General features: G+C 37.6%; 3 protein-coding genes and 1 non-coding gene across 14 annotated transcripts; 1 reads left to right on the forward strand and 3 right to left on the reverse strand.

Moving 5' to 3' along the window:
* Positions 1 to 39,810: 39,810 nt before the first annotated feature.
* NAV3 (neuron navigator 3) lies at positions 39,811 to 606,311 on the reverse strand. 6 transcript variants are annotated; one of them, XM_087449150.1, is made up of 38 exons: positions 605,916 to 606,311; positions 284,386 to 284,503; positions 283,718 to 283,770; positions 264,462 to 264,534; positions 261,826 to 262,009; positions 232,373 to 232,441; positions 229,032 to 229,171; positions 217,082 to 218,105; positions 203,038 to 203,153; positions 187,419 to 187,527; positions 186,363 to 186,746; positions 175,476 to 175,595; positions 128,466 to 128,598; positions 127,315 to 127,585; positions 125,667 to 126,375; positions 123,186 to 123,674; positions 118,821 to 118,862; positions 117,280 to 117,440; positions 111,626 to 111,814; positions 108,421 to 108,473; positions 103,054 to 103,077; positions 100,509 to 100,586; positions 91,568 to 91,651; positions 82,350 to 82,461; positions 75,842 to 75,963; positions 73,962 to 74,134; positions 72,241 to 72,394; positions 70,883 to 71,057; positions 66,139 to 66,236; positions 63,492 to 63,587; positions 63,066 to 63,234; positions 61,616 to 61,851; positions 54,425 to 54,579; positions 53,001 to 53,072; positions 52,248 to 52,444; positions 51,180 to 51,298; positions 47,236 to 47,439; positions 39,811 to 42,434 (listed from the first exon to the last, which is right to left on the reverse strand). In XM_087449150.1, exons 1-38 carry the CDS (start codon positions 605,985 to 605,987, stop codon positions 42,315 to 42,317), a joined length of 6,897 nt encoding a protein of 2,298 aa, XP_087305276.1. In that variant the 5' UTR covers positions 605,988 to 606,311; the 3' UTR covers positions 39,811 to 42,314. The 6 variants fall into 6 exon arrangements, with proteins under 6 accessions (XP_087305276.1, XP_087305278.1, XP_087305277.1 ...); XM_087449152.1 differs by lacking the exon at positions 232,373 to 232,441; XM_087449151.1 differs by lacking the exon at positions 118,821 to 118,862.
* Positions 606,312 to 669,033: 62,722 nt separating this feature from the next.
* LOC147913780 (uncharacterized) lies at positions 669,034 to 905,268 on the reverse strand. Of its 4 annotated transcripts, none has more exons than XR_015556312.1 (5): positions 905,154 to 905,268; positions 848,181 to 848,407; positions 843,830 to 843,968; positions 842,446 to 842,570; positions 669,034 to 669,200 (listed from the first exon to the last, which is right to left on the reverse strand). XR_015556312.1 is itself a non-coding variant. In XM_087448606.1 (4 exons), exons 1-4 carry the CDS (start codon positions 905,261 to 905,263, stop codon positions 669,194 to 669,196), a joined length of 381 nt encoding a protein of 126 aa, XP_087304732.1. In that variant the 5' UTR covers positions 905,264 to 905,268; the 3' UTR covers positions 669,034 to 669,193. The 4 variants fall into 4 exon arrangements, 2 of the variants coding, with proteins under 2 accessions (XP_087304732.1, XP_087304731.1); XR_015556311.1 differs by lacking the exon at positions 848,181 to 848,407 and adding an exon at positions 888,003 to 888,073; XM_087448606.1 differs by lacking the exon at positions 848,181 to 848,407.
* Positions 905,269 to 977,446: 72,178 nt separating this feature from the next.
* Positions 977,447 to 977,551, reverse strand: LOC147913781 (U6 spliceosomal RNA). The gene has a single exon (XR_015556417.1). It is a non-coding gene; the product is annotated as a U6 spliceosomal RNA (small nuclear RNA).
* A 75,090-nt stretch (positions 977,552 to 1,052,641) lies between these two features.
* On the forward strand, positions 1,052,642 to 1,092,492 carry E2F7 (E2F transcription factor 7). 3 transcript variants are annotated; one of them, XM_087449157.1, is made up of 13 exons: positions 1,052,642 to 1,052,708; positions 1,053,836 to 1,053,928; positions 1,061,130 to 1,061,405; positions 1,065,015 to 1,065,183; positions 1,069,344 to 1,069,634; positions 1,070,872 to 1,071,030; positions 1,072,485 to 1,072,619; positions 1,081,240 to 1,081,425; positions 1,081,894 to 1,081,966; positions 1,084,118 to 1,084,622; positions 1,086,038 to 1,086,293; positions 1,087,855 to 1,088,273; positions 1,089,608 to 1,092,492. In XM_087449157.1, the coding sequence occupies exons 2-13, from the start codon at positions 1,053,836 to 1,053,838 to the stop codon at positions 1,089,776 to 1,089,778; spliced, it is 2,733 nt and encodes a 910-aa protein (XP_087305283.1). In that variant the 5' UTR covers positions 1,052,642 to 1,052,708; the 3' UTR covers positions 1,089,779 to 1,092,492. The 3 variants fall into 3 exon arrangements, with proteins under 3 accessions (XP_087305283.1, XP_087305284.1, XP_004417950.1); XM_004417893.3 differs by lacking the exon at positions 1,052,642 to 1,052,708 and adding an exon at positions 1,052,926 to 1,053,138; XM_087449158.1 differs by lacking the exons at positions 1,052,642 to 1,052,708; positions 1,072,485 to 1,072,619 and adding an exon at positions 1,052,925 to 1,053,138.
* Positions 1,092,493 to 1,153,433: the final 60,941 nt, after the last annotated feature.

Genomic DNA, 1,153,433 nt, shown 5'->3' on the forward strand with positions numbered 1-1,153,433 from the left:
GCCACCTGGAAGGAGGCCCTCACCAGGCTGTGCTGGCACTCTGGTCTCAGGCTTCCCGCTTCCAGAACAGTGAAAAATAAATGTTTGTTGTTTATAAGCCACCTAGTTTATGGTCTATTGTTATAGCAGCCCGAAGAAACTAAGACGTCACTCAATTGCCAAATAGCGCTTCTCCCTTTCTAGTTGCCTTTTTTTCTCCCCAGAAGCTATGCCGTTCAGAGACTCCCCCTTCAAATCCCACATACTTTCAAACTCCTTCCTGCGGTCCATGCTCTGATCTACCAGGCACATGTTTAGTACTTCCAGACCTCCTCGGGTGGCTTGGTCTTTCTGGCAGTAGGTTTGGATCAACTTTAGGCCAATTCTAGCTCCCATCTTCTCTCTCTCATAAAGGTTCCTGGCCTCCTCCGCTCACGGCAAGGCCTCGCTCCAGGAGGTGCTGGATGGTAGTGGGAGAGACACAGCTGGATTTTGCTGCTTCAGTTTTTGTTTCAGAATTTGCATGAAGTGTAGCATTCTCTATCTCAAAATTATGCTGAGGGTGTGGTTTTGGTGTAGTTTTATTTTTTCCTCCGTGTTCATCTGCATTGTTTTTGTAAGAAATATTGGGGAATAGGGACACAGGCAGCCACCATTGTCTTAGACTATCTGGAATTCCTCAGAGACAATTCTGCTACCAGTGTGGAAGATGGACTGGAAGAGAAGCTAAAAAATTGAAAGATTAAATAGGAGGCTATTTTAATAGTGTAAGTAAACTATAATGTGGGCCATAATTGACTTTGTAGATGAAGAGGATGTGGTGGGTTCAGATGATACTAAGAATCTGGGAAGTGTCAAGCAGCAGAGGGAGGGAAGGGTGACCCCTAGATTTCTGGCTTAGCCATTGAATATCACTATGGTAGAACCTTTTTTTTGTTTTTTGGTTTTTTTGCTGGGAAAGATTCACCCTGAGCTAACATCTGGGGCCGATCTTCCTCTCTTTTTTTTTTTTTTTCCTCCTTTTTTTTTCCTTCCCAAAGCCACTGTACATAGTCGTATATTCTAGTTGTAAGTCCTTCTAGTTTTTCCATGTGAGCTGCTGCCACAGCATGGCCACTGATAGACAAATGGTGTGGTCTCACACTTGGGAACCGAGCCCAGGCTGCCAAAGTGGAGTGCACTGAACTTTAACCACTAGGCCATCAGGGTTGTCTCTAGAACCATTTTGAGATGAAGAAAGCAGGATGAAGGCATATGGGCAGTATGCGTAGAAAGAATTTAATGAATTCAATTTCAGAACTGAGAGTTTGGAATGCCTGAGAAATATCCAGGAGGATTTGCTCACTGGGGATTTAGAAATAGAGAGCTCAAAAAAATATTGGAACTAAAGATGGAAATCTGGAAGTTCATAGCACAAAGGTGATAAAAGAAGCTGTGTTCATGTGTGAGATTTTTCAAGGAAAAGGGAGTAGAAAAGAGAATAGAAGAGAAAACGATGTCAGGATAAAACTCTGGGAGGCACTTCCACTGACGATGTAGGCAGAGGAAGAGGAGACAGGGGAGAGACCTGGAAAAAAGAAGTCAGCGAGGCAGAGGGGAAACCAGAAGAGGCCAATCTTGGAAGTTGAGGGTGAAATCAGTTTCTTGATGGAGCTGTTCGTCCATCCTGTAAATACTGAACAGAAAATAAAGGAGGAAGTAAAGATATGATCATCGAGTTGCTTAAAGACTGAAGATCTATTGAATTTTTTAGCCTTAGGAGATCATTGGTGATACTTGCAAAGAACATTTCTTACAGGTTGGTGAGAGTGAATATCAGATTCAGTGAGTTAAGAAATGAGTAAGAGGTAAAGAATTGGAGGCAGGATGTATAGACTTCTTATCTGTGGTGCCTTATCCATTTCACTCTCTGAAGAATGAAATAAGGGCAGTAGTTAAAACAACACACCTAATAATATTCTCATACATTTAATACTCTTGACCTGTGGCACTTTTGACTATGTGTGTATATAGCTTTCCTCCCATTCTAAACTAAAGTTCCTTTACATGAGGCTATGTATCTAAATCATGTTTGTATCATGCAGCAGTGTGCACCTATGATGAATTCAGTAAGAATCTGTTGGCCAAATGAATGAACCAATGAAAAACCCAAATAGCCAAGACTCAACTCTGTTCCAAATCCCAGGCGTAATACTTAGTCCCTGTTTCCAGTTTCCACTGCCTTTAAGAATGTTTAGCCTTTGATTTGAAACAATGAAGAGACGCCAACTCTTAGCTCATTTTATGAGATGTGAATGACAATCCCTGGCAGCCATGGCAGAGGAGCTATTAGGATGCACAGAAGACTCTGACAACCAGCTGAGGTCTGTAAATGGCCACTCTGACAGCTCTCCTCCAAATAATGTGCTTCACCATTTATCTGTCGTTGTACAAGTAAAGAAACATTTTTTCATATGTAACTACCCGCAGGCACTTATTTAATTTTATTACTGCTCTCTGCAGTGCTGCCAGGCAAATATCCTTTGAACCTATTTTGATTAATAACACGGTTTGCATTTATTGTTTGATTTCCAAGCCCCTCTCAAAGTGAAACTCCAATGTGGACCTCCAGATCTTCTCCATGTCAGCTCTGTTTTGAAAGGAAGGCTCTGATTGATATAGGTTTCAGAGAACGCACCACTGAGCATGAATACAAAGGCAACAGCATGTCCACAGAACCACAGAAAGGAAGAGAAAACAACCCAGAACAAATGTGCCAGAGCTTAGCTTCTAAGAGGAAAGAACCAAAGGACAAATGTGGACCAAAATATCCGATACAAGATTTCATAATCCTTTTGACTTTCACCCCAGGTGTAGCTTCCTACATAGGCCAACAATTTTTTTGAAGGCCGAATAAAGAAGTACAACAGGAATGTTTCCTGTTATGCTTGTAATCCAAACATCTGGACATGCTTAATTTCTCCATCTGGCTGTGGTCGCCATATCCTTAATATTTGCATGAAATTAGCTTGAATTCCTCAAATCCCCTATGATTATTTGTGTAGAGATGTGGTGGGCAAGCTTACGTTTTTCGCTTCATTTCAGCTGAATTCTCAATCTCCATTACAAGTTACACCTCTCATGTGTGCAATACTACACCCCACTGCCCCACTGAGTCACCCACAGATACCTTTATTCTCCCAAACTCCTCCAACACAAGGTGACGTGTGTTTCAAATTTTACTTAAGAATTTAGAGACAACAGGGGGAGAGGTAGGTTTACTTAGCTGATCAGTAGGACAAAGAACTTAACATTGACTTTTAGACACCTCTGGCCTTAAACGGCCTTGAACTTATCTAGGGAATTTGTGCTGGCTGTTTTCCCTGCTAGGATTTTAGCCTACTAGAAGTCGCTGCCCCCTTTCTCCTCAAGCCCAGCTCACTCACCCACAGCTCCCACCCAAGGTTTCAGATAATTTTGGCTGCAGAACAGTTTAGCGAGCCCTCTGTTTTATAGCAAACCATCTGCTCATGTCCAAAGGGCCTTACCCTCATATTTATGACCAACCATGATGCGTCTCTCCCCAGAAGGAGTTCTGTGCCAGCCCTTAAAGTAATACAATTTTCCCTCCTCCTGCTACTTCAAAATAAAGCTTGCACGCTTGGGCTCTCCATAATGGAAATTATGTCCTTATGTCAATCACATTCTCATAAAAATAAAAAAGTGGAGATATAAAGATTCATTTTACTTCTTTTGCTTTTGCTCCCAAAGGATTTATCCTAATCCTCCCCATCTTGAGCTAATCTCTCTTTCAGAAGTCCCAACAAAACGATTAAAGAAGAAAAAGTGGAAACCTTTAGTTTTGAGCACCTGCCTCGAGTCCCCAACCCTCATCTTGGTTTCCTACATCCAGAGGGTTTATTATATCCCTGTGACAGTTAACTTTATGTGTCAACTTGCCAAGGCCCTGGGGTACCTAGACATTTGGTCAAACATAATTCTGGGTGTGTCTGTGAGGGTGTTTTTGAATGAGATTAACATTTGAGTCAGTAGACTAACATGGGATGGTTGTATCATGTGAGTCAGAATTATGACCTTGTCATTGTCTTTATCTGGAGGTTAAGTATAGTTTAAGGAGATGTGTATAGGTGCCAATTTGAAAAGAGATGAACCTGTGATGGTTAATTTTGTGTTAACTTTTTTCTTTGAAGGTTTTCACTAACATTTAATTTTATCCATTTTAATGTAAAAAAATTTTTATCAACCCAAACAACAAAAATACTTGGTATATTTTGCATCTGATTTAAAAGATATATACTTCTATTAAATAAAAGGTTTTCTGAAACACATCTTTTCAACTTACCATACCTTACACTCCATATTGAAAGCTGGATTAAGATCTTTAGAATTTCTTAGTACTGGAAAGATTGTGGTCTCAACTCTCCAACCCCACAATATCCAACATTATATATAATTTTAAATTTTCAAAAAAAAAACGAGGTGCCCAGGCATCTGGTCAAACGTTATTTTAGGTGTGTGTGTGAGTGTGCTTTTTAATGAGATTAACATTTGAGTCAGTAGACAGAGTAAAGCAGATTGCCCTCCTGGGTGAGTGGCCCTCATCCAGTCAATTGAAGACCTGAATAGAACAACAACGCTAAGTACAAGAGTACTGTTCTGGCCTGACGGCTTGAGATGGGACGTTGGCTCTCCTGATCCTCTGGCCCTTGGATTTGTACTGGATTTTACACCAGCCATTGGAACAACCTCATGACAGTGTTATAATTCTTTTTCAACTCTTCCCTTTACTCCTACCCAAATCACACACACAGACTCAAAACTTTCCCTATTCTAGATTTTCATAAGTTGAAGAGCCAGCCTCCCCAGAATGTCCGTTTTTGCCTAAAAGTATTAAAAAGCCCTTCAACATAACAGTTGAGGATTTCACCACTGCTCCATCTCCCCCAGGTAATACACCCTGGACTCTGTCCTTACCAAATTATTAACTCTTTGGATTTCATTGCCCACTGCATTCTCTTTTCGAGCATTTGACTTACAAGGATCCTAGGTGATTAAAAAGGGGAGTGGGAGAGGAAAGAAAAGGGGGAGAGGAGGGCTACCTGAGGCCATTCAAATAGGTGTCAGCAAAATCTCTGAGTACAGATGGCATCATCTGGACAAGTTCAGGCAGCTTTTGATGGAAAACTCACCCGGTATTGATGAGAACTGCTAATGAGGCTTCCCAGCACCAGGAACACAATGAGCTTGCTCAAGTGGCAGCAACGGCCCACAAGCCTTGGCTTGTCTCCACGCTGCTCTCCGGCACAGGAGACAGAGGGTATGCAGCAGTCTCCTGGTGCTGGCTATTATTTCTGATGTACACTGCCAACTTGGAAGTCAAAAACTGAACCTTGTCTCTTTCTCTTTGCATTGCTGCCACAACAGTTTAATTCTCCAGGTGGTGTGCATGCTTCTGACTGACTGGGGGAAGGCTCATGTACAAGGAAGTTCATGTTCAATATTTTAATGTAATATCTCACTTCACAAAGCATCTACATTTCCTGTTGTGTACATCCCCCAGGAAGCAGTGGACAAGTAAGTGACCAAACAAGGAGAAGAAGCAAATTGAAAACTGGAGAGTTGCCACACAGGTCTGTATATGTAGGGATGTGTCTTTTGGGGCAGAAGGGCTAGAGCTGAATGGAAGTGAAAAGAACTGGGTGTGGGGAGAGTAGGGAGGCTTGGAAGTGCTTTGCTTGGTTGGTACAGATATCAATCATCACAAGAGCTGCCAGCCTGCAGTCTCCACTTGTTCTTTGGTCCTGAAGATCAGACATGTTGCAGTTTCAATGTCTTCATAACTCATTCATATTAACTCAGCAACATTTTTCAGCACCTACTATAGTGCCAGCCTCTGTTCTAGATACTGGAGCTCACAGTCTAGTGTTTGTGCACACATATACAGCAACTCCATTATGCTGATACTTCTGCTATGAACTAACATGGAGCATGGCATCTTGGTGTGCAAAAAACACTGTTCCCTAGGACTCAACAATCCTGGGATCTACTGCATGAACTTCCCTTTAAGCAGGTCTATAGTCTATTTAGTGCATAAAATCTCAGTTTCCTCATGTGTAAAATGTAGGTATCAGTTCAGCAGCCTAACACATAAGTCCTTGTAACGACTAAACAACAATGCATTAAAATGCTCAAGGGAGAATAGACTCAATGAAAATTTAATAAGGTTCGTTCAAGTAAGACAGGAAAACAACCAAGAGAATGGAAGTGACATAAAGAAAGAAATGAAAAGGATCAGAAGAAAAGCAGTGGAGTGGAAGACAGGCAAAGAAGGAATAACATGCATATTATCAGACTTACTGAAAAAGAAAAAACAAACAATGGAATAGAGTTAATATTTAAAACTATAATCCCTGAAAACTTTCCAGAAATATAAAAAGACCCAGATCCACATATTGAAAGAGCTCAAAAAATTACCTGGAAAAATTAACCCACAGCAGTCAATTCTGAGACATATCCTAGCTAAAACTATTAGATTGAAAAGATGAAGATAAAATCTTCAAGACATGCAGGCAAAACACTCAAATAATTTATAAAAGTATCTGATTTTTAAAAAAATAAAAAGCAAGGCAGCAATGGGACTTCAATTTTTAAAACTTCAACAAAAGAATGTGCGAACTAAGGATTTTGTATCTGGCGAAGTTGTCCTTCAAATAGCAAGGATGTAAAAACAAAGCAAACAGTTTTCAATATATAAGAACTTAGGGAATTCTGTACCCATCAGCCCTTCTTGAGGAACTACCAGAGCACTACGTGGCAAACTATGGCCCAAGGTCCTGTTTGGTAAGGCCCGCAGTCACACTCATTCCTGTACATAGTGCCTGTGGCTACTTTCACACTAAAATGGAGTAGAGCAGTTGTGACAGAAACAATATGTGGCCTCTTGGTCTACAAAGCCCAAAATAATTACTACCTGGACGTTTACAGAACAAATTTGCTGATCTCTGCCACCTAGATGGTGAGCTTAATCCAACCAACCAATGATGAAGAAAACTTCAGCAAAATGACTGAAGGCAAAAACTTTAAAATATAGGAATGTACATATAAGACTAAAATGATGTTGGAGGTAAGACTGGAAGACTAATGTGCAACTGTAACATACCATGATAAAGTAGAAGTACTGCAACTGAAAATGGGAAGAGAAGAAAGGGAAAAACAGGGAAATGTGAAAAGCTCTTTGTTGGGGGCCAGCCTGGTGGCATAGTGATTAAGTTTGTGCCCTCCGCTTTGGTGGCTTGGGGTTCACAGGTTCAGATCCCAGGTGCATACCTACACACTGCTTGTCAGGCCATGCTGTGGCAGGCGTCCCCCATATAAAGTACAGGAAGATGGGCACAGATGTTAGTCCAGGGCCAGTCTTCCTCAGCAAAAAGAGGGGATTGGCAATAGATGTTAGCTCAGGGCTAATCTTCCTCACCAAAAAAAAAAAAGCTCTTTGTTGTATAGGCAATACATGGGTGCTAAAGACTACTTAAAAAAATTGATAAACTAGATGATAAAGGATTAAATAAGGGACATTCAAAAGGGTTAAGTTCACGGTTATCTCTAGACAAAAATACAGATCTTCTTAGATATCCCTCCCAAATTTTAAAATAGAAGGGCAAACTATGTGAAACTCATATAGAAAGAATCTCATAGAGCAACACACATAGTGAGCAAACTATATACATCTCAGAGACTTGAGACCCAACACATCAGTCTCAAAAACAATTGTGAATGGGCTTATTCACTGTATTAGTTTGCTAGGGCTGCCATAACAAAACACCACAGACTAGGTGACTTAAACAACAGAAATTTCCTTTCTCATAGTCCTGCAGGCCAGAAGTCCAAGATCCAGGTGTTAGCAAGTTCAGTTTCTGCTGAGGTCTCTCTGCTTGCCTTGCAGACGGTCACCTGCTTGCTACGTCCTCACTTGGTCTTTCCTCTGGACATGTGCATCCCTGCTGGCTCTCTGTGTGTCTAATCTTCCCTTCTTCTAAGGACACCAGTCAGATCGGATTAGGACCCACCCTTGTAGGCTCATTTTAACTTGATCTTCCCCTTAAAGATCCTATCTTTGATGCAATCACATTCTAAATACTAGAGGTTAGGGCTTCAACATGAATTTTGGGGGAACACAATTTAGCCTGTAACATTCACCTATTAAAAAAAAAAATATTTTCAATTTGGCTCACAAAACAAAACCCCACTATTGATCCCATTCAAGTTTGAAGATTGAAACAGACAAATTTTTCCAAGAAATAGAAAAAGTTCTTTAAAAAAGAACTGACAAAAAAGCACCAGGCCTAGATATTTTCACAGGGGAATTCTACCACACCTACAAAGGCAGGTAGTGCTAATGCTTTATAAGTTATTGCAGAGCAATGAAAAGGAAGAAAAATTTCCTAATTCCCTGTATGAAGCAAGAATAATGCTCTTCTTTAAACCCGGCAGAGAGTACAAAGGAAGAAAGATCAATAGCACTCATAAATACTGATGAAAAACTTTTAAACAAAATATTAGTAAGCAGAATCCACCACCACATTAAGAAAACAATACACCATGACCAAGTGGGATTTATTCTAGGAATATAAGGTTGGTTTAATATTAAGAAATCTATTAACATCATATACTATATCATTAAATCTAAGAGAAAAGTTATGGTTATCTTCATAGGTGCTGAAAATATCTTTGACAAAATTCAACACCCATCCATTATTAAAAAAATAAACTCAAGAAAATAGGAATTGAGACATATATGCTTTCTTAACATGTGTGTGTGTGTGTGTGTGTGTGCGTATGTGTGTACCTTACTCCTTAAGCCATTATCTTATTTAAAGGGGGAAGACAACATGCATTTCCACTATCTCTCTTACTAGTTGATATTGCATTAGAAATATTAGCCAATACAATTAGACAAGAGAAGTCAACAAGAGACTACCAACGAGCAAAGAAGAAGTAATATTATCTCTTTTTGCAGATGATATGATAGCATACCTGAAAATCCCCAGAGAATCAATGATAAAACTAATTCAAACAACAAAATAATTCAGTGAAGTAACAAAATGTAAAATTAACACACAAAAATCAACAGCCCTTATATACACATGTAATAAATAGTTGAAGGACATAAAGGTAGAGGAAAAACCCATTTAAAACAGTGACAAATAGGAGAGAATACTTAGAAATAGATTTAACACCAAATGTATAAAACCTCTATAGGGAAAATTGTAAAACGCTCCCAAAAGTCACAAAAGGCTTGAAAAAAATGAAAAGACATCTCCAGTTCTTGGATAGAATTCCTCAACATAAATATATCAGTTCTCCCTCAGTTAATTTATAAAATTAATGCAATCCCAATAAAAATACAAACAAGGTATTTTTGGAGTTAGACAATTTGCTATTAAAGTTAATATGGAAAAACAAACATGTAAGAATAGCATGGAAAATACATAAAAAAAATTTATGAGATGAGGATGAGCCCTAGTAGATATTAAAACACACTGGTGTAGAGTCTCTATAATTAGGAGAGTCGTGTTGGTGCATTGATAGACGAATGGATCAGTGGATTAGGGCAGAAAGTCCATAATTGGACCCAAATGCACATGGAAACTTAATATATGACAAAGATAGCATTTCAAGTCCCTGGGTAAAGAGGAACGTTTTTAAATAAATGGTAGTGGGTCAACTAAAGAGCCATTTGGAAAAAAAGATAAAATTAGATCCATATCTCACATCATAAAATATAATAAACTCCAAATGGATTAGGAATCTAAATGAAAAAGTAAAACCATACTAATAATAAGAGAAAACACAGCTGAATTCCTCTTTAACCTCATCATAGGGAAAGGCTTTCTAAAATGACGCAAAATTCATAAGCAATAACAAAGAGATAGGTGAATTTGGCAATATAATTTTTTTTAATTCTCTTGAAAAGAACCACCATAAACAAAGTCTAAAGAAAACTGATCAAATTAGGAGAAACTATTCACAACATATACCACAGACAAAGGGCTAATATCCCTAACATTAAAAAAAAAAAAAAAAAAACCTTAAAATTTAGGAGAAAAATACAAAAACTTAATAAAAGTGTCAAAAAGATATGATCAGACAATTCTCAAAAAAGTGATACAAAAAATTCTCCTCAAACATAGGGGGAAAATGTTCAAATTCATTCATAATGAGACAATTACAAATTAAGACAACACTAAGATACCATTTTTCATTTATCAGACTGTAAAAAAGTTAAAAATACAACAGAACATTCTGTCAGTGAGACTGTGGGGAGAAAGACACTCTCGTACATTGCTGGTATGAATGAAAATAGGTACAGCCCATCTAAAAGGAAATTTAGCAATACTTAACAAAAATACATATACACATTTCTTTCAACCCAACAATCACACTTTTAGGAATCTACCCTGAAAATAAGCCTCCAACAGTAAAGAAATATATAAGCGTAAGGTCATTCATTGCAGCATTGTCTGTAATTACTAAATATGGAAACAACCTAAGTCCATACATGGGAAAGTGGTTGAGTAAACTCTAGCGCATCCGTACAATGGAGTCCTATGCAGCTGTAATAAAGGAATTAGGAAGACATCCACAAACTGATATGGAATGATTTCAAGGATATACTGTTAAGTGAAAAAAACAAAGCACAAAAGAGTATGCTACCCTGACTTAAGAAAGAAAGGAATATAAGAAAATACACAGGTATCTGCTCATTTGTGCAAAATAAATACTATACAGATAAACCAGAAACTAAAAAGAATTGAGTATCTATAAAGACTGGTCGAAAGGGGTTGCAAAAAGGAAGGAATGGGAAGAGGGTAGCAGGAACAGGAGTGAGTGACACTTCTCTGAGTATATTTTTTTGCATAGTTCTGACTCATGGACTCATATAGTAATGTTTCACATGCTCAAAAAAGAAAAAAATAAACAAAACCAACCAGGATGGGGAGGAACCCAAAATAGAATACAAACACTAACAAATGAACTCTAAATGTATTATAAATGAATAGTAACCACGTTCATTTGTAATAAGGAAGAGGTGGGGAAAAGAAGAATTAACCAGGTAACTTTGGAAAACTGTCTAAACTGGACACGACAGATCCAAAGAACTGTACATAAATGTTGTTATCTAGTTGATAGAAATATTTCTCACAAGGATATGAGTTAGCAATTCGAAAACTACATATGTATATAATAGATTTAGATAAATAAGTAAACACATGGTAGATAGTAACAGGTTTCTCACTGTTGGAATAAGAAGTTAAAAAGAAACAAAGGAAGGAAGCTAAAAGTGAACCCTTGTTATTGTATTGGAATTCAATATTTCAACGAAAACTTGTGATTTTTAATATACATACAAGTAGATGGATACATAAATATAAATATTTGAGTATGCGTGAATTAGTATGCATGCATATATTCCCTTCCTCTGTCTGAAAATAGGAGGAAAAAACAATGACATCCTAGTAGCAATGAGCTCACATAGTGCCCAGATCTTGGTTTCTAACACTATCCTCCCGTAAAAGGAACCGGGGATCCTTAGAGAAATTGTTGATTCCCAGAGTAAGGCAGTGAAAATGTAAGATGAAACTGAAAATTATGTGGTATCAGGTATTATGAAAGTGTTCAAAAAAACAGATGGAGCCTTGTCAAACACACAGGCACCAATCTGAAAGAGTTTCTAAAGGCCAAAGCTAGAATAATTTGAGTCATCCCATCAAGAAAAAAAAAGAAAAAACCATAAAAAATAAATATTCATGAGTCTACACTGATACAAATAAATAATGAAATAAATACATAAGGAAGAAGAGACAGCTCTTTGATGCAAAATTCCAGTTAATAATACAGAGGGAAGTATAAATTCACCATTGGCAAACACTACAGTAATAATTTTTGCAGACGAGATCAAAAGATAGATTGTAAAATAATTGGTTAAACGTTTGAAGAAAAAATGGATTTGCACAGTTTCAAAGTAGATCCCAAAGATATTGATTAATTACAGTGGGAAAGATAGTAACTTTACAGTGGAGGAATCTGGCAGAAACCACCTGAAGCAAGTGATCAAGGTCAACATCCTCAGTAGTCAAACATATCGACATCATGAACCCCATGATATGATGTACTGAGAAGGACACAATATCAGTTCTGTGGTATTCTTGCCAAAAACACATTATCTCAATTCAATCATGAGAAAACTCCAGACATCCATAAATATAAGAACATTTGACAAAATCACTGATCAATTACCTTCAAAAGTGTCAAAATCATGAAGGACAAGGAAAGACTGTTATGAAAGATAAGAAAAGACTGAGGAACTACTACAAACTGCAGGCGACTAAGGAGAAATAAAATTTAACAGCAAAATGGGATCCTGGTTGGAATTCTGAAACAGAAGACATCAGTGGAAAAACTGGTAAAATTCAAATAAGGTCTTTAGTTCAGTTAATATTATTACACCTATGTTCATTTTCTGGTTTTAATAGTTCCAATATGGTTAAGGGCTGTGAAAAAGAGATGTGTGGAAATTCTGTGCTGTTTTTGCAAATTTTCTGTAAAGCTAAAGTTACTTCAAAGTAAAAAGTTTGAAAAAAACAGTTGGGCTCTGATTTATCCCAACAGCAATATCCAAAATAATCTGTTTCTTCTTGCAGCCCAAAGTGCTGGAACTATCCTATGATTTATCCTTTAAGAGTCCTAGTTGTCAGCTTCTGCCTTGAGTGCACGCACTGCTGCCCCATAGCCACCCAACAAAGTTTTTGTTGTTGCTGTTCCAGACAACCAAAGTCAAGCACTATTTGCTTGTAATCAAAGAAACAGAATGGACACTGCTAGTTTATAGGATAGACTTTTCAATTCTATTTTCAAGGTTTAGTGTTTCCATGTACAAGTGGAAAATTGACTGAGAGAAAAAATTTAAGGTGGGTTCTTTGTAAGCTTTCTTTTTTTCTTTCATTTAATATAAAATGCTTACATCCTATTGTCGTAATTAAAACAAGCTTTGAAATTTAGGGACATTCTTAATTATAAATACAAGGATGTAGATAGAAGAAGTGGTAATAGAAGACAAAGTTGACTTTTGATAACTTTTACTGCTCTCAGTTTAATTTGCCATGCCTCAACTTCCTGTCTGCCTATGCCTGGGAGCCGCTTCTGCACTGTGCTATATAAACCAGGAGTAATGTCAGGCAGAGCGGGAGGTGTTTACTCACTAGCAAATATCCATTTTCTCATTGTGAGTCTTCAACACCAACTTTCTGGCTTATTTCTTTTGTCACTCCTGTTTCTGCATCTCTTGCTATGTATTGTCTCTCCTCAAACCATTCTATCTATCTCCACCAGGATTCAACAGCATTAATTAAAAAAAATAAGAGTTAAAATATCTTCTAACTCTATGAGTTTCTAACAAACATCCCGCGATTCTGATGTGGGTCTATATCAGAATGCAAATATATTTAGTGATAGCTAGAACTAGTTTTAGAACTAGGCAAAATTGTGAAGAAACTTAAATTTATCCACACTTCTTACCGTCCTCCTCATTTTTTTTTCACTCAAACATTCATTTATTTATTCATTTGAAAATTATATATGTATATATATGGATGTATTCCGTGTATATGATGTATTCTCATTTAGACAAATGAGAATACATCCATTAGGATCTCATACTTCTGTAGGAAGACTGATAAACAAGCAGATACAGTATCACATAAGGGCTATAATATTTGTATGAATCTTCTTTGATTTAAAAAACAACAACAATCTGAATAAAGTATGGGCTTTTAATTAAAAAGTATGCTTTGTAGTTTAAAAACAGTAACAACAACGACAAAAGAAATGATGGTATAGATCGTAACTATTAATTGAAACTCTTCATTAATTCAGTTGTAATTTAGTTATTCTCTCCAACAGCACTCATTTTTTACCTTTCTTGTGCTAATCATAGCAGTATGCTTTGTCTAAAAGTTATCTCCAAATAACTATTTTCTCCAATAGTTTTCTTTTGGTATTTTTGAGGGTGAGGGCTATGCTGTAAATATCCTTCCATCTCTAGCACCTAGAGATATGCCATCTACATGAGAATTTTTCAATATCTGCAAATATTTCAAAACAAAAAACAAATCTTATTTGGTAAAATTATTTTGGGTTGGTGAATCTAGTCAAGCAAAAATATTGGGTTGGTTCCTATGTTTAATTTCCTGTTTTCTCTGATAACACACCATTCTGTGGTGAAGGGCAGAGGAACAAGGATTCTTATTTATTTATTTTTACTCAGCATAACTCATATTTCTCTCCACATGCAGTCTAGAGCTGTCTAGAAGTCTAGAGTAACTCCTAACATTCTTTCCTTGGGTTGTAACAGTTCCTTGAAATGTATAATTTTCTAAGTGCTGGTTTTGCATTCCTGTGCACTTGCCCACATTGATGAGTTATCTGTTAGGAGTGGTCATAAGTGATTAACTTTTGGAGTATAAAATTGGTGAGAATCATCCCTAGATTATAATTCAAATAAAGAATTAATTCTCTTCTAATTTTTCTATATATTACTAGTCAGCTAATCTAGTTGATTCCAGTCAGTATATATGCTAGACCCCCCCCATATGTTATAGTCATTAGTGCTATTCACTAAATAAGAGAGAAATAAACTTTTGTTGTGGTAAGCCTCTAACATTTTGAGATATTGATTACTGCAGCAGAATCTAGCCTATCTTGACTGGTACACTGCTGGACTAACATAGTTAAGTACAGTGAACACAACGATTTGCCATCCAGGAGCTAAAGTTCTGGTGGCAGAAAAGAAAAGTAAAGAAACAATTACATCCTGGATGAAATACACATTCAATGACTATTCATTTGACAAATATTTGAATGCCTACTATGTACCACTCAGAGTAATGGAGAGTGAAAAGGAGCTTGCAACTTTGTCTTTATTGAGCCCATATAAAGTGTTATGAAAAAGCCTACAATGGTGCTAAAGTATATAAAAGTTATGGTGCTAAGAAAGTCGCAAAATGGGGAAATTTGAACTGGTTGGGGAACTCAAGAAAGGTTAACTGAAGAATTAGACTCAAGCTGAGATATGAAGAGTGAAAATGAATTAACAAGATAAGGAGTTATGAGAAGTGTTCTTAACACAGGCATCAGCATATGCGAAGGCCTAGTGTGAAGAGAGAGTTGGTGAGTAGGAAGAACTTAAACTAGGTCAATGTGATTGGCTCCCAGTGAAGAAGGAATGGGTTGTTATGAGTTAAGGCTAGAGGTATAAGTAGTCCACGTTAAAGAATTTTGTCTCAATCTTTTTTTTTCTTTTTTAGTGAGGACGATTGGCCCTGAGCTAACATCCACTGCCAATTTTCCTCTTTTTGCTGAGGAAGATTGGCCCTGAGCTAACATCTGTGGCAATCTTCCTCTATTTTGTATGTGGGACTCTGCCACAGCATGGCTTGATGAACAGTGTGTAAGTCTGTGCCCAGGATCCAACTCTGTGCACCCTGGGCCGTGGAAGCAGAGTGCACGAACTTAACCACTATGCCACCGGGCTGGCCTCAGTTTTGCCTTAATCTTAAAAGCACTGCAGAAGCTATTGCAGAGTTATTGAGGCAGTAATGGAGATTAGATTCGTATTTCAAAAAGATCGTGTGGAGAACCAGTGTGAGTGGCTGCTGGCAGAGCAGAGGTCAGTATACAGTAGTCTACGTGGAAACAGAGAGAAGCGCTGGATTCAGGGGAACTCTCAAAGAGGAAATCAGCAGGACTCAGTAATGGCTAAGAATTGGAGAGAGAAAGAAGTAGGAATGAAGAATAATTCCTAGGTTACGGTCTTGAGCAACTACATTGCTTATGGTTCCCTCCACAGAGATATGGGAATAATGAAAAAGCACTTGTAGGAGAGGAAAATCTTCATCCTTCTACCTTCCAAGGTTCAATGGCTGGGGCCCATGAATCAAACTGCTAAGAGATTAACAAGAGGAAAAACAGTTTTAATTATGTAAGCATGCACAAGAGTTCACAAAGAAAACTGTGCTCAGGGAGGCAGACAGACAATTGAAGCTTATGCCTGTTTAGGCTAAACAAAGGAAAAGGAGATTTGGCCTTCTGGGCAGGGAAGGCAAGTCAGGGAAGACAAAGGGAGGACCTGTACGGTAAGTAAGGGCTGTCTTGTGCAGCTAAGAGTCTCCCAGGTGATAAGGGTTGTCTCCAGTAGTAGTTCTCTTACTGGTAAGGAGACTTCTGTACAAATGGAAATTTCCTTTACAAATGGGAAATTTATATTCTATTTTTAGACAGTTAGGGGAAGGTGAAGAGTTTTTCTTGCCTCTGTTCTCAATTGCCTTTAGCTCAAAATAATCCACATGCCAAAGAGGCATATTTTGAGGTGGCATATTCTGCTACTCTTCATGCCAAATTTAGGAGAGCTGAGAATGAATTTGAGTTACCACTGAGACATACAAGAGAAAATGTCTGTAGTATTTAATACCATTAATCATGTTTCCCTTAAAATCCTTTCTTCTCTCGGTGTCTCCCTGGTATTCTTTCTATCTTTCTGAACTCCCTTATTAAGTATATTTGCCTCTCCTGGACTCCTAATGTGGGAGCCCCCAGGGCTTTGTCCTTGGACTGTCTCTTTTCTGTCTTACACTCTACTTGATCTCACCCAGTGGCATGGCTACCCATACCATCTACACTGTGACAGCTCCCCAGCTTGGATCTAAATCTCAAATGCTGTGTTGACTAGAAGCTGGTGTCTACTTCACACAAAAATTTTATAGGTTTTCTTTCCTGCACAAGATCCCCTATCACCCGTTTACCTCCCACACTCAAACACATCAGGAGTTGCTTTGTGATCCACAGAAGGGAAAGGGCCTTGAACTCACAAATAAATCTGAAAAGCCTATTTGAAAGGAAGTAATAGTCTGAAAAGCAGTCAAACATACATTTGAAAATAAGCGGGAAATCACCGTATCTCTTTTCAGAAGATCAAAAGGGAACATGTAATTGGACATTATTTAAAAGTTCAAATGGTCGAGTGAGTAAAACAGAAGATCTTTTGTTATTTGACTTTGTTTTACTGTTGTGAACTGGTTACGTGAAGACCTGTTGATCAGAGGGCCTGATTTCATAACATCCAGATGAGATGACTCCACCACTACAAGTTCCTATAAGCAATCTCTCCCTTGACGTCTCTGCCAGAACGCCAAATAGACACCTCGAAGCTGACCCGTGAAACCTGAGCTGTTGATACTACCCGCCCACCGCCCCCTGCCCTCTCTGCCCTTTCAGTTGACAGCAGCAGCAGCATTTCAGCTTCACGTGGCCAAAACCTATGGAATTGTGTCCGTCCGGAATCTCTGGAGAAGCAGTGCTCCGATAGCACACATAGACAACACATGGAAGGCCACGTAGAGTTCATTTGACAGAAATGCAAAGTTCCAGGTGGGAGCGATAGTGTAGGACGAATTTAGATTAGTTAGTAGGAGTTATAAAATGCTTTAGGGAACTTTATACTGGGTGATGGGAAGACACTGGAAGATTTTAAGAAGCGGAGTGCCAAGGTTTTATTTTCATTCCAAAAAAAAATCATAAACTGCAATTTAGAGAATTTACTAGAGCGGGCCTAGGAAGAGGATAGGTTGTTGCTAAAATGATCTTGGCTACAATAAGAAAACTCTCAGTGTTACTGTGTCTTCTTAGGGAGAGAGACACAAAAGGCCAACAAACACTACGAAAGATGGGAATCCATCCCCGACATTAAATATAAACAAAAATTATTAGGAAAAAAGTGACGTGATTACGGGTTTATAAGTCTGTGTCGCTCTGAAATAAAAAGTCATTTTGAAGTAATAAACAAATATAATTGTAACAGTGATTCGTGCACACGCGGAAGATGAGGAACTAATTCTTTTCACCCTCTAAAGTGCCCACTGCTGTTTATTGAGTTTTTGCGAGATGAATGCTTCAATTCATTACATTTGCATAAATCCCCTGGCAGCACCTTCTTTATCAGTGCACTTACAAAAGGAATGGATTTTCTAACACTTTCTAATTTTTTTTCAACTAGCATACTTACATTTGTGCTTTACTAAATTCAGTTTTTCTTCAGGTGAAGTATCTTATCAACTTATCACCAAAAAAATTGTGGATTCAAGAATCAATCAAAATTTGAAAATTTAATTTCCTTGCTTATGAATAAAGTCCTCCTCTTCTCACCTTCTGCATGATACCCACTGCTTTCATTAAATCAAAACTAGTAACTTCGCCCTGAGTAGGTTTAGCTGCCTTAAAAGAACTGAAAAATTAAATTACAAGTTGGTGCAAAAGCTCAGTACATCGTGAAGAAGGTTGCAGAATAATTTTTTTTCAAAAGAATTAAACTCTCCAGGCATGAATTTTCCTTAATGTGAATTGTTCTCCTCTTCAGAACATAGAAGTTCTGAAGTTACATAACATGGAAGTTAATTAGTAAGTTAATTTGTAATACTACATTACAGCCAAGAAGCAAAATCCCACCCTTTATAATAATACTTACTAAATATATCAGAATAACAACAACCAATATACATTTCCATTCTTATGACCTTCTTTAAATACCTCCCAGAAGAGGATGAAGCAGCATTTGAGAGATGGGAGGAAGAAGCAGAGGATGTAATTATATCTTGAAAGCACATAAAAGAATAGAATAGAGTAGATCCAAGGTGATCTGTTATACGAACAGCTCTTAGGCAACCCCCAAGTATTAGCCTGGACAAAGAATGGCTGCCTCTTCCTCATTCTTTCTCCTTGGGTACAGAGTGACTCAGATTTGATTTATTGATCTACGATTTTTATCCATTTTTGAGTTAGAAAGGGTGCAAAATTGACACCACCCGCCTGAGGTCTGACCCCTCAGCTTAACTAAACTTTAGATGGTTTTATTCCTAACTTCCTGACATTCCTTTTCCCAGAGCATTTAATTTTATTTTTTCTCTGACCCTTTGAGACTAAATCTTCTACAACCCAGGAATGTCTGTCTCAGAGAAAGCCATCCGTTTTTTTTGTTTGTTTGTGAGGAAGATCAGCCCTGAGCTAACATCCATGCTAATCCTCCTCTTTTTGCTGAGGAAGACCGGCTCTGAGCTAACATCTATTGCCAATCCTCCTCCTTTTTTTCCCCCAGAGCCCCAGTAGATAGTTGTGTCATAGCTGTACATCCTTCTAGTTGCTGTATGTGGGACGCTGCCTCAGCACGGCCGGGGAAGCAGCGTGTCGGTGCGCCCCTGGGATCCGAACCTGGGCCACCAGTAGTGGAGCGCGCACACTTAACCACTAAGCCATGGGGCCAGCCCAAAGCCATCCCTTTGAAATAGAATCATCAAGGAAGCAACCTAAGTGCCCATCAAGGGACGAATGGATAAAGAAGATGTGGTATATATACACAATGGAATACTACTCAGCCATAAGAAACGATGAAATCCAGCCATTTGTGACAACATGGATGGACATTGAGGGTATTACGCAAAGTGAAATAAGTCAGAGGGAGAAGGTCAAATACTGTATGATCTCCTTCATTAAGTAGTAGATAATAACAACAATAAACAAACACATAGAGACAGAGATTGGATTGGTGGTTACCAGAGGGGAAGGGGGGAGGGAGGAGGGTGAAAGGGATAATTCAGTACATGTGTGTGGTGATGGGTTGTAATTAGTATTTTGGTGGTGAACATGATGTAATCTATGCAGAAATAGAAGTATAATGATGTACACCTGAAATTTTTACAATGTTATAAACCAATGTTACTGCAATAAACAAAAAATTAAAAAGAAAAAAAGAAAGATAGAACCTCAATCTCCCAGGCTTGGTGGGAAAGTAGGAGCCTAACTTTGTGATCAGCACCAATTAGCAAATCAGATGGCCTAATCACATTGAGCAACCCCACCCACTGCCCCCCAGTACTTTTCCCCTAGCTCACCCCAGCACTTAAAAGCTCGCCCACTTTTTGTTTCAGGTGGGATTTAGTTCAGTCTCTCTCTTCTGTTGCAACAGCTTGACCCCTGCTGTAATTTGTTGTTAGTGATATCTAGTCGATTCCCACTCCTAGAGACCCAGTGTACAGCAGAGGGGAACTCTGCCCTGTCTTTTTGCACCATCTTCTCACCCTTTTGGTGCTGTATCAGATAATGCTCCACTGCCATTCAGAGGGTTTTCACGGCCAACTATTTTGGAAGTGGGTGGCCAGGTCCTTCTTCCTAGTCTGTCTTAGTCTGGAAGCTCCACTGAAACCTGTCCACCATGGGTGACCCTGCTGGTATTTGAAATCCCTGTGGCATAGCTTTCAGCATCACAGCAACATGCGGCCACCACGGTATGATAAGCAACAGGTGGGTAGTGCGGTTCCCTGAAGAGGAAAGGAAGCCCGGCCATGGCAGGGAGAGCACCAAATCTTAACCAGTAGACCACCAGGGCTGGCTGTAGTAGTCTTGAATAAAGTCTTCCTTGCCTCTATAGCTCCATCAGGTACAGTTTTACTTTGACAGGTCGCAGGCTGATGTCTTCCACTGATGGAGACAGTCATAGCCCTGTGTGAGCATAGTTTTAATGGTTAAGCCCAAAGAGTAACAGGAATACACAACTGGAGGTGTGTGTTGGCTGGGTGAGTTAAGGAATGTCTTTCCCTTAGTTTCCTCTTCTCATCTGCAGAAGTTCCATCAGATAATTCCCCTGTCTTGTCCCCTCCCCTCCAGGGGAAGAGGAGTGAATTGTTTACCTGATAACTTTGGGACTATGTGGCCAACTTGGCAGGGCAGCCTGAGAGAGAGTAAGCACTATATAAGTGTTTGTTAAATTAATCAACTGAACAATAAATAAGTTTCAAACTCAGGCAAGGAGAAGGTAGATCATTTTTGACATCTCCAAACGCTAAGAGCTTGTCAGGTGGGTGCTTAAAAAAATTGAAGATGTTAAACTTATAAATTCTGTTTAAAATATTTAAGGGGATTTAATTAACTAAGTTGCTCAAGGAATTGATTGTTTAAGAGAGTTTAAACCATTAGATGTGAGCTAATCAAATATTAAAGAATAAGAAAAAGAGTAAAGGTAACTGTTCTTTCTCAAATAAAATTTATTAGATTTATAAATGACATGATAAAATTTGTGAAAAATAGCTTAAAGACCTAAGGAAAACATGATTTTTCAATTTGTACCTCAAATTGATTATCAATTTAACTGCAAAATGTAAAAGCATGTTCATTACCAAAAAGCATTCTAAAAACTCATATTAACTGTTAAAATACTTTACTGATATATCCAGTCTTTTGGAGATTTTGAAAAGCATGACCACAGATGTGAATGCCACTAAAATGTCAATAAAAGGACTTCGAACATTGACTACGGGGAAATTATCCATACTAACTTCTTCGCATAGTTTTTAAAAATGAAACTAACAATCAAAAATATGTCCCTTTAAAATAAACCTTCTTTATTCTAAAATGTCAAAAACATTATTTGCTATTTTTAATTGATGTTTATTTTAGCAAGCATATTGTTAAAAATAAGACAACAAGCCCAAAATGGAGTTGCTTATACTAAGCCCTATATCACCAAACTGAGACTTAATCACAGTTTCAGCTCTCCCAGAAATGGAATCTAAAACCAGTCAATCAGGAATACTCTGATTAGCAGTAGTTAGGTCATCTGCCTGATAGACCCCTGCCATCCCCTAAAGCAAAGTGACCTTGCAATAACCAATCTGCTTTTTGTCTAGTACAACTTCTTTGTTCCTGCTGCCTTCTGCCTACAAAAGTCTTTCATTTTGTACAGCTCCTCAGAGCTCCTTTCTATCTGCTAGATTGGATGCTGCCTAATTCATGAATCATTGAATAAAGCCAACAAGATCTTTAAAATGTACTCTGTTGAATTTTGTTTTCTAACAGTATGAAATTTCAATAGGTCATTCATCATCCAATGACCCAATTCTATACATGGGTAGAATTCTATTTCTTTTCATTGTAGAACCAAACTAAAATGGAGTCACTTGTGTCAGGGACAAAATAGAATTGGCCAATGCAGGTACATTAAAGAAAATTAAACTTAAATTCACCTAACATAAGTTGCAGGAGTTTATAGCTTTTCTCAAAAATCAGAAGAGGATGCCAGCCAATCCCTAAATGCCAAGTCTGTTCACGCCATCTCTGGACCTCCTTGTTCCTCTGACTCAGCTACCCAGATCCAAATAAGGAAGAAGACCATTAGGCAACCAGTCAGCTGAAAAAGCCAAATGACTTACACACTCACCACACAAAAACTCCTTAGTTTGTGAGCAGCTTGGAACTCATTGCTCCCATAGCCTGGAGTTTCCCAGCTTGCAGGTTGAAATACTTGCAATAAACTAATTTTTCTGCTTTGTTTTACTCTGTGTACAGAGCTTGGTTTTTGACAACGTTTCAAGGAATATGAGACACTTTTGTACTAGAAATAAGCATGATACAACTGTGTTCATTTAGAGCATTTCCACCTAATTTACTATTTTAAATTATTACAGAGGTAGAAGGCATTATGCTAAGTACCTTAACCTAATCCACTGAGTGTTTCTTTTCTAGTTATTGGTGTTGAGACCCACATACAAAATAATATTATTAGAAAAAGAACTTAAATGAGAGAGCTAATATATAAAGCACAATAAGATTTCTTCTTAGTAAGGTTCCCAAAATATCAGGTGTATTTGCTCGAACTCTTATAGAATAGGTAGGAACTTGACAGTGGATGTGATGCAAATGTTTTATACATAACTAAATGTCCATTATCACATATGTGACTTCCCCAGTCATAAAATTGTTCCTATGGGAAATACGATATGTTTCAAGATCTGCTTTATTCTGTGAGCTTCAGGAAATATTTTAGTGAGAAAATGGGGATGACTTCAATTCAAACATATGAAGGCAGGCGCTGTTTCCTCTTTGAATAAATGTATCATAAAGATAACATTACCATTTAAATGGATGCCATCAATTGGAAGTCAGTGGCACTTAATAAAAAAGCTAATTGCAACAGATTCAAGAGGAAAAACCTAGAGAGACTTCTCAGAAGGCTAAGTGAAAAATAGTTGTGGGTTTAAATGTAATTAAAGAAAGAAAGAAACTAAGCAAAGATGAAGAATGCAGGAATGTGGGGAGGTTGGGTAAGACACAGTGGAAGGAGATGACACAAGACTTTTGCAAATGGATTTGAGGGAGAGGAGGCAGAAAAGAGTAAGCAAGAACAGTGAAATTCAGATTGGCAGTTACTAAAGGCAGTTGTTTCGTTGCTCCCATCAATAATGGAGAAGCATTGCTCAAGGCCACTCCATGGCATAGGAAAAGAGGACATCGGAGAAAACAGCATGTCCCAAGGCCAACCTGTTTTACTCAGCAAGGGTTGACCTAACTCTGTGAGCTGTTGTAAAGAATTGGATGTGCATAGCTGAGGGAGAAATTCAGACCTTTCTATTTTTCATCTAGTTCAAATAAAAACCAGGACACAATCAACATAACAAAAGGTGTGCCGATTACTTAATATAATTCAACTGTATTCATCAAAAGCCTTTCTCTCTTTAGAAGCCTGTTCTCCACAAGCAGTTAGGTGTCTCACAGAGCTAATGAAATGCATCATCAAAGAAGCACTTGTATTCACATGCATCAGCAAAAGCGTAGGCAGGGCCACCTACTGGATATGCTGTGAAGTGCAAGGACAGGTTCCCCATTTTGAAACACCTCCCTCATGGGCTTGCTACTGTGCAAAAAAATTCCCCCCAACAGGGTCATTCAGATTTAGGTGTTCTTTTTTTAAAGGCCCAGGTTAAAATGTAAGTCTGTTAACTGAAAAGAAAACTAGACTTGTTTTCTAGGCATGAGCCTCATCTCTAATGGTTAATAACACTGTAGATGGCAACTTTGGGTATCTCCCCAGCTTTTCATCTTTGTAAAAAGTACCCCGATTCATATGAGTTATCCCTAGAGAAATGTTTTACTAGTGTGAACCTGCTATCCTGATCATAGCTCACTGGACAAGTGAGGAAACATGATTCAAGGTGGACCAATCAGGATCTTTTGCTCAAGAATTTAAACTGAGATACACAGAAATTAGGAATTGCAAACTGAGATAAATGGAATAGTGCTAGGATTTTTTTTCTCAAATATAAATTATGTAGGTGTAGGAGAGGAAGAAATTTTCCTCTACTCTTCTAGGTTCTTCTGGCTGGTCCAAGAATTAAATTCACATGAGACAGAATAACAGGAGAAGGGCCGGCCCCGTGGCCTAGCGGTTGGGTGCGTGCGCTCTGCTGCTGGCGGCCCGGGTTCGGATCCCGGGCACGCACCAATGCACTGCTTCTCCGGCCATGCTGAGGCCGCATCCCACATACAGCAACTAGAAGGATGTGCAACTGTGATGTACAACTATCTACTGGGGCTTTGGGGGAAAAAATAAATAAATAAAATTATTAAAAAAAAAAAAAGAATAACAGGAGAAAATCAAAAAAATTTAATAACAAGTATACATGGTAGAAAGCCAGGATAACTGAGTAACTCACCAAAATGGCCAAAGCCACCACCTTAAATACCATCCTCAGTGGTTTGGGACTTCAAAGGGGAGGAAGGCAATTCACATGGAGATGGAAAAGCAAACCATGCTTTGCAGAGACGATGAGACATGGACAGGACTTTGATCAAATGGGCCTTGCTAGGTTCCTCCCTGTCTACCACACCTAGTTCATATTATACTGCAGTTATCCATGGTGCTAGCTCCTTATTGAACAGGCTTCTATCTTAAATTCTTTTAGGCAGTTATGGGAAGGTCAAAGTATCTTCATGAGTCTTTTGTTCTTAAAAATAATCAAGCCAAAGAGACATGTTTTGGGGTAGCAAATTCTGCTCCCTACATAGGCACCACTTTCCAAGGAAGAAAATATCATGGAATCCCAGTATGATCATGCTAATTTTTTACAATGTGACTTAATCATGGATAAACATAATGCTATATTTGCATTTATAAACAATTCTAATTTATAAGATCAAAAAATTACAAATATAAACAAAATTATATAATCAATAATAGCCAAATTTAGAGCATAAATTTCATACAAAGAGAATGCCCTTTCACTGAAAGTAAATTACTGAATCTCAATGTATTATGTGATGAACCAATTTTCCCATGACTGAGCTCAGATAGCATGTTTGACACCACGGGTTGAAATCACAGACATCTTAAGTGCCCATTGTTCATGCATGACTTTGATTCCATTCTTGTCTCAATAGTCCTCAGCATTTAGAGTGGCACTGCCTTTTTGGAACTCCATTATAAACAACCACATTCAGAAATTACAGAAATCAATTAGCAATATTTGGTTTTAAGATGACTGTCCAAATGATTCGGAATGTGTTTATGTTTTAAAAAATAACCGTCATGCTAAACATCTCAAATAGTTCAATCCAAATAAAAATCACAAAATATATCCATGCTTTCTTAAGCCTTTGCAGGTTCCAATTTAAGCTACATTGCTCTAGAGCAACACTGTCTCCTAGAACTTTCTGTGATATCTGCACTACCCAATTTAATAGCCATTAGTCACATGTGGCTATAGAGTTACTTGAAATGTAGCTAATGTGACTGGTAAATTGAATATTAAATTTTATTTAATTTTGACTAATTTAAATTTAAATAGCCACATCTGCCTAGCGACTACCGTAATGGCCAGCCAGCTGTACTTTTTCTGAACCGCTATCGAAAGACAGCTTTCCAAAATATTACTAAAACAACTTTTTGTTTAACAAATTACCCACACAATTTAGGAGCTTCAAACAATAAGCATTTATTAGCTCATACAGTTTCCACAGGTCAGGAATGTGGGAGCAGCTTTTCTGGGTGGTTCTGGCTGAGGGTCTCTCATGAAGCTTCAGTCAAGATGTTTGCTGGGGCTGCAGCCTTCTGAAGGCTTGACTGGGGCTGAAAGATTAACTCTGAAATGGCTCACTCCCAGGGTTCCTGGCAGAAGACTTTGGCTCCTTACCACGTGGCTCTCACCGTTGGGTGGTTTGATATGTTCTCACAACATCGCAGCTGGCTTTCTCTAGAGCACACGATCCAAGAGAGGAAGTTGAAGTGCTTTTTACGACCTACTCTCTAATTTGAACACTATCACTTTATTACTTATTAGAAGCCAGTCACTATGTCCAGTGGACACTCAAGAGGAGGGGAATTAGGCTCCAACTCTTGAAGAGAAGGATATCAAAGAATTTGTGTACATAATTTAAATCATCTCAGACATGTTAACTTACTTAAAGCAACGGAGCTAATAAGTGGAAAAGCCCGCATTTGAACTTGTTTCAGTTTTAGTCTAGAACTAATGTTTTAATCACAGCTCTCCATTGTAAAGCAACCATAGATTTGAACACATGATCTCTTGAGGGCATGTTTAGAAACCAAATGCAATCTAAATGCAAGTATCTAGCTTAATTTTTGTTGATTTCGAAAAGGTATGCATTTAAAAAAATCTGTTAGTTCCCAGATGCTATTTTACATTATAATTTCATGTTTTAAAAAATTTCCTCTTTCCTAAATAATTGGATATATATTATGCTCAGAAAGAAGGTTAAGCATCAGCAAAGCACTTGGAATTCCAGGATCCATTGCTGTACTGGAAAATCCAGTTAAACTGCTACCTTCTAGGAACCCTCAGAATGACAGCCGTGCCAACCTCCTCTTTGACAATCCCTTATACAATCCTGTTCAAGCTGTGTCGCGCATGATTAGGCTCAGGAAAGTTTCACAATCAAACAAGCACAGTTCAAATGGTATTTCCAATCTTTGCCTGATCTCTCGAAGAACAAAAAAGAGGATCCACGTACATAGCCGACAAGAATTCTTACTAAAATCCCCAGTCTTCTGTCCTCTATTATCATGAAAGACTCCAGAGCCTCTCTTTGTTCTGACAGAAGAACTCTTTCCATACACTATGCCATCCATGCCCTGCTTTCTCCCCTTCTCCCACTCCACCTGCAATACGTGCTTTCACAAGAGCCTTTCTTTGGGCCAATGACCCCTGACGATATTTGCTTTTCTTTCCTCACTGATCTTGTTGAAAAGTTTGGCAATGAGGCTGTTGTCCCTTTTGCTTTTTCACTCACAGACTCTTCACCACCACAGCCTGAAGTACAAATGACTTTAAGAACAGAAGAGACAGCGAAAGAATGTACTAATCTACAACCTACCTTTGCAGGCAGGGAGAAGGGGGAAACATACGGATACGAGTATTTTCTCTGCCACCCTGGGCAAAGCTGAGAAATCCACGCTTAACGGTGATTCAGAAAATCACTCACATCCTTTCTTTTAGGAAATTTAAATGTGAAACTTTTATCAAGCAAATAAGTTAGTAGAAAGAGCAGGAGCAAAGAGATGAGGAGCTATAAGGCTGCAAGCCTTGCATAAACAGTATACCTGAGGTTGAAAAAAGGAAAATAGGTTTAAAATAAAGTCTAAATGGGGCTGGCCCCATGGTCTAGGGGTTAAGTTTGGTGTGCTTTGCCTCGGTGGCCCGGGTTTGGTTCCCAGGAGCAGACCTACACCACCCATGGGAGGCCACATTGTGGCAGTGACCCAAATACAAAATAGAGGAAGATTGGCATGGATGTTAGCTCAGGGTGAATCTTCCTCACAAAAAAAGTAAATAAATAAAAAATAAAATAAAAATAAAAATAAAGTCTAATTAACTGAGACAACTCAGGTGTGCCTCTTCTTGTAACCCAGAGAAATCTAACAGGCCTATTTAAAAGGATAAAAATTGTGTTTGTTATCTTCAACAACTCTTATTTGGGGTTTATTATTTACTTTTTTTTTGGAATCAATGTTAGCCTCAATGGATTGTTAGAGTAATAATGATGGCTAACATTTACTAGATTGTTACTATGTATCAGGCACAATTCCAAATGCTGTGACTATATTAACCCGTCTTTATTATTATCTGCATTTTACATGAAGATATTAAGACACAGAGTATCAAAATGACTTGCTCCAAGTCATATAGCTGGTAAGTTGCAGAGGTGGGCTTTGAACCCACAGTCTGGCACCAAAGGCTATGCTTCTGACTGTTGTACTCTTCTGCTGCTCCAAATGAGATTCTCCGTCCACTACAGGATAATTTCCAGACTTCTAACCCCGACATGCCGGGCTTCCACAATCTAGCCCACAACAACCTTTAGTGGAATTACTTCAACTCTTATCCACCCCAGCCTTCCCTCCCACAGCCCAGCAAAGCATGCAGCCTGCGGGATTTGCACTGCTGCTCTCTGCACCTTCATGCCTTCTGAAAAGGGAAAACCTGACTGCATGAGGCTGTGATCACAGAGAAAGAGGCACATGAGAAGCAGCAGGCCTCCCAACTGCCACGGTTTCATACATCTGGATTCTGAGGCTGTAGAATCCAACTTTGACGAACAATGTGATCTCTCAAACTGTTTTATGAGTGTTTATTTAGACTCTCAGCGAAAGAATAAGGAAAAAGAAATTTAGTGCTGAGTTGTGTGAACATGGTCTGACTCCTGGATAATTTATTTTTTATGACAGATTCCATTTTCTGCTGCTGGCGTGATTACACGGGAACACATTTGTCCATTGAGGGTACATTTGTGTCTTTTGCATGGGCTAACTCGGTGGTAGCATTTAATTTGTGCAATATTGTTCACTTATCAGACCAAAAGACAGTACATGCTCAGAATTACTAAGTTTACTGAAATATTATTATAGGAATCAGTTTTGAGAGGCAAAAGGAACATCAATGCGAAGCTTGAGATTGTCTCATTATCTTCAAAGTGCAGATATTGAAATGATTAGTTTCCTGGATAAATTTAGGTTTGAAGAGGTGTGACGATTTACTCTGTCAGAAATGTGTTGCAGTATAGTTTACTGTGTAATGTAGTTGTTGAAAACTGAAATATGTACGGAGTAAAACTGGGTAGATGTACATTAATAGGGAATGGTGAACTCCATGGGGAATGCCCCTCTGAAAGAGAATGTCACTTATTAAGTGTAGCCAATTGTTGTAATGGCAGAATGTGGCCCAATGTCACTGGAAATTCTGATTTTTAAGAAAAACCAGATTTCTGGATATCTATATGAAATACCCTGGTGTTTAAATGGTGGTAAGTATGGTAGGCAGAATTATAAGAATGACTCTCAATGACCCACTTCCATGTATAATCCTTTCTCTTTTAAACGTGAATGGAATCTGTCAATATGGTGAGATATTACTCCCATGACTTATGTTATGTGGCAAAAGGTTAATTACCTTAGTGGACCTAATATAATTACAAAGTATCAGAAGAGGAAAGCATGAGAGGGGTACTACAGGCCTTTGCTGGCTTTAAAGCTATAGAAGGCCACACCCAAGGACTCAGCAGCCTGTAGGAGCTGAGAGTAGTCCCAGGCTGACAGCCAGCAAGAAAATGGGGACTTCAGTTCCACAACCACAGGGAACTGAATTCTGCCAAAACCTGAATGAGCTTGGAAGTGAATTCTTCCCCAGATCCTTCAAGCAAGAGCTCATCCTAGCCAACACTTTTATTTTAGTCTTGTGAGACCCTGAGCAGAGAACCCAATTGAACCCAGCCTGACTTATGACTTACAGACTGTGAGACAATAAATGGGTGTTGTTTTAAGTCACTAACTGTGTGGTTAATTGTTACTCAGCAACAGAAAACTAATCCAATAAGCAATTAAGATTATTTAAAAATCATTGGTAAGTCAATTAATACATATTGGTAAGTCAATTAATACACGTCGATGGGTCATCAGTTTGCAACCTCTGGTACAACTAAGATGAGTTGAGTGAGTTCAGATGGAAGAGAGTCTGAGCGTTTCTCCATCTTCTAATGTAACAGAGGATACGACGTGCTTCTTATGGTCATCACTTAAAAGCATTCCTAAAAGAAATAATCTTTTAATTGAAATACAAGTAAAAATTATCCACGAGATGATAATGGGTGAAAGCATAAGATGATGAAATGCATAAGAGCATTAACAGAAATAAGTTATCAGCTTTGTGGATATCTTCTGCATTTGGTAATTTAAGATCATTGAGGTCAATCAAGAAGAAGGAAATTTTCCTTTACATTTTTTCCCAAAAATGAATTGAGGATAATTGTTTCCTTAAAACTATTATATGCCTCTCCCAATCTGCTTTATTTATTATTGATTGAGGATGTATCTTTAAAAAGGTGGCAAATAGTCGCATCCCCAAAGGTTCCCAAGCTTGACTAGCACGCAGTAAAATGGGCAAGTTCAGAAATTCCATCAGAGGTAGTTTCCTTTTTTTTTTTTTTTTTTGCTGAGGAAGATCAGCCCTGAGCCAACTTCCACGCCCATCCCCCTCCTCCCTGTATATGGGACACCACCACAGCATGGCTTGATGAATGGTGCAAAGGTCCGTGCCCAGGATCCGAACCCGAGAACCCGGGCCGCCAAAGTGGATCCCACGAACCTAACCATTAAGCCACCAGGCTGGCCCCTAGTTTCCCTTTTGCTAACCAAATTTTGGAAGATTATTCCCTGTGGCTCCGGGAATAAATGTATTCTCATTTCATGGCCCCAGTAATAACAATCTTTGGCTAAAGTGGTTCTTAAATATAAAAATGATAAATCAGTAAGTACCTTCTCTTGCAGCCCTACAAGACTCTCTTTATTCAGCATCATTAATTGAACACCTAGTATGTTCAAGGCACCGTGTTATGAATAGGATGCTAAGAACAAACCTGACTAAAAAGACATAGAGTTAGCTTCAAATACCTTATGATCTCCATCTCTTTTTTCATGTTTTTGTTATAGTTAGAAGTGGGATGTACGGGTTCTATTAAAAGATGTGACCAAGATTTCCTAGCTACTCTCCCCTCCACCACACACGGAAACACCAGTTTGAAAACAAAAGGCAGTTAGACCCACTCAGTTGCGGGCGGAGAAGCTGGGACATGGCAGACACTCCAACACCTCCTGCCGCTGCTGGCAGAGCCACCGCCCGGGGATGCTGACTGCGTGCGAATCGGCAAACTGGATCTGAGCACAAGCCGACTACAGAGACCATTCTGCCCTCCTTGGCAGATAAATATGCCCAGCTGCATGTCTTACCATTCCCATAAGTCACTCCTGCTCTGGGCATGTTCAAATAAGGAGTAGGGCTTTCAAGAGCAGGCTAGGCCCTTGGAGAAAATCTAGAAGAATCCTGAGTAATAATCTTTACATGAATTTTTAAAAATGCAACAGGTTGGGGCTCTGGCTCAGCCCCCTCACTAACACCCCTCTTTTCCAGAATACCAGGACGTTAGTTATCTGTACGAGCCCCTCTTCTAGGGGGCAGAGATGGAGAGAGTCCCTTCCTGGCTCTTCCCTGGCGAAATTTCTATTCCCTATGGCCCAAGGCCAAATGTGGGGAGAGGAGAAAACATGTCCCTTTCATTAGCACTTATTATGTCTTTAAAACCAGCCATTTGTTTACCTAATGAGGTCATAAAATAATGGATGTTCAATAAATAAAACAAATATCTTTAAAGGCCACAGATGAGTCTTAATACCTGTTTGGAAGTGCTAAAGCTTAAGTGAAACATAACTATCACACTATCACTGTTGTTTCTGTTGGAATTTTCCAGTTAGTGTCCCATACATATTAAATACGGCATGTGTTGAACAAACTTGCTACCATTTGGTTGAAGAATAGTGCCTACTCTGGCTCTGGCGTCCCATTTTTTCTTCAGTTTAGGCTCCATGTTCTATATGAAGGGTAATATAAAGTTATTTAATAGGTATTTTTGTATACTTTCTAAAAATTGGTTACACTACTTTATATCTCTGTGGTATTGTTAACACATCATGACATGCTAAAAGTTACAATTGTTTGGCCAAAAATGTTGTTTTTATTCTTCAAATTAACACTTGGGTTGATTTCCCAATAAAAGGTTATGATGTAAAATTGCTTGCAGCATTTTCCTATGGTATGTTCAAACTTCCATTCCATTTTTGCCTTACTGATATTGTTGAGATTTGCAACTTGACCTTTCTTTGAAATTAATGGTCAGACAGTAACTGTAGGTCAGATTCTAGCAGTATCAATATTTGCTCGGCTGAAGAAATGTTTTCATCTGTTTGCACATGATCTATTTTCTAGTTCTCTGGAGGTGTTGCATATCCTTTGCAATTCATTCTGTGAAAAGGAAATTTCCAGAGCAGCCTGCAAATCCATGGTGTCTTGCAGGAGTAATGTGGGAATCGCTCTCATGTAGTTACCATACCAGCTGGTCACCCAAAAACTTTCCTTCAATATTGTCTGTGCTAATGGCATATAGAAATTTTATTATTTTCAATTGACAAGATAACATTAGTCCAATTATAATTTTATTTGATGGGATAATTAATTCATTTTACTTAAACCATAACGTGTGTTTGGAGTATTAATAATTTCAAATTTCTGAGTATGCCTCCAGGGTGACAGACATCTTTTTCTCAAACCAGTTAATAAAACTCTTGGTTATGTTGAAAAAAGCAAACAGCTAACGGGCACACTGTAGAAAAGGGGGCTAATTACTGTGTTATACTCGCAGGGGGACTACTTACAGCGTGTTCTCTATAGTCAGCCCTGTGGCTTCTACAGATGAAATAAATTTTTGGTAGCAGATCTTAAAAAACAAATATGTAGTCAAGGAAACCTGGTGTTTCAGATCTTGGAAAGAAATAACCACTGAACTTTAATATATAAGACAAAGAAAGAAAGAAAAATAACATTACATGTGAGAAATACCTTTACAAATCTAGGGGTTTCTAGGAAGCCAGATTAGTAATTAGAATGTTGTTGGGGAACCATGAATGTGCACAAAGGTGGATAGCGCTGAGGGATATTTTACTCAGATCAGGGAATGCACTGCTTTAATTTGTTTCTTTTCTCTCATTTTTCTGTATGTCCATTTTTAGTGTATTTGTAGATACTTCTCTCTTATTCTGCTGTCTCCAATCTCTTAAAACATTATCTCTTTATATTTGTATATGTTAATATGATTGCTAGGTCTGCAGTGAAGTTCTGACCTTGCTCTGGGAGTCATTCTGCTATTTAAAATGTCTTTGGATGTATATATGTATTTAATGAGCTGCTCCAGACAAGCAGTGAACACATTTATTAAGGAGTCCATGGCTTTTCACTCAATGGTTGTTCTTAAGGAAAAATGTTTGAAAAGATAGATCAGGGTGATCTTTACCAAAGCTTGAGAACAAAGAAGGATAAGAGAATGACTGAAATAGTTACAGTGAACTATTGTAATCCAGCACTGCGTGTGAATGGAAAACCCATCTGGGTCGCTGAATCAAGTAAGTTGGAAAAATGCCAAATCAAAGCTCCAGGTTGGTGTTCCACCTGGGAAGAAGATCCACGTGTGATCTGAGCAAGGTGGTTGCCAAAGTGAGGCTAAAGCTGGCCTATCAGTAGCAGCCACTGTCCATCTGTGGCTATTTAGCACTTGATAGCTAAAGCAATTTAGGAACTCAATTTTTAACTTTTTTTTCCTTAGCCCTGAGCTAACTTCTGTACCAATCTTCCTCTATTTTGTATGTAGGTCAATGTCACAGCATGGCTGACAAGTGGTGTAGGTCCATGCCCAAGATATGAATCTGCGAACCCTGGCCGCTGAAGTGGAGCATGCCAAACTTAACCACTACACTGTAGGGCCGGTCCCACAATTCTTAATTTTTTGAATTTAAAATTGAAACCCAATTTATGTTAACTATAGAACAACGTAGCTATGTGAGTCTACTTTTTAACTATAAATTTTTGAATTCTGAATATAGATCAAGTTGTTCTGATGAAAATTAGTGTCTGAATTAAGATGTACTATAGTGTAAAATACAGGCTGGATTTCAAAGACCTAGTACAAAAAGAAAGAAAGAATAATGCACATTATATAAAAAATCTAATTAATCTTACATCTTATTAAAAAGTATTTTAGCTTGATTATATATTGAAATGATAATATTTTTGATATGTTGGGGTAATAAAGTACTTATTATAATTAATATCACCTGTTTCTTTTTACTTTTATTAATAGGCTACTGGAAAATGTACAATTGCACACACGGCTCTCGTCATATTTCTACTGGAAGCGCTGCAATAGTCTAAAGAGTATGAAGCCTCACAAGTGTAGCCCAGGTGAATTTCCCTCCCCTGAGAAACCACTGATATTGGAAAAGCCTCTCCTCTAGTTTCTATGTAGTGGCCAAATTGGGAGATTTATCTCAAACCACCACGCGCCTGACTCTGGCTGTTCATTATGCTCACTTCTGGCCTCAGAAGTTCAACCAATACCAGGTTTCTGGGCGGCACTGCCCCATCATTGTCAGAGTCTACCCAGTCCCGACGCCCTGCACCAACCCAAGGAAGGGCTGGACTAGTGAATGTTAAGTAGCTTACCAGGAAATCTATTTGCCTGGGAACTAGGCAGCCCACCCTCAAAGAGATGCCAATGTCAGGCAAATGATCATTCCACCACACTCAAAGGTCTGCAGGAAATTTGGTCCGGCTCCTACACCTTGAATGTCACCCTCTAAAACCAGCTTATACTCAGCTGCCTCTACTCAGCACACCGAGTTAGGACTGAATACAGTCCTAACTGTATTCAGACTGAATCAGATCTGACTGAATACAACTACTAAAGATGCTCATAAGCATCAAGGGTTCTTGGATGGGTTATGACTAGACTTGTAGTCTGTCTACTATTCCCTAGGAATACGGTTCTATGCGAACTGATAGACACACATTATTTGTATTACAAATAATATTTAGAACCACTCCAGTTACACCGGGTGCATTTTATTATCTGTCACCATCTTTAGGGTATAGACTCGAGATGAACACAGATGATGGATTAGTTGATTCTTCCTGGAGAAATCACAGAACATGACTAGGATACAGATTTTCTGTCTCTGAATTCAATGGTTTTTCCCTTACGTTATACTCCAAATGGGCATAAATATACATATTATGCAAATTGAAAAATAAAAGCCAAATGAACTACAAAGATGTCTACATCTCTCAAGTTCTATTCTCAGTCTTCTCTACTCAGTCAAGATCTTTCTGGTAGGGAAACATCTCAAAGTGAAATTCATATCCTCTCCTCATTTCTCTCCTCATTTCTATGCTAAGGATTCCTATTTTGATCTTTTCAGCCACCACCTGTCTTCTAGGCTATAGCATTATATTTCCAACTGCTTGGTGTATTTTATCTGTTCCCAAAACCCCCCACACATTTAAATTGCACTATATATAACTAAGGCATCTTCAAAGAACTTGAAAAGCAGAAAGAAAAAGAAAACTTGGTAGAAAGTATGTAGTACATTACGTCTAAAGGGAAAAAAAAAATCCTAAATGTGAGGCAGTACTTTGTACTGGATGACACAAGTCCTCAAGTTATCCTTCCCTGGTCACTAACAGCATTCTAATGATTAATCTGGCTTCCTAGGGAGCTCCACACCTGTAAGAGTGATTCTTCTCAAATTGAGTGCTTTGTTTAACATAAGCTAAGGTTCAGTTGCTGTCTCCACATTCAGAAATATTTTTATTCAGTATATATTTATTGAGAATGCACTATATTCTAGGCCCTGAAATTGCAACATGATAAGTGGGACACGTTATATATATATTGCTAGAAAAGCAAATAACTCAGATTTTTGACCTAGTCTGAGAGATCAGAAAGGCTTGTCTTAGGTAATGGCATTTGCGAATGTGTAAGGGCCTTGGGGTAAAAGAATGTAAATTACTGTGAAAGAAATGTTCCAAACCTTGTCTGGGACAAAAGGTCATTGCTTGATATAATTAGTAATCTTCTTCGAATAAACTAGGACTCTGCTAAAATGTTTTGCCATTTTTCATACTTGCTTAATTATTTATGGGATTAATATTTGTCTTGGGGAACTGGTCACTCATACATCCACGTGACAGTCAAGAAGCAATCAAATTCAATATTTTTGAAATATTGAAAAAATGATATTTTCAATATCATTTTTCAGTGAAAATGATTTGCATAAGTAATCATTAGAGGATCTCTTCTCCACACGAAGTATACATTATCTCTTAGTTGCCCAGGAGTTCATCAGTAGGAAAACATATTCATAGACATTAAATATAGACAGCACATTCTGAACTAGAATATTATTAGAGGAAAATGAAAGTACTTAAGTTGTTTGTTTTCCATGAAATCGTAAAATAAATAAATAAATAAACCTTTCCTTTATCACTGGAATTTTTAACACTTCATCTTAATATTCTAGAATAGCATGCTAGAGTTGAACAACTGAATAGTTTTTACATCGATTACATGTTAAAATGAAAATGTTTTTAATATATTGGATTATATTAACCATTGCATTAAAATTAATTCGCCTAATTCTTTTTGCTTTTTTTAACGTGGCTGCTAGAAAATTTACAATTAAATATGTTGCTCATATTTGTGACTCGCTTGATATTTCTATTCCTATTGGATAGCACTGCTATGGAAAGATTGATCTTTATAAAATGTAGATATGATCACTTCCCTCATCTCTTGCATTTCGTTTTTAAGAATAAGATTCAAATATCGAAGGACGTAATTCCTTGCTCAATCTGGATGTTTCTTATCCCTTGGCTTCCTTTTTCACCATGTCCACTGCCCCCATCTTGGTTCTATTCCCTGTGACATTAGCCTAATTGCAGAACCTAGAAGTAATTGTTGAAACAACAACAACATTCCAGACAATTTAGCTATGAGCACGTGTCAAAGTTTTGTTATGATCTTGCTGCATGGGAAAAACCTCTAGTAGGCCAATGTACAGGTTTTTCTCCTAGTAGGGACGTTTATAGAAAATGGAGATTAAACAAAAAGAATATTTCAAGATCCCCAGCTTCTTGACTGTCACGTGGATGTATGAGTGACCAGTTCCCCAAGACAAATATTAATCCCATAAATAATTAAGCAAGTATGAAAAATGGCAAAACATTTTAGCAGAGTCCTAGTTTATTCGAAGATTACTAATTATATCAAGCAATGACCTTTTGTCCCAGACAAGGTTTGGAACATTTCTTTCACAGTAATTTACATTCTTTTACCCCAAGGCCCTTACACATTCGCAAATGCCATTACCTAAGACAAGCCTTTCTGATCTCTCAGACTAGGTCAAAAATCTGAGTTATTTGCTTTTCTAGCAATATATATATAACGTGTCCCACTTATCATGTTGCAATTTCAGGGCCTAGAATATAGTGCATTCTCAATAAATATATACTGAATAAAAATATTTCTGAATGTGGAGACAGCAACTGAACCTTAGCTTATGTTAAACAAAGCACTCAATTTGAGAAGAATCACTCTTACAGGTGTGGAGCTCCCTAGGAAGCCAGATTAATCATTAGAATGCTGTTAGTGACCAGGGAAGGATAACTTGAGGACTTGTGTCATCCAGTACAAAGTACTGCCTCACATTGAATAAATTCAAAAATATCAATATTTTTCACTGAAAAATAAAAAATAATATTGAATTCAGTAATGCAAAATTTTACCTATTAATTGATGCCAAAAAAACCCCACAAATGAAGCTTCTTTTTAAATGTGTTAACTAATCAAGACATAGAACTAGACATTTTATAAAGTGGTATATTTCTTACAAAGACAATTTTTTTTTGTTTTTACTGTGGAAGTCCAAAGCCTGAAATAAAGGTATTTGAGGGGCTGGCCCCATGGCTTAGCAGTTAAGTGCGCACGTTCCGCTACTGGCGGCCCGGGTTCGGATCCCGGGCGTGCACCAACGCACCGCTTCTCTGTCCATGCTGAGGCCAAGTCCCACATACAGCAACTAGAAGGATGTGCGACTATGACATACAACTATCTACTGGGGCTTTGGGGAAAAAAAGGAGGAGGATTGGCAGTAGATGTTAGCTCAGAGCCAGTCTTCCTCAGCAAAAAGAGGAGGATTAGCATGGATGTTAGCTCAGGGCTGATCTTCCTCACCAAAAAAAAAAAGGTAGTTGAATTTCTCCAAATTCAAACTTAATTCACTGGTATTGTTGATTCTATCAGTGTCTGAAAACATATCCTGTAGCTACTAGTCAGTGGACTTCTCATTGGTCACTCTTATGGTAGAGAACTTAGGTGCCCATCAAAATAAGAAACAAAGAGAACAGAGATCTAATTGTACTAACTGTAAGTCCCTTAGGTCCATAGCCTGAATCTCAGTGCCTCTGATGCCTAAGAAAGTTGCTTGGCAAATATTAGGTGTATAATAAACTTTTGCTGAGTAATAGCTAACACTTATATAGCACTTAAGAGGTGACAGACCCTTTTCTGAGTGCTTCACATGTTTTAAAACATTCAGTCTTCAAAGCAATCTTATGAGTAGACATGATAATTATCCCATTTTACAGATGAGGAAACTGGATGAAAGATATAATTTTAATAAGACTCTAATATTATATTGAATATATTTACAAATTGAATCCTGAGAATATTTGTTGTACTACTTATGCTAGTAATTTATTATAATGGCAGTGTTAATACAGCAGTTAACATTTATTCAGTTTTCTGAGTGCTAGATGTTGTTTACAGTGCTTTACAGATTTAAACTCAATCCTCCTAGCAGCCCTATGAGGTAGGTACTATTACTGTCTCCATTTTATAAATGAGGAATTGAGCTAAAAGATGCATTCTTTAAAAAAAAGAAAAAACACTATTTTTAAATAAGTTGAATTGCTTTACACATTGTTCTCAAGAATGTTGGAAAATAGAATAATACATATTTCATAATTATTATTTTATAATAATAATGCTTATTAAGGCAGCTACAATCCATGGAAGGCTCTGTAAGTGTTAGGCACTGATCAAGGCAATTGCACGTAATAACCCATTCGATCAGCACGGTAATCTGTGAGAGGTGGACACTGTTAGTGTCCTCATTTTACAGTCGAGGAAGCAGAGGCACACTGAGAGTGAGTGATCTCGTCAAGGTTACACAGAGAAGAATGACAATGTTGGGATTCACATTTGTGCAGCCTGATATTGGGTGTGTCAGAATTTTATTCAAGTTTTGTATTAATTCAATGTTTATCTGGATAAGATGAATTGTGGAAATTTCCTGTATCACCCAAACTGTAAATGAAGGAACAAATGAGCCAATTTTAATCCATTATGGATGATGACCCATTTTAACTAATGCCTTTATTTTTGCTCTACAACTCTTCTAATTAGAAAGTTTTCCTGTTTTTAGAATTAAAACTTTACTTATATCATCCAAATATACATTCCAATCATTGGTTTGGAGCCCAAGGTGCTTTGAAAAAAATTCTAATTTTAAATAGGGTTCTTTTTCTTTTCATAATCTCTATTTAAAAATAAACCACCACTAAAAGCATTATGCTGCTTTAAAATCACCTTTAGAGCTAAAAGGTCAAAAGAGGATTTAATGGAATAAAAACAAAGAAACATTTAATGAGTTGATTTTACTAAGTGGATATCAACATTTTATTTTATACTAATTCTTATTTTATAATTAGGCATATAGTTAGACTAATCAGAGTTTTCCAAAAATATTCAATGAATAAATAGCTTTCATTTTAAAAGATATATCTAATGCCTTCAATTTATTTATTTACTTAAAAGCTGTGAGGTCCCTTCTATGAGGTCTATAAAATAAAAATTCACACACATCCCTATTGGTGGCATATTAATAGTACAAGCCACATTTTAAAGCTTGACACTTCTTGGTGCATAATTATTCAATTTTTCTCCATATATAGACACCACACCTTGTTGTCAATAAATAATTCCACTTTAATGGCAAAGTAATAATTTAGACAGATACAGGGTGCACATTTGCAAAAAAATATATGCAAGCTGGTTTACAAGCTAGAGGAACAATAAACCAATAGAAAATACATCATCCAGTTAAGTCCATTGACACCAAGTACTTATTGTTGGGGCTTTACAAAGACTACAAAACTTTGCAGATGATTTATTTCACTGTTTCTGTCTATTTACATGATATGTTACATCAAAAATGTACAAAATATAAAATGTATACAGACAAATGTTTCACAAACTAGTTTAAGTTGTAAACTAGGTGGACCTACTGGGATGTATTGCAGGAATTTCTGTTTATGATCATGTTTGGACTGTGTTTCTCAAAATGGCAGGGAAAGATTAGCAATTTTCTTAGATCACATATTATACAAGGGCAACTAGTCACTCATCCAGCTACACGTATCGATGTTTCACAACAGATTTGATCCATGTTTGAGGCTTCAAAGTCAGGGTGACAATTCTATGTGCATATATTCGGTTCAGATTTCCCGGAGGGCGATAGCACCGTGTAGGACCTATAGAGACTTAGTGACACTCTGAAAACTGCACAGATGTTTTGTGCTGTTATTGTTCTATAGCAACTGACCCGTGGGTGGTCACAGAGAGTAGCACCAATTACACGTCCTGAAAGGAACACATTTTCACACGCATAGAACAAGTCTACACCATGGCCTAGCCCTTGGGTTTCATAAACTGAAAACCTGTCCTCTGTGTGTGGTGGTAACTTCTCCAATGACTCCAATCAGTTTGCATGCAATCTCTTTAAAGCCTGCCATGACAGATGTACTTTCAGACAGTTTTACTTTTCCAAAAATGTATTGGCTTCATGGACAGTTCTGAAGCATGCTCACTCTAGCACTGATAGCTCCTGCATAGTCATAGTAACTGTAAATACAGGACAAACACACCAGATAATAACAGCTTTGAGGATTTGCATTCTGTATTTGTTTGCAACGTACAGGAAATCTCAGCAAGTGAAACACCTCTTAACACCAACAGGATAAAATACAATTTTTTTGTGTTTGTTTTGATTTGTGCAAGTTTTTAAAATTATTATTTACAATACCTACCCAGTAGACTGTGCAAATCTAACCTTCTTTTACAGTATAAACGCTTCCCCTTCCACAGTGACTTCACTGCTTCAGTGTTCTTGAATGCTGAATTTCTCATGTATAACAACAGCAATCAAAACAACATGCTCAAAACTAAGAATAATAATTTAAAAAAAGAATAAGGGAGGAAAGCCGAATAGTTGTGCTCATGCTGCATCTAGTGCTTCCAGCTCTCCTGGATAAGAATTCAAAATCTCCCGCCTTCTGAAACTCTCTCCCCTAGGACTGGATGGAATTTAGCGCCACATGTCTTAGCTTTTAAGTGACAGTCAAAGAGGGTTTCTGGGTTACTTGAATATTTTAGAGGATAGGCAAAGCAATCTATTCACAAGGTAAAAATACTGATCTTTCTCCTATCCATTTCTTCAAAAGAAAAATATATATATAGAGATGAGGCTACTGTGTTAACTGGTGTTGCTTCGTTGTAAATGAAAAGACAGTGGAAATTACCAATGGTTTAGGATTTAAACCAACTGTTAAACTGTTGTAGAAATCTGTTTTAAGGCAGTGAGACAGCACCATAGGAAATGTTCCTTCTTTCACTGAAAAGGCTCAAACAAATGAAGCCCTAAAAAAGCCTTTTGTCAGTGTTGACTAATAATTGGTATAAAACTCTTGTTAAAGGAGTGGGCAGGTGGTTTAAAAAGACCACTGTGGTAAAAACAACTTTATAAAACCTGTGACTCATATACTAAAAAGTTGGTGGAGCACATCATGTGGACATGGCCGTTGAGAATTAAATTGGCACTTCTCCAGCTTGCCACAGTAGTGTTTTTCTGGTGGTTGCACAATTCCATTTGTGCTTATGGAGGACTGGCCTCTTGGCTTCGTTTTGGAATGGGGTGAGCACACAACACAAACACTACTGGAGCCCTGTGACCAGCACCATGTGGCACAGAGGAGGTGGGCGGATCAGAGGAACGGACCCTGCTTGAGGATAACAGCCCCTCAGAGGAAAGAAAGGAAGGGACAAAAAAAGGTCTGCATTGTAAACTCTTAAAGAGGAAGAAAATAAAGTCCAGTTTGGCTATCCCATGTGCAATCTATTCGGTTGCCCTGTCATTAGGGTCCTCTCCAGTTGATTAATGGAGCCTTATATCACTCCACAGATATAAAAATGCCTAGACGTAAAATAAAGTCAAGCTTTCATTTCAACTGAGCATCTTGGCGCTTCAGACTTAGTCTTGCTGCCCCCTTGGGGACCACGGCTCTGGGTCAGGGCCCTTGGCAGGGTGCTTCATACTGGCAGTGGTTTCGTGAAAATACCTTACAATTTAAACAGTTTTTAAAAGCAGAGTCTTTTCCCCTAATTTTTTTCCCCCTCTAGAGGGTAGATTCAAGAGATGACTCCAAAATGTCTTCCTGGTGGCTGGTGCTGTCGCTGTCACAGCTTTGTGTGCCCGAGTAATTGGCTGCTTCTTGGAGTTTCATTAGCATGTTCATCTGAAGAAAGAAAAAGAGACATCGATGAGGGCAATGATGCATCGAGTGAGCCAGCCCCATACAATACACTGAGGAACCATCTCGTCCCATCCAAGTGAAACGAGAAAACAATTTTAGATTTTTACTAGCTGCCCCTGGCTCCTACCCTATTTCTCCCAAATACGACTACAACACCAAACCATAAGGACAAAATAGGCCCTCTAGGTAGCTCTTTTATTTGGGGTTGTGAATGAATATGGCTCCAGCAGGGAGATTGGGAAGGAAACTGTATCACAGCTGGACATCTGGGCTCATTGCTGGAGAGCATGCCAAGCTTCCCAGCTTTTTGGCTGGGAGAAGCAGAAAGCACTGAATGGCAACTGAAAGTCGTGAATGTGCACACACACACAGTCCCTTGAGAAAAGAAGGGGATGGAGGGGAATGAAGCCAGCTGTTGCACACAGCACACCATCTGCCGTTTAGGAGCTGACCTCGAGAGGAGGTGACTGAACGAAGCAGACCATGAGTGTTTGATGAGGGAGAAGGAAAGAATCGCTGTCAAGTTTCTGTTGTTGCTGAATTTCTGGCTAAAATATGATTGATAGATCACTGAAAACAAAAACCACCTTCTGGAACAACAGCGGCTGTCTCAAGTTTCCCAGCCTTATAGGACACTGGTAATGTTTGTTCTAGTAAAAGGGACATATGCATGAGAGCACCCAGGGAGAAAGACAGCAAGCATTTCCATGTATTACAAAATAAAAGGCAGCCACCTTGCTTGGATTTTGATAGATCTGCAGATCCACTGTTAGACAAGGATGTAAAGACAATAACAGTGTAAAAGCAAATTGTGGATAAATGGTTCAATGATTTCAGAAAGCACATAAAAATTGGCATGTGTCTTCATGAGGGTATGGACTTGTTTTCTTATCAAGGATTTCTATAAATTGTAATAATCTGTATATTATTTAACGTATGCTAACTTAATTATTTTATAAAGTAATCAAAATTGTTCTTTTTCCCCCGACTTGGAGATAGATATAGGGAATCTGATCCAATAGAAAAGAGAAATCTAAAAAAGGACTCTTTAAGTCATATGTTAGGCTATGCATGCTTGTGTGTTCATTGTAAAATGTGTGTTCAAAAAATGCTTGTGAAATAAATGATAAACTGGTAATCACCAATTTCAGCAAGAATGCCTTTCTGGCAAAGAAGCTACAGTTATAGCATGTTTTAAAGTCATTTAAATATTCTTCAGGACAATATTTCTCAACATAATCTTTGGTCTAACTCTCTAAATTTATTAAATCAGCTACATAAGGGTATGAATGAAAATTGTTGGTGATAACCTCTCAAACCCAGTATGCCAAAAAGGCAAATGTCTCCATCAACACACTTTCTCTCTCTCCCTTTCGCTCTCTCTCTCATACACACATACACACACACACACCTACCTTCATGCACATTCATATTCCCTCCCTCCTTTCTTATGCCAGTTCTTCCCTCATTAGTAGCTGGCTGTATGTTCAAGCATTTGGGTGAAGATGATTTGTAAAACAGAACTGTGTTTTGAGCATCCTCCTGATTTACTACGAGTAGAAATGGTGAAGGGGGTCTGTTTAAAGGGTTATGATTCAATCTCTGTCACAAATGTTCGAAATCACTTGAACGCTGCATGTTATAAAAGGTTTATAGTGTAACAACAGTGTTACTAAAGTCTTAATTTTAGAAAATGGTGCCATATAGTAAATATGTTCCATTAGAAGAAGTTCCAAATCTCAGATTCATAATAAATGCGTACAAAGAATTTTCTTTGCCTTCTCATAGTGTTGCTTTGTGCATTCAAGTCAAAGGAGATTACAAGAGGACGGTAAGGCTGAGGATGATCCCAGAGTCACTGGGATAGACCATTATTCTTTACAAAACTATTTCCCTCCTCTTCTCCCTGCTTCTTCCCCATACCCACAGTCATAAATCTAATGTCTATCATTTGTAACACTTGGTCAGATCCTTACCATCTCTGGTATTTACAAATCTGCTTGTCTCCCAGCCTCCATGTCCTTCAATCTGTCCTCTATTCTGTTACAAAGTGATCTTGATAAACTGCAAATCTAACTAGGTAAGTCCCCTGCTCAAAAGCCTTTGGTGGCTCCCCATTGTCTGTGTGATAAAGTTTTAACTTCCTACTAAGATAAACAAGGCGTGGCATGATCTAGAAATTGTAGACTTTTGTAGCTTTAATTCCTCCCGCCCCTTTTGTCCTAATCCCACCAATTTGTATACAGCTCCCTAAACTCATTGTTTTTATTATACTGTTCCACGTTTCACCTGCTTTTTCCTTAATTTTGGATTTTCTTATCCAATGACATGGACATGATGAACTGCTATTCATCCTTCCAGATCTAGCTCAAGCATCTCCTCTGTGAAGCTTTCTCCTAATCACTTCCTCACAACTTTACCTAGCATGTACCTCTATCATTATTCTACTATAATTATATTGGTAGATGTCTCTTTCCACCACTGGACTGAGAACTTCTTGAGATCAAAAACAATATCTTGTTTATATCCTGAACACCAAATCTTAGCCTTGAATATACTTATTACTTATTAGCATTTGTTGAATGAATGAATGAGTTTGTTGACGATGAATACACATTGTATTTTTAAAATACAGCAAGATGTGCCAAAAACTTGCATCCTTGTTCAGATTCAAAAACATATTTCTGACAATAAATAGTGAGCTTTTTCCTAATATTTCTGATTTATGTTAACTGCAAATATATTTTTACCTTATGTCAGAAATTATAGAAATATAGAGAAATAAAAGCAGACAGAAAATATTTACTTTCCTATCAGAATGTGCCTGATCCAAAGATTTATTTTTAGATGATGTCTTTTGCCATTGAACATGTCAGATATCATAACGTCCTGTTTCTTAGGCTGTTTGGTTGAGCAGCAGATTAGGAATCAGAGATTTTTTTATCCCAATTCTCACTCAGAATGGGAGACTCTGGATCTCTTTTCTGTACTAGAAGACAAGAGCATTCAGAGCTGGAGAAAAGAGTGCTGGATGGGTTTAGCTATGGGAATCAGGAAAGTTGAGGGCAACCCCTAAGGGTCCCAATACGTTACAGAGTAACTCTCAAAACAATCTCCATAAACACATGTCCCTAGCTGAAACGGACACAGTATATCAAAACTGCAGAGATAGAACTAGAATTTATTTAAAAAATCAATGAAATAACCCATACTTGTACCTAAGGCTTATATTTACTCTATTAAATTTTAACCATCCTATCAACAATTATTTAGTGTATACTCACAATTATGCTGGATTCAAACCAATTCCACCACCACTGTTGATTTCTAACTATGTATGAGCTAAAGGGTCAGGTACCTGCTATAAAAATATAAGGCCAGGCCCGTTAGGAGTTTGTAGTTTAGAGCCAAAGGCCTATATAGGAGGTCCATGGACTCTAGGAAGGTCTATGTACATATTTCAGTGACTCTGTGAACCCTTTGAAATGGTATGCAAGATTTTCTGTGTGTGTGCATTTTGTTAGGGAAAGGATCTTGAATATTAATCAGATTGTTCACATGTAACCCTCAAAACGTTAAGAATGATCAGTTGAGATGATGATGATGATGTATCAGTGCTGGGGTTGTGGGAGTAAGGATATTCCATAAAATATCAAGTCATTTTATGTTCTCGGGTATAGTCATAGGTTACGGTTTTTAATCATTTCCTTTTTTGTTTGTTTTAAGTAACAAAATGGTGTTTATTTCAGTATCTCTTCTTTCTGTATTGGCTGTGCAAGTCCAATGATTTCTTTAGTCATAGAATGGTAACCTAATAAACATATTACATTTGATACCAATCTACAGAAAGTCATCCATAAAAATAAAAAATACATTAAAAAAATGTTTTTCCTAATATCATGTACTTAATATTTTCAGAGTGCTCATACTTTAGAGTTTTATCGACTTTCATTAAGCCATACATGATTGCAAATTGAGCAAGGCAGGAAGAATAACTTCCCTTTGATTTCCAAATCAGTTTATTCTTCTCCACTGTAGGCAACAGATTAGTTCTAAATTTAGTCAAACTAGTTGATATGTGTAAAATATTCTTTAACTCTCTAAGTATACATTAGATTAATTCTTTTGGTTTTCATTTAAGAACAAAATTCAGTTTTCTCTTAAATACCTAGTAAATCGAGTTATGCCATGTTTAAAATTTATTTATTTATTTACTCAATTTTATGCATGATAAGGGAAAAATTATGGTCACAGAGTTCAGGCTTGGTTTCAGTTTTTCTTGATTATTATTTATTTATTTATTTATTTGTGAGGAAGATCAGCCCTGTGCTAACATCTGCCAATCCTCCTCTTTTTCTGATGAGGAAGATTGGCCCTGGGCTAACATCCATGCCCATCTTCCTCCACTTTATATGGGATGCTGCCACAGCATGGCTTGCCAAGCAGTGCGTCGGTGCGCGCCCGGGATCTGAACCGGGGCGAACCCCGGGCCACCGCAGTGGAACGCACGCACCTAACTGCTTGTGCCACCAGGCCGGCCCCTCTTGATTATTTTTAAGCATGCAAATTTCATCTTTCATTTTAAGAATTTCACCCAGTGAAAGCAGGCCAAAGGTAAAAGAATTATAACTGAGTATCAATATCAGGACAGCCCCAAATAGTACCTGGGATAACCAATGTCTTAGATACAAATGACTAAATATTAACAGCTACTCCTTAACTACTTGTTAACTACAACTACTCTGTAGTCAAAATTATAAGGAAAAATCTATCAGCTTCTTACCAGGGGATCCCCCTCCGTGTCAGTCTGTGGAATGTGCTTTGAGGTTGTGGCTTCCTTAGTGGATATGCAGCCCTCATATCCAACATCTTCTGGTCGCAGCTGAAGTAACGCTGGGCCCTCCTGAGGCAGAGACGCTGAGCTCCACGGGTATGTATCAAGCACCCACTTTGAGGGATCTTCCCAAGGAGCACGTTTCCCATACATCTAAAAGGTGATCACATATTTAGCACACATAAAATACATTTCTATTCAGTAAAACGGGTGACTACTAATTGAGTGATTTCTTTGCTCATGGAGTTCTTATGAGACTTTCCAGGGAATTAAGTGCCCATATACAATTTTCCAGATTTTAAACATATATCTGTCTATATAGTTCATTTTAACTTGAAGGCTGGACAAAGGGAAGCTGACTCTCTGGGATAGATGATCAGCATTTGGGGGTGAGTATGAAGGACGCTTATTTTAAATACATGTTGAAATGACTGCCTACATTTATCTTTATTAGCAATTTTACAAACCAAAAGAAAACTCAAAGTTGAGAAAGAAAAGCTCCAGCTATGGAGGACTGAAGAAAGCCACGCTTAACACTAAATAGAGTTCTCTACTAAAGTGCATTTTGGAAAGATGATGAATAAAAGAAAAGAGACTTCTTTTTCTCTGTCTAGTTGACTCTACTCAAACTTTCTTCGAGAACAAGAATACTTTCTCTGATAAGCATTTTCCTCAGATTAACTTCCTCTAATGATCTCAATGCTTCCTGTAAAAACTCTTTTTAGATGTTTTATAAGACTACCAGTAAAAGAGGAGAAAAAAAGGGAAATGGAAACATCAACATTGTAAGGACTCAAATGGGGGGAAATCAATAAGAGAGTGATGATAAAGCTGGTTCAAGTACCTGCCCTGGAGGAGAGGAAGATGAATCCAAGAGACGTTACTAGCTAGAAGCAAAGCCAAAACCAAACTGGGAAGGGCTCCCTGGGGAGACAGAGGTGGATGGGACTTTGTAAAAAAGCATAAGGCTACAGGCGGACAGACAGTAAAGTTAAAATTAAAAGAAGAGGGCAGTAACAGGGATACACTAGTTCTTTAATGTGCTTTCCCTTCCCCTTGAGCTGCTCCACTGAGGGCAATCCTGGTTACCAGGTGCATATTTGGTCATAGGTGGCATTCTGTGTGGTGTCCTATGTGGCTTAGTGTGGTTCAGTGAGACGAAAGAAAATGGTGGACACTGACACCATGAAAGGTCCATGGGCTGCCTTGGAATTGCCTTTTGGGTTTTTCCTGGAGAAGTGGTATGAAGTTGTGGCAGCCTTGCCTTAAAAAAAAGGTTCAGGTCCTGCTATCTGTGTATTTCCCTAGGAGATGATGACAAAGGTAGAAATCATTAGATTTTTTTTTTTATTGTTCTGTTGTTTTGGAGCAGAGGTTTTCTCTTAGTTAAAAACCTACTTTAAAGAGGATTTAAAACATAGCTTGCTATACAACTTAAACTAATTGAAGAAAAATGTGTAATTCTTGGAAAGCAAATGTTATACAAAGAATATGAAAGTCTACAATCAACTGATGCCAGTCTTTTAAAGAATCGTCAAGGTCAGTAAAATTGAAGGTGACCAATAAAAAGCTGTTTAGGCCCAATTCTGTATTTCAGAGTAAAACAGATACTATAGAAAAAGAACTGAAAGAAGAGAAATTTCAACATGCAGAATGAGATGAGTTGATTGTCGACATTTTAAGAAAGATAGAATCACCAGAATAAAAATCAAAATCCACTGCATCACTAGTGTTTTTTCCAACTAGAACATCTGGCAGATGAACCAAAGCTTCAGCTTTCATTTGAAAAGAGGTTTTCCTGTTTGTTTCAACTCAGATTTTCATCTTTGCACTCATGCTTTGTTTCTCCACCTCTTGCTCCAATTCATGATTCTTTTTTGCCAGTAGATACAACGGAATGGTTCAAGACATACGTGATTCCTTTCCTTCCTGCCTCTCTAGAAGGCATATATGGACCACCCAGGAATATCACCTGCCAGCAGACTTCTGGCTGGGCAAGTCCTTTAGTAGCAATGAGAATTGTCTATCCACCAAAAGGTTTTCCTTTTCATCTCTCCTGTGTGCTAGATTTTCTCCCCATACTCCCTACATCATGGCTGATTCAGCCTTCACACTAACCTACTACTCAATATCTGGATCCACAGCAAGGCATTTGAGACATTTTTATCCCTCTTCAAAAATAATTTTGAAGTATCTCTCAGTTTTAGTTTGGGAAACTAGTGTTACTTTAGTGATTATACTTTTGCCCGAATGGAAGATTTATAGAATTATAATTCTCAGGAGAGTATTTTATAAGTAATATTAATTTAAATATTAAAAAAAAACTCATGCACTTTAAAAAAATGAGATCTAAGGAAACTAAGCATTTTTAGGTATCACTGTTTTTGAATTTTTAAAAAGCTTCTTTATCTTTCTATGTATTAGCAAACAAATGTGAAATAAGAATTTCATATATCAAGACTTAGATAATAGTTTATTAATATTGGAACTGTATCTAGAGAATAACTAATTTATTTACATATTAATTTTAAAATTATGAATATTATAAATAAAATTTCATAAATTTTTTTGTATAAATGATTGAAATTCAGAGACTCAACCCACATCTTAAGCAGCATAATAGTTTTAGAGGAATCCTGAAAAGTGACATGTTATACTTGAGATATAAAAACCTTTGGTACAGTCTTTTATTTTGTTGGAGCCATTTTCTGGGGCTAGATTGGTTCATACCCTTAAAAAGATGAAAATGGGTTATTTAAATCTGGAGTGGAACCAATCGATGGCATTCTTCAGGATCATTATCTCTGAGTGTTCAGAACATCCTTGTAATATTCATCATGTTCACCAGCACCATCGTGATTATTCTAAATAGCTGTCATGCTACTAGGTGAGGAGAGCGTGATGGTAAAAGAAGGTGAAAGGAAGGAAAATAGATACCCAATTTTTTAAACAGTAGAAGAAAGACTTAACACAGAGTTGCAGATGACAATATGTGAAAAGCATGAACTATATCTTAATTCTAGTAGCAATTGTAATAACCAGAAATAGAGGTGCTTAAGTAAAAACTGCCCAAACTTTGACTGAGATATTGAAAAGGAGACTGGATTCTTCTACAATAACTTGGGTGATTATGCAACACAAATCTTAAAGATTCATCCTTGAATTATATAATTCTACAATTCCATGAACTTTCAACTCCAATTTAAGGAAATAGCAAGACTGATGGAAAAGGGATAATATATTTTGTTGAAGAAACAGGGTTTTCTTATTAAGTGATATATTTTGACTTTTTACTTAAGAGTAAATAGAAGGGCTGGTTACCTCATGATGTAAGGTAGATGAGAGGAATAGCAGAGATGCTGCTAAACCAAACTGTCTTAGATAAAAAAGTCAACTGTGTTAGAATTTAGAGCACTTGCTCCAAAATAATAAAGGATCTTGAAGTTGGTGTTAAAGGGCTTCAACCAACGCAATATACTGAAAGCAGAGAACGCGTAAGCAAATACTACTTATTGCAAATATATGATAAGAGAATAAGTAATCAAGGCCCATGTAAACATGCTTGTATTACAAGATGTAGGGTATAAGATTATAAGATATGCAATTAACTGGATATCTAATAAGAACAGTCTGTAAACACCCATGGCAATAAAATTGGCCTTAAATGTGTAGTTGTTAGAATAACTGTGCTTTCTCTTTCTCCCACATATTTATTCTCAGAACAGAAAAAAGTATTGTATACTAGTTGCTCTTTAAAACTTTACAACAATATTTATATCATTCATGCCTTTAATTTTCTGCATATGCCCAGAGAAATGAATGGTTTTTGTTTTTAAAATGATGATTTTTTTTTGCTTTGTTTTTTATACAGCAAAGAAAATTGAGTACTATACCTGAAGACCTTCTCTCACTGCCTCCAGAACATAAGGTACCAACGAATAGTTCCAGAGATCCATGAACCACACTCTAGAACCTTCTACATCCATGGGGCAAGGAAGGAAAAGTCGGGGACCTAAGAAGAAACAAATAACACAACATTTTTGAGAACCATTATGTTTAGCACTCTAAACACATATTTAGACACCATTTTGGGGAAATTAATATATTTCTTTCAGGATTCTTAGAAAATTATAATCTTAGCCAGTTTGATTACTATTAAAGTAAGTTTTACTGAAGAACCAATCTCCAGGACTCTCTTTTCTTTTTACACTAAAATCTTAATCTAAAAAATAACAGAATGAGAAGAAACCTCAAAAGTCATAATTCAGTCAACCTGCCCCATTTTACAAATGATAACCCTGTGCTGAAATGAACTGCCAAATATAAACTATGTCATTATTTACAGAAATGGGCCTCAGTCTTGGTCTTCTGATCCCAAAGATAGAATTCTTATTTCTAATTTACACTATGTCTTTAGTGAGTATGTCTTTACGATCCACAACAATAGGAAGGGTTCTTTTATACATGCAACTTAAGAACAATTACAAAAATAAACATCTTTATGCCAACTGAAGAGAAATAATTCAAACAATTTTGTCTTCATGAAAAATACAAAACACCTAATTTATCTATAAAACACTTAAATTATCTCTAGCTAAAATATTGTCGCACAACTATATTTGACACGAGCCATTAGCTAAAATTTGTTTTTAGCATAAAAAAGTTATTCTAAACAGATACAATTTATTTCAAATGGTTATCTGATTTTTAGATTTTCGTCTACATTAAACATTTGATATTAGTAATATTTTAGTAAACCATAATTGTCAGACAAAATTAGTCTAACTGGAGATACAAAGCTTAGAAGAAGGCAAATGTTCAGAAAGGAGGAAAGAAAACTTAAATCTTTGGAAGTTTGAAAAACATTAGCGTCACTTGTTATTTTCTATCATCCAATCTGTCCATCTTTACCACAGACTCTTTGTTCCTGGAAAATGGCATATTGCAATTTTGGAACTTACCAATGGTAACATCAGAAGAACTGTGTGTTTCCAAAAAACTGTTGAGATGATGCCATGTCTTAGGAATCCAATCTATAATTTTGACTAGGTCATTATTGCGTATGTTCCTTTCAATTTCTACCTCTATCAGTTTCCTTCGAAGATACCTGCCTAAAAAGCCTTTCACTGGTTCTGTGTGGTTTGCACATAGTACCCACCTACAAAAAGAAAAAAAAAATCAGCAATCTTTATATAAATTAAATTTTAAGTCCACAGTGATTCTCCTTCCAATATAAAACAATAACGTTCCTATTCCAATTGGTGGCCACATTTTAATGATTAAAGGGGTTAGGAGGTCTATTAGCATTAGAGCTATGGTGTGACTAACTTTTCTTTTTGAGCTAAAGAGAAGCTCATGTGCGTCAGAAGGAGTGGGAGTGTGCACGCTGAGCACTCCTCCGCAGGAGAATCACAAGTCCTGAAATAGGAACGCTCTTCATATTCCTCACACTTAGAAGAAAAGTGCTCTACTTTAGCCGGTGACATAGTGAGCAGGAAAAACATTTCTTTTTTTTTTTTTCTTTTTAAAGAAACACTTCTGATTACAGGTTGAGGATCACAAAATGTCCTCTTGAAAAAAGAGTGTCGGAAGAAGTGAGAATTATTTTCACACCACAGGTCACCACTGGCAGGATTTGTCAATGTACAAATGGAAAAACAACAACCAAAAGCAAACAGAAAGAGTCAATACAAAAAAAATTAATTTATCTTTACCTGAAATTGTGATGCAGCTCTAGATTTGGTGATGAAGAAACTCCTTGATTCATTGTCCCAATAATGTATGGACTGGAAAAAAAAAAAAGAATAGAAAATGTAGATATTCTGAAGGTAAAAGAGATTAATACATTAAAATTGTCATAGAAAACAATTTAAATAAATATGGATTATTACATTTTAACATTAGGCTTTAAAAGGGTATTTTGATAATGTTAGGTTGGAAAATGACAAAGATCACTGAACTAGAAATTAAGATTTGGGGTTCCAATTTCAGCTCTGGCATCCCAGACAAGCCATTTTCCCTCTTTGAGACTCAGTTTACTCATCCATAAAATAAAAAGGTTAGATAGAATAATCACAGTGGTCTCATCCCACTCTAACATCTTATGACCCTTATGTTTATAACCAAATTCATTAATTTTTCCACTTTTATTATTTCATGGTTATTTTAAAGGTTCTAAACAACATGAGAGAATTTATATTCTTGTTTCAATGTTTATTTTATGCTGATCTATTTTTAACATTTTTTAAATCTCTAGCAGAGATTAATTGGGATATTGGCACCATTAAAATTAATAATTACATTGTTGCTCTTATGTGTCCTTTCTTTAGTGGCCATGCTAGAGTGAATCTCAAGTGGGTTTTTAGATTTTTTTATACCCTACTTTAACTTTTTATTTCATTGTAAATAGTTAAAAATTAGACGCATTAATGGAGACAGTTATTTCTTTTTTTTTCTTTAAATCAACTTTTCAAGTTTTCTTTTTTAGGAAGATTGGCCCTGCACCAACATCTGTTGCCAATCTTCCTCTTTTTCTTTTTTCTCCCCAAATCCCCAGTACATAGTTGTATATCATAGTTGTAGAGTTGTAGGACTTCTATGTGGGACGCCACCTCAGCAGGGTTTGATGAGTGGTGAGTAGATCTGTGCCCAAGATCCAAATTGGCAAACCCTGGGCGGCCGAAGCAGAACACACAAACTTAACTGCTATGCCACCAGGCCAGCCCTGAGAGTTATTTCTAAATGTATTAAACTTATCTCTACAGGAAGGTTGAATTTCAACTTTGATATGGACTAAGAATGAAACCAGAGCTCTGAAGCCTCATTCTAGCTCTTAATTTCCCTGCTCCAAACATTCCATCACTGAGCTTGGTCTCCCAGACCATCAGCATATCTGTAGAAGCTAACATCATCAAGTAAATCATGTTTCCATAGAAGTGCCTGGGACATAGTTGTTGAATGAATAAATAGAGGTTCTTAGGAATACATAGGGATCTTTGGAAATATGGTATTATATTAATAAAGGCTTCTCAAATTAATGGCATCTGTTATAGGTCTTAAAAGGAATAAAGGAACAAGAAAGCAAATTTAATCACCATTTTTTTCATATTTCATCATTCAAAATATTTCATAAGCATACCATTTGTTGTATTTACAGTTGAGAAAACCATTGAAGATATCGCTCAAGGAGCCCACATGGTGAAGATTATCAAGAATTATGACAACTGGGAGCTCCACACCATTATTATCAGCACTGCACTGTTCAGCCAGGTTGGCTAGATACTGTTGCAATTCCTTTAAAAATATAAAGAAAACAAATACCTCAATAATAAATTTATACCAATGGCAAACAATTCATAGTTTAGGAACAGCACACTTTATCTTCCATCCAGGATCTTTGATTAGAACTCATAGATCATTCCATTGATATAAAAACTTATTCTACAAAGCAAAAAACAGACAATGCTGAGAGGGCACATTTTTTAAAGGAAAGAGACAAGCCATACAGGAACACCAGCAGCAAATACAAAACTGTAAACACAGGCAAATTACATAGTTGTTTTCTCCCCAAAAGAAAAGCAAAAAAAGAGCTCTGCATATGCGCTTTTATGATAAACCACAAATGCTGAGACTTCATTCCTGTATTTGGTATTTCAATGATAAAAGTGGATTTTAGCAAATCTTATAATTTCAAGTGTAGACTAGATCCAAACTGGCACCACTAAGTTTCCACTAATACTTTAAACGTTTTAATTCCAATTAATTTCTATGGGGTGAATCTGAAAGCACAGCCCCAGGACTCGGATAAAAGTGTGGTTGTTTATTTATTTATTTATAATCTGCATGCAACTGCTGTAATTTTAAACAAAGATGAAATTTGTTATATTTCACTGGGTCTCTTGACAGCAGCATTTAGCATTTCTTGAGCTTCTTGGTTCTTTTACAGGTATTATTCCTTTCTAATGGCTTTTAATCTAAATATGATAACCTGTTCGCTGATTGACTGCTCTCACAGATGGGTAGGCCAGGAACATAATTAGGTTTCTTAGAATTATCCTAATCAGTAAGAGCATTTCCATAATATTTGCATATTTACAATGACATTTTCAATTTGTAAAAGTTGCTGAGGGTTAAAAAACAATTCCATGATCCCAATTTCTGGCATCCAGGTAAATATGTGAACGATTTACCGTAGATAAAACCTCCCTCTGTCTATAATGCCACTTTTAGAACTAAGTGTAGAAAGGAATAAACAACAATAGCCAGTGTTTCAAGGTATTTAGTAATATATTCATTTAATTTCAAGTATAAAGTTTATTAAAGAACTAATGCACTATTTATCTTATATTGAGCAAAATCACATAGAATAAATATTGCCTAAATCAGAGAATACAAAAAATATGTTTAAACTAGAGAATAGTCTGGAGTATTTCATTTACCTTAGGAGAAAAAGTGGAGTTTATGTCAATAATCTAGCTATATTAAGTCACTCATTCATTCATTTATAAAATATTCACTGTTTATCTACTATGTCCATGGCCCTAGACCAAATCTTGGGGCATACAAAAATAATGATGCTTTGTTTAACATTTATTAAGAACTGAATCAAATACTTTTCTGGTCATAGGGGTTAAAAAGGACAATCAGACTGTCTTCCCCTGTAGGCTTTAAGAGTTCTCACATTAGGGACTGAAATTTAAATATGATAAATCATTTGAATACGATGTCCTAGTGTATTAAGAGCTCTAAGAGGTCATGGGAGGAGATTTCGCCCAGTTGGTGGGTGTCAAGGAAAGCTTTATGGAGGAGGTAATGCCAGAGCCTGGGAGGGTGGTATGTACACACGCAACTAATGAACTTAAAAAATGCAATGTGAAACATTCCGTGAGAGAGGCTAAAGGAGGTTTGTGGTCTATAGGAGGGAGAAGGATTAATTCCAACTAGGAGATCCTGACAGACTTCACAGGCAGGTGAAATTTGAGAAGGATTTTGAATAATAAGTAGAATTACAAATGATAAGTAAACAGTTATTTATTCTTTCAACACACCTTTAGCAAGCACATGGTAGGTGCTTGGTAGGTGCCACCTACCATGTGGCAGGTACTCTGGCACCAAGGATTCAGACATTATTTCTGTATTCCAGGAATTTAGAGTTGATAAACAGAAAGGCAGGTCAACGAGTAAAATCCCAATAGTGTTGTAAGTGAAATGTACAAAACACTGTAGGGAAACTTCAGAGAGGCATCTAACCCAGTCTTAAGGTTCAGAGAACAACAGGGTACAGAAGGGGAAATTATTGAAGTTTAAATAATAAAGAAAGAGAGCTGGAAGGTATGAATATGTAATGTGTTTGGGGAAATAACAAGTGTCTGTTGTTACAGGAGGAAAAGTACATGGTAAGGTGATCACAATGAAAGACAAAATAGAAAAGACTTTGAATCTATGCAGAGGAATTTGGATTTTACTCTAAAAACAACTGTGAACCATTGTTTATTTTTCAGTACGGGAAAGCAATTTATTTATGAAATGTGAAGGATATGATGATTAATTAGAAATGGAAAAAGCATTCAAGAAGCTTATTGCTCAGAATAGAAAGTTAGGCATGTATATATATAACTATAAACTATAGTATAAAATATAAAATACATTACTTCAAAAAAGTGTACACCAAAGATTTTGTTCAGAACCTGCAGAGATTACTTGTAGCTACTGGGAAAGACATTCCAGTAGCAGTATTATCTTCTAATAACCCTTAATTTTTAAGATTAGGTCATGTTTTGATGCTTAAAAATGGAAGAAGAGCTTTCTAAATAGAGGGAGAAGAACAAAGGCAGAAACATAAAAATATGATATCCATGTAGGAAAGAACTAGTAATACATGTTTTGTGAATATAAATAGTGGTAAATAAATCAGAAAGGAAGGTTTGCAACCTTGAATGATTGGTAAGGTTACTGGACTTTGCCTATTGGCAATGAAGAAACATTGAATATTCAGAGGATATGAGTAATGTAGTCAGAATCGTGATTTCAAAGAGTGGTAAGTATATTGTAAAGAAGGAAGAAAAGCCAGTCAAGAGAATACTGAAATTGTTGAAGCCAGGAGACACTACAGGACTCAAGAGGGATAGCAGAAGTGTGGGAAGATTTTTGATTTAGTGCAAGAAAACAATGGAAAAACACTGCAAGATTTTAATGTGGTCAGATTTTAATTACAAAAAGATACTCTATTCTCCTTGAGGTGAAAGAATAACGACAGGAAGAGAAAGAAGGCAAATTTAACAGAAGTTGTGATCAAGCAGTTAGAAAACAACTGCAGTAGTCCAAGTAACAGAGAGTATTAACTTGGATGGGAGGTGGTGGGAGTAAAGATGGATGGAAACTGGCATTCCTAAACATGTATATTTATGCTAATAGAAACATTTGTAAGCTAATAGAAAGGTCGACTATATGGGAGATTGAGCATGGCTAACAGTGTCCAATTGGAGTCCACACAAGCTGAAACCAGGGGAGTCATCCAGGTGAGAACAGAAATGGGAGAAAACAGAATGTTGGAGAATATTTTCATCTACTGGTAGGTGAAGAAAGAGCAGTGAGTGAAAGAAACTGAGAAGGAGCTTACTAGAGAGTAGGAAAGAAACAAGGAGAGAATGATAATCATGAAAACGAGAAGAATTTCTAGATGGGAGATTAATTATAGCAATTTGCTATACATAAGCAAAAAAGAAAAAAAAGAGAGAGAGAAAAAAGAAGCAAAGGGCATTGAATTTGGTAATTAAAAAATGACTGGGTGATCGTTGGAAAAGTAGGGACATTAGATTTTGTTATGGGTCTTTCATCGTGAGAAGGGTGGTAGATCCTTTTGGAAATCTAATGAAGCTATGGACCAGTCACAAGCAGAAATAGGCACTCACAAATAATTTTGTCATATAACTTAAGAGTTTTTCTCAGACCCCTTTGAAATCACTTGAGGATCCCCATTCTAACTTAATTGTGGTAAAATCTTAGATTGAGGTATTGATGCATTAGCATTAAAAGTTTCATGTCCAAGATCTAATCAGGCAGAAGAAAAGAGGTATATCTACCAGATGGCCATTGATAATGAGATGAATCCCATACCTTTAAAATATACATAGAACACAGCAGTTATGTAAAAACTGTTGATCATTGCTTTCTCTGGTTTTGACTCTAGACACACTAAAAATAAATCTGCCAAGTCCAGTTTTCTGATCTTTTCCCACCTAACATTCCAAGTGGCTTCAGGTGGCCACATATTCTTTACTAAATCCATCTCTAGCCTTCTGGGCCTGCTATATCAAATGTCACAAAATGTAATTGTTTATGTCTACTGCTCTCAATCAAAATATTCCAGCTGGCAGCTTGAGGGAGGGCTTGAAGAGTGGGAAGAGGGACAGAATGTAAAACTCAGAGGTACCAAAAACAGGAAAAGATTTTTTTTTTTCATTTGATGGTTTATTGTTTGATATTTTTGAATCAGTAAGTGCTTTTGGCTCTGTCTCCTCAGTGCTAACTATGGCATTGCATAAAGCACGTCAGCAGTTACACAGCTCCATTTTTCAGGGAAAGGATTTATTATTTCATGCCTCATTCACACTTTACTTTAGTAAATCTACAGTGTTAGCAGCTATCGCTCACACAATCTCAACTTGTCATCCCTATTCCTTTATACCATTCTCACCGCCCCCACCAAAAAAAAAAAACCCCAGTGTGGATTCTCTGTCAATTTGGCAAGAATTGGCCAAATTCTCTGGAACAACTCTGTATCCAACATTACTGACAGCTCATTCATATCCTACAAACATTGAAGAAACAACATTTGTTTGTTGTATTTTTTGTTTTCTTGGTGCCGAATACCACATGATTTGTCCATGGGTTTCTTCCTATTGCTGATTCCCAGCATCATTACTTCTGTTCAAACACTCTTGCTAATGCTTTATTTTTCATTATTTTGTAGTAACAAAAATTAAACTAACCTAATAATGGCACAACTGATTTTATTCTGAAAGTAGAAAATTAGAGTGTTGGAAATACTTGCTCAAAAAATTTTAAAGTATGCTTATATCATAATATTGATTAAAAACATCTTCAAGCACTAAACATTTTTTAACTGAAATAAGAACTTATATATAACAGTGGATTTGGAGGTGAGGCAAATTTTATAATCAATATAAATTAACCTACTTTACTTTAGCATGTCAAACTACATCTTAATGAAGCCCAAATCAGTCTATTTGATTCAAAACTTGATTTTAAGTGATCTCCAATTTTATGAAAATGCCTTGGTTTTCACTAATAAATCTATTCTTCTCCTATTTTCCAACCACTTGTTTTCTCATAAAAGAATTAACTTCTAAAGAGTGCTAACACATCAGTATTGAGGAAAAACCAAAGAGAAAACTGAGGATGATTAAGAGACATCAATCCTGTCATCATTTTGGCTGAAAAGAAAAAGAACTGTGTTAAAAGGATTTAAGTAAAGATATGAGGAGACCCATAATTCACAGGAGACACTAAACATGTGTCTGAAGCAAACCAACAATTGTGCTTTTCCCACTTCTGCTCGGAGAAGAATCAAATATTCTGCCTCAGGTTCCATGTCTCTCTAGTTGAAATGAGAATGGGTGGTTCAACCACAATTTGAATAGTGCTGAGTTCCAAGGAGATATTCAGAATTCATGTGCTATATTTATTTAACTTTAAGAGATCTCATTGTGCTTTATGTACATCTTTGTTCTCTTTTACAACTTCATATAGGCAATTTTGAACAAAGGTCTGTGTGTGTGTGTTTGTAGGGGGCTGTCTGTGTGGGTCTGTGTGTATTTGTGTAGGAAACCTTTTCGGGATCCAAGGGCTATAATTAATAACTGCAGACAACCCTCACACTGTGGTTGTTACTTGTACTGTTTTCTCTCCCTCTCCTTATTCTCCCCCCTTTCTCCTCTCCCTCTATCTCTCTCTCTCTCAGACACACACACACACACACACACACACACGTAGTCCTTGCCACAACCCTAGTATTTTCCCATTTTACAATGGGAAAACTAAGGCACAATGAAATTCAGCAATTGCCTTCAATACCACAGTTGGCCAGTGAGAGGGACTTAATGAACCACTCCATTAAGAAATTTTGGGGGCTGGCCCCGTGGCTTTGCGGTTAAGTACGCGCCCTCCGCTACTGGCGGCCAGGGTTTGGATCCCGGGCGCGCATTGACGCACCGCTTCTCCGGCCATGCTGAGGCCGCGTCCCACATACAGCAACTAGAAGGATGTGTAACTATGACGTACAACTATCTACTGGAGCTTTGGGGGAAAAAAAGGAGGAGGATTGGCAATAGATGTTAGCCCAGAGCCGGTCTTCCTCAGCAAAAAGAGGAGGATTAGCATGGATGTTAGCTCAGGGCTGATCTTCCTCACAAAATAAAGGGGGGTGGGGATTAAAAAAAAAAAAAGAAATTTTTGTTCACTAAACTATATATCTCATTTATTTCAAGAACCTAGCTGGTTTGGGTTGCTTCTGGGAGATGCAGTTTCCTAAGAGAAACTTAGATTGAATTGATTGAGAATGTAATAGGTAATTAGGGGCAAAAATAGTCTAGTGTTATGAATATGTTAGGCATCAACTATTTCCTTTTTAGGATTCTTTATCTTACTCAGAATATATGAAAGTACTAGCTAGGTTTTATGGCCTCTCATGCCTATTTAATAGCACGAGAGAGTTCAGGCTGATTATTATGGTACATTAGAACTTAGCTGATGGTGGAATGATGGAACACTGTTCCCTTTCCTATGGTTCCTAAGCATAAATTCTATAGAAATATGATGTAAGCAAATTGCTGCTCCCAGAATTTCTGCCTGGAATATTCTAATTATGCCCAAATCCCCATTGCTGCAACACCCCAGTTAATTCTTGCTTATTTATTAAGACCGAGTCCAAGTATTGCCTTTTTATAAAGCTCTGATTCCTCCAGGAAGAGTTAGTCTTCCCTCTTGCTTTTACAGCACTTTGCACAGATGTCCTTCTACTCTAACACTTCCTAAATGGATATCTAAGATAAATCAGACAACAGGGATGCTGTTATTTTCTTTTGTACATTCCCAATGCTTGCGGAACACCTGATAACTAAATGTTATTGAATAGCAGTCTTGTTCAAATTCATGAAACAGCCTTGAGTCGTTCACCAGATTCTAGTTTTAGTCAAAGAGATGGAGATGTCTCCATGTGCAAACTGGAAGTTTCACACAATCTTAAGTCTTACTTGCTTAAGACACGTACGGAAAATAGCAGCAGTTCTCTTAGGAGCGTGTGACTCACCTTGCTTGACTTGTGGTCCACATTAAAAGCGGCAATTGCACCCTCTGTGTTCTTCCTCCCAGATTTGGTTATTACATATTCAGCAAGTTTGTTCGCTAAATAGGTCTTTCCCGTACCACTTGGACCCGAAAGTATAATTCTGTGATGCTCCATCAACAAATTAAAGTACCTTTGGGTAATTGGTTTAGGAATCAGCGTATCAAAAACAAAACTGTCCAAACTGTTTTCTTCTACCCCTGAAGGAAGAAACAAAGGGGATAGCACGCCTTATTGTCCTACATAACCTAGAATTTAAAATACAGTGTCACTCGACAACAGAGCTTCGTTATCTATAGGAATGCAGTCCATGCAAAATCCTTTATTTGATATTTCCATCCCACAAACATGTGTTGCCATTTTAAGACAGAAAACATCAGTAATAAGGCAGAGTGAACATCCAAACGAAAGCCATTACTTTTGGAAAAAGCAGCCATTTTCTTTTGCTCTGGCTTTCCTCCACTGTCCACTTCACGTTTCCCACTTATGTTTCCAGAGAGAAATGGAAGCATTACTATAAAGTCTATGATAAAATCTTTCTTACCTTTGAAGGTGGTAATTTTGTTAAGAATAAATGCAAAGCTTAAAATGTAAAATATATATGTTTGTGTGTGTATGTTCTTCCCTTTTTCTTACTCTTTTCTCCTTCACATTATTTTCTCCTCTCTCTCATTACACATCCCAGCTGTACAACCATTTAAGCTTTTGAAGAATACTAATTGTGATATTTGGCAAGGAATTAAGAAGGAGAGCAACAGTATCTCCTTTTACTAACCCAATTACCTTAATCATAAAATCAAATTTTGACAAATTCCTCTATTAGTCCATAGTTTATATAGATGAGTTCTAATTCTTTAACATATATGAGCAAGGAATTATGGAGACAAACACACTTTAGGTATTCTATTTGCCTATAATTAATCACATCATCCAAAGCAAAGAAAACAGAATTTCTCATCCCTGATTCTTAACTTCCATTCTTTATTCCCACTGGGTATTTATTAGGTATGCATATTTTAAAATCAAAGATGGCGTGATGAATATATTACTTTGGAATATACAATAATTTTTTTGAATCCTCCCTAAAAAAAAGATGATAATGGAAAACCTAGAAATTTGAAATTCCCTAAATCCCATTCATTTTTGTGATTCTGGGAGAATCTTCAAAATTACATTCCACTTCACATCCTAAAACTCAAAGAATTTCATTTACTTGGATTTCAGTGTTTTTAGTAGGATTTTAGTGTTTTACATATAAACATGGCTCATTTCATACCATCATACCATTTCAAAACTATCAAAGTGGTTAACGTAGTTTTCAAATACAAAAATTTGAAGGGAAACTGCAAAAGAAAAGAAAAGAAATATTGGTAAAAAAATACAATTGTGCTTTTCTTTTCATTTTTATTTTTACCTTTCAGGTTCACAGTGATGATGTTATTATCTCCAACAAGGTATCCACAAGGCAGCAGTTCAGGCACTTCTAAGCTGTGGGATCTAATTAAATCTCCTATACAGTAGCTAGCGATGCAGTCTGAGCTCAGACCAAGGCTAGTGGATGTATCAATTCGAAACACATATTCCTAAAATGGTATGTGCAAAAAAGGAAAGTCAAAACAGAGGTTCAACTCGTCTACAACAAATACAAAACTCATGGGGATATGAAGTTAGCTGTCAAGAATTTTAGAAATGGGTAATACAAGAACTATTAATATCAAACAGCACAAAGAGAGAAAGCTTTCCTTAATCTTTGAAATGGAGGAGAGGAAAAGCAGGTATGTCTACCCTATTAAAGCTAAGGGAAGCATCTCAAATGAAACACATTTGAAACACAACATACCTTAAAGAGACGTCTAATTACACCATCTAAGACATCCCACTTGGTCTTTCCACTAACACCAATGGAGCCTATCAGATATGCCTGAGACTTCTGATCCTAAATAAGAACAAAGTAAAACAAGATAAAATCCAACAATGTGTCTTGCTTTATGACTACATTTTCTACTAAAACTTGTTAATGTAGTGGTGATTAAGAATAAAATATTTATCAGGCCTATGAGTTTTATAGTAAGAGAAACACATTGGATTATATAAAATAAAACATACCCCTCAAAATTAACCAACCAACCAAAATAGCAATAGCAACAACAACAAGAAAGAAAGAGATTAGATGAAGCGATAATGTCAAGGTAAACTGATTCACGATCTATTCAGCAGATGAGAAAGGGCTAGGAGAGAACAGTCTTCTGTTTTCATGCAGTGGGTGCATTTCTGAAGAGAAGTAGCTTGGTAGGTGGGAAATGGTGATAGAGATGGAATAGAACTTTATCATGTAAGTCCTAGAACTTCATCTTACTATTTTTGTGATCTTATCTTTCTTAAGTCCAAAACTCAGTTTTTCATTTATTAACTTAGTTTATCTCTAAAGTCCAATCCAGCTTTAAAAAAATAAGTTGTCTATGGTAGTATGGCATTCACATATTTACAAAACAGGTTCCATTCTGAATTTATCAGAAAATTCACTATTTAAAAGAACTTGCCAGGAAATTCTACAGAACTCATTTTATCAAGCAAAGACTCTCTTTACAATACAAATAATGGCCCCAAACTTATCCTTTTTGTAGGATGGGATTTTGAGGAATTTCTACATACATTAGAAAAGTAAACAATTCAAGACTTATAGTCTAACTGGAGCCTCTTTTATGACGATTGGAATGGTTACATGAAATAATGATCACGATACCAGTAGATATAATTAGATAGTGGATATATTACAATCCTGGTTTGAGTCACCAACTGCATGGTCCTTAAGAGGTTGGTAGAATAATAACTGAGTCAGGTGTTAGAAGACATGGATTCTACAGCACACAATCTCCACCACCTAATTAAGAAATGTGACCTTAGGTAAGTCAGTTAGCTGTCTGAGAGCCTCAATTTCTTCATCTGTAACATTTAACTCTATAAGGGTAAATGATCATCACAATTATTTAAATATAACCTGAGTTAGAAGCCAATACTTTTTTCAGAAAAAGTTGAGAAATTCACAGCAAAATCATTATGAGTTGTTTTTTTTTTACCACTGTTATGGATTGAATGTTTGCATCCCCCGAAAATCTATACATTAAAGCCATAACCCTCAAGATGATGGTATTTGGAAAGGAGGCCTTTAGAAGGTAATTAGAGTTAGATTAGCTCATTAGGCTGGGAGCTCTCATGAGATGAGTAGCCTTATAAGTAGAAGAGAGAGAGAGGTATTGTACACACACTGAGGAAAGGCCATGTGAGGACACAGCAAGAAGGCGGCCATCTGCAACCCAAGGAGAGAGCCCTCACCAGGAACCAAATAAGCTGGCACCTTGATCTTGGACTTCAGAACTGTGAGGAATAAACTTCTGTTTCTTAAGCCACCCAACCCATGGCACTTTGTTATGGCGGTCCAAGAAGACTAAGACAACCACTTTCAACCTTCAAAGATGTTGTCGTTTAGAATTATTTTGAAAAAGAAAACTTATTTTCCAGTCTTATTGTCACTCAGTCAAAATGGATGCTCATACAATGCTTTGTAAGCAGCTGCCTTTAAATTAGAGATAGTTTAAGCTTCCCTGAGACTATTAGAGTCTCTCACATAAAGACCCACTTGGGAAAATCAGGCACAAATCTGCAGGTCAAGCAGGAAGTTTACAGCACTGCAATTCTTGGTGTATTTGCCCTGTGTAAAAATGCACAAGTGCTATCTCGCTTTTCAAACTTAAATACTTCAATTATTTTAAAATTTTAAGGGATTCTTTGTTTTTCTCTTTAATAGAAAAAAATTTGGATACTTACAAATTTGTATTCTTGGCCACTCATCTACAAATTCAGCTTAAAATAATATTTTTAGTTTTATGAAAGGGCTGGAGTCAGAACATCGCCAATTTGAAGGCAATACTTGATTCCAAAAAAATTAAAATACTTGCCTTATCAGCTAAGACTTTGCTTAAAAATGATGCAGATAAGCAGTACCAATGGAATTTGTCATACTGAACTTAGTATAACATGTCTTTCCAATGTCTAGAATATTCATATAGCTTATAGTCTCCTCTTTATATAAAGACCATGTTGACACCTCTAGCAATATGTTACTACACATCATAAATATCACCTATAATTTTGCAAATGATACTGAAAGAATATGTTAGAGAAGATATTTATGTCAAAAAAAGCAATGATTTTTTTTTAAGTTTTAGAAATGAGTGTGGCTGACAACCAGAATTGTTTTCAGTGAATGAACATGACATCCTGAGACACATTTCTACTTACATGATGATGTCATTTCTTTCGAGTCTCTAACTTTCATGCTTTTATAATATATTAAGCTAATGCCAATGTACATACCACTTGAGTAGTAATAAGTAGTATACTTAGAACAAATATTCAAATATAAAATACATTTGCTTCATGGTCATTCTCATCCTTTAGTAATAAAGAACTTAAGATTAAAGAAATACCTTTGCTCGACCATAGCCCTTGCTTATGGAGACTATAATTTTCACACTGCGGCCGTCTTTATGTCCAGTTGCATCACCAGCATCATCTAGCAAAATATCTACCAAATTTTCAAAGAAACACACACAAACACACACACAATAGAGTCACATTAGCTTGGATTTGTTTGCTGTCATTGTTTTCTCCCTCATAGTTTGATATCTTTCAATGGGAATATTTCGCCCTTCTGCTTCCCATTCTAGCCTAACTGGTTTGAAAAAACTCAGCTTTCAGGAAGATGAATTAGTGTGGTTGGTTAAAGTTTCAATCTAAGAATTTATTTCTGCTTCCAAAGGTCTTCACCCAAGTGTTGGACCATTGTCTTTAGATGAGGAAATAAGGGGTTTCTTTTTCTATTATGCACAGATTGGAGGAACACCTGAGTAATATTCAGTTACTCTGATAACCATGACAAACCCAAGAAGCAATCTGATTTTTCTATCCAACCTAAAATATCCAAGCTCAATACCTATGTAATTTATGGATGCAAAGGTGCTGAGACTGATTGTCAACTGAAATTATTTTCAAGCATTTGCAGATATCCAGCTATATTACTGCTTACCTTACATATAAGTAATTGTTAGGTACTGTTATTGAATTTCAACCATGGCATTTCTACTTCCCTACAGAAGTCTATTAAGTATCACTCTCCTGTACCTTTTATGCTCATGGTTTCAAAGCCAAAATAGTATTTCTAGTAATCAGCTAAGAGTTACAGAGGTACGATAAAGCTAGCTAACTTTTAAAGCACCAGCCTTTAATGTATTTAAAGATTAATTTTCAAAAAATATGAGATTAATATCAAATTTGGAGAATTATTAAGGCAAACGATCCTAAATATATGTTTTCCTTTGACAATGATGTTATTATTGAGCCATGTTCAATATGAATATGGTATTCTGAGGACAAAGGAAACTCAGTTACATGCTGAAGAGCACATTCCTGGTGACAAGGGGACTCAACTGCTCTGACTGTAAATTCATAGAGACAAGAGCTGTGACTGTACCATCAGAGAAAAACAATTTAATCAAATGGCTCCTGAAAATGGAACGGTTCTATTATCTTAATTAAGAATATGAAATTTTGCAAGGAAAGAAGCAAAAAAAGGTCTTAAGGCCATAACAATCAAAACAACATTTAGAATTTGAGGAATATGAAGATTTTCACTAGAAGTTTTTAAATTGTCAAAGACAATCTCCCTTACTGGAATTTAATCATTTTCCCAGATTAACATCCTCATAGTCTCTCACTTTTTTGCCTTTCTCACTGAAAAATTAAACTCTTCCTTAAGTGTCATTTTAATTTTAATTCTCTTGCTCCTTTTCTCAGGAGTTTAGAGCAACTTACTGTTGGCTGTTCACATCTAAATTTCTTGTAGTTCATGACCAAATTACCTCTTTAGTACTTTGCTCAATTATTCATAAATGTTCATAAATATTCAACAAATATTTATTAAGCATAAAAGATATCAGGAACTGTGCTGGGCATTGGGAATGAATACCAAGGTGCAAGGAAAATGAATTCCCTGCTCTTTTGGAGTATACATTCTTAACAAGGTAATTTCAGAATGTGTTAAGTGCAAGAAATAAACAGCACAGAGCAGTGAAATACTGAAAGGAGCCTGCTCTAGACAGAGAGGTCATCCTGGAATGCTTCTTCGAGGAGGTGGTGTTTGGAGATAAGACCCGGAGGCTGAGAAGTGCTATGCAAGTGAAGACCTAAGAAAAGAGGTCCAGTAAAGGAGAACAAATGCAAAGGCCTTGATGAAAGAGCTAGGTGTGTCCAAGGAACAGACAGATGTTCAGGGTGGCAGGAGTGAGAAGACCAAGGGAAGAGTGGGGACTGGTATGAAATGATGTTGAAGTGGGTAAGGGCTGGATCATGTCTGACCTTGTAGTCCGTAGCAAGGAGTTTCATCTGGTTTCTGATCCACTTATCTACTCAAGTTTGCCTCAGAACATGTTACTCATTTCATGTCATGCTTACTCTTAAAAACTATGCTTAAAATATGAATTTTCTCCCTACAGCAGTGAGGTAAATATTTACCAATAAGTGAGTGAATGACTGTCCTTGGCTCTTGCATATGTGGCTCCTTAAAGCAAAATGAATACAGTAGTTAAAAGGCTAGGCACCGGATTCATTGGGACCTGAATTCAAATATTAGTTCTGCTACTTACTGATTGTATATCTTGAGCAAATTATTATAGTCACTTTCCTAAGTCTTGGTTTCCTCATCTGTAAAATCGGGCTCAAACAGCACCTACTTCATAGAGATATTGAGAGTATAAGAGATAATGCTTTTAAAGCACTTCATCCTCAATATTCAGTAGGCTTAGCTGTTCTAACGATTATTCCTTTTCTCTGAGTGTTTATTCGAACTCCTTCTTTTGACAGTGGGAGAAGCACATCATGACTACTCTGGGTCTCCCCCCTGTTCACAGTATATTGATAGGATGATTACCTGAAGAAACAATTCCAAGGAAAAAGGAAAAATAGCAAGTTGAGGTGAGGGTCCTCTGTGGTTTTTTATAGAAAATAAGTTATGGTCCTCCGTCAACATTTTGAAGGAAGAATAAAGAGATTTGACATTCTGGTTACAATCAAGAGAAATTCTGACAAAATTTGAAGGGTTTTCAGACTTCTGTCTTTATTGGATGTATAGGACATGCAGTTATATTTCAGGAACTGGACATTCATCAATTATCCTCTCTTCTGTCTACTTCTTTCCTTTTTTAAAATTAATCATGAACGCTAGAATGATTTTCTGTTAAAAAATTCCAGCATAAATGCATTTTTGAATCCCAATTTTGAACCCGCTAATAGTGAAGGCAATCAAGACAGTATCCCTAGTCATGTGATTCAATTTTTTTGTTAATTCAGATGCAAGTATCGCTACTGAAAAATAATTAAGGAAATAAAATAATATAGGACTAAAAATAAATGATGAAGTGGGTAATTAAAAAGCACATTTTTGAAAAAAAATCTTAAAAATTGCTCCCCCCAAAATTGCCCCAAATTCTCAATCATGGCCATCAGTGTGCACAGTCCGATGAACACAGAAATTGTAAATTTGATTTCTTTGATTTTATATTTATCTTTATGTGTTCTAGTCTTTCCTAGACCTGAATTTTAGTTTCATTTTTATAAGGCTCTTCTTTCTAAACTGCCTTCAGTAATAACCTTGCCTCTTTCTAACTTTATCATATTTATATTTCAAAGGATAAAACACAATCAAGTAACAGGCATGAAATCCTGCCAGTAAGCTGTCCTGTAAGGTACCCGCCCCTGTCTTTCTTAGGAGTTAAGCCCAGGGACACAGACATGCATTGACTGCTGTTAGGTGTGGTTCCTACTTCACTGCTCTGTCAGGGTCATCACTGACAACCCAACATACAGGATATTGCTCAGGCTCTCAGATTCTACACATTTAAAGTTTTTGTTCTTTCTTTTTTAGCATCTTTTGAAGAGACACAACAATTACATACAATTTACACACTCATGTTATAACCATATTTCCATAGTCTTATTTTAGCTAATAATCTGTAAATTCATTTAATTCTGAAATCTCTGTTCTTTCTTGGCTATTAATATTAGTTTTACTTGATGCTTATTCTCTTCTTTTATTCTTTCCCCCAATCCTCACCAAATTTTATAAACATTCTTTTCTTGGATTTCAAGGGAGTTTCCACTTGCCTTTTATAAGAAAAAGGCAAGTATATTTGGGTCATTCATTTTATATTATGAAGGGCAGACATAATAGTAGAATTTTTAAAATTCTGCTTTTTTAGAAGCAACAGATGTGATTTATGGAAAATCTCGTCAATATCAGCACAGTGTCATTTCTCTTCTTCGTTTTTGTATCTGAATTCTTCTATTTTCAATGTAATTTAAGGTAAGCAGTGAAGTTTCTCACGTCTATAATGGAGTCTAAAGTTACCCAGGAGTATGTATATTATTGGTTTCCAAGCGTCACCTGCTGGCTGTGCTTTGAAATTACCACAGATCCTCACGTGAATCTTTCCTAAACTAAATTCTATGTATATAAAACGATTCAATGCCATAGGAGCAGTTATACTTTATAGCTGAACAGCTCATCAGAGATTAAGACAACATCAAATCCTATGATTCTATTTGCAACTGAATCAAAACTGTACCCTTGTCCCATTATCAGTACCACTGAATACAACAACAGCGTGCTCTTTTTGTTTGTTTGTTGAAAATTTAATAGAGCTACAGACTGGGTGATGGAGTAGCATTATGTTCTCTCTGGGCAAGACCGTGTAAGATCATCTAGTCAAATCTGGAATAGGCCCTGATACACTTTAAATAGGCTTTGTACACTTACAACACTATAAAACTGCATGGGGTTATTAGCATCATATTCATGAGTGCTTATGATCATCACTGAGAATGTTATCTCTTCATCCTACTTGTAATGACGGAGGACGGACTTTTCAAGCAGAAGTAATTTTTTAACAAATTGATATGAAAACCACATCTCTTAAGTCTTTCACAGAGAATGTTCTTTTAAAATTACAACTAAATAGAATAAATTTATAAGAGAAAAATAGGACTATTTCTGAGAATTAGAATGTTAACATTTTGAAGAGGGTATTGCTGAGGGGGATTAGTTTCTCCCAATTCCAGGTCCCCCCTCTTTAAGTCATAGGCATGCTTTGACTCAGGTAGGTGCGTGCACAAAATCACCTGAGGTAACAGACTCTGTGATGTTCAAGTTGTTTAGAGAGAGTCCCAATGACTGCCGTGAAGATGAGGAGGACGTGCTACTTGAGGACTCTGACGGGGGCCGAGCAGGCTTAGCCGTGTTACCAGTTTCTGCCTTCAACCGGTCATTTTCAGCCTTCAGTATTTCTATTTCATTCTGTTGTAAAGATGAAAAACATGAAAAAAAACTGAGCTAGTTTTATTGAGAAAACGGTACCAACTCTTCTACCAGAGTTCATTATTTTGTTTATTAAATCATGTGGTGATATGTTAAATAAATATAAATTATCTAAACAGGATTTCCTTCCAAAGAAGGAAAGTTAACCTTTTCTCCATCTCTCACAAACATATATTCATGTATTCACAAATATAGACACACTAACCATTAGAATTTTTTATAATTATTTTTTGAATATATCATATATTTGAGTTTTCCAGGACTTGGGCTCATTTGGATTAAGAATAATATAATTGAAGAGTTCATAACGTTTCTCATTTTAAAAGTATTGTTAAAATCTCATAGGCCAATAGTGCCATCTGCAATACTCTGAATTCATGGAGAGTTGAAAAACAGAGCAAAATAAAAACAATATAAATAAGGTGACTTCAAATTACTTTAGAATCCCAGATAACATCTGAAAGTTTTTATTCCTTCAAAATGGGGCATTAAGCTCCTAAAAACAACAAGAGCCTTTTGATGAATATATACAGTGGCAGATGAATCTGCTCGGCAACGAGCTTTTCTTATTTCAGTCATCTGTGGTTCCAAGTGATTACCGGTTCACAATAATAAAACGAAAACTTAGCCTGAGCACAGACTGGTTCTGAATTTAGCCTTCAGATGCTTCCCCAAAATACAAAAGCTTTACTTTTACAGATGGCATTCTACATCACTTTTACTTTCCCATTTAGAAAGCTTGTGTTACATTTCTGTTGTTTCCTCATTACTTTTGTTTTTCGATAAAAAATAGGTAAAAGTATTTGAAAGTCAGATTTCAAAAGAACAGAAAAAAGCCAACATAAAGGTAAATCGTGGAAAGCGAAGAAGCAAGCATTGTTTCAGTTCCTCTAAAAACTTAGCTCTCAAGGGCATCCAATCACTAGCACAAGTGTCTTGAGTGGTCCTTGAGTACAACTGGCCAGTCGGCACTCCTTCCAACCCTGGATTTGATAAAATTCTCCATTTGCTATTAGGAAATGAGTTGCAAAGACTGAATAAACAGAGTACATTTCCACGGTGGGTTTAAAAGTGTGATTTGTTCTTATGATAACCAAGAGGAGAAAACAAGCAGCATCTTTAATCTCTCCTCTTTGTTCCTTGAAGGCGCTTCGGCGCTGACCTGCATCCGGTTCATGGCTTCCCGGATCTGGTCAAGATGATGAGCAGAGCTGAGGGCCTCCAGCCGAATATCAGTTAATTTTAATTCCTTTTCCCTGAGCTCGCTCTTCAGCTGCAGAATTATCTCTGCCTCAGCCTCTGTGCATTCACAGATCCTGAAGAAGGAAACAAACACAAAATCAGTGGTCAGGGGAAGCCAGGGGATTAGAAAAGCAATGCTTCTTCTCAAGGCTGAACTGTGATATTATCCAGCAGGCATAGAAATTACTGGCTGCTGGCAAAACCTAGAGAAAAGGAGAAAGAGTTTTATAGACAGTAATACATTCACGGGATCCAAACTGAAAATAGTAGCTGTCTTTTTCTTTTAATCTTTTCTTCCTATTTTCTGAAGTTTAAAAACAATCTATTATTTTGGAATACAAAGTGATCCTCAAAATTCCCTTGTTGCTGATATTTTTCAAGGGACTTAAATTTATATTTGCAACATGTGAAATATTTTTTAAAGCAAAGTTATCTCCTTAAAATGCTGATTTCTTTTGTAAAATTGTGCAAAGAATAACCTTATTTGCCACAACACTATCTTCAAGTTACCAGGAAAATCCAATATAAATATTGTAGAAAATAAATCAGAGAGATTAGTTTTGGACATTTAAATAATGGATGAGGTTATATAATCCTCCGGGTATGCTCAGCTGATTTAGGAGATCACAGCTAATAAGGCGAAATCACAGGTTTCAACTCATACAAGCAGGCTAGCTAGGGGCTGCTTCAAGGTCATATCCATTAAATCCTCATAGTTTTGTTGTTGTTTTGTGGACAGCTTTGTAGGAAATATGTCAAAAGAATTTGTTTCTTTTTAACTAATATCTTTTCCATTTAAAAGTGAGGATTAGGTTGCTGGTCACAAAATGATAGTGCTCTGTTCTTCCTTCCTATATGAGTCATGAAATTATATAATAAGATGTACAAGTGTCTTGAATGTTCCTGTTAGTGGTCCTGTTTTACACGATAGTTCTATACTAGTCATTGTCATGAGCATACAAGGAAATCTGATTTAAATAGTATATAAAACAAAGAGAATCATCTCATCAGAACACATGCTCCTACCCTCTAAATATTTTATTCTTTCTTGTACCATCAATATAGTGGGCTATTATAAAAATGCTATGCTAGATTATCTAATAGGATTAAATAAAAATGGATTGCAGTTTGATTTTAGGAAACCAAATTTTACTTCGTAATCAGAAAGAGAAGGTTTTGTTGTTGAAATGCATGCGGGTGATTTTAGAAAAGGCCAAAGCGAACACTGCGTTAGGTTAGAAGCTGGGTCTGGCAGTTTGCATGCGTCACACTCCATTTTACCGGGATCTATGCTTGTAGATCACAGGGCCATTTTGCCGTTTCTTTGGTGGCCAGGCAAAGGGTGACCTGCATTTAATGCACAGTTAGACAGAGACATGGACAAATGCAAGTGAAAAGAAGTGAGAATAATGATTTAGAAAAGTGGAGAACGAGATCAAGAAACACTCAAATTTTAATATATGAAAAACAAAAGAGAAACAAATGCTGTCTGCCATTCTAAGGAAGATCTGAAAATAATTGGTACAGACATGGCACTGCAGTTGTGAAAGTACACCCCAGTGACACTGAGACCACAAATACGGGCTTGGCCTGAAGTTGTTTTTAAAAATTCTTCAACGTTCTGCAGAGGGAGCGACTTACGCTGAGGCAGACTGCGAGGGCTTCATGGACGCTGACCCACAGTCACCAGCACTATGGGGCAACTTGGGGGACGCTGGAAGAGACGAGTCAGTAAGCTCTTCAATGTCCGAATGTGAGGAAGGAGGCTTGGTGGACTTTTTCTTCCCAAAGGCTTGTTTGAAGGAGCTTCTCAGCTGGAAGAAGAACAGAAATTACCTTCCTTGTCTATTTGCACTTGAAGAGCTTTGCTTTGGGGCGTTAGTTGCAGGTGCCATCCTAGCCACTGCCTGGGGTCAGTATGTATAAGCAGAGTATTAACAGTTGCAGCACAGTATCTCTAAAAAAAATGATACCATGTTTTGTGTTTCTGTTTTATTCTTGTATTAATCCAGCGCAGCGCAAACATGGAAGGCTTTTAAATAGTGCAGGGTCAAGGGCATGGCTGTCAGAGCACTCATTTAAAACTAAGTACCTTGAAGGGATCTCCATTCCCAATGCTTCTCTCTTCAAGGCAATTTGTTTTAAATGGCCACTTTAGCGCTACAATCAAGTCATGTCCTGCTGACAGTATAAACTTAAAAAGCAAAATGAAATCAAATTCACTTAGCACTTCATTAATTGTGATTTTCTATTCAAATTTTCAATTCCCAGACTATTCAGAACCAGAATTGGTATCCCCTACAGCTCTATTCAGAAAATGGTTTTACTTCTTCTCTTTAAAATTTGAGATTAAAATGAAAAGACACAAAGAAAAGACATACAAGGTAATCTGTTTTTAAAAGGTATAAAAGCCTACTGCCAAAATGAATAGCATTCATGCCAAGGTAGGGTATTTTTTAGAGATGCATGCCAAATTGCCCACGGTTTATATTCACCTCACTTCCTCTAGAGTTCACCTTGCAGAAACATGAAAGAGTGTGGAATTACAAATCAAGGGAATGAAGGCTGATCAGTATTTTAAAATATTACCTGCATAAACATTTTTTTAAAACAAAAAAGATATTTCTTTCATTATTTATAGAAGGCACTCCAGTGAAGTCCTCTGATACTCATATTTTGGATTTCATCAAGCATTGTACTTATTTAAAATCTACCTTTGTTTCATGATATTAAAGGAAATCTTTTACTTCATTGTTTTTAAGCATTTTTGCAATGATAGCATCTTCCCCTCAATTTTTTAGCAATTACTTAATATTATCATAAATTGTATCTCTAGCAAACTTAAGGCATGCTTCTGTTAAAGTGCATTTCTATATTCCTGCTATATTCTCTTGGTAAAAAATAAATAAAGCAGACACTAATGTAGTCGATTTCTTATGAGGTGAAACTTGATTCACACTATAAGCCCTGTTGATGCGAGGGGTGGGGAGGCATTCAAAGTCTCTTCTTTCCCTTTACCAACTCCACTTCTTCCCTTTCTCCTCTGTCACCATCATCATCACCTCCACCACCACCACCACAACCACCAGCACCGCCATCATCATCATCATCATCTTTTTCTTCTTCTTCATCTCCACCTCCACAGTAAACTCGTGCTCTAAGCCATTTATTTACAGATGTTATCCTATTTTTCTTTACAATAACTCTATAAAGTCAGTATTAATTATCCTATTTTTACAGATGAGAAAATTTAGGCCTTCCAAAAGGTAAAGTAACCTGCCCAAGATCCAAAGAGTAAGTAGCAGAGCTGGGATTCAAACTCAAGTTTAGTCATTCCCAACTCTAACACTTTGCTTTTCAGCACCATGCCACCCTAATCTGGGAGATGAGTGCAGCATTTGAGGAGTCATCCCCCTGAATGAGACTCTTTGTAAACTGATGGGGATCTCTAAAGCCCAAAAGGAAAAAGCCTGACTCGTGCAGTAATAAGCTTCTGAATGAGATAAATGATGATGGCTTACCCAGTTTTTCTTTTTCTTTTTCTTGGAGTCAGCATCATTACCACTGCCAATGCTGGAATGGCTTGTGGCACTGTTGATACTAGAAACGCTTTCAGAGGAATGCTGTCTTCTGATGCGAAGATCTAGCAACAGATAGAGAGTATCACATTTGCTCATAAAGACTTTCAATCTAAACAAGTAAGACTTTCAGGCTTTCTGACAGGAAGTCCTCCAATAAAAGTCAACACGGCTTTGTACAGATCATTTCAATGCAGTTTTGGTTTTATAAGTTCAATAAAGTCCAACCATATTTGCTTTAATTAACTGGGTTATCTGCATTAAGATTCAATGGGAATCTCATATAAAAGTCTGTTGCACTGGTGGTTTAATAAGTTCTGAGTTTTGTCCAAAAATGAAATGCTATGCTACTGATTTCTACTGAATACCTGGATCAAAGAGTGCTTCCAAAATGATTTATTGCAAATGATTAGTTCCATGCAGTAAATGGAAACTCATAATAGCATAAGAATTAATTGTCTTTTTAATATTTGTACTTTGAATAAAGTTACCGAAGCCAAATATATTAACTTTCCATTTCACAGAATTATACCATGTTAGAGCCAAAACAAACCTTGGAAGTCATCTAAGCAATTTATCTCATAGATGAGGAAATTGAAGTGCAAAGAAGTTAAGTAACTTGACCAAGGTCAAAGAGCCCAATGAGGGGAAGATCCTCAAGAGAAAATCTGGGTAGAGGGTATTTGTGAATTAAATAGAAAATATATTTAAGACAGTGCAATTCTTCTATCATACCCCTAATGCTTGTCCATGACTTGGAGTAGTAATAACAGTAACAGTAATAACAATGGCTAACAATAAAGCTACCTTTTATTATGTGCTTACTCTACCCTGGGAGTATCTAACTTTATTCTTCGAGCCAGCCACTAAATGTAATTTTCTCATTGTCAAAGAGCTGAAAAACAGCTGAGCCAACCTGAGACCAAGACTGATTCTAAAGTCTATTGTGCTAACTGCCATGTAATATGGCCTCTCTATACTTCTAAAAAGCATGTAGTACTTCTCTAGCTACATAAGATATTTTGAAGAGGATAGCATTTGATATTTAATCACTTTTTGAAAATATTCACCTACTCTATGCAATCAGCTTATATAATATTTATTTATAGTTAGTAACATTGAAATTGACATTTTATCTACTTACAGTGAACTGATATTAAGTGTTAGTGGAGACACTAAGAATTTATAAAATTACTTTTAAGGTCAAATCTGCTTTTAGGCCATTTCTATTACTATATTTAATTGGCACAAACTCAGATTAGCTAAGCAAAAAATCTCAGTGGAACTTATGTCAGAAATTACCATATAGCTTTCAAAAAGTTTCCATAGAAATAATAGTATAAAATCAAAGCTTTCCAGTTGATTGATTTATTTAACAGTAAACTGACCCATGGCAATGAAACTGTAACTAGTTACTTTCAAAACATATAATAAATGAGTATACATGTGGGTTTGTAATATACATGTACATATCTCCATCCTTACACTCATATACACATACATATCAATAAGTACTTTAATTTTTCCATTAAGATAATAACCATGCTGACAAATTTTATGGGAGAAAAAAATAGAGCTATTTTTCAGAATCCCTGGAGTTTGGTCTCTTACAACTATTTTTAAAAATAATGATGAGAATATTTACTGGTTTTGCATGCCAAAAAACATTACCAATACCAAAACCTAAATCGAGGTATTTATGTGTGCTCTTTTGATCCAACAATAAAGGAGCATAGTATCCCTTCATCAACTAATACGGAAGTTATATGAACAAACAATAGAAGAATATGTGTAGGTATTTATTTGTGTTTTAAATTTCTGCTGCAGTTGGCTATAAGCTTTTCCGAACAAGATGTAGTATTTGCTATTTTTTCCCTAATAACTGACTTTCACAAATAGAGCAGATGTTTGTTAAAGTACTCTAGAGTTTTTATTATATTCAGAATTAATAAATTGTATTTGACTTTGATTAATCTCCAATTTTAAAAAGATAGGTAAATTCTTATAATCATAGGTCAAAAGTAGTCCTTAGAGGTATTAGTTATATTCCACTGTGACTGCATTCCCAATAAACATTAGCAAAGGCATAATTTCAATAATATCACGGAATGAAGGGAATGCATTTTACTTTTCTCTAACAATTCTTTCCTAGTGCTTACAAGTATTTGATTCAGTACATGGGACATCATAGAGCTCAGTAAAGAATGGTTGACCAAGTGAATATCAACAATCTGAATGAATGGAGAAGCTTATTTTAAAAGCACATATTTCAGTTACATGTTTGTTCATCTATTCATTTCCCACGTCCCAACGTTTGCACCCCTACAGCCCTGGTTCAAGCTACCACCACCACTGACCTGCTCTACAGCACGAATTGCTGTCCAACTTACTCACCTTCCAACTATTCTACAAACAGTAGCTAGAGAAATCTTTTTAAAAGAAAAACCTCATCATCACTCCCTTACTTAAGACTTTTCAATAGATTCCCATTTTAATAAGAATAGAAAACATCTCAATTCTTAAATACGCCCTAAAAGCCCCTCAGTAATCTGGTCAGCACCTCTCTCTCCACCCTGGTTCTGTCATTTTATCTTTGCTCATTAGCACCTTTATGGAACTGATACAAGGAAGATAATCTCTTTCCTGCCTCAAGACCCTTCTGGAATGCTCCTCTCTCAATATTTACAATATGATTTGAGAATTATTCCTTGGATCTCCCCTTAAATGTTGCTGTCTTGGAAAGGCCTTTCCTGACTATGGCCCCTCTGTTAGTTTCCCCGGTACCTTTGCTTTCTATGGCGTCTATTCTTCCCCATTTTAGAACTCATAACTATTTTAGTACGCACAGTCAAGTACACCAATGATCACAACAATTGCTTGTTTTCTGCTCTCCCACTAGACTAAAAGTTTGATGGAGACAAAGACTAGTGTATTTTGTTTACCATTATATATCCAGGGCCTTGTACAGAGCATGGCATGTGGTAGGTGACCAATAAGCACTTGTTGAATAAATTTATTCTTATTATTCATTCAACACAACTATGTTTGCCTAACATTCCTAAAAAATACTTACTGTTGACAGCAATTTAACACAAGTTTTGTCAAACTACTTGATACATGTTAAGGAAAAACTATTCCACGCGTATGCACAGAAGTAGTGACAAAAAGCAATAGTACCTTTTGAAAAATAAAAATAAAATTTTCCATTACCTTTACCTTTCAGCTTTATAATAATTATGGTTTATGATGTCACAATTGTTATATATATAATATACATCAATTACTTTTCATTGTAGTGGATTATGAGCCTTTGAGTATAGAGGCCTTTTTTTAATCTTCATATTTCAAGATCTAATAGAGCGCCTACTGCATAGCAGGTGCTCAAATGTTTGTGAATGAATAAATAAATTTATTCTATTGTAGACTGCTATTATTTATTAGGATTTGTAAATAAATGTGATGAACAAATATAAAGAAAATAGAAAGTCATGTTAATAAATTGATATGTGATTTTGCCATAGTTGACCTATCGAAAAAAGTGTTACCTCACTTCAAATATATATCTTAAGATTATATGTTAAAAATTTACCTGACATAAATATTTTAAAGGTCACAAAAACCAAATTTCAATGTGATTTCAGAAAACAAATTTATAGCCTACACAATCACCTTAATAACTATGGAAAGATACATAATAAGTCCACTGACTATTTATTTCCTCCATGTAACGTCAATGGTCAACTGTAATAAGGATCAGTTTGTGTTGACTGAACTTAATATCAGTTTTACTATTACAGAAACACAATCTAAATATGCTATATACATTCAACCTTTATAATTATTTGTTTTTGTTAGTTTTAAATATTGTAAAATTATTTATTAATCTTTCTTGACCAATTTGAATATTAGCTATTACCATTTTGTTCATTATAGGCACCACTCCCACATTTCTGAGCAAAGGAATTCCTATTTTTCAATTCCAGCAGATATATTAAGTTACCTGTTGCCTAAGATAAAAGGAATTCTTCCAGAAAGTTTTACTTTAGTGACTTGTGCTGTGTTAAAGAAAGGATTAAGCCTTTTTAAATCCCTTCTGGACCTATTTACGACTTGAAGATTTAGAACATAAGCTGCTTTATTATAGCTCTAAGATAAGCTTTAAATATGCAGTAATTTTCCATGCAGCATATAAATCAACTCCCTCACATGGAAAGTTGCTAAATTCTTAACAGAAGTAGCCCCTAGAGAACTAGTTTGTCCTTCAATTTAAGTATATCTCACTTTATATAACTGTTTTCCTAAAATTTAAATTCAAGTGTCTTTTTAAACTATATTATTCTTTTCTATAAAGTTTAAACAAGCTGCTTTTATGTACAAGGCATCATCACGGCCACTAGGATTAAAAAAACAAACTACCCTACCATCAATCAGGAAAGGCTGACCTTCCATAAACTAAGGGACCAAAGTATAATTCACATTTTGATAAGGGAAGTATAGTTATTTCCAAAAACATATTACAAGGGGACTTCACCCAATTTAAGGATCAAGGAGGCATACTTAGACTAACTTTTGTAAGGTCTCAAACATTCTGGTGAACAAGTGGGGTAGAAAGTTTCAAGTAGAATAAACAGAATATATAAGGAACTTTTGAAGAATTGGAAGCAGTTCACGGTAGCTGAAATATGAAACACAATGCGGCAAAAGAGCAAGACATAAGGTCTAAATCAATGGCTAGCACATAGCTGGTAATCAATAAATATTTGTTGAACGAATGAAGCTGGTGAAGAAATATTATGCCGTGTTAAGGAGTTTGTATTTCATCCTAAAGGCAATGGGATACCTGTAGATATATGTTGTTAGACAATTGCTCTGGTTTCAGTGTGCAGAAAGATGTAAAGGTGTAAGATGAAGAGCAGAAGGCTTTAGGAGTTTATGGGTATAGTTCAGGGGAGAGATGAGGGATGGTGACAGTAGGATTAGAGAAAAGAGAGCAGATCTAAGAGATATTTCAGGGGTGGAATCAACAGAACTTGGTGATTTATTGAGCGAGGGAAGGAGAACTTATAAATGCCACAGACTTCTGGTGGCATTTACTGAGGCAAGGAATGCTGAAGGCAAAGTGGGTCTGAGGGGGAAGATGACAAATTCAAATTTGGAGACGTTGAGTTCAAGGTGACACTGCACATCCAAAGATAACCAAATGGACTTCTCTCTTTGGCAGCTGGATATACAGATTTGTAACTCAAGAGATGAGCCTGGCTGGGAGAGATATGATTGACAGTTATCAACACATAAATGATACCAGATGAGTTTGTATAGCATTTTAGATAGGATGAAGAGTATATGTACAAAATCATAATGGAAGAGAGCTTAGAACTGGGTTCTAAGAAATATCAACATTTAACAAATGGATACAAATGAGTGAACCTACAAAAGAAACTTTGAAAGAGATTTCAAAGGAGCAGTAAAAAAAAACTAAGAACATGGATGTTATGAACATTAGAATAAATGAATGTTTCAAGTAGGATGGAATGGACATCAGTATCAAATGCTGTTCCCATGTGAAATACAATAAGAATTTTAAATGTTGTACTGGATTTAGTGTCATATAAGTCATTACTAATCCTGGAGAGTTGGTGAAGTGGTGGGAAGAGAAGCCACACTCCAGTGGTCTGAAGTGTGACTGGCTGCTGAAGATGCTGAAAGATTCTATAAAACTTCCCAGAATTCATCTGGAAATGGGAAGAGAAATGACAGGGCATTCAGTTAAGAATGCATTTTTAAGCTAGTAAAAAGTTGAGCATATTGAATGCTATTGAAAAGAGTTAGAACATGAATGAATAGAACCTATGTAAAGAAAAAAACAACATGACATTAATACAGAGCATTTCTTCCGTGGCTAACTAAGGGGGTGGGGGTGGTGGCAGAGAAGATTATTTTATCATCATTTAGAATTGTTGAAGTATAGTAGTAATAAAAAGCAGACCAACTTTTAGTCCATTTTCTTACTGTTTTTAAATTCTCTACAAGAATTTCTCTACCTTTTATTATTCTCACCTAGGAGGAGTCGCTCCCCATACCCACTACTTGGTATTTCACCATACTGATTATTTTATTTTTGTATACAGATCTAGATTTTCATACTTCTTACTGGGTTTGTTTTACTTGAAGTCAGATATGAATGTATTAACCAACCTCCCCATCCTCACCTTCACCAAATCAAGTGGAGAGGAATGTGTGTATGACTATAGAAGCAAATTTCTTAAGGTCAATTTAAATATTATTTAACAATGAAAGCTCTTGTTCTTAAATTCTGGGATTCTGACTGCGTTAATACCAACTTACTCATTATAAAAGGCAGTACTACTGAGTAAAAGCAGCTTTTCTCTAATTAATAAATAAAACAGATGACTATTACATTGGATGAAAATGGCAATATTTCTAAATATACCTTTGGGAGGGTGGTCTGGACCATTCAGCGCTCCCTGAATGGCTGCCTGGGCAGCAGAGTTCTGGGCCTTCAGCATTTCAATGGTTTCTCTTAGTTCTATAAGTTCAGACTCCTGTGAAACAAACAGAATTTAGAAGCTTTAATCCCTAGAGAGAAAAGTACACGTCCTTGTTCATAATTCACTATCAAATGGGTTTGATTTTATGTAGCGCTACTGTCCTGGGAGACTTAGATACTTGGCTGACCTTGTCAAGTTGAATTTAACAACTTCTTACTTAGCTAAATGTAAAGGAGAATTAAAAAAAAAATTGTTTTTTGGTTATTCTCTTATAAATGTGATCTGAATAGTCTTTATTCCTTTCAAAAAGTGGTACCCCAAAATGATCAGTGCACATAAAGCAAGATATCACATTGCTCATTTTATACTAAACTTAATACTACCTATGATTATATTACATAATAGATATCATTATCGCACTGGTACATCATATTGCACTTACTGTCAACTGGAAACCCTGAATTTTGGTCAAATGAGTGATTTCAGATTTTGTCTCAGTTATTTTGCAATTGGAAAATGGATTCTTTATATTCAAGTATGAAACCTGGAACTCATGCCTAAATCACTCCTTTAAATGTAATCTTATTAAATTCTGCTGGCCTATGAAGGTCATCTTAGATTCTGACACTTTTCATCCAATAATATTCCTAGTATGGAGACCCAATTTCACCAAGCCAAAGCAACACAGAAATTTTTTAAAATTGAATAAAAATATATGTAATATACAGTCCTTAAATAATAGTTAAATGACAAAAAAAGCTTACAAATCAAATTTTTATAAAACATCTACTTTCTTATTGAATTAAGATACATCCCAATGAAAATCCTTGTATAAATTTGATCTTTCACAGTTAAGTGAATTATTTTATCAGAAATGACTCACTCTGAGGAAGATAAGATAAAAAAAGAAGGAATTGGAGGACTCTTTCAGCACAGGCAATATTTCCACCAGGAGCTCCTTCTTGGCACTGATAGCAATCCTAAAACTTAGGATCCTCGTCAGCCTCTTAGAGGGAGAATTCCTTGGTAACGTATTTGTCATTGGTGTTTTTTCTAGCACCTTTGGCAGAAAGCCAGACACTCAGGCTTGGGTTCTTTGCTCCATGGTAAATAGTTTATCCCTACTCAATGTCTCCCAGAATACATGATAAAAGGTAGGGTCACTGACAACTGCCTTTGCAGGAGACTACTTCACACATGGGGATGTCTAGGGACTATTCACAACTTAGACATTTTTTTAAAAAAGATAGACAAGGCTAATTGAAACGATATCCAAGTTTGGAATGGATAACTGGCATTACCTATATCTCTTTTCATTGGATACCTGACATATCCTCCATAGAGAACAGTTAGATATTTAAAAAAATAAAACCTCTTATAGACTTCTAATAGCTTATAAGTCAAAAAATATCATAATGAAAAATCAATAGCAACCTCCTGGATTCATAGATGGATCTTCAAATACTTGATTGTAATTTAATTTGCATTTATTTATCATAAAGAAAAAGAATATGTTTGTGGAAAATTTCCAGTGTCATGACACAAAATATAGACCCAATTCGTGATAATTTCTCAGTCTCTGCAAGTTCTGTCCATATTCTGTCCCTTGCCCAACAAGTAATATATATGTTTACCCAAATTTAATATACTTTCCATTTAAATAAGTCTCCCAAGAGGTAAATATTTAATGAAAATTCATTCTGCTTTTACCAGAAATTTGTTCACAGAAGGATATCTATAGTGCATATTTAATGAATCACAAATAGTAATTTTACAACATATATACCAGGATGCATGTTACATTTTAATTATAACCTGATTTTAATTTTTGAATTTAAAATCAATAGTGCTTGTACTGTGGATTAAAATCTGCTAAAGCATTTGGATTTAGGTTTAAAGTGGAAGAATAGAAATGAGAAGATCTCATGCAAATGTCTAAAAAATTTAGCTTAATTTTATGAGTTAGCTGACTTATTCTGATGTCAAAACTAATCTTTTCGAGAGCAATATCTTTTAGAAACTGTTTTTAAAAAAAATTAGAAGTGGAATTTTCAGAGAATATTGTTTTTTCAGAAAACTGTGTTTAATATGAGATAGAAGAATAATTGCTTTCTAAAATAAAGTACTTTTTAAAAACAAGAGATATTAGCAGGTTAGTTGTTACTTAGTGTGGCACAATAAACCCAAAGGAAGAGTAACTAGGTAAGAAATATATTCATATAACTTGGGAAAATCACATCTATGAAAAAATCAGTTTTGTCTAATTCATATTAGTAGTTCTTTAGTAGAACTTTGTAAATGTAAACAAGCACCTATGAAATATTCCATTGTCTTTAACTAAAAAGATAGTTAAATTCTACATTGACATAATCTGTTCAAACCTGAAGTACTTATTTCTCCAAATATGCAGAAATTCCTTCCTTCTTTCTCACATCAGTTAATGAGATCCACCTTCCTCTTGTCACTCAAGCTAGAACCATCTCTTCTTCTGAGTCTTTCCTTATGATTTTTCCCTTTGCTTTAAATATCCTTCCTCACTCTTAAAGGCCACGGTGAAATGTCTCCATACATGTGACATCTCTTAGTTTTCTTCTCAGAAAAAAAGGAAAAAGTCCCCTTTCTGTGCTTCCAGACCATTTAATACATTCAGCTTATTTAATTGTTGAAGAGTTTATCTTTTCACCTGATTTATGATCTCAGTAAATGTTGGGATGATTTTGTTCAAATGTTCTGGTCTATGTTAAACAGGCGTTTCTCTCCTTCAAAGAATAATGTAAAACTTCAACTCTACTACATATTTTAACAACAGGGTGTTTGATCACCTAGGGTGCCATAAAAAAGTCAGTAGTTTTATTATTCATCATAAACAGAAAGTCTCAGCATGGCTAAATCAGTAGAATCATTTCCTTTGGATGAAAATAAAGTCAAGTTTTCCTTTCTCTCTTTTCGAGTAGTATCATAGAGATGAATATAAGGCATTTTAAAATGAACACTTGACTGAGACATAGAAATTGTTTTTTAATAGTTTATTTCTAGTCTTCCTTTCTTCCCCCTTTATAATTATAGTTGGTTTTTTGCATTTATTTTTTAAGCTATATTTTTCTAAGCTTCCTATAATGCATGGAAATTGCAACGTTGCCTCCAAGAACAACTATGAATTCTCTTTTTTGGCCATGGTAGGGATGTGGATCAGGAATATGATTAGAAGCGGGTTCCAGAAATAGCTGACTATAAAATTGTTTGATAATCTGAAATACGTTCATATAGTCTCTTTATTTTGAAGGTGACCTAATAGAAGATACTTAAGTTTTGAGAATCCCTATTAAACCTTCAGAAAAAACCTTGGAAAATGTATACACTATCAAGATATGCATTTAAAGTCTACTCTTCTTATTCAGTAGTTTCCAATTTCCTTTTCACCTCATTAGATACCAAACAGAAGACTGGGGATGAGATAATTCTGCAAAGGATCCTGGCAATAAAATGATCAGATCATATTTTGTTGTTATTTACTGCTTTTCAAAAGTGGCATTTTAAATCCTGAGAACCAAACTAAAATTTCATTTACCTACAGTGAGCCATTCAAGATAAGGATGCCCCAAACATTGCTGACCATGTAAGATTCCAGTTTTCCACGATAGTTTCTTGGGTAAAAGAAGCTGGATGGAGTCAACCTTCTAACCACTTTGTACATGTCTCTGAAGCTAAACAAGCTATCAAGGTCAGACTTGAAATGCTTCAAAATAAAATTATCAACTACGGTGTCATAATACTAGCTTGCTTGGTGTTCTTTCTAACCTAATTTCCTAGCTATATCTGACTTCTTTCCAAACTTCTCCTTGACACAAGCCTTATTGAGAATCCCACAAGCTTGGCAACAAATCTCATCAACCAACTTGATCTTCTAGGCAAGGCTCTTAAAAATTTCCACTAAACCGGTCTTTTGCTTCCTCACATTGACACTCAGTTAATCCCACACTATCTAGCTGTATTTTCTTTGAACACATCCCACTCCCCACCCCTTTGTGTGTATGTCTTGAAATCTTGTGAGTTTTTCTACTGAAAGAACCTGGCTAGCCCTGGTTCTAACTAAATGAACTAAATTCACCAAACCCCAGTGGCCTAAGTAACTCGAATCCATAAGTCAAATTCACCAAATCCCAGTAGCCTAAGTAACGTGAATCCATAAGTCACTTATGAATTCAAATTATCCTATGCCCTAAAAGGCTAATGAATGTATTTTCTGACTCTAGTGATAAATTTTTAAAAATACTTCCAGATGACAAATACTTTTTCCTAAACTGGGAAGAGTTAATGTGAACACCCAATTCAACTAAATTTTTAGTTTCTTCATTATCTATTTTCCGATTTGGCTTCGAATTTTCTCATTTTTAAGGTTTAAGTTTCTATTCATCTAGTCATCCAAAAAAGTAGTTTCACAGAGGTACGAGTGATCAAACCTAGGACTTCATAGTTAGAACAAGGATCAATATCTGAGCTACATCACTCAGACAAAAAGATATTCCTCTGTCATGCTCTGACCTTCTAACAAGGCTAACCTAGTATCCATTAACCTAACCATACTCTAATTGCCCCTGGCATGACAGCTATAGGAAACTGATTTGACAGTCTTCTAATTATCAGTGAGTACAGCCTTAGTAAATTTGCAAGGATTTAGCAGTAGTTCTGCACAAATTTCAGTGATAAAAATATAGATTTGCAGAATTCTTGCCATTTGATGACTTATATTGCAGCCTTTATTATCTGGCAATCTATGAGAAAATAAAGCCCTGAACAATAACTTGAGTGACAATTTTTTCAATTCTGACAAGGATGCTACATAGCTAATACCACTCTAGATGCATAGAACAGAAGTTATTTTATCATATATAATTGATGCCTCAGGGCATTAGGTCTTAATTCTCTCACAGAATCCTAGTGGAGAAGTGCTGGTAATGGGACAAGGACCTGAAATCTGGGTAAAATTCTTGATCAGACTACGTTGCTATCACAATCTGTTGAGACTTAGGTTAGGTAGAGGGCAATACCTAGAGATAATTTCACCCGCCAGCCAGCATTATTGACAATTATCTAATTTTTTTTCCTATTTATAGACTTACCATTCTATAGACTCCCATTCTATTGGGAATGCTCTTAAACTTTTGGGAAATGCTGCTAGATCAATCTTCATTAACTAAATTTTGTCATGTTAGTCTACTGTCAAAAACTTTTGACTAGCTCCTAGTTTTCAAAGACCAGAGTCCTTAGACATCTTTCTAGCCTTAGTTCCCATTTCCCTCCACATTCCTTCTTTTTCTCTTAATGTTTCCCATAATTTCCTCTTTGCTGCTCATGCTCATGCTCATGGTGTTCCGTCCTCCATGACATACAGTCCTCTATTTTCCCTGAATTAATCTTCTTCATCCTCCCAGAGCCTGAGGAGGCTCCTCTGTACCACCTCCACTCTGAAACCAGTGTGAAGACGCAGTGGTCCCCTGTGAGAACACTCAGGACATTGTACTGTTATATTTCTAATTGTACCCAAAGTTTTCTGCCTCTTGAGTTATTCATACATGTTTTTTTATTTCTTGCCAGGCTCTAAGTATATAAAAGTAGTGTTTTGGAACATAAATTTGGCAAGACAATCAGTGTGATTTGGCATCTGGAAACAAAGAAAAATCTTAGGACACTATTCAAGGGAGTGATTTTGGTCTATAAATCAAACTAAAATTTTGATATAGTTTTCAGACTATTAATGTCATATGATTGTTGAAAATCACACTTTGAAGCCAGGAGAAGCCGGAAGAGGTGGATTTGAGTCCTAGTTTAGTTGACCTATTTCTTAAGTATGTAACCAGGAACGTGTAACCACCTTGGCCTTTGTTTCTTCATGTCTTAGCATCCCATCCTGCCTCCCGATATCCTCATGCTCTACTTTAAATTCTTCGGTGGTGCTTATCTGCACCTAAAATCCTATATGTTTTAATTATATTTTTATCACAATCTGTCACCTACTAGAATATAAACTATTTTATATTATAACTGGTTATAAACTAGGATATAAACAATGTGTGTATTTCACTGCTGAATTCTCAGCATCTACAACAGTATCTCATACCCAGCAGAAATTCAATATAACTTTGGTGAATGACTAAATGGACAAATGAACCTTGGAGCTCCAGGAACAGTTTCAAAACCTCTGCTCTATATTCTCTAATCTTTTTCCTAGTATTGTTGGATCACCGGAGAGCAATATACCCTTTTATCTCAGCTCCCTGAAGAAATGACTTTACTGAAATATGATTAAATGTTATGCCCTCAGCTTTTAGAGAAACGTCTATTTGAACAGCGATTTTGTCTTTTATTATTCCATGACCCCAATTTAAGAAACTTTACAATAAATTCGTCCTTGAATTCAGTGCCAAAAAGTTTGTCTCTTCAATCTAAATTACGCTTTTCTGGTCAGAAAATGAGAACTAAACATGCCAAGCCATCTCCTTTTGTGTCTTAGCTTCCCTGACATTCAATTCAGTTCAGTGCTTTGCAACAGTAATTCCACAAGCTCAGGCATCTTGTTACATACATTCCTCTACTGGTTTTCACTAGATTCTGTCATTGAATTCTGCCATATCATATTGCAATTAATTTTATGAGATTCTCAAAACCACTTTGGAAATAGGCAGGTTATGTATCTCAGATTAGCCAGCCCTGGTGGTCTAACGGTTAAGAATCGGTGCTCTAATCACCACGGCCCATGTTTGTTTTCAGGTCAGGGAACCATACTACCCATCTGTCGGTTGTCATACTGTGGTGGTTGTACATTGCTGTGATGCTGAAAGCTATACCACTGCTATTTGAAATGCCAGCAGGGTCACCCAGTGTGGACAGGTTTCAACAGAGTTTCCAGACTAAGACAGACTAGGAAGAAGGATCTAGTCACCCACTTCTAAAAATTGGCCATGAAAACCCTGTGAGTAGCAGCAGAGCACTGTCTAATCTAGCGCCGGAAAGTGACAGGATAGAGCAAAAAGACCAGGCAGGGTTCTGCTCTACTGTAGACAGGGTCACTAGGAGTCAGAATCAGTTTGACAGCACTAACAACAACAAATCTCAGATTAATAAAATAAACTAGTTACTAACGTTGTTGTGTGTGTACAGCTTGCAATCAGAAGAGCAATCGATTAAAAAAAATGGCAAGAGCTATTTCAGACATCATGATATCTGAGAAAATTTCATGACTATGGCAATGTTACTTTAAGAATAATGTACACACAATTATAGAAGTCTCTGCATTATGGAGATATATTTTAAAATATTCAGGCATTATTCATAAGCATTATAAAGTAACAAATGTATATTTTTCCAATTTCTATAATAAATTTTACTTACAAATATAAAAGTTGAGGAAATATGGGAGGGGCAAAAAAATATTAATTTTGACTTTTTAAGATATTAAGACTTAAATACTAACTATGATTTCTAGCAATATGCTCGGCATATGGCCAACAATGAATTTGGTTTATCTTACATTTTTTAAGGAAAAAAAGGAGAGAAATGTAAGGGAAGGTAACATTTGTTGACTATCCACTACATGTGACATTATTATAGTATCTCACTTATTCGTCATAATGATTCTACAAGGCAGTTATCATAATCCCTATTTTGAAAATGATGAATTTGAGGGTCCGAAAAAGGAAGACTCCAGAGCTCTTAAGAGACACCACTGAGATTCACACTCAAGCCTATTGGGCTCCAATGTTTATTATATTCTTTCCCGCTCGGCTGCCCTAAGAGAACTTGTAATCCTATTTGCTGAGTCCTTATGTTACATAGTGAAGTGGTAAACTGTACCCCCCCACCCCCCGTCCCCAAAGATTAAGATAAAATTTATGTGCTCAAAAGGAGTTTGTTCCTTCCCTTCCAGAACAGGTTTGACAGGCAGGGACAGCGTTCTCTATCATGGGCAGGAGAAATCTATATAATAGGAGAATGGAAGATAAGGGCAGAGAGAATACAGTTTGCTAATTATACTAGGCAATTATAGGACTATTTGATTTTCTCTTTTGATTTAATTGGGCTGTTCATTCAGGTTTTTTTAACTCAAAAAAAATGGTGAACCGACAAAACTTAGTAATACATGCTAGTTCTGTAAAGCTAATGACATACTTTATAGAACTAAATACAAAAGTGAAGCCATTCCTATGGATAGAGATGTAGTTAACGATTCTGAAAATATCCAAATCTTTTTAGATGATGGATCTCTTTGAGAATTAGATGAAAACTGTGTCTACTTCCTCTGCTCATATTATGCACATATGCAGTTTTTACAAATACTTCCATATGATATTAGACTTCATCTGTCTCTGACAACCACTCAAGGACTCAGGCTAGGACTAAAAAACTAACGGCAGAGAGTCAGTTACTGGTCATCATATGGGAAGTGGCCAGATTCTTTCTAGGCAGCGTGGACCTTTCTGATACTTCTGCCTTTGCCAACTTAATTAATCCTCTGTTTCTTTCTTTTTAATATTCCTTCTTCCACTCCGTAAAATCCTTCAGGTTTATTTTAAAGCTTTTGATATAACTTAACTTTACTTCACAGACAGCATCCCCAGATGCCAACTAGTCCTTTTTACTCCAAACTTACACAAGATTGTCCTTTTTCCCATAGATGCTGTAACCTCAAGCCCCTTACCTTGTTGAGTCCTAACATCTGTTCCAGGCCTTATTCTGGGTATCTCAGCCTATGGACCTTCCGCACAGCTTATAGACCAGGCATTTGTGAAAACTCTTGTCAGAGGACAATTCTTGTCAACTGCATAACAAATTATTCCTCAAATATTCTAACTCTTCTCCTATACAGCTGTTTCTCTTTCTTAACATTTGGTACTCTGAATAGTTCCAGTCAGAGGTAAAATAATACACTGCCTAGAAAGAACTCTGCCTGTATGTGTGTACGTGTGTGTGTGTTCCAATATGGATTAATCTGGATCATAAGTCTTTAAAATCTGAAAAGGCATTGTCTCGTGACTATTCCAATTTAGCATAGAATGGATCCTCTCTAGTAGTATTTTTAAGGACTTGCATCTCAAGTATCATTTAAATATCCTCTGCAACTTGCCTTCTTAGTTCAAGCCCCAGTGCCAATTCTCGAACATACCTTCTGTTCCGCTGTCATGGTTAGACTTTGTAGTCGGCCAGTCATATTCCCTAAACTCTTTTCAAAAGCAGCTACGAGGTGAGCCTGTGAACAAATGGAAGGATCACATTTTAAATGTCAGAACCTCATGTGGATGGATGAAAACGCTTCATTTTACAAAATGCTTAATTTCAGGTATTCTAACTCTAAATGCTGTGACCATCATGGTTAAATTTCAATGGTGACTCTCCTTTAACACAAATCTTCATTTATCTTTTCTAAACTTCAGTTTAAAATCAGTGTTTTGGTCTCTTGACATTTAATGCAAGTTCAACTTCTGAAAGGGGATGGTATTTTGCAAATAATAACACCTTCTCTAACTTGCACGTCATGGAGGATTTGACACCCAAAATACTAAATAAAGTTCTGAGTTGCCAAGTTTTTAGACTGAAAGCCCAAGAGGAGGTCACTGTGATAGTCAATGGACAGATGTTCCTCCTTTTTATACCTGCATGATGACCTTTGAAGATATTGTTAGCTCCTCCGTTATAATGGCACTCTCCTCCAAGTGCCAGACATCTGCTGACAGCTGTAACATTATCTTTCCTCTCTTTCTACTTACAAAGAACTGAATCGAAAAGAGTTGTCTTCACTTTCCAAACTCTTTTCAATGAAAGGGCACTTATTTCTACTTTATTCCCTTCAACAAAGAAAGTGTAGGTAGGCCAGCTAGAAATAATATTCAGTTATATTTTATTTAACATTAAGTTTTCGTGGCTTTGGGGCTTTATTTTAAATCTCAGAGAATTATACATATTGCAGTACATAATCATAACTCTTATGATTAAGAAGTACTTGACAGTCTTATTACAGCACTAAAACAGGCCAGTTTCTATTAACATGCCGTTATGCAACAGCTTGACCCACAGAACACTGAGCATGAAGAGGTGCTTCAATCTCTCACCGTGGCTTGAGGTAAGACCACAGCTGTGTTATCTCAAACGGATTTAATTTTATTATGCCCTTAAAAAGATATATGGATAGAATATTTTACAACCTACATCTATAATAAACTATGTGTGGGGAAAAATTTGGCAATCTCTGGCAAAAGACTAATATTTTGAGGGAAGGGAGCGAGAGCACTCAATTAAAACATATCATCTTGCAACTCAAGCAGAGCTGAAAGGCTGAGTTACCTATTATCAAATGGTTCACAGGAGTCCTAAGAATTAGGGAACTAGAAGTTTATTCCATTATTGGTAACAGCTAGAATGTACAAGTCCCTTCCATTAGCATCATGATACAAAGGTGTCTTTGTTTCTAGCTCTTAACATATTCTGGGCTGCCTTTTTTTTTCTCCTGACACTGCAATATGGAGAAAGACAATTTGTAGAGAATACTTCTATTATTCTTTAGTCCATCAGTACAAAATCTTCATTCTTTTTCCACTCTCTTCTCTCTCACCCCAAACACACACACACACACACACACACACACACGAACACAACCTTGAGAATTATACTTCAAGTTTTGTTACAGATTTAATTGGATAAATATTACTCTAAAGAAAGGAAATAGTATCTTATAGTTTAAAATACTTTCAATGACAAGGAATGCCATTACATCAGACTTAGTACCCTCACAAACTAACATAAGGTTATGTCCCACTTTCTCTTATACCTTTTTTAATCGTAAAAAAATACACCATATATATAAAAAGGACAAAATGAAAATGTACAGTTCATTGGTTTATCATATAGTGAACATTCATGCACTCACAGGCCAAGTCCAGAAACAGGACATTTCAAGACCCTAGAAGTCCTCCCTTGCCCCTCCCTCATTACTGTCCCCTCTACCTTCCCCAAAGATAACCACTACTGTGACATTTGTGCTAATTATTCTCTTGCTTCTCTTTATAGTTTTTTTTTTTTTTTGTAAGGAAGATCAGCCCTGAGCTAACATCCATTGCCAATCCTCCTCCTTTTTTTCCCTTTTTCTCCCCAAAGCCCCAGTGGATAGTTGTATGTCATAGTTGCACATCCTTCTAGTTGCTGTATGTGGGACGCTGCCTCAGCATGGCCGGAGAAGTGGTGTGTTGGTGTGCACCCGGGATCCGAACCCGGGCCGCCAGTAGTGGAGCGCGTGCACTTAACCGCTAAGCCACGGGGCGGCCCCGTTTTTTTTTCTTTTGTGAGGAAGATCAGCCCTGAGCTAACATCTCATGCCAATCCTCCTCTTTTTTTTTTTTTTTTTTTTGCTGAGGAAGGTTGGCCCTGAGCGAACTTCTGTGCCCAACTTCCTCCACTTTATATGGGACGCCACCACAGCGGTGCATTGGTGTGTGCCCAGGATCCGAACCTGCAAACCCTGGGCCACCTAAGCAGAGGGCGCGCACTTAACCGCTTGAGCCACTGGGCCGGCACCCGCTTCTCTTTATAGTTTTACCACCTAAGTTTGCATCCCTGAACATTATGTTTTAACTTTGCCTATTTTTAAAACTATTTGAGTGGAATCATATGGCATGATTTTTTTTGTGACTGTCACCTTTCACTTAACATTGTGTTTTTGAGATTCACCCATGTGGTGTGTAGCAGGAGTTAGAATTTGCTCTAAAGCGTGGCTCTACGTGATTTATAATATATTTACCCATGATGACCTCTTGGGCTGATTCTAGTTTAGACTATTAGAAATAATCCCGCTGTGACCATACACAGGGTTACTGAATCCTAATACTAAAATTGCTTGTTTTCTTTTAAAATAGTGAAAATTCTGGTGGAAAATTAACATTTACTCAAAGAAATGCAAGATTCTATTCCATATTGCCAAGTTTTAATTCTCCCAAAGAATTGTAAAGTTTAATTGTTGGACTATGAGTCCTTGAATGTATGAACGTGAAGATAATTACTTTACTTCACCTTCTGTGCATATTTTATCAGTTTAATGGGAGTAACAATACGACGAAGACAGCAGGACTGTGAAGAGTGCGTCGTGCAAGCACATTGCTTATAGTTTGTAGCTTTGAGTAAATACAAAACATGCACCATTTGGATTTCAGGATTCAATCTTTGGAAAACTGCTCTTCATTAATTATCCACAAGAAAACCTATCACTAGTTACAAAAGAACGTATTAATTTGAGTCATATTATTTTCAATGAAAAATATGTTAAAGGTATGTTAGTGAAATATTGCTGTGAATTTATGTCACCTTGGTTTCGTTTATCAGATTAACTTTGTTACTTTGAGGTAACAAAAGGTTAAATTTCTCACCAATTGGAATAATGGAAAGGAAGTACAAAAGGCAAATAAGGAAAGCCATTTCCACCAGTGATGATCTTTGTCACCTTAATGGAGAGAAAATGGAAAATAAAACTCATTAAACTATAGGACAATATATCTTGTTGGAAAAACTTTATAAAATGATGATTTTTTTAAAAATTGTGGATTTTTAGGGGAGTTGTTAATCGTAGTTTACTTGGTTCTCACTTTTCTTTTAGCAGTTGCACAATTTTCAAGCCAGAGTAAAATTGTATCAATATGATAATGAGTATTCCCTGACTTGTGCCAGGTGAAGTCTGTCAAGGTAATAAAATAGACAAGACCGAATATTAACTGAGGAAAGGTCTTTTTAATGCATACTGTCTTTGGTTTTAAAATCACATAACATAACCTGAACAGACATGTAAAGAGGATTATTGTGCTGTTAAACAATAAAATGAAATATCATTATGAAAAATGCCTGCATTGCATGTGTTCACTCAGAATTCAGTGACAGCCCATCAACCAAATAAAAAATACTCCATACATAGATTTATATGGGGAGATATATATATAAATATAGGTGACTTATATTTGAAAATCAATAGTTAGATGAACTGAAAATGACTCTGCATCTATCATAAGGTTTCTCATTTCTTTTAAGCTGTATAAAATTGTCCCTTCAGTGTCTGTCACTGTCAATATGTACAAAATAGTTTTCTCTTAAAAGAGATGCAGAAAAGAGTAACTGCCAGATTATATAAAAATATTAAACAGAGCAAAGAAACAGGACACAATCCCAAGCAAAATAATACCCACGAGATTTTTGGCTAAAAGACTAACATGCTGGAAGGCAAAAAAGGTACTTTTTGTTCTGTTACATATTCATTCAGTGATGTCTTTGAAAAATGGTGGTAATAACTAGTCTTCTTGCCTGTTTCCAAATTATCTAAGGGCTGAGATTTGTAAAGAAAATATAATAAAACACAAACGAAGGCCTCCCACCTGACTTGGCTGCACAAAGGTGTGGGCGAGAGACCAGAGGGCACCTGGCTAACTGTATGATGTGACCAGACATCATTTGCCTTTGCCTGTGGGGCTCCTGTTTTCTTCCTGTTCATGGGTGGGGTATTGATTCAGGGAAGGCCAGGCAATAGCACTCGCCCACACGCCATCTCTCCTTTCTAAAAAATCCTAGTAGAAAGAGCTTTACAAAGAGTCTTCCCAGGACCTTACGCAGCTCCGTTCAGAGAACTTCACAACTGGGAAGGCTCAGCGCCCATTCTACTGCCTGGGTTACACTCTGCCAGTCAAATGAGAGGGGAGCTGCCCGGATACCTCTCTGACCCGCCAGTGCCCCTTTCAACAAAGGCGGAAAAAGCATTTGAGCAGAGAGCCAGATAAGTTTCAAATTTAAAAATTAAAACATGGATTATTGTGTGGACTCCATATAAATATAATCATGCCAGGTCCAAATACATGATACACACCCCCAAATACCCCAAATTAAGGAAAATCATTTAAGTCTTGATAAAATTATTCATATATTGAGTAAAACTGAATAGCTGGCTATTTAAAATGATTACTAAATAAAAAAATAACAGTTAATGATATTTTCTACAGAACCAAACTCATTGTAATTTGTCCTTATAAAACATGGCTATTACACTTCTATTCAACAATGCTCATTGTAGTGATTCCATTGAACCAAAAGGTAAAAGGTTTACTTGTGGCCTGAATAAATGAATAAATAAAAGGCTTATCTCCACCTCCAAATAGGAACTGCATAAGATTAAAAAATAACTTTTTTTACTTATTATTGAAGAAATTCTATACATAATTTTATTGTCTTATGTTTAATTTAATTTCTGTATATATCTATGTTAAAAATATATGTATATATTACATACATCAACAGATATTAACTCAGAAACAGTGAAGTGAAACACACTTTGAATGAAATTTAAATGACGTATTTCTTAGAACTGAGGAAAAATCAAGCATTAACTAAATTCTTTGATGACTCGTTACTGTCTATGGAATCAAAAGTGATATTATAAACCAAATGTAAAGAGAGTAAGTTCAAGATGATTTGTAGTTAATAGGTGACTTATGAGAAATTCAAATTTGTCAATATGTAAAGGAGATTATATCCTTAAAAATACAAATGGACAGGGGCCGGCCCAGTGGTGCGTAGTGGTTAAGTTTGCGCACTCCGATTCAGTGGCCCTGGGTTTGCAAGTTCGGTTCCCGGGCTGGGACCAACGCACTGCTTGTCAAGCCACACTGTGGTGGCATCCCATATAAAGTAAAGGAAGATGGGCATGGATGTTAGCCCAGGGCCAATCTTCCTCAGCAAAAAAAGGAGGATTGGCAACGGATGTTAGTTCAGGACTAATCTTCCTCACACACACACACAAAAATACAAATGGACATAAATACACAAGTCTCTATCCCTTGCAATTATAATGATACTATTAAAAATGTTTAAAATAGGATTGATGTTAAAAATATTTTATAAACATTTATACATGCATCCATTTATACAAGTTCTCAGCTATATTTAGCCTTAAAGTGAATTTTAATAAACTACTTTGTAGAAGAGTTGAAGATAATGCGTATCTTCATTACCTGAATCTTTGGACTTTCATCTTTTGACATTTCAGCAACAAACTTATCTGATGGTAAAAAGCTTTAACAAGACATATCACCACCAAATAAAGGAGCACTAAATGGTGAAATAAAGTTGAAATTCCTAAGAAATTAAAAACTAGATATCTCTTTTAAAAATTGTAGTAGATCTGTAGGTGTTTTATTTTATTATTTAATATGAAATAATTATAGATTCATAAGAAGATACAAAGAGAGTATAGAGAGGACCCTTGTACTCCTTCACCCAGTTCCCCCAATTGCTACATCTTACGTAATTATGGTGTAATATCAAAGCCAGGAATTCAAGATTGGCACACAGATGTAGATTCACATATGTAACAACCACCCCAATCAAGATTCAAAACAATTTCATCACCACGAAGCTCTCGCTATTGCTACACCTTTATACTTATACCCACCTCTCAGGAAGATGAGACCCCCACCCCTAACCACTAACTTCTCCATTTATAAATGGAATTACACAGTGAGTGTCCTTTCGAAATTATCTTTTTTCACTTAGTATAACGCACTTGAGATTCATCCAAGTGGTTGTGTGTATCAACAGTTGATTTCTTTTTACTGCTGAGTAGTAGCCCACGGCATGGATGTATCAGACTCTGTTTATCTATTGACCTATTAAGGGACATTTGGTTGTTTCCAGTTTTTTAAGGTTTCTATGTACAGGTTTTGGATCTGAGGTGATTTGAGATTTCTAAAATGCATTATGAAGTTAAAAAAAAAAAAAAAAGAAGAACATGTAAAATAGGATATATATTAGGCTCTCATCCATGTGCAAAAAGTACTATTGATAACATAGAAATAGCTAGGGGAAGCTGCAGATATTTGGGCATTTTGTCTAAGACTAGCACTTTTTAAACAAAATCATCTATTTGGCACTGCTTCCTCTAATTCTGTATTTGTTACTTTCTTTTTCATTATTGTCCCCTAAGGAGACAGTATAGATATTTTTTTCACAATCACTCCCTTCCTCCATGACATTTTAATATCACAGATATATGCTGGACACCTGTTTATGTACTCTATGTATATCTGCGCTTTATGTATAAAAAGAGTAAGTTTTCTTTCATCACAAGAATGAATTTTCACCGTCTAGTGGTAATATCAATGCCCAGCTGAGAATACATGCTCCAAAGTCATGAAAACCCATCAGTGAGTATAGTGTGTCATGCGTGATCGAGGCAAAAGTGGTAGGTAGCCAAGGCCGGCATCATTTTAAAATGTTGGCTCCCTTTCCAAACAATGGCACAGAGTCAACCCCCAGGATGGTCCCCCTATGTTAGAATTTGGTTCCTCCCCTGTGTGTGTGTGTGTGTGTAGGCTTTTGCAAGTGTAGACTGTATATATGTATTCATGGGTATATAAAAGAACAATGTTTAAAGGAAACACAAGAAACCAATAACCATGAACGGGGAAAACAAATATACATTCTCAGAGGGAAAAACAAATATACATTTTTTATTAAACATTTTTTTAGTTTCAGTTTTTCTTTTTAATACAATAAGCATGTATTACTTTTTAAATGGAAATAGTTTAAAAATTACTGTGTAAAAGACCAAATTCCATTATGGATAGCAGCCATTTATGATTCTAACATCTGAATATATAAGTCCACACAAGAGTCATTTACAAAATAAAATAAAACTCTGAGTAGTTGTCCAAGATCAATGTAAGTATCCTGACTGCCCATAGCATAGGGTCTGTCACTGAGACTTCCTTGCTGCAGATAAACACAGCCCAATGTGCTTTGGTATCTGCATTGTAATATGTCCCCTGGGTACAAAGTCAGGAACCTAGACAGGAGTGTTTTGTACTACCATACATCTAGCCGATGGTATAAAATTTACAGTTGTTTCTGAACTATTTCTCTAATAAGAGTTATTCTTAGACATAAAATATAGCTTAAATAATACTATTCTCTTCCTGTATTGCCCAAACAATTCTCTAAAGCCTGCCATTATTTTTAAGAATCCCTTAACAACTATAAAAATAAATATAGCCAATCCAAAATTAATTTGATTCTTGCAAAGTTGAAAAGACAAAATCAATGTAAATACAGTGCTAAAATAAATACGTTGTGAGTGAAATGACTTACTTGTATACTGTGGAAGTTATAATACATAATAATTTTTATTCTTAAAATCTCTCTTATTCAAGTCATACCCACTGGGCCTACACCTGCTCACTCCTGCTATGTCAAGCTTTGTCTAGGAGATAGAAAAACTCAACGGAGTGCAGAGAGCAGTGTGGCAGGGAACAGGCCCAAAGCCTCGCCGTGGAACTGAGCAGATGAATGCTGTGTGAAGGGGGCAGGACATACGGCAAGACAGCGGGAGCTTCCTCACCCCGCCCTGCTGCTTCCCACACTGTTGTTCCTGAGGACCAGGAACAGGGCCACCTGTTCTCTTCCTCCTGCATCTATTCTGAGTGCTCCCCGGCACACTGGAAGATCTTCAATAAATGTTAATATGATTGATGGTCTTCATCATTTTTGCCATTCTCAGCTGCTGAAACTGCTATGAGAAGGCTGCCAAGGGTTTTGCGAGAACTCTATCTCATTTACAATATAGCTAAGATACCCAAATTTAGGCTTAAGTTAATTTTTTAGAATTAACTGGATGCTTAACTAATTGTCCAATAAATTGTGCTGAAGGAGGCAGGGCACATGAATTTTTTATCTTCCAGAGTTAATCACTATCAACTCCTAATTGTACTGGGGCTTGAGAAAGTCTATGCATGGGCAGTGACAAACATAAGAAATAAGAGAAGAAATAACCCCTGTAGCTGTTACCAATGGTTCCAACCTTACAAGAAACACAAAGCTATTTTACCCACATTGTGATTCCTCATCAGTCTGGGTTTACATTTTATAGCCCAGTGTGCAGGAAAGTTTACCTTTATATGCATCACACTATTTAGTGACTTAAGTCTGTATCATTTTGGACATTTAAAGTTTGTAAATCTATTACTAAAATCACCCCATTTACTATATAAAAATCTGTTTTTATATATCAAAAAAAATCAAAAGTGACTTACATTGGCTGAAAGTTGAGATGTGAGGGTAGCAACTTTTTCTTGTGATGCAACCAGCTCTCTCCGCAGTTTATGGATTTGCTGAATGTAATTTAAAAAAATCAATTCAATATGCTAGATTTTTACTTAAAACTAAGAATTCAATCCAAGAAGGCAAATACTACGGTTAGCTCATTCTAACCCCACTGTATCAGCACCAATTCCTGAAAATCAAAGAAATGTGAACACTGGCCACACAGTAAAAATCAAATACCACTTCTAAGAAGAGGGGCACGTGACTGTGTGCAAGGTTGGGATTCAAATCGCAAATTAAAGGATGCTTCCTTGTTCCCTTTGCCACGCCAACCTGACTCAAGAATCAGTTTACTTTCTCTGCTGATTCTTCTACCTCTAGAAGTTTGTGGTAATAAAACTCAGGTAGTAAAATCTTTCCTTTTTAAAAATTAAATTTACATATACATATTTTTTCTGAGTCTTTTTTTTTTGTAAAAAGTACTCCATGTTATTTTTCTATCAGTTTTTTTGTGTGTATTTATTTTAATTTTCCATAAATTTGGCAACTTCTTAGAAGCTGTAGAATGTCCTGCAGTCACTGAACGCTGGCTCTAATGCAGCATTTAATGATTCCATATTTGAAAATAATTTTATTGGCTGGAGTTTTAACGATTAACACTCAGAGAAGCCTTCCCAAATCTTTATTATAATGCCCTTTATCCACTGAGTTACTATTAGGTCAGAACAGAAATGCTTTACAGATTATCCACAGTTTAAAAGTAAGAGGAAAATCAGTAATATTGTGCAAATAACTAGACAAAACAGCAGAATAAATATGCTAAAAAGGTTTTATTTTTAATTAAGTTCCTACTCTAATAAAATTGAACCAGAAAAAGGTGACAGTAGATCAAATCATACTCAAATTTTAATTTAAGCACTTTTCTAAATTTAATCTGCATGTTTCATGTTGCCCTGGAATGTAAACAGTGATAAGTAAGTGAAACACACTTACAACCATCTGAGACAGAGTCTACCAGTCTACTTCTGATTGCAAGAGATTTTAGTTACTTAGATGCCAAACATTTTACTCTAAGTCTTCTCATTTCTTCAAAAACAAGTCTTCCACTGTTGTGGTTGGACTTCTGGAATACCAACTCAGTTTGAAAGAGCATTCTTGACACAGTTCAGTAACTGTCATTAGATTTTTTTTTCCTGCACATTAGATTTTCGTGGAGGAGAAGTAGTGGTCAATATTGAGAGACTCTAAAAAAGAAGTGAACTTGAAGCAGAGATGGTGCATATTTACATAATTTCAGCAAATAGCTAATGTGATTCCATTTCACTCCTGTTTTTTAAAGAGATACACTCAGTCCCAAAGAGCATTTAAGTTACCTTCAAATGATGAGGATCCCAAAGAGTTCCAGAAAGCAGAGCATCTATTTTATTTTTAAACCAATACAAATTCAAAGAGCTTTTCTCAAATTAATAGTCTCTATTACATGATCCTATTTCCTTTAAAATATAATCCAGGAAACCTTAAAGTAATATAAATTATTTTTTAAAAACCATGACCCATTATGTGGCATAAATGATAAAAGAGAAGTCTGATAACTACTAACACAGCAAAGAGATGTGGCATTTCTATACCTCACTAGCTGTATTATGATCAGTTAGAAGCTTTGCCATGTCCATGCGATATAAATAAAATAGTTTAGGTTTTTCAAAACCATATTCACTCTTTGTTCTAGCAATTATAAAGATCAAATTGGTGTAATCTTTTTCAATATTTTTAAACATAGCACAAATTTTACTTTAAAAGTAAATAAATAAAGATAAAATATGAGTTCAAAGGACAGAGTTCCTTTGCAGAGGCTGTTGCCAATGTATTTATTTTCTCTGTGGTCTGACTGCCTCAGTGTAAACCAATCAAACAGTCATTATCACACTTGGAAGAAAGCCCTAATTAAAGTCCTCCTGCTCTCCTTGGCCAGGACAAGTCATATACAAAGGGAAAGAAAAAGAATGTTCGCTCCAGGTTGCAATCGATTTGTATGTGATTGCAACAAAGTGTGTAGTTGTGAAATGTGTGTGATTAGAACAATACACCACACTAAACATAAAGTGATGATTAGAACAGTACAGTCCTGGCACCAAATAGATGGGCTGTGATGCTGGTAGCCTGTATTGTGGAGGTCTATTGCCTAAGATTCAATAGTTTCCTTAACCCAATGAGGTTAGTCTCACAGGCAGTGGGGAAAATGGAATTGATCATTCATCAAAGATTTAACGAATGCTTACTAGAGTCAGGCAATTAGCTGTTGAGCTAAGACTCCAATTTGGAATGTGAGAAGAGAGTTTGCTTCTAAAAACTTCCTTTCATTTTCTTTTAAGAGGAAATATCCAAGATTATTTGTCAACTAGCAGGGTCATTTCTATCAGCAGTGCTGGAGAATTATGCTACTGTATCACACTGCCCTCTAGTGGTAGAAACACTCATTTTATCATAAACGTAAACGAAAAGTCAAATATAAAAATGCTACTTTTTTTTTTTTACCTCTGAATGAGCCTTTTCTTCAGCCTGTAAAAGAGAAAAGGGAAAAGAATTTAACTATAATTAGTGTCAATTCATTCTACAAGTATAAAGAATAAAATAATTATATTGGGTATTTAAAATGTTATTATGGCCTAACATAAGAATATAGAAAAATATATATTATTAAATAAAATAGTAAAAACAGGAACTTTTAGGATTGAAAACAAGTATTTCTTTATACATAAACCATATGGTATTTTAAAAATATAGGCTATTTGATTCATGGATATATAATATACCTTGAGAGCAAAGGACAGAATTAGAAGACAGTGTTACTCTAACATCCAGACCATTAGCAACAAAAACAAAGTAATTATAAAATTATACTCTGAAAAAGATGGGTGCAGGTAAAAATGAAATATTGGATTTTTTAAATACAGATTGTAGAAATTGGATCCCATGAAATGATAGAGATTTTCAGCCAAGACGGGAGTCAGAATGTGATTCTGTGCTTTACAGATCATAAAGAATGCCAAATAAAGCTGGAGGGAAAATACAGACCTCTACTGATAACTACAGAAAATCAGCTTATTAGTTTCTATTTTCTTTTACTTTTCCTAATGATTATTAAGTAAGTTTATTGGGTTGCAAGTCAGCAAAACATTAGGACACCCAGTGTGAGGGCGGTGATAGGGTGGCGGACACACATCATCGGCCGCGCAGGTTAGGGCAGTGACAGCCGTGGGAACCTGAGGGCGTTTGGGCCTTGGTTGCAGAAAACTCCCAGCTCTGCTTTCCTCCTTCATGCTGGGCTGCGAAACGCCAGAAAATGAGTTATGTGCGTCATTACATTTGAGAAGCTCCCTCCCTGGAAAAAGCTGGAGAATGTATAATATTGCTGAACAGTACAAGTCTGCTCATTGCCTTGAGCAGACCCACAGCTGAAAACAAATCTCTTATGTTCTAGCTCCCCTTTGGGGACATTTCCTGATTAACTGATGCAGAAGTACCTCAAGCACTTTTTATCTCTTCTTTTCCTCCAGAAAACATAAAAAAAAGTAAAATAAACATCAAGATATTTTTTATACATAAGCATCTCTTAAGTTTTGTCTTTCATATATTTTCTCTACTCTTAAAAATAATGTATAGTTAATAATATAGTGGTTAAATAATAGAGTGGTTAAGTAGTAGAATCCAAATAGTCTTTATAAGAAAACTTTATTTTCACAATAAACGCTAATACAAAACTTGAATACTTTACATCTCAATTTTAGTTTTTTAAGTGAAGATTTTATTCTTTAATTCTAATAACTTCAAACTTTCATATAGTTTATTTTTGAGTCAGAAGTAGGGAAGGAACTTTAAGATAGAAATTTTATAAAATCAAAAGAAAGCTGGAGGTTGTCTGCCTTAAGACATATGGCACAATTCACTATGACTATTTGTTTTCCCTAGAACTTTGCATACTTATTGCCAGTTTATTCTGCCCAAATCCTGCTTCTAGACCTGCTAGGATTATATAAAACTGACACCCAACAAATAATCTGTGTATTTATAAAAAGCAATGTATTCTAGGTTTTTAAAAAAACAGTCAAGAAGGATATCCACATTTTTTCATTAAAAAAGTCCTGAGTATTGCCGATACTAGTCATAAGCAACACTATTACATAGTAATTCTATATATACTGTATATAATGATTGTTCTCATCGCTGATTTTTCAGAACTATCTTTTTCTTTAATCTCTGCCTTCTTTCATCCTGTGATTCTTAATACTGGGTAGGTGTTAGCATAAAGTTGAAGCAATGAGCCAGAATATTAATATTGTATTTCTTTCAGTGATTAAGTGTGGGATTAATGATATCATGACAGAATGTGATTACTTGCCATTTTTTAAATGATGGTTTTGAACCAGGCCCAATGTCCTGAAGGATGGTAAACAATATAATATACTTTGCCTAAATAAAAATATATCAGATTGTTTTTTATTCTGTAAGCCATTAATTGGCAATTCATTCATCCAAACTTACTAATTAAAAAAATAGTTACTTTAGTATTAGCTATGTGTTAGGAAATGTGCTAAAGGGATCCACAACGAACTAAGCATGGCCCTTGCTCTAATTAAAGCAACACAAATTAGATTCCAAGGACAAAATGGGTTCAATAAGGTTTTTAATATCCAGACATTCAGAAAACATCTATTGCAAGGATCAAAAATGTAAATGCCTAACAGGACCAGGCATACAAAGAATAAAAAGAGCCCTGAGCATTTAAAAAAAGAAAAAATCACACAGCCTTCTAGGCTATCTTTTATTTTCCCACTTTTCATAAAGATATGCATAATGAGAAGTATTTCTTTCCTATGAGGAATGCAACAGCACAATCATAACTAACAACTCAAACTCAGTTCAGTGTCAGGAAGAACAGAAGAGGTGGTGGAGGCTGGGACCTGCCCAAGGGCTCATGCTAACACCCAAAGGGGGCGACGCCAGGTGACCGCAGACCTGGAGGCATCCCATCTCAGTCACTAGATAGCCCATCTACTTTAAAACGGAATTTAGAAAATTGAATTTTTAGGTAAAAGGTCCGGATTTCACAGTGTTGGCTTGGATTTAAAAACAAACATACCAACTCTAAATTTGCCAAAGGTAACAACTTGGCAGATCAGATTGGGCCTCTGATTTCCAACCCATTTGCAGCCTCCCTGAATCTTTCTGCTCAGAAATTCTACAAGGGGACTTACTCAACTTTGTAACAAGATACTTTTGAAAAATTTACCAAATTGTAAGTGGCAGAGGCTTTAAAAGAGCTATATGTGAAGAAAGAATCCTTCCACTGGGATTTGTTAGATTGGTGATTTTACAGGTAAATGTTCTCTGCAACAAATCGTCTTTGTTACTTTGTTTTAATATTTACAATCAAAATATATAATTCCCTAAGTTGCATAAATGAGAATGTTAGAGTAAACATGGTTGAACTCATGGTTCATAAGAGCAGTATTTTGCCTAATAAGAGCAAATAATGCCTAATATTCTGCTAAAAAAAATAATCTTTTTTTTCCTAAACACTTTATTTTATGAAGGAATACCATGCACAGCTGTATTAGTTGTGCACTGCACACTTTCAAAAGGTGCAATTCACATAGACTATGATATAAATGGTGCTCCCTCGAACCACGCAGTTTACAATTTCTGGTAATTTCTGGTGTACCACGTCCCTGATCTTCTCCAGTGACTGCAGAACTCCCCAGGACAGATGGATAGATCTGGCTGTTGTTTTCCAATTTTATTTTATAGGCATAGTCCAAAGAAATTTAGCAACTTGCCTGATGTCACACAATAATTACTGATAGAATCAGGCAAGAATGCAAATCAACTGAATCTTTATCAAGAGTCCTTAAGAAGGCATGAAAAATAATGAAGAATCGCTTTTTCACTTCATGGCTTGAAAAGCACTTTCACAGATATTTTTTCATTGCCCATGAAATCTCACTGCATGATAACAAGGGATGGAGACAGAGTGACTCTTCATCATCTTTGATTTTTTCTCTTTATTAGTCCTCCAAATATGCATTTACTTGAATTGTTTTACTGCAAGTTATTTGTCAATTCAAGTACTGTATAATTTCCATCATTTCTAATACAACTATTTAAATTTCCTAATAATATCACCTTGTCAGGTGGCTTGATCACCTAGTCCTTTTTCACACTTAACAGCAGGGCCTTATCTCATCTCTAAATGTTGGCCTATAAATGTGTGTAGATGGTCTCTTTATTTTAATCTCGCTTCCCATTTCATATTGTACTCAATACAATACTTGTCATCTATGCTTTCTAATTGTATTTATTATTTTGACATCTGCTCCTATATATCTACAAATTTTTAAAGGTACTCCCTTTGTTCCCCATAATATTGCAATATCCAATATAGTAGCCACTATGCACATGTGCCTATTTAAATTTAAATTAATTAAAATGAAAAATTCAGTTCCTCTGTCACACCATACACACTTCAAATACTCAAGGGCCACATGTGGCTAGTGGTTTCTGTATTAGATAGTGCAGATACAGAGCACTTTTATTATCACAGAAAGGTCTATTGGACTCTGGTATATACTAATTAGCCATCTGTTTTTTTTCAACCCTTGATCTTTTCCTTCTTTCAAAGAAGAAAAGCTTCTTTCTCAGGCTTTGTGAAGGTTGTTTTTTATCCAAATACTGTTTTTGTACATATTTAAAATATGATTATAATGATGCTGCATCTTTTGATGTTACAAAGAGACTTCAACTGCAATGGTTTAAGTAGAATACATCTCCCGACAAGCAGCGGCATTGGCCCAAAAGGAGGTACACCACGTCTTAACGTATTTCTTTTATGTGTTTTTTCCAATACATTTTCACATTTCTCACTTCTTTATCCATTTGCCTAAAACAGTAGATTTATCTAAACACTAATAGTGATTTCTTCATTTATAGAATCTATTGGCAATTTTAATCATTAAAAGCAGAAATAAGAAAAATATTGCTTCTGCCAATGACAGCCTGATATTGAGTAACTATCTAAAGCAATAAATATAAAAAGAGGGCCATAACATTTTAACCTAATGAAAATGAGTGAAAAATCAGTCTTGCCCTTAATGCTTAATTACTCAGTGACAGCTGAAGCTGTGAATGTTTCCTGAACCTTTCAACACAGGATTAAGGATTATTCACAGTACACAAGTCTCAGTGAGATTCACAAAGCAAATACACCTCACTCTTACTAGGCACGAAAGAACCCTCTTGTAAAACATAATTTTCTGTAGATTTTTTTTAAAGATGAAATTATATTAAGTGGACAGAAGAGTCATCTTGGCCAATATAAAATATAATTTCACACACCGGGAAAATAAGTTGACATATTGGTATTTCTCTCATAAGAAATAAAGTTTTTAAAATCACACTCTATTTCAGAAGATATATTTTAAAAAATCTCTAGGCCTTTTAAGCCCCTACCCTTCTTGATCTTCTCAAAAAATGAACTTAAAAAATAAAATGGAGAAGATACTATAGAACAATTACCAGTCCTGGCTCAGAGAACCAAACAAGGAAAAGTAGTCAATATTATAAGATTACGGTAGAGCATAGTACCTAGTTTCAGGGATTCCAAGTCATATCCCAACAGGTTTTACGAAATTCAGTTTTCCATCCATTCATTGATTATAATAAGCACACAAAGGTCAAGTGGAAGCACATATAGGCGGGCCAGAGAGGGGCTGGCAGAGCACCGTCCAGCTCACTGGGCAAGCAATGTCCTTATTTCACTGTGCCACTTCTGTGTAAACGTCAATCTGTTTAATCATTTGGGTGCTTGGCAAAGGCAGAAGCTTTTTCTTAACAGCCAATACTTACTGTAGAGTAAAGAGAAGAAGTGCTGGAGACCAGTGATAATGAAGAGCCGTGAACTGGGGAAAGCAAAAAAGAACAAGAGATAAAATAAAGAAGTCTGCTCAGAAACACTAGGCCTTCACTGAAAAGTGAAGAACAGCTGATTAGGGGAATAAAATAATAACATCCAGATACAAGAATCTGAGAACAGTTCTACTGTCATTTTTTGGAAATCAAAATGTTGAGACATGGGAAGGTCCCAGACCTGTCCCTTGAACTACCTCCTTCCTCACGTCACAGAGAGGAGTTGATGAGCCCAAGCCCTCCCAGCATGCTTTGTACATTTTGGAAGTTATAGTAAACTCCTACATAATCAATAATCAGTAAATCACGGAAACCTAAACTCAAGTTGCCATAAACTTTTATACTTAAAGAAAAGTTATTTTATTTATTTAATTTCATTTTTATACAACAAAGATCCATTTTCAATATTTTTCTCCATATATTTTCAGGGAAAGAAGCATTTTATCCAACTTGCTATTTCCACATTATCTGTGATGAGTTGATTATGCTCTTTTAAATGAAGAATTACGTTTCTTTGCAATTTTAGTAATAGAAAAATACTTCTTATTTCAAAGTGGTGTCTCACTGAAATTAGGAATGGAAATTGCATACTGTCTTTTATCTAAGTATATCAAAATGCCATCTTAAACAATTAACAGACTGCTTTATATTTCTGCATATCCAGTGTATTAAGCCCAAAAGGTAGATAAAATTATGCTCGACTATATTTGTAGAAAAGTTCTTCCTCTTTTCATTGTGGAGTAATATAAAGTTATTTCTGCTTATTCATCCATTAAACAAACATTAGTTGAGCACACACAATGTGACAGGCCCTTGCCAGATCCTGGGACTATAAAATTGAATGACACCATCCTAGGAGCTCACAAAGAAGTAGAAAGATATATAATTGAAAAGACAATTACAATAGAGTAATATAAATATTATCAAGGGCAACGTACTGGGAACAACAAGAGCACACGGGAGGTGCTCACAACCTAGTCTGGAGAGGCCTGGGAAAGCTGAGGTTCGTGGCGGTGTGGGTGCAGAGAAAGAGACGAATTTGAGAGACACCAGGAAGAGCCTCTTTAAAAGCGATTGGGTATAAAAACACGGGCCGAAAGAGGAATAAAACATGACTTTCAAATTTCTCACTTGAGCAAATACTACCATTCTGTAAGATGTGCGAAATGTCAGTCCTCCCAAAACAAAACAAAAGCAGCACATTCTTTCAACCTCTAACAACACTGGTGTGAAGTAAGAGTGTTAGCGTGGTGTACCAGAAAGAATGTGGACAACGCGTCAGCAGAGCCCATTTCAGCCTTTTTCCACTACTTAGTATTTACAGGTGGTTGACCTTATAGTTTGCCGCTCAGTCTCCTCATCTTTCACTGTGAGCGTTGGGCAGGACATCAGTAAAGTCCCTTCCATCTCTCTAGTCTAATAATTCCTTGATTCTCAGACCACAACTTAAGAATTATAATAGTTCAGTATTTAATGCACGGACATCAAAAAGCCATCTTGCTCACTGAAGCTGGCTTTCAACAGTTCAAATTATTTAATCCTCATACAGGGAAGGTCACCATTTCTCAGCATATAAACAGCATTCTCTCTGTAAATGAGGCATTCTAGAAAGTCATCAGTATGCTTAGCAAATTATTTTTACTGTATTATAAGAGGCCTGTCTCTGAAGAGAGTTATGGAACCGTTTCAGAAAAGCAATGACTACATTTCCCATTAGTTCTATTTTGTCTGTCTATGCTGCAGCAGTCAGCAGTCTCTCAGGATATAATTCACTGTCTGTCACAGTGAGCTCATACGGTTTGGCTGATATCCCAAAGGTGGTGGCGATTGTGGTCAGCTGATTTAGTGCCAGCATGTTAAATGCACAGTGGTGACCTGAAAACCATGAGCCAATTTTCACAGCTGCCTAAACTTGTAGTCAGAGGAGACTTTCAATAAGAAGGTAGGAAGGGGAAAGAGAAAGGAACAGAACTATTCTTCATTTCATCCTCATGACAAACCTGTGAAATCACAGATGCAGAAATTAGGGTTAAAAAAGTGAGGAAACTTGCCCAAGGTCATACCACAAATACGTGGATACCAGAGGCTTAACCCCTGGTGTGTTTCAGACCTGGAGTCCTTTCTTTCATACATAATTATTAAGGACTAAGACAGCATGGCTGATTTCATGTCTGATTTCATTCCAGTCAGTTTGAACTTCTATGTTTACTTTTTTTTTGGTGAGGAAGATTGATCCCGAGCTAATATCTGTGCCAGTCTTCCTCTATTTTGTATGTGGGATGCCGCCACAGCATGACTTGATGAGTGGTACGTAGGTCCACACCTGGGATTCAAACCTGTGAACCCCGGGCACCAAAGCAGAGTGTATGAACTTAACCACTATGCCACTGGGCCGGCCCCTTCTATGTTTACTTTTATGTTGTCCTTAGCTAATATGCTTTATAATATGTGTGTCACAATTTTCATTTATGGATACTTAGAGAAATCATTCATTTTAAATCAAAGAGGAAACGCTCTCAAATATTATGATCAAATTTGACATTTGAGGTTATATAGTTTACAAAATTATATACATTTGAACATCAATTAAACCTCCTGAGGTTTTCAAATGGATTTACTATAAAGTATTCTCACAGAACTTTATTGCATTGGATGAGGAAATGTAACTTATAAAGCAAAAGTAGATACAATATGAATTCTAAAATAAGATAACAAAAATTAACACCAGAGGGAGTTTCTGAGAATAAAAGTTGGCAGGATGTGGTAGTTTCATAGGACAATTTTTCTGATTTATGTATCTTTATGGTTCTTTAACTGAGGTATTAAACAAAACACTCACTCTGATATTTGACACAGCCAGGCAAATAGTCTCTAAAATTATGAGGATTTCTGTATGAGAACATTGGATTTATTTTGAATTGTTCTCTAGCCAAATATCAATCTAAACAATTTCTGACATATCTCCAAATGCAAAAAGAAATGGAAGGTAATGCAGACTAAAACTTCTTCAAGCTTTGGGGCTCCCCAGGTGAGAGTTACACTTACTCATTTATTTACACTTAGGAATCCTTGTGATGAGAATGATGTGATAGTTTCATCTCTGAGTTAAATAAATAACTGCACCTTTATTTCCCCCCATGCCTACCTTCTTCCATGCTGTCTCTGAATGAGCCTGAATGACTGATGGCACGCGGCCTTTCCTCGAGAGACGTGGCACTCCCACAAAGCTGGGAGTCATCATAGAGATCGAAGGAAGAGTCTTGGGCTGGGATGCTGTTTGAGCGCATCATGCTGGGCCCGGGAAGGTTAAATTGAGACAAATTGGTTGGGCTCACTGAAAAACAAGCACATACAGCCTATTATTCCGGGGCCTGGATGATGAAAACAGTAGGTTGATAGAGGGTGATACGTGATCCCAATTCTTATGGAAACATGAATTTATAGGCTGTCTCTATGTAAGGTAGGCCAAGAGTCTGCCTCTAAAATGTTCAGAGGAGGTACAGCAGAATCCCTCTTTCCTTCTAGCACTGTCATGGCCAACAGTGTGCCCATTTCTAAAGCAACACTGAACAAAACCACCTAGCCACCTCTACTGTTCATGCCAGAAATATAATAACATGGTATTTTCTGCTGGCCATTATGAAGAAAACATTGTCTTCCTAGAGTCTTCAGGCTTCTTTTTAGAGAAGAATACATCACTTTAATGGGAAAAGCAAAACAGAAACAAAAATAAAACAGAAATCTAAGTTTCCTGAGCAGAGACTTTTGAAGCTTCCAAAGCAAAGAGTCATTTTGAGTTCTGAATTTTTTGAGTTCAGTCATTTTGAGTTCTGAATTATGGTAAGTTCATGGTCAGTACCATCATTATTATCAGAACTAGGTTAAACTCAAGGAAAATATAATTCTCCTTTAAATGAAATATAATGTAATGTACAGGGTATCAGTAGCTCATCACAAGGCTCATCACAGAAAACTCTTTTCCACTGTGTCTTAGATCGGTTGCCGCAGCGAGATGGTCAAAGGTCACAAACTTGCTGTATTTCCAAAGCAGTACCTTAAGTCTGTAATTTGAAATAAGACTTTATTTACCTAGTGCCTTTTACCAAATAGTTCTAATGACATCCAACTTTTCAGGCCAACTGATAATCATCAATTTAAAGAAAGATGTGATTAAGTGTACAATTACATTGCAAAACAATACTATTTTAAAATTTGAAATAAAAGCAAAGCGGAAAAATTGAGAAATACCTTTATCATAAATGCTCATATTTAAGAAAAGTAAGTTATTACAGGCATATGAGGAAGCAGGCAGGAACCTCTTAAGATATGAAGGGAACTGCTGAGTACTTTCAAAACCTTGGGGAATTTATGTCATTGGCTTAGAATTAGTCTGATATCATTTAAAAATTTGCTATGTTTTTTTCCCTTTGACGCAGGCACTATACTTCTTCTTAATATAATTACTGGCTCTCAAAACAATGTAAAATAGGAGGGGCACAGACCCCAAGGTAACTGAAGGGGAATATTCTATGTGCCAGGCACTGTGCTGGATACTGTGTAGGTATTAACTGAATCAACACACTGAACAACCCTTTGATAAAGCTAGTGATGGACTGGAGTAAAAGAAGGACAAGAAAAAAGAAAGCAGCACAAGACTAAGAATTGCATCTACGTTTACATATGTGAAAGATAATAAAAAAGAAAACCTATAGATTTGCAAAGTGCACCATCCATTGGAAGGAAGGAAAGAAAGACAACAAAAGGAAAGAGAGAAATCTGTCAGGCACAGTCCTTAAGCCAGTAGTGACCAGTTCAACCCTATTGCTGATAATGGCCAGTAGATACGCTGCAGGACATTCAAGGCCTGAGTGTTTATGTGTAAGTACCTAGATTGGAGTAAATCATCCTATTCTAGGCCCACAGTATGAATTGACTCTTTGCTAAAAAATTAAGCATTCAACACATTTGCAACATATGGTCATTTTAACATACGAATCTAGAGGTTGGAAGAACATTTCATTCACTGTTTGGTTTTGCATAATTCTCACCAAAATAATTGCAGACATATCTGCGTGAAGTGTCCTTCTATAATTTCAAAACATAACGTTTAGCTCATCCAAGAAGAAACATTAGTGAGTATAAGGGTGGATTTTAAAGGGAATATTTTGCATTTACAAACACTTTCGATAGCTTCTCCATTGGAAATATACCCATACTATTTAAGAATGTTCAATTAAGTTAATATCTATGATGGATCTGCTTTTTGGTATTGTGGTTGAATAGAAAGATAAATATAGTATGGTCCCTGATTTCAAGAGTGGCCACTAGGGGAGGTGAATGAAAGGTAGAAACGTTAAGATGTAAAATAGACCAAAAAAAGTTATATAATGGAAGACAAATGTATGACTGACAAAGAGAATTTCTGTAACAGGACACAAATTGGTACAGGGTTTCTAACTGTGGCTTTGCTTTCCATTTGCTTCAGGCAAATATCCTAATCTCTACCCTTCAGTTTCTTCATGAATTAAAAAAAAAAAAAAATTACAGAATAAATGGCCTCTAAGATCCATTTAAAGCCAGGAGACACACCAAAATTTCTAAATAGGAGAGACATAGATGTGGCAATCTTTTAGGGAAAAGAGGCCTACTGACTTTGTCTTAAATTACATTTTCATAGCAAAGCCACTGTTTTTATTAAATTATATGTTTATTTGTGGTGATTTGAAGAGAACAGAGACTGACAGAAATATGGAGTGGGTTTCTAAAAATCCTCCAAGTCATTCCCTGAGTCTGCTACTATATCTAGAGATACGAGCTAGTGAGTTTACAACATTGTTTTAAATAAGAAAAGAGTTGTCATATGGAATCTAATTTTAATTTATTTTGTGGAATCTAGGTATATAACTAGGAACAATAGCTGGAGATTTAGGAAAATTTTATTTGGTCTTTTAAAGGAACAACTTCATAAATGCGATATGTCTAGATTTATGTAGTTTCTACCATTGGTGAGTTTAGAGAAGAAGCTAGAGATGTCATAAGAATTTACATAATAGATGAATGATTTAAGCAAATGTAGGTCTCTTCTGACTCTGAGATTCTATGCTCCCAGGAGTACAGAAGAAAGGGATTAATCCTGAATAATTTGAAGAGGGAGGAATAGAAGGACATTCACAGAAGACAGACCCTTGGAAGTAAAAGCATAGAAACTTCCCCTACAAAGGTGTTCAAACATCCTCTTGTATGTTTGAAAAAGGTCCATCAAATATATAGAACTTGGAAGTGACAGGTTGATAGAAATACTTCTACATGGTAACCCTTGTGGCAAAGTGAAAAATGAATCTGAGCTATTGTTATCATTCACGGGAACATGACAACGAGTCTCACTAGGTTATAAGATGCCTTACAAGTACTGTGACCAATAATAAATGAAATTTCATCTAAAAATGTATCTTTTTTACATGAGTTATGTTCTGATATATTTTCTTGAGTAGGAATGTTTCTATTATAACTGTCATGCCAGGAACTACACACAAACCACAGTTTACTTTGGCAGCAGCTCACAGTAGTCTACTGATAATGACATAATTGTAGTGATCTTAAATTTCTTACGTTTGTTATACATTATTCTTTATAGCAATATTTCAAAAAATTTATATTAGCATATTTTTAACAGGTAGAAAGTAAGGATACATAAAGAAAACATGGATATTGCAACTGTTGAATGTTAATAATAGCTTATCTAACTGATCATTCAGAAAAGATAATGATCAAATTGAAAACAAATGATGACCAAAGTAAAATGTATATTATCTATATTCAAGTTAAATAGTAACATTTGATGTATCTTTCAAATTTTAATAATAAAGTAACTTTTACTTATGATTGAATTTTAATGGTACCCACTTCCTTGCCTAATAAATATAAATTCAGGTGAACTGGAAATACAATCAAATCTCTTTAGAAATAATTTTCATGTTTTCAAAATTAGTCATTTTTTTCTTTTATAAAATAACACAGCATGAAGATCTCAGAACACCTGATCATAAGCCACATATGCTTATAAAATCTGGGTAGGTACATGAGAGTGTGTTGACATGCATGGGAAGGTCTTTCTTCATATGTACCAGGGGGTGAAAATGTTGAGTGATAAGGGAATAGAGGTAGTAAGATCAATTTGAAATCTACTGCAATTGTCTCTGATAGTGTAAGAATGGCTTTCCAATAAAAATGATGATGTAGCAGAGTCTATCTAGTCTTATATTCTCCTGAGTCTTTGTACACATTAGATGAGTCGTTCCTCAAGATATGATCTAGATTTTATGTATCTATTCAACAGAAGAGAAAATTGAGGTTAAATGACTTTGCCAAGGTCAGACATAGCAAGTGGTAAGGTTTTTTTTTTTCTTAAAGAATAACGGAATAGATGAATTTAATCAGAATTATAACAATGGAAAAATAATGGAGTAAGGAATCAACTAATCAAATTAATGTCAATTAGTGAAAAGAGTGACAGGAGACATGAGATACTTAGCAAACTCATAGCATTTTAGGTGATTTGAGTTTGTTTCAGATGTTGCATAAAATTATATTTTGTTTCATATTCCTATGACTCTATAAAAACATTTTCAATTCATTTTCTGAAATTAATGTGTTAAGCTTGGCTATGTTGTGTAACTACAACTCAAAGTAAGTAAAAGCTATACCATCCTTTGGCATTATGAGGCAAAAAAGTCTCATCACTATGTAGGTTTAACAACAAAAACATGGTGTTTGATATGAATTCATCAGCTCATATGGAACCATGCCCCAAATAATTGGTTTTCATTGCTGAAAGCTCTATTCCACATAGTAGGAAGAGTTACAATAGAAAAGAAATAGCCTTGAGTGTCCCAACAGAGCTGAAAGTTGAAAAGTCCAAATTATTGAAGAATTTGGACAATCTGTGGGTCTATTATTAGAAAAAACTGTTTTCTAGTGAAAAGAGAAAAAAATATATAATGAGATTATATGTGACTTTATAGAAGAGAAATATATTTTTAAAAGCATTGGATCTATTAAATGATAACTGGAATGTTTAGATTTCTGTCATTATTTTGTCACTCTTCCCTGTGTTTTCTATGACATTTATACAAACGATTTTATATTTTGTACAAATGATGCTAAGCTCAAAGTAACTCAATGGCTAAACTAGTCTTTTTTTTTTTTCATTGCATTTATCCAAAAATGCTCAGGGTATTATCTTAACAGAGCACTCTCATAAGCTTTTTAAGGAGAGTTTTAACTTTAAAAATGGTAAAAGAAGTGATCTTGGAGTCATAGAATCATGTATGTTTTCTGCCTCCTAATTATTTCAATTTTCTATTTTTCTACAAAAAGATTATTAATTTTGTTATAAGGATTTTAAAAAACATTTTGAATAACAAGGCGATGTTTTACTGTTTTGTAAGAGGACTCTGAGAAGGCCCATAGGCTTGAAGTCAGGTGTTCTGGGGTCAATTACTGCCTCTGCCCCTATAAGTGGTGGGATTTTTTTCAAATCACGTGACCTCAGCGCATCTCTGGAGCCTAGAGTATAAAATAACAAAAGTATTATTTATGTCAAGTAGTTGTCATGAGCAACAAACTGCATAAGTTCGGAAATTATTTTGCGAACAGTAAGCAATCATACAAATAAAAGGTACTGGTGAGGTGTCTTTATCCCTTCTTTAAACGAACAATTTTTGTGAAGAGATACCAGGGCTTCCATGAAGGTGTATGGTGAAAGGAACAAAGTGGAAATGATGTTTTAGAATATTTTACCCAAGTTGGAAAAGTGGTATTTTCCTGTAGCCGAAGATGACATGGCAGAAGGGGAGACCAGAGGCGACTGGTTGCCAGTATCCTGCAGCCCTCCGGTAGAATGGGAACGCAGCCACTCCTTGCCCTCTTCTTGGTTGGCCTGCCGAGATGATGGGGTATATCTGCAAAACAGCACAGCTAAGACACTTAAGCACATCTACAAGGGCAAGGCAATATCAGAACAAGAAAACAAGAGGAGCTTACTATTCAGACTGAACAACGTTCTCAAACAGATTGAATCTAACTATAATTGCTTAGTTCTTCCAGATGATTTGACACCATCTGTTTGAATCTCACAGGAAAAAAAATAAAGGATTTTCAGAAGAAAATTATGCTTCTGTGAGATATGTAGTTGAAAAGCATAAGCAAAGAGCAGGCAACGAAGTGAATTGAGGACTCAAAAGCACAGTGCTTGGAAGGATGTGAAGCGGGTGAAAACACAGACTAAAAATGGTGGACAGTGGTAGGCCAGAAGCCAGTGGAACTGGGCTGATGGTCACAGAAAGTCATAGGAAATGTAGCACAAATTGACAGATTTTTTTTCTTTTAAAAAAGGAAAAAATTTATTTGGTTAACACGCCACTTGACATCATGTCTGGATTTAAAAATAAGAAAAGGAGGGAGAAATGGGCCCATTTTATTAGAAAATAAAATCTTGAAATTGAATGGAATAATTATAAGCTGTTTGCTGCTGCTAAGGAACTGGAGACAAAAGGGATAACAGAAAAAAGACCTATTTGGCCAGTACTCACTTTCACCAGAGTTAAGTAAACTCTTAGTACCAAAGAACAGTCAACTTATGTTCATATCTCTGTTAGTATATCTCTGTTAGTAGTTTATTCTGTATCTTTGCCTCAGATAAAAGTGTGCAATAAAGGATGGCCAAGAATTAAATTTTAATTTAATTTTTTATGATGAACTGAATAATTATTTTATTATCATGTAATATTAGACTAATTCATATTTAAATTGATATGATAACAGAACTCCTGATAAATAGAAATTAAAACTCTTTTGAGTTTTTACCAAAAGGATTCATCAAAAGTTCATACCTTAATTACAGTATTTGTCCTCTGATGATGAAAATATATTCTCTTTGATTCAAATTAGAGCATCCTTCAGCCTTTCAATATTAACCGGCCACATCTGTAGACTAGATGGGTTTTGAGGTTTTGCAAGCATATGCGTCCAACATGCAAAAGTTAGGGAATTTTCAGAAGTGAGTACTGCATTCTACCAAAAGCTGCTATGGCCAAAATAATGGTATTTATATTGGATTTAATTTACTGAGTATATTTAAATTACTGAGCCTCTATGAGCATCTCTACCTGAGGGCTATCTCACCAATTCCTCAGGCCAAAAGAAACATCAGGAATAAAGTGATTTCATCCTCAATGGCAGGTGCTTCATTGCAAACAAACAAAGAAAGAGGAAGAGAGACAGCACACAAAGCTTACGTAACAACAGAGAAAGGCAGCAATTGTGCTGAGAGAAATATATACCTTAGTCCCTTTTTGGGTAGTGTATTTCTGTCAAGCTGCATGCTGTTAAAACAAAGAAAACCCCTAAGGACATAATGTAAACAAAACTTCCAAATTATACTTCCAACAAAAATGGTTGTCTGTTTGAACTACACAAAATAAATTTTTGTAACACATATTTAATGCTTAACTCATTGGAAAAGGCCAAAGGTGACCAGATGTCCATTGTTGTAACACATGTGAGCTCCCTTCTAATCCAGTACCATTCAATGATAATTTAGTGACAGGATTATTAGAAGATAGATTAAATCATATGTTAGCATAATTCCCCTCTAGATTCTATTTACTGAATGACATGGTAGTTTTTTCTTCCCCATGTGACTGACTAGACTTCTGCTATGATTTCACATGCAGGAGAATCTTAGAGGTGAAAATGAGATACATCTGTTCTGCCTATGTTAAAGTGACAAGTTCCAATGGACAGAGAAGATGTGAAACATCGTTTAATACTTGTTTTTTGTCTTCAAATTGTTTTCAATAAAAATAAAGGTAGATTTATTCCCATTCACATATAAGAGAAGTAAAATAATAGATAATAAATATCTGCTTGAAACGTAATGTTTCTGGCACCATTTATTTAAATATTTTAATGAAATTAAACTATGCCATCTTTTGGAAATTAATTAAATTAGGTATTTTAAAGCCTATAAATTTTATCAATCTCTATTTTAAAGAATTCTTAATTGGTTGAAGAAAGGGATGAAAGAATGTGTCTGGAGAAAATGAGAAATGGCCTCTCTAAAAATAGAGGAGGAGCGTGTTAACAACTAAGTGGGACAAGTCTAGGGACTTCTGTTATAATCTCTCGCATGTAAGTAACCAAAGAATAAAATTAATTTGAATTTGCAGAATTCTAGCTCTCTTCCATCAGAACCTCAAATGATCAAAATTAAATACACAGGATATGCATAATGGGGATGATACAACATGAATGCAAACACAATTGACTTGAAATTTAATCACTCAAAGTCAAAGCTAAAATGTTTTCTTCTACGTGTACTCCATCAGTTAGCACTGCAATAGAAGGCATCCAAAGGCATTATACAACTTTATTAACTAGGAATGTCCACATAAGGTAATTACTATATTATGTAGAGGTCAGTTCTAGTATATATCTTAACTACAGAAATTTTTTTTAGTAGTGTGGATAAACAAACAGGAATCATACTGAACAAATATGAGAAACCTCTAAACATGGACTACATTGTGCTAAAGCATTAATATGGTCATAAGCCATTTCAAAGACTCTCTGTCTCATGTGTGCAAGCTTGTTAAAGTCTAACATTGCAGAGGAAATGGAAAATAGTCATCGTTTTGCCAATGTGATCAATTGTATAAAAAATTACATGTTTATATGATACACAGAATTTAATGAAAGAAAAATACATTGAAATTTACCAACATAAGTTAAACTTTAAGTAGAAATATCTGTTTGAATCTGGATAGAAATGATTTTATAATGTAGACACTTTGCACAGACCCTGAAAGGTCGCAAACTCATACACCTACAAGGGCCAGGCAAACAGTGACCACGAGTGAGGTGGGGATTTTAGCCAACCGTCTGAGGACAGTCTGTTTACCCAAAGCCAGAGTTGCTGTGGAGGATTTTGAAGGCAGGGTTGCCAGATCTGCATTTAAAGACAAGCCAGAAATATGTAAAGTTGGTAACTACTTTATTTTTAAAGTTTGTTAGGTCACAAAAAACAAAACAAAGAAAACAAAAGAAACGTGGACTGGTTATAGCCCGTGGGCCACCAATGATCCAGAGCAGCTACAGAGGGAAAATTGGGAAAGAACTTATTTTATTATTTATGTATTTATTTTACTCATTTTAATGAAGAGGAATTTAAACAAAAATTAAAATCTTTATGAGAAACTATTGATTTACTAGTACTAGAATATGCATATCAATAAAGTATTCTGAAATTGTAAACAGGCAAATCATGAACTTATGCAGATCTCTATCAGATTTCTCTAATTAATTTGTCTAAGTATTTACACTTTAACATACTTTCTCTCAGGTATGGCTCCTTGATTAGAATATACTGCTATTGCTTGCAATTTTGTTTCAAAGAAAGAAAAAGTACAACAATTTACTGGGAAGAACTAATTAATATTTTTATAATATACTATACCTATGAAGGTATTTTACTTTTCACATGTTAACATTCATCAATACATTTTACTAAGATCAAGGGCAAAACAGTCATTTATTCAAAATTAATTTATTTAAAGTTTATTTTAGAAAAATTGTTTATCTGGCTATTTTTAATACTAGAACACTCCCACTTGTAAAACTGGTCTGAAATATTTCAAAGACTGAAGAACAACAACAAAAATGATTTGCTTAAAGAGAATAAGTAACCGTATATTTGCAAGTATATTTCTATGGTGAAAATGTATATTGACTTCTGCAAAAATATAGATCAAATAAAATATTAACATTGCATTTATGATATATCTATAAAACTCATCAATCTTGTATCTGGTTTGAGAGTTACTTGGTTACAAATAGTTATTTGAACATCTTTCTGAGTTTTCAATGCCTGAATACCACAGAAATAGGTTGATGACTAAATGGTCAACCTGTTGCAGTCATATTGATGATTAAGAAATAATCATTATTTTTGAGGTTGATTCTGGTCAATAAATAATAGTCTATTTGCAGTGTGCTTGGTTATTTGGATTCCTCACATGTCAGTACACAATTAAGTATACATTTATCATAACTATAGGTTGTTAATACATTTCCAATACAATTTGATTTATTTGTTAGAAGTTTTGAAAAGGACATATGAGGATGCCCATTATACCTTTAAAGTGCAGAAACTCAAGTCTAAGATACTAAGAAGTAGGAAGCCTAACTTAGATCAAATTGAATGAAACAGTACCTACACTAGTGTCATGTGTATGAAGTTGGTCTTGATGTACACTGGCTATAATGACAAAATCAGCAGGGAAATGGAGGCTAATGCCTACATTTTAGTTTCTATCACCCAGCTGTTTGTCTTGTTTCTCTTTGCACCATTTTTTGTTTATAAGGAGAAATGTATTTTGTAATTAGCAGCCCACCATAGGAAGCATCAAGCATCAATGTTTCAGTTAGTTCTAAAATTCTTTTATCAAGGGGAAGTCTCATTTTCTTGGCTGTCCATGTACCATTGTTAGGGGAGTGGGAAGTAAAGGGGGATGGAAGCAATATTTTGTTTTGGGTTTTGCATTTCACAAAGGCAAGAGAAGCAGGGAAGAGCAGAGGGAAATCTTAGATTAAGGGACAACTGGTGCACTGCAGTGAGAGTCTAGGTAAGGGCTTTAGTTGATATTTTAAAAAATGATTCTGGGAGTAAGTCTGGAAGTCTAGAAAAGAGGTGATAGGTGAGCATCCATTGTGGAGTGAACTAAAGTTTAGGGAAAGTTATCAGGCATTCTCAGTGAGCAGTAGTGCTTTTACAAGTAACACAATTAAGGTATGTGGCCAAGACCATTTGTGAAAGCTTTAGGTGTGCGCAGAAACCAACATCATTAAGTTCATCAAAGGAAAAGTGGTAGTTTTAAGATTTTCCTGGGGGAAAGAATCACTACCAAAATATCTGAGAAACGATTTTTTGGGGGAGAGAATCTAGAGCCATTTTGGTCAACGGTGATGCTTTCTGGTAAGTATATTGGGTAAGAAATGCCTTGTTATGTTCTCCATTTTAAGTTAAAAAAACCAATAACTCATTAAACCAATGGGAAACACTTTGCAATGTGATTTATTTCCAAGGGGTCTATTTAAAATGTCACTGCTGTTATAATTTTCTCTAAGAATTCATATCTGACAATTGATTTTTTTCCAATTTAAATAGGATTCCCCAGTGATCCATTTTCTGTTTTTCCATAGAAGTGCTAATAAAGTAAAATTAACATGTTGCTCAGAGCATAATTGTAGAATCCATTTAAATTTGGTCTTTACAAATGCTTAAATTATCACAAGGACATGTGTAGTCCTGAAGCTTAAGCTAAATCATCAAAATGTCTTGAGAAGACATCATTCAGTACATAAATACCTGCTTTTAATTTTATTCAAATTGTCTATTGGGTATACATATATATATGTACACATTCACATTAAGAAGCTTAATTTTCCAATTATTCTATCCTTAATGGTTTTTTCCTCTGCAAACTTGGTAATAAGAGCAAATAAAAGGCCCAACTCATCAATCTTATATCCCTTCAATCTACCTCCCTTTGCAAAGTGGCACTCCCACTGAAGTCAAGGGGGAGGGGATAGGCACAGTGCAGGGAGGAGGGAATGAGGACTTCATCAATGCCTCCAAGAAAGCTCACCTTTCTGAGAGAGTAGATCTCACACTACCCGTTCTCATGAGCAGGCTCTGAACCTCGTGAGTGCCTGTGGTCAATCCAGACAGGGAGCCATGATGGCTGAGGGGGAGGTCAATAGACTCAGAGCTCGTATGGAGGCTAGTCATGGACTGGTAACTCGGAGTGTCCTTGCTGCCAGCAGAGGAACTGCTCAGATTGGCAGCCCACACGTGACCACCTGATGTGAAAGAGTGAACCGATGCTGGGCTGGAAGCCAACGAGTGACTTAAGCTTATAACATCTGTAGTTAAGTCTGAGGGTTTATTGAAGAGAGGGCTGCTGCTGCCACTTAGCCCACCAGCACTGCCCATGCTGCCCGTACCAGACGATGGTGACTCCAGACTGCCTTGCCGCGCTAATGTGGTACTAGGACTGGGCATTACTGAGGAGGATTTCACACCCTCAGTATTAGGTGCAGAGGCAGATTTGCCACCTGCCTTGGCACCAAACAACCTAAAAGAAAAACAAATAACAACTTCAGTTGTTCCAAGAAACTAATATCCACATTTAATATTTAGGGTTACAATGCACAGAGCCAGTGTGCTTCGGTGTACTGAGCACCAAGCACCTCCTGTCTCTATGTTAATGAAATTTATAAGCTTGAACTTCTTAATCTAGTGCCAAAAATCTCTCATATCCCCATAAGGGTACGTCAGTACTGGGCTGCCACCCAGGGGGTGGTGGGAAGTGGGCAAAATAAAAGTACATCAAGCATGAAAATCCCTGGCTTTCACAATTTAAGTGACCATGAGAATCTTTCATGAAAATTTAATAGTTTGACTGTACTTGCTGTTACCTACTTACAGGACCATTATGATGAAACAACTTCTATGCATTCAGTATATAACACAATTTTTTTTTTTCATTTTAACATTTTATTCAAAATCTAAAAGGGGTGCTTAAGGCAAGGTTTAGGAGGCTACATTGCATAGCTGGTGGCCTGAGTGACTGTCAGAGTGTAGTAGATTAGAAACAGTATTGGACACTGTTGGCAACATGTCAGTTTGTATGTATTTTCCCCAAGAAAGAACAAAGGGTTTTTGTCAGTTGCCAGTGATATTCAAATACATATTTATAATAGTGATTTGAAACATAGTTGGTGCTAAGTAAGATATTGGAGTTTGGTTCAGAAAACATTTTAGTTTTGTAAATGAAGCAGATGATATAATCGAATTTATGTAAATATGGAAATAAAGTGGTATGAAGCAATGGCATAATGATTACTAATTAAGTTGCAATGAAATCCATATTTCCTATAGTGAAATATTTTATGATGAATATGAGAAATTGTTTCATAGGTAATGGGCCACTGGAGGGCACTACTGACTTTTACTTAAGCAACAGAACTATGTACTCTCACAACAAGCCATTATCCTTTCCAATGAGAATCAACATTTCAAAAAGCCAGTTCTTCAGGATTAATATTTCTACTGAGGAATATAACCTCTAGGTTTTTCAAATAATCATGTATATGAGATTGCTCGAGATGTAAAGGTAGTTTCAAGACCCTTTATTTCCCAGATATCAAGATTCTTGATTTAGTCAGTATAATAAAAACAAACATTAAAAATACTTAAGATGTAATAGACTATAAATCATATGCTATCATTGCATACATGAGGAAATAGACCCAGAGAGGTTTAACTATTTATCTCAAGTCTTTAACCGTATGTACTTTCCTGACGCAAAACACATTGGTATTTAAAAACAGTGATATCTCCAAGCAGAACTCCATATATTCAGTACCAGAGACAGTCTTGGTGCAGAAACCAAGCCATCATGCTCACCAGAGTCATGTCAGAGAAAGCTGATGAAGACTCAGACAACCTAGCCTATTCCTTAGTTACTACGCTGTACCAAACACCTGAATGTTTTCAAATTCTGTCAATCATATCATACCTTGATTTTCATTAATATGTCAAGATACAGTACTGTATAAATCTGTCCAATGTAATCTGTTACAAGGAACACAACTTCATCTAAATTCATGATCATCAACTCATTAAGAGCCAGCAAGTTAATAAACACTGGAAATGAATACCAATAGCCATAAAGACCTATTTTGTTTTTTAATTGTGGAAAGGGGAGATGGAAATCTCCGGAAATTTTACAAGCTATTACTTTATTTTATCACTATCCCTAGGTATTGCCATCTGCTTTTACGTCTCTTATAAATGCTGTTTGTGTTGCTAATATTACAATGATAGTAAAACTGCAAACTTTGAGCATTTCTCATGCTCCATTTTTTTGCTATTTATATGATCAGCTTCTTAGAACACACTGGACTCAGAAACTGAATAAAAGATTTCAAGCTATATGTATCTTAGAATATATATATATATTTAGGATATATACAATCTCTAAAATATGTTTTTTATTGGATAAGATTTAAGACATAAGACACAGCCTTTTATATTTTCCCAGCATCCTTGTACGCATCCTTACCTTCGAAACGTAGGTGAGGCAATATCAGGATACTTGGATCCTGGCTGCCTGAGCCCTTGTGTCCCACAGGCACTGGCAGAGGTGGGGCTGGATTTGGGGGAACCTGATAAAGAAACACTCTCTGAATCTGAGACTGCTACTTTTTCCTTTTCCTTGTCAGTTTGGTTGACAGTGACGGGACTCGAGCGCCCTGACCCAATCTTAGTGGGTTCTCTCAGTTTTGAGGTGGCAGCACCAGCTGACTTGCTGCTGACATTGGAATCAATACTGCTGGTACTGGATCTGTGGCCACCTCGGCCAGGAATGCCACTGGGGCTGGACTTTGAAGGGCGGGGCAAGCTGCGGTACTGCAGGGAGGTCTTCGAGCTAACATGCAGCCCAACGTCATCCTGATTCTGTGAACCATCCAAGCTGGTTTTTCTCCCTGCATTTGACTTCCCACCAATGGCAGCAGATTTGGGAATTTTACCCAGCGTTGCTGAGCCACTTGTTATGGTCGCGCCACTGCTGGTGATCATGGTAGATGACCCCACTCCACTTGGTTTCTTAAATCCAAAGGAGCTGGTGGCAGTTGATCTTCCAATGCCCGAGGGGGGCTTTTTCCCCTCATCTCCACTGCTCTTTCCTGCATCTGAAGGAGACCTTTGTAGAGACGATCCTTTCAGGGGAGTTTTCCCTTTCTCAGAAGCTTTGGCATCATCAGTTTTCCCTAATTAATGAGAAATACACAAATATATGTGCCTGTACATTTTGATTTGAAAATAATACTTCTTTAAACAATGTATAAAATGTGAATACATCTTTATATTACTTCAGTTTCTAAATCTAAGTTTTAGATCTAAATAGGCATGTACTCTAATATACTGAAAGGACTGAGCACAAAAATATTTTTAGAGGAAATGTGATGAAAGATCAAGGAGATAAAATGAAAACACATATTTTTGCTATTTATTATTGTCTTGTATCTTGCAACTCTCTTCCTTTATAAGGATAGCACTTAATCTTATCAAGCTGAGTGCCTGATAAAGAATTCATCTGAATATCTGTGAGACGCTTACGTTCAAAGTGCCCTGTTACATCAGTACTTCAGGTGGCACTATTTAAAATTAGGCACTATTTAAAAAATAGGGAGAGAGTCTTAAAAAAAAAAAAGGATAGTATAATTCACAGAATTCTTTCACTCTCTTCTTTCATAAAGTCTAATTCACAAATGATGTTTCAAATCTCCAGCATTCCAACCGTTAGATTAGTGTGATTGTTCTTGACTCTCAGAGTTGGTAGTGAAACTTAGTGGCCTATTAACCTAAATATTCCAAACGCTCATAATGAAGTCAGACGAAAGCAGTTTTACTTTTATTAAGTAGTCTTATTTTATTTCCACATGACCAGAAATGACTGTGGCAAAACAAAGACACCCAATAGCCACAAATTATGACAGTGCTCTCTAGAGATGCCTAGATTGTTATATTCATGGGGACTTATAAGATAAACAATGTGAAATTTAGATAGAAGAAAGTATTTAACTCTTCAGAGAAGAATCTGATTTAATAAAAATTTTTAAAAAGCTATTTTTAAAGAGAACAAAGATCAAATGGAAACAAGAAATTACAACACTTTTCCATTAACATCTGCCACATGACAAGCCTACCAGAGGTCTTGAGTGCACTCGTTCCAGCTTTCTGCCTCGATGGTGCTCCTCCTTGGGCAGACATGCCTCTTCTCCAGGAACCTGTCTGTGAAACGGACAGGGAGGCTTTCTGCCCCGCCTTCTCAGGGTCTTCAGGAAGTCCCGAGGAAACGCCCTTCCACTTGCCACCACCATCCCCATGGCTGTCAAAGTCCTCATCTGTTTTTTTCAGCTCCTCAGTACTATCCCACGTCTCATCTGTTGCAGAACGTTTCTCTGAATCTGTCTTCAGCTATGAGGAAAATAAGACAGAAAAACTTTGTGCAGAAAAATCTGTGAAATGTGAATTAGGTGCTGGAATGAAGTTTCAGATAACTGGTTAAAAAAAAGAAGCACTGATTTATATTTCAAAAGAATTCCAAAGACTCTTCTATTTTTATCCATGTCTTCATTTAAGTTTCATTAATTTTGGCCACATAATTCTCACTTGCACATATTAGAGAATGTCAGAATAGATATGTGCAGAAAACCCCAATTAAACACTCCAGAGAGAAATTTTCTATGTCAAATCTAACAAGGAAAAGTAAGACAAGATAAAACTTAATTATCTAATATCCATTCTTGGTTTATCATTCTCAAGAGATCCAGTAATGTGCTTCAAAGATCAACAGAAAATAATCAAGGACTATCCAAAATTAGACTACTAAAATAATTTTTGATTTTTAAACAAATATATCAATATTATAAAAAGAGATATAGCAATATAAGTCTTTCTGGGTTAGACTGTAATCAATAGAATATATATATATATATATACACACACACACAAGCTGCTTCAGTTTACGCAATTATTTCAGATTAAGAAGTTGTGCTAGGGGCCGGCGCCATGGCTTAGCGGTTAAGTGTGCGTGTTCTGCTGCTGGCGGCCCGGGTTCGGATCCCGGGCGTGCACTGACACACCGCTTCTCCGGCCATGCTGAGGCCGAATCTCACATACAGCAACTAGAAGGATGTGCAGCTATGACGTACAACTATCTACTGCGGCTTTGTGGGGGGGGAATAAATAGATAAAATCTTAAAAAAAAGAAGTTGTGCTATATTTTAATCTAATATAAAAGGACTTGAGGGAAAACTGGCAGACACACCAGAAAAAGAGAGAAGGCGCTTCTCACCTGAGCGTTCTTCCTGGAAGGGAGGGTGATGTTGGAGTAAGAGCTGACCGAAGACGTGGTGTTCAAGTCGTCAGTGCTGATGTTATCGAGGGTGTCACTGAGACCACTGCTCACTGAACTGCTGTCATCCCAGCTAAAGGCAAGACAGGTAGCAGCAATGAACGAAACACAGGATGCGCAATGCAAGTCACCTATATTTCCATATAATCTTTACCATGCACTGGGAAGACAATCCTCTTTTTTAACCTTAAGATGAAAAATCATTCACTTTTCATTTTTGGAAAATCATATTACAAGAATTGAGCGCAGACCTGAGAATAACCTCATCTGATATTTGCAAAGAATCCATGTCTAGAGCAGATCCAGGAGAATGTTTATAGAATGAAGGAAAATACTACTACAAATATTGCATGGAATCAGGAAAGAATAACACTACCGATAACTTTTTTTTTTTTTTCCTGAAAAAGCAACCAGGAGTCACATAGTGCGTAAGAATTCACCCTGTGCTCTAACAAAAAAACAACAACTGTGCTTTAGGAACCAGAAAGTCATTCTTCATTCTTCTACCTTAGTAGCAACTTCTAATTATTCACCAAATCTTGAATACTGAGATTCATTCTATCATATCATCCCTCCTCTATACTTCACTATTTCTGGCCTGGACAATACACAATATCCTCTTTGGCCTTCCTGTCTTTGGTATTTCTCAGTACAACTTCATCTGCTAAACTCATGTCAGTGATCAAAAATTCACATCTGGCCATGTCACCCCACTGCTTAACACTCTTCAAAGACTTCTCTTTAGTGAAGTAGTAGATTCCAAAATGGAACTCACCTGCCCTGCAGGATGCACAAGGAAGCCACTGGGGCATAAGAAAAATATCTGAAGTTCTGAATACATTTGTTTCTAATTTAAAGAAGAATAAATAAAATAGGCTATATTAATCTTCATGTGCAGACTAACACGGGGCCCCTCACTTAGTCAATGTGTCAGATAATGCAGAAGTAACATAAGATGAGCAGGGTAACCTGAACGAGGATGTAAGCTCCACGGTGTGAAGGGGCGGACCACGGTTCTCTCATTTACTGGCTGGTTCTCAGTCTATTGTGATGTATTGTTGCTTACCTACATAGTACTAATCGGATTCATGCACACTGCTTATGGATATTAGATACAGACAAAAGCTAAGTCTCATAAAATGGACAAGTAGCTTGAAAAACATCCTGCAAATAATCCACACACTGAAGAGAATTTCCATAATGAAAGCATAAGCAAACTCCAAAGGAATGGTGAAAGGACACTTTTCCTCCTCTGGTATGTATGCTTTATAAGTCACATCACAAATTCAAAATAATTGTGAAGTATTGAGATCACAAAGGAAACCAACTAGAAAAGTAATTATCAAGAAGAAAATCTGAAATTTGAATTTATAAAAAATATTGTTAATGATGATCCCTTTCTAGATGTTTATTTTGCTCGAGATATTAGCTACTTATAGCATAAAGCATGATTACCAAATACATTTATAAATCATATTACTATCAATAATAATTGTATTTTTAATGAGAGCAAAGGGTATTTTGTGCCACTGTAGCAAATATCTGTCATCTGTAGCTGCTCACATCTTTTAAATACCCTCCCTACATCTTATTTTGATAATTTCTCACATTATAAGTCTTACCTTCTCAAGGTAGATGGCAAAAAACTCACATTTCCAGACTCCCTTATAGATAGATATGTCATGTAACACAACACAAGGCCTATCATATGCACCCTAAGTCACCAATGAGAAAAACAATCTTCTGGCAAACGCAGTAGCAGAGTCATTCTATTCTTCTTTATCAGCACTGGAGATACCTGGTCTCCAGTTCCAAGGGTCAGAGGAGCCCAGCAAAGGAAGCAGTGATGCCCTGGGGCTATGACTGGCCAAGAGCCTGCAAAGAGCCTGGTTCTCCAATCATCCCAATTTTTCAGAGAGCCTAATAGCCTTTAACTCCTTAAATTAGTCCAAGTAGATTCTGTAGTTTGCAACTAAGAACTTCTATCAATACATTCATAATTTTTAAAATATTATTTATTTGTTCTTTAGTATACCCTTTACATTTGTTCTTACATATGTTGTATAATATATATCTTCTCACAGAAACACAAACATATAAATTATACAAATATAAACATACACACTTTGGCAACCACTAGTCTAAAGCAAAGTTCAGGCTCCTTAAAAAGACATACAGGGCTTTCCATTTTGTGGCCCTAGCCTATGTCTCCAGCTTAAACTCTTTATATCCCCTGCAACACAATCTGCACTGAGAGCTGCATTCAGTTCCCATCCCATTATGCTGTTTTCAACCTCTGCGTTTGATCAAGCTAGCCCTCTGCCTATCTGACTACCCCACGCTTACTCTATGAGCAGTTCCAGCATCCCATCTTCTAGGAAGAACGTTTCACTCTCTGCTGTCAGGACGGGTTAGGCAGATCCCTTCTGCACCACCATAATGCTACGTACAGACTTACAGGACTGCATGTAGCACAGTGTTTTACAAATCTATAAAAATGTGTCTCAATGAACCATTATCTTGTGAGTTTTCTGAGCACAGAACTACGTGCTATTTTTCTTTGAATTTCTGTTATTTAGGTCAATGACTAACACATAAATGTTGAATAAAAGTCTCACATTTTATTGAGATTAAGAGAAAGGCAATCACAGAGGTAATCTTTCATACTTATACAAAATGAATTTTTAAGGAATACCTAGCACAATATATGCAGTATTCAAGAATAAAATTAAACAAAAAGGTAAAATCTCTAACGCATATTTTTAAAGTGACTATTTCTCTGGCAAGAAAAGATAGAATCAATCTTCCTCATAATAGCTTCTACTAACATCAATCCTAGCATCAGTCACTATAAGTTAAATGCAACTCTTACTGGAAGCATTAAAATCATTTATGTTTTAAAACCATTAAAAGTCTCAAATGAACACAATGATTGTGTGGTTAAAATGATATAAATGAAAGAATCCAAAATAAGATATAAAGTTTCAGTCTCTCAATAGAAAAATAAAAATATATCTAACAAATATAATATCATAGACATGAAGAACAAATTTCCAAATTTAGCTCATTGTAATGGAAAGAACAATGGATTCATAAAATTATGGTCTTTTATTTGAGCCTTTTTTAGAGGTACATGACATGTTCACTTAAACTGCTACTCTGACCTTCCTGTCTCCCAGGGTTGTGTGGGAAGCCCTTATCATTTATACAAATCATTTTATAATACCTTCCATTTTTCCATCTCCTCAAACCACTTTACCTGTAAGATCTCAAATTCTGCAATCTTACTTTTTGACCACAATCTTCCATGCTTTTGGCACTCTAAAATCTACTGATTCCTAATTTTTATATCTAGTTTATAGCTACTTCCTATTATCTATTTTTAACAGCTTTCTTGTGTTTTTTCCTCCAGTGCACTCTTTACCAAATGATGCAGGATCCAAGAAGCTGGAACAAAAGGATCGCTCAAGTGATAGTCTAACCAGCGTACTATCCTAGCTCTTGCCCCCCGAATGGTCGTCCATACCTGTCCTGACTCCACATTAATTAAACATATGTTTTCTCCACTATCATTTTGGAAAATGACAAGAAAGTCAACTAATTAGAATGATTAATATAATAATAATATTATATATTTTATAATATGTAATAACTAATTATAATGAATGAATGCATATAGGTTCAAGTTATCTAAACTCAAGTGACTTCTCAGGGCTACTTAGAAATTCTCTTCTATCCTGAAGTAATTTTCTTCAAATTCCAAAGGCAGTGTTATTTCTCTCTTCTTCCTCTGGATTCCAAGATCTTCCTCCTAATATTTTACTGAAATTGCTTTCACAAAGGTCAATACATCCATGAATTGAGGGCTTACTCTGTGTTCTACTCTTCTAGTTACTTAATATATATTATCTAATCCTCAAACAAATCTATGAGACAGGCATAATAACGATAAAGTGGTTCAGATAGGTTAAATGATGTGTCCAAGATCCCATTACAGAGGTAGGTTTTGAACCCAGGAATTATGTCCCCAAGCTTGGTTAGTACTATGCTCCCCTGCCTCCTATCTTCCCACCCCTTCTCTCTTAAAATACACCAATGACGAGCCTTTACAGGCTCTTTGTAAACCTCACTGGAGTCCTCAGAATCTACTTTTCTCTCTTATTTGGGATTCCTTGAATTCCTCAATATTCAGAACTAATTTTAACTCACCTTACACAGTCTTCCTTGGAAATTTCCTTGTCTTCTACAACTTCAATATCCCTTTATGATTATGACACTCAAATTCACACGTCTAATTCAGATTTCTTTCCTGACTACAAGATCAGAATTTCCAGCCTTCTGCTGGACAGTTTCTCAAGGATCTCAAATTTACTCTCCTAGATTACATCATTTATCTTCAAAAATTCTTCTCTCTTTCAGTTATTGGCATTACTTGTTAATCCGTCTGCCATAAAATATTAGTACTATTGCCTCTCTTCTATCACTTGGCTCCATTTTAGTCAAGTTGTCTCTAATCCTTGAAAATCCTTCTTAGCTATAGATAACATGGCCATCCTTTGTTCCACATCTCCACTGCCCATGTTTGTCCCTCCTTCCATGAAAGCTATTAGTAAGTATCTGCTTTTATTCATTAAGTGATGAATAAATTACACCTCCTCCCCTTGAAGAACTCAGTGTTTACTGTAGAGGAAAAAATTTAAACAAATGATTATAATATAAAACGGTAAGTGTTGTGATAGAGGTGAGCGTTAAATGTGCGGCAGGACAGAGCTACTATCACTTATTTGAAGAGTTGAAGAATTTCTTCATGATAGGGATATTGCAGAGTGATCAGATGAAGTCTGTATTAATCACTGTATTGTAGCATATATTACCTGTTATAACCATTTTTTTGCGCTTTTCTATCTTCTTGGTCATAATCTGAATTATCTGAAGTGAGGGACTGTATTTTACTTGTCTTTATAATCAAAGCATATAACGTGGTGTCTACTGTTGAATAGATGACTGGTAGAAGTTTGTTAAATGAATGAAACAGTTTTACTTTTGAAAATGCTACTTCTATCTAATGTTAAATTGGATTGAATCCAATAATAAATGTAGATTTTGAGAAAAATTGTTCAACATATTTCTTTGTTATGCCATCTTAAAGAAACAAATTTTGATTGATGACAACATTATTTTCCTAATCTTAAAGTTCTATGATTTTGACTTTCATCTTTGATTTTGTAGATACCAGAATTCTCCCTAGCTAGGATGCAATTAATCTTGGTTATTATGGCCTACTTAATTAAATTGAAAAAGGTTCATAGAAAATAGGTTTTTATTACTACAAAAAATTATAATTTACTCACATAATTAGCTCTAAGTAATAGGTCTCAAATCTCATTAATATATTTTCTCCATCCTTTCATTTTTAATTTCATTAAGATATGCTAAGAATTCTTGACTATATTCTTTATAAAAGGGCAACTCTTTTTCTCCTAAGTTACAGTTCTATCACTCTGCTAAATTTTTCTCAACAATCTAGGACACTGCAATAAATTACGAATGTGCATTATCTTGTCCACATGGCTTGCATTTCCATGCTGGGTTGTTTCCAGTTTTGAAATGCTATGAATAAAGCTGTTAAGAACATTCACATACATTCCATTTATGTGACATTTTAGAAAAGGCAAAACCTGAGACATGTAGGACAGATAAGTGATTGCCAGTGGTTAGGAGTGTGGGAAGATTTTCAGTGGCTGTTACATGATGACACATATGTCAAAACACAGAACTATAGAAAAAAATTACTGTATGTATGTAAAGTAAAAAAAAAACATGTAGCCAATTAACCGGTTGGCAAATTACAATTTGGACAATTTGGATACACATTAGATTACTAAATATTCTAAGAAGAAAATATTGTTTTGGCATGCCTTTTACTTTTTAAATATTTAATGCTCAATAAGGCACTGGAGCCAGGGGTCTACTTTATTAATCTCATAGTGCATTTGTAGCTCTGACCCCCATGTTCACCCCTGGATTCACGCTCAGAAGCAGACCTGCTCAAAAACAAATGTGTTATATGTTGAAGGTCTTTTTTTTTCTTTTCTTTCTTTTCTTAATGATAAGGAATTCTGAAATATTAACTAAATAATTGTTAAAATAATTTTGCAGATTTAAAACTAATTCCAGAGGGAAATGGTAGTCCTCTTTGTCCGTGATTTTTCAACACACTCCTATGTTTTGGTATAGCAGCATCTCGTACAGCAGGTGTTCAGCCACATTCTTTGATAGTTCATATTGCCAGATCAACTGTCCTACTCATACATGTACATATAAAACACAGAGATTTGCTTTCAATAAATAACTAATACCTATACTTTATACGTTCAACAGTAACCTCAGTCTCAATTTGCTAGCTCATTAAATATTCCACTAATGGAACACATGAACATGCTTATTACTACTGATTCCTCTGGATGTACTCTGTTCCAACTCTAATTTAACTACAATCATAAGAATGCTGTCTGCTAATGTGACATTATTTCCAATTTCTATAAAAATGCCTTCTTATTCCTAAACTTTTTTTGTGTGTGTGTGAGGAAGATCAGCCCTGAGCTAACATCTGATGCTAATCCCTCCTCTATTTGCTGAGGAAGATTGGCCCTGGGCTAACATCCATGTCCATCTTCCTCTATTTTATCTACGAGAAGCCACCACAGCACGGCTTGACAAGCGGTGTGTCGGTGCACACCCAGGACCCCAACCTGCGAACCCGAGCCACCAAAGCAGAGCGTGCGCACTTAACCGCTGCACCACCGGGCCGGCCCTCCTAAACTTTTCAAAATATACTATTTTTGTCAGCTTGTTTTATTAAACTAAGAAATATCCATATAAACAATGTTTATGTATCTTTTTGAATGCTTTGATTATTTACTGTATGGTTATTTAGAAAACATAACCATGGAGATTATAGTATTTGTCAGTATCTGAGTGTTCTTAGGTTAGTGCTGTTGGAACACTACAGAACAAGTGCCTGAGGTATGCCATAGTGTTCCAACAGCATAATGTTCTTCCTCGGGTACTAGTATGTCTCTCCTTCACTCATTATGCTCCATGTGTCATACCCCTGATTCTGGATGCCGAGAGCAATCACCTAGTTGGACTCCATATCACCAACCATGAGTAGATTATTATACACTGTTTCAGATTCTTGGATGCCACTCCCATTTATGTCTCAGTCCTCTAGACATCACTGATTTCCTGGACAGGTCTTCAACCAAGTCCAAATCCTTCCCCCACTACACCCTCACTCTGAATTCTAAATTTAAGCTCAGATATCCTTGGCTCCATTTTCAAGAACTTCAAGAATACCAAAAGTTGAGAAATGTTAAGCAAATTCAGCTTTTTATATATAACTTAAACACAATTCTGAAGTCAAGTTTGCCATTGGTAAATAATGTAGATAATGGTAGATTATGTAATTCAAGTGTTTATCCCAGTGTTTGAGACCTGTGGACATTCAGCCAGTATACAGGATCATACACTAGATGTATTTAGGTACTGTCAGACACTTAGACAAGTGTGGAGATTTCCATTTATTCCACAAGTGTCTATTATAAACTGGGGATTTTTTTAAAGGTATAAGTGAGGTAGCAGAAACAGGAAAAATCTAGAGGCTGGAAGAAAAGGGGATACAAACTCCTAAAATTTCACTGGCACGTCAGAGGTCCAGTGTCAAAATTCTCATGAGATAGACATACCAAGACAAATAATCTGTTCTCTTCCAACCGAAAAATTGGCAAACATTGTAATAATATATGATAAAGTATAAGTTCTAAGGATTTTACTAAATATTTCTTAAGACAAATAATAATAATTTCATGAACAGAGAAAAAGAAGTAACCTTAGGCATCCATGAGATCATTGTGTAAAAACTTCCGGATATGCTTCTTGTTTCTAAGGGTAAAGTAAATAATATTTGCATAATGAAATGAAGGCACCAGTTAAAAAAAAATCCTATCACATTTCAGGATAGCTTTGCTTTCCATTTCCATTGTTTATGGCAATGTAAATAATACACATAGGGAGATACAGATATCTTTAAAAATACTATTTGGACACAATGACATTTGCAATAATAATAAAAAATACTGAGCATCAACTGTCTAGGCTTTGCATTTTGGTACCAATATGTTAAGTCAATGATCTTCTCAAAACTAAATGAGCACAAAACCACTTAGACTGACACCATACCTTTTTCTCAGCAAACACAATACACTACTTGTCAAGTTTGAGCATTATAGCCATTGAAGTGTAAATTCTGTATTACTTCAGGGTCATTGAAAGAAAGCAATGTAGTGTATTTCAATAAAGATTTATTCAGCATTTCCCTGGAAAAATATTTTATTATCAAGAAAAAAAGAACAAACCATTAAAAGAGACTACTGAATTAGAAAAACCTAAGTATATAACGATATCCATATACTAAAAATGATTTTCTGTTAAAAAATTCCTTTCAATCTATAAAATGTATATGATTTTTATTGTAGTTTTTAAAAATAGTTCCTTCCCCGTTCAAAGGTGTTTCATCCTGCCGCTGCTCATTAGTTTGAGTAACTGGTATAGAACCCAGTTGAAACATTTCCTCTATGAATCCTTCCATGATTTCCAAGGAAACTGGAATTCTTCCCCGTCTGTGCTGACTGCTCGAGCGCTTCCACTGTCCTGTAGTTTCCGGTTTCAGCCACAGGATTGCAGTTCAGGGCAAAGAGTGCCTTCTTTCCCGGAGTCTCAGTGCCCAGGTTGGCATCTGGCCCAAGACAGGTTCTTAACGTTTGTGGAATAAATCAATAAATGACCTAGTCTTACACAGTCACAAACTACAGACTTAATCTGTGATTTATTCACTCATTCTAACCCTTAAATGCGCAAATAATTAAGACTTGTGGTAAAAAATCAATGGGAAGAAGTGAGAGGAAAACCTACTAAGTTTGAGTGAATCAAGAACAGCTTCTTTGAGGAGGTAATTTTAAATAGGCATTAAGTAGACAACCAAAGGGTGAAGAGAAGTCACCTGTGAAGGGGTGGAGGAGAGAGCAGTAAAGGAAGAAGAGACAGCGAGCGTGCGGACCTGGAAGCACTACAAGGTGAAGAGAGCAGGGGCACTAGTGCAGCAGGCAAGGGGAAAAGTGTAAGTTCTGAGACTGGAATGGAAGGCAGGGCCAGCTCTCGAAGGATCTTATAGACAATGTTAAGAAGTTAGAGTTCCTTAGAAGCCCAATAGAAATTCATCAAATAGTTTTAAGCAGTGAAATGATATAAGCAGATACATGTTTTTAAAATACTATTTTAGTATTATGAATATATTAGAGGGAAAGAAGAGTGGAAGTGGCAAGCTCAACGAAGAGACTATTGAGACATTCTTCAGTTTTTGATAAGAAGGACACAGTGAATTAAAAGAAGGCAGTTTCAAGATATATTCAGAGGCAGAAATGATAGGACTTGCTATTGGTTAGTGTGACATAATAAGAAATATGAATTGGGTCTCTGTCCCGGATTTCTGATACAGAGCTCCTACAGCTTTTGCATTTCTAGAGTGACAGGGGAGCTAGGATCATCTTTTGTTCTAACATTTGGTCTTTGACTCCAGTTCCTAACACAGAACTCCTAAGTGCCTTGGAATTTCCTGGGTGATACAAGCAACTTTTGCTCTAACAAGGCAACCTTTGATTGGCTCCTGAATAGCCCATTAATTTTTCACCACATTCATTATTTGCACATTTAAGTGTTAGAATGAGTGAGGTATCACAGATTAAGGCCTTAGTTTGTGACTATATAAGATGACATCATTTATTGATTTTTTCCACAGCCCCATCCTTCAGGAGAGGAGAAGGGTTGAAGATTGAGTTAATAACGTATCATGCCTACATGACGAAGCCTCTGTAACAATTTATAAATTACAGAGTTTGCAGAGCTTCCAGGTTGGTGAAAACATGGAAGTGCTGGGAGGGTGGCATGTTCAGAGAGGGCATGGAAGCTCTGTGCCCCCTCCCTATACCTTGCCCTCTGTACCTCTTCAATTGGCTGTTCATTTGTATCTTTTGTACTATCCTTAATAACGAGCCAGTAAATATAAGTAAACCCTCCCCTGAGTTTTGTGAGGCGTTCTGGCAAATTATCGAACCCAACGAGGGGGTCATGGGAAACCCCAATTTATAACTGGTCAGTCAGAAATACAAGAGGTCTGGACTTGCAACTGGCATCTGAAATGGGGGCAGGCTAACAGAACTGAGCCCTTAACCTGTGGGATCTAATGCTAATTCCAGGTAGAAGTGCCAGAATTGAGTTGAATTGTAGGACATCCATCTGGTGTCAGAGAATTGATCTGTGTGGCAACAAACCCAACATTTGGTGTCAGAAGTATTCAGTGAGTACAGTGTATACAAAACCAGAAGTTTCCTTCCAGGTGGAATGTGGTGAAAGGGAAACAGAGACTGCATCTCTTGCATACTCTCCACTGGCAATAGAAACATGAGCGGATTTTTGGAAAAGTAAAGAAAAGAATCTATCAAGAGGATTCAAACATAATTTTAATTCCACGTTCTGTTTGCAGCTAGTACCATTATTTTCATATATCAAAGGAAGCCTATATGAGTTTACTATATCATAGCTTAAGTATGTAACTTCTGATAATCTGGCAATTCATGTAAACATAAGGTTAAAGTCTTTTCATTTTCATTATTTTTAGTGTGTACAAAATGCTACATATTTATCCATGAAATATTTATAGAGACGAACATTAATACCATGTGGGGTTTGGGTAAGGAGGGCAATCAATAGACTGCGTGCACTCACCTTTTCATTCCCTTTTCTTTCCTCTAGAAAACAAATAATGAACATTTATAGTTATTCTATTGTGGCATCACATGGGGTAATATAAACAAGAAATGAAAAGCTCTTGCTCTTTATTAAAAAAAGCCCTAGGTAGATTTGGTTAAATGTGATGAATGATGTTAGCTTGAAATGAATTTATGCAGTGAGGCAGATTTTTATGTTTTAATGATATCTGAGGCAGATAAGAAACATCTATTTTTGTTTCTATTGTTATATGGGCTGAAATCACAAGAGATAAAATAATCTTATTAAAAATTATTTTGCTGAAACACATCACTGGAACAATGCTTATTATGGTTTTGCTAGTTTATTCTAATGTTCATTTTCGAGATGCTGTTATATGGTTGAATATGGTTTCAGTTTATTTAAAGATTTCTCTTAGTGATAAGCTGAGAATATAACATACGACACATGAAAGTTAACTCAAGGATTCATTAAGGTCCATTTGGTATCTTTTTATATCTTATATTAATTTAAAAACCAATACATGGTCATTGTTGAAAACTAGGCAGTCCAGAAATATATAAAAGAGACAAAATAAATAATCTTTAATCCCACCCAGAAGTAGCCACCATTAAAATTTTGATGATTTCTGTCCAGTCATTTTCAGAATGCATTACACATACATGTGCAAATTTATCTGGTTGAGACCTTGCTGATTATCATATCTGTACCGTATTCATTCACTTTATATTACACTATAATGATTTTTAATATAATTAACATTTCTTCTACATAATTACATCATATGAACTATTATATATTTATCCATTTCTGTTTTAGGATACATGAAGTATTTTACAATTTTCTTACTATTATAAATAATACTGCAACGAATATCTTCACATATAAATATTTAGGTTACATTTATGGTTATTTTCTTAGGATAAATTCTCAGAAAGATAATTAGTGATTCATTGGATATAAACATTTGAAATACTGCAGATGCAGCATAGCAACTGAAGAATACATTATTTTATACTCCTGCCAGCCATCTAAGAATGCCAATTTCACAAAACCCTGGATATTTTTAGTTAATGTGGTTCCCTTCAGTAATTCAAAAATTTTGAAATTTGAAATAGTTGCTTATTGTAGTTTTAAGCTACATTTATCAAATTGTGAGATTGAGTTTTCTTTACGTTTATTAGCTATTTTTATATCCATTAATTATCTACGTCCTTTGTGTATTTTTCCGATGGAGTTTAAATAATCTATTTGTATTAGATTTATACATATTAAAAGTCAATTCAAATATTTTCCCAATCTATTTCTTGGCTTTTATTTTTATTAATCATATTTTTAAGTATAGGGTTCAAAAATGTTTTAGCCAACTCTGTCAATCTTATATCTTTTCTTCTATATCTTCTCTTAAGATATTTTGCATATATAATTTGATTTCTCTTTCTCCTCTGCCTTTTACATTCTATTTTTATGGTAAGGTGAGAAACTTAAAAAAACAAATTGTTACACACAGCTAGTGAATTTCTTTAAGATCCTTTATTGATAACTACTCCTTTCTATTTATTATTATGGATCACTTATCAAGTCCTAATACATGATATATATGAGGGTATCTTTTTAATGATTATCAAGTGTGTTCCACTGACCTATTTGTTGATTTTTGCAGTAATACCATGCTGTTCTAACTATTATAATGATTTTAAAAGGTTTTTTTTAAATGCAGACTGCACTTAAAAATATATATTTACGAAGAAGCCTTTTAAAAGCCTTCTCAAAGTTACAGAAATTAGCTAGTATTCTAAAAAATTATTACTATGCATAGTTTTCTTCATTTATTAGTGCATGAAACATTTACTGAGTGGTATCATTACGGCAGATCCTAAGAATATAGAAATCAATAAGATATTATAGAGACACAACTTTTGCTTTAATGTAGAAAATGTGTAATTCTTACTTTCGAACATTCACAGATTTTTTTATATCTGAACATTTAGTTATAGGCATTTTACTTAACAAATAGTAATCATAGCTATTAATCTTCAGCTAAATTGTCTCCCCTCTCAAAAACTTTCCTTATCTCTGGAAATATATTTGGCATTAGCTATCTCTTTCAGAAGAATATAAGCATCCAAATTACTATAATTTCAAGGATGAGTGAAAAGAGAAATGTTATGTGAAATAAAAGAGCTTAGATAAAGCTTAATGACTTAGCTACAGACCTAACTGTGAACACAGTTGAAAACAGAAATCTGTTGTGTATCTTGCTTGAAATAGCATACGTTAAAGTAACAAGAACACAATAAAACATTTTCATTTTTAAGAGGGAAATATTATTAACAATGAAGAAATATTTTTGCTCTGAGATATATAAAATATGTTATAATAGAAATTCCAAATTCTTCCATTTTAAAACATTTGAAACACTGCCTTGGTAAAGAACATTCTTTAAAAAAGCCACCCCAGCGAGCGACTATCTCTAGAAGGGGGTGAAAGATAGTTCAGAATTAGAGAGACGTTTGCCAGGAAATTCACATCCCAGCACTGTAGAACAACAGATGGCAGCAGTAACAATGAAAACTTACAGCAGATCCTGTCTGGCACACTTTCAAAATGGCCATTTATATTTCCGATCACAAACAGCCAACTCCTGTCTCCTTGCATTGTATGCACGGATATAGAAGAGAAGAAAAAAATGCAAGAATAATATTTGACTTGTCTTAACAGGGAAAGGATTAAACTTGAAAAACACCGGTGAAGCGATGACACAACCCTGGCCAGGTGTCTTAGTTTCCTGAGATTTCCCAGAAAGTCTCACAGCTGATGTTTTCCCTAAACTATCCTCAGGTCTGAAACGTCGCCAGCTGCTCCCAGTCTAGTGTCTCACTTCCAACATCCTGGTCTCTCTCTTTCCGAGCCCTGCTTAGTAACTTCCACTGGATTTCTCTTTCCTTCCAGATGAAGATTTCAGTCCATAGATTTTTGTTGCTAACCCTGGACCATAATATCTGACCCAGATTTACCTTATGTTCCACCCAGTAGGGAGTGAGGATTCAGAAAAGGTGACACTTAAAGACGAAGCAGTGGTTGGTTAAAGGAGCAGCTCTCACCTCAAGCAGGCAAAGTGGAGTCAGGGCACCCCCAAAAAGAAAGAGTCAGGGCAGAACAGAAGCAAGCAAGAGGGAGGCCCCTGTGTCCTAGCACAGTGAGGAGGTAGGAGATTCACAGGAGTTGAAAAGGCTCAGAACATAAACAGGAGAAAAGGTGTTACATCCAGCAACAAAGAAAGACTTTGACAAATAGGGCAGTCTTTTATCTCAAACAGAGAGCATTTATATCACTAGAGCACAATCAATTTCCCAGGGTTTGGTAAGGGCAAAGAAAAGGGCCTGACAGAGAAAACGATGGAAAGACATGGAGAAAAGCAACTTCTTTCCCAGTAGTTTGTGAGGCAGGCTATGAAGTTATTGTCTTCTACTCTCAAGAGAGAATTAGGTTTTATTCTGTAAGTTTGGGAAGAGTCAGATAATAGGTTGGGGCATATCCTATACGGGGCAATCCTATGGGATTGATCTTGAGAATTGTATCTCTCTTTTCCAAATGGTTAATTTAATACCACCCTGTTTTGGTTCAGTAATAAGATATAAGGAATGTTCTTCTTGGGCCAGTATGAGTTAAAATGTTAGGATCAGAAAATGAATTTTATCAGTAGGGTTTATACCAAACCTACTCCATCTCCTATATTCCAAATGGGTTACTTCTAGGGCTGTCAATAGCCTATGTGGTAAGTAACTTTATATAGTTCCATAGGAGCATGGCTTTGAAAATAGAGTGTGGTCTGGATTTCAGCTACACAGTCATTCAGCTGTGCACACTTGGATAGTACACAACCTGTACAACCATATGTGACCATCCTGAGTACTATCATGGAAGCACCTGCCCAAGACAAATACTTAGATTTCTCTCTCTTGTATAACCTCAACCTATATCCAATTAGTCACCAAGCTCAATCTGATCTATATTCCCTCCATTTGCATCTGTCCATCCCCATTGCCACTGTGTTAACTAACAATCTCACCACTTCCCGGTAGATTATTGCTATCTCCTAATTGTTATCTCTGCCTCTGGTCTAGAATTCCAATGCATCTTCCAAAGAGCCAGTATAAATTACCAAAAATTTAGCATGGTCCAAAGTCTGCTCTTTGTGTTTTAGCCTAGTTTCCCACTGCCTCTCTACACAGAGTCATGCTGAGACGCTCTGCACTTCTTCAGGTATTCTCTCAGATTCATGAATTCACACACTCCTTAGTGGATTTCTCTACACATACATTCTTCCCAGACTGTTACATGTCCTCAGTTAAATTGTCTCCCTTCTCAAAAGCCTTCTTCAAACACCCAGGGCTCTTTAATAACCTTCCTCTATATTCCGCGAGTATCCAATTCACATATTTATAATCCTCATTCTAGTACTTCTGTCACCAAATTGATATTGTTTATTTATCTATGTTTTTCATTAGGATGTGATCTGCTTGAAAGCAGTTATGGACAGATTTGTGATTACATATATAATAAATTTTGCAAAGATGTACAAATATCTATAGTTTGACATTATCAACAGATTTATAGAAGATTGAGGGACTTCATTCCTAGAAAGCTACAAAAGCTCCTAATCTCTCCTTGTCTTTTACACAAAACCTCTGAAAAAAATGCAGCAATTTGGTAATTTTTTCCTCTTCAAATGTTAACACATAAAAGACTGGTTTGACTCCAGTAAGAATTCAAATGAGGCAAAAGATGCAGATTTTGGCATTCCTAAGCCAAAGGCTTTCCACTGATCTTCCTTTATCAATACTTACTTCCCTAGGTGACCTCCTTCAGTCTCATTAGAACATAGTGCAGTTTCTTCAGTTCAGCCCTACATGAAGTAGCTAGGCTTTACTGAGGGGCCAAAATACATGAGGGAAACACATCCCCAATACTAGAAGCAATGCTTGTCTCACTCGACAAAGGGCAAGAGGAAACTAAGATTTAGAGAACCACAAATAGAACTCTCCCATTTGTGCTCACTCTGGGGCATGGGTTCTTTGAGCAGAATGGTGAAATGAACCCCAGGAATACTTCATATGAATATGTTTATAAATGTATTCATTCATATTCTTTCTTGCTCTTACCCTTACTCTTCCTTCAAGATTTGAGTTTGAACTGATTGAGGAAATTTATAGAAGTTACTTCTAGTGGTTGGAATATCTCCTCTTTTTTTGTGTGTGTGTGAGGAAGATCAGCCTTGAGCTAATATCCTTGCTAATCCGCCTCTTTTTGCTGAGGAAGACCGGCCCTGAGCTAACATATATTGCCAATCCTCCTCCTTTTTTCTCCCTTTTTCTCCCCAAAGCCCCAGTAGATAGTTGTATGTCATAGTTGCACATCCTTCCAGTTGCTGATGCGGGACGCCACCTCAGCATGGCCAGAGAAGTGGCGCATCAGTGCACGCCTGGGATCTGAACCCGGGCCGCCAGTAGCCGAGTGCGTGCACTTAACCACTAAGCCAGGGGGCCGGCCCATGGAATATCTTCTTATGGTGCCTACATACCTTGCACAGCTCTCTGGAACTGAGGTCTAAGACACTGTATCGAGACACTGACAAAGTAAATGCCTAACAGTAAACACATCAATTGTGCTATCATAACAAGAAATATTTTTTAATACCTTGATGTCAGGGCACTATAACTAGATGTTATATGCTTCTGATTTACAATCTGCTAATGAAAAACATGTTTACTTTTCCTTCAATCTTCATCACATTCTTGAGATTTTGTTGTTGTTGTTTAAAATAACTAAAATAGTACACATTTATAACTGTGCATTTACCAAGTGTTATAATTATGATCTCAAAAGATCAAATGTTTTAGGATGTTCATAATGATACAGCAGGGTTAATGTCATCCTCAAAGTTTAAATATGCAATTTGCAATCATCTCAGTAATTGTTTGTACTTTACCAAGTACAATTTTTTTGGTTTGGGGAATTATTTTCTTCTCATTAAAATGTTATACCATTACATTCATTGAATCATTTCAATTAAAAATAAGCAGCCCATTACTTAGCAACCTGGACATAATGTTAAACCTAAGGAATTTGAAATTAATATTTTCTAGATTGCTTTTAGGATAGAGGACAAGCAGACGTCATAGCTGCATGTTAGAAGGAAATTCCCAACTGGCTCAAGACTTTACAAACAATTATCTCGACAGTGTTTTTAGATAAACTCTTAAATGAAGGGACACAGCATGGATGTCAAATCCTTTGATTGTATTCAAAATTGGTACTTTAGAATTTCTCCATAAAAATAAAATAGGAATAAAATAAAACGATTATTTATTTATTTTTTTCGTGAGGAAGGTTAGCCCTGAGTGAACATCCATTGCCAATCCTCCTCTTTTTGCTGAGGAAGACTGGCCCTGAGCTAACATCTGTGCCCATCTGCCTCTGCTTTATATAGGACGTCACTACAGCATGGCTTGACAAGCGGTGTGGCGGTCTGCGCCCGGGATCTGTACCTCCAAACCCCGGGCTGCCACAGCGGAGCGCACGAACTTAACCAGTATGCCACCAGGCCAGCCCCAAAATGATTATTATTTTTAAGACTCATCTCAGTAAACAACACTTTTTAGAATATGCTCTGGAATTAGTATATCTCCTAAATGTAAAAGTAAAGATGATTTTAGGTAGGAAATGATGCTTATTGAGAAGGAAGCAGCTTGTCTATTTATCGGCCCTGCTGGTTTTTTTGTTTTGTATTTGTTAATCCCTCGAGTCTCTGTGTTTGGTCAGATGGAAGCAGAGTTTATGGCCTCTGCTCCCCACAGCTCTTCCACTGCTCTGCAAGTCTTTGTAGCATAGTGATGTGTGTTTTATTTCCAGAAATAATATTTGCATTTGTTGCATTTCTTCCACCACAATTTCATATACTATGAGAGTTATGGGTACTTTAGATTTTCTAACAAAAGCTTGAAGTACCCCCTATGTTCTTCTATCCCCCACTTGATTTATTGGGCTCCTCCTATGTTCCAGGCTCTGTACTAACTGTTGATTATAAAAGGGTAAATAAAAATAAGATTTTGTCCTCAATCAGCATACAGCATGCAGAAAAATTAGATGGGTAAACATCTGTAACTGAGAACCTGAATTTTAGGCTATTTTCAGTCAAATAACAGAAAAACAAGAATGTGTTATGTAAAACCTATATCAAATTTGCTTGTTCCCACAAAAGGCAGTCACCGGTTTAGGCTTAGAAACTTGAAAATATTATTCAGTGATTCATATTCACTGTATATTGTTAAATAATTTCTCTTTTCATTTATTCATTCATCCTCCAGGGACTTGCTAGGTGCTTACTGGGCCTATGAAGATGAACAAAACAAAATCCACCCTTCTAGGATTTGACCAGATGAAAATCATTGCAGGAAGTAGACATAACTTGGCAAGTTTCTCGGGAGGATTTGACCAACCAACCAGCTAATGCTTAATCAACATACGAAAGCCAAATACATACCTTACTCTGTGCTATGTAACGTGGAGAAACAGAAAGTCTGCGTCTCCTTAAGATGAAATAGCCTTAGAATTTGATTTAAGGCCCAAGTGAATATGGATGAAACAGTTTGGAAAATAACGAATATTTTCAAAGAGTGAAATGAGTTTCTTTCTGGCATTAGAAAAATATTACCATACCAAGCATGAGTATGTTTAAAGAGGCATTTATTTTATACGCTAAAACTCTCCCTCAGTATAAGCCAGCTGTTTCATATGGGCTAACCTTTCTCTGCATACTCGCCTCCAATTTACACAGGTACCGATTTGCAATGTTACTTAAAATAGTCCTGAACTTGAATATGAACTTTCCAGAAACTCAAAAAATTGTGCAAAAATCTAGGCTATATGGAATCTGTGTCCTGCTTTATCTTGTGTATTATTGTATTCTCAGTGCTCAGTGTAGAGTAGGTTTGGATATTTACTGGCAGAATACTGAATAAATACTGTAGGCTGAAAAATATTAGGAAAATTAAATGACCATTTTCTTTTTTACCATTATGATTGCTCTTTAACTTAGAATGAGTGAGTGCTTCTTTTGAGAATGGACTGAGCATGATAGTGATTCTTTATATTCTGTCTAGATTTCAAAATGAAAACACAAAAAAGAAGAAAAGGAGAAACAATAAGAAATACAGCCCAGTGACAGATGAATTACTTGCTAGACTCTGATTAATACATTGTTTTCACTTAACATTTATTTTGAGTTAAGTTTTTGGTCAAGTGAACCCGCCGAGTAATGGGGATTTATCACAGGAGCAGCTCCTGAATTACTAATTTTCAACAATTTTAAAATTGTCAACATTAATCAAAGAATAATGCATTGTAGCAAGAAAGAGCCAATAATGCACCTCCAAAGAACCCATCATAATCTTCTTCTGAAGCCAAATTTAAGTTTACAAAACTAAGGTTATTATTAAATGTTATATCTTCAAATGAGTTTTAAATGTCAAAACATCAGTAAGAATCCGTAGATATTATTTCTATGATCTTTAACACTTCAAGCACATATCTTAAGCAGTCTCCTTAATTAGCTCAGTTAGTAATCAGTTGTATTTCAAAAAGGTATTTTTAAATGCAAACTACACACTTTTCAATTGTGTTATGCCATTTTCCAATATAGTAGTTACTTGAGTAAAAACCTAAATTTGTATCTCTTTGGATATGTTCTCTCACACACACAGACATCCACACAAAGCACAGAAATGGCTCTGACACTTTGCACCATACATCTTTCACTTTTATTGTTAGAGTTTGGAAGTGAAAGGAAGGATCCCATGAAGAGACTTATGGACTGTTCACATCTTTTTAACGTTTATCTCTGAAATCAATGAATTTTAGAAATGTGAAAGCAACTATTATAGAACCTTCTTTATCACTTTAAAGATAGGTCACAAAGATAGTTGTATGATGTGTCAACCACAGCAGCTTTTGTTCTAGAGAAAATTTAAGAACATATGTGGTGGCAATTTTAAGAACCTACAAAAGAAGTGCCTAGGGTTACTCTGTGATAAATTTCACAATACACTGACAACAAAACTCTATTTAATGTCAATGGTACCACGATCATTGGGAAAATATTCCAAAGAGCTCAGTCATCAGATACTTTATATTAATCTAAAAGTTTGAAATCATTTAAGGCAGAATTCCTATGGCAAGACCTAACAGGCGTCTTCAGGCAACGTGGTGAATGTTAGCAGCAGATGCTTTAAATTCAGACGAGATTAAACTAAAATCTTGGACACATTTCTTAACACCTTTGAATTTCCCATTGCCTATTATTATACCACCCACATTCATTTGCAGTACTGGAACCAAAGAAGTATGGCAATAGGGACATTTGCAATTCAAATCAACTCTCAAAATATTTTTTGGAAGGGCTTGTCTACTAAGTACAGTAGCCATCGCTCAGTGCAGGGCATAGTGGAGACATAGGAGGAGAGACCTAGATAATAATTCTAATTTTGCAAAAAGGTAGCTGAAGAAAATTGATAAAATAAGTGAGCAAAATAATATAAAAGTCAAGCAGTCCAGAGCAGAAGAGAGAGAGCTTAAACCAGAGTTTGAGAGATGGGTAATTTTGAATAGATGTAGAAGGGGGAGAAAAGACATAGAGGGATTGAAGATACCAGCCCAGATGGAAATCAAGACCTAAGCTGAAGAAGAATGGAAAATGAGGTTGGATAGATACACTGGAGCATTTGGGATCTGAAATTATTTTCTATTAGGTGAGTTAGACGTGGTGGCTAAGTCACTACATTGTCAGGTATTGTCACAGGTACACTGGGATCACAGGTATCAGTCTACATAAGGTGAGGAGGGAGAAGAGAACCAACTTACCAGAAAACACCTAGTATCTCATCATAACAACAGAGTCCTAATTTCCACTCTTGACTCTGTAACTAACTGGTGCATTCATACTGGATAAAAATTTCAAAAATCATTCATAATGCTAAACCCAAAAACCACTATCCAAGTTAATAAAATAACTGAAATGAAGTTTATTTCATGTTAAAAATAAGGGAAGGAAACTAGAGAAAGGAAACCTTTGGAAAGCCAAACAGTATATCTTTGAAAAGGCTAAGTATTCAGGGGATTTATGGACTAATTTTTGTTTTGGCATTTTTTGGCTTGAAGAAGATTCTCCCTGAGCTAACATCTCTGCCAATCTTCCTCTATCTTGTATGTGGGGCACCTCCACAGCATGGCTGATGAGTGGAGTAGGTCTGCATCCAGGATCTGAACCCACGAACCCTGGCCACCAAAGCAGAGTGCGCCGAACTTGAACCACCTGGCCATGGGGCCGGCCCCTGGACTATTTTTTGAGAAATCAGAAACACCAGTATGGCTGTTTAACCAAGGCAAAGTGCCTTGATTCTTTTAATATGTTAAAATAGAGTTTGTTTAATATGTTAACATGTTCATCTGAATGTTTTATTAATAATTATGGCTTCACCATATGGTTTAGTATTTAGCTTTATCTCTACTTGAATTAAAACCTCAGAGGGAAGGAATCTGAGTTTATAAATGGGTTGAATTCTATGAAGTTTTCTTGTAGGGGGAGGGGGAGTGGGGGGAGACTGATAAGCTGGTTGACTAAATCACAAATATAAATGACTTGACCTACCATATTTGCCAACAGAGTTCAAATGCACAAACATGCCTATTATGTGGATTTCAAAATGTATGGAGAATAGAGTCTGTTCGTAATCCCATATCCCGAGAGATCAATGAGTAGTTACTGACAATGAAATGCATAGTTTCTGATGAAAGGTCAAAAACTGAAACTACTAATCCAAATGCCAATAACAAAGAGATTTGGGGTTTTAATATGCATACAAATTTTCTTGGATCCCACCTTTGCTAGTACAGCATGTCTGTCTTTGGTCCCACTATTCAGGGAGGTGGGACACACGGCCATTCTCCAGCTCACGCTCTCAGATTCTGGGTGAGCTGTCCCACCTTCAAACTCTCTAGGGGTCCCTGTAAAAGCAAGTACCCGCTGCCTAGGAGAAGCAAGATCTAGAGAGTTTGGTGGTCACAAGGGCAGTGGTAGTTACATACATTCTATTGTTTACAATTTCAGTTGCTTCCTGAACTTCTCTCTTGAGAGGAGGACAAAGAGAAAGAAGTGGGATAAAGATCTTTTCATTTTCTCTTCTAATGAGGCCACTATTTTCATCACCTATAAGTTTACATGATATTGCATTTCAACAAAATACTGAAAGTTAAAATTAAAAGGACAAGTTGCAAAACTAGCGTGATCATTGGGTCTTCCCTTTGTCTGCCTAGCTGAGATAATAGTTTGCAGTGACAATCCATTCACATATCACATAATAATAGTTTTTTTTTTTTTTGGAAAGAAAAGACAATGATTGAATAAATTTTATATTTTAACTTGTTATATTTTGTTTATAATATGCTATATATAGATTTATTTTTCTTCACATGTATTTCAGAACAATTGATTTTAATATATTTTATATTACATGAAGTATATAGCTATAACAACAAAGACTACTGCTAACCATCATCATAAAAAGCCTTTTTTGTTAAGTAAATAAGCAGAATATAAAATTTAATGAACCTTATATATTACCATATAGGTGAAAATGAATATGCATATGAAGAAAGACTGAAAAAGAAAAGAAAAATGATAACATCAATTTTGCTTGGATGAGAGGTGGGGATTTTTTTTTATTTAGCAAAAGCTTTCTATGATGTTATATTGCTTTTGTGATAAAAAATAATAGTTTATATTAATCATGTTGATCTACCAGTGAATATTCAAATTAGTCTTCTATTAGGGGTTCATCTGTAAAGCTAGGGCAAATAAATATATCCTTAAATTGAATACAAATGATCTATAAGACTATAAAAAATAGTTAGCTGGCCATTTTAATTCTAAGACATTCTGCATAATGTACAGGGAAAAAATTCAAAAGAGGACAATCCACTTTAGTGGTTGCATTTTATCAGCTATCATTTGTAGAAACAGACAAGAAGGTGAGACCTTCCACTTTATGATAAGCCTTCTTGACCACTGCAAGATTACTTTATTATCCACTAACATTGCTGTCATCAAATTGAAAAAAAAAAGTCAAATAACATAAAACCACATATTACATCCCACCTAAATTTAGGTCACCACCCCACCTCCTTAATACCGATTTCTTGGCTCTGCATTGTAATTTTGGGAGAGATTACATTGTTAATGTATAGATGCTTTGGGATTCCTTCTGAATGTATCAAATAACTTCCAAACTCATCTGTGCAGTACAGGACAGAATACACATGTGGGTAACAACATAATCTTTAATCCTCCCTGAGGCTCCTGATTTTTAGCTAAAAGTTTGATTTCTAGAATTAGATCAGACATGTCAAGGTCTGTTACAAAATCTCTCATGGAAGATTTATGTACCTTGGCAGCTTTGCAAAGAAATCCTCGATTTCAGTGAGATCAACAGAACCATTTTTAGAACACCACTGCTAGGCCTGAAGCTAATTTCCTTTAACTCTACAACATCTGTAAGCCTCATATGGGAGTCTGGGTTTTAATCAGCCCTGCAGTCTCACAAATGGCTGGTGATGCTTAAAGAAAATAAACACCAAAAACCGTTTCACAGGAAAGCCACAAGACAGCATAAAAGAGCAATATAGGCTACAGGCTTCTAGAATACATATTGTTTCATTAACAACTGTTACGAAAAAGCATTAGCGTCATAAAGGGAATCTTCTTCATGGGATTATTTAATTTTTTAATTAAAGATTATTTAATTTTTTTAATAGTATGAAAGATAGCCGGTGAAACCACAATAACTCCAACACACAGATATATCTCAATGAAAATCATATCTCAATGGAAGGAAGTGATGGTAGAGAACGAAATGCAAAGTGAGCCTGGGTCACAAGTGGGCTGCAGAAATACTGACAGTGAAATAGATACATCTTTCCAAGTTTTTAATTCTAGCCAACTTTCAAGAGCTGCCTTCATTTATTTCTTTAAGCTAAATGGAATAATCCCCTAGCGATGTTAAATACTAAACATCTTTCATTAACGTACGGACTTCTCATTAAGCATAAAAGCTTAAGAAGTTGAAGGTAAATAGTATCAACATTGTCCAAACAGCCTTTTATAATTTCACTTTGATAGAAATATTGGTAACAATAAATATGCATGCTGCACAGCCTTACTCTTGCAAGGAACAGGAAGTGAGCATTTGGGTGTAAGCAGTCTACAAATAAATACGTTATTACTCGAAGTGCTGCATATATCTTATGATTGAATTTAATCTTACTTGCATTTTTGACATAATTGGCTAATAATACACATCCCTAGGCATTTTTGTTAAATTGTCAAAAGAATTTTTAACACTAGTAAATAAAGAACATATTTCAAGAAAAGACTTCACAAAAAGCAAAGGTAAACAAAACCAGAGTTAATGTTTTCTTTTTGTAATTCTGTTGACAATACCACTAATACCAATTCAGTACTTAAAACAAGCCAGGAGCAGTCTGAACATTTTACGGGCATAATCTCATTGAAGTCTCTCAACAAACCTATCAAGTAAATGTTATTGTTACTATTTTGCAGAGAAGGAAACAGGCTTAGAAAGTGAAGTAATTTGCTCAATCCCAGAGTTACAAAATGGCTAAGTGGGAAGGTAAACCCATATCTTGGACTCCTGAACTTATGTTTTTAACTTCCGTGTTAAACCGTCTCTCTCATGAATTCACAGAGCTATTTAATAGTGGATCACCAATCCACATTCCTCTCAGGGTGTATTTGACTTTGAGCTTGAACTTTTATAATTTGTAAACTAGCTACTGTGTTTCCTATAGTTGTAGCCTTCATCCTCCTTTGCCAAAATGTAGTGTTCCCAAAAGTTCTGTTCTTGGCTCTATTCAAAATCTCTAGCCCTGACCTTTTTCCTCAGTGCCAGTTTTCCATTTCAAACTGCCTGCCTGACATCTCCTCCTGGATGCTCAGCCCACACACAAGATGTTTCTTACTGAATTCATTTTCTTCCCTCCCAAATCCACCCTTTCTACTAGATTTTCTATTTCTGCCCATCATTTTCACAATCACTCAGGAGGACAGAAACTAGTTTGAATCATCACTATAGTAAACGGTATTATTGTTCAAAAATATTCTATCCCGCTTCCATTTGTGGCTTATACATATCTATCCCATTGATTTGCACCTCGGCCCTGGGATGCACTTTGGCCAAAGGAACGTAAGCAGATATGACATATGCTACATCCTTTCAGGGGCATTGCAAGTTTCTGTCAGCTCTCTTGTTCTTTCTCTCTGTCTCAAGAAAATATATCCCACGCTGGGACTGCTCCTTGAGTCTGGGTCTAGGAATGAGAAAGGAAGTAAAGTCAAGCCACAGCAGCCAACCCACAGCTCTGGCATGTGTTATAAACCAGGAGTAAACGCTTGTTATTGTAAGCCACCGATATTAGGGGGTTATTTCTTGTTACCACAAATATAGATTTTCATTTTACTCTCACCTTGACACCAAATCCACCACAATTTGCATTTGTTCTACATTTGTAATGTATCTTCCATTCTTTTCTTTCTTTATTTTTATACCACCACTACCCTAATTATGTTGATCATTACCCTTTCCTTTGATAACTGCACTTCCTTATGCCTGTCTTTTTCTCTAGTTTCTGGTCTATCAAAATGACTCTTCCTCAAGTGAAATTTGATCATCTTACTCCTCTATTCAAACACTGTAAATGATTCTCCAAGGGGCAGAGGGAGGGAAGATCTCACAGAAGACTGAGTAATCAATTTACTGGACAGTACTGACAGGTCAAGTCAGAAGAGGAATGAGAACTGCCCACCGGATTTAGCATCATGTATTTGACATCAATGAAATTCATTGCTAAACTTAATAAGAAAGTCATTTATTACCTCAATCAGAACAGATGTGGAAGGGGATTCAAGAGACAACAGGAAGAGGGCAAGTAGAGAGAGCAAAAAAATTGGAAACAAACAAACACACCTCTTTTCAAGGGTTTTGGCATAAAGAAGAGCAGAGAAAGCGGGTAGTGGCTCAAGGGCAATGTGGAACTTGGGGACAGGGCTTTTGCTTTATTTTACCTTATTTCGTTTATGGTGAGGGAGAAACTTCAATAGGTTGATGTGCTGATGGGAATAATCTAGTGGAAACAGACAAAAAATGATGATGCAGGACAGGTCAGAAACAATGGAGCTGTAACACTGAACAGAAGAGAACGGGTGGGATCTAGTGCCTAACTGGACTGTTTGGCCTTGTATTGTAGCTAAGACAGTTCCTACAGAGTAACAGGAGGTAAGGTAGGTGAGCTGTAAGTAGGGCGGTAGCTAGGGGGATGAGAATTATTTTGGATGCTTCCGTTTTCTCAGAGAAATGGTAAGCATGTTAATTGAGAGTCAGAATGGGAAGGAGAGATTAGAAGTTGGAGGAGAAAGGACAGGTGGGAATTATTTCTGAAGAGAATGCAAGAGTGAGTGGAACAGGGAAATGCAGGATTTCTGGGCACTCCAAGCATCCACTTGAGATTACTAGTCATGAACTTACTATGAAATCAGTTTCCATGATTTTTGAAATTTTCTCATCACATTCAGATGGGCAGGTGCAAAGGAGATGAAAGGTTGGGTTTAACTAAAAGTTGAGGTTTTGATAGTCAAATAAGCAAAGAGAGAAAGGAGCAGTTGAGTAGAGGGGATATCTAGATCCAATAAAGGGATTCTTTTTATGGACCATGGAATCTAACCCGGACAAAGAAGAATATGAGGTCAATGAAGGTACAGGATTCTGACAAGTTTGGAATCAATGGATTGAAAGTCCTGGTAGAATTATATTATTCTTGAAGCTGGGATAATAAAAGGAGTGAACTGGAAAAGTGGGAGTGGTTGTTAGAGAGCATGAAACTCAAATGGTTTCAACAGAGAGGGGGAAGCTTTTATTAATGACAAGTTCTAGGATGTACTAGAGGGCACATGTGGCTAAGACAGAATGGAAGGCTTGATCATTGGAAGGTAAGGTGTCAAGATCCTGAGAAGGTAGGCTATTGAAAAGTGTATGTAGATACTGATAATCATAATGAATTGCGACATGAGTAACATCAGAGAAAGTGAAAAAAAAAAAAAAAGAGTTAAAATCTTGAATAACTGAGGGAGAGCAGCCTAAGGTTCTTGGAATGACAATGCCAAGGAGGGGTAGCAAGTGGTCTAGAGTGACAGCAGGGGCTTCAAAACTGGATGTTTTTAGGGAGGAGCGGGGAGTGAAAATGGGTAGAGGATGGAAGGCGTTTAGCCTCCACGCAGGCCCGGTAGGAGGAGGAGGGTTGGGGGGAAGGACTGTGGGAGTCAGAGGCCGCAGGGGAGGGGCAGCTCACAGTGGAAAGAAGCTGAAGTGCGGAATTGAGAAGAGACTACTGAGAGAGGCAGTTCCAGCTGACTGTGGGTTTGAATTCCAAGAAGCACAGTGAGAGCGTTTCCGGAATTGGGAAGGTATGGAAAACGGAGTTTAAAAAGGGAAGATTTACAGAACTCTACAGCTGTGGCAGTGTAGGAATGAAGGAGAGCTTCTTTATCATCACACTGAATGTATGTCAAACTTTGGACATACGTAACAACACAATCTATAAATCAAGCACCTTCTGTTAAAAGGTTAACAGTAGGAGAACTATATTATACACCACTTTTGTTTAATAATAGATGAACAGAAATCACACACAGCATGTCTACAACAAAATACCAAAGTATGCAACATATAACTTGATGCTCTCAAATTAAAACTTACCAGAAAAAGAGTTAACTGATCTGAAGGAACATGTTTTTCTTAAAACTTGTGCACAGACATTTTCAAAACAGGTCATTAATTTGACCAAACAATTAAGATAAAATGATTCATCAGTCCATACGTTTATTTTTGAAAATGGGCATATGCCAGGGAATGAGATAAATAGCAGCTAGGGAAATAGCTAATTAATGTTCTTGTCTTTAGGAAGTTTGGCATTTTATAGTGAAAAATTATCTTTGCAGTGTGGTCAGAGGCAGAAATACACAGTGTGGGTGACAGAGGGAAAGGAATGAGTGATGCGGAGGGCTCAGCACTGAGGATGCCTAATCGGGGAGGATAACTGGTTGCCCTACACCCTTCTCCCGGACAGGGAGAAACATGACCATTCCCACACAGGAACAACAGCACAGCACCTCAGACAAGCCTCCTCCCACATCAGGATCTGCCCCTATCAGATTTCTCATGCTTGTGAATAGGTCTAGGCTAGGGTTTTAAAAGAGAAAGCAGCAAGAGACAAGAGGAGTAAATGATGACGGCAAACAAGAGACTGTCGGCAAGACAGACAGCTGACATGGCTGAGAGGAGCGTCAGACAGAGAGCGCTCCCTTGGTCATGTCCTGCCACTCACACACCATGAAACGTTGCAGTCACCACCCAGGGGCCCTCAATCTGTGCTGAGCACCACGATCTGCGCCTGCACCAGGCTGGCCATGAGCCCAGCAGAGCTGGACTAACAGGCTCATTAGTTGTACCTATCCATGGGCAGAAACAAAAAGCATAATCGTGTCTGTTGACTGACCAATAGAGATTCCTTCAAGGAAAGAAGATTCCTGTGAGTCTGAATCAACCTCACTCTCAACATTTTATAATGCTATAGAGTTCATAACATATTAGAGATGTTATAACAATATAAATAACCGAATGATTCATATACACGTTAAACCAAGACTTATATAGCTTGATAGGTTCTCCTCTAAGAAAAAAAATCAAATTCTGACTCCTCTATTTCCTGCCTTATTGCCTTCCCTCCTCATACCTGCTTGCTTGTCACATGGATGCAATCTCTAAAATGCACCAGACTCCATTTACAATGACTAAATTGCCTGTGGTTCACAAGATTTTGAATTAGCCTATTTGTTATTATTGTGTGCATGTACTCAGTGAAAGTCATAAGACAAACAAGTTTGAGGTAATTAGATGGTGCTGATTGTACCTGCAGTATGCACTTGACTTTCATGATTAATTACGGCTTGAAGACTACATATTCTATTGTATTCTGTGAAACAGAGCATCACAGTAGGAGAAAAAACTCCAGGTCTCTAGTGACCACCAGTATCAATTGAACACTATTATCTTACCATGGGTCCAATATCTTGGAAAAACTCCAAGGCAGCAGCCGATCAAGAGTTATGATCTATTTCAGGTAGAAATTAAACTAATGGGAAAAAGTAAAATCTAAAATTAGTAATCAATACTGACACCCACTGTGTTAATGAGTTGCTGTCGTTACAATAACAATGGAATCAGAAGGTTAAGAAAAGTATCTTTTCAAAGTGTGGTGATTAAGCCTTTAATCCAAAGAGAACATTTATGCAGGTGAAAATTCATTTTAAAAGCATGTTTCAAGATAGAAAACATTTAAAAGTTAATTTAAGGCTCACTCTATATATCACACAGACAATTTAATTTTACAAAAGGGTTCCTATTGATCCTTAGAAAATGAGAGCAGGAGGCTGCATGACTGCCTGTCTGCTTGCTAAGGGGACGCCACACTCTCCTTCACTTTCTCCTGGGCTTTTGTCCCTTTACACCTCAACCCACACCATGTGAGAACCTACTATGGGAGAGAGACTTTTACGTTAGAAAAATCTTAGCTATGCTCTATCCCTAACCTATTCTAGTCTGAAATGTCAGTCAAGAAAGCTCATTTGGATACAATTTGAGATTCTATTGTCAACAGAATGGGGAGGAGGGGGCAGGAACACGTTCATAAGGTATTAAAATATAAACAAAACACATTTCGTATGGTTGCCTTATTTACAGCATGCAGAATACAATAATCACTCAGTCTCCACAGGGATTGCTTCCAGGACCCTCGCAGATACCCAAATCTGAAGATGCTCAAGTCCCTCATAGAAAATGGCATAGTATTTGCATATAGCCTGCGCACATCTTTCTGTGCGCTTTAAATCATCTCTAGATTACTTATAATACCTAATACAACGTAAATGCTATGTAAATAGTTGTTATACTATATTGTTTAGGGAATAATGACAAGAAAAAAAAGTCTGTACATATTCAGTACAGAGGCAAGCACTGTAGGACTTTTGATCTGAGGTTGGTTGAATCCACAGATGCAGAACCCGTGGATATGGAGGGCTGACTGCACAGTATCTTTGATTATGAATATAAAACACTTGGCACAGCATCTCTCATACAGTTAAACAAATAAAAGTCTCCTTCCCTTTCTCTACTGTCAGATGTAGAGAAGGGAGTAACCATCACTTATCCTGCATGGAATTGATGGAAAGGCCATTTGGTGGACAGACCTAACCACTTCTCCAGTGTTTTCTTTGAGGATGGTTCCATTCTAGATGTATGATCAGTGCACCAGGGTATCTAGCTATTCTCTAACTAAGTAAACAAGTCTCAAGTTTGTTTTCGTATTTGTAAAGAACTAAGGGTTTTTAAAATTAATTCAACACTGTATTCTGTGAAGAGAAGGCAAAAGGATAATTGTGCTTGGCACTATATGAGATACTATTTGTATGTTATCTTATGTATTTTTTATAATAGTCCTATTAAAGTAGGCTTGGGATGATGAAGCAGATATCAAATACCAAATATCAAACAACAAATACCAAAATATACTGCCTCCTTTTGCTGATAAAAATGTCATCAGTCATGAAAATAACGCATGGATCAACAGCAGGCTAATAAGACTTCAAGGAGATAGGATGCCATGCTTTGTTTTAAAGCATATTTCTTTCAAAATTGATGACTGTGGACTAATTTTTCCAAAGACCGTTTCAGGTACATAAGCTACAAATCTTAGTCTTTATATCTAAGGACCGCACACAGTCTATTCATTTAAAAATAAAAAAGCCTCTTTAGAATTCCTGTGCTAACCCACCCTTGCCCTGGCTGTAAGATTCAATGGCACGTCGGCTCTGCATGCTGTGACAGCTCCAGCTACAAAAGTATGACATTTCCTAATAACAAGGCACATTCACAGCTGGGCATTTCGAATGACGGTTTTATTTTAGAGTCAATTCTATCTGCTGCTTGGACACATGAGGGGGTGATTTGTGTGAATCTTACTCTTGATATATTTAGGGAATCACAGTTAAGACCTTTAACCTGAAAAATATTTGTTAGTATGATCAAAATTAACAATTTTCCATATATTTTGATTTTTCTAAATATTGCTGCCCATTTGCTAAAATGGTTAAATATTCAGATGACTGATACTATTCCACATTTTTTTCTGGGTGTTTTGTAGAGTTAAGGCAGCAAGTCTTATAGGGTCATCTTTTCATTTTCTCGGTTCTGTTCTATTTATTTATTATCTTGCTGCAGGGCTGCTAAGAGAGAAGCTATGGTTTTAAATTTAGAAGGACAAAAAGAGTGAGTTACAGCTATCATACTCTTTACTTTACCTCCTAATAGAAATAGAGTTTGATTTAGTACAAACAGAATGAGATTATTATGGCTGAATTGTGTTCCTCCCACCAAAACTCCTGTGTTGGAGTCCTAACTGCCAACACCTCAGAATGTGAGCTTATTTGGAGATAGGGTCTTTATAGAGGTAAATTAAGTTAAAGTGAGGTCATTAGGCTGTGTGCTAATCTAACATGACTGGTGTCCTTATAAAAAGGGGACATTTGGACACAGACACACACAGAGAAGACAATGTAAAGACATAGAAAAACAGCCATCTACAGATCAAGCAGAGAGGCCTAGAACACATCCTTACCTCACGGTCCTCAGATGGAGTCAAACCTGCCAACACTGGATATCCTACTTCTAGCCTCCAGAACTGTGCAACAATAAATTCCTATTGTTTAACCCACTCAATTTGTTGGTATTTTGTTACTGCAGCACTACCAAACTAATGAAAGAAAAAATGTCAGGCTGAAGAATGGCCTAGAACAGGAGTCAGCAAACTGTGGCTGTGGACTAAATCCAAATTGTAGACCTGTGAGCTGTGCATTTTTAAATAGTTGAAAAAACGTGTGGCAATTTTTTCCTCTCATATCTAAGTATGTCCACAATTTCTTGATTTTGCCTTTTACCCTACAAAGCCTAAAATATTTGCAGTGTGACCCTATCCAGAAAACGTTTGCTGACCCCTGGCCTAGATAAGAATCAAATTGAGTTCAGTTCCAACTTTACCATTTAATTATTGAAAGTTCAGTTAACTTAATTGAGCTTTCATATATTTATATAGGGCTTTTAACAACTTGCTCAATTTCACAGAATTAGTATCAAGAAGTAAACAAAAAATGAAGAATGTGAAAAAACTTAAAAATGTAGAAACGTCTATACACATATAATTGTAGTTTTTTTCAGAAATATTAACATAAATTATATATATACCAAATTTTACAAATCTGTAGCTTTACTCCATAAATTTTCTAAACTCTGAGATGAGTTCTGTGCTGTTTTAGATACAATCAAAATATACTTTAAGCAGAATCTCTGAAGAAAATTGCCATCAGATATCCTAGTATTATACTTTGCTATTTAAATTTCTGGTTTGAGTGCCTTGGTCAAAATATTTTTAAAAGATCACCAGTTAGACAGCCTGGAATTTGGTAAGCAAACAGAAGCCAATAGCATATCAAATTAACACACTGTATGCCTTAAACTTACACAGTGTTATTGTCAATTATATCGCAGTAAAAAAAAGAAGCAAATAGCCATATTCTGGATGGTATGGTTTTGAAAGAAGTTCACACATCATAAATTCTCTTCCATAATGCCTTTAAATGTTAACAACCTTATATACATGCTTCTTTTTCTACCTACAGAAAGCATTATATTTATATGTTCATTCATTTAAATATACATGAATTGAGCATATCAGATTCTGTGCTAGATGCTAAGAATATAAAGTTAGATGATACGGAAAAATACTTTCCAGACAATGTGGACAACATAATACAAAGATGCACAAGATGAAATGGGGTTTCAGGACAACAGATGGATATTTTTGACAAGAACTGCATTTGAAACTGGGGGTACCAGGATGAATAGGACACAGTCCCTATCCTCGGATACTTCATAGGCTTCTGGTAGAGACAAGACACATAGAGTCTTCAAAAAGATAGGGTAAATTATCAGATTGATGTACGCCTAGTGCATAGAGAGGGGACACTGAGCCTACTAAGGTTTTGAGGAAAGTTCACAGAGGAGACTACACCTGAAGTGAGTCTCAGAGAATAGGAATTATGAAGAAAGACAATAGGAATTCCAGGTTGAGTATGGGATTCCAGGTCTAAGCAAAGGCATGAAACATTAGATTAGGGGGAGGGCAATAAATATTTCAATATTTTCAAAGCACTAACTGTGAGGTCAGGCAAGGAAAAGATGAGGTAAAGCTCTCAGTCAGAAGTCGGGATACCCAAGTTTGGAACAGAAGAAGAGAGGGAGTAGAAAAAGGGTGCAATGGTAATTGTATAGATTAAGCATGTTAAAATGTAAGTAAAGACTCAGGCAGTTACGATGTTTTTTTTGCTGTGGTTCCAGAATGTCTATGTGATAACCTGTCCAAACTAGTGACTCTTAGGAACTTTGCAGAAGCTTGCTTCTCCCGCACTGAACTTGAACCTTGGACTGAGAGTGAGTTGCAGTAATGAGAGGAGAATCAAGCCCACTCATGCAAAATACCACAGCCAAGCCAAGAGACAAAGGGAACCGGACACTGTTACGCACAGCCACATCCGAATCCAGAGCTACCTATGGACTTTTCAGTTATGGAAACAATGCATGCCTTTTTTTCTTAAGCCAGTTTTAATTCGGTTTTCTGTCCTCAAAAGAGGCCTAATAGTGTAACTAGTTGTTACTAATAGTTTATTCATTTTTGTAAGTATAAAAATGAGGCTAAGAGTTATATAACTTTCCAGAGTCACACAACCAGCCAGTGCTTAGCCGGGATCAGAAGCCAGGAATCCAAACTCCAAACCCCTTTTAAATAACCAATTATGCTAAATTCTATCTCACAGTACTATATTTTCTCCAAATGTATACTGCTTATGATTTACAGTGATGTATAGACTTGTAATCAGTGAGCACATGGCAGATATATGGGGCAAGTAGGTAGAGGAGAAATGATGGTTCTGATTAGATGGACTCACACCTGGTTGCCAGGGTTAGAGGATCCAAATAGGGGGAAAAGCTGAGAATCTCTGTGTTTAGTACTATGTAACCTTGGCATAATTACCCTCTGGTCAGCCCTCAGCTGTACCGTGTGTCCCATCCAGACTCCATTTCTTTTCCTCTCCTCAGAGAATAATCTCCAGTCTTAGTACTAAGATAGAAAAGGGGTGGTTGCCCAGTTATTCACAGGCTGGGTTGGGCATCTGGGGTTCTGACTGCTTCTTAAAAACCTTTAGATCAATTCCTCCTGTTTTTACTCACATTCATCCCTACATCCTAAGGTAACCAATCTTAAAATTCCCAAGCCTTTGGAGTTCTTGTGGTGTAAATTGCATTGCTTCTTGACTTTACCCATGGGGTGCTCAGTGCTTTCCCGGGGCTGTAAATTATTACCTTCTGTCTTGCGACTCGCACAGCTTTCGTGCTATTGTTGCCTTCTTTACACTCGCACAGCTTTCTTGCTATTGTTGCCTTCTTTACTCTGGCCCTTGTGGCTTTATATATTTAAAAAACTCTTTTCACTAATATATTTGGAGAGTTTCAGTTGCAGTGGAGCTGGTTTATATCTGAATATTAAAATATCTCTGCTATAAAGTCAACTGCACCAACATATTCTAAAAACTTAGTAGTTAATTGGAATTGGAACAGCATTTCTGTGGGTTTTTACTGTGATCAACCTGTTCTAGCCACTAGCCAATCAAACTGGCTTGGAGAAGGAGGTCAGGGAACAACCAAATTACTTAGTCAAAACTGAAGCTGGATAGGATTTCAAAATTTAGAAAAATTTATTAAGTGAATCCACTTACTTGTTTCACTTCACCGGGTTTTAAATCCGACTCGGACATTTACTAATGGTGTGACCTGGAGCAAGTTATTTAGTCCCTTTGTGCGGTGGATGCCTCATTTGCAAAAGGTGATAATTATAATACCAAGTACAGAAGGTGGTTATGAGGATAAAATTAGTTAATACATGTAAAGTACTTAGAAACCATTTCATTGGTTTCTGCTTTTATGTATATTTTCTTCAGGTTTAATTTACTGTTCTTTTCCAAATTGGAGAATTTCTAACTTCTTGGAAGCTTAGCTCATTGATTTTCAGTCTTTCTTGTTTTTTGGGTTTAAAAAAAAATGTGTTTAAGACTATAAATTTCCCTGTAAGCATGATTTTTAGCTGCATCTCACAAATTTTAATATGCAGTATTTTCCTTATCATTCAGTTCAAAATATTTTCTAATTTCCACAGTGATTTCTTCTTTTACCCAAAGTTATTTGGAACTGTATTTCCTAGTTTCCAAACATACAGTGATTGTCTAATTATCTTTTTTGTTAATGATTTCTAGCTTAATTGCACTGTGGTCCAAGAACATACTCCATAGGATTTCAGTTCTGTGAAATTTGTTGGGACTTATTTCATGGCCCAACACATAGTCTTTTTGTAAATATTCAATGTGTACTTGAAAAGAATGTGAATTCTGCCATTCTTGGCTCTGGTGTGCTATATATGTCAATTAGGTCATGCTTCTTATTGTGTGGTTAAAATCTTCTATATCTTTATTGTTTTGTGTGTGTGTGTGTGTGTGTGTGTGTTTGTCTTATAGGCACTCAATAAAGAAACTATTGTTATAATTATTTTTACTTTTAGCTACTAAATATTTGGGCTGTCAAGTGGACGTTGCTTGTACAAACTGTCTGGGATCAGAGTAGAATATATCATTAGAGAAACAAAGGACAGCATTGTCTTCTGTAAGAAACAAGGCACCTCTAGACAGTTAGCTTGAAGAAGAAGCATAGTTTCAGCCGGCATCGTGGCTTAGTGGTAAAGTTCAGCACGCTCTGCTTTGGCAGCCTGGGTTCGTGGGTTTGGATCCCAGGTGCAGACCTACACCACTCATCAAGCTGTGCTGTGGTGGCAACCCACATACAAAATAGAGGAAGTTGGGCACAGACATTAGCTCAGAACCACTCTTCCTCAAGCAAAAAGAGGAAGATTGGCAACAGGTGTTAGCACAGAGCCAATCTTCCTCCTCGCCGCCCCCCCAAAAAAAGTCAATAGAGTTTACATCTATCTTGTCAGCAGGAAAACCTAACTGACAAAACATTTTAAAATTACAACAAACTCATGAATCCTAACAGTTTACAACATGCTAGATACTTAAAATTAAAAAATCTAAAATAAAAATAAATTATAAAAATTAATCTTAAGGAATGAGATTTATATGAAAAAATTAAATTCCAAATGTACATATGTATATAAATACACACACGTATATAAACACACACATGCATATATGTGAAGCATCCTCTTCTAGTAACTTGAAAATTCTATCATTTTGGAAAAAAATACTTGGGTATAGATATACAACCAGATCAGGTAAGATTCTGCTAATGACTTTGCCAATAAAATCAGAAATTTGAAGAATGTCTTAAACTTAATGGTTGATTATACAAACTCCCTAGATATAATTTATTCCAGATGATAGAATAGCATGCAATCATTAAAAGTCATATTTTAAAATAAGTAAAATTGGTGCAGCCATGATGGAAAATAGTATGAAGATTCCTCAAAAAATGAAGACCATATGATCCAGCTTTTTCACTTCCGGGTATTTATCCAAAGCACATGAAAACACAAATTCAAAAAGATATATGCAACCCTACGTTCACTGCAGCATTATTCACAATAGCCAAAATCTGGAAACAACCTAAGTGCCCATCAACGAATGAATGGATAAAGAAGATACGGCGTGTATATATATAATGGAAAACAACTCAGCCATAAAAAATGTGAAATCTTGCCACTTGCAACAACATGAATGGACCTTGAGCGTATTATGCTAAGCGAAATAAGTTAGATGGAGAAAGTCAAAAACTGTATGATTTCACTCATATGGGGAAGATAAACAACAACAACAACAGGGGGCCGGCCCCGTGGTGTAGCAGTTAAGTGCACGCATTCTGCTGCTGGCGGCCCGCGTTCAGATCCTGGGTGCACACCGATCCACCACCTGTCAAGCCATGCTGTGGCGGTGTCCCATATAAAGTGGAGGAAGATGGGCACAGATGTTAGCCCAGGGATAGTGTTCCTCAGCAAAAAGAGGAGGATTGGCATGGATGTTAGCTCAGGGCTGATCTTCCTCAAAAAAAAAAAACAACACAACAACAACAACAAACAAACTCATAGACACAGAGAATAGATCAGTGGTTACCAGAGGGGAAGGGGCATGGGAGGAAGGTTAAAGGGGTAAAATGGCACATGTGTACAGTGACGGAAATATAATGATGTACACCTAAAATTTATATACTGTGATAAACCAATGTTACCTCAATAAAAAATTAAATAAAAAATAATATTTAATACTATGCAGTAGTGTTCACTATGTAAGTTAAGTGACGAAAGCAGCATAATATATTGTACAGATGGAATAATCCAAACTGTGTAAATAGAGAGGGTGAGGAAGCCTGGGAGAAAATACATCAAAGCAACATTCTTGGTTGTTCTGGGGACAGGAGAATTATGGATTATTTTTAGATTCTTCTTTATACTGTTATTTATTCTGTGAATTTTTCTCAATAATCACAGAAAAGGCTTATAATAACAAACTAACTTTAATTCAGAAAATAAGCACTCATTTGTAATGAACACACTTTCATTTGCAACTTATCTGAAAAAACATATGGAAGCTCTGTTAACGCTTAAAACAATCCAGCTCATTGCAAATAACTTTAACAATTTCAAACACCAATTAAGTCAAGCAGGAAAAAAGAACATAAACAGAGCACATATGACTCTGATAAGTAAGTCCATGCCACCCGCTCTATAGAGCTGGAGTCAGGAAGATGCGGAATTGATCACCTGTCCGCCAGAAGCCCTCAACTTAATGATTCCAAGTTCAACGTCTCACTCCATTAGTTAGCCTATTAAAAAAAAATTCCTCTCCAGTTCTTGCAGAGAACAAAACAAGTGTTTCATGTATAGATGCAACTTCTTAAATCAAATTAAACAAATTAGCTGACACAGTCTCTCATGTTTTATTGCTATTTGTGGGAAAAAAAAAAATCATGTAATATAAAAGACCCAAACCGCTTTTCCCTCCCTGTAAGTCCTCTTTTAGTATTTTCTGTATATAAGTTGAACATATTTTTCCTCTTTCCATTCTTCTGTTATTTTCTTTAGTATGTTAGAAATAGATATTTCAACAGACATTAGATTTCAAGACTATGATAGGTTTACATATATAAAAGAACAAAACACTGCTAAATTGCTTTACTGGTACTAACAAACTAGCCACTCTTTAAGAAGCTCTAACACATGTGAAAACATTGTTCTGTTAGTTGTGTTTTTAGATTTATCTACAATCTGCGTAGAACTAGAATATGATTACGTACTCAAGGAACTTACCAACATTTATGAAACTGAATAAAAAGGAAGATCTGTTTATATTTTACAGAACGTTTAGACCAAAAGGGAAAAATGAAATAATTTACAAAATCAGAAAATGTCTTCCAGGCGTGATAAAAACCTTTATCTAAAGTAACAATTTTATGAATAATAGTAAGAGCACAAGGACCGAATTCAAATCCTGCCATTACCATTTATTCACAAAGCGTCTACAGGCAAGCTACCAGACCTAAGAACTCTTGTCTCACTCACAAAGTGGCAGGAATAAGCTCACTTCACAGGGCTGTTGGAAAGATAAAATCATGTATTTAAGTAATATGGCTTGTCAGTTACACATAATAGTTCCTCAATACTGATAGCTACTATGCTATTTTTATTACAACAAACTTGACTCCTCTTCATCATCACCATCTTTGTAAGATTCAGTAGCAAACTGTTTTGGAGGGAGATAAAGTAAAAATACTACATAACTAAAAGCACTGGGGACCCTCCCTTGTATTGGAAGATTAATTCTATGATGGTAAAGTTTAGCTTTGGTCAAGTTTAATGTCAGGAGCAGTCTTATAAAGAGGTGGGAGAGCTTAGAGCCACTTGTACGTACATTCTGAAAGACACTAAAAGGTCTCCCAATCAAAAATATCTACAACTTGGGCTAGTTGCACTGTCCAAGCATCCTTTGAATCTCAACGGCTTTCCAGGCTTTAATCCTCTCTGTTCTAGTGCCCTTCTAACATTAGACCTCTGAGTACAAGGCCCACAGGACCGAGCACAATGCTTGGCAGAGGGTAGGTTCTCAATATACGTGTACAGTGTGAATTAATTCTATGAGGGATATTAGGTAAAAGTATTGGCGGCTCATTATTCACAATGAGGTCAGTTAACTCGGAGAACCCGGACACAGGAGAAAAGTTCAGCACCAGTTCATAAGCCTGCAATGGTGAGCAGGTGCCAAAGGGAAGTTGAGAAGGCAAACAAAACTTTTTCTACTTCCCCAATGTTTTGCATTGGTAACTCTCTACTTAAAGTAAAGAAATGAGGGCAAAAAAGGCAGGCCATTTGATTATGAAATAAAATAATTATATTTACTTATCTATTTGCATCTCAGTCCATTAATATTTTTTTCTGTTGGCTTTTAATTACTACAGAAAGCCAGTAAGCTAATGAAGGAAACACTTAAGAGATGGGAATATACTGATTCTGTGATTATGCTGGAACAAATCAACACAGAATAGAATGAATTATTAGAGTGTACACAGACTAGTGACAAGTATCATGAATCTGACCGCTGGAGATATTAGTCTCTGTTTCCTTGGCTTCTCCTGTTTGGAGAAGTCATAGAAATATCAAAGCCCTCCTACCCTTAGAAATGACCTCTCACTCGATTTTTTGAGAATCTGTCATGACTGCCTTTATAGAGGCAGCATAATTTTCTGTACATTGATAACAACTGTAGGTTTAGGGTGAAGGGATCTAAAATATACCACTGTGAAAAGTTATGCCTTTTTTCCTGAACTCCCCTTATTTGCCTAAAAGCAGAGCATCGCAAAAGAATTCATCTGTCGTAAATCTTCCCCTTGGGAGTTGGCAACCAGAGAAGATTGGCTCCTATCACCAGAGACGAGAAGTAGGGATAAGAAATCTCCTAAACAGACACTCTCACAAAGATATCATATCTCCCATCTCTTCTTCTAAGGGCCATTTATCTTTCCTAAAAGTCATTTGTTTTCCCATGAGTGCCCTTCTCCCACTCCTCTTCCCCATTAAGGTGGGATATGAGCCTCGAATTTTAACCACCTCCTCGAGTCACATTTTCTGTGAACTCCCGCACTCATACATATGTGAATAAAAATTTGTCTTTTCTCTTGAAAATCTGTCTTTGTCAGTGTAATTTGCATGCCCTCAACCACTAAACCTAACAGGGTGGAGGAAAGGTTTTTTTCTCCACAACAAGGGATTCACTATGACTAGATGTTTGGGCCCAGGCTTCCCTTAATATATTAATGAGATGTAATGACTGATAACCTTAGAGGCATGTAAAATCATGACAATCCCTTAATGCCTTTCACAAACTGTTTCCTCAACTGTAATTTCAGCATGTGGATTGCAATATCACAAATCAAATAAATCTGTCAGTTAGTACAATACAAAAATCATAATTTCTATGCTGTATTATGATTTTATATATTCAAAAAGTCATAATTGAACATGCAAAAATCACTTTAAAAATATAAATGGTTAAATTGATTAGTTTATAATTGAAATTAACAATCAGTATATTTAGGAATATATTTTAGATAACATTGTAATAGACAATCCAGAACAAACCTGGAAAAGGTATCTTTGTTACTACACTTTGTGTAATTTTTGTCCACATTCAATAAAGAATTTGGTACCTGGAGCTTTATCTTCCTCTCCTTTGAGGCTCATTTTGTCATCATATTGACTTAATGGTCACCCGGAGAAATCATCTATATAACTGAGTTTTGACTTCTATGACCACTCTACTTTAGTAACTCACGCTATAACTTGTACATTGCATCATCAGCCGGGAGACCTCTACATCTCAAATGGTAAACTACATTATTTTATTTTTTGACATAAACCTTTACTTAACTTCACTTGCCCACGGAATCTGACACTGTTGCCTATTCCTTCTTCTCTCCATTTCAAAAATATCAGTTAACCCTATTTGTTCCTCAACTTCATGTTAGAGCTGATTTCTCTGTCTCTTCGAAGGCTACTCTTCCTTTATTAACTTGCTGAATGTCAAGGGTTCATTCTCAGGGCTTATTTTCTCACCCACATCCCAGATACAAATGGGCTCTTGGCCTGCACAGTGTTGAGTCACACAGTGGTTTAAAGAATATTGATTAGTTACTGACATGATGGACCTCAGGCAGGCCAGAGGCCAGCTCCACTGAGGGATGCTATGGCTGGGAAACCGACCTTAGATTTGTTCTGTCTTGCATTAAAAACTTGGAAATGTGCTCAGATAGTTCTTCCACAGTTATCTGCACCTGGTAGGCCAGCTTCTCACGATGCTGGCGTTCTCATTCTGTACGCAGCTATCAGCACCAGCGTTCCTCTGTGGGAAACTTGAAGGATCGAGGAAGTTTACACGACCATACGTGAGAATGTTCATCTCTTGCTGTATATAAGCTTCTCTGTAATTTCCTAGATTATCTGTCATTGAAGAAGATATATATCTTTAACTACCTATTGATCTTGCAGATCTGTTAAGACAGTTACCAATATTTAAAACTTGGGAGATTTCTCACAAAAGTCTAGACTCTTGACTTCACTTGAAAAATTAATTCCTCGGCCCTCCTTTCCAAGTTTGTGCATTTCCACAGGCAGCAGCCTGTAGAGCTGAGAGGGCTGCCCCCTTTGGACTGGTCAAGTTTACCACATCCCTTCTGCTTCATTCATTTCATGTGATCTTCCTGATCCTTGTAGGATCTGAGCTTATGATGCACATACTACATACACTCACTACTTTAATCCAGTACTTATGCAATGAGTGAACCTCCAACGATAAAACCACCTGAGAGTTACACAGTGTTATGAACTGCTTGTGTCACCCCAGATTCATATGTTGAGTCCCTAACTTCCAATGTGTATTGGAGATAGGGCCTTTACACAGGTAATTAAGGTTAAATGAGGTAATAAATAAAAAGGAGGACCTATTCCAATGCAACTTGTGTCCTTATAAGAAGAGGAATAGATGTGACAGATCTCTCTCTTTCACCCTGAGAGAGTACAGACTGAAGGCCACGTGAGGAGACAGGGAGAAGGCGGCCATCTATAAGCCAGAAAGAGATCCCTCACCAGAAAATGAATTTTCCAGCACTGTAATCATGGATTTGTAGCCTCCAGAATGCTGAGAAAATACATGTCTATTGCTTAAGCCATCCAGTTTGTGGTATTCTGTTATGGCAGCCCGAGCAGAGTAATACACACAGACCAAGCCCAAGTTCCTCTAGAAATGGTGTCCCCACTTCTGCTCTTCAGCTGGGTGCACATCTTCCTTCACCTGGACTTTTACAGTCACTTCCTAAGCAATCTACCTGTCTTTGTGTCATCTCTCTTCAATATTTGCTGTGGGAGAGTTTTTAAAAATACAATGATTATAACATGTGTTCTTGCTTTGAAATTAAAAAACAACTAATTAGTAAAATAGCTCCCAATTACTACAGGTCCAAACACTCTAGAATGGCCCTCCAGATCCTTTGTCTCTTGCCATCCCTGCCCACATTCCCAGTGCACTAGCAAAATCACACTATTAATGGCTCTGACAAAGACTCTCTCCTTGACCAAACTTTGGTCAGGGTCCTTTCATGACTTTTCTCATCTAGGCTTTGACCTTGGCCACTGCTGGGCCTGTGTAGCCCACTTTTAGTAAGAGTCCTGCTAGGTCAGTTCAGAGAGTCCCCTACCTTGATATCTGATCACCTTTGATATCTGGTCTAATTTCCCATCCTCTACCCTCAGTACCTGATCACCTGGCCTGCCTTCAGCAAGAATCCTGTTGAGTGGGTTTAGCAAGAATCTCCCTACCCTGATATCTCCTCTTAGTACTGTTCCATCCACTGACCCCCACATTCTGCTTGTTGACTACAAATCCCCACTTGTCCTTGCTGTATTCAGAATTGAGCCCAGTTCTACACTGAAGTCTCTTTTCCTCTATTGCAATAGTTCTTTATCAAATCTGTTTTTATGGCTTTAACTACCGTCCACCTATTGTTTTCTTTAACATCTCCTTAAACCAAATTCTACGCCTCTATGCTCTCACTCCCACATTCCTTCTGATTTCTCCCAGGTTATACGTCAAAGAGTCTTGTTTTTTCTTTATGGCCCTGTTTAAATCACACTGCTTTTTGAAGTCTTATACTCCCAGGTAGAAATAATTATTTGCTTTTGGTGCTTCTAGGGTACTTTGCATACACATCTATTATGACTTGGTCAATTTTATTATCACTTTATTTTTTGTTTACATTATTCTCTCTGACCATTAAACTCAGGGCCTTTCACCTTTATTATTTTGTTTTATTTCTATCCAAGGTGCTATTATGATGTCAGGCATTTAGGAGTAATTATATATTTATTAATCAGATATCTGTTAATGCTAGCATAGACAGTGTCAGAACAGTAATAGGAGTTAATAAAGGCCAAAACAACAACCATTCCCCAACTTCACCCCAAAATTACCTTTTAAATATAGCACAACCCAACTATATAATAAGTGTGTGTGAATTAGGATTGACATTATTATAACCAGAGCAAAATGGATAAAACCCATTTTTTTATTGATGTCATAATAGTTTATAACATTGTGAACTTGTAGTTGTACATTATCGTTTGTCAGTCACCATGTAAATGCGTCCCTTCACCCCTTGTGCCCACCCCCCACCCCCCCTTCCCCCTGGCAACCGCCAAACTCTTCTCTCTGTCCTTGTGTTAGTTTATCTTCCACATACGAGTGAAATCATGCGGTATTTGTCTTTCTCTGTCTAAGCCCACACATTTTAACTGTCTGTTGTGAATTTATTTGTGAAGTTCCCAGAGAGTCTCCAACGTGTCTACAAGGATTAGTCCCATTTTGTAATCTTTCTTAGGTTAATAAGGAAATGAGGTTGGTGTTGGATTGATATGGAAAGTAAAGGAACTGAAATACCCTTGGGTAATAAAATACTTAAAATACACTACAGTTGGTGTTGAAAGCCCTCCTCCTTTCTTTGGGGCCATTTCAATCTGCTGGGAAGAGGAAATCAGCTGTTCTCTATTGCCCACCACATTTAAACCAGAAGTTGGTCAAAAGGGAACACATAACCTTCACTATAGCAACACCAACAATTCAGGTCCACTGCTATTCCAGCCAGCTGGCTACTTTGCCATTATATAAGTGCATTTTCACTGATATAGTTTTTAGAAAGAATATCTAAGAAATATGAAAAATTAATAAAACACTGTCAATTTTTTTGGTTTTTAAGCTTTCTTATCAGTGAATTATCACAAGCCTTATCATTTACCAATTTACCAAAATGAACCAATCACTAATATGTTTCATTTTATTTAAAAGACCTTGACTAAGGTAGCTGGGAAACTGGAAGTATAGGAGGTAAAAGACCCAAGTCTTTGTACTACTATATCCACCAAATGAGGACAGCAGGCTAAATCAACATTTTAAAAAATATTATAGGGACAAATTACCATTATAGAAAACAAAGTGGAGGAATTCAGTGATGAAAAAAGCTTAAAGAGCACTGAATTAAATAAAGTTAAGAAAGTTTTATTTTGAACTGCGAGACTTCTCAGTACCTTTTTTGAGTACAACCAAACAAAGAGGTATTACCTTATAGCCATTCTTGCCTATCCTATTTGGAATGGATATCAGAATTAAGAAAATTTTATGAAACAACATCTTGTATAAGGAGGTATTTTAAAATAACAGAAGGACTTACACAACTATAATATTTAAGACTATCCATTTTAAGACAATATATACATCCGGAATCACTTCCTGAATATAAAATTTTAAAAGAACTTCAGACTTATCTATAACAAAGGAGTAACTCCTATCTCTGCTGATAGTAGGATTTTTGCTGTGACCTTATTGCTGCTTAATTTATACAAGTGACTAAAGTAGTCTTTTGTCTTCCTCAAATTATAATTCTTTCAAAAACCTTTCATATAATTTAAAGTATTAAGGACTTGGTCATTTTTTATGTTTAAAAGTCATGTTAAGTGTTTATGTTTTTACAGGCCTGGCATCTATTTGTCAGTCTTTAGATAGTGGTTCGTGAACTCCGTGTACATAAGAATCGCCTGCAGGAAGGGTTAAAGCTCAGCTTGCTGGCCCCCGCACCCAGAGTTTCTGGATCAGTAAGTCTTGGATGGAGCTGAGAATTTGCATTTCTAACAAGTTCCCAAGTGATGCTGATGCTGCTGGTCCTGAGACCACACTTTAAGAACCACTGCTTTCACAGGTCCCAATTTATTAGATGCATATCTGGGTCTTTCTGTTGGCCTGAGATTCCTCACCCAGGCCCCAATCTGGAGCCTTAAAGGAACAAAGAGAGCTGCTTATCCCAACTGTCTCCAAACTAAAGTCACCCTTGTGTTGATTCCTAGGTTCTGCCATCATAATCTCATTTCCCAAAGACCAGCAGATTTTCTCTCCTTCAATGTTTTCCACTGTTAGCTAACAATGTATAGGTCATTAGCTTCAAAATGTGGTCCACGCTTTGCATTTCTTCCCGTCTAATCACTGCTGCCTATTTTCCCATATAACTCATTCCCTCTCTTTCATAATATCCTTGCAGTACCTTGGCTCTTTCCTGGACTCATTTGCCTCTCTACCTAATAGGACCCTACTGCTAGCTTATGTGAATATATGAATATAGAGCCTATATTCATTCCTTTTTTCATTCACTCCACAAGCATTTGTTAAAGGCTCAACATACAATGAATATGACAAAAATTCTGCATTCATGGGCTTACATTATAATGGGGGAGATAGAAAGTCACCATGTAAACAAATAAGTAATTATGAAATATTCAAGGAGTTAAGATATCTATAGCATTTGAGTGAGGAGAAACTGAAGACTAATATCAGAATTCACTGTCTAGCCTTTGGAGCTGGTTGTACTAAAATGTACAATGAATGGTACACCATTCTTATTTCAGAATTTAGAAACATGAAGTCTTAACCTTTTGTCCTCTTCATAAATGCTGAATTAAATATCCACTCGAGACATTGATATATAGTAGTTCTGGGAATGGGCAATCCCTTCCTGCTCAAAATTCAGAGTGAAGAGGGGGCAAAATCAGGTCAGAAACATGTCTTACAACATTATTTTACAAAGACAATATCCTCAAACAGTGATGATTCTGACAAAATTGGCAAAACGATTTCTAGCAAAATAACAACTAATATATGGAAAACACACACACACACAGACTTTAAGCAATCTGAGACAATGATGAAAAATTAGCTTAAAGTAAGAGTTGTATGCTTTCAACAACACCCTCAAAAAAAGCATCAAGCTTAATGTATCTGGTAATTTGAAATATGTTTTAATCTTTACATCATTAGCCTCCAGGTAAATCTGATGGTATCTGAATTGAAAGAAATCTATCAGCCAGGGCTCTTTTCAAGTGAAGAATATAAGTCTATGTTTATAATTTTGCTTTTACAGATATTAAAAGTTGCCACCATGTAACCTGAAAATTTTTAAATATTCTCACCAGCAACACAATTTTTTTAGTATACAAAGCTAAAAATGTCTTGCAAGTGAAACCACCTTAATTTTCTAAATGTTCCAAAATAATTATTATTTATCAAAATAAAAAGTCCTTTGGTTTACACTGTAAAACTCCTAGGATCTCATTTATGAAATTGCCTTGTGCACTCCTCACCATCATGTATGCTGACTGCATTACCTGTCTGCATCCACTGTCACATCATGAACTCCTCTCTGGATGACATCCCTGGAAGATGCTGTGTCTGGTATTCGGTTCAGACTTCTTGTATACAGGTTGAGCCCTCCATCTGTCATGTACCTGAAAGTAAATGTCTAATTAATCAATAGAACATTAAAAAACCTCATCTGTATAATTTAACTTAATAAACAAACTGTTCACAATTTTCAATAATTATGCAAATATGCTTTGTTATAGTTTTTCTGTATAAACATTCTACTCACCAGGAAGAATTAGAATGTCTTTTCAACTTTATTAGGAAATCTGTCTTCCCTGCTGCAACAAGTAACTAGCCTATTATAAAACCTTCCTTTTTTCCTCTTTTGTTATCAATATGTTGAATGTAAAGATCTGTACACCGAAAACTATAAAACATTTCTGAAAGAAATTGAAGAAGACACAAAGAAATGGAAAGATATTGTGTGCTCTTGGATTGGAAGAATTAACATAGTTAAGATGTCCATACTTCCTAAAGCCATCTATAGATTCAATGCAATCCCTATCAAAGTTCCAACAACATTTTTCACAGAAATAGAACAAAGAATCCTAAAATTTATATGGAACAGCAGAAGACCCCGAATAGCTAAAGGAATCCTGAGAAAAAAGAACAAAGCTGGAGGTATCACACTCCCTGATTTCAAAATATACTACAAAGCTATAGTAACCAAAACAGCATGGTACTGGCACAAAAACAGACACACAGATCAATGGAATAGAATCGAAAGCCCAGAAATAAACCCACACATCTATGGACAGCTAATCTTTGACAAAGGAGCCAAGAACATAGATTGGGGAAAAGAAAGTCTCTTCAACAAATGGTGTTGGGAAAACTGGATAGCCATATGCAAAAAAATGAAAGTAGACCCTTACCTTACACCATACACAAAAATTAACTCCAAATGGATTAAAGACTTGAATGTAAGACCTGAAACTGTGAAACTTCTAGAAGAAAACATAGGCAGTACGCTCTTCGACATCGGTCTTAGCAACATCTTTTCAAACACCACATCTGAACGGGCAAGAGAAACAATAGAAAAAATAAACAAATGGGACTACATCAAACTAAAAAGCTTCTGCACAGCAAAGGAAACCATCAACAAAACGAAAAGACAACCTAAAAATTGGGAGAAGATATTTGCAAACCATACATCTGATAAGGGCTTAATCTCCAAAATATATAAAGAACTCATGCATCTCAACAACAACAAAACTAACAACCCAATTAAAAAATGGGCAAAAGACCTGAACAGACATTTCTCCAAAGAAGATATACAGATGGCCAACAGACACATGAAAAGATGTTCAAAATCACTAACTATCAGGGAAATGCAAATCAAAACTACAATGAGATATCACCTCACGCCCGTCAGAATGGCTATAATTAACAAGACAGGAAACAACATGTGTTGGAGAGGATGTGGAGAGAAGGGAACTCTCATACACTGCTGGTGGGAGTGCAAACTGGTGCAGCCACTATGGAAAACAGGATGGAGATTCCTCAAAAAATCAACGATAGAACTACCATATGATCCAGCTATTCCACTGCTGGGTATTTATCCAAAGAACTTGAAAACACCAATTTGTAAAGGTACATGCACCCCTGTGTTCATTGCAGCCTTATTCACAATAGCCAAGACTTGGAAGCAACCTAAGTGCCCATCAAGGGACGAATGGATAAAGAAGCTGTGGTATATATACACAATGGAATACTACTCAGCCATAAGAAACGACGAAATCCAGCCATTTGTGACAACATGGATGGACATTGAGGGTATAATGCAAAGTGAAATAAGTCAGAGGGAGAAGGTCAAATACCGTATGATTTCCTTCATTAAGTAGTAGATAATAACAACAATAAACAAACACATAGGGACAGAGATTGGATTGGTGGTTACCAGAGGGGAAGAGGGGAGGGAGGAGGGTGAAAGGGATAATTTGGTACATGTGTGTGGTGATGGGTTGTAATTAGTATTTTGGTGGTGAACATGATGTAGTCCATGCAGAAATAGAAGTACAATGATGTACACCTGAAATTTTTACAATGTTATAAACCAATGTTACCGCAATAAACAAAAAATTAAAAAAAAAAATATGTTGAATGGGCTTGTAGATAATATAACTCTTAGCAAAATAAGAGCAAGATAATTTCATGAGCAAGATACTGAGAAATGACTCTAGAAAGTTGGCTCCAGAAACCATGATCTTACCTACCATGCATTGCTGTCTAAGCTGAAGGACCACACTGCCTGCCCCACTTCCTGTCTCTGAGAACTACCTCTGTGCCATCGCAGGATCACCACCATTCTGCAGGGCTGCTAAACCCTCACAGTCATGTTCCTATTAGGTAATCTTGCTTCCTTGGCTATGGGGGAATAGACTAGGGTAGGTAATCTCCTACCCCCTCCTGGGCTAATCCAATTTTTCTCTCTGGAGAACTAAGATTAAGAGACAGTTAATCAGTCTTTCTATGTGGATAGAGTTGATGACACTGAAGACCCAGGAGCTGTGAGTATCTGTCTTCACCAGATGTCAAGCACCACAGAGAAAGCCGGTCAGCAAAGGAAGAACAATGACATAGATGCAGAAAAAAGAAGCAGAGACACTTGGCTGTGTGGTTTCAGCTTCACAAGTTGCCCTTGGGTTCTAGGAGATATCTCTACTTCTTTATAATCAGGTTTCCAATTTGCTTAAGCAAATTCAAGTTGATTTCAGTTTTTGGAATCAAAAAAATTAATCACAATCATATTTAATTGAAGATTGACCAAATAGTTAAAGCTAAGATTATGAAGTTGGCTAATTACCTACATGATTAGTAAATTCTGTCCTTATGAGTTGAAGGACCTTGAATAAGTTTCTTAAACTGTGCTTCAATTTCTTCCTCTGAAAACAGGAAGAATAAAATCTACTGCAGATGGATTTTATGATAACTAAAGGAGAAATATATAAAGCTCTTAATATGAGAACTCTATAAATAGTAGCTACTTGTTATTCACAATATCTCTCTATTTTTAGTTTTTTGAGGAATCTCATACTGTTTTCCATAGAGGCTGTACCAGTTTGCACTCCCACCAGCAGTGAATGAGGGTTCCCGTTTCTCCACAACCTCTCCAACATTTGTTGGTTTTTGTCTTGGTGTCTACAGCCATTCTGACAGGTGTAAGGTGATATATTAGCGTAGTTTTGATTTGCATTTCCCTGAGGATTAGTGATGTTGAATATCTTTTCATATGTCTATTGGCCATCCATATACCTTTTTTGGAGAAGTGTCTGTTCTTTTCCTCTGCCCTTTTTTTTGATCAGGTTGTTTATATTTTTGTTGTTCAGTTGTGTGAGTTCTTTATATATTATGGAGATTAACCCCTTGTCGGATATACAATTTGCAAATATTTTCTCCCAGCTGGTGGATTGTCTATTCATTTTGTTCCTGATTTCACTTGCCTTGTAGAAGCTCTTTAATCTGATGAAGTCCTACTTGTTTATTTTTTCTTTAGTTTCCCTTGTCCGAGTAGACATGGTATCCGAAAAGATTCCTTTATGAAAAATGTCAAATAGTGTACTGCCTATATTTTCTTCTAGGAGTTTTATAGTTTCAGGTCTCACCTTCAGGTCTTTGATCCATTTTGAGTTAATTTTTGTGAATGGCGAAAGCAGATGGTCCACTTTCATTCTTTTGCTTGTAGCTGTCCTGTTTTCCCAGCAGCATTTATTGAAGAGACTTTCCTTTCTCCACTGTATGCCCTTAGCTCCTTTGTTGAAAATTAGCTGTCCATAGATGTGTGGTTTTATTTCTGGGCTTTCAATTCTGTTCCATTGATCTGTGTGTCTGTTTTTGTACCAGTACCATGCTGTTTTGATTACTACTGCTTTGTAGTATGTTTTGAAGTCAGGGATTGTGATGCCTCCAGCTTTGTTCTTTTTTCTCAAGATTGCTTTAGCTATTCAGGGTCTTTTGTTGCCCCATATGAATTTTAGTATTCTTTGTTCTATTTGCGTGAAGAATGTCACTGGGATTCTGATTGGGATTGCATTGAATCTGTAGATTGCTTTAGGTAATATGGACATTTTAACTATGTTTATTCTTCCATCCATGTGCATGGGATGTCTTTCCATTTCTTTATATCATCATGGATTTCTTTCAACAATGTCTTATAGTTTTCATTGTACAGGACTTTCACTGCCTTGGTTAGATTTATTCCTAAATATTTTATTCTTTTTGTTGTGATTGTAAATGGAATTATCTTTTTGAGTTCTCTTTTGGTTAGTTCGTTATTAGCATACAGAAATGCAACTGATTTTTGTAGATTGATTTTGTACCCTGCAACTTGGCTGTAGTTGTTGATCATTTCTAATAGTTTTCCAATGGATTCTTTAGGGTTTTCTATATATAAAATCATGTCATCTGCAAATAGTGAGAGTTTCACTTCTTCGTTGCCTATTTGGATTCCTTTTATTCCTTTTTCTTGCCTAATTGCTGTGGCCAAAACCTCCACTACTCTGTTGAATAAGAGTGGCGAGAGTGGGCACCCTTGCCTTGTTTCTGTTCTCAGAGGAATGGCTTTCAGACTTTCCCCGTTGAGTATGATGCTGGCTGTGGGTTTGTCATATATGGCCTTTATTATGTTGAGGTACTTTCCTTCTATACCCATTTTGTTGAGAGTGTTTATCATAAATGGATGTTGGATCTTGTCAAATGCCTTCTCTGTATCTATCGAGATGATCATGTGGTTTTTAATCCTCGTTTTATTAATGTGGTGTTTCATGTTGATTGATCAACCCTATTTTCTTAATCAACATAAAGATATACAACTCTACCAGTACAGAAACTCCACGTTTTTTTAAAAAGCTTTATGGTGAAATATATCATGTTTATGCAAGTGTATAAACTGTGAGGTGCATATTAAATAATAATAAAAGTAATATCAACTTTCATGTGTCCATTGCCTGGCTTCAGAAATAGAACATTTCTGGGCTCTTCAGTGTCCCTACAGGCTCCTCCCAATCACATCCCCAACTCTCCTTCCAGAGATATCCACTGTCCTGGGTTTTGTGTTAAGCATTCCTTTACTTTTCTTTATGGTTTTATCACAATATTGTTTGGCATCTCATGATTTGAATTTTATATAAATTTAATCACACTATATGTATTCTTTTGTGGCTTTTTTCCTTCACTTAAAATTACATTTTTGCGAGTCATCTATCTTGATATGTATCATTGTGTTATTCATTTTACAGTTGTATAGCTCCATTTTTCAAATGCACTATAGTCTATTAATCCATTTAACTATTATGGACATTTGAGTTGTTTTTAGTCTTTCTGCTGTAACAATTCTGCATGAACACTTATATACACGTTGCCTTATGCTCACAGACAAGAGTGTGTACCTAAGGTCTATATCTAGGAAGGTCGTAAGAGATACATACACATATTCAACCTTTCTAGTCAATGCCAAATAGTTTTCAAAACAGTTTCAGAATAAACTCCTACTTGACTAGAGATGAAAATTCTCATTTTGGTTTTAATTTACAAGTTGCAGATTACCAAGCAGGTTGGTAATACTTTTACTTTGTTATAGGCCATTTATGTTTTGTCTGTGAAATGTCTGTTTAATGTCTTTTGCTCATTTTTCTATTGGATTTTATGGGTTTTTTTGTTTTGTTTTTTTCTTTCCTCACTGACACTAATCCTTTATTAGTTATACGTGTTGCATATGTTTGTGGCTTATATGGGGTTTTATCCTCATACTTTTCTCTTGCTTATCTTTATGTGAAATTAATTTTTCTGAATAAAAAGAAACTTGATATAGATACCTTTCTAACTTCACACAGTAACTGCTTCTGTCATTTTTATGTAGTGTTTAAAAATGTGGTAATTAGCTTCTTGAGATTTTGAACTCTGTTCCCATCTCCCACTTTTATCTGGAACTTCTCTACCTTCACCTTTATCGCCACATCCTGTTCAATTTGCTTCTACTCCCTGAAGTTTCCCTCACTGTGGGGTCCTTTCCTGGAAGGCAGCTGTTCCTAGACAGTTTAATAAATGCATGGGGACTAGACTGCTCCATTCCCCTCAGTCATGACCTTGGGCCCTTACTCTCCCTGGCTGGTCAAGTGGTCAAAACCCCTCCCAGCTTCAGCTGCTATCTTCAAATGGGTCCTAGTCAGTTTCTCGTGGCTATTTTGGGGCTCTTCTGTTCTCAGTGTTATCAGATGCCCCCCTGCTACCCTCTGTTTCTTCTTACATGGATACCGATCCCATGCTGGTCCTTTGGCTCTTGGTTGCTTGTCCCCAATTGCTCATACTTGGGGTTTGAGATGACACTTTGTCATCATCATTTTTGTGTAAATAATGATCTTTTTTTTTGGCTTTGCTATCTAGTTGCTTTGTCTGCTTTGGTGGGGATTTGGGAAGATCAAAACCTCTGCTTCCACTATATCTTACTAGAATTCTGTTTTTACATTCAATATCTCATACCAGCCACCATATGTTATAATTAGCTATTTTTCAATGACATGAACACACAGGGCATTGAATATGTGTGTGTGTGTGTGTGTGTGTGTGTGTTTTAACTTCAAAGGAACTCCAGTTCAGGACCTTCCTTTAGAGTAGCATAGACAATATTAAGAATTGTCCCCTAGGTCAAAAGTGCTAGCTAAGAAAACTATACTATAAATGAATGATTGCTGTGAACTTCTGTTCTGTTTGTTTGTAAAAAATCAACTCCTAGGAGAAATGTGTACAAGTAGACATGTAGACAATCTCACAGGGTCAGTATGTCATGACGGTTAAGAGAGCAGACTGGAGCCAAACTGCTTAGGTTCAAGTCCAGCGTTGCTACTTACCAGATGTGTGGACTCAGGCAAGTCACTGAAACTAGCTATGCCTCAGTGGCTTCATCTGTAAAATGGAAATAGTGACGAAACACTTGCTTCTTCTAGTTATGGTGAGATATAAATGAGTTAATGTATGTAAGATGCATAGAACATTGTCTAGCACATAGTAAGTGCTATCTAAATGTTGGATAGTGTAACCAGCTGTAACTCTCTTACCTTAAATATGAAACAAGTAGAAGCATTAAGATTAGGAATGTGTCATTTCCCACGTAGATCCTTTTACCTAACTCAGGCAACCCTGCCCTTTCCAATGTTATCATCACAAAGCTTACGAAAGGAGAATTGAAGGAGGAGCGAGGGAGAAGCAGCATTAAAATATCCACCTCCACTTTATAAAATGTCATTCCTCAGAATTCAGTTACCTTGTGCTTGGGTCATGTGACAAAGTAGAATTTTAGGTTATATTCTTGGCCCAACTGTTTACCACTGTGACACCTGCAGAAACTTCGATTTCCACCCAATTGAAATATGTGACTTTCTCCTCAATTTTCCAGCGTGTTCCTTTCTGCTTCATAAATGGAAACTTTTTCAAAGAGACTCATTATAAGTAAGAGGCCTTCCTCCAACTAATTCCTAATTACTGGCAGATTCACATCCCCAAGTGTTTAAACTAATTTTAAAAAGGGCAGAAAGAGATAAGCCTTTGCATGCTTCAAGAAATTTTGAATTCTCAGAATGTCGATTAATTTTCTGAGTTCTACGTAAAGTACATGAAAAAATGAAACTCTATTCCCATTTACTTCATGACCTTCCTTGTGGTTACACGAGAAAAAAATCCTATATTAAACATCTTCATTCACTACTATGTCTTTTGAGCCTTTGTCCCTTTAATCAATAAAACATTTAAAAATTTTTAAACATTGGGAACAGAAAGTTAATCTTGTGATGTAATTTTTTCATGAGTTGTAGCACAGACATTTCTATGCCTTTTATTCTTACTTAAAGAAAACAGCATCAAATTAAAAGTACCCTGGGATGTCTCCAGCCCTCTGGTCTTTCCACTTTTTAATTTTAGGCTGAGACATCAGGCTGTGTCCAGAGATGCCAACAATGACACACTATGTACACTGGTGAGCAATGAAGAAGTACAGCACATCCTGGGTGTCCCCCATCCAATATCTTCCCAATCGCACTTGAGCTGGGACCAGCCACATCGCCTGCTGACATGTCTAGTCACCTTCCACCCGGGGAACAGAACTCTGAGTCATTCTTTAATTTCAGTGTCCTGAACTCTACCATGAGAATGAGAAAATGTATACAGCCAAGCAGGTAAACATCACCAGAGGGAGTTTGCATACAGGATTTGTGTTATTTTCCACTTTGTGGTTTTTTTCCTTCTTCTATTTTAGATACTGAATATGAATGACTTTGTTGGGTAACATAAAACATGTAAACCACTGGTGCATATTTAGTGAACTCATCTGTGGAACTATCCAAGACTTCATTTGAAAGATAGACAGGGAACAAAAATGGAGAACAGAAGTCTGAATTGGGTTTGTACTGAGGCATGAAACAAGTAGGAAGGACAAACGATATAACAATATTTTTTTTTCTCATTAGTGAGTTTAGCAGAGACTAGCCAGCTCTCATTAAACCAGTTTCCTCTTCTTCCTGGGCACACAGCTGAACCATAGTTCCTGCCCTCGCTTATAGTTAGATGTGGCAAAGCAGCTTTTCTGGATAATGGAATGTGGTAGAAGTCATTTACACCACTTCCAGGCCTGGTACATATGAACTGTTCTTACACCTGTGCTATTCCTCTGTTTTGCCATCTGCCTGCTAAATATCAACACCCAGGGTGACACTGGAAGCCTGGTTGCATAATAGCAGAATCACTTACCATCCACCTTAGTTTCTGAAAGACTACATGGTATACATTCCCCAACTGAAGGTCAGAAACACCAGTGAGGGTTTAATGTGAAGGAGGAATGAATTTCTTTGCGTTGAGATACTGGGATTTTGAGATTCCCCTGTTACAGAAGTTAGTGTTAACTAATACAGCTAGAGTTCTGGAAAATACAAAATGTTTACGAGTATAGGTATGCCATATATTATATGCAGAACTCAGTTTTTTAAAAAATATGTTTTTTAAAAAACTACTTATATAAGAACGTATACACACACACACATTTACATACATATGTGTATATATCACTCTTCATTTATTGAATAAATGAGCACCTATGAAAATACAAAAACACTAGAATGTGAGTCACACGTGGGCAGGTGCTGTGTTGATACTGCTCACCGTTGCACACACAGTGCCTAGAGTGTTGTTGACACATCGGATGAAGTACAAATATTGTTTGGATATACCCATACATACATAATTCAGCCCATGATCCCTCTTCTCTCTCTCTTCTTTCCCAAGGAGTCCTCATGCCTCCCACGATTTCTACTATCTCCTATATGAGATCACACCCTATGATTATTAGATTATTAGTCATTAGGTTAATGACTGTTAATGATAACAAATGTAATTGTGATGATGATGATAAATTTACTGAACACATATTGTGGCAGGCCTTGTGCTAAGTACAATTTTGTGGGTTATTTCCTTCATTCCTAACAATTTCGTGAAGATTCTGCAATTTTATCCTTATTACAGATGACAAAATAAAATTTGGGTAAGTTAAGCTCTCAAGGAGGCCACAGACTGCAAATGGTAGCAAGGGACCTAACTCAGGCACTCTGACTCGGGGAACTCCACTGCTTCCTACCCTAGTTAACCACAATCTGTCTCCCTAATTCTAAACCCCTGGCAACTCAGGTAGGGTGGCTAGCAGGAATGGACTGGTGGATATCAGGATACCAGAGCAGAGCTATGAATCTGATCAAAAGCTCTTTTATACTTTTTAAAGTCTTGTCATCATTCCAACAGGCTTTTCATGAATGAAGTCAGGAAAGGCTATTCATATAGAAGAATGATGTCTGACCCTGGTCCTCTCAGAAGCATAAAGACAAAGAATAGGTCAAAACCTAGACTCACGTGGAAAATATAAAGTTAATTGGGAAGCTTTTCCCTGCATTACAGAGCTTGGGTTTTGAAGTCAGACATATCTGAGCTCGAACGCAAGTCTGGCCTTTCATTAGCATTGAACAACTGGGGCCAATTGGGATCAGTCTCCTTACCTGTAAAACAGGTATAATAAGATTCACCTCACAGGGGTTGGTGGTGGGAGGGGGTAAATGAATTAATATCTTTAAAGCACTTAACAAGAGCAAAGTAGGTAATAGGACGTGTTCAAAAGGGCAATTACAATTATTAATCGAAGTAGTTTTAATAGACTATCCTATTTACTCCACTAAGGCTCATCCTCAGATTGTACTAGATATTCCAAATTGCCAAAATACTTTAAGAGTTTTATAATCACAACATTTTTTTGGAATGTAATAGGAAACAGAAGGAAAACAGGGACTACCATTAAAAAAATCTGATACCATCAAAAGAGAGAAAATAGATTGAAACTTTCAACTCTAAAATGATTTTCCCTCAGGTTACATTGGAGGCACGTAATTGAAGAATGCTAGAGAATACTTGTTCCTCAAAGCAGTTAAAGGCAGCTTTGACAAGCCAAAAACAAAAAACAAAAATCCAGCAGCTCAGCAAAACTCCCCTGTCTCCTTCCCACGTCCTTCACTACAAAATCTATTATTTAAGAAGCATGTGAAAATCACTCTAAAAAACACAGGGCATATATGTTTCTCTAAATGTGTAACAATAGAAAATTTTAGTGGCTAGTAGTAAAAAGATTTTATAGAAATTTTGGATATTTTACTTTTTATGAATGAACAGAAGAGAGAGCCTGAAATATCCCCAAATAACTTTAGATTTCTCACATTTTCTAATGACTTTGTGAACTAACTTATATGCCCTTTTTGCTGCTAATGCATCTTACCAGACCACCTCTCCTCTCTCCACAGTTCTGTTAGGGACCTGGGCCCAGGGCCACTTACCCACTGTTGATGTCATCAGTCCTGAGACTTTTCCCAAGAATATCACCATCACTCATATATCCACCAACATCAACTTCAGCAGACATGTCCAGGTCACTGCTTGCTTTTTCACTCATGTCAATTTGTGACATGTTTCCCAGCCGAGAGACAGCAGCTCTACGGAGAGGCGTTGTGTACATGAACCTTGAGGGGTCTGTGTGGATGAATCGACTGGTACTGCTGCGAGGGTAGCCAGCGCCCAGGGAGGGAGCATCTCCAGCCTGAAGTCGAGGACATGCCTGGCCCAACCTCCAGGTCATGGGAGTGGGTCGACTTGTCAAGTTGGGTATGGTCCTTCCATTCACTTCCGTTGTCACAGTGCTGTCAAATGTTGTCTCCAGGGTGCTGTCAAATAAAATGCAGAAATAACTATACTCTGGTTCTCTTGTGGCCATAGACCAAGAATGCATGAAGACAGAAAAGCCTAGAGTTGAGAGTCATTTCTTAGAAGTATGTCATTTTCATGAAAGCCAAATTATACATTCATTTTGAGATTCTAAACACCTCTGCAGATATCAAAATATAGGAGGGGGCATTCTTTTGCAGTTTTTTCCTTTCAAAAGAAAGGCCATCATAGCATTTTAGATAAAACAAAATACTGTTTCACATTTTCAACAAACTCTTAATTTAACACATTGTAGCCTTCCCAGAACTACTCTAGAAGTTAACTACAATTATGTTTGAAAGTCTCTCTACCACCCCTCCCCAGATGCATTTCAACTGTAACTTCCGCCATCATTCGTTCTTTAGGCAGGCACGAAAATCCACTTAGTAGTGATGATGGTGGTTTCAGTAGCTAATTCAGTTTGAATGGGAAACTATGTCAAAGAAGAAATGGATAGGAGAAAAAAGTCCCTGGGTATATGCTGAGAAGTCACCAGTTGATCGTCATGTAAAATTCAAGTGAGAAAATAGGAAGGGAAAACTAAAATTCCTTCTCTATCATTATAAGAGGTTAAGTGCTTCATTTTAATTTTTTTCCTTATTGGCCCAGCAATATGTAGAATTGAGAAAAACCTGTGGCTTATCTGGGTCCCACGAAGACTGGACATAGTCTCTTCTAAATTTTGCCTCAAATCTGCTATGTTTTTAACTGTTCTCATTCTTCTTGTTTCAGGGTCTTCACCTAGAAAAGTAATATAATAATAAATTTATTATTCATGTCATTTACTGTCCTGAGAATAATTATATGCATAATATAGGTAATATACATTATTTTTCCAAAAAGTAAAATGATAGGTAGGAAATTTCAAATGACTATTATTATCTGAAAATTGTCATTCCTCTTTCCACAAATAAAATGTGAAAAGAAAGAAATATAATGTTACAAGTAATAATTTGAAGTGGTGATAACACAATAATACTTTGTTGGTCTATGACCTTAATCATTGCAAACTGGGAGAGTCATTTAAATACACTGTTAAGTACTCCATGTTTCCGATCTTAATTTAAAAATCTGAAATTATTTGGATCCCAATTATTTCTATAATTATCTGTTTCAAAGTGTACTCAGAATAGTTGAGATAAACTTAAGTAGCAAGAATACATTTGGACTCTGGGGAATAAGATAGAGGACTTTTCTTAGAGAAGCAATATCTTTTTAAGTCTTTTATTTTATTAGCCTTATGGATCAAGATTCACAACAATGGATGGCTTCATTTTTAATTATTTCTCCATTTTCTACAGGGAACCAAAATATCCACATGTGACACTAGAGTTCCAGTAAAGTCCTAGGCATCTGAACTCAGAACGTGTCTAATGGGCATGAAAGACACAGCTCTGCCAGTGTGACAAATGCTGGCCTTACATAATCATTTGGGGGCAGAGGTGCCATTACACCATCTTGTTTATGGCCATGTAATACTTCCCAGGCCAGTGGCCATTTGAAGCTGGTGCATCTGGATAACAAGAAGAAAATGGAAAGAGAGTAGAGGAAGCATAGCTTTTATTCTGTTCAATTTAGTCTCAGGAGTATATCCACTGATGAGAAATTTTAATAAGAAAGAAGAAGGAAGAAAAGAAGGAAGGAAGGAAAGAAGGGGAATGGATGGATTAAGAACAGGGAAGGTATGGGAAAGAGAGGGAAGAAAAGGAAAGCAAATGAAGAAGATGGTAGAGAAGGGAAGGGAATGGAAAGGAGATGAAAGGAAAAGAAAAAGAGAAGGAAAAGCGACGGTAGAAAAGTAGCATATATTAAATTCTAGTAGGAAAACTGTCACATAGACAAGTCAAGATGCATGTCGACAATCTGTTTTAAGAATATAGGCAGATATTCAGCTTGTTAATTTTCTTCCATGGCATTCATGCCCGATTTGTAAAAATATACAACAAATGTACCCACTTAACATTTATAATATAATCATAGATTTGGTGGGGATTTCAGAGATTGTCTTGCCTTACCTCTCCCCAATGAGAAAACTCATCTATGTCTCATTTGCTTGTGAAAACATTTCTGAGGATGAGTAACAATTTGCCTCCCTTTAACTTCCACCCAGTGGGCCCAGTGGCTCTGAAACCAACTGGACAACTTTATACTGTCTTTACCGTGGCACCACTCAGACATTGGAAGACACCTGCCAATTCCTCTATCTTCTTCTTCTGTCAGACATTACCACATTGTTCATTATTCCTCATCCTGGATGGTTGCCAAAACAACCATCATTCTGCTGCCAGTCTAAATATCTTTCTTTTAATTTATGAATTATTTTAATGATTAAAATATGCCTAATAACAGCACTGTTATTTAAAACTTAGAAGGTACTGAAAAGCTTCCCTAAAGTAAATACATTTTTAAGAAATAGAGGGGCCGGCCTGGTGGCGCAAGTGGTTAAGTGCGCGCGCTCCGCTGCAGTGGCCCGGGGTTTGTCAGTTCGGATCCCGGGTGCGCACCGACGCACTGCTTGGCAAGCCATGCTGTGGTGGCATCCCATATAAAGCGGAGGAAGATGGGCACAGATGTTAGCCCAGGGCCAGTCTTCCTCAGCAAAAAAAAAAAAAAAAAAAAGAGGAGGATTGGCAGATGTTAGCACAGGGCTGATCTCCTCACACACACAAAAAAGAAATAGAAAAGCGCATGTTGTGTCCTTATGCACATGGCATAAGCTTTTCCTACACTAATTCGTCATGTAATCTCTAAACTTATAGATTAACATGCTTTTAAAATTCAGAACTGTTAATAACCCTTAAGATTTTAATCATATTCTCCCTGGAAATTCTTCCCATCCTTCTCCTCATTAATATAACACAGCATATTTGAGAAAAGGCTAGAAAGAACTCTACCTTTTACTTCCAAATAATCTAGTAGAACCTTGAAGAAAAAGGAGAGTTTTGCAGAAAAAATCTTAAAGGGCAGACAAATAATATCATTACAGTCAAAGGAAAGGTAGAGTTGAAGAGAGATTTTACTCAAGTGGGCAAAAGAAAGAGCCAAGAAGGAGACAAAATTGGAGAAACATTAAAGCCAATATGCAGTATATGAGATTTCATACAGTACAGAAACCTTAGATTCTAAGTGATGGTAAGAGATGAGAAGTCTTAAAGGAGGAAAGTGCTGAAACTACCTTTTTTGGATGGAGGAGGGTATGCAAGTCATTTACCTTACACAAGTTATAGAATACACCATTACATGTCTCCTATGCTTGACCCTCTTCCTTCTGGGGGAGTTTTTACATTGTAATCAAGCTGCAGCTCAACCACTTGCCAATCAGCGTAATATTAGTATCATTGATATTTGAATTATTTTCAATATGTTTTTTATAAAAACTTTAAGAACATTGTATTTTTCAGACATTCCTTTTTACTAAATATTTTTTCACATCTTCTTCAATCTTTAAATTTTCTTCTTTCAATTCAACAGGCATCTTAGATCCTTGGTTTTTCCATTTGAATTCATTGTTTATATAGCTTCCCTCATGTTTCAGAACCATAACCTCCTTCCCTCCTTTGGTTTTTCTCCTTATGATATCCACTCATGACACTGCACCACTCACGACAATCAGACAAATGGACCTTTTCCTCCCAGCACTTATTGAGCAAAACGTAATTGCTGCCTCATCCACGTGATGAAAGATAATAGCCAGATCAAAATTTATTGCAGTAAATGTTCTCAATGACCCACAAAAGGCAAGATAATATTAAATGCACTTACAAAGCCCCTAAAGATTGCACAAGTCTGCAATATCCTGTAAATCTGTATCCAAACGATGTCTAGAGGATTGGGGGCAGGCAGGGAACGGCAATTGAAAAGGCCAAATGTGAAAGCACAAATAAAATGAAACACTTAGTAACAAATAAAAGTTAGTAGAAATATGCACATGAGAAATTTACATGCTCTCTCATTTCCATAATCTCAAAGCCCACTATTATTCCCGAAGGAAGCCTCCTAAGTATCAGAGATGATAGTAAGGCTTACACACGTTTTCCAGAATGGTATATTCTGCAATTTGCTTTGAGTTTTTAACATTGGTGTAAACTGCTTTCTCATTGCTTGTAAGGTCTTCTCTAGGAGTAGGGCACAGAGTAACAGGCTCAATTTGGTGCTTCTGCATTTTTACTTAGTGGTAGACGGACCATTTAATCTTGTGGCCTGCTCTCACTTTTTAGGCTTTAATTACACAGATTGTAATTAACACAGTTGGCACTGTTATCTTTTAATAGGAAATCAAATTACGTATGAATGAACCTGATTCACAGAGAATTACGTCCTCTACAGCACCCACATTATAAACATTATTATTTAGTGTACAGCTGCCTGATTTATTTTGAGAAATAACCCTAATTTTGTGGATGAGCCCAACAGTGATTTGGATGGAAAATTTTCAACTCATCTGGTTAAGCCTGACGCTTTGGGGAAAAATAACAAAATATGGCTAACAGCTTTACAGTTACCTTTTAAATATCCTCCTATATAGTTATAGCACAAACCTAGTCTGTCTGATTTATTAGGATATCCAAGAGTAAAGAGTTGAACTCAAGGAACGCTGCCTAAAAACTCACTTGGAAGAGGCCATTTTGAGTCAGAAGCAGAACCTAGCCAAGCACGTGGCAGAAACCCTGAAATTCCTGTGTGCTCTGGGTGTGGATATAGTCACGAACCTAACAGGCATCATTATTAAGGGAAGTGCATTGAAATGCTTCCTATCCTGATATGATTATTCATATCAGCTATTTGAATAAACTCTTCCCCTTCTTTCTCACTTGCATTTCTGAATACTGGCATAAGCGGAAAAGAAAGCCTTAAAGAGAATAATTCCATAAATACAATAAGCAGATGCTCAGTTGAAAACCCATGGATGACACAGACTTCTATTGAGAGGTAGCCCTCTGACAGTAATGCTCCACGTTATTTATGCAGATCAAGGCACGTGTCACATATACACCCACCCACGGCATGCTATAATTTAACAGAACCACCAACAAATACTGTCAGGGGACTGCATTCTGTTCACATGTTTGCAAAGACTTACATAAGAGGTGCTTAGAACAAGATAAGTGCTACCATTTTAAAGGCAAAGGATGAGTATCATTTGATTCTACAGTTCCAGGGGATCAAAAAAGAAAAAGGTTCGTAAGGATTAAGATTCCCTCTCTTGCCTTTGTACTGTGTACAGGTCTTTTATGAGAAGCAGCTCATCACAGAAATCACACAATGGTGAAGAGGTAAATCCTCAGTGTTTGAGCACCTGGTGTATTCAAATTCAGAAATCACTATTCCCACAACTGTGGAAACCTGACTCTTTTAAAGCCAAACTGACATGAAAAATTGAGCAATATTTGCCTCTGCTGTCTCTGTAAGATTTCTTCTTCTAAAGCTGGTTCACTAAGATTCCAGAAAAACTCATAAAACATCTTGTAACAGGAGGGTCTACATGGAGAGTAAAAACAAACCTATATTTAGCATCAGTTGTATGAATCAAAAACAAAGAGCTCACTGCTCAGGGTTTATTCTTTCAAATTTAAGGAGTTCTGTACGAAATCCTTTGTGGAAAAACAAATGGACAAAAATTATTATGTGGTCAATGGTTTAATAGTGATGGATTTCTGAAAAAGGGACTGTATGATGTAAATATACTTCAACGGAACACTGAATTTAGATATAACAATTAAAACGTATATAGTTCAGCTATTTAGGCAGGCAACAAAGTTGACAGTTAAAGTTTAATCACAAAACTGAACAATTACTTCAGACATTTTCATATCTACTTACAGATTATGTCAGAAGTTACTACTGAGACTCAGTTCATCAAAAAGGCCTAGTTTGTAAAGTATAAAAATAGCCCACAGTCATCTACACAGTAGTTCAAATAGTTATAATGTACACTCTCTGGAGCATTTTTTTTGCCAAACACCAAACAAGACAAAAAAGAAAAAAAGTATGTGAGTCAAGCTGTGAGAAGAGGCCTCTGTATTTCTGAAAGTGTTACAAGAATGCATGGTACTTGTCACTGAGGTGAAAACAAGGGCCATCCATTCGGGTACCACTGAGGCAGCAGAAGAAACCTGACTATACAGAAAATGTACCTGTGAGGCCCTTCATTCTTCATTCAGTATCTGTGGTGAGCTTGAGGGAAGTTGAATAAACAGGCCCCATTAATGACTAAGTAAAATACATATTTGGGGTTTTAAAATGGTAACTCATACTTATGGATGTCTAGAATGTACTGGACACCAGGCCCATAGCGCCCAGGGCAGATTGCTGCTATTTACTTTCTCCACATAGACTTTACAACCGGTTCTCGTAGCCCAGCTTTACAAAGAAAATAATTTCAAAACACAAGAAATTTAAAATTTTTTTCAGTAACTCTAGTTTTAAAAAGTAGTTAGAAGAACGGAAGATATTTGGCTAATGAAAATGTGCAGCTTCTTAAAATTCCATCCTCATTTTAGGAGCAAACTCGACTTACCTAACAAGTCCGAGTACAGCGCCTGTTCCAGGTCGCCCAGCATTGTAAGGATCACATCCTCATCCAGGTGAGCTGTGCCTTCCCGCAGGCAGCTTTCTCCCTCCTCTTCCACCCAGCTCCTGCTGATGCTGCTTGGCCTGGAGGACACGTTTTCATCTTCAGACCTGCTATCTTCATCACTCTCACCTTCCCAGCCTTTTCTGGAAGACCAGTCCTCTAAGCCCTCACTGCCCGAGTGGCCGGCAGGCAGCAGGTTCCAGGCCCCCGAGCCACTGGTGTGGTACAGGGACTGCGCGGAGCGCGAGAGGAATCGGGACAGCGAGCGCCTCTCCGCATAGGCGGACTCTCTCTGGCTGGCCTTGGCTGCATTCCCAAACCAGTTGGAAATGCGCACAGTGGGTCTCCTCTCCCCCTCACTGGTGAGGGAAAGACTGGTCAGGGACTTTTGTTTCTGAAGGCCAGCTCCCTTTCTCCTCACTTCTTTGCTCCGAAACACAGAGAGTTCAACTGGCCGCTGCATGGCTCTTCCAGTGGCTTCTTCTCATCAACAGGACTTCATATTGTCTTTTTACAGAGACAGCAACCAGGCTTTTTGGTTTTAATTAACACATGCACTTCAATAAAAGCCCAGGCAGGCTCAAACATTCACCTAAGATTTTAGGGCTATAGGACAATTAATTAGTTGCCCACCATTTAGCCTGCCACATCATTTCCCTGATCAGCAGTACTTACAAACATTTTCCTTGAATCTATCCAAAGCAGAAAAGAGTTCACCAAAGACACTGCTCCAGCTGAAAAGTAGCAGAGGAAGCCAACTACGTTTCCCCCTCTTCATCCAATCGCATGTCTCAGCAGGGTGATGGGTCCACATTTCTCCCTATGGCTTCTGCGTTGCCAGACGCAAGGTCGTGAAGCCCCAGCGATGTCTCTCCCTTTTTTTGCCTCTCACCAGCCCTTCGCTGATCTAGGTCTGCAGCCCTGGACGCTAGATGAGCTGACACAGTGCAGCATGTGCAGCCTCCGCATCAGAGCCCGTAAGAGCAGAAATTAAGCACTGAGAGCCCAGCCCTGCGTGAGCCTCTGGCGTTTTAGTATTCCACCTGCATTCTCAGATCTATGGCTCTTCCTTGCTGCTGCAGTGAAGGCTGCTGGCTGCCATGGCAGCAAACATCCTGCTAAATTAAAACAGAGGCACGGAAGCGGCTGCCCAGCCTAGAATGCCACAGGTTTCAAAGCCAAGCCTGAATGAGATGCTACGCTATTAACTGTATACACCTTTAAATCACTCACGGCCACTGCACCTCAGATACAGACACACACACACACTCACACACTCACTCACATACACAACACACACTCCTCGACACCCGAGAATGACAGGCTAATTCTCTATAGCTGCAGGCAGCTGAAGCAGGCAGATCTGTCTTCTGAATGTTGGGATTCGTGCTGTAAAAGCACAAATCAAATTCAAGAGTGTAAAGGACCTAGAAAACGGAGGCTGACACTCTCCACCGGCTGACAGATAACGCTTTAAAGGGAAAGACTTCGCCTCACCTTTTAAGGAACAAATTCAAGGGCTTTTTATTCTGAAGCTTTTTAGTAAAATCCTAATAGGACAATAAAAATCAAGATTTCTTCCTGTAAAAAAATAGCAAAAAAATAACTCAGAAGGCTTTTGTCCTTTTGAGAAGGAATATTTTCACTCAAAGCATATAATTGAAAGTTGATGGCCAAGTGTGTAGAACATAATGATGTGACAAAAAACAAAATGCAAATTATGATTTTTGATACCGAGTATTTTTCCTCGTCTATTCCATAAACCTATTGCTGCATAATCAGCTCTTTATTAATATTTTGATAAAAAACAGAAACCCTAAATGTTAAAATTTCTTGTATTTTCTTGTACTGGTTATGTATACCTACACCACCACCCTGAAATTCTGATTTTAGGAAAACTTTTAAAACACCTAGAAGATATAGTAGAGACTATGTATACCATGGAGAGCTAATGAGAAGAGTATCAAGGAAAAACTTTTAAGGTTTTCTGCCCATAAACATTCCTTATTAAAAGGGGGAAGGTGGAGAAATACATAGAAATATTTAAATGTGTCATTCAAATTGATATATAAATCCCTATCACTTTCTGAGCTAATATGATCAAATTAACTCTGATTTTTCACCTCATATTGCTAACCTCAGCTAGGGGAAATGCCCAATCTCTTAACTACATAAAACAGCATTATAATGCACGTTGCCTATCCTTTACATATGATAATAACCTACTGTGCATAGTTAATTATTCCTTATGCCCAGGCTCAAGGCAGAGCACATCTACATCCATTTTACACAGACACATAAAAGAGAATTAGATGGAAAGAACAGCAACTATTTGTGCTAAGAATGTTGCAATTAAACAAACAAATGAACCTGTGAACTGTGAATACTGATTCTCAATTCTTCACTCTTTAAAAATAAATTGTGTTTATATAATATGTGCTTAAATAAAATGAAGGTACAAATATCAAACCATAGAAACTGGCAATTATTTTTCTAAAAACATCATTTTGTAAAGTATTTTTTAAAAGATCAAAATGCCACTCCCCTTTGTATTCCTAAGCAGAACATTTTTTCCCTTCATTTTGAGTTATTGTGACCCAAGGAATCATCATGGTATGAGACCATAGTAAATTTCTTGAAGTTATAAAACTTCAACTTATTTGCCTTGTGTTATACTAGTATATTGTAGTATATTCTAAAATCTTATAGATTCACAAAAAAAGGGAATTCTTACACTTTAGAGGATAAAGAGTTAAACTAATGCAGATTTTAAGTGAAGACAATTATTATGACCTCTCCTTACACAAAAGTGCTTGAGTACTGGTCAGCTTAGATTGGTAGTTTTCAAACTTTAATGTTCAGAACCTCTTGAAGGCTTATTAAAATATAGCTTGCCAGGCCCCAACCCCACCCCTCCTCATTCAGTAGCTCTGGAAGGGGCTTGAGACTTTGCATTTCTAGCATATTCCCTGGTGATGCAGACACTATTGTCTCTGGGACCCCACTTTGAGAGCTACTAGGCTGAGACTAGTGGTTTTCTTTCAATGGGTGGTGATTTTTTTAACTGGATCCCTCTTAGGGGACATTCAGCAATATCCGGAGATATTTTTGGTTGTCACAATGCGGGGTATTTGGTGCTTCTGACATCTAAGGGGTAGAGGCCAATGATGCTGCTAAACATCCTACAATGACAGGACAGCCCCCCCACAACAAAGATTTATGCAGACTAAATGTCAATAGTGCCAAGTTTGAGGAATTTTGGCTTAGACTAAGTTATGTTCATTTACAAACGATTTAGAAATTTCAGTGGATTACAAAAACGAAGAAGCACTTTTGCTCCCATTAATGTCCACTCTATGTTGGCTGCAGCTCTGATCCTTAAACTATACCTTAGTATAAAGGTATCCTTTATACTAAGACCCATGTAGAACGAGCAGCTCCAGTCTGGGACATGTTGATCTCGGGACAGAGGCAAAAGAGATGAGAGAGCCAAGCAACAGCTCTTAGAGCTTCTGCTCAGGAATGGCCCATGTCATTTCTCCACCCACATTTCATTGGTCAAATCAAATCACATGGTCTACCCTGATTCGATGGGGCAGGAAATAAAATCCTCCTGCAGGGGTGAACCCAGGAAGGCTGGGCTAAGTCCAATGGAGCCCGTAAGGAGGTGCTGGTTATTCTAAAGAAATAACCCTAATAGAGAAAACATCAAAAAGGTATTTTTGTTTCTCTATTTAAAGATACTGCTGCCAAATTTTAGTTACAGTAGTTTTTCCCCTGAAACTGCATCAGTCCATAAGTTTACCCTGAAAACAGCAGTGGACCTACTTCCTGCTTTTCTAGAGGCAGCCATCTCTGCTTGCTCTGGGTGTGCATTCATACTTGAGTGTATTTAGACTTACTTGTATTCACACATATAAATGTATGTTACACAAGGTGAAGGAGAAAGCCTCAGTGCATAGGAGAAAAATATGCGCAATCAATACTAAAAATATGAATCACTCTAATTTTGCCAAGATTTAACATAAAGTATAGCTACTACAATGTTCAGAAAAGGAATGCTTTTCAGCCTAGTAAACATAATTATAAAGTGGCTATTTAAGTGAAAGATCCAAACTGATTTCAATTACCCGAGCTTGATCTTTTAAATCTTTATAAACATTCAAGAAAAAGGCAACTTAAGTGATCATTTAAAAAGGTCTTAAATACCAGATATTTCCCATTATTCAATACAAAGTCTGGTAAATCAGAAAAAAAACGACATGTAACCATTAGCTTATCCCTCTGTTTAAACTAAATTCTCACTTCTAAAATGATTTCCCGAATTCATCCAATTATTTTATTACTTTTTTACAAACGACATGCCAGCTTTGCTAATACTGAGTCAGTCTGGCGTCCATCAACATTTTTCAGTTGAATATAAATTTTAGATAAAGGTTAAAAAGTGCATTAAGCAAGTGTTATACATGTTACTAGATAGCCTTTTGCAAAAAGAGGGCAAATGTGAACATACGTAGAAAAAAAAATCTAACAACTTCTTGAATGATTCCAGTGGAATGAAAATAAAGCTCATTTTCTATTTGGCAGGATCTCTTGGCACTTGATGAAAGAGATGGTCTCTGAGGCCAAATTTTTTTTGTCAATGAATGTGAGAATAAAACCTAAGCCAAAGCCAAAGCAGTAAAATCAGAACTGACAATTTAGCCGGACTTGTAATATGGAGGTCATGGCATGAATCTTAAAGGCGAGGCTAGAAGCAAGAAGCTCACTCACTCATAGTCCCAAATTATACAAAACATTTCACCTGTATGTAATAATTAATGAACCATCATCATCAGATAGGTAAATATCACTGGGTTCCTCCTTAAGAACATGACAAACTATAAGAAACTTGAATGATATACATAAAGACTTCTGAGGGATACAAAAATCTCCAAATTGTAAAAGTCTTGAGTTTTCTCCAGTATGCCATTTTATTGAGTGTCTCATCTACAATACTTATCTTCACACCATAATTTAACTACATTTTTAACTTCCACTACCATTTAATCATAAAGACAATGTTTTTATAACTTCACATGAGTTACTGCATAGAAGAAAACTCAAACAGCTAAGCTTCCTAACTAACTCAGTGAATCCCTCTAACAAATCTGCTTTGCAGTGTGAACCATTCAAGTTTGCTCCTTAACAGCATCATAAATCTTTACATGTCATGCATCTTGTAGGTTATGCAATACTGATGCTTTTTACTTTGTTTAAGCACAAAAAGGGATTTTCCCAGGTAACACAACAGAAAAGTGCAGGGAAGGAGAGAAGAATAGTTTCAGACATGGCTTGATCAGAGACTCAGACATTTCCTACAACGACCTTGAGCTCATTGTCTCCTGCTTCAGGTTCTGTTTTCTGTTTATTTCACTTGACGGTGAAGGCGACTGCCAGCAGTTCCAAGTTTTCTTTTGATTAGCTTCAGGTCTAGTGAAACAAGAGTCTCTTTCCTAATGGTCTTAGGAAAAGTTCTAAGATTGATTGTCATTGGTTCTGATTGAACTGAATTAAGTCACATGTACATTCCCAAAAAAGTCAGTGTGGTCAATGGAATGGGTTGTTCTGATTGGATCTGCTTGGGTCAATTTCACTTGAATCACACAAACAGAGATTGATGGGGCTATGGTTCCCCCAAAGAAAATCAAAGTGCTGTTACCAGCAGATGGGACAATGGATGCTGGTCAAGCAGAACCATACCAGGACACCAAAGTATGCTGACCACAAAGCCAGTGGTGCTTAAGATATAGAGCTCCTAACTCGACTGAGCCTCTTCCTAAACACTGTATGTAATTTTGTATTTTTATTTTTATATTATTTTCAGGCTTCCCCAAATTGTATAGGTCTCAAAAATTCACAAAACATGGATCTCATTCCACCAAGACTAATTCCACCAAAGCTCTATCCCATTAAGGTTACTTCACTTGGGGAAGAAGACAGAATTACTCCCCAATGAGGCCCCCACACGAACCATTAGCAATAAGAGTTCAACAATAGCAATAGTATTGAAACTTTGGGTTACAGAAAATTATTGAGCTACCAAGATCCCAATGAATTTAGTAAAATGACCAGTTTTACAACAAGAAACTGACGAAAATAATAAAGTAGAATTTTTTTCAAGTTGTTGTCATAGAAGTTGTTTCTTGCTGGACTTTTGTTCCCTGATTTCTTTGCCCATTAGAATTCTACAATATACATGTGTGATCTTTTCTTAAGCCCTATACAACTCTTTACAGCTAAGTTAGTTCTTCCCATACATCTATTAATTCAATTATTTGTGCTGTTAAAGTTTATATGTCTCTTACTCTTCCATAGGAGATCTCATGTCTTAGTCATGTTTGTTTTCCCAACCCTTGGCATGCCTGGCATGTATATGATACTGGGTGATAGTTTCTGAAAAGATGGATAGAAGAATAAAACCATATCTCACAATAATCAAGTTTATTAAGTATCATATTAAGTGAGTTTATTAAGCATCATAATAGTCACCTCACAAAAACGAGAGCCAAGGAACAATTCAAACAGCTAAACAATGGCAATGCAGAGGCCAGAATTAATTTTCCTACTTCCTAGAACATTTCTCTTCCCACATCTCATACTGTCTTTGAAGGAATATTCTGTGGGCCAGTCTAAGGTAGGGCTTGGCAATAAATTCAAGTACTTATGTGCTTTGTGATTTCTTTGGCAGCCAGGATGTAGTAACAACAACAGAAATCAGAAAGAAAAGCAAAACTACAGAAGGGGCCAAGAAAAGTTGTATTTTAAAAAAAATTAAGATTGGAGAGATGGTAGCGTCCTGTGGACTAAAGAGAATGTTTGCTGGAGAGGGAGATAGTAAAGAGGTAAAAGAGAAAGTAATCCATAGAAAGGCAGAGAAAAGGGGTATAAATGCTGTACATGGGTAGATGTGATAGCAGGGGTTTTTAAAATTCTTTTCTCTTTGCTTTAACTTTTTCAGTGAAGTCAACATCAAGGTCATAAATTAAGAGGAAGGATGGGAGAGGTGGTATTGTAAGTTTGAGAAGAAAAGAAAAGGTATAAAATTGTCATCTAAGAACTCAAGTTCTAAGAGTAAATGGACCAGAGAAAATATAGAATGATTGCCAGGCAGCATTAAATATTCACTTGAGGTTGGTGGTCAGGAATGTAAGGGGAATCATATCAACATGTGATGGGTTTTTCTCCAGGTTCATTCATTGATGGTATGGAATAAGTAGAGAGTTGAATGTAACCAGGTCTGTGACTTCATCAGAGGAGTACAATGAAGTGAGAGAGGGGCAAGGGAGTAAAGGGTGTATACGAAAGTAAAATTATATTCAGTTACCACAGGAATTTAGCTGATTAAGGAGGGAAGAAAGGATACGCAGTTTGCTGAGTGTCAGTAAAAGGTGGTGGGATCAATGAACTGGAAATCCTGGTAGAACCATCGGCAGAGTCAGGGAACAAAACGAAGAGCACTGAGAAAGTAAGAGGTTGTTATCAGCCTGAATGGGGTGCATGAAAGTGAGATTATAGAGAAGTTGCAGATTCTGATGATGCCCAGATCTAGGGTATGACTATGAGAATAAGTAGCTCAGGAGAAATTAGAAGACAGGATCATGGGAGGAAAGGCCAGGGTATGCTAGTCATCCTCTCATCACTGGCCCGTCTCTCTGTGATAGTCGTCTTCTCATCACTGGCCCGCCTCTCTATGGTAGTCAGCCTCTCATCACTGGTCTACCGGTATACTCTCATCCAGATTTCTCCGATTATGGTACTCAATTTAAAGCTTACTAATCATGAATGAATATTTCTCTTCCACAAAATCTCAAGTTTGCATTGAGAGAATTTTCACTACCCCACTATAGGTTAATTTTAAACAGGTGATAGTAGGAATGACACAATCAGATAAGCCTAATTTCAGTATTTATTTGTTATTTTCTTTCTTTTATTAAATTCCTATCTAAATCATAGACTCAAATCTATGACTCTATATAAATAATTATTGTTACAAAATAATATTATACCTTCGAATAAATCCATTAAATATTATATTATGTTAAAGTCTAGTTTATATTTCACTTTCAAGTATTCTGTTAAAAATATCAGAACATTAAATGGAAATATAAACTGAAACTATGAAAAAATGATCAAATGGTAGTAGAATAAGAAACTGGTGAAGAAATCAAATATGGATTATTTATTCAATCAGAGATACTCAGTGATACATTATTTCAGAAAAACAAATTTGCTTGGTGAAATTCACATAAAAATTGGAATTCAGACTGTACAAAACGCATTTTCTCCTACAAATTTGAACTTGAGTATTTCATAGGCATATTGATACTAATGAATAAAGAAATATGTGAAGCGTATGTATCTTCATGCTACAGTAGGTTTAAAAAATATTTATTCTCAATATAGAGGCACATCTTCATTCTGACTATAGGACTACCTGGAGCTGTGGGAAAGCTAACACTTCCCCCAAGTATCTGAAAAATCTACAAATACCATCCCCATACTTATGTCTTCGCATCATCATTTCTACCTCTACCCCGCACTGGGCCACTGTAATCACCACATGAAACTTCTTGATGCCTAGTGATACCATTGATGTTAATTCCAAAAGGAACCCTTGGGATGTTGTGCTGTCATTGTTGTCAATATCCTCTGGTGGATACCGCAGTAATGGCTAATGCTTGCCAAAGTGTTTCAAGAAGTGAGGAAGTTTCTTAACACGTAAACTTGTGATATGGTTACTTTCATGAGCTTCAGAGCAATATGTTGAGTTCTTGGAGTACTATAGTAATTTTTAAAATTAAATACTTCTTTTAGTTTTTTTCTTCAGAATATACAAGGGCTGAACCAGAGAGTTACTGGAATAACAGACATACCTCTACTTCCGTGCATTCTTATACTTAGATAAAATGTTTTTAAACTCTCTTTCCCGCTAGGAACAGTATATTTTGCTAAGAGCCTACTTAGTTCCTCCTAAACACAGACCTCTGCATAATAAAATTACATCAAAGGCCTTCCATACATGACTAGCCATATCTGGATCCTAGGAAAAACACCAGACTAAAGCTGAGAATCCTGTTTTATACACTGAAAAATATGACAAACTGTGTCTAGCGTATGTATATGTCTTTTTTTTCTTACATTATTTATATATAATAAAATATTTCCTGAATTAGATTTGTTTTTCCAGAATACACATTTGGAGCCACCATGTAGAAATGTTCTAAATAGTACAGAATTGAAGACAAAACAGAGTTGGATTGGCCATGGAAAATTTACATTGACATCTGATCCTTACTACTTTTCAAATCTCCGTATATATTCAAGGGCTGCCTTATTAACAATAGAAGATTCTCCAAGTATTCTCTGATTATATTCAACTTGACCGAGGGCAATAATGACTTAAAATCAAAGCCTCTGAAAGCACTACCATTCTTTACAGAATTCTTTACAAAGCAACAAAGAGATTATCCTAAGCAGAATAGCCAAATATCTAAGAATCTCTGCAGCATGAGACGTAGACAGTCCATTTATGCTTAAGGAAAAACAGTATAGCATAAATATGATTTCATAAAAAGACATACGTAGAAATTACAAAAATTCTGAGGTTTGACCTACCCATCAATCAGGTCACTTACCAGATATCTCCTCTAGGCACTGCTTAGCAGTCTTACTATATGATAAATCCATCTTAGTAGGACTGGTACAGGAGTCGGCAGATGGTAAAGAGGTACCTTCATTTTCTGAATGTGCTCTGAAATTAACCAAGAAGATAGAAACAAATAGCAATTGCTATCACCAGTGACTCACCAAAGTTCTCTAGTACAAGAAGAAATCAACATACTAAAAGTTTTCTATCAAGATAAGTAAGCATTTCTTTATGACTGGGACATTCCAAAGCTGTCTATCTATAGGAGAATTTCCTTACTTTCATACACAACCCAAGTGGAAGTGAGATATTAAACCAGATTTCTTAGACTTTCATAAATTTGGAAGCTTGAATTACCAATAGTTGATTGCATTTTTGGGGGCAAAAGACTTGAAAAGATCCAACTTTTTTTGCTGCTTTAGAAAAAAGACTGGTTAAATCGTGTTCTTGTGAGAATGACTAATAAAAGCATTGAAACCACCCCTAAAATTATTTTTTCCATGAAAAGTCTATAAAATATATCCTAAAATACAAAGCATAAATAAAAATAAATATTGAATTTCTCCTGGGCAATAAATGTCACCATGATGTCTTGAGTTCAGAAAAGTTAAAGTCAATCAAAAAAAAATTCTCATTCTTAAAACTCCCTTTCACATTATATTTTATACTTGTGTGTGTACGTGCATGGGTATGTATTTGTGTGTATGGTTAACATGTAAAGAGTAGGTCAAATCAAATGAAAAACACTCAACAGAGGGACTGTATATGTTTTGATATTCCAATCTTACTTCATGCATTGCTGCTGCTTTTTATGCACAGGCAAACATTTCAAGAGGCAATGTCTTTCCTGATGCAGCTTCAAAGTCTACAGATATTTGATCCAAAACACTACATATTAAAAAAATCCACAGCATAAACTATTACGACATAGAAAGAGGCAAGGCAATGTATAGCAGTGTACACTGGACTGTGTTCTTTTTAGAAATCTCATTTGCCTCAGAGTCTCATTTCTAGTATTGGGTCTGAACCATGGAAGTGATCACTAAATATTGCTTACTTTAAAAAGCCTCTGTAGAGAATATTTATATGTGAAGGAAGAATTCAGTAAATTTTTTTCTGAATCAATTTTTAGTTAATATTTTACTTTTCTTCTAAATCCTAGTCAGCCCTGGTGGTCTAGTGGTTAAGATTCGGCACTCTCACCACCGTGGCCCAGGTTTGTGTCCCAGTCAGGGGACCACACACCCGCCTGTCTGTTGTCACACTGTGGCAGCTGCGTGTGGCTGTGATGCTGAAAGCTCTGCCACTGGGATTTCAGACACCAGCAGGGTCACCCATGGAGGACGGGTTTCCATGCACCTTCCAGACTAAGAAAGAGTAGGAAGAAGGACCTGGCCACCTACTTCCCAAAAGATTGGCTACTAAAACCCTACGAACAGCAGTGGAGCACTGTCTGACACAGCGCCGGAAGGTGAGAGGATGGCGCAAAAAGTGCAGGCTGGCTTCCGCTGTGCTATATGCAGGGCCACTAGGAGTGACTTTGGGGCTCTAAATCCTGGTTTTGTTTCAGAGAAAATAAAGTGTAATAATTGATACCAGAAGTATTTTATATTTATCTGACAGATCTAGAAACTCTGAAAGGCTCATTAGAATTTTACAAAATCATGGAAAACTATACACTGTGTATATGGATGTATGTGTAGACATAGGAATTGATAATTTAAAAGAAAGATAGAGCTATGCAAGAATTTATACAAAGCTGTGCCTTGACCTCTAATGATTTTTGGTAAACTGTTCCTATTTTATTCTAACTTAAAACTGAATATAAGAAGCATGGCAAAATTAAAAAGGAGGATATACTATTCAAGTGATAGGATGTACCAGTAAAGGCAGTAAAGACCTCGATGTTGCTAAAATCAACAGACATTTTAGTCTTCACCTTCCTTGATATGCTGGCAGCATTTACAACAGCAGACCACTCCTTACTTCAGGAAAGTCTCCTACTTTGGCTTCTAGAACAAAAATTCTCCAGTTTGTTCCCAATTCTCTCTGCATGCTACCTTTTTCCTCCTTTACCCAATCATTAAATGTTGTGGTTCTGAGTAGTAAAAAAAAGGGATTACAGAGGGCAAAATTTTGGAGTTCCTCAAAGCAATATCCTAAGCTTCTTCAGTTTTCATTGTAGTATCTCTAGATGATCTCAAACATACTCATTGTGTTAATGTTTACCTATCCACACTTGAATTCCAAATTCAAACTATAACCAAGCACTTCCTTCTGAATTTCAGATGTGTATCATAACTGCCTAGTTGACATTTCCTCTTGACTGTCACACAGATGCACAGAACTGAACTCATGATCTTTTCTCAACAAACCTGGTTCTTGTTTAGGGTGCCTCTGGGTGAAACCCTTAGGGAGCCTGTGAGGCTTTGCACATTCTGGTCTCTGTCTGCTTCTCCAGTATCATCTTTCACAGCATTCCCCTTCTCTCTCTGTCCCCTGTGGCTGCAAGAGTCTTCTACCTACATCCCATAGCTCATTGCCTCAACAGGGCCTTTGCACTTGATTAATTTCCTTCCCACTTCATCCAACTAAGTCTCTCCCTTCAAGTCCCAGTTCAAATGATTCCTCCTTTTTTGTGTGTGTGTGTGTGAGGAAGACCAGCCCTGCACTAACATCCGATGCCAATCCTCCTCTTTTTTGCTGAGGAATACTGGCCCGGGGCTAACATCCATGCCCATCTTCCTCTACTTTGTATGGGACGCCGCCACAGCATGGCCTAACAAGCGGTGCATTGGTGCGCGCCTGGGATCCGAACCGGTGAACCCCGAGCCGCCGCAGCAGAGCACGCGCACTTAACCGCTCGGGCCACTGGGCCGGCCCCTAAATGACTCCTCCCTAAAGAACTATCCTTAATGTTCAGGTGAAGCCCCAAATTACAAGCACTTATTGCTCCCTGCACCTATCTTAACAGCACTTTATACTCTTGTAATGTAAAATTTGTGTAACTATTTGATTAATGTTTATCTCCCAAACTAGACTCTATTCTCCATGTTTAAGATCACCCTTATACCCCAATACCCAGCCCCACGTCTAGCATATAGGCTGCACCCAGCAAATATTGGATAAACGAATCAATGAATCTTACCAGTAGTGATCATAAAGTAGGAGCACTGGTGGGTACAGTATATGGAAGGAAGCATGGTACAAGGTGCATGATTGGGTTTGGATGTAAAACTTGGCTCTCTCACTAAAAAGTTATTAACTCATGTGACCTTGCTAAGTTATTTAGCACTCATTTCTAAAGTCCATTACAGACTTTTCTTCCACTTGGGCTCATTTCTTATGGGACACTCTATCTCCCTGACCTGTTCCTTAGTCTGCTGTCTCTGAATGAAGGAAAAAAAAAATCCTCTGAAGTTTTCTAACAATTTTATTTCTTGCTGAAGAAGTTTAAATGGAGAGAATGTAGTGAGATTGGAGACCCTAGGGAAAGCTTACTGGCTGCCTGCCAGGAAGCCTCAGAGAGGCACGGTGCCTCGGTGAACTGGCTGTGAGCCAGGACTGGCCTATAGTCCTACAGGCTCAGTATTCACAGACTGATCTCTCAGAAGCTGAGTCACATTAAGTAGTTCTTGACATGGCTGTCTAAAGCCCAATGCTAACTGGTTCTTATTAGAAAAAGACCAGCAGCTGTCACAGGAGCCAGAATGCTTGAGGTCATGTCAGTTATAAAAACTCACAGTATCTCCCTCTAGGAAAATCTGTATGGAGCAAAAGAAATTCAGAATGTGTTTTAGGAGTAGAGTTTTTGCTTTGCTCCAAACAAACAGATCTTAAAAAGTATTCCTCAGGAGCTGACTGCAGCTATCTTCCTCAATATATGAGAAGTAGTACTCAATTCTATCGGCTAGTTCCCCATTCCTCCTGTCTGAGACACTCTTTTATAAAAAGTATTCATTCACGTTCTGACAGCTTAGTCTTGTCTTGGCTTTGTTTTATTTTTTAATGTGGCAGTGCATATTTCTGGCTGACTCCCCCTTTAATGTATTTTTAGTTCAAGTCACAAGAGACAATCTTATTTACCTTATTTTCAAGTTTTTTGGTGTATTTTCATTCGTATTCCCTATATGAGTTACCTACATTAGCAATGATAGGGAAACAAATTGATCAAGGAAAGGAACACAGAGAAGTTAAACTTCAAATAATTTAAAAAAGGACTTAGAAGTCATCTTTGGTTTGTATGTACATGCAAAAGGGTCTAGATCTCTGCTTTACATATGTTAGAAGTCATCCATTTCTCTAGGATTTCCACCTCATTACTTGTTAAAGTGGAATCAGATTTTAACTCCAGTCCCTAGAGGGACAATCAACGCTAACTGGTAAAGATTTAACTTTTATACAAATGATCAAAGAAGTTCAGTTAAATCTCTGAAGAGTCTCAACATGTCCTCTATTCTTGTGCATGCTTCATTCCAGTAAAATAAAAGGTTTTGGGGTTGATTCATGAAACAATTTATGAAGACTTCACAATCAATAGTGTTCTCCAACCAAAAGGTACATTTTAACAGGTAAAGTGAATATTGCAGTGGCATCATTCACTGTTCCCAGAAAAATTGATATTGCATTTCCTTCATGTTGACTGGAAAAAGAAAAAGATGAGTATCATGCCATTCCTTTAAAGTATTTAGCAGACACAGTCCGTTGCAGACTATCTTACTGTGCATTTACAGCACAGTCAACATGTTACAAGTACCTATCAAACTGTAAGATATAGCACTGCAAAAATGCCGTTTAACTTAGAGTTCTAATAAGCCAGGCCCTCAGTGCTAGTGTCTGTTACCAAGAGCTGTAGTGGTTAAAAGTCCAGACTTCACCAGTGATAAACATAAAAGCTACTTCCTGTTTCTGTGCATGTAACCTGTGCCAAGTTCTGTGCCTAGTGTTTCACCTATGGCACATCACTCAAACTTCACAACAATCCTGTTGCCATGGACTGAATGTTTGTTTCCCTCCAAATTCGTATGTTGAAACCTAATCCCCAATGTCATGGTATTTAGGAGATGGGGCCTTTCGGAGGTGCTTAGCTTATGAGGGTGGAGCCCTCGTGAATGGGATCAGTGCCCTTGTAAAAACCAGCTGCCTTGTCCCTTCCACCATGTGAGGACAGAGTGAGAAGATGGTCATCAATGAACCAGGAAGCAGGCTTTCACCAGATACCTTGATCTTGAACTTCCCGGCCTCCAAAACTGTGAGAAACAGATGTTTATTGTTTAAGCCACTCAGTCCATGGTATTTTTGTCATAGCAGCCCAAATGAACTAAGACACCTGTAATGTAGGTGCTGTAGATAAATTAAGGCTTCTAGAAGTTTAACAACTTGCCCTGTATGACAACTGGTTGAAACTTAACCCATACTTGAATATGGCTGCCTATAAATACTGTTCTATTAACCACTACCCCACAGTTTAACTAAATGCCTCTGGATGCTGAGTATTTCATTGCATTTGAGGCCCCCTTAGCTTACAGATAGCTCAGTCACTAAGTCAATAAAAGACAATATTTGAATGTGACAATATCCACTGGTCTCTGAACTCTTCACTACCTTAAATTTTTCCTCTTGATTCTTGAAAAAAAGAAGCTATTATATGTGCCATTTAAAAGGAACTCAACAATCAATCCTAGACACTATTAATCTTCAAATTTCCAATTTTATAAGTATGGGTGTCTGCATATTGATTCATATTAAAAAATATACCCCCCTGTGGCGTCATCTTGATATGGATATAGTCACAAATGTGGACACAAATAGAACTGGTTTGAGTCGTCAACATTAACTAATGGTGTTGGAGTTCCTGCTTTATAAACCCAACAAGAGGGAAAGAAAAATGAGTATCTTTTCAAAACCAGCAATGGGCTTTCACTCATCTTTCCTTCCTGGTGGGAAGGCAGACAGGTGACAGCCAGGGCCCAGGCCAGGAATCTGTCAGAGTGAAGGGCAGCCCAGTGTGGATGGGAGATTTGTTAGATTCAGGGGGATTGAGCTAATAGGAAAACATACTGAGCATAATGGGAGCCAAGTTTCTCAGCTGACAAAAGGAAAGCGGAAAGCAAGAATAAACTTTGTGTGTTGATTTGGAATTGGAGGTATTGTTAACTCATAGTTATGGTTTTATATATGTCATGTATATCAATCATAGATATCTCATAGATATTGAGATAAATGATATAAATGCATGTGTGTATGTGTTCCTACATATATTTCACCACTTAGGAAACCTAAGAGCAGTGAGATCTTGGTTTCTAAATATCACTCCCCACAAAAAGATATCAGGGCTCTTTAGGCAAAAGCTGAAACCAAGGCAGGGAGATTACAAGATGAGCCTGGAACACCTTGAGCCAAAAAAGAAACAAAGTTCTCAAAGAATAATGAGGCAGAAGTCAGCTTGAAGAGGATCCCAGTAGCCAAATCTGGGAAAATTTAAGCACCAAAATATAGTCATAGTGATAGATTATAGTCTATTGAATACAATACAAATCCATTAGTCCACACAATTTAGAGGGCGGGGAGGGGTTGGGGTGGAGGAGGAGTTGAGGAGAAGGAGAAGGGACAACTTTTTCTTAAAGTAGAATGCCAAAGCATAAATGCAGAAGGAATGATAGAATTTGAAATCATTTGACATCCATTGTAGAAAATTATTAATTCAGGCAAGAAACCTCAACAGATGTTAAAACTTATACAAGTGAAAGTAAATCAAGAAACAGAATTTTTACACAGAGTCTCAAAATATATTTCCACAAAAAACTTACTAAATACAAATGGGGCAAAGTAACTCTAGAGTGGAAAACTGCAGCAGACATTATCTTAATCACGGGAACAAATTTAACACCCCCAAAATGGGAAATATCAATACAGTGATACCTGATAGGATGCAATGGAAAGAACTGAGCATCATTTCTGTGACATTCTAGACAAAAATATATATAATGAGTCTAATCATGAGGAAATATCAGACAAACCCAAATTAAGAAACATTCTACAAAATGCCTGCCTTCGACATATCCATGTCATGAAAGTCAAGGAAAAGCTAAGGAACTCTTTATTGAGGGATTGAGGGATATTAGGAGACATGAAAACATTCATCCTAAAAGTCATCACTAAAAGTGATATCTTTCGGACAATTAGTGAAACTTGAATAAAGTCTCTGGGTGCTCTGAATGAAGTATATATGGTAGCTCTTTGTACCATTCTTGTAAATTTTCTGTAAGGTTAAAATTTTTTCCAAGAGAAAATAAAATGTAGAGAGAAGAAACAGCAGTGGTTTGGTTAGGCAATCTGCTAGTGAATCTCATACGCCAAATACAGAAAGGGTAGTTTATAAAGCTTCTCTGCTGAGAGAATGCCAACTGATAGCAGTAGCCTACACAACAGGCCCTCTTCCAGCAGTGTCTCTGTATTCCATCTTAAAAATACCGCTGTGTGAGGGAGTTTAAATTGCTATCCGATGCACAGACACATATCAAATCTAGCAAAAGGCAAGCTCACAAGGCAAGCATTCGATAAGGTTTAGTTTGTGCTGATGACCAATTATGCTGAGTTCACATAAAACCACAATTGCAGCATAATCTGTAACAGTAGCTGCAGGGTTTGTACAAAAGCTTTATCTGTAAGATGGCGATATGCTCTACATTTCAATCTTCATAAACTCACAGCTCCTCCTACTCAATCTACTGGTTCAACAAATAAGCCAAACTTAAAACCATGTGAGTAAGCATTTTCAAAACTAATGTTTTGCATTCTTTGCCTTTTAGAACATAGTATATTCAAGCGTCAATTTTCCATGTCACTTTCTAGGCAAATTAGAAATCTCTCAGAAACTTGTTACAGCAAAAATCTCTTCTGAGAACCCACGATGTTGTTCTAAAGAAAAGAATGTAGACCTCAAAATAGCAAGTTATGAATCTGGTTAATAGCTATTCTGAAATTTATTGGGAGCTGCTAAAAAGACTGAGGTTTAGGGATAATGTACAAGTCGTTCTTTTCTCCCTAATTAACTAGTTACTTCACTGTTTTACTTCATGTATCTATGCAAGTGTGAGAAATGTAGCTCTAAGTTAATGAATGTAAAAACAGTGGAAGAAAAATGACACACAGGAGGAGGGGAGGCATTTTTTGAAGGTCCAAAGGAGCTAAGGTAACACTTTTTGAACTCTAGGTAAGGAAAAAAGTTTGAAGAATACAGCATAAAGGTAGACACCAAGAAAGAAGAGGAACAATGAAAAGTAGGCTATTTTTTAAAACTATGCTTTTCTCCTTTCCCTTTCTTTTCTTCCTATAATTGAGATCTCTAATTCAAGTCTTAACAAAGCTACCGCCGAAATTCAGTACATTTCTCCTTCATCCAGCCATTGAACATGGTTTATCCTACCCTGATCTGTCCTACTAACAATCCATTTTATGCACTGAAGACATAGTAATTTTCCTGATCATGCTTTACACACACACACACACTCATGTCCTTCTGTGTGTGGGGGTGCACACGTGCGTGCACACACATACACAGAGTCCAAGTTACTGACATTCAAGAATTTCTTCTACAACTAGGATCCAGTCAGTCTTCATTTTCCAGGACAACCGATCTACTTGCTGACCACTCGAGGCATCTCGTGTTCACCCTGGTTATACGGTTCCTTCAGTGTTACATTCCTTGCTCGCCCCCCTCATCTCTGCACGCCCAAATCCCACTTATCTTTCAGAACCCAACTCAAGTGGCACTTTCCCTGATGCCAACCACTGGCAGTAATTTTCCATTTTTTTGAACTCTAAATGTACCAAATCTGGGTCACTGCTGGGGAGCGTTACCCTCCCTGCTTCATTTTGTAGTCATCTTCGAGTAAGTATCTTGCCTAATATATTGTGGATAATGGAAGAAAAATGACATATGGGATGTGTGATGTTTCACTCTATTCTTGACGCCTTGTGATCATAGGTATTTAGTAGGTAGTTGTTGAAAGAAGAAAAAAATAAGTGAATGAATGTCTGAAGAGAAGATATGATTTCATCCTTTAAATATTTTAAAGCTATTTAAATTTCAGTTAAACTCTCCCATTTATAGGAAGTAAGAGACTTCAGAACGTTGCCTATTCCATTGTATATTTTTAGTAGTTTTTCTATTCTTCTATAGCAGATAATTCTAACTCATGAAGATGGTGTTTCATTCAACAATTTTTATTCACTGCCTACTATGGGTAGGCTCTGTCCTGGAAAATTATACTACTAAATAAAAAAGACAGGACTCTTGCTCTCAATGAGCTTATGTTGCAGTCAGAGGTGGTTGAAACCATACTTGTTAATAAGTAAATAAAAAAATAGCAGATGCTGATAAACTCTATGAATAAAGTACAAGAGGATGATGAGGTATAATTCTGGTCAGGGGCATGGTGGATGTTCCTTTGGACTAGATGGTTGGAGATAGCTTCTGTGAAGAAGTAGCATGTAAGCAGAGATCTGATGAGAAGAAAGAGCCTGCTTTGATCTGGAAAGGAGTCTCTAGTATAGGCAGAGAGAACATCTAGACAAAGGTCCCAGAGCAGGATAGGCTAGTTTGTTGAGAAACACAATGAAGGCAGGGGTTCATTGCACTAGGGGGAGAATGGTATGAGTGTGGCTTGAGGGTTAGATAGAGGCCCAGATTATATAGGGACTTGTAGGTCTTGGTGAGGTGTGTGAGTTTATTTTTTTAAGTGTAATAGAAATCCAATAGATGGTCTCATGAATTGGAATAACATATATAATTTATACTTTTCAAAGGTTACAGTCCCTGCTGTGTGAAGGATGTTATTGGAAAGGGCCAAAAGTGGACTGTAGAAGACTCATTGCAAACTAGAGTAGAACTGGCAATGATGTGGCTTAGACTGGGAGAGGGGTGTGGAAAAGGAAAGAAATGCCTGATTGAGGGTATGTTTTGGAGGAAAAGCCAATAGGACTAGCTGAAAATAAGATGTGTGGAGAAGGAGTGATTGAAAGAGAAGAACAAAATATGGATTCTTTCCAAATTTTCTTCCTTAATCTCCCATTCAAGTAATCATGCATCCTAACCTCTAGTCTCTGCAGCAGTTTTAGTTACTAGCATTTGCATAGCATGTTGTAATTTGCCTGTTATTTTTTCCATCATGCTTGGATTGTAGAATTGTAGAATGTCAAATCTGGACGATGTCACAACACTCTCTCTTCCACCTGACAAATTCTGACTCATCCTTTATCTTATGTCTCCTCTCTTATCTTATGATGCATTCATTGAGTCTACCCTCATGTAAGATTTACGAAAACTCTTTCTTCTACATTACTTGTTGCATATACTTCCATAATATTAATAATTTTTTATTATATTCTTATCATTATTCCCAAAGGACTAAGTTCCCAAAGGATAGAGACTTTTTTTTTTAATCTTTCTAATTTTCATTACATAGTATTTGCAGAATGAGTGATGAGTACCTAAATGAAAATGTATTTGGTGATTTCCCTTTACCTAAACTACGGCAACTGGTCATTCTAGCACATCTTGTACACCTTGACACTTACAAAGGCAGCCTACTCCATTCAGACAGCTCTAATCATTGGGAACTTCCTACATTGAGTTTAAATCTTTTTCAAAATTCGCACCTTTCATTTTAGTTATATCTACTTGTTAAATGGATTAAGATATATCAAATTCAAAACTCTTTTATCACATTATAGTGATAAATCACTTACAAAAACTTAATATAGAATGTCCTTGCATTATATAGGAAGTAGGGCCAATATGAAATCCATTAACTTCCAGAACCTGACGTTATATTTATAGGACTCTGAATATTTAATTTGCAAGAAAGAGTATTATGAAGCATATATTAGAGTCCCAGAAGGAATAATTAATAACCTAGCATGACCTAGAAGTGGGCTGAGAAATCAGGAAAAATATCACCATCAGCCACCAATCTTCCCATTTTACAGAGGTTATTTAATTATCTTTAAATACCAAACATATGTATATTTATACATACACACACATATATATTTTAAACTTATACTATTTAAAAGAAATTAAGCATTTCCCAGTATAAATGAGTTTTAATTGAGAATTTTGCAAATCTACTATTGACATTTTCCCAGTCAGAACTTTCCTAGTAACAATACTTCTTATTTCTATACACGCAGAGAACTGATGAGCAAAGGAGGGCATGCTACAGACTCTTACTTGAGTTCAAAGGCAAACTCCTAGGAGCCCTGTGACTTTAGGAGATGATCACTATTCTGACTTGAAATCTCTGCATCTTCATCTCTGTAAAATGGGGATAACATTCCTTTCTCATGGGTTTATGATAAAGCTTAAGTGAGAAAACGAACATAAATCTTGTAACACAGAGACTTGCACTAAGTACTCAACAAATGATAATATCATTATAAAATAGTAAATTATTACTATTATCTTTCAAATGATTAGCAACTCCAGAAAAGTCTGTCAGGGATTTTGCAGGAAGGATTCTTTAAAGGGGTTGGAGCAGTCAGAGTTGAAAGGACATCAGGGGTCCCATAATCCAGATAACATGACTCGGTGATGTAAATCTCTCTCACTGACAGTTAAAAAGCTTGAATATTGACCAGTCTACCTTGAAAGGATTGACAGTATCATTTATATGATTATTCTGAATTGATAAAAGACGTCAGGCCACTATTGCCTCATGTGTAGACTATGATGTGAAATCTTTTTATTAGATGGTTTTATTTATTTTCAACTACCTTATATTATTAGAATAATGCAAATAATTACTGACATTTGTAAGTCATTGACTACAAATCTGGCTCTGTGCTACTAAAGTCTTTACATGGGATTGCCTTATTTAATCTTTAAAACAACGAAATAAGGTAGATATTCTTACCAACCACAATTTGTAGGATTAGAAATTGAAGTTTGGGGAAGGCCATTTACTAAGTGACAGGTACTGATCTAAGCTCTGTATAAATATTAACTCATTTCATCTTCAAAATAACTTTTTGAGGAAGCTTCTATTATTATCATCCCCATTTTACAGATTAGGAAATTGAGGCTCAGAGTCTTTAAATACATTACCCAAAGTCACATGACTAACAAGTGGCATCTTTGAGATTCTAACCCAGGCAAGCTGGCTCTTGGGGCCATCACCTCAACAAAACAAGATGCTGTTTCTGAACAGAGGCAGAGCAAGCAGGCTCTATAGCCAGCATTCTTAGCTATTTGGCTACCCTACCTCATTTTTATAATCTTCATTTTAAAGAGGGCAATCAGAAACTCAAGAGGTTGGAGAATCTGGCAAGGTCACACAGCTGATCCACACTTTAACCTCTAAGCTGTGCCACTTCCTCCTTTTAATAGTGAAAGTTACATTTTCAACTGTAAACCACTAAATTTATATCCACTGGATACTTTATTGCAAACAAATAATGAAAAAGCCTGTTGCTACTTATAGAAAGGAGCCACTAAACTGGCAGATATATTCTTTTCATTTAGATTTACACTTTCCTGTGAAATTCATTTGTGGTGATTTGAAATGACTGATATTTTTACGGAGTATATTTGAGATCCATAAGTGTGCTGAGTACGACATTTAAAACTTTATGATTTTTTCATATATTTTTGAAATGTGGATTATGATTTTGACATCTTAAATTCACCTTTGTCAGAAAGGGACTCTGGAGTTAGAAAGAGCTGCAGACTCCCATCTGATCCAAATATAAAGGTTTAAAATGAATTATTGCTACTAAACTCAGACTAGCAGACTTAAATCAGGTATCCCAAGAGCTAAAATGCAATAATTATAAATTTGTTTTGTTGAGTATATAAAGTCCCAGAGAAAAAGCACTTAGGTTTTTCACTGAGGGAATCAAATCATTATAATTATTTTCTTTACTTCAAAAACCCATATATTTAATAAATTTAATAAATTTTTAAACTATATAATCTTGCCCCTTTTTTAATTATAGCAGGTCCTACTTCCTATTCAGAAAATTTCTCCCCTGTTGTTGAACTGCCAACCTGCCTAAAGAGCAGACATTCTTCCTCCCTCGGCATCTCTCACTGAAAAGACAGTGAATGAAAACGGAGACACAGCAGCAACTGATATATTTCTAATTGATTAAAACAAACCACAGAACAATTAGCAAAATGTGATATTTATATAACTATAGAGTAGGATATGTACTTTAAAATATAGCATATATTGTATATTTTAATACACACAAAATAAAATATAAAACAAATAAAATGCAAAAACAAATTACAGTATACATATAATAATTATATCGATTATTATTTTCATCTAGAAACTTATACCTAGCTATGGGAAATTAATATAAATTCTATGTTGGGAAAGCAATGCCTTATAAACAACATTTAACAAACATTTGCAACGTGCCAGAATATACAGTAAACACTTTATATGCATTATCCTTGTTACTCTTCCCAACTCTACAAGGTAGACACTACTATTCCTATTTGACAGCTGAAGGAAATGAGACTAAGAGACGTTTAACTTGTCCAAAGTTATACAGCTGGTAAATGGCAGAGCTGGGCATTAAATCCATATCTGCCTGATTCCAGAGCCTGCCCCTGTAACCATTACAGTACACCTTCTCCTAAGGGTAAAAACAAAAATATCTGTAAACTCTACAGTCCTGAGAATTATTTTAAAAGACTAATAATAAAAACATCAGTAGTAGTAGTAACAGAAATAGATACAGGAGAAAGTCTTGGCATCTGAGCTCTATCTTGCCTTCAATATCAAGTAGGTTAACTTTTGAAGCCTCCAGGTCCTTGAGGAGAGGGGAGGGGAGGGAGAATAAGCCTAAAACTTATTAGAGGGTTTTTCTTGAAAATTTAAATTCTAGGCCTTTATTTTCAGAATGAACCACTATTCCAAAATGACCATATACAACAGGACTCCAGCAACCTTCATGACGCACGCTGCACAGGGAGACCTGCGAATGTTGACAGCTGTGGAGATCAGAGGCGGCCTTACCTGTAAATGAAGGGAGCCACCGTGGCGGTGTTCGGGTGGCTGTGCTGCTGCTGCGGGAGTTGGACAGCACCGTTTCCCGCGCTCTGCCCGCTGCCTTGCGCCACCAGCGCAGCGCCGGAACCAGCGGGAGAAGCTTGGCTGGCTTCCCTTCCCTCCACAGGAGCAGGGCAGTTGGATGTGCTTGCTTTCTCAGGGGTTACGGGCTTAGGTAAGGAGTGGGAAGGGCTTCCCTTGGTAGTCCTGAATTTTTCAGACTCTTTGCTTGCTGCACTGCCAGGTGAAACGGTTTGCTTTGCTGCTGGCACCTTTGAGCCCGGTTTTGGAATCCCACTGGACGATGGGATTAAGCTTTCCTTCTTGGCTGCTGTCGTCTTGCTGCCCTTTGGGATTAAGCTTGCAATTTTAGAGGTCTTTTTTGGAGCCGTCTCCATCACCTGATCCTTCTCGTCCTTGACTGGTTTTTCAGTACAAACTTTATTTTTGTCCCTGTTCTTTTCCTCTTTTTCCTTTGGCTGTAGCAAAGACTTTTTATTGCTGAGATTTTTGCTTCCAGCTTTTGGAGGGGCTAATTTAGGCGACACTTTGGGGCTGCTATTTGTGGAGCCCCCACTATTCAGACCACTGTTAAAAGCTTCCATTTCAGCAGATTCAGAAAAGGCGTCGTCGTCCTTCCCAGCATCACTGGGTCCTGAACTGGGAGACTGGGGCGGGCGTAAAGCAGTCCGGGCATTGACCAGCTTGAACTTTTCAAGCATGGATTTCTGACCCGAGGGAGCGGTTTTGCCTCCTTCTGAGACAGGCGGCTTCAGTCTGTCTGCAGACGGCGTGGGCGAGGTGGCGGGGCTCGACGGCTTCACGGTCAGCATGGCAGAGGTGGCGCTGTGCTTCACGTTCATGGACTTGCTGCGCCAGGGCTTGCTGGCGCTCGGGAAAGGGATGGCGGAGGCGGGGGGCTGCCCAGCAGCGCCCGGGGGTTGCACGTTACCGTTCACACCTGAAGATGGTTGAGGGCCTTTGGCGGAATCTGGACAGTGTTAAGAAAAAAAATAAAGAAAAGGTTGATTAGTTTTGACCATTTATGTCATACCACTTAGTGCTTCTAACTACACACATGGAAGTGTCTCTCCTGTGAAGTGAAAACAGACATGTTATGCGGCATCAATCACTTTTGTGATGTGGTTGTTTTTGTACCATATACGAAAAATACAGTGTCTGAGAGGCTTTGATTTTTGGGAAAAAAAACTTCCTTTTTTTCCCTGCTAAAATTACTCTTACCCAAATGAACTTTGCTAGTCACAGATAACTAAAGATAAATAAAACACTATCCTTCCCCTAAGCAATTCTTTGTATGTTTTCCAATTACTGCTGTGGCTCATAGCAGTAAATTGATATTCCACATAGTCTTATGTATGTGGTATGTATGTATGTAACCCTACAAGGTATGTATTATCTTCCCCTTTTTATAAATTAAAAAAAAACTGAGGCAAAGAAAAACTACATAACTTGTGCAAGGTCACCCAGCCTGGATTTGAACTGAATTCAGAGCCTGTGCTCTTAACCAGCACACCTACAGCCTCCTGTAGTGATCTGAACAAACTTTAAATTCTAATAGCAAATCAAGTTACTTTTGGGGAGCTACAGGAAAATAAGGCCTTTCTCACAGAAGTACTTTCCGATGCAGAAATCTCATTACGATATGAATTTTTATATGAGTGTTCTAGCACTGATTAATGCCTGATTACAAGTCTTATTTTTAAGCATGAAAAGCTAAATAAAAAAGAGATTTTATAATATTATATAGAATAAAAAAGAACTGAGCTTGGAGTTAAAAGACCTCAGTATAAATGTTAACATTTGACAACTGCATAATTCTGGTCAACTCATTTACCTTAAGTTTCCTCCACCATAAATGCCTCCCTCTTTTATCCTCTTTTTCTTTTTTTTCTTTTTTGGAGATATGTAATGATACAAGATTAAATTAGATGTTTATGTAAAAGAGGCATCATTTGGTTCTGTTAACATACTAGATATTGACAAATAGATGCAAAGGTCTTTTTGATGAAATGCCTAATGGAAATATTTTATAAAGAATTTCATTTTCAGAATATTCAGGAATTGGAGCCTATTAAATTTCATTAAATATTCATAAATATAAAACTACAATGTTTTTACTTTTAAATGTTTTCTTCAAAGATGTTAAAATGCATGATAAACAATATGTAATCAAGCCAATTAGTACAGAATACTAGTCTTACTCATTTTTCAGAAGAGGAAATTGACATATAAAAAAGGAAATAAAGAAGTTGAGAGAAAAAAGAGGTTACATTGTTAGTTGAATATTTGCATGATTAGGTTATTTGTAAAAACAAGTTAGGTTATTTTTAAAAATGTGTGCCTAAAATAATATAATAGATTTATGAAATTTACATTAACAATAATAATAATAATGTAGACAAATGCATTTTATATTAAATTTTCTCACACAAATTGCTATACCAACATTGACTTCAAATCTTACTACCTTTCTACAATTCCATATTTCAACTGGCAAAATAAATGTAAGACTGTATGTATATACTCTAGATTAAAATGTAGTAGTTCACTGAAAAGCCAAAATGCTTACATAGTATATTTAAATTTTAATGCATATGATGATAAATTGATTTTTTTTCAGAATTCATGTAAAGTCTGTAATTGTGTCCATTTCTAGAATATTTGCAGAAATCCATTAGGCTCATACACAAACACCAAGGTGTTCTGAAAAACAGTGGGAGTATTGACTAATTCAAGATAAACATATCCAACAAGCTTCAAAATATCCAATGTATCAAATGCATTCACTCTCTGTGAATGGATTTCAATCTTTTGCTTCTGTTTTAAGTACAGGTAATTCCAAATTTATTTCACTGACAGATCCCTTTCAGAGACTGATACACTTCATCATAGTTTGGATCATTCTCAGTAGCAGATAGAGCACATTGATTACCTCCAGGTAGAAATGCCTACCAAATATTTCTTCAGAATAATTCCTACTTATTGATCAGGTCTCAACTTTGACCTCACTTCCTTTGGGGAAAAAAACAAAAACATTATCGCCACCACCACCTCTGACCATCGCAGCATCAAGTCTGGATTAAGTGGATCCCCTACATTCTCCCACAGCTTATTTCCTCTAGTACAGCCATTGTAACTCCACTGTAACGGTCTGCTTCTTCTTCTACGCTGTACACTTCATGAAAGCTAGCTTTATCCTATGCACTAGCACCTATTATTGGACAGGCACTGAGCTAAGTATTTGACGTATATTAACTCAATCCTCCCAACAACTGCATGACGTTTTCATTATTACTCTCATTTTACACATGAAGAAACAGAAGCACAAAAAGGTTAAATAACTTGGCCAAACTTCTGCAATTTGTAAGTGACAAAACAGAGAACTGAACTTAGCTTGGATACTAAGTTAATTCTATCAACCACTATTTTTCAAATGTATAAGGATAAGTTCAATGGCTCAACTATAATATTCCTTGAATACAGAAACATCGAAAATAGTGATTGTCAAATTAATACCTTTAATAGAATTATATCAAGTGAACTTTATTTCTCAATTACCTAGATTCAATTGGAAACTAAGAATATCCCCAGAGAAAATGAACTTTCTCAAGTTCAGTGAATTGTATACATGCCCATGCATTTCACACAGTGACCTCATTTAGCTAATTTTTGTCCAACATATATGGCTCTATTTTTCTACTATTTCCAGCAATATTCATCAATGCTATTCAGTTCCTACAATCTATAGAATTTGAATCTAGGCAAACCATCTGTTAATAGGCACTGAGTGGCTATTCTATGCAAGACACTCCAAGACACCTTATAATCTAATCGGAGGAAAGAAAACATCTCATAAAAGCTGAATGGCATATATTAAATGTTAAGTGAGTAGGAGGTGATAAAGAAAATGGGAGAGCAGATCAGAGTTGCACAAAGCCTTGTACAATAAGATCAAGACAGATGAGCTAAGAGAGATAACATAGGCATTCAGGGCAGGAGAAACGTTTTTAAATTTTTTTAGGGAACTATGTGAAAATTTATTCTATTTACATTTTAAAAATATATACATATATTGGGACACAGAGTTGGAGAGAAACATAGTGCCCCAAAAATCAAAGTGTAGTCTGCTGTAAATACTGTTAAGAGGAACACAATGGCATCATATTGAATTCATCTTCACTTTCTTATATTGATCTGAAGTTATGTGTGATATTTCTTATTCTATAATGAAAATAATAATAATTATTACAAATATAACAATGCTAACTGGCATTTTATATGAAGATTCTTTACCTGCATTATCTCACATTAGTGCTCACAACAACCCAGTGAGGAGGGAAGAGCTCCTATTTCTCATTCGCATTTGTGGAAACCAAAGCTTTGAGAGACTAAACAACTCATTTAATGGTGCACAGCCACGGGGAGTAGAGCTAGGATTTGATCCCATCTTGTGTGACGCTAGAGACCAGGTTCTATAATTGTCTTAGAGTGCCTGACAGTCTAAGTGTCTCACATAGTGGTTCTCAAACTTGAATGTGTACGTCAGGCACCTGGGAATCTACTGAATGCACACCACACTGTGATTCAGCAGACCTGCAGTGGACCCTGAGATTCTGCTTTTCTAACAAGCTTCCAGATGATGTCAATGCTGCTTGTCACAGACCGTGTTTTGAGTAGCTAAGATTGAACAGACTCAGAAATCATGGAAACTGCTGATATTATCAGCTTTAAAGAGTTGTTTCTTATGACAGTACCCAAATTGGTTAAAGTCATTAAATGTTCCATAGCTGTGCAACACTAACATTCTTCATGCCTCAAACTTTCGGAACCTTGGCCAGTTCTGGTTTCATCTGGATGCTTGGCAATTCGTGGAGAGAGATCACTAAAAACAAAAGAAGCCCATCAGGTTTTCCTAATGTCCTTTATTTCATTATTTTAGCCACATGTTTAATATGTATCTTTTATGTATCCGCAGCTAGGTTAAGAACTCAGGGGACTCCTACTCCTGCGTGCTTGGGAGCTTGGGTGGATATGAGGGGAAAGGAAGGAAAAGAACCAGTCAGGATGCTTTTTAAGTGTGCTGACGTTAGCTAGACAGACTGCTACAGCAGTTCAGGTACAGAGGAGGAATTTCAACACCTCTACACCCAAAAATGAGACAGGAGGGACTCCAAATTATGACATCCACATCCAATCCATGGTCACGGTCACAGCAACAGCTGTAAAATCATTCTCAGATGAGTACACACATATAAGACACTTCTCTAAGCTCAACCCTAAATCTGTCCCCAGCCTGTCTCTTTAGAGCAGCAATGAGGTGCTTCAGGTTTCATTAACAGGGCAAATCATAGGTCATTGTGCATCAGGAAGGCACTGGAATAATAAGAGTCTCTCTGGACTCCTCACAATAAAGGTCGCAACAACAGCAGCTGAAATGGCAGCATCTGTAGCTCTGACAGAGTGGGTGCCGCCACAATCTAGTCTCTGTGCCATTTATATATTGAGTATTAAGTAACCTGGTCTCACTGATACGTTTCTGAATGTTGATAACTCAGCTTCTGACTGTGAATGAGCTGTCACCTGGGTATGGTGAAAAGAACAGATATCTAATGCACATTATTTAAAGGCATTCCTGCAATGGATTTCTATCTTGCATTTGCAGGGCCTATCTCTGCCTACAGCCCTGCTCCTGCTCTGGCCTCCAAAGAGAAATCCACTCCCTCCCCTTTCCTTCCCCTTCTTCTTCCACTTCACGTCCACCATCACCAACTCCACTACAACCAAATAACATTATTTCTCAACGGCTTACTTTTTCCAAGCACTTTGATACCAAGTGTCACATTTAAAACTCTTCATACATGGTATCTCATTTAAACCCAGAATAATCTGCAATATACTATGATTTCTCTTGCTATAAAAATGAGAAAACTGACCTTAGAAATAGAAAGGAACTTGTTCCAAATCACACATACAGTAAAACTTAGAAAAGACAAAATCAAAATTGGAACTCAGGTTTATCTGACTCCAAAATTTGAAGGCTTTTGACTCTCTCTTCTTTCCACAGGTTTGCTGTGTACTCAGAAATTCTGCTCATGTGGCTCCCCAGAAAGCCACACATTTGTCACATTAGTGAAGTTAATTGTGTAACTCCTTAAAACATGGTTTCCTTCTTCCTCAATGAGCAGAATAGAAATGAGAACATCATACAAGATACCCTCTACTCGGTAAATTGCATCCTATCTCCTTGGGCATCCTACTTGCACCATCCTTCTGAGTTGATGTAAGAATAAATGTTAATTCATGCTTAGAAAACATTTAAAGTCACAGAGTTTTTACTTATCTCGTCTTGCAAAAACAAACAAACAAAAAAACATTGATGACCTAGGAAAATACCAATCTAATTCTAAAATTAATGCATGGAGGTAAATTCGGCAGTTACGACAGGCATATGGGAACTTTAGATAGGGACATTTCTCTGTGGAACTTCCCCTAGCTTTAGAGTTTAGTGCCATTTTGCCCATAGTGCTATTGGCCTGAGAAAGGGCACAGGGAACATCCTCAGTGTGCTTATTTTTCTTCCTCACTGAATAGTATGTTGCTTAGATGGAAGCAAACCAGCTTTCAAGTTACAAAGTAACAATATACAAAGTAACACAAAGTAATAACTATTAACAATGACAATAGCACCATTCTTTTCAAAGTATTCACTGTGTAGCAGGAATTGTCCTCAGTGATACATATGGTCCCTGCTAAATATCGGACAACTTGAGCATCACAGATCATTGTGGAAAGAAGGAAATAATTAATCAATGTGGTCACAGCATTTAGCTTAGTAAATAATTAATTAGACTCATTTCACCATAACATATCAAGATACCTTTGAACATTTTAAAAAGTAAAAAAAAGTAGAATTCAAATCCAAATAGGTCTTGTTAGCAGTTGGCCTCTTGTTCACCTAACCACACTGTCTTCCATAAATGATTGCTTGTGAAATGCCTCCATCATCAATTTTAAGGTGACTCAGCAGAAACATGGAATGGTATTACAGGAATCCTAGAGGCACCGTCCATTCTGCACATGCTCATGTTGTACCACTTGCAATGTTAGAGTGCCACTTTGTGGAGTAGTGCAACATTCAGGGAAGCTTCCATTTACCAGCCAGTTTTTTAAAAAGTATGTAATTTATGTGCAGGCATGTATAATATGTGTACACCTCAATATGTGAGCATTTATGCATAAGCAAACAACACACACAGCAAGTCTATTTAATCATATCACCTGACATATGTACCTAATTATGTTACCTCATGAAAATCCCTAAGATTAACCTGAAATTATCATGTTAACATTATATTTTAGGCTTATATAAGTATTAAGGAAATAAAGCAAAAAGTCATGGTGGAACACATAATTAAATCACCAGTAAAGGAAGATAATAAGTAAAACATATTTGCTTTGCCTTGAAAAAAAATAAAACAGTTCAATTCTTTGATCTTATAGTAATTTAAGAGTAACTTAAAAAAATGAAAACAGAGACAACACTTAAAAACAGATATCTCTATGTTTTAGCAGTCCAAAATTCCATGACTAATGTTACATTCATGTTAAATCTTATAGTTTTAAAAAGTCCAATTGCAATGTTGCTAAATTCTCCATATCAATCCTACCAAACCTATGTTGAGTGTAAATGAAAGTCAACACTTCCACACCAGAAGATACTTAATTAGGATCCAGGAGAACAGAAAGGAAATCTCCTCTTTGGTAGATGCACGTGTATGAAGTAAGAATCACATGGGAGAAACAATGAAAAGGTGGTAGCGTGCCCTCTGGTACTGTAGCATGTTTCTTAGCAACATGGAAAAACAACTCTCTGCTAACAAACTCTGTCAAGCAATAAGTGTTTACAGATCATAATTCAGAAACTGAATTCCAAATAAAGCTAGGAATATTTACATTCCTAATAATACGAAACTGTTTAGCCTTCTTCATATTTATTATCCAGATTTTATAAAACAAGAATGATTTCTTAAGAAAGATAATTTGCTTCAGGCATGTAAGGTGTATGTCCAAATGAAACAGGGCATCATTTTCACAAGATCCCTGATTTCCAGTGAACAGGTAGTTGATTTTTCTTTAAACTGTGTTATCTGTCTAGAGCACTCTCGTAGGGTGCATGGGCAAATTGATAAACGCTGGTGCCAGAACATATTATTCATTGTCAGTTTCTTTCTTTTCTTTTTTTTTTTTTTTTGTGAGGAAGATCAGCCCTGAGCTAACATCCACGCTAATCCCCCTTTTTTTTGCTGAGGAAGACCAGCTCTGAGCTAACATCTATTGCCAATACTCCTCTTTTTTTAATTTTTTTCCCCAAAGCCCCAGTAGATAGTTGTATGTCATAGTTGCACATCCTTCTAGTTGCTGTATGTGGGACGCAGCCTCAGCATGGCCGGAGAAGCAGTGCCACGGTGCACACCCAGGATCCAAACCCAGGCCGCCAGTAGTGGGGCCGGCACACTTAACCGCTAAGCCACGGGGCCGGCCCTCATTGTCAGTTTCTGAATGGCAGGTCACCAAGAGAGGGAACCTGGACTCTCAAAAGAAACGCTCTTCTACAAACAATGCTATCCTCATTTCATCATTTGTTCTGAGAAATTTGTTCCCACTTTCCATTTCAACAGAATGGCAGGATGGATTGCTTTCCACTGTAACAACATTTCTATCTCAGCCTCTCTGCAAGCGATAATCTATGGCCATGTTCACTGACATTTTAATTCATTTGGTGAAACGAGAACACTGTTTTTTGAATTGCATGATTACTAAAATGACACTAACATGGATCTTTTGAAGTGCAGTTTGTGATTCTCTACCGATTTCCTTTCATTAGATAAGTCACACAATTTGCAAATAAGGTATTTTTACAATCCCATGCACATGAAAAGCTACTGTGCTTTCAACAGTGTGTTTTTTAGTAGGGAAGTGAAATTGTTTTAATTGTGAGCAAATCTTTACTATCTATTACAAATTCTAGAAATTCTTCAATTGATTCATATAACTCATCACCTAAGACTTGTTAAAGAAAGTAGGAAGTACATTTCCATTTGGAAGCATTCAGAGAGCACATTACAGATAATTTAATTGGTTAATCCTTCAAGTAAAATATCTTAATTTATTAAGTTTAAATGTTACAATTTCTAATAACCAAAAAGGAGTAGCAATTAGAACTAGACTATTCAAGTTAGTACTTTCTGATTTCTGTCATTATAAGACTATAACCTTTGAAAAGTCTTGTTTAATTTTCACCTTATTTGGTCATGCCCAGGATATGTATGCAAACTAGTTTGTGAGACAGATCAACTTGTCAGCAAATGGAATAATTTTTATATTTTTATATGTTATTCCACCATTACAAATCTCCATGTCAAAAAGGTTAAATAAAACAGTCTTATCAAAAAAGATGTATGACTGGAATAGTCTAAAAAAACAAATTATAAAATAGTTTCACATGTGATGTTTATTATTGTTTTGTTTGCTCTTATAATTTAAAACATGTTTCAGAAATATAAACTAGCATGACACAATGATTAATTTAGAAACACTGATATCGGCTGTATTGACATCAAGTTGTAACTCCATGCTAATAGAAAATGTTATGTAGCATATAAAACAAATTCCAGATTGGCTGTATTATATCAAATGATGCAATTTATGTATATTATTGGCAGTTTACAGACGTTTAATACCTACATTTGATGTATTATAAATATTTGTGAATGTGAGATCACACACTTTAAATGTTTTGGAAGTTTTAGTTAGTTGGAATTGAAAGTAATGGCTAATTCACCATGAAAACTCTTGTCTTTTGACTGTAGTTATGGGCCTAAGGAAATTTGCTTTTTATGGTCAAAAACCTCATAATGTATGTCATCTGTCTCCACCTTGTGGTTATGTTAAATATTGCTACATTTTAATTTTGCACTACTTCCTAGACATACATAAGAGGGGTTGAATGGCTATGGAAAAATGTGAATGCTTGTCTGCCTTTGCATTTTTACTTTTAGACACCAGAAATAAAGAAAAGTATTTCAGGGCCGGCCCCGTGGCTTAGCGGTTAAGTGCGCGCGCTCCGCTGCTAGCGGCCCGGGTTCGGATCCTGGGCGCGCACCGATGCACCGCTTCTCTGGCTATGCTGAGGCCGCGTCCCACATACAGCAACTAGAAGCATGTGCAGCTATGACATACAACTATCTACGGGGGCTTTAAGGGGAAAAAAATAAATAAATAAAATCTTTAAAAAAAAAAAAAAAGAAAGAAAAGTATTTCACATGACAGAAAAATTCAGATACATGATGATATCAAGGTGTTAGGTCATCTAAAGCATTTCTGAGTCTCTGCCAATGTTATAGTAATTTCTTGTAAAAATATTATATAACTGTAGTATTACATAGCTAAGGTGGACACTGGAGCAGTCCATTCAACACATCTCTTTGTCTAAACAGGTTCCCTTAGAATTTCATAGGACATACAGGCCCTGTATGACACTTTCTAGGAAAGTCACAAAACGAGGTAGAATGTTTTTCTGATGAGAAAATATTGTCTCCCTTCTCCCAGGAAAAGTATAAGTCTCTAGTAATAGTTCTTAGGTTCTTAAATCACAGGTTTTACTCTTTATTGTAAAGATAAACTCCTAGCTTCCCAATACACACTGTTTTCTTCTGTTTCCATTCAACTCCAGAACTGGGAACGTTACAGGGATCAAGACACGCTGCTCTGCTTCCACGGAGCCACGGTCTGTCCACTTTGTTGTCATGCGTGGGAAATTGTCAATGAGTGTCTAATTCATACATTACCCCTGTCAATTCTTGTTTGAGTGAGACAAAGTTGTCTAATCAGACCATCTATATGAGACAATTTGAAATGATCTAATTGGAGCAAAAAAGTTCCTACGCCGTTGAAGTACTAAACCAAATTGGCCAATTGTTCTACTACTTAGCATATTTGTCACTTTGGAATTTCATGTTTTGTTGCATGGAGAGTTACATACTGTGAACAGAAGTCAAAGTTCTACTGATTTGAAAATACTGCCTCAAAATCTAGCAGGGCGCCCTCATCCCTCACACAGTCACACTGCTTACAACAGTATGGGCTCTTGAGTTTCTCCGGGTGTAGAGGTAATCTACACACTCTCTCACTTGCTCCACAGTGATATGCATCAAGCCAGCACCTCTTTAAATGCACACGTTGCACATCACAGAGAACTGTGTATCATATAATTAATATATAATCTGGCTTTAACACAGACCTCACTAAGTGTCCTTTCTTCTTGATGATTTTGTGATTAGATATTTCTATCATGCACTCTTTCAAGAAAATAAAACAAACATGAATAATGTGTCTCTTTAGGGAAAACTAAGGTCATAATATTTGTGTCCTGCTACTTTCAAAGATTAAATACCCATCATAATGATGCCTCAGTTTTTGATGCTCCAACCTTGACTGCCCTAAACAATTATGGCACTTATGTTAACTAAAGCTAAGGATGCAATAAATTTAATGTAGATTTATGATTTCAGGATAAATGTTCATAAAACATAAGACAAAAGAAAATGCCATTTATAGGCATCAGGGAGGAACTATTTTTGAGAAACAGATTTTATATTGGGTATATAATTAACCACTTTAAAATAAATGAAATTATTTCCTTAAAATGTTGTTCAGATAAGAAAAGCCCTGAACAAAGCTAAAGTTCACGAGGAGGCAGTTAGAAAACATAGGAAACTCCACTGCTAACTTTTCCATTCCCAAAGCTGCAACACTGCACAAATATTAGCTTTAGCATGTAATTCACGAGACTCATATGTTAGACTTGCGCCATAATGATGTGACAGGGAACACTTACCTTTCTCATTGCCATTTGCATAATTTGGAGGCTTGTTTTTGTCAATGCTGTTAAAGCTCTGACTTCTCCTATTTAAATTAGAGGCTCCCTGGACCTTGCTGCTGCTGCCTGCAGCTGGCACCCTAGAGGGACCTGGAAGCCTGAAATAGTATAAGGAAAATTACATCATTATTGTACATTACGAAAAGATAGGGAGCAGGAGGTTCCAAGCAGGGAAGAGTTGATGGGAAAAATCACAGTGTATGATGTTCTAAAATCTATTTAGCAGAAAATGTTGGTTTAAGTGACCAACATTTATAACCAGCTAAACAAAAGGTACAAGAATCTTCAGAAAAATCATTTTCACTTTTCAATAAGTATGCTCAAAAGTATATTAATAATGTAGAAAAATCAGAAATAAAGTAACTTTTAACTAAGAAAGTCACATTTAGCACACCCCTGATGAAAAAAACTTTGACTTGACTTAAAAATACTGTAACAATTACATGAAAAGCAAGGGAAATAATGACTTTTAACTGTCTGATGTTCTCAGGGTATTAATCAGCCACCTGCAGATGTTAAGTTGTTCTTTTCCATGTATGGAACATTGGCTTTATCTTCGGTAGCTGTATCCTAAATCAACTTGTACATTAATAATAATAAGAAGAAAGTTACTGAACAAATTGCCAACAACAAATGCTTGTTGAATCTCTAAGCTAGCTAGCTTCTTGAAGACATGGGGTGGAGACCAAGGTCATGGGTTAATTCATATTTGACTGACCTGCCTGACATAAAAACTTTCATTCTCTTGCCAAAAGTAAGCACCTAGACTTTGGCTCATTATCTCACAAGTGTGGCCCACTGATCACAGAAGTGATATGACAAGAAAGGATGAAGGTCTCAGAGGACGAACATCGCTGCTAGCAGCATGACAATTTAAGATATACCTATAGTGACAGTAGCTTCAGCTACTCTTTGTGTACGAAGGACAGGACATGAGAGATATATACAGACTATCTTAAAATTAGAAGTTTGACAGGAAGTTATGATTTGCAGTTATTTTTATTTGGACTATAATTAAATATCAGTTTGGATTATTTATTTCACTGTTTAAAGTTTCCATATCAAAATGTCAAGTATCAATTATTCCATGAATTGTGCCTAAAATGTGCAATTACTATATTTTATTTTAAACTACTAACATATATTGTATATATATAATAAACTCAATAAACATAAATTAGAAATTAAGAACTAATACTGGCATTCTAAGACATATTTAAAAACATGATAGTAAAGGTTGTCAGCATTTTTGCTAGTATTTGCTGCCCCCATGTGAACATCACTGGGTACTGCTCTGATGATTTCTATTTTAAAAGAAAAACAACAAAAACCATCCAGAACTTATAAACATGTGCTGAATTTTTCACTGTTCTATTTCACAAAGTTTTTTAAATAAAAGAAGTTTATATCTGTTATATTGGTGCCCAATATATCACAATTCCACAATCAGGGGTTACAATATTCAAATTTTAACTCACCTTTATAATACTACTTGATATATTATTTCCATAGATGATTAGGAAATAATGAATTATTAAATACTATAAATACTTTTTTAATAGTAACAGGTATTGCAAAATGGAATGAACGTCAGGAAAATACAAATACCAGCTTAAAAACAGAAGTGTTGATTTCTTGGAATAGTGAATAGTTTCAAAATGTTGACTGTATTTTGGAGTCTAAATACATATGGATAATAGTTTCTTCAGCTATTTTGCTAATTAGAGGTTGTGTAATGCACAAGATTAGAATCTTTTCCAAATGATTCCAGCATTTAACTTGTGCTCAAATAAATCTACAGAGTTTGTAAGTATAGCACAATAACCAGACACTAGGAATTTTGAGTACCAGTGATTGCATTCTACAGAAAGAATTCAACTAATTAATTTGGCCAAATGTTCCAATCATAATAAATCTGAGAACTATTCCTGTAGACTCAGCCATATGCTTAAAAAGTTCATTCCAAACTCACATGTGTAAACAAATTTTGTCACAAAATTTGCCCTGCTTGTAATGAAACTTGACCTGTTTCTAGAAAGCAATTAAAATGCATTTTAATCTTTACTGTGATCCATGAAGCCAAGTGATCTTTAGTTCTCAGAAGAACAAATTAAAACAAATTAAAAAATCCATTTGCTCTTCTCATTACCCTAATCTGACAGGCAGCCAGAGCTCCAGATCATTCATCAAAATAATAAAAAGAGAAATGCGAATGAAGCCAAAAAAAAAGAGAGAGAGAGAGAGAGAGAGAAATTCTATTAAATCAAAGTACTTAAAATATATTTTACATGCTTAAGTCTTAGAAGTGGTAATAAAAAATGCTTACTGTACACGGCAGGTCACTGTTCTTTGCACATCCTAATTTATATCATTTCTTCTAATTTTTAATTAAGTACTCTTTTAATTTGCCTTTCCAAAATCATTTTAATTACCATGGAAATGAACATAGCTTATAACACCAAAGCAAGGAGAAAAGCATGTACCTCAAGTCAAGGCATCCTAAGCAGTTCTTGGCATATAACACATGCATATAAACATTGCATATAACATGATACTTCATGAGAGCAGTGACTAGTCAACCACCACTGAGGTACATATCCACTGAGTGAGATGGCACATATAATCACATAAGAATCAGGGGTGCAAAACACATTTGCTGTGGCTTCATTCAGCTGTACCATCAGGCTTTCAGCAGCTTAACATTTAAAAAAATATCAAACACTTTGCACACATTTTTATATACCAGTATTGTCCAAACAGTGCATAATGCACTGTCATTTATTATAAAAGACTGTCTTTAAAATACATACGTCATAAAGAATCAAAAATTTAAACTATTATAGATAGAAGAACAATCCAGGCTGAACTGGTGCTAACTTCCTCATGAAAATCTGCCTATGTTTCTCAATTCTGCTTCAAAATGTGCAAAATCTAATGCACGCCCATCTCAAAAAGCAATTATAATGTTGTTGTACAACTTTCTGTGACCTGGAAAGAATGAGGCCTTCAAAGTAATTTTTTTCTTGACTTTCTCTAAGCCTAGAACCTAGACTTCAGCCCAATCATAGCACTATGTATAACAAAACTAAAATAGAAGAACCCAAAGCCATTTAATGATCTCACACAAACATGCTCATTCCCGAGAAGGCGTATAGAAATCCACTTGGAAGAATTCGGTAGTCTAAACTTTTCATCCAGAAGTATGCAGTTTTTGAAAAAATTTAGAATGATAGGACAAAATATTACTGGGTATTTACTTATTATCACTAACAAGCAATAAATTAGAGATATTAACTGACCTAGTAGGCTTTTTTTGACTGGTTGCAATTCCACTGTGATTAGACTGAGTTGCATATCTGGCTGCCAGACTGTATGAGGAGAAACAGAGAAATTGAATTAAAGAGATTCTTTGAACATGGAAAGAAAGCACAAACTTACAAGAAAACTATGAGTTTAAATGAAATGCAACTGGAACATGTGTAAAGAATAAATTAATTAGAAAATTATGATATGCAACATATATACCATGGCCTTTGATTATGAACACACTATGAAATAATGCAGTGCACCCCTTGAAATAGTGTGTCACCATTGACTTTAAAATAATGGTTGTGTAGTATTAATAATATTATTTTAAGTAGTAATATTTCATCTTATAAAAAAATTCAACCTTTGTAAATGACCAAGAAAACTTCAGGAAAGCTAATGTTAGACTTACATGATAGAAAGATCTCTATCTCAAAAAGGTTAAAATGAAAAAAAGAGTAGGAAACGAATTATTATTTTTGTTAATAAACTCTTCTAATTTGCTGTTTTAGCCTAAATATTATTTTGAAAACCAAGTTATTAAAATATCTGGTTTCTGTCCAATAATTTATGCTGTTGATCTCTAGTCCTAGAGAGAATGTTCTAAGGAGGAAACAATACAAGATGTTTTTCTAAAGACAGATCTATGCAAAAGCTGAGATTAAAGTGGAGTTAAATTCTTCAAAAATAAACTGAACAGCTACTGATGACAACTTCTGAATATTCTTGAATAAAAACTCTTAATGATTTTAAAATCAAAATTTTTGATCAAAGACACAAGAAAGCATTATTTAAACCAAGTTTTGAAGAGGTGTGAATACTTTAGGGACAAAATGAAAATTTGTACTTTAAGTTAAACTGATTTCTGAATTCCCTAAGGGTTCTGAAATTGGTGTTCTGAAGGACATAGTGAGACCCAGTAGACCTAAACCATGTCCACACGGCCTGGGACGGCCATGGTTGAGGCCTGAGTGGAGTCACTTTTCAGGTGAACTGTGATGGCTCTACATGAACCAGTTGTGCAGGCACAGTTTCCCAGGCCTCCAAGGAAACAGGAACAACATGGGGTGCTGGAATCAGAGCGGAAGGGTCGCTTGGAGCCCTGCTGCACTTGATCCAGTCGCTTTGCTGCCAAGCAGAGGGTATTTCAATCAAGGGAAGGATTTCTGAGGATGACGACATGTTTCCTAAGGTAAGTCATACTCCACCAGGCCTGTCTGTGGTGGGAGCATGCAGGTCGTTAAAACCGCCTGGTTAGACAGGAATAACTGCTAATATCTAGGGAGCTTTTCAGATTCACAGAGCACTTGTTTTTCACATTTGATATGAAATATATTATTATTTGCATACAGTGCATTCTGTATTCTAACTACACTGGGCACTGAGTCAACTGGCCATGACTGACCAAATTACTTCAGTAACAATAATAATAGAGAATAATTTAAAAATGAAAACCGAAGTGTTTCAGTGAAAAGAGATATTAATTTAAAATTAAAATTTAAATATAAAAGCACCCAAAGTGAAAAAAAATCTTTTGTGAACTTCTGAGTCTACTTTGTTAACCCAAGAGTAAGAGAACTTTCTAAAGGTTTACCACTAGGTCTTATCCTATGCTCTTTAAATTGAACACAAATGTTAGCAGGAGAGATGACAATAAAACAATGTACTTTCCTTCAGGGAATGGAACCACCTAATTGGTTTTTCATGATTTTAAAGAAGTACCATAATTTCTAGTATAGAAGTGGAAAACCAACAACAAAATCTAGAGGGGTTAACTGACTTGGCCAAAATCAATTTGGTTTTATGGCCCACGTGTGCTTTCTAATTTATTACAAGAGAATACTGGACTTGTTGCTTGTATTTTTGTACCAAGCCCTCAGACTTCAGTCCCTTGAACCCTGGCTTCTGCTCTGCTTCCCTTGCACTTGTGAAACTGTTTTTTGAAGGACACAAGAGTTTTATTCAATTCTCACCATACTCTAACACCTTTGTATTTGACCATATTGGTCCCTTTCTTTCATGGACTGTCATACCAATAAGCTCATTTGATTTACCCACCATCATTCTTGTCCATTTTCTTTCCATCACTGGGCCCTCTTCCATCACCATCTCTTAAAGGCATGCTTTTTCGTATGTCCTTTGTCCTCAAACACTTGTGTGCATTCTTTCACTTAATAGTTTGTTTCTTATCTAAGATTTCAAGTAAAATCTACTAGAAACTAGAATTAATGTCCGCATCATACTCCCAGCCATCAACACTGAATAAAAGCCTTGTCCATTTCCATGATCTTCAAAATCAATTACCACATTAAACTCACCATTTTCCTTCTTTTATGCCCCAAGTCTAATCAGATCCTTCCTTTAATTTCTTGATTTCTATTCATAGGGTCAACATTTTCTTTAGCCCTGTGGGCTTAAACCTTAATAGTTGACTCTTTCCTTTTTCCTTTTAATAATTGTACATGTGCAATCAATACCCTGTCATGCTGATTCAGCCTCTACAAATCCATTTGCATCTATGTTCTCCTTCAATTTGCACGTTTATCACACTAACTCAAGCCCCAGCTTGCCTCTAGCTTCCTTTTTTTTCCTTAATTTTTTATCTGGTTTTGCCTCCCTATGCAGCAGCAAAGTATTTTTTTCCCACAGTGCTTGTTAATACCCTTTCCCAAGTTTCAGATTTACAAACAGACTAGTGACAAAGCAGGTGAGAGGTACAGCTAATGCAATTTATTAGTAAAACAGACACAGGGGACATGTAGACACAGCTCTGAGGCAAGTGGAGGTAGATAAATAGAGCCAGATCACCAGTCCACTAAGGATTTTCAGACATCTGGATTGAGGACTGCATATTTTTTTCTTGAAATGTTGTAAAATGAGACTCCTTCTAGCTTATGGGTGGCAAAAATATCAGAGACAAAATTTTACTAAAGGAAGTATCTGTTCAACTATCTGATAAAGTGAAATATCAAGAGAATGCTTCTTATTTCCTCTAACATGTAAGGGAAAAGGAGGAGACTAGAGACAGTTAATTAAAAAAAAAAAGATGAAACTCATCTGGTGTTCAATACACAGAAGGATCAAAACTGCCAGAACTTTCTAGTGCAGGTTCAATCCCCATGTGGAAGTATAATATCCATTTATTATAAGGAAAGAAATCTCAAAGTAAACAGATCCTGAATTGTGATTACCCATCTTGATGAACCATCAGATCCTCGCTACGCAGTGTTGATCTACAACTTTGTTGTAGATCAACAAAATTGGCATCACCTGGGACTTGTTAGAAATACTGAATCTTAGATCTCATCCCAGACCTACTGAAAAGAATCTGCATTTTAACAGGATTCTTATGCATAACAAAATTGAAGAAACTGTGCTCTACAGAATATCCACAAATGTCCAACCTTGTAGGAAAAAAAACATGTTAGTATCCAAAGTCAAAGAGCATAATCTAAACATCTCAAGCCATGCCTCTCCTTCTGTCCTGCTGCTGCTTTAAATACTGTTGACACCCTCCTCCTCCTGGAAATCCTCATCTCACTTAGCTTTCTTAACACAACAGCTATCTCTCCAGCTACTCCTCCTACTTCCCAAATATAGGTCTGCTCACTATCCCCACCCCCTGACTTTTGTAGCATGACCATGAAATTTTCCAAAACTATAATCTTAGGCATCAGCTAATCTATTCCTCCATTCTGTTTATATCAAATCTATATTTTATACTCAAACCTCAATCCTAAACTCAGAGTCTCTTTTCTAAATATCTCCTTGATATCTCCTAAATATTCTACCTGGACCTATCACCTAGATTTCTCCCAGATATTCCAAAAATGTTCAAAATTTAACTCATTATCCTTCCTTCAAATCATCCTGTCTCTCTTTAACTTCGTTATCTAAATTTAGCATCACTAACATTTTCTCCATTGAACAGCATGGAATTGTCTTGACCATTACCCACTCCTTTTTCACCCCCATGTCATTTCTCTCAGGGACTCTAATAGTATCTCTTCACCAGTCTCTTTGTTATCAGTCCATTTTTATTTACAGGCAAATCAAATCATTCTTATCACAGTCAGCAGAATTAACTTTCCCAAGAAAGAATGGATGTCAATCTCCTTTGAAATTGCTGTTGACTCCCCATTGCCTGTAGGGTAAAATCCAAGCTCTGTGATTTGGTTTATAGAGTGCTTCAGTATGTCTCCTCAGACTCCTACAGCTTCACCTCCTCTGCACATCCTCCACCCCATGTTCTCCACTGCCACCACCCCTCTGCCCCTTGCCTGTGGCCTCTTCTCCCGTGGGTCCATGGCTTTTCACACGAGCTTTCCTTCATCAAAAACATCATTCCTTCTCTTCCCAACATTATGAAATCTTCTACTTCAAAATCCCGCTCAAATATCACTTTCTCGTGGAAGTATTTCTCAAGTCTCCCAGAGTTAATTTCACCCTCCACTGGTACACAGGTCTTTATTCTTCCCTAATTATTAGGGTGATATGGGAATTTATCAGGGTTAATGTCTGTCTCCTGTTCATCAGGAGAGGAATTATGTTCATTTTTGCACTTTCAGTTCCTATCATGGGGTTAGTACGTGTTCAAGAACTAAATAATTCGTTGATATTTACTGGGTAGTATTATCAAAAAATAGTTGATAATGGTTGATAAAAGATGGTATATCACCATATTTTAAGAAAGAGAAATTGTCTTAAGAATGGGACTATCAGAAATATATTAAAGGAGGGAACATAAAGACACTTCTCTTCATTGTGTCCTTCTTAAGTGACAAGCAGTTTACATTTATTTTCAAATTTATTCCTCACAATAGTCCTGTGAAGGTGATACTCTATTTCTGGCTGAAAAATATGAAACTGAAGCTTTTAAACATTAACTCATTTGTACAAGTTATATATCTTATAAATAACAGTACTGGAATTTGGAATTTGAACTTTGGTCTATTAGATTCTATAATCTGTGCTGTGTTTTATGATACCATATTGTTTTCTTGCAAACTAATTACAAATTGCAATATTTTAGTGCTTCTTTGGCTATTAATTCATTGCCCTGTCGATTTATGAATATCTCCAAAACATTATGATAATAATTTTACACTTCCTACAGAATATAATCTCTTCTAGACTCAAATAAATCTACTTTCAATAGATACTCTTCAGCATTCAGATAAACACTATTAAATAGTTTCATTCAACAGGTCACTTTAAGTACAAATCTGGAATAAGCAATAGAACAATTTTAAAGAGTAAGACATTTTAGTATCTAAGCAGCTCTCCTCAAAAATCTTCCAAGTAAACACCATCTTTTAAAGGTTTAAGCAACATTTTAGTCAGGGCCACTCCCATGCCCATTGTGCACATGACTAATTAATCAATCACACAGCTTTTTTCTGCTGAGCCCTGTGGTAGCCTCAAAATCCTCCACTAGGATGCAAGCAACACTATTAATCAGAAGAATTAGAATGAGAGTAAACTTCATTTGCGTCTCTTCTTTATGTTTTCATCAAAATATTGTTAAGAAGATTTGAGTGGTTCAGTAAAGGATTTTTGTAGACGATTCTATTTCTGTTGTAGTTATTCCAGCGGTGGACTTCCATGCAGAAATAAAAATTATATAATCTTATTACTTAGTTATCATCCTCAAAAATCAAATTGGACCCAGACATACAGACAAATGCATCATTAAAAAATCATCAAAACATAATATCTGAGCCTCACACAATCTATCATTCCTTTTCTCCATTGGTTACTGTCGAGCTTCTTCCAAAAAAATCTCACTTGAGAACGCTGACATTTGAATTGTCTCAATTTGTGTTTAATTATTATGATAATTAAAAAAGTTTTTTTTCGTATTCATTCATTCCATAAATACTCTTTTACCACCTACTGTTTGTCCAGGTAAGGCCCCGGAGAGCCACAGCAACTTGCTGAGGAATTGAGCCTTTGTCCTGACTGCAGTGGGGAATAGTAAAAGGCTTTAATTGCAGAATAAATGATAAATCCTCAAATCAGAGAGATTTTTCTCTTAGATATGTAAAGGAGGAACTAGGGGAGGAAGGATATATTAGCAACCTTGGAACTGGGATACCAAAGAGGAAGTCACTGCTAAAATTTAGGCAAAATTTGATGAGTTCCTGAATGAAGGCAGAGACACAGAAAATAGAAGTAAATGATTAATGAGAGAAATTATAATTATGAACATAGGAATTCAAGAAAAGAGAAGAATCTAAGATGGCTCCTGGAGTATAGTTACATAGAAGCAGAGTGTAGGAAAAGGAGATTGAACATCCCTGGTATAGTGTATGAAGAGAAAAAATAAAGACTCCACTTATAAGTTACGTTGCTAGTCAAAGGGTGAATGAAGTAACAGGAAATACTAGGAAGGGGGATATTCACAGGTGAGTAAACCCACCTTCATGGTCGAGATGAAGATCACTTTATGATCTTATTTAATGGTTCTCTTGTGAGATGCATGAGTACTTTTGGATGTTGAATAAATGAGCAAATAAAAAATTGAGTTCACATTCCTAAGGTTTTGAAAGTGGCAGGTAGACATAAATGTTGATAAATCTGATTTAGTTTTGTGTTCCATTTATTCTAATAAGCATATATTCATTGATGTAATCAGCCAATTAATGAATCATTAAAAAGACTTTTATGGACCGCCTACATGTATTGGCACTTGCTAGAACAATTTAATTTGGGACAATTAGGTTTACACATGAAGGGATTACTGTTTCACTCTGAGAAGTAGAACTCTTAAAACCATGTATACTAACTCAAAACTCTTCCTAAAAAGTATAATTTGATATTTACTGGAAATTGAATTTACTTCAAGCTTGGAAGGGGAAACAAAAATATTAGGGAGGTGTGTGAAAAGTGGTACATTAAAATTTTATTTTCTGTGAAATATGAAATTGAAATGCCAGTAGTAAAGATCTGGCATATTGGTTAACAGCGCAGAATCTAGAGCCAGACTGTTCCGCCTGAATCCCAGCTCTGCCGATCTCTGTGCCTGTGTCCTCATCAATTAAATGAGGATGACAACTTTAGCTACCTCACGGTTTTTATGAAGATTAAATTGTAAATCACTTAGAAGGATGTCTGGTACAGATAAATGCTGTAACAGTTAAAAGAAAATTCAGTGGGATTCAGACGTACATTTCAGAATCCCTGGATGCACTAAGCCTCCACAGGAGGATCTATAAACATTCTGGTGAATTCGGTACAACATAACTTCCTATTTTCCTCAATCCCTACAATTACCCTGCCCTCCTGTGCTTGGTAGTCTTCTGAACACCGCATCCTCTGGTTCTCACCTATCACTTTTCATGTAACCGTGTTTTTACTCTAAACTCATAAATATGGACCTCTCTCTCAGGACGGTGGTTATGCTTTTAAACTCTGGCCCTCAGTCTCCAGGCTTATAACTATGTTGGGACCATGATTTATTGAAATGAAATAAAATTAAGTCCTATTCTCCCTCAAACGTCCCTGGATACTATACACTCTTCTTGTTTCCTGAACTCAAAAATATAAATCCCTGTAGGTCCCAATCCTATAAGGAATTATCAGAAATTGTCCAGTAGGACATCTAAGAACCACCATTCCCAAAGCAACACACACAGGGTAGGCCCTCCAGAACCTATAATTCTCAACAGTGGACATAATCCAAAAAGTGTGTCAAATACAGAATTTAATGAATATTTTGTCTTGTGTGTAGTGATTAGTGGAAAATATAGTTTTGATGTGCTTATCTAATATATTTACTTTAATATTTCAACCAGAGTTTTGTGTTAGATTTGTACTCTAGATTTCACAACTAATTTGAAAGACAAGGATAAAATGCCTCAGAAAATGAGGCATTCCTCAATCAGAAAAAAAACTGGCCTTTAAGAAGGTAGCAAAACAGCTACCATAACTCTGAAAATATTGAAAAACAAACAAAAGGAACATTGCCTTGTTCACTCACTTTACCCATAAATGTTTGTGGTCTCCAGAGTTTTGTTCTGGGCCCTCCCGTGTTCCCCTAGCTTTATACTGTCTTTCTTCCCCAGGAATCTCTTCCATTTCTATTGTTTTAAGCAATAAAACATTGCTAAGCCAATGTTCCCGGGCCCATATCTCTGGCCCTGACTCTTCTCCTGGGCTCCAGAGCCACACACCAGACACCACCATCTAGAAGTCCCACTGAGATAGCATATTCATGAAGTCCAAAGCTGAAATTCCTTTTCTCCATCTCCTTCTTCTCGTCTGTTTCCACTATTGCATTATTATTTTTTTCCTTATTGAAATACATCACTATCCAATGAGTACAAAATAGAAACATTATGATTTTCTTTTGCCCTTACCTCCAAACAGTCCCCCAAATACATTTTCCCAGCCAGACCCTCATGTTTATTAACATTACACTGCTCACTCCTCTGCTACTAGAGCCGTGGTGTCCCTCCCACTTCTCTCCCCAAAGCACATCTTTTCTCTATCCTGTCACTAAAGTCCTGTTTCTAAATTGTAAATACCATCATTTTTTCTCTGCTAAAAAAATTCCCAAAGCAATTTTCGTTTACACTCAAGAAAGCAGTCCCAGCTCCTAGACATGGCATCCAGAGCCTCCATAAACTGACCTCTGTCTACTTCTCTAGTCTTACATCTCATCATACCCTGTGGCGGTTTAAACACAGAGCTATAATAAGTTCTTTGCTGCTCCTGTCATTAAGAGGTGAGATCTTTGTCCCACTCTTCCCCTTGAATCTGGGTGGGCTTGTCACTACTTCAATGGGTCACCACATTAGAAGTACAATGTCCCTGAGACTGCCATGCTGGTGGGGCCAATATGTAGTCACTATTCCAGCTAAGCTGCCAGACCCATGAGTGAAGAATTCACCAGGGAAGCGGATTCTCCAACCACAGATGTTTTGCCTCCCAGCAGTTTGTGATGCCCCAGCCATTCCACTCTTCCCTGTAGAAGTCTCAGACACAGTGGAGTACGGATAAGCCATCTCCGCTGTGCCCTAATTCCTAGGCTCATAAAATTCATGAGTATAATAAAATTGCTATTGATTTGTGCCACCATATTTGCAGTGTTTTTTTTTTTTAAAAGCAATAAATACCCAGAATACACTTCTACTTACACTTTCTCCCTGACCAAATAATTCCTGAATGTGAAATGGCATTTCCTTCAACAGGGCCTTTGTACAGGCTCTTTCCTCTGTGGTCACTGAGCAACTTGTACTCTGTTACATTAGTTAGCACTTACTGAACTATCTGTTTAAATGTCTAGGTCCTCTCCTCTATTAGATGATGGGCAGTTTGAAAGGTAAAACCATCACTATATCTCAGCTGCACATCTAGCATAATTCTTGGCACGTGGTGGGAGCTGAATCTTTATTTGTTAAAAAGTCACATGTGAACTTTCGAATCACTGATGAAAAAGAACACTGGGCTCTGACGTAATACATAAAGGATCACTAGAACAATACTTTCTTTCATTAAGCCATATGGTGTTCATTGACTATGCCCAACTGCACAGTGATTGGGTCATCAAAACATAAAAATAAGGCACAAACAGTAATTTTAAAAATGGATGTACTTAACACAAAATAATTGAATAAATTATGTTTGTCAGAGCAATTTTTCATACTATATAAGTTTTTCCAACTCCTCATTTATATTAAGAGATTTATAGTAAATTATTTTAGAATTACCCTTATTTCCTCCCTTGTCCACTTACCTTCAGTCTTGGAGTCACACAAACATATCGTAAGAGTGAAAATTCCTACACAGAATCCCTATACAGTCAAACATTTAGTATTCTTGATTCCCAAAGAAAGAGAAAAACATGCTTAATCATAACATCACATTTGTTCTGTTAACAGCACTATTCCCAGGGAACCAAGGAAGAATACAAAGGAGCAAGTTATAGAATATGAGGTAAGAAATTTCTTGGTATAAGTTTCAGTGGAAATTTGTTACCTCCCAATTTTACTTTTCTTTTATAAGATGGTACGATGTTAAGAAGGCAGGAATTATTTTCTTTCAAATTTACTAAAAATCACTTGAAAGAAAGTTAGGAATAAATTACCCAAGAGATGTATAATTAAATACATTTGAAGAAAGTCTTAAACTAAGGATTTTTAGCCACAATAACAAACATTGAAGACAGTAAAGCACCTTCACTAAAATTTTTGAGATTGAGATACATTGAAATATATTTCCTTATACATCCTATGATTTCTAAGGGTAGAATGAAGCCATATATTCAGAATTAAGATTTAAAGAATTCTTCAAACCAAATTCTTCCTTTAGTACAAAGAGTTTTCCTTCTGTAGGATCCTGGTGCAATGTTATAAAATGATAACTGACAAGCTAACAGCTCTAAAAAGAGAGAGGTGTTCAGCTACTTCTGCAAAAATATCTTTTGTACCTCAAAACCATATATGTTCCTTCAAAAATACGTCAGACATTTTGCCACAACTATACTCACATCAGAGTATGCGATAAAAATACTTTGTCCCTATACTTAAGTTTTACTGAGACTTCACTGAAAACAGTTATTGCTTAATCCATAAATGAGTCAGAAACTCAGCTTTCATCCACATGTGTTTCTTTTTAGTAGCTGGGTGGCTGAAATATCATCCTGATTGTATGTGAGACAGGTTACTGTGATAAATCATCCCATTAGTGAAATATGGTATGTAAATATATTTTAACCTCTGTCTTATCTTAAATTTCGACAGACAGTTAATAAGGCCACCTGCATGGTCTGCTTTTGTGGGATCTCAAAACAGTAACTAAAGAGGGAGATGCCTGTGTAAGATATTACCACATCAAAGTCTCACACTCTTTGAGGAATGTAGGACTTCAAGATAAAGGAGAACTCAGGAAACCAGGCTCATATTTCCCTCACAATGTTACCATAAATTAGATTTTCCACAATGCTTTTTTACTTACACGTAGCTCCAAAACACTATGCTTTTCCATTTACAATTTTCAGTATGGAGTAAAATTATATCACAATGCATTCAGTGCTCCATTCCAAAAGTTCATTTTAATGCAACCGCCTTAAAAATATTGGACCCTGAATACGAGTAGACAAAGCTATTTTGTTAAGCTGAAAATTTAAACAAAAACTTTGGCAAAGACTATCCTGATTAGTGAACAAAATGGATTATGTAATACTTCTAAAGACTTAAAAAGTATTGTAGGAAGCACAAAATATGTTAAACTATTTCTTAGTACACGTGTTCATGAAAATGACCTCTAAATATTCTACTTATAAAATAATTATATAAATGCATCTCTATAAAGTGTTTGAAGACCTATGAGAAAGTCTATTTTATAGAGTCCTTATAATTGGGCTACTCTCAATTTACTGCAAAGCAAACGCAATCATCAATACAATCAGTCTCATATTACTAAGGGATGTCTGAGTCTCAAAACATCTCTGATGGTGAGCTTTGGTCCAGAGTCCCCCACAGCCTTGCAGAGAGAGAAGGATGATTTTGTTTATACATCTTACAAGACCGAGAGGTCAATCAGAAAGGGAGAGAGAAGAGGGGTGATCAGAAGTGGAAGCATAAGAAATAGAATATGAGGAGGGAAATGTCGACAGTGTGTTTTATAATAAAGAAGGACCCTTGACCAATGGTTAAAGTCTCATTGGCCAGACTATCTCAGTTGCAAAAGTGTGTAAGCTGCTTAAATCCAATTCTATGCTCACCCCATCATCCCCTGATTAGAATTTGGTTTTCCTTTTAGATCTGACTACAGGATAATATTTCAATGGTCATACTGACATGATTATTATAGTTTTTGCGACAGTTGCATTTTCCTTTGTAAGTCAGTAAGTTGAAATTTTGAGGTACAGTCTTTAGCAGAAAACATTAATATGTAATAATTTCATACAGTATAAAATTGCAGGTATAATATTCAAGTCTATATTATCAGTGCTCTATTTGAGAAGAGTGTGCCCCATAAATACTAAAAATCAAATAGAACTAAATAATTTCTAGTGCTTGAGAGACAACGCTCATAAAATGTATAAACAGGATATCAAAATGTCCTGTGATAAAATGTTAAAGAAATAAATCACAAATTAGTCACCTTGAATCACAGCTCTATGATGATATACAAATCACATTTTTAAAAGATTTGGTAGTTATAAGACCAAATTATAAAAAATGGCTCACCATTGTTTTTATCCAGATATTTATGTCTAAATGTACAAGGCTTAAGTTCTCTACATTAAGAGTTAGTCTAATACTTTAAAATATATATTATATTCTCACAATTCCTTTGGAAAGATAGAGTATAATTATGATGTTTTCATTTTCTACCTGGAGAAACAAAGCTCAGTTAATTGATTTTTATTTTGTTAAAGAAAAAAAAAAGTTATCAGAATCAAGAATGATTCTGTCCACGCCTTCTGAGGCTCAGACTCATGTATTATTCCTGTGTCCCTAATGTGATGGCACTAACGTGTTGATAGAGGAATAATAAAAGTTTAAGTTCACAACATCAAGGATAGCAGGATAGAGGACAGGGGTCACCAATGGACGAGACTTCAACAGATCTTGGAGAAGTGAAAAAACACGGAGTAATGTTAATGGAGAACACATAATAAGGGAAGCGCGTCCTAGTACTCACATGGAGGGAGGACTCAGTCTAGAAGATTGAGATGAGAAAATGGACTAGCAAAGTGCAGACAAGATGAAGGGGCTATGAAAAGAGGGAGATTAATCAAATGTTCATGTCAATCACTGTCAATGACCACTGCATGGCCAGACATAAACAAACCAATAATTCACCATCCAAACAAACAAGAAGTAGTTTTAACTCTAAAAACTGAATAATCCCAGAAAAAGATGCTGGCAAGAGGGGTCCCTGAGTTTACTTGACTGATCCCTCTAAAGCATCATTAAATGGGCCCTGGCCCGTTCTTAAAGTTATCTGCCAGTTTACACTAACATTCAAACAAGTATCAACTCTCAGTAGACATTCAAGGAAGGCCCTGAATAGGAAAGAATCAGAATATATGTCTTGATTCTTCAGAACATATTTATAATAGCTATTATATAAATACTTCATTGGTTTCAAAACTTTTGGAATCAATCTATACACTAGGAACTTGGAAGAATAATATGTGTATAGAATAGAATGTAAATCTTGGAGGCGGAGTCAAGATGGTGGCGTAGGCAGACTCTGAACTCACCTCCTCCCGTGGACACAGCCAATTTACAACTACTCGTGGAAAAATTACCCCTGAGACAGAACTGAAAACTGGATAAGAGGAACTCCTGCAACAACGGACAATCCTAACTGGGGTAGAAGAGGCAGAGACTCCCTTCCGGAGAGGAAAAACGCCGCCTTCACAAGCCGCCAGCTTCACGGCCTCCGGGAGCAGCTCACAGGTACGCACCCTCCCTGGAGGCGCGGGGTCCTGAGCCGGGGAGCGCCCCCGCTGTGGGTGTTTTGTGGACCCAGCACAATCGACACCAGCGGCATAATATCTGACTTTGCCTGCTACTAAAGCATTGGGGAGCACCCCCAGAAAACCCGGTTCACAAAGAAACTAAAACTGGCTCTTAAAAGGCCCGCGCGCAAACTCACCCGTTCCAGAAAGCATCCTAAAATCACCAGAAAGAAAGGTGCACAGTGTTGGGGTGAAAAGAGACTCACCTAATAGGCCCTGAGTGCATCTTGGTGAGGGGTGAGACCTCTCCAGGGACTGGGACATTGGCGGCGGCCATCGTTGTGGCCTGGTGTGAGCGTGCTGACACAGACGCCATTGGAGTTCTCCCTGAGGCCTGCTAGCCCAGGGTCTGCTCCACCCGCTAGAGCACCGATTTAATCCAGCTCAGCCAGGGCAGGCAGCCCACCCTAGAGACTGGCCCCACCCAACAACAAGCCCTCAGGCAACATGTGGGCCTGCATAGATTGGTGACTGGATTCTCTGCAGCCTGGCAACTGAGCCGACTTGAGTGGGGCAGGGTGTGCACAAGGAGCAGGTGGAGAGTGTGGGGCGGTGGCGGAGTGTGTGGGGCTCCCGCCGTGGAGAGACTGGGTCCGCTTGGGGGTCAGGGTGCTCACACGGGGCAGGACTGTGTTGACTGTGTGTGTGGACCTGTGGGCAACAGGGCTTGTCAGCTGCAGAAGACTTGTGCTTCTCAAAGACCCACATAGGAGGTTTGCCCCACCTTCCAAAGCCTGAAACAATTGGGTGCTCCTGTGCCTGAGGCCAGCCCCACCCAGCTGCAATCCTCAGAGAGCTGACAAGAGACCTAATAGGCTAGAGGCTTACAGCAATTGTAAGGCCCTGAGCCTAACAACCTGCCACACTGGGGGCCTACTCACTTAAAAGAAATACTGCAACACAAATGTGGTATTAGAACTTACAGCCAACTGTGCTGGGGCTCCCCACACCTGATAAAGAGACTGAAGCGCCCACAACAACTACCAACAGCTGAGCATTACAACACCTGGCCAGGAGCATAACTCAGCCTCCCTGGGCGCCTATAGGGAGAGCTAACAGGCCACAATAGAAGGACACACATAGCCCACATAGGGGTCACCCCTGGAACATTGAGAACTGAGGGAAGCACACTGGAAACCTCCTAAGGCATCACTTCCATAAGGTCACCTATCCAAGAGCAGGAGACATAGCTGACCTACCTAATACGTAGACACAAGCACAGGGAAAGAAGCAAAATGAGGAGGCAAAAGAATACATTCCAAGTAAGGGAACAGGACAAAACCCCAAAAAAGGAACTAAGTGAAACAGAAATGAGAAACCTACCTGACAGAGAGTTCAAACTAAGAGTGTTAAGGATGCTCACTGATCTGGGGAGAAGAATAGATGAACTCAGTGAGAATGTCAACAAAGAAATGGAAGATATAAAAAAGAACCAATCAGAAATGAAGAATACAATACTGGAAATGAAAAATTCATTAGAGGGACTCAAAAGCAGAGTAGAGGATACAGAAGAACGGATCTGTGAGCTGGAAGAAAGACTAGAAGAAATTACCCAAGGTGAACAGGTAAAAGAGAAAAGAATTAAAAAGAGTGAGGACAGTCTAAGGGACCTCTGGGACAACATCAAGCGCACTAACATCCGTGTTATAGGTGTCCCGGAAGGAGAAGAGCGAGACAAGGGGGCAGAGAATCTATTTCAAGAAATAATAGATGAAAACTTCCCTAACCTAAGGAAGGAAACAGACATCCAGGTACAGGAGGCACAGAGAGCCCCAAACAAGATAAACCCAAAGAGGCCCACACCAAGACACATCATAATCAAAATGTCCAGAATTAAAGATAAAGAGAGAATCCTAAAAGCCGCAAGAGAATGTCAAGTTACATACAAAGGAAACCCCATAAGGCTATCAGCTGACTTCTCAGCAGAAACCTTACAGGCTAGAAGAGAATGGCATGATATATTTAAAGTGCTAAAAGAAAAAAACTTACAGCCAAGAATACTCTACCCAGCAAGGTTATCATTCAAAATGGAAGGAGAGATCAAAATTTTCCCAGATAAGCAAAAATTAAAGGAGTTTGTCACCAAGAAACCAGTGCTACAAGAAATGTTAAAGGGACTGATTTAAGGGGAAAAGACAAGACCACAAATAGGAAAAATTATCTATTTCCATGATTAGATCGTAATGGATACAAACGCACAAAAAAGAGGTTAGATATGATATCAAAAACATAAAAGGAGGGAGGAGGGGAGTTAAAGAGTACAGCTTTCAGACAGAGGTCAAACTAAAGTGACCATCAATTCTGTATAGAAGAAGTAAGGAACAGAGAAGGACTACTACAACACTGAGGAAAAAAAAAAAAGTTAAAAAATGGCAGTAAGTACATACCTATCAATAGCTACTTTAAACGTCAATGGACTAAATGCTCCAATTAAAAGGCATAGGGTGGCTGACTGGATTAAAAAACAAGACCCATATATATGCTGCATACAAGAGACACACTTCAGACCTAAAGACACTCACAAACTGAAAGTGAAGGGATGGAAAAAGATACTCCACGCAAATGGCAATGAAAAGAAAGCTGGGGTAGCAGTACTCATATCAGACAAAATAGACTTTAAAACAAAAACTGTAAAAACAGACAAAGAAGGGCATTACATAATGATCAAGGGAACAATCCAACAAGAGGATATAACACTTGTAAATATCTACGCACCCAATGTAGGTGCACTTAAATATATAAAGCAATTATTAACAGACATAAAAACAGAAATAGACAGTAACACAATAATAGTAGGGGACTTTAACACTCCACTTACACCAACGGATAGATCGTCCAAACAGAAGATCAATAAGGAAACATTGGCCTTAAACGACACACTAGAACAGATGGACCTAGTAGATATATACAGAGCATTCCATCCAAAAACTGAAGAATACACGTTCTTTTCAAATGCACATGGAACATTCTCCAGGATTGATCACATATTAGGCCACAAAACAAGTCTCCATAAATTTAAGAAGATTGAAATAATACCAAGCATCTTTTCTGACCACAACGGTATGAAACTAGAAATCAACTATAGGAAGAAAATCAGAAAAGCCACAAATACATGGAGATTAAACAAAATGCTACTGAACAACGACTGGGTTAACGAAGAAATCAAAGAAGAAATCAAAAAATGCCTGGAGACAAACGAAAATGAAAATACGACATGCCAGAATTTATGGGATACAGCAAAAGCGGTTCTAAGAGGGAAGTTTATAGCGATACAGGCCTATCTCAACAAAAAAGAAAAATCTCAAATAAACAATCTAACAATGCACCTAAAGGAACTGGGAAAAGAAGAACAAACAAAGCCCAACATCAGTAGAAGAAGGGAAATAATAAAAATCAGAGCAGAAATTAATGAAATAGAGACCAAAAAAACAATAGAAAGAATTAATAAAACCAAAAGCTGGTTCTTTGAAAAGATCAACAAAATTGACAAACCTTTAGCTAGACTCACCAAGAAAAAAAGAGAGAAGGCACAAATAAGTAAAATCAGAAATGAAAGAGGAGAGGTTACAACAGACACCTCAGAAATACAAAAGATTATAAGACAATACTATGAAAAGCTATATGCCAACCAATTCGACAATCTGGAAGAAATGGATAAATTCTTAGAATCATACAACCTTCCAAAATTGGATCAAGAAGAAGTAGAGAATTTGAATAGACCAATCACCAGTAAGGAGATCGAAACAGTAATCAAAAACCTCCCCAAAAATAAAAGTCCAGGACCAGACGGCTTCCCTGGTGAATTCTACCAAACATTCAAAGAAGACTTAATACCTATCCTTCTCAAACTCTTCCAAAAAATTGAGGAGGGGAGAAGCTCCCTAACTCATTCCATGAAGCTGACATTACCCTGATACCAAAACCAGACAAGGACAACACAAAAAAAGAAAATTACAGGCCCATATCACTGATGAACATCGATGCGAAAATCCTCAACAAAATACTAGCAAATTGCATACAACAATACGTTAGAAAGATTATACACCATGATCAAGTGGGATTTATTCCAGGTATGCAGGGATGGTTCAACATTCGCAAATCAATCAACGTAATACACCACATTACTAAAATGAAGAATAAAAATCACATGATCATCTCAATAGATGCAGAGAAAGCATTTGACAAGATACAGCATCCATTTATGATAAAAACTCTGAATAAAATGGGTATAGAAGGAAAGTACCTCAACATAATAAAGACCATATATGAGAAATCCACAGCTAATATCATCCTCAATGGTGAAAAACTGAAAGCTATCCCTCTAAGAACAGGAACCAGACAAGGATGCCCACTGTCACCACTCCTATTTAACACAGTATTGCAAGTCCTAGCCAGAGCAATCAGGCAAGAGAAAGAAATAAAAGGGATCCAAATTGGAAAGGAAGAAGTGAAACTGTCACTATTTGCAGATGACATGATTTTATATATAGAAAACCCTAAAGAATCCACCAGAAAACTTTTAGAAGTAATAAACGAATATGGTAAAGTTGCAGGATACAAAATCAACATACAAAAATCAGTTGCATTTCTGTACACTAACAACGAAGTAGAAGAAAGAGAAATTAAGAATACCATCCCATTTACAATTGCAACAAAAAGAATAAAATACCTAGGAATAAACTTAACCAAAGAGGTGAAAGAGCTGTACACTGAAAACTATAAAACATTTCTGAAAGAAATGGAAGAAGACACAAAGAAATGGAAAGATATTCCGTGCTCTTGGATTGGAAGAATTAACATAGTTAAGATGTCCATACTTCCTAAAGCCATCTATAGATTCAATGCAATCCCTATCAAAGTTCCAACAACATTTTTCACAGAAATAGAACAAAGAATCCTAAAATTTATATGGAACAACAAAAGACCCCGAATAGCTAAAGGAATCCTGAGAAAAAAGAACCAAACTGGAGGTATCACACTCCCTGATTTCAAAATATACTACAAAGCTATAGTAACCAAAACAGCATGGTACTGGCACAAAAACAGACACACAGATCAGTGGAATAGAATCGAAAGCCCAGAAATAAACCCACACATCTATGGACAGCTAATCTTTGACAAAAGAGCCAAGAACATACAATGGGGAAAAGAAAGTCTCTTCAACAAATGGTGTTGGGAAAACCTGATAGCCACATGCAAAAAAATGAAAGTAGAACCTTACCTTACACCATATACAAAAATTAACTCCAAATGGATTAAAGACTTGAATGTAAGACCTGAAACTATGAAACTTCTAGAAGAAAACATAGGCAGTACACTCTTCGACATCGGTCTTAGCAACATCTTTTCAAACACCACATCTGACCGGGCAAGAGAAACAATAGAAAAAATAAACAAATGGGACTACATCAAACTGTGTTCTGCACAGCAAAGGAAACCATCAACAAAACGAAAAGACAACCTAACAATTGGGAGAATATATTTGCAAACCATACATCTGATAAGGGCTTAATCTCCAAAATATATAAAGAACTCATGCATCTCAACAACAACAAAACTACCAACCCAATTAAAAAATGGGCAAAAGACCTGAACAGACATTTCTCCAAAGAAGATATACAGATGGCCAACAGACACATGAAAAGATGTTCAAAATCACTAACTATCAGGGAAATGCAAATCAAAACTACAATGAGATATCACCTCACGCCCGTCAGAATGGCTATAATTAACAAGACAGGAAACAACATGTGTTGGAGAGGATGTGGAGAGAAGGGAACTCTCATACACTGCTGGTGGGAGTGCAAACTGGTGCAGCCACTATGGAAAACAGTATGGAGATTCCTCAAAAAAGCAAGGATAGAACTACCATATGATCAGCTATTCCACTGTTGGGTATTTATCCAAAGAACTTGAAAACACCAATTTGCAAAGGTACATGCACCCCTGTGTTCATTGCAGCGTTATTCACAATAGCCAAGACTTGGAAGCAACCTAAGTGCCCATCAAGGAAGGAATGGATAAAGAAGATGTGGTATATATACACAATGGAATACTACTCAGCCGTAAGAAACGATGAAATCCAGCCATTTGTGACAACGTGGATGGACATTGAGGGTATAATGCAAAGTGAAATAAGTCAGAGGGAGAAGGTCAAATACCGTATGATTTCCTTCATTAAGTAGTAGATAATAACAACAATAAACAAACACATAGAGACAGAGATTGGATTGGTGGTTACCAGAGGGGAAGGGGGGAGGGAGGAGGGTGAAAGGGATAATTCGGTACATGTGTGTGGTGAGGGGTTGTAATTAGTATTTTGGTGGTGAACATGATGTAATCTATGCAGAAATAGAAGTACAATGATGTACACCTGAAATTTTTACAATGTTATAAACCAATGTTAGTGCAATAAACAAACAAAAAAAAAGAACCACTAAACGTTGAGAACCACTAAAAAAATAAAATAAAATAAAATAAAATAAAAGCTTCATTTAAATAAAAAAGAATGTAAATCTTATGAATCTTGATTAAAAATAAAGTGCAGATGACAGAGGTTGGAAACTGTTACTGGATGGGGGAGAAATGAACAGAAGCGCTAACATCTATGTTTTACAAAATAGAACACCAAGAAATATTCTATAATTGATTGAAAACGAAATAAAAATGTTATTTCATTATATAAAGTTACAAAGTTAACCAATAAACGAACTAAAAAGAGTGAGTTTAACTATGTTAGGAGCACTCCTAGAAAGACCTGTCTATATTTACTATCTTCAATTCCTTCCTCCTATTTTCTGCTGAACAGATTCCAATCAAATTATCACAGCAACCATTCCACTGGAATAGCTCTCGTCAAAGTCTCCAGTGTGAAATCCACGGTCAGCTCTCAGTACTCATCCTACTTATGTGTACCATTTGAGGCAGCTGACGTCCTGCAGGTAGGTTATGGTCAAAAGCACAAACTCGGTAGCCAGATTGCCTGAATTCAATTTACAGATTAGTCACCATGAAACTTTGTTGCCAATATTGGCCTTTCCATTTTCAGTGTCCTTATCTGAAAACTAGGATTAATAATAGTACCTATTTCACAGGGTTGTTGTAAGGATTGAAAGAATGAGCGCGTGTATAAAGTACTCAGAATGGTGACTGAAACACAGTAGGGGCTACATATGAATTATTATCATTGATCTCCCCCTCCCTCCTGGAACACTTCCTTGACTTGCTTTCCAGAAAAACAAGCCCTGGTTTCTGTGTTTTTCCCACGTTACAGGCTGCTTCCTGCTATCTCCCTGATCTCTCAGCATTGGTGGGCTCCTGAGCTTAGTCCTCAGTCCCCTTCTCTTCATTTATACACAGATTTTAGTGATTTTATCATGTCTAATCTCATAGCTTTTTATAATTTCCATATGGTTATATCTCCAGAATTTTTATCTATAGCCTACACCTACTCCTTAAACTCCTGCAATTCCAGTTTCCTCCTTAATATCTCCACTTAGATATGCCTAGTAGACATTTCAAAATTGACATGTTGATATGTGAATATTTGACCTTCTCCCTACCAAACCTGCTCTTCCCACTTTATTTTCCATTTGAGTGAATGGAAACACCATCTTCCAAACAGTGAATACTAACTATGTAGAGTCTGCTTGCGGATTACCGATTCCACCACAAATCTGTCAGCTAATTGTACTGATACTACTTTCCAAATATACTTAGAATTTAACTTCCTCTCTCCACTTTCACCAGAGTCCAAGCGTTTCTCCACGACTCCTTGCTTTCACACTTTCCCCACTACAATCTATTCTCAACAGAGCAGCCAGAGTGACCCCTCGATTTTTATACCTGTTTATGTTCCTCTTTACGGCATATAATAGCTTCCCATCTCTCCTGCAATAAAATCCAGAGTCCTTATAATGACAACAGGGTCACACTCGTGTCTCTCTGCTCTTTCTCTGAATTATATCCTGCTCTTCTTCTTCCTCCTTTCCTCTGATCCAGCCCAACTGGGATATTTCCTCTGCTTGAAATAAACCAGACAGGCTCCGAAGTCAAGGTCTTAGCTCTTGCTCTTCTGTCAGCCTGAAACTCTCTGCTACAAGACAATCCTGCTGCTAGTTCTCTCAACTCCTTTGCTGAATATCATCTGAGTGAGAACTTCTGTCAGAACACTATGTAAATTTGTAGAAATATGGATCCTACACATCTTATTTCCCCCTTTCTGATTTATGTTTCTCCACCATCGGCTGTCCAATTACTGGTACATATTTTAATTAAATTTTTATTGTTTGTCTCCCATCACTAGAGTACAAGCTTCAGGAGGGCAAGAGTTCTTTAACCTATTTTGTGCTCTGCTATATCTCCAGTGGCTAGAAGTGTGCCTGGAACATAAAAAGTGCTTAATAAATATTTGTCACTTACATTAATGGGGGTGGGAGAGACAGGGATTATGAATCGCAAGATAGTGACCAAATTAATGAATAAAAGCTAGTGGTAGAAGTATTTTATTTAGCTATATGGAAGTAACCACTAAAGGAAATACCTAAAATAATTAAAGGGCTTACCTCTGTGTAGCTAGACCGGCCATGGGAAGGTCTGAGCCTTAAGCTGTTACTTTTAAACATGATGATATTATTACCTCGAATTACTTCTATACATTTAATTTTAAAAAGTCTAATGGACAGAATTGATCAGAGAAAGAAAGGAGGGAACAGTGATGAGGTTGACTTGAGGTTTCGAATATGGGTCAATATGTTTTATTATACATGTGATATGATCTTAAAGTGGGAGACGGAAGATGAAAGTAGCTGGTTTGAGTGTCTATTTTATGCTAAGTGTTGTGCTAAGGAGGCAGTTTATACATAAATTATTTCATGTGGTCTTCTTAACACCCTAATGAGGAAGTTATCACCATTCCAATAACAGGGCTCAGAACATTGGTATTTGAGCAGTGCCCAATGCCACACCACTAGGAATTGGTAGGCAGAATTCAAAGCCATGTTTACTTGACTCTAAAGTAACCAAAACTATATAGATGCTGTTTCATCTAAAACAAGAGAAGTATGAGTGGTTGTCAAGCTTTTTAAACAGTGGAATAAAACCACAGAATGTAAGCAAAGTGTGTATGTGTGTGTGTGTGTGTGTATATACACACACACACTCTTTTAATATTACACCCTCTTGGTCTCCTAAATCAGTCAATTAAAAATAATTTCTTTCTCTTCAATTATTTCTCTCTAGGAATGAAAAAAAATCTGCTTTTACAAAAAGATTCATAAATGTCTTTTTGTTTTGTTTCAAGTTTAATTGATTCACTGACTTTTTTGAAGAGCACACAATAGGCCACAACACAGAGCTGAGTTAAGCAACTAATTGAACCCAGGTTCATGAGGGTTTGAATTACCAGGGCCTTCCTGTCATCTTAAATTAAACTTCCTTATATACTTTTCAAGATTTATAACCCCAGGCTGAGAAGCTGTAAACCGTCCCAGTTTCAGAGCGAATCTCCCAGAAGGAAATGATGTTTCCTGGAAAAAACGAAGGCAAATGTCCTCAATGGGAAGAGGGTTCCAAGAGCAACATGTGTGGCAGGGGTCACGGGAACCTTGGGAGGGGGCTGCAAAGAGGACACACAAGCCCATGTGCCCAGGGATTTTGCATTTTGACTTGTGAGTCCTAGAGGAGCAAGTTCATCTAAACAGCAAGTAAACACATTCTTGATTTTCTCCTACAAAATGAAAAGCAGGGGGCAAATGATCATCTGTGGAGATCATAATTTCTCAAATCCCAAAACAGTTCATTCTAGTTCAGAAAGACTTACCATCATCACTGCCTTTAACACTTCCATCACCTATCTATGTAACTTCTTACCTCCCTCCACTTTCACATTCAATTTTTTTCTTTTTTAACATATTTTAATTCTCTAAAATATAAAAATAAAATATCGTTCATGTGATTCAATAATCACTATTTGTGAGTTGGTAAAATTTAACACCTATTTAATAACAGGATGGAAAGTCATTTAATAATCTGGACAAAAATTAACCTGAGAGGATCACATTTTAAGGAAAATTACCTCCCTTTTTTTAACCCTGTAGTAAATAAAAAACATCATCTTTTACAAATACTATCATCCTACTACCCTACTACCTCAGGTATAACCAGACCAGTACATAAGAAAAATAAATTTTCATTTTATAATTTCTTTCACTATAATGCTTTACCAGATATTCTCAAGAAAATTATACATTCATGACATGCATTCTGCTCGTTATTGGCTGGCCTCATGTGTATGGCTTTGGCAAAACTGAAATTTCTGTTACCTTTCATATCAACTAGAACTCTAATTGTCAAAACACAACATATAGAAAAGTACGATTAGCAGAAATATCCTGAATTCCTGAGACATATTTATAGATGGAAATGAATGTTCTGAGTTTGAAAATTATAGGATTCATTTCTACATTGTTTTCTAGAATAAGAAATATTATTTCTCTATCTCCTAGTTAAAACCTATAGAAAATAACTATCATTACAACTCTTATCAAAGGTTTTGTTCACTTTATATTAAAACATTTCTCATATTTACCCAGCTGGTTGGAGACACAGACTTTAATCTACTCTTTTCAGAAAGGAAAAAAGCAACAAAGATAGAAGGAACTGGTTTTATCTTTCATATTAAATAAACACAAATAGGATGCTTAACATTATGTAAAACAGCAAGATGTTTAATCTTGACCCATGCAAAGTCCTTCCAAAGACTGAGAGAAAATTTAATTTTTATATTAAATATCTTCAATTTTTGAGAATTGATGACTTGATTAATAAATCTTTATCACTCCCAATATAACCAAATATTTCCCTGTGAAGGATTTAAGAAATTTAGAACCTGAGTCCCAGCTTTATTTTATTTTTATTTTTTATAGGTTTTTTTTTTTTTTTGGTGAGGAAGATCGGCCCTGAGCTGACATCCATTGCCAATTTTCCTCTTTTTGCTGAGGAAGATTAGCCCTGAGCTAACGTCTATGCCCATCTTCCTCTATTTTGCATATGGGATGCCGCCACAGCATGGCTTGATGAGCGGTGCGTAGGTCCATGCCCGGGATTGGAACCCGTGAACCCAGGCCCCCAAAGCAGAGCGTGTGAACTTAACCACTGCGCCACCGGGCTGGCACCTCAGCTTTATTTTAACACAGATAATGACAAGTAGATAATTCAAGTCACATGATAAAGGAGATGAGTAATCAAGCAACAAGATTGCCCTCACATGTCATCAACTAAAACCACATAAACAAGGCCATTTTGGGATTAATTCAGAAGCACGTGGCTTTCAGTCATATTTTTCCCTTGTAACAGTAAATTATATTGACAAAATAAGGGCAATATTTATGTTACTATTACTTGTTAACAAAATGGATTAATGACCTGGACATCTTAGAGACAATATTTTTGTGTCAGATTAGTTGTGGCCTTAATATTTTTTACCAGTCTGTAATTTAAAAAAATTTTTAAAGGCAGACTATGCTCTATTATCTGCAAATCAGATGCATTGATTCTGAATATTAGATCAGTTATCTTATTTGGCTTGTCTAAGCAAAACAAGACAGAGAAGAAAGGAGTTATAAACATAAATTGCTTTAAGCTATTAGTGACCTTCCATAGCCCAAGCACTTCACACATATTTACTTTTTATGATACCAAAATGTTAATGATCATGGTAATCTGCTTTCTTACCCCCATAGGACTGAAATCACATGTTAGTAAAGCAGTATAGAGCATAAGCACTGCATAGAGGTAGTAACACTGACAGCAGTGAATTAATGAATGACAGCCAGCAAGCAAAGGGAACATAATATCTACAATAAATACATAAAAGACCAAAGAAGGCTATAAGAGGGGATCAATTAGGATAGAGGCAAACAGTTCCATGCAGCTGGGTAATCTCTGATGGTTCCACTATGTTATCATTTTAAAATTAACCGTAATTCAATATCATGACCACCCAAAAACCAAGAACATATTATCTTTATTATACTAATTTTATAAATATGTACAATTTTAATTTAAAATGACTTACAACTGTAACTGTAAATCTTATAAAGTATTCCTACTTCAAATTGGAAGTTGCTATATACAGATTCATTAATACTTACATTAACTTATTTGAGAAATAATTACCGAGAACCTACTCTTACACATAGCTATTAAACATAGCTCTGTATCCCTTGGAACACAACAGTGACTAAAATATAAAAACTGCTGTCCTCACAGTGCTTACATTCTAGAGGGGAGGAAGTGGCAATAATAAACAGTGAATATAATAAGTAAGCAAACTGTAGGTTAGAGGGTGATTAGAGCTATGGAAAAAAAGAAAAGTACAGCAAAATACAATGAGGAGTGGAGGTGGGCAGCCTGCAGTGTTCAAGGGTAGTCAAGGCAGCCATCAGTGAGAAGGCAACACTTGAGCAGTTGACTTCAGGAGGTGAGAGATTCAGCCAAGTGGCTATCAGAGGAAGAACATTCCAGGCAAAGGAATCAGCTGGAGCACATTTCGTAAGGTGGGAGGAGCCTGGGCTATTTGAGCCCATTGCAGGGCCTTGAGCAGGGAAGTGACATGTGCCAGGTAGGTTCAAAGTGTTTTAGATGTACTGACCCAGTGAACTCCCGAAACAGCCTCACGAGATGAGTGCCGTTTTTTATTCCCTTTCAACAAATGAGAACACTGAAGCACAGAGAGATTAGGTAAATTGCCCAAGGTCACACAAATTGGTGGAATTGGGATCCAGTCTGATTCTAGAGGTAAGCTCTTAATAACTAGAGCTTTAATTGCCATTTGTACAGGACACACACACACTTGCACTCACACATGCCCGCATGCTCGCATATATGAACACACACCCACACACCAACAAACATATACACATAAGAGTGGAGAGGGAGCTGTGAGACCAGAAGAAGAGAGTTTGTTACCCACACTCTGCATCTCTTGGTCCACACTTCATTTTGTCTCTTGTATGTATTACTTTGAACCTTTAGATCAAAATGTCTGTCTAAATGAAAGATGTTCAAATTTATTGAAAACATTTGGAGTTATTTTCAAAATAGCAAAACCAAGTTAGAAAATCTTAATGTATAAAACAAATTTGTGGAAATATATACAGTTATTTATTTTAAATAAACAAACAAAAAAACAAAACAAAAACTCTCATTGAACTGAAACAATGTGCCCTAAAATTTTTTATTAGTCTACAGAGAAAAATATAGGAATATTTTCTGGCTAAATATCCAGAATAATATAGCAACCAGTCATTTAAGCTATTTACTTGGAAAGAGCTTTGGAATAAATAGAAAGGCTTTGTAAATCATGATTTATGACTCACATCTCAAGCAAAGAAGAAAAATCTGTCACTGGAATTTTTTATCTGCATTAATTATCTTGGTTCTACCATATAGACAATATATCCTTTTCCTTTGTATATTATCATTATGGGCTTTTGAAAAATACTTACATAAATTGATTGTTGTATGTAAATCCACATAAATTCTAATTCATAGACTATTTCACTATACCAAATCTATACAAAGGAAAATAAATAATAATGTTTGAAATATAATATTCTCCAAAACAAAAAATAAATTTTATTAAAATTAGGACTTTGAGCTCCTCTATATCAGGGTCCTAAGTACTGCATTTAGTACAGTAAGTACTCAACATTAAATTAATTATCCATCCAAAAAGTAATTAACTCCAATTTATCAGAAGAAAAATGAAGAATCTATCTCAGTCCTAAAGGACATTGGGTGGAGGGAATACTTTTCAAACCCTTTCAATGAGAAAAATAAGACAGTTCTCCCCCAAATGATATAAAATTGCAATGCCTATTATATATGGCTGTATATTTTAAAATATAATACAGTTTCATAACAGCCATGCATACTCAGCAAGAATAGAAAAAAAAAATCTCCCTGAAAGAGTTATAACCTCTAAGAAGTTCTGGGCAAGAAATTCCACATCGCAGATACAGAAATAGAGTAGGTAAAACAATGACAAATGATATTCCTTATCACTTCCAGAGTCAACATGCTTTGTACAATACTACTTTACTTCCTATATTTTTTCAGCTACTATTCTTGCTTCTTATCCACTCAAATGACTTAAACCAACCTCTAGGACATATTATTTCTGGCAGTTTACAAAATCTAGATCTCTTTCTACCAACCATCCCCCCCAAAAATAATAATAAAAATAATTTTAAAAATTTCCTTTTTTCTCCCTATTCTTAAGGAAATCCAAAGAACTTACACTGTTGAATTTTTTTTCACTTTGATTCCTGCTCAATTTCACTTGACATCACAAAAAGCTAAGATGAGTTTAAAGAACTGAAGCATGTCTGTGTTACTGAGTAATGAGAAATATCTCATCACTCCATGGACTTTGCAGTCTACTCCATATTTTTTGCTAAAACTATGATTTTTCTTTATTGATTTAATAATTAACTAATGAATAAGATCTGCCAAAGGGGATAGAGTTTACATGGTTATATAGAGAAAGAAATAGCTTAATATGAAGTGAGGGCTTGTTGACAGATGAAAGAGTAGGGGATTTCTGAACCATTGAATATTTGACAATATGTGGAGGGTGGTTTGTGAATGTATTTTGGAATTTTATTTTAACTTTTTGAGTCAAAACTAATTACCAAAAACAAACTCAAGATAAAATGATTATTATTATGTTTCAGTTTTGGCTTCTAAGATGGAAAAAGTTAAATATTTACATATGTTTGATATGTGTTTATACTTTTAAAAATGATGAAGAGTATTTTCATATTGGACATTCTCTCTCGTTAAGAAAAACAACCATAGCTATTTCTGCAATAGAGCTGACTACCTGATACCCCGGTCATTGATCAGGATCAAATGAGCAGTTTGCACGAAGCTTGTTAACTTAATTTCATTCTGTCATCATTTTTGATGTGTCAATTTGGCTAGGCTTATGCAGTCCCACTTATTCAATCAAACACTAATCTAGGTGTTGCTGTGAAAGTACTTTGTGGATGGGGTTCAAGTCCACCAGCAGCTGACTTTAAGTAAGGGAGATTATCCTAGATAATCTGGGGGGGCCTAATTCAGCACTGGAAAGGTTTTAAAAGCTGGACTGAGGCTTCCTTGAGAGAAGGAAATTCCAGCTTCTGCTCCTGCTGAGCGAGTTTCAGCCTGTCCTTCCTGCTGGGCTGCCCTTAGGATTTCAGACCTTCCTAAATGGTCCCCATGATCATGTAAACCAATTCTTCACAATAATTCTCTTAATATGTATCTCTTACTGGTTCTGCTTCTCTGGTTGAACCCGGACGGAAAAATTTCAAATTGGAAAAAAGCAGTAATGGAAAAGGGAAGGAAGGTGCCATGATTTGTCAGCACCTCACCCCAGGCTGTGTCTACATGCGCCATAAACTCAAGTCAGACAAACGTACACAAGTGTGTATATAAATACATGCACACACGGTCTCATATCAAAAAACGTATGTTCCCAAACACTCAAACTCCTATATTCAACAGACTTGAAATTTTTGACAGATTTAATAATTTAATCAATGAAAAGCATCAACAAAAGATAACTACACAACTGGAGACTAGGACACAGTCTAAACGATAAAGTAATTTGCAGAAGGAAGTAACCATGCTACAGGACTTACAAGAAAGACATTTCACACACACTGGTCAAAACCACAAACATTTTTAGAAACCAAACGCAAATATTTCACCTTCACTTCAAAAAATGATAAATGTTGTTCATCCAGCCAAAAGAAAAGTGGTTTTAGCTTCTAACACTTTAGTCAAATCATCCCATCACATTTATACAACTACGTAAATATGTTTTTCAAACTCACAAACAATAACTTGTTAAAAACAAGTGGTACCTAAACAAATTAACTTTAAATACCTCCCCTGCTTCCTTGCCTTCCTTACCTGGACTGCATATCTTGTTGGGTTTTGGCCTGACTAGCTTCCGCCTGAGGGGAGGCGTGGGTCACCCGCTGCTGAAGTTCCACCAAGGACTGGTAGTACTGCTGTTGACGGTGTTGTTGCTGCTTGTAGCGAGACAAACTGAAAAACAGCCCTAGAATGGCTTTTAAGTTTCCATTTCTTATTTCTGTATCAAATGGGAAATACAAAAACAGTATCATATAAAATGATTTTTTAATGAAATTCTAGATGCAATTCTCTTAGTCTAAATCTATGAAGATAGAAACACAACTTGATTTTCTCAGTCACAGATTCAAACAAATCTGATTTGCTGAAACACGCTAACATTTCCAAAATTCAGGGAGAGAGTGAAAGGATGGAGGGTAGAGAGAGCAAAGCTTACTTAAGTGATGCTCTTTGCTGACTCTGAATTACAACTTTTCTAGAGCTAGCTTCTTAGAAATGGATGGGCTCTCTGTCTGGTGCTAATCATTTGACATAGCACTCTGCTTCCCTCACAAATACACACAGCTGTTACCAACACAGTGGTGGCTATGAACTGGAGAAAGCAAGCCACTTAAATGTTGGTTGTCCTGCATTATAAATACTGATGCTGTGGGTGTACCTCATAATAGCAACTCAGCATTCCTTCTAAATCACTCACCAACCAATTTATTAAAAATTATATATATGTATATCTACCCTCCAAAAAGCAGACATCATAGGTATCCATTTTTAATGCTTCAATTCTTTTATTTTTAATTTGTTATATATTAATAAATAATAAAGTTCAGCTTACTCATGACTTCAGATAACATAACTGAATAAATGTAAGTAGAAAGCCAACTTTTAACCCCTGGGGCTCCTGTGTAAGTTTTTCTAATATTGAATAAAAAATTAAATGCACAAAGTAGGCTACAACATGAGCCTGCCTTTTTCTCCTGTAGTTATAATTTAAAAATTAAAAAAAGAGATGGTAGTAAAGCTTGAAATAAAGCTACACAACCTGTAATCATATTTTAAACAAAACTTGCTACAGGCAGTAAAATACATCCTCTTGTGAGGTCAAGGTTTTATGTCTCCTTTTTGGAGTTTAGGAACATTAATACTATTTAGATTTCTTGTCCTCAGATGGTTTATAATGTCACACAAACTATATGGTGGAATTATTCATATAAAATGAGGCTCTGAGATGTTCTTTATTTCCCCCAAACCTTCCTCACAGTTGCCATAATATAGAAGAGTTGGCTTGATCGATATGAAGCTACAGCGAGAAAGAACTAATTTTCTCCTTTAAATGTGAATGGTCTTATTTAAAGAGTTTTTTTTTTAATTTCTTGTTTTATAACTATGCATGTTTAATTAATTTAGAAAATCAATTTTGAGCACTCACATATTTTTAGAAGATAAATAAAAATAAATAGGTTTATGTTAACAAAGGATGTCATCTGAGAAGGAAGAGACAAAATGAACAAATAGTAGCATTTCTAGCCTGCTTTTAACCACATAGAACGTAAAATATTATCCTGGAGAATTTCAACAAATTTTATTCTAAGCAACACAACAACCAGCTAGGTTTGAACCTAAGCTTTTTGGCCATTAAGTGTTTAATTTAATGTTACACATCATAGCATGTAAAGAATAAAAGAAATTTAAGATAAAAGAAAATTTAAATACGGAAGAATAATTGGGAAAAATAAATAATTCTACTAAATGTCCATTATATTTCAGAAGCCGCACAATTCCTCTTTTTCCAATGACAGCAAAACTTTAAAAACTTAGAATTGTCTAATATTTCTAGTATCTACAAGGAAAAAGGCTTTTCGGAGCAAACTGATTGTGGTAGAAACATTAACCAACCTCAATCGTCAAAATGTTTAACAGCATCTAGCAGAATTTTCATAAACATAATTAATTTTCCAATTTAAAATAATTGTAGTTGATGCAGGTCTCCAAGTGCCTCCTGTTCCATAAATTTAGCAAGTGGTTTTTGTTAATAGTACTTGGAAACTTTGGAAAGGTTTTCTAAGAATATATGCGGAAGAAAAAGACATTCAGAAAAAATTGACAGAACTAGTTCAGTCTTTTTCCACTTTTCTGTATTTCAATTTTAGTGATGACCTTTTAAACTTTTAATTATTTTAAGACCTTTACATATAAAGTTACTAATATTGTTAGCGCTAATTATTTAACAACTCATGATAACTTATTTAATCTTACCAAATATTTAGACTGACTACCAATTTGATCATATCATAGAAATGTTAGTTATAAAATAATATTTGAGCATTAATTATACTATTTTTACCTTAATTTATGTCTATCTACTATCCATCTATCCAGCCACCTACTTAACACTAAAAATACTCTACACTGCTACTAAAATAAAGATGCTTTGTTAACCTGCCCCTCCCATACACTCGGTCATGTCAAGAACAGTTCTGGCAAAATATGGCACATATCTAAATAAGTAAAGCTTACATTAATAACCACTGCACTTATGTTTCTATTACTTTGGAAACTTTACTGATCCCCTTTATTGTATTAAGGAGCCAAGTACTCCCACTTCACATTTTTTCTGTTATGAAAAATCTTTTACAACCATGGATGCCATTTGTGACAATCATGCTTTCTCTTACCTTCAGCAGATAAACCTTGAACATTTACTCCTCTGGCTGCTAGAAAACTAAGGCAGACATCAACATTTTCAATCTGCAACATGAAAAGCAGTGAAAAAGCAATTTAGAGCGTTATTTTTAAATAAATAAATGAGCTAGAATGAAACCAGAGAGAAAGATAAAGAAAGAATGAATACTTTACATTCATTTCATACTAGAGCTCTTTACCAGAGTTTAACTAGAATTATGTTGACTAATTGCAAAATGAATATAAAGCTTGCATTGTCCAGTCTGGTTCTTACAAACAATTCATAAAGGCCTGATCAAGAACGGCATTCTTACAGATTAGCAACCCACCTACTTAACATAAAACTGGATTTTGTACTTCACAAATAAGTCTCAAGGAAAGTATCCATACAGGAGGAGACTGTTGCTTGTGTGAGTCTTAGAATGTTAGGATGTGGGGAATTAAGATTCGACCGTAACATTTGGTAAGTATGCCAAAAGATAAATAAGAGTCGATACGAGAGGAGAAAGAGTTGATACAACATGAAAGAAATGAAGCATATTTTCATCCTAAGCCATAGCCAGTCTTTATTTTAAAAATTGTATTTGTATTTCTACAGTTCAGTAATCCTCTGATTTAATATAGGTATTGCCTTTGTAATTTAAAAGAATATGCCATGGCTTTTAAATAGTTTCAATATTATAACCAGCTTGTAACCATTTAGGGTGAGAAGCAAAAATCCAAATGGCTGATTTATGTTAATTCACAGGTTGATCTCAATATTGGTCATGGCATTACATAGCAAAGTTAAACAGCTAACACATTTTTTGAAGAGTGTCGGAAACTAGAAAGTTTCAGCTCTTTGTCAATCATCGCCCTGGGTTTTTTGGGATTCCAGAAACCTTGAAATTCTAAAGTAAATAAAAGATTTAAAGTCTATATTGGCAAGGTATTGTCTTCTGTCTTACTAAATTCTCATCAAAAGCTGTGCACGAGGACACACCAAGTTTGGCCAATGTCATCTCTAGGTTAGCGTCATAGTAAGGCCAAATGTCTCTTAAAGAAAATAAAAAGAAAAATTAGATTCCGGAATCTGTCCTTACAACATGGACAACTATTTACATTTCTTTTTAAATGCAATTTTGTGCAAAATTAAATTTAAGTAATAATACCCAATGAGATGTTCTTTGCTTAAAAATGATGGCAGCCAAGGTATACACATTTGCTTTGAGAAAAAGAATGATTTTTATATTTATGCATTTGAAAGTCACTTTTACTGGAACTATTCTACTGAAAAAATAATAGAATTGAAGATGCTGCATACAAAACCAAATGAATCTTCTTGTTCTGCTCATCAACATCTGAATGTCCAATAAAGCTATGGTGCCGAAATGTACTTCAAATTCTTTCTCTTCTTCATGTTTCACTTTGCTACTAGAAAATAAATTGTATAAGGAAGGAAAGGAGGAGCAAAGAGAAGAAATGGGGCAAATTGGATACTCTACTGTGTCCATCCAAATGGACACAGTTCCATTTAAATTATTTTTTTCAGGTCTGTTAAAAATAATTAAAAGGAAAATGTCAATTATTGTTGCCTAATATTAAGACAGAGAATTGAATTGAATATTTTAAAATGTTTGCTATCATAGTCCTGATGTTATTACTTTTATAGCAATTATATGCCTTTTACAGAAAGTAAGATTTCTGGCCGAAACATATTTAATTTACTTCAAAATGTTAATAGGCTATTATTGCTTTCAGTTACTTTTATTATACATGAACAGATTAGTTCATTGGAAGACCAAGAAAAAGTCAATAAATACAGTCTGTAATTAAGTTTGGAAGACAGCTTTTTTGGCTACCATTTAAACAGCATAAAAAATAAACTGATGTCTAGATTGGGTATTAGAGACAAACAATTCTCTCTCTCAACATGCACCATAAACTAGAAAGGGAAATTAAAAGGGCCCTATTAGTGAAAGAAAAAAAATATTGAAAATACACTCTACATTCCTTTTATATCTATTTATCAGGAGCATCCAAAGTAATATTTCCTTACAGTAATTCACTATGAGTACCAACAATTTGAGATAGTTACTTCAGTTTCCCATTACACTACCATAGTTAAGAAACAGCAGCAGAATAAGGACTTGAATACAAAAGTTCCAATATGACTATTAAAGGCCAGTTTATTAAAATTTATCTATCTATTTAACAATATTTGTTTACTGGCCAAAATTAATTTTCCAACAGTGTAAAAGCATAATACATAACTTAAGAAAATAATATCCTTTCCCCACTTAATTCCAAATTCCATCTATAAATTAAATCATGGTTGTTGGTACTACATTACACTTTTTACACAACGAAAAAGTTATAATATAAGAAAATGGCTTTGAGAAATGTTAACTATGATTAGCTTCCTCATCAGAGGCATACTTTAAAATAATTTGAGAAGATTTTTTAACTATTTAAAAATATATTTTGAATAATCATTATTTTTATTTCAATAAGTTCTAGAGATTAGTGTCTCACAATTTCTGTTTTTTTAAAAAAATAGATTGCCCTTCAATATTTCCCAGTTAAATAGCCTTATAAATACTGTTTTAGTTTCTTTTTTTTTTTTTTTTTTGCCATATTAAACCACAGTTGTTCTTTGAACTAAAACCTCAAAACTCTTTTGGTGATTACAAACAGATAAAAGTGATTTTTGCCATTAAATTGATTCAATTGGTTAAAGTCAGTTTTATTTTTTCTCAATATTATTTAAATCATATACCAAATAAACTATAAACATTCAAATTGTAGTTTAACACCTAATAATTTGGGCCAAATTTTAATTAGAATAATTTCATGTACCTTAATACACTATTTTCCAAAATTTTGACTGTGACTCATAGCCATAGCAAGAAATACATTGAATAGCACAACCCAATGTACACTTGCATAAATATAATGGAAAAAAAAGTTTTGTGGAACAATACTTACACTTACTAAATTGAAGTCACTGTAATGCTTTCTACTACATTATATTGTCTTCTGTTTAATCTATTTAAATATTGGTTAAAACCCACTAGATGGATTTCAGGATCCATTAATGGATATAGCAATCCACAATTTGGAAAACACTTCCCTAAAGAGGACCAGAGCACTGCCATGTCTACAGTGCCTCCTTTTGGAGGGGTAACTATATTCAATGGCTAAGGAGAAAGTGGAAAATTATCCTAAGAAGCAAGTTCTCTGCAAGGATTTAACTAAATCAGTCAAGTAACATCAAAAAAAAAATGTTCAAAATACTATTTTATACATATAAATATATAAAATCACACACTTAATCCTTAGGATATGTTTACAAATTGTGTTCCTATATCTAATATCTGAAAAAGAATTTACCTCTTCTCTTCAGTCCCCTTTAATTTGTGTAGACACAAAATCATTTTGAAAAGGAAAGCAACTCGTTGAAATTTGAGTCAATCCTCTATAAGCAATAAGTTATTTGACCAAATTTAAACAACTATTTCAAAATTACCAGGTTATTTGATAAAGTCAATCTTTTCTTGATCTCTCTCTCCTCGCTCCCTCTATTTGGCTTATGGGCATTTAAAGATGTTTGTTGAGTTGTCATAGTTATATTTATTTATTTATTCAGGTATACTTTTGATTTTATGAAGATATGGGTTTATTGAGACTTTAAGCCCCTGGTAGATAGGAACTGTGTTTCATTGACTCGCGCAGTTTCAGCAACCTAGCACAGTGTTTGGTGTCTGATGGCTTCTCAGTGCATTCTTGAGGAAGAATGGAGGAAACAAGGAGTAGTGGCCAATTGGTCCTTGTGCTCATGGAAGGAACAAGTATAGGAAAATAAAAAAAGATCTTTCGATACAGAAACTACATGTTAGATTCTCTTTGGGATCTCTTAAAATATACTACTTCCCTGTGCCTGACCCCGGACAATAAGAATCAGAATTCTGTGGGTTGGGGTTGGACATCAGTTTGTTTCCAAATTTTAGCTCCTAATCTCAGTCCACCCTCCTCTTTGAGGATTAAGCAACTGATCTCCTGAGAAAGTCTTCCATAAAGATGAGCAAAAGAAGCCAACAGAAGAGTATATACGATGTGGTGCCCAATTTATTTGAAATTCAAGATCACCAAAACTAAACAATGAAAACAGAACTTAGAATAGTGACGAACTTTGGAAGGACATAGTCTGGAAAGGGGCACAAGGGGAACAGGTATGTTGCAAGTGCCCTTTCTTTTGATCTGGGTGGTGATTACATAGGTGTATACATATTAAAAAGTCAATCAGCTATATACTTAAAATTGGAGTACTTTATACAATTTCTATGTTTGTTTTACCTCAATTTCTATTAGAGTACTTTACACTCTTTTATGTATGTTTTACTGCAATTAAAAATAAAAATATAATGAGTGGTCCCTTGTTTTGTTGAGAATAGACTCTAGGCATACAAAGATAGAAACCTATTAGGTGGCTGTTGCAAGTAATTAAAGTGAAAGATGATGGTGTTTCAGACATGGTGGTGGCAGTGAAGGTGATGAGAAATGGTCAGATTCTGCATATATTTTTGAAGAAATCCAATAGGAAGATATGGCATATAAGAGAAAGAGATGAGTCAAGGATGACTCCAAGTTTTCTGGTCTCAGTAACTAAATGGATGAAATCTCCATTCATTAAGATGGAAAAAACCACGGATAGATACAAGGAGTTAAAAAAATTTTTGGACATGTTTTCTAGTCTGTTTGATATCCAAATGGATGAATAGGCATTTGGACACACATTCTGGGGTTCAACTGAGAGGCCGGGAGCAGAGATCTAAATTTGAGGGTCATCCTCATACAGATGGTAATTAAAGCCATGAGGCTAGATTAAATCGCCAAGGGTGTGTGGATATAAAAGAGAAGAGGAACAAACATCAAGGCCGAGGAGACCACCACTGGAAAGAAGAGGAAGAACCAACAGAGCAGACTGAGCAAAAGCAACCAGTGAAGTGTGAGGAAAATCAGGAGAGTGTGGGGTACAGAAAACCACCTGAAGAAAGCATATTAATGCCAAGGGAGAGAGGAGCTCTAGCAGAAGTTGCTGGTAAGTAGAATGAGAACTAAGAATTGACTATTAGATTTTTAGGATTAAATTAATCAATACATTAAAGGTACTCTCTCTCTCTCACTCTCTCTCTCTCTATATATATATGTAGAAAGAATGTATATATATAAAGAAATATATATAGGGCCAGCCCCGGTGGCCTAGTGGTTAAGTTCAGTGTGCTCCGCTTTGGCAGCCCGGGTTCAATTCCTGGGCATGGACCTACACCACTCTGTCAGTAACATACTGTGCTGGTGGCCCACATACTAAAAAATAGAGGAAGACTGGCATGGAGGTTAGCTCAGGGCGAATTTTCCTCAGCAGGAAAAAAAAAAAAAAGAAAAGAAATATATATATACATGCACAAGTATATATAAAAATACACACACACACACACACACACACACACGTATTTGACCAGCAGAATGGAAGCTCCATGAGAATTCTTTTCCACTTAGCCCATTGCTCTCCCCAGTGTCTGGAAGAGTACCTTAGGCAATCTATAAACAAATGCTGAGGGAATGAATGAACTAGGGCAAGGATAATGTTTTTGTGCCTAAAGCATTCAAATGAAAAAACAGAAAAAAATCAAGTGATAATTTAAAATACTATTAATAATCAAATTCCGTATATCTACTAAGTATCTACCTGCCAAGCCAACTTCACTTCTATGGTCATCTCAGCTTCTCCTCTCTGATGCTCATCACTCTTTCCTCGACTGTGGGGAACAGGCACCTCACCTCGCACATTCACCCCTCTATCCCCAGCACTTCATATTATGCCTGGCACAAAGAAGATCCTTAATGCATTTTTGTTGACTAGATGGATGAGTTAATAAAATAACACAGAGAATCAGGAATAAGCTCTATTAGCATTTGCCCCAAAATTCAGTTTCTGGTCTTTTGCTGTTGTGAGGTCAAGGAAAAAACTGTTTTTATTCTAGGAGAGAGAACATAGTGATGACAGTAGAAAACTAAAACCTGCTGATAATAGGCAAACTAGTGAGAAATAGAAATGTCAAACAGTCAAATTCTGAGCGGCTCAGTAAACACGTAGATATAAATATTGAAATTATGTTTTGGGGAACTTGTTCCCATTATATTTTAGGATTGATAGAAATAAATAATTTAAAATAATTTCATGACTGTTGAGCCCATAGAGATCATCTTATCTGATCCTTTAAATTTAAACAATGAGATGAGAACCAGATAATCTATGTCATTACTTAGAGGACTCAGTGAAATTGCAACATGTAAGCACTTAGTACAATGCTCTACACACAGTAACAGCTCAATAAACTCAAGAAACAAAAAAGTGGCCATGATACTAAATAGTCTTTCACATTAAAAGAGGGTGGAAATGGCATAAAATGGCATCACAGCCTCTTTTGCTTTTGGCATTATAAAAACTTTTCTGAGAATTATCCATTTTGCATTAAACCTGCTTCCCAAGCTTTTAATCCAATGATTCATAAACTTTGCTACACATTAGGATCACCTAAGGAACTTTAAATCTATATATGCCCAATTTACATCACCATCAGTTAGATGAGACTGTCTGCGGATAGCAGCCATTTATCAGAACTTTTTAAAAATCCCCAGGTGGGGGCCGCCCCGTGGCTTAGCGGTTAAGTGCGTGCGCTCCGCTACTGGCGGCCCAGGTTCGGATCCCGGGCGCGCACCAACACACCACTTCTCCCGCCATGCTGAGGCCGCGTCCCACATACAGCAACTAGAAGGATGTGCAACTATGACATACAACTATCTACTGGGGATTTGGGGGAAAAAAATAAACAAATAAAATTAAAAATCCCCAGGTGATTCCAATTTGCAGCAAAGCTCAGAAACCAAAGCTTCAACTTAACACTCTTCAAAGAAAGTTACTGCATATAATTTCAACTCACCCCCATGTGGATGCACTGTTCAGAAGACAGCAGTGCATTGTCTTTTCTTAATTTGGACCATGATACTGTATAATTCACATGTTTTACATTTTATTACAGAGGTATTAAAATATATATCTCCTTTATAGGAGTAATATAAGGAAATTCACTCTCAGTTCTGTGGGCACCACATTTCTCATTTGGCTCAGGGAACAGTCACATCTGTAGCTCACGGACAATCACTCCTAGGACTTTTACTCATCTGTTATAATGTCATGCACAATTCCTTGGGTCTTTCTTTTTGTGGCTTACATTTTATTGGCATGGAACACCTATCTTGCCTCTCTTTTTCCTGTTAAATTTAAGCATGGCTAGATAACTGTAAAAATATTGACTATCTAATGAAAATAAAACAAAAAGTTTCCAAGTTCTAGACCCAGTCAATATTTTCAGAAGTTTCAAAATGTATGGGCTCATGGAGCCTTGAGGTTTTTGGGTTCTACAAAAACAATGTTATCACAGTGGCATAAACAAAAACACAGTTTTGCTAGAGTAAATATGAAAATTTTTGCTAGAGTAAATATGAAAACCACTGTGTGTGTTTTCTTTATTGAAGACACTAAACAAATTCAATAGAAGTTGGTTCATATTTTTAAACCTGAATAGTTTCTATTTATATAATTAATATTAGTTTCTTAGAGCACTACCCTTTAATTTTGTTTATGCTCTGTAAAATCAAACCATTCATTTATTCATTCATCAAACATTTATTAAACTTACTTTACACCTGGAATCATGCTAAGTGCTACAGATATAAATTTCAAGATATAGCCACTATCCTCATATTTTCTAAACAGCATTGACTTATTTCCAATATTTTCCACTATTCCTATGAAAAATCGGAGCCATTTTTCAAAACAGAAATTTCTTTGATTGTCTAATTTCATAATTGCACATTTATCTTGACCCTGATGAACTTGCTGAATATGAGCATGGCTAATTGCTAAATCACAAATTGGGTTTTAAATGAGGAAAAGAAGAGCTTTCATTATCTTCATTTATGAAAACTCAAGACAGGCATCAGAGTATTTGTGCCTTCAAAGTTTTTTAAACCTGAGGGTCAATATGTGTTCTCAACATATTAAACATAGTTAGAGGCTATATTAGAAATACTTGTATTTATTCATTTCACTGTTGAATAAACTATTCCAAAAGAAATGTAGTGTTTTTAATTAGCCCAGCTCTTTATTGAACTCATACACTTTAAGTGGCATGTTTTACAACACCCAGCCTTTTAGTGTTTTTACTAGTATAACTTGTCTTGGGAAATGTAACTGGAGGCATCTTCCACAATATTAACAAAATTATACCTTGTCTATTCACAGGTTTCTTTCACTTTTACTTATGGATATTTAATGGAAATTAAATTTAAGGACTAAATATCTGAGTATGATTAATATCAACCTTATAGTTTGTGATTAAATTTAAACCATGGCACCAACACTTCCAATGAGTGATAAATTCATTCAGCAACCATTGACTGTTTATTATGGGCAACGAGCTCAGCTAGATGATGAAGGAATATAAAAATGAATTACAAGGTCTTTGCCTTTGTGAGCTTGTAAAACAGCTGAAGAGACAAGAAACATTCATAAATCACCATAACACAAGGCATAATATGATAAATTCCAAACGAGAATTAGAAATAACACTGTACGACAGTGAGGAGAATGACTTATCAATTTCCACTACAGATCTGGGAGAAGCTTCACAGGAGAAGCATCATTTGGACTCAACAGCTAAGTCCAATTGTGATAAGGTTAGACCAGTGTCAGGGGGAGGAGCGGGATGCCTACAAGAGCAACCAAGATCAAAAGTGCTCACAAGGATGCTTGGGAATAGATCACGCCAGTCTTTACTTTCTGCAATTAAGTTTACAGAGCTAAATTTGGCCTGGAATTGAAAAGGCTCTATTGCCCCTTGGATTCTAAAACCCCTGCAATATAAAAAGTTAAATAACTGTAAACCACGTAGCAGGCAATACTTCAAAGATGGAGTTCTCTCTACAGATGCATGCATCCTGGTTAGGGCATGTCTGAACTGGGCAGGTACTGCTGCAGTGAAGCATACATAGAGAATGTCTAGAAGAATATAAACCAAACTTAACTTTCATTGTCTCTGGATGGTGGATTCTTTTGTGACTTGTGCTATTTTAAATTAATTATACTACCTATTTTTCATGATAAACGTTTACTGCTAGTATCATTATATAAATTACTTAAATAAATGTGATTTCAACAAAAACAAAATAGTTAGGATGGCTCAGTTTGAGAGAACTCCCATCCCACCAGAGAATTCAAATAATTATATGGATTTTAGCTAAAGATTTTAATATAAATCATTTTAATATAAATTTGTCTGGAGAATTAAAGTAAAATGCAGTAGTGTTGTTGCATTGGTTAAAATTTTTAAGATATTTGTCTTCATTCATTCACTTAATAATTATTTGTTCATTGAGACATGTCTGGCCCTTAAAAAATATATAGTTTCATAGGAGAGAGAGAGATAATTCCAATGCAATGTGATGAAGGTTATGATCAGAGAAACACAGACTCCTAGAGAAGGATGTAGAAGAGTCTATTTTGATCAGAAGTCAAGGGACTAGGAAAGGAAAAAATTATTAGCAACTAAACTTATTTAACATAGTTACAAAGATATCTTCCTCTGAAGTTGCCATTACTGTACCATTTTACAATGATAAAGTGTTGATCAGAGAATTAAATTGACATGCTCAGGGTTACAAAGAGAGAATACGTCAAAACCAGAGCCCATGTCACTAATCCCCATATTTTTCTCTTTAAGAGGAAGCCTGAGTTAGTCCCTGAAAGGTCAGGAAGGGTTAACCCAATAACAGGATGTGGTGTGAGGTGAACCCAAGGAAGGAGCAATATGTGAACTGTTCATGGTTGAGAAACATCTTAGGTTAAGGGACTTGCAAGGAATTTAGAATAGCCGGGAATATTGAGTGTTGAACCTCACTTAAATCTTTCTCCACAACTTCTTTATGAATGTGAAAATAGGCCACCCCAAAGGTTGGTAGCCTTCAATAGGTTTCAAGAACCTATATAGGAGGAGAGATCAGGCAGAAGGGACTTCAGGAACAAGAATCCTGAGATCTGGAGAATCCAGTGGCAGGAGACAAGGCCATAGAGATAAACAGGGGCTAGATGAGGAACATCCTCCAAGCCCTGCTAAGGGTCTGGGATTGATCTTAAAGCACAGAGAGATAATGCTGTGTTTTAAGCAAAAGAAAGAAACGGTCAGTGTTGCACTGAAGAAATATATTTTATATGACCACACAGTAGTTACATAGATTTACTGATAGATAGTAATAAAAGTTTCACAAATCAATTTCTACTCATACTATCTGCAATGCACTCTGATTTTTAAAAATTCAATTTTAGTGTATTTATTTAAAAATGTCATTTGTAACATTAACTTCATAACACAGTAGTTGAACAAGCTGTAGTAAAAATCCTATACTGCATATCAAAAATGGAAGCAGGGAAATGGTTTGAAAGCTACTGCTCAATTTTCTCCTCCACCACTCAACAACCTAGCACAGGAAGGGAGTTCACATAGAGTTTTAAGCAGGTATGTTATTTATTCCAAATGCAAAACCCTTTTCATTTTCACCGTAAACTCTGGTAACATTGATATTATTTTTCCTATTGAATAGAGGCTTAGGGAGACAGCATACTTTGTATAAGTTTACACAATTCATAAATTAATAAATGCCACACTGTTTCCTACGACTGTAATTTAGATATTCTGACTGAGCCATTTCCAGCCTCTAACTCAAGCTCTCTACATGATTGACAGGTGACTAGGACAGGGCCTGCCACAAAACAGGTGTTCAATAAGTATTTGGTTGACTATAAGGATGAAATTGCGTAGTGTGCAGGTGAAAACAGAAATACTATGCAAAATCCACTTGTTCCATACATATTCTAAGTTCACAAGGCTTAAATGCTTTCAAATTATTTCGCAAATATCCAATACATTTTTATATCCTGGTAGATTAACACATAGAATGACTGATGTAGCCACAAGCCAAGGAATGCTGGCACTCACTAGAAGCAAGGAATGGATTTCTCCTCCAGCCTCTGGAGGGAGCGCAGGACTGCTGACACCTTGATTTTGATCCCACGTACTGATTTCAGTTCTGGCCTCCAGAACTGTGAGAGATTAAATTTCTGTTTTTTTAAGTCACGAATTTTGTGATAATTTGTTACAGCAGCCACAGGAAACTAATACAACTAACTACTCAGTAAAGCAATAGATATCAACACTTTAGCAGGCCTAAGGGTGAGCTGGGATCCGTGAGCATGCAGAATTCCAGCGCTGCCCTCTGAGTTTCTATTTGTTAAGTCTGGAGGCAGGGGACATGAAAGGTGCAGTTAATTAGGTGCTCCTGTCACTGCACTGCTAAGCCACATGTTTTCCTTTCCCATCTCAAGTTAGTTTTTGTTGTGGGATTGGGAGAGGGGTAAGAGAGAGTAATTTTTCTTTGTATTTCCATTTGTTTTTTTGTTTAGTTGATCTGTGGTTAGATACAAGGAACCAGTTTATTAATTAAATACTATAGTATAATAATTAAAAGTTTTGCAGTGAAAGAAAACTGGGTTTGCATCCAACTATTGCAATTTACACATTGTAAGAAATTGAGAAAATTTTTACTCTCCCAAAGCCTCAGCTTCCTTATCTGTGAAATGGGAGTGAAAAAAGCACATATATATATCTATCCAGGAATGAAAACAGCACATATATATATCTATCCATACTAGGAATGATTTACATAAACACATACATGCTATGGCAGAATCCTGTGTTTGTGGTATATGTTTGAAAAGATAGATGTATATCTATAGGTATAAATATAGATATGGAAAATTCATGACTATTTTATCAGATAATTTCTTTTTCAAAATTTTACTATTCTATTTTAACTGACTTTGTAATTAGAGAATAATGAACATAATTTAATATTTGTTGCCAATTATAGATAATATTTAATCTTCATTATAAGCCATAATTGCTAATATAAAGTGTTATAAATATAAAATTACAAAAAATTGCATCAGTATTCGTTGACCTGAAGATATACTCTGTGGGTTTGTAATAAATTCCTGCTTTTCAGTTTTTTCCGGAGAACAAAACAAAACAAGGGATCTTACTCTTTTATTATGAAGTTTAAAACTGTTCTAAACTTAGATAATACTTATTTATATTTAGGGCTAAAGTTACATATAAGAATTATTTGCCAAATGTATAATTTCACCACAAAATCAATAAATCATTATTTATCTGACATGCTCAGGCCCTCTCCCAACCTACCCAAAGTTTGTATTCTTGCCATAGATGGAAGAAATAAGTGTAGTATTAAAGAAAAATGCTTACTTATAGTGCAAGGCTGGGAGTAGGGGAGGAAAAGTGACCAAAACATTAAAAAAGAAGAAGGAGGAAGAGGATGAGGGGGAGGAGGAGGAGAAGAAGGGAGGGAGGAGAAGGCAGAGTAGGAGAAGGAAGAGAAGACAAGGAAGAAGAGGAGATGAAAATCCAAAGACTTGTATTCCAGGGCTTATTTTGTTAAACATATTTGTTAATAAGTTTAAAAGCAATTTGGCCTAGACTCAAGTAGACATGAGACCAAACACAATTCTTCCACATATTAAATAGGGATACAGGCAGCTTCAACGAGACCCAGTTCCTTTGTAGGTTCGCTGTAACGACTAAATGAAAAACGCAAGCAAAGCACCCAGCACGGCATCGGATATATATAGTTGACATTGAACCAACAGGTGAATCAATAAGTGATGCTGATATTGCTGAATTCTGAGGTCCATCTCTGAACTTCGATGTTTCCATGATATGATTTCACAATACTTTTTCTTATGTTTGATAAATGGCTAATAGAAATCAAGTGGGCAATGGTTTTTCAAAGTGTAACCATGCATGTCATGAATTTTCGTCTGTGTCTATCCACACAAGTCAGTTTAACTGAATTCATATTTAAGTATAATGTCATAAAGCAAACAGCTTGGGCACATCTACTGATTTTTAAATAACTTATCTCATCCAAGATGAACTTTTCAAATGATTATACTGAGATCAAGTGAACAAGATTCCTCCTATTTCATTTTCTTTCTATCTCCTTATAAAAGTAATTTTTTATAAAATTATTTAATCATCATAAGTTTTTTAAAAATTTCCAAATGGTACACCAGAAAACTCCCATAACTCCAAAAGATATAATTTCCATCTTGGTGCTATTTTTCTTTATAAATTAAACTTAATATATTTTAGGAAATATCTTTCTGACCTTACTATGAATGTAGTTTTAAAAAGCTATAAAGATTGAAAATCCAAATATATCTCTAAGATAAAATATGAAACAGAAACCACTGTCTTTGGTATTTTGTTCAATCAATCCAGCAAGTCAGAGTTCCAGTGGGCTTTAGAGTTCATCAGTCTAATTTTCTCATTGCAGAAATGAATGGAGACTCTGAGCATTTACCGAATGCTTCTTCCTGGGGCACACAGTCAGAATTAGAATTCCAGTGACCATTGTCCTTTCAACATGACACACTTTCCCTCAATGCCTCCATGATATGCCAATTACTTCATTTGAACTTTAAATTACTAGTATACAGAGAAACTTCTAGAGACAGACTCAGTTTTAAAAATCATCAGGATATTCTAATAATTTAATATAAATTTCCTAATACTAGTAGTTTATGCTTATTCTTCCAAAGTTTGAAAATAATGAAATCATTAAAGCACTACAAAGTAGAGGTTTTCATTGGGTATTTCTTTAGATATCAGAGCTATATTTGTAGTAAAGCATTTGTCTTCATTAAGCTATCTTTTTCTAGACATTCCAGAAGAAGAACAGTTTCAAAATGGCAGGGGATCATGTGAATGGACTAACTTAGCAATATTCCATTCCTCTGACTCATTGTGCTAGAATCCTGCAGTAAGCCATTTATAAGATTTTATTAAACCTTTAAGAGCATTCCAATATTTATCTCTTCCCTATTTGGTTAGGAACCTCATCTTCTTATCTTATCTAAATAGATCCTTTAAAAGAGCAGCAATTACAAGCAGTGGCTGAAAGAATTAAAACTTTAAAGGACAGAGTACTGATAAAAGCACAGGATACTTTTACCATCATGAATAGTTTCACCATCCAGATAACTGTAAACTATAGAAATGGAATAAAGATGCTCACGAAATCCACAATGGTAATTATTCTGGAAGCCACAACCCTGTGGGGCATGGAATCAGAGAATTAAGGGAAGACTGAAACTTAATTTTCAATTTTCACCTTCTAGGAATTAAAAAGAGTAAGAGGCACAAGCATTCCGAAAATCTTCATATCAGCAAATTTTAAACAACATGACATGATAGAAAATAAGGTTGAAAGTTGTGACTGAAAGACAATTGAGCTACTAGAGTGAGGCAAAGGGAGAGAGCCAGCAAAGAGGAAAGACAAACTGTGAACCACATTTGCCAGATCCTTAGCTATGCCATATAATCTAATTCTTGGTTTGCAACTATTTCACATAATCAAATTTCCTAATCCCTCTACGCATTTGTGAAGATTCTTAATCATGCTCTAACCAACTGAGCTAACTGGCTGAGCACCATAATGTTCTATTTTAAAATTTAAAAAAAATTGTTTTCAAAACAACTTTTCCCCTACATGTCTTACATTTTTGTCTAAGAACCTTGCACTTGTGCCTCCACATTTCAAATAAATGTTGGACATTTTTTCTGCTATTTTTAATCTGCTGGGCATTCTGGACATTCTTGGTATTTATAGTTTACTAATTTATTTCCTCATGTAATCTCACCAAAGTTGTGGCATGCAGCATATATTTTGAATCCTGGTACCACCCACCTAGAAATTACTCAACAGGTGCCATCCACATTAGTCAAAGCATCTTTGGATGAAGTTAAATATAGTGTTGAATAATCCCCTACAAACTAAGTTCTATTTCTCAGGATGAGGTTAGTCTCCAGCTTATTAAGGAAACATAACCATGACTTGGAAACTTAAAATAAACATGAATCAAAATCTCTCAATCAAGCTACTGAATTGCTGAAAGGACAAGTTCATATTTTTCTTAAATATGTGCTCTTTGGTCCATGTTATTTCATAGAATTGTTGTTGATTTTTCTTTATCTATTATAAGATTCCATAATTGAATTTTTATTCATATGATAAAGTAACCATTACAGAATCACATGAAAAAGAACACATTAGGATTCTCTAATATTCTGAAGCTGTCAAATAGATTTGAATTCCTTCCGTTTCCATTTAATCTACTTTCAAATGCCCACATCTTCACGTAATCATATCCCCTGGAGACATGAGACAAAGGAAAATGTATCCCCCTTCTTTTCCAATGTTAAATCTTCCGCACAGACTTCAAATTCCCTCCTCTGCCACTCCCTTTAGGAGGTATCATCACTTGTCTCCCCATTCTCCTGGATCCTCTTCTCTCCCTACTGCTTCCTTCTGCTCAGCCTACTTCCCCACTCGCAAACACTCTCCTCATCCTGACTTTCTCTCAAACTATATATTTTTTTATTCTTCACTTCAACAGGAAACTCTTAGAAATATTTTTCAGGACTCAGTGGATATCTGCACCTCTCAGTTACTCCTTAACACAAACTCTACAAGGAGATGTTTACATAAAAGTCATTAACGACTGTCTCATTACCAGAACTAACTTCCTTGCTCTACTGCACCAGATAGTTGTCTATGTAGTATTTGACAGCGTCTGCCAGATTCTGCTCATCTTACTTTGCCCTATCTCACTGGGTTAGTCCAAGCACTATAGCTTAAGCCATCATAGCTACCCTAAGGATTAAGAACCCACATCTGTTGATCCACTCGCTCAATGATGGCCTCGCTCTCTCATCCTTTTCTGACTCCTACACCTCTGCTCATCACACATGTATTGATATTCCCCAATGTGAGAACCTCAGCTTTCTCCCCTTCTCCTCAGCTTTCTCCCCTTCTGACTTTACACAGACCTCCTGTGAGATCTCATCCTTGTCCATGGCTTTAATTGTTACCTATGCACTAGGCATATTCTAACCAATACCTTACTTCTGACCTTTAGAAACACATGTCTAATTGCCTGAAGTCCCTCCTATTTGATGCTCCAATGGATACTCGTCAAATATGAATCTGTCATCCCCCTCCTCCATCTTTTAGCTTGTTTTCTCCCTCTATAATAATCATCTTATTTAATGGTAACCACTTACTGATACAGGCCAAAAAATTGGGGGCCATTTTATACTCCCTATACTCTTCATCTCCCACATTCAATTGGAGACCAACACTTTCGTATTCTACAATTCCCAGAAAGCATCTAGGGTGATCTTTTTCAATATTTACATCAGATCATGACACAGTCCAGCTTTAAAAGTCTTCCAAAAGCTCCTCAACAGCCTTAGAACAACATTCAAACTCCTTACTTCAGCCCTATGAGATGAGGCTTCCATCATCCCCTCCAAACACCTCTCACTGTGCTCAAACCACAGTGGTCTTCTATCTGTTTCTGGAGCACACTAAGCTTACTCCCTTCAGTCCTTTTGTTCTTGCCTATGCAACACTGTTGCTATTATTTATTTAAATATTTGCTCCTCTGATCCTCAAGTGTCCCTATACCTGGTACCTTAGGTGCTCAGTTAATATTGGCTAAATATGAACTACCTAGCTGTTACAGGAATTCATCAATGTATTATAGATTCATACCAGAAGAGAACTTTTATTTTTAGAGGCTTAAAACAACCCAATAAAGGTTATCAAGTTTGAAATTTAAATAAAGACAATCTGTGACTAGAAATAGTAGCAGGCCTAGTTTTACCTTACCTTTTGTTATTAAACACAAACAGCAACCAATGGCCACAAAAGATCCGATATACAGAAAGATCAAAGTAGTTCTGTGAGTAAGGACAGCATGCACTGTTACTAACGCAGCCCCTTTTGGTTGTTATGCAATAAAGAAACAGGCCCCATCCTGTTTGGAACAGATACAGGAAATTCATAAGCCTAGTCATGCTATCATAATGCTCTCTCCTCTACTCTCTTGTCTCAGATAAAATCTGGAATTTTTATTCATTAATAACATAGTGCCAATGCCAATTCTTAAGAACAGAGACAAAAATAATTGAACCCCAAAAGTTACATTTATGTCTTATGTATACTTCTGACTCAACATATTGAGAGCATGCCAATTTCAGAATCAAAATTCAACCACATCAGAAAAAATTAGGATCCAAGTCATCCTTACTCAACATTCAATGTGATTCCGACTAATACTTTTTGGCTGGAAAAACTACCTTTTTCATAGCATCTGCATTTCTCAGGTTTTGATTTTTCTGTTTTTTTTTTTTAATCAGAAACATCAGAAGCAGAAATATCAACATAACATGCATACTAGATGTTACGTGACTATTTGGGGTTAATAAGGAGTAGGAAGTAATAAAAAATTAACAGAGTTTGATACTCCTGAGAATATTTTTACAGATTTGTAGAATCTTTGGTACAGATGTTTCAGATAAATATCTTAGGACTCCTTGTCTACTCATAGTTATGAGCTTTGGAGTTTTGGGATTATTTTTTCTGTCATGAAGTATTAGCTTGGCTGTTTATTACATTCTCCGTCATCAGAATCAACTTGGAATGACAGCAGAGAAGGTAAGAGTTTTAGTATCCAACACCTCCTTCTGGTTGAAACAATAAAAGCAAAACCAACAGTGCTGGGTTTAGGAAACATAACATGATATTCAAGGACTAGAGAGCTTTTAATACAAAGCCCTAAAAATCTTTTAATGGGTGTTAATTCATGAATGTGCTCTTTATAAAGTCTGTAGCAATACCATTCGGCATTTCCACTTCCAGTTTAGGTAGTAAAGAATGTTCATAATTATATGTCATTATCATATCCTAATTAGGGTTCATGTCACAGATGAGAAAGCTGAGGCTCAGAGAGGTTACATGTCTTTTCCAACATCACACAGCTTTAATTGTAGCAGGATCTGAAGGTATTTTAATTGCTTTCAGTAAAACTTCAGAAACAACCATAATTAATTTCCATAGAGTCATGCTTGTGCTCAGAGTAATGAGATTAGGAAGTTTCCTTAAAACTGAAGTATTTTACAAAGAGTCTTTCTTTATAGTGATTTTTTTTCTCAACAGCTACACAGAGTTCATGACATTGAAATAGGTCCTGAGAGTGCTTATTAAACACACACACAGTGCTAGTTAATCACTCTTTAAAAATAAATTCCTTTTACTAGTTTGGATTTCAGTTTTCTGACATTAAGTAAAGCAGGTCAGCAGGTCAAAAAAGTTCATCATTTTTTTCATTCTTCCAGTCTCTGACCATGAAGAACTCATTAAGTTTATTTAAAATGTCTATTCTGTGCTAAAGCACTTTGGAGGAGCCTCATCTTGTGGATTTTGGCGGTCCTTCCTGACGATATCTGCTGATGCAACTCCAGCTAAGGTATATTCTATGTTCAGGTTGTTCTATAAAATTAAGTTGTGGCTATTTAATGAAGAAAGAGGTGAATTTTTATCTCAGCAGTTTATCAATCTATTATGTTATTATAAAACTTTTAGCTTTCCCAGTTGGGAAAGACAGGAGAGGGCTGGGGGAGAGGCAGACCTCCAGATAGATGGCTTTCTGGAAAAGGCTATGAATCATAGCTCACAGTCAGTCACTGCTCAGCAAACTCCCAGCAGCATGCCTTTCGAGCTATTTCCAAAAGTGTTGAAGAGTCCATGTGTTTACATTGGACTTTGTTATGAACAAAGAAAATACTATTTTTATATTTTTAAAATGCACATGGCAAGTTCTCTTCCTCAAACTAGTTGTTCAGACAAAAAGGCTCCACTTAAAATTGGAAACGGGATTTATTGCCACCAGACCAGTGTTAAACTAAATTACCAGACACCAGAACAAAAAAATGTCAAGGACCTAATAAAATACCTGGAGATATGTTATTTGAGAGTCATATATGTTCAACTGTGTTCATGCTATCACCTGTTCATAAACTGCACCCAAAGAAATACACAGGATGTGATCAAATGGTTTCTTAAACAGGCAGGAAGACATGCAAAATAAATTTCTAGTCCATTTACAAATGCAGTTAAATCTGGATGTGAAGATAAGCATTGTATTTAGAATAAATATGATTCTTACCATCTGAGATTGACTCCTAGGACATCCATTGATATCTTCAACTTTTTCATTTGCTAAAGCCAAGAAATAAAATAAAAGAGAGAAAAAAAGAACGACATGCTTAAGCAATGAAGTGAAACACAAAAAAAAAGGAGACTAAGAGAAAAAAACACCAAGCAAAATGCTGCTGCTACATCCACTCCGTCTCCCAGGCCGTGTACAAGAGGACACACTTGCTAGCAGCCGCCAATTCCATATGCAAGAATCAGGCAAAAAAAAAAAGTGAGTGAGAAGGAAGTTGCTGCTAATTCTTCAGCCTGTGCCAAATGACTGCTGACATGAAACCTTTCACAATTGTCCCTCTGGATCAGGATACAGTTTCAAGGAATCTCAGAGTGTATGAGTTGCTCCAGCTAACGAAATGCACACATGGGAGACATATGGTTTAATGAAGCGTTCATTTCTGACAATTCACTGTATGTAAAGATACAGTTCTAGCCATTTAAAAGTATGGCCAAACTGCCTTTTTCAAACATTCTCACATAAACATTTTTAATTAAATCACGGGAGAGCTACATTAATCTCAGAGACACATGGACCAAGTTCATATGCATTCAACTTAAATTGCATTTTACCAAGAGGGGTGGGGGCAGAGACACTCATAGTTTCTCTCAGAGGGCAGCTCTTACCAATGATCTGGATGATTTCGGCTAGCAGTACTCCATCTGCAATGTCTTGTTGCAAATCCTTGATCAGCCGCTTGTGGCCCGATTTTGCTAGGTAGTGGTTGGCCCAGTCAGTGTAAATCTGTTGAACAGAGGCAGGGAAGAAGTGAGATGGGATGAGGGATGAGGGAAAAGAGAGACAATAAAAATGCTTCAGACAAATGTTGGATTCAAAGGGAAGCTATTCTGGATCACATTCCAGTGTAAGCAGTCACAGCTCAAAGGGAAATAGTTGTAAAATAATTTTTACACAGCTCTTTCTCCCGCTTATCTCTTGTTTCAAAGGGAGTGAGTCACACTCTCTCACAACCAGGCACTAGTCACTTGTGACACAGCAAAACTCCCCTCCGGATGATTACTGAGGACACTCCTGTTCGCAACTCAGTTTGGGTTCTCACTTGCTTTCCCCTGGTTCCATCATGTTGAAAATAATGCTGCCTGTCCTTGTAGAAGGAAACCACCTGGACTGATTTATACAGGAAGCTTACTATAAAAATTTGTGTTTCTCTGAGAAGATTTGGTTAATTTGTCGTGTGAGATACTGTACATGACAATATTTTGGCATCATTTTATGAAATAACTGTAAATGCCTTAGATATTTTATTTGGACTGTCATCTCCTATTTAAGCTCCTTGAAATGTGTTTATACAAGAGAATAGGGGAAGCAAATGCAGTTATTACAGAGAAATTACAATATAGAATTGAGGAGTGGATTATAAGCCACAAGGTTGGCAATTTGACACAAAGTAGAGGTGACTCTTTAATAACAGATTATGATATATAAACAAAAGCTGAAACTGTTCAAAAATTTCACAAAAATAAAATGTCACTAATTTTTCAAATGTTAGGGGGCACCTACTAATGTAACGTAATCTAACTGTAAGGAAATAAATGTGAAGACTTTTCAATTTCATAGGTGGTTCATAGTAAGTTTATTACAAGGCAGATTATGATATGTAATGTAATAGAAGAACGCAAAACTTGAAATGAGAATAGAGGAGGGGATTGGACTAAGATACACATTCACAAAAAGGTGTTACAGAAGCACTGGAATTAGAACTGGGAACGTAATGGCACCTGAATATAAGCAGCGAGGGAAGAGCCTTCCCCACAGAAGGTACGAGATACAGAAAGGCAGAGAGGCAAAGGAATCAAGGACATGTGTTAAATCTGTAATTAAGGCAAGATGCCAGGAATTAGGACAAATTAGACCGGAAAGGTAAGTTGCATCTTATAGTCATGAGCACTGAATGCCAAGCAAATGGTAAAAAACATGTTTTTTTATTTCTAACAAAACCAACACACATATTTTTGCAAAAATAAAATAAATCAGAGGTGTAGAAACTAAGAAGTGAAATTCTCCCCACAACTTGCAACCCCCATTTACTTTTGAATAATTTGGTATGAATAGTTCTAGAGTTCTTTTCTGTGCCCACACACTTCACCACATGACACCACATTACACACATACACATACAATAGGATTTTTAACCAAATCTGGCTTGAATTTTACATCTCATTCTGGATTTTTCAACTTTTAATATAACAATATTTTTATAACCTTCTAAAACCATTTCATATATATTTATCTCACTATTTTTGATGTCATTCTGTATGTAATATCAATCTCCCTGTTGAAGGACTTTTAATTTATTTAAATATGTTTCTACTACCTCTAAAGTTGTAAGAGGCACCCTTATATATGTATCTTGGCACATTCATATGCTAGTATGCTTACAGGACCAAAACCTAAAAGTGGGACTGCTAAGTTTGTTAAAGGATCCTAGGTACAAACATTCCAAAATACAACATACAAGAAAAAGACAATGTTTATTTTAGAAAATACAAAGTGGCATCTTAATGCATAGGTAGTGGTGATTAAGTTTCCTAAAATACACAAATAATTGGAAGCATCCAGTTGCATAAGAAAAATATGTATGACACCAAAATTACATCTCCTTTCTCCATGTCTATGATCTTCTTTATGTTCAAGATATTTAAGTGTGAGAAAAATCACTTGCATAACTGTATTATGAATTAGAAAACAAACACATGATTATCTGGTGATCATTTTCTTCAATTAAGATTTTATTCTACTTATATTATTGTGAAATTTTATTTTTATTAGGATTTATACTGTTTAGAATCTAAAACATTGAGCATGTCCCCCTCATCTATACATCAATCAAATGATAGCATTAATTGTTTGGGCTTCTGGTAGAAATTTTAGGTTGAGCCAGATTTCATTTGAGCTTAACCCCATAGGCAGCAAGTTAGGAGGAACAGTTGATTGACTTTAAAGGCTCCCACAAAGGTGATGAACGTGAGTTCTGGAGTCAGGTAGACCTGGCTTTGAGGCTCAGCAGACCACTTACCACCACTGGGACCTTGAACAAGTTACTTATCCTTTCTAAACCTCAGATTCCTCAACTGCAAAATAAGGATAATAATACTTACGTTATAGGATTATGTCAGGACTAAATAAGATAACACTTGTGAAGTGCCTGTCACAGAGTTAGCCCTGAAGAAATGTCTGCTATTATTATCATCATTGTGGCAGCTAGTTTTATTTGCTGTGATAGCTTTCCAACAAATATTTGTTAAAGTTAACATTTCGCAGAGGTTAAAAAATTTGAGAAGATGGCAGTAGAAGACTGAAGAAATTGTACTCCTCACTTCTGACACTACTCACATCTCTGACTCTCCTGCCTTCTAATTCACTGGGCCCACAGATCTGTCCACCATTCAAACTTACAGGAATGTATCTAATTTTAAGGCCGCCATGTTCTTATTCAGAACTGCAATGTCTCCGTGGTGACACCACCTCCTTCAAACTCCATATTGCATGGATTTTGTTTTATGAAGGCATTAAATTATAGAAAAAATACTTATTTAAATACACATAGAATGGCATGTATTAAAAATGAAGACAAGAATACTTTCATTCTCCAAATGCATGTCAACAGTGCCTTAGCCTCTATCCAAATCCCTCCTGGGAATTAGGTGAGAAAACAGATGGGAAGTCAGCTGGTTGGCTTCAAGACCTTGTTGGGAAAGCCTCTGATTTAGCTCATGAAACATTTTTCACTTGGTCCAGGATTTCTTCCAGAGGAATCCCAGACCTAAGTGCTTTGACTTGTCCAGTATCTCTAACATGTGGAACTTTGTTTGGAGAATAGCTCTGACTTTAGTTGCAACCAGCGAAATCAATTCAGACTACATAAATGAATTTAAAATAAATCTCCATTAAAAAAATAAGTCCTAAACACTTTATTTTACTTCTTCTTTCTAATAAACATGTGTAAAAGATACTTGACATCCTTCAAGTAAATCAGTACCTTTCAAAAGGATGTTTTCAAAAGCAACTTATAAACATATTTTTAAAATATTATACATAAACTTGTACTTTTCTGTCTTTTAAAAAATAAAAAATAAATAAAAAAAGTGGAAATATGAGGTGTGTCTTTAATGAGACAGTCTTTAAGCAAAGGACACATGGTATATAAATGTATTTAGAACTCACCAATAAACTTACTGTGATATTCTGATGAGAGAGGTTACAAACAACCTTGTCAATTGTCATTAGAAGCTGTTGTCCAAATAAATACAACGGAATGGTGAAATCCTGTCCGGATTTTGGATCTGAACTCAAAGTTGACCTTGATTCACTTCCACAAAAAATAATCACGGTATTGAACCTCTTAGACTCAGTTGAATGAGCTGCAAAATGTGTGGTAATGTATTTTGCACGACTATGGTATGAATTAAATACAGGTTTTTTAGTGAGGAAGTTGATATAATTGGGAACAATATCAAATTAAATCATAAATCAATGTTTGGTATTTTCTGTACCAGGGTCATTGAGTCTTTTAGTCATCAAGGTTCTGGCCATTAAATATGATTTACTCTAAACATTTGAAGCCAGTTTTCCTCAATTGTTTTAACTACAATATTATGAATATAAATGTCATCTCATGTAATAATTATATTTCAGTTAATTCAAAAGAATTAATGAAACTACATTTAACAAAGGGCTACCTAGAAATTCCAGCACAACTGTATGCATAATAATTCATTTAAAGTAATTAAAAATAATAGAAATCCAGGGTACCATAGCATATTTTATATGTCATATTTATCAGCATGAATTTTAGGGCCTATTAGACAATAACATGTATTCTTTGAGGAAAATTCTATATCATTTTGGAATTTCTACTCTGCCACTTAATATCCATGTGGACATTAATTGAACATTTATTTTCTCTCAGTGCCAGAATTTTTTTCATCTGTAAAATGGCAATAACTAATGGATTATTATGAGGATAATAATAATGGATTATTATGAATTTATACTTTTGGAATACGGCTTTTCACATCATAAATGTTTGTTAAATGTTAAATACTATTACTAGCTGTTTGTTTTTTTTGTGTGTGTGTGAGGAAGACCAGCCCTAAGCCAATGTCCGATGCCAATCCTCCTCTTTTTTGCTGAGGAAGACTGGCCCTGGGCTAACATCCATGCCCGTCCTCCTCCACTTTATATGGGACGCCGCCACAGCATGGCCTAACAAGCGGTGCGTCGCTGCGTGCCCCGGATCTAAACTGGCGAACCACGGGCCACCGCAGTGGAGTGCCCGCACTTAACTGCTTGCACCACCGGGCCGGCCCCCTAGCTCACTGTTTTAATATGAAATATATTTACATTAATTATAATGGGAAGTTTATTAACATTTTGAAACATTATCATTGTCAAATCCTTAAATCTTAGCTATCCGCCCAATGTAGTGAACCTAACTAATTAAGGAAAACTGTTGCAAGTTGTAATGATCTCTTAGCTTAGTCATTTGCTCTCACATTTTTTTATAGAGTTCATTTTTCATTATAAAATAATAAAGTAAGATAGAAGGCAATATATATGACACCATATTGCTTTTGTCCAGTGAATCTGTCACTGTAAAACAACATCAGAAGATCCACTTTGATTCTCTATGGAAACTAAATTTTTGTTTATGATTTTTTTTTAACTATTGACAACATAACACAGTCTTTGTGTATTACAGCAAGCTGCCCCTGAATTTTTTAACCATTATTTATTTTAGTATTTGATGAATATATTATATTGTAAGTAATTTAACAGCTATATAAAAATGATTATGACATTTTGTTATTGCATACATTACACTGAGCTATAGAAATGTTTCAATGAGATACAATACTTTATTTTTAATGAGTGCTAAATGATCAAAGAAATGTAGAGAAGTAATGAGAGAAAGACAGACTCTTTATTCAAGATAAGAGTCTATTTTAATAGAAAGACACTAACCCATAACCTGGTTAGAAAATATTATAAATATAGTCAGATGATTTTTAAATATTAGGCAAACCGGTTTTAACCCTGCACTTACTTATACACATTAGTTTTTCCCCAACATTCAAGCAGTAGCAATACATTCCCATAAATATCGCTCTCTGGTATGTTCAAATTATTGGCTTGGAGAAGTCAAACATGCTCTTCTAACCCATAGCAGACAGAAAGTGTGTTGAAACCAAGGATTTCATTGGCTGGGTTTCTACATTTTAGAAAGCAACAAAGGATTAAGCACATACAAGTTAAACCATAAATGGTAGATTAGGGAAGGGTTACCAATGACAAAAGCATTTTTCCCACAAAAAGAAGAACTAGTACTGGGAAGAGAATTGGAAGGAAGGGCAGGTCCTGAGAACTGACCTGATAGGCCCCCTCTCTGGGCTGAGTTATAGTAGTATTTGGACCTGAGAAGGGACTCACAAAGCATAACATCTACCACACCAATATATGAGAGCATCCATTTTTTTCCAATTCCCTGAGAACATTATAGAATTGTTTAAGAGAAAGCCAGTAATCCTAGAGAGCACTTGAAATCAGGACAGAAAGGATACACAGACCTGACACAGAAAAAAGTATAAAAAGCAAAAAAGATATGAGGACAGGTTGTGAAAACTCCAGTCTGACAGGCATCATAAACTTCAGCGCTCACCAGAAAGCAGCATTGGCAGGCACCAATGGCCATGAACAAGATGTGTCATGATAATACGTAACCATGCTCATAACCCTCCCCAGCCTATCACTTCAGGGAGACAAGATGCACAAGGGAAGGGGAAAAATCTGGAATTGAGTGGGCCTTTTCCTCAAAGACCGAGCTGTAAACCAGAAGTGACCGAATACTTTGAATTTAGAGAAACAAATTTTCTCCTACTGTACAGAAATAGAGGCTTGAGAGGTAAACACATACATATTCTTTTTAGTTGTAATTTTGTACACATAGGTTTTATGACCCAAAAATCCATGAATGGTAGGCAATGTTGGATAAAGAAGGTTGGAAAAATACAGTGTGGAATTAAGACATGAAACATGCTCTTTTTAGTCAGTTTGACATTCGATCACAAACTGGATCCTCAGTTACTGTCACAGAACTGACATGATCAAGAGATCCATGGAGTCCAATCTCATGACTCTTGCAGACCTACAAATTTCAATACTGAGGGCCCTGTGGTACTTCAGTTATGCACTACATAACGATGTTTTAGTCAACAATGGACCACATATATGATGGTGGTTGCATAAGATTAGTACCATCTGTCCTAGGTGTGTAGTAGGCTATACTATCTAGGTTTGTGTAAGTACTGTAGGGAAGAAATTTTCCTCTACTCTTCTACATTCTTCTGGTGGATCTAAGAATTAAACTGACATGAGACAGATTAACAGAAGAAAAACAAATGCAAGTTTAACAACATGAATACATGGGAGAAACCCAGGAAAATAAAGTAACTGGCCAACATGGCTAAAGCTGTCACCTCAAATACCATCCTTAGCTAAAGACGGAAAAAGATGTTGTGGGTGGGAGAGTCAGGGACTTCAAAGAGAAGGAAGGCAATTCATAGGGAGGTGAAAAGGAGCAAATGTTTGGAAAACAAGTGTTTGGGCACACAGAAATAAAAGAACACAGGCGGAGCCCAACAAATAGGCTTTTCTAGGTTCTTCCTGGTCTACCACCTAGCTCATGTTATGCTAAGGTGAGAGCTCGCTTCCTGAGACAGGTTTTCTTTCTTTTTTTTTTTTTTTGTGCGGAAGATCAGCCCTGAGCTAACATCCACGCCAATCCTCCTCTTTTTGCTGAGGAAGACCGGCTCTGAGCTAACATCTATCCGGCTCTGAGCTAACATCTATTGCCAATCCTCCTCCTTTTTCTCCCCAAAGCCCCAGTAGATAGTTGTGTGTCATAGTTGCACATCTTTCTAGTCGCTGTATGTGGGACGCGGCCTCGGCATGGCCAGACAAGCGGTGCGTCGGTGCGCGCCCGGGATTGAACCCTGGCCACCAGTAGCGGAGCGCGTGCACTCAACCTCTAAGCCACGGGGTGGGGCTCAGGTTTTCTTATCTGAATACTTTTAGGCAATTAAGGAGGAGGTGACACGAAAAATTTTGAGTCTTTTGTTTCTTAAAAATAATCAGCCTAAAATAACCTTCACGTTAAAGAGAGACATTTTAGAGTGGCAAATTTTGTTCCCCTTAGGACACTCTATAATGTTCTCACGACAAAATCTCCTAAGGACACATTTCTCAGAACGTATCCCCGTCGTTAAGCGACATGACTATATTATGAATTGAACCCATCAAAAGCTTTTGGTAATATCGATATCATCACAATATATGTAATAGCTTCACCAACTCAGCTAGTTTATTTCTCAGTTTTTACATCAAGGATAATACTGTTTATGAAGTTTTCTAAAAATTTCAAGTTTGAAGCTTGATTTAAAAGTGAATATTAAGGAGTCAACAACCCCAGAAAATCAGTAGAAAGTCTATGAAGGCAGGTAAATTCTAAAGTAACCATAAGAGGAACTCCAATAATTTCCTTTTTCTTTTTTTCTCCCATCCAGTCTCTGACTCAGTTCTGTTCATTCTGTCTCCTTAATACCTCTTGACCCTTCTGCTCCATTACTGCTATAATTACCCTGCTTCAGCTTTTCATCATCTCTCACCCAAATTGCTTTAACAGTCTTAGAAACAGTCTCTGTAGGCAGGCTAAGCATAAAACTATTTTATACACTATAGCTTGTGATTGCTTTAAAATGCAAACCTGATCAAGTAATTTACCTTCCTACCTATAAATCACATAAAAGCTCCCACTTAACTTCAGAAAAAAGTTTCCTTATGAAGTGAATTTATTCCAGTTTTTAAAAGCGAACTGATTTAAAGGAAAATGGCAAAAAAAAAAAAGAGGAAAAGAAAGCCACAACTTTAAGTATTCTACAAGAATGACTGAAGATTGAGGAATGCTACCCAAAAGGATGAGCATTGACAAGAAGAAAGAAATGGAAAGCATATTCCATGCATAAGATAGAGGGATAATGAAACCTACAAAGGGACAGAGGTATGAAACAGCATGCTGAATTCACTGAATATTGAATAATTCCGTTTGGCCAGAGCATGAGGAAGAGGTACATGGAAAAACTAGAGGGAAGAGGATAGGAATCAGGTAGGGGTCATACGTAAAGTTAAGAGGGCTGTATCAATATTTTTAGGTGAAAGTTTGCTTGTTTTCATGGAGGAGACATAAAAATGACAGCTATCGCTGTATTTCTAAACTCCAGCTCCAGTGCAGCTATGAAGGATAGTTTAGAACAGAAAGAAACTAAATGAAGAGAGACTACTTAAGAGGCTAAGACTTAAGACATAAGATTTCCACCTCCTGGATGGTGAAATACTTTTCTGCCCTGTATTTTCTAGAAAATCTCCCTCAAAACAGCAAGAACAAAAAACCAAAACTCAAACTCTATCTCCCATGACCACAATATACGAATATGGAAAGCAGATGAAAGAATGATAAATGATTTAGCAAAGAGGAGTAAAGGAAGATCAAGCCCACAGGAGCCTGCAGAGGGAGATATCAGAGCAATGTGAACAGATTTTCCCACAGAACCCCGGAGCGTCTCGGGAAGTGTGGGCATCAGACCAAATGGAAGGTGCAGTGAGCCAGAGTCAAGAGCTATATTACTACTTGCCTCCCCCGCATCCCATCAACAGCCAGGAAATACAGACCAGAGAAAATCCAGATTTAGAGTTACCAATCAGACAGGAAAGTAGAGGCAGGGGAATAAGAGCGAGGGATTAAGTGAAATTACGCATCCTGATGTTGAGACCCCTGCAACTGTCTTCCCCTTCTAGGCTCTTTCTCCTTCAAAAATGCAGCATTATATATCCCCTGATCTTCACTTCAGCCAGAATTGGAAAATCCTTCTGACAAAAGTGATCATCCCTAAAACCAACACCCATTGACGTTCAAGGTACCCAGCGAATCAACCAGCTGGCAAGTGAATGGCCTATAACGCATCCTAGAAGACACTAAGAATTGTGTGCGTGTGCGCAGATAGCTTTTTAGTGTCTCACGCTTGATACATACAGAGGTGAAGGTTACCATACATATGATGAAATCCTCTAAAACAAAATACAGATGCCAGATGGACATATAAAAAAGAAGTCAGATTAAAGTAGAGTCAATGTCAGGAGCAGAAGAAAACGTCAGGGAACTTATAATATCGATGTTTCCCCCTTAGTAGATGCTCGAAAGAGCCCCACTTACAGCCTATAGGGCCGTCTATACACAATCCATAGACGTGGTACTCCCAGAGTTGTGCAGTGTGGTGGCTTTCATAGGTGAGTGCAAGAGAACTCTAAAAATGCCTTTACTTATAGGTTTTAAGAAAATATATTTATTTTTTTAAAAGGTTTGATTTTAGTTTCAAAGAAGAAAACTCCTTAATGACAATCAATATGGTAACATTCAGGTCCATGTCACATATATTACTAATAATATATTTCATGTGAAGGGATTACCAGTCTTAGGTAAACATAAATAAACTTCATATACACGTAAAAATATCACTTTCCATTATTACCACATTTAACTTTTCAAGTTCTTTGAGACTTATTTCCTACACCTAGGCTGGCTACTGTACTGATTTTGACCATAAGCCAGATGGAACAATCAACATCAACATTCTCAACTCTCCTGCATGCAACCCTACCCATCCCAGGGACACTTCCTTGGTATGTAGCTGTCAAACACACCCCTTAACTCAAGTTTCAGGTTTTATTGGAAATTATACTGATATTTTCATTTACCACTGCAGTTATCTGTTTAAATTTATAGCCACAAATTATTATCTTGGAATGTAAAAACATCTATCTGTTTTCATACGTGGGATAGGAAATTTTTAGCTGAACAGAAATAGACCTAAATGTAAGCTGACAGGAAAGGAAGGGATAGGGTTTATGGTGCTAACTATAATGTGTTCTGATTTTGTCACCTGCAATTTCTTCCTAGAGAAAATAACTGAGGCCATAATACAAACTGTGGCCTGCATAATCAAATCAAATCAGCCAACAGTGACTGAGTGGTGCTGTGCTGGGCACTCTGGGCAGCACTAAGGATGATAAGGCACAGAGTTTGTCCTTGAGGAGGGAAGGAGGGAGTGGGTAGGGAAAAAGGGAGCCACTTCAGAGAACCTACCAGGTGTTCTCTGCAATGATGACTGCCTACTCTTTCCCCATCTCGCCTATCTGGTGGCATTCTAGCCCCCTAATTCTTTGTCCAAATCATTACTCCCCACACTCTTGTGAAGACTCCTCAGCATTCATTTGAGGCCACATGTGTCACTCTCTAAGCCTTCCAGCCACTCAAAGTGTACTGCATCTTTTGGTTCCTGAGGAATATTTTCTCCTCTAACCTTAAGTGTTACAATCATCCTGGGCAATTTCATCACCAGTGTGGACAGTCCATCAAACACTCTGCCAGAAATTAAATATATAATGAAGAACCATCTACCCCGTCTTAAACACACAGTACCTATTAATGATCTTTTCTTCTACAGAGAACCTGACATTTTGTAAGTTTTTCACAAAGGTGTTGGATATTATAATTAAACAGCACAATTCTGGTACTAATTTAAATTTTATTTCACTTAACTTCAATTGCATTTCCACTGCTCCCAGCAGCATGACAAAAAACGGCTATATAGCATTCTTTCTCCAAGATGTAGAGTCTGCTAGTAATAGTACTAAGAGTAAGGCACTGTTTTAAACACGTTAAATGATTTAACTCATTCAATCCTCAAAGTTCTCTAAGAGGAAAGTACTATTATTCCATTTTAGAGATGAAGATCTTGAAACAGAGAAGTGAAGTGTCTCCCCGAGGTCACAACATGAAGCGCTACATAGAACCCAGATTTTCTGGCTCCGAATCTGTACTCTTAGTCCACACAAAAGGAAATATTTCATCTACAAGCCTTCCCTAATTCCTGCATCCTACAGTGTTTCCATCGCATCTGACATCCTTCTCAGAGTCTGGGGAAAAACCTCCTTTATTTGGCTGCTACAGCATCTGGCATTTATAGAGCGGTCTATGGGGAATCCATCGTAACACCTTGCAAAATTGTAATAATCCAAGTGACAACATGAGCTAAAATCTGCATATTAAACTGCACCAAAGAGTAATTTAGAAAAACAGCTAAGAGAACTTTTAGGTCTCACACTTTTCTGGGGGAACAAAAGGCATGGTACTTAAGATTCTTTAAGCTTCTTTTTAACTCAATCTGATAATTGATGTAAATAGATAGCGTAAATAAATTCAAGGTAAATATTAGCAACCATCCTTCAAAGACCAAATAATGTAGCAGAATATATGTATAAGAAAATAAGGGTAATGAAACACAAAGTTAAGAGAAAATAAACCTTTATAAGTCTTAGTTTAGAGTTTCTAGGCTTCTGACCTGGGTATTTCCATTCCCATACCAAAATTAGCAGTCAGGAATTGACTGATAGAAACATTTATTGCAGACCAGTGGTTCTCAAAATATGGTCTCTGGAGCAACACCATCAGTCATCTAGAAACTTGTTCTAAATGCAAATTATCACTCCTCACCCCGGATCTACTGACTCAGAATCTCTGGAGGTGGGGCAGGTCATTTGAGTTTTAACAAGCCCTCCAGCTGATTCTGATGTACTAATGTTTGAGAACCACTGGCATAGATGAATGCTGCTCACAAATACAAGTGGTTTAATTTCTAGCACTTTAAACTGTACTTCAATGTAAAAAGAATTTCAATGGAAAGGAAAGGTAACAAAAGACTCATAGCGTACCTAGTATTTTCCCTTACCGCCTAAACTCTTGCTACTAAGAAAAACACAATGAACCCACAAATACTCTAAATGATTGTAAATGCTCTCTACAAATCATTCATTCCTGTATTTTAAATCCTTTAAATTATTAATGATAAAGGTAGGCATCTATTTCAAAGTTTTTTCAAAGTAGAAAATCATTTATTTATTTAGATGGAGGTGAACAAGAGGTGGCTTACATGTACTGAGACTAAAACACAGGATTTGAAAGCTGAGAGAGAACACGCTCCCTGCTGTGCTAAAAAGCCACAGTGGAAGTAATGGAAATAAAAATGCAACACCCCAGGGAGCTAATCCATCCATCTAGCCCCTGATCGGCAGCAGGAGTGAAATTTCTGGGGAAAAAAAGAGACTTTTTAAAATATTTGTTTTCTTGCCATCTTTCCTTTTTGTTACATGAACTCTATGCAAACCCAAGACTATTTGGAAGATTTTGCTGATCTCCACTGCAGCACATTCCATTTTCAAAAGTACTTTGAATTTTTGAAACTCTCATAAATTACAATAAAGCGCACACACATATATGTACATGCATGACACATGGTGAGATCTGCCGTCTAGTTTGCTATTTGCTAAAGACATTTTGATGGATCCAATTTATATTCCAATCAGACAATTATTCATCAGCTTCCTGCAGGTGGTTTCTCTCCAGTGCCATGCTGGAGCTCCCAATCTCCACAGGTAGGGGCTAGAGCCACATGACTCCACGACCATCAGCCAGTCGTGGCTGCTACCAAGCAGCTTTGTCAGACTGCAGAGGAAAACGGCTCACAGAATGAGACAACCACATTAGTGGTCCCCTGACTGCTAACAGAGCATCAAGACTTTAGAAGTCATCACATCCAGTCATCTTAAAAATCTCCAAATTTCACCCTGAAATCCTTTCATTTTAAATGTACTCCAATTGCTAGATTGCTAAGAATCCATTTGAATTCCTTACAAATTATTGCACTACATTAAATAAAATGGAAAATAAAAATAAAAATGGAAAAAAAAACCAAAAAGGCAGACTCTCACCATATGATTTCATTGTGAATTTATATACGAATACAGGGGAGCAAATAAAAATCAAAGATTCTAAATTGGCTAATATTTCAAGTTCAAGCTTCTAAACCAAATTTTACAGTCCGTTTCCTTATAAACCTATTTCTATGATTGAAGTTCTTCCTTAAGTGATTTGGGAAACACGGTCTAAAACCTTCACCCAACATGGAAGACTCAGAAAGTAAAACTTCCTTCTGGGCAGGGAGGCTGATCCAAGTTGATACTGTTGTTCTCCAATCCCCAATCCCTCTAAGAAAAAAAATAATAAAGTTAAATTTTTGAAGGGTTTTTAGAAGTGGAGCCTCAAGTCAGAAATTCTGGGCTCCTTTCCCAGTCCCACCACTTACTACTGGATCTTGAGTTTCCCCCTCCTAATGCAGGGATCATATCCATATCTACCCTGCTTATCTCACAGGATTATTGTGAGGATTAACTGTAATAGAAAACATTTGCAAAAGCAAAATACGTTATACAAAATAAGGCATCATTAATATAATCAATGGAACATGCTACCCACCAGTTACATTTTAAAACATATTCTCCCAAAACAAACATACCATAATTTCAAATAACTATTGCATATGCATATGACATCAACTACTTTTTGTTTTTTAATTGCATTAATGAGACACAGAAACTAATTTATTTCCATAAAATATCCTTATCTTGAATTTCTTCTGTCCATATCTGATGTATTACCTACTTTATTCCAAGGCAGGTTATACGTCAGCTATGTATTTTGACAATGGATGATTGTACAACTACTCCTTTTTTCTTTTTTTTTCCTCAGGAAGATTCACCCTGAGCTAACATCTGTACCAATCTTCCTCTATTTTGTAGGTGTGTCACTGCCACAGCATGGTTGCCCACAAGTGGTATAGGTCCATGCCTGGGAACCGAAATCAGGCAGCCAAAGCAGAGCGCGCCGAAATTAACCACTAGGCCCCGGGGCTGGCCCCCCAACTACTCCTTACTTTTTATGAAGATTTGTCCCAACCAGGGATGCACTTCCATCTGCTTCATGACTGGGAGTCTCGCCCCTTACCTTTATCAGAGAACCTATTACATTTTAGCCACTATTCGCCAAAATTGGTGCTTCACCTTCCATAGCATAGAATATCCTCTAGCAAGCAGCTTCTCACACAGGGACTTCGTTTCCAGCTCCCCTTTTCTTGCATTTAGATGGGGAAATATGGACTAGTTCTCACCAATGGAATGTGAGCTGAAGACATCTCTTCCAAGCCTGGCCCATAAAAATATCCCATACACTATTCTCCATCCGTTTTTGCCCTCAGGGCAGCTGGCAGTACATATGTAGGTGGAACATGGAACCCACATAATGAAAATGGCATAGCTTTCATCAATATGAATTCTTGAGTGACTGTCCAAAACAGAGCATCCCAATTCCACATTCAACAACCAGGAAACACCTTGGACTATGTGAGTGAGAAATAAACAGCTACTGTGCCGAGCCACTGTAAAACCATGGCTGGTGTTAATTTAAATTACAGAGACAATCTCCTTGCAGCCAAAGACTCTTCAAAGAACAATTCCCCTACATCCAAGAATTCAATTATGACTCCAACAGAGGGCTAACAACCATTCCCAGTATTCCTATTTCTCTTCCAGAGACCATTGCCCTGTATCCACAATCCTTACTGAAGACTTTCTCTTCCTGATTATCCTGATAATTCCTGACTATCTTTTCATTAATTCATCTAATATGCATCTTTTGAGCACTGATTATGGGCTCTTTATCCCTGGGAACTCCTCTATCCTCCTTCTGAAGCTCTGACCTGGACCCCCAGGAGTTCCCTTCAATTTGTTACCGCTGGTCCTAGGCTGGAGGTAGAGACACAGGTTGGTCAAATTTCCACAGCTGGGATCCTTGGAACTTGGTGTACAGTTTTTGATTTTTTTTTCAATAAACAATGATGAAAACAGGACTCAATATTAAATATATCTAATATCTTAATTTTGCTTTACAATTTACAAATTGATCATCTCTTTTGCTCCTCACAGTAGTCTTTTTAGTTGAATAGAGTAGGTGTTATAATCATAGTCCTACATTATAGACCTACAGAAGAGGGAATGTGGATTAAGGCACACTGTTCAAGAAAACTATCATTTATGAAATTGTTTCCATGGCAATTGTGGTTCCAAATTTCAATAAAATATATTTTTAAAAATTTGGAAGATGATCAATTTCTAAATCCATCAAGTGCCTCTCTTCTATTTTAGTTGTGATATTTGTGTATGTGTGAAATTAAATTCTATGGCTTATAAAGTATATAAAAACATAAGCAATGGTTTTTAAAATTTAGAATTCTTCACTATCATAACCTAGTTGGTAGAATTCTACAGTGATAGAAAATGTATTTTTTTATTTCTCAAATTGGCTTTAGGCTTGCCATACACTCCTGTGACATTCCTTTATTCTCTTTCTTTTTTGTTGTAGGGAAGATTCACTCTGAGCTAACATCTGTTGCCAATCTTCCTATTTTTTTTTTTTTTTGCTTGAGGAAGATTGTCCTTAAGCTAACATCTGTGCCAATTCTTCCTCTATTTTGTATGTGGGATGCTGCCACAGCATGGTTGATGAGTGGTGTATAGGTCTGTGCCCAGGATCCAAACCTGCCAACCCCAGGCTACTGAAGCAGAGTGCACGAACTTAATTACTACGCCACCAGGCCGGCCCCTCTTCCTTTATTTTGTATGTAGGTCGCCACCACAGCATGGCTTGACGAGTGGTGTAGGTCCATGCCTGGGATCTGAACCTGTGAATCCGAGCCACTGAAGTGGAGCATGCCAGACTTAACCACTACACCATGGGGCTGGCCCCCCTTTATTCTCTTTTTTAATGTGCATTTATGCACCAAGAAAATGTCATTTATAATACTAATTATACTATTTAAAAATAAGAACTAAATACACTAAAAAATAAGAACTAAAATAAATGCCAAATAATAGGTAAATTATCATTAAATATGGTTTATTCACCCTATGAATACTAAGTAGCCATGAAAAATAGAAATTATGATAACTGTATAGCAAAAGGAAAACGTATGATGCAAAAAAAAAAAGTAGAATATAAAACAATCTTGAGATGTACACATAAAAAATACTAGACGGGCCACAGTATTTGTAATGAGGGTGATTAGGTTTACAGATTTTTTTTTCTCCATATTTAAAAAAATTCTGTAATACTATGTCTCTTATATAATCAAAATTGATTTCAAAGCATTACCTCACAGGTATTCTGAGAAAATTAGTGAGAACACTTTAAGAGCATTTTTAGGAAATGTCTTCTAGGAACAAAAACACGCAGTGAGACTTTGAATTCAAACCAGTAATATGAGCACTCCTTTTTATTTATCATTGCCACAGACAGAGCCACAGAAGAAGAGTTCTGGACCACACCCAGATTGAGGGACACACCAAGGAGACAAGAGTAAAGCCAGAGCCCGCATGTGTTCTGAAAGGGCCAGGCTCTGGAGGGCCCATGAGGTCCAGAAAGTTCAGACCAACACTGTTTTAGGATAACAACAGAGTGTGGGCTCACAGGAACTGCAAAATCAGAACACACACCGCTGAGGGATTTTCCCAGAAGTGGAGGAGTGAATAACTAAAAGATCAAGAAATAGTTGAGACCCAGAGTGTTCACAGGAGCCAGGTGACCAGAAAAGAAATTAGGAGCTTTAATGAAAAGCCCTGGCCTCCAAAAGGGCAGAAATCTTTAAAAACAAAAACAAAAAAACCCTCTCTGGTTCACAGCTCAGAGAATTTAAAACACAGAGGCAAGGAACTATCCCAGGGTAGCTATTCCAGCATCTTCGGGGAGAGCAGGTAATTGAAATTGATGGCTGAATTAAGGAGTGTCTTCAGGGCTGAGAGAGATGGTAGCTTCCTTTAAAAAGGAAATGACCAGAAGCTCTTGCACTCCAAGTTCACTGACAAAGATTCAGAGACAAAGCTTTGATCTAATGGCCACAGTTCCCACTAAGTCATGACAGATACCCCACCCTACTTTACAGGTATTATTTCATTTATTTATCCTCCAAAGGACCCTATCAGATGGGCCCTGTTATATTTATCTTACATAGGAGACAACTGAGGATCAGATCAGTTTACACATTTGCCCAAAGTCAGTAAACAGTAAGTCACAGAGCCAGGTTTGAAACTGCTCCTCTCTCTCCAATGCCCAGACCTTTTCAATGACACCATACTATCTTCTCTGTTGGCATCAACAATAAAAAGGGTAACATTAAGATTTTTCAAGGTGCTTGTCTTTTTACCGTCTTTATATGCTCATAATAACTACATTCCTTAAGAAAAGGAAACTTTGAACCTATGTTTTCTAGTAAATTTTTCACTTTAACCCTATGTTTTTCAGTAAATCAGAAAGCTCATGCTAACTCCAAGGTAAAGAGATTTAGCTATGAGAAAAAACTTAGTGTTAGACAATCTTTCCCATGGCAGTTCTCTTTCCCAAGGCAGTTCCTAGCTGCAGTTCTTAACAGCATTGTTTTTTGGCTCTAATATATTTGGGTTAATAATAGTCACAATTTGTTGGTTATTCCAGGTTGTCAGTATCTATGACTGGGTAAGTAAGGCTAATTCTGGGGTGCAGGATGATAAAGTACATTGTTGCCACATGGTTACAATTCTCCAACAGTTCTACCGATAATAAAAACGAAATTTTGATCTTCATCTCAATGACTCCATCAACTATTTGCAGTTGGTATTGACTTAGCAGAACATTTATTAGCCTCAAAAATTCCAAATTTAAATTTGAATAAAAATTAACATTTATAGAATTCCATATCTTAAAGATATATATCCTCAGTTACTAGATTTATGATGACAAAAAAACAAAAATACTCACATCTTTTCTCAAACTAGCCTAAATGTAAGGTTCAAAACCTTTGTCAAAGTCTGGTGAGGGGCCGGCCTGGTGGTGTACCAGTTAAGAAGTGTGTACGCTCTGCCTCCATGGCTCGAGGGTTCCCAGGTCCCGATCCCGGGCGCGCACTGATGCATCGCTTGTCATGCCCTGCTGTGGCGGCGTCCCATATAAAGTGGACGAAGATGGGCACAGATGTTAGCCCAGGGCCAATCTTCTTCAGCAAAAAGAGGAGGATTGGCATGGATGTTAGCTCAGGGCTGATCTTCCTCAAAATAAATAAATAAATAAAAATTAAAAAAAAAATCTGTTGAGTATTTCACACGCCTCTAGCCTTAAATTTCAGTTTCTTCACTGGCAGCTATGCCCTTAGAATGGGTGTCTTTCCCATATTCTTATAATGAGATAATTAAGAACGCACTTTTCTAACCAAAATTCTCTACTCAGAAATACCTATAGCCATTCCCTTTTTTGACAAGGATGTGGGCAGATAACCCAAAAGAACCTGAATGGTGACCTGTGAAGGTCTAATACTCTCCATATTCACAAGGCAAAATACTCATTAATGTCACCTATTCTCTGATAATCTTCTCTTTCCCAACACAAGAAGCACCTCAAGTGTAATTTTTCTTTATATAACTTTCTTTTTGTCACAAACATTGCTGGTTAATATTTGGATTTTATCTTTGCAAACCAAGTAGAAAGAGATGGCAAATATTTGGCTACATGAGCTGGAACATGTTTGAGTCCTGATACATAAAAGTAAGTTCAAATATTTGTACTTGTCTTTCGCAGAGTTCTAATTTTCACAATATATATTTCTCTAAAACTTGATTTTAATTTTAATTAACAATACAAGTTAATTGTGTTTCCACAAAAATGTTATGAAGTATCTCTTTATTCTATGAAATTTACAAGTAAAAATGTCACTTAGGACTTAATTCATCTAATAGTTTTTGGGCTTTTTATTATGTTTTTTAAATTTATCTTTGCCATTTTCTTCATGTCCAATAGTAGACCATTCTTAGAACAAAATCCAATTTTTCTCAAACAAAAGAAAACAACTTGAGTTGGATAAAGTAAGAAAATTAAGTACAATATATAGCATGATATTCTTTATTCAAATATTAATTATGAGTTTTAGAGTGCTAATTATATATACTTGAATAATAGTAATAATAACAATAAAATGTATTGAGCTCTTAACACGTGCTAGGCACTGTGCTATGCTCTACACAGGTACAATGAATGCAACTCTCAAAACAACACATTAAAGAATGTTATTATTACTGTTATTTTACAGATAAGGAAACTAAGGTTTAGAGAGATTAAACAATTTGCCAAAGGTCACACAGGTAGTAAGTGGCTGAGCCTGGACTCTTTTTTTGTTTTTGTTTTTCTGTGAGGAAGATCAGCTCTGAGCTAACATCCATGCCAATCCTCCTCTTTTTGCTGAGGAAGACTGGTCCTGAGCTAACATCTATTGCCAATCCTCCTCCTTTTTTTTTTTTCCCCTTTTTCTCTCCAAAGCCCCAGTAGGCAGTTGCATGTCATAGTTGCACATCCTTCTACTTGCTGTATGTGGGACGCTGCCTCAGCATGGCCGGACAAGTGGTGCGTAGGTGCACACCCAGGATCCGAACCCGGGCCGCCAGTAGCAGAGCATGTGCACTTAACCACCAAGCCACAGGGCCGGCCCTGAGCCTGGACTCTTAACCAAGCCTAACAAACTCTGGAGCTAGAGCTCTTAACATTATGCTATATTTTAAGTGCATTTGATAAATAGTGTTTAAAATGTCAGTAAGTTCTAAACCTGCCATATTTACAGTGTCATTTCCAAAACTGAAATATAAATGATTGTTCAGTCCTCTATAGAAATCATGGGTCATTCCCTTCAAATTCCACTCACAACAATCCAGTCAGGACAAAAGGCCACCAGACAATCAAAGCTCAATTAGGTTTTCATAAAGTTGAATCAACAGTGGCCCTTTGAGAACCACAATCTTGTTGATCCGATCGAATATATAGCAAAGCGAGCATAACTGCCACTGAGAATAGTGTACATGCAGATTGTCTCGATGAAAACATGTCTATTCTCATAAGAAAACAGATGTTTGCTAAATTAATATGAATTTTGCCTTGAAAGATACAAAGATGTCCTTTAGTGGTTGCTAGGTAACATATTTTAGTTTAAGAAATAAGCTAAAGTACAGACTTCAGAATTTTTTTTAAATTGTGCATTTAGTAAAACAGTGGGTTAAAAGGGACGAGGCAATGGCTTAATTTGACGTGATTATTCCTTGCTATCCTCATCTCCATTTATGCAAAGTTGCAATAGTGCTGCGTGAGTATTTTCAGAAGTTAAGTTGGACCCCTAGCTGAAGTCTACACCCCAATAGTTGAAGTATCCTCCTCCACCTACATCCCAATAGTTGAAGTCTAAATTAATAACATTCATGTGGGTCTCCTGATAAGGAAGTTCTAAATACAGTAATGCACATATATTTATTTCTTTTGGTGTGACCAATGTTTCAATTCATGTGGACAAAAGAAATCTTTAACCACACTCTGACACTCACCTCATCCTACTCCATGATTAAGAGCCTGCCCTCCATGCATCCATTTCTTTTTGCCCATAGAAAATAAATGTTTGTTCTGTTTATTCTCTATGATATTCACACACGTTCCAAAACTAAGTTCCTCTCCCTAGTTGAATCACTAAAGATTTCAATTCTTCCTCCATCTTGTTGTCTTTGACAATATTCTTTCTCCTATGTTCCCTTCAAACCAGCTCTCTGGTTCATTCTTTCTCCTTCCTTGAATGAATCACTTAGTCAATTGTATATATTTTTGTGGTATAGTGTAATAATAGTCACAGTTGTCTACTCTTCCCATAATGATATGGAGTCTATTTCTCTAAACTTGAATTGGGGCTGGTCATTTGACTGGCTTTGCCCAATGCTACTTTAGCAAGCATGACATAAGCATGCCCTGGAAAAGCACTTATACAAGCAGTCTTGCCTGCTTGCTGCTCTCGTAACTCTGAGCTGCCACATGAACAAGCCAGGACTATTCAGTTGGATGAGGAAAGACCACGTGGAGAGAAGTCCCAGTCACCCCAGTTGTATCAGATAAGGCCATCATAGGCCAGCTTGCCAAGAGCCATACAACCCTCAGATACAGTCACCTACCCGGCCAGCAACTGACCACGAATGAGTGAGCCCATGGAGCGGAGATGAACTGCCCTGATGAGTCCAGGCCAAATTGTCAACCCACAAAGTTGTGAACTAAATAAATGGTTGTTGTCTTAAAATATGGGGATTTGCATTGGTTTTGTAGCAAGAGCTACCTAATACATTTTCCAATAACTCAAAACAGCTAATAGAATCAGTAGCTAACAGCTCTGGACTAGCTGGCATAAAAAAGTCCCCATACTATAGGCTGTAACTATACTCAGCCAAATGCTTTCTATTTATGGAACACTGGCTAACAAAAATCGATGTCCTATGCAAGCTAATACAGTTCCTAAAAGAAAATAACCTTGACCATGAAAACTTGTCCAAAGGGAGGGTCACAAAGTAGTGTTTAATGTATTTCACTTGCGAAGAGCTCTAATAATGAAAGCAAGGGGAATCCCTAGAGTCCAGAGAGAAGAGAGAAATATCACAATTGACCATTCTATACGAAAGGCGAGAATATTGTCCCTTAGGTATAAGTTCAAGTGCTAATGCTTGATTTTGATTAGTTCAATCGGAACTTCATATAGTTTGACTCTCCTGCTAGAAAGCAATGCTGCTGACTACGTGCAGGTGAATGAAAGTTTTTCTAAATGCCAATCCATGCTTTACACCTTTAATAATAGAAACTACCAATTAAAAGGATCCATTTGGTCACTGTCATTGGATGCAAAAAGTCACTGTACAAGTCAGGGTCCAGTCAGGAAAACAGAAACATTCTAGGTATTTTACATAGAATTTAATTTGTGGGCGTTGACTAAAATGATGAAACGGCCAGGAAGACAAATAGGGAAGGTTTAACTCTGATTTTAGCAAGACCAGGAAGCCACTATTAGCTCTATAGCAAGAGGGAAAGGGGTGTGGTACTGCTGAATCCTAGAAGCTAGACTTAAGTGATGGGAGGCAGAACTGGAAGGTTACGAGACCACAGAAGAGGAGACACACCCACTGCATAAAGTGCCAGTCTGCCACCTAAAAGCATTCATAGATTAAACACAACAGGACAAAGATATTAGGTAGTTTTGTACTTTAGACTTTCATTAAGATGTACACTAAAATCTATGGAAAACATGCCTTCTCCCTATTTCAACTAATGCCTAACAGCCTTTACTCTGTGTCTAATATAATCTTTACACCATCTGTCCCTCTCTTGGTAGAATTAATCAATTCTTCCTCTTTGCATCTGTACCTTTTAGCTTAAGGAGCTGGGCTCCCACAAGGTGCAACCAGAAAAGAGCCTTAGTCTTTCCCTGCAAAACAGTCCACTGGATTTATTCTTTCCTCTTCCCTGAATGAAATCTTGGACCAGTTGTACATACGTTTCCAATGATTTTCAATAATAAATAGTACTTTAGTTTCAGCATTAAAAAAAAAATTGGGGGCAATCTACATATCATATAACTCCAGTCCAGCTTCAGGACACTGTATTCACTGTTCCCTTTGCTCACGTGGCTTTTCCATCAATAAATCGTTCACTTAACCTTTCATTCATTCATTTACCATTTCATTCGTGTCTCTGCTCAAATATCACCATCTCAGAGAGCCCTTCCTTAAATTCTTAGATAAAATACTCTCTCCCTATTTCAATTCTATCACTGTCTAAGTCCATATGTTACTTTATTTTCTTCAAGTGCTTATCATCACTTGATACACTATAGATTTGTCTCCCGGTTACCTCCACCCGCTCATTAGAATGTAAGCTTCATGTCATTCAGCACCCTGTCTTGTTAGTTGCCGTATCTCCTGTGGCCTGGACAAGGTCTGGCCCATAGGAAGTGCTCAATAAATATTGATGGGATAAAATGAATGAATGAGGAATGCATGAGGCCACAGGGTACACACAGCAAAGCTCTTAGCAATTTTACAACTTCTTTGTCTTTACACACTACTGGAGAAGACAATATTGTAGGCAATTTAATTATTTCTGAGATAAAGTAATCATCTTCAAAGATCATAGAAAATTTACTCTCCTGATCCTGACAAAATTTTGTGGATAAAAAATAGCAAGAATTACATAAAAAGATGCAAAGAATACACTATTCAGTTAAATTACTTGATTCTGGCTGGAAGACCTTTTCTTTCTTTTAACATGAAGAGATCCAGTGGGAAATCCCTGGCTTGCATATCTGTTTTTGTCAAACATTCAACAGCAACTGATAATCTCTACATCTGTTATTTATTTGACAAATCTCCAGAGGGCCATAAAAGTGGAAATTGCAGAAAAGCCCTAAACAAACTCCGCAGCTCTATGCAATGCCAGGAAGAATTTTTGACCATTGTATAAATGTTAGGTTTAATTTAATCATTCACACAAATGGCCACTTACTGATACACCTTCTGCATAAAGTATGTAAGGTGAAATTCTGTGATGTGTCCACTGTTGTATTTAAAAATAAAAATTAATTATACATTGAAATTAAGCCACTTGACAATGGGAGGAGGTAAAAGTCAAAGAAAATTTGCAGCTGGTCGGGAAGTAAATCCAGGGTGGAGAAATTTTTGCAGAGCTCGGGAAGAGAGAAGGATTGTAAGGCATGAAAGAAGACCTTCAGATTTTGTTATGGTGTTTTCAAGATTTTGACAGCTGGAATCAAAAAGATGCAACATATCTCTTAAACATATATTACACAGCTAAAGTGAATGATTTTCAGAAATTAACGAGTTGCATTTGGCTTGGAGTTTTAAAAGCCATTTAAATGATTTATTTTGTAAACAATATGCATGCTACCAATAGGCATTAGGCATAAAACAGAAAACACCAGATCATAAAACAAAGTCAAAGCACCTATACATTCTCAACCCAGTAACAGGTTTAAGTTTATTGTTTTGAGTTTAAAATGTCTGTTTTCTGAATGAGAACAGATACTTGGAAATTGCTTTTTACAAGCTACTCAACATACACTTTAGTCCACAACAGACTAAGCGAGACCCATATTCACGCAAGGAAAATAAAAGCAAGACATACGGGTTATCGCGCAGGGCACTAGCTAACACTTTGAGGAATTTAATCCATGCCTGTGACCATAATTTATTTTAATGGAATCCCCAAAACAAGAAGTTATCCTTCAAGTACGACTTTTAGATAAAAGCAAAATCATTTATTTTGCGATTTCATGATGTAGAAACATCTGCAGGAAAACACTAGAGAGCACCCCTCACTAAGATATCAAAGTAACTGCTAAACTCAGGCCAGCTGAAGTACAAGGAGTATAAATCATCCATGTACCTCCAAAAACATCTTACACTTTCTCAAATGATTGATTGACTGTTTGATGAGTGAATAAATGATTGAAACTCCTGATAGAGAATCAAAGGCATGATCTCTTTACATGCCAATAAGATCAATAAGTATGGGTCTGCAGAAGAGATTATTAGATGATTCTCCCTTGAAGCAGTTTAAAAAGTTGGCATAGATACAAAATGTAAAAATTATGGGAAGGATTAACCAGTTAAACATCTGCTGAAATTTTCATTCAATTAAAAGAAGAGCATCATAAAACCTTGCCTTCCTTAAAATGTCATGGCTCAGAGGTGAAGAGGGACTTCTGCTCTGCATATGATTAAGACCAAAAAGAATAAAGGAAAAAAAAGTCAACATTCAATGAATCTATATTATACACTAGGCACAGCGCTTTAAAAAGCTGCCTGTGAAATATAAAATCCACATCAGACTGGAAAAGGATACGTACGATAGACAGAAAGAAAAAAGGGCACATAACTAAGGAAACATACTTGAAAAATCCTCTATCAAAAAGTCTGGAGCCAGCTTAAGGTTAAGAATTGTATAAACATTTTAATTAATTATATTCTAAAGATAGAATTCAAGTGAGAGAGAGAAAAACCACTCAAGTCCTATTTTGCTTCCAGCCTCTTAACCGAGAATAGTATAGTAGAGTTATCATTCACACACATATTCCCTGAATTCAGAGTCCAGTCTTCCAATAAACTACAATTTGACTCTAAGTCAAATTATCTTAACTAAAAAAATCAATTAATGAGAGATAATATAGTATGTATAAAACTTTTAGAATAAAGCCTAGTACATGGTTAAATACTAGGTAAGTGTTAGCTATAATCATGGTCTGCATGCTTCTTATTAAAATATATTAATCTTACAGTGGTTTGTTGAATGGAGTAAATGCAGGAACTGTGTGCAGTTTCTACCCATGTGCCAATCACCGCTAGTGACCTGAGAACTATCGGACATATGCACGTGGACTCTCTTTGTGTTCTCTCCTTTAGTCTGGCTCTGTGGCTCTTCTGTGAGTATACAAATTGCTGCGTACATGATATATGAAATAAAAGTATATATATGTGGACATATGACAAATAACCATGTACACCATGTTTGGGGGCCAATTATGCTATTTTAAGGTGTTTTTTTTCCCCCACCATGCACATTTTTCCATATCATACAGGGATTTTGACATTACATTAAACAAAAAAGTGACTCAAATGTAACTGGTAACCTGGAAGTGGAAAACATCATGAAAGATCACTGAAATAACTGAAAACACAGTAAAAAAAAATTATCTAGACACTTTAAACATACTAAAATCTGCAAGTACACAGTACTTATTTCCCAAAGTTTTTAAAAAAAGCATGTTTTAAGAACTACAGAGATGACAATAATAATAATACACTTTTATGAAATAAAGATAGATCCAATTTTCAAAATTGGGGAAAATGTATATTTGCAGATCACTAGCTTGATGCTGAATTATGGAAAAATTGTAGTGTGAATTACTGAGTAATTGATTTGTGAGCATTTACAAATTAAAAGATGTTTCTAGCAATCAGACTGTTTACTAGGAACAAATCAATTCAAATTAACACCATATCATTGTAATAGGGTTATTAGCATTCTTCAGTTTGTAAACATATCACTCTACTCTCTCCCTCTATGATCACATGGTGTTTTCCCTGTGTGTCTGTGTCCAAATTTCCCTCTTCTCATAAGAACACCAGTCATTGGATTAGGGCCCACCCTAATCCAGTGTGATCTCATCTTAACTTGATTACATCAGCAAAGACCATATTTCTGAGCAAGGTCACATTCACAGGTACAATAGGTTAGGACTGCAACATATCTTTTGGCGGGGATACAATTCAATCTCCAATAGTATGGGTACTTTACACTACAGTGCCTCAATTAATGGTTGCCATAAACTCAATGGAGTAGGTATCATTCCCTTTTAACTGATGAAAAACAAAGCTTGCTAAGGTTGAGTCACTTTTTCAGAATGACATAGCAAGAGGCAGAGTCTCAACTTAAACACGGAATCGCCTAATTACAAAGCCTGTGTTTCTGAAACCGGGGAATGAACATCCTGGAGAGACAAAATGTGTGACCAGTGGTATAAGCATCTCTCTGACTAACATGGTCCATCTTCCACGGAAATCAACTTTATCTAATGACAAGTGACTTAAAACATTAATTTTATATTAAAGTCAACACATTTTATAACGGAATGCAAAATTCACATAGGGTATTATAAATAATTTTAGTTTCAAATACATTTCCCAAGTCTGGAGGACTGATTTTTGGCAAACTCTTATGAGTGAATATTCACTCTGTCAGTAGATATTTTTAAGTTAAAAAAACTTAGAGGGCAGGCCCCATGGCTTAGCGGTTAAGTGCTCGCGCTCCGCTGCTGGCGGCCCAGGTTCGGATCCCGGGCGCGCACCAACGCACCGCTTCTCCGGCCATGCTGGGGCCGTGTCCCACATACAGCAACTAGAAGGATGTGCAGCTGTGACATACAACTATCTACTGGGGCTTTGGGGGAAAATATAAATAAATAAAATTATAAAAAAAAAGAATAGCAACTTTAAAAAAGAAAAAAAAAACTTAGAGAAGCATTGACAGAATGATAGGTGTTTTTGTATATAGAATGGATCATCATTCACCAGGATGTTGCAGAAAACAGTCGAGGAGAGGATGAAGTTCTTCTAATCTAAATTGATAACAAACAAAGATATTCTATAATCTGTCCTTATTAGCTGATCTTTTAACAGAAATACAGACACAACATTGAGAGAGAAAAATCTTAAATTAATTCTGTCATGATGGATCAACAGTTTTATAAATTTTTTTCTTGGCAAAGTTTCATGCTCTCACTAGTCAACAAGTTGGATAAATCTTATGGAAATGCCAGATTCTAACCCCTTTTCCTCAAGGAAGTTCTAGAACTTCCAAAGGCTAGGACAGATCATCCTGACCTTCTTTTACCATGAAGTCTTGAGGCACTTGATCACTTTTCTCATCAAGATGGCTCTTTGCTCTCTCCCCAGACACACTGCTATTTAGTTGTTCTACAGCTATGTTTGGTTGTAATGACACAGTACTGCCCTAAGAGTATTCATTCATTCATTCTTTCATTCATTCAGAATCTCTTTATTATGCCCATACTATTTTATAAGCACTGTACTACAGGCTGATAGAAGTATAAAAAGATGGCCATTCACTTCTATCCCAAATACAGAAGTTTTGGGGGTTTTCTCTCTGCTCTTCTGTCGTTTGTGCTGACTAGCATCAGTCGTACCTCAGTATCCAGTTCTCTCACTCACTGCCCATGTTTTACCTTATTGTTTCCCATGTTTTCATGCCTCAGCTTTCAAGCCAAATGGCTTTGGAGGCACATCGCCAGCCTATTGGGGTGCACATTTTCTCTTGAGCTCTAAGGGCACCTCCAAAACATGGATAATAGGGTACAGCCTGTGTGCTTTCAGCTCTATTCTTCCACAGGGGTCATTGTTTGGGAGACCCGGGGCTTTCTACGTCACCAATTTCAGGTGCAGGGTGAGTTATTAAAACTGCAGTTTCTCAGATATGAGGATTTAATGCTTCTTGTGGCTGGATCCTTCAAGTTGCTGAAGTTCAGGGGAAACATAAACTTAGACATAGGCAAGAGAGAGTTTTTAGCTTATGATACCTTTTAAGCAATCTACTAAACAAGAATATTTCAAATTTCCTCTCTAATTGAACTCTGTATGGGGCATAGTTTTAAGAATTCCTTAATAATAAAGAAAAGAACTTTAAGATAAAAACAGTAGGAACGTTGTAAAGAATGTTCTCAAGAATGACAACAGCAAAGACATTTAAAGGATTGCTTAAACAGAATGACGCACCTTAACTCACCACCGGGGGAAATGTATACTAAACACAATTTTAGACATTCAATTTTGTGTTTAAAGGAAATTGTGATACCTTTAAAAATGTATATTGTAACTGTAGAATTTGATGCTAGCCCAGTGATTTCAATAGAATCTGTGATAGTCGTAAAGATTGAACAGATGATTCCACAATATCTAAAGCATTCACGAAAAATTATTCATATAACAAAACTGTAAAATAAATTCTCCATTTCCATTGAATCATATTAGATAATGGGTGATGCATTCAAAAGGCAGCTGAACTTCATGTCTGTAGCTCATTTTAAAAGGCAAAAGTATTTTATATCTGCTTATGTTCCAATAAAGAACTAGTTCTACCTAAAAGAGAACTGACAACCTGGTCTGCCCTTCCTGCCGTGACTACAAGCACCAGCGTGTAGTGCCACCATCTCCTCATAACATTGTTTCTCTTTTTAAAGACTTTGAGTTGGTGTCTCTTGTACTCCTTCTTCCTGTCAGTATTCATGGTGATCAGCCTTGACTAGGGTGGAAGGGAGTCACCATCTGGAGGGAAACAGGCCTCTCATAGTTGAACTGATGTTTTAGCAAGATCAGGGAGGAAAAATGTCCCTGAAAAATTCTCAACTATATATGTTCAGATAAATTTACTGATTTTTATTTCCTGTTTTAAAATTTATGTCATCTTTAATGATCAAATTATTGTAAAATCCTTTACCTACCAATGTAAATCTCACGATAACAGTAGCCACATTTTGAGCACTCGCTACATGCGAGGACCTGTATTAGGAGTTTTATGTCTAATATCTAATTTAATCCTTACAACAAAACTATATGGCAAATATTATTATCCCCATTTTACAGATACAGAAACTGAGGCTGAGAGAAATCAAGGAGCTTGAGCAGGGTCAAACAACAAATGGAAGGGTCGTGATTTGAATCCAGTCTGCCTATTTCCATGTCTATGTTCTTTTCACTGAACTATGGAATTTATGGTTTGTTTTGACTTTCAAATTCTTTAGATACAAACTATTCAATCTATTTTCATAGGCAAGGATAAAGCGCCGTTATCATACAGAAGGAGCAATCTGATCTATAAATTTTGCAAAGGAGAAAAATCTCTTAGAATGGTATGCTAAATGTTTCTCTGAAATATGGTGAATAGTAAAGCAGTGGAAAAATCCGTCCATTAATCAAGGTCTTTTAACTATATCTAAGCCAGTTATCAAAGAAAAGCATGCATTTTTATGATGAATATTATTTTCAGAAAAAATAGTGGAAAAATCAAACATTATTACAAAATGAAATTGATATGATCACCAAAAACTGTTTAAACACCAAAAGCTAGAGAGTAACAGGGATATATTATTCTTAAATTGCATTTTCTCCCTCTTAAAAATATTTGTATCATCGTTTCTTTTTCTTCTAACAAACACATTTATGCACATTTTGGTAAGTGACGTCCATTTGGAACCCATTTTGTATTTATAAAATAAATAAATAAATAAAAGACTTCCAAGATTTTCAGTGAAGCACAATATATTTAGCCCATAGAAGTCATAAACAATATGTCAGCTTCAATACTTTCGGGAGGCATATGTTGTTGGTTTTATATTATATTTACAATATGGTGACTTTAATATTTATGTACATTTTCCAATATGTAATTAGTTGTCTATGTGGAAACAAGCAATTCTGAATATAAGTTGTTTTGGAACATCCTGCTGACAAATACACATATAGCTTATGATTGCTGCTTACATACAAGATCTCGTTATGTTTTAAAATAAGAATAAAATATAAGAAAACATGCTAAAAACCAATATTAACCACAATGCTATAGCTTCTACCTGGGAGTGGTTTATTTCTGGCTTTCCAGAATAGTATGGAAGAAAATTATGTGACAATGACTGTGTTTCATACACAGGCCACTAACTTTGTTCAGCCACTCACACTGAGAAGGAAAAGTTCATATACATCCACAACTACTTACACGTATGTGACACGTATCCGTGTGATGTTATTCAGCCAAGAAATATCGCAGTCAGTTAATGTTTACTGAGCTTGTTCACTTAACCAATATCACCCATGTGTCCAATACATTGGGTATACTAGCTGTCTCGTAGGTGCTTACAGTCTTAGGAGATGGTGCTGGAGCCTTAGCCTTCTTAACTGAAAATCAAGTGTAATAATACATATTATATTGAGTTGTTGTGAGGACTCACATATATGAAACAGATGAACAAAAATAATCGAATACCATATAAAAGTGTACAATAGAGATAACTAGTGACTTATGTTACTAGTTATCACAAAGGAAGAACCAGAAGGTCTGGAGTGTGTGAGAAAACTTTCATAGAAGAGATGGGACTGAGTTAGATCTTGAGAGATGAGAAAGCTACCAACAGCTCTCACCTGGTGGCTACCAGAAACTACTCCAACCAAAGCTCAGCCTGCAGAAAGACAAGGAGAAAAGGCTTTCCACACAGATGAATACAATTCTCAAAGACTCAGAAGGGGAATAAATACAAGTTACCTGAATGAACTCTCACCTCTCCTGACTCTAGGCCTTTGCCCTTGCTGTTCCTTCTGACTTGAATGCCTTTTTCACTTTTGTTCAGCTGGCAAGTTTCAATTCGTTCTTTAAGTCATAGGGAAGATTTTCATATCTTCTGAGTCCACCTTCTCCACCTGCCCCAAATTAGGCATCCTGTTTCTAGAATCCTTTTTATAGCTTGTCTAGACAAATACCAATAAACTGTAGTGTCCATACTTTCTCCATCACTCTAGAACCCCATGATGTAAGAGACTGTCTTTACCTTTGTTTACCTGGTAGCTAGCACAAGCCTGTCACACGGAAAACTCGAAACAAGTTTACAAAGTTAGAGATGGAAGACTTGTGCCCAGGACAGGAAGGAGGACTGCTTCAAGGGGACAGAGGAGAGGGTAGCTGAAAATCAGATTGCAAACGATCCAGAAAACTGGACAGAGAACTTCAGATTTGAATTCAGATTTTAGAATTTTTGGTGGACAATCAAGATAACTTCTTAGAGGGTGGAGAAAATGGAGTCTGGGAAGCCTGCTTAAAGGTGGCTGAAGCCGTATAGATGGGCCAGGATGGTGGTGAAGAAGTGAAGAAAGATGCAACTACTAAGTAATAATAGAAGTGAAATATTTTTTGTCTTTAAAGTTATACATTGTTAGCTATTTTACTCCCAGCTAATGAAAATGTTGTAAAATAATAACACTTCCATAGCTAACACTCACACAGATTTCCTATGTGCCAAGCATTCATCTGAACCCTTATATGAATTAAATCATTAAGTCTTCACAACAACCCTGTGAGGTAGGTACTCTTTTTATCTCGATTTTACTCAGAGAGAGAGGTCAAGAAATTTGTCCAAATCATACAGCTAGTGAGTGGTGCAGCTTGGATCTGAACCCAGGCTGTCTGGCTGAGTCAGAGTTTTAACACTCTGCTACACTGCGTGCAGATTATTTTTTTAATCCCTTAAACCTAGTCCATTCCCTCTAGTAATCTTTCCTTCCTGGCAGTATTAATGATTGTCTCAATGTGTCACTCAAATAAAAAAAAAAAGGCAGTCTTTTTATGTGGATTGCAATAACTGTACACTTATGAAAAGAAGATTTAGCTGAAAAGGGAGTTTACTAGGAAGATTCAGAGGTTTGTCCTAAGGGGAGTCTGCTGGGTCTGGAAAACCCATAAGTAGGTAATTGAAACTAATGGGAAAGCCCTTGGGAATAAAAGCCCGCTTTTGCTTGCTCTTCCCCTCTCCTCTCTCTCTGTCTCTGCCTAATGTCTTTCATGCCTGCTTTTCTCAGCTTCATTCTTCTCTTATGGGGGCTTCCTCTGCTCTGCAGTTCACGACAAATCCAGGTCTGATATTTCTGAATATATCCAGTGCTTACAGCTAACTACTTACACTCATGGTCCACCACTTCTGTGGAGAAGAAACAGAATTGGCATAGCTTGGATCAAAAATCTACCCTTTATTTAATCAGAAGTGACCAGAGAGGGCAAGGCCTCATGGCATGCTGCTTACTCAGTAGATTGTGGGAACAGCACTCAGAGAACTCAAGGGAGCCAGCAGACACTGGTGACATATTTACTCCATATTGAACAGCGATCCAAAATGTTCTAGTTAGCTCAAAATGTTTCCATTGTGATCAGTGCACAACTGTGCTAATATTTTTATGGGTCTGATCAGCCAAAGTTAATATAGCTTCTATTAAACAATAAAATACTATTGTTGTTAAAGACAAATATACTATTTCTAGATTCTGAGTTACATTATGGTTAATTCAAAAAAATTCCAAGAGTGAGAAATGCATTAAATGTGGAGATAAAAACCAGAGGATGTAAATATATAACTGAATATGTAAACTGAAAATATAAACTGAATATATTTGAAAGTAAATGTGAAAGAGGAAAAAAAATACAAGAAGTTATGGCACCAAACTTCCATAACTTGGACAAATCACTCAAGTTTTCTAGGTTCTTGCCATCCTATAATTTGACATGCATTTTGAAAGTCTCTTTACTTTTAAAATTATATGGCACTTTTTTCCCCCTACAAATATAGTATTTGAGGTAATGATCTAAAATCTAAAGAGAATTCCTTTCAAATAAAATGATTCACTGATTATATAAAGAAATGCATGGAAAAGAAAAACCATTTTTCCCACTGTATACTACCAGTAACAAATAGAGATATGTTTTGACTTTCTTTCTCAAAGTAATTTCTATAACTTGTAATACATCTATTCATTTTGAATCTGAATTTTAGACTCTAGTTGACATTTGAAAAGCACCAAGACCTTGAAGACAGAGAGGACATTTTGCTATGCCAAAAGGAGAATTTTTAATGAAATAATTTCAAATATAATTCAAAGGCATTTAAGGACCAGGGGGAGAACATATTGATTTTACTAGCACTGAGCAATAAGTATGAGAATAACTTTTCATTCCTTGATTTGTGCATTGAATACATACTTATTTCAGATCTCATTCTTAGTATTTTTTAAAATAATATTCTTGCTCAAATCAATGCAACCATATGGCATGACCAGCACAGCAGGAAAACAAACACCATCTCTTGTGCAGATAAAGTGTGGAAGGAAAATTAGAGTAGACAGAAGGATAATGAAATAGTCATGAAAAGAACTTTTGGTCCTAAGCCCAAAATAAGTTAGGATAGAATTAAGAGAATCTGGCAGTAATTCTAAAGTAAATTTAAGAAGTACTGCTGTGCCTTTCTATTGCCTGTTGGCTTGGTTTTCATGACCACCTACCTTTTGGGATGATCTTTATTGCATTTTTCATAGGCTCAGTTTCATGGGAGCTGTCTACTCAACATAAAAACAATAGAATGGTTCATTCAATCACATGGCTGATCAGCCAGTTAAACTACTGGTTTGGTTAACTGACCAATTCATCGAGTGAGCACAGTCAGTCTAGAAGCCTATTTCAAGTGTAGCAGCGTCTTAGTTAGAGATGATTAAGTAAGAAAGATAATTCAGAGAAATTCCAGCATCAATAAAATATCTAGTCAAAGTTTCAGGAGATAATTTTGGAAAACAATGTACAACAATTAAAATATAATGCCAGAAATAAAAATTAAGGATATAAATCACTTGTTTCAGAGATAAGAATAAAGGTAAAGACAATTATGATGAAATTACTTACTACAGCCCATCTCTTCTTCCCAAGTACTATATATATATTCATATGGTGGATGACTATTGCTAAATCCAGAGGTGCCATCAGAAAGACATTACTGGAGAATTTCAGAGCTGCATATTCAAGCAAACCCAGGGACTCCAAAGAGAAATTAAAAAAAGAAGAGAAGCTTCCTTTCTGAGAAGCCAGGGTAGCTCAGCTGAGACTGGTAGAAAAGGGCAGAACAGCTCAATCTGAATCTGAAGTAGAGAAGAGGAATACAGCTTAAAAAAATATGGTTGATTCAGAGAACCAGAAGGAAGGATCTATGGCAACGATAGTCCAGGTTTGGGGAGTTATACAGAGCGAGCAATCAACAGGTGAGCTTCATTTTCCACATTAGACTCAGGTGGACTTTTTCACTGCTGCTGTTACTTGTGTTAAATTTCCTTCATGTTCAGAGTTTGTGCCTTCTCTTGCCCTCAGGATGACTAGGAAGTGAGAGTAGAGTTAGGGATGGCATACTGAAGAAGATCAAACAAATCAAGCAATAAAACTGCCAGCTTCTTCCATAAAGAGGCAAAGAGGCAGGTACCAGGTCCAACCTGCATGAAAGCTTTAATGAAATTCTAACTTGGAAGAAATTTGATGAGAACAAAATAGTCTCTTCTACTGAGAAGTCTATGTAGCAGATTTGGAGGTGAAAGGAGCATTCTTTCATCCTGCATGCCCAGAATCTAATCTTCATAAAACTCTTTCCATTGCATTTTATGACTCCATCCTCCATTCTTCCCTATACACTACCTTTGTCAAGGTCAATAATGACTTCCAAGTATTAAATTCACTGGCCAATTTTTAGTTCTTATCCACTTCACTTATCAAGAGCATTTGATGTAGCTGATCATTCTCTCGTCCTTGAACTTCTTCTCCCTTGGCTTCCAGGAAAACACATTCTCTGGGTTTTCCACCTGCCTCCCTGGCTGCTCCTTCTTAGTCTCCACTGATGTTTTCTCCTCATCTCCCTGTCCTCTATATGTTGATGTTCCTCCAGTGTCAGTAGTTAAACCTTTTGTCTTCTCAATTTACATTCTCTCCCTTGGAGATTTTATCAAGTTTAATGGCTTTAAATATGCCCCATACGTTATTACTCTCAAATTATTAACTACAGTTATCACCCTCCTGAATTCCAGATGCATAGTTCTAACTGCTAACACAATATCTCTACTTGGATATCCAAAAAGCATCTTGTAATAGTTAATTTTATGTGTCAACTTGATGGGGCCACAAGATGCCCAGATATCTGATAAAACATTAATTCTGGGTATGTCTGAAAGGGTTTTTCCAAAGAGAATTTTGAATTGATGGCCCTCTCCAATGTAGGTGGGCATCAGCCAATCCTTTGAGGGCCTGAATAGAACAAAAAGGTAGAGGAAAGTTGAATTCATTCTAGGCCTGACTGATTAAGCTGGGACATTGATTTTCTCATGCCCTTGGCACACCTGGTTCTCAGACCTTCAGACTCAAACTGGAATCTATACCACTGGCTCTCTGGTTCTCAGGCCTTCAAATTACACCACCGGCTTTCCTGGGTCTCCAGCCTGCAGATGGCAGATTGTGGGACTTATCAGCTTCCATAATATCATGAACCAAAACCTTATAATAAATCTCTCTATATACACACCCTTTTGGTTCTATTTCTCTGGAGAACCCTGACTAATACACATCTCAAACTTAACCGTTCCAAAATTGAGCTGCTGATCCCTACCTCACCCCAAATGGCTCCTCTTGCATTCTTCCCCTTCTTATTTCACAGCAATTGTATCCTTCCAATTGTTAATCTAAAACCTCAATGTCATCTTTAACTCCCCTCTTACTTTTATATTCTATGTACCATCTGTCAGAAAATTCTGATAATTTTACACTTTAACTTACATTAAAACCTATGTTTTTAACAGAATGAAAACATATTCATTCAATTTGACTAGTTTGATGAGAGCTGAAATGAAATGCAAATATATTATATGATATATTATAATATAATAAAATATAATATATTATATTATCTTTATCATGCTTGGGAGAGAAATAGTGATATAACATAATTCCAAAAAAATACCAAAGTCCAGAAATCTAGTGTTAGTTCAACAAAGTGTGTGTGGTCTTAGTCTACTGCACTAATTTTCATAATCATCATATTCTCTTTTATGAAATAGATTGTTATAAGAAACAAATGGAATATAAATTTCAAAAGTAATGAAATGCCAAATAAAAATAATACTTATAATACAAATTATTGGTGAGGTAAAGCACTCCAGTATTAGACCAGCTGAGATGTGGACCAGAGATATAAAGAAATAAAGGGGTGTGAGAATGGAAGGTGAGCTCAATGAGAGTAGGATCCATAGCAGATACGTATATTTCTTCTCTTGAGACCTCATTAGAATTATACAATTCCCACAATGCTTTGAATAACATGAACACCAATGAACACAGACATATTGTACATACATACACTGCTCCCCACTGACACATGCAATCTGCCAATTAAAAAGAAGAAAAGGACAAAATAGCAGCCCAGGACTGACTGATGGTGACTATAGGTACAGTTCATGGAGAAAGAAAGCAGAAGAAAAGGCCAAAGCAGCAAGATGAGTATAAACCCAGGACAGCCTACAGGCCTGCAATTCAAATTGCTGTGACAAAGGAAATTGAAACTAAGTCAACAAGGTTGAAACTACACCAACAAGGTGTAAACAAGGCCTAGCTAGGAAAAGACCACTTTGCTCCTGAGTAAAAGAAATATGAGAGAGTAGAGTTGAGGCAGAATGACAAGAAAGGGCCGTATAGAATGAGGTCAGAGCTCCAGGATTACAAGGAGAATGCCAGTAAATACTCAAACCTCCTACCAAGTTAAAGGAGTGAGGTGATAGTATGCACTAGTCATTTACTGAAACACCCTGGAATAGTTTCAGAAGATTTACTTCCATGAGAGTTAAGATATGCTTCTCTGGGACAGACCAAGTATCAGTGATAGTGGACAGCGGGCAGGGGAAAAGCACAAGAAGAAAAAGGGAAGGGCCAAGAATTCAGTCACAACTTAGAGAAAAATCAATTTGTTCTTTTTGCTGCCCTCCTAGACCAGAGCTTGTCAAATATTTATAAGCCTACAAGTCACCTGAGGGCTTGTTGAAATACAGATTCTATTTCAGTAGGTCTGGGGCAGAGCCTGAGACTCTGCATTTTTAACAACACCCAGGTGATGCTCCTGCCTCTGGTCCACACCTGGATCAGTGAGGTACTGGTGTGACAGCAACCGGAGAGCCTGAAGTGGCTCTGCATTGGCCTCCTGCAGGCCACGACCTGCAGCGTTACTCTGCTTGGCCCACACAGTTTAAAGTCTACATATTAAAAGCAGGAGATTTCACATCAAGATCAGGCTTCTTGGTTCTCTTAAAATACCAGGACAGCTGGAATCCCTGGGCCTGAAGTTTTACATGTCAACCATCAGCTGGAGCTGAGTGCAAGTTACCGCTTTAGAGGAGGCATCTTCCCTCCAATGCCCCACAGCCCCCTTCACTATCAAGCACACGGCGGATAGAGGCAGAGGCCATTCACTATTCATCATGCAACTGTTATGTTGATTTTGTTTAGTAGAGAAATATTATTCCCCATGTCTCTGTCAAAACTGAGAAAACAAACTTAGACCAAGTTGGATCATGTCGTCTACTTTTTCCATATTAATCACTTATACTATATGCCAATCCCCTTTAATTTTGACTTTGTAATACCTAGTCTTATTCATATATCTATTTCCAGTACCTAAGACAAAACCTGGCAAACTGCACTGTGAATTGAATTTCTAATGGAAAACAGAGACTCAGAATCAAGGGCCTTCTCTTGGAATCCGTTAGCGGTACTGTGTTCTGTTACATTAATATTTCCACCGTGAAACTGCTTTTAACATGCAAGTAGATCCATGAACTACATTTATATCTACCTACAGTGAACCCACAGGTTCATAGTCAATCTTGAAACGAATCTTGTGACCTGACAAACTAGAGGATGGGGCTGTGGTGGTCTCTTGAAAAAGACCTTGGTTACTGGTATCAGAAATGATGATAAAATTCAAATTAAAACAGCAATCTTACTATATATTGCTTAATTTATTAATTTTCTAACATTAGCACTTTCTCAGTTTGGTGACAGATTTCTATTGTTCTCAAAATAACATAAAAGAGTCTTTTCTTTTTTTTTTTTTTTTTACTGGAAATTGAGATCAAAAGGCAAACTAAATGGCCACAAAAGCTCAAAATAAAATTAAAGCCCACTTTCAGTGTTTATAAATCATAATTTATACTTTATATGAATTGTCTGCAAAGGTGGGGGGCACATGACTCCTCTTATCAGATATGTGTATTTTGTTTAAAAAGGAACATTTCAGTAAATGTTTCCAGACACAATTTTTTTTAAGTATATATATATATATGTATGTGGTAGTATAAGGCGGAGTGGCATTAAAGGAAGACAGATTTGAAACAGAATCATGATACTTACTGAAAGTAGACACTTTTAAATACTTAAGAAAATATAAAACTGTTAATATACTTAATACAAAGCTCAAGAGTAAAATTTTGCATTGAAAATAGAACTGCTGGGAACATTAACAACACAACATCAAAGCCAAAATAATAGAAAGGCAGGTTCTAATCGAAATACTTATATTTGGAGAGTATATTCTAAGTTTTATATCCTACAGCACGTCCAAGACTCAAAAATATTCCCTTTATACTATGAAATGATTGACTGACAAGTTTTGAAAATTATACCACCCACAGTCTACTATTCTCTTCCTCCCTCCTTCCCACAAAACACACACATACCACACTTCCCTTCTTTTTAAAATCTACTTTAACATTGGGGCAGCCCCAGACAAACCAGCAAGTCTGTGTTGATATCCCCGTCCCCTTCATTGTACTGTCACTTAGGGTCCTAGCCATGCAAGACCCCCAGGCATGAATCTGTGAAAATACATATTATTAAAGAAATAATGCTCTCCTTTTATTATCTTTCTTCTCTCAGAACTCATCATCTCATATCTCTTTCGAATGTGCCCTAATTTGCTAATATTTTAATGAGTTACTCCTCTGTAGATGGTGCATTTGGCATTAAGAAAATGGGAATATGGGAGAAATACCTGCTAGAGCAGAGCTGGTAAACCAGATTGAGCCCTCCAAAGATGCTTTGCTTGGCAAGCACAGTGTCTTAAAAGACTTTAGCTAGTTTTTAAAACTCGGAATATTTCACATAAAAATCCAGATTTCTGGCTTCTTTTGAGAAATGGGAAGATCTGGCAACACTAGGCCCACATTCTTGCATGTCAGTAGTGAGCTGGAGCCGTCCCTCTAATACGGAGCCTGCACTTTTGAGTTAACCAGTTCTCTCCACTATACCTTGTTGCTTCTTATACTCAGCCCCTTTCACACATTTACTCCTCTTTTCTGGTCCCTGTAGACATTTCTTTGAGTTGACAATTTCTGTGCTAGATATTGGCTAGTTCTTTTTAATTCGGCTAGCTGCAGTTGGTAGCGTTGGTTAAAATAATCAAATCCCAAGAATTTGGTTTTTACTAATAATTAAGCCTGTTTTACTATCAGTAGATTATTGTTTTCCAAACCCAAATTACTGCAATTTTTATATTAAAATGAAATATCACTTAGAGCAAGATTTAAAGATATATAGCAGTCATATATTTCTCTTTTATCTTAGATTATAAACTTTATTTTGAATCTTATTTTAGGGAGAGAAACCTTTCTAGGTTATGTTCATAATTGTCATGCTGGGAGGGTGGTGACAACATCATCGTACTGGTCAATTGGAAAAAATACCTGTGAAAGTGCTGTGCAAAGTTTCAAAGTCAAGAGACCAAAGTCAAGCTGCTGTAGTTTCTGGAAGTCGGGAGGTAATGGGGAAGCTGAGGTTCTGGGATCCAGGAGGTTAAATCAGGTATTTGAGAGGGGAAACCAGGTAAGTATCAAGTAGTGAGTTAGAGGAAGGCAGCAGCAAAAATATGGTGTCCCATATCATCCTTGGTATTTTCTACAGAAAATAGATTGCTCTTGGTATGCAGTTTTTTAAGAATATATTAGTGTAACTATATAGAGGAGAGAAATATTATGACTATAGTTGGAGTTTTCATTTTAATATCAACAATTAAAAGGAAGTTCTTAGATCACCTTGAAGATGCTTCTCCACCTCTCACAAATTCATTCTGCTAAAACACCACTGGAAAAATTCTGATTGAAGTTACTGAAGTCACTATTTAAAAGCCTTATTGGAGCAAGGTATCATTCTTGCCATCTAACTCTATGATCCTGAACTCTCCATTTTCTCTTTGGCAAAACTCATCCTTTCAAAGTTAGATTAAGCTTGCCTACACAATTTCCATTTCCCCACCTTTTTTTATGTTGGTTATCTGATTTTTTTTTTACATTAACAAACTTTAGCAATTCACTTTTAATCACTTGCTTTGTTTATTAATACATGCATATGACAATGTCACTATAAGTACTCCATGCAGTTCAACTCTAATATAAATATAATGGTATTACAGACTGGGTCTTTTCTTTTTTCTTCTTTCTTTAGCAATCTTAATTATTCTCCTGAGTTTTATGCTTGAGGAGAAACTTCATACTGAGCAGCAGAGAAAGTCTGACTTAACAGTAAACTCCTAAGAAAATGTGTAATTTGTAGATTGGAACCTCCATGAACTTTGAGATTAGAAGATTATTGCATGATGCAAATTGTAATTCGTTATTTAAGCTCATTCCTGAGATTCTTAAAGACTCCAACTTTCTTTCCTTAGTCCCTTTTATGTTCTTTTGAATCTTATTTTATAAAAACCCTTTCCACACGCTGCAAGGAAAAATCTTATAGTTAGATATACAGGAAGTTCTTATAACTATGCCATTATTTCCATGCACTGTGCTTCAGAAAACTAACATCCAGTGAGGTATTAAAAAGTGTCACTCAATGGCACTGAATGATTATCACGAAACTCTTCACTTACGACATTGCTACTTTACTTACTTAATAAATATCAAAGTTCATTACCTACCCAATAATCAATACCCCTTTCTCCTTTTCCTTTTTAATAGCTAAGACATATTTATTACTTTTTACCGGATACCTTACTTAGCACTTCATATCTATTTATTATTATGTCCATTTTGAGATAAAGAAAATGAAGCTTAATAGGTTTAAATAATTTTATCAAAATCATACAACTAATAAATGGTAGGGCTGAAATACAGTCCAGAGAGTCTGATTCCAGAGCTTGCCTCGTTGATGAACTTAGATCACCTTTAGTGATCATCGGACGCACAAAGAGATAATTTTCCATCAGGTAGAATATACAGGCAGCATCTATCAACTCACCTTTGCACTGAATGCTTGTCCTCAGTGATTATAGGCTCTGAAATAAGCTTACAAGTTCAATATCTTTATTACATATGAAATATGTCACATTTTGGTGATTTATTAAGCAATTAATTTCTCAGACCATTTTTGCCTTCTATTTTAATGTTAGTTTGGATTACTTCTTCCTATTACCTGTATTTTGTTATTATAGTAATCTGACCAAAAAGTATAATTATAAAAGTGTTCCATGATCAAATAAGTTTGATAAACTTTCGTGTAGGTCAACTCCTTTAAACCTATGAAACGAACAGAGTGGATGACTTGCCTTCTCAGAGGTTCCTGCTAGACTAGTAGATGAGGACTCACACCTGCTGTAAGTCACAGAGCAGTAAAGAGGAGAGAATGAAGGGATCAGTGCCACCCTCAATGTGGAGGACAATAGATGGACAAGGGAACGCCAGCACTTAGGATGAACGGTCTGTCTCTGGAAGGCAAAGTAAGTGCACTAGACTGGAAAGCAGGACTCCAGTGCCTCTTCAGCTGTTGGCTTTGGGATTGTGCACAGATCCTTCAGCTCAACTTGCTTCGCTGAACAAATGTTTGTTAAATTGCTAGTTCTGTTTGTGATTTACACTATACAGTGTTTCATATTAACTCACCTTAACTTAGGTTGTTACTGGTTCAAATAATGTAACAAGCCACAAATAACAGGAGTGGAAATTTTTTAAAGAGTCCTAGAAAAAAGAAATCTATATTTGCGAGTAAGAGTAATGAGATGGCCGGTACCCCAAATGGAAGATATATATTTATCTGCCAAGAATATAAACAAGGAGATGTGAAACAAGGCACTTTATGGAATATTTTGAGTTCAACATAATATGAAAACAATGCTCACCATGGAAATATTTACTGAGTTAGTATCAAAATAAGCTTTGTAGTAAATTCATACTGAATCACAGCATAGATACAGAAGACCATATCTAAATCACCGGGAAATGTATTTAAGATTTTTTGTTATTTCAGTTTGTTTCACGTACCAATTTTTAAGGCAGTAATACCAAGGAAAAGTTCTAATATTTCATCACGAACACTACACTAACAGGGAGTCCTACTCATGAAATGGGATAATCTTGCTTAAGAGAAGAAAGAGCGGAAAATATTTGACTAACCACAGGCTACTTTGGAGAACGTTTTTGTGTCTAAATTATTAAATCATTTATCATATTAGAATATTGGGCACGATTCCTTCACTTTGAACTAGTTTCTGAAACTTTATAGGCATTTCAGATGTTGATGTGACTTCAAGTTACTTCCAGAACTTGCAGTTTTCCTACAGAGTTTATGGGTAGTTCTTTAAGACGCTTGGGATGTATTCAATGAACACTCACTGTGGAGTACCTACTTTGAGCAAGAAGTCACCTACATACTTTAAATTCTAACCTTATAGTTGTTATGTCGAGATTTAGGGACATTTTTCTAAGTCAAAATAGAGCAAGCTATTTACTCTATGGGGTATTGTATAAACATCAAAGCATACAGATGTTCTCTAAATTAAAAAGTAAAGGGAAGAAATAGACATGTTTTTCTAATTCCAACCATGGATAACCAGATATGAAGTAGATATGAACTAGGGCATAAAAATTATATTTATTATATTTCTTTATTTCATCATTTTTTTAAAATTAAAGAAATTAAAATAGGCTGCCTGTTCTCAGCCTTGAGCCTCTCATCCTCAAAAAAATGTAACCAAGAGCTAAGAGTTGATTGGTTTTGAATTGTAATTTGTTTTATAAATCAAAGCCTTATGAAACTAACATAAAATATAATTCAAGGATTCAGTTCCAATTCTTAGATTTTTCTCTTCTTCTCCACCCACTGGGTTTGGTTTAAGTTTGGAATAGCTACCCCAGCCAGGCTTCAGACAGCTATAGGACAAGAGTGGTAACAACTGCATGTATTTGTATCGAGTCCAAATTTATAATTTTGTAATTTCTTTGTAGATCTTGAAGATGATACCAGATACATATGAATGGTATAACTATTGGACATATTTTCTTTTTTTTTTCCTCCATTTATTTATTTATTTATTTATTTTGAGGAAGATCAGCCCTGAGCTAACATCCATGCCAATCCTCCTCTTTTTGCTGAGGAAGACCAGCTCTGAGCTAACATCTATTGCCAATCCTCGTCCTTTTTTTTTTTTTTTTTTTTTTGTTTCCTCAAAGCCCCAGTAGATAGTTGTATGTCATAGTTGCACATCTTTCTAGTTGCTGTAGGACATATTTTCTTAAGTTTATGTGAGGACTAGAATTTTCTTGCACAATAAAGATCTGAATTATACTTAGAGATATTTCTAAATTGAAATAAATTATACCAACTGAAAAAATATGAATAAAGCATGGTCTCTATCCTTGAGGGACTTACAGTCTAATGTGTTCTAAGAGACAGATAATTTGTATTCACTATAATATGTTAAGTCTAAGATAGAGACACATACATTGTGGTGATAGTGGGGGAAGATATGGAAGTTCAAAAGAGCTGGGGAAAAAAAATTGAACCACTAAACAGCAGGTTGCATGAGGAGAAGCCATTCAGGGTTACTAGAGCAGAGAACTGAGGCAGTAAATGAACACAGGGACCAGATCATGGCATTTTTTTATGCCATGTTGTGCAGATGGAACTTCATCCTGCGGCAATAGGGAGCATTCGCACGGATGTGGTGTGGTCATATTTACACTTCTCAGGCAGCAGTTGAAAGATTGGTTGGGAGATAATAACACTGGATTGGGACCATCAATCAGGTGCCTTTAGAGAGTACAGATGAGAGATGACAATGATTGGAACTAGAGCAATGATAATAAATGGGGGAAGGAGGGATTAAAGAAATATTTAAGACATAAAATAAGCAGGACTTGGCGACTCATTTGATGCCAGGAATGAGGAATAGATATTTATCTTAGATACGTAGACAAATGATGTTGCTTTTAACTGGGAGAAGCGATTGCCAAAAAAAATCGTCTTATCTGTTTAAATAAAAACATTCTTAAATGGAAAGATTTAGTTGCTCCCATTGTCAAGAAAGGTGAGAAAGATCACGGAACTAGAGCTATGTCTCACTTTGGATTAAAATTCTTCTTAAGCAACAGGACAGTTAGGGAACAACTCAAATTGCAACTAGGTTATTTTGCTTCAGCAATGTTCTTTTAGGAATGTGGCCACTCCAATGCATTTAAGTGCATGTTAACAGATCAGAAACTACTCAACAGAGAGATTAAGGGAAGGAGATGGGTATAGGGAGAAATTTAGAATGAATACTAGAAGTCACTTCCAATTGAAGATCAGAGCACATTCTTAAAATTTTTGATTCACAAAAATACTCCTCTGGCACACATACAACCAGTAAGAAGCAAGGAACCTCCATATATGCCCAACATAACTTTTACTTCTATGTAGCTGTTTTTTGTACAATAAACTATCATGAATTTATTGAGCACTTAGTCAGCACAAGGTACTGTTGTGAGCAGCTATCATTTTTTTTTCCCTGAAAATAGGAGGCATATATACATACATAGCTACAAAAAACAAGTAGTATTGGAACTTTGGCAAACTACTTAGTTTCCTTAGACTTCAGATTGATCATTTGTATAATTAGATCATTGAATTCTAAGGGCCTTTCCAACTCTATGACATCAATGGGAGAACCCAATCACACTTCACTATAATAAAACACATTAACGCTTAGAAAGCTTACTATTTAAAATTTTTTTCTTAACCTATATAGGGATAATCTCTCATTTTTAGGAACAATGATGAGATAATTAAATGATTGGACTCCTTTACCTTAAAGCAAATGACAAAATTTGACATGATATACTATCCATGGTAGATGTTATGTTCCATGAATATAAACTTTTCCAACAATAACGATGAGATTCCAGAAATGCTCCATCCACCATCATCATCCTTTACACTATACTGACAATAAGACATACATCTTTGTAACCTAACATTTATGAAAATGGGGTGCATCTCAGAATAACTTGATATTTTCAACATTTCTTTTCCTCCTTCTAAAGTTGTACTAAATTGATGGTGAATCTGAGAATTGCATAAATAAAGAAATAATCAGAGCTACCATTTATCAAGACTCAGAGCTGCTTCTAGGCACCATGCTAAATGACACCAAGTTATTAAATGGACTAACTGGCCTTAGAAGCCAGTTCTGCCTCCTTTACTTGAATGAGCCATAAACAAGTATGAAAGCTACAGAGGGTGCTGGGCCTCCTCGAGAGGTTACTTTTGGTTTTATTTTAAATTACTACAAGATCACATGAAAAAATGTTTCAGGTGGCCATATGTAATTTGTTTTGTGTCTCTTTTATAAAACAATGGCAGGAAAGTACAATCAATCTTTTCTAGGAAAGATTTCCAGCTATACCTGTGATTTCCGATCTCCTTGAGGTAAACTTCACGTTAAGAGAAACAGAAAAACCAACTGAGTAACTACAGGTCATAGTAAAACCCCAATGCAGCAGAGACCATCTTTGAGAAAAAGAAAAGAGAAATTAACTCTCTTTAATGTGAAATATACTAGTCGGTGCACATGGTCTCTCTTGCACTTTCTCTGTTAGTAAACATGATAGAAGAAGAAAGATTTTTGGGGGACCGGCCCCATGGTGTAGCCATTAAGTGCTCACGCTCTGCTGCTGGCAGCCCAGGTTCAGACCCCGGGCACGCACCTATGGACTGCTTGTCAGGCCATGCTGTGGCGGCATCCCACATAAAGTGGAGGAAGATGGGCACGGATGTTAGCTCGGGGCCAGTCTTCCTCGGCAAAAAAAAAAAAAAGAAAATAGATTTTTAACCAAATATAATTTCAAATGATTTTGCTGACCAGTGGGAAAGCTGTAAAAGACTGACTGCCATTTTTAATGAATACTGATGGATGATTAAATCTGATCTTCATACACACTTCATGGAAGAGTCCAGCTGAGCTACCATGCATTTGCAAACTCTGTAGTGACTTGAGATTTCCCCTGGGAATACAGTGGAGTCAAACACTGCAGTAGGGCAGGGAGGAAGACCAATCTTAAAGACAACTCCTAAGGTCAAAATCACTATAATAAAAATTTCTTTAAAAAATGTTATACCCATAATAAACTCGTATTTATGCCCACTCAAATTTGAGATCCACTAAGGTAACTTGAAGGAAAGATGAAAGCACAGATATCTAGGTATTCTGCCTTCAAGTTAATTATAAAATATCTGGTCATTAGTTGGCAGGGTAGGCGGAGACAGCATCAATGCATTGCACAACTCCCGAGGGCGCCATTCACATGCTATCTATGTAGACAGTAGCTACTGAAATTGTCCGGTGATTAGTCTGGGCAACACTACACTGAAGCTCTGGATGGAGAAGTTTAAAGGAATACTACTTGCCTGCAGGATTTTATCCCCCTTCTACTTAACATGGAACCTCTATAAAGTAGTTGCATGCTAACAGAATTGTCCATTTTCCTGACAATTAGGGGGAATCACATTTTCCATGATGTGACTCCACTATGAGACATGAGCTATTTGCCAAAGAAAGGTTCCCTCCCTCAGGCTTCCTGCTGATATCTTCCCAGAATGAGAAATACAATAACAGAAACAGAATTATGCCACTTGTTACATCTTTATTACTTGGAAATGGAGGTTCAGATACATTTTTATGACGTGCCCTTTGGAAGTTGGGAAGGCCTGGGGTTCCTATTCACACTTACCTATCGTAGGATCATGAAAGGAAAACTCATATTAATAATAACTACTGCTATTTATTAGGCACTTAAGCTAGGCACATTTTTACAAATATAATCACATTTACAATATCCCTGTAAGGCAGAGATTATCACCAAAATGAGAGCAGAGAATTTAAGTCATTCATCCAAAGTCCTGGCTAGTAAGTAGGAAGACCAGTATTTGAACCCACATCTGTGGGACTTCATTATCACCTTCTTTGTACCACACAATAATGGAAAAGATGACTTTGGCTTAACACAAGAAAGTGCTTCTTAAAACTATAGCTAACCAACAGTGCAACAAACTGGCTTGTGAGGCAGTGAACTCTCATAATTACACATAATAATTCTGTACATCCATATGCAGAGCACTTTATCATAGTGAAATAATTTTCACATACATGATCTCATTCGGCCTATATAGCCCTGTGGGTCAAATATTATTTTAACCCCCATTTAATATGGGTTCTGTAAACATGAATCTTGCATTATGTAGAGAGTTGATTTAGATATTTACAAAAACACCGAGTTGCTGTTTTAAAACCCTATGGTACCCTGAGGGTGTGGAGGAGAAATTTTTGAGCCTGGGGACTTTCCAGGGTTACTTGCTTAATCTGGACTGTATTGTAACTCTCCCTTACTGACTCATAAATAGTTCCTCCAGCATCAGCTGTATTTGGTGGCACAGAGCTATGGACCTCCAAGCACTGCCACTTTCCTCATATCCAGAGCCACATCCCCCTGCACGAGTCAGTAAACACCAGGAGACAGCTGGTGGGACAAGTGCGTGTAGGCACACACACAAATATGCTCAACTGAGAACTGAAAAGATACAAATTGAAGTCTCTCTCCTATAAACATCTTATTGAACTGCATGAGGTTGATATAAAGGTTAGTTTTTCTTAGCCATTCTCAGAAGCAACTCCGATGGCCAAAAGCTGTTTCTAGAGCAAAGAGCAGATACAATGAGAACCCTAAAAATCATTACCCAATTAAAATAAAGCAAATGTAATCAGCATGTCTAGGCTCCACCCACAGAGCCTTCACAATCAGATCACGTTACCTATTTTTAAAAAATTATTTTTTACAACAGTTTTAGATTTACAGAAAATTGAGAAGATAGTACAGAGAGTTCCCATGTACCTAGCACTCAATTTTCTCTATTATTAACATCTTATATTACTATGGTATATTTGTTACAATTAACGAATCCATGTTGATACATTATTATTAACTAAAATCCATATTTCATTCCTATTTCCTCAGTTTTTAACTAATGTCTTTTTTTTCTGTTCTAGGACCTCATTCAGGATACCACAATACATTTAGTTGGCATGTCTGCTTAGGCTCCTCTTGGCTATGCCAGTTTCTCAGATTCCCCTTGATTTTGATGACCTTGACAGTTTTGAGGAGCACTGGGAAGGTATTTTGTAGGATGTTCATCTATTGGAATTTGTCTGATGATTGTACTGGGGCTATGGGCATTTGGGAGGAAGACTATAGAGGCAAAGTACCATGTTCCTCACATCATATCAAAGGTACATACTATCAACATGATTTATCACTGTTGATGTTGACCTTGATCACCTGGCTGAGGTAGTGTTTGTCAGGTTTCTCCACTATAAAGTTTTTCTTTCCCCCTCCCTCCACTTTGCATACTGTACTCTTTGGAAGGTAGTCACTATGTGTAGCCCACACTTAAGGAGTGGGGAGCTATGCTCCCTGCTTTAGGGTGGAGTACCTACATAATTTATTTGGAATTCTTATGCATGGGAGAGTTGTCTATTCTCCCCATTTATTTATTTATCTAAGCTTTTATTTATGTCAGTATAGGCTCATGGATATCTATACTTTGGGCTATAACACAATACCACTTTATTTTCTTGTTCAAATTGTTCCAGCTTTGGCCACTGGGAGCTCTTGCGGTTGACTCCTGTATGTCATTTTGACATACTCCCACCAAAGTGTTTTGTTTTGCTTTTTTGAGAGCTTCCTTATTTTGCAGCACTACAAGATGCTCCAGGATCATCTTGTGCATTTCTTGCCATAGAATCAGCCATTTCTCCAAGGAATTGATTGGAGAATGGTATTAGAAACCAAGATCTGGGTGCCAGGTATGCTCCTTGCTACTGGGATGTCCGTGCTTTTGGTCCCTCTCAACTGACAGAATGAAGAAATGTGTGTGTGTGTATACTACTTCATATATCTATGTGTATCTGTAAATATATCAATATTTAACCATCTATATTTATATTAAACTAAACATGAATTCAAGCGGCTGTCTCTAATTCTAATCCATTACCACATGGATCATTCTAGCCTCCTCTCCTTGCTTATCGATAAATTCACTCCAACAAGATCACATTAACTTTTAATTTCCAAATTTTAGTGGTACTCTCACCACCACCACCACCAACACCACTATCACCCTAACATGATCATAGACGCTTTAAAAGTACATTTAATTCTGGGAGTCTCCAAAGAGTGTCTACGTGGGTGTGTCAGATACAGCCAAAATGTGAATGGAATCTGCTGTTATTTCTTTTCTTTTCCAGGTTCCATTTGCTAGTAGGGCACTTCCATAGTCAGAAAAATCATTCCTTTACCTTGTTATAAGTCTCATAGCACATAAGTTTTGGCAGGTTATTTAGTCTTGCTTTACAGAATTTAGGGTCATAACAACAGTGTCAGGTGTCACAGAGAGGGCTCTGGGACCTATTTTTAATAAATGGAGTATTAGATGGACCTCATTTACATTCAATGGATAGCCACAGCACCTGTAGCAGTACTAGAAGGAGATTTATTTAAAGTAGCAAAAATAACAGCAACAATGGGATATACCCTGGGTTTACAAAATGTACTAGGGAAAACACACAGCTTTGTTGGAGTACTCCTAATATTACCCAAATTAAAATAAACTAGCATATTAAACACTGCATGGAGAGAATGAAAAGAAACATCAATATTATATAAAATACCTTAAACACTTCTGGAGAGAGAAAGTGGATTATCTAAACAGAAGCAAGAAACTGGTTGGTACCAGGTTTCTTATCAGGAAACTAGATACAAGAAAATATTAAGCAATGTCATCAAAGCTCTGAGAAAAAAGTCTATAAATCTACACTTTTGTATGTAGCTAAGCTGTTATTTGCCTATAAAGGCAAAAAAAAATTGTTTTCAGACATGCAAGTCCTCAAAATACACTGCCACAAACCATATTAGAAATAAGTAGAAGATTTATTCTCAGATTTTAAAAATGAATCTATTAAAATAGTTAAAAGAAATACAGGTGAGCAAAGACGACTGAAATTATGAAGTTCAATACATTTATTAATTTAAAAATAATTGACAATAAGTGGAATTAAAATCACAAATGATATCAACATAGAGATGAAATAAGCATCGGAGGGAAGCAATAAAAGAGGAATGTTCTCACTTTCCTTTACATACATTTCTCGAACTTTTTACAGCTTAATTTATTCTGGCATTTCTTGTGAAACTTAAAATATAACAAATCAAGATTTTACAAGAAGTAAATGTAAAACAGTATCTAAAAGTTCTCAGTGAATTTCCTGCATACTTTTGAAGAAGAGATGTAGATGTTCTTGGAACATAATAAATCTATGTGAGATGCTTCTTAAATTTCAAATTAAGACAATTCTTAAACTGTCATTAAGAACACAAGTGTCCATTCTCCTATTTTTCAAAATGCATACTAAGAATTCATGATCATTTTCATGAAGAATTGAGGGAGGAAAAATGACTTTTCACCATAAATACATAAAGCAGAAAAAAATTTAAATAGGCAGCGAAATTTTAATGTTCTGAAAGCTTTGAAAACTGATTAGCCACATTAACTTTTACACTAAACTGAATGAACCAAAAAATGGCTTATAAGTCATCAATATTTCTTATACTTTATCATGGAAAATACATTTAAAACATTTTTTTTAACTATGTTTTTTTTCTATTGTCTTTTTTAGTTTCTTTTAATTGAAAAAACACCTTCCTTTTTATGTTTAAATGATGTTACAAATACATTCACCACCATACTTAGTGACAAAGACCTTCCAACTAAATTAAACCCACATGGGGTGTACGCATTATTGAAAACCAGGAAAAACTCTTATTTCAAATCAGTTTAAGAAACACTAACAAAATATAGAGAGCTCATTCATGAAGAAATAGGCTATTTACTTCATCTCTTTCATGAATGACCTCAAATTATTATCACGTTGATCCCACTTCCCCATTTCTTGCTCTGGGTGTCCTGAGCGCTTTGAGCTCGCTTAAAAGTTAGAGTAACATAGCAACTAGAAGGATATACAGCTATGACATACAACTATCTACTGGGGCTTTGGGGGAAAAATAAATAAATAAAAATTAAAAAAAAAAAAAGTTAGAGTAACATAGATTATTTATTCTGCATTAGCTTTCTCTCATGCCATGAGTGTTGGAGAAGTAGAAGGGCAATGGCAAAATATGGTGGAAATGTCCAACTCCAACTTTGGTGATCTAGTAAAACTTTCATGTCCAAAACTACTGACAGTGACACCATTCATGATGGGATATAATGATACAGCACACAAAACCATGGCTATAAACTAGTGATAGAAACATAAATCTATTACATTTTCATACTTATTTCCATATCTACATTATTTATTTTAGAATTTTGATGGAAATAAGATAGCAACAAATTACTGTGCCATTCTCTCTCTACCCTGTGCCTTGGAGAAAGACTAAGAAACTGAAACGCTAAGTGCTTCTCCAGTAGGCCATATTTTTCTCAGAAGACTACAACGGCAAGGAGGAAATCACTATTAGTCTCTATAAGTATTGCCTATTGATAGAGGAACACACAAATGAAGACATACAAAGAACATTATAGACTACTCATTAATAATGTATTTGGATGGGAACATGAATGGAGACATAAAAGCACATTCCAGACTACTCATTATAATGTGTTTGAAATGTATTATCTAGCATGTCATTTACATACAGCTTAAATACTTCCAGTCAATAAAATGTATAACTCATATGAGCAGGAATATAATCAAAATACTGTCTATTTAGATAGTCAGATGATAACTATTTTCCTCATTGTGATTAGATTCAATTTATTCATTCATTCATATAATAAATATTTACTGTGCATGTTCTGTATGCCCAGCAATGTTCTAAGAACTAAGAACGTAACAGTGACTGAACAAAGTCCTTGTTCTCATAGAGCTAACATTCTAGTTGGAAAATTAACTAATAATTATAATGTATTGATAAGTACTATGAAGAACAACAAAGCAAGATAATGAGATACAGAGTGACACGGTGCTCTCTTGAGAAGTGTCGGCAGAGAAGATCTTTGTGAAGAGGTGCCATCTGAGGAGAAAGCTGTGGAAAATAGAGGAACGAGCCTTGTGAATAGCTAGGGGTAGGACATTTTAGGTAGAGGAACCATAAATACAAAGGTCCTGAGGCAACCATGCATGGAGTGTTCAAAACAGCAATTTAAATGTTTATAGTCTGTTGGCAGTTTGAAAGTAAAGGGGCTTTCCAAAAAATATTTTTGGAGAAAATATATTTTAAAAATATTTTCCTTTATATAAAAACAAACAAATGACCACAAAGACCTCACTTTCACCTCTATTGGTGGCAGTTAAAGTCTTGTCACAAAAAACTTTACTCCTGTCAAATGGCTAGTATTTATAAAGTTAAAATAAATGCATTTTTCCTATAATGAAATATAAATTTGTTAAGCCACTTTGGTTAATTTCCTTTAGCATATACTGTACAAAAATTTTTCATGGAAGCTATTAACTTCAGAGTAACAAAATTTATAGAGAGTAAGGAGGAGGAAATAATCATTTATTGAGCCAGGAGCCCCTGCATGCATAATTCGTTTACTCACCATAATAACATTGTAAGGTAGGTATTATTAACCTCATTTTGGAGATCAGACATCTAAAGCATCACAGGCTTGTGTAACTTGCTCCAGAGGAGCTCCCAAGTGGTAATTATAATACATAAACTGATTCTGAGAGATTCCAAAGCTTATACCTTACACACATGGCAAGCAGTCACTAGGAATTAAAACAATGCAAGTAAATTTAGGTGTTTTTAAAATCTACCCAACTCATTTGCAAAGATTAAAAAAGAATGTTAACACCTAGTATTGACTAGGTTATAGAGAAACACTCTTACACATTGTTATTGAAAGAACAAATTGATACTATATTTAGAGAGAGAAAGTTCATATAATACAATATAACAGGCTATAATATGATACAATATAGTCTATATGTTTTAAAATGTTAACACCATTTGCTCTTCTAGATATTTACCCTAAAGGAAAAAAATAGTCATGGTTCTTTGCTACATATAACAAAAATGCTAAACACTAGGCATGTATCAAAATAAATTTTAACAGATCCATAGAAGGGATACTTGCAGTCATTAAAAATCAAGTTCCTCAAAATATGTATGGACATGGAGAAATACTTAAGAAATAGTAGTTTAAAAGGATAAGAAATGTACAAAATGTTTATCTTCATATATATTAAAATCGGAAGTAAATACACTAATATATTAAAAACTAACATCTTAGAAATGAGCTTAGAGGTTTTTAAAACTTGCTTCTTTATTTTTCAAATTCTCTGAAATAAGTATACATTATATTTACTCAACACAATAGAAAAAGAAAAATGATATAAAAAACAGCTCCACGTTGGTTAAAACCAGGGCTATGATCACATATTTAGAGGGTTTCAAGATTTAAGAAGTCTACAAAGAAGAGAGAAGAAAATCCTGGCAAACAGGATTTAGATGCAGTGGCCAAGGACTCAGCTGGAAGCAAATGAAAAGTTTCAGTTGATTTTTCTCACTACTTGTGCCTCTATTATACATTTTCTTGAGTCTCCAGGATTGTCATGAACTAGTGGTTCTGTCCTAGAACCTGGCCTTGGGTCCTTGAATCTTTGATCAGAGCTTTCTGGAGCCTGAGGTCTCTGTTCCAAGACCATGATCTTTCCCAAAACACCACCATTGCAAGGTTCACTCTCAGCTCTAACATTTACATTTCCACTAACTGTCATACCCATTGGTCTCTTCTTTCTCTGAATGCTTTTCAGAAGTTTAGCACTTACAGTGAAGCTATGGCAAAGGCAAAGTTAACACAAATACCACTCTACTTAGGCAGCATCATGTATGTCATTTTTTTTTTTCAGATTAGCTGGTCTCAAACACAGGCCTACCTTATTTCACGTTTAATAAAAGAAATGGCAATCAGTACCCAAGCTCAAGAAAAAAACTGACCAATAAATTGCAATCTAATCCAGTACATAAAAATATCATGTGTGTGATTCTTCAAATTTAAGAAAATTTCAAAGGCAATTTTAATAAAGTTTATTTTCTACCTATATGCTGATTTATAGAAGTTATTTCTCATATAAGATTCTACCCACTTAGATCTGTACTGAAATGTATTTCATGTACTTAAACTGATTACAAGCTACTAAGGAGTAAAGTTGTGCATATACGTTTTCAACACCCTTGTAAATGCTTAGATTCAAGAGCTAAAACTAACATAAACAGACCTCCTCTCATAGGCCAGTTACTTTCATGTGCTCGATTATTTCATTTTCCCACCTTTGTGTGTGTGTGTGTGTGTATGTGTGCATACACGCACATGTGTGTATTCTTTATCCCTGTTGTCTCCAGGAAACCCTAAGGATAGGACAGAATCCTTTGTGAAGCAATGATGAAAATGAAGCAAAGTTTACATAGGCTTTCATCTTGCTTTCAAGTTACGGATGATGAATATCCTTGAATTTCATGAAAAATGACTGGTGCTTTTCAGATTTCAGTTGAAACTTTCTCCCTCTCTCAGTTTACAAGATCCTCATGGATCAGCTTCTTCTTGCCAGGTCTCCCACTGTCTTTCTTCCTCTTCCCAATTCTCCTTAAACACTGGTCATTTTTTTCCCACTCCGTTCACTTCCTTTCCTCTCCCCAGTGTGTGGCAGACTCCCCGTCCACACATTCTCCAGCATGCGTAACAGGAGCACCATGACGAACTGACTCACCGACTTGTTAAAATTTCATTTTCAGCCCCAGTATTTCTCCCTGATTCTGATTCCTAAACATCTCACTAACAAAAAGACAAATGGTCCAATTTTCTAGGCTTTATTTGATCACCTAAAGTATTTCAATTTGATCCCTATATATTCTTGCCTGAAATTATAGAGATGTGATGATTAGTAGAAATTTTTATATATACTATTTCTATATATTATTCTGCAAACATATTTAGATATTTTCTTGGTAAATTATCATAGACATAAAATTTGAGTGGGGTAACAACAAAAGAGTATATATATATATATACTTATTTCCTATCCAATATAAAAATGATACACAAAACAGAATTGAACACACACATCATACATTAATTTATTCATTCATCACATAGTATGGCTTGTATTTGTTATATGCCATCAAGTCGGCTCTGACTCCTGGCGACCCAATGAATGAATGATGTCCACAATGTCCTGTCCTCCACAGCCGTACTCAGCTGCTGCTGATTCATGCCTATGGTTTCCTTTACGGAGTCAATGCATCTCATATTTGGTCTTCCTCTTTTCCACCTGCCTTCCACTTTTCCCAGCATTATTATCGTTTCCAAAGAATCCTGCCTTCTCATGATGTATTCAAAGTAGGACAGCCTCAGTTTTATCACTTTTGCCTCCAGTGATAGGTCAGGCTTAATTTGCCCTAGGACCCACTTGTTTGTGTTTCTGGCAGTCCAGGGGATCCACAGAGCTCTCCTCCAACACTATATTTCAAGTGAATCAATTTTTTTCCTGTCAGCCTTCTTCACCGTCCAGCTGTCATGCCCATACTTAGTAATTGGCAATAAGATGGTGTCATCTGCATATCTTAGACTGGTGATATTTCTTCCACCAATTTTCACTTCTCCTTCATACTAGTACAACTAGTGTGTGTTAAACACTAGAAACACATTGGTGCGCAAAAAATCACAGGTTTTGCCCCCATAAAGCTTGTGGCCTAGTGGGATAAAAAGACATTCAATAAATAATTATAATAATAAATATATTAAAAATTGTGGGGCTGGCCCCGTGGCCTACTGGTTAACTTCAGTGAGCTCTGCTTTGGTGGCCCGGATTGGGTTCCCAGGTGCAGACCTACACCATTCATCCACGGCCATGCTATGGCAGCAACCCACATACAAAATAGAGGAAGATTGACACAGATGTTAGCTCAGGGCACATCTTTCTCAAGCAAAAAGAAGAAGATTGGCAACAGATGTTAGCTCAGGGTGAGTCTTCCTCAGCAAAACAACAAAAAAAAATTGAGATAAAGTTCTAAATGAAAGGAAAAGAACATGATATCAAAAGAGAGAATAAAGCAAAGGCAACTGATCTAGATTTGGAGGGTGAAGTAGGTGGTCATGGAAGTTGGCCCTGAGGAAGTAAAGATTGAACTAAAATCTGAAAATGAGTAAGAGTTAACCAGGTTAAGAGCAAGGGGAGAAAGCTCCAAATAGAAATGGCACTTCTGAGAATCCTGAGGAGGCAGGGGCATGCCATGCTCAAAATGGCTGGCTGGACCAGGATCACATCTATTAAGACAAATTTTCATTTACTCAATAAATGATCATGGACATAATGGCATTGCATTAGACGATTAGTTTCATAAAAACTATCACTACCATAACATATTTTTCAATACAAAATTGTTTTTACTTGACATTTATTGCCCTAAATAGGGTACTTACTTACTATATGTCAAAACTTTATATCATTATTAAATCAAATCCTATAACAACTGGGGAATTGATACCATTTGCCATAGGTCACAGGGCTCATAAGGGGGCAAACCTAAGAACTGAATCAGCCTGCCCAAAGCCCAACTTCCTTCCATGATCTCATTTCCACATATTAATTAGGACTTGTGTTCTCAGCTAGTAGAGCAGGGCATTCTCACTCCTCTTAAATGATCACTGTAAACGGCTTACACTGATCTGCAAGGGTAGTTTTCACATAGTGATGTTTAAGGCACTCATACAATTATTTAAATTAAGCAGGCTTCATGCAAGCATTGAGATTTTTTTAGGAGGGCCTGTTTTTAGCCCATAGGAACATATCTCCTGGCTCTGCTTCTCTCTACGTTATAACCCAGTGATCTCAGCAACTGTTTATTTTTCTCAAGTTCTTCCTAATTTTAATAGCTCTCTGAGTTAGAGCCATCTGCAGTCTGAAGACTGGAAGAAAATGACAAACTCTGGTTTACAACAGAACCAGCAACTCTATAATGCAGAGCTTGTGCCTGAGATGAAGGACAGTATCTGGTGTGAGCTGACTCCACTCTCCAGTCTTCCCTAGTGCCCTACATGGACACATCCACACTCGAGTGGCCTCAGCACCCTGAAATCTACTAGGTCAGTGCAGTCCAGAACTGCAGGCTGCCTACTTTTAACACAGTTTTAGGCCTGAGGGGTGGGGTCACAACAGCAGCCTAGGGTCTACTCTATTATCACGAAAGGAATTTTTTTGCTATACTACAGTTACTCAAATTGATTACTTCAGTGTTTTAATTTTTATTACACCTTTGGGTCTACTCAAGGGTTTAATATCACAGCTCTAGGGATGGGCCGCCTTTCATGCTTGGAAATATTCACATTTTATTCTCATACTCTAGACTATTCTACATGTCTGATTCTGTTTAAAAGCACATCATCTGTTCCACTCCTTTCCTGACACCCATCTATTCATTATTTTTCATTCAACACTCATCTCCTTGTAACCATCAGGCTCAACTGTATGCTAATTTCACTTATTTTAAACAATAACTCATGATTTTATATAGTAACCTATATTTTAATAACTCCCACATATATATAAAAGATAGTTAAGTCCTAAGCTTAGAAACACCAGATACTCTTTTAGAGAAAAGATTAGCAGAAATCAACACGTAACAAGAAATACAATTGTCAAGAGGAACAAAGAATAATTATGTGTCTTTGACTTCATCTACTTCCACCTTGAATAATTGCATTTTTCATTTCTAAATGCTGGCTACCTTTTAAACTGTTAAATTTACTACTTGTTTTGACTGTCACGTTACTAAGTTTAATTCTCACCAAGTTATTTGCATGTTTTTTAAAGAACAAATATATCTGCTCATAGTTTTATTTGGCTACGTTAAAGAGGAGGCTAAGTATAGGGGAAAGGTTTTCAAAAATTTTTATTTATTGCAGATAAATGTTTCTTGTTATTTGATGAGAGAATTTAGCTATAGACCAAAGCTTTGATTGAATATTAAGAGGACTTCTTTCCATTTAAAACTATTAAATGAGCTATTCAGGAGTTACTCACTGAGTTATTCAAGAAGAATATAGAGCAGTGATATATCTTCCTTGCCTCAAACTTATGATATTTTAATCCTAATCAAACAGCAATATTCTTGTAACTAACCAACAGAGTAAATTTGTCTCAAGTCCCTTCTCAAAATTTTTCTGTGATTATAATTAAACTGTGTAAAATCTTAGCTTTTGCTCTTGATGTGGGATAGAAGAAAACGTTTGGCTCAGCATCCTATGGTTGTTGGATCATCTGGCTTCTCTGATTCAAATCAAAGTGCCTCTGTGCTGCATAGACCAGGAGGCCTGTAGCATGCGCATTAGCCACTAGCCACTTAAGTTAACTCTTTCCCTTAGTACCAAAGTCTTTTTAAAAACACCTGTCTTGTATCCAGTATCATTGTATGAGCCCTCAAAACTATTCTAATTAAACTTTAAGTCTTATGTATTCAATCTCAATTCTTCAATAGAATGTAGAAAGACAATATTCTAACATCCACATATTTTATCTAAGTTGACCAATCATTTAACATTAATATACTGTGGCTGAGAATTATTTTTTCTTGTGTATTTGGAGTTGGCCTTTTATAAAGTTAAAATATTTTCCATTTTCAAACTATATGCTTAGAATTTTATGAATTATTCTTCATCAAATGTATTTGGTAAACAAATAATGGAAAATGTTATCACACATTGTTTTGGTGGCAGGCTGACCAACTCCCATGATGTGAGGTCAATGGGCAACAGTCCTGAGAGCAGCAGGCTGTCTTCTCATGCATTTAAAAGTATTTACATTGATTACCCACTATGCATGAAGTAAGGAATCTCAAAGCTTAGGGAAAAGGAGAAATGTTTCACATTTGCTTACTAGTCACTAAGCAAACAGATTAGAATGACCACAAACATGCATATAGAAGAGAAGCAATCAGTTGTTTTATGTTGTAGAAAGTTACGGAGAAGTGTTGTTCATTCATTTGTTTGTGGCTAAATATATTATCTTACAACTTATAAATATCCCTAAATATCTTAACAACATTGCCTTAAATTATAAAACACAGAAAATTTAAACAGAGCTAATTTTTATCACTATTACCAACAGCAGTAACCAAAGAGATATCAAGGGATCAAACATTAACTAATGAGCGCATTTCCTATATTTCAGAGATGGTCGTAGTTCCAAAGAACCTCAAATTCTCCCTTGGAAAATATATTTGTAGTAATAGATGATTAGACAACAAAAACAAGTTCCATTATATTTGTTGGAAAAGGGCTTGAAATATCCGGTGGCCTTACAGGCATCCTGAGGGTAAAGGGAAACATCTATTCTTTCTTCTTCAATAGAAATGTTTCACATATCAGTTTTTCCTGTCACTTCAAAGTAAAACAAAATAAAAATAAGATAACATACAGATTCACCTACATGAACTACAAAATAGTTTTGAACTGTAGAGTGAATAAATCTTAATCATCTATTTTTGCAGAAGCTAATATAAATAAGTATATCTTAGATTCCTTTGCCCACTATTCACATTACATCTAAATTCATCATTTATTGATAGTACAAATGCCTTTCTCATATGCCTTATAATAATGCGTTTCGTCCATACAGAATTAAAATAAATCATAAAATGTACCTGATGCCAGCAGGCTAATCCTGGAGAACAGTAAATGCTCTGAACTTTTGTGAGTTACTCCTGGGTTAGCTCATTCATTCCTTCATTCATTATTTGAATAGATATTTATTGAGCACGAACTTTGTGCAAGACATTACTCAAGACATAGAAGGGGTGAGAGGTGAAAAAGAATAAGGCAGGAAAGGCTTCTCCCCTCACAGTGCATACATTCTAAAACAAAACAAAACAAAACAAAACGAAAACCAATGAATAAGAGAATTACAGATTGTGATATATAATATGAAGGAAAGAAAAAAGGGCAATATGATACAAAGTGGATGGGCAGAGGGGATTTTAGATAGGAAAGAGGGTGCCTAAGAGGTGAGCAGAGACTTCATTAGAACATGGTTCTGAAGGAAGTCTACATCTATTCAGATTAGCCTCAAGAATTTACATAATCTTTGCTCTCTCAGCCATCTCAGAAATTATAGCTTCCCGCATCAAAGCTCTATAAATGCTTACTAAGCAGAGGGGCATTTGTATAGCAAATTCCCCCATCCTGTTGCACCAGGGAAATTCTTACAGTGGACATATACTAGTGTACATATGATACTTTTAAAAGTAGTTAAAGTAAGAATTATTTGATATGAAAAGCACCTAAAGCCTCCTATTAAGGTATGTTTAAACAAATTTCACTATTATACTACGGAAAGTGATTACAAAATGGAGTCACACATGTCAAGGGCACCTAAATTGGAGTCAGGAGACCATTAGGGAAGTGGGACTTAGGCATGTCTCTACCCAGATGGAATGTAACTTTTGAACTGTGCTTCATTGCTCTCATTTTGACCTTCTTCCAAGAAATATGCTTACTCCCATAGATAAGAACTTTCTGCCTTAGAGATGGCCTTAGCAACCAATCACGTATAGCCAAGAAGTAACAGTTACTGCCAGCACCAATCACAAGTCTTGCATAACAACCTACGTAACTCTGCTGGAATTTGTCTCCTTTTGCCTTTATAAACCCTTACCTCTCTTATTCTCCTTGGAGCCCATTTGAGTTTCCATTCAAATCTGTGTCTCCCGAATTGCAATTTCTAAGACACTAAATAAACATTTTTGATTCTCTTACAGTTTATGCCTCTTATTCATTGACAACACTTAGATTTGCAAATGATCAGGTCCTACTTCTCAGAAGATGAGGGACTGATAAGGTTAAGGGAAGTATAACTTGTCAGAACCCAGTAAAGGTATGAAAATAGAAAGAAAAAGAAGATATAAATAAGGGTACATGAAGAAGCTATAGCATGGGCCGACCCCGTGGCTTAGCGGTTAAGTGCGCGCGCTCTGCCGCTGGCGGCTCCGGCCCATGCACGGCTTCTCTGGCCACGTTGAGGCTGCGTCCCACATACGGCAGCTAGAAGGACATGCAGCTATGACATACAACTATCTACTGGGGCTTTGGGGGGAAAAATAAATAAATAAAATTATTAAAAAAATTAAAAAAAAAAAGCTATAGCATGATTAAAGTACAAACCAAATTAGAGATGCCCTAATCACAGTATTTAAATGAATCTTCATGTTTAGATATTTTCTACCATGTAACAAAGATGTGCATCAGTCCTGCTCCATTTATATAATAATCTCTGCCATAAGAGGCATATTTTTACAGTTACAGAAGAATTAAAATACGTATGTTTGAGAACTTGGAGATCTGTTACCATTAACTTGATTGCCGTGCATGATTCCCTTAAATGATTTTTGTGTCCTGTTCTTCAGATTTAATATCCCTGTTATTTTACAAAAAAAAAAAATAAATAAAACCGATTGTGAGAAAACTGTCTTAAAGTAACTGTTTTAGTCTTAGCTCTAAATGTCCCTACTTTCACAGGTCTGACATATACTCAGTGTAGCCTTAAAACATGACTCTTTGTGGTTATAGGAATTTTTTTCCCTATGTAGTCAATTCAGACTTTTTCATCCAAAAAGATAATTTAAGACTATAGGAGTATTGCTAACTGGATGACTCTTACACACATTTATGCCAATGGGGGATGCCAATGTGAAAATTAATAAAGGAAAACCTCATTTAAAATGGAGCTGGGTGCCAGAAGAGAGAATGCTTATGCATGTGCCACTCAACATATACTACTGACCCCAACAGGAAAAGATGGGTACCTTGCATCTTCACAGGAAGTGATACTAGTACTTCCTACCCCAGCAGAAGGAAGGAAGAACTTCCTCCTTGCCCAGCAACAGCTCAGCCAATGAAAGCCACTACGCTTTGAACTCCCAGTCTCCTCCAATGGACTGTTGGTTTACAACAGCACCTCTCCACCTCAGAAAAGAATGTTTCTCTCTTTTGTGTCTCTCCAGACTTGCACGTGGCTCACCAAACACCGTGTGTCCAGAATTGCAATTCTTTGCTGTTCCCGATAAACCCATTTTGGTGGTAAAATAACTGGCTGTTTCTTTCTTTTAGGTCAACACAAATGATGATAGTAAAAAGAAAATTGCAGAGTTAGACATATCATGACCCAAACCAATAGATTTTAAAAATATCTTGCTAAAATGTTGAGGAGAATAACTATGCTATTATTTATTTTAGAAAAACACAGTTGAAATACTTAATTATGAAGACTTCGAAAAGTTGTCCACCAAATAGTGACTATAAAGAAGGAAATACAAAGTGATAAAAAATACCTGGGTGGGGCCGGCCTGGTGGCATAGTGGTGAAGTTCCCACACTCTGCTTTGGCGGCCTGGAGTTCGGAGTTCGCAGATTTGGATCCCGGGTGTGGACCTACTTACAGCTTATCAAGCCATGCTGTGGCAGGCGTCCCATATAAAGTAGAGCAAGATGGGCAGGGATGTTAGCCTGGGGCCAATCTTCCTCAACATAAAGAGGAGGATTGGCAACAGATGTTAGCTCAGGGCTAATCTTCCTCACAAAAAACAAAAAAACACTTGTATGGTTTATAAAAGTTTAACCAGTAGTCAGGGTGTCTTCCCAACACATCTCCTGACATCTGCTGAAGAGAATTGAGCTTCTATGACTTTAAACATAGATGATTCATTTTAACAATCCTTAGATAAGTTAAAATTAACCTTGTCAAACAAGTATGTATTCTGACCTACCTGTCTATAGCAGAACTGTTATTTGTTTACACTTTACATCTCCTTTCTCTAGTATTTGGACAGTTGGCACTCCCAGCCCTTCCATTTCAAATATAAATCTGTTGTATTTGGTATGAGCAGCTGCAAATAATTTAACAAAGATTTTCAAGATGTCAATTCCTTAAGTAAATGCATACATTTCATCAAGTCACTGGCAAAAAAGTTTTCATTAACAAAGAAGAAAGGGAATTTAGAACGGTCACATGCAGTGTTTAATAGGATAGGAATAAAGAAATGGAATGCTTTAATCCTGTTTTGTTTTTTTTTAAGATGAGAGAAAAGGAAGGCAACGGTTTCATGACCTTCTAAAATCAAGTGTGACAGTCTCCTCCTTCATCCTGTCCTCATTCAAGTTTTAAAATAGTTGCTGCATCCAAGAAACTTCTGCCTGATTAATATGGAAACATTAGATAAGCTATTGTTTAACCAAAACAATGTTTAAAAAAAAAAGGTCACATATCACTACCAATAAAACAATACTTTCCCTTTGGGCTTTCATCTATTTGATGAATTCCAACAAAAAGAGAATAACGATGCTGTCTTTTTTGTAATTTTTTGTTATCATTTGTTTGGTACACTCATTGGACCTTGTGAGGAAGGATTACAGGAAGGATTATTAATTTAATAAATGTCTTCTCTTTTGGTTCCATCTCAAAACAGAACATCAAGCCAAAGTAAACACTCTCAAGTTATTCAACAGACTCTACAGGCTGGCCATCGCGGATTCAGCATCAGTCTTAGATGATCCTCCAACTGTCTCCGCACCTCTCCCCAAACTCCTTTGGCAATACAAAACTCGGAACCAATTCATCTTGCTGACAAGCAGAACTGATTCAAGGAAGGCAAGATACCTCATTATTTTTGTCATTAAACTTTAGATAATTAAAGTGTCACACCAAATTTTCCTTTGGACTAAAGGGTCTTCAGGGACAACTGATGAACTGCTCTTTTCTATCCACTTAACTTAGAAACATTTAAAAAAACATCATTTTAATGATATAAAAAAAGAAAATTAATAGACTGTTACTTTATTCAGCACTCCTCCAAAAACCCATCAACAGAAACGTAATTCATTTTAACGGGTGCCCCACATTTGGAGAAACCTCAGAAGAGCTGTATTTGCCTGTTATTTAAAATAACAATCATCACAATGTTATCCACTGGAAAAATTAGAAAACATGTCAGAAATGACACAGCAGAAAATTATCTTTTTTGAGTGTGGAATTCCTTCTTGACCTATGATTGTATATTTGAAAGGTACTTTAGACAAACATAATTTATATCAATGAAAATGATTGAAATTCTACCTAATGTGTATTCATATTGATATTAGGCTGGGAGGGGAGGGAGTGTTTTTCGAATGGCTCAAAAGAATAAACTTCATTTTTGCAATAATGGAGTTTAAACATAGTATATGACAGAATATAGAATACTAAACAAGCTTCAGGAAGTTTCTTTACAGCCTCCGCCAAGATTTCTGATTTTTTCCATAATCTACCTGCTCCCCAACCCCAACCATTTAAAACCAAATTGGCTTCCATGATATCTGGCCAGAAGGTAACAGCAACCTTAAGTTATGCATCCTATTGCTTATGTAGCAGGTTCCAAATGTCCAGGGGATGCTGCGGGGCATATTTCATTTGTTATTTAACTGTCTGCTTTATGTTTTCATGCTTCAACATGAAATTCTACTTGCAATGCTGAAGCATTTCTTAATGTGCGCTAAAGAGAGACATACAAGCTGGTTTCATTAGAACATCATTCCAGATTTCTTAGCATTTGACCAGAATGTAAATGGCATTAACTTGACCCATTAAACATTGTCCTCTCTAATCATGATTGACACCACGTGATAATTAAAAGACTGGGCAAAAAGTCACAAAACCTCTGGTTGGGCTTGATTAATTAAGAGAGTTTCATGCAGACAGATGCATATAATCATCTGCACAAAACAGAAGGAGAAAAAAGAAGAAAGATGTACAGTTCCTCTTTTTAAGCTGGGAAATATTTAGTCAGTTGTAACCCTGTAAATGCCACAGGGCTATACAGTTTTCCAATCACTTGCTACTTTTATCTCTATCACATAGGAGACGACCATGGTTACAGCGTCAAGCTGAACTTGCAGCTGAAGCACATGAATGCCCAGGACAAATGTCTCCGCAATAAAGAGAGGAATTAACGGGATTTTCCAACGCTATGCTTTTAAATAACTCTTTGTCATTTCTTCACAAACACACATCAAATGAATATTGTGGACTATAACCAAATAATTCAGACTAAAGTGATCAAGTTTATCCACCCTGTGAAGGACAGTTTTGATCCTCAAGCCCTTTATTTCCCTTTTGTAGGCCAGTTAAAACAGCTTGACTAAGAATTACTGAAATGCTGAGTTCACTGCCATTCACACTTGTATGAGACACTGCCAGCAACACTTCCCATTCTGTTTTAAACCCACATGGAGCTCTATGTAAAATTTTAAACCTGACTTTAGGCATTCACATCTGCATCTAATATTTTGACAATAAAAAGTAACTTCATTCTATTTGAATGTCAAATACAGACTAGGGAGTACTGTATTTTATTCAAATAAAATAATGCCAATTTATCCCAACCCCAAAGTAATAATGCTTTACTGAATAATTGCGATTTGTACCCTATGCCCAGAAAACATTTAACAAAAGAGAAATATTTTCTAGCAACTAGAAAAATAAACATAAGTATTTTTTTGTTTGGATACTCAAGATTGTCTGCTTTGGTGTAACACTACTTTGGAAATAAATGGCAATTTTTAATTCAGATATGAAAAAGGATATAACAGTTATTATTTAAACTCAGCAACATTTTAATATTCTTCATTTTTTAAGTAATGTACATAATAAAAAGTTTAAACAATACAAAGTGTTATATATGTGTGAGTATGTTATGTGTATGTTCATATGTATACCTAACTTTTATATATGTATTGTGTATGTTATATATATACTTGTATCTATGTGTTGTGTGTATATATATGTGTATACTTATACATATGTAAATAAAATAAAAGTAAGCCCACTTCTACCCTTGATCTCTAAGCTTCTCAGTTTCCCTTTCCTCCCTGGAGGCAATTGCTGTTACCATTTTCTTATGTATCCTCCCAGAGTTGGTTTAGGCATAAATAAATACATATGTACACATATATACAAATATATTTTGTGTGTGTTTGATTACAAAAATGGAAGCATACTACTCCCTATGTTCTACACTCTACTTTTCCACTTAACACGTCTTGAGTCTAATTCATTATCAGTACATGTAGAATAGTACAGTACACATTCTTTTTAATGAACAGGGAAAGATTTTAAATGTGCTTTACTTATTAGCAGAAGTTGATTCAACTTAGGATGAAACAGAATCAAGCATAAAAAAATAATGAAAATGGTGACAGTGTGAGCAAGAAAAGGAAAAGAGAAATATAAGAATTATGAGGTGTATCAGAGTTCAAATTCAGGGCAAAGTTAGCATTTTGAACATTTTCTAGAAAAGCAGAATATACAGCAAAATGGTTATCAATTTAGTCTTTGCTATCACCCAAAAAACTGTTCTTCCAAGAGAGCCCCATCTGATTTTTCTTAAGCCTGAAAAGTTACTCACTCTGTCATAAAATCTTTGCCCTGGGGGCCACAAGCCATATCTCAAGGGAGTATATATTTCTCTTAAACAAAACTGAATAATTTTAAGACTAGGGTTATATGTTAGATTGTTTCTGAGACACATTTGCAATAATAGTTTCCAGGGCCTTACAATACAGTTCAATATAGTTTCTAAGGTGGCAACTTGGGAACACAACGGAATCTCAAGGACAGTTTATGAGTATAATAAAATATACTAAGAGTTTCATGAATTAAAGAAAATCACAGCTAAACTGAAACGTTATTCTCTCTCTAAAAGGTTGAAGAGAGAGCTCAACCAGTTGTGAAACTGACTTCTACTTCTCATTCTTTGATGGGGTGACTGAAACGATTTTATGGTGAATGACATACCCTCACTCATTTAAAAATAGAGTAAGGGTCTCCACTTTCTATAATTGTAGTGAAATTAAACTAGAAAAAATACCTGCCAACTTGTAATGCCAGTCAATCAACATAAAATATTTGTTATCTTAGATTCGGGTGAAGAACCTTGCATGTCTCTCAGCAGGAAACAGAATTATCCAGGGCAACTTCTCCTCTGCTAAGCATTGCACATGCAGTTGTACAGTTAATGAGATTTTGTAAGATTGTATTTGGATTGGTTTGGGTTTGGGTATAGGAGCTATTGTTATATGGATAAGCACGCTTATGTAGCAGGATTTTCCCTTTAAATATTTTCCTGGGGTTTAACATGAGCAAACTTTTGATTTGTGAGCTTTTGCTTTCCCTGAAGAAAAGTGGTCAGACTGAAATGAAAGTGGAGAGGCTCCCCTAGATCTGGAAGTCGAATTCTCACAGTGAGAAAAACCACAATGAGATAGTGGTAATAAAATATGGCTGTATATTCCCAATCTGTCTTCAACAGAGCTGCTTTCTCACCAATTCTTCTGGTAAATCTCTATTAAAATTCTGTATGTAAATGGCTGGAGTCTCAGATACTAACTTTAACGGGTGGCTAGATGCATTGTACTTCCTGAACACCTGAGGTATTGCTGAACCTTTGGAAATCTCAATTAACAACATAGTCCTCACAAAACATTTCCTGGAACATATGTATTTTGAGTCAAATTCTTCATCCACATGAAACCCAATCCCCCCTAAGCCCCCTGTCTCCCATTTTCATTTTCTTTTCATGTTTTCCACCTCCCGTGAACAGTGAATGTTTCAAGCCGTACTCCAGAGCTTAAAATACTGCAATGTACTTTACAATGTGGATGATGGATAACTTTTTGAAATATTATCAGCTATTGTGTTTTATTTCAGAAGCCACTGCCAAAAGTAAAAATCACAGGCCAGATTCCTAACTCCCTTGGAACTCTCCTATAGAAGTGACCCCTTGAAATTCCTAAGCCCATGAAGCATATATGGATTATATTTTGTCTCAAATGCAAAATGTGTTTTTATTCTTGGCAAATTGAATGGATAGCATTTGGTTCCTAATGTGAATTTTCTTTATACTCATGTAATCTCTGTCCTTACAAAGATACTAAAAACAAATATGCAAACAACAACACAACCATCAACTTTGTGTCATAAAAACGTAACCAGTTCCATGGCATTGTAAATATGAGTGTGTGGGGGGTGGCATTTGCCTCATCCACATATTTTATCTACATCATACAGATTACTAGTATCCCCAGTTTCAAGACAGGGTTTTATAGCTCAATAGTTAATTAAAACTTTTGCAAGAACATTCAAATATGATTAATTCCTTTGAGGAAAAGATTACCCAAGGCAGACTTTGTCCAAAACCTTGTTTTTACTTGTCCTTGAAAAAATCCAAGAAATGTCATCTATAACCAAACATAATGGTTTAAAATTCAGACAAAGGGGACTATTAGGAACCAAAACGATGATCTTTTACCATTCATCATTACACGTATTGCTCGGTACTTGAAAGAAATAGAATTGATTACATTTTTATTTTAGTTGCTAAATTAATGAGATTTTTACTATTTTTGAAACTTTATAGTTTCAAACTCCCTATTCCATGTAACCATTACCACTAAAAATAAAACAAAAAACCTTTCCACAATTACCATACCATTTCAAAGAAAATTGAAACCAAAATCTTGGAGTATATGAAAATAATTATTTATTAAAGACTAACTTTATTGCAAGCACTGTAACAAGATATCTAATCCTTACAAAAACTCTTTGAAGGTCATATTATAACCTCCATTTTAGAGATAAAGGACATAGCGCTCAGAGAGGCTAAATAATATATTCAAGGTTCCTCCCTCAGTAAGTGGCAGAGCTGGCATTTGTATGTAATACCGTCTGGTTCCAACTTTCGTGCTTGAATTCCTGCCCAAATTTATCAGAAACATGGAGGTTTACATTTCCCCTTATTGGTATCTCAGTTTTCAGATTATCAAAATGAATACTTTTGTTTTTAAAAAGTTAAAGACTTTTTCAATGCAAAGCCGGAGAAACAGTCTTAAATATTTGATAATGCTAAATGAAGTCTAAACAATTAGAATCCAGTCATTCGTATCCTATTGTTGTCCAAAGTAAGTTTAAAGTTTAGAACCACTCAAGATCTATAAAACTTATTTTCAGAAAATATCACTTCTTATTGTCATTTTAAGCCATTTGAATTTTAAAGAGCATAATTCCACAATGTCTGGGGGAAAATTTTTAAAAAGCCATTCCCTAATATTTAAATATTTAATGTTATTTAAAACGGGATGTGGATTATTAACTGCATCTTTCCTCTTTTCAACTTAACATTTTAATATTATGTATTCCCAAACATTGTAAAATAATTTAATTGAGAGAATTTTCTCTTTGTTATTTTATTTTTTATTACATCACTTCAAAACTGTATGACATTCTTTCCACTAGAAAATATTCCAAGAGAAATTTTTCATTTATTTTTGGATATTTTCAACTTTAATTGAAATTCTGAGTTAAGCTAAATACAGTTTTAATTCAAATAAATCAACATTTCCAATGTGTATCTTTACATTTTAGAACAAAGGTAACAAATCTTGGATGGAGCTTCTGTATGAGAAAATAGCCCTCGGGCTCAGAGGATGCCAACAGCCAGTATTCAGAATTTATGAGCAATTTGTCAGCACATCCCCCTCATTTTCACCCCGTCATTACCACTTCATAAAGTGGTATTTATACTCAGACTTAAACAGTTACATGTTACAAGAACAAATAAAAATCTAGTAAATAGAAGACCAAGACCTGCAAGCCCTACTGTTTCCTGAAAGAGAACAAACAACATGGACTATAAAGTCCTTAACAGATCCATTGGTAAAAATAATTATATAGTGCTCCTGGTCATGCCATAGCATATGTGCCAGGATAAAATGGATTTCTGAAGAATTATATTGATGTAAAGATAATAATATTCCAAAATTTATAGAAAAAATAAATTTTAATAATAAAACTTACATGCATATAAACTTTATAGCATCATTTTGAAAATCCAGTACATATCTGTATCAGTTACCATTTACTATGTAATACACTACCAAAAATTTAGTGAATTAAAACAACTATTTTTTAGCTCATGATACTGTGGGTTGACGATTTGGGCTAAGCTCAGCTGAAGGGTTCTTCCCCTGATTTTGGCCGGGTTCACTCAGGTTTCCGCAGTGTGCTTGTAATCAATGACTCACTCATATGTCTGGCATTAGCTAGTTGTTGTTTGGGGCTCTGTGCCATTCATTATCCAGTGGGCTAGCCCAGGCTTATTCACATAGTGCTCGTAAGAGTAGAAGTGGGAAAGCTACAGGCATCTTGAAGCCTAGGCTCAGAATTCTCAGTGTCTCTTCAGCTATATTCTACTGCTTGAAATAAATTCCAAGGCCTGACCAGCCCAGATTCAAGATGGGGGTAAAGAGACTCCTGTACCCCACCTTGATGGGAGGAGATGCAAAGTATTATAGAATTTCTACAGTATATCACAATGTCATGAAACAAAGACCTTACGAGAAATTAGAAAAACAATGTAATGCCCTTTAGGGATATCATAGATTCACTAAGAATAGATTCTATCAAACTAACCTTCTTTCATTTTGTGACAGTGTTACTATGTTGGTAGCCAAAGGAATAACAAAGACATAGATATTTTGATTTCAGCAGATTTTTTTGATGATGATTTCACTAATTTTTCTGCAAAAAGTATACTGACACTGAAGCTATAAAATAGAAGAGTTGAATAATTTCACAAATATTTGGACAATTACAATTAAAGAATGATGATTAACAGACCATTGTCTACCTATTTTCAGGGAACATCCAAAGGATGTACTTCTCAGCATTTCTAAGTAAGAGATGCTTATGCTTAAAAGATTTAGATGGCATCCCATCAGTTTAAAGATTAGGAAAGATAGGAATAGCTAGCATGATAGATAAGAAAATGAACTAGAAATTAGTATAGTTGGATTTAAAATCACATGTTATTATCCGAAGATAAATGCTATGAATATTCTGGTGCCTTTACTTCCAATTATTTCAACATATACAATACACACACAGCCACACCCACAATTGGGTTATAGTGATCATACAACTTTATATCTTGCTTTTTTCATTTACCTTTATATCAAAAATAATCCTACATATTAAATATTCTTGGGAACCAGGGTTTCTAATTACAAGCAATTTTTGTGTATTCATAAATTAACTGAAAATGTTGGAGGACACTTGGGTTGACAATAATCATAAAATCTAGGAGATTATTCAAATTCAAGTTTAGTATGTGAAAATAGTATGAAGCACTGCCAAAAATATGATAAAGTTGCTTTAGGTTGAATCAACATAAACAGGCTGCCATCCAGTTGTAGGAACTAACGGAACCATGGTCTCTTGGCTGGTAAAACATCATGTGTGGGACTATTACTTTCTATTAATTTTTAATTTTAAATTTAAAAATGTCAGTAACTAATTAGGCTATATCTAAAGAAAGAATAACCAGGATGATAAAAAGTCTAGAATCCATACCATGTGTGGAATATTTGAAGGCTTCTGCTCAGACAGGAGGACAATAAAGGGACACATTTTCATTTTTGTACCACTTTGTACAGCTAGGATCTCTAAAAAAAGTATACTCTTTAACATGCCTACTTCCCAAAATCAACCCTGAGCTCTTCAAGGCTTTTATTCATCTCTGTATCCCTGAAACCTATAAATTCTGGGATGTGTCAGGACTCATATAATGTCTGTTGAATAAATAAACGAATGAAAAAATATATTAGTGAACTAGAAACCAGTAAATGGAAGTTATAGAGAGGCAATTTTTACCTCAGTATAAGAAAAAATGTCTACCTTGTGAGACACCAACTCTTGGTCATTAGAAGGATTCTGTCAAACTAACCGTTGAAGGATTCTTACATTAAAGTGATAAGCTTCACTGGATTACTTTGTGAATTCAGAAATAATCTGACACAAAATAAAATTGACATTAATTCCTAAAAATATAGATGAGATTATCTCTATTCTATACAGTGAGCAATTCTGCTTGTTTTAGTATATATATATAAAGTAGCTATCGAATATATTACACATATTCAATTTTACACCTCAAATAATGTTTTTTACATAGAATAGCTTTGTGACCTTTGAATAGGTAGAGTCGTACAAAAGACACACAAAAAATGATATATTGGATTACATTAAATTAAGAATTTATGTTCTTCAAAAGAGACCATTCCTAGAGAGTGAAAAGGCAACCTACAGAGTGTGAAAAGATATTGACAAAGTGTGTATCCAACAAAGGACTCATGTCCAGAAAATATAAAGAATTCCTGTAGACCATTAAGGAATGAGACTCACTACTCAGTAGAAAATCAGGCAAGACACATGAACAGACACTTCACAAAACAGGATATCTAAATGTGCAATTAAATATATAAAAAGATGATCAATCCCATTAGTCATCAGGGAAATGTGGATCAAAACTACAATGAAATCCCACTACCCAGAAAATATTAAGAAATTTGTAGCCTCATAGCAATAGGGAAATCTAGTGTGAGCAGCGATATGGAGCAACCAGAGATATATGCAAGGTGGTAGGAAAGCCATTTCGTACAACCACTTTGGAAAACCGTGGCAGTGTCCATTCAAGTTGAGTATATGCATTGTCTACGACCTACAATTTCACTCTACCCAACAGACATTGCATTATGTTCACAAAAAGACATGTACAAGAATGTTCACAGAAGCATTATTCATAAAGCCCCAAAGTGTAAACCCTCTAAATGGCCACATTAATGGTAAAGTGAAAAAATAAATTGTGGGAATAATATGTGTCCATGAGAATAAACAATCCAAATTCACATGCAACAATATGGGTGAATCTTAACACAATGATGGATAACAGAAGCAAACAAAAAGAGTGCATATCTCACAATTCCATTCGTATATAAAGTACAAAACAGGCAAAATTAATCTATGCTGTTAGGAATCAGGATAGTGGTTTCTATCACTAGAACTCAAGGGGTGGGGAGCTTCTGGGATGCTGGCGATGCCTGTTTCCTATCCTGTGCTAGTTGTACAGGTGTGTTCTATTTCTGAAAATTCATGAACTACACATTCGTGATGTGTTTACTTTTTTGGTGTGTGTTTATTATGCTTCAATATAAGTTTAAAAATACAAGTTTAAAAAATGTTTCATAACAAGCTAAATATTTTACTAAGCACTTTTAACAAACCTATAGTGAATGATATTGCTATCAGGCTTCTTAAGTAAATAGAAATTATTAGGATTTAAACTGCTATTTTGAAGATCAGTTAGTCTGTTGCCACACCTGAACTTTGTGATGAGCAGGCCACATCTACCCATATTTTCAAAAATCACTTTATATTTCCTAAGAGTCATCATTTCTTTTATACTCTTGCTCTGATTTCCCAGATGAAGTTGTTGCTCAATTCCAGTTACTGTAGTAATAGTCCTTACTCCTCCATGCTAAATCCACAGGAATTCCATAAGAGGAGGTGGCTGGGTCATCTTACCCACGTCACTTGACTCTTTTATGCCTTGGTTTCCTGGTCTCCTTATCTGTAAAGTGGAGCTAATAGTAATAGACATGAAAACTAAATGAAAATGCATTTAAAATACCTCCAACAGTGTCTGGCAAGTATTACTTAATAAGTGATAGCCATTTTTATTAGTGGTCTTTCATGAGTTATAGACTAGACATTGATGCAAGTATTAGAAAATACTTTCAATATTCTATGGAAAAAAATACATAAGCTGTGAATTTCACCAAATCATGATATGTATGTATTCATTGTATTTACGTAGAAGGGAGTGTATTTTTGAGACATTAAAACAACATAGTTTTGTCCTTATTTATGTTTATTTCTTAGTTGACCTATGGTTCCTCCATCCATTGAAACAATGACATTTATTATTTCAAGAAGAGAGAATTCTGCCTGTAACAAAAAACTCATCACTCAACTTTATATCAAGTATATTTTAAGTACCTAGTGACAAAATAGTCTTGAAGTCAGAATTCGTTGAATGAGCAAGTGTTTTCTAGATTGCAATGCTTCCCTTTACCTCTCAAATGAAAAATCTTAAGAACCAGAGCATAGAATTATACTATAAAACACAACACAGAGGATGCAGGAGACATTTTCAGAGAAGCTAAATGTGATGGTGAGAATCAAAAAAAAAAAGTTCAAATAGCAGGAAGGAAGACAGGAGATTCATAAGGGTTGTGTCTAAGATAAGACACCATTAGAATCCGAGAAGGAATCTGGTACCTCTGTATCACTGGGATTGACTGTTGGATAAGAAAATTCCCACATGGGTTGAGGACCAGGGTGAAAGCTAAGAAAACTTGTGTCTCACTTCCTACTTGGTAGCTGGGAGGGCCACAAAGCAGGGCACCTCCTTGCCAATATTGAGTGTTCACAGTAGAAGGAAAATGGCAACCGGACAAGGTTAGGCAGATAGGGCTTGAGAAAGCATTCCTGATATGCGTGAATCCAGAAGTTTCTATGTATCCCAGTGGGGGTATGCAAAAACGTGAAGAGGACTAGTGTGCCCAAAGAGAGCTGGCATTAGGACAAGGCAGATGCAGAATTTGGGCAATGGTTACCAGCAGTGGTGTCCACACAGTACCCAAAGCCCAAGTCTCAGCAAAGAGCAGCACAGTATGCCCAGTAACCAGGCTGCATGGGACTATCTCAGCACAGGGCAGTAAGGATCCAGATGGTAGCAAGCAAACCAGAGACTCTCTCTCACTCCACCCCCTATTACCCTGAGGACACACAAATGTCCCTAAACACACTGCATCCATCCATCCAGAGACACTATTTTATAAATGAAAAAAAAGGAGAGAAACCTCATGGAGAAAGGAAAACAGCATTAACAAGTTTGACCTTTAAATTACTAAATATTTGCTCTAATGAGGCTTTCTTACACCAAAAAAAAAGGAGTCTAATTTAGATGTCTCCCATCCTCACCAATCTCTTTTTCTACCATCAGCAGAAATGGAGGTTTGAGAGCAAGAAGAGATATGTTATAGAAAATACTGAGTTATATTTTCTTGTACATCTAAGAAGTAGTGTGTCTTAAAGCTCTTTAAGTAAAGCACATAAATTATAATGCACTTGTCTGAACTTACTACACTACAATGGACTTGTGATTACTAAGAGGAAGATCCAGATCATACATCACCCTAGACAAGGAAAATTCTATTAACTTCCATAAACCTATCCTAGCAATAGAGCATGGACATTGTTACTGAATAGAGTGATCTAGTTATGTTCTAACGGCCAAGGAAATCAAAGAATGTCAAGATGCTTTTAGGTGTTGGAGCGTGACTCAAACATATTCCATCTCCTTAGTGATTCTCCAGTGCAAAGCTATGGCTGGCTTTCTATCAGACTATGAGTCCTGGATTTGATGTTAAAGTCATATTCATTTTCCCAAGCAGCTTTGGTAGAGTAACCTAAGTAGTAGTTATCAACAAACGGGACAGTGAGATCATGACTTTTATATTCACTTTTTAAGATGATGCGGCTTTAGGATACTTCATTTCAGTTTGCTGGGTCTTAATTTTACCAACGTACAAAAAAGAGACACTTGTCTTAGGAAGATCTTCCACTATCTCTTCCACTACTAATATTCTACATTTGATGAGACAGGTTTAGAGACATGAGACCACCATTGAATTAGGGTAGATTTTCTCAAGATGGAATAGTATACTATACTAAGGCCAAAATATGAAGATTTTTGACCTTGAATCACTGAAACAGCAAGAATATACCAAAATAGCAGAGACGACATTTATATGCAAACAATCACGAATAGGGTCTAGAATAGCTCTCTGTGAAACACAGGCATGAAGAAAATCATGAGTCAAAGGAGTAAAATTACAAAAATCATTATTAATTTTTTAACTCAACAAATATGTTTAAATTCCTACTGCATGCAAGATGTTGTGTTAGGGATCTCAGGAGATATGAACATGAATCAAATAGGCCTCTCCTTAAAGTAAGAGTTTAATGAGAAAATTCATTTCAATCAGATCAGGGAGAACATTGAATGATTGCCAAGATTACAGCTCTGCTAGGGAAGATTAATTTGTCAATAGTGTCTAGGAAGGACTAGTATCACTCTTATAGCCACAAAAATCAAAGAAAACACTACTATTATGCAATCATCCCTGAGAGATTCAAAACCTATGATCTATAGACCTCAGCTAACTGGCAAACACACTACAATCTCTCCCTTGGAGTATACATCACATTGAATGGAATCATGCTGAGAAGACTGATGTTTTTGGTCTTGATCAAGGAGATTTCTCTCTATTTACCTGGGGCTCTGCCCTCTAAAACAAAGAGCAACCATGAAATTTAAATCTAGTGTTCCAGAACATATGGCAAATGAGCATACGTTTTGTTCAACAGATAATAAGGTAGGTACCTCTTTATCCTTTATGCCACTGCCAGGATAAACTGTTCCAAGTGTTTGGTAAATTATGTGCGGTATTAAAAATGGTATGAGCTCATTATTCATTATTTGTAGTAGAAGACAAAGTTCCTGTGTGACTCCAACTTGACTATTTCCAGCAGAGAAAAGGTTTTGATGTATTTGGACTAAAACACTTGGAGTACAATGGAAGGAGGTTAAGAGCTTCTCACTGATTTTTCCCATTAAGCATTCTTGTACAAACCTGAGGAATCACTCCATAGGATGGATTTATATTCATTCAGTGGCCTAACTTTGCAGCTAGTAGCAAAATTCATCAGCTTAACTCAGAGCAGTCCTGTTATTTTAACATGGCTGTTTCTATTTATAAAGTTACACAATCCAGTTGGTTCCTTCTTCCTCCCTGTCTGAGACACAGTTTACAAAAAGAAAGCCACAGTCATTACATAATTGCATTGCCAGGAAATCCAAGTGTTGTTTTCTGGTGGACAGTAAAAGGCCCGTACCTTGACTTATGCCTTATTCATCCTAAATCACATCCGCTCTTTGGGGTACTTTCTCCTGGCTCTAGAATGTGTTCTGAAGTTTTACTACATTCATTAGAAGGTTGTTTCTGTTCCTCTGACTATTCATATTGTGGTTTTACAGATGTCCTCTAAATGAAAGCCTGCTGCACAACAGGAAGTACCCACTGCCAAGTCCTTTGGAGAACAGCAACACATCCACACGAGGATCCAGGTGGTAAGACATTTGAACAAACAAGTACACAAGTGCATTTGAAAAGAAGAAAGCAAAAGACAAGGCAGACATGGGGACTCACTCTGACTCTCCTTTCAACTTAAGGGCAGCTGCACCAACTGGATATGTTCATACAAGTCAGCACTGTGACAGGGTAGTACAAAACAGGGGAACTTTCCTCTGGAAGGTCAAACAAGCTCCAAATGCAGCAGAATGAACACAGGGATAAGATGTCAAAGATTTTCTTGCAACTCCTTAAAATATTAAATTCAATTAAAATTTAATTACTATTTGATCAAGGCTGGAGAAGGGAAAGGGATATGTCAGTGCTTGTGATATGCATACCCAGTATAGCATCTCTGCTCATATTTCACGCAAAATGAATTGTAGATAAGTCAGCACCTGGCCCACTCTCCGCCTAGAAGGACTTCTTTCCTGCTGAATCCTCTGCAGTGTAATCTTTCAGTTAGATTTTATCTTCTCACTGTTTTCATTCTCTCAGCTTGATTTACACAGACCATACATAAGGGCTAAACAAAATGTGTTTAGTGCTTGAGGGAATTAATTTTCTGCCTGGGATAATGAGACAAAATGTGATGCAATTCCTCCCTGAATTTAAAATGTTTTGTTATCTTGAAGGCAACTTTGCTCATCCAATAAAAACAGAGAAGGAAGATGGGTGACCTTAAAAAACATATTTCTGAAACCTAAGATTTTCACACACACAAATGTCTCCGATAATTTTGGCTGTAGACAGATGCTCTCTTCCTCTTTGTACTTTCCAAACATTCTGTCAATGGTCTATTGTTGAAGTGTGGACTTTCTCCCAGACCACATCCTGTCTGTCTTACAGAGAAGAAGCATCCTGCTGAAGAAAAATTCAAGTCCTTTTCTTTGTGTGGAGTCTCTGAAGCTACAGAGAAGACTAGCTGCGGTACCTCAGGATTTCACTACATTTGGCTCAGGGCCCAGAGGACTCAGGTGGGAAATGACCCGATGAACTCAGGGAACTAAGCTACGTTTGTTTTATTGACAATTCTAAGCCTTTCACACAAAAGGAAAGAGCAGGACATTCATTATTGCCAACACTAGTTAAAATGATACGGATAAGGCAGAAGTAGATGTAAATATTTGAACCTCATAAAAAAATCATTCTTCTTTGACTAACTAAAACCTGCATCAAAATTACTTCTACTTTGAATAATTGCTGTTAAAGAAAGGACGTATTCTGTTAAATCTGAATAGAGAACTGACAGTGTCTGACAATGAATCCTTAACTAAGGCAATATTTTAAAATTGGTCAGTATAAAATATATCTTCAACTACAACAGAATTAAAATTAATAATTAGAGAACTAAAAAAACAGAATAAAATTGAAGACAAAAATATGGAAATTTGATTCAAAAAAATTAGGGTGACTAACCATCCCAGTTTGCCCTGGATTGAGCAAGTCCCAAAACAAAAGACTTTCAGTGCCAAAATCAGGACAGTTCTGGGAAAACCAGTACAGTTGGCCATCCTACGTGGACTTAATTAAAATTTTTATTTTAATGGTTTCCTATAGACAGTAGGCATAAGGGGGAAAAAAACAATAACTAAAATCTAAATAAAAATTTTATTGAGAAAATTGTTGTTTAAAATCATAGTACCAGGGCCGGCCTGGGGGCGTAGTGGTTAAGTTCGCGCGATCTGCTTCGGCGGCCCAGGGTTCACAGATTCGGATCCCAGGCGTAGACCTACACACCACTTGTCAAGCCATGCTGTGGTGGCATCCCATATACAATCTAGAGGAAGATGGGCACGGATGTTGGCTCAGGGCCAATCTTCCTCAGCGAAAAGAGGAGGATTGGCATCAGATGTTAGCTCAGGGCTAATTTTCCTCACAAAAAAAATCATAATACCATCTCTATAAACGCCCCTAGGAAATGTTTCTTGCACACCCAAAAACAAAGGTGTGAATGTCCTGAGCAAACTAGCACATGTTTTGGGCACTTATTGGAACATCACTTGCTCAACCTTTATGTATTGGCAGCTCAAAAGCTCAGATCCAAACGTGTAGATGACCACTAGCAACCACACAAAACGTCACAGCATGCATTTTGTTACCAGCCTTTCCTCTAGCTTAATCCTTTTCTATTGTCCTTTTCTTCTTGCAACCCCATTTTATTTGCACATGTTTTGAAATCTTATATGTTGTATGTTTTTTTAATTCCACTAAATCCTTTTTTCTAACAAGGCAGGATCTAAATCGTGGTTTTAAACTGGGGGCAATTTTCCCCCCCAGGTTATGGGCAATGTCTGGAGACATTTTTGATCATCACAATTGGAGGGGTTAAATCTGTTCTGAATAAAACAAACATATCCCAAATGATTAATAAAAGTTATGATTATTGAAAATCTGAATTATAATCATTTCTGATATTTCTAGGTAATATTAAATGGGAACTCAATGTTGCCAAAAAAGAAGGAATATAAATTCCTAAAAAGAGTCCCAGTTGTTGCAAGTATACTTCCCATAAAGCCTATTACGTTAAAATAAGCAATTTTATATATATAGAAATATATACACACTTTGCCTTGCACCTGGTAACTACAATAAATAGTTGATGATAGACTGACTGACTCAATGAATGATTAACAATGACGAGAAAAGTCAACTCGGATCCATGATGTAGACCTAGAAGTGGCAACTGGAGAGATTTACATTTGTGAAATAGCAGCCTTGTTTGAGAATACAATAGGTCTAGCCTGAATCAGAGGAAAAGAACAGAGAGAACATATTGTGGGAGATGATAAACCCTGTGTTCAATGGAAGAGGGCTACACACAAGTGTGGATATCAAAAAGCCTGCCAAAGGAAGGAAGAAACAGCTATAAAAAGCAGATGGTTTGAAGAGAAAGGAAATGTAAAACAGAATCCAAAAAATATATGGGTCAAAATAATAACATCACAGGTTCTGGCAAAAATATCACTCTGTAGAAATTCAATAAATTGTCAAAAAAAGGCACAGCAAGATTATATTAAAATATAAGCATTCAGGGGCAATAAAGGGAAATACATAATCTGTATATTTTTTAGAGTCTAAAAAGTGAGCAATTTAAATTGAGCCAAGCTAAAGCTAAACAGTAAACACTGTCAAAGAGAAGTAGAAACATGAGTAGAGATAGTCCCAGATGCACAACTAAATCTAAAGACCATTAAGTCATTTAGAAATTTACTTTGCATTTGAAAAGAGGTTGTTTTATGTACTGTTCCTTTATTTGATTACCATGGTCCAAAAGGATTGTAATATGAGTTGATACTTTAAATACTGGTGGTGGGTTTGTCAATGACCCATTCATACATTCCCACTAGGTCCCCTTTGGAACCAGTCTGCAATGCGCTGACAGAAGCTACATGGTGTCTCCAGGCCAAGAGAGCAGATACTCCCTCACACAACTACACAGCCACACATTTGACAACATCTAGGCACCAGCAAATGCCTACTTCCTGCTGTGACACCTGACTCTACCTGATTCTTTAAACTTCACTTCTCGAATTCAGATCTTACACTGCCTTGGCCTTCCTGATTCCCAGCTTGATGGAGAGTTTTCAGGTGTAGCAAGAGAAGAATGCTAAAAGCTGAGTAGTAAAGCAAGTAGAAAGGAGGACAGGACTAAGAGTTGCTTTCAGGATGTTAGTTTGGATCAACAGGTTGGAAAAGGAAAAATTGAAGGTGGTTAACAAAATCATAAGATGGGGAGCAGCTGGAGGAGTTACGCGACCACAGTGAACTTTTTATATGATACTATTGTATTGCTGGGCCTGGTGTATTTTTCAAAAGCTGGGTTAACTGCAAGATATTTTCTTTCTGTACACTTAGTAACTTGAGTGTAATTATGGTCCCCCACTTATTCAATATTTTGCTTTTAAAGACACATCTCTATAACTTAGGACAACTTACTGACAATCTGGAAGACACTTCTAGGCACCTTAGAATATTTTTTAATATGGCGGATTTTTGCTTAATCTTAAACATCTGGCTAATTAGGCAGTCTCTGACTAACTAAATGCTAATAGTTTACCAAACCATTTCCCTTAACTTCTGGGCACACAGCTAGGCTGCATTTCCTAGCCTATCTTCCAATTAGGTATCATCATATAACTGAATTCTGACCAGTAGAACTGAGTGGAAGTGATATATGGAATTTCTAACCCTCTTATGCAATCCTCCATTTTCTCTCTTTCACTGATGGCTGGCCAGATGTGGGAAGAATCTAGTTTCCTGAGTTACCACATGCACGTGTCAACAAACTTTTTCTATTAAGGGCCAGATAGTGAATATTTTAGTCTTTGCAGGCCGTACAGTCTCTATTGTAACTACTCATCTCTGCTGCCATAGCACAAAAGTAGCCATAGACAACACACAAACCAATGTCACAGCTTTTTCAATAAAACTTTACTTAATAAAATTGGGCGCCAGTCCAGATTTGACCTATGGACCATAGTTTGTCAACCCCTGACTATATGGAACAGCTAAAGGAATGAAAAATAAACTTTTGTGTTAAGTCGCTGAGACCTTGAATTTATCTGTTACAGAAGTTAGCATTACCTTAACTAACACTGTGCCATTTTGGTTGTTTACAAAACTTGCTCTTAACACATTTCATCATGGAAAATTGTGAACTGGCTCACCTCAGGTTTTCAGTTTTACAAAAGAGTCCTTTACAATATCAAAATACAGCAAAAAGAGATGGCCTGTTGTTTTTGTTTTTTCTTTCATGGAGACTGCATCATGTTATTTTATTGGGAAAATGGTAAATCTTTGCCACTGCCCTCTCATCTGGCGACTTTATCTCCAGGCAGAATTGCAACACTTTCTAACAAATCATTCCATTTACTGGGAACAGTGGGGAAATCCTGCCACGTATCTAATTAATGAACTCTCCCACAGATATTGAATTTCTCTATTGGCCCCAGTGTCCAAGCAATCCAAAGAAAAGTACTTTTTAAAGCAAAAATGGAGCAACGTTGGGGGTTGGGGGAGGAGGAAGAATTCAAAGTGAAATTTGTCAAAGATTAATTCAGTACTCCTGGCACGAATCCATGGTTTTCTTTGTTTTCCCATTATGTAACTCAGTATTCACAAAGAGAGAAAAGAATAACATTGGTTTTGACTGTGGTTTATAAATTGTTGTGAGAGAGACAGAGGGGGAGACTGAGAGAGTAAGGACATAGCAGTCAAATATACCTAGGTTCAAACTCCTGCTTCACTCTAGCCACCAGTCTGAGCTCAGTTTCTACATGTCTTTGATTAGAATAAGAATAAATTGGGTACAGCATCCAGCATGTGGTAGGTTCTCAAAAAGTGTTAGTAATTATCATTAGTTTTAATTGCTACTTGCTGCCAAGTTCACTAATTTCATTTCCAACTAAACTGTAAGTTTTTGTTTGAAGAAAAATGTATTTATCCTTCAAGACTCAGAATTTTGTGGACTATTGATAAGTGAATCTAAACATCTACTTTCTTTTACTAGACTTGTTTCTCCTCCATTTCTCTTGAGCTTGGTATTTCAGTAAAGATTTTGCTCCATCACACTCTCCTTCACTTCTGTATTTTTGAACTTCTCCCCCTTTACTGGATCTTTCCATGTTTCATTTCATCATCATCTTTCTAAAATATAGACTTAATCACGTCCCTTTGACATCCTCCCCCCATTCTCTACAGAGGAATTCCAAACTCCTTACTGAACATTTAATGCCCATCTTCCCACTGTCTCAGCTCAACTTCACCTCTCTTGCTTGCATCCTACACCCTAGGATTGGTGAATAATCTGTAGTTTTCTAAACACAGCACAGTATTTCACACCTTGGTGAATGCTCTTCTATCTAAGATGTTCTTTTTTCCATAGTTATTTGGCTAAATCAAATTCATTCTTCAAAAGATGATGAAATGTTCCTTTCCTCATACATAGAGAATTAATCACTGCCTCCTCTGTTCTACTACCAATTCTTAATATTACTAATTTTTGTATTAAACTATTAAGTACTTTTATAATTTTATAATAGGTAATAAATGTTGAGTACCAGCTAAGTACTAGGCACTCTCTTGGCATATAGTTTATATGCAATATCTCATTTACTCTTCACAATAATTTTATAAGGTAGTTTATATTATTGTCCTTATTTTATAGATAAAGAAACTGAGACTTAAGCATTAATTGACTTGCTAAGGTCACTTTGCTAGTAAATATTGGAGCATTCCTAAAAGAGAAGTCTGGTCAGCAGATGTCAAATGCTGCAAACCAGAGGTAAAATGTTAACCAAGAAGAAATGTCTTTTCAAAAGCCATTGGTAACCTCTAGGAATACAGAAAAGAAGTCAGAGATCAAGAAAAGTAAAGCAAATACAAAGCTTGGAATAGCGGCAATGAACACCAACTACTCATTCAAGAAATGTATCTGCAAAGTTGGAAGGATGGAATGATCATCTGATGCAAGTGAAGGAAATTATTATCATTATTAAAAATAGTAGAGACCTGAGCATTATTAGAATCTGATTGTAAAACAGTGTTTCTCAACTGGGTTTGCTTTTGCCCTCTCCCTAGATACATTTCACGATGTCTGTAGACATTTTTGGTTGTCACAAGTGGAGGAGGCTACTGGTATATAGTAGGCAATGGAGGGATGTTGCTAAATATCCCATAATACTAAGATTGCCCCCCACAACACAGAATTATCAGGTCCAAAATGTCACAAGTGCCAAGGTTGAAAAATCCTGTTCCTAAGGATCCACTGGAGAGGAAGAGATAGAAAAAATAAGAGAAATGTGATAACTGATAGGACAAAATAGGAAAGAAAGATAAAGTGAGTAGATAATAAAAATGTTACCCTTAGAAAAGCTTTATCAAGAACTATTATCCTCATTTTATTTAATTTTTTACAGATACAAAGGTTGAAGTTCAGAGAGCTTAAATGAATTATCCTTTCAGGATCTACCAGAAGTTTAATTCAAATCTTTGAGCTCCTAATCTGATATTCTTTTAACTATGCCACCTAATATTTTAAGTTCAAGATTGACTGAAGGTAATTGTTGAGATGTGATGGCATAAATACCAACCCTGGAGCAATTATTTTGCTTAAAAATTAATGACATACCCATTGATTTCATGTTTCCGTAAACAATACATTTAGTGCCTTCCTTTTTATGAAAGGAAAGAAAAATTTCTATGATACTGGGAAGGAAGAAACTAAGAAGAATGTGTTTGGCAAACTGGCATCAAATATACATACAATATCGACACCTGCACAAGAACAATAAATCAAGTTGCGTGAGATTTTCAATAACATTTAATCACATATAATTTACCTCAGAATTTTTGTAATTTCATAGTGTAAAGCATGCGATATAATTCTTTAAAGATTTTGTAAAGCACAAACTAAAATAATAGACAATAGTGTTAGATTGCCACTTTTCTACAAATTGTTACTCAAGGGAAATAAATGCACGATACTGAAAAGCTGAGCCTTCTGCCAGTAGAGGAAATGTTAAAATTCAAGGATCATTACAACATTCTTAACACCATTGCTACCACAAAGGCAAAAACAATTAAAACGACCATTAACTTTTTAACCATGAAACTTGGAGCACGAGCTATAACTAGAAAAAGAAATAATCATGTTTCTTTAAATACAAATAACTAAATGTGCAAGCAAAGCAGAAACAGGCAAATAAGGCGAATCGTCCAGGGACCTGAGGGCTGACCTATGCAGCTGGAGGCCTGGCCAGCGCTGGAAGCGCTACCATGTGAGCAAGCCAACAGGAGTGTCGACAGTCCTCAGCAATCAGGCATCTTCTCCAAGAACAGCTGGAGGCCAGAGCCAGTCATCTACTCTATTGACATCTGCTGCTATATTTCTATCGTGAGGTTTCTTTTATTTATTTCTGTTATTAAAACAATTCGGTAGAGACCATCTGTCAACTTAATTGTCTTCTCCTGATAATTCTAGGCACTTGGGCACACCAATGATTTATTTGCAATTCACTAGCAATGCCAATTAAATACTTAAAACTTACTTGTATATATAGAAATCAAATCAATCAATAGTCCTTCGTCTCTCCCTCTGACACCCCCAGAAGTCTTCATTGTTGCAGTGTTGCTTATTGGGTAAGAGTAACGTCTTCTGGAACCACACAGCCTTAGTTTGAATCCATGTTCCACCATACTCTAGCATTGCAATATTGGTAAGTAATTTAACCTCCCTCAGCCTCGGTTTCTCTATCTGTAAAATGGGGATAACAGTGCCTATATCACAAAGCTATTGTGAGGACTGAATGGGATATTCCATGAAGAGCTTGGCCCAGTATCTGGCATATAGCAACCTCTATAAACATTAGTTAATATTAGTCCCTCTGCTATGATTTCTCCTATCACTAACAGTGTAATTTTGTCTCATTCTTACATAAGAGCCTTTCCCACTGTCTTCCTAATGAAGTCTGCCTCCATCTATAAACTGACCCAAAACTGTTCATTTCCATAAATAGTCTGCTCAAATTATAATGGTTTCCTCATTAGCTATTCTTCTATGCAACCCTCTTCTCAAAAGAATGCTTTTTTCTCTCTACATCTGAGTCCTATCTGCCAATTAAATTCCAACTACTGGATGAAGGCTTTTCTGAATGCTCCACCCAAATAGGATTTCTCTCAGACCGAAAGCCCTACAAAGGAATTGCCCTCATTAGCAATATTATTCATACAATATATTTGCTTGTCTATATCACTATTTATGTTTTTAAAAAATATTCAATTTAAAGCTTTTGAGTATCTTCTGTTTTCAAAGCATTAGTGCTAGCACTATGTGAACAAAATAGTAAGAAATAATCTCTACTTGATTGCCCTCACAACTAGTAGAGTAAGAAAATTAAACAAACATCCATACTACCATCTACATAGATGCCACTACTGTTTTAAGAATTTTCTTTAGATCTCACCAACTGAATATAAACTTTCCTTCCTTTTAACACCCACAACCATTTGTTTATGCTTTTCTTTGACTTTTGAACTGTCTTAAACAGTGGGTGAAATTTGAAGAATAGGATATATCTAGAAAAAATATTGCAAGTATATATTATGAAGAGAGAGTGTAATGTAATAGACAAAAAGGCTTTGTAGGGATAAAGCTAGATTCAAATTCTGGATTTTTGTACTAGTTAACTGTCTGACCTTATGAGTGTCTCCCACCCTACTTAAGTTTCCATTTTTTCCTCTGTAAATGTAGATAATAATGCCTTCTTTGAAATGTAAGGAGAATAAAATGAGAAATTTCCTATAAAGTACAAGGTAGGTGCTCAAAAAATTATTTTCTATAATAATGTAAAAAGAATTTTGAGTTTGTATAAGTAATGCAAGAAGGAAAGGATGAGTGAGCCCAAGACTGGAAAGAAGTTAGAAATGAGAGTAGAGGTAAAGTGAGATGGCAGACTAAGTTGGAAGGAGGCTGGGGATTGAAAAGTGAAGGCCAGAGAAGGAGTCTTCAGTGGTAAGTATGGCTCAGGCACTTTCATGAACAGGGATGTCTAATACTTAATTGTATGTTATTTGCTGAGCCGTGACAATACGAAACACTCTTTCTTATCCTTAATCTCCAGATTCTTAAGTAAAGTTTCCAAATCAAAGTCACTCTCTTTCTCATTTGGGTGAACACCCAGGAAGAATGGATAAACAAGTCCATATGAGAAAAAACATTAGAAAATTAAAGTAATAAATCAGAACAAGAGATAGCTAGAGAAAACATAAGTCCTTGAGATATCATGGTGGAGTTTGCAAATATATGTGACATGGAATCTGGAACTAAAGTTATTTGTTAAGAACAGTGAAACTAAGCAGTCTGAAGAACTTGGGACAGCCAGGAAAGAGATATCTGGACTATAGTAGACAGATGGAGCTATGATAGTAGAGGAGGTGACAATAATTGGGAGATTGGGATGGCTGAATGAAAAAACTGTAAGACATGAGAAGTAACTAACGACTTTTCGTTAAGCAGGATGGTGAATGTGTTGGATGCACGTGGTGGAGAGCTGCAGGAGGAGAGGAGGCCAATTTGGAAGTATTGCCATAACTGACAGAAAGCAAGGGTCAAAGCATGAGGATGTGCACTAGAGGACAAATCCAAGCAACAATAGAGAAGCAAAATCGCCAATTTCCAGCAAATTACGGGATGTGAGATATTGATGCATATCACCAGATATTAGAGTAAGAATTTAAGATTACATGACTGGAATGACGGCACTTACACTAACCAAAAACAAGGATAGAAGGGAGCGCTGGATCGAAAACACATTTCTGACATTTTCCTATATAGGTTTGTTCTTTTTAACCAGACTGTGAGGCTGTTTGGTACAAGGATTAGCAGAGTACTCCACACAAATGTTTCTTAATGACAATCACCTACTGTGGGTACTATCCATTGTCTCTTTTTCCTCAGAAATAGAACCCATAATTTTTAGCTAGACACATGGTTTCCTAGAATAAACTCTACATTTTCCAGTCTCCATTGTAGCTAGATAAGGCCTTGGAAGTATAAACAGGCCAATGAGATGTGGAAGAATCCTTAATGAAACAGGATGTGTCTTTTTAATTGCGTGGAACTCAATTATCCACTCAAGACTGAGAGAGAGATGCCACAAACTGATGACGGTGGGCGAAACAGAGAGAGCTTGCCCGGTTCCCAGACAACTCCATGAAGTCACCCTACCAGCCAGGGACTGCTTACTTCCAGACATACTTTACATGGAAAGGAAACTCCTATCTTGTTTATGCTATTGTTATGTTGAATTTTCCACTATTTGCAACCAAATCTAATGATCTCTAATACAACTACCTTGATCATTTTTGCTATTTTCTTCAGTTCTATTTTTTCATAAGTTTATGAAAATCTTTAAATATACTTTTTTAACATTTAGAAATATTCTGAAATGCTGACCAGGCATTCTTTACATTTGTTTGAAAACATTTTTAATCTGATAAGTAGCATGGTAAAAACATCCCTCTAAATACAACATTGCTTACCACAGAGTCTTATTGGAATATCAGATGTGTGATTGATATGTGTGCTAACCAAAGAGATCAACCAAAATTGTGTTGAAAACAGAACTTACAGTGGTTAAGTCTTAGGCCGAGGCCATTTATCAAAGTAGAGGTTTGACAAACCTGCAGAGATGATAGCCATGGTCAGCGGAGAAAGAGTTTATCTATTCTTTCCATCTAATCCAGATAAGTCATTGTGGGTACACAGGACTTTAGAACAGAATTGTATGGTGTTCACTTTTAATTATTTACATAAAGTTAAATATTTTCAGTCTTTTGATGATAATTTACACTTCCCTACTTTAACCCTGAATTGCTTATATTGGACTGAGAACTATAAGCCTACAATTAATTATTTTCTTTTAACTGATTTTTCTTGTGTAGACAATGCTTTCTCAAAACACAAAAGGAATAATATAATTTTAGATCTAGAAGTACTTTCAAAATCATTCATCCAAACCCTATGTTTTACAGATTACATGACCCAAAGACTCTAATGAACTTAACCAAATCTTTCTCAGGATTACTGTTTGTTCATTCATTCTACATATTAATCCATTCAATTAGTATTTAATTCTTATGCATAAAGCATTGGGAAGAGGGAGATGCAGCATAGAATTAGACCCTGCCTTCCATATATTTTCAATTTAGTGGGGATAGAAATAAATTATCCAGATAATTAAAATAAAGTATGAATAAATGAGCTGTAAGTATTATTACAGACGAAGAATCACAGGAGAGGAAGGAGGGAACAGGGTAGCTAGCAAAGACTTGATGAAGAAAGTTGCATTTGGGCTGCACCTTAGAGGACTTGAACAGGTGAAGATAAATGGAATGAACACTTCAGACAAAAGGGGTGGCTTTCTTTTTAACTTGTAGAGCTGATTTCTACATGAAGTTTTTTTCTTAAATTATCTTTAAATTACATTTAGGCAGGAAAGTAAAATCAAATTATTCCCTAAGAAGCCAGAGAATGGTGACTTTGGAAAGCTTGACGCTATAGTGAATGCTGCATTAAACAGTGATGTTTATCAAGGTGCAATGAATCCCCAGGAAGTTCATCACCTGAAGGGCCATGCTCCCCCTCAGCATCTGGAGAAAATGATGGTAGTATGGCTTAAAAACCAAGAGCTATGAGCGACTGCTCACAAAACAGCATAAACCAAATGATTGAAAAAGATGTCAGTAATAACTAAAACAGTAGGGTTTCCATTTACAAGTGAAAACCCAGACAAATGTGCAGTATCAAGGAAAATAATATTTCCTTTTCCTTCATATTGCAATGAATTAAGCAGTCTAGAATACACATATTCAAACAGAAAGTGTTTAAAATACAAATGACATTTAGAGAAAAGTGATTGTGTCTGTATGGAGTTTTACAAATAAATCTCCTTCTTTTATTGTATTATGTATGAAAAATAGGTCTCCTTTTTTCTCATATGTGTGATTGGTTACGGTTATCAGTAATAGAGCAATATCTAGGACTAACTAGGCACTTCATCAATAAGTAGTACTAAGTGATACCAACATATGCATATTCAGAGAATTTTGTTCACTGTTACAACTGTAAACTGTAAATACAGTTTTACATAGGCTAAATATCCAGCTTTTCAACTATACAAACTACTTACTTTCCTGTGCCAGTGTTCCTCTACTAGTTCCCATTTCACACATGCTTTACAGTCTGTCTAAAAGAACATTCGTGTTTATCTGTATAAGTCTGCAGGTAACCTTCAGCCACTAACCTTGCTGTCTTCTGTCTCCCGAGCTTTTCCTTGGAGGGGTTTCTTCTCTCCAAATTCACAGGTTGGTTTTAATGTGAGCTGACAAGAAAGCATTGAGCCCTCTGCTTCAGTAAGTTCCAAAGGTCTTGAAGAACAGTGCTGTGACCCAGGAGCGCCAAGATTTGGTATCGGAAGAGCAGTATGAACAGGCTTTGACCCAACAGCTGGCTGCCTCAGTTTCGAGGCAACCCCAAGTACAGGCATGGCTTCTATAAAAGTATCTTCTTGCTGCCAAAGAAAATGCTTCTAACCTCAGTCTGGTAGACTCCAACTTTAGTATTTCCAGAACAAATACTTTAAACAAAACTAGCAGTCATCATGATTTTTTAAAAAAAACTAATAATATAACTTTCAGGAAAAGGCAAAACTTCTCTTCATCTTTAGTTAAGTATCTTTCTTTCTTGCTGGCTTGACTTCTCATACTCTCACTCTGGCATATCCTCTCTCTCTCTCTCTCTGTGTTCAGTGAGTGCGTGTCTATGTAATATTAAATACTCCTTTAGGGAGTAAACTTTCCTTGAAGGTAACTGCTACAAAGCTCCTTCTCTAGGATTAAAGAGCTCCTCGTTTTACTTTTCTCCTCCCTATAGCAGCCTGAATCTGAGCATTGAGAGTGAAAAAGAAGAGAAAAACAAAAGGAAAAGTCCTTCAGTCCAACTGTCAAGGCAGCCAAAAGACCACAATAGTGGAAGGACAGGCGCTCTTCCTGACTTCAGAAATAACCAGCTTGCATGCTCTTTTTAAAGAAAATCGTATTTCCCCCAGCTTTAAAAAAAAAAAGAATGGACATGATTAACAGCCAAAACAAACAGCTGTTGGAAGAACTTTTAGCCCGGAAACAATCTCAGCAATGAAGCTGTTTGTCTGATTTCCAGCTATTTTTCACTACTGACAGCCATGAACCATGGTGTTCATTCTGTTTCATCCCATGAAATCAGGTTAAATTCATGCAATAGTGCAACTAGCTAAAGCTGCTAAATCACTCAGCAGACCATGCCTGCCCAGGTTATGAAAATATAGTAAACACAGAGAGCAGGGCACTTGATATATAGTAATCCTTGTTTCTAAATTTAATTGCAGTTACTGGGCTAAGCACGTTAGGCATGATCACATTTAACCAATGGAACGACTCAAGAATAAGCACACTTATTTCTCCACTTTATAGAAAGGATAACTAAGACTCAGAGATATTTGAGTAATTTGACCAAAATAATGCAATTAGAAAGTGGAAGAGGGCCGGCCCCGTGGCGTAGTGGTTATGTGCGCGCGCTGGGCTGCTGGCGGCCCAGGATTCCCATCCTGGGCGTGCACCGAGGCACCACTTGTCAGGCCATGCTGTGGCGGCATCCTATATAAAGTGGAGGAAGATGACCACGGATGTTAGCTCAGGGCCAGTCTTCCTCAGCAAAAAACTGGAGGATTGGCAACAGATGTTAGCTCAGGGCTGAACTTCCTCACAAAAAAAAAAAAAAAAGAAAGAAAATGGAACAGCCTGTACTATTTCAAGTAACTTTAAAAATCATCTTAGAAACAATTTAAAATAACATTATTATTCAAGCTCATTAAGTCCAACTTAAAATTCTAAGTTTCCAAAAAGTGTCCAAATCTATACTCAATCACTATGAACAATGCTGTTCTATCCATAAAATTCTTTTATTACAATCAGATCACGTTTCATTTCTGGTAAAAGCATGTCAAGATCTCTAACAAAAGCAAGGGGTAAGTTTTTAAGAAAACATCTAATGTACATGCATTATTGTCTTTAAGGCAGCTGCATTTAGATAATGAGCACAGAGAGAAATCCCCCTATCATTTAGTAAATATCACATTCATATGACAGTGTTGATCTTTCAATAGCAATTTCCTAATAACAGAAATTTATTTGATTTCACGTTCCTCATATTTCTGTCAAAAATTCTATAAGACCCAGACAGATTTACTCCTGTTTGTTTCTTTATTTAGAAAATCTATGTTATATTCATCAAGTTATTTTAAGAATTAGTAATATTGCAAGTGAAGTTTGTAGAAAAATGAGTGGACATTCAATACATGGAAGCAATTATGAGAATCATAGCCATTATTGCAGAAAATACCTCTCTTTAGTAAAGAAATGATTTTCTGGAGCTGGCCCCTGGCGTAGCGGTTAAGTGCGTGTGCTCCGCTGCTGGCGGCCCGGTTCGGATCCCGGGCGCACACGGATGCACCGCTTGTCAGGCCATGCTATGGCGGCATCCAAATAAAGTGGAGGAAGATGAGCACGGATGTTAGCCCAGGGCCAGTCTTCCTCAGCAAAAAGAGGAGGATTGGCATGGATGTTAGCTCAGGGCTGATCTTCCTCACAAAAAAAAAAAAAAGAAAGAAAGAAAGAAATGATTTTCCTTGTCTTCTATTTCCAACTCTATAAATTATTATGCTCTTTTAGGTAAGAAAGAGTAATTTACAAATAAAAGAGCCAATAACTAAAGTCAAAATTACATGTTTTTTTGATACAAGCATAGACAAAATTCATATACAAGTTAGAAAATCTGGCCAACTTTTAAAAGAAGTAACTCAAGTGGGCTTTATACAATGGGATAACAGGAAACAAATACAACACTAGCGGTGATAATGAGATGAAATGATCACTCTGAGGAAGTTACTTTATAATTTACAAACCACTTAACACACTATCCCTTCCAGAGACTATAAGATATTGCAGAGCTGGAGATATTCATGTTCCTAAAATGGGGTTTCAGCTATATGAGAAGATATACGCATCCTGTAATCCTCCCATTGCAAACACAATGGCATACCTGAAATAATAGGACTTGTGGGGAATATAGGTTCTGGGAAGACCATTCAAAACATATGCAACTTTGGGAGCAGATCACCAGCAAAAATAATATTGCTATCTCGGAAGATAACTTGGACCACCCAAGTAAGCAGCTCAGCCCAGAGTTAAAACAGAAACAAAAACAAAAAACAACTGAGTAGAAGTGTTGGCAATACTTTTTAAATTAGAATTGGTGGAACAAATCCAGTTGGAAGGCAAACTCTGAGCCAATAGGCTTGCCACTGAAATGGGCACAAGGGAGAGTGAAATCTGCAAATATTTAAGAGCCACACAAGACAAGGGGTATGCCCCAGATACAGACACTTGTTCTTAAAATTTTCTTAAAACTGAGCCAAAAGGGCTCCTGTTGACTATACAGCATCAAAGCTGAGAGCTTCTCTTCCCACTCAAGGTTACAATTCTATTCTGACGATTCTGCCTCCCTTGGCCTAGAATAAATCACATATAAAGCTGCACAAGTTCTACCTTATACCCACATCATTCTATTTACCAATTGCAAATGAGCTAATTAGTATTTTAGAAACATATGTTGGAGCAGAATACACTGTAATTCCTGAAACAATCAAATTGAAAAAAGTGTTCACATTCAATAAGATGTCTTTTCACTTTGAAATGCCTTTTGCTCATTAGACAATATCATTTCACTACAACTGACGTATAGGGTTCAAAATAGTTGCCACAGTTGACTAATTCTATGACATAACATCTACCACCAAGAGCAACAAAAACAAGTTAACTTACTCTAGAGGATTTACTGTGTGCCAGGAGCTGGCATCTCATTTCATCCTAAGAGAACATCACCTTTGAATAGGAGACAAAGGCCCTGAGAGGTTAAGTAATTAGCATCAAGTCATAGAAAATGGGGTTTCTCAGACTGAGTTCAACAAACCACCACCTGGAGTGCTTGCTAAAAATAAAGATTACTGGATTCATCCCAAACCCACCAAATAAGAATCATGAGGGAATGGGAGAGGTCTGAAAACTGAATTAAATAATTAATTCTCCTATACACAAAGAGTTAAGATCTGTATTTTAGAGGATTTGTAGTTTGACAGTTCAGGGAATGGACTCTAAAGTTGGACTGCCTGCAGTCCAATCTCTGCTCCTCACTTACTAGCAGCATGAATTTGGAAGTTGCTGTGCCTCAGTTTCTTTATCTGTAAAATGGAAAAAAAATAACTGTACTTCCTTCACTAAGTAGCTGTGAGAATTAAAGGAAATAAATGTAAGAAGTCATCAGAACAGAGTCTGCCACATCATAGATGCTCAATAAATGTTACCTATTAATGTTATAAGAACTATCACAGCCTTGAGAATTATGGAGGTAAGGTCAAGAAGCATAATTGAAGAGTTTGGCCAGGATCATAAGGGTTCACAGAAGTGAACTCTGGGGAAAAATCCTGAAAATTAAAATGAGATAAATTACTTATTTTTTCCCATCAAATCCAACAGGAAAAGTGGCAATGACTCCTGAAACACACTGCCTTCTAAAGCCAAGCTAGAGTTTCAGGCAATAAGAGAATTCCAACCTGGCTAAATTTCAATATCGGTGATTTTTAAAATAAATAATAAAACCTCATGAAATGACAATTTGCTAACTATTACTTATTTATGAAAGAGAGAGAAAATAATCAATTTCAAACAACACTAAAAACATACTTGCCAAAAGACAAAATACGATTGCTTAGTCAACTCTGATGTTTGCTAAAAGAAGGATCGGAGAGTCACATTCCTATTTCTAACAGTTCAATTGAAGTAAAATTTACAAATAATAGAATTCAATAATTCTAAGGAAATAATTCAATGTGACCAGCACCATGATCAAGATGTGGACTATTTCCTTCATCCTAAAAACTTCTCTCACATCCCTTTGCAGTCAACATCCCACTTTGAACTCAGGCAACAAATGAAGTGCTTTCTGACCCTAGTTTTGCCTTTTCTCGAATTCCATTTAAATGAAATCATTCAGTATTTTTGTCTCTGGCTTTTTTTATTTAGCATAATTCTTTTGAGCTTTATCCCTGTTATGTGTATCAATAGTTCTTTCTTTTGTATGGCTGAGATGTATTCTCTTGTATGGATATAATACAATTTCTTTACACATTCATCAGTTGAAGGACACTTAAATTGTTTCCAGTTTGGGATATTATAAATAAAACTCTATAAATATTTGCATATGTTTTGTGTTAATATTATTTTATTTTCTCACAGATTAATAACTAGGAGGGGATTGCTGGGTCATTTGATAAGTATATATTCAATTGTATATACATTCAATTACCAAATCATCTTCCAAAACATCAGTCTGAACTCCCACTAGCAATGTAAACATTCCAGTTGCTCCACATATTCATCAATGCTTCACATGTCAGTCTTTAATTTTAACCATTGTAGTGAAGTGTAGTGGAGTATCATTGCAGCTTTAATTTCAATTTTTCTAATAACTTATTGATGTTGAGTATCTTATCGTGTGCTTATTTGCCATGCCATCCATATATTATCTTTGGTAAAATTTCTGTTCAAAACATTTGCCCATTTTTTGTTTGTCTTCTTATCATTGACTTTTAATAGTTCTTTATATATATTGCATACAGGTCCTCTCTTAGATATATATTTTGAAAACATTTTGTCCTGGTGTGCAGATTGCCTTCTGTTAGGATAAAATTCTCCATATATTTCTCACATTTTTGCAGTCTTATGAGCAGAGGCTCTAACTAACTGTCGTTTTATGCTAAATTATCTTTTCAAGGATTTTGAGTAGCAAACAGCCTTGGAAGATAGAAATGGGTGTTTCCCTCTGGAGCAAAGAGTAGGTTTGTTTACTGTCCATTATAATAACGTCTCCCTCCAGAAAAAAAGGTGATGCAGGTTTGCTTTCAACTAATTATAAAAGATTTGTGTTCCCTAGGCTCGAAGTTCCTCTCCTGTAACCCAACCCACTGCATGTGCAGACATCACCTGGTCCTTGTCACACTGTCCTGTAGGAACTGGCGCTTGAGGAACCTGCACAAGAAAATACAATATTCTGGCTATTGCTACTGCTGTAAGATTACTTGTCCCTGGTCTCTAATAGAGGAGTCTAATGTCTTGAGCCAGCAGCCATGAATATATGCCAGGTTAAGTTAGCCTGCAAACAGAATAAAACCTCAGACTACTCAGAGTTCTTGACACACTTCTGTTACCTTAACATTGTCTTTTAACGATATTACTAGTCTTTGCTTTACGTATTTGACAGCTTTATCATTGGCTTCATACACATTTAGGATTATTATTTCCTCTTGATGGATTTGACTCTTTTAACATATATAATAAAAAGTCCTTCTTTATATTTGTTAATATTTCCTATTCCAAAGTCTACTTTGGCAATATTTTGATATTTCTTTTGATTAGCGTTTCGTATAAATTTTCCTTCCTTTTATTATTTATTTATTTATTTTTGTGAGGAAAATTAGCCCTGAGCTAACATCCGTTGCCAATCCTCCTCCTTTTGCTGAGGAAGACTGGCCCTGGGCTAACATCGGTGCCCATCTTCCTCTACTTTATATGGGACACCGCCACTGCATAGCTCGACAAGTGGTATGTTGGTCCGAGTCTAGGCTCCGAACCCTGGCCGCCAAGCAGAGCATGCAAAATTAATCACTACACCACTGGGCCGCCCCCCCTTCCTCTTACTTTTAATCTATGTCTTTATAGTTAAAGTGGATTTCCAGTAGGTGATACATATCTCATTTTGATCTTTTATTCTCTCTGATAATCTGTGCCTTTTAATTGGAGTATTTAGACCATTTCGAATTAACGTACTTATCGATATGACTGGTTTAAGACTACCATCTTACCATTAGTTTTCTATTTGTTCTTTATCCTTTTTCCCGTTTCCTGCCTTCTTTGAATCAATTCAATTTTTTTTGATTTCCTTTTATCTCTACTATCTGTTTAATTACATATAGTGCTGTCAACATTTTTTAATGGTTGTTCTACAATTTGTCATTTAAATCACTAACTTATTATAGTATATCTTCAAATAATATTAAACTACTTTATTTACATTCATGTGCCACATAACGACATTTCAGTCAATGATGGACCACACATATGACTGTGGTTCCATATGATTAGTACCGTATCGCATAGGTTTATAGTAGGCTACAACCATCTAGGTTTGTGTAAGTACACTCTATGATGTTTACACAACAATGACATCTCCTAATGACACATTTCTTAGAAAGTATCCCTGTCATTAAGTGACACATGATTATATAATGTACAAGTCTCATGATATTTTATTTTCATGTTTCTCTCACATTTTTGTGCTATTATTGTCATATATTTTCTTCTACATACATTAAAATAGTGCATTATTATTATTTTGTTGTAAACTGTCAATTACCTTTTAAAGAAAAATAAAAATGAATAAAATGCTATTTATATTTATCCACACAATTTCTGTTTCTGGTGATTTACCTTCATTTATATAGATGGAAATTTCCACTTGAGATCATTTTCCTTCTCCCTGAACAACCTCCTGTAACATTTATTTAAGTGCAGATTTACTGGTGATTAACCAGCTCAGCTTTTGTTTGACTAAAAGAGTTTACTTCACCTCAATTTTTGAAAGGAATTTTTTCTGAGTATAGAATTCTAAGTTAGCAATTTTCCTTCGTCTACTTTCAAGATGCCACTCTATTATTTTTCACTTGCATAGTTTCTATGGAGAAGTCTGTTGTAAATCTGAGCTTTGTTCCTCTCTACGAATCGTAGCTATTTTGTCCAGCTTTTGTTATAATTTTCTCTTTTTACTCATTTTTAGCAATTTGACTTTTGTTATGCTTCTTCTATTTTGTAGTCATTGACCTTTATAGCTTCGTTACATTTGGGAAATTTTTTGCAATTTTTATTTCAAAATATTTGTCTGCCTCCCCTTTCTTTCTGGGGCTCCAATTACACATGAGTTAGACCACTGCTTTTGTACCACAGATTACTAATATTCTGTTTGTTTGTCTTTTTAACTCTCTGTTCTTCATTTTGCATTCAATTAACTTCTACTGCTATCTTTATTTCTACAGTATTTAATCTGTTGTTAATCCTATGTAGTGCATTTTATTTCAGATACTGCATTTTTCCATTTCTAGAAGTTCCATTGGGTGTCTTTTATATCTACCATTTCTCTTCTCATCATATTTATATTCTCTTCTACCTCCTTGAATTTGTGGGGCATATTTATAACAGCTGTTTAATATTCCTGTCCACTAATTTTACCACCTCTGTTATTTGGGGGTATGTTTCTATTAAGGGATTATTTCTCCCCTGGGTATGTGTCATGTTATGCTGCTTTTCTACATGGCTGGTAATTTTCACTGGATGGTAGACATTTTGAATTATACATTGTTGTGTGCTGGATTTCAAATAGTGTATGACTTTGAAATGGCACACAATTAGGTTACTTTTGAGATTTTCTTATAAGCTATGTTAAAGAAGGTACAGAACCGCTTGTTGTCTAGGGCTGATTTAACACCAGTCCTAAACAAATACACTTTTCTGAACTCTAACAAATGCCTCATGTATTAAGTGGTCTCTTCACTCTAGCTGGGGAAAATACCAAGTATTCCCAGACCTGTGTGAATTCTAGGATTATTTATCATACTCGTTTCTGGTGCTGTTTTCCTCGGCCTCTGCTTGTTTCCTCTCATACATGTACAGTTAAGTCCTCTACCAAACACTGGGGAAATAGCTTCATGAGTTCCAGTGTTCATTCTCATTCTCTCATTCTGTCTTCTCTCTCATTCATTTTTTTCTCTCTCTCTCTGTACTCCCTTCCTTTCTGGTCCTCTGTCTGAAAAATTTTAGACCTCTAAGTTTTCCTGGACTTTGATTTCAGTCTCTACAACTCAGCATGACTGCTGGACTCTATTTGGGTTCTCCTCCCTAGTCTGTGATGTGGACACTGCCTCCAGGAAGTAATCCGGCACAGTAATAGGACTCCTCTCTTATTATCCTTCTCTTATGTATCCTAGACCTGTGCTGCCTTTTGTCCAGTTGCTGAATAATGTTGTTTTATATACTTTTGTCCAGTTGCTAGTTGTTTAAGACAGGAGAATAAATCAGATCCCTGCTAATGTATAATGGTCAGAAGCATAAGCAGTCAGATCTTAATTCTTTTATTCTCCAGTCCATTCTGTTATTAGTTTTTCACATTAGACCTTAAGAACTTTGCTGGCTTATTAGTCTCCTTCATCTAGCTGAAAACCTCCCTTAAACCTTAAAAAAGAAATAATATCTACTTACAGCTTGCAAAATGTTTGATTGATTGGTTAGATTGTTTTCCACATCTAATGAGGAAATTTAAATTAAAAAAATATATAAGGTATAGTGAACAAGGAGTTAAAACTAATTTCCAGAGTTAGCTTTAAGCACTTAAAACACTGAGGTCTGTTTTACAATGTTTCTTGCCAGAATCCCCATTGGCATTTTTTTTTTCAGATATCTGGGAAAAATTTGATACAGAGAGAAGTATTAGCCACACAGTCTATTTGAGGGGGCAATAAGCCAAGATATGCCTTTAATGTGGCATTGAGCAGGGGAAAAGAAGGTAAATCAGCTGGTTACAACATAAAGGCAAGTGATAAATACAAAGGAGCCAATAATAAAACAGTTAATGGATATTTGGAAATGCACACAATGCCCACTAAAATGAGGAACAACTCAGGAGAGGTGGAAACAGGATATATTTGCTCTATGGCGTACATTTACCATCTTACAGGCTTCCTTACAATATGCTACTAATACATTTAATTGAGCAAATAAAATTCATCAAATTCAGAAAGCCTCTTAACCATAAAGTATAATGAAAAGCAAATGTAGTGAGCTTTGAAATGGCATTGCGTGTTGATACTCTCCCTTTTAGAATATCAGCTCCCAGAGTCAAAAATATACACATCTGGAGAAAGGATGGCTATTTGATTAATACAAAATCACGTCAATAGTCTTGCCAGATAAATTTCAGTTCTCCAACAAGACTGTATACCTTACAAATCTAAGAAATATTCAAAAAGGACATTAACAACTTTAAAAATAGTTATACTTGAGGGGCTGGCCCAGTGGTGTAGTGGTTAAATTTGCACACTCTGCTTTGGCGGCCTGGGGTTCGTGGGTTCGGATCTTGGGCGCAGACCTACAAACCACTCATCAAGCCATGCTGTGGAGGCATCCCACATATAAAATAGAGGAAGATTGGCACAGATGTTAGCTTAGGGACAATCTTCCTCAAGCAAAAAGAGGAAGATTGGCAATGGATGTTAGCTCAGGGTCAATCTTCCTCACCAAAAAACAAAAAAAAATAGTTATACTTGAAATAACTTTTCCTATTGGCACACATGCACACAAACATGCTGTGTTATAAAGGTAAAGAAAGGCACCTTAACCCAAATCATGACAGTTTGGTCCTGGGAATTGCAGCCAAATAATTTTAGGCATAACAATATATAAAGACACTGTTTTATAAAAGTATCTTTTTTACTACTATTCTCTTGCCGCTTTTATTATTTTCAGCTATTTTTCAATATTATATATAAATAAGAATTGGTTAAAATAAAAAGGGGTGACACATGACAATATAACTGTTTAAAAGGTATCAATAAAAGTGTTGTTTGCAAAAGTGGTACCTTATAGTTGTAAAGAATTTGCAGGAATACCACTTGTAGGAAAATTAACATTCTCATATCCCAAGCATCCTAGGGCATGAAATATAGCCATTGCTCTTACTCTTTCAGAGTAAAAATGTTAACTATCCCCTGTTTTATTTTAGTTATTAAGGGTGAATCAGGTTTCTTTTAGGAGTTTTCAGAAGAAATCTTTTTTAAAGTTCTCTTTTTAACTTTATTTATTTTTATATTTTAACACAGGGCAGCAATATAATCACCTGTGATTTTAACCCAAAAAAGTGAGTTAAATTAATTGCTGCCTGAGATCAGAAGATATTTCCCTTAGTTTCAGCAAAGGGAATTTCAGATATAACTCACTTTCATACTCGTTCTAGGAGACCACCCAGAAAACCCACCCAAATCAATAGCTCCACAAAGGTGGTCTTTATCAGATCATGCAAAATTATACCATGAACTCTGGGGATATTTTAAAACAGTTGTGTGTGTGTGTTTGTGTGTGTGTGAGAGGGAGAGTGAGGGGGGAGAGGGAGATGATGATGGAGGGAGAGGGGGAGAAAGAAGGGGGGGAGAGAGAAAGACAGACAGACAAGAAGAGAAATATTGAGAGATTCAGCAAGATGGCCTATTATTCAACCTATCTGAAGACATGAAATAAGAATGGGGAATTAGGAAGTGTGAGGATGAAAACACAGGGTCTAAGGATTATTCTCCTACTATTCTAAGTATTTTATTCAGATGCTTGGTCAGTAACATAAAATTATATATACATTATGAACGTCTGTTTATTCTACTGAACAAAAGTAGTGATTATATGGGAGCAAAATTTGCCACCCCAAAATGTATCTCTTTGGCATGAGGATTATTTTAGGCTGATTATTTTTAAGAAACAGAAGACTCAAGAAGCTTTCTTTTTATCTCCCCCCTTAACTACCCAGAAGAATTTAGATAGGGAGCCTGCACTAGGAAGGGAGCTATCACCAAATATAACTGTTTTACATAAGAAAGACTTCTCGGCATGGCATGGCAAACATTTGTTTACCAAATATTTGTTCTTTCCATCTTCCTGTGAATTGTCTTCCTCCCCTTTGAAGTCCCAAACCCCTACCCGCTTCTCCTTGGCTCAAAAATGGCATATAAACCACAATTGCCTGATTATTCACGGGCCTCATATTCTTATGGATCCTCCATATGTACAAAATTAAATTTGATTTTCTCCTGTTAATCTATCTCATGTTAATTTAATTCTTAGACCAGCCAGAAGAACCTAGAAGGGTAGAGGAAAATTTTTTCCTCCCCAGCGTGATCCAGGGCCCTCACTGCAGTCGCAGTGCCTTTCACATCTGGAGTGGTGCAGTGCACAATCTTCCCAGCTGTATGCGATGGCCCTATTCTCAACAGCCCAGAAAGAAAATGAGACCAATAGCTGGAAAACCATGTTTCTCTATCAGGGACATCTAATCCATTAGATTGAGAAATATATAGAAAATATACCACAAAAGATGCAAACTTCAAATATGCTCTTAAAAATTCTGAGTGAATACTTCCAAGTTTTCTTTTTCCTTTTTTTTTTTTGGAGAGAAAGATTGGCCCCGAGCTAACACCTGTTGCCAATCTTCCTCTTTTTGCTTCAGGAATATTGCCCCTGAGCTAACATCTGTGCCAATCAAGTACTACTCTATTTTGTATGTGGGACGCCTCCACAGCATGGCTTGATGAGCAGTGTGTAGGTCCGCACTCAGGATCCGAACCTGTGAACCCCGGGCAGGCTGCTGAAGCAGAGTGCGTGAACTTAACCACTACACCACCAGGCCGGCCCCTCTTTTTCCTTTTTATCTGATTTTCACCAGAATAGTTTTCTTTATATATTTCCTTTCCTTTTTTTTTTTTTTTTTTAAATCAGGAAGATCAGCCCTGAGCTAACATCCGACGCCAATCCTCCTCTTTTTGCTGAGGAAGAATGGCCCTAGGCTAACATCCGTGCCCATCTTCCTCTATTTTATAGGGGATGCCACCATAGCATAGCTTGACAAGTGGTGCGTCAGTACGCAGCTGGGATCCGAACCGGCGAACCCCAGGCTGCTGCAGTGGAGCGTGTGAACTTAACTGCTACACCATCAGGCCGACCCCTATATATTTCCTTTTATTGATATTATATTCATCCTGACCTTGCCATCCATTTTCTTTGCCAATCAGTTTTCTTACTAAAATGTTGATATCCAAATAATAATAAAAAATACATGGTTATTGGTTTTATGAACAACACATATGTTGCCCTAAATTATCTTCTGCTACCCTGTTTTAAATCTTGGACTGTGAAAATAGCTGAATAGAAAAGTATAATGTTGACAAAGTATGAAATATTTCTGTAAAGATGACTTAATTCAGGAAATTTATCATTATCAGCGTAAGACATATATGAAGAACTTCTGATTTTTAACAAAGTTGAAAATTTAGACTAAGGCTAAGACGTTTTGTTTTGTTTTCTTCATTTTTCCCCTGTACCTTTATTCTCTCACTAAATATTTTTACAAAAACGTTCTTTTCCTTATCCCCCTACAATGCATCCACAAAATATTTATGAGCTTTAGGGGGTGGACAAAGATGAGAATAGAAAAAAACCTGGATCATCAGGTTTGATTTCTGAAACTTCAGTCTCCATTTTTTTATTCAATAGCTATATTTTCAATGGATTGAAAAGATTCCACAAACTTAGAAAAAATGAGAAGAAAAATTTGCTGAATATTTGCTATTAAGTACCTGATGATAAACTAGTTTTCATCTAATAGAAGAGGAAGTTTGACTCTTAGTAACCTCAGTTTAAAAATCTTCGTTATTAGTCAACTCTTGTACTTTCAGGATGAGTAGCATATTTATACCATAGTTATGTTAGTATTCAGTTCAGACAAAAAGGAAAAAGGGGGTGATGTGAGAGGGAACCACCAAAAATATTTATAAGGTTCCCAGTGGTCTCATAAGAAGTTCCCAGAAATATCTATTGCTGCCACAAGTGCTCTCTTTGCCAAGTTCTATAATAGCAACAAGAAGCTCTGAAATCAATTCCACTATCACTGACAGATATTGCCTTAGTCACTAGAAATGCCTGCAATGGATTTTAAGAATATGAGGGAAATTTGCAGAGCCAAAATAAAATGGAATCAAGTACTACTAGATTTGCTGAAAATGGGATGGGCTGAAACCTATCAACAACTGGTATAACAGATATCACATGTGAACTTGGCATAGAAAAATCAGGGAAATGAGCAATTTGCTAACTTTTAAAATAATATGACTTTTCATTAATTAAACTTGGCTTACTAATAAATACATTTATTTTTGTATTCTTTATCACACATAAAAGAAAATCTCTCACATTATTTCTGGAATTGATAGAACAAAAGTTTCTTCTCTCCAATGCAGGTAGGAAGAAAGATGAAAGGTAACGTGTTATTTGTCCTCCTCTCTACACACTTTCTGACAGAGACCATCAGATACTAACCTGGATTCTCGCAAACGTACTGATTTACTCCAGACTTTCCTAACACCAGTGTTAACTTTTACATGAGGTCATTGAAAACCAAGGGTGTTAGCCTTCACATACTCATAGTCCTGGGGACAACACTGCCAACTTTCCACACTTTCTAACTTTCCACACTTTCTGACAAAAAGCAGGCAAAGAAAACAAAACAAAACACTTTGAACAAACATAACTGGAAAGTTTCATAATTCTAATTGGATGAGATAGACCCTTCTCCCATAAAGCCAATTTCCCTGTTTCTTATTAAACATTAAAATTGCTCATTAGAAATATATCATTTTCATAACACAGTTTTAAAAACCAGGCCTGAAAGCATATGCATTCTAGAAGTTTTATTTCTACAATTCTTTCTGGAATAATGGCATATTTGCATTTTCTACTGTACATATCCCAGATTCTCATGAAACAAGATATTTGGGATTTCTCTAAAAACAACATTAGGAAAAATAAATTCAATGCAATTGGATGGCTTACTAAAAGTTATTTAAATTATTAAATTTCCATTTTCTTTGAAATTGTTTTTGTTTATATTTATCAGGAAGAAATCCTTACATTCTCCCCCACACCACACAAAAAGCCTAGTTTCTACATATGTTTATTTAGCCACACAGCTTCTAATTCATCGGCTTATTGTATCTTCTCTAAAAAGTACTATCTCAATAGCCAAAAGCTATTAAGGTTATTACAGATACAGAACCTTATATCTGTAAGGTTCATGCTAGTGAAGAACTATACAAAAATATTGCCTGATCACTGAAAGATGTTTAGAAACAAATTGACCCAGCTGAATTTACCTTTGACGGTTAAAATGAGATAAATGCGAGACCAGTGGTGACTTTTCCCCACCGGCTTGCATTTCTCCGCTGGATTTTAAGAGCTATCTTACATAACAAGCATATGGAGACCATAACTGCTATAGTGTACACAAACAAGAAAAATAACGAAAATAACATGCCACGAAAACTATAATCAAGGTGAAGAGACTATTTAATTGCACATCTGGCAATGCTAAGAGCTGAAAAGTAGAAAATGCTTTTCTAGAGAAACCTCAGGAGAGGTTAACATTTGCCTCTGCAGTAAAAAAACAGAGTGTGGTCTTGACACAATCACTAGAACTTTGCAAAGCATTTTAATCAACAAGCAATGCCATCAAGGAAACTTTAAAGAAAAAAAAAAACAATTTTTTTTATATTAAGTAAATTCAGCAGCTTTTCCTCTCGAGTTTTTCTCCAGAGGATTTATTTAAATAAAGCATCTCTGGCAAAGAATACCTTATTACTTCTTCAAAGAATATTCAATAAAAGTGTAAAATTACTAATGAATCTTAAACAGGGTACAGCAATTCCAGGCAATCTTAAAATAGTGAGCTCCATTTAGATAAGTTTTAAAGTTCAGTTGCTTGCTTTCCTTCTTTCTCATTTACCTTTTATTGGTATCATTTCTTCTTCAGCATCTGAGCCCCTATAAAGATCCTTCCAAAAACTGATCACCAAGGTATATGTAGTAGATTAGGATTAAGGGTCAATAAATAGCCACCCAGAAGATGGAAAGAGTATAGGAGATTGGAAAGGAGAATGAAAAAATTGAAACTAAAAGGAGCAACTTGAGTTTGATAGTAGCAGGTAAAATACCAGCTCTGCAGACACACCTTTGCCCAGTTTGTCAGTCAGCAAGAATTCATAGAGTTGGTAACACATAGATAGCACTTTACTACTCTCTCTGAACTTTTAGCTTTAAATGTTCAGTGGAAAACAGTGAATACTGTCTCCATAGTTTAGAGATCATAAAGAGTTTAGAACTGAGCTGAAACATAAAACCCTAAACCCATATTATTTGTTCCAAATAACTTTTTACATATTTGCCTTTTTTTTTTTGAGGAAGATTGGCCCTGAGCTAACATCTCTTGCCAATCTTCCTCTTTTTGCTTGAGGAAGATTGCCCATGAGCTAACGCCTGTGCCAATCTTCCTCTATTTTGTATGTGGGTTGCTGCCACAGCATGGCTTAATGAGCAGTAGGTCAGTCCGCGTCCGGGATCTGAACTAGCGAACCCTGGGCTGCCAAAGCAGAGTGCGGGAATTCAACCACTATGCCACTGGGCTGGCCCCCGTATTTGCCTTTTGATATAAAATTTATTCTTCCTTCAATGCTGCTTCGGGAAGGGGGAATAAGGGTGGCAAATAATAAAATTAAGTAAAGCAAAAGCTAAGTGGAACAAGATACTGTGTCTGTGGGAAATGTTCAAAGCCTTACAGGGGCAGAGGGGTGCAGGGAAGGAGACAGCTAAGCACAGCTGGGCACCATGCAAGAGTGATGCAGACAGCAGTGCTTGTCAGATCTACCCACCTTCCATTTTTCTATCATTTGTGCTTGCATTGGATAAAGAACTTATGGGTAGTTCTGAATGATCAACTCATAGGAAAGGGAGCAGAGGGAAATAAATGCCATCATCCTAGAGCCTATCTGAAAATACTGATCCAGCACCAATCCTATCCAGAAAGTGAGAACAGTGGATTTCCTGTGTACTCACTTTTCAGGAGGCTTACAAATTCCTTCTCTCTATAAAAATGCACCTTCTTCTCTGACTGAGCTAAAACACTTATTTACATATTGATCATAGGAGAGGGTTGTCAACAAGTCTGAAAATATAGATGAATACATTAGATGATATACTGATATTACAGTACATCACAAAGTAACAGTCTATGTGTCCAGACTTTCTGCTTCTAGTATTTTTAAGTCTTCATTCTTAATCCCTTCTAATGAATACCACATTCATCTCCCCCTTAACATGCCTTGTAATTATCCACAAATCTCCACCACTTCATTCTTAATTATTCTGCTATCAATTTTCTTCCCATCTTTGAAATTCTATCTTATATTTCCTCAATACTCCTGTTGTTACTCCCTTGTCTTCTAAAATCATTTTATTTATGAGACTAAATTTGTAACCACAGGCCTTCTAGGACCAGTTCAAACTGACTCCACCTTATCCACAGAAAGTTTCTCAGGGGCAAGTCAAAAATTTGCAAGTCATGTAGCCAGAGCATGCACAGAGGAGAAGATCTTGACCTGAAACGACACTGGAACCAAAGATTCTCTCCTGCACGGAACCTAAGGACGGGGACATGAATAGAACTTGAAAGTTGGACTCTTAGAAGCGAGGGTTCTGTTGTCTAGGAAGATCCAGTGTTAGATCCCCTTCCACATTATAACATAAAGGTTTAAAGCCTTACCATAAATGTTTAAATCGCTCCAATTGAAAACTGCCCCACCAGCATTTCTGCGCACCAGCCTATTCTCCCTAACTTGTTAAATTTCACCCCAAACCCTGAATGAGGGAGACAGATTGGAGAGTGTTACCTCCTGTCTCCATGCTGGTCAACCTCACAATAAAGCAAAAGCTGATACTGTAATAATTTTTTTTTAATGCATGTTGGGCAGAGAACCCCCACTTTATGTGGTAACAGCTTGACACAAAATATAGTGCATTTCAATTTCTCTCCTCCCCGGTACATACTCATCTATTAAGAGGTTCCAAAGTACCATAAAATATCAATAGAAAATTATCCAGTTTTCTTTAGACATCAGATTATTATTTTATTGGAATATCTAAAAATTGCTAAGTACCACACCCAAGTTCTAGTTTTGATAGATCACACTTGGCAATCTAAAAATTACAGTGTACAGTTCAGAAAGGATGTGGAGATGAGATATAAGGGAAAAAAGATTTGATGAATTGTGACATCTCAGGAAGCCGTGACCACACGTTACGTGTATTAGAACGAAGATGTTCTAATATAAAGTGATAATTATATGAGCCTACGATGTAATTTTAAAAGCTGCAACTTACTGGAGATGAGATACATGATAATTTGGAAAGCCATTCATCAGGGGATATATCAGGATTTTTTAATGCATTATATTTAACCTATCAAATCATAGTAGAGACCCTTAGCCTACCCAAACATTTAGAAGGAAAGGTCAATATTTACTATGTGCTTCTGAAAATATATATGCTGTAATTCTAGTAATGAGAAAATAGTAGCACAATAACATAGCGGTATCTTCACAGGACAAGATATCCAAGTTTCACCACTTGGATTTTTAAAGTAATTGCATCACTGCCCATTCTAGTATCCTCCCAATCAAGGCAGATCCTCAGTTGCTTCAATATAAACAATATAAGTAACTGTAATGCCATAAATAAAATATTGCACTGAGCTAAATAGTTAAGTTATGACTAAAATTACTGTCTGCAAATTATTTGCTTCTTGTATTATTTATTCAGCCTAAAATTTTACTTTGAAATAATTAAGAATGTCTGACTTATAGTGAATAGAGCCAGGACTAGAATTCAAGAAGTGTGTAACCCTTCCACCATCAGTGCTCACCACCTCATCTATTATCCCACTGTGCTCCGATGTTCATGCCAGTCCCCTTCCCTGACAGCTTTCAAGGACCCCTCCATTAACAGTGCCATCTTAAATGACAGGAAAGTCAGTACATCTTGCTGCATACATCTCAACTCTTTGAGAAAATAAAAAATATCTCCTCTGCTCCCAAAATTGGGGATTCACACTCAAGGAGATCTTGGTTTCCAATCTTACTGATTAACAACAGCAGCAGCATTCTAATCAACATTTTGAAACCACGAACAAGCTTAGCAACAGTCTTAACTTGTTTTAAAGCTTGCACATCCAGTATGTTACTGTTCTGCTGTTGTTGGTTTTTAATCACAGGTGAGTGCCATTAATGGGCAATTCCAGTCTAATTAAGGAGGAAAGTAGGCCTGTGCTATTGAGGACTTGCTCTCTCAGTTTACAAACTGCTTCTCCACAGTTCTTTAGTCCTTTCCATGGCATCCAGTTTTTTCCCTCCCTCTATAACTGCCTCTGCTTACCACTCATCAGTTGTTTTCATTGGCTCTAACCCAGTCATTCCCTTTGATTTCAACCCCCTCTTCCTGCTGTTGTTTTCCTGGTATAACATTTCAAATAAAGATTTCCACTGCTTTGCTGTGGCTTTATTTACTTCTCTTTTCATTTGCATGGTGTAGAGTTTGGTGCAAGTAGAGTTCACTGACAGACCATGGCAGAGAAAGCAGAATGTCTGATTTGGAGACCATGTCTTCCCAAAGGATTTTTAAGAAATTTGTCATAGGGAAGGAAACATTAGGAGATGTTGGGATCTTCTCCCAATATCAGAGTTTTCTCTCAACATATGAAGGGCCATGAGTTGCCTTGGGCATTGACACATTACTTCCTCTGGGACATTACACTTGTGAGTGTCCATCAGCCTCTGGCATGATATTCGGTCAGTGGTTCTTTAATGTTAGTGGGTTTCTGAGTCACCTGGAGGGCTTGCTAAAACACAGATGGCTGGGCCCCACCCCTGGAGTCTCTGAAATGGTAGATTTGGGTGAGGCCGGAGGATTTACTTTTCTAACAAGTTCCTAAATGCTGTTGATCTGGGGACCTTACTATGTGAACCACTGTTCTGTAGTGTGCAATAAAGAGAAGAACAAGAAAGAGGATTAACTTTTGAGAGTAACTTAGAGGTATTTATGTTAGATGCCAGAAAAAAAACACTGAAAGAAATGAGGGCATTGAAGTTTTAGAATTTGCCACTCTCCACTGAAATATTTTGGATTAGTGCCAGACTCTAATCTTTTGAGCGCTTGCTATTAGACGTATGAATCAATGTAGTACTAGCCATGAGGTTGCTGACCAGGCCTATTCTTCACACTTCCTTATGAACCATCTCTTAGATACACATTTATCCTGTTTTCTCTAAGCCCTTTTATTTTGATGGGTTCTTCTTTCTCCCCAGCTATTTTCTGTGGGATAGCTTTAGGATTTGGGATAGCCCCTCCACTTGTAAATATAACCATTGGAAGGAGGATGCAGAATTAGTTGCTAATAGAACTGAAAGAAAAGCTAAATCAATCAGGTCTGATGATCTGAGTGGTAGGAACTAACAGGCACTTTCTTCAGGGCCTCCTAAGATCAATTGCAGATTTGTTTGTTATTCTGCTCAAGGATGACATGCCTGGGAAAGAAATTTGATTCGCAAAACTTGGGTCACATCCCTACCTCTCAACCATGAAACATAGAGTACCTTGACATATTGTCCCACCAAAACAGTATCCAATTGCAATGGCTGGTTTCCCAAAGTAAAATGAGAGTGCTATCAGCAAAAGAATGAGTAATGAATGTTGGGCAGTTGAAAACAAAAGGTGTCCACTGCACTTAGGCTCCTTGCCTTATGTAAACTCTGCCCAGGCACCAATGGCTGAGAGAATCCCATTACCCATGAGTTTGGTGACTTCTTACTTACAAAGAATGTCTCTCTTAACCCCTGAGTTTTGCTCAATGATATAATGTGATTTTTTATTTCATTAGAAGTAAAGTTCCTCCATACTTTTCATTGGCACTAAATCTCTGATCTCTGAAATGATCATGGAAGTCATGGTGGGAAGAAATGAGTGATTTATTAAATAGACTTTCATTATTTACATTATCTTCATGTTTCACTAATTGGTTGGGTTTCCGTCAGAAAAGGATTTCCAGGTATGTCCAGTCCAAGGAGGGTATAAGGTAAGTTGAAGAAACAGAACTGGAGGTTGAAGTTTATTCCAACTGAAGAATTTGAATGACATGGATTTTAGCAACAGTATAGGGGGCTGTTATTTCAGGTTAAGGGCAGTGAGATAACACGATGGAAAATACACATCTCGCTGAATGAAGGAATCCAAGGAGAATGGAATAAAATTTTCTATGCTTATGTTTACCCCTTTGCTGAATATTATGAAGAACTGCCAAGGTTGAGGGTATATAAAAACATGGGGACAATGGAATCAGGGTTCATAATGGAATTAATCAGTATCTCCAAAGTCAAGAATCACTTTAATAGGTGATTAATTTGGGGTATTAAGAAGATAAAAACCTAAGGGCTAAAACAAAGCAAGAAGTAAACTTCTATTTTAAACTCATATACTGTAAAAAATAATCATAATTGGATATGTTTATGAATAAAACAATCATAAGCTTGAAAATAAATTTTCCATGAATGCAAAAGTTTAACAAACTAAATATAGTTTTAATATTCAGAAAATGTTCTCTTCTTGGGATATCAAATAAATATTTGCCCTAAAATCACTATAATACCACAAAAATATGATCCAGCAATTTCACTTTTAGATATATACCCTAAAGAATTAAAAACAGATACTGAAAAATTACACATACATGCACGTTCATAGCAGCATTATTCATAATAGCCCAAAGGTGGAAACAGACCAAAGGTCCATCAATGGATGAATGGATAAACAAACTGTGGTATATACATACAATGAAATATGCAGCCATAAAAAGGAATGAAGTACTAATACATACTACAATATGAATGAACCTTGAAAACATTATGCTAAAGAAGCCAGGCATAAAGGTTATATATCATATGATTCCAATTTCTAGGAAATATCCAGAAGAGGTAAATGGATAGAGACAGATGCAGACTGGTGACTGCCAGGGGCTAGGGGGAGGGGAGGAAACGTGGAGCAAGGGCTTAGTGAGTACAAGGTTTCCTTTTGAAGTGATGAAAGTTTTTGGGAACTAGATTGAGTTGGTGGTTGTACAACATTGTGACTGCTCTAAATGTCCCTGAATTGTTGACTTTAAAATGGTTAACTTTATGTTATCCTATTTTACACCACTCCCAGTGAATGCCTCTCTTTCTTCTTTCCACCTATCCATGTCCTTCTCTTCTAGAGCCAATTCAAATATAATTTACTTAGTAAGACCGTCCTTGACAATTCCAACCCCAAGTTCACTTTCACTTCTCTGAGTGTCTACGTTATATTTCATATTCAGTCATTAAGTAACAAATATTTATTAAGCACCCCCTATGTGTTGGGCACTGAGTTAGGCGCTGAAAAAGCTTTGGTGAGCCCCTTCTGACAACTGCGAAGAATTATATAATTATATAATCAAACCAAAGAAGGCCTAGGATCAAATCAATAAAAGTGCTTTGATAAAAAGAAACATTCCTTGAGAATGTACAACTAATCTGACTGAGACTTGGGGATAGTGGTGGTCAGGAAAGGCTTCTTTTAATACACGTTTTATTATATACTCTCTTAACTATTAATGATTATAATTAGCTTTTCCAGTTAGAGTATAATGTCCTCGAGGACAGGGGCTTTTATATACTAGAAAACATGGCCAGACACTATGCAAATTATGCTGCTCTTAAGTGATACTGAAAGAATGGAAGAAAGGGTGAATGATGAGTAGATATTCATGGACAATATGAATACATGGTCAAGAATTGGATGTAGAGAAATTTGTACTAGTACCTAATAACTACAATACCAATTAATTCTTTTATTCTTAAAGTTTTAAAAATTCATCTACTATGCATTTTACACATCTTTTTTGAGAGAAATCCTTTGAATTGAAAAGGTTAAATGTTTCCATTTAAGAAATCTAATTACCTTGAATATTTGTTACCAGTAATCATATTAGGGGAATCTGATTTTAAAGCTATTGTTTCATTTTTATCCCTCATTGCATGTTTTTAAATGAGCAAGTATTTTTTAATTAAAATAAGACAACAATAACATTGATTTAACATAAAGAAAACTTTTAAGTGGCAATTAGAAAACAACTTAATTTGAATATTGGCCTTTTATTCATAGTAGCTAGGCAGAAAAATTTGTTAAGGAGCAAAAAGAATTAAAACATCTTTAAGAAACACATTTGCGGACAACGTACCTGAAATTTCTTAGTTCTATTTTATTTAACATTTCCAAAATGTATTTAGTCCTGGAAAGGAAAATCTATTCAACACTTGTTGGTCTGCAAGATTGTCCTGTTTCAAAATATTTTCTCCCTCTAACATAGTTATCAGTCTATTCATGAAATCATGTAATATCACTTTAAACCAATCAATTATTCACTAAGTATAAAAGGTCAGATTACTGATTGACATAAAACCATATAATGGATCTTGTCCAAAAAGTGTGTAAAATGACTAAGATGTAGAAAACTGACCAACAGAATTTGAAATTAAACTGAAAAAGAAATCAAAACCTGGATCAATCCTGAGCAAAACAGTCCGAACAGTCAGGCATTTGAGAATCTGGTTTTAATAGATCCTTGACTTAATATTTTTACAACAGCAAAGGTGACAAGCCAATAAAAATATTTGGCAATTCAATTTTTGCTGCACTGGAGCAACCAGGAACCCAACCAAAGACAGATCTGATATACAGATCAAGTACATATCTGCCAAACATTAAAGCCAAAATGATTTGTAATTCACCGTGGAAAAAGCCACACAACAGTGGTTGTGCTATGAAATGGAAATCAGCAATTTAACACAATTTAAAGGACAGAGTTCAAATATAAAGAATAAACAACTCACATCAACAAAGTATTTTTTATTCAGAACTTTTTTCATAACTAAAAAAACAAGAAAGTAACTCATTCCTCAGGTTCTCTGGCTAAAACATAAATACAACAAGAAAGAAAGCTAGACAATGTGATGTTGTTATTAAAATGTCATTGAATATAGGATGTTATATAATAAATGCACCCTTTTAAATTACCCTAAGAAGTTTTCAAAGTACTAGGTACATAAGAAGAATGTACTTTTTAAAGTTGTTTTGGGCTTCATCAATGTAGTTTACTTGAAACACATTTATATTACTCTAGCATCCAATTCTAGAAAATAATTATTTGAATTAGGGAAAAGTTCTGTTTTCCTTTTGAATACCTGGGAATAATAGCAAACACATTTCTTCTTTTTCCATCTTTCCTTTCTAAAAATCACAGATAATCTTGATTGAGCTATAAATGTAAACCACACAATTAATCTAATATGAAATTCATAATACACCTAACTTCTCAATCTCTTATGCTTGGTTTTTCTGGAGTCACTTATTGGTGGGAGAATTAATTGCATTTGCTATTGAAAGTTATTCTTTTTAGCTTATTCCTGCCCAGTGACCCCTGAACATCGAAGTTAAGCTGGGAAAGGAGGGAACAGAAGAAAACAGTGATGTAGGTAGCATCAAAATATACACCAAGCCCTCTGGGCCAGAATCATTTCTCACAGTCTTACTCCTATGCAAACATTTTTAAGGCCAAAGGCTTCCTTTAAAAGATGGATTATTTTAAATAGTGGTTTAGCCCACTTTTGTATCTATATGTACAATTCAAGGATCTTCAAAATGGGGCCTCTGAGAGACTAAATGACTGTTCATTTATCAAATATTTAGTCAGCAGCAACGTGAGCAAAAGTGCTATAAAGATTAGAGAGACGTAAGACACGGCGTCGCTCACTCAGGAGCCTACTAACTGAAAAGGAAGCTGGACGAGGACTTGTCCATTTAGAAATCATTAAAGGGTGAAGATGAATGGCTCTGACACACTAAGGGAGCTACAAGCAAAGGGCTGGGAGTGGGGAAGCCAGGACGTCAAGGGCAGCTCCTGGTTTTTCCAGGCAATAAACTGAAATCTTAGGGAGCGAATTATATCAGGCACTCCAAGTTGTTGTATTAGTGAGAACAAAACCCAAGAAAGAAAAATCTAAATTTCATATACTAAATTTTCCAATTTGGATGGAGCTCACTACTTTTTTAGAGTTTTAGAGAAATAAAATATCCCAAGTTCCACTTCTATTCATCAAAAAAAGAAAGAATGAAAGAAAACATACTAATGCTTTAGATATCTGAAAATCAGTACCATAGGTACACATTGTCAAAACAGAAATTCCGAAATCATGGGAAAAACAAATATCCTCCTCTCCCCCTGGTGTATGTTTGTGTGAGAGAGACACAAATAAATGGTGGAGATATGAATTTTAAAAATTGGAGAGAAAATTAAAATTCATGTAATGATTACTTTTTAAAATCCATTACAGAATGGATAAAGAAGATGTGGTATATATACACAATGGAATACTACTCAGCCATAAGAAACGATGAAATCCAGCCGTTTGTGACAACATGGATGGACATTGAGGGTATTAAGCAAAGTAAAATAAGTCAGAGGGAGAAGGTCAAATACCATATGATTTCCTTCATTAAGCAGTAGATAATAACAACAATAAACAAACACATAGAGACAGAGATTGGATTGGTGGTTACCAGAGGGGAAGGGGGGAGGGAGGAGGGTGAAAGGGATAATTCAGCACAAGTGTGTGGTGATGGGTTGTAATTAGTATTTGGGTGGTGAACATGATGTAATCTATGCAGAAATAGAAGTATAATGATGTACACCTGAAATTTATACAATGTTATAAACCAATGTTATAAACTGCAATAAACAAAATTTAAAATCCATTACATATTTAAAACTACTTTCAGTTAAAGTTTAGTTTTGTTCACGAAGACAGGATATTTAACGTATGCTATGCAATGACATAAATTACATATACAGTACTACATACATATACAGAATGCTATGTAATCATATAAATGGGATAAAGGAACTAAGCCTTAGTGAGTAATGTCTACGTGACAGCCACTCTGCTAGCTTGCTGTCATATATTTAGCTTATTGAATCCTCACCACACTTTGAGGTAGGTTATCATATCAGTTTTTTGTTGTGGGAACTAAGACTCTGTGAGATTAAGTATTGCACCCAATTTCAATCGGGATTAGAATCTGTGTCAAAAAAAAATAATATTTTTCAGACTCTCATGCTCAGGTAGGCAAAGCAAAGAAACAGATATCAGTTTTGGCTAAAAAAGATTGTTGTCATGTTTTTCCCTAATTGCCTCTTTAATAAAACCATAGATGGGGCCGGCCCAGTGGCATAGTGGTTAAGTTCGCATGCTCCGCTTCAGTGGCCTGGGGTTCGCGAGTTTGGCTTCTGGGCACGGACATACACACCACTCATCAAGCCATGCTGTGGTGGCGACCCACATACAAAATAGAGGAAGATTGGCACAAATGTTAGCTCAGGGCCAATCTTCCTCACAAAAAGAAAAGAAAAATCATAGAATCCACTCTGAATAATTGTATGTTTTAAAAAGTGACAAGGAACATACTAGATGTATAAAAGGCCTTGAGAGCAAAGAAAAATCTAATAACTGCTAGCTCCTACCTTCCATCAAAAGCACTAACATAAATTAGGATTTCTATTTATGTGTTTTATCTCACAAATCTGTATTCACTACAAAGCAGATGTTAAAGATATTCTCACAATTAATTCTTCACAACTCATTCTGGTATAAAACTCAGATATATAAGCCAATTCTACAGATGCCAAAGTGTGTTGTTACTTCAAATTTTAAAAGTACAGTTACATAATCATTTCTAAGTAAAATTATAAATTGTTTATAGACCATAGTAGCTCCTACTGTACTTAAAAACCACACACAAAAAAAATGCCTATTTTCTTTTTTAGTAAATATTAGAAAACTAAGGCCAATCAAGCCAATGACTTTTGTGAGGCAAATGCTCTGGTTATTTTATAAACATTTAGTAACCATCAAAATTTTTACATTTCCTCAAGAATAATGTAAGCCTCAAGAACATCAGACCACTGTACAATCACTAGGACCCATTTAATTCATAGGCGAAAACACTTTCCTACAACAACAGCCAAACCGATGTTGGTGTGATTTGTAGATTTCAATACCTCAGGTTATTAGCTTTGGGAGTTGAGTTCCATGTTCCATTTCTGCTTTGGGAACAGTTTCATTTCTAAAGCCCACCCATAAATACAGCCAGTCCCCTCCCGCTCTACCCTTCTCCGTTTTGGCCTTTCCCTACACTTAGTGAGCCAAATTGAATCTTCTCAGTGACTGCCAACTTCAAGGCCTCAAAAGCCACTTCATGATACTACTGTTGAGGTTCCACAAGAGTACAGGTCTATTATCACTAAACTATTATTCATCCATAGTTTGATGTGTTTTAACTAAGTTATACCTCTCAGGAAGCACGTGGATGTTCTGGTGAGAATGATGCCTTTTAGCACATAGATCTTGTGTCATTAATTGTTTTTTGACATTGATTTCCAGTATTGACTGAGATTACTGTTGAGATTCGGGGAGAATCAAATAATACAATAGCACTATAACTAATAAGTACAGATAATATAAAACATTGTAATTACATATATTCATTTAATATTTAAGATACATATATACACATATAAAATTTGTGATACTGTACAGTATAGTAACAAAATGCCTGTGCCCTAACATCAGACCAACAGATGTCAATTATCACCTCCACCCCTTGCTAGAATATCACCCTGTGGTAGTTCATTAGCCTCTTAGTACTTTACTTTCCTGTTGACTTTTAAAAAAGTAAAAAAGGATAGACCATGATTAGGATAAAATAAGAGAGTACATGTAAAGAACTTAACACAGTGAGTGATGCAACTTAAGAGTTCATTTAATGGTAAGTGCTATCACCATCATTAGCATTACCATCATCAGGGGAGGAATAAACCTTCTTAATGTTTATCACCAGTCATAGCCACTAAAGTTTGGCTCAGTCACATTCTGACATAAAAGTTGGAATTAGACAATAATTCTTAATAATGGATCATGTTGATTAAGATCTTTAAAATCAGGTTCAATAGTATACCCACTTTACTTCATAAACAGGAAACTTAATCAAAGCATTTAACATAAATCAAAAATCCAATAAAGCAAGGGAGGCTCAAAAGTTATATTTGTAGTAGACTGTTACAGTAAAGAGCCCCAGTGAATGATATTTCCTGGTATCCAAACCATTGTGTTATCTCCTCTCACACTGACTTCTCCCACACTTGCTTTGGCCAATGGAAAATTAGCAAACACTATACAAACAGAAGCCTTAACGGTCCGTGCACATTGAGTGTGTCTTGTCTCTTATTGCTCAGGCCTAAGCCAGGCTGGTATAGACACGTGGCCCAGCTGAGAGCTCGTATCAACTGCCAGACATGTGAGCAAGGCCATGAGGGACCAGCCAGCTGACTGCAAATGCAGGAATGCAGCCAAACAGACAGAGCAGAGAAAGCCATTCCAGCCGAGCCACAAAACCATCTGCTAATAAATGGTGATTTGGGGGTGTTTTGTTATGTAGCAAAAGCTAACTGATACAATATTTCTCCTGCAATGAAGTAATTTCTAAAGTGTTCCTTTGGATGAAAGAGTACTTCCATTTTATTAATTCATCCATTGATTCATATTTATGGCACATCAACATTGAAAAACAAAATCTAATCCTATATGAATCTCGCCCTCAAGAACCTCCTCATGGCAACACGAGGTCAGAGGGGAAAGGAAGTTCACTCCAACAATAATTGCAGCAATTATCTTATTACATTATCATTAAAAATAATGATAAGATAAAACTAACATTTATATATTTATTCACCAAACATTACTTCATTTAATCCTCACAAAGCCTATAAAAAAGGTTTTATTTTCTATTATTCTCAGATGAGGAAAGTGAGAGTCAAGAGGTTAAATACTTGGTCTAACACCACACAGCTATTAAATAGAATATTTTCCATAATTTCTACACATAGTTTTACAACTATATACTTATATAGAGGTATGCATTTCATGATGTTTATAACTTAAAACAGGATTAAGACTAAATTTATTTACATATCACAATGAGTTTCAAAAGGGAAAGATCAATGGAAATGCTTAATTTCAACTTGCCTTTACTAAAGTAAATTTATTAAATATGCACTGTGTGTTAACTACTCTAAACCTAGTTTCTTCCTCACTCACCAAATGAAAGTATTTGAATAAGTGATCTTTAAACTACTTTCAACTTTTTGAAAATTCTGTTTAAGTCTTAGGTACAGAAAATTAAATCAGCAAACATGTTAGTTACTGATTTACTCAGTTAGTTACTGATTTACTCACCCCAAATATATAATGAAATATAGTCAAATAATACTTTTTGAATCAGTTTAACATATACGTACACGTACATACTGCGAGCCCACAAATATCGCTTTTATCTAAGACCACATGTGAAACATAGATTATAAAAGAACAAAGCGGAGTCCTAACACCTTCCTGAGCACTCTTGTTACTCTGCCACTGCTAGCTGGGAAGCTGAGCTCTCTGCGCTTCAGTTTTCTAATTTGTAAAATGAGGCCAATAATGCATATTCCATGAATATTTTGTTAATGAAATAATAAAAAACAAACAATAAGAGACATTATTTCACATCTAGTTCACTTGTGCTAGGCATTGTACATACATAATCTTCATTCTCACAGATAGCATGAAAAAGGGCTATTATTTTTGTTTTAGAGTAAAAAGAAGTTGAAAACTTATACCAAGGTCACACCTCTTAGATGAAAGCAAACCACTACTCAAATCCGAATGTCTCTGACCTTGCTGCATTGTGCTCTGAAAAAATACACAGGTGGATGTTAAAATAACATGGTTTCAGATAGATAGCTGGCAAGATCAATCTTCTAGATTAGGTGGTAGATTGATCTCAACTTGGGGACTGTTAGAGGTGAAGGGATCCTAAAAACCACCTAGTTTAAGTAACAATAAGAAAATGGAGTCCCTAGGAAGTTCACTTATTTGCCCAAGATTTTACTGATAGTTAGAAAAGAAGGCTTGGCTATGAATAGATTCGTGACCTCAGTTTCAGGGTTTTTCTTTCATATTATAATAAGTTGGAAACTATAGCTTAATTACACCTTAAACAAGATATTAAGAAATAATTATCACTTTTTCGAATCTTAGACAAAATACTACCTTGTCAATGATACCTTCCTAATTGCAATGTAACATTACCCAATTCTTTTTCTTATGCCTCTATTGTTGTTTTTTTCCTTCACAAGATTGATTATTAGCTATAATTATTTTACTTATTCACTCATTTCACTATTGTCTGTATTTCCCCTTAGTGTATAAGCTCACAGAGGGCAGTCTCATTTGGTGTTCGGGTGAGGGCAATTTGGCATTAGCAAGAAAGAAAGGTTTTAGCTTCCTAGGGTAGCTAGGCACATAGGACCATACGTAGCCTCTCAGAAGATTCTGGCACTAGAATCATGGATAAGAGCCAGCTGGTTTGAAGGGCCACAGTAACGTGTCCACTGTGAGACATGCCTCTTGGTAGTAAGTGGCAGGAGGAGATGACTTGATGATCAAGTCCCCCATATATTAGTATGGGCTTCTTCAGAAACAGACCCAAGACAGGATTAAATGTGCAAAGATTTTACCAAGGGAAACACTGTGAGAGAAAATAGGTAGGGAGCCTTCAAAGATTGAGACTGCCTTCAGACTGTGTACTAGTCTGATCCCAATGGAGGAGAGAGGGAAGGAAGGTTGGGAGTGGAAGTGCCTCAGGCTGCTGTGCAATCAGAAGACAGTTCAGTAAGGTTGCTGGGGACTCCTAGAAACAAAGCTATCCATCAAAGGAATCCCATCTCTTCCAGGAACAGGCCTGCCTTAATATCCCTGTCATGCCTAGCAAACGGCTAGGAGCAGCCCCTGGAAAGCTTGTGTAAATGTAGTGATAGATTTCAGAGCAGAGCAGCAGGGACCTTGGGTCCATGGTATTCCCTGTAGCTTGTGGTCTGAGAGGTATATTCTCTTGGCCACCACGATCCACATCCAAAGCCTTAGCCCTACGTGATATTTGGGTATTATGATAGGTGGGTGTATGAGGGGGCCCTAAAAAAGGCTGAAGATTAATTTTTTTCTAGCCTGACAGGAGATTGGTTAAAATGGAAATTAAATTGAATTATGAGACAAAGATTGTCTTATTGCTTGCCATCTGAGTGGGTGAAGTGAGCTTTATACTTGCTGCATGTAGGAGGATAAAGAATTCCAAAGAGAGGGAAAAGCAGATGAGCCAGAGATTAAGAAAAAAAAGAAGACAATTTGGAAGAATTGGAAGAAAAGAAGTCTGGCTGTAGCACACAGAGTGAGAGTGAGAATAATGTTAGATGATGTTGATTGAAAGACTATAAGGTACCTTGTACTTAGGAGGCTATTAGAGTATTACATACAGATGTTAGGTCTGCCATGTGCCTATGGTGAGCCATAGGAGACATACTACTATTTGTGGGCCTCAGTTCCTCTTCTGTAAAATAGGAATAACAATAATAGCACCTATGTCACAGGGGAGTTATGAGAACGGAAAGAGACAATATGTTTAAAGCACCCGTAGTAAGTTTCTAAGAGCTAAGCCTGTTCGCTCTTATCATAGAACCTGTTCCATAATGAAAGGAAAGTACCCTATTCTACCATTAGGGCCTACCCCAAAGGATGAGTCAAGAAGGAAGAAATGAGAAAAATGAAAAGAAAATCTTATTTTCCTATAGGAATAAAGAACACACCAAGTTGAGATCAAGGTTCTTGTCTTTTTCTCTCCCTTCCTTTTCCTCCTCCTTTGAGGGAAGACACTAAAAGGGTATATGTGGAGAAGGGGGTGGTGGGGAGGAATGCCTTCAAAAACATAAGATAAGTTGAGGAAAGCATAAAGATAAGGTGGACCTCAGTTGGCATAATTTGCCCTGAGTGGAGTGGTCAGGTGGAGAGAGGCTCCAGTTTGTGTTCCTGAATGTTCTTACCTTGCCTAGACCCGAACTGAGAGTCACAGCCAGTTGAGGGACCCCTTGATGATGAATCTTGTAGGCTGTAGTAAATGTTCAGGATCTCAGATGCAGAGAGAGGATGTTGCAGAGCCTTAAAGGCCTCTAAAGCAAGAAAGGACTTGTCAACTGGGGGACAAAGGGGGGATCCTGCCCAAGCCACAAAGCCAGATTGCAAATTACACTAGTAGCTGTCCTCACCTGCAAAGACCAGCAACCAGGTGCACAAAGGTAATCATCCCAGGGATCAGAGGAGCCAGAAGCTTCAGTACCTGAGAACTCCAACTCTTTACCCACAGGATTATGCAAGTCACTCACTCCTCAATACCTTATATCCATACCAGTCTAGGAAAGAAGCCTAAAATGGGGGTAGACGACTAAGAAATCCAAGATTGAATGTTTTCTCCTAGAGATGCTGGGCATTACGTAAAGAGCCAGTTTTATATATCTTATCTATTTTTTTCTGGTGAGTCAGAAGATGTGGGCCTTTGTGAAGGACACCAGCTCAGTTTAAGAAAGCATGAGTCCGCTGTGCATCTCAGTTGTAGTATGAGTAAATCTGCTATCATTTCTTTTATGGTATTTCTATTACAAATGACAATAAGGGCACCAAAGAGAGGCTTGTTACTGATAGCGTGAGCTGGCGTGGTAGTAAGAAAAGGTTCACAGAGCTGGAATCTGCAAAACAGAGATTTGCTGAATCTTGAAAGGTTCATGGGTACTCGTGTTGCAGACACAGGACAGATGAGGAAAAGAAAGGGATTCCAGAGAATGGAAACAGGAGGATAAGGCTAGGCAGTAGGTAATAGGAAATAATACTAAGGAAAAGAAAGTAGTTCTGTAATAGCTGGAAGGTAGAGGGTCAGGAAAAGGAGGGGCTTTTGACTAGTAAATCAAGTGATAATGTAAGCAGGAGGCAGCCAATAAAGAGATGGCAAGAAACTGGAAAAATTTATTAGAGGAGAAATATGATAATCAGACATACGTTCCAGGAAATCCCACTCTCGCAGAGAAGTGGAGAATTTATTGGAGGGATTTGAGATCAGAATCAGAAAAAAAGGTTAGGTGGAATAATCCAAGCAAGAAATGATTAGAGCCTGAACTAAGGCAGTGGCAATGGGAATGGAAAGCAGAGGATAAACTATTCAATATGTTAGGTGAGCAGAATAGTCATGACTTGGTTACTGAATTACTGTGGATGGGGCAGGAGGTATGGAAATTAATAAACAGAAACCTCATTAAACTGGACTCAGGAGGACAAAACGGGGAGGTCTCACACCCTATAGCAGAGACCAACAGGAAGAAGAAAGACTTCCTCTTCTTGACGGGCGAGAAGCTCAGCCAATGAGAGACTGTCACAACTCAGCCAATGAAGAGCCACTACACCTCTGATTCTGTGTTTACAATAACTCTCCCATCTTCCTCTTCCTCTCTATAAAAGAGTTTCTCCTCTTTTTGCTGCGGAGGACTTGCACAAGGCTTGTCATGGTTGCAGACCCTGAATTACAATTCTTTGCTGATCCCAAATAAACCCATTTTTGCTGGAGAAATAACTAGCTGTCTATTTGTTTAGGGTCAACAGATGTAAAAGGGACACTTATGATGGCTTTCAGAACTGTGGTTGGGGAAGATGAAGTAGAAAGGGATACCATTCACGAGGTGAGGGAAAGCAGGGGAAGGACTGAGTTTGGGGAGCTAGGGAATGGAGAAGACAATGAGTTCAGTTAGGAGGCAAAACTAAGTTTTGTTTCTTGTTTTTGTTTTGCTCCTATTTTAACCTACTATAAGAATTTATTCTCATGGAATCTCAATTAATGTGCCTTAGAAATGGAAATCCCATTATTTAACTATCCTGAAAGCAGTAGTCACATCTGGAATCTCTACAAATTCTGCATAATAGAAGGAAAGGGGGGGTGGGAAGGAGGAGGAAGAGAAGGAAACACCTGAAAAAGTCTTTGTTTTTAAAAAAAAACGCTAAATGCTTTCAAGAATATTCCATGTGTAAAACTCATTAATTCAAAGTATATTGAAAGATTCACAGACTTTTAGAGCTGAAAGACACCTTAGAGATCATGTAATTCAAGTTAGCACTTTTAAGATGAGGCAACAGGGGTATAGAAGGGTTAAGAAACTTGGCAGAGATCACACAAGGGCACCCATCACAGGTGGTCTTCCCAGCATGCTGTGCTGCTGCCTCTACTGACCACACTCAGTAATGACTTAAGGCAAAGACCAACACAGATCAAGAATTGAATGCAGCACATTTTCATTTGTTGCATTTCTTTCTAACATTCAGGATTTCTAGTTTTACTAGAAACATCTCAACGTCATTATGAATAATCTCTAATAGCAAGAAAGATGCATATATACATGTACTGAACTTCTATAAAATCCACAGTAAAGACATTATTTAGGTGTATTGATATTCCCTATAAGCCCATGAGGATCATGCATATTTTATAGATGAGGACACCAAGGCACAGAGATGGTAGATGCCTTATCCAGGGTCACAGAGCAAATAACTTGTGGAGTCAGGACTCAAACACTGGTAATCTAGCTCCAGAGTCTATATTCTTGAATTGTAATAATATACTGTCTCTCAATCATCTCTTTTTTTGTCTCTAAATAACAAGGCTAATAAAACATTGTAATGATACTGAAAATATTTTCAAACATGTTGCCGTTTAAGTCTAGACCTAAGCATTATCAAGATAAATCCATGAATAATAATTTTAAATGTGTATATTTATAGAACTATGAAACTGCACACTCCATATTATCTTTATGATGATCTAGCTTGGTAAATCACACTTACATAAACTAAAGTTTCCAAAAAATTGCTAAATAACAAAAAACATTATTTTAAAAAGCTACTTAACATAGCTCAAGGAATCACTCCTAAGTGGAGGCTTATGAATTTGGATCCATTAGACAATGAATACATGGTAAAGGAAGCAATGCCAGTAAAATATGTTGATCACATCAGTATTTGTGTCTACATTACCCTCTGGGCACCTAAGCCAGTACTGCTGGTCTTAAAGACCAGGTGGGACAGGTGAGCCACACAGCAGAGAACGAGAACTTCTCTGCTTCTCCTCAGTTGTCAGTGGCCTTCATCAGCTCTTCAACCTCAGGACGTCATTGTTGAAGCAGATGGGAGGACAAAGGGAGTACTTTTTAACTAACTTAAAGTAAAAAATAGTTCTTAAACATCAAAGCTCTCCTTCTTGGATATTTTTAAGTAATGAGGAACAATAGGTGATACCGGCTCAAGACAAGGTTGACATAGGGGAAGCCATATTGTAGAAAAGAAGCCCTACTGTAACTTGGAATGACCTCTGGCAAACTAACCCAGCTGGATCTGCACCCTCCAGGAGATCTAACTGCTCTGTAGATTTTACGACCCCTTCTTGTGCACCTACCTCCCAGCTGTGATAAGATGACAACTTTGTTTTTTTGAGTTCCTTAGGAATGTGATGACCCCCAGAGAGTCTATGCTAATAGCCATCATCAATGAAAACGAAAAGATCTGGTGTGGCCCTCCCAGTCTGTAACACCTGAGCTTCAACATTCCTAACTCCCTCCCCTATAACCCAATGGCCTATATAACTGCTGTAAGATTTCATGCCCCCTGAAGATGGTTCTTTTGGACATGAGTTGGCCATCTTCCCTCTTGCTAGCAAGCTGTAATAAAAAAGTCCATTTTCTCCTACCACCTTGCCTCTTGACTATTGGCATGTCTTGTGGCAAGCAGAAGGCCCCACGTTGAGTGGTAACATAGGTGAAGTCTGAGCAGAGGAATGGCATGACAGAACTGGGGATGTGTGCTGACAGACTGCAGGCCAAGACATCTTTTAGAAGAACAATGTGATACTCTAAGACCTTACTTCCATTGTTGGTAGGATTGGGAAAGAGAGACCCCAAGCAGTCAGAAATGATAAAAGTTCGTGATGTGGGGATGGGAAAGAGGGCAGAGTTAAAGATTTGGGGATTTCTTCCATATGATCCTTTCATCTGTAACCCCAATCCTCAACATCAGTTTTAATACGACCTTTATCAAGGGTGCACCTTGTATGCTGCCTCCATCTGAACTGCTTCAAAACATTAAAAGAAATTATACTTATTGTTTGAACCACACGGCTGTTGACATGCTGCCCAAATGAACAAAAATATTTTATTTGGCCCACTTTACAACAAAATAGAATGATGTTTCAAAAACATTCTCTTTAAATTATCCTCCTATTACAAAGACAAAAAAAGTCACTTCAGTTTTAACATATGATCAACATTAAAATGACATATGAAGAATATGAAACTACATGCATAATAGTCACCATTTGGAAATGATAGCAGCCAAAGGCGTGTATGATGAATATCCAAAAACATAAAGTTTTAACTCAGAAAAAAAGAAACCCAAACAAAATAATATCAGTGTTCTCTTATTTCACTATAATCAGAATTATCTTACTCTCTACCATTCTTCTCGAAAAGAAATAAGTAGTACCACACAGCAGTTAGGAGCATACCAAAATAGATATTTTCAGTTATTTTTGAGAAATGACTTAAATAGGGATTTTTTTTAATAAGAGGCACTGTTTGGCAAAAATTTCTACTGCAATGATTTTTACTGGAAAGACTTCATGGGCTCCCACAGCTTAGGTGAGAGAATTTGGTCCTAAACCCCAAGCCAAAATTCTTATAAATCTACACTCATCAAATAAGATCACTCAGCTCCTGCTAAGTCTTAACTTATTTAAGGTTTAATATGACAAACATCTCCTCATCTCAGTATATATAGGCTCTGTTACTAAGGGATTTGTACCAGAAGGAAAATGGGAGGAGGGATGACCGCAGGTTTCTTGGGTTTCCAAGTATGTCCTTTGCAAAATGCCCCTGATAAAAGGCATCTTGCAGCTACTATAGCAGCCCACCATTATTCGTTTCATCAGAAAGGCTATGGAGTAAGCAGCCCACACATACCCAGCGCTCCAGGAATATTTACCTCCTTATAAACAAGGTAGGAGTTGTCACGAGACTGCGCTTTTACTCATACTCATACTTGTCCTGCTATCTGGAATGTCCTCCTGCTTGTTTCTCCATTGACCCTTCAAGGATTGGTTCAGTGTCTACCTTCTCCTTGAACCAGCAATGTGTTATCAGTAACACAGGATTTGTCTCCCAGAAGCTTACCTTTTTCCTATGTGCCATTACCCTCTTTTGTTCCCTCCTTCTCCTCCCATTTCTTTACTTCAGTGCCTCCTAGGAAGTCATCTAACATACAAACCCTTTTCTAATTAGCATGCCAATCTCTGTTTAGGAGATCTCTCCCCATTGCACATCATCTTGGGAAATAGTGACTACCTCTCACTAAGGAAGCCAAGGGCTAATATCTTCATTACTCTGTTCAGGACAGAGGCCAGATATGGAGCGAGTTCAGGTCAACCTGAGGTTGTCTGAGGTTTTGAAACGTTGAGCAAGTGATAACATGATTAATATGGGGACAACTGGAGGTCAGAGTGGAGGCATGAAGACCAGATGACCTTCACTGTGGCTCCTGTTTATCAGCCCTCTGCTGTGCCTGTGGTTCCTGTCCATATTCCAAGTCTGGACCTCCAGCTTCCCACTAATTCACTGATCCTCCATTATCCTCATTAATTCCCACTTCACTTTTGTGAGTTACCTTATGTGGCTTGATACTAAGATCTTTGACTGATACATCATCCAATGTCAACTGCACTCAGATTGATCCTTCCAATTTATTGCTCCTCTAGCCATACAATAATCATAGAAAACATAAGATACTAATTCAAAGAACTGCTTCAATGACCAAACTGACTGATTCCTGGCATGGGCTGAGTTCTACTGCAGACTCTTGCCTATACCTCTAACCTTGACATGCCCTTAGCAGGTAACTGCTTGCTTTGCATGACAGGATATTAGTTATATTGTCCTTCTGAAGCTCGGTACCTGAGGGTTACTGTTATTCAATAAGAACATGATTGCCTTTCGACCTTGTTCCCAACACAGACATAGATGCATCTTGTCAATTGGCTGTTTTCTTGTTTAACCTGAAGGGTGACTCAAGGGTTCCAAGGGTTTGTGAGCTCATTTTGCAGAAGAAAGAGGATACCTTCAGGGAGGTTGCAATCACCAGATGACCAGCCCTCAGCTGCCATTGACACCCAGAAGTCAGACTGCCCAAGGGCTTCTCTGGAGTAAAACATTACCCCTTTGTTTCTCTGAAACTCCTCCTGCCAAGCCCCTTAGCTCTATAAAACCCCCTGCTTTCTTCTCTTGTTAAGGAGGATTTGAGAGAACCCATCCTCCTGCCTTCTCATTTTTTGCCAATTTGAATAAAACCTTTCTCCATCTCCAAGCACAGACAGCTCAGTGATTGGTTTACTGTGCATTGGGAACATGAACTTGAGATTAAGAGGTCCAGTATGACTTCCTTTAGGCCTATTGTCCTGGTTTTGTGTTCCTTGTGTGATCTAACTTCTGACAGTTGTATCTGCCCAGCTACCAACACTTTCAGATCCTGATTTTAATCACTATGTAGTCTGAGCTTCCATTCATGATGTGTATCTTAATAAGTCTATCAGAGCTCCTCAATCTTCAGTTCCTTCTGTTACTCAGAATGACAATCATTGTTTAATAGAAAGGATAAAGAATCATCATTCCCTTCTGTCCAGACCAGTGAAGTGCCATAATACATTTCTTCCTGATCCGCTCTGGGCTGCAGGCTCCTAAAAAATTTCTCCCAGCTTTATGTCCTCAGGGAATTCATTCTAGGCTCAGTTCCACAGGCTTTCAATCACCTATAGTTTCCCTTTTGCTTTCTGCTGCCTTCTTTCAGGTGTCTCCCTCTCTTCATTGATAATTTCATTGCATGTTCTACATGACTTTGCTTTGAGTTTCTCTCTACAAGATCACTGGACTCCTTGATCAGTTCAGTGTCCTAATCCATTTGGCAATAGGCTGGTCCAGCAGGGTGAGTGTCTTCTTATCTGCGAGAGAGGGAATCCACATCCACAGTTGAAGAGAGTAGTTATGTTGAGGTTAGGGGCATTGCCGTCCTTCTTTTTAGCATGATCGCAGCTACAGCTCACAGAGTGTTGTTAGTGAGTGGCAGGGACTAGCCTAAGCACTTTAGGTACATTGATTCTCAGAATTTCCCTCTTAAATTGGCATTATTGCTCCTTATTTACTGATGAGGAAGCTGAAGGTCACAGGCATTATGAATTATATAAGTTGGTTGATGGCATAGCTGGTTGATGGCAGAGTTAGGATGGAAACCCAAGTTACTGTGATCCCAAAGTCTGTTCTTTTAACCACCCTCCTGTAACTCCAATCTGCCCCCTACACATACACCTGTGAAGAAGTCAACAACTCTTAACCTGGAAATTGAGCCCTCCATCATTTGCCTCTATTTGTCTTTCCAGAGTCATCTCTCCCTTTGTCCCTACCGCTCTCAACCACGTGGAATCTGAACTCCAGGCAAATTAAAATGCATGTATTTACAAATAAGCCATACACTCAGATGGCCATCCTTTTATTAATGTGATTTCCTCTAACATAAAATATTCTCACCCTTATAAACTCTACTTTCAGCACTATTCATTCCAAATGACCTAGATCAAATGCACCCTTTTCCATGAAGCCTGTCCCATTCCTCTACTTGGAAATAACTGGCCCTTATTTTAATTCCTATATCACTTTATTTACTTTCTACATAATCCATACCCCTCCAACCCAACTAGATGCTGAGTTCCCTAGATGCTCACATGGTGGTCTTATCTTCTCCATAAGCCTTCTGTGTACTGTCCTCTTCTATAGTAGCTTCAATTGTTTGATTCACTTACTTCTGAACTTCTGCCTGATCATATTCCCAGCACATCTCAAGGGAAGGGAATGTGGTTGTCAGATGCTGGCAATCAGAGGTCACCAAACGGGCACTTGCTCCTCTGCCTTCACAATCGCAGGCTCCATGTGCTCCATATGGGGATGTTCTCCTACCAGCCTAGAATGGTCATGTGCTTACATTTTACAGCTAAAAAGAAGAGGACTGGCTTCAACAGTTCTAATAAGTAAAACACTGAACAGCAGCTGGAAATCTATAGCCAAAATTGGAGTTAATATGGCACCTTTTAAAATGATATCCTTAATATTACAAACTGAAAAGCAAATAATCATAGATAAGAATCGATGGTACAAATAAATATAAAAAAATATTATAAAACTTGTGATGGGCTGCCCAACAACAGAATGAGAAAAACAATTGCTAAGGAACAGCTTCTTCCCAAGCTCCCTCCCACCTCCACCTCACCTCCACAGAGTCTGTAAGCAAAGCCTGGAACACTGCATCAGCATATGTTCCATTTTCACACTAAGATGGAAAAGATAACTTTACAAATAAAAAGAGGGAAAAAAATTAAAGCATGTTCTTAAATGTGGAAAGCTCAACTAAGTAATAAATATTCTTGAATGATAGCAACATGTGACTTGGTCCCTTTTCCTCTGGATACTACTTTAAGCTCCACTAGGGTTTTCTTAGACTTTCCTATTGCAAGCGAGATGATCCCTTTGGACAAGGTACAGTTATGAAAGACACAAGAATATGTAGAGGATAAAAATTGTGGAAAAGTTTGATTGAATTATTGTCTATGTGTCTCTATGCTAAGTAAGCTACCAGCCTCAAGATAGGGAATCTTGGGCCGGCCCCATGGCTTAGCAGTTAAGTGCGCACGTTCCGCTACTGGTGGCCTGGGTTTGGATCCCAGGCACGCACCGTCTCTCCGCTTGTCCGGCCATGCTGAGGCCACGTCCCACATACAGCAACTAGAAGGATGTGCAACTACGACATACAACTATCTACTGGGGCTTTGGGGGAAAAAGAGGAGGAAGATTGGCAATAGATGTTAGCGCAGAGCCGGTCTTCCTCAGCAAAAAGAGGAGGATTAGCATGGATGTTAGCTCAGGGCTGATCTTCCTCACAAAAAAAAAAAAAAAAGATAGGGAATCTTTACATTCTTTCTGGGACAAGTCATATCATAACTATGACTGGTCAAATTTATGAAGCTAAGCTTTAATTCATAAAGCAAATTTTCATTTTAAATTTTATTTGAATCATAGCTTTTCCAGCTAATGTGATCATAACTATTATCTGGTCTAATGCATTTTTTATTATATTTTTAAGCAAACAGAAGTTAAAGAAAAAAACCACAGGCCCAAAATGGCGTCACTTGTGCTAAAGCCCGTGATACCAAACCTAGATTAATACCTGACCTAACTGCAGTTTTGACCTTCCCCAGACACGTAATCTTACTCAACCAGTCTGGAACTTTCTGGTCGGTACCAATGAGGTAATCTGTCACATGGGCCCTCTCTATTCTTTAGAGGAAGAAGAGGCAATCTGCATTATAAAACCCTTGCCATTCCCTTCCCCCCAAAGAGAAGATGTACCAGCCCCAAATAATCCTCTTTTTTTTTTTTGCTAATAACTTCCTTGCCCCACTGTCCTTCCTATAAAAACCTCTCCTTTTTTATATAACTCCTCAGAGTATCTCTCTACTTGCTAGATGGGATGCTGCCCAATTCATGAATCGTCAAATAAAGCCAATTAGATCTTCAAATTTACTTTGTTGAAATTTTGTTTTTAACACAGAACTTCATTAAAAAGAAAAAAAAAGAAAGGAAAAGACAAATTTCACAAAGAATCTAGAACATGAAGACACCACCTCCATCGCCAAACTGCTCCAGAAAAAACTCGGAGGACCCCTAGGGATCTAAGGACATTATTATTGGTGAAATTGCTTTAATTTTGCAAATGAGGGATGTGGCACATAATTTGTTAGAGTAGCCTTCTGGTGTTCACATGTTTATATAAACGCCTCCTCTTGAGTGTGCATGGAACTTGTGACTTCCTTCCAACCAATAAGCTATAGCAAGGTGAGGAGATGTCACTCTGGTGATTACATTATACTATACAAAACTTTCCTTGCTAGCCTACTTGCCCTAGTCTCTCTCTCTCCCCTTTCTCACTTTGAAGAAGCATAACGCCATGAATCCTACAGCCACAGAGAACTGAATATTGCCAAGAACCATGTAAGGGGAGGAAGCAGATGCTTCCCCAGTTGAACTTCTAGAAGAAAGCACAGCCCTGGTCAACACATTGATTGCAGCAGATCCTAAGCAGACCTCTGACCCACAGAAACTGTGAGATAAATAAATGTGCATTGTTTTAAGCCACTAAGGGTGTGGTAATTGTTACACAGTACAGAAAACTAATAGAGAAGAACCAACACCCAAAATATATACCTAAGCCAGAGTCAAGGATAAAATCTACTTAAGACAAGAATTCTCTACCTCTATGCTGCCTCCAAGGAAAAAGGAATTGCGACCCAGATGGCCTTAAGGATCCTGTCAGCTCGACTAAAGTTTAGACAGACTTCTTCCTGACTATTGGCCTCTGCTCTCTCTTTTCTTAGAGAATTTACTTAAGAAAATTTGCAATTGTAAATTCTTTCTCTGTCCCTCTTGAGATGTAAATCTTTTTCGATCCTCTGGCCCATTCTACTATTCAGGAGTGTCTTTCTCAAGGACCTGGGAGACATCCCTTTGAAATAGAATCATCAGGAAAGACTGAACCTCAATCTCCCAGTCTCTGTGGGCCGGTAGGAGCCTAATTTAGATAAACTGTCACTTAGCAAACACATTGACCACTTCTCCACTAATGTCTTCCAGGACTTTTCCACTAGCTCATCCCAGTGCTTAAAAATTCTACTGCCTTTTGTTTCAGCAGAATTAAAATAATCTCCCTCCTCTATACTTTGGTCTTGAGCCTTATCCCAATAGTCTTGACCCCTATTGCAATAGTCGTGAATAAAGTCTTCCTTGTCTGTTTAACTCCATCTAGTGTTTGCCCCAAATCCAGGAGGTACCCTTCATACTTTACTCACGTTGAACTTCACGGAGTTGTTCAACATGGTGGCCCAGCTGTACATATCAGTTCTTACCAATGAGCAGTTTAGAAGAGTTGAAAGTTCAATTCTGCAGTAGTCTTAGATGATCTGAGTATATACAAAATATATAGAACTCAATTTCAGAATATGGCCATTTTATTGGAATGGTTGGTTTTATACCCCTTGAGATGTTATTTTAGTGTTGGTTTCACCCAACTCAGGGCTAGAAGCCAAAAATTTAATTCATATCCTCTGAGTGAGATTTTTCAGGATTGTGACAAAATTTCAAACCAAAATCACAAATCTCAGTGGTTTCACGACATTTATCCAAAACCGACATTTGTAGCAGCGGAAACAAGTAATGTGACCAAATTGCCACAAAAGTGTCATTATAAAACAAAATTTAAGCATGGACTCCAATAATTTAGTCTCACATATACAGAGTGGCACAAGCTTGTACCTAAGAGACTTCTTTTTTTTAAATTGAGACTTTGAAAGCCAATTAATAAAATGTATTTTTATTAATAATTTGAGAAAATTACAAATTCCAACACACACATTATATATCACAACTTAATTTAGTCATTTGAGACATTCAATTATCACTAAATAAATTGATTCTGTCTCTCTTAGTCCCAAAAAGAATAGTTGATGTTATATAATTACATATACATTTATTGGTGAGGATTGAAAACTTTTGCTAAAAGACAATTTTCTAATTGACTAATACATACAACTTTCCTTCTTCAGCAAACTACTTTCTATAACTTTAAAATAAACTTTTTTCCCATTTTTAATGTAAAATAATACATGTTCATTATAACAATCTGGAAAATAAAGCAGTGTAACAAAAAAAGAAAAAGAAATGGGAGAGGCCCAGTGGCATAGTGGTTAAGTTCTCACACTCCGCTTTGGCGGCCTGGGGTTCCCAGGTTTGGATCCTGGGTGCAAACCCACGCACCGCTCACCAAGCCAGGCTGTGGTGGCATCCCATATACAAAAACAGAGGAAGATGGGCACAGGTGTTAGCTCAGGGCTAATCTTCCTCAGCACAAAGAGGAAGATTGGCAATGGATGTTAGCTCAGGGCCGATCTTCCTCACCAAAAAAAAGAAAAGAAAAGAAAAGAAAAATGATGTATAATTTTACCAATGAAAATCACTAATATTTTTGGTGTAATATCTTCTAGTCTTTTTTTTCTGTGCATAATTTTTTTTTTAAGGAAACAAACATAAGTTGCAATCATAATGATTAAACTCTTATGTAGCCTGCTGTATTACCTTAAGTATAATCAAGCATTTTTTTTTTCTGGGTTATTACTAATTCTTTTCAAACATTTTTTTAAATGACCATGCAATATTTCACTGAATAAATGTTTAATGGCTTACTTAATCATTGCTTTCCTATTAAACATATGTTAAGCATCAGAATATGCTAAGTAGAATCTGAACTACTGGGCTGGACGGATAAAGAAAAGAATCTTCACATTCATTCCTATTAATCACTGTTTGAATAGTATAAAACTCGCTGCTCTTTGTTTAGACTTGTTCAGAAGCCATATTTATTAGTGGTGCATCACAAAGCATGGCTTTAGTGCACTTAGGAACTGGTGATCGTGAGGCATAGGGTCAGAGAGGGGCAGTACCTTCACAAGGAGGTCATCATCAGCCTTTTACTGAACAAATGGTTGAATGAATGAATGAGCTCTCCATAATCAATAATTAGAGTTTGCCTCCATAACTTGCAGAAATTCAATAAAAAATTTATATGTCTATGCCTTTGTTGCCTTTGTATGTTTTCCTATAGAGGGATCATAGCTGTCATAAGATTCTCAAGAGGTCTGTGACCTACTAAAATGTATTTAGCTATTAAATACAGAATGAGTCCAATACATATCCAAAAAAATTAATTCAGATCTTCCTTGCCTTACAATGAGGTAACATCCAATTAACCCATCATAAGTTGAAAATATCCTAAGTCGAAAATGCATTTAATACACCTAACATATTGAACATCACAGCTTAGCCTAACCTACCTTAAATGTGCTTGGAACACTTATATCAGCCTATAGTTGGGCAAAATCATCTAACAGAAACTATTTTATAATAAAGTGTTGAATATCTCATATAATTTATTAATATTGTATTGAAAGTGAAAAACAGAATGGTTGTAAGTATATCAGTTGTTTACCCTCCGTGTGGCTGACTGGGTTCTGCAGCTCGCTGCCGACGCCCAGTATCACAACATGGCATCTTACCAGATATGGCTAGCCCAGGAAAAGATCAAAATTCAAAGTACAGTTTCTACCGAATGAGTATCGCTTTTGCACCATGGTAAATTTGAAAAATCCTTAAGTCAAACCATCGTTAAATTGGGGACTGTCTATAATTTGTTATATGACACATATCCATCCCGTTGTCTTATCTTCCTTTTCTGTGAGATTAGAGCTGCTTATTTTTGTTTACACGTTTATAAAAGGTTGCTCACCCAGAATTTACCCCATCAGCTCTCAACCTTGTTTTCCTTGGTCAGACACATGTGGCAGATGAAATTCACAGGTAGGGCCTCTGTAAATGGTCCAGCAGCATTCCCAACAATTCCTGGCCTGAGAGAGAGAGATGGGGACTACAATCCTCGCCATGCTGTAAGGACAAAAGTAGGAGTCCTGACCCTGGGCTGTATCCTCTGGGAGGACAGCCTTTTTAATTCATGCAAAGGTACCATATGGGCTGGAGCCCATACGTACACATAAAGGACAAACTTTTTTTTATATGCTAATCCTAGCATTAGATGTAAATTTACCTCTTTTATCACACTTAAGAAAGTGAATAATGATCTTATTTAAGCTCTCATTATAAGGACCATATAGTCCTTGCCAATTCATGTCAAAATGTAAACACTTTGCTGTTATTATTTAACTATGTTCAGTAACAGAAATATTGGCATTTGTGACCTACCTCATAATACACTAGTGTGCAATACTATTGTGAAAAGAAAAATTTCAACCAATACAGATTTTGGAAGTTGTTTATTCATTTATTTTGAATCTCACCTGTTCCCAAAATTTCCAAGGTGGTTTATATAGTTATATACAATAAAACAAGATATAAATTTTAAAATAAGTGAATGTGGAAATGGATCAGAGGGAAAATGAGAATAAGAAAGATAAAGTCAGAGTGAAGTTGATAGACAAGTATATATTGCAAGATGAGATCCATTGGCTAGAGCTTGGTCATGAATTTAGATGAATTTTGCAAGAGATGGCTCAAAGAGACAAATACAGAGACCTTTTTAAGTGGAATATCCGTGTCTAAAGCCACCAGCTCTGGGTATAGAATAGAGGTAGTTTACAAATGTACTTATTTTATTCATAAGATAAAATTAGCCATTTGTTCACAGTAGAAGCACAACTAATCCTGGTAAGACCAGACAGAAATTTTTCCCAGGGGACCTCACAGAAGAACACTGTGATATATGAACATAGTAAATAGAACCACATGCTTCATAAATCTTTAACTTCCTCAATGTAGACTATTGGATTCACAATACATTAGATTCAGAAAATTATATTTTAACAGAAATTAGACTAATGCGGTTTGGGTATATAGGCCTTTGTCAGACTATCTTAATCAGAGGGGGATTATAGTCTATATAAATGCAGGGTTTCAAAGTGGTCATTGCTTGCAGGAATCAACCTGCAGATTGTTTTGTAGAGCTGAAGAACAATGTTCCTTAGATAGGCATGTGACCTCCAGCATGCCACAAGTCACATTGCTGCCTTCATTCAGTTTTATTACTTTCTTGGTCTCTCTAGTCCTTCAAGTTTGTAATTCCTGTTCCAGAGGGGTAGATGACCTGGATCTCCTTCAAGGAATCCTCCATAAATACTTTCTAGCTTTTGATAAGCATTTTGAAGCAGTGATATCAAAATAATATCCTCTGAGAAGTGCCTTGAATGCAGCTATTTTATGTTGCTGGTTGGGCAATGATTATACAGAAAAGTAAGCAAGGATATGACCAGCATCAACTTAAGGCTAATAAGGTTCCTATCTCTTCACGGAAGTGGATCAAAGGAGGGCAACAATCGGATAATAGAAGGCACTTCGCATTAGGCTTTTCCCAGTTTGAGAGAGTATAACCATCTGAGTATCTGAGTAGAAGATGACGGGTTTATTCTTTCTAGTCTCTACAGCTGGGCAGGCAACTATGCATGCTGTTCACCTGAGCATGAAAATTACAACTAGATATTGCTATTGAATCCTAATTCATTTCATTCACATTGATCCAGTAATATTAATTTAAAATGTTGTGTAAACCCAAGCATTTTTAACCCACGACCAATTTATGATCATGAAATTAACAGGCAAAGTAAGAACAATAAAAACAGATTTTTTGGCAACAATAGTAAAAAGCATAATAGTGATTCATAGTAGAATAATCATAGTTAATGCTCACCAGCTCCTGATATAGAAGAATAGTTTGTGAATCTAACAAATCTTGCTGCTATTTTATTCATTAAAATGACAGCAGGAGTTGGTTGACATAAATTTAAAAATAGGATATAGTGTAATTACATAATTAAGTACAGTCATGTGCCTAACAATGACATTTCGGTCAATGATGGACCACATATATGACTGTGGTCCCATAAGATTAGTACCATAGAGCCTAGGTGTGTAGTAGGCTATACCATCTAGGTTTCTGTAAGTACACTCTGATGTTCACACAACAACGAAACCACTTAATGAGGCATATCTCAGAACGTATCCCTGTCATTAAGCGACACGTGACTGTAGGTGAATATATCAAAGCTATATATCATGTACATTGGGCAAAACTGCATGTGAAGTTGTCAAAACACATTTTAGCTGAATAGAATTATTCTATTAAAACTGCACCTCCCCCAAGCCCCCAATAGCATTTCTACTTGCCTTTCCTGCCTTATATTTCTCCATAGCTTTTATCACCATCTAACATATCACCTATTTTACTTATTTATCTTACTTATTTTCTGACTCCCCCTTTAAAATAGATTTTAAAGTCCATTAGGACAAGAATTACTTCTCCATTTCACCAAGCCAGGGATTGTACATCTCCAGTGTACATAAATGTTCCTAGCCCTTAGTAAGTACTCGATAAATATCTATGAATGAAGAAATTGAATGATTTGTAGTCAATTTTCTTTAGAGTGTATAAAAGATCTTGCAAAAACTAAAGTCAAATGATAGAGACATTAAACAAAATTTTTCCAATGGAAGGTGTTATTGTCTATATCGCTTTTCTTTTGAAATCTTGCTGGTAACCATCATAGCCTTTTTGCTTCTGTCTATAATAATTTCAATACATTCATACCTCTGAGGATTATCACTAGAGAAAACAACAAAAAACTGACGGTTTTGGCAAAGTGGGTTCTACTAAGATGATACAGTAAATAATCAACACTTTGGGGGGATAAAGAAATCTCCGATTGTTTATTACTGAAGGGCATGTGAACTATATATATATCTATCTATCACATAATGATGTCATATCCATGTCATTGGATGCCTTTGTAGCCAAAAAGAGCACTCATCTGTTCCTGTCATTTAGGATGATCAAAATATTAGGATGATAGCGTCTCAGAGACTAGCCTATTTTTTAGTATTACCATTTCTTCATATAATATATATGCTATTGAAATGTCCAGATTTATCTGTTGTTCATGAAGAGTCACAGTGCAAGCAACAAAAGGAGAAAGGAACAGCTGGTAGCAAAGACTAGCAGTCTGTTTAGTGCACTAAGTCAGGTCTGGGTGCTATCATGTAACATGTGTGTCCCACAAGCACATTTTGGCCATCAACAGTCATCCTAAACCTCAGTAAGAATTCAACACAGATTCCAATTGCTTGAACCATCAAGGATTTTCCTTTTAAAACAGCTCCTTATGTGACTGTGAGTTTATCCATTTAAATAGAACCTCTCAAACCAAGAAGAATTGAAATTTAAGATAAAAGGATAACCAAATGAAAAAGTCAGTTCAGCTTTCAAGTAATATGAAAATCCTTAACTGCTAGCATCTCCTTACTACTTTTGCTCAGTGAAGTCAATGTCAGTGCTAACACTATGTATCACTAGTCTTACCAAGGATTTGGTTCTGAGATTTCCTTACAGAAAGACATATTCATAAAAAGAGTGACAAGTAAAATTGAAGTCAAAGGTTTATGAATAAAAATATTTAGTTTGATGACATCATTACTTTTTCCTAATTAACTAAAAGATTTCACAATTAAGTAATCTCCCCTTGTTTTTCCTTTGAAATCATCTTTATGTTTTATCATCTGTTGCTCAGAGAGGACAAAGCATACAAAGTTTTAGAAAAGCCTTCACAGAATCAGTATAACTTAGAGATCAGAAAGATGCAAGTCTGAATACTGGCTTTGCCCCTCCTTGCACTGTCACCTGGAGCAAGTTACACAACCTCTCCGAGCCCCAGCACTCTCATCTGTAAATGGAGCTAATGATGTCATCAAATTCAAGGTTGATGTAAGGTCTAAATGAGATCATCACACAAAGCCCTTAGCACAGTGTCTGATACATCATAAAAGAATGACATATATTACCTACTATTTATAGATACCAACGTTGAATACACAGTATTAATTTTTCATACCTGGCCATATTCTAGGCTAACCTAAATCCAAATGGTGAAATGTTAAACTTCAGATAAAAGCCAGGAATGAGTGGGTAGGCGCCAGAAACTGTGGTGTGGGTGTGATTGCTAGGCTGTCACTTCCCACTCACGTCTGAAGCTCTGGGCAACTGTTCGGGCAGGCTGCCTCTGAGTTCAATTCCGCTTTCTGGGTCCATTTCTCAAGAGCTCTAGAGTAGTTCAGGCAAAGTCCCTAGTAAATAACACTCTCCTGGCTATTTGGGAGGCCGATTTATTGACTGGCCTGGTTCCCTGACATGCTCAAACCCAGTGAGACCCCTCTCCAAGGCTACTTCAGCAGCACATCTCCGGGAGGTCTCTAACTCAGACTTCTCTTTGTTCAGAAGTGCTCCACCCCACTGCAAACTGACAATTTACTCTCCTCCCACAGGCGTGTTAGCTTCCGCACTCCTATGAACGTTCTCCTTGGTGCACTATTCTTTCTCATAAACTAGAGAACACCTTTCCCCCCAGGCTTTTAATACCTCCAATGATGAAAAAAAAATGTTATATATAGAACCCTAGCCCCAACAACTGTCTTGTGTCTTATGTTTTTATATGCCTACTGGCATCTCAAATACAACATACCCAAATTCAAAGCTATCATTTTCTCTAAAAAGACAATTTCTCCTTCTTATTTATTTTCTTAACCCTGTTTTAAAAAAAGTAACCCAAATATCCTAGCTACTGGTCAAACATTCATTTCACTAGACATACTTACTGATGATAAGATACTATCCCAAAATAGGAACTGACAGTTTTTTTAAATTAATAATATTCACTGCCAAGTTAACTGAAAAAAATCAATATCAGGTATGCTCAATTAATGTCTAATAATAATTAACTGTTTTGAGATCACTTCCTTGTGGAGACAGCTGACTTTCTATAGTAGTAGTTTATTTCAAACATTGGTATCAAGGATACCAATTGTAATTACCAATAGTATTTACCAGTTTACAATAATTACCAATTATAATTACCAATCTCCAATGTAATTAATTTAATTACAAAAGTAAACCATTGTAGTTGAGATTATTACTAAATTATTATAATGATTCAAGTTTTACTTTGCTAATTTATAAGAATGAAATAACCTGTGTTTATTAACCCATGATCAGAATTTCTCTTCAAACATTGCTGTGACTTTTCTTTGATGTAGACTTACAATTTACTCTTTCAGGGCAAGGAAATGTACAGCAAAAGTTTCAGATGTCAAAGTACTTATCTGGCTAACTGTATGAAACAGATCAGCATTCCTCTCTTCACGTACAGTAACCGCTGCACTACCAGGAAGTGCCCCTGACAGACGGTGTGACCACCGGGGAGCTGGGCTCTTCTGTCAGTTATTACTGACAAACTGGGCATTTTGCATATGTATAAAATTATATTAGAAATTTATTTGAAAGCTTTGAAGCCATATATAGCTGAGATCTATATCATATGTAATTTATATCAAATACAGATTTGACTAAAAATTATTTCATAAATATACGGCAACTATATATAGTAGTTAAAAACACAGGCTCTGGAAGTAACATGCCTGGATTTAGATCCGGGCTTAGTTTGTTACTGTGTGAGTTACTTTGAACAAATTACTTAACCTCTCTATGACTGTTTCCTCAACTGCAATAAGGCAATAAAAATAATACCTACTTCAAAGGGGTTTTATGAGATTAAATATATTAATTCGTGTACAAGACTTAAAAAAGTCCCTGGTTCATAGTAAATTTTCATTCAATGTTTGCTATTAGTATCTTTTTTGCAGAAAGGCAATATCAATGAGTAAAGTGAATATAAGGAAGAAGAGAGTCACAAATATTCATTAGGCACCCAACAGGTAGCACACTTCTGCTCGCTATTTTGCACAGATCATCTCATGTGGTTCTCACCACCATCCTGTAGAAAATTATAAACCTACCCATTATAGAGAGGTCAAACTTGTGACTTAGTGAGTTCAAGTAACTTAGGTAAAGGTACAAAAAAAGGCAAGATTAGGGCGAGCCCTGATAGCCTAGTGGTTAAAGTTCAGCGTGCTCTGCTTTGGCGGCCCAGGTTCCAATCCCAGGTGAGGAACCACACCACCCATCTGTCAGTAGTCGTGCTGTGGTGGTGGCTCACGTAGAAGAACTAGAAGGACTTACAACTAGGATATACAACTATGTACTGGGGCTTTGGGGAGGAAAATAAAAGAGAGGAAGATTGGCAACAGATGCTAGCTCTGGGCGACTCTTTAAATTAAAAGAAAAACTGGAAGAAGCCAAGATTGGAACCTACTCCTCTGACTCCCTGACTTTTCACCACACTTGCTATTAGTCATTTCTTCTCTTTTGATAATTCTTAATTCCTATTTTAGAATCCTTGAATTTTTAAGCTGGAATATCTTTTAGATGTAAACTAGTCAAACCATCCTTTTTAACAATAGGAGGAGACACAAACCTTACACCCCTCACAAAAATTAAGTCAAAACGGATCACAGACACAAATGTAAAACACAAAACTATAAAAGTACTAGAAGCTAACACAGGAGAAAACCTAGATGACCTTGGGTATGGTGACAACTTTTAGATACAACACCAAAGACACACTCCATGAAGAAAATCATTGATAAACTGAACTTCATTAAAATTAAAAACTTCTGCTCTGCAAAAGACAGTATCAAGAGAATTAGAAGACAAGCTGCAAACTTGGAGAAAACATTTGAAAAAGATATATCTGATAAAGGACTGTTATCCAAAATATACAAAGAACTTAACACTCAACAATAAGAAAACGAATTATCCAATTAAAAAATGAGCCATGGGGCCAGCCCGGTGGCGTAGCGGTTAAGTGCACGCACTCTGCTGCGGCGGCCTGGGGTTCACAGGTTTGGATCCCAGGCGCACACCTATGCCCCGCTTGTCAAGCCATGCTGTGGTGGTATCCCATATAAAGTGGAGGAAGATGGGCATGGATGTTAGCCCAGGGCCAATCTTTCTCAACAAAAAGAGGAGGATTGGCATTGGATGTTAGCTCAGGGCTAATCTTCCTCACAAAAAAAAAAAGAAAGAAAGAAAAAAAAAAGTGGGCCAAAAACTTTAACAGTCACCTCACCAAAAAAGATATACAAATGGCATATAAGCATATGATGTTCCATATCATAAGCCATCAGGGAAATGCAAATTAAAACAACAATGAGATATCACTACATACCTATGAGAATGGCCAAATTCTGAAACACTGACAATACCAAATGCTGGTGAGGATGTGGATCAAGAGGAAGTCTCATACGTTGCTGGTGAAAATACAAAATGATACAGCCACTTTGGAAGACAGTTTGGTGGTTTCTTACAAAATTAAATATACTATTACCATACAATCAGCAATCGCTCTCCTCAGTATTTACCCAAAAAAGTTGAAAACTTACTTCCACAAAAACACCTGCACATGGATGTTTACAGCAGTTTTATTCAAAATTGTCAAAAGTTGGAAGCAACCAGGATGTCCTTCAGGAGGTGAATGGATAAATAAACTGTGGTACATCCAGACAATGCAATATTATTCAGCACTAAAAAGAAATGAACTATCAAGGCATGAAAAGACATAAAGGAAACTTAAATACATATTACTAAGTAAAAGAAGCCAATCTGAGAAGGCTATGTATTGTATGATTCCAACTATATAACATTCTGGAAAAGGAAAAATTATAGAGACAATAAAAAGGTCAGTGGTTGCTGGGGGTTAGGAGGAGGGGACATGAACAGGCAGAACACGGAGAAATTTTAGGGCTATGAAAATACTCTGCATAATATTATAGTGACGGATGTATGTCACTATACATTTTTCCAAACCCATTGAATGCACAACACCAAGACTGAATCCTAAGGTAAACTATGGACTTTGGGTGATTATGATGTGTCAATGGAGGTTCATCCTTGGTAAAAAACGTACCATTCCGGTGAGTGATGTTGATAATGAGGAAGATTATGAATGCGTGCGGGCAGGGGGCACATGGGCGATCTCTGTACCTTCCTCAATTTTATTGTAAACCTGAAAGTGCTCCAAAAAAAAAATAAAGTCTTTAAAAAAAGTAGGAGGAGACTGAAGCTCAGAGTGTTTAAGTGACTTATCTTGAGACCAGGTGCCTATCCTATTGTTTCTTTCTTCAGCTATCAATATGTTTTTTTTTATATTAAAATCATCCTCTTTGAATGTTAAAAACACTCTCTTGGCCATTATCCATATTAGGCAGTAATTTGATGAGTATATATATTAGGCCACGATAAGTGGGGAATGAAATGGGCCAGACACTAAAGAAAATGTGAGCCAGGTTCTGAGAAAGAGATAAAAAGAATAGCTTTGCTGGTGAATTACAGTTGTGCCAAAGAGGGAGTTAAGTTTCACTTGGAGAGGAAATGAACAGAGAGAAAAAGGTGGTGTTGATGTGTGAAAGGAACTGACAGATTTTCCACTCCTCCTTTGAAAGTAATTATAATCTGTTCTATTTCCTGTATCTGCACCGTCTTCCCTTCCTCTAGCTCCTTGTTTTCCCTTGTGTGATAAATGTGATCTAAGTTTTTCTATCTGGGAAGAAAAAAAAAGCCTGCCTGGATAAGTCTTCAGTTGCCACTTCCTTTCTCTCTTTTCTCCTTCTAGAAATTTGACCACTCAATGTTTCCTCTTTTTCACATCCCTTCAATTTCTCAGCCTATGCCAGTTTCTGTCTCCCAACCAGTCATCTGGAACAGATCTTGTTCTGAAATCCAACAATCATTTCACCTTTCTCATTCGGTTTCACGACCCTCCTTCAAAGTTTACCATTGATTCCCTCCTCCTTCACTACATTTTTCTTTTCTTGTTTTTGTTTTATAATTTTCTCTTGGTTCTCTTATTTTATCTCAGTATCATCTTCCTATCCAGTCAGTTTCCTCAAGGTTTCATTGTCTGCCTTCTTTCTACTCTCAGTCTGCATGGCTAACTTGAGTTTCCTTTTCTTCAGCTGTACCTTCTCTACCTTTGCAGCTTCAGATCTCATCATCTGCCATGTGGACTCTAGGCTCCTGCCACACTGTTCCTCCAACACCCCATGTTCCTTCAGAACTGCATGCCTTTGTCCATGCTATTCCTTTTATTTGGATGGCCCTTTTCTTCTTTGGCTTCCTGGTAACTTAGCGTAAAAAATATCTTAACTGAATGCATGAAACACAGCTGCTGCTGCTTCTGTATTCTCATGAGGCTCTGTGGCACCTATCACGTTCTTTTGTAATTGGACTTCTCCTCCAGTAGAACGTACTCTTCAAAGGCACCTCCTTGAAATAGATCTTTTATCTTTATAGCCTAAGTAACTGGCATGATACCTGGAATTCAATAGACTCTTCCACAATTAGTTTTTGATAGTTTGATCAGTGAACAAATTTGGAGTATGGGGCAAGCAGCTGACACTGATATTTAGAGAGATAATAGAACACAGAGCTGAGGCCAAAGTGGCTGGAAAAAGGATCTGTGGCTGAGGATCTCTGAAGGTCAGAGAACTTTGAGGGCCTAAAGAATTCAAGTCTGGCAGAAAGACTGTTGTCAGAAGTCTTCCTTCAGCCCAGGGGATGAAAATACTGTGCTCTTCCAACAGGATTTGAATAAAAAAGGAAGTTTAAAAGATTAGGATTTCTGGGGATTTCCACTTTCCAAACACCATTTTTTAATTTAATAGCCTTCATAATGTTTTAAGTTCATGAAAACTTTTAAGCAGGTTTCTTAACCTAGCATTACTGACAACACACCATTAAGAGATTTTACAAGAGGGCACAGGGAAGAATGGCTGGCTGATGCACACCCAGATACTTCCTGGATGAGGTATATGTTACAAGAACTGGGAGAGCTTGCAAAACAATGACCCAGTGTCACTTTCACAAATGTCACTGGCATGAATATACAGAAATTCATGTACCTAGTCACTCCATTTATAAATGAGAAGTCCTTTAGCTACTTCAGAAGCACAGACCTCCTGTAAGAGAGTGAAACAGTTGAAGAATAAAATGCAATAATGTTAATAACAATGAAATATTTTATTGAGTTTAAAAACTGTAAAACCAATTTAACAAAGAATTTCTACTTTTTTATCCCATGAAGTAATAAATAAAATTAATTTATGTTCAAATCAATGAAATATCAACTTAAATGAGCTTAAATTCTATTTTGGAACTTGATTAAAGTGATCTTGAAATAAACTCCTTTCAAAATCACCAATGACTGGTCCCAATTATGAAATGGCAAGCGTCCTATGTGTGGGCCGTAAAATATGCACCAAAATGACTATGTTTGCCTATGTGGTAATATTTGCATTTGACGAGTGACAATTGGGGTGATTTTACTGATTTTGAACAGATTCTATTACTCAGTATATGAATGCCAAACAAACACATAAACAACGCAGATGCTTCTGTGTATAACTTAATTAGAAAAGACAGTGCCTGTAAACAGATGGTCACACACTTAAAAGAACAGCATCTAAAATGTTGTTACACTTCAGAAGGCACGCATCCACTTATGGGGATAGTTACGGAAATTGAGGAGGACAAGAGAAGATGACTTAGGGCAGAGAAGAAAACTGTTTTCGCATAATTAAACAGCTATAGTGGGCAGTGCCACCTTTTACAACTAGGTAAGTGAGGCACCTGTCCCATGCCCCAGCCCTCCCGTGCTTGAAGTGCCTTCCTTGAAATTTTCTTTTCTTTTTTAAATAGCTTTATTGAGGTATAACTGATACACAAAAAACTGCATATATTTAATGTATAGAATTTGACGAGTTTGGACAAATGCATAAACCCATGAAACCATCACCACAAGGTAATAGACATAGCTGTCACCTCCAAAAGTTTCCTTCCTTTTTTGTGTATGAGCGCATGTGGGGTGGGAACACTTAATGTGAGATCTATCCTCTCAACAAATTTTTAAGTGTGCAATATAGTATTATTAACTGTAGGTGCTATGCTGTACAGCAGATCTCTAGAACTTATTCCTCTTGCATAACTGAAACTTTATACCACTTCACTGAAATTTCGTAAGTCCCTCTCTGGTGCCTCAAACGTGCCAGGGTCTGCTGTGCCATCCAGGTATGGTACTCCAAACTCTAGTTCTAGGAGAGCAGCCTGGCAAGGGATCCCTCCCACTGGAGAGTGCAGTATGATCGGCCCTACGTATCTAAAGGTTCCACATCCGCAGATTCAACCAACTGCGGACTGAAAGGCCTAGGATGGCTGCATCTGTACTGAACATGTACAGGCTTTTTTTCTTGTCATTATTCCCTAAACAATATGGTATGACAACTATTTACCTAGCGTTTATGTTGTATTAGGTACTATAAGTAATCTAAAGATGATCTAAAGTATGCAGTACGAAGTGTGTAGCTTATATGCAAATGGTACACCATTTTATATAAGGGACTTGAGCAGCTGTGGATTTTGGTATCTACGGGATCCTGGAACCAATTCCCCATGGATTCTAAGGGACGACTGCATTTCTTTCATTAAGACTGTACAAGATTAGGTCACAAAAATGCTGCATATGTAACTGATTTTGAGTGATATTTACTCATGTTGGACAGAGGGCGAGTTCAGGGTTCTAGGGAACCAATGGTCCACCACCAGCTTTAAGGCTTGAGCTTTGTGGGCCCATGCATCAGCCCACCCATGTTCCAACTATGGTGATGCTGCTGGTCTACAGCATTTAAGGGTAGCAGGGGTACCAGCACGCATTCTTTATCCTGTGGGCACTGTGTCCACTGCATCCATGGTTGTCACCCCTCCCCATTTGCACGTTCCGTGCTAACTGACAGGGAGTCCTCTGGTGATGGGCATATCTATCTTCTCTTCAGAGGCCTGTCAAGACAATTTTTCCCTTATGCTAATGGGCCCTTCTGATCAATGTCCTCTCTTACCTCCTATTGACATAATCATGTCATGCTTCCCCAGGCCAGTCTTAAGCTGTATGGTCAAGAGACAGATGTTCCTTGCATGAAGAGGCCACTCCTCCCTCTCCACCCAAGGGCAGCTCACTTCCTTTCTACTGGTGGCGGTATGTAGAAGGCATGGGCACAGTCTACATTCAAAAAGATCACATTCTAAGAATGCAGTGATTATGGCCTAAAGAGTTCATGCAAGATGGCTGTGTTATTCAATTCACACTCTAAAGTTCTGAACAGTAAATTTAACATGACTAGAAAGCAAACTATGGTTCATGTTTCCCCCCATACTCTGAATAAGATATCCATTCATGGTTATTATTGTGCACAGGAACAACTTCTGAGGGAGGCACTGGAAGCCAGCATTCATGGGAAGAACAATGGATGATGCAGTGTCATAAATAACGATCTAACCAGCATTAAATAAATGGCATCACGGAACTGCAGAGGGAAGATGTTTACTAATTGATATAAATAGGTCCTGAAAGTTTGTGGTACTGAAAGTAATAACAGTGTTGATACCTTTTTCTCACAGTGGGAAAGAATCAATTAGCCAAAAATTGTGGATTTAACAAGAAAGAATATGAAGAGATAGATGGAATTTTAAGGAGGAAGAGTTCTGTTGACTAAAAAGAACTCTGCAACAATTATCCCTGTTCATATGTGGCAGAGTCATCTTCTGAATATTTTCCATGATAAGAGAGTTCAAGTAAGGCTGATCACACGTCAGGAATGTTGGGAGACAACAGCCGCATGTAGAGAAGACTGAAGCAGATCATCTTTAAGGTGCTGCTGAATTGTAACAGTCTTAGATCTCTCCTTCTCTGGTGAGAGACAGAGCAATTCCCAAAGTGGTTTCGAAGTAGTTCTCTAGGTAACTCCAGGTTTCTACGAGGCATTGCTTAGGGTTTCTCAAAATAAAAGTAAGAAGCTGATAGAGATTTATGAATTAAAATGACAATAGTGCTTATCAGCTGTCAAGTCTGGAAAAAATCCCATTGAAACAGAATTTTAAAATTCCTATAAGATTGTTGTTCTTCCATTACTCTGTTACGTTGCGTAAACCACACAGCTTTGTGCAAGGACTGTGAGTGCTCCTACGAAAGTAAAACGGGCAGCCACGCAGTGTGGTTTCTGGAATCTGTGGTGTCCCTTCACTCTTCTCTCCTCTGAATCACCCAGTTCCATCACTACCTTCAGGTAATTCTACCATTTTACAGGTAAAAGTCTAAGTATTCCGGACAAAATAACAATAACAAAATAATAATGATAGGCCTAAGATATTCTCATATACTCCATTTCTTCATTTTTTAAAATTTATATTTGATTTCAAAGTGAATTTGAATTCAAATGGGATTATTAAGAGTGCCACTATATATCGTTCTCTTAACAGGCAAGAATCTAGCAGAGACCAGTATAGTAAAAGAAGGGAAGTTTGAATGAGTGAATGTTTCAGGCACTGAATAAATAATCTTGGATCAGCCTTTTTTTTAATGGTAAATTGCTTTTCCTCTTTATATCATCTCTAGGAGCTAGCTGCCTTAAGTGGTGATCTCTAGATAGGCCCACTCTCTCCCTACTAGGTCTAGTATAAAGCCAGTGTCTCTTTTATGTCCATAGTAACCAACCACAGCAGTTCCTTGTGACCACTGACTGGCAGGTTCTGTGTCTGGATCAGTCTTGGTTCAATTTATTAGCACTGAGCAGTACTCTCCTGTAGTCCCATGGTCCACTTCCAGGATATGGTGCTTCTCATATCATATGGGGTCCTGGATGGCCCATTATTTTCTTCCATCACCCAATATCCACGCATTGGGAGATATTCTTCTTGGTCTTCCCTATTGTAGTCTGTAACAAGAACTGGGCTACTGACCCATTTCCCCTAAAGTTTCCCTGATTCATTACCATGCCTAAGATTTTGGACCCTTCTGGGATAAGGACCCTACTTTAAAATGCATCCAGTGATGGGCACCCAGAAACCCCTCTACTTTGTGTGAAGCACTCTCTATGGTATAGTACTTTTCTTCTAACATGCCCCCATCTCCACCCTACACTGGTAAATACCTGCTACCTGCTGCATACCTGTACCTCCTGGTGATGTGTTCAATCAAAAAAATTGGACCCCTTGCAGAGATGAGACTAGCAATTCTGGCAGCCTGAGAATCTTCAGTGCAGGCCACATCTTCAGTGCAGAGGATGTGGCCTCTTGTTGGCTTGACGTCTCTAGTTTCTTCCATCTCTGCTGGTGTCAAGAAGTGTGACCTGAATCCTGGGGGAAGCTTAAGACCTCAGTCAGAGAGACAGCAATAGTACAGTGGGTTTTCTTTTGCTTTTAAAGTGGTCAGGGCTTCATATTACTTAATTTCGTCTCCCAAAAATCCAGTTCCCTGGAAAACCCTATGACTCAGAACTAATGATGGACCTACACCCTAGTACTCACAGCTGTTTGAATCACACTTGAGCCTGGTAAAAGTTTTGGCACTTAGTGACCCAGCGTACTATGAACGTTGACCCTCAGCCCTCGCTGCATGCTCCACGTAGTCCTGGCCTCATACTGAAGCCGACTCTTTAAGTCAACACTGACAAAAGGCACACAATAAACCTTACATGATTGATAATATTTCTTTTACTTTTATGAAGAACTTCATCTAAAACGGGATTCATTTTCAATGCAACTTCTTCATAGTGGTGACTTTGAAGTTCTACTTACTGACAGCTAGAGTAATATTAAAAACAAGGCTACAGGCACGTTTTCAAGCTCTCCAATTGCTGCCAGTACAAGTGACACTAAACAATAGCCAAAATCAACAGTGAAGGCTTAGAGATGCTAATGCAGGTTAACATTTCACTTTGAAATCCACATGTATGGCAAGAAACCCTGGCTCCAAAGCAAACTTGTGTGCTGCTCTGTGGTTCCCCAGAAACCCGTCCACCCACTTCTGCTCCATCAAGGACAGTGGGACCAAGGCCAAGATATTTCCTCAGCATAAAAATGATCTCCACCTGAATGCGTAACTAAAATCCTGACAAAAGGAAAATTATTTTGAAGATACAAAAGTTTTTTACCTGGCTACTCAGTGACTTAAAAGACACCATTTTCCTCATACACATGGATATTTCCTGCCATATCCGGATTTCATATTAGTTTTAATCGAAACTCAAAACATTAAACGTTTTCTACACCAGAGACTTTCTGATGTTCACAACGTTCAAAAGTCTAGGATGTTCAAATCACCCTTAAAAAGGTTCCAGCATCCTCGGATTTATAACTGATCCTGGGAAGAAGCACCTATCCATTAATATATACAAACAAAGAGAACAGTCTCAATTCTCTTTGGCTATCTGCTGCAGGCAGGAACCCACTGCATGCTGAAGCATAACTTCAAACAGAAGTTATGTGACAGAGCTCAGAATCCAGATAAACAACAGTACTGGGCAGACCAACTACTTGGTCTGGAAAAAGTTGTTCATTCCTATGGAATCAAACTGGGATATAATCCAGAAATATTTAAAAAATCAGACTATCTTCATCAATAAGCAACTTTAAAACTTGCACATTTGTTAGTAGAGTGCTGAACACCCACAACATAGTTAATTAATATTTGTTCATTTGAACAAACATAGCAGGTAACCAAAATAATGAAATTTAATCCATTTAGAGCACATTTCTCAGGTTAACTTCAGCTACATTGGGCGTGAGGAATGGTTTTATGTGACAAGTTATCTAAGAGTCAGAGGACCATATGTAGAGCTTCACATTTATTTCAACTAACATAGTTTCATTATCTATCAAATAAAGTTCAATTTATAGCTCCTTGGAATCTCAAGACCACTGGCACTACACAAATTCCTAAGTCAATCAAAAACCAAGAAAGATCTGAGATTGAATCCTAGCTCTACCATTTTAAGTTGTGTTAATTTAGGCAAATTTTGTAACCCTTTTCACCCCCATACTCCTTTTAACACCTTTTCATTTTTTTGTGAAGAGCTAGATAACATTTATAAAGCAATTATAGTAATCCCCCCTTATCCTGAGGTGGAAAAGGCGGTGGGGGGGGGGTTACGTTCCAAGACCCCCAGTGGATGCCTGAATCCGCAGATAGTACTGAATCCTATGTATACTACGTTTTCTCCTATACATACATATCTATGGTAAAGTTTAATGTATAAATTATGCACAGTAAGAGATTAACAATAACTCATAATAAAATAGAACAATTGTAACAATATACTGTAACAAAAGTTACCATAGATCTTAGCAACCTCAGCATATGATTCTTTCTCTTTCCTTATTAAGTTGAGAACTTTCACCTTTTCACTTAAAGGAAGCACTTTACGGCTTCTCTTTGGCATATCCGAATTGCCAGCATCACTGCTCTTGTGCTTTGGGGCCATTATTAAGTAAAATAAGGGTTACTTGAACACAAACACTGCGATACCACGACAGTTGATCTGTTAACCGAGAGGGGTACTAAGTAACTAATGGGTGGGTAGCATGTACAGTGTGGATACGCTGGATGAAGAGATGATTCACATCCTGGGCGAGATGGAGCACGTCTGGGCGAGATTTCATCACTTTACTCAGAAACGTGCACAATTTAAAACTTGTGACTTGTTTATTTCTGGATTTTTTCATTTAACATTTTCGGACCAAAGTTGACCACAGGTAACTGAAACTGCAGAAAGCAAAACCACAGATAAGGGGGGACTACTGTACTACAATTCCAACACACAGGTGGCTCTTAATAACTACTAGTTATGATAAATCTTCCTTTCTTCTTAAAAAAAAATGGAAATTAAAAATGGTGAAACATTCTTTTTGTCTATTAACTTGAAAAAATAAGAAGATAGCAGTAGATGAAAGGTGCCATGAGAAAGCATCCACATATATTAGTATGGCAGGTTAGATTGGACCTGTGATATCCAATATGGTAGCTAATAGACACACGTGGCAACTGACCACTTGGAATGTGGTAAGCATTGAGATATGCTTACCTCAATGGAGATATGTGGTAAGCATAAAGAATTAGCATTAAAAGGGTAAATGATCTCATTAACAATTTTTATATTGATGATATATCAAAATGATACTTTGGCTTCAATGAAAAATCTTAGTTTCTTAAATTAAAAACCTTAGATTCTTAAATTAAAAACCTTAGATTATTAAACTATTCAAATATTGTACAATTAACTTCTTTATTATTGAATTCATTGCTCTGAATTCAAAGCACTGGTTGTTTTTTTCTTTTCCATCTTATCTATTTTCCAAGGAAAGAAGCAATTTTACTCCTATCCTTAGCCGATCTACTTAAGTGTAGTTTACATTTCATATAACCTTTTTCTACCTCTAAGAAAGAACATGTAAAAGACATTCTTTTAGAAAGTATTATAATCATGTATATTTTACAGTTCTTTATATTATCAGCAATTTTTAGCTATTTAGACTGCATTCAATTGGCTACTGACTTGGTAGATTAATGTATATGTTCAATAATTATCTCAGTCACCTTTTCTATGCCAGTTTCTGTGTATACAGTGAAAAACAGAAGATATAGGGGCATTGTCTTGTTTTCTCTGGTCAATCTTATTATTTATTCTCTTGAGTGACTTAGTTTAACTTACATTCATTACTCATCATTTATTAAGCACCTACTATGGGCCAGGAACCATTGTAGGTGCTAGAGTATACAGTGAACAAAATAGTTTCTGTTCTTAGGGAGTTTAAATTCTAGAGGGAGGAAAAACATAAACCAGCAAACAAATGCATATTTATGTCCACGTGATAAGAAATCAAAATAGAAAAAAAACATGTCAAGGCAAGAGGATAGAGAGTGATAGAGGGGTTGCTATCTTAAATAGAGTGGTCAGAGCCTCTCTGATCAGATGATATTTAAGCAGAATGAAATGATGAGGCAAGCCTCATAGATATTTAAAGAAAGAACATTCCAGTGAGAACAACAGTGACAAAGGCACAAAGCCTGGAGCGTGCTTTGTGTTTTGGATTATCTAGAAGCCGAAGGTAGTTGGACAAAGTAAGCAAGGGTGAGAACCATGGGGACAGATCATTTTGGAGTTTGTAGGACACAAAAAGGACTTCTGTTTTAATTCTGACTGAAATTAGAAGGCTTAGAGGGTTAGGATGGAAGTGAGACAAGATATGACTTGCATAAGGATTCATAACGCACCAAGCATTGCAACAGGTGATTCACATATATTATGCAATTTAATCCCAGAGGTTCTAATATCTCCATTTTACTACTGAGGAAACTGAAGATCAAAGAGAATAAATAACTTGAGCAAGATCACAAAGCTAAGGAATCACAGAGGTAGAATTCCCATCCTCTCTCTCTTACTTAAAAAGTCCAAGTCATGTAAAACTTGGCATCATAGGAGGTGAATGACAAGAAAGTTTCAAGGAAAACATTATGAAAATTATTCAATATGTATAGAAACACCAGCAGAATAAGAGATGAGAATGTCAATAGATTTTTTTTTTTCAGTTTATGATCCTTAATACTAAAATTTGTACAATTAGAGAGAGAAGTCAAGATGGCGGCGTAGGCAGACTCTGAGCTCACCTCCTCCCGCGGACACAGCCAATTTACAACTACTCGTGGAAAAAGTACCCCTGAGACAGAACTGAAAACTGGATGAGAGGAACTCCTGCAACAACGGCCAATCCTAACTGAGGTAGAAGAGGCAGAAGCTCCCTTCTGGAGAGAAAAAATGCCGCCTTCACAAGCCGCAGCACCTCACAGCTGCCCGGGAGCAGCTCACAGGTACGCACCCTCCCTGGAGGCCCAGGGCCCTGAGCGGGGGAGCGCCCCCGCTGTGGGCATTTTATGGACCCAGCACAATCGAGATGAGTGGCATAATATCTGACTGTGCCTGCTACTAAAACATTGGGGAGCACCCCCAGAAAACCTGGTTCACAAAGACATTAAAACCGGCTCTGAAAGGGCCTGCGCGCAAAATCACCCGTTTCAGAAAGCAACCTAAAATCACCAGAAAGAAAGGTGCACAGTGCTGGGGTGAAAAGAGACTCACCTAATAGGCCCTGAGTGCATCTCGGTGAGAGGTGAGACCTCTCCACGGACTGGGACATTGGCGGCGGCCATTGTTGTGGCCTGGTGTGTGAGCGTGCTGACACAGACGCCATTGGAGTTCTCTCTAGGGCCTGCTAGCCCAGGGTCTGCCCCACCCGCTAGAGCACCAATTTAATCCAGCTCAGCCAGGGCAGGCAGCCCACCCTAGAGACTGGCCCCACCCAACAACAAGCCCTCAGGCAACTTGTGGGCCTGCATAGATTAGTGACTGGATTTTCTGCAGCCTGGCAACTGAGCCCACTTCAGTGGGGCAGGGCGTGCACAAGGAGCAGGTGGAGAATGTGGAGTGGCAGGGGAGTGTGGGGCTCCCGCCGTGGAGACACTGGGTCCGCTTCAGGAGGTTGGGGCGCGCACACGGGGCAGGACTGTGTTGACTGTGTGGGTGGACCTGTGGGCGGCAGGGCTTGTCATCTGCAGAAGACTTGTGCTTCTCAAAGACCCACATAGGGGGTTTGCCCCACCATCCAAAGCCTGAAACAATTGGGTGCTGCCGTGCCCCAGGCCAGCCCCACCCAGCTGCAATCCTCAGAGAACTGACAAGAGACCTAAAGGCTGGAGGCTTATAGCAATTGTAAGGCCCTGAGACTAACAACCTGCCACGCTGGGGGCCACTGACTTAAAAGGAATACTGCAACACAGATGTGGTATTAGAACTTGCAGCCAACTGTGCTGGGGCTCCCCACACCTGATAAAGAGACTGAAGGGCCCACAACAACTACAAGGAGCAGAGCATTATAACAGCTGGCCAGGAGCATAACTCGGCCTCCCTGGGCGCCTAAAGGGAGAGCAAACGGGCCACAACAGAAGAACACACGTAGCCCACATAGCGGTCACCCCTGGAACATTGAGAACTGACGGAAGCACACGGCAGGCCTACTAAGCCATCACTTACATAAGGTCACCTACCCAAGAGCAGGAGACGTAGCTGACCTACCTAATACGTAGTCACAAGCACAGGGAAAGAGGCAAAATGAGGAGGCAAAGGAATACATTCCAAGTAAGGGAACAGGACAAAACTCCAGAAAAGGAACTAAGTGAAACAGAAATGAACAAGCTACCCAACAGAGAGTTCAAACAAAGAGTGGTAAGGATGCTCACTGATGTGGGGAGAAGAATAGATGAACTCAGTGAGAATGTCAACAAAGAAATGGAAGATATAAAAAAGAACCAATCAGAAATGAAGAATACAGTACTGGAAATGAAAAATTCACTAGAGGGACTCAAAAGCAGAGTAGAGGATACAGAAGAACGGATCTGCGAGCTGGACGAAAGACTCGAAGAAATTACCCAAGCTGAAGAGGTAAAAGAGAAAAGAATTAAAAAGAGTGAGGACAGTCTAAGGGACCTCTGGGACAACATCAAGCACACTAACATCCGTGTTATAGGTGTCCCAGAAGGAGAAGAGCGAGACAACGGGGCAGAGAATCTATTTCAAGAAATAATGGATGAAAACTTCCCTAACCTAAGGAAGGAAACAGACATCCAGGTACAGGAATCACAGAGAGCCCCAAACAAGATAAACCCAAAGAGGCCCACACCAAGACACGTCATAATCAAAATGTCCAGAATTAAAGATAAAGAGAGAATCCTAAAAGCCACAAGAAAAAGTCAAGTTACATACAAAGGAAACCCCATAAGGCTATCAGCTGACTTCTCAGCAGAAACCTTACAGGCTAGAAGAGAGTGGCATGATATATTTAAAGTGCTAAAAGGAAAAAACTTACAGCCAAGAATACTCTACCCAGCAAGGTTATCATTCAAAATAGAAGGAGAGATCAAAAATTTCCCAGACAAGCAAAAATTAAAGGAGTTTGTCACCAAGAAACCAGTGCTACAAGAAATGTTAAAGGGACTGATTTAAGGGGAAAAGAGAAGACCACAAATAGGAAAAATTATCTATTTCCATGATAAGAGGGTAATGGATACAAATGCACAAAAAAGAGGTTAGATATGATATCAAAAACATAAAAGGAGGGAGGAGGGGAGTTAAAGAGTAGAGCTTTCAGACAGAGGTCAAACTAAAGAAACCATCAATTCTGTATAGAAGAAGGAAGGAACAGAGAAGGACTACTAAAACACTGAGGAAAAAAAAGTTAAAAAATGGCAGTAAGTACATACTTATCAATAGCTACTTTAAACGTCAATGAACTAAATGCTCCAATTAAAAGGCATAGGGTGGCTGATTGGATAACAAAACAAGACCCATATATATGCTGCATACCAGAGACACACTTCAGACCTAAAGACACTCACAAACTGAAAGTGAAGGGATGGAAAAAGATACTCCACGCAAATGGCAATGAAAAGAAAGCTGGGGTAGCAGTACTCATATCCGACAAAATAGACCTTAAAATAAAAACTGTAAAAAGAGACAAAGAAGGGCATTACATAATGATCAAGGGAACAATCCAACAAGAGGATATATCACTTGTAAATATCTACACACCTAATGCAGGGGCACCTAAATATATAAAGCAATTATTAACAGACATAAAAACAGAAATAGACAGTAACACAATAATAGTAGGGGACTTTAACACTCCACTTACACCAACGGATAGATCATCCAAACAGAAGATCAATAAGGAAACATTGGCCTTAAATGATACACTAGAACAGATGGACCTAGTAGATATATACAGAGCATTCCATCCAAAAACCGAAGAATACACATTCTTTTCAAATGCACATGGAACATTCTCCAGGATTGATCACATATTAGGCCACAAACAAGTCTCCATAAATTTAAGAAGACTGAAATAATACCGAGCATCTTTTCTGACCACAACGGTATGAAACTAGAAATCAACTATAGGAAGAAAATCAGAAAAGCCACAAATACGTGGAGATTAAACAAAACGCTACTGAACAACGACTGGGTCAACGAAGAAATCAAAGAAGAAATCAAAAAATACCTAGCGAGAAATGAAAATGAAAATTCGACATGCCAGAATTTACGGGATACAGCAAAAGCGGTTCTAAGAGGGAAGTATATAGCAATACAGGCCTATCTCAACAAACAAGAAAAATCTCAAATAAACAATCTAACAATGCACCTAAAGGAACTGGAAAAAGAAGAACAAACCAAGCCCAAAATCAGTAGAAGAAAGGAAATCGTAAAAATCAGAACAGAAATAAATGAAATAGAGACCAAAAAAACAATAGAAAAAATTAATAAAACCAAGAGCTGGTTCTTTGAAAAGATCAACAAAATTGACAAACTTTTAGCTAGACTCACCAAGAAAAAAAGAGAGAAGGCACAAATAAGTAAAATCAGAAATGCAAGAGGAGAAATTACAACAGACACTTCAAAAATACAAAAGATTATAAGAGAATACTATGAAAAGCTATATGCCAACCAATTGGACAATCTGGAAGAAATGGATAAATTCTTAGAATCATACAACCTTCCAAAACTGGATCAAGAAGAAGTAGAGAATTTGAATAGACCAATTACCAGTAAGGAGATCGAAACAGTAATCAAAAACCTCCCCAAAAATAAAAGTCCAGGACCAGACGGCTTCCCTGGTGAATTCTACCAAACATTCAAAGAAGACTTAATACCTATCCTTCTCAAACTCTTCCAAAAAATTGAGGAGGGGGGGAAGCTCCCTAACTCATTCTACGAAGCCGACATTACCCTGATACCAAAACCAGACAAGGACAACACAAAAAAAGAAAATTACAGGCCAATATCACTGATGAACATCGATGCAAAAATCCTCAACAAAATACTAGCAAATCGCATACAACAATACGTTCAAAAGATTATACACCATGATCAAGTAGGATTTATTCCAGGTATGCAGGGATGGTTCAACATTCGCAAATCAATCAACGTGATACACCACATTAATAAAATGAAGAATAAAAATCACATGATCATCTCAATAGATGCAGAGAAAGCACTTGACAAGATACAGCATCCATTTATGATAAAAACTCTGAATAAAATGGGGATAGAAGGAAAGTACCTCAACATAATAGAGACCATATATGAGAAACCCACAGCTAACATCATCCTCAATGGTGAAAAACTGAAAGCTATCCCTTTAAGAACAGGAACCAGACAAGGATGCCCACTGGCACCACTCCTATTTAACACAGTACTGGAAGTCCTAGCCAGAGCAATCAGGCAAGAGAAAGAAATAAAAGGGATCCAAATTGGAAAGGAAGAAGTAAAACTGTCACTATTTGCAGATGACATGATTTTATATATAGAAAACCCTAAAGAATCCACCAGAAAACTTTTAGCAGTAATAAACGAATATGGTAAAGTTGCAGGATACAAAATCAACATACAAAAATCAGTTGCATTTCTATACACTAACAACGAAGTAGCAGAAAGAGAAATTAAGAATACCATCCCATTTACAATTGTAACAAAAAGAATAAAATACCTAGGAATAAACTTAACCACACAGGTGAAAGAGCTGTACACGGAAAACTATAAAACATTGCTGAAAGAAATTGAAGAAGACACAAAGAAATGGAAAGGTATTCTGTGCTCTTGGATTGGAAGAATTAACATAGTTAAGATGTCCATACTTCCTAAAGCCATCTATAGATTCAATGCAATCCCTATCAAAGTTCCAACAACATTTTTCACAGAAATAGAACAAAGAATCCTAAAATTTATTTGGAACAACTAAAGACCCTGAATAGGTAAAGGAATCCTGAGAAAAAAGAACAAAGCTGGAGGTATCACACTCCCTGATTTCAAAATATACTACAAAGCTATAGTAACCAAAACAGCATGGTACTGGCACAAAAATAGACACACAGATCAATGGAATAGAATCAAAAGCCCAGAAATGAACCCACACATCTATGGACAGCTAATCTTTGATAAAGGAGCCAAGAACATACAATGGAGAAAAGAAAGTCTCTTCAACAAATGGTGTTGGGAAAACTGGACAGCCACGTGCAAAAAAATGAAAATAGACCCTTACCTTACACCAATACACAAAAATTAACTCCAAATGGATTAAAGACTTGAATAAGACCTGATGTTCAACATATTAATTAATTCCTCATGTAAAGACAGTAATATTAAGGTGGTGTGGTAGACTGCAATTGTGTCTAAACATTCTAGCTTCTCCCCCACCCTTCCACCAGGCCCATGGCTGCAGGAAGACTATACTTCCCACCACATCATCTTCAGGCTTGGCCATGTGAGTTACTTTGGCTACCAAAATGTGAGTGGAAGAGATATGAGACATGTGCCTTCTGTGAGCAGAGGCTGTGAGGGCCAGCACGCAGTCTCACAAATCTCTCTTTTTCTGTCTACCATTATCTTAGCATAGTCCAGATGAGGGTTGGTCCTCAGCTTGAGTAACAGGATGAAGAGAACATGAAGGGGATCCTCAGACAATATTTAAAATGAGGAGGGATAAAGCTTTGACTTCACACAGTTTTTTGCGTTTTTTTGTTGTTGTTTTCTAAGGAAGATTTGCCCTGAGGTAACATCTATTGCCAATCTTCCTCTTTTGGCTGAGGAAGATTTGCCCTGAGCTAACATCCGTTGCCAATCTTCCTCTTTTTGTATGTGAGCTGCCACGACAGCATGGCCACTGACAGACAAATGGTGTAGGTCCGAGCCCAGGATCTGAACCTGAGATAAATCTACTCAATATAACTTTTTTTAATGGGAGAGAACAATTAAATAAATAGCCTAGATAAAATGCACGAACTAAATATAGATGGGTAGAATCTGTGGATATCGTATTTCTCAATGACCTCCAAAGTACATCCATATTTTAGGTATTAGAGACTCTTCATCTTCAAAGCAGATAACAAGAATAATATAATAATATAATAAGAATAATTCATAATATCAGTTTTATACCATTACTGAAATACTCAATCTCAAAAGAAAGCCAACCAAGAATCTTTATATAATCCTCAGCCATAAAATGCAGAGTTATGGATATTTCTTTTGTATGTGATATCCAGACTCATAAACTACACAGCTCCTGAAGCAGCTCGTCTTACTGACATCACTGATTGCAACAAGAGAATGGCCAAGATATTTCCAAGCACTCCTTTATTCCTATGTCCAGAATAATGAGTAGGACACCATACTGGGTGAAAAAACAAAAATACATGCCTCCTGGAGACAGAAGAGGGAACTGAGATTTTAAAAATAAGTTTGACAGTTAAATAAGCTTGATATGCATAAACTTCAAAAGCCATCTGAGCCAGCATTCTGAAAGATTATTCTATTCTATGATTTTCAAATTTTTATAACTATTTAATTTCCATAAGCTCATGTTTTTCATAACATTAATAATAATAATGAAAGGCAGAATGCATGAAGAACCTACTTGGAGGCAGTTGTTGTGCATATGATTTCACGAAGTCCTCACACACTTCTGTGAGGATGATACTTTTATGAACTCTATTTTTTCAGAGAGAACAAAATGAGAAAGCAAAAAGGTAAATGTAAATTGTGCCTGTTAAGTAACAGTGCTAGGATTTAAAGGTTGATAATTCTCTTCTGAATCCCATTCTAAATTAGTATTTTGGACTTTTTCCTGTGCTTTCCCATAGCATACTAAGATCTTTAAAATAATTTTTTTTTACCTTTAAATATCTCTTCAACTGATTTCTAATTTGACTTATTATTTTAACCAGATGTAAGCAGGGGGCTTTGCACCTTCTTCATGCCTGACACGTAGCTGGTACATGGTAGGTATGAGTGAGCAAAGACATCGAAATATCTATAGCCTCTACTAAATTAAACTCATGTATTTCATTTTTATCTTAGAAGAGCCTTATTAGGAAAATATAAACTGGAAATTATTAATTGTGATGTAAGAGATCTGTATCAATTTCAGAAATAGCCTATTAGGGAAAAAAAGACTCTAGGCATATAGTAGATTTCAGGAAAAAAGGAAGAGACTTAGAAGTATCAAGATGCCAAGTTTGACATCTGTGTGAAAAGGTCTACTTGTAGGCTTAGTTTCACAGCTAACTATGAAATGAGGGAAAATTAAATTTTTTTTTAATTCAGGAAAGAAAGTTTCCCTGATATTGATAAAAATCATTTAAGATATCACATTTAAATCTTTTGATAAAATATTCTCTGTTCATGCCCACAATTATAAATTTATTTTCTTTTCTCACCAATCACTATCTCTTTGGGTTTAGTGCAAAATCAGGAGCAAAATAACAGTATTAGAAGGAGCATGACTCTGACAACATTTCTTTCCAAGGCACGGGGAAAAAACCTCATAGAATCATTGGTCAAACGAGCAATTCAGGCAAAGTTTCATATAAACAGCTAATTCACTGGAAGCACAGCCAAAAGGAACATTAACATTTTCCTAAGATCTTCACTAAGTCTCACTAATACTAGTCAACAAGACTGCCTTCCTGCCTGTCTCAGCAGCAGGAAGAAACAGGAAATTGTGATTAAGAAACTTGGTTTCCTAAGCTGTCCAAGTTTTAGTGGGCAAGAATGAGATATTCAATTAACCTCGAAGTCTGAGCTATACAGAAATGGAGAGCTACAATAATGTGCTATGAATTGAGACCATGGATGAGAAAGACTAGGTCAAGTAGTTCTTTAGGAGAAATAAAGGTCACCATAATATTCCAATGTGGGGAACTGGTACTAGACATAGCTTGTATTGGAGTACAGCTTTAATAAAAGAACGTTCACATATATTGTTATCCTTTCCCATGTGAGCATCAATAAGGAATAAGGCCAATAGATAATTCAGTTAATCTCCTTGACTCTGGCTCCATGTGAATGGGGGCTTTGGTATTCCTAACCCTATGTCAATATCATCTTGAGGAGAGGGAAGGGCCTGAGAATAAATGGCCAAAATAGGAGCTCTAAATGGATGTTGCTGACAGAAAGGTATGGTGGATCTAATGAAGAGACGCCTGTGAGATAGAGGCCTGGGGAGAAGCTCATTCAGACGTATTTATAAAATAATTTCAATGAGAAACCTAAAATTATTAATTGTTTCTGAAACAAATTCAGGTATACCTAGCCTAATTTTTTCCCACATGTCAAGACTCAAAATCATAGTTAATTATGTGAAATTTAATGGCACAGTTTGACTAATGAGAAGAGATTTGGATCTTTGTTAGTGAACTATGAGTGGAATGACAAAACATTTCTCATTCAATTCTTCTTTGAACATAATTCAATGCATTATTACCTATTAAGCACTAATTATCTTTATCTGTAAGACAATTTTGCTTTAGACAAGAATTTTTTATATTACATGTACAACTTTCATGCCATTTCTTAAAAAGCAATGAGTTTGGGGCCAGCCCGTGGCTTAGCGGTTAAGTGCGCACGCTCCGCTGCTGGCGGTCCAGGTTCGGATCCCAGGCTCGCACCGACGCACCGCTTCTCCGGCCATGCTGAGGCCGTGTCCCACATACAACAACTAGAATGATGTGCAGCTATGACATACAACTATCTACTGGGGCTTTCGGGGGGAAAAATAAATAAATAAATAAATAAAATAAAAGCAATGAGTTTGGTGTTGTAGAACAATACTGATGAATCTCCCCCTTGCCTCACTCCCTTTCCTACTAAACTGTGGCAAAGGATAAAAAGAATACAACACTTCATTTTTAATGCTATCATCATTCTCAATATGACCTAACTAGTAAAAACTGCAAAATCAGCAGTCGATCCAGACCTAGGGATTGTCTTTAAAAAGAGCGAGAGAAGAACACACATGAGCTGCATCCAAGAAGCTGTCATTAGACTTAGGCATGAAGTTTGCTTTTGGCTACTGCTCAGCTCAGCAATTGCTACTGCTCCACTCCTCACTGGCTATCTACTTTAAAAAGAAGAGGTTTAGAGAATATTTTAAAAGGAACCTTTACTGTGAAAAGCTTGGTCATAAACTTCAATCGAAAAAAAATTTATTAGGTGCCTACAGTATGCAAGGCAGGGAGCTCATGAGAATGATAAGTAGTTTTCTCCACTGTGTAGGTTCTAGACACTCAATAAATATGAATAAATGGATTGATTTGACAGCTAAAGGTTGGTAGGCATTCTTTTTAACTATTTCTATGTGTTTTTAATTTCTAGCTTCACATAGCTCTTACAGAAGATAGTTTGAAAAATTTCCAAAATACGGATGAAACAAGCTTTCCAGACCTAAGTTATTCATAAAATATGATTGAAAGTTTCACATGTTAGAGGTGTATTAGCACCTTCAGGTCACAGGGTTACCATTCGGTTTGATATATAATAAGTATAAGACTATGTCACTGACTTGGCGCCTTAGAGCAGGTGGGAATGAGGCTAGAATGCCCAAAGCCCACTCTTTCAAGACCGTAATTCCACAGACACGCCAAAAAGGAATGTAACTCACGCGTTCAACTTTGAGAGATGAGGAAGAGGAGGATGATCCCCGCGCCCATCACTGTGCTAAGTCACTTACCTTATTTAATCCTTACAAAAGTTCTATAAGGTCAAAACTTTTAATACCTCATTTTACAGCTGAGCAAACTAAGACTCGGGGAGGTTAAACAACTTGCCTAGGCATACAAGTGGTCGAGTCAGGATTTGAACTCAGGCAGTCTGGATCTAAATCCTATACAGTAATGAGTCAGCCCTGTAGGATTGCAGCAGGGAAAAGCCATTGGGCTTGAGGGTAGCATCTGTCCTGGATTGCCCTGCATTCCATTAAACTGAGATATTTTGGTGTGTCTTTATCAGCTTTTACCTATAAACTAAGAAAATGGACTCCCGGCTAGACTTTTGTTTTGTTTTGTTTTGAATAGCATGCCAACCCTGAAGCTGTGGGTTCCGGCATATTCAAGTAGCAGTTCTGTCCCTATAACAGCAACACAAACATCCTGTCTATATATTCCTTTAGAAAATGTCAAGCAAATAGTTTCCTCCCTAGATTCTATGTCAAAATGGAGTTTGTTTCATGCTTTACACCAAAGAGAGGATCTGTGCCAAGTTTAAATTAAGAACAAAAGTCGAAGTAATGGTGCATTAGTTGTGGATTTGGCAATGGCAAGAAAAGATAGCCTCAAAAAAAACTCATACCTTTTATGGAAACCAAATATTGACCACAATTGGCACACAGAAAACTGCACGGACAAACAAAACTGCTGGATAAACAAATCAAAATTACATAGGAAGCTGACACCCATTCTTTACAGTGGGAAACCAAAGATAAAAATGAGTCACAAATTTTATATTCTTGGAAAGGATAAATGCTCACCCATCTGGTAACATGTTTTTAAAAAATTTCCCTGAAGATGTCTAATATTTCTAATATTTTCTTTAATAACAAACCAAGAATAACTGCAATGTGTTAATGTCACAGAACAACTGGCTATAAACTCAGTTGTGAAAGAAAAAAATAAACTTCAATTGAACAATGTGTTATTTGGACCGTGTTTTTTAATAACACAAAGTGTATTCTCAGAGTCATATAATATTTCTCGATGATAAAAGAAGAGTATGTGTATATTTGCATGTCTGGGCAAGGGTGGATACTGGATTTGAGAGGAAAAAAAAGTCCTTTCAAAGACAGCTCCATATAAGACTGGTCTTTTTGAACTAGAGAGGCTTATAAGAGTGTAACACATTAGTCATCCTTTCTGCCTCTTTGGTTATCCAGAGCCCTTAAGTTTACTTTGCCCTGAGCCACACCTAACTAACTTTCATATGCTTAATAGATTCTAAAGAGATAATAGGATCAATTTGTTCACACTACAATCTACTATATCTTTGTGAAACTACAAAGAACAGAACCCTTAGCCTATCTCCCCCAAAATAAACAAAAAAGAGAAAAAGAAAATTCTTACAATTAGTCCTGAGATTGTAGGAATCACTAAGCAAATTAGAAGGGCAGTCGTGTAGCCAGAGGTGTCTTTGTTTTCAATTCTAAGTGAACTATAGTGTAAAAAACTGTAATCCTGTTAGTTCATGAAAACTTTCAATGTGGATATACTATCATTTCTTGTGAGTTTTGCATTCTACCATTTTTATGTTTATTTTTTTGCCTGATCTGGGATAAAATCAATGCGAAATTATTTCTGACTTTCCTTTTTATTTGTTTTGGTGAGGAAGATTGTCCCTGAGCTAACATCTGTGCCAATCTTTCTCTATTTTGAACATGGGACGCCACCACAGCATGGCTTGATAAGCAATGTGTATGTCCACTCCCAGGATCCAAACCCATCAGCCCCAGGCCGCCAAAGTGGAACACATGGTCTTAACCACTGTACCACCTGGCCAGCCCCTGACCTTCCTTTTTTAACGCTAACAATATACTTTGTGATATGCTATTTTACCACTGGTCACTGTATATCACAATTATTTATGTCCACTTCAGTCTTTAAGCAGAGACCTGAGGTCCATACAACATGCTTTAGTAGGCCCAGACAGATAATCAAGAATAAGCACTCCAGTCACACCCCATCTCAGTACTTACTCAGGGTTGTCTTTCTTTTTGCCTTCTCAAAATTTTCATTTATATTAAAATAATCATGGCATCTTTGACTTTTAAAAGGAAAAGAGAAGTTATTCCACTTAATCTTTACTAAACTGAAGAATCCCCTCTCCTATATCTCTCTGGCAGCAGCTGCCCACGACTTCCCAGGAGAATCAAGTCCACTTCCTGAAGTTTTTACTTAAAACAAAATAATTCTAGCATCTGTTCCATTGGCAATTCGAATATTTGAAGAAAACTGGTCAGCCTCATTTGGACCAACTCTGATGTATCAAGTACTCGCTTAAAACATAACCCATAGGCAGCAGCACAAAACTCTGGATGCAGCCTAAACATCACAGAGTGCAATGCATCCATGATTTCTTTTGATCTTGACTACATTTCTCTCATGCCTAAGGCTTTTATTTTTAGCAGCTGTTTCATACTACTGGCTCATATTAACCTTATAGTCATATAAAAAGCCCCAGCTTAATCTTCTTAAAAAGTATCACTTGCTATCAAGCTGTGTCTCTATGTTAAAATTGTCCAGATTGATTTTTAAAATAAATATTTACATTTAAATTGAATCTCATAATTTAATGCAATCTATCAACTCAAGCTATTAACTTTGAACACTGATTTTCTCATCCATCATATTAATGCTCCCTCCCATATTTCTATCATCTGCAAAAATTGATTACATATCTTTTATGACTTCATCTAAGTTTTAATATTTAAATTTTTTTTAAATGTTAAACTCAGTCAAGGCTGAACGCTTCAGAGTCTGACCCTCAGATATGCCTCAACATAACAGAATTGGTAGAAATGGAACATCCCTTTCCATTTACAATTATATTTCCTTTTCTGTTCATCTGATGTCCATCAGCACAGTCTGGTTAGAATCACTCTCTTTAGAAAAGTAGTTCATATAAAGTGTTCCTTCATCATGCCTGTCATCATTAAAGAATAATATCTCTTTTCAATAGTTCTGGGTAAGATTATCGTTAGAGAATCCTTCCCACCTCACTTTGTGGCATAGAGACTTCATTGTCAACAAGGTGGGATGGTTTCTAGCACAGGTTTAATATCACATTTATCTTAACGTAAAAGGTCAACTTGAATCTTATCCATGATCTCGAAAGCTTGACACAAATTTTTTGTTATCTAGCACATAGCTTGGATTTGACAAGGAGTAAAGCAAAACACAGATGGAACATGCACACTGATTGCGGCTACCAAATTGTTCAGGCAGCTTTGTAGAAACACCACCGTGACACAGAATGACTGATGCTGTAATTTTCCATCTAGAATCACAGATTGTGTTTTATTGTCAAGTCACCAGTAGGAAGTGACAGCATTGGCTCTTCCAACATAGTGTTCTATGATATCAAAATGAAGCAAAGTTACAACACTGCTGTTCTTTTACATGCTACTTTCTGATTACGTTCAAAATATAATTAACAATATTAAATTATTGTTTTAACCTGCAAACACTAAATAGAATTTATCCACCAGTCTTTATTTTTCTTAGGTAAAACTTCAGAAAATATAATCTACAGACTTAAGAGTCTATTGCCACATAAATGTATTTTACAATTCAATAAAATGTTTACTGAAAAATAAGAAATAAGAGTCTATCCCAAATATAGCAAGAGACTATTTTTCAAAGCATCAAATATTTTGGGAGACGGTTATCATACCTGTCAAACTGTGACTGAGTGTAAAAAGTGTCCATTTAACTTTTAGATTTTTCCAACTTTTAATAACTACTCAGATTATATGACATTTAGCAGAACTAAGCAGTAGAAATAATAGTCCTGGAAAAATGAGTCATTATTTCATCTTTCCAAAGCACAAGAGTAGCTGAAACGCTGTATGTGAAAAAAAAGTGCTTAGTTGGCTACTGTCTCAGATCTCAAGTCCAAAGGCAAAGAAATCTTCCTGCTTGGTGTACAGCATTTTGCACACAAACTTATTGTCACTTTTATCAGTAATTCACTGTCCAACTATATCCTATTTTATAATTATTTCTATTCCTCCAATCCTCCTTTCCCTACCTCCTTCTCCAAATAGATTGCATTTCCTGGAAGATAGATTATTTCTTTAATTTCTATATTTCTCATAGGACCTAAAATAGTACTAGGCATGTAATATAATGTACATAGGTACATTATGCATGTAATATCATGTACCTATGTACATAGGTACATATGTATATGTACCTATAGATAGATGGAAAAAAACTCTTTAACATCCAAAAGGCTAAGAAGTTTATTTTCACAAGGCCTTCATCACTGCTTAAACTGAGACTTCTTTATGTTGATTTCTAACGGGAATTTCACACTAGTGTTTCTGGGCAACCACTTGCGGACTTCACATAAATGTATTTGCATAGTGTCTAAGGTTGTTTTCAGGCTATGATGGTAGATTTGAGCATCATGATGGAGAATATGGCCCATGAAGCCAAAAATGTATGCTATCTAGTCCTGTAAGTCAAACCCCTGATGTAGGTAAAATACAAGGCACAGAGCAGCCCTCAACTAACAGGAGTAATGGTAGAAGCTGTGCTAGTGTAATAGATTTTCTTTTGACTGCTATTTTACTGTTACCATCAGCTTGCCTGTTGGGCATCAGGTGACATGCTTTACTAATAGATCCAGGGATATGCTCCTATTTTTTGACCTTAAGTCTTTAGCCAATCTTGTAGGTCTGCCTACATTTCTAGTTTAAGTTTTCATGGTCAGGCCTTCTTGCCCCCTGGTCCATTTTCCCATATGAATCCCTAGTCTCCTATCCACTTGAGAGTTCACCAGTGTCCCATTTATTTTGGAAGTTTATTTTTCTTTGTCCTGCCCGTCAAGGACTACCAGAAAGGTTACAAAGCCATTCTGATTGGCTCAGAATACACACGTAACTCCACTGAGACCTCACTACTGCTCAGCAAGCCTTAGATTCAGTCCTAATTGACTTCTTATTGCATTCTCCTCTACAGTTGACCTCAAACTTTCCTACCATCATCAAATCTTCTCAGTCTTCCTTCTTTGCCTTGGTGCCCTCAACTCATTCAAGGAGTATTCACTGAGCAGATGACCCTGCTTCTTAATTCACAGAGCAGATTATGGCCCCTGGAGATGACATCTTGCAGTCTCCTTCCTCTCCACGTGAAGATGTGGCTGGCTTCATCTGCTTGCGTGCTTTCACTCAGCTCCACTTTCCACGGCAATATATTTTATCCATGCTCCTGAGCTTCTCCCCAATCTTCTCCCAGGCAATCTGTTCCATCAATTGTTCTTTGCTCTTTATCATTGTCTCTCTTTCTCTCACCCATCCAACTGACTCAAATATTCCAACTTTTCACAAGAACCGATGAATGCTACCTGGCTAAGGGGTCCAAACTCCTCCTGGGATAATAAGAGGACAAGTGATAGCCTCAGTTGCATGCAGAATGAATCATGCAGTATTTACCACTAACAAAGTGTTGATTTTAATTACTAACTCATTTGAAAGAGTCTAATGATACTAAAATCTGAAAAAGTTACTGCAACACTAGGTTTTAACCAAAGACAACATCTCAGTCCTAGATTGTTGAATTTTTTTTAAATAAAATAAGGTTTATTAGAGAGTTCCTCAACACACTTATTTAACATCTCATTGTCCAAAACAAGATGCAGAGATATGGTTATTGTTCACCCCTTGAAATGCAAATTTTACTCAGAAAGATCAAGTTATCGAGGTTCAAAGAGCATTCCTATGACCTGTTTTAGAACCACTGCACTCTTTTAAGTTCATTCATATCTTCAAAGAAAAGCCTATTATGATTTCTGATTTTAAATAAAATATTTAAATATTACAAATATTATTATTAATTTCCTGACACTCCTTCTCCCAACTTTTCTATTAATATACCATTAAAAACACTAAAAATAAAAAAAGTCACACCACAATCAAAAACTAAGACTGGCAAAGAGCCTAGAACCTTAGAAAACTCCACACTCCACACGCTCCCTGAAATTAGACTGAGGAAAAACAGTGTCCTATATTTGCTTCCATTCATTAAACAGGGAAGCCCTTTCCTTAAGGAAGTTTACAATGCATGAGGCCTCTCACTCCTACAGTCCCTTCTTCAAAAACCCAAGACCTTGAAAACAAGAACTAGATAGCCATTTTTGTATTATGTGGACACTTACTTGTACCATCTTCCTTTACCATCTATCTTTTACTCCAGTCTTTCATATTCCATTTGGGTGGAAAGTCCAAGCAGGAAAAGGGAAGAGAAAGAGGGAAAGAAAAGAGTTTGCGGCCTGGGAGCAGTAGTCTCTCTTAAAAAACAAACAAACAAACAAAAAACAACTGTCCTATTGTTGGAGAGCCACTTGTTGAAAGTCTTTCCTTATCCCATTGAATTGCCTTGGCATGTTCATCAAAACTCAATTTACCATGTGTGTGAGTCTATTCCTGTATTCTCTATTCTCCTCCATTGATCTCTATATACATCCTTTCATCATATCACACTGTTTTAATAAACAAGATTTAAACTAAGTCTTAAAATCAGAAAGTGTAAGTAAATAGCTTTATTTCTCTTTTTTTAAATGCTTTGGCTATTCTAAGTAGTTTATATTTCCATATCTCTATTTCTACAAAAAAAATAAACAAAACAACTGGCATATTTATTAGGATTGTTTTGGATCTACAGATCAGTTTAGGTAAAATTGACATCTTAATAATATGAAGTCTGAATCTTTGAACATGTGTCATTAAATAAGGCTATCCTTTTGTCTCAGCTGATCCCTCCTTAAATTTTCCACCTCCTCATCTCGTGTTATACTAATGATGCCAAGTAGTGTTATAAAATTATACTTTTAATTTCCATGGTAAATGATTTATAAAGACATGGCCATTATCTTAATTTTCAGCATGATGTTTCTTTTCCTGCGTTTTGTAATTTTTATTGCAACTCAGGTTTATTTTTTCTTATTTATAAGACTTGAAGGCTTATTAACAACTTTCATATAAATAAAATCATATAGTATGTACTCTTCTGTGTCTGGCTTCTTTCATTCAGCATAATATTTGTCAGATTCATTTATGCTGTTGTACATATCATACTAGTCTGTTTCTTTTTCTTGCTCAGCAGTAGTCCATTTTATGGCTTATATATTTATACATCACATTTTGATATTTATATATCAAATATGATAACATATATCACATTTTGTTCATCTATTCACTTGCTAATACACATTTAGGCTGTTTCCAGTTTCTGGAAATTCTAAGTATCTATGAATATTTGAGTGTTAGCCTTTGTGAAAACCTATGTTTTCATTTCTCCTTGGGTAAATACCTAGGAGTGAACTGCTGTGTCATACGGGAGGTATATGCTTAATTTTATAACAATGTTGTACCACTTACATGGCCAACAGCAAAGGCAATAAGCTGAGATAAATTAAAATCAGTGAGGAAGGGCTGCGAGGACACTGAAATTGTACCAGCTGAATCAAGAGCACAGCTTAGCCTGTGGTTAAACCATAACATACAGTTCAAACTTGGAAAACTCTCCCAAAGTAGAGAGAAAAAGAGCAAAAGTTAACAATTATGCCAGAAGACAATTTTCATAGAGGATGCAGAATAGATTACTAATTAAAGATTTTTAGGTGTACTCAGTGAGGAAACCAGAAAAATAAGCAAAACATTCTCAATATTTATTGAAGAATGAATGGTAATAATAAAAGAAAATTTCATAAAGGTGTATACAAAGATCAAAAGAGATAACTGCGTTCTTAACAAAGGATTTCAAATTAATTAAATAAGGGCCTACAGCCAGGCATGCCTTAGATTTTTCTTTGTGTAAAGATCAATTAATGTCAAAAAGCATGAAGTCAGGAAAAAATTAGTTATCAATGAAAAAAGAAAGACATCAACTTGTATCACACTCATCTGCAAAACTAAATTCCTAAAAAAATATTGAGCAATGCCTACAATTTTAAGGGGAAAATAATTGACCAACTAATAATTTTATATTTAGTCACATTGTCATTCATATATAAAGATAAGAGGAAGATATTTTTAGTAATTCAAAGCATGTATTTATCAAACAAACTATTTGCACATTCATCCCAGGTGACTGAGCAATGAATCCAATTGAAGAAGTCTTGAATAAGGAAGTGGTGGCATAGAATACTGGCAGTGAGAATAAAAACCAGGTAAATAAAAGTAGTCTAATTGTAGTAAATATGTTAAAAAAAAAAAAAAAAAAAAGGCAGGGCTGGCCCAGCAGCGTGGTGAAGTTCGCATGTTCTGCTGTGGCGGCCCGGGGTTCACGGGTTCAGATCCCGGGCACAGACCAATGCACCGCTTGTCAGGCCATGCTGTGGCGGCGTCCCATATAAAGTAGAGGAAGATGGGCATGGATGTTAGTCCAGGGCCAGTCTTCCTCAGCAAAAAGAGGAGGATTGGCAATGGATGTTAGCTCAGAGCTAATCTTCATCACCAAAAAAAAGGCAATTCAAAAAATTTAAAGTACATATGTATAGAATGTACATATATAATGTAAACATAATAGTTTGTAAGAACAACCTAAGTCCCAAACCTCTGATTATTATATATAAAACAATGGAAAGTAATGGGTAAGTTGATGTGGATGAGTAAAAAAAAAAAAAAGCTAAGTGTATCATACTTTATAAGGATTCTCTGTTTTTTTCTCTCTGTTGCTTTTTTTTCCTCATTTTTTTCTTTCCCTTACTATCTTTGCCAACTGGATTTTTTTGTCGTTATTTCTAAAATTAACAAATATTAGTTCCAATTCTTTACACCCAGTGAGAAATGACATTTCAAGAAATACTTTTCCCACATACTTTCTTTTTTTGATATTGGATTCTCTTAATCTGATAACATACAATCTCCCTGGCAAACTTCTGTGTACTTCTTTTTATCTGAAAGACTAAGGGCCAGAAAATTGCTCAGGAGCCCTCCAGTCCTCTCTTCTGAAGCAGAACTCTCTGGTCATCACATAACCGACATGGGGTCACCCAGTTTCTGCTGAAGTATTCACAGTGGAGTTCACTTCTCTGCAGACCAGCCTACACCATGGTTGGATACTGCTAATAGGCTCTCTTCTAGGAGCCCTAATTCACCTGCCAGCGTCATTCACCCAGTTGTTCTACTTCTGCCTTCTTACAGCTTACTGGCAAGCCTTCTCTTTCCAGGGCAAATACAGCAGCTTGTCCTTACTGGAAACCATGTCCATTTATTCTTTGAGAAAATGGCCCCCTAAAATGGATGCAGTACTCCAGATGTGGTCTTAACCACGATTTATCAGTACTTCCTTTAACTGGAAATATACCTTTATTAATGTATGAGTTCTAATTAAATTGTTATTCTCTTTTTTCAAACTGAACTGTTTAATATAGTTTCAAAATTAATTTGTAATAGAATAATTCCCCCCAAACATGTTTTCCTATGGTACTTTTTTCATTTTTTCCAAATCATGTTTCCTCCAACCAATAATGTATGTTTTTTCACTTTTAAATGGCCCTATTCTGTTACAAAACATCTTACCACTTTCTAGATGGCTATTTTCATAGTCTTTAAAGCATTCTGATACTCTGTACCAGTTTTCTACATATTAGAAATGTCACATTAAAGAGGAAAATGTCCACACATGCAATGAAGCATATTTAAACTTTAAATTGAGTGTAATGTTGTTAGTTTTCTCATGTCTACATAAGGATAATAATTATATTGCTAAAGTTTTAATAAAAGAAGACATGTAAAAATCTACCAAGTATAGGAACTAAAAAATAATTCATGTGGAATAAATGGTAATTATCAGTTCCCAATCCAAGAACTTGGAATAAAGAGGTATCTTTTTTTCTATTGTACAACTGAAAGAATAGACAATGTTGTTAACTGATAATATGGTACTATGAACTTAATTGAGAAAAAATTAATGTTTGTAAATTTTCTTTTAAGATATTGATGACATTCTTCTAATTCACATAAATGATTGTTAAATCAAACAGATTTTACACTTTGTATTAAAATTTGATTTAAACAATTTAAATTTATAATGAAAAAGTCACTGTGTGAATCATTATAAAACACTAGGACATTCATCTTTTAGATTTAAATATCTAAAGCTCCAGAACCATAGCCACTCTCTACTTATAAGAGACAATTATCCATGTGGATTTGAATTTTCCATCATCTCACATTATTCCAATTTATTATTACTGTAATTTTCTGGGATCTGAAAGATTGAGTAGAATAGTTGAGGTTAAAATAAAATCTGTTTACTTCTCACAAACTTATTTTCATATCATTTTTAAATTTGCTGCTAAAGGAATAGTTATGCAGTGGGCAGATTTGGTTTAAATCAGTAAGATACAATTTTCACTACTAGTTAGGAATACCCAATTTAATCAGTTTTTCCAATAAAAAGTCTCTCTTTTGATCTGGTATGACCTTAATGGTCAATGTTCAGTCAGCCGATGAATGTTGATTTTGCTCTTATTAAACGTGGCGTTGTGCTAAATGCTGGACATACATTCACAAAAGTAACAAAAAAGTACAAAACCTTATTTTCTGTATGAAGAAAGAGACTACCTAAGTAAAGATATGGGATATATACAGAAAAGGATACAAATCCTAGAAATATGTGATGCCTTTATTTTAAGAAAATATATATATAAAAAAAAAAAAGCTAACATATATATGCTATTTAAGATGTGCCAAGCACTATTTTAAATTACTTCCTTTCATCCTCACAACAATCCTATAAGATAGGTACTTTTATCCAAATCTAACTAATGAGAAAACTGAATACAGAGGCCAATTAACTTGCCTCAAATCAGACAGCTAGTTAGTGCTGGAGCCAGGATTTGAACCTTAATCAAGTTCCAGAACCCACAATCTTAACCACTCTTCTATTCTGCTTCTAATTATACTTTTTTCCAAGTAATTTATTGAGGTATGATTTACATCTAGAAAATGCATAAATTTTAAGTATAGAGCTCCATAAACTGGAAAATGTATATGCCTGTGTCACCACCACCCAAATCAAGATATGTGTATGTGTGCATGTGTGCACACATGCATTTACACACTTTTGGGTCTAGCTTCTGTCAATTATACTTTGGTTAATTTATTTAGAAAAGCTAATAAATTTTAGAAAAAGTGGAGGTGTCATTGGGAGGTAAGGATAACTGATATTTATTGAGCACTCACTAAGTGGCCATGTAACCACGGGACCAGTTTAAACTGACCCCATCTTATCAACAGAATGTTAAAGTTGCCTGGCAGGGGCACCCAGCCAAAACTGCAAGTCATGTAGCTGGAGCACGTGCATAGGAGAAAATTTTGACCTGAAATAACAACTGGAACCAAAGATTCTTCCCCTACAGAACCAAAGGACCAAGACATGACCAGAACTCGAAAGCCAGGCTCTATTCAGAAGTCAGGGGGCTGTTGTCTAGGAAGATCCAATGTTAAAGCCCCTTTCCACACCTTATCATAAGTGCTTAAAGTTCTCCAATCAAAACCTGCCCTGCCAGAACTTCCCTGTACCAGCTCATTCCCCCTAACCTCTTATATTTGCCCCAAACCCTGGATCAGGGAGACAGATGTGAGAGCCTTGCCTCCTGTCTCATTGCCAGCCAACCTCGCAATAAAGCCTTTTCTTTTCTCAAAAGCTGGGGCCATAAGTATTGGCTTTTTACGTGCATTGGGCAGCAGATCCCCTTTTGCTTGGTAACAGTTACCATTGTACTAGGTGCTTTACATCTAACGCCTTCTACAACCCTCCCAACTACCCCATGAGGACGATTCTCCATTTTATAGATCAGGAACTGAAGTACAGAGAGGTTAAGAAGGAAGCAGCAAGACTTGGCATGTCCACTCTACTAACTGATCAATTAAAAAGGTAAAGAGGTAAAAAGAGATGACAAGACAGATGGATCTTAGGAGAGATTTTAAAAGCCCAAGAAAGAATACTGTAATTGCCAGTTTAAATTTGATTTGCCATCCAGAATCCAATTAGACCTGAAGTAGACTGCACATCATGAGAGATTCACTACAGAATAAACAAAAAAGAGCTAAAGTTAAAGATCTAGAGATCTGAGGAGGAAGAATGAGTTGAAGACAGGAAATATTCTTGAAGGATGCCCAAATTAAGAAGGATGTCATGGGATGTCAAGGCAGGAGAACAGAGAAGAGCTAGCAAAGGAAAAGCTGCAAAATTGAAGAAAGGTAGTGAAATTGCCCATCACCAAAAGGGAACTAGGAAAACATAGGAAAGCATGTTTGACCCTCTCTAGAATATGGTCAGATTCAGTCACCAAATCAATGTGAAATACCAGAAATACTTACATCTTTAGAAAAACAATGGCTGTTAAATTCTTACATGACAGAGGGTGTACTAATTATTGAAGAGCCCAATGAATGGCTATGGGTTCTTCCCAGAAATTACATACATAACGCTCATCCTTTAATTTGTAACAGTTGCTAATATTCTATAGCTGTACCTACCCTCTGTAGATTTCGTCATCAGGTCTGGCCTTGTTCCTTTGACTTTTGTTTTCCTAGATGGAATGCTCACCCTTCTTCCCTTCTGACTTTCCTTTAGTGGTTCTTACTCTTGGGTGTACAATCTCCTGGAGAGCTTTTAAAACAGTTTCAATGCCCACATTCCCTGTGAGAAGAAGGCATAAAAAAGAAGGTCCTGGAATCCTTTTCAAAGTATACATCCTTTCTTCTCCACGTCTGTGATGTTAGGGCAGGGTAGAGTATTAGAATGTGGAGTTTGCAAATGAACCCTAGTGGATTCTGATATACTTCCCTCCTTTTTAAGAAACACTTTTCTACGCATTCCTTGAGTGAGCTCGATCCCTGTGAAGACCTCAAATACCATTTGTATACCAATGACTCTTAAGTCTTCATCTCCATTCTAGAACCCTCTCTTGCTCCAAACCCACATAACCACGTGACTAGTACATATTCCTACCCGTACTTCCAAAGAAACATCAAAGTCAAAAGATGCTTTTAAAAAAAGGTTCCCTCTGCTTCTCTCATCTGAGTGAATGGTATTACCACACACAGGATCATACTAAATTTCTCTTTTCCCCCAATATGTTTATTTTTCCACCATCTCCCAGAGTTAAAAGGAGGCTAAAGAAAATTTTAGGAGAAAAAAATAAAGTAGCCTAATTTTAGATTCAAATCACTTCTCACCTCAATATTACTGCACTACTTTTGAATTGGCCTTATTGACACAAGTCTTGTTCTCCTAAGATCCATCCTTCACAGCACTGCCCAAGAGAACTATGTGACCATTTTACCCTTTTATCTAAATCCATGCAATGGGTCCACTCACCTTTTAGGCAAAAACCAAGACTCTTATGGTAACCTACAATGCCCCCTAAGAGCCATGAGAATACACATTACATCTTGAAGTTAGGTTCTTTAGACCAGTAGGACATTGGTGGCCCCCAGTGAACCACAGGTTCCAGTGTTCACATTTTGGGTAGTCCTCTCGCCATGAATCTGTGTTTCACTTTAACTATAACCAGCTCCAAGCCTAAGTCTTTGTACCCTTGGAAGCCCTGAACTGACATATAGGTAGTCTATCTATCTGCCTCTGGAGGGACCAAATGGAGAGAAGAGGTCTTGAGATTACACAGAACAGAGAGAAGCCATGCTATCTCAGGGGCCCAGTGTATCCTAGCCTGCAGTCAATCTGCCAAATAAGTGCATCCACATTAGTTACTACCAGTAAGACCAGCAGAAGAACCACTCAGCTGAACCCAACCCAGATTTCAGAATCACGAGCAAATAAAACGATTGTTTTTTGAAGATACTAAGTTTTGAGGTATTTATTATGCAGTAATAGAAAACTGAAACAGTTAGTTTCTGGCTCTGGGCAGGATTTTTGTATCTACTGCTCATATAGATGTGAGTATACGTTGACCTTCGCTAGGATAAAATTAGTTTAATAGAACTTGACTATTTGGTAACACTGAACAAAAAGGTAATTTTTTTTAAGGAAATAGCTTCTAATCCCTATGATCTGAAAGATGTTTACCTGGATATATCATAGAGTGTAATAGTGATCAACTATGACAGATTTTTCTGAGTGGCTTTGCAAAATGTAATGAAGATACACTGCAAGAAGACATAAATTAGCTGAATTACTAACAGGCGTGGTAAGTGCATTTTAGAATCTGTCTTCGGGTAGCAGGTGGGAAGTGTAGACATCAGAAGGATGCAGGCATACTAATTAAATCTATGAATGGTGGTATTAAAAAATGTTCTACTGGGATTTTGATAACTCTTTTTAAAGATTTTGTTTTATTTTTAAGCTTAAGTAGTGGAAGGCACTCACTTATTGCATATGGCACTTCCTTTATGAAAAGTTGTGTTTGGAGTTGTAACAGCAGATTCAAATGATGGGTATTTTGTGCACCATTAAAAATCAAACATAAGGTAAAACCCTGAGTAAGGAAGTGGATTTTTATAATTTCTCAAAATCAGAAGACATATTTTTTTCTGATTAATGATACAATAATATCTAATACAAAAAATTGAAAGAATATTGAACAATTTAAAGAAGAAAAATAATCACCATAAATATTAAGAAAGTCTTTAAATCAATCTAAGAAAAAGAATGGACTCCTGCTGGGGGCATCTTCTGTTTACAGGAGGGTTTAACATGTTTTCCCTCTTAGTTTTATTTCATTCAACATCAGCTGACCATTGTTGAGCTCCTACTGTGGACAGTGACCTGCACTCCCCTTGAAGTTATTTCATTTATTAATAATACTCTTTACACATACTCACTTGTATTGAAATTCAAATCCTATTTAAGAATAATTAAAGTGTCTATACTCAAAGGTAAATATCATTTTCTAGCACTCATTATTAAAATATTATAAACAAATGTTCATTGTACTCATTTTCAATCTGTACCTTATAAGACTTTAAAAGACCTTCTAAAATTATGGAAAAGTCAAATTTTGCATAATTTCCCATTTTTTCTTAAAAATATCTTCTCATTCTGTCATGTCTAAATATTTGCAATTATGTGAATAATATCACGTTCTTGATATCTGTGCAGATAAGGCTTATAATACCGTTCAAGTGCACATTCACAGTGTACTCACTGATGTTTGTATATCAATTTGCATATTATTAGCTTTTTCAGAAAGAAAATTGACTCAACTTCACCTTGTCCTTGGTTAAATGAGTTATATCTGACTCTTCTTGTAAAACATTAAGGCTATTAGGGGGGAAAAAAACCCACCAGGTTTTCAAAGGCAGATGAAGGAGGTAACCTGCTATTGCCCTTCAGTAGTAATTCTGTTGTTTTTGCTTCTTAATGTTTCCTTTACTTAAAGGAACTGGTCAAGGTTGACCCATTAGGCGGTCCTGCGGAGCAGAGAATATTTTTAATAGTAATTTGCTGGAGGCAATGGCTTTGGGTTGCGCAATATCCCTGGAACTGGCAGTTTGAAATCCCAGATAGGCTGACTCATCCCTTTCACACTTGGAGGGTAAAAAAAATAATAAGGCACATCTTACAATTTACTGCATGCAGATCTTTGAGGCCAGGTTGTAGATCATCTGCAAAATTATATCCAAATATGCAAATCTAAAACCTCAAACTCAGTTGCTAGGTCTCTGACTTCTATATGGGTCATAAACCAATGCTTCAAAACTCAGTTTCAGTCTACGCCAGGTATTACTCTCGTGTAGGTGGAGCTATCAGCAAGATTTCCCTTAAAGCTGATCACGTGGCCAGCATACACACAGCATCTGGGGAATAGGAAGAACAAAGGGACACGGCCTGTGATTTCAAGTTCACAGTCATCATGAAGATAAAAAAGAGTATGTAAATGAAAAAGACCACAGATACAACAAGAATTTAGAGAAAGGAGAACTGACTGGCTCATGGAAGACAGGATGTAAAAAAGGAGAATCTATCAAGTTGACAGACAGCTGGATTTTCTGCACCAGGTTCTTTCTTTCATCCTTAGAGCATCAGTGGACAAAGACATCTCAACCGTTATCCAAGCCAAATGGCCCCTTTTGAACTCTGGACGCTACCTTCTCCCATTGAAGAGTTCCCCCACAATTCCATTTTTCTCCTCAGAATCTTCAAATTCATTTCTCTTTTCCGATTCTTTCCCTTGCATCTCTCCCATCTTAAACAAAGAAAATCTCTTGACCCGATTTTTTCCTCACAATCTCCTAGCTTCAAAAATGTCTAGTCTACACAAATTAAATTCATATCCTCACCTCTCATTTATTTATAAACTGAGAACAAGCTCTTAACCCAATTTCTTCAAAGAATCTAATCTAAGCCAAGTCAACAATGGCTTGCTAATTGCCAAATGGTTGAGTGGCTGTTTAGTGAAATGTGATCACTCTCTCCTTGAAACTCTACTCACTAATCTTAACTTTTATGAAACCAATATTTGTTGGTTTCCCTCAGAACTCAGCTCCTCTTCAATCTCCTCTGTGGTCTTTGTTTCTAGCTACCATTTAAATGTGACTTTTCCCCCAAAATTATAACCACATTCCTCTTCACCATTTAGTTTATATTTGTCAAGTGATCACAGATGATGTTCTGGAACTTTGCTGTATGTCCCTGAAATGGTTACAACCAAGTCCAATTTATACAGGTGAAACCTAGACCAAAATAAGTATCCCAGATCACAAAGAGTTGTATTTCTCAAATTGAACTTATATTTTCATTATTTCACAAATGCTCTCCTTCCTGGTATTCTCATAAAGGTGACTGGTGCTTCATCTACCTAGTTACCAAGCAGAAAACAAAGGAATTATACCCTTCTTTCCCTCTTCCAATCTTTCACCGAGTCTGATCATACACACTTCATTAACGGCTCTCCTATTTGTCCCCTCCTCTGTGTGCCTACTGGCACTTTTTGCCTCAATCGATGTCAGTCTCATAAACATTCCCATCGCTACACGCCCTCCTCAGACATTTCCAACAATCCTCTATAACGTCAGATGGCCCTTTCTGAAACAAACCCAATACATTATTTTCTCACTCAAAATCCTTCAATAGCTCCTGCTAGCTCTCAGGCTAAAGGCCAAAGATCTTCACTATGATAACAGGCTCTTCCTGAACCAGTTTCTCTGATGTCTCCCGTCTGACTTTCTCTACCAGTTCCCCACATGCGCCTTTGCACGCGCATCATATATCCTATGCTCCAGGCTGTCTTATTTACTTTCAGTTCCCCAAATACACTCTGCTCTTTCAACCTTGATGCCCTGTGCACTTGCGATTCCTCTGTCTACGATGTAATTACAGTTGACACAGGATAATGACTAACCACACAGCAGGCTACTGGGTTCAAATATCAGCCCCTCCATTCACTAGCTTGGTGAACTTTTGCCAATTAAACTCTGTGTGTCTCATTTTCCATATTTGTGAAATAAGAATGAAAACAATTTTTACCTCATAGAGTTCTGGTGCGGATTAGATGAGACAATCCATGCGAAGCAATGAAAATAGGGCCAACAATAACCTCTCAGGAAATGTCAGCAATAATTACCGAACTTCCATGTAATAAATGTCTACAGGAAGTACCAAATTCTATCTAGTTTGGAGAGTATTTCACAAAAATAATCAAGGAGCTCAGATGCAACCTCAGATGTTGAGGTCCTGTAGCTTGGTACCACTCAGCCATGGAGGCATCTTCAGAAACATTGAGAAGGGCCTCTCTTCAAATCTCCCTCCATACAGGAATATTCTTTCTATGAGTCAAATTCTTCTCAAGTTCAGTTAATGCCCAACTTCCTTCCTAAATCTATCCTCATCTGTTCTGTATTCCATTTCAGCAACCTAATGCCATAGCCTGTCTCTGGAAATTCTCATCAACTGATACAGCCCCACTTCATCACTCCTGTACAGGGGCTACCAAGTAGACTACTGAGGTGGGGGCAGGGGGAGGAACTAGGAATCCTGATGAGGGAGAACAAAAATGTGCAATGATCCCAATCCTTTTCAGTGGACCTAACGCACACTTTACTCTCCTCCTCAATGCTAAATGCAGCAATAGTTCCTCACTTCTCTTTCTTCTGCCCCTTATAGCTTAATCCTAGCTACACTTGTGCTACATTTGCAGTTCCCACTTCCTCAAGCATCCATCCTCTAATTTTTAATTAATATAATATAAATATAAAGTTACATTCAAAATATGGCATGCAAACATTTTTTTCAAGTTAAATAATACTGGAAAGATTTTAGTAGGAGCAGCAGTCCTCCATGTCAACATTGAGTCCAAGTCCTAAAAAGCAACTATTTTAGCTCTTTTAGCTCATTTTTCTAGAATTTATCTCAAGTGTACAAAGAATATCCATGCTATTTTCTATTATTATTTCAAAGTTCAACAATTTCTTGAATTCCTATATGGAAGACGAAGCTTCTTCTCTCTCCTCGTCCTCATTTTACTTCCTGTTGAACTTTCTCTAATCACAATTTGGATAGAAATAAATATTCAGTGTTTATGTTATAGTAACTAAGTAAATTTGTTTACTGCTGGGTCATGTATTACAGCATAAGAGCATTTTCTTACACGACTTTTTGTTTTTCTTGGAGTTAATTGCCTCTTTTAAAAAATTTCCATAGTTTTCTACAGTCCTGCCACTAATTCTTCTATAAAGCTCTATGGTAGAGCACACAGCATAGCTCATCATTTTAACTTTTTCTTTCCTCTAAAAGACCTTCCTCTGGAGCCCTCTCTCCTTCTCCAACAATCAGGACTGGTTGCTTTGTAGGCCTGGTATACAAACATCATCCTTCTCTTCAACTTAATTTTTCTGGGAATTACTCTTCTGTGTTATATCTCCTCATTGCTGAATCTCATGCTATCCTCATTCTTAATGTATTCTCTTAATTTGATAGACCACAAGTGAGATGAGTGGTAAAATTTTGATGCCATGTATTTTCTGAAATACTTTTATTTTCTTTTTCTTTTGTTTTTAACCTTTATATTATTCAGAGATTAGCTGAATATCAAATTCTATGTTGGCAATCATTTTCCTTCTAAGTATTGCAGGCATTGTCCCATTTTCTTCTAGCTTCTAGTACTCCTTTTGAGAATATTCTTCTTCTTTGAATGCTACCTTCTGTATTGAAAGCTTTTAAGATTTTCTCTTTGTTCTGAGTGTTCAAAATCTCTTGATGTGCCTTTTTAAACAAAATCCATTATACCATCCAATTCAACAAGCACTTTAATTGGAAGCTCAATAATGCAGGCCTGTTTTCTCTTTTTGCATTATTTCACTCCTAATTTTTTCACTTGGATTTTCTCTATTCCATCTTATTGGAAGTCCTGATCATAGGATTTTATTTTATTTGCTGTGATATCCCCAGTACCTAGGACAATACATGGCACATAATGGAGCTCAACAGAAATTGACTGAATATATTAATCAGGATACTAGACTTCTAGGTTTACTTTCCTTATCTTTTCTTTCTTATTATGATTCTCCTATGTCTTTTCAAGAGGTTTCTAAGTGTCTTCCTCACTTTTAACACCAAACTTTACATTATTATGTTTAAATCTGGAATTATATATTTTCATTTCTAAAAATCTTGTTTGTTCACTAAATGTTTTTTTAATCTCATCCTATTCTTCTTTCATGTATCCTCTATTTTTTCTCTGAACTTATCAATTATTGCTCTTTTTTAAGTTGTCTTTTGCTATGTGTATTGCAATGTTTTCATTTCTTCTGAGCTATTTTTCCTGATTTTTTCCCATGGCTTTTGTCTCACATTAAAGGAATTTCTCAAATGCCCTGGATTCTTGGCAGTCTGTGTGTTAAAGTGAGGCATGTAAGGAGACTGGAAGGTCTGTGTGAGTGGGCAGAGTTGATTGGCTCATGGCTCTGAGAGTAGAGTGACTGGATAGAGCCTGCGTGTTCTCAACAGGGAAGATTCAAATGTCAATATCTAGAAATCTCTTCTATTCCCCTCCCTTCTTTCTTGAGAAAGGAATCTATCATTTTCTTATCTAGGGAGCTAAAAGCTTGGATGCAGCCTCCTGGAGAAAGGATTTTGTGGTTTTTCTATGTAGGATCTACATCTTCAATTAATTATCTTGTTTTGAGGCCCTCCATGGTGTTTGATATCTTGAAGTTTATAATATTTCTAGTTCAATTTCACCAGTGAGCAAACCTCCTATCTTATTTCAGGATTGAGAAGGAATCGTTACATGTCTGTGGAGGGAATCAGAGAGACTAATGCTCCTTCAGAATTTCAGCTTCCATTCCCCTGTTCAGTGATTCTTGTCATCTCCAATTCCTGGGCCATTCCAGATTCCTAAGGTAAAGTATGTGTCTCTCTGGCTCTTCCTTCTTCGGGTAGGTACAGTTCAGCTTTCTGTACTCTGTTCATCATTTTTCCTTTGCATTTCACTTTCCAACAAGCCACAGACCTTATCCATATCTTCCCCCATCCTTTTTCTTACAGGTTCTTATTCTTTGCTAACATTTCAGTGGGGTCTGAGAGTCAGTAAACATAAACACATGAACTCAATCCTCCATGTTTAAGTGGAAGACTCCCTTCACTCTTCAATTATGAAATCAGGCTTATATCCTTTTCTTGCCGCTAAAATTGCTTTAGCAAGGATCAATAATGACATTCTACATTTTTAGACCAACATGCTGATGATTGCCAAACATATATATATCAAGCCTCGGCCTCTCTTCATGTCAATCTATGCAAATGTGTTCTGGACATCATTCACAAAGTTGGACTCACTGTTTCCTCTACCACCCTCAAGCTATTGCTACCTTAAATGACACCACCATCCAACTTACTACCCAAGCTAGAGACCTGGGTATTTCCTCCCTCTCCTTCATCCTTCTCATCTAGTAAAAAAAAAAGTCAATAGGTATGACTGAATTAATGTGTTTTATATAATTGTCCTCCCTCTAGCCTCAGTGCTAATGCTTTAGTCTACTTTTTCATCAATATTTACCTGGGTTGCAGAAATAGTTCAACCACATTCTTTCTGTCTCCAGTCTTGCACTTTTCACATTGTTGCAAGTGTGAGCTTTCTTAAACACCTATCTACCCATGATATTGGCTGTTAAATAGTAACAAAACACTTTTGATCAAAAGCCATAGTAACCAACTCAAATAACCTTGGGCATTTTTTGTTTCACATGACAAAATTGCTGAAAAGCGATTCTTGCCCTCATAGGACTGGAATGAGTCAGAGATCGGAATACCTTGGAAAGACTCACTGGATCACTTTTCTTCTTCTCTCGATGTGCTAGGTTTATGAACTACACTGACTATGTCCATGAGGCTGGAATCACAGCCACATGCAATCTGGAGTGCATATTCCACCAGCTTTGCTACTAGATGATCAGGGATTTGTACTCCTTTGTTTCCAATTATTAAAATCAGATACTGATCAAGCCAGCTTGGGATCCTTGCCCACTGTGATTGCCAGTGGGAATGGAGATGACTGACAGCCCTCATTAGAATAAAGAGGGGAGCAGTTTCCCCCAAAAAGAGTAATTAGAAGAGTGCTACCCAAGAGCAGCTGTCCACAATGTAATAGAGACTTCCTGGACTTGAGTTCCAGTACAACTCCCTAGCTGTACAAGCAGGGCAAGTCACTTACCTTCTCAGTGGCTTAGTTGTCTAAGATATAAAATGAGAGTAATGACAGTAATTATTTTATAGACTTGTTGATGTAATAAATGTGAAATCCTTAGAACACTTTCAGCCCTACAGTTAAATACTAAATAAATATTAGTCATGTAAAATAAATCATGTCACCATGACAAAGCCCAATGCAATCTGGCCCCTGCTTAATATTTCAGCATTATTTTTATCTCACTCTTCATATTGGCACTTCCAAATTATGCTGAACAATACACATCTCCATGCTTGCCCTAGCTCATCCTGCTGTCTCTCATTGGAATGCCCTTACCTAATTTTCTCTGCCTATTTGCCATGTAAGCCTATACCCTCAACAAGGTAATGTTACTTCTAAAAGATAAAAAAATAGTCAAAGATTTATGCAAAAAATATTTCAATTGATCCTCTTAAGAGCTGAAATAGGAAACAAGACCATTTCTTCCCCCTCTTTACTTCAGTTTCATGTTTACTGTTGCCTTCTATAGACTGAAGACTCCCACGGATATAGCTCCAGCACAGACTAAACTCTCAGACCTTGAATAAATTATTAAACTCCCCACTTGAACCACCATGTTTATGACTCAAAGACCTCTCCAACTCAATACATCCAAGGCTGAACCCGGTCTTTCTACTACAACTACTTTTTCTCTGCCTATACTTGTTCTAGCAAATGGAATAAACCTTCCAGTGGCTCCTGCCACCCTCACTATCCAGTCCATCAACAAACTTATGGACATTTCTCAACAGAGTCCTCCTCCCACATGCCCACTTCTCTTCCCTTCATTCATGATTACTGCTGTGGCCAGAGGGATCATTTTGAATGAAACCTTATTGTGTTTCTTCTTGATTAGAAGTCTTCAGTGGCTTGCCTTTGTCTTTAACATGAAGTCCAATATTCTTATCCTGGCATATGAAGTCTTGCATGATCTGGACTCAGCCCTCTTTATCTCAGGCCATTCTCCTCACCAAACACCTGCCAGTTGGTCTGACTTCTTTGGATTCTTCCAATGGACCAAGCAGCTTCCTAACTTGTGGTCTTTACCGCGTCTCTTCTTTTTGCCTCAAGCACCTCTCCCCAGTTCCTGAAGTGTATAAATCCACCCATCCTTCCAGTCCCAGCTTAACGTCACTTTATCAGGGAAATCACGTCAACTCTCCACACTAAGAATGTTCTTCCCATTTCCACAGCATCATTTTCTTCATGTTTATGCCCAAGTCAGAACGTTAATTAATTAATTCTTTGATTAATTCCTTACTTTCGTTTCTTCTCCGTTTTCCCGTAAGTCCCCCAAAGGCAGAGGCTTTGTCTTGTTTATGACGAAAGCCCCATTTCTTTGCTGAATACCTCTCTCATAATCGGTACACATTAAATATTTTTTAAATAAGTGAAATAGCCATAATTAGATGAGTAGGTAAGTAAATTATAGCAAATTCTTTCAAAATAGTATTCTGTGGCTGTGAAAAGAAATACACTAAAAAGTGTTGACATGAGAAAATGCAAAATCACAACTACAGGTGAAAAATACTAAATACAAATTGTATACGTAGTATTTCAATGCTGTAAAAATGCACAGAAGATGGATGTGGTAGGTAGAAAAATGACCTCCTCCCCAAAGATGTCTATATTCTAATCCCTGGAACCCGTGAATATGGTATATTACATGGGAAGGGGGAATTAAGATTGCTAATCTGTTGACCTTAAAATAAGGAGATTGTTCTGGATTATTTGGTTGGGCCCAATGTAATCCCAAGGGTTCTTTAAATATGGACGATGAAGTAGAAGAGTCAGAGTCAGAGTGAAGCAGGATGGGACTGACTGCACCAGCCACTGTCGGCTTTGAAGACAGAAGAGAAAAGCAAGCCAGAGAAAGTGGGTGGCCTCTAGAAGCTGAAAAAGGCAAGGAAATGAATCCTCCCCAGGGCCTCCAGAAAGAACGCAGCCTTGCATTCTTAATTTTATCCCAGTGAGACCCATTTTGGACTTCCGACGTCCGGAACTGTAAGGTGAACTATTTGGGGGTTTTAAGCTATCAGTTTGTGGTAATGTGTTACAGCAGCAATGGGAAACTAATACAATAGGATACATGAGTATAGGAGAGTTTACATGTTTCATGTTTTTTTTTTTCTTTTCAAATTTTTATGGTTTGGCAGGCAAGCTCTCTGCAACTTCTACTTTCTCTGCCTTTAGCTCTATTTTACCAGTATAGTTTGCTTAAGATGGCCATATTTCTACTGAACACATGAAATTAAAAAAAAAAATCCGGAGAAACTATCTGGCTCACAAATGCAAGCATTTTTTTCCCTCAAGATGTGTTAAATGACAATGTAGATGGCAAATATCTGGAGAAATTTCAAAATTTTTCTTGCTAAAATGATGAATGAATAAATTTTCATCAGTTACATTAATATTACAAAAGGACTTTAGAAAATGTCTATATATTTTGATGACTTTTAGCATTGAAAGACAGGAATAGTTCACAGGATAATATTATTATCCTTTCACTATTTGATCCTCTTCTTATGCCTTTATAGCAGTAATAAAAATAAGCACTGGATTCTGGAATAGGGGAAGCATGTTGTAGTCCCTGAATGTGAAAGAAAAGGGAAATCCTCAGTGGGAGATTTTTTAATACCAGCATCTCCTTGATGCTTAAACTATCTTGAAATAAACTATCTGAATAAAATACACATGGACACCTGACAATATTTTATATTTAGGAAAGTTTGAGGACAGCGAAGTCTTTAAGGTTAGTGAATTTACCTACAAGATTAGAAAATGTACTCTAGAATTATGCATTCAACAATATCATTCCCAGTTCTATCATATTTTGAAAGGAGTGTAAATTGAACTTTGAAAGGTCTGAAATTTACATTAGCATAGAACATACACTTTCTTTACAAAATTGACTTAAGGAAATTTTCAAGCAGAAGCATAAAAAATTTATCTTCAATTACATGAATATTATGTTCTCAAATAATTCATACATTTTTTTTTCCTAAAGCCTTTTCTAGCTATTTCCTGGTAAATAAACAGATTAAAATTCTGCTTTTGTTTTTGCACACGGCCAAACCCCTGAAACTTCATAGATATGACATTGAAACCATATGAAAACCCGTCACTGAGGGGAGGAAATTATATAGAGGGAGAAGACACCACCAAGAGCAAATGGAAAAAACTAGTGTGAAACACTCATAGGAGTTGGTTTTATTTCCCTCTAGCACCTTCTGGTGGCAAACACAGTGTATTGCTAAATCCTATGGCACTGACAATAAGAATTTATTGCAAACATTCTTTCACACTTGAGGTGTTCGTTAGTCAACATCTTGATTACTCCCAAAGCAACCTAAATATATTTTTAATTTTTTCTGTAGTTCCAGTTATGCATTCATAATATGAGCATATCATAAAAGATAATATTTAAGTTCCCTTCCAGAATTGAACATCTTTGAGTTATTTATTTACAGGCGCTGTGAGTTTTTTCAATTTCCGCTCTCAGAAGAAAAAAATAGACAAGGTAGGATCAGCTGACAGGACTGTAGACAAATACACAAATGCCTACATATGAAGTCTCAGCACGGATTATATACGAAAGAAGCAATTTTAAAAGAAATGTGCCATATTTTTCCTCATTAGATTGCTAATGTGGTATATTTAGTATAAGTAATGTGCTAATTTAGTATAAGTAATATCTAACATTTCTTGAGACCTTACATGTATACCTGAAATAATGCTAAAATATGTTATATACATGATCTCATTTGGTTATACAATAAGCAAATGAGATGGGTGTTATTGTCCTCATTTAATGGATATAGAAAAGTAATGATTTATTTGGCACATTTTAAAATAATATATAGAAAAACTTTAGAGAGAAAGACTCAAATGTACTTTAATACTCAAACAATAAATTAATGAATGGATGAATTCATTACCTAAAATCACAAACATATCAAGGACCAAATATTGGGAATTTAACATGAAAAAGGCTTATCAGTATATTGAAGGTATTCAAGTCTGAGTTGAAGAAGGTAGAAATGAAACAGAATATCACGAGAACTGTTATAACAGAGAGATAGATACAAAGTACCAGAATTGCCAAGAATAAAAGCCCCTAAATCTGTATGAAGACAGAGAAAGGGCATCAGCTGGCTAGTGATCTGGATATGGTCATTAATCCTCTATTTCTCTGATCATTAAGCAACCAAGGAATTATAATTTGGCTTTGCACCTGCATTTCCAGCAGGGAGAAGATGCATGAGCCAGAAGATTCAAGCCCTTCACAGCATCTGTCATAATTTGAAATTTGAAATTTATTTACACTAAATCGGCAGAGATCACCTCTATTTTGTTTATCGTTGACTTGCCAACAGCCAACAGAATGCTGGGCACATAGCGTGACTTGCTAAATGGCCTAAGCAGTCTATCAGCCTCCTGAAGGAACATCCCCTCATCATAATCCCTCAGTACATTATCCTATACATCCAAACATTTTCAATACTTTTCAATAGCATTAAGTAACAATTAACTGGCACAATTCTGCAAAAGAGAAAGGTTAAGGCATACAGTGATATATCCCTCAGTTGACTTTATTGATAGACGCTTCAATGAGAGGCAGGCCTGGGTCAAGCAAAGGAACTGAGAGAACATGTTTTGGTCTATTACACAGTTTCCCAAGAGGGCAGAGACCTTGTCACTGTCATTTCTGCATCCTGGTACCGTGCTAAGTGCTTGGCATATAGTAGACAGACAATCAAATACTTGTTGAAAAATGGAGAACAATACATATACAAAACTGTGACTATATTTTACAGAGTTAATCACAAATTAGAAAAATATTGAGTAAGAATCTGAAAGGCAGAAAAATTATTTAAAATCACTACAACGATCACACAAAAGCTACAGCCATGCCCTTGTATAAGTCATATGCAGAAACAAACCGTACACATTGATCTGGACCTAGCCTCATTGAGGCTGATGCCAAGTACGCATAGCAAAGAAGCAGAAAAAGAGCAAGTGTTTTCAAGTGGGAGAGCTCAACTTCATGAGTAAGGTTCTGGCTAGAAAATTGCTATCCCTGTAAACACTGCATAATTTCCAAGGAACATGACAAAAATCTCTATCAATAATGCCATAAGATAAACATTTGGCTTAATTCAAGAATAGTTCAGATCATTCTTTTATTTAAACCATTTCCCCATATAAACAAAGCATGGAAACAGCCTGGATGCTCTTCAAAAGATTCTAAAGAACACAACAACCCATATAACAACATTATTTAACAAAATTTCTCCCAGACTATAGCAGAATATTTTTAACTTTTTTCCATTACTGCAATTTATATGTAATATGAATACTGCATTTTTTTTTTTAAAAAAAGTTCTCATAGCCCTTTAGTAATCAAAAGTTATCGCTAAGCAGCATTACCAGCATAATGCTTTGTACAAGCAAAGGTTTAAAAAAAGCTGAAAGCTATCACATACCATTTCAACATTTTTATACTACCCAGTGCTTCCACATATAAATACATGGCATGTAATCTTCTTGAAAGGATGCAGGTATATTAATTATAGCAAGTCTTGAATCGCCTTTTTTCTGAGCAAATGATGTTTGTAATTCCTATCAAATGAAATTTGTCAGTCACAGCCCCGTACACAGTGTAGAAAAATACTATCAAACACAACTGAAATAATTTTCATGTCTTTCCTTGTCTATAGAAATCCCACTCTTACAAGAAAACAAGAGGATAAACAAAAATGTGCATCATATTGAAAGGGTTGTTGTGGCCTTTATTGCTGGTTTTTTCAATACACACATTTGTCCTGCAGAAAATTGAGGTTGGTTTCCTCACAGAGCACATGGTTCATGGCAATTGTTGGCACAGTGTAAAATCACAATTCTTCCAGGTGTGCTATTCTTGAATTTCTTTCCCACAGAAAACCTAAGTGGTGCAGTAGTTTCCAGGCCTAGTTAGGGCCAACTATCCTGAATCAGAAGAGCCTGAGAAGAGATTTTCCTTTCATTAACAGATGTTGAAATTTTAAATAAAGGAAAAGGTTTTTTACCTCCCACAAATCAGATAATGGTCATGAACTGCTTTGCATTCCTTGAGAAAATATGCTATGTAAGTGCTACATTCCTACAGAACATTTTCCAAAAATGGCTGTTCAGGGGCTGATACGGCTTTCAGCATTTCAGATCGTGAATGTAATGGCTTAATTATTTCAATATAAAATATAAATAATGAAAATTACTAGTTTAGAAAAGATAAATAACTAAAAGCTACTCTCTTTACTTTTAATTCAATGCTTCATGTTTTTATATTTGTGTTTCTTACAACTAGGACTAACTGAAGTGTAAAATATCTACCTAAGTTGTTGAATTTTAGTATTTAACATATCTGATATTGATATGGATACAGGAATCTATATATGAGGGAATTAAGCTAAATATAAAGAGGAGATACAACAATTTATTAATTACTCAGAATCGCAGTAGTCTTGAATTTCTTTGCTATGCTAACACTCAGCGAAAAGTAGTAACTGTCAAAATGAGCCAACTGTATGAATTAGGTTGGAAAAAAAAATCCACATCTTCAGGATATATCCTGTAGTCATTACACACAATAAATAAGATTAGTTTAGTATTTTACACCCTTATAATGCACTTACAAAGGTACTGATCAATATTTGACTAGTATCCAAATTTTACAAATGAAAGAATAGAGTTTCGGAGATGTTAAATAACTGGTCCTACTTCCTCAGCTTATAGTGCATCCATTGCACCATGCAGATGGATGCAGACCACGATCCTTTCACTCTATTACCAAAAAAAAAAAAAAAAAAAGGGATGAAAAAAACAAACTTCTCAAATCAGACTCAGCCCACACGGCTGAGCTTACACAAATACAGAACACTAGAATACTATAACAGTGATGCAGAAATCATTTTTAACTCTGGCATAGAAGTTAAAAGACAAAAGTATAAAAAATAACTACAATAATAAAATTATGTTAATGGATATACAATATATAAAGATGTAATTTCTGACATCAATAACATAAGTGTAGGTGGGGGAGAGAAATAAGAGTTTTCGTATGCGACCGAAGTTAAGTTGTTACAAGCCTTAAAAGATTGTTATAACTACAAGATTTTTTATGTAAGCCCCATGGTTACCACAGAGAAAATATCTATAGAAGATAGACAAAAGAAAAATAGAATAGAATCAAAGCATATAATGTCAAAAAAATCAATAAATCTGGGGCCAGCCCAGTGGCGCAAGCCGTTGGGTGTGCGCGCTCCGCTTTGCCGGCCTGGGGTTCGTGGGTTCGGACCCCAGGCACGCACTGACGCACCGCTTGGTAAGCCATGCTGCACGGCGTCCCATATAAAGTAGAGGAAGATGGGCATGGATGTTAGCTCAGGGCCACTCCTCCTCAAGAGAAAAAGGGGAGGATTGGCATCAGATGTTAGCTCAGGGATAGTCCTCCACACACACACACACACACACACACACACACAAATCAATAAATCACAAAGGAAGACACCAAGAAAGAAAAAACTTTCTACAAGAACTACAAGACAGAAAACAGTTAACAAAATGGCAACAGCAAATCCATACCTATCAATAATTACTTTAAACATAATGGATTAAATTTCCCAATCAAAAGGCATAGAATGGCTGAATGGATTCAAAACAAAACAGCAAGATCCAATTATTTGCTGTCTACGAGAGACCTGCTTTAGATTTAAAGACACACATAGGTTAAAAGTGAAAGAATGGAAAAAGACAGTCCATACAAATGGTAACCAAAAGAGAGGAGGAGTAGCCTACTTACATTAGGCAAAATAGACTTTAAATTTAAAAAAAGTCACAAGACAAAGAAGGACATTATAAAATGACAAGAATCAATTCATGAGGAAGATATAACAATTGTAAATACATATGAACCCAGCATCAGAGGACCCATATGAATGAAGCAAAGATTTACAGAACTGGGGGGAGAAATAGACAGTAACACAATAATAGTAGGAGATTGCAATACTCCACTTTCAATAATAAATAGAACGTTCAGACAGAAGATCAATAAGGAAACAGAGGAATTGAACCACACTATAGACCAAATAGATCTCACAGACATATACAGAACATTCCATCCAACAGCAGCAGAATACCCATTCTTCTCAAGTGCACACAAAAAATTCTCCAGGATAAATCACATGTTAGGTCACAAAACAAGTCTTAACAAATTTAAGAAGATTGAAATCATACTAAGTACCTTTTCTGACCACAATGGAATGAAACTAGAAATCAATTACAAAAAGAAAACTGGAAAATTCACAAATTTGTGGAAATTAAATAACGTACACTTAAACAATCAATGGGTTAAAAAAGAAATCAAAAGGGAAATTAGAAAACATCTTGAGACAAATGAAAATGAAATGAAAACACAAAATACCAAAACTTATGGAATGCAGCAAAAAAAATCACAAAGAGGATAGTTTACAGTGGTAAATGCCGACATTAAAAAAGCAGAGAGATCTCAAACAACCTAATTTTATAAGGAACTAGAAAAAGAAGAACACTCTAAACCCAAAGTTAGCAGAAGAAATTATAGATAGATAATATAGATATATAAATAACATATATAATATAGATAATATATAATATCTAATATAGATATATAGATAATATAATATCTATAATAATATTAGAGCAGAAATAATCAAGACAGAGAATAGAAGAAAACAACAAAACTACGAGTTAGTTTTTTGAAAAGATCAACAATATTTGACTAATCTTTACCTAGACTAACTGGACAAAAAGGGAGAAGACTGAAATAAACAAAATCATAAATGAATAAGGAGATATTATAACTGATGCCACAGAAATAAAAAGGATTAAAAGAGACTACTATGAACAAATATATGCCAAAAAATTGGATAACCTAGAAGAAATGAATACGTTTCTAAAACATACAACCTATGAGGACTAAATCATAAAGAAATGAACAATCTGAACTGACCTATTATTAGTAAGGAGATTGAATCAGTAATCAAAAACTTCTCATCAAAGAAAAATCCAGCACCAAATGGGTTCACTGATGAATTCCACCAAACATTGAAGGAAAAATTAATGCCAATTATTCTCAGACTCTTCCAAAAAATTGAAAGGAGGGAACACTTCCAAACTCATTTTATGAGAACCAAATTACCCTGATACCAAAGCCACAGACTCTAAAAGAAAAGAAAACTACAGGCCAATATTCCTGATGAATATACATGCAGAAATCCTCAAAAAAACACTAGCAAACCAAATTCAACAGCACATTAAAAGGATCATACATCATGACCAAGTGCAATTTATCCCTGGGAGTCAAGGATGGTTCAACATATGGAAATCAATCAATGTAATACACCACATTAATAGAACAAAGGATAAAAATTACACGATCATCTCAATAGATACAGAAAAAGCCTTGGACAAAATTCAACACCCTTTCATGATAAAAACACTCAACAAACTAGGACTAGAAAGAAATTACTTCAACATAACAGAGGACATATATGAAGAAGCCCACAGCTAACATACTTAATGGTGAAAAACTGAGGGCTTTTCTGCTAAGATCTTGAACAAGGCAAGTATGCTCACTCTCACCACTTCTATTCACCATAGTACTGGAAGTCCTAGCCAGAATAATTAGACAAGAAAAAGAAATAAATGTCATCCAAATTAGAAAGGAAGAAGTCAAATTATCCATTTGCAAATTACATGAAATTATATGTAGAAAACTGTAAAGATTCCACACACAAAAAAACTTGCATAACTAAAAAATAAATTCAGTTAAGTTGCAAGATATATAATCAAGATACACAAATCAGTTCCACATTTATACTTTAACAACAAACAATCCAAAAATTAAATTAAGAAAACAATCTCACTTACAGTAGCATCAAAAAGAATAACATACTTAGAAATAAACTTCACCAAGGAGGCAAAAGGCTTATACACTGAAAACTACAAAACATTGATGAAAGAAATTAAAGAAGACACAAATAAATAAAAAGACATTCCCTGTTCATGGATTGGAAGGCTTAATATTGTTAAAACGTTCATACTACCCAAAGTGATCTACAGAATCAATGCAATCCCTATCACACCCTAATGGCATGTTTTGCAGAAAAAGAAAAAATTCCTAAAATTAATATGAAACCACAAAGGACTCTGAATATGCAAAACAAACAGAAGAACAAAGCTGGAGCCCTCCTACCTCCTGACTTCAAAACACATTGCAAAGCTACAGCAATCAAAAGAGTGTAGTACTGGCATAAAGACAAGACATATAGACCAAGGCAACAGAACAGAGAGCCCAGAAATATACCCACGCATATTTGGTCAAATGATCTCTGACAAGGGTGCCAAGAGTACATAATGGGGAAGGGATAGTCTCTTCAACAAATGGTCATAGGAAAACTAGATATTCACATGCAAAAGAATCTTATACCTTATACTTTATCTTATACCATACACAAAAATCAACTCAAAATGAATTAATGACTTAAATCTAAGATCTGAAACTAAAAAACTCCTAGAAGAAAATATTGAAGTAAAGCTTCATAACATTGGTCTGAACATAACATTGTGATGATTTCTTGGATGTGACACCAAAAGCACAAGCAACTAAAGCAAAAATATACAAGTGGGACTACATTAAACTAAAAAGCTTCTACACAGAAAACTCAACAGAGTATAAAAGCAACCAACGGAATGGGAGAATATATTTGCAAACCATATATCTGCTAATTGGCTTTAATATCCAAAATATATATGGAATACTTACAACTCAGTAGCAAATAAACAAATAGCCCTATTAAAAAATGGGCAAAGGACTTGAAGAGATATTTCTCCAAAGAAGACATACAAATGGCCAACATGTATTTGAAAAGATGCTCCAAATCATTAATCATCAGGGAAACACAAATCAAAATCACAATAAGATATCACTTCATACCTGTTAGGATGGACATTGGAAAAAAAAAAACAGAAAATAACAAATGTTGATGAGGATATGGAGAAATTGGAACTCTTGTGCATTGTTTGTAGTAATTGAAAGTCACGCAACCAGTATGAAACACAAGTATGGAGGTTCCTCAAAGTATTAAAAATAGAACTACCATATGACCTGGCAATAACATTTCTGCATATTTATCCAAAAAAATTGAAAACAGGATCTCAAAGAGATATTTGCATTCCCAAGTTTATTACAGAATTATTCACAGTAGCCAAGAGGTAGAAACAAAGTATATGTCTATCAATAGATGAATGGATAAAGAGAATGTGATATATACATACAATGGAGTATTATTCAGCTTTAAAAAAGAAGGAAATCTGGGCCGGCCCCGTGGCTTAGCGGTTAAGTGAGGGCACTCCACTGCTGGCGGCCCAGGTTCGGATCCCAGGCGCGCACCAACACATCACTTCTCTGGCCATGCTGAGGCTGCATCCCACATACAGCAACTAGGATGTGCAGCTATGACATACAACTATCTACTGGGGCTTTGGGGGAAAAGAATAAATAAATAAAAGTTAAAAAAAAAAAAAAGAAGGAAATACTTGTTACCTGCTGTAACATGTATGAACCTTGAGGACATTAGGCTAAATGAAATAAGCCAGTCACAGAAGGACGAATACTGTATGATTCCACTTACACGAGGTGTCTAAGGTAGTCAAACTCAGAAGCGGAAAGTAGAATGGTGGTTGAGAAGGGCTAGGAAGAGAGAGAAATGAGGAGTTGCTGTTCAATGGTTATAGAGTTTCAGCCATTCACGATGAGAAAGTTCTAGAGATGTGCTGTACAACAATTGTGTAAGATTAATACTGTACTGCACACTTAAAAATTTGAGAGGGTAGATGTCACGTTATGTGTTTTTACTACAATAAAAAAAGAAGCATAAAAAGTCAAAGATACATACGTATGCACACACTCATGCACAGACATATGTTTAATTCTCAGCAAGACGCAAAGCACAGCTGCCTTACTCTTTTCACCACAGTGCCCTCTTATAATAAACATAACAGGCAGTTTCTCACAAGCCTTGTTCTATGGGGTTTCTGCTATCAACATAAGGTGTCTAATTTACTTCCCAGACAGAGTTTGTTTCATGCGTATCTTGTTTAATATTCATCAAAACCTGGTGTGGTGGGAATCATATCCCCCTTTATACAGGTAAGAAAATTGAGACATAGAAATGTTCAGTAAAGAGTGAATAAGTGGTATAGTTCAGATTGAAATTAGATATATTGAACTCTAAAGTCTAGGACTCTATCCATGATTTTAGTCTGAAAGAAGAATTGGGAATTTAGATTCATTCATTGGTAACTTGATTTGCTACTATGTGACCCTGGGCAAAAAAACAATTTCATTTTCACTTCTATATTTCTAGCTCATAAAATGTAAGTAATATATAAACTTAAATAGTTATATGATAAGAATATAAAGAAATAAAATATTTTTATTAAAACCAATTGACCCTTTCAAAAAATTCTAGAAACACAGGAATCAGTGATTATTATTTTTGCACAGTATACTTTGCACAACCCTATACCACTTATATCTCTTATTATTAATAATTCTCTTTCTCATTACACCATGAGTTTTTTGAGAACAAAGAACATTTTATCTCTAGCACAAGCATAGTGTTACACATAATTTTCTTTTAATATATTTTTAAATAAACATTTTATACAATGTACACATTTCTACAAAGCACATTTTACTGACTAAATTAAAATACCCTGTCATATGACAAAGAAGGTAATGTATCATTTTCCCAATAACATCCAGTACACATGAATTAGTCATTCTTTATCTCTGGGAACTTATATATGAGAAATGTTTTCAGTTGCTTAGATAAGGTGTTTACAAATTTCTATGTCATAACTGAAAAATGTGCAGGAAAATTAAAAGTCATGATAATTTCTGCTATTCCTCTATATCCATGAGTGCATCCTAGATTGGAAAAATGCAATTGCTTGGACATGTAAAGAAAAGAAAATCTCATTATTTCTTTTTGGAAAATGCAATTAGATTTCTTAAAGTCTAAAACTTTTATTTGAAAAAACACACACACACTTAGCTATTACAATATTTAATTTAAACTCTTATTTAGAAAGAAACACTGATGACCTGAAGATTTACAAAGTTTGGAGAGAAACTTGAAAAATGAGACTGTTTGAATTTCGTTTTAAGAGTTTGACAAATTCTAAGAGGTTCAAAGTTACAGTTATAGGTTTTGCGCATTGTAAATATAACTTATAAATCTACTGTACTTCTGAAGTACAATGATTTTCCCTTTGCCACTAAATCTTGATAATGGCCTCAGCTCGACACAGCTCTGAAAATTTGCGCTGTAGGTATGAAGCAGCAGCTATAATGTACCTAAAGGACAATTTCATAAAGACCTCATGCTCTCGTGATGTGAATAAATGACATTCTACAGCAATGATTCAAGGCTACCATAACTTTTTCCTCACCATGCAGAGAAAATACACAATATGAGGTAAAACGTGGATGAGTCAGCAGAGCTTTGATACTCAGCCTATGGGTGCCTATTTCGTTAATGAGACACCCTGTGGTACAGAAACAAAAGACACTGAAAAAGAACTTTATTTCAAAAATCATCAATGGTTTAATATATCTAAAAACAGTGACCTCAGCAATGCTTGATTTCATTTCACTGATACCATCTCATTCATAGTAATTTAATAACCATATTTTTTTGGGGGGGAGGTAAAAAATATATTTTATCAGCTACAAACTTTGAAAATAAAATTTTAATAATCTATTATATATGCAACTGTATATGTATATAAACACAAATATTTGTTGTTTTGGACATTTAAAAAATGTTGGACATTCATATTCAAGAAGCAATACAAGTGGAATGGAGATACAAAATGGACATAGAAATCAAAGTTTCAAAGTTAATTTTAATACCTGAAATGCATACATTTTTACCTAAGATTTGATTCCACTGTATACCAACTTTATATTAACGAATCTTAACTGACATACTATTTCCAATAGTATGATAAGGATAGGGTGCATTTTATCCAAATTTCATTATCAAATCATACTTCCTATAAAATACCCACTTTTGTCCTATGGATTTAATATCACAATTGCTGGATTACCAAAACAATTCTATTGACAGGTATGATTATAACTAATGTTTTATAGTTTTTGCTGTTACAATTTCAGTGGGAGAGCCAAAGCAACAACAAGTGTGACCTGCCATTTATCTACACTTATTTGACAGTTAATACCCTAGCGTTAATCTAAATTAAATTTTGTGATTTAAACAATTTAAACAATCATGAAAAATAAATGCCATATTTTAAGTAAATATATATTTTGTGATATGTTATATATATAAATATATATTTAACTCTTTATGTCAAGTGGAACTTTTAATAACTTTTATATAAACTTACTTTCTGCAGTCTATTTAAAATGGCAAAGATTCCCAAATTGTAAGGGATATTTTGTGAAAGGAGAGAATTAAATGCCTTTGCAAATTTCCTTCCAGATAGCACATAAAATTTGAAAGCAAAATCTTTTAATCCCAAAATAAATAATTGAATTCATAGATGTTTAGAAGTTTTATTATAAACAAAATCATAGATAAATGATATCGAGTCTAATATATTTTAACAATTTTTCAGTATCAATGGGTAGATGCCTTTTACTAGGTCCTATTACAGAAGTCCCTAAAGAAAGTAATGTTCTAAGGTGGCTATTGCTCTTATTCAAAGCAATAAGATAAGAATGGAATCTAACCCAAAAGGACGTGCTGTGCCTTCAATTCTAAAAAGATTTGATAGGCTGTAGGACACAAAGTTAAGTAAGGGCAAACATATCAGGAACTAGACCTATCAGTGATTCTGTACCAGGGCTCAGCACTCAGCACAGGTAAGCGTGTAGCTAGCAAGCTAAAACAACAACAAAATAATAGCCTGAACTGACAAATTTCCTAGGGTAAATTTGAGTATCGAGTAGAATTGCATTGGACCTTCTTCTCACCCACGCGTGCAGTATTATTCTGGATATTTCTTCATAGCTTCCTTTCTCAAATTTCTAAGTTATAGAGACTTGACATCTCTATGCCTTATATCCTCAATCTCTGAGCAAGATTTTGAGACACAGAGTCTGTAACATCAATTTCTCTGAAATTTCTCCAAATGCCAGTCATAAGCCACACATTATACATATAATAAACTATACTCCCAGAAGAAAACTGAGAAAATATATCTGTTTTATCTCCAAAATAAAGTATGATATTTTCTACCATGCAGAAAAAAATAAAGTATTTCCTCAATGTAACAATGTTACAATAATATAATCATATAAAATGATAATAATAGCAACTAATTCTTATTGGGCACCTAATTTTACTCAGAAATATTATCCTCCTCATTTTAGAAATGATGAAAATGAATCTACATGATTAATTTCCTAGCCCACAATATCCACTGAACTGGTAAATGTTAGAGCTAGGATTCAGATCCACAGTATCTGACTATAAAGTTTATGCCCTTAGCCACCACAAGATATTATATACATTTGTTTTATTTCCATTTCTGGCTTGCACACTTTCGTAATTAACCTAGATTGGAGAGAGATAAAAAGCAAGGATGCAACATGGGAAATAAAGATACCACAAGGTCATATAGAAAAGATCTAAGGAAGATCATAAAAGGTAACTTTGAAACATGATAGAGAGTAAAATAAAATAAGCAGGAGTGATTCAACTCAACATTTCATGCACTTCATATACTCTATATATTTCACTAAATACCATTTCTACTTACGGGTTCATTGACTTTACTTAAATGTGTAATTAAGAATGGACATATTATTAAAATCAAGTTTTGAAATAATATTTCATGATGGGAAAATTGTTCCCTATGTAAGTTAAAAACAGCATATAAAACTGAATATGCATTATAAACCAAATTTTAAAACTCTATCACTAAAGGAATAGATAGGTGCACATATATAGCATAGTTAGATAATTTCTGAACATACCATATTTTTGTCAGTGAAGATATATTATCTTTTTTTTTTTATAATTTTTTTTCCCCCCAAAGCCCCAGTAGATAGTTGTATGTCTTAGCTGCACATCCTTCTAGTTGCTGTATGTGGGACGCGGCCTCAGCATGGCCAGAGAAGCGGTGCGTCGGTGCGTCGGTGCGTGCCCGGGATCCGAACCCGTGCCGCCAGCAGCGGGGCACGCGCACTTAACCGCTAAGCCACAGGGCCGGCCCAAGATATATTATCTTTATAATTGGATAGAGACACAAATGCTTAAAAAATCAGAAACCAATGCATACAACATCAACCTCCCTCTTTAGATGATCAATTGCTAGTATTTTTACACCTAAATGAACATGCAAACACACAAAGCAGGCATGCAGAGGTGTGCCCCTTAAGTCAAGTGTAACCAATTAAAGAGGCCACCTCTTGGTCCTAGTGTTGTCTCAGTTGGAAGAAGCTGAGCTGCGCTAGTTGCGGAGCATGGGGTCTGAGCTAGCTTCCAAAGTGATCCTGACTCCAGAGGGCAGCCAACGACTGAACTAATGGCAGCTGGGGCTACAACCACAAGCGGCTATGATCTCTGGAACAACCATACAAACAGATACTCACACAGGATTGTGTCATTTGCTCACTTTGTTCAGAAAATCAGCTATTAGCCACAAAACATGATTTATGAAATTTAACCATATATAATTGTGTTAAGTAATTTCCATCAACTCACTTGCCTGTTTATCAATATGAGTAATTTGCATGTATGAGTTTGTTTTGTTTCTATGCAAACTCTAGTTCACAGAACCCTGAGGCAATGGTTACTATCACAGATAGACGTGAATTTTTTGGCATTTTGTATAAGTTAAAATGAGCCCCATTTGAAAAGAAATTTTAATAGTTAATTTAATAGTTAATCATTAACAAGAATCCAAGAGTCAAAACTAAGGTTGCAAGCACCTTTGGGTCCCTAGAAACATATTCTGGCTAGGACATCAGATTAATATTTATCTTATTGGAGTCTCAATTCTAGTGGGAGGTGGCCTTTCATTGGGAACACTTTTTGGACCCCAAAATATGTTGGTCTTGAACTCATTAGAGATGGCATCTTCCTGTGTCTCAAGCTTTGATTTAAGGAGAAGGCGTTCAACATATTTCATTTTGGAGGGAGCCTCTGTGCATCTAAACTGGTGCTTTCTAGAAACAACGAGTATTCTTACAAGCGGAACAAAGTCATGAGGGGAAAACATAACACGATAAATGTAGAATGACATTCTCTTTCTACTTAAACTGTAATATCTTTCATTGGTCCCAGGATTTTTTTTTTTTTTTTTTCCCTCTCTCTTGGCTTCCCTTTAGTCTCGGCTGCTTATTTTCAGAAAAAAAAAATCTCTTTCTCTCTTAAAAAGAGATTGTGGCTTAAGGGGTGGACCAAAGTTAGACATGATAAAATGCAATAATAAAAAATAATACAGGGACAGCTAAAACCAGTGTTTGCTTTTAATATGCTCAAGTTACACATGGTTTAAATGACCTGGGCATTAAAGGATAGATGTAGACAGACTTAATTCAAAAGAACTAAAAGCTTTCTAATGGAGTTGTGGGTTTTGAAAAAAAAGAATGGAGATGGCAGAATGAGTTCAATGGAAGTAGAGGGCTATAGAAACAGCCCACCAGAGAAATGATAATACCAAAGACAGGAGGAAATGAATAGGAAACAGGAAGTTCAAGCTGAAGGGGAAAGAACCTCAATTCTATTGGCTGGCATAGAAGCTAAGTACAGAAGACCAATCAGAAAATTTCCTGAGAGCAAATTTAGTGGCTGCTTAATGGCTGGTGGGAAGGCAGCTTTTATCTCAAACTAAAAGGGGATACCTGCGTTTGAAAGTGAAGACCTCTTTTCCTAAAACCTAGATCTGGAAAAGAGGAGCTCAGACTAGGACCAGTGTTCAAGACAAAGGCCTAGAACTGATAAAAAGGGGACGACAGCAGCACCCTCAAAAAGATTGTTAAACATTTCACACCTGTATCCAACTAAGTATAACCAAGCAAATACACGTGATTTACTACAAGCAAACACAGCTTTCCTTCTGAAACGTCCTCCTTCTGTGAGAAGAAAGTTCCAGGAACATGAAGGATGATATTGGACCCCTGGGAGGAAAAGACAGAAAGAAGCAACAGACAGGCATCAAGACCTTAGAAGGACAGCTGCCTTCTCTTGGCTCCCAGGTGATGGTGATAAAAAATTATCATTAGATTCACAGCAATGAGGATTCCAGCCTCATTGTTTCCGGTTTGTGGACACTCTCTCCCTGAAAGATCCCCTCTCCCACTGACGTCCTGGCTAACCTCCTTCAGGCAGCTGAAGAAACAAGATTGACAGGCCCTCAGGAGTGCCTGCCCTTCAGCTGCCCTGACACCACACTCCATGCCACAGCCAGAAAAAGATCAGATCCTATTCGTAATTTCCTCCAGTTTGTAAGCTGTAATTTTAAGATCAGTACAAAGTTCTTGCCCCTTCTCCCAGATTTCAAAAGTGAAGAGATGATAAAAGAAAATTAGCATAAGCTTTGACCAATTTCTCTGAAGTCAAGGAAAGAAAATCATGATACAATAACAAAGAAAGACTGGGAATTTCCCATGAGACAAACCATGCATAACAGTGAGAGGCAGGGCAGAGGCCATAAGCAAGAAAAGCCTCTACTTCAATCCAGAAGCATGAGGTTAGGCCACATTAACAAGAGCGAGGACCACATGAGTCTCTGAGGCTTACACTGCTAATTCTAATGGAAGGTCACAAAGGGACTGCAGATGACTGGGAGATTCTAAGTGGGTTTGATGTTTTACAAAATGCAAAGCACTCAAATAATTTTGCTGTGTATCGAGTCAGTTCAATCAGAATTATTTACAAAGCACACAATTTCCAGTTACTTCATTTCTTTGAGAAGTGTAAAGTGACATAGTATTTAAAGAGTGTTTTAATTCCGTTTCTTATTTTATAAGGTCATTGGTTTGGGACAAAATCAAGAAATATCATGGTACAAAAGTTCTGACCAACAAAAATTGAATAACTTAAAGATTCTTAGAAACAATTTTTAAAAACTGTGTTTAAAGGTAGCTGCCAAAAAAAGAAAACCCGACTCAAAGAAATTTTGCCAAGCATATTAGATTAGTTCATTTAATCCACTGCCAAGACCTAGAACAAGGAAAACACTCAAATTGTTTCTAGAAATACAAGTAATGTGAAGTGGTATTTTTCTAACATGTGAGTGGGATTTTCTAAAGATTCAAGAGAACAGAAACAAAACTCAAGTCCTTCTCTATGTACCTGTCAGAGATTCTCTTCTAGGAGAATGTGTTCTCTAAAAGTTACAGAATAATATTCCTATTAATTTATTAAATTACAATTGTGTAATATATTACATTTCTAAGTACTTTTAAGTAATTTCTACTGGCACTTATGGGGGCAAAAGGGACATTAATCACATTAACATCCATTTTCCAGATGAAAAAACTGGTACAAAGAGGACAAGTGAGTTTCAACATCACACAGAACACTGGCAGATTCAAATCTGCACTCAGCTTCCCACTTCTGCTTTTAATCCACTGAGTTGGAAAGCTGCAGGACATCCAAAATGTTAATTATTTGACAAGAGCTCTGAACAGGTAACAGTTGCCCAGAATCAAGTCCAGGAAACTCAACAGTTTTAGATTCACAAGCTAAGCCTACGTTCAGATTTGTAATTCTGCTTCATAATTGAGAGTCTACCAAAGCGTTTCCTTTCTGAAATGATTTTAAGTGTGGTGGAGAGAGCTGAATCTTTTAATGATTTAAAGTATGTTATGTTTGGAATACATTAGGTTATTTAAAAGAAAAAAATACACCCTAATAAAAATAATCATTGGCTGATTATTTTTGTTAGGATCTATTAAATAATTATAGGTTTCAAAATGCAGTTTTCTAAGACACATACTACTATAAAAGCAAGTACTTCAAAAAGTAATGCAAGCTGATATTTGTCTCTGTTGATGCTCATATTAGGCCCGCACTAGAAGAGCCTAAGATTCTACCTAGTTCATCTGGGTCCATGTTGTATAACTGGGTCTATGGGGTTTGGCTCAGTCTTCAATACTGGAAAACTGAAGAGAAACAGCTTAAAAGATAACTTAAAAGATATATGGAAGGAAAACATAAACCTTTTAATTAAACAAACATTTATTGAGTGTTTACTCCATGTCAGGCACAATGCTAATTTCTGGAAATACAAAATCAACAGTGAGAAGTTTGCAATTTAGTAGGAAAGGTGGACAAACTCAGGAGAACGAGTGCCCTTTGCCAGTCCAGGATGACAGGCATGTTACCTAATTTCTCAATATCTCAGTTTTTTTGAGGAAGATTGGCCCTGAGCCAACATCTGTTGCCAATCTTCCTCTTTTTCCTTTTTCTCCCCAGAGCCCCAGTACATAGTTGTATATCCTAGTTGTATGTCCTTCTAGTTCTTCTATGTGGGATGCCTCCTCAGCATGGCTTGATGAGTGGTGAGTGGGTCCGGGCCCAGGATCTGAACTGGCGAACACTGGGCCACTGTAGCAGAGCCCATGAACTCAACCGCTATGCCACCAAGCCAGCTCCTCAATACCTCAGTTTTTAAACTGTCAAATGGCGATATACCTAACTCACCATTTTTAAAAATTAAGCAGAGATTTCCTATTTAAAGAACTTTTTATACTTTAAAACACTGTTTGATATGATTCCTTACTGTACCTAGCAAATATCTTTCTGGCAGTTAAACTACTTCACTGAATTTATATACATACTATTCCCCTTTCACTCTACTGCATGCCTCTAAAAGGCATTGGCTGTTTATAAACTCAGTGCCTTACAGAACAGACGCATAATAGGCACCCAGTCATTGTAAATGAATATGCTTTGAAACAGAGAGAGAAAGAAAATTCAAACTACTTGGTAGTAAAAGAAAAAAGGTAGAATTCAAGCTAGGCCCTGAAAGACAGAATTGGAGTTTTGTAGGTAAACAGAACGAAGGAAGGATGGCAATCCAAAGAGTAAAACACACATAGACCTGTTTACCAGCAGCATGCAAAAAGAGCACACTTTTTTTTTTTTTTATTGATGTTTTAATGGTTTCTAACATTGTGAAATTTTGGGTTGTACATTTTTGTTTGTCCATCACCACATATATGACTCCCTTCACCCCTTGTGCCCACCCCCACTGCCCTGGTAACCACAGTCCAGTTTTCTCTGTCCATGTGTTGGTTTATATTCCACATATGAGTGAGATCATGCAGTGTTTGTCTTTCTCTTTCTGGCTTATTTCACTTAACATAATACGCTCCAGGCCCATCCATGTTGTTGCAAATGGGACGATTTTGTCTTTTTTTATGGCTGAGTAGTATTCCACTGTATATATATATACCACATTTTCTTAATCCAATCGTCAGTCGAGGGACACTTAGGTTGCTTCCACTTCTTGGCTATGGTGAATAAGAGCACACTTCTTTTTTATTCTATTTATTTATTTATTAAAATAGTCAGATATTTTAATTCTGGGTCTGTTTTACCTTTTGATGTCTAGTGCGGGAAGACTGATCAGGACCAATCACAATAATCACCGTAACTTACCACTTGGCAAGTATTAGAGTGTGCACATTAAAAGCAGAGTTTGAAAGCAGATCTCATGAATGGATTGAGGGTATAGAACAACATATTAAGTTGGCCCCTAATTTGAAGCAAGTCTTCTGTGGAAATGAGAAAACTATCTTAAAGTCTTTTGACAACGACTGGGAAATGTAATATGCACTCCTGGAATTTTAATTTACTCATTGAAGTTAGAGTATTATTTTTTTAAGCATTCATAACATAGATTTGTTAATGTTAATTTAGTTCTCCAAAATGATTAACTAGGTTCTCTGGAGTAGTTTGCACAGCGATAAGTCTACCTGAAATTTCATTAACTTTTTATTAATTCATATCTCTTAGCTACACAACAGGGTAATCTTCTTTGATTTGAAGTATGAAGCATAAAAGCTAGAGGCTGTTTAATAATAACTTCCCTGTCTTTATAAAAGAATTGTATTTCCTCAATTATAGATATCACGGACTGTAAAAACACCCTCTATTATAATGACTTTAGAGGGGAGAACAATCACAATGGATAAACACATCAAAGATTCATTCCAATTGAAGAAAGAAATACATGTGAAAAAATATGCTACTTACAATCAGAAGATGGTTATTGTAAAATATCTGAACACTCATATAAATCTAAGAAAGAACATCAACTGCAATCCAGCTATAAGAAATTTCCATTATTAATAATAGAGAGCTCTACACCCTCAGTCTGTGGCCAGGACATACGCTGCAGGATGGCATATACTTGGGCTGTTATCAGCATTTAGAACAGAAAATCCCTGAATCCAGGGGCAGCAAATGACCCAGGTGAAACCACCGAATGTGCCCTCATCTGGCAGGAGCTGCTGACAGCCACATGTATCTCCTTCTTTTTGAGAAAGTGTGCCTGAGAATGGAGCCAAACAGAGGAAAGTAATGCTAAGAAATGGAGAGATACTATCCTAAAAATATACTTTTGGGGACTGGGTCTAAAGCCATTCCATAATTTTAAATTTTCAAGTTTTGTTAGCTAATAAATTCTCTTTTAATTTCAAGCTACTTTGAGCTAGTTTCTGTCATTTCTCTCACTATCATGGGAGAAGGAGTTCTGATTAATACAATACGCAAATATGACAAAGATACATTCACCTTTAGTCTAACCTAGAAATGGGGTTGGTGTAATAGCAGGGCAACAATAAGACTCCTCTACTCTGCTTATCACTGTGTCTTGTGCCTTAAAAATGACTTACTATTTGCTGTTAAGTTTTTAAAACAGTATCATAACATCTTTTATTTCACAAATATAAACTAGACTTAAAATTCAAATACCCTATGAGAGAAATAATGCTCTTCCAGAAAAGCACACGGAAGTGGGAAATGACTAGATACGCTAGGGGTCTTTGATCTGATAGGACAAGATGGAGAGAACAGATAGATGAAGGAATCTTTGAAATGAATTTCTTATAGTTCTTTAGTTCTTTAGATTATTTTTTGTAATACAGCTTGAACCAGTCTAGTTTACTAACGTCCAGTTTGTTAAAGTGGAGTCCAGGTCACTTCACTGTAGTAAATATTGAGGGCTGGCTTTTTTTCTTATTATTACCCTTAGCAATTAATGACAATGGGAAAATCTGCAGACTCATTAAAAGGAATATTTTCTCCTGAAAATAGATGATATGTCTTGCTTTCTATGAGGCAATTTTAATGGAATGAGTGAAAATTTTTAAAGGATTTAAGAGCAACAATTGCTGGATTCTCATGGGAATTCCAGAGCAGGTGTACCCAATACTATTTTGGAAATGAAGCAAATAAGAACCAAGGTTGCTCGACTGAATAGCATTTGAAATACAGCAGCTTTCGTCTGTACTTCAAAACGTAAGCTCTATCAACAATACCTTATAAACTCCAGTTCGGCACTACTGCTATGGATCTAATCTTGGTGAATCACTCGCCGATTATTTTGTAAGTGCTACACACACACACACATACACACAAAAGCATGTTTCTAACCTCAAAGCTTTTTAAGAGGTTTAAGTATTATTAAAACTAACAGAGAATAAAGTTCTTTATCCAATTTAAAAGTGACAAAGAACAAGAGGCAATAAAACAGAAAAGACCTTCAGCTGCACATTCTTTTAAATTTGTTCATTCAATACATATTTAACAGATCTTCTATGGCTCAGATTAATCATATAACCTCAAAATTGCAGTGATCTCATCAAGACTATCCATTCCATTCCTCTAGCATTACAAGTGAGAGAAATGTTACATAGAGAAGTCAGATGTGGTGTAGAAGGTCATGCACATGATTGCTGGCAAGGCTAGGAGCAGTATTAAAATCCAATCCAGTGGTCCAGCAGTCTTTCTACTGCTGTGGCATTTTTAAGTGATTTATGTTGCAGAAAATATCACTGTTTTCATCTCCTCAGCAGTCATTCTTCTATTGACAGGATCTTACTTTCATTTGAAAAATGACTGCTTTCTCATTGATTTTAACCTTGTGGAATTGCCAAAAAGGAAATCTACTCTCTCCTGACCAAGGTGTGCACACATAGCTGAAACCAGACCAATTGGACTTGTTCTCTTAGAAATTTGAACCCTCATAATTTGCTTGTGGAAATAGAAAATGCTACAGATATTTGGTAAAATTTTGGCAGTTTCTTATAAGTTAAATATACCTTGTCATATGACCCAGTAAGATTACTCCTAGATCTTCACCAAGATAAATGTAAATATACGTCTAGAAAGCAATCAGTATGCAAACGTTTACAGCAGCTTTATTCAGAAAAGCCAAAAACCAGAAACAACTCAAATACCCCACAACTGATGAATGGATAAATGAATTGTGGTAAATCCACAAAATGGAATATTATCAACAATAAAAGTAAATAAACTACTGATATACGCAATACAGAGATGAATCTCAAAAACATGCTAAGTGAAAGGAGACAGACACACAATCTTATACACTATATGATTCTATTTACATAATATTGTGGAATAAGAAAAACTTTAGGGACAGAAAACAGATCGGCTATTGCCAGGGGCTAGGGAGGGAGAAGAGGATCGACTTCAAAGATATATGAGAGAACTCTTAGGGACTAAGGACGTTCTATATCTGGATTGCTGTGGTAGACACAGGATTGTATATATTGGTCAAAACTTATCCAACTATACAGTTAAACGAATAACTTTCATGTATGTATCAATAAGCTTGTTGTTAAAAAAAATTGAAAGAAATGAAGGAAAAATAAAGACATTTTTCAGATGAATAAAATTTGAGGCAATTGGTCACTAGCAGACTATACCATTACAAGAAATGTTAAAGAAAGTTCTTCAAATTGCAAAGAAATGATACCATATAGAAAATCAGATTTATAGGAAGGAATAAAGAGAAATGGAAGTTACTGATATGTAGGTAAATAAAAAATACTATTGTCCTTCTATTAATTTCTTTGAAAAGTACTTGTTCATTTAAAGCAAAAGAATAATATTGTATGGTAAAATTTTTAACATTTATAGAACTGAAACATATGACAGCAATAGCACAAAGAACAGAAGTAAAAATATACGTTTATATGGTTCTTACATTTTATGTGAAGTGATATAATATTAACCGTAAGTAAACTGTGACATTTAAGGATGAATTTTGCAATCCCTAGAGCAACCACTAGAAGGAAAAATCAGAAAACTATAATCAAAAACAAGAACAGGGGGCCGGCCCCATGGCATAGTGGTTAAGTGCACGCGCTCCGCTGTGGCGGCCCGGGGTTCACAGGTTCGGATCCCAAGCGCGCACCATGCACCGCTTGTCAGGCCATGCTGTGGCGGCATCCCATGTAAAGTGGAGGAAGATGGGCGCAGATGTTAGCCCAGGGCCAGTCTTCCTCAGCAAAAACAGGAGGATTTGCAATAGATGTTAGCTCAGGGCTAATCTTCCTCACACACACACAAAAAAACCCCACAGAGAACAGATTGGTGGTTACCAGAGGTGAAGGAGGCAGGTGGAGAGGAAAAGGGGTAAAAGGGCATATTTGTGTGGTGATGGATGGCAACTAGACTTTGGGTAGTGAACACGATGTAGTCTATACAGAAGTCGAAATATAATGATATACGTCTGAAATTATATAATGTTATAAACCAATGTTACCTCAATAAAAAAAAGGAGGACTTAAAGAAATATGATGCCAAAAAAATCCAGTAAACGAATTATAATTGTAAAAAGTTTTAATTAAAAAATTTTTTATTAATCTAAATGAAAACAGGAAAAGAACAGAGGGGGGGGAAATACGTGCAACAAACAGAAAGATAGTAAATTTATGCCCAGGCATAAGAATAAATACAATAAGTGTAAATATACTAAATACTCCAATAAAAGGCAGAAATTTTCAGACAGGATAAAAAGGCGAAACTCAACTATATCCTCAGCAAGAGATACACTTTAAATACAAAGACAGAGGTAAGGAGTAAAAAACAAGAAAAATAAATGAAAAAGTTATACTATGCAAACAGTAAGCATAAGAAAGCAGGTATGACTATATTGATGTCATACAAAGTAATCTTCAAGACAGGAAGGTTACTGGAGTTAAAGAAGGACATGTTGTTACTAATGAATGGTCAATTCATCAAAAAGACAGCAAAATCCTAAATGTGGATGCACCCAATGAGAGAACTTCAAAATGCATCAAGCAATGACTGAAAAATAAAGGGAGAAATTAATAAATTCACAACCATAGTTAGAGATATTAATACTCCTCCCTTGGTAATTGATAGAACAACTACAAAAACCAATAAGGATATAAAAAAAATTAATGACATTATCAACCAACTTGACTTAACTGATGTATATAGAACATTTGCCCAATAACTAAAGACTACATATTTTGTTCCATGTACACATGGAGCATTCACCAAGGAAAACCATACGCTGGGCCATAAAATGTCCTAATAAATTCTAAAAAATTTAAAACTTACAAAATATGTTCTCTGACCACTAAAATAATTGAATTTTAGGAATCAATAACAATAAGACATATAGCAAAGCCACTCAAATTTGGAAATTAAACAACACTCTACTAAAAACTATGGGACAAAGAAAAAAATCACAATGGAAACTAGAAAATATTTTGAACTCAAGGATAACGAAAATACAACATAGAAAAATTTGTGAGATGCAGCTCAAACAGTGATAGAGGGGAATTTACACACTTAAATGCTATACTTGAAAAAAAATGAATGGTTTCTAACGTAAGAAGCTAGAAAAATTAGCAACTTAAAGCAAATAGCATGAAAAATGATGAACATAAAAACAGAATTAACAAAGTCAAAAGTTGTTTCTTTGAAAAGATTAATACAACTGGTAAACCTTTAGCAAGAGTGATCAAAAAAGAAAAAGAGAAAACACAAGCTACAAGTATCAGGACTAAAGAAGCAATATTACCAAAGATCCTACAGATCTTTTTAGGATCCTACAGAGACGACTATGACTAATATTTGGCCAGTAAATTTGCCAAATTAAATGGTCAAATTCCTTAAAAATACAAATACCAAAACTGACACGAAATGAATAGAAAATCTAACAAGCTTTACATCATTAAAGAAATTGAATTTGTTCTCAAACTTTCCACAAAGAAAACCCCAGCCCCAGATGGTTTTACTGGTGAATTCCATCAAGACTGTGGGAAGAAATAACATCAATCTTACACAACTTTCAGAAACAGAGAAGGAGCGAATACTCCAACTCATTTTAGTAGGCCAGTATAACCCCGAAACCAAAACTTACATGCAAAAACATGACAAGAAAAGAAAACTTCAGACAATAAATTTCCCATCATTGATACAAGTGTTTAATAAAATATTAGAAAATTAAGTCCAGAAATATAAAAAGAGATACTTTATTATGACTAAATTGGGTTTATTGCAAGAATTAAAGGTTGCATTTGGAAACCAATCAATGCAATTAACTATAGTTATAATTATATATTAATTAACTATAGAATAAAGAAGAAAAAACACATGATCATACAGCCACAGCTGTATGAAGGCATGTGACAAAATTCAACACTCATTCATAATAAAAACTCTCGAAGAACAAGGAATAAAAGAGAAGTTCCTTTATCCGATAAAGAGCATTTACAAAAAACCTACAGATAACATCATACTTACCCTTGGAAGACTGAACGCTTCCCCTTACTGTCACAAATATGATGAGAATGTCTGCTCTCACTATTTCTATTCAACATTGTAATGTATGTCTTTGCCAGTGCAGTAATGTAAGAAAAAGAAATTTAATAATCATACAGACTGAAAGATAGAATTAAAACTGTCTTACTCACAAATGACATGAATGTTTTTGTTGAAAATCCTAAGGTAACACACACACACACAGCTTTAGAACTCATTTTCTTTTCTCCTTATCAAACTGCTGATCTGTTTCTCCCAACTAGCCACAATCTCTCATTCATGCTTCCATTTCTACCTAGCATTGCCATCCTCAGTTTTGTTAATATAGCTCATGGTGCCTGACCTCTTCCAACTCCAAGTTCATTTCAAGGATTAGATTTTTATACGCTGCTTCCACACTTTCTGAAAGTCATATTTTGTCCTCCTCTTACTCTTTCTTCAAAGTTTACTAAAAGTGCTAAACAATTGTTTCAACACAAATTAGCAATAACACTGGAGTTAAGGACCTTATTAGGTTACTATCAAAGCACAGAGGTCAAGTCCCAGAATTTTAGAGGGAAAGGAACAGGGTATCCAAATGATGTGGCAATTTATATCCACAAACTGGACTGGAGGCATGTGCCAAAACAGAACTGGCTAGATCAGAACTTCATGAGTTCTCAGATCATCTGAAGCACCTTTAAAACATGGCTACAAATTCTTTGACATTTGTTCTGTCTAGAGGTGGGCTCTATATCCCTTTCCCAGAATTTGGGCAGATTCTTCCAACCAACAGAATATTATAGAAGTGGCACTATGTGATTTCAGAGGTTTGGTCATAAAAGGCCATGCATCTTCAGCATTGTTCACTGGGACACTCACTTTTGGTACCTTGAGCCACCATGTATGAAATCCAACAACCTTGAAGCCACCAAGCTGTGATGAACCCCAAGCCCCATGTAAAAGCCACACGAAGGTGCTCTGGTTGAGGTCCAGCTGAGGCCAGCCTTAAAGTCATCCTGGACATGTGCCAGACTTGTCAACAAAGAAGCTCCAGATGATTACAGCCCCCAGCCACTTAAGAAAACCCCTGTCCTTCGAGTCTTCTCAGCTTAAGGCCTAGACATCATTGAATAGAGATAAGACATGCCTGCTGTGCTCTGTCCAAGTTCCCGATCACAGAATCCAAGAACATCATAAATTGATTATTGTTTGACTCTGTTACATTTTGATGGTGGTCTGATATGCAGCAACTGATATTAAAACACTGAATGACTATTAGATTTCATTGTGGCATCCCATTAGAAGACCACAGCATCTACAGGCAGTTGTGAGAGCCAGGGCATGGAGAATGGTGCAGGGACAACATCTGCCTCTCATTCAAGCAGCCTCTCATTCCAGGATAGGAATAGGAGTTAAACGTCAGATAATCCTCCCTGCCAGTCGTCTCCCTTGACAGCCAGCAAGCCTTCTTTTGCTTCATGTGCTGCAAGATTCCTGTGCTGAGAATAAATAATTCTCCTGGTGTTCCATGCCAGTTGAATCTATCAAATAAAGGTGGATAAAACACTAAATAAAATTATATTAATTGTGTAAACTCTAAGAACTAACAAGATCTGACTACACAGAGATGAAACATTCTGATATGGAGCACTTAGAAGAAATTGTGCAGAACCATGCTAGGGTGAACACGACAATAAGAAACTAAAACTGTACCATTCCAGCCCCTTCTTAGATAGGGCTGATGGAGAGATGAGTCACTTTATAACTATTTACCAGCATATACAAATTTCAGCTATTAGAACTGGAATTTCAAAAGTCATGACAGGGCTGGCCCCTTGGCTTAGCGGTTAAGTGCGCGCGCTCCGCTGCTGGCAGCCCGGGTTCGGATCCTGGGCACACACCGACGCACTGCTTCTCCGGCCATGCTGAGGCCGCATCCCACATACAGCAACTAGAAGGAAGTGCAGCTACGACATACAACTATCTACTGGGGCTTTGAGGGAAAAAATAAATAAAATTATAAAACAAAGAAAACCTTTAAAAAAAACAAAAGTCATGACATTCAGATAGATAGTTTTCCACCAGCCTTCAGCAGGATACCTCAACTGTATTCTCATCCTTTAAACGTGAAATGATCTTGAGGGGTTTTGTCTTTAATTCTATTATCTCACTTCCTACAGATTCTGGTAACCACATTTATTTTCAGAGTTTTAACTAATAACATTCCCACTTTGAATCCATAAATCTATACTCCATCTCAGGCATCTCTCATCAACTCTTGGCTTTTTATCTCCAATTGCTTAGTTGATATATTCAGTTAGATATCCAACAAACTCCCTACCCCCAGATTCAACATAATCAAATCTTGTTCTCTATCTACACCCTTCTCAGTTCCAATCTGTTCCACCTGCATGATCTATTTGCATCGATACTGTCATTCTTCTTCCAATGACAGGTGACATAATTAGAAGAATACTTGGGTTAAAAAGAATAAACGGAAAGATGATTTGCAAGCAAGCAGCTGACAGAAAGATATACACAAGTAGTCCCCCAAAGCCAAAAGAGTTACCCAAGATATTAAGACTGTAGTGGCACCTGTAGGAGAAGAATGGAATGGGGTCAGAGGTAGTATCATGCAGTTGAATGATTGGCAAGTGGATCAAAAAACCAGCTGCCAGTTGTTTAACCTAAAAACCTTAATCATCCTCTACTTCTCCATCAACCTTAGGTACCACATTCTGTATCATTCCTAATCTGATGAAATTTTATATATTTAGTGTTACCTCCATCCTCTTCCTGCATAAAAAATTCTTACCAATTCTTTATCTAACATTCTAACAACTTGCCACATTCTTGAATAATGCTGTGACTTTTGCAAACTCTGTTTTCTCTAATTAGACTATCATCTCCACCGCCGGTTTTTTAACTTGTAAATTCCTGCTCATCTTTCAAGCTCCAGTTCAATTTTTACCTCTTTTGGGAAGCCCTGAATTCCTTACTAATTATTCCCATGTCTTTCTTCTCAAGGCACACAATTGTATTTCTTAACTTATGGCATTGTATATAATTTTATTCCTTGAATCCTAGGCTGTAAGCACTTTGAGGGCAGGAATAACGTCTTATCACTCGTTTTATCCAAGGTGTTTGTCACAGGATCTGCCATATGTAAGCACTTACTAAAAATTTGTTTAATGCATGAGTGATTAAGGGAATGAGTCAGAGTGAAATGCAAATCCGGGAGTGTATATAATTCTGAAACAATGAAAATGTGAAATTAAAAGGAGAGTTCTGCCAGTTTCATGTGAGAAATGGAAACTTGAGACCAAAAAAACAAAATAAGGCATTATCATCTTCATTTTACAGATGAATAAATTGAGAAAGAGAGCTTAAGCAACTTGTGCATAGTCATAACTCACAAGGAATCAGGATTTCTATCTAGGACTGTCTTGACTCCAATGTCCCTGATTTTAACCACTAGTTTAGTCAGTTAGTTGAGGCCATTCCCACCTGCCCATCACTGTTGGGAGATGCCCCAAGACAAGCCTGAAGACAGCTGTAGGGAGAAGGAAGAGGAGGTGGATGGTGACACGGTGATAGTATATCTAGAGTCACAGAGAGGGCTGGGAGAGTAATAGGCTCAAGGAAGCCTGAGGAGACAGGTGAGTGGAAGGCAAGAGGGCTGTGGGAGTTAATTACACATCCCAGGCGCATCCAGGCCAGGAAAGTTACCCAAGATACCAAGATATGCTGACTACTCTGGGAGAAGGAAACTGTGTCAGAAGCAGAGAAAAGCATCTCTGTAACAAGGTGAGGAGCCCAGCTGTCAAAGGAAGGATACCCACAAGGGGTTTTCAACTGTATCACCAAAGAGGAAGCTAATGAGCTAAATATATGCTGCTATGTAAGCTTGAGATGTTGAACTGTAGTGGATGGAAATAATTTGGGAATGTAAATAAGCTAAAATTTATAACCAAGCAGGAGTTACCGATAAAGTACAATCACTTCTAGTACACTTGTATTCAAGCAACATTAGATTATAAACAGCGGAACAGATGAGTGTAGAAAGCCTCTGCATACATCACTCCATGTCATCATTTACTTTTTTGCACCTATCATGTCTCAGGCACAAAGACAGTCACCAGGGGTAATGGGAAAAAAAGGCATTGTCCCCGCCCTCAAGGAGCTCAGAGTCTTGCCACATGTCAGAAAGGAGAGTGAATAAGCGCATCATATCACATACATCCTAGAGAACCAGAAGATTCTTAGCAACAATACAGAAAAGCTACTTTAGGTATATTCAGGAATTTTATAAAAAATCTTCAGGACATGGGCTGTGACTTGCTCTGGCAAGAGCAAGCATCTACTGAAGATAGGGACAGTGCCTCTCATTGGGAAACCAGAGCAAGTTTCTAAGATCAGGAAGCAACTAGCAAAGGGGCTTTCTGTGTTGGCCACAGTTCCTGCAGAAAATTCAGAGATCATGGATGGCCCTCAAGCCCTCATTTACTCCATTAGATATTGAGCTTTTTGATGGAAGATGTCGTGTCTTATGCCCATGAGCAGACATGGAGTCATCTGAAAATTCTCCTTGGTGTTCTCATTCCTGTGAAAAGCACAACAGCTCTACGAGCACTACCTATTCTCCACTATACACCTACAGTTCCAACCCAGGACATGGCTATGAGGAGCTGGCTGCCTAGAAAAGAATTCACTCCACGAGTGAGGAGGCTGTCCAAGCACGTGTCACTGAGAGTGCACCAGCCATGGAGAATGGTGCCTGAGGCAGAGGCAGTATCATGAGAAGATGTGAGAGAGCATATCAGTACAGACAACTTTGTTCTACTTATTTGATCTCCCAAGTTTGCTGAGGTATTAATTTTTATTATTCAATCTCCCAATTTGCTGAAGTATGAATTATCTATTGCTGCTCAATAAATTACCACAAGCTTAGTGGCTTAAAATAACATATGTTTATTATCTCACAATTCCTTTGGGGCAGGAGACCAGGCACAAACTAACTGCATGCACTGCTTCAGGGTCTCCCACCTAAGGCTGCACTGAAGGTGCTGGCCAGGACAAGGGTCTCATCTGAAGGCTCAACTAGGGAGAGATCTGCTTCTCAACTCATGTGGTCGTTAGCAAAATTCAGTTCCTTGCAGGCCGTTAGACAGAGGGCCTCCTTTCTTGCTGGCTGTTGGCCAGAGGCCTCCCTTAGTTTCTCACCACACAAATCTCTCCAACATAGCAGCTTGTTTCATCAAAACCAACAAGGGAGAGACTTTGCTAGCAAGACAGAAGTCATAGTCTTTGTAACCTAATCATAGAAATGGTATCCCATCACCTTTGCCATATTCTGTTTGTTAGAAGCAATTCACCAGGCCAACCCACACTCAAGGTAGGGGATTACAAAAGGGCAGATGTACTAAGAGGTGAAATCATTGGGACCACGTTATAGTCTGTCTGCCACATGTGCCTTGATGCCTCTCAGTGTGAGAGAACTAGGTAAGACTTAAAGAGGTGATTTTTCTACTGTCCTCTGTATTCTCTCTTCTTGCTTTGATTTAGTGGTCATTCCTACCTCCAAAGGGAAACATGGGCATCAAGGAATTTGTCCATAAGAACCAAGATTAATGGACATGAAAATTTATAGCTCCTAAGTGAGGTGAGACCCCTTGTATCATCTTCTCTGGGGTAGAAAATACAGGCCATGATGACATCTGATTACAAAATTCTGACTTTTCCTTATTTGAGGCACTGAGGGAAATGATTTTTTTAAAATTCTCTCTTTAAAATACTTAAAAAGAATATGTATATAATTTCTGGTCAGAGAGAAAGTCTCAAAAATTTATAGAGCTTTACATTCCACTTTCACTTTATATATATAGACCAAGAAAGGTAGATGCTTGCCATCGAGAGAGAGAGAGAGAGAGAGAGAGAGAGAGTTCAAGTATCCATTGGGAAGGGGCATTTAGAGCCTTGGCTGTAATAATTTAGGAATAACACTCAAAAATTGTTAATAATATTTTATTCCATTCAGGAGAACAAATAGTCATTATGCCAAATTTCAAACAAGTCCTAGTCTATAAAAATGATTTCTTAAGAATGCTGTAGAATGGCTTATAAAGTCCCTAGAACAATTAGTTTCTGGCACTTATTAAGTACTCAGTGAATGTCAGCTACTATTATTGGTGTAAGTATCAACCTCTACTCAACAGGAATGGCACAATTCTACAGGAACCTTGCCTGTGGCCCCTAGTTCCTATATCTTAGTCTCTCTCCACGTGCAGGCTGTTGTTTCACAATTCAACACTCAAAATGTCTAGACATCATTACGGACAAGACCAAGAAAGGTAGATGCTTGCCTACCATCCATTTATAGCTATCTTTTCTGGTTCCATTTGCAAGTCTAAGAGACACTCTTACCCCCTAGTAATAAGAGCTTGAAGGACTTCAGCCTTCAGGTGAGACAATTAACCTTGACACAAGCCTTTACCATCCAAGTCCATTAGCGTAGGATCATCTTAATTCAAAACAATACCAATGATGGTGGTATATGGGCAGAGGATGCCTTTTTAGGTTATAGGCCCAGATTATCTGGAGTAGTAACAAATCTTTTCAGGAAGTAGCAGCTGTAGTTTTTTTTTCCTTTTAATTTCTATATTGATGAAGTGTCAGTTTTGAGTTTTACATTCATTCATTTAACAAATAATTATTGTTTTAAGGGTATTGTTTTAAGTTTAGGGACTACATTGGCATCAAAATGGACAAAGCACTGTCTTTAAAGAGCTTACATTCAAGTAGGGGGAGATCTTCTATGATGATTGGAAGTTTGATAAAAAGATTATATTTATTGTGTGCTTACTGTGTTCCAGGCAATGGGCTAAGCGCTTTACACACATTTTATCTTTAAACATCTTTTCTATTGAATACATTATATAATTTAAAACCCTGTATATTAGATAGTATTTTATATCTAGTTTACAGTAACTTGTCTATGGTGGCATAATAAGTAGTGGGTATGTTTTTTGAACACTGGCCTTTTTTGATTCCAAAGGCCTAACGCTAACCATACACCATGCTTAGTTCACAGAGCCATCAGTTTGAAAAAGACTGGAACAGGACTAGGAAAAAGAACAAAGTATCAGACATTGACAAAGACTCTTTCTTTCATCAGCCTTTAGACAGGCTCTGCTGAGCCCACTTTTTGACTAGGATGCTTCCTTGGGCCCTGTCTTCAGTCTAGTCCGGTTGTAGCAAGAATCCTACTAAGTCTGTTTAGCAAGAATCCCCCCACCCTTGATGTCTCCTCTTCGTCTTTTCTATCCACTGACCCCTCCTTCTGCTCTTTGGTTACAAATCCCCACTTCTCCTTGCCATATTCAAAGTCAAGCCCTATCTCTCTCTCCCGTTTCGACAGTCTTGACACCTATCACAAGAGTCCTGAATAAAGTCATCCTTACTGTTTTAACAAGTGTCAGAATAATTTTTTCTTTAACAATATTAAGTGTATAGGAGAGCTAGGTAAACTGGAGATAGCTCAAGGACAGACCATTCATGTTAAAGATATTCTGGTAGTTGGCTTTCATCTGTCAACACACGGTCTGGAGACTGAAATCGGTTGTGAAGGTTTGTGTGCATGACAGATTATAGCTTCAAAGGAAAAAGAGACCCCTTTTACAACCATCCCTCAGTTAGAAAATATTGGCCATGATGACATTGAATCACAAAATTCTATTGCAGGTACTAGGATTATAGAAAACAGAAATATATAGGAATAGAGATCATAGGTACTATAAAGCTTGATACTAAGGATGGAGTGGGGGATTGCATTGCAGTAGCAAAACCCGAGGGACCTGCAAGGTATCTCAACTATTCTACTGGAAAGAGATATAGCATCCTAAGTATTTCTTGTTTATCCTAGTACAACATTGTGTCAGTTGGGATTAAAGATTAAGAAGAAGCAGATGCCCTTTTATTTGCAGGACATTAAAAAAGGCACACAGACAAAGAAAATGAACTGACTTCTGTGGTCCAGGAAGTCACAGGGCACAATGACTTTTTGGCAGAAGAGTGCAAGTCCAGAGCAAGAGCTAAAGTGGATACTTTTTGTGAGCATAACTACCAGGACAAGAAGGTTATGAACCTGGTCTCCTCGAAGCCAATCAGGTGTGGCAGATGGCAACACGTGTTGCTACATGTCAGAACTGGTGGAAAAATTTGTTAGCCCCAAGATTACACCAAAACAGTATGAAGGGCTAATTCTAACAGGAGTCCTCAGCAAGTAACTAGAAGCCATAATAAGTAACAGGTTGTCAATAAAGGAGTCTCCACCTAGGAGTGATTCCATGGTTAGCGTGAATGGCAGCTTCTCAACTGATGCTCGATAATGATGTTGGTCCAAGTGATTTCTAGATTACAGACTAGACAATGAGGTAGAGAGGTTTGTAGATGGAAAGGATGACAAGATTTTAACATGACCTGGTATTTGAGCTCCTGGGTTGACACCTTGGCGTAGTGGTACTTGCTCATGGGATACAGGGATCTAAAAGTCACACCACAGGATTCTGCATTGCTTGGCCCCTGACAACCTCTTACTCTCTTTCTCCTCTGTGCTCTGGACACTCTGGCTTTCTTTCTGTTGTTTGGAGGGCCTTTGCACATGCTACTCCTCTAACAAAAATGTCCCCATTTTTCTGCCATCATATCTGCTTGGTTAACTCCTGTTCTTCAGATTTTAACTCAGACATAACTTGCTCAGAGAAGCCTTTACTGAGCTCTCATATTAGGTCAATCTCTCTGTTGTTATGTTCTTAGAATTCTGTGCCTCTCTTAATGCCTTGTCAGTTATAATTTCTGTGATTCCTTGACTTAACGTCTGTCTCTCCCAATAGACTATTAAGCTCTATAATAGTAGAGACATATTCCTATATTTTTAAAAAATTATATATTTTTGCACATTATACCTCTTGTACCATAATAGCACTCAAAAACAAAATGAATGGCTGAATGAGCTAATGAAATATAATTACTACACCTTCATATAAATAGCTAAACATGCGTCTTTGTTCTAAGCATTGACTGTAGCTCTGAACTATCACTAAGTAATGGTGCTGGATGGTGATGAGAAGGAGCTTTTGGACTCACCACGAGTAGTACACAGTGCCAGATTCAAAGTGTATAGTACATCATGCTCAGTAAAGTGCTTCAACAAATTCATTTGATCCTTATCACAATCCTATAAGGACTGGTAATAACGTTTTCTTATTATTATAAATTTGGCCCACTAGGAGTTAGAGAGAAAATGATTTTCTTAATGCCGTGGGGCTACTAAATGATGGAGCAGTGCCTTTGACCCAAGCTGTTTGAGTTCTGGACTATTGCCCATTCAAAATAGCAATATTTATAAAATAAGTCCTTATATCCCAAAACCATAAATTTAAAGTATTTCACTAGGGATTTCTCATGTAGCATTAAAATATAATCATTGTATCCCAACATAAAATAATATACTCACTGTATAAACAGACATATTTCATAATACTCTCAGTACTCCTATAGTTGTCTTTCATTTACATATTCCAATGTTTATTGAGACACAATCTTAGGCACAGGAATTTCCCAACTAGGTTCTACACCAGACAGAGCTTTATACAAATACAGAGTAACATTTAGCATTCATGGGTAAGCATTTGGCATCATTATAAAGGTGATACCATGATGTAAATGGTATAGTCCTTATCATTAAATGAACTTAGAGTTTTATATACTTATTAAATTTTGGCACAGAAAAGTGATGTAGGTAAGGGCCTAAATGTTTTGGTTTCTGACATCTGAGTTCAAATCCCAGATCCTCCATTTACTAGCTGTATGACGTGGGGCAAATTACTTTCTGAGTACTGATGATCTCATACATAAATGATGATATAATGATACCAATCTCACAGCACTATCTAGTATAAATCAATCACTCAAAAATGAAAAAAATAGTAGTAAGATACATCTTAATAAAAGTCCAATATTACATGAAATTCAAAGAAGGAAAATTACATTGGTTATAAAGCATTATTATCATTAATGTCTGGTCATTCATATAAAGTTGTATTAACAAATTAAAAATAAATTAAAACCAGACATAGACATCACAAGATTTTTAATTAAAATTATGAGATGGAATTATTTATTTTTTTGAAGAATCACTTTCAGTTTCATGACGGCACCCTAAATATTCCATCTTATATGCTCTGTAGGTACTTCTTCTCAGGAAATAGCACTATTCAACCTTCTGCAGAGGTGAGGCCAGATCCCACCACGTGAGTTGCCACTGTGATTCCTAAACTATTAAAGATGCAGTTTCAAACAAACCAAGCAGAAATAAAGGATGTCATTTACAAGGGAATGCCATAACTAACTGACTTCTAAAGCCATGACTCATGACAACAACTGAGTTGTTAATGGCTCTAAAAGAACTTGCTCTAGAATGGTCAAATCCCATCTGACCAGCTTTGCCACTGGCTGCCATATCTTTTGATTTCTAATTATCTGGTTTCCTCTGCTATTGTTTTAATTTTACTTCAAAATTGTAATTTTGTATTTGTTAGTGCTATTTTAAATGTTCTTGAATTTAAAAAAGACGTGATAGGAAAGACGTTCACTCATATAATCCTTATCAAGATAATATTACTTGCTTCCTTGTAGTACATGCGTGACAGTAGCCAACTTTCTACTTTGTTAAATTGAAGTTTCCATTTAATCTGGTTTCATTTTTCATTTACCAAGTCTTGATTGACTGTTCATTCCAAACATATACCAAGCAATGTTGCAGGTGCTCGGTAAATAAAGAGTAATGCATTGATCCTATCCTAGCTTCCTAAAACTGTTTATTTCTTGTCTGTCTATAAGACAAAGGTGATTCGATAACATTTTTCTGATAATATTTCATCCAGAATCTTTATTTCTTTTAATAATTCTACTATCAATATAAAAATTATGTTATTTAGTTTGGCTTAGAACTGGAAGATTAACGTAAGGAAAATAATGGATACAATAAAAATATATGAAAGAAAAATTTAGAACACAATTTATTGTTAATATTTAGGTGTGGTTTAAGACTTTGGTTTTAATTTTAGCAGTCTGAACTACTAAATCATAAACTTGGAAAATTGTTAACACTGAAAAGTGCTCCTTTTTATATAAGGAAGGGAAGAAAAAGAGTCACTTTTTGAGTGAATATTATTCTAGACACCACATATATATTTTATTATTTATTATTCACAACCATCCACGGTGTAGTTAGGTTAAGCATCACTTTAACAGAGGAGAAAACTGAGGCTCTAAAAAGTTAAATAACTCGCCTAATATCCTTCTATGATATGACAGAGTTGAGAATGAATGCATAGCTATCTGGCTGCCTAACCAAGTTCTTCCCATCCCGCCATATTGCCCCATGTACAGCAGAGATGAGATAAGAATAACTTGGACAACAGAAAGAAAAATGTAAGTTTTAGGAATTTAAAATATATCTATAGTAGATTGATGTTTACAAAGTACAAAACATTTTAAACGATTTATTTCATTTTAATTACCTTGCTGGTAATGACAAGTAAACATTCTCCTTTCTAAACAATGGATTTTCAAGAAATTTTAGTAGTGCTTTTATGTTCCAACCCTCACACGACCAGCACTAAATTTATCTGCCTCCTTTGGAGTCTCTCATTTGTCAAAGTGACCCAAGTCTTCCCTGAGGCATCAAGCTGAGACAGCTTGTTTCTCAAGCCTTGTCCAGGAGCCATCCACATCAGAATAACTTGTGAAACTGAAAAGTATTCAGCTCCACTGAATCAGAATGCTTGAGCAAGGGACCTGAAAATCTGCATTTTTTCAAGCACCATATATTATTCTGATACAAATGGCCCCTGAAGAACCTGATAAAGCTGAATGTTAATATACCCTCAAGTATGAAGACCACTTATCTACGAGAGGAGAAAAAACAGGTCAGTGTTGGTGATTATTCAATTTTATTTCAGAACACTAAATGGGAAAAAAAAACTACTTATGATCATATTGCTTTTTTTTGTTTGTTTTTTTGGTGAGGAAGATCAGCCCTGAGATAACATCTGATGCCAATCCTCTTTTTGCTGAGGGAAATTGGCCCTGGGCTAACATACATGCCCATCCTCCTCTACTTTATATGGGACGCTACCACAGCATGGCTTGACAAGCAGGGTGTTGGTCCGTGCCCAGGATCCGAAGCTGCGAACCCCGGGCCGCCAAAGCAGGATGCGCGAACTTAACTGCTATGCCACTGGGCCGGACCCATGATCATATTCATTTTTTACATGATTATCAGTCTTGGAGCTAGAGTCTGCAACTAATATTTAACATTTCAAAATCCAATTGCTGACTTCGATTTCTGAAAATATTAAAATATTCAATTTATTATAAAAATCTAGTAGTGCAAAATAGATTCATTAGTTACAATGTTGACTCTCTATTTTAATTATTATCTTAAATAAAAATAGCTAAAAATGAAATTCTACTTTAGCAATGGTCACTTGGAATTGTTACCTTTACAATAAACCCTTACCTCAGTTTAGCTTCCTATTCATTTTTCCTTTTACTGTATCTGAACACCAGGATAGTGTTTCTACAATCAGCTCTCAGAGAAAAACATCTAAGTATAGTGCACTGCCACAGTTGCTAAGGTAACCACCATCTGCTAGTCGTTAAAAGTTTCGAGTTCACAGACATCTTAACCCACCTTCCTGAAACATCCAACATAAAAGCCACTGCCTAGAGAAATTTGGGCTGTCTTGTATTGGCTATCCATCTCAGACTAGATAGCGTATGGCATCGAAAGAGGTTGATATTTTTGGTTTACAATTCTCATTGCACTTCAACCATTGGTAGAAGATTAGACAATGTTCTAAAATGGAGTCCTGGATGAGCTCATCTTGATTCATTCTGTGATTTCAGTGCTGCTTTGACTTGAACACTGATATATAACGTTGAGCTTTCTGAGATTTTTTTCCCAGCAGCAGATGTTCAAGACATGAGAATAACATATTTTGCTTGGAAAAGAAGCAGCAGTTTCAGCAGGAAATGTTATCTTTTTTAGACTTGTTAATACTCCGAAATAGTCTGCTGAGTGTGTTGAGATCTTCCATATTGAATCCTATTGATGAGGTCTTTAATAACACTCTCAATCACCTCCCTAACTCTTCTGCTAGTCCAGTTTTAAATCCTAGATTACTCCCGTTATCCACATCCTATTATCCTGGTTTCAAAGCCCTTTCGGAGAAAGTTACGGAACATGTAAATTTGGCCCACAGATAATTCAGATTTTCCAATTTCAGTTGGCTTCTTATCACTTAGAAATCCTTTCAATCACTCCTTATTGATTATGTAGCACACTGCTCAGAGCAGTTAGCCGTAACCTTCCTTCTCCCCACGCCCACAGATCCCAATTTCACTGAATTTCTCCTTTCTTTTACTACCTCTACTGCTTCATTACCCATCAGTCTTTAATATTCTCTACAATCTAACCTCCATTAACTCCATTCTATTGAAACTTCATTCTCCAAAATCTGCCATTGCAATCAATGATTTCTCGTAATAACTGTGCTTCATTTAACTGCTGGTTTTGGTAATACTCCACTCTCCTAGTCATGTTTCTGTCAGCTCGTACTCTGTCTCCTTCACTCAGATTCCTCAATAAAAATCAACTGAACAAATATTCATTGTGCATCTACTATTATCCTGTCCCTAGATAAGTCCTTGGAGATGAAACAGTGAACAAGATAACAAGGTCCTTATTCTCACAGTGCCTACAGCCTAGTGAGGAAAGCAGACAATAAAAAAGTCATCCCAGTATTCAGAAAGAAGTGGCACAGGGTACAGTGAGCACATACAGTAAGCGGGTCTAACCTCATCTGGGGCTTCAAAAACAGTCTGCATGAGGAAGTGCCTGAATCCTCCTTAATCCAACACCATTTGCACCATCTCTTCATCTCATTAAGAAAAGCGTTTCAAATAAAATTTTAGCCATGCTAAAAATTTTAAATATATTTATGTTGTTTTGAACTTTTGTGGATTGATAATTATCGTGTGGGAGAAGTGGATGGGAAGGACAATTTCAAGAAAACAAAGCAGCTTAAAATTTCCATCTGTTAAAACTGCGCTTGTATATATACTATCTAAATAGACATCAGCGAGTTTCAATTTGCTATATTTATATTCCACTGGATAAAAGTGTGATATAACAGTTTCATGTAAAATCAATATTTATAATATGCTGAAAAATGTATCCTTTCGAAGATAGAATGAAAAATTAAGACGCAGATTAGAGTACATTGTTTACAAAAATATTTTGAGGGACTACTCGGTCAAAAAGGTTGAAAACCTATATGATATATTGACATTTTTAAAAGTTGTTATTACTAAATAAGGTGATGTATAAGACTCTGTCCTATTCCTCAAAGTATCTTATAATCACAAACTTATCTCAATTCATATTGTCGTTCAGTGGTGAGCCTAAGAATCCAGTTTTTCTCATGATTTTTCCTTTTCACTATGATAGAATGCTTCCATATGCTGTTCTTTTTTGCTCATACTAGGCCTGTTATTGGGCAAGTAAATAGCCCATTTAAAACTCTGGCAGATTTAAGCTTGATTAATTAAGTTTCTTTTATTATCTCTAGGCATTTCCTGGGTCCATTTCCAAACTCTAGATTGTCGACAGATTCAGGCATTTGAGGTGTTTTTAGATCTTGGAGTCTCAGAAATGAGTTTGGGATTGACCCAGAGATGGAAGGATAAAGTGTACACGTAAGGACTCACTGATAAATATGGGTCTGATACAGCTTTCTTCCATATGTCCACACACACACACCCCCACACCCATTCTCACATATGAACACATAGTGCATCCAAAAAATGAAGAACATTCCTAATAAAAATCAAATATCAGACCTAAGATAATAAAATGCACCAGGCAACTTCTTTCTGTTTTTGTAATTGATTATCTGTCATAGAAAAAAAGAGAACACTGCACATTAGCTGCTCACATTCTTCCAGCCTGGAGGTGTGGAAGCAGAAACTGAGCTGACGAGATATAAGACATCAGAAAATGTTAGCCAGAAAAGTCAAATTTTTTTCGTATACCAAATCATTACGTTGTGTATGTTAAACCCATACAATGTTATATATCTCAATAAAACTGGAAAAAAATGAGAAGAACATTTTATAACTAGACCCAAATGTGCATGTGCCAATACTTTCAGGAAATTATGAATTTAGTTAATATATGATGCACAATGGCTAACAGGATAGTGAAGATACAAAGACAGTTATGGAAAAAAGACCTCACTAAGAGGGAGCATTGCGTTTTGGACATGTACACACAATTAGTTTTTTTTTTTAATCCTCCTCCAACTCTACGTTTATATATTACAACATAAATCTTAATTAGGAAAGAACTGAGATTTGAAAACTTCATCAGAGCTTTTATATAGAAAGCTGTGTTAAGAGAGTGAATGTCTATAATAGAGAAATAGGCAGTAATGTGTATTAAGAGCTTGTTATGAAATCAGATGGACCTGCTTAAAATACTGGCTTCACTCCACCCTGTACTTACGATCTGGGATAAGTTACTTCAGTCATCTAAGCACAGTGTCCTTGTCTATAAATGGGGATAATAATAAAATGAAATAATACATGCAAGTACTCAGCACACAGGGATGGGCTGCTATATGTGAACTCATCGTTGATTCTGAGGCTTAAAATAGCCTTACAAATCAAACTCTGATCATTCAAATATTACATCTTTACAAAAGATATAAAACAAATATGTTAAAAAGAGCCAAACTACAAGACAAACTTTAGAACAAGTCTCTGATTGTAACTCCCCCAAAAAAAGTCCTTAATAATCATTATGGCTAAGCTTAATCACTATGGTAGGCTCTGGATATTCATCATCAGGACCCTTAAAATCAGGCATGATGGAGGAAGACGGATTCCACATCTAGATAGCTAAATCAATCAATCTCTCTCCAATTAAATATTGACTTTCAAAACCTAGACATTTATGTTTAGTTGGCAATGCTAAAAAGTCACTACTATGCTGGCTAGTAATAGCTCCATACCTATAGTAAACATTTTCAAACTTTTCTCAAGTTTTTTAAGCACTCTAAATGGCAAGTTTTCAAGTCTCAATTCTTTTCTAATTAAGATTTATGTTGTAATATACAAACATAGAGTTGTAGGAGAATTATAAAAAAATCATGTTTACATTCAATGTGTTTAAATTTTTCTATTTACAAGTTATTATGTATAAAAACAATTTTGAAAGTTGTTCATGGATCTTATTCCCCATTAGGCTTAGAAACTACATAGAGAAGTTAAAAAAAACACTGAAACTAATTATCTTTAATGAAGTTTGAAATAGATTAGCAAGCCCTGACAAAAAGCCATTCTTAGAGTTCTCTGAGGCTTACTCAGTTGAGATCTGAATCTTCAGGGCCACTCCAAAAGGCTCTTGGGAAGGGAAAAAATGTTAAACTTGGTAACTGGGTAGGAAGGATAAAAGTAGATAGGAAGCAAAGATATAAATGAGATATAGACAATGGCGTGTGTGTGTGTGTTAGGAATATATGAAAGATTGGGCTGGAGAATCTGTCACTGAAGACACTGAATGAACAAAGAGAGGCAAGGAAGCAGGTTCATCATCACATAATGCAGTTGGCAACATCGATCAGCAGATGGCACACGTGTCAGTAAACCTGTTTCGCTGCACAAAAGAATTGCTCTGAGACATTTTACAAATTTCATGACATGTCACACATTGCTTCCAGGAAATATGGTGAAAAGATGCATGCATATTTACATATTTGATTTCTTTAATAACCCATTCATAAAAGTCATCTTTCAATGCGAAAGTAGAAAGAACAGCAAGCTCTACATAAGTACAAAATAATTCTAATTAAAAATCCAGCTTCAGAATCTTGAAAAGGAATAATAAAATTAGAGAATTAACACTATATGATTTTAAGATTTACTATAAAACTAAAATAATCATAACAGTCTGGTACTGAGACTAGATAAACAGATCAGTGGAAAGAGGAAAGCGTCCATAAGTGAGAAAATGATGTTTGACAAAGGTGTCAGTGGGCTCAATGAGGAAAGGAAAGTCTTTCCAAGATATTTTGCCAGATTAAATGTATATCTGTATGGAAAAAATTGAACCTCAATTCATACTTCAGCCCATATGCAAAAATTAATTTAGGTAATTAGGTCTGGATTACAATGAAAAGCCAAACTATGAAGCTCATGGAAGAATACAGGAAAATACCTTTGTGACCAATTAGGAAAAGATTTTTTAGACACAACAGAAAAAGAAATAACCATAAAAATTATGTATATAATAAATCTGACTTCATCAAAATTAAAACTTCCGCTCATCAGAAGACACCATTAAGAAAATGAAAAGGCAAACCACAAAATGAGAAAATATTTGCAATACATAAATCATATACTTGTATCCATACTGTCTAAATAATACTCACAAATAAATAATAATGATGATGATGATGATAATAATAATAATGATGATCAAACAAGCCAGTTAAAAAAGAGCAAAAGACTTGATAGACACTCAGAATAGAGTACATTGGAATGCCAATAAACACACAAAAACATGCTCATCATAGTCATCAGGGAGATGCACATTAAAACCATAACAAGATATCACTTCACAGCATTAGAATGGCTAAAATTAAAGAGTAACAGCATTTAGTGTGGGAGAGAATGCAGAGCAATGGGACTACTCAGATATTACTAGTGGAAGCATAAAACTGTTCAACATCTGTAGAAAATCCTGAAGCAGTTTCTTTTAAAATTATATATATACCTACCTTATGCTTTACTAATTCCACTCTTATGTATTTACCCAAAATAAAACATATGTTTCCCAAAATATTATGCAACAATGTCCATGGTAATCTTATTCATAATAACCTAAAACCAGAAACAACCCAGACATTCATCAACGGGGGAAGGGACTGACAACTGCAACATGTTCATGCAATGGAACACCATACAGCAATAAAAAGGAACAAACTTCTGATGCACAGTAAATGGATGAATCTCAAAAACATTACGCTTAGGAGAATCCAGACATAAAAGCACACCTACTGCATAAGTCATTGTTGAAATGTTCAAGGAGAAACAAAACCTTCAATGAAGAAAGAAATCAGAGGAGTCACTGCCTCTGAGGGAGAGTGGGGTAAACTGGAAAGATGGCAACACTCTCTATCCCGACTGGGTGTTGGTTACATGGATGTATACACTTATCAAACTCATCCAACTACACTTAAGATCTGTGAATCTTACTGTTTGAAATTATACCACCAAAAAAGGGATAAAAGTCCAGCAGCACAGAAGACCTTGTGTCAGAAATCTATCTAGGAAAAAAGGAAGTTGATGATTTAACATGTTAACCCTGTTCTTGCCTCTTCTCACCTGCAAATGCTGCTCACATGCAGGTGTTTCAACCCAGGTGAGATTCTCTTTTGAATTAAAATTTCAAAACAGACATTTCTGTAATAAAATAAGCCTTCACCTTACTGAAAATACACACTAGCTACTGTCCTTACACTTTGGTGCTCTTTTCCCCACGCACTCACAGGACGCACAAGGAAGGCCGAAGACATCCTGGGCCAGAATTGCCATTCACAAAAGATTTGATATATTTGACATCACCAACATAAATAACTGTTACCTGCCTGCCTTTCACCAAACAGTCATCCAAAGTAGGTTTACTGAGTTGAATGTTCTTAACTAAGTTTAAATTTTATTTGCTCTGAAGGGAGATGCAGTAAGTTGGGGAAGTGCTTGCTGTTTTGGACTGAAATCTTTTCAAAATCAAAAGATGTTCAGAGTAAAGAGCTTGTCAGAGAAATGATCAAGCCATCCTGAAGCGAATAACAGTAAAGACAGAAATACTAGGGATATTTAGATATGTAACAACTTCTGAAAAAATTTTTTAAAAAGATAGATAAGAAACCAGGGACAGAAATCTAACAAAGAATGTGACTTAAAAAAAAAATAATCTGATCTCATAACCTTAGTCAACCCTGATGAAGAATAAAAGAGAAAAGTATTTTCATAAATTCTCATCTCAACTGGATGAAAGATGCCCATCAGCACTCTTTCCCGGTGCCCACGTTCGACTCTCTCTTCAGATTCTACTCCATTCCTGACCCCTTCTCCTAGCATTTGTCCTTGTCTCCTACATGAAGCCAAAAGATCAAGACTCTCTTAACCTTCTTTTGTATATGTATGGAGATATTTTTATCTCCTATTGTCAACCACTTTCCATATATTTCAGAAGAAAAGATTACTGAAAATCAATTAGGGGCACCAAGAAGAAGGGATGCTTCTTCTCTGTCTGAATTCTGAGCCAACTGAAAAATAAGATAGAAGTCAATGAAGTCCAAAAATATCATCTTTCTTATTGTTGAAGCTAACATTGGAGACTATGGCTAACGTGTGAGAGTTGAACAAAGCTCTTAATATTGAAACCCAAAACTAAGCAGTCTTACCAACCCAGTCACAACAGTAATGGAGAAACAGAGAAGTCACAACAGGAAGGAAAGAGAAAGAATGAACTGTGAACACTCAGTTTTTCCAAATTCACAAATTTACTTAATGGCTCCCTCTTCCTCTAGCGGAGTAATTGGTGACAAGGTGGAAAGAAGCAGTGTTACTCTAATACGTATTCTTTCCTCACGGAAGGAAATATCACCATTGAGTTGGGAAAAAAGTACATCTCTATCTCCCATCCCCCATCCCTGCCGCATCCCCCTGCATTGACACACAAGTATCTGTCCTGAACTTTTATCAGACGTCAGTCCAGACACTGGAGCTCTAGAACCTGTTGTTTTCTCTCCCTTCCTCCATCAGTTAATCCCCTCTTTCCTCCTAGCTTTCTTTCTCCTTCAGTATAACAGCATGCAATCTCTATTACTAAAAAGCTTTCCCTGCACCCATTCCTCCTCTTGTATCTATAAATCCTCTCCTTCCATTCTCAGTTCAGCTTCTGAAGGGTGCATATATGATGTGTGCCTCCATACTGTCCATGCTTCTTGATCCACTGTAATCTGGCCTTCCTCCCACTGATCCATTGACACTACTGTACCTAAAGTCAGCAATTGCCTCTGGGTAATCAAAACTGATGGGCAGGGCCGGCCCTGTGGCTTAGCGGTTAAGTGCTGCACTCCGCTGCTGGCGGCCGCGGTTCGGATCCCGGGCGCGCACCGACGCACCGCTTCTCCAGCCTCATGGCCACGTCCCACATACAGCAACTGGAAGGAGGTGCAGCTATGGCATACAACTATCTACTGGGGCTTTGGGGGGAAAAAAAAAAACTGATGGGCGTATATTACTCCTTAACCTACTTAACTTTCCAGTGTCAGTTGACACTGTTGACCATTCTTTCCTTCATTGTCTATTCTGACACTGCCTTTCCCTGCTTCCCTTCATACCTCTCAGGCTGCAGCTTCTTGACTTTCTCAGCAGTTTAACCTCTTCTTCCACTGGCTGGTGTTCCTCAGTGTTCCATCTCTAAGCTTCTCTTCTCACGACTTTTGTTGAGTAGTCTCTTCTCACACTTTTGTTGAGTAGTCTCTTTCACCACCCTTGAGTGAACGATATCACTTAAAAATGGGTAACTCTTAGATTTTTTAACTGTCCTTTGGGTCTCTCTCTTGAGCTCCAGGCTCATATACTCCCCTTCTACAAGTGAAGCAAACTCAACATGACCAGAAAGGAACACATCATCCTGTTTAGCACCTTGTGTATGTTCTATCTTAGTCAATGACACCAAACTCTACCCGTTCATTTGTAAGTTCTCCTAAGGATTCAACCTCTCATTCATCTCATCATATTCAGTCAACACCAAGTCCTATCAAGCCTCCTCCCAACATCATCCTATTCTTCACATTTTCCCCAGAATCTCTGTCAGTGCCCTAATACTAACAGAGGCCTTCCTCATCTCTTACTCAGACAATTATGATGTTCAAATGTATTACCTCAGTAATATTTCAATTTAACAGAGCTAAATATAAAGTCCTGAATTTGGGTTTAAAACAAAGAAAAAGATCTAGTGCTAGTGAACTGCAAATTCAAATGAATTACCATTGACTAGTAACTGCTCCAAAGTCTAATATAGACACAATCATATTTAAGATGCCTTTGTTCACAAGTAAAAGAATGCGAATTCAAACTATATTTTTTTAAAGTTTCGGAATTACTTAAAAGATAATGAGATACTTAAAGAATCTCAAAGGAAGCAAGATCTCACAAGGCTCTAGAAACAGAAGCCAGAAAGCCTTCAGGAATCTGGGCACACTCTCTTCATCTCTTCTCTCTTTCCTCTCTGTCCTTCTGTTTACTTCTGATCTCTCTGGGACTAGATTTCTCTACTTCTTAGGGTACCATATGGTATAACATGGCTGAGGTACTGCTGCTAAGTTTTTACAGATCTGTTAATTCTAAACACATAAAGAGACTGGCTAGAATCAAATATATTAAAAAATCCTGAGAAAGGGGGAAGCAGTAGAAACAGATCTACCTATATCAATTAAAGGGTCACTGGAAAACAGAGGTTGTGCCAAAAATGAAACAAATAAGCATCAGCTGGCATTCTGTAGGAGCTTGGGGGAAATTCCTTGAAAGAAGTAAGGAATTCCTAAACCCCTTTAAAGTCCCAACAAGAAAACACTGATGGCATGATATTCACAGTGATGACCTTGAGTTATTAATAAAAGGTATACAACACTTAGTACATTCTATTTTCTGAATCAGATGCTTATAATGCTTAAGATTTCCAAAAAACCAATAATTTCCATTAAAATATGTTAAAGTAACCATTATAAGTTTAAGTGCTTAAGCTTCAGTTACCAGAAAAGTTCATTCATCTATTCCCCTGGTATGCCGTACAGGTCAGGTATTCGCTTTCCAATCCTTTCTCAAATAAGCTTATACATTTTTTAAATATAACATTACTGTATTATGTCTATTGCTTCCTCCTAATCCACCACTCCCATTTGCCCACAAGTTCCATCCTTTTATATTTACTGGAGTTTATGTAGACTTAATTTATTTATAAATACATATCAAATATTAATTCCTTAAAATACAGGCTCAATTGTCAAGTTCCTAACAACAAACCACCGCTAATGAGGCCTAACATCAGAGCCTGCTACCTCTCCTTTAGAAAATCATTCTGTTTAGCAATCTTAAAGCTATAAGAAAAAAAATATTCCACATTTAATTTAAATTTGTGGGGAAAAAAATTCTGTCTACTTGCTGTAAGAAAACTAATCAATGACTAGTAAAATAATGAGTTTGGCAGTGTTAGGGTAATACCTTGAAAATTTTTAAAATAACTTTATATTGTTTTTATTTTAGAACAGTGAAATTTATTTGCTACTTTAGTAGGATGTTCAGACCTAAAAAATAGTTTGGCTCCAAAACACATTCATTTATGTATTAGTAACACAGCAGTAGCAGCCGCCACCGTTTACTGCATGCTCGCTAATTGCTGAGCAATGCACTAATTACCTGACTCACACACCTCATTTATCTTCTCAGCAATCCTATGTAGGCTATAGTAAAGCCCCATTTTACAGATGAGGCAATGAGGTCTAGATTAGTTAAGTAACTTGCCTAAGTGCTAGTAAGTGAAGTCAGGACTAGAAGTCAGGATGCTCATGACTGGCTACACAATTTGCTAGACCCAGCACAAAATAAAAATGTGGGGACCCTTGTTCAAAAATTACTAAGAATTTTAAGATGGCAACAGCAGATCATTAAACCAAGCGTGGACCCCTCTAAGCACACCCACGGAGCCGGCCCTGCCCCTGCTCCAACAGATCACAAAACATGTGGAATTCTATGCTTTCATCTATCTAAATTATATTCTTCAAAGACTAAGTATTGTGACAGCTAATGAGCCAATTATAAACTAAGACTCAGATTTCATATTATAGGCTGTGCCTATATACACTCAATAAATATTTGTCGAATAAATGAACTTACTTCTTGGCTTCAAACTGAACCCCTCTCTTCAATAACTCATACTGAAAATGCCTCTGGTTAAGTGGGGGGAGGGGTTAAGAAAAGATAAATGGATCATTAGGAGGCCATCCACACCACTGGCAGAAACACTTCATGTTCCATTTGTGCTGGTTTAGGAGTTTTTATGACTGTAAGAAGCCATTTTAAAATCTAATTATCATTTCTATCTAGAGTTGACATTTAAATTCTGGGGCTCTAAGCAAAGCTTCAAGAATGCACTCCTTACCCCCCACATACACTCCCAATACCCACCACCTCACCCCACCCCTAAGCCCTTAACTTGCCCTAACAAACAGTTTACCAGCAGAAGAAAAAAAAAGTCCCTTCTCCTTAATCTATGCCAGGTGAGGGCAACATGATGGATATTTAAACCAAGCCTTTCAAAAGACATTAAAGCCCTAGGCTTGCAGGCCACACAAGAAGTTATGCAAAAAGAAAAGAAATCCCACCCCTTTCTAACCCTGGGGGATTGTAGGAAGGAAAAAATAAAAATAAAAACCAACATAAGACGTGCTCATTGGCTCTGCTGGGGTAGCACTGAGGATAGCATATCATCTGCCTGAAAGAGGCCATGGGAGGACGCCACCTTGCTGGATCCCCTCTGTGAGGGAAGGAGCAGCACCATCAAGGTGGCGGTGCAGTCCTGCCAGGCTGAGGATAGCCTTAAAACTGCATTTGGAGGGCCAGCCCAGTGGCCTAGTGGTTCAGTTCGCACTTCCTGGGGTTCGCAGGTTTGGATCCCGGGCACAGACCAATGCACCACTTGTCAAGCCATGCTGTGGCGGAGTCCCATATAAAGTAGAGGGAGATGGGCACTGATGTTAGCCCAGGGCCAATCTTCCTCAGCAAAAAGAGGACGATTGGCAATGGATGTTAGCTTGGGGCTAATCTTCCTCACACACACACACACACACACACACACACACACACACAAAACTGCATTTGGAAGCTGCTTCCCATGTGAAATGGATGAGGACTAGCGGCTTTACCATTGAGCCCTCCTAGTTGAGTGAGGACTATGGAAACTCCCAGGCCAGAGGCCAAATGGCAGGTAAAAGAAGGTCTCGAATTCTACATTACTAGCCACTGAGGGGGTCCAGAAACCCTGGCCAGGACCAACGTACAGGACAGAAGAGCATACATCAGCCAGGTTGATCAGGGACAGGAACCTGGAGGCCACAGACGCCAATGGGTGTACACATCCACACACACACACACACACACACACAAGGACCAGCATGAGAGGCAGCCCATACCTCTCCCGTGACCCCAGATCTCATTAGGCACAAGCTTCCTACAACACTCACCCCAGACACCTGGAAGCCATCATAGAGACAGAAGTAGGTTGAGAGGGAGGTAGTTTGATGAGCACATTTTTATCTAAGTGAGAGCCTGAGGTTTACCTAAAAGGACTGTTTACATGTTCAAATTGGACAAATCTAAATTGCATTGGTGTGATGGTCAGTTTTATGTGCCAACTTGGCTAGGCTAGAGTCTCAGTTATTCAATCAAATACCAGGGTTGCTGTGAGGGTATTTTATGGATATGATTAAAATCCGCAATCAGTAGGCTTTAAGTAAGGGGGTGATCCTTACTGGACCTAGGATCCAAAAATCCTAGATATTTTTGGGTGGGCCTTTCAGCTGATAGGTCTTAAAGCAGAGGTGAGGGAATTTCTGCCTTTGGACAGCCAGCAGCTTCAGCTCCTGCCGAGAGTTCCAGCCTGCCCTTTTTCACAGCCTGCCTTATGGATTTATCTATGGAGTTCCCTAGCCTGTCCCACAATGGTGTAAACCAACTACTTGCTATAAATCTCTTAATACATATCTCCTACTATTTCTGTTTCTCTGGCTGAACTTGGACTGATACAATCAGATCTTCACAAAGAAGACCAAAATAATGACGGTATATGTAAAATATTACATTTTTCTTCACATCTGGTTTGTAGCATGAATAATTTAGTATCTAAGAGTAAAATAAGCCCTGCATACCTCGAAGATTTCATGCATACTCCCTGTCTCTGCCTGAAATGTACTTATCCTTCTGGTCTCAATCTAAAGGTCTACTTCCTCAGGAATGCTTTCTTTGACCACCCGTCAAATTCAGGTCTTGCTGTTAGATATGCTCATGACAACTGTTCTTCTCTTGTAGCACTTATTGCAGTTGAAATGAATGTCTAATTATTTGACATTCGTCTTCCTCTCTAGAGTTTAAGCTCTACGGAGACAGAGCTTAGAGCTGACTTGGTCACCAATGTATCCTCACTATCAAGCATACTGCCTAGGACATATAATGGGTGCTCAATAAATATTAATGAATGAATGCATGGGTATAAATGGATATAGAATTTAAAAAAAACAACAACCCTGTGTTCCAAATTTGAATATAATTTGAAAATATCTGCCTTTGGTAGTTGATCCTAAGCTATATCTTCCAAAGAACACTTCTGTAGAATTCAGAATGTGGGAGTTGGAGATAAGAAGGTGCCATCAGCTTTGCCCGTGTAGGCAGCAAGCTGAATATCACTGTGTTCCTTGGCTTGGGCTGCTATAACAAAACACCACAGGCTGCACAGTTTATAAGCAACAGAAATATACTTCTCACAGTTCTAGAGGCTAGAAGTCCAAGATCAGTGTGCCAGCGTAGTCAAGTGAGGACCCTCTTCGGGGCTGCAGACTTCTCCTTGGATACTCACAGGATGGAAGGGGTGAGGGATCTTTCTAGGACCTTTTCTGTAAGACTACTAATCCCATTCTTGAGGACTCTGCCCTCATGACTTTATCACCTCCCAAAGGCCCCACCCCTAATACCATCACCTTGAGGGTTAGGTTTCAACATATGAATTTTGGGGGGATACATTCAGATCATAGCAACCATGAACTCCTTTTTAGTTAAGATGACCCAAATTACATGAGCTAAGGATGGCCCAAAGCCAGTGCTGCATGAAGAAGACCTCATAAATCTGTTTGCCAATTTCACATTTATGCAGAAACATAGATTTTATGGTCCTCTGAGGGAGCTAAATGGCACAACGTTTTATGACATTCTTAATAGTATTTTAAGATTCCTTTGGAAATAATTATTCATCTCATGACTTGGGATATTAATTTGGATGTTAAAATTAGGTAATGAGAATATAGGGAGTTGTAAATATTTTTAATAAAAATCTATATTCACACTCTAAAGGCTAACCAAATTCTTGTTCTTTTGTCCCAATAAGGTTGAATCTAAACACCAATTACCACTTTAAAAAGCATAATTACACTGGGCTTTGATCATTTTAGGAAGAAAAATAGATATGAAACAGAACCTGCCTATAATCATTCTATGTATTTCACACTTTAAGAAATGGAATCTTCCCTGTTGAAAATCCTTCCCACAAGAAAGGATCTTCAACTACCTCCTCACTTATTTCCTTTTTTAAGTAGAAAAATCTTAGAAAATGTTGAAACAAATACACCATACAAAAATTCAGGAAAAAATATTTACTTCCAAATGAATTTGATGCCATTTATGAATCAGATTACTTGGATACGTGTTCAACAAATTATTGCATCTTTCATATTCACTAAGATAGATACCTTCATTGGCTCAAGAAAGATTTCATGCTTAAAAGTAGACATAGGAATTTGAAAATGTATGTTGTACTTTGGGTATAATATTAAAAGAAAATTTTGTTATTCAACATCACTAATTATGAGGGACATGTAAATCAAAACCACAATGAGATATTACCTCACACCCGTCAAAAAGGCTATTATTTAAAAAACAAGAAACAACAAGTGTTGGAGAGGATGTGGAGAAAAGGGAACCCTCATACACTGCTGGTGAGAATGTCAACTGGTGCAGCCACTATGAAAAACAGTTCAGAGATTCCTCACAAAATTAAAAATAGAACTACCATATGATCCAGCTATTCTGCTTCTGGGTATTTATCCAAAGAACATGAAAACGCTAACTGGAAAAGATATATGCACCCCTATGTTCACTGCAGCATTTTCCACAATAGGCAAGACTTGGAGACAACCTAAGTGCCCATCAACACATGAATGGATAAAGAAGATGTGGTGTGTATATATATATAATGGAATGCTACTCAGTCATTAAAATAAATGACATCTTGCCATTTGGGACAATATGGGTTAACCTTGGGGGTATTATGTTAAGTGAAATAAGTCAGATGAAGAAAGATAAATACCATATGATTTCACTCATATGTGGAAGATAAACAAATACGTAGATATAGAGAACAGATTGGTGGTTACGAGAGGGGAAGGAAGTAGGGGGAGGGATAAAGGAGGACATTTGTATGGTGACAATGCAATCTGATTATAAAAGAGTAAATTTTAAATTCAAAGTATGTATGAACAGTAAAACCAAAATGGAGTTTTTTAATCAAAATGAGAGAGACATTGTTTAACAAAAAAGATGAGTAAAAAAATTGATATTCCCATAAGTTAATATCTCTAATTTAATGATTAGTTGTGAAAATTTTTAAAAAATAGAATTTATATAGCAAAATATACTTGACTATGTTTCCACACAAAATTGGGGTTCTCTTGCCTGATGCACATTTTAAAAAAGCCAATTATTATGGCTTTAATATGGTATTAGCTTTTGGAAATAATTATGGCTAATATGGTATTAGCTTTTGGAAAAAGAAATGTAGCTTTATTTTGTGAGCTTGATCTGCAAGGAGACAGGAGGCATGTGCCCTCAGATCTGTCTCCTCTATCCAGGGCTTGGGGCACAATTTATGGCATGAAGGGCAAGGCAGTTTGAAGTGTGGAGATGGATGATTGGAGGTAATGAGAAATGAGGTAATTGATGATCTGCGCAAGAGAAAATGTTCAATAGAAGTATAAAAAATCAAATCAAGCTTACAAGAATTTCTTTCAAACAAATTCTATCCTTCTATCTGACGTGAATATAAAAGCAGAATTTTAAATCAAATAAAAATACTTAATCCAGATAGAATAAACTTCAAAGAAGCACAATACATACCTCTAAATGAGATTTAATTCATAATTCAATTTAATACCTTTAGCAGAATATTTAGACTTAGCCCCAGCCAATTGATCTATAATCTTTAAATTCATTCTCAGAATGCATTAAATTGAGACTATCATTGTCCTGTGGAGTATTTTTTTTCCTAGTAAACAACATTCAGGACATTTAGCTTCTTATTTAACACATCCGATTAAAATACTGTGTCTCTTCATTTAAGTAATCTGACTTTTTTTTGTAGTCTAGGCATCATAAATTCATTCATTCACTCTTTCTACAAGTATTTGTTCCTTGTCTGCTATGTACAAGGCATTTGGTTTAACAGAAGTCACTGAAATCACAAACCAAGGACCACTGTTCTGCCAGTGAATTGAAAAGAAATTGTCAATGGCTGGTTTGAAAGGCTCAACAGAGAAGTCTCTGATTAGATAACAAACATGCAGTTGATTGGAACCACTTGGGGCTGGGTGCGTCTCTGAGAATATATGTGGAAGAGTTTCATAGGGAATTTTGTAAAAACAGAGGAGATTAGGGAAAAAATATATATATATGTTATGATTAATGGGCAATAAACTTACTACAATCATAATTACATAGATTCCTCAGTTTTCTCATCTGTCAAATAAGGATAATTAATCCTAAGCACTAAATATTTATTGAATAAATGAATTAAAATGAAATGTGTAAAAATTTTGAGATATCATATGATGTGTACTTCTTTTCTAATTTGAGAAATTATCAAGGTAACATTTCTTTGGTAATTCTAGGCAAACCAATTTTAACTTGCAGTGGAATGGTTACAATCAGAGGCTGAAAAGTCAGACAAACTGGCAGGGCTCCCCATCTGTCCTCTGAGTAATTGAGTAATTACAAATTTAGTAATCCTGGGAAAGGTACTTCAACTCTCTCAGCCTCAATCACTTCAATTGTAAAATAGGAATATGCATTATATTTGCTACAGACAATGTTTGTGTTCCCCTCAAATTCATATGTTGAACCTGCTCCTCAGTGTGATAGCAATAGGAGGTGGGACCTCTGAGAGGTGATTAGGTCATGAGGGTGGAGCTCTCATAAATGGGATTAGAGCCCTTATAACAGAGATCCCAGAGAGCTCTCTTGTCCCTCTGCCATGTGAGGACACAGCAAGAAGACGGCTGTGTGTGAACCAGGGAGCTTGTCTGCACCTGACACCGAATTTGCCAGTGCCTTGATCATGGACTCCCAGGCCTCCACACCTGAGAGAAGTACATGCTTGTTGTTAAGCCACCCAGCCAGAGATATTGTGTTATAGCAGCCCAATTGGACTAAGACGACACTGCTAGGGTTTTTATGCAGGTGAATGAAATGATGTCAATAATGTGCCAAATACAAATAAACTGGCATGCAGTAGATGTTTAATAGTTACTATTTATTTTCATAACAATTTCAGAATATAAAAGATTTTAAAGATATGTGAGCTCTACACAGTCTTTAGCTTCCCAAGATCTAGGATATTTAACCAATAACAGAAACTTCCTCACAACTTTCTGACAGAAAAGAATAAATAGTATCATCTTCATATAAGGAGAACATAATTCAGAGAGATTGCTCATTTTTTTTCAGAGTAATACATAACTTTAAAAAAAATTTTAATCCCCCACAAAAACTATAATATGGAATGATGCCACAAGGCCTCTAGTGATTTGTTCCCTAGTGCTAAAAATGTAAAACAGAAAAGGCTATAAGATTTCTGTGATGCTAAGTACAAGATATTGTGGATTATTGATAATTGTTTCATTTACACAGAAATATTACAGTTAGGTTTCTTAAAGTAGTAAAAATTATACTGTGGAATATCTCCTTGATTGAGCTTTAGGGGATTCAGTGACCTAGAAGAACTATATATAAAATTTTATTTGCATATGTGCCAGCATGCTTTTTTCAGAGGAAAAGGTCCAGGGCTTTCACAGATTCTCAAAATGGTCCATAAGCCAACCACAAAAGGTCGAGTAGCGCCACTCCAGAAGTGGTGACATAAATTATAGCTCTTAAGTATGGTCCCGTAGAGCACTGCAAACTTGTTTACAGGAACTGCCACCCAGTGTTTATTTTTAGTGTACAAAGATTATGTTATCAGAGAAGAATCTATGCAGATTAACAAGATTTTAGGGTCCTTTTGGTTATTGTTTTTTAACTTAAATAAATAGAGAGGAAGTTAAGATATCACATCTTAACTGATAAAGAAGTTTGAATAAAGATTCATAGAGTAATTCAGTACTTTAGAAGTTCAACAAAATTTATGACTTAGGAATTATAATAGTACTGTGAGAACACTATCATCCACGACTTTAGCAGAGTACTATTAAAATAATATATTTTCACTAGATCGTATTTGTAATTATTAATGATATTGTCAAATTACTTATAACTTTATTATAATTACAAGTGCACATTAAAAGTGTCAAAAAGTATTTTAAAATATCCCCAAGCCTTGTGAAGAAGCAGCATACCTGTCTACTGAATACTTAGCCAACTCTTCCAGAAAATAAAACCAAGAATATGTTAAATACAACTCCATTCTTTATTGAATAGCACAGTTCTTTGGTGCAGGACTAAAAACTTATTCTGATATATGTTAAGCAGGATGATTTTCACAGGTATTTAAAACAATGTACAGTCTTATATTGCTACACTAATTTGGGTCCAAAATATCCATTAAATATTAAACATATTATTAGCTATTTCATGTATGTACGTCACTATTAGCACATGCCAAAACCTGAATAATTTCATAGTTCATCAATCTGGCTGATTTTGTTTCCCATCATGTTTATCTTCATCAAACTCTGTACCAAGCTAAAGGATTAATACCAAGAAATGGTTTACACGCAATCAGTTCTGAGAAATATTGCACCAGGCCATTTCAACCAGATTTAATAATAATACCAGAATATATTGATCGCTTAATATATACCAGGAACTATTATTCAAAACAATATATATCTACATACATATAAATATACATAGACACACAGGCACAAATATCACATATATTTGTGTGTGTATATGTATGTGTGTATGTGTAGATAGATATACACACACAGACATATACACACATATATGCACAGGGCTAAAGTGATAAATACATATCCATCTTCTTAACAACCCAAGGAGGTAAGTACTACCATTATCTCTATTTTGCAGATTGGAAACACAGCATCAGATAGCACAAATAAATTGCCCATGATTACACAGGTAATAAGTGACTCAGCTGAAAGGTGAACCTAAGGATGTAATACAGTCCAAAGTCCTGGTCTTACCCTTTGCTCACAGCTGCCTCTGGGAGTAGCGGTAATATAGACAAGGCAAGTGGTGAGGAAAGATGGGTTGTTTGCAATGTGGTAGTGACATGAGGGATACCTATTTGGTGAAAGCTCTTGAGTTAGTGCTGATTATACTTTGGGTATAATATTAAAACATACATACGATTGAACGCAGTTACAGGTATATAACCACGCACTCATGGGGTAGGCTCACCCCACATACTTGAAAGAAATGTTGCTGCACATGTAGTGTAACCCTTACGTGCAGTTGAAAAAGTTAGCTTTCCATGTCGCACCTTTTTGTTCATGTTTGTTGACTTTTTCTTTGTGTCCTTAATTTCCAAACTGATGCAGTTTCAGAACTGACAAATTGAAAACTCCATAAAGCTGTCAGTAGCTTCGAAAGTGAGGTATGTTTTGACACACCATGTTTTGACACGTAGTAGTCAGATTATGATGTATGTTTAGCATTATACCAATTAATACTGTGGGGAAAACAAGTGTTTGTGTTTTATGTAGTTAAAAATCTTCACTCAAAAATTATTTAAGAAAAAAGATCCTCCTAGTCAAGTGTCACGTTTAAAATGACTTAGATTGTTAGTTAAAACAAAAACCTTGAATGAATAAAACGATTTGTACTCGGTGTATTCTTAAAGAGTATAATTTATAACATTTAAGTGAAAATTAAATAGATGCATTGTTGCTGTAAATTCAAATTATGCAATAAACATGATATGGCATAAGCATTTTTCTTTCACGGAATCAAAGCCTGACTGTAAGGAAGGCATTCTTAATGTATTTAGTATGGATCACATAGTCACTTAAAATGCTCATCCTTTTGAAAAAAAAAGAAAAAGGGGTGAATCTTATCACCAAAATGCTCTTGGGTAAAACAAATCTATTTTATTGCCAACTTGTGTTTTTTTCACATTGTCTGTATAGCCTAGGAATGGAGTCTAAACATGAAACATTGCAACGTAATTGTAACAAAATGTAAATATATAATCATCAAACCTATGTGTAAAGTCTCATTTTTATAAAGTTAAAATATCAAATAATAATAGTTAGAAAAAGCATAATACTTTGGAGAAATATATGCAAAAATCCATTCTATCTTTCAACAAACATCTATTAAACATTCACTATACCCTAAGGCATGGGTATCTGCTCCGGAGTAATATATAGACTATTTCTGGGAGATACTCAGAATGAGATATCTTTTTAAAAGTTATAAAGGTTCTATAAAAAAAGTCTACTAGAATAAATAAATGTAGCAAGGTAACAGGATACAAGATCAATATAAAAAAATCAACTGTATCTGTATCCAATATGAACAATCTGAAAATGTAATTAAGAAAACAAATTTTTTATGATAACATTAAAAGAATAAAATATTTAGAAATAAATTTAACAGAATTGTAAGACCTCTAAACCGAACAATATTAGAGATATGCCATGTTCATGGATTGGAAAACTCAATATAGTTAAGATGCAATCCTCCAAATTGATCTACAAATTCAACAGGATCTCTATCAAAATCCCAGCCATCATTACTGTAGAAATAGACAAGCTATCCCAAAATTTTATACAGAAAGGCAAAGGACCTAGAATAGTTAAAATAATTTTGAAAAAGGTCAAAGTTGAAGGATTTATACTACTTGATTTTAAAAGTTAATATATAAAACTACAGTAATCGAGACAGTATGCTATTTTCATAAAGACAGACATAAATATCAATGGAACAGAATACAAAGTCCAGAAATATACCCTCCAATTATGTCAGCTGATTTTTGATAAAGGTGCTAAGGCAACTCAAAGGAAAGGAAAGCCTTAGTAAACAATATTGGGATGACTGGATATTTATATGAAAAAATAAATTTAGAATCTAGTCTCACACCACTTACAAAAAGAAACTCAGAGCCAGCCCTGATGGTCTAGCCCTTAAAATTCGGCATGCTCCTCTTCGGTGGCCCAGGTTCGGTTCCTGTGCACGGAACCACACCACTCGTCTGTTGGTAGTCATGTCAGCCATGCTGTGGTGGTGGCTCACAAAGAAGAACTAGAAGATCTTACAACTATACACAACTATGTACTGGGGCTTTGGGGTGGAAGAGAAAAGGAGGAAGATTGGCACAGATGTTAGCATAGGAATAATCTTCCCATGCAAAAAAAAAAAACAACTCAAAATAGATCATATATCTGAATGTACAAATTAAAACTATAAAACATCTAGAAGAAATAGGGGAAGAAAATAGGAGAAAACCCCTGACTTTGGGGTTAGGCAAAGATTTCTTACTTGTTATACCAAAGGCACGATCCATCAAAGAAACTAAGTGTTAAATTTAACTTAAGCAAAATTACAAAACTTTTTCTTCAAAAAACGCCATTAAGTAAGTGAAAACACAAGCAACAGACTGTGAGAAAACATTTGCAACTTATATATCTAATAAAGATATTCTATCTACAATATATAAATAAGTCTAACAGTTCAACAAGTAACTGAATTAAAAGTGACAAAAGATCTGAAGAGACATTTCATCAAAGACAATATACGAATGGTTGGTAAGCACATAAAAGCATTCTCAACACCATTAGTCATTATGAAATGCAGATTAAAACCACAATAAGATAACACTAGTCACACTAGAATGGCTAAAATCAAAAAGACTGACAAATCTAAGTTTGTTAAGGATATGGAAAACTGGAACTCTCATGCATTGCTGGTGTGAATGTAAAACGGTACACCCACTGTGGTACACACTTTGCCAGGGATGGGAAGGAGAACGGACTGCAAGTGGGCACAGAAGAACTTTTGGTGAAGACAGATGCTCTAAAATTGGACTGAAGCGACAGTTGCAAAATTGTATATCTTTCCTCAAAAGTATCAAACTATAAACTTATAATGGTGAACTTTATGGTATATAAATTATACTTCAATAAAACTGTTAAAAATAAAAGGGATACTTTTAGACAATTCATGTAGAAACTTTGTAGTACAAAAATGAGGAAACGTCTAATCCATTTGAAGACACAGAATTGGTTTATAGAAGTGAATCTGATTTTTTTCCCAAATTCCCAATTCCAATAATTTAGTTTGTGACATCACAATATACGACTTAATTCTGAGATAAAACAAATTCCATTCAAAATGAAAAAATGGAAATAACATCTACTTGATAAATTTTTCTATTCCATTCCACAAACTATATCTTTAAACTGATGGTGGTAGTTGAATTAAAGAACTTCAATTAGACTTTGCTCCACCCACTATAAGTAATTTCTGATGCATTAATTTTTTTATATATAATTACCATAAAGTAAGATGGCTATCTGTTATTCTTTACTTCAGGGGATATTTGTGTGCTTTTTTGTGTGTGTGAGGAAGATTAGCCCTGAGTTAACATCCAATGTCAATCCTCCTCTTTTTCTTGTTTTTTTTTTTCTGAGGAAGATTGGCCCTGGGCTAACATCTGTGCCCATCTTCCTCTGCTTTATATGGTACGCCACCACAGCATGGCCTGACAAGTGGTGTGTCAGTGCACACCTGGGATCCAAACCTGCAAACCTCAGGCCGCCAAAGCAGAGAGCACACACTTAACCACTGTGCCACTGGGCCAGCCCCTGTATGCTTTTTCTTGATTCAGAAAAATAGAATTTTTACCAACATCCTTCCCACATAGAGGCATACATGTGTTTGCAAACATAAAAATAAGTAAGCGTGTATATAGAGCAGTAATGCATTTATGTATACCATATACCTCTATCTCCATATATGTATAAATATAGATAAATAGCTTGATTTTGTATTCACACAAAAATACTATGCTATTCTTTAGCAATAGTGCCTTCCGGAGGCTCCTCCCAGCAATACCCCATGTCAAGAAGAAACTCAAGAAAAATGAAGCTATACTTTTCTTTTGCACATATCGATAAGGATATATGGCTATAAAAATGTTTATTCTGAATATATTTCCAACACATGAGAATATCAAGGAATTTATTAATATTCAGTTAATTTAAATTCTATTATGAAATCCAGTTAGAAAATAGGGATTTCGTTTCTCAAATCAAAAAGAACAGTTAAAAAGCAAGAGTAATTTTAAGTCAGTTTTGAGTCAGCCTCCTCTTTCAAATACATGTTAGATTGTAGCATCAAGATATGAAGTAGTCTATGACTTTCTCTAGGATTCTACTCAATATTTAATCACTTACTCGTTCAGTCAACAAATATTCAATGAGAACCCTGGGCGTATTAGGCACTGTGCTCCATACCAGTGATAGGAAGGGGAACAGAGACAGCCTCTGCTCTCAAGCAGCTTAAGAGTCCAAAGGAGGCACTTACATAATCCCACCCAAGCATTTTGCAAATTTGGAACATAAGATCTTCAAGAGTCACAGTAGGGTTAATTTTAGCAATGCTGCATTCTATAACTCTTCTTGAAAGTTAGAAAAATTGAAGACTCTGAGCAGTCCTGTAGTAAAGAAACCTGTTTCACCTTTTACATTCCAGAGGTTTTCTAATTTATTTGACTATGTAATTTTTTCAGATTTAACACTATTAACATCCATTGAACACACTTTGAAAAATATTAATACTTTGGAAACTCCCTGTATAGGATCTATAATCCTTTTATAAAAGAAAAACAGACATACCTACCATTGCTTTCACTTCTCAGACACATGCTGATTATAGTATTTGTGGACTGACAAACACTGATTGCTTGACAATGGGCCACTATTTTGCCAGCTAGTATGGAAGTTACATTGAACAGTCTCTAATTTCACAAATCACTCTTTTATCAAAGATGGACACAACATTTACTTTTTCCTAGCCCTTAGGTTTATCACTTAACCTTTTCTAAAATCAAAGATTATAATATTTTTGTCTCAAGTATTTGGTTTTTTATTGCAAGGCATTAGAACTATGGATTTGGGTGCATTTTGATGGGTATGTGTTTTTTTCTTGGTATTCCAAGACCTACATCTTTTTGGTGTTCTAGCCTGGCGGTTACATTGCCCCTGTCAATTGGTTACATTTTTACTGCTTCTGAAAAGGGAGAAGAAAAAAAGTGCAGAACTTTGGGATTTGTGGCCTGAAGACATTCATGCTTTCAACACTTATTTACTGAGTGCCCACATAAAATGGTAAACAAATTAGGTAATTAAATTTATTCTCACAGAGCCTATAGGTTTGGCTCCATTACCTACAGACTATGTAATCCTGGGAAAATATCAAAATTAACGTAAGTGCCTCACCTGTAAAATGAAGATAATTTTAATATGTATCTCATGGAGTTGTTAGAAGGATCTAGAATATTATTTGAAACTTTCAAAACATATACAAATACCACTTTGTTTTAGAAGCCTCCATCCTTTTACTATATGGTGGCTACATATTCTATTTTTTTAATTACTGAAAAATTTATTAATAACTATAATAAACCTATTTATGCTTACATATATATCTTTAGCGAAAAATAACTATATTTTCCAAAACAAAATCTCTTTATGCCTGGATTAATATAACACAGCTGGATTTTCATATATGCTTTTGCATTCAATATGTTGCATAAATTGTTTTGGTTGAAGTATATGAAGAAAGTGCAGCCTCACACAGATACATAGTTGGAAAGGGAGGGAATATTTAATAACTTTTTCAGATAATTGTGAATATTCTTCTTTAATACTACACTAAATCTAGAAAAAGTAGTTTCTTAAAAGGTTAGTTGCAGTGAGGAATCTGAAATGTTATCAACTTTTTGTACTTTGTTACATTAAAATCCGTTGGTTTGTCCTGAACCTTGAATGGATGTTTTGCCCATGCATGATTTTGTAACATCATGCATTGGTCGTTTGGAAAATATTGGTTCACTGATATATGCAGATCTTCCAAACGTTGACACATTTCATTGTACAATTTCAAGCAATCACATTTGTTAATATCACCACTAATTTAATCAGAAATATCTTTAAGTGTATTGGGAAGCCGTCAAGTCTCAGCTGCAGATATGTTTTCTAAAACTCTAATTTTCAGTTGAAGATTAAATTTTATCATTAGCAACAATTCTGCCAGTTGTTTTCCTTGAAGTGACAGGCTCACCTTGATCAAGTTTGATAAAATCTCTGCTAAATACCCAACTCTTTTTTTGTATTATTCAATTTATTTAAACTAAAAAAAAAAACAAAAGAAAATAAAAACACAGCTCATGCATTTGTCTCATTACCCCCACCCCCTGCAACCACCAATCTGTTCTCTGTATCTATGGGCTTTTTTTTTTTAATATATTCTTGTGTTGCTTAGCAACAGGGATACATTAGGCAATTTTGTCATTGTGCGAACATCATAGAGTATACTGAAGGGCAACAAATTTGCCATCCCAAGATGTGTCTCTTTAATATAAGGAAGTTTTTAGGCTGATTATTATTTTTTTTCATAATTTTTTTTTTGCTGAGGAAGATTCACCCTGAGGTAACATCTGTGCCAATGTTCCTCTATTTTGTATGTGGGTTGCCACCACAGCATGGCCTCTGAAAAGTGGTGTATGTCCCTGCCCAGGAACCAAACCTGGGCTGCCAAAGTGGAGCGTGCCAAACTTAACTACTAGGCCATGGGGCCAGCCCCAAGGCTGATTATTTTTAAGAAACAAAAAACTCAAGTTTTCCTTGAGGGTGGCCTGGTGGTATAGTGGTTAAGTTCGTGTGCTCTGCTTCGGCAGCCCAGGGTTCACAGGTTGGATCCCGGGTGCAGCCCTACCCACCGCTCATCAAGCCATGCTGTCGCAGGTGACCCACAGATAAAGTAGAGAAAGATGGGCACAGATGTTAGCCCAGGGCCAATCTTCCTCAGCAAAAAGAGGAAGATTGGCAACAGATGTTAGCTCGGGGCTAAGCTTCCTCACCAAAAAAAAAAAAAAGTTTTTCTTGTTACCTCTCCCTAAAAGAATTCAGATGAAAAACCTGACTTGGGAATTGAGCTATCACCTTAGCATAACATGAACTAGGTGGTAGACAGGGAGGAACCTAGAAAAGCCCGTTTGTTGGGTTCCCTTCTGTGTTTTTCTGTTTCTGTGTGGCCAAACACTTGTTTCCCAAACATTTGCTCCTTTACACCTACATGTGAATTGCCTTCCTTCCCTTTGAAGTCCTTGACCCTCCCTACTCCCAACATCCTCCTTCGTCTTTAGCTGAGGATGGTATTTAAGGCGAAGGCTTCAGCCATTTTGGTGAGTTACATGGTTTTCCTGGGTTTCTCCCACATATGCATGTCATTAAACTTTTCACTGAGTGCTTACTGTTTGTTAAACACTGTCCTAAGTGCTTCCAGTTTCACTGCTGTTAGCCACCTAAGAGATAGATAGTGGTGTTATCCCCATTTTATAGACAAGGACACTCAAGAGAGGTTAAGCCCCAGAAAGCAGAGCAGAAAGCTAGTTTTTTCCTTTCCTGTATCATTCCACTTACTTCTGGTCATCACACCCCTACCACTGCTTTGAAAGCTACTCTTTCCATACTAGTACCTGCCTTTCCCTAGCCACAGTTTGAGAACTTACCAAATACAAGCCAACTAGATTTTCCCTAAATTAGATTCCCAAGCACAAGACTGCTCACAAGACAACTCCCAAGTTGCTGCTACACACAGCCCAGAGCACTCCTGACCATTTCATTTTCCAAGTCTGGATCTTCAGCTGTTCTTTCGACTACATGAGCTACCAGACACTCTTGTAATAAATTCAATTCTTGTTTAAATGGTCACATTTTACTCTTTTGTATGTAACTGAGGTAGCCTAAAAAATAACAAACACTAGCTCAGCTGAAATTCCAATTCCAGCCCCTAGAGCCTTAAAATATGGAAGGACCACTGACCATCTGACACTATAGTCACCTCGTCATATATCCATATGTTCCACCTATGGATACGGGTTCAGGAAGTCAAGGGCAAAGGCAAAGGATGCACTAATGATGGACCAGGTTCAGAGGTTTCTTGTTTTTTTAAAGGTATTTTAAAATCCATGGTTGTTAAATAATCTGCTCCAATCATCATTCATATAAGCAGCAAGAACTACTGAAGAAAAGAAAATGTATTTGGGAAAAATTTGGGGAGTAACAACCTGAATTACCAACAAAGTGGAGAAAACACAAGGGTTAGTCGGCATAAGTATGAAAGGATTAAAGGCTCACAGAGAAAAAGCAGTTGAAATTTTACTTCAATATAATTTAAAGTCAATAAAAATATGGTGGGAAATTTCCTTGGGTTTTAATGGCCAAATTTTTTTAAGGAATTGATGAAGCTATATTTGCCAATAGGTAATTATGCAAGCAGCTGGGCTGAAAACTAGAAAAGTTTTACAATTAATTTGACTCAAAGAGACTGTCATTTCAGGCATCCTTCATTTAAATGTATCAGCAGTGTGCAATTTATTTGTACTTTGATGAGTCTAAAATGCTGACCAGCTAGTTTTAACAACAATCTGAGTTATCTGGATGAATTTCTTCTAGATTTAAAATAGCTGCTAAAACTTGATGAGAAATAGGGCTTTCAATCTTCAGTGCCCATGCAATTGGATCAAATCATTTGAAAACAGGGGGAAAGTTTTGAAGCTGTTCCTATCATTATTAGTATCTTTATTTTGATTCTTAATCTTATTGCTGACCTAATAATAGGTACTATAAAAACCATTTCTATGATCTTTATTAGCCTGTTACTAAACAATACCATAAATAGGAAATTTAAGTCATTAACTAATGTTTACCTACAACTGATATCAGGATCCAAAAACATTTTCAGGTTTATTACCCCCATGAAACCAAACATCCTTTTACAAAAGTGAATTATAATTTATATAATTTTTAAATTGAAGTAATAAACCACACTAAATAAGTCAAGGACGTAGAGAAATATTATAATGGTTCATAATATACGACAAATGCTCTTCTCTCCATCAGATTTTTGCACTTAAAACATCTTTTCTCTTCAAATCATGCATTAGAGGGGCCGGCCCCGTGGCTTAGCGGTTGAGTGCGTGCACTCTGCTGCTGGTGTGGCGACCCGGGTTCGGATCCCGGGCGCGCGCCGACGCGCTGCTTCTCCGGCCATGCTGAGGCCGCGTCCCACGTGCAGCGGCTAGAGGGATGCGCAACCATGACATGCAGCTATCTACTGGGGCTTTGGGGGGGGAAATAAATAAATAAAATTATAAAAAAAAAAATCATGCATTAGATTAATTTAGCATAGCTAATAACAAGGCTTCCAGCTGTACCTCCTTGAAACTCAGCATCAAGTGAAACTATCTCCTGACAGCAGAGAAGTGACAACTAGAGTGCTTCTCATCAGGTTCTTCGTTGTTCTCTCCAACTAAGAAACACTTGAGGTTCAGCTTAAATGTTGATCTTCGGGGAAGACTTTCTTGATCCACCCCCTCTTCCACAGTCTAGGGTAAGCTTAGTTCCCCAATTACACTTCTCAATATACCACATACTTCTCCTTTCAGGATATTAAAAATAATAAATTAAATTACTGTGTGTGATTATTTGTTTAAGGAACATTTTTTTAAATGATCAGATCCAAGAGGGATGTGATTAACCGCTTCCTCGCTACATCTCTAGAAGTTAGCACAGAGCCTGGCACTATAGATATTACGAAATCTCTAAAAAGGGAGGGAAAGACAGAGGGTTTGACATGTGCCAAACCTGGAGGAAACAAACTAATGAGACAAAGAGAAGACACGGTGAAGGGACACCAGGGCCACACCACTGAAATTAAATAACATCTCTCATTATATCTGAACAAAACGACCTTTGTTTCAGCAGATTCTGGCTAAGTGATTCACAAAGGAGTCCAGATCGAAAGCCAAGAGGAACTCAAGGTTATCTTGGTAAAGTAAAAATTATTACAAGAGGAAACAAAAGTGTAGACTGTCACTTTTAAAAGAAAGAGCTTTAAACCATTCATTTTCAAAGACATATGTAAAAATATAGCAGAAACCAAACGAAACAGGCAAAATGATCTTGTATTTGTCACATTACAGAAGATTGCTTAAATTTATTCTAACAGTCATTTTAAAATAATATTACAATATAAAGGTCACAATAATGTATGTTACAATGCACATGAATTTTACTCTTTCATTTTAAAATTCAAATTGAAAGTTTATCTTTATATTTCTCATTTACACTTCCTGTTAGTATGTTGAACTGCACTTTGTGAATCAAAGATAACCCAAGAACTCAGCTGCATAAATTGATGCAAACAACATGATGTGCTAATTTATGCCTTTTAATTAAACAAAAGTTGAAATAAGTACCAATGATGCATAAAATAACATAGCATGTGGTGTATTACTATACAGGGGTTATATTTTAACCCATTATCTCTATTTCTTATTACTAATACTCAAGATAGAAATCGAAATACACAAATACCATTAGACTCGAAACAATTTAAGGTCAATAACAACCTATGTCTTATTCACTAAATTATCCTCAGTGCCTAGTAAAATGACTCCCATATGGTAGCGGCTCAATAAATATTTGTTGATTGAATGAATGAATGAATCTCTGATTTCCAGTCTGGGTCCATCTGCGTGGCAGTGGTTTCTCCGTAGAGCCACTGGCTTGGGCGAGATCTAATCCAAACTATATTCCGAAATTAGTTAGAAAATTGAGGATGGAACAGCATTGAGAAGGCCCACATATTGGGGATAATCAATGATTACAGCAGGTCATCTGAGCCTGATTCTAACTGGACAACCTCCCTGGTACTTTCCTGTTTCCAAAATAGCTTACTCCACGACTTGCTGGAAGAACTAATGACATCAGAAACAATATCTGGTGCAATCAGAGGATTTCTAATCAACTCAGAAAGAAAAAACATATTTCCTCAGTAGACACCCTAACCAATGAAATTTGCTAGCAAAAGCATAAAGTTCAGGATGCTAGCATCATAGAAAATAGAGTTGAAAGGAACTTTAGCAGGCCTCATCATGTCTACCCTTCATGCAAGAGAGAAAAATGAGATAATTATTGAAAGCAAATAAAATAAACAGTTACGCAAATTTTCACAATATACACATTAGGGGTCCCGTTGGTTGTAGATTTCTTCATAGTTTCTCCATAACTAGAGGAACAATAGCAAGTTCGGAATATCTCTTCCACTGAATGCAAGTTCATAATCAAGAAGCAGAAATACCTGAATAATCAGGTTGGCCCTGATTCAACTATTACCATTTAACAACCAGTCAGTAATATATTCTAAGACTCTGTAATTTGTGAGATATAAATACTGCTATTAAATTGCTTGTCTGCAATATTCACCACCTTTGATGTTTTTGACTTAAAACACCATAGATGACTAAAAATCTCCATCCAAGAGCCCAATTAATTAAAATTAAGGGTGTCTGTGTGTGTGTGTGTGTGTGTGTGTGCACGCATGCGTGCATGTGTACGTGTTTCTGAGGAGACAATAAAGATCAGATCTCTAACTACAGCTGAATTACAGCGTAACTCAGGATTAGACCTTGTTTGACAATAAAGTCCAGCAGTTTCTTGGCTTTTATACTCCTCCAAAGAAATTCCTTTGAAATCAGGACTCACTTTTACTGGACAAAACTGAAATACTCAATTTTACTTTGTATGCCTTTCCAAATAGGCATGAGTTTTTCAAATAGGCCAAAATCTCTGTTTGGCCAATGACAGAAGGTCCAACATCAGGGAAAAATCAGGATCTGTTTTCTTCTCTTTATGTCATTATTTTTGAACAGCTGCCAGGTTTCTCCTTGGTCTTGCAGGCCCAAAATGTAGTATTACTGTATTTCTCCATCTGTTTTAGGAGAAGTTGAGATGTACACTGTAAATTAAGGTATATAAAACCACATTTTTCTTTTATATGGTATAGGAATGGTAGAGCTGTGCTTTTAAATCAAGCAATTTCCTGGCTGGCAGGCTTTATTTTTCTGCAGCAGTAAAACACAATACAGTAGTAATATCAGCACGAAGAGTGGTGCATCTATATTACTTCCCTCCATCCCTTACAGAGAGCTGGCAGAGTACAACAATAGTACTGGCTATAAAATATTAATAAATCACTTCATTCTATATCCAATAGAACAGGATCAGAAACAGCACTAAACATGCAGAGACTTGATTCCGATCACGTGCCTTTTCAAGTGTTTCTAGAAGGATGAAAGGAGGGTAAAATGGAGATAATATCTCAAGTCCCAAACTTCCTCAAATTTCTGAGATTAAAAAAATGTCTATTCAGTTTCAGCAAAGAAAAACACGCTACAAGTCTACAGCTGGTTGCAGCACAGAGCTGTCTCAGATGACTAATGATTTTAGCGTATTGTGATTTTAGCTGATGCAGAAACAGAATAAAATATAATTTGGTGTACAGCTAAGGCATTCAAAGCCTTTCTAATGCATAAGGGAGCCGCTCACTCTCCCTTTACCAAGGAATGTCACTCCCCTAATTCTTTTTTTTACTGTAAAGAAGTTAGATGCCTAGCTTTTTAACTCTTTTCATCACATGAATATACCATAATTTATCCAATCTCTTCTTGATGGCATTTAAATTATTTCCAATGTTTTTCTAATACAATTGTATGTCTTAAGCACATTAACAAATTTCTCTGAGATATATATCTATATATAGGTATATATAGGTAGATATTAAACCATATGAAACTGCCCATTTTTGTAGGTCAAAAACAGCCAAGTATCAGCAATTTCAGATGGTTCAACCTAACAGGTATGGAATTACTGGGTCACTTCAGGATTGCTGGGTTTTACCAAACTGCTTTCCAAAACGGTTTTGCAATTTATATTTTCTTTATCAGGAGTATTTTTTATAACGTTTTGCTTTACTCCAGTCTCCTCTGAAAAGTGATTCCTCATCCCCCACCAAGGAATTGCTTCTTCCTGTGTGTTGCAAGACAAATCTCTTTCTCTCTGCTCGTTATCCCTGTGATTATCTCTCTAAATTCATCATTTCTTTTGTACAGTATACTTGGCAATTACAATCTTCTACTTCTCTGGAACATTTTAATGCCATAAAACTTAATTAAAGGAAACAAACAGAGGCATATCTGTACAATGGGGAAGGAGCCTGATACAAAAATGATCAACAAGCCTTAATCTCTAAGATCTGGGTCTAAGAATTCAGATGATGGTCAGGAAGATTCTATACAAGTACCTTTGCCTGGGCCATTCCTTCAGCCATGGAGGTTATTTCCCAACTCTTCACAACCAGTGTCCCCCTTTTGAAAGCTCAGATCAAATATTTCTCCTTATCAAGTCTTTTTTAAGTCCAGCCAGACTTTAATCTCTGCTTCCTCTCTGTTCTCCAAGCAACTGTGCATATGCTACATTTGTATGTGTGCAACTGTGTATGTACATGGGGTGTGTGCAGATAAGTAGGGGATGAACACTAAAATCCTAGAGTCTTGGGTTTTAAGGCTGATGATTGCTTTGGGCAGTCAGACATCATTTCCATTAGGAAGCTATTCCTCACCTCTGAAGTCTGAGCTTGTTATTCCTCCTTTGTGCCTCTCCAGGCACCCGATTTCTGCATCTGCCCTTGCACATAAAGACCTCTCAGTTGACTGCCTGTTCACACAACAACTTCCCTACTCCCTGTCATTCCTATTCATCTTTCTACATCTGGCATTGAGCACTCTCATACTTAATAGATGAATATGAAATGTGTGTACCTTAATTTTTCGCCTTCAATACTGACTTCATATCATGAGCTAGCCAATGTTCTAGCAGATGACTTTCAGCAATGAACAAAGTAGACAAATCCTTGCTCTCATGGAATTTACATTCTGGTTGGAGGAGATAGCCAACAAACAAATAAACTGGTAAATCTATAATGTGCCAGATCTTAAAGAGTGCTATAGAGAAAAATAAGCATGTTGAATAAATGGATGAATGAATCACTCAGTTTCTGCTTCGATGTTCCTCTATAGATTATAAATTGCATAAGAGCAGAGAATGGGTCTACATTGTTCATTTCTGAGTTACTTGTTCCTACACAAGTGCCTGGCACCTAGACTAAATTGCTGACTAAATTAATGAAGGAAGGAATCTCATATAATCCTTTATACATATGAACATAAATAAAAACTTATTTACAGATCCTAGATTGGTTGTAAATCCAAATCCAAATAGAGATGGTCTAGCTACCCCAAACTTTATCTCAATAGGTATTTTCCCCCCATCTACCTCAGTGGTTCTAAACCAGTGTGTCATGTGCCTCTCATCAATTATTTTTCAACGTGAAAAATTTTTTGCTGAATATACATACTGTTACTCCAATGTCCTTTAAATAGAACTTTGAACATGCTGTGTGGAATATAGGGGAGGTAAAAAAAAAACAGCATGGGTCCGAATAAACATTGCATCCTTCCTGGAGTATGTTTAAACATTGTCTCATAAGTATATTAGAGAGCAGGTTCAAGACAATAAATAGTTCTGTCCAAAGAGAGACACAAGGTAAAGAATAAACAAGTTCATATGATATCTATGATCTGGCCATTGCAGACATTGCTGTGGTGATGGAACTATAAATATTACTGATTTTGTTTTTGTTGTGTGGAGAGTTTTAATCTATTCAAGTACGATGGCAAAACTATTAGTACATAAAAAGTCACAAGTTCAAAAAATAGTGTAAAAATCCTCTTACGTTGCTCTATTCTCCAACAACATTTTCAGAATATCAAGAAGGTAAATGAGAGAACTGCAGCTCATGCAGTATGGTCTCTAGATCCCTTTGAAAGACTATGCACACCCAGTACTCATACGAGACCGCAACTTTTCATAGAAAGCTTATGCCCACCCTGGCTGTGGCAGCAAAGAGGAGAAGATAAGAATAGAAGAGGTGCGAGTGGTAGCAAGCTGACAGTAAGCACACTACACGGATTCCTGGTCTTCAAAGAGAAGAATGATGTAGCAGGGCAAAACTTATCCTTTCTTGGGGTTAGTAAGATGCATAAAGAGAAATTCCAAGATTTTATCCCTTACTTTCAAACAAGGCAGGGAAACAATTCCCCATTATTCTTGGAATGAGACTGAATTATAAAGTGAAATTTGGCAATTCATAAAAATCATTCAAAGATCCTATTTTTTTAATTAATGCATTTAATTGGAACAAGACAATTTCTCTCAAAAGACTTAGCTATGCTATGTTTTTCAATTAATGATCAATTGCTAAAGAAATCCCTACAGACAGGAAACATTATGTTCTATGCTCTAGTGCACAAATAAGATGACAAATGGCATCAAAGTACACCACAGAGGTTGCTTTATGATGCATCAAATAGCGTCTGTTGAGAACCCCTGACTTGTTAATTAAAATGTCAATTAATTCAAAAATTTTCTATGATAGTAGTCAAATAACGAAATAAATACTATTTAAAAGCATGACTCCACCATATCACGCACAATTTAAAAAATAATTACATTATTTGGAATTATAGCTGGCATACATCAGTTTCGTAACAGAACACAGAACATTGTGAAATATATGTAATACATTTAAAATAAAACACTGACTGAACTATTGAATTAGGTATTTGGAAGATACTTGTGAGAGGCAGCATTGAGCACAGATTCTGGAAATAGTCTAGAATTAAATCCAATGGCCATACTTAGTAGCTATGTAAACATGAGCAGGTTTTTATGCCTCATTTCCTTTTCTGTAAAATGGGGATAATAATAGTGCCTACCTCATGGGAGTGAATATGACGATTAAGTAAATTAATATCTATAAAGTGCTTAGGACAGTCTCTAGAACATACCAGTTGCTATACAGCTGTATGATAAAAACAACTCAAAATATATACGTCTTTGAAAAATGTATATTTTTGTCAATATTGGAAATTGCTTCGATTCTAGGCTTGAATATCAAAAACTGTAAAAATGCTGTAATTTTCCTGATCATGGGGATGTTTTCCCCCTAAAATTCTAATGAATACTTAACGTTTACAATTCCAAGTGTCATAAATAATTTTTACATCTCCGTGATGGTTTAAAAATAGTATAAATTCTACAGTCCATTTTTGGTCACAAGCATTAATCATCTCCCAAAGTCAAACATTTATAAAGTTGATTTATTTTACATATTAAATCCGTTATACATCCCGGGATGTTTATAAACTAGGTGAATATTTTTAAAGAAAGCTATGTCACTATTTCTGCTGTAATGAAGTAACAGAATAAAGGGGAGAGGATGTCTTTGGAATCAAACTAAGATGTGAGGATTGTTCCAGTCTTATATTAATTCTGTAACTTTGGAAGGTTTATTTAATTTTTTGGAGCTCCAATTTCCTCTTCAAAATAGGAACAATAATTGTTCCTACATCACAGTATTTTTGTTGAGAAGATTAAATGAGGTAATTCAAGGATAGTGTTTAATCTCAGAGCCTGGAGCAGAGTTAAGTGCTCAATAAATGTTAACCGATATTATTAGTTTTTACAGTAAAATGCTCTTTAATCAGTTTTTAAGGTGCCTCTTCCGTAAGTTAGAGAAATTAATCAGTCCCAACTTATCAGGGAGTCCCAGGTAAAGTCACTGTTAGGAAGGTTTAAGGCATCTGAAAACATCCTCTGTACCTTAGTTTTTAATTAACTATTGCTATTAACACAAAATTGTCATATAATCATTTCAGGAGAAAATTTTATCCACATATATTTTCCCAACTTAAATTACATTTCTCATCTTACATAACCATTCCTCTTATTTGGAAGGCAAAATTGTCCTTAAAATAATATTTGCTAGTGTTATAATATGAAGATTACTATTTATAAATCTTTAGATATGAATGATTTATTTTCTCTTTTCTTTTAGACTTTTATTGTCTTGATAAATATTATCAGCCATACATATAACATTTTAAATATAAGACGTAAGAATAGAATATGGAATTCTCATCATTAACATAAACACAGAATATTTTTAAGGCAATTCCAAAATGGAAAACAAGGTGATACCTACTCCAAAATTTTACACCATGAGCTTCACGTTTTACATGTTAAAACATATATATTTTTGTGCTTGAGGATACAATTGTCGTCTATTAAAGGTGAAGATGTTGCAAGGAAAAGAGCACATCTTTTTCAACATTTTTCATAACCATCTTACACTAGTTGTGGTTCCAAGTCAAGATTAACTTGCAGATTGGTCTCTTGTAACATTTATGGTAGGACAGTATTTAGAACAAAGAAATTATTGCTTACACTGCTTCACAATATTATCAAAAATCATCTTCTATGTAAAAGCAGCCAGCATACAATCACAGATACTCAATAAATGCTATTTAAAATTCAAGTAAATTGAACAAATCATCAAAATTGCAATGCATGCAATTAACGTTAAAGAGGAAAGTCTATAGATAAGGACCATGCCATCTGAAAAGAGAACTTCAGGTTATGAAAATAGCGACGTTTACTGAGGACTTGCTTCTGTGCCAGGCACCATTTAAGTTCCTTAAAAGTATATCTCATTTTAATACTCTCAAAAACCCAAATGATTCTTGTAAAACAACATGAATTAATAAGAGGATTTGCCAAGGTGACTGGAAAAAATATTAAAATACACAAAAAAGAAGTGAGAAATGGAAACAGGAAGAAATATTCCACTACATTAACAACAAATCTATTCAATACCTAAAAATAAACTTAACAAGACAGGATTATATGGAAAAAATGAAAATATTTTTGAAAGCTATAAAATAAGATCTGAACAATTAGAAATGCATTTTATGGACTGGGATGGGAAGATTTATCATGAAAATGTTACATCTTCCAAAATAAATATATAAATTTGATGCAATTTCTATTAGCATTCCAATAATATTATTTTTCAAATAGAATAAAATGAGCATATTTTAACATATTTATCCAAAATAAATAAGTTACAAATGGAAATAATTATCTTACAAACTCCTCTATTAATAAAATAATGGTGTACAATTGAAATATTTTTTGACTCTGAACTTCATATTTATAAGAACTATCTAGCACTTTAAAAATAACTGTTCAATGATTTACTATTACCAACTTCAATACTAACATACAGTGTTATTTTTGGACGTATATTTCTTTAGTTTCTCTTTTCAATTTTATTTCTGACGTAAGTGTCAAGAACCATATACACTTTTCTTTGATGAACATCTTTATGAATCTCATCAGAATTGTCAGTTTTTTTTATGTTTATTTTTTGAGAGGAAGACCAGCCCTGAGCTAACATCCAATGCCAATCCTCCTCTTTTTTGCTGAGGAAGACTGGTCCTGGGCTAACATCCGTGTCCATCTTCCTCTACTTTATATGGGACGCCGCCACAGCATGGCTTGCCAAGCAGTGAGTCGGTGCGCGCCGGGATCCAAACCGGCGATCCCCGGGCCACCGCAGTGGAACGCGCGCACTTAACCGCTTGCACCACCAGGCTGGCCCCAGAATTGTCAATTTTTAAAGGAAAAACAGCTACTTATTTTAATTTCTTCATTGAGAATAACACTTGATATGTAACAATTATAGATTAGCTTTAGAAAAAGTAATCCTATTTTATATTTGGTATACACTGACTTTAACAACAAGTATTAAGAAAACAACAAGTTTTTAAGAGTTAAATGACTATAATAGTGACTAATCTTTAGAACCCTTTATTCTGCTTAAGTAAAAACACAGTGAAATAGTTACAGATTCTAAACTTAAGATACTAATTGGAGATAACAATAGAACACAACTCCTAGAGAAACAACAATATAATGTGATAATATGTGTAAAGCATGCAAGGTGCTGCCTAGCAAATTATCAAAAAGTCAGTAAAATTCATCTAATAACTGAGTTTATTCTGTTGGAAACATTTTTATTTCTCTCTAAATATAAACCTCTAAACCAAAAATTGGAAATATCTAGACAAATAGTTTTGTTCAAATTAGTGTCATTATATGAATGATAGGCGAAGACCATTTGCAATGATAGTTAACATTTCTGAGTGCTTATTAGGCACAATGCTAAAGATCAATAAAGATTTAAAATTATGGGATATGTATGTGTGTATTTCCTAAGACATATTCAATATATAATTATCCCAACACATTTATACATACCTTATTCAAAAATCAATATATATATGTATGTGTATGTCTGTGTATGTCTGCATCTTTATAGAATAGGAAAAAGAAAACCCAAAACCTGATATATTGCTTTTAAAAGGCTCTTCGTTACTGGTAGTATAATGGATAGACTTTAGATTTTTTTCTTTGAAATAGCCAGTGAATAGTGATAATAATAAACATTTGACAGTGATATATATAAATGTATGGACAGTATAAACTTATTAACTTTTGTACAAAGAACATCAAAAAAATCACAACCCCTTTGAAAAAATGCATAAACATTACCACTCTTCTTTTAGTTAGATAAATAGAGGAATAGCGTGGTTAAGCTCCCAAGGTGTGTCTCTTAGTGGAATGAGTAGGATATAAAACAATTTTCTTGATTCCTCACCCAGTCTCAGTCCTTCCACAAAGCTTCAAATCTTGCAGGCAAGATCAGGCAGATCACAACTTTGCTCCCCACCACATGCCAACCATTACCCAGCCAACAATTAGAAACGGAGAAGGTACTAATGATTTCTGGGTGCCTGCAAGGTGCCAGGCTATCTTGGTTACTTAGCTAAACAGTACGTTTTAGTGATTTAGGAGAATGAAATAGACCCTGGTACACCATGACTGGCCATGTGACATTATACACCTTAATTCACCCCTCTGTGCCTCAGTGTCTCTCTCCCATCTATTAAGCTGAACTATATGAAATGACTTTCTTTAAGGTCAAAAATGGTCAATTCTGACAATTTAATAAGGTTCCACCAAATAAAAGAGGGAAACTGACTGCTCTTAACTCATAACTGTGTGCCTCAACATAATCATGTAATGGAGTGGTACAGAGTAAGAGCCAACTCAATGTCGATAATATTATTATCACCCTCACAATGGGGGAAGCTGGTGTTTCCAGTCTCAGCCTTAGTATATGGTGGTTCCAGAATTTGAACTTGGATCTCTGACTCCAAAGTCACTGCTGGCTCCTCACAGCATGCTGTGGGCCACAGTGTCTGAGACTCTGCTGAAAACATCTAAGCTTTTCTCTTCAGAAAAATTAACATAATGCCAATCCTGCTTTCCAGGGACATTTCATAAATTAAAGCAACACTGATTTAATCGCTATGAAATGGCCTTTGTTTCTTTCTTTTATTTTCCCCCATGATGGATTAGTTCCCTGGAGTAGCTACTTGCCAAATGGTACCCTAGTGTCCTGAAAGAGGTAAGGCAGCTTGTATATTTGCATAATTTACAACCAGGGAGTAGATGGGAACTGGGGAATCTGATTCAGTAGGCCATTTAAGATATTCATTAAAATTCATTCACTCCTCATGCTTTTTCTGGTTATGACCAGAACCTGAAAATATCAAAAATATGTTTCCAAAAGTAAAGTAGAAAATAAGGTAAAACCAACATGCTTATACCTGTAACTGTAAACTCTTAAATCACCCCATTGTTTGGGGGCTTATTCCTTAAACACAGAAACTTATTCACATATTCACATTAGGCAGTTAATTGAACAGAATAGAAGTTGCTATGGAAACAGCGTGGTATGCCCTGGTACTCAGTGCAGAAACGAACACTACTAATTATCACCAAATGTATGATATTTCTGCTTTTGTACTCTATAGTTTTTAATGTACAATCTGTTTAATGAGCAGCAAGTTGTTCACCCAGTGTGCAGAGGGTGAATGAGGTCTAAAAATAGATGATTAAATCCTCAGGTGTGAATCTGCAAATTTTATTGAAATAAAGCAATAAAAGACTTGCCTTTCTCCTATATATCTTAGCAAGAATGGAAAGCCTATTGGAGCCTAAAACCTTAAATATAAGAGGTTAAGACAATAAAAAAATGCTGCCAAGAAAAAAAATCCTTTTCTTCCCTCACTTCGTTAAAATAGTTCACATCCCCAACACACTCAAAAGGCACATATCAAATGCTTACTGCGGGCCAGGTACTGGGGAGGAATGGAGGCCTGGTCTGAAGATACACGATTTTACTCTGTTACAAAGCCAACTCTGTTAGGTTCCATAAAAGAGCTACAAAAAAGCATGCTATTGGGAACACAGAAGATAAACAGATTAAACCTAGCCCAGGAGACTGAAGAAAACAGTTTTCAGCCAATATCCTAAAGGATGGTGAAAATCCTGGCTGACTGAGATGATCACAGCTGCCAGAAGTAATAATTTGCTCATCTGCAGGCACAGCGCCCCGTGAACTCCCCCAGTAACATGGTACGGACACTGATTTAGGAGGCCCCTCACCAGGAGTGAGAGGAATCTGCAACTGGGTGGCCTGCTGTTCTCATTCCTACGTCCCAGAGTATCTGAAAGAGAGTCCGGCTGCAGCTTCCCTACCTAACTCTGACCCTGGTCAGTTGAGTCCTGGAGTCCAGTGTCCAGTTCCTGGTGGTTGTTTTTCTGTCACCTTGCTTCCATAACCTCTTGAGCCAAATCTATGGGACCTCCTTCAACAACTACTTCTATAACCATCATTGCCATGAATTGGCCCCAACACGGACTCCCTTAAAAAGGCCTGGGCTATGCCATAATGGAAATTTTGAGACCATTGGACTTAGTGGTAGTGCTGTTTGTAACAACTTGTCAAGGACTCATCCTTCGTACAGATTAGTTCCTCCTGTCTTCTCTCAAGCCTGCTTTGTGACTATTTTAAACATGCTAGGCATTTCCAGCATACTGAAAAGGCAAAGTAGCAAGCAGAATGGCATTTTAAGCAGAGGGGTGAGTTTTTAATTAATGTACAAAAGTTAATATGGCATATATTTAAGAAATATAGTATATCATGACAGTAATATAGGCTATTACTACAGAAATAGCACTATGCTTGAGAAGGTAGTTGGTACCCTATTGCAGAGAACATTTAATGTTTTAGACTTCATTCTAGGGAAAAAATAGAATAAAAGGTATTGCAATAGTCCAAGCAAGAGATAAAGAGAACCAGAGAAGAACCGTATTTACCCACAACTTTACAAGTGAAATTGCCAAGCTCCAATTACAATGCACATTAACCAATGTGTGTGTACTAGATAAACATTTGTAGATGACCCTAAAGTTATCAGGTCAGCTTCAAAATGTCAAACTAAAGGCCACTTATCACAATTACACTTTAAAAGCCACATTATCTTCTGCTCTGTTTGTGTGATTTAAACAGCATTCTCAGAATTTCTATTTCATTTCACTTAGCACATAAAATTTATAATTAAACATTAATCGAGCTGCAAACATTCATTGAATACTTATTCCAAGCCAGTTGGAATCCTGTTACTAGACTCTACAGAAAGATGATATTTATGAGCTTGAAAATAAGTCAGCCCTCACTTTTTACAACTTTATTATTTCCATGCCAGGAAAAAATGTTATTAAGTATTATAGATATTAGTCAACATCTTATAAACTATGCTTTAGGCATGCTTAATAGGATAAAATTATTTTCAAATATATGAGCAATTAAGCTTTACTTAGTATGTACATTCAATTTAGTACCCTCAATGTATTTGAGAATGCTATTAAGAAATTTAAAATTCTAGAAAATGCAGAAAATATATTTAGGTTTTTGGATTCCTCAAAAGCAATTTGCAAATAGGAAAACAAAAGTAGCAAATGTATAACATAATAATAATTTAATGATACAAATAATAATTTAAAAAATTATGTATCTTCTTGATATTGTGTTTCTTCTCTCAGGTTACAAATCTAAAACATGCTGTTAGTCAAGAATAATCTGATATAATTGTAAACTTTTTACATATGAGTTTATCTATTGAGGTTTATTTCTTTCATTAATAGAGGTCATTTTCAATTATTCATTTTGACTTGTTCAGTTTATGGATTATTCAGGCCTTTTATTTCTGAAACTGTCTCTTTTTTTAATTCAAATCACTACATATCTGCTCTTATTAGCAATGGTATTAACAGATAATAAAAATCATTAACACTTATTAAGAACTTACTATGTGCCAAGCATTGCTCAAAGCATTTTATATGTCGTAAAACATTAAATCCTCACAAAAATCCTTTAAAGTAGGCATTATTGTTATTTTAATTTACAGATGAGGAAAAAGAGGGTAACTCATTTCCTTAAAGTTGCAAAGCTCATTAATGATGATGTCAGCATTTAAACCCACGCAGTTCGCTTCTAGAATTCACACTTCACTATTACATATACTTCATTCCTCCACAAAGTATTTCCTATATGCATTTTTAAACCTCATCCCATGTCTTAACTATTTTACTACAAAACTATGGAAAACCATAGTCAAAGGTGGGAAAAATCTATAATCTAGAATAAGCCACTAAAACATCCCTGAGAATTAGGGAATGACTGCCTTGAATTATACTGCAATATTTAAAAGGGCTTGAAGAGGTTAAATCTGATAGTAAGATAATGTCAATTTTAATTTTGCAATAAAATGTTAGTTTCTCAAATGAACATCCCATAAATTAAGATTAATTCATAAACCTTGGAGTCCTCCTTGATTCTTCTCTTTGTCTCCCAGCCTACATTCCATCCATCAGCACAACCTGTGAATTCTACCTTCAACAGCCACTTCACAACTTCTGTCCTTCCACCTGGCCCAGGCCAACCTGCAGCCTCCATGGGCAACGGTACTCACAGACTCTGCTTCCACTCCTGCGGGACCACAGGCTCTTCTACACGGAGCGCAGAGTGATTCTTTGGAAACATTTGTCAAATAGTATCTTTTTTACTCAGGATCTTCTAGTGGCTTTTAAGGTAACTTGGAATAAAAGCTGTTCTATGGGCTACCACGGAGTTCCCACATGTTTGGAAATTGGCTGCCTCGCCAACTTTATTTCTCCGACTTTTCCCTTGCTCTCTGGTCTCCTTACTGGTCCTCACCATGACCAGTTAGCTCAGAGCTTTTACTAATCTCCATGCTGAACTGCTTTCCCCTCACATATTCACATGCTGGCATCTTCCCTACTGAAAATGTCACTTCTTCAGACAGTCTTTTCTTGGCCAGTCTATTTAAAATAATACTTGCTGTCATTTTATATCCACTTACCCTGCTTTCCTGGTGCTTACTGCACTACCTGACATTTATTTTCTGTCTTCCTTCTTATTTAATATTCTCGTAAGACACTGCTGCATGTTTAATTCCTAGAGCAGTGCCTGACAAATGGATACTGAAAAAACATTTGTTGAAAAAAGGGATGAATTTATACAAAGAATTTATTTTTATAATCATTTTACCCATGTAGTAGGGAATAAATCTAGTTCTTTGTCATCTTCTTTTCTTTAAGGACACTTATTCTTAAGTTCAGGCTCTGAGTTTTTTACAGATATTTTTTTATCTGTAATTCTCCACTGGAAAATGCTGTCAATAATTTAAGGGTTGAACTGTTTGTCTTTATGTTATTGATAACAATTATCTTCCTGATTCTCTTTCAATAGAAAACTCAAGGAAAATCCTAGCATTTGAGTACTCTTTAGGACAAAAAAAAAGTAGATAACGAAACCTCTATTCCAGAGCTCTAACGTGCTAGACCCTAAAAATGGTGTGCAGAAACAAAGCAGACTCCCCTGAAATTTCTTATTCCTAAGTATGCTACCTCTTAGATGACATTCCTCCAAACTCCCACTGCCTCTGTTTCACTGTTCGCACAAGGTGCCTGCACTTCGGATGGGAAATCCTCTCTTGTGAGGAACGCTCACAAGGTAGGATGTTCAATTTTCCAGACTCCCACCCACTCAATGCCAGAGGCATCCTCCAGGCACTGAAAAAACTAAAAATGTCTCCAAACATTTCCACACTACCAGTTAAGAACCTGTGATAGACCATAAACCCTTGAGGTTCACTCTTGTTCTTCTATAATATTCTCCTCCCAGTCTGACTTAATTCTCTGTTTCCTTATAATCCACGGAATATATTATTATCAGATTAACCTCCTGAAGCTCATCTCTAATCAAGATGGCTCTTTGGCGTCTAAGAGACACTGGGCAAAAGCAGGCCTTTATTATTTTTAAATTTATTTTTATTTATTATTTTATTTTTGGTCTTACAGAACTTTAAAACAAGAATCAATCTGTTTTCAGTAACAGAAAAATACTATATTTTAATTTGAAAAGAATATATTCATGCTAATACAAATGGGTTCTGGCCTCAAATCCCATCTGGTACCAAGACATCTAAAGCAGACACATTGATGAATCATTCCTCTCCCTGCTCTGATGTTTGTCAAGTTACTCTTCTGTCAACATGGTTTGGTATCCATCACTTTCTATTATGACATTGTGTAACATAAAATTGTGTTACAGATATTAGCAACTGAAAATCACTGTGTGTATATCACATTCTCTGGGCACATACAAATATGCACTTTTGTACCTATCTAGATGATAACAGAATTGCTATGTCTGCATCTAAATCTCAGTATTGTTTATGACACCAGATAATGTGGTGAAAAATAATTTTTTAACTATATGAATTACAGATACACATGTATATATACACACACACACACACACACACACAAACCACTTTATGTTTCACAAATTCTCCACATCAAAATTAATGATTAATATAATACAATGTGCCAAAGTCAGGAACTAAAGTATGGGGACTTGATTGCTTTTCTAAATATTTTGAAACAAGTGCAATAGCTTAAGCATCATGTTTTCTTGGTGCTTGCATAATCATTTCTCCTCCACTTCCAATGAAACATTCACATGGATGAGCATCACACCGAGCACAATGGACCTAATCAGCGTGGTGTGGTGGAAAAACCGAAAGCTTAGAATTGGACGTTGTGGGTCTCCTGCCTCCTCCACTCAATTTTCTGATCTGTATAATGAAATAATAATAATAATGACTGGGGAAAGTGCTATGTTAGAAGGATAAGGAAGCCAAACATTCCTGTCAGAAGACCATGAATCTTAAATTTGAATGTGTCTACCTTTCCCCACCCCCATCATAGAAGCCTATACACTGTGTTCACCCAAATACTATTATTTCTCTGGTTCTGAGATAAAAAACGATATAATGATGGGCAGTGAAACGTGAATTATGTGATTGTCATTTGGGGGGTCATCTTCTTTTGATGAGGCTTCTTGAGCTCAAAGGTGGTATGCAATGGAGCTTTGTGGTTTGAGAGAGAGAGCTCAATGGCAGTTGTATTAGCTTCTGGCATCTTCCTTAGGGTTAAACGAAGTGTTGATTTTACCCAGAGGCTACAGTCACTCATTTCTCATATCTGATGGGTCGTTGGGTGCTTTGTTGAGTAGAAGGGCATCGCTTATATGTGCGTCAGTGTCTATAATCACAGCAACAAAATAGGGCCCAATAGTTGTAGGAAGGCTTCTTAACTACCCATTCCCTAGGATTTTGTAGTGATGATCCAGAAAATATGGGGGAAATAACTTTGTAAATGATAAACTTGTAAATGATAAACACAATTGTTTGCTTATCACTTCTAATACATCTCACAGAAAGACTGAGTTTCAGAATGAAACCAAACATTTCAAAAATCCAATCCTTCTTCAAAAATAGTTTATCCAAAGCATTAAAAATTTGAGCCACCTGTTCCGCCCCTCCTCAGTTTCTCCAACTTCTCTACCACTCAAGCTGTCACATCTACGGCTGTTTCACACCTTTACCATGGTGTCACCTATGTTTCTCAATTCTCTTAATTGATTGCAATAGTTTATGACTTTCGGTTTTCACAAACTGCTAAATTTTTAACTGTTCATTCAGTTCTTTCATATAGATGCCAAAATATTTTCTTTCAGAAGACAGCTATTCTGGTCCCTTTTTCACAAAATGGATGTTCAAAATCAGAAGTGTTATTTTGATGACGGGGAATGAGTAAATCTTTGTGTGGATGGATTCCACTCGAGTACCTGCATTCTTGACTCAGCAGCATCTGCCAATTTCATTGTGATTAACAAAAATGACTACATTCATTGAGCAATTACTATGAAGTAGCATGTGATAAGCAGTTTTCATCATCTACAATCTTCACAGAACCCTATTATAAAGATGAGAAAGAAGAGGCTTGGGAAGATAAGCAAGGTGCCTGAGGTTTCATAGGTAGTGAGTGGCAAAGCTGGGGACAGGAGGAGGGGAAGGCTGAATCTCAGGTGCGTGACAGCAACATCTGTAGTCTTTCCAAAAATTACACTTATTTTTATGATTTGGTCTAAAAGGTCCTCTCCAAATGAAAGCATCCTTAATTTTACGATGAAGCAAATTTGTTTGTATTTTGGTAACAGAAGTAAATTCAGAATTCTCTACCTTTCACATCCTTTTAATAAACACTTTACCCAAATAGGGTAAACATTTGAAAACTTCCAAACCAGGGGTCTGTGTGTGTGTGTGAGACAGACAGACATTAGGACTTTGTTATCCAAACTTGCAATTCCTCTTCTCCCATAAAAAACACTTCCACTCCAAAGTCATTTAGAGAATGGAATGCCTCCTTATGTTCCTTTTAAAAAAAGAGAGAGGGGCTGGCCCCATGGCCTAGTGGTTAAGTGCCTGTGCTCTGCTGCTGGTGGCCCAGGTTCGGATCCCGGGCACACACTGACACACTGCTTGTCAGGCCATGCTGTGGCGGTGTCTCATATAACGTGGAGGAAGATGGGCATGGATGTTAGCCCAGCGCCAGTCTTCTTCAGCAAAAAAAAAAAAAAAAAAGAGGAGGATTGGCATGGATGTGGATGTTAGCTCACAGCTGATCTTACACACACACACACAAAAAAAAAAGATACACATGAAGAAGAATGGTGATTTAAAGTAATTCATACCATGACAACTCTACTTATTCATCTTTTTCCCCACGTGTTCCCTGTGATAGCAAAAGCATTTATTCCTTCAACAGTCCAAAAACAATTAATGCCGTACATCATGTGTGAATCCAACTGACAGGACACACATCTGCAATGACTGTGAAGTGCCTGCTCAGAAGGCCAGGCACACTTGCAATGGGAGCTCAAGACAAGAAAGTATGCTAAGATTCACAGCTATATTTACAGCTATATAACACAAACATTTTATTTACTTTGCCAGTAGAGGAAAAAGTCAAAGCAAGAGGAAATAATGAAACGCATTCACTCTGGTCAGAACAAAGGGCCAGTAGAAAAAACGTCAAGTCTGATTTCTCAATCTGTCTGATGTGGTTTGTGGCCTTAATCAGCAGAAGTTTGCAGAATCTAAAAAACATTATTGATGGATATGCATTATTTTTAAATATTTCAGGAAGCTTTGTGGCTTTTGACAGTATTCATAAACTTAAGGAGGGATAAGGAAACAGCTTTATTTTCTGAGGAAGTATGAAGAATCGTGGTTGGAAGTGATTATGTTATGCCAATATAATAAACCACTTTTTCAAAAATGGTAAAGTATACTAAAATTCTTTTATGAAGGAAGTGTATTACGCTAAAAGTATTCAATATACTACTAACTTGGTTTATAAACATATATTTTCAATGATTATGACAAGATTCTTCCTTTGTGAGCAAATCTCCTGAGTCAACCTTTACGCCCCTCAGATTTCAAAGCTCCAGCTCTTGGTGACGTAACACAAAGCTTATCCTGATGATGCAGCTAAAAGAACCATAAGCCCCTTGGACGCTAGAAAGAACCTCTACTAGGCTGACAACCAATTTAGACTTTATGTGCATTCAATTCTTGATTTGTAGATGAGGGCTAATAATATTTACTGCCTTATCTTTCTTCTTCCTTCTTCCTCTATTTCTCTGAGGCATTACAAAAATCGATGAATAAATTTTATAAAATACTAACATAAAAGTAATATTCAAGAATTACAACCATTTTTTTATTAAGGGGGAATCTCTTCAAGCTATTGTGTTAATATTATAAGAAATCATGTAAATGTGTTAAAAACATATTACAGTAGTTTACAAATGAATTTAATTCAATAGTTTATAATTGCCTACCACTTCAATTTTACAAATGTTTTACATATAGCTCCTTTATTTTAGAGTACTAAAAGACTAACAATAAAATTAATAGAATCATTGTTTAATTATAATATTGAGCATAGATGAACAAATAAAAAGCATATGCCATTTTGAATAGACTAACCAATATGCAGAACACTTAATACTTCACTTGTTTTAACAGTACCTGACTATCAAAAAGTTTAAAATCATTCCAAAGAAGTACTATAATAGTTAACTACTACTCAGTATAACAAATTATCCTTAAATCTAGTGGCTTAATCAATAAACATTTATTATTTTGTAGTTTCTGTGGGTCATGACTTGGGTAGCAGTTTAGCTGGGTGGTTCTAGCTCAGCATTTCTCATAAAGCTGTAGTCAAGATATTGGCCAGGGTTTGCAGTCAGCTGAAGGCTTGACTATGGCTGGAGGATTCACCTCCCAGACAGCACACTCACATGGTCTAGATAGGCCTCAGTTCCTTACCACGTGCTCCTCTCCACAGAGCTGCCTCAGAAGATGGCTGTGTCTTCATAACATGGCAGCTAGCTTCCCTCCAGGAAAGTGATCCAAAAGAGCAACACGGAAGCTGCAATAAGTTTTAAGCCCTAGTCTTGGATGTCAGTTTCCTTCTTTCCAGCAACATCCTATTGATTACACAAGTCAGCCGTATTCCAGATAGGAGAAAACTGCTCAAGGGCATAAATACAAGGGAGTGGGGATCATTGGGGAATATCTGGAGGCTGGCTACTACAATAACCTATCTTATAAGATGGTAAAAATTTAAGAACGGTCTGATCTATCCTAGCAAATTCAGTAGTCAATTATCCGAAGAGCTTCCAATAGGTGTGGAACTCAGTGAAAGAAAGTGTGAAATGTGTCAAAGATAAAGTCACAGATGTCCACAGGAAGCTCACAAGAATGGACAAGATGATTATTCAGAATCCTGTAAATGCTATAATGGATTCTACCATGTTCTTCTTGAATTATGAAAAAGAAATTATGAAACTACAGTCATGTGTTGCTTAACAATGAGATACGTCCTGAGAAATGTGTCATTAGATGATTTCATCATTGTGTGAACATCATAGAGTGTACCTACACAAACCTAGATGGTATAGCCTACTACACACCTAGGCTATATGGTACTAATCTTATGGGACCACCATCTTATTTGCAGTCTATCCTTGACTGAAACATTGCTACACAGCCCATGACTGTAGTGACAAGTTAAAATAATAAGTAATGTAAGCCCATTAGCAGTAGTTTAGGATTATAAAATATAAAAGAATAAAGAAGAGATATTGAGCTTTTCTGCAGAACATCATTCTACCTTCACTGCTAATAAGACGTCTTTGAAAAGGAGGTATGTGACCACATAGGGTACACTTTAATACATAATTGCGCATGTAGTAGAAATAGCAGGCTCTGACTCAGGAAGACCTGGTTTCCCTGCCCAGCTCTGATGTTTACTGATTTATCTTAGCCAAATAACAATATATCTGAGCTCAGTTTTCTCACCTGTAAACTTGTCCCCCCTAACCCATTGGTATTCTGTGGATCACAGAAGGCTATGTACACACTGGAGAGAGTACCATGTGATATATATGTTAGGAAGGAGTATGTTTTGTTTTTGAATATGACACTGGAGTCACCTGGGCAGCAGAGCATCCATCAGGAACTGCCCAAGGATGATTAGATCCCTATTCTCATATAAATAAAGTAGCTAACATGGAAATGAAAGACAGAAAACATTCCATTAGGTAAAACATGTTTTAACATTATTTGTAAAGATGGAAAAGTTGGTAGGAAATAGCCAGGCTTTCCCTGGTCTGTGACCAGAGGAATCCTAAAATTAGATAAGACTATCATGTAGTTCTCAAGGAAAAATAGTTTTCATTTAAAATCAATACTTTGTTAAAATGGTATAAAGAACACTTCATGAAAATGAAACCAAGGACGAAGGAGTTCAAGTTTCCTTGGATTAGGATGAAACCGTCCCTGTCCGCACAAGGTTAACCTGGGAAACAAAATAACCCCAGTTTCTGAGCTTGCCTTGCAGAACAGCAGGAGGACCGCAGATACAGAGAGTAGCTTGCTGACAGCCCCCGCCTAACTAAGCATCTTGCCCCGGCATCGAGAAGCTACAACGACCAGTTGTCAGCTTTGGCCGTCACAGACTAAAAATCCACCGTGTGCAACACATAGAAGCCCCCTGAATTTGCACATGTGACCCACGAAGAAATATGCAAGTCGCCCCTGCACAGAGGACTCTCAGAACTTCAGCCCCCAGGGCCACATGCTCCCCCTCCCTGTCTTCTTCTCACAGTGTGCTTTGGAAAACTGCTTAGAACTACATGCATGTAGGCAAACTAATCTGTAACCGGTAGAAAGACTAACTCGTTAGCAGAAAATTTATATCCTCTGCTCAAACCGTTCCTTCCATCCCAGATAAGGAAGTAACTGAAGTTTTCTTAGATTTCTCAGGTATGTTGCGTTCAGCAGATCTGCTATGGAGAGGCCCAATGTTCCACGGTCATCCATCGCCTGACATTCCTGAGCTGCCTCCCCAACCCAGTTTGCCCTCTATAAGTCACCTCCAAATCAGTTCCCCTTGAAGATGGTTTTTTGGCCAGGACGGTAGTCCACCATGTTCTGATGTGCTAGCTGATCGCCTATTCAAGTTCTTTCTCTACTACCGCCTGCTTGGCCTTTTATCTTGTGGCGAGCAGGTCGAGCCCTTGCTAGGTAACAAAACTTTCCTAAGAGCAAAACAAACTTTTATAAAGTATAAAGAGTTGTGACCTGAGAAAGTCAGGTTTAAAAACAATTATTGTTTTAAATATTTAAAAGAAACAAATAACAGTTATTTGTTTCTATATCACAGATTACACATAAAAGAAGAGGTAACACTTCTGCTGAATGTCCTTCCCCCTGCTTCTGCACATCACTACATTTTGGCTGACCTAGTCCGACAGGGCTCAGCTCAGGGCTCAGCTTTTCCAGAAAGCCTTCTGATGTTGCTACCACCCCTCCACTCCAGACTAGTGCTGCTCTCCTGAATGAGCACAGCACCCTTAATGGTATGCTGTTGATGTAGATAACATCCACCACAACTAACATTCTTTAAGCACTTACTATGCACCAAGTACTGTGTTAAGTGCTTTACATCTATGATTTTTGTTTACTCTTATCAACAATTATGTGAAAGCAGGTAAACTATTACTATCATTTTATGTGTGATGAAATTGAGATACTCATTGTCGAAGACTGCATAGCCAGAAATGCTGGAACCCGTCTTTGAACTCAGGCAGCCTGACTCTAGAACTCACACTCTTAACTGTTAAGAGAATACTACCTCATCTTATTTATTTTTTGAATATTCATTACATAGGACACTACCTGGTGCACATAGGTATTAATTTCATTCTTCAAAAAACAGGTGATTTTAAAATAAAATAGTGACAAATATTTTAAATATTAATAAAAAGTTTCTTCTCACTAGTATAGTCAAACTGAGCACAAAATGTTTCTAGAAGATACAGGGTTCCTAATGCCACAATAAAGGATGACACTTGCATTATGAAAGGCTATGTGTTTAAGAGGTATCCATGCCCAGATTTCCTTTCCCTATAGATCAATGGTTCTCAATCAGGGGTGATTTTGCCCCTCAAGGGACATTTGGCTGGAGACATTTTTGGTTGTCACAACTGGGAGGATGGTGCTACTGACATCTAGTGGGTAGAAGCCAGGGATGCTGCTAAGCACTCCACAATGTGGAGAACAGCCACTCACAACAAAGAACTGTCCAGCCTAAAAGGTCAGTAACGCTATAGACTAAGCTAGTCTTGAATATATATTACCTCCTAACCTTTATTATACTTATTAATATTTAGGGAATCTCTATTAACTTTCAAATTCCATAATGTTTTATATCCTAAGTAGCAGTAAAAAAGCATAGTTTGAAAGGGCAAGAGAGAGATACTAATGCTTTGGAAAATGATGACTTGCGGGAAGATGGACACTGACCTCAGAGAAACACTGGAACATCCACAGCAAAGGTTGGTGGGAAGGAGCGTTATTTACTGAATATACCTACTTGGTTCAGGCCATGGACGAGGCATCTAGAATGTCCCAATACCCTAAGACATTTCACACAAGAAGGAACCAAGTTTTAGGAAGGCAAAGTGGCTTTGCTGAGGTCACAGGTTCAATGAAGTAGCAAGGCCCAGACCCACATGTGCCTGGTCCAAAGCCAATGCTCCCCCTTTACGTGATCAACCACTTAATGTCAAATGGGGGCGCCCAGCAGGAGGAAGAGAAATCCAGGCCCCCCGGTTCATCTCTGCATGTGTCAAATCAACAAACAGCTGTCAGGTCAACTTCATTTGTAGTTAAATAAATGGTTTCTTGGAGGAAAAACCCTGAAGTTCTTAACAAACAAGACAACCCCACAGAGAAATGACAAAACTTCAGTAAATTGCCATATGAAACAAAAAAAATGACCGCATATGGGGGTTCACACTGTGAAAAGGCCATTTGTTCTCCACATACTGCTTCCAACCTCACCCACAGACACTGAGAACAACACCCTTTTCTAACTCACAGGCACGAGTTGCTGGAAGAATACCGGCAGCCTTGAATACTGAGAATTTCCCTCTGCTAGTCTCGACAAAGCGAACACCAAACACGCAACGGCAGAGAGGATAACGGGAAAGGAGGCGGGACACCACAAGGACAGAGGACACCTCAGACTTTGAAGCACAATTGTCATTTTATAAAAAGGCTGTTTACTTCCCCCTGAGGCTAAAGGTTGCTAACTTCATTTCCGAGACTTCTCTTTACGACAGTGTTTCCAGTGCTCCCAGACTACGCACCAATATAATCGACTCACTGAGACACTGAAAACACTGGCAAAGAGAAATGAAAGCTGTTGGCTTCTTTTTTAAACAAAGAACAAATTAAAATAGTAGAGGACTCATGTGCATGAAATCTACTCATTGCACTATTTAGAATTCTGAGCAAAGTATGCAAATAACTAGCCAATAAACAAATAAAATCTAATTTATTCTGCTTCCAAGGCAAGAGTAGCCTAGAGCTCAATGACAGATTGAAAATTACCACTAAAGGAGACTCCTTTCAGATTGGGGTGGGGGGAGCATTTTAAAAATGAGAAGAAATAAAATAGGTCATCAAAAATATTTCTGGAAAACTATAATTCTATAAAATAATAAAGCAGCATTAGAGAAAAATATCTCCTTGCTCCAAAATCTATTGGGTTGATTTCCTTATCTACAAGAAGTAGTAATAGGTTTAAACAAATGTATGCCCTCAGTAGGCCAAATTACACTGGAAAAGCAACACTGATGACAGCAAGGGGACACGCAGTCTCTTCTGCTGCCTCCCCCTCCAGGGTGAATAAGGAAACACTAATTCTGAGGACAAGAGACTGCAAAGAAAAAGGACAAGTTGACAAGGCCCCTACCTGTGAGAATATACCATTTGCCTTCACATAAGCACCTCTGCCGAGAAGAGAGGCATAATTCCAGAATTGCAGGTTTATCCAACAGTGGATCATATATTCAAGTTCCACTCTATAAAAACTCAAAATCGCTTATTTTCTATAAGTGTAGATCACCATAGGAGGCACCTTCCACATAAGCGATTAAGGAATGCTCTTTCCACAACCGAGGTCAAATAACGGCTGTATTTTTACCTAATTCACATGGTACAGTGTATTTAAAATAACATTGTAATATAAAATAATTTCCCCAGCAATTACATCTCTAAAAGTCCGTTCATACTTTTTACTATGAGATTATGAACTCATAAGGTCTAGTCTTTTCTGGCAAATAATCTAAAAATTATTTTTTTGTAATAGTTCATTAAGAACTGAAATTAGAAATAGACAATGAAATCATAATATAATAAATACCATCCAAAATGTCTGGTATGATATTTCTGGGATCATTATCTCCTTAAATATTAACAGTGTTTACAGGATTAAAAAAACCAATGAGTGGTAGCAAACATCTTTGAGTAAATGAATACCAGCTTCCTAAACCAACATTTTAAAATATGAAAATAAGCTCGTTCTTTTTTCTCCAAATGGATAGAGCAGTTAATCTGCGTTGTTAAAAAAAAAAAAAAGTATATTTGATAAGCTATCCTCAATTATTTATTTCTCCTCTGTTTTTATTATAGCAGTTTTGCTCATCATTTTTAAATATGGACTGTTAAAATATTTCAGGAAAAATCAAGGCTTTGTACAATACGTACAGCATGATTCAATTTCTGTTATATATGTTTGTGTGTATATTATATATAAATTGAAAAGCTACACAAAAACTTGTTAACAGTGGTTGCCTGTGGGGAGCAGAACGGGCAATTGAGAGAGGATTTCTTAAAGACTTTTCATTTTATGTATTTTTATGCATTTGAATTCCTACTATGTACACTTATTTCTTTTAAAATAAAATTTAGTTTAAACTTTTTCAAAGTAAGAATATTTTATAGGAGAATAAATAGCTAATATTTATATTTAGCATTTCATTCTTTTGCCCAGTTTGATCAAATTCAATTGAAATTATAATTCCTTTTTCCCAGAAAGTAAAGGCATAAAAATCTAGGCATTGCAACTAATTTTCTCCAACTCAAGGAAAAAGCTTTCTGACAGAAGGAAAAGATAAACAAAATGGAACATTAAAATAAATGGAAAATTAGAAAGCAAAATTGCTTGTCAGAACCGAGATTTCCCAGGGAAGTGTTGCCTTGCAGACTGCTCTGTTAAATTACTTTTATTTTCACCCTCTTATGTAGGTCACTAGGTACAAGAATAAACTCTTCTCACACTGGCATTTAAATTAAAAAATATTATTACTCAAAATTAACAAACATGAATATTACTATTAAGCCGAGCTCAAGAATTTTTTAAAATAGGGCTTTTAAAAATTATCTGAAAATTGGACATCCTCCATTCTCAAAGGTTTAGTTTTTACTTCTCTCTCTTGCCTGTTTTATTTCTAAAAGTGTACAGATCACACACATCTTTGATCAAATAAACTTAGTGTCTTAAAATATCCCTCTTTCCAAATAAAAAGGCAAAATTGGTGCTTTGCTTCTCTCTGAGTCAATGGACACTGGGCTCCCAATCTGGGGCCTTTCAATAGAACCTGACTCTTTTAGTGCTATCTGGAGGTAGGAAGGCCTGTAGTTCTAAGTATGTATGAGACATCCTTTGAAATTCTCTTCTGAGTCTCAATAAATGGAGTCCAACTGATTCCAGACAGAGTTCTAGGATGAGATCTCAACTACAGGTTCACAGCTCCATCACCAGTTCCATCCATGACCAGCACAACTCTTTCATCATATGTGGCTTCAGCCTACTTATCTATAAATGTGAAATGGAATGGATTCTAGAAACTGACAGATCTCTTCCAACATTAAAATTCTGGCTCTGAGTGAAATATGTCAGTAGTGGCTACTTTCTATTTATTTGTCCATTAGCAAACAAATCGAACAAAATACCATCCAATATCAAAGCCACTTATCTACCCAGACACCTGACAAGGAGGATGTGGAGATCAAATGAAAGGTGTTTAAAAAATGAAAAAGCAGGGGGCTGGCCCACTGGCGCAGCGGTTAAGTGCATGCGCTCCGCTGCGGCGGCCCGGGGTTCACAGGTTTGGATCCCGGGCATGCACAGACACCCCGCTTGTCAAGCCATGCTGTGGTGGCGTCCCCTATAAAGTAGAGGAAGATGGGCACGGATGTTAGCCCAGGGCCAATCTTCCTTGGCAAAAAGAGGAGGAGTGGCATCGGATGTTAGCTCAGAGCTTATCTTCTTCACAAAAAAAAAAAAAAAAGAAAAAAGAAAAAGGAGTAACAGGACCATGGCAGAAAGAAAATTTCAGACAAAAAGTATTCTAAGTGATGATGGCACTTGAGGTTAATTAAGAGTGACTAAGGGAAAGGCTTATTTTTTTTCACGTAGGCAAAAATTAGCATATCTAGAAACCAATAATTCAATGTCATAGCTTATCTTCTTGGAAATAGTATTCAGCAGAGCCTTTTTTGTTTTCTTTTTTTGTGAGGAAGATTAGCCCCAAGCTAACATCCAATGCCAATCCTCCTCTTTTTGCCGAAGAAGATTGGCCCTGGGCTAACATCCGTGCCCATCTTCCTCTATTTTATATGGGACGCCACCACAGCATGGCTTGATAAGTGGTACATCAGTGCACATCCAGGATCCGAACCTGCAACCCCCAGGGCCGCCGCAGCAAAGCACCTGCACTTAACCGCTACGCGACTGGGCAGGCCCCTCAGCAGAACCTTTTTAAATTTTAAATAGAAATATTCCTCAAAGAATGAAGACCTTGTGAGATGAAAAAAAAATACATTGGAAGGAGAAATGTAAAGCCATAAGTAAAAAGTGAAAAAAAAAATTGTGGAAGAAGAAATTTTCAACTGGTTGACACTTATTCAAAAATGTATATTGAATGTCTCTTGTACAAATCACTGAACCACAGATATGGGGATAGGATGTTACAGAGAAATGAGATAAAGTTTCAAGGAGCTTACAATCTAATTTGATTGGAATACATAATAGTGATAACAGAGGCAGAAATAAAGTGCTGGGCAGAATCTGGAGGAAAGAGATCCCTTCTGTCTGGGACCTCGAGGATTGCTCTGAGAAGGCAGTATCAGAATGACGGTTAATACGTCGGTAGGTGAAGATGGTGTAGGAAAGTGACATTCCAGGTCAAGGTACCAGCACAAACCAATGGTTCCCAAAGTGTGGTCCCTGGACCAGCAGTATCAACATCATGTAGGAAACAGGAAGAAACGCCAATTCTCAGACCCCATCCCTAACTTCTTGAATCAGAAACCCTAGTGTTGCGTCTCATAATCTAAATTTTAATAATCACTCCAGGTGATTCTGATGTAGACAAAGGTTCAGAATCATTGTCATAAGTGAAGGCATAGTGATGCAAATATGTTTTCAAATGTTTAACAGTGGATTAGCAGCGTGAGAATCATCTAGAATGAAAAAAATACCTTTCAGTTCCACATTGAAGTTTCTCAATCAATGGAGAAAATTGTGCAGGTAATACCGCTATGTAGCAAGGTTTGGGAACTACCGGAGTAGTAGAAGCTTAAATGGGAACTTACCTCGAGGCCACCTTGTTGAGGGGCCGTAAATGCAAGTTTGATGAGTCAGATTTCAGCGGGAGGTCACAGAAAGCCTTTTAAGTGTTGGGATTTTTTTAACCTTTTTATTGAAATATAACACCCATGTATAGAAATGTATACAAGTCATACATGTACTACTCAATGAATTATCACAAAATAAACAGAACTGCAGATTTGGCGAGCAGATAAAGCAATGCTTCAGAAAGATTTATATGCCAGTGGTCAGGAGCCCTGACTTAGGAGGCAGAGACCAGGCAGAAGGACCAGATGAAAGGTTCTTACCAACTTCAAGTATGATATGACAGGACAAGTAGAATGTTTGCAGAGGGATCATGGAATTTGAGCTGGGAGGACCTTAAGAGCGGGGAAACTGAAGCCAATAAACGTTAGGTGACTAGACTAAGGTCATACAAATGGCTGGAGAAAGAACAAAATTAAAGCCTGACTTTCTGTCTCCCAGTCCAGCGGTACTTCTCTCTATTACACTGCACACCAGAAAAAGATATAGCTAGGATTTTCTTTTTTTTTTTTTTTTTTAATTTTTCCTCCAAAGCCCCAGTAGAGAGTTGTATGTCATAGGTGCACATCCTTCTAGTTGCTGTATGTGGGACACGGCCTCAGCATGGCCAGAGAAGCGGTGCGTCGGTGCGCACCCGGGATCCGGACCCCGGGCCGCCAGCAGCGGAGCGCGCGCACTTAACCGCTAAGCCACGGGGCCGGCCCGAGGATTTTCAAAGGGAGGACTGATGAGACTTGACAAATGATTAGATGAGGAGAATGAAATAGAGAATTCCCTGTTCACCCTGGAATCCTTGGGTCTATGTGACTGGGGAAATGCCTGGACAAATTAGGGTAGAGATCTAGAAAATATCTTTACTACATACAAGAGGGTGTGACCTCAGCTGCTTAGCATTGTGAGCCTCAGCAAGGCCAAAAGATTCTCTTTCTCTTACCATCATCTTGTTATAGCCCAACTCCACATCTAAAATAAAGCAAATATTTTGCACATACGATATAACAGTCTGTTTAAATTACATGGAAAGGATAACACTGTCTCAGCTGAAACTTGTGATTAATTCTAATAAGGACTTGATTTAGAAGGTTTTTGGCAGAAGGCTATAAGCTGACAGTTCACAAAAGACAAAGACTTCACTGTTTACAACAACAAATGTGGGAACAATAATGATATTGCACCATCTCTCCTCATTTCCCTGCATCTATTTAAGAAGAATGTTTGAATAACATTATAGTATGTCCATATCTTGACAGTTTTATGGATTTTATGGAAGTAATATAAATGCAGTGACACACCCACAAAATTTCTTCCTGTATTATCTATTTGTTTGAAAGTCATTAGAAACCTGGCATCAGAAAAGCAATGAAAATAAACTCAAATGATTCCATTCCCTTTGAAAGTCTTTCAACAGTCTCCTTTCTTATTGGATCTTTTTCTTTGCATGTCAATATTTGAGTTTTAATATGAACTTCTCAGTGAAAAAAAAAAAAAGGTAACCAAACCCTTTCACATCATTGTCATTCAACCACCTTTGCCCAAATTACTGTGAAATAGATCCTTTGATCCAATTCCCACAATCATTTATTCAGCATGAATTATTTACTGAGCACCTCTACAAAATGCTGGGGTTAATTCCAGGAAAAGATAAGACAAAGTTCTTGTTCTCTGAATGTTTATCTTCTGTTTAGGGAGACAAGATATGAAAATGAAAATAATTAAATAATATTTCAAGGCAGTATGGGAGTAGGAGAAGGAAGGATCAGACAATAGGATTTGTATGGGATTGAAACAGAAGACAGTGGGACTGCCGTGGAGGTGAATACTTCATAGACACACGTTCTATAAGAAGATGACAAGTTCTGTACACAGCACGACCCCCACCGTATTGGTTTTGGCTTCCTAGCTACAATCCCCTCTCAATCATGCATCTGCCTACTTTCGAAATGTAAATGCTCACCCAAAACCAAATTTTTAAGAAGTCAAAAATATCTGGGAGAGCTCTAGGCAAAATTGTGAGTCTACAAAGCCTGGTTCCCTCATTTTTCCCTTTCCCATATTTGTTTTCCCTTATCAAGTTATTCAGTCATTTTCCTATTATCAAAAGAAAATGCATCCCTTGTTGAAAGCAAAAATTCCTCATAGATTCAAGGGGATGGACTGGTGGGGATGTGGGGTAGTAGAAGATTTTTCTGAAATTGCATTATGCAGATAATTGCCTACTATAACTTTTGCTAAGCTAAGTCTTGGATTTTAGTTAATTGTATGTAGCCAGAATTACTGCTAACAGATTTAAATATACTTCTGTAAATGTATGTGCAACTATTTTTGAACTATTAAAGAATGTTATTTTTTAGGTTTAAAACAACTTTTTAAAAAATGTTGTCTTATTTCCCTATACTTTATTAAAATGCACTAGAGACTTGGAATTCCATTCATTAATTGTAGTGAATATTTTTTATAATTTCTTTGCATTCATTTGTCTCCTGATTCCAATTAGTTTTCAGGGGCAGAATTCATAATCTTGGCAAAGCCAAGCAGTATATTCTATGCCTGACCACCGTTATTGGTTCAAGGCTGGCATGTGACCTAAAAGAGTCCAACTGGAGTGAATTTCAGGACTGCCCCTAGCACTTTGAGATACGGACCCTGTCTCTTGCCCTAAATATGCGAGGACACATGTTGCACCATTTTGCTCCCTGAGGGAAGCTTGACGTAAGGGTAAAATTTTGACATGGAGATGTCAAGGGCTAAACAAATAGCAGAGAGATGTGGTGGGAGTCTTCATCAAACTGGGCCTAAATTATTAAGTCAAATTCATTTATTATTCAAGGCATTTTTACTGAGTTTTCCCTTTACCTGCAACTGAATACATATGACCCATGAATTCAGTCAATATTTATTGAGCACATGCTATGTGCTAGGTTCTAGGACCACAGCAAAGAATGAGACATAATTTCTGCCCTGGAGTTGCTCATATTCTAGTAGAAAAGTAAAATAAGTAAATAAACAAACAAACAGACTAAATCAATCTAGTGTGATAATGAATTAAGAAGGTTAAACAGAGGATAAAGGAATGTTACAAAAGAAAGGCCCTAATCCAGCAGTGGTATAATAAAAAACAAGTTTAAAAAGTTAACATTCAACAGTCGGACTAAACCACATCATTATTTTATATATAACCATCTACCAGTGAACAGTGTGGCTAGTTACCTTGCATTCAATGCAAATGCCTGTGGCTTAAATGCCAAATACTAAAACTCTCAGCCACTATTGAGCCCCACCAATCCATTCCTGTAACAAACTGTCATTTATTGTGGCATGATAAAGACATTCCAGTAGACAAAATGCAAAGTCTTAACTCTTTGGCCACTGCTGGGTAACTCATTTTATCTGTAGGGTTTTTCAGAAGGAATCTCTCTGGACCTGAAAGTCAACAAATTCAGTGAAGCAAAAATTAACTGCTATTTTAAAAAGCCAAGGTGGTAAAATAGTAGTTGGATGTTACAATATATTCCTGTATGAGTGAAATGTTCCCTGTGGAATCACATGTAATAAAGGGTATAAAAGCAAGTTATAGATTATAAAGCACTCAAGACAAATGCCGGTTATTGCTATCCTTCTTGAGTGTACACATTTACTATCATCAGAGATGCAGGAAGGGTGATTATTTCATACACTTACCTCTAGACAAAGATGATATCTTCATAATCTCCTCGGAGGGGAAAACGAACACATGAAAGAAGTCCCGATACAAATTAATGTGCTGAAATAGAGAACTGCTATCCCACTCTTCTCACTTGGGTTTGTACAAATACAACCAAATGGTTTGGAGCTTTGTTCCCTCGACTTTTTGTCATTGAGGAGGGAATATAATGAGAATCAATTAATTGACTAACTGAATCTTCTAGTGTAACAGGGAAGTGGGCAAGAAAACTAATCTTTAGAGGTAATTTCCATGGGGTAAGTGCTATTGATTTTACTCTCATAACTACCCTGTTTGGACAGTCATTCCCATTTTACAGATGAGGAAACAGACAATGAAAGCTTAAATGACTTCACCGAATGAATGACTGTAAGGCATTTTGCTAGGCCTGATTCTAATTTATTTCATAATCATATTATTTAGAATTGCTGTAGCTAAGGGACATTTCTACAGATTAGAAAATTGAACTGATTTTGAACTGATTCATCATTAGTGATGATACAGCCCCTTCTCTCTTGTCCCCTAGCTATTGAGTCCTCAGTCCGTCATTCATAATTTAAACTACAGCTTAATTTAAATACTAGGCTCTCAATAAATGTTGAATGAAGAGTGGCAACACGAGGTCAACTCCTAAAGCAAACAACCATTTCACAGCATGCCATTTGATTGTTTTTTTTTAAGTGCACCACCTGAAATAGTTGAGTAAGTCTGTATTTGAATCTAGACCTTAAATGAACAAAGTTTATTTCTGCACATAGTGCAGTGTTAATACAAGAGTCCAGTTCTGTGAGAGAGAGTCAATAAATTCTCTTAATAAGCTACCTAAACATCCCCAAGCTAGTTGGAATTTTACCAATCGGCACCGTTTATACACAAAGTTTAAACCCCTCCGTCTCAATAAGGGCGAAAGAAACAGAAACGAACTGAGGACAAAAGGAGCACAAGCTAAGCAGAGCCTAGTAACTAATCAAAAGGAAGCAAATGTCATCAAAGAAAAAGCAACACAGCCCAGTGCCCAGTTGGCATCCCAAATCCATTCTGGAGAGCTATTTTTCCCACAATGCCCTCCAGAAAACTAAGGTAAGAATAAATTGATGGTTCCTAGAGGGAAAAGAATAGTCACTTATCTAAAGAATATTTATTTGTGACTCCTCCATGCCAGGCACTGTTCTAGGTTCTGTATCAGCAGACACATAGTTCGTAGTCTTATTAAGGTGACCCCTTAATATGTAATATGTACGTATTGGGACAGTATGTATGGTTTCAAGTGTTCTTCATCTTTCTGAGAATGCTAAACCTTTTCCCGTTACTTTTACATTTTCCTTCCAAAGTGCACTTACTTTCCTAGCCCGTCTGTAACCTCAAATTTTCCAGCATTCTTGACTCACCTTCTCGTCCTTCTGCTATACCCACTGACCTATTTGCCCTGGAAAAGGAAGAATCCACTCTGTCCTGAAAGCTTGCAACTGAAAATGTTGCTGAAGAAAACCATCTATGCAGATTGGTTGTACAGTTGCTAGTTTCTGATTCCATCTGGGCCACTGGCTCTGCTCTGCTCTGCTCTCATCACATTCATCCTTATTGAGCTCCTTTTCCTATTTCCCATTGCAGCCTTTCACTCTTCTTATGTCCTCCACTCCAATCTTGCCATTATACTCAGCTGATAACCCAGCTTTCTAATTCATAGAGAAAAAATAAAATATCAAACGGAAACTCCCAACTTGTCTCTTCAAACTCCATCTCTAAACTTATCTAATGCAGACTGTTTTCTTATATCCTTTGCTACTATCTTTCTTACGAAGGACTTCCTCCATGCATTCAACATCTTCCTCTGGTATTTTAAGCATCTCTCTTTGCACTGGCTTCTTCCTCTTAGCCTATAAACACATTTAAAACTCCCACGTGGAAGGAGAGAAGGGAAGGAGGAAGGGGAAGGGAAGGAGGGAAGAAGGAAGAGTCTAATTCATTATAGACTTGCCCTCAGTTCAAGGTTTTATCCTGCCTCTCATTCCCTTCATCATGACCGTCCATCCAGCTTTTGCTCATCAGCAAAGTCTTAGAAAGCATAATCTAAATTTTCTGTCTTCTCTTGCTCAATTTTCATTAATCCACAGTTCAGTGTACATTACTCCACAAGTTATGATCCTCTGGCTTCTACTAATACCATTGTACTAAAATGCCTTTTGTTGAAATCACCAGAGTTTATTAATGTCATACCCCATGCCCTAGTTTTAGTTCTCACTTACTTCATCTCTCGTTAGTGCTCACTCCTTCCTTGGTTTCCATGGACCAATGAGCATGAATTCTTGTGCTTACAGGTGAACCTAAGGGCCAGCACCTATGAGTCACTTCTAAAGTCTATCAGCCTTGAAAGCCAACATGTACATCGTCAGAAGTTCCTGGATACCCACAGCATTGTTTCTACCATTTCCTTAATGACAATAAGTAGAAAGAAGTATAACAAAAGGTAACATAAAGATAACATGTACACCTTCTGCTGGGGTTGACTGTTTGAAGAAGCCAAACAGTGCATTATTGCAAGGAACTGAGAGAGATTATACCATTCAATTCCCTGATTGAGGGCTAAGTGTTTCAAAATTTCTTAGAATCCCCTGTTGCGCTGGTGTTTGCTTCCATGAATAAAATGAGCAGTAGATTGAGGCCACGTTTGAAGGCCATTGTGACTGTACCTTCAGGGAATTTGGAAGCTGTTTTCTGATAGGTAGGAGGCTACAGGATAGAATCACTGTTATGGGCATGGTAAGCTATGCAAGGATGTTGCAGACTGCCACTACAGGAGCAGTGAAATGGGGTCCACGGATTTGAAGGAGAATCCTAATGTCATTCTTCCTATCTCTCTGCCCATTTCCCCCTCTACTCTCCTAACATTTCTGACTGGTTTCTGCTTCTAACTCCAATACATTCCTCCCAATGTTGTTGTCCTTTAGAGTCTGCTCTTAGTCTTCAACTTTTGCTATTAATGCCCTCCCCAGTTCATCCGACACAGCTTCAAACTGCTGATGACTGTCAAAGTTCTCTCTCTGTCACAATCAAAATCCTTATTTCAAACTACCTGTTGGACATAGCTATTAGATGATCTCATAGACACCTAAAATTTAATATATCCAAAATTGAACTCATTATCTCCCCATGTCTCCCCAAATCTGTTCTACCTCCTCCATCTCAGATCTCTATTAGTGTTGTCATCAGACACTCTGTAGCTGAACTACTAATTGTACCTCAATATCCATTCTCCCTCTCTTCTTTTAAGGATAGACCTCCCAACTTTTATGTGGGTACACAGCCATTGAGAATAAAGCCTACAATTCCCACCCTTCCTTACTTCTAGAAACGGCTATGTGACGAAGCTGTGGCCAATAGAATGTGAGCAGACTTCTTGATCCTGCTTCTTCTCCCTTTTGCTCCTTCCTATTTGATGGACTGTGGAACTAACAACCTCGGTGAAGACATCTCTTCAACCCTGCGGATGAGGTTATCACCCTCAGGGAGGGTAGAGCAACAAGGGAAAAACATCTGGATCTGCGATATCACAGAACACTTTATTACCTCCAGACTGCTAACCTGGACTGTTTGGCTGAAAGAGAAATAAACTCTGCCTTTTTTTTCTTTTCAAATAATTGACAATTAAAAATTATTTACATTTAAGGTGTACAACCTGATGATTTGATATATGTATATATTGTGAAATAATTACCACAGTAAAGCTAATTAATACATCCATCACCTCATACAGTTACCTTTTTGCTTTTTTTTGGTGTTGAAAACACCTAAAATCTACCCTTTTAGTGAATTTCAAGTAGACAATACAGTACTGTTAACTCTAGTCACAACGCTGTACATAAGTTCACCTTACATAACTGAAACTTTATACCCCTTTACCAACATCTCCTCATTTTTTCTTCCCCCTAGACCCTGGCAATCACCATTGTACTCTCTGCTTCTATGAGTTTGACTATTCTAGATTCCATATATAGCTGAGATCATGCAGTATTTGTCATTCTGCATCTAGCTTATTTAACTTATTTCACTTAGAATGTCTTCTAGGTTCATCCATGTTGTCACAAATGGCCAGATTTCCTTCTTTCTTAAGGCTGAATAATATTCCATTGTGTATATATACATAACACATTTTCTTGATCCATTCATCCATCAACTTCTGCCTTGCTTAAGCTACTATTGTTAAATTAGATCTTTGCCACAGTAGCCAACCCATATTCTAAATAATACACAACCCATCTCACAAGCCACAAACTTCAAAGGCACTGCTCCTCAAAATACCTCATCTACCACCTTAAATCATTTATCAAATCTTGTTAATTCTACCTGAGAAAAATATCTCAAATTAAATTCCTCTTTTCCAAGTGCATGTACACTGCTTGAGCTCTAGCTGTCAGAGGCTCTGGCTTAGAATGTTTTAAGCCTCATACCTGATACTCCTTTGTATATACACTGTGGTCTATTCTCCAATAGCCTATGGCATAATCTTCCTATCACACAAATCTTGTGATATCACTGTTCTGCATCAAAACTTCTGAAGGTTTCCCAGTATCTACCAAATACAATCCAAATCCCTTAGCTTGGCATACATAGATCTTTGAAATCCTTCTCATTTCTTACCATTCTTCACTACGCACCACATGCTCCTGCCACACAGAAGTCCCCATTATTTCCAGAATAATCTCAGCCCTCTTATGACACAATGCCTTTTCTCATGGAATTTCTTTGGTTGAAATATCCCTTTCTATTTTCTTGGTCATGAAAACATCTACTTAACTCTAAAGTCCCAGTATAAAAGTCATATCTTCAATGAAGACTCTTAGAAATCTCCCAGTAGATCATTACTCTGTTATCTGTGGTCTATTATATGAGTTTGCTCATACTTTTATTACAGTAGTAATAAATCTTATTTTAATTTACCTGTTCACATGTCTGACTCTAGATTTCTGCAAGATAGAAACAATGTCTTATTCATCTTTGTATCTCTATCACCCTGGCATGTACTGAACAGTAGTAAATATCTGTTGAATAACTGAATACATTCTTCAAAAGTTCAAGTATGTCTACAAAGATTGATTTAATGAATGTAAGGAAGCATCCTACCTGTGTGAAAATATACAATTTTGATAGCCCTCCCTTATATTCAGCCTGCACTCGCTCCAACATAATCCCTCTTTTTAGTTATAAAAAGGACAAGCATTAGTTGAGCCAGTAGACTAGCAGTCGTAAACTGCATGAGCTTTAAAGCCACAGTACCTGGTTTCAAATCCTATCTCTGCCACTCACCAGCTGTATGACCCTGGGCATGTCACTTACCCTCTCTGTGCTTCATTTTACTCATCTGAAATGAGGATAATAATTGTTCCTACCTCACAAGGTATTTGTGAGGATAAAATGAATTTGGATATTTAATGAGTTGTAAATATTTAACTATGTAATGAAATGTAAAACGAAATGGATATGTAATTCATTTACATATAAAGCACCTATAACAGGAAGTGCCACACTAAGCACCACATAAGGGCTAGCTGTTATTACAGTTTCACAAAGAATATGGTGCAAGGAAGGCTAAGGAGGGTCAGGGGGATTTGAGTGAACAGTAGGGATGGCTAATTTGTATCTTTTCTCATTATTACCTGGTTGGGATACATTTCTAAAACTGGCTAATTGTTATATAAATTATCTATTGAGTTTTGAGGGTTACAGGATGCCTGGCAGAAGCCTGCCACTTTAAGTTCCAGCATATGTAAAGATATCTATGGAAATACCTTTAAAGATACTGGAAACCAGAGCCCAATGACTGCTAGACTGGTCCTGAAGTAGACCTTCATTCCTATCTAAAGATCATCCATCATCACTTGTCCTGGGATGAACTCCACTTATCTCTCTGACCAAATTTCTGTACTTTTCTCTCAGACTCTGTTATCCAATGGATGCTTTTCCTTTAGCTCCCAATTCACATACTCATTCCCGGATTTATGGTGTGTTTTTTTTCCCCTTCTGAGATAACGATCTTAACAGTTGTGTTTCCGCTAATTTCTCTTATCTCTGGTCTAATCTCAAAACCATATCTACACTGTGGCTTTTCCCCACAGTCTGAACAGCCCATACCCATTGTCCTACCCAATTCCTGCATCGGAGGTTGGATATGAAGCCTGGGGAAGACTTGAAGGTCCAAGGATGAGTTAGAGAGAAGAGACAGTCAGGAGGGCAGAAGGACCTGTGTTGGAAACATGAGTAAAGGAGAGAGTTGCGATGTCCTGGGGCAGCGGTCAGTACTAGATCACAGACCTAGGCCCAGTATATCAGAAATATCACACAGGAAGGAGCTGAAAGAAGATGAGAATGCCAAAGACATGCTTCACCAACTCTGCCCAGAGCTGGCCTGGGCGCTAAATATTTAAGCACAAACATCAAAACTCTAGTTTAGCATTCCTGGGGTAAGCGTACACTTACGCTGCATTACTTTGACCACATGTATTACACATTTGCTTAAGCATCAATGTTTCTAAATATATTCTCACAGCAAGCACAGCTACAAAGGAGAAGAAAATCTGTGACACTGTGTAGTTTTTCAAAGATCTGACAGGCTTCTTCAATCATTAACAAGCTGCTATACTGGCCTAATGGCAAAATATTTCTGCAAATTGACTTTCTACTCAGTGTGAAATGATTGGACTAAAACTGGATAATCATTAATGTGCCTTCCTGCTCTATATTTCTTGGGTTTCGTTTGTGTTTAGCTTCTTATAAACTGGAAACTAACCCGATTTAAAATTTATGATCTCTCAAACATAAATCACAACATTTTTTTAGAGAGGGAAAACTGATTTGAGTCTTCTTTTACTAATACTAATATGTTTAAAGAAATAAGAAAAGCTGAGACAAATATTGGGACTTTGTAAGTTATAATTGTTAAGAGGAGTAGTATTAACTGATGACAAAAACAAGTGTTTGAAAGTACTTGAACAAATATATATCACTACCACTCAAAAGATTAAATATCCTATCTTGAAATGGTTCTCAGCCTACAGAATTTTGTTTTTGACTAGTGAGAAATTTATGGTATGAAAATTATATTTTAATAAATGGAATCAGCATTACCTTTATAATTCACATTACTGGTAAGTACATCAGATAAATGGTCCCAGAAGGCAACACTCAAAAGTCATACTTAAATCTCACTTCTGGATATATATCCAAAGGAATTGAAATCAGGATCTTGAAGAAATATGTGCATTCCATGTTCACTGCAGCATTATTCACAATAGCCAAGATATGGAAACAACCTAAATATCCATTGAAAGACAAATGGATAAAGAAAATGTGGTATATAAATACAATGGAATATATTGCTCCATGTTAAAAAAGAAAGAAATCCTGCCATATGCAAGAACATGATGAAACCTGAGGACACAATGCTAAGTGAAATAAGCCAGTCACAGAAGGACTGCATGATTTCACTTCCATGAAGTATGTATAATAATTAAACTCAAAAAAGCAGAGAGTACAATGATGATTGTCAGGGGTTGGGGGCAGGGAGTTGTTGTTCAGTGGGTGTAAAGTTTCACTTATGCAAGATGAATAAGCTCTAGAGATCTGAAGTACAACATTGTGCCTACAGATAACAATACTGTATTGTGCAATTAAAAAATTTGTTAAGATGGCAGATCTCATGTTAAGTGTTCTTAACGCAAAAACAAACAATAAAACAAAAGGGCATGAGGAAACATCTGGAGGTGAGTTTATTACCTTGATTGTGGTGATGGTTTCAGGCGTGTGTGCATATACCCAACCATATCAAATCGTATATATTAAATATGTGCAGTTTTTTGTATATCAATTATACCTCAATAAAGCTGTTTATTAATTAATCAATTAAAGTCATGCTTAAAATTGTTATAAGATTTCTGGAGGGCAATCAGGCACTATGACAAAAACTTCAAATATACGCATGCACTATCATCTAACTATTCCACTTCCACAAATTTATCATAACAAATGGAGGATATGTTGAAATATTTAGCAAATGTTTAGTTATTAAGAATATCAATGGTGTGATGTATAATTGTCGCAAATAAAAATGGAAACTATTAAATTCCCAACAATAATGAAATGGTTCATAGATCGGGATAGACCCATAAAAAGAAGACTACTCAACCACTTAAAATGATATTGTAGACTAACACTTACCTATTTAAAAATGGACACTTTACCATGAAATGAAAATTTCCAGTGACAAAATAGCAGGTATAATATAATCACAGACATGCTGAAGATGTACATAAAAATATATTCAAAGATAAGATTCTGTAAAGAATAGTCTAACTTTTTACAATGGATATATATGGCTATATATATATTCTTTTAATTTTAAGCTATCTATAGGAAGAGAGCATGAATTTTTGTACAACAGAAACGCAATGGTTAGCAGGCATGTATTTCTTCAGTGCTCAGAGCCTTTCTCATAAATTTATTCCATCTGCACCTGTCTTATTCCCACCTTTTCCCTTTTTCCTTCTTCTACTTGGTCAGAGATGTAAAGAGGCTTTCCTTCTCCTTTCCAAGACTAACTCCACCATTGAACTCCCAATCCACCCCTGCATTCTCACCTGAAAACAAATATCTTGCTACCAGGTCAAATGTTACATCCTCCGTCAAAGTTTTCTGATCATCTGAAGCCGATCTGAGTGCAGCTTTATCTTATTGCATTTTGTACACATCTCTGTTCTCTTATTGTATTTCAGCTGCTTGCATGTATCAGAGGACACACATTGGAAGCTATTTGAGACCGGAAAGCATGTATTTTCAACTTTATATCTCCAGAATTCAGGACAGTGCCCAACAACCAAGATCTGTTCAATGAATTTTGAATAAAAGTCTACTAAAATTCCTCCTTAAAAATACAATTGAGTAACTCAAGATTCTTTAAAATTTAATCACATACATAATCACTATGTGCACCGGGGATATCAAGACTTCACGGTTTAGAGGAGGAGATGGTCATAAAAACAAGTCATTTCATATCATATGACTAGTACTGTATATGGGCCAGTACAATTTGATATGGGAACATAGCGCACTGCTGGTGTCCAACTGATCCTAACAAAGAGAGATCAGGCTAAAGAAAGGAGTTGTTACTTTAGACCCTAAATATCATTTCACTCTTACTAATTGTCACCTTGAAAGAGTTTGTCAGGATTTCCACACTACATTTTATATATCACCATACACCTTGAGCCAAACTTAGAGTAATGATGGACACAGATCCCCATCAGCATATTGCTCTTTGAGTTGAAGAAGGTGATCACGATTCTATGGTCTTGAATTGGCAGAGAATGGAATCAATGGATGCACAGAGAAGTAGCCAAACCTTGACTATAAAGACCCTTCATGATCTCACTTTTACTAACAACTTCATCTTATCTCTCTCCATCTCACCTATCAACTTGACTTGCTGGCAAAGTCAAACTGCATATGGACGCCAAAACACACCAACCTAGTTCAGGTCTCTGCACTTTCAAACACAACTGTCACTTTGTCCCCCCCCCGCAAAAAAGCCACCTATAGTGGCTTCAATAGTTAATCACTCCTTCCCCCATGTTACCTCTGGACATTATACAAGCTTCTCTTGTTTCATTGACTACTGTATTAAAATGTTTTTCTCTCTTAGTCTCTGAGCCTTGAACACTGAGAAAGTGTCATTTACATCCTCTACTCTCAGCACCTACTGCAGCATCTGGAAATGATTGCTTCATGAATAGATCAACTGATCTTTAATTTGAAAGAACACAGATAAAACAAAATATTCTTACTCTATAATCTGTGACACTGCCTTAACATGTGCTTCTCAGAAATAAATCTGAGAATAAAATGTTATGCAATTTTACTTGATATCTCAAAAACTATAACTGTGAGTTCTATGCCCTGGTAACATTACATTTAAATTTTATTTTACTATTATTTAAAGGGTAAAATATTTATGCTCTAATCTATCCATCAATAAATATTAAGATGGATTTGCCAAAAGGCTAAACTTTGATCAAATCCAGAGTCTGTACAAAATAAAACCAGTTAATTTGATCTGTTCAAATAATCAAACTACCGTTTTTTGAATTCCCGCCATGCATCACACACTTGCTAAAGGCTTTATACACATGGCCTCGTTTATCTTCCCAGCAACTGTCCGGCAGATACTATTATTATTCCCATTGAGTACAAGAGATTCAGTGAGATCGAGCCTCTTGTCCAGCATCAAACAGCCGGCAAAGTGGTAGAGCTGGGATTTGGACCCAGATTTTCCGGGCCCCGGAGCCCAACCTTTTAGTCACTAGTTACCTGACTGAAATGACATGTTGCTCAGAGATTGCCAGGATGGACCAGGCAATTGAATAAAAACTATAAATCCAGTGAATCTCCAGTGTTCTTAAGGTAAATTTCCCCCTATTTGAGACAAACAATTTTAAAATTCAGTGCAACTTTTCTCTTTCTTATTATTATCTGCCAGACAAATGTATCTGTCATAGAAAGAACTATTTAGAACTATGTGAATATGACAAATATTCAAGTTAAACATATGCACACAAAGAAAATATACTTCACATTTCTATACAACGGTTTATTTCTTCCATAAACTTTTGTTTGGCATGATAAAATATGTGCTTAAAATAAATATAAATTATAGAGGGATTTGTTCCATAAGTATTCACTTAATATCTACTATATGTCAGTAACCGGGCTACAATATAAAAATTGTTAGGATATATTCTTACCCACAAGGCAATCTCAGTCTATCGGGAAGTCCCTCTTAGCGGGTACAATGAGTTAACTGCTGCAGTTTGAGGAATACAAATAAGGAGGTCATGCCAACATATCCCACCATCCACGTTTAGTACAATTGACCATTTCCTTGGAAAACATTTTTTTTAATGTCCCACAAGAAAATATATGCTACTACAAGATTCTCAGAATAAACAACAAAAATACTCAAAACATCTTACCATCCCAAGCACAACCTGTAACTTATAGCCCACTTAGAAAAATCAGTTAGGGGGAGAGAGAACATCTAAACTTTTCATTGTTGTGAAAATTGCACATTTAAGAGAAAAATAAGTAAACCACCCAACGTACAGATACACATGCCAGACAAGTTATGTAAGAAATGAGCCAAATGACAGTACTTATTATAATCAGTACTGCATTCCAGTCAGTAGGATCTTATACCATAGACACACTTTTGCAAGTATTATATTTTGATAATGAATTCTATTTTTCTCATAATTGGGTTTTCCGTACTGGCATTTATTAAAGCAAAACTCCATTAAAAAAAATAGAATAGTTAATTACAAATCATGAACAAAACAATTATCCTACTGTATACCGCCTGGTTTCCATTTTGAACTTCTATAAGGAGGTCCTGGGAAAAATGTGCTCTATCCTTCAATCCGTGTGTGAAAGTTTCTCAGCTCTTCCTCATTTTCTTTTATGGACTCACTTGCCTGTTGCCATCTATGTGTTTTATGCCCAGAGCAGCCTGATCTGGCACTTTAGTGCCCTAAAACCCAACAGCGAACTTCTCCGGTTGGGGAACATTCCTTCCAAGTAAATACCCAGGCTGTTCTGCCAGATGTTCAACGAACAAAATCAATTACTGTACAGTATTTCTGTCCAGTCTTGCTGCCCGCAAACCATTATTATACACAAGGATTTCTGACAAGTCAGTGGAAACTGGTTAAAATAATTGGGCACATTTATTTAAACACTGGAAGAAGGGCTAAGCTGTTTTTTCTTGGCACAGATAGATGATTATAGAAGACGATTATAGAATTCTGAGTGGATATTCTCTTCTCCGTGACAATATTTTCAATACAGTAGACCAGCTACTTCGTCCCACCCCCACTTCCCCTGTGGACAATAAGAATTATTAAATAAAGTGTCTGCAATTGTGAATGTGTGAGATAATACCAAAATTCCTCTTCTAGAAGACAAAATTTATTAGTGTCTTTTTTGTTGTTGTTCCAGCAGCATAGGGACTTAGTAAGATTCTCTGTTACGATTTTGTTAGTCATTGGCATTAAGTAGATCTGCTGAAAACGAGAAAAGATATAAATTATGTAAAATTTATTCCAAAATTAGTAGCTAAACATGTGACAGAAGCTGCACTAGTATATATGTATTTTCATATGCTCAATATTGCAAAGGTAGAAGAATCATGTGACATTAGAGAGGGGGCAAAATATTGAGAAAAGAGCATTAAGACATTTGACAATTTAACAAGCTATAAACCTCTAATTCCTCTTTCTTCCACCCAAAATACCCTCCTCCCCCTAAAATGTCACAAAAAAGTATAACACTTTGGCTGTTTGGGAGAGAGAGTGAGAGAAAGAGAGAGTGGGAGAGAGAGGGGGGGAGGAAGAGAGATGACAGAGAGAGAAGAAGAAAATGGGGGGTGAGAGAGAGAAGTTAAATGTACTAGAATAAGACGTAATCAACTTTATATGGTTTAAAACCTAAGGGATAAAAATATATACACGCACGCGTCATGTGCACATGCTCATAGAGTTAATGAGTGTTAATAGTGTTGGTGTAACGCCGGTATTCCTTTTCAACAGATCCATTATTTTTTAAACCATCATCATTTCTAGACACCCAAGGGCCGTTTGGGTTTCTCTTTCTCTGACAGGCCCAGTCTTCTCTGAAAGCTGGCTTCCATCCTCGCTGCAGGCTGGAAAACAACTGGGCTGTTTGCACGGCTCGGCACCAAGTCCTTTAACTCAGAGACTCTGTCATTTAGAAGCTCCGTTTTTACCACCTCCATCTGCTGCCCGAGAAGAATTAGATCCCAATTGTCTAGGCCACTGAGAAAGGATATTTGTAGAACTCCTCTGGCATTTCCTAAGCCCTCTGGCCTTTCCATTCAAATGTCAGCATTTTTTTTTTAATTCAATAAGCTTTGCTAAACAAAACTATGACATTGTATGAAATGGTTTGATGAAAGGAGGACAAGTGCAGAATACCCAGTATATCAGCAACCTGGGTAATCAACTGCCAGAGGAAATCATTCAGCCAAAATATTTAGAGGAATTTAGGAGAGTTTAGCAATTTAGCGTATGTGAACAAGTACAGCACATGTAGCAGCACCAACGAAGATAACAGACAACGACTAGGAACAACTGTTAGGCTACAGGGCATAATGTGATTATCTTCCTTAAGGAAGGTCAGAAAATAAATCACCACTTGAAGCTTTACTATATTACAAAAAAGGTTGGGGGGGGGATGATTAGACCCCTGTTGGCAAGGAAAGGATAGGGAGCTACTTCAATTAAAGCTTCAGAATAACACAAAGAGAATCTCTTGATTCAGCCATAATAATGTTTACATGAGACCAAAGAATGACCATTCTCTCATTCCAAATCTTGTTCAAAAAGTCCCCAGATATGACATTTATCTACAACAACAGAACACTCTGAAACCGTCTACTACATCTCTGGGGCTGCTTTAGAGCAGAAACATGATGCAGCAAGTCCTAGGCAGCATTAGCAAAGCCCCTCTCTAGGTGACCCTTCAGTCAGAGTGTGGACAGTGCCCCATCAGCCCCAACCAGCTTCCAGCACCATGTTGACTTTCACTAAGCTTCCTAATGACAGGCAGCAGCTGGCCTTCAATTTTCTGATCAGGAAACCTGGGAGGACAGCCCAATGAGCTAGGCAGGATCCAAAGTTCGTTTTGAGCCAGACACTGTGCAAAGCACGTGCAGCGCCTACCCATCAAGAGACCCAGAATTTCTAGTTTCTAACAACAATGCAGCAACCTACCACTGAATCCTATTTCAGAAGCCTTGCTTCAACAAAATGAAAAATTCACACACCACCTCAGAAATTCATAACATTCTTTATATTTTACTAAAAAGTGGGTAGATTTTCTCACCAGTGTTAAACATGATATTGTATTTATTCACATATGTATCATTTGGATATATATACACATACATACGTATAGAAACATATATATTACACATACATAAATCCAAGCTTATATATGTGCATATATTTTTATATTTATATAGGATTGCCTCCTGGTGCACTCATTTTTAGATCTGCAAATCTAGAATGATTTGCTATATGCTTAAATAGTTTTGAAATCAACTGACACACCAGTATATGGCTGATCAAATTGATATGTATAAGGTTTCCTGATCACTCAGTTTCTCTCTATTGGCTAGTTCACGAAGTTAGTTATTCTCCAAGCACCAGCTTCTTGAATCTGTGTAGAGTTGACACTATTGAGTGTGTATTTTATACACTTTCCATAAATATTTTCAACTTCAGAGTTTGTACAAAATAATTAAATAAGGAACATCATGTGCATTTCTCATGCTGTAAAGTTTCCCATAGAAAACAATCCTAAAAACCTACAAAGGAAATCTGGCTGATAAGATTTATCCCATTATCCATAAGAATAAATAAAATAGACAAATATCTTTCAATCTATTTGAGATGGATGGAAGTAACCAATTTTTAAATTAATCACTACTTTCCCTTATAGGAAATAAAGGTTCAAACTGAAAATGATTCATTGAGGGATTTCATTAAGATGATAGTGATTTTAATGAGCAGTTAATTTAGGTAAAACAACTACACATGAGAAGAACAGTATTTATCTCATATGCTTTCTCCCACCTCCCCTAATTTTCCAGTCGTATGACAATTAGCAGCATTCTGAGGGACCAATTAAATAAGTCACCACTGCCTGTCTGATAATATTATTTCTTCCTCTTTCCTTGAGTCATCCTTACACGGTAAGCACCATACAATGGGATTCATGCTGTCATGGCTTATCACCCTATTACCACAGCCATCTAATGAGGTGGGTATCAGTATGAACCCATCTTTCAGATGAATAAACTGAAGCTGAAAGGGCTATGACCGCATAGAAAAGAAGGAGTAATGTTGGCTCTCATACCCAGACCTGTAGGGCTTTGCAACCTTCTCTGTTAATCGATATAAAATTCTGTGTCTATTCACAAATTCGATATAAGCTTCTATGCATAAACTCTTGATGTTCAACCTCCATGAATGAGTACATTCATATAAATAATTAAAACCACAAGTGTGAGGTCTAAACTTCATTCCCCCTGCTGGGGAATCTCCTCTTAAGTCTTTTCATCCTAATCATGGAGAGCTCGAGCAAAAGGCAGGCTAGGACCTTAGCCCATCACTGATGAGCCATCGACAGTCCTGTCCTCCTGCCATCCGTGTTCCACCATCACCTGACCTAAATAAAGTGCCAAGTGCAGACTCAGGAACATGACTCCTTCCCAGAATTCTTTGTCATTTATCTTTGGAATGATGACTCTACTCTATACCTAGACAGATTTTTCTTCCCTGTAGAGCTTCATGATTGTTTTAGTCTTTATCACCCAGGAATTATAGTAACCAAAAAATCTAATCCTTACTAGATGCTCACTCTGTTCCAACCTTACATGAGCATCTCCCTTAATGTTCTCAACAACCTTTCCTCAACAGAGGAAAGACAATTATTGTCCCTATTTTACAGATGAAGAAACTGAATCACAAAGAGATTAAGCAAGTTGATCAAGGTGCTGCAGCTAGAAAAGAGCAGAACTGGCGTTTAAACCCAGCCTGCCTGACTCGAGTCGTGCTCTTAGCCTCTACTCTTTGTAAGACGTACTTGATAGACAACTCAGAGTCAATTTAAGATGTCCCATACCATAGTTCTTCATACTGTTTTGATGTAAAAAACAAATTATTTTAAACTAAGGCTTCAACAAGGGACTTTGTATTTTGATGGTAAAGTTGAAACCAGTCAACTATGAGTTAAAACTCTGTTCTCTAGACACCACTGACATCTTTGTCATGGACAAGGGTTTTGGGTCCTTCTCAGTAGCCTGTGGACAATTATTCTCTTTCATAATTACAGGACTTTAGCAACAGCAATCCCTCACCACCCTACATACCACTTAAATAAGTGTCACAAGAGTCCAGAAACAGGAAGAAGTTCATTCCATAAGAACATTGGAAAATGATTTCCAAGAAGAGTATAATTTTAATTTTTTTTAACTATATCCCAAATATAATACTTTTATACCTTAAATCAGGTGACTGATTTTTGTTACATATGATATCTGATTATAAATTTAGCTGTCATTTTCAGATATTCACATTTTCATACCTACAGTGTGTGTGCCTATATATACCTAGACATTGTGTGTATATATATCTATATATACACAGGCATACATAGACACACATACTCTGTTGATCCAAGCATGGACAAATATTATCTGCAAATTTTCTTTTAAGAAAGTGTACTTTTGCAGATTCCTTTTTACTAAGATGACGTCCAATATATTTGTTGGAACCCTTAGTGTTACGATTGTCATCTACAAAACAGAGATAATAAAAGTAATTTTAAAAAAGCATCCATATTTTCCTCATGTCAGAGAATTCTTCCTGCCCAGTAGTCTCTGAGCAGGCCATGTTCTGGAAAGGGGAACTAATGTTACAAACCCATTTGACAGACAAAGAAAGCTGAGGCGCAGCGTGGTTAAGTCCCTGAACCAAGTTCACAGAGCTATTAAGTGAGGGAGCCCAGATTTGAACTATTGTCTGTCTCTTTCCAAGGCCTGTGTTTTTCCTACTATTTCATGCTACCAAGATCTTCCTGCAGGGGAAAAATTATAGAATGTTTCCTTCCTACAGCAGTCTTTGTTTCAGTATTTAGATCCTTTATCTCCAGCCTCAGTTAGTCCAGGCTACTTTGATTTGACGGGGCTTGTTGCTCCTGTACCATCTGTAGAAGCTCAGGTTCCTGGATGCTGTGCTGTCTTTACTGAAAGCTCTGGCTTACCCCCATCTGGATCAGCTCTTCAGCTTGCTCCTAACGGTCACTCCCAGGTTTTATTCTGCTGTGCCCAGTCCTAACTTACAGCCACCACTTTCAGCACTACTGCTCAGTATCCAGAGAACCAGCTAAAACTCTATTCCAAAAGAGATGTAAAATTTGAAAATCAAATTAGCTATTTTTTCTCATCAAACAAAAAGCAATATTGTATTAAAATTATGATTTTTCTTTTAGAAAAAAGGTATTTCTACAACTCAGATCTAAACTTTTCACGTGAATTATTTATTATAAGTACTTATCAAAATAAGATCTTTATTGGACAGGAGATTATGATCATTCATTCTTCACTCAACAAACACAGTAGGTAGTCTGCACTAGACCTGGTGCTAGGCACTGGGGATTTAGAGATGCTTAAGACCTGGGATTTTAAGTGCCTGAACCCTCATGGGTACAAGGAAAGCTATCCACGAAGAACTACAACACAAGGTGGGTGTGAACACCAGTGTCTGAAAGTGCCAAAGAGATGGCAAATGAAGCTCAGTTCAAGTGCTCTACTGGGTTGTTCCCAGCCTATCACTCGTCAAATGTAACAGTAACACGTATTAGCTCATAACATCAAGACAAGCTTCTCTGAGAGTGTTAAATTTGGGAAGGAACAGTGTATACAAATTTGTGTTTAAAAAACATTGAAAATTATAAGCTATTAAACATTATAACGGACAGCTTGATTTTAAAAACAATCTACTTGATGGAATTGAAACTATTATATCTATGTCTTTGGTCACAGTTCTGACACTCTCCAGCAGTATGACCTTGAGAAAGTTACATGGCCACTCTGGGCCTCAGATTTCTCACTTTCAGAGTGAACTATGTGATCTCTAAGGTTCTTTTTAGCTTTAAAATTCTATTCTATTACATGGAACAGCCTACTAAGACTTAACATTCCTAATAAATTAAGCATTCATGTATCTTATTTGTATTATTATTTAAACTCCATGCTTTGCCGTTAGTGCCGTAGATTCTGACCCCTAGCGCCCCTGCGGACAGCAGAGCGGAACCCTGCCCAGTCTTTTTCCGCCATCCTCTCACCTTCCAGCGCTGTATCAGACAATGCCCCACTGCTATTCACAGGGTTTTCAGGCCATTTTCTTTGGAAGTGGGTGGACACGTCCTTCTTTCTAGTCTGTCTAGTCTGGAAGCTTCGCTGAAAGCCCTCCCCATGGTTGACCCTGCTGGTATTTGAAATCCCGGTGGCATAGGTTTCAGCATCACAGCAACATGCAGCCATCACAGTATGACAACTGACAGACGGTGGTGGGGTTGGTTCCCTAACCAGAAAACAAACCCGGGCTGCAGTGATGAGTGCGCCAAATCTTAACCACCAGACCACCAGGGCTGGCTAAACTCCATGCTACTCTATCATTTTTAATGAATATAATGGTTTCATCAAGCTTTTCTGAGGCCCCTTTTGTTTTACATTTTGTACCTAAAGTGTTTGATATTACCTCACTGAAAACAGGCTTCTGTAATACATGTTTTGGACCAACACTGCCTCGAACACAAATTTAACTAATGACGCCTTGGCTGACTGGGTAACATTTTACTTGTTCTAGCTGTAGTAAAATTTCTGTACAAGAGGAGCTTAGGAAACACGGCTCTGTTGATCTTATTTGGCAAGAAGACAATAAATACATATGACAGATGAGCTGAACTACAATATAAATGGATACACATTTTTAAATAATTTTCTAAAATGATGGAAAATATTATGCATGCATTTTTGTAAGTATTTAAGATTTTTTTTGACCTCAATCCTTTTGCCCTGATACTAATTTGTTGGCTGACCTTATTGTGTTCTAAGATTTGAAACAGCATTTAGTTCCCCGTGAGATCATGGAAATCATTTTTGGAAAGTCTTCATGTTGGTTCAGTAGTGAACATTTATTATCAAGTCATTTATTATGGATAATAACTTATGATAATTCAATTTTTTCTTTATATATAATGCAAAACTGGTTATCTCACTCATTGCTCAATATATATTGCTTCTTAAGGTAGGCAGCTTTGGGTTATTCCATGTAAGCAAAAATAAGCAACATAAACAGTACAAATATCAATTTAGTAATCGGTCTAACTGACCTTTAAGATCCCTTCAAAGACTTTATTCGACCAAATTTACGGCAGGAGAAAAGGTCATTGTCCTCTTCATCACAGAACAACGATGGCCCCCATTCCAATTTTGTGCACTGAAGAGAAGACAAACTGCTCTTGTTCCTCTGACTTTCACTGGTATAACCAACTCTGATTCCCCTACCTTCCCATCCTATATTGCATTCTAACCAGGAAAACAGTTCAGCAGCTGTGTCCATCAGAACTTTCTGATGGAATGATCGAAATATTGTATATGTGTGCTGTCCAATATGGTAGCCACTAGTCACATGTGATGATTGAGCACTTGAAATATGGCAGTGCAACTGAAGAACTGAATTCTTCATTTAATTTTAATTAATTTAAATTGTAATAGCTACTGTGGCTAGTGGATACGGTATTAGTAAGCACAGACACAGCATTCAAATCTTTTCTAAGCTCTGGTTTTTACTTTGCAATAGTTTCTCTAGCTTTACTTTCTCTTGAAAGTAATCCTAAATTTCTATCAGGTGCTCTCTAAGCCATTTAGAAAAAACTAAGTAACACTTCAGTTAATCAGCATTCTATTAGAATTAAGTTCCTCTCTACAAAAGCCTATTTTTAATTATGTTTGTAAACAAAAGTATGAAAAGCCCATTATCATTGAGAAAAAAGTAAAATAACAGTGTGTCCTAATGGACCCCTCGTCTTTCTGAATATTGGAACGAATCTAGCCATATAAACAAGCATATAAAAGACTGATTACATTTTCTTATCTGGGAAAATGCTCTCCTAAGCACCAAAAATAAAGTCTTCCAGGAAAGAATCTTAATACTTTTGGCCAATCAATATTATAAGACTTTACAGAATAGAATTTGTGTACAAGGAACAGGGGGTCAGTATAAATTATAACATTACAGCAAGTTTTTAAGAATGGACATGCATACTATTTCAGAGGTAAGGAAATCAACAAATCTATTGACATCACGTACTTTACATAGTAGTACGGCTCATCAGAGAATAATTTAATTTTGTTTTCATTTTTGTGTTTTCCTTAGCAAGAGAGTTGCTGGAAATTACCTTGGAGTCATTGAAATTGACTCTGTGTAGGGTACAAGGATGTTTTATTAGAAGCCCACTACCCAGGTAAAGAGAGTATAATCAAGCTCATTGTGTTTGATAGAAGAAAAATGATGGCTCATGTCTAAAGGTAAATGCCTGGAGAAGAGAGACCCTGGAAATAGGTCTGAGGCAGTGCCCCTGATGCCAGCTGATACCTCGGAGGTGGGTATGTATGTGACCTGAAAAGGAGGATCATTGAACACTTCAGTGACAGTAGCAAAAGTACAGTCCAGCTTAGCCCTAGGAAGCAGGATCATATTCTCTCAGAGAACATCCTGGACCAGCAACTGTTGGGCATCACCAATGAGGCTATGAAGAAACACCTGTCAGCACCATCTGGGAGCAAAAAACAATGGTGTGGACTGGGATATTGGGGTTTATCTCTACTTGGATCTGTAAGCAGGACTGACCCTGCCCCTCCCCATTTCAACTGTATCATCAGACCTCTTGAATACCACTCAAGAAGTTGATACTAGTGTCTATGCTAATATGGTAAGTGGGGGCATACATTATTTCAAAATGTAAATAAAATTTGACCATCCTTTTACCCGACATTTGTGGGGAAAAGCAATCAAATCTTAAATGTTAAATAATTTTAATTTTCGGTGCATCCTATCTAGAGAGAGTCCAAATATCACATAAATACCAGTATCAGTCAGTACCCCAAAATTTTAAACCCTAGAGATGCCATCACTTCTGCCTATAAAATATCATGGATGAATTCATAAATAGCTAGGTAATTTGTAATGGAAACCATAATACTTTTAAACCTATCATATTTCTCACCTTTGAGAGTTGGAAGGCCTCAGAAAGCCAGTGGAAAATGTAGGGGCTGCATAGACAGTCAATGCTTTGAAAGTTCCTTTCTTCCCTTATAGGGAGAAATAAAGACCCAAGGGTATCTATAGGCAGAGAATACTCATGAGCATTTACTCTAACCACAAAGCCCTTTTCTTGAGATAAAGTTTTCCTATTTTCTTATTTAATGGTATACTAGCCTGAGAGCTGCTTTGGAGCAAGATGAATGTTTATCTTTTTTCTTTAGCTTTTGATCAGAAATTACACTCCAATTTGGTAAGTGCTCATTAAACTTTTGCTGAATAAATGATCACTTATTGACTCACATAGAGTTTTCTTTTTTGTTTCATAGCAAGAGTTCTTGAATTTGTATCATACGCAAGGTTTCCAACACAATGATGACCGAGACAGCATCCCTGACCTAGTAGAGGCAGACTGTAAAGCAGCAGCAAACACACAGGCAATAGGACACATTTAAATGACTGCTAAGAAGAAAATCAACAGGGTGCTATAACAGAATATAGTGATGGAGTAGATGGGGGAGCGCTTTCTGGAGGAAATTACATTAATACCCAATACCTGAATGATGAGAAGCCATCCATGCAAAAAGTAGAGCAAGGAGGGCCGGCCCTGTGGCTTGGTGGTTAAGGGCGCGCGCTGCAATGCTGGTGGCCCGGGTTCGGATCCCAGGTGCGCATCGAGGCACCACTTCTCCCTCCATCCTGAGGCCGAGTCCCACATACAGCAACTAGAAGGATGTGCAGCTATGACATACAACTATCTACTGGGGCTTTGGGGGGAAAAAATAAAATAAATAAAATCTTTAAAAAAAAAAAAAAAAGTAGAGCAAGGAGTACTCCAGGCAGAAAGAGCAGTCAGTGCAAAGGCCTTGAAGTGAGCAAGTCCTTGGTTGGTTCAAAGAACTTACAGACAATACCAATATGGCTGGAACAGAATGACAGAAACAGTGGCAGGACACAAGGTTGGAAGGGGAATGGGAATAAGATTATGCAGAGCCCTCTGGGCCATGTTAAGGGGTTCAGATTGTACCCTAAATGCACTGAAGTCACTGAAGGGTTTTAGGAAGGTGAGTGATAAATCTGGATGCACTGTGCATTTCAAAAATCATTGTTATACCCATGAATACTCCGTCATATATTTACGTGAACCACTAATTTAGTACCTGAGGATGAATGTGACAGACATTTGTTAATGGCAAGTGCCACACAAATGTGAAGGCACATTTTTATGTAACATTATCTTGTACTTTTCCCCCAAAGCAATGTGGAAATCACTGCATCAGTTCATAATTATATAAAAATATTTTACAGAGCTAAGCAGACTAAGACATTAATTATGAAGTTCACGTTGTTTTTAAGATTTAACCCTAAATCCTTTCCCAATGTTAATTAGAAAATAACATGTACTTACAAGGTGTTGTTTATCTGTTTTTTGCAAACATTACGATTTGCCAACACTAGCAACTGTTAAAAGATGGAGGCCCTTCTAACTGAGATAGCGTGAGGTAAAACTACCACGCTGTATCTAACGATGTTGTTTAATCAAGCAGCCAGTAAGAGTTTCAAAAGAGAACATCTGATTTTAATGAAAAATATAAAGTATAAAATTAACTACCAGAAGCAAAATATAAAAAGCGAGCAGGAGAATTCATGTGGGTTCAGTCACATTCTTAAGAGGCAGCATTCCCTCAGAACTGAATATGCACATTTTGATCAGTGCCCTACAGCTAGTGGCATGTGTGAAAACACAAACATTAGGAAAATGTGATGTTTATAACCAAAGTACCATATAAAAATATTTATCAAAGTAGAAAATCTAAAGGGTCATTTATATAGAACAGTATTCTCATCTTCACTTTGCATCAGACAAATCAAACATACTGTAAATTAGGTCCAAATATGGGCACATATCTATTTTACGTTATTATTTAATATGCTCTCAAAAATGATATGGCTATGCCTTGAAATGGCTAGCAATCCCACCTCAAGTGGGCTCTGAGAAGGGGCCCACTCCCTGTTCATTTCCACCATGATGAGCAAATTCTGAACGTGAATGTGGTCCAACAGAACATCCTGCCTCACACCAGGAGAGCACGGCAGTTCACATCCATGCATGTACTCACATGTGTCACTGGCACAGCCAGGAGACCAGGTAGCCAAGCTTTGTGAGTTATCTGGTGGCTGATGAGCTGGCAAAACTGAGCAGCTGAGATGGAGTGTGGCCCTCCCTGTGCAGACCGACGATGATTTTTCCTTGTGCAGCCTAGCAAATTTAAATGTAACCTGCGTTCCTTACAACGCATTTTCCTAACAATTAAATGAAGCTTCATGATGTAATTTTACGAAATCAGTCACCCTTTATAAGATGAATGGAGAACCTTGAATAAGTTTCCAAATGTGACAAGTCTAATGTGACCCTACTAGAGTTAATGCCAACGAAGACTGGCAGTTTCCCAAATCTGGACTCTCATGTTTCACCTCTTTTCAGAGCCATTTTGGGAGTAGCTCTTGAAAACATTTTCTCAAACATATCATACTCAGATTCATGTGGCATAAAAGTTTAATAGAAAAACTGAAAAGGCTTCTGTAGATGTATATCCTTCAAACAGATTTTTAACAGCACATTAATAAATTAGATGTTTTTAAGAAAGAAGAGAAATGATGTGATGTGTAATTTCCAGACATATAGAAAATGTGCCAAACATAGGTGGATAAATTTTTAAATAAAATCACAGACCACTAAGCAAAATAAAAATGCATAATGGTAAAGTAGTTCCTTAGTGCCCAGTGAATGCATCTCTTGGCTAAGAATGTTCCACAGTATATTCAGAAGGCTGTACATATTGCTTACTATCTTCCAGTTAACTAACCTGGTTTTGCTAAGTTATTGTTTGAGAGACGGACCTGGTGAGTTCTCAGACCTTGGGCAAGTCTGTCCCTAGAATGTATATAAAGAATATCTGACCAACAGCTTCACAAAATTGTGAAGGAACAGTGTAAGGAAAAGTACTTTGTAAGCTACAGGTTTTTATTTGAATATTAGTTAGGAGACTAATCTATATTGATATGCAAGGGGGAGGTGATGGGTATAAATTAATCAACTCATTAGTAATGCAGGTCACATAGTAAGGTGTATTATTGTTCCCTACCACAGAGCACTACCAGGCACTCCATAAATACACAAATACACACTAAATTCAGCCAAAATATTGTATCATTTAAATCTGTGTTTGATTTTAAATTGATTATCTCCTTCTTCAAACAAAATATTATGCTAAAATACAATATATAAAACAACTGAGAGCAGCATTACTAACCTGAGTGGGCCAGAACTCCATCTCCGTCTCTCAAACAATGACTTAGCAAAACCAGGTTAGTTAACTGGAAGATAGTAAGCAATATGTACAGCCTTCTGAATATACTGTGGAACATTCTCAGCCAAGAGATGCATTCACTGGGCACTAAGGAACTACTTTACTATTATGCAAAAACGCACACAAGAAATTGCTCCTAAACAGGCAATATGACACTTTACATTTTTAATGAATTTTTAACCAACTACACTTTCCAGTGTAATATGAGTCAATAAGCATTTATAAAGGATAGTTTATTCTATGAAATACGAAAAATTGATCAGGGAGAAAGATTCCAAAAATGATAAAAAGGTACTTATTTTTATCGTATTAATGCTTGGAACTGACATCTCCAGATTCAAGTTGGAGTACAATAATTGTGCTCGTCTTTGAAACGTACAAATGATTGAATATACAAAATTTATTTAAGTCAAGGAAAAGTCAATACATATGGGACGGAGTCCTAAAATTGATTTTTAAGTCTGTTGTTCAAAATTGTGAGTATATCTCCCATACACATCATGTAACAAACACCACCTAGGATCCCAGGCCAATTGAAAAAACTACCCAGTGCAGCTAAAAGACTAGTAATTGCAGTCCTAAGTCAGTCTCCCTTAACTCCTCTAAAATCCTCTAAGCTCCCTTGATCCCCAAGTTACATTGTGGAGGAAGATCAAGCTTAAGGAAGTGGGGCAGAAAAACTAGATATGCTACCAGACTATAAATACCTTGAAAGCTAGCAACACATCTCATTAAACATATTCCCCCCGTGTTGTTTTATACATATTTTCAAACAAACAGAAAAGTTGAAAGGATTTTACTAACTTTGGTACAAAGAGTACAAAGTTATCCATAACTCATGATACATTTTAAATAAAAATTTATTTTCTAAATCCTAACTTTGTACTTGTCAACATGCCATGGCCAGAAAGTATTTTGATTTATCAAAGTTATCACCCTAAGGGAAATAGTCTTTGAACTCACAGACTTCTCTGAACAAGCTCTAGAGCTGAGCTCTAGTCGCATGTGGTTGATCTGGTATATATATTTTAGGATGAGATATCCTGAGCACCAAATATCCTCCGACTTTCTCCAGGAAACAGGCAAGCTGAGCTTTGGCTTCAGATGAACCACCAACACGAAGTCCAATATAAACCAGGAAAGAATGCTCAGACCCACAGGGAAATCCTACTCTTGGGCTAGGGTGGAGAGTGGAGGACTGGTTGATTAGTTCCACTTCCATCTGTGTGTTTGTGTGTGCGTGTGTGTGTCTGTGTATGTTTTGTTCCCATTCCCAAAGAAAGAAGCCCTTCACTTTTGGGGAAGCCTGGTGTTAGAGAGTGCTTAAATTGTTTGTTAAACGCAGATGACAGAGAGAAGTCTAAACTGGGCTGCTGTAATTGGAGCTAACCAGAAGTCATTCAGCACTAGCACTTCCGGGGCCTCACAGGAAGTCAAGTGATGAGAAGGGAGTTTCACTTCTGCCCTTCAGCTCACATTCTGGCCTCTGCCCACAGAAGAGAGACTATGTCCAACGCCAGTTTGCCCTCAATGCCACCAGTTACTGAGTGTTTTCTAGGCACAAGGCATTGTTCCAAATGCTTTATATATAATTGTTTTCACTACTCCCATTTTATGAAATAACACAGACGAGAAAACTAGGACAAGACAGAACTTGAGTAATTTGACAAAGTGCCAGAGTCAAGAATCAAACTCAGGCAGTCTTATTCTAGGTTCTTTGCTCTTAACTATTTACTACATGACTATTTACTAGATCCCCCCAAAGACATTGCTAGTCTGACTGGTCAGGTCATGAGTGAAATAGTGGGCCACGCTTTGTTATTGGGCAATGTTTCCTTCTGCTAAAGGCAGAGTCATGGGCATCCCCATTTTTCTCCATTGTATTGCTCATTTGTGATAAGCTCACCTAAAAGGGTCCTCCTCTTTGGGCAGGCTCTCTCTGTCCATCTTTATCCACACAACTAACTTGGTTAGTATTTTCAGGTCTGCTCAGTGGAGCTGTGATTCTAGCTTTGAGAGTCTAGAAAATCCAGATTTGGCTTCTGGACTTAAGGCACCACAGCTTCTCAAAGAAGCTTTTAGGAGAGTTTGGGAGCATTCCCAAAAAGCACACTCTTTTTATAATGCTAGTCCTTTGTTCCAATTTAGCCCTGTTATGTGTATATAAATATAGCTTCCTCAGCAAGGAACCCAGAGGAAAAGAGGAGTGAATAGGATTTCACATAAAAATTCACCCCAAACACCAGATTCAATAAATGAGCCAGAATTATGTTTTGTTTGTTTGTGAATGGGGTGAAGGAAGGAGAGGGAAAGAGGTGCTGGCAGCTGCTCCATCAACGGCTTGGGACAGTTTCAGCTGCAGAGGCCATCAACAACAGGGTGGTAGTGGGTGGTGGCAGCAGCTGTACTATGAGTGGGTCATTTGTCAAGTCAGTGTGTACAAGTCAGGCCCAGCCATACTGTACAAGTGTTGATATTATCATCTGTCTGGGTATGCAGTTAGGATATCCAAGAATAAAATAGGAATGAATAAAAAGGACAGAAGAATTCTTGAAAAATTTAAATTCCAAACAGCTGTGTTAACATAGAATCCAACACTAGCTGATTGAAACAAATACATTGTACAGATTCCAGTACTCTAGATATAGAATGTCTTAGTTTAGGTTTCCCCAGAGCAGACTCTGAAACAATGATTCAAGTGAAAGTAGTTTATTTGGCTGATGATTCCAGGAAATACTGAGAGGGGAGTCAGGTAGGGGAACAGGAACCAGGGGATAGAAAATAAAGCGTATCTCAACACAACAGTGGGCAACTAAAGCTTAATCCCCGAGGACCTCTCAGACATGGTCTCCGGAGCAGTGCTTCTCAAATAGTGCTGTGCATTAGAATCACTCGGGGATCTCGTTAAAATGCACATTCTGATTCACTAGGTTTAGTGTGGGGCCTGAGACTCTGTATTTCTTATAAGCTCCCATATGAGAATGATACTGCTGCTTCACAGAACACACTTTGAAGACCAAAGATTTTGATGGTTTTCTGCTTATTTCTCATTCAAATTTTCCAAATTTGCATATAAAATTGATAGAATTTCTTATGTCTACTGCTTTCATAACATTATCATGAAATTTGCTTTGTTTCATATAACTCTTTTCCCAGGCTTTGTGTATTCACTGAATACCATCAGTCTTGGAGACATTTGGTCAGTCTCTACGTAAGGAAAATACAAAAAATTCTGTCCACCCTGTCCTGGTGCTATTAAATCAGACGGCTCTGCTCACCAGCAGGTAGCCTGCTGTCCACTGAAACCAATCAGGCATGTCACCCCACTCTCAACTCCTCTGACCTTTTTCTCTGCTTACGCCTCTTGCTGCTGCTCCCCACTCCATTATAGTGCCAACTCACATTCTGATTTTGTGATTTGTCTCAAATCTTTGGTCCTTGGAAATGAGCAGCAGTCTATCTTCCTGATTTTGACACTCAACACTCTTTAATGGCATATTCACATGCATTCACAGCTTCTTACCACTTGGCTACCGCAGGTAAGCTTTCTAGAACCTCAGTGCACCTGTTTATACTGATTTGTAACCTCAAGAGAGCCAATTGGACCTGGTTGAACTATTGTTCTTAAATGGCTGCGTTATATTCAAATGTATATATTTATATGGTCAAATGAAGATAAGTCCCAGTCCCTTTACTAACACAATCTTAAAAAGAAACTGACAACGATATGATTGACCATGCAAAATATTATAATACTTGCTTTAAAAAGTTATGTGCATATCTATTCTAGAGATAAATATATAAAAATCTAATGATGTATGCATAGAAAAATGAGAACAAATTGATGCATTAGTGTATTCCAAGTTTTCTGCATTGAGCATGTACACTTTTTCAAAATATTTTAGAAGAAAAACAATTAGTCTTAATCTAGTCATCCCTTATTAAATGATAAAAGGCAGAAGAACTCACATGTTAATATCAAGACAGAGGAAGGGATTTATGAAGAAATAGGAATTAAAACTGACTAAACATTGTACATTAGTAACATTATCATCATCTTTGAGATCATAATTAATGACACCTAATAACCATAATAACAACTTACATATAATTCTGCCTTCAAAATTTTTAAAACATAACTTAAGTATCATATATCTTGGGCCTATTTGTCTGTTTATCTACATGAAGATTATGTGGTCATTATATCCGTTGACATCTTAAATCCACCAATCAGGAAAAAGAACATGGTCTAGTTTAAAACAAAGGGATGGAACCATGAAGCATGGTATACAGCATTCACTTTTATCTATTTCCAGTTCTTTCTGTTATCCCAAGTCTGTTTACATTGAAAATGTACGCTGCTAGGAACAAAAAGGCAAGTGGCCATACAAACTTCCAGAAGTCTATTTGATGACCATCTACAATATGATAGACGAAGTTTTAAAGGAGGTTCTATTCAAGTTCGGATCTGAGACAGCAGTTTCTAGATTTACTTCTGAGCAGAAAAAGAGCTCACTTTATTTAATTCATCCTTAGAGAACTTCAGATAAAGTGGCTGCGAGACAGCTGTTTGCAGCATCCTTTTATAAAAGATGATGGGGCAGAGGGAGAAATTAGGGGCAGTCTTAATTGACATCACAATATGCCACAATTCCAGCACTAGTTTCTTGGTGAACTTGACATTCATATTTGTGTCTGTACATTTATTCCAGATTTGTATAATAACATTGCAGAATGGCTTCTCAATGTATTTTAAAAATTAAAAGTTTGTATAATAAGTAACTGGATAACTAACCAATTTTGTCGAAACCTCTAGTACAATTCATTCATATTAGCAGTCATGCTTCAGGATCAGAAGATTAATAAATGACGTGATTTTTGCTTCAGTAACCTCATCCTCCATCATGGTCCTTTTAACATATTTGGTACACACTAACAAAAAAGAAGTCAGACAGATTTATTAAAATAAAGCATCATTTAATGAGTCCATCCTTAGGAAGATCAAAGGGTGAAAGGGCTGAATCTATCGTAAGCCTTCTCTTCTTTAGTGACTTATCTTCATATTTTCCCTTAAGAAGACAGATTTTTAATCAGTTTCCAACATAAACAGTTTCACGTAGTCCTCAACACCTGTGAGAATAATCCCAACACACTTCTTTACTCTTATATGATGCTATTTTACCATCACTGCAAGAAAATGCAACAAATACAGTCTAAATTTTTAAAAAATCAGCACACACACACAAAAAGAATTAGACTAGCTTTAAATTGATAAAGCATTGTTACTCTGTAAAGCACTGGCAAGCATAAATGAGTAAGGTTTTCAGTAAAATTATTAGAGTAGCCAGACACAGTCACATGCAGATACACACCTGGACCACACTTCTGTTTAATGTCAATTGGGAAAAAAAAAAGAACAAAACTAGTCTACGTGGGCAGACACTGATAAAGCGCTCACTGTCTCCTCCTGATGATACTTTCTCTAACTCCCCACTTAAACTTGATTTTAAGTTACCACTATCACAGGGACTGCCTTAAAATAATAGGCTTTCTCCATATCAGCATCCCCTTTTCTATTAATTAATACAATTATTTCTCTCATTTTACATGATTTTCCACATCTCAAATACTCTTATTCACTACACCCAGAGTGTGTCACTTCTGATATAATTGCCATCTCTTAGAAAGAAAGACATGATGTGTTGAAATTTATCTTGAGCTTTTTGCACGGCAGTGTGAAAATAATGCTGACTAACTAACATGTAAAAGACATGATTTTAGGAAGTGAAAAACTGAAATAGCATCAATCTTAGACATTTTCATAAAAGTAAATATCTCTGCATACATGCAATATACTGCTCATCTCTTTTTGTTTTAGAGAATAGAGAAACAAAATAATTTCAGGGGCTGGCTTGGTGGCGTTGGGGTTGGGTTCACATGCTCCACTTCGGTGGCCTGGGGTTAGCAGTTTCAGATCCCAGGCATGGATCTATGCACTGCACATCAAGCCGTGCTGCAGTGTCTCATACATAAAGTAGAAGAGGATTGGCAGAGATGTTAGCTCAGCAACAATCTTCCTCAAGCAAAAATCGGAGGACTGGCAACGGATGTTAGCTCAGGGCCAATCTTGCTCACCAAAAAAAATAATACTAATAATTATTATTATTACTTCAATGGATCACTAAATATTGATTGCATTTCATTGCCATAATTTCAAACTGTGTATCCTGTTACCCTGTGTAGCAGTACCTAGTAAACTGCTGAGTATAACAAATGCTTTGGTTTAATACACAAAATATTCATGGAACAATAAAGCAGTGTCCCAGGGCTGTCTGATCTGCAAACTGCTGCAATTAGACTGACAGAAAAATCTGAGCTCTGCTTTTCAGTTCAAGGTCACAATTAATTATATAGAAGTGACATTTGTACCTACTGGGTTTTCACTGTTCTGAGGGCTTTTGCAGAAATAATCCCACAAAGCAATAAAATTCGTGGAAAGCAATATACCAACCTCACTGGAATCAATGAGCCAAGAAGGGTCAAAAGTTCAAGTTTTCAAAAATAAAACACCTCATTATGGGCATTCAGGAGATTTGAGATGCCGTGATAATTTCCCCATCTGGGACATTCCGGAAGCTGAATGCCAAGAAGAGGATTATGAGCCAATACTAACTGAAAGTTCTGCTGATAAAAATCAGAGAATCAAAAAGGCAATTGAATTCCACCTAGCCCAACATTAATCCAAGCTGATTTGAGATTCTTAGAAGTATTCTCAACTCCTATAAGATGCACATCTCTGCTTATCCGTAACGAAGAGCACTTCAGATAGGAATTGTGGATATGACACCTTTTAACTTTCACGTATGTTTTCCTCTGTTCAGATTTAGTTTGGTGATGAGGTATTATTTAAAAGAAGCCCAAGAAATCACACACACTTTTGAACTCTTTAATTTTGAAAAATAGTGTGAACATGTGTGTGTGTATAAATATTCTTTTTTTTAGCATATATATTCTTGAAGAACTGATCATTATTTTTACAGGACAAAATCTCTTAAGGAGGTAAAAGCTTTTATCTTTGTGGGGAGATATTCTCTTAAATCGGAAAGGACAAAGCGTGTGCCTGGTATATAGGAAGCACTCCACAAATGTCCTCTTCTCATTCCTTCCCCTACTCACTGCCATAGAACACATACTCACAAACTCACATCCTCAGTGTTCTAACAATTTCTACCTAGAAACAGAGCATAATAAGTACAAATCCACATATTTTAAATTAAGAACAAAAGCTAGTGAGCTATTTGGAGGCTAAACAAGAAATCAGTTGTGCGGTGTTCAAAATAGGAGCATATATTTAAGCCAGTTCAGTGCATCTTGTTTTGAAGTCACCCACATGCCAAACATTGTGAAAGGAACACATTTTTCAGTAATACCAAAAAGATGCTTCACCTCCAAATTAAGTCATGAGTTAGAATAAATGCATTTTATTTCACTGATGTGAAACACTGTGCCTGTTAAATTAATTCATCATGAAAGACTACAAACACTTGAAGTAATTACATGAATGATCTTATAATCTCTACTGGCAATTGTGTGGTGGCAAGGCTGTGCCCAGAGCTTAGTCTACAAAGATTTGAGGCTACATTTCATTTTTCTCCTTAATATAAATCACAAAACTGTCATTGAGACTAAGCGTTCCTGTTGACACTGAACAAATTTGAATCTTAAGTATTGATCAATTGACTGATCAATATCTGAGTTTCTAGCTTATTCAAGGCAAATGCCCACACCAATTGGGTGGCCAGGAAATCATTAGAACCCCATTTTCCATTTTGATACTGCACATTGAAAATGTTCATTCCTCCTCCTTCTCCCTACTGATTAGCAGGTGAGGCACAGTGAAATGGATATCCTCTTGTCCCACAACACCAAGCTGGTCTTTTCAATTTTGCCACAGAATCATAGCTGTCCATGGTTTCTCTAAACTCTATTGCTATTCTTTACAAGCTAAACAGTCCTTTGGGAATTGGCTTGGGGGAACTAAGTGTCATCACAGACAATTGTTTAAAGTTTCACATAAGGAACCTTCAGCATGACTTGTAGAATTTGTTCCATTCTTCAGCTTGCAATCCTTCTGTGTTTGCAGAAAATATCTCTTATTCAGGAAATGAAAGGAGAGCACCTGCAGAGGTACTTTTGTTTCCAGCCAGAAAAGCAGGACTATCAAAAATTAGAACTCTGTAATGTTAATTGCTTACCTATTACCCTCTTCCCTCTTCACTCACTTAATACAGTAGGCAAATTACCATCAGGGTTAAGAATATTTTAAAAATGTGGATAAAGAGAAATGATTAAATGTCTGCTTAGTAGTTAAGAAATTACAGAACATGCTTTAGATAGACACTTATCTTGCCATCTCTTTTGGATTAACACACTTACTGCCAGAAAATAAAAATGCTGACCATTTGAAACACCAACAGCAGTCTTGGTAACACACTTATTTGTGCAGAAATTTATATCCACATTGAAGGGAAAATTGATTCCAGGCCTCCCAGATTTTACAGTACTTAGTATTTTCTGAGATTTACTTATATTGCAGGTAAACCCAATGCATGAACCAAACTGGGCATAAATAACCCATCCATTTCTGCCTAGACTGATGCAAAAGGATTACTGTAGCCCTCATTCTAGTGGCAGTGGTCATAATGTCAGAACAAATTAACACGCTATTGACTCTGTACAACCTCTTCTAAACTTCTTACCTCCAAAACCGTGACAGGACTAGCTGTCTTCTGGGAGTACAAAGTGACTAGTAAACAAATTGCTAAGATAGATGTAAAAACAAACCTTAATCATGCCCCTTAGATCCAGGTCTCACTAAAAATCTCCTTCCCATTATCTCATTATTCCTTGCTTTTGTGCCTTAGACACCGGGTCCCCACACACCTCTCCTGTTCTAATGGAGTCAATGAAAGCACCACAAAGACAATATATTTCATTATGAGTGGGCTTTCTCTCCTGGGCACCATCTCCAATCCTTCCGATAAGTGCTCTCTAGATGGTTCTCACTAGAGTGCAGCAGTTTAGCAGGTAAGAGTTTCTAAAAAGGCAGGAAAAAAGGTTTAAGTGCCACCCTCAGTATTCAATTCATAGCTTCTTACTCAAGAGCTCTCTAAACCTGTTTTTTAAAAAATAGTAGCACAGTCCTTTCTTGATATTTTCCATTGGTTCCTGTGACATCACACATGAAGAGTGAAACCAAAGCTCACAGTTATCTCATGACTTTCTTTCCAGGCCAGCTGCAAAAATGAGAAGGCTTAAGTTGATGTACCCCAAGGACATGAAACTGGAGAACTTCAAATACCAACTATGCCTTCTAATGGCAGCAGGGCAGGTGCTCTCTTTTAGGAGAGCTCTAACTTGCTCCATAACTCCAGAGAGGCACCATGACTCACACCTCACCCTACATCTCAGAAAACTGTTCACATGAAGTCAGGCCAGCATGTCACTAGAGTGAAGTCAAGAGTGAGCGAACACAGTGGAATCCTCTGCCAACCCATTGAGGGATGAATTCAGAAGACTTTAGAAACAAAACCACCAACTGGTAATGAAATCCAGACCCATAGCAACACTTGGCTATATGGCAGAATTTACTTCCAGGAAACAGTATGTTATTTTATCTCCTAAAGCACATTCATTTTCAATTTACAAAATTCTCTGTAAGCATAAACAAAAAGGACCAAACAAAAGGAAATTTATTTATATTACCTTCTTCTGATCTTCTAGCTTGTGGCTCACTGGATTCTTCCCATGTCTGTTCATCTCTGAAGATAAATCCATCACATAGGTTCTTACCCTTCAAAATGGAATCTCTTCAAAAATGCAGCAAACTAATCCAAGATGTAATCACTAGGAAAACACTGGCATGCCACATTTCCCATCACACACCATCGCTGAACTTCATCAACTCCAAGGAATGATTAAAAAATCCATTGATCGAATGGAAGAAATGAATTTTGCAATTTACTCCCAGAACTTTCCAAACGAGCATATCGTTTTTAAATGCAGACGTCTCAAAAGCAAAATATTCATCCAGGAATTTTAACTCCAACTGCTATCTTTTTCTTTCTTCACAGTTTTCCATTTTAATAAATAATTACACAGTTCCTGTAAACCTGTGATAAAAAAATAAGCACACATTTAATTTCCCCCACCATATTTATAGTAAAATTAATGAAAAAAATCTTATCTGAAATGTCCAATGCAGAAAAAAAATTTAGGCATGGATTATATTTCACTTAAAAGTAATAGCAAATGAAAGGCCTTATTCTTTACCCCTATGGCTTTAAAATACCAATTATAAAACTTGAACCAAAACAGAGTATTAAAATCAGGGATTCACAGCACAGCAAAACTAAAAATCAAAAGGTAATACACATACACTCATCAAATACATGTATATGCTCCTTGGTTCCACACATTAATTTCAGCATTCATGGAACTATAGAATTTAGAAAGGAGCCCAATATAACCAGACACTATGCTATACTGACACTTCTTATAAATAATTTTATTTAAACTTCAAAATGAATCTATAAAATGGTTATCATTACTACATGTTAAGATGAAGAGATTAAGATTGAGAGGGTAAGTCAACTTTTGTAAATCTAGTGAATAGAGAGTAAGCAACAGGACTAGAATCAGAATTCAGACACCTTTGAATTCTTTGTCGTAGACATACGTGTCTCAACCCACATTACATATCTTGTCCACAAGGATACCATAAATGAGCTCCTCAAGTGGCTTGCTGGATTATGAATGCAGAAGATATTTTCCTTAAAAAGGTCATATAATCCAATGGTTTCCAAATCCAGCTAGAAAACTGAATCTTTTGGAAATAATTTTAATCACATAGATTTCTGGGGTCCACCCAACCCTGCTAATTCAGAAGCTACAGGGTAATGCTGGGAAATCTGTATTATTTTCATCTCTTCTAGACAATTCTGATGCAGGAAAACCCCTGAAGAGTTGAAACCTCCTTCTATGGCAGGGCTTCCCAAACCTGTCTGCATTGGGGAATCATCTGGGAAGCTTCAAAAACTACTGATTCTTGTCCCATCCCCAGAGGCTGATTTAATTAGTCTGGGATGTGGCCTGCATCTAGGAACCATTGACTTAATATATAATTCCCTTTATTCCCTTTACATAATTGACCAACCACTGCTTGAATACATTAAACAAAAGGAAACTTAGTGTCTCAGGAGGCAGCTCTTTCCATATTGAGGCAGTGTTAGTCTTTAGATAGTTCTTCCTAATTTGGAGATGAAGTCTGTATTCCTGAATGTTTCTGTACATTTGTAGTTATTTATACCCTTGTAGTCATCAAGGTACACAAAATGTTTTTCATTTCCCTTTTTATCTGACAGTTCTTGAAGTATCATCTTTGCCAGGTTAACAATTCCTAGCATCTTCAACAATTCCTCAGCACCCCCGTTATTTACTTAGGAGGTTTCACTTTTTACACGACCCATAAACTGTGCTATCCAGGAGTGAGCACAAGGGTCAAGCACAAGAGTGCTCCCTTTAAGAACTCAGCCCCCCAGTCCCACAAAACAGGCCAGGCCACGCACAAAATAAATGATGGAGTAGACAGTAGTGTTTGAAAAATCAGCTCCTGAACTGCCTTTGGTACCTCTCCATACAGTGTTCCCTGTCTAGCCGTTCTTTCACCAACCCTTGCTCCTTCTTTAACTCCTCTGCTCTGCCGCACAGGTATTTTTAGTTGTATACTAATGTGCAAGTTATCAGCAAAGGAAACAGCATGGGCAAAGGCTTGGACATGAGAAAAAAACATGGCCAATTTGAGGACCTCAAAGAAATTCAATGAAGAGTGGCTGAAAAATTTTAAGAAGGAATATAGCATAATAGAATTTGTGATTTTAAAAGTTCATCCTAGCTGCAATATGAAAAATAGATGGAAGGGAGCAAAATCTGTAGCAGAGAAACCTTATAGGGTTTGCTCGAACACTTGAAGAAAGAGGCAACAGCATCCTGATCTAGTGTAGGAGCTGATGGGATGGAAAGAATGACGAAACTGAGTGATATAAGATTTCACAGGTGGAGCTGACAGAATCGGTAACTGATGGGACGTGCGTGTGGGTGTGTGATTTAATGGCGCAGGAGCATATGGATGATGATATCATTATCTAAGACAGAAAATCCCACAAAAGAAACACTTTGGACAGGAGAAGATAAAAAAAAATTGTAATAAAGAAAGCAAACAAAAGACGCCTGCAAAAAATCCAGAAAATTACAAGCCAATCTGATTGATGGACATAGAGGCAAAGATTCTAAATGAATATCAGCAGACTGAATCCAGCAATGTGTAAAATGAATCATACTTCAATTCCAAGTGGGTATTATGTCAGGAATAAAAGATTGGTTTAAGATTTGAAAATCAATCAGTGTAACTCACCACATTAACAAAATACAGAAGAAAAATGATATGCTTATCTCTGTTGGCGCAGAAATATAATTTGACAAATTAAACATTGATTTGTGACCCAAAAAAACACCTATTGGCAAATGAGGAATAGAAAGGGACTTTCATAATCTTTCTTTATTTGATAAAGTATATTCACAAAATATCTACAGCAAAACATCACACTTATTGGTGAAAAGTTAAATACTTTCCATTTGCTCAGGAATAGCACGTGAATACCTGCTAACATGACTTTTATTTAATATTGTACTTAAAGTCCTAGCCATGCAGCGAGACAAGAAAATATGAGAGAGAGAGAGGGAGAAGGATGCAGGCAAGCATTGTAAGCATTGGAAAAGAAGAAATAAAACTGTTATTATTTGCAAATATTATGATGATATACAGAAAATATTAAATAATCAAGAGAGAAATTACTAGAACTAATAAGTGAGTTTAGCAAGTTTCCTGGACACAAAGTCAATGTATAACATTCCTTTATCTTTCTTTATAATAGCAACAAATATTCGTAAAATGAAATTTTAAAAAGATACTATTTATAGTGCTACTAAAAATATCAAATATCTTAGAATAAATCTCATAAAACACAGTAAAAACTTTACAATGAAAATAAAACATCATAAAAAAATAAAGATCTAAATAAATAGAGGGCTATGCCATATTCATAGACTGTAAGATTCAATACTGTAGGAATGTCAATTCATGCCTGCAAGATTTATAGATTCAGTGCATTACTAATTAAAATCCCAAAATTTCTTTTTATAACTTGAGAAGATGCTTCTAAAATATATATATGGAAATTCAAAAGACCATGAAAATCCAAGACTCTCATGAAGAACAAGGTGCAACTATTTGCTCTAGCAGATGCTAAGAAATATCAACAGTAAATAAAATGGTATACTATAACTGGTGCAAGGATAGACAAGTTACCCAATGGAACACAGAAAGCCCAGAGAAGGACTCTTAACACATGTGGTCGCTTGATTTATTACAAACGTGGAATCGCAAAGCCGTGGGGAAAAAGTCTTTTCAATAAAGAGTTCTGGGCCAAGTTGATATCCATGTGGGAAAAAATGAAACTTGACTTCTCCTTCACACCAATAATCAATTCCAGGTGGATTGTAGATCTACATGTGACAAAACAATAAAGCTTCTGGGAGAATAAGTTTACGATGTGAGAAGAGGGAAATATTTCTTAAACAAAGGCTCAAAAGTACTAAACATAAAGAAAAAAATGATAACTATGATTATATTAAAATCAAGAACTTTTATTCATCAGATTACACCAATAAAAAGATATAAATGCAACCCATAGAGTAGGAAAAAGTACTTGTCGGACATGTAACTATCTGTAAAAACATCTAAAAATCAAGAAAAGACAGACAACAGACAAAAATATTTGAAATAGGTGCTCTAAAAAAAAATAATAGAGATGGAGAACAAACTAGTGGTTGCTAGGGGTCAGGGATGGGAGAGAGGGATAGTACCAGGGAGCCAAGTAGTAAGAGAAGACTTGTATTTTGGTTGTGGAGGTGTTACATTAATCTATACATGTGATAAAATTGCATAGAACAATACACACACACAAATGAGTGTATGTAAAACTGGTGAAATACGAATAAACTCTGTGGACTGTACTAATGTCGATTTCCTGGCTTTGATATTGTACTACAGTTATGCAAGATATTACCATTGGGGAAACCAGGTGAAGGGTACAGGACCTCCCTGTACTTTTTTTTTTCTGCCACTTCCTGTGAATCTGAAATTATTTAAAAATAAAAAGTGAGGAAAAAAAGAATATGTACAAATAGTTAATAAACACATGAAAAAGTGAACACCCTATTACTAATCAGAAAAATGCTAATATGAACCATGATGAGATATAACTTCTCATCTACCTAAATGGATCAAAAAATGACAATACCAACTGTTGGCAAAGACATGGAACAACATGGTCACTGCTGGTCAAAGTGTAAACTGGTACAAATATTTTCCAAAAAATTTTGTATTACCAACTAAGTTTGAAGATATACATATTGTATGACCCAGCAATAATACTCCTAGGCATGTACTCTTCAAAATATATGCATATGTGCATCAAGAGAAATGTACAAGAAAGTTCCTTCAGAATGGCCAAAAAACCAGAAACACCATCAACATTAGAATGGATAAATAACTTGTAGTATATTTATACAAGAGACAACTGTACATTAAACAAAATGAACAAACTATAGACACATATCAACGGGGATGAATCTCAAAAATATTAGGAATTTAAAGAAGTCCAAACCAAAAGAGTATATACTGTATGATTCTATTTATGTAAAGTTAAAAAAACTAGTAAAACTCAATTATGGTATTAGAAGTCAGGATAAGGGTTACCTTTGGTGAGCAGGAGGGAAGGGGTTTGGACTGGAGTGCTATCAATATTCTATTTTTTGACTTGGGTGGGCATTACATGGATGTTAGCTTTGTAACAATTCATTAAGCTGTAAATTTACATTCTGTGAGGTTTTCTTGATGTCTAACATGCATTGTGATAAAAAAAAATTAGCTAATAAAAAATTCAGATACATCTCTGTCTTTAGTATTCCCATGAATGGTCTCTCCAATAAGTAACAAATAAGTCTCCAAGTTAGACTGATGGAACTTGTTATTAGCAGGCATTATTCTTTTTTAAGGTTATGGACCAGCTGTTTGATTATGGCAAAGACTTTTGCCTGAGAAAAATGTCAAGCCTACCAATACATGGTCTATCAAATGGCAGAAAATGTATTCATCTTCTGACTTCCAATGTATCTCCCACTTTCTTTAGGGTAACGAGTTAGTAGAGTCTATCAACCATACTTTTCATATACATTTTCTTAGTATGAAATATATTTCCAAAAGCATCATGAATGCTCCAAATTATTCAAATGTATCCGCCTTACCTTTACCTTCCCTTACTGTGCTAAAATACATACAAAAGACACATAGCACTGAGTGCCTAATATGTACTTGACACAGTACAGGCCCAAAATAGTCAAATTTCAAATCTAGTCCTTGTCTTTATGGAGCTTACATTCCAGGGGGAGTCAGATGCAAATAAAACTAAGGAGCATCAGCACATCTTCAACTTTGCCCAACATCAAAACCTTAGAATGCTGATGAGTTTACACCAATGACAAAAGGCAATTTCATGTGGACAGAATTAATTAATGGAACATTATGCCGATAAAAATTAATTTGAATATGATTTCAGTTCAAAATGCATAAAGAATACAATATGACTTACACCTACCTTTGTGGAATGAAAACCATTTATAAGAAAACTCTATAAGTAGCTGGCAGAAAAAGAATGGATTTATATATATTAAAATGATTCTGAAAGGTTATTCTCTCATATGAAGGTAATTGTCAATATGTCACATTAATTCTTTGCCACTCTAAGTCAACATAATTCAGTGGTTGGGTTTGGTAGTGAAATCCAATCACTTGATGCATAAATATAAGCAGCTTCATTTTTCTGTGTTGAAGAGAAGGTTTCCATATTGCTCAGACTTACCAAGAAGTCCCTCACTCATATTAAGGGTTAAAAAAGATCAAGTAAGTGAGATTTTGAAAGGATTTTAGAGTAACTGGGGTGTGTACTACTTCCTACCCCAGCCTTCTGACAGGGATTTTAAGGGGACCATTCGGAGAACTTGATGCATGCTCCCTGCAGTTGAGGGGACACAGAAGCCCAGTGCCTGAGCAAGGTAAAGTGGCCTGTGGCAGTAGGGTAGAGAAATCATCTGAGAAGTAAAATGTAATCTTTTCTGATTGTAGATAAAAGATGTGTAAATGTTAGGGACAAGATATGGAATTTGTGGCAGGAATGCTTGCCTGAATTCATTTATAAAAGGGACTCTGCTCAAAAGAGTAATTTGCCAGGTTAAGGGGACTCCTGCAGGAGGAAGCTGTAGGTACCACTGGAAAGAGAAGCTGAGGAGAGAGCTGAAATGCACAGCTCAAGGAGAGGTCATTACCCAGGTCAAGGGAGGTGAGATCACAGGGACCCAACAGTGAAATCTTCAAACATCCAGGCAAATAACCATCCCAGAGTCAGTTTTAAACATCCCCCAGGCCTAGAGAATGAAGACATCTTACAACAGTATCAGCCAATAAGAAATTTTCTACCTCCATACCTCTCCTCTCTTCCCCACCTCCCCTACAAAGACCCTAATGGGGGCGGCGGGGGCAGAAGTCCTCTCCAAAGGGTAGGACTGTGGTAGGGAGGGGCACTGGTACCCAGTGAACAGGAAGAAGCTTTCAAATAAAGATGTGTTTATAAATATATTGGAATAAATATTCTAAACTGGAACTGAAATTTGTTGTGGCCTTAAAGTGATCATAAAGCTTGTATTATCTAAAAGTGAGCAAAAACACAAAATAATGCAAATTTGCATCCAGGGACAAGAGAAGCAATTAATTCTACCAAGAAGTGTGAAGAAACAGCAGAGAAGTTTGGAATAGAGATTTAGATTTAGGAGTCATTAGTCTAAAGAGGCAATCACCCATAGAAGTTACTTAGGGTGAGAAAAACACCAGGGCAGAACTCCAGGGGGAAGATCCAAATGGTCTCAGGTATCATGGTCAAAATTAACTTGAAAAATGCAAACTTGATCATATCACTTAATTAAAATTATTTAATAGTTCCTTAACACCTAAAGCCAAAAAGAAAATAAAAATCAAAATTCCTTAGCATGTCATTCAACACTCTACCTATCCTGATTCCTTTTTAACTTCCAGATTCATATATTACCACTTCTCAGCTTCTATAGTTTGTTGTAGTTATACCAAAAAACTTAGAGTTCCTGAGTACAACATGTCATTTCACACTTTGAGCACTAACATATCCAGAAGTGCCACAATCCACTTGGCAAATTCATACTTATCCTTAAAATGTCTCCTCAAATCCATTTTCTCTCTGAAGGCTTCACTTTCTTTATGCTCCCAACCCCACTCCAGACAAGTTAGGCCCTTCTTCCCCAATGTTCTATCAGCACTTATATACTTCCCCATGCTATCACACTTACCTAGTTGCCTGTCCCCCACTACATTGTCAGCCCCTATTTACCTTCTTAGAACTCCCAAGATATGACACGATGCCTGGAGGCTGGTAACCATTCATTAAGTGATTCACGTGATCTGAAGAAAACATATGGGATGCATACACACACACACACACACACACACACGTATATACCCTAACCAATCATTTCCTATAAACCTAAATAGGTCATACAAAATTGTCTCACTCTACCAAAAACATATGTATAGTTTAGAAAGGATAGTAAGCCCTTTCTGAAGTTATTTTAGCCATACTCTTTTAATTATGTCACATGCATAAAATAGGGTACGAAAATCTTAAGTGTACAGCCTACGATACCCTCAGTTAACCACCACCCATATGAAGACACAGAACATTTCCAAAACTCCAGAGGACACCCTCATTTCCCCTCTCCGTTAATAGTCCTAAAGATAACCACTACTCTGTTTTATCACCATAGATTTGTTTTCTCTATTCTTGAAACTTCATATTAAGTGGAATCATAGAGCAGGTACTCATTTGTTTCTTCTTTTTTACAACATTAATTCTGGAGGATTCATCTGTGTAATGGTAGGTAACAGCAGTTCATTCCTTTCTTTGGCTCTATGGAGAGGATGGTTGTGCGTATGAGTCCCAATTCATGTAACTGACCAAAATAAAGCCCAATTCAACACTGAGATTTTTAATCATCCTGAACTCCATATCCTAATTCAGGCTTTCCGGACACTTCATGCTTACAAACGAAGAAAATAAAGCAGTTTGCTTTATTCCACATATTTTTCCCAAGCTCTGTGACCTCTATGCAAGTCGAAGAGAACAGTTCCCGTGGCCAGATTGTTGACTGAGGAACAAATCACAGATTCAGAACAATTATAAAATGACTGGAAACTTCTTTTGGAATCTTAAGTATTAGTCAGAGGTGAAATGGTCATTGTTTACTCTTTGAATTCTGATATTGAATTATTAAATAATTCTATGTGGTTAAATCAGTATTTCTAAAGTGCAAAGAAAAGGATCCAAGCCCGAGTGGAAAGAGTAAGAAGTTGGTCCAGTAGAAGATGGCCTTGGAACCAGAATTCCACTTGCCCTCCCATTAATGTGTCCCAGACCTAAGACTCCAGTGTTACATATAAGAAAGGACTCTATCGCTGTAAAAATATTATAAAACTATTGGAATAATGTGACTGTCACAAAAAATGTTAAAAAAATTTTTGATAAATATCAATACCCATTTATGATTTAAATATCAAAAGAAAACTCAAAATGATTGAAATAAGAATATAAGGAAGCCAAGTAGTTACAGCAGGGAATATCATACTTAATAATGAACTATCAGAAGAATATAGAGAATATGATACCATTTATATAAAGTTTAAAAACATGTAAATCATTAAGTATTATTTATAAATGCAGACAAATAGGGTAAAAGAATAATCTTCTGTATGAAATGATAAATCTCTTGAAAATCAAGAATAAGATAAAGATGCCTATGATTATGATTTCATTAACATTATACTGTAGGCGCTTATCACTACAGTAAGACAAAAAAAAATCAATAAGAAATATAAGGATAGGAAAGGTAGAAAAATTATTGGCATATAATATTATTGATTATATAGAGAACTTGAGAAAATTTATAAACAAATTATTTAGAAGTAATAAACAAGGCTATCACTTACAATACATTGGCAAAACATATACCTTTATATCAGCAACAACAATAAAAACAGTGAAAGAAAATACGATTTTAAAACAAATTCCACTAATAAGAGAAACATAGAATATAATGTCCTTAGAGATAAATCTAGAAAATATATTAAGATTTTTACATTAAAAAAGACCTTTCTAATTGAAAGACATGAAAAGCATCTATATAAACAGAGAAATATAACATGTTCATGGGTAGGAGGACTCAGTATTGTAAAGATGTGAGTTGTCTTCCAATTATTCCGTTAAGTTCAACTCAGTTCCAATCAAAATTTCAATATATAACTTTATTATGTAACTTAAAAAGATGATTATTAAATTCATATGTAGGAACAAAGGGATAAGACTAGCCAAGACAATTGTGAAAAATGTATGCTTCCAAAGATATCAAGATTTATATAAAACAATGATATTCAAGACAGAGAGATAATGGACAAAGGGAAAGACAAACCGATTACTGGAACAGAATATATAGCTCAGAAACACACATACACATAGAGACAATTAGTATGCAATCCAATGAGGAAAGAATTGACAATTTAAAAAAATGATTCTGGAATAATTGGTTATCCACATGGGAAAAAATAAGGCTAGTAGAAAAATATTTCTTACACAATACATAAAAAATACAAACTCTAATAAAGAGATTGATAAAATTGACTATAGCCATCTGTACAACAAAAAGTGAGCACATAACACAGAAAAGAAAATCCAGAGACTGGGAGAAATACACTTACAGCACAGATATATGTATAAGTGTGTGTACGTACTAAAAACAGAGTTCTCACCAAAATACTACAAACAAAGAAAGCAAAGACCCAGTAGAAAAAGGAGCAAATTATATGAATAGGCAATTCTCCCAAGAGGAAACATGGATGGCCAATTAGCATAGGAAAAGTAGTAATTGGGGAAATATAATTTTTTTTAAAAGACATTATGCCTCACCTAACAGATTGTCAAATTTTTTAAAATGTTACCAATAGCAACTGTTGGAAAAGATCTGATAATACTCAAACTTGCATGCACTGCTGGTGGGTGTTTAACTGCTGTGCCGCTTCAGTGCAAGCACTGTGGTGAGTCATTTGGCAGCAGAGCCTTGGACACATCAATTGAATTCCTAGGGAGAAATCCTCACACTAAAAGACATGTATGAGAATGTTCATTATAACATCCTTGGTATTGGTAAAAAATTTAAAATATTCTAAATATCCAGTATCCAAAATTTAGATAAGTAAATTGTGGCATAATTTTGTATGATATGGTTTATAGTATTTAAAATGAATAATCTAGGGACCAGCCCTATGGGATAGCGGTTAAGTGCAGATGCTCCGCTGCTGCCGGCGCGGGTTTGGGTCCCAGGCGCGCACCCACGCACTGCTTGTGAGGCCATGCTGTGGCGGCGTCCCACATAAAGCAGAGGAAGATGGGCACGGATGTTAGCCCAGGGCCAGTCTTCCTTAGCAAAAAAAAAAAAAAAAAAAAGAGGAGGATTGGCATGGATGTTAGCTCAGGGCTGATCTTCCTCACAAATAAAATAAAATGAATAATCTAAAGCTCCATATATCCACACAGACAAATCGTGATAACGTAATTATGCCTCAAGTTAGGAAGTTACACATGAATAGAGTATGATATCATTTATAAGTTTAAAAACGTAAAGAAATACTACATATTATTTAGAAATACATATGATTATGGTAAAAGCATAAAAACATGTAAGAAAAGATAAATGTGAAATCAGGATAGCAGGTGTTTTTCTAGAATGAGGACATGGAAATGAGTTGGGGAGGATTACAATGGGAGTTTTAATAATGATGCGGTATTCCACGTCTTCAAAAAATTTCTAAAGCAAAATGTTAAGAAGTTAATTCTGTGTACTGTCTCTGCTTTTCTTAATACTTAAAATAGTTCATAATAAAAATAAGACATGTGGGGTCAGCCCTGTAGCGTAGTGGTTAAGTTTGGCACGCTCCACTTTGGTGGCCTGGGTTCACAGGTTCGGATCCCGGGTACAGACACACACCACTCATCAGCTATGCTGTGGTGGTGACCCACATACAAAATAGAGGAAGATGGCACAGATGTTAGCCCAGGGCTAATCTTCCTCAAGCAAAAAGAGGAAGATGGGCAACAGATATTAGCTCAGGGTGAATCTTCCTCAGCAAAAGAAAAAAAAAATGTTAAAAAACAACAAAAGTGAAAAGTTACAGAATGTAAAAGTATTTATAGGGCCGGCCCCATGGCTTAGCGGTTAAGTGCGCCCGCTCCGCTGCTGGCGGCCCGGGTTCGGATCCCGGGCGCGCACCGACGCACCGCTTCTCTGGCCATGCTGAGTCCGTGTCCCACATACAGCAACTAGAAGGATGTGCAGCTATGACATACAACTATCCACTGGGGCTTTGGGGGAAAAAAATAAATAAATAAAATTATAAAAATTAAAAAAAAAGTATTTATAATAGATAAATCAACCAACCAACCAAGCCACCAACTATGAGACTATAGCAAATGGTTTTCTGCAGGGCTAGGACCTCCTCATAGGTGGCACTTGACAATGTGCTGCGGCGGGGGGGAGCTCTTTTTGGTTGTCTCATTAACTGGAGAACACTGCTGGCATTTATTGGGAGGGAGGGGAAGGATGATAAATGTCTTGCAATGCATTGGTACAATCTAGCAAAAGGAAAGCTTGTCCCTAGATCTCCCATTGACAGACACAGTCACCATACCAAGCAGCCTTGGAACATGCCTGACTTGACCACAGCGTGAGCTCAAGACCCCCACCATGAGAAGGCGGCCTCTCCCTTGGGATCTTAACAGTTTTTTCCCAGAGCCTCCTATGTCTCAGAGACTGTTCTAGGACCAGGAAGAGAAAAGATGCATAAGACTGCCCTGCCCCTTACCCCCTAAGCTGAGTTCCCAGCCCACCCCTGAGCCAAGGAGTTGGGCTCCATCAAGCTAACCCCAGGAAATCATTATGCTCCACCTGATTTGGCCACGCACAACTAAACAGAGTCTTGGTGCTATTGGTTGCCCCATAAATGTCCCCACACATAAATTTACACCTTTTTGTGGTGTCATAGAGAACCTGGCAACCAGAAAATCAACACAACATAACACAAATTTTGTGAGTTAGTTTTTAGAAAACTACAACCCAAGTACGTTAAACAAAGTTTTCGTCTTGTCTACCAAGTATTCAGGAAGAGTATTTGAAAAAAACTCTGCCTTGCATTGTGCTTCACAAATTAAGTGCTTGTAAAATTCCATCTTTCCCGCTTGTGATACGCAGGAAAAATAAAAGCAGCAGGGAAAACATGATGTTCCTTGCAACGTGGCTGCTCTGCTTCATTTCTGTAGACTGGAAATGGTAGGCTCTTTGCCTTTATCAGATAAATTGGCTCTGCAGTCCACATTTACAAGAACATACATGGGTTTTCAGCAGGAAGTTTGAACTTGATTAGTTCAAGAGAAAAAGACGCAAGGGGAGTTGAATATCATTCTGGGCCAATAACTGTATGTGTAATGGAGATGGAACAGAATAAAACATTCATATTCTTAGGTACTAATGATAAGTAGGAAAAAAGCTTGTATCTTTTAGCTAAATTTGTTTACTGCCTGAAAACGCAATGCAGTAATTCAAGGCCAAGTGACAGGAAATTACAGTTTCCTGGCTGACATCAATTCAATCTTCAGTAATAGTTCCGAAATAGTTTCTAAGCTCTGAAAAGAGGGGAAAAACACACACATACACAATATTTCCAATAACTCAGGTCACAACTCAGATGATATGGCACACATTATGTAGATAAAATTATGATGCATGCTTACAAACATGCAGTGCCTTATTACATAATTTTAATCAAACTTCTGATTTGATCAGGTTCTCACATTTGGTCTGTACATGGACTCAGTTATCTAAAGAATACAGGCTCCCATAAGGGAAATTTAAAACACGTGGCTGTTTCTTGTTGGAACAGCAAATAGAATATCGTTTCATCTAGGTAATCATAAAAGTAAATATACTGAGAATTGGTGAGCTAAGAAAAGTTTTTTTTTAATTTTCTAGTTTTGTTCCTGTGGAAGGATTGTTATTGACACAGTTCCTCCTAGAGGAAAGGAGCGTTTCTCTTCTTTTCTACCCATGCTCATTCCCCCATGACATGAATAATTAGTACAAACTGTCCTGAACGCAGAGACTGTTAACTGTCATCCAATATCTTCTCCGTTTATCCTCAAGGTTCAGCTGTACACAGGACCTCAAAACGAGAGACTGCATGATATTAACCAGTTTCCCTGGCGGCCGGTCTGCCATTTCATGAGGCTGTGGCCTGTGGAGTGCAAGCAGAAATGCCACATGCCACTTTCAAATAACAACTTCAAAAGGAGATGCTTGTGTGGCACTTTTATCTCTTTTCGTGGGCTATCATGTAATGTGCTGGTTAGACAGCTTCAACCATGTGACAAGGACAATACCCTATGCAATGACAGAGCAATGAGATGGAAGGAACTCGGGTCCCTGGGGCAGAATCTCTCACCTGCCCTGGAACATTGACCTCCCTCTAAATTGTTATGAAAGTGAAAAATAAACTTCAACCTTCTTTGGAACAGCAGTACTTTTTGTTACAGTCAATTAGCCTTTACTCTAAACTATACAGAAATCTTGGCCTGATGGAGAACATGATAGACTGGATTGATTTCAGTAAATATTCCCTCATCTCCCCAGCCCCAATGACTTGGGACTTGTCAATGCGACTTGCTTTGCCCAATAAAATGAGAGTGTATTAATGCAAGCAGAGGTTTTAAACTGGCTTGCCCTCTTGTCCTCCTATGGTCCTGCAGGAGAAGAGCATGCCTCAGGTGGCCACTGGTCCATGAAGAAAGGGGAAGTATATGAAGAAGACCTAAATCTACCCCACAGCATGATGCCACGCCCAGGGAAGCCCAGCTGAGGCATAGCTGACCAAGAAAATACATGCTTCTTGTTATAAACTATTGAATTTGAGAGGAGGGAACAGGGGGAAGTTAGGCAACATTACTGAAGGAATACATAACAAATACTGAAAAGAAAGAAGGTCTGATGACATATTAAAGGAAACAATTTGGACTTCATAAATTCAGAACTGGAAGTTTTAAAAACTTTTATGTGTAACTCATCCTGGTCTCAATTCAATTTCCTGATCTTCAAAATAAAAGAGTAAAATACACAACCTCTAAGGACCCCTACAACTTTAATATTCTAACATTTTATACATTGCCTCCTAATTTCTGCCACTTTCTTATCCAAGGCCCTTCATTATGTTGATCAGAGCACTGCAACCTACAGATACTCTGAGTAGAAGCACATTCTCCTTATGTTCTCAGCCCTCCTTGATTTCAGATCATTATAAGTCATGATTTGTTACCATTTTATAGCCCAATGGTCTAAACCTTACTTTCTATTATATTCAACCTTTGGATACTAGTGCAACACAAATAAAGGAGCAAGTGCTATCTATTAAATATGATAAACTTTATGGTAAGTAGAGAATCAGAAGTCTGGCCAGCATATAAAACTGGAAATTTTTACTAGAGGGACCAATGGTATATTTTGAAGACATAGCAAAGAAATGAGCACTCAACGGAGGTTGTTCTCTTATGTAATAAGATTTATAAAAGGACAAAGACAGGAGGAGCCCTTTGGGAATCGTCAGTAGTATTTTGTGTCCAGTACAAACCTGCTTTGTGCACACTTTTTCCTTCAGCAGAGTATTTTTCTATTTTACTATCCATAGTTGTAGAAGAGACTACACTACATGTTCACCATAGCATTTTCTCCTCCTGTGCATTCAGGAAGACCACATTTCACAGCCATAGGGTTGGGACTACATTGCTTAGTTCTCACCAGTAGCAAAAGTGCAGCGTCACCTCTGGAACTAGACAGTTCAATATGTGAGTGTGAGTTCCTAACACTCTTTCCCATCCATACAGCTGAACGGGAAGGAGTTCGAATCCCTGAGTTACTGTTGAAGGAGAGCGGCCTGACCTGTGTCAGACAGTGATACAGTAAGAGAGGAACTGTGCTGTGTTCAGCCGCCGCCATTTGGAATCTCTTCCCACCACAGTTACCCTGACCAACACGACAGAGACCGTGTCCTATCCCTCAGTAGCATTGCACAGCTCTTCTTCTCTACTGGAATGTGGCCAGCACACATTGAAGATCTGTTGGTTTTGTTCCACAGGCATCAATGAAATTTTGTTGAACTGATAAAGTCTGAATAAAGAAAACAGCACAAAAATGTTTCCAGTGTTGCTGGCATATACAGCATGCCACTGCACAAGGATAGTCAGGAAGATGTAAGGTATGTTTTACGCAGCTGATTAATTTCCAAATGTACTAGAATTTTACACTGAGTCCTAATCTCATTATGGAAAAGTTTAATGATTACTAATAATTTGTCTTAATATGCTCATATTAGGTCTCAAGTCATAAAAATGAGACACAAAGATATACTCTTTCACATATATAAATATCATAATAAGTCGAGTATAAGTATCTTGAGAAATATAGTCAAATGAGATATATTCACATGCATTCTGGTTCTCCTCTAGACAATGAGTTACTTAAGTGACAGTCAAGACTATCCTATTTTTATTCTTCAGGAGTAAGTTATGTTAGCACATAGTTTAACAAATGATTTTAAAAATAAGAAAGGAAACAGAAAGGAAGGAACGAATAATATATTAGCCAACCAAAGAAATTTAATAGTCAATTCTTTTATAAAGGATTATCCTACCTTTGTCTTTCTGAAAATCCAGTCCTTTGCATAATATAAAGATAATGAACAAAAAAGACTGTTTTATAATGGAGAAATATAGTATTTAAAATTATTTGAATCACCATTAATCCATCCACACTAATACAGGATTTGTATTTCAGAAATTAGAATTATATTGAACTTAATTCTTTAATATTAGTTTTGAAAAGGATTTCAGAGCAAATCAATAGTGTAAACAATCTTTCAACAAGCACTAGCACTTCAAAGCACTTCAGCTACATGTAATTTGTTTACAAGTGATGAACGTGTTAATTACAAATGACCCTTCTTATTCTTAAAAGCAAGTCAGGTATTCGTTTGTTCAATGAATATGCATTGAGCGCCTACTAAATGCCAGGCATTAACTCTACTTTGAAGTATAAGGGCATCATAAAATGACATTTTCTCAAATATATCGAGAACAGAGACTTGTGAAAATGGCAAGCTAATCCTGATCCCAATTATCTACGTTATCGAAATTTTAGTATAATTGTCATACTTAAATTTTTGTAGCATAGTTTCAAATGAGAAAGGACCATGGGAAAGTGTTCAGGAAGAATGCTGGATCTTCAGCTTAGTCTTGAAGAAAGAAAAGGACATATACCAGGGCTTATCAAATAACAGCCTACCTGACCAGAAATTTCAGCATCACAGAGTATGTGTTGAGGATGTGGAGTGGTCAGGAAGGGTGTCGAGGTTTTATTTTCTTGCTTTTGTTTGTCTTAATTGTTACTAGGCAAACATGCCTTCTCAATTTGCCACAAGCCTCGCCCACTTGCTATAGTCTTAAAACTAAGCACTTCACATACTTATTATAATTACCTATTCCCTAAACACGATTCACTCATTTGATATTGCAACCTCTGACTCAGAGAGGCAGAGAAGAGGAAAACTTTCCACTAGAGAGACCAGGGCAGAGGGAATGCTTAGGTTTGTTTGGAGAGTGGGAGTGGACTATGTTAATTTTTGCATAGATTTAGATCCGTTCATGAGGAATGAAGCCATCACTTTCCATAGGAAATGGTACTGCTTTAACCCTGTCAAGTTATAGACAGCAGCTAGCAGACACATTTTAAAACAAAACCAAGTGAATACAGAACAATGAAAAAAATAGGTGACTCTGGTGCTCTTCTCTGAAGGAACATACCGGTTCCAATAGGCACCATATCTTACTGCCTTAAATTGCAAACAGGGAACATTGTAGAAATATCTACCTACTTCTGTATTACAGTATAAACATGTATTCTATTTACATAAATGATTTCAGTAACATTAGTTCACATGGTAGACTACCAATTTAGATTAATAAAAAATGGTTCTATTGGTTGAAGGTATTACATCCATTTTCTTTTGATGGCCTTTCATAGAGGAAATTTCTTACTCAATTTGTTTAGCAGGGGCCGGCCTGGTGGTGTAGCAGTTAAGTGCACCGTGCTCCACTGTGGTGGCCCAGGGTTCATATCCCGGGTGCGCACCAACGCACCCGGGATACATCAAGCCATGCTGTAGCAGCGTCCCATATAAAATGGAGGAAGATGGGCACGGATGTTAGCCCAGGGCCAGTCTTCCTCAGCAAAAAGAGGAGGATTGGCGACAGATAGCTCAATTTGTTTAGCAATAGTAAAGAAAAACACTTTAGCATCCCAATAAAGAAAATTCCTTGGTATGCTTATAAGGACTAGTTAGTGTTCTTTCATGACTTAAAAACTTGTAGTGAGCCCAAAGGAAGGAACACCAATTCTATCTGATTTAAACTTTGCTTCAATGGTAATCCTACAGAAGAATCTATATTGTTGCTTTGGGTGGTGGCAAGTCACTCAGCCTGATGCTCTTCTTCAAACGGACTACAGATGATAACAATAGCTTACACAGGTAGCATCTTCTATAAACCATGCTCTGTGGTAAGTACCATCTCATTATCCCCTCCCCAAAATCTGTGTGTTTGGGACTTGCATTCTCTCCATTTTACCGACAAGGAAACTGAGGCATATGAAGCTGAAATAACCAAAAATCATATAGGTAGGAAATGGTGGAAGCAGGCCGCTTGTTCTGAGTTCAGAGTGTGCCTTTAACCACTTTACTCTCCCTCCTGGAATTGTGGGCCATTCACTTGTTGAATGAGAGAAAGAAAAATAGTAATAATACCTACCTCATATATGTAGTGGGAGAATAGATTTCTGAAACTTATTAGCCACCTTTGTATATTATGTTATAATTTTCAAGGTATTTTCTGGTCCCTTGTCTCATTAGAAAATCCTTTTAAAACAATGAATCACTGTACAACGATTAACAATACAATTGCATCAAATAGTTATGATTTAAGTCCATTGTTTCCATCTGGTCTTTGGGCTCTTTCTCTGTAAAATAAGCAACCTAAAGGACACGTGAATTTCTTTGATTCTCTAACTCAAAATGGTTTGTTCATGGCTACCCACTCTCTCCAGAGAGAGCGAGCATGTTTTTAATTGCAAACCCAAATGTTTCCTACGTAAATCTCTTACCCACACCTCTTCCCTCCAGACTCTTGCTTCCTGTAAAGTTCTGAGTTGTTCCACTCCAGCTAATGCTCTTTTGTTCTTTATCCTTTTTTTATTTCCATCTTATGTACCCAGGGACTCATCTCTTACTCTTAAATGCTTAATTTCTCATGCCAACACTTCCTTGATATTTCATTTCTTTAGTGACAGATTAATCAGATAAACTTGGAAGATGTGACTCCCATGGAACAAGTTCCCCTCTCTTTTATACAAAGGTTTTAACTATGTCACTAAAAATACCCAGGCCTTCCTAAAAATGGTCTTAGAGGGGTTAAGAAAGGGCTTCACAAGGAAAAGCTGTCTCTTCTCCATGATTTATGTATTCAGTTTTTTATTTATATCAGTATGAATATTTGCTTCATTCTATGAGTTATAATCCAATACTCTCATTATTTTCTCATTCAAATTGTTCCAAGCCTGACCACTAGAAGCTCCTTCAGGTTGGCACTTGTATCCTTTCAATATCCCCCATCACTTTTATTTTTGTGACAAAACATACATAAAATTTACCATCTTGACCATTTTTAAGCACACAGTTCAGTGGTATTAAATACATTCACATTGTTGTGCAACCATCAGAACCATCCATCCCCATAACCCTTTTCACCTTGTGAAACGGAAACTCTATACCTATTAAACAATAACTCCCCATTCTCCTATTCCCAGATCCTGGCAACCACCATCATACTTTCTATCTTTATAATTCTGATTATGCTAACTACCTCATGTAAGTGCAATCATATAATATTTGCCTTTTTGTGACTGGTTTATTTCACTTAGCATAATGTCCTCAAGTTTCATCCACGCTGTAATATATTGCAGAATTTCCTTCCTTTTTAAGGCTGAAGAATATTCCATTGTACGCATACGCTACCTTTTGCTTATTTACTCATGTCAATGGACATGAATTAGCTATGTTTTCATGTTTTAGCTATAGTGAATAATGCTGCTATGAACATGAGTGTATAGTATCTCTTTGAGACCCTGTTTTCAATTATTTTGGGTGTGTACCCAGAAGTAAAATTGCTGGATTATATAGTAATTCTACTTTTAATTTTTTGAGGAATCACCCTTCTACTTTCCACAGTGACTGTACCATTTTACATTCCCACCAAGAGTTCACAAGAGTTCCAATTTTTCCACATTCTCGCCAGCATTTGCTGTTTTCTGTTTTGGAGTTTTTTTTAATAGTAGCCAATCCTAAGGGGTCTGAAATGGTATCTCATTGTGGTTTTGATTTGTCTTTCCCTAATGATTAGTGATGTCAAGCATCTTTTCATGTGCTTTTTGGCCATTCATGTACCTTCTTTGGAGAAATGTCTATTCAAATTCTTTGCTCATTTTTTAATTCTGGTGCTTTGCTGTTGTTGTTGAGTTTTAGGAATTCTCTATATATTCTAGATATTAATCCCTTATCGGATATGATTTGCAAATATTTTCTCCCATTCTGTGGGCTGCCATTTTACTCTGTTTATAGTGTCTTTCGATGCATAATTTTAAAAAATTTTTCATAAAGTCCAATTTGTCTATTTTTTTCTTTAGTTACCTGTGCCTTTGGTGTCATATCCAAGAAATCATTGCAAATCCAACGTCATGAAGCTTTCGTCCTATGTTTTCTTCTAAGAGTTTTATTGTTTTAGGTCTTACATTTAGGTCCTTGATCCATTTTTAGTTAGTCTTTGATTCATGAGTGAATTTCTGTATGGGGTGTTAGGTAAGGGTCAAATTTCATTCTTTTGCATGTGGATAGCCAGTTTCCCCAGCACCATTTGTTAAAAAAACTGTCCTTTCCCCATTGAGTGGTCTTGGCACCTTTTCAGAAAGCATTTGATCATATATGTGAGGATATATTTCTGGCCCTCTATTCTATTCCACTGGTCTACATACCTGTCTTTATGCCAACACCGTACTGTTTTGATTACTGAAGTTGTGTAGTAAGTTTTGAAACCAGAAAGTGAGAATCCTCCAGTTTTGTTCTTCTTTTTAAAGACTGTTTTGGCTATTCAGGGTCCCTGGAGATTCCATATGAATTTTAGGATGGATTTTTCTATTTCTCCAAAAAAGTCATTGGGATTTTGATAGCGATTGCATTGAACCTGTAGATCACTTTGGGTAATCCTGACACTTTAACATTATTAAATCTTCTGATCCATGAAGATGAGATGAGTTTCCATTTATTTATGTCCTCTTTAATTTCTCTCAGCAATGATTTGTAGTTTTCACTGTATGTGTCTTTCATCAACTTGGTTAATTATTAAATATTTTATTCTTTTTGATACTGTTATGGAATTTTTTTGTTATTTCCTTTTCAGATTCTTCATTGTTCATGAATATAAATACAACTGATTTTTGTGTGTTGACTTTGTTCCTGCTAGTTTGCTGAATTCATTTATTATTTCTAACAGTTTTTTTGTGGAATCTTTAGGGTTTGTCTACACACAAGATCATATAATCTGCAAGCAGATAATTTTCCTTCTTCCTTTCCAATTTGGATGCCTTTTCTTTCTTTCTCTTGTCTAATTGCTCTGGCTAGATCTTCTAGCACCATACTGAATAGAAGTGGTGAAAGCAGGCATCCTTACTTTATTCCTGATCTTAGAGGAAAAGCTTTCAGTATCTCACCACTGAGAATGATGTTCACTGTGGGTTTTTCATATATGGCTTTCATTATGTCAAGGTAATTTTCTTCTATTCCTAGTTTATTGAGTGTTTTTATCATGAAAGGGTGTTGAATTTTTTCAAATGCTTTTTCTGCATCAATTGAGATGATCACGTGGGTTTTTTCCTTCATTCTGTGGATGTTTCTGTTTGCTAGTGGGATTTTTTGGAAGATTTTTGCATCAATGTTCATAAGAGATATTGGTCTGTAGTTTTCTTTTCTTCTAGTGTCTTTGTCTGGCTTTGGTATCAGGGTAATGCTGGCCTCATAGAATGAGTTAAGAAGTATTTCCTCCTCTTCAATTTTTTGGAAAAGTTTGAGAAGGATTAGTATCAGTTTTTCTTTAAATGTTTGCTAGAATTCTCCAGTGAAGCCATCAGGTCCATAGCTTTTCTTTGTTGGGAGATTTCTGATTATTCAATCTCCTTACTAGTTACAGGTCTATTCAGATTTTCTATTTCTTTGTGTTTAGTCTTGGTAGGTTTTGTGTTTCTTGGTATTTTTCCATTTCATCTAGGTTATCCAATTTGTTCGCATAAAACTGTTTATAGTACTTTCTTATACTCCTTTTTATGTCTGTAGAATTGGCAGTAATGTCCTCATTTTCATTTCTGACTTTAGTAATTTTTCTCTTTTCTTTGTAGTTCATCTAGCTAAAAGTTTGTCAATTCGTTGATCTTTTCAAAGAACCAACTTTTTGTTTCATTGATTTTTCTCTATTTTTCTATCTCTATTTTATTTATCTCTGCTCTAATCCTTATTATTTCCTTCCTTCTGCTAGCTTTGGGCTTAGTTTGTTCTTTTTCTAGTTCCTTAGTTGTAAAGTTAGATTGTTGATGTGAGAAATTTCTTATTTTTTAATGTAGGCATTTATAATTTTCCCCTTAGCACCACTTTTACTTCATCTCATAAGTTTTTGTATGTTGTATTTTCATTTTCATTCATCTCTAAGTATTTTCTAATTTCTCTTGTAATTTCTTCTTTGATCCACTGGTTGTTTAAGTCTGTTGTTTAATTTCCACAATTTTGTGAATTTTTCAGTTTTCCTTTTGTTATTCATTTCTAACTTCATCCTATTATGGTCAGAGAAGATGCTTTGTCTAAAATCTATCTATTTAAATCTATTGAGATTTAATTTGTGGCCAACACATGGTCTATCCTAGAAAACGCCCCATGTGCACTTGAAAAGAATGTATATTGTGAGTAGGGTACTGAAATCTCCTACTATTATTGTGTTGCTGTCTATTTCTCCCTTCAGCCTTGTCAATGCCTACTTTATATATTTGGGTGCTCTGATATGGGGTGCATATATAATTATATCTTCCTGATGATTTGACCATTTTATCAAACATCAGTTTTTAAGTTTCTGACAACATAAGATGGTCCAGGCTCATCTTGTATTTTCCCTTTCCCATCCCTGAAAGCAACCATTTCCCTCAGGAGCCATGGTACCTTTTATTGGTGAACAGTATTTAGAAACCAAGATATGGGTGTTAGGTATACTCACTGCTACCAGGATGTCACTTTCAAGGAGACAAAAACTGAAAATGTATGTACGTATACCAACACAAGCATACACACAGACATCTATATTTATGTTTGCATCTAACTACTTATGTATTATAAACCCTGAGATGATACTGATAGCTCTGATTCTAACCAAAACCACGAGCTCATTCTAGCCGTCTCTCTCTCTTTTCTGTTTGTAACTTTTTTCTCTGATAGTAAGAAGTCTGACTCTCATTACCTACAATATATTTACTTATTTGTTCAATTCTAATATAAACATGAATTAGTTTAGAATTGCTAAACTAGACCCCTCTGAAAAATGTATTTGTTAACTAGAGTATTTGTATAATGTTATTTTTTGCCTCTAACCTTATAGTATGGAGCCAAATCCCATTTTTCAATTTACTTTGTTAAACTCGTCTTTCTTCACCTCCTTCAGTGTGGTTATGGCATTCATCTTTAACAGAGTTACGTTCATTTGTTACTCTTTAGATTCCATTTTGGGTTCCCCACCCATCCTGGGTGATTTTAATTGTCGGGAGATATGTGAAAGGTTATCAAGTTTATAAGACTCAGAGCTATACAAAATCTATATTTTAAAAAGTGCCATTCTCATTTCAACCCTCTTCTCACTCACTCCCTGTAGGTAACAATCTCAGTAGTTTCTGAGGTTTATCCTTCCCACATTTTTTTTTTTTTTTTTTTGGACAAATGAGCAGACACACTATATTGTGTTATTCTCCTTATTTCTGACATAAAGGGTAGCATATACAGACAGTCTTTTGCACTTTGCTTTTTACTTTTTATAGATATACAGTATTCCACTGTGTGGATATACCATAGCTTATTCAACCATTCTTGTATGTATGGGCATTTGGGTTGTTTCCAGTATTCTGAAATTCTAACCGAAGTGGCAATGAATAACCTTGTATAGGTATTTCCATAGTGTTGTAGGTGTAGTTACAGGGGAGATACTTTAAAGTGCAGTTGCTGATCAAAAGGTAGTAGCATATGTAATTCTGCCAAGTATTGTCAAATTCCCATTCAGAAAGATTGCACCAACTTCGTTCCCACTAGCAATGTTTGAGAGCACTTATTTCCTCACAGCCTCACCAATGGGAGACGTCATCACACTTTTTAATTTTTGCTAACTTGATTGTTGAGAAATGGCATCTCAGTATTATTTTTATTGGCATTTACCTAGTTAGAAGTGAATGTGAACCTGTTTTCCTATGCCCAAAGGCCATTTTTACATCTTTTCTTACAAGTTTGAATTGTCAGTCTGTATCTTTATGTCAGTCTATATCTAATATGCAGCACCTACCCCCAAGAAACTCACAATCTAGTGGTAAACTACCCTTGCTGTTACCCTAGTCTCATTTTTCTTTTGGAATTTTGGTCCTTTGTCTCTCAGTCTTTTAGAATTCTTTATATATTAAGGGTATACTAAGCCCTTTGTTTGTGGCATATGTTACTAATAAATACTGCCAGTTCATCAGTGTCTTTTGTTTTGCTTACGGTGTTTTATCCCATGAACTCTGCGTGCGTGCATGCGTGCGTGTGTGTGTGTGTGTGTGTGTGTATGGCCAAAATTATCAGGTTTTTTCTTTCATTGCCTTTTGGTTTTGAGTCCTAATTAGATAGGCCCTTCCTTACCACCAAGGCTAAAGGGCAAACCACCCATGTTTTCTCTTAGTATATGTATGGTAACATTTTTGTTGCACAGAAAACATATTTCTACTAATCATATTAGTTAAGTGATATTAAAAACAACATTAGAGGAAATTTTTAGTTTCTTTAAATAGAAAGAGTCTGTTTATGTTAAAAGGAAAAATAAAAAAGTATCCACTTTAACTATTGCTTAATCTTTAACAGTTTCATCGTGTATTTTCTGTTTTGTTTGGAAGTCATCACTAAACCATTCAAGACTTGCAGTAAGACTTGAGATGACAGTACAGCAGAAATTTCAGGGAAGCTTCCCCAGACCCTTCACATACTGGGCAACCTAAGCTCCAGATTCAAAAGGAACATAAAACAGTCTTCATAGATTCTCCAAGTCAAAATGAGCATCTTTTACTGTTCTGGGTATAAAAATGCTACTCATTTTAACATCTGGCATGTGAGAAACAAAATGTTTTCTATAATTTAGTTCTTGACTACAACGAGTTCACAGCTCAGTAAATAACTTCAAATATGACAAATACAAGGTAATAATTGATAAGTGCCAGAATAAAAGGATGGAGGAAAGGAACTGCAATAAGCAAGAAAGTAGGTTTGTATCCCACCCTCTCCTGACCTTTGACCCAGTGTTCTCATCAGTAAAATGGGAGAAAATAACATCACCCTTCATATCAAGAGAATTAAACAGTACGATGTATATGAAAGCACCTGCCTCACAGATTGTCAGGGATATGCTAGCAGCTCAAAATATATTATTTAAATGAGTTAGCTATAGACAACAACTGCTATTCAGATCAGAGGAGGGAGAGATTATAAAAGGTATACCATAAAAGTAGCATAACTGCAAAAATGCACTCTATCTGTACCAAACCCAGTATGGAATATCTTCCTGCTCTGACTATAATTAAGGCAAATTGAATATGTTTAAACTTTTTCTATAAATTATCTTATCCATTTACGTGTTTTTAGTGGATCAGTCTAGTTTATTTGCACGCCAGAACAAAATAAACTAAATAAATCCTTTACATTTAAAGGTTTAAAAGACATATTTCCCAGGGCTGGCCCGCTGGCGCAAGCAGTTAAGTGCACGCGCTCCGCTGCAGCGGCCCGGGGCTTGCCGGTTTGGATCCCGGGCGCGCACTGACGCACTATTTGGCAAGCCATGCTGTGGCAGCGTCCCATATGAAGTGGAGGAAGATGGGCATGGATGTTAGCCCAGGGCCAGTCTTCCTCAGCAAAAAAAGAGGAGGATTGGCAGATGTTAGCACAGGCTGATCTCCTCACAATAAATAAATAAATAAATAAAAATAAAAGACATATTTCCCAGTGAGGCAATTTGCCTTATACTTCCCTAACTGGAAACATTTCCCTCTATTATAACATCACGGCGTAAGCACGTATGTAAATATACATATTTGCACACATATACACATGGTATTCAAAGTATATATATATATTTATACGTTTTAACATTTGTTTGAGGATGGAAAGACACTTGGATATTACAAAGGGCAATTAGTTACATAGACTACACAATTTTAAAAGGTAATATTGTTTACAGAGGTACTATTAGAAGATATGGTTGAAAACAAAAATGAATTCATGCAACATAATTTAAGAATGATATCCCTTCATTGTGAAAGCTTGACAAATCCTGAAATTTACTTTGAATGTACAATAGTCAACTTGTCATGACATATGGTATTGCAATAAAAAGGCAAAGTGCCTCTGTTGTTTGAGGAATAGTTTCAATGTCATCAGTGTGAGCTGAAAATATTTTGACTATATTCAGATGTATAATTTAGGTTACATTTATATTTGGACAGCAAATGGTGTACCTTCCATAACTCATTTTACATTTTAGTCTTATATAAGGTTCAGAGAGAAAGTATGTGTCTTGGGCCACCAATTTCAAATATTAAAGGAAAGCCCAAGGCAAAAATCAGAATATGAAAACATGAAAGAATTTTTACAAACCACTATGATTTAAATAATTTAAGCCCTTGTCATATTTTCCTTATATGGCATCTCTTCTTTCCTATCCCCTTAATGGATACATTTTCATTTGTTCATTTAGTAATTATCTATTAGTCACAGAATACAGGCTAGGAACCATGCCAAACTTTGGGAATATAAAAATGAATAATATGCAGTATCTACCCTCAAGAAACCCTCAATCTAGTGGGATAACTGTCCTTGCTGTCATCCTAGACCCATGTCAACTTTTTTTTCTTCTGCTGAGGAAGATTCACCCTGAGCTAACATCTGTGCCAATCTTCCTCTACTTTGTACGTGGGTTGCTGCCACACCATGGCCACAAACAAATGGTATAGGTCCACACCCAGGAACCAAACCCAGGCTGCTGAAGCAGAGCACGCCAAACTTAACCACTAGGCCACGGGGCCAGCCCCCCATGTCAACATTTTAAGATGATACCCAGTCACTTTTAGGAATGCAGTCCTTCTCCACCTGCCAATTATAGCAGGTGAAAGAATTCTATTCCTCAGGCCCAATGAGCATCAGAACCAGTAGCTTGAGCTCATCTAAAGCATTGGTTGATTAGTGTAATACCTCTGGCAGAGGCCACTGGTTTATTCATGAATATACATCATCCCCTTTTTCCTTTAATAGTAGAAATCCCAAATTAAAAGTTGCAAATTAAGTAGGTGAACAACTGCCTAGCTAGAGATACCTCCCAGCCTTCCTTCCACATGGTGTATCTATATGACATATTTCTGGCTAATAGAACCACGGCAGAACTGATGTGTGCCGCTGCTCTTAAAGGAAATGGATATATGCTCGCCTGACCTTTCCTTCTCCCATTAGCTGAAGTAGAGGTACAATGGCGAGAGCAAGAGCAGCCATTTTGGACCATGACATGAAAGCTGCATGTTGAGAAGAACACAGCAATAAGATTGAATGAGCCTGAGGCCCTGGGTGGTAGTGCGAGCAGTGACGCACCAGCCCTGGAGTACTTGGACTACCCTAGGGCTGCCACACCAGAATGAAACACACTCATGTGAATACTTGTGCGCGTGCACACACACCCCCCCAAACACTTCTCTCTTATTTAAGCTATATTATAAGGGGTGGGGAGGATTTTTTTTAACAGCAACTTGGAGGTCACCTCAACTGACACCCACCATTAGTCCACGTGACATCACTCTGAGAGTATCCCACTGCCTGTCCTATTCAGGATTTGGATCTGATCAACTCCACCAGCCCTCACATCCAGAAAGTTTAACCACAGTCTTCTTCCCAGTTTTGCTTAGATAAATCTGTTGGCACGTCTCAGCTTAGAATCCTGATTTGGCCTTACATTCTGTCTCGCTATTCTGGATCGCCCCTGGACCACACTGGCTGGCTGTGTCCTGGAACCACTCAGCAATATCCCAGTCTAAATACAGCTGTGAAGCTCTTGAGTCCTTCATCAAGGGAAGCAGTTGTTTCATTTTTTAGGTTGTTATGATCCCACACATTTGCCCTAGTCCCCCTTCCACTGAAGCTCTTTCCTTAGAACACACGTAAAAAAAAAAAAATTACACCCAGAGAAGAGAATCCCTACATTAAGAGAAGTAAGGTAGTTTCAACAGTTGATTTCAACTTTTTGCAGTGACTTAAGGAGTCGTGGCATTTAATGGTCTGTAATTTTTGTGCAGACTTAGTCACTGTTTTGGAATTGCACCTTCTACGACAGAGGGGATAGAAAGAGGTAGAAGGCGGTAGAGAGGGTAGAATGAGAGGGAGGAAAAACACGAGGGCTGGAGGGAAGAGAAAGAAGAGAGGAAGGAAAAAAAAAAGGGGGAGAAGAGAAAAGAAAGCACGGAGCTGGAGAGGAGGGGGGTGACGAGATAGAAGAGAGGGTAGAAAAGAAGGGGAGGGATGAGAGTGCTCACTCAGGGCTCTTTGTAGCTTGGAGGCCCAGAAAATAAATCTAACAAGAAATAGAAGATGTATTAAGTAGGCAGGTTACCAGTTAAATGAATCTGCACTTCTGCTGCCATAGCCAGAAGGGGTTAGTAACTCAAATACTCCACAAATCTCTACCTTTCCAAGAAAACTCAAAGCAATTTTAGAAAACAAATGGTATACCTTCCCCATCTCAGAAGAGACATCTTCCCAGTACCTGGTCTGAGCAATTAAAAAGAAGAAGTGACTCCAAGCTAATTCCTCAGTAAATGAGAGTGCTCAATTTTCCACAAAAGCTACAAAAATGCTTTATTGATCCAAATATTAGAAAATAAAGGAGTTCTCATGGCCAAGTTGGAGGAAAAGAAGGGTTTATCCCTTTATTATTCTATTTTGTAGACTAACCTTTAATCTGGAAAGAAATGTTTTCCCCTTGCTAAAGGAAAATCAAATTCAGAAAGGAAGAATATAAAAAGAAACAAGGTCTGAGAAATAAAACTCATGGAAATCAAACATAGATTCCTGAAAAGATGTTTTAAAACTTGACTTTGATTAAAAATCAATCCCTTTGAAATAATGGGAATTCCTTATTTCTAAGGAGTAATTCAAACATTTACTTTTAGCAAGCTACCAACTTAATATTGTGAGTAGTCTAGGTCTGCTGACCTCATGCAACCTGGCTAAAAGAGTGTCTTGTTTTGGCTTGGCACTATTTTTCAAAAAATTATTGCCACTTTTTACATGGGTCCAGGAATCAGTGAAAATTTTTAAGAGAAATTTATTTATTGTATAACAACTGAAAATTCAAAGCACATGATAATTTTACTAATTTCTTATAGGGTTTGAGTTGGGAGAATTAAAATACAAGTAGACAAAACACATAATATTAAACGAAATTCAGAGGAAATATTAAGATTTTTACTAAATGTTCAGATATCTCCTAATATTAGAAAAACACTTATGGAATTATAGCAAAAGTCCACATAAATTATGAGAGAATATAAAAATACTAAAATTAAAACCCACTTAATTCTTAGTTGTATTCAACCAAGCACAGGTTTTTAAGTAGGCATTAATGAAAAAATCATTCATCACAAATTATGCTTGTGCAGTGATATCATTTAATGGTCCCATCCACAAAACTAAGCCAGCAACTAACCTGAGAGTATAATTCATAATAAATCCAAATTTTAAAATATAGGGCTTTAAAAAACCCAGGTTAGGCTTTAAAATATTCTGCTATTACTTAAAATATTCTAATTTCCTACTCTATACCCCGAACAGACATGAGCCACTGACTCTGTTAAAAATATACACAGACCTGTTTGCTCCAAAATCCTACAACACAACTCACTGACGCTTTTGCGGGTAGGCTGCATTTGCTTAGCATCACATTTCCTTGTCTCTTGTATCATGCCACCAGAGCTCAGGGCCCAGAACTGCTTCACAAGTGCTGCATCAAATTTTATTATTATTACAGTATAGGAAGGATAAAAGAACACTCAAATGTTAATAGGGAATAAATGTTTAAAATAATGCATGGTATCTGGAACGGTATGCTTTGGTACCGAGAACTTTGTATTTGCCCAATGTACTGAAAAAATCATTCAAGAATGACTATCCAGGCAAAGGAAGGCTAGTCCTAGGGACATGGATCATACTGAGAAAAGACTTGTAAAATTATGCAGCCAATTGCTTCATGAATCTAAATGAATTTCCCATAATCAATGTGATTTTTTTTCCACACCTGGCCCTATATTTTCCTCTAGAGTTCTGAAAATTAGTGTAGAAGTGATGATGGCCAACTATACCAAGAATGTTTCTCACATACTTCTAGTGGATGAAGTCATTTATACAAAGTTAAAATCAAGTAAATTTCTGCTAAGGACATAAGTTAAAAGATACTTCATATACTTTTAAAGCAAATAAGAGATTTCTAATTACATGTCTGTCTATGATTATCATTCTAGAAGTCTTAGTAGCACCTGGAGGATCCCTTGAGTCATGTACCCAAGGATCTGTCCTGGAAATTTTAGTTTTAAGAAAAATATTTTTTTATTGCCTGAAGTATGGAAAGAGAACTTATACATGTGAAATGGACATATGCTCGGGGTAGAGGACACGGAGGGGCGGGGGGAAAGGAGAAGCCGGCAGCAGTCCAGTTCCTTCACTCTCACTCTCGGAGTTCAACTATTCTGAGGTTCTGCTCAGCTTTCCCTCCAATTCTTTTTTTGGAGGAAGAGGGAATAAACAGTACCAAGGAAGGAGAGGATGAGAATGAGGTAGCTTCCTCTGCTTTTTCTACTTTTCCTACCCATAGAAGATACTCAAGCTGTGTCTAAACACGGCACCAAACACAAGTGAAACCTGTTTTAGCCATAGTTTAGTGTCAATGTATACAGCAGTTAATTGTGTTTTGCGGCTGAACCCTCAAAAATGAGTATACAAGTGGCTTCACTTAGTCACCAAACCTGACCATCCAATGATGAGTCAACCAACTTCCAATGGACACTGCACATGAGCCTGCCAAGGGCATTTTAGATGTGTAACCAAGTCTGTATTTAACAACCGTGGGGTAGTCCAATTTTGTTTAAGTAAAAAATTGTGAGTTTTTGGGAATATGTATATGTGCAGAAGAAGAAATAGTTATCTCTGAGAAATGGGCCTGGAGATGTTTTTCTTTCTTTTTACTTTTACTTATAGAAATTTTCAAAGGACACATAGTAAAGTGAACAGCATAATGAACCTCTGTGTACCCCAAACTTATCACAGCCATATAGTTTCATCTAGACCCCACCTCTTCTCCCACCCAGAACTATTTTGAAGCAAATATGATCATATATCATTTCATTACAAACCCTTTTCATTAAATTTTATTGTATATATTTCCCGAAGTTTTTAACATGACTATTTCTTTATATTAGGAAAAAAACAATAAATGCTATCAAATAAAAGTATGAAATCCAAGGCAGGACCAAGAGACTATTAAGAACTAAACAGAAATTGTAAACCTTTACTAATAAAGAATACAGCTCAGGATAATTATACCTACTGACCTGCCATTGGAGACCTCTTACCATTGTCATTGAACTTCCCATTTCAATTATCTTTTACCTCTTAATGTTTTCAGTTTGGGAGGGTGTGCAGGCCTTTAAATTGCTAGTAAAAAACATAAGAAATACAGATTTAAGCAAAGATACTAATTTCTTCCTTAATACCTGGATGTATATTTTCTTACTGCCCTCTCTGCTTTGTGTTACCATGCATGTTTTAGCATCTATTTGCATATCATTTGTACAATCTGGAAAGAATTCAAGTGTGGAAGGAGTCATGCTTAAGGTATTTATGTATTTAAAACCTAATGAGAATTATCTACAATTTACTATATAGCTTAAAAATATACATTTTGTTCAAAAGTGCTATTCTGCTATTTTGGAATTGAAGTAGATATTATTTTTTAAAAGGTAGAATACCATGGCCCCTTTAAGAATCGTATTAAATTTGAAATCGTATTAAAATAAGCTTTTATCGAAAGCCACCACCTAAATCCAACATTGGCTACCTGGTGGGAAATGAAAAGTGATGGGTAATAAGTAGGCTCCCAGAGAGGCCCTTCATGACAAATGCACATTTAAAGAGATGTGTGTTCACTGTACCCAATCCTATTTTTCTGGCTTGAGCCAAGGTGTGTTAGGTGTCAAGTGCGGAGTATAGTAAACTGAGTTCTTACAAGAGTGAGGGAAGGACCAAGTGAGATACTAACAATAAAAATGAACATATTTTCTCCAAAGAGTTGTTAGCTGACAGCAAAAATCTAACCTCTGGTTTAATGCAGTCAGTGTAATGCCAATCACACAGCCTTCTCCATAATCAATACTCCTCACCTGAAGAAGGGTTTAAAGTGGAGGGACCGTAAGACCCAACTGGGGAACAGGGTGATACTTCCCATTTAAATCCATTTCCATCTAGGCACTTCCGCAGGAGAGCAGAGCAGTTTCACAGAGGAATGAACTCCAGGAAATAACCAAAAATGCTTTCTAATTTAATCCTGAGTTCAATTAAATACTCACAGAAATCCTACTATGTGCCGCTATAAAATTGAATCCTCTGCCTTCTTTTTTAGGCCTACTAAAACAGTCTACAAATGATGTGGCAAGTATTTCTAATTAAAACCAAAGGAACCATTGATGAAATATATAAATAACCCTCTCTGGAAAGACCTGGCTTGTCATTGTTTTCCTGATGATGAAGATGTAGCTTGTGTCACAACCATGCTCCCTGTTGACCCAGACCATGAAATGAGCGTCTTAGTTGCAATTTTGCTTTTACGTCTGGTTGTTGTCAGCCTCACAGGTCCAGCTACAGATCATCATTCTGAGACGGATTCGATCGATCAGTAACCAGGCACACACAACAGGCAGGGGCCGGCCTCCATCATCCCACATCAACCAGGAACAACATGGGAAGCACAGTCCGTAACGTGGCAATCGGGTAAGGGGCATTCAGCTGGTGACCCCAGACCACCTTTGATATCACCACCCGAATTCACATCACATAAAACAATTAAGAAGAGCAGTCCTTACAGTTGTTGTGCAAAACAACAGAGAAGCCAGAACAGTGGGTTGTGGAAACACCTGGCTTATTTTGAGCCAAACAAATTCGTCAGTGGCAACATGTAGAAGAGAGAATGTATTATTTACTGAACACTCATACTACAAGGGAGCAAGAGGGCAAAATGATGTCTTAAATGAAATAACAAATCAATAAAAATTCACTCCATTCTACTTCAAATAAGAATCTCAGAGGATTGTTCCCTTATTCTGTAATAAAAAAGGTATATTGCTCTGTGTTAGCACAGCAATAATAGTTCCTCTCCTATGCTTCCTGCTACTTCAGGGGAAGGCAAGGGATTCTTAGCATCTTAAAATGAGATGATTTGTGTGATGTTTCAGTTGGCATTGTAAATAGTATACTCATAGTTCAGTTCATACATTTCCATATTTTAATATTAATTTATAACGGTATGATATAATCTATGCAGAAATAGAAGTATAATGATGTACACCTGAAATTTATACAATGTTGTAAACCAACATTACTGCAATAAACAAAAAATTAAAAAAAAAAATAGAGCAGGAAAAAAACGAGAAATTATGGTAGGCAGTAATATCCTCAGTTATTAATAAATCATTTAAAATATTCCAGAACTATAGATGGTTACTGCAGGCTTCCAGGGTCCAGAGATGATGTATGACATTTTTTATCCAATAAAAGTATAATAAAAGCCAAAAAAAAAATTTATAATGGGCATTAGTCAGATCTGGCTATTCCTTTGCAGATCTCATTATTTTTTAAATATAAATACCAATTTTTTTAAAAAAACACCTACATTCAAATAGCATTACAATCACAAATTTCTGCATACCCTAACAGACATAAAAGTAAAACATTCAGAATAACACATATGGCTGCCTGCATACACTAGTTGTTTTTTAATAAATTGCTCTCTTTGGTCAAAAAATTCACAACCTACAAGTTTATTTTTCCTAAAGATGAGTACTAATAGATTTTTAGAAGTGAGCTTCACCATGAAGAACAATGCTTTGAGGGCGGGGTTGCATAGCCTTTCCCCAAGAATGCATTGGTGCCCTGACAGCAATCTTAATGTTTCTCCAGGAATATCAGACATTCCAATCTCAGATGACCTCACACATCACATCAGTCCACTGACAGTTCATCTGCCCTGAAAGCCAACACCAGAAAGAACAATGCTGCCCACGTTTACACATGAAGTCCTTCTCCCTCTTTGTCAACAACTATATTTCTCTCTATATAGCATTCTCAAAAATCTCACACATTTCTATTGTATTCCAGCATTATGTTTTTAATTTCTTTCATTTATATTAAAAAAACACTGATACAAAACTTAATACATATCAGGCATTGTACTAAAAGCTTTACAAATACTAACTCATCTCATCTTCATAACAACCCTATAAGGCAGATGATATTATTATCCCCATTTCACAGATGAAGAAATTGAGGCACAGAGCCTAGTATTTTCCCAAGGGCATACAGCCATTAAATGGCAAAAATGAGATTAGAACGCAGGAATCTGACTCCCCAAAAAGAAATTCCAAGGCTTTCCACTAATCATGCATAATATTGATGAGGTGAAACCACTTTATACATTTTTCCAAAAATCTTGAACAGATAAAATGATTTTAAAATTCACTTGAAGGTTAAATATACAAGAATAGTAAAGAAATTTCAGGAAAAGAGGCAATACTTTTCCCTACCAGTTGTTTAAAAGACATGAGAATTTAGTATACAAAAATGATCATTCAAATGAGAGATGAGAAGATATAGTGAGTGATATAGGGGCAACTGGTTAGTATTCAATCCAGGAAAACAATTTAAGAAGTCTGTAAATGTTTTATATAATTCTTATTTTAGTATATTAAAATACAGTAACTATAAATTAAAACACAATATTCTGATGCTCTGAATTCTAGATTCTGCCAAACCAAAGGAAGAAAACAATCATTACCACCAAAGACAGAGGCAAAATTTAAATAGTATCTGCTTTATACACTCAAAACAATTGTAACAAGTAACCACCGACTTCATGAACATTCTGGGAGAGATTTCTAGTGCTCACTCGTATCTGGTTCTCCTCCCCTTCCAGCACACACAGTTTGGTGGGCTCAGTGACTGCTTCTGACCAATGAGCCAGGAAAATTAAATCGCAGTGCTGTGACTGAAAATGTGATATACCGCAGATGGTGTGGTAAATATCGGTGGGGCTCCATCAGCTCGGATCGCCGAGTGGCTGTGTGGAGCAGAGCGCTCCGTCACCTTAAGAGGAATATGTGGCGTGAGAAGAAACACGCTTTTGTTTCACTGAGCTGCAGAAACTTCAGGGTTGGTTACTTATTCCTGCAGCATAGGCCATCCCATCCTGATTAGCACAAATGATAACATGGCAAAAAATACATACTAACGGGGCTGCGTAAAAGAAGGATAGGTCATTTACGAAGCCATGGTGGAAGTGAAAAGAACATTAGAGATGGTAACTAATGAACACTGTAAAATTCAAAGCAGGAACTATTGGTTAAATTTGACAGGCTTTCCGAAAATGGAAAGGAAAAATACAAAAGCTGACTACAATAAAGAGAGTTGATGATAAAATTAAAGATAACTGATTTTCAACATATGGATGACAGGTATTTTCTTGATGAAGAGACTAAGACAAATGGAAAAAATATAATAAACATATTAAAAAATGAGAGCTAAATATTAACCTGCAAAATCAGCTGAAAAGATTCAAAACATACAAGTCAAAATAAATACAAGACAGAATAATGAGACTGAATTGGGTGAAAGAAACATTCCAATAAGAATACATGCAAAGGAAAAAAGAAAAAGCGAGAGAAATCAGGCCATAGATATTTGCTCTGAAATAATACATTACAAAAGAAATAAAAAGGATATGAAGTATGATCTTGTAGCTCAAAATTTTAAACACTGAGCCAACCTGTGTCCATAATGCAAGTTTGTCTAAAAATGAAAATATTCATCAGATTTATAGAAAAGAGTTTCATTTCTTTCCTTTTATTTATTTATTTTGTCAAAAACTTCAAAGACCATAAACTACAATGAAATCCCAGGTACCTTATAATAACATGAATAAAAAAGAGATCCTTTAAGGAAAAGTAATTGCAAAAGAATATAAAAAGATTCTGTGTGTGTGATACTAAACCAGCCATACTCTGCATGTAAGAGCCTGTGTACATAAGACTGTCAGCTCTGTCAACATTTATGCTCAACTAAGAAAACTGAAGACATTATCATATGTTTCATTTCCTTCATATAGTTTTCTTGATGCTACAGTAAAATATTTTTGCAGCTGGCAAGGAATTTCAAGATCGCCAGAAACAATCAGAAACTCTTGATGAGACGAGTCTTACTGGTTTGGATTTATTGATAGAGACGTGATTATATTTTATTTCAGAAAGCTCTATCTGTTGCAGTAACGAAAAAATAATTACTGTGCAAAAACTCTTATCAACAAATACTTCATTCATTTATTGGTGCTCTGCATATAGTTGATAGAAAACAAAAATTACAAATGCAGTAACTTCCTGATAGCTTCCTCATACATTAATGATGAGGAATAATTTAGGAATAATTTCCTAGGAATAATTTCCAGCACATCCAACCTTCCAGCCTGGAGTATGTGTTTGTTGCTTTAACTTCACATAATGTTTATCCTTTACATAATGTTTATCCACATTTACATTTTATGTTATAGACATTTTGATCAGTCAAAACCAGATATCTTAGTAAGATACAGAGGGAACAGAAGGTAAGGCACTCCCAAGTGCTTAATAATAAAGGTAATAAGGATAAGCCAAAAGCAAAGACAAATGAAAATATAAGCAAAACTCCTATATAATTCAAAACGCAAGCAGCTGTATGGTGATATATATTTAGATGCCAAAGCAAAAGTTAATTTTTAAATGACAAAAATCAAGAGGGCTTCAAGCAAGAGTTGAAAAGATATGTATGAACACATTTTTTATGTTTAAGTATATTAGCAGTATTGACATAAAACTTATGAACAAAAGAGTTGATAATGTAAAATGTATCACTTTGCCAGGCCCAAGCATGTTTATCTTCATGACCTGGAGATAACATTGGGTTGAAAAGGGTGCAAAAGCATCCTTCAGTTTATGGCCTTTACAGTGGCTGGCAGGACCAACTGGACAGCTGTCCAGGTCAGACACCTATGCATTAATCCTGAAAGTCTCCCTCTTCCTCAACTACCACATTCACTTCAACACAAAGCCCCACCAATTCAGCCTCTTCAATTCCTCTTCAGCCTGACTCCTTAACAGCCCCTTACCTACCTCAGCCTGCCCTTAAGTCTCCTCTTTCCTCACTTGGACCACTAAGAACTTTCCAAACTGTTCACCTCACCCTCCTGAAATCCACTCTTCACACAGAGAGAGCGCCACTCCTTGAAAGTACCGGTTCCATAATGGCAATGCCTTCTTTAAATGGCATTCATTGTCTCCCCACCTGCCCCAAGCTGGAGTCCCAACTCCATAGAGTAACTTACAAAGGCCTTTAAAAATCTGGCTCTGGGTGTCTCTCCACCCACATCACTGGCTACTCTGTCCCCACACCTAGCCGTCTCTGCTCCAAACACACTGAAATGCTGAACACCAGGTTCCCTCAACCAAACCGTGTTCTTCCTTGCCTTTGTTTTTCTAGAAACTCTCTTTTCTACCCCTTTTTATCTAATTTCCGCTCAAAGTTCAAGCCTTGGCTTAAATGTTACTTCCTCCAGTTCCCTGACACTGCCCTCTCACTCCTGGTTGGGTGTTCCTCCTCATCCAGCTTCCATAGCACCTGGTGCTTCTTCTATCACAGCTCTAACCCCACTATGCTCAGTATGGTCTGAGTGCATCCCCCACCCCCAAGTTCATATACTGAAGCCCTAACCTCCAATGCGATGCTATTTAGAGGTGGGACCTTTGGGAGGTAACTAGGTTTAGATAAACTCATGAGGGTAGAGCCCCCATGATGGGATTAATGCCCTTATAAAAAAAAGTAAAGACTCGAGATTTCTCTCTCTCTCTCTATCCCTGCATGCATCAAGGGAAGACCATGTGAGGACATACCCAGGAAGAGGGCTTCCACCAAGAATCTGACCATGCAGGAACCTGATCACGGGTTTCCAGCCTCCAGAACAGAAATATTTGTTATTTAAGCCACTCAATCTGTGGTATTTGTTATAGCACCCTGAACTAAGACAATACTGTAATCGCCAGCATACATGTCTGAATCCATAGCTGGAAAGCATGCTCCACAGGCACGGGGACTTGTCTATGTGGGTTTGATACCCTATTGTTAGCACTGACATGGTCTCAGACAAAGTAGTGTAGAGTCAATAATGAGATTCACTGAAAACAGCAAGCTGATGTGACATGAATATGACACATTAATTAAATTTCCTAATAGAATCTTTGTTAATAATATAAAAACTTGCTTTTCGGTGCTATCTTACATATTGAAAACACTTTAAAGTTTGGAGTTTACAGTGTTATCTTAGAATAAAGTTACTAAGCATAATATTTGGAAAAAGAAAAATGGTAACAGAAAGGGTTTACAGAAGACAGATAACTGCTATTTGCATAATTTCAATCAAAAATTAAATTCAAGGTAACTCTTCCTTTTCTCAAACAAGGCAGTGTAGCCTTCAAATTCCACCACATTTATTCCACCTTTGCCCACTGAGTCGTAGGCAAGGCAGATCACGGATGTGACTTCAGCTCCAAGGATAAGAAAGAATTAGTCCAATCAATCATGGTGATTCTCTTTCCTTTGTCAGTAATTCCTTTAGCAATGGACCTGTGACCCGATTCTGGCCAGTAAGATGGGAAACTTCAGGGAGAGTTAAGAGAGTCATAGGAAGTGACTGCTGAATATGAATGAGGAGCATGCAGTTCCAATGGCCACTGCGACCATCTTGCTCCCATCACAGAAGTGAGATGTCACACAAGGAGAAGAAAAAAATCTCAGTGACCAAAAAGAATCAGATCTGGAGCCCTAATTGAACTGCACCTGAAGCCCACTTTACCTCCGAACTTCCTCTTGTATGAGGCAGTGAAATTTCTTATTCTTCAACACAGTGTGAGCTGTATTTTTGTTACCTGCAGCCTTCCTGATAGACTCACTTTTCTCCCCAGTCCACAGTTTACTCATCTGTTAAAAATAAGTGCTTACACTGGACAAACTCTAAGCTAATATTTTCTAAATGTGATCCAACAACCACATGCATCAAAATGTACCTAGGGTATATTTAAAAAATACGAATTTAGTAGGCCCCATATCAGCCATTCCAGACCAGATTCTTCAGAGATGAATAAGAACCTTGATTCTAAAGCAGCAGCCCCAGGTATACACAACCAAACCTGAGACTTGACACATACTGGGACATCTAAGTGCTCTTAACAGTTCTAGGAGCTTTAGACGTACATAGCAAAATCATTTCTCTTAAAATGATTGTTAAGGATGTATGAATATTCATATAAAATAATTGAGATTTTAAAGAAATTAGAAATTGAATAATTCTGACGAAGCAACAACCAAGCTTACAAAAGGGCCTTGTGAAATTACTATTATGGGGTTAGCAACATAAAATGTGAAGCTGGCACTCTCATCTTGCCTACAGCTATGACAGAGACCATTTCATCCCCGTCACTATTTTAACCTGTCTATTTTAACCTAACGTTAGCCTAGGGTTACTCTGCAGACACAGCAAAAAGAGAGATGCACTCCATCTGACTCATATTTTAGTTTTCTGTTTTGTGCTTTTCATACCTCCTTGAATAAACAAATAAACATAATATACTGCTAATAGGAAAGATGTATTAAGTACTTAATATGTACTGCAACTTTGCTGTGTGTGTGTGTGTGTGTGTGTGTGTCTGAAATATAAGGTAATACAGAAAAGCAAATTGATGGTGGCAGAACAGTGAAACTTTTTATTTTAAAACAACTTTTTATTGCTATCATCATTTCAAAATAATATATAAAAAAATAAAAGGTAAGACCCACACACTGAAGACCGGTCTTCAGCCAAGCTGCACTTCTTGATTTTTCCTCCTTCTCTCTAGGATGTAAATGATAGAATCAAGGCTGATATCATCTCTGGCAATGAGACAAGGGAGCAGAAACATGAAAAGAAAACCAAAAAAGCCCCTCACAGTTTCGTTTTGTTTGTAAAATGTTGGAAAAGTTACTTGTTGTCCAATACCAGCATTTGAAGATCCTTGGAAGTTCCACCCTTATTTCCTGCCTCCCTTATATCTATCCCGTAACCAAAACCCACATACACAAAAAAAAAAAAGGTTGGAAATGAAAGGTCATGTATTATACTAGAAACTGATAACTACTTTTTTTAAACTCTCAAAATGTCAGACTCAGCTTGGTTCAATGCACACTTGATTTAAGGCTGTTATTGAATTTCTTCTTTTGGGTACCTGCCTAGATAATCCCTATGAAACAAACGAAAAGAATTCATCTTTGCTTTTGTTTTTTTTTTGAGGAAAACAGAACTGAGTGCCACTGCATGTTCTAGAGAAAAGCTTATGACGTGTATTATCAGCTAAAATAAAGAAAACTATTTTTTTTTTAAATTTCACACCTCATGCAATTTTTTATTATACGGAATTTATGCTTGAGATACGTTGCCATGTTCCTGAAATTGTGATAATTGCCTAGGTTTCTGAATAAAAGCAAGGTTCCTTGGTCCTTCTGTTGACCACTAATCAGTATTTCTTCAGAAACTTTCAAAGCACAGAAGAAATGGGATTCTTTTAAAATATAATTTATTGGCACTAAAAGTAAGAACACACATACCAAGACTACCACTTGAATAATCCAGAGAATTTAAGAAACACCTTTCAAACTGGATTTTATAGGTAATTTGGCCTCAACAACTGTCCACTTCAATTTGTGTAGTAGACATTCTAAGCTTGTGATTAGACTGATTCCAGCAACTTATAAAAGATATCGAAATTCTATCCACTTTCAATAGGTTGTGCATAGCACTGTTGGGAAACTATGTTCCATGAATATTTTCACATTTCTGCACAGTCAGGACTTTCTAAGTAAAAATTACCAGCAACCTGGGTTAAAGGATGATTGAATGATAACCATACCTTGGAAGTTAGATAGTGAATTTTTCCAGAGAGATTTAAGGGGTTATCACCCTCAGGGCTATTTGCTTACATCTTAAGGGTGATAAGAATCTAGGGACCTTTCCTTCCCCTCCCCAGACAGGACTTCTCTCTCCACCGGGGAAGAGGAATAGATATGCTTGCTGCCCTGCATAAGCTCTGAGTTTCACAACGTTGGGGTTCCTCTCCTTTGGTGCAGTCCCTGCATGCACAGATACATCTAGCCCGTCCTGCACTGCCCCATGGGAAACTGGAGCACAGGGAATTAGTGCTGCTAAGACACTTTGTGAGTAAACGGTCTGTCCTCTGATCCGAAGGTCTCAGGTCTCTGTTAGTGTGTATACGCACACACTACCACAGCGGGGAAGTTTCTCAGCTTACAATTAGAGTAACATCTCCGATCTACACAGTTTCAGATTCAACAACTTTCCCCTCACTTCAGACACATGATTTTCCATCTGCACCACTGCTGTAGCTTACCTTTCCTCCAGGGGCTTCCTCCACACTACTGCTATAACATCGTCCTAAACACGTCTCACATCGATCTACATTTCCTCTCTTTAAAAGCTGTCACAGAAGGCAGGAAAGTACTACATTCACAGCAGAAGCTTTGGAATCTGAGACTGTGTGGCTCCAAACCCAGCTCTCTAATCATCTGCTACGTGACTTCAGTTAAGTTACTGAACCTCTGTGAACCTTAGTTTCCTTGGCTACCAAATGGGCATAAGATAATATATGCCAATAACTTAAACAACTCTTTGCCCACGGTTAGCCCTCAATAAACGGTGACTGTCATATATAATTACTGTTCACACAGCTCCTCCACACCTTGAGAATAAGGTATAAACCGCATAGGATTTCCTATTGGTGGGCACTATAATCTGGCCCCAAATGTTCTCACTTAACGATCATCAAACTCCAGACATGCTGCACTCTCATCATCCTCAAGGCAAGCTCTTCTTTCAACACTCCAGGGCTTTACCGCTGCCCTTTCCTTTCGCTAGAGGCATTTATCCTTCACCATGGAAGTGGCTGCTCATCCCTGAAATCCCAGCTCTTCTGTAAAGACTCCTTCGTCTGCCTTTGGCAGTCAGTCACTCCATCCTCTGGGCTCCAGCACCACATCTCTATCCAAGCTCTCCTTGCTCTGGCTGCGATCATTATTATTTATTTAGGCATTTGTCTCACACACTAGATCGTGTGTTATCCAAGACTGAATCAGCGTGGAATTCTTCCTGTCTGTCCATATCCAGTATTTTTAAAATAAAGATATTTCTTGATTAGATTTTGAGAATAGAACATTTTCATGGAGAAATAAACTGCATGGCTACTTTTACTTTTTGGCCATTATTCTATAAAGTAAAATTTTTCAAATTCAAACTTTGCAGTTCTAAATTTTCACAATGGAGGTTTTATTCAGGCATCATTTTTGTTGTTTACCTGTAAAATATTTTATTTTATCCTAGTATATGGAGAAAATTTCCCTAGCATCCACCTCAGGGAAAACGACGGTCTAAATACCATATCACACCACTTCTGTATGCCCCCACGTATATTTTTTTAGGACTTTTTTATTGTAGTAAAAAAACACAAAATTTACCATCTTAACTATTTTTAAGTGTATAGTTCAGTAGTGTTAACTATATTTATATTGTTGTGCAAAGAGATCTCTAGAACTTTTAATCTTGCAAAACTGAAACTTTCTACCCATTGAACAACTCCCCATTTCCCCCTCCCTGTTAAGTCCCTGGTAACCACATTCTACTTTCTATTTTTATGAGTTTGACTACTTTAGATATCTCATATAAGTGGAATCATGTGGTATTTGTCCTTCTGTGACTGGCTCATTTCACTTAGCCTCCAGGTTCATTCCCGTTTTAGCATAAAAAGGACTTCCTTCCTTTTTAAGGCTGAATAATATTCCATTGTATGTCTATACCACATTTTCTTTATCCATTCATCCATTGATGGACATTTGGGTTGCTTTCACCTGTTGGCTATTGTAAATAATGCTGCAATAAACATGGGAGCACAAATATCTCTTTGAGATTCTGTTTTCAATTCTTTTGGATTTCTAATCTTGAGTACATAAATGCCAATTTAGTAATGTATTGTTGAGTAATCAGAAATTTTATAATATCCATGTTTATAGCTGAAAATATCATGCAAATTTGTGGCACAGACATGTATTGAGTCCTAGCATAAGATTTTTCTTTACACCATGCAGTAAAATAGGTCACAGTGTGCCTTCTTTTTCCTATCAATAATCTTCCAATTCCTAGATGAAGCAAAAACAAAGATAAGACTATATCAGTCCCTCTTTTATTTTTGTATTTGGTGTCACTGAACATAAATGTTGCTGAACTTAGCTGGTTGGAGTAAAAATATTTTTTGGTTTATACTAATCATTATAGCAAATATCAATGTTTTTCAAGATATAGTAAACCTTATAGCTTCATGTTGAATGAACATATATTAAACTCTAAAATGCAGATTTATTAGCAAAATCAATCTCTCTCCTCCTCTCTTCCTCCCCCTCCTTTTTCTTCTCCTTCTCCATCTCTGTCTCTTCCGCTCCTTCCCTTCACTTGTGCATGTACACTGATGTCAAAAAATATTAAATATACTTTTGATCCTAACTACTCACTATAAAACCATTTTGTGATACTTTATTGCTATGATCAGAATCCAAGGATTTATATAACACACGAATTAAAAATACTTAGAATGACACTGGCATCCTTCTCAAAATGTTCAGATGTATCTGCATTCAAATCCTCCTATACCACTCAGAATATGAAGCACAGAGCCTCCATTATCAGCTACACTCACCTTTCATAAACATCAACAGGTGTTAATGTTATAACGTTAAAAACAAAATGTAAAAAAAACTCTTAAAAATGTTTTTGTCTATGTAATAAACGTGATAACTGTCAAATTATCTAGAAGTGAGAATCTGTTATGTATGCATTTCATAACATTTGCTAGAAACTATGGAGTTGTGGACACTCAACATATGTAACAAAATACCACACAGCATGGATGGTGAAATAATACTGAAGTCTTCCTTTATCTCTCTCGCCAGATAACCTCTAACGGATCTTATGCCTCATTATAAAGATGAAAATATAACAATTTTCTTATATTACTACAAGCCAGATTATTCGTATAGCTATAGAAAAGAAGTAAATTTTGCATCATTGTGCATGTTTATATTTTTGGTCAACCAAATTATAAGACAAAATAGAGTGTAGTCATCTTGAAGAATAGATTATTTGCAAAAACTAATCAAATTTTCCTTTTTGCCAATAGAATCAGATATGTGATTATATTAAGTAATGGAATTACTCTGGGGTTTCATATGTTTTCAAATAAAACTACTTACATATAACATAAGCCATTATATTTAATAACTATATGCATACTCACTGGCTTTCATGAATATACATTAAGAGTATACTTAATGTTTTACTTTTACCAAAAAGTTATTGAATAGCACAGATCCATCAAATTGAAAACTGCCAAATTCCAGTAGCAGAAATAGTGACTGAAAGCAACTAAGCGTATGAAAACACATCAAAGTGTCCCCCAAACCTCCTTTCACAGTTATCTTAATTCTTTCTTCCTACTCTGTCACTGAAGTCATTTACGCTGCTTTGCTTTAACTCCTGTTCTTGGCAACTGTATTTTATTTAATGAATACGTGTCAAAATAATCTCCTCATATCTCATTCTTTATATCTTTATATTGAGAACAGCGCATGCAGTTTTCCCAAAAAAGGGAAATATGAGAATAGAAAGCAACCATCTACATGAATAAAATAGATTTTCTGCTTTTAACTGAATTAAATTACAATGCATGATGATGTTAATTACTCCCAAGTAAAATACAACAGATTGTTATAATTTTATTCCAAATACAGGATTATCTTTGAACTATTTTAAATATACAGATTAAAAACCATAACTTTTAATGTTATTTAAATATCTAGAAGTAGATTATTTCTATTATTGACAAATATAATACACAAAATACAGTAGGGAAAAAAAGTATTCTGTGCTATTGTTGCATTACTCTAAATAGCAAATAAGCCACTAGCTATCAGAGCTCTAAAAACTATAGCATTAAATCATCAAAGTGAATAAAGTTATTCTTAATATGAAAATTAATGGCTGTTTTTTATGCACTTTAGTATCTCTGTTGAAACGCCATCCAACTTCAGTTCAGAATAAAGAAGCTCCCTCCTCTGCTCCGACCTCCAGCAATTCTGTCAGCAGAGGTGGGAACTGAGGCCCTAAGCAAGTGAGGTTCCTGAAGAATGAAAACGCATCACGGTTATCTTGGCATCTTTTGTCTAAGCACACAGGCTTCATACACTAGGTGCTCAATAAATGTCTGTCGATTTTTACATAAAGATATTATGTACTTCCTTCTTTTGCTCATGGCTCCAGAATGAGAAGGCAGGCCCAGATCTTCCACACACTGCACCCAGAGCCAGTACACGGCCAAAATCACTCTACGTACCAGGAAACCACATCACTCTTAAACATCAAGACTAAAGGTGTCCTCCTCATAAGCAAGTGGGTACAGAAGCCCAGAGCCTGATTGCACTCTTGTCTTCTTTGTTCTTTTCCAATAACAGCTTTATTGATATATAATGCACATACTGTAAAATTCACCCTTTTAAAGCATACAAGTCAGTGTTTTTAGAATATCCATGGAGTTGTGCAATGATCACTACTATATAATTTCAGAATATTTTCATCACCTCGAAAAGAAACTTTGTACCCATTAACAGTCATTCCCCATTCCCTCATCCCCCCAGTCTCTGGCAACCACTAATCTACTCTCTGTTTCTAGGGATGTGCCTAATCTGAACATTTCATATAAGTAATTATACAATATGTGGTCTTTTGTGACTGGCTTCTTTCACTTAGCATAATGTTTCCAAGGTTCATCTGTATTGTAGTATATATCACTACTTCATTCCTTTTTATACCAAATAACCTTCCATTGTATCGATATATCACATTTTGTTTATCCATTCATCAATTTATGGATATTTACATTGTTTCCACTTCTTGGCTACTATGAATAATGCTGCTACAAACATTTGTGTACAGGTTTTTGTGTGACATAGGTTTTTATTTCTCTTGGGTATACACCTAGGAGCAGAATTGCTGGGTCACATGGTAACTTACTGCTTAACACTTTAAGGAAATGCTAACCTGTTTTCCAAAGGGACTCACCATTTTACAATCCTACCATCAATGTATACGTGTTCTAGTATCTCTGCCTCCTCACAACACTCGTTATTGTCTATCTTTCTGATTTTAGCCATCCTAGTGGGTTGAAGTGTTATCTTGTTTTGATTTGCATTTCCCTGGTGACTCATAATGTTTTCAGGTGCTTAGTGGATATCTATATATCTTCTTTAGAGAAATATATACTCAAATATTTTGTCTATTTTTAATTGGGCTGTCATAATTGAATCATAAGAGTTCTTTATATAGTATAGATACTAGTCTCTCATCAGACATGAATTGCAAGTATTTTCTCCCATTCTGTGGGTTGTTGATTCAATTTCTTGATGGTGTCCTTTGAAGCACCACAATTTTTAATTTTGATAAAGTCTAATTTATCTATTTTCCCTTTTTTTTCTTGTACTTTTGATGTTATATCTAAGAAACCACTGCCTAGTCCAAGATCATGAAAATTTACTCCTAGGTTTTCTTTTAAGAGTTTTATAGTTGTGGCTCTTACATTTAGGTCTATGATCCATTTTAATTTTTGTATATGGTTTGAAGTAGGGTCCAAATTCACTTTTTTGCATGTGGATATCCAGTTGTCTCAGCACCATTTGTTATAAAGACTTTTCTTTACCCCATTTGATTATCATGGCACCCTCACTGAACACTCTGTGGCTTCTTAAAGGCAAATGTACATTTGTTGAAATTGCAAATGAATTTTCTAATTGTTCTATTAGATTTAAAGTTCCAGTTCATTTTTATAAGATATTCTTGTGATTCTATCTCCAAATCCTCTGTTCACACTAGTAGCAGCAACCCTAAAATAATTTTCACTTCAAAGACAATGCTTGCTTTAAAAGCTAATCTTTATTTGCTAGGTATTGTGCTAAGCATAATATCGTATTGACTCTTTGCAACAACACTATGAAGGAAATTCTAGAACACATGTATTTAGTCATAAGCTCTACTACAGTTGTTCACTCTTTTAAAGAGGATCTAAGAGCAAAAGCAGGACTAATTATGCAAAGTCAGACTGCTTTTAAGCCCTTAAAATTTACGAAAATAACCAGTATAGTGGGGAGCTCTTGCTTTGGAGTTGCCTGATAGGCATGTGCTTTGGTAACAACACCCAGTTTCATTTTAGGAAACAACTTTCCCTCCCTATGCCATGTCTTGGTGGTACAGTAAATCAAGGCGCTATGCCCTCCCACTACAGACCCCCAAGGGGCGCCTGAAGGTCTCTTCATGGGTTCTTTCCTCTTACAATCCATATACACAAAAGGTGTAGGGGCAAGCTCTTAGAAATTCAAGCAAGGTAATGCAAGGGCAGAGTAAGCAAATTTGAGTTCACATATCCCATGAAGCTGCCAGAGGAACGTGATTAAAATTTTCCTGCTCCCAAGAGCTATATCGATATACCTGGTGCCTGTCTATCTGAAGCCTGGTTTGTAGTATTCCTTTCAATATTAGGAACCACATCATAAACTTCAAATAAATTCATTTATTTGCTTAAGCTAACCACAGTAATCCATTGCTTGAAAAAAAAATAAGCCCTAACTTACGTAGTCAATTCCAAAGATATAACTAGAGATTTTGATCTTGTTTTCTCTATGATTTCTCCATGAATGAAAACTGATAAGCTTTCTCAGAGTCTGTTTAATAGCTGGGTCAACACAAATTACACAATTGCTTGATTTAATGGGCTTGTTTTAGCAGGTGGCTTCTAACATCATTAATATCATTATAACTTGTCTCCTTCTCTTGGGAACACCATCCCACTAACTTGCATAGAGCTCCGCACATGTATGCATTCCTTAGATGCTTTTGACTGAAGTTAGCCAAGCTACTTTCCAAGTACTTTTCAAGGGAATATTAATTAGTGGCAGATAAGAAAACAAGAAAACAACTGAATTTTGGCATGTGTTTTCAACTTAGAGATAAGAAAAACTGACAAGATGTTTTTTTTTCCTGCCCAAACATTGTGGATGGAGGCACTACCACATTAACCTGATGGAGCAAATTTCCAAGATCTTGGGTTAGGCAATACTTTCTTAGATAAGACATCAAAAGTACTAGCAACAACAGGAAAAACAGATAAATCAGACGTTATCAAAAGTAAAGAAGTTAAGAAACCTTCAGACGATTCCATGTTCTGGCCATTGAAAGTAGACCCTACCCTTCTCGTCTTTCTAGAATGCCTCAGACACCATAGAGCAGAGAAAAACCATCCCCATATTTGGGCTTTGTCTTGCCCAAATTTCTGACGCACATCACCCATGAGCATACCAAATGATGGCTGTTTTATACCACTAAGTTCTGAGGTGTTTTTAAAATAGTACCTGAAACAGATTTTGATTCCTGGAAGCGGGGTGCTGCCATAACAAACCTAAAACATGTAGCACTAGATAACCAGAACAACAGATATGGTCTCATGCCTTACAGTCTATTGAGAGATACAGACAAGTAAGAAGCAACAGCAATAAAGAACAAAAAGTGCTGCAATATGGATGAAATGGCTGCATTGAGTATGTGTAGCATGAACATCTATCCTCTGCTGTGGTGCTCAGGGAAGATTTCCTCTGTGTGGTGACATCTAAATTGAGGACTGGAAGGTAGGAAGATGGTGTTCTAAACCAAAGGAAGATCATGTGTGAAGTCTGGGGGGCCGTACAGCAATGTAGCGTGTGAGAACATGAATTAAGTTTCTGTACTCCTGGAGCTTGTTTAGAACGTGAAGGAGTAAGAAGTGAGTCTGAAGCTGAAGAAATAGGAGGAGGTCAGATCTTGAAACACTTTACATTACATACTACGTAATTTATTTTTTATCCTAAGGGCAAGACCACTGATGTTTTAAGCAGGGAGACGGTATGATTCTATATCATGTTTTGTTTTTTTTTAATTTTTTGTTTATTGCAGTAACATTGGTTTATAACATTGTATAAATTTCAGGTGTACATCATTATACTTCTATTTCTGCATAGATTACATCATGTTCACCACCCAAATACTAATTACAACCCATCACCACATACACATGTGCCGAATTATCCCTTTCGCCCTCCTCCCTCCCACCTTCCCCTCTGGTAACCACCAATCCAATCTCTGTCTCTATGTGTTTGTTTATTGCTGTTATTATCTACTACTTAATGAAGGAAATCATACGGTATTGGACCTTCTCCCTCTGACTTATTTCACTTTGCATAATACCCTCAATGTCCATCCATGTTGTCACAAATGGCTGGATTTCATCGTTTCTTATGTCTGAGTAGTACTCCATTGTGTATATATACCACATCTTCTTCATCCATTCGTCCCTTGATGGGTACTTAGGTTGCTTCCAAGTCTTGGCTATTGTGAATAACGCGGCAATGAACAAAGAGGTGTATGTATCTTTACACATTGGTGTTGTCAAGTTCTTTGGATAAATACCCAGCAGTGGAATAGCTGGATCATATGGTAGTTCTATCCTTGATTTTTTGAGGAATCTCCATGCTGTTTTCCATAGTGGCTACACCAGTTTGCACTCCCACCAGCAGTGTATGAGAGTTCCCTTCTCTCCACATCCTCTCCAACACATGTTGTTTCCTGTCTTGTTAATTATAGCCATTCTGACGGGCGTGAGGTGATATCTCATTGTAGTTTTGATTTGCATTTCCCTGATAGTTAATGATTTTGAACATCTTTTCATGTATCTGTTGGCCATCTGTATATCTTCTTTGGAGAAATGTCTGTTCAGGTCTTTTGCCCATTTTTTAATTGGGTTGTTAGTTTTTTTGTTGTTGAGATGCATGAGTTCTTTATATATTTTGAGATTAAGCCCTTATCAGATGTATGGTTTGCAAATATCTTCTCCCAATTGTTAGGTTGTCTTTTCGTTTTGTTGATGATTTCCTTTGTTGTGCAGAAGCTTTTTAGTTTGATGTAGTCCCACTTGTTTATTTTTTGTATTGTTTCTCTTGCCCAGTCAGACATGGTGCTTGAAAATATGCTGCTAAGAACGATGTCGAAGCACGTACTGCCTATGTTTTCTTCTAGAAGCTTCATAGTTTCAGGTCTTACATTCAAGTCTTTAATCCATTTGGAGTTATCTTTCGTGTATGGTGTAAGGTAAGGGTCTACTTTCATTTTTTTGCATGTGGCTATCCCGTTTTCCCAACACCATTTGTTGAAGAGACTTTCTTTTCTCCATTGTATGTTCTTGGCTCCTTTGTCAAAGATTAGCTGTCCATAGATGTGTGGGTTTATTTTTGGGCTTTCGATTCTATTCCTGATCTGTGTGTCTGTTTTTGTGCCAGTACCATGCTGTTTTGGTTACTAAAGCTTTGTAGTATATTTTAAAATCAGGGAGTGGGATACCTCCAGTTTCGTTCTTTTTTCTCAGGATTTCTTTACCTATTCGGGGTCTTTTGTTGTTCCATATAAATTTTAGGATTCTTTGTTCTATTTCTGTGAAAAATGTTGGAACTTTGATAGGGATTGCACTGAATCTATAGATGGCTTTAGGATGTATGGACATGTTAACTATGTTAATTCTTTCAATCCAAGAGCACGGAATATCTTTCCATTTCTTTGTGTCGTCTTCAATTTCTTTCAGAAATGTTTTATAGTTTTCCATGTACAGCTCTTTCACCTGTGTGGTTAAGTTTATTCCTAGGTATTTTATTCTTTTTTGCTGCAATTGTAAATGGGATGGTAGTCTTAATTTCTCTTTCTGCTAATTCGTTGTTAGTGTATAGAAATGCAACTGATTTTTGCATGTTGATTTTGTATCCTGCAACTTTACCGTATTCGTTTACTACTTCTAAAGGTTTTCTGGTGGATTCTTTAGGGATTTCTATATATAAAATCATGTCATCTGCAAATAGTGACAGTTTCACTTCTTCCTTTCCAATTTGGATCTCTTTTATTTCTTTCTCTTGCCTGATTGCTCTGGCTAGGACTTCCAGTACTATGTTAAATAGGAGTGGTGACAGTGGGCATCCTTGTCTGGTTCCTGTTCTTAAAGGGATAGCTTTCAGTTTTTCACCATTGAGGATGATATTAGCTGTGGGTTTCTCATATATGGTCTCTATTATGTTGAGGTACTTTCCTTCTATACCCATTTTATTCAGAGTTTTTATCATAAATGGATGCTGTATCTTGTCAAATGCTTTCTCTGCATCTATTGAGATGATCATGTGATTTTTATTCTTCATCTTATTAATATGGTGTTTCACGTTGATTGATTTGCGAATGTTAAACCATCCCTGCATACCCGGAATAAATCCCACTTGATCATGGTGTATAATCTTTTTAACATATTGTTGTATGCGATTTGCTAGTATTTTGTTGAGGATTTTTGCATCGATGTTCATCAGTGATCTTGGCCTGTAATTTTCTTTTTTTGTGTTGTCCTTGTCTGGTTTTGGTATCAGGGTAATGTCGGCTTCGTAGAATGAGTTAGGGAGCTTACCCCCCTCCTCAATTTTTTGGAAGAGTTTGAGAAGGATAGGTATTAAGTCTTCTTTGAATGTTGGGTAGAATTCACCAGAGAAGCCGTCTGGTCCTGGACTTTTATTTTTGGGGAGGTTTGTGATTATTGTTTCGATCTCCTTACTGGTGATTGGTCTATTGAAATTCTCTACTTCTTCTTGATCCAGTTTTGGAATGTTGTATGATTCTAAGAATTTATCCATTTCTTCCAGATTGTGGAATTCCTTGGCATATAGCTTTTCATAGTATTCTCTTATAATCTTTTGTATTTCTGAGGTGTCTGTTGAAACTTCTCCTCTTGCATTTCTGATTTTACTTATTTGTGACTTCTTTTTTTCTTGGTGAGTCTAGCTAAAGGTTTGTCAATTTTGTTTATCTTTTCAAAGAACCAGCTCTTGGTTTTATTAATTTTTTTTATTGTTTTTTTGGTCTCTATTTATTTCTGCTCTGATTTTTATGATTTCCCTTCTTGTACTGATTTTGGGCTTTGTTTGTTCTTCTTTTTCCAGTTCCCTTAGGTGCATTGTTAGATTGTTTATTTGAGATTTTTCTTGTTTGTTGAGATAGGCCTGTATTGCTATAAACTTCCCTCGTAGAACTGCTTTTGCTGTATCCCATAAATTCTGGCATGTCGTATTTTCATTTTCATTTGTCTCCAGGTATTTTTTGATTTCTTCTTTGATTTCTTCATTGACCCAGGCGTTGTTCAGTAGCATTTTGTTTAATCTCCATGTATTTGTGGCTTTTCTGATTTTCTACCTATAGTTGATTTCCAGTTTCATACCGTTGTGGTCAGAAAAGATGCTTGGTATTATTTCAGTCTTCTTAAATTTATGGAGATTTGTTTTCTGGCCTAATATGTGATCAATCCTGGAGAATGTTCCATGTGCATTTGAAAAGAATGTGTATTCTTCGGTTTTTGGATGGAATGCTCTGTATATATCTACTAGGTCCATCTGTTCTAGTGTATCATTTAAGGCCAATGTTTCCTTATTGATCTTCTGTTTGGATGATCTATCCGTTGGTGTAAGTGGAGTGTTAAAGTCCCCTACTATTATTGTTTTACTGTCTATTTCTCTTTTTATGTCTGTTAATAATTGCTTTATATATTTAGGTGCACCTACATTGGGTGCGTAGATATTTACAAGTGTTATATCCTCTGGTTGGATTGTTCCCTTGATCATTATGTAATGCCCTTGTTTCTTTTTACCATTTTTGTTTTAAAGTCTATTTTGTCTGATATAAGTACTACTACCCAGCTTTCTTTTCATTGCCATTTGTGTGGAGTATCTTTTTCCATCCCTTCACTTTCAGTTTGTGAGTGTCCTTAGGTCTGAAGTGTGTCTCTTCTATGCAGCATATATATGGGTCTTGTTGTTTTATCCAATCAGCCACCCTATGCCTTTTAATTGGGGCATTTAGTCCATTGACATTTAAAGGAGCTATTGATAAGTATGTACTTACTGCCATTTTTTAACTTTTTTTCTCAGTGTTTTAGTAGTCCTTCTCTGTTCCTTTCTCCTTCTATACAGAATTGATGGTCTCTTTAGTTTGACCTCTGTCTGAAAGCTCTACTCTTTAACTCCCCTCCTCCCTCATTGTGTTTTTGATATCATATCTAACCTCTTTTATGTGCATTTGTATCCATTACCCTCTTATCATGGAAATAGATAATTTTTCCTATTTGTGGTCTTTTCTTTTCCCCTTAAATCAGTCCCTTTAACATTTCTTGTACCACTGGTTTCTTGGTGACAAACTCCTTTAATTCTTGCTTGTCTGGGAAATTTTTGATCTCTCCTTCCATTTTGAATGATAATCTTGCTGGGTAGAGTATTCTTGGCTGTAAGTTTTTTCCTTTTAGCACTTTAAATATATCATGCCACTCTCTTCTAGCCTGTACGGTTTCTGCTGAGAAGTCAGCTGATAGCCTTATGGGGTTTCCTTTGTATGTAACTTGTCTTTCTCTTCTGGCTTTTAGGATTCTCTCTTTATCTTTAATTCTGGACATTTTGATTATGATGTGTCTTGGTGTGGGCCTCTTTGGGTTTATCTTGTTTGGGGCTTTCTGTGCTTCCTGTACTTGGATGTCTGTTTCCTCCCTTAGGTTAGGGAAGTTTTCATCTATTATTTCTTGAAATAGATTCTCTGCCCCCTTTATCTCGCTCTTCTCCTTCCGGGACACCTATAACACGGACGTTAGTGCGCTTGATGTTGTCCCAGAGGTTCCTTAGACTGTCCTCACTCTTTTTAATTCTTTTCTCTTTTACCTGTTCAGCTTGGGTGATTTCTTCGAGTCTTTCGTCCAGCTCACAGATCCGTTCTTCTGTATCCTCTACTCTGCTTTTGAGTCCCTCTAGTGAATTTTTCATTTCCAGTATTGTATTCTTCATTTCTGATTGGCTCTTTTTTATATCTTCCATTTCTTTGTTGACATTCTCACTGAGTTCATTTATTCTTCTCCCCACATCAGTGAGCATCCTTAACAATCTTTGTTTGAACTGTCTGTCGGGTAGGTTGCTCATTTCTGTTTCACTTAGTTCCTTTTCTGGGGCTTTGTCCTGTTCCCTTACTTGGAATGTATTCCTTTGCCTCCTCATTTTGCCTCTTTCCCTGTGCTTGTGTCTACATATTAGGTAGGTCAGCTACGTCTCCTGTTCTTGGATAGGTGACCTTATGTAAGTGATGGCTTAGGATGCCTGCAGTGTGATTCTCTCAGTTCTCAATGTTCCAGGGGTGACCCCTATGTGGGCTACATGTGTCCTTCTGTTGTGGCCTGTTTGCTCTCCCTGTAGGCGCTCAGGGAGGCCGAGTTATGCTCCTGGCCAGCTGTTGTAATGCTCAGCTGCTTGTAGTTGTTGTGGGCCCTTCAGTCTCTTTATCAGGTGTGGGGAGCCCCAGCACAGTTGGCTGTAAGTTCTAATACCACATTTGTGTTGCAGTATTTCTTTTACGTGAGTAGGCCCCCAGCGTGGCAGGTTGTTAGGCTCAGGGCCTTACAATTGCTATAAGCGTCCAGCCTTTAGGTCTCTTGTCAGCTCTCTGAGGATTGCAGCTAGGTGAGGCTGGCCTCAGGCACGGGAGCACCCAATTGTTTCTGGCTTTGGAAGGTGGTGCAAACCCCCTATGTGGGTCTTTGAGAAGCACAAGTCTTCTGCAGCTGATAAGCCCTGCCGCCCTAGGTCCACACACACAGTCAATGTAGACCTGCCCCGTGTGTGCACCCTGACCTCCCGAAGCGGACCCAGTCTCTCCACGGCGGGAGCCCCACACACTCCACCACCGCCCCACACTCTACACCTGCTCCTTGTGCACACCCTGCCCCACTGAATTCAGCTCAGTTGCCAGGCTGCAGAGAATCCAGTCACCAATCTATGCAGGCCCACAAGTTGCCTGAGGGCTTGTTGTTGGGTGGGGCCAGTCTCTAGGGTGGGCTGCCTGCCCTGGCTGAGCTGGATTAAATCGGTGCTCTAGTGAGTGGGGCAGACCCTGGGCTAGCAGGCCTCAGGGAGAACTCCAATGGCGTCTGTGTCAGCATGCCCACACCAGGCCACAACAATGGCTGCTGCCAATGTCCCAGTCCCTTGAGAGGTCTCACCTCTCAGCGAGATGCACACAGGGCCTATCAGGTGAGTCTCTTTTCACCAAAGCACTGTGGACCTTTCTTTCTGGTGATTTTAGGTTGCTTTCTGAAACGGGTGAGTTTGCACGTGGGCCCTTTAAGAGCTGGTTTTACTTTCTTTGTGAACCAGGTTTTCTGGGGGGGGTACTCCCCAATGTTCTAGCAGCAGGCACAGTCAGATATTATGGCGCTGGTCTCGATTGTGCTGGGTCCACAAAATGCCCACAGCGGGGGCGCTCCCAGCTCGGCCCCGTTCCCCCAGGGAGGCTGCGGACCTGTGGGCGGCTCCCGGGCGGCCTTGAAGCTGGCAGCTAGTGAAGGCGGTGTTTTTCCTCTCCAGAAGGGAGTTTCTGCCTCTTCCACCTCAGTTAGGATTGTCCATTGTTGCAGGAGTTCCTCTTATCCAGTTTTCAGTTCTGTCTCAGGTGTAATTTTTCCACGAGTCGTTGTAAATTGGCTGTGTCCATGGGAGGTGGTGAGTTCAGAGTCTGCCTACACCGCCATATTGACTTCCTCCTACATCATGTTGACTAAAGTAGGGAGAATGGGTTGAAAAGTAGTGGCAGAGAGCATGCAGAAGGCATTACAACAATCTAGGGCAGAGAAATAGCGGGCTGAATTAAGTGGTGGCTATGGAGATGGAGAGGACCAGGCAGATTCTAGAATGAGTTAAACAATAAGAAAGAGAAAAGTAGGAGTCAGGGATGAAGCCCAGTTTGGGGGCTTGGGCAAGCAACTGAATGGTGGCCCCAGACCCTGAGAAAGGGAATCAAAAAGAAGAACAGCTGGTGTGAGGATATGGTAAATCATAATGAAATGCTTGGTTCCTTCTAAACATAAAATGCAAAAAGTTATATTATAAACATGAGAAATTGACAGATTTTTCATATATAAGAATATTTCTTCAGAGATGTCTTTAAAAATAGATGCTTAAAGAAAAAATTTAATAAGCATCAAATATTTGTACATTAAAGATTAAAACATTTAAGAAATTCACTACGCAGATAAGGCATAACCCCCCCCAAATCAATGATTGCTATTTTCAGTTTTAATATTCCATATATAAATATTCCCATCAGAAGTAAGAAACTATCCTTTAAGAGCCTGCCTCTTCAAAAAGAAAAGATACCCAGATTCAGCTCTCTAGCCTTTCAGGAAATAGGAAATCAATGAGAATCTTCAGTCTGGTGTGTTTGAAATTACTTAAGAAGCCATCACGTAGCCAGTGAACCATATTATCTCTCATATCACAACACAACACCCTTACACTGAGAGGCCAGATTAGCTACACTCATTGACTAAAAATAAACACTTCCTTCCTTACCACAATTTGCCTCTTAACTCAGCTGGGTAAAACAACACAATATTCACTTTGATTGACAGAATACTTTCAGATCTAATTACAATCTCCACCAGTTTCTGAACATGTTGTGTTTTCAATTTGAATTCCAACACAATTGGATGATTCGCACATCAGTATGAATCTAGGGCACTGGTGATAACAAACGTCTGTATCGTTGTGCATGCAGATGATAAATTGGTAGGATCAGAGTTTGTTTATTTTGTTACACAATAATGTTAATAAGGCCAAGGTCAAGAGCTTAGTCCTTTTTTAGGGAATTCAAAATTGCTTTCTTAGCATAGTACCCCCTAACACAGGCTAATACGTTCATAAATACATACCACTGATTACAAGGGTATCCTCACATCAAGGCTGCATTATGAAAAGTCCATTGACATGTCCAGAAAATCAAATCAATGTTTGTGCCTGGGTGACTGCGTATCAGGAGCTCTCGTCTTGGCCTGCACACCATTCAGTCAGTGCTACATAAAAATGGTATTCTAACACCTTGGCATTTTTCACAGTCTTACTGTTGAAGCCATACCTTAATCTGTTTCTTGCCATACCTCATTATTGCCTAATTCGGTAGACTTGTGATTTTATGGTTAGTTTTTATATTTGGAGCTCCGCTTTGACCCTCTACCTGACAATCACTGCCATTTCTGCTGCTACATCCCTTCACCTCCTTACTCAAGCATGATTCAGACCCCTCCCTCTCTCTCTCTCACCACATGACCCCCAGCCACCAGGACTCCATGTTCTGTAGAATTTAGCCTGGCACATGGTCCACTCTATCTTGGTTCAAGCACCCATCACCCTTCCCCTCCAGCTCTTCAAGCAAGGCCAGCCAAGACCTGTCTAAACTTTAGGGCTGAATCTCAATGGCCTATTCAATACTGCCACTTGAAAGTCTTCCAGGCATTTTAAACTGAAAACTACACTTGGACCCCATCTCGCATCCTCCCACCTATCTTGATAAATAATTCCTTCTTCCAAATGATGGCTTACACCAGAAATATGGGAGACATCCTTGAGATTCTTCTTTCCCTCACCACACATCAAGGCCTGTCCTATCAATTCTACTTCCAAAACCCAGTAAAAGCAGGCTTAACCATTCTCCAGTTACCTGATTGTTAGAGTAACTGATATTCTCCATTTCTTCTCTAAAAAGACACTGACTTGTGACCATGGCACACTGAATGCTTGCAGCCAATACAAAATTAATTTCTTGTATCACCCTACTGTTTCACTCCCTCCAGTCAAATGACAGCTGCGCCGGAAGTCAGTTGTATTTTTTTCCCAAACCTGCTTATACCAGTATGTACTTATTCTTGAAGTTATATCTTTCAATTAAATATTACATAGACTGGTGAAATTTGAATTTTAAAATGTTTGGCTCTATAAAAACTAGGTAGAATGTTTTGGAAAACCTCCAATAAAAATTGCTATATGAATTGTTTTTAAATCAAATAATGGGCAAAATTGGAAAAAAAAAAAAAGGAAGAAAATACAAAGTTCTCTGCTCTTATTCTTATCCCCACTTCATAAAGGCATTTACAGATGTCTTTAAATTCTTCCTGCACTCTAAGGGGACCAACACTGGAAATCATGGAGGTTGTAACTACAGGCATGGTTCATGCAAAACCAAACCAAACAAATCAATTCAGAACTTCAATTCAGATTCATGTTCAACAAATGGTCCTAACAATGCATCAAAATATTGGCAATGAGTGTTTATATGCTTCAAGTTAAAATAAAATACAGAACAATATGTATATATTATTTAGTATTTCCCTTCTTTAACCAGCTTTATCAATTAACTAACCAACTAGTACAAATTCTATTAGATAATACAAATAATAGCTAATATTTACTGATATGAACCCTGTACCAAACACAACTACCCCCATTTTACAGATAATGAAACTGAGGGCTTCATCTGTATATCTTGGCTCTGTCCACTTCTGTCCATCATCACTTTCCCCACCCTTATATAACTTCCATAGCCTCTTAGCTACTCTCTACACTTACACCTTCCCTCCTTCTCCAATTTCCATTAATCAATGAATACCAGAGGAAAAAAATATTTTTTAAAACTCAACTCTGATTATGCCATTCCCCTACTTAAAATTCTTCAAGGTGTTTGCACTTGGAAAATTATTCAATATCCTTACAATGACCTTCAAGGTCCTTCATGACTTGGCATTTGCATATTTCTCCATGCTTATCACATAACACACTCTTCCTTGCTGTGTTCCCGTTACCTTGGCCTTCTTCTTGTTCTCACAATGTGACAAGTTCTTTCCCATCTCTAAAATTTCCCCATGCTGCCTACTAGGTTAGGATGGTTCTTTTTTCTAGTTTCTCTTCACCCTTCAGATTTCAACTTGAGCATCAATTCACCTCTTAATTCCCAATCTAAATTACCTCCTCTTGCTAATATTTAAACTCACAGCACCCAGTACTTTTCTTTCACAGAACTTACAATTGAAAAATATGTACCTATTTGTGATTATTTTACTCCCGTCTTTTCTTTTTTTTTTTTTTTTTAAAGATTTTATTTATTTATTTTTTTCCCCCCAAAGCCCCAGTAGATAGTTGTATGTCACAGCTGCACATCCTTCTAGTTGCTGTATGTGGGACGCGGCCTCAGCATAGCCGGAGAAGTGGTGTGTCGGTGCGCGCCCGGGATCTGAACCCTGGCCGCCAGCAGCTGAGCGCGAGCACGTAACCGCTAAGCCACGTACTCCCGTCTTTTCAAGGGGGCAACGGCCATATCTGTTTCTTTCACCTCCACAGCACTTACCGTAGTATCTTTAACATAGAAGCTAAACTCACAAATAATTCTTGAATGAATCAATCCATCAATGTTTACATCTTAAGTAGAGAACAGAGGCAAAGCCAAAGAGTTTCCAAACGGTCCATAAAACCTCCACTACCAAAGGGCTGCCTAGAAACAGCTGACAGTCATTCTTTAGTTATGCTGTTATACCTCCAGGGATGGAGACTCCTCCATTACCCACATTATATTCTTTTCCTATTTTAATCATCATCATATTCAAGAGGTCTAATTTCTGAACTCAGAATTCTACTCCTCCTTTTTACAGATTTAGCAAATCTACCCAATAATATCCATGTAATGTTAGCATTTACACTCAAGTTCTGCACTTATTAAAATATTAAATATATAGGCCCTTTGTTGTATATTAGAATAGTGTACCAGAAATCACAAAGAGTTCCTAGAGCGGAGCTCTCTCAGGGAGCCAGTACCCGTCTATGTACACTAACACCTCCCTTCTCCCATGAACTGCGCTTGAGGAGAAAACATCAAGTTCGCCCTCAAGTTCTTTTCTAGTGTTATTTTAGACACAATTCCAGCAAGCATGGACTGTAGTCAGAATCAGCAAATAAAGAGGATTGGCTTTCTAGAAGTAGGCACATTGCCAGTGATGAGAAAAAAGAGTAGACACAAGAACTCACAAAAAGACAGCTGTCTGGTTCCATTTAGCACAAGGTCAAGCAGAGCTACACATTTTAATACATCCTGGGGACAGTGTTGTGTCACTGGGCAGTATAATAACAAAAATTCCTAATGATGACTCTGTATGATGAAGAAAAATTTATATTATATTCACTATTTACTGCTTCAGGAGACAAGGAAGAGAGTTATACACTATAGGGTGAAAATCACCTGAAAAAAAATGCATTTATCTGGAATATATCATTTCCTGAAAACATGTCAGAAAATCAAAGTATTAACAATTCTCAGAGCTTTGCATTCCATGCCTTATTAAAATAAAATAAAAATAGGCTCTATAAAGTTTTAAACATAAAACTTACTTTCCTAATATTCCTATAAAGGGGCACAAATATGAAGCTATAAATCATCAAAATGAAAGATTAATCATTCTACTTCAGTGATATTTTAATTGTGAAGTGCTCTTCTATTGAGAACATGGCTTAGATTAATGTGGAACATAACAAAATAGCACAACATACTGTTTTAACAAGATTCTCCAAAATAGTACAGAACTTTGACATGATAATCTTCCACATAGATGAAATAGGTTGAACTATTCTAACATTTGTAAAACAACAATGCTAAATGATTATATATAATATACACATATATATATTTATACTTGATTCCCATGTACAACATCTTTGGGTTCTCTCAAAGCATATTCTCCACAAATTGCTAAAATAAGAGCCCAAAGTAAATACAGTAAGTAGAAACCTGATGATCAAGAATCAGGTAGACTAATTCAAACAGTCTGATTACTAGAAATATAATTACCAATCAAAACTATACAGATTATAAAACTTCAAAGATAAAAATTATAATAGAAACAATATTTAACTATGTGCCAGATATTGCTCTAAGTAAGCACATTATCAGAAGTATCTCATTTAATCCTCTGAACAAGGTTAGCAGGTAGGTACTATTATAATCTCCAGTTAAAGCTGAAAAACCTAAGGCATAGAAAGGTTTTTAAGTTGCTAAAAAATCATACAGTTAGTAAATAATGAACGTAAGACAAGATTCCTGGAAGTCCATCTTCAGAACATACTTTTAATCATACCAAAATACTATCAATGAGGTCTTTAACTATGCCCATAAACAAAATAGCTTTATTTCATTTTTATAAGGTAATTAATTCGAACAAACATAAAAGTGATATGAAACAAAATTTTGGAGAACACTTCTTTCCTCAAGTATGTTTTACATGTGAAGAAAGACACAAAGAAAAGCGCCAATGATTTAATACAAAATAAGGTACATTTGATGATCTTAAAACATTGTACTGCAACAATCTCAAAATATTTTGCCTTTTTAAACAAGAGGTTATACAAAGAATGGCAGTATGCTCTTCTTCAAATTGCCTCAAATCCCAGAAGCCAATGGTCTATGAACAGCATGCTACTATATACATTAACAACATAACAGTGTCATAACCAATGTTTTAGAATCAGCACAGTCAAAAGGCATGCGTTAGAGATGTAAATGAGGATCAGCTGAATTTAATTTCTTCAAAACCTCAGATAAATTTATGTAAAAGCATTATTGCTTACAACAGACATATTTTGCCTAGCAACTAAAATACTATATTTCCAGCTACACAACTACAACTCTCCAACAAACAGGTAGTAATATTAGATATACCTAGTTAGCACTAGAACTGTTTGGCTGAAAATCTGCAAAAGATTCTGAAAGACACAAAAGCTTGTCTTTTGCTGAATAAATCATTCAAAAGCACTCAGACTGTTGTTGGCTACTTTAGTTTTGTTTTTATATTTTATTCCATCTAAATATCTAATAACAAGCAAATTTTCAGACCCAAATATGAATCATTAAACTTGTAGACGATTTACAGTCTTTTCTCTTTTTTTCTCTACTTTTTGGCCAATTTCCTTAGCAATTTCTAGTGAAAAGGATGAAAGGGGAAATAAAAGGATCAAAATTTGAAGTTACCTGAGTGTGATAACGAATTATTCTCTTCCTGAAATGCCCTTCCCCACTCCCTGCCCATCTCTTTTGTTCTCACCTGTCCTATTATAGACCCCCCTCTGATTCCAGCACCTTCCTGGAATTGAATTTAAATAGGCCACTCTTCTTGGAAATTGATTGTTTTGTGTTGTGAGCTCCCCATGTTTGGACAGTTAACCAGATTCTGGGCCAAAGCACAGAGAAGAATTACATAAGTACAATGTATTTGGAACCTGAGCTCACAAGGCCAGAAGAATGATGTGGGCACCTGATAGAACAATCATTCATCCATCCTTGGTGACAAAATACTCTTGAGCACCTTTGCAGACAAGCTCTCACATCTTACAGAGAGGGAAGCCTTGGAGACCTGCAGCTACCCAAGCTGGCTGGTGTTTATAGTGTGAGTACATCCGGAAACCTGGTGCCATTGGCGTTTTCTGACCTCCACGGGTGCTTTGGATCTTGAGAATAGGAAAGCAGTATTCAAAGGCATCTTCTCCCCAGGGGCAAGTGCAATTCTATTATTCTAACCAAAGAACAGTATCTCATAGGCAAGGTAGCCTAGGGATGGCTGAGTAATAAATACAACTAGAGCAATTCACTCATTGACTCACTCTTTTATTATTTTATCCATCCACCTACTAACCACAAGGTATAGCGGAAACATTTCTGGCCTTGAAGCTGTATGTACTTGATCTCGAATTTGACACTACCAATTACTAGATAAATGGTTTTGTACAAGTTAGTTATTGGTAAGCTTCGGTTTCACCATCTGTAGAAGAGAAAGAGTAATAGATCTGTTCAGGATTATTCTGAAGATAAGAACAATTCTTTCATTTAATAAATACTTATTAACTGCCTTCTATGTCCCTGTGATTCTACCAAGGGTGGGGATACAGCAGTGAATAAAAGTGACACGGTCCCTGACTTCAGAATATTTGCAAAATGCTGGATGACTTTTGCAAGCACGTGGTAGGTGCTCAATAAGTGGCTGCTGATACCGTCATTGTTATTAATATTTAGTATTATTCTGGCCCATGCAAACGCTGACAATATTCAGCTGAGAGCTAGGCACCTCTCTCCAATAGGAACATCTATTCCATTGCTCTCTGCAATGTGTCTTGAAATAAAAGAAGTTTAAATGAGAGAATGGGAGAGGAAAGGGAGATAACCACTGAGGAGGCCCACTGGGACCCCACAAGCATAGATATAACTCCATTGTGAAAAGCAGCTTGGCTTTATATACAGATGCAGAAGTCTCCTCTTGTGGGTCTTTATTTGAGCCTGGGAAAAGATTTCTCAAGTTAAGCGTTGACCAGCAAAAGACTCTCTAACATTGCTTAAAAAACCTTCTCCACTATGGCTGGTTACTCTTTCTGCCTCTGTGAACTATCTTTCTTTACCTCCACTATCTGACCAGAGAATAGGACTACTCCCTCATTTTTAAGTATTTATGTCTTTAGTTCAGGTGACCAGCCGATCCTTCCCAGGAAAGAGAACAAGTAGCCCACTCTGGGAGAGATATACTCCTCTTGGTCCAATTTTCTCTAGTCCCGAACAAGTACAAATTTGCCTTTGGCCCCAAAAGGGTAGAGTGGTTGGAGAAAAGGAGGTTATGGACTGACCAAACAGGCCCCAAGCCAGTTACTAAAATTATCATTAGAGAACTTAACTAAGAATACACAGTAATCATATAAACATTGCAGAAGCTATTACATTGTCTCGTCATACCAGACATTCCTGCTCCATCAGATGCATGAATAGATACCACACAGAAATGGAAGGGGAGAGGTCAGCAGTTATAAACGAAACAAATTAAGAAAGCACAATAATGTGAAAGGCATTTTTATATACATGCCAATATTTCACTAAATATTTAAAGTTCCTTCAACATTCAATCAATTGATATTTATTAAATAAACACAGTGTGTCAGTGACTTTTGAACTCCAGTAGGACAAAGTCCATTTGATTTGAAAATTAGAGCTGATTGGTGACACTGACAAAACAATTTTAGTAGTGAGATAATGGTAGAAGTCAGAATCAAATCGGGTTAAAGATGGCAAAAGGAGACAAAAGAGGTAAACATAACCTCTTTTAAGATATTTAGGAAAAGAATGAAAGACTTAGAGACACAGGCAGAGGCAGGCAGACCATGAGCCCATACGCCTCAAGATACTTGTATGTGTTTGCCCAAGAGGGCAAGAATGCGTGTGCATGTGTGTGTGCACAAACATAGAGGCATCCCCACACACATGTTCATGTTAAAGCTGAGCCAGATAGCTTGTCTCTAGGCTTGGTGAGGAAGCCTACAATGAAGGAGAGGTCGAAAATGAAACAAAGAAAGGAACTAACGGAAGGAATCTAGTTTCTGGAGAGGAAAGGAGGGAACTGGACCAAGAGGAATTAGCCTTGGATAGGAGAAGTCTTAGAGGTAATTAAAGCAAAAGTCTCTGGGCGAAAAAAAATACAATTTTTGATATAGAACTTATATTATTAAAGTGTATGGAGTGAATAAAACTAAAATATGCATTTTCCAAAAATAAATAGAATTCCATAAATGGAAAAACACATGAAAAGTACAGTCACATATCTTCCCAGATACAACACAAAATGCCATTTATGGTATAGTATCTTTCCTTTATTGTTTATATGAAACAACACTTATGAAAGTGCTTTTTTATTGGATTTCCCTAAAAATATGTTCGCTTTGGTATGAGAATTTTCATCTCACACTAACATCTTCACTGTCACCACCAAAAAGCTACCTAACTTATAGTGGAATCTTTGGTCTGTTATGAAAATCAAAATTCACTTGATTAAGAAGCATAATAATTTGTCATTTGAAATAAGATGTTTTAATTAAAGATAAAGAAGAACCTCCCTACTGCACAGATTCAAAAGGTGTATTTGGGTCTAAATAAAAGAGGGCTACATTTTGATTTTTCTCTATCATATAAAATGATGCGCCTCGCTTCCAAAGAACAGGATACAGATAGGGAAAAGAGTAAGTTTCCAGTGAAGAAACATGGCAAACACTACCTTTGCCCAGTGATCAAGGTTAATATCACCAGAACAGGTCATGTTGACACCATCACCTCCTGACAGGAGGTGAGCAGAGGGAACTTCGCCTCTGTGGTATTCTTCCCCAAGCCTCACAGCTCAAGTCTAGTAATGATATCTATGTATACACTTATATCTATATAGAAGTACATCAGACAAAAGGAAATTGAGGAATATTCTAAATTACAACTGACCAGTACCCCTGAAAAATGTTAAGGTCATGCAAAAGACAAGGAAAGACTAAAATATTGTCACAGGTCAGAGGAGACTAAGTCATGATGATTAAATGTACTGTGCTAATCTGGATTGGATCATTGGACAGAATAAAGAACACTAGTGGAAATATTTGTGAAATCCAAATACATTCTGGAGTTTGAAAATATTAGTGTGCTAATACTGGTTTCCTAGCTTTGGCAAATATGCCATGGCTAACCTTAGGGGAAATGAGAAAGGGGTATAAGAAAACTCACGACTATCTTCACAGTTTTTCTATAAATATAAAATTACTCCAAAATACAGAGTTTAAAAATAAACTTACTTTCAAAAAAAGAAATTAAATGAAAACCTTGGTATCTATCTCTAAATTACCTCAAATTGCAATTAAACTACTGCTGAAACAGCAGCAATCACGTTCCCAGTTAAAGTAGGAGAACTAAATAAAAGGTTAATTTTGAAGTGTAGTTATAAAAATCTGGAATCAAAATTAGCAACATGAAATCTACTGCCTACATTATAAAATCTATTTTGTTTATAGTTTCTTTCCTTCTGTTCTTAAGCTATTTTTGTCATTTTATTGGATTTAGTTTTAGATATCTTTCTGAAAATATAATTTTTTATTAATTAGCTATATTCTTATGGATGTGGATTTTATAGAAACTTGAGCCAAAATGCTATGCTAGTTGTGCTCTTCAAAACATGAAAGCACCTTGGGCTAGGATACTAATATTAAAAGTAAACATATTCAAAACACAACGACTATCACTTGGTTCACCAAATGATAGCATTTAATACTTCCACTCAATCCTAAAATATATATTTCCTTTAACAGCCTTATTGAGACATAATTCATATACTATAAAATTAACCCATTTAAAATGTACAATTCAGTGGGCTTTGGTATATTACCAGAGTTTTACAACCATTACCACGATCTAATTTTAGAACATTTTCGTCATTCAAAACAAAAACTCCACACTCATTAGAAGCCACTCCTCATGCCCCACCCCCAGCCCAGGCAACCATTAATCTACTCTCTAGCTCGATCAATTTGCCTATTCTGGACATCTCATACTAATGCAATCACACAGCATGTGGTCCTTTGTGACTGGCTTATTTCAGTTACCATAATGTTTTCAAGATTCATCCACACGCTAGCAGGCAGAAGCACTTCCTTTCTTTTAATTGCCAAATAATATTTCATTGAGTGACTACACCACATTTTGTTTATCCATTTATCAGTTGATGGACATTTGGGTTATCTCCAATTTTAGGCTATTATGAATAAAGCTGCTATGCACATTCATTTACGTACACGTTTTTGTGTGGACATATATTTTCATTGCTTTCAGATGAATACCTAGAATTGGAATTGCTACATCAAATGGTAACTCTGTTTAACACTTTGAAGAACTGCCAAAGTGTTTTCCGAAGTGGCTGCACTATTTTACATTCCCTTCAGCAATAGATGAGGTTTCCAATTTCTCTACATTCTCATCAACTGTTATTATTGTCCATCTTTAAACATGTATTTCTAGTACTTACAATTTCACTTGGTCATTTTACTCCCTACTAAAATGTTTGCTGTGCTCTTCCCTCCTTTCCATAGAAACTCCTATGTTGACAAACAATTCTACAAAACGAATTTTAAATGATACAAAATATACTAAATCCATAATCCATCTTAATCCTATTATTTTCATAGTGTTTTACTTCATTCCCTTCAGACCTAATCATTATCTTTCTTTCATTAATAATTACTTTAATATGACTTTTCAAAATAGAAATTCCCACTGAAGTAATTTTTAGCAAAGCAATTTAATGTGACATGCATTTATATGGGCGATGAGAGAAAAATTATTAATTTAGACATGTTCATAGACTTCTCTCTTTCTCCAATCAAAGACAATTGTGTAATTCAGTTTCTTATTGCTGCCCATGAACCATTAATGGATCATAAAATCAACTCGATGGGTCATAACTGAAATTTTTAAATAGAGGAGAGGAGAGGAACAAAAGGTAGGAGAATGGAATAAAATAGAAATGTTAATGTCCACTGCATTATTTTCAGATACTTTTCACTTATTATATGTGGTAAAGAAAGTTTGAAAACCACTGCTGAAATCACAAATTTGATTTTCCCTTACTTCTTTCCTAAATAGGAAGCTTTCCTAAATGGAAAGAGTTGAAAAAAGGAGAAAGGAGGATATTTTTAAAAGGTAGACTATGAGAAAGGAATTTGGAGAATTAATTTGATAAGAGCTATGAGTTAGAAAAGGAAAGCTTAATAAACGCTCATTGTGAGGTATGCATTCAGGTTATTTTAATGTCTGTTGAAGGTCAGGGCAAGTAAAGAACAGAATATATTTTTAATTTTTTGGGCTATAAACTTTGCCTCTTACATGTCACTTACCTCTGATACTAAGTAATGAGTTTCTAGGTTATTAAGAGCCATGTAATATGTGCATACTTATAAATATATACTCACTTATGTAAACAGGCATTTATCATGGTTGAAAAAGATGACTTAATAGCTCTCTATAGAAAGGAAATTTGTCTTTTTTAGACATGACAGTAAGTCATAGTTAAGAGCATAAACTTTGGAGTCAGGCAGACTTCAGCTAATCCCAACTTTACTTCCAATTATACAGGGTACACTAGGAAAATTATTCAACCTAGATAAAATTCAACTTTCTTCTGAAAACCCTTTAGGTTGCTTTAAAAATCAAATAATATAAGGTATATTTTTAAAAATTTAGTACAGTATCATAAGACCTAGCACATAGTAAGTAATCAATAAATTGAAGCTATTTTTCATTAAAATTATTTTTTAAGTCTTAAAAATATTTTAAAGCAGATAATCCAAAGATATAGCCAATTTTAATCAAGAGAAAATGAGTGGATACATAAAAAACATCACTGGTGTAAGCGATCAGACAAGGACCAGCACCATTCAGTGATTCTATCATTACTGCCAGTTCATGTAACTATTATATTCATAATAATTTTTAAAATTGACATGTGACAAGCAAAAAAGCTAGATCCTTCTTCGTGTTCCAGTTTCCAAGAATGAAAGGTAATTTAAGCTATAATCAACTATATAACAGTCCACTGACAGCACAGAAAAACTCCAAGTGTGCATCAGCCAGGTAAAATTATATGGCAGCAAGACACAGACAGGAATAGGATATTGAAAACTCAATTATGACTTATGCATTTTATATAACACTGGTTAAACTACACCATACTTCTAAAAGATAAGCAGACTGGCAGGAACACCTTGTGTTAAATGTGAAGCAACTGAGGAAAACGGAGATGGCAAGAGCTGATCAAGAAAGTCTAGGAAATCAATTGCAAAACAAAAAATTGGAATAACTATTTTAAACTTGGGGTCCTGTCTTAACTTGGCTAAGTCCTTTCTAATCAGTTAGCTCATCTAGAAAATGTCACTGTTCAAGAACCTCTACCACTTGCTCACACAAGGGAACTATATACATGTTAGAGAGGTTCCACTCTGACCTACGATCCTCCCTAGGCCTCCTGCAAAGGGTGGTTTCTGAGACATCTCTAGATTATCTAGCAAGGTGCATATTCCAATGGTATCTGAGTCTAAATAATTCACAGATATTATGACCAAAAGTAAATATGCAACAAAAACAGTGTCTAGCCTGGTGTCTGACACATAGTAGGTGTCACCTACATACATAGTAGGTGTTCAACAAGTGTCTATAGAGGGAGGCAAGAAATCAGGCACAATAAGATCTATTGTGTTAAGTAACAACACCTATTTCATTTCATTCTCTAACAGAATTTTCCCCAAATTCTAAAACAAATATTATTTCTTCAATTATCAGAAAAAACTAAAAACATACATTGCTTATGGACAAAGATTTGTATTAAATATTGGAGACTCATACATTTAAAAGAGGTAACAGGCATAAAAGGGCCATTCGTTCACAATAATACACAGGGAAATGAAGAGGAAGGATAAGGAGAAAAACAAAATAAATCCAATTAGATACCATCAGAGAATATTAAGGCACCAACTTATTTCTCTAAAAATTAGTGAATAAAACGCAAACATTAAAATTCATGCTGTAGTTCCTGTTTAAATTGTATTTCACAGTAACTATGCGGCAAATTTATACAGGAGAATTCTACCTAATAAATGCAAACAGAATGAAAGAATTAGACTGCCACCCTTTTTTATTATCTAATTAACTGATTCGTGCAATAGTCATCAATGAATGGTAAAATCATTAGGCATAAATTGATGGGAAAGTTTACAATGAAGAGACCAGGTTGTCACCTGTCACCATCAGAACCCAAGCTGAGTATCACTAAAAGCAAAACAACTAGACACTGTTACCACTGTTTACCACTGCAGTATGATGCAGCGTGAAATACACAGCACCACTTACAAATTATTCTCACAAAAAATATACATACATCTAAATAAGTCTTTCTGTCTAACTTCCAGTCTACAAAGAACATGTAGAATTGGAAAATGAGTTAAATACCTGGACAAAGGAGCAATCAGAAAGATCCCAACTCCAAAATGTGGAAGTTTCCAGAGGACAGCTGACCGATTGCTTCTACACAACAATAGAATGGGAAAGAAGGAAAAAGGGTGAGGAGAGGGAGAGAGGGATGGGGGAAATGAAGAAGGGATGTAGAAAGGAAGGATGGAAGGAAGGAGAGAAAAAGAGGGACGGAAGGAGGGATGAAAGAAGTTGGTTCTCAGATTAAAAGAACCCAAAGATTTAAGAGACTTAGAGGACATAACCAAATACAACGAATGGATCTTGTTTGGAACCTGATTGAAGAAACCAACAGTTTAAAACACACACACATTTCTTACACAAACACGTAAATGTGAATTTGATATGAACTGAGAATGACCTTAAGTAAATATTATTTTATTTGAAGTAACAGTCGAATTATATTTAGTGGTCTAATGATGATGAAGTGATCGTTCTAAGTGCTACATAGCTCTAAGCTAACTACAGTAGATGAAGACCGGAAGCTCCAAGGAGGGAGGGCCTATGTTTATTTTATTCACTGCTCTATCCTCAGTGCCTAACGCAGTGCCCACACAGTGAGACAATGGGCTCACTCAATACGTACTGAATGACTGTGTATAGCTTAGTCTAAGAGCACATTTCGGAAGCTTGCCTGAGAATTTTAACAAGTGAACAATAGGAAATAACAGAAAGCTTTCGAGAACACGCAAATTGCTTAAAGTGCCTGGAACTTCACGTACTTGAGAGGAAGAATGAGAGATGTAGCTGAAGTAGTAAGAAGGAAGCAAATAATAATTATACTCCACATGCTATGCTATGAAGTTTGCATTTTACCCTATTGGTAGTGGGCAGTCACTGAAAGGGTTAGACTATACATAAATTAGAATGAGGTTTTAGAAAGCTTTCTCTAGAACAGAGTTTTTCAATATCTGCACCACTGAGATACTGGCCGGGTGATTCTTTGTTGTCAGGGGTTGTCTTACACATTGTCGGATGTTTAGCAACATCCCTAGCCTGTCACACCTAGAAGCCAGTAGCAATCTACAGTTGTGACAACAAAAATGTCTCCAGACATTGCCTAATTTCACCTGGAGAGCAAAATTTCCTCCAGTTGAGAATCACTGCAAGTTTTGTGAATCAGAGGATGCAACTCAAGGAAGGGAGATAGATCAGAACACTACTGAAAAAGAGAATAAGTGCCTAAACTAATGCAGTAGCATGAGGAATGGAGGGGGAAAAAACAGATTTGAGTGACAGTTGAGACATAAACATAACCCAACCAATTACAGTTGGCTGAACAATGGATCAAAGATGGTGCCCAGCTGTCTTGATTGAGCAACTGGATGGTGAGGCTAATCATTCCAACAAGGACTAAAGATTAGAGTGGGTTCATTCATTCATTCATGGAACAAGCATTTACCATGTACCTAACCATTCTCTAAGTACTAATGTGGTAAACAAAAAAACAATACCCTTCTTCTCATGGAACTGATTTTCTAACATAGGCAGGCAAATGAGCAAACCCAGGAATAATATAACTTCTGAGAATGATAACTGCTATGAAGGGATGATGCTTATAGAAACGTTTAAGGAATCTGAAGCTGGAGGACACAGAGAGAGATATTAGCATCATATCCTTGTTTTATCATGCAGGCTTGAAATTGAAAGACATGACCTTCGATGCCAATTCTACTATTAATTGATTGTATTACTTTGGAAATTTTGCTTGGCCTATTTAAGTCTCGGTTTCCCTAATTACGACATGAGGGTATTAATACTGCCTTCCTAACAGGGTTATGAGTTTTAAACAAGAAAAAATATATTTGTGTTTGTGTGTGCATGTGTGCGTGTGCGCCCATGTATGTGAGGGTGTGTGTAATCTTAGTGCAATGTGTGGCACATGTAAGCATTCAATAATAATAACTACTATTATTAGAATCATTCAGTTGTGTGGGAAGAGGGGCAGGGATAGTGTTTAAGAGCCTTTTCCAAAGCCATTCAGCACTTATGTTTTTCATGCTTTATGCCTTCATTCAACAAGTTTTCTTCCTACGCCCACTCTGTGGTTGATACTGTTCTAGGAGCCAGGGACCCAGCAGTGAACAAGACAGATGAGGTTCCAGGCTTCTGCACAAAGCTGTTACTGGCAGCTTCATCCTTCTCAACAGCTGGGTCTTTTCACTTCACAGCCTGCCTGGGTGGCTCATTGATGTAAAATCAGCAAAATTCCCAAAATGACCTCGTACTGGTCCATTTCTAGGGCGATATATAATAGCTCAAAGCTTCACCAGGGTCTGAGAGTACAGAGAAAATTAGACAGCTGTTTCACCCTTGCCGGTCTACAAGGATATTAAATTTCAAGTTGTTTGAGAGAAAAATGGCTTGGCTCTATGGAAAGCAGTTCCAGTCAACAGTGACAGCCAAGCTGGAATCTTGCTAGAACTGCATCCTGGGGCCATTTGTGCTCTAAATAAGGATACTTACATCTCCTAAGTGGGAACAATGGGAGGAACAGCTGAGGGCAGAGAACAGAATACTGCTGCAGACGGTTTTGAATCAATGGGTCCCAGGAGATGGAGGTTTGCTAATGACCATCCCACATCCACCTCTGAGTGACCACTGTGTCAGGATCCGAGTCAGTGGTTCTGAACCTTGGTCATGCATTAGAGTCACTTGGACAAGTCTTAAAAATAGCCAGGCCTGGTTCTTACCCCACAGAGATTCTTATTTAATTGGACTGTGTGGGTCCTGGGTGTTGGTACGTCTATAAAGTTCCCCAGGTGATTCTAAAGTTTGTAATCTTTTTTATGAAGTACTGACCAGGGTAAATAGTGATCAAGGCATGATTTAAACTGAAATGTTTGCAACAAGGGGAAGGTATGGTAAAGTCAAATTAATTAGAAGAAAAACTAAAAGTTACATTTTATCCACCCCTCCCTGTGTCTTCCTCAAATTATCATTACTTCTTTTAACATAAAATCTCAACAGAAGAACACTGATTATTATTAAACTAATAACCAAATTCATTAACAATGATTCATATTTAATAACTATTTTTAAGAAGCTGCCTTTTTTTGGTATATGGTATAAATAACCTAACACAAAAGATAGAAATTCATTTTTAAAAATTCCTGAAAATAACTTTAGCCCTCAAAATTTAATTTCTTTTCTTGATCTCTATCATCTTCCTACCACACTTTTTGTTCAAGTCGATGCCAGGCTCTAATTTGATATACAACAGGTGTTGTGTATTGTAGGACAACGGTACCAAAAAGCAGCCAATTTAAAGGGGATTGTAATGTTATAACAAATGATTGAGGAAACTGCATTGATAGCATTCCTTAAAAAGAAAGCTAAAAATAAGGAGAATAAGTTATTTTATATTTTTAAATGGATCAAAAATAAATCAAATATAAATTTCAGAAGCATTATTTTTTTGACAAAATTGCATGAAAACATTACAAGACATTGTTAACTTCATTTCTGATTCACTCAAAAAAAGGATCTTTTCATTTTCCAGTGATTCACAATGTATCTGCATTATATTTCAGCAAGCAACTGCCTTTTATAGAATTTGGTACCAGGTGTAGGGAAAGATGACATCATTAGGCATAAGATATGTTTGAATGGAGACTGCTTTTTGAGGTAAATATCAGTAAACAGCTTCATGTTATAACATGAACTATAGTCCCAACCCAACTTTATAAATGGATAACAAGGACTCTCTGGGTATTACTCTAAAATTATTATTATAGAGCAGAATAAGCTGATTAGCCACTAAAACTATAGATGACCAAGCTAGTAAATTACTCAAAGACTACATAAAAGGTGATCTCACATACAAAACAGGCACCAGCCCCCAGCAACCTAAAGATCCAATATTATTTTGAAATCAGTTATCTTAAAATAGAATATATATGAGATAAAGCCTTTTGTCTAAGCTAGAAATATAGTATTCCACAGTGCCAATTGCTGCCAAATAGTATTAAGTGATAATTATAAGGTGATACTGTAATGCTTTATATATTGTTTTTCGGTTTACATAATAAGACATTATTACCCCACTTTACAGGTGTGAAAACTGAGGCTCAAAAGTAGTAAGTGACTCACCTAACGATGGTTGGTTAGTAAAAGGTAGAGAAGAAATTCAAAGCCAGACCTTTCTGACTCCAAATACAAAGATTTTGGTTTTCTAAATTGTATCACTGTGCTGTTGAAAGAATATTCGTTAAGTATTTTCAACAAAAAGATCTTACTACTTCTATGGGATGGGACCATTCCTCTCAAACTTATGGGACTAGAAAGATAACTTTATTTTCATTTTATTTTCTAGGAGGAGGAAGTGGGCAGATTTGTCAGAAAAATGAGAGAATTTGCTAAGAAACACAATTTTCCATTGCTCTCCAGTCACATCCGTCTGTTCAAATTAATACCACAAGGAGCAAACTCTTCAGAAGCACTCAAAGAAACTTCATCAGCAAATCGGTAATTCAGCTTCTTTCTAAAGTTTACTTAGCCAGAAGCTTACAGTTATTCAGGTCACTCCCAAACCCCAAAAACACTCACGTAAGTAATGACCTTAACACATCATCGACACTAGGAACTATCATCTACTGATTTAAATCATCCCAGGCCTGGCACCAAGTAGATACTTGTATATCTTTGTTAAGCTAAGTTGTTATTCTCCTTATATGCTTCTGTGTCCGAGGTGTAAATTCACGTTTGCGTGGACATTTAACTAGTCAGACCCCTCCTTTATACTAGAGACTCATGACAGCAGCACTGTACCTTTTTCTATTAGTATTTACATCCTGAGAACAGAGCAGGGGCCCTCAGTCCTGTGATTAAAGACTATTCAGTAGGTAGCCCTTGGAACAGTGGAATAGTTTCAGGCCTATAGGAAGCACCCTAAGTGTTTGCTGTCACTGTTTTTGTTTATTGAATAAATGAGCGAATCACTGACCACCTTACCACAACCTAATGTAGCAGATAATGAAGCTTTTACAGTCTAGATTTTTATTAGATTTTTTTAAACTTGGAGAAATAAAATGAGTTGACCAAAAATACTTGGCAAAGATGTATTCTGTAATGCCATCTCATAGAAATTAAATGAATCAGAGTAAGGTCTGATTAACAGAAGGGAGTCATATCTGAATTTGGCAGTTCCCAAAATATGAATCAAATCAGAGACTTAAGACATAAGGAGCAGACAAACCAGCCCTCCTGAGGGTATCTCAGTCCTGACTAGCATCCAATTCCTTTATTCAGCATGGCCGATTGTGTTTTTCAAAGACAGTGGCAACAATACCTTCCTTCCCGCATGCTCTTCTGCAATGTGACCTACCTACTCCTAAACCAACAGGTGAGGTCTAATTCCCTTTCCCTTGGGCTGGACTTAGTGATTTTTTGACCAATAGAATGGAGTGAAGTTCTGGGACTTACAAGACTAGAGAAGAAGCCCTGCAGCTTCTATCTGGGTTTCTTGGAACCACCCAAGTGAGCCCAGTCAACTTATAGAACCATGAGAGGTAATTAATAAATTGTTAATGATTTGTCACTCAGGTTGGGAATGGGTCAATAGATAACCTGAAAATTCAGGAAAAACACATGTGATCTCTACTATATATAGGTACTATGCTAGCTTGTACTATATGTTACAGAACTATTTTGGGTAAGGATGGAATTCAGTTTCCACAAGTATTAACTGAAAGTGTCTGATAACCCAGGTAATCACAATCCTCTTATTCTGTCCTCGTGCAACCTAACAGATGAGTTGCTTACTTCCACGTGATTATTGTAAACCTATCTGGACCCTTTGCCTGAATGCTCAGCCAATTGCACCCCCTTCATTTAGCTGACCACTACTTAGTTTCATACATATTAGTTCTCCTTTCTCACACATTCATAACACCCTGTACTTCTCCATTGCAGTATTTATCACGATTCTAATTAACAAATTATTCGTGTGATTATTAGTTTACTATATACTTATCCCAATAAACAGTGAACTCCATGAGAAATGAGACCATATGCTTCTTGTTTATTACAGTATCCTTAGGATACTGTAATATGGCAAAGTACTCTGCACATAGTTAAGAATTTTTTTTGTCAAATTAATGTATAAATGAGATGTCATAGCTATAGGCCACTGGATGAGAGAAAGAGGCCTTCTCTCAAATCTGGGGCTTCCCAACTTTGTTTTTGTCAGAGATGACAACTGTAGTTTCCAAGGTGCTCTGAAAATTCTAGCAAGATGACTGGGCTGGCTCCGGCAGGTAAGTCTTTGTGCAGTAAGTATGGCTTAGTGATAACAGATCAGTAATACAACACCATCATCAACCTCCAAGTGCCCTCCTTGTAAGCTACCTGAAGATCTCAAATATCCACCTCAGTTACAGCAACATTATTCAATGGGATACATGCACAGTCTTTGGACTCAGATGAAATCAGCCAGGTCTACAGTTACACAGCAGTTCTGCAAATTACTATTTGTGTCATATTGGGGAATTTACTTCTCAGAGCCTCATTTTACTAATACACAAAAAATGGAGATAATGTATTTTCATGGGGTTATTATGAAAATTAAATAAAATAATGTACGGGTAAATCCTGACATGTAGTATAGTAGGTTACTCAGTAAAGTTAGTTCCCCCTCTTTTGGAAAGTGTAACCACCATTCTGCAATGTTTCCTAAAAGATATCATACTGCAATCTACTGTGAAAATAAAAGTAAAAATGTGCATTGGCTTCTCTTAAGAAAATAAAGCACTGCTTACTGAATTTTGATCTATTTAACTATAAGTCATTCAGTACAAAATGAAGGACACTTTGTAAAGTCCTGTGTTTAACAAGCAGGTAGGAAGGGTAATATAGGCAAGCTGGAGGCTCCCTTCTGCAGGATTCTCAAGATACATCAATTTTTGCTTGTGCATTTTCAAGTTGAACCCAGGATTACTCTTCATGTTTGAAATATCAATTTGGAGAAGCAGCTTAAATTCCAGAGAAGAAAGAATAATACTTCATACCTCACACTGACTACAAATCTGGGGAAAAAAAGAATGACAGCCTCATTGTCAGTGTCGCAGAACCTAAAATTGACACATACGCCAAGAAGCTAAGTCATCCTCATCTTCCTTCTATTACTACCAATTGGCACAATCATATGAGAAAAATGCAAATGAGGCACACACAGAAGCTGTCAGGGGGAAAAAAAGTGTGTAACTTTGATTTGAGTATTACCCCTTCCAGACAATAAGATCTACAAGCTCATCAAAATGTTTCTCCATACTTATAGCTCCTGTCACTCAGTATCTAGTATTTTTTTTACTATTTACAATATGTAGTCAACCTAATGCTTAAGAAAAGAATAGATCCAAAAAGTTTTACAATAAGAACATTTAAAACAGAGTAAGAGCAGTTAAAATACAAATTTCTCAAAGAGAGATCAGAAAGCATTTAGAGGAAGGGAAGAAAGATCCTAGGAAAATGGTATAAAACAGTTCTGCAATTGAAGATCAAATTTTGCACTCAGCTAAAATTTGTGATGGATTTTACAGTTCTCTTTGTCTGCAAGCAAGCTTATTTGAGATGTAGATTTTGCTGGCATTAAATTCCAGGAAGAACGTATTTTGTGGATCCTTATATGTAAGGGAGAGGTTGAAAATGGGATGGAAAATATCTTTTGAATATGGGATGGCAAAACTATCTTCTTATGGCCATTTCTTAGAACAACGTTTGATGAAGCCTAAGGACAAAAGAGTAAATAATTACGTGAAGTTTAAATAATATGTTGCTTTCCTGAAGATATCACCTAATGAAGAATTTAGGGAAAACAATGAAATATTCTTATCAAGTACTTTAGACGTGTGGTTCCAAGACATTAGGAATTTCTAAAGAGTCAAATTGGGGATGGGGGAGAAAATAACACAAGCAGAAAGGGTTGCCAGGTGTTACTTTTGTCAGATAAGGATATTTTTTACACCTTTCATTATGATCACTTCAAAAAGAAAGGCTATTTTGAATAGCAAAAAAAAAATAGGATTATTATACTAAGTTAAAGGGTTAGCCCTTTAGTAAATTTTATGAAATGTATATGATCTATGAACTATGACCACTACATAATGCTAACATTTTTGTTTCCTATTTGCCACAACCAGTGAAAGCTTTGTTACAGAATAACACCAGAACTCAGATATTTGGAGATCACTGCCTTAGACAATTTTCCTAAAATCAGGGTCAGCTTCCCGGGTGAGTGATCTGTGCAGTCTCATAGGGCCCTGCACTCAGAAGGGCCTCTCACTTGGAGTTTAACACTGTGTAGTCATCAACCTGAATTCTTAATAAAAAGAGAATGCCCAGTGGTTTCATCTTACACTGGGCCCCATGAATTATGTAGCCAGTCCTGCCTAAAATACAGTGGGTATCATGCATGTTTCGAAATAACCTACCTAGCAGTAAATTCCAATTTTGTTTCCAGTGAACGCCCAAAGTTCAAACATAACGCTGTCAATGAAAGGAGAGTAAAAGCCTTCAGAACAAGAGAGGGAAGTGGCAAGCAGACATTTTACAGGGAAAAATGTGGCGTCTGATTCCACTCAGATGAAAGGTTATTTCAGCTCTCAACAGGTTGCTAAGATGCCTAGGAGAAAAGGCCAAAATTTTTCTAAAAGAATAAAAGTTTGAATGGCTCAAGTGATGGGACCAATACTCAGCTGAGTCTACATAGTTTTCTATCAGACAACACACAAAAAAACATTGAGCTGGGCCAGGAAAATGTTAATCTCCTTGATTATCATTCCTCTAGCACACAATACCACCTCTTGAAAGGCCTGCCAGAACAAATTAGCCCCAAAAGCGACACTCAAGTTGTCTTCCCAGCTGCGCCATTGAAAAGAATTATTTAATCTTGTCCATGTGAATTTGGACAATTTATGCCAAAAACAATAACCTACACTTGGCATAGTTGAAGTAAAAAATGTTTTTCCTGACAGTAATTAGGCAATGTGTGGTATGGCTTTGGAGCAAAATCAATATGGAATTAAGCCTAGCAGGCTCTGAGCTGTACGACCCCAAGCAAGCGGTCTTGCTTAATCTTCCTAAACCTCAGTTTCTTCTACCTAAAACGGTATAGGATGACTGTGACAACTAAACAGACAGTTTAACACAATGGCTAAGAGCAGGCACTCTAGAGAAATCCTGGCCCTGCCACCTACTGGTTGTGTAAGCTCTGTCAAGTCACTTCATCTCTGTGTCTCAGGGGTGCCTACTCATTAGTTTTGAATCCAAAAAGACCTGGTAGGTAAACACCCCATTACTGTCCCAACGCTGTCACTGTTCCAAGGTTACAGGGAGCCCCCTGGCTGACCCAGACCCTGCACTGCCAGCCCGTCTGCAGACGTCGAATAACATTCCTGTGTCTGTGCCCCCCAGTTTCTCATTCTCCAGCACCCAAACAGCAGGACACCCCTTGAGACACCGACTTTGGACAAACTACTGAGCTACACACACATCCATTCTGATGAAACAGGGTGCCCCTGACGGGGCCGGGGCTGAGTCAGGTGTGTCCAGCAAGTGACCTCCTTCACTTCACACACCTATAGGTAGGGATTAACACTCTTGTGGCGTTTAGCTGTCACACTGAAAGTATCCATGCCTGTCCCCACTTGAGTGTCAACTCCTGAGGACAAAGGCAGAGGCTTGTTCCTCAGCGTTGTTCCACCAGTGCTCATCATACAGCACACAGACCACAGATTAAATGAAACACTGTCAAAAAAGTAACTAGTGAAGAGCTCAGCCCAGGAAAACTCTCAGTAACTATTAGTGCCCCTCAAATTATACCTTTCTTTTCTTTTCCACAACGTAAGGCTGGGCTAAGCTTTTAGCCATTTATTTTTGCGTTAAGTATTTTACTTGATTCTTACTCTTTGAACATCAAGTTCATGTATAACACATATGGGGATAATTCAGGTCTGCAATTTTTTTTTCAATTCTAGCCTAAAAGTTGCCACTAGAACAAAGCTTTCGAAATACTGATTGCTTGATAAAGAGTTGATGGATAAATGAATGAATGATTGAGGACTTTTCAATTTGCTCTATTATCTCCTCTCCCATTCACCACAGATGTGGCTACAAATTGATAGCAAACCAGCAGTTCTAAATTCATAAAGACCAAAGCATGCAGACAGATCAGTAGGAGAGGCATGCTTAACTCCAACTCATTCACATTCCCACCTTTGGGAGCAAGGGCCCTTTGTTTTCCAAGAACACCTGAGAGTAACCAACCAAGAGAATTCCTCTAGGGCTTATACAGAACTAAAAGATATAGCTTCTAAGATGCAGTTATAGAGGGACCTTCTGGTCTGCAATACCGAGTTAAAAGCCTCGGGCACTCCATCATCTTCATTTAAAACTCAGCTCAACAAATCTGTACATTTGATATATTTCAACTCTGGTAACTTACTATGACTTTATAAAGTCCTAATAAACAAAAACATCACCTACACGTAAGTAAGAATCACAAAGGAGCTATGTAAAAGTACGCCAATGGTTGTCCATGATTTTTAACTCTGTTGGTTTTTATTTTTATTGCCGTAACATTGGTTTATATAACATTGCATAAATTTCAGGTGTACATCATTATACTTCTATTTCTGCATAGATTACATCATGTTCACCACCCAAATACTAATTACAACCCATCACCACATACATGTGCCTAATCATCCGTTTCGAGCTCCTCCCTCCCAGCCCTTCCCCTCTGGTAACCACTAATCCAATCTCTGTCTCTATCTGTTTGTTGTTGTTTTTATCTTCTACTTACGAGTGAGATCATATGGCATTTGACCCTCTCCCTCTGACTCATTTCACTTAGCATAATACCCTCAATGTCCATCCATGTTGTCACAAATGGCTGGATTTCATCGTTTCTTATGGCTGAGTAGTACTCCATCGTGTATATATACCACAGCTTCTTTATCCATTCGTCCCTTGATGGGCACTTAGGTTGCCTCCAAGTCTTGGCTATTGTGAATAACACTGCAATGAACACAGGGGTGCATGTATCATTATGCATTGGTGTTTTCATGTTCTTTGGATAAATACCCAGCAGTGGAGTAGCTGGATCGGATGGTAGTTGTATTCTTAAGTTTTTGAGGAATCTCCATACTGTTTTCCATAATGGCTGCATCAGTTTGCACTCCCACCAGCAGTGTATGTGAAACTTTTAGAAGAAAACATAGGAAGTACGTTCTTCAACATCAGTCTTAGCAACATATTTTCAAACACCATGTCTGACCGGGCAAGAGAAACAATAGAAAAAATAAACAAATGGGACTACATCAAACTAAAAAGCTTCTGCACAGCAAAGGAAATCATCAACAAAACGAAAAGACAACCTAACAATTGGGAGAAGATATTTGCAAACCATATATCTGATAAGGGGTTAATCTCCAAAATATATAAAGAACTCATACAGCTCAACAACAAAAAAACTAACAACCCAATTAAAAAATGGGCAAAAGACCTGAACAGACATTCCTCCAAAGAAAATATACAGATGGCCAACAGGCACATGAAAATATGTTCAACATCATTAACTATCAGGGAAATGCAAATCAAAACTACAATAAGATATCACCTCATGCCCGTCAGAATGGCTAGAATTAACAAGACAGGAAACAACAAGTGCTGCAGAGGAGGTGGAGAGAAGGGAACTCTATTGGTTTTCTATTGTTTTTTCCTCAGCTTCCAAAAAGTGGGAAGTCCCTCAAGAAGGAGCTCTGGTAAAATAGTCAAGCTTTGCACAGGGCAGCTGTTCTCAAACTTCAATGGCTTTAGGATCACCCTGAGAGGTGTTTACACACAGATTGCTGGGGTCTACCTCCAGAGTCTCTTCGCCAGTAGATCTGGGGTAGTGCCCAAGCATTTGCACTTCTACAAGTTTTCAAGTGATGCTGCTGCTGCTAGTCCAGGAACTACATTTTGCGAAGCACTGGCATAAGGCAGAGGCAGTATTGAGGATGCAGAACACCATGGTTAAGAGCGCAAGCTTTGGAGCAGACACACAGGTTAGCATTAGAGTCCCCCAACTGTATTAAATTTGACATATTAGCAGTGGACCGTCCTCCTCTGAGTAACTTTTCCATATCTGGGGGGACTCCCATGCAATCAGTCCCATGTCCCCAGTGTTGAAGTCAAATTCAAATTGCAGCCAGATCTCAGATATGTGACCTGTGCTTCACTAATCAGACATACCCACTGAACCATCAGTTCAGAAGCGAGCAACGTGTGGAAACAGGCTCTGCGGGCAGCTTCCGTTTTGCTGGCACTGGGAATGGCAGGCATCCGGTTTCCTGGGGCCTCGTGGCTGCAAGGTCAAGTTCCTGAAGTTCAGGAGGCATCGGCGCAAGAAGGTCAAGTTTCTGGCATTCATTGCTTGGTGCAGCAGCTTCCTCAACCGGCCAATCAAGCAGCTTGACTTCAGTCATCGTCCCAGGAAGTTTAGCCTTGAGCCTCCAGCTGCTCGAATGTTTTTTTGGGCCACCTAAGATCCTATGAGAAATTCCTTTCTGCCAGAATGGATTCTGCGATTTGCACCTAAGAACTCTGCCCAACATCAGCCACAGTCTAGTATTATGAACTATAATATCGTAACTATATTCATATAACTATGAATATAATATGAACTAGAATAAATATCGATAGAGCCTCAATTTCTTTGTAAAATGAAAACACTACAAAATGGAGAGTAGTTCAAAAATTTTTTTACATAGCACAAATTATCATACAGATTCAGATTTTTCTGAAAGATATTTTTAACCTCAAATATATTTTCTTCTGTCACAAAGCTCCAATTTTACAGTAGTTAATCTTATAAAATATAGTAACGGGCAATTTTTCACAATGAAAAGATTCCTTTTATTTGTCATCAGCTAGCCGCAAAAAATAATTTATGTTGAAGTATTCTTTTCTCTCCTTTTCTCTTCTTAGAATTTTGGATATTTTCAAGAGAAATATTCAATATTTCAAGATGAAAAAGTGATTAGTAAATTTCCTGGAAGAAATAGAAAACAGTATTTGAGGTGATGTTTCTAATACTCAGGCTTCCCCAAAAGAGAGGGGAGGAAAACCAAAATGTGTTTTTCTGCCCCTACTTTTTCCACAGCCCCAAGAAGCCCTGTCACAGCTCATCCTAGCTTCCACTCCTGAATGCCGTGTCCTAACCCCTTACTTGTTCTTCAGCTGACAAGCTGAAGAGCACAACTACAGTTTCTAGTTTTAATTGCAATTTTCTTTTAACCTCCCGTCCTCAGCGCAGATTCTGCTGTCAGATTATCGCCCCACTTGAACCCACGAGACTGACGCGGGAGCCAAAGGAGCAAGCTGGACCACACTTCCACCAGCCACCGCCAGTCCTTCTCCCTCCCGTTCTTCAACAAGTTCCTCGAGGCCACGGCCGTTCCAGCCAAGACCCAGCGATGCCAGGGCGAATTGCCACAGGCCTATGTTCTAAGAACACTGAAGCTGGGAGAGATTTTGTACATTTGCCCACAATCACACGCCTAGCAAGCAGTACAAAGAGGATTTGATCTCAGGTCTGTCTGATTCCAACAGTCCCCACTCTTGACCATTTTTGCAATATTTCCTCTATCTTTAACTATATGTGAAATAGGAATTATATTTATTCTGTATGCCTTGAGAGCCTGGATTCTTAACAATTAAAATTGCTTTTTAGAATACAGTAAATATTTACTCAAGTGGAAGTCACTTGGCCATCTATTAGAATTCCTGTTTTGATAAGAGACTAGTATCTTAATGCAGATTCTTTAAAAATCCAAGTCTGAGGCAAATATTACAGGCTGATTCTTGAATGAAAAGTGCAATTCCAAGACTGCAAAAGAGAGGAGGAAAAGGAAAAAGCAGGGAAGGAGGGAAGGAAAACACAAGGTGGAGGCATTACGAAGCTTCAAAAGAAAATACAGTCCGTGGCTGAGGCACATGGGGGGATGCCCACAGCTAGGCCATGTGGAACCATGGCCCCTTGGGACCACCAGAAGGGCATTTTATATACACACTTCTTCCAGTCATGTCTCCCTCATTGGTCAGAGTCAGCCCCACGTCATGGTAACTCTCCAATATTTCCTGTTTTCTTTATCCTGCTCTCTACCCTCCTGACTGCTGGGACAGAAGTCAGACCCTATATACTGTGTGGACAGCACTTCTTCTAAGTCTGGAAGTTGTAAGAGGACGATCTGTGAGTCTCGTCAGTCTGGAGCTAGAGGTTGGACCTGGGTGTCAAAGCCACTGTGGCCAGGTCACACCCCAGCAGAGGATGTGTTATGAGATGAAGTGCCAGCAATGGGGGCTAGGTCTTCCATTAGGCAGTTACGAAGGCCTGGGGAAGCACAGAGCTGGGTGAGGTACAGGTGGTTAGACAGAGATTCTCATGCTCCTTCCAGTTCTAACGGCCTATGATTCAAAACATCCCAGTGCGGTTATTGACCTGCTGAAGATCAAACAGCAAGTTAGCAGCAGAAGATTGAAGCTTGAAACTCCTGAGAGCTCTGGTGTTCTCGCCACTACAGCACGACTTCCTTAAAACTCCCCAGAATTCTTTTATGTCCTCAGAGTCCTTTAGACCATAGGCAGCAAATGCCTAGAGGGCCCATATAGGTAGCACAAACTAGTAAATTGTGCCAGCTATTTGTATATTAGACCATAACAAAATATCCTCCCATTTTTCTTTATGAAGCATGTAGTCTTTTGTCTTTCATGTTGCCAATTTTGATAGAGCAAAGAATGGATAAATATTTCTTTACCATAAAAAAAATGTGTGATAATAAATGAAAACTGCCTATGGTATGCTAGAACCAGCTCATATCAGATTGTGTGAGTGTCTTCCCTACTCTTTGTTCAATGACATCACACTGGTAACTTGAAATTCGCCATGATGAAAGAATCATAAAATGCTACAAATCAGGGTTCTTATTTTCTGGAGAGCCGAGCAGCAAACATCGAGCAGCACAGCACTGCACGTGGCCTCAGTTTTAGGGAGACAACACAAAGTGATGAGGCCTGTAGAGGCAACATGCTCCCTTTCAATGTGACAGTGAGACTGAGCCTTAGAAAAACATTGCCATGTAAGAACGCAGGCTCAGCATAGTTGATCTTCCAAGTCTTCCAGGAAGTCAGAAACCCAAGTATTTAAATTAAAATCTCTAATTTTTAAGTGTCAGCCTACTTTTTTTTTCCTAAACATCTCCCTAAGACAAACTGGGGCTCTTGGCCTCAAGTTTGCAAATTCTAGTTTAAACCAAGTGTGATCCCAAAGGGTAGCACCCTACACATCTTCAGCTAAACATCAATATGAGAGATTTGGTCTGAATTTTTTTTTTTCTGGAAAAGGCAGCGAGACATTCCTCAGACTTGCCCTATAGGAGATACCGCTTTATTTACATAGCAGCCGCATCACTTGGTACGCATCTGGCCCCCAGGAATGCGCTGACCTAACTAGGAGGGCTGAAGTCTTACGTTCCCTCTTCCAAATTCCTTTGTTGGGCAAACTCTATTCGTATTACTTTGTAAAAAGTTCCACTTTATTACTTCCAGGCTGCTGATTTTAATATTAGCCTTTACTTGGGAAGGCTCTCAGTGGGATAATTGGTAACACATGAAAATACTTTTTATCCTACTTGAGGAAATGTCTTTGTTATCTAAAAATGACAATAGATGGAAAATACAGGAAAAAAAATCTTGTTTCCAAATTCTAAGTTATATTCTACTGGAAATGATGCCATTAGTTGCAAAAATGTAGTAAAGTCCAAGAATCTGTTGTATGATCCACAGGCACATCTGCAAGATAGGCACAGGAGGGTGGTCCCTCCCCTTGTGGCTGGAGCTGCAATTTGCAGAGTTTGCCATTGTTTGCAACCAAACTTCACAGACTCCTGAACTTGAAGCTTTTTATTAAAAAAATTTGGTAAGACTGAAGAATTGTATTTTATTCTTTTTAGTAAAAATTAAATATATTTAAGGTGTACAACATGATGTTTTGATATACATATACATAGTGAAGAGATCACTATAGTCAAGCTAATTAATAAATTAATCTCATATAGTTACCTTTTTTGTGTGTGGTGAGAGCACCTGAAATCGACTCTCTCAGCAAATGTCCAGTATTCAATACAGTATTATAACTATAGCCATCATACAGTACATTGTATCTCTAGATTTATTCATCCTACATTACTGTTTTCAACTTTTTTAGATTCCACATGTAAGTGAGAACATGCAGTACTTTCCTTTCTATGTCTGGCTTTTTCACTCAGCATAATGTCCTCCAGTTTCATCCATATTATAGTCAGAAATGGCAGGATCTCCTTTTTTAGGGCTGAATAATATTCCATTACAGATAGAGATATCTCGCACAATTTCTTTACCTCTTCATCCACCAACAGACACTTAGGTTATTTCTATAACTTGGCTATTGTAAATAACGCTGCAATGAACACGGGAACACAGATATCTCTTTGAGGTACTGATTTTATTTCCATTGGGAGAGCCAGAAGAGGCCCAAAGAAGTGACCCTATCCCTAGAATTTATATTCCTGCCCAATGAGTAGGCTGTTCCTTAATTTCTGATTATATTCTTTTTCTTAATTCTCTCTGGGTCTACAAAAGCTGCCTGGCTGGCTGACTTGCTATCAGATGTTCTATGCACATACCTAGATCAGTGGAGAGTCATTAGTCAGCACAGCTGGGGGAATCTGGACACATCCCACTGTAGGCAGTTGCATGGTGCTGAGCAGAACACGCAGGAAATCTGGAGGCAACTGTGTGAGCAGTTGGATGCAGAAGAAACATCCCTCTAGATTTTATCCCAACCTTATAAAACTTACTTTAGTCTAAATCTGAATTCTCTTCTATGCTTTCTGTCTGCCAGTTCACAATATCTTTGGAGCTTATTTCTTAAATTTATATTTACCATTCACATGCTACCTAAACAGTAGAATTTGGTAGTACCTTTCAACTTTGCAGGGTCAAACAACACAGTCGTATATATGTACAGAGTGACTGAAAAGTCAGGAACCACAGGAAAAACTTATTTTTAAACAGTTTGTTAGTCACATTTTTAAATATAATATGCTCAATGCATTTACTTCAACTCCTAGAAAACATTTTGGGTAAGGTGTCTCTGAATTTAAAGCAGTGGGTACCACTGTTAATACACTACAGACTGTCCAAAGAAATCTGGAAACACAGAGGGAAATGTGATTTTACTTTTTTCTGATGAACAATTGTTCAGACCTTGAGTACAATCAACATGTTTTTCCCTTATTCAATGAAAGGAAGATTGTGCAAGTGATCATGTACTTTTCTGTCTCGATTAGAAGGAAAATGATGCTATCCAAATTTAAAATTCTTTTTAGTCTTTTCTCTACAATTAGACATGCAAAAACAGTATATCTAAAGCACTGCACAATGGACTCAAATCCAGTTGCTTGAATACACCACATCCAAAATCTTAGTTAGCACCACTACTAGTTTTTTTTCCTGAGCTTCTGAGTAACCAGACACCGTCAGAAAGCAATAGGAGACAATAAATAAAACAAATAGGCTATTTCTCAAATGCAAATATTTTGGCTCAAGTTGAAAGATTATACTGTTTACAGACACACAATATTTTAAAATAGCAAAACCAATATTCCCTTAAAATATACCACGTGCTGAGTAGAAAATATGTAATCTATTGAAGAGCAGAAAATCCTTTCCCATAGCACACAACCATGTGTATGAAGAAGATTAATACATATTACTGGGACAAGGTTACTGGAGAGAAAATTTTCTATTGGTAAACTTTATTACCCAGAGTAGGATACATTGATTACCAACTTCCATTAATCTTATTTATTAAGACTATTTTATATTCTATTCAGATTCTATCACCAAGTGAAAAAGAAGGAAAAAAATTCCCTTGCATTGCCTAAGTCAGTATCTTAGACACTAAAGATTGTGTGGACAAGCTTCGCATTTTATAGCTTAGATCACCATTTAAAGACTACGCACATTACCTGATGACATCACGCTTTGTGACCAAGGGAAAAATAGCTTTTCTGCTGCTACATGTCAGTTATTTCTGTGTACCAGAAAATCTGAACTTGTTTACCTTTGTAATTATTAACAGAAACTTACTTTGTTATGTTTTTAAATTTACAGACTTCATTGGCACATATTTTCCTTTTTGAAATACCAGACGGTACCTAAAAATAAAACACAGCTTCACAATCCATCCTGGGGCATGTTCAGTCAAATATATAAATAGCGGGTAGGATGATTGACAGATCCATGTTATATTAGGCAATTCAACAAGCCTCCATCTTCCAGAATATGCTGAGTTTATATTCCAAAAAAGATTTGCAGTTAGAAGAAATATGTAAACAAATAACCAAAGAAATAACCCAAAGCAAATCATCTCATTGTACATCTTAAACTTGCACAATGTTATACGTCAATTATATCTCAACAAAGCTGGAAAGGAAAAAAAAGAACCAAAATTTAATGATGTACTACTATAAAACTTAGTGGCTATAAATGTCTCTAGGAACTTCTGGATTTAAGAGGCTGAGTCAATTAATGCTAAAGAGAGTTGTAACAGGTTATTTACCCATCTTGTCTCTCAGCACCTTACTGTTGGGGTCTTAGAGGTGCCATGACCTAGAGAAGAATCTCATGCTCACAGTGGGAAAGGAGTAGTTAACCAAGGTTATGTTGAGAACTTTCAGGACCGAGTTTCAGAAGAATCTATGCAGATCCCTGATGGATTCTTTTATCAAAATGAAGAAAACCAGTGTTTGAAGGGTAGGGAAAAGGCAAGCACAACACCACTAGAGCTTCTGACAGCAGCCTTCCCTTCTGCCTGTCCTGGAGCGGAGAGCACCAATTTCTGACTGCTCCTGCAGGAACTGTCTGGATTCAGACTTCTCCAACTGTAATTCTAACACACCAGCATTTACTATAAAAATATGAGGATCTCACCTGTTAAGTCCTCCTAATAAATCAACACTCAGGCAGACTGTTCATCTGTCTAAGTGTTGGCTTATTTCATATGTAGCTACCCAATCCCCTTTCCAAGACATTATTTACTCTTCACACACACACACACACACACACACACACACACACAGGAAGAGTCAGCAAGGGAGAGACTGACGGTGTCAACAATGTTTAAACTGTCAATCAACCCATCCCCTTGTTAATAATTCTAACCACCTTAAAGCTAAATTCTTATCCACAGCCCACATTCCACAAACCAGTCCGCACGAATTAGAGGACAGGAGGACAGGCCTTGCCACATCGGCACCTGGCCTCCATTGGAATCCGTCAGATTCAGGCACGGCAGCACTGCCAAGGTGACGAACACTTCAAATCCATTCAACCACAGAAGATCTTAGTGCTTGTGCGCGTGTGGGTGTGTCCATGTGTTCAATGTGATTTTCAAAGTTAATCCCTTGAGTAGAAAAATAGGGGAGAAAAATATCAAATTGCTATAGACTGAATGTTTGTGTCTCCCCAAAATTCATATGTTGAAACCTAACCCCCAGTCTGATGGTATTTGGAGGTGAGACATTTAGGGGGTGATTAGGTCATGAGGGCAGAGTCCTCACACAAGGGGTTAATGTTCTTATAAAAGAGACCCCAGAGAGCTCTCTTGTCCCTTCTGCCATGTGGGGACACTGCAAGAAGACAGCCATACATGAACCAGGAAAAGGGTCCTCACCAGACACGGAATCTGCTGGCACCTTGATCTTGGACTTTCTAGCCTCCCAGAACTGTGAGAAATAAATTTGTTTTTTATAAGCCACCCAGTCTGTGGTATTCTGTTATAGCAGCACAGAGGGGTGCTAAGATATAAATACTACTCCAAATGCATTTCTTGTCATCACAACCATGACTTCAGCCTCTGTCCCTTGGAGAGGGTCTGGAAACACCTGTTACTTGAAGAGAGCCCCATCAAAACCTCACGAGAGAGCTCTGCTTCAGGAGAGCCAGCTTTGCCAGGCTGTGGTTCTTAGCATCTATTTCTTGAATTTTCTCTTTTTTATTCAGTGTCATTTCCTCCTTTCTTCTCTATTACAATTCTAATTTACTACATTCTAATCCTTTCCAAATGGCTTTGTATCAGACGTGACTTCTCACCTTTTGATCCACTAACTGGCTTTTCACTACCCTCTATATCCTCTATACCCTCTATATCCTCTATACCCTCTATATCCTCTATACCCTCTATACCCTCTATATCCTCTATACCCTCTATACCCTCTATACCCTCTATACCCTCTATACCCTCTATATCCTCTATACCCTCTATACCCTCTATACCCTCTATACCCTCTATACCCTCTATACCCTCTATATCCTCTATATCCTCTATACCCTCTATACCCTCTATATCCTCTATACCCTCTATACCCTCTATACCCTCTATACCCTCTATACCCTCTATATCCTTTGCAGCCTGTTCATGCAACCCAGACCTTTCTCTCCCCCACTCCACCCATTCTTCACACTCGTGTTACCAATCCTTGTGCTCTGCTCTTCATCTTTCCTTGTATGTGAGATTATCTATTTCTATTCTCCCTAAAACCTTTGTTCTCGTTTTGTATTTTCTAGAGGAAATGTCACCTCTAATCTTATTTTCAGCTCTTCACACATCTCATATTTTCTTTCATGATTAATTTATATGTTAATGCTGGGATTTATTACAGTTGTCTCCAGCCAAGTCACTAGGGAGTTTGTGAAATATAAAAGTAATCAATTAATAATTACAAATTGCTAAAAATATGTTTTCCAGCCTCTGCAATTCAAATGCACTTATAAATGGAGAATTATTTAGAAAAGGAAAAGGAGAATAAAGTTTCATCACCTGAGACCTTCTACATAAATAATGCAATATAGACTTCTCAGTACCCCGAAATAGATCAAGGTGGGATATTATAATTATGATCTCTAAACAAACAAAATATCTCTTTGAACACAAAATAACAGATTTTTAGAGTATAGATCATAGAACTAGAAAATTTCTTTATTTTTTTCTCCCACAGAAAAGTCAGATTGAAAATCATATAGCATAAGCTAAACCAGAAATGAAGCATCCTGGATAAACCGAAGTGATTTTCATCACACTCTTTGGATAGGTAGCATCACCAGAAAAATGTCATGAAAGAACAGAACCTCGGAGCCCCTAGACAAGTTATGTTAATGTGTCATTTGCAAATTATGTAAATATTTCATTAAAAAGTCTAAAGGATTAAACAATTGTCATATTTTAATAATGAATATTGTAGAATCTCATAATTTAATTCATTCTGTGCATCAGACACACAGGTTCCTAATTATGTATTTGCTATAAAGTGTATTTGAGGCATCATGACAGGCTTTCTAGACAATTTTAACTACAGTATTTTCATTTCACCAACTATTTTAATTTAATTTTAGGGCTCTTTACATAAAGGAAATAAACACTGGGCAAAGTTTTTAATCCCTTTTTTGGGGGTGGAGGTGTCAAGATCCCTTTGAGAACTGGATAAAAGGCAAAGACTCTCCTTCCAGACAACCTGTGAGTGCACATATCACACATCCACACAAAGAATGTTACCTATGACTTCAGAGATTTCCCGAGCTCCTAATGCTTCATGGCCAGGGTAAGATCCAAGGACACAGTGCAACCTTATTAACACTGGGGCTATTTTGTTAAAATTGCTGAACAGCCTTTCACACTATACATGAAGGAATCCTTCTAAGATCATAAATAGGAACACAGAAATGTGAGAAATGCCCAGATACTGTGTGCATTTTCACTTTTAGAAGATAGGAAAGAATACTTTTTATTTTTAAAAAATCCATACCTTCACTGTCCAGTTCAGTAACTACTGGCACATGGAGATACTGAGCACTGGAAATGTGACTAGTCTAAATTGAGATGATGTACATTAACTGTTAATTAACCAGATTTCTAAAACTTAGTACCAAAAAAATATAAAGTAGCACATTAATAATTTTATTTTGATTACATGATGAAGTGATAATATTTTGGAAATATTGGGTAAAGGAAATTATATGACTACAATTAATTTCCTCTGTTTCTTTTTACTTTTGAGATACAGCTACTAGAAAATTTTAAATTGCGTATGTGGCTTGCGTTATTTCTACTGGACAGCGCTGCTCTAGACAATGTAAATCAATAGTTCTTCATTATTCACCTAATCCTGCAATGGGATTGGATTCTCATAATCCTCCACCTAGAGGCAATACTTACATACCTGGCTTATAGTGCATTTCTGATCTACGGATGTGAAAAACTGTTAATGCTCACTGCCTCGTCTCCTTCCTCTTCCATCACTACCACTAACGTTGCCCTTCTGCTTCTTTTATCTCTGTCACCTTCTCTTCTTCCATCACTGTCTGCCCCTGGCCATGTTTCCCATCAGTCCCTGGCACTACCATCCAGCACAAGAAGACTAGACTATCCCTACCCTCAAGGCCCCTTCACCTGTTGGCCATGTGGCCTTTTAACATTGTTGGACTTACTATTATTTCATTTTCTTTCTTATTTTTTCTTAGCTTGATACAATTTGTATTATGGAGCACTGGCTGACAATTCTGAGGATTTTCTACGTTCTCTGCCCTGAAGAAATTTACCATCATGTGTGAGATAAGACATTCACAAATCCAAAACGACAAGATAGAATTAAAAGGAAGAATGAATCAAGTGTTGAAATGTGTGGGATGAACCATAACTACAGTTCATAAAGATTTCTTTAAAAAAAAAAAAAAGTATAAATTATTGCCTAACAAGTTTTCCATCTTAAATGTCACTGATAGGACCACAGAGTCTATAAGGTTATTTCTATATTGTTCAAAAGCAATTGACTGAGATGTGAAAAAAATGGAGAAATACTGATTTACAGGAAAACAAAAGAAAAATATTAGATTGAGTTCAATATTTTGATGACTGGAAGAAATGACTTGGATATTATCTCAGATGTCACATATTCACATACTAACTCAAGATTTTTTTTAATTGCTTTCAAGCAAATGGAATGTTTACAAGTGAAGAACTCAGGTCCTTGAGAACTGAAAGAAAAGAATTCTGAGGAACCTTCAAAGCAGGAAACTGGACATTTTTAATCTGAAATTTAGAAGTATATAAGCCAGATTTCCAACTGCTATTGACCTAAGTGGATGAAATATTATTTTCTCAATGTTTTGTTCAGTATATCCTAAAATTTGGTCAACTTATGTCAGTTCACAAACTTTTGTCAGTGATGTGTATTAATCACTAACGACATGATTTTTTTTTAGATAATGAGTTTTCAATCACCTTGCATACAATACAAAGAATAGCATTTAACAAGGAGGTATGCCTGCCAGTTACATCTAATTTTTAATCTTGGTCAAACAAATGTGTGCTGCGTAACAGGGCAAAGTTCACAATCTCTCCAAGTCTTCAATCTCCATCCTTTCTGAAAAATCCATATGTCATATAATATCCCGAATGCAATTCACCTTCGAGCTTAACCTTGGCCTTTGCCCATAATTATTAAAAGGCCTAGATAATAGCAGTAATTCTGTTTGTTCCTGTTTGTGTGGCAGGGCAATTGATACTGCTACAGCATTTCACACACTGTCTCCTATTTTCATTTTGCAGTATCTGTAAGAGTCTGCATAGGTCCATATGTATGTATTCAGGACTGTAACAGTAGTTGTCAAAAGATAGATACTCATACAAAAGGAAATGCAATAAAAGCAACAAAAAAACTAGAGACACTGCAAGATGAATAAAAATATGACAGAGGAAAAGAAAAGTATAGGATAAATTATTTCAAGTTTTTGAAATCTATAAATGTGAAATTTTTATGGCAATCACAATATCCTATATGTACATATTAGAAAACTGTTGAACAAGAAAATGTGATAGGACCATATTACTTGTTAGTACACACATAAATTCTGTATTTTACTACATTTTATATTTCTATTTCTGTATTCTAATTCCTGCATGTTTTCTACATTAGAATACACCTGAAAGTACGTTTACTGTACTGTATGCAAATTAAACCTAGAATGAAATAAATCTCTACTGAAATAGATTTATTTTCTACTGTAGATTTATTTCCACTGAAAAAAATCTCAAGTAGCCATGCTCCACAAACATGATTTTACCTATATACCTATATGACACATGGGTAATCAATAACTGTTTGTTGAATGAATGAATGAATAATGAATAAATATCAAAGTATGGAATCCTGAATTTTCTTTAAACAACGTTTATTAAAAACTACTAATTAATTGTGCTGTATAGGAACAATGTAGATTCTCACTGGTTCCTTTCCCCCTAGACAACGACGTGCAGAAATTTCCCAGACCATACACTTAATGGAAGAACAATGGTGTGAAGAGGGATGGAGGCTGGGAGGGTACACACTTTATCAAGTCAATTTTAAAACATCTGTTTCCTGTAGCAATAATTAGCTCAGCAGCAAATCAGCTTTGGGTCTGTTGTTTCATATTTTTAATTTATTTACTTATTATTTGTTTAATTAATTTGGAAGGAAAACAAATTTAGCATATGACACTTTCCAGATATACTGCAAACACCAGTGAGGTCACAAAAATGGAAAGAATATAGTCAAATATCAGGAAACAGAGGTCCTCCCTGAACGGAATTGTGGTTGAGGAGGGGAATCCAAGACAAAGTGATGGAGCCAGCACAAATACACACACACACTCATGATAGGAAGAGTGAAATCAGAAATCAATATATGTATTGTCATGTAACAAATCATCTGTTCTCTAATAGTGGGTATGGCCTACTGAGGTATTCTGCACAATTTTATTTAATCCACTGTGGTATTCAAAAACTAAGGATATGTCACAAACAACTAATTGATAAAAGAGGAACCATAATCCTGAAGAGTATATGTATCCATAATTGACCAAGTTGAATTTCTTTCCCAAATATAGCTAAACAAATATGTGACAATCCTTTGCAAGCTTTTTTTTTTTAATTCAAATATCCATAACAAAATCAGTTATTTCCCAAGTCTTCTTGGATTCTCTGCACTAGTAGAAAAATGGGCTATTACTGTTTATTTTAACACAGTGGCCTCAAATGATTTCCCTAGTGCTTATTCATTCAAGGAAAATGTGTTCTTGTGACCCTTGCTTTAGAAAATTAAAATGAATAATTGGAGGAATTATGATATAATTGAAAGCCATAGCGTGCGTATTGGCAGCCTAACAACAGATAATTTTACCTTTCATCTACACCTCACAAACTCTCTAATGAACATTACCATCAAATGAATTAAATAAAAATGATACAGGGTTTCATAAGATGCTCAACAACGGCACTAAGTGCTTTCCAGCGTAGAAGATGAAATTCCCAAGGGAATAATTTGATTACAACGAATTAATGGGTGAATTTCTGGTTTTGCCCTTGCCACCGTGAAAATTTTACACAGGAAAATAGGCCTCAATTTCTTCATTTTTATTTAGTCAGCAGCAGGCAAAATAGTCATCAGCAGATAAAACAAGAAATGTTTTAACAGGATGGCTTTAGCCTTTAACTGGACGTTAATTAAGAGTACGTATCTGTGCGAGTCTCCTTTTCTCCTCTTTCTTTTTGTTGTGAAACAAATAAGATTACTGGCAATCATGTATCATGCTTGCCTTTTACCACTTCATTTATGATAACTCTTCTCATTTTTCTTGTTCCAGTTATATCATATTAAAATATTATTTCCTTTTCTGAAGAAAGCAAAGATTGAGCACTGGCTCACCAAGACGAGTGCTTGTTCAGGCAATATAGTTGGAGAGATTAACAAATTAATATTCATAATCAAGTACAAAGAAAGCAGAAGGGATCAAGACCGTTCCTAGCCATGGGGAGGCAGCTGGCTAGAAGGAGGTGTGGCCCACGGAATGGGCATTGCACCCACTTCATTCTGAGGCTGGTCTAAGTGTATTTCCCACCTGTGGCTCTAAGATCACTTCACCAAGTGCTACAGTCAGGAGCAGAGCTGTAGCCTCAAGTACTTGTCAGGATCTTGCCAAGAATCTAACTATAAAGGATATTTCTGGGTTAATAACAACAGTGACAACTTGTCAGGATCACATAATATACTAGACACATCATAGTCATTAAATCAGTAAATCCTAGCTGCAATCCTATAAAGCAGATATTATTTTTATCCTTATTTTATAGATTAGCAAACAGCCTCAGATAAGTTAAGTAATTTGTTTAAAATCATACAACTTGTGACACGAGCAACCAAAGAGATCTCCTATTCTTTAGATACATGAAAGATGATGAAAAGCTAAAATTATATCAATAAAATAACAGCTGAGAAGATTTAGGAAGGCAGCCTCAGAAGTGAGAGTCCTTGCCCAAACTATTCTTTTTACATACTTCCAACATTTCCATTGTAAGAATCAGTTGTTAAGGTGGATTTGGTCCTTGCTCAATCAAGAACTTCCCATTCAATGAAGAATAAAAGGCATTCTCTAGGGGGCTGGCGCAGTGGTGCAGTGGTTGGGTTCGCGGCTCCGCTTTGGCAGCCCAGGGTTCGTGGGTTCAGATCCCGGGTGCGGATATATGCACCGCTCATTGAGCCATGCTGTGGCGGCATCCCACATACAAGGTAGAGGAAGATGGGCATGGATGTTGGCTCAGGGCCAATGTTCCTCAGCAAAAAGAGGAGGATTGGCAACAGATGTTAGCTCAGGGCCAATCTTTCTCACCAAAAAAAAAAAAAAAAAAAAAGGCATTATCCAAACTCAATCTTCAGGACTTGGTAGCGAGGCGGAGGAAATAGGTGAAGGTGGTTAAAAGATACAAACTTCCAATTTAAGATAAATAAGTTGTGGGGATGGAATGTTCAGCATGGTGACTATAGTTCAACAATACGGTATTGTATATTTGAATGTTGCTGAGACAGTAGATCTTAAAAGTTCTCATCACAATAAAAAAAGTAACTATGTGAGGTGATGAATATTAACTAAACTTATTGTGGTGATCATTTTATAATACAGACATCTACCAAACTATCACATCGTACACCTTAAACTTACACGATGTTATATGTCGATTATATCTCAATAAAACGGTAAAAAATAATTTTTAACAAAGAATTTGACAGATAGGGTCAGAAAGTCAAATTCAAATTTCTCAAGAATGAAAAGAAACTAGATGCAGTATGGTATTTCAGCAGGAATGCAAAAAAAGGAAAGAGATTCAGCTGGAACAAATGGCAGTGGCAGCTGTGTCAGTATGGAGCGACACCTGCTGTAAGGTCCCTCCTCTGAAAGGAGGTACAGAGATTACAGTAATAATAATAACAGCAGTAACAACAACAACTACTCACGTTAACATTACATGTGCCAGACATTGCTCCAAGAAATTTAAGTAAATTAACTCATTTAACCCTCATAACTCCATAGGTAGGTACCACTATTAGCCTCATTGCTTAAATGGGAAAACTGAGACACGAAGTCACTTAGTAGCAAGTGGTTAGAGCAGAAATTAAAACTCAGGCAGCTTGGATTCCAAGCATGTGCTCCAAATTCCAAAGACATGCCCCTAGAGCAGTCCCTGAGCCATGTGTGATGTTTTCAGATGTAGAACACAAAGGCCTAATCCAGAATAGTCTATTCCTCCCATCACGCATTGTAAGCTGTTTGAAGAAACCAAATGAACCTCTTAGTTTCCAGTGAGTGAATCAATTCCTATGTATTATTGAAGGTTTCTGATGATAATCATTTCAATTATTACCTATACAGGACCATCAAGAAGTACAGTGTCTAAAAGTCCGCATATCGAGCAGAAGGGGCTGAGGAATCCAAAAGAGAAATGAGGACTACTACTACTGTTTTTGCCTTGCATTTGAAGAGATCCTTCCTCCAACTAACTCTAAAATCACTTTTCATGTACAATGTCATCTATTCTTACAAAATTTTAAGGCCAGAAATAAAGGAGTAAATATAAAGGAGAAAAGACTCAACTACAGAATTAGCCTTAATGACACAGCAGTTTTACGAATGCTGAAATTAAATCCAAATCAATTTTAAAGAAGAGTGCATGGTAGTATGATGTTTGAATATTTTGAGCTGTGTTCTTAACCTCATCTTTGAAGTTTTTAGAAAACTGAATGAGAGTGAATCTACATGCAGTTAACACCCGGGAAAACAGAAGAAAACCAATAAAATCCCTAACAGTTTAGAACTCTTATCACTCAAAGCCACCATCTGAAAAGCATACTGAAGCAGTCACATTTCTCCCAGAAGGTTAATCGCTCCAACTTCATTATGTTTAACATTTTTCTAACTCAGATCACAGCTATGAATCTTGCCACTGATCCTGGCTCAATACTCTCACAGCAGTTCATTGCTAGTCAGGTTTGCACCTGCTTTCTGATTGCCTGCACCCATTTCCAAGTTGAAATCAATGAAACATATTAGCATGTTCTCTACTCGGCACTTTAATTTTGGATAGTGATGTATTATTAATGTAATCATCTCGGCAAGCGTGGTTCAGCACACAAGTAAAATTGAAGCGTTTCACGATAGAGAACGTTAATAAGAATACTTATTAAATTGTATTAAAATCTAAATAATTGAATGCATACTTGATACAAATTTTAAATTGAAATGGATCACACCAAAGTAGAGAGCCATCAATGGAGAACAGAGATCCTTTATACCTTTGAAAGACAAAACATGATTCCAGCCACGTACCACTGCATTCATGAAATGTAACCAAGATCATTTATCGTTACATCTGAAAGTCACTGCTCCTTTTTTTGTGTTTTTGCTATGTTGGGCATTTTCTATGAATAAAACAATGCTTCTTCTCCAACTCAAGTAAGGATGGTGTAGTATCACTAATGTTTCCACCTCCAAGAAGTTTGAACCACTAGATGCCAGGTACCAATTTTATTTGGTAAATGTAAAGACCCTCAAGAGAAAAATCAGTGAAGGTGTTGGTGAACACATGCATTGCCAAAGAAGAGGGGAATTTTAAAGTAACAGAATTTACAATTAAAGGAAGGTATTTGGTTAATTTGTTATTTAATTTTTCTCACCAAGAATCTTCTACTATTTGAAGATTAATGTTCATTTTCCTTAGCACTTGCCTGAAATAAATATTAATGAGAACATTATCATAATTAAAATAGATGTATTAATTTCCAACACACACCAGGTTGTTTATGTAAATTCATTTTCAATACTCCAGGCACTTACAATCTAAAACAGTCACCAAAACAGACAATATAGAAGAGGAGCAACAGAGGAGTACAAAGCTATGGCTGTCGTATACATAAGCAGCTGCCTACTTTGAGCATGTCAAAGGGACTAGCAAAGTCGGGGGAAGAACTTCTGTAGGTTCTCCTGTAAGGGAAAAAATACTGTAAGGTCATATAACCTCATTCAAATTTTCAGAGAGGATTCAGGGTCACTTTGCTGAGTCGTGGAATTTGAGAAACCTGCAGATCTCTGATGGGGTGGCAGTTTGGAGCTAGGGATTAACGATTTGATACAGCAATCCATTCCACATAGATAAGGTACTTGCTATATATCAGAATAGTGAACTTCTCCACTCACCAAGTTATGGCAACGTTTCCTGATAAGCCTCATGTTTTTGTTTTTTTCAGTAGTTTGCCTATATTTCCTCTCCTATACAAACCATCAGTCACCAGAGAATATATTTGAGGGGTACCAAATGGCAAAAATACTTGGAAGGTTGTTACAGTAGTTCAGGTGAAAAATTATGCGAGTCCAAACCAGGTTAGATGTGGTAAGGATGAAAAGGATATGCTTGAAATATAATTATGAGATCAAATTGACAGGATTTCTGATTGATTAGATGTACGCATGAGCAAGAGGGTGGAATCAAGTATACTACTAGGCCTCTAGTTTGGGTGAATGTTATATAGTGGATTCCTCCGACTGAGATAAAGAAAACAAGAGAAGCAACTGACTAAGGAAGCGATGGGTTCAGTCTGAGGCTTCATGAGATGGCCAGGTGGATATCCAGCAGGATTTTCATGCTTGAAATCCCACTGAGGGGTCTGGACTGGAGACAGCGATTTGGCAGCCTTCAGCATCTTTTAGTGCTCTTGAATAGAAATATAATGCAATTCACACAAGAAATTTAAAATTTTCTAGTAGCTACATTTTAAAAAGCAAAAAGAAACAAAGTTACATTTTATTTTACCAATGTATCCAAAATATTGTTTCAGCACATACCACTGGCTACATTTCAAGGGCCAAGTAGCCATATGCAGGTAATGGCTACTGTATTGTACACTGCAGAGCTGGGGGCAGTGGAAGGCTTGAGGATGGGTGTACGACATAGAAAGCTTAAGTCAAATAAGAAGGGAGGACTAAAAATGGAATCCTGGATAACACCAGTAAAGAAGATGAAAAAACAGCCTACAAGTGAGATGAGGAGGACTTTCAAAAAACCATAAAAACTGAAAAAAACAGGAATCAAAGAAAAGAGAATTTTGTGGAAAAGAGATTAATAAATAGTGTTACGTACAAGAAGTCCAGTTAGGTAAAACTTAAAATCCTATAGCTACTGATAATTTTGACCTTGGCAACATTTCAGTAGTGTACGGCAATAGAAGTCAGGGCAGATACAGATTTTGTGGGATCTAAAGATTAACCAATTTTAGAGTCCCCTTTAAAAGAACAAAATTATGAATACAAACTTGTAGAGGCCCCTATGAAAGCCTAGGAAAGGGTTCATGAAAATGAGATTTAAGCTTCAGGAGCTTCAAGGAAAATCTGCATCCAAACGGTTGCACAATTTCAATGGAAGGTAAGAATATGAAAACGTTTTCAGACAGGTTTGAAAAACATAGAAGAATAGAAACTGCGTGGTAACCACAGGCATATTCGGATTAAGATGAAGGTTCAGACAGAGGAGCAAGCTACATAACGTTCAGCATGAGTTGAAAGGTAAGGGAGTAGGGATGCCACAGAGGCCAGACTGGAGCTAAAGATGCGGCCTACTGTCATTGAAAGGCAGTCCATGCTGAGCATCTGCAGACTGGTCTCCCTACTGAATATTCAAAATGTAAAAGCACTCTAAGAAGCACTGAGCTCCTCTTTCCAAGTAATTCAGATTATGCAAAAGTGTGTTCAAGGTTTTTAAAATTTCTTTAATGTCTCATTGAATGACTCATTAAAGAAACCACAGATATCTAAAATTCTGTCAGCATTTACTGCATGCTCCTCCTAACCACTTCCAGTCCGTAGAACTTTTCCACCATCCTTTCGCTTTTACTTAATTTTCAGAGTTCATAAAAATAAAAGGAGATAAAAGAAAATCTTCATTGCTCCTGAAACAGTAAATGCAGGCTTACATCATGTAACTCCTTTGCTATACTTATTCTCAAAATAAAGCTACATATCACAATTCTGTATAATTCAGAAATACAGCCAAGCATAGGCAGCCACAAATTTCTGAGTAAAGCTTTTGGGGACTCACATGCTAAAATGAATGAAAGATTAAAAATGAAGATTCTTTGCAGTTTCAAAAATAAAAGCTTTCATTTAGAGTGGTCCTCTGCCATGTGGGACCACCTGGCTGCTTGAAGCAAAATTCCATCACCATGACGACTGGGCTCAAACTTTCCATAACGTCCTTGAGATTCTTATGATAAACTCTTTCCAGTCTATGTTTTTCTCTCCCAAAATAAATTGTTAAAGCTACTCTTCACAATAAACTATTCCTTTACTAAAATAGAGAAAGCAATTCGATTGTCCTTCGATGAACTAGAGGAGTAGCCAACACACAGAGCAAACACACTCTACCAAGCTCCCTCAGCTGAATCAGAATGGCCGTGGACTCTGGGAAATTGCAACCATATTCAAAGAACCCAAATGGAAAGATAGAAAAACCAACACTGCAAAGCAATTTAGAACGTATATGGGCAATTACACATGAATCCACCTATTCAGACCTCAAACAACCACTAGGAAGTAAGAATCATTTTCCTTATTTTATGAATGAAGAAACAAATGGCAGTTCAGAGAAGTAAATGACTTGCTCTAGTTTGGAAAGAGGAGGAGAATTTGAGATTTCTGACGTCACAGCTCATGATCTTCCTTAGAATCATGGATTTCAGTTAGTCAAAGAATGAGTCATAGCAACAGAATAAAAAAGAACTTACTGGCTCATCCATTCATCTGCCAGGTACCATGCACTGAATTCCAATGAAGGGGCTAGACCTGTGTTGCAGGAAGGCTGTATCAATGCACATGACTTTTTAGCCACAGACACACAAACTGATAGTGATTAATAGCAAGAGTTCTTCATCCCCAAAAACAGGCAACGGCCACATTAAAAAAAGACTGCACCACATTTATTTATTTTTATCTTATTCTCCTTCATGTACATTTTCCAGTTTGCAGGTTTTCTCACTCTCCCTTTTAAAACATTCAGGCATTTGGTCTTCAGAATGTTTCAGCTCATTAACACAGAATTTCAGAAATCCCAAGAGAATAATTAATGGAATAGGATCCTTAACCATCTCATACCCATTTTTAATTTGACACTCGGTGAACAGTAAAATTATTATAGCCCCACCAGTTGTGACATGTGATACCTATGTAAGCTTAACCAAGAAAAACATATCAAAGTCAGTGCATTGGGTAAATTATAGTATTCAGTCATCAGAGAAGGTCCCGGATCAAAGCAAAATTAATTCCATTATCATGTGCTTTTCAAAGTGAAATTATAAATCAGGTTTAAATAACAGTTGAAGCAAGGCAAGAAAATTGCCACAAGTAAACAATGTGAATGATACTTATTTTTATCCAAATGCCAAACACATCTGAGAACATTTAGAATGACAGTGATAAAAAAGAAGGGAAAAAAAGACTTTAATGAATTGTGCATGAACACCAATAGAAAGCCCTCTTTCTAAGTCTGTTTCATATATGTCTATGGCCAGCTGAAGTTTATGGTGTTATAAATGGTCAAATATTTGTAAGCTTTCCCTTTTTAATCCTCCGAATGGAAGAAATTGCTCCTCCAAGGAATGCCATTCCTTAGGAGACCAGAAGGTGTGCTATGGGGCTCTGTTCCTATCTCACCACCCAGCTGCTCTGCCATCTGTGCCAGTGAGCTCCATGAGGCAGTATTAGTGAGGAATGTTAACCACTTTGAGTTCTTTAGTTGTCTGTTTATTCATGGAAAGGAGGATTGGCCAAAACAGTGTGGGAGCCATGAAGGCCTCCCTGGTAAAAGACCCATGCTTTTCTTGGTTTGTTTATTTGCTTTTTAGTGCTACCTACCCAATATAATAACTTTTCTTACAATGAAAATAGGGCTCTGACAAACAGCATTTGTCAAGAGAGTATCTTGAACTTTGCTGTCAACAATTTTGGGTAAACATTTAATACCTAATCTCCAACCTAGACATTACTTAGACCTAGACTTTATCTTCAAAATGGCTATTTTGTTATATAAAAGTAAATGAACATAAGTCATGCTGCTTCCTAAGATTCATTTTCTAAAAGGCGTTCAATTCATTGTGATAAAATAATCTATTGAAATATTATATTGTCTTCCTTTGTATTTTCTTATTTTGGAGATTTGGACTAGCCCATTGAAAGTAATTTTGAGAAGAACTGAGGTGGGAAAGGAAGATTTCCTGAAACTAGGAAGGGGACAGAGGTCTGAAGACTGGCACCTCGATCCACATTAGGGAGGGGGCAGAGCTGAGTAGAGGAACTTCTGCGTAGGACACAAAAAGAGAGAAGTTCCTAGCTACCATGGCTCTTAGATTCTCAACTTTGCTTACGATTCCTGAGCCCAAATTATAGCACGGAATTAATGGAGTGAGGACCCCAAGGAAACATCTGGTCTGTAAATGAGTGTATCCCTCATAGTCACCACCACTATACTGATGACCAATGACAGGAGGGCCTGTACCATCGTCTTAGCAGGCTGCATAACCCTGGGACCTCTGGACAACTGTGGAGGAAGGAGGGCACATAAAATTTTTAAATGAGCTTGAATTTCCCACTGTGCCACTGGGTTCTAAAAATTGGAATTCTGTTAGTTACAGAATATGAAGAAATGCCGTATTTTCACAACACTTAAGTTTATGGAGGATGATTCAGACTAGCTACCTACTTGGATACTTTTCTGAGAGTCTGTTGAAATCAAATACTTGCTGTGTTAAGCCCTCTCACCATCCTAGCTTCACAGAAGATTAGTGCATCTGATGATTTTGTGGGTCCACTGAAGGTACATTTTTCATTTCACATTATCATTCGAATGGAGTCACCACTCTAGGGCACTAAGTATATATGACACAAAAGGCAAATGTCTCAACATGGATATTTAAGAGATTTTTAACAGAATATATTATCTTTGGTTTGGTTATGTGAAGATCACAGGTAAATTCTTCCTAAAGCCCTTGACTGAACCCCATTTGACAGTTATAACAACTAAAAAGAAGTTTCTAGCCAATGAGACCACACTACTATAAGCCTCCAAAACTAACGAGCATCTTATATAAATGATATATATAAACAGAAAATTTTGCCAATAGACAACAGAATACAGGAAACATTTGCTTCATAATATGCCTCAAATAATAACAACTACATTTGCACAGCTGCAAAAGGTTAAGGACATGGAATGTAGAATCTGTATGGGGAAAAAGAACCACCTTCAGAGACTTTGTCCTTCAACAGAACTCAGAATGGAATTCCGAAGCTGTCATAGTACATCATACTGCTGAGCATCAAGTATTCTTAATTACTCACAGAAAAGCAAAGCTCAGAAACCATGTCATGTTCCAGAGAAAAGTGCCTCTGGACTTTAAGACATAGTTAGCTGCAAAGACTTCAGAATCAGATTGCCTGCATTTTCATCCTAGCTTTGCCACTTTCCAGCTATATGAGCTTTGCCAAGTGGTAGGAACATTTCTGTACCTCAGTTTCTGCATCTATAAAATGGGTATAATGATAGTGTCTAAATTTTAAGATTATTTTGAGGTTGACATGAGAAAAGTAGATAAAGCACTGTGCTGAGGCATAGTGCCTGGGACACAGCCCTCAACATATGTTAGAGAGTGTTGTTGTTATTGCTATTATTATTATTACTCATAAAAAGCTGTACATGAAAGTTATGAGGTGGTTCTGTTTTCTGAGTGTCAACAATTCATTCAACAAATATTTTTAAAGCACGTACTAGATATATGGACTAGAATACATATATATATGGAATACAGTTCCAAATAGAAAGGCAAGCTCCCTCCGTTTCCTGAATCTTTCATTCTAGAGGTAGGATGGAGAAAGACACACAATAGATACACAAACAGAATGATGGTGTTATGCTAAAACAGCTGTAGTGACAAAGTGACAAGGAGTTCAGCTTTAGTTTGGGGCCAGGAAAGGAGTCTCAGAAAAGTACATATTTGAGCCGATTTCCAAACAACGGAAAGGCACTTGCCTAGAGAAGATCTTGGCCAGGAGCTTCTGGGGAAGAGAACATTAAGTTCAGAGGCCCTAAGGCAGAACAGAGCCCCAGGGGCCTTTGGAACAGTTTCTCTCCCAGAATTATCATAACAGGAAAGTAAGTACCAACAGAAACTGTTTTGTTAATCTGCAGCGTGAATCTTCAGGGAGAGGTTTCTGCTGCTTGTTGCCATCTGTAGAGCCAGAAGTCTCCGTCAGGAACCTCCATCAATCAGCACAGTCATCCTCACTGCAGTGGAGCATACAGAATGGGCCAGCGTGCTCGTTTATTCCACCTCAGACCTCGGCAACAATCTCAGCCCTCCGACAGCTGATAGGCTGTTTTCTCTCATCATGGGTATGTACCTATGACATTTAAGTTTAGGAAATTGGCAGACTGGGACTTTATCCAAACAAATAATGGAGTAGAGACTATTAAGGTTTCCCCAAAGTTGATTGCTAGAGATGGTTGTCAAGAAGACTTTTGAGGTCAATGGCAGAAGTCAACCTTGTTAAATTATTTGTAGGTCATTCTCTATCCAGACATTATTTTTAAAAAATAAGAACAAAAGAAGCAGGACTAACAAAAATAGATTCTACTCGATCTACCATTTGCTTGTTTTTAACCGCAGGATTAGTCCTTACTCCAGTGTATGGACCTGAACACCAGAGGGTCTCCATCATTAAGGAGCCTCAATGAGCCACTGATGGACTCCAAAGACATTCTTTCCAGAATGACTGCTGAGAGGTAGAGGTAGTAGACGCATCACCTCAAGAGTCAACAGGCATTGCGTCTTTAAATCTGCATCTCACAGAGGCTCAGAGGAAGAAAGCAATATTCTTTTTGGCCAACTACAAAGTGGAATCAACTGGGAATCCTTACACACAAATTACGTAACACGGAGAAAGGCACGACAGGGCACCATATTGCTTCTGAGAGAGAGAAGTTGCACATTATATATACTAGAGGAGAATTTTCTTTTCTTTTTGTCCTTTTCCCTTCCTATAGTTGATTACTGAAAGGATTTTTAACGAGTAGGCAGATTCATTTTGTATAAGATAGCGACTGACAGAATTGCAGGATTACTAGCCCTCTGTTTAAGATTTTTAATGATCTCAGGGTTTTGTTCTGTTCTGTTACAGCGTCTCTTCATATTCTTTCTACTCTGGCTTACCCAGTGTAAGATAATGACCTCCTCTCTCATCACATCTTATTGCTACTTTTAAAGAGAGATTCAACCAGCTGTACAGAGTCAAATGTTCAGTATTTCATCCCTTCTTCTGACTTTTCTCTTACAATCAGCAATCTCAGTGTTAGCATGGTTCTGAAGGACCAAAAACAGCACGGGGGAAAAAACGAGTAGTTATTCCACCAGAGCTTAAGCCCAAGAGCAGCTTTAGCACTGAAAATTTGCTACTAAATAATGAGCCTAATAGAGCTAACGTTTGGGAGCCTTAGTTTTTGCAAACAAGTCTGGGGGGAGAAATGTAGATATAGGAAATAATTGATTATCAGATGTCTTCTCATTAAAGGGTGTTTTGTTTCAAATTACTCCAATTGTATACAGAGATACATGTTACCATGTGACGACAGGGAACCAGGCACAACATCGATTTCATTATGGTTGCTGCAGGTTTATACACAAAGCCAGTTAGAATACATCTTCCAGGGTCCACTTCAAGGCCTTGAAATAACCAGATGCTGTTGCAGTGACAAGAGCATCATAAAACATGAAGAGTTTACAAATACAAAGTATCATTTCCTCTCCTTTTGTTTCTAACTAAAATAGAGGAACTGAACTGCAGTAGGGGATTAATAAGTATGGATTTCAACTGAGTTCTTCCAAATATTAAGGTGAACTTATAAAATCACCTCCTGGTCAAACATACTTTTGACACAAGAGTGCTCTATCAGGTCTCAGCCTTAGAACAAACCCTCATGAAAACGACATTTAGGCACATCCCCACCCAACAACAGTTACATCTGGAGCAAAATGGAGTCACTGTTCAAAACCCCTCACGGATGCCCAAATCCCCAGGCTTCCAGGAGTTAAGAAGGATACTCCTTCCCCCAAATAAGCCAAGAAAGCAAATGTCCTTATCCACATTGATGAGATGGATGATTTTAGATTCAAAACAACATATACACACACACACATATATATGTATACATCCATATACAGACTTTTATAATATTATCTCGGGTGAAAATAAAGCCCTAAAATATCAAAAATAAATTAGACATGGTCACTCTCTTAAAATTATATTTAGTAGGAAAATATATTTATCATATTAATTGTTATATTAGATGTACTATTGTAATGGTTAATTTTAAGTGTCAACTTGACTGGGCCACGGGGTGCTCAAATATTTGGTCAAACATTATTCTGGGTGTTTTTTCAAGAATATTCTTGGGTGATATTAGTATTTAAATAAGACTTTAACATTAGATTAGATTAACATTTTAATCAGTAGAGTAAAGATGTCGGTGGGCTTCACCCAATCAACTGAAGGCCTGTATAGACTGACTCTCCCTCAAGTAAGAAAGAATTCTCCAGCTAACTGCCTTCAAACTTCATCTGCAACATTGACTCTCACTCCCTGAGGGCCTTTGAACTGGAACATCGGCTCTCCCTGGGTCTCCCACAGCACCAGCCCACCCTGAAGATTTTGGACTTACTAGTCTCCATAATATATATACATATATCTCCTAATTATATCAATTATATAATAATCAATGCTAATTATATTATATGTATATATAAATACATCTATACATAACCTATTGGTTGTTTCTCTGGAGAACTCTAATACAATTGTGATAATATTAATAGCTAACATTCATTAAGCACATATTTAATGAAAGACACTATTATATACAAAATCTCATTTACTCCTTACCACATTCTCATTAAGTTAGTACTGTTTTTTTCGTTTGCCAGTAGAGGAATGTGAGAATCAGAGTTTCAGTATTTTCCTCCTCTACAAAATGAAAAAACAAAAATACCTGCATGATGGAATTGGGGTAATAATTGAAAGAATATTTTTTAAAACTTAGAACAGTACCTGACACATAGTAGTGCTCTGTGTTTGTTCTTATAGTTGACATTAGCATTGTAGTATATAGCAGCATTGGTTGTAGTATGTTGACCAATACACCACAGCTATTATGTAGTAAAACCGCAGTTTGAAGCCCAGTCTCAAAAAGCCCAGCTCCTAACCACTCCTCCACACTGCCTCTCATTATAAACAGGGGGACATGTTGTAGGCAGAGATCATCAAATGAAATACTTGCAGAAACTTCCCACATAGGACACAAGAACGATGGGCATGATCAACTGTGGTGATAGTATAAAAAGGAGGAGCTAATTTCCGAGGTGAACAGGGCCTAGATTATTTAGGGCTTGTTAGGCCATAACCAGCTTCCTGAACTGCGCTTGAAAGCAAATTGGCAGCCGAGAGAACCTTAGTATAATGTGCTCCCTGCGGCTCACTCACTCAGCACTTTATACCACCAGCGTTTGTTCTATTTGCTTAGTCTAGCAGTCAATAAAACTGTACAGAGCTGCTAAGCACACACGAAACACAAAAATACAAGAGTCGAGAAAAATAAATCAAAGAAAAACAACATTCCCATTCTTTCTGAATCCTCGAGTTCCGGCCAAGGTCCAGAAAGGTCCCACCGACAAAAATACACCCTTGACATCTTACTGGATGGTAAAAGTTTCATGCTGGTCAACAAATCCCTTTAAGACCATCTTAGTTACACCTAGTTGGTTGAAACAGCTCCTAGATATGGTCACTAAATACAGCTGAATAAAGAGCTACACGGACACCATGGATAGAAAGTTACAATACTTGAACTTCAACTTTAGCCCTTTTTCAGGAGTTCTTGGGCCAGATAAAATGAAAGAATATGGTTTAGAGGGAAACGTGCAGTCATGCGCCCCTTAATGATGGGGATATGTTCTGAGAATGCGTCATTAGGTGATTTCGTCCTTGTGTCAACATCATAGAGTGTACTGAAGGGGAACAAAATTTGCCACCCTAAAATATGTCTCTTTAACATAAGGATTATTTTAGGCTGATTATTTTAAGAAACAAAAAACTCAAAGTTTTCCTGTTACCTCCCCCTTAACTGCCTAAAAGAATTCAGATAAGAAAACCTGTCTCAGGAAGCGAGCTCTCACCTTAGCATAACATGAGCTAGGTGGTAGACAGGGAGGAACCTAGAAAAGCCTGTTTGTTGGGCTCCCCTCTGTGTTCTTCTGTTTCTGTGTGGCCAAACACTTGTTTTCCAAACATTTGCTCCTTTTACACCTACCTGTGAATTGCTTTCCTTCCCTTTGAAGTTCCTGACTCTCCCTACCCACAATATCTTCTTTTCTCTTTAGCTGATTATGATGGTATTTAAGGTGTGGGCTTCAACCATTTTAGCAAGTTACTCAGTTTTCCTGGGTTCTTCCCATGTATACACATTATTAAACTTTTGTTTTTCTCCTGTTAATCTATCTCATGTCAATTTAATTCCTAGACCAGCCAGAACAACCTAGAAGGGTAGAGGAAAATTTTCTTCCCTTACAGTACTTACACAAACCTAAATGGTACAGCCTACTACACACCTAAGCTATATGGTACTAATCTCATGGGGCCACTGTCATATATGCGGTCTGCTATTGACTGAAAGGTCATTGTGTGGTGCATGACTATCTTCAATCGTACGAGCCTTTAATCCTAACATCACAAATCCTAACGTAAAAACACACACCAAGCATATTACAGTTTTACAATCTAGATTTAGAGTTCTCCGAAATCACGGAGGAGAAAGCTTAAGGCTTGCACCCAACTTTTGTGCCTCTTGCTCCGAGAGCAGAAGTCCCAACAACAGGGGGCAGTATTAACAAGAGCATGTGTCCTCAAGAGGTGGCAGTATTGACATAACCTCATGATCCAGATCTAAGTTTCCCCACATCTAACTCTAACCATCAACATACCACGTATATGTTTGATGATATACAAAAAAAACGCTTGATAAGACTCAAAGGTAAACTAGCCAATCACTACAAATCGTTTCAGAGTCTTAAGTGATTGCAAAGGTCAAGGTGTAGGAGTAGAGTTTTAGCTCCATTATGACTCAGTCTAATGCTGCTACTTCTCAGTGTTTAGAAAGGAAATGTCCTACTTAAACGTTACTGTCCTAGTTGTTTTATATGTTCTTATGATTTGGAATGTTCAAATTATTAAATTGCCTTGAGCTTAACAGAGCTGTAATGCATCTGATAATCCCTCAGGTTTAAAAGCAGTAAGGAGGACACTCAACCACTTTTGTTTCTTAGCTAGGGGAATCCGAAACGCTCTTCATCAAATGAATTAAGAATACATATAGAGAATAAAGAATGACTAAAAACAATGCCAAAGAACAGTGGATGTCAAACTGACATGATCAGTTGCCTTAGTGTATGAATTAAGTACCTCTACTTGGTGGAACAGAGATAATATCTGACCCATGGAGCAGGAGTCTCTTGAGAAATAACTGCGAAAAGCTTACCATATAGTAACAAATCAGACGTACCATATACACATATTCCTACTAGAAAAAGCTTTAGGTGAACTGGTATTTCAAAGTCAAATATAAAGCCTAAAATGGGATCTATTTAAACCTACAATTAAATCAAAGGAGAGTTTAATGAGAAATCAATAGATATCACAAAGAAAAATCTCTGCAGTTCTTATGGTTTCCAAGACATAAAACAGCTCCAACAATTTCATGGTGCCTATTTGGAGGCTGGCCCCTTGTTTTTGCCATCTTTCCTACTGTTCTTCCAGCTGTCAAATTGAATCTACGCATAGGCAGGACATGGCCATACCAGGCAATCTGTGAAAACAAATGTAATGAAAATAACAACAACAACATTAATAAAACTAGATTAAGTGCAGTGAAAATGATATTAATTTCAATCTGATCATTTGGTAATTATTAATGAAATCTGTTACAATAGAAATACAATGAGTTCCTCATACCATTTCCTGGGCACACAGGAAGACTAAGTTTTCCAGTTTTCCTGCATCTATATGGGGCTTATTGGACTGAATTCTGGCCAACAGAACATGGGTAGAAGAGAATTATAGCACCATTAGACTTGGCCTCTAAATCTGTCTGCTTGATCCTACATACTCTCCCTCTTCACTCGTTGGCCAGCTAGATGGGGGAAATGCAGTTGGGAATTCCAAGGAGGCACAGAACCACAAGAGAGAAGGATTCTGGATTCCTGAGTCACCACCTGAAGGAGAGCAGCCCAGGTGAGCCTCTCAACTTGGAATTACCACTAATTACCTGTACTAATATAGCTATTAATGTCCAACTGATTTTAAGATTCCCAAACTCCATCGAAACATAGGGAGGATGTGATGCTACAGTCATTGAGCACTAAATATGTGTCAGATACTTCCTAAGTGCTTCCTATCCACTATGTCATACAGTTCTCACAAGAATCCTCTGAGCCTTATTATCCCCCGGAGGAAGCAGAAGCTAGGCGAGATTCAGAAGACTTCCAAGGTTACGCAGCAGGCGGAGGCAGAGCTTCGCTGACACTAAGCAGCCTCTCTCCAGAGCCAACAGAACAAAACCGGATGGAGTCACTAGTACATCCCAGGCACTGTGCTAGCTGACTGGGACAAAATAATTGAGTACCTGACTCTGAGCAGCATACAGCCAAGTGGGAAAATGGTTGAAAGTAATTATTTTGAGTGTGTTCACCACCTAATAATGAACTACCCTCATAAAAAACTTAAAGTGAAAGTGAAATAAAAAGAATTTCCAGGAGGCCGCCCTGGTGGCGTAGCGTTTAAGTTCGCGCATTCTGCTTCTGCGGCCCAGGATTTGCAGGTTCGGATCCTGGGTGCAGACCTACTCACCGTTCATCAAGCCATGCTGAGGTGGCGTCCCACATAGAAGAACTAGAGGGACCTACAACTAGGATATACAACTATTTACTGGGGCTTTGGGGAGAAAAAGATGTGAGCTCAGGGCCAATCTTCCTCAAAAAAAAAAAAAGAATTTCCGCTAAAAATTTGGAATGGCAGCTTCGTGTGAACACTGTCACTATTCTTCAGTTGACTGAATAGACCCATCTGACAGGCATCACCCTGAGGTTGTCCCCACCCTGAATTCCTTGAGCATCCAACTGAGGAATTCCATCATCTGACATCCATTTCCTGTATCCTGCCTCTTTGAAGGACTTTTCTATTAAGCTTTCTAAGCAGCCTGGGGTTTAGTTACAAATTAAGTTACCTCTAGATTGTGGCCTGCCCATTTGGTGGACTGCTATGGATTTCAATGAAGCAATGCCATGCTCTTTAGCCTCAAGGTGTGTTTTCCCACTTGAATGCTTCAAAAGTCTCTTTGGTCCATCTTACCTGCTGCTTCCTTTGCTAATCACACCATCCTGTATTTTACTTGGTCTCTTACTACTGGCTCTCCTTTCCTGGTCAATTAAGCTATAGCCAACTATGATAAGCCATGTCTGATACATGAGGGATGACTGCCCAAGGACTTGACACACACATACAGTTTAGCAATGAATAGCTGATGAAATAACTCAAACAGATGCAAATTGTAACTGTGAGAAGTGCTATGAAGCACTTACCTCAAAAGTACAAGATACAGTATAATAGGATAATGAGGATAGGACAAGATAGAGACAACAAAGCGTAAGTGGAAATTAATTAGGCTGAGATTGGTGGGAAAGCATTTTATATTGAGGGCCCAGCTTGTGCAAGGGCTATATGGCAAGAGCAAGCACGGTAAACATAAGGGGATTAAAGAATGCAAAGAGCGAGAGGAAGGCTAGGACAAGATAAAGCTGGCAAGGTGGGCAAAGGCCAGATCATACAAGGACTCATAGGTTCTGTTAAATACAGGAAGCCACGGAAGGTTTTAAGCAACCCTACAACAGCTTCTAGAAAGACTACCACTAGATCACATAGCTTTCAGAAAACTGTAGAAATCTATAAAAAATGAAGTTACCCTTATTACTTAGGTGAGCTTCCCCAGCGGCATAACTGACTTGTTATTCATGCACACCCTGTGGGCAGTTTTCCCTACAAGGAGAGCCATCTAATTAGAAAAGGTGGTGTGAGATTTATCCCTGACTTTAGCAGAAGTGATCAATGATACCACCTAGGCCCTGGAAGGCATTCAGGTCAGCCTCAGCTCACTGGCCAAGGCTATGATGGATGAAAGAAGTGCCCTAGACTTACTCACTTTGGGCCATGGCAGAGCGTATACAGTCACTAATCCATCCTGCTACGCCTAGATTAACTCCTTAAGCCAACTGGAAAGGTCAATTCATAAAGCCACCAAATTTTCTAAGATCGACCCTGATTTTATGGGATTTGTTCAGTTAGCTAGGTTTGGGACTCTGGAGGGCATGGTTGACCTCTAGAGGATGAGTTTGGCCTCATCACGTTGCTTGGAATCCTGTTGATAGTAGTCTTAATTAAACACTGTATGAGACAAATTAAACAGATTTGATGCAGCTTCTGTCAGCCAGATTAATTAGAAGGGCCAATGGAGTGGTGTAGTCATGGGAAAAATCTCTGGAAGCCAAGATGGAATAGAAACGAGAGATGGGTGTTATTGGGAGACAATTTTCCATGGGATCCTCGCATTTACGCATGTCTGGCAAGCGGATGCACCAACAGCCTTTGTTTTGGACTCTTTTCAAGGATATTTCTGTAGGAAAGACCCTTGAAAGATACAAACAGTATCTCTCTCTGGAGCAAAGGGCAGGTTTGTTTACTATCCAGTATAATAAAGACAACGACTCTCTCCAAGGCAAAGGTCAGGCAGGTTTGCTTAGAGGACATTATAAAAGATTCAGTTTCCCTAATCTTGCTTGGTGTGCTCTTTTTCTGCACTGCAACCCACTACACGCGCAGGCATCATCAGGCCCTCTCTGCATCGCTCTGTGGGAACAGGGACTGAGGGAACCAGTGCAAATGCATTAACCAGTGCCAAAAACTCCTCTACTGCCATTGCTGTCAGTAATCAAACCCTTTGTATCTGAATCAGGAGTCTTGTGTCTTTTGCCAGCCAACATCAACTGTGGCAGGCTCACTTACTAGCTAGCAAGTAGAATAAAATCTCAGACGCTTCACTTTTCTTGACACTCATAACCCTCCGAGATAGACATTTTTCAGATGAAGTTCTGCCAAGTAAAGTGTGGTGTCTTAAACTATTCATTTAATTTTTTTGATCAATCAAGCTATATCTAAATGGTTGAGTCCAGGTATGATGTATGGGGAATCTTTGCCCCAGGATTGATCGCAAATATTCTTGTCCTCCAGACACTCATTTTTAGATATGCTAAATTTATTTATTTATTCAAAGACAATTGTTTTATTGATGAGCACTAACCCTGTTATAAGCCAACATGAGATTTCCTTAGCCACAGGGGATGGCACATGGTCTAAGTTGTTCCAAATAAAGTAAATCCGAAAGCTCCTGTTCTAGGGTTGAGGAAGGGCAACTCTGTACTTTTGGATGGTGTGACACAGGGTATGAGGCCTAGAACCAGGGCAGCTGTTTTCCTGTGAGAGAAAGTATTTTAAAGAAAAGATAGCTCAAAAAGAATGGCACAGCCAGGATAATCACAGATAAATGGGGCAGGAGCTGAGATCAAAGCATGACTAAAGAAAACATATTGCTGGACTTTTGGTTACATGAGTCTAAAAATGCCCTTACTTAAAGCAATCTGCAATGCATTTTCTGAAACTTCTAACTGTCAGATTGCTGATTGATGTAGTCCATCTGGCTTTAGAACCCATCTTCATAAGAACTACACTATATTGGCTCTCACTTTTCCCACTGTCAGACACCTGAAAAGCTATGCTGATGGAACACTACAAAGAATCACGAAATGGAATTAAAAAAAAAAAAAAAAGACAATGAACAGCAAATAATTATCGCAAAGTCTTTACATGGTATGGAAGAAATAGAGTCTCCCCTTGTCCATGGCTGCTGGCATGAAATCTATTCAAAGCTGATACACTGATGAATACTAAGAGCAAAGAAGGAAAAAATAAAATCTCTGAAAACCATCTAAAGCATTCAGCAAAGGCACGAGCAGTCTTCTACCTATTAATATGGCTATTAGACATCCAGAAATAGATATCAGGATCCTATAGCCAGAATCTCAGAGTTAGCTTCAACTGATAAGAGCATAGAATGTTTGAAGAATTTCGAGTAGTGGAATGTTTATGCAGGATATAATAGTAGGAAATTAATCTGGAGAGGCAGGTAGCTAGGGGTCATAAATAGATCATAGGGGTGTGTGTGGAAAAGGATCTATAACTGTCTTTAAATTCTAAACGGGATCTATGAATGAAGAAAGGTTATGAAATCTGTTGCGAGCATCTGCAGGGAGATTTTTCCCCAAGTTATGCTTTGGGGAGATGAGTCTGGCTCCAGAACTCTATGGAGATTGGGCAGACAGTACATGATACTGAAGGAAAGGGAATCAGGTAAGATACTATAGGAAGTACCCAGGCTAGACAGGGTAAGATAGCATTTAAATCAAATCAGGCAGCTCAGAAAAACACTTCTTGCTGAGTACAACCAATAGGCAACAATGTCCTTGCTATAATCACGTGTAACCATAATGGGTCTATAAATACGTGTACACCTTAAATCACCAAGGATACACTTACAAAGAACAGCATTATATACAAAAGTTGTTTTCTGGTAAATCTCTGGATTAATTTCAATTATCATTAAGTCTAAGATTAGTTTTATTTTACATCTTGATAAGTGTCTTTCAGTTTGTAGATCAAGCTAAGTATTTGTCTAGTAAAATGTTAATCACAGAATTAAACTGCAAGATTGTGCAAGGCTGTGTGAGTGGGAAGAAATTGTGAACAAATGTTCTTAGCCCAAATAATCCAAACTATATTACCGGTATGATAGTGATTTATAATATAAGAAGAGAATGATTATGCAAAAGGACAATACGCAAATGAAAAGATGATCAACACTACTAACAATAAGGAAAATACAAAGTCTTTTATACCTAAAAGTAGTAAAAATATTAAAGTCTGATAATACGAAGTGCTGACAAAGAAGTTGACCGATTCTTGCACTACTAGTGGAAGAAAAACTTGGTAAAACAACTTTGGAGAGCAATTTGTTAACATATAGTAAAGTTAAAGATATGTATACCCCCGGTAGGCAGGACATTGGCCTCCCCAACAACGGCCACCTCCTAATCCCGGAAACCTGTGAATATATTACATTACATGGCAAAAGGGATTTTGCAGATTTAAGGATTTGAGATAGGGAGATTACATTGGTGGGCCCAATGTAATCACAGGGGTTCTTATAAAGAGGAGGAGGTAGGAAGGTCAGAGTCAAAAAGAGCAAATATAGCAAAATGCTGAGATTTGGTGACGCTGGGAGGTGAGTATGTGGCTGTTCATCATTCTCTTTACTCAGTGATGACCTTCAAGAGCTCAGACCCAACATTCTGCTGCAACCTTCTCCCCTTAGACCGCTACTCTGTAAACAAGTCAGATGTTCCTGCAGATATATCAGAAAGCAGAGCATTGCGTTTCTGATCTTTTCACATCATAAAACTAAACAGAAGTATCAGAAACTAAATAGAAAATATTTATAAAGCCCCCTGCACCCAGGTGCTACAACTCAAAGAAAAGAGCTCAAAGGAATGCAAGTTTAGGAAGTCGTATGGAAGGTGTGTAAGGCAGACCTTCTAAATTCTTGGTCTCAGAACCCCTGTAAACCCTTAAAAACTATTGAGGACCACAGTGATTTTTATTTATGTGGGTTGTATCTATCAACATTTACCTATTAAGAATTAAAACGGAGAAGTGTTTAAATATTTCTCAATGCATTTAAAATAACATTATACCCACTGCACGTTAAAACATTAATACATACCTTTTGTGAAAAATAACTATATTTTCTAAAATAAAAATAATGAGTGAGAAGAGTGGCACTGTTCTACATTTTTGTAAATCTCTTTACTATCTGGATTCATAAAAGCCAGCTGAATTCTATTGAGATATATTGTTTTAGTTGAAGTATATAAAAATAATCTGATCTCACAGAGATATGTAGTGGGAAAACAGAGGACTTCGTGAACCCCTGAAAGATTTGGGGGACCTCCAAGCATCCTCAGACCAAACTTGGAGAACTGCTGGTAAAGGGAGTATTCCTTATTCTCAAAAGCTGAAGAATATGATCAAAAGTGCAACAATGTTACCTAAAAACAGGTTAAAAATTATCTGGTAATCTGAAGACTAACCAAATTATAGAACACCAGAACTATTAATTTCCACCCACCCCACATACTCATCTGGAAGCTTAAAAGGTAAAGTTTTTTGGACAAAAGCAAGGAGGTGTGACTTTTATCATTAGGCAATAAACTGAAGCTAGAACAAATAGCAGAAGGTGAGAAAAACATTTTTAAAGGAATTAGATCATTTTGATTCAAAGGACTTTGAAATACTAGCAGGTAATAAACTCACAATGGCTAAGAGACCAGAATAAAATTTCCATTCCCATAAGTGTTCCACATCCAAAAGAAGTGAAGATGTGCTGGACAAATAGAAAGAAATACTTATTTCTTCATTTCACCTACCATTTACTTCCTATAGAAGAGAAAAATCAGCCAAGAAAAGGAAAGCCAGAATTCCAAATTATTTGCCATGCTGTTATAGAACTTTACGATAAAATTGAATCAGTCATATTTTATGGAAAAATCATTTGCCACAGTAGATATATTTTAATTTAAATGAGTCCTTGGATATCTAAATAAGGTTATTTCAGTCCAGAAATCAGTCACTCAGAGTACATGAAGACCATAATAGCAGCGGCAACAACAGCAACCACCACCCCTGTTGGTACTTTGGGGAGTATAGGCAGAACCACGGACAAAGAACAGCAATCACGAACCATAAAGAAAGAACAGCTACAAGTTCATAGCCCATTTTCATCCTTATAGCATACACCTCAGGGTACCCAAGCAACATTTCTCTGGGCCAGATGCTAACAACTCCTAATAGAAATATAAGAGCCCAAGGCTTATTGCTAACATAAGTAACCTGGAGGGGGTGTGTGTGTGGGGGGGGGGGTGTGTGGGTGTGTGTGTGTGTGTGTGTGTGTGTGTGTGTGTGATCAGCCCTGAGCTAACATCCATGCTAATCCTCCTCTTTTTGCTGAGGAAGACCGGCTCTGAGCTAACATCTATTGCCAATCCTCCTCCTTTTTTTTTTTCCCCCAAAGCCTCAGTAGATAGTTATATGGCTTAGTTGCACATCCTTCTAGTTGCTGTATGTGGGAGGCAGCCTCAGCATGGCCGGAGAAGCGGTGCGTTGGTGCGCGGGATCCGAACCCGGGCCGCCAGTAGAGGAGCGCGCGCACTGAGCTAAGCCACGGGGCCGGCCCAACCTGGAGCTTACCTGATAAAACTTCAGAAGGCATGGGGTGGGGCAGGGAATTTTCATCTATCCGTCGCCCCTTATTCTGGGAGATATTTATTAACTCTGTGTCAACACGCTCACAGCTCAATCATGAGATCCTTGGTTTAAATATTAATCGTATAACACTGCCAGAAAATAAATGCAATTATGTTTCTGTAAATTAACAATTTAAAAATCAGCCATAGGTTTATTTTTGGAATAAGCTTTCTTTAGCCTTTTAAAAATCAAGTGAAGAAATTAATCAGATGAAGTGGTAACGTGGTAGCAGCGGCTAAATTCAAGATAATAGAATAAGCCAAAGAAAAGCATTATTTTTAGCAGCACAGATTAAATGAATTAGTAAATTAACAAGCCTGCTACATACACACAGTAAATGTTCCCATCACATTTGTATCCAGCATAGGAGAGGTCCAGTGTATCTTACGAGAATCCAGTATGATAAGCATAATCTTTCAACTTTCAAATACATGCGTTGCTATCAACACTGTAAATTTAAATTCTGGAACAATGCCCAGAATTTTTTGTTAACTGAAAACCAAGCATATCCCTGAAAGAGGTCTCCTCCCTCTGTGGTTAATGCGCATTTTGCATCTCAATAGTTTTGGCAACACATTCTTGGAGTCTGTATTTCTCTGGCCTGGCTCTGTGACACCAATTCTCAAAAGTGGTGTGTGTTATTAGCACAACGGGTGGGCAATTTTCAAAAGTACTTTAAACAAAACAAAGTCAAATATGATTCATTTTAAACAAATATTTGACACCTAGCACCATAAAGAGGGAAAGAGGGTCATAATACCATATGGCATATCATAGGAATGCAGAACTACACTACCCAGGAAGCCGTCATTATTCAAAAATGACTGAGGTCAGATTGCTGCAGAACTCAAAATTTTTTAGATTTTAGAAAGTTAATACAGTGATATCCCATATATTACAGAACTCTGTCCTACGGGGTTAGAGCATCATTGCTATAATCACACACCTTAATATTCTTGAAGTGAAACATATATGTTAACTGGAATCAAGACTATAAATAGCCTCACATCAGTTTGGGTTAGGTATTAAAATTAAATGAGATATGAAAAAAATTCTGTTACCAGTCAAAAGTCACTTGAATTGCACGCAAACACTACAGAAAAAAAGAGAAAAGAACAGATATAAAAGAGGAAATGAAAAGGGTTAAGTGAAAATGAAATGATATGAAGGAGAAAAGAAGAATACAGAGAGAAAGAAGGAAAGTAGAGAGAGAAGTTCAAGCTTTCATGGTGAAAACAGCCAGAAGGGACTTTTAAGATTTTATGGTCCAACACTCAATGAGCGAACAGAGGTCAAGGTCACACAACTGGCTAGTGGGGGAGACTAAAGAGGACTTGGGCTAGTTCTTTACTTTGTTTTTATCGCCATTCTAGTAGGCAAAATGACACTCAAAAGATGTCCCTGCCCTAATTCGTGGAAACTGTGAAGATGTTACATGGCAAAGGGGATTTTGAAGATGTGGTTAAGGTTGTAAACGTTAAAATAGGGACATTAGCCTGGATTATCCAGGTAAGCCAAATCTAATCATAAAAGCCCTTAAAAGTAGAGAACTTTCTCTGGCTGGAGTCAGAGAGATTTGAAGTATGAGAGGAACTTGACTCATTGTTGCTGAGGGTGAAGAGGAGCAGACACATGGAAAGCAGAAAGCATGTGCAAGAATGCAGACAGACTCCAGCAGCAAAGATCGTCCCTGGCTGACAAGTCAGCAAGGAAACAGTGACCTCTGTCCTACAGTTGCAAGGAACTGAATTTAGCTAAGAGCAAGAATGATTTTGGAAGTGGATCCAACCCCAGAAAAGAACATAGCCCACCTATCACCTAGATATTTGCCTGTGAGCTTCTAAGCAAAGAGCCCAGCTGAGCCACCTTACCTGGCTTTCTGACCCACAGAACTGTGAGGTAATAAATGGATGTTTTAAGCCACTAACCGGTGGTAATTGGTTATGGCAGCAATAGAAAACTAATACAGCCATCCCTGTGAAAAGCGATGTTGGCCAACTCCAGTTGGTGGCTGGCCATAGAAAGAGTGGCATTACAAATATGGGCTCAGAGTGAAGTTAAACAGAAAAAGGCAACAGGGATGATTAAACTTGACTATGGTAAAGTACAATTAAAATGCACCAAAATATGTGTATTGAGTATTTACTACATGCTGGCAGAGAGTGCACTGAAATTCATATAAATGGCTATTTCTACTACAGTCAAAGCTCCACTTTTCTAATATCTATGGTATTACCATCAATAGAAATTATTACATCATGATTCTTTTACATAAACAGCTTTATAACATTGACTACATGAGGAGAAAATAATCTCTCAGTGAAAAACACTGAGTACGTATCAAAGATAAACCAAGCAAGTCTACACGCAAACGTTGTCATTGGAACCAACTTACATTTTAGTAAACATTCAAATATCATTTAGCAAGTGATTAGATATGCAAGTTTATTATTTATGGAAGACAGAATGTTATTTAAATGCAACATTGACAATAATTTGGACTTTAACATATAAATAAGTTATCATGTCTCAACAGGCATGAATTGCCTAAATTTTGTTTTTGTTTAATAAAACTTACAAGATACATACATGATTATGTAGATAATTATCTATTACCTAATAGCCCTGGATCATCTTACTCCAATAGTTTAAACCATACAAGCCAACACAGTTTAAGTACTACTAATCCCTCCTATGATTCCCCATCTTAGAACCCAAAACCAAAGTCAAGAGGAAAACTCCACTGCATACACTCCCTTGGTTAATTGCTTTCCTAAAGAAGGGTCTGTAAGCATAAATTAAGCAAGACGAATATTATTTTATAATTGGAGACTGCACTCAAGTTCATGGTTCAAATGCCTAACTTTTTATAGAAATGACCATAAATACTATATTTAACCATTTTTAGTACTATACAGCATAAAAATTTCCAAAGTTCACAGAAGTCTAGGAATTCAGTAACCAATCACATTATATATTATCTAATATGACCTGAATGTATATAACCTGAGTTCTATTGTTTTCTCATCAAGCCTAGTGCCATAAAATTCATAAAGGACTCTTCAGCAATATTTTGACAAATTTTTTTTTTTTTTTTTTGCTGAGGAAGATTTGCCCTCAGTTAACATCCATGCCAATCTTCCTCTCTCTTTTAGTATGTGAGCTGCCGGCACAGCATGGCCACTAACAGAGCAGTGTAGGTCCGCACCCGAGAACTGAACCTGGGCCGCTGAAGCGGAGCACACTGAACTTAACCACTAGGCCACCAGGGCTAAGAATTTTTAAGACTTTTCCTAGGCATGTTTTACTTTCTTTTAGTTATAAATTCCCTTATAGCAAATCTGCACTTTCTAAATCAAGGTTGCAAACATTAGTCTAGTTGTAGTCTTTTTCAAGCATATCAAAGTAGTAATTGTCTTCTCAAAACTGGCTATGCAACAAATATAACTCCCTTCTTAAGTTTGCCAAGTATATGCCTGTAAATTTCTAACTAGTTACATTTGCTTTTTATCTAACCCATTAGCTTAAATTTATGGAACTAGAAAATTAGGAAATAAAAATGGACAGCAAACAAAATAAAATTTAAACCTAACCATAAAATGCTGGATGTGTGCATTAAAATGTATTAGTATATATTCAGAATATCAGGGAAATGTCATGCCAGAACTATTAAGAAAAACATTCAACCGGCAATATATATTGACAGTCAAAGGGTATTTAGTGACTACAGCTATGCATTCACTAAGAAAGGGGAGAAATTGATAAATTCAAGAAGCAGCCTCATTCTTATAGCTAAATTTAGGTTTAACCCCACATTATCTCATAGTTAACGTTTGGTATTTACAATACATTTCTCCTGAGTTGATGCAGCAAACCAATAAAATGGGTCACCCACCACACTCCCTGCTTTCCTAAGTCATTTTCCAACTCCATTTGTGGTTTTCTTGAGTAACACTCCAACCTAAAAGGTTTAAAATATCTTCCTGAATAAGGGCCACATTCTTTTCCCTTAAAGACTGGGTAAACGCAACTAACTAAAAATAGGTTTACATTCCCCTGCAAATAAACACTGGTCGAGAGAATGAATCTGGCCAGACTTGAAAGAGAGCCACACAAAACTGAGAATATTAATAAAAGATGATGACCCCCCCAGCCCTGGAGCTAACGCATATGCCTCAGGACACAGATGTTCTCTGCCATATGATTCTGAAAAGCAAAAAAATAAAATTTTTGCAGACTGACCTTTTCCCAGGATTGAATTACTTTGAAGCAATCTATAAGGTTTGATATTTTCTTGGCCCTTAAGGTAGTTTATAGCTGTAGCAAATGTGCACTTTTGCTTAAAGAAAATGGTAGCCTGCCCAGATGACTGAAAACCTATAGGTTTTAGATTGGTAGAAGTTTGCATCATGTTAATCATATTCTTCCCAGACAGCAGCCCCAAACAGGAGCTGCTCAGGTATGCAAGGCGTTCATTAATCCTAGCGTTGAGCACACTATCAAGTGATAGCCTGGTGTCGATCTTTCATTTCTTGCTACCCCATTAAAGCAACAGATTTACATTATCAGTGTATAATTTTTCTCACATGAAAATATCTTACAGAGAAATACGTGTAACAGCAAAGAAGAGAGGAACCAGCTTTTTATCACATGAAGCTTAATGACAGAATGAAAACTAGCATTATGTAAGTGAAAAGTAAAAGCTGGAAAAGCAATTGAGAGATGAGTACAAAAGTAGCAGATGCTCGCCTCTAAATTTCATGATGTGTAGCTCATAGACTTGGAATCTCACGCAGCTGAAGGTTAAAAATGGAGGCAGGGGCTGTGGAAACTCGCACTTGGTGAGCCATTCGGAATTGAGGATGGTCAGATAAATCCAAGATGCTGGAGACCCCTGGCAGCATGCACATCTCATCACAGTAAGGAATGTCCCGCTGATGCCTTGGAGAGCATGGATCACTTCAGCACCGTCTGCCCTTGCTATAAACCATCTCTGTGATTTACAGCATCGGCAGCCTCACCATGCCCTTTCAGCTCTGCTGGGTACAACAGGAGCCTCCGGAGGCATTTAGGTGAAAGAAACTTGCATTGGCTGTTCAATTCTATCTTTCGGCAAGCTGAACTCGTATCTCACACACCTAGCAAGGATTTGCCTGTAAGGTTTCAGTACGTTTCAAGACCCACCTCTTCCCTGCAAGGAGTTCCCGAAAAACTTACCACAAAGTGATTTTGTAGTTTCCTGTACATATAAGGTAGCAGTCTGGAGTTTTACTTCTGTCAAAGAACTTGGAAAACCAAATCAATTTTATAAATTACCATCTCTGACCTACTTCTACTGGGTATATCTGCTCCCTCCTTAAAACAAAACACAATGGCTCCCTAATTATAGGGTTAAGTTGTGTCAACATTGAATCAACATTTTTGGTCCTCTACAGTCTAGTCCAGGGTTTCTCAATCTCAGCACTATTGACATTTGGGGCCAGAAAATTCTTTGTTGTGTGGAACTGTCCTGTGGACTGTATAATGTTTAGGGGCATCTTGGCTCCTACCAGCTAGATGCCAGTAGTACCATCTCAATCCTCCAGTTATGACAACCCAAAATGTCCCCAGACATTTTTCTCTAGTGGAAAATCAAATCTAGCCACAGATCATCTTTCCAGGAATTTTCTACCAACAGGCCCCTACATAAAGCTTCTAGCAAAATTCGGTTCTTAATTGTAGTCTAGAATATTGCTTGGACTTTCTCATTTTCATATTTTTCCAGAATGTCCTACCTGTATCTTCTTCAAGATCCACCCTATATTCTAATGGCTAAAAATTTTCCTGTGCATGTCAGTTTGAATCCTCCAGTTTACTTTTTAAAGATCTTGATTTTACCCCAGTACTACATTTAGCAATTACGGCCTCACATAAGTCTCCTTATCTCTACTCTATTTATCACTACTTAATGAGGATAATAATATTAGATCTGTGTACCCGGTTATTGTGAGAAACAAATAAGATGATGTACATGGAAGTATTTTGACGACTATAAAATACAAAACAAATGTAAGGTATTATCAATAGATCATGAAATGCCTTCTGCCGGTTCTCCTGTCATAGTTATTGTTATTTAGCTCTTGTACTGTGATTTAGATGTTCACATCTCCATCAGATCTTCATCAATGAAAACAAAGAGGACTCCCAGATTAGGAGAGTTTTCACAATGACTAGGACAATTTGGCATTTAGTAAATATTTTTTAATTATTTAATCAGTTGTTTAATTTGTTTAACTCTTTAATCACACCACACAGCCATTGCAGGAAAAGGTAATTTAAGTTTAGATGCCATATCTTCCTATAGTTATCAATTCCTCACACCTAAAGAAGTTCCATATGGTACAAAAGACTGTTTTGACTACCCTATCACCCCCCACAACTCCACAAACAGTCTAGTGTTTCATTAGGAGACCTGAGACCTATTCCTAGAATTTAGGAAATAACATTAAGACATATTTGAAGGAAGGAAAGTGAAAATAATCAGTACTGGGGTGAGGCAGTAAGTGAAAATTCAATCTCCCCATCTTCTACCCATCCAACAAACAGCACACGTCCACCCTTCTTTTTAAATTTTTGCCTCCTTTGGCAGTGACAAAGCTGTTTATATTTCTAAAAGCCCCAAAGTCATCTATAAGTATGGCTCCAAAGCTGAACTGTCTCGAATCTGCATCACTATCACAGGAATATCTTCATTATTTGAAGATGGGTTTAATTTTTGGTCACAGCCAAGGCATTCAGGCAAAAGTTCATGAACGAGGTTGCTAATCAATTTGGGTAACAACGTACTTAGTAAAAACTTAACTCTATAAAGTTAACCTGCTCGTCTCAAATTCCGTATGCAATTCCAAAACAAGTGACAAAAATGTTCGGGATGGTAGCAACATTTATTAAGTGTGTAACTTCCCACATGATGATTATTTTAAAGCAATATTCACTTGTATATTTTATTTTTGATAGTTAGATACATAGATAAAAACAGTTGTATTACATAAAGCCAGAGCTCACATGGGAAAAAAGCAGCAAGTTATAAGTAACATTTGTGAAATAGAAATTAAATGATATGGAATCAATCCAATTATCTTCTGCATTTTATGTATAAGCTTGTTCCTGAATAAATTATATTTTAATTTAAATACTTATAAATATGATTGGATTAATGCTTTTGAAGGAGTTTTTACTAAATACACAGAACACAGGATCTTTTTTCTAATTTGGACTGTGAGTAACCTAAACTTCCCATTGAGTTAATCTACTCAAAATAGACAATAGCCAATACAGATTATTTTAAGCAGATTTATTTAAAAATTTTTTATCTCTAATTTTAAAATGCATCTTTCAAAAACAAAACACACACTCTAAATATGGTGCCTATATTTCCTGCTTTATTAAGCAATGAACACTCTTGGGTGGCCCATTTATAAAACAGACCATAGTTCACTGTAAATTGTACTCCAGCATCATATTGGCAAAGACTAGGGGACCATCTGAGTTACTGACGAAGTCTGTACGTAAATATACAGAGAGGCTCTTGTGGTTTATAAGTTCTATCTAGGATAAGAGGCTTTTAAAAAAAATCAATACGTTTCCTAATTGATCCACTAGAAGTTTCACTTTGACAGTGAGGAGTCAAGTCAGAAATAGTATCTGGTTATCTAATTCAGCACTTTACAACAGTGGACCATGATTCAGATGTGGTTAGAAAGAAATCTATTGAGATTTAGAGTTGGATTTTAGAGGCTATTTGATTTCTAAAACAGCAAACTTGACAGCTAATTGATAACTTGGAACGTAGAAGAGTTGTAAAGTTAGGCCAATTTCCCTGGAGTTAACGAGAGAGGCCTTATAAACCCTAAGTCCTCATAATGGATCTGAATAAATACATTTCAAAAATAACAGGATATCAGAACCAAGTCATTTAAATCTGTGTAGGTCCAATGAGGGGGGAAAGTTACTTCTTCAACCTATGAGATCAATTTTTCAAATATTCAACTAATGGTCTATAGACTCTTAGAAGGTAATGTTTAATGGCTTTCTGTAGTGCTTGGTTCAATGTTATCACATTTGTGAAAGCCAAAAGAATGCTTTTATAATACTTCAATACAAAAAACTAAGAAAGATCTAAGTCTAAAAGCGCTTAACAAGGAAAAGAGCAAGTTACAGTGCTCTTCTTCTAAAATAAATTGTTTTAGCCGAAAAGAAAAATCTTGAACTCTCTTTTCATTAAAAAATGTATATAATCTGAAAGTCTAAATTGGCTACACATTAGTATTATCAAGCATCATATCAACCCATTAGAGACTACTTATATTCAATATAGTGCTGAGAAAACCTGGTAAAAATGAGCAATTTTCTGTCTGCAATTTAGCCTGTCTCCTCTAGATGTAAAGATTATTGTCTTTTCTGGGGTAAAATCTTTAAGAAAACAGCTTATGATCAGGAATGGAGCCCAAGGACAAGGGAAGTAAACCCAACCCAGAAAGCTCTAACCAGTCAAATTAAACAGGTGTATTTTACTGCTGTATTTCCAGACAGCTTGTCAAATTCCAAATATTTCCAAAGTTTATGAAAGTAAAGGACTGTCACAAACTCACTTTTTAAAAAAGTGAGCTACTAATAAAAGCTAACACTAATATGACTGTTACCACATACCAGGCTCTTTTCCAACTTATTCACATCTATTTAACTCTCCCAATAACAGGTAGGTACTATTACAACCTCCAAGGTCACATAGTTAATAAGTGGCAGAAGCAGGATTAGCCCATGCTTTTAGCCACTACTATATACTGCCTCTGCTGAGACAAGCAACCCCATAACCGTAAGGAAAGAACAGAGTCCAATCCTTCCCTAATGAGAAAAGACTAGTAATCACAAGCAAAGGTTCACACCCAAACAACAGATGCAGATGGGAACCCCATTTACCATGCGGACTGTAGGAAATAATCAGTTCTCTGGATATTAAATCTAAATTATCAGTTATCCCTATTCCCCCATGGGAAAGTCAGAAAATGTAACTGATTAATCAATTACTGAATACCACCTAACCGCCCAGTACTGCTAAGTGTTGTGGGGAATGAAAAACAAGTCAAAGGCATGTTATGTGCCCTACAGGACATTAACACGGTTTATTCCAAATATCTTGCTAGATGCAAGAAGAAACAAGGCCAGAAACAATTAAGGAATAAGCTCATAGGTAATGAAGTGCAAATAATCGCAGCACAAACAGTAACTGCTCTAAAAAATTTAGTTTCTCTGTTGGGAGAGCATTGCAAAGTTGTCCAAGTTTACATTGACCCATCTGCAATTAACAAGCTCCCACACAAACTGCACTAAGATACCAAAAAATCTACTTGAAACAAATGTTCACAGTTTATTTTAAATGTGCATTAATGCAAGACTTGAGCTAATTTAATAGTGGTTATTTTTACGGCTTTCCTGGCTTTTCTCACCTCCTCCACCCAAAGGGTGCAGGTGGGGAGTGCAAAGGATAGTAAGTGTAATTCTAATGAGCTCCTTGTTTCTATAAGGAGTCTACAAGGAGCTGGAGGAGGTGGTGAAAATAGAGGTTTTTTTTTTTTTGTACCATGCAGACTGCTTAGATCTTTGCTACAGAAGAACCAGAGAAAAATTTTCTGTCTGAAATGTTTTACTTCCCCCACTGAATACACAAGCCAGAAAACTCCCACTTACTCTCTATTTGTATCTTATTTAACAGCACCCCATCTCATGTCTCCTGGGCCCAGAGAAAAGCAGACTCATGAATTCCTCCCACCCAAAGTAAATATAAAATTTAGAGTTTCTAACCAGAGCAGGAGCAAGTACAGAGATATAGGAGGCTAGAGAGTTTGCATAAATGAGTAATAACCATTGTCAATCCTCAGGGCATAGAGCTATTTATATACCTTTCTCAGTGTATTAATATTCAAAATCCAAAATTTTGTAAGAAAATGCAATCACCATCTCCAGATGTATTGAGTGAAGTAGACCTGTTGTAAACTGTAGGCAATAATCACCATCAAAAAGTGAGTACCTGCTAAATTTTATCATGGTTTAACTCTTTTTGGACCTACCCTCAGCTCTGAGTGATGACACCAACTCTTTGTGCCAGTGTGTAACAACTAATTATCAGTGCTGCAGAACGTGTGTGGTATGAAAACCTTTACGTTCATTCTGCATTCACTTATCAAAACAACTATAGAGTTATTTTGCCACCAAATGTTACTTCTGAAAAGATAATTATGGTAGAAAAAAAGAAGACTCAACCATTCTTATAGCATCCAGAGTACCTGTATAGGTGAGCACTCCTCGAATGTGATGGATGAGAACACTTTCACAGTCAAAAACCTTGACCTCAATGTGGAGCTGCTCGAACTTCATCACAAATAACTGGGGCTTTCTAAATGCTAGCTTCTTCTCAAGGACTGCAGAGATCATTTCCCTAAAGACTCTTCAGTATAAGGAGTTTGAAAACAAATTATTTTCTATTGTATGGATACTTGTGTTGTTGTTTACATCTTTTTCTGGTATTGCAGAATCAGGAAGGTTCTCAATGAAAATAATTTTAATGATAAAGGATAACACTTACAGCTTTTTAATATGTGAGTGTCTGGCCTTACTCTAAGCAGGTTCCATACAACTTCACCACAACTGTATGAGGAGAGGTAGAACTGTAGAACTATCCTCACTGTAGAACTGAAGAAACTGAGGCACAGAAACCAACAGCAAGGAAGTGACCGTGCCAGGATTCAACCTCAGGTGAAGTGGGCCCAGAGTCTGTGCCCTTAATCCCACACCGCCTCTCCACTGTGCCCTAAATGCCATCCCTGTGCCACCTAACATTACCCAACTGAAGAGTCACATGAGAACATTCTCTAGAATCGACTTTTTCAATTTCTTTGTAACTGCAATTGTTCAGTATTTACTTCTCAACATCCTTCCTGACAATACATCTTCCATAATGCTGTTTAGTAACATTTCTACAATCAAGTTAAAGCTTAAACAAGGTACAATAAGAAACTAATTCTTATTATCTTACAGCATAATCAAAATTATGATTTTTCAGCAACTTCTTCACCTACTGGACTTGTGGCAGTATCTTAGCTCCTCCCAGTGAGTGATAACACATTCAATGGGCAACAATGTTCACAACGCTTGGTGATGAAAGCAGTAAATGCTGTCCAAGTCTCTTGACTTTTACATAAAAGTCAAAGCACATGTCAAGAGCAATGCAATGGCAGACGTCTTGTTTATGTTTATGAATTTTAATGCTGCATTTACATTCTGTGAAACTCTTTGGTGATGAACAAAGGCCAGCAGGAGGATTTCCTCAACAGAATATAAAAATTAATTATCCAACTTCAACTATTAGAATTCTAGCACCCTTTTATAGGGTATCTTGTTTATAGATCCCAAGGCCAACCATTATTGAATGGATTAACTAGTCATGATAATAACTGGCTCATCACATTATATGCAAAAGAGGTACAGGGAACACTACTTCCTAACCTCAAGGACCAAATACTACATATAGTATTTAAAGCTATACTGTCACAAGAAAGTTTAATAAATTAAAAGCAGAACAAAAGAAATGCTGTACTTTGAATGAAATACTAACAGCAACAAAGATTTCCAGAAACTAATTTGGAGCCTCTCTTCAGAGCAGAGACACACAGTCAATGAGGAGGAAGCACAGAAGGGCAGGAACCGAGGTGGGCTGGTAAGTGCACATCTTGACCAAAGGTATCCAAACTTTAAAGTGTTTTTTAAAACCATGTTTGATATAAACTAACACCTGTACAGACTGAATGCAGTCCACGTGTGGGGCAATTCTTAACTCTGGCTTTATATATCAGCCTCATTTCATAGTTCCCCCTCCGAAGACCTCACATTTGTTACTTTCCCCCTCAGATCCTGTATTTTGAAAGAAATTTAATGTAATTTTGGCCCAAACTAAAGGACGTTTTAAATAGTTTACGCAGCAACAATGATAAATATGTTGTTTCTCTTACAGTTTTTGAAAGATTAAAAATAATTTACATGCTCCATCAAGAGTGGTGAAATGCAGGCCCTGGGGCCAGAACAACCTTGATATGAAGCCCATTGCAGCCACAATCACATATCAGTTACATATATGATCTTGGACATGTTTCTTAACCTCATGTATCTCACTTTCTTTACCTGTAAAACAGGGGTCATGACAGCACCCAGCTCACATGACTGTTGGGAGATAAAACGAGTATATACTTGATGAACCTGGCACCTCATGAGTCCTCCACAAAGATGAACCACCACAACTACTGTTTGAACACAGTGGATTCCTACAGGTCTCCAGGCTGACCACAGATAAAACCACTCTATTGATGTCTTCTTCAAATAAAAACAAGTTCCCAAACAAGAAATCAGATTAAGCCATCTTTCTATTAGTCTGCTATGAAACAAAGTGCTTCAGTAGAACGATGTTAATGACTGGCAGTCCCTTGCAGAGAAGGGTTCATTTTCATTTATAAGTAGGCTCATCTGAGTTTCTCCCACAATCTTGACAGGTGTGTCTTATGTTGACACTGAGCTTTGAACCTCCATTTTCAGTTTTCACTGTTTCTTTATTATTTCATTATGGCAACACATGTTTTCAAAGCGTTACACTACATCTTACACCGTTTTTCTTACCTTATGCCTCCATGTGGAAGAACCTGGAGTATCACCTCCTGTGACACAACACGGGCAGCGTCTCCTCTCACATTCCACTGCTCTATCCACACAGCCAGGCCTAAATCACTGCTATTTCACTTCTCAAGACCAGTATGATCTATCAGATGGAAAGCATTGACACGTTTGGGTTTGAATGATAGTTTACTGAGCAATTACTATGCACTAGAACTGGCAGTAAACACATCACATGCATTAACTCTTACAAAAATCCTTTCAAGTAGACACAATTACTACCCACATGATGCTAAGAGAGAAACTACCACAGAGAGTTATATAACCTGACAAAGGCCACATAGCTAGAAGGTGGCAAGGCTCAGATTCAAACACAGGCAGCTTCTTCCCGAGTCCGTGCTCTTTCTGAGTACACATAGTGCTTCCTACTTGTACCATGTGACTTTGACTGGAAGGAACAGTTAAGCTCTACGTCTGAAATTTACCTTGTATGAGCACATCAATACCTACCTCAGAGTCTGTGACAAAGTCTAAATTATATATATTAACTGTCTAGTATAATGACCAATACAGAGCTGCCCTTCAGCAATCCTTTCTCCTCCTCTATTCTCTAAATAATGGTGGGGCTAAGTTATACCCAAAGCTCATCCTAAAGACTATTTGCTCAATACTTTGCAGAAAACAAGCAAAAATACCATTTTAAGAGAGGTATAATTCTTTTTCAAGAAATGGTGCTGGAACAACTGGACATACATTTGCAAAAAAATTAAAATGAATCTAGACATAGACCTTACACCCATCACAAAAATTAACTCAAAATGGATTACAGGCCTAAATGTAAAATGCAAAACTATAAAACTCCTAGAAGATAACATAAGAGAAAATCTAGAAGATCTAGGGTTTCGCTCATAACTTTTTACATACAACACCACAGGCCCGAACCATGAAAGAAAGAACCGATAAGCTGAACTTCGTTAAAATTAAGTTTCTGTTCTGCGGAAGATATCGTCAAGAGAACAAAAAGACAAGCCACAGACAGGGAGAAAATATTTGCAAAAGACATATATGATAATGATCTGTAACTCTTGAAACTCTACAACAATAAAACAACCCACTTAAAAATGGACCAAAGACCTTAACAGACACCTCACCAAAGATATACAGATGGCAAGTAAGCATATGAAAAGTAAGCTCTACATTATATGTCAGCAGGGAAATGCAGACTAAAACAAGATACCACTACTCACATATTAGAGTGGCCAAAATCCAGAACACTGACAACACCAAAGGCTGGCAAGGATGTGGAGTAACAGGAACTCTCATTCATTGCTAGTGGGAACGCACAAATGGTACAGCCATAGTGGAAGACAGTTTGGTGGTTTCTCACAAAACTAAACATGCTCTAACCATATGATCCAGCAATCACGCTCCTTGGTATTTACCAAAAGGAGCTGAAAACTTAATGTCCACACAAAAATGTGTGCACAGATGTTTAGAGCAGTTTTATTCACAATTGCCAAAACTTGGACATAACTAAGATGTTCTTCAGTGGGTGAATGATAAATAAACTGTGATACACCCAGACAATGGAATATTATTCAGCACTAAAAAGAAATGAGCTATCAAGTCACAAAAAGACATGGAGGAAATGAAAATCATATTACTCAGCAAAAGAATCAAGTCTGAAAAGACTGCATATTGTATGACTCAACTATATGACATTCTGAAAAAGGCAAAACTATGGAGACAGTAAAAGATCAGTGGTTGCAAGGGCTTAGGGGGAGAGAGAGAAAAATAAGTGGAAGACAGGATTTTCAGGGCAGTGAAACTACTCTTTATGTACCATAACAGTGGATACATATCATTATGAACTTGTCCAAACCCATAGAATATACAGCACCACGAGTGAATCCTAATGTAAACTGAGGACTTTAGATGATAATGCCGTTATCAATAGAGAGTCATCAGTTGTAATAGAGTCACGTGTTGCTTAACGATGAGGATATGTTCTGAGAAATGTGATGTTAGGCGATTTTGTCATTGTGCAAACGTCATCAAGTATACTTACAAAAACCTAGATAGTATAGCCTACTACACATCTAGGTTATATGGTACTAATCTTATGGAACAACCATCATATATGCAACCCGTCATGGACCAAAATGTCGTTATGCGGCACATGACTGCAAACGTACCACTTTGGTAGGCGATGTTGAGAATGGGGAAGGCTATGCATGTGTGGGAGCAGCACATATAGGGGAAGTCTCTGTACCTTACCCTCAATTTTGCTGTGAGCCTAAAACTTCTCTGAAAAATAAAGCCTACTTAAAAAAGAGGTGCATTTTCTTTTAGAATGTAAACTCCTCAAGAACAGGGATAATATTCTCTGTATGTTCTGTTGTGCCTAGTATAATTTAAATGCTCAATAAATATTGATGATGAGAGGCAGTGAGAATTTATAAGGATGAAAAACTCAAATCTCAAAACAAAAAAGATAGCTGTTAAATGTATATGCGTGTATGTGCATATATACATACATATACATGCATACATGCGTGTGAATATACATGTATATATGCATGTACATACATGTATGCATATTATATACACATTTGTATATATTCATACATCATCTTTTTTGACCAATATAACAAAATAGATGAATGAAGGTCCCCTTGCCTCTGATGATTCTGGGAAACTGAAGGTGTTAGAGGGAGGCTGTGCTGAACTGGATTTCTGTTCACTCCACGGCACCCTCTGTGATGCCCCTCCCTCAGGAAGATTATACATTCCACCTAGTTTAATTCAGACATGGCTACATGACTTGAGTCAGCCAACGAAATGTAGGCAGAAGTGACGCATGCCATCTGTGGCGTTAAGAACCAGCGCATTGTGCATTAACTCTCTTCTCTCTGCCACAAGACCAGCAAGATTCTACTACCTTTCAGTCTGGGAATCAGTTGAAGAAAATGTGGAATAGTGCTGTAGCTGAACCACAATACAAATGTTCTGTGAGTGAGAAATAAACTTTTATTTGTAAGGTGCTAAGGTTTGGGGGTTGTTATTGCGGCATATCCTAGTCTATGCTGGCTCATGTAGGGGTGCTTAATTAGATTTATGGGGAGAGGGAAAATCAAAGAAAAAAATAAACCATATTCAAACTTTCACACCTAAAATCTTAAAAGCTTTCAAATACTTAGGTACTATATTTTGTTTAAAAAGATGATCAAAACTTAAAATTCTAGGATCCATGAAATTATTGCAAGTACTTAAAATGAATAAATAATCACTTAACTTTTACCACGTGTACAGTAGGAGGCATTGACTTGGAACCAGAAGATCTGGGTATAGATTTTGGTCCTGCTCTGTAGCAGCTACATTTTGAGATGCCAATCCTATCCATGCTCCTTTATTTGGAAGTAACATCAACTTACCACCCCTAGGAAAGTGCTGCGATGTTTGCAACAAGTGAATGGTTTATCTTTATACCAAATGACTTCAGACAACCAGCTCCCGTGTGCAAGGCCAGGCACCATGTGGTCCAAATGGACTTCATTTCCAAGCCTTCAATGTATGTGAGATAGCACTATACAAATATCTCTTCACTTATGCTAAATTGAGAGGGCTTTCTTTAAAAAAAACTTGCAATCAAAAATATCTTGATTTAAACATGTGTGCTTTACGTGAATTATTGCCTGAGTCTGGATTTCCTGAGCTGTAGAAAGGATTAAAACATCCTCACTTGGTTGTTGTGAGATTCAAATAATGTGAATATGTGCAACTAGATGGGAATGATCAACCTGAAAGGAAATTTCAGAGGAGCAACTCAAATCGTGCCTAACGTAAACATTCTTCTCAATTTTCAAGCAAGGAAATTGCTGGTAATCAAATGTTTACTATAACTATACCCACCATATTTATTTAAAGTATATCAAATTTGACGAGAATATTTAACTTACAATGTATGAAAACTCCCTATGTAATTAATAGAAAGATAGTAATTTTAAATTTACTATATAGGACTTAAAAGTATAATTTTACTACTTTAAAGGACAACAGTGAACTTTAGCTGCATCTCTTTACATTGTACCTTTTTGTTTGTTACAACTACCTACTCCTGGTTTAGAAACGCAACACCCTTTGAAAGTATTATTTCTTTGGAAAAGCATAATATGCTTTAAGTTTCCTGGAACTGCTTGTAGCAAATATCTAGAACTGACAGAAACCCATTTTGGGGGAAAGAAGGAGGGGTACATTGGGTTTAAGCATATCTTTTAGGTGCCTGGGGGAGTTTTATTTATTTTCTCTTTCTGTGCACAGCCTAGAGAACAATGTTTACTGGAAGAACTGTCATCGTGTTACCCACTTAACCTTGTAAACACGATGTTTAATAAGTACCATCCCTATGCAGGTGATGTTTTCTTTGCAGGAAAACTTTGACATTTTCCCCCAAAATGACTTGAAGAAATTCAGGGAATATTTCTGGAAAATATATTTTAATATAGTAGAAAAATTCTAAGTAATTTACAGTTCTGCTTCCAAAAGCAAGATAGGGATATTAACTGCTCACTAAACCATGAACCTCATTTTAGATGCAATCCTGTTAGTTCCTTAATACTCTTTTCTCCAGGGGCCCAAACATTGTATTTACCTGTCTACCATGTTCTGAATTGCCTTGCCAGAGACGGTTTCAACCCTACACTCCTATATCATCTTTTTGGGCACCCAAATTTGTAGAGTTATGGTTTGTTCCATGGCCATATTTAATACAAATACGTTAATCTTACAAATATTTTCAAGTCATCTCTTTGTTCTATTTGTCTGAAAATCACTTGATAGTATAAAAATTGCTTGGATATCTCCTCCTAAAAGGACACTTAATATAGTGGCATCAGCACGTTCAAGTTTAATGACTAAAGGGGCCGGTCCAGCGGCGCAAGCGGTTGGGTGCGCGCACTCCGCTGCGGCAGCCCGGGGTTCGCCGGTTCGGATCCCAGGTGCGCACCGACGCACTGCTTGTCAGGCCATGCTGTGGCGGCGTCCCATGTAAAGTGGAGGAAGATGGGCGTGGATGTTGGCCCAGGGCCAGTCTTCCTCAGCAAAAAAAGAGGAGGATTGGCAGATGTTAGCTCAGGGCTGATCTCCTCACACACAAAAAAAGGTTTAATGACTCAAGTAGCTGTGATTCCAGCTTGAGCTTCATCTATTTCGATCTCAGCTAGATAGGGACAAATAGAGAGAAAGCACTTACAGCCATTCTTTGTGCCATTTTGTTACGTCTTAAATGTTATTTACTGCATAGTTTTCTCAGTTTCCTTTTCACGTTAAAATGCTTAGCTCATTGGAATTTTCTCAGGAGTCAACTTAAGAGAATTTAACCAACACAGTACTGATCAAATGGAGGAAACTAAGTATATGGGATCATTCAGAAGAAACTAGAAAAATCGTGGGCTCAGACTCCAAAAATAAATGTATCATAAAGACAAAATTCAGCATTAAACATGCCATATGAATGGTTTCCTATTTCTGTTAATACCCCAGAAAGTAATTCTACCTGCAAATACAGCAGGTAGTTATATAACTCACTAGAATATTTTTAAATCACAATAAAATTATTTGTGTCATTTCCGAGGCATTTGAAGTTTTAAAGCAATGATTATCAAAATACGGTCAAGGCATCATTGGTGGTCTATTGACATCCACCATGTGGTGTTTAAACAGACATGTTATAGTATTCACGTTTTGAGTATATTAATGAGTCCATTAAGTAATTTATTATAATTGCTGCTGATGAGGCATTAAGGAACACTGTCCATCACTCCACTTATAATAGCAAACATTCTCCTGTCTTTGTCTCATCTCAATTATAGGCAGGAATATATGACATGATACCCTAGTTCTTTTATCTGAAGTACTGAGTATTGAAAACATTAAAAAAAAAAAAAAAAGAAAAAAAAAATCAACATGACACCATGGTTCTTTTGTCTGGAGTACTGAATATTGAAAACATTAACTGAAAAAAAGAAAATCAAACATCAAAAGTGTCTTTCAATGGAAGGACAGTGTTACTTGGATCATAGGGCATAAGCAAAGATTTGATCCTTCTGACCAATGGGGGAGGACTTATTCTGCCGAAGGAGCCACAGCAAGCTGTATGGCAGAAACTATATTGCATAGAAAGAAATGAAGAAACAACTTCCAGCATTCCACAGCGCAGTGCAGTAGTAAAATATGTACAGCAGCAGGTAAGACAATAAAACAACAGTTAATGAAGACCAGTGTATAAACTTGGATCAATTTCAGGAAGAGAAACGAAAAATATTCTGCAATTACTCTATTAGTTCTAACATAAAGACACAACTGGCTTAAAGCAGTGCTGTTCAATAGAACTTTCTGTGATAATGAAAAGGTTCCATTCTGCCCTGTCCAATATGTCACCACTAGCACATGTGGCTACTGAGAACTTGAAATATGACTAGTGCTACTGAGGACCTAAATTTTTTAATTTTTTACATTTAATTTTATTTAACTCAGCCACATAAGGCTAGTGGCTACCACATCAGATAGTGCAAGTCTAGGAAACTTCATCATGGAATGTAGGATAACATGGGACAGAGAATGAGTGAGAAACACAAAACAGGGGAATAAGGGAAGAAAAGCATCATGACCAGATGAACCCAAAGGAGGCTGGGAGGTGGAAGAGGAAGGAGTTGAATCTATGTCAATATCACACTATATTTGCATTTTAGTTTTCTAAGTATGTTTCCACATTTGAGCTAGCTGTTTAGCATACTTCCTTACCATTCCATACCAAATGTGGGTTTAATTATTTTAACTATGTTTATGAACGAAATAAGAAAAAATGCAACATTTAACACATCTATTGCATACCGTAGGTAGTTAACAAATGTTGGGCCTTTCCTTTTCAATGTTAAAGTAACTCTTTTAGAGGTTAAGGAAAACTACCTGAGCCAGAGGGAACCAAGTGAAAATCACAGTTAAGGTGCTGTGCCTCAAGAGTGCTGACCAGGTGAGCTAATACTCACCCCATTTACAGATGGGTCCCTGTCCAAGGTCTGTTACTGCTTACGTGGATCACAGGTCACAATAACTCATCTTAATACTTCAGACTGGCACATACATTAAATGCATACAAATTGGGAATATTTTTTATACATAATATGGCTTAGTTGTCATGATATGTTAGCAGTGTTTTTAATGGTCAATATGAGAACTATTCAATGCCCTATGATATTTAATAAGAGGCAATAATTTAGAAGGAGAGATTCTTATTTCTATTAGCATGGATAAATCTGTACTTGAACTCAGAAATTTAGATGCATAATTACGAGGAGAAAAATATATGTTGGAGAGAAATTAAGAATTTTAAGCATGAGAACACACTGAACAGTCATCTTATCTTACAGTTTTCTACACTTACAGTAAAATTAATCTAAAAGACACAGAAAAACCAATCTTTTGAGCAGCTGTTATTAAATAAATTACTTGCTTTAATAATGAATGATACATATATATTGAGAGAAATTATTCACTTCATGTCTAGCGTATCTAATGATGTCTGAACTTTGACTGCTACAATATAACAGAATTTTAACTTGATGTTATATTGAAGCTGCAAGATCTTAGCACCTTTTAATAATGAATTGGGAGAGAATTTCATGTTTAGGCTTAAAAATGCTCCATACTTAATGTCAGAAATGAAGTGATATTTCAAAGAAAGCAAAAATTGGACCTTGGACCTTGAAAATTGGACCTCTTCTGACCCTGAAAGTTTTGAGGGTCCTTAGGTAGAAAAAAAAATGACTCAAATACGGGAATTCCATAGACCTCAGAACCCCCCACAGCTTTTACAAAAGGCTCAGATCTCTCAAAGGTACAGGCTACATTCACACCAGCGTCCTCGTCTTCCACTCAACTTTTTAGAGATTCTATTTTTGAGGATATAAAAAGAAGAAAAACATATATCTTGAGAAGAGAAAGGCATGAATTCATATCTGGAACATTAGGGAAAATTTAACATCACACTTTTTTTTTTCAAATTGAAGTTTCATTATAGTGTTCAGTCTATTTGTTCTACCTTCAATATGATCATTTTTCCTTCATCATATTTCTATGTTCTGTGGATCATAAAGAATCTAGAGAATAAAACATTAACAATAATAATAATCTCCAATAAAGCACCTACCATATGCTAAGCACAATGTTAAACGATTTATGTATATTTTCTTTCCTTAAAACAACCAAGTACAGGTAGGTATCAATATCCCATTTTACAAGCAATGAAATCGCAGGCTTTACAAGGTTGAATAGTCTGTCCACGGTCATTCAACTAGTAACCAGAAGAGCTAGAAATCAAACCCAAGTTAGCTCAAAGCCCTCACCCAAAGACCAAGTGGTTGGACAAGATGTGATATGGGCAAATGGAAGGAATAAGGAAGAAGATGCAACGAGATGACAGGTATTCTCTCTTCCCTGCACTACCTCTTTCCTGATGCTAATTTCTCTTCAGCAGTAGCCTTCTCTACAGCGTGCTGTAAGAGCACATCTCTCTAACATGACTACTATAGGCATCAGCCAATCCTGGTATTAATATCAGGGTGCTTGTTAAAAGCAAGAGGAAAAAACTACAGCATAGTGTCAGTTTATGTAAGAAAGGCAAGAAGTGAAGTTAAATCAAATTATGTGAGGCCTTGCTTTTGAGCTTCAAAGATCATTAATATCATTTACCTTTTCTTTTTTTAATAACTAAGCAAACAATACGATGCCTAAAGACTTTTAAAACACAAACTTCTTGGAAATACATTCTTACCAGAATAATCCATGCAAGATGTTAAACTCAAAATTTTACTCTTTATGAAAGAAAGCTTATACGTGTTAGAGCTAGAACATAAGATTGTTAATTCTACGAGTGATTGCATATAGTGGATTGTTCTCCCACAGATGTTTTATCATTTTTCTTGTGCAAACCAATGTTAATACAAGGATTCAGTCATTATGAGAAGCCAAGACGGTCCTCGGACATCACCACTGTTCACAGTGCCCACTTACCCCAGGTGCCAGCACAGAGTTCACAATCACGCACTTTAACCATCAGGTCACGCTTCTTTCCCTCAATATTTTCTATAAAGAAAATTGCTCCCAGGACATTTTTCATACTTTATATTTTATTAAGTTTCATTTTTCAATTGTCTAAACAGAAGTTAATAGAGATGCTGAACTCATAAACTATAGTAATAATACCACTTAGTAATACCTTGACACCAAAATCACAAACCACAATATTTAAAAATTGATGAACTAGACTTAAAGCTCAAAACTTTTCCACTTCAAAAGACATCAATAAGGGCCGGCCCGGTGGCGCAGCAGTTAAGTGCGCACGCTCCGCTGCGGTGGCCCGGGGTTCGCAGGTTTGCATCCCGGGCGCACACCGATGCACCACTTGTTAAGCCATGCTGTGGCGGCATCCCATATAAAGTAGAGGAAGATGGGCACGGATGTTAGCCCAGGGCCAGTCTTCCTCAAGAAAAAAGGGGAGGATTGGCATCAGATGTTAGCTCAGGGCTAGTCCTCCTCACAAAAAAAAAAAAAAAAAATTTACTGAGAATGCTGTTCAAGCTGAACTATGTGAGCCAGGTAAAGGCTACAGTTAGAGACACCAGCTGATATAGGAGGCATCCCCGTCCTCAGGAACTCATGGCCTGGAAGTGAGGACAAATCATTTCAGTGGCGGATGGTCAGCTCCTTTTTTCTATCCATGTAATTCATTTATAGGTGACATTAGAATATTTTTTTCTGGTAACAGTTTCTATATGCATAAATGGTTTTAGTCCTGCCAAACAGAAGTGCTACATCACAATTTGGTATTACTCAGATTGGTACCCTCTCAAAAAAAGTAATTTTGGAATGCTTCAAGACATTCCGGTTTGGGCAGAAGACATGTCAAGTTGCCCACAACAAGCATCTTAATTGGTTACCCAAAGAAACAATATGCAGTTGCCTGCAGACAACTTCCTTCGGTAATAATGAGTTATATCTACAAAACAGAAGACCTGAAGCTTTGAAAATCACGGTTTAATTATTTGCATTTAAAATTGGAAGTCCTGATTCAAGGCAAAAGGAGCAATTCCAGTCCTCAATGGGATTTCTAATGAAAAGTTTGTTCCAAGCTTAGATGAGTGAACCAAATACATTTCCACAGCTGCTCCAATTAAACAAGGATAACTTAAATAAACAAACACTTTTGCATAAGATCTCAGTAAAAACAACAGTGTCTTGCAGATTCGTGCTCAGGATGGAATCAACTACATGGTTGTTCCTCCCAGAAGCTGAACACACACCACAATGGTATTCTTTAATACACCCTCAAATCTGCCTTCTTTTCCACTTCCAAAATGTCAGGAAATGCCTATAAGCTGTAAAAATGTTCCACCCAGGCACTATTGCTTGAACACTAGTCAATGATGTGTATTTATGACATGATGAGCTGTATTTCCATTTATCAGCCAGATATTAAGAACATCTGCTGGTTGAGCTCAGTGCAGGGAAAACATGGGTTGGCCACTACAGAGGGTCCTATCCCTGAGATTCTCCTGCTGTCCGACACTCTGCTTTTTCCTAATAATCTTAAATGAATAGAAAGTTCTTGGCTTGCTCCTTCTACTGGGAGGAGTCTCGAGTAAAATGATAATCAATAATAATAATAGTATGGTGTTTTACATTTCTATGCTGCTGTTAATCTGAAGAGACTCAAAAATTTTTAAGAAATACAGGAGTCCACATCCATTTCTGAAACTGAGCCATAATTGAGGCAGAACAGAGGAACTCATCAAGCCCTCCAGTTGTACTCTGCAACCAAAGACCACCACAGCCTGGATGACTCAACAGAAGCCCCAAGAAGGCCACTGAGAACCATTGTCTAGTAACGTGGCTTTCAATTTCTGAAGAACACTGTAACCTTTCAAATCCCTGTCTGGCTCCACAGAGCACCCGCTTAGCTTTCCTGTGAATCTACAGATCAGGAATATTTTCAGTCAATTCAACAAACATTGTGCCAGGCATGTGGAATGTTTTGGGCATTACGCTATTAACTACAAAACAAATGTCAATGAGAGCTGATTCTCTTTTTTTAATTTAATAGCAACAACATTCACAAAACTCAAAACAGACACATTTGATGAGATATTCGAGTCTGGAAGTTTGGAAAATCATTATTTTGGGACTTAGCAAGTCAAAAGAATTCATGTTTAGTCCTGCACAGTTATGTGACCTGTGGTTAGAGGGAAGACATGGCATCTCCTCTGTGGAACCACTGAGGTGAAGTGGCCTCACTAGGCATTATTCGTAGGTATGGAATACTGAAGGTAAAGAATTAGGAGGAGAGCCATAGAATTAAGATTAAGAAACCATACGCAAGGTGGTTTTGTGATTCTTGGGGGATTCTGTCACTAAAAAGCTGCAGGAAAATTTGACTTCCATTTCCACATTTGGGAAGAGTAAATAAGTCTCAGTCTCCACAATTCCTCAGATTGGCCATAACTTCATGACTCCAAACGGGTTTCTAAAAGTTAGGGCAAATAATCATAATAAAACTATCCCTCTCTACAAGAGCTAGAACCTTCTCAATCCCATATCTCATCCACATTAGGTGGGGCCAGGCTACTCATGTACGCATCTCTCAGCTTATCTGTGGTTCTTAATGCTATTAAGAACACCACTTACCCATCTCATTTCCCAGAATTCTCAGAGTGAAGATGGGTTTGGGTACTGTTCCAGCTCTAAATTGCTAATATAAGTATATTCACTATAAGATTTTCCTAATATAATTTGGTACACGGCTTCACGTTTCCTCAAGTTGATACATAATCAGTAAAGTGGTATTGTCTCAAAAGTATTCAAGACGTACATGGTTTCAAGGCCCAGAATAGTATCTGTGTATGCATTTTTCTAACCACAGCCATATGGGGTATAAAAATTCCCCAGGGGATATCAGGCAGAGTTTAACATTAGTTGTTTATAATGCTTACTGTAGCTCAAATATGGCAATAGATACTGTGTTAATAAAAGTGAAGCAAATATGCTACTTCGCTTTGTTTCAAGAGTAGGTCACTTGCTTTTAGCTAGATTTCAAAGCAAACCAAATTTGCTGGATAAAACATAGAATTCAGTCCACTAATCAGTATTTTCTTCTATCTGTCATGAAAAAAATTTATACTCTCTTGAGAAGGATTAACTATATCTACATGAGAGTTTTATAAATTTCTGAAAACCTCTGGTCCAGTCCCAAGGGCCACAAATTATCTTTACAACAATTAGATTACTGTAACTGTGTAGTGACATTTCAAATAAGATCATATGGTTTGACAGTATGGAGACTTTTCAAAAAGTTAAAAATAGAAATACTATATGATCCAGCTATTCCACTTCTGGGTATTTATCCAAAGAACAGGAAAACACTAATTTGAAAAGATATACACATCCCTATGTTCATTGCAGCATTATTCACAATAGCCAAGACTTAGAAGCAATCTAAGTGCCCATCAATGAATGAATGGATAAAGAAGATGTGGTAGATATATACACTGAGGAATACTGCTCAGCCATAAAAAAAGACAAAATTGTGCCATTTGCAACAACATGGATGGACCTTAAGGGTATCATGCTGAGCAAAATAAGTCAGACGGAGAAAGACAATTATGACTTCACTCATACGTGGAAGACAAGCAAACACATAGATATGGAGAACAGACTGGTGGTTACCAGAGGGGAAGGGGGAGGGGGGAAGGCAAAAGGGGTAAAGGGGCACATGTGTATGGTGACAGATGGCAACTAGACTTTTGGTGGTGAACACGATGTAGTCTATACAGGAGCTGAAATATAATGATGTACACCTAAAATTTACATAACATTATAAACCAATGGGATCTCAATAAAAATTTTAAAAAAGATCATATGGTTTGATGCTAATTTAAGTTTCTAATGTTTTCCTAGGAACATAATTCCTTGAGATGATCTATAAAGAAGAGTTTTGTGTGGTCAAGTAAGTTTGGGAAACGCTGTGGCCTCCCGTTGGATATTCTCCAAGTACAATAGCTTATTCAAGACTCTGAGAAGTCTTGCAGTCAAGAACCCTTTTTAACTATTTAGCCCAGCATTCATTAGCCACAGAAACCTTTTCTCATTTGATACCTTTTCTCATGTGATTACAGTCTCTGGCACCAGAGTCCCTAAAACACATACTTCCACTAACTATGCCACTGCTTTAATCCATGAGATTTTTCTATATTATCTAAACACCTGAATAAATAATGAATAACGATAGAGATTATTCAGAACTTTGTTTGCAACTACCTGGCTTATTTGCCTGTGTCCCATAACTTGACTTCAGTAAACATTTTCTAAATGAATAAACATCCTCCACATTTCCAGCATCAGATGGTGTTATGGGTTGAATTATATCCTCCAAAAAAGATATGCTCAAGTCTTAATCCCCAATACCTCAGAATGTGACCTTATTTGGAAATAGGGTTAAAATGAGGTCACTGGGATATTTCAGTATGACTGGTGTGCTTATAAAAAAGAAAAGTTTGAACCAAGAGAAAGACACAGAGATTGAAGATGGTGTAAAGACACAGAGAAAGGATGGCCACATGACTGGAATGATGCATCGAGAAGCCAAGGAACGCCAAGGACTGTGGCCAACACCAGAAGCTGGAAGAGTCGGGGAGGGTTCTCCTCCACGGCACCTTCGTCTCAGACTTCCAGCCTCCAGAACTGTGAGACAATAAACTTCTGTTTATTACACAAGAGTAATACAATTATGTATTCGAAACTAAAATATCAGTATGTTCCCAAAGAGATATTACTTTATGTTGATTGAGTTATTTTCACTTTCTTAATGCACACCATGAAATTCCTCACAGGAGGAACTGAGGGATAGAGTTGTTCAGGAGCCAGCAAAGGTATGGAGTAACTGATGGATCCATAGATCTATGTATTCAGGTAGAAAAGTTGAGTCTACACAGTTCAGAAATAAAGAGGCCCATAAGAAAAAGTACTTCCTGAATATTCAGGAATGGTCAATGAGGGCAACATTTGCCTAACTAGTCTTGTCTCAGAAGTGGTGCCCTCCGATCTCAGGGAAGACATCAGAAGCTAGGGCCCAGCTAGTTATGGCTACTTAGGGCCCATAACCATGGTGGCCAGAAGGGAGGCAGAGGCCACTGGTAAAGCACACATCTGGTTGAGGAACACAGTGAGTAATTTTGTCTTACACTCTCAAGGATACATTGTACAAACATCTAAGTTCGATATTCACTGTCAAAAGTTAAGAGAGAGGATGAATTTTTTTTCTTCCAGTAGTTCAATAAAACAAATTTTCAACTAATATCTATACTCTAACACTTTTAAATTATAATTACTAATACAATTTAACATTACTTATTATTTTGTGAAGCCACTATATATATATAAATACATACACACATATATATAGTCTCATTATGATATATTATATCATATAGTCTCATTATGATATATTATATCATATTACCTCATAAAAATCTAACAACAAACTACGTAATCCTTGTTGAATGCCCAAATTTCTTCAGGTGACAGTAAAAACAAAAAATTATTTTAAGTAGACATAACCGACCAAAGAATATAAAAAGGAAATGCAGATATCTAATAATATTATTTCTAATTGAGTGGTTCAAACTGATAAATTAAGCACTTATCAGTAAGAAACAACAGTGAAGAATTAGATGTTAAATGGCTGATTGGTTAAGACTGTCTTACTATTTACTCCAGATCTTCATACTGAACCATAGAAGAAGTATCTTTATTGGTTCTGCAGTGTCTCTATCCCAAGAATATATATTTTAGGGTCCATGTCTGGATTCAAGTCCATATATCAAAGCATTCCCATCTTTTTAAGTGGGGCTGATCAGTCTCAACTCATAGAGGCTATCAATGGTTTCATCATATTAAGATAGGAACTTGTTACTTTGTAAGTATTTGCAAGTCATCTGCCATATATACAGCTATTTCTTGATACACCATGGCTGGGCACAACCTGTGCTAAAAAATATTATGCAGTGAAGAATAAAATTCCAATACTCTAGATTCAACATCTCATTATCTATTGATGAGGGATGCATATCTAATGTCTCAGCACCACACTGAAAATGCCCTAATGCTAGAAACAAACACTATGGCTGATAAGTGGTGGATATTTAAAACCTAGCTCTGGAAAGCAATTCAGTTCAGGCACCAGCAGTGTAATGACTTTCTAACCTTGGGCTCAAAAATTAGATTTTGTAACAGTTCACTTTGTTTAAAAGCCAAGAAATCCCAATCTACTTCTCTAATATCACTACATTTGAAAATAATACAAGACCTAGGAAGTGCCAAAATACTTTAAATTTCACGCTGCTATTGGCTCTTCAGGATATTACCACTTCAGACAAAATCAGGAATGTCTGAGTACAGAGAAATCCAAGCAATCTTTGATGTTGCATATCAGACAGGGAAATGCTACAGACTGTCTCCTCCGCAAACATCAAGCTGCATGCTCTGGTACAATGCCAAAAACAAGACCCAGGCATTAATGAGTTATTTTCTATTGTTACTCATTTTATGGTAGTGTCTTATAATTATGCAAACTACTGAAGGGACAATTTAAAATCTAATCAGGATTAGGAAAAATCCTTACATTATCGCATTTTTTTTTATAAGCCACATTTGTTTTAGTATCTACTTAGCTCAGCTCATTCAGAAATGCCCCTCCTGTAATAAATCAATTTGAATTTATTTTGTCTTGCATGTTTATGCAGTGCAAATAAAACAAGTTAGAAACTGACCTCCCCCAGAATAAGTCAGACCTAATTAGTTTATATCAAATTGATGGGTGAGGAGAAACAGAAACAATGTTACTTTTTTAAGGCAGCATTTTTTGTATCTACTTTAATCATTTGAATCTTTGCAAAATATCAAATTAGGTTCTTATGAAAATGCTTGAATCTTGGTGTAAAACACTAGATTGTTTATCATAAAAGCACCAGAACAACCACTTCTAGACCAAAGTTGACACACTGAATCAAACTCAACAGAGTATGCAGGCTTTTGAATCAATTTTGTAGTACGTGTCGGGCAAAAGTTCAAAATTATTACACGATAAGATCTGAGCCCCCTCTCCCAAATTGGTTGCTTCATCCAAAAATTAGAGTAGTTAGCTGGAAGGTAATACATTCCCTATTACAAATATTGATACAAATACTTCAGAAAAGTAATGCATGTGCATAACAAAATTTCAGACCGCACAGAAGGGAGAAAAATGAAAGTTCTCCTCTCTTCCAGATCCCATTTCTACTTCTCAGGGGTGACCCACTTAATAATTTATAAAATATTCTTTTATACGTTTTCTGTACAAAGAGCACCCTGCATTATTTTTCACTTAATGTGTCTTAGACATCTTCCCAAGAGCCTCCAAGTCATTCTTTGTAACGTCTGCACATTTCACTAGATGGATTTGCCATAGTTTAATCAGTTCCTAATTTATTAGCATTCCAGTTGTCTGCAGTTTTAGATTTCCTATCTAAAACAATCCTATCATGAGCGTCCTTGTTGATATATCCTAAGAATTTGTCCTTTGGCTGCACAAATACATGAATGGCAATACTGCCAAGTCAAAAGACTGCCCAAGTGCCTTCCAGGAAGCTTATCCTGATTAATGAATCATTAATATGTGAAAATTCCCATTTCCCCACACCCTCATTCAGAGAAAAGCATGGATAACTAATTTCTGTTGGCTCAACTTTATGGACGCATTTTAAAACACGTTGCTTCATTTATTCCTCTCAACGCAATCCTATAAATTTCACATTATCCTCATTTTAACAGATGAGGGAACCCAGATTTAGAAAAGTTGGGTTGATGCAAAACCAAGATTAAAAGCTGAGGTTCCCAGTTCCTCGATTCAAGCTTTCTCCAGTCTACTAAGTTCCCCATGGGAGTCAACTTACTATGGGTTCTTAATTAAAATTCAAGAACTTGTCCCACCAGCTGTCTTGGGAAGTTTCACCGACAGAGGCAAGCAGGAGTGACCCAGAGGCACAGTCGCTTCAGAACTTCTATTTAGAAAGTACCCACAGTCAATATTCTCATTTTATTAGCCTCAGAAACGAGAGCAGAAGTTAGCAGATGGTACCAGAAATATTTTTATTTTCTGTCTTGATTCTTTCAAAAACCTAATCACCACGCTTAGGAGAAAGTAACTTCTAAGCACTTGCCCTTTGCCCTCTTGCACTATGAGACCTCAATTACCACCCTCTCCCAGGGACTTATGATAATGAAATCTGTGAGCACAGCATTACCTCCACATCCTGTGTTTTGTTTTGTTTTACTGTCCAAGGACAACAAGGTTCCGCATCTCCTGGATACCAGGAATCAACAGAACGTTTAATCAAATTGGTCCCACATTACATAGCAAAGTGCTATGATTTGTAATTTGTTTATTTGACCAATTTCTTTCAATTTCCTAATCCTTCTCTCATCAAATTTAGAAAAAGGATTTCTAGAATGGAAGCCATACCTGACCAATTTTCTTAAAGTGGATTTAAGTTATAAATTGCAACAAGTAAAAAAGAGAAATAGTCAGGGAAATATCAGAGGGGCAAAGAAACAATAGAAACTCAGTCTTGATTCTTTATCTATTTACAGTTGAACTTCTTCCAGAAAGAATTTAAAATAGACATATGAATATTTGGGAAAGCAGGTTTTTAAAGAGTTAATTTTTAAAAAATTTCTACTTAAAGTACTTAAAGAGAGTCACAAAAAAATTTAAAAAGCAGTCAAAAGGTAAAAAGAACATGGTAGACCAAGGAGTTTTAAGTGCTGTTCCACCAAAACTACCTACCCTACAAATCATAAGGAGGCCATGTAGCTGGTACATAGCTGGCCTTCAATAAATGTTTTGCCCCAATACTTCCATTCTATAAATATTTGCTACGCACCTACTTTGTGCCAGTATCATGCTAAATTCTGAGCTGTCCAATATGATAGCCACTGGCCACACGTAGCCACTGAACACTTGAAATGTGGCCAGTATGAATTGATAGGTGCTGTAAGTGTAAACACACACCAGATTTCAAAGACATATGAAAAAAATACAGAATATCTTATAATCGTTTTATATCGACATGTTGAAATGATAATTATTTGAGATATACTGAGTTAAGATATATTAAAGTTAATTTCACCTATTTCTTTTTGCTTTTTCAATGAGTCTACTAGAAAACTTAAAATTACGTACGTGGCTTGCATTCTATTTCTGTTGGACAGCATGGTTCTAGATTCATGTTTCCCAAATTTTAATGTGCATACAACTCACCTGGGATCTTGATAAAACGCAGATTCGCGATTCAGCATGTCTGGAGTGAAGCCTAGGCTGCTGCATTTTAACAGACTCCCCAGTGACCCCAACGCAGCTCGTCTGCACACCTCACTTTGGGTAAGGGACGCTCTGGAGACATGCCACTCCATGTGTGCCACTCTGACCAGTATCTGCAGCAGCTACTGCTGCAAGTATCTGTTCCCGTCCAAAAGGAGGGAGGTACAGAAACTGAGAAAAAAGAGAATGAGCATTTGGAAACTATTATTGTAATTTGACGTTGTTGCAACATCCAAGTGCATGATCACTGGACTCCAGACTCGTAGGTACAAGCTGTCTACTAGTTGTCACTAGTGGCCTATTATGACAGATTAGAATTTCAAAAGTTGGTATTTACCATAGTCGTTTCAGAAGCACTGCTCTAGAGTTTAGACCATTCCGGCCAAAGAGGGTTCACAGAATACCAGCGTGTGGCATATTAGGAAATGTAAAAACCTCCTGGTTATATAAATTTAAGAAACATTACGGGGTCGGCCCAGTGGCGCAAGCGGTTAAGTGCACGCACTCCGCTGGGGCGGCCTGGGGTTCGCCAGTTCCAAGCGCGCACGGATGTACCGCTTATCAGGCCGTGCTGTGGTGGCGTCCCATATAAAGCAGAGGAAGATGGCCACGGACGTTAGCCCAGGGCCAGTCTTCCTCAGCAAAAAAGAGGAGGATTGGCAGATGTTAGCTCAGAGCCCATCTTCCTCACCAAAAAAAAAAAAAAGAAAAGAAACATTACGTTAAACAAGGTTTCAGGACTTCTCAAAGCCTTCAACATGCTCGTGTGCCTTTGTATCTCCAAAGGAACATAGTATACAGCACTTCCCAACTATTTTTGGTATCAAAACCTCTCACCCTACACCACCACTATTAACCACATCTCAAGAAATAGTGCTTTGTGGAATACCAGTAGAATACCACTCTCCTAAATGATTTAATTGAGGTATCTTGCTTTTTCAGCCATTCAAAAAATACTGATTAAGTACTAATTAAAATTTACTTGTGGTACATTCATTACCATGATCCTGAACAGTTCAAGCAATTTTAATTTGCAAAATGTTATTTATGTTTCTCTAAGATGATTAACAGCAGAATGGCTCTTTTGGCATTTAAATAGATCACTATGAAACATAATTTAAATTAAAAAAAACACATCGACATGATACCACAGTATTTTAGGGTCTTACAGCATTACCATTTTCAATTTTATTATAAACCTAATTTAGAATTTAATTTAGATAACAGATTTGTGATTGCAGTGTCTCTCCCTCTCACCACTAATGAAATCCATAATGAAATAGCCCATTCCACTTGGTATACAAGCTTACTAACTAGGTTAAGTTCTCTTTTCACAAAATCGTACTTCCTTACTTTGTAAGCAAATAGAGACTTTTAAGCATAAACTGCGCCTAAGACATTATGACATGTATGTGCAATTTCTTGACAAACGTCACCTCCACACCTAAAGGAATTTCAGAACAAATGGAATGAGGCTGAAGTCTACAGATAAATCATTGAAAAAGAAAGATGGTCCTCAACATCTTTTCTCTTAACCACTACTGCCAGCAGGAATACTTTTGGCCATAAAAACCACAAGTGTGTAAAATATCCATGTTTATTTTGCTAAGACAATAAAAGTAATAGCCTTTTTGTTTGTTCATTGAGGAATGATTGCTAATAGACGCAGCAAGTTCACTCTAGTTCTACGATGTCTACAAGAATATCAGCTGTTATTTCACAAACACACCCTCGGCACCGAGAACAGTGTTTGACAGATACTAAGCAGTCAACAAACATATTTTAATAAATGTGCAGGGCTCTTATATGAAAAATATTTTAATACCAATTGAATATGCCTTTATTATAGAAAGATTAGAAAAGATATAGAATCTAAAAACAAAAGCAAACAATTCTCATAATCCTCACAGTTTACCTTTAACGCCCATTTGCACCTTAGTGGATATACTTCAAGACAATTATTGTTTTTCAATGAACATGGAATCATACTCCATGCTACATTTCCCCTAATATTATTGGTACTAAATAATACACAGCTTCATTGTGAATGGCTACATAGGCAGCCATTTTACAAATATAGGAAATTTAAGAAATGGGTCTACTATTGAAGATTTAAATTATCCCTCCTCCCCTCTCATTTTCCCCTCTGTCTGGAAAGAGTTACTCTTTTGGTCAAATCTTTGCACATATCCCTAAGAGTTTCTTTAGGAAATATTCCTGAAAGGACGTGTATATTTTAAAGCCTTTGTTATGCATTTCCAAACTATCCTTCAGAAAATCTGTAACCTCTCACACCCCAACAGGCAGTACAGAAGACTAATCTTCAGAGTTTTAACTAAAAGTCAGAAGCTATGACTCATGAACTCCACTTTTATCACCTTCTACCTCAACATCAACAAATGGCATCCGTTAAATAACAACCTGGCTATGATGGCCGCTATAAGAGATCTTAAAACCTAACCTTTCCTTCAGGAAACCAACCATATAACAAATACTATAAAACAAAGACTTGTCCTTAATTACATAGGAGGTAAAAAATCCCAGAGCTCAATACAGCAGAAATAACCCAGTGTGAAAAACTAAGAGAATAGAAGAATGAGTTTTATCAGGTAAAATTTGAGTTCTGTAATTCTGTGCCAACCAGAGTATTAAGATAATACAGTGAAAAATTACTCATTTATCTCACTCAGAAGAGGTCAGGGTCTATGAAATGATTGAAGGAGCAAAGGTGAGGTGCTTGGGGGGAAAAGCAAATATGTTCCATATTTCCTGAGGTGGAAAGAACCCAAGTGACCACACATGGGTAATGAATGTTCTTAGCAAAGAATACTAGAGGATATTCCCAAGAAAAATTATTATAAATTAGAACATGAGAAAATCAAAAGACAGTCATATATTAATTTAATGGGCAACATCAATCCTAGCACAGTAAACAAAAGGATCCAAGCATCTAGAAAGTTCAGTAAGAAGATTATCAAAATTTTAAGGTATAAATTTATCCAATAAATGTTAAGCTGATTCATGTCGATGGAAACAATGGGCATCTCCACAAATTTCCATCTATTTACAAGTCTCCTTATTGGTCTCCATTGCACCTAATGTCAGTCATCTTCTAGCAGAGTTAACATTAGCTTCCCTCCAAACAACAAACCCACCCACCAACCCCAACTAAGTTACTGGCAAGCAATTACATTCTGATTTATAAGATCTTTCTAGCAGGCCCAAGCCTAGGTCACACTCTTGTTAAAAATACAACCATTAGCTGATTTGGAGGCCACCAAGATCTTAAGGAAGGGTCTAAGAGGGATGTGATGAGGAGTTTAGGAACTAGGATTCAATGAGACCTTGTTGGTATTAGTCTGCTTGAGCCTAAATGAAAGGCAGGGAAAGGGGGGAGGTAAGTTTTTTGTTTGTTTTTTAAGCCTAATTATCTTTTTTGCCAGCAAGAGAATACACCAACCCCCATGAGAACACTGTCTATGGCTCCCAGAGGCTCAGTCTCTAAAACACCCATTTATGGGAGGACCCTTGTATAATGTGACATCTGCAGAAGGTACAATAGTGGCTGATTTCAAAATTTTGGGGGAAAAATGTGGAGGAGAATGAATGTCAGGAAAATAATATGCTGATGTCCTCTTTCACATAAATATTCAAAGCACCACAGATTGATTTAAATACTGAGTTTTCATTTAAACAGTGTATAAAACTTCCTCAATGACAAATTCTTCAAGCATTTTTCAAGACTTATAACTTATGTTTATTTTCCTTTCACTATAATTGGACTTTTATAAAAAACCATTGGATCACTTCTCTACGGTGGTGAAAATTCCCAGTCATATGGTTATAATCAAGGGTCAAATTGCTAATGACACCAAAATCAAGGAGAGCCCTGAAATTAGAGGGTGGGGTCCACTTTACTCCCACACCCACCTTAACTCCTTTTTAGGATAAAAAGAGGCTTTGAGCACTCGTTTCTTGGTCGATTTATTTAGAACTACATGACATGTGCTCCCTATTCCATGTTCAAATTTTCCTTCACCACCACCCCCTACACACAGACAGACAAGAAAAACTCAAAAACTCAAGTATCTTCTGACCTCGTGATCTGAAAATAAGATATAAATTGGTAGGTCTAGTCTAAAAACATGCCACTTTCATACAGCTCAAACTAATTGCATAACCTTAAAGAGCTTTTTCTGAACTTTGCTTTCTAAAAATAAAAATAAATCAAGATATATGTTGTGTTGCTTTTAATAGAGATTAAATGACTAAATTTTCATTTTACATCATGACATTTTTAAAAAATATCTTACCTGTCAACCTTTAGTGAAACAAAATTATCAAAAAAAATGTAGAGTTTAAAACAAATAATTTTGACATCTGATTATAAGGTTAGAAACAATTACAAAGTCTGCTGGTTGAGGCAAGTTTAAAGGTTTTCTTTGGAAACTGAGTTTCATCCTGGATACATATTTTTCTTGACAATTAAAGGATATTTTCTTTGGTTATTCTGCTACAGCCTCCTCTTTGCTTTCCACCGTCCTAAATACCATGGAGAAGCTAGACTGAAAACCTTTATTTTAACAGTAATCATTTCCTCCCTATTATAAAACAAATTAATGAATTCAATAAGTATTTATTGAGCATTTCCTCTGCCAGGCACCACTCTAGGAACCAAAGGTACTACAGAGACAAATGTTTCTGCCCACACAGAATTTTCATTCTTTGGACTAAATTTTGATTGAAAACTTACCATGTTCAGACATTGAACTAAGCAGCAAATATATAACAATGAATAAAACACAATCTCACCCTCAAGAAGTTGCCATTTACTTGTTTTTTCCTGCTAACTTTATTTTTGTTGTGTTTTTTTCTTGTTTTTTACTTTTATAGAAAGTGAACCCTAGGATACTTAGACCCAAGTTGGCCTGCCTAACAAAATAGTTTAATGGAAAATAATTTAAGTACCGAACATCAATAATTTCCATTCATTTGGTTTTTCAAAAAGTGTTCCCTCCTCATAGTTACCTAGAAACAAGTGATGATATTGATAAATTTGTTATTTCAAGCTGTTAATTTCTAGGGAGTCACCTGCATTTTTAAACTATTTTTGTCAATCCCTCCTCGTATTTCCCTCCCCACACCCCTCCCCCTCTTCTACTCTCTATGGCTGGAGCATCCTCACATTTCTGCATTGCAATCAGGTGACACCTTGAGTTGAACTGCCTTCCTACTAAGGCCCAAAGTATCTATTTTCTTTGATTCCTACTTAGAAAACACATTAAAAGATAAGCCTCAATTAGATTACAGATTCAAAATGATTCAAAAAGGGATTTCATTTAATACATTTTCTGAGTGTAAAAAAGGGTATATTTAGCATGATGAGATGAAAGACGGGCTCTATGCAGAGTTACACATACTAATGTTTTTCCATGTAAGTGACAATCAAGTGGTCTCTGCTTGTACTATCACAGAATTTGAACATGGAAAAGGATCATATATGCAAAACACAAAAATGAGAACAATTATAAAATTTGAATGTGTTACATAAGAAAAAGTAAAGAAGATGGAGGCATGCTGGTATTAATATGCTATTATTTTGATGTTAATATCATACACAACAAAAATATTTAAAAAAAAAAAAAAAGGGAAGTTTCTCTCTGAAATTTTACTAACCAAGATATAACAATAAAGAAGCCCATTATTTTATGCATATCTTATATTTTTATAGGAGAAAATTAACACTCACTTGCAGATTTATGTTATATTGGGATTTCACAATATATAATTGGTTTTATTATAAAAGCAAAATATATATATACACACACGTATGTGTTTTTAATCATAAAGACCTATCTTTACATCACGGAACTGTGAGAATCTGAGATGCTGGATCTGAATCCACAAAAAAAAAAAATTCTGACTGCAAATAAACTATCCAAGAAGCCCAAACAATGTGCAATCATGACACAATGATCTTAGTTTGCAGATGTGAACATGTCTTTATTAGAAGGGTTACTCCTCAAGACGTGCGCAACAACACCAATTACGCTCCATTCCTGAATCTCCACGTGCACAATGAGGGGATCAAGACTTGAAACAGTGCCATGATGTAAAAGGGAAACGACGGAGGAGAAGAAATGGGCTTTGGATTAATGAGCTGGCATACACACCAAGGCCTTAATGGGCAGCGCTGACAGGGTTCAATTATAGTGGAGCGTGCAGCCTCATTACTGCCAGTGGCTGTCACTTAGGGCACTGGTGCAGAGGAGCATCCAACTGACTGCAGACAAAGGGAAATACATGAAAACAAAAGACATTTACAAAGCATCTGCAGGAGCAAAGACCCTGCCCTCCCCCCAACGCGCTTGGGCGCACACCCACACACACACAGGCACACACACACTCCTCAGCTCTACTTACAAGCCAGCACACACACAGGCACCAGCTCTTTGTACTTACACACAGTGAAGTTTCCTCCAGCTTGGCTTGCCAATTGATTATTACACAGAGGGCTTTTAGGCAGAAATATAATTGAATTAAGAGCTAGTGTCAAGGCAAATTTTTAAAATGGGACCTTAAATATTATCCCTCCAAAAAATAAATCCACATTAAAATTATTACTCTTTTTAGTGGGCATGGGTGCCTTATAGTTCCATTACTACACATTGTCTTACTAACAATTATCACCCTTTACCACATAATTTTCATTACAAAGTCAAAATAAAAAATTTAAAAGGAAGTATTTTGATTCCATGAATACCTACGTGTAAATGGTTTAGGCTATTTAAATTCTCTTCATGTCCTGGTGTCTAAATGGAGCGGGAAATGTGCTGAATGGAAATTTGATAAGGCCTGACTAATAAAAGTTTCAACAATGTGCAGGATCAAGTCTTGCCACAGAAAATCCATTTCTAAAATGCATTCCATGAGTTCACTTACAAAAGACAAAAGGCTGCCTCTCTTGCCCATGAAAAATCACCTGCCTCTAGAAAAAAAATATACATTTAACTAACTGATTCAAAAACAGTGGCTTGACATGAACACCAAAAATAATCAGAGGTAGTATCATAAAACAATTTTACATCTACTATGCATTTGTACAAATTTAGTCTATAAATTTTTAACACAAACATATTTAGTATTTAATGTGCAGTATAATCTTACAATAGTTACTTGAACAGCAAATTGTAACGCTGAGATTTTTTTCTCCTAGAAGAACATCTCCAGGTGAATCTTAACAACCCATCTTTAAATAATAATTGGATTACTTTTCTATTATCTATGACCATTCATAGAAACAAAATCAACCTTAGTGAAGATAATTCAGGAGATGCTTTAGTGTCTTTTAAAGAGAGACACAATAGAAAACTCTCACGATTATTCAGGGGATAGTTTCCAGCTCCCCTTCTTGAACCCATAATAAATGTGTACAGTTAAGATTGGGATGTACCTAGGAGGACATCCCCCAAATCAGAAGGAATAATACATAAATGCACAGAGACAAATTACTGGGTCAAATGAAGCTAACAAGAAACATGCAAGGGGAAAATATCTCAAATGAATGGACATTTCTATACCAACCAAACTATCCCTTCAAAAAGACCAATACACTTTCACAAAAAAAAAAAAAAAGAAAGAAAGAAAGGTTACAAGTAGCCATTTTTCTAAAAGGGATTCATATTAAGACCTTTTCTAATATAGGTGAATGCCAGAAACAAGGCATAATTATGATTCTGAATGGAAAACACACTAGAAGCAACCAAAAGAGGAACATTTCCATTTGTTTTTATATTATCACACGTATTTTCATTCGAACACTTACAGGTAATTAGAACACAAACAAAATTAATTTATTTCAACAAAGCATCCTTTGACTAGGGCTGGTTACACCCTGGCGGTAAGTTCCAATCTGAAATATTAACTTAGACCAAAGGCCTCCTAGTCATCCCAGTTATACACAGTCCAGGAGCTTCGCTGTCATCTTCTACTTGTGTCATCACAGGTAGTGAGGACCAGGGAGGTCGGGCCATCGGCTGCCTGGTCACCAATAGTGTGAGTGTCATCCTAACATGTCGGGCTGGAGTCTACCCATACTGTCTCCTCACTTCATATTAACCTCTCAACCGAGACTCACCACTCCAGTCAACTGTATGACCTCAGTAGTTCCTCACTAGCTACAATGTCAACAAGTTCCACCATGGGTATCCAGCAAAATACCAATGAAGGAAAAACTGATCATGTAACATGCACTCTGTACCAAGAAGAGCCAGAGATCACTGCTTTGGAGGGCTCCATTTAGTACTGAGTGGCCCACGAACATGAACAAAGGCAGGTCACTTAGTGCTGTAAATTTATAGGTAGAGAAATTAAGGCAATCTTTACAGAGTTTTATTTATTTATTTTTTGTGTGAGGAAGACCAGCCCTGAGCTAACAACCGTGCTAATCCTCCTCTTTTTGCTGAGGAAGACTGGCTCTGAGCTAACATCTATTGCCAATCCTCCTCCTTTTTTTTTCCCCCAAAGCCCCAGTAGATAGTTGTATGTCATAGTTGCATAACCTTCTAGTTGCTGTATGCGGGACGTGGCCTCAGCATGGCCGGAGAAGCGGTGCGTCGGTGCGCGCCCAGGATCCGAAACCGGGCCGCCAGTAGCGGAGCGCGCACACTTAACTGCTAAGCCACGGGGCCGGCCCTACAGAGTTTTAATAGAATATAAATACAGAAAGAGTGAAACGTATCTGAAGCATCTACGTGCAGAGCTTGGCCATTGAAAAATGTTGATTTTCCCTCTCCCTACCCTTTACCGTAATGCATGACTTCATTATGTCTTAGGACCCATAGCACTTTGTGGCTTATGCCCCATCTCAGATCTGCCAAGCTAAACCACAAGAGTGTAGGATGGGGACTGCTGCAGCTTAAGTGCTGTGCAACCACTAAAAATATATTTTATATATAACCTTTATTTCATTGACATAATTGGCACAGACCAAAATATACTGCAACCATCTCATCATTTCCTGCCTAGAGTGCTAGTAGTTCAAAGAAAGATCTCATCTTTTGGTCTTTATTATAATCTTAAAAAGCCCTATATCATTTTTATTCAGATTTGTTACTAAAATATGCTTTGTACTCTTCTGAAATTTTCAAATGCTATCATGAGTAAGATTCTTTTTTCCTCCTAAGATATGGAAAACTACATACCAAGCTATAAGTACAGTTACTAATGAAGAGAAAAAGAAAATGAAATTAGGAGAGAGTGTATATAAAGAGAGACAACTGACTACATATTTCACACTATAGTACAGATTGATTTAAATTTTTACTCTATATTCTTTTAACTTTTTATATTACCACGTGTGCATTTTTAAAAGTAAAATTAACAAACATCAACATTCAAAATTTTTTAACTAAAATTAAGAACTTAAAAATTTTAAAATAATTGACATTTCTCCAACTGTGACATGAGTGGCTTCCTGTTTTTTCCAGCAGAGAATGTATGTCTTACTGCTTCTCGTATCTCAACTTAGCAAAGCCTCAGGCTTTTTTACTAGTGTTTCCATCTTCAGGCCTGCCCTCAAAGTCCCGGGTCACTGGCCTCTGGGTAGAACACATGCACTCAATAGTTACTCATTGGACCTGGGAGCTGACACAGCTAAGCCAGACCCAGCAAAGATCCCACCAGTAAAATGCCTTTTCTCTTGGGACCAAGATTTGATTGGTTTTCAACCCCCAGGAGGCTGACTCACCTCCAGCCAACAAAGTTCATTTCCCCAGACTCGACTCAGCTGGAATCTTCTACTCTCACCAGGCTTCCAAGTCTCTGATCTATTCCAACTTTTAAGAGCTGCCAGATTCCAGTCAGCCAGTGGGTCTTTCACCCCTAACTAAACAAAATCGTCCCATGCATACTCCATAAAACCAAATGCCAAGCAACAATGGTGGTTTTAACTGTGGCAATCACTCAAGACACTAACCATCTTTTCCCTTACCCCACTCTCCCATCACTAAAACAAACAAACCCAAACTCATACACCCTCCTTTGATCCTGACTCCCTTGATGTACTTGAGCTTACCAGGCTCAAGATCCCTCACTCTGTGTACCCTCATTTCAATTTCAATTTCTGGGCCATTCCATTTGAGGGATTCTATCTATACATCAGTGTTCCTCAATCTTGAATGCACATGCTATCTTAGTGCAGGCTACTATAACAAAATACCATAGACTGGATGGCTTATAAACAGAAATTTATTTCTCCCAGTTTCAGAGGCTTGGAAAGTCCAGGATCAAGGAAGCGACAGATTCAGCGTCTGGTGAGGATCCACCTCCTGGTTCATAGATGGCGATCTTCCTGCTGTGTCCCCAACATGGCAGAAGTGGAAAGGGAGCTCTCTGGAGTCTCTTTCCTAAGGGCATTAATCCCAATCATGAAGGCTCTACCCTTACGACCTAATCACCTCCCAAAAGGTCCACCTCCAAATAACATCATATTGGGGTTTAGGTTTCAACCAAGGAATTTTGGGGGAGGACACACCATTCAGTCTATAGCACATACCAACAACCTCAGGAGCTTGTTAAAAATGCAGATTTCGAATCAGCAGGTCTGGAGTGGTGCCTCAGATTCTGCATTTCTAACAAGCTCCAGGTGATGCCTAGGCTGCAGGTCTTGCTAATTTGAATAGCATATTTTTATACATCTCTCTTAGTTCCTGGACCTTAACATTTCTAACTGTTAGGGCTCGCCTGCTCTTCTAATATGGATATTCCTCTTACTAAATGTAAGGTACCCTGGTCCCTTCCCACTTGGTTATCAAAAACATCCCAGTGCAAACATAGGGCTGTGATTACACAATGCCAACGCAGCTGTTCTCCATGGAAAAAATCAGTTCAGGTATTTTATGTCACGAAGCCCTGGGGCCAGCCCGGTGGCCTAGTGGTAAAGTTCAGTGCACTCCACTTCAGCGGTCTGGGTTCAGTTCCTGGGAAAGGACCTACACCACTCGTCAACGGCCATGCTGTGGCGGCAGCCGACATACAACATAGAGGAAGATTGGCAACAGATGTTAGCTTGGGGCAAATCCTCCTCAGCAAAAAAAAAAAAAAAATCATCTTCCACATCATCTTCTATAGTTGGGCTATTAGAAAATATTAAATTGCCCAGCCATTTAAATTAAAATAATTTGTGTTAGATATACAAACTAAGAGATATAGTCCAGGTCTCATTCTCTTACTATGATCTCATTTAACCATAATACTGGTCACATTTATATCACTGAAATCCATGAGCTTGATCAGGGTTTTCTGCCAATTTCCTAGGCAGTGGAGCACCTGGACTTCACTCTACAGCCAACAGCTCAGTGTTACTTTACCCCCAACCCCTGGCTGCTGCTTCCTCTAACAAGCACACAGGTTACATAGTAATAAGATAATACCATGTGTGAGCAAACCACACGCCTCCTTCACTATCCTCTAAGGGCTCTTGTGCATGAACATAAAAAATCAGCTCTTTTCAAAGGATTTAAGGGAGAGGAGTGTCAAACAATGTTTAACACCACAGTTAGCAGCTCAGACTGCATTAAACCCTATAAGCACACATAAATAAAGCTAGATTTCATTATGGGCCTGACAGCATTGTATAGCTCTAAATTATTTTATTTCAATCCCAGACAAAAGCATAGAGGATGAAAAGAGGTGCTTATGGAGTAAAAGAATGCATCATAAAATATCATTCTAAAAAATAAAGAAACAAAGAAAAAGAATGCCACTGAATCAAGAAATATCTTCAATGTATATAACACTTTCTCAAAAATATCTGAAAATTGTGTCTAACACATTGCTCTTGCTACATTTTAACTTGAGCCCCTAATTTAGGCCATATTTTCAGCATTGAAAGTCTGATTACAAAAAAAAAAATGCACATTTTCCACTGATTTTTTTTAAACCAATGAGTTCTCTTTGCCCACAACTCCTCTATATCAATTTATGACTCCCTACACACATTTTTTCATGTCTCATGGCATTAGTGACTCCTTCTAGCTATAAACTGCTTGTCGTGGTTTGCTTCTTGCCAGAATACCTACAACATACTCAGTAAAGAGCCCAGCAGAGTCTCTGACTCCTGGAGTTTGTATTCTAAAACAACCAATTCTGTGTACCTCAGATTCACTTCCAAGAAAACCTGAGCCTCACCACACCTTTGTAGAATAATGGATACAAGTATTACAAATGTTAAGAAGATGGGAGCATATTTACCACTTCATTGATAAGTGAAAAAAATTTGCAACGGACCTTGGAAATAATTTTGTCCAGGGCCCACAATCCTGGTACTTCATAGATAGTTAATTATTTGTCCTTGTTCTAATGCACTATAGAATTTGCAATCTCTCTGGGCCATTCCTACAAGTCTTCATCTGCATTCCTAACACAAATTTCTCCTGCTGTTATAAGTGACCTTCTTTAGTATTTAAAAGAATTGATGACTTTCACCATCCTTCTTCCAACTGTTGCTCATGAACTTACAATTTGTATTTAAATCACCATTTATTTATCTACATATGAAATAATTTTCAATTCCTGTTAACTTTTACTCATAGGTCCTATTTCCCAAACCATTAGTCATGTTTCAGATGTTTCCAGCAAAGAATATTAGAGAAGGATTACTCGTGATTACTGTATGCTACATTCCTGTTCAAACATCCCCACTTCCAATGTAGTAGTCTGAAGAGGGTGGAAGTAAAACTGAGTTTAATCAGGGGATAAGAGCTGTGTCTCTCTGGAATGGTTTCAACTACAATAAGTCGGGGAGAACTACCATTTCTAAATTGCAACAAATGTTTGGAATTCTGATCGCAAGTGGAAAAAAAAAAAGAATCAAAAATCACAACATGTAAAGTTTATATTGCCATGAAGAGAGAAGAATAAACGCAAATGACCTAATTTTAATTGGTTCCTGGGAGCTGTATAATTGTAACTTTTTAAAGAGCATTTAGCCCAAAAGGAAATTCCCACATTTCTAATCTAGAATTTTAAAGCGTTTTGAATCACTGTTCTGGAAACTCTCATACTTAATGTAAATAAATCATTCATGATCCTCTCTAAATACAATCAACTCTGGAATTTTCTTTCTAAAAATGATAGCATTCCATTTATTTTTCTAAATAAGAGGGAAGAAGAAAAACACTTTACTGAAAGAAGTTATAACATTGGATGTAACTCAACAAAATGACCGATTAGGTGGGGCAACAGTGACACTCCCTTGATGATTTTGTTCTTGCTTTATAAATCAAAATCTGGGATGTTAGTGCCAGGCAGACATATTCCACCTGGATTCTGAAAACACTGCTATCCTCTCCCTGCTTATAATACTGCCACAATAATAGGAGTTCTGCAATCATAATTTACATCCCTGACAGCTCTGGAGATAATGTAAGAAAAAGATTCCAGCTCTTTCTTTAGATTTGGATTGCTTCTTTGATGCTAACAGCAATGTGTACTTGTCTTTTATTTTTCCTGTAAAAGAGGTAGGTATAAATCAAACACTGTGGCTGATGACAAATTCAATCAGAACATGTCATTTATACATAATCATTTATCTGGACATCATAATGTTTTAATATCAAACCAGTCTTGTATTTTCTGAAGTTGGATACCATCCCCCCTTTTTACCCTTTTAATTCCACACAGAAATAATATCTATTGAAAGTTACCCACTGTATCTCTAATGGGAGTGTACCTCTTCTCTTGGTTGCATTTTCACATAGTTGTGGCAAGAATGACAAGATAGCAATAAATGGCAGCCAGGAACTCTGAGGCCCTACTCCTGGGTCTACTCAAGTAGCAATAATAATTAATCAGTTCATTCTCTCCCACCTTATTGCCTCTGTTCTCCTACGATGCTATAGGTAAACTGAAGAATCCATCTTGGTTTTTGCAGTAGGACGAATTAGGGTACCTTATTCGGAAGAGGGAGTGTGAGTGCTCACTCCCATCCTAAAAAGGCTACTATCTTGAATGCAAAGAATAAGAATTTTACAAGCAAAATTCAGTTAACCAGGGTCCTTTGAGATCGCTTCAGAACCAACCCTATTCTTTTAGAAAAGAAACAATGCAAATAGTAAGAAGACACACAATTAGAGACAATTTCTGCTTTGATCAACTTTAGAAATTATCTAGTCCAGTTCCCTCCTTTTATAGATGTGAAAACAGAGTCCTAGAGAAGAAATATGAGTTGCCCAAAGTCACAAAATGGAGCTGAAAGCCAGAGGTAGAACTCAATCGCTTTACTAGTGAGATATTTCACTCCCAGGGTGAAGATTGATTGCATTAAACCATCATTAACAACCTACCTCTAACCCTCCTATCCTGAGCCTCTCTCTCAATCTTGGGCCATTTAGGATCCCGAGAATTTCCCTGAAGAAGATCAAGGAGGATGGAGTTCAACCTGAAGAACCCACAAAAGTATGCAAGCAAACCAGTTGTGGGTGGGAGGACCCTCCATGAAAGTAGAGCCTGCCCCAGAATCTTAATCTGTTTTTATCAAATTCCAAACTGCAGAAAAGATTCAAGAACTGCATCACCTCCAGATGAAACTTGAACCCAGAATCAATCTTTCAGAAAACCTTAAATAGGGCAGGGCATTCTGAGAATCTATCCAGAACAACGTAAAATGAATCCAGGGGCATTCTGGGCCACTTCCCCACACAGAGGTACCATTTTCAGCTTCTCTTCCTGCCTTAGTAACTTCCTCTGCAGCTGACCTCATGCGGAGAGATGTCAGGAGCAAAGGGCCCTCGTGTGCCATTTGTATTCCAAGCCTGTGGGTCTCTAGTATTGTGTATTGGCTCCATTCTAATCACCATGCTTTTGCAAACTGAGAAAGGCAAACTATAATTTGGAAATGGTTGCTGTTGTGTGTGTTTGATTGTTTGTTTCCTCTTTTACAGCCCCAGCACATAGCAAAATGCCTCGCATATTGTGGGCACTTAATAAAGGCTTGTTGAAGAATTATCTTTTTTAATGTGATGTTCTATTTGTGACTATAGGCCCTGTTTTAACTGCCTCTGTACTGGCTCTGTTGCCATGTTACTAAAGATTTTCCCAACAAATTTTGAAATTAATGGAAAGGAATATTGATCCCCTACATGTGGCTATATTATTTTATAACATCCAGAAAGAAAGCAAGACCTAAGAAGCCTAATTAACTCTATAAAAATATTTTAAATGATAAATTCCCTTTTGAATCTAACTCAGATACCCATGAGTCGTAAGTCTGTGAACACAGAATATACTCAGGCGTGAGAGGAGAGGGGGGAATTTGCCTACGTCTTTGTCTAAAGCCACTCGCATGCTCTGCAGTTGTTTCTGTTACATGATGTTCACTGTAATGAGGTACAGAGAGGAGAGTCCTCCTATTGCATTTTTGGTATTAAATAGCAAACACTGCCACTTTCCCAGTTTCTCAAGAATGTCATTTAGTAATAACAGAGTATTAGACTTGGAGAGGAGCAAGCCAATCTTCTCATTTTACAGATAATAAATAAATCCTCATAGCTCTCTCCTTATATGCAAGGCTTCAATGTTTTTCTACAGTCTCTCTTATCTTCCCCCAGTCTTCCTCTTTATGTCTTCATCTTTGCCACATATAAATTTTTTCCACTGTCTTTTCTCCTCTAAAGTTATTCAAATCTTCAGAATAGATTAACTCTTTCCCACAACCAGAACTATACTACCACCCTCCACCAAGCCTCCCACATAATTTACACACAATTTTTTTTTTTTTTTTTGGTGAGGAAGATTGGCCCTGAGCTAACATCTGTGCCAATCTTCCTCTATTTTGTATGTTGGACACCACCACAGCATGGCTTGATGAGCAGTGTGTAGGTCCATGTCCGGGATCTGAACCTGTGAACCCTGGGCTGCCAAAGCAGAGCAAGCAAACTTAACCACTACACCACTGGGCCAGCCCATACACACAATTTTTAAACGTAGTTTCCGTCTTCCAGCAGCTTGCAAAAAGGCACAACTCATCCCTTTGCTCAACAGCCTTATCCACTCACAGACCACTAATATGGAATAACCACATCAACACTAATAACAACAAAATTAATATAATTAGAAGAAATGATTATACCTGATAGAGAAAGACTCCAAAAAGTTACAAGGATGGCAAGAAGGTGGGGCAACATCCATTTGAAATGGATGTTGGTTGTCACTATATAGGAAAAGTGGTTGTCTGGGAGACAAGATTTATGAGGTGCAAGGAAGACTCTTATGTCTAAAACTATCTCACTCATCTGCCAAAAATTCTTCATTCCTCTATATCACAATCCACAAGACTTATTTCTTTAAGTTAGAAAGTTTTAACAAAACACAAATGTTAAGAGGAACAATACAGTGACTCTTACGAATTATATCCAATTTCAAATAAATTTGATTGAGCATCTGGCTCTCCTAATAATTAGCTGAGATCCAATACACATGGAACTCCTTATGAAGGGGACTGACAGTAAGATGTTTCATATTATAGAGGTTAAATAAGGAGTAAGTTTGAAGTTTTGGAAAGGAAGTATTAGGACACAAGAGGAAGTAAAGGAAGAAAGAAAGATGTACGTCACTTGCCTCACAATGCTGACAAAACTGTCCTTCCTTCAAAAGGAAGGATTTTCCTTTGCTAAAGAGGAGCAAAAACACTTACTACTTTTACTCTCTGGGGATTGCTGTGGCCCTTAAGACTCGCACAACCATTAAACACTTTTGACATAGCTTCAATTCTAAACCTTTGCTCTCACATACAGCACTTCAGTAGTTCCTTCAACCTAAGCATATGGGTGTTCTCAGAGGGAAACAGAATGAGCTGAGAGAATGAACAGCAGTGAGAAAGGAAGAAATGAATGAGAAAAGTCAGGCATTATTTGAAAGGAGGCAGCATCCAGCAGGAAACAAACCTAGCAAGGTTTATAGCAGTGGGTCTCAACCAGGGGTGATTTTGCTCCCCAGGAGACATTTGGGAAATCTGGAGACATTTTTGGTTGTCACCACTGGGAGGGGAGGAATGCTTCTGGCATCTGGTGGCTGGGGCCAGGGATGCTGCTAAACATCCTACAGTGCGTAGGAGAGCACCCACAATAAGGAATTAGCCAGCCCAGAATGCCAACAGAGCTGAAGTTGAGGAACTCTGGTCTAGACTTCTGTAAAATATGAAAAATGATTGCAGGATCAAACAAGAGTCCTTTACCAGGCACAAAAAGTGCTCCAGAGAAGATTTCACTTTGTTTATCTTGATCTGCACAGCCCAGAATCAGGCCCATATTTTCTCCAAAAATTTGTTAAGACAAATGTAGGTACTAATGTGAAAGGGTCTAGTTGATATCCAAGGCTTCATCTCCAAACTGACCAAAGAATATGAGCAGAAGTCAGTGCATGTTGCCCCCAAATATGTAAAACAATTTGATAAGATGAAGAGTTACGAGTTGCAAAGATATCAAAATCTTAAGAACTGCATTTGTATTTAGAGATGAAACAAAAGCAGACATTATAACCTAGGGAATTTCAGTCCCTCCTATGAAAAGTGTGCAAGTCCAAATGCATCCTGATTATGAGGATGACGATGATGACAACAGCAGCTAGCATTGATTCAAAACTTGCTATGTGCCAAATACGTGCTAAATTCTTTACATGCACAATATCGTGTGGTTATTGTAAACATCCATTTTACAGTTAAGAAAACTGAGGCTCAGAGAGATAAGATGATAATTAGAAAGAGCCAAACTTAGGAACCAAACGTAGGTATGTCTGACTCCAAAGCCTAGCTTTAACCACTGTGCCATACTGACTTCCTAATGAATCCAAGTATTGATCCAAGAGAAAGGAAGAAAACCAACATTCCTTCAGTTATCCTTCAGTTATCTGAGTGCCTCCCAAGAGCTGAGAACACAGCAATGAAGCAGACAGACAGTGCTTTGATCTCAGACAACTAACAGACTAATGGGGATGGAGAATCTCCAGAATGAGTCTCTATCATCAGACTCCAACCAACCCCTAAAGTCACAAGGCCAAAGCAAAAACAAGAGCTTTCTCTTTATGCAAGCGGTTTTGACTCCGTTTAAGTAGGCCCAATGCAAAGCACAGTTATTCATGTGCCGAGTCCTCTGCTCTGTTAAAAGCCAAAATGAAATCTCTCTCTCCCTTTCAGACAGAAAGAGCTTTCTCTCTCCCCTAAAGACCATTTGATGGAAAATTCCAAATGAAGATTCTATATAAGGATTTGCCACTTTCTATCCATCCAACTCTAGGGAAAATAGGTTTAGGGCCTTCTTCTTGACAGGAATTTCAAGTCCTCAGATCCCAGATCTCCAGTCACACAGAGAATGATGAGAGATATCAAAATACTAGAAAATAATAAAGAAAAGAGGCTGCAGAAGCAGTTGTCTGATGATACAGCTGCTGCCTGCACATGAAACAGTCTCATACATTATGAAGAACATAGCAGAGCAGGAAAATCCCCTGGATTAGGACACAAAGGACTGTATTTCAAGTCACAGCTTTATCACTTACTGGATGTGACCGTGGGCAAGTCAATTAACCCTCTCAGAATATCCATTTCCTCACCTATTAAACAAGAATAATGCTTCCCTGCCTACCTTACAGAAATGTAATAAATAAAATAATACATACGGAAGGGTACTGTAAACTGTCAAGGTTACCCATTACGCTTCATATCCAATTTCATCCATATGTAATTGTTAGAGGCCAAACATTTGGTGAGAAACATAGGGGTGTTAGCAGCAAGCACATCACAACACCCCCATCACCAAGTGCCCATCACCAAGTGCCACCAGCAGAGGCATGGGCACTGAAGGGGCAGAACCCGACTGCAGTGATCTCTCCAGGAGATGGCGCTAGAGCTCCCTCGTTTTCAGTTTCCATTTTTATTATTTTGCTTATAGCCACAGAACCAAGTAGTTGTCTTGTTTATAGCCATGAACTCTCATGTTTCATACATGAGCACATTTCTCACAGTTATATTGCACACATCACCCCTCCCGGATGTATATTGGTACTTTAAACTCTGATATATGGAAGGACTCTACAATCCACAACGGGGTAAGGGTCAAGTTTCTCCCCTTCCCATCTATGTCACCAGTACGAGCCATAGTTTAGCTAACAACAACAAAAAAAGACTAGCAAAAATGCTGGGGGGAAATTTAGCTGACATCTATTCAAGTACTATTGAAATATTCTGAATGAACGCCCAGTATATAATGTGATGAATGATACATTTGTGTAGCAAAGGGCAGAGACTTAGTTGCTAGCAGATCTGATTTGAAAACTATCCAAATGTCACAGTCCTTCACACTGAGGTATGCTCAAGATGCCTATAACAGTGTCTGAAACAAATTATTTCAATTATGCAGCGATGGTTACAAGTGTGGGCTCTGAATCAAACTACCCAGGTTCTTATGGGTGCTCCTTGAATAGGTATCTGTGTGACCTTGGACAAGTCACTTTACTTTCTGAGTCTCAGTTGACATATGTGTTAAATGAAGATAATAATAGTACCTAGTCCCCCAGGGCCATTGGGAGGATGAAACGAGATAATCCAGGTAAAGTATGTAATGCTGTGCCTGATGTTACACTACATACTCAGGAAATGCTAGCAGCTACTTATTACGATTAAATAATCATCAACTGAGAGATATGTAAGGTCTTATTTTTTCTAAATAGGTAAGCGATCTAAAAGAACTCCTAATTCCCCTCAGGTCTACTTAAATTTTAATTGCTAAGCACATATACGAACAGTGAGTACCTGAGGGTAAGTTTTCAAACAGCATGACATCTAAACACACCAGCAGCAACACATACGTATAAGAGTGACCAATCCGGATGGAAACCAAACCCCAGCAAGGTGGGCACTCACGGTGGAGCAGGGTCTGGGGAGCAGTTGCAGCACAAGACTGAATTCTTACAGCCTCCACATTAATGCAGAAAAGGCCTGACAGGAGACAATGGAAGGCAAAGGAAAAGCCCAGGCCACAGACAACAAAGCCGGCAACTCTCAGGAGCAACAAGGGTCAGGAACAGACACTACGGCCATGGTGAACATTCCCACCAGGGTGCAAGGAGGAACCCTGAAGAGAACAGAATTGACAGGAAAGCCAGTAGTCATGAAAGAGCAAATGGACTTGCCAGAGGCTTAAAGAAATCAAAATGACCTTATTAACTGGCAAAGTATTAAAAGGATGCTGGAGATGGAAATGGAAGCCTTATGCTGGAACCCCGCCCTACATTTCCTGCCACTCCAGACGTCCCTGGTTACCCTCCAACAGCACAAAGCAGTTAAATCTGCTATAGCACTTGTTTTGAAAACAGCAATTTGTTCCAACATGATTGATTCTATTAGGAAACAATTTAACCATAATCGAATTTTGCATTTGCTTATGCACAATGTCATCTTTGGGAAAGACAAAGTGAAGGTGGAGAACGGCATCCAGCTGAACCAAGCCAGGTTAGGAATACAAAAACACACACATGGGCTCACACTCCAACACCTACCAGCTCCCTTGGCTACTGTATTATGAGCCACATCCATCCACATCTGGTGTGACAATCTTCACTCCCAGTTCAGACAACCCTCCTGCCACCACTTCACAATAATGGACAAGCTACAACCCTCCTGAAGCCAACTTCCATAGGCAAACTTCAGATCTTTTTCAAGGCAATGTGCCATATTTGTTGTCATATTTAAATATTTCTTAACCTTTTGACATGTGTAAAACTGTTAACATGTGTAAATCGTGTTTATTAGGTTCCTATCGTTTTTTCTTATAAGTCACTTATGAAGTTTTTGAGTGCTTTGTCCCCGACTCCCTTTTTCGCAACCCATGAGCTTGTGGTTTTTCATTGTGCAATTTTGCAATAGCAACTTTTAGGAATGAATATGTCACATCATAGCAGAACTGATGGTATCTTGTAGTGACCACATACACTCAGATGTTTTACACAAGCATGTAAAAATCGTTCCCATTGGCTAGAGTTGCACCCTGCATCTTAGGCTCATGCTCACTCTGCCTCTTCTAATTAAAACCTACTTTCCCTTAAGACTTAGCTCATCCGGACAGCCTCCCCAGCTGGCCAGCCTGCTACCTCCATGCCCTGCCTTCGAGCTCTCTGTGCATGTGTCTATCTCTACACTCACCATGCTGCACAGAAATTAAACCTTTACAGCTCTCTCCATCCCAGTTTTGAACCTCAAAAGCAGGGACCCATCTCTTGTATTTGGGTATCTTCAACATGGCACAGCAAAGGCACTTAATAAAGTGCCTTTCAAGGTTAACAACCCATTTGATATCTTACAACTCAACAATATCTATACTCTACAGAATCTCAGGAAGGAAGGAAAGAAAAAACCAGAAGAACCAAAGACCATTCAAAACAAGCTGAGTGTGTTCAAAGCTGCCAGATCAATAAAAGAGGCATAAAATTAAGGAGACTCAATAGAAAAAGTCCATACCAAAGGAGACACAGAAGGGTATTACATGTACGGGAAAGTATCTGAAAACACTGGGAAAACGTGTTTATGAATAAATTGTGCGTTACATGTATGGAGAAAGAATGAGACTGTATTGCACCTACTCAGTGACCCCTTGCCAAAAATTTTACAATAGCTGCTACCTAATGGTTTCCCCTTACTAAGCATCCTTTTATCTTTTAAGTAAGATTTTCCATATATGTTGCGGGGAGGGTATCGCTAACTTTGACATGAGGTACGTTTAAGCCAACCAAAGGGCATATTTCCTGGTCTTCCCTGAATGGAGACTAAAACGAGACATAACAAAAAGTTTCTTTTAGTTTGGGCAATGTATATAATGAGACAGACAGATGTTAAAAGCTTTATCACAGAATCGGAATCCACATTTATAACAAAGCATTCCGAAAAGAACCTAACCTATGACTTTAAAAAACTTTTGTAGAGATGAGAACTACAGTCAAATGTCACCAAATGAAAATTGCACTCTATACTGTTTTTAAAGCTGCACACTTCATGCACTGCAACAATTGTCCTTGAACCTAACGTGCACTCACTGCTCATAGGTGAACACAGGAATAAGACAATGTAGAAACTGAATTAAATTCACTTCAAGCCTTTCATTTTATTGCTGAGAGAAAAGTTTTCCTCCAACTGGTAAGAAGTGAAACAGGAAAAAATAGAAGGACAAAAAGCATTACAAAGCAATGTTGTAAACAAAGGGAGAACCTCCATTCACAAAACAAAGTTCAGGCAGGAAAAAAAAGGCACTCCAAAGAAATAACAGAGTAAGTAAATAAATAACATGAAGGAAAGTGCAAACAAACCAAGACTCTACTAAACAAGCTTTATTTATAAAACCTGTTTAAGGCGAGACTCTTGCAGAAAGGCTGCCACAGGCTACCACTGGACTTCGAAACCTAGGGTGACTGAAATTAACTTATGATTACTAACTGTGATGAAGGAATGAGATATTTCAGAGAGCACAAAAAGGACGCCTTGGATATGGAGCAGGGAGGGTATAGGTGAAAAACTGATAACAGTGGACAAAGAAATTGCTATCAGAATCAGGCTTTTTTTTTTTTTTTTTTCAATTTATATATACAATGCCCCCCACAAAGCAATCCTCAATGGCTATACAGATCTTTATCAAAAAACCCTAATCATTCCTACTTCTGTTATTCTCTGTGTTGCCAGTAAATTGGGGTGATTAATTCAGCGATTTTTTAATTTTTATCATTTCTAATAGCACTTGAGTACTTTTCCATGTCAGGCACTGTTTTAAATACTTTATGTATATGAACTTATTTAATTCTTACAGAAAGTGATTATTCCTGTTCCCACTTCACACCTGAGGAAACTGAGTCACAGAGAGGTTAACTGACTTAGCAAGGACATACGGAGCCAGAAATTGCACCCAAACAATCTAGATCCAAAGTCTACACAACTACTGACTATACCAAACAATAAACAGATTATAATCATTTAAATGTATCCCTCCCAAAAAATTATACATAATAATCTATTTTAAAAGTGATGCACAAGACCAACAGACTCTCATTCGTTTTGTGATGTGAATTCCTATGCACGTGTATAATTCAAGGGGAGAATGTGTAGCCAACACGGCACTTGCAATTACTCAGCTATAACCATGGGACTGAATCCAAGAGACTCACCCCAATTTGCTGGAGTGCTGACGAGTGTCATTCACCCAGCTAGGAAGAGAAAATATACACAGCTACTAGGACCAGCTCCAAAATGGAAAAGAGCACGCTTTAAATGATAATTTCTCCAGAGACAACACTCTCTCCTCGATTCAAAACTGCTGACAAAAGTTCCTCCTTTTGCCCCTGAGTAATTCAAACTACAATCTGTCAACAGCCAAAGAGTTAGCTGGGCTGCACAGAACCTCACCCTAACAACCTGCCTCCTACAATACTCCTCCTGGCAACTGCTCTTGGCAAACATTGATGGCAGTACTGTTCCCACTTGGCCTAAGGATACAGAGAGGGATAGGATAAAGCTAGGTGCCCTGCATAAATGTACCTTATGGATTGCATCACAGATTCCAAGAGTTCTTTGGATGCTCCTTGGTGTTAAAGATGTAATGCCAGAAAGAAAAGGGACAGATTGTTAGAGTAGTAAGGTACAGAGTAATAAGGACTTACTTGGAAACCTACTGCTAAGAGCTAAATACTCATATCCAAAAAGCACAGAAGGATTTTTTTATATCCCAAATTATAACTCAGTAACTTAAGTTCTCACTGTCTCCAAGAAATTATTCCTGATCCACCAAGGCTACTCCAGATGCCCTCAAAGAACTTCTCATTCACTCTTATCCCAGTGCATTCTACATTACAGTGTGATCTGTAATTGCCTGTTGACTTGGTCACTTCACCACTGGGCTGCTTCCCAAGTGAGCTCCATAAGAGCAGACACTGTGTCTTCTCACCAGGTATCCTCTATGCCTGGCACATAATAGGTACTCAAAAATTCTTCTGAATGAATGAATAATACAGGCCAAACCAGCTGGCAGATGCTAAACCCAAAGTCATCTTGCGGTCCAAAGATAGCATGAGCTGGAGGCAGCTCCTAAAGGATTCAGGACCACCTAAGGGCAATTCCACGCTAGCACGAATCTTTCAGGAAATTGGAGAAGAAAAAGGTAGATGCTGGCCCATCACGGCCCTTCTGGATGTGGAAGGATACTTATTAATAGGAAAAAATGGAAAACAATGCCAGAGAGCAAGGTGAATAACGCTGATGACAACTCTGACTTATAACTTATAGTCCATGTTAACGGGTTAAGAACCAAAGAGAATACACGTAGCTGGATAACCAGGAGAGATTGTGTCTCACTTTATTCTGCTTTATATTCTGCTTTACCTATTTGCCCACATTTTATTTCATGGTCTGTTTACCTTAAACTGAATGCCTACTTGGAAATCATTAAAATCTGTATTTAACTGAGTTTGGGTGGGTCCTAGTGAATTAGGGAGAGAAAAAAGCAGAAAGCCTAAGCAAAACTTTTACTGCCTCAAACGCCCTTCCCCAAATAACCACATATGTGTTTTATCATTTTTAATCTGTTTTTACTTTATAAGAATGAAGCCCAATGGTTCTCAGAGTTCTTTGACGAATTGTAAAATAATTTCAATCATACAAATTGAAGTTTTCATAGGCATTAATGGTAGAATCGGAAAGGGTAGAAAACTAAAAAAGTTCAGGAAAAAAGAGAAAGACAATCCATGGCACACAACATCAGTTAACACAAAATATACAAAGATTTGTGTTCTGCTGTCATATTCCAGAGCTGGAAATAACTGCTCAAGTCACATGAATCTGTATCCATTTTAACCCTGTGAATCAGAAACTACTGTTCATGACGCAGCACTGCTAAGAGAGCTGTGCGCGCATCGCTGGCCACCATCACCAGGAACAGATACGCACACTTGGGAAAAACAACAGAAAAATAGGATGTTCCTCTAAGGCACCAGCACATTAAAAATGAGCAGAAGCAAGGACATTTCAGAAGTTTTCATTCATTCATTCATGCATGCACGCATATAGGCATTCACTCAACTAGCCAATGTTTCTTATATTCTGAGCATGCATCAGGCATTGTGTTGGGTTCTGGGGATATAAAATAAAACATTTCTAGTTTTCAGGGTTCATAATCTACTGAAGAGGGGGAAAAAAATCTGCAGGCAGGTAATCTGAATACAGCTGAAACAAATATCTACACTGCACTGCGGTGAGTGGAGTGGTACAGAGGTTTGTTCAGGCAAGAACGCCCTGAAGTGAGAAGTGACACCTTAACCAAGTCATAAAAGACAGGAACCTGCAAGTGTGTGTGGGGTGGGAATTATGTGGCAGGGGAAGGAAGGAGAAGGGAGGACACGGAGAGGAAAGGCATGAATACAGATATGAAGGCGAGAAGTAGCATGGTATAAACAAACAGGTTAGTATGACTAAGGCAGAAATTGTGAGGCCAGAGGGGTAAGAAATGAATGAAATGGACAAGGCTGATGGTGAAGGGACTTTCACCGCTACGTTAAGAAACTTGGACTTCTCCCTATAGGCAATGGAGAGCTAATGAGAAGTTTTAAACAGAGAAGTGAGGTGGTCACAGTTGTGCTTCTCCAGGACAGGATCAGACAGCATAAGTCTTGCACAAGTCATTTTAGCACCAGGTCTACAAGTGATAAAGCTTGTACGACGCAGCAAGACTGTCTACAATGCGAATGTGGTGGGTAGCGAGTCGAGTCCTGATTAGGTTATGGGGTTCAGGGGAATTGACAGAGCCCTGAGCAGGATACTGGTTCCTAAAAGACGTGCGGGGGAACCTCAATTGCCAGGAACTGCGCCCTCTTACACATTGCCAGTGGGATAGCATGTTGGTAAAAAGGTGGTATTATACAATTTAGAATTATGCAACAAATATCTTAAAAACATTCATACCCTTTGGCTTAGTTATTATGCATCTGGAAAAATAGCCTAAAGAATATCTAAATTTAGAGATATGTTTATACACAAAGATGTTAACCACAGCAATTTTATGGCAGCAAATATTTGAAAAAATATCCAATAATAGGTGAATGATTGAATAACTAATGGATTTATTCAATGAACTATTACACACTCATTATAAACTCTAGTATAATTTTAATAACACCAAAAAAAGCTTCTTTTGTAATAAGTGAAAAAATAAGATACAAAATTGTATGTAACATGATCACCTCTATAAAACAGCTACTTGTACACTAAAAATTGAGCAAACTGGGCACACATGAAAATGCTAGTACTTCATTTTAAGTTGTGACAATATGGGTAGTTTTTCCTTAATTATAATTTTGTATTTCCCAGGTTTTCTATAATGTGCATTTTGTTATTGGCAAAAAAATCATATATAATTTTAAAAACATTATTTTGGGCTTCTGATGCCGACCAAAATGGAATAAGCCCATTATTCCCTCTCTCTCCCCACCACTGATTATTACTAAAAACTCTGGACAAAACACAAAGTTCAACTACTGGAAAACTCTGAAAAAAATAAACAAAAGCAGGTGATTTAAGGCGGAAGTCAAGACTTAAGAAACAACCTGTACAATGGTGGTTTCTTGGTTTTTTGTTTCTTCCCTCTCCTTTACATCCCTGCTTTGACCCAAGGCTGGGCCTGAGTCCCAGAACTACGTTGTGGGTACCAGTGGCAAAAACTCCAAAAGTAAGCCCCTCTCTTTCTCTCCAGAGGGATTGAAGGAACCCCCGCACAAATGAGAGTATGGAGGGATTCCTGCCTTTTCTTCTTCTCCCAGTCCTGCCCAGAGGCCACCTGCTGTCATACAGCTGCACTACTGCCAAAGCTGTGACACAAGCATTTAAAATCTGGAAAGAAAACCCATCTCTTGATTCAAAGGAACTGGGCAAATGAACCCAAGCGGTCTGAAGAATGTGAGGGTGTCAGCATTTCTCTCCCCATCTCTGTCTCTCCCAAACCACCTCCGCCCAGCTGCTCCAGCCCAAGGGCAGCCACAGATGGGCAGAACTGTGCAATAGTGCAGGGTGCTAAATTGAGAGGAACACTAGCGTTTTTAGCCAGAGAAACGGTAAAACAGACCCCTCTGTGTCAGAAAGCATTGTAGAAAATCCGATGAGGAAAGAGCTGGGGAAGGAGATCCTCCAATGCTGTGTCTAAACCAACACAAGCCTCAGGTCCACTCTGACCTGCACTTGCAAGACACAGACACCAAGAAACCCAGCAAAGTTCTGAGAACCAAGCCATGATCAAAACCACCACCAAAGTCCCAAATGAACTCCAGTGCGGCCCCAAGGCAGCACCGCAAAGCCTGGGAACACAGAACTGACACTGGGCAAACCATCCGCTGAAGTGGTACAGCCCCAAATGGGTCGACTGTCTGCTAAAACAAAGACACAAAAGAAAGCAACATTCTCAAGAGGATCTTAACAAGACTCAGAGTCTCATCAAATAATATTTGAAAAGTCCAGGATATAATCCAAACTCATTCAACTCACAAAAAAACAGGAAATTCTGACCAATTCACAAGAAAAAGAATAAACAATAGGGGCCAGCCCAAGATGACCCTGATTTTAAAATTAATAAATATTTTAAAGAAGCAATTATAACTACAGTAAATATGAACATACTCTTGAAATTAATTGGAAGAGAAAGTTCTCCGCAGAGATATACCATAAAAAAGAAAGAGAAAGTTTAGTAGTTTTGTTTTTCCTTCGCTATCTCCTTGTTTTGAAACTTGAGCAAACTTTGTTTTGTTTCTTCCAAATTGTTTTTGCTAATCTGATTCCTTTGCTTTTCCATGTAAATTTTGGAATTGGCTTGTTAGCTACAAAAATTTCCTCCTGGTATTTTTATATGGATCGCATTGACTTGATAGATCAATTTGGAGATAACTGACATCTTAATAATATTGAATCTTTCCATAAAGCTATAGTAATCAAGAGAGTATCCAGAAGTAAAACCACACAAATATAATCAATTAATTTTGACAAGGAAGCAAAGGCAAGTCAACGAAGAAGAGTCTTTTCAACAAGAATACTCATAAGCAATAACAACAACAAAAACCCCAAACCTTGCCATATACAAAATGACAAAAATTAACTGATAATGGATCATAGATCTAAATGTAATTCATAAAACTATCAAACTTTTATATGAAACATGAGAGGAATTTTTATTCAAGCCTGGGTTAGGCAAATGGTCCTTAGATACAGCACCAAAAGTATAATCCAAAAAAGAAAATATGGATAAATTGGACTTTAAATTTAAAATTATTTGCTCTGCAAAAGACTCTGTTAAAAAAATTAGACGACAAGCCACAGACTGGGGAAAAAATTTTTTTCAAATCACAAAATTGATAAAGGACTTGTAACAAGAATATCTGAAGAACATTTAACAATAAGAAAACAACCCTATTTTTTAAAATGTGCAAAAGGTTTGAACAAACAATTCACTGAAGATATACACATAACAAATACATGCATGAACAGATACTCAACATTATTAATCATATGAAAATTAAAACTACAATGAGATACCACTATACACCTATTAGAATGCCTACACTTTAAAAAAAAAAAAAAGAAGAAGAAAACACCAAGTGCTGACAAGGAGGCAGAGCAACTGAGAAGCTGATACTTTGCTGGTGGGAGGAGTTCAAAATGTTACACCCAATTTGAAAAAAATAGTTTGGCAGTTTCTTATGAAGTTAAATATGCACTTACCATATGATCCAACAATCTCACTCCTAGGTATTTACCCAAGAGAGAGAAATACTTATGTTCATATACAAATTCATATGCAAACATTTATAGGAGACTTGTTCATAGTTGTCCAAACTGGAAATACCCCAAATGTCTCCTCTGGTAAATGGGTGAGCAAACAATGTACATGCTTACAAGGGAATATTACTCAACAATAAAGAGGAACTATTGCTGCACACAACAGCTTAGATGCATCTCAAATGCATTATCCTGAGTGAAAACAGCCCAAACTTAAAAGGCTACATACTTTTGTATGATTCCATTTACATCACATGCTGGAAAAGGAAAAACTGTGGGGAACAAATCAATGGTTGTGGGGTTAGTAGTGGGGGGAGGGTGAGCCTACAAAGGGGCAGCACAAGGGAATTCTTGGAAGGGAAGGAATGGTTCTGAACCCTGACTATGCAATGGCTATGCTACTCCATGCAGTTGGTCACAATGCCATAGAACTATACATCAAAAAGGCAACAACATATGTAAATTCCAGTAACAAATAACCTTTGTATCCTCAATAAGTCTCCTGCTGCCTTTCATTTAGTTATAGGTCTCCCAAATCTTATAAGAAAATGTAGCAATCACTTTTGGAACAAGAAAACCAATAAGCAAGCACAAACTCACACACACATCAAGAACTTAATCATGTAATTCCCTGGTTCATCAATTATACATATTTCCGTTTCAACTTCTTAGAAAGCACTGAAGCAAACTACACGTGCTTGTAGGACTAGGATCAGGACGCCGAAATATAAAGGCCTGTGTTACTCTTTGTCTGGCTCTGCAAACAGTAATGCTCATTTGTTTACCACTGGAAAGGCAAAGCCAAGATAAATATGTAAAACATTTTAGTAGAAGGGTGAGTATTCCTCTAACAGAAACAAGAATTTCAAGCTACTGCCTGTTGTTCAGAATTGAATAAAGATGATAGAGGAAAAGTCAATGTCATCAGAATTTCCACTCCAACATGCCTTACCATGGCAATTCTGCTTTAAGCATTACCTGAGATAAAACCTACAGAATTTTATCTGCTTTCTACACACATCTATATGCCTTTGAAATAAAAAGCACACACACGAAAACACTCCAAAACACAGGCAATCACAGTCAATTGACAGCACTGAATAAAAGTTATTACAAAATTGAAACCTTTTTTAATATTTTTCTTAAAAAAGCACTAACCCTTTACTATGAGAAGGATCTTTCACTTAATCCAACAATTGCCATTACTCCAAAAGAATGTTCATCAGTCGGGCAATGACGTGAAGTTGTAACCGCGCCACCTCGTGCAGTGGCCCTCAGCAGCATCCTGGCTGCCTCCCTCCACACCAGCGGAGGGCTGAGCCTTTATTTACAGGCTACCTGGATTTGCCCAGGGGTTGGGGCTGCAGATTCAGGAGCCTACCATTTAAAAGGCCAACACAACAGTAACAAACCAGGTGAAATGAAACAATTGCCCGCCCTTGGGTAGCAAGGTTCATACCACACTGTAAGAGGAGGTGGAAAGGAGAAATCTGAGGATGTGACTCTCAAAAGTGCGAGTGACAGGAAAACAAAAGAAGGAAACCGACAGAAGCAGACAGTGAGGTATAACCGAGTCCTGGAGAAATGCTAGGAGATTAGCACATTAGCATTTGCCTTCCGGATTCTAATCACCAGGATTCTCTTCTGCACCGACTCCAGGGTTGATGGTGGAAGACCCTCAGGGCTCAGTTGCAGATTTAGGTTTGAAGAGAATAGTCCTTCTCATTTTCTCTTCCATATTTGCCTCCAGTGGTCAAGATAATAGCTCAATTTCAAATATATAAACAGAGAAATTAATCTCTAATAAGAAATAAGATAGAAATACAACACTATTAGTATGAATGTCACATACACTATCAATGAATATATTATATACAGTACAGTTGCATGAAAATGAATACTGATCATGACCCAAAAATTTTTGGCTCACTCTAACCTAACACATTAGCTGTTTTATAATTCAAAGTGTCAGCAACTAAGAATGAAGATGAGCAGTACGCACTCCACACCAAGTCTATGGCATTCATTACCCCTTGCAATCCTCACTACAACATAGCGAGGTAGGCATTATCAGCACTCCCCTACAAATGAGGGAACTAGTCCAGACAGGCAAAGTTGTTTGCCCAAAATTAAAGAGTTAGCATAGGATAAGGCCTAAAATCAAACTCCAAATACGACTGCTCGAGTGTGATTTTTTTTACCCCAAACCACACTCCTATGTTTGTCACCCAGGGAAGTCCCAAAAACATTTTCCATGTCTAATGCTTTGTTGTTAAGTTGTACTTGCTTACAGGAAGCAAGGCAGAACATTGCCAGATGGCCAAACTGTAGAACCAGTCCAAACCAGAAAGGTCCAAGATGGCGATGAGGTGCCCTGTGCAAAAGACACCTTGTACAAGAAGGGAAGATCTGCACATGCCCCAGATGTCCCCGCCCTGAGTGATGATGTGGAGACCCCTCCCGTTTCAAAACTCATAAGAACCCTGCTCACCTTCCCTTCGGGGAGAAGGTGTTTTAGAGCACAAGCTCTGCCTCCTCCATTCGTTAATCAACAAATCAAGTTTCTGCTCTGCTATTCTGAACCTGGTCTCCTCCTATTAGTGCGAGCGACCCCAGGCAAAAGGACCCAGTTGTAGGTCACTGGTCTCTTAGGGCTCAGTAACATGTTCACTGCAGCATCACTCACAATAGCAAGACATAGAAGCAACATCAGTGTCCACCAACGGATGAAGAAATGGTGTGGAATATTTTTCATCCTTAAAAAAGAAGGAAATTCTGCCATACAGGACAAGGAGGAACCTTGAGAACATTATGCTGAGTAAAATAAGCCAGTCACAGAAGGGCAAATACTGCATGATTTGACTTAATACGAGTTACCTAAAGTAGTCAAACTCTTAGAAGCAGAGAGTAGAATGGTCGTTTCCAGGGGCTGGAGGGAGAGGGAAATGAGGAGTTGCTCTTCAGTGGGTATAAAGTTTCAGTTATTCAAGATGAGTAAGTTCTAGAGATCTGCTGTACAACACTGTGCCTATAGTACACTTAAAAATCTGTTAAGAGGGTAGATCTCGTGTTAAGTGTTCTTTCCACAATAACAAAAAGAAAAAAAAAACTGGAAGAAGTTATGCCTTCTTGAACATTCATGCAAACAGAACAGAAAAAATAGAAGGAGCATAGACTTTGGCATCAAAGAGAATTGGATTGAAAATCCAGCTCAGCCACTTTCTAGATGTTAAAATCTTTCTTAGGCTCAGCTCCCTTATCAGTAAAATGGGAATTATAACACTTACTTCTTAGGATTGCCCTCAAGATTCTTCTTAGGATTGCCCTCAAGATTCAAGTACGCTTGCAAATACCTACCAGAGTACCTAGGGCACAGCGGGTGAGCAGTAAGTATTAGTATCCTTTAGAGTGTACAATTTCCCTAAACTTCTTCATAATTTACAAAAATGCTAGAGCAAGTGCCTCTGAATAAGAATCTAATGGAATAAGGATAATGGAAACCGGGGCTAGGAAAAGTGAACTGAGTGAAGATAACAAGTAACGCAGAACTGCCGCCTTCATAAACACTCTCAGACAGAGCCTCAGAAGCCGGCTGACTGGCCCCCGGTCCTTCCTCTCCAGCCTGCTGCTTTAACTCTAGCCCATGAATAGTGCAAAGTCATTCCATATCTGACAGCGGCTCAGCATCCCACATGAAACAGCGGCCCTCACAAGCCAGTTCAGACTCTACCGCGCAGGCCATATCACTGAGTTCCACTCCAGTTCAGCAGCAACAGGCCCCTGCTGCAGGCTGCCGTTCAAATAAAAGAAGGATGGCGGGGAGAAACCTTTTTTTGAAAACTGCTAAATATTTCCTGCGCCTCTTCTTCTGCTAGTCACTAAATTCAAAACTCACGCAGTGTGCTGGAAAGGAGATAGGAAACGCTGGAGGGCTTCCCCACCTCCTTCCCTCCCTCCCTCTGTCCTTCATTGCTTCCAGCCTTCCAACACTTAGAGAGCACAGTACTGTGTAAGTGCAAACCTTACGATGCACTATTCCTACCTTTAGTTGGATAGGATGTCTTTAAGATGTAATGATGGATAGGAGCTTACTAATTTAATGTTGGATCATTCTTTTAAAAGGAGGGAGACGGAAAGAAAGAAAATTCAAATCCTTATGAGGAATGTGTAGAAGTGACTGCCCTGTTACGCTCTTGATGAGTTTTTCTCTCTCACAGGGGATTACCACAGTTACTGCCACTAACATGTAGTAATGTCCTTTCAGTCAGTTGGAAGAAAGATGTTAAAATGCAATAATTATGAAAATACTAACAATTTTACTATAATAATAAATGTAGGGTTTCCTCCCCTACTGATTAGTTCTAAATATATATGCTTTAATAAAACACTAAACAACTATATATTAAAAGTGTTTGGGGGAACCATCTTCTATTATGAGGGAATGTAATTGAAAATACTCACTACATTCATACAAAATGTACTGATATATGAATGCCACTCTTAGGGAACATATGTTGTTACTTACCTAAACTTATGATTATAATTCTGAGAATGCACAGTTAGTCCTTATAATCAAAAATATTACCTTTCATAACCTTAGCCTTATATTTTAGTTGCTTCACAACAAATTCATCAATAATTTTACCAAGATGCTACCTATATCTAAACCTAAATGTCATGTTATAAAATTTCAACACAAAATTATGTGTATTATTTAAAAATAAAGGAGGAAGAAAGTATTACCTCAAGATCCACATTTCTTTTTCTGAAAATCATGATAAAGAAACTGTGTTAAATAGAAGTGTTGAATATTAAGTATTCAAATGTTAGAATTAAGTGATTTGAATTAATATGGATACATAATTACATGTCTACACATTCACCTCAGCATGAAATGTCTCATTAGAAAAAAATGTTTAGTTTCAGTGTTGAAAAACTAAGTTTTACCTTTAAAAAGAAAAACTACACACTATTGTATTATGCCAATCGACATTGGCAAGTTCAAGTCTACAACCATAAAATGTTCCTTAAATACAATGTTGTTTTCCCCCCAAACGGAGTCTGATAGCAGTTCCTTTCAATTCACAAAGACAATAATATCGTCACATCAAATCTATAGTGTCAACAGGTTTATGATCACAAACACCTGATGACTGAATATTGTACCTACCCTTCAATAATGTGTGCAGTATGATAGGGCCCGATGGTTACCATAGTGATCACGTGGCAGCGTCTGATTTATTACCTTGTTCCCTGGGACTGTGATGGCTCCTCGGCTACACCTTCAGCAGCTATTTCAGATTTGAGAGCTACACTATGATAAATGTCCACTCTCTGAAAGATATACTCAACAGAATGCAACCTTCGGGAGCACTGCTTTAAATGCAAATTGCCAGCTTTGCCTTCCTCTTAGAATATGAAAGAATGATTCCAAAGCCATGAAAAAGGGAGACCTCTGCCCTAACACACACACACACACACACACACACACACACACACACACGCCGATGCTGCTCCTTAGGGACTGTCATTTTCAGGGATACCACCCAGTGAATAGCTAAGCAATCTGAAATAGAAAATGAGGCAATAAATTCTGTGGAGGCTAGCCCAAGTAGCACATTGATTACAAAGCAGGCATGTGTCTGAGCAATGAGCGAGGCATTCAGCTATGTGGTGCCAAATGTTCAATGTATTTAGAAAGTTATCACCACCAGTCAATAAATTATGTCATTTCATCTCAACTAATTGACACAGCTAACGCTTTCACATGGAACCTTGAAAAGAACATTTCAGGGAATAAATCTCACAGTCGGGTGTCCATTTGCCAATGCTTCCTAGTTATACATGCAAAGGATGATGAGCTCTTATAAAATACTACCAGCTTTTATCTGATTTTTGCTTCAGGAAAGCACACACACCATACCAGTGATTTGTCACAGGAGTTTGTCACACAACTAGGTGGTACACAGATGTCAGCTGTGGCCACTGCACGTGTGAATTAACATCCTAGAAAGATGATATATATCACTTCATTCCCTTACATTGTTTCTGTCTATTCTTTCATTTGACTGCATGGCAATAAAATACGGAGAGAATGTGGCCTTTGAAGCTTATCAAACTCATAAGCACACTACACTAATTTGTGTATTAGCAAGTCCCACACGGCTACCAAGTTATTGATCCTGCCATCTAAATCCCTTGCTTTGACAGCAAGGATATTGCTTTTAGGATAAATAAAACAGTCTCCACAATCATTTACAGTCAGTTCTTAGAGCTCTGCAGAAATCTTTTCTAAGATGAAAACACACATGGTATTTTCATAGTAGATCAGCATAGTAGATCAGCACAAATGAAAACCAGTTTACTTTCTCTTTTGCAGGACTGATATCAAAGCCTAACAATGGCCAGGGATGTGTTCTTCCTAACTCACAAACCCCAGAGGTAGGAATGTATTTTCCATTTTCTGCTTTGTTGATTCATCAAATCTGTACAGTTCCTATCTGTGCAGTACGTTAATGGGCTCCCCATAAATCACAGCTGACGCAACCAAAGACTCACTTGATACTAAGTATTATTTTGTTTTATTGGTGGATGGGGTAGAGTGGAAGATCAAATAAATCAAAAGATCCCTTATTTTCAAATAATTGGAATACACAAATGTTTGCAGAATAGTTTCAGGAACTATTGCCAATTTCAAATTATAGATCCCAGTCAAGTCAAGTATTTGTGGGGAGAGGGTGGAGAGAACAGGGGCAGAAATTGATTGCTTTTATTTGATTTTGTACAGGGTAAAGAAAACCCAATAGATTACAGAAAACTCTCCACCTGCCCACTATGCCCCCAGCTGTTTATAGCAAATGGTTACCTATCAGTGAGCAGAGCAAGCTACTTAATTGAATCTGATCTGTGTTCCCACAACTAGGAATTCACAGGTACCTCATATGAGACCAGTTTGGAATTAATATCTTTTTATTTCAAATCAGATATACAACAGGGAGAATTCATATAAGAAGGTACTAAGAAATCACAAGATATCAGCATTTAGATTGGCATATTTCATTACTTTAAAAAACTGTATCCATGTATTTGGTATTAAGAAGTCCCAAAGTTAGTGAAGAATTTTTATATGCCTCATAGCAGTTCTACTGTGAAGAGGAATAAATCAGGCAAATACACAATTTACAAAGCTGGCTTGGCCTTAATTGTGCAAACAGTGAACTAGTTTTTCTTATAGGTCTCCATTCTGCTAATGTCCTTGAAGCTATGGCATCCACCCCAACAGTCCCAGAACCTGGTTATCCAAACCCACTTTCTAGGTCCCAATCCTCATCTGATTGAAAGCAAAATGGAATGCAAATCTACAAATCCCTCCCTGCCATTTAATTCTGAACCAATTAGATCACCACTCATCCAGACCCAGTGCTAAAAGGAAAGGAAAAAAAAAAAGTGTTGACAGAGGTCCCCAGTCTTCAACACCTTCTGTTTTAGCAGCTCCTATGAATTCTATCGCTTCCCTTTTCTTACCTACATAGGCCACTAGGGGTTAACAACTGTCAGCCATGCAAGAGTCCTTCTGGCCCAGAGGTCAGCAATCTTATTAAATCCCTATGCCACCACTGGGACAAAGTAATGCCCACACTGCTCAGCGCAAGGCAAGGGGAAAAAATGATCGAAGAGAGCAAGAGTCAGAAAAGCCAGAGGGAAAATGAAAAAAGATTAGGAACTGGATGAGAGCAAGTGGTAAAGAGAAAACCACCAAATACTTCCACACCCAGACTCTTCCTACCTTTCTTCTAAGAATTCACTTAGGCATCTGGTGTGATTAAATCACCATTACAACTGGGAAATTCCTCTAAGAGCAGCATCTTAACATTTTCGTAATCGGTATCATTCTACTGTGAATACACTGCCCACACCCAGCAGGAATGATGGAGTCATCCTTTGGCATTTTGTAGACAAGTGCTAAAATTCTGCAAGTACAAAACATATTGACATTTATCTTTATAATGGCAATGCTCCAAAATAGAATGAACAGTCTTTCATTTTAATGCACAAGAATTAGGCTGGAGCAAATGCACATGATATAGCTTCTCATTTTTAATCTCATTTATGTATGCTAAAGACATTATTAAACAATCTTTCCAGCATCAAGTCTCAGCTATGCAATTACAGGTTTATGTTCCTTCTGTTTGTAAATGTTTATATTTGAGGGATAAGCCAGGATCATCCCGTTTGTTGTAAAGATCTTAATAGATACAGAGGCCTAGCGACCACTTTCAAACACACTATAAATTGAAGAAAAGTGATGTTTGCTTCATTTGTTAAGATAAAACTTTTACTTCACAACGCATGACTTCACTTATTTCAAGAGAAAGCTTCTACGATTATACCCAAGAATAACCTACTTTGTGCTCATGTTGTTCAGAATTTTTTTTTAAACAGCAAGTAACAAAAGAAATACATCTAAAGATATGAGGATGGTAAGGGGATCCAGCAATGGCATGTGAGAAGCAGTTCGAGGTCCGAGGCTATGTAAGCAGGGGAAGCCGGCTCAACTTGAGAAGGAATATATATACATATACATATGAGGGAGGTGAGATGTGCTCTTGATGGCCCAGATATTAAACTAGTAACAATGAGGAGGAGGTTTAGGCAAACAGATGACAACTTGAAATGAAGGGAAATTTTTATTTTGAAAAATTAGCATTATTTAAAGGTAGAATGAGCTTTATTAGTGTTTAAGGATTATCTAGAAAGAATACCTGGGAAGAAGGTTATGGAGAAAATTCACACTTAAGAAAAATGACTCCATTACATTTCAGATCCTTTTGGACCAGACAGACTATGATATTTGATCACTGGAAATGTTATCAATCAAGAATAGAAAAATGAGGGCCAGCCCCAGTGACCTAGTGGATAAGTTTGGAGCGCTCCTCTTTGGCGGCCAAGGTTCAGTTCCTGGATGCAGACCTATACCACTCATCTGTCGGGGGTCATGTTGTAGCGGCAGCTCACATACAAAGAGAGGAAGATTGGCAGCAGAGGTTAGCTCAGAGAGAATCTTCCTCAGCAGAAAAAAAAAAAAGAATAGAAAAATGATATACTCTGCTCTGAAACACTAAGGACTAATTAGCTACCCAGTTACTTGCTGCCAATGCCAAATGGTCAACCATAAAATTTAAGTTATTAATAATTTTTTCTAAAAATATGATTTTAATCAAAATAGGGCTAAACAAATGAATCAAGAAAACACTTTAAACTTTCAATATGGCACCATACACAGCTCATATATTTCATTTCCCTTTCCTTCTCCTAATCCCAAGGCCATTTTCCACTGGCAGAGAAGATGGAACAGAAAAAGACCAAATAAACACAACAGAAGAATTGGTTCTGCTCTCTCAAATCAACAACAAGCCACTTTTGTGCCCCTTTAGCTGAAATCACAAATCACTTTAATATAATGTAATTTTCTGCAGTTTCCATATAAACAATCCTTTAAGCAGTGGGTGGGCTAAGGGGGGGGAAGTGCTTCAGGAATCAGTCTTCTCTCAGTGGTGTTTCACAGCCATGTGCTTCCTGTGACAACTTCTGAACTAATGCTCTACTTACTGACATGTATAACACTTACTCATCAGCAGTTCTGTGGTAGAGATGCTGGACTATAGAGCTTTAAGTTCCCTTTCAGACCTAAGAGTCTATAAGCTCATGCAACTTGGGAATTAAAGCTGCACCAAACTGTAAGCAATATGCCAAATATGAAGAATTCTGAAACACTAACTTTTCTTCCTCTCCCCAGGAAAGAAGAGAATGTTATAATTAGTCATTTATTCAATATTTAATGCACTACACATTGTTCTGGGAACTGGGCATAGAGCAATAAACTAAAGACAGCCACTGCCCTCATGAGCTTATATTCTAGTGACATATTTAAACAGTTCTAATATACCTGAACTATGAAAAACGCAAACCCTTATAAACACTCATTTCTATAGAAAGGCTATACAGTGTATATATGTATTTCTTGTATAAATCATATATAAAATATGATTCTGGAAGCTGAAAAAAAAAAACAAAAGTCTAGAGAAAGTTAATAGATTACACACCAGATGGATCAGAAAAATATGTAATCAAACACCCAAAAGCTAAAGAGGTTTGTTCCCAAGTTCTGACTCATGTATCGATCAGGCATAGATTATGTGATCAGGGATCACTTCCTGCGAATGCTTTTCTGTTTATCACAAGCCTTAATCATCAGGAAGCACTGGGTGTCTAACGGGTATTAGCTCTACCATTCATTCATTCTGCCTACTACATGCTAGTTACTGTGAGGATATATAAAGATAAAGACATGTCCCAAGTTCAAGGGGCTTAGAGTACACTAACCAAGATTAGACAAATATGCAAATACAGATATCATAATATAGTAAAAAAAAAAAATTACCATAAGACAGAAAGTTTGTTAGTAGTAGGTAGTGCAAAATTGTTGGAAAGAAAAGTTAGAGGCAGATTTTGGCGAGTTTGAATGCTAACCTAAGGCTGAGCTGGGTCATGTTCAAGCATGATCTCTGATGTCTGAATCAGAGTGCAGGGCAGAGAGAAAGCAGATTGAGAGCACAGAGGGGACCCATCCGCAACAGGCAGGACCAGGTAACGCCAGCACGGGTCGCTAAAGAATTTCCCAAAGAAAGGCAGAATGTGGGTCCTAGTGTCGAGCATCAGAGAACAGGTCTAGATACAGGAGATACAAGCCTAGTCAGGGGGGATCCACAGAGGCAGGGCCTGGGACTTGGAAGACAAGTAACCATGACAGAGGCTCCAGCATGATGAGATAGATAATACAGACACTCAGCTACCGACACCAGGTTTAAAGTTTGTTCACAAAAGAACCCAGTGAACAGAACCCAGATGTTGTAAAGAGCAGGACCAAAATCACGGCTAATTTTATGCTAAGCCAATCAAGATAACTGCCTGAGTTTCTGAAATTCCCTCTGAGTTTCTGAGATTCCCCTCAGAGACTGGGCTGAGACTAAGCCTGCAAACAAGAGCTAAGGAGTCCCAGCTATGAAATTGGGAAGATTGGAATTGGAGGAAACCAGGAGTCCAGGTGTTTCATTTCAGCTGTCCTGAAAGAACTCTTCATCTTCTAATAGGTTGAGGGACAAAACTCCTATATTCCATGTGGAACATCAGAAAATACAAGAAGATAGAAATTTCCTCCAACAACTACGTGATTTAAATTCATATGAAATTCAGAGCAAAACTCATCAATATTTTCCTCTAAGGCATGCAGTCTTAGAGAATTACTAAAAGATTTGTGGTCTGGCTTACTAAGAAAAAAATATTTATTTATTTCATGGAGAAATTAAACTAATTTAAACCAATAAATAAAAAAATGACCTTGAGCAAGTAACTTAGTATCACCAAACCTTCTATATATTGAACATGAAATGAATAGGGTCATTGTGAGCATTAAATAAGACAGCAAGGAAAGAGCTCACTCAGATGCATATTACCATAGCTATTACTACTGTATTTCATTGACTATTCTGTGCCACCAATTGTAAAATGTACTATTATAATAGGAAAATATAAAAGAATATACTATAATAGAGAATAAAAAAAGATTGCCATATAACCAAGATGCATCATGATTGTAAGATACACCATGATTTCAGAGATTTTAAAATGTGGGAAAATGTGTGTTTTAACATTAAAGAAAAATGATAACTAAAACTAATTAAGTGAATAGCTTCCTTTAAATACAGGATCATACCGGAAGGGAAATTATCCATCTTTGTAGTGAAGATTAACTCAATCATTAACTTAATCACAGGACAGAACTACAGTATGATGCAATGTCAATTCCAGCAGCACATAAAGTACCATATTGGCCTTGAAAGGGATCTTGGAGGGCATCCTTCTTGCCGAGACCCGGATTTTGTACCTTCCATGATTCCCATTCCCTAAGAGACAATTACTCCCATAACAGTCTGCACATGCGTTTGTTTTTCCTCCCAGTTAAGAAACTATGGCTGTACTTTTTAAGCTCTGAAGGGCAAAATTATCTTACTGACTTCTGAATCCTAGCGCTGTGACTGTTTAAAGAATCAGGTAATGAATGACTCTTCAAGATATCTGACCCAACCAACACAACCAGCTTAAGACAATCATTAAGACTGGTCTATAAATGGTAGGATGTAAGGCAAGGCATAGAAGCAGCAAATTCCCAAATTCACACTTGTCAGTCCCAGTTGCTATGAACCGCACTGTGTCCCCCCTAAAGCCATATGTTGAAACTGTAACCCCAAATGTGATGGTATTTTGAGATGGGGCCTTTGGGAGGTAATTAAGGTTAGGTGAGGTCATGAGGGTGGGGCCCTCATGACAGGATTAGTGGCTTTATAAGAAGAAGAGAGAGAGATTTCTCTCTCCACCACAGTGAGGACACAGTGAAAAGGCTAGGAAGAGGGCTCTCACTAGGAACAGAATCCAGCCTCCAGAACTGTGAGAAATAAATTTCTCTTGTTTAAGCCAACCAGTCTACGCTATTTTGTTATGGCAGCGCAAGCAGCCTAATACACTAGTTTTACACTAAATATATCTTATCAAAGAACTGTTTGCTGGTATTACCAAAAGTTATGAATAGTCTGATCTCCTAACTTACTAAACTGGAAGAAACACTGTATTTGAAACCAGGATTAAAATATAGCTCTAAAGACACAGAGGGAAAGAAAATACTTCTAGAATTAAACCCTAGATAAATAACCAAATGTGAGTTGGCAGTGGGGCCTTTTTCCCTTAATGACATCATAAAGGTAAACAGCTGTGGTCCACATCTGAGTTGTATTTAAAACATGTGTCAGGTCATTGGGTGAGGGCATGTAAAAATTAAGATACTGTTAACAACTATAAAATACTTCAGTATTACTGTTGGCCATCACGTAAAGTGAACACGAGATGGCCACGGTCTCCCTAACAATCAAAATGTAAGAGTATGCAATCCGCTAGGGAGTGTATTTGGAAATGAGGCTATACAGAGACAAAGTTCTGAGTTATTGTTACCAATGGGAATCTCCAAGGTGTTTCTTCTTGTCAACGTAGGTAACAAGAAAACTACACATTCCTATTTCTTGTCTGCTTATTGTGTGCCAGGTACTGTGTACTGTGTTAAACACTTAAAATATATTATCGCCCTTAATTCGCACTGCAGTCTTTCACTTCCCATTTCTCATATGTTACTAAGTCTTGAGGATCACAGCACCTAAATTTCTCATTAGCCATTCCCTCTTCTCCATCCTCACTGCCACCGCATTAACTTAGGCCCTCTTCCCCTGTAACATCAACTGCTGAATGTATTTCCCTACCAAATCCCTACTCTTGAGTCTCAGCCCTCTTCTGAGTCATCCCCCACACTGCTGGAGCACTTATCTTTATAAAACACAAGCCTATCAGTGTCTCTCCAGTGTCACAGGTTCTAAACCCTTAGCACAGCATGTGAGGCCCTGCATCACATGGTCCCTGTCTGCCCTTGGAGATTTAACTATGGCCCCTTCCAACCATACACTCTAGGCTACAGCCATGTAGCACTCCCAGCATATTTTAGAACTTGCCATGCTACTTCACCTTCCCACGCCTCCTGCAAACTCTTACAATTCCTAAAAGGCTCAACTCAAACATCTCCTCCTCTGAAGACTTCAATGAGACAAACCCTAACCACCCAGCAACCACCACCCATAAAAAAATGACAACCAGGAGCCAGCCCAGTAGCGTAGTGGTTAAGCGCGCGCACTCTGCTGTGGCGGCACGGGGTTCACAGGTTCAGATCCCGGGCGTGCACAGACGCACTGCTTGTCAGGCCATGCTGTGGCGGTGTCCCATATAAAGTGGAGGAAGATGGGCGCAGATGTTAGCCCAGGGCCAATCTTCCTCAGCAAATAGAGGAGGATTGGCATCAGACGTTAGCTCAGTGCTAATCTTCCTCACACACACACACACAAAAAATGACAACCAAAAAGTAGGCATTTCCTCTTCATGCCCCCATCATGCATGCCCATTCTGGATTCAGTTGGGGATTGTGGGGTGTTGAACACAAGAGCCTGGATGCCCACCCAAAGGGCATGCTTTAAACTCAGTGACTTTTACCACAGTCCAGGGGATGGTTCTTGTATAGCTCAATTCCATCAGTGACAAAGACTTCATCAGACTGGAGAAGCTAAATCAGAATAACCAACCAAAGACTAAATGACATAAAGAGAAAGTCTTTAGCTCAGCAGCTAATCAGGACAGAAAAAATTAAAATTAAAAAAATAAAGCATGTGAAATGACAGTGTCAACAAATTTCTTTTTGTCTTTATTATATCTAACTGACTCTCATTAGGTTCTGATCCTATTTGTGCCCACAGCATGTCTTATTTTTATAGCTTCATTGAAGCAACATAGATGATTTCTCCCCACCTTGGGAGATGATTTTCAAAAAGCCCAATCCTTCTATCTCCTTTCCTTTTCATTTTAATCAGCAAAAAGACATACTTTCACCACATCACGCCAAGAAATGAGTAACCACGCTAACAGCACCTAAGAAAATATGCAAACTACTAACATTTCTGAAACCAAGAAGGATCTTTAACACATTGTCTTTATCTGATTTCCCTCCTAAAAATAAAAATTGAGTGACTGTGTACCAGAAAGTATATTTTTAGTGGGTAAATATATATGTCTTATGTATGTTCCACTTTACTCCAGCTATTCCTAATTTCTTCCAAGAAATTATGTACTCATATGAAACTAGTTATTATGTTTATTGAAAACGAACAAAGTCAGCATTTCAGCAGTCATACACATAAGCATCTATTTCTTTTCCCTGAGCTGTGCATAATACCCAAATATTTCAAAACATCTTGGGTTAACACTTTGGGTTGTTATCTGTTGATTGCCACTAGCTCTAACTTTATATCACCAAAGGAGAAATTACTTGAAAACTTTAAATCAAAGTACATATTTGGGTGCCCCATTATCAAGCTGCCCTAGCACACAACTCTTTTGGCTAACAATACACACAGTGGTGGATGATTCCAACCCCCTTGCTTAGAACCACAACCATTTTTCTAACCAGAATGTAAATGCAAAAATCAATTACCTCAAAATTTCAGACAATACTGTTGTAGAAAAAAAATTAAAAGAAAAAAAGAAAGAGACACATTAAATTCTCACAAATAGGACACGGGGAAGCTTCATGAGACAGAGATTAACCATTGCCTCAAAATCATGGCATGGCATTGTTATTTGGATAATGTTAACCACGGGTAGACAACACAGTACACAAAGTCTGTTCCGAATTAGAAAAGCTACTGACTCTGCTAAATCACAGACAATAGACTGACCACTAGCACTCAAGAGATTGTGGTCAAATATCCAGCAAGCCAGCTGGGCCAGTAATGGATCTCACAATGCCCATGAAGTAAACAGTAGTCCATGGCTTTGTTCCTGCACACACAATTACTCAAATATGCATTCTTCCAACTCTTTTGGATTTGAAGAAAATAATTTAACACTGGATAATATCTTGGATAGACGTGTATGCAGGGAATCATCCTAAAAACTCCATTCCTCAATAAGAGGCATGTATTTTAAACAGTCAATGCACTACAGAGCCAACAGCAATGAGGACACAGACCTTTCCACCTTGACTCCTAAAGAAGACCCCATGGCTTACTGGTTAAGTGCGTGTGCTCCGCTACTGGCGGCCCGGGTTCGCATCCCAGGCGCGCACCGTCACTCCACTTGTCCGGCCATGCTGAGGCCGCGTCCCACATACAGCAACTAGAAGGATGTGAAACTATGACATACAACTATCTACTGGGGCTTTGGGGAGAAAATGGGGGTTAAAAAAAAAAAAAGGAGGAGGATTGGCAATAGATGTTAGCTCAGGGCTGGTCTTCCTCACAAAAAAAAAAAAAAAAAGAAGGGACGCCATCAAGAGGGGTTTACTATCCCCTTCCGAAGTATTTTTACTTACTTCAATTTCTTAAATTGACCAATATCAAAACATGGAAATGCATTCTCAGGGAGTCAGGAGATCCAGGTTCTACAACCAGTTTTCTCACTTGGTAACATTGGGTAACTCATTGCTTTAGACATGAGTTTTTCATCATTAGAAGAAGAGAGGTATAACTACTTTATTCTAAGATTTTCTCCAATGTACACAAAGAGCTTAGCATTTATTATTAAGCACTAGACTTCTACATTTTTAAAAGAAACAATTAGGATAAAAAATAGTGAATTCCAGCCATCCTATAAAAATGATGGTCACTACTTCTCCCTAGAATTATCCAAAGAAGACTTCATAATCTTCCCTTGCAATAAACTTATATATTTAGAGAAGGAGCAGCTGAATAGAATGTTGTACAAATTCCCCAAAATCAATGCATGAATGGAATCCTGGACTGCATAAACCACAAGAAATGCCATTTTAACATTTGAGGAGGGAAGCAGAGAAAATGCATCAGCTCATAATGAAGAATAAAAGTATTGAATCTGTCCCATAGATGACCCACCACAGAGACAGTTAGGAACAGACGGTGAAACCCTGACTTTGGTATCCTCTTCATCATTATTGCTCTAAAGCACCATTTCCCAAACAGTATTCTATGACATGTTCATAGATGCTCTGCTGGGAAGGGGCCCCCATGGCTGAGTGAAATAGTTAATTAAATAGGTTTCTCTGCTGGACTTTTCAGAGCCTTGGAATGTGAATATAGATTCTGTATCTCCCAGAGAAGAATAAAGAACGCATCATTACCCTGCCTTTTCCTCTCACCACCCCCCCCAAGGAATACCTATTAACCCTTCCTGAAACAGAACACTTTCCTACCTACTAGAATACAAAACAAAACCCTGATGTCTGCTTTCCCCCAAATTCCCACCAACCCATCTCACCATTTCCCTATACACAAAATTTAGATTCTACTGCAGGTTACTTATCATCAAGGAAATATTAGACATTAATGGTTTATTGCATATAAAATGCTTGAGCGAAAGAAAGGAATCCCCTCTTGGATTGTATTGCCCACACCTTTCCAGGGTATGTCAAATTTACTGCATAAAGAATGAGATTAAATTTAACATTATTTCAAGTTTTGGCGATGACATAAATACACCTCTATGATACAATGATATTCTGCTCCAAGAATATGGATTCAACCATCTACTTATTTCTCTCCTCACCACCCCTTTCCCCACAAACACAGACATACAATTTCATGATAAAAGAGCTCAGGAACAGAAAAGCAGCACGATCACAGTGTTACTCCAGCAGCTTCTCTTTATACAACCCACAGCTTAAGGGAAGGTCAGTAGCATAAAAAAGTGATGACTTTGAAATGTGTGCCATGAAACAGAGCTATTTATCAATATGCCTGACAAGAATAAGGTGAGAGCCCATTTCATCTGGCCAGAATGGCTGCTGTACATCACACTCGGGGGCAGGAAGCCGAGACAGAATGAGTATTACCAAGTTGTTATGGTAACTAAATTGCGGCTGGTTCCATAAAACATTAGGTTTCCATTGCAGGGACTGTATTTAAAATTCAACCTGAGTCAGGGTCTCTGCTCCAAACGAGGCAGCAGTGGTCACCTCAACCCACAATGAGCCACACAGAGAACAAACTCCACTTGGGCAGAGCCGAGGAACAGCCACAAGCCGAGCCAGCTCAGCCGCTCCAGGCCAAAGGCCTCCACCCATTAACTCTCAACCCCGCGACATCACGACCTAGATGACAACCTTTTCCACCTGACTTCACAGGTAGATAAGCACCATCCAGGAAGGGAAACAAAACAAACAAACAAAACAAAGGTCATGGAAACCACAGCTGCAAGCAAATGTCTTGGGTAGAACAGGAGTCTGACATGATCAGCACATGCAGAATAGGTTCAGACTGAGGCTTTGGAGGCAAAGACATTCAGTTTGAATACTGACCCCACTACTGACTGCCGATGTGACCAGAGAAAGTACCCTCTTTCCATGTAACCCTGTCTGTACTAAAGAGGCAATAACTGGACTCATGCAGTGGTTATGAGGATGAACACTGGCCCTGAACAGCATGGACTGGAATCCTTTGTGGCCATCTAGCTCCGTGACTTTAGACAAGTTCCTTCACCTCGCCAACCTCAGTGCCTTCAACTGTCATATAAGGATATTACTACCTACCCCTCACAGTTGTTGTGCAGATTAAATAAGACCATTCTCCTCACTGGAACACAGTACAAACTTAACACATGTTAGCTATGCTATGGTTCTGGTGGTGGGAGATATTACTACCTACACTAGGCAGCATAATGGTCTCCCCAAAGCAGCCACATCCTAATCCCTAGAACCGGTGAATATGTTACCTTACATGTCAAAAGAGACTTTGCAGGGGCCGGCCTGGTGGCATACTGGTTAAGTTCACGTGCTCCGCTTTGGCAGCCTGGGGTTCACAGGTTCAGATCCTGGGCACTGACCTACGCACCACTCATCAATCCATGCTGTGGCAGGCGTCACAGGTAGAAAGCAGAGGAAGATGGGCATAGATGTTAGCCCAGGGCCAGTCTTCCTCAGCAAAAAGAGGAGGATGGGCAACAGATGTTAGCTCAGAGCTAATCTTCCTCACCACAAAAAAAAAAAGGGGGGGGGACTTTGCAGACGTGATTAAGTAAAGGATCTTGAGATGGAGAGATTAACCTGGACTATCCAGGTGGACTCAATGTAATCACAAGGGTTCTTATAAGGGACAGAGGGGCAGGCGAGTCAGAGTAGAAGATGCAAGGACAAATGCAGAGGTCAGAGAGAGAGAGGTGAAGATGACATGCTGCTGGCTTTGAAGATGGAGGAGGGGGCTATGAGCCAAGGAATGTGGGTAGCCTCTAAAAGCTGGAAAAGGCAAGAAAAGAGATTCTCCCCTAGAGCCTCCAGAAGGAACATAGCCTTGCTGACACCTTGATTTTTAGGAATTCTGACTTCCAGAACCATAAGAAATTTATCTTTTTAATTTATAACTGTAACAAATTCATTATGTTGTCTTAGGCTACTACATTGGTGGTAACCGTTACAGCAGCAAGAGGATACTAATGTACTACCTTATCAATACATTAACTGGGAAAGTATGTGAGAAATGCATGGCACACAGTAGGCACTGAATAAATGATGGTGTTGAATTAGATTTGAGAGATGCCAGTGACCAGGGAGACTCTGTGCCTCTCAGAGAAACCAGTCATTTAGGACTCCATTGCAGCTCAGGTCTGCTACCTGTAGCAACCTGTCTGCCTCCTAGCACATATCAAACAGTTATAGATATCATCCTCCAACCATTCATTCTCAGTTAATTGCACCTGAAATAGTCCAGATAACTAAATGAACCAAAAACGGAAGTACCATCAACCAAGAAGCAGCTGAATTCCAAATCTGAGCAAAGCTAGACAGGAATATCATTAGCCTAAGGCAGTCTTGTAACTCAAAGCAGAAAAACCATAGTGCTTCGAAAAGAAATAACAAAAAGCATGTCTACTTGCCTCAGGTCAGGCCTCAGACCACTGAGCTTACATATCCGATGGCATCCACGATGAGGAGCCTCCAGGTGATCAGTGAGAAGGGCTGAGACAAAAATCCAAAGCCCGCCCCAGTCAACAATGAGGAAAACCACAAAATCGGAAGGATCATAAAAAATTGTTTCTCCTCCCTGCTATTCCAGCTAATGTCCAGTGTGGATGGAGTATTACAATCGCTCTTGGCAGGGTGTCTGCCAGCACATCAGTGACATGGGAGGGGGTGTTGACTTGATTCCACTCCCTCTGCAAGGAGCTTAGATTCCTGCTGCCTGGATGTTACAGACCTAGAGGAGAGGCAGCTGTAACTGAGAGAACTGTACAGACACAGTGATAGGGTGATCTTAGGAACAACACTGTCAAATCAAGTGCAGGAAGATGGATGGGACATCAGCAATAAAGAGACTGGGAAGGGGAAAGAATACAGCAGAGAAACAAGGGACAAAGAACAAATGATAGAATTAATGGGTATTCATACTGGGGAAACTTGTAGGCAAGTCAGGGCTGTTACTTTCTTGTGTACCGTCACGTACCTCCTCGAAAACAGCGTTATTTTTACACTGTGTATGACCTAGGGTCTCGGTACTGGGATGTTCTTCTGGAGGATTATGGAGGGTCAGGGAACAACCTGATCACTTTCCTGGGCACACAGAAGAATTTCTGATTTGATATTTGTTTTTAAAGGCTATATCTATGTTTCCACCCATAAATTTACATTCCGCAGGCTCAGGTCTTTGGAGCGAGAAACAGTAAAGAGATTAAAACAAATAAAATTCACCCAAGCTCCTACTCCAGAAGAAAAGACAAAATAAGAGTTAAAAAAGGAAAAGCACAAACAAGACAATGAAGCCCCAAAGGAATACCCCTTAGGGTACCTTTGGTGAGATTACATCCTTTATCTTCTGCTAGGATTTGTATTTGCCTAACACTTGGGATTTACATTTGCCTAATATCTTCTGGACACGAAGACATGGCATGAGATTCCAGCTGAGGGCAAATGATGGGTGTAATACACTCATGGAATGTCACCGTTTTCAAACTGTGCTCCAGCAAGCCTTCAGAATCTTTGGGTGGGTTGTGTGTGGAAGGGAGGGTGGGGAACTGGAATCCTGCCTCCGTCCATGCTCAAACGGAACTCGTCTTTTATTTGTTTCACATTTTGCGCTTCTTGAAGGAAAAAAATGCTTAAAAACATCTAATGTAATCCAACCATCTCATTTTACCAACAAACATGGAAAACTGAAGAGAAGGTAAACAATTTGCCATTTGCCCAGGACAGTCTGGGTTTATGCCTGATGACCCAAACCCCCTAGAAGTATCCCTCCTTAATACTGTAATTTTGAATAGCACCTCCACAAATCGACAATAAACTACATAGTCACCCAAGCCAGAGAGGTTACAGATCTGCCTAAGGTCCCCCACCATTCATTTGTGGTTCAGCCGGTACCAGAATGTCTTCCTACTACACTGTAGTATTCCCTTATCAGATAGAAAATGTTTTGCTTATTTGCTTTCTGTTTTCATTTATTTCACCAATAGGGGAAAGAATTCCATTATAACCTAATAACAGGCATGTAAAAAATTTAAACAGTCACTGGATATTTTTCCTTATTTTATACCACACTGATTCTATGCCTTGGATATTAATCAAAGACCATAGAGCCTGTTGGTATGAGTCTTTTGAAAAGTTATGTAGGACTGTTGGATTTTTTTTTTTTTTCAGTAAAGTTATAACTTAAATTGAAGTATAAAAACCGTCTGGACAAGAAACAAAGCAAATGCAAAAGAACTGGAAAATGAGGGATAAAAGAGCAACATTAAGCATCCATATCAATAATCACTCTAAATGTAAATGGACTGAATTCTCCAATCAAAAGACACAGAGTGGCTGGATGGATTAAAACACAAGATCCAACAATGTGCTGCGTCCAGGAAACACATCTCAGCTCTAAAGACAAACACAAACTCAGAGTGAAAGGATGGAAGACAATACTCCAAGCTAATGGCAAGCAAAAGAAAGCAGGTGTTGCCATACTCATATCAGACAAAGTAGCCTTCAAGATAAAACAAGTGGTGAGAGACAAAGAGGGGCAATATATAATGATAAAAGGGACACTCCACCAAGAAAATGTATCACTTATAAATATATATGCACCCAACACAGGAGCACCAAAGTACATATAGCAACTATTAACAAACCTAAAAGGAGATATTAACAACAACACAATAATAGTAGGGGATCTTAACACCCCACTCTCATCAATGGACAGATAATCCAGACAAAAAGTCAATAAGGAAAGAGTGGACTTAAATGAAAAACTAGACAAGATGGACTTAATATATATAATAGAGCACTCCATCCAAACACAGCAGAATACACATTCTTCTCAAGCACGCATGGAACATTCTCAAAGATAGACCATACGTTTGGAAACAAGGCAAGCTTCTATAAATTGAAGAAGACTGAAATCATAACAAGCATCTTTTCTGACCATAATGCTATGAAACTAGAAATCAACTACAAGAAAAAAAATGGGAAAATGACAAAGATGTGGAGACTAAACAACATGCTACTGAACAACCAATGATAATTGAAGAAATTAAAGGAGAAATCAAAAAACATCTGGAGACAAATTAAAATGAAAATACACCATACCAACTCATATGGGATGCAGCAAAAGCAGTCCTGAGAGGGAAATTGATAGCAATACAGGCCCACCCTAACAAACAAGAAAAATCCCAAATAACCAACCTTAAACTATACCTAACAGAATTAGAAAAAGAAGAACAAAGCCCAAAGTCAGCAGAAGGAAGGAAATAATAAAAATTAGAGGAGAAATAAATGAAATTGAAACCAAAACAGTAGAAAGGATCAATGAAACAAAGAGCCAGTTCTTTTGAGAAGATAAAATTGACAAACCCTTACCCAGACTCAGTAAGAAAAAAAGAGAGAAGCTTCAAATAAATAAAATTAGAAATGAAAGAGGAGAAATTACAATGGATACCACAGAAATACATAGGATTATAAAAGAATGCTATGAAAAACTATATGCTAACAAATTGGACAATTTAGAAGAAATGGATAAATTCTTAGGTCATATAAAACTGAATCAAGAAGAAATAGAGAACCTGAATAGACCAAGCACAAGCAAAGAGATTGAAACAGTAATCAAAACAAAAACATCCCCAAAAATAAAAGTCCAGGACTCCACGGCTTCTCTGGAGAATTTTACCAAACATTCAAAGAAGATTTAATATCTATCCTTCTCAAACTATTCCAAAAAACAGAAGAAGATGGAACACTTCCTAACACATTCTATGAGGCCAACATCACCCTGATACCAAAGCCAGACAAGGACAATACAAAGAAGGAAAATTACAGGCCAACATTGCTGATGAACATAGATGCAAAAATCCTCAACAAAATATTGGCAAACTGAATACAGCAATACATTAAAAAGATCACATACCATGATCAAGTGGGATTTATACCAGGGACACAGGGATGGTTCAACATCCACAAATCAGTTAATGTTATACACCACATTAACAAAATGAGGAATAAAAACCACATGCTCATCTCAATAGATGCAGAGAAAGCATTTGACAAGATCCAACATCCATTTATGATAAAAACTCTCAACAAAATGGGTACAGAAGTACCTGAACATAATAAAGGCCATATATGACAAACCCATAGCCAACACCATACCCAATGGGGAAAAACTGAAAGCCATTCCACTGAGAACAGGAACAAGACAAGGGTGCCCATTCTCACCACTCTTATTCAACATAGTACTGGAGGTTTTGGCCAGAACAATTAGGCAAGAAAAAGGAATAAAAGGAATCCAAATAGGCAACGAAGAAGTGAAACTCTCACTGATTGCAGATGACATGAATTTATGTATAGAAAACCCTAAAGAATCCATCAGAAAACTATTAGAAATAATCCACAACTACAGCAAAGTTGCAGGGTACAAAACCAACTTACAAAAATCAGTTGCATTTCTATAATAATGAACTAACAGAAAGAGAACTCAAGAAGACAATGCCATTTACAACTGCAACAAAAAGAATAAAATATCTACAAATAAATTTAATGAAGGAGGTGAAAGACCCATAAAATGAAAACTATAAGACATTATTGAAAGAAATCAATGATGACATAAAGAAATGGAAAGATATCCCATGCACACGGATTGGAAGAATCAACATAATTAAAATGCCCATACTACCTAAGGCAATCTACAAATTCAAAAATGCAATCCTGATCAGAATCAAAATGACATTCTTCATGGAAATAGAATAAAGAATACTAATATTCACATGGGACAACAAAAGACCCCAAATAGCTAAAGCAATCCTGAGAAAAAAAGAACAAAGCTGGAGGCATCACAATCCCTGTCTTCAAACATTCTACAAAGCTATAATAATTAAAACAGTGTGGTACTGTTACAAAAACAGACACAAAGATCAATAGAACAGAATTGAAAACCCAGAAATAAAACCACACATCTACAGACAGCTAATCTTCGACAAAGGAGCTAAGAACATACAATGAAGAAAGGAAAGTCTCTTCAACAAATGGTGTTGGGAAAATTGGACAGCCACAACCAAAAGAATGAAAGTACACCATCTTGTTTCGCAAGACACAAAAATTCACTCAAAATGGATCAAAGACTTGAAGGTAAGACCTGAGACTATAAAATTCATGGAAGAAAATATAGGTAGTACACTCTCTGACATTAGTCAGAGGGATTTTTTCGAATTCCATGTCTACATGGAGAAGAGAAACAAAAGAAAAAATAAACAAGTGGAACTTCATCAGACTAAAGAGCTTTTCAAGGCAAATGAAGCCAGGATCAAAATGAAAAGACAACCCACCAGCTGAGAGAAAGTAATTGGAAATCATATATTCCACAAGGGGTTAATCTCAATAATACATAAAGAACTCACACAACTGAACAACAAAAAAAACAAACAACCCAATCAAAAAATGGGCAGATCAAAAAATGGGCAGATCAAAAAATGAACAGACAAGTTTGCAAGGAAGATATACAGATGGCCAATAGGCACATCAAAAGATGTTCAACATCACTAATCATCAGGGAAATGCAAATCAAAACTACACTAAGATATCACCTTACACTCGTCAGAATGGCTATAATCACCAAGACAAAAAAATAACAAATGTTGGAGAGGTAGTGGAAAAAAGAGAACCCTCATACACTGCTGGTGGGAATGCAAACTGGTGCTGCCTCTGTGGAAAATTTTTGAGATTCCTCAAAAAATTAAAAGCAGAAATACCTTATGATCCAGCTATCCCACTACCGGGTATTTATCCAAAGAAATCAACAATCCAAAGAGGCTTATGCACCCCTATGTTCATTGCAGCATTATTCACTATAGCCAAGAAGTGGAAGGAACCCAAGTGTCCCTTGACTGATGATTGGATAAAGAAGATGTGGTATATATATATATATACACAATGGAATACTACTCAGCCATAACAAAAGACAAAATTGTCCCATTTGCAACAACACAGGTGGACCTGGGGGGTATTATGTTAAGCAAAATAAGCCAGACAGAGAAAGACAAATACCACATGATTTCACTCATATGTGGAAGACAACTAACACACAGACAGAACAGTTTGGTGGTTACCAGGGGCAAGGGGGTTGGGGGTGGGCACAAGGGGTAAAGGAACGCATTTATATGGTGACTGACAAACAATAATGTACAACTAAAATTTCACAATGTTATAAACTATTATGACATAAATTAAAAAAAAAAAAAAAACTGTCTGGAAAAGACCCAGAGATGTGTACCAGGGGATATGAGAATTCCCAGTATAAACCAAGTCCTTTTTCTAGATTTTCAAGTTATTTTTGAGTAAATAATAACACAAAAATTATGAAGTTGAATGCAAAAATCCGCATTCATTTTTAGTATGAAAGGTGAGATTTCAGAGCAATTTTCCACTTGTTTCCATAAAGCAGTCCTATGAAACTTAGGGCATGTACTTACAGTCTTCTTCCTTCTTTAGGCATACTTTGAGTTGATAAATGTTATTGTCAGTGTTCCATAACAACACTTTATGGCTGACACCCCTGACCAGCCACGGTAGTCACTATCATAGCCGTTCAGAATGTGACCTGTTTATGGAGTATTCCTTATTTTTTGCCTTCCTGAAAAGGGCTCTGCCTTTTCCACCAACCCTTAGGGCCAAGTCTCATTTGGGCCATTAACATCCAAACAGGTCTTCCTAGCTAGGGGAAAGAGAGACATCCGAAACTCACTCAAGATGAGACTGTGCATTGCCCTACAAATGCTGACCCAGCCATGTCACCTCAGCATAGTCATGCTCCTCCACATCCAGAGGTCTGCCTAGAAAATGCAAATGCAGACAGAAAAGAACGAGGATTATGACATGCCCCTTTTCAGTATACTCCCAGTATTGTACACTCCCAGGTTCCCACCAATATACAAGTATATGGCTTTAAAGAAGGACCATAGGAAGGCTGAACAGTCTTTTCAAAGAGGGCCAGGAAACTCCCTATGACAAACTGAAGATGTCACTGAGAAAACAGGTTGTGCTCTTGGCCTTCTGGGCCTCAGAACACCTGAAGGACTTAGAGAGAAAAGGTTAATACAGAAAGGGAAACATGGAGATGAGTGAATTTAATGGCAGGGGTGAGGGGAGAAGGTAATGCTGAACTAATTTTCTTTCCTAAACACAATCAAATGTTCCCATATTTCTCCTAAAGTAATGAGCAACTATTTCAAAATTTAAAGTACATACAACTTTAACCTTGTTAGCATGGTTTCCTCAAAGGACTATTTTGTTGAGGAAAAAAAAAACGATTCAGGCCTGTACACTTACAGTATTATTCCTCCCCAGTTATTTGCTTGGCAGGAAAACCTGATCTGCTTTAGGTAGTTAGCTGATTAAAAGTGGTATTTGTTTTTTGTTTTTTTTTTTTTAAAGATTTTATTTATTTATTTTCCCCCCAAAGCCCCAGTAGATAGTTGTATGTCACAGCTGCACATCCTTCTAGTTGCTGTATGTGGGACGCCGCCTCAGCATGGCCAGAGAAGCGGTGCGTTGGTGCGCGCCCGGATCTGAACCCGGGCCACCAGCAGCGGAGCGCGTGCACTTAACCGCTAAGCCACGGGGCCAGCCCTAAAAGTGGTATTTGATTGAGCCCTAGCTATACAAAGTGATCTTGAGCTGATTGAAGGACACAGGCAAAACCTTTGATTGACAATGTTTGTGTTGGGGATGATACATCTTTACTCAAGGAGGGGATAAACATTCCTATTTAAACCATTTCAACACCTATAATAATATATTTATTCATTCCAGAGGCAGATATTAGTAGTTCCTTTCAAGAACAAAAAAACTTGATGATACTTTAAATCATACACTCCTGAGAAAAATAAGCAAATTGTCCACAATGATCATTTACAGTGAGAACGGAAACAAACATTGTCATACTTGATCCATTTATGATGTACGGAAGGAACACACTGCATCGTGTAACTAACTCACCATCACTGTTGACTTTGCAGAAGCCTATGTCAAAGAGGAGACACGCTGACCCCAAACACAAGCAGAAAAGAAGTGCTTTGCAGAAGGATAATTCCCTCTGTCCATGCCTCCCGAATAAAACAAGCAGATCATGCTTTTTGTTTCCCTTCAACTCTCATTACCGACTTTAAAACATGTATGGTTTCCCTCAGTGTTGCAGAGGCATAACTAAAGTCCTATCAAGATTGAGAATGCCCCAGAAGCAATGAGTAATAGAATCCCTGCCCCATTGCCTTAGCAACTACACACCTTGTTAATCACAGATGTCAATTCAAAAGTCTAGACATTAGCAAAACCGGGTTCCAATTCCCCTCTACCACTAATCATTTTTGTGAATTCAAATAAACCACTGACCTTTACTCCAAGCTTCAGTTTAATTACTTGTAAATTTGGGGCAAATACATGTACTATGGACCTTCCAAACTTGAAACCACCACATGCTAAAGTACTTCAGAAAAAAGCAAAAGAACTGTATAAACACAACAATGCACCAAATGCCAAATAGATATTTCCTATTAACATCAAATTGCCATAGGAACAGTAAAATATCCTTTTGTAGTCTTCCTAGAGATTTTCTCTAAACCAATTTATAGAAAGAGGAAATGATTTATTGTATCTCATGTACTTTAAATGCTGCCATTTTTTAAATTGTTTTTAACTGGAGTAGAAAATAGAATTTGAGCACTTTCAGTGCTCACCAGGCCTTAGGGACTCTTCTATTACCTCTCAGAGATGGTCTCACCCTGGCCACAGGCTATTTTAATTTACCCCCCATTGTCACAGCCAGCTATCACAGAGACTCAGGCCTTGGTCAAATCAATCAGGCCCTCGTGCAGAATAAAAACACTTTGAACAGGCAGCGTATGAATCTAGTCTAAAAGTCAGATAAACTTAAAAAGAAAAAAAGACACTTGGCTAGAATAGCATGTAATTACACCTCCTCATACATAAAGCTCATCAATTAGCAGTGATTTGCTAGAACTTGACCATTTGGCTTGATCATTTTGAAGCTTCCAAAGCCTACTCCTCTAGCATACAGCTGTGAACTGTTCCCACTAGAAACAGGACCTGGCAGTTCAATTCTTTCACCCCAGCAAAGCTTTAATACCTGTGCAAAAGCAGACTTGACACTACTACTTGGCTACACACACAAGAAATAAGAAAAATCCGTATAACTAGGATTCTGACCATAAAACCATTTGCCCACGTGGTATTCTCATCACGCCCAAAGACACAGGCATGTTTGGAGGCTGAAATGTAAAAGGGATTATTTATTTGCTGAGCATGACAGGAGGAAAAATAAAATGTAGTGCTGCAATCCTCACAATTAGAACTCAGTCAATTTATCGTCCGCTGCCTGGGTGCCGAATTTCAATCTATTCTTTCGATTTAACTTACACAAAAATTAAAAAAAAAAAACACGGTCTGAACATGAGGCATATAACACAAATTCTATTACACTGAAAGCAGGGAAGACATATAACGAAATCTTTTTCTGTCTATAAGGTCATCCTTCTAATTCATGGAATTCATTTAATCCTGAGGTCCAATTCAACGTGTCCTCCTCTACAAATAAATCTATACATGTTCCTAACAAGAGCCCTAAGAGGGGGTTCAGAATGCAAATGAGAAAATCAACCCTAACATGACCACTGGTAAATTGTTCCCTTTGGGTAAGCAACACAAAAGAAGCATTTTTCTAATTTAAATATCTTTTAGAGGGCAATAAACTGCTTTATCAAAGAGTTAAACTGTGACTCTAAGCAAAAAATGAAACTAACAACATGTGCTAGAGGTTAATTTTCAAGGGCTTGGATCTGTAATTTACCACCCACTTCTCTTTCATTAACCGCACCAACTCATCATTAAAAACTTCTCTAGACTGTGCCTTCCTTTGGTAGTCGTGATTCACACGTCTGGAACAGTAACAATTATTCATCATTCAATCGTTAGTAACTGCTCAGCAAAAAGGACCAAGGTCTGACTTCACCTTTGTATTACATCTGACAGATTATATGAGAAATTACAAACATTTGAAAGTCCTGCTGCTTAGATTAGTCTGATGAAATAGAATGTTTCAATATTAATTGGAAAGTCAGTGAAATAAAACTACTCCTCCACCAAAAAAATTATCATGGTTATTACCTGAAAATCTTGCTAGGGAGACAATTCAAAACACTTATTTTTTAATAGCAAAGAAAACATCATAATCAATTAATAAAACCACAGATATGTTGAAGGAAGTAAATTATATTAAAAATTTAAAAGTTAATACCTTAGAGACAGGCACCTCCACACCCTAAGGATTCCTGGTATAAGGGGGAACGTTTATTGATCCTGACTGACTCTATTCATAGAAGACTCGCCCTAAACTGTTCGGGGAAAATTGAGAACAAGAGAGTGCTCCAGAGGGATAAGTTTGGGAGGGTCGGGGTGGAGGGGGTCCAGATGGGGACGCGTGTGTGTAACCTGATAATTGCTTCGCGCCATAGCAATTCGCGCCATAAAATGTAACTGTTTAAATGTTTTAAATTAGCCAATCATGTAAGACCGCGCCAACCTTTTCCCGCTTTATGCTTCCGAATCCTATAAAAGAGCTTGCCCCTTAAGGTTCGGGGTCGACTCCTCTGTCTCCTGCGAGAGATACGTGTCGACCCGGAGCTCCGCTTAATAAACCTCTTACCTCTTGCGTTTGCATCAAGCTCGGTCTTCTGTGTCTGTGGGTCCGCGCCTTCCCGAGGCTGGAGTTGGGGTTCCCTTTTTGGGATCCTACAATGTTATGAAGTATCAGTCTATCTTTCCATCTTATAAAAATATTATTTGATTTTTGACTAACAGCAAGACCAGTGATAAATATATTATAATATATACATAAAATACATCTTGATATACAAGGGCTGCCATATCGTCAGAATGTTTTTGTTCGTGAAATACTTTGTATTCATTCACTAATACCTACATTTTCACCAGTTCAAGCACTAAATCTGCCTCATTGTTTTCTGAAATTTTTTTTTTTTTATTACATTTAAGCAGTTACTTTCAGCTGAGCCACAACATCTAAGTATGGCATGTGAGAGATTTTCAAGTGAATATTCCAACACAGTTTTGTGGTTCTTCATATTTCATTGATAATTATTCAGCCTTAAAAGGCCAGCAGAAGCCATGGCAAACCATTACACCATTTTGGTGCCCCGGGCTTCAGCTCACACTGCTCCGGACCAATGGAGTCCTGGCAGGTGAAGCTCTCAGTCTCAAACATTCCTTGTTTTTTATAGATTGCCTCACGTGATGATTCTACCTTTGCTGATACCGGGACACAATAATGCTAACTTCGGGGTGGAGTTTCAATAACCTCACCCAAATCTAGCTAATCCCTGTCAAGGACACACTATTTGCCACACTAGTGATTTATTTTTATTTTCTACTACATCTCATTTTCTAATGATCCTTCCTCAGGCAGATAAAGAAGCCAATCTCAGACTTTAAGAAATATTTAAAATTCAGCTTACACCTTTTGGCCTTTCTTATGAAGTTAAAATAATACACACTGCAAATGACTTTATAGGACCCTCTCAGTTCCCACACTGCCAACTTCTTGTTTGGACACCTAGTCGCTGATCTCAATAAAATCAAAATGCGGAGTCAATGTACGCTTAATCACTTACTATAACAGTTGGGTTCTTTAGCAACAATAGCCCACCTAATTCGCACATCAATGGAGACAGGTGCTATTATCATTCCCACTTTGCAGATGAAGAAACTAAGATTTAGAGAAGTTAAATAATTCATCCATGTTCACAGGCCATAAGACGTGTTATCATATTGTGAAGACTCAGCTCTTAGCTGATATACGTCATTGCTTCCGCATTGAACAATTTTATATTAAGATGTTATAATCCTGGTATCTGCTCTCAAATAGAATTATATATATGGCATTGCTGTTTAACATTCTTCAGTGATCACTGCTCCCTCCAGAATAAAGCACAAACTCTGATCTAGAATGCACACAGTTTCTGGGACGCCTACCCTTCCAGCTCCATCACGTTGCACCTGTCCCATGCACACATTTTTGCTCCTGGGGACTGATTGTTCCCAAACTTTTCGTGTTCCCTTATGTCTTTCTACACTTGCAGAGTCACATCCTGAAACATCCTACTCCATTCTGTCCATCTGGCGGGTTCCCACTCATCTTTCATAACTCAGTTCAAGCATCTCCTCTCCGGGCATTCTTCCCCGGCGCCCAGCCAGCAAGCAGAACGGTCACTCCCACTTCTGCTTTCCTATGTACCTCCTTCATACATCTAGTTCCACTATGAAAGTTTCATATTAAAATTATTTGCCAGTCTCTCACCAGCAGTGAGCTCTTTAAGAACAACCCACAGGTGCCAGGCAGAGTAAGACTCACTCTTCCAGCACTTGGATATCAAAAGAATCAACAGGACAATGGATGTTCCTGAAGATTCAGCTACAGATCAAGGACAGTGCAAGATGCATGCTCAAAGTTAGCATTTTAATTTGAATAAGAGCTGGTATCATCATTCTGAAATGTTTCACTGAAAGTATAACCTTCTAACATGAATCAGACAACTACAACCATATCATAATAATGGAATATCCTACAATGGCACAGCATCACCAGAAAAACAAATACTTCATTTTTAGTGTGAACTGCTGCTCTGTATTGTAAAAAATATGCTTTATATACTTTGTGGGATATTTTCTGGGAAAATTTCCATATGTAGACTTTGCCCTGGATTCTGCCATGAGAAGGAGCAGGAGATGGATATTTCTTCTGCACTTAAAATTTTAATGTAATTAAATGGTTGACAATGAGTTACTGGGATGATCCCAAGGGTATCCAGCCTTTCTATGGTGAGACATTCATTCCAGATGCCACCTCCCTTGGAGCCACACACACTGTAGAGACTTGGGACATAGGGGAAGGATTTCTGGAAGCCAGAAGGAAGAAACAGTACTGCTGCCACATTCACAAAATCATCCTGCAAAATTTCCTCCCCTTCAACTCGCTAGAACAAAGGAGGGACAGGAGGCAGCTGCTCAATAATAAATACAATCAACAAGGACCAATGTACATTTGCATAGTACTTTCAAGTTTGAGCCCCTTTACATATATGACCTTAATCTGACTCACAGTGAACCAAGGTCCATGGTCAGCCAAGTTGGCCAGAGCCATCATCAACCAGTGTAAGATCCATAAAGGCAATGGAAATAAACACAACGAAATCAGCAAAGACTCAAGTATTAGGATAGTAACAACTATAAGGCTTTCTTCTAAGGAGCTCTCCCTCCCTCAGTTAAAAATTCAAACACAATAAGATCATCCAACCAAAACAGCAGGATTCCTGATTCCTTCTACAGGTTCACAATCCCTGAGTGCAATTCACAATCCAAAAAGATCTGAAAATCGAAAGGTTTTTCATAACACAACCTAAAGTAAAATAAGGTTATAGTCTTTCGCTCACTGTATTAGTTTTCTATCACTGCAATAAATTACCACAAATTTAGCAGCTTAAAACAACACAAGTTTATTGTCTTACAGTTCTGGAGTTCAGAAGTCTGACAGGGGTCTCACTGAACCAAAATCAAAGTGTCATCAGGACTGCATTCCTTTCTGGAGGATCTAGGTGAAAATCTGTTTCTTTGCCTTTTCCAGCTTCTAGAGGCTACCTGCATTTCTTCACCCAAGACTCCCTTCCTCCATTTTCAAAGGCAGCAAGGTGGCATCTCTCTGACCCTGTTTCTATCGTCACATCTCCTCCTCTGACCACAGCTGGGAAAGGTTCTCTGCTTTCAAGGATCCTTGTGATTCGATTGGGCCCACCCAGATAAGCCAGAATCATGTCCCTATCTCAAAGTCCTTAAACTTTGGTCACGAATGCAAAGTCCCTTTTGCCATGAAAAGTGACATATTCACAGGTTCTGGGGATTGGGATGTGGACATTTTAGAAGGGGAGCATTATTCTGTCTACTAGTCCCACTTATTCTGAATATTCATGGATTTTATTACAGAAATAGTCATATGCTTGATCAAGAGATGCTGTCCCAGGCCACGCTGGGATTGTTACATGATGTACAGTATATATATATACACTCTATTGTCTTTCTAAAATATGAAAAAGTCCAAATTCTGAAATAATTCTTATCCCTAGGGTCTCAGATAAGAGACTGTGACCTGTACCATGGTTTACCCACACTGTTGGATCTCCCCCTCTTCACGAAGGCCACCTCTGTCCACCACTTGCAAAGGAGGAATTGCTCTTCTAATAGGTCAGATCCAAAAACAATACCTGCACCTTAATTATTAGTGGGCAGGGTCACTATGCTTTGAAGAGCACAAAACCAAGGTCTACTCCCTCTCTCTCTCTTTCGACCTCCTAGTTTTATACGGCTGCTAAGTTGAAATTAGGACCCCTTTTGGGGCATGACCATTTCATTCTCTTTTTTACTTCCTTCCTAAACTGTGGTTAGACAAGAGTGTATCAAGACTAAATATATATATATATATTTGGACTCAAGCCTAGAGTATGTGCTCCAAACCACCTTTTTCCGAAGAGCCCTCCATCAAGGGTAGGTGGCACCATTTCAAGCTATTAATAAAGTGGTATTCTGATTACCATTTGGCTGCTATTGCCTGCATATATCTTCTCTGGGGTCCCTGCACAGGGATGGAGGTAACTGGGAGGGTAGATTCAGGTATTTCGGGGACCCTAACATACTGCTATCAAAATCCCACCTCAATGCTTAAAATATACAATCAGCAAGCAGAAATATCAGGAAGTTTACTTAAAAGTTCATGAGATGCCTTTCCACTCTAGCAGGGAAAAAAATATGTTTCCAAAGTATGATACAGACATTTGACCTATAAGGAATACACTGAACAGATATTATTAGTTAGCCAAAAAAGAAAAAGCTACAGGTACTGGCATAATTTCTAATGCAACTTCCTGTGACATTACTGAGAGTTTATCTGCTATAGGCAGAAAAGCCTTTGTGGTTATTGAGGCCATATATAGGAGACCTTCAAAAGAGCATTAGCTTTCATTAACAGGCTAGATCTCAGGATAACTCTCAATTACGGTAACATAATTCAACCTGATTTCGTGTTGAACGAAGCCTAACCATAATAAATTGTAAAGTCAAGGTATAAATAAGCATCTAAATACTCTGAAAAATAAAAAGTTTTAACAATTAAACACATTCCAACTTCCTCCAGGGCAAGGACCTTGTCTTATTCATTTCTGCACACCAGTTACCCTCATCACAGTATAGAAGGCAATTAATATATATCTAGAGACTTTATTCTTGTTTAAACATCATGTTTACTTCATGGGGTAAATTAATGCGATGCCAAATGTGCAAAGCACATAAAACAAGCACACAAGATGGGACACATTACCCAACAAATAAACAGAAGCATGCTTATCACAAGACATCTAAGAAAACGCTCTCAAACACAACATGCGCATGCCATTTATCCTTTTCACCGGCAACTACGAGTGGTTTAATTTCTACATATTTCACGAGGAACAGAAAAATTGGATCTGTGTTGCTTATCCTCAGTTCCAAAGGTGGTTCTTATTGCATACTGTGCTCAAACATAAAAATATCAAGAAGAACTAGTGACTTCATTAACTTTCTCCTGAGGCTTGTGATGCAACTCATTTGTGATGTCCTAAAAACTAATTTCTGAATGACTGCTTATTGGTTTTCCTGAGTCCTCCCAGATGATGATTGCTCAAATAGCCAAGGACCAAAAAAAAAAAAAAAAAAAAATCAATTTCAATTCCCAGAGCACATGATATTGGTGTAAGTCAGTAAACTCCATCACTGTTTTATACCAAGATAACCTTAGATCTGAAAAAATTCTCAGGGCCAAGAATCCTATTAGTTACCCTACCTAACAAATTAAATAGCAAAAGTACTAAAACCTTACACTCAAACCATAAGAGTGGTGGCTCATTTATGAAAAGGACCTAATATTCGCACTAATCTAAAGGCTCAAAAATCTTAACTTCTATTATTCTCCAAAGTTCCTAGCACCTACTTATATATATTAAAGCTTCAGTCACCTTTTAAATTTTTATGGGATGTAGTTTATGTAGATAAAATTAAACAGATTCATGAAGTAAAAAGTGAGGTTATTGTCTTTTTTTGGTTCTCTGATCCACACCATTTTGGATGTACCAAAACTTGCACTTACACAGAATTTATTCTACCTACGATAATATCCAATTTTCAGGTTTTGTTAAACTTGTAATATGACAATGAGAAAAACAGATTGATACATACAATCTAGAACCATGCTTGAGAGAGAAACTGAGCAACACACACAAAAGGCCAAAGTGCAAATTCATGAAGAATGGCTACAGTAGGCAACATTATCAGGGTCTCTTTGGGGGCACATTATATTTGGGGCACGTTCATCTTAGCCAGTTCAGTAGGTAACAGAAGAAAAGCTTCTATGACAATGAAAGCCTAAATCATAAAGGCCTTTCTGTGTGTGTATTTGAGCTCTTTTGGGGGTAACCTGAAAGTAAACTATGATATTATCTCCAAGTTCACTTAAATCAGCTAAAACATGTCCCCGTCCTCAACCCCAGCCCCTGTTTTCTTTCAAAATTCCAAAACAGTTGAATTTTTAACAGAGACATTGCCAAAAGGAAGGGCTGGGATTAAGTTCCAGGTTAGCAACTAATGAAAGAAGAGACATGGTGTCTTCTACCCTCATTTAATTATGAATAATGTCCACAAAAGATTCATTCTGAGGAGTTAAAAGTATAAAAGAAGGCTAGGATGCCAGTAATTCCTTGTGGTAACTGCAAACTTAAACAGCATTCTGTCAACTAGAACTCTATTAACTGGCACTTGTACCTATCTATAAAATAATAGTAACTAGTATTTATAAAAACAACCCTGAGGCAGTTTAAGGTTTTTGTATTGCTGCTGCATAACAAGTTACTCCAAAATTTGGCAGTTTCAAACAATTAACATTTAATAACTCATGCACTTTCTGTGGGTTAGGAATTCAGGAGTGGCTTAGCTAGGTGGTTCTGGCTTGTATTCTCTCCAGAGGACACAGGCAGTGTGTTACCGAGGACTGCGGTCCTCTGAAGACTTTACCAGGGCTAAAGGACCCTCTTCCAAGGTGGCTCCTTCACATGGCTGATAAACTGGTGCTGGCTCTTAGCAGAAGCCCTCGCTTTACTGCCACATGAATCTCTACGGACTGCCTGAGTGTCCTCACAATACGGCAGGTGGCTTCTCCCAGAGTGAGTCATCCAAGAGAGCAAGGCAGAAGCGGCAACGTCTTTTATGACTTAGCCTCAGAAGTCATACACCATCATGTCCGCCATATTCTATTGATCACACAGAACACCCTGATATAATGTGGGAGGGGACTTCACAAGGGCATGGATAGCAACAGGCAAGGATCACTGGGGACCGTCTTGGAGGCTGGCTATTACGACCTTGAAATAAGCTTCCAAATGAAAGAAAGCTAACACTCAATGTAGTTTTAGAACTGTATATTATAGCCCAATTTCCTGAAAATTATTCTTAAATGGTAATATGGTATTAATTAGGCTACTGTGACATCCTATAAACCCTTTGAGGGAGGCATTTAATAAATGTCTGTTGAACCAAACTAATCCCAGAGTTGTTAACCCTGACATTGCATTCACTCAGTTCCAACACATTTCTCATGTATCATTTTGTGTATATTATTTTATTAACTTGCTATTAAATGCTCAGTGTTATAATCTAATCACTATATCATTTTAGAATCAATATTATTGATAGCAGTATCAATATTATTCAAAAGGCAGATATTCTAAACCATAGTGAATGAGAATTTCCATGGGCAGAGACTCACAGAATCAGGAAGGATCTTAAGAGGTTGCCTAATTTGTTGAAGCTGAAGGATGAGTGCTTGGGAATCCATTATACCATCCTTTCTACTTTTGTCTTTATTCAAAACTTTCCAGAATAAAAAAATGTTAAAGTGGTATACTAATCAAACACCTTCATTCTGCAGATAAGGACATTGCCTCAAGATGTAAAGAAATTGACCTATTCAATGCAGCTCTTAATATTGGAACTCACAAAGGAAAAAAAAGCAAGGATGAAACACATCTTTATTTTTTTTTTTATTTATTTTTCCCCCAAAGCCCCAGTAGATAGTTGTAGGTCATAGCTGCACATCCTTCTAGTTGCTGTATGGGGGACGCGGCCTCAGCATGGCCGGAGAAGCAGTGCGTCGGTGCGCGCCCAGGATCCGAACCCGGGCCGCCAGTAGCAGAGCGCGCGCACTTAACCACTAAGCCACGGGGCCAGCCCTGAAACACATCTTTAAACAAATAATATTTTCTCATCAATGAGACTTCAAGTGACTTCAAACAAAAAATTATTCAGCAACCTTCTTTAGCAAAAGCTTGTAGCTTTAAGATTACATTAGGGTGGGCCGGTGCCATGGCTTAGCCGTTAAGTGCGCACGTTCCACCGCTGGCGGCCCGGGTTGGGAACCCCAGGCGCGCACTGACGCACCGCCTCTCTGGCCATGCTGAGGCCGTGTCCCACATACAACTAGAAGGATGTACAGCTATGACACACAACTATCTACTGGGGCTTTGGGGGGAAAAATAAATAAATAAAATTTAAAAAAAAAGATTACATTAGGGTAGTAATAGGCAGTTGTAGCTTGTGAGTAGACAGCACTATAATACTAAAGCTAGAAGTTTTGTTTCTTTTTTTTTTTTTAAATCGACATATTATATTACTACTGTAGCTAATCCTGATTTTGAGTTTCAATTTTTGAAAGAAAAATCCATGAATCATCTTAATATTGCATATAAAAAAGGTTAAGATAAGCTTTTCTGGAAACTAAAAGTATGGATCCCCTTCCAAAAAAATGTATTCTTATCTCCCACGCACCTGGCATTATTTTCAGCTTGAGACTATAGGGAAAAGCTAAAGTGTGGGGTTGGTGGGGGGAGAGGGAAAGGAAGAGAGGGGTACAGCTTCTATGTGGACAAATATTATGGTTCACATTCAGACTTGGGAGGAAAAATAAATCTCAACAGAAAAATGACCGTGGCCTTCTGATACATTTCCACAGCAGCAGCAGCAAGAACAATAATAATAGCAACGAATGTGCAGTGAATATCTGCTACACGCCAGGAGCACTCCTAAACATCACATTCATATACTCTCTCATTCAATCTTCACAAAAACCCTTCTCAACAATACTTTACAGATGAGGAAACTGAGACTCAGATTAAGAAAATTACCAAAGATAACTTACATACTAAGTGGCAGAGTTGGGATTCAAACTCAGGCAGTCTATTCCAGAAGCTACATGTCTAAGTGCCAGGCAAAGCTGCCTTAAAATGCCTCAGTAACATGAAGAGCCATGGTGTTTGATCCCATCTTAATAAGGTAGCATAAGAAGGTGTTCAATAACATAAATGCTTCTTTTTACTAGAGAAAAACTCCTAATGGCATGACTTCGTGGTCATATTTGTATTTGCAATACTAGCATATCAAAGGTACCACTTCTTCCTCAATGCTATGCCTGCAAACCTACCAAAAGATATCAAGCAAGGCTGGGGATTTAGATGAGGTTCCCCAGTAGAGAAAACTGAAAACTACATATGAGGTCCACAGTTCTATGAATAAATGGACCACATACAAATATATACAAAGCAAGACAAAAGAAATATATGTTTATTTCAAACCTTCCTGACTATACCTGAACAGTTACAAATCAATTCTTGTCAAAACACTGACTTTCCCTACTATTCTCAAGAAAACTTGGGCTCCATGTCACTCACAGTGTTTCCAGACCTTGACATCTCTAGGTCCCCATTGTCTCAAGAACTTAAACAAGCACAACTAGCAATTGTCCCAATTGCTCTTATGAAAATGTTGCATAGATTAACAAAAAGCATCATTGTACAAACACTGTATAATCTAATGACATGAACAAGCAGCTTTTAAATCCTTACAGGGACCAGGCTTATTTCCTCTGAACATTGGAAAATCATTTTAAAATAAGAAAATAACAAACACATATAATTTTAAAGACTGGAGCTTTTGTTTTCTTTTACAAGACCATCGGAGTTACATAACCAACTTGAACGGTGCATTAAATTCAGAATCCATGCCACTGCAATGCTTGCCTGAGACTTCATCCAGGACAGAGCAGGATGACGACCCATGGAAATATCACCACCAGAGGCTCATATCAGATATTATTGTTGACAGTCAGACTTGGGAGGAAAATGAAGTCTGAGCAGAAAGATAACTCTGGGGAATTTTCCTACCCTGAGGTCCACTTAACCTTACAGAAAATTACTTTTCCTTACAAAATGGGGGAGAGGAAGGAGGAGATCTTCAACGGCTAGAAAAAAAAAAGTGGGGGAAATTTATTCCTCACTTCCAATCATGTAAGTAAAAGGGTGGTATCTGCTGGGATTACTCAGTTCTGCACATGATGTTACGTGATTAGTTACTGAGCATCTACCACCTATATCCATAGAATACAGAGAGCAATGTATTCGGCCTTCTCCTGAATGGAAGGAAATATTCAGCATCATTACCCATCTATCAATGGTACAAGGAAAGAGTTCCTCTCTCTATTCAGAATTCCTGTCTGTTGCCTCTGAATAAGCGTGCGTGTGTCTTTTAGTACCCACCACTGCTACATACGTATACCTGTGTGTATATGATTATGTCACATATACGTACATATTTGAGAATTCAAAAGCTGCAAAAAGATTAGTGTGTTCATTTTTCTCCTGCAGAAAACAAAGCTAAGTGACATCTGTGAATAAGGAGGCCATGGCAAGAATAACTCTGTGATGCGGTGAAAAGTAGGAACATAGCCTTGCTCTCTTGGCTCCTACTTCCACACACAGCTCCCTGACTCCCAGCATTTCTGAGGCTGACACAGCCTCTCATGTGTGATTTGGTGATATTCTCACCCTGATTATTCCAGCCACACACAAAGTCAGATGCACATGCACACTTCTCTATAAATTCTTTTCTATTAAAAAAAAGTAACATTAAACTTATGTGTTTTCTGAGAATTTTGTAACACTCCAAGTAAATAAGGAGCTAAGGGGAATTGCAAGAGTAGGCCTGGGAATTGTTGTTCTGACTAGAGTCAAAAAGTTAACATCAGCCTATACAAAGGAGCCAGCACACTTTTCATATCAAGTCCCTGAACGATCACCCAGTGTGGATCTGTGTCCACACTTCAGCTTGCACCCAGGACAACCATTTCCTGTTGCCATGGGTTACAAGGATGAGGCACTTGTAGCCCTCCAGACAACTTGAGAGATGTCTTATCTTACATCAATTTCATAATTAACAAAATGTATTCTTGGTAATTAGCAGTGCTCAGCAATACAGTCTATTAAAATATCAGATCAAAAACATTTGTTAACCCCTCTGCATGAAAATGGGGACTTGAGGTAAGTAAACTTGAGGGATTTTTTTGAGGGATAAAACAGATAACTCATCATTACCAACCCTTCATTAAATGATCCATATATAGATGCAATCACAAGAAGGAAAAACAGTTTCAGGATCAATGCACTATTAATAAGTAATTTATGACTTGTCACTAATATACCTTTTAACCTCAAATCATACAAAGCTTCATCAGAACAGACCTTATGTTAAATCCTTTCTGTACACATACAAGAAGGAGCAGTCACACCAAAATATTAAGTGTCCAGGAGGGCATGACATCTCTTAAACCAAGAACAAGAAAAATGAACATTTTATTGCATCTACAATTAATTGTGCATTCAAGTTTCATGCAGCCTGTCAGGAGCATCTTGTAAACGCGTCAGGGGAAACGCACCCAACCAGGGAAGACCACAATCGGAAGTCAGATGAAAACAATAATGTGGGACCATTACTACTATCACCATTCACTAGATATAAGAAGAAAAGGTGGGAAGAAAAAACATGCTTTTTGTATTTCACTGGCAAGGGAATTTTAAGTCTTTTGTAAATATTCATCTGAACTGGATAAATATGACCTCCGGTATGGAAAGTATTAGGTGTAGAATTAAGAAGATGAAAATACATTTAAAACCTACAGCTTCTTAATTGGCTAAAAACAAAGACAACAGTGTGGAGTAGCATGGCAATAATTAGTTTTTCTTGGTTTGGGTATATTTTCCATTATATCAGTACTTTCTCTTCTCCCTGATCCACTCTCTGCTCCCAGATTCTTTATTCTATATTAATAGAGTTGAATTTAAAAACAAATGTGCAGACAAAGGAAAGGAGGCAAGGAGGGAGCTCTCTAAAACTGAGACCTTTTTCTGTATAAACTGTGTACACCACTGAGAGTCGAGGAAAATCATTGATTAGTGTTGTTTTCACCCATGAAATATTTTGACCTCAGGAAAACTTGAGAGTATAACAGCTAGGTCTTTTGAGAAACGAAAAAGAATCCATATAAATCCTATTTCTGGTTAAATAGAAGTCATCCTGTTTTTTCCCTTTGTTTATACATGATACAGACATTTTATGTTTCAAGGAAAAATAAAACCATAGTGAGGAAGTGCCTCAACATAAACAAGGCAGAAACTAGAGTGGCTCAGTTTTTAAATAGGTATTAACTTATACCTACCTGGTATAGTCATATGCATGCTAAGAACCAAAAACAAAAAGTCTAGTTTTATTGTATTTTCATGTGTTCAGTACTAAGGTTTGACTCTGGTTATGTATATCACACACGAGTTGCCCTGCCTTTTCTATTCTTCCGCAGGTCTGTCTGGCCCCCGTTCTCTCAACACCCTCCACCAGAGGTTGCCACTGCAGCCAGTGTGGACTTTGGGAAGCAAGCCTCTGAACCTTAATTATGACTTACTCATTCCAGCGACTGGGAAGTGCAAAACTGAATGAGGTTCAAAGAGGAGATAATTAAGGTAATAGAAGTTGTATGCTCCTCATAAACTGGGGGGGCGGGGGGGGGCGCGGCACTGTCTCCCAATTCCCCTAAAATTAAATATCAATGAGGGGAAAGAGCATATCGAGAATTTAAGAGGCAAGTTTCTCTAGAATAAGACTAGATGTTTAAAGAGATAGATTTATTTATACCCAGGGCTTATGTGGATTTAAAACATATGCAGCCCTTACAATACATGTCATACTTGGAGCCCGGAAGCGAGCTGCACAACTCTGATTCTGACATACAGACCCTGGCTCAGAATGCGTTTCTGCAGAATCGGGGGAGATCAATAGACTCAGGGAACAAATATGTTGATGGATGAGGACCAGTCTGAAAACGATCAGGTTGGGGTGGTCACGCTGCAGGCTTCACAGCTCTTCCCCCGTTGGCAGACGAAAGGGTTACAAACAATTCCCCTTTCTTTTATTTTAAGAGGGAAAGGAGGGGAGAAAGAAGAGGGAAGAGAGGGAACAGAATGGAGCTGGTGATGAGGAAAGGAAGAGAGAAAGAAAGAGAGAAACCCGAAGAGGGGCGGGGGAGGGAAGGAAAGCTATGATGTATGGACGCTCGCCAGCCTCCCAGCCGAGCGCTCCATCACCCCCAAGCCTGTGTCCCTCGCTCGCTCGCTCGCTCGTCTGGAGCCGCGGGGCTCCCCGGTTCCGCCGCCCTGGTGCTGACAGCCCTCCCGACGACCCCGGCGCGGGCAACGCTGAGATGCCCCAAGTAGCCCACCGCAGCCAGCCCACCGAGCCCGCCACTCCCTGGACCGCGCTCGTCACCCCCGCCCCCGACTTCTCCCCGCGCCCCCATCACAGTCTCCGGGAAAACGCAGAGAAAAGAGCAGAGATGGGAAAATCAAAGGGGGCGGGGGGCGACCAAAATAAATTTTTGTTAATAATGTGATAACGGGTCCCGGGGGAGCAGCAGGGGAGGGGACCCGTGGCAGGCACCTGGCAAGGCACACGCTGTTGCAAATACCCCGGGCTGTGTTGGGCTGGGCGATTTTCCACAAAAGGAAGTTTGGAAGGAGCGCAGCGGTTTGCAATGGAAGAGAAGGCGATCCCAGCGTTACCTGACTGAGGTCAAGCCGGCGGGCCGCGGAAATCCTCAGGTTTGCGATATTGAGCCACTTGATCAGGTTACTATGGAAATCGTCTTAAGGAGGAGGAAAGAAACACACAATCCAGGCACATCCTCGCCTCCCCGCAGGAAACTGCTGGGGCCGCCGAGCGCGGGCGCGGGACCGGGCGCGGCGCCTCTCGCGGCCCGGCTGCTCTGTCTTCCCTCGTCGGCCGGGCCGCGCCTCCCCGCCCCGCGCCGCGCCGCGCCGCCGCCGCCGAGCAGCCCGCGGGCCGAGCAGCCCTCCGCGGCGCGCCGCCGGGAGCGAGAGCGCGGGCGAGCTCGCAGCCGCCAGCCGGCCTGGGCGGCGCGGGGCGCTGTTTCCCAGCCGCGCCGCTGGAATTTAAAGAGACAGGCGCGTCGCGGGCTGGGGCCCTCGGCCGCGAGAGCAGCACGCTCAGGACGCCCACCGGCTCCGCCTGAGCGGGATGGACGGTGCCGGCCCGCTGAGAAAAGTTTCCTACGGGGACGGCGGGCGGAGCGCGTGAAGACCAGCTCAGCCTCCTCTCCCGAATGCAGAACACAGGCTGCAAGGAGGGAGTCAGAGGGATTTTTTTTCCTGCCTTGGAGACTAGGGGGGAAATGATTTGTATGCTCAACAAGTCTCGCACCTATTTTCAGCCGCGCTCGTTTCCGTCCTTGGGCACCCACTTGTTTCCTTGAAAGCACATAGAGACAAACGGGGGTTCACGCGTCGTTTTGTCAGACTCTACGCAGAGACACATGGGCTTGGAGGGAAGGTGGTGGCGGGAAGATATAGCTGTCAAATGTCTTGGAAGATCTTTTATCTCTCTTCCTCTCTCAGCCAATGAAGCATCTCCTTTTCTCTTCCCTCTCAGCCCTGGAGAACAGGCTTGACAGTATATTCCAACCTCTAGTCCAGCATCATCCAACAGATCACCTTCCCGCCGGCACCTTTTCTCTGCAGCTGTGAATGCAAGCCTGCTTCTAGTGCTGAGCAAGAATCTAGCAGAAAGCAGCAGCTAGCCTGGCCCTTTTCTATCCCTAGCCGAAAACCAGCTTTCAGTGGGCAGTTCTCACTGCTATTGCAAATAATGCTCAGATTTGTGCTATTCCCAACATACAATCCAAACAGAAAGTGTTTATAAATTTACATGGTTTAATGCCACGTATTCATTTGGAGTACCGGAGAAATTATGATCCAGTCAACTTTATTTTTGCTATTCTAACCATCACCTTTCACTACTTTATATACTAAACAGCCTCTTTGTGGTACCAATTCAACCCAAATTTTCCCCAGGGTGGAAAGGCAATAAGGGGACTCTCCCTGTGGTCTTGTCTAGACGGAAGAAACCGCCTCCACAGAGTCACTCTTGCATTGAGGAGCAGATGCTCCATAAATGTGGATGGCACTCTACGGGGTTGGTAGAATGTATTCTCAGAAGGAATGAATCTCCATCTAGATTATCAACACCTTGTGGGCAGGAGCCATGTCTTATTCCTCTCTCTTAGACCTTATCCATTTTTATGATCCCTGCACAAAGCAAGGAGGCTGCATTTTAACTCAGGTGTCTTAAATTTCTTCCTTATCTCGCCCGTCGAACTTACGTCCAGTACTCACATCTGCTCCAGGCATCCAGCTTGCTTTCTACCTTGCTCTCAGAGTAAGCCTTCAAAACATAGTAGCCTTTCTAAAATCCTTCCATACGTCCCCATTTCCTTGAGGAAAATGGCCAAATTTCTTATTATGGTATAGAGCAGTGTTTCTCAAACTTTAGCATGCATCTAAATCACCTGGAGGGCTTATTAAAACAAAGATTTCTAGGCCCAATACTCATGCTTAACTCTTCCCGTTCAGTGGATCTAGGGTGGGGCAGAAGAATGAGTAGTCCTAACAAGATCTCAGGTGATGTTGATGTTGCTGGTTGGGGACCCACACTTTGAGAACCACTGACGTAGTGGTTCCTCTGGGCCCTGCCTACTCCTGCTTCATCCTCCTGCTTTATCCCTCACACCTGCCCCATAGTTCCCAAGCACATCAAACTTACTTAGACCATGTTCTCTCTACAGCACCCACTCACCCCCATCTGTGCATATGCTGTTCTCGGCCAAGAATTCTCTCTCCTCCACTCCTCCCCAAGTCCCCCACCACCCCATCTGGGTAAGTCTTAATCAACCCCTAAAACTAAGCTTCTTCAGGCTGCCTCCCCAAACACTCCCTGAGTTTAGGTGCCACTCTTTGTGCTGCCTCTATACCCACTTTTCACACCTTAGGTATAATAATTCTATGTTTATTTGACTGCTTGCTCACTAGACCGGGCGTGCTGAGGGCAGGGACTCTAGCTTATTTATCCCTGGATCCCCAAGTGCTTGGCACATTGCCCTAGACATTGCAGTTCAATAAATGTGGAGGGGGATGGGGACAGAGACGGAGAGAATGAGAGAGGGAGAGGGAGAGAGATGACATTATTGGTTGTTGAAAATTGTGATGCTGATCAAAGACAAAGGAGAAAGTGACATAAAGGAAGCAGTAATATTAGGACAGGAAAAAAGGGAATTAATATTTCTGAACTTCTGGCATGTATCAGATACTGGGTTAAATGCTTTCCATGTTTGCTACAGACTGAATGTTTGTGTCCCCCCAAAATTCATATGTTGAAACCTAATCCCCAATGTAATGGCATTTGAAGGTGGGGCCTTTGGGAGGTGATTAGGTCATGAGGATAGAGCCCCTGTGAATGGGATTTAGGGCCCTTGTAAAAGAAATTCCAGAGAGCTCCCTCGTCCCTTCCTCCGTGTGAGAACACAGTGAGAAGACCGCCATCCATGAGCCAGGAAGCTTGTCCTCACCAGACACCGAATCTGCTGGCTCCTTGATCTTGGATTTCCCAGCCTCCAGAACTGTGAGAATTAAATGTTTGTTGTTTAAGCCATACAGTCTCTGGTATTCTGTTATAATAGCCTGAAAGGACTAAGATAATGTTACCTCATCTATTCCTCAAAGCAACCCTGCAAGATAATTATTACATGGCATATGAGAAATCTAAGACATGGAAAAGTTAAGCAGCTTGCTCAATATCACACAGCTGTTTGGTGGCTGCTGTGGAGCTAAGGGAGGGAGGATATGCTTTTCTATAAGCACCACGAAGGCAATTTTCCACACAAGTTTTTGTTATATTGATAAATATCACTTGACCTCTCCCTCCCCCCCTCTAGAAGATGATCTGCCTCACAGGCTGGGGGAGGGGCCTCTAAGGCTTTACTGATGCTCCCTGCCTCAACAGTCCACCGAGGTGAGGGGCTTCTGTGGCTGCTGTGTGTCGTTTCTGTGTGGTCTTGCTCTACCTATGTATCATATTCTTAACGCTACATAAATTTGTAACCGATCCACCAAACCAGACAGGTAAACATCTGTTACAATAACAGGGAAGAGTCCTTCCTTGTCTATATTTCCACTATACTGCATTTTACTAGAGGTAAGCATTGACTGGCAAGAAAATACATGAATAAATTAAAAATATAAATAAAATTATTCATGCTCCCTTTGTATATTTGTCCAAATAAAAATATATATTGAACACAAGTGAATTTGTTTGAAAGTAAGTGTATTTTATGGACATTTGGAATAAGGATTCAATTGAAAATTTAGCTGATTTGCTATAAATATACCAATTCTCATAGCTAATGAAATCAGTTCAGTATAAGCTTGGGAACCATACAATGAATGCAGAATACAACAGTACTTCTCTATAGGAATGTTTGTTTTCCTTGAATGTTGTGTCCTTTACAAAGGATTATGCTAAAATCATGAAATTCTTCAAGCTGGAGGGTATCTTGAGAGCACTGTTCTTAACTTTAGCTGCATATTAGAATCACTTGGGGAGCTCTCAAAACTCTCAGTGCCCGGGTTGCACCTCAAACCAATTGTATCAGAACCTCTAGGACTGGCATCCAGGCATCAGGGTTTTTAAAGCCTGCCAGGTGATTCTAATGGGCAACCAGTCTTGAGGACCACTTCCTTTGAGATGATCTACAGTGGAATTCAAACCGGGCTGCTTATTAGAATCACTTGGGAAATTTTAAAGGCTACCATGGCCATGCTCACCTCTAGAGATTCTGATTCAGTCTGGGTGGGGCCCAGTCCTCTCTATATTTAAAAGCAACCCTAGGTGATTCTAATGTTGAGCCAGGGTTGAGAGTCATCATCTCAGACCAATGGTTCTTATGGCAGAGTCCCCAGAACAGTAGCAGAGGCATCACCTGGGAACTTGTTAGAAATGCACATCTCGCTCCACCTCAGGCCTCCTGAATCAGAAATGCTGGTGGTGGGGTCCAGCACTCGGTATTTCAGCAAGTCCTCCTGATTATTCTGATGTGAACTGAAATTTGGGAACCACTGCCTTACAACACAGTATTAGTGGCATCATTCTCCATTAGAATTAAGAACTCAGCCTTATCTTCAGCAAACATCTATTGAGCTCCTCCTGTGCTGGTTCTAACAAGCATTTCTAACAAGTTTCCAGGTGATGCTGATGCTGAGGCCCAGGGATCACAGTTTGAGAACCACTGTCCTGTTATGCGTCAGGCCCTGTGATCAAGTATGAAGAGTCTTGAGATTTGTTTTATTTTTTGTTTTCGAAAGGAACCTATCTCAAAATGAAACCAATGTGTTGTGGCTCCATCAATCTTATAAAAACAAATTTCTTGTATGTAATTCCCTAAAGTAAAAAGTTGTTGAAGGATTATGTGTGTAATATGTTTTTTACCTACTTTTATGTACTGGGTCAGAAAAACCATTGGCATTCAGAACTAAAAGCTATGGGCACCATAGTTATGGATGTGATTGTAAAGAGTTCCTTTACTGTACTAGATTGCAGAAAAACTTCAGGAAAAAAAGACCATCCCTTCTCTCCTCAAACCAACCCCCAGATTCAGGGTGTAAGAAAACAGCTGATGAAAAGTTTGCCCTTTCTGGCTACACAAATGAGCTAATTTGCCTTTACAAAGAGGCTGCTTTTCTTCCTGTAGTAGCTTTAAGAAGAAAAAAAAAACCTAGTCATTCTCAAAAGGCAAATACTGTTCTTCGTGGTGCCTTAGTGTGAATGGAGCTATGTAAACCCCATCCTTCCTAACCTGCAAACATTAAAAGAACCCCTGGTTCCCGCAACCTGGGCTTCCTTCCAGGGAAAAGCAGAGAAGCACTCGCAGATCACTGGGAGCAAGCCCTGTGTCACTAATCTTCGCCCCAGTTCAGGCAGCCAGAGAAAACCCAAAACCACAGCACTCAAAGGAAGACACACCCGACCATGAAATCTCTTTTCATCCTTTGAGCTGCTTTAATTGATTTCAGGGTACTAACCTGGATCCTTGAGGGAGGATCTTTTGGGGATAAGCTCTTTTCTATAGTACAAGACCCAGCCTCTCCTTGGCAATTGCATTTGAAAAGTTCTGAAATAGACCGCTAAACTGCATTTTCTTTCCGACACTTCTTAAGGATCAATGGCATTTCTCTGCTTTAACAGATGAGAGCCCCAGGGAGAAGATCCTAAAAGAGCTCTGAGTTGCCAGCCAACACATCAGGTGCTGAGCTGCTGACAAGAGGAAAGGCTTTCTAGGAGGGTCTGCCCGCCCGCGTGTGCCTCTGCTCTGTCAAATAGCCACAAAGCTAATCACCACAGCAGCTACTGAACCACTTACTCTAGAAAGGTCTTAAAGTTTGAATTAAGACGCCTCCTACCAAGGCTGGAGGAAATAATAGTCACCACCAAACTGCAAAATGTCACCTAGAGTTCTTCTTTTAGATATATACACTCACATAAGCAATGCAACTCAAGAAATATAATTAAGTTGCTTACGTGAACAAAGAACAGCAGTAAGTGGCCTTTAAAAATATCGATTGTGAGGGGGAAAATGTAAAGGGAACAAAAAGTAGCTAAAGATGATGAAAAGGAAGGGCATGTAAGAATAATTGGGAAGGGAGTTGCTGTGAGTGGCAAGGTGGCCTTCAGTTGGAGAGTGTTAGTTATAGACAGACATCTGGGGTTGTTTCATTGTGGAGTTGATCTCCTTGGAAAAAATAAAAAGCTAAATTTTCAAATCAGAGGACTTAAAGAATAGATTACTACCTTAAGTTGAAAGTAGCAGTGAGGTTACATAAGAGAATATCCCTGTTCTTAAGAGATATCAGCTGAACTTACACTGAAATGGCTACCAAAAAAAAAAATGCTTATATAAGAATAAGAGTGTGTTTCCACATACAAACATATGGAGAAAGAGGATGCAAACGCTATGAATGTTAATGAAAGGTCTATATAGGTGAATCCAAGTGAACTGAAACAGACCTGTAACTTATCGGCAGGTTTAAAATTTTTTCAAAATAAAAAATTTAATTAAAAAGAATAGACTAATAAAATTACTGCAAAGTAAGTTACCCAAAGGCACAATACAAAAAGAGCTTAAAATGAGGGTCCTGAAAATAGGTTTCAGTCTGTTCTAAAAACCATTAACAGGAGATTGGCGATGTGTTCCCCTCTTGTATCACAATTATTGTCATTAGAGATGTGGCACACATGTTTTAGCACATCAAATATTCCAAGTAATGCAGCATACTACTCTGTACCATGGTGACCTTTTTAACATTCTGCAAATTGATTTCCAGGCATTCCTGCTGCCCCTTGTTTATAACCTTGGTTACCCAGAAGATGAGCAAGCCTGGCCAGCTGCAAGACTGCGCTTCTGTGCTCATCAGTCCTCAGCATCTCATTTTTCTCTCTCCCAGAGGCCTCCTGACAACGCTCATTGTGGGTCTGGAGAGCAGCAGCACCAAGAACCTTCCATAAGGACAGGTTTAAGAACTATAAGCAGTTGTGCGAGCTCCTCAGAGATACTCAGGGGAACACCAGTAGCAGCGGATATACTTTTCTGTATTATGAACTATGACAGTAAAATTATAAACTGTATGAAATGTGGAGTGCACATAACCCTTGAAACCACGATATATCCAGGATATTAATACATTTTTATATCATTAAATCACCTTTACCTGTTTTTTCATGAATTTTTTAATCCATAAAATTGTCCTTCCTTATGCTGAATTTATATGGACGCTGATCCCACTGACCTGCGCTAACTTTCCTCTGAAGATCCCGGCAACAAACAACCCCTACCCCTGAGACACACTGACATCATAAAGTAAGAGAAAGTTAGCACCTGCCTTAAGCTTTATCACTCAGAATCAATTCCCCAGCACATATTCCCATAAATAACCAGCAAAAATGGGATCAAAATAAGCCAGGCGTATTCAGTTTCTTCAAGGCAACTGCCCTGTTTCTGTTAAAACAATCCTGATTTTCTAGGTGGTAGGTAGACAAAAAGATTTTGATTTCCAGTACTTGGTCAACCCTTCCTTACTTGCACAGATTTCTTATCTTTTGGGGGAAAACAAGCAAAAATGGAAGAATTAGCTAGGGTGAAAATAAAATGGAACAGAGAGTGATTTTTTTTTCCACGCGCTGGAGGACATAGAGAAAAGATAGAGTTAGAAACAGTTAATCACTTTTCACCACTCACTGACAGCATAAATCAAAATTCAAGGTGTGCTTGCTGGGTAGAGACACCAAGAGAATGTTCTCCTTTCCTTTCAGAAATGAAGAATCAGGTAAGGGAACTTGTATTTGAGTAGCTTAATACATAGGGAGAAGAATTGTACATTCAATTGTCCTTATCAGTGAATACAAAGCCACACTCTCACGGAACACTCAATAAGTATAAAATGTCATAAATGGAAAGCTAGTGTCACCCCTTAGTTACTCAGCCCTGTTGAGAGTCTAATTGAATATGGGAAAAGTTCGGAAACGTCCGAGTTTTGCTCCTCAAATCAACAGGTCTTGGTAAAATTTATCTCCCCTTACGGGAATCCTGTTTATTTCTCTGTATTGCAGGTTCTAAGTCCTGACCTGGAAGCTACATAGAACAGGAGAGTGAGGAAACAGTCCAGGACTCTTCTAGTAACTGGGAGTGTGTAGATATCACTGGAATTTGACTCATTTTTATTCCATCAGGCACGGTTATAGGAGTGTACCTTTTTCTCATACAAAGGAATTGAATAGGGCCCGTTTGGGGAGAAATTTCATTAGCTTTCATCTATGGGTTATGGGTTTCTTCTAATATTTTTGGCAAAGTGCGTTTAAGATCTAAAACACCAGCACAGACCAGCTTGTTGATTTGTTCCTTTCACTCACAGAATGCTCCCTTAACCATAACTGTTGGGAATTCGAACATAGAAAAGTCAACTTATTACAAATAATGTGGATAATGGACAAATAGTAGATTCAGCCATCAGGCAAAATAACTAGTTAAAAATAGCACGAAGACAGCTTTTTTTCCATAACTTCATCTAATCCAAAGCTATTTATCACTGCATGCAATCCCAAAATACATTACCTTTCATGTAATATAAATAGATATAGATATAATATATAAATAGACACAAAAGTATTTGAATCTACACTGCAAGTCTGATTTACTGCATAAAAATCTTATAAACCTCTGATTGGCTAATATATTACACGTGAGGGTTCAGTGTACATGTTTGATGAGAATAAGCTATCCTATTTCTGATTTATGTTTCATTAAAATCCGCTATTTAAATGCTTCCTTATCGGCACCTAAATGGTATCAAAAGCATGTGTATGAGAGAGTATGTGAGTGCACATGGGCTTTAATTTGGATTAAATTAAATATGTGGATTAAACTCACATATGAGACAGTATAATGAGTACACATGGGATTTCCTACTCTCAAAAAGTTCTCAAACACTTTCTGTCTCTTAAAAGGAATATGTTATTTAGCTTATAACGACCCCAAGTCTGTTTATGATGAACCGAGATAGTTGATTCTGAAACCCCTGACATTTTACTCACTGTATAACTCTTCTGCATAAACACTTGGTTCAAGTCACAATCTGCAATTTGAGAACCTGAAAGGATGGATAGAGTCTGAATCACGTGGCATGGAATGTGGAGTCATAGCTCAGCTTCTGTAATAACTGTCATAGGAGAGCAGATGTGAAATGCTAATGTTTGTCTCCTTGAAGTTTTGCAGACTAGTGAGGTTTTCCTAGTAATTTATAAACTTGTTGAAGTCATAAGCACTTATGAAGCCAGTTTCATTCCTAGCTTAATCAGGAGCCTTAACTAAAAGAGCAACACTTGCTACTTCTCTCAAACAACTATATTTGTTCTATGTTAATACCAGTTATCATTAATCTACCTGAGAATCAAAGTTTAAGTCTCCTGCCCTTAACTGTACACAGTATTCAGGTAGAACAATGGATGCTGGTGCTGGTGAAGATAAATGATTATATCCTTTACAAGAAAATTGTACTAATATCTCTAGAAACATCTAGATAAGAACCATTTCTTTCTTGCCAATGCTACCAAGTAGGGTATGAGTAGAGAAATACAAAATGAAAGCTGGTCATAAGAACACATGCCCAAAAAGTATTTCATTAATTTAAAAAGGAAGCAAAATTGAACAAGAATCTCATGGAGAATGATGTGTAGATGATAGGAAAATATATGGTCCTTCCAATTTATTTCCTGAACTCTGAGATCCTTAAGAAGTGATGAGATTTTCACAAGGAAAAGCTTAAAGTGATTGCAGACATATATTTGTTCCATTGAAGGCAAGTGCAAACTCTTGGCAAAGCACATATTGTGAGACATATATATCCATAAACTTTACTCAGGAGCATCTGACTTCCTTTGAGAGTTTTAAGAGATGACTCAATCAATATACTCATTTGAAAGCTGAGATCCAAAGTCTGTTGTCAGGATTTATGACCATTTTATTACTTTTTTTTCCCTAAATTTTTCACCAGCCTTTCTACAGGCTGTTACATCCTGATGTCTGTGGGAGGTTTCCAACTCTGTTTCAAAGTTTTGAAAAGAAGAGAGTTTACAGCATGTTATTTCTGTAGACCGTCTAACTTTTGAAATCCTTCAAAAGTCTTTAATAGGAACTCTCTGTGAGGATGTATTCTACCTATACAAGTTGATTATACTTGTGTCCAAGAAATCAATTTAAAAAAAATAAGTAGAAATAATTATCAGGATTATAACCTATAATTTTGTGATAGTGAGTTTTCCAGAACACACGTATAGTAATTAAAGCAATGAATCAATAATACATATTTGTCCCTAACCTGGTTCATAAAGCCTATTGTGGTTTATACTATCTTTAATATAGCAAAGACCATTACTTCTTGCTTTAGTATTGTAATTTAATAATTCAAATATAGCATTCTCTTCAGATTGCTCAGATTTCCTCATTTCAATATATTTTAAAACATTTGTTTGTTGCCAAACTGTAAATTTAAAAGTATCTCAGAATTTTTCATGTGATAGAACAATAAGAAGGAATCTCTTCAGAATAATTAATCAATTAGCAAATTTAGTGTGGATCTACTATGTGCAAGGGAGAGTAACCCCAAAATAAGAGATTACAAAGGTTATAGAGAACCATTCCTGCATTAAAGAAGCTTTCTGTCTACCTGGGATGACAGCATATGAGAATGAAACATTTAAATAGTAATAATAGAGAATATGCACTTCAAATGAGCAATCTGTCGTCAAGAACAACCAAAGACAATCTCGCAACCCTTAATTTGAATGCTCTGGGGAAATGGGGTTAAACTGAGCTGGAGACTTTTAATGCGGCCTTATAGAGCCTTGATATTCAAAATATGGTCCAAAGGACCAGTGGCAAATGCATCACCTGGAAGCTGGTTACAGATGCAGAATCTCGGGCCTCAACTCAGACCTATGAATCAGAATCTTCGATTTCACCAGATCCCAAGATCAATCATATGCCCCTTAAATTTGAGACTGTAGTGTTATGGAGGAAGTAATCCATAAAGCAACATTCTTACATGCACCCAAAGGAGAGAGAAGTGAATTTAATTAGTCAGAGCCTGAGATTCATTGAGCTATGTCTTCCTAGTAGACCTGAATTCTGTTCCTCAAAAGCTTGAGTTAGCCTGGCTGCCCCTTCACTAGAGAACTATCCTGTACTTCTTGTTTTTGTGGAATAAACACACCAGAGGAGAGTTTGTACATCCCACACACTGGGGGCAGGGGGCAGATGTGGAGTAAGCTGGAAACCTGTGTCATCCTCCTCTGCTTTGCACAAAAATGGATATGTGAGGCAGCCTCCTGGTCCCTGATGGAAAGCTTGTTGGGTAAGCAGATTCTTGTTGGTCAAGTATATTCAAAATATGCAGGTTTTTTGTCTGAGGACCAAAGTCGCATGATCCAGGTTCTTTATGGGAGGTAAAAGTTCCCTCCTCAAACCAAGAGCCCAGAATTGGGGGTTTATAGGGAGGGTAAAAATATAACATATCTTTCAAACTAGGACACCATTGAGGATGAAAGAGAAAATTATTCAAAACTACACCAGGATAACAAGTGTAAACTAAGACTATCCTGAGCAAACCTGTGTTACACTATAAATTATAGTGTACTTGAACAAGAAACTGGTATAAAATGCCCTAAAAACTCAGAATGTAAATACAGTGAAATTGCTTTCATTTCTCCAAATAATATCTTGAGCCCCTAATTTCTTTACTAGTAGGCACTCATGTACCTTCTTCTTTAGAACCCTCCCTCCATCAACCAAAACTTCCAGTGTTCTCACAGCAATTTGCCCATCCAGTCGGGAAGAACACTGGTATCTTTGTGCTTTGTTTCTTGTTGCTGTGTGGTTGGCCCTGTTGAAGCTGGGTTCTACAAAATTCCAGAGTCAGTGCCAATCCACCACTGAAATAATGACTTAATTATTCAGATCCAAGATCAAGCCACTGTGGTTCTCCAAGGAAGCAGTAGCCTGCTCCCTCAGTGCTAACGGGCAGGAGCACCCCATATTTGAGCTCCCAACCCTTGTAGCTCTTAGCTCTCAACATTTTTGGGTCTGGATTGGTTCAATGTCAGCCACTCAGAGACCACTTTAGTTTCCCTCCCAATGTTGTCGGGCAGCTTTTCATCTTACATTCTCCAAACACAAAGTTGTTCCTCTTGTGAGGAAGGTAGCACTCTGTGAATCAAAGACGGTTTTACCCTGCTGTTGAAGAACCTTTATATCTCTGGAGGAAAATGAAAGTAGTTGATACCTTTTATGATTCCAAAGCAAAATTTGGTACCTCTCTTAAGAGAAATTAAAAAAAAAAAAAAGGTAAACTTGGATGGGATATTTGCTATGCACAGATGTATAAAATTGAAATGTGTCTCCTATTTGCCAAGTGGGTGTCACTGTGATTTAATCAAGACCTGGATTAACATGGTATTGGGGATGGAAATGATGGAATGTCAACTAGAGCCATTTCCCAAGAAAAAGTTTACTGAACCTAGAGACTGATTAGGCTTCTCAATAGATCAAAAACTAAAATAGGGAGAGAAAAAAAGAAAAGTCAAGTATAAAACAAAGTTTTGAGTCTGAGTGATGAGAATAATACTGATGCCGCGAATAAATGGGAGTTACGTAAATGTAGCTGGTTTAGAATAAAAGATGATTAATTTAGTTTGAGAAATATTGGTTTTGAGCTAACAGTAGAACATCCAAGTGGAAATATCTAATGGACAATTTGAAATTTTAAAAAATAGACCATGGTAAAAAAAAAATAGAGCATGGTTAAGGATTAGAAGTTACTATACAGAGTTGAGAGTCTTTCATCTCTTAGAGGATTATAGCCTTGTACTTGAGCTCATGAATGGTAAAGAGTGGGATGAAAAAGATGAGTCATCAAAGAAGTCAAAGAAAGTATGGTCAAAAAGATAGTAGTGTTGACTTGGAAATGGAAATGAATGTCAGTGTTGCAGAAATCTGAAAAGAGAGATAACGTGGAAAACCTAAAAGAAGTTCAACCAGACGCAAGTCAACAGTATTAGATGTCATGGAGAGCTCAGAGGAGACAGAGTCTGAATATACCCCTTGGATTTTATACAAAGGAAAAGATACAAATATTTGAGTGCCAGCTATGTACTAGGTGCTTCTACTGACATGAAATGTTTTAAGAAGAAAAGTTCAGCAGTGTCCTTGGATGTGGAGACCAGACAGAAGATTTTGTCAGGGAAAGAGCTGAGCAACACGAAGTGGTGCCTCAGGGGAACAACAGGGTCAAGCTTGAAAGTTTTTTGATTTGTTCTCTTGTATCAAGATGGAGCAAACTCTACTTGCTTGAAAGCAGAGAGGGAGAAACCCATAGGGAGAAAGATTGGACGGGGTATGACAGAAGCTAAGTGATTGCAATGGTAAATGTTGAAAAGGTGAAGTTTTAGCATTAATTAGCAATAATTAGCAATTTTATATTCTTTATCAAAGAGTTAATTTTATCTAATTATGCATGGAATGAGTCTATGTTTCTATATCAGTTCTCCTTGTCTCCCTGCCCTTTGCTTATACCCCTTTGCGTTCTTAAAAACAAAGTCTTTTCATTCCATTATACCCTTGTGAACAGTTAACTAGTTTTACAAAGAAATATAAATTTTGAGTAATCAGGCTAATTGTTGACCCAATCCTACATTTATAAATTATGGGGGAAAAAAATCCACCAGGGAATTTCAAATCTTCCCTAAAAAACAACCAGATGCTCATATAATTTATTATAATAAATTTTTTTAAAGGTTTTATCTCATAGCAGTGATATTCCTACTCCTCCAAAATCATCTTGCCTCATGAGACACTGATGTAGTCTAAAAATTTTATAAATGTATCTGTGAAGTAGAATAACTACCAAAAAGTAATTTCCTCATTTCTTGCATTACTAAGCTCTTCTGAATACCAAGTGTTATAATGCAATATTATAAACTGGCAGTTTATTTTCTGTATTCAGAGTAAAATATTGTCTTACCTAAACCAAGACAAGTACTTTCTAGTGCTCGTTATTCCTCTAAGCACTAGCAGCCCAGTTCTCCAGGATCCAGAACCAGTCTCAGCTGCCTCAGCTGCTCCCTTGAAGTCTCTCAGCCGACCTCCCTGCAGAAATGCCCCTCGGGCAAGATAAAATTTCAGTGTGACAAGATACCATTTTCTCTTACAATTAAATTCTATCCTAGACACGCAGATACTCTAGCAACTTCGTCCCTGCCCAACAGCTAGCCACTTTAGGGTGATGATTACTAAGTAGAGCTACTTCCCCAGATACAGGAAGCAGATACTGTCAAAGAAACCACACGAGTGTCTCCCCATTACACAGAGAAGGGAGGCAAATGGGCTGAAAAGAAAAGAAGCCACAGCTCTTGATTTCATTGCCACATCAAATACAAAGCAGAGCAAAACTCAGCCAATAACAACAAAACCAATCTAGTCTTGGTTGGGCAATAGAAGTAAAAATAATTGAAAATAATCAATTTATTCAAACGGCGTCAATAACTATTTATTAAATTTAAATTCAGCTGACTTTTCTGACTTGAAAAAGGCGAAAATACAAGTGAAGTAATAATTGTAAAAGTATTTCAGAAGAAATACCCTATAGCTATTTCACAAGCTTGTTGAAAAAATCTCATGAGCTATTGATGTATGTGAAGCCACTTTGAAAATTAGAAAGTGCTATATAAATGTTATTCTTTTTTTTTAGAGCAGTGTTTTTATTTTTATTTTTTTAAATTTTTTGTTTATTGCAGTAACATTGGTTTATAACATTGTATAAATTTCAGGTGTACATCATTATACTTCTATTTCTGCATAGATTACATCATGTTCACCATCCAAATACTAATTACAACCCATCACTATAAATGTTATTCTTAGCATTAGAAAATCCCAAGATATGATTATTAAATAGCAGTTACATTTAGCCACAGTTTACCTCAGGCCAGTTATGAAATCCACTCTAAATAAATGTTATAATGTTTGGAGGTGCTTACACATTGATATCCATAAGGTTTATTTGTAAAATAAATTTTATAAATCTTCTTGTTAGTGCTTAAGGATAAGCAGATGTCAACTGTGGTATATTACCATTTAGAAACTGGTAAATCTAGAAATTTTCTAGGAATACAAATTTCAAAGGTAAATTTTTTTCTTCTTGTCATTGCAAAATTACTCACCAAATATTATGTGAAGTTCTAAAAAGAAACTCCTTTGTTACATTCTCCCTATGATGTCTCTCCTGAAGTATTAATGTCAAATAATTATAAGGTTCTTTTGTACTCTTCTTCAGTAACACAAATTATAGGCAGACTTCAAAATACTCTAAAGAAGTGCTTCTCACATTTAATGTGCACACACATCACCTGAGGATCTTGTCCAAATGCAGATTCTGATTCCGTAGGTCTAGTCTGGGGCCTGAGGGCCTGAGATTCTGCATTTCTAATAAGCTCCCAAGTGATGTCAATGCTGCTGCTCCAGGGCCACACTCTGAGTATCAAGAATCTGAAAAGAATTATCAAGGTTAGGTGCTGTCTCAGTCAGGGTTCTCAGAGACACAGAACCAGTGGGGGATATGTATATATATATCTCTCTCTCCTACATATAGACAAGAGAGAGAGATTGATTTAAGGAATTGGCTCACACAATTATGGAGGCTGAGAAGTTCCAAGATCTGCAGTTGGCAAGCTGTAGACCTAGGAGAGCCAATGGTATAGTTTCAGTCCAAAAGCCGGCAGGCTCAAGACCCAAGAAGAGCTGATGTATCAGTTCGAGTCCAAAATCAGGAAAAGACTGATATGCTAGCTCAAACAGTGAGGCAGGAGGAGTTTCCTCTTACTCACAGGAGGGTCAGCCTTTTCATTCTATTCAGACCTCCAGCTGATTGGGTGAGGACCACCCACACTGGGGACAGCAATCTGCTTTACTCATTCTACCCATCCAACTGTTACTGTTATTCAAAAACACCCTCACAGACACACCTAGAATAATGTTTAACCAAATACCTGGACACCCCATGACCTGGTCAAGTTGACACATAAAATTAACCATCACAAGTGCTATTGTTACTCTAACATAAATGTTCTTTGTTTCAGCCAAGTATTAATAATCTAATTAAAATAATTCCAAAGAACTTATTTCAAACCCCTAATTTATTATGAGCTGGCCCATAATAAGTTAAGGAGACAAGTAGTGTTGATTGATTGTAGTACCCGCCTTTAGGGGTAATAAAAACAATCCTTCTTGGGGCCAGCTCCGTGGTGTAGCGGTTAAGTTTGCATGCTCCACTTCAGCGGCCTGGGGTTTGCAGGTTCGGATCCTGGGCATGGACCTACACACCTCTCATCAAGCCATGCTTGATGTGGCAGCATCCCACGTACCAAAAAAAATATGTATATATAGGAAGATTGGCACAGATGTTAGCTCAGGGACAATCTTCCTCACCAAAAAAAAAAAAAAAAAAAAAAATTAATAAACATCCTTCTTATTTAAAGAAGGCAATATTTATCTCAAAAATCCCGTTTTACAAGTTAAGATAGACCTATATTGTATGTCTTTATCAAAGTGGTATTATGAACAGGTATGAAAAATACAAAATTAAGTCATCCAAGACATAATAAGTTTTATAGGAAAAGGAGGGTTATCATAAAATTTATGTGAAAATTAAACCACTTTCTCTACTATAAAACTTCTTAGAGTCATTAATATGATAATTATTAGCACCTCTATATGCTAATAGGTGGAAGTATATATCCTTCTATATATTCCAAGAGGAAAATATATCATACTTCATAGTATCTAAAATGCCATCTAATGTTAAGGTATATCATTTTAGGTACCACTAAAGTAGGAACTAATGATGCCAATTAAATATGACACAATGTTTTCCGAATAATTTTTGCTTTTTAAAATACTGACTGACTGAGCTCTTGTAGATTTATAGGTAGATTAATCATATATCACCCACATGCATATATAAAAAGGAAAATATAAGTAAAGGGCATTGATTATAGTATTGTATTGATTATAGTATTGCATAGATTCTATACTATAGTATTGTATAGATTATATACTATAGTATAGTATTGATTATAGTATTGACAAAATTTCTTCATTTAGTCTAACTCTTCTGAATCACTTTTCAACTGAGTTTCACTATCATTTTTCTATACCATATTTTCCTCTGTGCCATCTAGAGCACTGATGATACAATATTTCTTGAGTGTTTCACTATTGTCTCTAGAATATTCTTCCAAGCGACTTACACCTACTCTAGAAGTTTTGATGTTGGCACTTTTTTGATCAGAAGAAATTTTCAGAGACCAGTCAAGGACTCAAATGGTCTGTAAATTGACTCAAATGTCCAGAGGCTGCCATCTTCCAGTTACGGTACTAGGAATAATTAAGTTAGCCCACGTGTAGGCAAGGACAGCTACATCACACCTGCTACTTGGCTGACAGCATTTGCAAGACGTATCTTGAATTTAGAGATGTTAAAATTGAAAACACACAAACACACAATTCATCTTAGAATCAATGGAAATATGGTTATTCTCAGACTTATTTAACCAAAGAAGAATCCCTCCCTTTTTAAAGAACTATCTCAAGGTACTAGTGTTTCATGAATCCTATTTTTGAAAAATACTCCCTTAAATGTATTCCTTCTCTACACCACATTACCCTTTGGCATAAGCCAATTTAAATATTTTTTTTTCTTAGTATATAGCCCCTTCTGAATAAGAGATCATGCCTATTTCTTCTCTCCGCTGCCTGCCCCACAGTGTCTGCGACACCTTTCATTACACATTAAGTGGTCAATAAAAGTTCTTAGATGAAGATCCAGGACTGAGCATCATAGAAATTTTCCCAACCTGCTTCCAAAACAAGTTTAATTCTTATGTTGTGTCTTATGACTTAAACTTTCTTCCTAAAAATGTCTCTCAAAGAATTTCCTGCCTTTTAACACCATGTAAATATCCACTCTTCAGATGTACTTCAGTGATCATTATCATAACCCCATTCTAATGGGCTGGTGTGTGCAGACACTTGGTAGTGGAATAGGGGTGAGAAAATCTGAGTTCTACTTGGGGCCGTGCCGTTTGCTGACTAAGCACCTTGCTCCTCCACTCCTCAGTTCTCTCAGAAATCAATGAAGGCAACACTTGTCCAGCTAGCTTCACAGCGCTGTTGTAATAATCATTAGAAAAAAACGTACGAAAAAGCACTCTACAGGCTACATAGTGCTATCTATGCCTTTATTATACACATGACAGTAAAATTCTGTTCAACTCTTGATTTGGCTTTGGTTTTGTTATTCATCAGCATGAACTATAAGCTCCCCAGAAAAGCTCTATGAGTACTTCCAGAGTATCCTTGCCACTGAAAAACATCATTAAACAGTAATAGTCATGAAATTTCTGAGAACGATTCTGTTTGAGGTAACAACCATAAACATATAAAAGTGAGTCCCCCGTAGCTCAGTGAATCCATTCATTGTGGACTTCCTAACTATATTAATTAAAAATCAAAGGTTTGCTTTGTGTGCGCTAAAGAAATATGGCGATGATAATAGTGAAAGCCTCTTCGTTACTCTTAAAGAAGTCTTAAAGTATCAAATTCTTTGGCCAACATTATCTCATTGGAACTTGATAAAGCTCTGGCAGGTATTAATATCATCGCGTTTTTCAGATGAGAAAACTAAAGCTCCAACGTTGATTGCCTGGGGTAAATCGTCTTGCTCACAAATTCATGGCAGAGCTAAGATTTTCATCTTACAATGCTAGGCTTTCTTGTACATTAGGACTTCTCAGCCTCAGCAGTATTGACACTTGAAGCTGGATAATTCTCTGTTTGGGGGTGGGGGCTGTCCTGTGCATCGCGGAATGGTTAGCAGCATCCCTGGCTCTACCCACCAGATACCAGTAGGACCCCTCCTCCAGTTGTGACAATAAAAATGTCTGTAGATGTTGCCAAGTGTCTCTTGTGGGGCAAAATCACCCCTACTTGAAAACTTATCATATATTATGCCCCCTTTATAGTAGTACTTTTGTAATTTCTCAAATAATTCTCACATGCTTAATCGTATTATTGTAAGTCAGATAACAATGACAACTTAGAATCAGAGGGTGTTCATTTCCTGTGTCTGCCATAACAAATTACCACAAACTTCATGGCTTAAAATAAGAGATTAATGCTTTCACAGTTCTGGAGGCCAGAAGTCCGAAATCAAGGTGTAGAAACGCTCTCCTTTTGAAAGCTCTAAGGGAGAATCCTTCCTTGTCTCTCCCAGCTTCTGGTGGCTCCAGGTGTTCCCTGGCTTGTGGCTGCATAACTCCAATCTCTGCCTCCATCTTCACATGCTCTTCTCTGTGTCTCTTCTGTCTTTTGTAAGAACATTTGTCATTGGATTTAGGGCCCACAGTAGAATCCAGGATGATCTCTTCTCAAGATCCTTAACTTAAATAGATCTGCAAAGACCCTTTTTGCAAATAAGGTCTCATTCACAGGTTTTGGGCAGATATTATCTTTGAGGGGGGGTTACTATTCTACTCACTTCATAGATCATACTTCTTTCCTAAGAATTTAAAATACTTTCTGGATAATCTATCATCTCGTTAATTTCACAAATGCTCTAGAAAATAGAGAAGGACAGGTAAGAAAACGAGGCACAAAGAGATTAGGGGCAAATTTGCTAATGTCAATGAGGTACAGACTTACTAAAATAATGTTCTAGTCCATGTCCAGGGCCTTCCTCATTGGGTCTATCCTGGGGTGGTTGAGAGAACCAGTTGAATGGCATCCTGCTTTATGAACCATACAATTTAAGTTGCGTTCTGGCGGGAAATTGAAAAGCAAAAGAGAACACAGCTGGATTTTCAGATCCTTGTGTTGATTTTTTTAAAAATCAGCTCTAGATTTCTAAAATGAACAAGATTTTCTGGAACCTGGTGAAAGATAACAAACATGGAACCCAATTTAATAAAGTCGCTTCTCAATGTGTAAACATCCTTTAAAGTTCATCCCTGCATGTGTGTAGCATGTTAATTTTTAAAAAGTTTGTGGTTATAGAGTCATGAACAGAAATACAGAGTATTAGCTTTCATAATGCACGGTATTAATCACACTCTCATATACTGAGACTGATTCTGCAAAAAACTATGAGATCATGCGCACTTAACAGAGCTTGGTCACAGAGTAATGGTCTGCTGATTTCCCCAAAATATTGCCTTTCTTTTTTCGATACCTCTGCATTTTCATTCTAAGCGATGTTGACCTTTTAACCAGAGTATCCAGTAAGTTATGAATCACCATGAGACACCAAATGACTCAGTTATAGAATTACAACCATGAATTGTATAAAAAGCTTTTTAAATATAACATAACTGAACAATTTCCTTCTTGATGTCTCTTGCAGTAGTCATACTCTTTCTTCTAAAGGTTAGCGTGAAGATGTCCAGTCACTTACTCATTTTTCTGATTGCCATTTACAACTGTTAAGTCAAATTCACTAAAATTATATCCTTTGTCACATGTCCTAGATTTTATTTGAACATTTTTTATTTATTCATGATATTTAATTAAAGCTAAACTGTCATCTGCTTTAAATCTTGCCTAATTTCTTTCAGGCCCTGTATTAGCTTCTGTAGTTGTAGCGTGTGGTTTTATTATGATCTAGCGTAAATCTAAATCTGGCTTATGTACCTCTAGATTTTTTTCTTAATAGATAAGCTCATTAACACTCTCAACCCTTAAGAGAAAAATCAAAGTGAAGATAAGGGTTTAGTGATCTCTGGGAATACAGAATAGAGAAACTTGGTGATGAAGTAAGATATTCACGTGGTTTAAAAATTTTTTTAAAGCAGCAAACTGGGGTGTAGGATGCAATGTGTAAATTTCCTACCAAGCCCAGATCTCTGTCCCAGCCCTCAGAAGCAATCAGTATTAAAAGCTTTGAGTTCACCTTTTCTGAAATATTTTACATATATTCAAGTCTCCTTTTAAAGAAAGTTCTTTCTACTAAAGCAAAATCATTCTTAGTTAATGGTAGCATTCTCACATTCTGTTTTAGACCATGTATCTGACAGGATTAACCCTAACCTGCCCCAAATCTTCTGAGTGGATTTAATCAAGTCACTAGACTCAGTAGGCATCATCTCACAACTTGGAAAAAGAAGTGTATTAAAAAAATATTTTGTCAATGAATAATCCTCAGCAAGCCCTACCCTTAGTGTTCTGTGTACCATAATCAGCTCACTCAAACTCTATCCTATAAGGGCCTTTTAAATTTTACTCTCAGAGAGAAATAATATGTCTTCTTAAAATCAAATTTTAAGTGACAAATGTCTTGCTTCAAAAATGAAATATCCCCAAGTTTCTCTATTCTGTATTCCCAGGAATCACTAAACCCTTATCTTTACTTTGATTTTTCTCTTAAGGGTTGAGGTTGTTAATAAGTTTATCTATTAAAAAAAAAAGTCTAGAGGTACATTAGCCAGATTTAGATTTACACTAGATCATAATAAAACCACACACTACAACTACAGAAGCTAATACAGGGCCTGAAAGAAATTAGGCAAGATTTAAAGCAGATGAAAGTTCAGCTTTAATTAAATATCATGAATAGCATAAGAACTGTTCTTTAGCTATAGCTTCTCCTTACCTTCTGCTACAAGTTCATTATAAAAAGCAGCATGAGAGGGGCTAGTGAATGTTTTATAATGTTGTAGAGGTGTCTGAAGCCTGAGGATTCTGTAAACCCATGGGTATCCAGTAGAGATGGGCCAGGAGGTTGGGTATGGTTAGGAGATGCTGCATGATTCTGATTCCCTCCCTCCATCCATGCACACACACATAACATACATGTTTTTAGTCCTTCAAGATCCTTCAAGAAGCAGATACTAAGACAGAATGACATATTTAAGAAATTTGTTAGGGACTCACCTGTAGGAGAAAACAGGGAGAGGCTGGGAGGACAATGATGCAGGTCTGCCGGAGTGGAGAGAGAAGCGAGAGACGGAAGGGAGGAAGGTTGGAAAGACGTATCTTACTCTGCAGTACATTCTAAGGAAAGTCTGGCAAGACCATGGGAGGTGGTAGTTGGGGAGAATATGGGGTGGGTGGGAAGATCCTCAAACCAAAGTTGGCTGTCAGGAGAGTCCCTGCATCTCCCAGGGATAGGCCTGCCTTGGTCTCTCAGGTGTGCTCAGTCATTGGCTGAGAGCAGCCTGTGGGAGGCATGACCTCATTAGAAACTTGGTGATGAATTTCAGAGCTTGACATCTGGGGCCCGCAGTCAATCATGCTCCCTGTAGTTGGTGATAGAGAAGCTCATTCTCCTGCCCAATGCACCATCTCAGATGAGACCTATCACTCCAAACATCTCTTAGACTGATCTTTAGAGGCATATACATATAAAGTTGAAAATATTTGTTTTCAGAGTTTCAGCATGACTCTTCAACTCCAAGATTACCCTCAACAGAAATTTCTCAAATTCTAAATTTTCCCTTGGTCAACAAAGCAATTAGCAATAAACTAATCCACACTAAAAAAAGACTGATCACTATGCTTCCTGCTTAACTCTTCTTTACCTTGTCACATTGAATGGATCTTTAAGTGGTGGACATATTTTTACTGAGGTAAACTTTACATACAGTAAAATACACAAGTCTTAAGTGTAAAATTTGAAAGAGCTTTGGTATTATATACACTCATGTAACCACCACCCCACCCAAGATTTAGACCACTCCAGAAAGTTTCCTCACGCCACCTTCCAGTCAATTCTAACTTTCCCATAAATAACTACTGTTCTCATTTCTATCACCAGAGATTAGTTTTGGCTGTTCTTGAAGTTCGTATAAATGGAATCATACAGTATACACTTTTTTGTGTCTGGCTTTTTCCATTTTGCGTAGTATTTTTGAGATTCATCCATGTTGTTGCAAATGCATGAAGTAGTTCATTTTTTTATTACTGAGTAGTAGGCCATTGCATGGATATACCACAGTTTGTTTATCCATTCACTTGTTGAGAGACATTTGGGTTGTTTCCAGTTTGAGGCCATTATGAATAAAACTTCTCTGAACATTCATGTAGAAATGTTTGTGTGGACATATGTTTTCATTTTTTAGGGCAATATAGGCCATAAAGTAGATGTATAAAGAGTTTTCCAATGTTTGTATCATTTTATACTCCATAACTGGTGGAATTTTGAGAAATGTCAGATGATATTTTAGGACTTCTCTCAAATCACACCACTCAACTAACTTCAGCTAAATAAAAGATTAACTCTGGCAAGAGTAAGAGAAATAATTTATATATCTCTTTCTTTAGCCAAAGCATACAGATGCTCTCACACCCCATGCTACTGATGGAAAAACAGAGTTCAGGGACTATTAAAGCTTGCTCAAACAGCTGATAAGCGCAATCAGGATTCAAACTCAGCTCTGCTCCTGTTACAGCAGAACCAATGGTCTTTCCCCCACACAAACTTCCAAAGCATGGCACTGGAGGAAGCCCAGCTTTAGCTGGAGGCCGGAGGCTAAGGAAGGAGAGATGTGAAATGCAGTCGCAGATTTTTCTCTACTTACTACAGAAAGGAGGATGAGACCACCAGGTCTCCTTTATCGACCTTGCCAAGGTCTATTCTTCAGTTCCATCCCCTGTTTTAGAAACAGGGGATTTGTAAAGGACCTCTGTCTGCCTTGTTTGTTTTTCCCTCCTCCCCAGTCTGACGCCAAGAGATTATTATTGTTATTATTATTATTATTATTGCTAATTAAAAGATAAGGAAACAGAGTCTCTGTTCACATAATTTGTCTAGGATCACACAGATTAGTGTGTCTTTTTCATTCCTTAGTTTTGGTTTCTTGAAAACAGAGATTATTACTGTCTTTCCTTAATATCCTCACTGCCAAGTATTGTATAGACTAAAGGCCAGGCAGACAGTGGATGGTGAATCAGTGAATGGATGGATCACAAACAAGTTTTCTGGTTTCAAGTTCAGAAGTCTTTTCATTAGGCAGTATATACTAAAACTTTATTTTCCACAAATTTTTAAAACTGGGAGACTGGATGAGATGACCGCTAAGATTTTGTTCAATTTAGAAAGGCTAGGATTCCATGTGCCTGCACTTAATACTGCCTTATAGGAAAAGAATCAGCATTTTTCTCCAACAGCATGTTAAAATTACCAGAAAGAGAGAATGCAGGAGGGGAACCTACTGTGACTAATGAGTAACAAGTCCCATGAGATGAAATCTGACCAGAAACTAAGAGCCTGTCCAAAAGTGACACTGAACATATTCTCCTCCTCAAACAGCACAACCATCAGATTTCTACTCTTGGTAGGGTGACTGAAGTTCTGGAAAAGTCATTTTCATGAAAAATATAAGCACCTTGTTTGCATATATGATAACAGCATTCTAGGAAAAAATAGAATCAAGAAATATAAATTAGGGGCCATCCCAGTGGCGCAAGCGGTTAAGTGCGCGCGTGCTTCGCTGCGGTGGCCTGGGGTTCGCCAGTTTGGATCCCGGGCGCCCACCGACACACCGCTTGGCAAGCCATGCTGTGGCGGCATCCCATATAAAGTGGAGGAAGATGGGTATGGATGTTAGCCCAGGGCCATTCTTCCTCAGCCAAAAAAGAGGAGGATTGGCAGATGTTAGCACAGGGCTGATCTTCCTCACACACACACACACACACACACACACACACACACACACAAAAAGAAAGTAGTTTAGAGAACAACCGGAAGAAAAAAAACTACACACCACATGTATAAATCAATGCTCAAAAAATAAGTCAAGGAAGACTGATCATCTCTTGGTCCCGCATACAACTCCAGACTGTCCCAAACAGTATCACGCTCTTCCCTTTGGTTTTGCACCAATCCCACTGCTGTGGTGTTCACGAGCATTGGAGCGCTGCCACCTGCCTTATATCAGATTAGGCATTAGATTGAAGACGTTAGTTTTGCCACGTTGCTGTCCCTGATCTCAGCCAAGCGTTCTTTTCTAAGGCAGAAACTCTCAAAGAAATGAAACCCTTCAGTTTCTCTTCCAAGTAGAAACCATACCAATCCTGCCCCTTCCAATGTAAGTTTACTTTTCAGTCCAGACACTTATGCAACTCATAAAAGTTCCTTTCTTTTTATGTACAATATCAAGAAATAATTCATTATTCAATCTCTGTACTCTATTGCACATGTATCAACAAAATTTAATCTATGGGAATAGATCACCCTGAATAGTAAGCTTCTCTGATGCATTTCACATAATTTAATGGAGCTTTCAATCCACTGGGAATATAGTATTACCATCTTCAAAGTGTTTTCTTAGACACAACACTCGATCTCCCATCAAGTGAATGATCTTACCCAAGATGATAATGAAAAGACCCGAAAGATCCTTCAAGTAAGCAGTTAATACTTTCAGAATAGACTGATTTTATGTCTGTGTTTGTACAAATTGTGCCATCATTCTTCAGTTCAGAATCCTGTTGTTTTTCAAAAGAGAACACACTTGCTCCTGTGGAGAATAGACTGACCCTATTTTTATGGCTGGGGTAGCTGCTATTTGCGTACTTCAGCGTGTTGCACTGTGCGTGACGAGAGGAAATACTATAATTAATTTTCTAATAAGTAGTAGCTTGAACTGAGAAAATAAGCCAAAGACAAATTACTACATCATTTTAAATGGACCCTCTCCCCCCAATTCCCTTCTTCGTTACGTCAATGGCTTTTCATTATTATTGGGGAACAAATAATCCTGTGCCTCCACCCTCAGCTACTGCCTGAGCTCGTAAGTCCCTCCCCCTCCAGGCCTCCCACCCTCCATCTCCGGCTCTCTGGATCCACCACACACCTCTTCCTCCAATTTCTCCAACAGACCTTGCTTCCTTCCACCTCAGGGGCTTCAAACACGCTGACAATCTATCTCCACCCCTTACCCCAGGTGTACCCTACCCCACAACGGGTGGAGGATCCTCTACTCCTTCCTTCAGATTTCAGCTCCCTGATCACGTCCTTCAGGAAAGCTCTAACTCAGCTCACTCGCCAGGGCTCATTTTTTCATGTGTTTCTCTTTCATTATACTATTTTCATAATTTTATAAATATTCATATTTATATATATAAATATATGCAAATTTATAAATAATATAAATATTATATTATTATTATATTATCAAAGTAGTCACTTTAATTTCTTTGTGTGATTGATAAACATCATGGTGCCCACTCCATGAGGCAAAAACCATAACTTTTTTTGTGGTCATCAGCATACCTCCTGGCACATAGTGTTCAATAAATATACTTATTCAAGAAACTGAATTTTTAAATATAATATACATAAAGAATATAAAACAAATTTTAATGAGGAAGACTCTAAGCAAGGATAATTATAATATATAAATTATAACACATAAAGAAATACTTCTTTCCAGTAAAGACATTGACAGAGAACACTAGTAGAAGTCAAAGGGAAATCTAATTAATATTGGCTCTAAAGAAGAAAACTTACTAGATTCTGTTGAGGGGGAGAAAGACTGTGTAAAGATTGATCTGGTGATTCTATATCAAGATCCCTGGAGTTTTGCTTGGTCATTTGTATAAAAATGACTCATTCTTCCTTTCAAGCAACAAAAGCTCAATCTCACATTCAAAACTGTCTGCAGCAAAATTATTGCTCCAACATTTGGACTTGAAAGAAAATATTTACAAACCTGTGTGTGAAAGATATCTTCCTCTGCCTTGCCTTCTTACTCAGGACCAATAAACATCCTATTGTACACTCCAAACCTAGAAGGCATAGTTAACTGAGCCTAGCTCTTGTACTCAAGTAGACATAAAAATCTAGAGGGAATAATAACATGTAAAAACCCCAAAATCATGATAAAAATTGGAGTTACCAATCCTTACTTTGCCTTTCACTGAAATCTTATCTTTCAGGATTTATATTCTTTGTTTTCTGTGAAACTGCTGAGTATCTAAGATGTGGGTGTCTTAGAGTAAAGTTACAAAGTTATAGTAACTGACTCAGAAGCAACGCTGTGAGACGCCGCACTGAAGTGAAAAGGAGTCCTAACAGTGGGGTGTGGAGCCACTACCCACAGAAGAAAGCAGGAAGTCCTTCTCTCCCACCCACCCCACCACTGTGCCTGGTACATATGTTGCTCATTTTTTTTTTACAATTGAATGAATGAATGAACAAATGATTTTGATATCATCAGAGCATGCATTCATAATGCATAGTATATCCAAATGATATTATCTCCTTGGGGCATCAGAACCTCACCTCAGGGAATGATTTAATCATTAATCATTTAATCATTGGAATGATTTAATCATTTAATAAAACCCAGAGAAGGTTTTTAACTTGGAAAACTTTAGGGAATATAAAAGATCAAGTGAGAAAATATAAACCTAAAAACCAACCGAAAATTTTAGAGTAAATTTGACCAAATTTTGTGGTTAGTAATTGTGAACACAATTCAAGGATTTGTGCTAGAAAATCCTTATCAGGTAATTCTCTATTCTATTTTAGTTTCTGGTCTATATTTTGGTACAGACTACCAAACTTTTTCTTGCATTTTCCAAGTTCTGCTATTCTTCTGTGATTTATTAGTTAGAGTAGGCTGATTGTTGCCATAAACAACCCACAGACCACAGTGGCTTAAATCAACAAAGGTGTCTTTCTTGCGTAGGTCACAATCAGTGCAGACTGAGTGAGTGGAAGGGTGGTCCACTCCCCACAATCATTGAAGGAGCAGGCTTCTTCCATCTGGTGGCCCTGCTGGGTTCTGTGTAGTGACTAAACCTCAGAGCCCTTCACGGGATTCTCTAGATGCAGACCAGCTAATAAACAAAATTGGAGAGAGATCTGCAGGGTCTCATGGGAGGAGTGTGGGCCAGGCCTAAAAATGGCACGCATCCCTTTTATCCACATGCCATTGATCAGTACCCTGTCATATGCAAGGGAGTTGGGAAATTTAGGAAAAGTGAAATACCAAGGATGAGAATTTTAAAGAGCTAGCTAGCCAGTGTCTGTCACAGTGTCCCACATTTCCTGGTCCATGTTGCCCTGTTCTGGGATGTCACTTCTTTCCATCAAGAATATCTTTCTGGATCTCTATTTATGGACTTGCTGAAAGTTGACTTTACTTGTCATTATTTTTACCCATTTTTTATCCCTAAGTATATTTTCTCCAACCAATGTGTTCTGTAAAATGCTTGTCTCTGTCTGGCTCTGACAACCTGCTGCTGTGAGTCTGCCTGATGTATATTCTTGCCCTGCAGTGAGTAAAGGGTGCTTGAAACATTCTCTTAGACAGGAGGAAGGGAGCTAAATATGGCCTTTATCTCCCATTGAGTAGAAAAGTCCAGTAAAAATCCCCCCAGTTGCAACAACCACAAAGCATTCCTTCCTAATTCTTTTATAGCATCATTTTACAAAAAATTACTAATATTTGCATTTCTTTATTTGTTTTGGCCTGAAACATCTGGGAACCTTTACTCTTCATGATTCTTCCTTCTCTAGTGTACTGCTTCCCTAGACTCAAAAAGTCCTGACACAGAATAGCCTCAAATGAATCTGAGTTTCCTGGATGAACTGCCCTAGCATTTCCAGAAGCTTCGCTTGCATTTCTGTATATTCAGTTCAGTAGGGTGGTTAACTCAAACCTTTGCACTTTTTCTCAAATCAGAGAAATGAGAAAAGAACTGCACTTTAATTTTATGCCAGTGATAAGAAAATTAAAGTTATTTTATATTAAAAACCTTAATATGGTCTGAAAACCTCAACAAATTTTTTAATCATCTTAAACGACTTTAATGGATTTTCTGTAGTATGCCATTAATACAAATCCATTTTGTTTTATTGAGGTCAAACTATACTCCCTGGTCTTGTTCCCTAGGAGAAGGAAATTAGGTAAAAATTAGCTCACTGTGGTTGTATTCACTTTATATTGCTGCATAAAAGAGAGGACTAACTAAAGGGCAGGCTGAAACCTGGAAAAATCAAGCACTTTGTATTAGGCCAGAGTTCCTGTGATGTAAGGGGAAAATAAGAAAGTGGGAAAGACAATCTATAAATAAAGGAGTTAAAGAATCATTGAAGGCAGATGTTATTGACTGTTGGAAGCTTTTCCAAAAAAATTAGTGTGTCTTATGTATAAATGCATTAGTTATTAAACCACACAAAAAGTCAACTTTGAGTGCTTCCTTTCCCTACATCCTCTTTAGCTACCAGTAGAGCTAATTACAAATATATATATTCTTCCTATAGGAGTCATTTTCCAAGAGCTTTAAGCCTACTTTATCGTTTCACTTAGAAGTTAATTACGTACCATATGCACACACACACGCTACAAATATATAAGGCACAATGATGCTTTACATGGTACCAATATATAAATGCATGATACATCTGCATAACACAATACATATACACATATACACATAAATAACCACCACACATATATGCTGGACGTTGGAGGTTAGCTTTAGCTTTCTCAAGCTCTATTTTATCTTCCTTCTAGTTGGAGAGGGGGGAAAACCTAAAATTAAATATTTTGACTCCCTTGAATCTAAGATTCTTGAGGCAAATTAGGTTATGCCAATTGAATGCACCTATGTGAAATTTGGGAGACAAAGAAAGGTGAAAGAATTGTCCTGTTCCTTTTCGGTTCTTTCTGCTGGCAAGCGATGCGTGGAAATGGGAGTTGCTTTCTGTAGCAATGATCCAGGATCTGTTCACCAGCTGTGTGGGTGTTTAGAAATGGTTGTGTCAGCTTCTTCTGGCTTTCTGGTCTTTGGATGACAGCTATGGGCCCATTCTGCAGATTCCAGGGTGATGGAGGAGGTTGTCCACAGCAGCAGCTTCATTACAGACCTGCTTTATTATAGATGACTGATCTTGGGATCACAGATACAGGGTGTGCTCTTAAACTCATAGGACCATTTATTTATAGTGTTAGAGGTGGTATCTCCCCTAAGTACATTATGAACTCTTCTGGAAGTCATTCCTGGAGGTCCATCTTAGAACCCACTTCTTCCTTCTAATAATTTATAAGCATAAAACTTCACGTATAAGATTCCTCTCTAATTAAAGATGTGGGATATGTTTGCTCCTTGCACTGAACCCTGCCCAATGCAATGCATGACATTTTATGTAATTTTCAGTGTATTCAACTGTTCTCTGTTAGTCCATTTGCCTAAATCTGTTACACCTAATGCAACTTCCTACGAGGCTGCTCACATTTTCCCTCAAGATAATTTGGTCCTCTCCAAAGTTCTACAACCAGTCTCAGCCATTGTCCAAGGAATTCTAGGGACATCTTTGTCAAAGAGCTTCCCTTCTCAAGTCTTTCTAACTTCAGTTTGGTCTCATGCTTTTCGCAGCATTCCTGCTTATACACCATCTCTGTTTCAACCCTAATGACACTTTTATGCTGAAGATGTTTAATAATACATATTTTCTGCAATTTTGATGAGGTTATATTTTTTCTCTTTTATCTTGGGTAAATATAAATTTTGCAATAAATCCCTCTCCTTTGGGTTTATGCAAAAAGAATAACAACAACAAAAAAGTAGCAAAAACAAAGTCGTTCAATATGATCTCCATTCCCTTTGTGGGAGAAATTAACCAATCAAAAAAGTGAGTCAATGATCCAGTATTAGATCCAGGAAGGGCTGTATAAAAAAAAAAGTCTGCATTTCTTGCTGCTTTTCTCTTTTCTCCTTGGAACGTCATCATGGATTTTTCTACATCTTTATCCTTCCCTTCTACTCCTGGCAAGACTCACAGGGACAGGGCCTGTCAACACCATGAGGTTAGACTCCTGTGACAGACCATCAGAGAGCAAAGCCTCTGCTGCCTTCTGGCCCGCATGCCATGCCCACAGAGTGGAGTTTCAAGACTAATATGCTACCTGTACAGCGGAATGACAGCAGCATCTCCAAGGAGCAATGGTGGAGTAGAAATACGTTATGGCTCCTGGAAACCTCTGTGACAGCCACCCATTTTTTTTATAGTGAGGCAAAGTATCTCTTTTTTTGGGGGAACTGCCTCTTACTACCCCGCTGCTACCTTGTTGGAACTATCACTGACAATACTCCACCATATCCCACCCACAAGGGGGTCTTTGATTCAAGTTAGGCCAGTCATATTCTCTCTCCCAGGTGTTTGAAAACTGACTAGAGCCTCACAGGGACTGAAGACATTGGGACTGGGGCAACCACTGTTGGGGCTCTCCAAGATCTCCTGTGCTCCTTTGCTTCCTTCTGATCCTCAGGCCTAGGTTGTTTTTGTCAGCATTTCTTTTGATTTTGTGAGCTCCCTAGTATATTTTAATAGCCCTCTTTTATTTAAGCTTTTGAGGCTGAATTTTGTTTCCTTTCAACCAGAGGACCCTAACCAATCCTCCCCTCCCCTAACCCATCATTCCCTGCCTCCCCCCTTTCCCTTTCATATGGTCTAATTGACTCTTCACAGGCAGTAAAATCCAGCTTAATATTGCTGGGCAAAAGCATCCCATCATTCATTCATTCAACAAAAATAGATTGGGATTTTACTAAATGACACATGCTAGGAATACAAAGATGGAAAAAAATACTGCATTCAGGCAGCTCATATTCTAGCAAGAGATAATGCAATACAACATAAAATTTAGGAAAATAATTATCAGAAGAAAGAACCTCTGAACTCTCAGAAAGAGTTGAGACTTTTTACCAAGTGGAAAAGAAGCAGGGAGTGCACTCCAGGCAAAGAAAGGAACTTTCACAAAAGCAGGAAGGAGTGCTGCCTTTGGGAACTACTAGACGTTGTGTTAAACTAGAACCTGGATTCAAATTGGGAAGTGATTGAAAATTGGATTGGAATGGGAAAAGGAACCAGATCAGTAAAGCCAGATTATTCACTCAGAATACAACAGAGAGATAAGAACACACAGATACTGGTAGATGCCCTCTCACCCACATTCCTTCTCCCTTCTCTTAGTAGTAGCATTCACAGTTTTAAACTGGACACATCAATTCACAGAATAAAGAATGCATTTGCCAGTTTCTCTTAATAGCTACATGTAGCCATGTGACCAAATTCTGACCAATGGGAAGTGAGCAAAAGTCATGTGTGCAGTTTGGGGGTCATGCTCTTAAATGAAGGAGCTTGCCCTCTCCTTCCCTTCTTTTCTTTTCTACTGAGAATGTAAACATAGAGATGGGGAGGCAACTTAGACCATGCTGATGAGAGTAGCACCCTCAGGATGGGGAGCAAGTTGATTGAAGAAGCCTGGGACCCCAGCTCCATGGAGGTTCCACACATGCCCTGGACTAATTACACTTGGACTGTTATACAAAAACAAATATCAGCTTTTATCCAGGTGAACCAATGTATCGTGGCCACCTGTTACAGCAGGTGAATCAATAACTGTACCTAACTGGTTACCTAATTGTAACAAGAGGACTTAAGAATAGAAAGTGAAGAAGTTACAATTAAATTTATGCTTTGGAACAGAGGTCAGCCAACTATGGCTTGCAAGCCAAAGTCAGCCCACTCCTGTTTCTGTATGACACATGAACAAGAAGTTTTTACATTTTTAAATGGCTGAAAAAAATCAAAAGAAGTATAATATTTTGTAACACATGAAAAATTATAAAAAATTCAGTGCCCATAAAAAGCGTTTTATTGGAACACAGCCATGTTCATCCATTTGTGTATGGTCTACAGCTGCTTGCACACTACAATAGCCTGGTTGAATAGTTGCAACAGAGATCACGTGGCCCATAGTCTAAAATATTTACTGTCTGGCCCTTTATACAAAGAGTTTGCCAATTCCTGTTTTAGATGACTACCTCAATGGATATAGCAAATTTACTGAAGAATGAAAAGAATACAATCAAATAACAGCCAATCAGGGGAGTGACGCTAGCATCATAGCAGAGTAAGTTGTTCTCTTTGCTTCTCCCCTCTAAGTTACAACTAAACAGACATTCATTAACCAACAGAGGATTCCTTCCACAGCACAACAGGATGCCTGAGAGATCCATGCAGCCATACATCTGAAGGTGGATGGACTGGATCCCTGGGAAGCAGTGGAACTAGGTAAGCGGACCCCTGCCCATCCCCGGCAGCAGCGATCCAGGATGTAGGTCCTCACACAGCAGCCAGTGTGACTGGAAGAGGAGGCTGAGGCAGCACAGCCTGCATGTGAATGCTGATGGAGTGGTAACCTGGCCTGCAGGAGTGCCCACTGTGCTGCAGCAGCCCTGCCCATGGGAATCCTCTCCTCTGAGTGGTGGCAGCTCTGCCTGTGCAAAGGAGCCCCATCCACCAAGCACAACAGCTCACCCAAACCACCTGTGAGCACAGAGCTGGCCTGTGTGGGAAAGAAAGCGCTCCTCACCTTGTGCCTAAAACAGCAGCTCAGCCAGTCCTCTGCCAAGTGCAGTGGTCCTGCCCGCACGAGAGCGACCTGATGGCAGAGCACAGAGGTCTGACCTGCACGTGCATGCATGATCCACCGAGTGGCTGTTGCAAGCCTGCACAAACACAGAGCAGCCCTGGTGCAACTTCCAGCAGATGGGATGGGATCAGAAAACACAGTTCCTGCCTGCCCCCAGTGATAGCAGGTGGAATCTGTGATCTGAAACTACCACAAATGCACCAGCGAAGGATCACTTCATCAATCGTCATGAAGAACTACAGCAACACTTCAGAGCAGAAGGAAAATGACAAGTCTCCAGAAAGCAATCCTGAAGTCACAGACATTTACAATCTAAATGACAGAGAATTCAAAATAGTTGTCATAAAGACACTCAACAAGTTGAAACTCAGAAAGACAGTTCAATGAGCTCAGGAACAAAATTAATGAGAAGAAGGAATATTTCACCAAAGACATTAAAGCTCTAAAAAAAAAACCAAACAGAAATTCTGGAGATGAAGAACACAATTAATGAGATAAAAAATAATATAGGAACCATAAAAAATAGAACTGACATTATGGAGGACAGAACTAGTGATTTAGAGGATAGAAATATACAAACAGGGCCAGCCCTGGTGGCATAGTAGATAAGTTCAGCATGCTCTGCTTTGGCAGCCTGGGCTCGGTTCCTGGTTGCAGACCTACACCACTCCCAGTGGTCATGTGGCAGCAGCCCATGTACAAAACAGAGGAAGGTTGGCCACAGATCTTAGCTCAGGGCAAATCTTCCTTAGCAAAAAAAAATAAGGAACGAAAACAGAAATATGGAAATATAGAAGTGTTTCAGGTGGAGGAGGAGGAAAAACTAAGATTTTAAAAACCTGAATAAATTCTTCGAGAAATATCCAACTCAATTTGGAAAAGCAACATAAGGATTATAGGTATTCCAGATGGAGAAAGGAACAGAGAGCTTGTTCAAAGAAATAATAGCTGAGAACTTCCCAAACCTGGGGAAGGAACTGGACTTACAAGCACGTAAAGCCAATAGAACTCCTAATTAAATCAATGTAAAAAGACCTTCTCCAAGGCATATACTATGAAAACTGGCAAAAGTCAATGGCAAGGAAAAATATTAAGTGTAGCAAGGCAGAAGAAAATAACCTATAAGTGACACCTATGAGGCTTTTAGCGGGTTTCTCAGCAGAAACCTTACAGGCTAGGAGAGAACGGAATGATATATTCAAAATACTGAAAGACAAAAACTTTCAGCCAAGAATACTACACTCAGCAAACTATCCTTCAGATATGATGGAGAAATAAAAGCTTTCCCAGATAAACAAAAGCTGAAGGAGTTCATTGTCACTAGGCCTGCCTTACAAGAAATGTTGAAAGGAGCCATCCCACCTGAAACTAAACAGCAAAGGTTTATAAAACCTTGAGCAAGGAGATAAATAGACAGATAGAATCAGAAAATCAAAGCTCTATATCGGAATAGGCTAGTAAACACTTAATTATAACCTAAAAGATAAAGGGAAGGAAAACAACAAAAATAACTATACACACTTCAATTTAGTCACAAAATCACAATACAAAAAAGAACAGTTTGTGCAACAATAACTCAGAAGAGGAAGAAGAAAGGGATGGGACTTGTTTAGGCTAATGGAGATAAGAGGCTATCAGAAAATGCACTATCTCACCTATAAGATCTTTTATACAAACCTCATGGTAACCACTAAACAAAAATCAGAGCAGAGCCATAAATTATAAATAAAGAGAAAACTGAGAAAACCATCATAGAAAACCACCAAACTGAAATGGCAGTCAGAAATGCAAGGGAAAAGAAACAATGGAAATATAGAAGAATGAGAAAACAAGAGATAAAATGGCAATATTAAGCCCTCATATATCAATAATCTCTCTAAATGTAAATTATTGATTTCTCCAATCAAAAGACACAGAGTGGCTGTGTGGATTAAAAACAAGACCAACGATATGCTGCCTCCAGGAAACACATCTCAGCTCTAAAGACAAACATAGGCTCAGAGCAAAGGGATGGAAGACAATACCCCAAGCAAATGGCAAGCAAAAGAAAGCAGGTGTTGCCATACTTATATCAGACAAAGCAGATTTTAAGATAAAAAAGACAATGAGAGACAAAGAGGGGCAGTATATAATGATAAAAGGGACATTGAACCAAGAGGACATAACACTTATGAATATACATGCACCAAACACAGGAGCACCAAAGTATATAAAGCAATTATAAACAGACCTAAAGGAGAAATTGACAGCAACACAATAATAGTGGGGGACCTCAACACCCCACTTACATCAATGGATAGATCATTCAGACAGAAGGTCAACAAGGAAACAGTGGCCTTAAATGAAATACTAGACCAGATGGACTTAATAGATATATATAGAACATTCCATCCCAAAACAGCAGAATACATATTCTTCTCAAGTGCACGTGGAACATTCTCAAAGATAGACCATGTGCTGGGAAACAAGGCAAACCTCAATAAATTACGAAGATTGAAATCATATCAAGCATCTTTTCTGACCACAATGCTATGAAACTAGAAATCAACTACAAGAAAAAAACTGGGAAAGTCCAAATATGTGGAGACTAAACAGCATGCTACTGAACAACTATTGGATCTGTAAAGCAATCAAAGGAGAGATCAAAAAATACCTGGAGACAAATGAAAATGAAAACACAACATACCGACTCTTACGGGATGCAGCGAAAGCAGTACTAAGGGGGAAGTTTATAGCAATACAGGCCTACCTCAACAAACAAAAAAATCTCAAATACGTAATCTTAAACTACACCTAACAGAACTAGAAAAAGCAGAATAAACAAAGCCCCAAGTCAGCAGAAGGAGGAAAATAATAAAAATTAGAGCACAAATAAATGAAATAGAGACTAAAAAAATAATAGAAAGGATCAATGAAACTAAGAGCTGGTTCTTTGAGAAGATATACAAAATTGACAAACCCTTAGCCAGACTCACTAAGGAAAAAAGACAAGGTTCAAATAAATACAATTTAAAATGAAAGAGGAGAAATTACAATGAATACCACAGAAATACAAACGATTATAAGAGAATACTTTGAAAGACTATATGCCAACAAATTGGATAACCTAGACACAATGGATAAATTCTTAGACTCATACAACCTCCCAACACTGAATCAAGAAGAAATAGAGAATCTGAATAGACCAATCACAAGTAAAGAGATTGAAACAATAACCAAAAACCTCCCAAAAAACAAACATCCAGGACCAGGTGACTTCTCTGGAGAATTCTACCAAACATTCAAAGAAGATTTAATACTTATCCTTCTTAAACTGTTCCAAAAAATTGAGGAAGACGGAACACTTCCTAACTTATTCTATGAGACCAACATTACCCTGATACCAAAACCAGATGAAGACAACATAAAGAAGGAAAATTACAGGCCAATACTGCTGATAACCATAGATGCAAAAATCCTCAACAAAATATTGGAAAATTGAATACAGCAATACTTTAAAAGGATCACACACCATGATCAAGTGGGATTTATTCCAGGGACGCAGGGATGGTTCAACATCCACAAATCAATCAATGTGATACACCACATTAACAAAATGAGGAATAAAAACTACATGATCCTCCCAATAGACGCAGAGAAAGCATTTAAGAAGATCCAACATCTATTTATGAGAAAAACTGTCAATAAAATGGGTATAGAAGGAAAGTACCTCAACATAATAAAGGCCATATATGACAAACCCACAGCCAACATCATACTTAATGGTGAAAAACTGAAAGCCATCCCTCTGAGAACAGGAACAAGACAAGGGTGCCCACTCTTGCCACTCCTATTCAACACAGTACTGGAGGTTTTGGCCAGAGCAATTAGGCAAGAAAAATAAATAAAAGCTATCCAAATTGGAAAGGAAGAAGTAAAACTCTCACTGTTTGCAGACAACATGATTCTCTATATAGAAAACCCTAAAGAGTCCACCAGAAAATTATGATAAATATTCAACAACTACAGCAAAGTTGCAGGGTACAAAATAAACCTACAAAATCAGTTGCATTTCTATACACTAAGAATGAACTAGCAGAAATAGAAGTCAAGAATACAATCACATTTACAATCACAACCAAAAGAATAAAATATCTAGGAATAAATTTAACCAAGGAGGTGAAAGACCTATACAATGAAAACCATAAGACATTATTGAAAGAAATCGAAGAATACATAAAGAAATGGAAAGATATTACATGCTCATGGATTGGAAGAATAAACATAGTTAAAATGTCCATATTACCTAAAGCAACCTACAGATTCAATGCAATCCCAATCAGAATCCCAATGACATTCTTCACAGAAATAAAACAAAGAATTCTAAAATTTATACGGAACAACAAAAGACCCCAAATAGCCAAAGCAATCCTGAGAAAAAAAGAACAAAGCTGGAGGCATCACAATCCCTGACTTCAAAATATACTACAAAGCTATAGTAATCAAAACAGCGTGGTACTGGTACAAAAACAGACACAGATCAATGGAACAGAATTGAAAGCCCAGAAATAAAACCTCACATCTACGGGCAGCTAATCTTCGACAAAGGAACCAAGAACATACAACGGAGAAAGAAAAGTCTCTTCAATAAACAGTGTTGGGAAAACTGGACAGCTACATGCAAAAGAGTGAAGGTAGACCATTATCTTACTCCATACACAAAAATTAACTCAAAGTGGATTAAACACTTGAATGTAAGACCTGAAACTATAAAACTTCTGGAAGAAAATATGGGCAGTACACTCTTTGACATCAGTCTTGGCAGCATCTTTTCAAATACCATATCTACTAGGCAAGGGACACAAAAGAAAAAATAAACAAATGGGACTACATCAGACTAAAAAGCTTCTGCAAGGCAAAGGAAGCCATGAACAAAATGAAAAGACAACCCTCCAACTGGGAGAAAATATTTGCAAATCATATATCCAACAGGGGGTTAATTTCCAAATTATTTAAAAAACTCATACAACTAAACAAACAAACAAACAAAACAAACAACCCAATCAAAAAACAAGCAGAGGATATGAGCAGACATTTTTCCAAAGAAGATATACAGATGGCCAATAGGCACATGAAAAGATGTTCAACATCACTAATTATAGGGAAATACAAATCAGATACAATGAGATATCATCTTAATACCTGTCAGAATGGCTATAATTACCAAGACAAAAAATAACAAATGTTGGAGAGGATGTGGAGACAAGAGAATCCTCATACACTGCTGGTGGGAATGAAACTGGTGCAGCCACTATGGGGATTTCTCAAATAATTAAAAATAGAAATACCATATGATCCAGCTATCCCACTACTGGGTATTTATCCAAAGAACAGGAAATCAACAATACAAAGAGATCTATGCACCTCCATGTTCATTGCAGCCTTATTCACAATAGCCAAGATATGGAAGCAACCCAAGTGCCCATCAACTGATGAATGGATAAAGAAGATGTGGTATACAATGGAATACTACTGAGCTGTAAAAAAGACAAAATCTTGCCATTTGCAACAAATGGATGGACCTTGAGGGTATTAACGTTAAGCAAAGTAAGCCAGAGAGAGAAAGACAAACACCGTACGACTTCACTCACATGTGGAAGATAAGCAAGCACATGGATAAAGAGAACAGATTAGTGGTTACCAGAGGAAGAGCGGTGGGGTGGAGGGGCGAAAGGGGTAAAGGGGCACATATGTATGGTGACGGATGAAAACTAGACTATTGGTGGTGAGCACAATGCAGTCTATACACAAACTGATACACTTGAAATTACGCAATGTTATAAACCAATACGACCTCAATAAAATAATTAAAAAAAAAAAAAGAATAAGAGCCAGTCCGAAGGCTACCCAGTGGCCTAGGTAAAAGAGATAGAGGTGGCCAAACCAAATTAGTAGCAATGAGGATAAACATAGGGGGTATATTAAAGAGCTAGTTAGTGAAATTAACGCAATTGAGAAATTTCATCCCAACAGAGGTATTAAAGTCATAGTGGAATTTGTCTTTCCCTAAAATTCGATGTGTATGACAAACTATTAAAAATCTTTGCCCCATTCAAAGTTGATACTGTCAAACCTCTGCTAGGGATCTATCAGGGAAGCCCAAATCCATTACTATCTAGCCTCTCTTAGTTTACCAACATTTATTTTCACCCCTATATTTAGGTTCAAACTTGATCCTCTCCAGGAATTTCTCTTGCCTTCACTTTAAGTGAGAAGACTTCTAGAACGCGTCTTCCCACCTCCTCTTATGTAAGCAGCAAGACAAACACCATGCTATCCTCAGATGTTTTTTGGTGCCCTATTTATTTCAGACAAAAACAAAAATCGGTTGTTCTCAGTTTCAAAACTTATACTCATTGCCATAAATACTTGATATTTGTGGAAAACTGGAACGACATAAATATTAATTTAGACCATTGTGCATGTACTTTCTCCTCTTTTATAAATAATAGCTAAGTCATTACACAGATATTTTTAATCAGTCAACTGAGATCAATCTGTAAAGTCCCATTTTAAGGCTTCCTAATCAATGGTTAGACCAAAACAAAACACATGTACTTTCCCCTACCACTGTAGCTCTGATGTTTTATTTACATAGATGTGACTCGAAATTAGAAGGAGGCTATATTTCAAATCCACCTGAGATGATGTATATGTTGTTGCACTTCATCCATGCATTCATTCATTCATTCATTCATCCATTTAACAAATATTTACTACATGCCTATTATGTTCCAGGAGTGATGTCAGACACTGGGAACACCAGACAGATAGGGCTTTTTACCTTAGAGGGCACATGGTTTAGTGAGAGATCCAGTTAACATGGTGCCAACACAGTGCGGTGGATGCTGAGCCGTAGAATGGGGCAATGGATACAGAGAAAAGAAGTACCTAGCCCAGGTTGGGGGAGAGGGGAGAAGGCTTCCTGTTGGAAGTGATGTCTAAGCTGAGGCCTTGAATCTGAGTGAGAGTTTTCCAAGAGAAAAGGGAAGAGTAGGAAAAAGGAACAGCATGAGGACAGAATGGGAAGAGAGAGAATGAAAGAACGAACGGCCCCTTTGAATCCTACGTATAGTCAGGGCCCACCATCAGGTGATACGGGCCCCTCTTCAATCTTCTTACCCCCATTTTGGTCTGAAAAGGCACTGCTTTTGGAGATGTGCTCAGGGACAGCAGTTGCTCCCCCTGCCCCACCCCCCACCCCCCGACTTCCAGATACACCAGTGTTTTAGTAAGTGGAAGAAGCTCCACGTGGCTGAAAACCCAAGTGTGAGGAGGGTGTGGTGAGTATAGCAATGACAAGGACTGCAGAGCGCCTGATACCATTTGGGATTTCTGTTTCTTGGCCCTTGCCGTGCCTTGACACCAGTCCATTTGACTGGTGATGCCTTGAGGCACCCAGTCCTGTTGATTGCCTTGTCAATAGTAGCCAACTGTCACGATACCACAGAGCGGCATGCAGTGCAATGCGGGGCTGACCCGTGCCCATGGATGCACCTGCGACGTGCTCTTTCCCTTTGACTTTTCCTTTGAAGGGAGTGTGGGTAGAGTGCTTTCTCTGTGAGCCACATAGCTGGGCTCTGGCTTCTGAGATCTTCCAAAACTAGATGGAAAATTACGAAGGAGAATGCAAATCATTGCTTTTTTTAATCACAAGGCAGCATTAACAGGAAACTAACCTAGTTCACTTAATTACATTTCCTACTTTGTACCCAACTTGAAGAAAAAAAAACATGCATCATTGTTACAAATATTATTGTGTTTGACCTGTTTTTCCCTCATTACAGCATTTAAATATTCTACTTCCCTTCCTCCTACCTATGGTACAATGATGTGTATTGTTCCTGAGTGATGTTTTCCATAACAAGTGGAGGAAAAAACATAAATTAAGAATTTCCTTACCAAGGATTTTAAAATAACAGAATGATTACTGAAAATTGGTTCATATTTGCTGGCATCCTGGTAAGTTTAGTTCAGAAACCATCCACGGCATGGGAAATTGTATTGGTGGCTTTTCATTGAACTTTCTCAGCAGATACCAATTAAACACCATTTTCTCTTGATGGAAGGGTGAGCTCAGACTTTAGTGTGTTGATGTGGAAACAAACACAGCTTCCTTCTCTTAATAGTTTGAGACAACCTAGATGTAAGTAATCAAAATAAATACTCATAGAACTTGCAAGTGGCATCTTCACTTGACAGTGCCTAAAACACACACCCAGAGAGCAGATAGTCGTGTAATTCTTCATATATTAGAGCGATTAGTTGGCTTTCAGTTATACCCACCCTGAGCTACCAAGTAAAAGTGCTTTGGGGGAGGTATACACATGTTGTCAAGTTAGTAAATAACATATCTGGAGTTATATTGATCATTGATCATATTGCAAAAATGAGAGGTTTATTTTCATTTCTGGATAAATAAATAAATAAATCACCTCTTCCATTTTGTCTCTTTCCGCTCACAAACCCAAATACTAGGTTTGGGTCAATGCCAATATCCCTGAAAAAAAAAAATACTATAAAAATACAACAAAATGTTTTATGTATATTGTATGTAATAATGCTGTGTTCTTATTTTTAATTAAGTAGTTTATATTATGATTTAAAATATCTGGTCAGGTTGTAGATTTTAGTAGACAAGTCGTATTGACCAGTCTATTTATTGATATATGAAATTGATGCTTCCATAATTAAATCAGTCCAGATGAGAATAACAATTATGAGTATCAACTTTGTAAAGAAAAAAGTTACAGAAATTACAGGTATGCTGCACATACAGACACACACTCACACACACACACTGAACCATGGTGCTAGAATCGCTATATTCTATAACAATAAAATAAATTTATATTCTGTGAAAAGAGCATCTTTGACATCAGGAAAAGTCAGGATTATAAACCATTTTTGATATCTATGTTTTCATTGGTTTCAGGTATAGCTGGCAAACAGGGCACTTATTTTTGGTCCACTTTAATTTTGTAATTAAGAATGATTGTGGGGCCGGCCCCATGGCCAAGTGGGTAAGTTTGTGGGCTACGCTTTGGTGGCCCAGGGTTCACAGGTTTGGATCCCAGGCGCGGACCTACACACTGCTCATCAAGCCATGCTGTGGTGGCGTCCCACATACAAAATAGAGGAAGATTGGCACAGATGTTAGCTCAGGGCCAATCTTCCTCACCAAAAAAAAAAAAAGGAGAAAGAACGATTGTAATTTTGTGTACTATTTTTAAACAATGCTTCTAAGATGCTTTAAAACTTATAATAAGATAAACATTTGGTTGAAGTCTTATAATGTTTATTTCCTTAATAAGTATCTTTTCTGTGAATTATAAGGCTTTCTAATGGTATGGGGATTTATCATTTACAGACACGTTCACCCACATGTTCTCATTTAAACCTGACAATAATGCTGTGTGACATTTAATTTTCCCTCCTTTTTACAGATGCAAAAACAGAGGCTCAGTAGAGTTAAGAAGCCAGCCCAAGGCCACATACACACAGAAAAGTGACAGAATCATTACACAAATCCATTTCTTTTTCCTCTATAGCTCTTCACTAATGAAACAAAGTATCAGCCCAGCTGGTAACCAAATTATCACTAATTCTTAATTAGAGGAATGAGGTAATGAGGTTTCACTTTATCATTCATAATTCAGAGATGCAACTCTAAGGCCCACACAAAAATGACATGCTACCACTGTAACACATCACACTCACAGTGACACATTACATGCACAGTTTAGGATTTAGAAGATAATTTTTATGTTTTTATTTTTAGTTAAGTATTTTATATTATGATTTGAAAGATCTGGTTGGTTCGTAAGACATTTCAGACCTTCAAAACATTTTAGAAGTGAAAAACTCAATTCACGGACCTTCATTTCTAACAGCTCCTTCCACCTCCAGCTCAAGCACACATTCCTCTTGTCCTCATGGGAGCTGTGACTCAGAACACCTCCAATTCAGGCATCCTGCTCTTTGGTTAACTTTGCAACCTTTCATGCTTCTTGTCCAACTATTTCTGCTATGACCCTTTATGTCAGGCCCTAAAGTCTACGATACTCAATAACATTCTGCTAGTACTCTAGTCTCCTGCCCCTCTTGATTTTTGTTGTACCACCTGGAAAAGTACCAACCCTGTTGTACCAACCATCTGCTTTTTCCATGTCTTCCTCTATTTACCTGAGCACCACTGGAGAAGGCCACTCAGCAGAGCAATTTCTACCACTACCAGTTCACGATTATCATCCTCAAATTGACTCTCAGTACTACCTTGAAGAATTCCTTCTGGATTCTATGGCCTACTCACTCTCCCATCTTCTGGACTAGTTGAAACCTTGTCCACTCTTCTGCAAACCAACATCCCTGATTTCCCCCGACCTTTGGCGTTAGAAGATGACCTCCCTTTAATTCCTTGGAAAGCAAATAAAATCTAGCAGAAGGAAACCCTTCTACCTCTCTCTATCAAATGCACAAGCAGGTAGATATATCTGTACCCATTCTTTTATTCTTTCTTTCAACAAATGTTTATAGAATGCCTATTACATTCCAGGTACTGTCTTGAAAACTAGAGCTATAGCTGTGAATAGGACAAGTCCTTCTGTCCTGTAGTTACCTATTAGTAAACGAATACCTAAGATAATTTCAGAGAGGGAAAAGTGCTGTGAGGAATAAGAAAGAGGATAATGGATTAGGCTGTTGGAGGAGGTCATCAAGAGGACATGACCACCAGTTGAGCCTCAGGTGGACCCAGGCAATCAGAGGGTCTTCACCCCTTCCTCCGTCCTTGGAATGTACATTCTGTCCACCGTTCCCACAGTGGGAGCTGTTTCAAGGATGCAGCCTTGATAGAGTAATGTGTTGTTGAGACCTTCTGGATGGCATACATGACTGAACCCAGTTAAGGCCTCTATATAAACTGTTAAGATTCTAGCGGGCAGGTGCAGAGCTCTACTCATCTAGCAGCCACTCAAGACAAGCCTCGTATGTAAGTTCCCTTACTTATTAAACCTGCCACCTACCAATCCAGAGTGGTCTGCCTCTTCCTTTGGTCTCTCCTTGCCCTCCATGTATGAGAGCTAATTTCAAATTTCACCCAGGGAACTCCTAAGGGTGCGAATCAATGTAGGCCATGACTTGGGATGGTAATAGAGAGTGGCAACATAAAATACGGTGCTCAGGACAGCCTCTCTGAGGAGGTAGCATTTGAACTATGACTCAAATGACTCGCGTCAGCATTGGGAAGACCAAGAAGGAAAGCAAGAACCAAGCTCCTGAAGAAGGACAAGTTTATTACATGTTCAAGGAGCAACAAAAAGTCCATGTGGCTTGATCACAGTCAGCAGGGGAGAATGGAATGAGACAGGGTCCTCTACTCATCCCTTAAGCTACAAGAGAGTAGACCTGAATGCAGTCTTTCCATCTGGGCTTTGGAACCTGTTCCCTTTGCCTCCCCAAGAACTCTCACTGCTGATTTACTATGTCTCCTCTGTATCCTCTCCCAATCTGATCTTTTCAATCATCATTTAAACATGCTTATGACACTAATTTCTTAAAATACATCCCCACTTTCTCCTCCAGATTCAGAGCCTATTCAAACTTCAGAAGAGGGTTGTCTATACTTGTCCCCTTTCTTCCCTTCCCATTTACTCCTCAGTCTTCTCCAGGATATTTTCATCCCAGTCCTTGAGTGAAACAGCTTTCTCTCAAGTCCAAAGTGATCTCCATTTCACTTGATCTCCCAACTACATCTTTGACTCTGTTGACCTTGACCTTCTCCTTGAACTATTTGCTTCCCTTTCCCTAATGACCCTAATGACTCTCTTGGTTTTCCTTTCACCATCCAGCAAGCAGCTCAGTCTCAGTAATCATTCAGACGTGTCCTCCTCCACGCTTCTGTTATCAGTAGTTCTCAAACTTAAGCATTAAAAACACCTAAAGACCTCTTGTTGGCCATGTTGCTGAGCTCCACCCCCACAGTTTTTCATTCAATAGGTCTATCTGCCTTTCTAATAGATTCTCAGATGATTCTGATACTGCTGGTCTGGGGACCACACTTTAGGGAGCCACTGTATTAAACACTATAGTTCCTCCAGGCTTAGTCTTAGCCGCCTGTTCTTTTCACTTTCTACTCTTTCTATTGATGATTTCATGTACACCCATAGATTCAATTACCAGCCTTATATCAATGAAACACAAATTTACATACCTCTTGTCTCAGATCCAGACCCAGATATCCAACTGGAGTAAAAAGTCTCCACTTGCATATATCAAAGTTACTCCAAACTCAATGTATGCCCCAAATGAACCTGTAATAAATAAGTTACTTTTCCAGGGTTCCCTGTCCAAGAAATTATGCCTTGTCCATCCTATTATGGAAGTCAGAACCTAAGAGTCATCCTCAACACCTCCCTCTCATTTACCATCCAAAACTTTATTAATTCCTGTGTATTTTACCTCCTAAATATCTCTCCATGAATTGTTCTGGGCTCTCCATGTACTTCATTACCATCCTTGTCCAAACTGCCATTCTCTTTCCTGGCCAACTGGCTATAGCAATCTTCACTTCTTCCAATCCATTCTTTACGCTTTATCCAGAGTGATCACTTCAAAAGGCTTATGACACCCCTCTGCCTAAATTTCAATGGTTTTCTATTGTTTTATAGGATAAAATATTCTTGCAGCCTGCATGGTCTGGTGTCTTCCTATGTGTCTCCATCTCATTTCATATCTTGTTCCTTTCTCTCTGCTCTCCAAACATTCTGGCTCTCTCAATTTCTTAAAGCACTATGCTCTTTTGGGCCACAGGCCCTTAGCACATATTCTCCCTTCTAACAAGTGTTCTCTTGAATTCCCCTTCTCCTAGAATTCCTAGTCATCCCTCATATTCCCTGATCCAGTCAAGGTCAGTTTCTTTGGTTATATGTTTTTATAGCATCAGGTACCTTTACTTCAAAGCAATTTCACAGCTTGTAAACATATATTTATTTATGTGAATGTTTCATTAAAAGCTGTCTCCCTCTAGTTTTAAATTCCATGAGGTCAGGGACAGAATCTGTATTTTCTCACTGTGACATCTCCAGGGCCTATCCAAAGTGATAGAAAGAAGGCCCACAATAAATATATGTTGAGTGAATAAATAAATGAGAATGACTGTTTACTTTTTAAACAAGGAGTTTATCCCTGTTTTCCTAGAGGGCTTTGTTCTGAGCCTCAGGGACCCTTCTTCAGCGTCAGAATTTCATTAGCTGGTATCAGCATCTTGGTTATCGTTATGCAAAAGCTACTAAGTGTGTATCCCAGAAGGCTGTGCTTTGCTTAGACTCTCCTAGGAAATGTGAGTGTGTGCTCAGGCTGTGGGTATTTAATATTAACTGACCTCCTACTGTGTTGCTCAGAAAGCAACTTGTGACTTGCTACCACTCTAATTTTCTTACTAATATTGTATCATGACTTCCGAATCCTCAGTGGGTTTAGAACAGCTGTTGGGGAATATAAGAAGTAAAATTTGACTGTGCATGGAAAATTGACCTGCATCTGAGACAAATAGCTTTGGTTTCTTGACTCCATTTACTATCCTACAATTATCTGAAATCTCAACATCATTGGATTGCAAGAAGCTGCAGCAGCTTTAATTAATGCTTTTGCCAGTGTTCCTATTGATTATTGCAAATGTCTGTGTGTCTCTCCAAACGTTGTCTTCTGAGGGCTCTGGGTACTTCAAAGGACTTCCCCCGCTGCGAGCGAGAGCTCATTAAAGCTTGTACCATAAACGACCCTCTGCTCCCATTTCTCGAGGCTGAACATCACCAGGACCCATGCTGGTTTCAGATCTCATCCTTGCCCCTTGTTTTGAGAATCTGTGCTTTTCTACAATTTAGCTTTGTGTTTCTAGTGATAAATTCAAATTTCTTTTGCAACCACTTTGTTTAGGTGATCCCCGGTGTAAGCTTTTTGCATGTGCTCTACTCAGGATACCACTTGAAGACTGGCTAAGTCACATCACCCAACTGCAAATAAAAACTCAGTGGGGTTTCAGCCCTATGTTTTGAAAAAGCAAAATCCAACATTTCTTTAAGACGTCTTTCTGCTTTTTTTTTTTCAGTTCTTGCTGTCATGTTTTGGAAGAATATATGAGAATAAATGCATTATTTAAATTTCCAAGTTGTCTATAGCAACCCTTTTTCAGTCTAATTAGGACCAATAGGTTGTGAAATGCCTAAAGCGAATTCATTAACACTTAACTGCTTCTCTTCTGGATCTATACCGCACTGACAGACAGAAGATACGGTCACCACACACTTGATGGGGGCTAATGATCTGATAATGCATTCATTGCGTCAGAAGTCAAGTCTACAGGAGGACTCTGAGAACTGCAAAGAAGAAACAACATTTGCTAACGTCTTCCTCTCTCCTGTCCCCACGGTAGTGTCACTAGCAGAGCGACCTCTAGTTCATATAGGTGGCGACAGAAGAGGAAGCTGCAAGAGCAAGGGCACTTTTGCAACAATTTCTGTCTAGACTGCAGTCATAAGGGGTCTTGTTCATCTGCTTAGCGTGTGAGTGGGGATGTGTGTCAGCATAAGCTTTGTGTTTATCAGCTACATCCTCATCCTTGTCTGGCTAGGTGGTCAGGGGCGCCTAGGGAAGGACCGGAAGGGACTACATTTATTCTCAGTGTTCCCAGCAGTCAGGTGAAATGATCTCATGCCATGGGATATGGCAAGGAGGACGGCATTTAATGAATGAATAAGGCAGCCTTTTAGAAGAGTCAGTGCTGCTTCTCACATGAATCGATGACAGAGTCAATTGTCAGAAAAACCAAGATAGATTACATTAGAGCAGGACGTAAGGGGGCAGAACTGCCCTAGGCTGCTCAAAGAGAGAGAAGTAAAGGGCTCTCTCTCTCTCTCTCTCACATACACACAAATACACACCCTTCCTTTTTCTGTGAATTATTAGAATTTAGTTATGCTATTCATCTTTAAATTATAAATTACAAATCAATAACAATTATGAGCTATAACGACAAAGTAATATGGCGGAATTTTTAACAAACATAACGAAATTTAAAAATTATGTAAATAGCCTTTGTTCTCCTTAAGAAAGGAAGCTATATGTTTATTTCAAATATTCTACTGGCCAGTCTTCTGCAAACTCTTATTTTGGAACGACCTTCAGAACCTGTGACATATTCTTTTGACTACTGTCCAAGTGGCAAAGCCTCATCTTTGCAGAGTGTATCTAATTTATGATAATAGACAAAAGTCATTCAGAGCTAAATTCTATGATTAAAAGTAGATGACCAATCTGGGTGACATAATCTGGGCTCCAAAGTGAGGCGCAGTTCTACAGCAGTGTACCTGATTTCCTTACGCTGGCTCCCCTTCTCATCCCCCTGCCCACCTCCCAGTACACCTAATGCAGCAATAGACACTCTACTGGTGTTCATTATAATCTAGTTGGTGTGCACTGTAATCTAGTAACACCAGATTATTTAGCTTGTTTGAGTTCAGCAGTTTTTCTCAACTTTATCTCAATCTCTACCCTACTCCCAACTCATAGATCTTGAAGTCAGAACTTGATTCTATTTCTCGTTCTTTGAACTGGGTGTTAGCAATGATTTCCCCAATGCTTGAACTACTACTTTTCCAAATAGACTCTGACTTAAAATTTTTCTCTTGCCTTTGGGTGCACTGTGTTTGCTGACAAAAGGCTCCCTATTCTACCTTGCTGCCCTGAACACCCAAACTCTGACATGGGCCATGTGGCTCCCATGCTGAGAATTCCACTGTTATAAGCACAATTTCAAAAGATGTGTTTCAGAGCTATTCTAACTAGTGGCGTTACTATTGGAATAAGTATATAACAAGCTTCCAAGATGACTCCTTTTAAGATAATACTCCCATGAATATGTACATTCTGACATGAGTCCTTTATTTTTTTTCCAACTTTTTATTATGGAAGATTTCAAATGTTTTTGCCAAGCTTCAACAACCATCAACTTTCTCCTGTTCTTGTTCCATCAACCTCCTTCCAAATTTTTTCTGGAGTATTTTAAAGGAAATTCCAAACACCATATCATTCCTCCTAGAAATACATCATTATTTATCTCTAAAGGAGAAGGAATTTTTAAAAAACATAATCACTATTCTAATAGTACACTTAACAAAATTAATAAAATCTTCTTAATACTGTCTACATTCTAATTCACGTTTACTTTTCCTAGTTATCTCAAAAACGTCCTTTTAGACGTGGTTGTTTGAATCAGGGTCCAAACAACGTCCACACGTCACATGTAATGTGTCTCTGAAGACTCTTTTAATTTTAATAGGCATTTTTGCTTTAAATAATAACATATATATAATACATACATTTCTGTTATAAATTTACTTTCATAGCTAAATTATGAAGAGATGTTTTGCTTTGTTTATATATAAGAAGGAATTTCATGGTTGTACCGAGCAACGAATTCCTACATGGAGCACTGAATTTCCTCAGCAGAGACCAAAGAAAGGACTCAAGTTCACGAGCTAACTAAACGGGATGCACGTATGAGGCAGTGGCCCTGATTTTGATGACCTCAAACTCTTCTTTCTTGGCCTTTGATTTTGAGTCCATAAAAATGATAATTCATCATTTCTACAATAAATTGAGTATTTATAGATATTGTTTACATCACTCTATCTCAGATCTTCCAATATGAGCTCTCAAAAGAGAGTTTATATCAATGATAGATGGCTTTTCATTACATTATTTTTGACGCCTTTATTGCCACATAAATCTGTTAACTCTTAATATATAACATATTGTAGAAAAAGAACAGTTCAAATAAAAGTGGTAAGCATTTTCCAAAGTACTATCCAAATGATAACAATGTCTTTTAATTTATAAAAGTACAATAAAATCCTAACTTCTTGCCATTAGCTTTATAAAAAAGATACACATTTATGCTATCTTCTTATATCTCCAATTTGCATACCCTACTCCTAGATCTTTATGTTAAATCCTTTTTTTTTTCATTTAGAGTGGTGTCTTTTTAGTAGCATAAATAAATATGAAAATAGATTCAGAAGAAAATGTATTGTAAAAATTTATAGTTAGGTAAAACTTAACTAACAGCCATTAAAAGATAACCCTGGTTTAAAAATTAGCATTCATTTAACCACATATTTCAGTGCATTAATGGTATTACTTTATGTCGTGATTTGCAAATTCACTGTTGAATCATTTTAAAACTAGTGTATAAAATATACAAATGCAGCCCAGAAATAACAGGTTAATATAGTCTTGCTTCAGATGGAACTAATTCTATGTTCAAGTTATTCTCCTTAGGGAAAAAAATTGAAGAATTTAATTGAGCATTTGGAATAGCAAAAGAGAAAATTAATGTATTTAGAAATAGACTGACGCAAGCAACATTCCACTGCATTAGCGTTTATTTGTGCAGCAAACAGTCTCCAATGAAGTTCCTGTGCTCTAGCTTCTTAAGGTAAACATCCTCCTTGGCTTTAGAAAAGATTTGAACCTGGCTTTAGAAAGCATTTCTATCTGGCAACTGTTAATAAAAGACCCAATTCTAGCTCACAGTCCCATGTTTATACCACATTGACATCAGTACTAAAGTTTTAGCTATGAAAATCCCCCACCCTTATTTTTTCTTAGCTGAGGAAATACAGCTTTGTTTTCCCCACTCTAATAGCTACACAAAGTGTATGTGTGTGTGTGCCTGAGCACACACATGTACACACACAAGTCCACGACCACAAAAAATGAAAGCAGTTACGATTTGGGGTGTAATATCTTACAGAAGTAGGTAACACTTGTAAGAGTAGCCACCCAATATTGAACAAGTTTCTTCTTCTCTTTTTACAAATTGGGAAATCACCCCACTAAAAAGCTGTAACAATCACATTCCTGGACAAAAGTCCATCTTTAGTGGTAATTCCAATAGAGGAATGTATATTAATGAATATTTCATATCCAGAATTAAAACTCCTGTCCAAGATCTGAATGACAGAAAACTATCAGGAATAACAATTTCGAGGATTTCTTCAATCACAATCAAAACTCTCTTCCTAAAAATGCCTACAAAGAATTCAATTTACTTACTTTCTCAGTAAGTCCTCTTGAAAATTCTGTCCAAAAAAATTGTGGCAGTCAATTTGTGTTTTATTGCACATGGGAGATTGATTTTTGCAGGATTCTCAGGGTAACTCCCTTTGTAAATCCCTCCCCACAGAAATCCTCTCTCATGTGAATAATGGTCTGAGAGATTGCCTTGTAAGTCTGTCTTTGTAGCATAAGTTTCCCTAAAAGAAGGCTGTCGTGCTAGCCTCCACACTGTCCACACATAGAAAATGAATTCTGCAGATTGTCTAGAACAGCTGGGCAACTGTGGCTTCTCCACCTGAGACCTCAGCAGGTGACTAGGCCATGACAGCCAGGAAAAGCTCCAACCAAGACTTGGACTGAAGAACAAGAAAAATGAATCGCCTTGTTTTTTTAAGCATGTATCTCACTGCTTCCCAAAGGAAAATACAATTTATTCTCGTAAATTCTATTGTTTTAAAAAATCTAGTCTAATTTTCCCCCTTTCCACAACCTTTTCAACTAGTATTGACAAAAGAGAGTAAGCCACACTGTGTCCAATGGCACAGAATATTCTCATTAGCTGAGTTATTAGGCTTTAAACATTAGAAGTGTAATATTAAAATTTAACAACTTTTTAATCTCCTAAAAGTTACAGAGGTTAAAAGACATTTATGGAAGATTCTGCATATTGCTTATAGAACACAATAAAGATAAAGGTAATTGACGGATTTGTAACACTAGTATTTAGTTTTTGGGTTTTGTTTTTGTTTCAGAAAATTAATCATATTCTCCAGAATATTAGTCCCCACACTCCCACAAAACAAAATAATCTCCTTAGTAACCAGACAAAAATGACAATGGAAATTGATTCTGATTATTTTCTACTATGATTTGGACAAAACATGACATTTCCTCTACTATTCTAAGATTTGTTTATTTAATTTCTTATAATACAGAGAAGAGAGCCTTAAACATAGAAGGTGCTTAGAAATAACACTTGTATTTATAACAACATTGTTTAATCAAGGGAACAGTATCACAGAATAACCTAAAATCTTCACCACCTATCCAATTTTTTAACCACATGTCCCTTTGTGGGAAAAACAAAGGAATAAAAATAAATTGTCATTATCCTTTACCACTTTCTCTACTTCTACTGTTCATAACCTCTGGATGAGTGGCTATTTGCAAAGTTAACATAGATAATTTGTTATTTATATCAGGATATTAAAATGTTTTCTAAAAGTTATGCTGAGAATAACTATGCGAGGTGTATATCTACCAATTTCCTAACTCTGTTAAGTTTAACTTATATTAAAATATCATTCAGTAGAATGTTGACAACCACCCATAAAAGAAAATCTTCATTGCAGAATCATGAAACCATATTTAAGCAGGACAAAGTATACAAAATTGCTTTTGTTTTTATTGTTTAATGAAGCAAAACTCACGAAGGATGACTAGAATATGCTAAGGAAAATTCCCTTCGCTTAAATGCCATTTCTCTTTCAGTTGGTATCACTCTTTCCTTCTGCTGACAGATGGCTAGGCTTTCAGGCCTTCCTGGTGGGCTGGCACTAGCCTTGCCCAACATTTAAAAAGAGACAATATTATTTTGCCTGTAAAAACTCACACCAGAATACTTACTGTTCCTATATATAATATAGGAATAGAAGTACATACAGATATATAGGAACCGACGGTTCCTATATATACGCTATAAAAGCTGTACTCTTAAAGATGTTATTCTAGGGTGTGCACAGAGCCAACGTTTCTTGCTGTGTCACTGAAGTGCATAAGCAGCTCAGATACAGGCAGTTTCCATCAATACAACTCATAATGACAATGCACAGAACTACCGAGGCAGGGTAGGGTGTTGCCCACAAACCACATTATGACACAGTTCAAATGTCACCTCCTAAATTTCTGAATAAGCTTCTTAATTCTCTGGGTCTATGTGAAAGCAATATACCTCCATCAGGATTCAAGATGTGTTCTTGCATATATGGGAGGGTCTTTGCTTTCAAATTCTGCTCAATGAAACGCAAATATAATGCCCATTTAGGAGAAAGGAGTAGGATGATCCTGTCATACATGGCATGATTTCCCACAAATGCTCCATGTGATAATTGTAAATGAAGGTAATAGTGCCATTTGAAATATTATTAGAAGTCAGAACCCTGCTGAGTCCAGTGGACATAAAGTGTCTTTAACAAGTTAAGTTATTCTCAGCTTGTGCCTTCTTCAACTAAGGCAGCTTAGTTTTAAATGCCTTAGTTTAAACTAAGGCATATTAGTTTTAAATTTAAAGCCTCTGAATTCCCCCTTAAAATAATGCCTAACAAACCACCCTTGACACACATTGCACCATTGTCCTACTAGACTATATGAAGGCATAGAACAAGACAAAAAGAAACAGAAACACCAAAAACAAGTCCTGATAATCACTCTGCTTCCAGAATTATTCACTGCAAGATCAATGGAACTAGACTGAAAGATCAATCAGTGACCCACTCCTGTGACACCACCAGAAAAGGGCAGGCCTGCCTCCTTATCAGTGAGTGGACAAGACTTTTCCATCTTCTGTCTTTCCCTTGGTTCAGAAACACAAAGTTTATACCAAGCAGAAAACTAAGCCGCTATCTTTCTACCATACGGGTAGACAGAGGAAATCCAAGGGTTATTGTCCTTGTTCTCACTGCCTACACCTCCTTTCCATGTCCAACTGGAAATTGTAAATACCAAAATACAGACTAGAATGCGTGAACAGAGGTCAGATATAGAGAAGGTTCAAAAGCTCAAAGTCAAGAACCCAAGAATAATAGTAAAGCAGATGAGAACTAAAACCATTTTAACTTAGTGCTGTGTAAGCATAATAAATTTGCTTACAAAACTGAATGTAAATCTCAATGATAGTAATTAAAGAAAACACATGTTATTAAAAAATAATTTTTATGTATAATTTGGGTTTTAAACCCTAGATTATATAAACAAACAGGGGAGTGAGAGCAATTGCTTAGGCCCCTCAAACTTAGAAACATCCTTGGCTTCTCTTTTACTCACACACCATATTTAATCCATAAGTAAATCCTGTTGGCCCTACATACTTTCAAAATAAACCCAGACCCTGATCACTTCTCACGCACTCCACCAAGGCACCCTCCTCTCCCACCTGGATTATTGCAATAGGCCTGCTAACCCATATCACCATATCCTATTTTGTCCCCTTTTGTACTCTCTACTCAACACTGCAGTCAGAGTGGTCCTTTTGAAAATATAAGTCAGACATTATCAGTTGCCTTTTCTACATCTTCTAATTGTTTCCCATCTCACTCAAGGCAGAAGTCAAAGTCCCACAGTGGCCACAGGACGTTATATTAGCCGGCCCCGTCTTACTTCTCTGACATCATCTACTACGCTTCCCCACACTCACTCTGTGCCTTGAACATGTGGTGCCCTCCAGCATATGACATACTCTTGCCTAGACTCCTCTTCCTCTTGATATCCACATGGTTCCCTCTCATAGGTGCTGAGCATGGTTGTAAGGCTCTTCACATAATCCATATGAATGGTAATCTTGAAAGCGAAGCCGTATATGACCTGCACAACTGCACGGTGGTCCTACTCATTCTCTAATCTCCTTCTGGTCTTTGCTCAAGAGTCATCTTTTCAAGAGAGCATTCCTGATCATACTACTTAAAAATGCAAGACTTCCCTGGAAATTTCCATCCCCCTTCTCCACCTTCTTTTTCTGCATAGCATTTATCACCATTTGACATACTACAATATTCCATTTAATGTAAGACATCATTAATTATAAAGCTCACCATTGTTTTTAATATTCTACCTGGAAAAGCATGGCCAATTAAACATGATGTATCACCAGTTGTAAGAGTCATCCTGATTTCAAAGATGGTAAATTGTGAAAAAAATGTACTTCTTTGAATCAATGAAATGTGGTCATTTATTTATTTACTTGTTGTTTATTACCTGTCTCTCTCCACTAGAATTAAGCTTCAAGAAGGCAGGGATTTTTATCCTTGTTTTTTACAGCTTGAACAGTACCTAGGGAGTCATGATAGGTATTCAAGAAGTATGTTAGGATTGAATGAACAAAAGCAAGCAAAAGTAGGTTAAGTTCCTCATTTTACAAAGGAAAAATTTAAATGATGATACTTTACTTTTGACATTTATAATTGGCTATAAATATAAGTTGAATAATTTTTTAGGTAAAATACTACATAATTCAAGATTTAAAACTCAAAAGGTACAATAGTCAATAAAAATATAAAAATCTTGAACCTTAACAAATGCATAGTATAGTCCCAAACACATACACACACATACATGCCCACACACACACACATCAAAAACTGGTTGAAATACAAGGAGAAAAAGATAAAAATACAATTTTTGAGGGAGACTTTATTATACATTTTCCTACCTTTGACGTATTTAAAAAGACAGAAAACAACATATGGAAGATGAATGATACAATTAATTAGACTGAACAAATAGTTATATAGTTAGCTATGCAAAAATCTTTATTTTCAAGTATCAAGGGAATATTTATAAAAAATGTTCATATTCTTGTCTTGGTCACAAAATATAGTCTAAATAGTTAAAAAATATAGTTTAAATAGCAAAAATCAGAACACAAAATAAGTAACAAAGCAACAACAAAAACAAAAAACAGAAAGCATGAAATATATCAGATAAAAATATATATAAGTAATTTAAACTTCTATACTAAAAAATAAAGATCCAGATTGTTCCCTAGTCTATAACTGGTAGATAACAAATCCCTTTTTTCCCTTCAATGAAAGTAGGTTCTATGATTTCTTTCACTTGCTTTTTAACCTTTTGTGACATAAACTGTGTTTTAATTTATTTTACCTTTAGTTACTTGAAAGGTATATATCACATTTTAATTCTACTAGTTATTGACTCGAAGATATCCAATATATGTTAACTAAAGATATCCAATATATGCTAACAAAGACATCCAAAACAGAAAGACACAGAAAGCTTACAAGTATGAGAATCATAAATAAGAAAAACAAAAAAACTGTCTGAATTGACTAACGACTAATGTAGACAATTGTCTAATGATTGTCAAAAATTTCAGATATCGGAATTATTGGATATAAACTATAAAATAGTTATGTTCAAAATATGTGAGGAATAAAAGATGGAACTGAAAATATGAGAAAGGAACAAAAGATCATTTTATTTCTAACGTTATGACAGACAGATACACTGAATGATCCACTGATTGAAAGAATTAGCATGCTACATACAATGTAAAGAAAATATTTTTAGCACATTATTGCACTGGCACAAAAGCAAAGAATCTGCAGGTCCTCAAAACTCATTGAAAACTGAAATCCTACTGAAATCCTAAAAGGAAAATGACACCAAAACTGCATATTTCCCCCAGGATTTCTGCTGCAGAAATCCTGGAGACCTTGAGGTTTTACTTCAATTTCTACATGAGACCCTCAGGGAACAGAAGGTGGAGTCTTGGGCCTACGTGAGTTAGGAACCTAATAAGGGATCCTAGGTAAACTGAAGCCCCATAGGCTACCCGCCTAGTATAATAATGAATTATAAATAAACCCATCACATAGGAGGAGAAAGATAGGAAACTTCCCTAATTCAGCCTTTGCACTTGGTAGAGGAGGAAAAAGTCCTTTCCTAAAAATTTGTATCCATAAGCCAGGTTTTTGCTGCAAAGTCATACTACTTATATGATAAAAAAAGAAACCCTAAATGGAAAAATTCAGTGGTTCTGGGTTAGTAAGTTCCCCCAAGTGACTGGCAAAAGCAAATGAGAATCCTCTTTGAGGAATTCACCTTCAACTTCAGCCCTATGGATTCCTATGGACAAAATTCCAGGAATAATGCAGCTTACACTGAAATGTCATGAAATACATTACAAAAATGAAAGTATTATGAATGAAATCAAGTAGAAATAACAGATGCAGAAACAAACCCTTAAAGACATCAGATATCAACAGTCAGAACATAAAAAATATTATAATTAACATATTTAAAGAATTAAATGAGAAGCTTGAATATAGGAGCAAAGAAGACCAAAAACAACCTCCAGTACCTCTAGAAGTAAAATATGCAATAGTTCAAATAAAAATACTCGGTGATGATTAAACAACAGATTGATAGAGTACAGCCAAGAGAGAGAAAGAAACTATGAAAGAGAAGTGAAAAGGCATGGAATTTAGAAAGAGATGGTTGAATGTACATCTATTTAGAGTTCCAAAAAGTGATAATATAAAGAATGGGGAAGAGGATCTCTTTAAAGAGATAATGGCTTGGAATTTTCCAGAATTATTGAAAGACGCAAAACCTCAGATCAAAGAAACCCAACATACTCCAAACAGGATAAGTAAAAAGAAATCCACACCTAGACAGACCACAGGAGAACATCAACTTAAAGGAGAGGATCTTAAAATCATCCAGAGGATAATGAGTGATCACTAACATAGAAATGGCAATGAGGCTGAATGTTTACTTACTGAAGGTAACAGTGCAAGCTAGAAGAGAGTAGAAGGATATCTTCAATGTGTTGGGAAAAAAAATATATCAATTTAGCATTCTATACCCACAGAAACTATCTTTGAAAAATGTAAATGAGGGCCCAGCCCTGTGGCTGAGTGGTTAAAGTTTCACGCTCAGCTTTGGCAGCCCGGGTTTATGGGTTTGGATCCCAGGCACGGACCTACTTCACTCACCAGCCATGCTGTGATGGTGACCCACACACAAAATAGAGGAAGATTGGCATGGATGTTAGGTCACAGCTAATCTTCCTCAAGCAAAAAAAATAAAAGGAGGATTGGCAAAAAGTAAATGAAATAAAAACAATTTTAGACGAAATAGAGAGTTTATCACCTAAAGACCTTCACTAAGGGAAATTCTAAATTTTACATATATCAGAGAGATTAAAAATCATATTGTTTGGAGCAGCACTATCAATAGAAACATATTCTGATTTTATATTCTCTAGTAGCCACGTTAAGACCATTAAAAACAATGGATGAAAATAATTTTAATAATAGTTTATTTAACTAAATGTATAAAATGTTATCATTTTAACATGTAATCAATATAAGAAATTACTAATAGGATACTCTACGTTCATTTTTCATAATGTCTTTGAAATCCATTGTGTACTTTATACTTACAACACATTGAAATTACAATTGTAACACTTAAAGTGAAACGTAGTCCTATCAAAACAGTACATTTATGTTTAACAGAAGAATATTTTCCACTGTTTTCATTTTTCAAATTTAAATCTAAATTAGTTAAAAGTAAATAAACAACATCTAATTCCTCAGTCTTATTAACCACCTTTCAAGTGCTCAATAGACATGTGTTGCTAATGGCTACCACACTGGACAATGAAGATTTGGAGCATTTGTGATTTACAGTGGAATGATGGGGAGTTATGCTGGTGAATAAGCGAGAAAAATTAATTAAGCATTGCCTTATGAAACAGCGACAATCATCATCATCCTCATTGTCATTATAATCATCATTATCATGCAGGATATGTAAGCAGCCAAGAACTAAAATAATGGGGAAAAAATAGCCTATAGGTTGGGCAGGAGGTGATTAGAGTGAAAGCATTCTAAAATCCTTATATTTTTGAGAAAAAGGTAAAATTTTTTTAGACTTTTTAAAATTAAATATGCATGTTAAAATATATAGAGTAGAGTGATATCAGCAAATACGGCAGAGTAGGGACCTCCAGGAGCCATCCCTTCCAAAATACACTAAAACTTTGGCAAAAAGGAAACCTGTCAGAATCAACTTTATCAGAATTCTGAAAGATAGCTGAAGGTTTACAGCCACCAACCACAGGCTTAGCCAGCAGAAACTCCACTGAAATAGGGTAAGAGATCTCTGTGGTATTTTAACTTACCCTTGCTCCACCCTCTTTCATGGCATGGTGACATTCTTGAAGATGGCAGCCTGCATTCCGAGTGTGGGTACCTGGTACCAGAGAAGCAGAAAGGAACTTGTCCTCAAGGAATTAAATTTCTCTGTTGTGACCTGACTGGAGTTTCCCCCAAAGACTTATGCACGGGTCTCCCCTTTGTTTGGCCTCACTCAGAACTCTGTCTGAGTGGAGTGGCTATGTGTTCCTCAAAAAGAATGAAAATGAAATGAACAAGTTGCTGACACCTGGGGAAAAAAAAGAAAGTTGGAGCAAACAAAAGACATGCCAGAAAGCTGGGAGGAAGAGCAGGGGAGAGATTTTGGGAGGAAGTCGGGTAGAACAGGGGCTTTACAATGGATTTTCAACAAGGTTGACAGGACTATTCAATGAGAAAAGAGTAATCTCTTCAACAAATGGTGCTGATATCCACATGTAAGAAAATGAATTGGACCTTTGCCTTACACTATGTACAAAAATTAACCCAAAATAGCTCAAAGATCTAAATTTAAGGTCTATAACTATAAAACTTTTAGAAGAAAACAGAGGAAAATCTTCATGACTTTGACAATAGTTTCTTAAATATGACACCAAAAGCACAAGCAATAAAAGAAAAAATAGAAAAATTGGGTTTCATCAAAATTAAAAATTCTTGTGCATCAAAAACACTATGAGGGAAGTAAAAAGACAATCCACAGACTGGGAGAAAATATTTGCAAATCATTTATCTGATAAGGGTCTAGTATCCAGAATATATAAAGAACTCTTACAATCAACAACAGAAAGACAAATAACCCAATTTAGAATGGACCAATGACTTGAATAGATATTTCTCCCAAAAAAGATATCCAAATAGCCAACAAGCACATGAAAAGACGCTAAATGGCATTAGTCATTTGGCATTAGTCATCTACTGTGTAGATGGTGTGAGACATCACATCTGCTGGGATGGCCATTAAAAAAAAGGAAAATAACAAGTATTTGCAAGGATGTGGAAAAATTGGAATCCTCATACATTGCTGGTAGAAATGTAAAATGGTACAGCGCTGTGGAAAATGATTTGATGGTTCCTCAAAAAGTTAAACATAGAATTACCATATAACCCAGTAATTTCCTTCCTGGGTATATATCCCAAAGAATTAAAAACAGGAGTTGAAACAAAAACTTGTACAAGAATGTTCACAGAAGCTGTATTTACAATAGCCAAAAGGTAGAAACAACCCAAATGTCCATCAACAAATGAATGGATAAACAAAATGTGAGATATCCATTCAATAGAATATTATTCAGCCATAAAGAGAATTACTGTATATGCTACTGATACATGCTACAACATGAATGGACCTTGAAAATATTATGCTAAGTGAAACAAGCCAGACACAAAGGACCACAAATTGTATGATTCCATTTACATGAAATATCCAGAACAGGCTAATCCATAGAGACAGGAAGCTGATTTTGGTTGCCAGGGGCTCGGAGGAGTGGTGAATTGGGACTGACTGCTTAATGGGTACAAGGTTTCCGTTTGGGGTAATAAAAAATTTCTGGAACTAGATAGCTTCAATTGTACATTGTGTGCAATGTGGGGCAGTTGCCCATTGTGAATGTAGTTAATGCCACTGGATCGTACACTTTAAAATGATTACAATAACAAATTTAATGTTATGTTATTTTACCACAATTTAATGTGTGTGTTAATCACTAAATGATTAGTCAGTAGTAGACAAAAAAGAATAAAAAACTGAAAAAGAAGCACCCAAAAGAAACTCACTGAAAAATACATTTAGTATTAGTAAGTTATACACTTATATGTATGTGTATTTCATGTTAATATTTTAAATAAAGAAAACAAAAGAAAAAGATATTATATAAAAGACTCAGCATACAAGGATATTCACAGATGTTTATTTTAAACTCTGTGGTTTACACAGTAGATTAAGGAGAGCTGAAACAAAAGAAAGAAAAGAATTAGTAAACTGGAAGAGAGATCTGATGAAATCATCCAGGATGCAGCACCAACACACATTAAAGAGAGGACAAAGTCATGGGGAGGAAGAGGTTGAAAGCATGTATCATTGCAATTCCAGAAGGAGAAAATAAAGAGAATTGGAAAAAGGTAATGTTTAATTATGAGAGAGAATTTCCCATAAATTATGAGGATTCTTGTTTTTCATCCTCACATTCAGAAAGTCCACTAATTATAAGATAAATAATTTCTATTTCTATTGAGGTTTAATATAGGTGAGTCAATACAACAATATCCAGCATTCCTAATTTTGGTCATAAATGTTTTTCTCAAGGTAGCCTGGCAAGTATTTATAGTACGTGCTAGCACACACTTACCTCATGCAACACTTGTGACATGTCTTCCCCAACACAGAAATGATGACAATGTACTTTCTTGTAGTTAATGAATAACAGTCTAAATCTACTCTAGATCCTAGTAAGCAAGCATGGTAATAATTTGGGAAGCAAATGATGTTGAGCACAAACATTTTTTTCTTGGTTCCAAATTCTACCTTGTGTGGGAAAATTTCATGACCACTGGATCTAGCCTAAAAATCTTTCCAGAAGTTTAAGCTGTATTGTGTATTTTGAGAAATAAAGAGATATATCTTAGACATGGAATATTTTTATTAAGCCAAAAATGAGGTACAAATGGAATAGAGATATTTCAACAGGAACCATTTTGGTAAATGTGGGACATGTGGCCATTATAAATATATTCAGGCTGAAGAGTCACTTGGTACCTATCGATTTTATGCATTAGGTTAAAATATAGGCCTGTCCCATTTACTCTTTCCATTTAATATGTTTAAAGTGAAACTCAAGAAATTTGTTTAAGTAATTGATCCACCTAACTAGCCTTAGATTTATTTCTTAAAAACATAAAACTAACTGGTATCTCTATCCTACCTTCCCTATACTTGCCCCAGATTTGCTGTGATGCAGGACTTAGCTCATTCCTTGACAAGACTTTTGGGTATTGTTTTATACTAAAATCCTTTTTTTCATGACCTGAATAAAACAAGAGTTAAAAGAGGCCATTTAAAATACGCAGAAGCCTTTCCCTCACTGTACCTTTATTGATTATAATGCTTATAAAGTGCCATTATACCATGAAAACAACACTCTGTTAACTATTTTGAAGTGTATTACTCTACTTGCAAGACCTTGAACTTTCCCTTTCTGTTATTGGGTGTGTCGTGGATGATTCTCTTCACATGAGATCATTATGCTTTGGGATTAAGTAAGGAAGGACATTGAGCTAAAACCATGTCGGGTGCCTGAAATTTACAAATATAAGTTGATGTGTAAATTCAAGATAAGTAATAGACATAAAAATAATCTACAGTGATGCCAAAATTCACAGTACCCTTAGCCTGCTCATACAGCCTCAACTAACAATCTTGTCATATCTCATACAGTCAGTCCAATTACATGTAGTCAGGCTGAGGACTGAAATTGTCAGGGAATGCATTAGGAATTCAGGCCTTAATAATAATAATAAACTCGGCTTACTGAGTAAACAACTTTGGCCTATTCTAGTAAATCTATGCAGTGCAATAAGATAGCCACTAGCCACGTGGGGCTATTGAGCACTTGAAACATGGCTAGTCTGAATTACGATGTATTCTAAGTGTAAAATCCACACTGGATTTTTAAGAATTAATATAAAAGAATACTGTTAAAAATATCATTAAAATGTTTTATATTGATTACAAGTTGAAATAATATTTTAGACACATTGGGTTAAATAAAATATATTATCACAATTAATTTCACTTGTTTCTTTTTAATGTGGTTACTAGAAAATTTTAAATGATATATGTAGTTTCTATTTGTGGATTTCATCATATTTCTGTCAGACAGTGCTGTAGTGGATTATCAAAGATAAAGTTCTTGGTCATTCATGGCTGTTCATTTTGACTGAAGAGTCCATAAAAAAGGTCACTTATTTGGGTTAAGGCTCAAAAAATATTGATTAAAAGTTTTAAGTATTAGGCCAATAAAGCTAGCATATGGATCAATATTAGGTTTATCTAGTAAAAATGGTTTTTCAAAGACGCGTACGATTGTGGCAATTTTCTGATAACTTTAATGACATCTTGAAATTTTAGGAACCAATTTTCTGTTGTATACAACTTATCTGTTCTGTTTACTGCTTTAACATATGCATTATGTAAAGTATGTAATATGTACCTTATACTTTTATATATAATTTAATATTTACTTAATATTTCACATACATAATATATACTTTATCCTACTTTAAATTTTATATTTTAAGAATTTTCAGTAAGTTCTGGTAGCACTGTGAAAAAAATTCTTTTATTTATAATTATTGATCTTATTTTACAAACCATAATAAAACCTATAGCTCCAATATGGTTTATAGAGGAAACCATCAAAAGTACTAAAGATGGAACAAAATCAATTTGGCTGTTTGTAAGACAGGGATGGCCAATAGTCAGAGCCAATTTAAAGTTAGTCCCAAGCCTGATACTGGGGCAACCAATAGATAGAGACTCATTTTTGCTGAGGAAATAGGATGTAGATTTGGAGCATCATAAGTCATCTTGTACCACAAGGGGAGAGCCGTTCCAAAAATGGAGTCAATACAAAGAAAGAAAAACTAAAGAGAGAGATACTTAACTTCATTTGAGTCCTTGGATCCTGCTGTGTCTAAAAACAGTCCACCTTTGGACAGCCCAGATATGTGTGTGAAAAATTACCCTGAATTCCTTAAAACAGTTTAAGTTGGGTTTTCTGTCATGGGGCTGATATTTAGCTAATACACACCTATACAGCCATGTTATTTGTTTGTGGGGCATCCTGACGAATTGGTGTCATTCCAGCAACCATTCTGATTAGTCGCTGCCCATCATTCTGACTGTTAAGTATTTTAGCTTTACCTTCACTTTTAATCAAAACAGTTTGAATAATACAGTAGGATTTGGAAACATGTATATATCAAGAGCAAGGGTAACATTTCAGTTGACAAGAAGAGATTGAGGAAGGGCAAAAACCAAATCTATTCACAAAGACGTAATTCAACAAACAGGTACTTTTACAATCAAGTTATAAAAAGACATCAGCCCACCCTTTCAGCCTGAGCAGGTCATTTGCCCTCTTGGAGTATGTTTCCTCTTTTACTAAGAGGGCATGGAAAATAACTGTCCTGCCCATCTTATGACACCGTAAGTAACAGATGGGATACTACCTATAAAAACACTTTCCGTGTAAACCATTCTATGTGAGGAAATAATAACAATAAAGACAAGTGAATGCTTCATAATTGTAAAGCATTATTACTCCGTTTGATTCTTCCATCTGATTTTTAGGTTATTTATTTATACTCCCCATTTGTTGGAAGTACAGTATCAACTCAGTTTCCACATTAGAAAAGACATACTTTATCAGTAGAGATGACAATAGCATTAATGCTTATTATCCTTAAAGTTATTTCTATTTGCTTTTTTGTGTGCATTTTCTTAGTTTGTTATTCTCCTCTCACTACTCTCTATAACACCAACCAGAAAAGTATGACTTACTTCTACCACCATCCTTCTTTTAAAAACATCCAAATTCTCTGAGCCACTATATATATATATATATTTATTCCTGAGGAAAATTCGCTCTGAGCTAACATCCACTGCCAATCTTCCTCTTTTTTTTTTTTGTTATACCTTGAGCCGCCACCACAGGATGGCCACTGACAGGTGAGTGGTGTATGTCTGTGCCCAGGAACTGAACCCAGCCCACAGAAGTGGAGCGTGCCAAACTTGAACACTGGACCACCAGGGCTGGCCCCACAATAAGTTTTAATATTACTTATTGCATTGAACAAGGAGATTTCTGTTTTTATGTTTTAATTTTTACATTTACTTGGTTATTCTTTTAGTGAAAGGAATATTTGTTTTTTTCTTATTTAAAATGTGACTCATGGGGCTGGCCCAGTGGCGCAAGAGGTTAAGTGTGCGTGCTCCCCTGCAGCGGCCCAGGGTTCACAGGTTCGGATCCCGGGCGCACACCAATGCACCGCTTGTCAAGCCATGCTGTGGCGGCGTCCCATATAAAGTGGAGGAAGTTGGGCATGGATGTTAGCCCAGGGCCAGTCTTCCTCAGCAAAAAAAGAGGAGGATTGGCAGATGTTAGCTCAGGGCGGATCTTCCTCACAAAAAAATAAAAAAATTAAAAAAATGTGACTCGTTTTTGTAGAAATTTTGATATATACACATAAAATATATATAAATGTTTGTGATATCAATACCCAGAAATAATGACTAATAAGTTTTAAATTTTTTAATTAAAAATATATTGCATGGGATATCTATTTTATAAAGTGTTTTTCACACTTAAAACATCCTTTCATATTATTAAGCATTACCACAAGGGAGTCTCTAAGTCATATCCTAATGCAGCACCGATTACTATCACTGTTCGCACTTTATTTAACCCAGAGCATTTCTTATTTTAGAAAATGGACTTGGTTTCATATCAAAGGGCCAGCCACACTAGACAGTTTCTAATGTCCACCAGTGCTAGACAGGTGATAGGAAAGTCTGACACGGCTAGATGTAAGACAAGAGGTGCTAAGTGCTTGCCTTTTAACAGCCATTACACCTGACAAATTACAATGCCTTTTTTTCCCCCCACTTTTTTTGTCTTTGTTTTTTTTGTTTATTGTGGTAACATTGGGTTACAATGCCTTTTTAAACTGTAGGAGGGACAAAAAACAAGCCAAACAAAGCAGGTCTTCCAGCAGTTTTCTGCTCAAAAACTGCCAGTTTGAGACTCCAATAATCCTTACTAATTGGGAGTTTACCCATAAAAATTGCTTTAGAATAAAGAGACCAATAATTCTTTTACTTACCTTACCTGGGAAGCAAATTATTACTAGCTTTGCTTTACCTTCTGATAAAATGAGATAGAATCTGAATAACAGAAACTTTATGCTATATTTCCTTTTGAATAAGAAGCATAAATGTAGTGGCAGTAAAATTTGCTAATAGAGAAGCCTCTTGTAGGACAAATCTGAAAGCTTGGATTTTTCAACCATATTTGCATGTTATGTGGCAGCCATGCCTTTCACAAGTAATGTTCATTATTTTATTTCAAGTTACATTTGTCCATTTGGTCAATTGGAAAGCACTCTACCAGCAGCAAAATTCAGTTACACTTTGAGCCAGAAACCATTAATGCCTGTTTTAGGGGGCCCTACGGGACATCCAGGTGTAAGTTGATACCTGTGCATGTTTATGTTGACTCATTTTCCTGGACCACTTGGTCAAATAAATGACTTGTCAATTCTACTTCAGATTGATTATGTCTCTAGGGAAGTCATCAGTTGGTAACAACTGCTGCCAACTGCAGCAAAGACTTTTGCATAGACTGCAATTTGTTCAATGAAAGGTTCCTTAGGCAAATTGATCTTGAACTCTTTTCAAGTTTTGAGCCTCATCAACATTATTCTTTAAAAGTTATTAGGTCAGATGTATAATCTAATTAGTCATAGGCATAAAAAAACTAGACTATGTAAGGAGGAACTTGGTTTAGCCACTAGTTAGCTATTTAACCTGAGCTTTAGTTTCCTCATTGTTTAGATAGGGAAAATAATACCACATCTCTCACAGTGTGAGAATTAAACGAGGTTAAATGCATACATTCAACAGTATTGCAGCTATGCAAGTGGCATTGGTGGTAATTAGTGGTCCAATAGGGATTCTGGCACTACTCACTCTTCATTCTATTTCTTAAAATGTTTTCAGCAAAGTGGCAATTATTTTTATGAACTTAGAACATGATAAAATTAAATTTATCTATTAATAGATAAATTCATAGATAAATATAGATACAGGTATTAAAAATAAAAAAGACATCTACTAATTGTAAACCTTTGGTCAGGTGGATGGATGGTACATACGTGTCCATGTTTGCCATTTTCTCTTGCTTCTGATAAGAATTCACACAGTAGTTCAAGAAATGGTATCACAAATAGAAATTATTTTGATCAAATTCTAGCAAGATCTTCTCTTTGACAGGACAAAAGAGAGACAGAATCTATGGAAAACTCAAAAATCCAATTATTTTAAAATTAGTCATACTTTGAAATCCTTATAAATACCATGCTTAGATCTGGTCTGGAAGTTAGAATTGGTCTGCCACTAGCCATGTAGACTTGGGCAACTCATTTAGCTTATTTGTGCCTCAGTTTCCTCATCTTTCAGTTGAAAGAGTTGAAAAGATAGTCTCTTTCAGCTTTAAAATGAACACAATTCTATGACACTGTTGCTGAGTGTCATTAAATAGGGATGGTTGATATTACTATATATTCACACTACGCAATTTCAACTAAGCCCTCATTGCTACTCAATAGTCCTTATATGCACCCCTTAGTACATTCCTCACAGTAGTTATCCCAAAGCCTCACTAGCCTCCTCAAGTCCCCATCTCACTGGGCAAATATGGACCCAAACTAGTGCATTCTTCAAGTAGACACAGACCAGCTACTAGAAACTGGTTTGAAAGAAGCAAGCAGCATAATGAGGATTCCTCAGGATAGTTTTGGTACTATTTATTTGATACCAAAGAGCCACCTCGTGCACATTGATGATACAAAAATCACCATTTAGGATGCAATGCTTTTTCTACATTTTGATTCATCTGTCATTTTTTTCACATGCATCTGTTTGAAGACCAAGTGTTGGAAATATACATAATATACAGTAATATATTATATATATATATATAATATACTATATATGTATATATAGTAGTATATACATAATATACAACAAAAAAGTTGATGTATACCCATTTTGTTAATTAAATTCTACCCCCTTATTTTGTTCTTCTAAGAAATTGCTAAATGATCTAAGTGCTAAAATTAAATGGCTGGTCCTGAGAGTAGGGCCATTTCACAGTAACAGTGGAATATAGAGAGTATGTTAAAATTAGAATAAGCTTAAGAAAGAATTATGCACTCTGACCAAGGTGGGAAAATTAGCTGAAATATCTGCCAAGGGAAAATGGAAAGTTCTTAGATACCAGATGTCTCTGTGGATTCCAAATTTGGAATTCTTTGTCGCCTTTTAAATCTTCCTTCAGAAGTATCAAGCCTTACAATGCATGTGGTTTGGCATATGGGCTGTTATTTTGCATTTCTAGACTCTGAGTCTGCCTTTTCAATCAGTATCTAAGCTATTTTGCTAAGTTCTAGGATGTCTTGGGGTATGTGGTTCTCAAGAACATGAGGCAAAGAAATAATGACTTGTTATTTCCTCCTTCATTTTATCATAAAGATCTGAAGACAAGATTTAGGGCCCAAGGAAGCATAACTGCTATCTTTCTTTTCTTTCCGGAAGACCTTTTGAATGTTTTTTTATGGAGGAATAGGGGATAAAGATGCTCCCTCGTTATTAAAAGTGCCTTAATTTTTTTAATATTAAGTTTTCATACAGGGCAATTTGGGCTCTTCCTCTATAATTACATTTCTTTCTTCAACACCAGCCACTCCATAAACCTCCGTATTGAGAACCAACTATGACAGCAGAACTTGATTTCTGGTGATAAAGACAATGGGACAATGTAATATGAAAGCCAATTATTCATTTAGCAATGATAGTTAAATTGAAGATGAATAAATGATGGGAGAAGAAAGAACAATTGAAGTCCAAGTGAGAAAGACCTCTAATATACAAAAGGTAAAAGAAGCACCCATTTCAAACTAAGGCACTAATTTTCATTTGCATCTCATTTTCTTCATCTTGGATTGCAGAAAATATTCAGGATTGTTCACTAGATGGAATATATTGTGTTAGTGGCAAATTACTGATTTGTAAACATCATGTAGAACACTTGAACATGAATAACCTACTAGTTTGCATTTTTAATTGTTTATAAATCAATTGTTAAATGTAAATGATGTCTAAATTGATAGTTTCATACCTTCCAACTTATCAGTAACATATAAGAAATGTGAAATGTCTAAAAAAATGCCCCTTTATTCTATCTGTGAAGAAACCATTACACAAAATTGAGTTTAGAATTGTTTTTAATAAACACTCTGAAATACTATTTTAAAGATAGTGACAAATCTCTTCAGAAAATGACCTCTATAATGAAAAATCAATTCTGGCAGGATCATGACACATTAGTTAAACATTCATGGAAAAGGTGGAGCAGCCAGCAGCGAGTTTAAAAGTAGAAACCAGAGGACATAGGTGCCCCACATCACAAGCTCTATCCGACAGAAGCCTCGAAGTCACGGAATTGGAGGAGACAACCAAAAGTCACCAGATAAACAGACTCTGTCTCCATTTTATTTTGTACCCAGATGGAAGCAGCCACAGCGGAGAAAAACAATAAAAAGATAAAGGCATATTTGTAAGCTGCAACCTCTTAGGTTTAAAAAAAAATGAGCTGAGAAAGCACATAGAAAGCTGTGAATTATGAGTGACAGGCTATGGAATGGTATATTGGACCTGCCTTTCTCTCTGATTGGAGAACTAGAATCCAAGGTGAACATCCAGAAGATTCCCACTGTTGAGTCATACAAGACTCAGGGAGATGTTACAGAAGTCACAGCCTGGGGAACTGGCAAAACTTACATATTCAACAGCCTGTTCCCCTTCATCCTTGCCAAAGGAATTATAATGTTGGGGGAGGAGGGTGTGTCAATGTGCCCAACCCCAGGAGATGACTCTGGTTTGTCTAATCCAATCATAGCAATCCTATGCTCCTTTGCTAGTTGATCATTTGGCCAGTATTCCATGCTGCCGTGGAATGGGGATGGGGAAACACGTGATCCGGTTCTTGCCCATAAGTCATGAAGGGAACCTAATAAGAAGCCTCTGGAAGAGATTTGTCTTCCTGAAACAAGAAAAGCCCTTTTCCTCCAGCACACTCTGTGAATCAAACATGGTGTCACGAGGCCATAATGCCTCCTTGGTAGCCATCTTGTAGCTTAAGGACCAAAATATCAACAAGTTGAGGATGGCAGAGAAGAAAGATAGAAAACTCCTAGTTCCTTGATATGAACTTTGGGCTTCTGTACCAAATCTAGAACCACCTACTCCCAGACTTCTCACTCTGTAGGAAAATTAAATCCTTTATTTTTGAGTCTCTGTTAGTTGAAAATTGTGTTTCTTGCAGCTGAATGATCCTAACTGATAGAAAGACTTAGACTGTAAAAGTAAGAAGACTCCATGATTCTATGGCTAGAGAGTCACTGCCCACTTTGCAATGGCCACTATGGAGAGGAGAGAGGAGATCAAGAAAGAAAGTTCTGCTGATAAACAAAGGAGAGGGAATGCACGTTCAGGGGTCCATCCTTGTGCCATTTCTACCTCTGATAATGAAGTTTTCCACAATCAAGTGTGAGAGGACACATGTTCTTCATTAATAGAAGCAATACTAACGATGGAAAAACCACTGGTAAAATAGTCAACATAACTCTTCAATCAGTTGTGTGTCTTGCCTATGACATTTTGTTTCATTTGGCATTTATATCAATAAGTTGATTAGAAACAGACATTTTGTTTCTAAGAGTCATCAGGGAATTCAGTAATGCCTAGAAATTTCCTAAATGATGGTTCATATATATTGAGCCTCACATATGTCTAACGGTTTCATTTAAATGTGTGTCTGTGTATACATACATATACAAAGACAGACACAGACAGATTGTACTTAAAGACAGGAGTTAAATTTTAAATTCCCCTTAGATCCTAAATTTCTCAAAGGCCATGAGTGTCCACAGTGCAATGCACTGGATAACTAAGATTAATTGATCAAAAGGAAACTTTTAAAACTTGATAAATATTCATTTTATACTGCAGACACATTGTATTACCTAGGTCTTTATATAACTTCTTACTCTTACACTCAGTATAGCTTTTTGTGTTTCCTTAAATATCTGAGAAAGCAAAACAGGGGTAATGTTAATAAAAATGTTAATATAAATGTAATAAAAATGCAGTTCTCTGCATAACGTGAAGCTTTGTTTTGTCATCAGTCTCCCATTCCTAGCTTTGATCATGATATTAATTTGGGATATAAATTTTCTTAGTTCTTCCTTTCCTTGCAAAGTCTCCACCAATGCCCGATTTCGTTTGGTCTTTATCCTTTTGCCTTTATTAGAGTACAAAAATAGGCTGGAGCATCTTTTTTTAGAGTCAAAAAAGTTTTCACACTTGCATAACTCATGCAGTTGAAATGGCCTGAAATCAACAGTCCTCAGAAAAGCATCTTTGAAAAGACACCGATGCTGAAAATCAGTAGCTGCAAAGAAATACTTTGAAAAGAATAGTAAGGAAAAGCTACGGTGAAACTGTGCTGGAGAGATAAAAATATGTAGAACTAGAAGACATTCACTTTAGAAACTTTCTTTATGGTTTTGAAAATTTTATATGTCTGAGTTTTTTTTTTTTAAATCCCTAAAGTTTTCCTGGGATTACAGATGTTTGAAGCTTTCAAATTAGCTATGCAATTGTTGGTAGGAAAATGAGATTTCCAGATTAGCTTTCTCACTGAATAAAATATTAGGATAATTATTTGGTTGGCAGGAGAAATGAACAAGAATTGAGTATGTCTAAGTCTCTCAAAAAGGTACAGGCAAGGTCTGGAGACAGGACAAAAGGAACAGCTAAAAGAAGAGGCAAATACATTGGGTTGGAAGAACAGGGACAAGAAATGGGAAGGCAGCAAAAGGGGCCGAGGGAAAGGGGATGATCTGGGGTGATGGAATAAGAAACTCCAGAGGGGGTTCTCGCAAAGGAAGAGACGGAAGTCCTGAGAAGTCAGAACTTAGTCCTCTCTCTATCTCTCTCTGTCTTTCCCTCACACACATTCTTATTCTCTCTCTTTCTGTCTCACTCTGTGTGTCTCTGTCTCTCTCTCTCTCTCACACACACACACACACACACACACACGTGAGGCCATGGAAGGACCCTGTCCTACAATCCTTGCAGGATCTGGCCTAGAACAAGGCAGGCTTGTAGTGTCTGTGTGTGGGCAGATAAGCGGAGCCTTTGTGTAAGCGAACGTTCCAAAGAAAGCATGATGGCTAATAGGCTCATGGGTTCCCCTGGGACAAGGCCTTGGCCATGTCACTGTCTGAATTTGGCAGTTATCTCCTTTAAATTCCCACACCACCCTCTCAAGACTTGTGGGAATTTCGTTCTTCCTTTTTCTCTCTCTGTCCCATCTGGAAAATATGCGATGTCAGTGTTTATTTCCTACGGCCCTCCTCATCCTGGGGCTGAGCTGGGTTTTGCCGCTCTTTACTTTCACACAACCCGTCGGGCATATCCTCACCTCTGCCTCCTTCCCTCTGCTGATAGTTGTTTATGACACAGAGCTCCTATCCCCTTGTTATCTTCCTTATTGAAAACAACTTGGCTGTTTGACTTTGCCTAAGTTCTCATGATGTCAATGAAACCTCATATGAAACTCCAAGCCTCACCACCCATCGTCTGGTACAATTTGGGAGTTCTCAGATAGGACTGCAAACCAGGGTGATCTCCAACTGTCTGAACCAATGGAAAGAGTGCTCTGTCCTTGGAGCTCCTGGGACACCAGAGTGGTCACTAGCTCTGGGCTGGGGTGCATCAAAGAGGGCCCTGGGCTGAAACAAATTCTGCCTAACTTAATCATAAGAAATATATTGGAAGAATATGAGGGTAGCATTAAGTATTTGTGAAGGAGTGGAATACTGCAGAGGTCCTGATGAAGGCTGATCCCAGGTGAGATTATCCAAGTATTAATTTTCAAGATAAATCCTTCCTGGAGCCTCAGTCTGGGGCTACACCAAACCAATCCCTGATGCAGGAAGGTGTGAGGTAGGAAGTGGATTAAAGGGAAAACTGGGAAAAATGGGGATCACGGCCAAACATATCTGTCCATTTTCTCTCTCTCTTTTTGTCTCTTGAACTGAAGGTCAGATCCTACCTTTATCACCTGCCTTTAAGGCAGAAGAAAGTCTTAGTGTTATTTACTGTGGACTATTGCAATATCACAGGTATTGAAAAAGATCATAGCACAATTAGCACTGAAGAGTTGAAAAGAATTACTCACATGCTCAAAACATCCATTGTTGGGATTCAATTTGTTTGACTAGTACAGTGACTATCTTTAGTGTCCTTCAAAAAATAATTTTCTTTTCTTTCTGCTCATTGGAACAAAGAGTTTTCACTGGGAAAATGAAGACACTTTACAGCAAGCTCTAGTGGATGTAGCATTTAAGGAAGGTTATGTATTCCTCATCATTTCTATAGTATTCTTCTATTATTTACTGGACGATCACTCAAATATATTTTGGAATATAATCTTTTATGTAAGAATAGTTTGAAGTAAAACTTCCAAGTTTTGTGGCTAGCCTTGGCCACTAAATAAAAGATATCTCTTTGTTTTCTCATGGAAACTGATTATAATCACTAGTAAGTATTATTTTCATGTTGCCTTTTCTTACTGTTATTTCTACAAATGTTGAAACAAATGGTTGAAAGAAATTTTGTCCATAACAATCAACACTAGGCACCTCTGATTCCTAAGCAATGCAATAATGACCACTAATGACGGGTGAAGAAAATAAAAGTGGAAAATTATAATTATTGTATTTTATTTCTTTTTAACAGTAATAAAATTTTAATTCTAACACAATTTGGAGAATTATTTTGGCTTACATATGATCAACATTGATCCAGGTATGCTATAATCAACTGATAAAAATGAGGAATATAAATTGGCAACTTGATTTAAAATTTTTTACAACTCCAGAGAACATAATGTCACCTTATGGATATTTATATCTTCTGTCTCCTTCAGAAGTAAACTCACTGGTTCATTCAGCTCTTACAGTGCCTGTTTCAATTCAATTAAACAAGACTTACTGAGTGAAAATTTGGAGCAGGTGTATGCAAAACATACAAAGGAGAGTCAATAAATTTCCCGCCCTCTAAAAGCTTATGGTCTGAGGGTGGGAGAGGCAAGTTCAATGATACGAGGCAAAGAATTAAGTGTGAAAGTGAGGTACAATGTTCTGTGTTCAAATATATAAAGGGCAATTCTGTGGAAAAGGATAGAATCTGTGTTTTCAAAATTGGCCAGTGTGCCACAACATATATAAACCCACATACAGGTCATTTGGCTGGAAAATACCTGTACTATAGAAGCAATTTTGTTACTGCCCCTAGGAAACCTCTGGTTTCAGATCTCCGTAAAGTTTAAGGAAATAATGCTTACAATCTCTCTGTTTTACAGGCTTATTCTGTGGATGGATTGTACGATATTTTTAAAGGTTCGAGTTTCAGGAGGACATCATAAAAATGAAATTTGATTAGTCAATCTAACCCTTTAGGGTACATAAAAATGTTATGAGTGCTTCCATACATTTATGTACAGAAATCTTCATAGGATTGAAAAATACCACCTTATATTTCCCATAAACTCTATAAAGAGCACTGTAACCCTAAATAAAAAAGAGTTTGCTCTCACGTACAGAATCCAAATGGGCAGAATTGGCAATGCAAATGAAGACAGACCCATGCCCTGGGTGACCTCTGGTCTCCTCCAGATGCAGAAAAGGAATATTAGCCTGAAGAATCACTAAATGTCTTAGAAATAAAGGCCATTACGTCTTAGGATATAAATGTTGATTGAAAGAGTTGGTATCAAGTTAATAGCAGGAGTTCAATAGTTAGTTGAAAGTTGTTATATAAAAGTTGTAGAAAGAACTTGGGAAGAAAAAGATCAAAGAAAAAAACCAAAGAGGTTAAGAGCAGAGGGTGACAAAGGGGCGTGAGAGCCATCTTCACATACATAAAAGACAGTCATGATCCAGAAGGTAGTACTTGGACAGAAGCGTGTCTGGAGATAGAGCAATCCGATTTTTTTTTCTCCTCCCCAAAGCCCCAGTAGATAGTTGTATATTCTAGTTGTAAGTCCTTCTAGTTCTTCTATGTGAGATGCCGCCACAGTGTGGCTACTGACAGATGGGTGGTGTGGTTCTGTGCCCAGGAATTGGGCCCGGGCTGCCGAAGCAGATTGTGCTGAACTTTAACCATTAGGCCATCAGGGCTGGCCCCTAAAGCAATCCAATTTTGATTGACAAGAAGGAAAACTTTCTAACCATCATATCTTTCCAAAGTTAGAGTGGGCTATCTTAGAAGGTAATAGTTTTCCATCACCGGCAATGCTCAAATTGAGCCTGAACAACCACATATAATAATAAGAAGAAGAAAAAGAAGAGGAGGAGGAGAAGGAGGAGGAGGAGGAGGATGAAGGAGGAGGACGAGAAAAAAAACCCATAACCATTGGTTGAGTTCCTCACCATGTGCCAGACTCCACACTAAGTGCTTTACATGCATTATCCCATGCCATCCTCACCACAACCCTAGGTGGTAAATAATTATTTCCATTTTAGAGAGAAGAACCCGGGGCATGGAAGATATCAATAACTTTCCCAGGGTCACACAGGTAGTTTGTAGCTCGGCAGGGATTTAAATTTGATTCTGACTCCTAAGTCTATCATATCATACTTTCTTTCACTGGGGATGTTGTGTAAAATATTTAAGCAGGTTTTTATTTTTCCAAGGAAGAGTTAAATCAATTATCGTTTGTTGAGGACGAGGTCAAGATGGCAGCGTAGGCAGACTCTGAGCTCACCTCCTCCCACGGACACAGCCAATTTACAACTACTCGTGGAAAAATTACCCCTGAGACAGAACTGAAAACTGGGTAAGAGGAACTCCTGCAACAAAGCACAATCCTAATTGAGGTGGAAGAGGCAGAAACTCCCTTCTGGAGAGGAAAAATGCTGCCTTCACAAGCCACAGCACCTCACGGCCACCGGGAGCAGCGCACAGGTCCGCAGCCTCCCTGGAGGAGCGGGGCCCTGAGCCAGGGAGCGCCCCCGCTGTGGGCATTTTGTGGACCCAGCACAATCGAGACCAACGGCACAATATCTGACTCTGCCTGCTACTAAAACATTGGGGAGCACCCCCAGAAAAGCTGCTTCACAAAGAAATTGAAACCGGCTCTTAAAGGGCCCGCGCACAAGCTCACACGTTTCAGAAAGCATCCTAAAATCACCAGAAAGAAAGGTGCACAGTGCTTTGGTGAAAAGAGACTCACCTAATAGGCCCTGTGTGCATCTCGCTGAGAGGCGAGACCTCTCCAGGGACTGCGACATTGGCGGCAGCCGTTGTTGTGGCCTGGTGTGGGCGTGCTGACACAGACGCCATTGGAGTTCTCCCTGAGGCCTGCTGTCCCGGGGTCGCCCCACCCGCTAGAGCACTGATTTAATCCATCTCAGCCAGGGCAGGCAGCCCACCCTAGAGACTGGCCCCACCCACCAGCGGGCCCTCAGGCAACTTGTGGGCCTGCATAGATTGGTGACTGTATTCTCTGCAGCCTGGCAACTGAGCTGACTTCGGTGGGGTGGGGCTTGCACAAGGAGTGGGTGGAGAGTGTGGGGCAGTGGTGGAGTGTGTGGGGCTCCCACCATGGAGAGACAGGTTCTGCTTTGGGGGGTCGGGGCACCCACACGGGGCAGGACTGTGTTGACTGTGTGGGTGGACCTGTGGGCGGCAGAGCTTGTCAGCTGCAGAAGACTCGGGCTTCTCAAAGACCCACATAGGGGGTTTGCCCCACCTTCCAAAGCCTGAAACAATTGGGTGTTCCTGTGCCTGAGTCCAGCCCCACCCAGCTGCAATCCTCAGAGAGCTGACAAGAGACCTAAAGGCTGGAGGCTTATAGCAATTGTAAGGCCCTGAGCCTAACAACCTGCCACGCTGGGGGCCTACTCACGTAAAAGAAATACTGCAACACAAATGTGGTATTAGAACTTGCAGCCAACTGTGCTGGGGCTCCCCACACCTGATAAAGAGACTGAAGGGCCCACAACAACTACAAGCAGCTGAGCATTACAACAGCTGGCCAGGAGCATAACTCGGCCTCCCTGGGCACCTACCGGGAGAGCAAACACGCCACAACAGAAGGACACACGTAGCCCACATAGGGGTCACCCCTGGAACATTGAGAATTGAGGGAAGCACACTGCAGGCCCCCTAAGGCATCACTTACATAAGGTCACCTATCCAAGAGCAGGAGACGTAGCTGACCTACCTAATACGTAGACACAAGCACAGGGAAAGAGGCAAAATGAGGAGGCAAAGGAATACATTCTAAGTAAGGGAACAGGACAAAACCCCAGAAAAGGAACTAAGTGAAACAGAAATGAGCAACCTACCCAACAGAGAGTTCAAACAAATAGTGTTAAGGATGCTCACTGATGTGGGGAGAAGAATAGATGAACTCAGTGAGAATGTCAACAAAGAAATGGAAGATATAAAAAAGAACCAATCAGAAATGAATAATACAATACCAGAAATGAGAAATTCACTAGAGGGACTCAAAAACAGAGTAGAGGATACAGAAGAATGGATCTGCGAGCTGGACGAAAGACTAGAGGAAATTACCCAAGCTGAACAGGTAAAAGAGAAAAGAATTAAAAAGAGTGAGGACAGTCTAAGGGACCTCTGGGACACCATCAAGCGCACTAACATCCGTGTTATAGGTGTCCCGGAAGGAGAAGAGCAAGACAAAGGGGCAGAGAATCTATTTCAAGAAATAATAGATGAAAACTTCCCTAACCTAAGGAAGGAAGCAGACATCCGGGTACAGGAATCACAGAGAGCCCCAAACAAGATAAACCCAAAGAGGCCCACACCAAGACACATCATAATCAAAATGTCCAGAATTAAAGATAAAGAGAGAATCCTAAAAGCCACAAGAAAAAGTCAAGTTACATACAAAGGAAACCCCATAAGGCTATCAGCTGACTTCTCAGCAGAAACCTTACAGGCTAGAAGAGAGTGGCACCATATATTTAAAGTGCTAAAAGGAAAAAACTTACAACCAAGAATACTCTACCCAGCAAGGTTATCATTCAAAATAGAAGGAGAGATCAAAAATTTCCCAGACAAGCAAAAATTAAAGGAGTTTGTCACCAAGAAACCAGTGCTACAAGAAATGTTAAAGGGACTGATTTAAGGGGAAAAGAGAAGACCACAAACAGACAAAATTATCTATTTCCATGATAAGAGGGTAATGGATACAAATGCACAAAAAAGAGGTTAGATGTGATATCAAAAACATAAAAGGAGGGAGGAGGGGAGGTAAAGAGTAGAGCTTTCAGACAGAGGTCAAACTAAAGAGACCATCAATTCTGTATAGAAGAAGAAAGGAACAGAGAAGGACTACTAAAACACTGAGAAAAAAGAAAAAAGAAGAAGAAAAAAAAAAGTTAAAAAATGGCGGTAAATACACACTTATCAATAGCTACTTTAAACGTCAATGGACTAAATGCTCCAATTAAAAGGCATAGGGTGGCTGATTGGATTAAAAAACAAGACCCATATATATGTTGCATACAAGAGACACACTTCAGACCTAAAGACATTCACAAACTGAAAGTTTAGGGATGGAAAAAGATACTCCATGCAAATGCCAATGAAAAGAAAGCTGGGGTAGCAGTACTCATATCAGACAAAATAGACTTTAAAACAAAAACTGTAAAAAGAGACAAAGAAGGGCATTACATAATGATCAAGGGAATAATCCAACAAGAGGATATAACACTTGTAAATATCTACGCACCCAATGTAGGTGCACTTAAATATATAAAGCAATTATTAACAGACATAAAAAGAGAAATAGACAGTAACACAATAATAGTAGGGGACTTTAACACTCCACTTACACCAACGGATAGATCGTCCAAACAGAAGATCAATAAGGAAACATTGGCCTTAAATGACACACTAGACCAGATGGACCTAGTAGATATATACAGAGCATTCCATCCAAAAACTGAAGAATACACATTCTTTTCAAATGCACATGGAATATTCTCCAGGATTGATCATATATTAGGCCACAAAACAAGTCTCCATAAATTTAAGAAGATTGAAATAATACCAAGCATCTTTTCTGACCACAATGGTATGAAACTAGAAATCAACTATAGGAAGAAAATCAGAAAAGCCATGAATACGTGGAGATTAAATAAAATGCTACTGAACAACGACTGGGTCAATGAAGAAATCAAAGAAGAAATCAAAAAATACCTGGAGACAAATGAAAATGAAAATACGACATGCCAGAATTTATGGGATACAGCAAAAGTGGTTCTAAGAGGGAAGTTTATAGCAATACAGGCCTATCTCAACAAACAAGAAAAATCTCAAATAAACAATCTAACAATGCACCTAAAGGAACTGGAAAAAGAAGAACAAACCAAGCCCAAAATCAGTAGAAGAAGGGAAATAATAAAAATCAGAACAGAAATAACTGAACTAGACACCAAAAAGCAATACAAACACTTACTAAAACCAACAGCTGGTTCTTTGAAAAGATCAACAAAATTGACAAACCTTTAGCTAGACTCACCAAGAAAAAAAGAGAGAAGGCACAAATAAGTAAAATCAGAAATGAAAGAGGAGAAATTACAACACACACCTCAGAAATACAAAAGATTATAAGAGAATACTATGAAAAGCTATATGGCAACCAATTCGAAAATATGGAAGAAATGGATAAATTCTTAGAATCATACAACCTTCCAAAACTGGATCAAGAAGAAGTAGAGAATTTCAATAGACCAATCACCAGTAAGGAGATCGAAACACTAATCAAAAACATCCTCAAAAATAAAAGTCCAGGACCAGACGGCTTCCCTGGTGAATTCTACCAAACATGCAAAGAAGACTTAATACCTATCCTTCTCAAACTCTTCCAAAAAATCGAGGAGGGGGCGAAGCTCCCTAACTCATTCTACGAAGCTGACATTACCCTGATACCAAAACCAGACAAGGACAACACAAAAAAAGAAAATTACAGGCCAAGATCACTGATGAACATCGATGCAAAAATCCTCAACAAAATATTAGCAAATCACATACAACAATATGTTAAAAAGATTATACACCGTGATCAAGTAGGATTTATTCCAGGTATGCAGGGATGGTTCAACATTCGCAAATCAATCAACATGATACACCACATTAATAAAATGAAGAATAAAAATCACATGATCATCTCAATAGATGCAGAGAAAGCATTTGACAAGATACAGCATCCATTTATGATAAAAACTCTGAATAAAATGGGTACAGAAGGAAAGTACCTCAACATAATAAAGGCCATATATGACAAACCCACAGTTAATATCATCCTCAATGGTGAAAAACTGAAACCTATCCCTCTAAGAACAGGAACCAGACAAGGATGCCCACTGTCACCACTCCTATTTAACATAGTACTAGAAGTCCTAGCCAGAGCAATCAGGCAAGAGAAAGAAATAAAAGGGATCCAAATTGGAAAGGAAGAAGTGAAACTGTCACTATTTGCAGATGACATGATTTTATATATAGAAAACCCTAAAGAATCCACCAGAAAACTTTTAGAAGTAATAAACAAATATGGTAAAGTTGCAGGATACAAAATCAACATACAAAAATCAGTTGCATTTCTATACACTAACAATGAAGTAGCAGAAAGAGAAATTAAGAATACCATCCCATTTACAATTGTAACAAAAAGAATAAAATACCTAGGAATAAACTTAACCAAAGAGGTGAAAGATCTGTACACCGAAAACTATAAAACATTGCTGAAAGAAATTGAAGAAGACACAAAGACATGGAAAGATATTCTGTGCTCTTGGATTGGAAGAATTAACATAGTTAAGATGTCCATACTTCCTAAAGCCATCTATAGATTCAATGCAATCCCTATCAAAGATCCAACAACATTTTTCACAGAAATAGAACAAAGAATCCTAAAATTTATATGGAACAACAAAAGACCCCGAATAGCTAAAGGAATCCTGAGAAAAAAGAACAAAGCTGGAGGTATCACACTCCCTGATTTTAAAATATACTAAAAAGCTATAGTAACCAAAACAGCATGGTACTGGCACAAAAACAGACACACAGATCAATGGAATAGAATCAAAAGCCCAGAAATAAACCCACACATCTATGGATAGCTAATCTTTGACAAAGGAGCCAAGAATATACAATGGAGAAAAGAAAGTCTCTTCAACAAATGGTGTTGGGAAAACTGGATAGCCACATGCAAAAAAATGAAAGTAGACCCTTACCTTACACCATACACAAAAATTAACTCCAAATGGATTAAAGACTTGAATGTAAGACCTGAAACTATGAAACTTCTAGAAGAAAACATAGGCAGTACGTTCTTCGACATCGGTCTTAGCAACATATTTTCAAGCACCATGTCTGACCGGGCAAGAGAAACAATAGAAAAAATAAACAAATGGGACTACATCAAACTAAAAAGCTTCTGCACAGCAAAGGAAACCATCAACAAAACAAAAAGACAACCTAAAAATTGGGAGAAGATATTTGCAAACCATACATCTGATAAGGGCTTAATCTCCAAAATATATAAAGAACTCATGCATCTCAACAACAAAAAACTAACAACCCAATTAAAAAATGGGCAAAAGACCTGAACAGACATTTCTCCAAAGAAGATATACACATGGCCAACAGACACATGAAAAGATGTTCAAAATCATTAACTATCAGGGAAAGGCAAATCAAAACTACAATGAGATATCACCTCATGCCCGTCAGAATGGCTATAATTAACAAGACAGGAAACAACATGTGTTGGAGAGGATGTGCAGAGAAGGGAACTCTCATACACTGCTGGTGGGAGTGCAAATCGGTGCAGCCACTATGGAAAACGGTATGGAGATTCCTCAAAAAATCAAGGATAGAACTACCATATGATCCAGCTATTCCACTGCTGGGTATTTATGCAAAGAACTTGAAAACACCAATGCATAAAGATACATGCACCCCTGTGTTCATTGCAGCGTTATTCACAATAGCCAAGATTGGGAAACAACCTAAGTGCCCATCAAGGGATGAATGGATAAAGAAGCTGTGGTATATATACACAATGGAATACTACTCAGCCATAAGAAACGATGAAATCCAGCCATTTGTGACAACGTGGATGGACATTGAGGGTATTATGCAAAGTGAAATAAGTCAGAGGGAGAAGGTCCAATACCGTATGATTTCCTTCATTAAGTAGTAGATAATAACAGCAATAAACAAACACATAGAGACAGAGATTGGATTGGTGGTTACCAGAGGGGAAGGTAGGAGGGAGGAGGGCGAAAGGGATAACTCGGCACATGTGTGTGTTGATGGGTTGTAATTAGTATTTGGGTGGTGAACATGATGTAATCTATGCAGAAATAGAAGTATAATGATGTACACCTGAAATTTATACAGTGTTATAATCCAGTGTTACTGCAATAAACAAAAAATTAAAAAAATAAGTTCCAAAAAAAAAAAAAATTATCGTATGTTGTTGTTGTTGATCTTTCAAACCCAGAGATTCTACAACTATACAAACATGAGGCACAGAAAAATTAGATGACGTCTGAATGTTACTGAGCTAGTTACTGCTAGAACTGTGTCTAGAACCTACTTCCTGGATCTCAACCAGTTGAGTGCTCTTTTTACAATATCACTCTGCCTTCTAAGTATGGATCTAGGAGTTGGGAGAAGGAAAGAGTGAACTTGTAACATGGAAAAATTCTCTCCAACTAATGCTGAGAACAAGCAAAACTGGAAAGGGCATTTGCCCTTCAAATGGTAGACAATTTGTAAAGGAAAAAGAATGCAGAAGACAGCTTTATATTTCCCAAGTATGTAAGAAAGCTCCTTAAATCTCAAGAAGAGTTGAGATGCCCAAAGTGAAAGACATGTGTGCTAGCTCCACTACACATTCAGTTTCTCTTTGAACAATAAGAACACTGACATGGTAGTGTAATATGCTAATTCTTCCCTAACTTGTTAAACTCTTCATTACATGATCTGGCTTATACCCTGGATTTATTTCTTTCCATATTCTTTTTGAGGTTAAAGGACTTTTTCATCGTTTTTCTCATCAAATCTTCATAATAACCCTTTCGGTAAATAGAAATATGTTATTAACCTATGCCCATTTTATAAATGAGGAAACTGAGGCCCACGAAGGTGGTTTAAATGGTTCAGAGTCACGCAGCTGGTGCACGGCTCAGCTGGGATCATGTAGATGTGCCAACTCGCAGAGCAGTGCTCTTTGTCTGACACCACACTGACTCTCTTCTCTAGACTACAGGACAGGACAACACGGAGGGCTTCAACAGCAATTGCAATAGCCATGTGTATGTCTTACACTACATTTCCCTTATGTACTACTTTATTTTTCAAAAAAAGAGACTGTGGCTTAGAGTATTATAAAAATCACATTTACTTAATTCATCCAAGTAGCATTTTTATACCTCAAATTTATATCTATTTAAGGTAACTGAATGGTAAATACAAAAAGACCTATTTGGAGACTATTATATATGTAGATTAACTTACATGCTTGTTTGGAAAAAGAAAAGATTGCTAGAAAAAAGCACTGAGTAGCTTACATTTACAAGGAAATGAGAATAGACATATTTATAATTTTAACATGATTCAATGGCATATCCCAGTGGAACATTATTTTTACTTTAGTGTTTTATTTTGTTTACCAATATCCATTTTTCATATACGAATAACTAAGAGTGAGGAAAGTGATTTTCTCAAGGACAAAGAGCTATTGCCTCATTGTACCATACATTTGTAGAGCTTAGGGCCAGAGGAAACAAACATTTAACAATGGATAAGTATCAGGAGGGCTAATAGTGAGGGTTTGAAAAGCTATCACCAACTTTTTACTGAGGTCAAGGAATCCAGACTCCCTAAGAAGGCAGAGTGGCAAGGAAAGGAGGAACTGGCGTACAGCAATTGGGGATGGCAGATTAAAACGCACTCTTTTCAACCTATTTCATTGTTTGAGCATAGTAACAACTCCAGAGGGACAGTCTCCCCACCTACCTTGAATTGCTAAAACAAGCATGCCGAAAAGAAGGGAGCATCTGGGGCCGGCCCCGTGGTGCAAGTGGTTAAGTGTGCGTGCTCCACTGCGGCGGCCTGGGGTTCGCTGGTTCGGATCCCGGGCGCACAGCGACGCACTGCTTGGCAAGCCATGCTGTGGAAGCGTCCCATATAAAGTGGAGGAAGATGGGCATGGATGTTAGCCCAGGGCCAGTCTTCCTCAGCAAAAAAAAGAGGAGGATTGGCAGATGTTAGCTCAGGGCCGATCCTCCTCACAAAAAAGAAAAAAAAAAAAAAACAAGGGAGCATCTTTGGATTGTCTCTTCATTCAACAGATCAACAGCAAATACACTTCTTGGTCACAAAAACTAGAGACCACAAAGACTAGCAGTCAGAGCAAAACCATGGGAAAAAATTCTGTTACTGTGCTCCCCAAAAAAGTCTCTAAGACAATTTAGGAATGAAAAACCACATCAAATTTTAAAGTGTGGGTAACAGATTGCTAGAGGTTATACGCTAATTCTAATATGTTGGATACTTGCTTTCTTGAGGGTAAGAAGGTGATGGAATATAATGGACAACCTTGGGACAGTCTAACCAATGATGTGAAGGCTGGGTTTCCAAGGTAACAGCACAGTATGTATTCTAGAAAGCTGGATTAAACCAATAGGGAAGAGGTAATTTAAAATGAAATAGTGCCAAGGGAAGATACTACTCAACACAGTAGCATAAAGCCCTCTCACCTTTAAAATAAAATACTCCAACAAGAAAATTTATAAACTCTAACAACACATGGCAATTACAATTAACAATATTGTATTGGCATATTTGAAAGTTGTTAAGAGAATAGATCTTAAAAGTTCTCATCACAAGAAAAAAAATTCTGTAATGTGTATGGTGATGAATGTTAACCAGACTTACTGTGGTGATCATTTTGCAATATATACAAATAGTAAATCATTATGTTGCACACCTGAAACTAACATAATGTAGTATGTCAGTTATACCTCAATAAAAAAAAAGGTGAAAAAACCTAACAACAAAAGAACATATGTACATCCTGGGCGCATCTATTGGGCTAAGAGCCAAGAAGAAGTTAAAATTGTATACATACTCCCTATCTTAAAGATGATAAAATGAAGGCTCTCTGGGGTAAATAACTTTCCCAAGGTTATGTAACTGACAAGTGGTAGAAATCATTTGACCTAGCTCTCAGGTCCAGTGTCTGTACTCTTCCCACCAAAATACTTCCACCTAGACTTGGGGCTTACATGTCAGGGGCCAGGCGGGCACCTGTGTGAATGGAAACCCCCCTACTTGCTTCAGTAGCTGCAGCTCAGTTCCAACAGTTCTAAGACTTCTTTGCTGATGCTGCCGTGGTTGGGTATACAGACCCAGTAGCTCAAGAGAAAGGTCTGGGCTCTAAAAAGAGACTTGCAAGTTATACACCTATCAATGGTGCTTTAAGCCATGGGTTTTGGATGTACTAGAGATCATTAATAGGTGAGAAGACCAAGGAGCTAACATAGTCCTGGGAAATAAGGATAGTTAGGAGCTTCAAAAATGGGGAAACCCAAGGGAAAAAACTTAGCTTCAGGAAAAAAACTAAGCAGGAAAGATCTGAATGGTAGGAGGGAAACCAGGAGAAATTGGTTGTATAGAGGTCCAGTGAGGAGACAATTTCAAGAAAGAGGGAGTGGTCAACTCTATAAAATATTACAGACAGGTCAAGTATGGTTGTACAGTATTTATAGGTTAAACAGTATTTATAGGATAAATCCCAACATCATAAATAGTTCTAAACCTAAAAAAAAGAAAAAGACTCCAGATTATAAGACTCTACCTAAGGTAGAAGAGAGCCCATGGAAAGGCTTTTGCATCCCGGTGTTTATGAAGAAACTACCATACCCCTGAGCCTGGCCACAATTCTTATGAATAGGAACTGAGATCACACAGGTCTCTTCAGCTCTCCATACATCAAGAATTTTTTCTTTTGGAGGTTAGAGTGCAAGATGAGATCAGTTATAAAAAATAAAAAATATTCTAATTTTTGCACAGATGAAATATAGTGTATACATTTTCACCCTTCTGTGCTTGCAAACAAAATGTCCTTGCAAATGTAGCCAAGAGAATGGTAGGATTTGTGTTGAAGAGGATGATGGTGAAGCGCCCAGATTTTTAAGTAACATGAGGGACTAACCAATTGGAAAGTAGAACATGGGGATAAGGAGGGACAAAGGATGTCATTCCAGATGGCAGAATCTTTTTTGAAGAAGGTGGAAGAATAATGGAATTATAGATGCCATTTTGCAAAGAAGGCAGAAAACTGACAACATCCTTCAACTCTGTCGTTCCCTACATTTGAGGAGATGCAGTGGAAACGACACATTCATGGGACAGCCATGTTTTAGTTCTGGTAAAGAAGTAGCAAGAACATTCTGGAAAGAAAGTGAGGATGTAGGAGAAGTGTATGATGGAATGAAGTTTGAATGGGGAGAGCAGTGGAGTTTGGGTCCTCTTTCATAATGAGAAGCACAGACCATGACACAGACAAGAGATAACCACAGAAATTAATATGCCTGGGGCATGAGGAATGAGCTAACTTTGATATTTCAAAAAGAATTCTGGTGTAAGTGGCTTCAGTACAAGTATTTGTTGAGGTTCCAGATATAGTTGGAGGTCTTGTGAAGCCAGCAATATGTGACCTAATTTGATATCACCAAGTTCAAAGCAGGCTAATCCCTCTCAGGGATGGAGGCCTGATCTGTGGGTTTTGTGGCCGGTTCTAGTAAAGGTCCTGGTTAGGCACTGATACAAATTTCTGAGTACAAATTTCAGGCCAGGGAGGAGACTTTTCTATCCTGAGCAGCGAGTCCAAGCCACCTTCAACTCTCACCATCTGGTTCTAACGACCTCCATCACTGACCAAAGTGCAGACTTTTCTAAATCGCCAACCCTTCCAGCACCCAAAGTCTCTTTATTCTCTTTCCCCCTCACACCCTGTTTTGTCAAATATTATCTACCATTGGGAGGCAAATGTTGATCAGAGGGGGAGATCAAGTATTTAAGATGTGGGAAAGACATGAAAGCATTAAGCAGTAAATTCCGGAGAAATTTCGTCGATCAGCCAGGATTTCTAGAGAGAGAGCCAGACCTGTGGAGAGAGAAGAACAAAACAAGAAGAGCAAACTGGCAGAAGCGTGGAGTGGTTCACATTCTTTTAACCTCAAGAGTGAGAGCAGCCAAGAACACAAAGAGTTTTACTGAGTAGAGACAAAAAGTCTTCCTAGAACTCAGCGGTACATATTTCTCTCCTGGTTGCCCCCCCCCCCCCCCGATCATAATGACGTTACACTAAGAGAATGCAATTAAGAATTAGATGGTAATTAGAGGCAGCTCTTTTGATCTCTTGATATTGTTAGCTCAAATTTGGGAGAGGACCAGGGCAGTGGTGCTCAACTTGGCTGCACGTTGGAATTACCTGGGAGCTTCCAAATGCTGAGTTTGATAAGTTCCCCAGGTGATTCTGAGTACCCCAAATTGAAAACTACTGGTCGTGGGAGTATTGCAAGAGAAGATCATACCAGAGATAAGTGTTGTTCTGAAGGGGAAGAATATGATGTATATATAAAGGAATTAATTTACGCTTGTGCACATCAGAGTTTCTGAGGTCCATGGAAACTTTGTTTCTCCTACTGGTCCTGGTCAAGTAATAAATCATGCGGTTGCCTATTACATGGATTCACCTGATATACACAACAGCATCACTGCCAGGAGGGGAACTGGAGAAGGTGGAAGGGGAAATGGTGGATGCTCACTCTCCTGGCATCTGGGCGGGGGAAGTGCCATGGAGGGGGAAGCTTGGCTGGTCTCCCTGCCCATTTCATCTCTCTAGAAAGACCAGGCTCACGCCAAGTGAGGAATACATAGGGAGTACACATCACGTAGTGAGTAACTGCTGATTTACTTATGTGTTCTGGTTTTAAGACATAGTATTAGTTCATGATCCTATAACTAGCATCCCACTGGAAAGGTGATGGAGAACTGAGACTAGATAAACACACTGAAGTTTCAGGGTCAGAAAAGGCGGTGAGAAATGATATGGTACAGTTGGAAAATGAAGCTAAGAGCAGAGATACAAAGCTCTGTTTCAGATGAATAGGTGTAAGATGTTCTTTCAGTTCTTTAAATTTTGAAAATAATTCTCTGCTTGTTCATTTAAGAGCCTTGAAGACCCAGATAACCCAGGAAGGAATACCTGGGCTCGGAAGAGGTCATCACGTGCATGACATGACCAAATTTAATGCCTGACCCAGGCCCCTCCACAATAACTGTGTTGGGCCACATTTCTAATGGTCTTTCATTCTATAACTTGGTTTCTTATTTGTTTGTTTATAGCTTGTTATTTATTCTAACCTTGGCAACGTGACTCGTTATATTATCTCAGATGTGTCCTTCTCCACGTGGCAGAAGAAAACCAGCTGTGAAGACTTCCTCTGACACCACATCTAGATCATACAGGACTAAATTTTCAAATATTCTAGATGAGACAAACTATTAAGCAAATACTGCACACAAGACGATTTAGGAAATTTACACATGGCTTCAAAACTGTGGCAGTATAAGCTATGTATATGAACTTCTGCCTTGGCCAAGAGGACAATTTAATCTCTAAAAGAGCTGATATATGTGCAACTGACCAGCCCAGTGCCTGGAGGATAGTTGACACTTAGTCATGTTAATGAAATCTGAATCTGAGTCTTTCTCTTAAAAGGAGGCAGTGGACGTGATTCTAACCATCAGAATTGAAAGAACATTTGGGAGAAGGTGACTGTGCACTTTAAAAGTAGAAATGCCAAAAAAGGCGGATGGTGGGTTTTGTCTGATGTGGTTTGGATGTTTCAAGCACAGCTTACAGGCATATGCCAGATGTATTCAGGGGATTAGCTCTTGAACAGGCTTCAACCTACCAGCCTCATGTCAGACAGCCTTCTTCTGACCCTACCAGTTTTACCTCTGTTTATCTCACTTCCTGCCTATTTTACCTTTCTACTTCTGAGAGACTCTCAGCTCCAGACACTCCTATCTCATTCCTAAATTGCATTTTACATTTTCCACCTGACAAGTACTGACACCTCTGTAGTTCTGGTATTTGATAATGTACCTTACTTGGCTCAGTCTTGGGAAGCTCCGTTATTATCTAAGAACTGGCCTTGTAACCAACACTAATATGGATCAACTTCATAGTATTGGACCAAAGAACTTGAATCAGATACTTTGTCTAGACTTCAGACAAAAAATTTTTTAAAGTTCTGAAAATAGAAAACCATGTCCCATGCCAACACCAAAATAAATAACATTAGGGATCAACAGGTCAATAGGGATGGTAAACTTTTAAAAATAAAATTGTATTAACACATTTAAATATTATTTTTCTTCTTTCTCTTCCCAACGTTTAAATGTTAGAATGCCCTGGGCTTGGTCCTTAGCCATTTCTCTTCTTTAACTACACTCACTCTTTAAGTAATTTTATAGAATTTTGTGGCTTTAAACATATTAATTCACTGTTGACTTGCAAATTTATATCGACAGGCCAACCCCCTCCTCTGGGCTCCTACCTTACATATCCTGCACCTTGACATCATCACTTGGAGATCTATAAACATTTCAAACATGACACTTCTACGCTTGAACTCTTGATTTCCCCTCCAAACCCTGCTCTTTCTCTCAGTCTTGCCCATCTCATTGGATGGCACCACCATCCACCATGTTGGAAGGAAGAAATAAAGGCAGGCAGGAAGAAAGGGGGGAAGGAAGGAAGGAAGGAAGGAAGGAAAGGAGGGAAGAAGGTTGGGGAGACGACCAGTTAATAGGAATATAATGTGGTATTGGGAAGTATGTAAGCAGAAACAAAAAATTTTAAACAGCATTTTGGTGTACAAACACTTTTTATTTTTATTTTTTTTGCTGAGAAAGGGTCTCCCTGAGCTAACATCTGTTGCCAATCTTCCTCTCATTTTTTTTTACCTCCCCAAAGCCCCAGTACATAGTTGTATATTTTAGTTGTAACTCTTTCTAGTCCTTCTATGTGAGCTGCTGCCCCAGCATGGCGACTGACAGATGAGTGGTATGGTTCTGTGCCCGGGAACCAAACCCAGGCTACTAAAGCAGAGCACGCCAAACATTAACCACTAGGCCATCGGGACTGGCTGTGGACAAAACACCCTTTTTTTTGTGTGTGTGTGTGAGAAAGATTAGCCCTGAGCTAACATCCATGCCCATCTTCCTCTATTTTATAGGTGGGATGCCTGCCAAAGCATGGCTTGATAAGCGGTGCATAGGTCTGTGCCTGAGAGCCGAACCTGCAAACCCTGAGCCACCGAAGCAGAGCGTGTGAACCTAACCACTATGCGACTGGGCCAGCCCTGGACAAAACACTTTTAAAAACCATCTTCAGGAATTGCTTATGCTTCAGTTATTGATCCAGATTTTAAATTAAATTTTAAGAATGAGAGACAGGCATCACAGAGGGTCAACACTTTAAAAAATAGATGATAGGGTCAGCAAATGCCATTTAAAATGTCCCTCTGACCTAATATGCAATCAAGCTCATCAATATTCTGTTGAAGTCAAAAAATTCTACTGAAAACAATACCAGCTATTTTCAAAACCTGATTGTTGAGATAAAGAGACTAAGTCCAGAACAATGGTATATTTTAAACAAAGTAGGTTTGGGGTGCAACTAATAGTGAAGTGTTGTCTAAATGCATGTTGGGTCAGATTTGCTTAACTTAAGGTGGGTTTTAAAACCAAATCTGATGAGTCAGAGCTTCAAAGTTGAATAAAAAGATGTGCTAAGAAAGAAGAAAGACAAGGAAGAACCTCCAACACCTCTTCCTTATCTCTCTCTTCATGTGTGTATACCCATCACTGAGTGCATGGCCCTGCCCATGAACTTAACCCCAGGTGATCACCAACATTGGGCTATGATTAGCATTTCTATGCTCAGTATATCAAGACAAGGATGGAACAACTTAATTCCCTTAATTGTCCTCAGGCACCACCATTCAAGTCCACAAATATTTACTGGGTATCCTCTGAGACAAGACCTTGTGCTGTGTCCTGCAAAACACTTCTCTAACATCACCTTTCCCTGAAAGTTGGCACTCTGTATTGTTTTCAGTAGTAGTAGTAGTAGTAATTAACTTTTAACTAAAAATTTGCTACAGAGTATGAGTTTTATCAGAAGATACATTTTTAAGGAGAGAATAAACGATTTGAGAGCATAATGAAGGCTTGAAAGTGGTGCTTCACTCACCTCCTTTGATTCGAAGTATTTTTCGTCCTTCTGTTTTGCTCTGTCATGCAGTTGGAGTGTACGCTGACTCCAGTGATTTCACCAGATCCCACAGACGAATGCTGTGGGACTGCTGCCAGCTGCCCTGTGGACATGTGCTTCCCATTGACTTATCTGTACTCACTATTCTGTTCTTAATATCATTGTGCAAAGAATCTGAAGATTACGAAATAACAAGGTTTTCCAATATGTTGCTGTGTTTAAACATGATAAATTAACAAGGGGATAGTGCAATGAAAGCATTTGCATTTAATTTTCATTCAAGGCACAGAGCTGATACAGCACTAGAGAGAGAAAACAATTTGGTTTATTCTCAAGAGTTTGGGTGAGCACAAAACTAAATAAAGCTGAACCATAACACAGTAGGATTCATTAAACCTGCACAACCAAAAAAAGTAACATCCTAAACAGTGAACCGTACTGCTGTTTCCCCTCTTTTCAAATCTTCAGAGTATAGATGCATGACTTCCATAAATCTGGCAAAATATCACAATGAAAAAGCATTTTCTATGCCAGTGTCCCACAGATACATATTTTCTTGAAGGAAAATTTTCCTTAAAAAAAAGTTAATAAGAGTTACACAAGAAAAGAAGATGAGAAATTTTGATCTTATACCAGTTTTTTCATTCAGTTATCGTGGTCAACTCATGTATTTCCCAGGGTTTTATTTGCCATTTGTAAAAATATTACAATAAAATAAAACCATCTTCCTTTTCACCTCATGGTGAAAATAAGTTTTCTGAGGTGACACTTATAAAGTACATTTAACTTTTTAAAAAGCTTTTAAATATATATATATAAGAATAAAGTAGTTTTCCAATTATGTATTAATAATTCAATTGGAAATCAGCATTTCTGTAGATATTCACTACAAGATAGTTCGTATGGGATTTGTTGGATGGATATCATTGTTTTGATAGAACTAGGCACAGGCCCAAGAACAGAGATTTAAATCTTAAATATGAAACAGTCCTTTGTTTTGCTTTTCTCATTCTTTGCAAAGCTCATTTTGTGGCTTTAAAAATATTTACTCAAGGGATACTATCCTCAGGAACTATAACCAAGAAGTTGCCAACTTGATATTATTTGAGGGGGTGCCAAAAATACCCTTGCAGAAAACATCTCCCCACGTCCTCCCTGATGCCTTAAATTGCAACAGTTGGGATTCACTCAGTGGTACTGATGGGTGACATCTTCCTGTAGTAACCTTTTGAGGTGGGGAGGGTCAGGAGGAGGTAGGGCTGCTCAAACAGTCACAAGATCACTGCACCATACTATCACTCAGCCTCCATTGCTCCATATTATGCACATACACTGATGTCTTCAAACGGTTTACTGAAGCCCAGTGATATTATCACTACAGCATATGTTCCCAAACTTATTGAAAAGAGGTTTCTTGAGAAGCCCGTGGATGAAGCCAAAGGGATGTTGGCAGCTCGGGTTTTGAGCAGAGCAGAGGAAAGGAAGAAATGTCCTCAACTGCACTTCCCCTACACACTGGACGTCCTGGGAACCCAGAGAAGAAAATCAGATTGGCTTTTAGTGACCACTCCATTTGCTTCTAAATGCCCAAGAATTATATTTTGGAAAATCCTCTTTACAATTTAACCAGATATTTCCCTTTTTTAAATAAATTAGGACATTTAGCCATCTTAGACACTCTCTCATTTTCCATTTCTCTCATTTTCTCACTCTCTCATTTTCAGTGGTTGCTTGGAATTTCAAAGAGTTTTAAAATGAACCTACAAAGTTTCTTCAGCATCCTTACATTGTTAAGGCCTGAACATTTGAATTCATCCAGAGTAGGTTGTTGTTTTCTCTTTATAGCTTAACCTATAATAAAATATAATTTATTCTTTATGTTGCTTAATAAACGCATTCCTGTTTTAAGACCACTGTTTATGTTAGAGAAAATAGAAGAAAAACAGGAGTTAATTATCTCTGCCTCCTTTTGTCATCTGTTAACACCTATTAACATAACCAGCTTCCCCCAAATTGAGGGGGAGAACTGAGGTCTTTGCTTTGCCTTAATAAATCTTATAGGATTAATTGACTAATTCAACTATGTGTACATATAAATTTGATCTTTAAACGCTAACCAATAAGGAAATAAAAAAGAATTAGTGGCTGCAATTTTGTATCATTCCAAAGGCATAGATCCTATTATTTGGAGAGAAATACTTTATTTGAAATCCATAATATTTTTTCAGGTTTAGATTAATTTTATTCTTGCAATGTTCACTAGGTTCTGGGCAGATACAAATAATAGTAAGTTTTCTAAAACTAACTTACTATAAATTCCCAGGTGTCATTATCAAAAGGTCTCATGAAATTATTTTAGCACTGCTGTAACAAATACCCAAATATGTGGAGTGGCTCTGGAACTGGGTAATGGATAGCGGCTGGAAGAGTCTTGAGGTGCATGCAAGAAATATGTACAGTAAGGGCAATTCTAGTGACGTCTCATATGGAAATGAGGAACCTGTTATTGGAAACTGGAGGAAGGCAAAGGAGCAGGGCTGCCCCTCAGAGCCATGGGGGTGACACAGCCAACCCAGCAAGCTGGAAGGCAGGACATTGAGCCAAAGAAGATTATTTTCAAGTCTTAAGATCCAATAGCATTTGTCTTGCTGGGTTTTGGACTTGCTTGGGACCTGTCACCCCTTCCTTCTTTCCTATTTCTCCATTTGGAATCAGAATGACTATCCTACACCCATCTTACCATTGTATTTTGGAAGCAAGTAATTTGTCTAGCTTCGCAGGTTCATAACTGGAGAGGAATTTTGCCTCATGATGAATCACACCTTAAGTCTCACCCATATCTGATTTAGATGATATTTAGATGAGACTTTGGACTTTAGACCTTAGAGTTGATGCTGACATAAATTAGGACTTTGAGGGCTGTTGATATGTAATGAATGTATTTTTCATGTGAAAAGGGTATGAATTTTGGGGGGCTGGGAGTAGAATGCTATGGACTGAATTGTGTGTCCCATCCCCCATCCCCCCAAATTCACATGTTGAAGCCCTAACTTACAATGTGATGGTGTTCAGTGATGAGCCTTTTGGAGGTAATTAGGTTTAGATGAAGTTGTGAGGGTGGGGCCCTCATGATGGGATTAGTGCCCTTATAAGAAGATACACCAGACAGTGTGTTTTGTCTCTCTCTGTCTCCACCTGAACACACCAAGGAAAGGCCATGTGAGGATACATCAAGAAGATAGCTGTCTGCAACCCAAGGAGACAGCTCTCACTAACCAGACATTAACCCTGCTGGCACCTTGATCTTGAACCTCCAGTCCCTATAACTGTGAGAAATAATTCCTGTTGTGGAAGACATCCAGTCTATGGTATTTCATTATGGCAGCCCAAGCAGACTAATACAAGGCCCAAAGTGTTATTTTTTGAGGTTTCTATTCTTTTCCTCAAGAAAAAGAGGGATGAAAACTTAAAATGTCAGGGTTAAATAGTGGTCACTGAGTGGTAAAAAAGAGTTTCATTTATCCTTGGAATAAGCAAATCAAATAGCGTGTTTCCCTTACGACACAGTAGTTACCTACAAATGACTAAACTATTTCTTTTTGTTATCAGCAGGAAAGAAAAACACTACAATACTGGTGGTGATCTCCTTCTCTTCGCTGAAGGGGACTTTTCATTTATTCCTGTCTCTCCAGCATGTTCACTGTTCTCTGCAGCATGAAAATCCGATAAGGCTCAGACAGAATAGGAAAACTTAACTTCAATATTTTCCTGCTGAGCTTGAGAGTGCTTTGCAGACCTTGCAAGATGAAAATCTTAGCTGCAGCACCAGAAAGAAGACACCTCACTTTATCCCTTCCTAAATCCCTACCTCCATCAGGAAAGCAACACTAGAGAAGGCACTGATTAAGAAATTTGAGGTAGGTTTTCCTTCACACTTAAAACGATTCTCTCTGAAGATAAGTTTGTTTTCTTCCTACATTAGCTTTTTATAAATACTCCATCTTCATTAGAATCAGCTTCTCTTTAATCTCTTTAAGTTGGAGATCTTGAAGAATTTGATTTATTGCCAACTTACCAAAATGGGCCACAGTGGAATACTGTTAGTTATTACATACAGAATAAATACATTGCCATGTAGCTGGAGTTTTGGAGGAAGGTTTACCTTGCACACCTACTCCTGGGCCTGGGGGGCAACAGCACACTCTTAGACAGCCTGCAGATGGCTGTTCATCTCCCAGCTGTGCTGAGGTATCAGCTGTTTAACGGTAAGTGACTTCACCTCTCTGAGGCCCAGTTTTCTCATCTGCAAAGCACATTACACTATAAATCACAGAGATTTTGTGAGGAATTAAATAACATATGAAGAGGTCCTGCTACATAATATGTATTCAATCACTAGGATTGCATTTATTATAATAAAAATAATAATAAAAGCTTTGTTCTTATTCTGCCACAATCATTCAGCACTGGTGGCAATTACCCAGTCTCCTCCTCCACATCTATGCAAACTTAATGGTCTTCTGGGAGAATCCCTTAGGACTTAACAATGGACTTAAGATGAGAGGAGAACAAAAGCTGCTAGGAGAACACCCTCTGTAGTCAAAGAAGTCACCCCAAGGTGCTGGAGCAGGCTTGGGACTCTGAGAAATGGAAGGGACTGCAAAGACTCTCCTGGCCTTAATGAATAAGGCTATTGAAAGGATCTCAGAGATGTTATCAGTGGGTGATAAAAAGCCTCTGGACATGCTTATCTGAAGTCTTTCTGGCAGAGGAAGGGCTATAAGAAAACTGTCAGAATGGAGCTGCCATCCTTGGGAACCTGGGAAAAGAACTATTGCAATGAAGAAGGCACCTTGGGTGAAGACAACAAGGTACCGGTGTGAGGCCATAACCAAGGAGGGGAGCTGCAATGGCTCCCAGTGTCCAGTGGGACCCACAAGGAGGCAAAACTGCAGTAATGAGCTCACCTGAGCCGTCTCAGGGCTATACCAGGAGAAGGGAAGGGCATGGTGGGGCGAGGTCACCCTACACCTGCTGGGGGCAGAACTAGGTTGTTCCTATGGCCACCACTGTTACTATCCATGCCTCTTAATGATCTGCCTCTCCTTAGTCTGAAGTGGCCTGGGTCAGCATCAGTTATAGTTGTGAAGCAAATATCTGTATATTTAACTTTTTCCTACTTATTTCCATTAATTAGTTCATTCACTATTTTTCCTCCCTATTCTTCCCCCAATGAATCAGAGGCAGCTTACAATAAAAAGTATACAAACAACAGGACCCCATTAAAATAAGAAAGAACATGACCTAATATAGAAAGGGAGAAGGAAAAATATCTGGAGGATATTTAGGAAATATTTAGTCCATAATTAGCTGCTCTGGGCTTCTGTAGTCAAAAGCAAAAAGAAAAATGTAATGGCTTTCATGGCATTCAGATAATGTATTGAAGATGCCAATAGAGGATACTGCTAGTGCTCACCATTCCTTATCTCCTCTCCTTTCTGAGCACATGGAAAACTACCTCTCTCAGCCCCCTTACAGTTGGGCATGGGCATGAGACTGGTTTTGACCAATGAGTTGTAAGCACAAACAACATGTGTCACTTCTGGACTGAGGCAGTGCCAAACCCTGCACTCCCTCCATGGAGCACAAGTACTGATTCAGAGGAGCCACCAGATGCAGCCAGCTTGCATCACAAAGGAAACAGCCACTTTGGAGAGTTCCCTGACCCACAGAGGACTCTGTATGAGGGAGAAATAAACTTTACATGTCAAGCCACTGAGATTTTGGAGTTGTCTATTACTACAGCATGAGCCTAGCCTGTTCAAAATAAAATACCAAGTATGGTGCCTGACATAGGAGCCACTCTACTACTTATCCCCTTAACCAGTAAAATAAGGTGTATGTGCCTTTTAAGAGCAATAAAGACTTTTTTCTGGAGCTAAATTCTTGAGAGGAATTTATTTCATGCATCTTTAAGGAAAGAACTACAAAAATATAGTGAAACATGTCTTCAAAAGTGGATTATACCAAGAGTAGAGATATTTTCTTTTATCTCAACCTTTAATTCAATACAAACCTAGGCCCGTTATTGCATTGTAATTCCTCTGGAGGGTCTAAGGTAATACAGTCCAGGTAGTTTCCGGCGACCTAGGAGGATGCAAAGACAGAGCTGAGACAAAGGTCACAAATCTAGACTGCAGAAGTATTTTCTTGGCCTACTGTGTTTTAACATTTTTTTTGAACTACTTGTCAACACTGAAAAACCAAGAATGTCCACATAAAAAATTCTTGATTTCTGGTTTCTCTTTTTAAAAAAATTAGTTTTGGCAATGCTGAGTCTACATTCCCCAGTGGTGAAAAGTCAGCTGGAGCTGAGCACTGCTGCCCCTTTAGGTGTAGCTTATTCTCCAAGTCTCTGAGGTCCTTCCCCCACCAACCCACGCCACTTGTTTTCATGACCTGACCGGTCCTCTTGGGCATTCGAGTTTATGACTCTAGGCTTAAAAGATCTAGACCACTGGATCACCGTAGAGCCTCAACGGCATTCGTTTTGATAGTTTAGGGAACTGGGCTCCAGATTATGTTCCTTACTTTAAACCAATCAGCTCCATTTTTATATATTTTACATACTGGGCTTTCCAGCAGGAAACAGAAGGCTCACTGAAGGTGGGATAACTTGAGGAGGGTTTAATCATGTGTGGACAAGGTGTGGGAAACTACAGGATTTAGGGCAGCGCTCTGGGCCTGAAGGGGCAAGGGAGGAAAGAGGGTCATGGAGAGAGCTGTGTTGTGTTGAAGGCGACACCCAACAGGAACCGTGACCTTCAGAAAGGGACTCAGCCAGAAGGCAGAGGAGAAACCAGAGAAAAGAACACCTCAACCTCACTTGCCTCTCTGCCTCTAGATCTCTTGCTGCTGGCTTGTCATTGGCTGAAGCCAAGCGAAAGCCAGAGGGCAAGGAAGTCCATTGACTTTGTTCATAGAAGTACCTCCTGGAGCACAGAGCAGGGAGGAAAGGGGTAATAAGAGGATTAAGAGGGGTGGACAGAAGATAATCACCACAGCTTCCAAGTAGAAATTTGGGGAAGAAATAGTTCTACTGCTATTAAATAGTAAATTGCTTATAGATAGATAGATAGATATAGATAGATAGATAGATAGATAGATAGATAGATAGATAGATAGATAGATAGATAGATAGACTATTAATCTAGAGAACTAGATGACTAGTTGTATCGGTGTTCTAGGGCTGCTATAACAAAGTACCACAAACTGGGTGGCTTAAACAACAGAAATTGATTGTCTCCCAGTTCTGGAGGCTAGAAGTCCAAGATCAAGGTGTCAACAGGGTTGGTTCCTTCTGAGCACTGTGAGAGAGAATCTGTTCCACGCCTCTCTCCTACCTTCTAGTGGTTAGCTGTCAATCTTTGGAGTACCTTGTATCACCCTGGTCTCTGCCTCCATCTTCAGATGGCATTCTCCTTGTATATGTGTGAGTTTCTGTGTCCAAATTTCCCCTTTTTACAAGGACATCAGTCATATTGGATTAGGGCCTACCCTAATGACCTCACATTAATTTGGTCATCTGCAAAGACCCTATTTCCAAATGAGGTCACATTTACAGGTTCTGGAGGCTAGGACTTCAACATCTTTTAGGGGGACATGATTCAACCTATCATACTAACTTAATTCTTATACCAGTGGTTCTCAGCTGATGGTACATTACCAATTATGAAACGTAAAGTTTACTAGACGGAATGAGGGTTTTCACAAAATTTACTTACTTTAATTTGTGTTTTCTCATATTTCCACATTAACAGTAAAATATATCCCCAATAAGAGCACTGTAATTTATTGTCTTTGTGTTTTCCAAGTCACCATAGCATTCAATTATATACTCAGAAGTATTATTTCTATTTTAAACACTAAAGTAATTACTGTTCTGGTTTGTTTTGTGCATTAAAGTTTAACAATAATTTCCAACAAGTAACTACAATGTTTATTTCCTTTAAAAGGCATAAATTATATCTCCAATAGTAGAATGCCTCTATACTCTTTTGGAAAAAATGGGATTTATAATCTATCATGGTGGAACCCAAGTTCTCTGATAGAGACAGTGTGAGCTCCGATATTTGAAAGGTTATAAATCATGGCCTAAGATGCCTCTCAGCTCCATCTGATTTCTGTTTTAATACTAAAGATCAAAAATTGTGGCTTCAAATAGAGTCTAAATAAACTCACACTTAAGAATGATGCAATCGTCTTTAAAATCACATATTTAAGGAACCTGATACTCAAACGATGTTGTAAAATGATGTGCCGTCAAGTACCAGAGGAGGTTACACGAACTACATCCAGATTCCCTTTGAGGTATTACTGGCAGATTTCTACCTTCATCAGAAAATATCCTGCCAATACGTCTCCCCAAACCACATAGGCAATTGGCCAAGGCCTCACTTGAAAAAAAGTGTGGGAAATTTTCATCAACTCAGTCTGGAGTGGTGAAAGACCTCACTTGAAATATTTCAGTCATTTTAATTGAATATGCTATTTTAAGAAATAACTATGTCTGAGTACCTATATTCACATTTCATTACCATACTCCAAAGCAAAGTCAGAGCCTAGTTACTCGCCCAGAAAGCATATTCTTTTGTCAGTCTCCATCCTCAGTCCACTTAGGGAGATATTCAGGGCTAGCACTTAGTGTGCCATTCATTCATTCATTCCCTTTGATTTATGGAACTCCCACTATGTGCCAGGCTCTCTTCTCCTTGCTAGAGCAACTTTCACAGGCATTACTGTTAGCACTGGCTTCTTGGCAGTAACTAGGATTGGCCTTCCAGAACATTAAAAGTGCTCTAAATTCTTTCCGCACTCTGGTGTTCTTTCTTTAAAGGAGCTAGAAATATTTGGGGACTATGCAAATACTGAACACCATGGGAATTTTATTGTAATTGTTTTTTAATTGCTTGTGAGAGATTTCACAAGATTTATGCATAAATAGCTTTGGGAGTTTTCTAAAGGCTTACGTCCAGCATTATGCCTGTTCATTCACCCTCTTATGGATGGCTTTGGTACTAACGGGTCTCAACTGGGATGGTAAATCAGTTTTAGAAGAGATCTATGGTAATGTCCAACATGTAAAATTTTTGATATAGGTCAACTGAAGTGGACATAAGAGTATAGGTGGGTCCTGGACTGGGAAGAAGGGAATTACTGAGCAGTGGTTGAGGCAGAAAAAAAATAGATAGAAATTCGGTTACCAAAACAAGGATTGAGATATGAACTTGGGGTCACAAATAGGGCAGAAATTCACAAGGTTGTACTTGGGCTGGTATTAAGGAACCGTCCAGTTGAGTCATCTGCTGGTAAAACACAGGCCCTTGAGTCACTCCTATCTTAACTCAGGATCGGCCTCAGAGCCCAGGTGAAGCTAAGCCTACATGAGAGGTCAAGGAAGGGCCACAGTACAGGTGGCAAAGCAGGTCCTGCCTGCCCTATGCTTTCATTCATTGATGATCAGTCCCAAAATCTCACAGGAACACCCATATAAGGATTTAGTTTGAGCTCTGCTTAGAACCAAAGCCAAAGGAGAACTATTTTTAAGACACCGGAAAATATATAAAATATTTGTTCATGCATTTGACAAACGTATTGAGTGCCTACTCTTGCACCCAGCACTCTGCTGTGGACAAAGTGATGAACAAGTCAGAAAGGAATTGTGCTAGTGAGAGAATGGGAGGAGACGGGGCTAGAGAGGAAAAGCAGAGGACAGATCGTACAAGGTATACGGGCCAGGTTAAGGGGGTTGTGTTTTCTTCTAAATGCAGAGGTTCTTAGATGGATTAGTGATCGGTTCTGAGCTTGTTTGTTTCAGTAAATATCACTTGGCCATCTAGTACAAAATAGCCTGTAGAAGGGCAAAAATAACACAGAGATAGCTTGAATGATTTAACTTACCACACAGTTGACACCTGGAGGTTATTGCAATGATCCTAGCAAGAGGTGTTGGTAAGTTCCAACCTCTTTGGAAGGTTGGTAAGGTAAGCAAGCCTCAGACTAGGTTGGATGTAATAGAATAGTGAAAAGTTTTATATATATATATATAATATAAAGTAATGTATATGTGTGTGTGTATTTATTTATTTAGAGGTAGAACCAACAGGATTTGCTGAAGGATGGATAAATGCAGGGAGGAGAATAAGAGATGAACCTGTTTCTGGCCTAAGCAATTGGATGGACGGTGATGCCACAGTGCACGATGGAGAAAAGCAGTGAAGGTGTAGGTCTGGGGGAAATAATGATGGGTTCTGCCTGTAACACGCTAATACAGAGATGTTGAATATCCAAGTGGGCCTCACATGTGGGCCTGGAGTAGGTCAGGGCTAAAGACAGCCGAAAAGTACGTCCCAATTTTCTTCCCGCTTCTATTTTGACCTTGAAATGTCATTTAAATTTATCCTACTTAATTTATTCATCAGTAAAATTGACATTTTTAAAATATGTAAAATAGGACTTGCTGCACATTTATCGATGCTTTAAAATACTTTTTAAAACTTCCTCCCCCAAGACATCTGACAATGTGACACGGAAAATCTCTGTTTTTATGAAAATAAGCAAGCAGTGCCGTGAAGAGGAAAGCACAAGCCTCTCATCGTTGCAGAGTTCTAGTTGAGAAGAAAACTGTGTAAAAATTATTCTATTGCTTAATGGTAATACATATTTGTCATTATAAAATTAACTGGAAGTTGTTGCACATGATTTTTTGCTTGAATTGAAAGTGTATTTTCACTTTAAGACAAAAATGGTTACTGCCAAAATTAGACAATTATGAGTATATAGCAGAAAAACATTGGAAAATAATTTGTCATATGCCTATGTCCCAAATTTATATGAGCTCTGAATGCATCACACCTCCTTAAGACACATACACAGCTCATGTTGAATTATTCTTTCCTTACGTAGGTGCCTCTACATTTAAGCCCAGATCTGATAATATATTTACGTCCCATGTGTAATAATGAATTTTCATATGAATCATGCCAAGGAGGCTATAAAAGATATTACGTCATTCTTTCTTTTTCTTTTCTTTCCCCATGACATCTTCCTCTAATTGACCATAGAGACAAGGGTAGCCTGGTTGAAGGGTGTTACTGGATTTGCCAAGATTGGTTTAACTGCTCTAGAAGAGAGGCAGCTGCCCTCTCCCTCTCCCGCCTGTTCATTGACCTGCTGCAGAAGAGCAGGCTCCTACCCAGTGCCCCAGACAACTGAGCCCAGCATTCGCATTCCAGACGTGGAAAATGGTACTGCTTTTATTGATCAGTGCTAAGTGAAATATAGTACTCCAGAAAGCTGAAAAGCCCTCTGGTGCTGGTAAGGAAGTTCTGCAGTATTTGAATAAGTCTGAGGAAGCATGAAAAACGTTATCACTAAGAAATGCCTGCACCGAATCATGTCAGCCATCACACAGAGCTCGCATGATTTAACCTACCGCACACCTGACTCAAGGGAATTCTCTATCCACCTTCGTTTATCACAAGATGAAGGCGTTTCATCTATACATTCTGATCATGCATTCCCTGTTCTCGCTCTTCCTGTGACCAAGAAGACATTTCTTTCTTCTTGGTAAAGAAAACAGAGTCTTGTCAATAATATGTCCACACTTACTTTTCTCTTGCTGTAAAATGTACTCTGTGTTTGTTTACATATTAATTTGGAAAAAAAAAGTTCTGGTGGGAAAGTATTGCTGTGTCTAAGAACAACATTCAGAGATATTCCTGCTTCAATAGTTTCTAAATTATTTAAGGAGTCAGGTTTTAATAACCAGAAATACTCTCAAACTCAAAGTCCTGTTTTAATATTAAGAATTTTCCTTTTTCTAAATATTGACTCAGAAGTGTACTGGTATTCTATGTAATCACATATGGTGAGGTTAGAGAGATTTCTCCATTGTGGTTGTCAGGGTAGGTCACCTGGCAGTTTATAAGATTCACCATTTCGTTGGACCTTGGAGTGTCCTAAAGCCTGAAGAGCAAACACAGCTTTTCTATTTACAAAGCTTTTATCGAGTTGCACTGTTTTCTTTGTGGTCTCGGGGACCAAAATGGTGGGGAAAATGGAACTGGGATCATATGGGGCATCTATTCTCACGCCACCTTCTTCCTTGATGACCTCGTCCACATCGCTCTTCCCCCTCACGCTTGAATAATCTCATTCATTTCTGAAGATTTACCTACTACCTACCTATTGATTCCCAAATGTGTGCCTCTAAATCTTTTTCCTGAACACCAGGCTCATCTGTCTGACAATGTACTGCTCATCTCAACCTGGATCTCCACAGGCAATGCAAACTTAACTTCACCAGAGTGGAACTTGTTGTTCCCCCTCCAAACCCTTCTGCTCCTGTAGTGTCTAGGACAGTACAACATGTCAGTTGTGACATGTTGATGTCAGGAGCCTGGGACAGATGGCTGGGAGCCATCCTAGACTCTTTCAAATCCGTGCTTTGCCCACATCCATTTTCTGACTGAATCTTGTCAGTTCATCTTTCTTAACATCCCCCATATCTGTCCCCACACAAAGCTACAATAATAGGATTTGTACCTATGGATCGAGTTGGCATGAAACAGAGTATGGCCAGATCTACTTGAGGGCAAAGGAGATTAGGAACGTCCTCACGGAGAGGGTGAACTTTGAGCTGGGGCAAAAAGGAAAGTAGGTATGGAGGCCAGTCCAGGCAGCAGTGGCAACGTCACCAAGGGCTGGACAAGTCAAAACTGCAGTATAGCTTTCAGTATAGCTGGAACATAAGGCTGAGTGTTACGCAGAGAACTTGGCAAGAGTGGAATGTGAAGCAGTAGGCAGGCCCTAGGGAGTGCAGATTTCTTCCTGTAGGCAGTTGGGAACCACGGCAGGGACTTAAATAGAGGAAGGACAAAATCAGACCTGCCTTTTAGGAAGCTCTCTGGTTCAGGGTGGAGGGCAGATGAGAGAGGGGACAAGACTAGAAGAGGAGGCTGTTGCTGTAATCCAGGTGACAGGGAAGTACTGAACACAAGAGTAGCTGTAGGGATGACAACAGACAGAGGCAGTGCTGAGGAGGCAAGACTCGAGCCCCCACACTGGCCCTACCTGGAGCAGCTTTGCCTGTTGCTGGTATGTACGTTAAGCTTCCACAGAAGCTTTTCATTTGAAGAAAAGGTCCTGGAGTTTGAAAACCTCTGATCTGCAGAGTAAAACAGGGCCCACGGAGCCCTCAGCAGTCTGACCTCTGACCAGCTACTCCACCTCTTCTCTGTCCGCTCTGTGCCTGGCCCTCCACCTCCAGCCACAGTAACTCCCATGGATCCCACACGCTGTGTGTGCTCTTTTTCACCACTGTGCCTCTCTGCTTGATACGCTCATTCCCTTCCCCCATTCTCTTTTCTCTAACTGCTGAGGCACTCCTCTTCTAAGGCTTCTCTGATCCCCTCAAATCCTAAACTTCCATCTCTGCCCAGCTCATCCTACATCCTACATCCTCTACTTCCTACAGGGAAGAATCTTCCCTGATCTTCTCACCCCACAATAATCCTCTGAACATAAATTGTACTTCTTTTCTAATCCAATTACTCAATGCTTAACACACATGAGCTTTTCTTTCTAATGTGCTTTTCATTTGGAAGATTTTTAGTTCTTAGCTTCCCAAATAAATTCCAAACCCCTGAGGATAAAGTCAATGTCTTTCTGGTTTTTGTTTGTTTGTTTATTATAGGGAAGGGAAGATGTATCTTTCACCAAACCTAGCTGTACACTGTACTCAGAAATTAGTTAAAAAATGCTTATTGATTTAATTATCTTCTCTCTCTCACACACACACACATACACATACACATATTTTTAACTCTCTTAATTATATTGGATGTTTGATGTCTTTGTCATCCGTGTCACAAGAGCAGATTACAGGTAAGATGAGGTTATAACGAAATTCTTTCCCATTCTTCCATTGACAGGTGTCCAAAACTCTGCACAACGTCTAAGATAGACATATGCTATACTGCTATGGACTGAATTGTGTCTCCCCAAAATTCATATGTTGAAGCCCTAACCCCCAATGTGGCTGTATTCAGAGATGGGGCTCTTAAGAGGTAATTAAGGTTAAATGAGGTCATAGAGTCAGGTCCTAATCTAATAGGATAGAAGATATAAGAAGAGGAAGAGATTCTCTCTCTCTCCACACTCCCCCCCCCGCCCAAGGAAAGGCCATGTGAGGACACAGCGAGAAGGTGGACATCTACAAGCCAGAAAGAGAGCTCCCACTAGAACCTGACCTTGCTTGCACCTTCCCACTAGAACTTGACCTTGCTTGCACCTTGATCTCACACTTCTAGCCTCCAAAAATGTGAGAAAATAAATTTCTATTGTATAAGCCACTTGTCTATGGTATTTTGTTAAGGCAGCACGAGTTGACTAATACATATACTGAATTTACGGCTATTGGAAAGCCTCAGGGTAAGGGATTCCAGACTGTGCAGAGCCCTTGTCATGAGGAATCCATTTGGAAAATAATACTGGATGCTAAATGCCATCACATTTTCTCAACCTGATGATTCACAACCTAAATACTCAACACAGATAACAACAGATGATATGGTCTCAGATGAAGAGAAAAGAATAATTTCCCATCTCAAAAACTGTCAAATAGTAGTTAATGAAAATGCTTGAGAAAAAAATAAAAGAAAGCTCCTGATAAGACAGTTAATTCAGATGTACTCTTTCCCTGAAGGTCACACTGTGGTTTCGCTCTTTCCAGACGACAGCAATCAATTCCCAGTGGATAATAGGGCACTTTGTTACTTCCAAGATACTGGGGAAGAGGCTGTGGTTCTCATGTAACAGCATCATGGATATCTACGGCCACTCAGAAAATAAATGACATTGGAGAGTTGGAACTCCATCTTGGCACTAATTAACACCACTCTCGGGCATAGGCACAGGGAAAAAGAAAACGAAAAGAAAGAAATTTCAAAAGTTTTCTTCCGGTGGACCAACTAAACTCTTTGTATACTTGTAGAATTTCTAGTCTAAAGGTGTGATAGAGGTTACCTAACCACAGAGAACAGAAATGCCTTCTACAATACTCTTGACACATACTGTAGCATCTGTCTCTCAAATATTCCCATGACAGCAAACTTCTTATCTTCTAAGTCAGCCAATTCCATTGTTGAGCACTAAATCTTAGGATCTTAGGTTTAACCAAAACATGTCTTACAAAAAAAACAACCTTCTTTTGCACATTCCCTCTGAAGCAAGATAAAATGATGACTCTGAGGCTGCTACATCTCTACAAATGCCCTTCAACTGTTTAGAGAATTCAGTGACAGTCACGCCCAGGTTAAACATACTATCCCTTCTCTGCCCTCCTGCTCTAACTCTTTTGTATGCTCATTTATAATGTTAATTTTTTTAGTTTTGTTACAGTGGGGAAAAAATTAAGCCTATGCGTTATCACTTTAATAAATGAGACTATGAAAGTGATTAACAGCCTTTAAAATTGTTGTCAGCAGAGCTCAGCCTTTTTTTTTAGTAAACTTGAGAAGAGAGAAATGAGAAATATGCAAAGCAGTGGCATGGGGGAAGGGAGATTCTCACTTTCTCTTCTTTAGAGTTTTTCCCTTGATCATTAATTACTCAGATGGGCTACAGAACAACTTGACATGGCGGGTGGAGGGAGTGGAGGAAGAACCATGAATCCCCTGAAAAATGAACATGTGTTTACTGTCCCACTGGATTCTCAAAGGAGCCCAAGAATTCAAAAATGTTAAGAGTCACTGAGGGAAAAAGCCTTCAACAAACCTAAGACTCTATAATCAAAAGAGTTAAATGTGTTAACAGTCATCGAGTCGGTTTGGAGAGAGAAACAAGGAGATTTCACTGGACTTCAAACCTTTGCAGACAATGGAAGGTGTTTGTTCAGTTAACTTTTCCAAAAACGACTTCCTGCCAAGCAGTGGGCCGCAGCAGTTGCTCACAATAGTCTCCACTTCCCATACAGGCCGCTGAGAAAATCCTGATTTCCGTGGACTGTTTCTGAGGCGTGCCATTATATTATAGTCAAGAAAAAGTGGGAGGGAGGAGGGAAACACGGCATTCAATTCTCTTACCGTCTATTTTTAACATGCCTGAGAAGGTTTTGAGCTATTAATGTAATGAAGCTAGATTCAAAAACAAAAAAAGAGCAGTGGGCCACCAAAGGCCCAGCATGGAGGGAGTGATGGCTGGTTCCTTAGGATCCTAACAGCTGTTTCAATAACACAACGATGTGTACAGTACTCATCGCCAAACATTTAATCCGAGGAAATCTTGATGAAAATCAAATGTGTAATATGAATGAGTTAGCTCCTCCCCTGGTATTGCTTTTCAAGGTTTATGATGGTGTTTCCTAACTTTTTGCTATCCATCCACGGAATTTTATGTTTTACATGCTTGTTAGGGAAATTTCTGCAATCCTCTACCCTGGTGGTGCTCTAAGTTCTTCTTCTTCTTTTTTTTTTTCCATAAAAAAATAAAATATAGGTTTGATCACCATGGCTGGGGTTCGGGACTGGTATTGATTGCTAGAACACTCAAAGAACAGCTTAGCTAGTGTAGCGTCACTCAAGGTCAAGATGTACCAAATTTTATGACAGTGTGGTAGCTATACGGTAATGCTCTGCTGTTAAATTTCAAAATGACAATGCAATCAACAGCCATCACTTAGTGCAAAGCTAGGCATCTTAGGGTCGAGCTCGGTGGCGTAGTGGTTAAGTGCGCGCGCTCCGCTGTAGCGGTCCAGGGCCAGGATCCTGGGCACACACCAACGCACCGCTTGTCAAGCTGTGCTGTGGCGGCGTCCCATATAAAAGTGGAGGAAGATGGGCACAGATGTTAGCCCAGGACCATTCTTCCTCAGCAAACAAAAAGAGGAGGGTTGGCATGTATGTTAGCTCAGGGCTGATCTTCCTCACACACAAAAAAAGCTAGGCATCTTAGGTATAATGTTTTTTGCAAGTTCTCCCCTACTCCTTTTCCAAAAGCCCAGCTTGCCAGCATGTGTACTGGTGAACTAAGCAGGTATTAGTTTTGAACATTATAATAGTAGTAGGTAGTAACAATAGTAATAATAGCAGCTGAATTTGTTAAATACTTGATAGTGATCCAATACAATACTGAGCACTTTACAAAAGGCATCTCGTTTAATCTTTGCTTTTCCCATTTACAGATGATAAAAGTGAGGTTCAGAAAAGTTACTTACTTGACAAGGCAATACTGCTAGTAAGCGGTAGAACTGAAATTCAAATCAAATTCATCTTACTCCAAGTCCCCATGTTCTTAACTCCTATGCTAAACTACTTTCATCCACAGTCCTGGTACACCCTGTGAAGTACAAGAAACTTATATCAAGCAAGATAGACCACTTTCTTCCTAGAAAAATTTATTTGGCATTGGGACTCAGAACTGACTGCTCAGCCCCTCCAGTATGCCAGTCAAGGTGAAGATGGGGGAAAAGGGACAAAGAGAAAGGAGAAAGCATGTCATCCGATGGCTCTCATCCTGCATGGCCAGCATCTTCTTTTTGCATGGTCATCTCAGTCTTGAAGCTATTATTCAATCTAGGAGAAGAAACTTCATGCAATTTCTCCAGTTCCTTAAATGGAGCTTAATAATCTGCCAAACACCAGACCATCCTACCAGTATTGTTACTACTATGATTATATCAGTATACCGGCTGTACCGCACAGGACAGAACAATGGCATTTCTTAACCAGGCAGTTATTTATTAGATTCCTTAACGTACCTTTATCATAAATGTATAAGTGCAGTAAAATAATTCATTAAAATGTCTAATAAAAGGGCATAACTTGAACTTGTCTTAAAGTTCAAAAATAATTAGAAATGGGAATACTTGGCAATGCTTTTAGCATGAGAGAGAGGAGGATGAAAAAAAACGTGGACTGCCCAGATTAGTACAGAGACTTAAGGAACGGATTTCTGGGATATGATTCTCTTACCCAGTCTCAATTCCCAACTCTCAGCTTCTCGACTTTCTCTCTTTGGCCCGCTTGCCTTCTGTTTTGGGTTGTCTTCTGCCCACAGATCCTTATGCCACAATATATGCTAGGACAAAAATTATGCTTCCTGATAAATGGACAATTTCAATAATATTAAAATACGTAGGAAAAACCCCCAAAACTGCTATGTCAAAACAATTTTAAAAAGTTGTTTTGTTTTCATTAAATAAATTATATCTATTTATTGTGGATAATTTGGAAAATACAGAAAATATAAAAAAACAAAATCTTCCATATTCACAGAAACTGGAGATAACCACTATAAATATTTTCTGTACTTATTTTTGATATTTTTTCTATGCACATATTGATTAACTCATTCATTTAACAAAAATTATTGAATACCTACTATGTGCCAGGCAGTATTCTAGGCGTTGAGGATACAGCAGTAAAGAAAACAGGCAAAAATTTCCATCTAATGGAGCTGATATTATAGTTGGGGAAGACAGATGATAAACCCCAAATATGACTAAGTTATATGGTATATTAGAAGATTGCAAGTACTATGGAAAAAAATACAGTGGAGAAGAGGGATGGGGTGTATCGGGCTGTAGTGAGGGTTTTCATTTTTAATTAGGGTGAGTCAGTCACCAAGGTGGTGACATTTTAGCAAGAACTTGAAGGGAGTAAGAGAAAAATCCAGATAGATATCTCACAGAACAACCTTAAACTAACATGTAATACAAAAATAAGCGTTTATTTCTTGCTCACAGATTTGTTGGTGACCTGTGATAGCTTTGTTTCAGGTGGCAGTCACTGGAGTGGTCTCCTCTACCTGTATCTTATCCTTCTCCTGAAACCAGTAGATTATCCGGGGCTTGTTTTTTTCATGACAGTGGCAGAAACACAAAAGGGCAAGATCCACAACTCAAGCATATTTTAAGTATTTGCTACACCGTGGCTGCTAACATACCTCTTGCTAAAACAAGTCACGTGGCCAAGCCCGAGGTTAAAGTGCAGAGAAGTACACTCTCATAGGGAAAGGTGGAAGGGATGGAAGAAAGCAAATATTTTTAAACAATAATCTAATCTATCATAGTCCTCTCTATCGTTTACAAGTATTCATATTCCTTTCATATGCAAAATACAGTCACCCCCTTCTCAAGTCCCTCCCAAAATCTCATCCATTGACAACATCAGACTCAAAAGTCTTGGATCTCATGACCTATATCAGGTCTATATGTGCCTCCTCTTGACTCAGAAACCCATGATCTAAGTTGACAAATTATCTCCCTTATCGCATACAAAATACAATAATGGAACAAGGACAGGATAACCACAATAAACACTCTCATTTGAAAAAGGGAAGAATGAGAGGCACATGGCAATTAGTGGCCAATTAGCAATTCTGAAAGCCCACTGTAACTATGTTGCCATGTTCTTCTGCAGGAAGAAAATGCTCCTTGATTTGACTCAAGTTCTGATCCCCTGAACTCTCTGCCTAGTCCATTGTTCTCCAGAGCTGTTGAAAAAGAAGTCCTCAGTGAGTGAGTTGGAGAGGCTTCCTTTACACTCTTTTCCTTGGCCTTCTGAAGAGGACATTGGAGAACACACCATTTTTGAATCCTGAGTGAGGTTCTCAGCCTGCTCCTGCCTGCAGCAGGTTAAGAGGTCATTTTTATATTTCATATAGTCTTATAGTCCCTTTTAGTCCAGGCTAGGGTTGTTTTTCCAATACAATTTTCTCAAACACTTGGAGTTTTCCATGTATTTGATTCTAATCAAAGCCATTTGTCAAAAACCACATGCACAACTCTTTTTGAGACACATTTCTCTTTCTAGATCAATCAGATGTACTTCAGGTACACCAGCTTCTGTGAAGCACACTTAATGCAATAAACAATAATCATTTATTTCTCAGTCACAGGTCTGCAGATCATTTGGGGCAGCTCTACTTCAGTGTACAGAGTCACATTATGGGGAAACTGGGGTGGCTCTGCTCCACGTTTCCTTTATTCTCCTCCTGGGACCAAGCTATCTAGAGGTCATGGTTTGCTCAGGCACTGGGAGAAATGAAAGAGTGGCCTCCAAGTTCACCTGGAAGTGAATGAGAGGATGGGAAAGGCACACGGATGCTTAACCTCCTTGGCCCAGATGTGGCCCAGCACTTCAGTTCCTATTCCACTTTACCAAAACCAGTGGCAGGGCACACACAGCCGGAAAGAGCTGAGAAATGCAGTCCCTGTCTGGGAGGCGCTTCCCAACAACAACTCTACGCTGTGGAAGGGGAGCTCAAATCTCTGGAACTCAATTGGCCTTTTCTGCCACATTGAAGAAATGTTTCATAGGCTTATGTAGAAGAAAACACATAATAAAATATATACAGTATGATGTCACTTCTAGAGAGCTCAATGTGGAAGGAGATGTAGATGTATATGTAGACCTAGATCTAGATGAATACAGAAAAGATCTGGAATTATATATTGACAGTGGTTATCAATGCATAATGAGGTTACAAGTAGTTTTTTTTTTTTCACTTAAACACAAATAAAAAATATATATACTTTTAAAAACAAAATATAATTTTTATAGTGAGAAAATAATAAGGTACTATAAAAAGCGCAAACAAATTTCTTTTTTTACAGCATGGTGACATTTGCTGCTTTCTTTAAGGATCTATAGTAAGACATTGCCCTTCTTTTTTCGTCTTTTCCTTTAAAAAGCTTCATTCTGAAAAAAAAAATGTACCCATTTTTAATTTCTGTCATCTCTTTGGGAAAGATGATCATACTTTGATTTTTGGTCTGCCACTGATCTTGGTAATTCTTCTGAGAACATTCACAAAACCCTACATTACTCTGGATATATTGATAGTCGAGGGCATTATCTCTCTGCACACAGAAAGAGCAGGGAGAATAGGATTTTTGTCTGTCATTTTAGAAGGAACTATTTCAGGTGGCCTTGGTGTCAAGTTCAACATCAGCAGAAATGTTCCCAAGAGGCAGAAGAGCTCAAGGGGCATGGAAATTAATGTTCCAATCTTTCACCAGTAGGTCTCTATTCTGAATAGATTCCTATTGACAAACAGTCATGGTCATCTTACATTTGGTCACATCCACCCACAGAAGGAGACTGAATATGTACTTCCCAAACCATGCACTTAAGATGCTTCTCATGAGGGTAATTTGTAAACTACAGTTCAAGAATTTCCTTTATAAATGATTGTTTTAGCAATAGTGAAACTGAAGGCTTCAATCATCAGAAGCCTAAATAAATCATGAATTTTTAGATTTTATTTTGAGTTTTATTTGCCTCAATCTAATGTTTTAGGCCCAGTCTTATTTTTCTGTCACAGAACACTTACCAATTATCTCCAATGAAGAGAATATTTTTCAGAGTATTATAAACTTGAGGAGGGGGGTACAAAACAAATTAGCAGCTACCCATTTCCTCAAGAGGGTTCACGTCTAATTGGGAAAATGAAACATATGTAGAAAATTACCTAGAAACTACAATAATAATATTTTCAGTATGTTCACAATCCATGTGATAAAAAAGCAAGAAATCTCCCTTGTGGAGCTCTCAGTCTCCCTCTGAATTGGTCAATATCCTGGAGGTTTACATAGTGCAAAAGAGACCTGTCTGTCCTCTCCTCCCTATTGGAGAGACCATTTATGTCTGCAACATGGGTAGTGGCTAATAATGTGGTCTCCAGAGAGAGACTGCCTGGGTTTGAATTCTGGTTCTGTCTCTTTTTAGATTGGGTAATTTATTACCTTTCTTGGCTTCAGTTGCCTCACCTATAAAATATGTAGTGAGAACTAAATAAATTAATTCCTGTAAAGAGCTTAGAACAGTGCCTCATACATAGAAAGTGCACAATGAATGTCAGCTACTAATAGGTTGCCTCTAGCGGCCACATAGTGTTATTGTTGAAAACTGGTCCTCCAAAGTCTGACAGATGAAGCTGCCCACTCGATGATGATACCCACTAGCTAGTACCATGTAGGTCATCTCAGTTCTCCAGTGTAAGATCATCCTACATCCTCAGGGGTAAGCTTGGCAAGGGATGTCCCACACTTGGACTCCCAGGGTTGCAGCTATGACCTATTAGCTCTTCAGGGACCACTCCCAGCCATCTCACAGAACAATAGCCAGCATCCACAGTGCTTGATTAGGAATGGATCAAATGGTTACTCCTTCAAAGACCCTAACTACTGCCCCTTTCCCTTCCTACAAGAGATCTATGCATAGAATTCAGACAACTTTTGTTTTTAATCACAAATTCATGACACACGGAGGATGTGATTATACTCTTTTCCCTGAAATATGATGTTACTCACAAATCCTAACAGAAGACCTCTACCTCAGTCCAGCTAGGGAGACTTCAGAATGGAACTGCCTTCTGTGACTCAAAAATGATTAATCCCTAAAGAAGTCTCCCTTAAAGATGCTCCTCCAAGCACCCCACACCTTCATTTATGGGGTGAGGGGCAATAGGTGGACTGTCTTTGGTGAGTTCACCATTGTGTCCCCTCTCATGAGGGAAAAACTCAAGTTTAATCTCTGGTAAGGCATGCCACTACCATATGAACAAACATTTAATTATGAAGTACTTATAATTTAACAGGCAACATGTTAAGTACTTCATATGTATACTCGTTTAAGCCCGCCACAAACTTCTGAGGTAGGCATTATTATCCTCCTGTTTAGAGAAGAAGAAACTGAGAAGATAAGCAACTTAAGATCTTATAGCTAGTTAGCAACAGGGATGGTATTCAAATGCCATAATCTGTCTACTTATCCAATTTGAAGTATCCACAGAGTAAAGGAGTAGTCCTAGTCTATTGAAAAGATTAATCAGAGATGACTTCCTTTTCTATTAAAATGTATTTTGGGAATGAAAGAATGATGGTTTAGGATAAGGTGGCCATATTAGTGCTGTATATAGGTATTCCATGTATAGAAAAGGATTCATGTTCATTTGGGAAGTTCAGGCCGAATTATAAAATTAATTCAATAATTTCCATAGATGTTAAATAATTTGCTCTTTTCTCCTCAATAAAGAGTAATTGAAAAGAAAGAGTGAAAAGAATTAGTCTTGAACTAGAGATAGTAGTCATTGTCTATCTGCCTATACCCTCTTCCAAATAAACTCTGTCTGCTTAAAGCCTCTGGGACCCTATTTGAAACTCATGACCTACCTCCTTCCCCTGGTCACGAATATTGACCCACATATGAATAAATGATCCAAAAGGAACCAGTCCATAGATTAAATTGAATCAATCAGATATCCACTCTTACAATTTCAAGAAATATGGCGACTAAGCCAAATTGGTAGTTGAGTCACATTAATGGTAGACCAAAAGAGTAAGAGTCCATGTACTCCAACTGCAGTGGCTCTGCTCCCTACCCTTCCAAAGGAGGCCTGATTATTCAGTTCTTGCAATAAACTCTCTTTATTCAATGCTCACAAGCGGTTTCTATTCCTATAACCAAATAATCTCTGATCAAGAAAACATTTAATATGTATCTGTTCCATATCAAGCTCTGTATCCTAAAAGCTCTATCCTAAAAAGCTCTCTATTGTATAGGCACTTCTCTTCCCATTTTAGAGATGAGAAAACTTGAGATTTAGAAAGAAAAAATGTTTCCAAAATCACATAGCAAGAATATGATAGGCCTAAGATTCAAACTCAGGTCTATCTGATTCTAAAGCCAATAATCTTTACAATACACATACAAATATTCCTAATTATACTTATCATATATGATATTGTATCATTTATTGTATATGATATTGTATCATATTGTATATGATATAAAAGTTTAATTGTTTAATACTTAAATCAATGCTAACATGATTTAACAAAATCAAACCTTTCCAAAGTCATATTAATCTAACAAGACATTTTTCTTGTATAATAATAACTTAAAATAAATTGAATTCAGGCTTCTATTTAGAATGTATAAATCTAGAAAGGGTGCTGCTCCAACCCTTTCAACAAAAAAAGTCAAGTAATCTGCGAATTCACCATTTTTATCAGACATCTGAGGTCTCAGGGCAGCAAATGAACCAAAAATCTAAAGAAAGACAGAAGATAAGGAGGGCAAGTCCTTGCTTACCTGGAGAAGACACTGGGCAACATAAAAGATGACGATAAGAAAGCAACCAAAATTTTTAATTGCTAAACTAAAATTTCTAAAAGCCAGGTGTAATCTAGTCTAAGAGTATAGAAACCCTGGAAACCAATAATACAAAGGGATTTGCACCCACTCACAGGCTCTTCTCCAGGTACTCACAGGAAAGATTTGGGACAAGTAAAGTAAAGAGTTAAGAGAAAGTCATTCTTGTAGAGAAGGCCTGAGAGAGGGGACTATCATCCTTTGGGACAATGGATTCTTCTCCCCATCTTTCCTTCCTTAAATTGCTGAGGGAAAATACAGCAAATCTTGTCACTCTTGGACAAAAAGTCAAGTCCTATTGCAACTGAAAAAAGGAAATAGAAAAAAGTTCTTCTGTCCCTTCAGGAATGGCAGGAAGTCATCCTGAGCTCAGATGATTAGTGGTCTCCTACAGCTGGAGGAGGGAAAGAGCCATTGAAGAAGTCCCACCTCCAAGGCTCAGGGACACAGTACTTGCCTATGATGGAGGCTGCACTAGTGCAACAGAGAATGCCTTGCACACCCACCCAGAACAACCAAGCTAGCAAGCACTGAGCAACAATTAACAGCAGCCTATTGCTGGGAGAGGGACAAGAGATGGAAAGAGACCCTGTCTGAGGTACAGGCACAAAGAGAAGACCTAAAGGTGGAGCAGGTATTGAGAAAAATTCTCCAGCAAACCAGCCACGACCCTAAGGACAAGGAATTTAAAGCCTGTGGTGCACTGAGGGTCACACTAGGAACAAAACCTCACCCAGCTCAACTCCTGATGAGATTGACTCAATATCCCCTCCTCCTCTAAAACCTAGCCAAAAAAAAAAAAAAGGTGGCCATATCCAAGCACAAATGATATTAATTTCAATATTTACTGTTCTACATTAAATGACCAACATTCAAGCAAAATATACAACATACAAAGAAGAAGAAATAATGCATTGTCAAAAGACAAAGAAATCAACGGAACTAAACTCGGATATGACCTAGATGTTGCAGTTTTCAAAGAATTTAATATATGATTAATATGTTAAAGGCTGTGGTGGAAAAAGCAGACATGCATAAACAATTGGAGAATTTTAGCAGAGAGATGAAAACTATCAAATCAAATCAAATGTAAATGCTAGAAATGAAAAATGTGGTAACAGACATGAAGTATGCCCTTAATGGGCTAATCAGCATACTTGACCCAGCTAAGGAGAGAATAAGTGAAACTGAAGAGTGGTCAACAGAAATTACCCAAACAAACACAAAGAAAAATAGCTTTTAAGAAAAAGAACGAACAGAACAGATAATCCAAGGGTTGTGAAACAATATTAAACAATCTAACATTTATATAATTGGAATCTTAAGAGAAGAGAGAGAAAACGAGGCAGAATAAATACTGGAAGAAATAATGGCCAAGAATTTTCCAAAATTAATGAAAGATATCAAACATAGATCCAAGAAGCTCAGAGAACACCAAGCAGGATAAGTATTTTTAAATGCCTGGATACATTATGCTCAAATTGCTGAAAACCAAAGATAAAGAGAAATTCTTGAAGGCAATCAGAGAAAAGCAACATATTACACAGAGGTTCAAAGGTGAGAATCAGAGCATATTTATCAGAAACTATTCAAGTCAAAAATCCAAGTTAATCTAGAATGGCTATTTTAAGGTGCTAAACACAAAATAACTGTCAATCCATAATTCTATACACAGTGAAAATAACTTTAAAAAGTAAAGGAGAAATAATTTTTGAGACAAAAAAGAGAATTTATTGCCAACAGAAACAATTTTTAAGGAAACTCTATTAGCAGAAGAAAAGAATGATACCAGACAGAATTTGAATCTACTCCAAGAAATACAGAGATATGGACACAGAATAAATGGAGATACACAAATAAATCTTTTTTCCTCATTTTTACTTACTCTAAAGACAAGCTGACTGTCTAAACCAACAATAGAATCATGTTTTATATGTTTATTGCATATGTAAAGGTAAAATATATGAGAACAGCTCCAAGTACTGAGAAGGACAGGGAATTGGGAATATACTGCTATAGGATTCTTACACTTCACATAAAGTAATGTAATCTTATTTGAAGGTAAGCTGTGATTAAGTAAAATGTATATTTTAAAAACTAAGGAAGTCAATAAAAAATTGTAAAAGAGGTATAAAAAATAATCCAATAGTGGAGATAAAATGAAATCATAAAAGCATTCAATCTTTAAAAGGGGCAGAAAAATAGAAACAAAACAAAAAACAAATGGAACAAATAGCAAACCACTAGCAATGGTAGATTTTTTCCCAATCATATTAATAATTATATTAAATGTAAATGATCTAAATACACTAATTAAAAGAAATGGTCAGATTGGACAAGAAAGCAAGACCTTACCATAAAACCCACTCTAAATAGAAATACATACATATGTTAAAAGAAAATGATGGTAAAAGATATCCCATGAAAACACTAATCAAAATAAGGCTGGGGAGGACTATATTAAAATTAGACAAGGCAGATTTTAGAACAAGAACATTACCACAGGCAAAGTGAAATATTATATTATCATAAAGGAGTTAATTTACAAGAAGGCATATCTTAAATGCAAATGTACCTAACAACAATTCTTCAAAACACATTAAGCAAAAATTGATAAAAGTACAAAAAGAGAGGATTTTTAGGGCAGTGAAAATACTCTGTATGTTACCATAATGATGGACACATGTCATTATATATTTGTCTAAACCCATAGAATGTACAAAACCAAGAATGAACTGTAATGTAAAACTATGGACCTTGGGAGATTATGATGTGTCAATGTAGGTTCATCAATTGTAGCAAATGTACCTTCTGGTGAGGGATGTTGATAATGGGGGAGGCTGTGCCTGTGTAGGGGCAGGAGATATATGGGAAATCTCTGTGCCTTCCCCTCAATTTTGCTGTGAACCTTAAAATGTTCTAAAAAAATAAAGTCAATAAAAACATTTTTTTAATGCAAGGAGATAGATAAATCCACAATTACAATTAAAGACTTCAACAATCCTCAATGATCAATAGAATTAGTAAACCAAAATGAGTAGAAAAATAGCTGACATCACACTTAATAGTGGAAGACTGAATGCTTTTCCCCTAAGATTGTGAAAAAGATAAGAATGTCCACTTCCACCACTGCTATTCAACATCATACTGGAGGACCCGGGCACAAATGGGTGCCTGGAGGCAAGGAAAAGAGACAGTAGGCATACAGATTGGAAAAGAAATAGAAATCTCTTTATTTGCAGAAAACGTGATTGTCTATGTAGAAAATCCCCACACACCAAAAAAGCTACTAGAACTAATGAGTGAGCTTAGCAAGGATACAAGATATAAACTCAATATACAAAAATCAATCAAATTTCTATATACTACCAATGAACAATTAGAAATTACAATAAATAAATTGTTTCAGAAAATAGACAATATCTTTTCCCACCTAATCACTCTACTAATTAAAGTAAGAAGCTAAAATAGTGCTTAATACTTCAAATATGTAGACAAAAAAATCTTAGTGTTAATAAAGTTTGGAAAAGATTACTTTCTTCCTGCACGATGAATTAAACCAGATTTGTGTTTTTTTAGAAATAGCCAACAAACTATTTCCCAGAAAAAAATATGGTTTCAAATTAAATTTCCTATATCAACTACAGAAATGTAAGGTGTATTTTGATCTTCACTGTGTCACGTTCAACAGTATTGGTATTGCTAACTATTGTACATATCTTCATTTTCTACATTTGAAATACTATAGGAACAAAATGTTTGCTGAAGGTACATTTTTTAAATCATATTTAAAGGTGATTGGGCTCTAAAATAAATCCCCTGCCCTGTTACCTACTGCCTTGCAGACAACTGTGTAGCAGTTATGCCAAATCTGCCCCTCCTACACCCAAGGCAGACATCACTAATCGCAGCATCTTGGTCCTTCAGCCTTCGACTATGCTTAGAATCTTTCTCAGCACAGTCACCACCAGACAGCCACTACCAGTCAAACAGAGTTGACATACAAGTTGAAACCTATTTAACATCCTACAGTTACAACACAAGTCCAAATTCCTTTGGGAATTAAGCCTCCATAATGTAACACACCCTGACCTGTCCATCTGTCTAGTAAAATTTTCTTTGGTCTTCTTTTTGCCTTCTCCGAACCTGCCCTTTCTTCCAGGTCCAGCTCAGTCTCTACTTCAACCATAAAGCCTTCTCTGAAATACTTGGGTCCACAACAATTATGCACTTTTGTCAGCTACTATCCACACGTTATCAATACCACACAATCTGTCCTACTTTTGGGTCAGAGTTGTGGCTTTGACTCCCCAAAGTGACAAGTGTCCCATCCTATGATTACTGTATAGTACCCCCATCACAGAGCTGAAGGCAATATAGCAACTCAACAGCGACCATAGGTAATTGGTTTTGTTAAAATGGGAATGCCTAATAGAAAGGACCCTGCAGATTTGTGTGTAAATAAAGACCTGCTGCTATTTAATGTTCACTAAATATTAAAAATACTCTAGAACAACTGTTCATATACTTCTAAATGGTGTATTTTTTTTCCAAGCAATTTTCAGTCTTCCAAATTTCTTCATGAGCATCATTTTAATGGGTGCTCTGCATCATTGTATGTATTTGTTATTAGGGCCGTCCAGTCAATTCCTACCCCTAGCGAACCTGTGGACAGCAGAGCGGAACCCTGCCCAGTCTTTTTGTGCCATCCTCTCACCTTCTGGTGCTGTATCAGGCAACGCTCCACTGCTATTCACAGGGTTTTCAGCGCCATTTTCTTCGGAAGTGGGTGGCCAGGTCCTTCTTCCTAGTCTGCCTTAGCCTGGAATCTCCACTGAAACCTGTCCACCATGGCTGACCCTACTGGTATTTGAAATACCAGTGTCATAGCTTTCAGTATCACAGCAACACGCAGCCACCACAGTATAACGACTGACAGAGGGGTGATGTGGTTCCCTGACCGGGACGTTAACCCAGCCCATGGTGGTGAGAGCGCTGAATCTTAACCACTAGACCACCAGGGCTGGCTCATTATATGTATCCTGGGGAAATTTAAAAAAAAAGATTGGAATGAAGTGAACCAAAATGTTAATACTAGTGATTAACTCTGAGTGGCAAATTGACTGTGACATTTATTTTCCTCTTTTACAAATTTTTAACAATTAGAATGTACTATTTTTATACTTGGAAAAAGAAAGTTAATTCGAAAAATACTCTCACTCCTCATTGTCTGAGGCTGAGCTTCTTTTAGGTAACAGCGTCCTATAACGGATATTTTTAAGATTATTTAGGATTCTGCAAAGCTTCTATTACTCCTTGTGGTGAGAGTAAAGAGAAAGACGAGATGTTGGTCATTTCACTAAAAGAAACAGAGCGCCTAGCACTCTAACAACACACACACACACACATGGACACAGATGCACACATACACACAACCACACTACAGCTTCTTCTTTAAATCTAAAATCAGGGTTTTGCTGCGGGAGAATTACAAATCAAGTGTTTTTTAAACACCTTCCTTTAACAAATTACATATGTTGCCTCTTTTCATTTAATAATTTTTGCCTCTTCTTTCATTTTACAAATTTCTCATCACTTTTCCTCTGCTTACTCTTTGATGGCAGAGAAATATTACAATAATATCCTAGGTTTACTTGGCCAATATATGGTATTGCAATATTTTTATATTCTCAGAAATTACAAAAGCAGATATTTTTTCTAGTCTTTTGATAACATCATGCAGAACTTGGGAAGAGAAAAAGATAAACAGGTAGGTGGGTAGACAGATCTCCTACATCAGTTGGCAGGTTTCATCTAGTGAATTTAACGAAAAGGAATAAAATTAATTTTATCTTGAATATATATAAAAGGAATATTCATAGAGCTTACTCATTTTTTCCCATAAAGCTCAGAAATGATTATTCAAATGGCAGTGCACAAATTCTAATTTTAAAAAAGGTATCTGTGGTACCTTAAAATATTTTCATAATTTTAGGTCATTCATATTTTATGTTAATTTTACTAATACACAATTTTGACCAATAGTGATCTGTCTTTCAAGCAATAACAGAAACCAAACAAACCAGAGTGAAATCATTTTATTTCACTTCATTGACTTCACCCTTTACACGCATGGACATAGCATTATGTGAATCTAAGACCCCTAAGAACCAAGGTCAAGTAAAAGGACGTTGATCTCATTTGCCCAAAGAACCCTTCCCATTCTGTCTCTTTGTCTAGTTGTCTGTTCCACAACTAAATTTATAATTTAGTTTATAATTTTCTCTGTTAACCACAGAACGTGCAGCTTTTTGAATGATCACACTAATCCCCTAGAGCCATTGCTTACAATGATTTTTTTATTCAAATACTGTCACTGCAGGGAGCTTTCTTCTCCAGGACACTGAACTTTTGACAGTCCATACGGTCTTAACGGATTTCCCAGGTGCTGAACACCATCCAACCTGTATTTTTGGCAGCCTGCAGAGGTACTTAAGCCTGCCTCTGTCATTCTTTCTAATGCTGCTTAAGATGTGTTTTAGAGGAGAAAGTTTGAAGTGGTTGGTGAAAAAATCAGGTTTTAAATGCTTATATCATCAGCGCAAAATACTGTCAAGGAGAATTCACTTCCAAGAGAGGGAAACAAAAACCATTCCCTTAATATCTATAGAGGACTATCACTGGAATATGCATTTGAGATATTATTCTTTATACTTCTAGATTGTAGGGACACGTTTGCTGTCTTTAATACACTATAAAAATTAGTGTACAATATTTTCTTCACCTAACTTATAAATATGGGTAAGTTTTGAGCAGGCACCAAATTGGCCCAGTTGTCAACCTTGCTTATTACAGGATTCCAAATTAATTTTAGAATGTCACCATATATTTATTGTCTAGCTGAACTGATATAATGGCTAATCAGTCAACAATCTGGATGAATAGATAATATTAAGAATGCCTAGATAGGAAGAAAGTATTTTAAACTATATAAAAAAGTTAGTGTGCATATCTTCCCCTTTTTTCTCAATTTATTAAGCATCTACTTTACATATGTTGCCCACAAAACCCTAGGAGGTAGGCATTATGAATACCCTCATTTTACAGAGCAACGACTAGAACCCTGTTTTCTCTACTTCTAAAACCATACACTGAAGCACTCATGCTATTTTTGCCCAATCTGAAAAATATGTTGCCCGTTATAGTGCACATTTTTAGCATTTTTTAATATGGCTGTTCAGAAAATGAACCTCTGTTCATGCTTTGGGCCCACAATTGTGTAAGTCATTCTTTGTGGGAGACAGTTCCACCTCCCACTGTCAATGCCTAGAAGGTCAGGTGTGTACTGTGCACCCAGACCCTTGGCAGCTAGGGTACAGACAAACCTGGGATTTCGAATCTGGCACAAGGATTCAAAAAAGGAGAGAGTTTAAAATTCATTTCCAGCTTTGGCAGCGTCCAGTACCTGGTTTTCAGTGATGATATTGGCAAGAGAATCAAGAATCTAAGAGTCTAGGAGTGATGTCACCAGTGGCACTGTTATAAGCAAGTCATTCCATGGTGTGATTTGCATGTGTCTGTGACTGCATTGTCTTGAGCCTAGTTTTTGTGCCTTGTTCTCCAAACTTTTCATCAATTCTATGATGTCTAGCCACCAAATATCTCTTCGACGTTAGTTAACCATAATTGGTCTCTGTATCTTATAAACCTACAGCTTGCCAAAGCTCAAGGATGATCACCTACTTAGCCCTGTAATAGGTTATTTCTCTATTCCCTCAGTTTTACCAGCAGTAATTATAGCATTATCAGTTATCCCCCCAAATCTATTCTTCCCTTTTCCTTCAATTGTAAAGCCTCTGATTTTTAGCTAGGCAGATGGCCACTCAACCGAAGACTACATTTCCCAAATTTCCTTGCAGCTATAGTTTGGTTCGTGTAACTAAGTTCTGGCTTATGGGATGTGAGAGGAAATGATTGGTACATCTTCTGTGTCATGACAGTAAAGGTAAGAAGCATTCTCTCCACTTCACTTTCTTCCTTCACTGTGGACTAGAAGGCAGACACGATGGTGGGAGTTGAAGCAGCTATTTTAAACCATGAGATGGAAACTACAAGTGGAGAAGGAAGCGCAACAATGTAGGCGTGTGGCTCCTGGACTAAGTGCAGAATGCAGCCCTGCTCTACTTATCCTTATACCATTACTTGTAAAATAAATGAACTTCTTTTTTAAGCCACTGTTGTTTTGGACTTTGTTGCAGAGCCAAACCTGCACTCTAACTAATGTGGCCATAGGCATTTTCAACTACATTACACAACTTCTTGCCAGTTATCCTCAACCTTGGGTTCTGTTGAAGCTTTCCCATGAGAAAAGAAACACTGCTTCACGTGCCTCCCACTTGAGCTTTTTGAAATTCATGCACTTTTTTAGCTGCTCAGCAGTAACAGAAGTGAGAAGAAACGACAGGGGGATTGCTTGGCCACTTCTGCCACGATGGCAGAAACGGGAGCCCCGGTGTTGCATGAAGAGACATAGCAAATTCCAATGAGCATGGAAAGGTCAGGCCTTAGTTTTATATGTTGCTTGAAAAGTAGTATGAGGCCTTTCAGTAGTACATAAATAATATTGTCACGCTGGTTTTCATCCTGAAGTTCACGCTACACTACCTAAATAGAAGAACAAATAAAAGAAAACAACTGTTGTAGTTTATGCTGCTCACTTTTGTTATTGACATAATTGCAGCTGAGGTTATTTTTTATTAATCATATTGAACAAATGTTCCAAAAGTAAGTCTCTCTTTTTCCAATTAAACATAATCTCTACTCATAAATTAAAAAATTAAAATTCAGAGTCAAATGCAATGTAGTTATGAAGATCTTCCTTTCTTTTCTCAGCTCACAGTTGACCGTTCCCATGGGCATAAGACAAAAGGATAGGGAAACAAGTGGCTTTGCTAACCATTTTGGTATGTGAGAAACTGTTACAGCCCTGATGCTGTGGGACTGCCATCACATCCACATCCAAAGCAAACCTGCCAGCTGCAATAATTTACTGCTCAGTTTAGAGCCTTGATTTGACCCAAAGTGCTTCATACAGGGTGTTTCCTGTGCTTAAATCTCTACTTTCTTTGGGGTAAAAATAAAAACGTGGAATCTTTTCCCATCTGTGGCTCATGTTATATAGCTAGGGGGGAAAAAAATAAAACCTATTTTTGTGTTGTTGCAAGAATGTAGACTTCCAGGATGTTTACTGCTTCCAGGAAGTAGGATCAAGTCATTAGTAATTATAAGCACTAAAATTACTCTTAGTTTTCTTTATCCACCCAAAATACTAGAAAAAAACTGAGTATAGTTGAAATTGTCAAAAAAATAGACAAACATATAACGTGTCATAGAGTCATCTTCTTGAACCATATCAATTTTCTTCCATATGTATTAGAAATCCAAGAGATTTGATAACTTCTTCCCTCTGTTCTGATACTTATCAGGACAAGTATCTCTTAATAGGATGAAGATGACCAGTTAAGAGCTCAGCTGCCAAAAATGATAGCTTTAAAGTCCTTGTAATATCAGCCTAAGGCAGCCTAAGAAATGAGCAGGGAGATTAATCACAGACTTTTGAACACGGGTAAGCAAACCTCAGCCAAACAGATAATGTTTCACAAAGAACGTGTAATCTTTGGATTCTAGAGTTTCTTCTACCACATACATTCCATAATGGTTATAAATTCCATTACCACTAAATACCCACTGAGCTCTAAGCCAAGAGGAGAAATGAAATCCTGTCCATACAGTGTGAAGACAGACAACTGATTCTGTTTGTTTCAACAAGTGTTTAAGAGTACTTTCGATATGCCAGGCAGTAGGGTAGGTGATAAGGATATAGCAGTGAATAAGACAGTTCCTAAATTCTACATGCTTACAGTCTTGTGGTGATTACAGACCCTGAAACAGATCATTTCAATGTGGAAAGAGCACAGCGGTCAGCACACAGACAGGTAGGAAAAGTGCTTAGGTTCAAACTCTAACTCCACCATATACGTATACATTACTGATAGTCCCAAAGCCTCAATTTCCTCATCTGTAAACTGTAAATAATAATTGTACCTGCCTTAAAGGGCCATTGTGAGGATTAAATGAGAAAATATATTTAAATCACTTAGAATGAACCCTGGTTAGAGTAAATATTCATTAACTGTGAGCTATGGTGATTTTTAAAAATTGCAGAGTTCTTCGGAGACACAAAAGTGAGAAACTTTGCCACACATGAATGTTATAGGAACACTTCCTAAGGAGAAATGCCCACAAAGAAGAGGGAGGTTTCTGGCAGTGGAAGTAATAATAATAAAAGGCATGGGAATGTGAAACCACATGGCGAGTACCTCTTGCTATTTCCAAAATGTAAATTCAGAGGAAGTTCCTCAAAAGTTCAATCTGACCATTTGCTGTTGTATATAATAAACTCTGGATGAAAGACTTAGCATTTACCTGGATATGTTAGCACCACAGAGAGAGCAGGACTAAGGGCAAATCCAGATCGCAGAGACCGCATAAGCAACGGGAATCCAGTGAAGCATTTTATGCAAGTATGTTGCATGACATAATTTGCCTTCTTAAAAGATCAGACTTCCTCTGTGAGGACAATGGATTGGAGTGGAATAAGAGTAGAAGCAGAGACACTACTCAGAAGACTATTGTGGAGGTTTAGGCAAAAGAAGAGCTTTAAACCTAAGGGTAGAGACTATAGAACTAGAATGAAAAAGGTGCATTCAAATAATATTTTAGATGTAAAATCCTTAAGACTTGATGTTTGATTAGCTGTATGAAGTATGGGAGAAGTAAGTATTGAAAATGAATCCCAGGATTTATCTTTGATAAATTGAGAGGATGGCCCATTTATTTAAGCAAAAAACCTGGAGGAAGAATAGATTTCAAAGGGCAGCTCATGAGTTCAGTTTTGAACAGCATAGTTTGAGATGCCTAAAGGACATCCAAATAGAGATGTCAAGTGAGCATTTGAACGTTAATGTGAGGTTCTCAGGAGAGAAGTCTGGGATAGAGTCTTAAACACACACATGACATGAGGTCCTTTAACTGAAACGAAATTGCCCAGGGAAACGAGAGAAGAAGGTGCTAGGGTGCAGCCACGAGGAGCGTTTAAAGATCAGGGAGAGAAGGAGAAATCTCCAAAGGAAAATGAGAAGCAGCCAGAGGTGATAAGAAAATCAGGGAATTTTACTTTCTTGGATGTCAAGGAAAAAGCATGTTTATTAAGAAGGAGTTGATAAAACATACCAAAAACTAAAGAGAGTTCAAATGGTGGGAACAGAACATTGTCCTTTGAAGTCTTTAGGTCCTTGGTGGTCTTGACAAGATCCAGTCAATGACATGGTGTGAGTGGCAGTAGATAGTGCTGTAGTAATGTGTCCATTGCAGATGAGGAAGTCTGGCTGTGAAGTGGAGGAACCTGCTGGGGCAACAGCTGGAATGTCTTAGAGGACCCCAGAAGGACTTGGGTGGTTTCCTTTTTAAGATAGAGGAGACTAGAGTATGTTCAAATGCCTGAGAGCTGTGAGTGGGTGGCAAATGTTGGAATCCTGTGCACAGCATTCTCAACTTTCAATACATAGCTCAACTATCCCTGCTTCTGAGGAATATTTCCTGACGCTGTATGCTAAGTTAGGTGATGTTTCCATAGAAAAATGTCTGCAGACCTCTACCAAACCACTTATCATGCTATAATTGTTGGTTTACTTGTTGTTTCACTCACAAAAATAGAATGCACTTAAGTAAGGATTACTTATCTATTACCATGCTGGCCACGCTCAATTCACTAGTCAAACAAGATCTAGCCCATGAGTAAAACCAGTTTCATTTATTTGTTAAATATAAATTTCTAATTCTCTCTATTTTTTTAAAAGTCTGGCCAGAGAGAAAGACTATAGGCTTTTTAAAAGGTCTGGATAAAGAGATTTCTAACCTAGACTTGAACTTAACTTATTAAAATGTGTTAGAACACATAAAACTACATACACTAGAGGAGTCTTCTCTAACTTTCCTGTAAGTATCATATTTTATGCATTTTTGTATCCTCCACTGAATCCAGCAAGGCATTGAACATAAACCAGGGAGTTCAACAAATATTTATTGATTGGTTTTTTTTTACCTGTATGAAATTTTGTATATACAAAGCAAAAACATTGCCACTGAATATTGTAGTAAAACAGTAATTTCTCTTCAGCGTTAGTTGAACAGCTTGTGTCACCCATCAACTTGACAAAAGAATGCTCATACAAAGCAGCAGGTAAATGAATCATGGTGAAAAAGACCATCCATTTGCCACATAAAATAGATGTATTGGTCTCCTGGCAATATGCAATCTTCTTTAGCTGTCAGGTGATTAAATTGCCAGCTTAAGTTCTAATTGTTTAAATTTGTTGGTGTTGGAAACTGATAATAAAGTTATCTGTTCTCAGAAACACCACTGATGGGCAGAGAAATTGTATAGCAACATAAAAACAGGAACTTTTCTAATAAGAAAAATTTACAAGGCGACCCATCTATTGTTCTCTACGATGAATCAGTGCAGGACATTTTCCTTCTGTGCAAAGTACAGTCATCTTGTTTTGTTGCTGCTGCTCCCACTGCCTCAGGCACAGATGTACTAAGAGCTAAAGAGTCAGAAAAACAGCTAGAACTCCAGTGTTCTGACATTCACTCTCTCTTGACTAAAGAAACTTAGCAAAGGCTGCTATTTCCTTTCCCAATACATCAGAAATGTGTCACTAAATGTATATTATTTCTGTGGCAGAAGTCACTGATTTATCTCTGTGTTCTCAGATGTAATATATTTTCTTCTTGTGGAAGAAAAAAAATGTAATGGGGCACATTTTAATCTGTGAACTCAGGACAATCCTTGGTTAAAAACATGGGCCCTGTCATGAGGAGAATGATGCTTTTAGGTCTGGAGCAGAGGAAAACCCTTCTCTCAGTCATTCTGACACAGCTGGGACCCAGAGAAAATTGAGAATTGCACCCTCATTTCAAGCTATGAACTCAGATGCTGTGCTGGACTAGGGCGTTTAAAGTCTATGCAACTTCTGGGAAAGATGGCTACATAAGCACGTGAGTCCAGCTTTCCTTCTAGAATCCCACTGAAGTGACCAATGGATATTCAAATTGGAAATGTTGTCTTAGCACTGGACATTAGAAGAGAGCTCCATCACTCCATACCTGAAATAAAAAAGGGTGGAAAGCTCCTGTGGGAATCAAAGTATTAGGCAACAGTAAGAGGATACTTCAACCACCCTTATTAACTAGAGGGAACATCCAGAGACAAGGGCAGAAAACATGACCATGGGTAGATTTCTTCTTTCCTGCCTTTGCAGACTAATAGCACAGGACTGCACAGCCATCACTGGAAGGCTCCATGGTTTGCTTCTAGCACTCGTAGAACCAAAGCAGGCATGGAAGTAGGCATAGGAATATGGGAGACAATTAATCCATAATATTGCACAGAGACATAGCTCTGTGCCATCATGTCCCGAAGCACCACCTCCCTCTCTGATCCTCTCATACTGGCAATTGACTGTGATATTTTTGTTGAATTGGTTGTTTACCTCTTCCCTACTTCCTTCTGTCTAGACTCAAAGGACCTCTGTGAAACATTTGGGAAGAACAGGAAGCATACCAATTTCTAACAGAACCCACTCAACTCCTACAAATGTTGGCAAGCATAGGCAACCTTCTGGAAGTAAAACAAAACTGAAAAATCAGGAGACCTAAAAATTTTTGGAGTATAAATGAAGAGAAGCACTTGGAAAAATTACACTTACTCATTGACCCAACAGGTATTTTTAAACACTTACTATGTGCCAGGCATTGTGGTAGGTTAAACAGAGAAAAGAAAACAGCCCAGACACCTTCCTTCTATTGAGCAAGAAGCTGACTGCCTCTGATAGTGATTTACTACCAGAATCAAATAAACCTTTAGAAAAGGTCTAATCCATGTATCAGCAAGATTCAAGGGACCACTGAGTTGGTGGTGCAGTGACAGGGACAAATCTAAGATTAAGAATTCATTGAAAATGAAAACATAACCGCTAAGTTAAAGCCACAATGGAGGCAGTTCAAAACAGAAAATCAAATCACTACAGGATAAATTTGAGAAATTCACTCAGAATTCCCATGAGAGCCCTAAAAAATTTAAACTATGAGAGAAAATAAGAGAGAGATCCTGGTGCTTCAACCTATGATTAACAGGAATCCCAGAACAAAAGAAATCAATAATCAAAGCAATGATAGAGCAAAAATTCACTGACCTAAGAAAGACCTGGCTTCTTTATGAAATTGACAAGCTATTTCAAATATTTATATGAAAATTCTAAGGACCTAAAAAAGCCAGAAAAATGAAAAGAAAAAGCTGGAGGATTAACACTATTTGATCATAAGACTATAAAGATACAGTATTCAAGACAGTATGGGATTACTGTAAGGGCAGACAAATAATGCAGTGGGACAGAATTAAGAGTCCAGAATAGACTCACCCGTATATGTTCAAAAGAATTTTCACAAAGGCAAAAAAATCAATCCCATCAAGGAAAGGAAAGTCTTTTCAACAAATAGAGCAGAAATAACTAGATATTCATATGGAGAAAACGAATTTTGACCCATACCATACAAAGAAACTAATTCAGAATAGATTACAGGCCCAAATTTATAAGCTAAAATTACAGGAAAACATAGAAGAATATTTTCACAAATATATTTGAGGTAAGCAAATATTTTTATGAAACATTAACTATAAAATAAAAAGTTAAAAAATTAGTCTTTATCAAAATGTAAAACTACTGCTCATCAAAAGATCCCATTAAGTAAATGAATAGGCAAATCACAGACTGGGAGAAAATATTCACCACACTAATATATAACAAGGTATGTGTATCCAGGACACATAAGAGACTCCTACAATTCAAAATAAAAACACAAACAATAAAATAAAAATGGGCAAAAGACTTAGACACCTCACAAATAAGATACTCAAATGGCAATAAAAAAGAGAATTTTGTGTAATACCATTAGACATTAGGGAAACAAAATAAAACCAAACAGGTACATAACACATACTAGGAGGCTGAAATAAAAAGTACTGACAACACCAAATGTCATTGAGGATGTGGAGCAACTAGAATTCTCATATGTTTCTGATGGGGGTATAAAATGGTACAACTGTTTTAGAAAACAGTTTGGCAGTTTCTTACAGTATTAAAAATATACCTTCTCCATTTCCCCTGTATTTTTCCAAGAGAAATAAAACTGTATGTCCATAAAAAACTTGTACAAGAATGTTCATAGAAGTTTGGTTCACATTAGTCCCAAACTGGTAAGAACTCAAATGTGTATCAACAAATTTTTGGGTTTCACTCCATGTAAATTATACATCAATAAAATAAATTAAAAGTTATAAAGGGAAGAAAAGCCTGAGTCTGAAAATTCACCGTGTGCTTTATGTCCTAAGAAAACTTAATCAACAAAATCATAGCTGGTCTAATTTACAAATTACAAAAATAAAAAAGAGTCAGATGGCTCAAAATGGAATAAAATCAAGTTGCATACAGTTTTCTTTTGGTAACACCGAATCATAGAACACTAAGCAACAGCATCTTTACCATTATAAATTAAAAGGTAATACTGCCAGAATTCAGTATCTGGCAAAGTTGTCATTAATGTGTGAAGGCAACAAAAAGACAATCTCAGATATGGAAGGACTCAGAAAATATACCAGCCACCCAATATCCTTCCAGAAAAAATCTACTTTAAGCCAGTGCAAAACAATGAGATGGGAGTGAGAGATTAAGGATTAACTATGAGAAAATTGTCATAGGAAACAATTAGCTGACATTAAAATTAGTTAGAAATATAGTGACACATCTAATTACCAGTAATTGTTTTAGATATTTACACAAAGCTGATCACCAAACACAATGTTTTAAAGTAAAAGGGATAATTTACATTGAAAAGGAAAGACAGAAACCAAGAGTTTAGGTCTATAACATCAATTTAAATTAACACTGATTCAGGAGGAAGAAATAAAAGCACCAACCCCCACGTCCACAGAGGCAAACTGGGTACGCTATTAAGATAACCAACAGTTGAACTAAAAACAGTCCACATGTCTTCCAAATCACAGGTGGGAATCCAAAGTGTTGTAGAAAATAACCTGTATGACAAAAACTCAGATTTTTTTTTTAAAAGGCAAGAAACAACACATACACGCATGAAGAAAATATGACAAAAAAGGTAAATGACCTACAGTCCCTTACTGACGAGATTCTGTAGAGGACTGAGTAATTGGTATACACAGGAAATGTAAGAGGCAGCTCCCACTGCATGGGAGAAACAGAAGGCACACTGATTCCCTATTTACCACCTCCAGGTGATGTAAATGAGGCTTTTCCACCACAGAGTGTAGCCTTTCACGTCCCTCACAAGGCTGACCCTTGAAAGTTGCGTCTTCGACTCTTCAGTCTCAGTTTGAATACCTTTTTCCTGCCTTTACATCCCCTAAACACTCAACTTGTATCTCATTCCCAGAGGACCTTACCTTCTCTTGGTTGTAGACTATGGAAAGAGAATAGGATTCTGGGATGCAAGAAAATCAGAATTTCAGTCCAAGCCATATCATCTCCTAGCTTACACTAACATGTATGTATTCTTTCTGAGTACAATTTCCTCTTTCTTAAAATTAAGGTAATATATACTCAAAAAGGCATCGTGAAAATTAAATGAGTGATATCCTAGTATTATGCCTCAAATATGGTGGTTAATGAGAAAATGTATTAGCTGAAAATGTTTTGACAGATAAACTTTCCCCAGGACATCTGCTTTTCAATTAAAGACTTTTGAGGTGTATCAGGAAGTGTGTTAAGGGATTTCATATAAATTATATTATTTAATTTCACTACTCAAAAAGGGATGAATTTCTAAAGGTAGAACTTCAGTTTGTGAGTGAGTCCTAAAATGGCCCAGTTTATGACATTTCTGTCTCCAGTTGATAACTAAGAAGATATAAAGAACCTACAAACAAGAATTTCGGTTTCAGTTCCTTGGAAACCTGTATTTTTATAAAATCATATGACGTAGAATTTGGGCCTTGAGAGTTGTCCAAAGAGTATAATTATTAAATATGAAACCAAACCCCAAAGAATAAGTATTTGTGGATAGAATTCACCTGCTCCTAAGGGGATAAAAGATGTGGAGACTTTCTCCCTTTTTTGTCTCCACGATAACTTCTCTACCAATCCTTAGCAGAATGATACAGCCTAGGAACAATCTAGTGAGTGGGTTTTTTCAAGTGTTTTGTTCATACAGCTCAAGAGAGGAGATTGTAAAGAAAAATACTGCAGTTAGAAATAAAGTGGATTGTCTAAAGGATCTTGAAAGAAGTCACAATATCCCCACACTAACTGGACTTAAAGAAGCTCCTTTACTTGAATTTACACCCTTGTGTTAACACTTAAAGTTAGACAATTTTTAGAAAAAGTTTCAACAGTCCCATATCCCAATTCCCAGAAGTTATTTATTTATTTATTTTTTTGGTGAGGAAGATCAGCCCTGAGCTAACATCCATGCCAATCCTCCTCTTTTTTTTTGCTGAGGAAGACTGGCCCTGGGCTAACATCTGTGCCTATCTTCCTCCACTTTATATGAGACGCTGCCACAGCATGGCCTGACAAGCGGTGCGTCTGTGCATGCCCAGGATCCGAACCCAGGCCGCCATCAGTGGAGCGGGTGCACTTAACCACTACGCCACGGGGCCGGCCCCCAAAAGTTATTTAAATGAGGCTCAATGAGTCTGCCCAGGGCAGTGCTGAAAACATCCCTTTGATCACAGTAACAGCTCTCTTCATTTACGTGCTTTTCACATTTGAGCTCTTGCCACTTGCAGCATTTGTGATCCGTTGAAAATCTCTCAATGTCACTGTTTTTAGTTTGCTCCTATGTGAAAAGGGAATTACAATACCTGTACTTCCCACCTCACTGGATTATTTGGGAGGATCATAAAGGATAATGCGAACGAGAGCACTCGATAGTCTGTAACATGGTGTAGCCAATTGCAAAAATGTCCACATTTTTTTCCTTCTCTATATCCATTACTATTGGCTATGTGAATTTGTAGCTTCTCCCATCAAGAAGCACATTTCCCCACCCCTAGAATCTGGGCTGACCTTGTGGCTTGCTCTGAACAATAGAATGTGTCAGAAATAACGTTGTAACATTTCTGACCTAGGCCTCAATAGACCGCGTGCGCATCTGATCCCTCTCTTGGAAACCCTGAAAGAACCTGTGGAGCAGGGCAGAGCCATCCTAGCCAGAGTCATCCTGGACAAGTTGGGGGTTGGGGGTATTGTGGTCACAGTCCCCATGACCCAAGCCAGCTGAGAATAGCTGAGCCCAGATCTCAGAGCCACCCGGTCAACTCTGACTCAGGAGCTCCACATGAACTACCAAGCTGATGACAGGACAACTCTAGTAGTTCTGCTCATGCATTTTTTAAAATTGTGGTTTCCATCTCCAAGGGGTTAAGTATGAGTCTGTAGAGGTTGAGACAGAGAACAATTCATGGGACAGAATCTGAGCTGATTAATTAAATTACAGACCTTAGAAGTCTTCTTGTTAAGCCTCCTATGTAATTTTCCCCAGCCACATCCTCCTGCCCTTAAGAAATTGTCAATAATTCACCTATCTTCTCTGGGGACGAGTTCTTCCCCCCAAACACCTGAACTCCTCATGTAGGGGGAGCAGGGGTTCCATATAAAGACTTAACTTCTATGTTTTTTCCCTGCTTAGTAATGAAGTGTCAGAAATTCCTTGTAATTATAGAGAAACACATAAGATATTCCCCCAACAAGGGGAGAGTAAATAAGCCTTTGTGTGGTTTCTAATGTCTGTACTTTTTCTGATAAACAGATCAATTGTTAGAGAAGAGAAATAGGATAAGATAGTTTATGAGTAAGGGTGATCAGGAATGGCATGGCAGTGCCCAGGAAGGAAAATAGAGAAGAGGAAAGGGGGTGGTGCTCTGGGTCTGAGAGGCAACAGACAACCTGAGCCCAGTTCTGGGACCCGTCTAGGGTGTGGAGGGTGTCCAGTCTATGAACAATGGGAAGGACTGCCATGAACAAGATGATGCTGCAGTGACCCAAACTGAGGCCAGCCCAGAAGACCCACCCCTGCACCTCGCTTAGAAAAGGTGAGTTACCCACTCAGGCCTCTACTCTGTCCATAGCACTAATTCTCTGGTCACCCTCCTCCAGCATGCCCCATCATCATCTTTCAGCACTGGAGAACATGCTGTTCCCCAGCAACACTCCTGGACACCAAACAGGAAGGAGAAGAGGCACACATCAGAGCTGCTGCTCCATCTGTCAGACGGCGAGACAGTCCAGGATGTTGGGGCCAGACTCAGGACACTGGTATACTCCAAACCAAGGGCAGAGAGGAGTGAAAACCATGATTATACTCTTACACACGGGCACTGGAGAGTACTCACCCGCTCCTATCCTCCATAAGGTCCTCCAGGCCATTCCAGGCAATGCTGAATCCTATGATGAACACAACTTGTACACAGTCTGGTCTCTCTACTTCACATTCAGTCCTTTCAGATGACAGGCTTTCAAATATTTGATAGCAACTATCATGCCCCCTCTGTCTTCTTTCCTCTGGGCTAAGTTTCCCTTGATCCTTCAATTAGAAAATAAGTATGCCTGAATGGAGCCATTTGAACAAAATTCCCAGCAGCCTCATTGAAGCAGGGAACCCCATCTGCAGCCATCAGTATAAACATTAAATAGGGAAATCCCTTTGATACTGCCTACAAGACAGCCATCAACACAGTGGGCCCTGTTAAACAAAGTCATCAGCATTGGAGTGATGACAATTACATAAATTAAAATGCTGCGCCCAAGTGAAAAAAAGTTTGTTTTGTTTTGCAAGTAGACTGTCCGGCATTGTTCACAACGGTTTTCTAAGTACTGGTCTCATTGTCCATGAAATTGTAAGCTCTTTGAGGGCAGAGCCAGCATTTCCTATCACTTCCCAGTGACCATCCTGCCCAGGATGGTCAATTTGTGGATTGAATGTGTGGTTGGTGTTCATTCCATCATCTTTAAAGCCAAAGGATAGAAGTGTCTACCAAAGCCTGCACTGGGGTACAGTCCGTGCTAAGAAACTGGTACGCTGAATGGTGGAACTCCAAGATGGAAGAAGTTCACTTTTATGCAGAACAACTCAATTCACAGACTTCCACACGGCCCTAATGAAACTACACCCCTTATTTGATTGCCACTGGGATTATAGACCTGAAAATGTGAAGGAACTTTAATTGAAGAGAGCCTTAGAATCTTCCAAAAGGATCTGTATGATCAAAGGGATAGCATTTTTAGAGAAGTCTGACATGGCTTAATACAAGAGGAAATAAGGAAGAAACAGTTTGAATAAGTTCAAATGTAGTTACCTATCACAAAACTAATTTAACCATTTGTATCTTTATTTATTCAATAGATATTTATTTAATCCCTGCCATGTGCCAAAGTACTAGCCTAAAACCCCAAATAAGATTAGTCAACTATTGCTAATTATTGCTAATTATAATTAGTCAACTATTTGTGTAATGATTCTGCATGAGAAAAATAAACTCAAAATCTTAGTTACTTACAATGGCAAATATGTATTTGTCTTGCTCACAGGTCTGCAGATTGCTAGGGGGTCAGCCGGAGTTTAGCTGGGCTTTAATCCGGGTTGTGTTGAGTTCTGGTTTGAGCCAAGTGTTTTATTTTGGGACCAGAAGCTGCTCATAGTATGATCTTCACACAGAGGACTACAAGAAGGGCATGTGCAAACACATCATGTCTCTCAAGGCCTCCTCTGGAAACCATTATATCGACCACTTTCCATTGGCCAAAGAAAAGCATATGGCCAAGCCCAACAGCAATGCAATAAGGAAATAAAATCCACCTACTCTAGGGGGAGGAGTTAAAAGCTCACAGGGCAAAAGACATGGATATACAATTCCCATACAAGGAGGAAGAGAAGAATTAGGAAAAATAATCCAACCTACCATAAAGGCATGACTTGTGCTCAAGTGAGAGGGAAAAAAAGTAAACAACTAAGTTCAGTGAGAATTCACTAAATAATTTTTAATGAAATTACATATACTGAATATATTTTAAGGTCATATTTGCTGCTGTTGGGAGAACAAGGGGTAAGCAGGGAGACCAGTTAGGAAGCTATAACAATTGTCTGAGTGAGAGATGGTGGTGGCCTGGGCTATGATGATGACAGAGACGATCAAGAGTGTGGACAGAGTTAAGGTATATTTTAGCAGACTGGGTCATTATTAGATGTTGGAGGTGGGGAAGAGGCATGTTTGAAGAATGCCACTTCAGTGTCTGGCTTGAATAACAAAGGAGATGATGCCAAAATCAGGAAACATGAAAGGGAGAGTGTCATAGTCTCCATGGTTAATTCCTCCAATTCATTTCTTCAAAATGATTAATCTAAGCCAAATGATTAGTTCTTACCAGGGCATTCTCCTGCCCTCTGGGAGTTCTTGGGAAATGTGAAGTGGGGATGTTTAAGGTTTTCCTAGTGACTGAGAAGCGTTACTGGTATTTTTCATTCAGGAACCCAGAATGGTAAATATCCTGAGATGCATGGGATAGTCTCACAAAACAAAGATTTGAATCATCCTACCTGACACACCAATACACCCCTGTTTGAGAAATCCTGGCCTGGGCCTATTACAATAAGCCCATTCGGCTCACCAGTGATTGTGTTAGGAATAGACCTGCGACTCCATGCTGACCAGTGAGACATGAGGAGAACTATTCTAGAGGGCTTCCATGAAAGGTTTCCTTACTCATAAGGCTGAGACACAGATATAAACAGCCCCTTTTTTCTTCTGAACACTGTTTGGATGTAATGCCTGGAACTCTTGCAGACATCTTAGGAACAAGAAGGCCAATCTGAGGGCAAAGCCAATGAGGATGCAAGAACAAAATAGTGAGAAGAAATGGGACCTTGGCAACATCACAGAGCTGCTGAATCAACAACCCCGGAGTGCCCCTGCCCCCAATCAGGATGTTAGATAATACATCTTCTTATCGTTTAAGTCAGCTTGAGTTGGATTTTTTATTACTTGAGCAAGAAAGCATCCTGAATAATAGAGGAAGGAAACAGGTTTCCTAAAGTGTAGGCAGGATACCTACTCACCTCGAGTCATGAAGCATATACTTGTTTATGTTTTCTGGTTGTTTCATAGATATTTGGTTGCTTCTCCCTAACTAAATTATAATCTCCTAGAACTATTTGTTCCATATTCACCATAGCACCAAATAAAATGCACTAAACAAGTGTTCAGTGAAGTATAATTTTTCAAGACATTTGTTTCATTTTTATAGTTATTGGCTAAAGAATAATTTTGTGGACTATGTCACATGTCTTAACCCAAAGATGGAAAACTGGAGACCCAAAGATACGTATTTGCATTGCTTAATGTTTTAAAAATTTTGCATTTTGTAGTTGCCATTATTTAAAAATTGGGAAATTTAAAGTCTGGATTTATGGCTTCACTTGAAGATCTGATAGCACTGGTCCCATTTTCCCACCTAGCAACAATGAGCTAGAGCTGAGAAGAGGGCACTGCCCTCCATCCTGCAGCCTCCAATAGCCGGCTTCACTCACATTTGAAGGAGTGCCCCTGACTTAATCTGTCTGGGATCAGGGTTTACCTCTGTACAATCGATGGGTTCAACCAAGTGACCTGGTTCTAACATGTGTGAGTCTAAGAGCCTGTCTTTTATACACTACAGTGAATCAGTGAATTTTCAGATTGTTCTTCCCTTTCTGTCCACCTCTTCTCAGGATTTATCCGTAATACTGGTTGTCCCTAGTTTCAGTCTGTGTGACTGCCTGGTGAAAACAGAACAGTCAGAGTTGTTCTATTCAGCCTCCACGTGGTTTGGTTAACAATAAACCTACAGTTTTCCCTGTTGACCACAAGAGAGCATCTTCCATTAGTAATGTGAAAACCTACTAAACCAGGTAAGAACCAGACAAGGCTTCTCTCTCTCTGGTGAAATGACAATCAGCGGAAGAGGAGCAGGGGCTCATCCCTTCTTCTTCATACTGAAGAAAAGGGAAATCGCTTTTACAGTATTTGTCACCTGTGTGGCGATCCATTCAAAACAAAAATTTAATTATTTACATTTCAAGATACTAGAGAATAACAATAGATACCTCTAAGTGGATATTGTAAACTCGGTGATCTCCTATTTTCTTTTTCGATGAAGGAGTATTACCTACTTTCAACCCCATCAGGCTGCTACAAGAACACATTTTGCAGCTCTCCTGCCATCCCGCTGTTCTATTCACTCTGTTGCACTAACAAACAGACCTCCCTCGTTTAATCCATTTTAAAGACACAAAGAGGTTAGAGATCAGGATGTCAGCTTACTCTCCCTTCTCATCTAACGATTACTAAAATAAAATGAAGCCTTAGTCAATAGTTGTATTAAGCAACAATTATAAATTTGTGTACAAGGGTACATAGGGCTACACTCTTCTAAACTCTAGAAATCATGTATCTAAAATCCTCTTCCGCAAAGCACTATATTTAAAGGCTTTGTATTGACACCGATTAGATGATATTAATGTAAAAAAGCAAGATTTGGTGTTCCTAACTGCAGAGAAAACAGAAAGCTGATTCTCCTGACAGCAGTAAATTGGACAAATACCCTTTATGTCATTTCAACCAAGGCAAGCAACATAGTAGAGGAGAATTGTAAATCAGTAGACGGTCATGGAAACACTGTGACTGTGATGGTCAGCCTATGACAAGGATGAAAAAGGAGATCACCACTCCATTTGTCTTCAAAAATTTCTTTTTCTCTCAAACATATAATATTCTGATGGCTTTACTGCAGAAATATAATGGACTCCTTTTTATCCTCACCCAACAATGTGCTTAAAGAGGGGGTGTAATTAGAGGCAGACAGGCAGCAACTAAGTAGTAATAGGGAGAATGATCTTTTATTCATTCAAAATGTTAAAAGATGACTACATTTGAAGATTACGTTGACTTGGGAAAATTTTTTTCAGCTATAAAGGAATCTATTTAAAATAGTAGAGTACACTTAAAGGTTTGCAATTGTAATTATACCAAGGAGCAGTTATACAAAAAAGTCTCAACTTCTACGTATAGGGAGAGATACGTTTTATTACGACATTCAGAAAAGACGCTTTAGGTTCTGCATTGTTTAAGCAGTGCAGCTAGTATGAGATGCGATTCATGAGTATAACATTATCCTGAACCAGGCTTCACTATTGCGTATTCGACTTATGTCCTTCCTCAAAGAGATGACGGAATGTCCAATAAAGCATCAATCAATAGAATAAGACAAATTAGCACTGGCAAAATGACTGCTTGTCATCATTTCAGAAGTAAATTTAAAGCGTCGGGGTGCTTACTTTCTTTACATTTTGATAAATTCCTTTCAAATCATATTTTCTACTATTTTTGGCCAGTTCCAATGTCATCTTTAAGATTCAAAAATAGAATTTGAATTCAATTATTCCAAATTGATTACTTTAATCTTTTCCACACTTATTGGAAGAATATAAGTATCTACTCTGAGTATAAATAAAATATATACTGTTATATATCACTGATGTAATCTAGAACGCAGGAATGGAGTCCATTATTATGACTTTATTCTGGAACAAATTACTATATGGCATGTATAGATATATGTCTTCAAATTAAAAATTTGTCCTATGAATTCTTTGCTTTAGAAATTTCTAAATGTGAAATTGAGTGATTTAATAATATCTAATATATAAGATAATTTAAAATTCTTAGGGAGCAGGTACAAAACTAAGGTTATATAATTATAAGAAGATAGAGGACAAGCCTATAAGTGTTTAATTCTTTGATTGGATTAAAAAATATATAAGTCAAATATTTAACAGCTTGCAACCTTATTTAAAAAATAAAATATGGTGAAACATTTAAAATTATTCAAAGAATTCTTTGTGTTGGCTACTTAATACTTTTTTCTCTTCATATTCGTTCATTCATTCAACATGTATTGAACACTTACAAGATGCTAGGACCTGATAGAAGTTTCAAAAATACTAATTGAATGACATTTCCATAATCAAAAAATATATATACATACACATATACATTATACTCTTCTTATAGTCCTATGTCTATTCATAAAAAAATGAAACATGTATTGATCTAATTAGCCAGCTGGGGTATTAAGCATGATAATAGGGTCTGGCTAAGCGCTCTCCCTACCTAGCAGAGAAAGCTTTGGAGCTGCCATCTCCCTGGGGGAGACGCTGTCACACATGCCTTTCTGGGAGAGATTAGGAAAGCCAGAGCAGCTGGGACCCATTTTCAAATATAAATCTGGCATAAAAGGCTTTACATGAATGACTAAAACTCTAAGTTCAGATACGCTGGAATAGCCTAAGAAAGGGATGGATTAGTCTTGGTGTTAAACCAAAGAGAATTGATTAGATCACAAAATGAGCAGGTTTAACTTCTGATTCTGTAAGCCTAGGATAATGACAAAGATCTGCACCTTATTGATCAGTCCTCTTGCCTATCATGGTCAGAGGACGACAAGAATTAAAAGTTATATAAGAAATGCCACAGGCTGCACTAAAATAATCAAGGCAATGATTTGTGTCAAAATCTTTCACTTTCCAAAATTTAAGACAACTTTTGGTATATTCCATTCTTGAAATTTAAAAGATCAGTTGCTTTTTGCTAAGACAAGGTAATATTTCCCACTTTCCATTCCTTTGTCATCTCCTACTGGGAGTGCCCCTTCATTGGGTAAGTGGTATTTTTTCTTTAACATCTTCATAAACAAGAAGAATTTAATGTCAACTTACAACAGGTTCTTAAGTTACATTCTTAGATATGAGAGTATATCAGGCCATTGTTAATTTTTATTTATTTGTTTTTTTCCCCCAAAGCCCCAGTAGATAGCTGTATGTCATAGCTGCACATCCTTCCAGTTGCTGCGTGTGGGACACCGCCCCAGCACAGCCGGAGAAGCGGTGCGTCGGTGCGCGCCGGGGATCTGAACCCGGGCCACCAGCAGCAAGCGCCCGCACTCAACGGCCAAGCCACGGGGCCGGCCGGAGGCCATTGTTTAAATCTGAATTACAGTCAAATGAGATTCTAAGAGTCCCAGGAATTTAAAGTGGGTCAAATTAAAGTGAAAATTAAAAGACAACCCTATTTTATTTCCCATGTCTCTATAAAGAATATCAAATGATGACAGTGATGATTAAGTTTCTAGACATATGAAAGCATAGCACCTATGAAACTGTGCTTTGATGTTTATGAAGTAGCAATTTCTAAAACATATAGAGAGACCCAGCAATTATCACAAGCACTTTCCACCGTTACATTGCAGAATTGTACAGAGTTAGTAAAAATAAAGAGAAACAGTACATTGCTTAATAGTTGACAGCCAGAAATGTTTGCTCATTAATCCTTTGCTGATTCTAGTCAAACACAGCCTTTTACTGAGCCTGGCTCTAGATTTGACATGTAGGAATACCACAGAGCTACAGACATTATTTAAATGTCACAACTTCAGGTTCCGAATAAAAGCCATTTCTAAATTCCACACATTTCATTTCCTTAGAGAAATTACTATTCCTATTATGTTCTTTGGTGGTAGTAACATGTAATTCTCATATTCTCTAAATGTTTTTTCATCTAAGAAACCAAAGTAACATTCTTATTCATAAAAGAAGAGGAATTATTGGTGTTGGAGGTTCCGGAAAGCCTATTCTCTCATCCTTTCTCCTGTGGGTTCTGATGAATTTGAAAAACAGACAAAAGAGACCAGATTGGGGTCAAAATAAACTGTTGCATGGATTTAGCCCTCTCTGGTATTGGCTCCATTAGAGCAATAGTAAAGTTCCCTGATACTCACCCCATTCTTTCCCCAAATTTAGACCTTGGGGCCTATCTTGGGGAAGGCTGAAGCTACAGAGCTCTCTTACTCAAACACCTGTGTGGAGCATCATGGACTATAATACCCCCTGTGGAATGCCAGAGAGAGGAGGGGAGTGGTGATGTCACCCACTGATTACCATAAGCCAATGAATGACTTCCTGACCCCATCTCACCAAAAACATGTCATTCTCCTTCACATAGAAAGAAATCAGTGAGGGGTATAGAGAAAATCAGAACATTTTCACTTCAATATTGCCTTCATTTCAGGGCTTAGAAAATCACAAAAATGTCACAAAAATCAAAGAAAGGATGACTAAGTATTCCTCCCAAAACTAATTTTGTAAATATTTATAATAAAGCGTTCATGTTGTACTAAAGTTCCTTAAAAAAAATAACTATTATTTTTCCACAATACTTTCCAAAATTAATAGATAACACAAGATCGTTTCTCCAGTTTCTCTCTTCCTCAGTGAAAGTCACTAACAGTTATGATGATAACATCAGCTATATGTTCTACTGACTTGATAGAAAGTCATCATAGGATGTGCAAATTTTATCAAGTAATCACCTCACTTGTGCATTGAATATTTCTCTAGTGAGAATCTTTGTTTGTTTAATGTCAGCTGAGATGATCCTAGGGAATACTGGCACACATAGTACTGCTGGAAGAAGCTCTCTTAGAAGGTTCCTTCCTGCATACATGCACCCACCGCATGCCAGGCAGTGTTCAAAGCACAGGGACCTGTTCTCACAGACTTTCATTCTGGAAGGCTGTTATAGTCAATAAGCAAAACAAATCCACAAGAAGGATAACTTTATGTAGTGATGAGTATAATGAAACCATTGAAGCTACTCGATGTAATAGTTAGTGGAGAGCACCAACTGCAGACAGGAGAAGAGAGGACTTTGGATTAGGTGGTCAAGAAAGGCTCTCTGAGGAGAAACCGTTTGGGCTGAGACCTAAATTAAAAGGAGTCAGCCCAACGTGGAAGAGAGCGTGTTAACTGCCGTAAGACTCAAAGGCCTAGAAATGAGAAGCTAGAGTTGCAAGTTGATAGAATCCAGCCTATTTTACTCCAAGAAAATCGCCGTATAAGATGTTACCACACAGTTAAACAGCTTACTCTTCTGTAAATAACACATGGTAAACCAGCAGGAAGTGGCATACGACTAACGATGAATCCTGCGGTGTTGATCCATGATGACGGAGGAATGAATGAACATATACCCAGTGCCTACTAAATGCCAGGCGTGGATGATGGTTGTTTGATATTCTGCTCACTTGGAACAAATACATCCACTATTCATTCAGCGAATTTGTATCAAGTTTTTCTATGTGCCAGGCACTGTACTCGGCATTAGATTCAATTACGAACCTGACACAGAACTCTCTGTAAGGTGCTTATGATCGATTGAGTGAAGTTGACAATTAAACAAGCAATTGTGATATAGCTTGTTCAGTGCCACTGAAAGAGTAAAACTGAGGCACTACAGGTGCACATGGAGCTGCACTGAGGCTCCTTGGGGAAGGGGGTCAAGAAAGGCTTCCTAGATGAAGTGACACTTAAGATTTTACAGATGCACAGGAAATAGCCAGGACACGTGCCTGAAAGTGGCCTAGAGAAGAAAGAGGTTTAGGGAATTACAAGTTCTTTTCCATACACGGAGCCCTAGAAGGTAAGAAAAATTGTCAAGAGTTAAGACTGCAGGATCAGCAGCAGCAGATCACACAGAGCCTTGTATGCTGAGCTAAGGAATTTAGATTTTCTGTGAAGGCACCAGGGAACCACTAAAGAGATTTAAGCTGGGGAATGACATGACAGATTTGTGAGGCTTAAAAAAATCTCTCTAGCTTCAATGTGGAGATTCCAAGGTGGCGAGGTTGAACACAAAGTGAACATAATCCATTCAAGTAGTTTGCCATGAAAACTTGACAGCCTCCATTGAGCTGGATTTCTCCCCAAATCTCACAGTGCATTGCTTTAAATGAGCTTAAACCTTACTTATAAACTTCACTCACATTTTTAATACTCAGGTGGTGAGTTTAATCACATAAGGTGGCATTGTATTATTTACTTCATGTATTTTGAAATGTGAGTTTTTCACTGAGTCAGCACGGCCATATTGCTTAGCTCAGGAAAACATGTCAATCCTTATGCCCCTCAAAACTGCCATTAACACGCATGGCATTAGATTTTTCTAGGTGATGTGAAATTAAATCATGACTCTGCAATGTATTCTAATAAGCTACTCCATTAACTATTTTCAAATGGTAATCAGCTCAGCTCCAAATGAACAGTTACATATTCAGCTTGCTCCATGAATTCTATGAATGCATTTACCATTACAAGTTATAATTATATTACTTTTTCAGAAGTCATTTACAGCAATTGAGCAAACTAAGAAAAATTCTAAGATTCTTATGTGACAGCAGAATTAAACAATATGAACTGCAATACCCCACTTCATATTCTAAAATTTAGTTATGATGTATTTTCTGAGAAACGATATTTTTGGAACAAAAACAGACATTGTTCAGGTTAAGCCTTTATAAATTTACATTATGGACCACCAAGCAAAATTATCAGATAATACATTATATTTTGTTATATGCCAAATTAAATACATCTCTAACAGAGAGTAATGCTCTCTCTTTTAATAGGGAGGCAGGTGGAAATGTCTGCAGCAGAAAGACTGCTTGGGAAAAGGTGATTAATACTTTTACAACACCTACTATGTGCCAGGCCCTGCGCTAAGGACTGTATATATCTTGACCTCTGTCATCTATTTCATCTGAACAAGTGATAAAAGAACCCATCTTCCTCTAGTCAGAATCCTTCAATTTTAGGTCATTAGGTAGTTACAAAAGGGACTACAGTGTTATTTCAATCACCCATTACTGCATAACACACCACTCCAAAACTTGCTTAAAATAACAACCACCATTAATTATCTTTCATGATTCTGTGGGTTGACGAGGCAGTTCTGCCTCTACGGTGATGGCTGGGGCACTGGGTTAGCTGGAAGGTCTACAGTGGCCTCGTTCACATGGCAGGGAGTTGGTGTTGGCTGATGGCTGGGAGCTCAGTTGGGAGTTTTGGCCAGAGGCCTTGATTCTTCTCCATGGAGACCTCTCTACATGGTTGCTTGGACTTCGTCACAGCATATCAATTGGAATTCAAGAAGGGGCATTCTAAGAGTGAGCATTCCAAGAGTTTAAACCCACCATGTAAACACTTATTGAGGTAGATGGTATAATGCTCACCCCTCCAAGGGATATTCATGCTCTAATCCCCAAAATGTGTGAATATGTTATCTTACACAGCAAAAGAGACTGCAGACATGATTAAGTTAAGGTGAAATGGGAAGATTAGCTTGGATTATCCAAAAGGACCTAATGTAGTCACAAGAGTCCTTATAAGAGGGAGGCAGGCGTAATAGAGATTTGAAGACGTTATACTGATGGATTTGAAAATGGAGGAAGGGGCCACGAGCCAAGGAATGCAGGCAGCCTCTAGAGATTGGTCAAGACAAGGAAACAGATTCTCCCCTAGAGCCTCCAGAAGGAATGTGGTTGTGCTGACACGTTGATTTTAGCCCAGTGAGTCTTCTGACCTACCGAATTATAAGATAATGTTTGTTTTGTTTTAAGCCAGTAAATTTGTATAAGTTGTTAAAACAGCAATAAGAAACTAATGCATTTGTCAAGTTTCTGTTTTTATCCCATTTGTTAATACCCCATCGCTAAAGCCCAGAGTCATTGGACTAAATTTATGGAGGCATGGTTCACTATAACAGTCCACCACCAAAGCAACAATCCAACACAAGTATCATTTCCTTTGAAATATTTCCTGTGAGTTAGTTTTCTGTTGCTGCTGTAACAAATTACCACAAACTTAGTGACTTAAAACAACACAAATTTGTTATCTCATAGTTTCTGTGGGGCATAAGTCTGACATGGGTTTTACCAGGCTAAAATCAAGGTACAGCAGGGCTGTACTCCTTATCCAAGGCTCTGGGAAAGAATCCCTTTCCAAGCTCATTCATGTTGTTAGCTGAATTTAGTTTCTTGGGGCTGTAAGCCTGAGGTCTGTGTTTCCCTGCAGGCTGTCCACCAGGGGCCGTCTTTAGCTCTGAGGGCTTCTCTCCAGTGCTCACAAGTGACCCCTTAGATCTCAAAACCACCAACAGCACATCAAATCCTTCTCACACTTGGAATTCTCTGACTTCTCCTTCTGCTTCATCTTCCTCCAGCTGGAGAAAGTTCTCTACTTTTAAGTAATCGTGTGATTAGATTGGGCCCACCCATCATATTCTTCCTATCTTAATATCAACAATCTTAATTACTTCCGCAAAACTTTTGCCACGTAACATAACATATTAATAGGTTCCAGGGATTAGGGTGTAGATATCTTCATTGGGCATTATTCTGCCTATCACAGCCCTCCACAACCAGAATCTCCGTGCCAAGGAGAGGTTAGAAGTGCAACACCAATCTACTCTGTGCCCTGTCTAGGAATAAACCCTCAAAGGTGCAATTAGCACAGATAAACTCATCATCATTCTGCTGTTCACTGGCTCCAACAGCATCTCCAGGAGACAATTTATTTGAGATGTTACTCCTCCAAAATTAGTCACAGTTGGGTATTTCATAACCAGCTCTGCTCCATCGTTAAAGGGCAAGCCTTCTTAAAAGAGCAACAATGTTATTTTTTGCAATAACCACATAAACTGCCTTCCTTGACAATGAAGGAGAACAACTCAAAAATCAATTGATTCAAAATGCTCTCATGACATCATATGGTGGAGTGTGTACCTACAGTGGTGGTTGCATCTTCACAGCCCTCTTTTCTCTCCAAAGATTTTGGACATTTTGATTAGTATTCTGGATCTCCTAGTGGTGTCTTCATTACTAAATACAATGTAATTAGAGCATTTCGGGTGAATGTGATTACCCTGTCATAAACAGAAGAAGTGTCTCTTACTTAGATACATAGACACTAAGAGGGATAGGCAGGTAGAGGCAACAACTCTACTTTTAAAAAAATCCAAATACCTTACTGATTCATTTCAAAATATTAATTTTTTAAATATTATATTGGACTCAAGGACAATCTTGAGAAAACAAAGCCGTAAGAATTAAGCTAAGGAACGCTGAGATAGCCAAAGTTAGCGAGGAGAATTTTATCTTAACATTTTTATTAATTGTTATTCAGCTAGAAGAGAAATATATGAAGGAGCTAGTGGAAGAAAAGGGCACTTTACACTCACTAAAACCTTCTTGCCCATGATGCAAATTTAAATTCTGTTCCCCCCAGGAAAATTTCAGAGTGCCGCCCCTACCACCACCAACGATAGAGATGGCTTGGGGAATATTAGAAGCACGTGGGAAGAAGTGAGTTTGGAAGCTTTTGGTCTAACTTTATACAGTGAGGTGGAAGGGAGCCTCCTTCTGGTCAATTAAATAGAATTTTGTTTTTCACTGCAAGTTCCTCTTTGCATATTTTACAGCTGAAATTGCAGCCAGCTTCTCTTATTGAAAAAGATTCTGCAGTATTAATACAAGAAGAGCAAAGAAAACAATCAGCTGAACTACTTCTGCTGAAATGTGCCCAAACATACACGCGCTTCAAAGTCAAGGAAGCTCTGCACTGTTTCAATTACTGGATAATCATTTTACAGAACAGTCAAATTCCAAAGGAAACACAGCCTACACGTTAAATATGTTCTGAACTTATGGGTAGATTTAGGAAAAATCCTATAAGCTAAATAACTTGAAAGTGAATTTTTTAAATGATCTTTTTTAAAATTAAAATATCCATTAATTTAATGTCGTCTAGATGTAGACTTCTAACAGATTTTTTAAAAATACAGAACGCTACATGAATTTGTGTTATCCTTGAGCAAGGACCATGCTAATCTTCAATGTATCATTCCAATTTTAGTATATGTGCTGCTGAAGCGAGCACTAGACTTCCAGTATTTATTATAATAAATGTACTATAGGAGCGTAAATCCTGATTCATATATTTTAATTTACAAATACATCAATTTGATTAATGTAGTCATTTTTCTGTCCAATCATGTTAAATTACATCCATAGCCAAATCCCTGAAGTAAATTATGAGCTCATTCGGGAAACATCCTGCCGAGAGAGTATTTGGCACACAGTAGGCAGTCAATAAATACTGAAAATGATAAACATGTATTCTATCAAGGCATACGTAGTAGATTTTCAACCATGTGTGAAATCTTCAATTGAAATGTTAACAACAGTCCAGTTAGTCCCGCATCCAACACACCTGAGAGTTGATTCCCCTTCCAATTTTGGAATGTATTCTGGAGAGAGACTTTAATTAATATTCATCAAGCTTACTATGAAAGTAAAGCAGTGCTATCACCAATGTACTGAGACCATATAATCATGATTTTAGAGTCACTTGTTCCCTCAGTTTATGCTGATACTTAATTGTATGCCATAATATAGAAATATCACTTATCAAGAATAATCAGGGTGGGTGGGGCTCAGGTGTGCCCTTTCACATACTCTGGGAAGGCTTCCTAAATTCTCATTCACAGATACTGACTGGGGGGTTCCTGTGTACAAGGCGCTGTGCTAGGCACTGGGAATACAGGAGTGAAAAGACATGTGGTTCCTGTCCTCACAAAGTTTATAGTCTGGTGGACAGAGGTTTAAACTCATAAGTGCAACAAAGTATTATAAGTGCTGAGATAAAAAGAACAAAAACACAAAGAAAGAAACCTGTCAGTTCAGAGTTAGGTCTAGGGGAGAAAAGCTGGAAAAATTTCTCCCGTTATACCTGAGCACATCAGTTCCTGCCCTAAAAGGCATAGAAACGTCTCTGTCTTCCTGTGAGAGCTGTAGGAAATGTTAAGGAAAATTAAATGCAGGAAAAGAAAGCCCCAGGACAACTTGAGAATGACTCATAATCAAAACACTGTTTGAAACAGGCCATTCCTTAACAACCAGGTATGAACTTTCAGCTGCCAGATGGCAAACACCAGAATGTAACTTCCTACTGGGCGCCGCATATGGCCACACCTATACACACGAGATACACTGCCTGACACTAGATATTTGTCCACTTTGGTTTTCATTGAACCCTGACTCACCAGGGCCAAAGCCACCCCCACTTCCCTAGCATGTTCTCCCAAGAGACTTGCGTATCCTGTGTAAAATAGGATTGCTCGAGGTATGTTCCAAAATCCCACATTATCTGAGTTCAAGGAGCCAATAAGCTCCCTCTCCCACCCCTGCCTCCCTGCAGGCCACCCCCAGGCAGCTATGACCATTACCAGGTGGGCATGTCGTCCCCAGCAAGGATTGTGTCTCCTACTTCTTTCTTGGTATCCTCCATAGCTCCTGCCACAGTGCCTCCCAGGTAGCTCATCAGACCATTGATAATAAGGATGATGATAACAACGAACACAGAAACTCTCCCAAAATGCCCAGAATGATAAAATTCCAAGATTTTGCCATGTGTTAGAAGTTCTGTGAAAAGTGTAGTTGGTGGACAGGATAGTCTATTAGATACGTTCTACGCATTTTATAATCCCATTCTCTCTTCCCCACAGTATCGTAAATAACAGCAAGTAGGCTGACATGTGTCTTCTTTATTTGTGCTGCCCACGAAGAAATACAGAGGCTCTTGTTGGTGCCAAATAAGGCATTTTATCTGCTTAATATAAGTCAGCATATGGAGCAGGTCTACCTGAGGCCTGCCTAGGTGAAGTCAAAGTCACTGTGAGACCTTATGTCCAACTTATCCAGGGTTCTGATTTACCAAGTAATGGCCCAAGGTGCTGCCATAGATGCCAGCCCTGTGCTAGTAGAGGCAGGCACGAGAACCCTCACCTGTGTCCAGTAAGCAGAGGGCAGTCTTTGGTCTCCCTGGGAGGCCACAGTTCTGTTGCTTGTCCCCCTTCTGGACCCATAAAGCTCCTACTTGTTGCAAGAGCATTTATTTGGAAAATTAAAGGACAAAGGGCTTGTTTGCTTTAAGAAAAGCAAAGAATAAGCTCAATAATTTATGGGAAGTTTTATTTGACTACTAGGTCAGTGGTTTAATTTTGCATATGTTCTCATAAATGTAACCGCAGTATTTCATGCGAGGATCATCTTGTAAACTGAATGTACTGGCAGAAGAAAGCCAGCTTGAGGCATCCAAGACATGAGAGAAATCGGCAGCCATGGAAAACACCTGTAATGCTTTCCTCCCCAGCCTCACAGCTGACCACCAGAACAGGACTACCCTCGCTCAAACACTCTCCTCTCAAGTGGTTAGCTCTCTTGTCGACCGATTACCTCCTGGGTAAATATCAGTATCAAGAAGGAGAAGCTGCAATGTTCATTGCAGCATTATTCACAATAGCCAAGACTCGGAAACAACCTAAGTGCCCATCAATGGATGAATGGATAAAGAAGATATGGTATATATACACAGTGGAATACTACTCAGGCATGAAAAAAGATGAAATCTTGCCATTTGTGACAACACGGATGGACCTAGAGGGTATTATGCTAAACGAAATAAATCCAACAGAGAAAAACAAATATTATATGATTTCACTCATATGTGGAAGATGAACAAGCAAACAAACACCTAGATACAGAGAACAGATTGGTGGATACCAGAGGGGAAGGGGATAGGGGAAGGGTGAAAGGGGTAAAGGGGCACATATGTATGGTGACGGATGGAAACTAGACTTTTGGTGATCAACACAATGCAGTCTATACAGAAGACAAAATATAATGAAGTACACCTGAAATTTGTAAAAAGTTATAAATCAATGTTACCTCAATAAAAATAGATAAATAAAAAGAAGGAGAAGTTGGAAGTAACAGCAGCCCATAACCCAGTGCTATTTGGCTGAAGAAAAATATCATTTGACTTAGCAATCAGTCTCTTATGTCTCATGTACTCCCAAACAATGGCAAATTAAGTAACAACAAATTAAATAGAGAAATTCTCTGGGCTTTGTGTGTGTACATGAGCATATGCACACACAGTGTGCGTGAGAGTTCACATTTTTTGTTTTTAAGTAGCCAAGACATACACATTAAAGTGTACTTATGAGAACTTTAGAGCCTTGTATGTTTCCCTAAACCCTACCAAGGACGGGAAATCCAACAGTGTGGACAAACAATCCCCACCTGAAGCTGCTGCTATGATGATGCCAGTTGGTGTTGTCATTAAACTGACTCGAGACAGCCTCTTTGTTTTTTATGAGCAATCCTGGACACTGGGGTTCCCTAATGTGAGTATCAAAGGGTTTGACAGGACTTTACGGCTACAGCTACCATTTTGATTAGGACCTCCTAGACGACATCGTACTTGGCTTACTACCTCTAACCCCTTACCATACTGCTGAAACCTTGCAGGACGTATACTCTTACTTCTATTTTACAGATCGGGAAACTGAACCTCAGAGAAGTTAACAAGCAGAAAATACGATATGTGAACCTAAATTAGTCTGACTCCAAGGTCAAGCTTTTCCCACTATACACACAGCATTACCTCTATCATTACAGCCAGCCAACTAACCTTATTTTCTAAGAAACCCTGCCTTCCAGCTGGTTAATACTCTTGAGAGACAAATGCTACACTGATGGCTTCCCAGCTAGAAGTAGACACAGTCACTTACCCACTCTGCTGAGCTAGGACCAGAGAGCATCCTTCCTCTCACCTGAGACAGCAAGAGGATAGGAACAAGGTTTACGGAACGCCATAGAAATAAAGCTTCTCTCTTGAAGAAAAATCTGATATGCATCATTCATTCATTCATTCAACAAATATTTACTGAGGGATTCCTCTGTGCCAGGCACTACATTATGTGCTGGACTTAATGAGTAAGAGATAGTGCCTACCCTCAAAACACTCACAGTATTAGGGAGAGAGACGGGAAAAGAGTAGTTTCTATGCAGTGATAAAAGCTACTATTGGAACAAGCATGAGATTATTGGACACAGAGCAAGGACAACTACTTGCCATGCAGGTTTAGAAGAACTTCCAGGAGAAAAATAGCACCTGGGCAGAGTCCTAAAGAACAAAGTATGAAGAGCCTGGCCATTGAAGGGAGGCAGTTAGTCAGTTTTCCAGGCAGAAAGGACAGGATGTACACAGACCCAGAAGTGAGAGAGAATCTGCATGTTCCAAAGCCTGCAAGCCCTCCTGTGTGGCTAGAAGGGGAAAGGGAGAAAATAATGACACTGGACAATTATAAATAGGACAGATCATGAAGGTCCTGGTGAGAAATGTTAGGACTTCATCCTGGAGGGAACGCATTCCCTAAACAGATAGTTAAAATTTAGATGCCTTAGCCATCCAAGTAGAGTCTCAGGGAGCCAGACCATTGCTCACCCGACCCATCTTGAGAGGAAAATACTATACTTGTAAGGTTTGTGCCATGTGCTCCTCACTCAGCCCTAAAGAGTAATTGTGGTGTTTCTCCCCTTGGCAGTGATGTGATGCTCCAGTGGTCTCATGAATATTCATGAGAGAACTGAAGGGACCAAACCAGGACAGGGCTGGTGCCAAAGAGAATGTTGTGCATTCATTCATTGGTCCATTCATTTGTTCAGTCATTCATTTAACCCAGGCAATACAGCAATAATGGTTTAAAGCAGGGGTTGGCAGTCTGCCACCTGTTAAGTCAAACGTGACCCACCACAAGCTTTTGTAAATAAAGTTTTATTGGAACACAGCTATGTGTGTTCATTTATGTATGTCTCTGACTGCTTTCACACTACAAGAGCAGAGGTGGGTTGTTGTAACAGAGATGGTATGGACCACAAAGCTGAAAATATTTATTCTCTAGCCCTTTACAGAAAACAGTCTCTGTTTAACCAGTTTAAATACCTACTCTGCTATTTGGGCTCTGAACCTCAGTGTCCTCTTATATAAAGCAGAGATGATAATAATGGTGTTATCTAATAGATTTGCTGTGAGGATTGAACAATTTTTTTATGTGTAAAGTACCCAGCACAAAGTAAGCATTGAATAAATATTAGTTGTTGTTATTATTATTCATTCCTTCACCAATACTGCAGGAGTGGTCAGGAAATTGGGGCAAGGACTACACTGGGCATTGTCTCCAGTCTCCATGGCTGCTGGGCTGTTTGAGTTGCCTGCTACATGGGCACATAGGAAGTAGGGTATCCAGGTGAGGCTTGTGGAGGAAGAGTTGGGGCTGGGTATATACACTTGGGAGTCAGTCACATATAGTATATTTAAAGCCACAGACCTGAATGGAATCACTGGGAAAAGTGGATGTGGAAAGTAGAGGAGAACCAGAAACCAAATCCAGTTGAGGTTTGTGGTCATAAATTTAAAGCTAGACCAGTAAGCATTGGTGCATTTTTTTCCCGCTACATTCAGTTGTGCTGATGCAGGGGTGGAATAGGAAGAAAGTTGAATTTACTGAGGGTTGGAATTTTGCCAGGCAAAAACAGTAGGAGGACTGGGGCAAGGGAGCTGAACACGTGTACATGGAAAATATTTAACAATAGACCGAGAAATCTCAACCAGGTGAAGGTGGATGTTGGCCAGTGAGAAGGTAGTGAGGTCAATGGACTGGGGTTCCTAATGGTGTCCAAGAATTACTGCAGCAGAGTAATTCTCTACTCACTCACACTGGAGTAAGTGAACTGGAGAGACAAGAAGAGGTGGTCAAGGAACAGACAGAAATAGTGACGGAGAGAAATTTAGTAAACTAATGGCTAAAATCCCTAATGCATGGGGGAAGTGATAGAGAGGGAAGTAGATTACTGTAAAAAAAAAAAAGAGACGAGGAGTCCAAAGTGGTATGGCCTGATTCCATGTGCTTCAAAGGACCAGATGGATTGGAGAAGTGGAAGTAATGCTATAAAAGCAGCCTTGAAGAAAAAAGTGGGTACCTTACATTAAATAACTTCAGTCACAGATAAGCAACTAAGAGACGAATGCTTACACAGTAGAGGCTAAATGTAAATAATGTGAAGAGAGTACGTTATTAAGGTAACACTAGCTGCTATAAGAAATAGATAAAGCCCAAAAGCTCAGTGGCTTAACTTAATGAAAGTCTATATCTTGCTCAACAAACTCAATAGAAGTTTATCTCTTGGAAGAGGAATGGCTCTTTTCCATGTAGTTATTCAAAGATTCAAGTTGATGGAGGCTCTGCCATCTTCAGTAGGTGGTTACTAAGGCTGCCACAGGTGTTGACATCAAGACAGTAAGAGAGAGGGAGAAGAGCATTGCATTATGAGCCAGGCCTGGCAGTGGCCAACGTCAGTTTCTCCCAGTTAGTAATTGGCTAGGAATCCAGTCTGTATTATGTGCCCAGAAACAAAGGAAATAAATTTGGTGACTTGCAGTGGAAGTCTAGGGAACAGTTTAATCAGCATATTTTGGTGGAACTTTACCGGAAAAAAAAATGATGGTATATTAAAAAATATCATGGACTCAGAAGAATTTGATTTAAAAATTTAGCTTCATATACATATGACCTTAAGCAAGTCATGTAAACTTTTTAATCCCTATTTATAAAATTGGAATAAATAACAGTTCTCTTGCTTTAAAAGGCACTTGAAGATATCAAAATGATACCATGTATTAAAAATGTCTTATAAACTGTGAAGCACTGCATAAATGTCAGCTGTTATCATTGCTCTTGAGAACATAACTGATGTCTTCCCTATTCTTGCTCCTTTACACATCCCTGTGCAAAGTGGCATTATAATTCTGTGAAAAGCTGCTTGCGTACCTACACTCCCATCCAAACCTTCTACAGACATGCATTCCATTTGTCCACCTAAGTCCCGGCTCTTGGCAACCCCGACCTCCCTGTTCTCCATTTCGGCGTCATACTTAGCTCTCATATTCTGCCTGTCTCATAATATTGAGACCCAAGTTCCATGTTTCCATCTGGTTTTTGCCCTCTGACACATCTACAGGACACAAATCTACTCCTGTTAACTCCCATGCCTTTACAGAGAGTGACCCGGCGGGGGGCTGCTCCATTTTCTGTTCACTGCCATTGTGCTTTTGAAGGACCTTTGCATACAGTTGTGCAGGCTGTGTACTGCATAACCCTGGAGGCCATGGTTCATATAGGTGACCAAGTTATTATTACAATGTTCTGGTGAACGACAGCAAAGTATTTTGCTCTATCAAGACAATATTCCTTTTCCTAACTCACACTAAGGTGTCATACGGACCTCTGGTGATCCCGCATGTGAGGTCTGTTCCTGCCCAAATGTGAAGGAGAGTCACATGTCCTGTTCAGTAAGATTAAGCACAAAACTCAAGAACATACTGCACCTAAAAGAATCAGAACTGTGTCAGATCCTCGTCTCTTGCAAACCATAGATAAGAAATATTTACCAATTCCTAATGACACGGTATTGTTGATTAAAAGAGCAACACAAAAGTAAAACACGTGTTGAAATTTGTTATACATGTGCCTGTGTTCATTATTATATAAACCTGTATGTAGATTTCCCATCATAATGCTTTGGTTCTTTAAAGAAAAAAACACAAAAATCTTTGTTTCAAGACCAAGTCAAAATACTCCATTCTATCACCATTAAAGTAAAAACAAACTATCCCAAGTGTCCGTGCTTTTGGACCACAGGCAGGTGTTTCTTTGTCTTCTGGACCACAATTTACACTAGTGAGTCTCGTACACCTGATGCCCTAAGATCCTCTCTGAGTTGAGAACTGCAGGTCAATTCAGATATAGACATACACGGTGAACAGCAGCCAAAATATCCACAACCTAAGAGGAAATTGCCCCAAGGAAAATAAATAAGGAACATGATGTCTCAGCTCCTACCTATCTCAGTGCATGTTAGGCAAACATCCACTTTCACGTTATACTAATCCATTTACCTATGTAATGTAGCCCCTTTCATCTGTCTATTTAGTCCTGCCCATATTGAAAGACGTAGCTCAAAATCTACATTCTTCTTAAAAAGACAAACACTGTATGACCTCACTTATATGAGGGATCTAAAGTAGTCAAATTCACAGAAACAGAAAATGGAATGGTGATTACCAGGGCCTGGGAAGAGGGGAAATGGAGAGTTGTTGTTTAATAGGTATAGAGTTTCTGTTTTGCAAGACAAAAAAGTCCCAGAGATCTGCTGCACAATAATGTGAATATACTTAACACTACTGGCTGTACACTTAAAAATGGTTAAGATGGTAAAATTATGTTATATTTTACAATTTAAAACATAAATTTAAAAAAGTTCTACATTCTTCTGAAATCCTTTGTCAGCCATCCCTACCTGAAGTGACCCTGCCCTTGTCCCAAAAATTATTGCCTGTCCTATTACTGGTTGCTCAGTCATGTGCCTCCTTGTAATAACTACTTTTGTCTGAAACTGTTGACTTAACATTTTTAATATAACGACTTTTTATATATTTGAGTCTTAATGAGACAATAATAGTGAAATTATTTCCAAGTCAGCATGTGCATCTTACATTATATCCGCTCTGTGCCCTCCTATAGTGGCATTCAATAAGCACCTGTGGTTTTAACTCAGCTGTGTCGCAGCAGGATCCCTGAGATTTGGAGAGCTGAGGTGGAATCAAAACTCAACATAAAGGATATGAGAAACAGGCTAGGAGTAGAAGTCATCAGAGAAGGCACAACTGGCAGTCAAGGACAACTAAGCTGATGGTGGCCCCTTTCATTCGCTCATCCTTTTATTCAGTAAAGATTATTGAGTTCCTTTACTTATTCTGCGGGATACAAGGCTGACACAATCCCTGCCTTTAGGAACTTATAATCCAGTAGTTTCTAACTCTTTCTCCCAAGAAAAGCTGGGGGAGGAGTGCCAGCCATGTTGGCCCATGTTAGCCTAGAATCTGAGGGCTGAAAGCCAGATGTAGTAGCAACTCATGGAGGACAGAAACATGTGCAAAAACGTGTGCAAGGAAAAGAAATAAAGAAAAAAATTTTTAAGTTAAATTTGTCATTAGGTACAAGAAGCAAATACAAATGGCAAAATATGAAATGAAGGCAAAAGTAAAGTAAATGCAGTAATGGAGCAAGAACTAAGGACCAAGGCTAGACTAGGACAATTTTAAAAGGACTTTGGTGATTGTCAGAAACAGGATACCCAGAATCTTCTCTTTTTTTTTTAATTTATTTTTATTTTTAACATTTTTTTATTGTGGTAACATCAGTTTATAACGTTATATAAATTTCAGGTGTACATCACTATATTTTGATTTCTGTATGGATTACATCATGTCCACCACCCAAAGACTAATTCCAATCCATCACCACACACATGTGCCTAATCATCCCTTTCGCCCCCCTCCCTTCCCTCTTCCCTTCTGGTAACCAACAATCCAATCTCTGTCTCCATGTGATTGTTTATTATTGTTTTTGTCTTCTACTTATGAGTGAGATCATACAGTATTTGACTTTCTCCCTCTGACTTATTTCACTTAGCATAACACCCTCAAGCTTCATCCATGTTGTCACAAATGGCTGGATTTCATCATTTCTTATGGCTGAGTAGTATTCCATTATGTATATATACCACATCTTCTTCATCCATTCGTCCCTTGACGGGTACCTAGGTTGCTTCCAAGTCTTGGCTATTGTGAATAATGCTGCAGTGAACATAAGCGTGCATGCATCTTTACGCATTTGTGTTTTCATGTTCTTTGGATAAATATCCAGCAGTGGAATAGCCGGATCATATGGTAGCTCGGTTCTTAATGTTTTGAGGAATCTCCATACTGTTTTCCATAGTGGCTGCACCAGTTTGCACTCCCACCAACAGTGTATGAGAGTTCCCTTCTCTCCACATCCTCTCCAACACTTGTTTCCTGTCTTGTTAATTATAGCCATTCTGACAGGAGTGAGATGATATCTCATTGTAGTTTTGATTTGCATTTCCCTGATAGTTAACGATGATGAACATCTTTTCATGTGCCTGTTGGCCATCTGTATATCTTCTTTGGAGAAATGTCTGTTCAGATCTTTTGCCCATTTTTTAATTGGGTTGTTAGTTTTTTTGTTGTTAAGATATATGAATTCTTTACATATTTTGGATATCAACCCCTTATCAGATATATGGTTTGCAATTATCTTCTCCCAATTGTTAGTTTGTCTTTTCGTTTTGTTGATGGTTTCCTTTGCTGTGCAGAAGATTTTAGTTTGATGTAGTCCCATTTGTTTATTTTTTCTATTATTTCCTTTGCCCAGTCAGACATGGTACTTGAAAATTCGTAAGACCAATGTCAAAGAGTGTACTGTCTATGTTTTCTTCTAGAAGTTTCATGGTTTCAGGTCTTACATTCAAGCCACATGCAAAAGAATGAAAGTAGACCATTATCTAACACCATACACAAAAATTAACTCAAAATGGATTAAAGATTTGAATCTAAGACCAGAATCATCTATTAATGGATGCATTTCCAATGACAGTCAGTGGGCTCACCAGCGTTAAAGGCATGGGGTCAGGCAGAGCAGACAAGGAGGGTAAATCTACAAGCATTCAAGTTAAAAATACTAAGTGCCATAGGAAGATGCCGAATATTATGAGACTGCACAAGAAGCTACATAACATAGCAGGTAACATCCAATTATTGATGTCTGAGTACCTAGGTTCAAATAACAGCTATGCCAGGTATTTGCTCTGTAACCTTGGGCAAGATAAGGAGATGCCTCAGTTTTCTCATCTGGAAAATAGGAACAATAGTTATACCTGCCTTATAGGAGCTGTTGCAAGGATGAAATGTACTAATTTGTGTAAAAGGTTGAGGAGAGTGCCTAGCACATAGCAAGCTTTATGTGTTAGCTGCTATGATTTAAAGGCAGGTGTGATCACTTCCAGAGGTGAGGGCCAGGGAAAACTTCATATAGGAACTGGCATTGGAGTTCACTCTTGAACGATGGGTACCACTTGGATGTCTGGGAAGGGAGTATGGGGGTAGGTCAAAGCAGCATGAAAGTGTTTTGAGAAGAGAGAGAGAAAATGGTTGAAATATCGGGCATATGTCAGAGAATAATAGGATATAGGACTGGAAATGTGATTTGCAGCCAGGTAAGTCGAATGCCAGGATTAGAAGTCTGAACCTTATCCAGAAAGCAATGGAGAATCACTGCAGGATACCGAACAGGGGAGTGGTGAGAGAGCAGGGAGATGACTCTGGTAGCCTGTATCGCACGCCTGTGGAGCGGAGACTGGAACCCTCCTGCACAGATGAGAAGTACAATTACCCAGATGAGGCATTAAGGACCAGAGAAGAAAGGTTAGGGACAAAAGGCACCATTAAAGTCTTGCAAAGTGTCGGGTTGTCACAAAGTGCCCTAGAAAAGAGAAATAAATAAAATGTATGAAACACACAACCGATTAACAGACAAAAAACACATGTATGTTCCACTGGGACAACTGAGAATTGGAATCCCTATTCATTCCATTTTTTATCTACCTGGAATGTTCATTTCTATGCAAATTTCTTAAGAAAGTTTTCAAATTCTTCTGTATTATGACCTTAACCTGGATCTCCAACCTTCTCTCTCTCCAGCCCCAATAGCACACGCTATGCTACCACCCAATTGCATTAACTGTTGTTCTCAATCACTGAAAACACATTGTAGATCATAAAGCACCACGTAAACATCAAGGTTTATTTATTATTTTAATACCTGTTACTCACTTTAGGCCTTGGTTTTCTCAGTTTTCTCCCCCCCGAGAAGAGCCTTTTTATCTCCAACTACCAAATTCTTATCGAACCTTCGAGGCCCAGCTGAAACACTGCTTTCTCCCTGAAGCCTTCCTCAGTCTCTCCAGCAGGAAATGATCTCTCTCTTGTCTATACTCTTGTAGTACTTGCTATATTACCCTCAGATCACTATAATTTAATGTAAAATGCAATAAATGCTATTTGTGCGCGTCATAACTATGTCATTACTAATCAATTTTTAAAAATTGGAGTAGTGCTTGAGAGTTTACAAAGTCATATCTCATCTATATATAGAATAAACTAATCCTTTTAACCACTTGTTGATACAAAAGACAGGGAAATTATTATTGCCCTCATTCTTCACTGCTGATGAAGAATAAATGAATTGCCCAAGGTCACAGAGCTAGAAACGAGCAGCACCAAGGCTTGACCCAGATCCAGGGAATTTTCCACCACACGCTCTCCTACCCACTAAGCTCCTCTTAGCCTCCCTTCTTGAACCCTGACCCCAAACCTCTCAGGCAGTGCCTGTGATATGCTTGTGCTGGTCCAATAAGCAGGATTTCCGCTACATGGTATCCTCAAGGGCTCTGTCATTTTTACTTTTCATTTTCCGGGTTACTACTACCTCACCTGCCCATGGCAGACATTATCGCCATCACAACACTCTTTCTGCCTCCAGCCCATTCATTATAGTGCCCCAAGCAGCCAGGACCAATTGATCAGAGTTGCAGCCAAAATGAACCCTATTTGCCAACCTGGATACAGGAAACACGGAGGAATCACGTTATCCATCTCAGAACAGCAAAGACTGGATCAGATTGCACCATACCTGACAGCTACTGACTTAGTACAGTTTTCTTAGTACCCTGCTCAGTGCTACATTGGATATTCTGCCCCAACTCCACTCGATGCAGGAAAGAGGAAAGAGGAAAGAGCAAAGGGAAGGAGTCCTCAGAATTTTGCATGATTTTATAATATTCTGTGAGTTTACTGAAGCATCTTGCTTTTTTCCATCACTCAGTTATAATGGACAGTTTGCTATTTTTCATTTTTCATTTTCTAGCTTCTGAGCTAGACCAAAAGGGACAATCTAGCAAAGGGGAGGAAAATGATTGAGTGGTCCAAGGCACTAATTCACGAAGTAGAACATTTCTCTCTGCCAAATCCTTTCCTTTGTCAAATTTTTGCCAGAATCAATTGGTTATTTTTGGAATTATTAAACATAGTACTGAATCAAGCAAATTATGCTCCAAATAATAACACAAATATCATTCAGAGAAAGAAAATAATAGATGATTAAATGCCTCAATGCAGTCTTCCTAGGAGAGTATTTCCTAATGAATTACGTGATGTAGATGATTAGGAAACTATTTTCCTTTCAGAGGAATGCTCCTTTATTGACTTACAAAAAATCAGACTGATGCCCTGCACAAACAGCACAAATTCTTGGTTTTCAAATAAGTGTTTTTCATTTAAATAATAAATATACAAGGAGAATAATATGCAATGATCTGATTTCATATTTTGAGGACTTTTCTTACTTTGATTTTCTTAAATCTTTACAGAAAATCTACATGCTTCATTGCAACTTTATTTTAATCTTTATTGCTTTTTCTGATTATAAGAATAATACATGCTACCATAAAAATTCAAATATTTCAGAAAAGCATTACATAGAAAGCAAAGAACCCTGCATTTCAGAATTGCTAGTCTTCTAAAATCTCTAACTACAGCTTCAAATTTTCTCCATCTGTTAACCCTCTTCTGACCTCTCAAGATCAGCCCAGTTCCTCCTTCCTCGCTACAGCCCTACCTCTCCAGTCCATGTGCATTAAACATCCCCCAACATTTAAAAAATATCCTTTGACCCTTCTGTATCTCTTACCCTGACAATTTTCTCTTTTCCGTCTCATCTAAACATCTGGAGAGTGAGGTATATTCGTGTTTCAGATCACTATGACCTGGTTTCTTTCCCTTCTATTCAACTGAAGTCATGAGGTTCTAATGCCCAAATATAATGAACACATTTGTTATCTGGAAATCCTCTCTCCAACTTCAACACTTATCATCTCTCCCTCCTTAAAGTACGTGTCCCACTGGTTTGATTACATTTCTCTGCCCTGGTTGTCTTCCGACTTCCTGATAATGCTTCCTTGATCTCCTTTATTATCCCTTTTCCTTTGCTTGCCCTTCTTATGTTGCTGTTCTGTCTTTGGCCCATCTTCCTTCTCACTCTACATGAATTGTCTCATCTGAGTCATCTAATTGATCTTGCGGTTTTTACAACTACCTATCACAGACTCATAACTCCCAAATCTTATTCATCTCCAGCCCTTAATGATATCTTCAGGCTCCATACTCCTGCATGTGCCTATATACTTCCCAAAGGCACCTGGAAATCAACATTGTCCAGAGTGAGGTCATTATTGTCCCTCTTTCCCCACCCAAGAGACCTCCCCCTGCTGTATTCTGTGTGTCAGCTATTGACCCCATCACCCACCTGATCGCTCAAGCAAGAAACCATGCAGTCATTTCTCACTTTTTCCTCTTCATTCTCTTTACAGACTTAACCATCCAAGCATATCTTGATTCTGTTGCCTTTTCTCTAATTTAGGCCCCATCCTTTCTTTTGTGCCTTTTTATGAGATTAATTTTCTAGAGTCCAGTCATGGCCCCTCAAATACATTCCCATACTGCTTTCAACATATATTTAGGAAAATTAAAATCTGATCCTATTATTTCCTGCACTAAGATGATCAACAATTCCCCATAGTGTTCAGATAAAAATCCAAGCTCTTTAGTATGGCATTAAGGTCTTTTATAACACGACTTCTATAATTTTTCTACTACCATCTCACAATTTATGATCCAACAATGTTAAATTACTGAGATTCCTTGCATACAATATGCTCTTTTCTCTATGTATGCTATTCCCTCTTATCTGTGTCTCTGTTTACACTCATTTGTCTATCTAATTTTCACTCATTTATTTCCTTTTTTAAGGAGAATAAAATAAAAGTTAGCTTTTACTATTTCTGAGGTTTCAAGGACATCCATAATGGATTTCAGTTTTTAGTAATAGTGGATTAGACTGCTGCAGAAAAACCTCCTGGGGTAGGGGAGAACTAAAAAACCTGGACAAAAGATTTTTAAAGATTTGATTGACGGCATATGAGAAGTCCCAAAGCAGCGAGGGTTTGAGGGACAAATATCCAAGAGAGAAGGAAGGGATGGAGAGGTGAGCCCGATTTCCCCACAAAGCCTTTCCTGGTGGGAGTATAAGTTAGTACAACCCCTTTAGAAATGGGTTTGGGAGTATTACTAAAGCTGAACTACCCAAACCCTATAACCAAGCAATCCCACACTTAGGTATATACCCCACAGAAAGGTATATCAAAAGCCATGTAGAAGAATGTGCAGAGCAGCATAATTCATAATCACTCCAAACTGGAAATTACTGATATTTCCATCAAATAACAGAATGGATGAATAATTTGTATTATATTTATACAACAGAATACCATACAGCTACAAAAGAGTATATATTGTAAGACTTCACTTACATAAAGTACAAAAACAGGCAAAACAAACACATGATAATGTTAAAAGTCCAGGTAGTGGTTTCTTTGTGGAGAAAGGAGGGTACAACAATTGGATCCTGGTGATATTCTAATTCTTGATCTGAATAATGCTTGCCTGGAGGTATTCACTTTATGATCATTTGTCCAGCTGTACATCTATAATTTGTGCAAATATTGGTATATATGTTATACTTCAATAAAATAAAAATCCTTTAAAAATAAACAGGACATCTATATATAAATAGAAAATGGTATTATGTACAGTTGAAAAAGGGATATAAATATAAAGCTATATTTTACAGAAACAAACCATTCTGAGAAACTGGGTGTCTCAGCATTCATGCCTTAAGAGCTATTACCACTAAATTACTGGAGAACTACCAACCACAGGTAAGTGTCCAAGACATACAGATTATGTACCACCACAAAGAACTCATGCAGAAATTTTATTTAGGCACAATCAGAAAGCTTCTCTTTCCATAAAATATGCTTTACTTTTCAAGGAAAGCCAAAGTCAAAAGTGGTTCTCAGTCATTTTTTTCCAGCTGACATCACCTGGGAGTAGCTATTCAATTTTGTTTGTTTTAGGTCTGGTGAATGCTTTGGACTGAGGATGCTGGAAGGCTTAGCCTGGACTTTGTAATAGGTAATTGTGTCCATTTCCAAAATTTTTCACTGTGTATGAGTACCTAGAAGACATTCCAGGTTTTCTACTTTCGTGTCTGATGCAGAGTGGGACTGCATAGACAATTCTGTGCCTTTCAAAGTGCCAGAAAAGAGTTTGACAGCTTCCAGGTGTTTTTCTAGTCTTGGGAATCAGGAAAGAATTTATATTGAAAGACCTTTATCTTTAAAAATAAGAACCAGATTAACTAACAATGTTAGATCAATGCATTTAGATGGTAAAAATGGAGTCCAAATGGGCCACTTTCAGTCTGTGGTCCAGTAAACAGAGTAGAAGGAGTGTGAGTTGAGAAGACGTAGAGGTAGGCATCCACTCTCTGGCTACCTGTTGCCTCCACCTGCAGTTACACAGTGTGGCAACCAGTCGCCCCCATATCTGACCACCTTGCTGCCTCACACACAGGTACTGCATGGGGCCCTTGGAGAGCCATAGTTCCTTGGAAAGTAGGTTCCTTGGAGAGCCTCTGCTTGTGGCAGAGAGCCCATAGGTGCTTTCCCTCCCAGAGAGGAGCAAGCTCCCCACTCTGTCACCTCCTACAATCAACATTTAATATATTTATCAATACATCCAAAGACACATTCTCCCTGGCCTCACAGAATTCTAAGCCTCAGTGGGAACTTAGATATTTTAAAATCCCTTACTCTGCAATCCTGGTAAATGGGCCTTTGCTTTGTTCCCCTAGAGATAAGTTTCCATTTCAGTAAGTTACTCAGATCCACAGTTCCTATAAAAATGTGGTTTCTCTGGCTTACTCTTGTCAGTGTCCTTCCAGGAACCAGAATCTGCCCCTTAACCCCTGTCAAGTGTCACTGAAACATTTCCCTGAAGTCAACTGCTTGTCTATTAGTCTGACTTTCTCGCTACCTATCTGTCTGGCCCCCTAGAATTCCAAATGAGTTATGCATTTCCCACCACTGTGTTTCACCTATCAGCTGGGAATTGCTTATCATCTTGGACTGGACTCCCACCCCCACCTTTATATCAAATTCTCCTGACACAGAGACTGTGATCAGGGACGGAGGACTGCTCCCAAGCTCCAGCAATTGCATCTAACGTTTCTGTGATGGACAGACAGATGGCCTCGAATTACCCCCACCTCCTGATATTCACAGCTTTGTGTAATTCCCTCTCTTAAGTGTGAGGGGAACCTGTTACTTGCTTACAACCAGCAGTATTCAGCAAAGGTGATGCTCTGTCACGTCCATGATTTTGTTACACAGCATTGTAACTTCCATCTTGCTGGCAGACTCTCTCCATTGACTCTCCCTTGCTAGCTTTGATGAAGCAAGCTTCCATCTGAGAGGCCCATATGGCAAGGAACTAAGGGTGGTCTCTGGCAAATAGTCAGCTAGAAACTGGAACTCTCAGTCCAACAGCCCACAAAACACTAAATCTTCACAACAATCACATGGACTTGGAAGAGGCTCCTTCCTCAGTCAAGCCTCAGATGAGACCCCAGCCCTGACCAACAACCCTGATTGTAGCCTTGTGAGAGACCCTGAAACAGAAGACCCAGCTAAGCCAGGCCTAGACTCCTGAGTCACAGAAACTGTAAGATAAGAAGTGTGTGTTATTTTAAGCCGTGATTTATGTTGTCATTTGTTACACAGCAATAGATCATTAATATAGTTTCCAATATCTGCCTCACTCCCAGAGGTCACTGAAGTTGAGTGGAGTAGTCCCATACCAGTCCCAACTTGTCATATTTTTAATAATAAGCTTCTAACTTGATAAGCCTTTGAATGTGAGGAAAGAGCAATATATTTACAGCAATCAATTTCTAATGCTATTAAATTCTGCCATTCTTGAGTGTCTGAGGTGAGCTAGCGAACAGTTACTTAACTTCTAAACATTTCTTTCATTCCAATCGGCAGAGACGTTGTTCAGTCTGCCTGTGGCAGATTGTATTTTCCAAAGATGGCTGCAAAATATCCTCCATCCTACACGCTCGCATGCAATGTGACCTTGCTATGCCTCCATCAAGGGCAGAGTCCAGTTCCTCTCCTCTTGCATCTGGGCTAGCCTTTGTGATGCGTTTGTAATCAATAAAATGTGCAGAAGTGACGCTGCATGATTTCAGAGGCTAGGACAGGAAAGGCCACGCAGCCTCTGCCGGGTTCTCCCGCACTCCTCCTCTCAGGGCACTTCCTGGCGGCGTGCTCCCTCTCTGAACTCAGCTACCATGCTCTGAGAAGCCCAGCCAGATGGAGAGGCCACGGGTAGGGGCTCCAGATGACAGGTTCAGCCGAGCCTTTAAGTCAGGGACCAGACCCAGGAGCAAAGAAGTCTCCTGATGGCTCCCCAGCAGTCTAGACTACTCCAGCCATCTGAGTTTTCGCAGCTGAATTCCCAGACATTCCAGAGCAGGGACAAACTGTAATGGTCAGTTTTATATGTCCACCTGGCTAGGCTACAGTACCCAGTTATTCAATCCAACACTAATCTAGGTGTGGCGATGAAGGTAGTTTTGTAGCTATGGTTAATATCTACAATCAGTTGACTTGATGCAAAGGAGATTACCCTGGATAATCTGGGGTAGCCTAATCTAATCAGTTGAAAGGCTTTAAGAACAGAACTTTAAGAACATAACTGAGGTTTCCCTGAGGGAGAAGAAATTCCACCAGTGGACTGCAGCATCAGCCCCAGCCCAAGTGTTTCCAGCCTGCCCTTTGTGACGGCCTGCCCTTCCAGATGGCCTGCCCTTCTGGATGGCCTACCCTGCACACTTCAGACCAGCCTAGCCAGCTCCCAGGATCACGCAAGCCAATTCCTTGTAATAAGTTTCTTAATATACATACATCCTACCGGCTCTGTTTCTCTGGTGGAACCCTAACTGATACATAAGCCATCTGGCCATGCCTTGTCTGAATTCCTTAACCCAGAATCCACAGCATGATGAAAGGGTAGTTTTTTATACCGCTAAGATTGAATTGTTTGTTATGCAGCAACAGAGAACCAGAACACTTCCTGTTACTTAACCATCTTCTAAAGAATTCTCTAAATCATGGGGAAATGCTGATTGTGAGTATGTACTTTTCATCTCTCTCATACTTTGGGAAAGATAAAAGGGAATATAGAGTACTATTCCTGAATCCAAACACATTTTCTTTCGTTATACCATTGAGCTCGACATCTAAAAGACACTTTTCCTTCTATCTTTAGTCAAGACTATATTAAAAATATACAAGACAAAAAGCTTCCTAATCTATTCTTAGAGAAGGCAACTACATTTATAACCAGGATTTTCCCTTGCTAATATCAGTGTGCCAGAATCACACAAATAATAATAATGATGTCACATTAATAGTGACGAACATCTAGCTGTAGCCCTATCTTCTTTTATAGAACCTCTATTCTCTAAAACCTCCCATTCCCTATCCCCAAACTTTTCTGAGAATGCGCATTTGAGGTTCCTCTCAAATGAACAGAAACATATTCTTTCTGCTTCCACCTGGTGCCCACCATTTTCCCCACACATGTTTAGTACCCTTTTAGGGTGTCTCGTGCTGAACCTCCCACTGACTGTGAAGCCCTATGAGGGTGGTGCCCCAGTACACTGCCAGCATCTGCTGTCCGTGGTGCTGATTTTGGTGCCAAGCTCAACAAATCCTAATGATACAAAGCACTGCCTCGTGCCACTGGTGAAAAAACTGACCCCAGATATCAGAGCTAGAGACTCAGACATTGGATTTTTCCAGGTGCTGCCATGAAAGATGCTGACTGTTCCCATAGTGCTAGGTTTGGCTGAAGCTACAAGTGTTATTAATATGTCAGTGCCCTACATGTATCAAAGTTTCAGATTCCTGTACCCACCTCATTCAACCCTCCATTTTTTGTACCATGCTTTTTTTTAATGGGCACCAATGTAATGTTGCCTACTGTCTTGATATATTACTAAGTTTTTAGTGAAAATGGATTTTTCCATTTTTGTCTTCAGTCATCTCATAGAGATAAATTCATGGGCATCACACTGAAAAGCAAATTTCAACAGCAGACAGCATGTTGTACTCAAAATTGGTCCTCACTTCCAATTACCAAGCTTGCTTGTTAATTCTCTCTTCTCTTGGAACAAGTTCCTTCTTAAGAGTTTTCTCAGACCTTCTTCCAAACAGACTCTGAGTGAACCTGCCCTGATGTGTCTGAGTCTAAGGTGAGCAGCACTTAGGTTTTAGCTATAAATGCCCACGATACCACATTTCTTTAATAATTTAGTTTAGTTGACAGAAAGTTATAAGTTCTTGTTTCATTCAGACAAGTGAAGAATACAGAACCCAAATTTTAATTAAAATATTTTTGTGTGTTGGCTTATTTGGATTTACTGATTCTAATCTTGCAAAGGGTACAGTGGTTAAAGGAAAGGCTTTGGAACAAGACTGTGAGTCCATCTCGGTTCCGCCAATTACTAGGTGTGAGCCTTGGAAAAGTTACTTGATCACTGTTTGCACTTCAGTGTTCCTAGCTGTTAGATAAGCATATTGATAGGGCAGACATGATAGGGTCTTAGTGGAGATTAGTTCACATTAATAAGCAACATTGGCATGTAACAGTGATTGGTATATAGTAAACACTATATATGAATTTGCTAATATAATTTAATAATTATTTAGTTACTGTAACTTTACCAATTATTATCTATGCAAAGAGTTTCTTTTTTAATGACACTAGATAAATAAGAATTGATGTGGTATGGACATGTGCCAAGGATTTTATTTAACACTTTTGTGCATTCTGAGTTGGGGAAAGGGGATGCATAGAGGAAATTGTACAAATCTTTGTACTTATTTGTAATAAGGCATTAAATTCTAGCACATGTCACAATTGGAAGAGTGTGTTGCTGGGGAGACAGTTTACAAGCAAATGTGTTTTATTGGCATATAGACATCTTTCTTGTGTAAATACAGCCGAGCATTTTAACCAGCAGCTGGCATAGTTACATGGTGTTAATACACTAGGTATATATGTAGCCAATATACAAGCTCCTGTGTGTCAGGCTATATTAATTAATTACATTCACTGACATAAATGTCAAAATTATTCTATTTTGACCAAGTGGAATACCTCCAACAAAGACAGAATCTCCTTTCACTGCTAATTTATGTGTTTTCCTTATTCATTAGCTAAAATATTAAGTACCTCAAACTAATTAATTAACAAAATAAAGTGCAAATGAAAACTTAGATTCACACACACACACAAATCTATACACAAATATTCATAGAAGCTTTATTCTCAATAGCCAAAAACTAGAAACAACAAAATGTCCTTCAATGAGTGAAAAGGTAAACTAACTATGGTACAAATCATTAAATACTACTCAGCAATAAAAAGGAATGAACTGTTGATACATGCAACAACTTGGATGACACTCAAAGAAATTGTTCTGAGTGAAAAACAGTCAATCTCAAAAGATTACATACTGTGTGATTCCATTTATATAAAATTCTTGAAATGTCAAAATTATGGAGATGGAGAACTGATTAGCGGCTACCAGAATCTGACAGAAGGAGGTAAGTGGATGTGGCTATAAAACGGTAGCACGAGGAGTCCTTGTGACGGAACTGCTCTGTATCTTGGCTGTGGTGGTTTCACACAAATCGAACACATATGACAAAACCGCCTAGAACTAAATACACACACACACAATGAATGCATGTAAAGCTGGAAAAATATGAATAAGACTGATGGCTTGTATCAATGGCAATCTCTCAGTTGTGATACTGCATTATGGTTATGTAAGATGTACCATGAGGAGAAACTGGATCAAAGGTATATGGGATCTCTGTATTACTTCTTACAACTACACGTGAATCTCCAAGCCTTTAAGAATAAAAAGTTTGGAAAAAGAAGGTGCACCTAAGAACGTTCATGAGACATTATATAAAATATCAACTTAAAAATGAGAGATCAAAATTTAAAAGTAGCATGATTTCATTACCTACAGATTCACCATATCAGCTCTTTTTAAAACAGCAGTTCCATGATTCTGATTCAGTGAATATTAACCCATAGCCTGCTGAAGTCTAAGCTCAATAGTAGGCATTTCAGCAAGGAAAATATCATATGACCTCGAAGGATACTCCTGTGGTAGGTACTCTGGTCCCTATTTTACAAGTGAAGAAAGAGATGCAGTGATGCTAAGGAACTTGCCCAAAGCCCCACAGTCAATATATAGCAGGTCCCGCATTCGCCCCCAGCAGGAGGCTTTTTCCAGCACTAAATCAGAGCAGCCTCTGTCATACAGAAATGTCCTTCACAGCACAAAACAGCAGCTAATCAGAAACAATTTAGGAATTTACATGGGGGACTTTGTGTTTAGCTTTCTATCACAATGAGAGGGTAACTAATTTCTTGTTGCTCTGATCCTTGAATTTTGTTTTACGTTTATTTTGCCCCCTGGCCACAAAAAAAACCCTGATAATTCTCTTGCCAACATCTCCAAAGAACATCCTACTTCTTTCCCTACATCTATCCCTTAAAAATATCAGCCCTGATTCAGTCACTAAATCATCTTTGTCCACGCCAACCACTGGGATGCTGAGCTATTCCAGACAGGACAATCAGGGAGAGTGGTACCATAGTGAAGTCATGACTTCCAACCTTCTGGGCCTCATTGGGAGCCACAGTCTACTTCCCTGCCACATTTACCAGTTGGTTCCAGCCCTATCCCTTGATCTGTAAAGTGCAAGTCTATTCCCTTTTCTCACAATATTACTCAAATATTTGAAATTAGTTATCAAGTTGCCTGAGTCATCTTTTCTCCAAGCTGCTAAACACACTCCTACTGGTAAATGTCTCTTTTCAAGCATGGTGACCAGAGATGACTATCATGTGACTGTAAGTGGGGTCTGCCCAGAGGACACCAAGCTTATTCCCCTCATCATTCTAAACACAGTGATTCTTACCAAGGCAGACAAGTTTACATTAGTCTCCTTGACATCCAGCCACTACTTATAAAATGAAGTTTTACATGATACTTCTAAGCCATATTTCCCTTCTCCTATAATTGTGCAATTGGGTGTTTGTTTCTTTTTTTGTTTTACTTTTTAGCAAGGTTTAGGTCATTTCATACATTCAACAAAGATATTAAATACCTAGTTTTATCTGGCATTATTATTAGAGCTAAGGTTATAGAAATAAAGTCTCTGACTTCAAAAGGTCAGAGTTGAGGAGGAGAGAGAGAGAAGACAAGCAAAACAGTCTGATTTTCTCACAGTGTGATGAGAGCTATAAAAGAAGCAAGCATAATGGTGTTACTGGAGTTCAGCAAAGAATCCTCAGTCAATCCGGGTGGGGAGAGGTTGAGAAGTGGCTCACAAGTGACAGCAACTCTCAAGCTGAGTCTCAAAGAGCAAGAAGGTAGCCAAGGAAATAATTGCAGTGGGGAAGTGATCAAGAGGGTATTCCTGGCAGAGCAACCAGCATGGCCACACGTGAAGCTGCATGTTCTCAGTGTAACTAGAATAGTCCCTGATAAAGTCCATTCTGTTAGGCTCAGGACTCATTCCATAGAAATCTTGGATCTCAATTCCATTGCTTAGTATGTTAGTCATCTTACCAAGCTTTCTCCACAAATTTGATAAGCAGGTCTTCCTTTTCCATCGAAGTCTCTGACAAAAAGGCTGCTTGTCCGCATTATTCACCATAGCCAAGAAGTGGAAGCAACCCAAGTGTCCCTCAGCTGACGACTGGATCAAGAAGATGTGGTGTATATATACAATGGAATACTACTCAGCCATAAAAAAAAGACAAAATCGTCCCATTTGCAACAACATGGATGGGCCTGGAGCGTATTATGTTAAGTGAAATAAGCCAGAAAGAGAAAGACAAACACTGTATGATCTCACTCATATGTGGAATATAAACCAACACATGGACAGAGAGAACTGGACTGTGGTTACCAGGGGCAATGGGGGTGGGGGGTGGGCACAAGGGGTGAAGGGAGACATATATATGGTGATGGACAAACAAAAATGTACAACCCAAAATTTCACAATTTTAAAAACTATTAAAACATCAATTAAAAAAAAAAAAAAGGCTGCTTGTCCTATTGCACAACTTATATTTCTACTCTTCTCCAAAAGGCTATTATGAAGGACTTGACCAAATGTCTGCCTAAAAGTCAGACATACAGTGACCATTGAGTTATTTTGAACAGTCAGACCAATAACTGTCAAAAAAAGAAAGAAAGAAAAAGGGAAACAAGGTACCTATATTAATTGATTTGGCGAAATATGCTGACTCCCAATTGTTGCAAAATGCCTTCTAAACTGGCCAAAAGAATTAAACACAGGCTATTTAAAGCTCTTTAACTCAGCCACAAGTATGGATAAATTGACCAATCTATACCGGGAACTAAAGATGTTTAGGAATCCTAATTTTTAGTATTGTGAACAATGAAGAAAGTTACACAGTTACCTCCTCATTCCAGACCCTAGCTCCAGGCGGCCCCCAGGTGGCCTCACAAATGAGGCTTTTTCCACCCCGGCCAGGGCATGAAATGTTAGTGAGCTCCCAAACTTTGATATGCTTGCATTGGATCCCTGCAAGGACCCTGTCCAGGGAAAGCAGATGGGGCTGGGTTAGGCATTAGGGCATCTTTCAACAAAGACTGTGCCAAACAGAGCAGCCTGGCCTTCTAACCGAGGAACAGTCTTTCTGTAGTGTTGCCACTGCACTCACCCACCACTGTCACCACCCCAGCTCGAATTCCTGTCCACCAGAGCTGGGCCTGATCTTCACTGCTCCCTCTCCCTTCCGGTTCCCGGAGAAGCAAGGGCTTCTCTTTCACTGGTCGTTTACCTCTAAGACTCAGCCAGAGAAACGAGAGCTTAATCATCATTGAATGAATTTGTCCATGGTGGGAACCTGGAGGCCAATAGGCTAAGAAAAATAATCAAATTAGGTTAATAACATTTTAAAAGTTCAGATTTCCATCTTCTCTTGGAAAGCTGTAAAGAGCAATAAAGGGCAGGAGGTGAGTGGAACACAATTCCATACAATGGAATACAATGGACATAAACGCTCCCTTCCAAAATGCCAGGCACTCTTTAGTTCTCCACAATTCCAACAGGACCTGCTTCAGCTATGTAAGTTACGGCCTGGCCCCACTGGGCATTCCAGTTTGCAACCTTTGACTCAGGGAGGCACATTTTCTCATTCTTTGTAAATTACACCTTCAATAATGTGTCTTAGAGAATCTTTCCTGGCATCAGGCTTGCTGTCCAACAGCCTGTAGAATGAACTTTCGTATCCTTTGTGAAAATTCAAAGTATATCCTAGACTTTAGGAAAAAAAAAAAAAAGGGGGGGAGCATAATAACAAAAGTCTCTAATACGGAAATTAGGTCAAAGGAGCTAGGAATTTCAGCAAAAGAAAAACAAGCTACGTTTATTTATTGACCACTCACGAGGGCAAGGGGTCGTGCTAAGTGTTTCAGTGCATTTTTTCAGTGCTTCCCAAACTTTCCTAGCATTTGTTGAGCTTCCCAGACCCCCCCCCCCCCAGGAGACTCTGATTCACTGGGTCTGTGCTGGAGCTGGTAACCTTGTCGCTTTAACTAGCACTCCACAGGATCCTTATCATCAGGGAGTTTGGCAAATATTGCATTATCTCACTTACTCTTACCACAACTCTATAAGGCAGATACTATTCCTAAAAGAAAACCACAACTTAGGATAACTAATTTGCACATGAGCATACTGCTACTGAATTGGTATGAAACAAGCATTCACACAGATCAGGAATCCACAAACTATGGTCTGTGGGCCAAGTCCAGCCCACTGCCTGTTTTTCTTTGTTTATTGTGGTAAAATATACATAACATAAAATTTACCATTTTACCCATTTTTTAAGTGTACAGTTCAGTGGCATTAAGTACATTCATATTGCTATGCCACCATCACCACCACCCATCTCCAGAATTTTCCGTTTTCTCAAACCAAAATCCATACCCATTAAACACTAACTCCCCATTCTCCTCTCCCCCCAGCCCCTGGGAATCACCATTTTGCTTTCTGTCTTTATGAATTTGACTACTTTAGGTACCTCACAGAAAAAGAATCATACAATATTTGTCCTTTGTGACTGGCTTATTTCACTCAGCATAATGTCTTCAAGGTTCATTCATGTTATAGGGTGTGTCAGAATTTGCCTCCCTTGTAAGGCTGAATAACAGCCCATTATATGCATATGCCAATTGTTTTTTATCCACTCATCAGTCAATGGACACTTGGATTGCTTCCACCTTTTGGCTATTGTGAATAATGCTGCTATGAACATGGGTGTACAAATATTTGTTCAAGTCCTGGCTTTCAATTCTCTTGGGTTAATACCTAGAACTGGGATTGCTGGATCATATGGTAATCCTATCTTAAATTTTTTTAGGAACTGCCATACTGTTTTTCACAGAGGCTGCATCATTTTACATTCCCACAAGCAATACACAAGAGTTCCAATTTCTCCACATCCTCACCAACACTTGTTATTTTCTGGTTTTTTGATAATGGCAATCCTAATGGGTGTAAAGTGGTATTTTATTGCGGTTTTGATTTGCATTTCTCTATTTATCAGTAATGTTGAGCATCTTCTATGCGCTCATAGGTCATTTGTATATCTTATTTGGAGAAATGCCTACTCAAGTAATTTGTCCATTTTTTAATTGGGCTGTTTGTTTTTTGTTGTTGAGTTGTAGTAGTTCTTTATATATTCTAGATATTAATCTCTTATCAGATATATGATTTGCAAATATTTTCTCCCACTTTGTGGGTTGCCTTTTCACTCTGTTGATATAGTCCTTTAATGCACAAAATATTTTAATTTTGATGAAGTCCAATTTACTGTTTTTTCTTTTGTTGTTTGTGCTTTTGATGCCATATCCAAGAAATTATTGCCAAATCCAATATCATGAAGTTTTTCCTTTATGCTTTCTTGTAAGAGTTTTAGAGTTTTAGGTCTTATGTTTAAGTCTTTGATCCATTTTGAGTTAATGTTTGTATATAGCATAAAGTCCAACTTTATTCTTTTGCATGTAGATATCCAGTTTTCCCAACCATTTGTTGAAAAGACTGCCCTTTCTCCATTGAATGGTCTTGGCACCTTTGTCAAAAATTATTTGACCATATATGCAAGGGTTCATTTCTAGCTTTCTATTCTACTCCGTTGGATGTGCATGTCTTGTCTTTATGCCAGTACCACACTGTTTGGATTACCTTAGCTACGTAGTAAGTTTTGAGACAAGGAAGTGTGAGACCTCCAACTTGGTTTCTCTTTTTCAAGATTGTTTTGACTATTCAGGGTCCCTTGAGATTCCATATGAATTTAGGATGGGTTTTTCTGTTTCTGTGAAGCATGTTATTGGAAGTTTGTCGGGGATTTCATTGACTCTGTAGACCACATTGGGGAGTTCTGGACATTTAACAGTATTAAGTTTTCCAGTCCATGACCACGCAATGTCTTTTCATTTATTGGTGTCTTCTTTAATTTCTTTCAGGAACATTTTGTAGTTTTCATTGTACAAGTCTTTCGCCTCCTTGGTTAAATTTATTCCTAAGTATTTTATTGTTTTTGATGCTATTGTAAATGAGATTAGTTTCTTAATTTCTTTTTGGATAGTTCATTGTTAGTGTATAGAAATGCCAATGATTTTTGTCAAAGGAAATTGCCATGTCTCTATGGACCTGTCTTACCCTGAAGACCATTTATTAGGATTCCATCTGTCCCCATAACAAAGATAATACCCATGCAGGTCTTTTTACTAAGATCCTTTCTCTAACATCCTAACATGAGAGATACTTTAGTTCTCACTGATTTGCAGAGCACAGATGACTAATGTTCCTAGAATTCAATGTATGACTAAGTCCTTGCTGACTCAGAATGACCAGTTCTTTACTCTTCCCCAAATTCTCTCTAATAACCCATACTGATGCCCTATCTCCAAAGGAACTTCTTTGTGGGAGGGGAATTAACCTCGAATATTCAGTATTTCATATCAAAATACTTTTAACAGTAATAGTTTTCTTCAAGGAAAGAGGAAGATGGTCCCTCAGAGGGCTTTTAGGCTAATTTACTCATATTTCACGTCCCTTGAGTTGATTTCCTGGGTCTAAAATTACAATTTATGTATCACATTCTTTCAAAGTTTGCTACGTACTGATAAAAGGTTTTTCTTTAAACTCACTGTTTCCCTTACAATTTAGTAGCAGTATTGTTTAATATTCAAATTTTTCCAAGATATTACTTCCTAGTGAAAAAAAGGAATCCATTATCTGAATTTCTTTTTAAAAGGTTGCCATTACCTTTATAAGCATTGGTAGCAATGCCCTTGATATATATTATATTATGCTAAAGCAGAAGATAATTTCTATAAATAGCTCTTGTTTATATATCAACCATCCCCAGGAAATGTATAGACTTTTCCAGTTGTAGTCTCAAAGCAGCACAGGGGAGTGAGTATTTTCATTACTCCCAGCCTTCTCCATCTCAATAACGGCACCTCAGTCCACTACTTACTCAAACCAGAAACCTGGGAGTCCTTCTTGACACCTCTTTTTCCTTCATCCCCACATTCAGTTTATTAATGAGTTTTGTCCATTGTGCCTTCATAATACATCCTGGGTATTTTCCCATCTATCCATTTATACTGTCAACTCTAAAGGAAAATCCATCACCATCTTTGTCAACTGGACAATGTATGAAGTCTCTTAATTGGTCTCTTTGCTTCCTCCTGTCTCCCTTCAATCCATTCTCCACATAGTAGCCTTAAGGCTTATGTCACTCTTCATCTAAAACTCCTTAATGGCTTCCCATGTCACTTACAATAAAATCCAATCCCCTAAACAAGACTGAGGTTTGAGAGGCCCTGCGCTGATCTGAGCTTCTCAAACCTCAGCCCAACCCATGACCACTTTCCTCTTGTTTCTTTTTTTTTTTTTTTTTATTTATTTATTTATTTATTTTTTTATTGCAGTAACATTGGTTTATAACATTGCAAAAATTTCAGGTGTACATCATTGTACTTCTATTTCTGCATGGACTACATCATGTTCACCACCAAAATACTAATTACAACCCATCACCACACACATGTACCGAATTATCCCTTTCACCCTCCACCCTCCCCCCTTCCCCTCTGGTAACCACCAATCCAATCTCTGTCCCTATGTGTTTGTTTATTGTTGTTATTATCTACTACTTAATGAAGGAAATCATACGGTATTTGGCCTTCTCCCTCTGACTTATTTCACTTTGCATTATACCCTCAATGTCCATCCATGTAAGCTACAACCACATAAGCTTCTTCTAGATCCCTCAAACATGCCACATTCTTTCTCACCAGGGTGTCTACAGGTGTTATTTCCTGGTCCTGACACAGTCTTCCCCCTTTCTTCTTTTGAAATTGGCCATCTCTTATTCAGCCTTCAAGTCTCTGCTCAAATGTCACTTCCCCAGGGAAACTTCTAACCAGCAAACCTGAAATTGATTCACTATCAGCCCCTGGTTCTCCCTCATAGCATCCTGTTATTTTCCTTCAAAGACCTTTCACAATCTGAAATTCTATTTTCCTTTGTGCTTACTTCTTCCCCCCACCACCCCCATTACAAAAATCCCAATGAGGCAAAGGCTGTTTCTGATTTGATCACTTTACCACCATGCCCATCACACTGTAGGTCCTCATAAAAAACTTGTTGAATGAATGAAAGGACAAATGAAGAAATCAAGACTCAAAGATATACAATACATGTGTTTGTTCAAGGTAAGAGTTAATAATTTTCTAATTCAGAAACAGAACCATAATTCCCTCTGTTTTCATCTAGCACTTGAGCCATTGTATCATACTTTTCCTAAAGAAGTGTAAGATATTGCCTTTCTAGTAATACATGGAAGGGAACTGAAAAAACTAAAGACTTTCAGAATTCAAAATCCTAGTTCCAAAGCTGCTGCATTCCACGACTAATGTGAACCATGCACCATCACTACTACAGACTCAACTACTTTAAATGTGGGTATTAATTCCTAATCAGTGATTATTCACAGCTATTTTCAAAGTGCAAAAGACCCAGAGAATAGTTGCCGCTTGAATGTATTTTTCACTGAGGCATAACATTAATATGATGACTTATTTTACTGTTAAATTCAAAATAATGAATGTTCTAATGAGGAGTTAATATGAGCAACTTTTGTCACAATATGCACTGTGTTTCATTTGTACCTGGTAGCCTTCTGGTTATCTCTGTGTTTGATTTTGAGCAACTCTCAAAAAGAATGAATTTTATAAGCTCTACCAAAAATGTCAAAGATTGCATGCTAAATTGGTTTGAATTGAATTTTTTCTATTTTATATCGCTTATTAATCACAGATTGTATAATTTGGAAAAACTAAAAGTCATAATGCTTTGCAAGAAGTCATAAAAATGTCTAATAAGCATTTGAATTCAACAGACTTCTTTGATTTCCAATTTTATCAAATTTCTTCAAAACTCTTCTCAGAATTGATTACTTTACCATATTCAATCTATGAAGAACACTCCCACTTAATTCCTGCTATTCTTATAGTCTCTAGATGTGTATCTTTCACTGTTATAATCATTGCTTTACAGTGATGCATACATGATCTCTCACTATAGAGTTATTTATGTACTCCTGTTCTCCTCTATTCTTGTGTATTTTGTCCATCTTCTTCATCAGATTATAACCTTCTTGTGATGGAAATCACTTCTATAGCTATTTCCTTTGAAACTTTCTACAAAGCCCTGCAAAACACCCTGCCCACTATAGCTACTTAATAAACATTGGCTCATTGCCTGAAGGAAGCAATTGACAACTCAGTCATAAAGAATTCACAGTGGTGCATAAATTTATCAATTTAATTTTTATGTTCATGTGAGAGGTAATGTACCGAAATATTTTCTAATCTTAGTTGAGATCAACTCTGGCAATCACACAAAAAAGGGAACAAAGTGTCGTTTACATTTGTGGCTGGCTAATTTCATGATAGCAGGATTTTTAGCATGTAAAAGTTAAACTTGCAGGAACGAAAGTGGAAAAGGATGTGTCTCTTGGTATGGATTTCTTTAATTTTCTCCTTTCCTTACTGCCCAGATTTGGAATATGTGATGTCAACTTGGGAGATGTTTATTAGCAATCATACTTCATACAAGAAGAAAAACATTTCCTAAGATAATATAAAAATGCAAGACAGTATGTTGCATTTGTCGGAGGGAGAATGGGCGTTGAATCCGGATATTCCTGGGTTCAGGTCTTGGTTCGGCCATTTACTCAATATGTGACCTTGCATGGGTCACTCATCCTCTCGGAGTCTTGGCTACTTAACTGTAAAAAAGGAATAAAAAAATCTACCACTTAGTGTTGCTACTAGGATTAAATGAGCTAGAACCTGCAAAATGTCAAGTACTGCTAGTGTGAACAAATGCTTAGCTGACATTGTCATTAAATTTCCTTCTGTAATAGCTCCCCTTTTGTTACAGGTATCAGTTGCTAGAAGGGAGCTGGTGAAGGGAAGAAATTATGTAAATTTTTTAGGTGATCAGGTAGCTACTTCAACAGGTAGCAATATTCCCCACCCCAATTTCTCCCCTCTTCCTACTCCACCTCCTCACCACAAGCAAGGTTCAACAGCGACAGCTGTCTTCTCAAAGAATCAAACTGCAGAGGGTCCTGCACCACATTTATTTGTGTAGTCTTCCTTTCTTTTTTCACGATACTTTCACACTAAAGCAGAAGATAAGGTTATGGCAACATGTGGGCACTGCCCACCAAAGTCTTCAATGATCATTAAGAGACTTGTCAGTCTCAAGTCTGGTCAAGCCCCCCACTACAGTCCAGCCCTCATACCTGTCACCAAAATTCTTATCATCTAGTTCAGCTTTGGTCCTGTCTTTCCATGCTAGAGAACATTCTGGTACTCCCCATTTCCTAAAGTTAAACTCCTTAGTATGGCTCTCATGGCCTTCCATACCCTGAAACCTACCTGCCTTTCCACTCTTTTCTCTCAGTATACCCTGTCATAAGGTCAAAGAGAGTTACTGATCAGTCCTGAACATGCCCTAAACCACATGCCTTAATTATTACTGTTCTCTCCACTTGATACGCCCACTTTCCATCTATAACTATTAAAACCCTATCCCTTCTGTAAAATCCAATTAACATATCTTATTTTCTTTGGCTTAACCTACCTGAAACTCCCTCTTACCTCTTCTTCCTTACCTGAGCACCTACTCATCATTTGAATTCCAAATGTGGGAGCCATTCCCTCTTTGAAGCCCCCTAAGACTGAATCCCCACCTCCCTAACCTCATGTAGAATTGACCACAGCACATATTCCCCTCATCATCTTTCTCTGTCACACTTCGCTGGTCTCACTTACTCACATCTCCCCATTAGACTCCAGGTCCCTTAAGGGCAGGTACTGTATGCCCAACATATGCCATGGATTCCTCTACTTAGTGTCCCTGAAAGCATTTGCTAAACGCACAAACTCCTCCATTAAGACTGCACTGTTCTCCCCTGGACCCTATCCAAGTAAATCTCTCTTTTCTCTGTGGTCTCATACCCTCTGTACCTCTCTGATTGGACTAGCCAACCACATTATTCTTTAACACACGGTTATGGATGTACTTGTCTTTTCTTTCCTACAAGATAGGGAGCTCCTTGAAAGCAATAACGGGGTTTCCCCAAGGAGGGGCTCGTGCCTACCACAGTTTCTCACTTACTAGGTTTTTAGTGAGTATTAGCAGTTTTGTAACTCTTTAAACTACATCAGAAAGGCTATCAAAAGAGCATGACTCATGCTCACTCTTTGAAGAGACACTGCTATTGTTCACAAAAGTTGGCACAGTTAAATCTAAATTTTAAAACCCTAAAATAGCAGAACAAGACCTCCAAAACTCTCTAGTCCAGCAGCTGAAAACCTGCTGGTAGTGCAAGAATGATGCACCCTTGGTGTAAAACAAGAGAGAATGGTAGTAACTAGGATAAACTTGATAGAAGTTTTTACCACTGTCAAGCATTGTTGCTGAATCTTCCTATTTTTCAAAAGAAGCCCCAAATTTGTATTTTATATATCTCCCAAATTTTTAAGTGTTGGGAACCAATTCATTTAAAAAGAAAGAAAAGTACTGTGCAAGCCAAACTAAATGCATTGGTGGGTCAGATGAAGCCTATAACTGTCAGTTTTTAAATACCCCTCACCTGGATTGAGTATAACACTTGCTAGTTTTTGAGGGCTTACTTTGAGCAACGCCCTGTGCTAAAAATTTACACTAATTATATGTTAAATATCCATTCCTATGAGCTGAGTACTGGTGATGTTGGTAACATTAAGATGCCCACTTTATAGATTAGGACACTAAGACACTAGGAAGTTAAGTTACACTATCAGATGACATTGTCAAACACGTCACACCCCCACAGGTAAATACAGATTTATGACTGTCTGCAACCTAAAAATGTCTGTGAATCATGTGCAATTCTGAGCATGCTGTTATTTCATTTTTTCCTTTCCCACTGGCCTCTGAAATACCTGATCAAAATAAAATCATGGTTGAGAACTGCTGCTCTATATATTAAAATTGAATAAAATTGCTCAAGTTTGCTATTTACCCTACAAAAATCTTACCTTAAGGTTACAATTATTAGTCTTTCAAAAGACAGCCCACCATAAATATTGAATAGAAAAAAATCTTAAATATCTTCATCCAAATATGAGACTGAAGTCAGGAAGAATATAAATAAGCAGGGAAGATGAAATATGGCACAGACGTTTGGAAAAGATTAAAACTAATACTTACTGTACTTGGCAAATTTTTTTGACTATAGACTACATTCAAAGCTCTGTACAAGAAGTTATTTTAATAGCCTAGAGGCTATGATGATGTCAGATTTGAGAAACATTTTAGACCTAGAATGAATAGGAATTGGTGACTAATGCGAAGTGGAGGGTATGTGAGAGGGATCAGAGATGATGACTCAGAGAGCAAGGAAAGGGCAGTGGAGTCTTTAACTAAGATAAAGGAACACAGGAGAAAGAGCAAAACTTGGTGTGGAGTATATAATGGAGAGTATGACACCAGAAGAGGGCTTCCAGAGGGCACAGTGAAGTGGCTAGCTGGGCAAGCAGTAAGACAAGAGCCAGGCAGGGTGAGGTAGAGATGGATAGAGATGAGATGGTAGTGAGAGTTTGGGAGAGGACAGCAGGCCAGGCATCCTTGCCTTGTGGGTGATAACCATGAGTCACAAGGAGAAGAGTCAGAAAATTACCAAATTGCCTGGGGGGACTTGGTAATGATGGAGTAGAACAATGCATAAGAGCCAAGTTCCAACATTCCAAATGGTACTTTGCTACCACAGTTCAATCGCATCTTTCTAAAATACTTTCCTAGATGCCTCATACTGGATGAACTCCCATTGTGGTTCAACTTCATGGAATCATTGCTTGCCATTTAAGATGTAATCAAGGTCACTGGGTTTTCAAGTTGTGCTGTGCAAAGCCCTAAGGATTTAATGGAGGGGCTCTAGGGTCCAAAGAACACTGAAGAGATGGAATTCTGGGCCCCTACCCTAATCCAATCAGTGAAATTCCCTCTGAATTTGTTTTACATGTTGGGCTTCTCAGATACAGGTCCCTGCCAAAAAGAATTCTGTTATTTATTTTAAAAATTTTAAATAGAAAAAAAGCTTTAAAAATTTACTGAAGTGTCTTGATAATTCATGAAGTACAACATAAGTAATTGGTTATGCATCATAAAGTAATGAAGTTTATAAATTTTCCATAAATTGCAGTGGATTTAAACGTATCCCATTAATAATGTCACTTTCACTAACATTTCTGGTTGCATTCTTGAGTGAGAGAGAAAAGAACAAAGATATTGTTAGTGTGGCAGGAATTTCACAAACTCCTGCTATATTCATGGCAGTGTGCTGTTTACGTGAGTTATCCTTTATAAGTGTTGATAGGAATAAACGTTGAGAACTGGTGATCTTGATGATATCCAAAGTCCTTAATACTTGTAGAGTGTCCAGTTCCCCCATTTCCAGTCCAGAACCAGGGAAGAACGGACGGCTCATGAAAGGGTCAGAGAGTGAGGTCCTTTCTAGGGGCCACAAGTCGGAGCTGTGGACACCCTTATATAAAGGAGTTTCCTTTAAGGGTTTCATAGAGATAAGGGGACGAGCCAGGCTAAAACCTATTCAGAAAAGCCACACCAGAGCAAGAACATCAAATCTGGCAAGCAGAAAGCAGGAAGAAAATAAGTGGAAGTGAGGGCGAGGATGGTGAGGAAGGAGATGGACACAAATTTCTGCTTTCAGACGTGTGGAGCGTGAGAAGGTTGAGCTATTTTAGACAGATGGAGCAGGCAAACGGATGCTCCAATTCTACCTCACAGAGCACTGAATTCTGTAAGCCTCGGCAACAATGGCTTTTTAAAAACTACGTCTCAACTTACATAAGAACTCATGGGACATTTTGAACGAGCATGAATAAGAGAGAAATACATTTCATAAGATTTGACTTACAGTATCATTTCACTGTACCCTCAGCCACAGCATTCTGCGAAAACCATAAAATATCTATTGCTGTGTCTACATTCAGGGTTGTGTTTCTGCGTGCATTGTCTCAGCCCATCACATAGGCATGATGATATTTGCAAAGTAAATAAAGACTTGATGCAGGGAAGAGTCCAGGGGGAGAAAAAAAAAGGATGTCTGGCCACCAGGAGGTGAAACTGAACTTTGCTGACAAGATGTAAATTTAAAAATCATGAGCAGCATCTTTGGGGAGCAAGTCACTGCATACGATATAAGGATGGTTCCCTGGAAATGCAGTTGTAGAAGGGCGTGACACAGGAATAGCGCAAAGACCCAGCAAGCAGGCAGTTTCAACCACAGGCAGTAACCATGCAAGAAGAGTTCTCTAGAGTGCTAAAGAGGTAGGATTTGGTACAGCAAACATACCAACACTCATTCAATTCCGGGTTTAGAGTAGAGGTTTATTAACCTGTTGGTAAGAACCAATGTGTAGAGACACCAGGACCTGCCTGTCATTTGAAGAAACTCTTGTTCCTCCCTGTCATATCTCTTTTATTTATATGCCTGATAATAAAAATATTTTAATGATTTAATACTATCATTAATAATGTAAAGAATATTTATTACCAGGCATTTTGTTTAACTTTTAAAATTCATCATTTTAATTAACCCTCATAATAAACCAACATTGTTATTGGGAATGACGGTGCCAATGGGTATCTTTCACACACACACACACACACACACACATAATACCACACTTGGCCACTCCCCATTCTTTGATATGGACAATTGACTTTTTTGAAAAGTGCTATGGAAACTCCTTGTAAACTCCCTTTCCAATCAGATTACCAGCATAAGCCACTTCTAAATAGAAATTTTGGAGCTATCTCTGATTATTATCCCCACAGATAAGGAAATTAGGCTGAGAAGTTCAGTGATACGCTCAAGGTCACATAGCCAGGATTCAAATTCAAGTGCTCTGACGACAGAGCACACACCCCTAGTCTCTATATGCTTTACTTGCGTATAGAATTGGAAATGTGTGAAGCTTTTAGCCTAATATGTATAACCTGCAGACTTTACACCTTATATTAATTGTTTATGCTAATTAAACCTTCTATTATCTGTATGTGCTAAGATCCTTTAGGCTATAAGGTACAAGCACTCTCAGTTTAACTTGGTAGTGAGAGTTGGTTGAAAGGATGCACAAAGAAATGGAAGACCCCGCAGCCACCAGTTAGACCTCATGAATCTGGTAAGTCACTCATCCCCATTCAGAAAACAACAGACATCAACAGCTCCAGCAACCCAGGAGTACTCCTGTTTGTCATCCCCTGAAATGCAGTGATCAGCTGTTGACTCATTCTGGTGATTCAGCTTCCCTTCATCTCAGCACCTGTTCAATTTTGTTCTCCTTCTACCACTACTACTATTCTTGCTGTGTCTCACCTGAAAAATTCTTAGAGAGAGAGGAGCCAATTTGGTTGGTAGGCCACTATTCAAAATGAATTCCCCCTATAGTATGTTACGAAACATTTGAGGAAAGCCTCTGATGTAAAAGACAGAGATACAACAAATAGATGGAGGAAAGCAAATTGGAGAGATTATGCAGAGGGAAGAAAATCTCAAAAATATATTAATACATTCACAGAGATAAAAAGGAAAAAATGCATTGATGAAACAATAGGATGGTATAAAAAAGGATATTTAAAAATAAAAAAGAGCTCTTAAAAAAATTAAAAAGATGGTAGTAGAATTATAGTGAATAAGCCAACAGTGGAAATAAAATGGAATACTACAAAAATATTCAATTAATCCAAAACAAGGCAGAAAAATATGAAAAATGAACAATGATTAAACAGGACAAACTCTACCAACAGCATAATGGTAGAGTTAAACCCAGCCAGAGAGACAACTACATTAGATGAAAATAGTCTAAATACTCCAGTTAAAAGGCAGAGATTATCAGGGCCAGCCCAGTGCCATAGCAGTTGTGTTCTCGAGCTCTGCTTCTGCAGTCCAGGGTTTGCAGGTTTGGATTCCAGGCGCAGACCTACACACCGCTTATCAAGCCATGCTGTGGTGGCGTCCCACATACAAAGTAGAGGAAGATGGGCATGGATGTTAGCCCACGGCCAATCTTCCTCAGCAAAAAGAGGAGGATTGGCAACAGGTGTTAGCTAAGGGCTAATCTTCCCCACCAAAAAAAAAAAAAAAAAAAAGCAGAGATTATCAATTTGCATGGGGAAAAAAAGAAGATAACTATACACTATGTACCAGAATCCCATTTAAATGTAAAAACAGGTTGAAAGTAGAAGGATGAAAAAGATATACCATGAAAGCCAAGCAAAGGAGCACAAGAAAATATTTTGGTATAACTGAAATTGTTCATATATTGATAGAATATATATTGTCAAAATTTATTGAACTGTATACTTAAACGGGTGTGTTTTATATCTCTATAAAGTTGTGTTTAAAAATTAAAAAGATGATTGTAGAAATTAAATATACAACTGAAATACTGCAATAAATATTAAGAAAATTCCTCAGAAAGTAGAAAAATAACAGAAGTGGTAAATAGTAGAACATTGATAGGAAAATCAGGGGATTAATTTAGGAGATCCAATTTTATTATAGTAGGTGTGTTCCAGAAGAGAATGTAGAAAGAGGAAATCAAAAAATGTTAACGTAAGTGAAAGACATGTGTTTCCAGAGTAAATGCCCAGCATAAGGATGAAAATAGACCCACACTAAGAAGCATTCATTTAAAATTTCAAGACACTAGGAAGAAGAGTAGATACAAAAAATCTTCCAGAGAGAATAGGTTTTACACACAAACAATCAAAAATAATGATGGCATTTTGCCTTCTCATTAACAACAACAGAAGCTATGAAACAACAGAAATATACTTTTAAAATTGTAAGGGAAAATGATTTGCCACCTAGAATTTTGTATCCAACAAACTATCAATCTAAACCATCAATTAAGTGTGAAGGTGAAATAAACACATTTTAGAACATGCAAGTCTCAAAAAATTTACCACCCATACTTTCTTTCTCAGGAAGCTACTGAAGGATGTGATCCACTAGAATGGGGAGTAAATGAAAAAGATTCAGAACTAAAGAAACAGGCTCCAACACAAGAAAGACAGAGACAAAGGAAATCCCAGGATGAGATCCTAGGAGGACAGCTGTGCAGTAGGTCTTGAAAGCCACTGTCTAAATTTGAGTGGCTTTGAAGTTCCTGCAAAGTTGTCTGCAAAAGACGGAATTGATAGAATATCTGCTGTGTTAATAAGAGATTTGGACAACTGGTAGAGAATCTGGGATTAAATTTGTGATAAATACATAAAAAGAATTATCATCCACAAAGAAGATAATTGTTAATTCTAGGAAAAACAAAGTGTTGTGCAAGTAAAGAAAAATAATTATAGTGTACTACATTACTCAAGTGTAACCAGCATTTGTGTAGTTTTAGTTGTTTAAATGCTGAATGTGGATCTAACAAGATGTTTAAATACTATACAACTTTATTGAGAGGATGGGTGAATGGACGGCTAGGAGCGTGTGTGTGACTGGGGTGGACAAGGAGGAAAGAGAAAGAGAGCTAAGTCTTCACCTTCCACAGTGGGAAAGCAGTAGATATTATCTAAAACTGAAAAATTAAAAAATAGCAATATATTTAAGTAACTTAAAGATGTCCAGATATGGAATAACAACAACAAAATATCTAAAAATAGGTGGAAGTGTTTGCCTTTCCACAATGGGAAATGTGGGAAGTAGGGGAGCGTCATTGACAGGGACTGGTGCTTTTCATAATGATCCTTACAGAACTATTTGATTTTTAAAAATTATTTATTTTTAATTATTCTATTGAGGTCATATTGGCTTATAACATTGTGTAAATTTCAGGTGTACATTATCATATTTCATTTTCTGTGTAGACTGTATTGTGTTCACCACCAACAGTCCAGTTGTTATCCAGCACCATACATATGTGCCCCTTTACCCGTTTTGCCCTCCCTCCACTCCCCTCCCCTCTAGTAACCACCAATCTGTTCCCCTTATCTATATGTCTGTTCGTTTATCTTTCACATGTGAGTGAAGTCACACAGTATTTGTCTTTCATTGTCTGACATTTTGCTTAGCATGATACCCTCAAGATCCATCCGTGTTGTCACCAATGCCACGATTTTGTCTTTTTTATGGCTGAGTAGGATTCCATTGTGTATATATACCACATCTTCTTTATCCATTCATCCTTTGATGAGCAGCTGGGTGGCTTCCACATATTGGCTATTGTAAATAATGCTGCAGTGAACACAGGGGTGCATAAATCTTTTTGAATTATTGATTTCATGTTCTTTGGATAAATACCCAATAGTGGAATAGTTGGATCATATGGTATTTCTATTCTTAACATTTTGAGAAATCTCCACAGAGGCTGCACCAGTTTGCATTCCCACCAGCAGTGTATAAGTGTTCCCTTTTCTCCACATCCTCTCCAACACTCGTTATTTCTTGTCTTGTTAATTACAGCCATTCTGATAGGTGTGAGGTGATATCTGTCTGTAGTTTTAATTTGCATTTCCCCAATAATTAGTGATAATAAACATATTTTCACATGTCTAGGGCCGGCCCCATGGCTTAGCGGTTGAGTGCGCGCGCTCCACTGCTGGCGGCCCGGGTTCGGATCCTGGGTGCGCACCGACACACCGCTTCTCCGGCCATGCTGAGGCCGCATCCCACATACAGCAACTAGTAGGATGTGCAGCTATGACATACAACTATCTACTGGGGCTTTGGGGGAAAAAAATAAATAAAAATAATTAAAAAAAATAAATAAATAAATAAACATATTTTCACATGTCTGTTGGCCATCTGTATATCTCTCTAAACTATATGAATGTAGTACTTTTATATAAAGAAAATTTTAATTTAAAAAAATATAAAAAAGGGCAAGCTAATTTTCAACACAGGGGCCAAGAACATACAGTGGAGAAAGGAAAGTCTCTTCAATAAATTATGTGGGGAAAACTGGACAGCCACATGCAAAAGAACGACAGTAGACCATTATCTTACACCATACATAAAAATTAACTCAAAATGGATTAAAGACTTGAACGTAAGACCTGAAACCATAAAACTCCTAGAAGAAAACATAGGTGTTACGCTCTGACATCAGTATTAGCAGTATCTTTTTGAATATCATTTCTCCTCAGCAAGGGAAACAAAAGAAAACATAAACTAATGGGACTACATCAAACTAAAAAGCTTCTGCACAGCAAAAGAAACCATCAACAAAATGAAAAGACAACCTAACAACTGGAAGAAGATATTTGCAAATCATATATCTGATAAGGGGTTAATATCCAAAATATATAAAGAACTCATACAACTCAACAACAAAAAAATAAACAACCCAATTCAAAAATGGACAGAGGATCTCAACAGACATTTTTCCAAAAAAGACATACAGATAGACAATAGACACATGAAAAGATGTTCAACATCACTAATTATTAGGGAAATTCAAATCAAAACTACAATGAGATATCACCTCACACCCATCAGAATGGTTATTATTAAAAAGACAAGTAATAAGTGTTGGAGAGGACGTGGAGAAAAGGGAACACTCATATGCTGCTTGTGGGAGTGCAAACTGGTGCAGCCACTATGGAAAACAGTATGGAGATTCCTCAAAAAATCAAAAGTAGAAACACCATGTGATCCAGCTATTCCACTATTAGGTATTTATCCCCAAAACAGAAAAACACTAATTCAAAAATATATACGCACTCTTGTGTTCACTGCAGCATTATTCACAATAGCCAATACGTGGAAGCAACCCAAGTGCTCACTAACGGATGAATGGATAAAGAAGATGTGGTATATATATACAATGGAATACCACTCAGCCATAAAAAAGACAAAATCGTGGCATTGGTGACAACACGGATGGATCTTGAGGGTATCATGCTAAGTGAAATAAGTCAGATGGAGAAAGACAATTACCATATGATTTCACTCACATGTGGAAGATAAACAAACAAACACATAGATAAGGAGAACAGCTTGGTGGTTACCTGAGGGGAAAGGCGGTGGGGGGAGGCCAAAAGGGGTAAATGGGCATATATGTACTGTGATGGATGGCAACTAGATCATGGGTAGTGAACATGATGCAGTCTACAGAGATGTTGAAACATAATGATGTACACCCGAAATTTATATAATGTTATAAACCAAAGTGACCTCAATAAAAAGAAGAAACACATTAACTAAAGAAAAAAAATGAAAAAGCCTGAAAGATTTTTTTTTTTTTTTGCGAGGAAGATCAGCCCTGAGCTAACATCTGTTGCCAATCCTCTTCCTTTGCTAAGGAAGACGGGCCCTGGGCTAACATTCGTGCCCATCTTCCTCCACTTTATATGAGCAACCGCCACAGAATGGCTTGACAAGCGGTGCATGAGTCCGTGCCCGGGATCTGAACCTGCGAACCCTGGGCCGCCAGAGCAGAGCATGTGAACTTAACCGCTACGCCACCAGGCAGGCCCCTAAAAGATATTTTTTAACAAAGCTAAAGCAAATAAGGAGAGTAGTAGTAGAACAGAATTATAGGAGTGGATAGCACAGTGCTTTTCTCTGAATCCTCCCCTCATTCATTTCGGTGAGTAGAGGGAGCACTTAAAAATATGAGTAGCTGCAGTAACGCCAGGTCCCCTCATAACTGGTTATAGTACTCATGAGATTGACATAGTCTGTCCTCTGAAGAGCTCAACCACTGTTCAGAGAATATTAAGCGTGGAGCTTTATAACTATGAAATTAAAGACAAGGGAAGTGTATGGAAAGAAAAATAAGAATGAGAGATTATAAAGAGCAAATGAAATCAAATCTTCACTAGAAGATAATTAAGACCAAGCTCCTGAATAATTCTATAGCCTCCCCAGGACGCTAATGACAGAAACTGGTAGTGTTACTAGTTTTTTCATGAGCCATTCCCACAGTATGTCGCTGCCTTTTGTTTTCCTGAAAATGCTCAAATACACTTTGACCATCTGAAGTTGTCAAAAACCAACCTACGCCCCTTCATTTTACTAAGATTACCTGAGTCCGCTTTGGGGAAATATGTTCTCAGGACTGCTGTGGCTTGATTTTTCTTTTATCTGTGCTTTGAATGTCTTTTTGAGGCCAAATACTAACATAAAATAATCTGTCCTGGCTCAGTCCTGGATTCCTGGAACTTTTCTTTCTGATTCAGCCTCTACTGGACATTCAGCACAGACCTGTGAAAAACTGGGAATAACACCTGGTTATAATATTAACTCTCTGTGCTCAAAATTTGTCTACTATTGAACAGAAGTGGCTAAAAATCATTTGTCAGAGCCAAAAACATCTCCTCATTCTTATTATGAGCTGGTCTGTTGATCTCCTGCTTCAAGGAGGAGACAAAAAAAAAAACAAAAAAAAACCGGGCTTGGAGGAGGAAATAGTGATAATTTTATTCTGACTTTAACTTTAAAATATGAGAGCAGAAAAAAGAGTTTAATCAGAGAGGACCTGACATTAACTCCCTTTTATTGTGCACTCTGTGCTAGCCACCATGTTAGACTCTTTATATAATGTCATCTCTGATTCTCACTATAACTCTTCAAGATAGCTATTATATCCGCAATTTACAGGTGAGCACAGTGAGGCTTTAAGCAACGCAGTCTTCCCTAAATCACCCGACTAGCCACAGAAGCAGTGTGACAGGCTGGAATCCCACCTTCCCATACCTACGATCTTCCACTGCCTTGTAAGGAGGTGTGTCCTGGTAATAGCAAATTATACTTACTCCAAAGTTGTTGCAAATATTAAATAAATAAAATAAAATAATACAGCTAAAGTACTGAGACCAGTACCCTAAACATAATGAGTGTTTAATACATGTTAGCTCTTAAATGTGATTATTACTGTCATTAGATATTTAATAAGCTAGCAACCTTACCTTCCTCTACTTTTTATTTTCTCTTCTCCCTTGGCCAAAAGGAAGTAAGAGATGCAATATGCCTTTAAGTAGAAAGGGATCGCTCCACGACTTAAGAGACTTAAGTCCATGCTTTTCTCCAGGAGATCTTCTCTGCTGAAGTGCACAGTTCCTGTAGGACAGAGCCTGTTCTGTAAGTCACAGCCTGGCTATTTAACAAGAATTGGTACCCAGTATGAAACCTATATTCCTGCCTGGCTTAGTCCTTCAGTAAGACCAGTACTGAAGGACTCACATTGCAATTATTACCATCAAGAGCCTCTCATAATGTCACTTTACACCCTCAACCAATTACCATTTCATGGACTTATCTTATAATTTTCACTACGGGCTCGCTCACACATTCCCACATATTCTTAACATTCATATAAATGCCTTCCCTTCATCTTCTCTCAATAAATACCACTCAGTAACAGCTGAGTTTTCTTCCCTTTTTCTCCTCACATGAGCGTCTCCATGCCTGGGTTTTAGTTAAATCTTGACGGCTTTTCTGAGTCAATTCCTTACCTCCCACTCGCAGGCTGTGGGTGAGGCGCGGCTGCTGTAAGGCTGCTCATCTCCTTCTCCTTCTCTCCTCTTTAGGCCTCTCCTGGAGTTTCTCCTAACAATAATGCGAGAAGTGAGTTCTTTGGTCTCCTTCTCCTCAATTGTTTGCTCATATGAAAGATAAAAAGAAGGCTCAAGAACTAGGAAACACTTTGTTACTTACCACTCTGCACAACTATTTGCCTTAATCCTGAGAGCACATGAATGAGCATAGGTACAATTCTTCTGACATTACAAAGCAGCATTATGATAATGCCCTTCATAAGACCACTGTGTGTACATTCATTCCTCCACATACGAATCCATCCAATAAAAATAGCTTACTTGCCCGCTATGTGATAATCACTGTGGTAAATGCCAGAAATGCAAAGGTGAATCAGATGGAAACTGGATTGCAGGAGGAAGGTCCAGACTAGGACCAAGGAAGCTGGTTAAAACAACATGGCAGTAGTTCAGGCAAGAAAGGATAAGGTCCTGAATGATCCCAGACAGTGGCAGTGGAGCTAGGAAGCAGGGACAGAGACAGGAGAGGTAAGAAGTGTATATCAGAAGGATGTGGGTTTTTATTGTGTATGAGGAACAAGGGTAAAAGAGACAAAAGTCTAAGATGACTCCAAGATTTGTTGATGAGACTGAGTTCATGAAGATATCATTCCCTGTCAGAAGGCTAGGAAAAATAGGTTTGGAGGGAAATAATGGGTCTAGTTTTGGAAACTGAGATACCTGTGGGATACTAAGGTGCAGATAACTACTAAGTATTTAGAATAAAACCAGAAATATAAGTTTGTGAGACAGAATACTTGCCGTAGAGTAAATCTCATACTCAATGTCCTCAATAGTTACCAAAAGCTGTTTTAAGAGAATATTTAGGGAGAACTGCTGGCAAGACAAAACTCTCTCCACTTCAAGATATTCTAAAACATTTCCTTAGGAACATAAACCATATTGTATTGGCCTCTCACAGAAGTGCTATAACTAAATTGAATTTTATTCTGATGCCACTGCCTAAATGGAAGGTGTTTATAAGATACAGACCCCGGGCACTCATGAGCACATCTTATGGAATGATGACATTGAGGATTTGATTCATATCCTTTGGAGGCCTCCTCATTCCACCCTGAGAGAAACTCTTGTTCCTCTCAGTAGCAGTAATGGCTGTACTTCTAAAGAATTAGTTTATGTATGTTATAGGCCTTTTGGATTGTGTAACCATGATGAGATTTCACCCTCTTCTCATTAGTTTCTCAAAAGCTTAGAACCAAATTTGGGACTTAGAGCATATTTAGCCTTATTCCTCCTTGGTGATATTTGTCTTCTCCTTCAATTGTCTTTGTTCCTTTTGCCTCATACTTACTTTGTGCTACTCAGCTGGATGTTCTTGTGTCCTTATTAGCAGTTTTAAATTATTCCTGAGACAAGATGTATTGTTCAGAAAGTAATTATTCATTCATTCACTTCCCTTTAGGGTTCATGAATCCTCAGCCTATAGACAGAAGTCACAGAAGAGGATGAGATGTCCAGTGAGCACATACAAAAAGAAGACAAAAATAGATCATTCACATTTTAGGGTGGACACAAGAGGAGGAACTGGCAAAGGAGACTGAAAAGAAATCATGAGATGACCCTCAGAGAACTGTGCCATAGAAGCCAAGGAAGGAAAGTTGACTGTGGGTCAAATGCTGCAGAGAGATTAACCATAATGAAGTCTGAAAACAGTGCATTGGATTGCGTAATTAGGCGATGACGGCCAGAAATGGCAATTTCACTGATTTGGTGGAATCAGTTGCCTGACTGCCGAAGAACGAGTCAAGGCAGAAACTAAAAATAATTCTTGTGAGGCATTTGACTCAGAAAGGAATAAGAGATATTAAGAGATAGCCAGAAATTGCCTTGTGATCAGGGATGGAGTTGTTTTTTATATAAAAGATATTTGGTCATGTTGAGACTGCAGGGAAGAACTGAATTAAGAAAGTAGGATAAAAGTGCAGGAAAGAGCCACAAGAAGCAGTGGGTCAGGTTTTGGGTGATTGAAAGCTTGGGGCAAACACTGAGTTAAAGATTTCAGAGGTGACACTGGTTGGGCCCAGCGCGTAGTTGGAACATGGGAAGGTCAAGAAGCTTTGAGACTCAAGTATTGAATTTATCATCCACGTAGATAGTCAAGTCACCCAGGATCATGGCTTGACTTGGAAGACTGTGATCCAAGTGCCAAAACCTTCAACAAATGAGGAGTGACCTCAATTGGATGACAGCCAGACCAAGGTTAGATTGTGGTTAGAATAGAAGGCAGAGTCCAAAATGGAAGAGAGTTTTGCTTAAAGGTGGAAGAGAGATGATGTGCCAGGGGTATTGGCAATACTGAGTTCACTCCAGTGCTGCCTCAGAGCCCATGGGCTCTGGACAATGGGTGGCAATGTTTAAGCAGTCTCCTTATGAGACCTCTGTAGGGGAGGCGTCGAGGAGGGACTCAGCCGGAGGAAGGCTGAACTTCAGTTAGAGCAAGAAGGTGGGAGGTTAACCGCCACTCTAATGTTCATTGTTTGGAGAAAGGTTAGAGATGGGAGCTAGAGGAGAAAAGTACATATCCATCTGTCCCCCATTTCTTTGAAAAAGTAAAGATGACAACAACACACACAAGCCTCCAAATAAATATCTAGATGCCAGTTTAAGGATGTTGAGTTTGGAAAGCAGATCTGAAATGTTGAAGAAATAGAAACTTCTCCTAACGTAAAAACAGTAGCAGCTGCCACAGCATTTACCATGATGTGGCCCATGCTATTTGTTTGGAAGAGGAAGAAAGAGAGAGAGGGATGAATAAGATGACCACATCACCAGTGAGTGTCTAATTTGTCAGGGTAGGGGGTGGGTGAAACAATGCCTCTAAGGGGTTCATAAATTAACAGTTCTAATGAGAGACACAGGGCTCCCAATTCTTTCCCTGTAGAACACACGGGGAATGAGTTGTGTGAAAAGCTCTGCTATCATCCTAGGGGAAGGAAACCTGAACTTGTTTGTATCCTCACACATAAATCAAAGGATATCAAATATACATGACTGGCTTGCTTATAATTTTTTAAAAATTAGTTTCTTTTATGTTGTGCAGCTAAAGAAAATACCTATTAGTAGCTACAGTCACTTTGATGTTCTAATAATTCTCAGAGAGCATTTTTAAGCGAAATATAGAAGTCCATTAATATTTCACATGGGATTTAAACTCTGGGGCATTAATGGTGGGGGAGGAGGGAATCCAAGTAATCAGATTTTTCTGTAAAGAACATTTTGTATTCTATGTTATCACACTTACATCTTAAAGAGTTTTAACTCATAGCTTTGAGTATTGCACAAGTTGGGTAGCAGCCAGATTGACACAATAAATCTTAATGTCTCTAAATTAAAAAGTCAGTAGGTATTTGCCAACTAAATTTTCAATCTGCTATATCAATTTTTGCATAAAAAGTATGCCCTCTAGACTTCTACATTTTTACAGCTCTCTTCCTTATAATGAATAGAGTATCTTCAATGCAATATCAAGCTCTGTCCTTTTTGTTTTAATTTTTTACATTTATGTAATTTTCTAAGTGTATAATTTTCTATAAAGCTAAAAAAAGACTATTGCAATGGTTATTTACATCGAATTAAATGTACATTATAAAAACAATTATGATATAAAAAAATATTACTATCTTCCTTTCACCAAAACAACCCACTTCCAATTTAGAATCTGGAACAGCCAAACTGCTCTAATATTGCTATCTTACATATTTCATGCACAACAGTTATGTTTTCCCCATCATTGTCATCTAATTTTTAAAACTATAAGCATCTATTGAATACATGATTCAAAGTAGAGGCAATCATTTAAAATGAACTTGCTTAAATATTCCAGAAAATTAACAAGTGAAAGCTATTATGTTCATTGACATTTTCTGCTACCTAAGTGCAGCACTTCAAAATAGAAATCTGAACTACATATGGAGCATAGTTTACAAAAGAAATTAGACATATAAGCTTTCACTGTACTTAAATAGACTTTTTCTGCTCCACCATCTCTCGCTTGCCCGGTCTCACAACACCACCACCCCACCCATCACCTCATTTCAACTTCCTTTTAGATTGGCAGTAAAATCGGACAATGTTTTCTTTTAGGGCTTGTTGCATTGGTGTTATGCTAAAAATAAGAATAATACATTAAAAGACCATCTGCACTCCAAAAATAGTTGTAAAATTCTTCCTCATTTTTCTAATACTTCTATGGGGATTTTTATAATTAAATATTTAATCTATACCACTTAATTTATAATGAATGTGATCTAGAGTTCTAATTTTCTTCCTACCTTTCTTCTTTCTTTCTTTCCAAATGTAAGCCAATTTCTCCAATGCCATGTATTAAATAATACATTCTTTCCCCCATTGATTTTAATGGCACCTTTATCATATATTAAATTCTGGCATTAATAATATTTTCCACTTTTGTAGTGCTTACAACAGGCCAGGCATTGCTCTAAATACTCTATACGTATTGCCCTTACAACGACTCTATGCAGTATGGATCACTTTACCCCAATTTTATAGATGAGAATTTTGAAATACAGAGGGTTTTAAATACACACACTACACTGCTCTCATCTGCTACATGTACCCTGTCCTAAACTCTATTCCATCCCATTATCAATCCCTCAGCTGATACCACACTTTAAATTACCGTAGCATTTTGACATCTACTAGGGAATGTGCCCTTCATTGTTCTGTCTGTGTTTTCTCGCTATTCTCAGTCAATCTTTAACATAATTTCACCATTAACTTGACAAGTTAAGAAATATTTTTTGAACAGAATTTACAAATTTGGGGGAGAACTGACGTCTTTATAACACTGAGTCATCCCATCCAGGAACATGCCAAGATTCTTCATTTACCTGGATTGTCTTTTGATGCCCTGCAATAAAACGTTATGATTTTCTTTACATAAGTTTCAAACATGTTTTGTTAAATTTATCCACAGGCATTATATTTTTTTCCATATTTTTCCCATCTCTCGCAGGTTAAAACATCAATTGCTAAGCTCTTGATTTTTGTATGTTTCTCACATCTTACTGAATTCTCTTAATCATTTCTAATAGATTTTCAGTTGATTCAATTGTATTTTGAGGCATTTAATTATATCTTCTGAAGAGAAAAATAATTGTGTCCATTTCTTTCCAATATTTGTACTTCTTTGTTTTCCTATTTTATTGTTCTAATTAAAATCTCCAGAACAATATTAAATAAGGTGGTAAGGCAGAAAGTATTAGTTGTCTCCCAGTATCTATTCTCTTCTTCATCCACAGGAAACCCTAGTTTTTAGATGAGCACATGGCTACTCAGAATAAAGGCTACAGTTTCCAACACTCCTTGCAACAAAGTGTGGCCATGTGACCAATTCTGGCCAATGTCAGCGGAAGTACCATGGGGCAACTTCAATGAGTATTCTTTAAAAACAGCAGATAGCATATTGGCCTCCTTTCTTCTTTACCCTTTGTCCTTTTCTCCATCTTTCTGTCTTAAATACAGAGATGATATCTGGAGCTTGAGTTGTCATCTTAAAATATGAGAATGAAGACCACACCCTAGGAGTGATAGAAGGAATCTGGGCACCTAAAGAGGCCATGGAGTAGATCCAATTTACCATCCTTAACTGCCTTTCTCCAGTTGTCTTAAACAAGAGAAGAAAGAGAAATAAAAGCATACCTAACCCTACAATAGGGTACAATCATGACAGTGATGATCAATCTTTTCCCTGAACATAATGGAAATACTACTTGTATTTCACTACTTAGTATGATATTTACCATTGGCTTCTCATATATACTGTTTCTCAACTTAAGAAAGTTTCCCTTACTCTAATTTACAAAAATTTTTAAATCAGAAGTGACTATTACTTTTATCAAATGACTCTTCAGCATTTAGTTAGATCAGCACTGTGCAACAGAACTTCCCACAATGATGGAAATGTTCATACCTGTGCTAATTCCATAGCCACTTGCCATCTGTGACTATTGAGCATTTGAAATGAAATGAAATGGCTGGCGGGAATGAGGAACCACATTTTTTAAATAATTTCATTTCAATTATTCAAATTATGATTGGAATAGCTACATGTGGCTAGTGGTTACCATGTTGGACAGAGCAGATCCAGATGATCGTAAAGATATTCTCTTTTAATCTATTAATGTAAAATATTGAAACAGATATAGTAATGCTAAACTGCCTTTCATTTATGGAACAAAATCTACTTAATAATGCCGTAATTGATTTGCTAATATATTATAAATGTAATAAGATGGAGAAAATTGCACTCACCAGGATTCTTAGAGAAAGCACTATATTTGTTCAGAAGAAATGCTTCATAAGTCTCTTGGGGTAATATATAAGACCTTGAGGGAATGTGCAAATAATGAGGATAATGGAATTTGGTCTCCATAATGAAAAATATGGCATTTTAAGTCCCAAACAGAAAAGCTGAGAGGGACAGAGTGGAGCCTGTGAGGCTGAGTACTACATGAGGAAAGAAGGAGAGAAAAATAAAACATTAATGACACCATAGAAAAGGAATTAGGAAGAACAGAACTTTCAGATGGAGATTTTTCTGCAAGATTCTACATACCATGTGATATAATTCCTCCTTTGGTCCCCACAAATCTTCAGTAAATTCCACAAAGATCATTAATACTGCAGGGTGTGTGTGTGTGTGTGTGTGTTATTTATTGGATGTGTTCACAGATATTCTTTTTCTCTGTCCTTCCAGACATGTGGTAGGATTTAATTTCCTCAACCTCTTAAAATTAGTTGTGGCTTGCATTGACCAATAAATGTGAGTGGAAGTAACATGGGTCATTTCTAGAGAGAAGCTTTTACTGCCCATGCATGGTTTTCTACATTCCTTTTCCCTGTCATGGCTATTGGCCATGTTCCAGAGAATGGAATCTGAAGACTATATACAGTTAACCTGTGATGGACACAGTGTGAGTGCGAAATAAATCCCTGTTGTCATAGGCCATTAAAATATTTAGACTGTTACTGCAACATAGCCCGGTCTATCCTAACTGATATGGAAGTTGATAGCTTGTAGTGGACTGTTGCTATATTTTAAAAATACTAAAATATTTGGCACTAGATTAAGGAATGGGAGATGGGTGGTGAAGAAAACATTGTCAGAGCATGAAAAGATGAAAATCTATTTTATACAATGAGAATCATCTGGCTCAAGGTAAAGAAAACAAAGACATAGAGCAAATATGAGATTTATGTCCAAAAAGAATTGTGGTTACACCTATACATACATGGAGCTTACTGAAATCAAATGGGAAAGTAGTCATCAACATTTTTGAGAGATCTGTACTGCAAAAGTACCACCACTCTGGACTAAAAATGATTATGACTGTTCTAGAGTTAAAAGAACCATAGGTCCCAATCTTCTATTGAACAGGAAGTGGGCCAATAAAGCTTCTTGCCCCAATAAAGGACATAGTCCTGATGCCCACTTAAGATATGACCAAAGAGAATAATGGAAAAGGAAGAATCTCTTAGAGGAAGAAGCTAGAAACAAGGAAGAATAATAGATGGTCAAGGGAGCCAAGTCAGGACTTGATCAAGAAATAATCTCTACATCCAGAAAAGGGGCTCTTTTCCTATTACCCAATCCCTGTGTATATTGAGTGTGTGAAGGGTGGATAACATTTTAGTTCATAAACCTCCAGATCAAAAGAAGCTACACCCAGGCTTCATGGAGACTATTAGGCATTACCTCCTCTTGATGAAGAGACCATCGCACATCACCCAGAGATCCTGGACTTTGAGTCCAGTTTCGTTAGACTATAGGAATTTTAACTAGTCTCCCTTGGAGAGGGGACAATTGTATTTTGAATGTAGAAAGGTGAGTGAACCAAATAATTGGTGACCAGAAAGGAGTTCTCTGGTAATCACTAGGACTGTTTGCAAATATTCCAGTTCTTTCTACTTCCAGGATGAAGGTAGGATTGTTCTTAAACAACATTTAAAAGTTGGATGCAGACATGACTTGCCTTGGCCAACGATATCTAAATAGAAAGTATGTATATTGTCTCTGTGACGATGTATTAAGCCCCAGAATATGATTCCTCTGGTAGCAGTCACTGAATAATTTTCCAAATGGTTGACATTCTGAAAGCCTGTATTCCTGAGTGAGGAAATCCCCAGCCGACCCTCAGTAGGGTAAGCAAGAAATAAGCTTTCACTGTTTTAAGCCAATAAGAATTTGGGGTTATTTGTTACCACAGCAAAGCCTGTGTATCTTGGCAGATATAATGTGATTTGGTTTTCTGAGTAAACCACGGAAGGGGCTGAGTTTTGCACTGAATTGTGCAGGGCCAAATGGAGTCATCCTGTGAGGACAAGGAGACAGATGTCTCCTGGGTTACGTTCAGAATGTATGCATCTATATTCATGTATATTCATTGTTTTCTCCTTGTGCTATGACTTTGCAGTTTTTATGTAAGAATTATGCTAGCCTTATAAAATGGGTAGGCAAATTTTATGGCAGGTTTTTTTTTTCTATGTTTTATAATAGTGAAAGGAACAAAGGAATTATCTGTTCTTTATTTTTTTAAGTTCACCTATAAAACCATTTTGGTCAGAAGTATTTCACCAATACTGTGCAAGTGAAAGATACCTAAATTAAACTAGCTTTAGCAACAACAAAAAAAAAATTAAAGAAATTTATTGCTCTACATGTAGAAAGAACAGGAGTAGCACTAGGGACTCAAACAATGTTGGAATCTCTATCTTTTCTTTCTTTCTCTTTTACTTTATTTCCACGTCTGTGTCTGGGTTCTATGTCTGTATGTGTGTGCCTGTCTCTCACAGTCTCCAGCTCTCGGGCAGAGAGTTTCTGACTGTGTGTCTGCCTGTTTTGTGGCTCCGTGCCCCTGCCCCCATCCCTTTCCCTCCCTCTCCCTCTCCATCTCGTCTCTCATTGCGGATGGATTTAATTTATGTGGGAGGAGGGTAGCTATGACCATACCCAGTTCTAGGCTTACGTCATTCCCATTTAGCAATCCAGAAGAAGAGAACTTCTCCCACAGGTATGAATACAAAATCCAGGAAATGACTCTGATTGACTCTATTTGGTCACATGCCCCACCTTGGATCAATATATACAAGGATATATGCAAATAGGATTCAACATGATAAGTTTACTTCTGTGGCCAGGAGTTGGTGTACTGCAATTTCCCACTATCATAGTATCCTATTAATTCCCCAAAAGAAAGAGTGCTGCTGATTGATATAAGAAAAAAGAGAGAGAAAGATATAGGGAGAGACATAGTTGACAGGCAAATAAACACAGTAGCTATCCACTCCAAAAAAAAAATGGACTTAGCTCTAGAATTTCAAATTTATTGGCAAAAAGTTGAACAGGCTTTTCCTCATGATATCCATTAAAATGGAAGCCAATGGCATAATGCCGAGGGCAATTCCGTAAAAGCAATTCTCTGGGGAACTAAAACAAAAGTATTTCAGGCTGCAGCTCCTTCTTGGTTTGGCTTAATCCAGGAATAAAATTGAGCGTGTCTAGAGAATGGAGGGACTGCATATCCTTCAGGCAATTCTCCATACATATTGCTTGTCACAATTGAGTTTTTTATAGGTACCGGGCGGCAGAGACTTCTAAGTTATAACCTCTGACAAGAACTTGGAGTACAAATTATTTTATAATGCTCAATCTAATATGTTTCATTGGTCAGTCAAATGGAGAGAGTTGACAGTCTCTTACGAAAGTTGAGACATCTAAATAGGACATATGTCTGAAGAGAAGACTCCTCAGGACCACACAAAGGTGGGTCCACAAATAAGTACTCATGGATAGGGCCAAGCTTTTCTCAGAGCAACTAAAGAGCTGAACACAACACAAGACACAATGACACAGCATTTTGTGGGAGCCTGGAAGGAGCTAATGTGCTGCCATCAGAGGGTACGGATACAGTAGGTGGAAAAGAAAAATGTCATACAGGTTTCACCAAGCAAGTGGTAGTGGAGATGCGCATTGTAAGATGAGAGGGATTTCAATGGGCAAAAGGTAAGCAGAGGGGCAAGAGAGAACTTCATGGAGCATGTCTTGTGAAACATTTTTGTTTAGAATTTAGGGAATGAGTGGAGGGATCGAACAAAGGTTAGATGAAAAGATGAACCAAACTATTGTCCAGGCACTGTGATGTAAGGAAGTCCAAGCTAAACACTGAATAATGTGGAAAGCGGCCGAGAGAGGCAAAAGGCCTTGCACGTCCCAGCTCCAGCTGAGCTCCCAGTTGAATTCAGCCACACGAATGACCGTAGCTATGATCACATGAAGCAGAACTCTGCCTGAATTCAACCAACACTGAGAAATAACAAATCATTGTGGTCTGAAACCACTAAGTTTGGGCATGGCTTGTTCTCTTAGGAATATGCTCAGGTCTGGAACTGCTTGCCCAGTCTTGGGCCATCTTTTATAACTAATGTGAGCAATGTCAGCATTTCTGAATCTAAACCATCCTTCACAAAGGACCCATGAATTTTTCTTCTTTGAGAAGGAGGAGCACAGAGGTACAGGCACTGAAGAAAAAAAGTAAGTCCAATGCATGTGTTGTTAATTATACTGTGCCTATCTACATTCACCTCGTGTGTACTTTCTTTAGTTTTCCCCATATTATAAAATGTTTCCCTTTATTACAATTTCAACAAGGCTTTGAATTACTGTCTAGATGTTTTAAATCCAAGGTTCTATACTTTTCCCATTAAGATGAACACGGTGACTGACATTTACACGAGTGACACGCTCTCATGGGCCTCTCTCAGAGGCTCTGAAAGCCCACTCCACTAGCCATATAATCCTGTTGCTTCCATTCTTTAGTGCAGCCCAGTTTGGAGATGCTGATTTTGTTAATCTTTGTGAAAATCTAGAATGTGATTTTAAAATATCATGGAAAGTTTGTTGGAATAACTTGTTCCTTGATTTGACTTTCCCAGACAATGGGAGCAAAAGTACCCTGACTCTTTGCTTCCGCCACTCCTCTCTTTGTAAACTGCCCTTGCTTCTCTTTCACCTCTAGATAATTCCATTTTTTTTTTTTTTGTGAGGAAGATCAGCCCTGAGCTAACATCCGTGCTAATCCTCCTCTTTTTGCTGAGGAAGACCAGCCCTGAGCTAACATCTATTGCCAATCCTCCTCCTTTTTTCCCCCCAAAGCCCCAGTAGATAGTTGTATGTCATAGTTGCACATCCTTCTAGTTGCTGTATGTGGGACGTGGCCTCAGCATGGCCGGAGAAGCGGTGCGTCGGTGCGCGCCCAGGATCCGAACCCAGGCCACCAGCAGCAGAGCGCGCGCACTTAACTGCTAAGCCACGGGGCCGACCCCAAATTCAATTTTTAATAACCGTTTAGTCTCTCTAATTCTCTCTCAAAAGGCAGAATCAATTGTTCTTTCAACTGGTTCTCACAGCCTTTTAAATGTACTTCTATGATGTGGGGCTGCCTTGTATAAAATTACTTCTCTGTGTGTCCCTCTCGCCATGAGGATAGGTCCAGCTATCATCCCGACTCTTCCAGTTCCAGAATCAGCACCCAGCAAATAGCAGGCACTTGGCGATTCTTGGCAGAATTGGAATTAAAGGTGAAAACTAAAAATATAACCTGTTTAACAAAACATAAATAAACTTAAATGGAAGAAAATATTCTTATGATTAATTTTGGCAAGACCTTTTCAGAAAGAAATGATTTGTGAACATCGTAACTAACTGTAAATTAATTATAAAGGCAATGGCGGAGAATAAAAGAAAAAATCAGAACCAGAATAGTTCAAATAAAAATGTAAAAATTGCGATTAATTCTAGAAAATAATTAATACAGTGATAAATAGATTGCTTTTTTAGCTTTCAACATCCTCTCTTCTTTCTAGAACTTGAAATATGGTTTACAATTTGACCCTAGTAACAATTACTATATTCCAAGTCAGTGTATATTATCTAAGACTATATGGATGTTTCTTCATCATTAATCTCAAGGCAAGGTTTTAAACAGCAGGAGAATGGAGAAAAGAAGGGAAAAAATGACCAGTTAAGGCTTCACTCCTTTTACTTACCCTTACAGCCACAGAAAAAATAGAGATAAATCAGAGAATAGAAGATAACTTTTATAAAATTCCAATTAGTATCTTCAGATAATTTAAGATCTATTACATTCCCTGAAACCAAAACAGACAGCAATAAAAAGAGCAATCAGAGAAATTTCTGGAAGGGAGTAGCTCCACCAATAATTTCAAAGCCTCCTTGACTACAGCACCCAAATTAGCAGCCGTATTTCTAGGAATACAGTCTCCACTGGTGGTGCAGAACAGCAGGGTTAAAGCAAACTGAGGAGATCTGACATTGATCTCTTTGTCCTCCATCTTTTTAATCAACTTTATTGAAGTATAACTTACATACAATAAACTACATTTATTTTAAGTATACCATTAGAAGAGTTTTGACAATTTATAACCACAATGTGTAACCACCACCAGAATCCAGATAGAGAACACTTCCTCACCCAAAAATGTTCACTGTGGCTCTTTACAGTCAATTCCATCTCACTCCTGGCCCTAGAAAACCACTTGCCTGCTTTCTGCCCCAGTAGGTTAGTTTTGCATTTTCTAGAATTTTAAGTATATGCAATCACACCATATGTACTCTTCTTTGATTGGCTTCTTTGCTGCATATAGTATTTTTGAGATTCTTCCACATTGTTGTGTGTTCCTTTCTCCTCATTACTGTGCAATATTCCACTGGGTGGCTGGACCACAGTCTGTTTATTCACTCACTTGCTGAGGAACCCTTGAGTTGTTTCCAGTTTGGTGCTGTTATGAATAAAGCTGCTACGGACAGATATTTTCATTTATCTTAGGTAAATATCTATGCATGAAATTGCTAGATAATACAATAACTGCATGCTTACCTTAAGCTGCAAAACTATTTTCAAAAGTGTTGTGTACCGTTTTACATCCCCTCCAGCAATGTATGAGCTACAGATGCTGCACATCTTTGCCAACACTTGATATTGTTAATCTTTTTCATTTTTTTAGGCATCCCAAAGGGTGAGTAGTGGTATACCACTGTGGTTTTAGTTTGCATTTTCCTGATGACTATAATGCTGAGCAACTTTTTATGTGTTTATAGGCTATTTGCATATCCTTTTTTGCCAAGTATCTGTTCAAATCTTTTGCTCATTTATTATTGGGTTGTTTGTCTTCTTATTTTTGAGTTGTGAGAATTCTTTGTATGTTCTGGATACAAGTACCCTTTTCACATATATGTATTGAGAATAATTTCTCCCAGTCTGTGGCATGCCTTTCCTTTCCTTAATGGTTTCTTAAAAGAATAAAGGGTTTTAATTTTGAAGTCTAATTTATCCTTTTATTAAAATTTTATGGTTTGTGCTATCTAAAAAAACTATTGCCTATTTCAAGGTCACATAGATTGTTTCTTCTAGAAGTTTTATAGTTTTGGCTTTTACATTTAGGTCTATGATCCATTTCAATATAATCTTTGTGTATAGTGTGAAGTCCATGCTGAAATTCATTTTATTCCATGTGGATATCCAGTTATTCCAACACCCTTTGTTGAAAATATTACCATTTGATCCACTGAATTACCTTAAAATCTTTATCAAAAATCAATTAATTATATACAGATAGATGGTCCCCGACTTGTGATGGTTCGACTTATGAGTTTTCGACTTTACAATGGTGTCAGAGCAAAACTCGTTCAGTAGAAATTGTACTTTGAATTTTGAATTCTGATCTTTCCTCAAGCTGGTGATATGTGGTAGGATCCTCTCTTGTGACGCAGGGCAGTGGCAGCAAGGCACAGCTCCCAGTCATCCCCGCGATCACGAGGGTAAACAACTGAAACACACCCATTCTGTATACAGACAACCATTTTGTTTCTCCCTTTCAGTACAGTATTCAATAAATTACATGAGATATTCAACACTCTATTATAAAATAGGCTTTGTGTTAGATGATTTTGCCCAACTGTAGGCTAATGTAAGTGTTCTGAGCACATTTAAGGTAGGCTAGGCTAAGCTATGATGTTCAGCAGGATAGGTGTATTAAACGCATTTTTGACTTACGATATTTTCAACTTATGATGGGTTTGTCAGACATAACCCTATCATAAGTCGAGGAAGATCTGTGTGTGTGTGTATATATATATATTTCTGGACTCTCTATTCTGTTCCATTGATGATTATGTCTCTTCTTATGCTAATATGCACTATCTTAACTTCTGTAACTTTATAGCATCTTGAAATTAGATAGTGATTTCTAATTTGATTCTTGTTTTTCAAAATTGTATTGGATATTCTAGATCTTCTGCGTTTCCACATAAATTTGATAATAAATTTGCCAATTTCCACAAAAGAAAGGCTATGGGAATTATGGTTGGGATTATGTTGATTCAATAGAACAATTTGGGGAATTTTGAAATTTTAATGGCACTGATTCCTCCAATCCATGAACGTAATGTATATCCCCATTTGTTTAGATCTTCTTTAATTTCCCTCAGCAATTTATGGTAATGTTCTATGTGCAGATATTGAATATATTTCATTAAATTTATTGTTAGGTATTTTATTTTTATGCTATGTAAATAGTATTTGTTTCTTTTAATTAGATTTTCCAATTGTTCGTTGCTAGTATAAAAAATTCAATAGAGTCTTGTATACTGAACTTGTATTATGCCATCTGGCTAAATTCACTTATTAGTTCTAGTAACGTTTTTGTAGATTCATTAGGATTTTTTACATATACTATCATATCTTCTGCAAACAGAAGTTTTACTTCTTTCTTTCCAATCTATATACCTGTTATTTGTTTTTCTTGCCTGTAGCAACAGCTAGAATCTCCAGGAAAATGTTGTATAAGAGTACCAAAAGCATATACTCTTGTTTGTTCCCAATCTTAGAGCGAAAGCACCCAGTTTTCACTATAAAATGTGAAGTTAGTTGCAGGTTCTTCAGACTCCCTTTATCGGACTGAAGAAATTCTCTTCTATTTCTAGTTTCCCAACGTTTTTTTGCGTGTGTGTGAGGAAGATTAGCCCTGAGCTAACATCCATTGCCAATCCTCTTCTTTTTGCTGAGGAAGATCGGCCCTGGGCTAACATCTGTGCCCATCTGGCTCTACTTTATATGGGACACCACCACAGCATGGCTTGACAAGCAGTGCCTTGGTCTGTGCCTGGGATCCGAACCTGCAAACCCTCGGCCGCCGAAGCAGAGTGCACGAACTTAACCGCTGCACCACCAGGCTGACCCCCCACAAGGGTTTTTTTAAAATTATTAATGAGTGTTGAATTTTTAAAAGTACTTTTACTGTACCTATGCAGATAATAATGTTTTTCTCCCTTTATTATTCTTTTAATATGGTGAATTACATTAATTGATTGTTGAATGCTAAACCAATTTTGCATGTCTAGGATAAATCTAATTTGTTCATGAGGTGTTATCCTTTTTACATATTGCTGGATTTGATTTGCTAATATTTTGTTAAGAATTTTTCTATGTTCCTGAGGGATATTGGTCTTTAATTTTATTACCTTTTAATATCTTTGTTACCAGACAAATTCTGGCCTCATATAATGAGTTGGAAAGTGTTCCTTTCTATTCTATTTTGTGGAAGCTTTTATGTATGACTGGTATTATTCTTTCTTAAATTTCTGGTCGAATTCACTAGTAAGTACATCTGAGACTTGAGTTGTCTTTGTAGGAAGGCTTTTAATCATAAATTCAAATTACTTAAATGATATAATGCTATCCTCTTCGTTTTGCTGAGGAAGATTGGCCCTGGGCTAACATCCGTGTCTATCTTCCTCCACTTTATATGGGACATTGCCACAGCACGGCCTGACAAGCAGTGAGTCGGTGTGCGCCCAGGATCCGAACCAGGGCCGCCAGCAGCGGAGTGCGCACACTTAACCACTAAGCCACGGGGCTGGCCCCTCAGCTTTTATTTTTATATTTCATTTTCTTTTACTTTTTTGGGGGTTTATTCCATTTTTTTCTAACAGTATGCCTTGCTTCTTGATTTTCAACTGACATTCTTTTCCTAAAAAAAAGCATTTATTACTATAAATTTCCCTCTCAATAGCTTTCTTGCCCATCTCTCAAGTTTTGATCTTTAGTATTTTCGTTATCAAGTTCTGAGTATATTTTAATCTTTATTGTTATTCCTTTTTCACTTAGAGTTATTTAGAAATATATACTTTTAAATGTTCAAATGTATGGGGGTTTGCCCTTTTTAATATATTTTTTATTGATTTTATACTAGATCTCATTGTTGACAAAATATGAGCTGTATGATACCTAATCTTTGAAATTTGTTGAGGCTTGCTTTATGGCTTAGTGCACGATCAGATTTGTTTGTTTGTTTGTTTGTTTGTTTTAATGTTCCTTATGTTCTTGAGAAGAATATGTATTCTTTAATCAGGGTTCTATAAACATGGTTCTATAAATATCTCTCAGCGCAAGATTGTTAAATGTGTAGTTTAAGTCGCCCATGTATTCATTAAACTTTTGATCTACACGACTACCAGTAATCGAGAGACATGGGTTGAAATCTTCCACTCAAATATTGCATTTGTCCACTTCTTGTATAGTTATATCAATTTCTCTGTATATATTTTGAGGCTTTATAAATCTTATATGGTACTTTATATATTTTGTTGAGTCCTGCAAATTTAGAGTTAGTAGAACTTCCTGTTGAAATAAACCTTTTAGCATTATGTTGTGATTCTCTTTAACAATATTTTTTGTCTTAAAGTCTACTTTAACTAATATGAATACAGAAACCCCAACTTTCTTTTGGCTAGTATTTTCCTGGTGTATCTTTTTTTATTCTTTTACTTTCAACCTTTCTTAGTCCTTATCTTTCAGATGTGTCCCTTAGAAACATGCAAATAGATTTTGCATTTTTACATCTAAGAATCTCTGTCTTTTAGCTGATGAATTCAGTGGATTTACAGAGATTGTTACCTGGACTTGTTTTTATTTTCTTGCTTGTGCTTTTTCCTTTATTGTACTGTTGTATGTTTATTCTTTGTTCAGACAAATTATTGATTTGCTTTCATTTTTTAAAAAATTTAGGATGAAATATATATAACATAAATTTGCCATTTTAACCATTTTTAAATGTACAATTTAGTGGCATTAACTACATTCACAATGTTGTGCAACCATCACTACTATCTATTTCCAAAACTTTTTCGTCACCTCAAACAGAAACTCTGTAACCGTTAAGCAATAACATCCTCATTCCTCCCTTCCTCCAGCCCCTGGTAACCTTAATCTACTTCTTTTCTATGAATTTGCCTATTCTTGATATTTCACATAAGTGGACTCATACAATCTTTGTCCTTTTGTGTCTGGCTTATTTCATGTAGCACAAAGTCTTCAAGATTCATCCACGTTGTAGCATGTATCAAAACTTCATTCCTTTTTATGGCTGAACAATATTCCTCTGTTTGTATATACTGCATTTTGCTTATCCACTCATCTGTAGATGGACATTTGGGTTGTTTCCACCTTCTGGTTATTCTGAATAATGCTGCAGTAAACACGGGGGTACAAATATCTGTTTGAGTTCCTGTTTTCAAATATTTTGGGTATATACTTAGGAGTGGAGTTGTGGTTTGCTTTATTATTTGATTTTTTTCCTTTTACTGGTAGAAGATTACAGACTCTGTGTCTAACTTTAAAAAGCAGGAGAATAAAAAAAAATGAAATCTTGATTTTCTTTGAGGTAAAAATGTTCATATATTTTTACGTCAGGTCTTAATAAAAAATATATAAATAAAAATTCCAAAAAAAAAATTCTTCCAATACTGTGCAGAGCAAACAAAATACCAGGTGGCAAATTTCAGCTGAAGTTTAAAATCTGTGATATAGGTTGACATTGCCATTATGTCAACTCTGGTTTGCTCATACCTATATACTGATAGAATATATCGTTTACCTTAACTATATTAATGAGTTTCTGAACTATGTCATCTCAAGTACCCTAAATTCCTTCGTCAATGCTTTATTTGTGGCTTAGCAGGCCAATAAGGCTCAAACGTTAATTTGATCAGCATACAATCCTTCAGTGCTCAGCACACGGCAGCCCAATTCCAGGCACTGAGGACACAGCACTGAATATACAGACAAAAATGAAGGCCTTCAGACTTCAATAGACATTTCTCCAAAAACATGCAAATGGCCAAGAAGCACATGAAAAAATGCTCAATATCACTAATCATTAAGGAAACGCAAATCAAAACCACAATGAGATACCACCTCATCCATTAGGATGGCCACTATAAAAAAAAAAAAACAAAGAAAATAACAAATGTTGGCAAGGAGGTGGAGAAATTGGCACCTTGTGCATTGTTGGTGGGCATGTAAAATGACGCAGCTGCTGTGGAAAACAGATTAGGGATTCCCCCCAAAATTAAAAATAGAATTAACATATGATTCAGCAATTCCATTTTTGGGTACATACTCAAAAGAATTGAAATCAGTGTCTCAAGGGGATATTTGTATACCCATGTTCATAGCAGCATTATTCACAATAGCTAAGCTGTGGAAGCAACTCAAGCGTCTAGACAGATGAATGGAAAAGCAAAATGTGATATATATGTAACGGAATATTATTCAGCCTTAAAAAGGAAGGAAATGCTGACAAACAGTACTACATGGATGAAGCTCGAGGACATTACGTTAAGTAAAATAAGCCAGTCACAAAAAGACCAATATTGTATGATTCCCCTTACATGAGGTACTTTGAGTAGTCAAAATCATAGAGACAAAAAGTAGAACAGTAATTGCCAGGGACTGGGGGGAGAAGGGGGAGGGGGAATTATTGTTTAATGGGTATAGAGTTTCAGTTTTCAAGATGAAAAGAGTTCTGGAGATGGATGTTGTCAATGGTTGCACAATACGAATGTTCTTAATACCACTGAACGGTACACTTAAAAATGGTTAAGATAGTAAATTTTATGTGTATTTTACCACAGTAAAAAAATTGGAAAAAAAAATGCCTTCAAAGAGTTTATGTATTGTGAGAAAGAAAGAAAATGAACAAACAAACAAAACATATGATATGCCAAATGGTGGAAGTGTTCTAGAGAAAAACAAAACAGGGAAGGACAAGAGGGAACGCTGGCGCTGGGGCTGGGGCGCCACGGTGGTCAGGGAAGACTTCCCAAGGAGGTGTTGTTTGAGCGAAGACCTCGTGCACAGAAGGCTAGCTGTCCACAAACATTCATGCTCCCTTCTTAGAGGAGAACCGTTGCTAAGAGGCGGCCTCCGAGCCAGGACTACATTTCCCAGCCCCTCTTGCACGTAGATAACTAATTCTCACAACGGAATTTGAGTAAATGTGCGTTATCTTGCTTCTAAGCCGGCGTTGTTATGAGCCTGATATGGCTCCCCCACTGCCTCTTTCCCTTCCTGCCAACCGAAGCAGAAGACTCTGAGGCTTCAGAACAGTGCTGTCCAAGAGAAACATAACGTGAGCCATACACGTTATTTCAAATTTTCTAGTAGCCACATTAACAGAAGCAAAAAGAAATTGGTAAAATTCATTTTAATAATGCATTTTTGAACCCAATATTTCCAAAAAGTATTTCAAAGTGTATTCAACATAAAAAATATTAATGAGATACTTTATATTCTTTTTTTCAAAATCCAGTATGCATTTTCCACTTACAGCAGATTTCTACTACCTCTTTTCAAGTACTCAATAGCCACGTGTCACCACATCAGACAGCACAGGTCTCGAATACAGTGGACCCATGAGACGAAATGAGGTGGGTCCCTGAACCTCCATACGGGGGACAGCCACCATCAGCCAGGAACACCCACATTTTATTACTATGTGAGAGATGAATAAACGTCTTTTGTATTAATCTTCCAAAGTTTTGAGATCCATTTGTTACAGAAATTGATTCCTTGAAGTGGTGCATTAAAAACAAAAATATAGAGGGGCCGGCCCGGTGGCGCAAGTGGTTGGGTGCGCGCGCTCTGCTGCGGCGGCCCGGGGTTCGCTGGTTCGGATCCCGGGCGCGCACCGACGCACTGCTTTGGCAAGCCATGCTGTGGCGGCGTCCCATATAAAGTGGAGGAGGATGGGCACAGATGTTAGCCCAGGGCCGTCTTCCTCGGCAAAAAAAGAGGAGGCTTGGTGGATGTTAGCACAGGGCTGATCTCCTCACAAAAAAAAAAAAAAAAAAAAAAAAATATAGAGTATTGGCTCAGCGATCAGATAACAGGCAGCACAAAATAGACATCAGAAGCTGGAAATCAGAGACCCATGTTATGTAGTGGTAAAACTATTACCTGTGCATTCTTGTAAGACAGAACAAGTACCCTAGTAGTGATCCTGTAGCATGAAAGTAGTTTGAAAGATCCAGAATGCCAATAGATGCTGTATTAGTCCACTAGGGCTGCCATAACAAAATACCACAGACTGGGGGGATTACACAACAGAAATTTATTTTCTCACAGTTCTGAAGGCTGGAATTCCAAGATTAAGGTGTCAGCAAGGTTGGTTTCTGGGGAGACCTCTCTCCTTGGCTTTCAGATGGCCTTTTCTCTGTGCACACGTCCTCCTGGTATCTCTTCCTCTTCTTACAAGGACTCCAGTCCTTTTGGATTAAGGTCCCACCATTACTGCCTTGTTTAATCTTAATTACCTCCTTAAAAGCCCTATCTCCAAATACAGTCACATTGTGGGTTAGGGCTTCCACATATGAATTTAGGGGGACATAATTCAGTCCATAAAAGATACTGAATGCTCCTCTCAGCACTGAACAAAGATTGCAAGAAAGAAATGTGTTCAGGGAAGAACTGGCTGGTTTGCAAGCAGAAATGAGAGAGAATAAAGAGAATCTAGAAATCAAGGTGAGTGTGCGGCCTTGCAGGTTTGGAAAGCTGGCTGCTTCTAGACACCAAGCAGTAAGAGAGGAGACCTGAAATTCTTTGAGCAAAAGCACCCATTAAATTGTTTTGGTTAAGCAGAGATTTGCAAGGCTGAAACACAGACTGTGGTAACTTATTCTCTTCCCATCAAGCCTATTGCTTCAAGGGGGGTCAAGTTAGCCCCATTAAATCAAGAGAGAGAAGTATAGGGGCAAGGAGAGAAAGAAATAGAGCAGGCTTAAGAATCATTTCTAAGAAAGAACTTTGGATATGGTGACTGGCACATGGAACTGACTAGAAATCAAGGAATAATGTTTCCAAAGAAATCAAGGGAATACTGTTTCTGAAGAATAGTGATCTGGGCCTGTAAAATATCCTCCCAGGGACCTCAAATATCCAGCAGAAAGCAGGCTATGAAAGCCGTGCATGCTCCAAGGAGGTCATATTCCTTAATGCTGATCTCAGATATCGCCAGAAAGGGTAATGGACAGGAAGGAACAACCCAGAGGGCAGAGCCAAGGACCACAGAGAACACTGAACAAGCAAGTTCCAACCATCAAGCAAGACCACAGTCTAATGAAGGAATCTCCTCCACCTCCAGGGTAGGGAGCTTTCATAATGCCTGCCCAGTCAGATTCCTCAGTGCTGTGGACCAGTTAATATGAGCGATCTTCCAGGCTGCCCCTTTCCAAATAGGAGTTTCTATTGTGGTTAACCTGTTCCTGGTCTATATTTTTTATATGAGGTTTACTTGGGGGAGGTGGGCAGACAGTTTGTCTTTGAATTCATAGGTCTCCAAACCAAAGGAATGCCTTACCCAGAGTGCCTGGACTTTGTCATGGATGAGGCACCTGGGTGGAAGTTTGGGTTGTCTCCTTTAGGGAGGAGGCCACCCAGATATTTGGTGGCCAGAGGGCAGTCTATGGCAGAAATGGTTAGCTGTCCCATGAGTTCTTACTCCCTGTCCAGAGTGTTAGGTTCTTGCTGGGATGTGCTACGGAGCCAGTGACTATGATCAGAGCTCCCCTTGATTCAAGTGTGGCCCTGTGACTAGTTGTTCTCTCAAGAGAATGTGGGTAGAAGTGATGTGTGCCATGTCCACTGTCTGTTTCCCCTTCCACTAGCTAGAAACAGGGGACTCAAGGACCTGCCCAAAGAGATTGCAGAGCCGCAAAAGGAAGAAGCCTGGGTCCCAGAGTTGCATATACAGGAAAGCCACCTGCCATCCAGAAGCACCATTATCAGACTGCTACATGAATGAGAGGTAAACTTGTTTTGTTCAAGCCCTGAAAATTTGAGGTTTCTTTGCTATAGAAGCTAACATTACCCTGTTTAATATGCTCCCTGAAAGAAGTGAAGGAGAGAGCTATGCAGCTCTCTGGATGAAAAGCATTCCAGGCAGAGGGAACAGTAAATGCATGGCCCTCGGGCAGGAGACTGAGTATGTCCAAGGATTAGCATGAAGCCTAGCATGGCTGAAGCAAAGCCAACAAGGAGAAAATTTGAAGGCGATAAGATCAGAGCTGTAAAGAGGCCAGATCCTTAAGAGATTGAAGGCCGTTATAAGGACTCCAGCTTTTACTCTGAATGAGTTGGGGAGCCACTGGAGTGTCTGTAGAAGGAGGGCATGATCAGACATTTTAAATTGGATCACTGTAGCTAGTGCTTAGGAACAAAGTACAGATGGACAACAAATAGAGAGATTGGTTTATTAAATAACAATCCAGGGGAGAGATGAAGGTGGCTTGGAATGGGGAGGTTGTGGTGGAGGTGGTAAGCAATGTGTGGATTCTACATATATCTTTAAGGTAGTGCCAAAGGCTCCTTGTCTAAAATTCAGACATATGTGAAATTTATGCTTCTGGCCGGGTCAAGTCAGAGAACTATATATGCAGAAATTGGCTCCCAGCAGCTCATAAAGTGCTTGGTGTCTTCTGCAGCAAAAAGGGCTCTGCCAATGCATAAGAGAATTATTGTTTCATTACAGGTATTAATAATTAATGTGTAAAGAGTAAATGAAACTAACCGAAGGTCTTATGAATGCTTTCTGAGTTACCCGACCCATAAAAACTTTTCATTGAGATTTAATGCTATTAAAATACATTCATCTTCAGTGTCACCTTAAATATTAACCACGAGACTGCCACTGACCTGAGAGACAAGATTGCTCTGCGTTCTTTTAAACAGCCAACTGTGGTTGTTCCAAAACAAACAAAAACATTAGCTTGCCACTTTAAACAGGAAAACTATCAAGATGTCGGTTTTACGGCCATGAAATTCAGGGACGCTTGCCTCCCAGACTATACAGATTTTCCTTCTCTTACTTGCTAATTGCATATTTAACAAGAGAATCATTAGACAATGGTGAAAGCAAAATTATTTTCCTACTATTGTGCAAATTTTAATTCATCTCTTGCTTTTACTTTTTAAATTTTAGTCCTATAGTCACAACATGTGGTCTCTCCCACTGGCAATATTGTCTGCTTTCCTCTCTTTATAATATATTCTCAGTTATGCTTTAGGAGAGTTTAGGAAAAGAGTAGACACAAATTACCCTAAGTGGATACTTTAGCATCATGTCACTGTAATTGCAAACATCAATAAAATATTTAACAACCGTGAGAAAAGTAATCAGTAAAATGGAAAAACAAATTTCCAGAGTAAATTTCAGCAAGGTTAGGAAAATAGTAGAAGTGGCCACATGGGAACATAATTAAACAATAAGAAATCCAGTAAAATTGGGCACTGAAAACAGAAAGAAATCCTCCTGGAGTGAAAAGGATAGGCAGAGTTTAACTTCATCAGCTAAAAGTTGAATAACGGAAATAAAGAGGAATTAGACAAACACACACACACATAGGATATTAGGCCAGTTTAACTAAACAGGTGTAGGCCTAGGAGGGGAGAAATAAATGTGACAAAATGTTAGATATTATTTGCAAAAAAACCCAAAAACACAAACATATAAGGAATAGGAAAGTATTCTTACTTTACTTAAACTACATAAAGTATAAGATAAAATAAAGGAAACTATGCTTTCTTATGGATAAGGACCTATAACTTTTAAAAATAATATTCAACAGAAGAAACATAATTTTTTGGTACTCCTTTGGCCAAAATCCAATCACTTTTGATGGGATTTTTATATTTTATAACAGACAACATCTGGAGAAGAGAGAAGGAAAACTTAAAGTAAGTATGTCATTAAAATGCAGACGAGGGGCCGGCCCTGTGGTGTAGTGGTTAAGCGCACATGCTGCGCTGCTCGCGGCCCGGGTTCGGATCCTGGGCGCACACCGATGCCCCGCTTGTCAAGCCATGCCGTGGCAGCGTCCCATTTAAAGTAGAGGAAGATGGGCACAGATGTTAGGCCAGGGCCAGTCTTCCTCAGCAAAAAGAGAAAGATGGGCATGGATGTTAGCTCAGGGCTGATCTTCCTCACACACACACAAAGAATGCAGACCAAAAGAATACGTCCTAATTTGTAGGGTCCTGTAGGTCCCTGTACTAGATAGTATTGTTCTTTATATATGTGTGCAGCTGAACATAGGAACAAAACAAAGGTCTCTGTCCTACTCTCATGGAAGTGGCAGTTTATTTGATAGGCATGCTCCATCTAGAGATTTTATCCACTGCAGATTTTATTCATATCTTTTAAATCTTTGACAAGAATAATAATCCAGGGATCCCAAACAATTCTGTTAAGTTGGTCATGCAAGCCTCCATTTTCCACACTCCTTTCTGAATCTTCCTCCTTTTATCAGGAGATCATTCTCATCCTACCCCTTCAGGAACGTAGAGTCACTCCATTCAAGCCTTCCTCCTGGAGGAAGGAACAACTCTTGCCCCCAGTCTTACCTGATTCCACTCCCATCTGCCCCACTCAACTAAGCCTGCCCTGAGCTCTCTCTTCTCGAGGTCTTGTTCCTTTGGGGTCCTGTTCTCTACAGCCACACTGATAAACCTATCTGAGTGTAGTGAGGCCATTAGTGAATGCCCAAGAAATGGCCATCTTAGTTTGCGACTAGAGGAATAGGGAGGAGCGTTTTGGGAAATAATTCATCCAAAGAGACCAAAATTTGGTCCAATGACAATGTCTCAGCCACTGCGGGAGGAGAGCAATTATAAGCACAACTTAGTGTCTACTACCCAGATTTGGCCCCAGTCCAGGCCCCATGATGAACGCTTAGGAAAAGGTATAAGTGAAAAATAACCACCAACAGCAAGAGACTGTTCTCTGACTCCCTATTTCAGCACAGAGATGCACTGGCCTGACAAGACTTTTGTTGGGGGGTGGGAGGAGGGCGTGAGATGGGGGCCAGGCCATCTCCCACACTCTGTGGCAGCAGCACCTCACAGAACCAGCAGCCACAGCAACATCAGTCCTACATGCAGCAAAGACCCAGGTCTGGCTTCGCGTGATGGCAGCAGCAACTGGCAGCCTTGATGGAGAGCACGATGGGCTCCCAGAGCACCCCTGACCTCTGAGTGCCGACGGCTTTGCTGGCAGGAGGGAGCCATGCTATGTGGAGATACCTGATGTCACGCATCACGGGGCGGGGGTGGGGCACAGAAAGAAACCAACATATGGCGGTGGAGGCCTCAGCTGCCAGGGAAGGTTGAAGGGACTTGTTTGAGAGTAAGTGCGACTGGCGACACCCCGAATTCACTGGGGAGGTGGGGGGAGTCTGTGAACAATGCTAGAAAGTCCAGTATTTATAGAAGGTACTTTAAGGTTAACCCCATTTTCAGCCCCGGGAGGCAAGATGTCTTAATGTGTGATGTTGGTTAAATGATTACTCTTTCCAGGAACAGTCTGCATTTTAACAGGAACTTCTTGTAGACAATACCTCACCCTTCGTACGTGAACATTTCCCCAATTGTTTAGTGAAGGTCTGGGCTAGCGTAGGGTCTCCATTTGGGCTCAATGCTCTACTGCTTGTTTTTCCAAGGTGGGAGGCCCTGCATATGATGAGGTGGCTCTGGGTTAGGAAAAGGTAATATTTGCAGTATTTAAACTTAGGTTTCCAGCCCCTGAGCTGCTAACCCCAAACTCTCCTTTCCACTGACAATGAAAGAATGTAAGAAGTTACACTCAGCCATTTAATTCTAAGCTTAGAAAAATGAAGGTGACAGAGGTCAGTCTTTTGCCTGATATTTTCTTCACATTCTCATTATTAATGTCTGTATGCACAGACATGCATCTACATAACATAATGTAACCAGTAGAGATGTATTCAGTTTCATCAAATATGGAAATAAAAAAGTGATTTCAGCAATTTTCTTACATATCTACACTAACTTATTAGGAGTCAATAGCAAATAGTTTTAAGAGGATTTCCTAGGCGTCCAATAAATATTTAGAAAGACAGAATTGGCAGGTTCTTATGGAGTCTTCCAAATCAGCACCACCACTTTCAAGAGAAAACTGAGGTCTTGGTAGGTCACCCAGCAAGTTCATGGCCAACCTTGATCTAGAGACTATGTCTCTCTACTCCTCAAAGTGAATTCCTTCCCTTCTGGATAAGGCTCTGGAGATTAAGGGGAAGCTTGTCCCCATTTTCTCCAGAATCTCAGTTCCAGGTCAGTTCCTATTTTTACTTTCTCACCCATTGTGGGCCTTCCAAACAACCTCACCCAAACCTGCAGCATAAATGTGGCTCCACGTAAATAATGGGTGCCCCATTATACACTCTCCACTATCATCATTCCCAGAAACTCCCAGCCCAGCTCAAAATCCATCCTAGCTGTTGTGGTCTGGAATGTTTGTTACAGCGCAAGTCCCTCCCTGCATCTTCACCTTCAACATGCACACACAAGTACACACATGCACATATACACACATATGCACACAAAATACGCTATCTTTTCATTTAGTAAGAATGCAAATCACATGATTATTAAGGAAACTGATCTTGCGCCATAGAGCTAAGGATGACTAGGAGTGTGTAAAGATAAAGAATGAATTCCCTCTGCTCCCTAAGGGACATGTAATCACAGCTTAGGCACCTCCCTCCTCCCTTTGAACAGCTGGACATCTGGATGTCATTTGATATGGGAGCCATAACTGCCCTTTGGTATAATATGATTTTTTTTTATTGTTGCTAAGGCCATGAGCAGGGACCAATCATGGACTCATTCTCCTTCTGACATCGCTAGCAGTCAGCCAGGAATAAATTTTCTGTCTTCTCTGAACTTGCTAGCAGTTAGAGAAGCAAATGTACCACATTCCCAGACCAGTGAACCTCTGAAGACAGAGGCCATTTTAATTGGTATTCTTCAGTTTAAGAAGAACTGTGAAACTGATCCACTCAGAGAGACCTAAGAATTGCCAGTCTGTGAAGCCAAGGTTCCTCTGTTACACATGTGGTGAAAAATCGGTTTCTAATTTCCTTCTGTGACTGCACTTTTGAGAACAGATGCTACACCAAGATGACTGTGCTTACAGTGGTGGAAGAAAATGAAAATACCAGAGGAAGCTGAAACATGAACTGGACAACTAGACTGCCTGACTGACATGAATTACATTTCACTACGGTGCATTCTTTCTGTAAAGTGTGATAAACCTTGGGATTTGGAGCCCCAGAATAGTAAAAGACTATTTGCAAGTCTGAGAAGCTGTGGAATAAGTCTTTTGCACAGAGGAATGTCAGACATCATCTGTGTATATTCTCCTGATCATAGCCTAGCTCCTCATTCTTGTTACAGCTCCACCCCACCCATCAGATTTCTCATTTACAACCCAAACTCCTTCCAAAAACCAGTGACATAGCAATAAACTAGTAAGACCCAGCTCTTGGAACCTCTGCTCCTACTCCAGAGGATAACACACCTGTCCAACTCTTCCTGTCTTCATTGGTGGGACCTGAGGATCCACTTCTGAAACCACTGAGTCAGAAGTAGCCAAAGGAATCAATGAATAAGCATACAACTAGCATGATGCTAAGAACAAGATAGTAAGCATTGAAAAAATATGTAATACCCAAATCCAATTCCAGATTAAGTAAACTAGAAATCTCTGGATTGGGGTTCAGGTATTGGTATTTTAAAAAATCTCCCCCGGTGATTCTAAAGCATAGACAGAGTTGAAAACCACAGGCCTAGCACAATACAGATCCCTAGAAACTGTTACCATATGGGTAATACTATACTACTGCAAAGTCAATGATCCTTCAGGCAGAGATTATTGAGGCAGAACTGTAGAATACTTCAATTAGCACGAAGCCCAGCGTGGCAGTTTTAAAACATAGCCCCAGGGCCGGCCCCATGGCTTAGCGGTTAAGTGCGCGCGCTCCGCTGCTGGCGGCCCGGGTTCGGATCCCGGGCGCGCACCCACACACCGCTTCTCCGGCCTCGCCGTGTCCCACATACAGCAACTAGAAGGATGTGCAACTATGACATACAACTATCTACTGGGGCTTTGGGGGAAAAAATAAATAAAAAAATAAAATTAAAAAAAAAAAAAAACATAGCCCCAAATTCTTGGACACTTCTCTCATTGAGAGGTAGGACGTACGTCCTCCCCTCTTGAATGGGGGTGGGTCTTTGACTGCTTCATCCAAAAATATAGCAGAACTGATGTTATCTTAGTTCTGAGGCTACATCACACACAGCAATGCAATTTCCACTCGGTGGTCTGGGATACTCACTCTGGAGCCCCAAGCCGTCGTGTAAGCCCAACCACCTTAGCAATCCGGCTGTAAGGAAGATCAGGCCACATGGAGAAGCCACATGCAGGGACTCTTCTTGATGCCCCACCTGAGTTCCCAGCCACAATCAGTGTCCACTGAATAACTGAGAGATTGACAAGATTATTTACAAATTCTGGAACTTGAAAGCATCAATATAAATAAGTGTGTTGGAGTAATGTCTCTGAACTTGCCCCAAACATTCATTTTCCAGTGTTCCTCCAAATCTAAGATCACTCTTACTTTAAACAATCAATGAAATTACAAGTGTCTACAGCTACAAATTGAGTTTTTCTTGTTTTGAATAGTGGCTACAATTGATTTGAAACAGATAGAAAAAATACTCTGAAAATGCCAGGAAAAGGTCTGTAACATAAAACTACCTAACCTCAATGAAACAACCACTATTATTTATTACATATCAGAGAAATGAATGGACTTTAATAATTTGAATATGGGTCTAGAGGGCTGAATGGAGGTCCCAAAAAAGGTATATGCACATCCTAATCCCTGGAACCCATGTGACCTTATGTGGAAAAAGGGTCTTTGCAGAGGTAATTAAGTTAAGGATCTTGAGATGAAATCATCCTGGATTATACAGGTGGGACCTAAATTCAATGATGTGTCCTTATAAGAGACACACAGGAGAGATTTAACAGGCAGAATCGGAGGAGGCAATGTGACCCTCAAGGCAGAGGTCTGAATGAGCTAGGCACGTCAAGGATTGCTTACAGCCACCAGAAGCTGGAAGAGGCAAAGAACAGATTCTCCTCTAGAGGATGGCCTTATCAACACCTTGATTTTGGACTTCTGGCCTCCAGAACTGTGAAAGAATAAATCTCTGTTGTTCTAAACCAACCCGTTTGTGGTAATTTGTTACAGTAGCCACAGGAAATTAATACAGTTGGGAAAAAAAATTACCTCATCAAAATTTTCTGCTTCCATGTAAGTGCAAAATTTAATAAATTGCAATTTTATTCTCTATACTTGTCTCCTTATGCTTCTACCTATAAGATAGATTTCAGTTCAAAATATCATTTCTAATATAAAAATGTCAAATTTCTATTGCTATTGTTATTTTTCATGTTAAATGTTTCCATGCTTTTATGTCTTTTTAACATATGACCATAGTGGTGATTTTTAGCTTGTATTTATCAGTAATCTACACAGAGCACAAAGTGAAGGACTTGACTGAGCATTCTGAATTCTGCAGACAGTTCGTATAAAAATATATATATTTGGGAGATGAGGGGTGAAGAGTGGAGCACCTGGTACAGAAAGGATAATAAGGAGAGTGGTATCCTTGCTATAAAGGATATGGCTTGTAGGGAAACGTCTCCAATTCCAATAGCCGGACATCCTACAAAATGACTTCCCAGTCAAAACTGTCAAGGTCTTCAAAAAATGAGGAAAGGGTGAGAAATTGTCTCAGCCAAGAGGAGCCTAAGGAGACAAGAAGACAAAATGTAATGTGGTATCCTGGAACAGAAAAAGGACATTAAGGAAATTAAAGAAATCTGAATGACTTTAGTTAAGAATAATGTATCAACACTGGTTCATTAATTTTAACAAAAGTACTATACAAATGTAAGATGTTAATAAACGGGTGAAACTGGGTGCCAGATATACAGGAACCCTCCGTTCTATCTTCTCAATTTTTCTGTAAATTTCAAAGTGTTCTAAACAATAATGTCTATTAAAACACACACACACAGACTCGGCTGTCTCTATCAATATTCATATTTTAAATAAGAAACTAAAGTTGAAGGAAGTGAAACATTTAATACAAATCAGTAATGTTGAGGAAATTTTCTCGACTGTTTCTCAAAATGCTAGTCCATATTGCAAATAATTATTTAATAAAGCTTTTTTCCCTCAATTATTGGCGATGCTCTGAAAAGGGAACAACACCCGGAAACTTTTCCGGACTTGAAAAAAACAGGTGGTTCTGCTCGCAGTCTAGTTTCCAGGTCTAACTGGCGTGCCATCTGCTCGCAGAGTGGTAACCACGGTTCACGTGTCACCCCAGCGCTCGGTGTTAGGAAGTCTGCCCCGACAAGCCTGGACAACTTCGCTTCCGCGCAGGTTGCTGGGGCAGTGGGGGCCGGCAGCAGCATCCAGAGTGTGTATATCGTTTTTCCAAACTCCATCTGCTTTCCCCTCCCCTGGCTGTGCCCGCGGTCTCCGGGCGCGGCAAGCCGAGGGGACGGGAGCGGCTCTTGCATGCATAACAAAAGAGCCCCCCCCCCGCCCGCTCCCGCCGCCCGCGCCGCCCGCGCGCCCCCACCTTGGCTTCCCGCGGCCGCCCGGGCCCGCGTCCCCGGCAGGAATTGGCTCCCGGGCCCGAGGTTTCCAGGTACCCGGAAGGGGGAGGGGGCGAGGCGGCAACAATTGGGCGGGTGAGGGCGAAACGCGCGGCCAGGAGCGCCAAGACTCCGAGGGGCGGCGAGCCCGGGCCGTGCCGCCGCGCGATTGGCCGGGGCCGCCCCGCCGGCCGCCGCTGATTGGTGGATTCTCAAATTCGGTCTCAAGGCGCCAGAGGAGGTGTTTTAGCGGGGTCTGCGAGCCGGGGCTGCAGTCGCGCTCGGCGGGTCGGAGCGCTGGCGCTGTCCGGACGCCGCGCGGGCCCCGCCAGCGCAGGGCACTCGGAGCGGGGGGCTGCGCGCCTCGCTGTCCCCGCCCGATGTCGCCGCCCGGCTGCTGATCGCGTCGCCCCGCTGATCCCGCGCGGGTGTGGGACAGTGGTGGTCCCGGCAGAGGCAGGAAGCCTCCTTCGCAAAGCGGGAGTAAGTAGCATGCGGCCCCACCGCCGGCGAGGAGGCGGGAACTGGGGGGAAAGGGACCCTTCCCGCCCCTGCTGCCACCCCTCCCCTCCCGGGCTGGCGGGGAGTCGAGGCATTTCTGCCGCCGGACCTGGCGCGCGTGGGGTGTCCTGGCTCCAGCTCTCCCTCCGGCCAGGCAGTAGAGGGGACTTGCCCTTCCTCACGATTTGGGGTCTCGTTGGAAAAGCTTATCCTTGGGGTCTGCTTGGAGGCCGGGGAGGGGGCTGCGCTAAGCGTTCAGTGGGTTTGGTCTAGCGATCAGGTTTCCTTCTCCCCTGATTCAAAACCCCCTCAAAACCGAATTCCTCCCGGTTCTTTGCGCCAAAATTAACTGACCTGGGAGACCCTGTACTTTCTGACAGATTTGCCCTACTCTCTCCTGACTTGGTAACTTTATTTTGTCCTGTTGCTTTTCATAAAAAAATTACTATTTTTGTCGATTTTGTTTCTTCCTAGGTTTTCAGTCATTACTAAGCACACTTGAAGCGTTTGCGTTCGTTCATGTGCTTTTTAGAGAGTTGGGTGGCTACACTCCTGGAAATTCCCAGAACGAATTTAGGGAGGGGAAGTTCATGTTCACAAGCAAGTAATAAATAGATATTTTTGTTGGAGGAGAACACATCCGATTGTAAAATCATTTTCTAATGTAATTGTGTTACAGATGGAGGTAAATTGTTTAACACTAAAAGACTTGATCAACCCCAGGCAGCCCGGACTAGATTTTGCAATTGAAGATGGGGAAAATGCACAGAAGGTAAGCCCACTGAAACTCCTTAAGCTCCAACAGATATGTGATGTCTAATTCAATTAAGTATTCAACGTACCACTTGTATTTGTCTTAAGAAACGTAACAGTTAATTTTGATGAACGTTATAGAAATATACGTTTTTTTAATGGAGGCATCCCAACCATTATTGTTGAGTTTCTCAGTCATTGTGCAGTGGAAAGAGGCTAAATTAGATGTAATGTTGGAACCAATTTATATGAATCAAAGATATGCTGGACACTGCAATCAAAAGTTTGTAATACTTGTAGTTGTCAAGAGTGGAATTAGTTAATGCTGTGCTGGAATGCTAAGCCTCACTTCCCAAGAAAATAGACTCTTTTTGCTATAAATGCTGGATTATTAAAGTGTTGTGAAACGTTCGTCATACCAATGAACCAGCTCCTAGAGACTGTTCCGTTCACCTGAGTGTGACTGTTGCCTCCCATATAGGGAGATAAAAAGTGACTGAACCACTAACATACTCTTTGAATATTTTACAATGCTACTGCTAGTTTTGCACATTCCCTCCCTTTTTGCACCCCTTGTGATTTGTAAGAGCGTAGTGTCTTTAAGAAACATAACGAAGTACACTGGCCATCACAGTGTCTAAACTATCACCGTACCCACATCAGCGCAGCTGCCCGCACCAGCCAGTGCCCTACCGAAACGGTGTAATAGCTTGTCAGTTGTGAATGTCTAAGAGTTTTTGGGCAGAGGCAAATAGATAGAACAAACCCAGATTTAGAAACTTTGACTATAAATCTGAGCATAGCAGCTTCCTTGGGCATTGCGCTTCACCAGGTTCCTGGTCCGGTTTTTAGGCTTAGTGTCAGCAGTGAAACTGCCTGGTGGCAAAACACGTATTATGTGGGCCTTTGAGGAATACTTGACAACCGTTAGTTTTGGATAAGTGTGAAATTGCATGCTTTTCCATGTCCGTTTTTTTTTCCCTAGCATTCAAAATTTTTTTTGTTAGGGAAAGAAGTATACCAAATCATTATTGTTTTAAAGAGGACTTTTTAAAAATTTACCTAAGCCATATGAGGTGGGAAATGCCCAGACTTTAAAATGTATATTCAGAGTTTTGGCTTTGAGAGTTTCAGAGCAAAACTTTTTGTTTTCCTTCATAATTTGGATGAGACAGCCTTGACAGAACGTGTACACTTTCATATAAAGCCTAAGTCGACGTCCATTTCTTTCCTCCTGGGTCAGTGACTTTTTATCAGATGCCATCAGCAAGGACACTTTTACTCTAGTTGGCAGCCATAAGTGCTATGTCCAGTTGGGCTTTCATATTTTAGTGGGTGTGGAGAAAAATTCAAACTACTCAAAAGAGATTGGGAAAGTGGTTAACATATTTGAAATAGAATGTATGAGCAGGGATTGTTTCATCCCTCAAAGAGAAGGCAAGGGATGAGAACAGAGTGCTTCTGCCCAGGTCCTAGGAGGGGCTTTTGTCTCTCTTTTTCACGTTGCTCTGAAGTGAAAGAAAGAAGATTTCTAGGGATGGTAAGAACATGGGATGTGGAGTCAGAGAGATCTGGGTGTGATTTCCTGCTCTGACATTTATTAGCTATGTAACCTTGAACTAATAATATCTGTATTCAGTCTTTCAACAAATATTTATGTCCCAGGTGCTAGGGATAAAGTGGTTTAATAAGTCTCCTAACCTCTCTAAGCCTGTTTTTTTTCTTCCATAAATTGGAGCTAATAAATAGCACCTCCCTCTCTGGGTGTTGGTGAAACAACACATACTGTTCACACTGTGCTCAGCTGACCTGACAGTCCACAGATGAACGTGATGCAGGCCCTGCCCTCGGCTGCCCCAGAGACTTTCAGGGACTCAGATATAAAACTAACTAACTATACCATGATTTGGTAAGTGCCCTAATAGCAGTGGGAACAAAATGCCCGGCAGAATAGAGAAAGAAATAAATTCAAGGGGAGTCCGGGGAGAGTTGGAGGTAACAGAGGAGGTAACATCTGGGCTAAACCTCAATGGCTGAGGTTCAACCTTCAAGAAAACAAGAGCAAGGAAGATGGACATGGTAGGCAGAAGAATCAACATGAGATGTGGGCGTTCAGGAATGTTCAGGATACCCAGAGTGGCCAGAAGCTAGGGGTGCTGAGTTGTTGCTTCTCGAAACCCTCTGAGTGATGCCTGGTACAGTGTCCTGTGGACCAGTTGGCATTTAGAGGATTTATCTTCTTGGCTGTCTGCACATTGGTCAAGAACTATAAGTATTGTATTATGCATGCATCTTCTTACTACTCATGGAGAAAGTTTCTTTAAAGAAACAAAAGAGTTTTCAACTTTATTACCCAAATTTACTGTGCCCAGCTGTAGGATTATAAGCGAGACTCTCCTATTAAGTTGTTTACAGTGCATTTGGGGACAACAAAAGTAGAAAATGAATGGTTTGGGACAAAGAGGTGAACAGTAAGGATTGAGCTGTTGGGAGGGCTTTGTGAAGGAGATAACACTTGAGCTAGGGCTTCAAGGAAGGAATGCTAAGACTTAGGCAAGTAGAGGAGCAGGGAGCTAGTAAAGAAGTAGAAATGAACATGGTATACTTGGGGACAATGCCTAGACTTAGTGGACACAGGTTTTCTTTTAAAGTCACTCATCTCTTTTGGGAGTGGTTAAGAAAGAAGTGAGTTCAATTTGAAATATGTATTGTACCTGTGTGATTACAGATAAATAAATATATCCAGGAGGCAGCTGGTTGCCTGATTTTGGAGTTTATGGAAGGTCTTTGCCAGGTACAAACTTGGGAATGATCAACGTAGATGTTGGTTTTAAAGCCATGTACATGAGAGTGGGTGAACTGCCCCAGAGAGAGCAAACAGAGAGGGGTGCAAGGCTGCAGTTTGTAAGAGTGGAAAGAGGAACCAATGAAGGAGACTGAGAAGGAACAGTCAAGAGAAGTGGAAAGAGACCCAAGAGAGAACGAGTGATATCTCAGAAGGACTGAGAGTTTTATAGAGCAAAGAAGAGTCAACAGTCTTAACCGTTGCCGTGAGGTCAAGTGAGAAATTTTGCCATTGATTTGACAACTGAGAGGTGACCTAAGTGAGAACAGTGGGTCTGAACAGACTGTGGTGGTTTGAGGAACCCCTGCGACATGGGCAGGGGGAGCCCTCAGTGTGGATTACTCATTCTAGAAAGTGTGCCCTGAAGGGAAGGAGAGTTGTTAGTCAATAACTAGAAGGGGATACTTCCTAACAGGTCATCTTTGCAATGATCCTTAACCACTAGGTGGGGTTTCAGTGGGCAGAGCTTAGCCGATGACATTAAAGGCAGAAGGATGGCAGGAACAACAGCTCAGATGTGATAAAGTGCCAGGCAAAAAGCAGGTGGACTTTTTGGGCTGAATGTGGAATGTGCACGAGATGGAACTGGAAAAGCGGTTGGCAGAATATTGCCAAGGGCCTTGACAAGGCTGATGACTGTCTACATTATTTGAGGTAAGATGATCACAGCTGCATCTGAGACAGAAGCAAGACTAGAACCAAGATCTTTTAACTACGAAGCTCTGTCTGTGGCAGCATGTAACGTAGTCATAATGCTGGTGTAATTAATAATGATGAACATTTGCATAGCATTCACAGACTAGACCTTCACCGTCATTAGCTGATCTGATCCTCATAGCAGCTCCATGGCAGGTAAGCCGAGGTGTATTACCACCTTTTACAAGAACTGGAGAACCTGTCTCATAGGTTACTTTCCCCAGGCTCTCTCTAATCGAGGAAGTGATTTCCAGGGTGTTGCAGCTTAGATTTCGTGCCCAGCAGGTCTGACACAGAGTTTAGTGTATAGGAGATTGATAGGGAGTGCTCTGGGGATCAGTGCCTGTGGAAGGGAAGGGAGGCCACAGACATAGACAGAAGGAGAAGCTGACTTGCAGTATGGTCTCAGTGGAAGTCCAAGTTTCCACTACAGAAAGTTCTAGGATGACCCCTCAGAGTAGTCCTGAGTCAGGGCAAGGGGGCCAGGCTTTCACATGTCGGTGCCACTCCTACCAGCCGTTGAGGACAGTCAGGCCTCCCAGGAAGGGGCGTGGTTCTGGACGACTCAGCCTTCTTCAGCCAAGGCAAGACGAGGCTTCCTGTTGGCATTACTTCCAGCAGATGGGGGAATGAGTCATTCATTCCTAAAGAGATCTGGGTGCAGCCCAGTGTCTACCTCACAGCTGGGCAGCCTTGCTGGAAAGCCTTGGAGATAGACTTTAGTCTGAACCCCTTGTTTTATGGATTGAGAAACTTGGGCCCAGACAGAATGAACAATTCGTCCAGTATCAAAAAGATACAGAGCTGAGACAAACGCCAGGTTCCTGGATTCTGGTTCCAGTCCTCTTTCCACTGCCTTTTACAATGTCAGGATTGCAGGCTAGACAGACGGATGGAGCAGAGCATGATTACATTGCGGTTGACTTTCTGCCCGAGGTCTTTCTGAGACCTTGGAAAATGATTTGCTTGGCATTTTTTCTTTTGATATAGAGGTGCGATACAGTCATAACCTACCAGGTAAGCTAACTCCCCTCCTACTTTAAGTATGACTTAAAGCGTAGTGAAAGTATATCAAAGTGTTGGAGGAAATAATCCATCTGAATTGCTCCTCAGCAGGGAAAAGGTAGGAGCTCATCCTTCCTATGAGTACGGGTACCATGGAGGCAGAAGAGCAGGAGAGTGAATCTCTGTCCACCTCAGCAAGCCTGGGCCACACCCTCCACCATGGGGACACCTTTGGAATAACTAGATCAAGGCACAGTGTTTTTTTGAGCACGCGTGAGGGGCAAACCATTGTGCCAAAAATTGTGAGGAATGAGACATGTGGAACTTGCTCCCTGACCTCCAGAGGTGCAGAGGCTAGTTAATGAGGAAAGACACACACCCAGGAAATTCAGTAGCAATACCCTGTGCTATATCATATTAGCTCTAAGTGCCAGAATGAATGGTAATGAAGAATGGGGCAGAGGGGAAAAGATAATAGCTGAGTTTTATTGAGTGCTCACTATATGCCAGGAACTATTCTTGTAACCCTTAAGGTTGGTATTTTTAAGAACTTCATTTTCAGTTGAGGGAATTAAAGGCTAATGAGAAGGAACGTGCCCACACTCACCCTGCTGATAAGTTATCAGTTTACCCCTAGAGCCTACGTGTAGAACGACCCCCCATACCACCTCTCCACAGGTGCTAGTGGGGATCAGTGGCCTGCTGGGTACCTTTTGCTGGAGCTGTGAAAAATATAACTTCCTCCCAGTTGGTACCCAGGACAAGCTCATTTCTAGATGCAAATTTCAGAAACTTCTGCTTTTAGCTATCTTTTGCACACCAATGACTTTTGTACTGAATGATGTTGTGTGTGACCTCGGGCAAGTTATTTAACCTCTCTGTACCTCAGTTTCTTCATTTGTAGACTGGAAAAATAGTAGTACCCAGGTCATAGGATTGAATGAGGAGTTGATACAGTTACATGTTGCTTAACGACAGGGATACATTCTTAGAAATACATCATTAAGCGATTTTGTTGGTGTGCGAACATCATAGAGTGTACTTATACAAACCTAGATGGTATAGTCTGCTACACACCTAGGCTATATGGTACTAATCTCATGGGACCACCATCGTATATGCGGTCCATCATTGATTGAAACATCGTTATGCGGCTCATGAAAGTGGGTGAAACAAGGTGTGGCCCACAGTAAACAGTCGGTACTTTCCCTTGAGTTCCCTTGGAGAAGACTTCATCAGCACTGCACTCTGGCAGGGACTTGTTAAGAGATGTGGGTAGAGGCGGTGCTCCAGGCTGGCTGCTGACTGCTGCTGTGGCGTGAAAAGTCGCCCCCCCTGTCCTCACCGCCTTTCTTCCCGTTCCGCTCTGATGGAACCTCACCATGGCCAGCCGCAGCTTCTGCTGATCCAGGGATCAAGAGGAGACCTGCTAACACAAATTCCACTTTCTCCCAGTCTTGTCCCTCTTCACATGTTGCTCATTTATAGGAAAATGAATTATTTTTAAACCACTGCTCAGCCAAAATCCAAGCAGACAGTAGCTATAGAGTGATACGTGTGCAGGAAAGGAAGGGACAAATATTTAACTCAGCCACCTTCATAGTTCTGGAAGACACTGATTGCCTGGAGGGGACTTCTGCTGCAGGAAGAGCAGAAGCCTCCTGGTTTGAATGGCAAAACTGTAGAGGAAAGAAATTACTTGGTAATTTCTTGGTACTTAATCTGGTAATTACTTGGTACTTCCAAATGTAGGTTCTATGGACTCAGTCCTTTTTCATAATGGTCACACTGGAGCCATCGTTAATCTTTTCCTGTGATTATCTAAGACATTCTACACAAAGTGTGGTCTGTGGGCAGGTGCTAGTCCACAGACTATTACCAAGCTGCAAACATTTAAGAAGAGAACTTGCGAGTTAAGCACTTAGAAACCTCTATAGCAGTTTGATGTTGTCCCCACAACGTCTAAGCCTGTGATCAGTGGTCTCCTCCTGTTGAACAAGCTGTAGATCAGCTTGAGTGGCGGACTCAAGTGAGAGTCACGTGTGGTGGGAGCTGTGTATGAGTCCTATAAAGTAAGATCACATATCAGTGTGCGGGAGTTTGGAAGTAAAAATACCCTAGTCCTCAGCCATGGCTAGTTTGAGAAGCCCTGATCTGGGAGAATAGCATTAGACAGCTCTCCAGCTGGGCTTGAAAGGTGGCATTTTGTTGGACGCTCTTCCGTTAATTGCTCCTGCGACTCGTTGCTATATTAGCACTGGTGAACACTGAACTATGAGAGCATAATTGCTCTCCACTAGTTAGTACAAACTTGCAAATGGTGGTTAAAAAAATCTGCCACTTAGAAGCGATAGGGACTCAACCCACATTTACCCTTATTATCATCCCCAACAGTACCAGCATCCACCAGAGACAGATACACTCATGACTTCTTTCACTGAGGCCATGAAAAATATGTTTTCAAAGAGTAGAAAAATTAAAATCAGTTTCTCATTGGAGCCACTCTTCAATTCCCATGAATCCTTCAGTCTTTTTCATTAGTCCCTTCTTGATATTTCTGAACATATGGTCTGTTTGTATTTTCATGTCTTAATGAATGGTGGGAACAAAGTGTACTCTTAGCTGATCCCTGCCCTTTGTCATTCTTGCTAAAAGGTCTCTGTTTTTTAAATAGGAAAATATATTTGTTGATCGGTCAAGAATGGCCCCGAAGACTCCAATAAAAAGTGAACCAATTGATTTATCAAAGCAAAAAATCTTCACTCCAGAAAGAAATCCCATAACTCCAGTGAAGCTTGTCGACAGACAGCAGGCAGAACCATGGACACCCACAGCTAACCTGAAGATACTCATTAGTGCTGCCAGCCCCGACATAAGAGACCGGGAGAAGAAAAAGGGACTGTTCAGACCCATTGAGAACAAGGACGATGCATTTACAGACTCTCTGCAGGTAAACAGGCTGTGCTGCTAAGGGCTTTTGTAGAAATTTAAAATTTTTACTTGTATTAAAAAGTCATCGAGGGCCGGCCCCGTGGCTTAGCGGTTAAGTGCGTGCTCTCCGCTGCCGGCGGCCCGGGTTCGGATCCCGGGTGCGCACCGAGGCACCACTCCTCCAGCCATGCTGAGGCCGCGTCCCACATACAGCAACTAGAAGGATGTGCAGCTATGACAGACAACTATGTACTGGGGCTTTGGGGGAAAAATAAATAAATAAAATCTTTAAAAAAAAAAAAAAAAAAAAAAGTCATCGAATTCTCAGTTTTTCAGTTACTATTGAGACGACAAAAGCAGTATTAAACTTAGTATCTTTACTTATAGCTGAGGTGGCATTCTCACTCTATCTCATTTTTCGTAATGAATGCTTTCTTCTCTTTTGTATGACACTCGCTTGACCGGTGCACATTTTAAAATGATAAATTTGTTTAAGCAATGATGTTTAATAATTTTTGTTTAATGAAGGAATTTAGATTTTTTTTAACGATGCTGTGAATTGTAATTTTGCGCCAATTAAGGGTAATATTAATCTAAATATTTTTGACTTGGGAAATTTCATTCGTCTCATGTATGGTCAGTTCATTGGTTTTGGGCTTTAAAGTTATCTTGAAGTTACTTGTCCTGTGAGGAACCAGAGCTATTGAATAAGCAGCATATCTATACTTTTTTAAAAAAAATCAATGGTCAATAGCTTTCACTTTCCCATCAAACTTTTCCCCAGACTTGCTAAGAAAAGTTACTTACAGATTTGAGTGTTATTTCTCTGTTGTTTTTCCTCTTTTTGGTGGACTTTTTAAGCTATAAAAATTACCAAAATGAAGAAATTGGGAACGGAGAAGAAAAAAAGATGTCCCAAATTACAATGTGAAATTAATAGAACAAAATGAATTGAATCTGCTGTACACTTCATTGCAGTGATAGAACTAACAGATTCTTTCATGTAACTAAATCAAAATCAGATCACACTTTGAGAACCACTGCCCTAGAGAAACTCCTGTATATGTACACCAGGAGACATAAATAAGAATGTCGTAGCAGTATAGTTCCTGGTAGCCTAAACTGGAAACAACCTAAATGGTTATAAACAGGAATATGGATAAATAAATTGTGGTATATTCATTCAATGGAATATCATACAGCAATGAAAATGAGAGAACTACAGCTATATGCAAGAACATGGATGAATCTTAAGAATGTATGTTGATTGAAAAAAGCAAGTTCCAGAAGACTAAAAACAAAACAAAAAAACCCTAAGCAATATATTATATGGGAATATACACATTTGTGATAGAGTGCTTTAAAAGTGGCAAGGAAATGATAAATACAAATTTAGGAGAGAGGTTACCCTGTGGAGTAGGCAAATGTAAATTAATAGTATTGTTCTGGTTTTTGGATTGGGAGGTAGATTCATGGGTATTAAAGATATTACATACATGATAAGTGTATTTGATATGACCAAATATCTATCAAAAGGTAATAAAGAACCAGTTTTTAAAAAGTGTATTACTCAGTGATTTTCAAGAATATAAAGGGATCCTGTGACCAAAAATTTTGAGAACTACTGTTCTAGGGTCTACACCAAGTAGTGGAATTGCTAGGTTGTTGAATGTGCAAATATTCACAAGATAATGCCAAATTGTTTTCCTAAGTGCTCTTTGCTTTCATCAGTAATGTGTTAACATTTATAGATCCAGAGATCCTCTCTGACACTTGAAATTTTCAAATTTATTAATTTCTGCCAATCTAGTGGGTGTACAGTTGTGTAGTATTGTGGTATTCGTTTGCTTTTTCTTGCTTACTACTGAGGTTAAGCTTCTTACCACATATTTACTGGCCACTGTGTTGTTTCCTCTTCCATGAAATGGCTCTTCCCTGATTTTTATTGGGTTGTTTTTCTTTTTCATACTGATTTGTAAGAGCTCTTTATCAGTCATACGTGTTACATTTCAGTTTGGTGCTTGCCCCTTCCCTTTATGTTGCTTCTCACGGTCAGTTGTCCCTGTTCTGTTTATTCAGTCCTTCCCCTTCCCCCAAGTTGGCAGTGCTACCTCTGCCATGTGTCAGAGTTCCATTTGTGTGTGCATCTGTTTCTGGGCTCTTTTCTGTTCCATTGGCCAATTTTTCTATCCCTGCACCAAAACCGTATTGTAATAAGCCTTGATATCAGGTAAAGCAAGAACCTCAACTTATTTTCCTTCACAGTGTGTGGCTCTTCTTCACCCTTTGTTCTTCCATATACACATTAGATTGGATTTTAATTGAAATTGCATTGCATGTCGATTAATTTGAGAAGAATTAACCTCTTTATGATACCGAGTCCTTCTATCCATGAATATAGTATATTTGTCTAAGTTTTAAGTATATTTCTCTAAGATCTATGCTTTAGTATTTTATGTAATTAGATTTTTGCTAGATTTCTTCCTAAAAACTTTATCCTTCTTGTTGCTATTGTAAATAATGATTTTTGACTTCATTTTTGTTGCTATTGTATAGCAATGCAGCTGATTTTTTTAACATATTGTCTCTTCAGCTACCTTGCTAAATTAAATTCTCTTATTATTTTTAATAATTTATCTGAGATTTTTTTTGTTTTTTATGTAAACAATCATGTCTTCTGTAGAATGAAAGTTTTACTTATTCCTTCCAATTCCTGTGCCTCAGTTTCTTTTTCTTCTCCCTGTCCACTGGTTAGGATTTCCAATATGGTGTAGAAGAGCAATGATAGTGGGCATCCTTATCATTTTCCTGATTTTAAGGGAATGCTTTCAAGGTTTTCCCATTAAGACAGATGTTTGCTGTTGAGTTTTAATGCATACATTTCATTAAAGAAGTTCTCCATTTCTGTTTTTCTAAGGACATTTTTGAAATCATGAATGGGTGTTAAATTTATCAAATGCTTTTTCTGAAGCTATTGAGATAATCATATCACTTTTCTCCTTGAATATGATCATTGAAAAGCCTTTTACTTTCTCGGGGCTTGAATTGAGCCCTTTCCAAATGTGGGTTGATGAGACAAGGATATATTAGTTTAGTGTACTGATAATAAGAAAGAATATGAAAGAATAAAATTTAGCTGCCCGTGTTTAGTTCCATCAACCCTTGGTCAATTGTAAAAAATAAAACAGATTGATGACACAGTGCAGGCCAGTGCATCTCAAACTTTCCTGTCAATAGGAATCACCCCAGATCTTATGCAAAGACAGATTCTGATGCATCAGGTCTGGGATGAAGCCTGAGATTCTATATCTCCAACGAGCTCTTGGTGATGCTGATCTACAGTCAAACGAGCACACGAGTAGCAAGGGTATAGCAATCTATAGATGACTACATTTTTTAAGCTTTTAACCAGTAGACTCAGCCTCAAATTGCAAAAGAGAAAAAGTTCAGTCGAGTGAAAGCAATAGGTAAAACATTAAGAGAATTAGGTTAGGAAATGTATTTTAATCAGATTCTAGGATGGTATGGATTGGGATGTCCCCCCAACTTGCCAACACCACCCATTGCAATTTCTCCTTTAGAATGTTAACCTGACATCTCCACCCTCCCTTCTGTCTGCCCTCTGTAGCTTGATGTTGTTGGGGACAGTGCTGTGGACGAATTTGAAAAGCAAAGGCCAAGCAGAAAACAGAAAAGTTTAGGACTCCTGTGCCAGAAGTTTCTAGCTCGCTATCCAAGTTATCCCTTGTCAACTGAGAAAACTACCATCTCCCTAGATGAAGTTGCTGTCAGTCTTGGTATGTATCATCAGGTTACCTGGAGGCCTGTCTCCAGTTACAGTGGGAAACTGGTTTCCTTGGGCAGGCTGAAGGCTTCAGATAGCCTCTTGTATTAAGTAAAGAGTGGGCCCTCCAGAAGAGTGAGGACAGAGGAGCCGGTAGAGCTTCCTTCTGTCATCAAGTTTCTCATCATTATGCATAGAATTCCAGGGAGCCTTCTAGGCCTGAGGGGCAAACAAAAATTTGGCTTTCTTAACCTTAAAAAATATTTTTACAAAAGACTCACATTACAAATTAATATCTAATATTTTAATTCCATATTATTTCAGACAGACTCAAAAGATATTTAGAAATATCCTGCTGTTCATTTTTAATAATGCTTCTAAGAGTTCAGAGCTGGTGTTATTTCTGTTATAAAGCAAGATTTGAAAGCAAGAGCATTAGGTTTGAAGCCCTATACTGTGATATTCACAGCAAGCCTGCCAAACTAGAAAAAAGCACATCTGGACATAACTCACACAGCTAAACCTTGTAGCAAAGAGGAAGGCATGTGTTCTCATGGCGTGGGTGTGTATAATGTGCTGGGGTGTATGGGCTATAAATACGTATACAGCTGCTTCAGAATAGAGACCCCTAGTGGACATGGATTGCAGTTGGTTTCAGGATGAACATATTGTTGACAATCAATAAATAAGCAGAAATCCCAATGATTTGAAGACAGTTGTCCCCTTAAAAAATTAAGAGTGGGGAGCCAGCCCTGCGGCTGAGTGGTTCAAGTTCCGCAGGCTCCGCTTCGGCAGCCAGGGGTCTGTGGGTTCCTATCCCGGGTGTGGACCTGCTCCACTTGTCAGCCATGCTGTGGAGGCATCCCACATACAAAATAGAGGAAGACTGGCAGAGATGTTAGCTCAGGGTGAATCTTCCTCAGGAAAAAAAATTAGGAGATTTACATACAGAAAAAAAAAAAAAGTCCCAAAGAAATCAGCTAAATAGGCTTTATGGTAGGCTATATTTTTAGTTGGTTAGTTCTGTTTCTTCCCATAGCCCAGAGAAATGTGACCCAGTAGATAACTGTCAATCTGAGTTATTCAAACTGACAGCTTAAAAGATTTTATTTGCTGGAAACGGAGATAACGAGGAGGCAATGGGTTGTGATGGGAAGACCATTCTGGGCTTTGGGTCAGATAGGGCTGGATTTGAAGCCCAGCTCTCCAGTTTACAGGCTGTGAGAGCTTTAAAAAGTTAATTAACCTTTTTTCGTCTCTGACATAGGGACCATAGTACCTACCTTGCAGAAACTTAGCAAAGTTGGGGATAATGTCAGCAACATGCCTAACTCCGGGCCTGGCATGCATAACTCTTAATGTTACGTGGAACAAATTCTACTCAGCTCTTACTCCAGGAACCCCCCCTTCCCAAAGCTGTCCTGTCAACCTCTACAGCTAGGAAGAGGAAGTGGAGTGCTTTGATTAGGGAGCCATTTTGGAACTCAGAAGCAGAATGCAGTATTCTGGCATTGGTGGCAATGAAACAGGAAGGAGAAAGTAACCTAGCTGGACAAAAGTTTAGTGTGGACCTAGTTGAGGCCCAGGGTCCTGGAAACTAGTCCTCCGGAGGATGAGGGTAAAATGATAGATCATACAGTGTCTTCTCACTGGGTTCAGGAAGAGTTTCCATCAAGGGGCCTTGCACTGATGTCAATGAGGAAGACATAAAATTAGATATTGGAAGGCTATGTTACAGGTCCCGGGGAGGACAAAAAAGTGGACTCCTACTTTGATGTGGGCTGCAGATCGTTCTGCAGCTCTCCATGTTATGACTGCCTGGAGCAGAACTCCACAGATTTCTGCAACAGCTTCCTAATGTCTCATGATCACCCAGACCTGCCAAATGAACTTGGCATCTCTCTTCATGTGAGATCAAGAAATGGGATCACTTCCTAGAAGCTATTTCAGTGGTGACCATCCCTTGGGATTGAGTCTAAACTCCCTGCCACATCCCATGTCACAAGCTGTAAGACCATATTTTAACCATGGATGTGCAGAGCATTCAAATGACATTGTGTCCCAGATTCTGGTCCCATGTAGATGTGATATTAATATTATAGGTAAGAAGTTAAAGAACTGGGAGTGGCTTTAGTAAATGGAAAATCTTTGGCACAGCCTAGGAAACTATCTTACTTGGCTGAGATGTTCTTGATAAGTTCCACTGGGGACCAAGGGAAGCATGGTAACAATTGATGACTCCTTGAGGGCATAACTAATGCCATGACTAAGATTTATGGGATTGCCTAGATACAAAGAAAAAGAAGGCTGAGTGCCAGGGAAAAACCTTCCTGACAAAGCAAGCGCCAGAGTAACCTGCACATCTTGAAACCTGTGAAGTGGAACTGTTTAAGGCACCAGCATAAACTCAGTGCAGATTGAGAAGGGGAGTGATTATCCAGCCAAGCAGCTGCTCGTGGGCTTTGGCTCGCCCAACTGCTAAACACCCATTGTTCATATTAAGCATCTTACTCTCCAAGTGGTCAGAATCTTCCCATATTTTCCCTTCTTGGGAAGTCTAGCCACTAGATGGAGACAACAGCTTGTATCTAATACAAAACAACAAAACAGCCGGGCATATGGCTGGCCCTGGGGTATCTCAGCTGCATTCACATGACGTTCCTAATGGGAAGGTTTATAGAATGTTACACGCTAAACAAGATGTGTTAATGTATGAAAACAGTCTGGAATGAGGACCCAGGCAGATCTGGACGTGGCTGCTGACTGCTCCTGCCAGCACCTTCCAGCAGGCATCTGGCACCGACGCCTCTGCTTCTGAGGGTGAAGAGCCTTTCAGGGTCGTGAAATGTTCTGATTGACTATAAAATGCCTCTTCGTGCATGTGATAGAACTTCCTCTCAGCTCCAAATTTGTCATTGTAATTTGGTCTATTTCTCATCTTAAATCTTTGAGGGGCCGAAAGCTACATTCACTGAGTCTGCCTTGATTATATAACAGCTCCTGGCAAGTGAACAGAAAGAGGACATTTTTGTAGCTGGGCCGGTTTTCTGGGAGCTGCCTGGAGGCTTTTGTTACAGATACTCAAATGAGAGCAAAGTGGGCCAGGGGGTTCCAAAGCCAGAAGGCCTGTTGCACAGCAGGATGAGTCATAGACAGGAGACTGTTTAAATCTGTTTCTGCTGTGACCTCTTATGCTCGCTGAGACTTTAGGTATCTCCAGTGCCATGTGGGAAGTATTTACAAAATAGGATACAAACAGTAGATAAAATTAACGCCTATGGGAGACCCCTTATGTTCACGGTCGTATTTAACCCTCATCATCTTATGAGATAAATACTAAGACACAGAAAGGTTAAGTAACTTCCCGGGATCACCCAACCAGTAAGGGACAGTGCAGGGATTCAAATCCAGGTAGTCTGAGCCCAAAGCCCCCAGTTGGGAGAGTGGGTAGGGAATTGATGAACTTGATGATCTGTGCTTTCCTGTTGGGCTGTTTGGCAGGATATGGTGAATGGGAGCACAGGGAGAATTGTCAATAGCTATTGCAGGCCTGGCAGTAGCTTCCTCCAGCAACTTGAGAAGGGTACCCAAGCTCTTGAGTCCTAAGGTTGCAGTGCAAAATAGGAAACAAAATATTTACCATCTCTTTTCCTTACTGGGCCATTAAGAGAGCCAACAAGGTAATTTTTTCACATCATTCAAACTCCAGAAAAGGATAGTATTGTCCAATAACAAGGTATCAGTTACTAGACACAGTTTATTTTATAGTCTGTATAGTTAGGAATACAAGTCAAAATCAACCACCCAGCATTCATCAAATGTCCATTACTACGACGTGTGTTGCTCAATCCCACCAGCTGAAATCTGTGGTTTGCCTATCAGGTCTAAAGAAAAGTGGCTCTACTGTTTGTGTAATACGGGTGGAACTCTCATCCGTGTCTAGGTGGATGTTTATCCTAGATCTTATTGAGGGTTGGATCTCAAGAAGAAGAAAGAAAAATGATTTCTGTTGCTTACATCCTTACAGGCTGAATTTGTTGAGCATCCACACTTGCTGGGCATTACACTGGGCATCGTATAAAGTAGTTAACAGACATGGCCCAGGCCCTCAAGAAATTTATACCAAAAAATGTTCATCTGCATGATGATGGTTGTCTTCTGTTTTTCAAACAGGAGTTGAAAGGAGACGCATCTATGACATCGTAAACGTGCTGGAGTCTCTGCATCTGGTCAGTCGGGTGGCCAAAAATCAATATGGCTGGCATGGACGGCACAGCCTGCCCAAAACCTTGAGGAACCTCCAGAGACTAGGAGAGGAGCAGAAATATGAAGAGCAGATGGCACACTTCCAACAGAAAGAGCTCGACCTGATGGATTATAAATTTGGAGAACGTAAAAAAGATGGCTATTCAGATTCCCAAGATCAACAGTTATTGGATTTCTCTGAACCCGACTATCCCTCTTGTGAGTCCACTGTAACCCCTTGAGTAATGGCAGAGAGAAAGTGATGGTCCCTTCTGAAGAGATTCACTGCTAAGATGGGAAGTGCCAGATTGACACCCTGGAGGGAGGTGTCTTCTTATTCTCTCTACTGAAGAAAGGGAGGCAGATGGCTCCCCAACTGGGCTGCCCACTCGGCCTCACTGAAAGCCTGTCTGGTGGCAGTCCACTTGGAGTTTGGTGTGTGTGGACTGTAAATCACTAACTGCTCCTGTTGCAGATTGACAGCCCCATGCTGATTTCTATTTGTGAGCCTTTAAGGAAAATTTACTTGAAAGAAGTTATCTTTTCAAAGAATTCAATTTTTTAAATTATATGTTGGAGTAGATTACTTAGAAAAGAACCCCATTAGCAGAAAATGTTGATTAGGAAGGTAGACAACCCTGCTTTCATTTGATGCAGGATTTTTTTACTTATATCCACAGTGTTCTTCCCTCCGAAGAATATTTTCCTCTTCCTGTTTTAATCATTGATCTTCATCCTTCTTACCCTATTCCTGGTTGCTAAGACAATCAAGTGCAAGTTTCATTCCCATTTCACTTGCAAATATAGGAAATAGAAAGGGAAAGGTGGGCCTGGTTTTCATTCTGTTTACTGCCCCATGCCTTTCAGTTTCACCCCATGAGCCAGTTTTTCACCCCATGAACCAGAGGAGACAGCCATCTGTCAGGGGTGGTTTGCCTGCCATCTATGGAAACACACATCTAATCAGCGTCTCCTGTTTATTTATAGTTTATTTCTTCATCTATTTCTCAAAAGAAATGGAAGAGGTGGACGCCTACTATGTTTAGGGTATATTTTAGATAGCGTGGGCGCAGGGAAATAAAAATGGAGTCCTTGCCTTTGAGGAGAGAGTTGATGTTCTGAAAATGACCCCTGATCCCTACCCTATCTTTTTATCCTTCTAAGTCAATCTTTCCAAAAAGTTGCTTCAGGAAAACCACCTCATGATTCTGTTCTATGAAGTATGATGTAAAGCATTAAGAGAAGTTTAAAATGCGCATTTCAGAGTTTATGCCTACTGTAGAGCAATTTTATGAGCCAAAAGAAAATCCATCTTATTTCTTTATGAGCCAGCCAAAGATCACAAGAGTGATCTTTCCATCTGCTGGTAGACTGGGATACTTCTGGCAAACTATAAGTACAATCTTTTTTGTGGTAAATTACATGTTTTGATGTGTTTGTTTCATTCCCTTCGTAGCATCTGCAAACAGTAGAAAAGACAAGTCTCTGAGAATTATGAGCCAGAAGTTTGTCATGCTGTTCCTCGTCTCCAAAACTAAGATTGTTACTCTTGATGTGGCTGCCAAAATACTGATAGAAGAAAGCCAAGACACCCCGGACCATAGTAAATTTAAAAGTAAGCATCTTCACCTACATCTTGCACAAAAAGGGTGAGATTTCATATGTTGATATTTTCTGTCTCTGAGATTAAAAGAAGGATGTTTTATGAGAAGTGCATTCTTTCCTGCACTCATAAAGGTCCTTGGTGCCATGAGAACTAAGTTAGTCACATACTAGAATTCCCATGAAAGTTCTGTTGGATGCCTTTTCCTTGTCAGTAAGAGTGGACGGTGGAAGCAGAATGCTGTCCCGCGTATTCAGGTCAGGGAGGGTGTGAATACTTTGCGTTGCTCTTTAGTATCACTGCTTCCAAGACGGAATGTCTGAGTGTTCTTTCCCCTTCTTTCCTCGCCCCTGTGTACTCTTCTGATGGGTGGAGATGAAAGTTGTCTGCAGGTAAGAACCAGAGGATGAGCAGGGCAGGGTAGGGGTGGTGGGACACGGCTGCCAGACAAGGACTGGGTTTCTGAGTTTCACACCCAGCGCATCTTCCTTTTCTGTTAAGCACAGGTCCTGAGCCAAACGCCCTATGCTGCCCATAGACCTTTCAAGCCCTGGGAAGCCATGAGCTCAACATTCTAGCCTTTTTTGTTTCCAGCTGGAATGATAGCCACCCTGTGGGAGAAATGACTAGATAAAATCCAGCTCTATCAGGATTGGGAAGAAAATTGCACCTGGGGTGAATAGTTGATGTTTCTGGATGAGAAATAAAGTTCCTTTGCTTGATCTTAGCCCTGAGGTCAAGTGGATTTCCTACCTGTAAAACGATTTCTTGAATAGAAAGTACTTTGTGGGCGTTGACCTGCCTGTTTAATGTGTTACCACCCCCTCTGAATTTCTCCTCCAGTACATGCATTTTCAAACATCTCTCCCAAAACCTTTTAAGACTCAGGTAATGCCCATCCCAGCCCTCCCCTACTGGGCGGCAGGAACACCAGGATGTCAGGTGAGGAGCTGCCTGTCTTGAGCACAGCCTCATCACCTGGAGCCTGGACTCCCTGCGCCCAGGAGTGCAGCCTTGCAGGAAGCTCTGGGGAATCGCTGTCATTCTCACTGCCCAGCTGCCTGGTGGAGCTAGTGCCACCACCTCCTGCTGGGAGAAACGCAGGGCAAGCTTTTCACATGCCACGGATCACAATTGCATTTCCTAAGCCCTTAATTACAGCTCCTTTCTTTCCCTTGGTGTTTTTGCCATCATGGTGCTCCCTGCTTGTCTCCAGGTGCCTCTTGTAAGAGGTGTGAAGTTGGGGACATGGAAGGAGACACTGACCTTCCCTCAGTGTGTGTCTTCAGATACATGAGACACATAAGTCCTGGGTGACTTCATGACGGAGCCGCTGGCTCTTCATCCCACTGCACTGCTATCCCTGTGAGGTTTATATGTTGGCTGAGGAAAGGGACCTGTCACAGAAGCTACCATGTAATGGTGTCACAGATGGCGTAACTGTAATTATGTTTTATATCTTTAAGCAAAGGTACGCCGCCTCTATGACATAGCCAATGTTCTGACCAGCTTGGCTCTGATAAAGAAAGTGCATGTAACAGAAGAGCGGGGCCGTAAGCCAGCCTTCAAATGGATTGGGCCTGTGGACTTCAGTTCTGGTGGTAAGGCAGCATGATTGTGCTGGGGCCCTGTTCTATTTATAACCCTGATACCTTTTCCACATCACACTTCTACTGAGTAGTGAGACTGATCTTCATTTCCCGTAACTGTAACCCGTGTCACATCCATAATTAGACTAGTGACGTCACTCTTGGAACAAGGAGTGTTAGTCTACAAATGCTGTGTGCTGGTCGGCTCACATAGTAGGAAGGGAAGTCCTGAGAGCTTATAACCCAGGAGTTTCCATAATATTAAATTACAGCTCTGTAGCATTTTTTCTTTTATTCCAAAGTTCCTGGAAGTTTAGGACTGAGAATTAAAAATGACACTTCATATGAACTCTGGTTGTTTCTTCATTAGCAGAATAAAACATTGTTTTTCTTTGAAATTCCAGATAATGTAAAAATTATATCAATTACTATCACAAAACTAATATGTGGTAAGATGGCTTCTAAATATAGTGTGGATGTAATGAACACCTTTTTTGTAATTTATTTAAAAGGTTACAGACGTCATAATTTTACTAAACTACAACAAAAGAGGGTATTATCCTCTACTTTTTCACAGGTAATATCTGAACAATCAGGCACTGGATCCTCCTGCACCAGCTACTTTACATGTAGCTCTGCTGCCTGGAAAAAAGCCATTAAAGTTATTTTTAAATTACCCTTCCAATTTTGGCATTAGTGGTATAAATTCCTGCCACTTAACCCAGGCATATAAAAGATGTAGCTCTCTGCCTCACTTGTAACACATTATTCACTTAGGATCTAGATGAAACCACTTAAAATCGAGTATAACTAATTCAACCAGCATGTGGACTGTGCGCGATTACTGTGCTAAACGCCAAGGGATATTGAAAACATATATGACGCAGCCACTTCTGCAGGAAATATACAGCTTTGCCATTTTCTACTCTTCTGCCTTGGCTTCTAGTCTTGTCACCTGTGAGGGCCTCTTCTTTTACTACATAAAAATGTTCTACTCAGTCTTCAAGATCTGGCTCAAATGTCAACTCCTCCATAAAGTGTTCCCTGAGTACCCAGAGCAGAGTGTCTCATCTGAACTACTGCAATTTTGTATTGTGCTATCGTCCTTGGTGATGTGGAGGTTATGCCATAGTCCCTGCTCTACGCCTTGGAGGCCAGACATGGTCTTTATTCATCTTTGATTTCCCCCCAGCACCCAGATCAGTGCCTTACTCACTTTAGTTGGTTAATGAGCTTCTGTTGAAGGTGTCTAATTAGCACACACTTGAAAATTAGAGAATAATTACACACTACACGTGGTGGAACTGGCTCTGTAGGAGTTCAGAGAGGATATGGGTTAAGTGCTGACGGACCCCGTTAGGTTAGGTTTTGGAGAGAGGGAGAGCTTTGTAGCTGAAGGAACAGATACCTAAAAACGTAGCTGGTTTGTGTTGGAGAGATCAGCACCCTGATTTATTTGGAGGGTAGAAATAAGGAGAAATAAAATGTGCTCAGTTGGGACCGAATTTTGCAAGGCCTCAAAAGTTAAGCCAAGAAATTTGTACTAGATGTAACTGACAGAAGTGACAGCGGTCTTTAGATAAAGAGATTGAAAGAGAGGACGGACTTAAAGGTGGTGATGTCATTGAGGAAAATAAGGTAGTTGGAGAAATGAGCGGGTGTTGGGAAGTCGAGGAGTTCGTGGATTTGCGTAACCAGTGGAGAGCTCTGATCTGATGAGGGAAAGAGGACTGGGAACCAGATCAGGAACCTCAAAATGAGTTTATTTCTCTGCCCTTCAGAAACCTGATCCTCTTTCTGTATTCCCTGGTTCCCTTACTGACAACACCATCATCCTCAACCCAGCGGTCATATTTGGAACAAGTTACCTTTGATTCTTTAATTCACTTTCCTTCACTCTGATTAGCAATTCCTCACAGTTCAACTTCATAAATGTCTCTTTCCTCTCCTCCTTTCCCACAATCATGGCCTTTTCTTCCCTTTAACAGCTTTTTTGAGGTATCATGACATAAAATAAATGGAACGTGGTTCAAGTTACAATTTGATAAGTTTTTGCATTGTATGCTCCTGTGAAATAAACGCCACACTCAAGATAATGACCCATCACCCTCCAAAGTCTCCTCCTGTCCCTTCGTGATTCCTTCCTCCTTTCCCCTACCCCCATCCCTGGGGCAACCACGGATCTGCTTTCTTTCACTCTAGATTCATTTGTATTTCCTAAAATTTTTTATAAGCGAATCATACACAGTCAATGCTCATTATTCACAGATTCCATATTTGCGAATTTACTTGTAACTCCAAAATCAATACTCAAGGCGTTTTCTCAGTCATTCACAGACATGCAAAGAGTGGTGAAAAATTTGAGTTGCCAACACACATGTTCCCAGCTGGGGTCGAACAGGCAATGCTCTGCCTTCTTGTTTCAGCTCTCATACTACAAGCAAGCATCCTTCTCGTGGTCTTTTTAATGCCATGCTTTCGTGTTTTTGTGCTTTGTGTTGGTGATTTTGCTGTTTAAAATGGTTCCCAAGTGTCGTACTGAAGGGCCGTTTAGTGTTTTCTAAGTACAAGAAGGCTGCGATGTGCCTTACAGTAGTCCCCATCTATTCGCAGGGGAATCGTTCCAAGACCCCCAGTGGATGCCTGAAACCTCAGATAGTACTGAGCCCTATGTATACTATGTATTTTCCTATATGTACATACCTATGATAAAGTCTAATTTATAAACTAGGCACAGTAAGAGATTAACAACAATAACTAATAATAAAATAAAACAATTATAACAATATACTATTATAAAAGCTACTATAGATCTTAGCAACCACAGCATACAGTTTTTTTTCTTTCCTTATTAAGTTGAGAACTTTCACCTTTTCACTTAAAGGAAGCACTTTACGGCTTCTCTTTGGCATATCTGAATTGCCAGCATCACTGATCTTGGCCTTTGGGGCCATTATTAAGTAAAATAAGGGCTACTTGAACACAAGCACTGCGATACTGCAACAGTTGATCTGTTAACTGAGATGGCTACTAAGTGAGTAATGGGTGGGTGGGTGTCTACAGTGGGGATGTGCTGGACAAAGGGATGATTCACATCCCGGGCACGACAGCATGAGATTTCATACTGCTACTCAGAAGGGCATGCAGTTTAAAACTTATGAGTTGTTTATTTCTGGAGTTCTCCATTTAATATTTTCAGACTGTGGTTGACTTTGGGTAACAAACTGTAGAGGGTGAATCCCTGGGTAAGCGGGGGACTACTGCACAGAGAAAATACATGGGTTAAAGGAGCTTCGTTCAGGCATGAGTTCTAGTGCTGTTGGCTATGAGTTCAATGCTAATGGGTCTGTATATAGTAAATAAGGTGTCTTTAAACAGAAACACATGTAAAACAAGGTTATGTATTGATCAGAGGCCTGCAGGATCCTAACCCTGTATTTCCTCAGGGAGCAGTGTTTGGCAATTCAGTGTTCATAGTGACTTTATAGAGCATAACTACCATGAATAACAAGAATCGACCGTAGTGTGTATGCTCTTTTTATCAGGCTTCTTTCACTCAGCATAACTATTTTGAGATTAATCGTGTTGTAGTATGTATGTATCAATAGTTTTTTCCTTTTTATTGCTGAGTATTCCATTGTATGGATATATCATTCTTTATTCATTCACTTGATGGACATTTGCATTGTTTCCAATTTTTGACTATTACAAATAAAGCTACACTGAATATTCACATGCACGTCTTTATACGGTAGAATTCACCAGTGAAGCCATGTGGGCCTGCAATTTTCTGTGTGAGAAGGCTTTTAACAACAGATTCAATTTCTTTAATAGCTGTAGGGCTATTATTCAGTTTATTTCTGTTAGTTCCTTTCTTCTACTTTGAGTTCAATTTGCTCTTTTTCTAGTTTCTTATGGTAGAAGTGGAGGTCATTAATTTGAGACCTTTCTTTTTTTCTAATAGACATCTAGTGCTATAAATTTCCCTCAGAGTACTGCTTTATCTCTGTCCCACAAATTTTGATATGTGTGTTTTCATTGTCTTCCAATTTAAAATATTTTGCAATTTCCCTTTAGATTTCTTTGATTGACAAGTTATTTAGATGTGTGTTATATAGTTTCCAAATATCCTGGGATTTTCCAGATATCTTTTTCCTATTGATTCTAATTTCATTCCTTGTGGGCAGAGAACATACTTTATATAACTTGAAACTTTTAAACTTATTGAGGCTTGTTTTATGGTTTATCTCGGTAAATATTCCATGTGCACTTAAAAAGAATGTATATTCTGCTTTGTTGGGTGGAATGTTCTATAAATGACAACTAGGTCAAGTTGGTTGATAGTGTTATCTAATTATTCTATATCTGTACTGATTTTATGTTTACTTGTTCTATCAGTTATTGATAGAGGAATGTTGAAATCTCTGATTATAATTGCAGGTTTGTCTATTTCTTGCAGTTCTGTCAAGTTTTGCTTCATGTATTTGAAGCTGTCATTAGGTGCATAAACATTTAGGATTGATTGCTTTGTCTTCTTAACGAATTGACCCATTTATCATTATGAATGACCCTCTCTATGCCTGACGATATTCTTTGCTCTAAAATTTACTTTATCTGATAGTAATATAGTCACTTCAGCTTTCTTTTGATTAGTTAGCATAGTGTATATTGTTCATCCTTTTGCTTTTAAACTATTGGCCTCTATATTTGAAATGAGTTTCTGATAGGCAGTGTATAGTTAGTTGAGGATTTTTTTTTTTTTTTTTTTTTTTTGCTGAGGAAGATTTGCCCTGAGCTAACATCCATTGCCAATCTTGCTGTTTGTTTTTTTTTCACTTCAGGACGATTGTCCCTGAGCTAACATCTGTGCCAATCTTCCTCTATTTTGGAAGAGTGTCGCTGCCACAGCATCGCTTGACCGGTGGTATAGGTCTGCGCCCAGGATCTGAACCCGTGAACCTGGGCTGCCAAAGTGGAGCATGCAGAACTTTAACCAGTAGGCCATGGGCCGGCCCCTAGTTGAGGCTTTTTTAAATCTAATCTGACAATTTCTGCTTTTTAATTGGGTGTTTAGACCATTTACATTTAATGTGATTATTGATATATTTGGATTTTAGTCTGTCATCTTGCTGTTTGTTTTCAATTTGTCCCATCTGCTCATTGTTTCTTTTTACTCTTTTTCTCCCCTCTTTTGGATTTATTAAGTTTTTTTATGCTTCCACTTTACCTTTATTGGCTTATTAGCTATAACTCTTTGTTATGTTATTTTAATGGCTGCTTTAGAGTTTAAGTATGCACATTTAACTTATCACAGGCTACCTTCTAGTAATATCATACTACTTATATTGTATAAGAACCTTACAATAGCATACTTTCATTTCTCCCTGCCTGATCTTTGTACTATTGTTGCCAAACATGTTTCTGCTCTGTATATTATAAACCCCAAAATGCACTGTTATTTTTGCTTTAAACTTCTGATTGTCCTTTTTTTGTGTGTGTGTGAGGAAGATTAGCCCTGAGCTAACACCTGCTGCCAATCCTCCTCTTTTTGCCGAGGAAGATTGGCCCTGGTCTAACATCTGTGCCCATCTTCCTCTACTTTATATGGGACGCTGCCACAGCATGGCTTGATGAGCAGTGCGTCGGTCCGAGCCTGGGATCCCAACCTGTGAACCCCGGGCCGCTGAAGCGGAATGTGCAAACTTAACCGCTACGCCATCAGGCTGGCCTCTGATTGTCTTTTAAAGGGATTTTAATAAGGGGGAAAAATTGATATTTACCCATGTAGTTACCATTTCCAGTGCTTGTCATTCCTCTTTGTAGATGCAGGTTTCCATCTGTTATCATTTTTCTTGGCTTAATGGACTTTTTTTTTAACATTTCTTGTAATGTTGTAACAGGTCTGCCAGTGATGAATTCTTCTAGCTGTTGTATGTCTGAAAATGTCTTTATTTTGCCTTTGTTTTTGAAAGATATTTCTGCTGGGTAAAGGATTCTAGGTTGACGGTTTTTTCTTTCACTACTTTAAAGAAGTTTCTCCGCTGTCTTCTAGCTTGCATTGTTTCTGACAAGAAATCTACCATCATACTGTTCTTCTGTGTGTAATGTGTCTTTATGACCCTTTTTAAGCAATTTGATTATGTGTGCCTTGGTGTACTTTCTTCATGTCTCTTGTACTTGGGTTTGTTGAGCTTCTTGGATCTATGTTAAACTTTTAATCAAATTTGGTAAATTTTCAGCCATTATTTCTTCTGTCCCCACCTCTCCTGACCCTAGTTACACTTATATTTGGCTGCTTGAAGTTGTCCCACAGTTCACTGATGTTTTGTTCATTTCTTTCTGTTTCATTTTGGATAGTATCTATTGCTGTGTCTTAAAGTTTACAGTTTTTTTCTGCAGCATCTAATCTGTCATTATTCTCATCCACATTGTTGTATCTTCATCTGCAACATTGTAGTTTTTATTGCTGGAAGTTTGACTTGGGCTTTTATATTTTCAATGTCTCTACTTGGTCAGTCTTTGCTGTAGTTTCTTGAATTTATGGAATACAATTATAATATTTATTTTAATGTGCTTGTCTACTAATTCTATAATCGATGTCACTTTGGGGACCATTTCAATTGATTTTTCTCCTTAATGTGTGTTATATTTCCCTGCTTCTTTGTGTACCTGGTAATTTTTTTTTTTTTTTTGTGAGGAAGATCAGCCCTGAGCTAACATCCATGCTAATCCTCCTCTTTTTTTTTGCTGAGGAAGACCGGCTCTGAGCTAACATCTATTGCCAATCCTCCTCCATTTTTTTCCCCAAAGCCCCATTAGATAGTTGTATGTCATAGTTGCACATCTTTCTAGTTGCTGTATATGGGACGCAGCCTCAGCATGGCTGGAGAAGCGGTGCGTTGGTGCGCGCCCGGGATCCGAACCCGGGCTGCCAGTAGCAGAGCACGCGCACTTAACCACTAAGCCATGGGAACGGCCCGACCTGGTAATTTTTAATCATATACCAGACACTGAGAATTACATATTGTTAGATGGTGGAGATATTTCTGTCTTCCTAAGAATGTTCTTGAGCTTTGTTCTGGGATGCAGTGAAGTTATTTGGGAATAGTGATCCTTTCAGGTCTTGCTTTTAAGCTTTTAAGCAGGACCCTATCAGCATTTGGTCTTGAATACATTGCCCCACTACTGAGGCAACACCTTTTTAGTGTTCTAACCAATGACCATGAATTATGAGATTTTTCCCCTCTGGCTGTTGGCCACAGACTATTCCCAGCCATGTAGGAGCTGTAGACACTATTCCTCCTTCTCCTTTGGAGGGGTTTTTCCTCTGGCCTTGGGTAGTTTTCTCACATGATGAGTACTCCACGCAATCCTTGAGGGGACGCTCTGCAGATCTCCAGCATTCTCTTTCTGTTCGGCTTCTCTCTCCAGTGCCCTGCAAACTCCAGCTGCCTTGGTTTTCCTGGACTCCCAACTCCATCCTCAATTTGGGGAGACTTCAAGGCTCTGTCTAGGTCCCCTTCTCTGCACCCACGCTGGAAACATTCTCCAGGCAGTAAGCTGAGCATCACAGAGGTCACCTCATGGGAGTCCTGTCTTTAGGGATCACTGTCCTTCATGTCCTGATGTCTGATGTCTTGAGAGCCATTGTTCTATGTGTTTTGTCCAATGTTTTGTTTCAGGAAGGAGGGTAAATATGATCCCTGTTACTGTGTTGACCTGTTTTCTTCATTTTGATTCTGTAATTCCTGGTTTTCTAAAAAGAACATTTGTTGGGTTTTTGTTATAAGAAAATGAAAGCCATAAAGGTGATTTTCTTTTTCAATTTTTGTATGTTTTAGAAAATGTAAATCTAGCTGGGCCTTTCAGTCAGTCTTGTAATTAAAATGTGCATGCTTTAAACTTAGAAAAAGATAGCACAACAGAAAACAGTAGGAATGACTATCTGAGCAACAGAGACTATTTCTATATAGAAATGTAGGCCTGGTTCTATATGGAAAGTTCTGTCCTGACTTCACACAGGCTCTTTAAGCATAAAATGGGCCTCCAGAGTCCAGGCTTCTGTTATCCTCACTGTTCTGTGGTATTTCAGCCATGAGGTTTCTGCTGACCTTCTCCCTTTGGTCACTTAGTAACTCAGCCTCCTACTGCATAAGAAAGAAATAATAAAAAATGATAGAAAATAGAGACTCTTATACTCATTGCCCTAGAGCTATGGCATAAGAGACTGATCTCAATTAATGTTAAAAATCTCAAAATATGCATGTTGGGCTGAGCATGGTTGGGTTTTCCTTTGATATCTCTGCCCAAAGAAAGCATCTGAAATGTCAGGTCTATTCTAATTTGGGTTGAAGAACATCTTGCTCTACTTTTGTTGTAGTTTGGATAATTTTAGAATATATATGGATTCAGTCTCACTTTATAGTCACTCAGTAACTTTAAAAAAAATTGATACATCGAAAGAAATTGGAGTTTGAGGCAAAGCTCATAAAATTCCTTTGATTGTCTTAGTTTTTAATTTGTAGTGTAGCTCCATTACAATTATAGGCTCTCAAAGCCATATCTTAAAAAGGCTAAAATTATCCTGAATTATAGCTGTATAATAACACTACCAATTCTCTCATTTATTTAGATGAAGAACGAGTGGATGTTTCTGCATCTGTCTTACCAGAATTGAAAAGAGAAACATATGGCCAGATTCAAGTCTGTGCAAAACAGAGGCTGGCTCGACATGGTTCCTTTAACACAGTTGAGGCTTCTGAGAGGATCCAGAGGAAGGTGAACTCGGAACCCAGCAGCCCTTACAGAGAAGAACCAGGTAACAGCCTTTACTTAATCCACGGAATCTGTCAGTCACCATGGAATTGTAGCCCTGCCCTTGCAGTGACCTTACTCTCTAGGCCATGTCTGTTTTTTCACTTGACTGAAGTGAAATGATTATTGCGGATGAAAGAGTTGGTGACTTCACATGAACCTGGCCACATGCCTGAAATTGATCCTAGTCAGCCTTGAAGATCAATGGGTCTGCCATGGTTGGCCTGTTGGATGCATCTCAGAAATTCATCAGACTTACAAGCAACACTGGTTTTGTTTTCTTACTAATTCTTGATGAGACCTGAATTCACTGTTAACAGCTAGCTTCTGGAAATTTCTCTCTTTGAATCAAAACCAGAACGGGTTTAAGATAGTCTTATAATCCTGGAGCTGTGAATAAGGCATCCTGCTGTATATCATAGGTGTGTATACATCTTTGCTATATTTGTTAGACCTTCATTATTCTTTTCAGGATCAGGTGGCTACTCCTTAGAAATTGGAAGTCTGGCAGCAGTTTACCGACAGAAAATAGAAGACAATTCACAGTAAGTGGTCTTTAAAAACTCCAAGTGTATTCTTTTCTATTTCCTAGGGTTAACTTTGACTAAATTGAAATGCCACCCATCAAAAGGTAAATTTTGGCAATCTTGCTCATAAGTCAGCCATTTGTTTATTAAGAATGTTATAAGTTTCCCTTTTGTGCCCAACACTGTGCAGGATATAGCATCAGGGACACAAAAGTATGAAAAATTTATCCCCTAAGCTATGAGAGTTTATAGGAAAAAAAATAAAAAGACAAAATACACTGAAAAAAGACAATTCACTGCTAATGTGACCGTGAGAAATGATGCATCAGTCCCATGAATCACTTTGACATTGTCATAGCTAACTTTGTTTATGAACTACCAGGTACTGCTACAAAAGTTTTATTATAGTGACTCATCTAATCATAACAATAGTCTTTTGAGGTTGGTACTGTTATCCTCAGTTTACAGAGAGGAAACTGAAACTCAGAGAGGTTAACTTACTTACCCAAGGTCACAATGCTAATGAGTGACATGGGGGATTCAAACCCAGGCCATCTGACTCAAATTTTGGGTCTGATTTTGAAGGAAATCACATGTCATCAGAGGAAGTGCTGAAGAGGGAACAGGAGAGGTTTTAATGACAGACGTGGGAAGAACCAGATTGAGACGCAGGGTCAGGGAGCGGGGGGACAATACGCTGATGAGTTTAGCGCTGATGATTTGTCCAAAGAGGGTGGTAAAAGGAGATATCATTCATAAGAAGAGCTTGGGGTGTTGGAGGTAAGTAGGTCAAGTTGGCAAAAAGCTTTGAAAGCCAGGTCGAAGAGTTTGGATTTATCAGCCAGACAGGAGAGAACTATTGTAGAGTTACAGGAGACAACTCGCTGGCTACGTGAAGCAGGTAGGGTTGGGAGTGGAGAGGGCTCCTGATGAGCAGGTCTCAGAGCTGGGCGCTGGCAGTCTTTCTGGTCCACTGTGGTGCAGATCTGAGCCGTGTCAGCTGAAGATGGAAAGAAGTGGAAATCACTGTAAGACAGTGAGACAGCAAACTCACCAGAGTAGAAAGAGGCATCACAGAGGACACCTGGGTTCAGGCGATGGCAATGTTACTGGTGGAGGTGGGGAGCTTGAAGGTGGAGGCCAGAGGTAGGGTGGTGGGCAGTCTGCTCAGTGCGGGCATGCTGAGTGTCACAGAGCTGAGTCACAGCCATTCCCCATTCAGAGGGGCCTGGCTGAGAGATTCACTCATCTCTGCAGCCCAGTGGACAACAAGACTGTGGGCAAAATAGGTCTCAGAGATTCCGTCAGAAAGGTGGAGAGAAATCCCTGACCTCTGTTTACTGGTTCTTAAAGGAGTCATAAAAGGATTCTCTTCAGTTACTTCCAAAACTATACTAAAAATATGGACTTGTTTTTAAACAATATTTGGAAATTTTTCTGTATAGAAGGTCCAGACATTGTTTATAACTCACATATTGATGAGTTATAATTTATTTATACACTTAATTTTGAATGTGTGCTGCCCAGAAATTCTGCAGTAATACTGAGCAGAATGGGACAAGAATGACAGAAAATAATAATTTTGCAGATAAGTTTATTTCCTCACTCACTGCCCACTTCATTTATCTCACCGTGGAGACCAACTAGATGTGTCCTTTAAACCAAAGTCGGTCCAGTCTCTGTCATCCACCCAGGACCTCCCACGGTGACTGAGTGTGAGGCCCAGCTCAGTGACCTTCAGCAGTGCGCTTAGCCTCTGAGCTTCGGTTTTTCTCCCTAGTAAACTAGGCAGGGAGGGATGAGAGTATCTGTAATTATTATGGTATTATGCTAATTATTAGCATCTATATGCCTGGTAATGGGTATGTGCTGGGTAACTGGTAACTTAGGTGTGGAAAGGCAGGGAGGAGCCAGTATTAGCTCTGGCCTGAGATGCCCCAAGAGCACACCCCACATGGCTCCCCCACCCCCTCCCTAACCATCCATCAGGTTATACCTGGTCATCTGCCTCTGGTGTCAGCTAATCTGTGCTAGGGTGTGCCCTTTCCTATCAGCCTGAGCAGTATTATCTCACTCATACTGTGGTCTGTCTCCCTTCAGGAAAGCAGAGTCAGGAGTTGGTAGAATGTGGTAACTTGATGGTGCCCATTATGTTTCTTTTTATTCCAGGGGGAAAGCCTTTGCCAGTAAGAAAGTGACACCTCTATCTAGCAGCCTGGACCCTGCTGCTCCTTTCCCTGTCCTCTCTGTTGACTCAGAATATTGTGTGAGTCCTTTGGCCCACCAGGTATTCTCTGTGGCTCAAAGGGACTTGCAGGCCTTCTCCGTGCAGAATGGTCTGAATGGACCAGCAGGCATTGTCTCACGGGCTTCTGCGGCCTCGGATGTGGAGAGCCTGAAGCCAGCCCTGCTGGCCGGCCAGCCCATGGTGTACGTGCCCTCCACCTCACTGTTCATGCTGTATGGGAGCCTACAGGAGGGACTGTCCTCAGAGTCTGCATCAGAGAGGGACAGCAGAAGCTCGGAAGTCACAGCAGCAGCAGAGCAGTCATCAACACCCTCAGTTCAGAAGCGCCTCAGTGAGGAGAGGAAGCCCCAGGAGGAGGAGGAGCCAGCCACTAAAAGACAAAGTAGGGACTATGAAGACGGCCCTCTGTCCCTTGTCATGCCCAAGGTAAGGGAGTTTAGGTGGTCATGCTTAGTGACGCTGTTAACCCAGAGCTTCTCCCTAATAAAGACACACAGATATTAATAAGCTACTAGGGCTGGAATATTTCATGTGTCACTTGTATAATTAAGCCCAGGACTGGCTCTCCCAAAAAACTTTGCCATAAAGTAGTACTGTAAAAAAGATAAGTGATTTTTATAAAAGTCACATTTTGCGTAAAATGCTAAAAAGTATAAAGAAAAAAAAACTTACCCATAATCCCACCACACAGAGATAATCACTGTTAACGTGTTTGTATCAGCCCTCCGTATCCGCAGGGTTGAAGGCCTGTGATGGTTGTGTCTGTATTGAACATGTACAGACTTTTTTCTTGTCATTATTCCCTGAACAATACAGTATAACAACTATTTCCATAGCATTTACATTGCATTAGGTATTATAAGTAATCTAGAGATGATTTAAAGTGAACAGGAGGATGTGCGTCGGTTATATGCAAATACTACACTATTTTATGGAAGGGCCTTGAGCATCCCCAGATTTTGGTATCTGCAGGGGTCCTGGAACCAATCCCCTGTGGACACCGAGGGACAACTTTCCTTTTTTTTTTTTAACAAGTCGAGATCACTGAAATCATCTTCTTAATCCAGGATGCACCTAAGTTCCAGAGGCGGGGATGTGGGTGCTGTCTGGCTCTCAGTGTCTGTGTCAGTTCTTGTGGCTGACAGAGATCACGTTTCCCTAGCTACAAAATGAAAAGAACAAAATTATATGAGCTGTCCACCTCTCCTGCTTAGTGGCCATTCAGAGGTTAATAAGATATGGCCAGTAAAACTCAGAGAAGCACTGTCGTGACAGCAGTTTGTGGTGGGTCAGCTGGGCATAATTCACAGAAATCAGTCCCTTCAGTAAGACCCTTTCTCCTCTATGCCTTTCTCCTGCCAGACTGAATTTTTCTAATTTTGTATATGGCCTGGTATATACAGTATATACAAACTATATACTTTGTATATAATTCTTGCAGAACAGCAGTGAAGGACTGACCAGTATATGTCTTAGATGACCAGGACGGCTTTGGGCCAGCCCCACAATTCTTATCAGGCCCCTAAAAGGCTGTGCCATCAACCCCCTTTGTGTGTTAGCAGCTCAGATATTTCACAGTCTCAACACCATGGCCAGTTTCCCATTGTTAAAATCTCCGTCATCTCTATGCTTGAGAATCACAAGCCTGCAGAAGCACGTGACATGACACTGAATTTAGACCATCCCTATGAACATGACTGAACACTGATGTACAGTTGGTGTAGCACATGGCCTGGTCTGCCCTTTCTGTTTGTTTGTTAGCTGTGTTGAAGAAGCTGTTATTAAGATTTACTGCTGGGATTTTGACTCACTTTCCTGGTTCCTGGTTTGGTTGTGCTTAGAAACCCTCAGATTCCACAGACATGGCCTCTCCCAAGACCGTGGGTAACGGGGGGTCTATGCCCCTTGAAGACATTCAGAGAAATGGCCAACTCCCTGCTGGAAAGGAGGTTTTGGGAAAGGCTACAGCAAACTGCTTCGTTTCTTCTGAGTGGGGAAATCCTTCCAGAAATACAGAGATTGAAAAGCCTTCAAAAGAAAATGAAAGCACCAAAGAGCCCTCTCTGCTGCAGTATCTATATGTGCAGTCGCCGGCCGGTAAGGGTGTCCTCACGTCGTAGAGTCCCTTGGGGGAGTCGGATCGTAAATTGGATTTTTAAATTTCTGTCTACGCCACCTGACACAAGTAGTTCATTGATGAGCTGCTGTGAGTCATTTTACCCTTTGCCCCGAGTTTTCTCCATCTGTGAAATGGAGGTCGAGGCTGCTTTCAGTTTCACCAACCTCAAGGATATTGGGAAAATAATTAAGGAAGGTGGTTTTTAGAAAAAATGTGTTAAAGTTTACTTGGTAAAAAAGCACATCAAATTCAAACGATGATTCAACTTTTATAATTCAGCTGAATCTGGTATTGGTTCAGTTTAACAATAGGAACCTATAGGCCACTCGGTGCAGCTGGCCTGCTGATCTCATGAATACCCAGAGTACGGAGGCTGTGCTTGTGGTCGAGTGCCGCCTCTGGAGTGAGAGGGCTGGACTAAAACCACTAAATATCTTCATGAACTTAAGATGAGTGTTCAGCCGTCCTCACTGATACAACAGCAATAATAATAGCACCTGCCTCATGGGGGTACTGTGAAAATTGAATTAAATTTAATAAGATAATCTAGAGCAATTAGAATGATAGTGCCTGACACTTATAAGACTCAATAAATGCTGTTACTACTGTGAAATAAAGCTGAAATATAACAGAGACCTAATTTTTAAGATCCACACTGTGTGCATGAAGCTGCTCTTGATGCAAAGAGACTCAAACTGGTTTTCCTCAATTCCTTGTTCGCTTCACAGATTAAGTAGGTGTTTGTTGTTATTCACTTATCTAGAAAACACTCTTTATGCCTTCAAATATTTTTGAGGGTTTATCTAAGCGTAATACTCAGTGTGGTGGATTCACCGAGGAATAAAAGCAGACTCAGGCCTGCTGAAGGAAGACGGCAGCCCGGCACTGGGAATGTTAGCTCTCCTGGGCCCTGGACCCTCTAACACTATGGTGAAGCCCATGGATTCCTCCTCTGGATGTTTGCAAATGCATAGAATTAAATACATAGGATTGAAGCCAATTATATTGAAAAACAGTTAGAAAAATAATTTTCTAAATTATAGTAATAAAAAGATCTGACAGCAAGGCCTCTCGTAATTTCAAAGTTGTGCTGAGCTTAACAGTCTTAAGAAATCTGCCCTAGCCGTCATGTTCTATGAATATATCTGTGCTTTTTATTAGGGACAGAGTCAAGGCACTGTTAATACTGGTGTGACTTGTTGCCTGTGATCTTAACTGAGAGAAATATAAATTTCAGTTAGAAGTTCGTAAAAATAAAGATATAATTTTTCCCATCCAAGTTCACTTTCCTCCTCGATTTGGGTTTAGTGAACTCACGTTCATAAACCCTCTCAGGAGACAGGGCATCCACCAAGTGACCACACAGTAGACGTGGGGTTTCAGTCGTGGGCACTGCTGGGAAGAAGCGGCGTGGGGCTGGGAGAGCACAGAGGGCGTGACCTGGCCAGGCGGGGCTCCCATATGAAGGGCTATGAAGGATGTGAGCGTGAAGGGTATGGTCATGTTGTGTTGACTCCCGTTGCTCTGCTTCTGTTTCAGGATTCAATGGTTTCAATGTGCTCTTATCTGGCAGTCAGCACCCCCATGCCGTGGGACCCTCTTCAGGTCAGCTGCCGTCCCTCAGTGTTCCTTGCATGGTCTTACCACCTCCGACGCTGGGCCCTTTTCCTGTTCTCTGTTCTCCCACAATGCCTGGACCAGTGTCCTCTGCCCTTGGCGCTCTCCCAAACTCGGGACCTGTGAATTTTGGCCTGCCTGGCCTCGGATCAACAGCTCACCTTCTCATCAGCCCTGCAGCCATGGTTAATCCAAACTCCTCAACACTCCCCTCCACAGACCCTCAGCTTCAGGGTCCACACTCACTTAACCTGAGTCCAGTGATGTCAAGATCACACGTCATCCAGCCTGAATCCCCCGTTTACGGGGGACATCCAGTCTCTGCAGTAAAATTACAACAGGTAAGTACTGAAGTTTCATTCCAATTCGGTACAAGAAGGCTCCTCACTCTGTGATGGGGTGTGCCTGTATTTGATGAGCTTCGATTTTAGTGACATGGCTGTAGGGCAGGGGCCCTCGGTCAAGTTCTCCCCGCTTCCGCTGTAGACCCAGAGTTATCTGCTTACTTAGAAAGCATGTAGACTTAAGGCAGGAGATCCTCTGCTTTAAAGACAAAAACATTTTTTAGTTGTCAATTTGTTTCTTAAAATTAGAGCAACATATTTTAGGCAAAATTCAGGGGGATTTTTGATGAATGCTGAATATTTGGATGATTTCTCCAAGCTTTCATTTCGTTAGGTCAATAAAGGAGACCACCCTGAATTTTAATTTTACAGCTATTGAAACAGTCAAGGGAAATGGAAGTCTTGATACTAACACAAAGATTTTTAGCATTTGTCATTTCTTAAAACGCAATGTTTAGAAGAGAATGGATATATATATTCAGATAAAATATATACAATGTACATATATGAATGTATATAATCAATATAAATTAATCAGTACTGTATTTCCCCCCCCAAAATCCATTTATAGTTGAGTCAGTCAGTATTTGTTGAATTCCTATTAGGCATTAGGCATTGTTCAGAGTAATTACTTTCTCTCCCAGAGAAAGAGTTATGTTTTGGCCAAAAATATTTTAGACAAGTTATTCAGAGGCTCAAAAGTTTGCTAGACACTGAAATAAACATGTTAGTTTTTAAACAAGGTGATTGTAACATGACATATGCTTTTTGATCACCAGTTACAGGCCAGGCACTGATCTAGGCAGTGAGGAGGTAACAGTAAACAGGATAATGGCCCCTGCCCTTTTTGGGCACACTGAGGGGATAAATACTTAACATTTAAGGTGAGAGGATAAGTATCAGCAAGTAAACAAAAGAAGCCAAGACACATGCACTTCCTATTTGCCTAGCATGGTCTGAAGTGCTTTATAAATATTATCTCATTTCATTCTTACAGCCCTGTGAGGTTGGTCTTTATCATCCCCTTATATGGATGTCCCCCAGCTGAGGGATACACTGGTTAAGTAGTTTGCCCTCGGTCACACAGCTAGCTAGGGCAGGTGCCAGTGCCGTGCTTGTAACCTGTGTGCTAGGCTGCCTTTTTGCACACAAAATAAATCAGTTAATTTCCAGCTGGGATAAGGGTTGTGCAGGAGATAAATCGGGTGAGTGTGAGGAGGGACCGCCTGCATCACGATCGCAATGACACAGTCGAGAGATGGCTTCCAGGTCAGAGACTGAGAGCATTTCACTTCACTTCTGTTTTTACTTACTCTTTCTCTCTTTTTTAGTCACCAGCTCCAGTGACCCCCAAGAGCATCCGACGCACACATCGTGAGACATTTTTCAAGACCCCTGGCAGCCTTGGAGACCCTGTCCTTAGGAGAAGAGAAAGAAATCAGTCACGAAACACCAGCTCGGCACAGAGGAGACTCGAAATACCCAGCGGCGGGGCTGACTAACCTGACACTGCCAGGCGGGGTGGGAGCAAACCACCCGAATCTCCCCGTGTACAGGTCACGTCCTAGGCAGAATGGAAACCATCGGCGTTCACACGCACCCTTCCTCTCTTGCACCCACTGGTTCTAATGCTAACTTCCCATCATGATGAGTCATCTATTTTCCTGAAAGTAATTATTATTAATTGTGCATTTAATACTAGTGAGAGTCCAGACTCTGCGTGGTGTCACAGTGAAAGCGCTGACTGACTTTCGTGGTTTGATTCAAGAATCCTCTTATTGCTGGAAGTAGATCTGAACAGGCTGTGGGACCCGGTGGTTTTTCTAAAGGGGGGGGCCTGTCTAGCACTTAACCTGGGTGAGCATTCTTGACATGTATTTCTCCTGGCCCTGAGTAGATCTGTGGCGAGAGAAACTTCCTTTCTGCAGTTTAAAAAAGCTACTGCTTCCTTAGGCTTCACCGGGAAGCCAGCTTCAGTTGTGAATCCTATGGTATTATTTATTTTGTTCCTGAAATGGGATTTAGTGCAAAAAGTTTACAACTACAGCAAAACACATGTTTTTCAGGGTATGACGACTTGAATGTTTATACTTTTTTCCTATAATTTGCCCTGCGCTTACTTTACAACCTAGTAAAAATGTGGATAAATGTATTCGCATGACAGAATGTCAAGACCAAAATAACTGTGAAAGACACACCTGCTCTGATGGACTGTGCTGACCTCTCTAGGCACGAGAACCAAGATGGACTCAGCAGCCGAGCGGCTGCCTCTCCAGTAGCTGTGTGAGCGATGAGGTTTCAGTGTGCATGTGCAGTCTCCTTCACTACATGGCCCTGTGGTGTTTTATTTAAATGTTGACTGTAGAGTATCAGGTATGGGTGCCTTCTAACAATTGCTGTTTATTGAATAAATCAGGATGGTAGAAAGTAATTATATGGAAAACCAGAACCTGGATGGGACTTTTCAGTGGAATTCTGAAGAGTAACGGTGTAGAAATTGATATAGGACAATAGGTGATTCTTTTATTTTTTCCTTTACTTTTTTTGTTCATGTTCAGAAGGGTAAGAGGGAAAATGGACACATTATGTTCAGTATCCAAGAGTATTCAAACCAGAGTTACTTTTCAGACTACTTCTGAAAAATAAGAACGGTGAGTGCAGGGGTTCATTGTTCTAGCATGAACGCAGTATCCCTTAGTTAAATCGTATTACTTTAGGGTTTCCTGAAGTAGCAGACAGATCTTTGTATTCCTAGATTTATTGATATTTACCTCATTCTCTTCTCTTCGGAATTAATGGCTTCCTCCCTCCCTTCCTTTCTTTATTCCTTTCTCTTTTTTTAAACTTCTATCTTAGATTTGGAATCTTGGTGTAGGGTTTTATTTTATTTTTATTTTTGGACCCAATAAAATGTTTTATGAAAGAATAAAAATATTAATTTAAGAGACTCTGGGAGTCTGAGTAAGGTAGCTTTATATTAACTACAGGAAAATCTTAGCCTTATTACCCCCACAAGATTTTTGAAAACTTGAGGTAGGTAGCCAGATTAAATAAATTTGCTATTATATAAAATTTTTATCAACACTAAACTTTTAAAGTTTAGAATATGGTATTTTTTCCCTTTTTCACAATCTCTAGAGTTAGATAAAAATATGATTCTAATCGTCAACAGTTGCATGGTAATGATTACCCTGAAGTAATATGATAGGTTCCCTATCAAAACAAATAAAAATATGCCTTTTTCGGGTAGATTACAGGACACACAGCATATAGATCTGCACAGGGTATGTGGATTTTAAATACACCATGCTTAAGACCTTCCACAAAATAATTCCACTTGAGAGGTCTACATTTAGATGTACACACAAACTGATTTCCCCTCCTTGTTCTTGGATGCTCGCCACTTATTGCTTTAACTTCTTTGCTATCTTTTTTAAATTCTGTCCATGATGTGACTACATAAACCTCAGAGAATTCCCAGTTCTTGAGGAGTGTTAAATAAAGCAACCCCATAGAGGAGACTGCTATGACTGTGACCATACTTAGCAATAGAAAACGGAGAACAAACTCCTGTGTTCAGAACCCACTTCTTAACGTGGCTGTGTGATCCGTAAAGGTGGAAGAGGAAAGCAGTGGTCGCTTCAGGCAGGAAGTGAACCCGCTGCCCACAGAGCAGCTGACCGTGGGGAAGCCGCTGAGTGGGGTGTGGGTGCTCGTGCGGGAAGACGTGGTGGCGTTGTGAGTTGATCACTGTGTAATTTAGTAGAAGAAAACAATTGCTGCTGATCCTGCTAAGGAACTGCAGCTGTGAGTTGGCACTGAGGGAGGCGTGTGCCCTACACTGTCCAGGGTTTGTGAAACCCTTTCATGCTGGTACCAGAGTTGGGGGTATAACTTTTATACTTGAATCTACCTACCAAGTTTACATTTCTCAATTCCTTTTTATAAGGTGCTATTTCTGTATTTAAATAACTTTTTTTTTCAATGTAAAGCTGCTTTCTGCTTCTCCTATTGCACTGCTAGTTTTATGTAGGTTGTAATTTTATTGCTGCATACTGCTTTTTTCCTATTATTTAGTTCTGCTCTTTTTTTCTAATGGCTATATTATCTATAGCTGTCTACTTGTAACTTTACTGCGTGTAAACTGATTTTTTTCTTTTAGAAAAATATTAAGCTTTATAAAATAGCAATAAAAACTAATTCATTTAATAAGACAGTTGTGTTTGTTGGTGGACTATCTGTGTTTCAATAAAACTGTTAAGAGTTGCAGCACAGCCAACCAGACCCTCAAGCCCAAGTCAGGTCTTTTTGCCGAGACCTTCCAGTGGTTCCTAACATTTACTGTTATCAGGAGTCATGAGGGCTTGGGAGGGTTGAGAGACTATGCTATTGAGCTTCTGATTTCTGAGTGAGAATCTCTGGAGGTTTGGAGCTTCCAGATGATTCTGATACTTATCCAATATAAGAATCACAGGTGAATGCAGACCACCTCCCCGACTTCTCTTGATGTCTGCAAGGTGAAATGCTTCTCAGTCTAGCCGATGCCCACCTTTAGTCCAAAGCCAAATTCTATTGTTAACCCTCACCTTTAAATGAACCTCCAAGCAGACTGGATCTGATTTCCTTGGCTCATTGTATCTCCAGGTCAATTATGTTGCACTGTTGTCAAGTCTCCCCTGCTAACTTGTGAGGTGCTAGGGAAAACAACCTTGAAACCTCAATATCAAGCCCTGTGCTTGGTACCCAGTAGAAGCCCCCAAAATGGTGAAGGGAGGAACTGTAGGACCCCCACAGCAGGGCTGCCTCTTTGCCAGCATTCAGTTAAATTCAGCTTTGCCTCCCTTGTTTTATTGTGACCTCTTCTTTCCTACACATCTCTTCTTGTCCCAGTCTCTAGCCTTCCTTCTCAGAAGACATTTATAAAACCATATATAAACTAACCCAGGGTAAATTTGCTTCTACACACACACCAGGATTAGGATTTTACTAGCATATATTTAGGGGCATATTACATTATAACAGGGTTGTGCTGTATTGCAGGCATCTACCAATGTCTTCTCACATGTGTCCCATCTTTGTTCTCTCTAGTGGTGTAAACCATGCTCTGGACAAGCAGACTCATGGGATAATCATGAAAGCAACTTGGTTTTGCCTCCCTGTGTCTCTTTAAGCCTGGTCAATGGGGGTAACACACTGGCTCTTGGATGAACATTAGATTAGGTGCTGTGACTTATCTGGTGACTGTAAGTAATAGAAGTTCTATAGTCATTTTAAGTTACAAAGAAGTCTCAATTCATTTTGTGGAATGAGCATTTAAAACTTCACCACCTGGGGCTCACTTAAGATGAGAAAGGAGGGCGTGCTCCTTTGCCTCTGCGGAGCATTTCTCCCTCCTCAGTGTGCTTGCCTAGATTTCCAACCCCAGCAAGGTCAAAGCAGGGCGGTGGGAAAGGCAGCAGGATATCCACGGTTTAACAGGCACCGCCATAAGCAGGCTTCTCATACCGTGGGACTGGCCGTTATTTGAGCTGTGTCTATGGACAGTCCTTCAGAGGCCTCGGGTGGGAACATTTGCCTGAACTTCCTGTGATGCAAGCAGTGCATTTTCCTCCAGCTGCTATTCACCCTCAGTTTCTGGTTCTCCTGCAGTCCACTCCACACAGACCCTTGGGCGGGATTTAGAACAAGTCCAGGCTGACTCTCTCTGCCACAAGCCCAAATCCAGTGCCCTTTGCCCTGATTCTTGGAAAGAAGGCCCAGCCAAACTCCCAGAAGCCTCTCCCTCCCTCCTATGCCAAAGCTGCTAGCCCACCCACAACCCCAGGTCCCCCAGGCCAGAGTCATGCACAGGAACACTCTCCAACTGCAGACAAGAGGTGAGGCAAGCAACACCCCCCTCACCTCCCCTTAGTGGCTCTAGGGAGGCAGAGGAGGGGAACCACAGCATAACTCTCCAAAGAAATCTCCACAAAATCCATTTCTATTTCCATTCACTCAACCCTTTCAAGGCTCTTTCAAGGCTTTGTGGGTGAAGGGATTCCATGGCTGTGCGACTGGTGAGCAAACCTCCTGTATCCATTCTTTGGAATGCAGCATTTACTATAATTTAGCGTTGCAGCCAAGCTCACCATTTAACATACAGTTAAAACAGTTATAAATTTCTGTTGTCCAAGATTTGCATTTTCCTAGGTGATTGTTATGGCACTTAATATCTCACCCTTATAAAAGTAATTTTTGATAGCTATTAATTTGTTTTTAGTGTTAAGATCGGTTTGATTAGTTTGATGTCTTTCTATCTTGAAAATGCTTCTGAAATTAAGAAATCATACTTAAAGCTAAATTTTCTAAAGTTTTCTTCTTTTCATTCTCTCATATCTAAATTCTTTTTTGTAAATAGCCCATCGGCAGTCTTCAGTTTGATTGGCTCTTCTATACAAGCATCCAGTCTTTCCCCAACTGGGCCCTGAAGAACTCAATTGTTAATAGATATTCAGAGTCAAATAAAAGTGGGTAATCCTGGTAAAAGAAAATTAAACAGTTATTTTTTTTTTTACTACAGGATTTATTAGAGAGTTAAATTTGCAAGAGGAAATATAGTATACATACAAATTTTTTTAAACCGATTTGATAGCAGGACCATTTTTTTCTTAAAGCATCTTACAAGAATAGGGTTCGGCAGAAGGTCCTTTGAGAAGCAATGAATTAATCCACCAAACAACCCTCCAAAACTTTCTTAGTCTTCACTGATAAGAAAAACGATATTAGCTTCTTAAGGTCAAAGACCATAGATGATTTCTAACTGTATTTACAATGCCTGCCACAAAATGTGCACCCAATAAAAAATTGGGAAGATCAATGCGTAGATGAGTTACCACAAATAATTAAAAAAAAAAAAAAACTTACAGGAATTTTTCACTGAATGGTTCTAGGTACATACTAGTTATTAGTTATTTAATAAATAATTGTGGTATAGCTTGTTTTTTTGGTTTTTGTTTTTTTAGTTTAGAAGAATGGCCTCGACCATACCACCAAAGCTTATAAAATAAATTGAATTGTATCAATCCTGCTTTTACCCCTTCAGTGGCATCCCATGCAGCATTTTCCTGACTCTGTTAGCATGCCTGTCCAGTCCCTCCACTGTCTGGCCCTGACTTGCCTTCCCAGCTCTGCTAGTTACTGTGTGTTGCCCCTCAGCATTCATTTCCGGTCCCCATCTAAGTTCTTTATCACAGGGTCTGGAAGCCTGGAAACTACATTTCCCAGGTCCCTTTACTACCAGCTTCTAGAGCGATTCTGTCAATTAAATGCACTGATGCAGGATTTGGTAGAGAGAAAGAAAGCTGAGGCTTTCTTACACTAGGAGCAACCCATGCACAGATTGCAGCGGACTGAGTTTTTGCAGCAGTCATTCTTTATTCTACTGTCTAGTCCAAGACCATGTACCAGCTGTGATGTTGGCAGTGGTTTCATACTGTTCCCAACCACCTTGAGGAAACAGCATCTCCAAACCTCTGGATAGCAGCCATGGTGACATGATCTAAACACTTCACAACAATCCCCTGACTTCTACTTTCCCTTACTTCCAGCGATTTTGTAAGTACCTACTTCCCTCTATTAAAGCTTTCCTGCTAGAAATACCTAGAGTGTTTTCCAATTTCCACACAGAAGCCAGCAGTCTTATCTCTACCACTCCTCCTCCCTCCTTCTCCTGCACCCATCCTCTGTCAATCACTCCATTCTCAGTGCTCACATTCTTCATATTCTTTTATGCATCCTTGCCTTTGCACAGCCATCCTCTTCCTAAAATGCCCTCCTCCCACTCCCATTTCTCTTTCTCTGTTAGGCTATCTCATATGCATCTTCCAAAATCCAGCTCAAATGTCCCTCCCTCAGGTAGAATGAGTTGGTTTCCCCACCACATTGTGAGATCCTCCAAGGCAGGAATTAAGTTTTTCCCATCTAGGGCCTAGCACTGTGCTCAACAAGTGTATGGATAAATGGTCCACCAAGCTGAAGAAGGATATACAGTAGTGCCCCTTGAGTTATCAGGGCAGCTGTGGCTTAATATGCAATGCCAAGATGAAAATAGTGAGTATGATAAACAGCAGTTCCTCACCAGAATCAAACATTCATTGATTCTTACCAGAATCAAATCATGCATAGCCCCACCCCACAAAAGTCGTGCTGATCTTTTACTCATTCAGTAAACATTTATTGTTACTATGCAAATGGAAGTAGTCTTGGGGGAGGGGTACTCCATCATTTTTCTCTCTTTAATAAGGTAGAGAATTATGGAAATGTAGAGCCCAAAGGAATCTTGAAAATTATGTTATCCACTCCCCCATTTTACAGAAGGGAAATAGAGGCAAGGGGTTTAAGTGACTTGGCTTGGATTACACAGCTACCTAACCACAAAGCCGGACTAGAACACAGGGCTGCCAACAACCCAGTCCAGCACACTTGTCCCTGTGCTGTGCCACTTGTCAAGCTAAGGCAAAATCCATTAACAAAATGTTAAAGGAGTTGTCCGTACATATCTATCCAATTTTCAGGATGTATGAATTTTATACACCACAAACTTGGATGTGCAGAAAGTTGTGACTTTATTATACTTTATTACAGACAGTCCTCCTCTCTTTGCACAGCAAACTGAGACTGTGCAAAGCAATCTTAACATTGGACCTGGGTTTTGGGAAATGCTTATGAGATCGCCAGAGAATAAGAAATAGGGGTGGGAGGAGGGCATTTGAGGCAAAGAGAATGGCTGGTGCAAAGGCAAGGATGCATAACTGCAATGATTCTGTGATCTTTAAAATTTTTATTAAAACATTAAAAACCCTCTTACTATTGACTATAAGTATTTACGGAAATGAAAAATAGTAAAACTAATATTTATTTATTATGTAATTTAAAACGTTATAAATATTGGGAATGAAAGTGTTTTATTCCTTTGTAAAAAACATGAAAGTCTGAACAGCGCTTACCTCTTCATTGTATAAATGACAATGAGTACAAGACATCTTTTCTATGTCTTTTTTTTTCGTTTGTTTAATTTTTTGTTTATTGCAGTAACATTGGTTTATAACATTGTAAAAATTTCAAGTGTACATCATTGTACTTCTATTTCTGCATAGATTACATCATGTTCACCACCAAAATACTAATTACAACCCATCACCACACACATGTACTGAATTATCCCTTTCACCCTCCTCCCTCCCCCCTTCCCCTCTGGTAACCACTAACCCAATCTCTGTCCCTATGTGTTTGTTTATTGTTGTTATTATCTACTACTTAATGAAGGAAATCATACGGTATTTGACCTTCTCCCTCTGACTTATTTCACTTTGCATTATACCCTCAATGTCCATCCACGTTGTCACAAATGGCTGGATTTCATCGTTTCTTATGGCTGAGTAGTATTCCATTGTGTATATATACCACAGCTTCTTTATCCATTCGTCCCTTGATGGGCACTTAGGTTGCTTCCAAGTCTTGGCTATTGTGAATAACGCTGCAATGAACACAGGGGTGCATGTATCTTTATGCATTGGTGTTTTCAAGTTCTTTGGATAAATACCCAACAGTGGAATAGCTGGATCATATGGTAGTTCTATCCTTGCTTTTTTGAGGAATCTCCATACTGTTTTCCATAGTGGCTGCACCAGTTTGCACTCCCACCAGCAGTGTATGAGAGTTCCCTTCTCTCCACATCCTCTCCAACACATGTTGTTTCCTGTCTCGTTAATTCTAGCCATTCTGACGGGCGTCAGGTGATATCTCATTGTAGTTTTGATTTGCATTTCCCTGATAGTTAGTGATTTTGAACATCTTTTCATGTGTCTGTTGGCCATCTGTATATCTTCTTTGGAGAAATGTCTGTTCAGGTCTTTTGCCCATTTTTTAATTGGGTTGGTAGTTTTGTTGTTGTTGAGATGCATGAGTTCTTTATATATTTTGGAGATTAAGCCCTTATCAGATGTATGGTTTGCAAATATCTTCTCCCAATTGTTAGGTTGTCTTTTCGTTTTGTTGATGGTTTCCTTTGCTGTGCAGAAGCTTTTTAGTTTGATGTAGTCCCATTTGTTTATTTTTTCTATTGTTTCTCTTGGCCGGTCAGACGTGGTGCTTGAAAATATGTTGCTAAGACCGATGTCGAAGAGCATACTGCCTATGTTTTCTTCTAGAAGTTTCATAGTTTCAGGTCTTACATTCAAGTCTTTAATCCATTTGGAGTTAATTTTTGTGTATGGTGTAAGGTAAGGGTCTACTTTCATTTTTTTGCATGTGGCTATCCAGTTTTCTCAACACCATTTGTTGAAGAGACTTTCTTTTCTCCATTGTATGTTCTTGGCTCTTTTGTCAAAGATTAGCTGTCCATAGATGTGTGGGTTTATTTCTGGCCTTTCGATTCTATTCCATTGATCTGTGTGTCTGTTTTTGTGCCAGTACCATGCTGTTTTGGTTACTATAGCTTTGTAGTATATTTTGAAATCAGGGAGTGTGATACCTCCAGCTTGGTTCTTTTTTCTCAGGATTCCTTTAGCTATTCGGGGTCTTTTGTTGTTCCATATAAATTTTAGGATTCTTTGTTCTATTTCTGTGAAAAATGTTGTTGGAACTTTGATAGGGATTGCATTGAATCTATAGATGGCTTTAGGAAGTATGGACATCTTAACTATGTTAATTCTTCCAATCCAAGAGCACGGAATATCTTTCCATTTCTTTGTGTCTTCTTCAATTTCTTTCAGCAATGTTTTATAGTTTTCGGTGTACAGATCTTTCACCTCTTTGGTTAAGCTTATTCCTAGGTATTTTATTCTTTTTGTTGCAATTGTAAATGGGATGGTATTCTTAATTTCTCTTTCTTCTACTTCGTTGTTAGTGTACAGAAATGCAACTGATTTTTGTACGGTGATTTTGTATCCTGCAACTTTACCATATTCGTTTATTACTTCTAAAAGTTTTCTGGTGGATTTTTTAGGGTTTTCTATATATAAAATCATGTCATCTGCAAATAGTGACAGTTTCACTTCTTCCTTTCCAATTTGGATTCCTTTTATTTTTTTCTCTTGCCTGATTGCTCTGGCTAGGACTTCCAATACTATGTTAAATAGGAGTGGTGACAGTGGGCATCCTTGTCTGGTTCCTGTTCTTAGAGGGATAGCTTTCAGTTTTTCACCATTGAGGATGATATTAGCTGTCGGTTTCTCATATATGGTCTTTATTATGTTGAGGTACTTTCCTTCTATCCCCATTTTATTCAGAGTTTTTATCATAAATGGATGCTGTATCTTGTCAAATGCTTTCTCTGCATCTATTGAGATGATCATGTGATTTTTGTTCTTCATTTTATTAATGTGGTGTATTACGTTGATTGATTTGCGAATGTTAAACCATCCCTGCATCCCTGGAATAAATCCCACTTGATCGTGGTGTATAATCTTTTTAACGTATTGTTGGATGCGATTTGCTAGTATTTTGTTGAGGATTTTTGTATCGATGTTCATCAGTGATATTGGCCTGTAATTTTCTTTTTTGTGTGTTGTCCTTGTCTGGTTTTGGTATCAGGGTAATGTCAGCTTCGTAGAATGAGTTAGGGAGCTTCCCTCCCTCCTCAATTTTTTGGAAGAGTTTGAGAAGGATAGGTATTAAGTCTTCTTTGAATGTTTGGTAGAATTCCCCAGGGAAGCCGTCTGGTCCTGGACTTTTATTTTTGGGGAGGTTTGTGATTACTGTTTCGATCTCCTTACTGGTGATTGGTCTATTCAAATTCTCTACTTCTTCTTGATCCAATTTGGAAGGTTGTATGATTCTAAGAATTTATCCATTTCTTCCAGATTGTCGAATTGGTTGGCATATAGCTTTTCATAGTATTGTCTTATAATCTTTTGTATTTCTGAGGTGTCTGTTGTAACCTCTCCTCTTTCATTTCTGATTTTACTTATTTGTGCCTTCTCTCTTTTTTTCTTGGTGAGTCTAGCTAAAGGTTTGTCTATTTTGTTGATCTTTTCAAAGAACCAGCTCTTGGTTTTATTAATTTTTTCTATTGTTTTTTTGGTCTCTATTTCATTAATTTCTGCTCTGATTTTTATGATTTCCCTTCTTCTACTGATTTTGGGCTTTGTTTGTTCTTCTTTTTCCAGTTCCTTTAGGTGCATTGTTAGATTGTTTATTTGAGATTTTTCTTGTTTGTTGAGATAGGCCTGTATCGCTATAAACTTCCCTCTTAGAACCGCTTTTGCTGTATCCCATAAATTCTGGCATGTCGTATTTTCATTTTCATTTGTCTCCAGGTATTTTTTGATTTCTTCTTTGATTTCTTTGTTAACCCAGTCGTTGTTCAGTAGCATTTTGTTTAATCTCCATGTATTTGTGGCTTTTCTGATTTTCTTCCTATAGTTGATTTCTTCTTTCATACCGTTGTGGTCAGAAAAAGATGCTTGGTATTATTTCAATCTTCTTAAATTTATGGAGACTTGTTTTGTGGCCTAATATGTGATCAATCCTGGAGAATGTTCCATGTGCATTTGAAAAGAACATGTATTCTTCGGTTTTTGGATGGAATGCTCTGTATATATCTACTAGGTCCATCTGTTCTAGTGTGTCGTTTAAGGCCAATGTTTCCTTATTGATCTTCTGTTTGGATGATCTATCCGTTGGTGTAAGTGGAGTGTTAAAGTCCCCTACTATTATTGTGTTACTGTCTATTTCTGTTTTTATGTCTGTTAATAATTGCTTTATATATTTAGGTGCACCTACATTGGAGTGCGTAGATATTTACAAGTGTTATATCCTCTTGTTGGATTGTTCCCTTGATCATTATGTAATGCCCTTCTTTGTCTCTTTTTACAGTTTTTGTTTTAAAGTCTATTTTGTCTGATATGAGTACTGCTACCCCAGCTTTCTTTTCATTGCCATTTGCGTGGAGTATCTTTTTCCATCCCTTCACTTTCAGTTTGTGAGTGTCTTTAGGTCTGAAGTGTGTCTCTTGTATGCAGCATATATATGGGTCTTGTTTTTATCCAGTCAGCCACCCTATGCCTTTTAATTGGAGCATTTAGTCCATTGGCGCTTAAAGTAGCTATTGATAGGTATGTACTTACTGCCATTTTTAACTTTTTTTTTTCCCTCAGTGTTGTAGTAGTCCTTCTCTGTTCCTTACTTCTTCTATACAGAATTGATGGTCACTTTAGTTTGACCTCTGTCTGAAAGCTGTACTCTTTAACTCCCCTCCTCCCTCCTTTTATGTTTTTGATATCATATCTAACCTCTTTTTTGTGCATTTGTATCCATTACATTCTAATCATGGAAATAGATAATTTTTCCTATTTGTGGTCTTCTCTTTTCCCCTTAAATCAGTCCCTTTAACATTTCTTGTAGCACTGGTTTCTTGGTGACAAACTCCTTTAATTTTTGTTTATCTGGGAAAATTTTGATCTCTCCTTCCATTTTGAATGATAACCTTGCTGGGTAGAGTATTCTTGGCTGTAAGTTTTTTTCTTTTAGCACTTTAAATATATCGTGCCATTTTCTTCTAGCCTATAAGGTTTCTGCTGAGAAGTCAGCTGATAGCCTTATGGGGTTTCCTTTGTATGTAACTTGACATTCTCTTGTGGCTTTTAGGATTCTCTCTTTATCTTTAATTCTGGACATTTTGATTATGATGTGTCTTGGTGTGGGCCTCTTTGGGTTTATCTTGTTTGGGGCTCTCTGTGCTTCCTGTACCTGGATGTCTGTTTCCTTCCTTAGGTTAGGGAAGTTTTCATCTATTATTTCTTGAAATAGATTCTCTGCCCCCTTGTCTCGCTCTTCTCCTTCCAGGACACCTATAACATGGATGTTATTGCGCTTGATGGTGTCCCAGAGGTCCTGTAGACTGTCCTCACTCTTTTTAATTCTTTTCTCTTTTACCTGTTCACCTTGGGTAATTTCTTCTAGTCTTTCTTCCAGCTCACAGATCCGTTCTTCTGTATCCTCTACTCTGCTTTTGAGTCCCTCTAATGAATTTTTCATTTCCAGTATTGTATTCTTCATTTCTGATTGGTTCTTTTTTATATCTTCCATTTCTTTGTTGACATTCTCACTGAGTTCATCTATTCTTCTCCCCAGATCAGTGAGCATCCTTAACACTCTTAGTTTGAACTCTCTGTCGGGTAGGTTGCTCATTTCTGTTTCACTTAGTTCCTTTTCTGGGGTTTTGTCCTGTTCCCTTACTTGGAATGTATTCTTTTGCCTCCTCATTTTGCCTCTTTCCCTGTGCTTGTGTCTAAGTATTAGGTAGGTCAGCTACGTCTCCTGCTCTTGGATAGGTGACCTTATGTAAGTGATGCCTTAGGAGGTTTCCAGTGTGCTTCCCTCAGTTCTCAATGTTCCAGGGGTGACCCCTATGTGGGCTATGTGTGTCCTTCTATTGTGGCCTGTTAGCTCTCCCTATAGGCGCCCAGGGAGGCTGAGTTATGCTCCTGGCCAGCTGTTGTAATGCTCAGCTGTTTGTAGTTGTTGTGGGCCCTTCAGTCTCTTTATCAGGTATGGGGAGACCCAGCACAGTTGGCTGTAAGTTCTAATACCACATTTGTGTTGCAGTATTTCTTTTAACTGAGTAGGCCCCCAGCGTGGCAGGTTGTTAGGCTCAGGGCCTTACAATTGCTGTAAGCCTCTAGCCTATTAGGTCTCTTGTCAGCTCTCTGAGGATTGCAGCTGGGTGGGGCTGGCCTCAGGCACAGGAGCACCCAATTGTTTCAGGCTTTGGAAGGTGGGGCAAACCTCCTATGTGGGTCTTTGAGAAGCACAAGTCTTCTGCAGCTGACAAGCCCTGCTGCCCACAGGTCCACACACACAGTCAACACAGTCCTGCCCCGTGTGAGCACCCTGACCCCCAAGCGGACCCAGTTTCTCCACGGCGGGAGCCCCACACACTCCACCACCACCCCACACTCTCCACCCGCTCCTTGTGCACACCCTGCCGCACTCAAGTCGGCTCAGTTGCCAGGCTGCAGAGATTGCAGTCACCAATCTATGCAGGCCCACACGTTGCCTGAGGGCTTGTTGTTGGGTGGGGCCAGTCTCTAGGGTGGGCTGCCTGCCCTGGCTGAGCTGGATTAAATCGGTGCTCTAGCGGGTGGAGCAGACCCTGGGCTAGCAGGTCTCAGGGAGAACTCCAATGGCGTCTGTGTCAGCACGCTCACACCAGGCCACAACGATGGCCGCCGCCAATGTCCCAGTCCCTGGAGAGGTCTCACCCCTCACTGAGATGCACACAGGGCCTATTAGGTGAGTCTCTTTTCACCCCAGCACTGTGCACCTTTCTTTCTGGTGATTTTAGGATGCTTTCTGGAACGGGTGAGTTTGTGCGCGGGCCCTTTAAGAGCCAGTTTTAGTTTCTTTGTGAACCGGGTTTTCTGGGGGTCTCCCCAATGCTTTAGCAGCAGGCACAGTCAGATATTATGCCGCTGGTGTCGATTGTGCTGGGTCCACAAAATGCCCACAGCGGGGGCGCTCCCCGGCTCAGGACCCCGCGCCTCCAGGGAGGCTGCGTACCTGTGAGCTGCTCCCGGCGGCCGTGAAGCTGGCGGCTTGTGAAGGCGGCGTTTTTCCTCTCCGGAAGGGAGTCTCTGCCTCTTCTACCCCAGTTAGGATTGTCCGTTGTTGCAGGAGTTCCCCTTATCCAGTTGTCAGTTCTGTCTCAGGGGTAATTTTTCCACGAGTAGTTGTAAATTGGCTGTGTCCACGGGAGGAGGTGAATTCAGAGTCTGCCTACGCCGCCATCTTGACTCCGCCTCCATCTTTTCTATGTCTTGATGGATGATTATACTCCTTTCTAAGTTTGGGTCAGCTTCCAAATTTGACCCTTGGCACATTCACTCCCATGAAGTAGCTCCAAGAGTTCATTTAGTGTGAAGTTTTGCAGCGTCTCTTTCTCTGGGCATCTTCACGCTTTCTTCACCGCCACTTTCCTCGCCTGCCGCGATAAGCCCACCTGCATGAAGTTCCTCTGACTGCATATCTAGAGGCTCTCACGTGGTGACAGTGTCAACATCCCCACTGTCTACTCTTTCTTTCTAACTACATTTGTGTTTGATTCAAATTCAAACTTTTTGTTTCTTTGCTTCATTTTGTCTTTGTTGGCCAATTCTGTCTTTCGAGTATTCATTTTAATAAAATGCCATGTGTGTTTATTATCGGGAAATGCAGAGGTAATACAACTACATGCTTTGCTGTCTGCATGGGCAGAAAGACTTTGTACACGAACAAGGGACTATGAAAGAAGTGATGTGATTGGTCATTGGTCATGATGGGCATTTGTTATTTATGTAGTGATTTGTGGACTAAAGCAGTGAAGTTTGTATTTTTATGCAATTACTCACAATTAATATATCACATCATAGTAACTAAAATTTGAGCCATATGATTGGGGGACTGGTGTTATTTAACTAAACTTGGTAACTGACATGTGTGCGTATCAGAACTGTGCACAGCAAGGACTTCTTGTATATATTCTGTGATTGAAATTAATTTCTATTTTAAGCCCTCATTCTACCTTGTGGCTGAAATTAATCTCTGTTAATTCAGAATAATATCAGTCAATTTGACCTCCCCCCCACCACACAGACACTTCCTGCCACTCTCTAGAAGCAGCACTTTTAGTGGCAAGTGTTAAAAACATAATTCAAACAGGTTGAAACAATAAGGGGACTTGATAGTTCACATCACTAGAAGCACAGATTAGGACAATGACTCCAGCTCATTTTCACTCCAATCCCTTTGGTTCTGCCCTACTCCACGTGTCACTTTTATCCACAGGCTGCAGTAATTACAGTTCCACACTAGCCAACCTCAAAGGAAGAGAAAAAACAACTCTTGGGAAGTTCTTCCAGAGGACTAAGAGAGAAGTTTCTCAGAGTTCCCTGGAAAAATCTTTCCTCAGATCTTATTGGCCCAAATGGCATTACATGTCCATTTCTAGACCAATTACTGGCAAGGGATATAGGATTACCTTTATTCCATTTAGACCTATCCCTGACACTGAAGCACATAAACTCTGTAGGGGAGTGGTTGACACCTGAACAAAATTTGTGTTCTGCTAGAATGGAAAAAGCAGGAAACAGATGCTGGCTAGCAATAGCAATTTCACTACAGCCCCACCCCCTCTCCCTGCAGTCGCTTGGTGTCAGAGCATGGGGAAGGACAAATTGGTCCTCAGTCCTTATCTGTTCATTGACATCAGCTGAGATGTACATTTTCCTTTCTGCTGTTCAGTCCCTATTATCCCTTTTGACATCTACTGTGACTTCCTTGGACACCAAGTCCACCCTCTTGGCATCCCCTGCTGGGCCTTCCTCATCCAACCACAAGGCGTCTCCGAGTCTGCTTGTTCTCAGTCCCATGTTTACCACACTACTCACAGCCCCTAGGAAAACCGCTCCTTTTTTAGGATGATGATTTTCCCACTGCTTTACGCACAACTCAGTCACGCAGGAAAGTGTTGTGAGGCTGCCTCTGGTTCTCTCTGTCAAGAGGGTTTCAGGTAAGACTGGGCCACAGTCTCATGTCCTGTTAAGTCTACCCCTTTGAAGCTGCCATTTGTAAAGCTTCAACTTGATGTGCAAAGCAATTAGCTTTTTCAACTCTGCAAGGTCACTCTGGAAAAGTGTTTCAATCGTTTAGAGGGCATAAATCTTAGAAAACCTCTTGTCTTATACACATATAAAGGTGTTTATCATTCCATTGTTTGTAACAACAAAAAGCTATAAACAAACTAAAGTTCCAACAACATGGATGAATTGTGATCTAGTCACATCACATACTGCTATCGAATATTTTAGATGAAATAACCTGATCGGTATGCCTCAACATGGATACATTTAAAATATATAATGTTGAGTGGAAAAAGTAATTTGTAAAAAGATATGTACATTTTACATTATGTATATTTTTAAAGCACTTTTGTAATACAAATAAGAAAGAATAGACATAAAATTCTTTATTGTATCATCAGAATAGAGTTACTTCTAGAAGGGTGGGGTTTAAAAAGAGAATGAGAAGGGATTGGCGGGATGCCTCAACTGCATCTACAATGTTTCATTTCTTCTCTAGCAAAGGGATCTGAAGTCAATATGGCAAATGGTAACAGTTGGTAATTCTGGGAGGTAAGTACTGGCATCTTTGCTGTATTAATCCCTGTACTCTGCTGTATGTTAGAAATACTTTGTAATTTTAAAATTAAAATAAATATTTTTATTATAATAACTTTAGAAAATGATTACCACCTGTTTACTATCAATCGATGGTTCCTAGATTTGGGGTTTTCATGGGTGCAGAATATCTGCTGCCTCTTCCTAGAGGAAGGTTGTACAATCTCACTGTGTTGAACTCAGCAGAGGCCATGAACTTACTTTTTCCAAAGAAATGGAGACGGAAGTGATGTGTGTCCCTTTGGAGCAGAAGATTTAAGACACTGCTCATGGTTTTCTATGTCTGCTTTTCCTTCTGCCAGGAAACTAGATATCCCAGAGATAGGCTGCTCTGTCACTGTCTTCAGCAAGGAGCAGAGACGTAGCCAATCTGCAGTGAACGTGTCATGTGAGCAGAAATAAAAGTTGTTCTCAAATCACTGAGATCTGGGGCTGTTTACTACTTCAGCCTAATTTAGGCTCTCCTAACCAGCACAATTTCAAAAGCGTAATAAATGAGGGACCAACATAGGACGGGCTGTCAAAATCACTATCAACATCTCCTAGCACCATCTTTTTTTTGTTTCCAGTGCAGAAGACATTATAGCAAAATAAGGAAGAGTTATTTAAACTCAATCAATTCAACACCTTAAAACTTAACTATGCCCCTCTCAGCCCCTACTGCCACAGCCCAATTTGGCATCAGGCTTATGGAAAGCTTCATCATCAACTGGCTTTTGGGATAAACCAGTGATTTCAACCTGGGGTGTGCTAAGAGTTTTCAAGGGATACGTATGTATTAGAATAATTTTAAGGGAATCAACTTTCCTTGTATCTTCAAATTACATTTGTACTCATTTCTAAAACTGATAATCTTGGTAATTTCTAAAACTGATAAACTTGATAGCCTTGGAAATCTCTGGGCAACTGTTATGCTGGTATATTATGTTACTTTATTTCTGTTGTGTTGTGATGTGCTTGTTGTGCTGTGCTGTGTTATGCTGTGTTGTGCTGTGTTGTGTTATGCTGTTATGCTGTGTTCTGCTGTGCTGTGTTGTGCTGTGCTGTGTTGTGTTGTGCCGTGCTGTGTTGTGCCGTGCTGTGTTGTGCTGTGCTGTGTTATGCTATGTTGTGCTGTGCTGTGTTGTGTTGTGCTGTGTTGTGTTGCGTTGTGTTGTGCTGTACTGTGTTACGTTGTTACAGTACTCTGTCCCCATCTCCCCTGTCTCTAAGCCCTTCTTCTCCGATTAAAAAAGAAGAGTTCAGGGGCCGGCCCGGTGGCGTAGTGGTTAAGTGTGCACACTCCGCAGAGGTGGCCTGGGGTTCGGATCCCTGGTGCGCACCGACACACCGCTTGTCAAGCCATGCTGTGGCAGCTTCCTACATAAAGTGGAGGAAGATGGGCACGGATGTTAGCCCAGGGCCAGTCTTCCTCAGCAAAATGAGGAAGATTGGCAACAGATGTCAGCTCAGGGCTGATCTTCCTCACACAAAAAAAAGAAGAGTTCACCTCCCACACAATTGAATGTTAGAGGGGTACACTGTTTGGGGTATAGAAATCTATGGGCCGTCCATCATAGGGACGATTTTAAATACTGGTATCTGTGCTGAGAAAGTAAAAGATTCTAACGACTGATGAAATCCTTTTGCAGATCAGGTAGCTTTCTTTTGCTGTCAACACCACTGAAGCAAAACTAAGCCAGTGGTCCATTGATCATTAAAAAAAAAAATTGAAAGAGTACTAGGTCATTCTTGGCAAGTAACTCAAATCATTCAAAGAATTGAGTTACATTGCCTAATATAATTTCTTCCCGTCCCATTACTTATTTCTGTGAATGAAGTTTCCTAAGGTTTTCAACTAGAAAAAAATGATAAATACAGATAATATTGATGCTAACTCTTCTCTCATTCTAGCAATAATGAACATTCATCATAGATAAATGAACTAATTTTTTTAAAAACCCCATCTACCTCACTGAGAGGTAGATTTCGAAATAAAGCACTATTTTTTAACGTTTAATAATTATCAACATTTGTAATATATTTGTGTTTTTAATCAATTGCATACTAAAAAATATAAACAACTAAAGGTTATAGCCACAGAAAAATTTTGTAATTTAAATTCTAATTTATATACTTATTTTTGTTACAGAGAAATATATATGTAAAATGTAATATATATAACATTATATACTCATATATAAGATATATATGTATAAAATATTAGGATGTAAGTCGGTTGGGGGAGTGGAATTCAAATATAAGTTTAAGGAGGAAAAGGAATTATGTAAGAATTAGTCATTTAACAGAGCTTGCTGACATAATTTTAAAATGGCTGATGGTGTATATCAAATCCCTTTGGTATTTAGATTCCGTTGTATACATTTAAAGGGGTGATATAGTAGCAGTTTTATTTTAAAATGTTGATATTCACAACCACGGAAGATTATATTTCCTACAACCATTTAAACTGATAATTAAAATGTTTACCTACCAACTTAAAAATGTACTAGTATTTTTCAAAATTATTTTAAGGGCTACATGAGCAAAACCATCTGCAGACCACCACCGTATTCCCAGAGCTGGACCCTCTTATGCTCATCCCTCATCCTGCAGCTCCCTGTAGGCTCCCAGCATTGCCCACAAGGTGGCAGTAGTGCCTGTGCAGAAGGACCAATTTCCAAATGGAAAATTTGGATGACTTCTGAATCATTCCCATATTTCATTTGCAATCAACATGCTAAATAAACAGTTTACATATTGCATTAGAACAATAAATGTCCACTGTGACTTACCACTGCTGAATTTCAAAATATTTTATTAAATTTTCCAGTCGTGTAGCAAATAAACTATAGCTATGAATACCAGAGCTATCTAAATCTCTTTGCACCCACCTAGGAATGACCCGGACATTAAATTCATTTTTACACTCCTCTCTGCTTTGCTCTACCCCACTGCTTACGCAGTCGCTGCCCACCCCCAGCTTTAGTTGCTAGGCAACTAAAAGAGCTTTGCTGTTCTTGAAGACTAACCATTAACTGCCCTCATTTTCTCTAATGAGACCATGGCTGCAGCCCAAATCACCTCCTTTTCCTGAAAAACAGAGCAGGATGCTTATGACTTATGCTAATAGTGAGGCAAATCACATCCCAATAGATAAATGCAGGAAAAGGAAACCCAGACTGCTTGAGCAGCTCTGAACACAATACCGGAACACTGGACTAACAAGGGCTGTGTGGCCTCACTAAGAAGGTCATGCTATCACTGAGCACCTACCACTCACTAGGCACTGTGCTAAGTGCTGCACACTTATTATTTTTTTAACTTTCAAAATATTATTTCTTTTAATACCCAACCCTATTTTTTGAAGGTTTTTACACCCCAGGTCAGAGCAACTTTCTAAGATTTCGTTGGGTGCAAGATATGCTGTTTTTTTGAGAAAGGGCTATTGACAAAAGGGACGTGGGAACAGAAAACTTTAACAGATAACCATTCACCAGTCATTCTTAGCCAAATCTGTTTTGTTTTTTTTTTAATTTTAATTTTTACTTTAATTTTCCAGATCGGAAAGCTGAGACCCTTAGAAGTTAAACCATTTGTCTAAGTCATAGAGCCAGCAAACGGCAGATTAGTTTCCGTCAGACTCTAACACCATCATGGCACACTGCCTCTTGTTCATATCGAGTTCAGAATATTGTAACAATTACTTTCTAAGCTCATTAATTCATAAAAAGGTGTCCTTTGTCCAACATGAACAAGTACGATGAAAATTTTTACAGTAAAACTCTGGCAGGCTCTTCTCTGTGCATGAACGGCACATTTGCAGTCTCTGTGTAAGCAGCATTGGACTGACTTGAGTTTAAACCTTGCTTTGCCACTTGTATAACCTGAGAAAGTTGCCTCCTCACTTTGGGCCTCAGTTTCTCCTCTGTAAAAATAAAAATAAATAGTGTCTACCTCATAGAGATGATTTGAAAATCAATGTTGTGTATTAGTCAGGATGTATTAGATGCTGCAGAGAAGGGACTCCCAAACGTGTAATGGCTCAGGCATCAGACGAGTTGTCTCCTCGCTCACATGTGGCCCAAGGCGAGCTCGCCTCACTGGCAGCACACCTCTCCTTCAGGGTCACAGGTGAGAGCAGCACCTCCATCTCCAACAATCGACTTTCAAGTCCACCCCAGGTGTCATCTCCATCCAGGTAAGCTAGAAGTGGGAAACAGTCGGAGAAGCATGTCTGGGAAGCTTTTCAAAGTCAGCCCTGGAGGCGGGACATGTCACTTCCACTCACACTCTATTGGCTGGAGCGCAGGCACATGGATACAGCCATCTGCAAGAGGCTGGGAGATATAACCCGGCTGAGGGCCCAAGAAGAAAAGGACCTGGAATTTGGAGAACACCGAGCAATCTCTGCCAAGGATCATGTTTCTGTAATAATTTCTTACCATACACATAGTAAGAGTTCAAGAAGTGTTATTTTCTCCCTTTCCTCCCTCCCTCCCTTCTTTCTTGTTTTTTTTCTTTCTATCATTCATTCCTCTCTATAGGAGATATTTCTCATATCAGATACAACCACTGATTACAGTTTGACAACTCTTCAATTGACATTAAAACTGTAAAATAGAGATGAAATTTTTATAGCAAACAACTTCTTTTCAAGCAGGAATCTAATCCTACTCAATAAATATTAGCTATTTTAATTATGATTATAATTTCCTTTTTTCTAAGTTGTCATTGGCTACAGAATACTTAACTTACTAAATAAAGAAATTTTCAAAACAACACTGGATTCCCCATGTTTCACTTTGTAAATATTCTAGAATATCATAAGTTCTCAGAATTGGAAGGGTCAGTCAAGGCCAATTTGTCAAATTTCCTCAATTTAGAAGTGAGAAAATAAAGTGTGAAGTGAAGTGGCGTACCCGGAGCTAGTCAACAGCAGGGCTGGGGCCCTTGACATCTAGTCAGGATGACGAAGAAAAGTGTATCCAAAGCCCTCATTAGTGCTTAAGAAATGGTTGTAGTTATTAAAGAAGCGCATGCAAGGTGCTTTGAGAACCCAGAGGAGCTTAACCTAAGTGTGGAAACGGTCCTGATGTCCTCAGAAGGATGATGTTAAAATGGCAATTTTATTTAGAATCAATATCATTTTTGGCTCAAGTTGTTTATCAAATTCACTAAACAATTTCAAGGCAAGAAAAAGAAATTAGGATAGTTAACTTTTGATGAGGGAATAGAGTGAGAATTGGGGAAGGTCCAGACCAGCGTGGGAGGCGGGGTTTGGAAAGTCAAACAAGTGGAGCAAAGATATTTGCATGGGGCAGGGACAGGGGTGGTGGTGGTGGAGGGGCTTCAGCAGCAGAGAACCAGCATACAGGCTTCCAACATCTCAGAGAGGGTCTTTCTAACCTTATTTATTAAACACATGAGAGTTTACATAGCAAAAAACTCAGAAGGCAGGTGGACAGATGATGTCACACCATTTTAAAGATGGGCAAGTTAATGCTCAGAGAGCAAAACGACTTTGCAAAAGAAATAGCAGAGCTGGGACTTGAACCTGGTCTTCTGACTTCAAATCCACTAGGCTTTCAGCTACCATGTGCTACAGGAGAGGAGCACTGAGTTACCAAAGACAAGCTTCGTTCGTTTTGTGATTTCACTGTTACAGCCCACGGTAGCTTGATTGTAAATATGGCCCCAATTCTCCACCCACCCACATACCCACGCCCATTGCAATGTGACTTTACAGTTCCTGCTATCAGCTGGGGGAACCCATTTCCTCATCCCTTCAATCCGGCTGGCCTTGGGACTTGCTCCGGCTAATAGAATGAAGCAGAAATGATGACGTGCCAAGTTGAAGCCAGACCATGAGAGACCTCAAGTCCTTCAGCTTTCTCTACTCTGGACTCCTCTCTCCAAAATGAGAAAAAATTGGGGCTGCAGCTGGAAGATGAGAGATCATTTAGTGTAGAGATAATTCATGCCAGCAGAGACCTTCCTAAACCAGCCAGCTCCCAGTCAACCCACCAGCTGACAGAAAACAGATGAACAAGCCCAGCCAAGATCAATCAAGCCTGGCCCAGGTCAGCAGACCTGCCCAGTAAACCCACAGGCTAGGAAAATAAATTGCCGTTGTTTTAAGCCATTACATTTTGGGATTATTTTTTACTCAACAATTGCTAACCAATACAAGAGAAATCTTGCATTCAGAGCCAGATTGAGGATCAGGGTAGCCCAACAATCCCCCAAGATTCACCCAAACATTACAGGAATATATTGGAAATGTGTGCCAAGGACCTCTAGCTTCTGCAGCTTTCTTATGTGATAGTAAAATGTATATTGCTCCTGCTTCTGCCAAAGTAGAAAATGGCCATAAGTGAAAAAAACAAAAATTACTCCTCTCAGTCACAACCACACTTCCACTCAATGAACGCTGAACAAATATCTAAAAATAAAAGATTAATCCAAAGGCATCAAATAATGAGATTGCCAAGCAGCCCCTGTGCTTTCCTTCAACCTTGCCCGCTTTGTGTATAGATTATGGCATAAAAGTGCTCTACGGGCAGTGTACTAATTGTCCTCATTGCCTTAGAAACCATCAAAAGAGAAGGACAAGAGGAATACTTTTTTAGTCTAAAAATAGAAAAGTCATTAGGGCTTTGAGAGGTAAGATCAGCCCAAAATTAGATGGCTGGGAAAGATGTCTCTTTCTTCTCAATCTGTAAGTCTCCGTTCTTCCCGAACAACTTGTCCCGTGTAACAGGCTTTAGAATATCAGTTCCAGACACCAACTCATCCTTAGACTTTGCTGAGTTTGGAGGGTCAGGTTTCAAGAAAACGAGGCAAAGTCATTTATGAGCTACGTGAGACTGGAAATTCCATATGGTTTCTGACTCGTAAAAAGTAAAATAATATTTTTAAAAAACTCTACTTTCCCCATCCAAACTTGTTTTCTTAAAGTATAACCTAGTCTTGTGGTTATTCCCTAAAATAAAGTATTTTAAAAGGTCTCCTTTGGAAATAAAAAGTTCTTCAAGTCCACTTTGGGTCTGCGTCAGCAAGTATTTCCACGTGCTGCTTGCTAGCAGGCTGCTGGTGCCACACGATTCCTCAAGGCAGCCCACCTTTCTTCAGGGCAGGGAAAAAGGAGTGATTTGACAGTTACATTTTAGATCTAGTTAATACTGAAAATATTTAAATAGAGCTTAAGGAACTCAGTTCTCTTATGCCAGAGGCCAATTATTCCCCCACTTAACCTCTGAGAAATTATTGTTCAGTGGTTTGGAGCATGGGTTTTAGATTCCCATCCCAGGTCTGCCGTGGACTTGCTGTGTGACCTGTTTCCTCCTCTGTAAAATGGGGATAATACTCATGTCACATAGTGGTTTTTAGGAAAGTCTGCCAGGTACATAATAATAAGTAGCTGAAATTTATTGAGCTGAGCACTACACTAAACCTCTGACATCTCATTAAACCTCAGGAGGAACTGAGGCTCAGAGATTTCACCCTCAGGCTACAGCTTGCAAATGGCAGAGCTCGTGTTTGAGCTCAGGTGTGTCTGGTTTGAAACCATCTCCATGCTCTTCCTCTCCCCTTCCGCCAGCTTCTTACAGATGAAAAGAAGACTCCAGGGGATGGTAGAGACAAGAGGGAAGGAACTTGAGTTGTTGGCCCCTCGCATGGAGGAGAGTCACTGGCCAACCTTGCTCTGGGTATTGACTGAGAGAGAAATAAATTTCTATTGTGTTCGAGCCATTGTACTTTGGGGTCTGCTTGTTTGTTATCGCAGTTTGGTCTGCCCCAACCAATACAGTTGACAAGTACAGAGTTAAAAACCAAACATGTTAGTTGAACGATGTTAAAGGCTAGTAGGATCAATCTGTGATGGCGTAATGTCCCCACCTCCATGAGGAAAACACACATCAGAGGCAGAAAAACAGGGAGTTAAGAGCACGGTCTTCTATTTCAAACAGGTGGGCTCGATCCCCAACTCTGCCACTAACTAGCTGCGACATAGCAGGTAAACCTCTTAACTCCTCTGAGCCTTAGTGAACCCAGGTGTAAAGCGAGGATGATAATAATTACTTAAGGTTTTGTTAGGATTGAATGATATTATGACATAGAGTGCTCAGCACAATTAATAGACTCTGTGACAATAATCATATCAATATACCAGCCAGTTGGGTGGGAAAGTTCCTACCAGCTGCTCAGAGCACCTTTGCTACAAGGCAGAGCTGGTGACACGTAGACAATCCTTACTCTTCAGGCTGTCCTTGTCTCAGGCTTACCCCCTTAATCCTCCTTGCTCCGAGAGTGGTCCTCAGGTATAACAGGACATTGATTGGGGTACCACTTTCTCTCACATCCCATCTGGATTTGTTTGATTTCCAGTCCTTGCCATTCTTCCTTATTACCTATGACATTTGCATTTTTCAAGGTATTCATCCATCATGTGTTATGTTATTTTACTAATTTAATTCTAAGAGAGCAACATTATTTCCCTGTTTCCAAGTTCCAATGCACACTTGACTGTCAGCCCCAGGCACTAACCATAGATATTAGATTCTAGCCTCCTATTGCCCATTCGTCAGTGGAAGGAGACCCAGATGAAGAACGAGTATCTCCACAGGCCAGCTTGGGTATTCCACAGAGTGAAAGGAACTCTCAGATCCACTTACAACTGACGAGCAGCGCCCATCACTGGAGAATGGCCACATTGGAATCTTCTAAATCAGCCAAGGCACTGACGCCACCTGTGTGGCCCTGCGTCACGTGAGGAAGGATGTGAAGCTGCCATCCGCCCTCATTTATCCAGATAGATGAGAGCCTCGGCATCAGCCCAGCGACAAGGGGCATGTCTCCCCTCATGGAGGCGGCTGCTGCCATGAAAGGAATGTTCCTGGATCTTGAAGGCTTCCTTTTTCCTAAATTTCACTTTTTCTTGGACTCCTGGGGCTCAGCAGTTGTCTGGCAATCTGCACAGTAGGCCAGGAGGCTTAAATCATTTATTTTTCTCCTTTCCATTGCCTTTTTCCCCTACACATATCCCACTCGTGCCACCCCTCTTCCTTCAGGGTGCTCGGTTGTATGTCATTCTGCAGGAGTAAAATTCTCCTCCCTCTAGGTATCACCCTCCCTGCTTGATGTTGTTTAAGTATTTCTACTTTGCTTTGTCTTAATATTTCCTGTACTGGACTGCACAGCACAATAAACAGGAGTGCTGATTACTCCTAAGGCAATCTTGATCTTATTCTGTGTTTTCAAGTATCCAGTAAAATCCCTTTGATTTCTCTTGGGTCTAGTCACCATGGTCATAACCAGACTTCCAAGTTCATGCAAATAACACATTATATTACACTCCAGCTCACCATTTTTTACTTGACTAAATTGGCACTACTTGGTTACAGCTGTTCGACAGTTACAGTATTTCCTGGATTAACTTCAACATTTACTTTGTTGCAAAATACTACAAACCACACTGTGTTCACAGTACTACTCAGCTATTACTTCAATTCCAGTACGTCTGGCACACCTGAACTTTTTCCTCCTGTTCTAATGCTCTAAGATAGAAGACAAAGTAGGAGTTACTCAAAGATTAGTGGATATAATTCTTTGGAAAATGTTATTAATTTTATTTTTTTTTCTGAACCACAATTAAACCAAAGTTACTAGAATCTCTACCAAAGTTCACAGGAATTTAGGTAGCTGTGTATATTTTTCTCTTTCTTGGCAATTTCTCAACGCTATAGATCAGGAGCTGGCAAACTATAGCCCCAGCAAATTCAGCCTACAGCCTGTTTTTGTAAATAAAGTTTTACTAGAACACAGCCATGCTCATTTGTTTGTGTATTGTCTATGGCTACTTTCACACTACAACAGTAGAGTTGATGGTCCACAAAGCTAAGATGTTTACTATCTGGTCCTTCACAGAAAAAGTTTCCTGAGTCCTGCTGTAGATGAAAGATTTTAAGTGAATCAATTTGTGTTTGTGAGGTTGGGGATGGGAGAGAAGAGACGATTTCCACTTGATTGAAAGGCAGTTTATACATAGGATTTCTCCTCTGCCCTGGACTGAATAGTGTCTCCCCAAAATTCATGTCTATCTGGAACCCGTATGGGATCTTATTTGGAAATAATGTCCTTGCAGATGTAATCAAGTGAAGATGAGGTCATACTGGATTAGGTCAGGCCCTAATCCAATGACTGGTGTCCTGATAAGGAGAGGGAGATCTGGACACACATGAAGGAAGGCCGTGTGACCATGGAGGCATAGATTGGAGTGGTGCCACCATAGCCAAGGAATGCCAAGGACTGCTGCAGCCACTAGAAGCTAGGAAGAGGCAAGGAGAGATTCTTTCCTAGAACCTTCGGAGGGAGAGTGGCCCTGCTGACATCTTGATTTAGGTTTTTGTCCTCTGGAAAAGTGAGAGAATAAATTCCTGTTGTTTTAAGCCACCTACCTGGCAGTAATCTGTTACAGCAGATTTAGGAAACCAATATACCCTCTATTCAAGTTTTAGCTGTGGAGTCCTTCGACTGCTTTTCTGTTTACCACGAAAGGAAGACCAAGTAGCTAATGCAATTGCAGGTCACTTAGGCACAGAAAATTTTAAATACATGTAAAAATGAGATAAAATATTTATTCAACTTTGTAACCTCGGATTGGGTTGGATTAGAGATAAGAAAGCAAAGGGGAAAGAATTCTAAAATTAAGAGGGAAATCAGATAACTAAGAAAGTATATGCTCTTTTCATGCTTAGATTTTTTATCTTAGCAAGCAGAAAAAGATTTTTACTTTGTCAGCTCTCAGAAGCACATGTTGAGCACTCTTGTTCCAATAGCCACATGGCTCACTCCCTCACTGCCTTCAGGGCTCTGCTCAAGTGAAGCTTTATCAAAAAAGCCTTCTCCCGCCATCTCATATAAAACACACACACACATGCACACACGTGCTCGTGTGCACGCACATTCTTTGCTCAGTCCCTTCGTAGCTTCTTCAATTTGACTTTCCTTCCTAGCACTTATATTCCCCTGTTTATTGTCATCTCCCCCCACTAGAATGTAAGCTCTGTGAGGTCAAGAGTTTTGTTCTGCTTTGTTCACTTATGTATTTCCAATGTCTGTGTTTATGAAGCAGGAACATGGGGAGACAGGGTTAACGGCTTGGGTTCAAATTTTGGAACTGGCATCTACTAGCCTTATGAGCTTGGGTAAGTTATTTTTCTCTCTGAGCCTAATTGGCCTCAGCTATACAGCAGAAATCAGAAGATTGGTAACAATATATACCCATCACATTGTAGCTTCTGATACGATATTATTGTTGATGTGGAAACAGGAAATTTGAAAGTAGAGTAATTCCACTGTTCATTCTCCAGTTTCTGAAGTTTTTAGGGGCAGTAGTGGCTTCACAATTGAGATATATGAAACTGACCTTTAAAAACAACTTTTTACACCCAGAAATATGCAATATAACCAAAATGTCTTCATCGGATTCATAGGAATTCTTAATATTCATAAGAATTGATTCACCATCTTATCTTTGAAAAACATAAGAAAAAGAAAGAGAAAACTGTTCAATTAGCTTGAATTAAAAGGGATGTTTAAAAACTAGGTGATAACATGATATCTCAAGGTCAAGGAGTGTAGCCAGGACTCAGAAGGGTCCATCTGAGCACCAGAACTATCAAGAACCAAGGCACCTTCTCTCTTCTCTTCCTCTCTGTCCCCCCTTTCCTTTCCCTCCTTCCCCCGCCTCTCTCTCTTTGCCTCTCCTCTCTTCTCCTTCACGCTAATGTGTCTAAGTTGTAGACTCACTTTTCTCTGCTTCCGCAGGCAGACAATGGTCACCATAATTCTGGCTCCACGTGACGTGTCAGGTGACCTGCCCAACAACCAGCTAGAGCCATGTCTCAAAGTGTGATCTGCATCAGAACCTCACAGAGGTGCTTGTCGAAAATGGAATTTCCTGGCACTTACCAGAAGAGGAGCACTGGATTCTTCCTTTTTTTCAAGCTCTTCATGATCTTTATGCACCTGAAATTTGAGGACCACAGAACTGGAATCTGTGTTCTACTTCTGAATCACAGGAGAGAGAGACTCAGATGGGCCTAGCTAAACATATGCACTGGTCTCTGATTATCTACGGCCAGAAGGGGGCAGAGGCACAGAACATGTGTGGCCATGGGGTCCCGTGTCTGGGATAAGACACCACCCTCACAAATAGGAACGACTGTTGCTCAAGTTACAACTGCCCCTAAAAATCCAGGGAGGCAGATAATGGACCTGGAGTGCTGGATGAGAAAGGTTCACGCCTCCAGAACCATACACGTCAGCAGAAATAGTCAAGAACCACAGGAAGACGGTTTCTACCTTACTTCCACCTTTCAAATCTCTCTTGGGTGCATGAATTGGCAGAATTAAATTCACATCCAGAGCCCTAGTTTCAAAGGAGTCTAGGAAACGTGGTTTTAACTTTTCAACCTCTCCAACTGGAAAAAATGGAGGTTGAGTGAGCTAACGCATAGTATCTAGCACAAATGGCATTCTTTATCATCTATATACTTTTATAGCATGCTAAGAATCAATTCACCATTTTTTCTTTAGATTTTCCTTTTTTGTAGATTTATCTTCAGATTTTCCCTTATTTAGAAGAGGAAAAATAAAACGTTTAAAAGAATTCTGATATCGTAGTAGTAAAATTACACTATTAGGATTCTTCAATTTGGCCAATTTCCTATAAAGTCATTGGATTAAAGACATGCAATCCAAATGTCATCCAGAAGCCTCCCAACCCCAATACCCCAAATACAACCTGTGCAAGCGTGGAGCCCATCCCCAAATTTCTGTGAATTCCACGTGGACTTATGTTCCCAAAGTCAATTTGGCCTTAAGACTCCAACTTCCACATATGCTCTTTCTGCTATGTATCTTTTCAATCCAAGAGAGAAATTCAAGTCTTCTCTAATTTCCACAAGATACCATTCATAAAATATTAATAAGGTTAATAGGTTTTACTGACAATACAACACTACAAACAACTTTGAACAATAGGCATTGTAGTTCTTAAAAGATCCTCTGGCCACTCCAGTCCCATGAGTTTTAATGACCCTAGTCTCTACTTAGTTTCAACATACTCCATCTTGTCAGCTGAGTCCAATCTGTTCTCTAGATCAGGGGGAAAATTCTCCTTTATCTCACCCAGAATGGTTTAGTTTTTATTAATTCACAGGAATGCATTTGTTGGCAAGTAACAGAAATCAAGCTACAGTGACTTAAACAAATAGGGGTTTATTTTTCTGATATAACAAGATGTACAGAGGTAAGTAGTCCAGGGCTCAATGATTCCATCAGTGTCCCAGTCTCTGCCAGTCTTTGTGTTCGACTATTATTGACATTATCATTTGTTCTCCTGTGTATGGTCTCACGGTTACAAGATGCCTGCTGTACTTTGAAGCATCAGGCATTTTCTAAGTGATTCTAAGGCTCAAAATCAGTTAAGTGTTGACCGTGGTATTCATAATGTGTTTTCAAATACCTTGAGACATATTATACACAAAATTCTGGAAACTAAAACAGAGTTCTATTTTAAAAACATAATTGCCTGAGCATATGCCAATTGATGTTCCAGTGCAGAGATAAGATAATAAACATTTAAGAAATTGTAATAAGGCCTGCTATGTCTTGAATGTCTCCGTGTTATGTACCAGATACTGTAGTAGGCATTTTACATGGTTTATTTTATTTAATTCTCATGACTCATCATTTTATAGATGAAGAGATTGAGGTTCGGAGATGTTAAGTGGTTTGCAAAAAATCACACGAATCCCACGCCTGGTGAGCCTAATTCCAAACTTCATGCTATACCTCCAGGGCCATGAAGGCTTCCTTCTGTTTTCTACCAAAATCCAAAGGCATCCAGACTACAGTCCGTGAGGACTTCTGGTGTATGTTTGTGCACTGTGATTTCTAATGTGCACAAAGGAAATGGAATACACTTTATGAAAGTTCTACTTTAAGATATTTTAGTGGCAGTGTGAAGGTTGTTACGTTAGCCTTAAAATTCATCCAAAACGTTATTTATGATAAGATAGGATGTGGCTCTATTCTTAGACTACATTTCTGTGGCCCAGACATTACACCATAACATAATGCTGCCACTATTAGAAAATCCTCTGCAAAAAACTGAGTTTAAGAAAAGTTTATAGGGGCCAGCCCAGTGGTGTAGTGGTTAGGTTTGCAGGCTCCGCTTTGGCGTTCCAGGATTCACCGGTTTAGATCCTGGGCACGGACCTGCGCACTGCTCATCAAGCCATGCTGTGGCAGCATCCTATATAAAGCAGAAGATTGGCACAGATGTTAGCTCAGGGCCAATCTTCCTCACCAGAAAAAAAAAAAAAAAAGAAAAGAAACGTTTGCAGCTGTGTGAAAAAACTACCCTTCCATAGGGCTCCAACAGACACCAGCCCAACTGAAAGAACACAGTCACTCAAAGCTGGACACAGCGTGTGGTTAGCGTGCTCTCTTCAGGACTGCTCTGCACCTTCTCCTGCTCCTCCCTCCTTCTGGATTCCCCTGCTTTGTTTCAGGTGGGCAAGAGCTCCAGCTTCCTGCCCTTCCTGTCAAACAAGGAAGGATTTAAGTAGGTACATGCACTTGTTCGACGGCTGACAAGTGACACTTTGCTGAAACATGTTCAAACTAAACATTACCTTATCTAGACATTTGCATTTTGCTTTTCACATTAAATTGTAGAGTTAAAGTATGTTCCTAGTAAAGGAAATTGGCATATGCAAGTATGTAAGGAAATATAGAGAGAGAGTGAGCAGACGGACCCTTAGAATAGAGTAGCTCTCTTTTGTTAAACCTGAAGGCCAGCTTAATTCAGTCCTTTTAAGGAGATTTGGGGATCAGAATGAGAGGAACTGGTAACCTCCTCTTTCTTCTCCTCCTTATGATACATAGCCCAAAGCAGAGGTTACTAGAATATTGATCTAGAATAGAATAGAATATTGATCTAGAATAGAATAGAATATTGATCTAGAATATTGACCATCACCTCCTAGCGCACTGTGTCCTTTCATTTGCAGTGTCATCTGAGATCTGAGACTCCTCTCACTGTGTCCTGATCTGGGTCTGTCTCTGTAACACTGAAATAGACAAAAGCCACCATTTCTGCCCACCAATCACGTGCCAGGACTGTGCCCAGTGTTTCACAGGCTTGATCTCCTCACCTCTCTTGTGAGATAGAATGCAGTATTTCTCAAAGTGTGTCTGAGGACAGATTGTAACAGAATTACTTGAGGTGTTTATTTAAAATGTGGATTCCTGGGCCCTGCCGGAGTTTTATTGAATCACAACCTTCCAGGGATCTTGCGCACACTGAATTTGGGGAATAGTTAGATGCAATTATTAGCCCCGTTTTACAGCTCAGAGGTATAGAGAAAAGTTAAGTAACCTACCCATGGTCACCTGGCTACCAAGTGGCAGGGGTCTGGCCCTATAATCCCTGCCCTTTACCTCTAAGCAGCCCTGCATTTAACACTGCATTACTGAAGATTCTGAGAGTAGCAGGAGCTATTGTTTTCAGACAGCTATCCCACCACCACGTCCAGGGTCAAATTAGCTATCCCACCAGGTCCAGGGTCAATACAGTGGTTGAGTATATGAGCTCTACTATCAAACTGCCTGGGTTCAAATCTTGGTCCCACCTCTCATCAGCTGTGTGATCTTTTGCTTGACCTTGTTGTGTCTCAGTTCTTCTATCTACAAAATGAGGGTAAGAGTACCTACTTCACAGGGTTGTTGTGAGCCTTAAATGAATTACTACACAGGAAATGCTTAGGACAATGTCTGATATAAGTACTCAATGTATTATGTGTAACCATTTCCTGCTTAAGCTCAACTCTAACCTTAACCTAACTAAACCCTGGCCAGAGAGCATCTCTAAGTCAAGGCATATTTTATACCTTTTGGTTAGCTTGATTTTTTTAGTTTATGTTTAATCTTTTTTTAAAAGTTCTAGTGTTCTGTTCTAGCTGATTACTGGAAGGTGTTGTTCTTATATTAATTCTATCCTTGTGTTTCTGACTAAGGGGATTATTTGATATTTATAAACTCGGAGAAATAGCCAGCTTAATGTTATTTTAGAACATGGCATATTATTAAAATTGATGGATAAATGTCACCATTCAAAAATAATTAATGCCCACAAAAGCTTGACCTTTATGCTAATGTGTGCTAGAAATTTTGGAAGAGCTTGAAAACATCAAAGTACACAAGCCAGCTCATTTATCATTTCCTACCAGTTTCCTCAAAGCATGTCCAAAAAAGAGAAAATCAAGCCCCCTGATGGAACATTGGGTTGATGGATATTCTTCTTCTTGGTGTCTTCACTTTAATTTCTCTTTCACTGTACTCTTAGGCTGAATAAATTGATGTAAACAAGATTAAGGAGATTAATAAATTGTTTGGCTAAAGTTTGAGCATGAGAAAATTCTCTTTACATTAAAGTGCATTAATACTTTTAGCCAAAAGTACTTGAACACTAAAAAAAAAGAGTTTTGAAGTTAAATTTCAGCTAAAAATTGTCTTGGCTAGCTCCTAAAGCCAGATTATTTTTCTTCATCAGTAAAAGAGTTTTCCTTGGGTATGGCAAGGCCAGATTCTTACTTCAGATCCAGTCATTCCTCCTACTTTTACAGTTTGCCCATAATTATTTAGAGTAAAATGATTTCAAAATTATGCAAACTAAGCAAAAACCGGTGGGCTTCCCAATCTCGTGACCAAAACATTCTCTCTTCTTTGCTAACTTTGCTGTGACCAATCTAAAATAAACTTAGGATGAAGGCAAGCTTTCCAGTTGATTGAGTCTAACTCACTGAATAAACATCAGTTTAATCAAGAGCCACAGTCTTCCTGCTGGAGTACCACAGGATGGAATGCTCACTGACTCTACAGCAACCAAGAATTGTCCCAGCACAGGAGCACAGTGGAGACGGGGCCTCCAAGGCCAAGCCCTGCACTTCTTTGCAGATCTCTTACTCTGTAAACTGTCACCTCACACACTTCACCAACCTCCAGGGTGACACTAATAACTGTTTCATATGAAACAAAATGACGTGAACAACCCCCGCCTACTTTAAAGTCTAAGAAGGCTACTCTTCTTGCTGTAGTCACGGTTGTTGACTCTCTAACATCCATTTACTTCGTATGATCAGCATCAGCCAGTCAGTAATCCTCCCCTTGGTTTGGAAAACAGACATCTAACTTTATCTAGCCAAGGAGAAGTGAGTAAATATTTGCACTGGGGGATGGCAAGGGGGACTTCTGGTAAAGATTTATCACTCCTAAAAAAGAGAATTGGATGAGAAGAGTCCTCTTCTTCTTCTAGATGTTGTCAAGTCATGAAAACCGAAGATGAAGCTCAGATACACACACACACACACACACACACACACACACACGAAGTGAATGACGGCAATAATCTAAGGGATGGGAGGAAAGAAGTATAATTATTTTGTTATTTTGTTATTATAAAGTGCTCACACTATCCATGAAGTGATATAGCGTTATTTGAAAATGGACTTGGATTAGCTGTAAACATACATTGCAAACTCTAGGGCAATCACTAAAAAAAGTAAAAAACAGAAGTATAAGATATGCTAAGAAATGAGAGAAAGTGGAATTATACAAAATGCTCAATTAAAATCACAAAAGGCAGAAAGAGTGGAAGACAAAAAAAGGAACAAAGAACCAAGAAAACAAATAGAAAACAGTAACAAATTTGGTAGATATTGATGCAACTATATCAATAATCACCTTGAATGTCAATGGTTTAAATTCACCAATTAAAGGACGGATTGTCAGGGTGGATCAAAAAACAAGAACCAACTATATACTGTCTACAAGAAACACACTTTAAATATAAAGACACATATGGATTAAAAGTAAATGGATGGGGAAAGATAAAACATGCTAACAATAATCAAAAGAGCAAGAATAGCTATATTAATTTTAGACAGAGCAGACTTCAGAGCAAGGAAAGTTATCAGGGATAAAAAGGAGCATTATGCAATGATAAAGGGGTCAATTCTCCAAGAAGACATCATCCTTAACATATTTGTGCCTAACAACAGGGCATCAAAATACACGAGGCAAAAACTAATAGATCTGCATGGAAAAATAGATTAATCCACCATTATAGTTAGAGGCTCCATCACCCCATTATTAGAAATGGACAGATCAGGCAGGCAGGAAATTAGTAAAGACATAGTTGATCTCAACAACTTTAATCAGCTGGATATAATGGACGTCTGTAGACTACTTCATCCAATACACAGCAAAATACAGATTCTTCTCAAGCCCACATAGAACGCTTACCAAGACAGACCACATTCTGAGCCATAAAACACAACTTAACAAACTTAAATGAATAGAAATCACATGATGTCTGCTCTCAGACCACAATGAAATTAAACTAGAAATCAGTAACAGAAAGATAGCTGGAAAATCCCCAAATACTTGGAAGTTAAATAACACACTTCTAAATAACATATAGGTTAAAGAAAAAAGTCTCAAGAGAAATTTAAAATTATTTTGAACTAAATGAAAATGAAAACACCAAATGTTGGTGAGGATGTGGAGCAGCAGGAACTCTCATTCACTGCTGGTGGGCATGCACAATGGTACAGCCACTTTGGAAGACAGTTTGGCAGTTTCTTATAAAACTAAACATACTATTGCTATATGATCCAGCAATCATGCTCCTCAGCAGTTACCCAAAGGAGTTGAAAATTTATGTCCACACAAAAACCTGCACATGGATGTTCATAGCACCTTTTTTCATAATCACCAAAACTTGGAAGTAACCAAGATGTCCTTCAGTAGGTGAATGGATAAACAAACTGTGGTACATCCAGACAATAGAGTATTAGTCAGTGCTAAAAGAAACGAGCTACCAAGCCATTGAAAGATATGGAGAAAACTTAAATGCATATTACTAAGTGAAAGAAGTCAACCTGAAAAGTCTACATACCGTATGATTCCAATTATATGACATTCTGGAAAAGGCAAAACTGTGAGTCAGTAAAAAGAGAAGTGGTTACCAGGGGTTGGGGAGGGCAGGGGGGAAGGATGACTAAATGGAGCACGGAGAATTTGGGGGCGGTGAAAATACTCTGTATGATGGTGGATACGTGTCATTATACATTTGTCCAAACCCATAGAATGTTCAACACCAAAAATGAACCATAACGTAAACCGTAGACTTTGAGCGATAATGATGTGTCAGTGTAGGTTCTTCAGTTGTAACAAATGCACCACTCTGGTGGGGGATGTTTATAATGGGGAGCTTACGAATGTGCAGCGGCAGAAGGTATGTGGGAAGTCTGTGTACCTTCTACCCAATTTTAAAAAATGAAGTCTATTTTTAAAAAAAAAATAATTACAAAGTCAAAAAAGTTCTAAAAAACAAAAGTTTTAAGATAATTTTTCTGTGGCACAATCCGACTTGAATTAACATGAGACTGTTTATGATATACTTTGTGTGAATATTCACGTGTTTCACTTCAGAAATACTAACGTATTTGATTTTGGAGTGCTGGAGATATTGTGCAAGATAAGTATATCTACTTTATTTCTGTTTTAAAATCTAAAAAATTCTGAATTCCAAAATACATCTCCAAGGGTTTCAGAGAAAGAATTATTGGCCTATAACATAATTAGTACTTACTGAGGACTCAAAATGTTCTAGGAGCTATTCTAAGCACTTTACATTTGTTAAACCATTTGCTCTAATTAGTATAATTGTGGTGTTTTCAAAACTAGGGCATCTTCGAAAGGATATGCAATCCAGGAGTACTTGAAGAAGAAAGGAAAGAAATATTTGCTGTACATCAGGCCTTTGGAGAACTTTGACCCCTCTCTCCACGTCACCTGGCAGAACTCGGGTCTCGGGGACCCACCTTCAGAAAAGATGTGCTTCAGGTCCCAAGTTGCATGTGGGGACAAGTTTCAAAATCTTTAATCTACACATTTGTTGACTGAAGCTTAGAGAAGAAAGGGAAGAGCTCTTCCTATGCTAGGTCATATTGTCTTTTGACAATACCAAGCAATACCAAGCAAATGAAGCAAACAAGAATGAAAATCTAAGTTATTTTTCCATTTACAGTAAAATCATTAGACAATTGTACGCTGTAGTTTTGGCCAGTTACAGTTCACTTCTTGAACAGCAAATACATGCTAGGACTATGAAAATCACTTAGGGAAAATGAAAATTTTATCTGATGTGAGGATTTCATTTTTCCACAGAGTACTGAATAAATATTTATTGGTTTCTAAGGATGAATGACTAAGGAAAGAAACTATATTTAATTAATACCATAATCCCTTTCTTTAGTTATCCACTTCCTGATGCACGGAACTAAATCAAATCAGTAGAAAATTGATTTTCATGCTAGACTTGAATAGTAAAATATCACCAGTTAACCTAATATCCCATATTCCCTACTATGCCTCCATTATGCAGAAAAAGAAGGCTAAATAGGCCTCAATTAGATGGCATATCATCATATTACATTGATTACAAGCTTACAAGCTTGACTTCTACAACCCACATATGTCCTCTAATTTCAAGAGCTATGCAAATAAAGATGAATTAAAAAGCAACAAAAAGAACAGCCACTCCTCTTGCTAACACAGTATAAAAGATAAAGCAATTTATCATAATTGAGGGAAGAGGCGGTACTGTCTTATTCATCTAATTCTTTAGAACTAAAAAAAGTTCAAGGTGGAATGCATCTTTGTCATTTAGCCCTTAATCATGGTTTATAGCAATAAAGTATCTTTTGTCTGGGGACATCAGACTCATTTATCCACAGGAATTATAATGAGAGACACAGAATTTTCACTTAATACATCTAGATGCAAATCTCACATAAAATTACTGACTACTGACCCTATGTCCTCCGTTTATTCACTAAGTTAGCTCACTTGGCATAAACCTAATTTCCATGTTCAATGGGGAATAAAGGAAAGTATCAGAATCAACTATGACTCCTGCTTGCCTTCAAAGAGCAAAGAGCTTTTAGTCTACTGCAGAAGATAAGGATATCATGTTGCTGAATTCAACCCTGGAAAATCATTGAGAGTCTTCAGGAAGCAATGTTTGTCTTAGTTGGATTCCCTGGAAGCAGACCCTGAGATGAGGATTCGTGTTCAAGGAAGTGCTCCCAGAAGGAACTGGTAAGGAAGAAGGAGAAGCACAACAAAGAAGAAAGGGAAACCAAGAAGGCTTTGATTTCAGTAAATTCCTGGGAGAGCAGTTTCAGTCTCATTCCACAGGAGATTTCTGGAGTATAAATTCCAGCCTCAGTGCTATCGTGCCCCAGGGCAAGGGAATGGACTTTCATCTCCCAACATGATCATTCATTAGCTAAGCATCACCCTAGGACATCATAAACTCCCAGGCCCTTCCAGTTCTCCGTCTGTGGGCAAAGCTGCTCCACTAGCCTGAGGACAGTCCTTTGAGGAAAAGTGGCAGCTCAGGAGGTTGAAAGCAAAACTAAATTAAAGCTGGGAGAGGAGTGCGCAGAAGAGGTAAAAGGAGTCTGAGGGTATCTGTGCAAGCAATAGCAATGTCCACTCTCAAGATATGTGGGAAACAATTTGAGAAAACTTTTTCCCATGTAATTACCCTCAAAAAACACATGGGTTAAGTGAGATAATAATAAGTTAGAATTCAATGATAAATAGCGAAACCACATTTGGTGCTTGCAGAAATGTATCTAACACAGGGCTTTAGGTGTTTACACCATCATTGGAAGAACTCAAGGGGCAGCCATAGGTTGCACTTCCAAGAACAGTTGTTGGTAGGAAGGACACAGAGGGAAGGGAGCAGAGTGTCATCTCAGCCACAGTCAGGCAGCTGATGAATCAGCAGCTGTTGCTGCAGGAACTTATCTGGGGACGTGCTGCTGCAGCTGTGAGTTCCAGAGCCACACTGCCCCTGCCGGATCCGCACCAGTACAACAGAGGAGTAAAGGAAGGAGTCAAGCAGTCGATGAAAGTGTTTTCTTTGGGGGTTTTTGATCACTAAAACATAATATTTTTTAGTGATTAAAATTTCTATGTGAAAATAGAATCAAACACTGGGAAAATAATTAATAAACTGTCAAATACATAAAAATACTTTGCATGTGTGGGCAGGTAATAGGTTTTGTTTTATAACAATTTCCTTTTTTTTTGACCCCCTTCACCCGTTTCTCCCACTGCCCCACTCCCCGCCTCCTGCAACCACCAATCTGTTCTCTGTTTCTATGAGCCTGTTTTTTAACATTCCACATATAAGAGAGATCATAAAGTATTTGTCTGTCTCTGTCTGACTTATTTCACTTGGCATAATGCCTTCAAGGTCCGTTCATGATAATGCAAATGTCAAAATTTCATTCTTTTATATGGCTTAATAATATTCCATTTATTCCATTCCATCTATATACAGACACACATATATACCACAATTTTTTTATCCATTCATGCATCAATGGACACTTAGGTTGTTTCCATATCTTGGCTGCAACAAAGCTACAATGAACCGGGGAGTGCATATATCTTTTCCAGCTAGTGTTTTTATTTTCTTTGGATAAATACTTAGAAGTGGAACTGCTGGATCATATGGTAGTTCTACTTTTAATTTTTTGTTTTCCATAGTGGCTGCATTCCCACCAACAAAGCATAAGTGTTCCCTTTTCTCTACATCTTCACCAACACTAGTTACCTCTTGTCTTTTTGATAATGGCCATTCTAACATGTGTGAGGAGATATCCTGTGCTTTGTTTCATTTCTTTGTTTGTGTTTTTGCTGACAAAGATGAGTCCTGAGTTAACATCTGTGCCAATCTTCTATTTTGTATGTGGGTCACCACCGCAGCATGGTTTGATGAATGGTGTAGGTCTGTGCCCAGGATCCAAACCCGTGAACCCGGACCACCAAAGTGGAGCATGCAGAACTTTAACCACTTGGCCATGGAGCTGGCCACAGATCTCTTGTGTTTTTGATTTGCATTTCCCTAACGATTAATGATGTTGGGCCTCTTTTCATGTACCTGTTGGCCATCTATATGTCCTCTTTGGAAAAACGTCTATTCAGATCTTCTGCTCATTTTTTAATTGGATTGTTTGTGTTTTTGCTGTTGAGTTATATGAGTTCTTTATATATTTTGGATATTAGCCCCTTATCATATATATGATTTGCAAATATTTTCTCCCACTCAGTAGGTTGACTTTTCATTTTGTTGATGGTTTTCTTTGCTGTGCAGAAGCTCTTTAATTTGATGTAATCTCATTTGTTTATTTTTGCTTTTGTTGCTTTTGCTTTTGGTGTCAGATTCAAAAAACCATGGCCAAGACCTATGTCAAAGAGCTTACTGCCTAGGTTTTCTTCTAGGAGTTTTATGATTTCAGCTTCTTTGATTTTTAAGTGCTCTAGGAATATAGTTCTGAATGTATCATGGAATCCTCCTTGTAGAATGTGCACGTCTTTCATTGTCTACATCATTGTAGTTCTATAGCTTTTCTCAACCATTTTTTCTCAAACTTCTTAGTTCATGAGGATGTTCCTGGGACCTTGTGTTAAAAGCACAGTAGCAACTGTTTCAATCTTTACCTATAGAAATCAACCAATAAAAAGATGATCCACTTCTTTGATTTTAAAACTGTACAGTTTAAGAGATTCCAAATGTGTACATAGTGAGCATGTGTAGCAATCAGAGCCAATCAGACGAGCAAGTTTATCATTCAACTGAACACTGTTCACCACCAGAAAAGGTTTGAGTGCTGGAGGATTTTCATCAGCCCCAATACCACATGCTTCCAGGGTCTCCTCAGTTCATTGCTAGGTATCAAATGAGCAGGCTCTAAAGCATCCATATGAAAGATTATTTTCATAAGAAAGTAGTGGAAGTGAAAAGACTTTTGGAATTCTAGGAATATTATTTTAAGAAAATATGTTTTCTTCCAGATTGGGTTTAAATAACATACTATGTCATGTTGTTTAGATCATCTTTTAAAATGCTTTTTAAAATTTTATTTTCATGAAGAAATTCCTCATATAATATTATTTCCAATTTTCTTCTTCTTACATTAAGCAAACTGATGTAATGTTTTACATCAGTCAACTCAAGTTGACTACAATTAGATTTGCTGCTATAAATAAGTCTGAATAGCATATTTGCTATTAGATTTTACTTCATTATAAGAAATTCATCTATGAACTTGCGTTTTTTTAATTAAAATTATACATACACACAATAAAAACTTAAAAAACAAAAAATTCCAGGAAGAAAAGGTAAATCACCAAAATCCCACTATCCATAAATAACCACAAATAACATTTCAGTGAAGTTCTTTCTAAAGAGAAGGATATAATTTTACACAAATGGAATCATGCTTACAGCATTTTTTACTTGTTTTTTTCACTTAACACTATGTCACAAACATCTCTCCATGTCAATAAATATTGAGCTACATCAAGCTTAATGGCTTAAGAATTTTGTTATGTTTCTGTAAAATAATTTACTTAATCACACCCCTATTGATAGATGTCTGTGATGTTTCCAATTTTTGTACATTAAAAACAGATTTTTCCTGTGCATACATCTTTTCATTCTTACGTGATATCACCTTACAGCAAATGCCTAGAAGTGGGGGTACTGGGTCAAAGAGTCTGATATTTTATGAGTTGTTAAACTGCATTCCAGAACGGACCATGGATTTATAGCATCCTTCCCCCCATTCAATGCATAACCCTAAATGTGACTTGAAAAAAAATAACTTCATTCCTTGAGGCCTCTAGAGATATTTTTCTTTATTTTCTCTGATGTGTTCCACATTAAAATGCAAGAGTCTCCAAGAACTAAAATAAATGATTCCCACAAAATTTGTTATCAACAAGTTTTAATTCTGTGATAGTTGTAAGATGTTGTCTTCAGGTTTTAAGGAAAATAAAAATTGATTGCTTTCCCCACTATCTTTTTTTTTTTTTTTTTTCTTTTTTTTTTTTTATTGCAGTAACATTGGTTTATAACATTGCAAAAATTTCAGGTGTACATCATTGTACTTCTATTTCTGCATGGACTACATCATGTTCACCACCAAAATACTAATTACAACCCATCACCACACACATGTACCGAATTATCCCTTTCACCCTCCACCCTCCCCCCTTCCCCTCTGGTAACCACCAATCCAATCTCTGTCCCTATGTGTTTGTTTATTGTTGTTATTATCTACTACCCACTATCTTTTAAAACTCTTGTTACATAGGAAAGATTTAAAATGTGTTCACTCTGAGAATATCAATTTTTCTATTATTAAATGAAAAGTGGGTGTAAAATATAGTAATATTAATTTTAGGAAAATGTACAAATCATTAGTTATTATTACTTAGGACAAAAGCTATTTTGTTAAAGCAAATAAGGAAGAAATTACCATTTTTAGCGGCAAAATTGAAGGCAATTATCTCATCCCATCTCAAGTTTAATTGAGATAGGAGGTTTGCTGTGTTTAAACAAAGACTCTGAAACTTAATAATTTGTACAGGTTAGAGAGCCTAGTCCTGAAGGTTTGGAATGGGGAAGATTCTATTCGTGGGAAGAGTAAATTATAAAACTCTATTTGCCCTCTAGATATGAAAGACAAATCTGTCTTCCGGTTATAGATAAAATCAATGATTTCTCCTCACCTCTGGACATCTACTAGTCAGTGTCAACCAGTTCTGATATCTGGTACGTCTGGGGATCCATATTCTCTGGGGAAACTGACCACAGTCAATGCTGGTGAGGTTTGCAATGTCTCCGTTTCTTTTGAAGGCCAAGAGTGAACGTGTGCATTAATGACTATGTAAGGTTCATAGGAAGATGGCTGCTTTGGGATAATGATTTTTCAGACAGGCATCAAAGCCCTTAATTTGTTTTCCTTTACTATGAAAAATTCATAAGCACCATCCCTTTCCCTTTCCCCTGTATACATATAGCATATACTACATTTTTACTCTTTATTTTCCTGTTTAAATTAAATCTTTATAATTATTCATTTACATCATTTCAACATATATTTATTGACTACCTACTATAGGCCAGAAATGGTTCCATGCACTAAGAATACAATCAATATAATAAATTCTCTTTCCTAAAGAAGCTTATATTCTAGTTGCAGAGACAGACAATAATCAATTAAATGAGTAACTAAATATGTGGTGATGTCAGTTTCTCACGGAAAAATCAAGTAGGCAAGGGGGATAGAGAATAACAAGGAGGGTGACAGGGGGTGTTACCTCAGATACCAGGGTCAAAGAGAACCTCGCTGAAGAGGTGATATTTGAGCAGAAGCCAAGGAAGTGAGGAGGTAGCCATGCAGATTTTTGGAGGAAGAGAGTAACATTCCAGGTAAAGTGAGCAGGAGGTAGGATGAGAAGCTGTAAAAGAGTCTTTAAAGAATTATTCTGACTGCTGTGTAGAGGAGCCATTTACTGATATGAAAAAGATTGTTTGATGAGCAGGATTGGAAGAAGAAATCAAGGGTTTGAGGTTAGATATATTGCATTTGAGACATCCAAGTGGAGATTTCAAGTAGGCAGTTTGATACACGTAGGAAGTCCAGAAGAGACATCTGAAGAAGTGTATCCTAAAAGGAACCATAATATCTCAGGATTGGATGAATCTCTAGGTATTATCCATCCCAAACACTCATCAGATGCTTGAATCTCTTCTATAACATTCCTGCCCATTGATTATACAGCCTAACTCAAACCCCTCCTGTCATGGATAACTCATCACCCCCACCACCATGAAGCAGCCCACTCCACACCAAGACTGTTTTGACCAGTAGAAAATTATTCTTGATAATAATAAAAATCAATCTCTCTGTAAATTCTATCCACCAGCTCCTTCCCTCAGAGCCCTACAAAAGGTGTCTACACAAACTAGCATCTAGCCAAAGACGCAGAAAGGACATTTCAACTCCTTGTTGAAAGAACTATTCAACTTTTAGAGCTATTCTGAATTTAGATCTGGCATCTCATAAGGAGATGAAGTTACAGAGTGAAGTACTTTAAGGAGGAGTTGGATATAGATTCCAAGGATTCATGCATCAGCTAGATTTCTGAGATCCCTTCTGAGCTTAATGTTCTAACTCTGATAAAGTAAATTATCTGTTCACAGCATGCTAAGTAAACATATCATAACTTATGTTTAATATTGGCTTGGAAGGATGGACCACTTTATATGAAAGTGTTATGTGCCTGCTCTACAAAGCTCAACTCCATATGTTGAAGCCTATTTACATCGTTGACATATTTTGAAGTCAGAAATAATATCAGCAGTCTGGTCCCCTCCAGAGACATAATCTCTTTAAGAGCTGTGTTCCAGCAATAGATGTCCGGAGGGAGGGATAAATTCTCCAGCTTGGCTCCTATTTCAAAGTCATCATTCCTACAGAAAGTGGGGGGAAAGATTTTACCTCAGACTGGGGCAACTTAGGGCCCTAAAGAGTTAATCTAAATCAAAAGTAAACACATTTCAAATTGGCCAAACGTCAACAATTATATAGCAAGTTAGATATTACACGTCTGCACTAACCTATTTCAGCTTTATCTCTAAGTTAACACTTCAGGAGATTTATGGTTCATGCCAAAATAGCCCGTTTGTTCTTCCATAAATTTAGCAGAATCAATGGGAATAAAGTGTGAGAATTTATGTATTTATCCAAAGTTTTATAAGGTTGCCAGACTCAGAAAATAGAATTCTATTTCAAAAGTACTGAAGTAGTGGACTTCAAATAAATGCTTCAACCTGGTCATTTTCAGTGAACTGTGAAATGCCTGCATTCATTTATTTATTTGGCAAACATTTCTAGAGTTTACTATGGGTCAATACAGGGCCAGGCATTGAGAAATTCATTTTCTACCTCTTTGAAGGAAAAAATAGGCTGCACAATAGAATGAGAGTGTAAAAAAAAAAATAATAAAGAACTGGCGGCCCAATAATTACTGAATATCAACCAGAACTGTAAAAAATCATTTCAGTAACTATTTCCTGTGGAAGACAACCCAACTGTGGGAACGGAATATACTACTTTGAGATAACTTTTCTGTTACTGTTCTAACAGATGAAATGTAAGCAACCTTTCTCCAGTGTTCTGCGTTCTGAAAGACGCTGAGGTCTCTTTTTTCTAATGTTACATTTCATGTGACTCGCACACGACACCTGTTGCGCTGGTTATTTTAAAATGTAAATAGGTATTTATATACTAGCATCACTCCATTTTATTCTGAACTCATAAAATGCTCAGTTTAGAAAAGTACTTTGCCAGGTGATAAGATAATTTCAATTTTATATCTGCACATAATTTCCCCCTATTTAACTATAGTTTTCATAGCTAAAATGGGAATTGGAGAGCAGGCTTGTGGGATCATGAGGTGATGCTGCTCCCACAGTTTTGAAAGCACGACTGCTGTGGCAGAATCCCTCACCCCTTGTACGACCCTAAGTCTGCAAGTCCTGGCAGGGCTGCAGACTGGGCCACAATGCCTTTGGCAAATCAGAATTTCCATGTGGTCCCAACAACCACATAACTGCTCTGTGTGGAGATACTCACACTTTTTAAACTACCAATATCAGAAATATCTGGGATCTGTGTTTTAATTTTAATTTTAATTTTTATCCACAGAGAAAAGAGAAACAATCAAAGACAATAGAAAGAATTTAAAGTAGGGTTTTGTTTATCCTGGCACTTCAAAAGAGAAACCTGGAAAAAACACTTCAAAGGCATCCTTGCCAGGAAATTGACCTCTGTCTAGAAGGTGAGAGAACAGGGCCTCTGTGTTGGTCTTTGTCAAAATATACCATCCTGTTGATTAAATCTCCGTGAGGCTGTAGCCTGAATTATGTCCTCACCGGGCCCCAACACACCCAACCAAAAAAGGAATAGGAAGGAACATCAATAATGGCTCTCTGGATTTTGGATTTTCATCTTTTTTTTTTTTTAAGTACCAGAACTCTTTCTTCAAAAGAAATCACACCAGGAAGTCCAAAATGTAAAACAAATAAAATGACAAAAGTAGAGATGCCTTTCAGTTCAAATTGGGCAGGTGAGAGGAAGGGCCTAAGCCGCTGATTTCATGCTTGTTCTTACTCTAATCATGAGTCATCTCTTAAAATAATCATTACCCTGGGGCCGGCCTGGTGGCGTAGTTGTTAGGTTCATGCTCTCCACTTCGGCAGCCCAGAGTTTGCAGGTTCGGATCCTGAGCATGGACTTACGTGTAGCTTATCGAGCCGTGCTGTGGCAGGTGCTCCACATATAAAGTAGAGGAAGATGGGGACGGATGCTAGCCCAGGGCCAATTTCTCTCAGCAAAAAAAAGAGGAGGGTTGGCAACAGATGCTAGCTCAGGGCTAATCTTCCTCACCAAAAAAAAAATAATAGTCATCATCTTCACCATTATTTTAGCTTAAATCCTACAGACAGGCAAGCGCTCCCACGTTTTGCTACATGTGATGTCAATCTAATCCCAGTGTCCAGGTGGTATCTAGTTAGTTCTGATTCTGATTTTAGCCCAGAGCCTGACAGATTTGTCCCCGGTGCAGTGAGTAAAAACTGAACAAAGTTACAGTTATATTTTTAAAACGAAAACTCCACGAATATATTGTGCTTAAAGTGAGAAAAAGGTGGAAGAAAGGGTTCTTTCCCACTTTAACCCAACATCATGGGCTGATTCTGGAGCCGTTAATTCACGACTTCTGGAATCATAATGCCTTGGTTGGAATCCAACCTCTATACTTGTTCCCTGTGTAAAATTGTTAACCCTTTCAATACTCTTTTATGGCCATCTATAAAATGTGGATAATAATAGCGCCCTCCTCACAGAGCTATTATGAGTATTAAATCAGTAAACTTCTTAGCACACAGCAAGTGCTCAACAAATATTAGTTACTACTGTTAACGGATTGTGGTGCTACAGTCTGCCCTGTGGGGATGGCACCAGTACAAGTGGTGTCCCAGCAAACTAGTAGGGAACTGGCTTTGATGAATAAGACACCTTTGGCACAAAGACTCCAGCAACCAAAACTCTGGCAGCCTTCTGGCTTACCACCCACCATCAGACTCTCTGGTTCCCACAGCAGCAGGATGCTGTGCTTGATGGTGACGGCTTGATGGTGGACTCCACTAGTAGTGAAGAACTCCTTCACACAGCTTTGTGTGCTAGGAGCGTCTTTCCTCCAGCAAGGCAAAGTCCCTGAGACAGTCAAGTGTTCAGCATGTTCAGAGAATAGCAAGATGGCCAGTGTAGTTAGAGTGGAGTGAAGAAGGGAAGATGGAAGGAGGTGAAGCAAGAGAGGAAACAGGATCAGATCATGGCAGGTCTTATAGGTTATTCTACAACTTCTGACTTTCATTCTGAATGAGATGGAAAGCCATTGCAGGATTCTGAGAAGTGAAATATCATCAGCTTGGTTGAAGCAAATGTCTCAGCTAAGACTCTAAGCCAAGCGGTCCATCAGTTCTCTGAGACTAAGTATCCATACAAGGCCAAATGAGTTGTTATGCTTTGATCTTGATAGTCAAGCAAACAACATACAGGTCATTTATTGTGACCTCAAAGTAGATTTTGCAGGTATTTTATAGGATCCAAATTTACTGTAGAAATCATTAGAAGTGTCTGGATAATTGTCAAACTTCCTTTAGATGCTGTGTTGCTATAGTATTATTTACTGAGTTATCAAACTGTGAAATACAGATCATGTCTAATAACCACAAAGTCTAGTTCAAATCTGAAGCAATTGGCAGTTGGTGTTTATATTATCCATGGGTCACTGAAAGAGCTAATCCACATTGGAAGAGTCCAAATTTGATGAAACCAGAAACAAGGAAAAGCCTAGAAATGTTAGGAAACATTTCGTGACAACCACTCCCAAACCAGAGATAGTGTATACATACCTCAAATTTACAACAGGCTCAAGCCCTCTGAAAGGCAGGGTGCCTTACTCACAGCAAGTATCTTCTGAATGGGTTTTATTTTAATTTTAATGTAATATGTCAGCATTTTGTACTCTCTGGATCTAAAGCCAATCCCATCAATCATCTTTGGGGCTAGTTCTGTCATGCCCACCCCAGTGAGCTGAGGTAACATTTTCCAAGAACAGGCAGTTACATGCCCCTTTACTCTCTCTGTTGTAGTAATCTGTTCCAATATCTGGTCATCCCACCCAAGAGATGACCTATAGAGTAAATGCTCAGTCAAGGATTAACATATCTGGAACACTCACAGCACCTCCTGTGTTGAAACATCAAGTGAAATGTCTATAAAAGTTCTTACTTTAATTAGAGCATTGTTATTTTCTGATAGTGGTCCCTAACCAGTAACAATTAAGTCATGAAATTATAGTTTTAAAAACTGAACCTTCAAGGTTATCTGGTCTATTGTCTTCATAGATGAGAAAATTAAACTCCAAAGAGGTTAGAGGATTTCTCCTGGGTCTCAAAGCAAGTTAGTTGCAAAGCCACAACTATAGTTCAGTCCCATGACTCTTAGCCCAGGGTTTCTTCCACTTCATGATGCTTCCTCCCAAACTTTGTGAATCAGTTAAGATTCTATGGTAGCAAGCAATAGAAACTGTCTTAGCAAACATAAACACAAAGGGAATGCTTAATTGAAAGTATATGAGGGAACCACAAATTGGAAGGGAGAGATGAAAATCCAGTCTTGAACCAGACAAAACCAGATGACTCCAGACGCCCTTTGCAGCAGGAACTGCTGTTAATCTTGCCCAAATTGTACCATTGACATTCAGGAGCTCCAATAATTTCCTCCAACCTTGCATAATTCCGCTCAAGACTTAAAGTTTTATGAGACTCTGATAATATCATGTGCCTACCTCTTGGTGGTTCTTGAGAGACAAGAAAAAGGATCCGATGAAAGGAGCCTCCAGGAATCACTTTACAGTCCACAATGGCAGAGCAAATACCTAGGATTCCCACTATACTGAGACTGCACACAGTGGAGAGAATTAATTTCCCTAAATACAATCAGAGTGCAGGTAAGAAAGGGTATTGGTGCTGAGTGGTCAAAAATTGGTAAATGTGTACTACAAGACGAAATACATACATGAGACCTTTTTGATACAAGATGTGACCTCTAAGAATAGAGATACACTCTAAGCACATTCTTAGAGCACAACTCTAAGAATAGATATCACTCTACCAGATGATCAATAAAGTGATGTTCTGTTTGCTGATTTTTAGAGGTGAGAGCCTCTTCTTCATTCCTGGTATCTCCTTTAATGTTGAGAGAAGCACAACTAATGTTAACACTGCTGGCTCTCCACCCCAATTTTTTCAGATAAGTAAGTATAGTCACTTTCCTATCTGACCAAATTGGGAAGATTAACTGGGCATGCTTATATCATCTCCCTTTTTCCTCTTTGGGGCAAACATGCTCACCAGGATGAGTAGTGGGAGCTGCCAAAGAGCTCATGGCACATCCCATCATCTCCCAGGGGGAGAGCCTGCCCTTCATCCAGCACTGCCTGTGGGGAGAGAAGGTACATCTCTCTCATCTGGGCTTCTATAATCCATATTCTACATCTGCAACCTAGGATTTATCACTAGGAAGAGTGATATTGTAGCTGTTTGCCACTTCTCAGTTTTATTTCTGAATTTGTTCAGAGCTTGGGCATATTCCATCATCCCAGATCTCACCTGTCTCTGCCTCCCACCAGGTTATATTTCCTCCATCTCCACTCCTCCCCAACATTAAGAGGCCTCAGCACTAATGAGAAGGACAGCTAAGGTGATATACAATCCACACTGGAATGGGACTGGACTATCTGAGGCTGTTAACTCAGCTCTCAGCCTGGCACTGGTGCCAAATAGCACTCACTCTAGAGGATGGTAAACTGTGGACAAGCTATCTCTAGAGACTGGCTCTGGGCCTGCCTGTGTGAACCCTCCAGATCTGGTCCCTCATCCTAGATCCCACCTATTTCTGTCTCCCACTAGGCTGTGTTCCGTCCATCTTGCGCCTATCTGCCATACTGCAGCTCAGGGAATCCTGGCTATGAGTTAGCTTTTTTCAACTCATCACATCTTGTATCAAAACTGTTATCTCTACATGGGCTCTTCCTCTTCCCAGGATGCCCAGGCTTTGAAACTCAAAGGTGAAGAATCAACTCCTTTTTTTGTCTCTGTATATCTACTCTATCACCCTTCCTTTAGGCAATGGAACATGAAATGCTTAGCTGGCTGAATGGGGTAAAGGCCAAGAGGTAAGAATAAATATGGGAAACAAAAAGCTCATTTGAAAATTTATTCCACTCCACAGGTGACTAAGCAATTACAACATGATGTTACAAACAAGAGGAGTGAGCACACAGCACCATGTGGATATGAATGAAGGCCAGATAATCCAGTATGAGCCCCAAGAAAGGCTTCTGGGGAAAGAGCGCTCCAGGTCCAGGCTTGAAACTGTCAGACTAGAATTTGAGTTCTTACAAAGGTGTGTGTGTTTGTGCCGTGGGGATTTTTAAATTTTGCTTGTTTGTTGACTTTTGATTTTGGAAAATTCGAACATAAATGTAGAAAAAGAATACAATGAACCCCCGAAACCAGGTGTATCACTGAGTTGCATTAATTATCAACTCACGGCCAATCTTATTTCATTTAAACCACCCATCTTCCCCTGCCAAAATTATTTTGAAGGAAATTCCAGACATTTAAACAAGTAAGAACTTCTAAAACATAATCTCAATACCATCACTGCACATTAAAATCGCTGATAATTCTTTAATATCATTAAATAACGTGTGAGCATTCAAATTTCCCCAATCGTATCCATTAAAAAAAAAAAATACAATTGGCTAGTTCAAACCAGGTTCCAAACAAGGAGGTTCCCGTATTGTTTTTGTTTGGTATTTATCCTAAGTCTCTTTCCATCTATTTCTTCCCCCTCCTCGTTTTCATTGCAATTCATTTGCCAAAGAAACCAGATTCTTTGCCCTCTAGAGTTCCTCATATTCTGGATTTTGACGGATAAATTCCTGTAGCGTCTTTTTATATATTCTTCTTTCTCCTCTATTCACTACAAACTGAGAGTTAGATCTAAAGCTTATCTGATAAAACTTTGATCTTTTTTTTGACAGAAAATGCTTTGTAGGTGGTACTGTAAACTTCGGATAGGAGTCACACAATTTTGTATGACCCCTCTGTGATGTCAGCAACCAGTGAAGATGATTGCCTGGATTCCTTATTTCATTAGGGGTATGTATTTGTATTTTAGAAGTTTAAAACAAATCCCACAAAAAGAGTTTATATTCCTCTGTGATGTGGGGAGAGTGGTTTTTGTTATGACCATATGTCCTCTGACACTCTGGGGCTGGAGTCAACAGAGTGAGGAAGAGGAGACACAATAGCTTCACCAGATGGTCTGAAATCAATCTTTATAATGTTTCAAAGTACACTAATAAATCTCATTTAACAGCAGGATTGTGATACTCAAAGATGGATGCCTGAATTGAAAAGGGAGAGATTTAAATGCAGCTTCCAGAGCAGTTCTACCATGAAACAGAGAATTCTGGAATTCTGATATCATTTCCTTTGTGCTCACTCTTCAATCAGATTCCCTTCGTTTCACTAAATAGGAATAAACAGATTGACAGATTTCCCCCCTCTAGTGGAAATTCTCCTTGTCATAAATAAAAAGTCAGTTGGATTCATTTATAGACAGTCCTGTCAAGAATAAAAGAATCACTAACCGTGAAAGACGGCACGATGAAACAAAAGCAGCATCTCTTTTCCTATCCAGGACATCTGCAAGCAGTCAAGGTGTTGGAATCATTCTTTTCCTTTGTGCATCAACTACTAAGCCACTTGTTAAGTTTTCACTACTGCTCACTTCACAGTGAAGACTGAGAATGTATACTAATTGAAGAATTGCTCCCAAGACTAGCTCTTTTTAAAATAAAGCATTGGCTAGATTCGTTTTTTATCTAACAAGCAGTAATAAAAAGCAACATTTATATCACATTTGTTTCATAGAGCCCAATCAAATCTTACAAAAAGAAAAGATTTCTTGGTTTCCTATATACCAAATTGAAGGCAAAAAGTCAATGAGATAATAATCATAATTTTTTAATCACCCAAGGAATATTAGGGTGAGTGTTGGGGGAGGGTGGGGTGGCAATTGTGAAAACAACAGATCTGCCCGTCATAAATGTGAATGCCATATAAGGCGTCTAAATTCACACTTGGCAAACAACCCATGAACTTACAATGTGTCACACTTCAAAGAAGCCTACATACATTTTCAAGTGCAATCTTTAACACTTTTAATTACCTTTGATGTCAGTTCTGTCGAAAAATTTGTGACTGTTTCTGAATATGCTTAATTATTTAAAAATGCAAGTCATTACAGGTTTTCATTTCATAAATGGGCATAGAAAATAGTGCTATGCATGATCACTAACTACTTGTTTATTTATATCCTCATTCATGATGAATTTAAGACAGCTTTTGAAGATACATGAAATAAGGTGAGAAAAAAGAAACAAAGAGAAAGCAATGAAGACATAAAACAGGGGTGGGAATGAGGCTAGTCCACAAAAGGCATGCCTGTACTTCCAGGGAGGGTGCTGCCGGAGCATGAAGAGACTTTTCTAAGATTCAGGGATGTCTCTGAATAAAGCCAAGTGGGATTGACTTCATGTGGACATGGCTACTCAGGCCTTCATCTGGCATAACTTTCTCCCGGCCTGTCAGCAGTTCGATGACTTTAAAACACTTAGGTTAAAAAAACAAATCAGTCTTTAAATGCAGCACATAATAGAAAGCCATAATTTTACCTATTTCAGATCTTCAACTCCTCCAGATTTCTTTAGAAATATTTCCCCTAATTCTGCAGCTAGTATAACTATCAAAGCTCATAGTATTCCCTTTGAACCTTTCTAAGCCTTTTGAAGAGTTTCTAAAAATTAGAGTATGGATTATCTAAACCATTTTTTCCTAATTTCAGCATGGAAAATTCTCTGTGCCACATTCTGACTCCAGTCAGTTTTGTCATGAGTACTCCCTGAGGTCTTATGTGCCCTTGGCAGCTGAAAAGTCATACATCCACCCATTCGCTTTTTACTTATTCATAAATTCATCAACTTAACAGGTATTTATTGAGTACTTTCTATGTTCCAAAAGTGGCACTAGGCATAGTGAGGAAAGACTGAAAAAGATACACGTTCTGTCTTTAAGGAGCAGGGCAGACATGAGGATTAATCCCGACTCCTTTCCCTCGAATTCACCTCCCCTATGGAGCTCCTCAGCTCCCTAGTCTCCCTGAAACTTAGTGTTGCCATTTGACATAGTACAGACCAATGAGGTATAAGAAAAAATATGCTCGGATTTCCGGAAAAGCTTTCTTGATGAAATGACAGACTTAGCTAGAGCAGAGACTTTGACTCTGCAAAGAATGAGCTGCTCAACAAATGCCAGCAGCTGGCTTCTTTCAACTTGACATTTTGTATGTAAGAAAAACAAATCCATTTGCTTAAGCCACCCTGAGTCAAATTTTCTATTACCTGCAGCCTAAAGCATTCTTAACTGAATCAATGAACTCATAGTCTATTTGAAAAATTGGCCACAGATAACCATAAAATATCAGACAAAAAGAAGAAAATACTGTTAGACAGGCTCCAACAAAGTACTATTAGTCTTGAGGAATGTAAATCATTTCTATCTGGGAAATAATTGAAGAAAAAGAGATGGATGGGGGAAAAAATGGGAAGTGAGGGAGGGTAAAAAAAAAAGAGAGAGAGAGATATTTTTGCAGTTGTACGTATTTATCCCAGAAAAACTTCTTTAGAAATAATTTGAGGCAATGCCTCCTTATCAAAGCTCAGACAACAGAACCGTCCTCCTGCAGGAGCAGGTAGCATGGCAGTGGGGGAGGGACATTAGGGAGAGAGAGCAATGAGGAGTAGCCAGTATTTTTGGACAGAGTTGGGGTAGCTGCACTTGGGGAGAAGAGAACTTTTAGGAGGTTTTGATAAATGTTGAATAATGGGATTGTTCCTTTCCTTTCTTTTTTAGACACTTCAATAATGATTTGTATTATTTCTTAGCTCTTTTGGAAGTGGATGTATGTTTTATTGAATGAAATATTGTACAAGGCAGAAACTTTAGACAACTTAAGGGCCAGAATATCCAAGTTTCACATACATTATCATATTTAATCACCCCAACAACTCTATGAAAGAGCTATTATCGTTTTTTTTTTTTTTTTAGCATAGGGAATGGAGCCCCAAAGGACTAAGATATTTGCCTCAGCTCTTACCCTGAGGAAGTTGCATAGTGAGAATTGAATGGACTTTGTCCATTTCCAAACTCCTTTCTCTTTCTACTATACTATGTGGACTGGAACAAAAGCAGAGTGGAAAAAATAGGAAATTGGTGGATACAAACAAGGCTGAAAGAAAAAAATTCCTTAGACAGAAATTTCCCTGAAATTCCACAATGTACCGGAAGCCAAAGGAAGGTCTGTTGCTCCGTATAGGGAAGGCAAAAAAAACTCACAGTTTTTTGTTAGGTGAAAGGTAGCTACACTACTATCTGGTTGACCTTGGAGGATGTACTTAACATCTCTGAGTCTCAGTTTTCTCATCTGTGAGATGAGTGTCTATGAGGATTCAATGAGATAACACATATAAAGTACTTAGCTACAGTGCCTGGCACTTCGTAAGTTTCAAAACTGTTAATTATTGCTATCATCATGATTACTCTAATTATTTCTCTTTCCCTCCCCCAATCAATGTTCAACTCTGAGTGAAAATTTGTTGTTGTGTTCCTCTTCTGTTCTTTAAGATTAGTTTCCAAGAGGTCAAAAAAGGAAACAAGAGGTGCCTACAGGCAATGGCAAAAAGTACTATCAGAAGAATAGTCTGCAACGTGAATGATCTTGGACCATCACCAAGATCAGCAGGACTTCACTCCACGGCAGATAAATAACATTCACGCCACTCTTCCTTGGAGCAAGGCTTCCAGAGTGCCAGAACAGCCGGTCTGCTGTGGCTAGAAGGGAAATCGTCCTGCAGGGAGACTAACAGGAAAACCAGAAGGTCACAACGGAAGGGGCCTCCCACTGTCTAAGAAAGATGAAATCAGATCGTTATTCCTCCACTTGATGTTTAAAACACTCTGGGTAAACTCAATTTTTTAAAAAGCATATGGACGTGCCAGGATTTTTTTTTACGTGCTGCTACACCTGAAACATTTTCTTCCTAAAACTTCCTAAACTTGCAACTGTTATAAATAAATTCTTTGTTGGAATCCTCAGAATTGATTCTTAAAACTTTAATATAGTTGTAGTTAATGGTTTATAGACCATTGAATAACTGGACCAAAAACGTCCACTAAGCCAAGCACTGGGACCCAGCAGGGTAAACAGTTGAAGGCAGGTGCATAGCGTTGTTTATACCAGGCTGGGAAAAGGGCCCTAATAAGATAGTTTAAGCCTGAGAGGAAATCCTCAGTGAAGTGAAATATGAGACAAAGGAATTTTGCAGCAGGAGGTTCCTGAGAATAAGAACAGGCTGTTTGACTGAGTGCCTCTGAGTTCCAAATAAGGCTCGTGGGGAGCAGACCACCCAGTGATGGGAGAAGTAACAACTGGCCGCTAAAGTTACACAGCCTTTAATCTGTTCCACTTCTGGACCATTGTCTGGTCTTCCAATTTTCGTTCTCTCCCTTGTTTTCAGTCTTGAGTCTGGGACCTGAAACTCCACATAGTGTGAACAGAGCAATTTATAAATGTAGAAGTACTTTAGACTTCAGATATACAATTTCAGAGCTGGGCAGGGTTTGGGGAGGGTTGATCTGGCCCAGACTAGATCAACAGTCTCCTCACTTGGATGCCACCAACACAGTAAGGCAAAAACCAGGAGTGCCACCCTCAGGCTGTGGGACAGATGGAAAACTGGGAAAACTGGCTGGAAAGGAAAGTAAGAGAAGGGGAGAGCAGAGAAAGAACAATAGAATAGAAACGCAGTGGGGAGTGGCAGCTACAACTGCTGTATGACTTTCTCATAGCATCTATGACTCAATGTCTGGTCCACCCCTGGGCTAGACTTTACCTAAGCCGTTCCATATGTGACCGGATATTAGAGCTATAAAGGAAGGTGGTGGTTGGAGGGAGCTTCAGTCTGCCCTTTGTGAGTCCCACGTCTCCAATCAGTGCTTTGGTAATAAACAGGGAATCAAATCCTCCCAGTTTCTCAGCTTGGGCAAGCGGGATATGTGCTCTTCCCATATACCACCACTATCTCTCTAAATAACACATGACAATTGTTATTTACTTAATATTTTACAGTTTGCAAAGCAATAAAGCTTCATGGTTAAGGCTCTGGAATCAGACAGCCTTAGATCAAATCTTACCTCTTGCTGGTGTGGGACACGGGGCAAGGTGGTTCATTCTTTCAGCAAATATTTATAGAGCCATAATGTGCCAACTGGAGAGAGAGCAATAAACAAAACAAAGTCCCTCCTTATCTCATGGAATTTATATGCTCCTGGGGGAGACAGATAATGGACAAATAAGTAAATATATGAATTTAGACCACGATAGGTGCCAAAGAGAAAAATATAAAGCAGAGAAGGGAGATAAGTGTTGGGGTGTGGGGCTGTCATTTTAGATAAGGTGACTAGGGAAGGCTTACTAAGAAGGTGATTTTTGAGAAAAGAATGCATGGGAAGCAGCCAGGAGAGAACTGAGGGAAGAGAAAGTAGGCAGCACGATGGCCCTAACGTGAAGGGAGAAGAGGGTGCGAGGAGGCCAGAGTGACCGACTGGAGCGAGCAGGAGACCGAGTGGAATACGGTGAAGCCAGAGAGGCCTCCAGTCATGAGGACGTGGTAGAACACAGGGTGGATTTTGGCTTTGACTCTGGGTGAGATGGGAAGCCGCTAGATGGTTTTGAGCAGAGGGGTGACAAGACATGACTCAAAAGTTTCAACAGGATCCTTCTGCCTGTTGTGTCTTAGAATAGACTGAAGAGAGAGAAGGGTGGAAATAGGGAGAGCAGTCAGGAATCCATTGCAATAATCGAGGCCAGAGAGATGATGGCTTATATTAATCAGCATCTCTGTGTGTCTTTTTTCTCGTTTACAAAATGGGTATAGTAATGCTCACTGTTTTGGTAGTCAGTGAGATGTTGCATTAATACAGTCATGTGTCGCTTAACAACAGGGATACGTCCTGAGAAATGTGTTGTTAGGCAATTTCGTCCTTGTGTAAAGGTCATAGAGTGTACTCACTCAAACCTAGATGGTATAGCCTGCTACATACCTAAGCTATATGGTACAACGTATTGCTCCTTGGCTATAAACCTGTACAGCATGTTACTGTACTGAATACTGTGGGTAACTGTAACACAACGGTAAATATTTGTGCATCTAAACATATTTAAACATAGAAAAGTGGTACACCTGTATATAGGGCACTTAGCCTGAATGGAGCCTGCAGGACGGGAAGTTGCTCCGGGTGAGTCAGTGAGTGAGTGGCGAGTGAATGTGAAGGCCTAGGACATTACCGGACACTGCTGTAGACTCGATCAACACTGAACACTTAGGCTGCACTAAATTTATAAAAAAAGATTTTTCTTTTTTCAATAATAAATTATTCTTGGCTTACTGCAACTTTTTTACTTTATAAACTTTTCAATTTTTTAAAACTTTTTGACTCATAACAACACTTAGCTTAAAATACAAACACCTTGTTTAGCTGTACAAAAATATTTTCTTTCTTTTTATCCTTATTCTATAAGTTATTTTCTATTTTTTTAAGTTTTTACTTTTTAAACTTTTTTTATCTTTTAATTATTTTATTGAGGTCATAGTGGTTTATAACATTGTGTAATTTCAGGTGTGCATTATTATCAGTTTCTGTATAGACTGCATCGTGCTCACCACCAATAGTCTAATTTTTACCATATATCACCATATATATGTGCCCCTTTACCCATTTTGCCCACCCCCCAACCCCCTTCCCCTCTGGCAACCACTAATCTGTTCTCTTTATCCGTATGTTTTTTATCTTCCACATATGCAGTGTTTGTCTTTCCCCATCTGGCTTATTTCACTTAACATAATACCCTCAAGGTCCATCCCTGTTGTTGGAAATGGGATGATTTTGTCTTTGTTTATGGCTGAGTAGTATTCCATTATATATATATATATATATATATATATATATATATATATATATATATATATATATATATACACATACAACATCTTCTTTATCCATTCGTCTATTGATGGGCACTTGGGTTGGTTCCACTGTGTAGAAGTCTTGGCTACTGTGAATAATGATGCAATGAACAGGGGGTGCATAAGTCTCTTTGAATTGTTGATTTCAAGTTCTTTGGATATATACCCAGTAGTTGGATAGCTGGATCACATGGTATTTCTATTTTTGAGAAATCTCCATACTGCTTTCCACAGTGTCTGCCCCAGTTTGCATTCCTACCAGCAAAGGGTATGCTACATGAGGGTTCCCTTTTCTCCACGTCCTTTCCAACATTTTTTTATCTATTATTTTTTTGTCTTGGTAACTACAGCCATTCTGACAGGTGTAAGGTGATATCTCATTGTTGTTTTGATTTGCATTTCCCTAATAATTAGTGATATTGAACATCTTTTCAGATATCTGTTGGTGATCTGTGTATTTTCTTTGGATAAATATCTGTTCATATCCTCTGCCCATTTTTTCATTGGGTTGTTTGTTTTTTTGTTGAGTTGTATGAGTTCTTTATATATTTTGTAAACTAACTCCTTATCGGATATATAATTTGCAAATATTTTCTCCCAGTTGGTGAGTTGGCTTCATTCTCTCATTCTCTTCCTGGTTTCCTTTGCCCTGCAGAAGCTCTTTAGTCTGTTGGGGTCCCATTAGTTTATTTTTTCTTTTGTTTCCCTTGTCTGAGTAGACATGGTATTCAAAAAGATGCTGCCAAGACTAATGTCAAAGAGTGTACTGCCTAAATTTTCTTCCAGAAGTTTTATGGTTTCAGGTCTTACATTCAAGTCTTTAATCTATTTTGAGTTAACTTTTGTGTATGGTGTAAGATAATAGTATACTTTCATTCTTTTGCATATGGCTGTCCAGTTTTCCCAGCACCATTTATTGAAGAGACTTTCCTTTCTTCATTGTATGTTCTTGGCTGCTTTGTTAAAGATTAGCTGTCCATAGATGTGGTTTTATTTCTGGACTTTCAGTTCTGTTCCATTGATCTGTGTGTCTGGTTTGTGCCAGTACCATGCTGTTTTGATTACTATAGCTTTGTAGTATATTTTGATGTCAGGGACTGTGATGCCTCCAGCTTTGTTCTTTTTTCTTAGGATTGTTTTGGCTATTCAGGGTCTTTTGTTGTTTTGTATAAATTTTAGAATTCTTTGTTCTATTTCCATGAAGAATGTCATTGGGATTCTGATTGGGATTGCATTGAATCTGTAGATTGCTTTAGGTAATATGGACATTTTAACTATGTTTATTCTTCCAATACATGAGCGTGGAATATCTTTCCATTTCTTTATGTCATCTTTGATTTCTTTCCATAATGTCTTATTATTTTCAGTGTATAGGTCTTTCATCTCCTTGGTTAAATTTATTCCTAGATATTTTATTCTTTTTGTTGTAATTGTAAAAGGGATTATATTCTTGAGTTCTCTTTCTGCTAGTTCATTATTAGTTTATAGAAATGCAACTGATTTTTGTAAGTTGATTTTGTACCCTGCAACTTTGCTGTAGTTGTTGAATATTTCTAATAGTTTTCTGGTGGATTCTTTAGGATTTTCTATATATAAGATCATGTCATCAACAAACAGTGAGAGTTTCACTTCTTCCTTTCCAATTTGGATTCCGTTTATTTCTTTTTCTTGCCTAACTGCTCTTCCAAAACCTCCAGTTGAATAGGAGTGGCAAGAGTGGGCACACTTGTCTTTTTCCTGTTCTCAGAGGGATGGCTTTCAGTTTTTCACCATGAAGTATGATACTGGCTGTGGGTTTGTCATATATGGCCTTTATTACATTGAGGTATTTTCCTTCTATACACATTTTATTGAGAGTTTTTATCATAAATGGAAGCTGGACCTTGTCAAATGCTTTCTCTGTGTCTATTGAGATGATCATGTGGTTTTTATTCCTCATTTTGTTAATGTGGTGTATCACATTGATTGATTTGTGGATGTTGAACCATCCCTGCGTCCCTGGTATAAATCTCACTTGATCATGGTGTATGATCATTTTAACATATTGCTGTATTCAGTTTGCAAATATTTTGTTGAGGATTTTTGCATCTCTGTTCATCAGCGGTATTGGCCAGTAATTTTCCTTCTTTGTGTTGTCCTTGTCTGCTTTTGGTATCAAGGTGATGTTGGTCCCACAGAATAAGTTAGGAAGTGTTCCATGTTCCTCAATTTTTTGGAATAGTTTGAGAAGGATAGGTATTAAATCTTCTTTGAATGTTTGGTAGAATTCCCCAGAGAAGCCATCTCGTCCTGGACTTTTGAATTTTGGGAGGTTTTTGATTATTGTTTCAATCTCCTTACTTGTGGTTGGTCTATTCAGATTCTCTGTTTCTTCTTGATTCAGTTTTGGGAGGTTGTATGAGTCTAAGAATTTATCCATTTCTTCGAGGTTACCCAACTTGTGGGCATACAGTTTTTCATAGTGTTCTCTTATAATCTTTTGTATTTCTGTGGTATTCATTGTAATTTCTCCTCTTCCATTTCTAACTTTATTTGTTTAAGCCTTCTCTCTTTTTTTCTTAGTGAGTCTGGCTAAAGGTTTGTCAATTTTGTTTATCTTCTCAAAGAACCAGCTCTTAGTTTCACTGATCCTTTCTACTGTTTTTTGGGTTTTATTTCATTTATTTCTGCTCTAATTTTTATTATTTCCCTCCTTCTGCTGACTTTGGGCTTTGTTTTTCCCTTCTATGTCTAGTTCTATTGGGTGTAGTTTAACATTACTTATTTGATATTTTTCTTGTTTGTTGAGGTAGGCCTGTATTGCTATAAATTTCCTCCTTAGAACAACTTTTGCTGCATCCTATAAGAGTTGGTATGATGTATTTTCATTTTCATTTGTCTCCAGGATTTTTAGATTTCTCCTTTGACTTCTTCATTGATCCAGTGGTTGTTCAGTAGCATGTTGTCTAGTCTCCACATCTTTGTGACTGTCCCAGCTTTGTTCTTATAGTTGATTTCTAGTTTCATAGCATTGTTGTCAGAAAAGATGCTTGATATGATTTCTTTTTTTTTTTTTTAAAGATTTTATTTATTCAGTTTTTTCCCCCCAAAGCCCCAGTAGATAGTTGTATGTCATAGGTTCACATCCTTCTAGTTGCTGTACGTGGGACTCGGCCTCACGTTGGACGGAGAAGTGGTGCCTCGGGGCGCTCCCGGGATCCGAACCCGGGCCGCCAGCATCAGAGCGCGCGCACTTAACCGCTAAGCCACGGAGCCGGCCCGCTTGATATGATTTCAATCTTCTTAAATTTATTGAGGCTTGCCTTGTTTCCCAGCATATGATCTACCTTTGAGAATGTTCCATATACACTTGAGAAGAATGTGTATTCTGCTGTTTTGGGATGGAATGTACTATATAAATATCTATTAAGTCCATCTGCTCAGGTGTTTCATCTAAATCTGCTATTTCCTTGTTGATTTTCTGCCGGGATGATCTATCCATTGATGTAAGTGGGGTGTTGAGATCCCCTACTATTATTGTATTGCTGTTAATTTCTCCCTTTAGGTCGGTTAATAGTTGCTTTATATACTTTGGTGCTCCTGTGTTGGATGCATATATATTCATAAGTGGTATGTCCTCTTGGTAGAATGTCCCTTTTATCATTATATACTGCCCCTCCTTGTCTCTCTTTGCTTTTTTTATCTTGAAGGCTGCTTTGTCTGATATGAGTATGGCAACACCTGCTTTCTTTTGCTTGCCATTTGCTTGGAGTATCGTCTTCCCTATCCCTTCACTCTGAGCCTGTATTTTTCCTTTACTTGAGCTGAGATATGTTTACTAGAGGCAGTATATTGTTGGGTCTTGTTTTTTAATGCACCCAGCAACTCTGTGTCTTTTTTTTTTTTTTTGTGAGGAAGATCAGCCCTGAGCTAACACGCCAATCCTCCTCTTTTTGCTGAGGAAGACTGGCCCTGAGCTAACATCCATGCCCATCTTCCTCCACTTTATGTGGGATGCAGCCACAGCATGGCCTGACAAGCGGTGCATTGGTGCGCGCCCGGGATCCAAACCTGGGCCGCCAGCAGTGGAGCCTGTGCACTTAACTGCTACACCACAGGGCCAGCCCCAGTGTGTGTCTTTTGATTGGAGAATTCAATCCATTTACATTTAGAGTGATTATCGATATATGAGGGCTTAATTCTGCCATTCTATCTCTTGTTTTCTGGTTGTTCTATATTTCCCTTGTTTCTTTTCCCTTGTATTTCTGACCGCCATTTCACTTTGTTGGTTTTCTCAGTTTTCTCTTTATTTAGGATTTGTGTCTCTGCTCCAATTCTTTGTTTAGTGGTTACCATGAGGTTTATATAAAAGATTTCATAGATGAGATAGTCCATTTTCTGATAGCCTCTTATCTCCATTAGCCTAATGAGGTTCCATCCCTTCCCCCTTTCCCTTCTAGGTTATTGTTGTCACAAATTATTCTGTTTTGTGCTTTGAGTTAGTGGTTAAAATGAAGTGTTTGTAGTTATTTTTGATGCTTTCCTTCCTTTTATCTTTTGGGTTATAAGTAAGTGTTTACTAACCTGTTCTGATAGACAGCTGCTATTTTTTGCTTTTGTCTGTCTATTTATCTCCCTGCTCAAGGCTTTTTAAATCTTTGCCTTTTTGTTTCAGGTATGAGGGCTTCCTTCATCATTTCTTGTAAGGGAGATCTAGTGGCAATGAACCCCTCAGGTTTATTTATCTGGGAAAGCTTTTATTTCTCCATCATATCTGAAGGATAGTTTCACTGGATTGAGTCTTCTTGGCTGAAAGTTTTTGTCTTTCAGTATTTTGAATATATCATTCCAATATCTCCTAGCCTGTAAGGTTTCTGCTGAGAAATCCACTGAAAGCCTGTTAGAGGTTCCTTTGTAGGTTATTCTCTTCTGCCTTGCTGCCCTTAATATGTTTTATTTGTCATTGACTTTTGCCAGTTTTAATAGTATATGTCTCAGAGAAAGTCTTTTAACATTAATGTAATTAGGAGTTCTATTGGCTTCATATATTTGTAGGTCCAATTCCTTCCCCAGGTTTAGGAAGTTCTCAGCTATTATTTCTTTTAACTAGCTCTCTGCTCCTTTCTCCCTCCCTTCTCCCTCTGGAATACCTATAATCCTTATGTCACACTTCCTAATTGAGTTGGATATTTCTCAAAGAGGTTCTTTATTTTTTTAAATCTCAGTTTTCTCTCCTCCCCCACCTGAAGCATTTCTATATGTCTGTCCTCTAAATTACTAATTCTGTCCTCCATAACATCAGCTCTGCTTTTTAAGGTTTCTAGATTGTTTTTTATCTCCTTCATTGTGTTCTTCATCTCCAGAATTTCTGTTGGTTTTTTTTATAGTTTCAATCTCTTTGGTGAAGAATTCATTCTGCTCATTAATTTTATTCGTGAGTTCATTGAACTGTCTTTCTGAGCTTACTTGTAACTCATTGAGTTTCTTTATGCCAACTATTTTGAATTCGCTGTCATCTAGATTGTAAATTTCTATGAGTTCAGGATTGGTTTCTGGAGACTTCTCATTTTCCTTCTGCTCTGGAGTATTAATGTAGTTCTTCATGGTGTTTGATGAAGTGATCCTTTGCCAGCACATTTGTGGTAGTATCAGGTCGCAGATTGCACCTGCCATCACTGGGGGTGGGCAGGAACCATGTTTTCTGAACCCT

Source organism: Ceratotherium simum, chromosome 25 (assembly GCF_057802395.1).
Source record: "Ceratotherium simum simum isolate JZ-2026a chromosome 25, ASM5780239v1, whole genome shotgun sequence".
In the NCBI taxonomy this organism is placed as follows: domain Eukaryota; kingdom Metazoa; phylum Chordata; class Mammalia; order Perissodactyla; family Rhinocerotidae; genus Ceratotherium; species Ceratotherium simum.

Bases quoted from the DNA above. Each gene is read 5' to 3' on its own strand.
- E2F7 (XM_087449157.1), top strand. From the start codon at position 1,053,836: ATGGAGGTAAATTGTTTAACACTAAAAGACTTGATCAACCCCAGGCAG. The intron at 1,061,406-1,065,014 runs GTAAACAGGCTG...TGCCCTCTGTAG, and splicing joins CATTTACAGACTCTCTGCAG to CTTGATGTTGTTGGGGACAG. The intron at 1,069,635-1,070,871 runs GTGAGTCCACTG...TTCCCTTCGTAG, and splicing joins TGAACCCGACTATCCCTCTT to CATCTGCAAACAGTAGAAAA.
- NAV3 (XM_087449150.1), bottom strand. From the start codon at position 605,987: ATGGATTTATCTTCAGAGATGAACAGACATGGGAAGAATCCAGTGAGC. The intron at 127,586-128,465 runs GTGAGAAGCGCC...TTTTCCTCATAG, and splicing joins CTTCCAGGAAGAACGCTCAG to CTGAAGACAGATTCAGAGAA. The intron at 54,580-61,615 runs GTGAGTCACACG...ATATTTTTAAAG, and splicing joins TGGACCACAAGTCAAGCAAG to GAATTGCAACAGTATCTAGC.
- LOC147913780 (XM_087448605.1), bottom strand. From the start codon at position 905,263: ATGGCGTCTGTGTCAGCACGCCCACACCAGGCCACAACAACGGCTGCC. The intron at 842,571-843,829 runs GTGATGTGTGTG...GCATTTCTGCAG, and splicing joins CATTTGGACAAGATCCTCAG to GGAGGTCGGCTGAGAGACTT. The intron at 811,270-842,445 runs GTAAGACAATAT...TGCATTTTCTAG, and splicing joins AAGTACTTGTCTTGGTTTAG to GCAGACCTCTGGATGTGGAG.